The sequence below is a fragment of the Carcharhinus amblyrhynchos genome, chromosome 1 (genome assembly GCF_965287045.1).
Source record: "Carcharhinus amblyrhynchos chromosome 1, sCarAmb.v2.hapA, whole genome shotgun sequence".
NCBI lineage: Eukaryota > Metazoa > Chordata > Chondrichthyes > Carcharhiniformes > Carcharhinidae > Carcharhinus > Carcharhinus amblyrhynchos.
In genome coordinates this window covers 156,383,943-157,475,910 of record NC_137324.1, presented here as the reverse complement: position 1 = coordinate 157,475,910, position 1,091,968 = coordinate 156,383,943, and the positions used below count along the sequence as shown (strand labels likewise).

Below are 1,091,968 nucleotides of genomic sequence, written 5' to 3'. Positions count from 1 at the left end.
AATGGTTTCTTGGTGGGATTCCCAGCTTCTTCTCTCCTTAACCTTAATCTCAACTTAAACAATGCTGCCCGTCTCATAACATGCATCAAGTCTTGCTCACCCTTCAAACCATTTTCCATGACCAAAGTTGACTCCTGGTTCCCAAATATTTTCATTTTAAAATTCTCATGCATATATTTTAAAGACTTCATGTCCTTCTCCAGGTCTTGTGGTTCAGTGGCTGCCATCCCTGTCTCTGAGCTAGCACCTCCAGGTTCAAATCCCACGCCAGGACCTAATGTCCAAGGAAGGTGTATTCATAACGTGGCAAAATGGGTTGAGTGTCAACCTGTACATCCTTCCAAGAGCTGGAGAAACTCCTGGTCAGCCACACTCGTTGTCGAGTGGTGCTCCTCAAGCTTTAAGCCCAGACTAGTAAAGTGCTTCAAGAGTTATTAGCTATGGAAATAGCTGGAAATCTGCCTTAGAGCACTAGTAGGTGTGGAAAGAGAATTGGAATTGGATGCTCCTGTCCCCTTCATATGTCTGTAACCTCGTCCAATCTTCCAACCCTCTGAGAACTCTCCATTACTCTATCTGCGGCCTCATTCCCATCTCCTCACAACAGCATTGGTGATGGTACCCTCAGATCTGTAGACCACAAGCTCTGGAATTCCCTCCCTAAATCTCTCTGCCTCACAACCTCTCCCTCTCTCCTTTGAGATGCTCCTGAAAAGCTACGTGTTTGGTCGCCTGTGCTAATATTTCCTTCTTTGATTGATTATGCTCCTGTGACACTTGCTTTGGGCCATTTTAAGTTGATATAAATGCAAGTTGCTGATTTGTTGAAAGCCTCCTGGCTTTGCAGTTATTCCTTGATGGGAGTTCTTCAGAGAAGAAGAAGGATGGTTCAGGGAGAAGAGTAAACAGAACTGCAAATGGGGAGGAAGGAAATAGGAAGCATACTCTCAGAACTCTGCCCTCTCAAGGGAATTTGTAGACCCATAAAAACATGGCAGCAGTTCTCAGAGGAACATTCCTTAAGGGAGCTTTGATTCCTCAATGAATGATGTCTCTTCACAGCCAATCATTTTCATTTTAGTCATCCCGATGTCATGGGATTAAAGTATATTCAGATGTGGAGAAACATTTGCATGCATAGCTAAGAGTTGAGATGAAAATAGGGGTTGGGACAAGAAAGTTTGCATTTGTTTTAACAAAGAACAAAGAACAGTATAGCACAGGAACAGGCCCTTCAGCCCTCCAAACTGTGCCAATCATGTTGTCCTATCTTGACCAACCACTTATATCCCTCTATTCCCCTCCACCCCGTCTGTACATGTGTCTATTCAGATGAGTCTTAAATGTTGCTAACATGTCTCAACTAGCTAGGTCACTTAAAATTGTTGCCACTGAAAAAGAGATGAAAAAATCTACAAGGTTAAAATGAACTCTTTGTGATTAAGTCCCTTGGAGAACTGATGGGCCAGTTCAGTTAATAGTTTTTTTTCAAATGACTGATCCATAACGTTTTAATAAGTTGAATGATATGACGGTTAGGGATAAAATATAAGACTTTTTACAGCCCGGTGGATTCTCAGCGGTAAGTAAAATGAAATACCTGAACATTCACAAGATAACTGAACGAGTCTTTTTGTTTCCTAGGGACACAAATCTCAAGGTGACTCTGACCCCCTGGATATGCAATACATTTTGAATTAAAATGGGGATGTGACTGTAACACTCCATTTTAATCAATAATAACCTTAAGCACTTCCAACAGTAGCAGAGTTAAAACAACATCTTCAAAGTGACAGTTTGTCAATACCACTAATTCTGAATTGATCAGAGGAACCTGTGATCCAAATGATTTCGATATAAATATTTATAACAGTTCCGTCAGAAAATTACTAGCTGGTCAATTGCAGCTTTTCAAATTGTTTTCACCAATTGTTGCTGGACTTGAACTTTGGATCATGGGACTGAAAGGTTAAAGATGTGAGCAGGAATATGACTGAGATGTGTAAAAAAAAACCCTGGAGCAGAAATTAGCCAAGTTAAGCTGTAAGACGGAAGAAGAAGGCCAGTTCTCAATGTCCCAAGAAACACGAAGCCAAATGCTTAGTTAGGGTGATAGTAAGAAAGTTTGCTTAAATCTAAGTGAAAATAAATGATTTGGTGAGGGGGGTGGGGCGTAGGTGAAGGGGAGCTGGGCATTCAGACGATGTCATTTTCTGGGGACAACCACAATACATTTGGTCCAGAAACTCTCGATTCGCTGATTGTCTGGGGAAGTTAACCCCGGAATGACTGCAGAGCCAGATGGGAGGTCAATGGGGGTCATGACCTCCCTAATCAGTTTGCGATCAGCCAGGATTGACCTCAAGTAACTTTCCTCACTGAACATTGACAATTCCGTGTTACAATCACGTCGCAGTGATTTTGACAAGACAATATTGAAGGATATCATTGTGCCTGCGTTGTGCCTGGTTGGCCAAGTTTGAACTGAAACTCACCCCATCCCTCAATCTTTGTGAAGCGAGTTGTTTTGAGACAGTTTTGGGTTATTTGTGGACATGTGTCCGTCTACAACCACTCATCTCCTAGAGAGTTTGGAATGAACTTTTGTCTTTGCTGTTGAGATGCTAATCTGACGGGGGATGGGGAGGGAGGAGGATTGTCAGCCCATTTTTAAACCCATCTGATTTTCATTCTATTAACTTCAATGGAATAGAAATGATGAAATTCTAATGGCAGAAAAGGGGTCAAAATTAGGCAAACCTACTAGCTTCTCACTACCATTGTGTCCCTACCTCTCTATAATCCCTGTCTGAACTGCCTTATTAACTTTCCCTACTAAGGATGCAATCTATATGGATGTGGCTATTGTGGTAGTGGTAAGGGAGCATCACGCTTATATTACTGCATATATAATAATATGGATCAGCCATGATCACGTAGAATGGCGGAGCAGGCTCAATAGGCTGAGTAGCCTACAATTTTCTATGTTTCTATATCTATGAATTAGTAATCAGACTACTGATCTGGGAATGTGATTAATTAAATATGAAATAAAAAGGAATGATCAGTAACCATGACCATGAAACTACTGGATTGTTGCAAAAACACATCTGGCTCACTAATGGCCTTTGGGATAGACCAATCTAGCCTATCCGTGATCTCAGACCGACCTGCCTTCTGAAATGGCCTAGCAAGCCTTTCGTTCAAGCCTTTTATTCAAGAAAATGGTTCACCACCAACTTGTCAAAGACAATTAGGGATGAGAGATAAAATCTACCCTTATGAGTGATACCTATGTCCTGTGAATTAATTTTTAAAAATCCTGCCCTCTCCCATGTGTATCTTCCAGCAAGGCTTTCCAGGGAGCAACTGAGAACTGGAACCCATAAGAACATAAGAACATATGGCCAGTTTTGTTTTTCCCTATCTTGGAGTCCATGTCATCCAAAATGTAGTCACATTTAAACAATACCTGGGGCATTGGCATTATTGCAGATGTCTCTATTTACAAACCTGACATAGGATGATAATGCTCCTTTAGCCAGGATCACAGCATCTATCAATAGATTTTACACAGCCAATTACAGAGACAGTTTAGCTTGAAATTTATGTTATCTTGAAATTTATTGTGAGTTGTTAGAAACTAAATTGATTTGCATTACATGTATAGACATAAATATGTAGATTATTATAGGTTATTATCAAGATCATTATAGGTTGTATTAATAACAATTAATTGTGTGACGTTCCTTACAAAAAAACTAGACATTAAAACACATTTACTCAGGCCTACTTCTAATGACTTCTAAAATATATCATGCACCGCTCTATATCAGCTAACACAGGTAAGCAACATGTTTTGATTTCGTTTGATTTATTATTGTCACATGTACTAGGATACAATGAAAAGCATTGTTTTTTGTGCCTATACAGACAAAGCATACAGTTCATAGAGTACATAGGGAAAATGAAAAGAAGAGGGTGAAGAGTAGTGTTACAATCATAGCTAGGGTGTAGATAAAGCTCAACTTAATATAAGGTAGGGCCTTCAAAAGTCTGATGACAAGGTTAAATTAATGAGACAAGTAGGCTTACATTAACACTATAATGAAGTTATGGTGAAAATCCCCTAGTCGCCATACTCTGGTGCCTGTTGGTGTACACTGAGGGAGAATTGCACCTAACCAGCACGTCTTTTGACTACGGTTGGAAAGCAGAGCACCAGGAGGAAACCTGCACAGACACAGGAAGAACATGCAGATTCTGCACAGACCATGACCCAAGCCGGGAATCAAACCTGGGTCCCTGGTGCTGTGAGGCAGCAGTGCTAACCGCTGTGCCAGGGAAGAAGCTACTCTTGAGTCATTTGGTACATGATCTCAGGCTTTCGTATCTTTTTCCAGACAGCAGAAAGTGGAAGAGAGAATGTTTGGGGTGTGTGGTGTCCTTGATTATGCCAGCTGCTTTGTTTCTGGTTCTGGTCTCTATTAACAATACTCCTGATCTATCTGTGAATATACTGGGGGTAGGATAAGCTGATATAGCTTCCAATCTCTCCTTCTTCAGGGAAACATCTGGGACGGAATTCTCCCAAAAAAATTCTAAGTATTGAATTTGCAGGAGAATGAGTAATTCATGTTGTTTTTTTCCTGTGGGAGTTCAGACTAGAATCTCCCATGCTCTGTGCACTGCAGAGGCCACGAGTGGGAATATCATTAAATTTCAGGGGGCAGACCCTATTCCTGCCCAGAAGGCTGATATCAGCGGGCCTCTGAGCACGCGCAGTGACCCCAAACTGTCAGCTTCCCTGTTTGCTGGCCAGCTCGATTACCGGCCAGCCCATGACCCCCGCAGTGCTGCCTCCCCAGCCACCATCCCCGACACCCATGGCGCAATCACGGCTCCTGACCATTCCTGGGCTAACCTTGAACCCTCCACATCCCAGACCGCCCCGACCTCCAGCAGTGCAGACACTCCTGCAGGCAGACCCCGCCCAACCTGGCCTGATCACTGGCCTCTCTCATGCCTTCATCGACCCCAATGCAGAGTGCCAGCGGGACCCCTCTCACCCCTACCAATAGGCCCAGCCCCCATCAGGCCCTCCCCCAGGCCCCTTCCCACACAGGCACTGCCCCTTTGGCACTGCCCCATGCCTGATGGGCAGTGCCAATATGCCCCCTAGGCATGGGCACTTTGCCCCTTCAGCAGTACCAGGGGACACAGGCTGGCACTGCCAGGATGCCCATGCCCAAGGGACACCACACTCCTATGCTTGACCCCCTTGGGAGGTTCAGTTGCCTCCTCTTCACTCCAGTGGGGTTGGGCCGCTAACTCCCAGAAGGTGGGGACCTACTCTAAACCCTGCAAGAATGAAATACTCCTGCTGAGGTAGGAGAGGCTTGCGGGCCCGGAGAATTCAGACCCGGGCCCACTAATTACGTTAAAATTAGATGTAAATAAAGATTTGAATTACTTACCTGTTTTCCCGCTGGTTTCCAGCCCGAATCTGATGGTGCTGGAAATCCACCGCTGGGAGATGTGCGCACCACGGAAACGCATGTGTGAATCCCACACATGCCCAGCCACGGGATTCTCCCACTTTGCTGCACTAGGATATTAGCTCAGTGGGGTGGTAGAATTCCACCCCCACCCCTGCAGTGTGTGTCCTTTGTTGAGTCACTTGAAGCATCATAGAACGCAATAGCAGAGCTTTATGAAGTCACTGGGACGTTCAATGAGATCACTTCATTGTATCTCAGTATCAAACAGCCATTACCCAATGTGTTCTTGCAGGCCACGTGACTCCCAGGCTAAGATTTCAAATAGCCTTTGATAATGGAGAGGAAAGAGGTGGGAATAACAAGTTTAAACATGTTGGATAATTAGAAATGTGCAATCAGTTCAGCAAAATTCCAGCTAAGGCAACACACCCACGTCATTTACAAATTAAGGCCTCGATAAGCATCCCATCACATTATAAACCACAAGTGATGACAAGTGAAATTACTCTATGCTACATTTTGTTTCAGTGTACTGTTTAAGACAGATGCAAATTGCAAAGTTACAACAATATCCACAATCATTGTTTGAAGGCTGTCCCACCCAAATCCGATGTTTATTCAGATGTTTGGACTGAGACTCACACTTGCATAAAAAAAGAACAAAAAAAGCTTTTAAAAAGAGCTTCCCAATTTGAAAACATCCTTCTTTAAGGGGTGTGAGGAACTCTTTACATGGTTTGCACTTGAGAGCCATCCTTTTAAACCAAAGCAAAACTAGACAGAGTTCTGGATAAGGGGGAGATTATTATAAAACGCCTGAGTACAATGCCATCAGATTTGAAAAATTAATGTGATTCTGGAGAGATGGGGGGGGGGGGGGGGGGGGAGGGTGTTGCTGGACAAAGGCCGGGCTGGCTGGGGAGGAGTGGGCAGGGGGAAGATGGGCCAGAAAATGCAGTACAAAACCTTCCCCTACCTGTCTCCCACTTATGGAGGGCGAGTTGGTGTCAGGCAATTTGGACTCTTCAGTGGCCAATTAATGACCCCGGCAGCCTTCATTGCTGCTGTACCTGTGGCAGGGAGAGGCCCAAGCCAGGTATATAATTCAGCAGCTTTATTTAAGCTCCACTGGGAGTCCGCTGTGCCCATTGGAGATGCCCCCCCCACCCCCAAAGATAATGTCCCCTGCCTTAACCCTCCCTGTGAGCGTCTCAAACTCAGACTCCTCCCACCCCCCCTCAGCCCTGTTATTGGGATCTTACCTGAAAGCCCAGTTCTATAACCTCCTTTTGCATGAGGACTGACCGGTTGTGACTCTGGCAGTTGGCCACAGCTCAAACTCAATGATTACTGGGACAATTGATGACCTCTCTCTATGGTGGATCTTCCTCCCCAGAGGTCTCACCCTAAACCAGTCACTGCCCCTCCGAGAGTAAAATGGCTGCAGGGCAACTCGCTTTTTGGTGAGCTGGGCCCAGCTGAAATTTTAGTTCGGGTGGTGGGTGGGAGGGGAGGTTGTTGTGGAATTTCTTGTAAAATCCAGTCCTTGTACTCCCATGGTTAAATTACAAGGAAAGATTACTTAGACAGGGGTCTTATTCCCTGGAATTTAGAATGTTAATGGCTGATTTGATTGAAGTTTTCAAGAACAACAGAGAGGGTGGATCGAGATGAATTATTTCTGCCAGTTGGGGAGTCTAGGAGTAAGGGACATAATCTAAAAAAATAGAGCCAGTCTGCCAGGAGTGAAATTATAAAACAATTCCACACACAAAAATTGGTAAAAGTTTGGAACATTATTACCCAAAACGGCTACTGATGCTAAATCAATTATTAATTTTAAATCTGAGGCCAGGATTTTCTTGCCCCACTGTGGTGAAACCATTGCTGGGGATGCAGGAAGCCAACCTAAAGTTCATTGACTTTTAGTGGGACCAGACCATCCTGACTAGAGGCAAGGCCAGAAAATCCCATCCTGAGATTGATAGGCTCTTCTTAGCCTAAAGTATTAAGGGATACAGAGAAAAGGGCTGGTATACGAGGTTAGGGCAGTACATTAGCACCGTGGTTAGCACAGCTGCCTCACAGTGCCAAGGTCCTGTGTTCAATTCCGGCCTTGGGTCACTGACTGTCTGTGTGCAGGTTGCATGTTCTCTGCATGTCTGCGTGGATTTCCTCTGGGTGCTCTATTTATCTCCCACAGTCCAAAGATGTACGGGTCAGGTTGATTGACCATGCTAAATTGCCCCTTAGTGGCAGGGGAATTAGCAGGGTGAGTACATGGGGTTATGACGATAGGGCCTGGATTGGATTGCTGTTGGTGCAGGCTCAATGGGCCAAATGGCCTCTTTCTGCTCTGTAGGGATTCTATGATTCTATTCGATGACTCTATGCTATTCTATGTAGTCGTAAATCAGACTTGGTCTCATTAAACTCTTGTTCCAACATTCCATAAAAATAGCTTGTAAGTGTTTGAGTGCTAACCCTCCAATTATCTGCTTTTGCAACTCCATAATTGCCGTAATGATAAATAAGCCCCCAAATTGCAGACTAACACCACTTTTAAACAGTCATGTTTTCTCAGTGCAGCACCTGTTAAGAGCCTATTCTCACTTCTTCACAGCCCCAGAAGGTGCTCTCACACAAAAGACCTATTTGTTGTGTTCTGTTCAAAGGAGAAAGTTTAATGCCTTAAATGTTGCTCTAATACCTAACACAGTGCAATGTTTATTAACACTACGGCAGTTGGCATACTCGTTGAGATTTTAACATCTATCATATTGAAATTAAGCATGCTGTTACAACCAATTCTGTTGTAAGTATATCAGAGGAACTGCATTCAATATGTGGATTAAAAAAGCAAGGGCAGGAAGCAGCAAGGGAAACAAACAGGCCAGGGTCTGGTAGCACAAGGAACCCAGCATGTCGGCATGAATGCTTCCCAAACTGTAATGGAGGGGAGAGTTTAATTGCTTTGTTCAGTGGGACTTGAGAAGCCTGTAAATGGAATGAAGGCTTCCCACTTCACAGTGGTAGCTGAAATTATAATATTGGTCCTATTAGTGTGAAGAATTTCAAAATATTTTGCTCTCAATCTGTCCGCAGAAAACACATGAAAAGATAGGGCAGCACACTGCTACCTCACAGCGCCGGGGACCTGAGTTCAATTCTGTGGGTGACTGTTTGTGTAGAGTTTGCACGTTCTCCCCGTGTCCACCTGAGCTTCCTCTAGATCCCCTATCTAAGGAAGGATATGCTGGCCTTCAAAAGGGTGGCGAGGAGGTTCACAAGAATGATCCTTGGAATGAAGAGCTTCTCATATGAGGAACAGTTGCGGACTTTGGGCCTGTACTCGTTGGAGTTCAGAAGGATGAGGGAGGATCTTATTGAAACTTACAGGATATTGCGAGACCTGGATCGAGTGGACACGGAGAGGATTTTTCCACTAGTAGGAAAAATTAGAACCAGAGAATACAACCTCAGGCTAAAGGGACGATCCTTTAAAACAGAGATATGGAGGAATTTCTTCAGCCAGAGAGTGAATCTTTGGAACCCTTTGCTGCAGAGGGCTGTGGAGGTCAGGTCATTGAGTGTCTTTAAGACAGAAATAGATAGATTCTTGATTAATAAGGAGATCAGGGGTTCTCGGGAAAGGCAGAAGAATGGGGATGAGAAAAAAATCAGCCATGGTTGAATGGTGGAGCAGACATGATGGGCCAAGTGGCCTAACTCTGCTCCTATGTCTTATGCCTTATGGTCTTATGAGTGCTCCAGTTTTCCTGGGTTAATTTGATTGGCCATGCTAAATTGTCCCCTAGTGTCAGGGGAATTAGCAGGGTAAGTATGTGAGGTTACAGGGATAGAGCCTGGGTAGAATTGTTGTTGATGGGATTGCAGCATTGATGGGTTGAATGGCCTCTTTCTTGCATTGTTGGGATTCAATGAGTTTACAACAGCCTGAAATGTTACTTATATTGTTCCAATGTAATTGTTATTTAAAAATTCTCACCACACAGACCTTTTGCCATAATTTTTATTACACTTTTTACTGTGAACTAAAAATCTGCACTTCACAACGAGAACAGTTTGCCATATAATTTTTATAGTGTTGTCTCATGATCAGTCACATATTTAAGCACTTTCTCAAAATATTACATATGCAGCAGGTCATAGTGATTGTACAATACCTGTTCCACTTCACCTAGAAACCTAACATATCACGAGAGAAAGCCAACATCGAGCGCCTTCCTCACTTAAAAATAAAATTCTACCCGTAATGTTTTCCTTTTTCTCTATTCTCAGCCACATTACTCTTACTGGTCAATATAGAATAATGCTCACAACTACAGTCAAATATGGCTCACCAAAAGTTCCCTTACAGAAGAGGGCCTGTGCAGATTAGATACATCATTGACCATCACGTAGCTCAACAGAAATAGAAATATTGTTGCTTAGGGAACATCTGAATGTGAATATTCATCAATGTCATGATTCATATCCATGTGTCGCGATAAATATGGATGAGGAAGGCCATTTCGTCCATTTTAATTCATACGCCCAGAAAGATTCGAATGTCCCCCATAAAAAAAGTCCAATTGATTCTTATTTGCATCCTACAGGGGGCCTAAAGCACAAGAGCTACAACGAACAGATGGCTCTTCGCATGACTGTAATGCAGTAAAGATGAACAGATGTAAAATGTACATTTACATGGCTATTTTATATAAGCATGTTGGACGTAGCAGCGATATGGTCATCAATAATCACAGCGACTTTGTGCGCCTGGGATGATAATGTTTTAAAATTACGGTGAATATATGGCTGTTAGTGAAATGTGAAGCAGACAATGTAAGGACGTCAGGGGGTAGAAAGCCAACTGAAACACATTCTGAGTGCTTTAGTTTGTTTAAAGTCCCCATTGGCAAATAGTAGCCCATAAACATGTGGTATATAGCTACCTGGTCACTTCTGAAATACAACAGATGCTGTAATAATGCAGGATTCTAAGTAGGATTAAGGTTAGCTCAATAGCCAATCAAACTGTATGCAGTAATATCAATAATCTGCCTTAAGATATTAATGCAATGCTAACTCAAACAAACACAATTTCTATTTTCTATTCTGCTTTAACAGTAAACGGTTATGTTTCATAATTTATTGCACGGATCAATTCAAGTGAAGGGAAATAGCAGTTTGTTCAGTAAACCCTTCAAAAGAAGATACCTAACCTTCAGTGGCTTCTTCATTTAGTTCTACTTATTTATAAATTATTATATATTGCCTTCCTTTCCCTCTGTTCATTCCTGCAAGAAGTCTACGAGGGCATTCCATTGATCAAAAGCTGATGATGTGAATGCCACAAAGTCCTGGGGGAGGATTCTCCAATCCCGCTGTGCTAATTTATTAATGCAGTGGGCCAGGAGATTTCAGCAGGGCCAGACTAACATGATCTGCGCTAGATGTTTGGCCCCGAGTGTCTCTCCCAGCACCAGATTTCTGGCACCGTCAGCTCTGCTCTGGAAATAGGTGCAGAACTGTATTAGGTATGCAAGGGGATTTTAATGTTATTTAAATATAATTAGTGGGCCCGGGACTGAAGTCTCTGGGCCCGTTAGCATTTCCCATCCCCCCACCCCCACCTACCAGAATGGTGGGGATGACATAGATCGTCACTTTCAGGGAGATAGTGACCTTACCCCGCTAGAGTGAAGGAGGGATAATGGGGGCCCTCCAAAGGATCAGGCAGCAGGGTGGGTGCCCCTGGACATTGGCACCTTGGCAGTGTCAACCTGAGCCCACAGCACTGCTCAGGGGGGCAAGTTGCCAATGCCCATGTGGCACCTTGACACTGCCCATCTGGCATGGGGCAGTTCCAATGGGGCAGGACCGAGGGGGTGGGGCTTTATGGGGTAGGGTCTGGTGGTGCAATCAGTGGGGGTGGGGGGGGGGTCTCACTGCCACTTGGTAGTCAGGAATGGTGGGGGAAGGAGGGAGGCCAGCGATTGGGGTGAGCTGGGGGTGGAGGTGGGGGGTCAGTCTGTTAGGGAGGGTAGGGACTATGGTGGGGGTGGGGGGGGCGGTGGGTGTCAGGATTCCGGGGAGAGGGGGTTGGAACTGTGGCAGAGTAATCAGGAGGGGTGGCTGGCGATCAGGATGGGCCGGGAGGGGTTGGTTCGGGGCTGGCCCAGGATTGGTTTGGGGGGGGGGGTTAGGGATCGGGCCCTGAAGGAGTTGGAGGGCCGGGGATCAGGGGGCTGACCAGCGATTGGGAAGCCGGCAGTGTGGGGCCACTGCGCATGCGCCAATCTGACAGCACTGAGATCGGTGCACGCACAGTGGTCTGCTCAGCGCTATGCTGCCAGCCTCTCCAGTGGGAAGAGGCCTCACCCACTGATATTGAATAATATTCACACTAGTGGCCTCTGCAGTGCACAGAGTATGGGAGATTCTTCTCTGAACTCCCAGTGAAGAAAGTATGAATTACTCCAGTTTTCACCCAAATTTGACATTCAGAATTTTTTGGGGAGAATTCCGGCCCTGACTTTTCATAGAATCCCTATATTGCAGAACAGGCCACACGGCCCACAGAGTCTGCACCAACACTTCAACAGAGCATCTCACCCAACCTGCAACCCCTCCTTATCCCTGTATCCCCACACATTTACCATGGCTAATTCATCTATCCTACACATCTTGGAACAGTAAAGGTCAATTTAGCATGGCCAATCTACCTAACCTGCGCATCTTTGGACTGTGGAAGGAAACCGGAGTACCCGGAGGAAACCCACACAGACACAGGAAGAACGTGCAAACTCCACACAGACAGTGACCTGCGGCCAGAATTGAACCTGGGTCCCTGGAGCTGTGAGGCAGCAGCGCTAACGACTGTGCCACCATGCCACCCTTTGACAGTACGTCAGAAACAATCATTGATGGGGCCTGAAGAGACTTATCAGTGAATTCTCCACTGCTCCGTGGACTTTACATACTGGCTTCTTGCAACAAATTCAGAATTTGCCATGTGGGAAATTACTGGAGTAAACCCATATCCTATCTCTCTGGCAAGGTCAAGCTTTGTTTGATTTGAATAAGAAAGTTTCTAACAACCCATTCTTTCTCTAAAATGCATCAGATCACAGTACAAGTTAAGGCACAACAGGACAGCCATTTTTTTGATTTGACATGTTACCTCTTTTTCTCCTCTCACGCGCAACACATCTGTGAACTCTCCTTGTGTGAAAATAGTACTGAACCAGAAAAAACAGAGCAGCTAATCTCCATTACACAATGTGGAGTTGCCGGCCTTGGACTGGGGTAGGCTTACCTTCGTCAGGTGAGTGAACAACGCTCGGGCAATTCTCCGAAATCTTGTGCTGCCAAATAAACCTGTTGGACTTTAACCTGGTGCTGTGAGACTTCTTATTGCTCCATAACATAGACATTTCAAAAATTGCCAGGAAAACTTTGCCAATGTTGAACATAGAAATGTTTTCAGAAGTTCATAAACTTTATTCTAATTTCCAAAGTGCTTGTGACTAAACCAGTACCACGTGGTTGTAGAACTTATTGTCCGTTGGTCACAAGCTGATGATGTGAAAACCACAAAATCCTGACATTGACAATACAGCAAAAGAACAAAAGGTTGCTTAGTCATGAAAAACGAAAGTTGAAATTCATTAGTATTTTTAAACAGGGTTCAAAATGAGCCACAGAAGATCCAGGGTCCCAGAAGGCAAGTACACAGGTCTTTTTACCCTAAAGTATTTCAAAGCATTTCCTTCATAATATAAGTGTATTATGCCTTTATTTCTTACGCAGCAAATGGGGAAAGTTGCTACAATACATATTGGGTGGAATGAAACAATTAGGTTTCAGTTTGTCCAAATACCATACACCATCTGAATTTGCAATAATTAAAAGAGGGCTTGTATGAGCACACAGTGCACACTTTACAAAATTTTGCTCCCCAGGCGCAATTTACAACAAATGTTGTAAGTGTTTTGAGAATTCTCCTGTTCATTTACACTAAGATCGCTGTGATTCAAGGAAAGCTTTTGCTGAAATAGTGACCCTATTTTGGTCTGCTGTATTCTCCTGCAAAACAAGCTTCGAAGGAAAGAGTCAACAAAAGCCATAATCAATAGATTTTGTGAAAATCCAGTTGGTTCTCCTTATTCTGATAGGTTCCAGGTTAACGCTTGAAGTTTCCTACCTATCATGATAGAACTCTGTTCAGCTTTGATCAGAAGGCTTTACTGCACTACAAGCCTCTTCTGTTTGTCTGAACATTGTGTACTGTTGAAGGCTAAATCTAAGCTGTAGGCCAAGGATTTTAGATTACGAAAAGAAAATGAGATAGGGTTGCCACAAACCCTCAGTGCTTCCCCCTTCTGACGGAAAACCACATCTCAAACATAGTCACACATTTTTGTGCCTTGCTGCTTTCTTAATCTTCAGAGGACGCCTAGTGTATGCTGTCCTAGGTTACGGTGTAAACGTACGCTGAGGATCTGCTTTGTTCCTATCTCTCAGTGCACAACATTCATCTGTACTCAACAACAACATGTATTCATTTATCGACTTTAATATGTTAAGACATCCAAGGCACTTCATGGGAGCATTATAAATTAAAATTTGACAATGAACTGCACTAAGTGACATTAGTGCTGATAGCAGCCAAAAGCTTGGTCAGAAAGGTTGTTTTTAAGGACTGTCTTAAAGGAGGAAAGGGAGTTAGAGAAGTGAAGAAGCTTAAGATCATAAGAAATAGTGCAGAAGTAGATAATTCGGCCCCTTAAACCTGCTCCATCATTTAATACGATCATGGCTCATCTTCTGCCTCAACTCCACTATCTGTCCATTCTCCATACCCCTTGATTCGCTAAAAGCTATCAGGGTCAGCCTTGAATATACTCAATGATGGAGCATCTACAACTCTCCAAGACAGACAAACCAAAGATTCATAACCCTCTGATTGAAGAAATTTCTCCTCATCTCAATTCCAAATATTCAACAACTTATCCTTATACTTTGCCATCTGTGGCCAAGATTTCTCCAGCCGGGGAAACAATCTTTCAATTGTCTACCTGTCAAGTTGTTTCAGAATGTTGAAAGTTTCAGTAAGGTCACCTCTCATTTTTTTAAACTCCAGAGAGTATAGGCTCAATGTATTCAACCTTTCATCATACATTGACCCTAGGAAACAATAAAACAATTCATTTCTTTGCTGTAGGCAAGTATATCCTTCCTTAGGTACAGAGACCAGAAAAACACAGTACTCCAGATGTGGTCTCACCAAAATCCTGTACAACTCGTGCAAGATTTCTTTATTCTTGCATTCCAATTGCCTTGCAATAAAGGCTAACAGCAATTGCCTTGCTGATTGCTTACTGAGCTGGCATGCTAACTTTGCGGAGTACGTTCAAGTCTCTCTGAACATTACGTCAAGTCTCTTGTTTTAAAATATATTCTGCTTTTCTATTCTTAACAACAAGCAGATTATTATTCTTCGCTTGTGGGATATGGGCGTTGCGGGCTGGCCAACATTTGTTGCCTATCCCTTATTGCCCTTGAACTCAATGGCTTGCGAGGCCACAACTTCACACTTCCTCTCATTATATTCCACTTGCCATCTCTTTGTGACCTCATTGTGTGCTTCTCACAGTTTGCATTCCCACCTTAGAACAGAGAATGATCATGATCACAAGTGGAGAAAGTTGTTAGGAAGGCATATGGAATGTTAGCCTTTATAGGAAGGGGTATAGAGTATAAAAGCTGCCGTCTAATGCTTCAGTTGTACAGAACGTTGGTTAGACCACATTTGGAGTACTGCGTCCAGTTCTGGTCACCTTACTACTGGAAGGACGTGGAGTCTCTGGAAAGGGTGCAGAGGAGGTTTACCAGGATGTTGCCTGGCATGGAGGGGCTGGGTTACGAGGAAAGGTTGGAGAAACTGGGACTTTTCTCCTTGGAAAGACAGAGATTGAGGGGGGACATGATAGAGGTATATAAGATACTGAAGGGAATAGATAGAGTTAATAGTGAGAGACTGCTCCCTAGACTGGGTACAAACACGAGAGGTCATGATTTAAGGGTGAGGGGGGAGAGGTATAATTTGGAAGTGAGAGGAAGGTTCTTTACGCAGAGAGTTGTGGGGGTATGGAACGCGCTACCGAGTAGGGTGGTGGAGGCAGGAACGTTGGACTCGTTTAAGGTTCAGTTAGATAGACACATGAGTGAAACGAGGATGGAGGGTTATGGTAGGGGCTATTAAATAAGGTTAGAACCTCAGGAGACACCGGAAAAGCAGGCTTGTAAGATTAACGTTTTTGTCTTTTTATTCCGCAGGTGGAGGTCCACCTCGTGTCAAACGAGGGGCATGCACACGGTGGATCGTGTGTGGGCTGCTCTTGGAAGTTCCGGGAGTGGCCTAGTACTTCGTGTCGGTGTGCGTGCTTGATCCTGGACCGGTAGACGGGCGCCGCAACAGCTCGGTGACTAGCACTGCTAGCTGTGCAGATACATGGATTTGGGCCTGTGTCTGTGGGAGTTTGCGCATTCTCCCTGTGGTTGCGTGGGTTTCCTCCGGGCGCTCCGGTTTCCTCCCACACCCCAAAGATGTGCTCTTAGGCTGATTGGTTTTACCAAATTGACACTATTCTCCCCTGAATCTGGCTAAATTAGGGGTTCCATTCGTAGACATGCAGGGTAGAATAGGTGTAGGGTGATGCGGTGGCACGGGCTCGTTGGGCCGAAGGGCCTGTTTCCCGTGCTGGGTTGTTCTTTGTTCTTTGTTCTTTGTAATTCCTACAATATAGAAGCATGCCATTCAGCCCATTGAGCCCGCACCGACAGCAATCCTTCCCAGTCCCCATTGCCATTACTCCATGTAGTTACCCTGCTAGTCCCCTTGACACTGAGGGGTAATTTAGCATGGCCGATCAACCTAACTTGCACATCTTTGGACTGTGGGAACAAACCAGAGCACTCAGAGGAAACCCATGCAGACACGAGGAGAATGTGCAAACTCCACACAAAGTGACCTGAGGCAGGAATCAAATCCTGTGCTAACCACTGTGACTGACAATGTGCTGTCCTGACTTTGTATCATCAGAATGCTCTCGGTCTCTTTATCTAAATCATTAATGTAGTTTGTAAATAGCTGAGGGCCCAGGGTGAACATTGCAGCGCTCCACTACTTACTGCCAGGCAATTGAAAATGCCAGATAATCCTTCCTTTTTGCTTCCTGTCCATCTGTTAACCAGTGCATCATCTAAACTCATATCTTACTCTCAACTCCATGAGTTCTTATCTTTTGTCTTAAACTTCTGTCTGGCACCTTATAAAATGTATTTTGGAAATCCATGTATACTAAAGTGATTGGCTCCCATTTATCCATCCTCCATGCACTTTTTCTCCCATCTTTCTTGAATAGCAGTGTTTGCTAACTTCCATTCAGCAGCATCTGTTCTAGAGTCTAGAAAAATATGAAAATCACTGCCTCTGTCTTTGCAATGACCTTGTTTTTGAACCTTAGAATATAAACCAAGAGATCTTGGGGATTTCTTGGTTTTTAGTCCCTTAGGTTTCTGCAATACATTTTCTCTGTGGTATAATTTATCTTTAGTTTGCACTCTTACTCATCCCTTGGTTAGAATCATAGAATCCCTACAGCGTAGAAGGAGGCTATTCAGCCCATGGAGCCTGCACCAACGTCAATTCCACCCAGGCCCTCTCCCCATAACCTCATGTATTTACCCTGCTAATCCTCCTGACACTAAGGGGCAATTTAGCATGCCCAATCAACCTAATCTGCACCTAACCTGAGTGGCATGGTAGCACAGTGGTTAGCACTGCTGTCTCACAACTCCAGGGACCTGGGTTTGATTCTCAGCTTGGGTCACTGTCTGTGTGGAGTTTGCACATTCTCCCTGTGTCTGTGTGGGTTTTCTCCAGGTGCTCCGGTTTCCTCCCACAGTCCAAAGATGTGCAGGTTAGGCTGATTGGCCATGCTAAAATTGCCCCTGAGTGCCCTGGGATGTGTAGGTTAGAGGGATTAGTGGGGTAAATGTGTGGGGTTGTGGGGATAGGGCCTGAGGTGAGTTGTTGTCAGTGCAGACTCGATGGGCCAAATGGCCTTCTTCTGCACCGTTGGGTTTCTGTGATTCTATATTTGGAGTGTGAGAGGAAACCAGAACACCCAGAGGACACCCAAGCAGACACATGGGTTACCTTCTGTTTCTGGCATGTAACTCCTGCCTTCCACTGTGAAGACAGACACAAAATATTTATTGAATGCCTCCACCAATTCTTCATTCCCCAGGGTAAGTTTTCCTGGAGTGTTTCCTACTGGCATTGGCAGATGGGTGAATCCACCTGCAGCTTCTGACAGGGAGAAAGGGAAAATATCTGCTGCAGGTTGGAGAGCTGCAATGAGAGCTCCTTGGTCCCAGCCAGATGACCGGGACCAGGGGGATTAAAGTGACACGGCCACTTAAGTATTTACAGCTGACGGGCAGGAATGTAGATGTTGATCACAGGGCTGCCTGAATTCACCATGCCAGGAGTGATTTTCAGCTGCCCGGGCTAAAAGGGGCAGTCCAGCCACCAGACCCCCATCCTAGGGGAGAGTGGCGAGGTCAGCCATTTGCCCCCTAGCTCAAGCCCACCCAACCCTCAGGATCCTTGGGGGACCCTTCCTCTGGAGCCTGCCAGCGGCCAGAAAGCAAATGGCCCCTGGACTTACCTCCTTGAACTCTTCCCCCTCAGGGCTCAAGGTGCCAGGCCACGATGTCATTGCCAGGCTACTGTGGGCTGTGCACTGTTGGCACTGCCAAAATATGTGGCCTGAAGTGGGGCTGAGAGGGGAGGGTAGGGTGGGGTCAGGTCACACTGATGCTTGTGTGTGGGGGGGGGGGGGGGGGGGGGGGGGGGTGTTGGGGTAACCCATTATTTGAGCGGTGAGGGGAGAATGCCCCTCCTTGCTGAGGTATCGGTGGTGCTCCTCCAGACCTTTGGATTCCAACATGCCAGGCACACGCTGGTCATTACCAGCACCAAAGCCCGCCCGGTACATTTCCCACTAGAGAATGAGGTGAATGTCGGGGGGACAGTGAATGGGCCATCAAACCCCCTAATTTTATTACAGTAAGAAGGTTTGCATAATTATCGGATTACCGCCCGCTATGGGCCAGAACCCAATCAGTGCCAGCGGTGCGGGTCGGAAGCATCCGCCCAGCGACAAACCTGTTTTTTGCTAGATACCCTATTCTCCAAACCATAGCAATTCCTGTCGGGAACGAGTGGGCCCAGAGAATCCCTCCCCTTCTTTTCATTCACTTGCCAAAGCTTTCACAATCTGTATTTATGATCCTAGCTGGCTCACTTTCCTATTCTATTCTTTCCCTTTTTATAACATGTTGGTCATTATTTACTGGTCTCTAAAATGCTCTCAATCCTCAGTTTACTATTACTTTTTGCATCCTCATCCCTGTCTCCTCCTAATTTAATGATGATTCTTAAATCCCTCAGTAAGCCAAGAATGCATCTTTCTTGCTGAATTTTTAAAAAATTAAACACACTTTTGTTGACTACTTTGAACTGATTCTTTAAAATGTTTCTCATTTTTTATTTACCATCATACATTTTAATCTATTTACTCACCAGTTCTTCCCTCATAGCTACATAATTGGCTTTGTTTAATTGCAAGTTTCTTGTTTGGGACCAGAATATGTCGCTTTCAATCTTACTATGGAGTTCAGTTGTGTTATGATCACTTTTTCCCCGGGAATCTTTTACTGTGAGATTGATCATTAAACCTGCCTTGTTGCGCAATCGTAGATCTATGATACCTGTATCCCTAAGTGGTTCCACTGCATATTGTACCGGGAAAATGTTGCAATGGCATTCTACAAACTCAACTTTGAGACTACTGGGCAAAAATTTGGCAAAGAGTGTAATGTGGCAAAAGGTGAACTTGACACACATTGGCAGGAAGAATAGGAAAGCAATACCAAAAACAGAAAATGCTGGAAAATCTCAGTAGGTCTGACAGCATCTGATGTGAGAGAATAGAGCCAACATGTCGAGTCTGGACAACTCTTCGAAGAAGCTGGACACGCTTCCTGCACAAACCCTGGTACTGGGAGCTGAAAACATTCCTGGTCTCCCACATGGAGCCAGAAGAGCAGACCATGGCTTGGAGATCTCCTGCCATGTCTCACCCCTTTAAGTTAAATTAATATTTTAGTATCAAATAATATTAACTAAGGGCTTTCTTCTCTGCTCTTGTTATTGTGGAATATATTTTTTACATACAACTAATTAAAAGTAAACAGCTTCCTATTTCAGATGGATATGAGAAGATTTTATTTTCCTCAGAAGGACATTAGTCTGTGAAATTCATTTCCCGAGAGAGCAGTGGAGGTAGGGTCATTGAATGTTTTTAAGGCTGAGTTTGATAGATTCTTGATTGACAAGGGACTCAAAAGATATAGGTGATAGGAAAGTGGAGTTGAGGCTATAATCAGATGAGCCTTGATCTTATCAAATAGCGAAGCAGACTTGAGAGGTTGATTGGCCTCCTCCAGTTCCTAATTCATAAGTTTGTATGTATTACTTTTTTCAATTTGATTCCTCCAATCCATGTGAAAATTAATCACCCCCACTGTTATTATGTTGCTTCAGTTCCAAACTCTGATTATTTCTTGCACAATGATCTGTCCAATTGCTGATGTTTTCTAATCCTTTTTATTTATAATCTCCAAGCATACTGCTACAAGGCCATGCATTATGAAAAACGATTTTATACATTTACTAGCTGAAAATCACTGACTGAATTAGACCGAGGCAAGTTTCCAATTACTTGAAATTGCAGATTCAAGATGGCTGAATATTTCTATCACTGTATAGGACAGATTTCAAAGCCATTAAGTGTAGCCAACCTGTTTAAAAAAATACCAGCAGAGACAATTACCGTGAATGTGTCTGAACGGAATCACCTCCTAACTTATTCACATAAAACCTAGATAATTGCCTTGATGGGGACTATATGTTATGTATAATCACCTCAGACAATAAACTGTAACTGAGAAAATAATTTAGCCAACCTTAATCTTATCAAGATAAAAACCATCTACCTTGAATATACTAACCATGACCATATTTTTGTCACTGGGCAGTTGATGAAAGGATCGTGAAAAGCTAGTTAACTCTTTTGCATTTTAAGAAATTACTTTCTGCATGTCAGATTCAGAAGCAGAAAACACACCAAAGTGGAAAAATCCTGTGTGGGCCTTCTTCTCTTTCCCCGCCCATCTTGCAAGCTCAAACCCTGTCTGCTGTCTAACTATCAATGCGGAAAAGACAGAGAATTTTTAAAAATTCAATCCAGCAGCTGCTGACTGTGGAAGAACAGATAAACCATCAACACTTAAACTGCCTCAATGCAAAAACCAGAAGGACCATAAGACATAGGAGGAGAATTAGGACACTCGGCCCATCGAGTCTGCTTCACCATTCAATCATGGCTGATTTTTTCTCATCTCCATTCTCCTGCCTTTTCTCCATAATCCCTGATCCCCTTATTTATCAACAACCGATCTATCTCTGTCTTAAAGACATTCAATGACCTGGCTTCCACAGCCTTCTGCAGTGAAGAATTCCACAGACTCACCACTCTTTGGCTGAAGAAATTCTTCCTCATCTCTGTTTTAAAGAATCATCCCTTTAGCCTGAGGTTGTGCCCTCTGGTTCTAGTTTTTCCTATTAGTGGAAACATCCTCTCCACATCCATTCTACCCAGGCCTCGCAGTATTTTGTAAGTTTCAATAAGATTCCCCCCTCATCCTTCTAAACTCCAACCAGTACAGACCCAGAGTCCTCAGCCACTCCTCATACAACAAGCTCTTCGTTCCAGGGATCATTCTTGTGAACTCCTTTGGACTCTTTCCAAGGCCAGCACATCCTTCCTTAGATATGGAGTCCAAAACTGCTCACAATACTCCAAATGGGGTCTGACCAGAGCCTTATACAACCTCAGAAGTATATCCCTGCTCTTGTATTCTAGCCCTCTCAATATGAACAATAACATTGCATTTGCTTTCCAAACTGCCGACTGAACCTGCACGTTAACCTTAAGAGAATCTTGAACAATGACTCCCAAGTCCCTTTGTATTTCTGATTTCCTAAACATTTCCCCAGAAAATAGTCTATGTCTCCATTCCTCCTTCCAAAGTGCATAACCTCACACTTTTCCACATTGTATTCCATCTGCCACTTCTTTGCCCACTCTCCTAACCTGTCCAAGTCCTTCTGCAGCCCCTCTGCTTTCTCAATATCACCTGTCCCTCTACATAGCTTTATACCATCTGCAAACTTAGCAACAGTGCCTTCAGTTCCTTCCTCCAAATCATTAATGTATAGTATGAAAACTTGTGGTTCCCTGAGGCACACTGCAATCACCGGCTGCCATCTTGCTTTATCCCCACTCTCTGCTTCTGCCAGTCAGGACTACCAAGCTCAATCTGGATTCAACAAAGTTATCAACCTATGACAACCATATAATCATTACTGGACTTGAAGATATCATTGTCTATTCCCCCCACTCTGTAATCTGCTTTTTTTCTGTCAGAATCTGAGTGTAAGTGTGGGGGAAAATTGAAGCATTTTTATTATTTTGCTTAGACCAGGATAAGTACAATAAATACAAATCTCTTTCTTTAAGACCAAACTCAAGATAACCTGTTAGTGACTTTGATCACCACAGCACATAAACATTTAATGTTAAGAGCCTGCTCCAGAATCCCAAATTACACCAGGAAGCCAGACTAGTCCTCAACAATTTTTCTATTTTGACATAAATATGGGGATATGATATTTCACTCCAGGGGAAATTTCACTGATGAATTCTTTTACAGTAGAACAAATATTATTATATTTAAACACAGTTTAAATATAACTCTAATAAATGAAACAGCCCAACCTGGTAAACAATATTTAAACATGAAAAGAAACAACTGTAATTTCTAACTTATCACTATTTCAGTTCCAAATAAGCAACAGTCATCTTATAGACTCAAAAACCACTGTAAAAACAGTTAGCAACCATAAACATACTTGATTTAATGAGTGTAATTAGCCCTTGAAGCTTTCAAAGAGATTTTGTGGAGAGTGCAGCTTGCAGAACTCTGTTTTTAAACAAACCCCAGTCAGAACACGGAAGCTATTTTCTCTCCACTACATATCAAACTCCTCTCATTAACCACATTATCACATGACCCCGCATACCTAAATCCAACTTCCATTCTTTTAATCAAAAACCCCATTAACTCTCTGCTAAATAAACACTATGGGCTCAATTTTCCAAGCACACTGCACTGCTCGAGTAGTACACCAGTGGGGATTACAAGCATGATTAGGCCCCACCACCCTCACTGGCGTAAATCTCTTTGAAGCACAGAGTGGCTGAAATTTATTTTACACCATTTTCCCACCTGTTAGCTACTTAGTTTTTTCAGGGAAAAAATCATGACCTACATGTCTGAAGTAAGTAATTATCCTGCTTTTTCAGCATCTGAGCTGTCCTTCCTCCAGACAATCCAACTACCTATAGCATAAGTTTGAATTTTAAACTTTCTCCTTAAACACAAAAACAATATGTATCTATTACATCAACTACTACCTTCACATTAAACAATCAGAGAATTGCCAAGAATATCCATTAAAATAAACAGTTGCAGCCAAACAAGGAATGTCAACAAGAGTGTCGACCCCTCTTCATCTGATCGTAACAATACTGATTCTGCTTCCTTATATCCTGTGCCAAGATTCTTTCTCACTGTTGTCTTTATATTGCCCTTTACTATCAAAACTGCTCTTCCTCATTTCCCACTTTGTTGTCTTTTCAAAATATATATTTCCATGATCAACGGTGAATGACTGGAGGATTGCTCAGTCAAAATCAAGACTTCTTTATGATGTTTTTCAATGACGGTGGCGCTAAAGTATCTATTTTGAGCAGCAAATTTCACCATTGGTATCCTTTACAGCTATCTCTCCCTCTTCGAGCTTTCTAGTTTTGGGAACAGTCACAGTTTCAGCTCAGCATTTTTTCATGGGATGTGGACATTAATGTCAAGGTGAGTATTTTTTCCCCATCCTTAATTGCCCTCAGGCATCCTTGGCCACTCCAGAGGACAGATAAGATTCTACCAGATTGCTATTGGGTCTGGAGTCACACGGAGGCCAAACCAGGTATGAATGGCAGATTCCCTTCCCAAAAGGAACCAGATGGTTTTTTCTGACAATTGATGATAGTTTCTTGGTCACCATTACTTGAGACTGGCTTTCATTTCCAGATTGCAGAAGCATCACCCGTGATTGGTTCACATTCTGTGCAGGTAAAAGCAGAAGCCTGATGGGATTAAACCATTTCAATAGGCTTGAACTCAAACATGAAGACCGCACCAGAACAGACATTAACATGAAGTGACACACATTGTACACATTATTCTTTTTTACTTCCCAGATTTGGGGGAATTAAGGGGTGCTGTTCTGCTCCTCATGTAGAGACATCACTTCTGTCAGTTTTGGGAAATTTGAGACCGTTCCACTGATCAGGATAGGAATTTTAATTCATTTTTGCCCTGTTCACTCAGCAGATGTCACTGCCTGACTGCAACCTCTCCCAAATGTTTTAACGCTTGACAGAATTCCGTATTTTTTGTTTCTTGTTGCTGGAATTGCATTGGCATAATCTCACATTCTCATTTTTTCATTAAACAATTTATCGTTATTTGGTGATTCATTTTAAGCACATTAAGTTTTGTTCTCCTTGCTCATATTTACACTTTTTTCAATTGGTTGGTTTATTAAATTTTTCTTTTGGAGATGAAGAACATAGCTAAACTTGTGTTTTCTTTTTGCAGCTTGTAAGCGGAACCACTAATGAGGTAGTAAGATAGTAGATATTAAGGCACTGACAGAACTGGCAGCGTTCAATTAAATGACTTTCAAAATCAGGTAATGAGCTAACAAGAAGCAACTTACACATAAGGGATGCAGTAATTTATTCAAACCAGTGATTATGACTATAAAACACATATATTGATATTTTGAATTATTGACTTTAAAGAATAATGTTCCCTTTAGTCAAAAAGTACTTTATCACAAGGCATCATGGTAAAAGTTATTAGGGCAAAGCCATATTTCGAAAGACAATTTGGACCTTGGAAATACGCAAATTTTATCAGCATAATTTCAGAAGGGAGAACACTTAGAACACTTGATCATATTTCATGAATAGGGGTTATTCACTGTCCAGACAAGATGGACTGGTGTTCAGACATGGTGTCGTGAGTTAGTCTGGTTAGACAGTGACCTTTAAGGGAACGCCTGAGAAAGTTCATTTGAACACTGAGTGGAGCATCCTGGGCTACTAGGCAACCAGGGTGTGAGGCTAGCCAAGAGAGGAGTCAGCTTCCAGATTTCACAGACAAACAAAATACCATTGTGCCAAGGGGTAGAGTTCGATGGATAAAGTATTTGACATGTATTATTGTTGATTTGTGTATCCTGAAGATGATTGACTTAATGTTACTGAAAGGCATGAATGGTTGATAAGAACAAACTATAATTGATCTGTTTTGATTGTTTATGTTAGATTCATCAGAGAGGTTCTGCTGCTCTATGTCGGAGCTACATAACTCTTTGATGAACTTCTGGCGGCCGTTGGTTTAAGTAAAGTTAAGCCTCAAGAGTCTTGTATTGTTTATATTTTGGGCAGTACCAGTCACCTCAGGTACCCCATAGCACAGCTTCTTGGTGTTGCTTTGCATCTCACCTTCAAGAAAGCATTCCAATGTCGATGACTATTTTCCAAAACTTGACTTCCGCAGAGTCAGGTTGACTCAGGAGCTCTTTGGTAATGGTAACTGGGCCCCACTTCTGGGATTCCGAACTGCATTATCTAATTTTTGGAACTACCTTTAAACGGTGTGTGTTGTTCCCTGTCAAACACTCCTGGCCTGGCTGGCTCCATTACAAGGCTAGGCCTGTCCCACTCTTCCACAATTTTCACAGAGTTGTGGTTCATATCTGCTTAGAGGAATGGTGAACTCTAGAGTGCATGAGAGGAACTTTTAAAGGATAAATTCGAAAAGTCTCCCTTCTGCCAAGTTCTGCCCCTCTATCCACTCCCTATGTCAGTGCCTTAAGGGGCCTGGTGGATTTTTCTGACAATAAATGATAGTTTCACAGTCACCATTACTGACAATGGCTTTCGATTCCAAATTTGTTAATTAATTATCTGTTTTACAATTTATGCCTGCAGAGCACTAGCCTGGGCCTTGGGATTATGCAGTGAGATTATCACCACGTCACCTTTTTAAAATTAAAATGTATTTATTAGTGTCACAAGTAGACTTACATTAACACTGCAATGAAACTACTGTGATCTCCCCATTAAAGTGCCTTTCAAGCTGTCACTATTACTTTGCGCAGTTCATGGACTGTCTCTTTAATTCTGTGCAGAGCGCTGATGTGTAACTCCGCCCTTTTTCAGTGAGTCACTATAGATCAGTTAGTTAGTTCCTGGGAGCAGTTTCATCCTGATGAGTTCAGCACAATCTTAGGAACACAGACTCTTTAACCCTTAATAATTTGGACTCACGGTGCTTAGTTTTAACATGCAGCTGTAACATAAGAAAGGAACACTTGTAGACTTCAATCATTTTGCTTTAAATACCACAACAGCAGCAAATGACAAAGTTGACACCATTAGTGAAGTCTTGCTAACACCCTGCTCAGAAATCTACGGTCAAATACATATAGGTATACAAGGGCCTGGAAAATAGATGAGGCCAATTTTGAAGGACAATACGGGCAGAAGGAGGCTCCAAGTATCAGCCCAATTTGGCCTCATCTTTATGATGCCAATTAGCTGCCAGTGCCTGTTGTATGGCCACTGGCAGATTGCCTGAGGAATAAGGGCTCAAATTCAGGCAGACTTAACTCACTGATGGTGTCCCTCGGGTACATTCTCAGAGAATGGTACGGTATACTGGCTAGCTTTGACCTGTGTATTCCAAGTACAGATCTGCTGTGACTGAGGTTTCCAACCCTTCAGGGTTAACCTAGAATCTGCAAGAATTAAGAATTAATCCCCTGGGCAAAGCTGTGAGCAAACCCAAGGGGGAAAATATTCTTTGGATACTTTGTCGGCTAGTTATAAAAATATTGGAGATGAAAAATTTGCTGTTTGATTGGGTCAATAAATTCAAGGCCGATAGTCAAATTTCCAGGAATACATCCAACCCAAGTTGGCAATCCTGGCTGTGACTAAAGTTCCCAGTTCAGAGTTATCACCTTCACATGAAACCAGAGACCAAGAAGAGACATGGAGCCTTTTACAAACAATTAGGGAGCCTAGCCAGACTTTGTGTACTGCAGGGGATTTCTGGCTATAGTTTCAGGATAATTTTCAGCTGGATTTAGAAATACAACTAGTCATAGGTTTGTTACAGACTTAAGTGGTTGTAGATTGCTTTAAGAGCTGATCGTATGATTTGATGGTGATATCATTGGAGTGTTGCACAGGTGGCTGTTTTAGGTTCAGTTTGTACTTTGTATAGAGCAGAGCTGTTTGAATAAACCTGTTGTGTTACTTTAAATTGACATATGCAATTTACATCTTTCCTTTATGTGTAAAACCCACAACCCCTAACAGAGTTAGGGATATTACAAGGTTGGGGAGATTTTTTCTTTATTCATTCATGGGATGTGATGTTCTTCCTATGTCTGCGTGGGTTTCCTCCAGGTGCTCTGGTTTCCCCCCGCAGTCCAAAGATGTGCGGGTTAGGTGGATTGGTCATGCTAAATTGCCTCTTCATGTCAGGAGAACTAGCTAGGGTAGATGCATGGGGTTATGGGGATAGGTGGGATTGTAGTCAGTGCGGATTTGATGGGCTAATTGGCCTCCTTCTGCACTGTAGAGATTCTATGGATTCCATGTGGGTGTCACTGGCTAGGCCAACATTCATTGTCCATCCCTAATTGCCCTTGAGAAGGTGGTGGTGAGCTGCCTTTTTGAACTGTTTATGTCCATATGATATATGATATACCAATGCTATTAGCTATCGGCGTAATTTCAATTAAGTTATTTCCCATTAGTAGAATCATAGCTTCTCTCCCCTGTTACTCCCTGTCCTGTAAATTCCATCCTCCCATCCTACCAAATTGGATTCCTCTCTTCACCCACTCATGAGAGGGCTTGGAACATCTCACACAATGGCTATTGCTGCAAAACCACAAGCAAAGGATTTCAACTATGGGGGGGGTCAATCTTTCACAAGGTCAAGGCAGTACATTTGTAGAAGACATATGATCAGGTATCATATGATGACACATTGTGCAATCAGAAGTTATGTGGCTGAAATGTCACATGATCAAATCTCCGGGTTATCTTCAACCAGAATTGGCAATTCTCGGTTGGGGGAGGGGAAGGTGGTGGAGAAGGACAGCAGGAGGAGCCCCATAAAAGGCTCCATGTCTCTTCTTGGTCTCTGGTTTCACGTGAAGGTGGTAACTCTGAACTGGGGACTTCAGTCACAGTCAGGATTGCCAACTTGGATTGGATGTATTCCTGGAAATTTGAATATCGGCCTTGAACTTATTGGCCCAGTCAAACAGCAAATTTTTCATCTCCAATATTTTTATAACTAGCCAACAAAAGTATTCCATTCCACATCCACTGTTTAAAAATGAATTACTTTTGTCTTTTCAGTGATGCCCACTGCTTAGAATGGGAGAGTGCCACAAGGAGCATGTGCTAACTTGGAAATTTGGTGAAAGTGAGCATTTGACACAGAGGGGAAGGAAGTATTGTTTCTCATGCTTGTTTTCCAAACTCCAAGAGCTGGTGAGTGTTTAAAGGTTTTAGATGTGCAGGTTGGGTGGATTGGCCATTAGTGTCTAAAGATGTGTAGGGTAGGGGGATTTGTGGGATCAATGTATGGGGTTACAGGGATAGGAATGAGGTAGGCCTGGGTAAGATGCTCTGTCAGAGAGTCAGTGCAGAATCAATGGGCTGAATGGCCTCCTTCTGCACTGTAGGGATTCTATGATTCTATGAATTAGTTAACAGGTAGGCGGTCATATGGTGATTTCTTTTTATAATTTTATCTGTCTAGTCATAGACAATAGTTTAAACTGGTCCTGGGGAAATATAGATATTGCATTAAATTTAAAGATTAACTAATTAAACTACTTATTATAACTACAGTTAACAATTGAGTGATATTCTAAACTTGAAACCCTAATTAGTTGAATTAATCACAATAAAGATGGCAGAACAGGTGATGTGTTGCAGTTGTGGCATGTGGATGATGGTGGACGTCAGGTTGATCGATGGCAAGCACATCTGCAGTAAGTCTCTGCAGCTCGAGAAATTTCAGCTCAGTGTTGCTGAGCTGGAGTCCAAGAATTCAGATGCTGCAATGCATCATTGAACGGGGACATTACCTGGTCAGTTTATTCCAAGAGGCAGACACACCTATTGAACAAAATGCTTCTAATTTGATTTGTTGCCAGGTTGGAAACAGTATAGTTAGGGTGGAATAGATACTGTTCTCTGCAGCCAAGAGTGAGTCCTAAAGGCTGTGTTACTTGCCCCGAGCTAGGGTTAAAGATACCTCCTCCAGACTAGAGACAAACCTAAGAGTGGGGGCAGCAAGGTCCAGCTGTTGTGATGTACATGAGTACCAAAGACATAGGTAGGACTAGGAGAAAGCTTCTTCTGAGGAAGTATGAGTAAATTGGGGCTAAATTAAAAAGTAAAACCACAAAATCATAATCTCTGGGTTACTACTCAGGGCTCAGGAGAGAAGGGCTAATCACCGGGAACTGTACCTTCAGGAGGCCTGGGCTCGAGCAGCACCAACTTCTCATGTAAGTGTCCACCTCACACCTCAATGTGCTCACAAACAAGCACACATTGGGCACTCCACTCCAGATAAAGATCTGTAGAATAAGCGTTTATTAGAATAAGGGCCCAAACCTCCATGACTATTTGTTTTGAAAGCCAGAGTGCATTCTGGGTGATATATCCACCCTTGACCATGCTCCTGTCCTTTAGACCATCAGCTGGCCCACTGATGGTCTAAAGGAGTCAAGATGGTGGAACAGACTGCATGTGTCAGGAGAAGAGGCAGTTGCAGGAACCAAGTGTGAGATTTGCCATAGCCCCAGAGCAGCTGAGCTGTTACATAGGGTGGGGATAAAGCACATCTTGCCATCTTCATTACCACGGAACTCCTTTTCAGTAAGAAAACCTCTAAATCTTCTGAACCTGGGGATTTGAGGGAGAAAGTATGAGAGTGAATGAGCATGAGAGTACATGATTGTGAGAGTGTGTGATTGTGAGAGTGTGTGATTGTGAGAGTGTGTGATTGTGAGAGTGTGTGATTGTGAGTGCATGAGCCTGCAAGTGCATCAGGGTGAGACTGCAAGTGCATGCATACGTATGAGTGCGTGATGTGAGACAGAGAGAGAATTTGATTTGATTTATTATTGTCACATGTATTAGCATATAGTGAAAAGTATTCTTTCTTGCGCACTATACAGTCAAAGCATACCGTTCATGGAGGAGGAAAGGAGAGGGTGCAGAAAGTTGTGTTGCAGTCATAGCTGGGGTGTAGAGAAAGATCAACTTAATACAAGGCAGATCATGTAGAAGTGAGAAGAAACTTCTTCACTCAAAAGGTTGTGAATCTTTGGAATTCTCTATCCCAGAGTGTTCTGGGTGAGCCATCACTGAACGTGTTTAAGGCTGATATGGGCAGATTTTTGTTTTCTCAGGGAATCAAGAAAGTGGGCGTGAAATTGGAGTTGAAGCCCAAGGTCAGCCATGATCATATTGAATGATGGATTAGGTTTGACAGAGTGGATGGTCTTCTCCTGCTCCAGTAGCTTATGCTCTTCCCTTTACGTCATCTGGCATCCATGTCCAGTTAGTTTAAGTTTTAAAGCTTATTTAGTAGTGTGACAAGTAGGCTTACATTAACACTGTAACAAAGTTACTGCGAAAATCCCCTCGTCGTCACGCTCCAGCGCCTGTTCGGGTACACGGAGAGAGAATTTACCATGGCCAATGTGCTCAACCAGCATATCTTTCGGACTGTGGGAGGAAACCGGAGCACCTGAAGGAAACCCACACAGACTTGGGGAGAATGTGCAGACTTCCTACAGACAGTGACTCAAAACGGGAATTGAACCTAGGTCCCTGACACTGTGAGGCAGCAGTGCTAACCACTGTGACACCGTGTTAACCTGAGCAGAGCAAGGCCAAGCCCAATTCAGCAGAGTGTATGGACAGGCGTCTGTGTGGGGGGGTTATTTGGATGCGGTTGGTTTGATGATGTGACATTCTAATCACAATATCTGACCATGTGATTTATTTATCCCATCCCTTTTGAAATGAGGCTTTAGTCTCAGCCGGTATAGTTTTGTGTGATGAAGGATCCAATGATTCATTGGTCTTGAGTTCAACAACCTTCCTTATCCCTTCCGTCTCATTTCTTCAAGTGGGAATCCTTAATTTCTGTTCCCTCCCCCCCCCCATTCTCCCACCTATAGAAATAAACTTTCATTATTTATCCACAGTAAAATCCCCAAGCTTCACTTCTTCTTTTACTGCCCGCTTTTCTCTCAGTGTTGCTGCCAGTCACTACCTTGTTGCTCCTGTTTCCAGATCTGCAGAAAATGCTACAACCCACGGTGACTTCATTCCCAGTTTCCTGTCTACCCGAGCCCCCATTTCCCAGCCACCCCCTCCTCGAGCACCCATTTTCCACCCTCCTCTCTCACCTAGCCCTCAGTTTTTTGGTGCCCTCTCTCCCTAACCTAAAGCATTAACAGATTCTAGCCAAGGCAGGAATCTAATACAATATTTAACCATTTGCTTGCCTGGAATATCAAGACTGGGTCACAATGCAGGTTGACATATAACTTACTACTTTATTTCAGCTCTCTTGCAAAAACGATGAAAAGGTAATTGTGGACATGGTCAACACAATCAAACAATCACTTAGTTTCGGAATGACAACAGCACAATTGCATCACCTGATTCAACCTAAAAGGAAAGTCAAACAGGAGAACCTCTTTATACAAATTATTCGCTTTTTTAAAGATAGAATATTGACTTTAACTGAAATATAGTTGGCTTTTTATTTTGGAAAATGTAATCTCTCCTGCTTTAATTCAGGCTTTCCACCCTGCTCAAGTCCTCTGGTAGCATTGATTATGAAGGACATCTCTGGGATTGGGACAGTGGGGAGTGGGGTGGGGAGGGGGGCAGGGAGGCTTGAGAGGTGTTCAGTGGGAAGCTGCTAGTTTCAGTTAATTTCCCCACCGCTTGTGATAGTGTTAGGCCACAGCAAGTGTAACCATATTGGCATTCTACTAATCCAATCCCTGGCCAGTCTGGGCAGGAGGTGACTTTTGGCTTGTGGAATATTGGTCAGTGATGTGTTGTCCACCAGCAGTTCAGCACATGTTCAGAAGGGGCTTCTGCAGAAGGTGGTGGGGGTGGGGGGGGGGAGGTGGTGGGAGGAGGTGAGGGAGGGGGTGTGTGTGGCAGTGCTCTGGTGATAAGGAGACAAGTAAGTGGTTTTGGTAGTGAAGAGGGTGTGTTATGTGTTCATGTATAGAATCGCTACAGAGCAGAAGGAGGCAGTTTGGCTCTTTGAGTCTGCATCAACACTCTGACAGAGTATCTTAGGAGTGCCCTCCCCCTTGCTCTATCCCAGGAACTCCACACATTAACCATGACTAACCCATTACATACAGGGCAGCACATCTTGGGACACTAAGGGGCAATTTAGCAAGGCTAATCCATTTAACCTGCACATCTTTGAACTGTGGGAGGAAACCGGAGCACCCAGAGGAAACCCACACAGACACGGGGAGAACGTGCAAACTCCGCACAGACAGTCACCCCAGGATGGAATTGAACCTGGGTCCCTAACGCTGTGAGGCAGCATTGCTAACCACTGTGCCGCCGTGCTGCCCCATATGTATATAAGGCTGGCACAGTGATTAGCACTGCTGCCCCACAGCACCAGTTATCCCGGGTTCAACTCCAGCCTTGACAGTGTGGAGTTTGCACATTGTCCCCATATCTGCATGGATTTCCTCCGGGCGCTTCAGTTTCCTCCCGCACTCCAAAGATGTGTGGGTTAAGATCATGTTAGATTGGCCCTTGGTATCCCAAGATATATATGGTAGGAGGATCAGCAGGGTAAATATGTGGGGTTAAATGGTAAGCCTGGGTAAGAGTTGGTGCAGATTCGATCGGCTGAATGGCCTCCTTCTGCACTGTTGAGATTCCATTTCTTTTTTGCTACTCTAATTTATCTTATTCAGTATAGTTTGGTAAACATTATTGTAACTTGCAATCCAAATTGACCAGATTATCATTACTCATAAACAGAAATTCCTAATGTGTATAAAAATAATGGCCGAGCTAATGGTTACATAATCATAATTATAGACAGATGGTAATTATCTTTAGTTGACCTCATATAATAGAATTTAAACCACATAATAGAAATACATTACACATTTGGAAGCTATCCTGAACACCTCAATCAATAAGCTTGTTCTGCATCACCTTTGCTGTACCTTGAATCAACATTAACCAGATTTGAATAATCAAAATGAGATGGATAACATTCTGCAGCTGAGATGGAACAAATAAACCTTTTATCATTACCACAAAAGCAAAATACTGCAGAAGCTGTAAATCTGAAATCATAACAGAAAATGCTGGAATTTTTCAGCTGATTTGACTGCATCTGTGAAGAGGGAAAGTAAGTGACTGTTTCAGGTCAAAGACCTTTTATCGGAACCGGACAAAGTGAGAGAACTGGCATCTGTGAAGACTCCAAACAAGAGAGAGGGGAGCAGTGGGGAAGGGAGGAGAGAACAAAATAGAAGGTTGGTGATAAGGTGAAATAACAAACGGGAAGATGCTGCAAGACAAATGGAGGTGGCAATGGGACAAAAGAAATAAATGATGGGTCAAGAAGAGGTGAAAGGGGAATAACGAAATCTGCCTGAGAAAACGGGGACAGTGGTTATGATCTTAAATTGTTCAGAAGTCGAGTCCAGAACACTGTCATGTCTTGGAGGAGACTAACAGCTGATTGGGAGACTGGTTTACAGAACACTTCCATTCACCCTGAAAGTGTGACCCCAAGCTTCCAGACATCTGCCATTTTAATTCTCTGTCCCATTCCCATTCTGTACATGGACCTTCTCTACTGTTCCAATGAAGCTCAAAGCGAACAAAAACAGCACCTCACCTTTTCATCAGGCACTTTACAGTTTTCTAACTTCAACAAAAAGAGAGGATAAAACACAGCGGTGGTGTTGGGGAGGACACAGCAATACCATGATGAAGCTTTAACAAAGGGTCACCTGGACTCAAAACGTCAGCTCTTTTCTCTCCTTACAGATGCTGCCACACATGTTGAGATTTTCCAGCATTTTCTCTTCTGGTTGCAGCAATACCATGGACCAGGTGCAAACAGAGAGGGCTTCCTATATTGTTGTGAATCCCATAGACCTTGCATTGACTTAACCCTTCATATCTTTGTGGTGATACTGTTCTATGTGATCTGCCAATACAATTTGCAGCTTTTAACACCCTGCAGTGGGCAGTAATAATTGCAGCACTTTCCCATTGGCAGTCATCTCAGTTTATTTTGTGTTAAAGTTCCAAACATTCTCCCAGGCCTCCAGTTCCTAATTTTTCTGTCTCGCGGCTACTACACAATTATCAATAAATATCTTTTGTGTTCTCACCAGAATGCTTCTCTTTAGGTGATTAGAAACATTTGTCTCCTCCGTGGCGACTGGATACAATACAATGAGCACCTTGGGGATTATTTCCAAGCAAATTAAATAGGGGATGAGGCAAACTGCAAAGTGGTTCTCCTAAGTGTTCACAGAATTCAAACCTATAAACTTATTCGCAGACTTACAGCCCCAAGTGCGCCGAACTCCAAATCATTTAGTGAGCCTGTGGATTTCGTTAAGGCTCAATTAAAACCTCAACCGTCAGTCATACTCCAGAGATTCAGATTTAATTTGAGAGCAAGAGGCCCATGTGAATCAATCGACTTACATGACCAAACTGAAGCAATTATCAGAGCATTGTGATTTTAGGTCTGCCCTAAATGACATGTTATGGGATATGTTAGTCTGTGGCTTGAACTATGATGCTATTCAACACAGATTGAATACAGAGGTTGACAGAAATTTTAAGCAAGCAATGGAGATAGCGCTGCCATGGAAAGTTGTGGGAAAAGGTGCACAAGAGCTGCAGGGTGCACAAAATGGTGTGTGCCGTTCACTAGTTAGGGCTAGAACGTGAAGCCATCCCTGCCGTTAAAATCGCTGACTGTATTTAGGCTGCAGTGAATTAGTTATTAAATATTGTATAAAGGAGTTGAAGGGGGAGGGATATGGTGATTATTTCTTTAAGGGCAACATAGCAGAGTAAGGTTCATTTGCTCTGGGTGACTGATGGAGACTCAGAGAGTGGAATCACCCTATGGTGAGATAGGCTCCTGGGCAAAGAGATCTTTTGGGAGCAAGCTACAGACATGCAGCTGCTGTATAATTCTTATTAATAAATATATTTTGTGTTCACTAATGAAATCTGTGAAGTACATTTTTACAACACCATATATTAAGAAGGATGTGAAAGCTTTAGAGAGGGGAAAGAACAATTTATGAGATTGGTTCTGAGAATGAGGGACTTCAGTTAGGTGGATTGACTGGAGCAGTTGGGTTCTCCTTACAGAAGAGGCAGTTAAGAGGAGATTTGATAGACGCATTCAAAATCATGAGAAGATTGGGTAGAGCAGATGGCAATAAATTATTCATATTGATGGCACGGTCGAGAACCAGAGGAATTATAGTGAATGTAAGAAAACTAACAACAAAATGAGGAAGAAAGATTTTATGCAGCGAATGGTTAGAATCTGGAATGTACTGCCTGAGAGAGTGGTGGAGACAAAGTCAATCATGACTTTCAGCAGAGAATTGAATAAGTACTTGAAGAGAAAAGATTTGCAGGGTTAAGGGAAAAGAGAGGGAGAGTGCCACTTGCTGAGTTGCTCTTGCAGAGAGCTGGAACAGACAGAGCGGGCTGAATGGCCTCCTTCTGTGCTGTAACCATTCTAAGATTTTTGATCAGTTTGGTTCAGTTTTTTGATTGGATAGCATTTGCACAGCACAGTAGGCCAAATTGGCCCCTTCTGTACTGGCTGATTATAAGTTTGGATCATAACCTTTGCTGCCATGTTTTTTGGACAGCAGCTGTTAGTATTGATTCTACTTTTCCCATTCAAATCTCCTCTAGGAGATTTCGCCTTGCAGTTCTGTTCTTATAATCTCTGAATCTTCCACCCTATCAAAAACCAATCCTCCTTCTACAACTGTTGTGCCTGGTCAGTTTTTTTTCAATGTGTAGTTCCTTTAAGGCTGCACACACATGCTATGTAACATGAACAAGGTCCGTGCTGTACCTTCCATAGGACCCACAGAACCCATAGAATCCTGCAGTGTAGAAGGAGGCCATTCGGCCCATTATGTCTACATTAACCACCTAGGCCCTATCCCCACAACCCCTTGCATTTACCCTAGCTAGTTCCCCTGACACTTTGGGGCAATTTTAACACGGGCAATCCATCTAACTTGCACATCTTTGGAGTTCTTTCCAGCTGCAGCCTGACAGGAATGGCACCACAGCCATTCCCTTTTGTTCTCTCCTCTGCTCCCCTACATTTCCCTGCCTCTCTACTTACATAAAACTTGTTACATCTCTAACATTCCCAGTTTGAAAATTCATCAACCTAAACCATCTATTTGTTTCTCTCTTCACAGATGCTTTCGGATCTGCTGCGTAGTTCCAGCATTATCTATCACTATCATCATTTGAAATGTTCGTATTAACCTATTCATTTTCCCTGTGATGAAAACTTGACTGATTAAAATCCATAATTTGAATATAGTGCTACCTTTTGCTATTGGATGCAAAAATTTCAACCTGATAGACAATAGGTGACTATCTTTCTAATAATCTTTCTAGGGAGGCACTTATTAACCTTGTTAGTATCCCAAGGGTGATTATAATACAGCACTCTCAGATAGATTGGCTGATTGAGCCTCTGAACTAGGCATTAGTCAGGCTGTATATTACTGCCATACAATCAGCCATTATTACACCGACCTTCACTGATTTTCAAGAGTCAGGTTTACCTCAATTGCATTGATGAGCCTCCAGGCTAAGCTGGAGCTAAGGAAGCAGGAAATTAAATGTTTGCAGCCTCTAAAGAGTTTTACAAGGGGCAGCAAAGTAAATGGCTGCATCCCAGACTACTAATCAGAGAATCAGTTAATGTCTTTGCTATTAATGCCATTTCTGATCATAAAGTCTATGAAGCCTGCACAGTCCAGAACTCTGAATCTCTGGATTCTCACTGCCCTCCACCTGAAGGTGGCAGCTGAGGTAAACAGGGTGGTCAAGAAGGCATATGGCATGCTGGCCTTCATCAGTCGGGGCGTTGAGCATCGGACTTAGAAAATCATGTTGCAACAATTGTATAAGACTTTAGTCAGGCCGCATTTCGAGTAGTGTGTACAATTCTGGTCGCCACACTATCCAGAAGGATGTTGACGCATTGGGAAGGATGCAGAAGAGATTTACCAGGATGTTGACTGGTTTGCAGGATATGGACTATGAAGAAAGGTTGAACAAACCTGGATTGTTTTCATTGGATGGACGGAGGATGAAGGGAGACCTGATAGAGGTTTACAAGATTATGACAGGCTTGGATTGAGTGGATAGTTAAGAGTCTTTTTTCCAGGGTTGAAGTGTCAATTGCTTGGAGACATAGGTTGAAAGTGAGAGGGGGAAAGTTTAAGAGATGTAAAGGGCAAGTTTTTCACACAGAGGGTGTGAATGCCTGAAGCATGTTGCTGGAGATGATGGAAGCAGATTTTATAACCACGTTCAAGAGGCATCTGGATAGATAAATGAATAGGCAGGGAATAGGGGGATATGGACCACATAGAGGCAAGAAAATATTAGATTAGAGAGTACGTTGGCACAGACTTATGGGACCAAAGGGCCTGTTCCTGTGCTGTACTGTTCTTTGTTCTTTATAATGTGTGGCCGTCTCAGTATTGTCTGTTTACATCTGTGCGATCATTTCTCATCTTACTTCACCCTTTTCCCATACCGTACTTACCAAATGTCACATATTCAGAGGTCTCATTAATATTCTCATCTCTAAAAGCACTTAATTTGATCTGATTTATTATTGTCACATGTATTGGGATACAGTGAAAAGTATTGTTTTTTGCACACTATATAGACAAAACATACCATTCATAGAGTATACAGGGGAAAAAACAAAGCAGGAGGTGCAGAATACAGTGTCAGAGAGTTTAAAAGAGTTAGAGAACAGTTTAAAAAGCATAAAATGAGAGTAAAAGATAGAATTAGCCGGTATACTGGGGATACCTCGCAAGAAGTCGCCTCACCCTGGTCCATGGATCTGGACAGCTATTCTCACTTAAGCCAAGACTTTTACTATTAGGAGAAAACCTGGGTCAATCCTACAAAACAGCTTGTCACTGGGGAATGTAATTCATGGGGATCTTTTTAGGTCAGTACACTTATATGTCTAACTGGGAGCATTTGTGCTTAGTGATGCATTGATGCTTGTTTTTATGTATTTGAGAGCTTGTATTTTTGTGTGGTGTTTGTATTTTGTATATTTTGCCTTACCTAGTGTTCACTCACACAAAAACATAGCATCAGGGGCAAACCATTCAGAAACAACCTGCCCAAAGCCTGTTCTGTTATTCAGTCAGGTCTTACTGATCAACTCCAATATCTGTTTTTTCCCATAATCTTTGATACCCTGACCTAACAAAAAACTTTTGGGGAACAAGTTCCAAGATTTCAAGGCCATTTTTATTTGAAAAAATGCTTCTTGATTTCACTTCTAAATGGCTTGGGTATCTACCCTTTATCATTATGAAGATTTTGTTTGAGGCTTTGTATTGCAACACTCATAGTTTTCTTCTTATCTGACTTCATTTCTTGCTTCCATAGATTTGCAGGGAACTATCGTCAGACGTGCCTCCTTGTACACTATGTTCTCTGTCTCTACGCTTCAGGCTGGATTCTCCAACCTCACTTGCAACCAGGGTTCTCCCGTCCTGCTGAAGTGAAGGGAGATTTGGCTGAGTGCCAAATTCTCCAGCCTCGCCAACAGCAGAGTCAGGGTGTGGACAGCTGGAGAATCTAGCCATTGAATTCCTCAACAACTTTAAATATCTCAGTTGGATTACTCAACTTTCTAACCAACTGGAATATGAGCTCTGCTTACAATTAAATCCATTGTGCCCTCATATAATTCTGGTGAATCTACACTGTACATATATAGTGATTTGTATTCAGTAAGAAGTATTACAATATATTAATTATAGTACATTCATAATTCACAATCTATATCGATGATGCAGATATGGGGACTAAATGCAATATTTCCAAATTTAGACAACAGGAGTAGACAAGGTTGTGAGTTGTGAGGAGGATGCAAAGAGACTTCAAGGGATTTAGCTAGGCTAAGTGGGCAAAAACATGGCAGATAGAATACGGAAAAATGTGAAGTTAACCACATTGATAGAAAAACAGGGTAAAAAGTTTATAGTTTTAAAGTACTTAAGAGCATTTCTTAGGTGGTGACAGGTGTTGATGTCCAAATGGATCTGGGTGTCCTTGTTCATGAGTCACTGAAAGCTAACGTACAGACACAGTAAGAATTTAGAACAACAAATGGTATTTTGGCCTTTTTGGCAAGAGGTTTTGAGGACAGGAGTAAAGATGTCTGGCTGCAATTGTACAGAGCCTTACTGAGACCATACCCGGATTGAGACCATACCTGAGTATTGTGTACAGTATTAGTCTCCCTATTTGAGAAAGGATATACTTGCCATAGAGGGAATGCAATGAATGTTCACCAGACTGATTCCTGGGATGGCTGGATTGTCCTATGAGGAATGGTAGGGCTTGTATTCTCTAGAATTTAGAAGAACGAGAGGTGATATCATTGAAACATACAAAATTCTTACAGGGCTCAACAGGGTAGATGCAGGAAGGATGTTTTCCTTGGCTGAGGGTCTAGAACCAAGAGAGACAGTCTCAGAATATGGGGCAGGCTACTTAAGACTGACATAAGAAGGACATTCTTCACTCAAAGGCTGGTGAAACTTTTGGATAAAAACAAAATATTGTAGATGCTGGAAATCTGAAATAAGAACAGAAAATTCTGGAAAAAAAACTCAGCAGGTCTGGCAGCATTTGTGGAAAGAGAAACAGAATTAACATTTCGAGTCCGTATGACTCTTCTTCAGACTTGTGAAAGTGTCTTTCCAAGGGCAAACATAGAAGGAAGTGCAGTTAGAAGGGGATAATGGTGGGATAAAAGGACAAGTACAGAGATGGCCATGTCTCTGATTGAGATGAGGTGGATAGATAAGCCATATGTGAAGGCAAAGTCAAGGGAGTGACCATAGAAATGAGCATTTATTTGGAGGGGAAGGTTCAAGGAGGACAGAAGGACTGTGAAGTCAGAGGAGCAAGGGCAAGGTGAATTGAGATGAAGGTCGAAATAACCCAGGATAATTAGATACTTCAACTGAAGTAAATAATTATTTTTGAGAGGAATTGTTTTAACCTTTGATTTGATCAGCTTCCTCTGGAGCTGCAACCAATGTCTCAGTCTCTCCCTCCAATGGGATGTCTTTGGGTTCTACAAGCGTCGAAGGCCTTGCAGGTTCCTTGGTGGTTTCAGCTTCAGGAACCTTGTCCTCTTCTGATACTGTCTCTGTGTTCTCTTCAGCAGCTTCAACCACTTCAGGAGTCTGGATCTCATCTGCTTCTAATCATAGACCAACATAACCATGTCAAAATATATCAGGACACAGGAACAACTATGCCTAAAGTGAAACTTTGCTTCAGTCAAAATGATGGAGGGTTGTTTGTATCAGAATCTACTGTAACGCAAGGGAATAGATTTTAACTTTGAAGTCAATCAGGAGAAAACTAAAAAAGACTGTTGATTCACTATCACCCTGTATTGCACTATTTAAAGTTTATTCGTGTCACGAGTAGGCTTACACTAGCACTGCAATGTGAAAATCCTCCAGTCACCACACACCTGTTCAGGTACACTGAGGGAGAATTTAGCATGGCCAATGCACCTAACAAGCATGTCTTTCCGATTCTGGTAGGAAACCGGAGCACCTGGAAGAAACCCACACAGAAACGGGGAGAACATGCAGGTTCCACACAGACAGTGATCCAGGCCGGGAATTGAACCCAGGTCCCTGGCGCTGAGAAGCAGCAGTGCTAACCATTGTGCCATCGTGCCGCCCATTGTGGCGCAATGCCAAGATCTATCCTCAGCATTCAAAAAAATGAGAGCAGTGGACTGCAAGGTCCGTTACAAAATCCATATACCCCAGAGGACCCACATTGAAGTTTCAGGCGCTCTAACCTCAGACAAAGCAGTAGGCTGGCACAAAGCCCCAGTGCCAGTGAATCAAGAAAAACAGAACAAATCAGGCAAGCTTCCAATCTGTATTTTGTGAATCTTTCTGGGCATTGAGTGTGTGAGGGAACAAGATAATGAGTAGAGATGCTCCCTACAGTCCAAAGGACCATCAATACCTCCCCTCGCTCACACAAGAAGAATGGCCTCTGTGCTAAGGTGTCACAAGGCAGCTTATGTCAGTGGAGTTTGGAACCTCACTCACATGACACAGCATGTCGAGGGGATGAAGGGAGTGTGCCAATGGGTAAGGAGAGATATATTCAACTTTGAAAGAAGGTTAACGTGATGTGTTTTTATTTTTCTATTCACATCCTTCATTTAATCTGGTTCACTGTAAAGCTTTTCAAACTCTTCCCTTATTGCAAGTAATTAATTTTTAGTTTATATTTTAAAAACATTGATAATAAGTAAACACTCATTCAAGAAAAAATAATTCCAAAGGGACTGAAAGACAAGAAAACAAGAGGGCTAATCTTGGCATCCAGGTTTGGACAGACAGACCTTTCAAAATGTAAAGTAACAAACAAAGCCAACACAATTCCGAAAAGGAAATTAAAATCCAACATTTGCTATTCCACTTGCTGCTATGGTTAGGATCAATGATGGAAAATCCCAGTTTTGAAACTACTATTTCAAATAAACGCAATGAGAAGAGAACTTTGATAAGAGGGGAAAACAAGAGGAATTTAGCAGCAAAGTGCCCAACCTAGCTCAAACAAATTCAAAGCAAAAGTTCAACCCCATTCTGAAGCAAAGGGCAGTCATGCATTAAGACAAATACGGATTGGAAGAGAAGTAGAATGTAACAGAATTCAATCTGAGCCTCCCAGCACAAGAAGAATAGAACTTTACCACTACCCGTCTAATATGGAAAAGGTTCCTGTTGACTTTGGAGAGAGGAGAATTAGCGAAAGGAGCATTGGAAAGGGACCATCCACTTGTCAGATGTTGAAGGTGCGATGACTGTGATTTATGTATTTGTAGTGCAGTACAATATGTGTTTATTGTTGGCATGCATGTGCGTATCTATGTGCATTTATGCATATGTATATTTGTATTCAGGCAGCTTGATTTTCAGGAAATGTACATTTCTGAAGGTAGATTTTCAAAAATCCATTTGGTAGGCAAGTATTTTATGATCTAGCTTATAAATTCTCTTTGGCTTTGAACTTCCCATCCATCATTCCCACCGCACCCCCACCCACCAAAGGTTTTGATGTGAAATATACCTGACATTTTATTCCTGATTGCACTCTCTGTGCTGACCCACACACCTAACTTGGCATCTATATGTGGATAAAGAAGCAACTTATATTCTTTTGGCAGCACACAGAATGATCTTAAATAACCCTGAATAAGAGGCCTAAGGAGTTTTTGAAGTTTATTTATTAGTGGCTTACACTAACATTGCAACGAAGTTATTGTGAAAATCCTCTCGTTGCCATGCTCCAGCACCTGTTTGGGTGCACTGCGGGAGAATTTAGCACGGCCAACGCACCGAACCAGAACATCTTTCAGACTGTGGGAGTAAACCGGAGCGCCTGGAGGAAACCCATGCAGACACGGGGAGAACACGTAGGCTCCATACAGGCGGTGGCCCAGGCCGTGAATCAAGCCAGGTCCCTGGCGCTATGAGGCAGCAGTGCTAACCATTGTGTCACCATGACACCCGGAGTGATACCTGACCCACACTTATTAAATCTTATTGTATGTTTTTACATCAGGTTATTTTTAATTTGGATGTATTTCCAAAGGCAAGGTGCCATTTAATTGAGAAATTACTTGCTTTCATCTCCTTACTGTATTCTAAAAAATGTGTCCTTCATCAATTCATCATGATTGACAAATCTATTGGAATTTTTTGGTGGTGTAACTAGTAGGGTTGACTGAGGAGAGCAAGTGGATGTCATTTATTTAGACTTTCAGAAGACTTCCAACAAGGTCTCACGTAACAGACTATTACGTAAAGTTAAAGCACATAGGGATTGCAGGTAATATCTTGAGATAGATAGAAAGCTGGTTAGTAGATAGGAAGAAAAGAGTTGGCATAAATGGGTCATTTTCTGATTGGCAGTCAGTGACGAGTAGGGTTCCGCAGGGATCTCTGGTAGGGTCCCAACTGTCCACATATATTAATGATTTGGAAGAGGGAACTGAATGTATTATTTCCAGATTTGCAGATGATACAAAGTTGGTTCAGAGGGTGAGCTGTGAGGAAGATGCAGAGATGCTTCAGCGTGATTTAGACAGGCTGAGTGTGTGGGCATCTGCATGGCAGTTGCAGTATAATGTGGATAAATGTGATGCTATCCACTTCGGTAGCAATAATAGGACAGATTATTACTCAAATGGGTGTAAATTGAGAGAGATGGATAATCAACGAGACCTTGGAGTCCTCGTGCATCAGTCACTGAAAGTAAGCACCCAGATACAGCAGGGAGTAAAGGCAAATGGTATGTTGGCCTTCATAGCGAGAGGATTTGATTATAGAACAGGGGTGTTTTGATGAAATTGTATAGGGCATTGGTGAGGCCATACCTGCAGTATTGTGTGCAGATTTGGTGTCTTTATCTGAGGAAGGATGTCCTGCAATGGACAGAGCACAGTGAAGGTTTACCAGGCTGATTCCTGGGATGGTAAGTCTGTCATGTGAGGACAGGCTAAGTCAGTTAGGACTATATTCTCTGGAGTTTAGAAGAGTGAGATGGGATCTCGTAGTAACTTATAAAATTCTAACAAGTTTAGACAGGGTAGATTCAGAAAGAATGTAATTAGTAGATGGTGGGGGAGTCCAGAACTAGGGGTCATAGTTTGAGGATAGGGGGTAACACTTTTAGAATTGAGGTGAGGAGAAATTTCTTCACCCAGAGGGTAATGGGTGTCTGGAATTCACTACCACTGAATGTAATTGAGGCCAAAATGTTGTCTGATTTCAAGATGAAATTAGATATAGCTCTTGGAGCTAAAGGGATCAATGGCTATAGGAGGAAGAGGGGGGAATCAGGATATTAAATTCGATGACCAGCCATGATCAAAATCAATGGCAGAACAGGCTCAAAGGGCCACATGGCCCACTCCTGCTTCTAGTTTCTGTTTCTAGTCCAATTTTTTGGCCAATATACAATTTATACAGCTTAAAATAATTCACCATTGCAACTACACTCTGAGAATATTAATCTCAGTTTCCAGGTAAAGCAATGAAATGGAGGGTCAATGTTTCTTTGCCCAAAAGACAGGCGGCACAATGGCACAGTGGTTAGCGCTGCTGCCAAAAGCACTAGGGACCTGGTTCGATTCCTGACTTGGGTCACCGCCTGTGAAGTCTGCATGTCCTCCCTGTGTCTGCGTGGGTTTCCTCTGGGTGCTCTGGTTTCTTCCCCCAGTCTGAAAGACATGATGGTTAGGTGCATTGGCCATGCTAAATCAGTGTACCTGAACAGGTGCCAGAGTGAGGCGACTAGGGGATTTTCACAGTGACTTCATTGCAGTGTTAATGTAAGCCTACTTGTGACACTAATAAATAAACTTTAAAAAGATGTAACTAATGTCAGATCCCCAGTCAACCTACTTGCAAAGCTGAAGCCACTATCAGACTCCCTCTGCTGGGAAATCAAAAACTAGGAGCTTTAAATATAAGATAGTCACTAATAAGTCCAATAAATAATTCAGGAGAAGTCTTTTAGGGAGTGGTGAGAATGTGGAACATTGTTTCACAAGGAGTGGTTGAGTGAATGGCAGAGATGCATTGAAGAGAAATTAGACAAGTACATGAGGAAGAGAAAAATAGAAGGATATGTTGAGATGGAGTAAATGGAGCGGGAGGCATAAAAACCAGTAAATACCTGTTGGGATTGAATGACTTGTTTTTGCCTTGTAAATTCTGTACAGGATGCTGTCAGATTGTCACGGTGTGGCTCTGATGCTAACCATGCAAACTAGAGACAAAGAGCGGGATTTTCAGCTGCACAAGCTCCAACACTGGAAATTCCCACCCGAGGTCAACAGGGTGGCACAGTGGTTAGCACTGCTGCCTCACAGCGCCAGGGACCCAGGTTCAATTCCAGCCTCGGATCACTGTCCAAGTGGAGTTCGCACATTCCCCCTGTGTCTGCGTGGGCTTCCTCCTACAGTCCAAAGATGTGCAGGTTAGGTTGATTGGCCATGCTAAATTGCCCCTTTAGTGTCAGGAGGGCTAGCAGGGTAACCGCATTGAGTTACGGGAAAAGGGTCTAGGGTGGGATTGTTGTCAGTGCAGGCTCAATGGGCTGAATGGCCTCCTTCTGCACAATAGGGATTCTATTCTATGACTTTTGCAATGGTCCGCTGAATTTTCTGTCCCGCCTGCTGCGATTCCCGAAGCGGGCAGGATGGGAAAATTCTGCCCAAAATTAAACACCGTGGGATGACAAGTAATGGTTTAGTGAAGCATAAAGCTAGGAGAAACCACACTCAACATCGAGTCTCACAGCCAGATGATGAGTGTTGCTTTACGTTGACCAGCATTTCCATTTACAAGAAATCTTTGGTTACAAGCTGTTCTTCCAAGATATCAGATGAGTAACTCAATACTTCCAGTAATGGCTCACAAGAGAAATATAGTACAGCTAGAGTCTTGTCATTAAAGCTTTCTGTCTCCCTGTGTCTGCGTGGGTTTCCTCTGGGTGCTCCAGCTTCCTCCCACAGTCCAAAGATATGCGGGTTAGGTTGACTGGCCACATTAAATTGACCCTAGTGTCAAGGGGATGAGCAGAGCAAATGCAAAGGGTTGCAGGAATAGGGCCTGGTGGGATTATGGTCAATACAGACTTGATGGGCTGAATGGCCTCCTTCTGGAGGGATTCTATTATTCTATAATTTTATATTCCTTAACTAATGATGTGAATACAGGATATTGAGGCGTAGAATTAATAGAACAAGTTCCACGTGCCCAATAATCCTATCAAAATGCTATACCCGAAGGCTGGAGGAGACAATGGGCAGCTGAAATATTGTGAAATGGAGGGTCCTCGGTTTGATTGCCCATCTGAGCTCTGCCACCTGATTTCAGCCAAGTTGGCAGAAGGGATGTTACAATAGTCTCCACATTCCTCAGCCACAAGAATAAAATTTCACAGGATCCTTGTTCTTGACCCCTATCCAGCAATCCCTTCTACAGCTGCACACATTACATAGAATTACATGGAAACTACACAGCACAGAAACAAGCTATTGGGCCTAACTGGTCTCTGCTGATATTTATGCTCTCTCTTACCTCACCCACCACCCCGCCACCACCACCTCTCCCATCTTTATTGAACCCTATCAGCAAATCCTTCTTCTTCTTGTATGTGTTTGTGAGAAATTTCTTCACCCAGAGGGTATCCAGCCTAAGGAATTTACTACCACAAAAAGTAGTTGAGGCCAAAATGTTCAAAGTTTTCAAGAAGCAGTTAGATATAGCACTTGAGGTGAAGGGGATCAAAGCGTATAGGGGGAAGGTGGGATGAGGCTATTGGGTTGGATGATCAGCCATGATCATAATGACTGGCAGAGAAGACTCAAAGGACCAATTGGCCTTCTCATGCCCCTATTTTTTATGTTTCTATCTAGTTTCGCCTTGAATGTATCTGGACTATTTACCTCAATTACTTCTTGTGGTAGTATGTTCCACATTCTTACCACTTTCCTGTATTCTCTGTTGGATTTATTGATGATTTTGTCCACATGAGTGTCTGCTGTACACCTAGTTTCATAATCTTAAAGATTTCTATCAGGTCACCCCTCTTCACCTTCTCTTTGTTTGGAGAAAAGCATCTTGGCTTATCCAACATTTCCAGATAGTTAAAACTGCTCAGTTCTGTTACTACACTTGTGAATTTTTCTTACACCTTCTATTTCCTTTTTATATAGAACTGTTGAAGGTAGGATTGACCTTGGCTGTGAAACTTCCCACAGCAAAAGAACTCAGCTCAGAAATGAAGAATGACATCTTCTGGAATATGTCACTATATGAATGGCAGTATGCCAGGGCTGTGCATTGGCACAATGGTTAACATTACTGTCTCACAGTGCCAGGGACCTGGCTTCGATTCCCGGCTTGGGTCACTGTCTGTACAGAGTCTGCATACTCTCAAAATGTCTGGATAGGTTTCCTCCTGGTGCTCCAGTTTTCTCCCACAGTTCGAAAGACGTGCCGGTTAGAATCATCATAGAATCCCTACAGTGCAGACGGAGGCCATTTGGCCCATCGAGTCTGCACTGGCCACAATCCTACCCAGGCCCTATTCCTGTAACCCCATGTATTGACCCTGCTCATCTCCTGACACTAGAGTCAATTTATCATGGCCAATCAACCTAACCCGCACATCTTTGGACTGTGGGGGGAAATTGGAGCACCTGAAGGAAACCCAAACAGGGACACGGAGAACATGCAAACTCCACACAGACAGTGACCCAAGGCTGGGATTGAACCTGGGTCCCTGGCGCTGCTGAATCGGTTGGACTAAAACCTGGTGTTGTCAGACTTTTTGCTCTGAGTCTGCAGTGCCAACACTGCTAGGTGCATTGGCCATGCTCAATTCTCCCTCAGTGTACCTGAATAGACATCAGAGTGCGAGACTGGGGGATTTTCACAGTAACTTTACTGCACTGTTAATGTAAGCCAACTCAGAAACCAGTAAACTTTCTAATTTCTAATTGCACCGCCTGGGCCGTAACCTGGAGTGCAGTGGATTGTCCATCCCTTTATGGGTTTTAATGGAATTAAAATGGATGAGTTCTCTATGGAGTTCACAATCCACTCTCCCAGGTTACTGTCTGGGCAGCCAAGTTGGGAATTATATCCACTGAATGAAGAGCAATCTGTTTTCATTCCAAAAGAGAACAGAACACAGAAAGAGTTACCTTCGGCCAGTCCTAACGTTCAGTGGTAGGTGTGAAATAAGTCTCCAAACTATCCTTCAAGTTGCATACAGAATACACGCAATACAAACATATGAAGTCAGAGCAGAACGAGGCCATTCAGCCCCTGAGCCTACTCCAGCATTTAATGAGATGGCTGATCTGATAGTGGCCTTAATTCCACTTTCTGGTCTACCTGCTATGACCTTTCACCCCTTCGTCAATAAAGAATCTGTCCAACTCGGTCTTAAAAATATTCAATGACGCTGGCTTCACTCCAACTCTGTACAGAGTTCTGTAAGCTCTCTCTATTTAAATAGCATGGTGCTTTTCTGTTCTTTTTGCCAAAGTGGACAAGTTCACATTTTCCTGCATTATACTCCATCTGTCAATATTTTGCCTACACACTTAACCTATCTATATCCCTTAGCAGACTCCTTAAATCCCCTTCACAACTTACTCTCCTACCTATCTTTGTGGCATCAGCAAATTTGGCAACGGTACACTTGGTCCCTTCATCTAAGTCGTCGATATAGATTGTAAATTTACTACTATCCTCTTCTTCACTGCATACCTTTAAAACTATGCCCTTTACACCTAACTGGACTCATTAATATATATCAAAAAGTGTAATGGTCCTAATACCAAAATTGCAGGATTGTACTATAAACCTTCCTCCAGTTGGGAAAACAATCGTTCATCATTACTCAGATAAGATAAAGGCTGAATACTGCAGATGCTGGAACCTGAAACAAAAACAATAGATGCTGGAAAATCTCAGCAAGTCTGACAGCATCTGTGGAGAGAAAATAGAGCCAACGTTTTGAGTCAGGATGACCCTTCGTCAGAGCTGGCTTTTGGCAGTTGCATTCCCCTATGCCTGAAAGGAAGAGGAAAAAGTTTCTTGTTAAGGTGTCCGATGAGGCAAATAATTAAATGAAACTGAGGATAAAGGCAGCTTTGAGATGGAGTGAGTCGATGCTGCTGAAGAGAGATATCAAGTGTGTGCATATGGTGGCATGTGGCACTGAGTGTGGATCTCAGGATGCAGCGGGAACAGCAATCCAAGGAACCTTGTCATTGAACGTTGAGTTGACAAGCTTTGACGAAGGCTCGTACAAAACGCTGGCTCTGTTCTTTCTCCACAGATGCTGTCAGACCTACTGTTGTCTCTCCACAGATGCTGTCAGACCTACTGAGATTTTCCAGCATTTTCTGTTTTGGTTCATCGTTACTCTTTGCTTTCTGTATCTTAGCCAATTGTTTTTCCATATCGCCAACGCCCCTTTAACCCCATGGCCACTGTTTAGCCCACAAATCTATTTTGCCTTTTAGAAAGTCTCTACATCAATTACACTGCCCTTGTCGGCCTCTCCATTACTTCATCAAAAAAAACAATCAAAAATTTGTCAGAGATAATTTGCCTTCAACAAAATCTGTGCTGGCTGTCATTTATTAACCCATATTTTTCTATATTTATTATTGTCTCCACACCACTGACAGCTGACTGGTTACAGTTATCAGGTTTACGTCACTCCTCTATTTTGAGCAGGGGTGTAACATTTTATACCTTCTAGTGCTCTGGCACCAGTCCCATATCAAAGGCCTACATGAAGAATATGACTAGAATCTCAGTATTTCCACCTGTCACCCTGTAATCTAGGATTCAGCCAGACTGGTTGACTTTCCTACTTTGAACATCTTGGAAACAAGCATAGAACCATTCTGGTCTGCAGGGCTCAGTAACTCACTGGATGAATTCTTTCGACTACTGAACCAACTCCACATTATGATGTGGAGATGCCAATGTTGAACTGGGGTGGGCACGGTAAGAAGTCTCACAACACCAGGTTAAAGACCAACAGGTTTATTTGGAATCATGAGTTTTCAGAGCACTGCTCCTTCATCAGGTGAGTGAAGCATCAGAGGAAGGAGCAGTGCTCCAAAAGCTTGTGATTCCAAAAAAAGCTGTTGGACTTTAACCTGGTGTTGTGAGACTTCTTACCAAACTCCACTTTCGGCATTTTAATTGTTTCTACAAATATTTAACCAACTGGTATTGACAACATTTCTAAGACCATCCTTCAAATGCTACACACAAAGAGGCAAGTTCTTCAATCGTTATTCAGTTAGTTATCTTTACATGAAGAAAAGGAAATGATGTGGATTCTGTGACCAGAATACACTGTTCCATGATCATCATTATTTCCATATGATCATTCCTAATATGTGACACTCAATTCTGTTATATACAATTCCTTATTTTAATTCCTATAACCTGCTCATTCTGTACATATACTGAGAACTGAGACCATAGAAATGCCACCTGTGAAATGTGGCATAGTTGAAGATTATAATGATGTTAGATCAGAGTGGAGCCTTTCTCAACTGCCTGTGGTAACATTTCACGGAATATTTATTTGGGAGATTACATAAATTTGTTGTACAAAGTCCTTCCTACCTAATACAAATTGTATATCCGAGGCAAGGTCTTCCCTCCTCCCCTATTTTCTTAAGTCCTGAATGTTACTACACAGAACAGATTGGCCACACTGGCCCATACATTCAGATTTTATTTCAGTGAATACTAGACCATAAAGCTTGTTGTGAGGGGACATTTAGAGGTGTCTGCCATTTCTTAGACCTGCCCTTGAATGTTTAGGTTTTTACATTTAATCAAGTTATTGAAAACTGATAACATTGCAGGGAAACAGGGAGATGTGCGAACAAGCAACTGTAACCAATCGGTTTGAAGGATTGTGAAAATAACAGCACAAGAACTGAGATGGAAATGTAAACAAGAAAGAACTAAGTGTCAAATCAACAACAATAAGATAAACATAGGGGAGAAAAGATTAGATTAAGTGGGAAATAAGACAACAGGGAAAAGTAAAAGTTTATTTTTTGTTTTAAATTTTACGATTTTTAGATCTCCAACAAATAAAACTTGGAGGAATGAGATTTCACATCTGTAACCAGTAATTTTCTGTGCGAGAGCAGTTGATTGGCAGTAATTAATACTTCTCACATAGTTAAGAGAGCAGTTGGACAAGAATAGTTAAGACTTCACTTGGTGTGGTGAGCTTAGTTCATATCCACCATGCAAATGCAGCAATTTCAAAGCAACCAATGCATTTTAATAGTAAGGCAGACTGCAATGTGCCATTTTTGCAGAGTTATCCAACAGAGCTGTGCAACTTCCTCGGACATTTGAGTTTAACTGCGCATATGTCTCTCACCTTAAGTTGCTGTACCATACTGGCAAAGGCCAGTAGACTCAGCATTATTTTGACAGCAAAATCTGGGTCATTATTATTTTCCATAATTATTATACAATGTAATTGTGACAACTTAGACCAATGGTTGTCGTAAACTATATGTACAAGATGATGAAAACCCATACATTGATACAAGTAGGTAAATGTTTTAACCATCCAACATGATAGCATTTCTACAGTTTATAGAAGTTATCAATAATTTCTGCATACATTATATATTTTGTATATACAGTATTACCAATAAAATACCATCATTAGGTTCTAAACGTAGAAGGGCATATCAACATATGCAGATGATTGTTCAAGTTACCAAGAGGAAACTTTACAAAAGCCACTGACTGGTGAGTAAATGTTAGTTCCTAAATTGCTCCATGTGTTAGTGCTTGCATTTCATGCAAAAGACTATTAGTCTGTCACCGCAAAAGAATGTGAGTCTGGGAAGCTTCAGAGAATTCAAGAGCAGGTAAAATGTTCTCCTATTGTCAGCCTACAATAGCTGCATTTCACAAAATTGTTTTTAAAAATCCACAGAACACACCCAGATCTTATTAAAGGAAATTGTCATATTTATATATTAAATAATTATCAAATGCAGAAAAGGAATTATGAAAATATATTGAAGTTTTGTTTGATTTATAAAATATTATTCTACTCACTGGCATATTTTCTGCAGTTAGATCATAACAATATAAATTGGGCTCAAATTAATTTTCTAAACTGATACAATGATATTAGATTATTGAGTATCCAGTCAATTTGATTTAGGAATGTCTTCCTATCTCAGTTTTAGCCAATGATATATCCTTTATTTTTTTGGCTACACTTATTTAAGATACCATATTATGTTGTTAAGAGCCTGAAATGTGTGGAACAAAAGTTATAATAGCTTACACCTCAGGCAAATTCAACCTGCATAGGCTGACAAAGGGGACATCCATCTACTGAGGGAAAGGTAAGCCGATGATATATTTCTATTGAAATATATGATTTCTGGCTGGAGGGGTTGTTTAACCTTTTGGCGAAGTTGGTGGTGGCAGAACTTCTATCTCTTCCTCTTCCAGTGTAGCCTCTCCCTCCAATGGGTTATCCTTGGGTTCCACAACTGCTGCAGGGATTTCAGGTTCCTCGACACTTTCAGGGCCTTTGACCTCTTCTGTCACTGGCTCTGAGGACTCTCCACTAGTTTCAACAACTTCAGGAGGCTGGACTTCATCCGATTCTAACATCAGACCAACATAGGCATGTCAAAGCACATCCAGACTCAGTAATAGTAACATTTAAAGAGGAACTTCATCCCAGATAGGCTGATGCAGGGCTGTTTGAGCAGTGGGCACTGTTTGTATTGGACACTCTGATCTGATACCACACCATACAGACCATACCCCATGGTGAAATCTCAATTTGTGCTGCATTTCCCATTATTATGTCAGCTGTCGTAGACCAAGGAATAAGTCATAGAACCCAGAAACAAGAGTAGGTTGTTCGGCTCTTCGAGCCTGCTCCACCGTTCCTTTTGATCATGGCTGATTTTCGTATTCAATATCCTGATCCCCCTTCCCCCATATTCCTTGATCCCTTTGGCCCCAAGAGCTATGTCTAATTTCTTCTTGAAATCAGACAATGCTTTGGCCTCGACTACATTCTGTGATAGCAAATTCCACACATTTACCACACTCTGGGTGAAGAAATTTCTCCTCACCTCTGTTCTGAAAGGTCCTTATCCTCAAACTATGACCCATAGTTCTGGACTTCCCCACCATGGAATCCGGGAAACTCTATAGTGCAGAAGAAGGCCATTCAGACCATCGAATCTGCACTGACAACAATCCCACCTAGATCCTATCCCCGTAACCCCACATATTTACCCCACTAATCCCTCTAACCTATGCATCCCGGGACACTAAGGGGCAATTGAACATGGCCAATGCACCTAACCCGCACATCTTTTGGACTGTGGGAGGAAACCAGAACAGCCAGAAGAAACCCATGCAGACATGGGGAGAATGTGCAAACGCCACACAGACAGTGACCCAAGCCGGGAAATGAACCCAAGACCCCGGCACTGGGAGGCAGCATTGCTAATCACTGCGCCACTGTGCCACACCATTGGGAACAGTTTTTCTGAATCTGTCCTGTCTAACCCTGTTAAAATTTTATACTTTCTATGAGAGTCCCCTCACTCTTATAAATTCCAGTGAATATAATCCTAACCAACTTAGTCTCTCCTCATGTGACAGACCTGCCCTCCAGGAATCAGCCTGGTAAACCTTCACAGTCTATACCAAGGACATCCTTCCTCAAATGAGGACAGCCAATCAATCTAATCCGAATCAATAGCCAGTCAATCTTGCTGAGAATGGAATTTATGTGGGCAACAGGAGGAAACAGGATCATAATGAGCAGCAATGCTCACTACATTCTCGCAGCCTATTATTTCACACAAAAGGAATGGCCACTGGGACAATGGCTGGGATTTCGTGCCCTCATTTGCTATGGACGCAGTGGCAACCTGGACCCCAAATCCCCGAGATTCCAGAAACAAGAATCTCGATGGTTGGGATCAGAAAGGTTAGGAACCTCATTTTAAAAAATGATCCCATCATTAAAGCACTTCTCCGCTGTATTGTCCCCACACATTGGAATTTCCCCCACATTAGCAAGCTTTACAACATATCTGGCACAAGGCCAACAGAACAAGCCGGGCACAGGTAAGTACAGCCCCTGGGGAGAGAGAGAGAGACATGCCTGGCAGTGTCCCCAGGTGGCAGTGCCAAGGGTGGCCCTTCTAGGGGGCTCCATGAGAGGAGGTTCCCTCTGTCTATGGGGGTGTGTTGCCTTTACGTGGGGGGGGGGGGGGGGGGGGTGGTGAGGGCAGTTCTTTTTTTTAAATTCGGAGCATCCTTTAAAAAGGGAGCCCCAATCTTGGGATTCTTGGCTTTGCCAGCTTTTCCAGGCATGACCTGCCAGCGTGATGGCGTGGGCCACACCTCCATTTTCTTTTACACCGAGGGGTGGATTATCTGGCAAGAAATGCTGGCTGTGCAGCTGCGTGCTGGCTTTCGCACCCGAGCCAGCACTTGGCACAAAAATGATAAAATTCCGCCCAATGTGCCAGAGGGCAACGTGCATCAAAGAAACCAGGGAGACATAGCATGTGGAGGAGATGAGGGCTGCATATTGGAGGAGGGAAATTCAGTTCTAATAGAAATACATGTCAAAGTTGAGAGGAAGTCCCCTGCAATACTAAGCCCCCGAAGGGATGTTGCCCCTGTCTGTAGCATCTCCGACCAGGAGATTTGCTGTCATGGTACGTTATGCTGTAGGAATACTGCACCAGAAATTCCCACAGCAAACAGCACTGCATCATCATCAGGCACAAATTGGTAATAACAGAGCACTCCCTATCCATGATGATGACTGGGGTGAAGTTTCCCATCAAAATCACAAACACACAATATACCACTTAGAAGCCTCCATACCAAATTAATCTGCCATGCTAAAGGCATGCAAATCATAGAAAAAGAAATGACAGTCATTAGCCTGAACTTAAAACTGGAGTGGAGAAGGAAAAGGCAAACGACAAGACTGACAGACAGTAATTCCCCTCTTTATACAATATCTCCAGCAGTTAAATCGGGAATGTTATAGTAGGGCCCATGTTATAAGGACCCTGAGGATCTCCATTAGTGAGGGAGCCATAATGCTCGGTGGTCCATTAGACAGCGTCAGGGGGAGGGATTACTAAATTAGAGATGGTAGCGGATGAATAAACATAAAAACTTATAATGGTTGGCATTCTAAAAGGCTAACTGGACAAATGCAGCAATCGTGAAAGATGTGCTTCCAATTCCTTACACACTGCCACAGACACAAACGTTCATTTAAAGGTTTTTGTTGAACAGGTTAAGTCCACCTCAGTTGCAAATCAACAATTTTTTTTGGTGCAGTGTAAGCATAAAGGAGCATTCATTCAGTAAAAAGAAAATCCCCACAGGACTCAAAAACCAACACAAGAGGACTACCCCTGGCATCCAATTACATATCCACATTTTGGACTGGCGAATTCTTGGCATTTTACTCTGTAAGGTGTACAATAAAAAACAATATTAAAGAAATTCTGAAAAGAAATCACAGTTACACATTTATTATTAGTCATAGTCATACTGAATGTTGAAAGAGGCACATTCTGCTGCTATGGTTAAGATCGATGATGCTGTAGCAAATGCTAAAGCTACTTTTTAAACACAAACACAGAGGGAACATAGACAATAGGGAAGGACAAGAAGGATTTACCATCAAAATGCCCAGCTAAATTAAGCTGGAGTTTGACTCCATTCTGGAGTTGCACATTACCACAAATAAAGGGAAGAGTGAGGAGAAGTCATGCAAAGGATTGAATTTCCAGCACAGGAAACCGGAAGAAATTTACTGCTATCTTTTACAAATATTGTAAACAGAGCTTTTATCTTTCTTGACCCTATTTGTTTCTAGGTTTTTCATATTTGAGATTTTCATTCCATTACATTCCGCTTCTTCTCAATGTCTGAACTGTAGACTAACCCACAAACATTGATGTCGCAGTTCTGAAGGGTTCTCATTAGAGATGACATGAGATTAAAAGTGCCAATGCAGTATTGAACAGGAAACATTTCACTTCATAGTCGTACTGGAACCCTTGAGTTTGAGCATTTTGTGTGCATATATCAGATGTGTGCTAGTTAGTTTATTTGTATGTAAACATATGTATGCACTTGAGTGTGTGTGGATGCGTTATATGTACATGAAGGTACATCGTATTTTTATGTGTGGATTTCCTTTTGTCCGATTTGGTTTTTAAAACAATATAGCCTGAAAAATCCACAATCCCAGTGAAAATTGCAAAGTTATAAGGACAAACAGGGGCATGATTTACAATATGTATTAATGACTTGGACGAGGGAAGTGAATGTACTTTTGCCAAGTCTGCGGATCACATAAAAATATGTGGGAAAGCAAGTGGTGAGGGTGACACAAAGGGTGGGATTTTACGACCTCGCTCGGGCAGGCTTACAAAATCCCGCCCGAGGCCAATGGAGAATTCTGTCCTATCATTCTTGTCCACTCTGATTCCGGGGCAAGCGAGGCAGTAAAATTCTGGCTAAAATGTCTACAGAGGGATCTAGACAAGTGAGTGAGCAAAAACTTGGCAGATGGAATATAATGTAGGAAATTGTGAAATTATTCACTTTGGTATGAAGAATAAAGGAGCTGAATATTGTTTAAATAGAGAAAGACTGCAGAAAGCTGCAGCACTGAGAGATTTGAGAGTCCTGTGCATGAATCACAAAAATCTAGTATGGAAGTTCAGCAGGTAATTGGGAAGCCAAATTGAACATCGGCCTTTATTTCAAAGGGAATGAAGTATAAAAATAGGGAAGTCTTGCTAAAACTATTCAAGGCTCGAGATAGACTGCATCTGGAATACTGTGAACAGTTTTGGTCCCCTTATCTAAATAAAGATATACTAGCATTGGAGGCACTCCAGAGAAGGTTCACTTGGTTGATCCCAGATATAGAGGGATTGTCTTATCAGGAGAGTTTGAGTAGGTTGGACCAGTGATCATTGGAGTTCAGAAGAATGAGAGCAGATCTTATTGGGACACACAGGATTCTCAGCATAGATGCTGAGAAGTGGGTTCTCCTTGTAGGAGAGTCTAGAACCAGAGGGCACAATCAGAGTAAGGCGTTGACCATTTAAGATGGAGATGAGCAGGAATTTCTTCTCCCAGGTAGATAGTTGCAGTGAGCTATGGAGGATGTGTTGTTAAATGTCTTCAAGGCTGAGATAGACAAATTTTTAATCAGTAAGGAATTCTAGGATCATGGGAATAAGGCGGAAAAGTGGAGTTGAGGATTATATCAGATCAGTCATAATTTAACTAGATAGTGGAGAAGACTCAGGCCAAATGGCCTACTTCTGCTCCTATGTCTCTTGGTCTTAATGTTCAGGGTAGGCCTATTTACATTGGGTTTCCACCATGTTCCAGGATACTGTCGTGTAGTGTGGATCATGAGGAGAGAATGGCATGGTGGCGCAGTGGTTAGCACTGCTGCCCTAGAACGCCAGGGACCGAGGTTCGATTCCCAGCTTGAGTTACTGTCTGTGTGGAGTTTGCACGTTCTCCCTGTGTCTGTGTGGGTTTTCTCTTACAGTCTGAAAGAGGTGCTGGTTAGGTGCATTGATCTAAACAGAGCCAGAGTGTGGCAACTAGGGGAATTTCACAGTAAATTCATTGCAGTGTTAACGAAAGTCTACTTGTGACGAATAAATAGACTTTACTTTACAGAGCAGTCAGCAACCCGGGCAGGGTGGGGTGGCTCTTAGCAGCACACTTTTCCAATGTCCAGTCCCTCAATCAGGTACTGAGTGCTTTAGATTAAGGTAGCCCCCATAGGAGTTGACAAGCTGGCCGTACAGTTTCATGGGTCCACTGTGGCAGGATGAGGTCCTTTAAGTGGTCATTAATTGACAAAGAGCCTCAATAAGGTGGTGGGATGGGAAAATCAACTTTGGGCCTTTCTGCCCAAAACTTCATTCCAGAGGAGGCAGGAAGGTGGCAGTGTTCCGCACCCCACCATCCCACTAAAATACATGCCCTTCATGCATCCAAGCTCGCCATCAGTGAGAGAACAAGATTCTGTTCATTCTGTTTATCTCCCCACAGATACTTTCAGGCTCCCTGCGTTTATCTAATATGTTCTGCTTTTAATTCAGATTTCCAATGTATTTTGATTTTCAATTAATTGTATTTGCTGGGGAATGGTATAAGTGATGCATGGCGAATGAAATATCAGTTAAAAAATTGCACCACTTCAGGTACTTAAGTTCTAATTTTGGCATATGTTAGCTGGGAGTGGTACATTATTGGGTGTGTACTGCATTTATACACTTCTATCTCAGGAAAGCTTCTGGGCTTACAGTAATTCGGGCTTCAGTGTTCTTTCCTAATTGAATAAATGGTTTAATCACCTCCCAAACTGAAACTGCTGTTGTGTTACATCGACAATATATACCCAACTGCATATTAAGAAGACAACCTCAAAATGCCCACGTATGAACACTTAGCAGATTCGGAAAGGTAACTCATTATACATACTTCTTCATTATTCATGCACATGGTTCCAAATGACAGCTTGACAACACAGTTTGTTATTGTTTGAAGCCAATTCACTATTTATGACTAACTGTAGACATTAAAATTTAATAATTTGTGTGTACTCACCATCTTCCTCTGTAAACATAGACAGGAGAAAGAAGAAAAAAAAATTAATTAAAAACCAATTACCATTTTGGTAAAAAAATTTCATGAAAAGATATTCCATTGAGTAGAGATCACCTCATAATTGGATGTAGGTGCCACATATCAGTAGATCAGGCATAGAGGTGTAGAACCATAGAATCCTACAGTGCAGAAGGAGGCCATCTGGCCCAACAAGTCTGCACCAACCAGATTTCCCCTAGCTAATTCTCCTGACACTAAGAGGCAATTTAGCATGGCCAATCCACCTAATCTGCACATCTTTGGACTGTGGAAAGAAACTGGAGCACCTGAAGGAAACCCACACAGACATGGAGAGAACGTGCAATGATGTAGAGATGCTGGCGTTGGACTGGGGTAAACACAGTAAGAAGTCTGACAACCTTAAACCCGTGTTGTCAGACTTCTTACTGAGAATGTGCAACACAGACAATGACCCAAGCAGGACTCGAACCCGGGTCCCTGGCGCTGTGAGGCAGCAGTTCTAATCACTGTGCCAGCATGCCCCAGAGTGATCTTTTTTTCTATTCATTTGTAGGACATGGCTGGCCAGCATTTATTGCCCATCAGTAGTTGCCCTTGGAGGGCAGTTGAGAGTCAACCACATTGTTGTAGCTCTGGAGTCATATGTAGGCCAGACCAGATAAGGATGGCAGATTTCCTTTGCTAAAGGATATTAGTGTATCAGATGGGCTTTTCCAACAATCGACAATGGTTTCATGGTCATCAACGGATTCTTAATTCCAGATTTATTTATTTTTAATTGAATTCAAATTCCATCATCTGCTGTGGTGGGGTTCGAACCCGGGTCCCCAGAACATTAGCTGAGTTTCTGGATTAAAAGTCTAACGATAAGACAACTGGGCCATTGCTTCCCCTCATGGACTAGGTTTGATCACCTAAGAAGATCAGAGAGAAATTTTTCAAATCTTTTTACCCTAATGGGCCTAAGTTTTATCTGTTTCTTTGTTTGTCCCATGAGATTACATGGCTTTAGGATGGGGTGAGGACCGTATGTATTATGGTGGACAGAACACCTCAACCGTATGGGACAAGCTGAATGGATCAGCAGCTCTTCCTCTGTCTGTTATTTTTGTTATGTTCCTGTAACAGTGCTGTGACAATGATACACATCTTTCATCCTTTGCCTAAAAGTCAAGCTTTACCAAATGCTTCTTTTCATTAAGGCATTGCCCCAACAGTGGACTGACCCATGACGGATTCTCAATTTTTAAGCAAGTTAGATAGGTGTTTTATCTGACTGGTAGACTCCATCCTCACACCCTCACTTCTTGTCTTCAAACAGCTGCACAACCTCAAACAGACTACTGCCCACAGCAAACTACCCAACCTTCAGAAGAACAGTGACCATGACACCACACAACTCTGCCACAGCAACCTCTGCAAGACGTGCCGGATCATCGATATGGATGTCATCATCTTACGTGAGAACACCATCCACCAGGTACACGGTAAATACTCTTGCAACTCAACCAACGTTGTCTATCTGATATGCAGCAGGAAAGGATGTCCCATGGCATGGTACATTGGGGAGACCATGCAGATGCTACGACAACAGATGAATGAACACCACTTGACAATCACCAGGCAAGACTGTTCTCTTCCTGTTTGGGAACAGTTAAGCGGTCATGGGCATTCAGCCTCTGATCTTAGGGTAAGCATTCTCCAAGGTGGCCTTCACGACACATGACAACGCAGAGTCGCTGAGCAGAGACTGATAGCCAAGTTCCCCATATATGCCGTCAACTGGGATCTTAGGTTCATGTCACACTATTTGTAACCCCCACGACTTGCCTGGACTTGCAAAATCTCACTCACTGTCCTGGCTGGAGACAATATATGTCTCTTTAACTTGTGCTTAACCGTCTCTCCATTCACCTTTAAGACTTGATCACCTGTAAAGATTTGCATTCCAACCATTATCTTGTAAATTGAGTTTGTGTCTATATATGCCCTGTTTGAGAACAGAGCTCCCACTCACCTGATGAAGGGGCAGTGCTCTGAAAGCTTGTGGCTTGTGTTACTAAATAAATCTGTTGCACTTTAACCTGGTGCTGTGAGACTTCTTACTGTGTTTACCCTAGTCCAATGCCAGCATCTCCACATCAAGACTTGAGTAAGACATGGTGCATGCCTTTGATTGCTTCCTTAAGTGGCAATATTAACTGGATAGAAAACTTCTTATCTGTTCCATCAAATTATGATATGTATTACTGTACAACCCTGACAATTCAGAAAGGTTTCTGTGTGGGAAAAGCTTGAATTATGCAACATACATCACACCGTAGAGTGGGAATTTAATGCAACAAAAATTGACTGATCAGGCAATTTGAATTTAGAAGCTTTGCACTAACTCAGAACAATAATATTTTACGTGGGTTCATAGTGAAACTAATCGCTATATAATCCAAATTGTACATGGTTTAGCTCAGTTTGCTGGACAATTGGCTGGTGATGCACAGCGATGCCAACAGCATGGGTTCAGTTCCCAGATCAGTGATGTCTGTCTTCTCAAATTTACTCCTTGGCTGAGGTGTGGTGATCACCACCAGTCAGAGCAACCGAAGGTCATCTGGGACTTTGACAATTTTACCTTACAGTGCAGACTCAATGGGCCAAATGGCCTCTTCTGCACTGTAATGATTCTATTCATGGATTTTGTCTTCTGCTCCTAGCTCCTGCTTTGTAAAGGGTTCCTGTAACAAGGATTGAAAGAGCTGTTCATCTTTCAGGGCAAAAGACAATCTACAATGACCATCACTGCAGCAACTGTTTCCTAAATGATTTGAGTTTTGTTAATGTCTCCATTAACCTACCTGGAAGGCAGTTCCAGGCGTTAACCACTCTCTGTGTTAAGAAGAGCTTCCTGATAGTCATAATTGGACTTTTCATCAGTTTAATTCTGTGATGTCCTCATCTATGTCAAATGAAACAGAGCAAAATGCTTTGCTGCCACCTAAATCCTGGCTACAGTGCACCAATTCCTACTGGGAAGTATACACACCTAAAACATTGGTTAAGCATAGCATGGTCTTATAATCTGTAAGGGACTCAAGGAGCCCAAAAATAATTCACATCAGTGTGAATTTCCTCTGGGATCTTCCCCTGATGCCTGTCGTGGCGGATTAGGGAGCCTGCTGGTGGCCAGCATTAAATGGATTTGTATACCACTAATAGGTTGCAGATGAAGGTCCAACCGGAATGATCCATTCACTTCCGCCAGTGGGAAAAAACACCAGCCAAAAACATTTCTGGAACAACATGGTGTGCAGAATTTGGGACTAACCTAAACAATGCCTGGGACTGCCTCCAGAATTTGAGATGGAGGCCACCAGCAACCATGAACCCTGAAACACTACGTCATTGGATAGGGGAGAACATCTAGAGATGGACTTTTCAGATTCAGTGTCATTGAGGAGGTCTATCTTCCAACTTCAGAATGTTCCTGGAGCTCCATTTCTTTTCAATAGGGGTTGGGGATGTCAGGCACCTTTTCAATATGGCATCCAGATATGATGGCGGGACTCATGCCATCATGCTTTCCCATACAGAATATGGTGCAAAGCCCCTGGGTGTATAATTAATTAGGTCGGGGCTGGAAGATATGGCATGGTTTCCACAGCAGGAAACACTCTGCATTCCTGCCACAGAATTTAGTCGCAGATGGGAGAAGTCCATCTATGTTTAAAGTTCAGAATAAATGGGGGCATAAAGTAAGTCATTCATCCCAAATGGTCAATGCTAATGTTTATGGTCCATACAAATCTCCCCCCACCTCTCTTCTAACCCTGGCAGTATATCATGCTATTTCTTTCTTACTCTTATGTTCATCTAGATGATCATAAATGTATTTTTTCTTTTTGCCATACCACAACTGCCTCTTGTAGTGATTAATTCCATATTCTTACCACTCTTATGGGAAAGAACTGTTTTCTGAACTCCTTATAGATTTATTGGTGACTATCTTATAAGAATGGACTTGACTTTAGTCTCCCTCATAGGTGGAAAACCTTCCCTAGTTCTATTCTATCAAATCCTTTCGTAATCTTAAAGACATTTCAACCCTGTGCCTTCTCTTTTCTATAGAAAAGAGATCAAACTGGTGGCATACTTCCCAACCCCTCAGTTCTGTGTGTGATCAAAATTTCTATTGATAACCCCGCAGCAAACTCGAGATAGGATGAACTGAAAGGGTTAGTTTATTTTACAGACTCTTCTTTGCAGTAGTACAATAAGTGAAGGATAAAGAAAAATCTACAGTGCGGAGACCACAGAGAAGAAAGAAAGGTTTCCAAATCCAGAATCCAAATCCAATGAGGTACTTCTTCATGGAGGTCAGTGAGCTGAAAGTTGATGCTGAATAATTCATTTTTCCAGTGGTGTTGATTTCACATGATGAGATAGGCACACAGGGGTGAACCAGTCTTGTAGGCAACTGTACAGAATTTCCAGCAGGAGCAGTGGAGTTGGGCCCAGGTGCCCAACCTGTGCTAGAACTCTCTGTCTGAGAGGCTGCTAGTCTGATAGCAATAAGACAGACTGAGACTTTGCAGTTCAGCAAGGCAATATTACTGGTTCCGTAAGCCAGAGGCCCAAGTCGCACGATTCCCACCTCTCTTTGACAAAGGATATAGTTTTTTCAAAGTTTATTTATTATTGTCACAAGTAGGCTTACATTAACATTGTAGTGTAGTTACTGTGAAAGACCCCTAGTTGTCATATTCCGGCACCTGTTCGGGTAACACTGAGAGAGACTTTAGCATGGCCAATGCATCTAACCAGCATGTCTTTCAGACTGTGGGAGGAAAGAACAAAAGAACAAAGAACAAAAATCAGCCCTGGAAACAGGCCCTTCGGCCCAACGAGCCCGCGCTGCCATCTCAACACCACCAGTCCACCTCTCTACCCACGACCCCTGTCTAATGTTTTATGGCCACCGGAGCATCTGGAGGAAACCCACGCAGACACAGTGAGAATGTGCAAACTCCACACAGACAATGATCCAAGCTGGGAATGAAACCCAGATCCCTGGCGCTGTGAGGCAGCAGTGCTAACTACTGTGCTACCGTGTATGTCTCTCTTCTGGGTTCCTGAGATTGTTAAATGTCTCAATTATTAAGAATTGAAAGGAAGGTTGGAATGTGTTTTGTCTCAGCAGACTCCTGTTGGCCAGGTTGGTTTATGAAATGCAGATGACTTTTGTACAAATCTCTTTGGTCTGTGCAGCCCACAGGAGGGTCATTAGTAACTTTTCAGGGATAACGGTGTGTGAGTTTCTCCGATACTGCCAGATAGCTACATTTGTTCAGTGTTGTAGACATAGATTCAGCCATTTTAGTCTAAAATTTATAGGGATATGAGATAGCATTTCTCTGTATAGTTTATAAAAAATGACACAGGATGAGATTTTGGTGTCTCATACCGGCCACTTTAGTGCAGTGATAATGAACACCCCAGAATATTTGATGCTGCATCAGGGAACAACAAATTAAATAGGGTATAAAACTTGAATAAATGCCTGTGGATCTATATTAAAATACACAGTACATTGGGAATATTCATGATTTTCACATAATCTGTACAGACTCATCATTAATCTCCCTGGGATGATGCTGCAAAAACTCGCATGCCACTGCCTTTTTATCTCTTTATAAACATGGAGCCAGGCTTTCTCTACCTTGGCTTGGCCACTGTTCCAGCCAAATGAATAATTCGGCCTGACTAATCCAATCACTAACATGTGATATTTTGAAAAGAAGTGACATGCAATTTAACACGATTGCAAAATGGAAAGGTCAGTGGTGTGTTACTTAAATGCTTGTGGTGTAAGGGGATCTGTAACATCCACATTCTGCAGGAGTGTTCATGGGGCAATGATTTGTCTCAGACACTGGCACATTGCAATCTCCATCAAGATCCTAATTATGTTCCTTTTGCCCATCCCACAATTGCATTCTGTCTGATGAACATCAAACTCACAACCCAAGATTAATTTGTGTTATTTGGATTGGACCTTCAGCCCTGTGCCAAGATGTTAAGCAGCCAATCCCCAAGGTTAGACCCTGGGAACTTTCTATTCATAGAACCCCTACAGTGCAGAGGCAGCTGTGCTAACCGCTGTGCTACCATGTATATCTCTCTTCTGGGTTCCTGAGATTGTTAAATGTCTGAATTATTAAGAATTGAAAGGAAGGTTGGAATGGGTTTTGTCTCAGCAGATTCGGCCCATTGAGTCTGCACTGACAACAATCCCACCTTAGGCCTTATCCCCATAACCCCGCACATTTACCCTGCTATTCCCTCTAACCTACGCATCCCGGGACACCAAGGGGCAATTTAGCATGGCCAATCCACCTAACTCACACATCTATGGACGTGGGAGGAAACCGGAGCACCCGGAGGAAACACAGGCAGACAAGGGAAGAACACGCAAACTCCACACAGACAGTGACCCAAGTCGGGAATCAAACCCGGGTCTCCGGAGCTGTGAGGCAGCAGTGTTAACCACTGTGCCACTGTACTGCTCCAAATAATATTATCTGCCAATTTCCTGTGTCTGGAATGGTAGTGAAGATGATTCCATCATTTTGAATCACAAACATTTGGCCAATGTTTGGTACACTATCCACTTTGTATGTTAAATAGGCTCATAGATTTCAGAAAAGGAACTTCCCCGACATTTGACAATCCAGTAGTTTTGACCAAGGCAAACACAGACAAAGGATTCAAGAACCTTTAATAAACTCTCTGTTTATTTTTGTTAAAGGTGTGATACCATTGTTCAGGAGCTTCCCAAACTATGGGTCATGAGGTCCAAAGCAGCAATGGCTACTGAGGAGTTTGGATTGAATGTTGACAGTTGAGAAATCCCCTTTAAACCATGGTTATTTTTCTAATGGTTGATATAGTCCGATGCACAGATCTTTGACACTTATCCCTGCTGCAATAATGGGATGTGAAATGCCATGTTTTTAAAAAACCCAGCAGTCTAAATGCATCCCACCATGTTCAACATCACTCATCCCACCTGCTCAGGTGCTAAAGGCCACCCCTGCGGTGACTGTCCCTTTAAGGATGACGCAGCAGAAAAGGGTCAATGGGCTTTCGGGGACCAATTGGGAACAAGAGTGTGTAATCACCTAAGATGGTGGAGCCCTCTTTTAAGCAGTAGACATGTAGGGAACTATATAGCAGCTGTATGAGCTGCAGTACAGCTTTTCTCACGAATAAATACCTCTTATTCTTCTAATGAATTTTGTAAAAGTGCTTCATTACACTCCTCCCTGCTCTGCCCCACCAAACAAATCTCCTAACCTTTCACACTCTGGGGTCACACAAAGTCTGATGCATTAAAAATTTTGGGAAATACTGCCATAGCCAGCATAAGGCTTTGTACATGACTGTTCACCAACCGTATCCAATTCAGCCACAACCAATACATTTCAGATGGGAGCCAGGTGGGAAAAAAAGCTGTGAGGAGGATGTAAAATAGCTACAAAGGGTAGAGACTAGGCAGAAATGTTGCTGATGAAGTCGCATATGGAGAAACATGAACTTATCCACTTTGGCACCAAGATTGGAAAAGCAGAACATGTTTTAAATGGCAACAGCCTAGTAAATGTTGCAAGGGAATTGAGGGGCTTTGTACACAAATCATAGCGTGTTAACATAGCATGCAAATAAAGCAAGCAATTAGGAAGGCAAATAGTGTGTTAGCCTTTATTATAAAAGGATTGAAGTATAAGATTAAGAAAGTTTTGCAGCAACTTTGCAGCTGAAGCCACCCAGAAATAATGAGGGGCATACTTCAGCTCGGTAGTCAACATCTTTTCCCAAAGATAGGGGAGTCTAAAACTAGAGGACATAGGTTTAAGGTGAGAGGGGAAAGATACAAAAGAGTCCAGAGGGGTATTTTTTCACACTAAGGGTGGTGGGTGTCTGGAATGAGCTGCCAGAGGTAGTAGTAGAGGCAGGTACCATTTTGTCTTTTAAAAAGCGCTTAGACAGTTATATAGGTAAGATGGGCCAAGAGGGATATGGGCCAAACATGGGCAATTAGAACTAGCTTAGTGATTAAAAAAAGGGTGGCATGGACAAGTTGGGCTGAAGGGCCTGTTTCCATGCTGTAAACCTCTATGACTCTAATTTTTGAGTTTTGTTGAGAGACCATATCTGGAGTAATGTGAACAGTTTTGTTGTCTTGATCTACACTTACCTTAGAGAGGGTGAAACAAGGGTTCACCAGATTGATTCCTGAGATGCGAGTGCTGTCTTACGAGAGGGGGTCTTATGAGTGGGCCCATGGAGTTTGGGAGAATAAGAGACAATCTCATTGAATTGGTTTAGAAGAATGAGGGGAGATCTTATTGAGACGTATAAGATGATGAATGGGATGGATAGGATAGAGGTGGAGAGACTCTTCCCGCTCAGAAAGGACAGTAGGACTAGGGGGCACAGCCTCAAGATAAAGGGGGGCGCGGTTTAGAACGGAGTTGAGGAGGAACTTCTTCACTCAAAGGGTGGTGAATCTCTGGAATTCTCTGCCCGTTGAGGTGGTGGAGGCTGCCTCGCTAAATATATTTAAGACGCAGGTTGATGGGTTTTTGATAAGCGAGGGGGTTAAGGGTTATGGGGAGAGGGCGGGAATGTGGAACTGAGCCATGACAGATCAGCCATGATCTTATTGAATGGCAGGGCAGGCTCGAAGGGCTAGATGGCCTACTTCTGCTCCTATTTCTTATGTTCTTATGTTCTTATGTATAGCATTCTTACAAGGCTCGGTAGGATAGATACTGAGAGATTGTTTTCCTGAGTTGAAAGTCTAGATTGAGATCATAACCTCAAGATAAGGAGTCAGCCATTTATGACGGAGCTGAGAAGAAATTTCTTCACTCTGAGATTGGTTAAAATTTGGTATTTTCGATCCTGGAGAATATAGTTAGGGCTCAAAAGCTGCTGCATTTGCTTCAATCCCTATCATTCGTATGATAATCGTGTCCTGACCTCACTATCTGTTTCGTGTCAACATAGGGTGTGGTGGATGCTCAGTCAAGTCAGAGACCACTGAACCATTCAGGAATTAGGTAATATGGAGATCTGGCAAGAAAGTGAAGTTGAGGTTGAGGATCAGTCATGATCATAGTAAATGGCAGAGCAGACACTATGGGAACCTACTCCAGCTCCAATATCTGATGTTCTTATTTTCAGATCACTTTGTTTCTACTCTAGAATTCTACACTGTTACAACTGATGTTGAAGAATTATTAATCTTCCTCAGTTATAAGACACCTCTTGGCAATCCTGTTATAAAATTATCGTCATTGCCCAGTATTTGGCATATTAATAACTAACCCAGAGGTAACCATCTCAATTCGCATCTCTGAATCACATTTACAGATGAAATCTGTCAGTGTTGGTGCATCTGTTGTGCATCTCCGATACGATTAGTCAAGCGTAACATTGTTCACAATGCAGGACCTAATTCATTCTGTCAGCATGTCAAGATGCAAGATTAAACACCCTACTGAAAATGGTGAATTCAAATCCTTTGATGATCATACTACCACATAAAAACAGGAAGTGGGAGCAGGACTGGACTGTATGACTTAACAAACCTGTTCCACCATCCAAAGCAATTTTAACTGATCCCCGGCTTCAACTCCACTTTTCCACTCACTCTGCATATCCCTTGATTCCCGGAGAGACTAAATATCTGCCTATCCCAGCCTTAAAAACATCCAACGATGGAGTGTCCGCATCCCTCCAGGGTAGAGAATTCCAAAGATTCATAAGCCTTTGAGTGAAGTAGTTTTTCCTCATCTCGGTCTTTCTGGGAGCAGTACTCTTAAAGTAATGTTAGATTATCGGTCACAAGTAAGGCTTACATTAACGCTGCAATGAAGTTACTGTGAAATTCCCCTAGTTGCCAAACTCTGGCGCCTGTTCGGGTCAATGCACCTAACCAGCACGTCTGTCAGACTGTGGGAGAAAACTGAAGCACCCGGAAGAAATCCACACAGGTACAGGGAGAACATGCAAACTCCACACAGACAGTGACCCAAGCCAGGAATCAAACCCAGGCTCCTGGCACTGGGAGGCAGTAGTGCTAACCACTGTGCCATCGTGCCACCTGACTCAAATTGCAAGACCTTCATTCAGCCCTTTCCTTTTAACCGCTCACATATGTCCTCCCAGTGATTAAACAAGGTACAATGTCACATAACGTAGTTTCACCGCTCTCTCCTCAACTGAAAGATAGATACTTCCCAATACTTCCCAACCCCTAGACTCTGGTGTGATTTTAATTCAAGGTTCGATCAACCTCCTTCAAGTTCTAAAATGAATTCTTCTTACAATCCGCAGCAGCATCAGAATGTACAAGCCTTTTCCAAATGATCACAATATCAGCAATCAGCACAATCACTGAGCCACAAATTTATTGAAATGACATGAAGCACGAGAGTCAGAAGATATATGCGCTGACTTATGATTTTGTGTTTAAGTACATGGGAAGTAACATAGTGCGAAATTTAATTCTGTTGCTCCATATCCTTAAATTAGCCAAGAGAAATCTGATAGAAGCTATTTTTGATTTTCCTGGCTTTTCGAAGTCAGCACTTATAATAATAAAAATGACACGGGTGTGATTGATCGTACTTTCATATCTGTAATGTAAATGGTTATCAAATTGAATTCTCAAAAGACAATCAGGTACTGGCTGCTGATCTACTATTACTCATCCTACACTCTTACCAATGTCCAATTTCACCCCAATACCTGCTTATCTGTTTCTTATCGCAGAGATAGCTTGGCAGAAGTTTAGAAGTTTATCAATTCGAGTCACAATTAGGCTTACATTAACACTGTAGTGAAGTTACTGTGAAAATCCCCAGTGTTCTCAAAATAAGATTCTGAGATGTTTTCAAGGAAATAAAAGGACCAGCTTTGGTAAATATGATCTAAATTAGTTGCTTGCATGAAAACCTATCCTTGGTAATTGCTTAAATTTATTTCCTAATCATTGCATAATTTGTTTTCTGCCATGTTCCCAGTGCTAATATCTCTGCCATATCAAATAGATTATGCAGAAAGCCATTAATATGTTGTTGCTTTTTCAATCCTCCCATGGGAAAGGATCTGATCTCCATGTGGGACAATCCTTTAAAAGGACCTTGACAGGTTTTTTGAGAGATGAGGATATTGCCAAGTGCAAATAGATCTAGATTGGTTTCCATTAAGAATATTAAAATTTTTATCCTTATTTCAAGCCTCTTGTGGCCCTTGACCTTCCCTTTCTCTCCATGCCCTCTAAATAGACAAGCTTTCAAGATCTCCACATTCCTCCATTCAGGCCTTTTGAACATCACCAGTTTTAATTACACAAACATTTGTGACCATGCTTTCAGCTGCCTAAGCTCTGAGCTCTGAAATTTCTTCCCAAAATCTCTTCACCTGTCTCTCTTCCTTTAAGACAACCCGTAAAATTGATCCCTTTGACTTAGGTGCTCTGTCTTCTCTGGTTTGATACTTCCTTTTTGTGGTGTCAAATCTTGTTTGAAAAATGCTCTTGTAAGGTGCCTTGGGATGTTTTACCATATTGTTTTTGAGGTAAAGAAGTTTTATCAGTACATTTACAGATGACACTTTACAATAATGACCAACTATAAGATACTTTTAGGGTTGTTCAGAGAGGACAAAGCCATTCCCCCATCACTTCAGCAAGGTGCCCATGATTGGGCCTGCTCTTTCTTGTTTGTTTCAGTGGGTAGCATTACAGTGGAGTGAGCGTTCAGTGTACACACATGCCAGAATTTTACCGCCTGGCCTGTCCAAGGTTTTAAGATCCCACCCAAGACCAATGGAGAATCCCATTCTGCAAGCCTTGCCCATCCTGATTCTGGGGCCAGCGAGGAGGTAAGATTCTGGCCACAGCCCATTGACAGGTTCGTTGGGCCAAGCAGTCTTTTCTCTTGTTATAATTCCTACAAACTATAACTGAACAAAAGCCTAAACTTTTCCAATCCTCTAAACTTTTTTGGGAGGAAGTTATTTGCTCCCATCAATGTTTATTTTGATGACACATTCTAGACCAGTCGTAACAACCCAATGCCTATTAACACCAAACCAGCCTCGCCCCAGACCGCCAAGCAATAATTACAGCTGCTAACAGCAAGCTCAAGCCTAATGCAACAAACACATAATGCTCTGGGGGGCATTAGATCAAAAACAAAAGTAACTCACTCTTTGGTTGCGAAGCTCTCCACTCACTCTTTGGGCGTTCCATTATCTCTGCAACTCTCTCATTGTACCTGGCTTTGTCCTTGTGCAGAACTTTGTATGTCTGTGCAAACATATTCCAACATTAATTTGTTAAATTGAAAAAAACGCAAATGTTTGTGAACTTTCTTGTATTTCTACATATAATTAAAACTAAAAAGAAATTATTTATTTTTCATCCTCTTTGAATTCTTTCAATCATAGAACTATAGAATCCATACAGCGCAGAAGGAGGCCATTCAGCCCATTGAGTCTGCACTGACTTTCCAAAAGAGCATCTTACCCAGGCCCACCTCCTGTCCTATCCCTGCAACCCTTTGCATTTACCATGGTTAACCCGCCAAACCTACACATCTTTGGACATGAAGGGTCAATTTAGCACGATCAATCCACCTAACCTGCACATCTTTGGAGTGTGGGAGGAAACCAGAACACCCGGAGGAAATCCATGCAAACAAGGGGAGAACATGCAAATCCACACAGTCACCTAAGGCCAGAATTGAACTCGGATCCCTGCCACTGTGAGGCAGCAGTGCTCGCGACTGTACCACCCATTCTGCCTGGGAGATCTGTAAGGTAATCTGCACTGGGGACTTTTCTCTTTGGGCATTCCAGAGTGTGTTTTAAGTCAAAAACATACAAATTTACCTTCTCTTTCACCGTGGAGCAACTCCACAAAGTGAAACAGGGAATTTGGCATACAGAGAATCTTGGCTGTGAGTCTACTACCCTCAGCTCCAGGGGGAGGAAGGTTGGCCAATTGTTCAAAGTCAAAGACTGTAGTCTTAAACAGATATATGTGTTTAATTAAACTGGGTCTTACATAAACACTTCCACCTGCAATCACTGCACCAACCATCAGGGTTAATATCGTGTTCTCGCTTGAGGAGCCTGGAGGACCACCAGAAGACATCTGGCGAATGGATGCTGCAAAGCAATGCAAAGTCATTAGTCTTAGCGAATACAGAAACATATAAAGCTGAATTTGGAACTGTCATTGTTGTCAACACTGATGGGATAATTACACTGAAAATACTGAAAACCATAAACACTGACACTCTCTTCAGTATCGATTAGTACATTCTCAACTAACTGTTACATTGTATTATACATTTAACACTGTTTCATAATTATATTTTTAATACCCCATTGAGTGGCATGGTGGCACAGTGGTTAGCACTGCTGCCTCACAGTGCCAGGGAACCAGGTTCAATCCCAGCCTCAGGTCATTGTTTGTGTGGAGTCTGTACATTCTCCCCATGTCTGTGTGGGTTTCCTCTGGGTGCTCCGGTTTCCTCCCACACTCTAAAGATGTGCGGGTTAGATTGATTGGCCGTGATAAATTGACCTTTAGTGTCAGGGGATGAGCAGGGTAAATATGTGGGGCTGAGGGAGTAAGACCTGGGTGGGATTGTGGTTGGTGCAGACCCAATAGGCCGAATAGCCTTCTTCTGCGCTGTAGAGATTCTATCAAAGCATATTGCAGGGCCACTGGCACAGGGAGATTGATCTCCTGTGGTAAGCATAAAATCAAAGTCTTTATTATCTCAAAGCTGTGATCAATTAATTCTTGAAGTGCACTCCAGTCTATTATTCTCAAATGTACATATTCATGCCTAGATCAGTAGAGTATTTTATTGGATTTGTAGCAACTTTTCTTTTTTTTTCAGCCATTTGTATCATGGTGGGCAGAAATGGACAGCAGACCCCTGACTGAATTGCAAAGTTTACAGTAAGGTCATGTTTTGTTTCGGTACATACTGCCACACTACAGAGCAGTAGGATGACTGGTCTATCATTCAAAAAGTTTGAACATTAATAGGGAAAAGTCAGCCAAAACCAATGCCAGCTTCAAGTAGAATCAAAATACAGCATAATGTTAAAAAGACAGAATTACACACACTCTGTCTGAATGCACACAACATATACAACCAATTGAGTGAATTGATGAGGAAGTGACGGTCTAGTGGTATTATCGCTAGACTATTAATCCAGAAATGCAGCTTATGATCTGGGGACCTGGGTTGGAACCCCGCCATGGCAGATGGTAGAATTTGAATTCAATTTAAAAAATCTGGAATTAAGAATCTGCTAATGACCATGAAACTATTGCCGATTGTCGGAAAAACCCATCTGGTTCACTAATGTCCTTTAGGGATGGAAATCTGCCGTCCTTACCCGGTCTGGCCTACATGTGACTGCAGAGCCATTGCAATGTGGTTGACTCTCAACTGCCCTCTGAAATAGCTTGGCACAGCACACAGATGTCAAGAAGGCAGCCTTCTCAAGGGCAACTAGGAATCGGCAATAAATGCTGGCCAGCCAGTGAAGCCTATGTCCCACGAATGAATGGAGTGTTATGACCATGGAGGAACAAACGTAGAATTATACACAGAAATGTTGTACTTTAAAAATGACCTGAGTTTTATATTTTACAATGGACACCAAAGATGGCTGAGAATTTGCAGTGGAATGGCTGCAGTGTGTTTCCAAACAGGGTCCATCTAGAAGAATCCAAAGAGTGATTACCATCTCTGGTAAAGGCAAAGGAACATAAAGGCTATCACATCTAAAAGACCTTGGGTGTAATTGCCTAGACTGACTAGTGTATTCTGGTTTTCTAGTTGGAATATATAAATCGAGGGTTAAAAGCTATCTGAGAGTGCTGTCTGATATCTACTTGCCTGCCCTGCCAGTCTACCTGTATGTGTATTTTATTAGGGATCCGGGCCAGAACCCCAAAGTATATTATGAAGCCAGACGAGACCCCAACAATTTTTTCAATTTTAGCATAATTATGAGGAAACGATATTTCCTTCCAGGAATGATTCCACTGACAAAGTAGGGACCTTTTATAATAAAACAATTATTATTTCATAACACAGATTCAATATAACTCTAACAAATGAAGCAACTAACAGTTGAACAATATTTAAATTGAAAGGAAGCAACTTTACTTTTTATCTTTGACTGTTCCAGTTCCAAATAAGCTCCGTTCATGCATAAATCAAATCTAATTTTCAATAAACACAGTTAGCAAATCCAGGTAAAATGTGTTAACAATCTTGAAGATTTGAGAGTGAGATTTTGTGGAGAAAGAATGAATCCTCAGGAACAGCCTGTATGTGTCTCTGACTTTAGCAGACCTACAACTACAACGGCTTAGTTTTTTTAACCTGTATAGACTTAACTCCTCCCATTACCATATGAGCACCTAATGGATAACTCATGACCGTTTCAACCAACCTAATCAAAATCCCCGGGACAAATCTCCATCTATACACAAAAATCCATAGGTTCTATCCTAAGTAAACACGACGTGGCTAAAATGGGTAATTATCCTGCTCTTGCAGCATCTGAACTCCTTCCAGACATACTGATTACCGATAGAATAAAGCTAAATTTTTAAACATTCCTCTTAAACATAAAAGTATATTCTATATCAATTGCACAACTATAATCACAGCATGCTCTTAGGAAAAGCAGCTGGAAGTTTTCCATATTGAAGTTGTGTGAAACAGTACCAAAAGCAGCGCTCCTGGAAAAAAGGAATCGCCATTTTTTTTTACAGGAATATAAAAAAACTCTCTGATTGTGGAAGTCAATGAGCCAGCAAAAAGGATCGCAGCTGGGAAAATAAAGAAATGAAATATTTCCACCAAACCACAGAACACCTGAATCAATTATTCATCTGTAGAAGTCAACTTTACTGGAATCAATTTGTAACGACTATATTCACCATCATATACTCCTTGGAAGTCAAGGGCTGTCCCAAATAACATTTTATTTATATCTACTTAATATTGGACTCAATTCTTACTTCTAATTCATATAAATGTAGATGCATTCATTTATCCTTACCTTTTTATAAACTTTAATAAACTTACTCTATCTTAGCTCAAAAAGGCCTGGTTAAATTTGCTTCTTTTTAAACTATTGGGTCTGAGAAAGATATCCAAGGGAAGGGGAACCCTATTAGATTAAACCCTGTTGCTCACATCAGAGGGTGAGTTGAATAAAGACATAGATCCGGTCATCTCTCCTCACCCATGTTTGTAACAATATGGGAAAATCCCAGCCGAATGGTGACAAATCGAGGGGTCTTGCCTGGATCAATAACTTTTGGGGAACCTCACCTGAAGCTGGTCATATTCAACAGAATAAAGAGGTGTGATCAGATTGTCATTATGGTGACATGGCTGCAGAGTGATTAGGTTTGGGAACTGAACATTTAAGGGTATTCAACATTCAGGAGGACCAAAAAGAAATAGGAGGTGTGATAATGTTAATAATACTATTAATAATAATGTTAATAATAAGGCAGATCAGTATATTACTGAGAGAGGGTCTTCGATCGTAAGAATAATCTGAGTGGAGCTAAGAAACAGCAAGGAGCTGGTAAAAGTTATTTATAGGCCATCAAACAGTAATGGTGATGTGGATCATGGTATAAATCAGCAAATTAGAGATACATGTAACGATAACTATGGGTGACTTCACTCTACATTTGGACTGGATAAATCCAATGAGCACTAAGGCTGTGAAGGGTGATTTCCTGGATTGTTTATGAGATGGTTTTCCAGAACAGTATGTTGAGGTACCAACCAGGAAATAGGCTATTTTTGATTTAGTATTAAGCAATGAGAAAGAACTAATTAATAATCTTATTGCAAAAGAACCTTTAGGGAAGAGTGACCATAATATAATTACATTCTCCATCAAGTTTGAAAATGATGTTTATCAATCTTAAATCTAAACAAAGGAAGCTAGAAGATTGAGGGGCAAGTTTGCTGGTTTACAACAAATATATATTCATTTAAGTTACAAAAGCCAAACAGGAAAAGTGAATCAACTGTGGCAAACAAAGGAATTTAAAGATTGTATTAGATCAAAGGAAGAGGCTTGTAAAGTTGCCAAAAGAAAACTGTAAGCTTTGAGGATTGGGAGCAATTTAGAATTCAGCAAAGATGGACCAAGAAATTGATCAAAGGAACAATAGACAATGAATGTAAACTAGCAAGAAACATAAGAAATGACTGTAAAAGTTTTGAAAGGTATACAAAAAGGAAAATATTTACAAAGGCAAATCTGAATTCATTATAGGAAAAGACAGGAAAATATAAAATGCAGGTGGCGCAGTGGTTAGCATTGCTGCCTCACAGCACCAGGGACCTGGGTTCAATTCCAGCCTCGGGTCACTGTCTGTGTGGATTTTGCATGTTCTGGCCGTGCCTGCATGGGTTTCCTCCAGCTGCTCTGATTTCCTCCCACAGTCCAAAAATCTGTGAGTTAGGTAGGATGGCCATGCTAAATTGCCCCTTATTGTCCCAAAGTAGGTAGGTTAAGGGGGCTTGTGGAATAAATATGTGGGGTTACAAGGATAAGACAAGGGATTGGGACTGAGTAAGATGCTCAATTGGAGAGTTGGTGCAGACTTGATGAGCTGAATATCCTCCTTCGGCACTATAGGAATTCTATGATTCTATGAAAATAGGGAAGTGGTAGAGCAGCTACATAGTGCAGTTGTCTATGTCTTCATTGAGGAAGATACAAAAACAGACCTCCCAGAAATAATAGAAAACCAAGAAATTAGTGGGAATGAGGAACTGGAAGAAATTAGTATCAGTAAAATAGTAGTACTGGAGAAATTAATGGGACGATAAGCTAATCAATCCCTGGGACCTGGTGATTTACATCTCAGAATGTTGAAAAGGGTGGCTATAGAGGGAATGGATTCATTGATGGTTCAAAATTCCACACATTCTGGAATGGTGCCTGCAGATTGGAAGGTGGCAAATGTAACCCCACTATTGAAGAGAAGAGGGAGAGAGAAAACAGGGAACTGCAGACTTGCTAGCCTGACAACAATAGTAGGGAAAATATTAGAATCTAAGGATGTGATAAGTGGACACTTTGAAAATAATGATCGATTGAGCAGTGCCAATGTGGATTTATGAAAGGAAAATCATGTTTGCCGAACCTATTGGGAGTTTTATGAGGAAGTTACTAACAGAATAGGTAAGGGTTGATGTTGTGTATTTGGATCTTCAGAAGACTTTTGGTAAGGCCTCACATAAAAAGTTTGTAAACAAAATTAAAGCACTTGGGATTGGGAGGTAACATATTGGCAGGATTAAGGATCGGGAAAAGACAGAAAACAGTAGGAATAAAGAAATAATTCCCAGGCTGGCAGGTTGCTACTGGTGAGATACCACAAGCATCAGTACTTGGGCCCCAGCTGTTCAGAATTTATATCAATAGTTTGGATATGGGGACCAAACGTAATATTTCCAAGTTTGCAGGTAACACAAAACTAGGTGGGAGTGTGTGTTGTGTGAAATATTGCAAATAGGCTTCAGATTTGGAGAGGCTTAGTGAATCAGTAAGAATGTGACAGATATCATATACTGAGGCTAAGTATAAGATTATCTGCCTTGGTAGGAGGAAAAAAGCTGCAAAGTACTTCTTACATGGTGAGAGATTAAGCATTAATGTCCAAAGGGACCTTGGTGTTCTTGTTCATAGAATCATAGAACCGTAGAATCCCTACAATGCTGAAGGAGGCTATTTGGCTCATTGAGTCTGCACCAACTCTCCAAAAGAACACCTTACCCAGGTCCACCCCATCATTTCTGTAACTCCATGCATTTACCATGGCTAATTCATCTCACCTACACATCTTTGGACACTAAAGTGCAATTTTATTGTAGCCAATTCACTAACCCACACATCTTTGGAGTGTGGGAGGAAACTGGAGCACCCAGAATAAACCCATGCAGACACAGGGAGAACATGCAAACTTCACACAGTCACCCAAGGACAGAATTGAATCTGGATCCCTGGCACTGTGAGGCAGCAGTGCTAACCACTGTGCTACTTATGAGTCATGAAAAGCTGAAGTGCAACAAGCAACTTGCAAGCTAAATGGTATGTTTCACAGCTGTCATGGTGTCAAGGTTCACTTCAAATGGAGATCTCTTGAAATCATTGAATAGAATCCCTACCATGCAGAAGGAGGCCATTCAGCCCATCGAGTCTGCAGCAACCACAATCCCACCCAGGCCCTATTCCCGTAACCCCTCATATTTACCGTGCTAATCCCCCTGACACTAAGGGCCAATTTATCATGGCTAATCAACCTAACCCACACATCTTTGAATTGTAGGAGGAAACCAGAGCACTCGGAGGAAGCCCATGCAGAGATGGGGAGAAAGTGCAAACTTCACACAGACAGTGACCTGAGGCCGGAATTGAACTTGGGTCCCTGACACTGTGAGGCAGCACTGCTAACCACTGTGCCACTGTGCTGCCCCTTTATCATGAGAGGATTTGATTATAGGAGTAAGAACAAATCTTGCTTCAATTGTACAGAACCTTGGTTGGACCAAACCAACTGTATTCTGTACAGTTTTGGGTCTTCTTACCCAAGAGGCAGCGGAGGTTCACCTGACTGATTCCTGGCATGGTTGGACTGCCCTATGAAGAGAGATTCAGGAGACTGGGCATGTATTCTCTAGAGTTTGGAAGAAGGAGGTGACCTCAATGGAAATTGCAAAATGCTTACAGGGGCTAGATAAGCAGAAAGGATCTTTCTCTTGGCTGGGGAAGGGTGGGGGATGGGGAGGAGGTGCAGTGGCTCCAGAATGAGGAAACTCTTCCTCAGAATTGAAGTAATATCAAAAACAAGTCCAGGGTGTGTTTAGCAGAGACTGCTGGAAACAAGAGTTTCCAAATGTTTGGAAGTTTGGGGTTCCTTCCTCTCCAGCTCTTCTCTCCCTAATTTCCAGTGACACATGATCTGACATCATTGATGATGTATTATCACGATTACACAATAGCTGTTTACATTTTATATTACAAGAATAAGGGTCAAACCATTTGACACTGAGATGAGGAGGAATTTCTTCCCTCAGAGAATAATGGATCTTTGGAATTCTTTCCCCCAGCCGGTTGCAGAGACTGGGTCATTATGTTCAAGGCAGAAATTGATAGATTTCTAGATGCTAATGACATGAAGGGATATGGGATATTATTGAGATAGTGTAGAGGTAGACCTGACGGAGTAAGCTTGAATGGCTGAGTGGTCTGCTCCTATACTTCTCTGCTGAAATGTCAGGTAGATTGGGCTGCTTTTTAATTAATTCGGCAAGATCATACTGAGATACAAGCAAGATACTGCGGTTGCTGGGGAGAAACAATGTGTAGAAGGGTCCTACTGAACTCCAGACGTTAACTCTGTCTCTCTCCCCCCACAGATACTTTAACCTGGTGTTGTGAGACTTCTTACTGTGTTTATCCACAGATGTTGCCAGACCTGCTGAGTTTATCCAGCATTTTTGTTTTTGTTTCAGGGTAATAGTGGGCTCTCTTTCTGTAGTTGGTTGACTTTGGGCTTTTTAAATTAAAAAGACTCCCAGCATCTCTAGCACGAGACAGACAAAGCATGATTTTCTGCAGTTTGTTCTCTTTCCCCTGGATTCGGTCGCTAATCTGGAGCCGGGTACCAAATAGCAATGAGGGGTTTTGGGCTGCAGGCGTTTTAATTTCTGGCAAGCAGGCCCCTGTATTCAGGGTAAAGGGGGCAACAACTTCTCGCACAGAAAGAGAGAGTCCTTCTGTCTAAAACAAACACAGCGCAACGATCCGCAGTCCTGTTTATCTGCCCTCTCTTCCATGTACTATTCAAATCAATCATTGGCAAGTCCGAGCAATGAACTTAAAGGGAACATCCCATTCATTCAAACTTTTACCCCAGTTATCACTCTCCACACCTTCCCCGGTTGGACTAATAAAATAATCAAGCAAAACTTTAGGTGGACCCCCTATACTGAGATTTTTAAACGCGACAGCTAGATTGGGGAGGGAGCGGAATGAATGGAAAAGTGGTCTGACGCTGATTCAGCAAAGCATCTGGATGTGCCCGGGGCTAAATGGTTTCATAACAAGCTTTAAAGTGAAATACACACACACACACACACACGCGAGTGGGCGAGGAACCAGTTTTATCTGTCCTTATATAAAACCCGCAACGGATATTAAAAAGCTGCTTCAAATGGCATTCCCGTGTTGTGAATAAGGATCAGCCTTTTTTCGAAATGGAGTGCGTGACCTTGGAGTCTCACTCTGTAGGACAGTGAGTTCACCGCAGCTCTTACTCCATTCATCACACTGTCCCCAGTGGCTGTGCCACACTCCCTCAAAACAAGACAGAACTTCTGTCCCTTTAAAACCAACAAGTCCATCGCAAATCGCTGACATGTTGAAATTTTGCAACACAGGTTGTTATGATACATTTATTATTTATTTAACTTGAACCCACCCGCCAATCCCAACATCAACGGCAAAGAGTGGGATCTCTGATCACCCCCTCCACTTGCCTTATTTAAAAACAAATCTAATGCTTTCAAATTTACAGGCGAGCACCTGCATTACAATACTTACCATTTCTGTACACGTTCCTGATCGCCCGTGAGGAGGTCGGGTTTCTTGCCAAGGGCACCAGGTTGTGCCAGGCGGTCCTGCAGAGATACATTGTCACACTGCAGGTCAGCTGCGGTAGCGAGAAGCGGGGGGATGGCTGCCACACTCGGCGCTGCCCCGGTTAAAAGCAGGGAGATTCCCCCGGGTTCCTCTCTCTCTCTCCCTACTTTCCCCACCTCCCTGTCTGATCCAACCACTCGCAAGCGTCACGTCGACCGCAAGCGTACAGCGTGGCCCCAGAGGTCGCTCCTGCCGTGTGTCTTCGGCATGAACACACACACTAAATACTAGAATAATTATTAAAACACACGAACAAAACGTCCCAAGCTGCAGCCGCTGTAACCAAATTTATTGTCACACAGCCTAACTGTACAGGAGAACATTTCAGCAACATTGTAAAGTTCCTGCATGTTGTGTTAAAAGATATTTTGTCTGAAGGCTCTTTACACGTCTTTGAATTAATTTTTTTTCTGATTCTCTCATCGTAGTTGCCTCCCCCCCACCCCCGAAACCATATGGGCTAGGACCCAAATGTCCATGTTATTGTCCTCATGAACTGTCAACATTTGCGGAGCTTTAAACTTGTTTGTATTCACATGCGCCTTTAAATTGCTGATGTTGGCAAACCTTTTGGTAGCTCAATTTACAATGTGCCCGTCCAAGAGAGGGAAGACGGCTTCAGTCCAAATCGGCCTCCAGGCTCAACACAGTTCAGCAAGGACATTGCACATAAGCAGCACAAACAGGGACAGGTGCTGTGGGTTCCAGGCTGGACCTCATGGGCTCGAAGCGGGGGAGTCACCCTGTCCATGTGGCGACTGTTGTGGGGAAACTGGACTGTTGGCAGGCTCTTTGACCACTGGGGTGGTGGGGAGAAGGATCAGAGTCATCCAGTAGCCAGACATTCGCTTCCAGAGGGAATTAATTGGCACTAACAGTGAGAAATAGGGTGACTGAAGTTTGCCCTCCCTTGCCAGGAGGACTCAGCCCCAGCTCAGGCTTAGCTGACTTAATATCCTTCTGTGTGATCTTTCTTGCGTAAACTACTGTCTGAATTTATGCAGAGTAAACTTTTCCCGTCAGTTTTTCTGAAATCAATTTTGTTCATGTCTTACAAAGTTGAGGCACGAATTATTTAATATTTTCAATCAATTCACAACAGCATCAAGGAAAACTGAAGTCATGATCCATTTTTGATTTGTCAGAAGATTTTAAGTTTATTTATTAGTATCACAGTAGGTTTATATTAACACTAAAAAAAAGGGCGGGGGGGGGCGGTAATGGCTTAGTGGTATTATCGCTAGACTATTAATCCAGAGACTCAGCTAATGTCTGGGGACATGCACAATGAAGAAATTCCCCAAGTCTGTTCTATTAGTTGATCTGCGGCAAGGTTGAAATGCTAGAATTGGTCTCAGTGTCTCTTGTGTAGGGAAGAAAGAAAAATCAGCTAGAAATTTGCCGGTGCGTAGACATCAGTTAAATGCAGCGTCAGGTTCAGCTGTGATGGCCACAGAATCAAATCCACCCCATTGTCTCATGTACAGATCAATAAAGTAATAGCACGCATCGGTCTAATCAGCTGCTCAACTTGCACGGGATGAGAAGAGAAATTGGAAGGGAGAAATTTGAAAGAAACTTGCAAAATGATCCACATGACAAATGAAGAGACTTAGAATAAGGAGTCCCAGTTACGATTAATCTCAGTTTGAACAAAAATCATGTGGATATAATAGTTTCGAAACATTTAACAATAAAAATGAGAGGCCCGCAGCCATATCAAGTCCAGTTTCAAGAGGGAGAATATTGGAATGTGACAGCTGATACCCAAATTTTAAGCATAATGGTTAATAAAAATCCTGAACATGTCATTGAAGCAGAGATATGGAGTATGGGAACCATCCTGAGACATAAGTCTACTGTTACATTGAGTAACGTGCAAGGAGTCTCACAACAGCAGGTTAAAGTCCAACAAGTTTATTTGGTATCACAAGCTTTCCTTCATCAGGTGAGTGGAGAGTTGACTTCACAAACAGGGCACATATAGACACAGACTCAATTGCAAGTTAATGGTTGGAATGTGAGTCTTTACACATACAGACAATACGAGTGGAAAGAAGGATAACAAGGTGTGAATTGTCTCAAGCCAGGACGAATAGTAAGATTTTGCAAGCCCAGGCCAAATGGTGGGGGTTACAGGCAGTGAGACATGAACCCAAGATCCCAGTTGAGGCCATTCTCACATGTGCGGCACTTGGCTATCAGTTTCTGCTAGGCAATTCTGCATTGTCGTGTGTCTTGATGGCCACATTGGAGAACTCTGACCTGAAGATCAGAGGCTAAATGCCTCTGATGAAGTTTTGATGACTGCTGAAGTGTTTCCGATAAGAAGGGAACATTCCTGCCTGGTGATTGTCAAGCAGTGTCTGTTCACCCATTGTAGCGTCTGCATGGTCTCACTGATGTAGCGTATCAGGTAGATAATGCAGCATATCAGGTAGACAATGTTGACCGAGTCGCAAGCATATGTACCTTGTACATGTGGATGGTGTTCTCACATAGATGATGGCATCCGTGTCAATGATCCCGCACGTCTTGCAGAGGATGCTGGGGCAAGGTTGTGTGATGTCATGGCTGCTGTTTGTGAAACCAACTCTCTACTCACCTGATGAAGGAGCAGGGCTCTGAAAGCTCGTGATACCAAATAAACCCGTTGGACTTTAACCTGATGTTGTGAAACTTCTTACTGTGCCCACCCCAGTCCAACACCAACATCTCCACATCATTGCATAACCTGGACTACAGAAATGTTAGTGTGCTGCAGTTTGTTGTGTAATTAATCTGAACGAGTGCAAAATTGTCAGGGTTCTGATCCAATAATGGACATTGCAATATATAGGGTCATCACTAGAGGATGAGATTATGTTTGCTGCCAATAACCTTCATGGTAAAATAGCTCATTACTCTTCATCACACAGAATAGCAAAGGATTCAGCTTTATCCCCTTACACCCCTACCACAATGAATTTTCAGCTCTGCACAATGGCTGTGTTTACTTCTTCCACCAGGGGTTTTCCACCCCCCTCCCACCCCACAATCTCCTCCTTCCCTCTGGCCCCTTACTTGCTTTTCTCTTTTCATGAAGAACTGTCGGTATGATGTCAACTATCTCAAATTCGCAGCTCCCCTTACTCACTCTGTCTCCCAATGAAGTTGTTACACACTTTTTTTTAGGTTCCGCCCTGAGACTATCAAACCTGCTGATAAAGGTGTGCAGTTGTTGATTTGTGCATTGTTCTCTACCTAGCAGAGGCTGAGCATCAACTCTCTGACACTTCCTCCCCTGGACCATGATCCACTGTCAAACATTATGCTACTGTGTCCAGGACTGTGACTGATCTCATCTCCTCCCTGGATCTTCCCCCAACCCTGAACAGTTCACTTCTGCCTCCTTGCCTAAATTCACAAATAGGACTGCTCTGGTAAATCCATCATTTCAGGTTGTTCCTACCCCACTGAACTTTTTCTCCCCCTCTCTTGATTCCTGTCTGCCCTTGTCCAGTTTCTCCGCAACTACATCCGTGACTCTTCTGATGCCCTACATCATTTCAGAAATGTCCAGTTTTCTGGTCCTAACCACCTCGACTTTATTAAAGACATCCAATTTCTCTAGAGTCCATCCCCAGCCCCAGGACAGTCTGTAGGCTCTCCACTTCCTTCTTTAATGGAGGCCCAACCGGTCCCCATCCACCACCACCTTCCTACACTTGCCGAACCCATTCTCTCATTCAGCAATTTCTCCATAAACTCATCCCAATTCTTCCAAATAAAAGGTGTTGCTACAGGTACCTGCACAGTTTCAAACTATTCTTACCTTTTTGCCAGATATGTGATTATTTCTTTTTCCAGTCCTATATGGGCCCCCTCCCTCAACTCTTTTTCTGGTGCATTGATGACTGTTTTGGTGCCATTCCCTGCTTTTGCCCAGAACTCAAAAAGCTTCAGCAACATTGCTTTTAATTTCCACCCTTCACTCAGAGTAGAATCCCTACAGTGCAGAAGGAGACCATTTGGCTGCACCTGCCTTCCAAAAGAGCACTCTACCAAGGCCCACTCCCCCACCTTCTCCCTGTAACCTCACTGCATTTACCATCTAACCTGCACATCCCTGGACACTAAGGGGCAATTTAGCATGGCCAATCAAACTATCTTGCATGACTTTGGATGTTGGGAGTAAACCGGAGCATCCAAAGGAAACCCACACAGAATGGGGAAAATGTACAAACTCAACAGTTACCCAAGGCTGGAATCGAACCCGGGTCCATGGAGCTGTAAGGCAGCAGTGCTAACCACTGTACCACCCACCTTCACACGTTCCAGCTCCAACTATTCCCTTACCATCCTCAATTTCTCCATCTCTGAGGACAGGCTATAAATTAAGATTCAATATAAACCCACTGACTGCTACTGTTATCTCAACTACACTTCCTTACACTCTGGTTCTTGCAAGCTCTTTAATCAATCCTCCCAGTTTTCTTGCCTCTATTGCATCGTCTCTGATGATGCAACCATCCATAACAGCACTTCTGATATCTCTTTTTCTACGTGAGAATTCCACCCACCCCCACCACTGGTTGACAGGGCTCTCAACAATGCTTAACCCATTTCCTGCACTTCTGTTCTCATCCTCCCCCCACTCTCTCAGATAATGTTCTCCTTGTCCTCAGCTGCCAAACCACCAGCCCTCCATGTTCAAAGGATTAACCTCCGCCATCCTGCCACCTCCAATGTGATGCAATCAACAAACACATCTTCCCCACCCTGTCAATATTCTGAAGGGACCATTCGCCCCAAAACACAGTGATTCACTCTTCAATTCCCTCTTCCCTTCTCATGGCACTTTCCTATGCAAACAAGGTGTAACACCTGCCTTTTTACCTCATCTCTTCTCACCAATCAAGGCCCAAACATTTCTTCTTGGTGAAGAATGGATTTACTTGCACTTCTTTTCAAGTTAGTACAGCTCACAATGCAGTCTCCTCTACACTGGGAGAATAAAACTTGCCTCAATTAGCTAAGGCATAGAATATAAGCCATGGTGTGGAGATGCTGACATTGGACTGGGGTAAACACAGTAAGAAGTCTCACAACACCAGGTTAAAGTCCAACAGGTTTATTTGGTAGCACGAGCCACTAGCTTTTAGAGCGCTGCTCCTTCATCAGGCCTCTGATCTTCGGGCAAGCAATTTCCAAGGCAGCCACTCACGACACACGACAATGCAGAGTCGCTGAGCAGAGACCAATAGCCAAGCTCCACACACGAGGACGTCCCCAACCGGGATCCTGGGTTCATGTCACACTGATATTTTGATATTCTCTGCTGTTAATGATATATATAAATGATTTGGAAGAAGATGTAGCTAGTGTGATCAGTAAGTTTGCAAACGACACAAACATTGCTGGAGTTGTGGATAATGATGAACATTGTCAGAGAATACAGCAGGATATAGATAGGCTGGAAAATTGGGCGGAGAAATGGCAGATAGAATTTAATCTACATAAATGCGAAATGATGCATTTCGGTACATCTGATGAATGGCAGAACCAGCAGGAGTATAGACACACAGAGGGATCCCTAAAGATGGCAACACAGGTAGAGAGGGTAGTAAAGAAGGCATATGGCATGCTTGCCTTTATTGGACAGGGCATAGAGTATAAAACTTGGCATATGATGCTGCAGCTATATAGAACGTTGGTTAGGCCACATTTGGAATACTGCGTCCAGTTCTGGTCGTCACACTACCAGAAGGACGTGGAGGCTTTGGAGAGAGTACAGAAAAGGTTTACCAGGATGTTGCCTGGTGTGGAGGGTCTTAGCTATGAGGAGAGATTGGGTGAACTGGGGTTGTTCACCCTGGAAAGACAGAGGATGAGGGGCGACCTAATAGAATATAAAATTATGAAGGGCACAGATAGAGTTAACAGTGGGAAGTTTTTTCCCAGGTCGGAGGTGACAAACACAAGGGGTCACAAATTCAAGGTGAGGGGGACAAGGTTCAACACAGATGTCAGGGGGACGTCAGGGGGTGCTGGGGGTCTGGGATACATTGCCAAACAAGGTGGTCAATGCAGACACGCTGGGATCGTTTACGACTTATCTAGATAGCCACATGAACAGATTGGGAATAGAGGCATACAAACGAATGATCTAGTTGGGCGCATGAACGGCGCAGGCTTGGAGGGCCGAAGGGCCTACTCCTGTGCTGTATTGTTCTTTGGTCAAGAACCAGGTGGCAGAGAAGGGCAGGAAATTTAGAGAAGATTTGAGGAAAAATGTTTTCACCCTGAGGGTGATAGGAATCTGGCTGAAAGGGGGGTAGAAGTAGGAACAACATTGAAGAAGCATTTAGATGAGCATTTGAAATGCTACAGCATGCAAGGCTATGGATCAAGTACTGGAACATGGGATAGGCACAGACATGATGGGCAAAAGGGCCTCTTGCTGTGCTGTAAAATTATGACCCTAAAATAAAGATTGGGTGACTGCAACCCCTCCATAGCGTGCAAGCATGATCCCAAGCTTCCAGTGGCTTTCCATTTTAATTTTTCAACTTGTTCTCTCCATCCTTGGCTCGAGACTTTAGTTTTTGAGTAGGCATTTTACAGCTTTCCAGTTTCAGTATTAAGTTCAACAATTCCAAACTATAAATTCTGCAATTTAGATGACCTTTTGAAATGCTATAGCATTCAAGCCTCGCAATTTTGATTCTACTTTTCCCTGCGTCAGCCTTAATCCTGTTCTCACATCTTTGCTTTTGGACATGACTGTTCATTTTTCTGTCACTCTCACCCACTCTGGACAAATCTTTTGTTTCTTTATTATAATCATTACCATTTCCTTTGCTTTTTACAGCATCAAATATTTCATTCGTTAATGTCTCCTTCCCTTTTGTTCTTCCTGCCTTTCTTCACTATTGCTTCCTCCAAGCCTAATACATTTCTATTTTTCTTCAGTTCCGAAGAAAAGTCCTTAACCTGCAACTTTAGCTGTTTCTTTTTCAATAGATGCAGCCAATCTGCTGCTTATTTGCAGCATCTGCAGTATTTTACTTTTGTCACAGAGCACAAAGTAGTATCATACCATCAGGTATGATGCAGGTAAAATCAAGCCTTTGTTTTGTACTTTCTTCTGTGAATTTTTGTAATCCTTAGACTGAGAAATAGAACATTTTTCAGTTATTTTGATATTCAGTATAGTACCACAAGATAACGGATAACAGTGCTTCCAAAATTCATTGCAGTATTAGTTAAAACTGATTATAGCTCCTCACTTCAGCCTGGGTGCCAGCACCAATATGACCTCAATCTGCTTGGGTTAGGAATGAGGACGAAATAAATTGGTCAGAGCTGCAACATCCTATCATTATACAGTAACTCCTGGCTGAAGAGATGCGTGCTTGGATAGGGGTGCAGACAGAATTATACAGGGTGATAGCAAAGCCTAATCAAACAACCTGCCATTGCTAACTGGTGTTAATGTTCAACACTGTTATCTGGATATATCAGACGTTCATTGTGGAAACTGTCAAATGTTGCCATTGATCAACAGGATGTATAGTGGGCATGTTTTACAATTGGCAGATGATCTGTTGCACAAGTGCCAGGCAACAATGTTGAAAAGTTTGTCACTGTATTTTCTCGAATATGAAGAATGGCCAATTAAGTGAGATAAATGTAACATAAATACAGCGACTACTAGAACAGCTTACCACGAGAAGAAAACATGAGACGCGTGGGAGCACCACACCATGACAGATCCCCTCAAAGTCACAAACCATCCTCCCTAGGGACTATACAGCTGTTACTTCATTATTGCTGCGTTAAAATCCTAGAACTCCCTCGCTAACAGCACTATGGATGCACCTACACACAAGACTCTAGCGGCCTAAAAAGGTGGCTTACCACCACTTTCTAATAACAAATATGGATGGCCAATAAACGATGCTCACATCCCATGACTGAATGAAGGAGGCAAAATAAATGATGCTGACCAGAATTATAATAATTCCCTGCTTGTAAGGCAGCAATTTACTCGAAATGGTAGCACAAAACTGTATACTGTCAGCTTAACTCTTATAAGAATCCCTGATATCAGGAACGCTGCTCGTGGGACAAGAAATTTTTTTTTAAATGGCACATCTTCCATTGTTTGCTGGAGCAGAGAGAGAGAGCTAAGATTTTACCTGTTAAAAACCTGTTTAAAATAAGTTTAAAGCACTTTACTCTTTGTAGAACTGTTTAAAGCATTTATTTATTGTATTTACTGCTTTAAGAATTCTGAGGGTGTGGTGAAAAGGCATTTGTGGACCAGCCTGCTTTAAATCAGCGCCAGGTTTAAAAGGAGGCCTGGTGTAGACAGCGGGCAGCGGAGTGAGTGGGAAGCAGAGTGAGTTAATAGGGCTTAATATCAAAAAGGGCTGGAGGGAAAAAAGGCCAGGTGAGTTCGTTTGAAAAAAAACAAGGAAAAAAAAAATTTTTTCAAAACTACTACAGCAAGAAACAAGGAAAAAATTTTTTTCCCCATAAAAAATTACAGTGAATAATGGAGGGGCATGTGATGTGTGGTTTCTGTATGATGTGGGAACTGGCGGACCCCAGGGTCCTTCCCAGTGACCATGTCTGCAGTAAGTGCAGGTTGCTGGAGGAGCTCCAGCTCAAGGTGGATGAGCTGGCCTCTGAGCTACAGACACTGAGGCTCATCAGCGGGAGAGAGGGTGCCCCTAGACTGGCTAAATCTAAGGGTCAGGGACAAAAGGGGGCTGCTGGGAGGAGGAAGGGGGGTGAGGAGCGGAAGCCTCAGCCTCTTAATCTGCATAACAGGTTTGAGGTTCTTGCTTCCAGTCTGGAAGAGGACGAGGCAGGTGAGGTTGGTGAGCAAACTGCACACGGTACAGTGATGCAGCAGGACATAGGCAAAGAGAAGGGGAAAAGGAACGTAGTAGTGATTGGAGATAGTGGGGTGAAGAGTATTGACACTGTCCTTTGTCACAATGACAAAGTGCACACAAGGGTGTGTTGTCTGCCTGGTGCTCGGGTACAGGATGTCGCAGCTGGGCTGCAGAGGAACCTGGAGTGGGAGGGTGAGAACCCGGTCGTTGTAGTACATGTGGGTGCCGGCGACGTAGGCAAAGTGCGGACTGAGGATCTGGGGAGGGAGTATGAGAAGCTGGGAATGGAATTAAAAAGTAGAACCGACAAGGTGGTCGTCTCTGGGCTACTGCCTGAACTGAGTGCAGACGGGCGTAGGGTTGACAGGATAAAGGAAGTGAATGGGTGGCTCAGGGATTGGTGTGGGAGGAATGGGTTCGAATTTATGGGGCATTGGCACCAGTATTGGGGTAGGTGGGACTTGTTCGGGCGGGATGGGGTTGGTCTGAATCGTGCTGGGACCAGAGTGTTGGCGAATCGAGTAAAGAGGACTGTAGACAGGGCTTTAAACTAATTGGGGGGGGGGGGAGGGTGCAAGGGTAGGTGACGCTACGAGGTCTAAAGTTAAGGATAGGGTACAGGTAAGGGAAGAGGCCAAGGATGTCCCAATTGGTGGCGTTACGGCAAATAGGGTCCAGGTGAAGGCTGGGATGAAAGCGCTTTATCTGAATGCACGAAGCATTCGGAATAAAGTGGATGAGCTGGTGGCACAGATCGACACAAATGGATACGATCTGGTGGCCATTACAGAGACGTGGCTGCAAGGTGACAGGGACTGGGAGATGAATGTACAGGGCTATCAAGTGTTTAGGAAGGATAGGCAGGAGGAAAGAGGGGGTGGCGTAGCTCTGCTGATTAAGGATAGTATCAAGGTGGTAGCAAGGGATGATATCGGAGCCAAAGAGCAGAACGTGGAATCGTTGTGGGTGGAGATTAGGAACAGCAAAGGGAGGAAGACGCTGGTGGGTGTCGTCTATAGGCCCCCGAATAATGATCTGGAGGTGGGGTGGGCTGTTAACACGCAAATAAGTGCGGCGTGCAGGAATGGGACGGCAGTAGTTATGGGAGATTTCAATCTGCATATTGATTGGTCGACCCATGTTGGACGAGGTGGGCTCGAGGAGTTGTTCTTGGAATGCTGCCGGGATAATTTCCTTGATCAGTGTGTGTTGGAGCCGACGAGGGAGCGAGCTATCTTGGATCTGGTGCTATGTAATGAGGCGGGTAGAATTAGGGACCTTGCGGTGAAGGATCCTCTCGGAGAGAGTGATCATTGTATGGTGGAGTTTCTGGTGCAGATGGAGGAGGAGAAAGTGGGTTCCCGGACACGCGTCCTTTGTTTGAATAGAGGGGAGTATGGTAGGATGAGAGAAGAATTGGCGAATGTGGACTGGGGGAGTGCGTTGGAAGGTAGGTCTGCTGAGGAGCAGTGGAGGATCTTTAAGGAGATCTTTCTTGGTGCTCAGCAGAAATTTATTCCGATGGTTAAAAAGGACAGTAGGAAGAGAGGTAATAAGCCGTGGATAACGAAGGAGGTGAAGGAAAGTGTTAAATTAAAAGCGGAGGAATTTAGAGTAGCTAAGAGCAGTGGGCGAGAAGAGGATTGGGAAAGGTTTAAATGTCAACAAAGATTGACAAAGAAGTTGATAAAGGAGGGTAGGAGAAGCTATGAGGCTGGGCTAGCACTTAATATAAAAAAGGATAGCAAGAGTTTTTATAAATATATAAAAAGGAAGAGGCTGGCTAGGGTGAACGTTGGTCCTTTAGAGGATGAGAAAGGGGAGCTAGTGGTAGGGGATGGGGATATGGCTAAGGTCTTGAATAACTTTTTTGTTTCTGTCTTCACGGAGGAGGACGTGAATAATTTGCCGGGTGTTAGCGATGGAAAGGTGGTAGGAATGGAGGGTCTTAATGACATTACTGTTACTAGAGAGGAGGTGCTCGACAGACTGGAGGGGCTGATTGTGGACAAGTCCCCAGGACCGGATGGAATGCATCCGAGGGTTCTGAAAGAAATGGCGGAGGTTATAGTGGATGCCTTGGTGGTTATTTTCCAGACGTCGCTGGATTCCGGGGAAGTGCCGGAAGATTGGAAAACGGCTAATGTTACGCCACTGTTTAAGAAGGGTGCCAGGCAAAAGGCGGGGAATTATAGGCCGGTTAGTTTAACGTCTGTGGTAGGTAAAATGTTAGAATCCGTCATTAAGGAGGAAATTGCAAGGCATCTTGAAGGGAATTGCTTGATAGGGCGGACGCAACACGGTTTCATTAAAGGGAAGTCGTGTCTGACAAATTTACTGGAGTTCTATGAGGATGTGTCTAGGGCAGTGGATAGAGGAGAGCCGGTGGATGTGGTCTTTCTGGATTTTCAGAAGGCGTTTGACAAGGTACCTCACAAGAGGTTATTGCAGAAGGTCAGGGGACATGGAGTTGGGGGTAGGGTGTTAGCGTGGATAGAGGATTGGTTGTCAAATAGGAGGCAGAGAGTGGGGGTCAATGGGTGCTATTCGGATTGGCGGTTGGTGACTAGTGGGGTGCCCCAGGGGTCGGTGCTGGGGCCTCAGCTATTTACCATTTATATAGATGATCTGGAGGAGGGAACCGAGTGCAGGGTGTCGAAATTTGCTGATGACACCAAGATTGGGGGAAAGGCAAATTGTGCGGAGGGTGTGGAGAGTCTGCAGAAGGATCTAGATAGGCTGGGCGAATGGGCCAGGAAATGGCAAATGGAATTTAATGTTGGCAAGTGTGAGGTGGTCCACTTTGGTAGGAAGAATGGTAGGAAGGACTATTACTTACGTGGCGAAAAACTGCAGCAGGCGACGGTGCAGAGGGACCTCGGGGTCCTTGTGCATGAGTCGCAAAAACCCAGCTTGCAGGTGCAGCAGGTGGTCAGGAAGGCGAATGGGATGCTGGCTTTCATAGCGAGGGGGATTGAATATAGAAGTAGGGAGGTCTTGCTGCAGCTGTATAGGGCATTGGTGAGGCCGCAGCTGGAGTACTGTGTGCAGTTTTGGGCGCCGCACCTGCGCAAGGATATTTTGGCCCTGGAGGGAGTGCAGAGGAGGTTTACTAGGCTGATACCGGAGTTGAGGGGATTGAGCTATGAGGAGAGGCTGAATAAACTAGGCTTGTACTCGTTAGAGTTTAGAAGAATGAGGGGAGATCTCATTGAGGCGTATAAGATGATGAATGGGATGGATAGGATAGAGGTGGAGAGACTCTTCCCGCTCAAAAAAGACAGTAGGACTAGGGGGCACAGCCTCAAGATAAAGGGGAGGCGGTTTAGAACGGAGTTGAGGAGGAACTTCTTCACTCAAAGGGTGGTGAATCTCTGGAATTCTCTGCCCGTTGAAGTGGTGGAGGCTGCCTCGCTAAATATTTTTAAGAAGCAGGTTGATGGGTTCTTGATAAGAGAGGGGATTAAGGGTTATGGGGAGAGGGCGGGAAAGTGGAACTGAGCCACAACAGATCAGCCATGATCTTATTGAATGGCGGGGCAGGCTCGAAGGGCTAGATGGCCTACTCCTGCTCCTATTTCTTATGTTCTTATGTTCTTATCATAATATTGGGAACAAAAATCAAATAGTCACATTTCTGCTTGATTAGGAAATGTGCATCATAGGTAGAAGGTCAGGATCTATGCAGGAAGAATTACAAAAAGAGAAGCAAAAACTATTAGCAGCCTGAAGCAACAGGTATGTACAAAAAACTGATTAAGGTATAAAAATGATCAAGTGCATTATTGAATGAGACCTTCCACTGGATTTATTATTTACCACTAGAACATTTCATTTAGTAACAGATGGTTCTTTTCACAATTAACAGTGTTACAATGTTGACATTGTGTGAGGAACATGTTTCTCTTATTCCAAAATTTGTTTTTATTAATGGCAAGAGAATAACAAGCGTGAATCCAAGCTGTTCCATTTGTTCAATAGTTTCAGCCTCCCGTTGCGTCATATAATATTCCGACAGTCTCTCTTCAAACACCAGTGCATTCCTTCAATTAATTATTTCTATCAACTGCGGAGAGAAAAATGAAAGCAATTTAGAATGTATTTTTTTAAATGCAAGATTTCTCCCAAGAACTAAGTGGGTAAATGATTACATGGTGTACTGATCTGTAGCAGCTGGGAATATCACAGGTCCCATCCTGCTCTACAAGTTCTGAGAGAAATCACCTCCATTTTGTTTGTCATTGTATGAAGTATTAAAGTGCAACTGAAATATTTCACTATAACAGTGGAGGGCAGTAAAGCAAAGGTTACCAATACTTGCTGGATTTATTAGATTTGTTGGAATTAGATTTAACTTGTTTCATGGTCAAACAGCCCACCAACATTCATTATCCATAATCACAATTGTTTACAGAAGGTACCCAAGGACATTTGGCACTCAGCTTTAATCTGGCACAAGCTATATTCTCAGCAAAAACAGGATAAAAGGTGAAAATAGATAGCTGATTTATTGAAAACTCATTATGGCAACAGGTGCTAAATTATGATACAAATGGAACAGAGGATCAGAATTTAAAACATACTTAATAGATGTATTATCTCACTGCACAGAGTAGAGAAGGAATCTGAAGCTAATCTTTCCTCTACATAGGTTTATTCACAAAACCCAGAGGACACAGACACACCCACCCTTCCCCTCCCCTCAGCCACAGGTGGAAACCAATTCTTACACATACTTAAGAATAACGCTCTATCTTTTCCCCAATTAGTGACAGCTGCTCACAATCATGACTCGAGCACACACTTCATTTTTACACGATTACAACATCACTGCTGCTTCACAGTGCCAGGGACCCAGGTTCCATTCCCAGGTTGGGTCACTGTCTGTGGAACTCTGCACATCTTCCCCGTGCCTGTGTGGGTTTCCTTCCACCATCCAAAAGACATGCTGGTTAGGGCACTGTCCGTGCTAAATTCTCCCTCAGTGTACCCAAAAAGACACCAAAGTGTGGCGACTCGGGGAATTTCACAGTCACTTCATTACAATGTTAATGCAAACCCACTTGAGACACTAATGAATAAACTTAAACTTAACAAATTCCCTTCTTTCTTAAGAAAAAAAAATGAACAAGTACATACTTACAGACAAAATTTTTTAAAAAACTGAAGAGGAGAAATAAATGATATATCCTCAAGACTTACATCACGAACTGAACTTCTTCTAAACATCTCAATAACTTCTCACCAGAAGCTTTCCTTTTGCTAAAGCAACCAGACAGTAACTGGCTTGTAACTACCCATTTAAGTTTTGGAGATGTCCTTTTCTCCAACCTTTGTTTCAGATTTGCAATATCAATTCTTAATCTTTTCTCATTCACACACTTTACAGAATGTGCATCATCCCAAAGGAAACAATTGTGTGTATAATATTCTATTGGCATGGTTTTTTTGGCATTCTCACGATGTAGAATTTCTCCTAATATCTCTGATAAAAATAATGCCCTATCAATTGTCTTGGTAAGTCCCAATAGTTTCAGCAGCCAGGGTATTTTTTATTATACTCCTTAATTTCTTGGCTTACCAAGTAAGAAGCAACATTTCCCACTTTCTCCTGTAAACAATATTATAAAATCAACTGCTCTTGAAAACCCATCACAAAGGTTTGCATGGGAGGCATCACTAAAACAATCTTTTTGTTATTCCTAGGTTCACCCAAAAATGGAAAGTTCAGCACGCATTTCTCCACATAAAACATTTTTAAAAATGTTTTGTTTGCCCACAGAATGTTCTCAACCTTTGGACGTTTCATTAGAGCATTCAGTTCTAAGTCATCAAAATTGTATCTCACTTTGCCCACATGCCAAAGTCAATTCAATTATCCAATTAGACTTCACAGCTGCTCCATCTGAGCTTTGGAAGCATCTGCATCTTTTTCTGGAGATCAGGCACAATTGACTGTGATGACTGTTAACACTTTTTAAGTAAGATTGTTGATGCAAAGTAACATCAGACCCATACTGCCTTATTTCCAACCCAACACATTTAAAGGCCACATTCCCAAGCTTAAATTCTATTCTAATCTTGTCAATAACACTGATTTAAAACTTGCTGGTACTACCTTAAAGGAAATTATCAACATGCATCATAATGATGCCCGCTATGGTACCAATAAAACATGACTGGAGACAAGCAAACTGATCTAACTCTGGAAGCACCTTTCAAACCAGAGACGCATTTTATTTAATTTGTAAAGTCTACCTTCTACATCTGGCGCCTTCATGGGAGGGCAGGAAATAGTGTCAGAGAAAATTCCTTTGGAGTGATTTCCCTGCCGAAATGCAGCGCTTATGTCTACTGATTTATATTCCCAAGAAAATTACCTTTCTCACTGTAGGTGGATTCACACTGATTTCTTTATCACCAACTATTCTTCAAAACCCCAGGCCACTAGACTAACCTTGGCCTTACAAGTTCCATCCAGCAGGATCTTTTCTGTGCAGGTCCATCTATGGGACAATGCTGGCTGGCCCCTATCTGTGACCTCTGAATACACACCAAATTCTCTATAATTGTCTAACTCTTTCGCCATCCATATAGCTTTACCCTCTAAGATAAAGGCAAAATACCGCAGATGCTGGAATCTGAATCAAAAACAGAAAATGCTGGAAAATTTCAGCAGGTCTGGCAATATCTTTGGAGAGAGGGAGAATAGAGGCAACGCCGCGATCCTGGATGACCCTTCATCAGAGACAGTTGTGTTGTGGCTTTATCCTCTAATTTGTTGGCAGCAACAAACACCTCGAGATGGATCTACATTCTCCATTCTATTGTGTCATCAAGTCAGAATGTACCTCTATCCATTAAAGTATTGCCGGGCTACTACTGTTATATCCTCGGTATATCCTGAGGCCCTTTCCACACTGTGAACATTCCCTCAGCCTGAATTCATTGTCTGACCCATTTCTGTAACTCAAGCTACACTTTCTTATTTCCAATTCTTATGCTTTCCAGTAGATTTCTCCACGCATGCCACTATTTTGTTGCATCCCTTCATTTATTCGACCGTGAGGGATAGTATTACACCAAGAAGCCATTTTGGAAAGTTAGGCTCTAAACAAAATATTCTTTTCCTGTTCAACACAATCAGTTTTTCTAGTATTCTTTAAACCCTGATCTATTATATCTTGTCCTACGGCTCTACCCAACAAAATATATGAGTATATGATGCACAAGGTGCTTTAGCATCCTTTGTCACATTGTCAGTACCAAAAAGTTTATAATTAATTCTGCAGACCCCACGAGGAATGGGTTTTTATTGTTCAATTTTTGTGTTGGATAATCACCGTTTTGCCCTGGACTTTTCCACTGTCCATATTTTCTTCCTTGTAATAAGACAATAAAAAGACAAGTGGCTGTTGTAAGGGATTCTATAATTAGGGACATTGATTGTATCCTTTGTAAGCAGGGTCGAGAGTCCCGCATGGTATGTTGCCTGCCCGGTGCCAGGCTGAGGGGCATCTCTGATCAACTTGAAAGGATATTGGAGTGGGAGGGGAAGGATCCAAGTGTTGTGGTCAACACTGAGACAAACAACATAGGCAAGGCTGGGAAAAAGGACCTGCTTGGGGATTATCAAGCACTGGGAACTAAATTAAAGGACAGGTCCTCAAGGGTTATAATCTCTGGATGCGAATTAGCAAAGGGATGAGAAAATTAGGGAAGTGAACACATGGTTAAAAGGAGTGGTGCGGGAAAGAGGAGTTCCATTTCATGGGCCACTGGCATCAGTAATGGAACAGAAGGGATCTGTACCACTGGGACAGTCTTCACCTGAACCAAACTGAGATCAGTGTTCTAGCAGAAAGGATAACTAGGGTGGTCACAAGGACTTGAAACTAGCAAGGGGAGGAGGGAAGGGTAGAACTACGGGAAGCGTAATGGTTAATGAGAAGCAAAGCAGTAGGTTAGCACATGGGGAGGAGGTTTCAACCACATGGAAAATTATGAAAAGAGTTAAAAGGAAGGAGCACTCAGGAGATGCTACTAACACAGATGCTAGGATTCAAAAAGTTATAAAAACTAGCGTAAAGGCACTTCACTTAAATGCTCATAGCATTCAAAACAAGGTAAATGAGTTGATGGCGCAAATCATCATGAATATGATTTAATGGCCATTACAGAGACATGGGCCAGAATTTTACCGCCATGCCCACTTCAGAATCAGGACGGGAGAGGGTCACAGAACAGAATTTCCCATTAGCCTCGGCCAGATTTTACAAGCCTCACCCGAGCAGGATTGTAAAATACTGGCCATATTTGCAGGGTAGTCATGACTGGGTATTAAATATCCAGGGGTATCAGACTATTTGGAAGGGCAGACAAGAAGCTAACGGAAGTGGCGTAGCTCTGATTTTTAAGGATAACATCAGGGCAATAGTGAAAGATGATATAGGTTCTATGGAGAAAAGGGTTGAATCCATTTGGGTAAAAATTAGAAATAATGAGGAAAAGTCACTGATAGGCGTTGTCTTTCAACCACCAAATAACATCACAGTGGGGCGAGCAATAAACAAAGAAGTAATTGTTGCATGTAGAAATGGTGCAGCAATTATTCTGGGGGATTTCAATCTACATGTCGACTGGTCAAAGCAGGTTGGTCAAGACAGCCTTGGGGAGGAGTTCGTAGAATGTATTCACGATAGTTTCCTCGAATAGCATGTAACGGAATCTACGAAGGAGCAAGCTATCCTAGATCTGGTCTGGTGTAATGAGACAGGAATAATTAATGATCTCACAGTTAGGGATCCTCTCAGAAGGAGCAATCGCAGTATGGTTGAATTTAAAATATGGATGGAGCATGAGAAGGTAAAATTCAATACCAGTGTCTTGTGCTTAAACGCAAGGATGAGGGAGGAGTTGGCTAAGGTAGACTGGGAGCAAAGACTTTATGGTGGGATAATTGAGGAACAGTGGAGGACTTTCAAAGCAATTTTTCACAGTACTCAGCAATAGGAAGGATAGTAGGAAGAGGATAATCAACCATGGATATCTCAGGAAATAAAGGAGGATATCAAAATTAAAGAAAATGCATACAAAGTGGCAAAGATTAGTGGAAAACTAGAAGAGTGGGAAATCTTTAAAGGTCAACACCAAGCCATGAAAAAGCTATAAAGAAAAATAAGATAGATTATGAGACTATTATAAACTAGCTCAGAATATCAAAACAGATAGCGAAGGTTTCTACAAATATATAAAATGAGAAAGAGTAGCTAAAGTAAACATTGTCCTGTAGAGGATGAGAGGGGGCATTTAATAATGAGAAATGAGAAAATGACTGAGTCATTGAATAGGTATTTTGTGTCGGTCTTCACAGTCGAAAACAGAAATAACATATCAAAAATTGATGACAAAGAGGCAATGGCAGGTGAGGATCTAGAAATGATCACCATCAATAAAGTGATGGTATTGGGCAAGCTAATGGGGCTAAAGGTAGACAAGTCTCCTGGCCCTGATGGCATGCATCCCAGGGTACTAAAAGAAATGGAGGGGGAAATAGAAAATGCATAAGGCCAAAATTCACTGGACTCTGGGGTGGCTCTGGCAGACTGGAAAACAGCAAATGTGATGCCAATGTTTAAAAAAGGAGGTAGACCAAAGACAGGTAACTATAGGCTAGTTTGCTTAATTTCTGTAGTAGGAGAAATGCTTGAATCTATCAAGGAAGAAATACTGAGACATCTGGATAGAAATTGTCCCATCGAAATGATGCAACATGGGTTCATGAAAGGTAGGTCATGTTTAACTAATTTACTGGAATACTCTGAGGACATTGAGTGCAGTGGACAACAGGGAACCAATAGATATGGTTTATTTGGATTTCTGGAAGACATTCAACAAGGTGTCACACAAAAGGCTGCTGCATAAGATAAAGGTGCACGGCGTTACAGGTAATGTATTCGCATGGATAGAGGATTGGTTAACTAACAGAAAGTAAAGAGTGGGGATAAATGAGTGTTTTTTTGGTTGGCGATCAGTGACTAGTGATGTGCCTCAGTCCTAGTGTTAGGACTGTAATTGTTTACAATTTACATAGATGATGTGGAGTTGGGACCAAGTGTAGTGTGTCAAACTTCACAGATGACACTAACTTCACAGATGACACTGAAACATATAAGATGATTAGAGGTTTAGATAGGGTGGATAGTAATAGCCTTTTTCCTCTGATGGAGAAATCTAGCACGAGGGGGCATGGCTTTAAATTAAGGGGTGGTAGTTATAGGACAGATGTCAGGGGTAGGTTCTTTACCCAGAGGGTGGTGAGGGATTGGAATGCCCTGCCTGCTGCAGTTGTAAATGCACCTAGTTTGGGGGCGTTTAAGAGATCCGTGGATAGGTTTATGGACGAGAAGGGATTGGTTTAGGTTAGTGGGTCATTGTTTTGTAACTGGTCGGCGCAACATCGTGGGCCGAAGGGCCTGTTCTGCGCTGTAATGTTCTATGTTCTAAGGTGAGTGGTAGAGCAAAGTATGCAGAAGACACTGAAAGTTTACAGAGGGACATAGATATTTTGAGTGGGCAAGAGTCTGGCAGATGGATTACAATGTTGGTAAGTGTGTGGTCATCCATTTTACTATGATTAACAGCAAATTGGACTATTATTTAAGTGCTAAAACATCGCAGCATGCTGCTGTGCAGAGGGTCCTGGATATTCTCCTGCATGAATTGCAAGAAGTTGGTTTGCAGGTGCAGCAGATAATTAAGAAGGCAAATGGAATTTTGTCCTTCATTGTTAGAAGGATGGAGTTTAAAAACAGGGAGGTAATGATGCAGCTTTATAAGGTGCTGGTGAGGCCACAGCTAGAGTATGTGTACAGTTTTGATCTCCTTATTTGAGAAAGGACGTACTGGATCTGGAGGGGGTGCAGAGAAGATTCACTATGTTGATTCTGGAGTTGAAAGGGTTGGCTTATGACGAGAGACTTAGAAGACTGGGAATATACTCATTGGAATTTAGAAAAATAAGGGGGGATTTTATAGAAACATAAAATTATGAAGGGACTAAATAAGATAAAAGGAAGGAGGTTGTTTCCACTGGCAGATTAAACTAGAGCTAGGAAGCATAGCCTCAAAATAAGGGGGAGCAGAATTAGGGCTGAGTTGGGGAGGAACTTCTTCACCCAAAGGGTTGTGAATAGGTGGAATTTCCTGCCCAGTGAAGTAGTTGAGGCGACCTCTTTGAATGTTTTTGAGGCAAAGCTAGAAAGATTTATGAACAGTAAAGAAATTAAGGGTTATGATGAGTGGGCAGGTAAGTGGAAAAGATCAGCCACGACCTTATTAAATGGAGGAGCAACTCGAGGGGCCAGATGTCCTACTCCTGCGTTCTTATGTCTATAAGAATAATACCTCAACTTTTCTCCAATTAGTAACAACTGCTTTCATTTACAACGAGAGCATGAACTTAATTGTGACAGGGTTGCAATATTATTTTTGTTTTAAGATTGTTTTATTTTAATGATCATTAAATGAAGCATAAAACCATAAAAGGTTACAAAATTATGAATATTTCAGCATACAAAATTACAATAAGTTGCAAAATGGAGGTCTCCTTAATTTACAGAATAAAAATGAATGATCTAATGCACTAATTTAAATGATTGAGAATTTAATGAATTCAACCTGACAACATATGATCTATGGACTTTAGTACAAAATGTAATCATTTAAATTGAATGAAAGAGAAAAATAAGCCAAAGGGAAGGAGAAATAGGCCCAAGAAATACACAAAGTATCATGATTGAAGATGAGCAAGGTGATTCAGCCTACCTTAATTCATCAATAGTAACTTGGACTTATATTGCAGGTAAATTGAATTAAAGTATAGATTATCATGATCTAGTTTAATGGTGAAACAGACATTTAATACTCCTGTGCCTATGTAATACGAGGATGACATGCTAAAATTTAAGCATTAGCAGACTGGGAGCTCAATGGCAGATCAATGATGGGTGATGCATGAACAATTTCTCATTGTTCCTGAGGAGCAGCATCGAGAGGCAGCGATTTTTGGGCGTGTGAGGAGGCCGCAAGAAAGGTACATTTTCTGTTTATATTTTTTAACTTTTTATTTCTAGTTTAAAGTCGCGAGTATCGGCGGTTTTTTAAAAATTAGTTAGAAACCGGAAGTCGTCACTAGGACGCTTACCGGTAGTTGTAGTTTTTTTTTCCTTGGGTCCCTGACCCTTTAAATTAGCGCAGAGAGGATACCCGATCCTCTACACTGGTAGAGAATCCCACCCTCCCACCTCCTCTAACCTAATTATAAGTGTGTGGGAAGTTTTGTTTTTTTTTGTTTTTTTTCTGCTGGTAATTGTTTCAGGGATGGCAGTTCAGGCAGTAAGCTGCATCTCCTGTGGGATGTATGTGGTGAGGGACTCCAGTAATGTTTCTGGTGATTTTACCTGTAGGAAGTGTGTTCGATTGCAGCTTCTGGAGGAGCGTGTAAAGGAGCTGGAGGTGGAATTAGAGGAACTCCACATAATTCGGGAGGCGGAGGCGGACATCGATAGGAGTTATAAGGAGATAGTCACTCCTAGAAATGAGTCTTGGGTAAATGACAGGAAGAGGGGAAAGAAGCAATTGGGGGGACAATCCCCTGGGGCTGTTCCCCTCCAAAATAGGTTTTCGGTCCTGGAGGCTACAGTTGAGGAGGAATCAACTGGAGATACCCGAAGGGAGCAGGTCTCTGGGGGTGAGCCTATTGTGAAAGCTCAGGTGGTTAGGGGATGTAAAAGATTGGGCCTGGTGACTGGGGACTCCACAGTTAGGGGGACGGATAGGAGAGTCGGAAGTAATGGTAGGGACTCAGGGCTGGTGTGTTGCCTCCCAGGGGCTGGGGTCCGGGATGTATCGGAAAGGGTATTTAGGACTCTTAGGGGAGAGGGAGATCAACCCCAAGTTATAGTTCATGTGGGGACGCATGACATAGGGGGGTTAAGGGAAGGGGCTATTAAGCAGAAATTTATGGAGTTGGGGTGGAAACTAAAGGCCAAGTCAGAAAGAGTGGTTATCTCCGGACTCTTGCCTGTGCCACGGGATAGTTTAGAGCGGAATAGAGAGAGGGAAAGTTTGAACTCGTGGCTGAGGGGATGGTGCAGGAGGGAGGGGTTCAGGTACTTGAGCAATTGGGGCTCATTCTGGGGAAGGTGGGACCTCTATAAGAGTGATGGTCTACACCTGAATCAGAGGGGGACCAATATCCTGGGGGGTAAATTTGCAAAGGCTATGCAGGGAGGTTTAAACTGATTTGGAGGGGGGGTGGGATCCTGAGTAGAGGGGGTGAAAGTGAGGGGGGCATAGATGGGGACTGCAATGCACGGCATCGTGGGGGTGGGGCGGAGCAGGGTTTGAAATGCGTATACTTTAATGCGAGGAGTATTCACAATAAAGTGGATGAACTTGCAGCGTGGATCAGTACCTGGGACTTTGATGTTGTGGCCATTTCAGAGACATGGATAGAGCAGGGTCAGGAATGGTTGTTGCAGGTTCCAGGGTTCAAATGCTTTAGTCGGAGTAGAGAAGGAGGTAGAAGGGGGGGAGGGGTAGCATTATTAGTCAAGGACTGTATCACAGTGTCAGAGAGGAAGTTTGATGAGGAATTGTCTGTTGAGGTAGTATGGGCGGAGATTAGAAATAGGAGAGGAGAGGTCACCCTGTTGGGAGTCTTTTATAGACCTCCTAAAAGTTCTAGAGAGGTTGAGGAAAGGATTGTGGAGACGATCCTGGTTAGGAGTGAAAGTAATAGGGTAATTGTTATGGGGGACTTTAACTTTACTAATATTGATTGGAATTGCTATAGCTGTAGCTCGTTAGAGGGGTCAGTTTTTGTACAAAGCGTGCAGGAAGGTTTTTTGACTCAGTATGTAGATAGGCCAACTAGAGGTGAGGCTATATTGAATTTGGTGCTGGGAAATGAGCCAGACCAGGTGCTAGACTTGGAAGTTGGTGTGCATTTTGGTGATAGTGACCACAATTCGGTTACGTTCACCTTAGTGATGGAAAGGGATAGGCATGAACGTCTGGTCAGTAGTTTTAGCTGGGGGAAGGGTAATTATGAGGCTATTAGGAGAGAATTAGGAAGCATAGGTTGGACTAGGAGACTACAGGGACTGGGAATGTCCGAAATGTGGAGTTTTTTCAAGGAGCAGCTACTGTGAGTCCTTGATAGGTATGTCCCTGTCAGGCAAGGAGGAATTGGTAGAGCTAGGGAACCATGGTGCACTAAAAAAGTTGATTCGTTGGTTAAAAAGAAAAAGGAGGCTTATGTTCGGATGAGACTTGAGGGCTCAGGTAGTGCACTAGAAAGCTTTAGATTGGCTAGGAGGGAGTTGAAGAGTGAGTTAAGAAGGGCTAAAAGAGGACATGAGAAGACTTTGGCTGATAGGATTCTCCTTGATCCTAAGGCGTTCTACAGGTATGTTAAGAACAGAAGGTTGGTTAGGGCAAGATTAGGGCCAGTTACAGACAGCAGAGGGAAGTTGTGTGTGGAACCGGAAGAGATTGGAGAGGCATTGAACCAATATTTCTCTTCGGTGTTCACGCAGGGGGACATGAATGTAGCTGAGGAAAACACTGGGTTGCAGGGGTGTAAACTAGACAGTATTGCAGTTGATAAGGGGGATGTGCTGGATGTTCTTGAGGGTTTGAAAATAGATAAGTCCCCTGGTCCGGACGGGATTTACCCTAGGATTCTCTGGGAGGCAAGAGAGGTGATTGCAGAGCCTCTGGCTCTGATCTTCAGGTCGTCATTGGTCTCAGGTATAGTACCGGATGATTGGAGGATAGCGAATGTTGTCCCATTGTTTAAGAAGGGGAACAGAGACTTCCCCGGGAATTATAGACCGGTGAGTCTTACTTCTGTTGTGGGCAAGATTTTAGAAAAAATTATTAGGGATAGGATTTATAGTTATTTGGAGAGTAATGAATTGATTGGAGATAGTCAGCATGGTTTTGTAGGGGGTAGGTCGTGCCTTACTAACCTTATTGAGTTTTTTGAGAAAGTGACCAAAGAGGTGGATGGGGGTAAGGCAGTTGATGTGGTATATATGGATTTTAGTAAGGCGTTTGATAAGGTTCACCATGGTAGGCTTCTGCAGAAAATGCAGATGTATGGGATTGAGGGTAATCTAGGAAATTGGATCAGGAATTGGCTAGCAGATAGGAGACAGAGGGTGGTGGTTGATGGTAAATATTCGTCATGGAGTTCAGTTACGAGTGGTGTGCCTCAGGGATCTGTTTTGGGGCCACTGCTGTTTGTAATTTTTATTAATGATCTGGATGAGGGTATAGTTGGGTGGATTAGTAAATTTACTGATGACACCAAAGTCGGAGGTGTGGTAGATTGTGAGGAAGGGTGTCATAGTTTGCAGGGAGACTTAGACAGGTTGCAGAGCTGGGCCGAGAGGTGGCGGATGGAGTTTAATGCGGAGAAGTGTGAGGTAATTCACTTTGGTAGGAATAACAGATGTGTCGAGTATAGGGCTAACGGGAGGACTCTGAATAGTGTGGATGAACAGAGGGATCTAGGTGTATGTGTACATAGATCCCTGAAAGTTGGGAATCAAGCAGGTAAGGTTGTTAAGAAGGCATACGGTGTCTTGGCGTTTATTGGTAGGGGGATTGAATTTAGGAGTCGCAGCGTCATGATGCAACTGTACACTACTCTGGTGCAGCCGCACTTGGAGCATTGTGTGCAGTTCTGGTCCCCACATTACAGGAAGGATGTGGAGGCTTTGGAGAGGGTGCAGAGGAGGTTTACCAGGATGTTGCCTGGTATGGAGGGGAGGTCCTATGAGGAGAGACTGAGGGATTTGGGGTTGTTTTCGCTAGAAAGAAGGTGGCTAAGAGGGGATCTTATTGAAACATATAAGATGATTAGAGGTTTGGATAGGGTGGATAGTGATAGCCTTTTTCCTCGGATGGAGAAAGCTAGCATGAGGGGGCATGGCTTTAAATTAAGGGGGGGGTAGTTATAGGACAGATGTCAGGGGTAGGTTCTTTACCCAGAGGGTGGTGAGGGATTGGAATGCTCTGCCTGCTGCAGTTGTAAATGCGTCTAGTTTGGGGGCGTTTAAGAGATCCGTGGATAGGTTTATGGATGAAAAGGGATTGGTTTAGGTTAGAGGGTCATTGTTTTTTAACTGGTCGGCGCAACATCGTGGGCCGAAGGGCCTGTTCTGCGCTGTAATGTTCTATGTTCTAAGACTCTGTATGAGTTAGGAAACATGCAGCAGAATTTTGGATTAGGTCAAGTCTATGGAATGTGGAAATTGGGCCATTCAGAACATTGGAAACGTTTGGAGTTAACAAAATCATGGTGAGGGTGTAAAGTCAGATGAGCTCAGGTGGAGGAGACAGGCAATATCACGGAGGTGGAGACGATATGGAATTGAAAGCTCAGCTCAGGACGAAATCGGATGCCTATTTGATTGCTTACAATCAAGTGAAGCCTGAGGTAACATGCTGGGAGGGAGGAAGAATCACAAAAAAAAATCTGCAGTCTCCCACTGCTGTATCTAATCATTTGTTAAGTGACTCTAAGATTTTTGTCTCCACTGAACTGTCTGGAAATCTGTCCTTTGTGTGAAGAACTTCCCGAGATGAGTCTTTAATTTATGTTTTATTAGTTTGAAGGTGTGTTCTCCTTTTTTAACCCTCAATTTATTGCATGGCGATATTCCAGTTTCATCTTTTCCTTTCTTAATTATCTTATATACCTCTATGAGATCTCCTCTTCTGCTCGGCCTATTCTCAAGACTCAGACCCTTAATTGTAGGATCTGCCTTGTGGCTCTTCTCCAACAACGAAAATCTTCCAGATTCTCAGAAACCAGAAGAGAATACAAAACTCAAGAGCCAACCTCTCTTGTGCATTATACAGCTTGGTGGCTTTGAACAACTTCTTAAACAACGACAATATGTGGCAAATTCCTTGCTGTATTGTTCTAATTATAATGATATGACTAATAACACTTGAACCATTTGTACTCACTGGGAGTAGATTGGAAGCTGGTCAGTTACTTGATTCCATGATGTTCTTTATACGCTTGGACATCGTGATCATGCTGCTTGAAGAGCTGAATGTTTAACAGAATGTAAATAATAAACAGCAGTCTACTTGTATAAAATATTTTCATATAGGTATTGCATAAATTTGATTTAATCAACCGCAAATGAATAAACCAGCTGTGATAGTGTCATAAACAAGCTCTACTTTCTGTAAACACCCAATTCCATATTGAGCTGTCAGCTTAGATCACAATCTCCACAGGAGAGTAAGTGAATTAATGCACCAGATAATGGGACACAGACACATGCAGCAGAATGGCCCCAGCTTCAATCCTTGGTTTGTATTATTAATCAATCACCACCTGGGCAGCAGTCAGAAAGCATAATATTCTTCAATGCTCCTGAATTAGGGAAAGAGAAAGGCAGATCCCCAACTGTGATTATTATCCAGTAGTCCCTTCTGCTGACCATAGGAACACATTATACCATGAGCCACTGTTTTTAATGGAGAAAATGAAAAACAATACACTACAAAGGGACAGATGGGAAAACAGCTGCATCTCTCATCATTAACTAAAAAAATGCTATCTCAGGTGAATTAGGTTTCAAATCTGTTTGGGAAAGAAATCAGGTGATTTCTTACTTACTGTCCAATAATCCAGATCAGCTGAGATTAAGATTCGACTTTACTTGGTTAATTTCCTCACCACTTCCCAATATTTACATGTGAAGAACGGGCACTAGATGTCTGAGGAATTGTATCCAACACGGCACTGATTACACTAGATGGAAAGGGCCAAACAACATATACATGGCATTGTGGCGTAGGCCATGGTGTGACAGGGAGATGGAATAAAAGATAAACTTTACAGTAAATATTAAATGCAGGATAATTCAAATTAGCAGAGGTCAGAAAATAAATTGGCCAAACAGAAACGAAATGTGGAGTGGTACAGTGGTCTGAAATAAATTTCTATATTTTTGTCCTAACAGTATAGATCTAAACTTAAGATGGCAGAAAGGTTGGAAATGTTCCTAGATCCATCTCTCGTTGGATAATGTGCACACTGGTTATATGCTATCAGCCTTAATTAATTTATTTAATGCCAGGTTCTGTCTTAAATGATTTTTTATAGTCACTTCATCCTTGATTGTCTAGCCAGAACACAGCCCACTGTTTTCATGGGAATATACACAAGGTTATTTTTGTGAATTCATCTAAGGTGTCACCATTTAAAGACATAATTGCCTCAATTACCAGAGAATACATAGCAACCCTAATTTGGAGGAATTGACTATGACTGAATCTGCTTGGATCCTGTTTGTTGAGGGCGAACTTTAAAAGAAGGAAAAACTTTGTTATGATTTAAAATCTTCTCTATGACCTTCAATCATCTGTTTTCCAGGTCTCTCAACATGAAAGGGCCATGTAAGAATAATCCTATGAATGTGTGACAGAAACACACTTCATCATGCGTCACATCAGGAAACATTGTTATTCCAGTCATATAAAAATAGAGCTTTCAAAAAGATTAACATCTGTGTAGTATTTCTAAGTGGAATTTACTGTATTGCTAGCAGAAACATCACAATATGGTCAACCTGAACCATGTATCTTTCAAGCTTCACCTAAATTGAATTACTTATTTCTTACTGGATGGTGCAAATTTTATTCATAGATTCCAATCAAATGCATGGTTTTGATTGCCGACAGATATCAAAAAACTGAGTTCGTAAGCAAGGTGTAGAAATACTGGCTAATGTGAAATGCAGGCATGTCCTATCAGAATTGATTGCCAGCTGTCTATTCAAAGTTCTGGTGAGTCTAATTTGTATATTGTAATGTTTCCTTGACAGTTTCCTGCTAAGTCTAAAGTGACAGCTGGACTTTGTAGGAATGCCACCTCAACCATCTAGGGAGAACATATTTACTGTTCCTCCAAGGTAATGGATTATCAGACTGTGTAAGCTTCACATTTTAAATTTTGTGGACAAGTCAGCCTTTACTTTTTAAAAAATTATATGCTCAGTTGCTAAATTGCTCTGTTCCCCTTCAAGCATTTTATTTATACATCTATTAACTTTAAATGTGACAGCCTGTTAGTATGGGATTAAGCAACTTTTGCAGTCCCCAGGTCAGTGCATTAGGATTGCATGCTACTGCATTCATATCCAAACGCCCCACTAGGAAAGGCTGAACATACTTGTGGAAATGAAGCCTTTGTCATGAATATATGTTGAAAATGGATAAATCAAATAGTACATATTATTGTGGCTGTGTGTTTCCAAGAACTTGTACAGGGAAGCTGTAAGAACTTAGGTTGCCGTCTTTTTATAGCTATCCAGCTATAAAGTTACATAAATACACAACACAGGAACAGGCCATTTAGCCCAACTAGTCCTCATCAGTCTTTATGTTCCACTCAAATCTCCCCCTACCCTTATCATCATAACCCTCAATTCTATTCCTCTCATCTGTTTATCCACCTTCCTGTTAAATTTGTCTCTTCAATGTTATTTGCCCTAATTACACGCTGTAGTGGTGAGTTCCACATTGAAATGACTCTGGGTAAAGTGGCTTCTTTTGAATTCCTTCTTTGAACTCATGACTATATTACCTTGATGGCCTCTTATTTTGCTCTTCCCCACAAGTGGCAACACTCTCACTGTGTTGATGATATCAAAACTTTTCATTGTTTTAAGTATATCAATTAGGTTACCCAACCCCCGCCCCCCCATCAGCTTTCCCTTTTCATTGTTTGACTATTATATTCATTTTATCTCACCTTTATTTTTGTTGCTTGTGCATTATCTTGGCTTTGGTCAATCTAAGCTAATAATTGTAACCTGTATATAGGTGAGATATTTTCTACATTTCTAGGGGACTGGGCAACCATCTGTTCAACATTAAGCAACATACTGCAATTTGTGATCAACTGCAAAATGAAAACATAGGCTCATTAGACACTGAGTGACACTCTAGGTGCTTATGGAAAGGTTGCCCAGCTATAAGCAATGTGAGCAAAGCAGCGTCTAGAACATGAATGTTATTAGATCCAAAGCTGAAGTTATTCCATTCTCCAGCCGTATCATTGCTATCCCAATTTGCAAAATTATAGAAAGATCAATCGGAGCCAGTGATCAGCCATTAACATAATCAATTATTATACAGGATAATTAATTTCACCATAAATTTACAACCAATGTTTTATATTTCCTGGAATCATGGATAACCAGCAGTAACATTAATTCTGCAACTTCACATGGGAGTTCAAATTATACTTTAAACACTTGAGCCTCATCATCACAGTTTCAATCACTTAAAGCATTTGACAAGCAAGCTGTTCAAGTGCAGATAGTTTGTATTCAACAAAAAAATACAACCAAGGCGAAGAATAGAACAATTTCCACCATGTACCCAATAACAATAATATATCTGGAGATTTTCACAGTAACTTCATTGCAGTGTTAATGTAAGCCTACTTGTGACATTAGAAGTAAACTTAACTTACATACAGCAGAACGAGTAATACATCACAATGACTAGAAAAGGTGAGCAGTATAGAAGTTCAAAAGCATATAAACAATATATTTAAAACAGACAAACCCAAGTCAGCTGTGCAATGTTGGATTCCTTACTGAAAGAAGGATATATCTACCTTAGTGGGAGTGAAATACAGACAACTTAGACTGCTTCCTGGGATAAGAGGATTGCTCTATGTGGATCAATTGAGTTGACTGGATAAACCGGTTGGACTTTAACCTGGTATTGGGAAACTTACTTACTGTGCTTACCCCAGTCCAACGACGGCACCTCCACATCATGGGAACCTCCAGAGCCAGAGGTCATAATTTCAGAGTAAGAAATCAGCCATCAGCTGAGATGCAGAGAAACTACTTCACACAAAGGGGTGTGAATATTTGGAATTGTCTATCCCAGAGAGTTGTGGAAGAATAACCATCAGGTACATTCAAGGTCTAGATGGATATATTTTTGGCTACTAAGGGAAGTAAAGGATATGGGGATAATGCAGAAGATAATGGTGTTGAGGTAGATGAACAGCTAAGATCTTACTGAATGGCAGAACATTCCCAAAGGGCTGAATGGCCTACTCCTATTTCTCATGCTATGTTCAAACTGTCTAATCAACTGAACTTGAGAATTAACAGATAATACCCAACTTCATTTACACATTGTACAGCTTTATACATTACATAAAATAATACATCGCTAGGAACATCATTTGGGCCTGCAGTAACCTCAGATCAACAACAACTATGTAAATCACAAGTAAAATGAGAACTTCTAGCTGTGCCCAAAAAAATGGATGAGAGATAAGGGTAAAAAAGTGCAGAATCAGCCAAAATTTGTGTTATGTCAAATCTTAACCCCTCCCCCCACCCCAACTTGGCCCCCACCACCAAAATGGCTACTAACAAGACATCCTTCTAGTTAAGAGTTCTGCTGGTCTTAACACTTTATTTATGCTACTGTGCACAGGTACAGTGTTGATATTTGGAACTGGTGACTTTGTCTTTTCTCTTCAGACATTTTCAAAGAATTACTTACCAACGTCCACAGTGCTATTGTGCTTCCAAAAGTGAGGCCAACACGCAGCCAGTTGGGATTTGTGTAGTCAGGTTTTCTTACAGTCAAAAAAGATCGAGTCAGCACTGAAAACAGAAAACATGCTTCCTTCGTAAACTAACCAAACCAGTCATGCAGCATCTGTCCATTTCACTAAAAAAAATTCTTCTGCGATTAGACTCCCGCACCCATGGTGTATTTCCACATTCTGGAATGAAGTTCAGGGGAAAACAATTTTTTTTCACATGAAATCACATAACTTGACATCGCAATTGCAAAATACATGCAAAAAAATTTACATAAAAAGAATACATGAAGAAAATCTATACTGAACATCTTTGCATTTGATCTTCACTTTCACCCAGCGTAGGGGAAAGTTTACCATTCTTCAACTGCTACCCGTGACCCTTGCAGGGAAGTGTACATGCATAGAAATTGGGTGTGATTAGTCTTGATTATGATAGCCACCCAAGATTGAATAGGCTGACTGGACCAAATGAAAACAGACAACAAGGGAGGATTTGTGAAGTCATATCCCAACATGAGTCACTATCCTCAGGAGAAAAAAGCCAGTGGCAAGGAAGTTTGAAAAGAATGGCCCTGGTTTTGTTCTTACATGATCGTGCAACAGTAAGTATCTGCCATCATTGATCCACTGAAACTGACGGCAACTTACAGAGTCCAGCCATGCACAAAATAATTCAGAATTTGCCTTCAGTGAGTCCATGCTGTTCTGTAGGGTTTGCTGTAAAGGTTCCCACAGACTGCAATTTCTATTGCAATAGTAATTTGAAAAAAAAATCTTCTTTAACGTTGTTAGTTCCAAAGTAAAAATCCTCAAAAAGATCACACTTCGTAGAATGAGGTGAAACTGGGTTATTAAATAGCATTGTAACTTCATAAATATTGCTAAATGTATTCAGTGGACTTGAAAAGCTAATTTGATATTTGTGAAACGTTGGCTTTCGCAAAATGATTAAACACCCATATTTCTCAAAACATAAAAGTTCAAAATTTGTTCATCTTTATTTAAGCTTCTATATTAATCCAATCTTAGTCAATTATTTCACTATCTGAACATTTCAATTAAATTTGAATTAAAAATGAATGGATTCAGTGGTTTAACCTCCTTTTTGCTCTGTGAGTACGTAAATGTAATTAGCCCGTTACCTGACCACAATGCTACTGCATGCCAAGACATCCCCAAAGATTTAAATTATCTTAGGGATAAGGGAAACACAGCCACACAGATTGTTGGATCGTTTGTAGGCAGGATCTTTCAATGTCAGCAGTGAGACACTTGTTTTGTCATGGATTGCAAAACTTGGACCAATTCTTTTAATCCTCACTTTTTAAAATATTCGATAACTGGTTGGGACAAATATGAACACATACATCACAGTTGCAGGTGACTGGATAACTCAAGTAATTAAAACATTCAAAGAGACATAAGCTTGCAGGGAGGTTTCACTGTTTTGTACAAAGCAATCTTTTTTTGCTTTAAATGCAGAAAACGCTGGAAATACTCATTTGGAAAGGCAGCTTCCATGGAGAGAGAGAGAGAGGGAATTAAAGTTTTATGTCAATACTCTTATCAGAACTGGGAGGAGTTAGGACAGGTTGAAACAAATGAAAGGGGGCACGGTGATCAAAGAACAAAAGGGAAGATTTCAGAGGGGATGGAATATGGAACAAATTAAATGTCAAAAGAATTGGTGGTGCTAGGCCAAATGGAGTGATAATGGAACAAGTAAAAGAAATGAAAGGTGTATTCGGAGGACAGGTGAATGGCATCATGATCAACAGTTGCCACCTGAAAGCAAAAAAAAAATTGTTAAATCAAAACATGTGAAGAAGACATCTCTGTCCACAGATGCTGTCTGACCTGCTGAGTATTTCCAGCATTTTTTGTTTTATTTCCAATTTCCAGCATCCCTAGTATTTTATTTTGTTAATAATTTTTGCTATTTCACTCGCTGATGTATGTGGGTATAACGGCTACTGAACCACTGCAATTATGAAACCAGAAAAGCGCACAAGAAAAGATTATTTTAGAAGTTGCCTTGCATTGTTTTCAGCATTATTCCACTTCTCAAAAGTAAATAGAATTAAATCGTCTTTGCAATGCAAAATTGCTTCAACTCTGGAATTGTTTAGATCAGCATTTAAATAACTGATTAAAGCATGGCAAAGTAAAGAAACATGGCAGCTTAGCGAGTGCACCAAGCTGTTTGATTTCAATCTACTAATGATTTCTCAGTTGTTCTGCCTTGAAACGAGACTGCATTGATTTCCTGGAGACAAGTCCATCCAAGACTTAACAAGACAAGTCCAACAGAGGATAAACCATGGCAGGCTGAATAACTTAATGCAAGTATAAGATGTGATGGAACAGTTACAATGTAACAGGAGGGAATACGTGCAGAGTGGCAAAGAGGAGAATCAGGGAGGCTGAGATAATACAGAATGTAGACAGTTAGTAGGAAGTTTAACAAAGATAGTAAGTGAGAAGTGACTCAGCAGGCCTAGGGATGCTAAATTCAATGCTTTGAACCTCTTCAGCTTTGTGCTGAAACCAATCACGTGAAATGTGATGAGTCAATATGAGTACCAGTTGCAGATAAACACATCTAATACTGTTCCTTTAAGGAAAGGTATAACTGAAACAACAAGCAGGTAAACAAATAGGAAAACATCCATTTTTTAAAAATTGTTCTGAGGAATGACAGTGTCACTGGCAAAGCCAGCATTTGTTGCCATCCCCAATTGACCGGAAAGGTGGTAGTCATAAAGTCACTATGGCATTGAAAGAGGTCATTCAGCCCACTTGATCCCCATAACCCTGCAACTTTATTTTCTTCAAGTGCCCATTCAGTTTTGAAATCATTGATCATCTCCATTGCCACCACCGTTATAGACAACGAGTTTCAGGTAATTTCCACCCATTGTTAAAAAAAATTCACATTCCCCTATATCATTTGCCCAAAATCTTAAATCTGTCCCCTAGTCCTTGTAACATCAGTTAATGTACAGATTTTCTTTTTCTACATTATCTAAACCTGCCAAAATCTTGTACACATCTTATCAACTCTCCCTTTAAACTGCTTTACTCCAAGGAGGATAATTCCAGCTTCTCTAACCTAACCTTGTGGCTAAAATCCCTCATCCAGGAAACACTCTGGTAAATCTCCCCTGCACACTTTCAAGAACCCTTATATCCTTCAAATATGGTGGCCAGAACTGGACACAATACTCTAGATGTAGCCAACCCCCAGGGCTTTATAAGGGTTCAGCATAACTTCCCATTTTTGTACTCAAGACCCAATTTATGAAGCCCAGATTTCATATGCTTTGTTAACCACTCTCTCAAAATGTCCAGCAACATTCAAAGATCTACGTACATGCATCCCCATCTCCTTTGTCCTGCAGACTCTACAGGGCACTGGTGAGGCCGCAACTGGAGTAGTGTGTGCAGTTTTGGTCACCGCATTTGCGAAAGTATATATTGGCCTTGGAGGGAGTACACAGAAGGTTCACTAGGCTGGTACCGGAGATGAGGGGGTTAGCCTCTGAAGAGAGATTGAATACACTGGGTCTGTACTCGTTAGAGTTTAGAACGCTGAGGGGGGATCTTATAGAGACATGTAAGATAATGAAGGAGCTAGATAGGGTAGAGGTAGAGAGATTCTTCCCGCTTAGAAAGGATAGCAGAACTAGGGGGCACAGCCTCAAAATAGGGGGGGTGGAGTTTAGATCAGAGTTGAGGAGGAACCTCTTCACTCAAAGGGTGGTGAGTCTCTGGAATTCTCTGCCCATTGAAGTGGTGGAGGCTACCTCGCTGAATATATTTAAGTCAAGGGTAGATAGGTTTCTGTTAGACATGGGAATTAAGGGTTATGGGGAGAAAGTGGGAAAGTGGAACTGTTCCACTTCAGATCAGCCATGATCTTGTCGAATGGCAGGGCAGGCTCGAAGAGCTAGATGGCCTACTCCTGCCCCTATTTCTTATGTTCTTAAAACTGTGTCTTGAAGTCTGTATTGTTTCTCCCTATCCGTTCTGCCAAAATACATCATCTTTCCCTTCTCCGTATTAAATTCCACCTGCCATTTGCTCGCCCATTTGGCTAGCTCGTCTATATCCTCAAGGAGTCAATTTGGATCATCCTCTGTTAGCCACTCCTCCAAATCTAGTATCATTGACAAAGATTGAAATTTTATTTTGTATTCCAATATCCAAGTCATTTAACGGCATCAGAAAAGTAGTGGTCCAAGTACTGACACTTGGGGAAACACCATTGTCTATCCTCCTCTAATCTGAAAAATAACCATTTACTGTGAATTGCTGTTTTTAATCAACATTCTGAACCATTGCAGTTCAAATGGTGCAGGGACATCACAGTGTGGTTAAGAAGGGACTTTGACCCAGTGTTACAAAATTCAGACTTGCCTTTTGGTGAATTCCAAAACTGGGGAGCTTCCACATATGCATGGACCTGTATTCAAAGTCCTTCAAGCCACAGACAAAGGGCCAATGCACCTGCGCAAACCTTTGATTGTGTGACCCAGAAGCTGGGCACCATTTCAGAGAAGAGCCCCAGGCAGGGGAAACGATAGGGATATGTTCCAGAGAAGGAGAAAGAAGAGCAAAGAAAAAGACTCCAAGTAAGAAGAAGGTGTACATTTAGAAGACTTTAACTGGTGGGGCTCAAGAGAAGCTCTGGCAATCGAAAAAAGCAGAAGGTTGGTGATTATGTGCTGCAGGCACGAAGATAAAGGTAACTCTTTGGGGATTAATATTTGCTTGTCACAGCCAAGCAGCAGAAGTTGTGCTTACAAACTGGTGCTGGAGCACAGCCCTGAGAATCCAGGGGAACAGAATCTCAGGAGATGAGATTAAAACCCGGCGAAATGGGCCATTGTTGCAGCCATCCGACAGTGGAATGACTGTTGAAGAGAATTCCAAAGTGAGATCTTTGAAGTTGAAGACTGGAACCCCTCAATGAGAAAGACTGACTCTCATTGTTTATTGACTGGACGAGTTGTTCAGAAATCTTTGGAATCTGTCTTGGTGGCATCTGCGAGTTATTGTGCAGTATTGGGTGTTTGACCAAAGTTTACCTGTTAATTCGCATGTGCCTCATATTAACCCAAAATGTTAGCGTTTAAGGTAGTTACTGTAAATTGGTGTAGCTTTTGACATTGTAAAGTTTCCTCTTGTTTGTTTAAAATCCATAGCATTTTGTGGCTTTATTCCCTTGACAAGTATCTTGAACTTCAAATCTTGTGGACTTTAAAAAAAAAGGTGAGAGGCCCATAACAAGATCCCACCAAGAACTTGGGGGTCTGGTCCAGAATCATAACACCCAAGAACAGTTAAGGAACAGCAAAATAGTTCCAAGACAGCAAGAACAGTGGGTGATTCAAAGGGAAACTTACATCTGCTGCCCAAGTACTCTAGGTGGTAAAAGTCATGGGTTTGGAAGGTGTTGTTGAAGCAGCCTTACTGAGTTGCTGTACTGCATCTTGTAGATGGTACACACTGTGCTGCAGCGATGGAGGAAGTGAATGCTTAAGGTAGTGTATGTGATGCCAATCAAGTGGGCTTTATGTTGGACGGTGTTGAGTTTCCTGAGTATTGTTGGAGTTGCAGGCAAGGTAGTATTCCATCAAACTGCTGACCTGCACCTTATAGATGGTGGTCAGGCGTTGGAGAGTCAGCAAATGAGTTATTTGGCACAGATTTCCCACATTGGTAGCCATAAGACCTAGTAAATTTCTGGATAATGTTGACTGCCCCGCCCCACCCCAGAACGTTAAAAGTAGGGGATTCAGTGGTGATAATGCTATTGAATGTCAAGGGAAAATGACTAGATTCTGTCTTGTTGAAAATGGTAATTGTCTGGCACTTCTATAACATGAATGTTACTTGCCACATCTCAGCCCAAGCCTGAATGTTACCCAAGACTTGCTGCACGTAGGCACAGACTGCTTTGTGGCTGAAGAGACTGATGTCGAATACTGTGCTAACATTAGTGAATATCTTCAATTCTGGTTTTATTTTGGCAGGAAGGTAATAAAGCAGTTGATTACTTCCTAGCCCAATGGTGCTCCTACGGGAAAACCTGCTCGTATTGATCCTGCATGCTTTTCAGTAAAATTTAGGTTAATCTGATTTAAATTAATCTGCATTTCCAACCATTACTCGGAGTGTGGACCACTCCAATAACAGGAAAATTTAAGTAGCAGGCATCCAGGAACCCAAGATTGCTGAGCTATGTGATGCAAACAGCACACTGGGGCACAGTGTGTACCAGCTAGCAACCTGCCCAACAGTCCATTAATCTTGTTGGTAGGTAGGTTACTAGATTTTTCTATATAGCAGAGACTTGGTGGAGTGTGAGATTTAGTTTTTCATTCTATTATTTATATTCTCAACTTTACTATGGAAGGGGATGTGCAAAAGAGAGATGTGTGTGGTCCCAAGCCACTCTTGCACATCCTAAGTGGCCATGAATATTTTGTGCTGAAATTGCTATGACATTAATAATACTAACACCAACAAGGGTCCAGAAACAGAACCTGGAAATAATAATCAGCCAAGTATCACAGGTTCCCCGAAAGTTTGTTTATTGGTGTCACAAATAGGCTTACACTTCAATGAAGTTACTGTGAAAATCTCCTAGTCGCCTCACTCCGGCACCTTTCAGGTTTACTGAGGGAGAGTTTAGCATGGCCAATGCACCTAACCAACACGTCTTTCGGACTGTGGGAGGAAACTGGAACACCCGGAGGAAACCCACACAGACATGGGGAGAACGTGCAGACTCTGCACAGACAGTGACCCAAGCCAGGAATTCAACCTGGGTCTCTGGCACTGTGATGCAGCAGTGCTAACCACTATGCCACTGTGTTGGCTCTGTCACCACGAAATACATCTGATAAATAATTTTATCAAGAATTAAATCATCAAAATGTGACATTCAATCTTTCATGCTCCACCACTATTCCTTGACTTCCATATTAAGTGGTACATTGAATATCTGTTCATGAATACAGTGCCAAGCTAAAATTGTAGACTTGCACTTTATCTCATAAGCATTACATTCAGCTAAAGATTTGTTGACAGCTGCAGCAAGTTTTTAAAAGGTTATCATTGCCTTTGTATCTCAACTATTAAATATAAGTCAACTTCTCTGAATAAACTTTGCTCTTATGGCTCTAGGCAGTGTTTTGAAATAGGAAAGAAGGGAATTTCCAGCATTTAACATAAACCAAATAAATATCTTCCAGAATTCTGGCACTTTTTTGCCAAAGTCAGCAGTAACCCAATAGTGAAAACGTAACTGTTGTACAGCCTCAAAGGAGATGTACAATATTATCACAATACTAATTGGTATACGCACACGCTGCTTGATATATGGAAGAGTGGGTTTATAACATACCTTAAAGGCAGTTTTGTGAGAGCAGAACTGAAATTCAGCTTTCTTTTGTGGCAGGCCAGAGGCAGTACATTAGAAAATAATCCTGATCCAAATGTTTTAAAACTCTGTACTATGAATTACAATAGCTATTACGTAGACAAATACAACTTTATTCAACATATGCCCTCACAGTTACTTCTCTGTATTTGCCACTTCTCCCTGCCCTGTGTTCCACTGCATCTTTACATCTGAGTGAATGAGACAGACCTCACTGGAATTATCTTTTCAAGGCGCTGAAGAATGACCCGGACAAAATATGTAAATGGGCAGATTAAAGAGACAAACATTGAGTATTCCATGCAGGAAGGAAAAAATGGGCAACATGTATACCACAAACGTTTTTGAAATGGCTAAGAATGGAATTGGGAAAGATAAAAGAGACTTTACAAATTCAACACTCTTAAATCCAACGTCGCTGGATTCCGGGGAAGTGCCGGAAGATTGGAAAACGGCTAATGTTACGCTGTTGTTTAAGAAGGGTGCCAGGCAAAAGGCGGGGAATTATAGGCCGGTTAGTTTAACGTCCGTGGTAGGTAAAATGTTAGAATCCGTCATTAAGGAGGAAATTGCGAGGCATCTTGAAGGGAATTGCTTGATAGGGCGGACGCAACACGGTTTCATTAAAGGGAAGTCGTGTCTGACAAATTTACTGGAGTTCTATGAGGATGTGTCTAGGGCAGTGGATAGAGGAGAGCCGGTGGATGTGGTCTTTCTGGATTTTCAGAAGGCGTTTGACAAGGTACCTCACAAGAGGTTATTGCAGAAGGTCAGGGGACATGGAGTTGGGGGTAGGGTGTTAGCGTGGATAGAGGATTGGTTGTCAAATAGGAGGCAGAGAGTGGGGGTCAATGGGTGCTATTCGGATTGGCGGTTGGTGACTAGTGGGGTGCCCCAGGGGTCGGTGCTGGGGCCTCAGCTATTTACCATTTATATAGATGATCTGGAGGAGGGAACCGAGTGCAGGGTGTCGAAATTTGCTGATCACACCAAGATTGGGGGAAAGGCAAATTGTGCGGAGGGTGTGGAGAGTCTGCAGAAGGATCTAGATAGGCTGGGCGAATGGGCCAGGAAATGGCAAATGGAATTTAATGTTGGCAAGTGTGAGGTGGTCCACTTTGGTAGGAAGAATGGTAGGAAGGACTATTACTTACGTGGCGAAAAACTACAGCAGGCGATGGTGCAGAGGGACCTCGGGGTCCTTGTGCATGAGTCGCAAAAACCCAGCTTGCAGGTGCAGCAGGTGGTCAGGAAGGCGAATGGGATGCTGGCTTTCATAGCGAGGGGGATTGAATATAAAAGTAGGGAGGTCTTGCTGCAGCTGTATAGGGCATTGTTAAGGCCGCAGCTGGAGTACTGTGTGCAGTTTTGGGCGCCGCACCTGCGCAAGGATATTTTGGCCCTGGAGGGAGTGCAGAGGAGGTTTACTAGGCTGATACCGGAGTTGAGGGGATTGAGCTATGAGGAGAGGCTGAATAAACTAGGCTTGTACTCGTTAGAGTTTAGAAGAATGAGGGGAGATCTCATTGAGACGTATAAGATGATGAATGGGATGGATAGGATAGAGGTGGAGAGACTCTTCCCGCTCAAAAAAGACAGTAGGACTAGGGGGCACAGCCTCAAGATAAAGGGGAGGCGGTTTAGAACGGAGTTGAGGAGGAACTTCTTCACTCAAAGGGTGGTGAATCTCTGGAATTCTCTGCCCGTTGAAGTGGTGGAGGCTGCCTCGCTAAATATTTTTAAGAAGCGGGTTGATGGGTTCTTGATAAGAGAGGGGATTAAGGGTTATGGGGAGAGGGCGGGAAAGTGGAACTGAGCCACAACAGATCAGCCATGATCTTATTGAATGGCGGGGCAGGCTCGAAGGGCTAGATGGCCTACTCCTGCTCCTATTTCTTATGTTCTTATGTTCTTATGAATACTAAAATAAATCAAAAGATATCAGAGAAATTTGTGATTAACTTGCAGTTCTCTGGTCAGAACACATCTTCAGCAGTGCCCAGTTGTGCTCATAAAGGCACAAGGGAAGCAGTGGAAAAGAGAATCACAATGATAATCACCCATCTGTAACAACTGGAGATACCTGGGCTTTTTAGCCTTGAAATAGGTTAAGAATAATTCAGTATGAAATGCATTTACCAACTCTTTGAAAAGTATATCCAAGCCCAATGGCTGCCTCACAACATCAGGGACCCAGGTTCAATCCCAGCCTTGGGTGAGTGTGTGTGGAGTTTACACATTCACCCTGTGTCTGCATGGATTTCCCATGTGTGCTTCAGTTTCCTCCCACAGTCCAAAGGTCTGAGGATTAGGTGGATTGGCTATGCTAAATGCATAGGGTTACAGGGATAAGGCAGAGCAGAGGGTCTGGGTAGAATGCCCTTTTAGAAAATTGGTGCAGGCTGGATGGCCATTTTCAGCAAAAGAGGTGGAGATGCTGGCGTTGGACTGGGGTAAACACAGTAAGAAGTCTCACAACACCAGGTTAAAGTCCAACAGGTTTATCTGGTAGCAAAAGCCACTAGCTTTTGAAGCGCTGCTCCTTCATCAGGTGAGTGGGATTTCAGTTCACAAACAGAGCATATAAAGACACAAACTCAGTCCCACCCACCTGAAGAAGGAATAGCCAATTCCAAAAGCTAGTGGCGTTTGCTACAAATAAGCCTGTTGGACTTTAACCTGATGTTGTGAGACTTCTTTCTGTGTTTACCCCAGTCCAACGTCAGCATCTCCACATTATATGAACTGAAATCCCACTCATCTGATGAGGGAGCAGCACGCTGAAAGCTAGTGGCTTCTGTTACCAAATAAACCTGTTGGACTTTAACCTGGTGTTCTAAGACTGCTTACTGCACTTTGTGCACTGCGGGGATTCTATTGTTCTAATGCATCACCAATAGTGCCATGGGATCTTTTACATCCTCAACCTGAGCAGACCTTGATGCAAGGTCTCATCCGAAAGTGGAACGGGAGTCTTAGCAGAGTGAACACTCAACGTCCAGACAGAAGACAGCTGAGAACTGTCGAGCCGGGCCCAGTCTCCAAGGACGATGTCACCGCTTGACCTTCCCCAAATTGACCCCGCCCGCGCAGTTCGCACCACCACGTCACGTGACGCTCACCTGGCCTGAGCCCCTGGACCGACCTGAGCACAGCACGAGCCGCCGCCATGCTTTTAAACAGAGATTCTCTCCTCGGGTGTCCACCTAAGCCAACCGCTCCGGCGCGAGACTCCCTCCGCCACTGCGGCTGCGCGCTGACCCCCACCAATCGGCGCGCAGGGTGGCTGGGTCAGTGGGCGGGGTCTTTCTCGTCACTCGGCCGGGTCACGTGAGCACACGCCACCTGAGGCTGGCTGAGCTCCAGGTTGTCGGTCTGGGTGAATGTGATTGTGGGAAGGACATCAGGACCGAAAGTGCTTTGGGCGTTTTTAACATAACCAACTTTCTCTTCAATACCAGTAGAACTCTTTTGCCATTCAGTTCTCCTGTCAGTATTAACCTTGTAAGAAGTCTTATAACACCTGGTTAATTTGGTAGCAAACGCCTCTAGCTTTCCGGGTTTTGCCCCTTCGTCAGGTGAGTGGGGAGTTCTGATCACAAACAGGACATATAAAGGCACACACTCGGTCTTTTGGGTCGTTCTTTTGGGTGGGTCAGTCTTTCGGGTGGGCCGAACCAAGCAAATAAACTTAAATTACATTCGTTCTTTCGAGTTGAACAAAGCAAACAAACTTAAATTACATTCGGACAAAGGAAAAAGGGGGCAGCTCCCCAAAAGGAGGGGGAACGGCCGGAACAGAAACAAAAAGTACAAAGGAAACTTAAGACACGTCAAATCAAAATGTGATTGTTGGGGTCTATAACGCACCTCAGCCCCTGCGGTGCCCAACGGGCACGGAAGGCCTCGACTGTGCCCGTGGACACCGCGTGCTCCCTTTCCAGGGACAATAAAGGCACACACTCAGTTTACAGAATACTGATTAGAATGCAAGTCTTTACAGCTAATCAAGTTGAAAGGTGCAGACAATGTGAGTGGAGATAGCATTAAACATAGGTTAAAGAGATGGGTATTGTGTCCCGACAGGACAGTAAGTGAGATTCAAGCCCAGGCAAGTCATGGGGGTTACAAATAGTGTGACATGAATCCAAGATCCCGGTTGAGGCCATCCTAATGTGTGCAGAACTTTATCAGAAACCTTCCCTTTTATTCTTTCTCCCTTCCTTTAAAACCACATAGAATCATAGCTTTTCCCTTTTCCAATAATGAGTGGTCAACTTGAAACATTAATTCTGCTTCTCTCCACAGATGCTGCCAGACCTGCTGAAAATAAATTCATAAGAAATAGGAATATAAGGCCCCTCAAGCCTGCTTTTGATTTGATTTATTATTATCACATATTAGTATACAGTGAAAAGTATTGTTTCTAGTGTGCTATACAGACAAAACATACCATTCATAAAATACAGAGGGGAGAAAGAAAGGAGAGGGTGCAGAATATAGTGTTACAGTCATTCCTAAGGTGTAGAGAAAGATCAGCTTAATATGTGGAGGTCCCTTCAAAAATCTGATAGCAGCAGGGAAGAAGCTGTTGTTCAGTCAGTTGGTACATGACCTCAGACTTTTGTATCTTTTCCCGAAGGAAGAAGGTGGAAAAGAATATGCCCGGTGCGTGAGGGGGCCCTTTGTTATGCTGGCTGCCTCTCCCGAGGCAACAAGACGTGTAGACAGGGTCAATGGATGGGAAGCTTGTTTGCATGATGGACTGGGCTTTGTATAAGACCCTTTGTAGTCTCGTACAATCTTGGACAGAGCAGGAGCCATACCTAGCTGTGATAAACCAGAAAGAAAGCTTTGTATGGTGCATCTGGAAAAGTTGGTGAGAATCGTAGCGGATGTGCCAAATTTCCTGTCCCTCCTTGGAAAGTAGAGGCATTGGTGGGCTTTCTTAACTATAATGTCGGTGTGAGTTTTGGTGTCCTTATATGTCCTTGCAATGGAAGGAGTACAGTGAAGTTTACCAGGCTGATTCCTGGGATGACAGGTCTGTCATATAAGGAGAGATTACGTCAATTAGGATTATATTCACTGGAGTTTAGAAGGGTAAGAGGGGATCACATTGAAACTTATAAAATGTTAACAGGGTTAAACAGGACAGATTCAGAAAGAATCCTCCCAATGGTGAGAAAATCCAGAACTAGGGGTCATAGTTTGACGATAAGGGGTAAACCTTTTAGAACTGAGATAAGGAGAAATTTCTCCACCTTGAGGGTGGTGAATGTGTGGAATTCACTACCAAGCAAGTAGTTAAGGCCAAAACAATGTCTGATTTCAAAAATAAATTAGATATAGCTCTTGGGGCGAAAGGGATATGGGGGGGGAAAGGGGAAACCAGGACATTAAATTCGATGATCAGTCATAATCAAAATGAATGGTGGAGCAAGCTCAAAGGGCCAAAAGATCTACTCCTGCTTCTAGGTTCTATATTTCTAAGTACAACCAGCTGGTTTCAGAGTCTCCTCCAGTCTGGTGATTTTTCTGAAGAAAATGGACAATCTGTGCAGGGGATTCCTCATGTAGCAGTTTTATTGGATGACATTCTGATCACAGAGGAAACTGAGGAGGAGCAGCCCAGTAACGTTGATCAAGAGTTAAAGAGATTTTCAGAAGCAAGGTTGCACCTGAAGCATAGCAAGTGCATCCTCCAGGTACAGAGTGTGGAATATTTGGGTCACAAAATCACAGTGCGAAGTCCTTCCCCGATGGAAGACAAAGTCAGAGCTATCAAGGAAGTTTCAAACCCAGAAGTGTGTCCAAGTTCAGGTAACTTCTGGGCATGATAAATTACTCTGGGAAGTTTCTGTTAGACCTTTCAACAGTATTGGCTCCGCTGTATCTCTTACTTCACAAAGAAACAAAATGGAAGTGGGGGCCAGCACAAAAGAAAACTTTCAAGGATATGGAAGTGCTCCTACCTCAGCTAATCTGCTGGTTCACTTTGATCATGACAGAAAACTCACTCTATCATGTGAATTCTCATCCTCCAGTATTGGGACAGTACTCACTCATCTAATGGACGGGCCAAAAACGCATTGGTTTACATCATGTATGCTGACAACAGCTGGACAAAGAAGGTCCAGCTATCATTTTTGCTGTGAAATAGTTTCATCAGTAGCTTTATTGTCATTCATTCATTATATGTACCCACCACAGACCATTGATGAGTCTTTTCAATTAATCCATGTGTATTCTCCCCATGGATTCAGCAAGAGTACAACTCTGGGCTCTCACATTGTCAGCCTATCAGCATAACATCACGTACAGAGCAGGAAAGGACAATGTAAATGCAGATGCATTGCGTTGTCTTCCTTTAGCAGATGTGCCCATCAGGACATTACTCCCTCCAGAGACAATTTTCTTGCTTGAGAAACTTCCACATTTTCTAGTGAATGCTAAACAGATAAAGCAGTGTACAGACTGGGATCCTGTTCTATCCCAGGTGAAGAGATTCTTTATGCAAGGTTGGCCTATGGTTATAGGTGATGATAATTTGAGACTGGATGCAAAGTGGAAAGATGAGCTGAGTGTGCAGGATACTTGATTCCTTTCAGAGTCTAGAATGGTCGCCCACCCCCGAGTCATTCACAAGTCTTGGATGAAGTTCACGAGGCTCACCTAGGTGCCTCCTGAGTGAAACATTTAGTAAGAAGTCTCACAATACCAGGTTAAAGTCCAACAGATTTATTTGGTAGCACAAGCTTCGTGAAATTTCTTATTGTGCTTACCCCAGTCCAACGTTGGCATCTCCACATCATGGAACGTTTAGCCAGCTCATACATTTGGTGGCCTAATGTGGACCAGGACTTGGGGAATAAGGTGAAATCCTGTTCTGCGTCTCAGATCAACCAGAAGATGACATCGCCAGCACCACTATATTCATGGGAACAGCTTGATCATCCTTTGTCTAGCCATCATGTGGTCTTTGCAAGACCTTTCATGGGTCATATCTTTCAAGTCATGGTGGACTCGCATTCTAAGTCATTAGAAATACACAGCATGAGTAACATAACAGCTCCATTACAATAGAGAAGCTAGCCAGGTTTTTGCCACTCATTGTTTATCAGATTCTCTTGTTTCAGATAATGTGTACAACATTTATGGGTAATTTGTTCCAAGTGTTTATGCAAAGGAATGGAATACACCATGTGCAAACTGCATCTTTTCACCCAGCTTCCAATGGTTTAGCAGAGTAAGCTGTTCGGTCAAGGATTGAGGAGAATGGCAGGTAATACTTTGGGAATCAGGCTGCCAGGTTCGAAGGTTAGGGGGAGCAAGCACATAAAAAAGGCACCACGAAATAAAAAATGACCGCCCTCTCATTACTATTCCACCAATTCCTGCCCATCCTGTCCAGGCCCTGCCCCACGCTGTCGTCATCACAGCCTGGCGTCATCAATGTCACATGCAAAACAACCATTCTTTTCTCAGTAATTCATTTTCTTTCCTTCAAAAAAACATTTATTTCTGAAAAGGTGCCAATTCTGAAAAAGGACTACTGCTGAATCCTGATGTTCATCTGTAGAGCAGGTTGTCCCACTGACAGGGCGGGGCTGAGGAGCCGTGTCTGGATTGGCAGAGCTGCTGGATGCGCCGTGCTGTGATTGGTGAACTCAGCTGTCAGTCAGCACTAAGTGAGGTCCCATGACCAGATTGGCAGAGCGGGGGGTGGGGGTGGGGGGGTGGGGGGGTGGGTGGTGACATATCATCCTAAAATTGGCTTATTGAGCTGTCAGTCAGGAGGTCGGGTGTGGGCTCTTCCCCATAAACCACAATATATAACCACAAAATCTACATTTTTAAAAAAACATCAATAATCACAGGTAGGCTGTAATTAGTGAATTCCGTGCATGAAGTTGGAAAGGCATTCAAAATCCCCTCATGTGGACACTTGCAGACAGTGGGAAGGACAATGATATTTCTTTCTGACACTCTAATCTCAGGAGTGCTGTGAGATTGTTAATTTCAACAGAGAAATGGGACATTTCAACTTCATAACTTCTGGCTCAACTTTGTGACAGAATTAAGAGATACAGTGTAATTAACAAACGAGTACTCGTGTGTTTATCCATTCACCTCACTGCACTTTACATGAGTGTTTCTGCCATTTAGATCCTGGGTTGTGTACATTCCCAACACAGGTTTCAGCCTCTCCATAAACTTGTCAGTTAGGAGCCATGCTCCCAATTGGTTTATCAAGCTGTCAGTCAGGAGGTTAGGTGTGGGCAGGAGTTAGTGAGTATAAAAGGTGCCACTTCTGAAAGGGGGAACTCCCAAATATAAACTCCCAACTCATGTTCATGGCCACACCCTTGACTTTGCTATATCAAATGCCTCACTGTTGCTATCTCGTGAGTCAAAGATAAAAATATCTATATGGTATTACATTGAAATTACGTAAGATATATGACACAGAATCAGGCCATTCAGCCCAATTAATCAATTTTGGTATTGATGCTCCATTTAAACCTCCTTCCATCTTTCCACATCAAAATCTATCATTGTAACCCTCTATTATCTTCTTCCTTGCATGCTTGTCTAGCTTCCTCTTAAATGCATCTATACTATTCACTTCAACCATTTCCTGTGGTAGACAGTTCCATATTCTCAGCACTACTTTTTTCTGAATTTTTTTTGGACTTCTCTGATCACAACTGCATCCAACTCCCCATTCCCTGCCTCCAATCCTTTAAAGCGCTCTACCAATTTGCTTACAATTGCAATCCCAACTTTCAAAATCCCAATTATCTAACTTTCGCCCTCTGTTCATCAAAACATTTCTGCCGAAGCTGATCTGCTCAAGCATACCTTCACCTCCATGCCTAATAGCACAATCCTCATTTAAACTATATTTGTTCTCAAACACACCATTTCTTCTGGATGCTGGAATCGGAAACAAAAACAGAAAATGCTGGAAAATCTCAGCAGGTCTGTCAGCAGCTGGGGAGAGAGTCCACAGATGCTGGAGATTTTCCAGCATTTTCTGTTTTTGCATCATTAGATCTAGTTGGACCACATAAAACACTATAAGATTTTGCTCTTTTCTATCAAAATCACTCATCCCAGAATGCAAAAATAACCCTTGACTTCTTTTCTCTACTACAACATGTCTTTGGGCACCCCTTCTCCCCTGTCTCCTGCACCCTCACCTCTAACAACAAATGCAAGAAGCTTATAGATTTCTTTATCATTAAGATTGAGATAAATCAGTCAGGGCGGCACAATGGCATAGTGGTTAGCATGGCTGCCTCACAGCACCAGGGACCAAGGTTCAATTCCAGCCTTGGATGACTGTCTGCGTGAAGTTTGCCTGTTCTCCCTGTGTCTGCATGGGTTTCCTCTGGGTGCTCTGGTTACTTCCCACAGTCCAAAGATGTGCAGTTAAAGTGAATTAGTCATGCTAAATTGCCCCTTAATGTCACAAGATGTGTTGGTTCGATGGATTAGCTGTAGGAAATGAATCGGGTTACAGGAATAGGGTGGGGGAGAGGTCCTGAGTAAGATACTCTGTCAGAGAATCAGTGCAGACTTGATGGACCAAATAGCCCATTCTGAATTGTAGGGATTTTATGATTTAGCAGCCTCTGCACCTTCGTCCCTTCTTTAGTCCAACAGACAAAGGATTCCCTGCCTTAGCCCTGAACTTGCATCATTCTCTATTGTCTCCCCTATATACCAACATGTCTTTTCCAAACTGATCTCGTGTTTGAATTCCAATTCCTGCTTTCTCAACCCTGTTCACATTAAACTGCTGACAACCCAGCTTTCCTCTCTGGCACCAATGTTGGCTGATATTGTTAAGTGTTCTCCCTATCCCTCCCGATCTTCATCTATTAGCAGGCTTTGTCATGGGTGCCCACACCATACTCCCCCAACGCCAGCCCAATGTCATCCAACTGGGAGGGATTAGATTTGCTTAGTTCCATTCTTGTCTATCTAATTGTTGCCAGAATATTACCTGCAATGGCTTTTCTTCCTACTCTATTACTTTTGGTCTTCTAGAATGATCTATCCTCAGACCCATCCCCACTTTCCCCAATCTCCCATTACTCATCTGTGTGCTGCTCCTCAATGACATCATCCAAAAACATAGCGTCATTATGCATATGTAGGTTTACAACACCCAGCTCTACCTAATCATTATCTCCCTTCATTCCTCCACCAGCTCTGAATTGTCAGCTGGTTTGTCTGAAGTTCATAACTGGATAACCAGAAATTTCCTCCAACTGGGAAGACTGAAGTCATTGTCTCCAAACTCCATTCCCTAGCTGAACTTAGCCCCTCACCCTGGCAATTGTCTGAAGCTGAACCAGAAAGTTCACAACCTTAGCATCGTATTTGACCCCGAGATGAGTTTGCAACTGCTTATCTGCACCATCATTAAAACTGCCTATTTTCACTTCTGTACATCACCCAACTTTGTCTCCGCCTCAGTTCATCTGCTGCTGAAACTGCTCATCCAGGCCTTTGTCACCTCAATACTTCACTATTCCAAAGCACTCCTTTCATAGTCTACCTTTCATGAGCTTAAGGAAATCTAAAACTCTGCTGCCCATATCCATGCCCATTAAGAATGGAATGCTATCCTTTATTATGAGAGGAATTGATGTTATGCTTTACTTACGCTGTGGATTGGTGAGACCACAACTTGAATACTATGTGCAGTTTTCGTCAAAAGGGTCATCTGGACTTGAAACATCAGCTCTTTTCTCTCCTTACAAATGCTGCCAGACCTGCTAAGATTTTCCAGCATTTTCTCTTTTGGGTGCAGTTTTGTCTCCTTACTTAAAGAAAGATGTAAATGTGTTGGAGGTGGGTCAGAGGAGGTTTACTAGATAGATATCTGAAATGAGTGGGATGTCTTATGAGGAAATTTTATACAGACAGGGCTTGTTTCCACTGGAACCAAAAGACAAAATGTTGGAAAAACTCAGGAGGTCTGGCAGTATCTGTAAGGAGAGAAAAGATTTGAGGTTTTGAGTCCAGATAACCCTTTGTCAGAGCTTGATTATCTTTTGGGAGATTTTTTCATTATTATTCACTACAGTCAGGAGATTAAAGAAATTGGGTAGAATCCATGGTGGAGAGAATAGGCTTATAGTGCCCAATCATTATTTATTTTGCTCCAAATAGTAATTGAATGTTTGCTTCATCTGCTTGTTTTTGTTTGTATCATTTTTTTCAGTTAATATTGTACCAATAGTCCAGCAGTGAAAAACACTAGACAGTTCCTGTAGGGGTTAGGGGAAATATTTTGGGATGATTCTTTCTAAATTTCAAATAGATTCATGAAAGAAGTATTTGCTTCCCGAGTGCCAAGAATGATTTGATTATTTAAACCAATGGCGAGCTGTCTTCGTCCTGCTCATCTTGTCAACATGCTAGTAATAACAATAACTTATATTGTTATAACACCTTTAACATCATAAAACATCGCCAGGTGCTTCACAGAAGTGTTATAAATCCAAATCTGGCACTATGCCATATAAACTTCTGGTTCACTGATGTCTTTTGGGGAAGGAAATCTGCTCTTTCACTGATCTAGCCTGCATGTGACTCCAGATCCACAGCAATGTGATTGGTTCTCAACTGCCTGTGGGCAACTGGAGATGGGTATAAATGCTGGCTAACCAGCAACGCCCATATCCCATAAATGAGTGAAAAAAAAATTAGGGCAAAGTCTTATCAACAAATCTTAAAGGAGGAAAGAGAAGTGGAGAAGTTCAGGGAGAAAATTCCAGAGCCTTGTAAGCTGAAGGCACAGCCTACAATGAGAGCAAATTAATCTGAGGATGTTCAAGAGGCCCAAATTTGAGGAGCACAGATATCTCAGAGATTGTCCCACTGGAGAGAGACGGGGAGAGGTGAGATTTGCAAATAAGGATGAGAATTTTAAAATCAAAGTGTTGTTTAACCAGAAGTCAATGTAAATCAGGGATGATGGGTGAATGGGACTTGGCACAACTTAACACAGAGGAACATACAAAATAGGAAATGAAGGATTGGCCACTTGCCCATAAGCCTATCCCCTCCACCATGGATTCTACCCAATTTATATCGTCTCCTAACAGCAGTGAATAACAACAAGAAAGCCTTCCATCAGATAATCAAGGAAAATTAAAATGACATCCAACATTATTGAAGCCTAGTCAACAGCATTGCACTGGTGATATTTATGTGACTCTAATAGCACCAGAAACTACTGACTTTGCAGAATGTTTTATCGTTATAGCTTTCAGTTCCATCTGGAGCCAGATACTTATGTAAACCTTTTTATACAAATTAATTGACGCACACTGATCACTTGTACTGTCAGTTCTTCCACATACCAGCTAATCTTGGGTGAAAGTAAAAACCTAATCTGGGATTTGTTGGTTTTATATTCATGCCTTTTAGTTTTACATTATTATTTTTAAGACCCCACTCTGAACCTCAACTGGACTCGCCACATAAATACAGTGGATAAAAGAGCAGGTCAGAGGCTAGGAATACTGCGGTGAGTAATTCACCTTCTGACTCTCCAAAACCTGTCCACCATCTACAAGGCAGAAATCAGGAGTGTGATGAAATACTCCCCACTTGCCTGGGTCAGTACAGCTCCAACAAAACTCAAGAAGCTTGATACCAGCCAGGACAAGCAGCCCACTTGATTGGCACCACATCCACAAACATCCACTCCCTCCATCGTGGTCAGTCAGATAGCAGAAGTGTGTGCTATCTACAACATGCACTGCAACAATTCACCAAAAATCCTTAGACAGCACTTTCCAAACACACGGTCACTTCCATCTAGAAGGGCAAGGGCAGTAGATCATAGGAACACCATCATCTGCAAGTTCCCATCCAAGCCACTCACCATCCTGACTTGGAACTATATTGCTGTTCCTTTGCAGTCACGGGCTCAAGATCCTGAAATTCCCTCCCTAACGACATTGTGGGTCAACTCACTGCAGCATTTTAAGAAGGCAGTTCATCACCACCTTCTCAAGGGCAACTAGGGATAGCCAATAAACGCTGGTCCATGCACCATGAATGAACAACAACAAAAAAAGCCCTGTTCCACTCTTCTTTGCTGCAATGATTCAGCTCTGGGAATCAATTGAAGAAATGCCATGGAGAAACCATGTTAAATAACCTGACTGTCCCACTTCGTTCATATTATGGATAAAGGTTCTTGAGATCTTAATTCATTTAGCCTGACTGATAACATTTTCAATTTTATGTTAATAATCAAATCAAAGTCCAGTCTTTCCTATTTCCACCTTTGTAATAAACATCTATTCATTTTGTATGCATCAGTCTTAATATTTACTGCAATACTGATACCTTCTTTTATGCAAATACTTGTTGAATGGCATTTTTTGTGAAATTGGTGGAAATACAAAAGTTAACATACAAAAGACTTAAAAAGAGGAGGGCAAATTAAAAATTGAAAAACACCCCAGAAATTTATTTTCTTTTTGCTAATTGAAAGTAACCCATGAATGTCAAAGGCCCTTTCTCATGTCAGATTCTAAATCTGAAGGGTTTCAAGAGATTGATTTATTACCTACACTAAGATTCAAACTTGTAAGCAATAATGTAGTTGGGGGAATATTCCTTTGCTTTGTGCAAGGCTGTGTCACATAACTTCAAAATCGTCATTTCTGAACTGCTGTCCATAGTATTATAAATTAGGTGATTGTTAAAGGACAGAATTCATAGCCTGTTAGATGCAATGTTGAGTGCTTAATTTTGAACAGAAAGCAATGAATCACTTTTCTCCTACTGCCGAGTTCATTTTGGCAGATCATAACTGCTGCCAGGTAAAGAGGAGTAAATTTACATTACGGCAAAAAAAAGAGTAAGCAAATAAATGGGGCTGAATTTTAGTTTCAGTGTCCTGATGCCAGTACCGGGCTGAATTCCAGGTTTAGGAACTCAGAAGTGACTGCACTGGCACCCTGGAGGAGATTTTGGAGCAGGAAGCAATTTCAAGGGTACTTCCTGGAGCCCCAGCCAATTAAGAATGGAAGGTGGACTGTGCACCAGGAGTGGCCAAGGCCCTGGTTAGCCAGCAACCCACTAGGAGAGGTGGGAGATGCCAGTGTAGGTGGGGGTCTGCAAGGGTGCCTCAAGATGGAGACACTTTCTGAAGACATGTACATCGATCAAAATATCCTGTGACTTAAGTTGCCAAACCATGATTGCAGAGATGAAAGCCTAACAAGTCCATGCTGGGAGGCTGCTGCCATGCCATCTAATAAGCTCCAGTCATATATGCCTGTTGGAAGATTCAAGTCACCCTCTCGGAGATTCAAATGGTGTGTAAAAGACTGCCCTCAATTGACATTTTAACTGCCAACCCAGGGTTGCTGGGTGAGCTGTTAGTCATCCGAAGCCACATGCCTCAAAATAGGACAGAAACAAGATCATGCCAGAAGACTTTCACATCAGTTGACAATATGAAGTTGCCAGTATGACCTGTGACCAAACCCACCTCTGCCCCAGGTTGAAAATTCAGCCCATGGACTTTGTAAGCACAAAAGTTGCCTTGGGATTTTTAAAGAGATTTAAGAAAAAATTGTTTTTTCCCTTGACATTTTTTAATAATGCAATAAAAAGAACAAAGTTGTAACTGCAGTCCTGTAGGTGGTTTTTCTAGGTGATATTATGAGGAGGTAACCAAATGCTTCCTCTGAGAAGGAAACACACCAAGCTACTCTTCCGCATCACTAACCTATTGCTTAAAAGAGAAAAAACTGTGACGGTAGAATTTTTTGCAAACAAAGTGCTCTCTTTTCATTTGAAAACATTTACTATGTATTTCTTCAATGTTTTGAAAACTGTAGATGCTAATGCCAACCATAAGTAGACCATGCCTTTTGAAATGAGCTATGCAGAGCATCCTGAAGTAACTCCATTGCAAACAACTAAGTTTCAACTTCAGATTGGCTTGATAGCCACTCTGGAAGCATTGACCCAGGTAAGCAGGCAAGAGGCTGGAAATTGCAAATTTGCCATGGTACAGTATGGTTTTCTATAATTATGCAGCTTCATCAACACCTTTGGGCTGGTCTAATGGCCCTATACAGGGTTAGGTTTCTTCCTTGCATTTTTTCATGTCAATTATTTGATAGTGGCTTCCACAAGCCACACCCATGAATCAACGCTCTAATAAAAGCTCTAAAAATGAGCCATGTTTGTGATAAACCGCTTTTTGGAAAATATGTTGGATGCCAACAATCATTTGAGACAGCAAACCATTTTGCACCATGAAACAGTTTGTACTGAGTAGGCTAATCTCTTAATTTATTCACAAATAAAATAATAGAGGCAGAAATGTGTTGGTGAAATACTAAATGGTCCAGTACAGGCTGGTCTGAGCCCCATCCAGCTGGCTGCATTGGGGCCCCAGACCGATTGTAAGATGGGCTGGAGCTTCCTGCAGGGTCTGCTCGTCCAGCCACTAATTGGTTCTTGCCTATGTTTGCTGTTGATTGGCTCACTATGAGCCTATCAGCAGCAAACATGGGAGAGAGGCAGGCAGTGATTGGGAAAGCAGTGAACACTGGCAACTGCGAGTATGTGAAGCAAAAAAGAGACTGGCAGAGCAGATCTTCCTCTTGCTGCTTCCCCAAGTGCATCCCAGTCTGAACACCTCTAAGCCTTGCTCCCCACGACATAAAGCATCTTTGTTATTTAGGTGTTCCAGGATTGAGTGTAGGGTCAGAGAGATGGTATCTGCTGTGGACCTGTTGCTTGCAACTGAAGAATTCCTTCTGCTGGATGAACAATCTTACCACCCAGCATCCAATGGACTAGCTGAACGAGCTGTCCAAATCTTTAAGTCTGGCCTAAAGAAGCAATGGAGGGATGCTGAAGACCAGAATCTCATGATTCCTTCTGGGTTATATGACCCATTCCACATGCAACAACGCAGAGTTGTTAATGAACCGTCATCTCAGGACAAGATTGAGCCCCCTGTTTCCAAAGTTGTTGGGGAGGGTAGAAGCCAGCCAAAGCAGTCAGAAGACAAACTATGATTCATGTAAATCAAAACAGTTGTTTTCAGTGGATAAAGCCTTGTATATGATGAATTTTGGAAGTAGGTCACACTGAGTCCCTGGAGTCATTGTATTCAAAACTGGACCCCTGTCTTATTAAGTGGACGTAAAATGAAGGATTATCTGGAAACAGGAAAAGAAAACAAGAATTTGAGACAACAAGAGTTGCTCCAGCAGCCAGCACTGCCATGAGGAGTTATATTTCTATCTGGGAATATTGCCGACTATCTCAGCATTGAAGGACCAGGTCATCCTGTTAGAGGCATAACTGATGACTCCATGGAAACAGGTGGAACTGTAGGAAAAATGCTTGAATCCGTAATCAAAGAGGAAATAGCAAGGCATCTTGAGAAGAATTGTTTGATAGAGCAGACGCAGCATGGGTTTGTTAAGGGGAAGTCGTGTCTGATGAATTTATTGGAATTCTATGAGGATGTGTCTAGTGCGGTGGATAGAGGGGAACCGGTGGATGTGGTGTTTCTCGATTTTCAGAAAGCGTTTGATAAGGCGCCGCACAAAAGGTTGTTACAGAAGGTTAGGGGGCATGGAGTTGGGGGTAAGGTGTTAGCATGGATAAGGGATTGGCTGTCAAATAGGAGGCAAAGAGTGGGTGTCAATGGGTGCTATTCGGATTGGCGGTTGGTGACTAGTGGAGTGCCCCAGGGATTGGTGCTGGGGCCTCAGCTATTTACCATTTATATAGATGATCTGGAGGAGGGAGCTGAGTGTAAGGTTTCGAAATTTGCTGATGACACAAAGATAAATGGAACAGCAAATTGTGCGGAGGGTTTTAAAAGTCTGCAGAGGGATCTAGGTAGGCTGAGCGAGTGGGCGAGGACCTGGCAGATGGAATACAATGTTGGCAAGTGTGAGGTTATCCACTTTGGTAGGAATAATAGTAGGAAGGAGTACTACTTAAAGGGCGAAAAGCTGCAGCATGCTACAATGCAGAGGGACCTGGGGGTCTTTGTACATGAGTCACAAAAACCCAGCCTACAGGTGCAGCAGGTGGTCAGGAAGGCAAATGGGATGCTGGCCTTCATAGCGAGGGGGATTGAATATAAAAGTAGGACAGTCTTTCTGCAACTGTACAGGGCACTGGTGAGGCCGCAGCTGGAGTACTGTGTGCAGTTTTGGTCGCCGCACTTGCGCAAGGATATTTTGGCCTTGGAGGGAGTGCAGAAGAGGTTCACTAGGCTGATACCGGAGGTGAGGGGGTTGAGGTATGAGGAGAGGCCTCACCAGTGCCCTGTACAGTTGCAGAAAGACTGTCCTACTTTTATATTCAATCCCCCTCGCTATGAAGGCCAGCATCCCCATTTGCCTTCCTGACCACCTGCTGCACCTGTAGGCTGGGTTTTTGTGACTCATGTACAAAGACCCCCAGGTCCCTCTGCACCGTAGCATGCTGCAGCTTTTCGCCCATTAAGTAGTACTCCTTCCTACTATTATTCCTACCAAAGTGGATAACCTCACACTTGCCAACATTGTACTCGTTAGAGTTTAGAAGGATGAAGGGGGATCTTATTGAGACGTTTAAGATGATGAAAGGGATGGATAGGGTAGAGGTGGAGAGGTTCTTCCTGCTCAGAAAGGACAGCAGGACTAGAGGGCACAGCCTCAAGATTGGGGGGGGCAGTTTAGAACAGAGTTGAGGAGGAACTTCTTCACTCAAAGGGTGGTGAATCTCTGGAATTCTCTGCCCGTTGAAGTGGCGGAGACTATCTCGCTAAATATATTTAAGACGTGGGTAGATAGGTTTTTGGTAGACAAGGGGATTAAGGGTTATGGGGAGAGGGCGGGAAAGTGGAACTGAGCCACTTCAGATCAGCCATGATCTTATTGAATGGCAGGGCAGGCTCGAAGGGCTAGATGGCCTACTCCTGCTCCTATTTCTTATGTTCTTATGTTGTTATGAGATGCCTGTGCCTGAAGGGACATTTGTGATTGTGGTTTCTACTGACAGCACTCCAGTGGAAGCACCCCAAAAAGAGGAGTTATGCCATTCCACTGGGAGTCAGAGACCACGTAAAAGACTTTATCTATAATGGACTTGATTCATGTGTTAAACGTTCAGTTATCAGTGACTGAGTAACTTGATTATTGTCCATTGTACAAGAATCTTAAAGAAGGAGGAATGTGATGATTGTCCCTTTAAGGATCACATGACCAAAGAAACCAATCAGGGATCAGGTTGGGTACCCCGGTTAACCTGGTAAGCAGGGGTTTCTGTTCTAAAACCTTTTTGGGAGCTGGCTGCAGCAACAAGGCTGCAAGCCTCTGTATAGACTTTACCTGTAAATGAGCGTGTTGCCATTTCTCCCTTCAATGGTCAACAAGAGTTATTACAGTGTATAACTTGCAAATGTTGACTTTTGGAAACTCACTGCCATTTAATGCTGTCTTGAGTGTTGGTTGACAGCGGGTGGAGTTCTGTCCACCCTTGGATGGAAGTCCCACCCACGAGAGCTGTCAGCCAGTCGTTGTCTGGCCAACATTTATTGTCCATTCCTAGCCATCCTTGGAAGGGGGTTGAGAGTCAACTACGTTGCTGAGACTTTGGAGTCACATATAGGCCACAGCAGGTAAAGATAGTCCTTCCCTAAATGACATTAATGAATGAATCAGATGGGTTTTTCTTACAATCGGCAATAGTTCCATGGTCAACAGTAGATTCTTAATTCCAACATCTGCCATGGTGGGACTCGAATCTGGATCCCCAAAACATTAGCTGAGTTTCTGGATTAATAGTCTCTCGATAATACCGCCAAGCCATCTGTTTTGCAGGGGCAGAAGGGCCAGTCTCCAGACAATAAGGTGATAGGCAAAAACCAGAGGCAGTGTGAAGAAGTGATTTTACATAGCAAGTTATTGTGACCTCAAAGGCACTGCCTGAAATTTGGAAAGAGATTCAATAATAACTTTCAAATGGCAATTGGATAGATACTTGAAAGGAAAAGGATACAGGACATTCAGAAATAAGCAGGTGAGTGGGACTAATTGAATAACGCTTTCAAAGAGCTGGCACAGGCTTCATGGATTCAATGACTGTCTTCTGTGCTGTTTAATAAATTGCTGCATTGTGCTGTTCCAGCCAACAAAGGGAATACAGTATCAAATATTTCTCTCAGCTAGCCAAGAAAGCTGAGTTCCATCTAAACCCTAGTAAGAACTGAAGATAGAAATTCCTATTTGCCATATATATATATGGAGGCTGTTCATAATCGATACTATTGGATTAGCACAGTCAGGAGAGAAAATCCTACTCAATAATGAAAAAAAAAAGATTTATTTTTCATTCTAATAAGTGACTAATGAATTATTTTCATCTGTTAAAATGGAGAGCACCTTTTTAAGGGAAAAAGTACGATCTTTTTCCTTAACCATCGACAATTTAGAGTAACAGGAGCAGATTTTAGCTTGTCCTTTCTCGCATTGAAAACTGAGGAGGAGACAAAGAGGATACAAATTGAAAGGTTCCCCTATAGATTGATAGCTAAGTAACTGCACGATTTCCTATTAAACCAAATGAGCAAAATTGATTCTTCTGATTTTCATGACTAATCTTGTCTCAGCCACTGTTCTTGGCAGCAGTGCTTCTCAGATAGACAACAAAAAGTCATCCAGGGTTGCTGTTCTTGATCCCTCTGCAGTAATCTCTGTTGGAAAGTACAATATAATGATGCAGAGTGAGGTTAAAATCAGAGGAGACTGTAATGCTATTCATCAACAAGAATTTCCTTTCTTATCGCACCACTATCATTTTTAAAGGAAGAGTAAGGTTGCTACATTCTACATCCTTCTATTATGTTGACAACTCTGTTACCAGACTAACAATTATCCATTGCCTGTGATTTGTCGCACTGGAGACCATATTATCTTGAGCTTTTTCAAAAAGAATGTAAATACACACTGTCAGACCATTCTGCTAAGATTAAAGCCAAATGCTCAGATTTATTTCCAAGTTAGTTACCCAGCAGTATAATTATTCAGCAAATTACTGATAATGCACATGGTTGGAAAACAAAGATTAAAGATGTCCACAAAGATTAAAATTGCTCCTTAAGATTTATTTATTACACAATACAATAATCTGCAAGATTCCTGGAAGAAATAGCCTTTCATAGACTACCTGATTTAATGGTTATGTAAGGATAAGGTGACAAGGTAGAAACTGAAACTCTTTGCAAACCAGTATAGGGAACCTGCAATTGGGGTTACACAATATTCAAGTACCTGTATCAGAACAGCTGCTGCCAAACTGGGCAGGACAGATAGCCTCCAATACCTGCATGAAGTTCTAACTGCAACATTAGTTTACCCTGAAGAAACAAGTTGGAGTGTGGAATAAGAGGCTTGGAAATAAGAAATTGTAGCTGAGGGGAGATACATCCAAAACTAGGTTGCAGAGAGCAGTGATGATTGCAGGTAGCAATAGAGGGGTTGGTGGAAAATTGGTCATGCTCTTTAAATTTAACAAAAACATAAAATGTTGGAGAAACTCACTAAGTCTGACAGCATTTGTAGAAAGAAAATAGAGCCAACATTTCGAGTTTGAAGGCCTCAAATCTGATTTTAAACTCCCTCAGCATCATTATACTGTACTTTTCAACAGAGAATACTGCAGAGTGATCAAAGAAAATAAGATTTTCTTTGCTTTCAGCTCTGACGAAGAGTCATTCAGACTTGAAACATTGGCTCTATTCTCTCTCTCTTTTCTTGAGCCTTGCCATTCAGGTACAGGAATGACACCCTGCACACACAAGAATGGCATGCACAAACTCTTTATAGGTAATAAATGAATAAGAGAACATCAAAACCAATCTTCCAGCCAGAAATATGTTGAAAATTAAAACAAAACCTTTTGTCCCCAGTGGGACCATTATTTTAATTATTGGCAGAGGAAGCAGAGGAACAATGTGTATTTGCCAACCCCCTACAATTTGCACCAGCAATGAATGCTACAGTTGCATTGCTGATTAGTTAACTTTCACGCCTGTTATATCAGCTGCTGTAGAGAGCTGTTGAGGATTAACCCAAATAATGTATGGTGAGTACTCAAATCTTTTAAGTTTTTTATTATTTGCTAGCAAGGAATACAGACACAGTGAACAGTGAATTTGACTATGGTGCTTTGTCGATTCATACAGATACTTGGCAGTTATAGTTAATTATAGCAATGAGAAATGAGCAATTTCCTGATCCTTTATTTGCATATATAGTCCACCAATCATAGCATAGCTTTTTGCGCTTTCTTATTCAATAGAAAACTGTCTCCCTCATTAGCATAATGTGTCAACATATCTTGTTACTTGGTATTTGTCTTTGTTTTCATCCTGTGTCCTAGCCTGGAATGCAGTGTTTATGAAACTGATGCAAGGTTAGATTAGTCTCTTATCCTGAGTATGCAAGCGCTGGCCTCACTAAAGGCCTTGTTTGCTAATAAACATTTTCCATTACTTGGCAGAGTTCTTTGTCATAACATAAGAACATAAGAATATAACAGCATAAGAAATAGGAGCAGGAGTAGGCCATCTAGCCCTTCGAGCCTGCCCCGCCATTCAATAAGATCATGGCTGATCTGAAGTGGCTCAGTTCCACTTTCCCGCTTTCTCCCCATAACCCTTAATCCCCTTGCCTACCAAAAACCTATCTACCCACGTCTTAAATATATTTAGCGAGGCAGCCTCCACCACTTCAACGGGCAGAGAATTCCAGAGATTCACCACCCTTTGAGTGAAGAAGTTCCTCCTCAACTCTGTTCTAAACTGCGTCCCCCCCGCCTTATCTTGAGGCTGTGCCCTCTAGTCCTGCTGTCCTTTCTGAGCGGGAAGAACCTCTCCACCTCTACCCTATCCATCCCCTTCATCATCTTATACGTCTCAATAAGATCCCCCCTCATTCTTCTAAACTCCAACAAGTACAAGCCCAGTCTATTCAGCCTCTCTTCATAGTTCAACCCCCTCACCTCCAGTATCAGCCTAGTGAACCTCCTCTGCACTCCCTCCAAGGCCAAAATATCCTTACGCAAGTGCGACGACCAAAACTGCACACAGCACTCCAGCTGTGGCCTCACCAGTGCCCTGTACAGTTGCAGCAAGACTTCCCTACTTTTATATTCAATCCCCCTCGCTATGAAGGCCAGCATCCCATTTGCCTTCCTGACCACCTGCTGCACCTGTAGGCTGGGTTTTTGCGACTCATGCACAAGGACCCCCAGGTCCTTCTGCACCGTAGCATGCTGCAGCTTTTCGCTCTTTAAGTAGTAGTCCTTCCTACTATTATTCCTACCAAAGTGGATAACCTCACACTTGCCAACATTGTATTCCATCTGCCAGGTCCTTGCCCACTCGCTCAACCTATCTAGATCCCTCTGCAGACTTTCTACACCCTCCGCACAAGTTGCTTTTCCACTTATCTTTGTGTCATCAGCAAATTTCGACACCTTACACTCAGCTCCCTCCTCCAGATCATCTATATAAATGGTAAATAGCTGAGGCCCCAGTACCGATCCCTGGGGCACTCCACTAGTCACCAACCACAATCCGAATAGCACCCATTGACACCTACTCTCTGCCTCCTATTTGACAGCCAATCCTCTATCCACGCTAACACCTTACCCCCAACTCCATGCCCCCTAACCTTCTGTAACAACGTTTTGTGCGGCACCTTATCAAACGCCTTCTGAAAATCAAGAAAGACCACATCCACTGGTTCCCCTCCATCCACTGCACTAGACACATCCTCATAGAATTCCAATAAATTCATCAGACACGACTTCCCCTTAACGAATCCGTGCTGCATCTGCCCTATCAAACAATTCTTCTCAAGATGCCTCGCTATTTCGCTATTTCTTTTTCTTAAAAAAAAGAACTTTTTTTTCCTACCAGCATGTGCAGTTTTTAACTGCTTTTAACCATAGTTTCACAAGTCCCAGCAAACTCCATTTGTTCTATCTGATGTGAACATTTTTAATCTTGCAGAATAAAGTGAACTAAATATTTGGCCATAGCCGGAATGACAACTTAATTTCCACAGAGCAACAGGACCAACTGAATGAGAAATGCACTTGACAAATTATTAATTAACAGAAAAGTATTCTCCAGAAGACTATGGATGCAATATTGCTCAAAACAAATAAATAAACTTTATTTTTTTCAAAGAAATGTTTTAGAGAAAGTTCACAAAATTGTTTCCCAATTTATGACTTGGATTATTTTATTTACCAAAACAATAATACCTTTTGCATTCAAATATGATCTTATCATATTGTGTTATGTCAACCTGCTCCACAAAATTGAAATGCAGAGGCGTGTGTCTGCAAGGTAGAATGATTACAGATAATGGATTGTTCTGATGTCCATTTTTAAGTCCTGCTGATCTTCAAATACATGTCATGACTTTGAAAAAATGTAGGGTGATGGTGGCTGTGCTTGATGTCAAGTCTTCAGTGCCACAGTTTTGTTATCTGAATAGTTCTTGTAAATACGTGCGTCTGTTACAATCTGACTTGCTGATATCTTTGATTTAAATTATCCCAATGGTCATAGTAATCTTGTTAACATTTCGTAGTTTCTTTCAAATCAGCTTAAATGAATTTTGGTCAATTATTTTGGGGCATTAAGTATTCTGTTATTTGCAGTGATTTATTTTGCTTGCTTGGTTACACCCATGCATATATTGCTTATGTTCTTAGAACTTCATTACTTGTATTTCTGGACTTTTTTGTTCTTTATTTTTTCATGGGATGTGGGCCTTGCTGGCTGGGCCAGCATTTGTTGCTCACCTTTTGTTGCCCTTGAACTGAGTGACTCGCTTGGCCATTTCAGAGAGCATTTAAGAGTCAACCACATTTCTGTGGGTCTGAAGTCACATGAAGGCCAGGCCAGGTGAGGATGGCAGATTTCCGTCCCTAAAGGACATTAGTGAACCAGGTGGATTTTTACAACAATTAATTTATGGTCATCATTAGACTTTTTTTAATTCCTTATTTTTATTGAATTCAAATTTCACCATTTGCCATTGTGGGATTCAAACCCAGGTCCCCAGAGCATTACCCTGGGTCTCTGGATTATAAGTCCAGTGACAATACCGCTACACCACAACCTTCCCACAATACATACACCACTACATCTAACCAGCACATCCCTGTTCATGTTTATGTCACTGTGAAAATACTTCAACATTTCAAAGCCATAAATATTGTCTGCTGTGACTATTTAATCATTGGCACCTAAGCACTTGCAGCATTTTAATAACAATAAATATACTTTGACAGGCTGAATACAGCACAATTTGAACAAACAGAATATGCTTTCTACATATGTAGCTCCAATCATGGTCACGTAAGGAATGCACAACTAAGTCGGAGCCCCTGTTTCATGGATGGTAGTCTAAGAACTGCACACACAGTGTGGTTAATGGGAGAGCAAGATGGTTAGTCCAGTAGACTGCTGTGCTCTTTTTATTTATTCATGGGAGGTGGGCATTGCAAGTCCAGCAATGTTGCTCATGATTGCCTCTGAGAAGGTAGTGGTAAAGCATTTTAGAACATAGAACATAGAAAAACTACAGCACAAACAGGCTCTTCGGCCCTCAAAGTGCAACAAACATGTCCCTACCTACTAGGCCTACCTATAACCCTTCATCTTACAACGTCCCATGTATTTATCCAGAAGTCTCTTAAAAGACCCTATCATATCCGCCTCCACCACCACTGCCAGCAGCCTATTCCACGCACCCACTTTCTTGAACTGCTGCAGCCTGTGATGTAGATGATCCCACAGTGCTGTTCAGAAGGGAGTACCAGGTTTTTGACACAGTGCCAAAGAAGGAATGATGATATATTTACCCCTTAGATTCAGGAGCAGTGCCAGAGGATTGGAGAATTGCAACTGTTACACCCTTGTTCATAAAAGGGTATAAAGATGAGCCCAGCAACTACACACCAGTTAGTCTAACATCAGTAGTGGGGAAACTAACAAAAGCAATGGTCTGTATTTTATGTTCGGTGCATATCCAAAGCCTGTGTTGCAGATGTGGAAGTGATACCCGTTCCCACCTGAGATCGTGTTGTTAGTACAATATTATGCTGGCTGGCCAATTAATGGCTATATATTATGAAATACACACTTTGAGTGCTGAGTGCTGCTGGGGAGAGCGAGCACCAAGAAAAGGGAACGCGCAGACTAGCACTTGCAACCTACTCCCTGGGAGCACATTTTATTAATTTAAATTGACTTCTTGATTGGCACACTGCTCAGTCAGTTCGGGCAGTGCTCTGAAAGCTTGTGGCTTGTGCTACCAAATAAACCTGTTAGACTTTAACCTGGTGTTGTGAGACTTCTTACTTTATTAAGGAAAGCCAGCTTGGATTTGTTAAGAGAAAATCATATTTAACTAATTTTCTGTAGCTTTTTGAAGAGGGATCAGAGAGGGTTGATGAGAGCAATATTATTGATGTGGTATACATGGACTTCCAAAAGATATTTAATACTGTGCTATGCAGCAGACCTGTGAGCAAAGTTATAGAGCTAACAAATTAAAGCAATACAACATGGATACAAAATAGGCTGAGTGACAGGAAACAGTGGTTAATGGATGTTTTTTGGATTGGAGGGAGGATTATAGTGGAATTTCCCAGCAGGTTAGTATTGGGATCCTTGCTCTGGCTGGTGTTTGTTAATACTAAAACCTTGGTGTACAAGGCACAATTTCAACATTTGCAAATAATACAGAATTTGGAAGCACTCCAGAAGGACATAGACAAGTACAAGTATAAGTAGAACTTTAAAAGAACATATACAAGTTGGTGGAATTTGTGGACAAGATCTCTTTTTATTGGTTGACAGGATGTGAGCGTTGTTGGTTAGGCCAGCATTTATTGCTCATTCCTAGGTGACTGATGAAATTCATGGAGTGTGATAAGGTTCATTTTGGTAGGAAGACCATGGAAGGATGATGTAATATGGTACAATTTTAAAGGGGACACAGGAGCAGAGGGACCTGGGTCTATAAGTGCATAAGTCTTTGAAAGTGGCAGAACAGATTGAGAGTGTGGTTAATGCAGTGTCCTCGGCTTTATAAATAAGGACATAGAGCAAAAGACCAAGAAGGTTATGTTAAACTTGTATCAAAACAGTAAAATTTTGTATCCAATTTTGGACACCATCCTTTGGGAAAGACATGAAGTCATTAGAGAGAGTGCAGAAATAATTCAGAAGAATGGTTCTGGGTTAAAGAAAAGTTGGAACTGTTTTCCAAAGAGAACAACACTTTGATAGATTTTATAGAACTATTCAAAATCATGGGGGCCTGGAAAGGGAAAATAGGGAAGGCTGTTAGCATGGGTGAAAGAATTGAGAGCGAGAGGGCACGGATTTAAGGAAATTGGCAGAAGAAGCTATCTAAATGTGAACAGAAACTTCTTCATGCAGCTAGGATCTGGAATGCAGTACCTGAGATTGTGATGGAGGCAACTTTAATCAAGGAGTTCAGAAAGAAATTGGCTTATTATCTGAAAAAAACAGAATGTGCCGGGTTCTGAGAGAAGATGGGGGAGTGTCACAAAGTGCATTGCTCAATCAAAGGACCAATGTAGACAAGATGGGCTGAATGGCTTCTTTCTGTGCTTATATAATTGTGTGATATTCCCAAATCAGAATTGTGCATGACTTGAAGGGAAACCTATAGGTGGTCATGTTCTCATTTGCCTGCTGCCAATGTTCTTCTAGGTGGTAGAGGTTACAGGTTTGGAAGGCGCCGTTGAAGAAATCTTGATGAATTTCTGCAGTGCATACTGCAAATCGTAGATGGTACACACTTCTGCTGGAGATGGAGAGAGTGAATGCCTGAGGTGGTGAACGGAGTGTCAGTCAACTGCAATTCTTATCTTATAGGTACACTCACAATGCTGATAGGGAAGGAGTTTCAGTGGACAGGCATGTTGATGATCCACAACTGACAGTTAAAGGCTCTCAATTTAAAAGGTCCCCAGCAGGGGTTAGAATGCATCCCTTGGGAAGTGTCAGAAGAGAACAAGCAAGCACATTTATAGAGACTGAATATGGGAAGACTGCCCCCCATCCTCCATATTCCCATCTAGCCTCCCTCTACATCCCATGGCCATTGGTTGTGGCATGGGCTGTAAGAGAGGAGGACAAAGAACTCGACAGGAGAGATAAAGAACCAGAGGGTGGCCTTTCTGTTTTAGCCATTCTAAACATGGTAAAGGGGGAGATGATAAAGATCAGTAGAGTGATCTTCTCTACTGATCACTGAGATGGGGGTCATCAGAGATGGAGAGATGGGGGTCTCCAAGATACCTGTGGACAGAATGAAACACCGCACAGCCACATGGCACACTTTTGTTGATTTATTGTTCGCAGCCACTGAAATATGATCATCCGCTCAATTATAGCTTTGAACCCTCTCCCTTGTCAATTTTAATTCATGACCTTTATCTCCCATGTGTCTTTCAATCCCCACACAAGAGCCCGTGGAGGGAACACTGAGCAATTTTCAGAGGGGACCCTTCTCTCTGAGAAAGCATCAATAAACAATTGATTCATGCACACCTTCACTGGTTTCTTCACTGTCTCGAGTTCAAAATCCTGGCATTCCCTACCAGCACGGTGGGTGTACCTACACCATGTGGGCTGCAGGAGTTCAAGAAGGCATCTCACCACCACCTGCTCGAGGGAATTAGGGAGGGGCGATACATGCTGGCCGAGCTGGAAATGCATACACTCATCAATAAATTAATAAATAACTTTCTCAACCAACTCTGATGCAACAAGGCAGGTAACTATATTATCACATTGTGAGCAGTATATCACAAATGAGCAGGAGCACCGATTGGGCGATGAAGTAGCGATGGAGAGCCCTTGATCAAGGAGCTCTGCTCAGCTGGATGCAGCTGTGGTCATCCACATAGAGGAAATTGAGGTACATTCCAGTAGGACACGCTGGGTTTAGGAGATTCCTGCCACTTGAAAGAAAAATAGATTGCATTCTCTGTCTTGGTGAATCAATGGGAGCAGTATCTCCTCCTCTTGTCAAGGCATTAACTGTATTCTAAGGCATGGTTCTATAAACAGCAGTCACCTTTGAGAATTGTACTTAATCAGGCATTCTCCACATATTGTGATGAAAATATCAATATACTTTTTGCAATATCATTTTGAAACTGTGTGTGTGTGTGTGTGTGTGTGTGTGTGTGTGCTTGTGTGCGTGCAGAGGTTTTTTCGGAGACTAAGTATGGAGATCAACTTTATCTAATACAAAGACTTGTGACCATAATATCCTGGTGAAAGATGCTCTTTATTGACCAATGTACATTGGGAGAGAAAGGGTTGGGCGGTCTAACACTTCTCTGAAGTTACATCACAGTGGCAAAACAATTATACATCTTCCAAAAGACATTTTATCCACTCTCAGAATCTGACTTCCAGTCAAAAATGAACCATTCATCATTACCAAAGATCAATGATTATTTGTAAATGTCATATAACTTGGCCAATTACAGGTATTCTCTGACAGCACGGGAACAATACATTCTAGCATTTTCTGCCTGACCACCTATTGCTGGTTTCAGACTTTCTTATCTGGCTGAAGGTTTTGTCTATTCATTAGGTCATCTGAGTTCACTGGCTTTGCCCTTGGCTCATGAATTTTCTATTCATAAGGCCTGTCTAGAGTCCATGCTGATAAGAGCTATGCTCCTATGAGTGTATTGTTATAAAGGATGTGGTTCACTTTACTGGCCTATTTCCCATGATGCCTTAGAACTCTGTTCCTTTAGCCAAGCTGTAACACACTTTTCAGAGATACATGTTTAAAATTTCCAACTGTGGTTATATGTGTTTCTATACAGACAGTACCTCTGTAAAATATATATAAGGCAGTTTGTGATTATTATCTTAAGATAATCCACTCTTTCTAATAGTGATTATTACTATTTTAAATCCCAGAGTACTTTGAAATCCTCGAACAGTGTGTATGTGTGTGATTAATTTAATTAGACTAAAGACAGTTAGACTGCAAGGTTAAAAACATCAGAAGAGGTTAGGTATAAAAGCAAATATTTCGAAGTGGTGATGAGTGGGGCAAAGATGGGACCAGTGAGCAGCATGAATGGAAATTTGTATTGGGAAGATAAGGAGGGAGAATTGAATTTTAGCTATTGCATTTCAGAAGGAAAGTGTACAATTGCATTTATAGCAAATTAATAAAGCAAAGTATAATGTGTATTTTTACCAGAAGTAGTAGTCATAAGAAAAATAAGAAATCTGTACATTCTGGGAAAAGGAACTTCCAAAGGGAAGTCAAAACAACGGGTATAAAGATGAAAGGGAGAAACCATATTTAAAGAGAAAGTGAAGGTTATTTATAAATGGTGTGATCATGAGATCCTGACGATCATGTGCATTAAAACAGAGCTGTAAAAGGAAATAGCTTGTAGTCACTGTCAAGACCTTGTAGCAGCAGTGGATGTTTTTGGTAGTTTTACTGGAATTCATATATATTAAAATCTATAAGGCTATTGTCTAAAAGAGATGGTTAACTCCAAGTTTAACTGTGCAAAATCATTATGCGGTTAACAGTAGACCTACTGTTAACCGCATAAATGTAATCTTGTGTTTTATAATTTCTTTTCTTTGTTTAAATTTAATATCTAAAATTCCCAAAAGTAATTTGAAATTTGTACTCCTGACTTCAGTGCAGATACCATTATAAAATACAAATTGTAATTGTTGTGATAGCTTGTCCCAAGTTTGTCTTTGAGATTTGGACAGCCCACCAATTACTACCTGCCATGTCATAATGCTATCAGCAAACTACAATTAAACCTAATCCAGTGTCCACCTAATGTGACTTACATAGTAGATCAGTGGGTAATGATAAACCTAAAGCTAGAAGTGCCAATTTCTTGGCTCTCCCCAGAGATGCTGCCTGATTTATTTCCAACACTTCCTCTTTTCATTTCACATTTCACTCAGGCTCTTAACCCAAAGAAATTTAGGCTAACTGCCTCACTTCTATTGCTGCCTTTATTAAGGTCAATTAGCTCACGAATGATCTATACAAAAGCATTTTTACGAATTCATTTATGTGGGCATCACAGGCAAGGCCAATATTTAATGGCCATCCCTAGTTGTTCTTCAGAAGGTGGTGGTGAGCTGCCTTCTTGAACCATTGCAGTCCTAGTGGTATAGGTATTGTTATGAAGTGGAGGTTGATTCCCCCCACTCTGAGAACTAACACCTAACCACTCAAAAAGGAGTACCTCACCTCATAATCTGTTAAATGTGCGTGAGAAGTGGTATGAACTGCTCTTCAGCAGCTTTGACAGTAAAATCAACAAGTATCTATTTATCTAACTAACAATGAACAGGTTAACTAAACTGTTAACAAACCAAATAAAACACCATTCTAATGGAATGTGGTTTAAATAAATACAATTCCCATTAAGAAAAATATTGAATCTTTAGTCACTCTCTAAATTACGACCAGGTTTGTTATCTTCCAGAATCTTCTAACTTCTTTCTTCTGTCTGGAACCTCTGTCTTCTTTTGCTATCTTTATTATGGAGATGAGGCTTTTAAGACATAAATGCAGCTCTCTCTGAAAGCTGAACTGAACTGTCATTCATCAGGTGGCAAGTGCTCTCCCTTTTGTCTCATTGCCCCCTGTCTCTTATACCCCTGATGACATCTCACTATTTACCAAATATAATTGGATCTCAGGTTACCAAAACATCAATTTTAAATCTAATAGGTGCTTGGTAGCTGAGTGCCTAATTTAAACTAATTGGGCAAAATTCAAAAACAGCCTGTCATCTTGGCAACATTACTACCTGGCTTCTCAATACAAATGTTTCACTTTGGGCTTTCTGTATACTTACTTGCCTTTTCAAACTCTAAGCACAGGGAAAAAAAACCTTTTTAACAGACAATTTTACAAACACCAACTTTGCAAAAATATGCTGACTGTTGTTAAGGAAAGAATTCCAGGATTTTGACCGAGCAACAGTGAAGGAATGCTGATACATTTCAAAGTCAGGGCACTGAATGACTTGCGGGGAGAGCCTCCAGGTGGTGGTGTTCCCACGTATCTGCTGCACCTGACCTTCGAAATAGTAATGCTTGTGAGTTTGGAAGGTGCTGCCTATGGAACCCTGGTTAGTTCCTGCAGTGCATCTTGTAGATGGTATACATTGCTACCATTGTTTGTTGCTGGTGCAGGGATTGAATGTTTGTGGAAGGTGTAGCAATCAGGTAGGCTGCTTTGTCTAAACGGTGTCAAAGCTTCTTGGGGGAGCTGCACTCATTCAGGTTAGTGGAAAGTATTCCATCACACTCTTAACGTGCCTTATGGATGATGGACATGCTTTGGGAGTGAGAAGGTGAGTTCGCCACCACAGGATTCCTAACCTTTGACTTGCTCTGGTAGCCACAGTATATATAAAGCTATTCCAGTTTAGTTTCTGGTCAATGGTAACCCCCATGATATTGATAGTTGGGGATTCAATGATGGGAATGCTAATGAATATCGGGGGCAATGATGGTTAGATCCTCTCTTGTTGGAGATTGTTATTGTCTGGCACCTGTGTTGCATGACTGTTATTTGCCACTTGTCAGACCAGGCCTGGATATTGTCCAGGTCTTGCTGCATTTGAACATGAACTGCTTCAGTATCTGAGGAACTGTGAATGGTGCTGAACACTGTGCAGTCTTCTGCAAACATCCCCATTCCTGATCTGATGATGGGAGGAAGGTAACTGATGAAGCAGCTGAAGATGGTTCGACCTAGGACACTACCTTGAGGAACTCCTGCAGTAATACCCTGAATGATTGACCTCCAACCACCACAATCATCTTCTTTTGTGCCAGGTATGACTCCAACAAACGCAGATTTCCATTGACTCCAATTTTGTAGTGCTCCTTGATGCCATACTCAATCAAGTGCTGCCTTGATGTCAAGGGCAATCTCTCTCATTTCACCTCTGGCATTCAGTCCTTTTGTCCCCGTTTGAACAAAGACTGTAATGAGCTCAGGAGCTGAGTGACCCGAGCGGAACCCAAACAGAACATCAGTGAGCAGGTTATTGTCGGGTAAGTGCTGCTTTGTTGCACTGTTGATGATCTCCTTCTATCACTTTGCGGAAGATCTAGAGTAGACTGATGCAGTAATTGACTGGGTTGGATTTGTCCTGTTTCTTGTGTACAGGACATACCTGGGCAATTTTTCACCTTGCCAGATAGCTGCCAGTGTTGTAGCAGCGTTGGGACAGGTTATTGAGGGGTGCAGCAAATTGTGGAGCACAAGTTTTCAGGACTATCACTGGAATATTCTCAGGGCCTATACCCTTTGCAGTATCCAGTGCCTTCAACTGTTCCTTGCTATCATGTGAAGTGCATTAGCTGAAGACTAACTTCTGTGATGCTGGGGACCTCGGGAGGAGGCCAAGGTGGATCATACACCCAGCACTTCTGGCTGAAGATTGTTGCGAATACTTCAGCCTTACCTTTTGCACTGATGTGCTGGGTTGCTCCATCATTGAAGATGGAGATATTTGTGGAGCCTTCTCCTCCAGTTACTTGTTTCATTGTCCACAACCATTTATGCCCCGATGTGGCAGGACTGCAAAGCTTAGATCCGATTCGTTGGTTGAGGAATCGTTCAACTCTGTCTATTACTTGCTGCTTACAGTGTTTGACACACAAGTTTTGTAGCTTCACCAGGTTGACACATCATGTTATGTAAGCCTGGTACTGCTCCTGACATGCCCTTCTGCACTCTCCATTGAACCAGGGTTGATGCACTGGTTTGGTGGTAACAGTAAAGTGGTAAATATGCTGGGCCATGAAGTTACAGGTTGTGTTCGAGTACAATTCTGCTGCTAATAATGGCTCACAGCATCTCATGAATGCCCAGTCTTGAGTTGCTAGATCTGTTCGAAGTCTATCCCATTCAGCAGGATGGTAGTGCATCCTCAATGTGAAGACAGGACTTCGTATTCAGAAGGACTGAGCGAAGGTCACTTTTACCAATACTGTGATGGCAGGCAGGTTGGTGAGGATGAGGTTAGGTCTATTTTTCACTCTTGTTGGTTCCCGCGCCACCTGCTGCTCTCCAGGTCTAGCAGCTATGTAATTTAGAAACTGGACATTTCTGCCTGTGGTTGTGCTACTGAGCGACTCTTGGTGATGGACATTGAAGTCTCCCACCCAGCTACATTCTGCACCCTTGCCACACTCAGTGCTTCCTCCAATAGTGTTCAATAGAACACTGATTAATTTATCAGCTGAGAGTGGATGCTATGTGGCAATCAGCGGGCGGTTTCCTTGCACATATTGACCTGGTGCCATGAGAATTCATGGGGTTCCAGGGCAAATCCCTCCAGACTGTATACCACTGTGCCACCACCTCTGCACGAATGGTGATGGTATCTAGGACATCATCTGTAAGGTATAATTCCGTGAGTAGGACTATGTCATGCTCTTGCTTGACTAGTTGAGAAACAGCTCTCCCAATTTTGGGAGAAGCCCCCAGCTGTTAGTAAAGAAGACTTTGCAGGGTCGAGAAGATTGGGTTTGCCACTGTCTTTCCAGTATCTAAGTCAATGCCAGATAGTCCGTCCGACTTCATTCCTCTTTGTTCCATTTGTATTGGTTGAATACAACTGAGTGGCTTGCTGGGCATTTCAGAGGGGATTTAACCCCCATTTTTGAGTGTCAGGAATCACACGTAGGCCACACCAGGTAAGAATGGCAGGTTTCCTTCACTAAAGGACATTAGTGAACCAGATGGTCACCACTAAACTTTTAATTCCAAATATTTTGTTGAGTTTTTAAATTCCACCATCTGCTGTGGTGGGATTCAAACCAGGATCTCCAGACCATTAGCTTTGGCCTCTGGATTACTAGTCAAACAACAGTACCACCGTGCCATTGCCTCCCTATCTCTGTAATCTCCTTCAAATCCACCATCCTCTGATATAGCTGTGCTCATCTAATTCGGGACTCTGAGCATTCTCAATTTTAATTGCTCCTCCTTCAGCTGCCTGGGTCATAAGCTCTGAAATTCTCTCCCTCCATCTCTCTGACACTTTGTCTCATTCTCCTCCTTAATACCTACGACTTCAACCACGTTTTTGGTTATTTAACCTAATATCTCCTAAGGCAGCATATTGTTCTATAATGCTCCTTTGATTATGTTAATGGCTCTACCTCACTCCGATTGTTGCTGTTGCCACCTACACTATAATGTTCAACACATTGTAGTGTTTTAAGAATTTTCTTAATTCATTAACAATGTGTAAGTCAATGTTCATTATCCTGGTAACAGTCATGATTAATTTATGCTAAGGCAGTCCAATATACTATCAGCATCCACGTGTTCATTGTTCTGGTGCACAATCCATGCACATATGGGCAGCATGTGTATGATGGAAGTCACACTGCTATACTTAAGGTCGTTGAGCAGTCCATCAGAGTGCTTAAGCAATGCAGCCACTCTGGACAAGCCCTGCAGCTGTCACAGTTCATCCTGGTTGAGAATACTGCCCTTATCACGAGGCATGCAGTGAACAGATCAGGAGGAGGAGGAAATGGGAGACAACAAATTCATGCCATTTCTGGCCAGACTGTCCATGATCACCCCAACCAACAACATTACCAGTAAATGCAATCCCAATTCCCCTTTCAGCAACAATTTCACTCCTTACCTCCCCTTCTGTACTGGATCTGCTTGGTCCTAATAAATGTTGAAATAAAAGCTACCACAAAATAAACATTCCAAACTAACATTATACATATTCCAAATAAAGGTCACAATCGCTTTGCGCATTTCCTTAGAACTTATCTTCTGCATGCTTTTATCTGCCCCAGTGCTCCAATAGCACACCACTGCAGTGGCTATACCATATTTGATGACAGTGCGCTGGCTTTCACTGGGCATTTTGCAGATGGCCTTCCATTCTGACTTTGAGCAGCTCTGGGGCTCAGACAACACCATTTGACATGGGCAGCAGCATTCTGGGCTGGCTGACGGACAACAAGTAATGGTTCCGGTGAAGAGGCAGTGGCAGGAGGATGAATGTTTTCATATTGAGGGTAGATAGCAGTTTTGAGCTGCACAGAGCCATTGGCATGCCCTTGGGCAATGCCTCAGCAATCCCAGCAAAGTGGATTTGACCATCAAATGCCTTACAGCAAGAATGCACCAGCTCTGCAATTCTCAACTCAATTGGTCCTGTGAGATAGACTCAAACTTCACAGATGAGTAAGAGTCAGAGAGTGCAGCTGCAAAGAATCAGTGCTGGAGGGCAGAACTGTCTCCAAAATGCTGTATCCTGAGGTCAGATGATGAAAAATAAACATTAAGCAGCAGCAGAGAATGTGCAATATACTGACAGACCTTCCAAGCACATTGTCCATGACTGCAGAGAGAACAGAGGAGTCCACCTCAAGCTTGACTGGATTGGTGTCACAGGGCTTTGTGACAATGTGTTCTTCCATACAGAAGCTAGCTCTGTGAAACATTTATCATGGCAATCAAATGAATCCATGCATGACTTGAATAGAACTATGCATACTCTGGATGCCACCATGTCTGGCACCTTAAATAGGATGACAAACAACATAACCTTGACCTTACAGCATCACACTGGTCTGCAGCAAGTCACTCTCCTGTAGACTGCTAGCACTGAAGTGTTAATGATTCCTGAGAGGATCAACAATGAAAGGAAACATGGCAGTGTTATAAATCACTCCTTACTTTTTGCCATTGCCTATATTGGGGTCACCTCCGATAGTACCTGATGTAGAAACATAGAAAATAGGAGCAGTAGGATGCCATTGAGCCCTTCAAGATTTCTCCGCCATTCATTATGACTATAGCTGATCATCCAACTCTATAGCCTGATCTCGCCTCCCCTTCCCCCCACCCCACACCCCCCCATATCTTTTGATCCCCATTACTTCAAGTGCTATATCTATCTGCTTCTTGAAAGTATACAATGCCAATTTTTTGCCAAATAATATATCTTGCCATATGACTTTCATTGTATTGCTTTTGGGACTATTGGTTTAATTTTTGATGGCTAACACCAGCTGTATTTGAAGGGAGTATTCTTTGTTTCCAGCAGTCACCCCACTAAGTCTGCTTGTAGGTCCCAGGGAGCTTGGACTGTCACAGGGTGAAAGCATTAGCAATACTCCTTAGAAATCTAGTGCCAACTTGCATAAACCTTTTCTTGTGATTGCATAATGTCTGCACATTGATTGATTGGAACCCCTGGTGGGTTATGCTTTTGGGCTGTGTAGATTGCCATGTATATGTAGTCAGTGACACGCTACATCTACAGAAATCAACTAGAAACACAAACCAATCTTTTGCTCACTTGGACTAGCATTATTACAGGTGAAGCAAATAACCCATCAAAGACCCATTTGCATGCAGCTGACTGGGAAATTCTGGAAATTCTTTCGTAGCACCCTGGAAGGATTCAGAGACAAAAAAGGTTGAGGATTGAGGTACTTCCACGGGGACTGACCGAGACACCAGGTCTAGCAGGGAGCAGGGCTTCACCTCAGAAGCTGCCGACATCTATCACCATTTAATATGACAAATATGGCTCCGTCTGAACGATTAGGCCCCATCTGTATAAGGAGGATATGAAATTACACTATTCAAGGAAGATGAGGGAGTTCCCCTGGTATCCTGACCAATGTAAGTATCTCTAACAAACTCCCAGAAAACCTGATTATCATTTATTTATTTCTATTTGTGTGCAAATTGACTGACGTGTTTCCCGAAATTATAACAATGATACACTTCAAAAGTAAGTCATTAGTTGCATAATACTTTGGGATATCCTGAGATCATGAAAGGTAACTTACAAGTGCAAATTATTACTTTATTAGCTGATCGCTTAACCTTCTTTTTATTCAGTTACTATCTGTTACCATTGTACTTCCCTGAAAAACCTTTATTCTCCTTGACTACTATCCTATCTCTAATATCTCTTTCCATAAAGTTCTTTGATGCCAAAGTCATCTCTTTTGGCTTTCCATTTTTAAGCCTTTCCAATTTGTGTTTCAGTCACAACACTTGAGTTAACCTTTCAAAGTAATGAACAATCTCAAATTAGAACATGACTGTGGCTTTTTAGCTGTCTCCTTCAATACTACTGAACAATGCATTCCCTGCCACGAATCCTTTGCTACAATCCATCCCCTGTGCAAAACTCTTTCCTGGTTCCTTTGCCACCTGTCCAAATCCACTATCAGCTTTCCCCAGATTATTTTTCTTTCCATGCTTACCCATTCCCTGTGTGTGCCCAGGCTGTTTTTTTCCTGGGCCTTTCTTATTGATCGCTTGCATTCTAAACCTGGATCACATCAAGCATGGACTTAACTTTCACATTAGTTTCAGCCCACTCTAGTCTCCACCATTAGTTTTAGAATCCACATTATAGGAAGGGTGCAATGGAGATTTACCAGGATGTTGCATGGACTGGAGAGTTTTAGTGATAAAGAGAGATTGGACAGAACTGGGATTATTTTCCTTGGAGTAGAGGAGACTGAGGGGGATATATAATCGAGATGTAAAAAACTATGAGGGGCATAGATAGAGTAGACAGGAAGAAACTTTTCTTGATGGAGGGATCAATGAGAAGGGAATGTGGATTTAAGATAAGGGGCAGAAGGTTTCGAAGGGATGTAAGGAAAATCTTTTTCACTCAGATTGTTCTTTCAGTGACCAGTTGCCAATTGAACATCATAATGGGTGAGTTGTTGGAAGGATTTAAAGGCACAGGCAATAATTTTCACTGAAAGAATAATCTGAGTGAAAAAGATTTTCCTTACATCCCTTCAAAACCTCCTGCCCCTTATCTTAAATCCATGCTCTCTTCTCATTGATCCCTCCACCAAGAAAAGTTTCTTCCTGTCTACTCTATCTATGCCCCTCATAATTTTATAGAGGAAATGAATTTGAAGAGGTTAGTGGAGAGAAGCTGAAACATTAATACAGTCTTAGTATAATCAAACACTGACAGCCAAAGGAACCTACTGCTGGAGGCTAAAAGAACAAACTTCAATATCCTCTCACATCTCCAGATCTAACTGGATTCTCTACTACTTTTTCTATGAAATGTCTTTAATTAGAAGTCAAGTATTTTCAGCTAGATAAATTTCAGTTCTATACCAAGCGCTAACACAAAATCACCAATTAGATTCAAAGGTTGTTGACTACCTAACTTCCTATCCACTATCAATTTATAGATGAACTAAAATTGCCCTCAGTTCAATGCTGCATGAAGCAAATATATATTTTCCCTGAAATCAATAGACTGCAGATAGTGTAAATCTGAAATAAAAACAGAAAAATGCTGAAAATACTCAGCACATCTAGCGATATCTGCCAAGACTGATTCAGAGTTAATATTTCAGGTTGATGACCTATCAGAACTGGAAAAAGTTAGGGAAAAGAACAGTGATGAGCTGAAGGTACAAGACAAACCATGGGCGAGTGAATGGGTCATGTAAAGAAATGAAAGAGGGACAAATAGGAATGTGAAGAACCATTACCAATAATTGCCATCCAAGAATAACCAAACAAAATGTTAGCACAAGATAGGAATTGAAATTGTTGAACTCATTGACGAGTTGGAAGGCTGTAAAAGTGCCTAATTAAAAAGTATGGTGTTGTTCCTTACATAAACCTTCACTGAAATCTTGTGAGAGGCCATGGACAGAGAAGTTAGAGTGGGAGAATTAAAATGAACAATAATTATTTAACCGAGTATCATTATATACAATTTTTAGAAAATATGTAAATAAATACCTAAAATCAGTATGAGAGTCTTTAAGGTGGATATTGGTTCTGTTTAGGCAAAAGCCATCATTCAGGAGTCTTTGCTTTCAGGCTCTTGGTAATTTGCTCACCACTCATCTCAGGCACATCATCTGATAAAGTTAGTTCTTCATCTGATTCTACAAATGCTGTTGGATCAACTGGTGCATTCGACTCAATTGTGAACATAGGTTCAGAAATTTCCAAACCTTAACTGTCAGATGTTGGCCTTTCAGATACCGACTCTTCAAATTCTCTTTGATTTGGTCTGTGCACCTTCTCCAAACTCTCTCATAATCCATTTACACGGTATAAAAAATAGGTCCCATTTTTGAGAGTACCCACTTCTCACTTGAAGAGTAGCTTCTCATTAAAACTCTTTCTCCTTGACCAAAACTTCCTGGTTTCAATGTCTGTTCACAGCAAATAACTTGGTTTTGTTGTTGTCACTCTCCTTTGTTTGAAACTCCATACAGACAATCATCCAAGGCCAGAATTGAACCTGGGTCTCTTGCACTGTGAAGCAGCAGTGCTAACCAGTGTGACACCATGCCACCTGGTAACAGTCCAAATCCCATTTTACACTCTTAGGTTGTGCATTGCAAATTCTAACCACTTACATGAAAATCTCTGAATCATCAACAACCACAGGTGAGGTGCCTGAAAATTGGAGCGTGGCAAATATTGTGCCTTTGTTTAAGAAGTGTGATGAGGGTGATATAGAACTTCTAGTGTAAAGCCCCTCATTTTAAATTTACTATAATAATAGACTAGGTTAAGGAGAGTATTACAAGGTGCCTTATATATAGAATAAGGATTCCCCTGTGTCTAATACAATATATGCAAAGGTATTGTTTATTAATCACATGTAATAAATAAGTAATTAATTTTTAAACAACTATTGTAACTAAAATGTCATTTTAACTGTGTTTCTGAGTCTTGGTCAAACAACAATCTAATTGCTCAGCATGATGAGAAGTAGACAGCAGCTGACATGCCACATTCTTTGAGACAATGAAGCATAGTAAGCAGTTTGTTCTTATCAGCCTGGGTTAGGCAGCTGCAAATTAATCAGGGGTCTGGGATGAATGGGAGTATATTCACTCCTGGTTAGTGAGAATGGTACAGTTTCTCATGTTGATAAGAAGGGGCTGGATTCAGGCAGGAGAACTGACTCCTTTACCAATTAAAAGTTGCAGGTGTCAGCAGTAGTCTTGAACATACCAGATTTACATAGTTAGGTTTCTTAGTAAGGAGGGAAGAAACTTCAAGTAGAATGGACTGATGAACTCCTATTCCTGCTGACAGGTGGAACGTTGTTGACTAAGTTAATACCATGTATGACTGTAATTGGACCCTCCAGTTTGGATGACAGACTGGGCGGGGAATTGAAGTGTTCAGAAGAATATATCAATCACACATTTGTGTTGTTGCGACAGAGAGGATAGTCGGAACTCACTGACTGTCTTTTCTCCTGATGAATGCATTAGTAATAAACTTATTTTCATTCTTTAACTACATGCTGTCTTTCATAGTCCTTGTATTGGTTGAATGAGATCACCTTAGTACAAGACACACCAGTGGGACACCTCAGAAAATTTCTCTTACAAAGAGCTGCAGGGAAAAGCTTGGGAACTACAGGCCGATGAGCCTAATGTCAATAGTGGGTAAGTCGTTTGAAGGTATTCTAAGAGACAGGATCTAAGGGCATTTAGAGAGGCGAGGATAATTCAAAACAGTCAGCATGGCTTTGTGAGTGGAAAATCATGTCTTACGAATTTGATTGAGTTTTTTGAAGGGGTGACCAACAAGGTAGATGAGGACAGTGCAGTCGATGTTATGTACATTGAGATTAGCAAGGCCTTTGACAAAGTACCTCATGGTAGGTTGTTGCATAAAGTTAAATCACACGGGAAGTAGCCAATTGGATACAAAATTGGCCTGATGATAGAAGACAGAGGATGGTTGCAGATGGCTGTTTTTCAAACTGGAGGCTTGTAACCAGTGGTATGCCCCAGGGATTGTGCTGGGTCCACTGTTATTTATCATTAATGTAAATGATTTGGATGGGAATTTATGGGCAGCATGGTGCCACAGTGGTTAGCACTGCCGTTTCACAGCACCAGGGACCCAGGTTCAATTCCGGCCTTGGGTCACTGGCTATGTGAAGTTTGCGCATTCTCCCCATCTCTGCGTGGGTTTCCCCTGGGTGTTCCAGTTCTCTCTCACAATCCAAAGATGTGCGGGTTAGGTTGATTGGCCAAGCTAAATTGACCCTGGTGTCAGGGGGATTAACAGGGTAAATATGTGAGTTTACAGGAATAGCGCCTGTGTGGGATTGTGGTCAGTGCAGATTTGATGGTAGTGTCAGGATTCTATGATTTAGTAGGCATGGTTAGCAAATTTGCAAATGACACCAAGATTGGTGGATAGTGAAGAAGGTTATCTAAGATTGCAACAGGATCTAATTCAATTGGGCCAGTGAGCTGATGACTGGTATATAGAGTTTAATTTAGATAAATGCAAGGTGTTGCACTTTGGTGGATTGAACCAGATAGGACTTATTCGGTTAATGGTAGGGTGTTGGGGAGAGTTATAGAACAAAGAGATCTAAGGGTACAGGTTCATAACTCCATGAAAGTAAAGTCACAGGTGGACAGAGTGGTGAAGAAGGCATTCGCCATGCTTGGTTTCATTGGTCAGTACATTGAATATTGGCGTCCTGTTGAAGTTGTACAAGACATTGGTAAGGCCACACTTGGAATACTGTGCACAGTTCTGACCCCTCTAATATAGAAAGGATATTATTAAACTAGAAAGAGTGCAGAAAAGATTTACTAGGATGCTACCACATTGATGGTTTGAGTTATAAGGAGAGGCTGGATAGACTGGGACATTTTTCCCTGGAGCTTAAGAAGCTTAGGGGTGATCTTATAGAGGTGTATAAAATAATACGCAGCGTAGATAAGGTAGATAGTCAACATCTTTTCCTATAGGTAGGGGAGTCTAAAACTAGAGGACATAGGTTTAAGGTAAGAGGAAAGAGATACAAAATGATCCAGAGGGGCAAATTTTTCATGCAGAGAATGGTGAGGGTCTGGAAGAGGCTGCCAGAGCAGTAGTAGAGGTGGGTACAATTTTTCTTTTAAAAAACATTTAGACAGGTACATGGGTAAGATTGGTATAGACGGATTTGGGCCAAACGCTGGCAATTGGGACTAGCTTAATGATAAAAACTGGGTGGTAGGGACAAATTTGGCCGAAGGGTCTGTTTCCATACTGTAAACTTCTATGACTACATGAATTGGACTGTTTTAATCTCATTGTGTTTGGACTTACCATGTATTAAGCGTAGCCATAGTGGCTGCATAGATAAGGCACTGGTTTTCTAAGCTAGGGATTGTGAGTTTGAGTCCCCTCTGGGGTGATGTTATTTTTGGGGTGGCAGAGTGGCAGAATGGTTAGCACTGCTGCCTCACAAGACCAGGGATCTGGGTTCAATTCCAGCCATGGGTGACTGTGTGAAGTCTGCATGTTCTCCCCGTATCCATGTGGGTTTCCTCTGGGTACTCTAGTTTCCTCCCACAGTCCAAAAGAAATGCTGGTTAGGTGCATTGGCCATATTGAATTCTCCCTCTGTGAACAGGGGCTGGAGTGTGGCAACTGGGGATTTTCACAGTAACTTCATTGCAGTGTTAATGTAAGCCAACTTGTGATACTAATAAACTTCATTAAGTTGATCTTTCTCTACAACCTAGCTATGACTGTAACACTACATTCTGCACCCTCTCCTTTAGTTCTCTATGTAAGGTATGTTTTCTCTGTTTACTGTGCAAGAAACAATACTTTTCACTCTATACTAATAAAGGGGCATGGTGGCACAGTTGTTGGGGCAGCATGGTGACACAATGGTTAGCACCGCTGTCTCACAGCGCTAGGACCTGGGTTCAATTCCAACCTTGGGTCACTGTCAGTGTGGAGTTTGTACATTCTTCCCATGTCTGTGTGGGTTTCCTCTTGGCGCCCCGGTTTCCTCCCACAGTCCAAAGATGTGCATGTTAGGTTGATTGGCATGCTAAGTTGCCCCATAGTGTCAGGGGGGATTAGCAGGGTAAATACGTGGGGTTACAGGGATAGGACCTGATGGGATTGTGGTCGGTGCAGACTCAATGGGCTGGATGGCTTTCTTTTGCACAGTAAGAAGTCTTACAACACCAGGTTAAAGTCCAACAGGTTTATTTGGTAGCAAACACCACGAGCTTTCGGAGCGCTTGCTGCTCCTTTGTCAGGTGAGTGGGAGATCTTTTCACAAACAAGGGCGACACGGTAGCACAGTGGTTAGCACTACTGCTTCACAGCTCCAGAGACTTGGGTTTGATTCCTGGCTTGGGTAACTGTCTGTATGGAGTTTACACATTCTCCTCGTGTCTGTGTGGGTTTCCTCCAGGTACACCGGTTTCCTCCCACAGGCCAAAGATATGCGGGTTAGGTTGTTTGGCTATGCTAAAATTGCCCCTTAGCGTCCTGAGATGTGTAGGTTAGTGGGATTTGCAGGTAAAATACATGTAGGGATATTGGGGTAGGGCCTGGGTGGATTTGTGGTCGGTAAGACTTGATAGCCTGAATGGCCTCTTTCTGTACTGTAGGATTTCTATGTTTCTATGTGATTCAGTAAAAAGTCTGACAACACCAGGTTTAAGTCCAACCGATTTGATAGGATAGAGGTGGAGAGACTCTTCCCGCTCAAAAAAGACAGTAGGACTAGGGGGCACAGCCTCAAGATAAAGGGGAGGCGGTTTAGAACGGAGTTGAGGAGGAACTTCTTCACTCAAAGGGTGGTGAATCTCTGGAATTCTCTGCCCGTTGAAGTGATGGAGGCTGCCTCGCTAAATATTTTTAAGAAGCGGGTTGATGGGTTCTTGATAAGAGAGGGGATTAAGGGTTATGGGGAGAGGGCGGGAAAGTGGAACTGAGCCACAACAGATCAGCCATGATCTTATTGAATGGCGGGGCAGGCTCGAAGGGCTAGATGGCCTACTCCTGCTCCTATTTCTTATGTTCTTATGTTCTTATTTGATAGTACACTCACTAGCTTTCGGGTTAGTCCCTTCATCAGGTGAATGGAGAGTTCTGGCCTCAGACGGAGCATATAAAGCACAGACAGTTTACAGATTACTGATTAGAATGCGAATCTTTACACCTAACCTGCTGTTCAAGTCTTAAAGTGGCCGACAATGTGAGTGGAAGGAGCACTGATCACAGGTTAAAGAGATGTGTATTGTCTCCAGACAGTACAGCAAGTGAGGTTTTGCAAACCCAGGCAAGTCACGGGGGTTACAGATAGTGCGACATGAACCCAAGATCCTTGTTGAGACCGTCCTCATGAGTGCGGAACTTGGCAATCAGTCTCTGCTCAGTGACTCTGCGCTGTCGTGTGTTGTGAAGGCCGCCTCGGAGAATGCTTACCCGAAGGAGACAATACACATCTCTTTAGCCTGTGATCAGTGCTCCTTCCACTCACATTGTCAGCCACTTTAAGACTTGAACAGCAGGTTAGGTGTAAAGATTCACATTCTAATCAGTAATCTGTAAACTGTCTGTGCTTTATATGCTCTGTCTGAGGCCAGAACTCTCCATTCACCTGACGAAGGGACTAACCCAAAAGCTAGTGAGTTTACTATCAAATAAATCGGTTGGACTTAAACTTGGTGTTGTCAGACTTTTTACTGTGTTTACCCCAGTCCAACGCTGGCATATCCACATCTATGTGATTCAAACAGGGCATATAAAGGCACAAACTCAATTTACAGAATAATGATTGAAATGCGAGTCTTTACAGCTAATCAACTCTTAAAGGTACAGACAATGTAAGTGGAGCGAGCATTAAGCACAAGTTAAAGAGCTGTGTATTTCTCAGGCAGCTCTTTTGCATTGCAGGGATTCTATGAGACAATACTAAATCAAATCTGTTGTTCATAGTTAGATTGTAATTACTAAAATGAAACTGACTGGTATCTGTCTACCTTAGTTATAAAACTTGTTAAATCTGGATTTTTGTTAAATAAATGTTTAATGCAGAGTTCTGAGGGGAAAAAAAAACTCATTAGCAGCCACTTGACGTAGGGGTCAGTCAACGTGAGCACGGAAGGCTAGGAGGACCGGAGGATGTCCTCCACCGGACCGTCATGCTCCGCCGCTGGAGGTCAGCTGACGGTGTGCGGGTTCGCGAGGGGAGCAGCGGCGCGTGCGCACTGGGGGCTGACCCGGAGGGAGCCGGCGTTGCTGCTGCTGTGTGCCGCCCCCGCCATTTTGGTTGAGGGTTTTTTTTTATACAACACCTCCCCCCCTCCCCTTACCATCCCCCCCTTCCTCTGTCCCCAGCTCTGCTGAATCCCGTGCAGCAGCAGAGCAGTTGAATAATATATATATATATAAAAATAACAAATACACGTGAAGGCGGGAGGTTCCGCTCGAACGGCAGAGAGGAGCAATCCACGGCCACGGGGGCTGCAAGGAGGCGAGAGAGAGAGAGAGAGAGAGACACGGCCCATGAGCTGAGAGGCAGGAGCAGGGCAGCAAGAAAAAGCCACCAGCCAGCCAGCGTGCGTGTGTGTGAGAGAGTCTCGACCCGGTAAAGCGGCCACCCCATCCCCACAGCGGCCTCAGCCCAGCCAGCCATGCCGTCGGTAGCGCTGCCAGCCAAGGAGAACGCCCTCTTCAAAAGGATCTTGGTGAGTTAGCAAGGGGGTGGTGGGCAGAGAAATCCGGAGCGTGTGCATTGCTTGAGGGATCAGGACACTTTTACCTCCTCCTCCTCCTTTTCCCCCCTCCCCCTTCCCGTCTCCCAAACTTACCCCCCCCCCCCCCCCCAGTGGAAACTGCGGCTCCTTGCACCATTTACAAAGTTGAAACTTTAGCCCGGCCGCCTGGTATCCCCTCCCCTCCCCCATTTCTCCTCCTTGTTGCCGGTATGTGTGTGTGTATATGTGTGGACCGACCGTCCAACCCTCCACGGGGCCTGGGTATCCGGGCCCGTTGTTCATGTCCACAACACTCTTCTCCACCTCCCCTCCCCACCACATGTCTCTTGCTCTCTCTCTCTCTCTCTTCTGTTGGAGCAGCGTCTTCCTGCCAGCCCGGCTTTGGGCCTGCACGACTTTTGCTTCAGTCAGAGTGGTGCTTTTTTTTGGAGGGGGGGAAGGTCGAATGCGGAGAGAGCGAGAGACAGCATCGCGGCCAGCCTCCTCCTTGAGTGTGTTTCTGCCTGATTGTCCACCCCTTGTCGCCAGGGGGGAGCCGGACGCGGCTGGCCACCTTCCCCCTGCTGCCAGCTTCCAGCGCTGCCTAACCCAAACACGTGAAAGGCGTTGGATGGGAGGCCGGAGTGAGATTTCGAGCCGCTCCCTGGTTATATTTTTGCAAAGTGAGGCCCCAGGCCTTGCACCAACCACCTCTTTGTTACAATCGCATTGACATCTGTCTCTTAAGAGATTTTGTTGTGCGCAGATTAGGAGTAAAATCTTAATACTTGGAATCAGGAAACATCAGGATTTCATGTAGTTGTCGATTTCTTTCTTTGACATGAAATCATCTGTAACTCCAATAGGGGATTGATACAGGCCTGACCATATTGACTATTTTGAAGTCTTCGAATCAATCATACATGATTTACATTCTTATATCCTATATATTTCACTGTTTGTATTTTTGGTCCTTTTATGTAAATACGTCAGTGAATGGAAGGAAAAAAAGTAGTACGATTCAGTATAAAGGAAAGGAGTCACGCATGAAATAAATAACTTGGTTTATATAGTGCCTTCTTGGATAGCCAACCTTGGAAGTCAGTTCATGTGATGGATAAGGTAGAGCAGCTATAGCAAGAGAGAAAGCCAAGAATAGGTAAATGCCCTGTAATATTTCACATCTGGGATAGGACTTGGGGTTTGAAATTAAGGTGATATGCCTGTCTAAAGAGGGTTTGGATTTTAAGAATAACCAAGTATGCTGACTCAATATGCATTTAATATATATTAGGTCAAATTTTCAGCATTTAATTTTCAAATGGCACTCAATATTATCAATAATGTAGTTGTGAAACTTTAATGTATTTGATGAACCTGATGTAATGATGCTCATATAAACAGAAGTTAAAATCTTTCAGGAAATTTTTTTTATTTCTCCTTTTATGCCCTTAAAATCTTTAAAAAGTTTTTAAAATTGTTTTCTAAATACCTGTGCACCAACTGTCAAAGGTCTCTGGCAGTATGTATTTGTCATTCCTCCCTACACTCCCATCCATCCACTTTTAGATGGGTTGCATGAGATCAAATATTTGCTGTCTATGGAATAGTCAGTTACCTATGGTTTATCCATGTATTTTAGTACGGCAGTTTCATACTTTGTAGCTAGTTTTAATTAAACTGTGAACTGACTTGAATATTAGAAGATATTTAGGGTGATCAATTATATTGGACTGCAGTGAGCAATGGTATTGCAGTATATTGAAAATAACTAGTGATGCCAGTGAAGCTGAGGGGTCAAGGACCACATTGGATGGTGCATTAACAAAGTTTATCCAGATGTAGCAGTGCAGGCCAACAGTATTGCAGATAGGAACCAACTGAACACAGCACACCCATAGAGGCTAGCAATACAATTTCTACATTATTGACCTGTATGAATCTTTGCCCAAAATGGGAAGGTGGAAAGTAAGCAATTAAAGTCAACTAGAATATCACAATCATAAACAATTAGCACTTAAGTTGCTGATCTGAATTTACCCAGCAATTTAAATGGGGTCAAAGAAGATACTGGAAGCTACCGCATAGTTAAAGTATTTCTGTAATAAATGGATTATGTCTCCTTGTAACCATTTAAGAGGTATCATTTGAGCAGTTTCTTATGGAATCAAGCTGTAGAATTCACTACAAATATATTTAGCTGGGATATGGGCAAATAATCCAGAAAGCCAAAGCAATATTGTAGAAATCTGTTTGAAAGGCAAATCATTTCTTTAGTAAGAAAGACTTGTATTTGCATAGTATCTTTCATGTCTGAGGGATGTGCTTGACAACCAATGAAGTATTTTTTGAAATGTAATCACTGTTATAATATAGGAAACACAGCAGTCAATTTGCACACAGCAATTTCCCATAAATAGCAATGTGCTAAAAACCAGATAATCTCTTTTAGTGATGTTGATTGCAAGACAAATAAAGTTCTGATCAGCAGAGAAAGTTCCCCTGCTCTTCAAAGTTGTGCTACAAGATCTTTTGTGTCTGCCATTTAATGTTTCATCTGAAGGTATCTCTGACAGTGTAGCACTCTTTAGTACTGCACTGAAATGTCAGCTTAGATAATGCTCAAGGTATCTTGAACCCATAACCCTGTGATTTAGGAGTGAATGCTATTAACTGATTTATAGTTGACACTATTGCTGTAAGATACTGCAAAATAAAATGCTTTATTGATCATAATTACTGAATAAACTTCCTCTATGTAAAGCAGCTTGTTAGTGGAATATGGCTGCCACGGAATTCTGTGAATGTACAAGTGTATGTAACTGTTACTGAGAAGCATTTGGACCTTCAAGATTACAAGTGAAAACTGGGAGAAGGATTGATGCTATCTATCAAATGCATCATGATATTGATTTACAATTTTGTTCAGTGGGAATGCAATTCCATAAACAGCAGTTCCAACTATATAGAGTAGGGGGTGATAAAGTCCTGTAAATGATTGTTCCATTTGGCCAGACATGATGCAACAATTTATAATTAGATATAATGGAAATACATACCCTTCTCTGAATTCTTTTATTGGCTAGGTCAGCCTAGCTGTGAAAATAGTCTGTTAAATTGAACTAAGGAAGAACCTAGGAACTTGAATAGGCCATTCAGTCTGACCTGCCATTCAATTAAATCATGGCTTGTTCCATAGCACTTAAAAGCCCATACCTAACTAGAATCTTATCAACTTCATTTTTACCTGCATCCATGGCCTTTTGAAAGGGTTGGGGTGAGTTTGAGATTTTTGCCAATATTTGTATGAAAAATTGCATCCTGTGTTTATTGATTTGATTTTGCTCATAAATAGCCCAGTTTTCATTTTAAAATTGTATCCTCTTATTCTGGATTACCCACAAGTAATAAATTATTTGTGTATACCCAATCTAGTCTTTTTTATCATTTTAAACATTCTGATTTGTTTACCAACATGGCCTGTATTTAATGTGTTCTATCCTTGTAGTGTAACCCTTTAATTCATGGTATCATAGTGGTGAATTTACTGTGTACTCTTGTTGAAGGCCAGTATATCTTTTCTGAGATTGTGCCCAAAACTGAATGTGGTGCTCCTAGATGGGGTCTGACCAAGGCTCCATATAACTGGTGTCAGATCCAGTTTTTGAAGTCTAGCCTCTGTGGTGAAGGCCTACTTTTTTGACTTGCATTTGAGCATTAGCTTCAAGTATTTCAAACTCTTTGCTCCACCTCAGCTCCTTGTCCCTCATCTTTAACAACACATTGAGTCATCTTTCTCAGGTCCAAAGTGAATAACATCATATTTGTCTATATTTAACTCCAATTTCCTTAGTTTAGTCCATTCATTCATTGTGCCACTTTGCCTGCTCAAATCCCTACAATATACTATAGATCACAAAGTATAATTAAACCTGGAGTATGAGACTCAGTATTTTCATTCCCCGAAGTAATGTTTTTGTATATACTTGGTATGTAAGACTACTCTCATCCCTTCCTTTCAGCCAAAGCATGCTATTATTTGCACCAGTAGTCAGTCTCAATGTTTCATCCCACAAATAGATGTTTTACTTTATCTTTTATAACTGAGTGCAAAGGATCTAGCAGACAATCTGGGTTATTATAACCTCATAAGTAAAAAAAAGTTGGCAACTGCCCACACCTATGTTCATAGTTCACTTCTACACTCTGTATAAGCCAACCCCCTGATTGTGGAGGGGATTTGAGACTTCATAGAATGACTTGTACGCCGGCATCTATAGTAGTAGCATCTGCAAATCTAGACATATAACATTCTCTTTTTTTCATCCAAGCCATGCATATCAGTCAGTTTAACCTCGGTGGCGGGAATGTTTTTAGAAACCATAACCCGGGACAAGGATAACAATCACTTGGATGAGTGTGAATTAACTAAAAAGCACAGCGTGGCTTGTTAAAGGCAAATAGTGTTTAACTCAATTGAAAATTTTGACTAAAGTTGAGGATAATGTGGTTGTTGTGGCATCCATGGACTTCCAAAGGGCATTTCATAGAAGTATGACCCAATATACTTGCTAGCAAAGTTGAAGCCCATGGGATAAACAAGTCCATGGCAGCATGGATATGAAATTGGTTGACAGGCAGCAGACACTTGTGACATTGTTTTTCAGACGGGACGAAGGTCTACAATGGAATTCTCCAGGGATTTGTATTGGGACTACTGTATTTTGTGATCACTATCAGTGATCTATACTTGGGTGTGCAGGGTGCAATTTTGAAATTGCAAATGACACAAAGCTTTGAAGGATAGTGATAAATTTCAGTTGGACATAGGCTTGGGGAGTGGGCTGACTTGTGCCAAGTGAATGCAAAAAAGTGTGAAATTATAGATTTTATAGGAAGAATAAGGATTGGATACAGTTGTAAAGGAAATGGGGAATGAAGAAACTTGGGGTACATATGCACAAACCTTTGGCAGGGTAGGTTGAGAGGCATGTGACATCCTGGGCTTTATAAATAGAAACAAAATATAAAAGCAAAGAAATTATGATGAACTTCTGTAAAAACCCTGGTTTGGCCCCAACTGGAGTATTGTATCCAACTCCGGGCATCACATTTTATGAACAAAGTCATTAGAAAGAGTGCAGAAAAGATTTGTGATTCTAGGATGAGGGACTTCAGTTACATGGATAAACTGGAGATGCTGGGATTAGCCTTGGAGAAGGAAGAGGTTCAGAATAGGTTTGCTAGTGGTTTTCAAAATCATGAGGGGCTAAGGCAATGAAAGTGGGGAGAAACTGTTCCCTTTGACAGAATCAGTGATAATGTGAGGATGAGAAAGGGGAGCTAGTGGTAGGGGATGGGGATATGGCTAAGGTCTTGAATAACTTTTTTGTTTCTGTCTTCACGGAGGAGGACGTGAATAATTTGCCGGGTGTTAGAGATGGAAAGGTGGTAGGAATGGAGGGTCTTAATGACATTACTGTTACTAGAGAGGTGGTGCTCGACAGACTGGAGGGGCTGATTGTGGACAAGTCCCCAGGACCGGATGGAATGCATCCGAGGGTTCTGAAAGAAATGGCGGAGGTTATAGTGGATGCCTTGGTGGTTATTTTCCAGACGTCGCTGGATTCCGGGGAAGTGCCGGAAGATTGGAAAACGGCTAATGTTACGCCGTTGTTTAAGAAGGGTGCCAGGCAAAAGGCGGGGAATTATAGGCCGGTTAGTTTAACGTCTGTGGTAGGTAAAATGTTAGAATCCGTCATTAAGGAGGAAATTGCGAGGCATCTTGAAGGGAATTGCTTGATAGGGCAGACGCAACACGGTTTCATTAAAGGGAAGTCGTGTCTGACAAATTTACTGGAGTTCTATGAGGATGTGTCTAGGGCAGTGGATAGAGGAGAGCCGGTGGATGTGGTCTTTCTGGATTTTCAGAAGGCGTTTGACAAGGTACCTCACAAGAGGTTATTGCAGAAGGTCATGGGACATGGAGTTGGGGGTAGGGTGTTAGCGTGGATAGAGGATTGGTTGTCAAATAGGAGGCAGAGAGTGGGGGTCAATGGGTGCTATTCGGATTGGCGGTTGGTGACTAGTGGGGTGCCCCAGGGGTCGGTGCTGGGGCCTCAGCTATTTACCATTTATATAGATGATCTGGAGGAGGGAACCGAGTGCAGGGTGTCGAAATTTGCTGATGACACCAAGATTGGGGGAAAGGCAAATTGTGCGGAGGGTGTGGAGAGTCTGCAGAAGGATCTAGATAGGCTGGGCGAATGGGCCAGGAAATGGCAAATGGAATTTAATGTTGGCAAGTGTGAGGTGGTCCACTTTGGTAGGAAGAATGGTAGGAAGGACTATTACTTACGTGGCGAAAAACTGCAGCAGGCGACGGTGCAGAGGGACCTCGGGGTCCTTGTGCATGAGTCGCAAAAACCCAGCTTGCAGGTGCAGCAGGTGGTCAGGAAGGCGAATGGGATGCTGGCCTTCATAGCGAGGGGGATTGAATATAAAAGTAGGGAGGTCTTGCTGCAGCTGTATAGGGCATTGGTGAGGCCGCAGCTGGAGTACTGTGTGCAGTTTTGGGCGCCGCACCTGCGCAAGGATATTTTGGCCCTGGAGGGAGTGCAGAGGAGGTTTACTAGGCTGATACCGGAGTTGAGGGGATTGAGCTATGAGGAGAGGCTGAATAAACTAGGCTTGTACTCGTTAGAGTTTAGAAGAATGAGGGGAGATCTCATTGAGACGTATAAGGTGATGAATGGGATGGATAGGATAGAGGTGGAGAGACTCTTCCCGCTCAGAAAAGACAGTAGGACTAGGGGGCACAGCCTCAAGATAAAGGGGAGGCGGTTTAGAACGGAGTTGAGGAGGAACTTCTTCACTCAAAGGGTGGTGAATCTCTGGAATTCTCTGCCCGTTGAAGTGGTGGAGGCTGCCTCGCTAAATATTTTTAAGAAGCGGGCTGATGGGTTCTTGATAAGAGAGGGGATTAAGGGTTATGGGGAGAGGGCGGGAAAGTGGAACTGAGCCACAACAGATCAGCCATGATCTTATTGAATGGCGGGGCAGGCTCGAGGGGCTAGATGGCCTACTCCTGCTCCTATTTCTTATGTTCTTATATTTCTTATGTTCTTATAAACGTTTTTATGCAATGAGTTGTTGGAATCTGGAATATGCTCCCTGTGTGTGTAGTGGGCTTGCAAAGTCAATTGTAGCTCTCAAAAGGGGCATTTGATATCATGTATAGAGAGAAAATTTGCAGTGGGACGAGCTGAGTTGCTCTTAAAGAAAGCAGCAAGTACCCTGGGTCAAGTGCTGTCCTCTGTGCTGTAACCTATGATTTAATGACATTTGGAGTTTCCAACCCAAAAGCACTTTTTCCAAATCTAAATAGCTTTGGGGAACATGTTGAATATCTTTGGAAATTATCAGGTCCTGGAGACCCTTTTTATAAAATCCTATTATTTTCTCCATTTACTATTTTAAAGAAACATTTCATCCACTAAGCTCTTATGTTCTGTCATACCTCTGATATTTTGTCCTTGCAGTGAAATGATAGAAGAAAATAATGTAATAATTTTGTAGTTTCCTTAGCTGTTATGAGTTTGCCTGCATTCATCTATTAGCACTTTTGTAATCTTGCTATCCCTTAATTTGTTACAAAAACTTTTGACATCCCTTGCTAGTTTTCTTTTGACTTTTTTAGCATTTGGCCCTTTATCACTTAAATTATCTTTAGTTTTTGTAGCTTAGTCTGCTGGATTTTCATGTTTCTGCACATTTATGTAAGCTTTTCCTTTTGTGCGCATCTATTCCATTTCTCCAAATGCTAGAATGGTTTTGGCTTGCTAGCTGTGAAGTGCAAACCTCTCCTGATAGACTTTACAATACCAAAACAGGTCATTTGCCCCAACTGATCTGTCGGAATTCATGCTTCAATCAGACTTCCTTCCACCCTGCTTCAACCAACCCTATCTGTAATATGCCTTTGTTCCTTTCTCCCTCATGTACCTAACGAACATCCCCTTAAATGTATTTATGCTATTCACCTCCAAGTAGTAGCAATTACCACATTTTAACCACTTTCTAGGTAAAGATGTTTCTCCTGTTTTTTTTAGATTTATGAATGACATCTTTATGATCATATGACTTATTTATTAGTGTCACAAGTAGGCCTACGTTGAACACTGCAATGAAGATGCTGTGAAAATCCCCGAGTTGCCACACTCTGGCACCTGTGAGTACAACGAGGGAGAATTTAGCATGGCTAGTGCACCTAACCAGCACATCTTTCAGGCTGTGGGAGAAAACTGAAGCACCCGGAGGAAACTCATGCAGACATGGGGAGAACGTGCAGACTCAGCACAAAGTGACCCAAGCCGGGTTGGCCTTAATAGTATTTACTTAGTTCACATTGTTATAACCTGTTGCTTGTGAGCATGTACTATCGTTTGGTAACTGAATTAAATGTTACTTGGGATTCCAGAATTTTGCATCATGTTTGGGGGATCTCCTTTCATTAAAAGAACACCATTGGCCATGATAATGGATACTAGCTGTGTACAGAGAGCTAGTTCACTTGACTGGCTCATATCACCCAAGTTGAGAGAACAATGTATGTTTTGCATATACTATGAAGTTGGGTGGTCCATGAATTCAGAGATTTAATTTTAGAAGACATTTAAGTTGAAGCAATTTCATGACTTCAGACTCCACAATCTGTGCAATATATATATAAACCCTTTACTTGCATTTTACAAAGAGTGATATGAGTTCTTAGATTTCATAAGTAATGTAGTTAGCTGATCTCAAACAGGTAACCTTTGTGCCTTGAGGCTACAGGCTTAACACCAAGAAGGAGACCTGTTCTTAATACCTGCCTGATTGCCTTTTACAGATATTCCTGTCAGCTGAGAAAACAGTTGGGCTTGGATAAGCTGGTCCCTGCGATCAAATATTGGGTGCATTGCACTGTTTGAATTCATTCATAAACCATAGAATCTCTGCAGTACAAAAGGAGCCCAGCGAACCTGTACCAACTCTCAAAAAGTATCTTACCCAGCACACACGCACCACCCCTCCCCCATCATCCCCATACGCGCACACATCACCCAACGCGCGCACACAGTCGCACATGCCATTACCGTCAGGAGAAGGAAAACTATGGAAGAGATTAATGAATCTTGTTTGTATATGATGGAAGTAGCCCGACTAAGTCAAGAGGAATAAGAACATTTTCATTTTTCTCCTACATCATCTGTTAAATATTTGTGCCTGTCCGTATATTCTGCTATTAGGTTAATTTCAGTAAAGAATGAATGAGAGATTGTTGTAATTGTTTCTGAGAGCCAGTTCTGGGAAACATTCTAATCTTAATTTAAAGTCACATCAAATAAATTGTGATTTCAAGATTTTTAGCACTAAGCTCCCACTTTGTTGTATTACTTAAGTTGCTTCAAGTTATCAGATATTTCAATTTTTGGATAAACTGATTGCATTATGAGTAGTAGACTACAAAAATACTTATTTGGCAGTCTTCTCTTGAAGTTGATTCCCTGTTTTGATTACAGCTCCATGAGTAATTATAATTGTCCTGGTCCTTTGCCTAGGTGGCCAATGTACCTGTCTTGGATGTAGGTTTTGGCAGGTTGATTTTGTTGGGGAATTGCATCAAGTCCACTTAACCCTAGCTTAATATGTTAATTTGATGAAGCAATATACCTCAGCCTGGTGTTTAGTCTTTAGGGAATTGGAAATAAAAAAACTAATATAGGAAAAATAGCAAAGTTCACTTCAGTTATCCAAGTGCTGTGCCATTTTTACAATGCAACTCTCTGAACTCTGACATGGAAGTTAATTTGAATCACTTTTACTGGATGTTCTGAAGTTTTCTTTCTCTGGTGCAATTTGCACGATGCTAAAATTTCATTCTTGTATGCGTGCCTTCAACTCAGTAACTTAAAAAGGATAGTTTATAGTTTTAAAAATGAACGATGAGCCATGAGATTGTTAGCAAACTGAAGTACAATAAATTTATTTTTAAGTGGAAGTAATTTTCATCAAACATTATTCTTTAAAATGCAGGAGAAGCATGTCCACACAGTATTTTCTGGACCAGTCTTATTAATCTTTTAGATGTATTAATTTAATTATTACGTACTTATTAATCTGTTAAATTTATTCTCATCCAAGCGGACAAATAATAGCCACTTTCAATTCTTGTTGCAGCATTTCTGCATGCTTTTGCTGTTTAATTTTGCACTGTAGTAGCAGAGTCCAAGCCAGGTTAATGAATTTTATGTGAACTAAAAGCACTGGCAATAGTATGCCATGTACTTCCTGGGTGGCAGTGTTATAGAACATAGAACACTACAGCACAAACAGGCCCTTTGGCCCATAAGTTGCACCGTTCGTATCCATACCTACCAGGCCATAGAACTATCTGTAACTCCCAATCCCATGTACTCATCCAGAAGTCTTTTAAAAGACCCCAGCGAGTTTGCCTCTACCACCACCGGCAGCCAATTCTACTCACTCAACACCCTCTGAGTGGAAAAACTTACCCCTAACATCTCTGTACTTGCTCCCCAGCACCTTAAACCTGTGTCCTCTTGTAGCGACCATTTCAGCCCTGGGAAATAGCCACAGAGAATCCACCCTATCTATGCCTCTCAACATTTTATAAACCTTTATCAAGTTGCCTCTCAACCTTCGTCTCTCCAAGGAGAAGAGACCCAGCTCCCTCAACCTATCTTCGTAAGGCATGCCTCCCAATCCAGGCAACATCCTTGTAAATCTTCCCTGCACCCTCTCAAATCCACATCCTTCCTGTAGTGAGGCGACCAAAACTGCGCACAGTACTCCAAGTGGAGGTCTGACAAGGGTCTTATAAAGTTGGAGCATTACCTCCAGACTCCTAAACTCAATCCCTCGATTAATGAAGGCTAGCACACCATATGCCTTCCTGACCACATCCTCCACCTGCGAGGCTGATTTAAGAGTCCTATGGACCCGGACCCCAAGATCCTTCTGCTCCTCAACACTGCTAAGAGTCCTACCCTTGATATTGTAGTCCTTCATCCCATTGGTCCTGCCAAAATGGACCACTACACATTTATCTGCGTTGAAGTCCTTCTGCCACTTCTCTGCCCGGTCTTGCATCCTATCTATGTCACGCTGCAACTTCTGACATCCCTCCAGACTATCCACAACACCACCAACCTTCGTATCGTCGGCAAACTTACTAACCCATCCCTCCACTTCCTCATCCAGGTAATTTATGAAAATGACAAACAGCAAGGGTCCTAGAACAGATCCCTGGGGCACTCCACTGGTGACCGACCTCAGTGCAGAATAAGACCCATCCACAACCACTCTCTGCCTTCTGCAGGCAAGCCAGTTCTGGATCCACAAAGCCAAAGCCCCTTGGATCCCATGCCCCCTCTCCTTCTCAAGAAGTCTTGCATGGGGAACCTTATTGAACGCCTTGAAGTCCATGTAAACCACATCCACTGCTCTTCCTTTGTCAATGTGTTCAGTTACATTTTCAAAGAACTCAACTAGGCTCGTAAGGCATGACCTGCCCTTGACAAAGCTGTGTTGACTATTTCTGATCATACTAAACTTCTCTAAATGCTCATGAATCCTGTCCTTCAACTTACCAACCACTGAGGCCAGACTTGCTGGTCGGTAATTTCCTGGGCTATCCCTGTTCCCTTTCTTGAAAAGAGGAACCACATCTGCAATCCTCCAGAACCTCTCCCATCTCCATTGACGATGCAAAGATCATCACCAGAGGCTCTGCAATCACTTCCCTCACCTCCCACAGTAACCTGGAGTACATCCCGGCGACTTATCTATCTTGATAGAATTTAAAAGTTCCAACACATCCTCTTTCTTAACGTCCACATACTCAACCTTTTCACTCCGCCGCAAACCTGTAGTACAACCTTCCAGATCACTTTCCACCGTGAATACCGAGGTAAAGTACTCATTAAGCACCTCTGCCATTTCTTCCAGTTCCACACAGACTTTTCCCCCTTCACCTTTTATAGGTCCTATCCTTTCACTTCTCATCCTTTTACTCTTCATATATTTGTAGAACGCCTTGGGATTGTCCTTAATCTTACCCGCCAAGGCCTTCTCATGACCCCTTCTGGCTCTCCTAATTTCCTTTTTAAGCTCCTTTCTACATGCCTTATGCTCCTCTAGATCCTAATCTCCTAGCTCTCTGCACCTTTTGTATGCCTTTCTTTTCTTCCTGACAAGGTTCATCACATCCTTCATGCACCACGGTTCCCGTGACCTACCAAGACCTCCTTGTCTCATCAGAACGTTGTCGTGCAGAGCTCCAGATAAACATTCCTTGAAAATCTGCCACCTTCCTTCAGTACTTTTCCCCAAGAACACCACCTTCCGGTTTACTCGTCCAATTTTCTGCCTGATATTTTCATATTTCCCCTTACTCCAGATAAACACCTTCCTAGCCTGCCTGATCCTATCTCTTTCCAATGCTATCGTGAAGGAGATAGAATTATGATTGCCATCCCCGAGATGCTGTCCCACCGAGATCTGACACCTGTCCTGGTTCATTAGCCAGCACCAGGTCAAGTACAGCCTCCCCTCTCGTAGACTTATCCACGTGTTGTGTCAGGAAATGCTCCTGAACACACCTAACAAACTCGTCCCTATCCAAACCCCTTACCCTAGGGATATTCCAGTCGATGTTTGGGAAATTAAAGTCTTCCACCACGACAACTCTGTTATTACTACATCTCTCTAGGATCTCTTTCCCTATCTGCACCTCAACATTCCTGTCACTATTGGGCGGCCTATAGAAAACACTCAGCAAAGTTATTGACCCCTTGCTGTTCCTAACTTCCACCCACAGAGACTCCGTAGACAGTCCCTCCACGGCATCCACCTTCTCTACAGCCTTGACACTGTCCCTGATCAACAGTGCCACTCTGCCACCTCTTTTGCCTCCCTCCCTATCCTTCCTGAAGCATCTGAATCCTGGCACCTGAAGTACCCAGTCCTGTCCCTGAGACATCCAAGCCTCCGTAACAGCCACCACGTCACATTCCCAAACAACAATCCACTTTGTTCACTACACTCCTGCTGTTAAAACAGACACACCTCAGACCCTAGGCCTGGGCGCTTCCCTTCTCCATCACCTGCCTAACCTCCCTCTCATACTGCCTACAGTTCTTCTCTACTTGGGAGCTAATCTCCTCGCCCTCAGTCACCTCCATCTCGATTCCCTCCCCCCAACTTTTCTAGTTTAAAGTCCCCCCCAGTAGCCTTAGCCAACCTTCCCACCAAGATATTGGTCCCCCTGGGATTCAAGTGCCACCCGTCTTTATTGTATAGGTCACACCTGCCCCTAAAGAGGTCCCAATGATCCAGGAACCGGAATCCCGGCTCCTGCTCCAGTCCCTCAGCTACGCATTCACCCTCCACCTCATTCTATTCCTGTGCTCACTCTCCTGTGGCACAGGCAGCAATCCTGAGATTACTACCTTCGTGTTCCTCTTTCTCAGCTGTCTACCTAATTCCCTATAATCGCTTTTCATGACCTATTCCCTCTTCCTGCCTATGTCAGCAGTACCTATGTATACCACAACCTCTGGCTCCTCACCCTCCCCCTTTAGGATGTCTGGGACGCATCCAGAGACATCCTGGATCCCAGCTCCAGGGAGGCAAACCACCATCCGCGATTCCCGTCTGCGTCTGCAAAAACGCCTGTCTGACCCCCCTCACTATGGAGTCCCCTATTAACACTGCCTTTCTCCTCTTTTCCTTACTTTTTTGAAGTACTGGGTCAGGGTTGGGCTTGGCTCCAGAGACCCAGCCACCGCTGCCTCCCCCAGGTGAGCTGTCCCCCCCCCCCAGCAGTACTCAGGAGTACTTATTATGAAGGGGGACATCCACTGGCGTGCAGTCAATCACATGAGCTTTCCCTTTCCTAACAGCTACCCACTTGTCTTCCTTCTGTTGCCCTGGAGTGACCACTTGCCAGTAGCTCCTGTCAGTTGCCTCCTCATTCCCTCTAATGAGGCGAAGGTCCCCAAGCTGCAGTTCCAGTTCCTTAACCCAGTCCCTTAGGAACCGCAGCCCTACACAACCAGCACAGATATGGACGTCTGGGAGACTAGGAGCCTCCAGGACCTCCCACATATTGCATTGGCAACAACATACTGGCCTCACACTCATAATTGCCCTTTTTAGAAATAGAGGGAAAAAAAGTAATTAAAAAAACTTAAACTTGCCTTGCCTCACCCTTTTCACTTAGGCCCTGTGAGCCAAAGCCCTTACAGCTCACAAAAAACAAAAACAAACTTACCTGCTCTCACTCCAAGCCTCCCTCCCTCCCTCCCTCCCCCTCATTTTTTAGGTTAGAGGAGGGGGCAGGGTGGGATACTCTACCTATGTAGAGTATTGGGATTCCTCACTGTTCCAATTTATGGTAAGGGGGGACAAAAAACTCCCCAAGCCTCTTTGCAAACTCCTTCCGCTTTCCGGTATAAAATTTTAAAAAAAACTTTAGAAGTTAGTTTTAAAAATCACCCTAGCTTACTTTCTTGAATTGCTGCCTCTCTGCTGTGCTCCCAAGGAACAATGTCGTGTTAGCATTTCTGTTTGATTTTTTTTTTATCTTGCTGGTAGGAGACAAGGATGGTGGTAGAGAGTTGTTTCTCAGACAGGAGCCTCATGATCAGCAGTGTGCCACAAGGATCGGTGCTTGGCCCACTTTGTCATTTACATAAACAATCTGGATGAGAATATTGAAGGTATGGTTAGTTAAGGTTGCAGATGACACCAAAATTGCTGGTGCAGTGGACAGTGAAGAAGGTTGTCTAAGACTACAACAGGATCTTGATAAACTGGGCCAGTGGGCTGAGGGATGGCAGATGAAGTTTAATTCAGATCAGTGCAAGGTGTTGCATTTTGGTAAGACAAACGAGGGTAGGACTTGCACAGTTATTGGTATGGCCCTAGGGAGTGTTGTCAAACAGGAAGACGTCGTAGCACAGGTACATTGTTCTTTTAAAAGTGGCATCACAGGTAGACAGAATGGTGAAGAAGGCATTTGGCTCACTTGACTCCATTGGTCAGAGCATCGCGTACAAGAGTTGGGACATTGTTATAACTATAAGACATTGTTGCGGCCACATTTGGAGTACTGTGTACAATTCTGGTCGCCTTGCTATTAAGAAGGATGTTGTTAAACTGGAAAGGTCCCAAAAAAAGATTTACATGGATTTTACTGGGACTGGAAGGTTTGAATTGTAAGGAGAGGCTGAATAGGCTGTGAACTTTATCCCTGGCTAATAGGAGAATAACATCAGAAGTTTATGAAATAGGAGCATAGAAATGGTGAATAGCCACAGTCTTTTCCCCATGGTTGGGGAGTACAAAACTAGTCTACGTAGGTTTAAGGTGAAAGGGGAGAGATTTAAGAGACCTGCAGGACAACTTTTTCACAGTGGCTAGTGGGCATATAGAATGAGCTGCCAGAGGAGGTCATAGAGGTGGGAACAATTACAATATTTAAAAGACATTTGGACAGGTACGTGGATTGGAAAGATTTAGATATGGGCTAAATGCAGGCAAATGGGACTGGTTCAGTTTAAGAAATCTGTTTGATTCGGATGAGTTGGGCCGAAGGACCTGTTTTGGTGCTGTATCTTTCTGATTTGAAAAAGGATCAATCCCAAACTGTAGAAATTTTAGGAGGTAGCAAGCATGGGCATTGGTAAAATGGCAAAAAAGCTTTGAAAAGGTACCACACTGGAGATTATGGAGGGAAGATGGCAAACTGGATTTCTGGAGAAAACAATTCTGGTTGAAGAGATTTTTTTTCAGTGGTAAGAAATGTGGAATGGTTTTCCGCAGGATTCAGTTCTTGTGTCAAATTTATTTACTCTAGGTATGGATGATTTGGATGTGATGTGTACGTGCTGGCGTTGGACTGGGGTAAGCACAATAAGAAGTCTCTCAACACCAGGTTAAAGTCCAACAGGTTTATTTGGCAGTACTAGCTTTCGGAGCCTCAAGCTCCTTCTTCCTGAAAAAGGAGCTTGAGGCCTTGAAAGCTAGTTCTGCCAAATAAACCAGTTGGACTTTAACCTGATGTTGTGAGACTTCTAATTGTGATTTGGATATATACAAATGAAGTCGTATTGAAATTTTTAGATGTAGTGACTTCTCACTTAAGATTTGGTCATGGTGGTTTCATAACCCGATAGGAAACATCTATCCCTTTAATGTTGCGACACCAATATGTTTGCCAACGGACCACGATCAGGAGAATTTACTGATGAAATCAGCCTCATTCTTTATTGAATTCAGTGGCCACAGATTTTAAAATCCAGTACTTTAAATAATGAATTACCACCAGTGAATAACCGATTTGATTATAATCTAAAACAAAAAATGTTGGAAATACTAAGCAGGTTTGCCAGAGTCTGTAGACGGAGAAAAAGTTAACATTTTTAGATCAAGTACCTTTCTCCAGAGATCAAAAAAGGATTTTATTGTGTTTGCTTATTCAGTCTGTACGTAAGATAAAGGAACTTTTTCTAAAACAAACTGAGGAGCTAACAGGGATAAACACACAAGCATGGAATCCAACAAGAAAACACATCCAAACTAACATAATAACATCAACTCTCCGTTTTTACTAATTGTCTGGATGCTTCAGTTTACCCTCATGAATTATTCATACAGTTGTTTGGCGCTCTTGGCATCCTTGCTGCTCCTTCTATCCCACTTAGTTAACTTTTCTGTCTGTTTGGAATACTTACTCTCTGCAATCTCTTTTGTCAATGATCCTGATCCCATTTGACTTGATCCTGACATCTGCATTCTATTCAATAATCCTATGTTTAACAATGCTTTTCTCACTGTCAGTTTGTTCAATGTTGAAACTGCTGTGAATATTTTAAATTTATATCTTTTATATTCAGAAATGTATTTTACTTTATTTCATCTGGTATGTACTGTGCATGTACACTATTTCAATTGTGCTGTTTTTTTCCTGGTGATAAATGCCTAAAGGAACCAAATTCTACTTTATACATTAGTTTGTAATGGGAAAATGTGTTTTGCTAAAAGTTGCACTTCTCAATGTAACTATGACACTGAATGAGAAATTACTGTAAAACCAAAATAAAAGTGTACTTTTCCAGATCATACAAAACTAAAGAGATACTGGGGTGGGTAATTGACAGATGGAATTATGCATTAATATGAGCTGATGCATTTTGGTTAACAAAAAAAATCAGCTGGAATTGTACTCCCAGTAAGTAGTACACTTCATGCTATAGACGAAGTGTGTGCAGCTTCACATTAAAGGCAGCACTTTATGTTCGTTAAACCATAATTATTTGGAATGCAATTCTAGTTTCTTCTCATGATCTAGAACATAAGAGGCACTAATGATCCTTATCAAGACATCTGAGAGGAATGTCTTGTTGCCCCACAGAATGGACTCATCATAGGTGGATTGCATAGTGGTCCAAAGGAGGAAAGGAGAGCACCTGAACCTGACAAAGTTTAATGGATATGGAAACCTGCTGATTGCCACTTGCTCTCCTCCCCTAGCTGGCAAATCAGTACTTTATGTTGAAGACCACTTGGAAGAAGCACTGAAGGTAGCGAGTCAACAGAATGTACTATTCAATGCCCATCATCTGAAGAAACCCAAAGAATATAGCTGTCAGAGTAGGCCTGCAGCAGTCAATGAGCGAACCCACATGAGAAAATCTACTTCAGACTTTTTCATCAGTTCACCACTCATTAATGCATTTGGCCATGACCAGTTTAGGTGGGAATGACAACTGTGTTGTCCATGTGGGGATAAGTCCCATCTTCATATCAAAGATGTCATACACCAGCACTATTCCAAATTAATAGGTTCAGAACAGATCTAAAATTCAAAAGAAGGGATCTGTGAGGTACAGTGGATCATCACTAGTCTTGGTCTAAATACGGACTGAAAAACTGAGTTCCAGAAGTGAGGTGAGAGCGTTTGCCCTTTGTGGAGGCAATATTTGACAATGTGGTAACACAAATGTGCAAATTAGGTTGATTGGCCATGCTAAATTGCCCCTTAATGTCCCAAGATGTGTACGTTAGGAGGAATTAGTAATTTGATTTAATATTGTCACATGAATTAGTATGCAGCAAAAAGTATTGTTTCTTGTGTGTTATACAGACAAAGAACATCATACATAGAGAAGGAAAGGAGAGAGTGCAGAATGTAGTGTTACAGTCGTAGCTCAGATGTAGAGAAAGATCAGTTTTATGAGGCAGGTCCATTCAAAAGTCTGGCAGCAAGGAAGAAGCTGTGTTCGTGAGTCGGTTGGTATGTGACCACAGATGTTTGTATCTTCCTGACAGAAGAAGATGGAAGAGAGGATGCCCAGAAGTGATGGCGTCCTTGAATATGATGGTTGCTTTTCCAAGGCAGTGGGAATGGATGGGAGGTTTGTTTGTGTGATGGACTGGGCTTTGTTCACGATCCTTTGTAATTTTTTTCCAGTCTTGGACAGAGCAAGAGTTATAACATTTTGTGATACGACCAGAAAGAACTTTTTCTGTGGTGCATAGTGTGATAAACTTGTGGGGTCACGGCTATAGGGCCTGGGTAAGACGCACTGTCAGAGTTGGTGCGGACTTGATGGGCTAATTGTCTTCCTCTTGCACTGTAGGGATTCTGTGAAGGCATTTGAGTGAAACTGAACACTTGAAGTTAAATCTAGTACAAAGGAAGGTGGCTGCTGAAGATTAACCATCTCAGTCCTGATAATTGCTGCAGGAGTTTTTCAGAGTGGTGTTCTCGGCTTGATCATCTTCAGTTTGATCAATAAACTTCCCTCCATCATAAGATCAGAAGTTGGAAAGTTTGCTCACAACTTGAAATACAAAACAGGTCAATCCTGCATGCAGCATGACCTGAGCAATATTTAGACTTGGGCTGATAAGTGGCAAGTAACATTCATATATATGGGGTCCTTGTGCATGAGTCGCAAAAACCCAGCTTGCAGGTGCAGCAGGTGGTCAGGAAGGCGAATGGGATGCTGGCCTTCATAGCGAGGGGGATTGAATATAAAAGTAGGGAGGTCTTGCTGCGGCTGTATAGGGCATTGGTGAGGCCGCAGCTGGAGTATTGTGTGCAGTTTTGGGTGCTGTACTTAGGCAAGGATATTTTGGCCTTGGAAGGAGTGCAGAGGAGGTTTACTAGGCTGATACCAGAGTTGAGGGGGTTGAGCTATGAGGAGAGGCTGAATAAACTAGGCTTGTACTCGTTAGAGTTTAGAAGAATGAGGGGAGATCTCATTGAGATGTATAAGATGATGAATGGGATGGATAGGATAGAGGTGGAGAGACTCTTCCTGCTCAGAAAGGACAGTAGGAGTAGGGGGCACAGCCTCAAGATAAAGGGGGGGTGGTTTAGAACGGAGTTGAGGAGGAACTTCTTCACTCAAAGGGTGGTGAATCTCTGGAATTCTCTGCCCGTTGAAGTGGTGGAGGCTGCCTCGCTAAATATTTTTAAGACGCGGGTTGATGGGTTTTTGATGAGAGGGGATTAAGGGTTATGGGGAGAGGGTGGGAATGTGGAACTGTGCCACGACAGATCAGCCATGATCTTATTGAATGACGGGGCAGGCTCGAAGGGCTAGATGGCCTACTCCTGCTCCTGTTTCTTATATGCTATGATCTCTGTAAAAAAAAAACTAACTTCCAGTTAATTGCTGAAAAATTGACACAAGGTTTCACATTTTAAAATGTTTAATGTAACAAAAGACTGAAAAGACATGACTAAACGTTATCTTTGTAGGCAGCTTGTACTTTAAACCAGAGTGGAATACCCTCTTTATGGCACAACCGGAAAGAAAGGTTCACTTGTATATGTTACACTGTTCTTTAAAGACATTCATTTCTTCCAGAATCAGCCTATGATGGAACCTTCCAAAACTGTGACATCTACACCCAGGAAGAACAAGGGCATGGATGTATGGGTTTCAATTCATGGATCACTGGCTCCTAATACTAGGGCTAAAGGGAGTTGTAGCATTGGAACTGTGTTGTCCTTAATTACACCAGGACCAGTGCATTGAAAAAACCTATAAGTCTGTGGAGAGGGCTTTTAAATAGTTTTGGGGGGTTGGGGGCAGGGCAGTGATGGAGAGAGGTGGAAGTGTTCATTTGGAAAGTTAAGGAAAAAGGACATGGCAATTGTTCATGATAGTGATGCAAATAATCAATTTAACAGGAAGGGACAGAGCTTACAAATTTACAGATTGCACTGGCATTTAAGGCCAAATTAAGGACAAAATGGTAAAAGGACTCCGTCCAAATGTAAGCAGCATTTGTAACAAGATGGGTGAACTGGTGGCATGAGTAGAAATAAATTTGGCATCGATTTATAAAAACATGCTTGCAAAGTGACCATGGCTGGAACCTGAATATTCTAGGATATTGATGTTGTGGATGAACTGAAAGGAAAAGGCGGTGAGAGAACTTCAGCACATTCAACACTGCATTTAATGTATTTTTGATCATCAAGGCAGCCAAGGTTTATGGGATGCAGGAAGGAAAGTGGAATAATGTCCACAGTGAGATCAGCCGGGATCTTTCTGAATGGTGCAACAGTGAGCCAAATGGCCACCTCTTATTTCTTCTGATCCTAAGACAGTTTCCCTGCAAGGAAAATGCTACGAAATATGAATCAACGTCTGTCTTCAAAAAATCAACACAAACAACAGACATTTGCACTTGTTGTTTTATGACAAATGACTGAATTAAGAGTTTGCTCCACCTAATCGATCTAATCTTGAACATTAATATAGTGGCAGTTGCAGCCATGGAACTCTGCAAAGAAAATTCTTGAGAATCTCATGTAATGAATTTCATTGCCTACGGCCCTTTGTTTTTGACCCAACTTGGAAGCAATCTGTTTCTATTTCCTACATGTGATATTGTTATAAATTTAACACATACATTTGCATTACTCAATTGAAACATAAAGAAAATGGGAAAATATAGTTTTTAAATCAGTATTTCTTCGTACCAAGCAGCATTAGCCTTTTTTAAAATCCAGTCATTCATGGAATATGGCTTTCACTGGCAATGTCAACATTTATTGCTCATCCTTAATTATTGTTGAATCGGTGATGAACTTCCACCTTGAACGACTACAGTATATCTGGAGAAAATACTCCCAGAGTGCTTTTAGGTAGGAAGTTCCAGGATTTTGACTGCAACAATGGCAAATGATATTACATTTCTAAGGCTGCTGTATGACCTGAACATGAATTTTCAGGTGGCTTAGGCACTAATCCAGAGACCCTTTGTGGTTCTACTTGCTAATTTTTGTCCCTAACTGTTCATACACCCTCAGCAGAACCTCGATCTTAGTCCTACCTATGTCATTGACACCTGCATGGATGACGACAACTAGTTCTTACCCCTCCCACTCCAAATTCCTCTCCAACCCTGAGAAGATATCCTTAACTTAAGAATGTAAGAAATAGGAGCAGGAGTAGGCCATCTAGCCCTTCGAGCCTGCCCGGCCATTCAATAAGATCATGGCTGATCTGTCGTGGCTCAGTTCCACATTCCCGCCCTCTCCCCATAACCCTTAATCCCCTCGCTTATCAAAAACCCATCAACCCGCGTCTTAAAAATATTTAGCGAGGCAGCCTCCACCACCTCAACGGGCAGAGAATTCCAGAGATTCACCACCCTTTGAGTGAAGACGTTCCTCCTCAACTCCGTTCTAAAACCCCCCCCCCCCCCCTTTTATCTTGAGGCTGTGCCCCCTAGTCCTACTGTCCTTTCTGAGCGGGAAGAGTCTCTCCACCTCTATCCTATCCATCCCATTCATCATCTCATACGTCTCAATGAGATCTTCCCTCATTCTTCTAAACTCTAACGAGTACAAGCCTAGTTTATTCAGCCTCTCCTCATAGCTCAACCCCCTCAACTCTGGTATCAGCCTAGTAAACCTCCTCTGCACTCCCTCCAAGGCCAGAATATCCTTGCGTAAGTACGGCGCCCAAAACTGCACACAGTACTCCAGCTGCGGTCTCACCAATGCCCTATACAGCCGCAGCAAGACCTCCTACTTTTATATTCAATCCCCCTCGCTATGAAGGCCAGCATCCCATTCGCCTTCCTGACCACCTGCTGCTCCTGCAAGCTGGGTTTTTGCGACTCATGCACAAGGACCCCGAGGTCCCTCTGCACCGTCGCCTGCTGCAGTGTTTCGCCACGTAAGTAATAGTCCTTCCTACCAAAGTGGACCAACCCTAGTGCCAATATGGCCTTTTTTAAACTACTGCCTGCATTTAAAGGGATAAAATCTTAACATACTAAATAATCATCTATCTGTTCACCTAATTAAAGCTTTGAACACTCACCAGCTTCCGATGGTGAAAAAAATATAAAAAGGAGCACCGTATTTCCCTCTATATTACCTTCCCTCTTGCACCAAATTCCCAAATTAGTGCTCGTTGCACTCCAGCCTTGTCACAGTCTGCAGTTCCATCTTCCCTACTAGTGACTGCCTTCTGAATTTTGATTAGATAAGTTTTTTAGAGCTCAGGTTAGAGGAAACTGGTTGTTCATGTGCATAGATCATGGAAGGTGGCAACACATACTGAGAGAATAGTTAGTAAAGCTTTGTCTTGAGGTCAAGATCAAGGAGGTTTTGAGCTGTGGAAAATTGAGGTTCTAAGTACAAAAATGGAAATTATGCTGAACATTTGTAATGCTTTGGTTAGGCTCTAACTTTTTTTTTGTGACAAAACTGAATGCAATATTTAAAGTATTTGAGTCCCAGTAGATGCAGAAGAGATTTGCCAGAAAGGTTCCAGGGATCAAGGATTTTAGCTATAAAGTTAAGTTGGAGGAGAAAGAGAATCTTCCTATGAGATTGCAAGGAGATTTAGTAGAGATGTACATTATCATGAAAGATTTCATTTAAGATATGTAGAGATCGCTTCTATAAGCAGAGTGCAAGATGGGTGACAGATTTGAGGATTTTGGGCAAGAGATATAAAGGGTTGTGAGGGAGTACTCTTTTATACGGCGAGTGGTAATGACCACAAACTCACTGCCTGCAAGTGTGGTGCATGTGGAGATGATGAATAATTTCAAAGGGAAATTGAATTAAACTTGAAGCGCTAAGGGGATAGGGCAGGGGAAATGAGACTAACTGAATTTCCCTACATAAATCTGGCATGAATTCAAAAGGGCCATATGGTTACCTCCTGTACCCGAATGACTTTACGCCTCTAAGTTTTCAAAACTGATTCTGGTTTGACTTCCATTTTATGGTATTTGAATATTGAGTGCTGATATGTTTAAGTTCACGTATCTGAGAATTGAGGAGCACAAAGATGTTGTATCTGTGACCTGAAATTTGGACGATTGTGACGTAGACTTGAGAGGCTACTGCGTGCCGTACATTATTTAAGAAATGGCTTTACCAGGTTACAAACAATTAAGAGTTTACTATATGTTGTATGTTACTAAATGGGACACAGATTTTATATTGGGCAATTTGTGTTATCTTGCGTGACTATCACCAGCGTTTAAAGAGGGATCTCCCAGAGATTTTCTGCTTATAGATCCTGTTATTTTTCTTTTTCATCAAGACATAACTGAGGGATGTAAGTATTGATGTGTTTATTGGATTGGGTCAGGCTTGATTGAACAGCTGGTCTTTTCCTAACATTTTTGTATCTTGTACTTTTGCTGTCAGCAAGTTGAGAGGTGTCTGTGCTAGAAATTCTTAGGTCAGCCTAATGCAGAATATAGGTTTAACTTTAGGATGATGAAGGCTTAATTGAACAGTTGTTCAATGAGCTAAAGACTCAGTTGGGATTGTATATGGACTGCATGCAAGTTTAAAATATTGCAATTAAATCAAAAGGCTACTTTTGAACTCCACTAAGTTCAACCTCCATGAACAGCCAAGGAAATTATTTGAATCCTGGCATTGATGGAACAAGCCAAATAGCGGCCTCTTTTGTATCATTCTTTGATTCTGTTTCGCGCCAGAGACGCCTGCGTGCCTTCAGTTTTGCACATTTAGCAGTAGGTGGCATGGTGCCATAGTGGCCAGCACTGCAGCCTCAGTGCCAGGGACCTAGGTTCAATTCCTGGCTTGGCTCACTGTCTTTGTGGTGTTTGCACGTTCTCCGTGTCTGCGTGGGTTTCTTCCAGGTGCTCTGATTTCCTCCCACTGTCTAAAAGGCGTGCTGGCCATGCTGAATTCTTCCTCAGTGTACCTGAACAGGTGCCGGAGTGTGGCGATTAGGGGATTTTCACAGTAACCTCATTGCAGTGTGAATGTAAGCCTACTGGTAACACTAATAAATAAACTTAAACTGTTAGAAAGTTTAAACTTATGCAGCTTTGGTGTCAGACAGTGAATCTGATAAAGCAAGAGTCCTGCCATCAGTGATGGCAGTGGAAGAGGTATAGTTGGGTGTCGTTGGTGTATGGGTGGAGCTGCTCTTGTAGTTACACATGATCCCGCTGAGGAATAATATGTATGAGGTATAAAGAAAACTGATAACAGACCTGTGGACGTTTGAGAGACAACTGCAGATGCAGGAGACAGAACTATTTGGCGATATTTGAGGAAAAACTATGTTTGGAAAGGCACAAAAGTGACCTTGGTGCTCTGATGGAGTCTGAAACTGGTGAAAATATTAAAATATGTGCGTGCAACTAGAGATGACGATGTGATGCTTAAAATAGAATTTAAAGGTGAGAGGAGGTAGAGTTTCATTTGGGGAGTGGTAGGACTAATGTCTGAGAATAAACTTGAACCCAAGAAAAGATAGTTGGGTAGTTTAGAACAAAGGTGACAACAGGACCGGGTGTTGGTGTCATGGCAGAAACTGCAGCATATGTTATAGCTAGGACTAAATTGAAAGGGGCTTTAGAGATGGTTGGGTAGTAAGAGGGTGTGCACAGACTAAGTGGTTTCAGATGCTAATGCTAAAGTTCTAAAATAACAAATCTCTTGCCAGATTAGAAGGTGCTGACAGGTTTTAAGATGTAGGGGCTACTTGCATTTGAAGTAACAATCTCATCTCTGGTGGTGAGCCCAATATTCAAAATGGGTAATACCTCGCCTTCATCTTCATGACTTGGTCCTTGAAACTTTACAATTATTTAAAAAGGAGCAGTGCAGCTTAAACACAAGTGAATAGACGTTCATCATAATGTGCAAACAAGAGCTTAAGATGTAGGTTCACCTGGTTTCTTCAGTTTGCCTCTCAGCAATGCATTCTGGTAAATTGTTCATTTGTATATTGGATAGGATACTTGATTGTCACAGATTTACCCAAATATTCCAGGCACTGTTGAAATTTCCATTCTTTGGACTAATATGATAGAATGAGGAACGAGAGTTTTGTTTGCACTTGATGTTGCATTTGATGTATGCTATTTTCAAAGTGTCTGCAGTCACCTTTTTTAGAATTTTTGTGATGTGGAAATTAGTAATTTTTATATTCAGGTGAACTTGAATTTGTACTTGTCATCAAGCACCAAGATATCATGCTATGTTCCCGAGGACAGCTACTCTGCAAGCTTGCTGTTTCAACTTAAAAATATTCTGCAACTTAAGCTGGGTAAAAATGCATATAAACCATCAAATCTGTACAAGTGGAAAACAGGCCAATGACTTGATTCTACCTGACATTTTGGGTTATATGAATGTTTAAACTGTATCTAGTATTGTGGAGTACTAAAATACCCTAAAGTCTCCAGCTTACTTTTTAAAAGCGTTATATAGTCTTGTGGCTTTCATGTATTCTGATTGTCATATTTCTTCCCCTCTTGTCACAGAAATGCTATGAACACAAGCAGTACAGACATGGGTTGAAGTTCTGCAAACAAATACTTAGCAATCCAAAGTATGCAGAACATGGAGGTAAGTTAACTTTGGATGAAAGGCTTTGAATTAATTTGCCTTTAATCGTTTGCTAACAGGCCTAAAAATAAAGTGCCTCTTGTGTTTTTGCATCTATATGTTTTTATAATGTGAACATTCCTTGGATTGCTGTAATTTTTTTTTTATGGTTAATAATGGGAGGGGGTTGGAGTGGCAGTAAGGGAAAATTCATAGATGTATTAAGTTTGCAGAGCAAAGTACTTTCATTTTGTCTTTAATATTCATTCATAAATGTAGACATCGCTGGTTAAGCTGGTGTTTAATGCTATTCCTAATTGCTATTGAGAAGGTGGTGATAAGCTGCCGTCTTGAACTGCTGCAGTCCATGTGATGTAGGTACACCCACAGTGCTGGTAGGGAGTTCCATGATTTCAACCCAGTGACTGTGAAGGGATGCTGATATATTTCTAAGCTGGGGTATGTTTCCTGGAGAGCAACTTTAGGTGGTGGCATTTCCATGGTTGTGCTGCCCTTATTCTTCTGGATGGCGGTCAAGGTGCTGTCTGAGGAATCTTGGTGAGTTCCTGCAGTGATCTTGTACATGGTACGTACTGCTGCCACTGTGTGTCAATGGAAGAGGAATTAGTCTGTTTGTACGTGTACTGCCAGTCAATCAGGCTACCTTGTTCTGGATGGTTTTGAGTTTCTTGAGTGTTGTTGGAACTACATTCATCAGGGCAAGTGGAGAGTATTGACTTGTGCCTTGTAGATGGACAGGTTTTGAGTTACTCGCTGCAAAATTCATAGCCACAGATCTGCTCTTGTAACCACAGTATTTATATGGCTCGTTCAGGTTCTATCAATGGTAACCCCCAGTATATTGATAGTGGGGGATTCTGTGATGCTACAGCCAATTAATCTCAAGGGGCTGTGGTTCGATTGTGTCTCTTGTTGGAAATGGTTATTGCCTGGTGTGGCACAAATAACCTGTCAGTGCAGGCCTGGATATTGTCCAGATCTTGCTGCATTTGGAGATGGGTTGCTCCAGTATCTGGGGAGTCACGAATGCTACTGAACATCAACAAATATCCCCCAATTCTAACCTTATGATGAAAGAAGATCAATGGTGAAGCAGCTGAAGGTGTTTGGGTCTGGAACATTACCCTGCCCGACTCCTGCAGTGATGTTCTGGAACTGAGATGATTGGCCTCCAACAACCACAGCCATCTGCCTTTGTGCTAGGTATGACTCAAACCAGCAGAGAGCTTTCTCGCCCCATTGACTTCAGTTTTGTTCGGACTCCTGGATGCCATGCTCAGTCAAGTGCTGTCTTGATGTCAAGGACAGTCACTCTCTCTTCACCTCTTCTGTTCATGTTTGAATCAAAGCAGTAATATGGTCAGATGCTGAGTGGCCCTGATGGAACTTAAATTGAGTATCAGTGAGCAGTAAACACATACCACTTGATTGTGCTGTTGATGACCCCTTCCATCACTTCTCTTATGATAGAGAATAAACTAATGGGGGTGGTAATTGGCCTAGTTGGATTTATGTTTTTTTTCGGTACAGAACATACCTGAGCAATTTTCTATTTCTGGATAATGCCAGTGTTGCTGTACTGGAACAGCTTCGCTAGGGGCACAAATTTTGCAGCACAAGTCTTGAGTATTATTGGCGGAGTATTGTCTTTATGCCAAGTGGAGTGAATTGAATTGACTGTGTACTGGTCTGTGCTTGGGGATCTCCGGAACAGGCAGCGATGGATCATCCAGTCTGCACTTTAGCTGAAGATTATTGCAAATGCTTGAGCTTTAAGAGCTGAGCTCCCCCATCATTGAGAATGGAATAGATGCATTTATGATAGGCTGATTTGAGGATGAAGTCAAGTTACTTTTTCCCCTCTTGATTCTCTCACCACCTGCCACAGACCCAGTCTAGCAGTTATGTCCTTTAGGGCTTGGTCAGCTCAACCAGTAGTGGTACAATGGAAGTCCTCTTGATGGACATTGAGGTGCCCACCCCACATTAGTGCTTCCTCCAAATAGAGTTCAACGTGGAAAAGTACTGATATGTCAGCTGAGAAGTTGTCGTGTGTGGTTATCATCAGGAGGCTTCCTTGCCCGTGCTTGACCTGATACTGAGAGACTTGTATGAGTCCAGAGTCAACGATGAGGACTCTCGGGGCAGCCACCTCTGCCAGCGAGACAGGACATACCCAGGGCTGGCGAGGGTGATGTCGGGGACATTATTCCTTGAATATGACTGTCAGGCTATTGCTTGACCAGCTTGTGGGACACCTCTCTCAATTTTGTCACAAACTACCAAATCTTAGTAAGAAAGACTTTGCAGGGCCACCAGAGATGAGTTTGCCACTGTTGTTTCAGGTACCTAGGTTGGTGCTGGGTGGTCTACCTGGTTTCATTTCTTATTGCCTTCTAGCAATTGTAATATAACTGGCTTGCTGGGTATCTCAGAGGGCAGTTAGTTAACCACAGCTAAGAACAAATTACGTTCTCTAAAAGACATTAATGAGTTGGGTGGGTTATTGTGACAATTGACAATGGTATTATGGTCATCATTAGATTTTTAATTCCAGATTTTTATTGATTGAATTAAAGTTCCCAAGCCCTTCACTGTGGGTTTCTAAATTCTAGTCCAGTAACAATAGCACTGAGCCCCACACTTCCCCATAGAAGTTTTGGATAATTATTTTTCTCATGTATTCTGTCCTTGGGGTGATCACTCTTTGTTCTTGCCATTCTGCAGGTGAAGATTGACTCTGACTCTAACCAAATTAATCATTATTCATTGTGTGTTGGGAAAGGGTGGCGAAAGAAGGTAGAGAAGAAATGTTACTGCAAAATGCAATCCTTTTTTACTAGCAAGGGTGACCTGAATAATTATCTGTTGGAAATCTTTATTTTTCTCCTAACTGCGTAGTTCAGCTAACTCAATACAGACCAAATTTGAGACCTAACTGAAGTCGCTGTCTTCATTCCCTGCTACAAGCTCTTCTTTAGCCACTGACCCTGTCCTGCCTAGAAACTGTCTTGAGACTGAGCCAGACTGCACCTCGGTCTCATAATTGTGCCTCAAACAAAATATCCAGGGCATTGTTAAGAACATCTATTTTCATCTCTGCAAAATTGCTTGACTCCTGTCCTGCTTCAAATCATTTGATGCTGAAACTGTCATCCGTGCCTTTGTTACCTCCAGACTTGACTATTCCAACACTGTTGACTCACTTCCATGTTGTGCCATTCAAAAGCCTAAGATCATCCAGAACACAGCTGCTTGAGTAACTTGTGCCGCATCCAATTTTCCTAACTTGCGCCACATTCAATCTGCCTATCATCCTCTGCTGGTTAAGTTTTAAAATCCTTAATTTCAAATTCCATTGCGGACTCACCCCATCCAACCTCTGATCTTCTGCAGCCATACAATCGAGATATCTGCACTTCACCAGTTCTTGGCTTGAGAATACCTGACTACAGTTGCTGCATGTGGCAGACATGCTTCCAGCTGCAAATCTCCGAGCTCTGGCACTTCCTCCCTAATCCTGTCTGCCTTTTTTCCCTCTAAAATGATCCTTAAAACCTAATCTTTACCAAGTTTTTGGTCCTCTGCCCTAATGCTGTGTGTCTTGGTGTCAAATTTTAATTTGTAGTGCTGCTGTGAAGCATCTGGCATTGTTTTACTGTCTTAAAGGTGCAATATCAATACAAGTTGTGGTAGTTGTTCACCTACACTGGGTTAAGTTGCTGTATCATTGAAGAAGGTGCTTTGATTTTTAACAAAAAAAATGGTTTTCTCGTAGGCTGTATGAAGTGCAAAGAGATTTCTTTTTAAAGTGGATCTTAGCCTTCATTTTCTTGTGTGTTCCTTGCCACTACAAGCTACTTCGGCTAAGGCAAAGTTGACTTTTTGGGACAACTCTGGTCAATCTGTTTGTATCGGATTTTGTTATTTTGACTTAGTGCCTGTCTCTGCATTTCTGGCATTATGTATCGGGTAAAGAAAAACAATTAATCTTCTGCACACGTTGCCCAGTGGTCTGACTTTCTTCTGCTAGTTTTATTTTTTTTAAAGTAAACTTGGATATTATTCTGCAATCTGAGAGCAGTGGTGTATATTGAATGAACGCTGTAATTTGTCAGGCTTGATTTTATTGTTACCTTGTGCACCGTTTACTGACTTTTCTTGCTGCTACGCATGTTATTTCAGGTATTTATAATTGTTCATGCAATGCTTGGTTTAACTTCTGTTTCATTAGATTAATGTTTAAATGTGGGAGAGGTCATTAATTGGGAATGGTAAAATCACACAAGAACATGTTGACTGCAGGCTTTAGTCTCGACCACAGCAGGCTTGAGGCTCAGCCAATCGTCCCTTTTTTTAAACATCACCCAAACTTTGTGCCTTTAATCCTTGAGCTGTTGGTTCTCTTTCCAGAAACGCACCTAATTATTTCTGGGTTTTAATCTTTTTTTACTGACCGTGTGCAATAGCATTTCAGTTGATCACATAATGTACAGAAACGTTTGCAGTCCTAGTGAGAAAAAACTTGAAATTCTTTAAAAATGCAGAATTTTTAAGAAAAATGCAAGGATAAATTTTAGTTAACATGGAACTGCAGAGTTGTCTCATTGCCTTTCCAAGGCAGTACAAAAGTGAGTAGACGTTAATCTGGATTTACACACAGGAAAAGAGAAACTGTAACGGGGGAAATCAATTGTAAAATGACCAGATTTCACAAGTAAAAGGAATTACATTATACAATAAAGGGAAACTTGCATCTGCAGTAATGGCATTTTATGAAAACATTAAGAATTAGTTGACTTTTCATTTGTCCAGTGGTGGAAGAGCAAGCTGCACCAACGTTTAACAATTTGAAGCAAGAAGAAATTGCATTATTTTTATCTGTAGCATTGGCAGTTTTTTTTATTTTCTTCTGTTGAAATAGGGATATATACCAAGTTTTCCTGTCTTCTCCAGTTTTAACCTATTAAATTCAAAGTAAAAAGGAATGGCTGGCCAAGCCTGAAGTATTTTTCTTGTCAGTATTTTCCAAACATGGAGTATGTTGTCTTGATCTAATTTAATTTCAGTTTTCATTCTAAGTTCATTTTATCCTTTGCATGAACAGTAATCTTAATCTCATATTGCTCTTCTACCTAGATTATTTTATTCTCATCCTTTTATTCTTTTCCCTTCAATCATTTACTAAACCAATTTAAATGTCCATCTGACTGCTTATTCAATCACTTAACTGGTAGTAAATTCCACAGCCATAAGATCCTTTTTTTTAAAAAAAATCATCTTGCTGTCATAAGTGTCATGTTTAATTCCTTACTGGGAATCATTTTCAAGTCTTTATTTTTATTCCCTCACCTCATATGAAGCGGCAATTTAGTGTACCTGCACAATACATTCTTGGTCTTTCTGGCTCAGCTGTTTTAAAAATCAGCTAATTTAGGAATTGATTTCACTAAATGACTGCTGTTTACCAATAATTCAGTAGTATATAATGGAATGCACCCCTCTTTTATGTAGCTCACTTATTTGCAATGAATTCTAATTCACTATGTCCCTACAAAAAAAAACTGATTTTTATTTTTGTTGCTAACTCCTGTCCTGTATGATTATGCACCTTTTCCATCATTCTTTTCCCACTTTTCTAGTCTAGTTTTGTTTTTATTTTAAGATTCTACAATCATTAGAAATGGTGAGAAATGCAATCTGGCATTCAACTGATCCTTCCAACGCACTAAACTGATCTACAGCTAATGCCATTGTACAGTTGCAATTTATAAGTTCATTTCATGTACAATTTTACAAATTATCCAAAATTAATTTGTTTCAGAGTACTTTTTTTGATTTAAAGCAAAGTTCACATCTGTTATTTCAATAGATTTGTGATTTGACCTCTATTGCTTTCACTTGGCATTGCAGTTTTCTGCCTGCTGCATATAGTCATCAAGCATATCAATATTTGGGTGAAGCTGCCTGAGATTTTGTAGTTTCCTGCTGGTTCTGTAATTATTTACACCAAGTGCAGAATTCAGCAGTTAAGACTATGAAAAGAGCACTTTCAATTTCGAGAGAATATCAACCTGTCTTTTCTCATTGCAGATAGTGACCTGAGTACTATTCATTTCTAGCATTTTCCATTTATATTCCATTTGCAGATTTTTTTTTTAAATGAAAAATTACTTATGCTAGGTCAATACCTGATCAAAATTTCCAGACAACAGAGATGCTACAGTTGGCCTCAGCACCTCCGGGATACAAAGCCATCTCAACTGGAAAAGGGAGCAGGTAGCTTATGTTAGTGATGAGCCTATTTAACTTGGTTCTTGGATACTGCTCCCCACAATGGTCAGGAACGAGTTCAGATTGAGTTTAGCCTTGCATTACTGCATTCTTTGGTTTTTCATAAAAGAAATTCTTCTAGCAGATAGATATTTCTTTTTATAAAGAATTTTGTGCTGAGAGATCTGGAAGAGTAAAGTTAATGAGATTGCTTTTACCCCCTTCCCCACATACTCGCACTATCAAGAATATTCTGGGAGTGTTTTTATACTAAATATCCCTAATATTTTGCCTTAGTTTCACTTCACTTAACTTTGTTTCCCTCATCACTCCTGACTCAGTGATCTCCATTGAGAGAAGGTGAGGCAATATAATTTGCCAGAGTAAAGAACTGACTCTCAATTTTTCTCATCAAGCAATGGATTTAGAGTGGCAGAAACATGGGAAACGGTCGTTTGGTGTCTAACCTGCTCTGGGATATGGTTGATAATTGAGAAATCTTTATGTTGTGGAAAAAATAACTTGGAGTATTGGAAAGAAGTGTTTTTCCAGTCTAAATGGTGTGTGCTTTGAACAATAGCACTGCTGTGAATTTTGCAACAAAATCATCAAGTAAGTTATTCCACATGCAGTACATTTTATTTCTAATTTTGCAGAGACCCTGGCGATGAAAGGTTTGACTCTAAACTGCTTAGGAAAGAAGGAAGAAGCATATGAGTATGTACGGCGAGGCCTTCGAAATGATCTGAAGAGTCATGTCTGTATCCTTTTTAAACAGATATTTCGTAGCACAAAATGCTACAAATAGATCAAATGATGATCTGCATGTGCCCACATCATTAAGCTCTTCACAGGACAGATTTAAACCTTCACTAGTAGTCAAGTAAATTGAGATGAGAAGAGGCTGAAAAAAATCTTTTTCTTTTCTTGGCTGAGCGAAGTGCTCCTTATGGCTAGATTATTTTTCACTCCTGCTCCATCCCAACATCTACCTTATTTTGGGGTGGTCTCTCATGCTGCTCTTTTTACCCATTCTAACCAGGAATGAACTGCATTGTGTTAAAGTCACACGAGTTAAAATAGGCTGGGCCTCCTTTCCGCAGCAGCATGCAAGTTTCTAACTCTTGTCATTACCCAAATGTGCCCAGAGTTAGCAACAGGATCTTTGTACATTTATGACCCTTTTGTTGGCAAAACAGCCTCAGGGGTCTGAATGGCCCACTGCAGTTCTTGAGCTTATGTAGCATGGGTATTTGCTTCTGAAGCACCATTTTTTTTTCAGAGTCAGCATTATATTCGATTCTGATGAGTAACCTGTTAAAATTGCACCCCATCAAAAATACCCATGTAATACCATTCCATAAGTACTTCCGAATGTCAAGCTATATCGAAATGTTTGTCCATTCCCCTCATTGTGAGCCTCACTTTCACTGTTCTGAATTCACATTTTCTAATTTCTCGATGAAGCAGTGCAGCATCAATGAGAAGATCATTCATAGAAGAGCGGTTCTGGTCCAGACTGTTTAACAATAAATTCATAGATGAAGTGTTTAGTGTTCAGAATTTTGCTTAGTTTTTTTTTGCATATTTCATATACTGAGGATGAGCTGTATCTTAAATCCAACAAATCCTGTTTCAGTTACACAAAGGGCAAGCGGCTCGAGGGGGATGAGCTGCTAGTTCTTTCAAAAATTGGCAGACATTGCTGGCAGCATGCTGATGCGGTTGTAGTAACTGACAGTGCAGATTATTGTAACCTGATTACTTTTGATAGATTACTGAACCCAGTCACTAACCTAATAACATTAAACTCGAACACTAAACACGATTGAATGTAATAGCAGGATGCTGTTTCATTTACTCATATTTAGTCCCCTCGATGCCGTTTCCTCTGAGTCGTAGAGGTTTACAGCATGGAAACAGGCCCTTTGGCCCAACTTGTCCATGCCACCTTTTTTAAATTGCCCACATTTGGCCCATATCCCTCTACACCCATCTTCATCCATGTAACTGTCTAAATGCTTTTTAAAAGACAAAATTGAACCCACCTCTACCACTACCTCTGGCAGCTTGCTCCAGCCACTCACCACTCTGTGTGGAAAAAATTGCCTCTCTGGAGTCTTTTGTATCTCTCCCCTCTCTCAAAACCCCCCCCCCCCCCCCCATTATCTTATAGGCATCTATAAGATCATTTCTTGCGGAAAACGTCCCAATCTATCCAGCTCTCCTTAGAACTCAAACCACCAAGTCTCTTCTGCGCTCCTAGTTTAATAATATCCTTTCTATAATAGGGTGACCAGAACTGCACACAGTATTCCAAGTGTGGCCTTACCAATGTCTTATCAATGCACAACTTCCAACAAAATGTCCCAACTCCGCATTCATTGTTCTGACCAATGAAACCAAGCATGCCGAATGCCTTCGTCACCACTCTGTCCACCTGTGACTGCACTTTCAAGGAGCTATGAACATGCACCCCTAGATCTTTGTTCTGTAACTCTCCCCAGTGCCCTCCTATTAACTGAGTAAGTCCTGTACTGGTTCAGTCTACCAAAATACATCACCTCACATTTATCTAAATTAAACTCCATTTGCCATTCGTCACCCCATTGGCCCAATTGATCAAGATCTCATTGCAATCCGATTGTTTAATTGTTGAACTGTTTAAACAGTTAGATTTTAAGAATCTCCTAAAAAGAGAATAAAGGGGTTTATTACAGAACAGTAAAATTCAGGCCCTTTAGTTCATATTTGTGGTAGTTTAACACCATTATTGTCTTTCAAAGTGCTTGTCTGAAAAAGTTAAGTCGTAAAGCTTGAGACACCAAAGAAAAATTACATTCAGATCAAATTTACATTGATCCACATAAGGTATGGAACTTTCGCAACTAGGAACTTGTGAAAATTGCAGGTGCTGTTTTTCTTGACAATAAATCTAGGTTGGCATGTGTATGGTCTCCTTCAGAGATCTGACAAGAAATATGATGAAGCCATCAAATGCTACCGGAATGCTCTAAAATGGGACAAAGACAATCTTCAGATTTTGAGAGATCTTTCCCTTCTACAGATTCAGATGCGTGACCTTGAGGGCTACAGGGTGAGTGCTTCTGATTTGTGAGGGATTGTTCGAGTGAAATTTGCGCTCTGAATGTGGTTTTCCTTGAACAGAATTCACATTCAAGTGTACTGACTTGTAAATTCCTGTCTGGGACAAGAGCCTATGACGTTGTGTAACCGTGTATACTTAAGATCAAATTTTTAGCCAAAAAGTAGGGGTTTGACTTCTAGACGGATAATATTTTGAGGAGTTGAATTTCACTTTCCTCTGCCATTTTGCTACGGCATAGTTGCTACTGCAGAGTTGCCTGACTGGAAATGGTTCCTGCTAACTCCAACCCAAACCACCCCAAAAGTAGTGAAAAAGGAACCTAAAAATATCTATATCCTTGAATTTTTATTTAGAAGTCATAACCTTTTTCTTTTTCATGGCCAGCTGTCTTCACTGACACTTCAACTTGCTCACAATGTGGCTGGCATGTCAAAATTCGTGGCAGTCTCACCCTTGTTACCAGTATAGGCCAAATCCATGTCCATTCTTTTGTTGGAAGTTTTATTATAAACTACTGTTGGAAGATGCCGTGAAATCGTTGACTTTTGTTGCAGTTTAAAATGGTTTCTCTTCATAAATCTTGTGCGTCATCCAGAGCTAGTTTAAAATGTGCAACGCCTAAATTTCTCGCTCGCCTCAGGGTGAAGATTTGGATTGATCCAGTAGAAATTAAGAGTCCATTCATATATTTTCTAACTGTGGCCACATGCTAGGCTTTCCTGTCTTTGCACATTTACTCTGGGCCATATCAGAGGGTGGGATTGGTGGGAAGGTAGCATTGTGGTAACCTTGCCAGCACTTGCGAACATGTTCAGACACTGAACTGAGCAGAACAGTTACTTTCCATGGTATGCTATTCTACTAATGAATGGGTTTGTATGAGGGTGGGTTTGATTTTCAGCAACATCCACATGTTGAGTACAGACTTTGGACTTGTTGGTGAAAAGAGGGTTAACTTTTGAGATTGACTATACTCGAGTATGTATAATAGCTCTAAAATCCAAAAATACCACCTTGTGTGGTGTTCATTAAAACAGTTAGTTGTACCAATGTATTCATTGATGTGATATGTAGGTATTTAAAAAAAAAAGTCCTTCTTACCTTTACATACCTTCAAGGAAGATGTGCAGAAAGATACACAAATCATGAATAGCATGCAATCCTGCACAAATATCTTGAACTTGGCTGCATTAAAATCCTGGAACTTGTTTCCTAACAGCAATGAGTGTGTCTACACCACATGACAGCAATGGTTCAAGAAGGTGGTTCACCACAGCCTTCTCAAGGGCAGTTAATGCTGGTTTTGAATGACTAATCAAAATAAAACATGCTTTTTAATTTTGGCTAGCTCACCATTTTGTGAACCAGTTGAAACAAATTTAATATGTCTAAAATTGTATCTAAAGTTGCTGATACAAAATTACTCGAGAATATGGCTGCCAGTTACTGATGTTAGTTCAGTTTTGTCTTATATGTAAACTTGCAAATAACCACAAGGGTGCTTTACACTTCCTCCAGAGTGGATAAAGTTAAAGAGGCCGAATTTTACATATTTTTGGCGGGGGTATTTCCTACAAGGGAAGGGCATGTAAAATGGGATGGGCTTCATCCGCCCTAAAATTCAGCACTTGTGTGAATTGTGCACAATCGGAACACTTTTCTTGTTTTTCATTAATCACAAATCAAACTTAATCACTGATTTGCTATTCTTAGGAAGATGCCTACTTTTCTGATTCAAACTTCCAGAATTTGTGAAAAGACGCTAACCCACCTTGTACTAAGTCTGAGGAGAAGTTTTCACTGACAAAAGCTGATTTGATTTTGACCTACAATTGAAATTTTCACTTTGTCATACGTGCCTGAGACTCCGATTCTAAACCGGTTTCCAACATGACTTGAGTAACTATTGGCGCTTTATATGTATCCCACCTATCTCATTCATGAGACTTGTACAATTGCATGGGAAGGTGCTGTGCAAAGATGTTGAGGTGGTAGGTGTGATAGAGGAGTGGGTAGAGAATGTTCCAAAGGGAAAGGCTCCCTTCAGGTAGCTTCTGGGATCGGGGAGGAAAGAGTGTGTTCGGTGTTGAGATCTTGCTGGAGTTGGTGGAAATCGCAGAATACAGAGGGTAGTGGATGGGAAGTCGCAGCATGGGGAACATGAGTGGTTCTGGCAAGGAGGGAAAGCCATGGGGACAGAAGTATAAGTAATGACATTTTGAGGGCACTGTTAACTACCGTGTCACAGTGGTTAGCACTGCTGTCTCACTGTTAGGGACTCGGGTTCGATTCCTGGCTTGGGTCACTGTTTGTGCCGGGCCCGCTAATGATATACTAATCCCCATTGGCATAATTTATATAGCTCCCTGCTGATTTCTGGTGCGTAACTGATGGTGCAAGAAATCTGGCACTCGGAGGCCATGGCACCCAGTGGGAAGCTGGCTAAGTGGCCTCCACTGGGAGATTGCCCCCAACCCCTCCCGTATTTTTCATTTTGACCAAGCATTCTACCTCGCAACAGAATCACTGTTAATACTCTTTGCACAAACCTGTTGCTTCTTTCTGCTGGTTTAAAAAAAATAAACTGGCCTTTGCAAAATAGTAAATTTGTGGCCGCTTCGTGGAATAGCTCGAAGTGCATCACAAAACGTTTAATCACGACTTCTCTCCAAAATTCAGATAATTGGATTATGTTGCTTGATCCAAATGACATGATTGATGAAAAATGTTTCTTTCAATTGCGCTGCGTTCAAATGTTTTTTTTATTGTAACATTTCTTGCTGTTCTTACATCTACAACATGCTGAACGTAAGCACTTGACATGGACATGTAGTTTCAGGGCAAAAAGTAAAATGTTGTGATTATTGCAAATCTGAAATGTACTGAAAATAGTCAGCAAGTTGGACATCATCTGTGACAGAGAAACTGTTAATTGTTTCAGGTTGATAACATTTATTAGTGTGTTTATAGCTGCACTTGTATCTACTGCTACCCTAAAACATAGAACGAAACTATACACCATCCTGTGTCTATCATGCTATAAATTTTTTTGACTTCAATCGTTTCCTTTAAGCTTCAGTTTTATTTGATTTGATGTTAACAAGCCACAGGTCCTCATGTGTTCAACATATTTCAGGAAACGAGGTACCAGTTACTTCAGCTTCGCCCTGCGCAGCGAGCCTCATGGATTGGCTATGCTATTGCATACCATTTACTGGAAGATTATGACATGGCTTCAAAGATTCTAGAAGAATTCAGAAAGACTCAGCAGGTATGCTATAGTTTGCTTCATGGCTGTAACATAGTTTGATAGAATTTGATGAATACTACCTTGCAACTTTGGTTCCTTCCCTGTATTCCCTGATGATGTTGCAGCCGGGAATATTAAGTGTCCATACGTCTCTATGTTTGTGTCTCCATTGTCATAAACCTGTTGTGCTTGCATCTTGCCAACCTTAATTACCATGATCTGTGCATTTATCCACATGCACTCCAAATCTATCTTAATCTGCCTCTCATTTTCCCCATCATTTGATCCCTCATATTTTTGAACTACACTTTATTCTAATGCTGTTTGTCTCTTCCAGTTCTCTGCATCTTGTATCTCTTCTCTCATAGTTTGTCCTGATACTCTGTCCCTTCCCAAGTTGGTTTTCAACTCGCCCCATACCATTAACTAAGTATCCTGTATGGATGTCGGTTCTATCCCTGCTGCGATGCAAACTGTTCTTAAAAATCCATAGTGCCTTAATCTGAATCCCTCCCTCCTGCACTATTTTTCCAGCCAGTTTTACTTGCCTTAGCATACTACTCCAATACACACTAACGTATGATTATGGGGATAATCCAGAGATACTTGGAGACCCAACTCTTGCATTTTCTCCCTGGCTGTTGAATTTGTATGGCATTAACCATTTCTACCTATATTATTTCCAATATTTACCATGACTTCTGGTATTCTGCTAGTGTTATGCAATCATTCAATGGTTTCTTTTACCCCTGATATCAAAGAGGCATCACTCAGCAGTGGAATTATGTTGGTGGTAATTGGAATATCGTACTGTTCCCCAGACTATCAAATCCCCTACGACCTCTGTGTTGCTAAACTTTATTATGCAATCATTTGAGCATGATCTGAGGGTTGAAGACTGATTTGAAGTAATCACACAACTCTGCTACTGTTCTTTGCACAGATTCATTAAGGTTCCCAAGGCATCTTTCAGTGACCGTTTAAAGTGCAAAAGACCAGGCTGAAGCATTCTGCACTACTTTCAGCCTGAACTGCTGAGTAGATGACACATCTTGGCCTCCTTTTGAGGTCTCCAGCATCACTAATGCCGGTCCTTCAACTGATTCAATTCAGATCCCTGACAGCACCCTGGCAGTAGTACTGAAGATTTGTACTCCTGAGGTATTCATGCTCCCCAGCCAAACTGTTCCAGTGAAGTTTCAACACTGCCAAAATGGAAATTTACCCATGTATGTTCTGTCCACGTAAAGCAGAACAAATTCAGTTGAACCAATAGCAATCCATTGGTCTACACTCGATTATCAGCAAAGTGATACGTGTTGTTGACAGTGCTATTGAATGGCGCCTAACAACAGTTTGCCGGGGATGCTCAGTTTGGGTTTCTGCTGGGTCCACTCAGCTCCAGAGCTCCATACAGCCTTGGTCCAAACTGGACAAAAGCTGAATTCCAGGAATGAGATGAGTGTGACTTCGCTTGGAAACAAGGCAGCATTTGATTGTGGCGTCAAGGAGCCTTAAAAAAATTGAAGTTCGTGGGGATTGGGGAAAAACTTGCCACTCACTAGTGTGTTATCCAGCCCAGAAGTTAGTTGTGGTTGTTGGCGGTCAGTCATTTCTACTGCAGAGCATTGCTTCGTGAGTTCTTCAGGGAAGTGTCCTGGGTCCAACCATCTTTGTCAATGACCTTCCCTCCATCATGAGCCCAAAAGTGGGGATGTTCACTGATAATTACACAGCTTTTGGTAACATACATGATTCCCCAAATACTGAAAGCAATCTTGTCCTTTTATAGCAAAACCTGGGCAACATTCAGACTTGGGCTGAAAAGCGAATGGTAAGATTTGTAAAACAAATGTGAGGCAATGATCATCTCCAGCAAGGATCTAATCATCTCTTAATGTTCAACATTACCATCACTGAATCCCCCACATAAACATACTGGCAGTAACCATTGACCAGGACTGGCCACATACAATAAGCACGTCAGAGATTGATGAGCAACCTCTTGATTCCCTAAAGCCTGTCCAACAACACTCAGTTCAACGTTGTCCAGATAAAGCCTGCCTGATGCATCACTGGCACATGGTGGCAGCAGTGTACATCATAAACAATATGCTGTGAAGCAATACGCCAAGCCTTGTTTAACAGCACTCCTCAAACCCATGACCTCCAACACAAAGGACATGCATGAGAACACCAAAACCTACAAGTTCTCTTCCAAGCCCCAAACTATCCTACCATGGAGCTATATTACTGTTTCTGCCTTATCTCTGGGGTTAAAATCCTGGATCTCCCTCTTGACAGTACTACAACAGAACTGCAGTGGTTCAAAAAGTTAGCTCAACACCATTTCCAGGGGAAATAAGAATGGGTAACAAATGTTGGCCTTAGCAGCAATGCTCAGATCCAATGAAAGAAGGGAAAAAACCCTTAATTCTCTAATTTATAATGTAGCTTCAAGATGCTTTTGCCAATATTACTGCAGTCAACTTGTCGATTTAATTAGTCCTTGGTTTAACAGTTGCTTTTGTTCCCCTTAATTGTTTCTTTTTGTCTGTAAATTGGGAAGAGAAGTGTAATTTGCTTTTGTGTGTTAAGGTGTCCTGTTTTTAACCAGTGGCAAACATGGCTTCTTTGATCTTCAGAATGTTTTCAAAAACTACCCATTTTTACTCTGCATTAATTCTTTGCCTAATAGAATCACCAAGTCAATGTTTTCTGAATCTTCATTACTCTTGTAAAAAAAACTCTATCAAAATTAGCAATCAACAATAAGTATTTCTCACGCTGACACCACAAGTACCAGTCAGGATGGGAATGATTGATAATTCCCCTATTAATAATTATCTTGTATTATGTGACTGAACTACAAAAGTACTGAATCAGCTGTAAAAGTGCTTTTGAGATGTTGCTCATGAAGAGCACCATATAGTTAGAAGTAAAGACAAAATACGGTGGATGCTGGAATCTGAAACAAACAGAAATTGCTGGGGAAACTCAGCATGTCTGACAGCATGTGTGGAGAGAAAATAGATTCTGTTCTCGCTCTCGTGCTCCCCACAGGTGCTGTTGGGCCTGAGTTTCTCCAGCATTTTCTGTCTTTGATATAAATAAGTCTTCCTTTTTTGATATTGCTCAGACTTTCCCAAATGGAGGTCTGATACAGTGCTGGGGTCTCTGCTTAAAAGCTTGACTGCAAACTAGTAGATCAATATGACTAGATCATGGAACAAAATGTCAAGATAGAAGAGTGAGAGCCATTGACTGCACCTGGTCCAATATTGGTCTTTAAATTTTGACCACCACTGACATCACAGAGAATATGTCTCTTCTCCCACCTGTGGGCAGTAGCTCGGTTTTAAAGCTTAAGACTAAAAAATCTTCCATTCCTTGTTGTAAATTGTCGAATCAAGATTGACTACTTGAATGTAATAAACTAGCTGGGCTGTCCATGTGCATAGAAATTAGTATGGAACTGTGAAATCAAAGGTTCTGCAATAGGTACCATCAGAGAAATTCAGCTTTGTTATTTATCCAGAAAATTTCTGCACAGTGAAAAGACCATGTTTCCAGGCAAATCTAGAATACTTCTGTAAAATACGTAGGATGGTGCTTACTTTATGACCAGTGAAGGAACATATACATCATTGTCAAACAAGGGAGAGAGCCACAAAAGATCTAAATCTCTCAGCATAGAAAATATACAGTAGCACATAGAGGGAGATCTGGAAAATCTTGGTTATTGAAGAAAAGCAGTGGGCCTGTTATGAACCCTTGGAGGACTGTATACCATTCTTTTGTTTGAGAGTGAATAACAGGAGGAGGAGGAGGAATGTCAGTATTGTTTAAAGAAAATGCTATAGTGCTGGAAAGAGAAGATGCCTTGGCGAGGTAAAGGAGAGAATCTATTTTTGGTTATTGTTGAGAAACAATAGAGGTATCATTAAACAAGTGTTTTCTACAGATCGTCAAATAGTAGCAAGGTGTAGAGGAACATTTTTGCAAGGAAGAAGTTATAGAAGTACAGAAAGTGTAGAATAGTGTAAATGAGAGACTTCCATTATTGTCATGTAGACTTGCAGGGATGGGGAGGGGAACGGTGTGGGGAAGAGTTTCTGCAGTGCATTCAGGAACATTATCTTGATGAATATGTTTCTGGTCTAATAATGAAGGCAGTTCTGGGGAATTAGGTGGATCAAGTGTCAGAGGGGACATTTGGGGAACAGTGACCATAGTATTCTATAGCTTACGTCAGCAATGTAGAAGACAAAGCGTAATCTAAAGTAAAAATTCTTGATTTAGAGGAGGACCAATTTCAGTGGAATGAGAATGAATCTGTCCCACTTAAATTGGCATCAAAAGTTGGCAACAAATATGTACAAGATCAACTGGGCGACTTTAAAGAGGAGATAGTTCAGTAGAGGTACATTCCACAAGGGGGAAACAAAGTGCAACCAAAGCCAGCGCACCCACCCTAGACAAAATAGGGAGTAAGATAAAGCAGAAAAATTATACACAAGATGTCAGATTGGTAATTCAAGTGAGAGAGCCAAACTGAATGTAGAAAGATCAGAACACTGATGACAGAAATCCAAAGTAGGAATTGAGAAGAGGCTAGGAATCCATTGGCATATAAATAATGACAGGTTGTTGAGAGGCGTGGTGGAGCCAATGAAGGCCCTAAAACTGGATAAATGTACCTCAAGATCACTACCATAGTCTAACTCATTTAGCCTCAATTTCCAAAGTGCATGGCTTCTTAGTTATGCTACCAAAGCTTATTACCTCACTGGTATCTATTTGTAATTCGTATACCCTTTCTGCAAGGTTGTTGTTGTTGTTGTTTTGTATTTTGTTGCAATCTTCAGATTATTTATTCATCAACATCTGATGTTGTCCATACGTTTTGAAATTATACTTCTAGTCCCTTAGCCCAAATCATTTGTGGTGGGTGAACAACAGAAGTTCCAGCAGCAATCCTGTGGAATGCCAGTTCTTACCCCTTGATTTGCAAAGTGACATATGATTGCACTTCTGCAAATTTTGTACATTTCAGCTTTAGTAAGAAGTTTCTATTAATTGAGTATTCTGGTATGTTGGCTTATTAACGTAGTGTTATGTTGTAGTAGCAGCTCAGTGCTTAATGAAATTGTGGGGCTTGAATTTTATAGTTCAATATTTGTGCATAGCTGGATGTGGTTTTGGAAATGCAGTTTTGTTTAGGTTGTGGTTATAGATTTTGTAAGTTCACTCAACAAAAGTTACTTTTATTTATCTGCTAAGAGTGCTGTAGGATTTTGTAGGTGCAGAAAAGAACTGAAGTGGCTAATATCTGGTCAAACAATTACTTGAATTCATATAAAGCCTTTATTGAAGTAAAATGTATTGAGCCGCTTCATAGGATTTTTATCAAAATTTTGACAAGTCATCTGAAATATTAGGACTGATGACCAAAGTTTTAAGGAGCACCTTAAAGGAAGATAGAAAGGCAGAGTAGCACAGCTCTTTGTTGCTAGTTTCATCCATCTTTAGACTCAGCTATTCAAGTATTCCTCTGGCTAGCCATCCATGCTCTACGCTGTTAACTTCAGCCTGTGCCACATTCTCATGTATCATACCTCTTACCTAGGTTCGGTACATCTATAACCCCGGCTTCACTGACCTATAACGGATCTGTTTCCCAATGTCTCAACTGAATTCTTCTTGGCTCTAGCCTCGTAAGCCTCTTCCTGCTGTGCCTACTGTTCAGTCCTTTCCTAAAGCTTCCTCAGCGACTTATCGTTTAAAAATCCAAATCTTTCCGTCACCCTTCCTAATATCTCCTCCTTCAGTTTTAGTATCCACGTTTTGATACTCTTTGGAGTTTATTTCTGTATAAAAGGTGCTTGATAAATGCAAGTTATGATTTTTGAGAAGAAATTTAATGTAGGATCTTTTTTCAGCTATTTGATATTTTTATGCTAGTCAATCTCGTGTGGCATTTCAGGAAGTCAGCAGCAAGAATAGTCTTTAGCTGGAATGGGATTAGGATTGGTTATCTTTTGTTCCAGTTATTTCCCAATGTAATTCATACATTCGTTCCTACTTTATGTATAATACCTGGCTCTTTAGATTCCTTTTATAGTTTATTTTACCGGGAGAGTATGGTGCAAAACTAAAGCACTGCAGTTTCACCACTTGATAGGAAGGTGTAATTGGAGCAAGAGAAGTTTACATGGGCAGTCCATTATAAGTAAAGCTATGCTAAATTATAATGTGAAAGATGTGACACACAATAATTGCACATGTGAAATAATATACTAGCAAGCAATGTTCTCTCCAAGCCCTGTGGCTGCAACCTGAAAGTTCCCACACAACCACATACTTCAACAAATTGGCCATGCACTATATAAGTAGGGGGTACATTGCTGGTAAATATCTCCTAACATCGTGATTGAGATTTTCATTAAAACAGGGATCTTAATGGAGGTGGTTTAATCACGGGCACTAAATTAATTTCCTTCAGAATGGACCTAGTGGGATTATAGGATTTTGGAAGTTCTTTGATGTTTTCCCATAATCTGAGTCACACCTTGAGGTCTGGCCACATTGAAGCACAAGTTTATAATGAACACTGGAACAGGAGCTAGGATCACTGAGAATGATATGTGAGCATCGGGAAGGTATATTCTGTAAATTTGAGAGCTCTGAATGAATTCCTGATTAGGGGAAGAGGTGGGTGGTGAGAAAAGTTGGAAGCTGAAAGCACTTGATGTTGCACTGAGATTAGGTGGTAGACCTTGGAGCATTTGAGAGTGCTATTTAGACATGACATCAGCAGCATAACATAGTAATGGTTTTGGGGTAGGGGTCAAAGGAATGAGAGCTGAAGTACTGCTGGCACCTTTAGCACTTTGGGGATGTAAGCATCAAATAATACTTTACTTTATTGGTCAGCTGATATTCTTGCCTTAAAGTGTTGATTTTCTGCTTGTTCAGATTAATAGATGGAAAATCATGGTACTTTTTCTGATGTACGTTTATGTGTCTTTTTGGGCTTGTGCACTACCTTCTCTGGCTTTTTGGGAAAATCAAAGAATTTTTAAAAATCTGATTTCAGCTGCTGAATAGAATTCAGCTGTGGTTGTTGCATTTGATTGCATGATAGAAAATGCTGTATTTGGTAAGTTAAAATTTAAATCTAGTCAAGCACGTAGGCTCATATTTACACTTCTCGCCATACCCCTTTGCCTCACTTATAACCTATGTCTGTAAAGAGTGGGATATTGCAAGGACTGGCTGTGATTGAATTTCTGGGAGAAAAAGAAAGCATTAACACTTTGCACTAAAGTCTTACTAACTAAAAACATTACTGTTTCACAATGGGGTTGGGTGGGCAGGAATTGATTTTTTTTTAAATTACTGTTGTAAAATGTATTTAATGTGTCCTTAAGCAAAATAATTGACCAAATTCCTTTTGTTTTGTACATAGGCTTCTCCTGATAAAATTGATTATGAATATAGTGAACTGCTGCTCTACCAGAACCAAGTGCTGCGGGAAGGAGGGATGTATAAAGAGGCTCTGGAGCATCTTGACAATCATGAAAAACAAATTTGTGACAAATTGGCTGTGGAGGAGTGCCAAGGTAGAGCAAATTTCTCTTTGTTATGATTTGTAGGAATACTAATATTTGTACACTGTCCACTTTTGGTTTTAAGTGTTGGGAGAAATATGGAAGTACTAAAATTTAAATTGGTGAATTTGGTTAAAGATTAATGTTGAATAACTTGTTTTCTAAATTATTTTTGTGTTTTGGAAGAATTAGGGTATATTCTCAATCTCCTCGAGCCAGGGAACCCCTAGTGACTTATTGAGAGCTTTGAAGAACCCCAACCACTATCATAATATCGATGCTCCTTTTTTTTTGTGTTGAAATAGGTGCGAACACAGAAATCAAATTGGAGTGATTTCTACCTATGTCTATGCATGTATTAATCTGGGAATAATTGAATTGTTCTTTGATTAAAAGTATCTAAGTTTTACCCTTTGTTATTTTTAATGGGAGGAATGATGCTGGAAAGCCTGTTCTAATATCGGGCACACAGCTCTCTGCCTTGGACGTATGCACACACATCACTCTTGCTTGGGCACACAGTTCCTAGTCTCGCATATGCACGTGTCGCTGTCTTCTGGTCTCGTTCTCTCACAAACACACTCGTCTCTGTCTTTCATTGTCTCACGTGCACATCTCTCGTTCTCTCACACACTTCTGTTTCATGTTCTCATACACATGCATGCCTGTCTCTCATTCTCTCTTGCTCATGCACATTTCGCATGTCTCGTGTCCTTGCCCGCGCATATGGCCCTTACCAAGGCAAAAACCTTATTTTTCCCTAGGCCTAAGCTATGCAGCTCCCAACTGATTCGTCTCCTGCCTCACCTCAGCCTATCTGCATCAGAAGCTCCAGGAGGTCTTACTCTGACCTGTTTGATTTTGCGTATCATTTATACATTTTGTGTGTTCAAACCAGCATTTCCCAGTCACGTGGTGGCCGTCAGCTTTGCAGGTGCCTTGTAGACCCTTCATGGACCTCAGCTTGGGAACCACTGCTTTCGCATCTACTTTAGGAATTATGAAATTACACAATTAATCAAGTAAAGCCAATCAATTGTGTAACTGTAGCTTTCAAATGCACTACTTTCTTCGTCTGGCCATCAAAAATGTTATGGCTTTTTAAAAATTTTCGGATGGAAATAAAAAATACAAAGTTCAAAACCCTTGTAACCTCATGGGTTCATGAGATCTACAAATTTTACAAATTCTGAATTAAGAAATTAGGTTCTGTTATTTGGCATTTAGTCCCTGTTGGCTGCACAACCACCAAGTGCAGTTTAAAGCTTGATTGCATGGTTCACAAGTAGCTTTTAAGCACACACTGCATGTTCCAGTAGCACATTTAGAGTCCATATTTTTCTGAAGTTTTGCATGTTAACATTTATTGGGCACCTTGTCCATCATCCAAAGTTCAACAAATTTAAGTGTCTGTAATTTTAAAATATTCAATGGGTAATATGTTCCATCCAGTGTTAACTTTGGAGTATAACAGTTACGATGTAAGATGTGTTCTGATCTGAAACAGGAGAACTGATGTTAAAACTGAACAGACTAAAGGAGGCTGCAGAGGTGTACAGGCGATTGCTGGAGAGAAACCCTGAAAACTGGGCCTATTATGAAGGATTAGAAAAAGCATTGAGGCCTGGTGAGTTTATGCTTGGAATTGTGGCCATTTCTGTTAAGGCGCCTAGTATTGTTAAAGCTTAGATTGTGGATTTTAACTGCTATGCTTTTTGGCGGGTTCCTTAAGTTCTCAAAATTAATTCGAAAGGTAGTCAACAATCTACAATTGCTGTGTTGCTGTGGAACAGGCTTGTCCAGTCCGTGGCCTACAGCCCAAATCTAGCCTGCCATGCTGCTCCTGCCCAGCAGACCTGGAGTGCTGCAAAGTAGAGTGGAAGATTCTGTCAGGAGCTGCTCCACCAATCACAAGCAACTTATCTCCTGTTTGCTGCTGATAGGCTCAGTACTGAGCCTGAGAAGCAGTCTGATTGGATGAGCAATGTACAATTACTGCATTCAGGCTGAGGTTGGAACACTAGCAGTGGAAAATTTGGGGAGGAGGAGAGGTTTTCAGGGAGTGGGAGAGTGATGGAGAGAGACTGCTGGAAATAGGAGAGAGAGACTGCTGTGAGGGGTAGAGATGGGTGAAGAGAAGCGAGATGTATTTGGGAAGGGTAGGTAGTGAACTGGAGAAACACTGTCATCTTACATTTGGTTATCTGTTTATTACTTTGATATTGCTTTGATCTTGCTCAGAAAGCTGTTTCTTTTCTCCATACCTCAACTTCGTTCAAATTAGCGTTTAAGATGCCAAATCTTTCCATAATTTGTTCATTGGTCCTTGGAGCAGAGAAATTTTTTTAAAGTATGATCATCATTACAAACGGTTGCATAATCCTGTTCCGAACAAAACGAGTTTGGTGTTTGGCTGGCAAAAGATCCTTACGAGTCAAAGCTCCTTTAGATGTGGAAAAAAAAGGAGAGAGGCAAGACTGAGTTTGGCATGAGAGAGTGTTCAAGATTGAATTCTAATTTCTGTTCCATAAATTTATCTGGAAATGTTTTTATGAATTCATAGTGACAGACCTCTAATGTATTACCTAATTAAAACTCTAGTTAGCCTTAACTTTTAGAGTTGGCAACCAAAGTAAAGTCTAACTAACTTTGCAAAGTAAAGAACATGGCTTTGTTTTTTTCTGTGCAATAGCCACTTGATGTGCAGAAACATTGGTTTTGCAATTAGATTTGTACTATATTTTGCAGGGCCTTCACTTACTGTAGTAAGACTGGGTATGGGAGTGACACTCATGGCATGAACTCTTCTGAAGACCCATTCTTAATTGACAGTGGAGTGGTGTTTCCACATGCCAATGAATGATTTAGTTGCCTTCATTGGGAGAAGGGGATAAGGAGTTAGTTTTCAGATTGCTGCGTCAACACTTTGAAATGTCATTCAGAACTTGAATGGTTTCTAGTAAATTAGGTAGAATGAGGAGGAAAAGGACATTGACTGGACTTGTTTTGATGGTGAAGATCTTTACTAAATCTAGATTGGAATGAGGAAAATGTAGCCAAGACCAAATAAAGGGTTGTGGAAAGTACTGTGCTTTTTTCCATCCTATTTTCTTTGTCCTCACCCCAATGCTTACATATGGTTCCATCAAAAGTGTAGGGCATTATAATTAGGTCTGATATTAGGCTCTGACCCAAGGTATATCTTCTAGATTTTTAATTAAGCTAGTTAGCCGTCAGGTGGGGGAACAATGAGTACAAGTCCTTGGAGTCCAAAGGTGTGTGGGTTAGGTTGATTGGCCATGCTAAAATTGCCCCTTAGTGGGTGGCATGATAGCACAGTGGTTATCACTGCTGCTTCACAGCTCCTGGGACCTGGGTTCAATTCCCAGCTTGGGTCACTGTCTGTGTGGAGTTTGCACATTCTCCTTGTGTCTGCATGGGTTTCCTCCCACTGTCCAAAGATGTGTGGTTTAGATTGATTGGCCATGCTAAAATTGCCCCTTAGTGTCTTGAGATGCGTAGGTTAGAGGGATTAGTGGGTAAAATATTTAGGGATGTGGGTGTAGGGCCTGGGTGGGATTGTGGTCGGTGCAGACTCAATGGGCTGAATGGTCTCTTTCTGCACTGTAGGGTTCTATGATTCTAAAGTGCTGTCCCCAGTTTTTGCAATTGAGTTAACCCAACCTGAAATCAGCACTTTTTGCATTGTTTAGCTGATCAGCAGATAATGCTAAACCATTGAAGAGTCAGCTTTTCAATCTATTTCATTTTTGATTTATAGCATTAATTTAACCCTATAAACTGTTTTCTTTTCAAATTCTATCTTTAGTCAATGTCGAGGAGCGACTTGATGTCTATGAAAATGCTTGGACTAAGTATCCTAAAGGGCTTGTGCCTAGAAGGCTACCTCTTAACTTCTTATCTGGTAAGTGAAATAATCATTTCAAAAATTTTCATTTATCCAATGACTTTTTTAAATTAATTAATAGTTATGTGAGAGCATTTTTATGCTTATTAGAATTTTCTTTAATGAGGTTTTTATGTACCTACCTAGCTATTTTATCAGCTGAACGATAGCCATACAGGTACAGAATCTAAAACCTGTACTGTTTCATAAAATTGGGCTTTTTTTTGCTGGAAGAAATCAGTGTTATACTGCATATGATGATATGGGCTAGTAAGCCCCTGAAAAGTTTGTGCTTGTGCTTTACAGCAATAGCATCTCCTAATTTATTTTGCCAGTGTTCATGTCCTCAGAATAAAGCTTAATACAGTGACATTGCTGATATGTCCTTGATTAGTTACTGTTCTGTGTGCCTCAGCCTTTCTCTGAATGGCCTGCCTGGCTATGGAGTGTTTACAATGTTGGGGATTTAGTGATTTGTTGCTTGCAGGCAAAATAAGGAACTTCTTTCGGGCTGATTCTTCCCACTTCTATGGAACAGGTGAAATATTGTTGTTCCATCTTGCGGAGGGCATCGTGGTGGCACAGAGGTTAGCACTGCTGCCTTGGTACCAGGTACCTGGGTTCAATTCTGGCCTTGGGTGACTGTCTGTGGAGTTTGCATGTTCTCCCCATGTTTGCATGAGTTTCCTCTGGGTGCTCCAGTTTCCTCCTGTAGTGATGTGCAGGTGAGGTGGATTGACCATGGTAAATTGCCCCTTAGTGTTCCAAGATGTGTAGGTTAGATGGATAAATGTGTGGGGCTATGGGGATAGTGTGGGGAAATGGCCAGGGTCAGGAATTCTGCCAGTCAGTGGGCCAAATGGCCTCCGTCTGCGCAGATTCTATGGCAATATTTCTGACTTGTTTCCAAGCAAAATGTTAATAAGATTGTGCTCTGATAGGATGGATTTGTATCTGCTTAAATCACATTGAATGAAGATGGATAGGAATAATCTGATCTAGTTCCCATCCTTCCAACCTATTTGACCTTCAGATCCTTAGGCGATTTATTTGGGTCACCAGAGCTTCCTCCATTTTCAAATATTATCTGGCCTTTATTATTCACGGTCAGAAGTCTCACTACACCAAGTTAAGATCCAACAGGTTTATTTGTCAGCATAGCATTCAGAGCCTCAAGCTCCTTCATCAGGTGAGTGGAAGTTATGTTCACAAATAGGACATATAAAGAGACAAACTCAATTTACAAGATCATGGTTGGAATGCAAGTCTTTACAGGTAATCAAGTCTTGAAGGTACAGACGGTATGAGTGGAGAAAGGGTTAAGCACAGATTAAAGAGAATTGTATTGCAAGCCCAGGCTGGAGACAATACACATCTCTTTAACATGTGCTTAACCCTCTCTCCACCTGCACTTTCTGTACCTTTTAAGACTTGATTACCTGTAAAGACTCACATTCCAACCATTATCTTGTGTTCACAAACAGGGCATATAAAGACAAACTCAATTTACAAGTCCTCACTCACCTGATGAAGGAGCTTGAGATTCTGAAAGCTAGTGCTGACAAATCTGTTGGACTTTAACCTGATATTGAGATTTACTGTGCTTACCCCAGTCCAACACTGGCATCTCCATATCTTTATCATACACCCATGTTGTAGAGTCTAAATTTTCTGTTATGGGCTGAATTTGATTGTCAATTCAGCAAGGATTTTGTGCAGAGCACCTCTTAAAATTCTTAGTTTTCAGAGTGTTCCCTCCTTTTCCCCCCAAAAGGCAATGGGAGAAATGTAATCCTTCTCTTTCCCCCTGGGAACATGATGATGGTGCAGTAGAATTGGGAGAGAAGATGAGGGTGAAATGCTTTCCTGAGTGGCCCATATGAGCCTGACCCTGCTTAGCTAATTCTGGGGACTGTTCCATGCCTGTTTCTTGCAGGGCCAGCAGTTACCATTGCTTCCAGTGGTGCTGTCGGACTTGGAGGCTGGATTTCTAAAGACATGGTAGTCCTGACACCAGGCAGTAAACTGCCTGATTTAATATCTAATCCTCTCAGGCCTTCTAGAAATGGCTGTGGCAGTGTTGCCCCTGGCTTTCCAGCCAGTGGATGGAGTTACTGCCATGGCCTTTAAATTCCAATGTATTCTATATTGGTAATAGGCTTCAAGAAAACCAGTTAATAATTTTGTCTAATGTTTCCTTTGTTCACCTGAGCCTTGGATATACCTGACAATTATTACATCTTTGGTCCTCGCCATGAACATTGGAACCCGAAAACTGTGGTTTGGTATAGGTTCCGCAACAAGTACTTGGAGGTGCTGGTTGACTTGCTTTTGTGCATGCGCCATCACATTAATTGATTATTGTCATTTGGCCTGTAAATTTCAACTAAGTTATTCACTTAATATTAGCTGAAATGAAACATGAAAGAAGATTTGGGTCCCCAGACAATAGAGCATTAGTGATATGCACTTGGGAGAGTATATCAGACAGTCCTTCTGCTGGGGCTGTTCAGGTTTGGTTGCTCTTTGGTACATAACAAATGAATTCTTAGTTGTTACCCTGATTTAAATCCGGCGAAAACTGTTGGAGTGTTTATTTGATTATTGTCCCATGTGAGCAGATTATTCTTTCTGGATCCTTTGACAAAATAAAGTTTAATATGTCAAATGCATCCCATCCGATGTTGTCCTCCCCTCTTGGACAGATATGGAGAGCCTAATGATCTTGATGTGTTTCCAAGACTTTTTAGCTGCTATGTTGACTGGATTTATGATATCGCTCTTGGAATAGTCTACCAGTCCACTATCTATAGCCATGCAAAAATGCTTTCAAAACTTTATTGAAGAAATTGCTGGTTATCAGTCATGTTCAGTAATGGAAGTCTGTTGAACTGTTTCTCTTCCTGCCAGGGGAAAAGTTCAGAGAGGTTTTGGACAAATATTTGAGGATAAATTTCAGCAAAGGTTGTCCTCCTGTGTTTACAACCCTGAAGTCATTATACAATGATAAAGAGAAGGTAATTGCTTTGTTCATACTGTATCTGAGCTCTTGAATTGTTAATTTTGTTTCAAAGGAGAAAGTTTTAAGGATCTTTTTTATTTTTATAGGTATCAATTCTAGAAGAATTAGTAGTTGGGTATGAAACTTCTTTGAAAAGTTGTAATCTCTTTAACCCAAATGGTAAGTTTCATTGTTTGTATATGCATGACGTAAATGTTGAACCTTGCTTTGTTCTTGGACCCTTTTCAAAAACATACACTTTTGGATGGAGGTGGTGGTATGACACTTTTTTTGTCAGTGATCTTCAAAGTGCTGCATGATTAAAATCTAACTGCATTTTTAAGTCCTGTTATCTTGAGGTGAAGTTATGTACAGGTCCACTATCTCAAACCCAACTATCCAAAAACTCAAGATGTCCAAAGAGTGGACGTTTTTCTAAGATGCTACGCATTTATTTTAATTCTTGAATGATTAAGATACCTTACTGGAACAATTCAGTTAGATTATTCATTGGCACAGTGCTGGCCTGGGCTTTGCGTGTCAGTTTTTTCCCACCCTCAAGTGGTCCATTTGGAACTGACCCCCCTGACAGACTGGTACTTTGAATGCAACACAGCCTACAAGTCGGTCTTACTTTAACGTTTGGAAAAATAATTAAAGTAATTTAAAGTGAGGTATGTTCATTTGATTTCACATGTCTTCTGTTAATTGAATTAAGATTCCAATTTCTTTTCAAAAACTGGCCAGATCTGAAATCTGGCATGGGCTTGGTCCAGAAGTTGTTGGTTTTAAGACATTGTACCTGTACGTTGCAGTAATGTCCCTTCAATGGACTTAACAAATGTACTGGTTTTATTTATTTTTAGAAGCATCTACAGATAATTGAAATTGCATCAAGTGCCTCAATGTTGTGTACTTTTTTTGAAATAATAACAATAATTCTAAATACCCACTTATTTCTGTAACTTCAATCAACCCCCCTCTACCGCTGAATTTAATAGTTTCTGTCTGAGATTTCTTTGGTTCCTTTCAACATTAGGTGGCTAGAAATCTTCCACAAACTCGTATGTAAAAATTGGTGTCAATAGATGAACTGTTAGATTTTAAATTGTCAAATTTTTTTCTTGCATACATATGGGTAAGGAATGGGAAATAGAATGATGCAACCAGTGCAATCATCAAATGCTGCTCAGTCAGATACACATTAAACCTTTTCAGGTATTTCTGTGGTATTGGTATTTCCAAACCTGAAGTTTGTTTTGGGCAGCTAGTTGTGTGATGTTAGCAGTAAGTCATCACCATGCTCAAGATTCTAAACCAAATGTATCGAGAGATTTATGGTTTATCTGTTAGGGAGTGCATGCCCTTTCTAAGGACACAGCCAGGTTTCTTAAACAGTTTCCAGTTTTGGTGTGGTTGCTGAGAGATAAGTCTGAAGAATTTCTCAGTAAATTGTCGTCAGGGTGTTGTCGCACCTAACCAACTAAAATCCTGCAACATACCAACAACGTTCAATGTTAAATCTCCTGTGGTTTGTCCAACACCATCATGCTTTCAAAGCAAGGTAAAAAGAATTCCAGTACAGTAGACTCCCTAAAATTATAGGAAATTTGACCCAGTCAACTACACATTCCGAACAAATTTTTGAGTTGCTCTGACCTGAACAACTATCCTTGCTTAAAATAAAGGTCAGGTAATGTGTTAAAATGATAAGTCTGTGTATGTATTCTGTTCTATCCGTATTCCTTTCATTTCAACTTGTTCAGAATGCAAGAGCCAAACTAAGTGGAACCCTGCTGTTCTACAATTGATTAATCTAGCCCTTAAACATTAAGATGTTGACCATTATCTGCTCTATTGCAAATCTATATACGCAACATAATGTGAAATAAAACTAAATTGATTGTGGTTATAACAACTGTTTTAATTCATTTTAGGAGTGTCTTCCCCCACGATTGGGTTACATGTGTTCAGTATTAATATTATCCATATGTAATTTATTCTTATTAATGCTGACGTGGACTCAATGGGCCAAATGGCCGACACTTTTGCTGTAATGGCGCTGATTCTATATAATGCTAATTATACTGACTCCGTATAATATTTTTATGCTCTTTATAACATAATAAAACCTTCCAAGGTGTTTCATGGAAGTGTTAACAAAACTTGAAACTGTGTCAGGTGAAGTATTAAGGCAGATAGCTGAAAGCTTGTCACAGAGGCTAGGTTTTAAGGAGAGCCTTAAAGAAGGGAAGAGAGATAGAGGGCCAAGGAAGGCATTTCAGAACTCAGGGCCTTGACAACTGAAATCTGTCACCAGTGGTGAAACAATTAAAGGATGCTCAAGAGGTTGAAATTGGAGGAACATAGAAATCTTGGATAGTTGTGCTTCTGAACAAGATTAGAGGCTGGGAAGGACAAGGTCATGCAGGAATTTAAAAGCCAGGATGCAAGTTTTAAAGCAAAGGCATTGCTTAACCAGGAGCTTGTGCAAGTCGGTAAGCGTTGGGCTGATTGGTAAAAGGGACTTCGTGTGCTGGTAAATAGGATGAGCTCAAGCTCAGAGGGGAGAACATGGGAGGCTGATGAGGACCACTTTGGGAAAGTGAAGTCTCGAGGTAACAAATAAATGTATGAGGGTTTCAGCAGCCAGTGAACTGAGATTATGGAGTTGGACACTCCTGCAAATTTGGAAGTAGGCGTCTTAGCAATGGAGCAGAAATATGGTCAAACTCTTCTTGGTCAAATATGACATGAGATTGCAACCAAACCAGTTCAGCCTCAGGCAGTTTCCTGGGAAAGTAGTGGCAGAGTTTGTAAAGAGTACTGAAGACACTGGCTTTAGTCTTCCCAAAATTTTTAGTTGGAGGAAATTCTACAAGCAGACAGTAATGGAAAGGTCAAGAAAGATGATGCAATATGGTTGAGTGGTTTAGCATTTATGGATGTGTTTTTGTACAATGTCACCAAAGCACAATATCTTGGTGTGCAATATAAGGGAATCAGATGCATTCTTAGGGGACACGAAATAATGGATGCTTTTTTTCCCCTCAATGAATTTCAGACTGCTGGCCCTTCAACAATTCTTCAGAGGAAATAACTTTTCCTGTGTTCACAATTAAAAAATCTAAATTTCAAACTATTAAATCACCTCTATTAAATCACTCCTTAGTCATCACTGCTCCATGGAAATTGTCCCAGCCAAGTTTCTTAAGTTTCCCACTCCTGGCAACAATCTATATGGTTTCATTATTATTCCTATAATGGGACACTCAAAACCACAAATAGCATTCACAACAATAGGTTAAACAATGTTTTGTGTGAACTTATCACATCACTCTGAAGCTTTTTTGTTTATAAAAACAAAATTCTCTCAACTTTTCTATTCATTTTGCACTTGCATTTCGAGGTGAAGACTGACAAACTAACCCAGCCCATCTCCAGCATTGTGGAGAAATACAGAAAATTCAATACTTATACGTGGCCACTGTCTACAAAATAATGAAAAATAAACTCAAAATTACACACTTTGTCAAGCTGCATATGCAAACTGACTCCTGAAATTACCATTGCCTTTCAATTTGAAACTCATTACGGGATGCAACTGACCCTTCCAGCTAAGGATATGTGGCTTTTGACACGGTTACCCCGCAATCCTCATCCAATGCCTCTCCACTGTTGTCCAGCTGGGTGGGCTGCATTTGCTTGGTTGTGTTCTTATCCGTCTAATAGATAGAATCACCTGTAGTGGCTTCTCTATCTGTTGTCACACCATTTCCTACATTGTCCTCCAATAATCTGTCCTTGGCCCCTTCTTATTGCTGATCAAGGTGCTTCCCTTGCTGACATCATGTTAAAGTCCGGCACCAATGTTTTGTGTGCCCCATGACAACATCCAGTGTATCTCACCATCATCCGTCTCAGCTCTCTACTCTCACTAAATTGTCAGACTTTGAGTAGAAATTTCTTTGAGCTAAATGTTGGGAAGACCATAACTATCGTGTTTGATACATGCAAAAAAAACTCAATTTCCTAAACACCAACTCCAGCCCTCTTACTGGTGTCAAATTTGATGCTAAGATGAACGTCTAACATCATATCCACACCATCAATAGGAATGTCTATTTCCACCTCCATGACATCTCCAAGCTCCATCCTAGCCTCAGCTCATTTGCTGAAACCTTCAACCTTTGTGTCCTCTAGATTTGGCAATTCTGGTGTATTCCCACATTCTACCATCAAAACCTGAGGTCATCTGAACATCTGCCATGTCCTAATTCACACTAAGTGCTCTTCATCAATCATCCCTATTCTCACTGACCTGTGCTTAGTTAAGCAACACCTTGATTTTAAAATTCTCATCCTTGTTTTCAAATTCTTCCATGGACTTGCCTGTCCTTGTATATGACCTACTCCAGGCCCACTGACTCCAACCTATCTTCAGTGTAATGCTGGCCCCTTGAGTATCCCAATTGCAATTGTTCCACTGTTGAAGGCCATGTCTTCAGCTGCCAAGGCCCTAAGTTCTGTAATTCTCTCCTGAAGCTTCACTGCCCACTTTTAGGACAGCCTTTAATTCCTACCTTTTTGAACATTCTTTTGTTCACCTGCCTTCTGTCTTTTACAGCTTAATGTCAAACTTGGATTCAGAGCACCCATGTGAAGTGCCTTGGGTTGTTTTTATTATGGTTGGACACCATATAAATGCAACTTGTTCTAAATAATTTTGCATGCTTGCCTCAACTATTTAAGATTACATTTGAATTTGGTTTTCTTCCTCCGTTTTATAGATGATGGAAACCTTGAACCACCTACTACTCGACTGTGGGTCCAGTACTTTTTAGCTCAACATTATGATAGAATTGGACAGCCCTCTCTGGCCTTGGAATACATTAATGCTGCAATTGAGAGTACCCCAACTCTCATAGAACTGTTCCTTGTCAAGGCCAAAATCTACAAGGTAAAAATGTCAAAATAATTCTGTACTTTAGGAACACTGTTTCTGAAATTTGGAATGTTTAAACACACAAATTGTCATGTTCCTAATTTCTTCCTCCTCCATTCATACCAATCTGGCAATGCAGTCTTTTTTTAAAAAATTTATTTTTGTTGTCCTGAAAAGTTATAAGTAACAACTTTAACATGGATGTCAAAATTGTAAATTGGTTCATCATAAAGAGTGTTTAATATAAAAGTTTACTGAATCTGAATTGATTTGAAATGTAAATATTTTAAGCATATGTCTGTAAACTAAAGATTTGTGTTTGCAATGAAATTGGTGACATTGAACTGTACTAATTTCCCTGTCTAACATAACATTATTTACCCTGTAGCATGCTGGAAACATAAAGGAAGCTGCCAAATGGATGGATGAGGCTCAAGCCTTGGATACAGCTGACAGATTTATAAATTCCAAATGTGCTAAATACATGCTAAAGGCCAACCTTGTGAAGGAAGCTGAGGAGATGTGTTCCAAGTTTACAAGAGTTGGTATCTTCATTGCTGATTAAGTATATGCTAAAAGCAGTTGTTATGAACATAAGCTACATGACAAATTAACGTGGTGTGAATTTTGTTTTTATATAATTTATTTGCATATGCTTTGCATGGTACTCTACATTTGCAGTTGGTGAGGATACTTCATAAAAATGGTAATTTGCTGTCTAGGAAAGAGAACTTTTAAAAACACATCCTACAATATATGAATTACTGTGTACTGATAATGTAGGCCCATGACTTGCATAATTTTTTGTTCTGATGGTTTAATTGGTTGCTTAACTGAGCTAAACTTCCTGGTGCATCATTTTCACTGAATGTCGTTATTAACCAGATGGTGTAATAAATAGCTAAGATAAGGTATAATTTCCAAATTGTGTTGCTGAACTTTCAGGTTATATGTTCATTTGTAACTTTTTTAATTAGGAAGGAACAGCTGCAGTGGACAATCTGAATGAGATGCAATGTATGTGGTTCCAGACAGAATGTGCTCTGGCCTATCAGTCAATGAACAAATATGGAGAGTCTCTGAAGAAGTGTCATGAAATAGAGAGGGTAAGTTCAAGAAAGCAGAATATCTTTGTGTGGTATTAAATATGTTGCTGTTTCTGCAGTGGGTGGTAGAGAGAAAATCCAATGTCAGTTCCAAGTAACGCAAAATGCAAGTGCTGCTCTGTCTCTCCCATGTTTGTCTTTGTATTTCTTTATTTAAAAATTTACTGTTCACTTGTTGGATTGTTGCACTGTGAGTACAGATGGTCTTTTCTGAGCCTACCATGTGCCTTCACCCTCTATCATGAATGGGTTAGTTGTAGCCAAGGTGTAACTATTAACTTTGAATTATGGCCAATTACTTGTGAATGGCAGGGCTCCAATCAGTTAGGAGGAAGGAAAATAGAATGATCAGGCTGTTACATACAAGCCAAACTATTTGTTCAGTTTCATTTACGACAAGTAAGGGAATATATTATAGCAAAAAGACACACACAGCATCCGGTAAACAGATTCCACTTTTAGGTCAAATTCTTGCAGCTCTTGTGACGCACAAAAAAAAATTACTCATTTGTGTTCCTTTATACTTCTCAAAAAGGCTGCCAAACAGCTCATATACCACAAACGGATTTGTGGACTATAGAATGTAAAACCATTCTCCATCATTCTTTGATGAAAGGTATCCAACTAGGTACACTGACCCAACAATAAGTCAGTGTTGGGAATATGTTACTTCAGTGGTTGCTTTATTCCAGTTGAGAGAGACTGGTTTTCAATTCCAGGTTGCAGATTGAAGCGGTATTGGAGATCATTTAAGAAACATACTATCCAAAACGATGACAAGATCTAAGTTAATACACCTTCTATAAATACTGGTCACCTATAGATCAACTTAAACACAACGCAAGAATCCTCATCGACTTTCTACTTTTAAAACTTTGAAACATACCACCTAAAATCAAAACTGAGACCATTCTTATCTGAGGTTGATTTGAAGACTGGAATTTTATTCTCTAGTGGCTGGTTGAAATAGTTCTTTTAACATAAATATGTTAATATATGCTTGCATTGTTAAATTTATACACAATCATTTGCTCCCTTTCACTAAAAGCTTACTGTGCCAAAAGCAGCATTCTCGAGCTTCAATCTAGTAACTGAAAACACTGTAGTTAAAGAAGGATATCCCTAGTCTTTTCAAATGCCGAGTTAACCCTAATGGGTGGCACACTGGTTAGCACTGCTGCCTCACAGCGTCAACGACCCGGGTTCAGTTCCCAGCTTGGGTCACTGTCTGTGTGGAATCTGCACGTTCTCCCTGGTTTCCTCCCACAGTCTGAAAGACATGTTGGTTAGGTGCATTGGCTGGACTAAAATTCTCCCTCCAGTGTATTCAAACAGGCACTGGAGTGTGGCAACTAGGGGATTTTCACAGTAACTTGGTTGCAATATTAATGTAAACCTACCTGTGACGCTAATAATAAACATGTAGTGTTTGTGACTAATTTACTTCATTATATTGGAAACATTCTGCCAATAACCATTTATGGTTGTAATGAATATAGTTTGAACTGTCTTGGATTCAGTGACTGTTGGTTGGAATTAAGAAGCACTAAATTTATACCATTAAACGTAAATGTAGCATGAAAATTCTGGTATGGCAAGTGCATTCGCTATAAAAACAGATTGCTTGGGGCTATGTTGAAGTAAAGTGAACAGTATATTTATTACATAATATTAACAGGATGTAAACTTGCTAAAACTGAACAACAGTTTTAAATAATGAAATATGAAGGTGAAATGTTTAAATTTTGCACAAGTAAATTCCATATCTAATCTAGAATGTTAAATGTCGCAGGAATATTTCCCAAAGGTTTTATTCTTGCTCGGCTTTGCCAATTGCATTACAAAATATCTTGCACATCATATTTTTGTGAATTAAAACTTCTGCTGTTTTCCTACATTGTAATCTAAAAAGGCAAAAATAGCTATTCATAGTCATTTTTATACTGGTGTTGGTGACTTTGAAGGGATATTATTACTGATATAAGTCCACGGGATTCAATGGAATGTGAGTTTCTGTTCTTATTTCAAATATTTAAATCTATTTAGTCATATTTCAGAAAACCAATTAAAAACTGAAAAGAAAAGGAGGAATTTTATCACCCTTCTGGCTGACACGATCTTCTGTCCTCACTGAAGTTGATGGAGTTTAGACTGGCTAGCCACATTGACAGGACCATAAAATTCCACTTCTTCTTTCTCAAACTAGTTGCTCCATAGATCCACTGGACTGGAGAACAGAATATCTGCACATGGTTATAGAATGAAACATTAAGAAATCAATGGTTTACCTTTGTGCTTCTATGTGTAAGATTCCTTGCTGATTTTAAGCTTTTTGTTTTAAAATAGCATTTTGCAGAAATTACAGATGACCAGTTTGATTTCCACACATATTGCATGAGGAAAATGACATTGAGGTCGTATGTGGATTTACTTAAGCTAGAAGATGTGCTCCGATGTCATCCATTTTATTTTAAAGCTGCAAAAGTGGCTATTGAGATCTACCTGAAACTTCATGATCATCCACTAACTGACGAAAACAAAGAATTGGAAGCTGATACAGGTATTTGTTGACTTCTGGTTAAGTGATTTAATCTTGTTCTTCCTCTTTTCTTCTTGATAAACATGGTAGCCGACAGCAAATGGGCTAGTTGGTTTATTTTGTTCATTCCCAAAACATTAAATGTCTGTTTTTCTTTTCCTGCAGCAAATCTGTCAGATAAAGAATTAAAGAAGTTACGGAATAAGCAGCGTCGGGCGCAGAAGAAAGCACAATTGGAAGAAGAGAAGAGGAATGCAGAAAAAGAAAAGCAGCTGAAAAATCAACGCAAGAAGAAGGAAGAGGATGAGGAAGAGATTGGTGCACAAAAGGAGGAGCTTGTACCTGAAAAATTAGCAAAGGTATGCAACAAAGCTTGTGTCGTTACTCTGAATTTTGTGTTGTCTATGTGGAGTAGATTAACAAAAATACCATGCAACCAAGGACTTGGGATGCCTTTGTGATTATAGTTTTTGAACTTCTGTTTTTCTTGGGAACTTGAGAGCTCCTTGTTTTGCATCCTATTTCTTGCCTTTACGGCCCTTCAGCCAAAGTAGTCCCTTGTTTAAACTGAATTTTCTAAACAATAATGTTAAAAATGCAACGTGTCGACCTGATATTAGCCAAACTAGTTAGCTATCTCTTGTGTACCAGAAAAACCTTTGTTCTGTGCAGCATTATTTCACCTAAAATAAGACAGCTGTTCATCTGCCACAGTTTTGCAACACTATGAGATGAGGAATGGCGCAGAGTCTCTGATCCCAAATACTGTCTCATGGAAGTGCTCTTGGATGTCAGGGAGGACCAATTGGTGTCCTCACCCCAGGTGGTACCAACATAAACATTGTTGCTAGAGCTTTTGCAGCATCAAAGCCAGAATCTTCACAAGTTTGTTTTCTGTTAAATAGGTGGACAGTCCACTTGAAGAAGCCATTAAATTTTTGACTCCTCTGAAAACCTTGGTAAAGAACAAAATTGAAACCCATCTTTTTGCTTTTGAGATCTACTATAGAAAAGGTAAGTAATTAGCAATGTGTGAGATGCTCAGTCACTTGCCAAGCACTGAGCACAAACAGTAAGAGTCCAGTACAGTAGTTGGATGGCCATCTGAAGATTAGGAAGAGGCTGCAGATATTAGGGGTCTGGGTGCATGTCACTCTCAGACCAGTATTCAATAGTGGAAGTTTCTTGGAGTGGTGGTGCAGTCCAGACTATGGCACCAATAGGCAAGGGACAGGAGGGAATAGCAAAAGTAGACATGTGGTCATAATAGATGATTCCATACTTAACAGGGCAAGCAGGCATTTCTGAAACCATCAAGTCCTTGTTGCTGAGTTGCCTGTCTGGTCCCAGGTTAAAGAACGTCACAGGGGATGTGTAATATTTTGCAGGGGGGAGAAGAGTGAGCCAATAGTTGTAGTACGTGTCAGTGACAGCAACATGTATAGACTCTGGTATTCGGACACTAAGGTGCATGTTAAAAGGCAAAAACGTGAGGGTAGTAATCTCTGGATTGCTCAAAATAGGGAGGATCAATGCATGGCTTGATGCAGGAGGGAAGGCTTCAGATTTCTGGGATATTGCAGTACATTTCTGGAGCAGGAAGCACCTATTCAAAAGGGATAGGATGTATCTTATAGAATCATAGAAACCTCCAGTGCAGAAAGAGGCCCTTCAACCCATTAAGTCTGCACTGAACACAATCCTACCCAGGCCTACCCCCATATCCCTACATACTATACCCTCTAATCTACCTATCCCTGGACACTAAGGGGCAACTTCTTAGCATAGCCAATCAACCTAACCTGCACATCTTGGGACTGTGGGAGGAAACCGGAGCACCCGGAGGAAACCCAAGCAGACACGAGGAGAATGTGCAGACTCCACACAGACAGTGACCCGATCTGGGAATCGAACCCAAGACTCTGGAGCCGTGAAGGAGCAGTGCTAACCACTGTGCTACCGTGCCATCTTTAATCTTACGATTAAAACCAATATCTTTGCTGAGAGGTTTACGGGTATGGTTGGGAGGGTTCAAACTAAATTGGCCAGGGGTTGGGCAGTATCCCAGAGAAGTAGAAGAGAGGAATAAGATACATGTGTAGTAGTAGTGGAGGAAATAGTACTATATTAGATAGGGGCAGACTAAGAATGATCACAAAGAATAAAGGCAAATTTGGAATGCATGTATGTAGATGCAGAAGTGTGTTGAATAAGATTATTGAGCAGCAAGTACAAATTGCATTGGGGAAATTTGATATAGTGGCAGCAATGGAATTGTGGCTTAAACGATGAGGACTGGGTGTTTGAGAAAAGATGTACTGTTTTCAAAAAAGATAGGGAAGGGAAAAAAAGGTGAGGTAGCAGCACTGTTTAGGAGTTGGAAAGGGAGAATGTCCTTGAGGAAGAAAGGACAAAAATCCATTTCATTAGAGTTGAGCAGGAAAAAACAACATCATGATCACACTGCTGGAGGTATTCAGCAGAGCTCCATATCGCGAGAGGAGCAAGTCTTCAAGGAAGCCGCAGAGATGCACAAGAACTGTAGAATGGTGATATTGGGGGGACTTCAATAGTATGTTCTCAGTCCAAATATGAAGGAGGCACTCCTGGATCTGGTACTAAGGAATAAGGTGGCCAGGTGGTCTATAGGTGACACTTTAAGAGTGATCATTGTTCTTGAGGATTAGATTGGTAATGGAGAGCAAAGAACAAGGTTTAGATTAGTAATGGAGGAGAGCGACGAACAATCTAAAGGAGAACTCCTAAATTGAAAGGGGGTAAATGCATTCAGGTGAGAGGGGATCTAGCCAGGGTAAAATGGAACCATTACATGAAAAGCTGTAATTGAACAATGGGTGATCTTTGAGAACATATATCAGGTGCAGGCCAAGTACATGCCAGCAAGAGTCAGCTAACATAATAGTGATAGAACAATCTCCAGTACATGAATAGTAAGTGCATATTAAGAGGTCCCATATCCCCAATTGGGGCAATAAGCAATATATGGTAATAGACTCAGGGCAAGACTAGAATATGTAATGAGCATTTTGTATTGATGCTTACTATGAGGATACTGAGAAAATATAGAAACAAAAATAGTAGTGTAATGGATTGGTTGAAAATTGGTGATATGGGTGTATTGGAAAGGTTGGTAGTGCTTGGAGTGGATAAAGCTCCTTGTCCCAATTGCTTGCAATTCAGGTTGCTGAAGGAAGTGGGAGTTGAAGTAACAGTAGGGCTAAATATGGTGGAAGTGCCAGAGGATTGGAATGGGGAAAATCTGACATCCTTATTAAAGAAAAAGGTGCAAGGACATTCCACATGACTATGGGCCAGGCATTTATCAGGCACAGGTAAGGTTTTAGAGATAGCAGTCAAGGAAAATATTACCAGGCACTTGAAGAGGTGTGCAGATATAATTGAATATTTCCATAAAGTAACAGAACATTGAAGGGATTGCAGTAGATGACGTCTTGGTGGATTTCAAGGAAGTGTTTGACCAACTACCTCAAACTGGTAAACAAAATGATTCAATAGGAGGGAGGACTATTATCAGCCTGGTAATATAAAAAAATTGGCTTAAGGACAGCAAGGAGCAAGTCATGACAGATTTGCTTTTCAGACTGGAGGAAGATAAATAATGGTGTCCCTCAAGATTCAGTGCTAGGACCTTGGAGGTTGGCAGACAGCAAAGCTGATATCAATCAACTATAATAGACATAGATGGGCTGGCAAAACAGTTAGACAAGTGGCAAATGAAATTTAATACAGAAAAGTGTGAGGTGATGCATTTTGGCAAAAGTGACAGGAAGAGGCAATATGGACATGACAGCATAATTCTAAAGAGTGTGCAGGGACAGAAGACACAGGGTGCACTTGTATAGATCTTCAAAGGTTGCAAGGCATCTTGGGCTTCTAAATCCGAGGTTTTTGAGTGTAAAATCAGGGAGGTTATAGAAACAATACAAAATTACAGCTCAGAAACAGGCGTTTTGGCCCTTCCTGTCTGTGCCGAACCATTTTTTTTTTTGCCTAGTCCCACTGATCTGCACTTGGACCATATCCCTCCGCGCCCCTCTCATCCATGAACCCGTCCAAGTTTTTCTCAAATGTTAAAAGTGACCCCCGCATTTACCACTATCCAGCAGCTCATTCCACACTCCCACCACAGTCTGCGTGAAGAAACCCCCCCCCCCCCCCCAATATTCCCTTTAAACTTTCCTCCTTTCACCCTTAACCCATGCCCTCTGGTTTTTTTTTCTCCCCTAGCCTCAGTGGAAAAAGCCTGCTCGCATTCACTCTATCTATACCCATCAAAATCTTACACATCTCTATCAAATCTCCCCTCATTCTTCTACGCTCCAGGGAATAAAGCCCTAACCTATTCAATCTCTCTCTAACTCAGCTTCTCAAGTCCTGGCAACATCCTCGGGAACCTTCCCTGCACTCTTCCAACCTTATTTACATCCTTCCTGTAACTAGGTGACCAAAACTGTACACAACACTCTAAATTTGGCCTCACCAATGCCTTATACAACCTTACCATCACACTCTAACTTTTATACTCGATACTCCGATTTATAAAGGCCAGTGTACCAAAAGCACTCTTTACGACCCTATCCACCTGTGACCTCACCTTATAGGGAATTCTGTACCTGTATTCTGAGATGCCTCTGTTCAACTGTGCTCTTTAGAGTCCTACCATTTAGCCTGTACGTTCTACTTTGGTTTGTCCTTCCAAAGTGCAATACCTCTCACTTATCTGTGTTAAATTCCGTTTGCCATTTTTTCAGCCCATTTTTCTAGTTGGTCCAAATCCCTCTGCAAGCTTTAAACCTTCTTCACTGTCCACTACACCTCCAATCTTTGTATCATCAGCAAATTTGCTGATCCAGTTTACTACATTATCATCCAGATCATTGATGACAAACAATAATGGACCCAACACTGATCCCTGTGGCACACCACTAGTCACAGGCCTCCACTCAGAAGCAATCCTCCACAACCACTCTCTGGCTGCTTCCATTTGAGCCAGTGTCTAATCCAATTTACTACCTCCCCATGTATACCTAGCGACTGAACCTTCCTAACTAACCTCCCATGAGGGACCTTGTCAAGGCCTTGCTGAAATCCAGGTAGACAACATCCACTGCCTTCCCTTCATCCACTTTCCTGGTAACCTCCTTGAAAAACTCTAATTGGTCCAACATGACCTACCACGCACAAAGCCATGTTGACTCTTCCTAATAAGTCCCTTATGTTGGTAAGATGACCAAGCAGAGCATCATGAAGCTATGGTTAGGCTGCAGCTAGTGTTATTATGTCCGGCTCTGATTGTTTTTTAGGGTGAAGTTCCTTAAGAGGATGCAGAGGAGATTTATCAGAATGCTTCCACGGGTGAGGGATGTTAGCTGCAAGTTTAGATTGGGGAAACTGGGTAATTCTCCTTGAAGCTAAGGCGATCAAGGGGAGATTTGGTAGAGGAGTGTTACATTATGACAGGTTTAGATAAAGTAGGCAAGGAAAAAATGACCATTAGTTGACGGTACAAAGACTTGAGGGATACAAATTTAAGGCTTTGGACTAGTGATATAAGAGAAAATGTGAAAAACATTTTAGTGTAGCAAATGTTAATGACCTAAAACTGACTCCTGGGTGCTGGTGACAATGAATTAGGTGGACACAAAGGAAAGAAACTTGCTGGACTATGAGGATAGAATGGGATGATGGTATTGCTGTGCAGGAAGATAGTATGGCCTTACTAGACTGATAAACAGTCCTGCTTATCTCCTCTGGTGCTATTTAACAAAAACCATGGTGTTTCCCAGTGTCCTGCTCAGTGAAAATTGGCCACTTTGCTTACATAAACACTGAGACTGCACTTCAAAGAGCAATCCATTAGTGGTAAGGAAGCTCCGGGGAGAGACAACATGACGATATGTATGTATGTATTTTTTCTTAATTTTTCTTTCTAACAATGTGCCATTTCATTTTATTGTTTTTGTAGAGAAATTCCTTCTGATGTTGCAGTCAGTCAAAAGAGCTTTTGCCATTGATCCCGACAACCCTTGGCTCCATGAGTGTTTGTTTCGGTTCTTCAAAGCTGGTATGAACTACTATAATCTGCAGTTTGGATGAAAGTGTTGACCTGAGCATAATTGCCAGTTAGCTGCTTCCTAACCAAGTTTTAGCTCCCCTTTGTGATCACTCTTGCACGCATTAGGAAGCCATCTTTCCATTTTGGCTTTGAACATTCTATTGATTATTAAATCAGCTTGCTGATTACAAGTAAGAAATGCTACAAGCACTGTTGGCAAAAGTTGTAACTGTTTATGCACATTTTTCCACTTTGCTTAATCACCCATAATGGACAATATTCTTAAATATGGCACTACATTTTAATACAAAGGCAGTTTTGTTTCTTGAAAACATTTTGTATCAATAAATATATTGTGCTCTAATGCATAGATTTAGTACACTGGTAGCTTGACCTCCTCTCTCACATTGACTTTCTGATTTAATTTCCAAAAAATGAGCAGAGTTTAGGTGCTTCCTGAGAGGTGGTTAAAATTGTTACCTTGAGTCCTGTGGGAGAAAACTGTTGGCTGTCAGGAGACTGGAAATTTTTTTGCAAGAAATGTGGAGATTGCTCTTAATTTAGTGTTGATTTGCAACAAAGGGTCTCAGTTCTCTTTGCCAAGTTCGGTAAATCTCCAAACTTTTGACCTCTACAGCCTCAAAGAACAAGGGTGGCAGGTGCTTGGGAACACTGCAAGTTGCCTTCCATCCTGACTTGGAAATATATCACCATTCCTTCTGACTACTGCTGAATCAAATTCCTGGTATTCCAATCCTAACAGCAGTGTGGCTGCACCTACACCATGTGGCCTGTGGCAGTTCAAGAAGGCAGCTCCCTGCCACCTTCTCAAAGACAGTTAGAGATGGGCAGTAAGTGCTGGCCTTGCCAGTGACACATCCTTTGACAAAATGATAAATTCATAAACAAGAAAGGACATTGTTTTGACACTTAAAATCGTGCTTGAAGAAGCTTGAAGCACTGTTTAAAAATAAATTTCCCATTGAGCTCATCAATCTTGTATGTCATACCACAGACTAATCAGATGCTTTGCATCCACCCTCCACTTTCTTTTTTTGAAATCGGTTTTGTACATTGCTAAAATCACCATATTGATGAATGTATTATTGAAGCAAACGTAAAATATTCTGGCAAACAATGTGCTAGATATTTGATTTATTATTACATGTATTAGTATACAGTGAAAAGTATTGTTTCTTGCATGCTATATAGACAAAGCATACTGTTCATAGAAAAGGAAGAAGTGCAGAATGTAGTGTTACCGCCATAGCTAGGGTATAGAGAAAGATCAACTTAATGCAAGGTAGGTCCAGTCAAAAGTCTGACAGCAGGGAAGAAGCTGTTCTTGAGTCGGTTGTTACCTGACATCAGACCTTTGTATCTTTTTCCAACAGAAGATGGAAGAGTGTATGTCTGTGTGTGGCGTGTCCTTAATTATGCTGGCTGTTTTTCCAAGGCAGCAGGAAGTGTAGACAGTGTCAATGGATAGGAGGCTGATTTGTGTGATTGGTCCACATTTGCAAACTTTTGTAGCTTCTTGCAGTGTTGGACAGATCAGGACAAGCTGTGATGCAGTCAGAAAGAATGCGTTTTATGGCACATCTGTAAAAGTTGGTGAAAGTCATGGCTGATGTGCGAAATTTCCTTAGCCTTCTGAGACAGTAGAGGCGTTGTTGGGCTTTCTTAACTGTAGTGTTGACATGGGGGGACCAGGACAGGTTGGTGATCTGGACACCTAAAGACTTGAATTTCTCAACCATTTCTACTTCGTCTCCATTGATTTTGACAGGGGCATGTTCTCCACAATGCTTCCTGAAGTCGATAACAATCTTTCGTTTTGTTGACATTGAGGGAGGGATTATTGCCTTCACACGAGTTCACCAGATTCTGTCTCTTTCCTGTACTCTGTCTCATCATTTTTTGAGAATAGATAGTCATCATATTAAATTCAACAAAAATTGATATGTTGGCATGAATTAAAATTGTATGGTGAGTTGTTGTGAAACATAATCTTTCTGATTTAAAATGTTTATAGTTGAAAAGTATGCATATACATGTAAATAACCAACCCATTTCTTTTACTGTTCCAGTATCCGAGAGTAAAAATGTGCCTGATGCTGTTCAAACAGTGCTGACGCAGCAAATGAGCAGGTTGTTTGGAGACACAAATCCAAAGAGTTTTAATGAGGCTTTCTTAAGCAAGCACTTGAACTCAATTCCACACAGGTTAGCTGGTAAGTGAAAGTAAATTTGTTATTGAATCTGTGTATCGCGTCGATAACAGGATTGATTGTAATTACTACATTTAACATGGTTTCAGTTGCAGAAGAAAATTTTTTTTAATCACTCAAATATTGTTGCACATAATGAGTTAGCAATGACATGTAAAGTGAAAGCAGATTCACACCTTTTCATGTGTTAATATATGCAAAAATATTTGCTGTTAACATAAATCCCTTCCCCTTTCAACCTCTCAAACCCCCAATTCTTTATAAAGATGCTGACTCTTCAAAGCAATTCCATCTATTACCAACAATTCTGCTTTCTTTTTCAAGTGCTGGCTCTTGCACAAATGTTCTCCTGATCCAGTCCATGTCCACACTAACATCCTGTTTCACCCAACCTTCTGTTAGTGTGTGCGTAAGTTTCCCCGTCCCACCTCCTGCTGTCTTTCTTTGAATTCATTGACACGGAAATCAATTTTAAAATTCCCAACAGTTCTCATGTTTGTGCTAACTCAGCACAGACCATAAATCCAATCTGCGACATTCTAGGCACACTTGTGTGCCATATCGGACTTGGAAATGTTAATAGGAACATTTTATTGACACTCATGAAGTCTGCATTCATTTTTAGTCTGACATTACTAGTTCCTGACTATTGTCTTTATAAAAAATATATATTCAAATCTCTTATGCACCTATAAACTAATTTCTTGTCTGTTTGCAGCTTCTTCTAAATGGGCAATGTAATCAAAATTAGTCATTCGCTGCAAAAAAGAGACATATAGTGGTTTTATTGCAAAAGTGGTTCATCTGAGCGTTTTTGAGGAAAGCTCCATTAATGGAGTTTAAACCAGGTCGTCACTACATTTACTGCCAGCTATAAAAGGTAACAAACTGGAAATAACGAGACTGGATATATTTTTTAAAAATAGTGCTTCCAGTTTGTCCAGTGAAAGATTCCAAAACTCCCCATAAACAAAGCAGTTTTAATCATGGAAACATATGAATTGATCCTCTTATTGTAGCTCCTTTAAAACCATTGCAATTATCGAATGGTACCTTTGGTCAAAATAGTTGTGGAGAAATTATGCATATAGATCAACAATTTTTGTTTGTAATTTCATGTGAGCAAAGTCTGTTAAGTTCTCCCTTTGGATATGTCAGTTGAGCTTTATCTGCTTCTATTTGAAAATAGGTGTTTGCATACAGACTGTGTACTTGTTCCAACACTAGTTCTGTATAATTTTGAGTTTATTTTTAATCCTTGGTGCCTGTAGAAAGCTTTTAGCTTGCATTTGGTACTTCATTTAATGTGGTTAGATCATAGAATCCTACAGTGCTGAAGGAGGCCATTTGGCCCATCAAGTCTGCACTGACCACATCCCACCCAGGCCCTATCCTGGTAACCTCAAGTTTACCCTGCTGATGCCCCTGACACTAAGGAGCAATTTAGCATGGTCAGTCCACCTAACCCGCACGTCTTTGGATTGTGGGAGGAAACCGGATGCTTATCTAATGAGAAATTGCGTAGGAGCGACTGTCCTATGGGGCCTTGAAATTATTTTGTTCTGCAAATTTCTAGGAGTTAAATGCCAGTGGTTCTGCTATGCTGCACAGGCTTGCAACAGCACCAAATTTCCTCTGCAGGCAATGTTTGAAAGATAATTAAAAAGACAACAACCTCAAACTGTTAGAAGGAACCTTGGTAAATGGCACTTTTTGTTGTGTATGTTCAAGGAGTAATTCGAACACTTACAAATAAAATACTAGTCCTTGCATTGAGTGTTAATCACAACGATACCTGCTAAATAGGTATTTAAATATTGTATTGGCAGTCACGAAGAAGTAGTAATCTTAAGGAAAGACTCATAAACTGCATTTTTTTTGTGTAATGAAGATGCATTACTTTTGTGTTGTGACCAAGTAGTGGTATTACATATAGTGAAAGTGTGCACATATAGTTACGTGTGAAGTAGCACAGTGACTGTTAGTGGATTGGTAATCCAAAAGCCTGGACTAATGATCTAAAGATATGAGCTCAAATCCCAGCCTGGCAGTTGGTGAATTTAACTTCAGTTAAATAAATCTGGAATAAAAAAGGCAGTATAGCCATTATGAAACTCCTAGATTGTTGTTAAACCCCCCAGCTGATTCATTAATGTCATTTAGTGAAGGACTTCTGCCATCCTTACTCAGTTGTGCCTGTGTGCAACTCTGCTCTGGTCAAAATGTGACACCGGGTCCATTACAATGTGGTTGGCCTTTAACTGTCCTCTAAAATAGCGGAGTAAATAGCCTAATCTGGTGTTTCAAAAAGCTACAAGAAAGCTATGAATAAAACTGGATGGACCAACTGGTGCAGGCATGTCAGCCCTGACAACCCTGCAAAGTCTTCCTCAGGAACAATAGGAATTTGTGCCAAAACTGGGGGAGCTACCCTACGGACTGAATAAGAACAGCCTGACATTGGCTGTAAGGTGTGATAAAGTGAATATGACAGTATCCCAGACTTGTACTATCTATGTGCCATCCCACCAGCAAGCCAGGTCTATCAGAGTGGTGGCACTGCGGTATACAGATAGCAGGGAGTGATTCTCACTGTCCTTAACATTGACTTCAGACTACATGAAATCTTGTCTACCTCGCTTGGAAGACCACTTGGAGGATGCATTGATGGTAGAAAAGGAACAATATATTCTGGGTGGAGGATTTCAGTGTCAGTCGTTAAACATCGTTTGGTAATACTACTCCCGATTGACTCAAGAAATTGTTTGCCAAAATAGACCTGTATAAGATGCAAAGAGAACAAGCACTAAGGAAAAACCTACCTAAACTCCGCAGTGGTTAAAAACGAATACTACACAGTGCTCGTGGAGAGACAATCTTGTCTTTGCATTTCACCATTCTATTATGTTATATGACACTACTGTGCTAAATAGGTATTTAAATATTATTGTGTTGGCAGTCACTAAGAAGCGGTAATCTTAAGATTCATAAACTGCATTTTGTGTAATGAAAATGCATTACTTTGTATTGTGACCAAGTAGTGGTATTACCTATAGTGAAAATGTGCACATATAGTTACAGATTCAGAACAGATCTAGCAGCTTCAAGCTGGGCATTTGAGGTGTTGTGGGCCATCAATGGCAACAGAATTGTTCTTGATGACAGTGGCCACACGGCATATTGCTCACCCTATCGCTGCTATGAATCCTGCGCATTAACGCAGCTTCAATGAGAAGCGTAGAACAGCATGTTGGAAGCAGCACCAGTTGTACCTAACCAAATGCCAACCTGGTTAAGCTGCAAGGCTCTGACAAAAGATCATCCTGACTCAAAATGTTGCCTGTATTCTCTCTCCACAGATGCTGTCAAGCCTGCTGAGATTTTCCACTATTTTCTGTTTTCATTTTAGATTCCAGCATCCACAGCATTTTGCTTTTATATTAAACTGCCTTGTAGGATTGTGTGTATGTTAAAGAGCAGCTTGTGGTTGATACAAGGATCCCATAATTAATGAATCAAAGTACTGTGTACAGTACGGTACCTGTGTACAGTTTTGGTCTCACTTGAAAAAGGATATACTAGAGGGGGTGCAGAGGAGATTCATTAGGTTGATTCTGGAGTTGAGGGTTGGCTTATGAGGAGAGACTGAGTAGACTGGGGCTATACTCATCAGAATTCAGAAGAATGACGGAAGATCTTATAGAAACATAAGATTATGAAGGGAATAGATAAGTTAGAAGCAGAGAAGTTGTTTCCACTGGCAGGTGAAACTAGAACTAGGGGCATGGCCTCAAAATAAGGGGAAACAGATTTAGAACTGAGTTGAGGAGGAACTCCTTCACATAAAGGGCTGTGAATCTGTGGAATTCCTGCCCAGTGAAGCAGTTGAAGCTACCTCATTGAATGTTTTTAAGGCGAGGATAGATACATTTTTGAACAGTAAAGGAATCAAGGGTTATGGTGAGCTGGTGGGTAAGTGGCGCTGAATCCACAAAAAGATCAGCCATGATCTTATTGAATGGCGAAGCAGGCTCGAGGGGCCAGGTGGCCTACTCCTGCTCCTAGTTCTTCTGTTCAAAGCAAAACACTGCAGTCCTGCCACATCCCAGTAGTGCATGGTAGTGGACAAATAAACATAAGATTATGAAGGGAATGCACATCCCATTCTTCAGAGATAGAACCCAGTATGTGAGTGAAAAACACAAGACTGATGCATTTACAATCATCAGCCAGAATTGCAGGGTGGATGATTCATCTCTACCTACTCCTGAAATCCCCAGCATCACAGGAGTCCGGCTTCAGCTAATTTGATTAATTCCCAAGTTCTAATGAGAAATTGAGCACACTTGAAACAGCAAAGGCTTTATGGGTTACAGCAACATTCTGACTCTAGCACTGAAGGTTTGTGCTGCAGAACCAATGATGCATCTAGATGAGCTGTTCCATTTCCAACGCTGGCAACTCCACACCATTTGTTACAGCCAGCCCCAGGTGAGGTTCCCCACAAGGTTATTGATCCAGGTGAGACTACTCAATTTTTCACCATCTGAATGGGATAGCCCCGTATTGTTCCAAATGCTGGTGAGGAGGGCTAGCTCTGTCTTTATTCAACCCAACTTCTGGCAGCAACAAAGGTTTAATCAAATAAAGTTCCTTTTCCATTGGATACCTTTTCCAGACCCAACAGATATGTTTAAAAAGGAGCCAATTTAATCACACTTTAAGATGACTAAGTTTACTAACTACTAGAAAGGCATGGAGAAAGGGTAAAACATATACTTTGAATCCAAAAGTCATATAAATAAAAAGTTATAGTCCTTGTTATGCGAGGAGTAGATGATGACAAGTATAGTCGTTACAAATTGATTTCAGTGTTGTTGACTTTTGCAGGTGGGTAGATGATTCTTCAATTCAGGTGCTTTGTGGTTTGGTGGAGATATCCCAGCTTTGATCCTTTTTCGATGGCTGACTTCCACAGCCAAAGTTTTTAGATATTCCTGCAAAAGATGGCTATTTCCCTTTTTGTCAGGGTACTGCTTCTGACACGTTCAGTGTGGAAAACTTTAAAGTTGGCTTTCTTCACAGCATGTGCATACAGACTGACAGGGCAGACAGACCATGGGGCAGCGCTCTCAGCTAACCTTTAATGCCTGTCTTGTATATTCCAACTGCAAACCTGGAATACACTAGTCAATCTAGATAATTACACCCAGGATCTTCCAGATGGGATAGCAGTTATGTTCCTTTGTCTTTACTGGGACTGTAGGCTGTTTTTGGATTGTTTTTGAAGTACCTTGCATTGGAAACACCAAGAGGTTCTGTTGCCCCTTAAAGAAACACCCTGCAGCCATTCCAGTCAGTGGCTATTCTGTCATCTTCAAGGTTTGAGTCCCTTTTAAAAATGTAAAACTTGGATCTTTTTTAAATTCAATATTTGTGTGTAATTCCAGGGATTTTTTCTCCATTATCGGCACAGTACAGCTAAAACACTGCAATTGTAGGGTAATGTTGTTTGTCTACAAAATATCAGGCAAATACAAACATGTGCCACATCAGGCTACTTTTAATCATCAGTTAAGTGGCAGAGGTGCTATTAGCAATGCAATCAAGTGATAATGCTCACTGTTGCTCATCTTGGGTTCTAACAGAACCCATGTGCTCCAGACCTCATGTTTAGCCTTGATCTAAACATGGATAAAAGAGCTGATCGCCAGAGGCGAGATGTGTCTGACTGCTCTCAAAATCAAGGCAGTATTTGACCAAGGGTGGCATTAAGGAACCCTTGTAGTCTTTGGGAATTCAGGAAATTGCTCCACTGGCTAGAGTCATACCCAGCACAATGAAAAATGGTTGTTATTGGAGGCCAATCATTCTCAGCCCCAGAATATCACTGTAGGAGTTGCATGGGCTAGTCTGCTAGACACAACCATCTTGAGTTGTTTCATCAATGATCTTCCTTGCATCGTAAGGTCAGATGAGATGTTCACTGATAACTGCAGTTTTCAGTTCTGTCGTAACCCCTCATAATGAAACAGTAGTGCCTGCATTCAGCAACAGTAGATAAATGGCATCTGGCATCTGTTCGGGTACACTGAGGGAGAATTTAGAATGGCCAGTTCACCTAACCAGCGTGTCATTGCACTGTGGCATCTGGAGGAAACCCATGCAGACACGGAGAGAAAAGTGCAGATTCCGCACACAGTGACCCAAGCCGGGAATCAAACCTGGGTCCTTGGCGCTGTGAGGCCCCATGGCTGCAAGTACTGATCAGAGGTGACCCTCAGTTAGGGATGGGAAATAAATGCTTGTCTTGCTTGCAATGCCCTAATCCTATGAATGAGTAAATAAAGATGTGTTGGTTAGGTGCATAGGCAATGCTAAATTCTCCCAGGGTATACCTGAACAGGTGCCGGAGTGTGACGACTAGAGGATTTTCAGAGTAATTTCATTGCAATATTAATGTAAATCTACTTGTGACAAATAAATTAACTTTAACTTTAAAGTTATCAGGGATGCAGTGGAAAGCTGAAAAAAATTGCAGTTGCCTTGTGCTTCAATTTTCCAATAATCCCCCTTCAATCTTTCACTATTATCTAGGTGTATTTTAATATCAACCTCACTTTACAAACTTTGTGAATCTGTATGGTTATTAGCATCTTGCTTTTTCTCCATACATTAAGTTCCATGTGGGCAATTGCCTCAATAGGGAACTGTGATGAAACAATTGGCCTTTTTTCAAAGAGCTGTACAAATGTCTGGCAGTGTGCTTTGCTGATCAGAGAGTTGGGCTGTAGTAATTGAATTCTCCACCAGAGATCATTGGTCCTGATGTGGCTTGCAAAGCAGCAGGCCTGAGTTGAATGGGGAGATTTGGAGGAAATTATGGCTTTGTGGCTGTGTCACTAGAGCAGTAAGAAGCCCAGGTTGATGCTCTGAGGACACGGATTTAAATCCCTCTGGCATCTGGTGGAATTTAAGTTAAATTAATGAAATGTGGAATTGGAAGCTAGTCTCAGTAATGGTGGCCATGGCAAACCAATCTGGTTCATTAATCCTTAACTGGTCTGGCCTACATTTGACTCCAGGCGCTCAACAATGTGGTTGACTCTTAATTGCCCTCTGAAATGGCCTGGCAAGTCGAGGGAAATTAAGGATGGGCATCAAATGCTGGCTTTTCCAGCGATGCCCAATCCATGGAGGAACAAAATAGTCATCAAATGTTGTATGACTTGTCCAACCTTAAGCAATCTGAATATTTTTATTCAGAGATTTTCTTTAGAGAGTGAGATTCGAATACATTATGGAAGGAGTAAGTTTGTCAGTCTGGGTTCAATGTTATGGTCAATTTATTTGATCTCTGTAGACCAAGTAATGTACAACGTCATGGGAAGGGCATTCATTTCTTAAAGAAAACTAACCTAAAAGTTCAACGAATAGCTTTTGAAATCTTGACTTTGGGTTTATGCCCTTTTATTCCAGTCTTCCAAATTGCACCTATCGTTTGTTTTCCCCCACAGGATTATATAAAACCATTTTTATTCTTTTACAGCTGCCAAAATGATGTACTACAATGATCCTTCCAGTCAAAAAAGGGCTGTGGAGTTAGCTACAGGACTTGATGAATTTCTAGACAAGAGAGGCATCCAGGTGAGATTTATTGTTTAAGAAACAAATTCCCATTTTTCTCTCCTTGCAGGCCCCTTATCTCACATGCTTCAGTCAGTGGAAAGAAATGGCCTACTTTTAATCTGCAGTGACTGATGATTAAGGCTGTCCCACCCTCTGGCTGCAGGATGCAACATAGTTGAGAGGTTTGCAAGGTGAGAAAACTTGAGGGGTTGACTAGAACATTGTTTTAGTGCTACTATACCCTGCACAAATATGTCTGGATCATGGATTTATTGGTTGTTATTGGAGGCAAGCAGCTATATGTGAATGGTCTGAGGGTGACTCAGTAGCTTTACTCCATCGCAGTGAGCCAGGTCTTTCTGCAATGTTTGGAAAATAGGCTTTTAGTGAGTTTTTGTTTGTTTTTGTGTGTATTTGTTTAGAAATAAGCTTCCACACCCCTTGACCTACATGGACCAAGATTGAAAATGGAACTGCAAACAAATAACACAAACTCATCTCCTTAAAGTTTGTGCTGCAATATTAAATAATTATTTGTTCTCCTGCTCCTCTGAATAGAATTAAGCAGCATTTAGCAGAGTGTATATGGTAAAATTAAATTTTAGTGATCACCATTTGTAGTGATTATTCAAGTGTCCTTGGGTGAGTTGTCTGTATGTTATAGTCCATATATACTTTTGTAATTGTGTTCATTGCTGATCAAATTTGGATGTATTGATGGATTGTTTAAATACTTTTCTTAGACTGAAGCTTTAGTAATGCTAATCTATGGCAAAAAGGGAACAGATTACAATAGAAAATAGGAATTTGCCGCAAAAGGACTTGCATCTTCTAACTGAAGTTTAAATTTGCTCCTTTTAGAATATATTGGTCCCTAACTCCCTGGACAGATTTTGGGCGGGGGGGCGGGATCGCAAAGTTGCGCTGAAGAAACCATCTGGGAAGTTCCTAGGTTAGGGTTGTCCAGAAGCACTAACTTCCCCAGGACAATTGTACTGTTTTGGGAATCATTAGATAAAGCAGTTTGAATTGTCAACTCTGGATGGTTCTGCCAGTGTTATGCTAATAGCTACTTTAAAAGAATTAGAAGAAATAAAAACACTGCTAACTCCGGTATAACTATTTTTAAATGCCCAGCATGGGTGACACCACCACCACCACAAGGCCCCCACCCCCCGAACCTGATCCCTGGACCCAACCCCTCACCGACCTGACCACGTGTGTGCACATGCTCCCCAATGCCCCAGGTTGTATCAGGTGTCCCAACCCGCATCCCCTACATCCCATTCACTCGACACAGGTACTTACCTTCTTCCTGACCCAGTTTTCAATGAGACGTAACACACGTACTTTATGGCAACTAGTATTGTTTTAAAAAGGGGATATGCACTCCTTCATGTTGCTCCTTTTATACTGCACTGCTGGAACCGGGGACAAGCTTCATTGCCTGCATCTCACCCGGCCTGAATCAGGAAGATGGGGTGGGACAGGTTCTTAAGAATTTAAGCGCAGGTAAGTCGGTTATAAGTGGTAATCTGCCATGATTGCCACTCTGAGAAAGTTATGACCCACTGAAGCTCACAGAAGTTAGAGGAAAGAAAATTACAGCACAGGAACAGGCCCTTTGGCCCTCCAAGACTGCACCGACCATGCTGCCCGACTTAACTAAAACCCCCTACCCTTCCAGGGACCATATCCCTCCATTCCCATCCTATTTATATACCTGTCAAGACGCCCCTTAAACCTGTGCCCCCTAGTAATTGACTCTTCCACCCTGGGGAAAAGCCTCTGACTATCCACTCTGTCCGTGCCTCTGAATCTTTAGACTTCTATCAGAAGTGTAAAAATTACCTAGTTCATTAGTGCTACTTCTGTTTGCCCATAATTAGTTCTCTCTCTGATACTAGCTGAGTACGGGGAAGAGAAAAAGAGTACAACAACTGGAAACTAAAAAGTCAAGACCAATGGATGGATTGAACTTTCTGGCCTTAAGTGAAATTGGGGGATTTTTAATCCTGAGAGCCAGCTTTTTATTTTAAATTCTGTTATCTTGAATTTGGTGGCAGTCAGCTATAATCAACTGTGGAGCTGCTTCATTTTATTATAGTCAAAGTCCTGCTGCATGGATTCTATCATGTAGCTTCTTAATGTGTCATTTATACAACAAATTGCCTGGAATGGGGCATGACTTACTAATATGTATAATTACAATTTAGACACAGATTGAGTCAAAAGAAGCATGCTTCAGTGCAAGTTAAGTTATTTCACTAGCTCATTGAACAGTTATTTTGGTTCTGGAGTGGGCCTTATCTGTTAATCAAGCTAAGAACCATTCCAACTGAGAAGGTTCTAGGATTTGATCATTAGGTTGCTAAATTCATTGACTGTATGGTAATTGCCCTCTCTTCACCAGGATGATGACTAGGATGGTGCATTTAAGCTATAGGGAGAGACTGAATAGGCTTGATCATTTTCTCTAGAGAAGGCTGAGGGGGGCGTGATTTAAGGTGTATGAGATTGAGCGGGAAGCATGAATAGGAAGCAGCTGTTCCCCTTGGTTGAGGGGTCAGTCACGAGGGGATAGAGTTCAAGGGTAAGGGGCAGGAGATTCAGAAGGGATTTTAGAATTTCTTTACACTCAGAGGCTGGTAATAATCTGAAATACACTGCCTGGGAAGACAGTGGAAGCTGAAAACCTTACAGCCATTAAAAAGTATTGGATGAGCACTTGAAATATAACATTCAAGGATATGGGACAAGTGCTGGAAAATGGTATTCGTGGGACTTTAGTGGTAGTTATTGTCAGTGCAGACTTGACTTTTCTGTGCTGTACACTATGACGCTATGTAGTCCTCTCCAAGAGAGGAGAGAAATCAAAGTCTCTGTTCCAAATTACTATCCTGTGACCTCCTGCAGGATGTATCAGGTAAGCATCAGGAATGATAGTTGTATCATCCTACAGCATTCTGCTGTTATGGTCCATGTAGAGCAAGGTAATAGTTGCAATAACGTAGATCTGGCACTCAAATTATAGATCAGCACAAGTGCCTTCAGGAGAAAGCGCATTTAAAAAGTGAAAAAAACTTGGTTTCTATTGGTTACTTTGAGGATTTTTAGTCTCTGTTTAGCTCATTTTGATTGCTACTTTAGGGTTTTGCAAAAGGACTTGGGATAAACCTATTGCTCTCACCAAAGTAAGTACGTTCTGTTAAGTCCCTCGTTATTTTGGGAAGGAACCTTTTCAGTCGATCAGTTTTCCAAACTCTGGCAAATCACTCGAGGGCTATTTACCCAATTCTCTCAGCTTCTCCCCCTCCCCCCCGCCACCCTTTATTTTTGCCAAGTTCATTTTGAGATTGCAAACTGAGAATTTTAGCAGATCTGTTGCATAATCTAATGCAAACGTAGACAAGACACAGTTCATGGGAGTGATTGTATATTTTGCTGCACTAACTCTTTAGCCAGGAAATTCCAGTGACACCCGATCTGCGGGATCCCAGCGCCGGATTTCTGGCAGCATCAGCTCCGCACCGGAAATCAGTGGGAGCTGCATAAATTATTTAAATACACATTTATATACACTTTAAATAATTTAACAGAACCCAGGACTAAAGTTTCTGGGCCTGTTAGTATCTCCCCCTGACAGATTGTTGCACGCACAGTGACTCGTCCAGTGCTATGCTGTTGGCCTCTCCAGTGGGAATAGGCCCCACCCACAGATTTCTGGAGTGAATCCTGTTTGGGCACTCTGCAATGCTCAGTGTGTGGAAGATTCTTCTCTAAACTCCCACTGAAAGAAATAGTATGATTTACTCCAGTTTTTTCACAAAGTCGAAATTTAGAATTTTTGAGAGTTCTGGCTCCATGTCTCTGGTGCAGGATGTGTGCCAATACGACAGAAGGAGTTCATATCCAAAGAAAACTTATAAAAAATAACTTTTCTCATGGCATTTGGGGTACCTAATTGTTGGCACTCGAATGCTGATTTTCACCAGTGAAACCATCACTTGTCAAAGCCATCTGTAATGCATACACAGACACCAGTACTCTTCTCAGAGAAAAATACCAGTTATCCCTTTTTTTTGAGGCACTCCAAGTACCAACACTAGCAGGGCTGTGAAAGAGTTGCTTTAGCCACTCAACTTTTCATTGTCAAATTACTCCATTTTCTTTGGGAATTTTGACTTGGAAAAGAGTCTTCCATTTCAGCGATTTCTTTGGGCCTCAGCATGTGGAAGTGGAAAAGGTGCTCGCTCATCAGTAATAAGTGCAGTCATCAAAATTGACCTTTGTTTTCCTCTAGCCTTACCTAATTCAGTTAGCTTTTTTTGTGGGTTTTGAACTCCCTCTGTCAGATATGCAACAAAATCTTTGGGCTAGATGGACTGTGTCCCCACTTATGAAAAGTTTTCCCTGACTGGATAGATGGCAAATGTTTCATGTGATCTGAGTTGCTTTACATTTTTTATCATTTCTCTGCTATAAAATTAGGTGAGAGCCAAGATGAACCTTATTCAATTGGTTGCTTGCTTAGACATTTTCTGGGGTGCTAATTAACATGTGGAAAAGATTGCTTCCTTTTCCTGGACAAGATCAGTTATAAAGATCTCCAACGTGGCAGAGATCACTTTGTTCTACTTAGACTGCAAACTTCCTGGTGTATAATATGCCACAGAATGTATTTGTTCCCTAAGGTACCCTTCCATTAAAAAACAAGAGTAGCCATATGTTTAAAATGATATCTGTTATTACCAGGGTCTTAAGTAAATGTACATTAATGCTAACTGTAGCTACATAGAGTATATAAACTCATGATTGGTGGTGCTGTTCTGCTGGTTTGTCAAAATTTGATTTAATATACAAACAGCTGCAATTTTGACAACACTGACCTGTCTTTCTTTTTGATTTCAGATTTGTGTGAAGGTGCTGGAAGCTGTACGGGATGGTAGTCTGGGAGTCTGTAAAGAAACAGCTGAAACCTACAGAGCACAGTGTCACAAGATTTTTCCCTACGCTTTAGCATTCATGCCTCCTGGATATGAAGATGATGTAAAGATCACAGTGAATGGGGATAGTGCTACCGAGCCTGAGGAACTGGCCAATGAGATCTGAATGAAGGCGGTGACTGAAGTGAACACATTTTTGTTGCATACCTCTGATGTCAGCTCCCCACTCTTCTCGACAGGATCTGTAAATATGTGTCAGGGTTTCATAAATGCTTACAGAGCACAGACTTTCAGAATTGGAGGTCTTTTTTTTTATCCTGCTGACTTCAGAAAAAATTATCTGAAATTTTGGAGGCGACTTCTGTACTTGTTTGTGAACCCCCTTTTGAGTGAGAAGGTGACATCAATTGAATGCACTCAACACCCTTCTTGCAATTGGCTTCCCGGGTTTTTAATGTAATTTCTAAAGAATATTGAGAGCTATTTAAAAAGTTGGGTGTGACACAAAAATGTAGCCTAATCATTACTGTCTTGAGATTGTGACCGTCAGCAGAATGTTGCCCTAGCACTGGATCCTCTAAGCACAAACTTTGTCAGGGCAGCAGTGTCTGACAGAAAATGAATGGAAACTACATGCAGACCACAGGAAAAACCTTATGTAAATTGTGATGTACAGATTAATGTACCCGGTTTAAAAAAAACGTGTTAAAGAGGGAAAGGTATTTGGAACTGAAGACTGAGTTGGGGTGGGTGGGGGGAAAAAAAGGAAGAGGAAGAATTAGGGCATGTACTGACCATCATTTCTAAATTGAGATTTTCTAACAAACACACAAGTTTAGTAGATCACCAGCTGCATTAAGGAACAGTTCTGAGTCTTGTGTTTCCCCCATTGCTGCTTATTGACGACCTGAAGTAGCACACTTAGGTAGTCAGCGAACAGTTATTACTTTTTTTTTAATCCTGAAGATTGAGTGAAGTTGGAAGTGTTTGATAAACTTGGTTTCATGTTCTCGTTTAGAGGACTGGTCTTGGACTCAGTGCTGTTTTGTTAATGCAGATGCAGATTGTCATCAGTAACTACCTGACAGATTATGTAGAAAATTATATATTGATCATTTGAATACCGGTTTTTCCCTCCATGTAATGTCAATTATAGTACTTGAAGCCCAGCATTTCTAAGGATATTTCTTGCTCTGCAGTTTTACGCATGCCCCAGACTTTGTATGTTTTTAAAAGGGGCCCAGAATTTTTGGAAAAAAAAAACAGATTTGCTTCTTTATTTCTGCAGTTACAATTAATTCCCATGGTTCTAAAATGCAAAAGGTACCAAATATACAATGCAATAAACAGTTTTTTTGAAAATTGTTCCAACTGGGGTATTTATTAACATGGTTTTATTTTGCAGATTTCGGTTTCCAGGAGGTTTATTTAAAAATAATATGCCCCAGCATTTTGATTCTAAAGCACTGTCTGTTACTTATGAAGAAAGTGTGATTTGCTCCCTGTTTAATTGATTTTACTTGTAAACAACTTGTTTGTAATCGGTCTGTCCTAATCCCAGCTGGTTATCTAAGAAACGTACATTTCAGAGAAGTTGAATCTGAGGTTGTGAATTCTTATGTTACTGACTTGACGTTTTGGCTACACAAACCAAGTAAAAAGACTGCACAATGTTCCATTTTAATGTTGCAGGGCTTTTGTGTGTTTTTTTTTCCTGACCACACTTGAAGCAGTTCAGGCTGAAGGCTGAGGGTACTGTGTACATCATCCAAATAATGCAGCTGTGGGCCTGTCAAGAGAGCTTCCTAGGTTGGTGTGAATGATGGACTTCTTCATTGGTTCACAAGCTAGGATTATCAGTGGGTCTACATCAGTATGATCATTTTGACCCTGAACTCTTGTTAGGATTTGGTTTTGATCACTGAGGTTTTTTGTGTTCATGTCTTAAAACCATTTCAGCACTGAGCCTTGTCTAGGGTTTTATTTTCCATTGTCTGAGATCCATCCAGCACACAGGGTACTGATACAACGTATGAAATGTAAAATTTTACATTTGTTTATGTGGTTAGTTCCATTTTAACCGCAATGGTTGTATTCAGCATCAAATAAACTGGTAGTGTTTGTGTCATGTTTGTCATAAGTCTTAATGCTAGAATCCACTCTTCATGCGTTTATCTGCATTCACTTTGCTACAACTGGGGATCCTTTTAAGTTGGCAGATAACTAAACCATTTCTGCTTTCTTTGGAAAGTGTGGATGTGCACATTTCCATACTGTTGAGAACAGATCAAGTAATAGGCACGTGGATGTGTACGAGTATCACTTCAGCTATAAATCGGCAGGAAGCGAGCAGAAACGATGGGTCTTTTCATGGTCTATTCACAGTTGAGTTCAGGTTAGCCTGCTAGAATGATGCACCACTCACTAAAGTCGCTTTGGTTTGGAGTGGGGGATTACAATTGAGCTGTTGCCTTGGGAGAAAACAAAACTAATATCTGCTAGGGTCAGGCAGTTTCTGCTTATGGTTCTCTAAGGAACAATGCTAATGTCGAAAGCTGCATAATGGTAATTGTTCACTTAAGCCATCTTCCTGTTGATGAAAATAATGTTGAGTTAAATTCCTTACACTGTAGCTCTTTGTTTTGTTTCTGATTGGCTTGTTTTTTAAAAAGAAAGCCTTGTCAGCAATTTTTAAGAACAGGTTGCGATGCTATTTTTCTGAACATTAAAAGTAAGTTTGATTTGGTCTCAATCTGGTTGCTCAGAGCAGAGCACAACACTCCCTCATTTGGCTATTTCAGGTTGCTGCAGGAATGAATGTGTGGAAATGGAAACAAGTCAGATAAGCATAAAGTTTTTTTTTTAAACAGTTCTCTTGTCTGCTGCCAAAGATTATCCCAAGTTTTCTCAGCCTCATGCAACCTACAGAGTTTGTCCCAGCATTTTGTAACAGTTCTTAGATGGAACATCTGTCGACACAGTCTGTTTTCTAAAACAAAACTTGAAATTTTCCTTGTACAGAAATGGCAAGGCTTTATTTGAGCATACAGTAAGCTTTATGTTTTGGATTATCTTGAAATAAACTATACTAAGAATGATAATACCCAAACTGATAAGCCAGAATCTGTAAAGATACATAAAGGTAGCAAATTTTGAATATTTGCAGTTATGAGTTTTGTGTGTTCGGAACTTGCTCTTCTGAAATCATTACTTTATTATGTGAATTATATGAACCAGAATGTGAAGTTTCACCACAAGATTTAATTATACAAGAACACAAACCTTCACTAAACAAAATCACTTAATTTGATTTGGCTTTATGTTAATTTTTAAGAAAATGTGGGGAATAGTCAAGGCAACATCTGTGCAGAGAAAATTACCATTTCATGCTTTTTAAAACTGGAAAAAGTTAGTGGTGGAACAGGTATTAAAGCAAGTGCAGAATTGGGAAGATCTGTGGTGAGATGGAATGAGAGTCAATCTGTCAAGCCAATGACTTCAGAACTGCGATATAGAGATATACAACTGTTTAAACTAGTAGAGGCAGCAAAGTAACAAAAAGGTCTGTTAGGGTGGGAGGCAAAAGTGATGAAATGACGAGTTGATTTAACATAAAAGGAGATAAATGGTAATGGAATAAATAATGAAATGTTAGATGAGTTTAGAGGACATGTAAATAGAAAGAGCAGAGTCTTTGTGCTTTTTGTTCTTTTCCTGCTTAAGTTTGCTTAAAATCTGTTGTATTCTCTAAGGTTTTCCAGTTCTGACAATAGATCGTTGATCTGAAAATTGACAGGTTCTGCCTAACCAGTTGCGTATTCCCAGCATTTTGTTTTTACGCACAAATAGCCATGGCCTGTAATATAATGTAACTAATAGAAATTATTTCAATAAATGTATAATATCTCAACTTTTATTTGCAGATTAAAGGCAGTCCTTGGACTTGCAACACAATTGATTCCTGAAAGCTGCTCAAGTCAAAATGCTGTAACTAAACCGATTTCCCCATAATAAACAATGTTATCAGTGGGGGATTGGTTCCTTAATTGAAGCCCAATACCCTATTTTCACCAAAATAATCCAGAACCTTGTACTCCCATTAATTATAGAGAGTGCAGTATCAACATTAACATTTGACAAACATAGAAAAGTATAGGTCTGTTTAGTAATGTACAGTACTGTGCACTATACGTAACCTACAAATTGGTTAAAAGACATAGACAAATTTTTAATTTGCTGTCTTCATTCCTGAGCGCTCAGGTGGGTTTGATTGGGTGAGGTTTTCAGGAGAAGGACTTTTTTGGGATGATTTCGTTGGGCATTGGTTGGAGATTTTTAAGGGTCATTGAGTGGAACCTCCTTACAATTCTTGGCAGCAGGTTTTTCTGGAGTGTTCGCTTTCTTAGTGTTTGGACAGATGTTCTTGTAAATTTCTCTAGCAGCTGTGCATGTTGCTATTCACTGAAGTTTGTTCAGAGGATGGGAGAGGGATGGTGTCATGTTACTAAAGCAGTGACATGGCAGCTTCCAAATGTTGAAATGCCTCAGCCCATTCTTGCTATTTGAATTCAATGATGTTCTCATTTTTTAATTCGTCAGAATATGCATTCACCAGCAATGCATCAACATCTTCTGATGCAGTGTCTGCATATGAGTTCTTTGCTGTTTTGACAACATTTCTGGTCACCTTCAAGAGTTGTGAAGCATAGAAACTCCCTCCACTATTTTCACAAGCACAAGGCAAATTTGATTGTGCAACTTCATTCCATACCCAGCCCATGTTTTTAACTGCATGGTCAACGTTGAAGTCCTCTGAGTTTGAGTTGGATCACCTTTTCTCAATTGCCCTGATAGCCAGGAGTTGCAAAATGAGGTGGTATGACAATGCTGTCAGGATGCATGTCATCAAGGATGGTTGGATAACTAGCATTGCTGAGGAGTAACTGCTTTAAGTGCAAGTTTGTTTCTGCTACAATAATTCCTGACCCTTGGTTCAAAATGATGGTTAAAACAATCCTTTGACCCATGCCTCACTATTGGACTTCCATATCACTGGAAAAAATGCCTTTGAATATCCCTTAAACCTTGGGATTTTCTGGTACACAAGCAAAGGTAGAAGTTTTAAGTCACCTGCAGTATTGGCACTGAACAGGAGAATGAGCCTATGTTTAGCAGCTTTGTAATATGGTATGGATTTCTCCTCTTTGGCGATGTAAGTTTTCAACAGTACTTTTCCAAAAGAGCCCAGTTTTGTCATAAAGCTTGCCGGGCACAATGCCCACCACCTTCAATGTTTTCAACTCATGGCTCTGAAAAACATAAGCTGCCTTGTCATCAGCAGCGGCAGCTTCTCCTGAAATCTTGATGCAAAACAAATTAGCCCTGTATAAACTACCCCTTGTTGGTTCCTTTTGATCATCATAAAGACTCCTAGCCTTTTCCTGAATTATGCCTGAACTCAAAAGGAGCAGCGCATTGATTTTGCTTCTCCAGCCAAATTATTAAGTTTCTCAACCTGAGCAATAGATTCAACACTCCAGTTATCACAGATAAATGCATTGGAGCATTCATCTCCAAAGCATGAATTCTTAACTCGTCTTTCAGAATGGTGACAATAATTGTTCAGGGGATAGCCAAAGCTCTGCCAATTTCAGTGTGAATTTCACCTTTTTCAGATTAAATTATTTCCATTTTTCTTTCCATATTAAAGTAATTGCTCTGTTACTCAAGAACAAACATCTCTTAGACCAAATTTATGCTTTTCTGACATTAAGGGCAAAAAAAGACTCAAGTTTTAAAAGTTTGTACAAAAAAAGTGTATCAGACATCAACTGAATGTTGGTGCACATGTATTAACACCACTGACATCGCTTTGTAAGGTAGAAACCATCATGGAAAGTCAACAGTGTCAACTTATAAACGTAAATGCCATTCATTGTAATTCTAATGTCAAAGTTGAAGACAGTCTCTATTTTAATGTAACATTGTCCCACACATACTGCTGGGAGGTTGATGCCTTTCCCCTGTGGAGTAAGGCAAGGCTACTGAGATCTTGACTTACCATATAAGCTTAAGTGTAGTAACAGAAACTCTGTAAATAACCTGTGTACAAATGCAACAACAATTAGGCACAGGATTGGAATGGATAACTGAATGGAACAAGCTTTCTTTAATGCATTCAGTGGTAATTTGAGAAAAATGAATCCCAGCCAAACTTGTCATTGTTAAAAAGTAGGAATTTAATTTTTGGGGCTTAATTTTTAATTTAAGTGCTATCTTATAAATTCAGTAAACCCTTTAGCATGGTGGACAGCTGTACTCATTCACAAGCTCAGGATAAAACCAAAATCTAAGGCTTAACCATGTGTTTACACCCCAAAACTGATCTTTTCCCTTTGGATACTGTTAGATCTCCCATTATTGCTGACAGTTGATGCCTTTACCCTTCAGTATTTTTCTAGCATTTTGAGTTTATTCTTGGATTTTGCTAGTACTCAGTTTCCTGACCCTACAGGTTATGGTGTAAGCAAATTCTTATGGTGATTTTAATCTATTTCTTCAAATATTTCTATTGGCTATCAAAATTGGTTTCCCAAGAGCTTTCATCCAGTATAGCAGGATGCTGTCTCTAACTCCGGCACTCACGTTGCCAACCCATCAGAAAATATAAATCGCTGTGCTGTTGTTCCCCCCTTTAAAACAGCTAATACCTGAAACAAGATATTGCAGGTAATATCTAATGTGTAATTAAATAGCTGTTCAACATTTAAATACTGGTGGTGCTTCTGTGTTCTATTTATTGTTCTTGTTTTAAAGTCTGATCATTTTGAAGTGTTGCCCCTTATTTATAGTTCTGTGTGGAATGATTCTGTATTCTTGAGTTAGAAGAATGAGAGGTAATCATATTGAAATGTGATAACTCCTAATGCAGCTTGACAGGGTAGATGCTAAATGCCAGTTTCCCTCTGTAGAACATAAAAGAAGTTATTTTTTTGGGATCAATCACTTGGGTCTGAGTTGGGGAATTTCTTCACTGGAAAGGATGCGAATTTTTGTAATCGCCACGCTGAGGACTGCAGGTGGATGAGTATATTCAAGATTGATATTGATAGAATTTTGGGTATTAAATAAATCAAGGAATGCAGGAATAGAACGGGAAGGAAAACTTGATGCAAGTTCAGCATGATCTTGAATGCTGAGCAAGCCTGAAGGGCTCTATGGTTTACTCTTGTTGTTTGATGCTTTGAAACTACTTTAGGATTGTTTATAATGAACCAAACTGAAGACAACTGGCAGACCTTAATTGAAGTAATGGTAATCTGTACAACTATTGCTGCTATCCTGGTGTTCAGCTAAATTCCTCTGAATGTAGAAATAGTTCTCAGGACAATCTAGATTAATTTATCTAGTTCATCTTGCTACATCCTGCACTGCTTCAAGTTTGAGAAACAATCCTTTTCAGGTGTTGAATTTGACACACTGGAGATATACACTCCATCTAACTTGTCCCCAACTCAGTCCTAAGTGATTGATCCCAAGAAAATAACCCTCCTCTATGCTCTACAGAGGGAAACTGGTGCTTAGCATCTACCCTGTCAAGCTGCGTTGAGTTATCACATTTGAATGTGATAACCTCTCGTTCTTCTAAACTCCTGAGAATACAGGATCATTCTACACAAAACTATAAACAAAGGGGCAACACTTCAAATGACCAGACTTTTACTGTGATATAGAAGTTTAATGTCACACCATAATCACATCACAAAATTAATCCTGCTATTTTTAAAAATCTAATGACCTTAGTAAAATTTGTTTTGTTACCATTTTCTTTAGGATACACAAGCTTTGCTGGAATAACCATCATGCTTTATGAGTACATGTTCTGTTCAATTAGTACTGGGCACTTAAAAATGTATGTTCCAAATTCAGGTATGTGGTGAGAAATTCTGGGAAATCTCGCTTTTGCACAATTTCAAGGAATATTTCAGAAGCAGTTGTAAGTCGCCATTGGGAGCTGGGAAAAAAGACAAAATGATTGCTAGTTAGGAAGCTAAATTGCATATTAGCAGTAAATTGTACAATACACAGTGTAATTGTTCCCACTTCACTGCATCTGAATTAACTGGGAGCACAGGACTGAGATTCCACCTTCATTCTGGTTCCTTGCCACAGTAATTGCCAATCTCTACTTGTCTAAATAGAATGAATAATCTTCTATTTCCTGTCTCTCTATTCTGCCCCCCACATGCTGAGTATCAAATTAAGCTTAATGGTGGTATTCTGCAGCACAGCGGTTAGCACTACTGCTTCACAGCACCAGGGACTCTGGTTCTATTCGCAGTTTGGATCACTGTGTGGAGCCTGCACATCCTTCCTGTGTCCACGTGGGTTTCCTCTGGGTACTCTGGTTTCTTCCGCCGCCTGAAAGATGTGCTGGTTCGGTGCATTGACCTGAATAGGTGCCAGAATGTAGTGACTTGAGAATTTCATAGTAACTTCATCACAATGTTAATATAAGCCTTACTTGTGACTCATACATAAACTAAAAAAAATTAATCAAACCTGGGTCCCTGCTGCTGTGAGGCAGCAGTGCTAACCGCTGTGTCACTATTGCCCTATAGTAAATGCATGGCATTTTGAGGCTAGGGCCTGGGTGCGACTCGATGGGCTAAATGGCTTCCTTCTGCACTAAGATTCTATAGTGCCAAAGATGCCTGATGTAGATTTTGGTGGAATTTTCTTGTTCAGAAGAAATGTGATCATTTGTTTTTAACCATGAGGCAGGTCACATTGGCTATTCCTGGAATTGCTTTAATTTTTAAGAAACTTGTCACATATATAGGAACTACGTAAGCATTGATTTACAATGTGATGCAGCACATTGTGCTCCAAAATGCTGTAAATGATTAACTTTATGGACTTCTCCAGGATTACTTAATGCTAAATTGCCTGCTGCTCAGAAGAGCTCATTTGTGTAGTTCTGACCAAAACTCTCTGCAGGGTATTGTGTCCCCCAGTTGGTTCTTAGTATGCTTGTTCAGGTTGCAAGACAAGTTGATTTATATTTTTTTCTGGCTTCTCAACAATATAGCTCATTCCCAGACATGGTAAAGTAAGTGATTCTCACAGATCCCTGAATAATCAGCTGTTTTAGAAAAAAAAACATAAGTGTGCTCCTGCTTTCTCCCTAGAAGCACTTCCTTATCAGGATGTATCTTCAGCAGGATTCCATCATTTAGGCTGAAAGTTTGCATTTCTTCCCTATTATTTGTTGAAAAACCATCAACCTAACCTTTTCTAATAAGTGGATACATTTTCTTCTACATTCCCTACCTGTCAGAGCAGCAATGCAAAACATCCCATAGTTCGGTTTCCAATTCCTTTGCAAGTTTTTGGATAAGGTTTCTGGTGACAGTTCTGTTATCGTCCTCCAATTTTACACCATGTCGAATCCATTGCCAAACCTACAATACACATTTAAGGGCCATATTGAGAAGATATATTTTGCAGTATAAGGGTTATGTAGTTCCTAACCTTTACATTAAGGACTTTATCTATTGTATTCTTATTCTTCACAAGCAGCAGAATCTAGGCCCTACCTATTAAGAAAGCAACTTTTGTTGTAACCAATTCTTAAGAAAATCAATTTAAGATTTTCACACAATCCAGTTTTAATTGGCTGTACCCTGAACTTATGTATGCACACTTCTGTCTTTAAAACATTGTACTCTGGTGAGTTGGAAAGTACATTGCTGTGCAATGCAATTTTAGCCTGTGATAAACCATGCAACAGAATACTATGATCTCCTGTGACCTTGTCTAGAGACAAAAATAAATACTCGCCTCCTACAACACTGCTAATTCGATCCTTTTTGCTCTGTGTAGCATTCATTTTTCTCATATCCACACACATTAATCTCATTGTGTCTGGCACAGTCTGTCTTTTCATATAAGCCACCCATAGACATTAGAGGCATATCTATTGTCCTTGCATATCTTGCAGGCAAGATGGAAGATAACATCTTTTTGGAGAGGATGCTGGACAAAGATGTTCAATCTAGTACAACATAGGCAGCTGAGATTGAAGCTAGAACTTAGAGTTAGCCTGGAAGAGAGGGAAGTTGGGTTGGAGCAATGGAGGGAATGGCTGAAAGGATAATGACCTGGGGGTAATTTAGGACACCACTGAGCTCAGAGAATAGGCCCATGTCTGGAATATCATAATGGATACAGAAGTAACAAATGCAAATACTAACATTGAAAATGTTAAATCAAAATGTGTACCTAAACAAGACCAAGGGGTTAATTGGGAATCTTCATAATAGATTAGTGGCAAAACCTAGCATTTTTTGGATATAGGGAATTGTATAGGATTCTGGTTTATATTCAGGCTGAAGAAAATCAAAATGATTCACTGAAACCTGTCTGGTCCAGCGGTGTACCACAAGGATCAGTACTGGGTCCCATATTATATACATAAACGTTATAAAAGAAAATCGAGAGGGGGGAATGATAAGGAAGTTTGCACATGATACCAAGATTGGTAGTGTGGTTAACAGTGAAGCAGATGATTGTAGGTCAGAAGGAGGTATAGATGGGTTGGGCAGAGTAGTGGCAAATGGTATTTAGGGTCATTGAGATTTGCATGACAACAGGCCCTTTGGCCCAACTTGTCCATGCCACCCAGTTTTTAACCACTAAGCTGGCCCCAATTGCTCCCATTTGGCCCATATCCCTCTATATCCGTCTTACAGTGTAACTGTCTACATGCTTTTTAAAAGACAATTGTACTCACCTTTACTCCTACCTCTGGCAGCTTGTTCCAGATACAATCGACTCTGAGTAAGAAAGTTGCCCCTCTGGATCCTTTGTATCCCTCCCCTCTCACCTTAAACCTATGCTCTCTAGTTTTCACCTCCCCTACCTTTGGGAAAAGATATTGACTATCTAACTTATCTATACCTCTCATTATTTTATAGACCTCTATAAGTTCATCCCTAAGCCTATGTTCCAGGAGAAAAGTCCCAGTCTATCCAGCCTCTCCTTATAACTCATACCATCAAATCCAGGTAGTATCCTAGTAAATCTTTTCTGCACTCTTTCTAGTTTAATAATATCCTTATTATAATAAGGTGACCAGAACTGCACATAGCATTCCAGGCGTGGCCTTACCAATGTCTTGTACAACTTTGCCAATACACCCTAACTCCTGTATTCAATGTTCTGACCAATGAAACCAAGCATGTCAAATGCCACCTTCACCAGTCTCTCTACCTGTGACTCCACTTTCAAGGAGCTATAAACTCTCCCCCATGCCCTACCATTAATTAAGTCCTGCCCAGATTCGATCTACCAAAATACATCACCTCATGTTTATCTAAACTCCATCTGCTATTCATTGGCCCACTAGCCCAATCTCAGATAACCTTCTTCACTGTTCACTATGCTACCAGTCTTGGTGTCAGCCACAAACCCATTAACCATGTCTCCTAAATTCTCCTCCAAATCATTAACATAAATAAAAAAATAAGTGACCCAGCACTGACCCCTGAGGCACATAGCTGGTCACAGACCTCAAGTTTGAAAAACAATCCTCTAGAACAACCTGTTGTCAAGCCAATTTTGTATCCAATTGGCTACCTCATCCTTGATCCCATGAGATTTAACCTTAGCCTACCATGTGGGACCTTGTCAAAGGCCTTGCTAAAGTCCATGTAGACAACATGCACTGCCCTCATCTACCTTCTTGGTTACCTCATCAAAAAATCAATCAAATAAGGATGGCACAGTGGTTGGCACTGCTGCTTCACAGCTCCTGGGACCCAGGTTCGATTCCCGGCTTAGGTCACTGTCTGTGTGGAGCTTGCACATTCTCCCTGTGTTTACATGGGTTTCCTCCAGATACTCCAGTTTCCTCCCACAGTCCAAAGATGTGTGAGTTAGGTTGATGGGACATGCTAAATTAACCCTTAGTGTCCCAGGATGTGATAGGTTAGAGGGAGTAGCAGGGTAACTCAGTGGAGATGGGGCCTGGGTGGGATTGTTGTCAGTGAGGGCTTAATGGGCCAAATGGCCTTCTGCACTGTAGGGTTTCTGTGATTCATGCGACATGATTTGCCGCTCACAAAGCCATGCTGACTGTCCCTAATCAATCCTTGTCTCTTTAAATGTCTGTCGATCCTGTCTCAGAATACCTTCTAACAACTTACTCACTACAGACGTTAGGCTCACCAGCTGTAATTCCCAGGCTTTTCCCTGCAGCCTTTCTTAAACAAAGGCACAACATTTGCTACCCTCCAATCTTCAGGCACCTCACCTGTGGCTGTTGATGATTCAAATATCTCTGCTAGGGGACCCGCAATTTCCTCCCTACCCTCCTACAATGCCCTGGGATACATTTAATCAGGTCCCAGGGATTTATCTACTTTGATGTGCTTCAACACTTCCAACACCTCTTCCGTAATATGTACGCTCAATTTATTTCCCGAACATCCATGCCTTTCTCAGCAGTAAATATCAATGAGAAATAGTCATTTAGGATATCGCCCATCTCTTGTAGGTCCACACAAACATGATCTTGTTGATCCTTAAGAGGCCATATTCTCTCCCTAATTATTCTTTTGCCCTTTTATGTATTTGTAGAAGCTCTTTGGATTCTCCTTTGCCTTACCTGCCAAAGCAATCTCCTGCCCCCTTTTGCCCTCTTAATTTTTCTCTTAACTCTCTTCCTATAACCTCACTACTCTTCAAGGGATCCACTTGATCCCAGCTGCCTATGCATGTCATATGCCTCCTCCTCCTCTTTAACCAGGGCCTCAATATCACGAATCATCCAAGGTTTCCTACTTCTACAACCCCAACCTTCACCCTAAAAGGAATGTGCTTACCCTGAATGCTGGTTAACACAGTTTTGAAAGCCTCCCATTTACCAGCCACTCCTTTATCTGGCAACAAAGTCCCCCAGTCAACTTTTGAAAGTTCTTGTCTAGTACCATCAAAATTGGCACTGCCCCAATTTATGAATTTAATTTTTGGCCAGAGTTATCGTTCTCCATAGCTATTTTAAAACAAATGAAATTATGGTCATTGGTCCCAAAGTGATCCCTCACTAACACTTCAGTCACCTGCGCTTCCTTATCTCCCAAGAGGAGAGGTTTTGCCCCTCTCTAGTCGGGCCATTCATATAATGAATGAGAAATTCTTCCTGAATATACTTGACAAATTTCTCTCCGTCCTAGCCTCTATTGCTATGGCTGTCCCAGTCAACGTTGGGAAAGTCCCCTACCATTACCATCCTATTTTTCTTGGAGCTATCTGTAATCTCCTTACATATTTGCTCTTTAATTTCCTACTGACTATTTGGGGGCCTGAAGTACAATCCTATCAGTGTGATTCTCCCTTCTTATTTTTCAGTTCTACCCATATAAACTCTGAGCAAAACCTCGGATATAGTCCCTCTTAGCACTGCAGAGATGTTCTCCCTAATTAAAAACACAACTACCCTTCTCTTTCACCTCTTGTTCTATTTTTCCTATAGCATCTGTACTCTGGAAATATTGAGCTGCCAATCCTGCCCCTTCCTTAACCATGGTTCAGTAATAGTTGAATAATAGGTTCAATATCGGCCTTGAGTCAATGTCTGTGTGGAGTTTGCACATTCTCTCTGTGTCTGTGTGGGTTTTCTCTGGATGCTCCAGTTTCCTCCCACTGTCCAACTATGTGCAGGTTAGGGCCATGGTAAATGCATGGAGTTATAGGGTTACACCGGGGGAGGAATTGAGCCTGGGTAAGATGCTCTTTTGGCGCATCAGTAACAGACTTGATGGGTAGAATGGCCTTCTGTGCTGTAGGGATTCTATGTTTTAAAGTGTAAGTATGGGTGGATAAGGCCATAAAAAGATTGTGCTTGTGGCATACAAAAGAAATATTGATGAATTGTATATAAAATGTTGTTTATAAAATAGTTAAAAGTACTTGTGTCCTATATTTATAGCATGCAGAACAAATTCACCATGATTATGTGTGGATTGAGAAACTGGTAATAGAACTAATTCCAGTGGAACAGAGAAAGTGGAGATTGAAGAGGTTTGTAAAATTATGAATAGTTTTGACAGAGCTAGACTTTTCTCTGATTGGGGAGTCAGCGATGAAAGGGTCATCAATTTAAAATAAAACAGACTAGTGCGATTTCTCAAGCAAACAACTGGCACAAATGCAATCACCCTAAGGATTATATCACAGAAATTTGGAGGCGTTTGAGTGCGCTTGTAACATGGATATAATGTCAACAGCACCATTACTAATCATGCTGTAAAAACAATTACTTCTCCAGGTACTGTAAATTGTTTTGGCTCTCAGTCATTAGCCTCAAACTGCGACGCCGTGTGGTTAGCAGAAATGCTTAAATCAATCCTACAGAAAACAAATCCATCTTTTTTGAAAAAGAAGCAGCTTTGTCAATGTGTCAATGGGTAAAACAACAGCTGAAGGTACTGAGACATAGTGCAGTAATACTGAACCATGGGTTGGCCTCTGATTTCCCCTCACCCAACAATGGGGTGCTACAAGTGACCTTAATGTCTCTGCCAAGGAGGGGGAAAATAGTCCCCTTGTACAAAAGCAAAAAGGGTCGCAGTGACCGGAACAACTACTGGAGTATCTCCTTATTGTGGGTTATAGGGAAGTGCTATTACTCACTTGTTCTTTCCAAAATGTAGATTCTAGCATCACACATCTACCAGCGTCTCAGTGCACCTTCAGAACTGGTAGATTGACAGTTGACACGATTTTTCTCACTTCAGCAGGTACAGAAGCAGTGCCACAAACAGCAAAGGCCACTCTACATTGCCTTGATCAACCTCGTCAAGGCTTTCAACTTTGTAAGCAGAGGCAGACTCTAAACTGCTATGGAAAATGGGCAGTCTGCCTTGACTTTTGGGTTTTGTTTTGTTCCACCAGAACAGGCACAGTTACAATGGAGCATTATCAGAGCTTTTCACAGCAAGGCTGTATCCTGGCGCCAACTCTTTGTATATTTTTAACCATACTGCTATTGTATGCTGTTAGCAACTCAAATGAGAGTGTCTACTTGCATGCCAAAGCTTATGGCAAGTTGTTCAACTTGACAAGATTGCAGGCCAAGATTAAAGTGCATAATGACCTAGTTCTCAATTTGCTGTTTGCTGATAATGCCATACTGGCATTCTATACTGAATTTTACTTGCAGGGTTCTAGATCGAAGCCTGCAAGGGGTTTGGACTGACAAATCAGCATTAGGAAGACCAAGGTTATGGACTTGGACTCTGCTTTCTGTTAACATCAATGACAACCTCCCTCTGGAGGTGTTGACAACTTCAAATACCTTGAATCATTAATTATCAGCATCCTGTCGCTTGACGTCAAAAGCAATATTGAGAATATGACGGACAATAGCAGGGGGAATTGGTAGCACAGTGCTCAGGTCACTGGACTAGAAATCCAAAGCTTCTGGGAATGTTGGTTTAAATCCCTCCATGGCAGCTGGTGGAATTTGAAATAATTTTTTTTTAAATCTGAAATTAAAACTCAAATAATGAAGCCACTGTTATTAAAAACCCATGTTGTTAATAATGTCCTTTTAGGGAAGAAACAAATACCCTGTACTTTCAGTTAATTTATTATTATTACATATATTAGCATACGGTGAAAATTTATACCATTTATAGAGAGGGAAACAAGAGAATGCAGAATGTAGTATTACAGTCATAGCTGGGGGGTAGAAAAAGATCAACTTAATGCAAGACAGGTCTATTCAAAAATCTGATGGCAGCAGTGAAGAAGCTGTTCTTGAGTCAGTTGGTATGTGACCTCAGAATTTTGTATCTTTTTCCTGATGGAAGAAGATGGAAGAGAGAATGTCCAGGGTGCGTGGGGTCCTTAATTATGCTAGCTGCTTTTCCAAGGCAGCAGGAAGTGTAGACAGAGTCAATAGATGGGAGGCTGGTTTGCGTGATGGATTGGGCTACGTATTTGCTTAATATCAAGAAAGCAAATAGCAAAATGACACCTTCTATCTATTGATATAAATAATAATTACTATAATCTAAATGGGATAACATTGTACCTGTGATCGGGAAATTTCTGCAGTAGCTGAATCCTCCACCTGTCCCCGAAAGCAAAAGTGGCCTTGGCCTATAGTAGAAATAAAGTTGCTACAACTTACTTAAAATGAACATATAACCATTCTGATTCAAACTCTTTCTAAGTCTATTGACAATGTTGGTATTAAAAATTAACATCTCTACTAGTCACTTCCATCGTCAGTTACCAGTCGTTTGTACAGAAAATGTCACAGTAACAGCCACACTTCTGGCAGATCAAGGGACAAGGATACAAATATCTCAAACTACACAAATGATGCCCCCCTAAAGGCAAATTGACACTCCTTGTTCAAGGTTATCATATGAAGAATGATCAATTAGGCACAAACACGACAAGTGCCCTTCAGGGCAAGAGGGGTATGTGAGAAAATTATAAGGGGTATAAAATACATTTTACAACTCAAAAAAAATCACTTCTGAGAGATAAATTCTCTGGATTTATTGTCCGAACTTGAAAAAAATAGGTGCAAGAAATTGATGCTTGCGCACAAAAGTCCATCAGTTCATTGAATCATTACAGTTCAGACGGCAGCCATTCAGCCCATCAAGCCTGCACTAACTCTCTGACAACAATCTCACCCATTCCCTATCCTTGTAACCCCATGTATTTACCCCATTTACCCTCCAACTGGCACATCTTAGGACATTAAGGCAGCAATTTAGCATGGCCAATCCATCTAACCTGCAAATCTTTGAACTGTGGAAGGAAACCGGAGCACCTGGAGGAAATCCATGCAAACACGGGAGGAATGTGCAAACTCCACACAGACAGTCACTCGAGGCCAGATTTGAACCCAGGTTTCTGGAGCTGTGAGGCAGCAGTGCTAACCACCATGCCACCCTTAAAATATGGAATGCTCTCCCCTTTTGACTGACATTGTTAGAATTAAAACCAGGTGCGAATTGGTGTGGAATCTGTCTTTTTGTCACAGATACTGGTGTCCCCCCATGCCCAATCCTTTAGAATCTCATCCCCTTCTCTATATAATACAGTATTTTGGGGAAGGAAGGCTATCTGTTTCAATAATCCACTGTAAGTTACCACAACTCTTAGCAGAAAAACTGTCAAGAGAAAAATCAAGATCTTATATAAACATGCAAATTAGCAGCAGCAGGCCATTCAACTCCTCGAACATGCTCCACCATTCAACAGGATCACAGCTGATCTGATTTTGGTCTCAACTCCACATTCCTTATTAATCTAACAACTTTTGACTCCCTTGTTAGTCAAGAATCTATCTAATTATATATTGAAAATATTATTGATCCTGCCTCCACCGCTCCCTGGGAAAGTATGTTCCGAACACTTAGAAAACTCAAAGAAAAAGCTTCTCCTAATTTCCATCTTAAATGGAGATCCCTTATTTTTAAACTGTGTCCCCCTAGTTCAAGTCTCTCCCACGAGGAGAACACTCTTTCAGCATCCACTCTGTCAAGCCCTTCAGGATCTTATTTATATTTTGTTAAGGTTACCTCTCGATCGTCTAAATACCAGTAGATGCTCAACTTTTTCTCATAAGATAGCCAACCAACCCCCACCCCAGCCCAGGTATCAGTCGAGTGAACTTTCTCTGAACTTCTTCAAACGCATTTCTTAAATAAGGAGACCAAAATTGTTCACAATATTCCAGGTATGATCTCACCAATGCCCTACATGATAGTAATAAAATGTTGCTAGTTTTTAAAATTCCATTCCCCTTGCAATAAACAACAATATTCCATTTGCCTTCCCAATCATTTGCTGCATCAGCATACTAACATTTTGTGATTCCTGTATCAGGACACCCAGATCCCTCTGTTTCTCAGAGTTCTATAATCTCTCTCCATGTAATTATTATGCTGCTTTTCTATTCTTCCTGCACAATTTCACATTATGCTCCATTTGCCAAATTTTTGCCACTCAGTGAACCTATCTATATCCTGTTGCAGAATCCTTATATTCTCTTTACAACTTACTTTCCTACCTACCTTTGTATCATAGGCAAATTTAACAATCTTTACATTTGCTCCCTTCATTCAAGTCATTGATATAAATTGTAAACAATTGAGGTTGAACACTGGTCCTATGGCCATTCGTCACTTCTTGCCAACAGAAAATGCCCAATTAATGTCTACTCTTTGTTTCTTGTAACTAATCCTCTATCCATGCTAGTATGTTACCCCCACCCCCCCCACTATGCCAAGCTCTTATTTTGTGTAGTAGCCTTTGATTTGGCACCTTGTCAACTGCCTTCTAAAAATCTAAGTTCAGCACATCCTGAAATTTCCCTTTGTCCACATTACTTGTTATTTCCTCAAAGAACACCAATAAATTTTTCAAACTTGGGTTTCCCATCCATTTCTCCTCCTCACTGGGGATACAGATTTACTTGAGACTCATTTTGTGCCAGGCATTTTGGTATGTCGAATTGTTAGTCACACCCACTCCAATTTGCTAGTTATGGGTTGTGCATTATAATCCAGCTAAGTTTACCATTGCCCTCCTTTCTCCTCCAAACCTGCAAGTTTGTCATCATAGCAAGGAGCCCCATCTAGTGGCTTAACTGCTAAACCTGCTTTCCAAGCAGCAGATTGAGAACTGACAACAGCTCAGGGGTTTGCGCTGAAAATCTCCACCCTTGCTCGCGGCTGGGATTCTCCAGTGCTGCTGAAAGTGAATGGGGTTTTGGCTGGAATGCCAAATTCTCCATTCTCACTTGCAGCCGGGCAGACACAGATGGGTTTGGAGAATCCCACGCTTGGATTTATCAATCTATGTAGCTGGGAGATAGCCATTGAAATATCAGGCTGCCTTTGGTCTCAGCTATACCTACAACCTTCGATCAGATCAGATTAAAGGGGGATAGGGTGGGCAAATTTGTTCAGTTTCTGTCTGTTGAACCAAAGACATATCAAGTATAATGAGTTAGTCATTCACACTTCTAACTTGAAACTAATCACTGAAAAAAAATTTCTAAAACTTTTCTTACCTCTTAGCCATGCTTCTATGAAGAGGATCCCAACTCCAATGTTGTATTTTAGTCCATGCAGGGTAACTCCACCCTACATATTGAAAAACATAAGATGCATTAAAGCACCTCTCTGTTTCATATTTTCACATACATTTTCGTCACTTTGAGGAACAGTAGGGAAGCGATCGAAGGATTAGTTGGCTGATTAGCAACTTTTTTGAACCGTGTCACGAATACTTCTTTCTTGGCCCACGAGTCCTAAAGTTCAACTTAAACCTGGAGTTTCTCCCTTAGAGGTAGGAAATATACCCATTGAGCCACAAGACCTCCATTACAGTATATCTCTAAGCATACAAATAATATGCATTTATAATTAGATTTTAAAAATGACAATATCATTGCCTCTTTTGTACTTCAGTGAAAGTATCAAATATTCTCAGTTTAGATACAAGATAAACTACAGGATGAAGTTATTTTTGTTGGGCACAGACAATTCATTTTAATGTCAAACTTGGAAGAGCACTCTTCACCGCACCACTTTTACATCAGGCGAGCTTGCTGCAATAACTCAAGGCCACTCAATGATGCAAACGATTAACCAAAGGGTTTATTAATAATAACTATATTCATGAAGGGTTCAATAGCATGACCAATACAAGTCTACTCCCAACAGCACCCTAACTCCAACTGTCCTCTATCCCAGGGGCTGATCACCCTCACTCCTGATTGGCTCTGTTTCACTCTCTCACGCTCCATTGGCTCCAGCCCAGTCACATAGCCCACGATGGATCACCTCTTAAAGGGGGCCACGCTACCACACTCGTGATCTAATTGGCTGAGAATTATGTAGATAAGTGCAAAGATTATGGGTATTATCTTGGCCTGCATTTGCCCCACTGGAAATGGGGTTCATACTGCTCCAAGTCAGTGCTTATTTGGCTCAGTGGTTACACATTTGGCTCTGAGTAACAAGATTGTGGTTTCAATCTATATCCCAGGCCTTGAATATGCACTCTCTTGTGACACTCCAGTGCAGTATTGAGGGTTTGCTCCATTATCTGGGTGAATGCTAAATTGAAGCCCCGTCTGCCCGTTCCATGATCTAAGGGTGCGTTAAATAGTCTATGGCATTCTGCGATGAAAAGCAGGGAATTCTCCGAGCATTCTGACTAGCAGGTGCTCTTCAAAATCACCTGGGAAGATGGCAAGCATAAGAATAATTACATTTCACATGAACCAAATTAATTTTTCCTTTTTATTAATTTTAAAAGAAATTATTAGTTGAACAAAAAAAAATTGTCTTTGTACCTTTTAGGAACTTCTAAAAAGCAATGTTTAAATATTATAATGAAAGTAAAATACTGCAGATGCTGGAAATCTGAAATAAAAAGAAAATGTTGGGAAATCTCAGCAGGTCTGGCAGTATCTGCGGAGAGAGAAACAGAGTTAACTTTTCACGTCCAATATGACTTTTCTTCAGAGCTAAAAGCTTTTAACTCTTCAAGATGTAATACGGACCCGAAACATTAACTCCGTTTCACCGACGCTGCTAGATCTGCTTATTTTCTGTTTTTATTATGTTTGAATATTATATCAATTTAGTGGATGCTATCTGGATTGCCCTTTACATAGTGTAAGATACAATGATTTGGATTACCTAATGTTAGTTAACCTTTTCTATTTACACACATCAATTTCACACTTACTTTCTTTAACTGCGCCAGAAAACCTTGCTCATTTTCTGAAAGATGTGCAGGTTAGGTGGATTGGCCATGCTAAATTGACCCTAGTATCAGGGGGATTAGCAGGGTAAATATGTGGGGTTACAGGAATTGGGTCTGGATGGGATTGTGGTCAGTGCAGACTCAACAGGCTGAATGGCTCCTTCTGCGCTGGAGGGATTCTATGATTCTATAATTCCTTAAATGTCCATAACTTGCAATATAGTTTTACTCTCTGTTACACTGCAACAGTACTGGTTGATTAAAAGAACTCTTGCAATTTCTTTACGCAAATCAGCCATGTGAGCTTAGCATACTTACAGAAGGCATGGTAAGCAGAGCACTGGGAGTCACATTCATATCTTCTCGTAGGACATGCAGCTGATTGGGTCCCTTTGTGTGTTCTAGGAACAGCTGACATTGAATAAGCCAATAACATTAATGTCAATGAACTGAAATTCATCTGAAACATAGCACTATTTCCAAACAGGGAAAAAAAACAGCGAATAAGAGAACAAAAGCACAGAACAGGATTAAGTTACATGTGCTTTAAGAGCCAGGTTTCCAAGGCTCAAGGTTCACATGAAGCCCATTCCTGTGCATCCTTGCTCTGAGTAGCCATCCTTGTGGCCTCTAACTGAGACTGAGAATTTATCTCCCAAACTATAGGCAAATTGGACCATACCCACAAGGAGTTTGCTTGATACTACTCAAACTCATTTCATATGACCAGCAAAAGGAGGAAACTTGCAGAATTTTAACTTAGAAATAACTTGCATTTACTTAGCACCATTTGTTACCTCAGGATGTCCCAAATCACTTCACAGCCAATAAAATGTACTGGAGCATAGCAAATGCAGCAGCCAAATCCCATGCAGCAATACCTCATCAATGTCAAAGACATATTGGCCAGATCTGCTTGAGAAAGGGATAAATATTGGCCAGGAACCCTGCAAGAACTCTCCAAATCTTTCTGAACAAGGGATCTTTTATATCCACCAGCCGGGAGGACAGGCAGTTTTAGCTGTCTCTGTTGAAAGATAACAGGCAGGATTTTCCAACTACACGTGTCCTAAAGTCGAAAAATTCCATCCAAAGTCAATGGACCTTGGCATGGTCCATGTCCCGCCCACTATAATTCCCATGGCAGGTGGGAAGGTAAAATTCCACCCAACCTCTCACCATTTTAACACTTGTCCATGTTGCACTGGACTGTCAGCCTGGAATTTGGACTCAAGTCTCTGGGGTGGAACTTGAATGTATAATCTTTGGATTCAGATGTATAAATTCTACTATGGAGCCCAGGCTGATTCCTTGGTTAACATGACATCTGCAGAAACCTATCACATTTTTAAGATTCTTGAAAAATTTGCCTAATATGATATGCACATTCTCTCCCCACAGGGACCCACCTGACTTGTTTAAGTCTTGAAAGCTTAAGGGCAGTTGGGTGGAACCAAGACTTAAAAGGGTATCAATATCAGGTTCCTGTTGCTTGTCAAAATAGGGCCACCTTGTCTCTGAAGGCAGTGGCTTTCAGGGCCATCTGGAGCCCAGTGGAAATAACCCCTGCCCTTAGAGAGAGGGCTACCTCTCCAGGTTCCACTTGTGAGCCAGACTGGCCGGTCAGTGATCAATAGTACATTCCATAGCATAATGATTGTTCAAAATTTCAAATTACTTTAAACAAATCATTTTCATTTGTAGCATTTTATCACGCCCTTGGGACTTACTAAAGCACCTCACACCCATATCATTTACATTTGACATGCAGTTGCTATTTCTGTATAGGTGAATGCAACTGCCAATTTGTGCAGAGTGAGGTGCCAGAACAAAGGAGAGTTGGAGAAAGATGTTGGTTAGGACCACTGAGAGAATTCAGTGTACCGGCAGACAGCACGACAGTTTTTAACATTTTGTTCAAAAGACATCAATGAAGTGTTGGCTGTAATCGGGTGCTTGAGTCCCGGAGTGGAAATCAATCCCACAATAAGCTGACTCAAGAGATCGAACGACTATTACTTAGGCAACCTGACATTTCAGTTTCTAAGTTAAGTAAGATATGTGATATAAATTAATCTTTACAAACAGCAATTCTAGTAACCGCAATGACGGAGACTGTGCACATATAGGTATTTTGTTCAGAACCTGTAACATGTAGAATATATAAGATATGTGTTAAATTACCTTTGTCATTGGCTCAATCAAATCCAGATCAAACACCATGAATCCATCAACTCCAGCATTTATTTCAAGTAGCTTCAAACTAAAACATTTATATGATATTGTTAGATTCTGCATTGAACAAGCCAACTAGAAAAATAATAGTTGTGTATTGATGAAAAAAGGGTCATTCTGTTGAAGCTTTTTGTCTTGCACTCATTGGGACAGATGGATGAATACCAAATCTCAAAGGGAATAACAATTTGTACTGCATGGTGAGCTCTGATTGGTCTAGGCATTGCCATGAGGAGTGCACTAGAGAATAGTTGTCTGCCAAGCTTTTTTTAAAATTGAAAAACATGCAATGTTTGGACATAGAGTCATAGAAGTTTACAGCATGGAAACAGGCCCTTCAGTCTAAGTTGTCCATCCTGCCCAGTTTTTACCATTAAGCTAGCCCCAACTGCCTGCATTTGGTCCACAGCCCTCTATACCTATCTTACCTATGAAACTGTCTAAATGCTCTTTAAAAGACAAAATTGTACCTGCCTCTGGCAACTCGTTCCAGAAACGTACAACCCTCTGTGTGAAAAATCTGCCCCTCTGGACCCTTTTGTATCTCTCCCTTCTCACCTTAAACCTATGCCCTCTAGTTTTAGACTCCCATTCCCTTGGGAAAAGATGTTGACCATTTACCTTATTTATACCCCTCATTATTTTTTGACCCCCTATAAGATCACCCCATGCTTCCTAACCACTTGGGAAAAAAGTCCTAGTCAATCCAACCTCTCCTTACAACACAAAACCATCAAGTTCTGGCAGCATCCTTATAAATAATTTTTGCACTCTTTCTAGTTTAATAATATCTTTTCTATAATAGGGTGACCAGAACTGTTCACAGTATTCCAATGTCTTGCACAACTTCAACAAGACATCCCAACTCCTGTACTCAATGTTCTGACAAATGAAACCAAGTATGCTGAATGCTTTCTTCACCACCCTGTCCACATGTGCCTCCACTTTCAAGCAGCTATGAATCTGTACCCCTAGATCTCTTTGTTCTGTAAATTTCACCAATGCCCTACCATTAATTGAGTAAGTCCTGCCCTGGCTCGGTCCACCAAAATGCATCATTTCACATTTATCTAAATTAAACTCCATCTGCCATTCATCAGCCCATTGGCCCAATTGATTAAGCAACCGTTGCAATTTAGATAACTTTCTTCACTGTCCACTATGCCACTAATCTTGGTGTCATCTGCAAACTTACTAACCAAGCCTCCTAAATTCCCATCTAAGTCATTAATATAAATGACAAATAACAGTGGACCCAGCACCTATCCCTGAGGCACACCACTGGTCACAGGCCTCCAGTTTGAAAAACAATCCTTTACAACCATTGTCTGTCTTCTGTCATCAAGCCAATTGTGTATCCATTTGGCTACTTCACCCTGGATCCTGTGATATTTAATCTTATGCAACATCCTATCATGCGGTCAAAGGTCTTGCTGAAGTCCACATAGACAACGTCAACTGCACTACCTTCATCTACCTTCTTGGTTACCCCTTCAAAAAGCTCAATCAAATTCATGAGACATGACTTTCACTCACAAAACCATGCTGACAATACCTAATCAGTCTTTGTCCCTCTAAATGTCTGTAGACCCTGTCTCTCAGAATACCTTTGAGCAACTTACCCACTACAGACATTAGGCTCACCAGCTTGTAGTTCCCAGGCTTTTCCATGCAGCCCTTTTTAAACAAGGCACAATATTTGCCACCCTCCAATCTTCAGACACCTCACCTGTAGCTGTCAATGATTCAAATATCTCTGCAAGGGGACGTGCAATTTCTTCCCTAACCTCCCATAATGTCCTGGGATACACTTCATCAGGTCCCAGGGATTTATCTACCTTGATGCACTTTAAGACTTCTAGCACCTTCTTCTCTGTAATATGTACACTCCTCAAGACATCACTATCTAGTTCCCTTACATCCATGCTTTTCTCAATGGTAAATACCAGTGAGAAATATTAATTTAGATCTCTTGTGGATCCACACATAGATGACCTTGTTGATCCTTCAAAGGCCCTATTCTTTCCCTAGTTACTCTTTTGCTCTTTATGTATTTGTAGAAGTTCTTTGGATTCTCCTTTGCCTTACCTGCCAAAGCAATCTGGTGTCCCCTTTTTGCCCTCCTGATTTCTCTCTTAACTCTACTCCAACTCCCTCTATACTCTTCAAGGGATCCACTTGATTCCAGTAGCCTATGCATGTCATATGCCTCCTTTTTCCTTTTGATCAGGGCCTCAATATCCTGGGTTCCCTACTTCCACCAGCCTTGCACTTCACGTCAAAAGGAATGTGCTTACTCTGAACCCCGGTTAATTTTGAAAGTCTCCCACTTACCAGATGTCCCTTTGTCTGTCAACAGGCTCCCCCAGTCAACTTCTGAAAGTTCCTGCCTGATCCCATCAAATTTGGCCTTGGCGCAATTTAGAATTTTAACTTTTGGGCCAGACCTACCATTATGCATAGACATGTTCTTTCTGTTTACCCGAGGACAGGATCTTACGAATGAATATATATGTAGATTCTAGCAAGTGTAAATGAACCACACTGAGAACTATGGAGAATGGAATGCATTGCAACAGAGCCCTACAACTAACTTCAGTGACCCTGGTTTAGGGCAGGAACAATGAACATAGAACATACAGCGCAGAACAGGCCCTTCGGCCCACGATGTTGCGCCGACCAGTTTTTTAAAAAAAAAACACTGACCCACTAATCTAAACCAATCCCTTTTCGTCCATAAACCTATCCATAGATCTCTTAAACGCCCCCAAACTAGGCGCATTTACAACTGCAGCAGGCAGGGCATTCCAATCCCTCACCACCCTCTGGGTAAAGAACCTACCCCTGACATCCGTCCCATAACTACCCCCCCTTAATTTAAAGCCATGCCCCCTCATGCTAGCATTCTCCATCCGAGGAAAAAGGCTATCACTGTCCACCCTATCTAAACCTCTAATCATCCTATATGTTTCAATAAGATCCCCTCTTAGCCTCCCTCCCTCCAGCAAAAACAACCCGAAATCCCCCAGTCTCTCCTCACAGGACCTCCCCTCCATACCAGGCAACATCCTGGCAAACCTCCTCTGCACCCCCCCCCAAAGCCCCCACATCCCTCCCGCAATGCGGGGACCAGAACCACACACAGTACTCCAAGTGCGGCCGCACCAGAGTTGTGTACAGTTGCAACATGACGCTGCTACTCCTAAATTCAATCCCCCTACCAATAAAATATAAGCAAGAGTTCTTTTTCTGATCATCATCCAAGATTGAACCTTTCTGGTTTATGTAATTTAGTAGCACATTTATCCACACAGCTTTCATTTTTATAAGTCAATTATTTCATTGCATGGAGTTTAATTAGAACTGTTTTGAAGATAAGTGATTTTAAAGGAAGACAGGATGTATCTCAAATACGTTGTTCTGAATACTAGCTCCCACTGCAGTCTGTGGGGAGGCGATAGCTAGACTATTAATCCAGAAACTCAGTTCTGGGGATCCAGGTGTGAATCCCACCATGGCAGATGGTGGAATCTGAATTCACCTTTTTTAAAATCTGCAATTAAGAATCTACTGATGACCATGAAACCTTTGTCAATTGTTGGAAAAACCCATTTGGTTCTCTAATGTCTTTTAGGGAAGGAAATTTGCCATCCTTACCTAGTCTGGCCTACATGTGACTCCAGAGCCACAGTAATGTAGTTGACTCTCAACTGCCCTCCAAGGACAACTAGGGATGGATAATAAATGCTGGCCAGCCAGCAATGCCCATGTTCCACAAATGCATATAAAAAAAATCTACTCATTGTGAATGCAGTAAGAAGTCTCATCACACCAGGTTGAAGTCCAACAGGTTTATTTGGTATGACAAGCTTTCGGAGCACTGCTCCTTCATTAGGTGAGTGGCCCACTCACCTGATGAAGGAGCAGCACTCCGAAAGCTTGTGATACCAAATAAACCTGTTGGAATTTAACCTGGTGTTGTGAGACGTCTTAACGTGCCCACCCCAGTCCAATGCTGACATCTCTACATCATTGTGAATGCAGCTATACATACCGTGTGACAATTTCTATGACTCTCTGGTACTCTGAGCTGTTCTTATTTTGGGGCAGTAACAGTGCTGCCATTCCTCCAGTGGCCAAAGCACCTCGTTTATGGCAGGTCTTTACTAGAAGATCCATGTAACTCTTCAGAAACAGCTTCTCCATATTCACATATTTACTGCGGTCTGGTAAAAGGAACTCCCGGCGACAGCCTGAAAAATGGTGTTTGTGAAATGAATTGTGTACACTCCTATCTCTCATAGATAGAATATTTTTATTCTGCCTCACATTGTTTGGATCTGATCGTTCAGCACCTTCCTAAAATCAGAGCCTAATGGTTTAGGAAAACAGGTGTGGGGGATCCATAGTTTCTTATTCTGTGACATAACCTATCTGTACACTAAAAAGGTCCAACAGTACATTGGCAGATATCTAAACATTTCCAAAGGATTATCAACAAAGTCACTGGCAATGTTCCATGAGTGAAATTTTAAAGAAAGTCATTCAATAAAACAGTTCCACTACGCGAACTGTGCAAACTGAACTGTGTGGTCACCACTTCTCCTAAGAGCAGCTACAATGGAAGTGATGAGGAGTTAAACAATGCAGCTGAATTCTGGGGACAACACAGTAAGACCCTCTCAAAAAGTAAGCAACACAATGAGTAAACTTCTTCATTCAGTAATAGTTACGCAGCTCTGTCATAGAATGTATGAGGAATCAGGCCATTCGGCCCGACTGTTCTGAGCCTATGTTTACAGTCCACATTTGTTTACTCCTACTGATCTTCATCTCACCCTATTAGAAAATCCTTCTATTCCTTTCTCCCCCATGGATTTACAGAACCTTCCCTTAAAGGCACTGTGCTATTTTCAAGTGCTCACAAGTTTGACATTTTAACCACTCTCTGATAAAGAGGCTCCTGGTTACCATTTTGGATTTATTGGTGACTAATTTAAATTAATGACTCATGTTTTCAACTCCCCCAGAAGTGGACTTGCACTTGCATTTTCTTTCATTTCCCTTAGAGCCACCTTTATAGAATGCAACAGATTGAAACTAGGTGTCTTGGTAATTTGAAACCAACCAAGTAACTATTCTCCCAAATATTAAAATGAAACGAGTTGTTCCTGCTCACCAAGTTTGTTTACAAAAGAGGCTGAGTAATCCCAGATTCCACAGTTTAACCCAGCAGAATGGTCTTTCAGCTCAAAGAGAATCTCCTCCATCTCAAACGTAGCCACGATGTTTTCTATCAAGACAGTGGCTTTGATAGAACCAATTGGTAAACCCAACTGGAAACAAAGAAATACAGTGAGGTTAATGGTGTTGTGGCACTGTTTTGAGGTTGTAGACCCCATTTTATTTATGTTTATGCATTGAAGATGTAATTAGACCATCAGGTCATATTCTTTAGCTAATGACAGTTTAAAAGAGCGAAGGACAGTTTTGCTAGCACACTTACACACAGGGTTCCACTGGACATTGTGTTGCTAACCTTGACCAAACTGTCAGATACCAAACCAAAGAAAGTGAAGTACCATGGTTAACTGAGGCATCAAATGAGCTCAACTGATGTGACCAAAGGGCAGCACGGTGGCACAGTGGTTAGCACTGCCGCCTCACACATCAGGAACCTGGGTTCAATGCTGGCCTTGGGTCACTGTCTTTGGGGAGTTTGCATGTTCTTCCCATTTCTGCGAGAGTTTCTTCTGGGTACTCCGGTTTCCTCCCTCACTCCAAAGATGAGCAGGCTAGATGGATTGGCCTGCTAAATTGCCGTTTAGTGTCGGGGGATTAGCAGGGTAAATTCATGGGGTTATGGGGATGGGGCCTGGGTGGGATTGTTGTCGGTGCAGGCTTGAAGGGCTGAATGGCCTCCTTCTGCACTGTAGAGATTCTGTGATTCTATTCTATGATTCCATGAAAGTAGCACAGAGTGACACATTTCTGTGAATTCTGGTGCAGTGAACAACTCTTAATGGTTGCATTTCCATTGCTGAATCAGAAGTTGCGAGTAGAAACTGGAGCTCCACAAGCATATTTGTATTGGGTGGATGTGGATGTGGATGTCATTGTATGACTTGTGGGAGCCCATGAACCCTCTTGCATAAAGGACCATCTATTCTACCAGGCGGTTTTGGTTACAGACATGGGAGGGAAGTTTGTGTCGCAACACTACAGACATTAAACCAGCCTGTGCATTCTTCCAGAACTTCAAACAACTTCTCCAAAATGAAGAATGTGAAGATATGGAAACAATTTGTTGTACAGGGAGGTACCAGCATTTTCAGGAAAGGAACTGAAAAATCAGCAACACCCAACAACCCCACAACTTTCTGAAGTGCCATGTCTAAACACTCATGGAGTCAATCACAGACACTGAGAATTTTCATATCAAAGCTAGAAGATGATAACAGTAACTGAAAACAGTTGAGAATTTTAAAAAGACAAGGGACAGAGAAAATGCAGTGTAAATTCAACTTGCACGGTATCTAACAATTCACAACTTGAATTCAGTGCTATTTATCAATTGTTCTGCAGTAATCTACCTTCTTTTGAACCCAGACAAATACATTGTTCCACAATTTGGCTTCCAGATGAGTTTCAACCTGCAATGTGACGAAACAAACAGTCGTTAACCTTTCAGGACATGAGTTTAATCAATATTTTCATCATTAGTTGGGCCATACCTAGGAAGGACCATTCCCAGGAAAGCCCTAGGTTCAATCTGATCTCAGCCATACCAGCAGCAGTGCATTGTAATTGACCTCCCTCCTGCTCACTGGCCAGTAACTCCCATTGGCATTAGCCAATATCTACCAAATTCAAAGAACGTCACCTATTTGTCACTGTTTTGGGCAAAATATAAATGGACTATGTTGAAGGTTTGGATAAATAATCCACCTATGGCCAACAATTCTTTGTCAAAAAAAGCAATGGCACAAATCAAATGTATTGCACTGCAATTACTAAGAGCAGAATGGTGGCACAGTGGTTAGCACTGCTGCCTCACAGCGCCAAGGACCCAGGTTCGATTCCCGGCTTGGGTGACTGTCCGTGCAGAGTCTGCACGATTTCCCCGCATTTGCATGGATTTCCTCCGGGTGCTCCGGTTTCCTTCCACTGTCCAAAGACGTGCTGGTTAGGTGCATTGACCATGTTAAATTCTCCCTCAGTGAACCCGAACAGGCGCCAGAGTGTGGTGACTAGAGGATTTTCACAGTATCTTCATTGCAGTGTTAATACATGCCCACTTGTGATGAATAAATACACTTGTAAAACTTTAAATTAGTTTGGTGGCGTGATATTACTATTACTATTGAGGCGGGAGGGGCAACCAGAAAACAATCACTAAAATGACTGTGATACAAGAGTTAACGTTAACATTCAGAGTACCTTTGACAGGTAAAAGAAAGGACCACATTCATTTTCGAACAAAATTCGCCCATTGTGGTACATCAGTAATCCAAAGTCAAACAGGGGGCCTGGGACCTCTTTTCCATTAACCTGTTGGTTGTAATCAATGCACATTTCACATAAAATTTTAGAACAGCCACACCAGCAACAAAAAGCCTTAGAAAATTACTTTTCAAGCAAAAACTGAAGAACAACATACCAGCATGTTGTGTTCGACCATGTTCCATGCTCTGGGCCTTAGCATTAAAATGGGGGCCTTTGAAATAGGTGGTATATCTAGACGTATAATTCAACAATATTGTGACCATATTACTACTAAGTCCTGTCTTAAACTCAGAAATATCACATTTGCCTCAAGAAAGGCGACTAAATCTTAAAAGATTTTTCGGAAGGAATATGAATGATGTGGTAAAACACACAAGTTTTTTCTGTTCTTCTTCCTACCCTTTCACTTGCTCAGAAACAATTTTGCATCTAACTTTTCTCAGTTCTGAAATGTTAACTCTGCTTTTCTCTCCCTCCACAGAAGCTGCAGAGCCTGTCCAGCATTTCCTGTTTTTTAAAAATGACTGTCAAAAAATCTTGGCCAATAGACTCTTAAGGGTTGATATTAATCTCCTCCACCCAAGAGAGTGTGTGTGTCAGGAGGGTAAGGGCCATGCCCTACCTTCAACCCCATCAGTTTCCCCAACACCATTTCCCTACTAATACTGATCACCTTCAGTTCCTCCCTCTCACTAAACCCCGTGTTCCCCAACATTTCTGGTACATTATTTATACCCTCACCTACATTACTTTAGGTTGCCTGATTCCAGGCATGGCAATGATGCTTATCTGAAAGGAGCAATAGCCTGATCGAAATCGCAGAATTGCTCAGCTGACGAAATGTGGCTCAATTGAGGACGTACTGACTAAAAATGATGTCCTGGTCTCAGGAAGCCTGGGTGCCACTGTGTACTCTGAGTACTTTTACATTTTAATGGTTAATAGCTCTTACAGTCAGAATCAGGGGGATTTATAGTAGGGAACAAAGAAACGGCTGACCGATTAAATACATATTTCGGTTCTGTTTTCACAAAGGGAGACACAAATAACAAACCAGAACTGTTGGGGAACACAGGGTTTAGTGACAGGGGGGAACTGAAGGTGATCGGTATTACTAGTAGGGAAATGGTGTTGGGGAAATTGATGGGATTGAAGGCAGGTAAGTCCCCAGGGCCTGATAATCTACATCCCAGAGCACTTGAGGAAGTGGCCCTAGAAATAGTGGATGCATTGGCAAACATCTTCCAAGAGTTTGGAACAGTTTCTACAGACTGGGGGGGGGGGCGGGGGGGGGAGCTAATGTAACACCATTATTTAAAAAAGGGAGGTAGAAAAAAAAAGGGAATTATAGACTAATCAGACTGACGTCATTAGTGTGGAAAATTCTGGAGTCCAATAGCAATGATTTTATAGCAGGGCACTTGGAAAGCTATGGCCGGACTGAAAAGAGCTTTACGAAAGGGAAATCATGCTGGACACATCTACTACAGTTCTTTGAGGCTGTGACTAATAGAGTTGATCAGGGGGGAGCCAATGCATGTGGTTTATTTGGACTTTCAAAAGGCTTTTAACTAGGTCCCACATAAGAGATTAACGTGCAGAATTAAAGCACATGGGATTTGGGGTAGTGTATTGAGGTGGAAAAAAAACTCGTTGTCAGAAAGGAAACAAAGATTAGGAATAAATGGGTCTTTTTCCAACTGGCAGGCAGTGACCAGTGGGGATCAGTGCTAGGACCCTAGCTACTCATAATGTATAAAAAACATGGAAACATAGAAAATAGGTGCAGGAGTAGGCCATTCGTGCCTGTACCACTATTCAATATGATCATGGCTGATCATGTACTTTCAGTATCCCACTTGGGCTTTCTCTCCATATCCTTTGATCTCTTTAGCCGCAAGAGCCACATCCAGCTCCCTCTTGAACATATTTAACAAACTGGTCCCAACAGCTTTCTGTGGTAGATAATTCCACAGGTTCACAACACTCTGAGTGACAAAGTTCTTCCTCATCTCAGTCCTGAATGGCTTAGACTGTGATCCCTAGTTCTGGACTCCCCCAACATTGGGAACATTCTTTCCACATCCAGCCTGTCCAGTGCCATTAGGATTTTATATGTTTCTATGAGATCACCTCTCATTCTCCTAAATTCCGGTGAGTACAAGCCCAGTCGATCCAGTCTCTCTTCATATGCCAGCCCTGCCGTTCCAGGAATTAGTCTGGTGAACCTTTATCGGACTATCTCAATAGCAAGAATGTTTTTCCCAGGAGACTAAAACTACATAACATATATTAACGTATTATATATTAATAATAAATATATTAATGATTTAGATGAGGGAATTAAATGTAATATCTCCAAATTTGCAGACTAAGCTGAGTGGAAGGGGGGGATGAGCTGTGAGGAGGGTGCAAAGATGCTTTAATGTGATTTGGACAAGCTGCACGAGTGGATTAATGTATAGCAGATGCAGTATAATATGAATAAATGTGAGGTATCCACTTTGGTAGCAAAAGCAGGAAGGTGGATTATTATCTGAATGGCTATAGATTGAGAGAGGGGAAAGTGCAACGAGACCTGGGTTTCCTTGTATACCAGTCACTGAAAGTAAACATGCAGATGCAGCAGGAGGTGAAGAAGGCAAATGGTATGTTGGCCTTCATAGTAAGAGGATTCGAGTATAGGAGCAGGAATGTCTTGCTGCAATTATACAGGCCTTGGTGAGACCATATCGGGAATATTGTGTGCAGTCTAGTTTCCTTATCTGAGGAAGGATGTTCTTGCAATGGAGGGAGTGTAGCAAAGGTTTACCAGTTTGATTCCTGAGATGGTGGAACTGACATATGAAGACAGATTGAGCCAGTTAGGATTATATTCACTAGAATTCAGAAGAATGAAGGGGAATCTCATAGAAACCTATAAAATTCTAACAGGACTCGAGAGGGTAGATGCAGGAAGAATGTTCCCAATGGTGGAGGAATCTACAACCAGGGTCACAGTCTAAGGATATATTGCAAAAACTTTTAGGATCGAGATAAGGAGAAATTTCTTTACCCGAGAGCAATAAGCCTGTGGAATTTGCCATTACAGAAAGCAAATGAGGCCAAAACATATGTTTTTGAAAAGAAATTCAATACAGCTCTTAGGGTTAAAGGGATCAAATGATATCGGGGAAAGCAGGAACAGGTTACTGAGTTGGATGGTCAGCCATGATTATAGTGAATGGTGGGGCAGGATTGAAGGACTGAATGGCCAACTCCTGCTTATATTTTCTATTTCTATGTTTCTTATGACAAGGAGGTGCTCCACTTTGCCAAGTCTTACCTTCCTCCGGATAGAGAATCCACCTCCATTCCTTCACTACCTAACCTGCAACCAAATCTGAGAGTCTCAGGCAGCCCAGTCACACCATTTCTAGTGGCTGCATATATTCTAGTGGCTGGAATAGATTCTGGGTCCCATGCATTAAATCCTGGACCTCACACTTCAGGGAGACAAATAGTCTGATGAGCCCTTGCCCTCATAATACCCAGCCCAGTAAAAATCATCCCCTAATATTTGAAACATAGTACTCTGACTGATATTCTAATATGTTAAAGCAAATGGAAATTTTGATTGTCTCATTATGTTTGCTTCAAAGTGAACTTGCCAAAGTTTACCAATAAATAACCCTACTGAAGCCAATAAACCATCACTGAAATAAATTACATACATTAAAAAAATTGTTGTCGATGTAACCAAACAAAACGGCCAGTTAAGCTACAAACTTTACTTCAAGAAAATATTATAGTTGAACTTGGCAAATCTACACACAAGATTCTTACCTGGAAACTGATTATGAACTGCCTTGTACACATTGAAAAGTCCTCGGATTTGATTGAAGTAGGTTGGACAGTGACCATCATCAAAATCTGTCTGAAAACATAAACCAAAATATATCAATCATTCCAACAGTTTTTCTTGGAGAGGAGAACCTCATTTATATAGGTAATTCTTAGCATTCTAATTCTTTTCCCATTACTAGTGGTACACTAAGGCAGACTTTTACCTGTTTCCTAATTCCTGGAACAGGTCACTAGTCTGTCACCAGGGGTTTATGCGTGAGGGGTGCCGCTCCACATCAAGCACGGCTGACCAGGAGTCTCTCCCACTAGCCATTGGCGTGCTTGGAATGATTTTGCAGGTTGACTCACTCAACCTGTTTGGCCACGTCATGAACACATCTTCCTTGGTCATCAAGTCCTGGGATGGTTCTTGAACCTGGAACTTCTGCCTCAGAGGCAGGGATGCTACCCACTGCACCACAAGACTTCATTCACTTGGCACATCATAACATTCAGGGCTTTGGGCCAAGTGCCGGCAGATGAGATTTGTGGGAGTTCAGGTGTTTCTAATGTGTCAGTGCAGACTCAATGGGCTGTAGGGTCTTCTCTGAGCTCTTTGATTCTATGAGATTTACAAACTCACCTTGACCCAGAGTTCTGATGAAAGATAAACAGAAAATGCTGGAAAACCTCAGCAGGTTTGACGGCATCTGTGGAGAGAGAATAGAGCCAATGTTTTGAATCTGGATGATTCTTCGTCAGAACTGATGAAAGATTCTGGTGAAAGATCATTGACCCAAAACATTAACTCAATTTCTCTCTACACAGATGCTGCCTGACCTGAGTATTCCCAGAATTTTCTGCTATAATTTCACCCAGGAACTTGATGCCATTACTCCAGAATTACTGCCTAGCCAAAGACTCCATAGTCTTAAATGTTACTACAATGAATGATTACCAAAGTAACCTTTCTGACTTTTCACTACACAACTGGCAATCAATCAGCAGCTACTGAAGGCATTGGCTCAGCTGTTCCCACTTTAATTTACGCCTGGTAAAGTATTTTGAATCTGCTGTAAATATCGAGAAGCCAGCATGGCAAACGGTGAAACTTCATGGATGTTGACTTTGAGTGATAGGACTTGAAATGACCACTTCCTGATTGGAAGGTATTTTGATGCCCTGGGAGCTGGTCCCTCGAAGACACAAATCAAAGTCCACCATGATAACTTAAGTTTCACCAGAATAGTAAATTAAAGGACTCAAAGAAATGAAGCTGTATTGAAGGATTGTTGTTATTTATCATATGATCCCTACAGTGCAGGAGGAAGTCATTTGGCCCATCAAGCCTGCACCGATAACAATCATACACAGGCCCTATCCCTGTAAGCCTCCCCGATATTCACCTTACTAATCCTCCTGACAGGGCAATTTAGCATGGCCAACCCACCTAACCTTACAGCTTATAAAAGTTTCCAGCATTAATTAAGAGTTCCTTTGTAAGTTACTGCAAAGGAGAGGTTACATTTTGTTGTAGGACGTTGAATTTGTTTACTGTCATTAAATAGCGAAAATGAAAAGAATTTTTCTTAGTTTAGCAGATTTTTTAAAAATTATACTGTTTTTGCCCAAGTTCATTCTCTTTTTGTACCTGCTGTTGTAGCAGCATGCTTTCCCCTTGATTCAGGAGATTGATACACTCTGGAAAACATAAAGCTGTTTCTAAGACTGTTAATATTTTAGTCAATAACATTGCATTAATGTGATTTATGACTGATCCTTCCAAGTTCCATTCCCTTCAATCACTCTTTCCTAACACAGAGCTTTCTACTGTTGTGTCTGTTTTCATCTTTTTAATGATATTCTCAAACTGAGCAGAATTAAATTCAAAATATTAAGATCTTTGAAGGAATATGGAAGAATTTGGAGAACGAGGTTGCCCAAGCATTCATTCTTTCTCCAGTGAAGAAAAATTATACAGGCCAATGTTTATTCTTATCGCAAGTGTCTCCCTGTAGCAACTCACCCAAGATCACTGATCTTTTTTATTTACAAGTCACAAGTAGGCTCACATTAACACTGCAATGAAATCACTGGAAAACCCCCTAGCTGCCACACGCCACGCCTGTTTGATGACACTGAAGGAGAATTTAGCATGGTCAATCCACCTAATCAGCACATCTTTTGGACTGTGGGAGCATCCAGAGGAATCCCATGCAGACACAGGGAGAATGTTCAGACTCCGTGCAGACAGCGACCCAAGCCGGGAATCAAATCCAGGTTGGTGGCACTCTGAGGCAGCAGTGCTAACCACTGTGCCACCGTGCTGCCTGGGAGTGAGATGTGCACCAATCCTACTCTGCCAGTTTCTCATCCCTAATGGTAACAGAACTAAATAGTAGAATCTCTTACCTGAATACCCTGTGCACTGGACCGCAAGGCCCTGATGAAATGTTCGGTATTGGCTGGAGACACATCTCCAAGATCTATGTGTCTGTTCTGTAATCTCCGAGGAACTGGCTGAACTCTCCAGGACTGATCCTCTCGGATGTGTGAAGTGTGAGGCAAAAAATCAGGAATTCCACATCGGCGATCCAGGTCCAGTTTTGCAATAATTCTCGACCGTAAAATCTGCATAACACAAAGAGCTCAGTTAATCCAAATGAAGTAGCACATTTGATTGAATTCAAGGTGACAATACTTGCTCATCTTTCTGCAGGTTGAACCATTGGAGTAGGGCTCTGGTTTACAACGTGTTCATACAGAGCTCCAGATCATTGTTACATCAGGGTAGTAGGGGAGAAATTGGATAGATCTGCTCAGCAGGGGAGGGCATGATGACAACTTCAGGCATTGTGGACTGGGATGTTTTAGAGTTTAGTTACAGCTTTAGAATCCCTACAGTGCAGAAGGAGGCCAATCAGCCCATCGAGTCTGCACCAGCCACAATCCCACCTAGACCCCATCGCCATAACCCCAAGTAGTTACCATAGCCAGTCACCCTGACAGTAAGGGGCAATTTAGCATGGCCAATCCACCTAACCCACACATCTTTGCATTGTGGGAGGAAATTGGAGCATCCGGAGGAAGTCCACACAGATATAGGGAGAATGTGCAAACCCCACACAGGCAGTGACCCAAGCCAGGAATTGAACCCAGGTCTCTGGCACTGTGCCATGGTGCCGCCTCAAGGGAGGTCTCGTAAAATGGTGACAGCACGCGAGGGGAGACCAACATCTTCCCACAATAATGGGATTTTCTCAATGGCAGGAGCCTCAGTGGTGCACCAACTGAACCAATTAATTGGCCAAATAATAGCCATTTTCTGTCCTCTCCGCATTTTACCTCCGTGATGGAGCCCCAACACCACTTGGGGGACTGTCTGGTAAACCTTGGTAGCCTTCCAAACTGTTCCCGGGGAGGTGCGGGGAGGGACTTCTTTCATAGTTACTCCAGGGTCAGAGACGTCACCATTGGAAGGGTTACTCCGAACAAAAACGGAAACCAGTTGTGATGGCCACACCAGAGAGATCTGAGGACACTGAAGCCCCCAGATGATCAGGGAAATAGCTGGTGGTGCCATGCCAGTGTCAACGATTGGCATTTTCAGGGTGCCAGGGTGGGACTGGCAAGGCAAGGTGCCTGAAGGGTCCCTGAAGAGTGCAGGGCCTTCAGGAAGATGTGATCAAGGAGTTGGTGGCAGCCAGTCCCCCATGACTGTATTTTCAAAAGTGTATTACTCACTTTGAGAGTGGGAGGGTAGGAAAGAGGGCCCAATGCCCTGATACCAGTGAGGATGGAGATGTGTAGTGGTCTTTTTGGCAGGTCAAATGGGATGAAGGAGTGTAATATCAAGGGTAAGACTCTTAGCAGTGTAGAGGATCAGAAGGACCTTGGGGTCCGGGTCCATAGGACTCTTAAATTGGCCTCGCAGGTAGAGGATGTGGTTAAAAAGGTGTATGGTGTACTGGCCTTCATCAATCGAGGGATTGAGTTTAGGAGTTGGGAGATAATGCTGCAGCTTTATAAGACCCTAGTCAGACCTCTCTTGGAATACTGTGCTCAGTTCTGGTCGCCTCATTACAGGAAGGATGTGGAAGCTATTGAAAGGGTGCACAGGAGATTTACAAGGATGTTGCCTAGATTGGGTGGCGTGTCTTATGAGGATAGGTTGAGGGAGCTTGGTCTTTTCTTCTTAGAGAGTCGAAGGATGAGAGGTGACCTGATAGAAGTGTATAAGATGTTGAGAGGTATAGATCGGGTGGATTCTCAGAGGCTTTTTCTAAGGGCTGGAATGGTTGCTACGAGAGGACACAGGTTTAAGGTGCTGGGGAGTTGGTACAGAGGAGATATCAGGGTTAAGTTTTTCACTCAGAGGGTGGTGGGTGAGTGGAATCGGCTGCCATCGGTGGTGGTGGAGACAAATTCGATAGGGTCTTTCAAGACACTTCTGGGTGAGTACATGGAACTTAATAGAATTGAAGGTTATAGGTAAGCCTAGTAGGTATGGATATCATCAGCGCAACTTGTGGGCCGAAGGGCCTGTTTGTGCTGTAGTTTTTCTATGTTCTATGAGATTGTCAGGTCACCATCATGCCTGCGTGGTAGGGGATTTCACCTAGATATTTGGTGGTGGGGGGGATTGTCCCACTGAGGTCATGAGTTGGGGGTGTTAATCATGTTTGCTGGGGGTCACGATGCCACCATTGGAAGTGTTGCTCCACTGATTGCCTGGTGCTGATTCCCGGCCTGCGTGCTGGTAAATAAGTTAGAATGAACTTACGTGGCCTTTGAGGGCACGTCAGAATGGAGGCACCTTCTGCTCTCTGTCACCTCAACAGAATCCACCTTTTCTAGCAGTGCTGTTGAGGTGGACTGCTGGGCCTCGGATTGGCCCAGAAGTTCCAGGAGATGGACTGCCATTCTTATTAGGAAAGCAGCCCAAGCCGTTTCATGAGGCAACACAGTGGCACAGTGATAAGCAATGCTGCCTCACAGCGCAAAGGACCCAGGTTCGATTCCCGGCTCAGGTCACTGCCTGTGCGGATTCTGCATGTTCTTCCCATATCTGCGTGGGTTTCCTCCCACTTTCCAAAGGTGGGTGGATTAGATTGATTGGCTGTGCTAAATTGCCCCTTGGTGTCAGGGGATTAGCAGTGTAAATAAGTGGGGTTATGGAGATAGGGTCTGGGTGTGTTGTGTTCGGTGCAGACTCAATGGGCCGAATGGCCTCCTCCTGCTCTGTGGGGATTCTATAATTACTTGGCTACTGCCGGTATGTGGCAAACAGGATCCACCCACTCGGGCTCAGGATTGTCTTTTGGTCTCAGTAGCTGGACAATCTGTCACAGAGTCACTGCACCAATCAACTGAGCCTCAATAGCATGATGAACCTCGATCTTAACACAGACTCAGGCAGGAGAAAGAAAGAGTGGAGGTAAGTGTACTCAGAGTTCAGGAGGAAAAAGAAAACAAAAATCTTAGCAGAAATGATTATATTAGCATCAATAAAAGAAAGAAACACAGAGACAAGTGGACAAAAAGATTAAAAAGGTTGTGTTGGAGTAGGGGAGTTTGGTGGTGCCCTGTGTTAGGGAGGATTCCTGATACTCACTAACTCTTGTATGAAGCAAGGGCTGTTGACATTAAGTGAAGCCACCTGGGTTGACCCTATTTGTGGGGATTTCCAAGGATCAATTACCATGAAAGCTTGGTACACTGATGTACATCCTAGCAGCTAACCCAGTATGTCTGGAACCAGGTCACCTGTCCGTTCTGGGATTCTGTGGTGAAATATATCACCTCCCTCAAAGAATTTGGAAACTTTCACCCTGATACCCCATCAACGTCTCGTACAGCACAGTCACTATCAATGTACCATGTTACTCTCTTTCCTTATTTTGATTTCAAGTTCTGATTTACGATATGTAACTGGAAACCGTTCTCCTGTCCCTGGTTTAAGTGGCGCTGCTGCATTGAAAATAACCTTTTTGGCTTGGCAGTGTCGTGTTTGACCTTCAACGTACTGCATCACCAAACAGAGGCATGCAGACCTGTGCCAAGGACCCTCCACAAACTGCATTCCAGATGTGAACTATGCCAACAGTGGGCTGTGCCACATATTCTCCTCCAAGGAGGAAATCAGAAGGCTAGTCACACTGGACTGTAACAATTGCACCACAAAATAGCAGCTGTAACTTGGTAAAATGACAGCTTTAAGTTTCTTACGAGCTATTTGACAAAGTGGGGAAGAGAAATAAAAATATTCAAGAAAGATTTAAAATGTAAAAATGCGATATATTGAATTAGATTATGTTCGTATGGCAAAGCACAATCCCCAGTATCTAAACAAAAGAAAATTAGCAACATACACAGCACCAATGCAATGTTCAACAACTCAGTGTTAGGAAGAGACATCTGGAAGGGCTGACAGGCTTTTCCTTAGCCCATGTTTTATATTCATAGAATCCCTACAGTGCATCGAGCCTGCACTGACAAGGAACCCATCCAGGACCTCTCTCTGTAACCCCATATATTTATCCTACTAATCCCCTGACACTAATAGACAACTTAGCACGGCCAATCCACCTAATTTGCACAACTTTGGACTGGGAGAGGAAACTGGAGCACCCAAAGGAAACCCACACAGACATGAGGTGAACGTGCAAACTCCACACAGACAGTGACCCAAGCCAGGAATCGAACCTGGGTCCTTGGCGTTGTGAGGCAGCAGTGCTAATCACTGTGCCACCATGCCATTAATTTGCTGAAAACAGTTAATAGTTTGCTTGCTGCTAATGTTTGCACTGCAGACTTGAGTACGACTCCAAAACATGACACTTACTGGACAGTGATTAGGAGCAGGAAATATTGCCTGATTAATCCCCTCGTTGATTCCAATTTCAGCTCTCCTATGACCAATCCAGTGAATTCACCACAAAGGAGGAAGTAGGACAGTGTAATTTCTGTCTGCTGCATAGCACCACATGTGGTATCGTAGAAGTCTTAATTTTCAAACACACTGAAGCCTGATTGGAAATCAGACATCCTGCATTATACCTGTACACACATGCGATCCATGGCACCGTCAAAAGGTGCTTTTCAGCCATGCACCAAAGTAATTTACTTGGTGTTGACACCAGATATTCATCAGTGTAAATCTGACAGAGTAATTTAGAATTAAAATCCATCCTTAAACCAGGAATCTTTTTCAGATATGGGTAGTTAACCCATCATCAATTTATCTACTGTTTATTGTGCTTAATTAAAAATCAGAACTTGCTATCTATGAGAGATGCCATGGCTCTGTGACTGGTGTGTTCCCTTGCTTTGAATCTGAATCCACATCCATCCATCAGTGTTCTTCAACACATCCTCTCCTAATGCCTCTCTGTTGCTGATTAAGTTATAGAGTCATCGAGGTTTACAACATAGAAACAGGCCCTTCAGCCCAACTTGTTCATGTGGCTCTTTTCTTCAAAAAAAATCCTAAGCTACTCCCAGTTGCCCACATTTGGCCCATATCCCTCTATACTCATCTTATCCATATAACTGTCTAAATGCTTTTTAAAAAACAAAATTGTATCTGCCTCTACTACTACCTCTGGCAGCTCGCTCCAGATACTCACTACTCTCTGTGTGAAAAAATTGTCCCTCTGAACGTTTTTGTATCTCTCCCCTCTCATCTTAAACCTATGCCCTCTAGTTTTAGACTCCCCTACCTTTGGGAAAAGATATTGACTATCTAGCTGATCTATCCCCCTTATTATTTTATAGACTTCTGAAAGATTACCCCTCAGCCTTCTAGGCTCCACAGAAAAAAGTCCCAGTCTATCCAGCCTCTCCCTATAACTCAAACCATCAAGTCCCAGTAGCATCCTAGTAAATCTTTTCTGCACTCTTTCTAGTTTAATAATATCCTTTCTATATTGGGGCCAGAACTGTACACAGTATTTCAAATGTGGCCTTACCAATGTCTTGGACAACTTCAACAAGACCATCCGACGTCTCCTGTATTCAATATTCTGACCAATGAAACCAAGCATGCTGATTGCCTCCTTCACTACTCTGTCCACCTGTGACTCCACTTTCAAGGGGCTATGAACCTGTATCTCTAATCTCTAAGTTTTGTAACTCTTCCCAACCCTCTACCATTAACTGAGTAAGTCTGCCCTGGTTCAATCTACCAAAATGCATCACCTCACATTTATCTAAATTAAACTCCATCTGCCATTCATCATCCCACTGGCCCAATTGATCATAAGAAATAAGAAATAGGAGCAGGAGTAGGCCATCTGGCCCTTCGAGCCTGCCCCGCCATTCAATAAGATCATGGCTGATCTGTCGTGTCTCAGTTCCACTTTCCCGCCCTCTCCCCATAACCCTTAATCCCCTCTCTTATCAAAAACCCATCAACCCGCTTCTTAAAAATATTTAGCGAGGTAGCCTCCACCACTTCAACGGGCAGAGAATTCCAGATATTCACCACCCTTTGAGTGAAGAAGTTCCTCCTCAACTCCGTTCTAAACCGCCCCCCCTTTATCTTGAGGCTGTGTCCCCTAGTCCTACTGTCTTTTTTGAGCGGGAAGAGTCTCTCCACCTCTATCCTATCCATCCCATTCATCATCTTATACGTCTCAATGAGATCTCCCCTCATTCTTCTAAACTCTAACGAGTACAAGCCTAGTTTATTCAGCCTCTCCTCATAGCTCAACCCCCTCAACTCCGGTATCAGCCTAGTAAACCCCCTCTGCACTCCCTCCAAGGCCAAAATATCCTTGCGCAGGTGCGGCGCCCAAAACTGCACACAGTACTCCAGCTGCGGCCTCACCAATGCCCTATACAGCTGCAGCAAGACCTCCCTACTTTTATATTCAATCCCCCTCGCTATGAAGGCCAGCATCCCATTCGCCTTCCTGACCACCTGCTGCACCTGCAGGCTGGGTTTTTGCGACTCATGCACAAGGACCCCGAGGTCCCTCTGCACCGTCGCCTGCTGCAGTTTTTCGCCACGTAAGTAATAGTCCTTCCTACCATTCTTCCTACCAAAGTGGACCACCTCACACTTGCCAACATTAAATTCCATTTGCCATTTCCTGGCCCATTCGCCCAGCCTATCTAGATCCTTCTGCAGACTCTCCACACCCTCCGCACAATTTGCCTTTCCCCCAATCTTGGTGTCATCAGCAAATTTCGACACCCTACACTCGGTTCCCTCCTCCAGATCATCTATATAAATGGTAAATAGCTGAGGCCCCAGCACCGACCCCTGGGGCACCCCACTAGTCACCAACCGCCAATCCGAATAGCACCCATTGACCCCCACTCTCTGCCTCCTATTTGACAACCAATCCTCTATCCACGCTAACACCCTACCCCCAACTCCATGTCCTCTGACCTTCTGCAGTAACCTCTTGTGAGGTACCTTATCAAACGCCTTCTGAAAATCCAGAAAGACCACATCCACCGGCTCTCCTCTATCCACCGCCCTAGACACATCCTCATAGAACTCCAGTAAATTTGTCAGACACGACTTCCCTTTAATGAAACCGTGTTGCGTCTGCCCTATCAAGCAATTCCCTTCAAGATGCCTCGCAATTTCCTCCTTAATGACTGATTCTAACATTTTACCTACCACAGACGTTAAACTAACCGGCCTATAATTCCCCGCCTTTTGCCTGGCACCCTTCTTAAACAACGGCGTAACATTAGCCGTTTTCCAATCTTCCGGCACTTCCCCGGAATCCAGCGACGTCTGGAAAATAACCACCAAGGCATCCACTATAACCTCCGCCATTTCTTTCAGAACCCTCGGATGCATTCCATCCGGTCCTGGGGACTTGTCCACAATCAGCCCCTCCAGTCTGTCGCGCACCACCTCTCTAGTAACAGTAATGTCATTAAGACCCTCCAGTCCTACCACCTTTCCATCGCTAACACCCGGCAAATTATTCACGTCCTCCTCCGTGAAGACAGAAACAAAAAAGTTATTCAATACCATTCAATGATCAAGATCCTGTTGCAATCCGAGATAACTTCATTGTCCACAATGCCACCAATCTTGGTGTCATCTGCAAACTTACTAACCATGCCTCCGATATTCTCATCCAAATCATTAATATAAATGACAAATAACTGTGGACCCAGCACTGATCCCTAAGGCACACCGCTTGTCACAGGTCTCCAGTTTGAAAAACAACCCTCTAAAACCACCCTCTGGCTTCTGTCATCAAGCCAATTTTGTATCCATTTAGCCACCTCATCCTGGATCCCACAAGATGTAACGTTATGCAACAACCTACCATGCAGTACCTTGTCAGAGGCCTTGCTCAAGTCCATTGGGCAACATCAACTGCACTTCCCTCATCTACCTCCTTGGTTATCCCTTCAAAAAACTCAAACAAATTTGTGAGACATGATTTTCGATGCTGACTGTCCCTAATCAGTCCTTGCATCTCTAAATGCTTTCAACAAGATATCCATCACAGATGTGAGACTCATCAGCCTGTAGTTCCCAGGCTTTTCTCTGCAGCTCTTTTATTAAGCCTCATTTTGACTATTACTTCCAAATAAGGTTTTCATTTACACTCAATCCCTGACAACATAAAATAAAAATGTTAGAAAATCTCTGCAGGTCTGGTAGCATCAGTGCAGAGAGAAACTTAGTTACTGTTTTGAGTCCAATATGACTCTTCTTGTCTTTACCTTCTTACACTATGCAGCATGGTCAAGAATTAATTTCCTCTCCCCCATCTAGAGCTTATGCTTTCAGCCAAATCCTGCACCGATTTTATTTATTTGATACCTCCCCGTTTGCAGCCTTCATGTGGTGCCGATGATTATAATGGAACCATTGACAATTGTGCAACTAGGAACAAAGTTCTGCTGAGGGTTCAAGGAATTTGTTGCAAACTCAAATGCCGAATCTCTGAGGTTTTAATTTTGCCATTGTTCATTGACTTTCCATTCTATTTGCAAGGTACCTCACTGTGAGGCCAGTGTGATAGTGAAATTCAATGAGACCATGAACAGGCTGTGTGCCACTTCATGCCAGCTGGTTCATACTGGCCATGTCCTGGATATGGAATGCTTACATTACCAAGACACGAGATGACAATTCAACACAGCTGAAATGCAGAAGGTGGAAGAGTTGTCCCCAATCCAACTTGCACGTGGACCATGCTTATACTGCCTGCACACCACATCACACCACTTCACTTCCCTCATCTTCTCAGTATCATGTCACACTGGGAGAACAAGATACCTCACAGGCAACGGTAATGGGAGAAAATAATGAGAGTTACACACAAGCATGTTTCCTTATGGAGTTCCACCCACACAGATCCTCCTGTGGAACAATTTGAGATGTTCCATTGTGTTAAGAACACTTTGTAAATTCAAATCAGTTTGTTGTTGTTGGAAAGTAATGTTGCTTTCGAAATCAGCTATATTGTGAATGGCAATAATATTGACCCTGATCTTCCAGTCAGCAGTGGTGGGGGATGTGCATGCCACTGACTGTGTTTTAATCTGTTCCACTTACCACTTTATCCTGGAGCCACTGGAGCGGATGCTTGCTCCACCAGGGATGCACTGCCAAATAAAGGTATAGTCGTCATAGTCCCAGATGACCATAGGCAGCCCTCCCGATGGTGGGGGAGAGCTGACTGGTGGTGATTAAATCTGAGGATTACCACACCTCAGATGAGGGGCAAGGTGTGGTCTTCATGAGTAATCTCAGCCAGTACAGGAATTGGGAGGGGGGATGTTGGTGGTGAGTAAACATTTGAACATTTCTGAGACAGAGTACACTGGAGGGGGGTGGGGGGCGCGGGGGGGATGCGGTGGTGGTTGTGGATGGATGGGAGATGGCGTGAGCTTCATTCTGGTTGCCGCAGTGCTTTGACACTCCAGCTGGTTTAGAGTTACACTGTTCCACAGGCTTTACACCCACCATGAAAAGCTCTAAATAAATCTGCGTACAAACCAGTGTAAATATTTTCTTCCTTTGGAAAAAAGATACAGAAGTCTGAAGCCAACAGATCAAGAACGGCTTCTTCCCTGCTGCTGTCAGACTTTTGAATGGACTTACCTTGCATTAAGCTGATCTTTCTCTATACCCTAGCTATGACTATAACACTACATTCTGCACTCTCTTGTTTCCTTCTCCATGAATGGTATGCTTTGTCTGTATAGCATGCAAGAAACAATACTTTTCACTGTATGTTAATTCATGTGACAATAATAATTCAAATCAAATCAAATATAGGACAAACAACTCATGCGTCTGTAGTTCTGGCCATCTCATCCCACCGTCACAGAGAATTGGGAGGCACTCTATGCAGGGCAAAAACAGCAATCAGAAGTTTGAACTTCCCTTGTAAATATTGTGCAAGTGCGCATGTTGAAACTTCCTCAGGTTCTCGACACAAATCAGTGACTTAACGTTGAATCAAGCATCACTCCTCATATCACTCTAATGGCTTCTCTTCCCACTCTCACATCAGAATCTCTATTGTCCCTCAAGAGTCCAACCTTGGCCCCCTCCTGTTTCTCATTTGCATGTTGCTCCTCACCCAAAAGTATGACTCTGCCACCTAAAATCAAGTTATCATTCCCCTCATCATTTCTGCCTACCTTGACTTTTTACCCATTATCCCATATCTTCTGACCTACATTCATGATGCTTTCACAGTCCCATTCTCATAGTTTCTCCATTCTGTCGCCTGTTCTGTCACCTCTCAGAGCAGCACTCCTGATGGTCTTCCTCTTCCCTCAATCGAGAATCCCCTTCCAACATTGACAGGACCCTCAACCTTTTCCTGGAGCTTCTCCCCACCGACCACCCGGGAGCCCTTAATGGCTTCCGGTCTCACTGGCAAGGCTGTCACGTCAAGTCTCTGTTGATGGGAACCATACGTGATCCTCGCTGGTGAGGACCTCCATCGGCGAGGCTGTGAAGGCAAGTGTGCCCAAAACAATTCCATTCCGGGCTCACTAAATTATATAAAAATGTCAATTTAAATATTTAAATCAGCCCCACACCTGCTGATCATGCCAGAAATCTGAGTCAGTAAGATCGCAAGACCCATCTTATTGGTTCGCCCTGCCCGTTGACCGGTGTGACAGGCCAGTAACATCGCCTCCAAAATAATATGCAAAAATAAGGACAGAATGTTATGCGTTTATAATAGGGACTATGGCCGGGATTTTCCCATCTTGCCAGTGTGGGCTCCCCTGCAGTGGATTCAGTGAGCCATTCAAATGTCCGTTGACTTGGGGGCAGGAGTAGAAGATCCCACTGGTAAGAGGCGCTGGAAAATTCCATTGTAACTCCACGAATTACATTTGTGAATTCTGATCAAATTATTCTTCACTCACTAACCAAGTTTCAACACATAAACTAAACTTCACAATTCCCCTCATAATAACACATTCAACTCTTATTAGCTATCCCAAATAGTTACTGAATTCTCACAATACGTTTTTCTGACATGAAGAAATAGGTTGCATTCACAATATGTTGAAGTTGTTAACTACTGCAGCAACATTCCAGCTAAGTTAATCTATTAACCAATACCTATCATGTTCCATCTTGTTTATTGTCTGGTTAATGTATAATTATGAAAGTAATAGCTTTTCAATTTAAGATTTTCAGGCCACACTACAGTTACATAATAACGCTCCAAATACAATATGCATGAACTCAAAATTAATTTATTCCTGTCCACCAATCTTATCTGCAACAAAAACAAAATAGCAGAGGATTTTAAAAATAGTTACAAGGAATGAAAGTTACTTCTCAGTTATGTGAAAAAGGACTAAGAGCTGAAGATGACTCCTTTATGCATTCTCCTGGAGGAATTGAAAACAGTACGTTTGGACCTAAAAATCATTGCACAGGTGAAAGTATAATCATTTTTATATGGGAAATAAAATGTCATTTTGCAGCAAACATTTGGGTAAATGAAGGTGTTTATTAAATATGCAACAGCAATGATTCAAAGTATTTACACAATCCTCCACCCACCACCACCCCTCCTGGCGCACCCTGCCAACCTGTAAGATAAATGTACCTCATCGACATTTGCATCAAAAGTAGAGACCAATTCTGCTAGGAATTGAATTGCTTCTGGTGTCAGAAGGGTTTGGAATTCTTCTTCCAGCGATGGAGGAGGTGGCTCGAGCTCCACTCCAGTTGCTGTCTGCAATAGAACAAGTGTGCATAACCCAGTGTTAAAAGATTTCCAGTGAACTGCACATAATGGGACTCTCCAGCCGCGCTGGCCCCAAAACAGGAGAATGCCGCCCGAGGTCAATGGATCTTTGCCTGGTCCAGCGCCCACCCACTATGATTCCTGTGGCGGGCAGGATGGGGAAATTGCCCCGCCACCCAAACTGGTGTAAGACAATTTTTCTTACAGAACAAAACACTGCATTTTACAACAATTCTTGAACTGATGATTTTTTTTAAAAAAACAATACCACCAGAAAGAATGTTATTTAAATCTGCAACTCACAATCCAATATCTCTTACCAATAAATTAAGTTACTAAATGGTTTGCTCTCATGACCAGTGGAGCTAAGATTCTCCTCCTGACTGCCAGGTAAGTTTTAATAAATAAAATTAAACCATTAGATAGGATGAAAATTGCAGTTTGGATCAAGATTACTTTTCAATCTTATCTCCAGTTAAAACAATAATACTTTGCTGACATTAATAGGATGATTAATAGGTTATAGTAATCACTTCAGGAAATGCCAAAGATTTATGTTACCATTTATAGTGGATAATAAAAAAGTGTATAAAGTCTAACATTCACTGGCGTAGATACTTTTATTGCACAAGAGATACATCACCAGTAGAAATAGCAGCCTAACAAACCAATAACTTCTGTTTCTCTTAGTTATTAACAACACTGCAACTCTACATAACTTGTGACTCCACTCATTTGAATCGCTTACAACAAATTGCTTTTCATACTTACGGTAGTTTGTTGCAATGTTGCTGCCATGTTCACCAGGTTTCTTGCAGGAAGAAATTGACTTTTGCTGACTGAGCGTTTATATTTGCTTTCCGTGTTTGATCTGCTAGGTCACACAAACTGAGTCCAATGACCTTCAATCCCTGTTCAGTATCATCCAACCTGAATTTGTTTTCAACTGATGACAGTTCAACTAAAAATACAAGTGAAGGAATTGTTGTAAATTTAAATTATATTCACATTCATGTAATAATTATTAGTATTTTGCATGTAATTATAATATTTAATGATAGATTATAGAAGTTTCTTCTAATTCATCTCAGCATGAGTCCTGAGATCTGCCCACAGTAAATTCAGGGTGAGTTGGCAAGGCGGGTATAAAGACAAGGGGTGGTGGGTGAGGGTGGGAGGCATAGATTCACATGAATTGGCACTAAGCTAGCATAGGAATTAAAGAAGATCTTGGGGTTTGGGTAGACAGCTATAGAATAGTGAAGAGTCTATAAAGGGCCATAGGTTAGAGGGACATGGAGGATATGAAAAAGTGTGGGAGTGGATGGAGATTATGAGGTAGCATAAGTTGGCATGGATGGGGTATAACGTGAGGAGTTTGAGGGGATGCGAGGGGCGAGAGATAGAGGGGCTTTTTTTGTTTTATTGTTTTCATTATAATGGGGATGTCATTCCAGAACAGCAAGATGGGTATTTCAACCAGCCTGCCTCTGAAGCCTTTCCAGGGTCAGCAGGTCTGACTCCTGTTAGCACCCGCATCCCACAGAATCAAAATCTAAAGATTTGGAACATTTTTTCCTGAACCTGGTTTGCGGAGTCGGGAATTTTCCTGATTGCGCCCCCAACTTCAGTCCTTTATCTCATTTGCCATCCATGGATTTGATTGCTCTACTTTTCCCTTTCAAGGGAATATATCTCCAGTATGTCCAATCTATCCCTGAGCCCATTGCTCAGTTACCATTTTTTCCTCCCAACTTTGATTCCAACCTCTGACTCCAATCTATTTGGTCCAGATCCGTTCTTACCCTATTGAAGTTGGCTTTGCCCCAGTTAATTATTCTTACTCTTCTATAGTCAACCTAAAGCATATAATACAATGATCACTGTTGTCGAAACATTCTCCTATTAACAATTGGCCCGCTTCATTCCGAAGAACAAGGTCTAACAATGCCTGCTTTCTCACTTGACTGAAAACAGACTATTGAAGAAAATTTTCCTGAACACACTCCAGAAACTCTTGACTCTTTCTTCCCTTTATTCTATTCAGATAATTAAAATCCCCCATTATAATTACCCCATAATTATTGTACCTCTCTGTAAATTCCTTCAAAATTTCTTCCTCTGCATGCTCCCCATTAATTGGTGGCCTACAGACAGCACCAAGCAATATGATTGCATTTTTTTTTGGTTCCTTGACTCCAGTTAAATAGATTATGTCCTTAACCCCTTTGGGATGTCCTCTCCCTCCAGCAATGCTCTCCTTAATCAACATATCACCATTCCTCCCTTTTTTCTTCTTTTCCTATATTTCCTGAACAGCTTGTATCCAGGCATATTCAACACCAATCCTGTTATAGCCACAACATTATATTTCCACATGAACTCCATTCCTTGCATTTACATACATGTACATTAATCCTGATTTAAAATTTAGTATTTCCTCTGATCCAAAAACTTACTATTTCCTACTAGAATCATAGAATAGAATCATACAGTGCAGGAAGAGGCCATTCGGCCCATCAAGTCTGCACTGACAACAATCCCATCCAGGCCCTATCCCCAAATCCCTACATATTTTACCCACTAATCCCTCTAAGCTACGCATCCCTGGACACTAAGGGGCAATTTAGAAAGGCCAATCAACCTAGCATGCACATCTTTGGACTGTGGGAGGAAACCAGAGTACCTGGATGAAACCCATGCAAACACGAGGAGAATGTGCAAACTCCAGACAGTGACCCAAGCCAGGATTTGAACCCAGGTCCCTGGAGCTGTGAAACAGCAGTGCTAACCACTGTGCTACCGTGCTGCATACTCTAATGCTATCTATCTCTCCCAGTATTTTGTGCACCTTGGTATTCCAATCATGCATTCATCTACTTTATCCTCATATTTTAATATTTATTTGAGTGTGGTCCTGAGAGTATTCTACAGATCACATCTTTTGGGGTCCTGCCATTCCCTATATAACTCCCTAAAATCTGACTGAAGGACTGGACCACATCTGTCTTACCGCCTATGCAGTTCGTGTCAACATCAACCAAGACTGCTGGCTATTCAGCCTCTCCTTCCGAATGCTGTTAAGTGACTAAAGATTGAAATTTGAATCAACTTTGTAAGTTTGCTTTGGAGATTTGATTTTTTTATGTTACAATCCCGCACCAGAGGCCCTGGTCCAAGCTGATCAAAAACAAAAAATCTGGAAAATCTCAGCAGGTCTGACAGCATCTGTGGAGAGAGAACAGAGTTAACATTTTGAGTCTGGATGACTCTTCGCTCGAGTGGTTTTGACCATTTGCTTTCTTAAAAGAGACTATAAATGGGGAACATCCACCCGTGATTGTCATTTTTGATCTGTTCTTGAATTTATTGATTTTTGTTTGATCAAACAAGGCTATATGTAGAGAACAGCTGGGACTCTGGGGGAGTGTGAGGGCAGTTGTGAGACTGAACGAGTCGATAAAGTTCTCTCAATAAGATCAGTTTTGTATCCTTGTTTGGCTCCATCAGCCAACTTGGATCCTACTAACACAGAGAAAGGCAACATAGATACAAAAATAAATGTAAAAGGCTTGATGCGGAGAACAAACCTTTGCTTCAAACAAAATGGTTTATGAGGATGTGGATTACACAATTCGAGTTAATATTAAATTCGGAGACCATGTCAACACTTAAGAAAAGGAAATAAAGGACATAGGCATAGAAATAGGGCTACTGCTCACATGGATACAGAGCACCAACATAGACTAGTTGGGCCAAATGGCCTTTTTCCACATAGAATCATTGAATCATAGAATCCTTACAGGGCAGAAGGAGACCATTTAGCCCATTGAGTTTGCACCGACCAAAATCCCACCCAGGCGGCACGATGGCACAATGGTTTGATTTCCAGCTTGGGTCACTGCCTGTATGGAGTTTGCATGTTATCCCCGTGTCTGCGTGTCTTTGCTCCGGGTGTTCCAGTTTCCTCCCACAGTCTGAAAGACATCCTGTTTAGGTGCATTGGCCATGTTAAATTCTCCCTCAGTTTACCCGAAATGTGGCGACTACGGAAATTTCACAGTAATTTCATTGCAGTGTTAATGTAAGCCTTATTTGTGACTAATAAATAAATAAACTTTAATTCACTGAATCAAGCTCGAAGAATAGACATTTCTTCTCATGCCTTACAGAGCCGCAGAGATCAAACCAAGGGCTCAGTTTTGATTTGTGGTCTGTGCTGAATGAACTCATTTCAACAAAGATTGCATTGGCAAGTTATAAATGGTGCACTCACCTGATGAAGGGGCAGTGCTCCGAAACCTGTTGAACATTAACATGGTGTTGTGAGGCTTCTTACTGAAGTTATAAATGGTCAAAGAACTACACTAATGCAGAAATGTCCAAGATGCAGCCTACGAGCTCCTAAGATTCAGTTCTCTCTTCCTGTGTTCTTTTAATTTTTATTTGTTCACAAAATAATTATTGCTTCCCTTTATGGCACAATGGTTAGCACTGCTGCCTCACAATGCCAGAGACCTGGGTTCAATTCTGGCTGTGGGAGACTGTGTCAAGTTTGCATGTTCTCCCCATGTCTGCGTGGGTTTCCTCTGGATGTTCCGGTTTCCATAGGATCCCTACAGTGCAGAAGGAGGATATTTTGGCCATTGAGTCTGCACTGACCACAATTCTACCCAGGACCTATTCCCGTTACCCCACACATATTTACCCTGCTAATCCCCCTGACACTAGGGTCAATTTAGTATGGCCAATCAACCTAACCCGCACATCTTCGGACTGTGGGAGGAAACCAGAGGACCCAGATGAAACTCAAGCAGACACGGGGAGAATGTGCAACTGCCACAGAGAAAATAACCTGAGCTGGAATTGAACCCGGTTCTTTGGTGCTGAGAGGCAGCAGTGCTAACCATTGTGCCACTGTGCTGCCCCACCTCTGAGACTCCAACGAATGCAGGTTAGATTGACTGGCCATGCTAAACTGCTCCATTAGTGTAAGGGAGACTAACACGATAAATACACTGGGTTATGGAGGTAGGGCCTGGGTGGAATTGTTGTCAGTGCAGGCGCATGGGCCAAGTGGCCTCCTTCTGCACTGTGAAGCTTCTATTCTATGAAACTTCTATTTTATGAAACTTTGTTCTTTGAAACTTCTATGTTATCAGTCAGTCTTCCTCTTAACTAATTTCTTTGCCTCCTTTCTATATTTTCTAATACTCCATTTGATTTGATTTTATATTATTAGGCATCTGCCTCTTTGTAAACTATTCTTTGCTCATCCGCAGAACTTCAGTTTTCGTAGCACCACTTTTTGCTGTGGGAGTATGTCTAATCTGTTGTTTGAATGCTTCCAATTTTCCAGTCTCATTTCCCAATGTTTCTTGCAAGGTGATCTCGGATAAGTCCCTTCTACCTTATTGGAAATGCCTTTTTCCCAGTGATGTACGTTCACAGAATCTCTATAGTGTAGGAGGTTGTTTGGCCCATCAAGTCTGCACTGACTCTCTGAATGAGAGCTCTGCCGAGTCCCGCTCCCCTGCCTTATCCTGTAACCATGCATGTTCTTTCTTTTCAGAAAGCAGTCAATTTTCCTTTTGAATACCTCGATCGAACCTACCTCCAACACCCTCTCAGAATGTTCATTCCAGTTTCTAACCAGCCTCTGGGTGAAAAGATTTTTCCTCGCATCACTTTTTACTCCTTTTGCCCATTATTTTGAATTTAGTTCCCAGTGCTTTCTTGAGTTGGAACACTTTCTCACCATTTACCCTGTCCGTACCTTTCAGGATCTTGAATATCTCTATCAAGTCTCCTCTCAGTCTTTTGCTGTCCAAGGAAAACAACCCCAACATCTCTAATCTATCTTCATTGCTACAGTTTTTCATCCCTGGAATAATTCTTATTAATTTTTTAAAAATTCCTCTGGTTCTCAATATTTACAATTAAGCTGTTGAGCACAACGGGGAGCACTTCTGGCACATGCACAGATGCCATGTCAGAGTGTGTGACGTCACAAACAGCGACATCCCAAGCAGCTTCCTGCACTGAACACAATGGGTCCTATTTTACCCTTTTGATTCTAAGTGCTGGACAGACTTGAAACTGGGAGTGTTTCAGATCCGACTTTTAGACCCATTCTTCGGCGCCACAATATGCGGTTTGCCTGAAAAAATATCAGCAATTCCGAATCGTGCTGCAGAAGTCTTTGGGTGGGGCTTAAAACGCTCAAAATCCCGCAGCTCCGATCGGCACCTCCAACTGCGCACGCGCAGAAGAAAAGTTAGAATGCGGCTCCCTTGCCACATCGCTCCCAAGCCGGATAATGCCTCCCCCTAGCCCCCACAGACATTGCCCCATCCCCACAGCATCGCTGATCCTCTTATTTCCCCCACCACCCAGGCCAACAGCGGGCTCTTCCTCCTCCCCTCCCCCCCCCACTGATCTCAGGCAAAGTGGTAGCGGACCCCTCTCTTCCCTCCCATGACCTCAGGGGGAGTGGCAGTGGACCGCCCTCCTCCTCACTGATCTCAGTCACAGCGGCAGCAAATGCCTCCTCTCCCCTCACTGATCTCAGAGTGGCAACGGGCCCGCCTCACCCTCCGCCCCACCGATATCAAGCAGAGACCTGTCAGATGCTCGGCACTTATTAACCTCCTCATTAACTGGAGCGCCCGAATTGAACTTTTGCAGAGCAAGTCTATTTCATTCACCCATGGGCAAATGCAGTTGTAAATGGGGAAGTGTCGGAAGTGAAGGTTGGGAATGCAGCACATTAAGTCAATTTAAATGCATTTAAATGGCCGTTATGCCCGTTCAGGGGTGGTCCCGATCGAGGCCGTTTTTGGGCCTTGATAAAGGGGGAATTAGCGCAGAGGCGGGTGCGGATCGCGCTACCTGTCTCATGCCCGAAAATGGGCGCAACTTGATGGTAAAATTGGGCCCTTATCTCCATAGTAACTTGAATTGTGAGTTTCTCATTTGTTATACTACATAGAAAAATATTTATTCAATGAGTGTGACCCTGTAAATTCTGGGGAGTTTCCCAGTGCAGGCAGTGTCCCATCTCAGTGCTGTTTTCAGAGCCGGTAATTGGCACACAACTGGAAATATAAAAGAGTTGCATTAGCTTTTAAAAGTGATTCACTGACCGCCCATCACTGCTTTCTGCCAGCAGTTACAGCGATACTAAATTGCGCCAAATTAGAGTCATAGAATGGCCACAATATAGAGGAGGCCATTCAGCCCATTGTGTCTGCATCAGTTCTCCATAAGTTTAATAAAGTTGCCACAGTCTCAGATGACCAGAGGCTGCTCTCCCTTTCGAGGGAGAGAGATGACTGGTGATGATTTAACCTGAGGATCATCACATATCAGGTGAGGGGCAAGACTGAGAAGACAGCCCTTCATGAATAACCTCATCCAGTGCAGGAACTGAACATGTGCTGTCACTAACCAGCTGTCCAGCCAACTGAGCTTAAGCGACCACAAGAGTCTAGTGACACTTTCTTGCCTTTCCCCAGTATCAGAGAAATCATACAGTGCAAAAAGAGGCCATTCAGCCCATCATGTCTGAATCAACAACAATCCCACCCAGGTCCTAAACCTGCAACCTCACATATTTGCCCCGCTAATCCCTCTGACCTATGCATCTCAGGACACTAATGGGCAATTTACCAGGACCAATCAAACTGACCCACACATCTCTGGAGCGCAATAGTAGCTCTACATTTCTTTTCTTTTCAGGTAATGATCTAATTCCCTTTGAATGCTTTGCACACATTCAGCCTCTGGCTCACACTCAGCCAGTAGTTAACATTATATGCATACTATTTGATATTCAAAAACATATAGAATTAAAATATGTAAAACAGGTTTTTTGGTGGCTCAATGAGCTTATTTCATAACCTACAGAGCTGTACATTCCTGAGCTGAAGAAGACAGGTCAGCCCGACACCACTACCGACTGTCAGTCAGCTACAAGGAGAAACCAGCCAACAACACCCTCAGCACACAGACACTACAAGTCAGGCACCACCATTGCAAGGAATGGGTGCAGCTCCTGGTTCTCTCTGTTTTGGGAATAGAAGCAGTGGGATCGTCAAAACAGCCAGCACGATAGGAAGAAACTGGATGGGGCTCCTTCAGCATAGGCAAGAATTAAGCAGCACAGAAGGTCTTAAAGTAGATAATTTGGGTAAAGAACAAAGAGGGTATTGGAAAGGACAAATAGATAAGGAGCACAGAGTATGCCAGGGCTAGAGCAACCAGATTTTCAAAAGTCAAAACCAGAGCACTTTGAAAAGCCACATTTGGGAAGTGCAATGAAATGCAATGTGATATAGAATCATAGAATCCCAAGAGTGCAGATAGAGACCATTTGACCCAATGAGTTGGCACCAGCTTTCTGATAAAGCATCCCACCCAGGCCCACCCCCTACCCTATCCCAATAACCTCACACATCTACACCACTAATCCTCCTAATCTGCACATTTTGGAACACTAAGGGGCAATCTGGCATGACAAATTCAAATAACCTGCACATTTTGGATGGCGGGGTGAAACCAGAGCCCCCGAAGAAAACCCACACAGACATCAAGAGAACATGCAAATGTCACACAGACAGTGACCCAAGACTGGAATTGAACCCGGGTTCCTTGCGCTGTGAGGCAGCAGTGCTAACCACTGTGCTGCCCTATGATGGATGCACACAGAAAGAACAAAGTTTAGTATTGATTTCCTTCTCCTAGGCCCAGTTTTTAGCTAACAAAAAAGACCTTACTGTGAAAACCAGGACATTTGAACTATTTTTAGAAACACGGGACATCTGAAGAAAATCAGGCACTGTCCAAACTAAACTGTGATGCCTGGTCACCCTATCCAGGATGTGGAAATGACGGCATTGAACATAAGAAATAGGAGCAGGAGTAGGCCAACTAGCCCTTCGAGCCTGCCCCGCCATTCAATAAGATCATGGCTGATCTGTCGTGGCTCAGTTCCACATTCCCGCCCTCTCCCCATAACCCTTAATCCCCTTGCCTATCAAAAACCTATCAACCCGCGTCTTAAAAATGTTTAGCGAGGCAGCCTCCACCACTTCAATGGGCAGAGAATTCCAGAGATTCACCACCCTTTGAGTGAAGAAGTTCCTCCTCAACTCCGTTCTAAACCACCCCCCCTTTATCCTGAGGCCGTGCCCTCTAGTCCTACTGTCCTTTCTGAGCGGGAAGAGCCTCTCCACCTCTATCCTATCCATCCCATTCATCATCTTATACGTCTCAATGAGATCTCCCCTCATTCTTCTAAACTTTAACGAGTACAAGCCTAGTTTATTCAGCCTCTCCTCACAGCTCAATCCCCTCAACTCCGGAATCAGCCTAGTAAACCTCCTCTGCACTCCCTCCAAGGCCAAAATATCCTTGCATAAGTGCGGCGACCAAAACTGCACACAGTACTCCAGCTGCGGCCTCACCAGTGCCCTATACAGCTGCAGCAAGACCTCCCTACTTTTATATTCAATCCCCCTCGCTATGAAGGCCAGCATCCCATTCGCCTTCCTGACCACCTGCTGCACCTGCAGGCTGGGTTTTTGCGACTCATGCACAAGGACCCCGAGGTCCCTCTGCACCGTCGCATGCTGCAGTTTTTCGCCACGTAAGTAATAGTCCTTCCTACCATTATTCCTACCAAAGTGGACAACCTCACATTTGCCAACATTAAATTCCATTTGCCAGTTCCTGGCCCATTCGCCCAGACTATCTAGATCCTTCTGCAGACTCTCCACACCCTCCACACAATTTGCCGTTCCAACAATCTTGGTGTCATCAGCAAATTTCGACACCATACACTCGGTTCCCTCCTCCAGATCATCTATATAAATGGTGAATAGCTGAGGCCCCAGCACCAACCCCTGGGGCACTCCACTAGTCACCAACCGCCAATCCAAATAGCACCCATTGACCCCCACTCTCTGCCTCCTATTTGACAGCCAATCCTCTATCCACGCTAACACCCTATCCCCAACTCCATGCCCCCTGACCTTCTGCAATAACCTCTTGTGAGGCACCTTGTCAAACGCCTTCTGAAAATCAAGAAAGACCACATCCACCGCCCTAGACACATCCTCATAGAACTCCAATAAATTCGTCAGACACGACTTCCCCTTAACGAAACCGTGCTGCGTCTGCTCTACCAAACAGTTCTCCTCAAGATGCCTCAAAATTTTCTCCTGGGGTAAGCACAGTAAGAAGTCTCACAACATCAGGTTGAAGTGTATACGGGTATTGTGAGACTTCTTACTGTGCTACTATATCCATAACAGGTGTTTAAGTCAGGAGCATACCATTAACTCATAGTCAGCAAGTAGTTAAGGGTACATAATCAGTTCAGAGGAGTTGGATAAATAGAGATTCCTTGAGGATTCATGGTTAAGAAATTAATTAAGGAACATACTCCGGGATGAACTGAGGAAAAGCTGGGAGCAAGCTATCCAGAATATCAGGAATTGCAAGCCAGGTGGCAGTGCAGCTGGAGGTCCAGAAGCATTGAATGTAGAAAGCTAGGAACCTTAGGTGATAGGCCGGAAGCCTGTTGAGAGGACAAATATTAAAGTGTTTCAGGTAGAAGAATGAAAAAGTTGGAAGTCGGCAGGGAAAGTGGTCAGGAGATTGGAGAAGGAGAAACTGGGAGCTGCAGGTCTCAGCCAAAGGAAGAGAGGAAGAAAGAAATGGAGTTGGCTGCAGTGGGGAGCAGGGTTGGTTGGGAGTCAGAAGCCTGAACATCAGGCTGGAGAGTTTGAGAAAGAGGGACAGGGGTCCTTAAAACCGAGAAAAAACTACAAGATTCTGCCCTGAAAAAGAAAAGAAATTAAACAGAGAACACGGAAAAGACCATGGGAGCTGTGTTCAACTCACATCATTTAACCTGATTAACTGGTCATTATTACAACAAAACTGTTTGTGGGAGCTTAATATGCACAAAATGACTACTGTAATCATACATGACATCATGTTGTGACAGCACAGTGGCACTGATTAGCACTGCTGTCTCATAGCCTTGGGTGACTATGTGGAATCTGCATGTTCTCCCTGCATCTGCATGTGTTTCCTCCCACAGTCCAAAGATGTGCAGGTTAGGTGGACTGGCCATGCTAAATTGCCCCTTAGTGCCTGAAGGGAGATTAGGGGGATATGGCCATGATAAGGTGTTCTGTTGGAGAGTCAGTGCAGACTCAATGGGCTGAATGGCCTCCTTCTGCACTGTAGCATTTCTATGATCAGAGATCACACTTCAAAAGTACTTAATTGGCTGTAAAATGTTTTGGGATATCTTGGAAAGGTATATCCTGTAGAAATACAAGTAATTTTTTTTAATTGAAGACTTGTATTTATACAGTGCCTTTCATGATCAGGATGCCCTATAAGTTTAACAACAAGCACCTGGCAATGTATTTTATTTTAATGTTATATTTGAGAGTGATTCTAAACTATCAACAAAACTAAGCCATATTAGCAAAATGTTAGCTCTGACCAAGGTTCATCCAGATCCCCCCATAATATAAATCTCTGCTGACTCTCTTTGCTCTTAGCTCTGACGAAGGGTTATCTAGACTGGAAACATTGGCTCAATTCTATCCCTACAGATGCTGTCACAGCTGCTGAGATTTTCCAGCATCTTATAGAATCATGGAATCATACAGTACACAAGAGGCCCTTCAGCCCATCGAGTCTGCACTGACACAGGAGAAACACCAAACCTCCCACCTAATCCCATCCACCTGCACTTGGCCGGTAGCCTTAAATGTTATGATGTGCTAGGTGCTCATGCAGATACTTTTAAGGGTCACGAGTGAAGCCCAGTCCATCATACAAACCAGCCTCCCATCTACTGACTCTGTCTACACTTCCCACTGCCTCGGAAAAGCAGCCAGCACAATCAAGGACCCCACGCACCCTGGACACACTCTCTTCCGTCTGGAAAAAGTCTGCGGTCACATACCAACGTATTCAACAGCAGCTTCTTCCCTGTTGTCATCACAATGGGCCTACCTCGCATTAAGTCTATCTTTCTCTACATCCTAGCTATCACTGTAACATTCTACACCTTCCTTCTCTATGAACGGTATGCTTTGTATAGTGTGCAAGAAACAATACTTTTCACTGTATCCCAATACATGTAACAATAATAAATGAAATCTGTTTTTGTTAATAAAATATAAATTGGTCTCAAATTCCATAATACAGTTGAAATTGATTCTTGGAGCAAGAGTAGAATCGATCCCCAGCAGAGGGCGAGCGCGATGAATACTCCTCCAGTTCACCATTAACACCTGGGTAACCTAAAAATGAACTCGTTGGATACAGAGCCCAGAAGTGCTCTGACCAGATTTCTGGAACAATGGGGGAGGGTAAAATTGAACCAGAATTAAAATGATGGATTAACAATATATTTTTTTTAAAAAATGTACTACCCACACACACTTATATATATAAATAAATAAATACAACCGATTCTGAGCACTCAGCACAAGACTGCCTCTCTGGTGGGAGAGTAGAGTGGAGAAACGAAGGCTGCTCTCGCGAGGTTTTCTTCATCCTTAAGTTAATTTTCTCTCTTCCTCCCTTTTTGAGGCTGGCCGGGAGATGGCTGAGGGATTTTTTTGTTCTCAGGATTAGGCTGGATGGGGTTAAGGAGTATCGCAGTGTAAGTGTAGCCAGCAGCGGGAATGTTGCAGAAAGTTGTTACTGTAGCGAGTGAATTGGAACCTTGTGTCGGCGGGCGGGTGCGCCGCTGCCAGCTCGAGGGCTGCCGCGCGCACACAGGTGGAGCGGCGGATTGCAAGCGCTGAAGGCAGCGTCGCCAGACTTGTCCTCACACCATCTCCTTCGCACTCCGCAATAGCCCCTCACCCCCCACCCCCGCCATCTCTCCTGCTCCCCCATTCCTGTATGATGTCCTCCTCCAGGGGAGCCACCTTGGCGGTGGACCCCGCTCCCCCGGCCGCCTCGGTGCTGCTCAGAGCGCCGCCCCGCTCACGCATCTACAAGATCATCGTGATCGGCGACTCGGGAGTGGGCAAGACCTGCCTGACTTACCGCTTCTGCGCCGGCAAGTTCCCCGACAAGACCGAGGCCACCATCGGCGTGGACTTCCGAGAGAAAACAGTGGAAATCGATGGAGAAAAGATCAAGGTAACTCCCTCCTCCCCCTCTGTTTGGAAAATTCCTGTGTGTTAGTGAGGGCAGCAGCATTCTTCTGTCTGGGCTGCACAAGTTGTTATGTTTCCAGATTTGGTTCAAAATTTAACTCGCATTTACGCAATTTAGTTGGCCAGCTTTTTGAATAGTTGGTTAAACATACTGTTTTTCTAAGTGTTCCACTTATTTTTCAGTGACTTGCAAGTAAAAGATGATAACTAACTTGTGTAAGGGCTCGGTCCATGAAACAGTAATATAGTACCGACTTTAATTTGCTATGTCACTTCTCGGCCTTTTGGCTAAGTTCAAACCCAGGATGAATGCAATGTCTAATCTTGCCACCGTGCTTAGCAGACAGGCGACGGAGTGTGGCAGCTATGACACAGTGACAGTCGCACACTGCTGCCTCACAAAGCCAGGGGACCCAGGTTCATTTCTCAGCTTGGGTCACTGTCTGTGGAATCTGCACGTTCTCCCCACGTCTGCATGGGTTTCCTCCCACAGTTTGAAAGATGTGCTGGTTAGGTGCATTGCCCATGTTAAATTCTCCCTCAGTGTACCTGAACAGGCACCGGAGTGTGGTGACTAGGGGATTTTCACAGTCACTCTATTGCAGTGTTAGCATAAGCCTACTTGTGACCCTAATTTTTTAAAAAAACTTGGATCTTGTTTCTCTCTCTTGTGGGGACCTTGAGTTAGATTCAGTTGGATTTTGAATTTGGTTTTTGGAGAAACAAAGTTCATGTTTCAGTTTAATGACTTCTCTTGCTCTTGTGATGGCATTGCGTTGTTTACATGGATGATTGGTACTCTTCGGTCTCTTGCCCAGATGACCGTTGATGGTGAATGTTAGTAGAATGTCCAAAGTTGGGAGTGGCGTTGCTAATCCTGGTTCTGAAGTGGGACCCCCCTGACTGATTCTCTTTTCAGTCCTCCTCCAACCACCCTGAAATTAGTTAAATGATTACTTTAAAAAAAAATTGGAGTGCTAAAATCCTGCTAATAGTGGAGGAATTCATGTAAATTGTGTAGGGCCTGGTCAGACCACATGCCCTATTGTAGTCAATGAGACACACAGGAGATATTCAACTACAGGAGCAGGCATGTCTTGCTGCAGTTATACAGGGCCTTGGTGAGGCCTCGCTTGGAATATTATGTGCAGTTTTGATCTCCTTATCTGAGGAAGGATGATCTTGCTACAGAGGGAATGCAGCAAAGGTTTACCAGACTGATTCCTGGGATGGCAAGACTGACATAGGAGCAGAGATTGAGTCTGTTATGATTATATTCACTGAAGTTCAGAAGAATGGGGGGTGGAGGGGGGTTGGCAAACGGAATCTCATAGAAGCCTATAAAAATCTAACAGGGTAGATGCAGGAAGGATGTTCCCAGTGGTGGGGCTTCCAGAACCAGGAGTCATAGTCTAAGGATAAGACTAGATAGGACTGAGAAGAGGAGAAGTTTCTTCACCCAGAGAGAGGTAAGCACAGAAAATAGGTGAGGCCAAAACCAGAGTTATCCAGCTTCAAAATGTTAGTTCTATTCTCTTTCCACATATGCTGTTAGACCTGCTGAGTTGTGGGCCAAAACATTGTATGCTTTCAAAAAGGAGTTAAAAGTAGCTCTTGGGGCAAAGGAGATCAAAGGATCTGGAGGGAAGGCAGGATCAGATTATTGAATTGAATAATGAGCCATGATCATAATGAATGGTGGAAATGCTTTAAGGGCCAAAAGACCTACTCCTGCTCCTATTTTCTATGTAAACCTGAATGAGGGTGAGAAGAAGAGTTATGAGGGATTCCTGATGTCAACGTTACAAATAAAGACTGAAGAAACTTGGATTCTAGTGAAATATCGAGATAGGCTTGGTATAGTCAGTGAGAGTTTGCAAAGATTTATGGGTGGGAAGGACATCTTGACATCAGAGCACTTACTGGAAATCTTTAAAGTAATGAAAATTCTATTTCAATGTATTTAGATTTGTAGCAAAGCTTTCAATTCCATCAAATGCCTAGAGCACAAGGAAGGAAAAAATGGAAGCAGTGACCAGCTTAATTAATATTAACTAAAACAGATAACAATTGGGGAATAGGCAAGCTTAAAGGCTTTGGATAGTCTGGGAAGGTGAACTGATGAATAGCAAATGATATTTTAGATGGATAAATTCCGAGGCAATGCAACTAAGGAAGGGGAACAGTGCATGTATAAATAAAAGACAAGGGCTGCACGGTAGCACAGTGGTCAGCACTGCTGCCTCCTAGCACCAGGGACCCGGGTTTGATTCCCGGCTTGGATCATTGTCTGTGCGGAGTCTGCATGTTTTCCCTGTGTTGGCATGGGTTTCCTCTGGGTACTCTGGTTTCCTCCCACAGTCCAAAACACGTGCTGTTTAGGTGCATTGGCCATGCTAAATTCTCCCTCAGTGTACTCAAACAGGTGCCAGAGTGTGGCGATTAGGGGATTTTCACACTAACTTCACTGAAGTGTTAATGTAAGCCTACTTGTGACACCAATAAACAAAGTAAAACAGAAACCTAGATGAAGACATATGAACTGAGAAGTTGTTGAAGGTCCTAAGGATATAAAGTTATGTGAAGATATTCCAGATTGCTAAGGGAGAAATTGAGATCACTACAAACTCATGAACAAGGGGATTACGGCTCAATTTTCAAGGGATATTGACTACTTTACACAGAGGGTGGTGAATGTGTGAAATAGACTGTCTAGGAAGGCAGTGGAGACAGACAGTATAGAAGTTTGTAAGAAGAAATTGGGAGGGAATGCAGTTAGGTTTTGAAGATTGATTCGATGGATGACTTAGTCTTTCCTGATCCTTTTTGTTCCTATGTTTTTATGTGATCAATGAGTGAAATGTGTTTCTACATAGAGCAATAGATGTTTAACAAAATATAACAGTTGTTTTGTGGATAGAAGGGGAGGCTTGTAGTTTTTTTTCCAGATTGCTGAATTATAAAAGAATTGCCATCTGTGTCCATTTTATGAATGGATTAAATCTGAAACTGCCTGATTAACCCCTTCAGAGAAGCATAGTTGTCCAGTAGGTCATTGAGCGCAGTCAGGATTTTGTAGATCTAAGACAATAACTTGCATCTCCAGCGCATTTGTTTTCTTTTGAAGAAGAACAAGAGATCCAAGGTGTTTTACAGATAGGTGCACCTAAAGCTGATGCTGTGCCAGAAACGTATGGAATGGAGGTATGAGGGTGGGTTTAGAGTAGTGTCTTGAAGGAGGGTGGAGAGAGTAGTGAGGCAGTGCTGGAGAGCTGGGTATGGGTAATTCAAAACTGATGCTTAAAGGAGGGGCAAATGGAGGAAGTGATGAACAAAAGGCCAGCTGCAGTAGAGAGTCTACTTAGTGGATTATAAAGCTAGAGGCAATTTCAGAAATAGGGTGGGACACCACCATGCAAGGACTTGAGGTGGAGGACAACAATTTTAAAACTTGATGCATTGGTAAATGGGCAGTCAGTTGAGGTAAGTCAGGAAAGGGTGGGGTTGGATGCTCAGAGCAAGATAGTTGCATGGTTAGTCTTGGAATTAGGGAGTTTCGTTGCTTCTCTTGCCCTTCAGGATGATGTCAGACAGTGAACAGTTTTGGCTGCGGAGAGAAAAGCACTTCGGTGCTTAATGAAGTCAGGCCATATAAATAACTAGGCCATTTCAGTACACTTGCATATCACGGTCAGTTGTAGCTACCATGATTCAGCACATTTGGCACTCTGGTTAAAATAGCAATGCTCTCCCAGCCCTCTTTAGGTCCAAATTAAAGAACTGTGACTGCACCATAGTTCCTTTTTCACTCCAGCATATACTGGATATGAGTGATTTCTCACAGTGGTGCAGTTAGCTCGAATTCCATCCTCCTGGCCACTCCCAAGCTGCTTGTTAACACACTGCTTCTACATTTGGGGACCCAGTGTTACCAAATATAAAAATATCAAGTAAATTATGTACGTCAGAGCGCGAGAGAGACTAGAGCTGAGTAATACAACAACGAGGGGGGAATCAAGTTCTTGAAATTTTTCAGAATCGTTTTTTTACAGGCTCTGGCAGGATTACCCTTATGAATGCATGACAGCCCTGTTGCGAGCAACAAAGCCACAGGAATGATTCAGTAAGGCCATTTAATAAAGAAATTAATTATTGATGCAGAAACATATTTTGGCAAAAATATCATTACAGTTGAATTATCTTCTGCAAGACAAAGGAATGGAAAATTCACAATTGACTTTACCAGATCTATTTTGAATCAGCAGGAATACTTCATTGTGGATAAAGGTTTATTAAATATTAAAATATATAGAAACGTACAGTACAGAAGAGATTGTCCAGTCCTATTCTAGAGCAGTTGTATTTACACCCCCTTGCTTACTCGTAACCCTAAGTTCTTCATCCTCAAGTACCTGCACAACTGGCTTTTAAAATTAATTCTGGAATCCGCTTCCATCAGCTTTTTCACACAGCGGTTCTCAAATGAAATAACTTGTCCTTATCTCCCCTGTAGGTCTTTTGCCAATAATTTTGAATCTATAACCTCTAGTAACCAATCTACTCTCCAGAGGGAAAAGGTACTCTTTTGTTGCTCTATCAAAGCCTCTCATTCTCAAGAAAACCTCTTTTTATTACTTGACCTTCTCAAAACCCCTCAGTTCAGATAAGTTTGAAAACCTCTTCTGTCTCCCTTTTTTGCCTTCCGTGCTCCAAGGAGAATTAATTTTTCCAATCGATCCTCATAAATAAGTCCCTGATCCCTGGCAACTTCCTGATAAACCTTCTCTACGACTTCTAAGGTCTTTAAATCATTCCTGAAGTGTGGTGCTCAGAAGTGTCCGCAGTACTCCAGCTGAGGTCTAACCAGTGATTTATAAAGTTCTAGCATGATCTCTTGCCTTTACATTCTATTCCTTGATTTATAAACCTGAGTAACCCAGATGCATTTTAACCACCATATCAACTTCCCTACCATCTTTAAGGGTTTGTTTATTTGGACACCAAGCTCTCTGCTCATCCGCACTTTTTAAAATTGTTCTACTTATAGCATACTTTTATACTATAGTAGTTGTCCCAAAGTACATCACATCAAGCGTCTTTGTGTTAACTGCCATTTGCCATATCATATCCCACTTCAGCATTCTGTGCATGTCACCCTGAAACCTGTTGCCATCCTCATTACTATTTGCATCATTAGCAAACTTTATAATACTGCTCCCTACAGCTGTGTCTGGGTTGTTTATGAAAATTGAAAAGATTAATGGACTTAAAATTGACCTTCTGGGAATACACTGCAATCCACCTCCCCATTGGAAAATTGTCCATCTACTACTATCTTTTGCTGTCACTGTATCAATTTTGTATCTATACCCTCACTTTCCCCTTAATTCCATAGGTTTCCTCCTAATAAACCTCCTGTATGGCATTTAATAAATGCACTGTATTTTCTGAAAATAAGTCCCATATACCAGAAAAACTCCAGGTTGGGGCATTAAGCTTTTGGCATTTAGTTAATCTCAGCCAGGGCAGTGGTAGAAGTGACTGTTCGTGAGGATAAGAATCCAGGCTTCCCTGCCAGTCACACTTAAAGTCCACGCTGCTGTAAAAATCTGGGCTTGAATCTATATGACCACTTAGTATGTAACTAACCCCTACTCACTGCGTTTTGCTGGAAAAATTGCTTTACTGTTGTTGGTAGGCAGTGCTCTATTGGAGTTTGTAAAAATCCTTTTAAATAGACACTTTGCTGTAGTGTGCTGTTTAGACTAAATTGGCTAAGTAAATAGACTTAGAGGTGTGGAAATTTCCACTGACTATTGAGTGATCCTTACTAGAAAGCGTGCATGTGTAGACCATGGATGAGAACGGGAACAAACTGTAATGCTGCCTACTGTTGAATTCCTTGCTTATGTACGGATACTGATCGCTGTAGAATAATGTCTCAACATAAATTTGTGTCTTCAGAAGAGATTAGGGCAAGAGTTGGTTGGGGGAGAATAAAATCACATCTTTTTGTTAAAGGTTTTCTGTTTGCTTGGAAAAAAGAACTTTTTTGTTTTTGACATTTTTAGATTCAACTGTGGGACACAGCTGGCCAGGAACGTTTTCGGAAGAGCATGGTGCAACACTACTACAGGAATGTCCATGCCGTTGTCTTTGTATATGACATGACCAACCTTATGAGTTTCCAGAGTCTCCCAGCCTGGATTGAAGAATGCAATCAGCACTCGCTTGGCGGGGAAATCCCACGCATCCTTGTGGGGAATAAGTGTGACCTGACAGATGCCACCAAAGTTAAAACAGACCTGGCTCAGAAATTCGCAGATACTCAAAACATGCCCTTGTTTGAGACTTCGGCTAAGAACCCAAATGACAATGATCATGTGGAGGCCATATTCCTGACTTTGGCTCATAAACTGAAGAATCACAAACCCATGATGCTGAGCCAGCTCCAGGTAGACGAGCCTAAGGTTAAGCTGGAATCTGAATCCAAGACTGATGTGGAGTGTTACTGTTGAAGATGAAATCTATTGTTTTCCATATGGATCAAAGACCAGGATGTTTCTGGTAACCTAGAGATGGCCATGGTACATTCATATGATTGAACGTGCAAGGTCTACAAACAGTCCATGAGAGGAAATACAACTGATAAAAGGACTGAATAATATATTGGGCTAAACCTTGCCAAATATTGACTGAAATCTTTCTTTCACTTAAAAATTGTGGACAGCACAAGATAGGAAAGGCTACATTTTTCTTTTGTAATGTCAAATCTCGATTGTATACAGTGAAATGTGGAGAAGCATTAATCTTGTTTACTTTGCCTCATTTAAAGGAGTCATTTGGATTTCCATCTCATGATTCTTTTTCTAGGTATTCCTTATCTATTTCTTCCTCCTTCCATCTCCACTTAATTGAGAGAATCAAATATTTTTGTGTTAGAGGTGTCCCCCAGTTGCTTAGCTGGAGAATAGGATACATAGCTCAGTCTTGCAGAGCAGAAAAATGTTCTATAAGATCTACAGTTTGTGCTGGATCTTTTGATGTGAGCCAAGGCACTGATAGGGGCACTACAACTGAAGATATCAGTCCTCCAGGTTAAGCTGGGGCAAAAAAAAACAGCTGAGGTTTCTTCTGTGCTGTGATGCCTCTATTGCTGAAATAATTCATCAGTATTCACTACTTTGGCTTACATATGAAGAAGGGTGACTTGATTAAGGTAACTAAAATGTAGAAAATTCAGATGAAGGAAGAAGAGAGTTTAAAGCAAAACAATGGTATACTAATTTGATATTTACATGGTGTCCTGTAAATCTTGTCTGTAAAATACAAAAATGTGTTCACGTGTAATCTATGTATGGATATGACTAATCCTATACTCTCTTGAGCTTCTAATGTTGAGACCTTAAAGGCATGTATCAAATTTGAGTTGCTAGCTATGGATACACCTAATACTATACTCCTTTGAGTTTCTAATGTTGAGATCTTAAAGGAATATATCAAATTTGAGTTGCCGGCTTTCCATGGTATCAGATTTAGAACAACAAACAAAAAGCTTTAAACTCGAGTCAAATATTTTGCCAAAAGCTATTGATTGGGAGGAAAATAGGGAAGGTGTTTTAACAGTTGTCTGTGGCAAAGCAAATGGTTTCTTTATGACGGATGTTTTTGGATAAGTGCACTTTTTTTTAAACCAAGTCTTCCTTCCAAGTGGAAAAAGGGATACACAGTAAAGGGAATACATTAAATGGCCAATGTCTGTTGTGTTGTGGAAAAGTTTTAAAATTATTTTTCGTGTGCTCTTGTTTGTGCTTTTCAAGTTTCTTGCTGACCCAGTGGAAGATGTTTACCAACTGCACTCTGTAACATGCACAAAGGTTATCTATGCTTGAAGATGATGCATGGATTAACTAGTGCCTGGTCAATGAAGGAGGACGTGGAGATTATTTGTAATTCTTGATTATTAACTCCTAGTCTGCCCAAGATGCTAGGAAATGATGGATTTGAAACGTTTCAGTATTGTAGTGAGCGAGCTGAAAGCAAATCACTAATTGCAGTAGGACGGTTAATCCATTTCAAGGATAACTTCACTATAGTAATACTTCTATTGAATAAAAGAGTTGCACAATTCTAAATAATAAAAATGTTTTGAACTTTAATTCTGCTTTTAGTCATGATTTTCATCATCTTTTTCTATCGTGGGTTTTTTTCAGGTGTTTTCTCTAATTAAACTGGCCGTGTCTTTTTCCATTTCTTTTCCATTCCCTTTCCCTAAAAGATGTCCTGGGATAGTTCACTGCTTTCTACCTTCTTTACCTGGTGTCCATTACAAATTGTGAGCAAGGCTTTCTTTGAAAACCCTTTTTTATAATTTCTTGTCATCTAAGTGTAAAGGCCTAGACATTGAGCAAGTACCAGAGTGGATCTGTGAAGCATACATCATGTTTGACTAAATTTAATTTGATTTTTCATATCACTAACTCTTGTACAGGGCAATGTTCGAAAGTTGTCTAGATGGACTGTCAGAGAGCATCTTATCAGCTCGTGTCATCCATGAAGCCTACCTTTTTTTCTCCCTCCATTCCATTCCCATTAAACTCCTGACCACCCAGCTTTACTCGCTGGCCTCTGTGCATGCTGTTTTTGTAAATTACTCCCATCCCTTGGCAATTTTCATATTGTTACCATTGGTCTGTTGCTGCTGACCTCTAACCTCCCTTTCATGTCCAGAATCCTTGAATGTGTTGTATTATAATCCAGGTCAGAAACTCAAGTGTTTAATGAAGTCAGCCTAGGTCGTAAGTTTTGCACTTTAAATTTTGGCACAGGTCAGCATAAAATGTTTCAGTCCAGGTAAGATTCAAATGAACCCTTAGCAAGCTTTTATCAAACAAATGCAGTTAACACAGAACATTTACCAATTACAAACAAAAAAAACAACCATGGTATTGTGTAAACCTTAACAGCTCCAAATACTGTTCCATCCAACCAAACCGTCTTACAAACATACACCTGCCTCAGGTTTAGCACAGAAAATAAAAATGTTGGATCTTGGAAACTTTTCAACCCCCTCTGTAGTTCACTCCTTTGGATGGAGAATTGAAACTGATTTCTCAGACCTGGAGCTCTCAGCACACTTGAGATAGAGATAGAGTCACTACTGGCTTCTAGCTTTTAGCCAGCAAACCACTGATAGCAAAATTTTTACCTCGAGAGGTAAGAAAGACTGCTTCCAGCTAGTCAGCAGAATTTCCAATACCAGGGAGACAGACAAGAACACTCTCTGCAGTTTGGCATCCAACTGCTTCTAACTAAAACTGAAAGTGACACTGGAATTCCTGATTGGGGGGGAAAAAAAACTGTCCAAAGCACCTGACCTGTAAAACTCCAGAAGATTGCATACGGCCAAAATTAAAAGAAATGTTGCTACAATTATCCTGCTACAGCAACCATAAAAGAAACCAGGACTGGCAGTTTGGCAACAAACACAAAAGACATACCCTCTTAGAGAACTGCAGAAAACATGATTAAAATACAATTCTTAAAGGCACAATTGTTACTCCCCAGGTCTGACCTCTTGCAACACTCTGCTGACATCCCTCAAATCAGTCTTTTGCTCTCTTCTACCCACATGCTAAAATGGCCCTAACTGAAGTCAACATTTCATTGAACTAACTTTGTTACCATTTTTTGACATCTTTCTTAACATGGCTGATCACACCATCATCCCCATCCAGCATCTTTCTTGTGTTGTCTAACTTCATGGGATTGCCTCATTTGGTTGCACTCATTCGCACTTTGACACAAGTACATTTTGAATAATGGCTTCTTTTTGCAGTTCATACAGTTGCCCCAGGCAACTACCCAAGAGATATTTGTGTCTTCCTGTTCGCCCTTGTCTGGGTGCTAACTCATGACAATATCATCCAAAGATAAAGGCTCAGCTCCCAATTGTATACCAATGGCCTGTCTCAGCATCTCCTTACACGCTTGCCCTTCCATGTTACCTGCTTGTCTGACATCAGCCCTGGATAAATCTTTGTTTTCTTCAGTTAAAAACTGGGAAGACCAAAGTCAGTGCCACAAATTACTCTTGCCCTCTGCTGTCCCAGCCACTATTTTAAATTTTCAACTTCAAGCTGAGGTTCCAAACCAATATCATCTCCATCACCAAAACCCCCTATTTCTATGTCTGTAACATAAGTCTTATCTCAGTCCAACTTTCGCTAAAACTGTTTACGTTAGCACATTCAGATTTAAATTCCAGTAATCTATGGTCTGACCTCCCAGTTATGACAAACTCCAATTAATTCAAAACTCTTGTCTATATCTTGCCCTTCTTCCCATTCATGCTAGCTCAGATTGATTCTCAGTCCCCTTTATTTTTGCATTCATATCGCTTTATGGCCTCGCCTATCACTGTAACTTCCTCCGACCAGACAATTCCACTTTTCAGATCTCCGCTCGTCAGATGTGATCTCGTCTGCATTCCTCCCTCCCTTCACCATGACAACTTGGCTGGAATTCCTCCAAACCAACACAAGCTATTCAGCTCACTAAATCTGTAGCGTTCTTTTTCCTCACACAAACCATTGAATCTATTATTCCTGCTTTCCATATACTTTTAAGATGCATTTTTCCCCAGGTTGCTGTCTTAATTGTATTCTGAAAAAATTTCAGGCTGTCAGCCAGTTTCATGTTCTTTTTGGTCTGTGATGCTCACGTGGCTGTACTCCGTTCAGATTGCAACATCACAGACCTCTGACAAGCCACATCGACTCAAAGCTTAACAGTACCATATTCCTGGCCAAATGAGTGAGTGTAAGTGTTATTTGTCAGTTTGCTCTCCCACATTGTATTTCCACAAGGGAACCACAACTAGTGTTCATACCATGCTTTCAGCACTGTAAAACATCACAAAACACCTCAAAGGAGAATGGTCAAATTTGACATGAAATGAACTATTAGAACAAGTGTTTGATCACGGGTAGGTTTTCAGGAGTGTGTCAAAGGAGAGCAAAGTAGAGATTTAGGGGGAGGTTGGAGCCCAGGTGGCTAAAGGCACAGCCACCAATGGTAAAATTATTAAACTTGGGAATGAGCAGGAGTTAGTGGATGAGAATGTGGGGGGCTATGGGGTGGGCTAAAGAAGAAGGAGATCATAAAGAGAATCGAAAACAAGGATGAAATGTTGGAAATTGGTATTACCAGACCAAGAACTGTTGTAGATTAGCGAGCAAGGATAATGGTTGAACAGGACTTGGTGCGAGTTAGTGGACGCCCAGAAGTGTTTTGGACTGTGTTCGAGTTTATGTAGATTGGAAGATGGGAGGCCAACCAGGAGAACAGTGGAATATTCACGTCTAAAGGAAATAAAAGCATTGAAGAGGGTTTCAGGAACAGATGAGTCAAGATGCAGATAGAGTAAGATAATACTGTTGAGGTTTAAGTATGATCTGAAGATGCTGGTGTTGGACTGGGGTAAACAAGGTAAGAAGTCTCAAAACTATGTTGAAGTCTAATAGTTTATTTGGTAGCACAAGCCACAAGCTTTCATGGCACTGACCCTTCATCAGGTGAGTGGGATTTGTGTTCACAAACAGGGCATATATAGACACAAACTCAGTTTACAAGATAATGATTGGAATGCAAGTCTTTCCAGGCAATCAAGTCTTAAAGGTGCTTAACCTTCTCTCCACTCTCATTGTCTGTACCTTTAAGACTTGATTACCTGTAAAGACTCACATTCCAACCATTATCTTGTAAATTGAGTTTGTGTCTATATATGCCCTATTTGTGAACACAACTCCCACTCACTTGATGAAGGGGCAGTGCACTGAAAACTTGTGGCTTCTGCTACCAGATAAACCTGTTGGAGTTTAACCTGGTGTTGTGAGACTTCTTATGAGGTTTAAGTAAGCAGTATTGTTGATGGGACACATAGTTGAAAGGTCAGGGTCAAATACAATAATAGGTCTGCTTCAGCCTCATGACTGTCAAAGAGGGGGATGGAAAAGATAGCAGGAACTGAAGACAATGGCTTTGGTTTTCCAAATATTTTGTCAATCAGCACTGGATGCCAAATAAGCAGCATAGCAAATCAAGGTGGTGGTGATGAGGTTCAGTTGGGCATTGTTGACATAAGTATCGAATCCGATTTGTTCTTGGATGATGTTGCTGAAGAGCAGGATGTAAATGTGAAATTGGAGGGAATCGAGGGAAAATCCTGCCGTACTTGTGAGGTAACAGCTGGAGTGGGAAGAAAGGCAATTTGAGGGCAAATCCACATCTGACATGAGGGAGGCTTTTACGGGCCGGTGCAGGTGATTGTTTGACTGAGTCTGGATAGATTGGCATTGAACCTGGAGAGGGAAGTCTCACCCAGCTGGATGATGGAGAGATTTTGGAGGTGGATGTTGGCTTGGGTGAGGGCCAGTTGCATCCAAATTAGACAGAAACTGAGGAATGTGGATTGGGAGTCACTATTTGATGGCAAATACATTTGACAATAGAACAACATTGGCTATTCTCCAGTCCTCTGGAACCTCATCTGTGGCCAAAGAGGATATGAAGATTTTAAAGGCCGGTTGATTGAAGTGCAGGACAGAAATGAACCCGCAAAAATGAGGAATGGAAATGGCAGGATTCAGGAACCATGGATGACAAGGGAAATTGTAAGCTTCATCAAAAGTGAAAATGAAGCTTTCCATAGGTCAAGGCATCTAAAACTGACAAAGCCCTTGAGTATAGTGAAAGTAGGAAGGAACTTAAATGCAAAATTAGGAGGGCTAAAAGGGGCCATGAGATGTCTTTAGTAAACAGGGTCAAGGAGAATCCCAAGACTTTTATATTAGGAGTGTATATTAGGAGAGGGAAGGTAACAAGAAAAAGTGGACAATTGAGGGAAGTTATTTGTGGAGCCACAGGAAATGGGTAAGATCCTTAATGAGTACTTTGTATCAGTATTCACCAAGGAAAAGGACATGACAGATGTTGAGGTCAGGGATAGGTGTGTGAGCATGCTAGAATATGTCAATATATCGAAGGAGAAAGTGTTAGGTATCCAAAATTGCATTAAGGTAGACAAGTGCCTGGGGGCCGAATGGGATCTATCCCAGGTTACTGCAGGAGACAAGGGGAGAAATAGCTAGGACCTTAACAGATATTTTCACATCCTCTTTGATCACAGGTAAGGTTGCAGAGCACTGGAGAATAGCCAATGTTATTCCCTTGTTTAAAAAAGGAAGCAGGGATAATCCAGGAAATTATAGGCCAGTGAGCCTGATGTCAATGGTGGGAACATTTATGGAGAAGATACTGAGGGATAGGATGTATGCACATTTGGAAGAAAATGGATTAATTGGTGATGCACAGCATGGTTTTGAATGGGGAAAGTCATATCACATCAACTTGATTTTTGAAGAAGTGACAAAGATAATTGATGAGGGAAGAGCTATGGATGTAGTTTATATAGACTTTAGTAAGACATTAGTATAGACTTTAGTAAGACATTCAAGGTCCCACATGGCAGACTGGTACAAAAACTAAAATCACATGGGATGTGGGGGTGGGCTGGCTGTATGGATACAGAACTGGCTTGGTCATAGAAGTCATGATGTGGGTATGCCGGCGTTGGACTGGCGTAAACACAGTAAAAAGTCTGACAACACCAGGTTTTAGTCCAACCTATTTATTTGATAATATACTCACTAGCTTTCGGGGTTACCCCCTTCGTCAGGTGAATGGAGAGTTCTGGCCTCAGACAGAGCATATAAAGCACAGACAGTTTAGAGATTACATCAGTAATCTCTAAACTGTCTGTGCTTTATATGCTCTGTCTGAGGCCAGAACTCTCCATTCACCTGACGAAGGGGGTAACCCCGAAAGCTAGTGAGTATATTATCAAATAAATAGGTTGGACTAAAACCTGGTGTTGTCAGACTTTTTACTTGGTCATAGAAAACAGAGTAGTGGTGGAAGAATGTTTTTCAGAATGGAAGTCTGTAGCTAGTGGTGTTACGTAGGTATCAGTGCCAGGACCTCTGTTGTTTGTAGTCCATATAAATGATCTGGAGGAAAATGTGGGTGGTCTGATTAGAAAGTTTGCAGATGACAAAGATTGGTGGAGTTATTGATAGGGCTGAGGATTGTCAGAGGATATAGATAGATTGGAGACTTGGACACAGAAATGATAGATGGAGTTTAATCCAGACAAATGTGAGGTGATGCATTTTGGAGGATCAAATTTAGGTGTGAATTATACTGTAAATGGCAGAACCTTTAGGAACAGGGATGCAGGTCCATAGTTCCCAAAAAGTGGCAACACCGGTGGCCAAGTTAATTAAGAAAGCGTATGGCATGCTTACCTTCATCAGCTGGGGCACTGAGTACAAGAGTTGGGAAATCACGTTGCAGCTATATAAAACCTTGGTTAGGTCACATTTGAAGTATTGCATTAAGTTCCAGTCACCACACTACCAGAAGGACTTTGCAGGGGGTGCAAAGAAGGTTCACCAGGATGTTGCCTGGTCTTGAGGGTGTTGGCTATGAGGAGAGGTTGAATAAACTAGGATTGTTTTCACTGGAAAGACAGAGGCTGAGGGGAGACCTGATAGAGGTCTACAAAGTTATAACAGGCATAGGCATGGTGACTAGCCAGAGGCTTTTTCCCAGGGTGAAAGTACAAAGAGGCACAGGTTCAAGGGGAGAAGGGGAAAGTTTAAGGCAGATGTGTGGGGGAAGTTTTTCATGCAGAGAGTGATGGGTGCCCGGAACCAGAGATGGTGGTGGAAGCAGGTAGATTAGCAATATTTAAGAGGCATCCGTTTGGGTACAAAATAGGGAGGGAATAGAGGGATATGATTCAAGTAAAGGCAGAAGGTTTTTTTTAATTTAGCTAGGGCACAGACTTGAAGGGCCGAAGGGCCTTTTCCTGTGTTGTACTTTGCTTTGTTTAAGCCTGTCAAAGACTATAGATAGGTGAGGAGGGGAATAGTTTATCATGGTTACAATCACACATGATATAATTAGTGTCTTTGATAAAGGATGATTCTATGAGTAGTGTGGATGGAAACCTGATTGGATGGATTTTGGGAAAGGTTGTTATGGATCTTGACACATTTTGACTCAAGAACTTTGGAGTAGAAAGTGAGTTTGGAGACAGAGGGCAAATTTAAAGGGGGGGAGGTTCAGTTGCCAAATATAAGGTATTAACATTATCAATCAACATGGGAACAAGGAAGGGAGATTGGATGACCAGTATGTCGATGGAAAGAGGATCAAACAGGAGGTGAGTATTATGAACAAGATGAGCTCAGAGAGGAGAGAAAATAGAGAGAGATTCAAGTTTAGTGACATTACAGGAAGGGAGAGAGTAGCAGAGCAGCTGAATGGATGATCTCAATCTTAAGTCCATGAGCTCCTCATGCTCGCTGGAGGACGCAGGTGAGATTTCATTTCTTTCTCAGTAATTACACACAATTTATTCACAATGTACAGATATCATAGAAATGCATTTGATGATATAAAAGGAGCACCCATGAATATTGTTGAATAATTCAAAGCAGTTTCAATATTTTGTTCCACCTGTATTCAACTGCAGAAAATAAGTTGTGTCCATGCACATATGAGTCTTTATTTTCAAAAAGGCTTATAGAGCACACATCACTTTCCATCTGTTTTTTAAAATGAGTAAATAGTAACAACTTCCAGAAGTCAGAGAGATCAAGATAGAAAATGATCGTCCCTTGCCGTTTATCCATATGTTTAGGAAGCTGTGACACCAGAAAACTTTCGTTGAAGTAGCCAAAGATGGATTTGCAAAAGATTGGAATCCATTTCCATTATAAGAACATGATTTTTACAGTGAATTTTATAATCATTATCCTCTGTGCATCAGAAGCAGTGTATGTATAATCAATAACTTGCCAGTAGCCTGTCTTGTTTTTGGCTTTGCTACATTTTTCTTGATTTGGCATAAAGCTCTGCCTCCTGGATTAGTTTCCGTATTATATTTTGTGTACTTGACTCCTTGACTGTAAGCTGGGCAGAAATGAAGCAGCTGGATTGTTGATTAACACAAAATGTGATGGCTTCAGAATTATTGAAGTCACAGATACTTTTAACAGCTACTTAACTAAATGTTAGATCATGCTTACTTTGGTGGATTACACTGGGGTGTTTTGCAAAGATTGGACAAGAGAGTGGAGATGATATCCAATAAAACTTTTTATTTGTAGATGTAATGTTTACCAAAACTTCTGTTTACAGAGAGGAACGCAAAGGTTTGGCCTCTGACTCTCTCCCAGTGCTCTGCATCTAGGAACTGCTCTGTTGCTGCATTGAAACTGCCAAAACTTGCATTCCTGTGTCTTACCATCCTCACTCCAACTATGATTCCCTTGTACTGTACAGCAGGATGTGTCTCCAGCTGCTGCTTAATCTAGAATGGTCTTTACAGTTCAAACTATACCAGGTTTGTCCTCAGACTGCTACAACTAGATTGTGGGATTTACAGGGGTAGTTCCTGCTTATTTGCTTGCCATCAGATTAATAAACCTCTATTCAAACCTTCAGAGAGCAATGTACTCTGACATCCCGTCCCTCCCACAAATGCATCATCCCACATTTCCTGGGCAGTAAGTTGCATTTCTGCAAATTTTGCACTGGTTGGGGAGAAAGCAGATGGAGGAAAGCAAGTAACCAAGGTAGAATTTTTTTTAAAGAAGTAATTTAAAAAGGGGAAAGAGGGATATGGGGAACAGGTGGGGAGGTGGATTTGAGACCAGGGAGTGATCAGCCATGATCTGATTGAATGGCGGAGCAGGCTTGAAGGGCTGAACTTGCCTACTTCTGCTCCCAATTCCTATGTAGGAGGGAGGGTTTGCTTTGTGTACCATTTTCTGCTGAGTGGTGTGGGTGCTTTAATTGGAGTGGAGGGTCATTGGGGTGGGATGATGGGTGTTGGTTCATGGCCCACTTTGAAGGTACATCTCAGATGGACAGGAGTGGCAGGCGAAGAGATTGATTCAAGATGTGAAGTGCAGGAGCTATTTCTGCTAATGTATTTAGGGTGATATGCCCTGATTTCAATTCAGTGGGTGTTTCAGAATTCTGGTGTGGGATGTGAGGGGAAGAATATACACAGTCATTGGGGGCTTAATTGTACTACTGTATTTCACTACCCATATCTCAGCTCTGTTAACCTGGATTTTTGCTTCACTGAGCAGAAATTATTGCAAACCACAGTTACCATCCAATAATCAGTTTCTTTGTCTTTTTTTCCCCTTCATCCATATAAGCTTCCTGTTCTGTTTTTCTGGTCATTGTTTAGTGTACATTTATATTCATCAAATACCCATTAACCTTCCCAGTACTGATTTTCTTTGAGGAGAGCTGATGCCCGAATTCCTTGGTCTGGCAGCTCCGGGCTTTTTCCTCAAGTTCAAAATTGCTGAACATTTGGGAAGGAATTCTGAATTAACTGTCAAAAAAAAGATAAAATTCCTCAAAGACTGTACAGTCAAATCCTGAAAAGCGACAATGGATTTTGGCTATTACAAAAGTGCAGAACTGTACACATAATTAACTTGTTTAGTTGAGTGAAAGACTGGGATTCAACTATATCCTAGGCAGAAGGGGAGAACCAGTGAAAAAGATCCTAAATGGTGTATTGTCTTGTACTTGCACTACATTGAATAATATACAACAATAAAAAAGGTATAGGAGCAGAATTAGGCCATTTGGTCCATCGAGTAAGTAACACTTACTGTCCTGTCTGGAGGCAATACACATCTCTTTAACTTTGCTTATTGCTATCTCCACTCACATTGTCTGCACTTTTAAGACTTGAAAAGTAGATTAGAATGCGAGTCTTTACAGCTAAATCAGTATTCTGTAAACTGTGTGCCTTTATATGCCCTGTTTCTGAACAGAACTCTCCACTCACCTGACAAAGGGACAACGTGTTCCAAAAGCTTGTGGTGTTTACTATCAAATAAACCTGTTGGATTTTAACCTGGTGTTGCAACTTCTTACTGTGTTTACCCCAGTCCAACACTGGCATCTCCACATCATGATATCACCTAATGCACAGAGCAAATCACCATGCCCACATTCTGGATAAATTTCTTGCACATATTTTATTTTACATTTCCAAGATAAAATAATGAATACAAAGATTGGTGCCCTTAAAAAAAAATACATCAAGAAACTTCACAAACATGGTAAACTTGCATAGACCATTCAGCCTAAACATTAGCTTTAAAAGTCAATCTGAACAGTTCTGGATTATTTCAGGATTGGTCACTTTTGAATTCTCTTCTTTCTAAAATGGTTAGCCAATACATAGTAATATCTTTATCCAGTGACAAGACGCTGCACCATCCTGTGTAGTGCAATGCTACAAAGAGGTCAGCACAGGGGTTTACTTATTGCAATTTCTTCCATACTGTGAAGAGGGGACGGTTTCAATTTCAACAAGGCCAGCTCGAGACAAGCAGCTGGGAGGAAGGAATTCCCTTTGTTCTTTAAAAAGCCAATAAAGAACGTGAACTATGAGAAGTCAAAGCAGAGCTTATGCGCTCTCGGCAGGGGATAGGTTCACTACATTGCACTGGGAAACTTCAGAAATGAGAGACAAACAACACATGGGCAATATGAAATTATTTTTAAAAACGCAGTCTTAAGCATCAACTCATTAGATTGAGGCAAATTTTCAGAAGAAATGGCACAGTTGTCTCATGTTAAACAAAAAAGCCCATTGCTAATTTTATGCCAAATCATTGCTGATCCAATAATCAGTTGGATCAGCAATACCAGCCAGAATGACCCCAGGTGCAAGCCTTGGTCTGATCTAATTAGAGCAGCACCAGTATCACAACTATTTTCCTTGGTACCCACTGTTTAGGGGATACTACAGGTTTCTGCAGCTGATCCAGTCACGCTGCTGGAAATATGCATGCGGTGCCAACGAAGAATGAAAATGTATGATGTCAAAAGGCTGTTGCACTGTTCTTGGCTCATAAAATGGATCATTTGGGCCTGGTGCAGGAGTGCAGCACTAATCCTGTTAAGTATTACAATTTATTCTGAAATTCAGCATGGAAAATTGGTGGCAGATAGCAAATCAAGAGCAAAACAGAAAATTAAAATGGAACAAAATGAGGCTTTTTAAAAGAGTGTGAATCACAAAATATTTTTCTTGATGGTGAGTGGCAGGTTCATTTAATAAAAAACTGTGGCTCATGATAGCTTTTGCTGGCAATATAGTTGCGAGAAATTTTAAAACGTTTCACTTATCCAATGCTTAATTCGTAACAAGTTAAAAATTGACAAAATTCCAACTTGAAATAACTTCACTAGAGAATTACTGCAGACGTCAATATTTGAGTTGCTCATTCTCCAATTACTCAGTACAGTACCTGGAGTTACATATCCTTCCATTCACAGCAATAACATTTGTACACAAAGCATCCAAAATGGCATGAAGCGTTATTCAACAGGCTATTCTCTCTACTGACTTGTATTATATCTCCAGTATCGGTGTGAAGTTGCAACAATGACTGCCACAGCACCAGCACTAAAACGAGTGATGCTCGTTTCAGTGCTCCATTTTTTTTTATAGTTGAGGACAACACAGTAATCTTGGTTTAAGAAAACTTTCTTCAAAAGGTACAAAATTAATATCAACACAGTCCAAAAAGATGTAATATTTTCCTCACTTCTTGGTAAACACAGCAATTTAAAGTCTATTTTAAGCAAGTCGGATATAAGGTGCAGGCTTTGATGTACGCTCTGCCTCTTCTGAGTCTATATTCCAGTCGTTGTATCCCACGGGATCATTTAGAATCTGCAGATCATGGCCACCTTGTTTTAAAAAAAAATTGCATTAATTTGTTTGAACAAAATTCATATAATTTTAGTTTAGTTAATTAATGGAAAGTGTCCACCAGAAGTAATCAGAAGTTATGCAAAGTTATGTACAGGTTCAGTAAGAAAGAGGCAAATGGAATAGTGGTCTTAGTCTCAGGGGAGCTGGAATTCAAGTGACAAATGTCACACTTTAATTGTACACTCTTTGACCACACTCTTATCAGGAGTAATAAAATCTCTTTTGGCGATAAACCTCAGGAAAATATACAATTATTTTGGAAGGTGCACAACGCAGTTTCATCATAACACTACTTTAAAATGGCAGAACCCTTAGGAACATTACCATAAAAAGGATGTGGGCATGCAAGTCCACAGTTCTCTAAAAGTGGCAACACAGGTGGACAAGGTGATTAAGGTGGCATATGGCACACTTGCTTTCATTGCCCAGGACGCTGAGTACAAGAATTGGCAAGTCATGTTGCAGCTATATAAACCTTGGTTAGGCTGCATTTGGAGTATTGCATGCAGATCTGGTCGCCACACTATCAGAAGAAAATGAAAGCTTTGGAGAGAGTGCAAAAGAAGGTTCACCAGGATGTGGCCTGGTCTTCAGGGTGTTGGCTATGAGATGTTGATGAATAAACTAGGATTGTTTTCACTGGAAAGACAGAGGCTGAGGGGCAACCTGATAAAGATCTACAAAATTACCAAGGGGACAGACAGGGTGGATAGTCAGAGATTTTTTCCCAGGATGGAATTGTCAGTTACAGGGAGGGGCGGGGGTGGGGGGCTGCAGTGGAAGAGAGAGAAACAGGTTCAAGGAGAGAGGAGGAAAGTTTCAGGGGGATGTGTGGGGTAAATTTTGCACGCAGAAAGCAGTGGGTGCTTAGAACACACTGCCAGAGGAGGTGGTGGTGGAACCAGGCACATTAGCGACATTTAGGTGGCACCTGGATGGGTACATGAATAGGGAGGGAAGAGGGGGATATGGTCCAAATAAGGGCAGAAGCTATTTTGTTAGGTTAGTTAGGGCACCTTGATCGGCACAGGCTTGGAGGGCTGAAGGATCTGTTCCTGTGCTGTATTTTTCTTTCTTCTTTGATATCAGAGCTTAAAATGAGGTCAGGTTATATAAATTTGGTTTGTATTCCCTGGAGTTTAGAAGGTTGATGGATGATTTTGCAGAGGTCTGCAAAATGATATGGCATTTCAATTGGGGAGATACAGAGAAACAAGTGAGCAATCTTAAACTTGGAGCTAGGCCATGTAGGAATAAAATCAGGAAACACACAAAAGGATAGTGGAAATTTGGAACTCTCTCAATCCTAAGAAAGGCAAATCAAACCTTGAAGACATGAATACCTATACCTAACAAAAACAAAACTGTAGATGACTAAGAAGTATGATGTGGACCCCAGGGTCTTTCCCAGTGACCATGTCTGTATTAAGTGCAGGTTGCTGGAGGAGCTCCAGCTCAAGGTAGATGAGCTGGCCTCTGAACTTCAGACACTGAGGCTCATCGGGGGAGAGAGGGTGCCATTGTCAATGGGGTGCAAGTGACATCCACCCCCCCTAGATTATTATTATTATTTCTTATTATTACTCACAAGAGGTTATTGCAGAAGGTAAGGGGGCATGGAGTTGGGGGTAGGGTGTTAGCGTGGATAGAGGATTGGTTGTCAAATAGGAGGCAGAGAGTGGGGGTTAATGGGTGCTATTCGGATTGGCGGTTGGTGACTAGTGGAGTGCCCCAGGGGTCGGTGCTGGGGCCTCAGCTATTTACCATTTATATAGATGATCTGGAGGAGGGAACCGAGTGTATGGTGTCGAAATTTGCTGATGACACCAAGATTGCTGGAACGGCAAATTGCGTGGAGGGTGTGGAGAGTCTGCAGAAGGATCTAGATAGGCTGGGCGAATGGGCCAGGAAATGGCAAATGGAATTTAATGTTGGCAAGTGTGAGGTGGTCCACTTTGGTAGGAGTAATGGTAGGAAGGACTATTACTTACGGGGCGAAAAACTGCAGCAGGCGACGATGCAGAGGGACCTCGGGGTCCTTGTGCATGAGTCGCAAAAACCCAGCCTGCAGGTGCAGCAGGTGGTCAGGAAGGCTAATGGGATGCTGGCCTTCATAGCGAGGGGGATTGAATATAAAAGTAGGGAGGTCTTGCTGCAGCTGTATAGGGCACTGGTGAGGCCGCAGCTGGAGTACTGTGTGCAGTTTTGGTCGCTGTACTTACGCAAGGATATATTGGCCTTGGAGGGAGTGCAGAGGAGGTTTACTAGGCTGATACCGGAGTTGAGGGGGTTGAGCTATGAGGAGAGGCTGAATAAACTAGGCTTGTACTCGTTAGAGTTTAGAAGAATGAGGGGAGATCTCATTGAGACGTATAAGATGATGAATGGGATGGATAGGATAGAGGTGGAGAGGCTCTTCCCGCTCAGAAAGGACAGTAGGGCGGGAATGTGGAACTGAGACACGACAGATCAGCCATGATCTTATTGAATGGCGGGGAAGGCTCGAAGGGCTGGTTGGCCTACTCCTGCTCCTATTTCTTATGTTCTTATGTTCTTAAGTAGGTAAATGGAGTTGAGGTCCAGATCAACCATGATTTAACTCAATGGCAGCCTTGAGGGGGCTGAATGGCCTTCTGCCATTCTTACACTTCAAAATGTTTTGATAGATGGATGAGCAGGTAACTCCAAAAGGCAAACACTGCACAACCGCACCCCACCCCCCCCAAAAAGAAATCTGTATCTGTCGCGGAATTTTAACTGCGACAGATGGATGGTGCTTTGGAGGACATAGGTTGGAGATATAGTGGTGCTGCTGATTACAGATTAACCACTGGTAACTGATGCAGAGATGGACACTCAAGCTTTGAATGATGGACAACTGTCAAAGGAATTATATTTTCAATATCTTAATTATTGCTAAAAAGGTGCTCATGAAGTAGAGAAAAGGTGAATGCATTTTGTACCTGAAGGGAAAAGGTTAATGGATTTTGTACCTAGAATATGTCACAAACATAACCCTTCCTCATGGCTGATCTCCTTTAGCTTATACTGCTCCTGGCAGTAATACAAGTTATTTGTTTACGTATTACATGCTTTAACTCTCATTTTTATAAAGACAGATAGTTTAATGTAGCTGTTATTTTGTAGACTTTGCAAATCTTACTATTTGTGTTAGTTAGACATCGTTACAGAGATGGTAGTTTATGATACCAGCGTTTAACAGGAAGAATCCTGCTGGGACAGCCATGATCGCACAAGTAATTTCAAAGGCAGGGATGCTGGTACTGCTGCAGAGGAGTTTTGAATCGTGATCAGATTGAAGCCTGTGTCATGACTGCTGGACTGTGATTCCCGATTAAATCTGGGGCTGAATCATGACCAAGGAAGGCCCAGAGGTCTGGCGGGAAGTGGAACTTTGAATCGTGATTACTGCTGGAGTTCAATGTATAAATGCCCACTTGTGTTTGTGTTCTATGAGAAGTTTGGTAGTCCATTGTAAGGAACCAGTTTCTCCCAAAACTCTGGAATAGACACCAGAGTTTTGAAATAAAAGCTACTGTATTTTGACTCACTAAACGTCTCTGGGGTATTATTTTACCTACAACACTCATTAGTACTGAGTCAATTTTCTAATTGTCAGGTAGTATAGCAGTGATATACTGGAATAGTGTGGATAGAGGTACGGTTAGTTTTGGAGCAAAAATATTCAATACTACAATTCCAGGATTCTGTTGGGGCCAAGAGCCTTTTCTGTATCCAATCTGCTGAACTGTTTCTTAACCCAGGATTAGACAGATAGGTCATTCACCCTGCACTTCTGTCTGAATACTGTTACAAATTCATTAGCTTTATGTTTTGCACGGAAGTGCTGGAATCCGCTACCATGAAGTATGGGGATATTCATTGAGCCATCTCCTGCTTGTTGTTTAATTGTCCATCATCATTCCTGACTGGACATGACAGGCTAAATCAAGTTTCCATCTGTCAGGTTTGGGATCTCTGAGCTCTATCCATAAATATGCCCCTTCCATTGCTTAACAGGCACACAGTCACCAGGTTAGCACGTTGTTTTTAGGTATGACTGCTATTGCTGCTGGCATGCATACTCTTCAACATTCTTAACTGAACTGGACTTGGGTTCCTGGCTTGATGATGATGGTAGAGCAAAGTAACCTATTCCATCTAGCACAGTGGCAGTATCACAAAACACAAATGGAGGGCGTCTTCAATGTGAAGACAGAACTTAGTCTCCAGAGGATTGTTGCTGGTCAGCTCTGCTCTGGAACAGTGATGGAGGAATCTGGGTGTTGGCAGATGGACATGAGTGTCTCTCAGGCTGTTACTTGACCAGTCTGTGAAACAGCCCTCCTAGTTTTGGCACAAGTCCCCAGATGTTAGTAAGGAGGTTTCTGCTGCCTCTGCTGGGCTGGGCTGGGTTGGGTGCGCCTTTGTCAAAAGGTTGGCAGTTTTGTTATTATGCTGTTGGTCGCGGGTTGATGCAACCGAGTGATTTCTCACATCTTTTCAGAGGGCAGTTAAGAGTCAACCACAATGCTTGGTCTGGTAAAACAGGCAAGAATGGCATATTTTTTTCCTAAAGAATACTAGTGAACCAGCTGAGTGTTTACAATAATCTTGATAGTTGAAACTTCCGATTCTCAATATATTTCAATTAACTGAATTCAAGTTCACTAACTGACCAAGTGGGTTTGAACTTGGCTCTGGAGTTTTGATACAAGTCTTGGGACATTTTTTGGAAACAAAGCAGAAATTTTAAGAGCTTGGCCAGAATCATCAAGAGGGTCAACTAAAATGCCACACAAAAAAAACCCCATCAAGCTTGTGTACTGAAATATAGAAGCAAATGACATTGGGCACAGCTGTGCAAATGAGTATATCCTCAATGGTTGTGGCTCCAAAAGAGAATATGGAGCGTTGACCAATACAAATTTAATTGTTGCAGTCAGTATAACTGACTCTGGTCGGGAAGGGTCGGGAGGAGCAAGTTCCTAATTAAAGTGAAGGATTTCATATATTGAGCAGGCAAAAGCTAAAAAAAAAAATCAGCAAATTCCAACTCATCCAGCTGAATTTATATCAAATAAATGGCTGGATGTAGGGGCCTCATTTACAAATTCAAAATGAGTCCATGTTAAAATTTACCTTAAAAATATCTACAGCTTATTTGTAAACTGTATATTAAAGAAAGAACTTACCACGCCGGGTACAAACCAATTCAATTGTCTGAGGCTGTTGGTCCTCTGTCATTAATGATTGCTGCAAAGGGAAATGAGATTATTTAGCTCTATCTCTCTACCACTGCATTTGAAGTAGTTTTGTATTTATAAAGCACTTCATTGTGTTCAAGGCATTTGAAAAGCAATCACTACTGATACTTGTGTGTAGCCAAATATATGCACAAGAACCTACAAGTAGTAATTAAACAAGTGGCCAGGTAATTGTTTACTCAACATTATTAACAGAAGATTAACCAGGCCATCAGCAGATCTCCTCCTTATTTTTTCCCACAATGCTCAGGAGCTGTCCTCCATTTAAAATCTGCAGTCATCAGCCCTCTCCTCAAAAAAAATGTCAAGACTTGATCATTGCCATTGCATTTATGCCCCCAGCCCACTACCTCCATCTGCAACCTCCCCTTCCTTTGATCACCCTGAAATGTTGACAGTTTCTGTCTTTGCATGGATGCTCCTTAACCTGCTGAGTGGTTTCTTAAACAGCAAAAGTCTGATTGAGTTTTTAAATACATGGACTAGGGCACAATGAAGAGAGAAAAGCAGGGGGTGGGGGAGTGATGGACTTGAAATGCATGAAATGCAGTTATGAAGTCTGCCTAAGCCATTTGGTCTATCTTTGCTAAGCCAGCACTGTCCAATTTAACAGCCTTGCCCTCCCTACAACGCTGCAAATGAGTCCCCACATGCATGTCCAATTGTCTTTTGAAATCTGTTTCCATCATCCTTTCAGGTGTATAGCCAAAATGTTAACCTGACTCCTCTTTATAGAGGCAAACTGACATGTGTTCCACTGTTGCAATAAAATATAGATCTAATATCAACCAAAAGTAGTTTTAAAAAGCTATGAAACAGTTCATTGTTTTCATTTAGAACTGGTGGGCACGGGTACATTTTGGAATTAGACCGGGAGATGCTACGAGAACACAAATGTGGCAGAAAAGGAATCTCCGATGGTACAGGATGAGTTGACTTGTACAGTGTCAGATATTCAGTAGAATTGCATGACTGGAATTAAATACTAGGTGTTGTGTCAAATATGCAGCCAATAGCACCTGTTTCACACCAACAGATGAACTTTTACCCCTACCTTTTCTCCAGAAAATTTAAGTTTGAGCCAAAAGGCCCAAGAAGGTAGTAAAATGGAACAAAACCAAATGATCAAGAGATACTTGTACATATGTGTGTCATCATTCCCAGGATGAAGCACAGATACAATTAACAGATTTATAATCTACAGAAATTGCTGGAAATTGGGTAAAGATAGGATTAGGTTCAAATTTGATGGCCCCTGTTGTTAAACATCCAAGGAGCACATACTTTCCAAACACATACATCAAGTCACCCTTGCACAGATATTAGGTGGAAGCTGGTTCCATGGAACTTATGCCAACACCTTGGACAGGAAGGGGGTGGGGGTAAGAAAACTGGAGTCGTACAGCATTAAAAAAGGAGATTTACTAATACAATGCAACTCAAATACTCCACATCAAAATTGTAGGTTTTGAAATAATGAAAATAAATCCACAAATTAAAGCACATTGTAGATCATAAGTAATTTTAATTGGGAAATGTAAATAAAAACTATGATTGTCAGCCACTAAAAACTTACCATTCCAGTGGTACTGTCATAGCAGGCACAAATAGGAAGACTTCGACAACCAAGATATGCAATAATGGTTGCAATCATCATACCAATCACAGATGCAATTAATATGGCCACATTTGCTCCTTCGACAAATTTGGTGAGTATATACTCCTGCAAGGAATGAAGCAAGCATTTTATTTCCAATTTTGACAGCAGACTGAAATGTGCCATGATGACACCTCATGACAACTGGAATCATGAAGAGGAAAATTCCAAGTTCAATCCCTATTCCCCTGCTCAGTAACATCCTTGGGATTTCCAAAAGGCATTCAATTAAAGGTATCACACAAAAAGTTAAAACACAAGAAGAGGGGCTTAGGAAGTTGGGTTAATATATTAGCATGGTTGAAGGATTGGACTAAAAGCAGAGAGTAGGAATAAATGGAACATTTTCTAAGTTGGCCAGCTGTAACTAATGGAGCACCACAAGGATCCATGCTGGGGCCTAGAATCAACCTAGAATCTATTTAAATGACTTTGAATCATTGAAACAAACTTCTGAAGGGGCTTGACAGAATCTAGAACACAGTGGCACAGCCTCAGGGTAAAGGGGTCAATCATTTATGATTGGAATGAGGAGAAATGGAGGGTCGTGTCTCTTTGGATTTCTGTATTCCAGAGGGGTACAGTTGCTCCATCTTTATATACATTCAAGACAAAAATGGATAGCTTTTTGATCTCTCAGGGAATCAAGAGATATGGGGAGTTGACAGGACAGTGAAGTTGAGGCAAAAGATCGGCCATGATAATATTGAATGGCAGAAGAGGTCAAGGGGCTGTAACAAGCCCCTTCAGAAGTTTGTATGTTTCAATGAGATTACCTCTCATCACGGAAAAGCTCTCTCAACCTAGGGACCAGTCTAGTGAACCTTTTTGCTGGACTGTCTCCAAGGCAAATCCATCTTTTTGCATGAAGATTAAAAACAGTGCACAGAACTTTAGCTATGACCCCACCTATTTTGTAGAATTCCTGTTCCCATGCCAAAAGAACCAACGTGCCATTTGCCTTCCAAAACTGCTGCATGATAACTTTGTTCTAGTAAAGTACTGTAGATTGTGGCATATACGTTGCTTCAGTCTATATGACAATGACTCAATATTTCAGGCCCAAAAATCATTTTTTTTGCATATACTGGGTAGATTAGGCAACTCAACCCACCCCGCAACACTTTCTCATGAACTTCTGTATCTTAGTATACATGCATATATATTTTATTAATTCATGAGTTGTGGATAATACTTATTAAGCATTTATTGCTCACCCCCGATTGCCCTGAAGAGGCGGTGGTGAGTCATCTTCTTGAAGACAACACAGTTAGGCCATTTCAAAAGGTAGTTAAGAGTCAATCACATTGCTGTGGGTCTGGAATGATGCACAAGTCAAAACTAGGCAAGGATAGCTGATGCAATTCTATGAAAATGCATATATTTACAGAATGAAAATTCCTGCATTTACCGTATTGAAGACAAAGCATGAAAATTATAAGATTCAAAGTCAGAGTCAGCCTGAGTTACAGGATCAAAAAACAAATCCCCCAAAACCAACCAAAATGAAGTATGGATTAAAACTTAATTGAGAATCATTAAATAAAACAACTCCAACAGAAAACAGAAGCATTGCTTTAATTGTAATAAAAATACTCCATGTGAAAAAATAAAGAACACTGAAAAATAAGTTGAAGATGATTACAAAGATAATTATGGGTGAGAAAGGCCATTCCAACCATCCATGGATATCTTAACAATCCTCCCGTTTCAGTTGTTTCCTAAATAATTCCAGGGATTTTGCTTCCATTACTCTCTCAATGTGCTTGTGAAGAATATCAACCTTGAATTTATCTTTTGCTAGTTTCTCCTATTCTTGCAGTTGATTTACCAGGTTTACTATTTCATGCACCTTTAAAAAGGAACATCTCAGACACGCTAAGACATTCAAGTCTTTCTTCATAACTCAGTGCATGAGACTGGGGACCAACCACTTAGTCCTTGCTGCAACGCCTGAATGTTAAATTCTCATTACCAAGAAGCAGAGAAAACATAGTACTCATGGCGTGATTGACCAGAACACTCTATAAAAGATTCATCACAACTTTCTCCAACATCTGTTCTACTGCTTAGCCATGCAATTCTTTTTTTTGGCTTAAATTTTATTGCTCTGCCCTGATGGGCTATAGAATCCCTACAGTGCAGAAGGAAGCCATTCAGCTCATCGAGCCTGCACCGCCAACATTTCCACCCAGGCCCAATTCCTGCAAATGAATTTATTCTGCTGACACTCCTGACACTAACACGCAATTTAGTATGCCCAATCCATCTAACCTACACATCTTTGGACAGATGAAGGAAACCTGAGCACCTGTAGGAAACCCACGCAGACACAAAGGGGCCCAATGCCGGAACTGAACCCGGGTCTCTGGTGCCGAGAGACAGCAGTGCTAATCGCTGTGCCTGACACATGCTGGACATTAAGTTTTATTTAAGGACTAAAGAGCTTGTCTCAACTTCCTTAGTTATTTCACAACCAGTCATAGGAAGGAAAACGCAACACAAACACCCGACATGCAACACTTCAACATCAACTGTCATTTTTGGTAACTTTCATATCCTGTCCAACTGATTCTATATCTGCGAAGTTTTGTTTGATTTTCACTTCCCTTTCAACTTTGGCATCTACAAATTTGAATAACATGCCTTGAGTTTCTGAATCAAAGTAACTGATGTAAAATAGATACAGCAGTGGTCCTAGTACCAAGCCTGAAGTCATCCCACTCTGAACTCTTTCAGCCATACATCTAGCCTCACACAACTCCTCTAGCAAGAATCCAATGTTTTCTACTCTTCAGCCAGTTTCAAATTCGTTCTTCTAATGTATTCTAAATTGCCAGAGTTTAAACTTGGCCTATGCCTTAAATGTGGAACTTTATTAACTGCATTTTGAAGGATGAGGTACATATTTTGTGGTGTTCCCCTAGAATTTCCTTGGGCTATCAGTCCCCAAAGAGATCTAGATGGTTTGTCAACAAGACTTTTTTTTAAAAATTTGATTTATTATTGCACATGTGTTAGTAGAAAGAAGTCTCACAACACCAGGTTAAAATCAAGCAGGTTTATTTGGTAACAAAAGCCACTAGCTTTCAGAGCGCTGCTCCTTCGTCAGGTGAGTGGGATTTCAATTCACAAACAGGGCATATAAAGACACAAACTCAACTTACAAAATAATGGTTGGAATGCCAGTCTTTACAGGTAAAGAAGTCTGAAAGTACAAGCAATGTGAGTGGAGGGAGGGTTAAGCAGATTAAACAGATGTGTATTGTCTCCAGCCAAGACAGTTAGGTGAGATTTTGCAAGCCTGGGTAAGGTCGTGGGAGAACTTGGCTATCAGTCCCTGTTCAGCGACTCTGCCATCTACGCTATCTACATGCACACCAAGAACAGGAAAATTGAGAAACTCGGTATCAGCACCAACAGCAACCAAACCTCCCCCAGTACCACAGTAGAAAACAGTACCATTGCAGGGAAGTTCATTGAAGTGTGTAGTCCAACAAATTGACAACCAGATGAAATCAAAGTTCTCAGCTGAGGGCTCAGTTTCTGCCCCTCCACCAAAATAGATGCCAAGTCCCACAGCAGACACAGGAATTCAGCAGGTGAATGAGGCTGCAGGAGTTCTTCCACAAACCAAGAAGCCAACAACGAACACAATGAGACAGGCAACGAACCAGAACAGCCGACAGAGATCCACAGTGCAGCAACCGAAGACGAAAGTATCGAATTGGACTCCTCCGGAAAGCCACTACCCTCGACTTCACACATGTGCCCAAGCCGTTAGGGGGTGCATCAATGCCAGATTCATCAGCCACACTCGAGACAGCCCCGAACACCACCCAAACACAATGCAATGTCATTCCATGCTCTCAAGACCAACCGCAACATTGTCATCAAACCAGCAGAGGAGGGGCCATCCTCATATTGAGCAGAACAGATTACTGCAAAGAAGGGCACTGACAACTGCACAACGAAGAACACTACAGTTACCCGCAGATGTGACCAAAAAAAAAAAAATCGGTCAACTCAACAGACCGACCCAGACCTTTAGAGCACCCTGTGCTCTCATCCCACGTATTTCCCGCATTGGAGATCTCTATATCGTATCCCGAAGATAGACAAGGCAAACACACCCGGCTGTCCTACTGTATCGGGCAATGGGACCTGTGAGAGAACCCTCCAGCTACGTCAAGGGCATCTTTAAACCCATTTATACAAAGAACCCCCAGTTTCCTACAGAAACTCAGCACACATGGAGCAGTTGAACCAAGAGCTCTCCTCGTCACAATGGATGGCTCGGTGCTCTACACCAGCATCCCCCACGACGATAGCATTGCTGTAACTGGCTCACTACTCAATGCTGCCAACTGCCAATTTCCAGATGCAATTTTACAATTCATCCGCTTCATCCTAGACCACAATGTCTTCACTTTCAACCAATTCTTTATCCAGACACACAGAACAGCCACGGGGACCAAATTCGCACCTCAGTATGCCAACATCTTCATGCACAGGTTCGAACAAGACCTCTAACCAATGCTATACACTAGATACATCGATGACATTTTTCTTCCTTTGGACTCATGGTGAACAATCACTGAAACAACTATACGATGACATCAACAAGTTTCATCCCACCATCAGACTCACCACTGACTACTCTCCGGAATCAGTTGCATTCTTGGACACGTGCAATTCCATCAAGGGCGGTCACCTCAGCACTTCGCTGTACCGCAAGCCCACGGATAACCTCATGATGCTCTACTTCTCCAGCTTCCATCCTAACACGTTAAAGAAGACATCCCCTATTAACAAACCCTCCTGTATACACAGGATCTACTCAGATGAGGAAGATCACAATAGACACTTCCAGACACTGATAGATGCCCTAAGAACAGGATATGGCGCTTGACTCATGGATCAACAGTTCTGATGTGCCACAGTGAACGACCACACTGACGACCTCAGAAGACAAAAATGGGACATGGTGGATAGAATACCCTTCGTCGTCCACTACTTCCCCAGAGCGGAGAAGCTATGTCATCTTCTCCGGAGCCTTCAACATGTCATTGATGAAGACGAACATGCCCACATCCCCACTTCTTGCCTTCAAACAACTGCACAACCTCAAAACAGACCACTGTCTGCAGCAAATTACCCAGCCTTCAGCAGAACAGTGACCATGACACCACACAACCCTGCCACAGAAACCTCTGCAAGATGTGCTGGATCATCGACACGAATGCCATCCTCTCACGAGAGCACCATCCACCAGGTACACAGTAGATTCTCTTGAAACTTGGCCAATGTTGTCTACCTGATACACTGCAGGAAAGGATGTCCTGAGGCATGGTACATTGGGGAGATCATGCAGATGCTACGACAACGGATGAACACCGCACAATCAGGGAACACTTCAGCGGTGACGGACATTCGGCCTCTGATCTTCAGGTAAGAGTTCTCCAAGGCAGCCTTCACGACACACGACAGCGCAGAGTCACTGAGCAGAGACTGATAGCCAAGTTCCGCACAGACATGGATAGACTCAACCGGGATCCTGGGTTCCCACTATCTGTAACCCCCATGACTTGCCTGGGCTTGCAAAATCACACTAAGTGCCCTGGCTGGAAACAAGACACATTTCTTTAACTTGTGTTTAACCCTCTCTCCACTCATACTGTCTGTACCTTTAAGACCTGTAAAGATTCACATTCCAACCATTATGTTCTAAATTAAGTTTGTATCTTTATATGCCATGTTTGTGAACTGAAATCCCACTCACCTGACGAAGGAGCAGTGAGCGCTCTGAAAGCTAATGGCTTTTGCTACCAAATAAACCGGTTTGATTTTAACCTGGAGTTGAGAGACCTCTTATAGAAATTATCGCAGTCCAGTGCCAGCATTTCCACATTATGCATTAATATACAGTCTAAAGTATTGTTTCTTGCACACTACATAGACAAAGCATACTGTACATTGGGAAGGAAAGGAGAGAGTGCAGAATATAGTGTTACAGTTATAGCTAGGGTGTAGAGATACCTAATGCGAGGTAGATCCATTCAAAAGTCTAACAGCAGCAAGGAAGAAGCTGTTTGAGTCTGTTGGTATGTGTCCTCAGACTTTTGTATCTTTTTCCTGTCAGAAGGTGAAAGAGTATGTCCGTGCACATTGGGTCACTGATTATGCTAGCTGCTTTTCCAAGGCAGTAAGAAGTGTAGACAATGTCAATGGGTGGGAGGCTGGTTTGAATGATGGACTGGGCTTCATTCACAACCCTTTGTAGTTTCTTGTGGTCTTGGACAGAGCAGGAGCCATACCAAGTTGTGATACAGTCAGAAAGAATGCTTTCAATTGTGCATCAGTAGAAGTTGGTGAGAGTTGTAACAGACATGCCAAATTTCCTTAGTCTCCTGAGAAAGTAGAGGCATCGGTAGGCTCTCTTAACTATAGCATCCGCATGGAGGGAACAGGATAGGATGTTGATGATCTGGACACTTAAACACTTAAAGCTGTCAACCATTTCTATTTCGTCCCCATTGATGTAGACAGTGGCATGCCCTCCACTATGCTTCCTCAAGTCGGTGACTATCTCCTTTGTTCCAAAGTCATATCAACCACTGTGCACTAGCTATTCACTAACTGTTTATCTTCAATTATTTTTACCATTAATCAGAAACTGAACTGGACTAGCCATATAAATACTGTAGTTACAAAACTAAACCAGAGGCCCAGAATTCTGCACAGAGTAATTTACCTTTTGACTCCCCAAAGCTTGTCTGATATCTACAAGGCACAAGTCAGGAGTGTAATGGAATACTGTCCACTTGCCTAGATGAGCACAGCTCTAACAATACTCATAAGCTTAACACTATTCAGGAGCACCCCACTTGATTGACACCCTACCCAACACCAACATTCACTCCCTCTACCAAAGTGGCAGCATTGTGTACTGTCTATAAGATGCACGGCAGCTTCTCACTAAGGCCCATTCGACACAGCCTTCCAAGCTTGCAACCTCTACCATCTGTAGTCACCTGCAAGTTCCCTTCCAGGTCCCACATAATCCTGACTTGAAACAATATCACTATTCCCAGTGTCACCTGATCAAAGTCCTGGAACTGCTTTCTTAACAGCATTGTTGGCATACCCACACAACATGGACTGCAATGTTTCAAAGAGAAAGCTCACCAGCTACCTTCTCAGGGGCAAATGAGGATGGGCAATAAATGCTGGCCTAGCCAGTGACAGCCACAAGCTGCGAACAGGTAAAGAAAAAAAAAATTGAAGCCTAATTGAAGCCTAAAATTGAAGAGGAAGTTTGATGAGGACTTGTCTGTTGAGGTAGTATGGGCGGAGATTAGAAATAGGAGAGGAGAGGTCACCCTGTTGGGAGTCTTTTATAGACCTCCTAAAAGTTCTAGAGAGGTTGAGGAAAGGATTGCGGAGATGATCCTGGTTAGGAGTGAAAGTAATAGGGTAATTGTTATGGGGGATTTTAACTTTACTAATATTGATTGGAATTGTTATAGCTCTAGCTCGTTAGAGGGGTCAGTTTTTGTACAAAGCGTGCAGGAAGGTTTTTTGACTCAGTATGTAGACAGGCCAACTAGAGGTGAGGCTATATTGGATTTGGTGTTGGGAAATGAGCCAGACCAGGTGCTAGACTTGGAAGTTGGTGTGCATTTTGGTGATAGTGACCACAATTCGGTTACGTTCACCTTAGTGATGGAAAGGGATAGGAATGAACCTCGGGCTAGTGGTTTTAGCTGGGGGAAGGGTAATTATGAGGCTATTAGGAGAGAATTAGGAAGCATAGGTTGGACTAGGAGATTACAGGGACTGGGAACGTCTGAAATGTGGAGTTTTTTCAAGGAGCAGCTACTGCGAGTCCGTGATAGGTATGTCCTTGTCAGGCAAGGAGGAATTGGTAGGGCTAGGGAACCGTGGTGCACCAAAAAAGTTTTTTCGTTGGTTAAGAGGGAAAAGGAGGCTTATGTTCGGATGAGACGTGAGGGCTCGGGTAGTGCACTAGAAAACTTTAGATTGGCTAGGAGGGAGTTGAAGAGTGAGCTAAGAAGGGCTAAAAGAGAACATGAGAAGACTTTGGCTGATAGGGTTAAGGAGAATCCTAAGGCGTTCTATAGGTATGTTAAGAACAGAAGGTTGGTTAGGGCAAGATTAGGGCCAGTTATAGACAGCAGAGGGAAGTTATGTGTGGAACCGGAGGAGATTGGAGAGGCATTGAACCAATATTTCTCTTCGGTGTTCACGCAGGGGGACATGGATATAGCTGAGGAGGACACTGGATTGCAGGGGAGTAGAATTGACAGTGTTGCAGTTGATAAGGAGGATGTGCTAGATATTCTGGAGGGTCTGAAAATAGATAAGTCCCCTGGTCCGGATGGGATTTACCCCAGGATTCTCTGGGAGGCAAGAGAAGTGATTGCAGAGCCTCTGGCTCTGATCTTCAGGTCGTCGTTGGCCTCTGGTATAGTACCGGAAGATTGGAGGTTAGCGAATGTTGTCCCATTGTTTAAGAAGGGGAACAGAGACTTCCCCGGGAATTATAGACCGGTGAGTCTCACTTCTGTTGTGGGCAAGGTTTTAGAAAAAATTATTCGGGATAGGATTTATAGTTATTTGGAGAGTAAAGAATTGATTGGAGATAGTCAGCATGGTTTTGTGGCGGGTAGGTCGTGCCTTACTAACCTTATTGAGTTTTTTGAGAAAGTGACCAAAGAGGTGGATGGGGGTAAGGCAGTGGACGTGGTGTATATGGATTTTAGTAAGGCGTTTGATAAGGTTCACCATGGTAGGCTTCTGCAGAAAATGCAGATGTATGGGATTGGGGGTGATCTAGGGAATTGGATCAGGAATTGGCTAGCGGATAGGAGACAGAGGGTGGTGGTTGATGGTAAATATTCATCATGGAGTTCGGTTTCGAGTGGTGTGCTTCAGGGATCTGTTTTGGGGCCACTGCTGTTTGTAATTTTTATTAATGATCTGGATGAGGGTATAGTTGGGTGGATTAGTAAGTTTGCTGATGACACCAAAGTCGGAGGTGTGGTAGATAGTGATGAAGGGTGTCATAGTTTGCAGGAAGACTTAGACAGGTTGCAGAGCTGGGCCGAGAGGTGGCGGATGGAGTTTAATGCGGAGAAGTGTGAGGTAATTCACTTTGGTAGGAATAACAGATGTGTCGAGTATAGGGCTAACGGGAGGACTTTGAATAGTGTGGATGAGCAGAGGGATCTAGGTGTATGTGTACATAGATCCCTGAAAGTTGGGAGTCAAGTAGATAAGGTTGTTAAGAAGGCATACGGTGTCTTGGCGTTTATTGGTAGGGGGATTGAATTTAGGAGTCGCAGCGTCATGTTGCAACTGTACACAACTCTGGTGCGGCCGCACTTGGAGTACTGTGTGCAGTTCTGGTCCCCACATTATAGGAAGGATGTGGAGGCTTTGGAGAGGGTGCAGAGGAGGTTTACCAGGATGTTGCCTGGTATGGAGGGGAGGTCCTATGGAGGAGAGGCTGAGGGATTTGGGGTTGTTTTCGCTGGAAAGAAGGCGGCTAAGAGGGGATCTTATTGAAACATATAAGATGATTAGAGGTTTAGATAGGGTGGACAGTAATAGCCTTTTTCCTCTGATGGAGAAATCTAGCACAAGGGGGCATGGCTTTAAATTAAGGGGTGGTAGTTATAGGACGGATGTCAGGGGTAGGTTCTTTACCCAGAGGGTGGTGAGGGATTGGAATGCCCTGCCTGCTGCAGTTGTAAATGCGCCTAGTTTGGGGGCGTTTAAGAGATCCGTGGATAGGTTTATGGACGAGAAGGGATTGGTTTAGGTTAGTGGGTCATTGTTTTGTAACTGGTCGGCGCAACATCGTGGGCCGAAGGGCCTGTTCTGCGCTGTAATGTTCTATGTTCTATGTTCTAATAGGTTGAAACTACTAATGTCTGTTTCATCACCTGCTGATGATGGAAACATTATCCTGCTTCCAATGTAATGATGCTTCTCCAATGTCTACTGATCCCTCCATATAGGATCATTAGTGCCTCACAAATCCATCTCAAGTTCCTCTCAACACACCCCCTGATGTGGGCTTATTGGTTTTAAGCATCAAGACTTCCATTTCATTTATACTGGCTTGTTAATTTTACTTGGATTAATTGTTTGGGGAATGCATCTTGTTTATGGCTTGGGAAGAGTGAATTTAAATCATCTCAGAATACTTAATTAAAATCAATAAACGAACCACGAGTTTGCATTTCCTTTCTCTTTTGTCTCAAGAGTCCCAGGATGGCTCAGTGTCTAAGCCTGCATGTTGGTGTGAATTGATCAAACAGATCAAAGATCCCCCCAACAAAGTCACATTTATAGATCTAGGCCATTCAATTTTTTTCAACTTAATTATTTCTTGCCTAATGCTCCAAGGATAGATATTTCATTGAAAGCTGGAGCAATCTTTTGATTTTATTATTTTTGACAGGCTAACATATGCATTACCATGAGCAGAGAGGTCAATAATCAGAGGATATGGATCTGAAGTATAATATGCAACAGTATTGGAGGGGAGTTGTGAATTTTTGCATCCTTATGGTGCTAACCGTCTGGAACTCACTGCCTGAAAAGTGGTCAAGCAAAAACCTTTGGCACATTTAAAAAGGTGTTTTGATCTGCACCCAAAATGCTGTGATCTGGTGGGCTACAGACTAACACCTAGAAAGTGGGGTTAGGCTATGGGGAGGCGATGGCCTAGTGATATTATCGTTAGACTATTAATCCAGAAACTCAGCTAATGTTCTGGGAATCCAGGGATTGAATCCCACCACGACAGATGGTGGAATTCAAATTCAATAGTGAAATACCTGGAATTGAGAATCTGCTGACGATCATGAAACCATTGTCGATGGTTGAAAAAACCCATCTGGTTCACTAATGTCTTTTAGAGAAGGAAATCTGCTGCCCTTACCTGGTCTGGCCTACATGGTGATTTCGGAACCACAGCAACACTGTTGACTCTCAACTGCCCTCAGGCAACTAGGGATCAGCAATAAATGCTGGCCCAACCAGCAACACTCATGTCCGTGAATGAATAAATAAAAACCTTTTCAGCCGGAACAAACATGATGGGCTGAATGGCCTCCCTCAGAGTCATTGGGTTTTTATGATTGACAACAAGCAGGCTGACTAAATCAAGAATTTTTTATCTGCGGTGAGTTTCCTTTCACCAAAAAAAAAAGCAAATCAAGTTATGTAATTTGGTTGACTGGTCCCTTCAGCCTGCCCAACAAGTAAAAAGATGGTGCTCATCTTACAGATTTTTTTTTCAGAAAATGTTAAAAAAAGGTGTTTAAATGTCTCTTAAAATGCTCATGATTTCTAATCAAATATTCAAGGTATTTCTTCCTCCCCACTACTTTTTTTAAGTCACTACATGTCATATTGCTCAAGGGCCAAAGGATTAAATTGCAGTGCTAAATTTATAAGGTACCACCGTGCAGTGTGGGAACCGTCTGCATAATGCAGCCACACAATTTCTGTGAGGGAAAACAAACAAAAGCACATAACCATATTCCTTATCAAACACTGAAGCCCTTGTCAATTACAGGAAGAACAGGAAAATTCAAAATGGCTTACCAAGTGAATGGTATGGCTGGGTTTATGTTGGAACACTTCATCATCATCCTCACCATAGCTCAATGTCAACGCTGCATATATTATCAAAACAGTTGTAGTGATCCAGGAAAACACAGCCGAGGCAATCATACTGTTCACCTGGGAGATTGAATTCAAAGAATTCTGTATAAAGAGCAGAGCAATTCTAAACACTATTGCATGTTATTAAAATTGCTAGAATGTACAATTTCTAGCCTTAATAAAAACCTGGAATTTTGGAAGTGTTAAAAATAAAGATTTAAGTTAACACTTCCATTTAGTTTTATTTGGCTTAAAAGTTACAGCATAGTACGGAGGTCAGGATTAACAGCATAAAGAGTAATTTAAAATTCAGAATTTATCATGTTGATTTACAAATACTATTTGTTGAGAAATTAGTTCCTAAATATTGGTTTCAACACCACTGCGTCTATAATTTACAAGTCAGACAGAAGTTAGTGTAGAAGAGTTACTTGAGGCTGCTGCCAAATGTGGTAGCAAGTGGATGATTTTAAAAAGGTCTTGCATTAGAAGCCTGAAAAGTAGATGGGGCAAAGGATTAGGTTACACCCGTGGAGACAGTCAGAACCAAATATCAGAAAATGATGGAAATATTCAGCAGGTTAGGTAGAATCTATGTGGAGAGTGAAACAGAATTAACTATTCTGCTCTATGACCTTTCTTCAGAACTGGGAAAATTGGAGATGGACTTAGTTTTGAGTAAGGGCTACATGAAACAAAGGCAAAAGGTCTGCGTGAGGGCGAAAAGTCAGGAATTTTTCTCCCTTTAGTTTTTCATGGGATGGGGACATCACTGGCAAGGCCAGCATTTGCTGCTCATCCCTCATTGCCTTTTCTGGAGTCACATGTAGATCAGAATGGGTAAGGACATTTGTGAACCAGATGGGTTTTTACAACAACTGATGATAGTTTAATAGTCACCATTACCATCCTTGAGACTTATCTTATGTTCCAGATTTATTAATTGAATTTAAATTCACCAGCTGGCCTGGTGGGATTTAAACCTCTGTCCCATTAATGCATGCCTATGGATTACTCATCCAATGACATTAGGGGGAGATAGTGACGTAACGATAAAGTCCGATTGAGAGAAGATTGAATTAATGGAATCAAAGAGGACATGATGGGTCAAGAAAGAAAAAGATGTGGCTGAAGCAGGCACTGATTCCCTTTCTTCACCTTCCACCCCATATTGAACAGGTCATTTTCCACCATTTCCACCAAGTGCAGCATGCCACCAGTAAACACATCTTCCTCTCCCAGCTTTCCAAAGGGACTGTCTCCTCCACAATATCTTGACTCACTCCTTCAATCACCCCTAATACCATTCCCCTTCTTATGACACTTTTCCATGAAGACATGGAGAGGTAATACCTGCCCCTCCGCCTTCTCTGTCTTTGATATCCAAGGACACAAACACTCCTTCCTACCAAGTGAAGCAGCAATTTATGTCTTGTTATTTCAATCTAGTCTGCACTACTCAAATGTTCAGTACAAGCATGACTGAGCTTTTAATTTAAACCATTTTAATTCTTCCCCCTTGCTCTCACACTGACGAGTGTGTTTTTGGCCTGCTGCACTGTTCCAGTGAAGCACAATGTAAATTGAGGGGAGCAGCACCTCATTTTTCAATTAAACACTTTGCAGTCTTCCAGATCCTTCAACATCTCTACTTCATTTTTGTTCCCTTTGCTTGCTTTGGTTTTTAAAATTTCAGTCAGCAGCCCTCTGGCATCCGCAATACCCTGCTTTCAGAATATTAACCACTTGCTTGTTTCTAACTATGATATTGGGCTGATCCAACAGTTTGATGCAGAGGGCCTCTAATTTACTTGATACGGTTGGACACAATAACAATTGCTTCAGATGGTGCCTCTCCCTCTAGTCACCAGTTTTCTTATCCTCGCCTTTGCCACCACTACCCCTGCCACCACTTCCTTACTCATCATCGAAAGACAGACACTTTGCTAGAGTACATATCGTAGGTGTTGATTGATCTCCAGGACATCAAATGGACTTTGAGTGCATAGACTGTGGGAGCAACGCAGTCTTATAAATGGGAAATTTCCTCAAACCCACAGACGCATCCATTCACCCATCCAAAAATGGAAACTGAACAAATCACTGTTCTCAAAAAAGAGCTCAAGATCTGAGCAACCTGGTAAGTATCAAAGTCTTAGCATATCCAAAATGACCCCTCAAGATTCAATGAGGGTGAATTTTAAGAAACACCACTATTGTCTACTATAATTTTCAAAAGTAAAACCAAATGCCACAGGATTTGTTACTTTGCTTAATACTTTGAAAATATTCCACTGACTCAACGTATCTACCAATCCCAATCTAAATATGCTCAGTTCTTCATGAAGGTGGGACAGAAGGTGACTCTTTATAAAGTCTTGGGTGTCCAAGCACATTGGCAAAGTTAAATGAACAGGTCACCAATTAACTCTCTCAACCAAGTTCACTCAACTGGTATTTAAAAAGGATGTACAAATGAATAAGCAACCTTTTAAAAAAAGCTATTTTTAGTGAATTTTATGCTGTTTCAGGTGATATCACCTAACATACCGTTTCACATATGATGGTATTAGGGATTTCACCCCCAAAAACAGACTTACAAGAATAGGATTCTTTTTCTGAGAAGAAAATAATGCCAAAACTCCTGGAACGGCCATTGCCTGAAAAAAAAACAAGTAAAATATTTCAGAGTAAAGAAAATGTTTGATCATTAGTTTTTTTAAATCCACAAATCAAAGTCATATTTAAAACTTATATTAAGAGTTTTATTTCAAAGTAAATTCTTTTGGATTTACCGTGCCAGTCCAGATGGGTATTCTGGTTCTACTGAGTGCTGAACTTTTCCTAAAGATTGTGTCCATAAAGCCAGATACTACACACACAGCAGCACAAGCTATCTGCAGAAATCCCAGGATCACCATACCACGCTGATTAAATATGAAGTATCTGTAACGTGCCATTGTCTGAAAACAAAAATAGGTGGGAAAAATAGCCAACAGCCTCAGTGAAGTCAATAATTTTAATATCTGTAGGTTGAATCAAAGTGATCTTCAACTCACAGCCTAGGAGGGGAGAGGAGAGTGAGTGTTGGGTTATACACCATGCTTATTTACTTAGACATTAAGTCTCACTGTTTTCATTTAGAATCAGCAGGATGATTATTGCATTCCAGAACAAATTATCAAAGCACTATTGAATAGCATAGAACAGGATGAGGCCATTCAGTCCATCTACTCTGTATAGTTCATTCAAACAGATATCCAATTATTCCCATTGGCTCATTCTTTAAGTTCCAATTTCCTTTTGAAAAGGTACTATTAAATTTCTTTCCAGCACTTGTCAGACAAAATCCTAATCACTCACCATATTAAAAAAAAAGTTTGTCTCTCACATCAATTTCATTTTTTTGCTGATCATCTTAAACTGGTTATTGGCTTTTCTTTATTTACTCTGGCTCAATTCATGATTTTAAACACTCTGATCAAAACTCTTGGTTTTTTTAAAAAAAGGAAAGTACAAGTTTCTTCAGTCTCTTGACACAATTGTAATCCTTCGTCCCTGGAACCACTCTAGCAAAATTTTTTCATAACTTCTCTGAAGTATTCACATCCTTCCTGAAGCATGGTGCCCAGAATTGAAACTAGTAACTCCAGCTAGAGACAAACTAGTGTTTGACAGATTTTGTGTGATTCTTATCGTTGGGCTTTTACGTTACTATTTATAAAGCCAAGGGTCGATCCACAGGCGTATTAACCTTCCTTTCCATCTTCAAATATTTCTGCACCAACAACCTCGGATCTCTCTGTTCTTGCTCCCCCTTCAAAACTTAGGTAGCACCCTTTCCCCAGTTGTCCTACCCAAATCCATCACTCATGTTCCTGCACTGAATTTCTTTTGTCACTTTTTCACTCATTCCACCAACCTGTTTATTTCCTCTTGAAATCTAATACTATTGTTCTCAGGTCTTCTATAAAGTTCAAAATTCTGTCTGACCACAAGTCATTAATATATATCAAAGCAGTAGTGGTCCTAGTAATGAAGCTTGGGGAATACAACTCCATACCTGTCCAAAACAAAACAGCTTTGTAAAGTAAATGTTGCACTAACCAGCACTTGGGTAGCACTTTTAAAATAGCAAAATGGCTTAAAGCTCTTTAGAGGCATAATAAAAAAAAGAGTACCAAGTCAAAAGGAGAAGAGGTAATCAAATGCTTATTCTGAGAACTGGACTTTTAAGGAAGATCTTAGAAAGGGAGATAACCTTGTCAGTGATTGAGAACATGGGAATAGAGAAGTCTTGGGGTATGGCAAGAACCAGGTAAACATGGATTTTATTTAGAGAGGCACTTAGAAGCCAGTGAGTTCAGACAATAAATTATTTATTGAGAAGCAAGATGGACAGGAAAAGGCAATATGCTCAAAACAGAAAGTACCATAGGAGTAGAAAGAGAGGGATCAAAGTTTGGAGATGAGGATGACACTGCCACTGTGGTATTTTTGACAGAACATCTAGTGGAAATAGAACGGGACAGGGAATTTCAGTAAGGCTCGAAGTGCTGTGAAATCAAGTACAATAAAGGATAATGGATGGCGTGGGCTTTGTTCACAAGTGAAGAGATCCTCTGGTGAGAAATTCAGAGGAGGAAGGCACCGATGGATCTGCTGAAAAGCCAATGGAAGGTAAGACACGGGTGCATTGAGTAGGACAGGAAGGTGATTATAATGGCTAGTCCCGAGAGGCACTTGGGTAAAATGATTAGCAAGGGAGGGGAATGGGGTGTAGATTAGGTTGCTGCTTGCAATACTATAAGAAATAGCAGAAGATGATCCAAAGATGCTAAAAAAAAAGTACCAGACCAAGCTAGAGACCAAGGCTATCCATATAGACCCCAGCTGACTATGGTAAGGTCTGCAAGATGTAATGGACTAGAAGATGAAGGCATGTGAAATTGCCAGCTCTAATGCACCCCTCCCTGATGAGCTCAATGCATTCTATGCCTGTTTTGAGCAAGAGGTCAGCAAGAGCATGCACTCCACTCTGGAAGCCCTGAATGCTGACCCCAGATACAGGTTCAGAGCAGCTTTTTCGAAGGTCCTCCTCTTGAGATGTTGCAATTGCAGGACAATGCTGATTGTTTTATTGGAATATCTTGATTTACTGAGATCAAAAACTATGCAAGTTATGACTACTATATATTTCATAGAAGGTCATAGAGTCATAAAAGGTTTACAGCATGGAAACAGGCCCTTTGGCCCAACCTGTCCATGCTGGCCCTTTTTTCAAAAAAAATAAAACCACTAAACGAGTCCCAATTGCCTGCATTTGGCCCATATCCCTTTATACCCATCTTACCCATGTAACTACATAAACACTTTTTAAAAAAGACAAAACTGTATTCACCTCTACTAATACACCTGCGTGAAAAAATTGCCCCTCTGGGCTCTTTTGTATTTCTCCCCTTAAACTTACAGGTCTGCACATTTAGATCAGGAGAAATACAATAAGCAAGACTGCCAATTTACAACTTGAGGAATTGCTGAACAAAATCTCAAAACACTTGTAATAATCCCAGAATCCTGTTTAACACAACAGAATGTGACATTGAGTCACTGTAAACCAATAATTCCTGTTACACTGTCACATTTCAATGATGATCATACTCATCCGCATCAAAAGTCAGAATTGGTACAATCTAAGCCTTGGATTTTATTTGTTCTTCATTTGTGTCACATAGGAAGACTAGTTTTATAATTGCCATGCATTTTTCAAACAAGTTTCCAAGCTGCTGTTTTATTTTACAGGTTGAGGTCAATTATACCTAGCTCATATCAGGGTTTGAAAAGTGGGAACTTTGCATGTGCAGATGCTATTTTTAAGATTTTTTAAAAAAAGATTCCCTTCTCAAGAATTACAAAGCCAATGCGCAAAGTGGACAAGGCAAGCCTTTAATCCATCTCCTCGCTTGCTCCAAAACCAATCTGAATTGAATCCAATTCATGGTCCCCACTAGACACAATTACTAGAACCCCAAGCTGACAAGAACAGGCATTACACTTGATCCTACGCTTGATCTTGACCAAAAGGCCAAGAAGTGATGCACATGCACCACGGATAGGTGTGTACTCAGCACATGGATTTCAATTATTTTGGTGGCCCGAAGAGGTTCCACTTTTATGTAAAGTGACTGCTGTCAGTGCAGGAAACCAATATGTGAAACAGCAGAAACTGCGTGTGAAGTCATATAAACTCTGAAATCAGCACATTCAAATGTCATGAAGCTGTGGGCTAGCTATTTGACAGCTTGAGTTACAGTTCAGCATCCATTATTCAAATTTAGGACCACAGCCAAAATTGTTTCACTTTAATGACAGCTAATTGAAGAATACTACAATTTAGAGACTTTTAAGAAATGAATGTATATGGTTTGTGTTGAAAGATGGGTGCCGAAGACGCAACCTAGGGAGAAATCTTTCCTGTGCAAATATAGCACATTGTGAACAATGTACCCAATTTGGTACTTCTCCCTCCTTTATTTACACAGCAGTTAACCTGAAAATTAAATTTCAGGGAAAATATATTTACTACATGAATGCAATCTAACTTTAGTTTCGACTTAAAGTCTGCAGATACTGTTTTAATAGTAAACTGAGATTTAACAGTCAAGTCTCTGTTGAGTCCCTGGTTTCAGTGACATTTATATCACCAAATTCATACTTAATTTTTGCTGAATGTCACAACTGAAGCAGGTGTGCTGATAATCCCAGGGAGTGAGACAGAATGATTTGGCACAGCTGTCTTCAGGAACTCACCATTTGGGGAAATTACAGCACAAAAGAAGAAGTTGGACAATTCTGCAGGAATACTAGAAGACACTTAATTTTCTCACAAATGTCACATCTAAAGTATGTAGTGAAATGTTAGATTACATGTTATTTATTATTTGATTTGATTCAATTTAAATGTTAGCTCCTCCAAAATGTGGTGTTTTGGGTCTGTTTTGTGTAGTATACAATTTTAAACCATTGGGTTTAAATTAGAGACTGCTCTCCAAGTTTCAAAAGGGAAGGAACTAATCCTTCTATAAAAGGATTTATATTAATGGCAGGAACAGTGAGATTTTAAGAAGTGTTAATACAGCATCTTGACAGGCAGGCATAGTTTCTATGGCATTAGCTATAATTCATCACATGTTAACTCACTGCTGGGTGTGGACATCTCATGTTCATAAATTGTCAAATAGTTACAGAGTCAGGTGTAAAAAACACAAGATAATTATTGCTTAGCTCTGGAATCCATTATAAAGAAAGCATGTGTACCACAATTAGAAAATTGTAAAAGCCATATTAAATTTTAACACAATTTTCCATTCCTACAAATTCATTACAGCTCTTTTAAGAATGCAACAAGCAGGGTGGGTGAAGGAGGACCAGTGGATGTAATATATATTGATTTTCAGAAGGTGTCACATAAAACGTTACCACACAAAGTAAGAATTGACAGTGTTGGTAGTAATATTACTTTAGTGTCACAAGTAGGCTTACATTATTCCAATGCCAGTTCAGATACACAAAGAATTTAGCATGACCAATGCACCTAACCAGCACGTCTTTCAGACTGTGGGAGGAAACCAGAGTACCCTGAGGAAAACAAAGCAGACACAGGGAGAACTTGCAGACTCTGTACAATGACCCATGCCAGGAATCAGACCTGGGTCCCTGGCACTGTGAGGTTACAGGGCTAACCACTCTGCCAACATGCCACCTCTTATAATAGCAAACAAGTATGTCAAGATAAATGGATCATTTTCAGGTTGGCAAACTTTAACTAGTGGAGTGCCACAGGGAAAAGTGCTGAGGTTAAGTGAGTGGAAAAATATTGGTCCACATAGGAAATAAGTTTATCCATTGCAGTGGGAAGAATAGGAAAGCAAAATATTTTAATGGAGACTTTAGAATGCTTTTGTTACAGAAGGATCTGGGTATCAGAAGACATGAAGTACAAAGAGTTAGTATGCAGGCACAGTAGAAGACAAAATTACAAGGGAAATGGAGTACAAAAGCCTTGCTACAATTCTGCATGGCATTGGTGAGACTAACGTCTTGGTCTTCTTCAAAATAAAGGATGGGATATACTGTGAACTGCTGCCATTCACAGAAGGTTCACCAAGTTGTTTCTTGGAAGAAATGGGTTCGTTATTAATTCATAGGATGTGGGCATCACTAATGCCTATTCCTAATCACCCTCAAGGTGGTGGTGGTAGTAAATCGCCTGCTTGAACCGCTGCAGTCCATGAGATGTAGGTGTACTCTCAGTACAGTTGGAAGGGGGAGGGAGAAAGGAGTTCCAGAACTTCGACCCAGCAACAGTGAAGGAACAGCAATTTATTTCAAAGTCGGGTTGTCGAGTGGTCACGCTCCCACGTATCTGCTGTCCTTGTCTTTTAGATGATAGTGGCCACGAGTTTGGAAAGTCTGTTTAAAGTAGCCTGCATCTTGTCAATGGTACGCACTGCTGCTATTATGTGCCGGTGGTGTAGGGAGTGAATGTTTGTGGATGGGGTGCCAGTCAAGTGATCGGCTTTCCTGGATGCTGCTGAGCTGCCCGAGTGCTGTTGAAGCTGCACTCATCCAGGCAAATGCAAAATATCCCATTATACTCCTGACTAGTGCTATGTAGCTGGTGGACAGGCTTTAGGGAGTCAGGAGGTAAGTTAGTCACTGCAGGATTCCTAGATTCTCACCTGGTCTTGTAGCCAAAGCATTTATAAAGCAGGTGTAGCTCAGTTTCTGACCAATATTAACCCCCTTGATGTTGAAAGTGAGGGATTCAGTGATGGTAATGCCATTCAATGTCAAGCGGCAAGAGTTAGATTCATTCTTGTTGGAGGTGGTCATTGCCTAGCACTTGTGTGACACAAGTGTTACTTGCCACTTGTCAAACCCAAGCCTGAATATTGTCCAAGCCTTTCTACATTTGGACATAAGAACATAAGAAATAGGAGCAGGAGTAGGCCATCTAGCCCTTCGAGCCTGCCCCGCCATTCAATAAGATCATGGCTGATCTGTCGTGGCTCAGTTCCACTTTCCTGCCCTCTCCCCATAACCCTTAATACCCTCTCTTATCATGGACTGCTTCAGTACCTAAGGAGGAGTTATGAATGCTGAACATTATGCAAACAGCAAACATCCTCACTTCTGACTTTACGATCAAAGGAAGGTCATTAAATGAACACTTTTCTTCTAACTTCTGCAGTGATGTCATGGAACTGAAGTGATTGACCGCCAACAAATACAACCATTTTCCTTTGTTGTGGACATGACTCCATCCAGCAGAAAATTTTTAATCCCAACTCCCACTGACTCCAGTTTTGTTGGGGCTCCTTGATGCCACACTCAGTCAAATATTGCCTTGATGTGAAAGTCAGTGACTCTCACCTCACCGTTAAGAGTTCAGCTGTTTCATCCATGTTTGAACCAAGGCCTTGACGAGGTTAGGAGCCGAGTACCCTAGCATAACCAAAACTGAACATCCCTGAGCAGGTTATTGCTAAGCAAGTGCTGCTTCATAGCACTGTTGATGACCCTTTCCATTGTTTTACTCAGTGTAGACTGCTGGGGTAGCAATTGGCCAGAATGCATTTGTCTTGTTTTATGTGTATATGACATATCTGGGCAATTTTCCAGCTTGATGCCAGTATTGAAGCTATACCGAAATAGCTTGGATAGGGATACATTAAGTTCTGAAACACAAGTCATTTAGTACTACTGTTGGAATATCGTCAGGGCCCATAGCCTTTGCAGTATCCAGTACCTTCTGATGTTTCTTGATATCATGTGGAGTGAATTAAATTGTCTGAAGACTGGCGTCCAAGGTGTTGGGAACCTTGGTAGTAGGCTGAGGTGGATCATCTACTTGGTAGATCTGGTTGAAGATTGTTGCGAATACTTCAGCCTTATCTTTTGTATTGATGTGCTGGGCTTCCCCATCATTGAAGATGGGGATTTTTATAGAGACTCCTTTGGTGAGTGGTTTAATTGTCCTCAACCATTCACAACTGGATGCGGCAGGACTGCAAAGTTTAGTTCTGATCTGGTATTTGTGGAATTGCTTAGCCTTATCTATCACCTGTTGTTTATGCTGCTGTGCATGCAAGTAGCCCAATGTTGTATCTTCATGAGGTTGACACCTCATTTTTAGGTGTGCCTGGTGCTGCTCCTGCATACTATTCTGCACTTTTCATGAAGCAGGGTTGATCCTATGGCCTGGTGGGAGATTCCCAGGTCATGGGGGAATATGCCAAGTCATCAGGTTACAGTGTGGTTGACGACAATTTTATTGCTGCGTCATGGTTTCCTAGTCAAGCTGCTAGATCTGTTCTAAATCAATCCCATTGAGCTAGTGACAGTGCCACATAATACGATGAAGGGATTATGAAGATGGGACTTGGCCTCCATAGTGACCAAAGCGTGGTCCTTCTGACTGGTTGTTTCATGAGGAAATGTTGAGCAGGTTGGGCTTAAACCCATTGGAATTTAGAAGAATGAAAGGTGATCTTATTCAAACATATCAGATTCTGAGGGGGCTGAGAGGATGTTTTGCCTCACTGGGGAACCTAGAACTAACTTCAGAATAAGGTGGCACCTATTCAAGACAAAGAGGAGGAATTCCTTCTCTGATGGTTGTGAATCTTTGGAATTCTTTATCCCAGAAAACTACGGAGGTGGAATCTCCACATATAGTCAAAGCTGAGCTAGACAGACTTTTGAACTATAGGATCAGGAGTTTATGAACAGCAGGCAGGAAAGTGGAGTTGAGGCTGGATATTGATTAGCAGAACGCATTTTGAAGGGAGGGACTGCCTACTTCTATGTTATGTTCAACTGCGATGCGTGATTTCATTTATACGAATCGTAATTGAACTTGAGAGGAAAAAGCACCCTTATAAATTAATGCCTTCATGTCATTTCATTGTAGTGTTATACATCCTAAGACTACAGAAACTTAATGAAAAAACAATTACTGTACCATTAGAGACTGTTTAGATGAACGTGTTGAGCTGAACTACAAGAACCATGTGGCCTTTTAAACAGTTTAGTTGTTTGCATTTGGGCTCTGTCTGACTTCCATCTTTCCTTCCTTTGGATAGTTGCCCAGCTTGTATATTCAAACTCATTTAAGATGGCAGCACAAGCCACATTGTTAGAAGTTAGATGAGATATTGTACCCAAGACTTTTACTCACAGGCTCTGTGCTGCATGCATAAACCAGTTTGGTGCAAAAGAATTAGACATTAAACAAAGACTTTCACTGACAGGCTGTATGCATAAACCATTTTAGTATAAAGAACAAATGATAATATAGCCTTTTGCTATACTTACCATTTCCAAATGAACTCACTGTAAGGTTTGCAAGTTTATTTTGTTCTTTATTAGTGTCACAAATAGGCTTATATTAATACTGCAATGAAGTTACTGTGAAAATCCCCCTAGTTGTCACATTCTGGTGTCTGTTCAAGTACACTAAGGAGAACTTAGCATGGTCAATGCACATAACACGTCTTTCAGACTGTGGGAGAAAACTGGAGCACCTCCCATGCAGACATGGGGAGAACGTGCAGACTCTGAACAGACAGTAACCCAAGCCAGGAGTTGAACCTAGGTCCCTAATATTGTGAGGCAGCAGGGTTAGGCTCGTGTGCAATTTTGGGACCCTAAAGTTTCAATGATGGCAATGCTAAACATATACATACCTCACAATTTAAACAGTGTTACTGGCAAGGTTAAAAACTCTACTTGCACTGTCACAGCGAAGCATCTCACCACATAAAACAATTTGAGGACTTATATAGCCCAACAAGAACATCTTCTATGTCTCACAAGCCAACAATTAACTAAGTGACCCCCCTCACCCGCCCCTTGTCATTAGGAACAACAGCCAGCGCAGACTCAATAGTGCCATGGGATCAAACACATCATCAAATGTTTAATGTTTGGGTAATACCTTTTTTTAAAATCGTAAAAAGATAAAGGTAGACAGATAGATGTAAATATTAATAAAATAACCATTTACAGCACAGTGGTTAGCAATGTTGCTTTACAGCACCAGGGATCTAGGTTCAATTCCAGCCTCAGGTTACTGTCTGTGAGGAGTTTGCACATTCTCTGTGTGTCTCCATGGGTTTCCTCCCGGTACTCTTGTTTCCTCCACAGTCCACATGATGGTTAGGTGGATTGACCGTACTAAGTTGCCCCTTAGTGTCGGGGGGGGAATTAGCAGGGTAAATATGTGGGGTTACAGGAATAGGGCCTGGGTGCAATTGTGGTTGGTACAGGCTCGATGGCCAAATGGCCTCCTTCTGCACTGTAGAAATTCTATTCTATGGTATGTTGCACTGAACTGTTCAATGCAAAGTATTTAGAAACTAGAGTGATTTCTGGACAGCATCAACTGTTTATAAATCAAAGAATCCCTACAGTGTAGAAGGCAGGCATTTGACCCATCAAATCTTCACTGACAACAATCCCACCCAGGCTGTAGCCCTGTAAACCCACAAATTTACCCTGCTAATCACCCTTGACACTAAGGGGCAATTTATTATGGCCAATTCACCTAAGGTACATCTTTGGACATCAGGGCAGCTTTGGAGCATAGCGGTTAGCACTATTGCTTCAGAGACCTGGGTTTGATTCTCGGCTCCCGAGTGTAGGGTGTCGAAATTTGCTGATGACACCAAAATTGGTGGAAAGGCAAATTGTGCAGAGGGTGGTGAGAGTCTACTGAAGGATCTAGATAGGCTGGGCGAATGGGCCAGGAAATGGCAAATGGAATTTAATGTTGGCAAGTGCGAGGTGGTCCACTTTGGTAGGAATAACGGTAGGAAGGATTATTACTTACGTGGAGAAAAACTGCAGCAGGCGACGGTGCATGAGTCGCAAAAACCCAGCTTGCAGGTGCAGCAGGTGGTCAGGAAGGCAAATGGGATGCTGGCCTTCATCGCGAGGGAGATTGAATATAAAAGTAGGGAGGTCTTGCTGAGGCTGTATAGGGCATTGGTGAGGCCGCAGCTGGAGTACTGTGTGCAGTTTTGGGCGCCGTACTTACGCAAGGATATTTTGGCCTTGGAGGGAGTGCAGAGGAGGTTTACTAGGCTGATGCTGGAGTTGAGGGGGTTGAGCTATGAGGAGAGGCTGAATAAATTAGGCTTGTACTCGTTAGAGTTTAGAAGAATGAGGGGAGATCTCATTGAGACGTATAAGATGATGAATGGGATGGATAGGATAGAGGTGGAGAGACTCTTCCCGCTCAGAAAGGACAGTAGGACTAGGGGGCACAGCCTCAAGATAAAGGGGGGGCGGTTTAGAACGGAGTTGAGGAGGAACGTCTTCACTCAAAGGGTGGTGAATCTCTGGAATTCTCTGCCCGTTGAAGTGGTGGAGGCTGCCTCGCTAAATATTTTTAAGACGCGGGTTGATGGGTTTTTGATAAGAGAGGGGATTAAGGGTTATGGGGAGAGGGCGGGAATGTGGAACTGAGCCACGACAGATCAGCCATGATCTTGTTGAATGGCGGGGCAGGCTCGAAGGGCTAGTTGGCCTACTCCTGCTCCTATTTCTTATGTTCTTATGTTCTGTCTGTGCAGAGTTTGCACATTCTTCCCATGCCTGCGTGGGTTTCCTCCCACAGTCCAAAGATGTGATGTCCAAAGATTTTCCAGACGTCGCTGGATTCCGGGGAAGTGCCGGAAGATTGGAAAGCAGCTAATGTTACGCTGTTGTTTAAGAAGGGTGCCAGGCAAAAGGCGGGGAATTATTGGCCGGTTAGTTTAATGTCTGTTGTAGGTAAAATGTTAGAATCCGTCATCAAGGAGGAAATTGCGAGGCATCTTGAGAGGAATTGCTTGATAGAGCAGATGCAGCACGGTTTCGTTAAAGGGAAGTCGTGTCTGACAAATTTACTGGAGTTCTATGAGGATGTGTCTAGGGCGATGGATAGAGGAGAGCCGGTGGATGTGGTCTTTCTTGATTTTCAGAAGGCGTTTGACAAGGTACCTCACAGGAGGTTATTGCAGAAAGTCAGGGGACAGGGAGTTGGGGGTAGGGTGTTAGTGTGGATAGAGGATTGGTTGTCAAATAGGAGGCAGAGAGTGGGGGTCAATGGGTGCTATTCGGATTGGCGGATGGTGACTAGTGGAGTGCCTCAGGGGTCGGTGCTGGGGCCTCAGCTATTTACCATTTATATAGATGATCTGGAGGAGGGAACCGAGTGTAGGGTGTCGAAATTTGCTGATGACACCAAGATTGGAGGAAAGGCAAATTGTGCGGAGGGTGTGGAGAGTCTACAGAAGGATCTAGATAGGCTGGGCGAATGGGCCAGGAAATGGTAAATGGAATTTAATGTTGGCAAGTGCGACGTGGTCCACTTTGGTAGGAATAATGGTAGGAAGGATTATCACTTACGTGGCGAAAAACTGCAGCAGGCGACGGTGCAGAGGGACCTTGGGGTCCTTGTGCATGAGTCGCAAAAGCCCAGCTTGCAGGTGCAGCAGGTGATCAGGAAGGCAAATGGGATGCTGGCCTTCATAGCGAGGAGGATTGAATATAAAAGTAGGGAGGTCTTGCTGCGGCTGTATAGAGCATTGGTGAGGCTGCAGCTGGAGTACTGTGTGCAGTTTTGAGCGCTGTACTTACGCAAGGATATTTTGGCCTTGGAGGGAGTGCAGAGGAGGTTTACTAGGCTGATGCCGGAGTTGAGGGGGTTGAGCTATGAGGAGAGGCTGAATAAACTAGGCTTGTACTTGTTAGAGTTTAGAAGAATGAGGGGAGATCTCATTGAGACGTATAAGATGATGAATGGGATGGATAGGATAGAGGTGGAGAGACTCCTCCCGCTCAGAAAGGACAGTAGGACTAGGGGGCACAGCCTCAAGATAAAGGGGGGGTGGTTTAGAACGGAGTTGAGGAGGAACTTCTTCACTCAAAGGGTGGTGAATCTCTGGAATTCTCTGCCCATTGAAGTGGTGGAGGCTACCTCGCTAAATATTTTTAAGACGCGGGTTGATGGGTTTTTGATAAGAGAGGGGATTAAGGATTATGGGGAGAGGGCGGGAATGTGGAACTGAGCCACGACAGATCAGCCATGATCTTATTGAATGGCGGGGCAGGCTCGAAGGGCTAGATGGCCTACTCCTGCTCCTATTTCTTATGTTCTTATGTGCGGGTTAGGTGGATTGGCCAAGCTAAATTGCCCCTTAGTTGCCCGGGATGTGTAGGTTATTAGCAGGTAAATATGTAGGGATATGGGGATAGTACCTAGGCAGGATTGTTGTTGGTGCAGACTCGATAGGCCAAATGGCCTCTTTCTGCACTGTATGGTTTCTATGGTTCTTATTTGCCTATGTACTACAGAACTCCTACCACAAAATGATTCAACTCGCTGTTTTTAATCCACTCTGCCACCACCAGATTCCTAAATGTAAATAAAAGGGACGGGAGGCATTGAGACTTTTAATAACTGGATGTTATTTGTTCTCCTCCAGAGACTTTTAATAACTGGATGTTGTTATTGGTCCTCCAGTCAGGCATAAAAAGTTGCATGAAAAAAAAAACAGCCTTGGGACGGTCACCACCTCAAAATTTTCAAAAAGTATTCCAAGAAACAAAATCCTGATTCATGCCTCTCTCTCTCTCTCTCAAAGCCTGGCTCTGCCTCACCCACAATCCAATCCCTGTGAATCCTGGACTCTTACCCCGGGGAGCGCGCGCCTTTCCTCCTCCTTCCCCTCCAAATAAACTCACACATCTGGAACAAAGAAAACTCGCCTCAAAAAAAAATGTCCAGGTCCAACACTTTCCCAAACCCACCTCCCCGGTGCAGTCCCGAGGAACAAACCGCTACCTTCACTCCCATGTATCAAAAAGTAAGTAGCTAGACAATGAGCGCACGAGCGCGGGCTGACTTACCACATTTTCAGCAATTCCTTCCAAATTTCATCAAAGTTTGTTTCTAATAGTTAAAATAAACAAATTGTCTGCTTTCCCCCCCTCTCAGAAAAGCCGAAGAACTTCTCCTGTGTGGCAGCACCAAACGTGTCTCTCTCAGCCATTAAGTCGACTCCATTGTCAAGCTTTCCCTCACAGGTGTAACCGGCTCAACAGGAACACCTCAGCTCATTTTAACCCTGTCCAGCCCACCAAGCAATCTAATCTGCCTCCCACTCCTTGCATTCTCTCATTTCTGCGTTGTTCCCTTGGTTAATTTGACTTAGTTTATTTGGTTGGTCAAAAGATTGATTTCTGGGTTACCTTCTTGTTTCTTTTAGAAGGTGAGCAGAAATGATCTGCTACCCATACATTAGCTTTAAAAGTGAATTGTGATTTGTCCCAGCCATTTCTCACCCTTGTTGGTAGTACCGCTGTTTTTTGTATTGAACTCAATTAACGTCTTAAAGTTTACTGAAAGTAAAAGTTTTAAAGTTTATTTATTATTGTCACAAATAGGTTTACATCAATACTGCAATGGGACATTTCACAGTGATTTCATTGCAGTGTAATGTAAGCCTTACTCATGATTAATAAATAAACATTAACTTTAACAATGAAGTCACTGTGAAAACCCCCTAGTCGCCACACCCATAGAATTATAGAATAGCATCTCTACAGTGCAGAAAGAGGCCATTCAGCCCATCGAGTCTGCACTGACCACAATCCCACCCAGGACCCATTCCCATGACCCTGTATATTTTACTCTGCTAATTCCCTGACACTAGGGTCGATTTAGCATGGCCAATCAACCTAACCTCACATCTTTGGACTGTGGGAGGAAACCGGAGTACCAGGGGGAACCCACGCAGTCACAGGGAGAATGAGCAAACTCCACAGACAGTGACCCAAGGCTGGAATTGAACCCAGGTCCCTGGTTTTGTGAGGCAGCAGTGTGGCTACACTGAGGGAGAATTTAGCATGACCAATGTAGATTCTCACAGATTATCTGAACTTGAGTCCTTCAAATGAATGAAGTAATAAGAGTTTTGAGAAGTTATTTTTTGTTTTTAAATAAGTTCATTCCCTCCTTTTAATTCTTATGAATGAGATACCATTCCTGGGTGGAGTAAATTTCCTTCAGGGCCTCTGCAAACCACACAGTGTTGCTCACCTGGAAGGATACTGGATATTTCTTCACGCTACTATGGAGGGGTAGTTTAATATTGCTGTCTGCCAATGTTAGGAAGGGGAAGCACAGGCTCAAACTCTTGTCCCAGTACCTCATTGTGAATATTAAATTTAATACAGTTTTGGACATCACTGACCATTGGGGATTTGGGGTGGTGTGATACAGCACAAGTAGAAATCGTCTTGAGTTAAATGTGAGGAAGACCAGGGCCAATGCTGTCCCCCAAAACAAACTCCACCCTCTACCTACAGCTTCTTCTCTCTGGCAACTGTCAGAGGCTGAATCAGATTGTTTGCAACATTGGTACCATACTTGGCCATGAGATGAGCTTTATCTATGCCACCTCGAAGACCATCTATTTCTAACATTGTGAAATCCCATATCTCCAGTCTTGCTTCAATTTGTCTGCTGCTGAAACCCTCCTTCATGCCTAAGTTACCTCTGCAGTTGACCATTCCAACCCACGACTGGCAATCCTCTCACATTCTACCCTCTGTCAACCTGAGGTCTTCTGAAGTTCTTTTGCCTATGTATTTCAGTGCACAGAATCCCTTTCACCCATAACCCATGTGCTCACTGACCTGTATTGGCTCCCAGTCAAGCAATGCCTCAATCTGAAATTTCTCATCTCTATTTTCAAATACTTTCATGGCCATGTCCACCATTCCTCTATTATCTTCAAATCCCACAACTCTCGGTTATATATGTATATTCTGGCCTCAAGTACCTCTGATTTTAAATGCTCCATGAGGGGTGACCATGTCTGCAGTTGCCTGCGCCCTAAGCTTCAGAATTCTCTCCTTAAATTCCTTTCTCTTTCCTCCTTTAAGATGCTCATTAGCTCTTTGAGTGAGTTTTTGGCCATGATATCACCTAATGTGGCTTCATAATGCTGCAGTGAAGCATCTTGGAGTATTTACAAAACGTTAACGGCATTATATAAATACAATTTGTTGAATGTCATCTGGAGTAGTTCCATCAAGAAGTCATTTCATGGACTCCCAGACTGGGGAAGTGCCCAGGATCTCCATAATTTACTAAAAACAGGAAATCATAATAGTAAATTATATTCATTGTGGAAAGACAATTTGTCATGACAAATCAACATTTAATTCAACACTATCATTAAATTATTTTGTTTTGTCGTATCCAAATGTAGTATTAAAGGCTAAACCTTCATTGCAAATCCTTATTCTGTTCTGCGTTTACATTTCTTTGAGCTCCCTTTTTTATCGGAGTTTTCAATAAGTTTCTCCAGGAATCATTCGTAGGAGTGTTGCTAACAAAATAAATTAATTCCTAGTCTTAACCTAACATTAACTTGTTTTTATAAAGCAGCATTTGCATGGTAAAACAATGTGCCAAGGTGCCTCACAGAAGCCATGTGAGGAGATATTGCAGCATCTTAAAGGTGGAAAGGGAGGTAGAGAGGCTTAGGCAGAGAATTCCTGAGCTCAGGGCCTTGGCAACCTGAAACATGGCCACAATGGTGGAGCAATTAAAACTGGGGTTGTTCAAGGCTCCAGAATTATCAAAGAATACAGAATGCAGGAGCACGATCATGGAGAAATTGGAAAGAAGGATGAACATTTTGAAATCAAGGGTTTTCTTAACCTGGAACCAGAGTAGGTCAGGAAGCACAGCAGTAATGGGCGAATGGGACTTGGTGAGTGTTAGAGCATGAGCAGCAGAATATTGGAAGATTTCAAGTTTACAGAGGGTAAAACGTGGGAGGCCAAACATGAGCTGTTTTAAATAGTCAAGTCTAGAGATAGCAAACAGAGCAAATGAACTGTGGAAGGCACATGGGCATGTTACAGAGCTAAAAGTAGGCAGTTTTAGTGATGTCATGGATCTGTGTTCACGTTGGGGTCAAATATGACCCCTAGATTGTGAATTGGTCCTGCCTGAAAATTTTCATAAAGAGGGACAGAGGCAAGCGAATGGAATTTGTGACGATAACCAAAGACAATGGCTGCAATTGTCCCAATATTTAACCAGGGGAAATTTCTGCTTGCCTGGATGTCAGACACAGCAGCAAGACAATTTAGAAACAGGGTTGATGCTGAAATATAGCTGAGTGTTGTCAGCATATATGAAGAAATGGATGTTATGTTTTTGGACAACATCATCAAGGGCAGCACGTAGATAAGAAATAAGAGAGGAGGGCCAAGGACAGAAACTTGTGGGATACCAGAGTTAAGTGAAGGGATGTGAAGGAAAGCATTGCAGGTGATTCCCTGGCTTTGTCTGGGTATATGGGTGCAGTCCCACCCAGCTGCACAACAGTGGACAGGCGTTGGAAAAGGATGTTGTAGTCAACCGCAACAGCTGTAGACAGATCAAAAAGGACAAAGTTAGATTATCTTTTTCACAGTCCTATAGAACGTTATTTGCAACTTTGATAGGAGCCATTTCAATACTGTGGCAAGAGCGAAAATTTGATTGGAGGGACCCTGACAGCAAACTCGGGAAAAGATGTCAGGACTGAGAATTTAGAAGAACTTAGATCTTCCGAAATCGCAGCTATAAAAAAAATTAAAACTGTTCATACCAATTTGATTAATATAAATGAATAAAAAGCCAATATGAATTAGATTGAAGGAGAAAAGGATGATAGGATTAACTTTTCAACTGATGGACATGTTGGCTCCTGTTCCTATGTTTTACAGTCTACAGCCTCAGCCAAAATTATGTGGTGAGAGTAACGTGGATGGATATCTCAGCAGCTCATCTGATCACTTTGGTTGTGTGCTGACATTCCACAGAATGTATTCAAAATTTCACCCATAGTTATTTACTTCCTTACAGAGATTAGGCAAGACATAACTTCAGTGTGAGTCATACAGTATATTGGAAGATACTAGTTGCAGGATAACCTTTGCTTGTTCAGTAGTTGTTAATAACAACTGACTAAGTCATAAACTCAAGCAGATTTATATATTTTACAGCTACTTTATCTGGATTTAGGCTACAGTTCAAGTTCACCTTGGCTTTTTAGATAATTTTACTTTTTTCACATTATGTAGATCATGCTTAGCACTTCATTCAATTAAATTTATCTTTGGATGAGTCAGGTAACCATTCCCCTTTTGCATTCCTGTCCATCGTTATTTAACTCATTATGTTAAGGAGATCTAAAACATTTAATTTCAAATAGATTTCTTGACAATTATTCATGATGGTAGAATATTAACCACATTGCATATGCCAGAACTAAGAAGGACAGGGAAAACATAGAAAACAGGTGCAGGAGTAGGCCATTTGGCCCTTCAAGCCTGCACCACCATTCAATATGATCATGACTGAACACGTACTTTCAGTATCCCAGTCCTACTTTCTCTCCATACCGCTTGGTCCCTTTAGCCGCAAGGTCCACGTCCAATGCCCTCTTGAACATATCTAACAAACTGGCCCCAACAGTCTTCTATGATAGAGAATTCCACAGGTTCACAACTCTGAGCGAAGAACTTCTTCGTCTCACTCTTCTAAATTCCAGTGAGTACAAGCCCAGTCAATCCAGTTTTCTTCATATGTCAATCCTGCCATTCCAGGAATGAGCCTGGTGAACCTTTGCTGGACTCATTCAATAGTAAGACTATCCTTTCTTAGACAAGGAGACTAAAGCTGCATACAATACTGAAAAGTGTGGCCTCACCAAGGTACTGTATAACTGCAGCAAGATGTCTCTATTCCTATACTCAAATCCTTTTGCAATGAAACCTGGCATGCCATTAGCTTTCCTCACCATCTGCCATACCTGCATGCCACCTTCAGTCACTGTTCCACCAGCTTACATGGCACTCCCCCTTTTCCTAAATTGCCACAATTCAATAATCTTCTTTTCTGTTTTCATCATCAAAGTGGATAACTTCACATTTATCCACATTATATTGCATTTGCCAAGTATTTGCCCGCTCAATCAGACTGTCCAAGTCACCCTGCATTCTCTTAGCATTCTGCTCACACCACACACTATCACCCAGCTTAGTGTTGTCTGGAAATTTGAAGATATTGTATTTAATTCCTATGTTCAAATCATTGTATGTTGATCATTGACTTTTCACCTCTACGAGTTATGTTTAAAATTGTAGATAAGCTGAAAAATACCTTGTTCACTGTCGGCACAACAGTATTACTTACCATAATTCAGGATTTTGCAACCAATTTTCAGGCAGCTTAAAAGAAGGTGCAGGAATGGCTTGTTACTAGTGTATGCAGTTGATTTATTCCAATGTTCATGGCATGTTGGACATTGGGAACTGTTTCTTGTTCTGTAGATTTGAGTACATAATTTAGGCTGGCAGTTATATAGAATGATAGAGTCCCTACATTGCAAAAGGAGGCCATTCAGCCCATCGAGCTGCAACCCCAACAACAATCCCACCCTGGCCCTATCCGCATTACCCCACACATTAACCCGCTAGTCCCCCTGACAGTAAGGGGGCAAGTCAGCATGGTCAATCAATCTAACCTGTACATCTTTGGGCTGTGGAAGGAACTACAGTATCTGGAGGAATCCCAGGCAAACACAGACAGAATGTGCAAACTCCACACGGACAGTCACCCGAGGCTGGAATCCGAACCTGGGGTCCCTGGTGCTGTGAGGCAATAGTTCTAACCACTGTGCCGGCATAAGGAGATAAAACTAGACTTTCAGAGTTGCAATTAAACTGAGGATCTGTCTTCCTTTCAGCTGATCTGCAAGTAAAAGATTCCACTGTGTAATCCGAAGAAGGGCAAGGGAGTTCCATAGGTGCCTTGGCCAACATTTATCTCTTGACCAAGATTTAAAATAGATGATCTGGTCATTTATTTACTTTTGTCACTGTTTATGGGAGCGTACTGTTTAAAAGAATGGCTGTACAGATCACCTGCCTGGAGAAGTAGAGCCTCCTCGTGCCTTGCTCCTCAGGCAATTCTAATGAAGTGACTGCAGTCAATGAGGCATTCCTCTCGCATCCCAGTTACCTGTGGTCAGTTTAGAAGTCCAGCTGGTATTCCTTGTGGCTGATCAGTATTGCTGCTCTTTATCCAATCAAATCAGGGTGAAATGCAATTTTCCAGATGGATCGAGGATGATTGGATTGGCATGGATTCAGTTTCCATTTTAAAAAGTCATGAATTCTATTTTTTTCAAACCTTTATTATACATTGCTTATAATCAAATGGTAGAGTCGGTTCTCACAGTGTCTCTAAACCTGAGGTTAAAACGCTGAGAGTTGGAAAACCACTTGCACTGGCACAAAGGTGTAATTACAGTGTGACAAGCTGATATAAGTCATTTCCGTTATAATTGTAAAGACGTATAAATAAAAAATTATGGTAAATTGGCAAAAATGTGGCAATAGGAGATAAAGCAATATAGATGTGATTTTAATGTATTATAGATAAGAACCAATGTTTTTCTACTATATTAAATGAATAAATTAACTGTATATATTGCATAAAATATGTTTGTCAAAACCAATGTATTACAACAAACTACTTTTCCCACCCACATCTTGTAACTTTCACCTTCAGAGCAAAAGTGTGTACACACAGTTATTTTGTACAAAGCTGTTTATCTGTAGATAAGTTAGGAAAATCAATATCAATGTTTTTCTAAAGAAATCTCAATTTTTTTTATGATGCTTGTTGTCTTACCTAGAAAATGGCAAAATCAGAAATGTCAATTTTTAAAATGGGGATGGGGATGTCATTGGCTAGGCCTACATTTTTATTGCCCATCCCTAATTGCCCTTCAGAAGTTGGTAATAATGCACCTTCGTAAACCATTGCCATCCATGTGGTGTAGGTACACCCAAAGTGCTGTTAGAGAGGGAGTTCCAGAATTTTGACCCAGTGACAGTGACGGAACGGCACTATTTTTTCAAGTTGGGATGGTGTGTGGCTTGGAGAGAAACTAGCAACTTATGGTGTTCCCATGCATTTATAGCCCTTATCCTTCTAGGTAGTAGAGATTGTAGGTTTGGAAGGTGATCTCTAAGGAGCCTTGGTGAGTTGCTACAGTGCATTTTGTGAATGGTGCACATTATTGCTACTGTGCATTAGTGACTGAAGAGGTAATGGATGTTGAAGCTGGTGGATGTGTTTCAAGCAAGTAGACTACTTTGTCTCTGACAGTGTCCAGCTTTGAGTTTTATTGCATCTGCACTCATCCAGGTAAGAGGAGGGTATTTCACCAGACATCTGACTTGTGTCTTGAAGATGGTGGACAGACTTTGGGAGCAAGGTGTGAATATGCAGAATTCCTAGCTCTGACCTGTTCTTATAGGCATGACGTGGAGATGCCAGCATTGGACTAGGGTAAACACAGTAAGAAGTCTGACAACACCAGGTTTAAGTCCAACCTCGGTAAAGCTTGAAAGCTTGAGTTTACTATCAAATAAATCGGTTGGACTTAAACCTGGTGTTGTCAGACTTCTTACTCTGTTCTTGTAGGCACAGTGTTATATGTCTGATTTAGTTCAGTTTCTGGTCAATGATAACACCTGGGGGGGGAATTGATAGTGGGGGAATTCTGCAACATTAGTACCATTGAAGATCAAGGAAAGATGGTTGGATTCTCTCTTTTGGAGATTGCTATTTCCTTGTGTTGTGCAAATATTACTTGCCACTTATCAGTCCAAGCCCGAAAACTTTTTAGATCTCGCTGCTTCATCCATTGTCATTGAGTATAGAAAAGGTCCTTCGACTCATTGAGTCTGCGCCAACACTATCACTAATTCAATGTTCCTGCACTTGTCCCACATCCTTAAATATTATATTTCAATGCTCATCCAAATATTTTTTAAAAGTTAAGGTTTCCAGCCTCCCCTACCTTCCCAGGCAGTGCATTCAAGGTTCCCACCACCTCTAAGTGATTTTTTTAAATCCAATCCCCTCTGAATCTCTTGACCCTTACCCTAAAACTATGCCTCCTTATGATTGACCCCTCAACCAAGGGGAACAGCTGCTTCCTATTCACCCTGTCCATACACCTCAATCATGTCCCCCCTTAGCTTTCTCTACCCTAAAAAACAATTTAAGCCTATCCAGTCTCTCCCTATAGCTCAAGTGCTCCATCCCAGCCAACATCCTGGTGAACTTCATCTACACTCCCTCTAGTGTGATCACATCCTTCCTATAATGAGATCACCAGAACTGCACACAGTACCCCAGCTGTGGCCTAACCAACACTCTGTACAACTCCAACATTACCTCCTTTCTCTTACACTCTATGTCAGAACTGATAAGAAGGCATACGAGGCATTTGCTTTTAACTATCCTATTCATGTGCTCTCCCGATTTCAGAGATCTACAACTAAGTACGCCAAGATCTACCTGTTCCTCTGAGCTTCCTAGTCTCCTACCATTCATTAAACACTCTGTCTTGTTACTTCTTCCAGGTGCATCACCTTGCATTTAACAAGGTTAAATACTACCTGCCGCTGCTCTGGCAAACTATCTAAATCTTCCTGTAACCTACAACCACCTTTTTCACTATTAACCACCCTACCAATCTTGGTGTCATCTGCAAACTTGCTTATCATTTCCCCCCCCCCACATTTTCATTCATATCATTTATGTATATAACAAACAATAAGAGTCCTAGAAATCCTTGTGGCATACTGCTGGACACTGGCCTCCAGCCACTCGAACAGTATTCTACCACTACCCTTTGTGTCCTATTACTAAGTCAGTTTCTGATCCATTTTGCCATGTTTCCCTGAATTGCATGTGCTTTAACTTTCTCAATCAGTCTCTCATGTTGGACTTGTCAAAAGCTTTGCTGAAATCCATATAAACTACATCAAATGAACTTCCCTCATTTACAATCTTGATCAAATTCTAACACAGTACAAATATCATTCCAGGTACAATAATTATGCAAGAGATAAACTGTCTTCCTCTGCCCCTTACCAGTCCTTCTCAAATTGCTAGCTGGATAGGCAGAGGTTTATACTCATTAAAACATGTAGTAAAAAAGGGGACCATTCAGCCCATCACGGCTCTTTGAAAGAACTAATTTAGTCTTTCCCCCATTCCATAACCCAGCAAATTAGTTTTCTTCAAATATCTGTCCAATTACCTTTTGATAGTTCCACCCTTTCAGTTAATGCTTTCCAGACCATCACAACCCTCTGTCCGAAGTGATTTATCTTCACTTACCTTAATTTTAATCAACCAGTTTGCCCAATAAATAATTTTTCTCTACTTTCTCTTGTGAATTTAAATAGCTTTTAATTTCTCCAAGTCACCTTATGCTTACTTCTCCGCTCCAAGGAGAACAATCCCACTTCTCCAATCTCCCCACATGACTAAAGATCCACATTCCTAATATTAACGAATCAAGAACAGCTTCTTCCCTGCTGCCATTGGACTTCTGAATGAACATACTTCGCACTAAGTTCATCTTTCTCTACACCCTAGCTATGACTGTAACATTGCATTCTGCACTCTCTCCTTTCCTTCTCTATGTACGGTACCCTTTACCTGTATAGCATGCAAGAAACAATACTTTTCACTGTAGACTAATACATGTGACAATAAATCAAAATCTTGATAGGCCTATAAAAGGTATTGAGGTGGTTTAAATTTGGTGCCCGGAATTATACATGGTGCTTCACCTGAGGCTTAATCATTATGACAATTGATATATGCATTAGCAGTGATGTAATGTGAAGTGAACAATAATGTTATTTTCTTCGACTAGCAGGCTGATCTTGTCATTGGTGAAGCACATGGTTTCTGCTAGATTCCCCGCCCCCGCCATCTCCCATTGTTGAGCTTGAAAGTATCAATGTGAGAAAATCAAAAGATATAGTTCCATGTTAATAGTATCCTCAAATTCCACCCCTTCCCCTTTCTACTGAAGGTATCAATTTACGAATTAAAAACATTCATGCGGATGGGGCATCGCTGGTTACACCAACATTTGTTGACCATCCCTAAGGAATTCATGCAGTGATGACCTGGAACTGAAATAAATGACCAACAACCACAACCATCATCCTTGTGCCAGGTATGACTCCAACCAGCAGGAAGATTTTCCCCCCCCAACTCCAATTTTCCTAGGGCTCCTTGATGCTACATTTGGTCAATGCTGTCTTGATGTCAAGGACATTATCTCACCCCTGGAGTTCAGCTCTTTTGTTCATGTTTGAACCAAAGCTATAAGATCAGGAGCTGAGTGGCCCTGCAAGATCCCAAGCACACTGTTGCTAAGTGCTGTTCAATAGCACTGATGACCCCTTTCATCACTTTACTGACGACTGAGAATATTCTGATGGGGCAGTTATTGACAGACTTTCATTTTGTCCATAGGACATACCTGGGACACATTGCACATTGTAAATGTCATTGTTGTAGTTGTACAAAAGCAGCTTGGTGAGAGATATGTGAAGCACAAGTCTTCAGTTCTGTTGCTTGCTTGTGGTGCTACCAAGCTACTCATGGTGATGGTCGTTGAAGACCCCACCCAGAGTAGACGCAATATTTCCACCCTCAGTGCTTTCTCCAAGTGGTGTTCAACATGGAGGAAGGACACAGTATGTGGTAATCAGCAGGTAGTTTCCTTGCCAATGTTTGACCCGATGCCTTAAGCCTTAATGGGGTCCAGATGTTAAGGGCTCTGGGCAACTCCCTCCTAGGCCCATACATTTGCTGTATCCATTGCTTTCAGCCATTTCTTGACAAAGCATGGAGTGAATCAAATTGGCTGAAGACTGGCATCTGTAATGTTGGAGACTTCGAAAGGAGGCACAGATGGATCATCCACTCAGCACTTCTAGCTGAAGATGGTTGTGAATATTTCAGCCTTCTCTTTTGCACTAATATGCTGGGCTCTTCCATCGAGGATGGAAATATTTGTGGAGCCTCCTCCTCCAGTGAGTTGTGCAATCGTCTACCACCCTTCACCACCGGATGTGGCAAGACTGCAGAGCTTAGATCTGATCAGTTGCTTGTGGAATTACTTAGCTCTGTCCATCACTTGCTTTATGTTGTAGCTTCACCAGGTTGATCTTTAGGTATGCCCTCCTGCATTCTTCATTGAACAAGCGTTGATCCTCTGGTTTGGTGGTAATGATAGAGTGGGGGATATGCTAGAGGTTGAGGTCAGAGATTGTGATGGAGTACAGTTCCACTGTTGTTGATGGCCTGTAGCACCTCATGGTTGCCCAGTCTGGAGTTGCTAGATCTGTGCAAAATGTATCCTATTTAGCATGGTGATAGTGCCACACAATTGAATGGGACTTAATCTCCACAAGGACTGTACAGTGGTCACTCCTACCAAGCTTTGACAAAGGATCATCTGGACTCGAAGCATCAGCTCTTTTCTCTCCTCACAGATGCTGCCAGTCCTGCTGAGATTTTCCAACATTTTCTCTTTTGGCCATTCCTACCAATGCTGTTATGGATGACACATTTGCAGCAGGCAGGTTAGTGAAGATGAAATCAGGCATGTTTTTTTCCCACTTGTTGGTTCCCTCACCACCTGCCGCAAGTCCAACCTAGCAGCTATCCCCTTTAGGACTCCGCCAGCTCGGTTTGTGGTGCTACTAAACTACTCATGGTAAGAACGTTGAAGACCCCACCCAGAGTACATGCAACATTTCCACCCTCAGTGCTTCCTCCAAGTGGTGATCAACATGGAGCAGTACTGGTTCATCATGTGGGAGAAGGGAAATACATGGTAATCAGCCACAAGACTTCAAGGAGCCCAGCTGTTGAGGATTCTCAGAGCAACTTCCTCCCAACTGTATACCATTATGCTGCTATCTTTGCTGGGTTTGTCATGCGGGTGGGGCAGGACATACCCAGGAATAGTGACGCTGGTATCTGGGACATCGTCATACTCAAGGAATCATACCTTACAGATCATGTCAGGCTGTTGCCTGACTAGTCTGTGAGAGGGCTCTCCCAGCATTGGCACTGTCCCCAAGAACTTTGCAGGGTTGAGGGGGCTGAGTTTGCTACTGCTGTTTCCGGTGCCTAGGTCAATGCAGGTGGTCTGCCTGGTTCTATTCATTTTAGACTTTTAAAAACGGTAACCTCCATGGGCACTGATAACTGTCTTGTAGCAAATAGTAGCAGGCTATTTGAAGATCAAGAGTGGACTTTGTAGATAGGCCCAGTCATGATCTTGTCTTATCTCCACAGTAGGAGATGAAGTACTGTAGCTGAAGTTTTTTTCCTCCTCCTCCTCAGGACAGGGATGTTAAAACTAATTGTGCAGCTTCCATTTCTACTATATCAGAGATCAACTAACTTGGCACAGAACAAAGACTGAACTCCTGGACCTTTTGGCTTGTGGAGCTCAATATCACACCCATGTGATTTATATATCCAGTAAATTAACAGCTGATAATCCACTTTTTTAACTGAAAAAAAAAAGATCATAGGATCAAAGTTACAGGAAGTGAAAAATAGTGAACAGACCAGTCAGTTATAAGCTTGGAGCATTTATTGCCACGGACAACCTACTGCTCTAATGTGAATTAATTTGGCAACGCAAAACTTCTACACTAGGTTTTGATGTTCAATATGTTGACAAATCCACAGAGGCCATTAATAATGGATACAGTGCTACAATGCTGTAGAAAGACTGAAATGTACATTAACTCTGAAATACTGTAACCCTTTCTCATTTTGAATTAAAGAAAGACAGACTTAAAGCTGAAGGGTGACCAACACAAGATTAGGTTTAAAATGAACAGGTATTTCATGTTTGAAAACAAATCATGCACAGTCAGAATCATTGAAATATTGACACATATATTACAGTTTTAAAATCAATTAGATCCATAATTTGTTCTTTTCCACATGTTTCTATCTTCATGGTAAAAATCCATTTATTCACAATTTACCACTTTTTTCTTTAAATGACCATTAGAAAACAAATTTTCTTCTTCTATATCAAGTTATTAACTTCATATATTGATCACAGCATAATTCATTTTGTCAAAACCAAAACATATTACAAATGTTCTCCCACCCCCGGCAACCAAAACAATTCTCACGCTCACCCAGACACTCTTATAAAATGCACACACTTTTCATTTAATACTGAGGATTCACACCACGCGAGGGATGTCTGTAAACTTTTGGAATAATTCCATTCTCTCATACTCGCACCCGTTAAGCTTTTATCCCCTGTCACGTTAGCAAAACTATGTAATTTTAGTAAGGCTGCAAACAGCAATTACAAAATGCAGAGCTTAACTAGTCAAGCTTTCAGGGAAAAAGCACTGTACTGAAAACAGAAGTTTAGATTGTGCTACTGTTCTTTAGAAAAAAATTGCTTGCATGTGGCCAAGATTATAGCTTTACACCTGAAGCAAGATTAAATGTTACTTGATTTGAAATAATGATGTTGTCACATGAACACAAGAATACTCTATTTGGATAATGTTTCAGTTGCTGGCTTTGATTAGTCAGTGGAGTGAAATGAACAGAAAATGGAAAAATGATATCTCACACTTTATCAACAAGGTCAGACCATTCACTGAGTTAAGCTACTGTACCTGAATGCCAGAGAGTGCAACATTATTGTCAATAGCTGTTTTTAATATATTGGTATTAAATACTACATAACTAGGGCCAGGGGAGAAATCATATGCAAGCTAACGCACTTGAACATTATTCAAAACATTTTTAACTCATCACTTAACTAGCAGTAGAAGACCTATAAATAACAGTACTTCATCCTAGTGATATGGATATGCAACTCAAAATGCTTTCTCCAGACACAAGCTAACTTTTGGAGAACAAACTTTTATCTGATTGTGCCAAATATTATTCACAATTTAAAGTGGACAGGGTACACAAAATTACAGAAGTGTCACTTAAACCCTATTGAAAATATTGAATGACGCCGTATTCATGATGAGATTAACTAAAAATTTAACAGCTTCTACTGATAGTATCTCAAGAAAGTTTAGAGGTGAACACCATAAATAGTGTATGTAGTTAGATTTGGCTCAAAACCCATCTTAATTTGAAACAGTGAAAATGGCCAAGGCTATCCAGCTGTCCATGAACCATTTTAGAAAACTGCACGCTTCACATAAGACTACCAAGTAGGACAAGCTACACTGCACAATTAGTAGGTTAGTAGTGCTTACTGCTACATAACAAACTTTCATATGTTAAAGGTAAATGTATATTTACTTGCTCAGGTGTCTTATGTATTTTGCAAAAGTTAATCCTTGACTAGTTTAAATACAAGTTGAATGATAATTCAAAGAACAGAGCATTTTAAAAGGTCCTGATCTGGCAGTTCCATGTAGCTTTAGTGCATAGCTTCTTCTGCTTTTGCTAGTTGCTTAAAGAGAAAGCTGCATAAATTTCATTTCCGCTGAACAGGTTGGAAGGCCTGCAGTTCAAGCTTGTACCAGTCAGGAGCTTCTGGGCCACCCTTGCCTGCAGAATAGTGATCGTATCCATAAGCCACGGTAAGCTCTTCATCCTCCTGTACCATCTGGATGGTGCGGATGCTTTTAATAGGTCCGAACCGAGGATGAATGAACCTTGACAGAAAAATTTACAATGATGTATACCAAGGCAGTTCCTTTTCTTAAAAAGTGGTTTAATTCAAGTATGTTGCACATTGAAGCAAGCAGTTCTCTTGGACAAATGAATTGGAAGGAAAGTACGAATAATTTGTTGCATTTCTTAGCATCAGAACAGTAGTATTAGTGCCAAATGCCAAGAAGACCTACACCCAATAAACATCAGCTAAATAGGCATTATGCAAGTGAAAATTAAGAAGTAGGTTTACTGAGGAGATTTAAAAATTGAGTTTTTTTAATACTACTGGTAGTACCATATATTAATTGTTCATTACCAAGACCTATTCTAAAAACATGAGAAAACACTATGGTTTCATTATTCATAGTAGGTGTCAAATCTGCTCTTAGTTCATTTTGTGCTCCTACAGTTTCTAGAGCTCAAGTATACCCACAGTTCAGTAAACAATAATTTGCCTTTTGAAGATGATTGAGGAGACAATACATTGATGCCTTACATCCTAAACAGAGGGAGAAGTTTACTGATTTTTGGTATGAGATTGATGGTGTGATTGCAATGTGTACTTGAAGATGTGAGCCAAAAGCCTCATCAAAATTGGAATTCATATGCAGCCCTCCAAGCAGGGCCTTAGAAATTTTAGCTATCTTGCAGCCCAAGCTTTTCTGAAGATGGGGAGGCAAGATGTGAAGCGGATGGGCCAAGACCAGCATTAATCCCGTGCAGCCAAGAGAGGAAGTCCTGTTCCTCCAAGAATTAAAATTTAAAAAGTTTTCTCCTACATTTTTTTGAAAGTGATCATTACAGTCCCTTTTGTGGGCCACTGCTTAGGCCATAAACCTCAAACAACTGGAGGAAGGATGTATGTTCTCATTGATGACACTTTCAATCAACAGGGCCCCTATTTGAGTAGTCAGGGCATCCAAACCTCATTTCAGGTGGATGCTTTACACAGCTAAAAGTCAGAGCCTTCTAATTTGCCAACCAAGACCCATTCAGGGGAGACCTTGCACAAAAGACAATGACCCAAAACTTTTCCCTCCAACATCAATTTTTCATCCAAAAAACAAGTACAAATTTCTCCTCAGAGTTTAAAATCTTAGCTGTGGTATTTGGCAAAAATGCACTTGTTGGAAGAACTGAAAAGAAACAGATAACATTTACACCACACCATCTCCAAATCCAACAAGAATGACATCTAACTAAGGTTCCCTGACTTTCAACAGCATTATCACAGCTGAGTCTCCCACAACAATGATTTGACTATAACCAAAGTTAAAGTTACAAATTTTGTTCCTTATCCTTTCTTCACCCTTCTATAGCTTTAGACATTACGGGAATACTTGTTGAGTTCTTTTGCAAAAATAGGCCCAGGCTAAAATCTATTCCAATCCAATGATTGTCTAGTTACTTAAAACTAAAGTAAATGATCACTCTTATATCATTACCTTCTCTCCTCAAAGCGATAACCCATTATAAAACCATGTACATGTAAATAAAGTTAAAGTTAGAGTATTGTTTGCAGTTGTAAAACAATAGCAACTACTTACGTGGCATAACTGCAATTGGGAGTAAAGGAGTGATTTGCTTTGTGCCCCAACGATGCACAGTAGTGTTTTGTACTGTTGTAAGGCTCAGGAACATCTAGCACAGTATCACCATCCAGTGATATAGTATTCCCATTGAGAGACCAGTCTCTAGAATCTACCTGGAAACACAAGTGATTTTCTATGAAACAATTGGACTTTTCTGCATTCTGTTTGACTGGTAAATTCTAACTTCATTAGAAACCTTGGGATGGTGCCTCTTACCTCTTCATGTGTCAGTCGCATTCCATTGTAGAAAGCCATGACTGTGTCAGGTTCTGCTGCTACTTTTGCAAACAAACCTTCCCCAGCATTAGGAATAAGAGACTCGGCAACATACACCCTAATTTAGGAGAAGAAAGAAACAAACAACATTTATGCATGTTCTTTGATAAAAATGTGCAATCTCTTCAATATACTAAAATTATAACTCAGCATTTGCTTTGTACAATGAAAAGAGGTAGTTGGTTAATCTTGACCAGTGGATAATATAAGCTTGCCTTTGCAACTTCATCTGAACCACACTTGGACAAACATGTTGCAATGATAACTTAAAGTTAAGCTCAGCTCAACTCATTTTAAAAACTTTAATTTTCTATTCTCGTCCTTTGGTGAAATACTTTTCAGCAAGATGGAGCGAAGATCCATCTCTCCTGGATTCAGTGGTCCAAAGCTATGCTTACCAATGGACTTCATGGAAACAATCCTTCTACATCAAAGTCCATAATATCCATTTTCCAGAGAGATAGGTTCAGGCCATTGGTCATCAGCTACATTCTCTTGCTTGGTGTTCTAAATTCTAGGTCTCATGTCATTATCAATTAAGTGCACATTTGAATGCCTTCCCAACTCTTTAATAATTGAAGTCACAAAGCTGTAGAATATCTATTAACAAAGAATCCATGACATCTCAATTTATTCCCTTTTAGTAACAAAGTGTTACTTCATGTTCATTTATTCATCACATGGGTTCAGTGTTGATTCTGGAATTAATGGGTAGGTTTTTGTCTTTTACTGCCAGGCCATTTAAGCAGCACTTGAGAAACCAGGAGCATTTCTTCCTCCCTGCATGATACTCCTTTCTGCATTCTGCCTAACGCCCAGATGGTGAAGAAAAATATCAACCTATACACTTTTCTAAGCAATAGTCAGCTCATGAAGATTAATTAAATGAAGCATTCGAGACTCTTCGGAATGCACTCAGGAATCCATAAATTTAGATCCCCTTTTGACAATTCTCTTGTTTCAAGCAAAGTAGAGAATACCAATGCAGTAAATTGTTATAATTTGCAAACATGCTAGGGGGCAGCACAATGACAAGCACCACTGCCTCACAGCGCCAGCGGGTTCAATTCCTGGCTCGGGTCATTGCCTGTGCAGAGACTGCATGTTCTCCCCGTGTCTGCATGGGTTTGCTCCGGTTTCCTCCCACAGTCCGAAAGATGTGCTGATTAAGTGGATTGGCCTTGCTAAATTCTCCCTCAGTGTAGCCGAACAGTTGCTGACTAGGGGATTTTCTCAGTAACTTAATTGCAGAATCCCCCACAGTGCAGACGGACGCTATTCAACCCATCGAGCCTGCACCAACAACAATCATACCCAGGCCCTATTAGTGTCACAAGTAGGCGCCACACTCTGGCACCTGTCTGGGTCACGGAGGGAGAATTTAGCATAACTAATGCACCTAACCAGCATATCTTTCGGACAGTGGGAACAACCTGGAGCACCTGGAGGAAACCCAAGCAAGGAGAAGGAGAACTTGCAAACTTCACAGACAGCGACTCAAGGCCGGAATTGAACCCGGGTCTCTGGCTTTGTGGGGCAGCAGTGCTAATTACTGTGCCACTGACATCTCATCCCCACAAAAATCAAGAAAAAGACATCTATCCCAAAATTGGAGCTGGCCTTTTTGTTTTGAAAGAACAGGGCATTTGGGGGAGGGGGGGGTGCGACTGCCCGAAACAGACATTAGGCCTTTCAGGACAGCCCTGAGCAAAAGAAATGTTGGGCTTGATCTGCTCAGGTTTTCCAGGCATGTACTCATTCTGCTCAGAGGCTAGCAACAATAAGACGAGCTTTGGTTTAAATCTGACACGGAGTCAGGAGCAGGAATGCTTCAGAGCAATTACTGTGCACGTGAACAATTTGGGATCAGCCCACTTTCTGTTCTGTTTCCTCCGTGCTTAGCTTTGGACTGCTGCTAGAGGGAGACCAGTGGCCTGATCTTTATTAAATGAATGAGCTGTCTGTGATGGTGCAACAGTTACCAGTAACTTACTCAGACAAAGTTGATCAGGCCCAATTCTGGGCCAACCTTGCGGTTCCTTGCCCTTCAGGTTGGGATGCACGCTCCCATTTCAAGCTCAAAGATGGGCCTAAAGCACTTCCCTTCCCTCGCTGTTTTTAAATCTTATGAATACAGTATACTTCTATTTTCACAATCCGAGCAATTATTTCGTACCAACAGTACCATCACTCACGAGGAGGCAAAACATGATTTTTTTTACAATCAATAATTAACATTTAAAAATAAAAACTGGTTTATGAAGGGAAGAAATTTGAATAACCTCTCATTTTCATAAGGATCAGGAAGGAGACAATCTGTAGAAATGCAAAAAGAGGTGGACTTGTCGAAGGTGTAAACTGGACCTGTTGTAGAGAAAGAAGGATATTAAATATCAACAGTTGATCAGATTTGCAGGCAACATTGCTTAAATTGTCCACACATATCTTTCAAAAACAATTCCGTTTTAATGAAGATCTTGACTAAATGCCATTTAACCTACCTCCAGAAGTCGATAATTCCAAAATTTTCATGGTTGGCCCCCCAACTTTCACTGTCTGTAAACTTAACCTCATTTAAAACTCTGTTGCCCATTTCCTAATTCATATAAGTTCTGTTCACCATTATCCTTTTCCTTGCTGACTCCCATTGGATCCCAGTTCAGCAAAGCCTCAATTTTGGGTTTTCAAATCTCTCCCCAACTCTTGCAACCTCCTCCAGTACAATAATTCTCAGCTATCAGCGTTCCACTGATCTCACTTGGTCCACTATTTGCAGCAAAGCCTTCAATTGCCTGAGTCTCAAGGTTCCTTCTCTCAATTTACCTTCCTTTAAGACAGTCCTTAAAACCTATACCTTAGAAAGATCAAGTATTTGGTCGTCTGACCTTATATGGCTCAATGTCAGTTTGTTTTAGGAGACTTGCAGCCAGATGCGAAACTATGTAGCAAACTAGTCACTGCCTGCCACTTCAAAAAAGAACCAATAATTCCAACTCTGTTTCCTGTCTACTATCAATCTATGCCAATATATCATCCTCAATCCAATGCACTTTAATTTTACACACTACCCTCTTAAGTGGGTCTTTGTCAAAAGCTTTCTGAACATCCAAATACACCACATCCACTTGTTCACCCTAATCTATTCTACTAGTTACATCTTCAAAAACTTCAGTACGTTTTGCAAACATGATTTCCCTTTCATAAATCAATGTTTGTTTTGTCTAATCCTGTTAATATTTTCTAAATGTTCTGTTACCTTATAGATTCTAGCATTTTCCCTACTACTGACGTTAGGTGAACCAGACTATAATTCTGTTTTCTCCTTCCCTCTTTTTTTAAAAAAATAGCAGGTTATATTTCCCACCCCACAATGTGCTGAGAATGTTTCAGAATCTAGTCAATTTTGGAAGATGAAAAATCAACACGTCCACTATTTCCATGGCTATCTCCTTTAGAACCCTGGGGTATAGATTATCAGGCCCTGGAGATTTATTGCTTCTCAGTCCCATCAATTTCTCCAGCACTATTTTCTAGCGATATTAATTTCATCCACTTCCTTCTTCTGACTAGACCAGGCTTGTTCCAAGTATGGCACAGGGGCCAAATGCCTGCAAAGCCCACCTTGTGCCACCAGTTTTCAAAATGCTGGTCAAAGAGTTTCAATGGAAGAATCTTCTTGGAGCTGCTCCTCCAATCATGGTACAATCTCCTGCTTTTGCTTCTGATAGCTGGGCTAGTGAGCCTATCAGCAGCAAATGGGGGAGAGAAACATTCTTTGATTGGAGGAGTAGAGAACACCGGCATTGGCAAGTGTACTGAGGGCTGCCAGGCCAAGGGAAGCAAAGCAATGGCAAGGATACTACCCAAGGAGCTAAGTAAATCTGACCTGAAGCCCAGGGAAGGCAAAATTTTGCCAGGCCTCAGGAGGGCAAAGTTTGGTGGGCCCCAGGAAGAGAAGGCGCCATGACTGAGCAAGTGGCTGAGTGAGTCTTATGCCACGTCTCAGGTTTCTTCCTCACTCTTATCACCGCACACACATGCAACCACTCACTGACCCTCTCACATGTTGGTTATTTTTATTTTTAAAAACTCTTTATTGCTGTGACATTGCTGTACTATTGCTGCCTTCCTTTAAAGTTCTACTTCAGTTTATTCTTGTGCCAATGCCAATCCAAAATTTAAATTTGCTCACTGGTCCATTAACTGTGGAAAAATATGCAAATGTAGCTCCCTGAGAAAAAGACTGGGCAATCCTGCATTTGACCTCTTTAGCACTTTGGGGAAGTTGTGATTTCCTCCTGAAGACACAAGTAGTTGTTTAAATGCTCTGCCATTTCCTTGTTCTCTATTGTAAATTCTTCAGTTTAAGAGTGTAAGAGTCTTCACTAAACTTTTTTTTCTACATACTTCTAGAAGCTTTTACAGTCCACTTTTATGTTACTTGCAAGTTTACTCTCATACTCTTATTTTCCCCTTTTAATCTTTGTCCACTTTTGCTGGATACCGAACATAGCCTCAGATTTGCTACTTTATCTGGCAACTTTATAGGACTCCTCTTTGCATTTAATACTATTCTTAATTTATTTTGTAAGCTATGGTTGCGCTAGAAAGCAATGTACACCTGTTGCAATGCACACATTTGTTCCTTATTACTCATTGTTTATCCACCATCATGGATGAATGAAGTTCCCAAATCTATCTTAGCCAACTCATGACTCATACTTTCACAGTTTCTTTCGTTAGATGCTTTTTTGGAGAGTCAGTGCAGACCCAATGGGTCAAATGGCCTCCTTCTGCACTGTAGACATTCTATAGAAACTCTGCAAAGCCATTAAATCCTTCCTAAAACATGGTCACTGGAATTGAACATAATGCTCCAACTGATGTCGGACCTCAGCACAGCGGTTAGCACTGCTGCCTCACAACGCCAGGGATCTAGGTTCAATTCCGGCCTTGGATCACTGTCTGTGTGGAGTTTGCACATTCTCCCCGTGCGCTCCGGTTTCCTCCCACAGTCCAAAGATGGGTGGGTTAGTTTTACTGGACATGCTAAGTTATAGGGTCAGGCTGATTAGCAGGGTAAATATGAGGGGTTGCAGGAATAGGGCCTGTGTGGAATTGTGGTCAGTGCAGACCCGATGGGCCAAGTGGCTTCCTTCTGCATTGTAGAGATTGTAAGATTCTATTTAGCATTACTTCCTTTTGTACATTATGGATCTAATTATAAAGGCTAGGATCCTATGTGCCTTTTTTCAAAAAAGCCTTCTCGACTTGTCCTGCACTCTTCAAAGATTTGTATATCTACAGAATGGTTTGGATTTTGTGGTCAGTGATGAAGTGATGTTGCTCAGCACTCAGCTTGAAGAAAGCTTCCCACAAAGATCTGGTAATCTCCAGATTTCCCTTTCCCCAGTGTTTGTTTGAATTTGGCTCCCAAGTCAAGGTCCCATGTGTCCAGACAAGTCGTGTCATCAAGCAGGGTAAGCAGCCAATCACATTGAAGGAGACTATCCTTCGGTTTTAATTAAAAATTTAGAGTTCAAAATAAATGCCCGGGACATACACATGGGTTTAAGATAGAAACCGAGATGTGATCAAACTTTTAAAACATCAGTTTACAAATATGGAATTGATGATGAAATTTTAATATTCTGTAAATATAAAATTAGTTTTTCAGGACCAGGGAGATTTCTCGGCAATTATGAACTTTTGTACAACATTGAAAACCCAGTTATACCTCAGTCAACAATATGTAACATTTTCAAGATTGTTACACTGATGTTAATCGTATAAAACAGGAAGTTTTAACTGTACAGTTTCAACTGTAAACCGCAGGGTCTTCAACAGTGCACTCTATATAGCAAAGCATAACACTGACTGTAACTTCTGGATTTCTGCATTTAACTGCACATATGCAGACTCCAGGGCCGGGATTTTTCCAGCCACACTCGCCCCAAGACCGGGAAATCCCACTCAACATCAACGGACCTTTGAATGTTCCGTGTCCCACCTGTTACAATTCCCCTGGTGGGTGGGATGGTAAAATTCCACCCCAGAAGTTGCTTTCAGTTTCAGCAGAACACTGACGGTGAACAATGACTGTTTCACCATCATTCTCCCCGCCAAGCATCCTCATTGTGCAGGGGTTAGCTTATACCATGATATCATTACTGGGCAAGGAAAGAAGATAGGTTCCAAAAACTAACTCAGCCTATATGGGGATTGAGTCCAGGATAGTCAATATTCTGCACCAACCTCTAGTCATTTAGCCAACTGTGCTAACGGATCCTTTTCCATCTAATATAGAAGGGAATTTGAATCAAATTTTTTTCATGGATTATCTAAGTCTAATAGTGTGGAGAAGAGACAGGTACACTTTACAACCTTTTTTGAACCGGGATGTAAACCAGCCCAGCAATTACAGACCAAAATCAGTTTAACTTTGATCAGGGGTGGTAAGCTACTACAAACAATTATTCAGAGTAGAGTTAATAGTCACATGGATGCAGGGAAGGTAGTATTTAACTAACTTGGCAGAGATTTTGCAGAGGTAACAACAGGTCAATTATGGTATTACTGTTGAAGCATTTAAATATAGTGCTGCGCACAACAGACTGGAGAAAGGTTACGGCTCATGGAATAAAAGGGACAGTAGGAACATTGATACCCAACTGGCTGAGTAAATGAAACACAGTAATGGTCAGGTTGGAAGAAGCTTGTAATGGAGTTCCCCAAGGGTAGGTATTGAGGCCCTTGCTTTTCCTCATATTAATGATCAAGATCTTGGTGTGCAGGGACAATCTCAAAGTTTGCAGATGATACAAACCTTGGAAGCATTGTAAACTGAGAAGAGGACAATATGGAACTTCAAAAGTTTGGTGGAGTGGATAGCCGGCAGATGAAGTTCTGTGCAGAGAAGTGAGAGGCAATTCATTTAGGTTAAAAGAACATGAAGAGGTAGTATAAAATAAGAGGTGCAAGAGCTGTATATGTGCATAAGTTATTAAAGTTGGCAGGACAGGTGGAGAGCAATTAATAAAGCATACCTTATCCTAGGCTTTATTAATAGGGACATAAGATTGCAAGAGCAAAGAGATTATGCTGAATTTGTAGAGGATACTTATTAGGCCTCAATTAGAGTGTTGCATACAGTTCTGGGTGCACACTTTAGGATTGATGTGAATGCATTGGAGAGTTTAGAAGAGGTTTGCAAGAATGGTTAACTTCAGTTATGAGGATAGATTGTTCTCCATGGAGAGGAGAAAGCCAAGAGGAGATTTGATGAAAATGTTCAAAATCACGAGGGGGCTGGACAGGGTAGTTAAGGAGAAACTGTTTCCCCTCCTAAAAGGATTGAGAACAAAGTGGGGACAGATTTAAAGCAGTAAGAAACAAATGTGATGTGAGAAAAACTTCTTCACACAAGTGTTTTGGGTCTGGAATGCACTGCCTTGAAGTGTGGTGCAGGCAGATTCCATTGAGGTATTCAAGAGGGCATTGTTTCTATTTCAATAATCATCCAATGTGCAGAGTTACAGAGGAAAGGCAAGAGAGTGGCACAAAGTCATAATGTTCATTTGGAAAGCCAGTGCAAACACAATGAGTTGTACAGTCTCCTTCTGAACTATAACAATTCTGTGATAAGGGTTTTTTTAAAAAAAAAACAAACTCAAAGGGCTTTGTTACAGACTCCTAATTCTTAAATTTGAAGTCAACCTCTTCCTTTGTGTTGGGCTCTCTTTTTGGTCTTACCTATAGTAGAGTTACTTGTCCACCATGATTGCCACAACCTGAGCAATTGCATTAACGGGCAGGTTAGAGAAACCTCTTGGGAGGATGTACGCAAGTGACAAGGTGACAACTAGCGTTTGCTTTGAGCGAAAAGTTCAAGATAAGTGTGGATTCACCGCGAAGTGTACTGGAAACTGAAAACCCAAAGTGCACATAGATGGCTTAGGGTTAGAATCATTCCCTTGTGGGTGTAAGCAGGAGTAGAGCTTGGCCAGCCCATATGGAATCACATTGCTCACTTCCACAGTAGGAGGGGTCCTAAACAGTGTCTGTTCCACTAGCAGAGTGGTCAGTTCCAATTGGAATCCTATCGTCAGAGACTGAATCAATACGGGAAGCAAAAATACTTAAAATTAGCAGCTTGGAATTTGAGTACTCCAAGACTTGATCAATAAGTAGTCTTGAAAGAGAGAAACATCTGTGTCAGTAGAGAATAAGACAGTTAATTAAGGAAAAAGTAGCCGTGTGTTGTTTTTCTACACCTACTAAATGCATCATGTAATTAACTTTGCAGTCTTACGAGAGCCCACAACTTAAAATTATCACAGAAATAGCTTAATAGATCCTTGCACATGTCTATGCTTCGCATGAGCTCCCTCTCATCCCTCTTCATCTAACTTTATCAACATATCTTTCTTCCTCATATGCATATCTAGTTTTCCCTTGATAATATCCATGCTATTCACCTCATCGGCTCCACATTCTTACCACCGCGGGTAAATAGATTTCTTCTCAATTCCCTTTTGGATTTATTAATGGCTATCTCATGTGGAAATATCTTCTCTGCATCTACCCGATCAAGTCCTTCCTTAACCTTGAAGAGCTCTGTCTGGCCATTCCTCAATCTTCTCTTTTCTACAGGAGAGCGCTCCGGTTCAACCTTGCTGATGGGTATTATTTTTAAATCTGGCATCATTCTCGTAAATCTTTCTTGAACTTGCTCTACTATCTCTATATCCTTTTTGGGGTATATCAGTTGTTCACAGTACTCCCAAGTGTGATCTAACCACGATTCCAGATATACTTAACTTATCTGCTTTTCAGTTCTATTAATCTATAAAAGTAACCCGAGTACTTTCGTTGTTTTAAATTGCCTTATTAATCTGCCTCATTACTTTTAGATTTCTCACTTTGATCCTGTCCAATGATAATGTGGTCTCTTTATTTTTCATAACAAAAATGTACCCTTCACATTTATCTATATTGAAGTTAATTTGCCAATTAAATGGCCATTTTTCATGTTTATTAATATCTTCCAGTATTTTGTCACAGTTCTCTTCTGTGTCAATTATACCCACTAATTTGATATCAGCAGCTCATTTTGAAACTTTACTTCTAATCCCAGACCTCTAATTGTTTAGATGAATGATGAGCAGCAACAGTCTCAGCATCAATCCCTGTGGAATGTACACCTTGTCAATTGTTACTAACTAGGTCTCTTATCCTCTACTATTGGTTTTCTGTTTAACATACAGCCTGCTATCCATTCTGCTACTTCTCCCCTGACTCGACGTGATCTGACTTTCATCAGGGTTTACCGTGCAATATTTTTTCAAAGACTGTTTCCTCCAAGATCCAAATACATTACGTCACAGAATGGTTACGGCACAGGAGGGCATTTAGCCCACAATGTCAGCACTGGCTCTTCAAATGAGCATTATGACTTTGTGCCATTCCCCTGCCCACAAAACCCTCTCGACTGCTTTGATTGAATTACCTCTACCCAGCCTATTATTTCAATATTTTTCAAATAATTTAGAAGTCGGATAGGTGAAACATGATCTTCCCCTTTTGGAATCTATACTAACTATTCTTATATTTTCAGTTTCTAGACGTTCATCTATCACATATTTCATGAGATTCCATTGTCTTTCTTAGACAGCTAACGTGTCTATGTTTCTCTGGACTTACTGTATTGATGATGTGGATATGCCGGCGTTGGACTGGGATAAACACAGTAAATGTCTGACAACACCAGGTTTAAGTCCAACCGATTTATTTGATAGTAAATTCACTAGCTTTCGAGGTTACCCTCACCTGACGAAGAGGGTAACCTCGAAAGCTAGTGAATTTACTATCAAATAAATCAGTTGGACTTAAACCTGGTGTTGTCAGACTTTTTACTGTGCTTACTGTATTGTCAGGACTGACGTATATAGCAATCACTTCAGCTGTCCACCGGCCCTCTGACACTGTTCACTTTCCTAATGAATTTTCTATCAGTTGTAATAGTGCCTCCAGTATCTCTTTTCAAAATATGTGCTGATACAATCCATTTGACCCGGGGGTTTAATCAGTTCATCAATTATTTCCCCCCGCCTCTCTTTCTATCTTAAATGCCTTTACAGCCTTTTCTATCTTCTAATGTCATGTCCAGTGTTAGTTATTTTATCTCTGTATTCAGGGAAACTGTCTTATTATTTCTGCAATAAAAGCAAAATACTGCAGATGCTGAAAAATCTGAACTAAAAACAGAAAATGCTGGATGAAGTCAGAAGATCTGGTTGCATCTGTGGAGACAGAACAAGAGTTAATGTTCTGGATCTAAATGACCCTTCTGCAGAACCACTGGAGCATCTGTAGACAGATCTAAATGATCTGTCCACAGATTCTACGAAATGTTAACTCTTACTTGCCACAGATGCTGCCAGACCTGCTGAGTTTTTCCAGCATTTTCTGTTAACTTTTCTGGCAATTCAGTGTTATTACCAGTTTAGTTAATCACAAGCATTTTAGTGGCCCTATCGCTATTCTCACCTTTCTTTTGATGTTTGAGTATGTGTAGAATATTTTACTATTTCTTTTTATCATTCCTCCTTACCGTCCTAATTTCCTAGTGTTAATTGACAAGCACGGTAAGAAGTCTCACAACACCAGGTTAAAGTCCAACAGGTTTATTTGGCAGCGCTCGCTTTCGGAGTCTCAGACTCCATCAGGTGAGGACTGTTCTCAAACAGACCACATACAGACACAAACTCAATTTACAAGGTAACGGTTGGAATGCGAGTCTTTACAAGTAATCAAGTCTTAAAGGTACAAACAGTATGAATGGAGAGACGGCCAAGCACAGGTTAAAGGGATGTGTATTGTCTCCAGCCAAGGCAGTTAGTGAGATTTTGCAAGCCCAGGCAAGTCATGGGGTTTACAGGTAGCGTGACTCCAATTGGAGGGGATCTCCAAGAAGATCACGCATATTGACACACACTATCTGTAACCTCCATGACTTGCCTGGGCTTGCAAAATCTCACTAACTGTCCTGGCTGGAGACAATACACATCTCTTTAGCCGGTGCTTAACCTTTTCTCCACTCACATTGTCTGTACCTTTAAGACTTGATTACTTATAAAGACTTGCATGCCAACCATTATCTTGTAAATTTAGTTTGTGTCTTTATACGACCCATTTGAGAACACAAGTCCTCACTCACCTGATGAAGGAGTCTGAGACTCTGAAAGCTAGTGCTGCCAAATAAACCTGTTGGACTTTAACCTGTGTTGTGGGACTTCTCACTGTGCTTACCCCAGTCCAACGCCTGCATCTCCACACGATGGCTGAATTGACAAGGTCAAAAAATCAGATCGTTATCCTTGACAATGAAGGACAAGTCATCTGCCATTCCCCACACCTCCAGCATGCCACACACAGCTCCAAGCTCCTCCCCCCCACCCCCACTTGGTTACCAACACAGGGGACCCAGAATTAACCCAATTCCGCCCCCCCCTATGAATTTACACCACTCGGCCTTAAAATGCTTCAAATCGATGATGTATGATGTAGGGAGAGAGGACACCTTCCTGGCTCAGGCCAGTTGATTCTGAAAAAGCGAAGCATGTCCATGGCTACTGGGGCAAAGTGCAAAAGGAGCAGAGTGAAGGGGGCACCCCCCCCCACCCCACCACCTTTTTACGACACTATCTGCCTTGAACAGCTGAGTTTCATGTCCTATTGAATGGGAAAAGGCATGTTCCTGAGGTAACTAAATGGGATGTTGGGCTGAGGATTTAGACGTCTTGAGTCAGACACTGGGGGAACGCCAATGGCAGGGCTCTGTCTGGGTCTTTAAAGTAGTTAAGTCAGAAGTGATTTTTTTTCCCCTTTCAGAGTAACTATGAGTGTAAAACTGGCAGAAACATGCAGCATTAGCGATTTAAATCACTTTGTCAGATGGTTCTCAGAGCAACCCAACTGTCCAGGGGAAACATAGAAAATCAGTGCAGGAGTAGGCCATTCGACCCTTCGAGCCTGCACCACCATTCAATATGATCATGCACTTTCAGTTTCCCACTCCTGCTTTCCCTCCATACCCCTTGATCCCTTTAGCCACAAGGGCCACGTTCAGCTCTCACTTGAACATATCTAACCAACTGGTCCCAACAGCTTTCTGTGGTAGAGAACTCCACAGGTTCACAACTCTGAGTGAAGAAGTTCTTCTTCATTTCAGTCCTGAGTGGCTTACCCCTTATTCTTAGACTATGGCCCCTAGTTCTGGACTTCCCCAAGATCGAGAACATTCTTCCCACATCCAGCCTGTCCAGTCCCATCAGGATTTTATTTCTTTGAGATCCCCTCTCATTCTTCTAAATTCCAGTGAGTACGAGCCCAGTCGATCCAGTCCCCATATATCAGTCTTGCCGTTCTGGGAATCAGTCTGGTGAACCTTCATTGGACTTCCTCAGCAGCAAGAATGTCCTTTCTCAGACTAGGAAGTTAGCCCTTCTGGAAACTTACTAGCTAAACATTTACCTGGGAACTTCCAAGAAGGTTTCCACAATGCTTCCTTAGAGTAGCCCCCATAAAAACTGATGCTGGGGAGCCAGGAAGTGAAATCCCAATGTCACATCCACCAATATTTTCACATGTATAATTTAAAATATGTTCAAATTGACACATCTTTTTAAAAGTAACATAAACAAAGTCATAAATTCCTAAAAATGTTTTAAAAATATTGAAAACATGCATGTGCATTATTAGATTGTGATGAAACAGTGTAATGATAAATCAATACTTCTCACCATCTGGAGACAGCTCGAACTGGGGCTTTCCCTCTGTTACACCTTTAAGAGTTGCCAGGTGTCCTTCGATTATTTCCCCATCAACAAATTTTCCAAGCAGGGCTATCTTTCCATCAGGATAAACATAAGCTATTTTATCACCAGTCATCTCCCCGTCTTCATTCACCTCTCCTACAACACAGCCTCCATCCTGTCACACAAGATAACATGTCACACGCTTCATAAAACACAATGTTCACAGTGTAATGACATATGTATTTTCTTCTTAGAAAAAGAATCTGGGGAAACAGATTGAGAACCTCTTCAGAACTGTTCACACATTGCCACTGTAATTTCATGAGATGTGCAGACAAAAAACAACTATTACCATGTATAAAGAGAGTTTCTACTGCAATTCTGGTAAAGTTATGGCCACAGTTCGCAGACACGTCTGACCAGGGTAGAAAGCAGACTTTTTTTTAAAAAATGTTTTACTCCATCCTTAAAGTTACAAAGTCAGTGCTCAGAATGGACTGGGCAAACCCAAATCCATTCCTTGCTTGCTCCAAAAACCAAACTGAAAATCCAACTGAATCCAATTCAAGGTCTCCACAAGACAAACTGATAAAATGAAGCATTGCACCCCATTTTGGGCATGACCTTAGCCAAAAGGCCAAGTTAAGGCCATGAAAGCACTAAAGCAATATATACTTTTTTGCCAGTTTTCTCCAAAAAATTCCAGTCCGCTGTTGCTCTGTTGGTAGCACTCTCGTGTGAGCCAGAAGGTTGTGGTAATTCCATGAGAACGAGTTTTTCTTCCTCCTGACTTACCATCATTTTTTGAATGTAATGCACATTTTTTTCTGCTAAATATCTGACTATAAGTTAGGGTACATTATACATACGTATAAGTGTAGATTGTTTTGCTGTCAGTATTTCTAAACTTATAAACAGTGCTTACCAAACATTTTACCATTGTGGCACCATTTTAATGCTCGAAAATTGATGCGATCTCAGAGTGATGGAAGGTGCAGTGAGAGAACGGGCAGGGGGGTGGGCAGCATGGTAGCACAGTGGTTAACACTGCTGCCTCACAGCACCAGGGACCTGGGTTTGATTCCCAATTTGGGCCACCGTCTGTGCAGAGTCTGCACGTTCTCCCCATGCTTTGTTTTTCTCTCACAGTCCGACAGACAGGCTGGTTAGGTGCATTCCCTGTGCTAAATTCTCCCTCAGTGTACCCGAACAGGCGCCAGAGTGTGGTGACTAGGGGATTTTCACAGTAATTTCATTGCAGTGCTAATGTAAGCCTACTTGCGACACTAATAAATAAACTTTAAGTGTTGGATAGCGTAGTAAGGAAAGGTACGGTTGCATGCAGTTTTATCAACAACTGATTTGAAGGCTCTGGCATGCCTCAGTAGCTACACATTTTGCACAGTGCACAAAGTGCGCCCGGAACTACAAGCAGGTCAATGGAAGTCGTGATCAGCTAGCCACAGAGTCGAACCGAATGACCAGTCAGGACAAGAAAGAATCACCAATCAGGGCACTGAAAAGTTGCCCTGTGGACGAACTGTTTGGTGGCGGGGGTGGTGTGTGAAATTTGCACCCCTACCAGAATGTGCGTTTTACAGTCATCATGGCAGCCTCAGAGCTCAGGGCCAAAACTGATCATCTGGTGGCTGCAACCCACAGTTTTGGGACCCTGTTTATGAAGCATTCCACATTATGGTGTTGCACGCTATTTTCAATTGATCAGTCAATAAATGTGTGGGGGGGCTGGCCACTCACTGCACTTGGGTGTGAATGTGTCCCTTATGTAACAGCTGCAGCTTTACATATTCAAATTTCAATTTAGCATAAAGTTTTATTAAAGAGGCAATTCTTTCTAGTCAAGACACAGCTGGATTGGCCATTTTGACAGAAGCATTCTGCTAGGAATTATTTTAAAACAGGAGGATAAAGAAAATAAACAAGAGAAAGTGAAAGATAGAAAGGTGAGGACAGTTTTGGCTCAAAAAACTATTAAGTAAGCCACGGTGTTTTACATTTTTTTTTAAAAAACCTGTAATGTTAGCCAATATGAATACGAGGCTTGGTGGCACAGTAGTTAGCACTGCTGCCTCACAGCACCAGCGAGATTCTGGCCTTGGGTCACTGTCTCTGTGTGGAGTTTGAACATTCTCCCCATGTCCTCCTCTAGGTGCTCCTGTTTCCTCCCACAGTGCACAGATGTGAAGGTTACATGGATTGGCCATGTTACATTGCCCCTTAGTGTCAGGGAGACTAGCAGGGTAAATACATAGAGTTAAAGGGATAAGGCTTGAGTGAGATGGTCATCGGTGCAGACTTGATGGGCCGAATGGACTCCTCCTGCACAACAGGGATTCTATGAGGTTCAATTCTAATGTGGGAATCAAATCCTGCAGCTTGGAGTTCGCTCACTTTGACCATAGCTTTGCAAAAATCTAGCTGCATGTTGTACATGGTGTTCAGGCAAATTTGACCCTTTGTTCATGAAAGTCCAACTGCATTTTACATTTGAACAATACTTGTTGAGCCCAGTTAAAGTCAACCAAACTGCGGATTTGGATAAGGTCAAATAATTTAACAGGGGCGATGGAAAGAAAACTGCAGCCCTCTGGTCTCTATGCAATTTAGCCACAATTTTTAATACCTTTCATCATTTCATTGAAACTTACCGAAAAGTACATCCAGCAAACACCCCACCGAACATTATCCCTGTATTGACCCCTGAAGGTCAACTGTCCCTCTGAATCATATTCCTCAGCAATGCCATTCAATTCTCCATCAATGTAGGTACCATGGAGGGTACTCCCATCCTCATAGGTGTAAACAGCTTGTCCTTGTAAAGCATCGTCAATGCAGTTCCCTTCCAGTGTGCTAAATAATAAAAAGGATTTATGATGTTACTCTTTCTTTTTAAGTCCTTTGCTGGTTTTGACTACAAGAACAATTGATAAATTCACATCAAATATTCATCTGGGTTATGAATAATTTTGTTAGGCTGTAGATTTTCAAAATGATTGAATTATGTTCTGTGCCGGCTGCGCTTGCTTTTACAACGCTAGATGCAACCAATTACACATGATCTCAGTTCTAACTTAGACATTAGGAGGGAGACACATGTATATTTTATATATATATATATACACACACACACACACACACACAAAAATTCACTAATAAGTAGATTCCTAATTACGCAGTTGTTTCGCTCTAAGTTGCACACTGGATTAGATTTGCTGTCTACAGGAATGATTGGGGCAATTAAGTTGATTTTGAGATAAAGAATGCTTTATCTGACTTCCAACCCTCCCTTGCCACTTTTAATTTTCTCAATTTGGCCTATTTATTTTCAGATAAATTAGGGCACCAGAGGCAGGACTCTTCAATGTTATAGTTCACAATATACAGCAAATCTGCAAAACCAGGAGTAATGCAATTTCCCCCCCCACTGAGAACTAGATGTGGGAATTTTACCAGCAAATAAATATCGCGCACATTCATTCCATTCATTCAGTTTTGCTCTGTCAGTCTTACAGATGACAAAGATCATATCCAAAACAGGGCAACTTATTCCTCCAAGCAGCTAACATAACACGTTGCAACAAAATGCTATTCGTCACACAAGAACTTGACTGCTCTTGACTGGGCCTCAACAGGGAAAGGAGAGGGAGGTGCTTTCTAATGGGATGAAAAGAGTCATTTGTAAGTAGTTCTAGACCTCTGACCTATTGCAATGGCTGGGTAACGTCCATGATGTTAAACAAATGAGACACATCAGTGGCCTGTAGAAGTGTGCTGCCTGACTGCCATTAGTATTATAAAATCTCTTCCTCCAGTGATGGTTCTTATATTTGGTGCCACGGACAAAATAAAACCCTCAAGATGGACCTTTGCACTTCATTTGTGTTAAAAGACGCAACAAAGTTACTGTAAAGCAATGTGGAAATTAGAGGGGTTGAAGTTACTAGCTTTTCCCTTTCACCCCAGGAACATTTTTGACTCCAAACCATGGTCACACTAACAGTCTAGATCCAGTTTGACAGTATGCAGGAAATGTGGTTGCAACTGCCAGGTTGTGGTGCACCTTTGAAAAAGAGGGATATGTTTTCTGCTTTCTACCAAGTGTAGATTCTAAGAATAATTTTATGTGCCATAACGCATGGTACTACAGCTGGTTAGAAACAAGACAAACATTTGTAGTAGCTATTCTCACATTTTCACACATCCTTTTCCCTTCCCTCCCAAAGATTTTCTTGCCCTTCTCTCATAAAAGAACAATTTCACAAATGATACGCGAGTACCTTGTCAAAGTGCCAATGCCTCATGTTTGAGCTTAGAATATCAGGTTACTCCAGCAAAGAGACTGTCATGGTGTATCTTCTTATCTGTTACGCTTATTAATTGACCCCCTGATGGAAAGCATAAGCAACTCAGATTTTCCCCTCCTAACCCAAGGTAAAAGTTACTCAATTTTTATAGTAGAGAAACAGACCACTCAAATAGATCCTTGCTTATGAAGGGTTATGGGGAGGAGGCAGGAAAATGGGGATGAGGAGCACATCAGCCATGATCGAATGACAGAATGGACTCGATTGGCCAAATGGCCTAATTCTACTCCTATATCATGTGAACTTGCTGTCTGGCCAATGATTTGGAGAACCCATGCATTGCACATTTTAATATATTCAAAGAATGGCCTGTTTTAAACTGTGTGGAAGTAAACTGGCCAAGGCCCTTTCTGCTGTCCAGTGCCCCCTGTTGGAAATGCACATGGGAATATTGGACATAGACAAGACGGGATTAAACTGTGACAACTTCCACAGTTAAACAGCATAATACTGATGACACAATGTCCCACATAGAAATGACCGGAGGATCTCTGGCTTCTGTGGTGCTACACCCGACTTCTAGTCAAACTTACTCATGAGATAAGAGAAGGAATAAAGAGCCAGGAAATGTCTGCAACCAGTGAAAACAGAAACTGCTGCAAGCACTCAGCAAACTACATAGCAACTCTGGAAAGAGAAACCACTCTGCTTTCCACAGGCACTGTCAGGGTTGCTCAGTATTTCCAGCTGTTTTTAAATTTTAGACAAGTGATGTGCTCTGCCAAAGCATGAGGATCCCAAATGGAGTAGATCTTCACCCCATAAGGTGGCACTGGAGAGCAAAGAACTCAGATGGGCAGAATGTTTTAAATTAACTCACCCAGGAAGTCTTCAGCCAGGATATGAGTATAGGGAAAGAGTACCAACAATGATGGCCACATTTTCTTTGCTAAAACTTGTATAACATGAACTAAAAAAAAACACCTGCTGCTTGGTACCAACCTCTTCAACATCAGGATGGCACACTATGTGACAAGCTGCACTCAAAGTCTGCCACCTACTTGTAGCAATCAACACTTACAAGTTCAATAGAGATTGTGGCTTCCTATATGAGAGTTAAACATAAGAAACGGGTTGTAAGAATATAGGGGTAGGGGAAGCTCAACTAAGGGGTGGCATGGTGGCAGTGGTTAGCACTGCTGCCTCACAGCTCCAGGGATCTGGGTTCAATTCCCAGTTTAGGTCACTGTCTGTGCAGAGTTTGCACATTCTCCCCATGTCTGCGTGGGTTTCCTCCCACACTCCAGACATGTGTGGGATAGGTTAATTAGCCATGCTAAGTTGGCCCTTCGTGTCCTGGGATGCATAGGTTAGGGAGATTAGCAGGGTAAATATGTGGGGTGACAGGGATAGGGCCTGGGTGGGATTGTGGTCGGTGCAGACTTGATGGGCCAAATGGCCTCCTTCTGCACTGTAGGGATTCTATTCTATGATTCATTCAGCACTCAATTCGGTCATAGGTTATCCAAATCCTAAACTCCATCAAAATCATTTGGTTCTTAACTCTTAGTAGCCTTTTTTGAACAAAAAAAATTCAGTCTCAGTTGATTTTTTTTTCCAAATTTAGCTTCAATAGTTTTTTGGACCACAGAGCTCCAGGTTTTCACCACCCACCCTCTATTTGGGAAATTTCTTCTGGACATGAACCTGGAATGACTTAACTTTTTTTAACGGTTACACACTTTCATTCTGGACTAAGAAATATTTTCTTTCTGCCAAGCCCATTTTCTCCTTAAATGAAAAGCAAATTACTGCGGATGCTGGAACCTGAAGCCAAGAGAAAATGGTGGAGAATCTCAGCAGCTCTGGCAGCATCTGTAAGGAGAGAAAAGAGCTGATGTTTCGAGTCCAGATGACCCTTTGTCACAGCTAAAAGGCATGGAAAATGGGAGATATTTATACTGCAGGGTGATGGAATGAAAGACGAGTCATAGCCACAGAAACCAGGGTAAAAGACTGCTATTGGCAGTCCCTAGAGTGAATAAAGGGTGTGAATGGCCAAATGGCAGAGAAGCTAAGGTTATTACCTCCTAGATCATTTTCCATAGCTCAATTACACAATCCTTAAATAATCCACATTAAAGGGAATAGAAGCTTAGGCTACATAACCTATCTCATAAATTTAACCCTTTTGGGCTGTAGGCTCTTGCCTAGAGCAATGAGGCTGGGGGTGGTGGTACAAGGAAGCTATAATTTTATACAAGTATGAGGGTGGCATGGTGGCATAATGGTTACTCCAGCACTGCTGCATCACAGCGCCAGGGACCCAGGTTTGATCTTGGCTTGGGTCACTGTCTGTGTGGAGTTTTGATGTGGAGATGCCGGCATTGGACTGGGGTAAACACAGTAAGAAGTCTCACAACACCAGGTTAAAGTCCAACAGTTTATTTGGTAGCAAACACGTTTCTGCGTGGGTTTCTTCCAGTGCTCTGGTTTCCTTCCACAGTCCAAAGATGTGTGCGGGTTAGATGGATTGGCCATGCTAAATTACCCCCTGGTGTTAGGGGACTTGCTCAGGTAAATGCTTGGGGTTATGAGGATAGGGCCTGGGTGGGATTGTGGTTGGTGCAGACTCACTGGACCAAATGGCCTCCTTCTGCACTGCAGGGTTCTATTCTATGATACTAGTTATTTCTCGGCTAATAAGAGCTGAACATTAACATCTTGATCTTCCAGCAGTGGAGATGAGACTTGCTGGAGCAACTGCATTTTCTTTCATGGATCATACAATGTGGGCCACTGCCAAGCATTGAAGATCACCCAGAAAAAAAAAGCTAATATAGTCCCAGAGCTGAAGGAGAATCAGGAACCACAAATAATGAAGCAGAGAACTGAGCTTTAGAAGTTTAGCTGCACTCAATGATGATACAGGCAAGCAGCGATTAGATAAACTTTGATTAATCAGGCATTCTTAGTGCCTTTTAACTCTGTTTCAAGTTACTTTTGGGATTCAATTTGGCCATTGACAATGACACCCGTAGGATCTGGGCACCCAAAAGACATCCATTTGACTTCTCTCTCCTTACACCCCCACAAAACCAGTAACATGGTGTTATCACATCACTCATGCAGTCGGTGCTTTCTGAACCTTTGGGGTTCGCAGTTTTTAAAAAAAAAATTTGATCACATTTTTGGTTTTAAATTTTAAAGTGGGAGATCGAGCTCAAAACTCACCTCCCTAGTTTTCCAAAATCCACAGTGGTAATCTTAAAAAAAAATGGCAGTAACAAACAAAATGATACAGTCAATTTATACTTCCATAAATTGGGTGTAGGGGAAGAGCATTTTGTATCCCAATAATATTGTCCATTTGGCATTGTGACAAATATTTGTGCCATATTGAGGATTCCAACAAGCATTAAGATACTCTTTATTTCGTATAGAATCCTCTCAGTGCAAAAGGAGGCCATTAAGTCTACACCTATCCTCTAAAAGAGCACTCTACCTAGGCCCACTCCTCCGCCCTATCACCATATTGCGCACTGATCATGGCCAATCCACGCAACCTGCACATCTTTGGACTGTAGGAGGAAACCGGAGCACCCGGAGGAAACCCACACAAACATGGGGAGAACAGCAAACTCCAAGACTGGAATCGAACCTGAGTCCCTGGCGCTGTGTGGCAAAAGGCAGCAGTGTGCTAACCCCTGTGCCACCCTTTTTTCCTCTCCTCCTGCCCTCGTCCCCCTAATATGACATTTACTTCACAAACTGGGGAAAAATATTCACAATATAATTGGCTAATTGCACAGTAATATTATTGATGAGATACTTGTCCTTAAAAAGCGAGAGGATAACAAGAATTATTTTGTTCCTATTTGGGAGGGGTAGGGATGACGTATGCCACAGTTTATTTTCCCTAAAACCACCACTAACTGGCAACTGGAAATTTCAACTCTGACGTTAGATGGATAAAAGTAAATTTAAAAACAGCACGGAAAACACAATACTCAAAGGGTCAGCAATGTACAGTAACAATAGGAATAAATTAATTGTATTAATCACAAAAGCTAGTCTCAACTTTAACTATTTGACCTTCATGATCAGTTTATGTAATTCGCTGGAAAAACAAAACAAGCACTGCAGTCCTGTTTGTTTCACTGTTCCAAACACTAAATGGCACCGTACCATCTTATTTACATAGTGCCAGCAGGGTACAAAATATCACACTGGACAGACTTGTAACATCACAAGGTAGCTGCAACTGCAGTACTAAAACAATTATAAGAGTGTTGTTTCACTACTTTTCCTCCTCCAACCCTGTCAGCAGTAACCATATAACTAACTCTCTCATATCTTAAAACGCACACTAATGGTTTCTGCCTTGCCACATCACAAAACATGTGAGCCCACTGTCGCCAGCCCTATAACTGCTGTTTCACTGTCCTCCTCACTCACACAGAACAACATGGCTAGCTCATTGAGCAGTTTACCAGCGAGTTGGCAAAAAGCATCAAGTCTCCCACTTATGTTGGGTCATTTCATGGCCTTGCAATGTGTCTAGCTGCTCAAAGAGCTTTACACTCCTGAGAAACTAACTGAACTCTTTATTGATATGGAGCTGTGTCCAGAAATCTGCCCCTTAGTGTAAAATGACAAAGATTTTCATGTGTTAGCATTTCTTGAAATGGTAAGGAGTGAATTTGTGCTGGGGAGGTGGAGTGGTGGGTGGGGGAGGGGGGAGAGAAGAAGAAGAGAAGAAAGAGAGACAGTTTGGTGTGATCTGTACTCTTGAATGCCAACCTAATTTACTTCTGCTTGATTCCCAGGCTACTGCAGCATTTAAATTGTTGGTTTTGCATGCCTCCCGTTCTATTTATTTGTCTCAGTCTAGCTCTTCTTGCACTCATGTCTTGAACAGCAGCCATGAGTGAGTAGCATTCTCTGAGTCAGAAAATTGCAGCTTCCAATCCCACTCCAGAGACATCAGCACAAAGTCCAGGCTGACATTCCAATCTAATACCGAGGGATTATGGTATTGTCAAAGGCACCGCCTTTCAGATGAGACATTAAACTAATGCCCCGTCTTTACTGTGAGGTGAATAGAAAAGATCCCATGACTATTTCAACAGCAAGGGTTTTCTCCTCAGTCTCCAGGCCAATATATAATATACACACACATAACCTCACCACAAACAACGTGTCGTAGACTGGCCATTTTAAGGTCTTAGGACTATGTGCCGAGAGCCACACTAAAGTTCACTGCAGTTGCTACAAACTCTCAGTAGTGAAAGGCCACTTTCTAAGCAGCAGCCCCTCCTCTTACCCACCTCCTGAGATGCTTCAAACTATAACTACCGGAACATGGTTTGACATGAAATGCAAATGTACATTATAAATATAACCTGTAATTAGGCAGCTCATGTATATAGTGAAAGAAACTGATCTGCACCACACTTTATGTAGCGTCAAATCTGAACTTTTACATTTTTTGAATAAAGTATATTTATGGAAATAAAAATAAAATCAACTAAAAAAATTATTTTGTCATTGCCTCACTGCTGTTTGTGGGAGCTTGTTTTGTGAAAATTGACTACTGTATTTCCTACATTACAGCAGTGAACCACACTTCAAATTATTTTGAGAAACTCTGAGGTGATGAATGTATGTGCCTTGTTTCCTTGATTAATCTCATCTCTTTTTTGACTCCTGTACATAATTGCTTCTACATTTTAACCATTTTCTGACTCTGTAAATCACTCTATGCCTTTCTTACGTGTATTTTTCCTCCCTACTATTGTTTTGTTCTCATTTAACCAGTTCTAAAGAGTGAGTTACACCCGAAAAGTCAACTGAGCTATTTTCTCAACTTATGCTGCTGACTTGCTGGCTGTCAAGTGTTCTATATTTTTATTTAAAACTAACAACTGCATGACTTAACTTTTGGTTCAAAGACCTTCATAGTTGGTAATGCCCCTAATTTCAAAATTATTTCTGCCGCTCTTCAAGTTGAATAATCATTGCTCAAAGTGTCAAGAAGATTTGTCAGTTTAGTAAATTTGTTCCTGCACATATTATAAAGACCCAAGAAGCGTATCAAGAATATCTCTGTCCGTTCCATCAACAGAACCGACGAGATAACAGCACGTGCTTTTCTGCCTAGAAAGTAGTATTGCAAGTCAGCTAGCACATTTATTTATGTACCAGTTTTGAGTGATTAATAATGGAAATATCTGGATATCATCAATATCATCCCACATTTTATCATTTGGAATAAAATCCAATTTCATCGAAGTGGTGAAACTAAAACCGCCAATTGACTCCAATTACCAGACTCATTATGGCCACACGTTTCTTTGCCAGTTCAAGTGCATGCCAACCCTCATCTCCAGCCTCAAATTTCAACAGTTCCAACTGGAACACCAGGACAAGTTATTAACGTAGCCTCCTGGTGGGAAATGGATAGAATAGAATCAACTGCTCATTTTCCAGCCCATTCAATTTTACTTCCTCTTGGCCTTGCCTGTCTTTCTACCTCTTTCACGTAAATGCAGTGCATTAGATTCATTACTTCTACTACCCTGCCCCCATAAGTAGATGCACAAAGGCTCCCCTTGCTCAATCTGTCTGTCTTTTTCTGCTTCCCCTGTCAGGTGGCACAGTGGTTAGTACTGCTGCCTCATAGCACCAGGGACCCAGGTTTGATTCCTGGCTTGGGTCACTGTTTGTGTGGAGTTTGCATGTTTTCCCCTTGTCTGTTTGGGATTTCTCCAGGTGCACCAGTTTCCTCCCCACGCTCCAGAGCTTTGCAGGTTAGGTGGATTGGCCATGTTAAATTGTCCCGTAGTATCAGGGAGACTAGCTAGGGTAAATGCATGGGGTTATGGGAATAGGGCCTGGGTGGGATTGTGGTTGGAGCAGACTTGATGGGCCGAATGGCCTCCTTCTGCACTGTAGGATTCTATTCTATGCTTTCTTGTCTCCTAGTTTCCAAAGGTTTTGTTTTGCTCTCATTTTATTTAAAAATAAAGCTGAAGAGGGAAACTGCTCACCTTTCTCTAATTATTTTATTCTTCCGGTCTCACTCTCTCAACTCATGCAGGCTTTTCTCCCTATTTGTCTTGTCGAAATTAGAAACTGTCTCACAGATGCAAGTGGCTAGCGCTGACTATTAAAAAACTGTAACCATCGCATAGATGAGATAATTAATTGACATTAGTGTTCAAATTCTTTTTTGAATGAAGAGAGACTCAAGCTCAACTTCTGCAAGTTTTTTTTTGTAACACCAAACTGACATGCAGCTCATAGAAAAAAATTATATTGTATCTCATTTATAACTCTGATCAATACACATGCATTTCCCTCAATAAAAATCTTTGGAAGCTGCAGAAAAATATTCCATCAGTGTGGTTGATGGATGTAGGTGGGAAATTAGGTACACTGCACAGGCTCAAACTGCACAACTAAACTGAAAGAGTTAAAAACTCAGAGCTTTTGGGAAAGACGGAGGCTTTTATATTTAACATTTCTTGGAATTCTTATTTTTCATAAAAATCCTCATCTTGGGGATTTAAAATGTGAATTACTAAGGTAAAAATTTCAGATGGAGAAACTCCAGAAAATATTTGGGGTGGGATTCTACGGCCTCGCTCGTCCTGAAATTATAAAATCCCGCCCGAAGTCAATGGACCTTCCCATTGTCCACCCTTGCCCGTTCCAATGCTCGTGGCGGGCAGTGCGGTAAAGTTCTGACCTTGGAGTTATTTGTAGGCATGTGGTGACCAAACCTATCACAATGTAGTAACAAGATAATACAACCTAGATATATCCTATTATAAATGGTGATTTAGGAATTTATATTATGAAAAATAAAAATCATAGCAAGTTAAGTTTTGCTTGCAGAAAATGAGTACAGATACAAACAATATTAAATGTGATTCCACTATTTTGTCCTCAAACTAAAAGATTAAAATGTAATAATGCAATATAGTATTTTGGTCACTTGGATCATACAACATTTTTCTTCCACGTACTCAGCTTCAGAGACTTGCCTTCCTCCCTACCTCACAACTCCATAAATAATTAATCACTGAGGTCATTCTCTTCTTCTGCATGCAATGCATTTTGTCTTAATACACCCAAGATCACTACATGATTCTGCTCTGGACACATTAAGAGACAAAGACCTCAATGCGTTCTTCGTGATACAAACAAAGCTTCTGCTCAGCAAGGCAGCACTCATACCATTCTTGGAAATGTCCATCCTTCCCTTCATGAAGATCAACACCATTGAAAAAAGAGAAAACAGGAAAGAAGAGACCTCCCTCGGCAACTGAAAAGATTTAGAACTCAACTCTTTTGATCTGGGAGCTCTTATGGCACTGTGGGTAGTGTCCCTACCTCTAAGCCAGAGGCTCTGGATTCACTTCAGGACTGAGCCAAGGAAGGTGAATTCATAACATGGCCAAACAGGTTGATCATCAGTCTGTAAATCCTTCCAATACACCTGATGGCAAGTATGTTGGAAGAAGAGAAAAGTTTCACACTGCAGAAGGCAATGGCAAATCACTGCAGTACTTTGCCAAGCACAATCATGCACTAGTCCAATGCTAAGTCCATGGTTGCCACAAGCAAAATCATGGACCAGTCCAATGCTAAATCCATGGTTGCCAACAGCCTCTTAGGGCACGGTACCTGAAGACGTATTATTAACTATCATCATAGATGTGTGTCAAAACAAAATACATTATTTTCAATTTTGCAAAGCAGAAATTTATCGAGGTTACACTACAGCAAGCACACACTATCAAATGTCTATAAAAGTCAATTTAAATAAAACATCCATTACAGAATGTGAATCTCCTGCATTCAGAGACTATAAATGCAAAATTTTGCTGGCACCAAGTCCAACAGTAAGTGGCTGAACAGAAGGTGACCATCCCCCAAGCAAACGCACACAATCCAAACCACAGGCAACAAAGAAAAATCCTGCTAAAGTAAGTGAGGAGAAAAACCTCTCCGAATATATCTAAAACAACAAGTAATAAGTTTCAAATTGATGGACTTGTGATTTTTTTTTACCTGCCATCAAAAAAATAGAACTTCCCGCGACCATTCTTCTCACCATGTACAAAATGCCCTTCAAATCTGTCACTAGAGGCATAGGTAACTTTACAGAACCCATGTGGCTGGTTATCTTCATCCAAGGGACCTACAACAGGAACATTTTAAACTTACTGAACCTCGGACATTCACACAAAAAGTAAAATAATTTTAACCACCCCCTCCCCCCCAAAAAAAAAGATTGCACGTTACTGCAACATTAAAACACTAATTATCTGCTACTGACTATAAACACCACCAAGATCCTGTTCATTTGTTCGGGAGGAAGGCTCAAGAATGGTTTTTTTTTTAAATCCACGTGAGATCCAGTTTGGAGGTGGTGACTTTTCTCTCTGGGTTATTTGTCACGACTGAAATCAACACGCAATGACAAGAGGGAGAAAAGGGAAGAGAGATTTGTTTTTTTTTGTTAACCCCCCCTCTGCTTTCTCGGTTGCTGGTAACATTTAAAATTAAATGGGGAAACTTTGTTCTTATCAAGTGGCCTGAAATACTGATGGAGGCAAAGATTCGTACGGTCCAATTGGTAACAATAGGGGCAATTACCCCCATCCCGCTGGGGAACAGAGGCAAAGGTTACATTGTAGAGGGAATAAGAGGCTCTCTCTCTTTCCCCTGAAGGTGAATTGTGTGTGCAGCAAAATTCCCACCCTGTAGTTTCGCCCCCACCAGAACACTGGTGCTTTCACTCTGCACGGCTGACTCGCAATGCCTGCATCACAATAATCCAGATTACATAACTGTTAAAGTAGCCCAACACGTTCATTTTTAAACCAATTACTTTTTCTTTAAAAGAAAATAAAAGATCCATTGAATTCCAGGAAATTACCACGTTTCTTTTCGAAAATTTTTTTTTTGGTTCTCATTGTTGGCACCCATTGATTTTGCCAATTTAAACGTTGGCACCTTTAGTCGATTTGCAAAAAAAGAATTAAAATCCTGGAAGATCTGCCCCCAAGTTAAACTTTTTTTTTCAGAACATTTATTTTATTCAGAAAAGTAAAACCCTGCTGGTTATGGGTCGTTGCGAACGGTTTTCTCTCGCCAGCGCGCGTTTGCGATGCTTTGTTCGATTACACAAAATAGAAGAATCGCTTTTAAAAGGCGTGATTTGGGGGCCGGATATCTCTGCACCGCACTGTCCCTCCCTCCCTCCTGCTCGGTTTCTTTCAGTAGGGGGGTGGGCTGCGTGGAACAAACCCCGCACACATTCCCACTTGCTCACCTTCCACCGTCTCCTCCACATTATCATCGTCACTGTCCATCATGCTGCCTCTTTCTCGGTACCCCGCAGACTGGAGCTGCTCTCAGGCCGGGGGACTGCCTCTTAACTCTGCCTCCCCACACTGCCTGCCTGCCTAAACCGGAATCAGCGTTCAGACGCTGACATCATCCCCAGCTGCTGCTGTGACTGACAGCTCCAGCCCGCTTCCACCCCCCCCTCCCCATATCCAAACGTTCCCTGGAACTGACAGCTGCACTCCCTTTTTACCCACCCCCTCTCTCCCCACATCCAACCTCCCCCCCCCCACACACACACACCCATATCCAACCCAGCCCCCCCACACAGACCCATGTCCAAATGCTGCTTTGACTGACAGCTTCAACAACTTCCCTCCTACCCAACACCCATATCCAACTGTTCCCTTCACTGGCAGCTGCTCTCCCTTTTTATCCACCTTCTTATTTCCCCTAATATCCATATCCAATCCCCCACCACACACACACACACACACACACCCATATCCAGCTGCTGCTGTAACTGATAGTTTCAGCTACTTCCCCTGACACTCATATCCAACTGTTCCCTTGACTGATAGCTGCACTCCCTTTTTATCCACCCCCTCTCTCCTGACACCCATATCCAATCTCCCGCCACACGCACCTATATCCAACTGCTGCTGTCATTTTGTTTTTGATTGGATTTATTATTGTCACATGTATTAGTATTTAATGAAAAGTATTGTTTCTTGCACACTACACATACAAAGCATACCATACATAGAGAAGGAAAGGAGAAAGTGCAGAATGTGGTGTTACATTCGTAGCTAGGGTGCAGAGAGAGATGTGAGGTAGGTCCATTCAAAAGTCTGATGGCAGCAGGAAAGAAGCTATTCTTAAGTTGGTTGGTACGTGTACTCAGAAGGAGAAAGACTTCCCCCTTCCCCTAATACCTATATCAACCCCCCTTCACACACAGCAACTGCTACTGTAACTGGCAGCGTTAGCCATTTCCCCTTCCCCATATCCAGCTGTTCCCTTGACTAACAACTCTCCCTTTTTACTTCCCTGTTCCCTGACACTTATATCCAACACCCCTTCACACACACCTATGTCCAAATGTTCCTTTGACTGACAGCAGCTCTCTCGTTTTATTCCCCCCTCCCTTGACACGCATGTCTAACTGCTCCTTTGATTGGCAGCTGGCAACCTCTCTCCTCCCTCAGATGTCATCATACTCTGTAATGAAACAAAGAACAGTCATTAATCCCACCTCAAATCGCCCACTTGGTGTTGTCAGAATGAGAGTCACACACCCACAAGCCTAAGTGCCCCAATCCCACCCCACCATCCCATTCATTCCCGATGCTTCCAATGTACATTACATTCCCCTTTGCTGTGTTTTAATATTGCTCCTGATGCCCCAGTCCACTCCACTCCCAACTTTGCCAACAACCCTTCTGTAATTCAGAGAAAATCAACAGAACTGTGGCACACACGGTATTCAGTTACTAGCAGCTTTGAATTGGCACCCACCCCCATGCACATTCCATCAAGAACCCTGCCTCATTCTTTTATTGTTGCCCTTCGCCAGCTAGAGGATGCTGGGTTCAGTGGTTGTGTCTCCAATGCAGGTCCAGCTAAGATCAGTTAATTCAGCACACACCAGGAATTGCTGGGCAGAAGCCAAGCCTGGTCTCTTTGTCTCAGTTATTCATCGACCATTTCAGTTACTGAACCACCACTGGATTCCTTCCAGGAAGTTTTTGAAAGGGGTAACTTTCCAACTTCACGCTCTTGGGCAGGGATCAAGACTGCATAATTAAAGATTCAGGGACACTACAAATGATTTTCACCAAACAGGACTACGGAATATTATTCAAATAATAAAAAAAGGTAAATGGATGAGCCAGGATCTAGTTTCAGTATTTTTCATGGCAAAATCCCTCTATCCCTTTCACTCTCTTGTTTCTTCCAGCCCCTTCCCCCAACATCCTTGCTTTTTTTGCACCAGCTTCTCACACCCTGTATCATCATAAACTCCTGGCTGTTTTGTCACCTAATATTACATTCCGTCGCTTATTTTGCATCAACTGCTATCCCATTATCTATTCCCTCTTACTCAACCCCATTCTCTGCACTTCTCCTTCCTCTCCACACCCTGTGCTTATTGTTTTCCTCTCACCAACTTTATCCGCCACTCTTTATTCCTTTCTTGTCATCATCTCCCCATGAGCAAGTTCCATTCTTAAGGCACCATCTCAACCAAACCTTTATTCTTTTAACTGATCAGTTCCGACATACGTCCCAGCAAACCCTTCAGTCTACAGCACCCCCAAACTGTCCCTCACCATCAGCCCCCCATTCCTTTATAACCCATCCCAATCACACTCAACAGTGCATTTTAGAAAGTCCTACCCTCCATCTCATTATAAGCTTTGCTGTTTTTCCAGAAGTGAGAATTCAGCAATTTGACTTTTTAAAATTCAAAAAACATTTTAGAAAGAACACCATGTTACATTCCTTTTATAATGATATAAACATTCTAAAAAATGTTTCCCAGAGCCAGGAAATTGTCAACGGAACAATTAGAATGGAGATATGGACCTGGAGAATAGGTAAGGATGTTAGGTAGATTACAAATCAGGAAAGAATGGCATGAGTCATGAGTCCATTGATCAAGATACCTGGGCGGTTAGGAGCAGGATAGCAGGATTGGCCATGCTAAGTTGCCCCTTTAGTGTCTTAAGGTGTCTAGGTTAGATGGATGTATAGGTTAGGGGGATTAGCGAGGTAAATATGTGGGGTTATGGGTACAGGGGGAAAAGAGGGCCTTGGTAAGATACTCTGTCAGAGAACCAGTACAGACTTGATGGGCCAAATGGCCTCCTTCTGCACTGTAGGGATTCTATGAGGATAGATAAATGCCCCAAATTTGGCGCTAAGTCTCACTGTGGGTTGGGAGAAGGTCCGACAGCCTGAATCCAGAGGCTCTACAAATGGGAGGATAGGTAAGTCCATGAAGTTGGCTGAAAGCATGAGTAAAAGAATGAGCCAAATGAAACAACAAGCAAAAATATTAGAAAAGACAATTGATGCATTAAATTAAATTAAACCTTGAAAGAAAATGGAAGGTTAATAAATCTAAAGGAAAAATGTACCTGCTGCATCACTCAGGCAAACAGCGCTGGGAAACACAGCTTGGAGCAGCAGCAGTACCACCTACTGTTGGAAGGCCTGAAAGATAAGCAGAGGCAAGCGCAGAAAGCAATTCTCAGTTTTGTAGCATTCATTCCAGTTAAGGTGTCACCCAGATGATCAAAACAATTATTGCAAGATTTTGTCTGTCCTTATTGCAAGAATAACTAGGCTGGGGCAGGGGGGATATCAAACTTACCGGAGTTTGGAAACTCTTATATCAATGAAAAAAAGGCTTGCTTGTTGAACTTCTTAGTGATACTGATACATTTTAATAAACATAGGTTAATGTTGGGACTGTGAATTTGCATTGGAATTAACATTAAAAATCTGGAGAAGGCACTACATAATACTGTGCAAAACAGAAAAAATGCCTTTTCGGAACAGTAAACAACCAGGGTGACCAACTAGGCTAACCAGTAAATTTGTCCCGTTATAGATTAACTCCACCTACCAGATTCCAAACATATTCCTCAATTCTTTTGCTGTTCGAAAATACACTTAATTGTTTCTTGAACTCAGTTATACTACACACTTCAATAGGGGGTGGCACAGTGGTTAGCACTAGCACTGCTGGCTTACAGTGCCAGGGGTGCGGTTTGATTCCCAGCTTGGGTCACTGTCTGTGCGGAGTCTACACGTTCTCCCCGTGTCTGCATGGGTTTCCTCTCACAGTCTGAAAGACGTGCTGGTTAGGTGCATTCCTTTGTGTCCTTGAACAGGCGCCAGAGTGTAACATAACTGCAGTGTTAATGTAAGCCTACTTGTAAGAGTAATAAGTAAAATAAACATTTCCCAGGCAGCTGAATCCAAAACTCAGTGACCTTGGAATTTCGCAGGGGTTTTTCGGGTCTTCCCAAGTTCCGGCACAAATGATCGAAAATAGCCATTTACGTAATGATCTCAGGAGGAGATCAGGAGAACTCCCATTAAAATTTCAGGGTCTATCATGCTTTGGAGGTGAAGAATTTAAATATGCTACCCACCTTTCCAGTTAATATAATGTATTGACCAGAGTTTAAAATGCTGAAATGGGTGTCTGTAGTGAGTTCCAGCCAAGCTGCCAAGAGGGGTTGCTGAGATAACTTGGAGCATAAATGATGTATGGTTTACATAAAGTGATAATGTAATTGTTTTGGATCAAAGTTTTTACAGGTTGCCTCTGGCTAAAACTACTACTCATGGCAAGCTATGCACACCAGGAGCACTGATCAGAAAGAGAGAGTGGAATTTATATACAATATTCACAACCGCCAAAGCACTTTGGAATCAATTAAGTATTTTTCGAAGTACAGTCAGCATTGTGTTGTCACCACTCCCATAAATAACAGTACAATAATGAGCAGATGATCTGCTTTTTGCGATGTTGATTGAGGAAGAAATATTGGCAAGAACACTGGGGATAATTCCCTTACTCCACTTCAGAATAATGGGATCTTTAATATCCACCCAAGCAATCAAATGGGACCTCATCTGATCTGAAAGACAGCACTTCCAGCAATGCCACTTTTCCTCAAAACTGCTCTAAGGCATCAGCATACACCTTTGTATTCAAATCTTCTGTTGGGATTGAACCTAGGACTTTGTGCCTCAGACTTGAGTGGTACAACTGAGCCACAGCTGACACTCAATTCAGAAATGTATATTTAACATTTCTGGATCTTGCTAACGATCTCACTCTTCCACATACATACATTATGAAAATCCCCCCAGACTGTAAAGTAGAAATAAAGTCTTGTTAATTACTGCGAATTGCCTTGAAGATTGTCAGTAGACCTCTCTGTGGGTCTTGTAAATATGAGCTCCCCTATCAAGCATGTGGATGGTCACCCAAAAGGGAAGGAGCGCTGGGAGAGGGTTTAAAACCAGCTGACCCCACTCAGGCCAGCTGTGGAAGAGCTTGACACGTACGCTGTGGCTGCAGAAGCAGTACCTTCTGCAGGTGGTAAATAAAGAGTGTTGGAACTGGAACACTGGCCTTCGTGAGATTATTATAAAGAAACTGTAGGGGTGCACTACTGACTCCAAGTCATATGAAATAGGAAACGTTTGGCACAATGAAACACAATAACATGAAAGGAATTTGAAAAAGTGATGGATAAGACAAGGAAAGAAGCAGATACAGGAAGGGAAAAAACAACCAAACGTAAATGACAGGAAGTCAAAAGACATTTAAGGTTGACGCCAAATGGGCTGGAGAGTCCTAAAAGGAAGTTGTGATATTAATTGTGAAATAATTTGGTCTGGCAGCCGGGGAGGCAATTAAAATGACCCAAGGGATGTAACTGCTGATTCAATCTCTTCTTACAGCCATTTATTTTAATCTGCTCTGCAGAATGGTGAAAACACCCACTAGAAAGTAGCGTAGTCATTCTTTATACATGCAAACCTGGCACTGGTGATGCCCAATTACCTGATCTTTATTTGAGCAAGCGGGTGAGCACGAGATGCTTTGCTCGCTTTCCCACCAGGGTGAACCTAGCAGGAAGTAGAACTGGGGCCAGAAGAGGCCCAAGCGAGCACAATTTTCAAAAGAGAATTTACTTGCCTTGTTAGAAAGATTTATACCCATTATGTTGTAAGCAAACCTGGGTTTTGTATTTGTTTTAATAGGATTTAGTTTGTCTGCTTAACTTGATCATTTTTAGAGAGTCCATTCTACAAAAGATTAAGGTCAAGCCGCCATTTTGTACTAACATCTTATCCAAAACAAGTTTTTTGTGATTTGAATACCTACTATTTTCAGTACACTAACCACTGATATTGTATCGACAGTAACAGGCGATTATTAGACAAAGTGCCTGAATTACGCTGTATTTGAAGAACGAGTAATTCATCAAATAGTTCATGATGGTCAGATTATATCTATTTTTGCATTTTTATGTAAACATACGCCAAGTTAAAGTTTGAGATCTCATCCACTCCACCAGGGTAAGTCATCCTTCAACTCCTTCTAATATCAAACTTTCACCATCATCACGTACCATACCATCATCTTGTCTTTGCTGGAAAGACAGAGGCTGAGGGGAGAACTGATAGAGGTCTACAAAATTATGAGAGGTATAGACAGGATGGATAGTCAGAGGCTTTTTCCCAAGGGACCACAGGTTCAAGGTGAGAGGGGGAAAGTTTAAGCGAGATGTACAGGGGTAGTATTTCATGCACAGAGTGGTGGGTGCCTGGAATGCGCTGCAGAGGAGGTAGTGGAAGCAGGCACATTAGCAACATTTAAAAAGTATCTGGATGGGTGCATGAATAGGGAGGGAATAGAGGGATAAGGACTAAATAAGGACAGAAGGCATTTTTTCAGTTTAATTAGGGCATCATGATCAGCACACTTGGAGGGCTGAAGAGTCAATTCCTATGCTTACTTTATTTTGTTTTTTGTTATTCTTTGTTTAAATGGCTACTCTCTTCAGGGATTTCAGCCAAGACATCATAGAATCCTACAGTGCAGAAGGAGACCATTCGGCCCATCAAGTCTGCGCCAACCACAATCCCACCCAGGTCCTATCCCCATGCATTTGCCCTAGCTAATCCCCCTCACACTAAGGGGCAATTTAGCATGGCCAATCCACCTAACCTGCGCCTCCTCGGACTGTGGGAGGAAACCGGAGCATCTGGAGGAAACCCACATAGACACAGGGAAAATGTACAAACTCCACACAGACAGTGACCCAAACCTGGAACTGAACCCGGATCCTGGCGCTGTGAGGCAACACTGTGCCACCATGCCGCCCTATCAATATCAACACTGATCATAAGACCAAGAATTCTTAAATTCTGGATGTGGCAGAGAAATTGACCCCGTTCTTCTTTCTGATAATACAATCAAACAATATATTGACAAAACATCAGTTGATAACAGGTACTTCAATGGCAGGTATGTTGACAGGGATTCCACCAAAGAAAATTTCTTCTTTTGCAAAGAACTGTCCAGTCACATGACTGGAGAAGACATCTTTTGTATCACAACTGCTTATCTGGAGGAAAGCAATCTTAACTGGATGGATCATCTTCCATACTGGGTAAGGTTAAAGGATTGATGAGTAAGGTAAAAGAACAGAATCCTGATAAGCAAGTCAGCCAATATATCCTGCACTGTGAAACCATTATTGCCTCTACCACCTGATTTTATTGTATTATTAAACCAAACAGCAAAAATGGTGAATTATGTAAAATCACACCCTTTGGCATTGAGCTTCTTTACTATTTTGTGTGAACAACTGAAAACTTTGATGGAAAATGCTTTTAAATCTTATACATTTTTCATAAAATGTACCGTATTTGACACTGGTGACAGGGTTTTCACTGTAAACTGCTTAAACTAATGGAAACTATATTAGATGGCGGCATGGCGTGCTTTCAGGAGGTTTTCGAGATGGAAGGCTTTTGTTAGAGGGTAGTTCAGTTGAAGAAAATTGGAGTTGCGCCTCAGTTTTTTTTGAGGTATGGCAGGACACACAAAATGTTGGGAACTGCTGGGCGAGATGTTGTTCTCAAGTCTCTGGAGCAAGACCTCAATCCACAAGCTTCTGCCTCAGTGACGAAGGTGGTGCCACTGGACCCCAGCTGGCAATGTCACCCAAGTGCCCATTCTCAACAGTTGAGAAAAATCACAAGTCAAGCCAGATTTTGAAGTTACCTGATAGCCGCAAATGCACCAAATAAGTTTTGCTGTGGTCTTACTTGGTGAGATCCAGTCTTATTTATCTTTCATAAGTTGGGGGCACTGAGGGAAAAGGTCAGCTGACATTCGACCTTTCGAAGCCTCAATGTAGAACATGGATCTTGGTGGGTCCCATGCAGCCATAGCGTAATTTAAATTAAAAGAACAATTAGCGACAACCTAAAGAGGCATACCATTCCTGCAGAAATCTGTGACCCTATTAAGATCACAGTGATGGAAAATACAGTAATGAACTTCGAAAACATATCCCCAGTGGCACATAATTATTTCGTAGTGTGATGTTACATGATAAAGCAGCTAGACTTAGAATGGTGAAGTTGTGTTTAATTTCCATACTGTGTAGTTTTTAATTATTTGTTTGCTGCTTAATTAAGCTGCAAATCTGACAATACATCCAGTTCACACCTGATAGCATTGCAAAGACAGAAATTACTACAATACCCCAATGATTCAATTGAATCACAGAGGCCCCAAGTTGAATCTCTGATCTGTGCCATCTGCTGATGTCAGTCAGGGTGATAGTAGGGACTTCAAACTTAGCCTCAGTGTCAATTAAAGTTAGCTGTGCTGCTCACTTCTGATTGCAAGCCCCATGTTACATATAGTTTAAACAGAAGTGTGAACTCCAGACTGGCAATATATTTAAAAAGCTTGATCGATTATCAAACCAGCTCTTCAGGCTTTTACTTCAAACCAATGCTATCTTGATTTCACAAGTTATAGATTGTTTCATCTAAAAATATGACATGAGTGTTTATCCACATTTAACAGACACACAAGATCCGTGTTGTCCAATACGTTTGCCACTAGCCACATGGGGGCAGCATTGTGGCACAGTGGTTAGCAGTGCTACCTCACTGCTCCAGGGGCCTGGGTTCAATTCCGGCTTCGGGTCACTGCACCTTCTCCCCATGTCTGCGTAGTTTTCCTTTGGGTGGTCTGGTTTCTTCCCACACTCCAACAATAAGCAGGTTAGGTTAATTGGCCATGCTAAATAATTTTCTTTGTTCTTTGAAGGGTAGGGGATTTTAGTTCTGTTGGGTAGCATAGTTGGGGCAGGCTCGGAGGGCCAAAGGGCCTGTTCCTGTGCTGTAATTTTCATTGTTCTAAATTGCCCCTTAGTGTCAGGGGGATTAGCAGGGTAAATGCATATGGTTATAGATAGGATTGGATTGTTGTCGGTGCAGGCTCGATGGGTCAAATGGCCTCCTTCTGCATTCTAGGGATTGTATGTGGCTATGTGCATATTCATGTGTTCTTTAAACTGTTAGTAGTTGTTGGTTTGAGGGAAGATGATAATCTGAGAGTGTGTGTGCTTTACTTCCCTCTTTACTGCCAATGGGTCATTTGTTAGAATAACATGCAACGTCGGTGAAAATGCCAGAACTTTTCATTGTGGAATCACGAGTATCATTGTTTGAAATGGGGAGCTGTTGCTGTGGCCAGTTTGACCATAGCAAACTTTCCGGGCCAGCAAAAGAATGAATAATGAGCTCCAACAGGACATTCCTTAGCAAAAATCAGGTGGGATCCAACCATGGAGATTGGTGGATGGGGACGAGTCTGGTGTGTCTCATGATATGAATCAGCATTCTCAGCAACCATTGGTGAAGTTAAAGTATTCCTCACAACCGCTGGACAAAATGAGAGGCTGAAATAGATGTGGTTAATCAGTTAAATTCATCCTAAGCTTTGGAGAAATAGAAAAATCACTGTGTTTTGTACTGAATAGTGGTAGGTGTTTATGTAAAGAAATGGAGTACTTTAATCTTTCTTGTGTGCAGGGCATTTACTACTAAAATAGTGTCTCTGTAATCGTGTTTATTGCATTGGACAACTCTTAAAAATGTAAAATGATGCCATTGGCCAGAGGCAGGGTCTTCCGGTCCCCCTTCTGCCAATGGGGTTTTCTGTTCTATTCACCCCCTGCCACTAGGAAATCGCGGCAGGGGTCTCCTGTTGGTGGGGCCAGAAGGTCCCGCCAATGAGAACTTATTTAGCAATTTTATTAACTGCTTAATCCTAGGATTTGTAACAACATTTACCCTTTGTCTTAAAATGACAGGAAGTCAAAAGGATGGAGGTTATGTTCCAATAGTGTAAGAGGGCTCTGGTCACACTCTGGTCAATTGGAGGACTGCATTCAATTCTGGTCTTTGCACCCCAGGAATGATGAATGGGCCTTGGGGGCAAGGGGAGGGGGATTTGTTTTATTCATTCATGGGACGTAGACGTTGCTGGCTGGCCAGCATTTATTCCCATCCCTATTTGCCCTTGAGAAGGTGGTGGTGTGCTGTCATCTTGAATCGCTGCAGTCCACATGCTATGGGTTGACCCACAATGTCATAGGGAGGGAAATCAAGGATTTTGATCCAACAATAGTGAAGGAATGGTGATATATTTCCATTGTGGTGAAGTTTCACCAGAATGATACTGGATCTAAAGGGTTAATTATAAGTTCAGGTTGCTGAGACTAGGTTTGCATTCCCTTCAATATAAAAGATTAAGGGCTGATCTGCTTAAGATGTTTAAATTGCTAAGAAACATTTATAAGTAAAAAAAAACTATTTCCTAGTTTAAAAAAAACTACTTCCACTGATGACAGGCTGAGGTGGGCATTATTTTAAAAATAGAAGTGAAATACTGCAGTTGCTGGAATTGGAAACAAAAACAGAAAATGCTAGAAAAATTCTGCAGGTCTGGCATGTTAGACCCCTGCTGCATTTTCCCAGTGTTTTCTGTTGTTTGCTCTTAAAAATGAAGTTGGCTGTTCCAGAATGAAGTCAGAAAACAATTCTTCAGTGAGGTGAGTATTTTTTTTATTGATTCATTCAATTTGGCCATTGCTGACTAGACCAGCATTTATTGCCCAACCCTAATTTCCTTTGAGAAGGTGAAGGTGAGCTGCCTTCTTGAACTGTTGAAGTCCATATAAAGTAGGTGCATCCACAGTGCCGTTTGAGAGGGAGATCCAGGATTTTGACCCAGTGACAGTGAAGGGACGGCAATGCATTTCCAAGTCAGGATGGTGTGCTGTTTGAATGGGAACTTGCAAGTGCTGGTGTTCACATGCATATGCTGTCCTCGTCCTTCATAATGGCAAAAGTTATGGGTTTGGAAGGTGCTGCCTAAGGAGCCTTAGTGAGTTCCTGCCGTGCGTATTGTGAATGCTATACATTGCTGCAACTATGCATTGGTAGTGGAGAGAGTGAATGTTTATTGTGGTGGATAGAGTGTCAAACAGGTTGCTTCGACCTGAGTGATGTCGAGTTTCCTGAATGTTGTTGGCACTGCCTTTATCCAGGCAAGTGGAGAGAATTCCTTCACACTCTTTACATATGTTTGTAGATGGTGGACAGGTCTTAGGAAGTCAGGAATTGAGTTACTCTCTGCAGAATTCCCAGCCTCTGATCTGCTCTTATAGACACAGTATTTATATGGCTGGTCCAGTTGTAACCTCCCAGGATGTTGACAGTGTGGGATTCACTGATAGTAATACCATTGACTATCAAGGGGACATGGTTGGATTCTCTCTTGCTGGAGATATTCATTGCCTTGGACCTATGTGGCACAAGTATTACCTGCCATTTATCAGCCCAAATCTGAAGATCATCCAGATCTTGTTGTAAATGGACACAGGCTGCTTCAGTATCTGCGGAGTTGCGATTGGTGCTGAACACAATCATCAACGAACATCCCCACTTCAGACCTTATGATGGGAGGAACGTTATTGATGAAACAACCGAAGATGGTTGGGCCTAGGACCCTACCCTGAGGAACTCCCACTGCAGTGACCCAATACAGCGACGAATGACCTCCAACCATCATAACCATCTTCTTTTGTGTAAGATATGATTCCAATCAGTGGGGAGTTTTCTCACTGACCTCAGGTTTTCTGCTCTGTGATGCCTCACTTGGTCAAATGCTGCCTTGACATCAAGGATAGCCATCTCCTTTGGAGTTCAGCTCTTTTCTCCATGTTTGAATCAAAGCTGTAATGAGGTCACAATGAGTGATCCTGGCGGAACCCAAACTGTCAGGAAGCAGGTGATTGCTGAGTAAGTCCCACTTGATAACACTGTCGATGACACTTTCCATAATTCCGCTGATGATGGAGAGTAGACGGAGGAGCAGTAATCGGCAGGGTTGGATTTGTCCAGCTTTTTGTGGACAGGACTTACACGGGAAATTTTCCACATAGTTTTGTAGCTATACAGGAACAGCTTCGCTAGGGCTGTGGATAGTTCGGGAGCACAAATCTTCAACGCTATTACCAGGATATTGTCAGGGCCCATAGCCTTTGCAGTAACCACTGCCTTCAACTATTTCTTGATTTCACATAGAGTGAATTGAATTGATTGAAGACTGGCATCGGTGATGCTGGAGGAGGTTGAGATACATCATCCACTTGGCACTTCTGGCTGAAGATAGCTGCAAATACTTCAGTCTTATCTTCTGCACTGATGTACTGGGCTCCCTCATTATTGAGGATGGGGATATTTGTGGAGCCTCCTCTGCCTGTTAGTTGTCTGGAACCCTCAGACCCCAAACACAGTTGAGCAGAAGCGGACCACCTCTGATCGGGGGGTCACATTCAACCCATCAGGGTTCTGACTGTGGCCCACAAGATGATTTGTTGACTGTTGCCCACATGCAGAGTTGTTACATTCTGCTGGCTTGTATCCACACAGCTTTTTCCCTGTCGGTAAGGGATATGCAGATAAAGCAAGGGCAAGTGAAATGAAATGCACGTATGAGATTGCATGGAGTATAGAATGTGAGAACCATGTGTCCCCTCTGCATTCAATAAAGTGGAAAAATTCTTTAGTTTTTACCGTTTGAAGTTGATGACAGCTGTATTAGTATATGAATGATTAAACATTTTCATAGCTTGTTATGAAATATTTGGAATGTATTAAATGTATTCAATCTTATTTAAGGGTCATAGTGAATGCACCCAATCTTGCAGCCACTGAGATGAAGGAAGGTCACTCACATAACCCACTCACTAGCCCAGGTTGCCTATCACTGCTACTGAGGCGAGAACAATAGGAAACTTTAAACCCGAGATAGATTCTTTTTTGTTAGGTAACGGTAATTAGGACTATGGAACCAAGGTGATAGATGGCATTAAAATACAGATCAAAATGAACAGTGGCACAGTGGTTAGCACTGCTGTCTTACAGTGCCAGGGACCTGGGTTCAATTCCTGGCTTGGGTTACTGTCTGTGTGGAGTTTGAACATTCTCCCCTTGTCTGCGTGGGTTTCCTCTGGGTGCTCTGGTTCCCCCCACCCCCTACACACACACACACAACACACACACACACACAGTCGGAAAGGCATGCTGATTAGTGCATTGACCCAAATACGCAATGGAGTGTGGCAACCAGGGGAATTTCACAGTAACTTCATTTCAGAGTTAATGTAAGCCTTACTTGTAACTAATAAGTAAGCTTTAAATTTTACTTCTTTTAAACTATATTGTCAATGAACGGTGGCAGAATAGGATTGAATGGCTGAATAGTCTCTTACTGTTTGTAATCCTGTCTTAATATTGCACAAGGATGAGTTAGAATTTGTACACTCATTTGTTGACTTTGATATTTTGGTTGGAGAGGAGGAGGTGAGGGAACGTTGGCTTCAATTAGATTATTTCTGGGAGGTTTAAAGAGGAGGTAGGTTTGATTTCTAAGTTTGGAACAGAAGAAATTGAATCCAACATGAATATGAAGCAATAATCTGAAATGAGAGAGTCTAACCCATGAGATAGACTCTGTTCCTTAAAACCGAGTTAGGCATTAGATCCTGTCTACTATTTAGAACATAAGAACATAAGAACATAAGAACATATTTAGAGATTTAATTGGAGCTCCTGTCTTTTCTGGATGAAAACTTTTAAATTTCATGGCTAAATATATCACTGTCTCCAATTTCACACCGTGAAATATATTTAGATTTTGTGTGATTGTATGAAGCCAAAAGAGTTGGCTGTAAAGCACTTTAAGATGTACCAAGCTACATATGCAAGTTCAATTTACAGTTGGCCATCGCCAAGTGGAGTATAGTTAGGGAAAGGGAAATGAATTTGAGTGGTTATATTACAGTCAACCCAGTGGCACAGTGCTTAGCACTGCTGCCTCACAGTGCCAGGGACCCAGGTTCAATTCCAGCCTCGGGTCGCTGTCTGCGTAGATTTTGCACGTTTTCCCAGTGTCTGTGTGTGTTTCCTCTGGGTGCTTGGTTTCCTCCCACAATCTGAAGACATGCAAGTTAGGTGGATTGGCCACTCTAAATTACCCATTAGTATCCCAAGATATGTAGGTTAGGGAAAATTAGCCATGGTAGATGTATGGGATTACGGGAAAGGGCCTGAGTGGGAGCTCTGTCGGAGAGTTGGTGCAGACTTAATGGGCTGAATGACCTCCTTCTGCACTGTAGGGGTTCTATTCTATCATCTGGGATTAATTTTCAGGCACTAATATGATGGCAACAGCCTCAAAGGGGGTCTGTACACTGACCACTGGGTTAATGCCAGTGATGGGACCAGTACCTTTTGAATAGGAATTTACTTCTAACTGTCCTAGAGATCCCCCTATTTCAGTCTTCCTGTTTAATATGGAAATCAGGGTTTTTAGGATGCAAGTTGGAACCAAATTGTCAGCTCGGGACACAGTGCAGGCTTTGAAAAATTCCAAGGTAATGGAAGACTAGAGATCAAGCAAAGACGAGTCTAGAATATTTTTGTGGGCCTCAAAAGGTATTGGATTGCATCCTTGGGTCCCACAGAAATAATCTTGGCCGACGTTGCGCTCAACTACTCCCCCCATTCCAGACCTATCACCCTGGAAGCTGTTTAGGCTCTTTTCCTTTGCCGCATCTGATGCACGTAAATGAGGTCAATGCCTCAGAGCCATGGGGGCCTCTTTGTAGAAATGGATGGTGGATCAATGGCCCTGCTAAGCAGCAGCCTGAACATCAATGTAAATTCCAATGATTGGAATTTGCCTCTAGGATCCAACCTGAAATCGAGCAGTGGAAAAGTGAAGGAAAATGTGGCCGTGTTACAGCCTTACTTGTATTTCCCTCCCATGCCTTTCCTGGAATTGTCCTGGATTTTCTTTCCCTACCTACCATCCTCTGCTCAAACTAATGAGCATCCCACTTACTGACCTATTCAATGTGTATAATTTGCCATCTGGTGGTGTGGGAGGGGCTGATATTTAAATCAGAAGGGCCAAAGCTCACAGACAGTTTTCCTTCCTGTCTGCAGTAACACTGTTTCCTGGGGCCACCATGTGGAAAGTGCATCCCAGGGATCAATGACAACATTCTTGAAGTCTTCCCTGCTGATTTGATGGAGGAAAGGGGCCTTTGTATCAGCTTCCCTTTCATCTAGTCTGGATTCCCAACACTTTTCTGCCAAAGGCAACGTATTTGGTTGAGGCCTAAAGATTCCAAGCTTTGGCACACTCCTTCGGATCTACGGTGCTGCACCGATTCTCTGGCACTGTGGTAGTGTCCCAGTCCAACACTGTTGAGATTCTCCTCTTCACAATTGCAGGCTTTTTCTTGGTGGCAGGATTTATACTGCAATGCCTAATGATAAAGCATGCCGAACAAGTCCTAACTCAGTAGGGGTTGAGGAAGAGTCATGGTAGGATTGTAGAATTCAGAAGGGTGAGCAGAACTCCCACATCACCGGAGCTTTTCCCCAAGAAGGATCTTGGCATACATTTGCTTTTGGACAATAGGTGGAATCAGTGTAGAACCTCAAAAACCTAATAAAAGTTGCTTTTGCTATATAAGCTGAGATTCATATCAGCAGGTGGCATGGTGGCACAGTGGTTAGCACTGCTGCCTCACAGTGCCAGGGACCTGAGTTCAATTCTAGCCTCAGGCGACTATTTGTGTGGAGTTCGCACATTCTCCCTGTGTCTGCATGGGTTTCCTCTAGGTACTCTGGTTTCCTCCCACACTCCAAAGATATGCAAGTTAGGTGGATTGGCCATCTAAATTGCCTCTTAGTGTCGCAAGATGTGTAGGTTAGGGAGATTAGCAGATTAAGTACTTAGGATACGAGGAATAGGTCTGGGTGGGATTGCCTTTTAGTGTGGTGGGGGGGTGGGGGGAGGCGCTATGTCATTGTAAGAGGAACAATTTCTATTCCCTGACACTTACTTGACAAGGAAAAAACTTTACCTGGTGAAGTGGTTTCTATTTTAACCTATTTACCAGATTAAGCAATGTTTTGGAGCAAATTCTAACATTTAGCTTTGGTATTTTGACTGACTGGTAAAATATATGGACTAGATCCCTGTGTCTGTATTGGCGTTCTTACCAAGTAAGCAAATTGTAAACCACGCATTTGCTACAAGGCATTAAGGATAAGGAAACTGGGCTTGTTGATTTTTAAGGACAGGGACAGATCAAGTTCATATCAGCTTCCTTCAAAGGAGATGAAATTCTTTCTGTCCCTGGGTAGAAATGTAGCAGGTTACTGGTCAGTAGACTGGACAGTGAGGACAAGGTCTGTCTAATGTAGCAAGGCGATGGCCTAGTGGTATTATCATCAGACTATTAATTCAGAAACTCAATTGGCGTTATAGGGACCTGGGTTCGAATCCTGCTACAGCTGATGGTGGAATTTGAATTCAATTTAAAAAAAAATCTGGAATTAAGAGTCTGTTGATAACCATTGTTGGAAAAACCCATCTGATTCACACTTTAAGTGAAGGAAATCTGCTGTCCTTATCTGGTTTGGCCTACATGTGACTCCAGAGCCACAACGATGTGGTTGACTCTCAACTGGCCTCAGAAATGGCTGAGCAAGACATGCAGTTCAAAGGAACTAGGGATGGGCAATAAATGCTGGCTAGCCAATGACGCCCATGTCCCATGAATGGATAAAATAAAGTTGCAAGGAGGGCAAGAATTGATGCGAATCCATGCTGTCAATTGAAGAAAGGCATCCAAACCATCAACAGTGAGAAGTTATTGATAACCTTAAACGGAAGCGTGCTGGCTTCATTACAAACTAAAGATAGGCTTGGAGATATTCCTGGAAGTTTCAACACAAGACCCCCTTCCTCCAAACATTCTGCCTCAAACAGCAATTTTCTAATCCTACAAATTTATGTAACTCTTGACGGTCATTTGAGGAAAATGAAAAAGCCCCAGTGACTTTCTGTTTGCCAGCAGTCCTGGAGATTCATCTGTAATTCATGACACTCTTGGAATGTCTGCAATCCTACAGAAGAAAGAAAGATAAAAGATACCTTTTTCTTAGCCCTACTAGGACCTCTCTGCTCTCCTCAGAACAGTGTAGCATTGCTCTGATTTTCAGGATTCCTGTTAGGGTGGGTGCAACTGTTGTAGCCCCTCATGCCTGGGCTTGCAAAATCTCACTAACTGTCCTAGGTGTAGACAATACACATCTCTTTAACCTGTGCTTCACCCTCTCTCCACTCACATTGTCTGTACCTTTACAGCCTGATTACCTATAAAGACTTGCATTCCAACCATTATTTTGTAAATTGAGTTTGTGTCTTTATATGCCCTGTTTATGAACAGAACTCCTACTTACCTGATGAAGGGGCAGCGCTCCAGAAGCTTGTGCTACCAAATAAACCTGTTGGACTTTAACCTGGTATTGTGAGACTTCTTACTGTAATAGCTTTTTACCTACCTTTTCTCCATATCCCTTAATAAAAAGACTTCCAAACATTTGTCACCCAGTGCATGTAAAAGTGTTTCCTAATTTCACCTCTGTAAGATTGGGCTTTAATTTTTAGACTATCTCCCCTCCTCCTCGGCCATAGTGAAAACTTCAATTCAATCACCCTTTAACCCCGTAAATTCCAGGGGATACAAATCCTAGTTTGTGTAACCTCTCCATGTAATTTAACTAGGTTTATTTCTGGTAAACACGTTTCCTCCTAGGCTATTATATCTATCCTAAGATGTGTTCCCAACACTGTTCGCATTTCTCCAGGAGTGGGCTAACTAGTATTTTGCACAGCTGTAGCTTCTATCCCTTGACTCCTAGTCTTCCAGATATAAAGGCCAGAAAATACCATTTTCACCGTCTTCTGCACACCTTTGTGAAAATTCAATGATCCTGAATCCTTGGACCTTCAATATTTTTCCCTATCTTTTTACATCTTAGGAAACTCTTTGTTCTATTCCCTTTAGATTCAAAGTAAATTATATCAGATTTGCCTACATTTAAATCTATTTGGAACAATTTTTCCCACTCACTTAATTTTTCAATATCTCCTTGTAAAGTTATGCTTCCATGTTTTGGGACGGCACGGTGGCATAGTGGCTAGCACTACTGCCTCACAGCATCAGGGACCTGGGTTCAATTCCCGGCTTGGGTCACTGTGCGGAATCTGCACGTTCTTCCCATGACGCATGGGTTTCCTCCAAGTGCTCTGGTTTCCTCCCACAGTCCGAAAGACGTGCTGGTTACGTGCACTGGCCATGCCAAATTCTCTCTCAGTGTACCTGAACAGGCACCGGAGAGGCGACTGGGGGTTTTCACTGTAGACTCAGAATCCCTACATTGCAGAAGGAGGCAATTCGGCCCATCGAGTCTGCACTGACCACAATTCCACCCAGGCCCTATTCCCATAACCCCACATATTTACCCTGCTAAACCCCTGACACTGGGGTCAACTTAGCATGGCCAGTGATATGGTAACTTCACTATGGTGTTAAATGTAAGTCTACTTGTGAAATTAATAGATAAACTTTTTTAAAAAATGCTGCCTATCTTTGTGTCAGCAGCACGTTTGTATGTGTGCCCTGCAGATAAGGAGATCCATAGTACTTGCTTTGTTCACTTAGGTTCCAGAGGGCTGGTTTCCTCTTGCTGTGACATTGCTAGCTCACACTTGCACCAACTAGCCTTGCAAAATTTCACAAACTCAGATGCAAGGGCAAGTCTAACTAACGTCAGATGCCGTTAAATGTTCCGCTAGAGCAAAACGTGGCACAATATTTACTATCTTGTGCTCACCTTCTGTTTTGAGAACATTTCATCCCTTGAATGTTCTCAATTATTCTCAGATAGCCCTTGTTCAGCACTGAAAGTTCTGCTTTTAAAAGTTACCTTTTGACTCTGCAGTTATGCTGGCTTCCAAGCGGCCAAAGACTGTTAGAGTTTCTGGTTCACTGGTTTAAGAATGCGCTGAAAAATGTTGAAAGCATTTGTGGCTGACAACCTGAAGAAAAACAAGTCTCCCTCCCAGATTTATGGGGATAGCTGTTGATCAAAGCGTCACGCTGCAGTGATTATTAAAGTCTGCTGATGCTGGCTGAGATAATGCCCTGTCGCCAGTCTCGTCAACACACTGCAATAAAGCTTCACCAGACTGAACAGCACAAAACCAATTAATCGACCCTCCATAGAGATCAGCATCTTCAAGAGTTATGCGAATTTCCAGCGAAGCATTAGAACGCTGAGATTTTGGCCTGTCCAATGTGAATTATCTATATTGTTTGATTTAACCACATGAGATAGGCTGCAAAGAATTTTAAAAATGCATCATATAGGTGTCAGTGGCAAGGACAAAATTTATTGGCCATCTCTAGTTCCCCTCCAGATAGTGGGTAGGGCCTCTCTAAAATACTGCAGTTCATGTGAAGGGAAGGTGACGGCCGAGTGGTGTTACTGCTAAACTATTAATCCAGAAACTCAGCTAATGTTCTGGGGACCAGGGTTCAAATCCCCCCATGGCAGATGGGAAATTTGAATTCAATTTAAAAAAACTGGAATTAAGAATCTACTGATGAACACGAAACCACTGTTTGTCAGGAAAAACCTATCTGGTTCACTAGTGTCCTTTAGGGAAGGAAATCTGCCGTCCATACCTGGTCTGGCCTACATGTGACTCCAGAACCATAGTAATATGGTTGACTCTCAACCACTCTCGGGCAACTAAGGATGGGCAATAAATGCTGGCCAGCCAGTGATGCCCATGACCCACGAATGAACAAAAACACAAGGTGCTCCCAAATACTGCTGCATATGGAAGGCTGAGGATTTTGACCTAAGGAATGGGGCTGCATGTCCAAGACACAATAAATTGATGTTGCTTCTGCATTGGCATGTGGCTATTGAAAATGATGCATTCAGCCCCTTGAAGCTGTTCTGTCGTTCAATTAGATCATGGCTGATCGCTACCTAAACTCACTTTGACTCTGTAACCTTTAACACCCTTGCTTAAAGATCTACACTTAAGTTTAGATGGGCAGTAAATAATAGAGATAGAAGCAGAAAATTGCAAAAGGACGTTAGTAAGTTAATTAAGTGGGCAAAACTGTGACAGATGGAATGCAATGTGGGAGAGTAACAGGCTACCCACTTGGAATCTAAAAATATTTTCTAATCAGTGATGGTCTACCAGCCTCAGTTTTGAAATGATGGAATCCCAGCATCAACAGTGTTGTGGCGAAAGAGAATTCTAGATTTCTACCATCCTTTATTTGAAGAAATGCTTTCTAACATCATCACTCAAAGGTCTAATTTTAAGTTTAGGCCCCCTTGTTCTGGATTCCCCAAGCAAAAGATTTCCCCTATTGATTCCATCACCTCTAATTTTACCTACAGTTCAAGGGAGTACAGGCTGAGCACATCATTTGACCCTTTTAGCCCCAGTATCATTCTGGGGACTTTGTGATTCACCCACTCCAAGGCCATTACATATGTTTTTCCTGAATGGAATACTCCGAATGAAGTATGATTGGAGCTCAATACAGCTCTAACATAATTGTATCCCAATTTATTTAAGATAAAAGTCAATGAGTTTTTATAATCTGTGCATTAACTTTTGGTTATTTCTCTACTTGGACCCCTAAATCTTCTATTCAGTTACAGTGAATAGCTTCTCACTGCTTAGAAAATACTTTTAGGTTCCAAACCTTTTACTTTCCTACATTGAATTCCATCTGCCACAGTTTTATCCACTTAATTTATCGATGTCTTTTTGTAACATTCTGCTTCTATCTCTACTATTTACTGCCCAACTGAACTTAAGTGTAGTCAGTAAATTTAGACACATGATGGCCCAGTATTTCTTCCTCCAAGTCATTTATAAATATGGAGGAAAAGCTAAGGCTCCAGTACAAATCAAGAGGAAATCGTTAGTCACATTCTGTTAACTTGTGTAAGTGTCCATTTTCCCAACACTCTTGTCACTTGTGTCCTAACCAATTACTGATCCAAACCAATAGTTTGCCTCTAACTTCACGTACTCATTTTTGTTAATATCCCAATATAAAACTTATTGAACACCTTCTAGAATTCCCTATAAGTAACATTCATGGGCATTCCTGTATCCCTGACATTGGTTACTAATTCAAAATCCAACTAGCTTTGTTAGGCATGATTTATCCCTTACAATCTACAATGGTTTTCTGTTTAGCTTCCGTCTATCCAAATGTCACTCTGGCATCAATAATTGATACAGGTAACTTAGCAACAGCTGATATTAGAGTAATAGGCCTATAATTTCCTAGTTTATCTTAAATAATGGAATGATACAATCAATACGAATGTTACAAAAATGTTACAATTTTAGAAATTGAAATTTACAAATGGCAGTGTATCATCTTCGCAAACATTTACTACTTGACAATTTATTAATTGAGATTACTTACTGTAATGTCTTATTTTAGAAGTGTGTTTTACACAAAAAGAAAAAAAACGGATTGCACACATAGATTCAAAGTAATACACAATGGTTTATTGAAAGACCTACTCTATGCATGGAACAGAAAATGCAACTAAGGCAGAACCCTATGAAACACTCCATGATCAAGTAATGTGACCTGTTCTTAAAGCAAGCATGCAACCACTTAAGTATATAAACATCCCTCCCCTTTACTTCTGTAGTCTTGACAACAAATTGCTACTAAGTTATACATAGGATCAATGATACTCAAAACACAGTACCATTATTCATTATATACACTCAGCAAGAAAGATGCACAGCCATCTCTTCCTTTTCAGTTATATATGACAGTCTGGAATGTGGCCATCATGGATCCTAAAGCATGATTTGGAACGACAGTAGACACTTCTTCCCTTGGAACTAATTCTCATGTAGTACACTAGCAAAAACCACAATCATCAAGCAACTCAGATTCAACTAAGTCTTCCGCAGTAGTATTCACAATGCTAGGGAATAAAGAAATTGATACTTCTGGAGATGATTCTGAGAAATCATTTCAAGATGACAATTGGCCAGCAAGGCATCGCCAAACTAGTTCTTCTTTTGTTTGAACAGTGTAAGAAATTGGACCTATTTTTGTTAAAAAAAAAGCCACATCTGTGACACGCTTGTTGCTGTTTTGACTTCTTATGGACAGTTCCCAACTTGTGGATCTTCATTCCCCTGTACTAAATTGTGAAGTCCCTTTAGCAGCCAGTTCAATGGACACCACAATTTCTACTGCTGTCTTTAAAATTAAAGCACGTTCAGTAAGTAATCCTCTTTAGGTAGTCTAGTTTGTGGATCCCAAAATGAGGCTACCTTGAAAAAATATTCTAATGACCTCACCAAACTCACAATGTTACGGTAGTCTTTTTAAAATTCCCACAAATGGACCTTCTACTTGATTCCTTCGGTGGAACCAGAACCATCCCACGATGACCTGTGGCTTTGGAGAGCAATGCTCTTCAAGGATCTTTGTGAAGTCAGCATAAGTTTTGACTCATGGCTTTGCTGGATGAACCAAGCACCAGAGGAATTTGAAGGTTTTACTTTCTATTAACTGAGAAAAGCTGGTATGAGCAACTTGTTTGCAATTTTATTTGCTTGTACAAAGTACTATAAATGCTCCACATTGGAATTCTGTGCTTCATTTCCTTCATTGAAAGGACCCATGGTGCCTAATTTACCCACTGTTTCTCTTGCAAGCATTAGCAAACCCTGGGAACTGCTGACATGATGTCTTCCATCACTGGCATTCACTGCTTAATCCTATTGTTGATTTGCCCCAACTTTCCAATATTTGAAGTGTGAGGAGCCACAAGTCTTTTTTATCTACTTAGGAGATTTTCTCAATGTTGTTGACAAAACAAAATCCCGACTCATCGTCAATTTTATTTCTGCATTGTCCTACGTTTATTGTGGGTTGTGGGTTTTATACAAATTCAAAAAGACATTTTCTTTTAATTCATTCATGGGACGTGATGTTGCTTGTTGGCCAGCATTTGTTGCCCAGCCCTAGTTGCTCTTGGAGGGCATTTGAGAGTAAACCACTTTGCTATTGCTCTAGAGTCACATGTAGGCCAGACCAGGTAAAGACGGCAGATTTCCTCCCTAAAGTACATTACTGAACCAGATGGGTTTTTCCGACAATTGACAATAGTTTCATGGTCATCAGCAGATTCTTAATTCCAGATATTTTTTATCGAATTCAAATTCCACCATGTGCCGTGGCAAGAGTCAAATCAGGATCCCCAGAACATTAGCTGGGTTTCTGGATTAATAATCTAATGATAATATCACTAGGCCTCCCCTTTGGTTTGCATATGTAAACTCAAGTAACACACAGAACATAAAATGAAAATAAGACAGAAGCCTGTGAAACGTCCTATGACTTCATGACCAAGTCATGTGATCAGTTCTTAAAGCAATCATGCAACAACTTAAATGTATAACATTTACACACTGCAGATCAGTGATCCTGAGGAATAATGGTTCTCTTATTATAAAACAGCATTCCCCTAATGCAGTGAGATAACACCAGAGATTTGCAGCAGAAATAATATTTTTGACTTTCTTCTTAAATTCCATAATATTGTTTCTAAAATTTTTGGAAGAAGTTTTTTGTGTGAAAAATATTCACCTCACATCTTGCTGAAAACACGATCATTTGATTTTGTTATTGCAAACTTGAGTTACAGCGATTGATTTGGCCAGGTTTGAATTTGATCATTTCCAATTGACTGTTTTCTATTCTACAGCAATGGTAACCACTGCTGGCATTTATGCTGCATGCCCGATGTGTAGGAAGACATCTCAGAATATCTTCTAATAAAAGAGAAGATGGTTACAACCAATATATAGCAAGGTTAATAATAATGGAGATCCTCACATCAAAATTTTACAAATAAATATGGGCCTGTCTCTTTAATTTAGGGCAAAATGGATGAATGAAACCTGTTCTGGATTCTGCCCAAGAACACGCTTGGATGGCTTGATTGTTAAAGCTTAAAGGGGGATCCAGGTTGTTCTGCTGGAAGCTCAAAATGTTCATGCTTGTGGACAATGACCAAGGGTGAGTTAGGAATGGCAGATTTTGTAAATAGTTATACTTTAAACTGTCTACTCAATTTCAGGGTAGAGTGGAGTTGGGGTTCTAAAGGATGCTAACTAGCATCCTACAAGGCCCATGTGCTTCATAGCACAATAGGTTGAGTTTTAGGAGGGAATATTCCATTGGAAGACAATTGGATTGAAGGAACTCCTAAAAGGTCATTGAATCTGACAGAAACATGTCAATGAAATTGAGTGAGAATAGTGTTCACTGTGCAGAATACTCACTTTCAGAACGAAGAGACCAGGTTTGTGAGGATTTAAACAAGGCTGGAAGATTTGCCTAGGTTTGGCTGCAGGGAGAAATATTCAGATTAACCCACACTGTGAATGTCAATTCAAGGATTAGAATTGGCTAGGAAAGGAAAAAGGAAGCCGACCATCAGGAGAGAACACTTTTTGACTAGTTTCTGGAGGATGAAGTGTCCCCTTAAGGAATAGAATAAAATATAATTGTGGAGGGGGACTTTCAGTCATTTTAAAAGTTAAATGGGAAATCTTTTCTGTTGCTGAGCATCATTCAATTACTGAATTGTGTTGGAACAGTGTTGCTTTTAGTTTATTTATTACAGTAAAAATCCAGAACCTTGAAATCCTGTCATGTGGTCCTTCCAGTCAGTCATAAGATCCTAATAATCACAGAAGGCAATCATTCTGAAAATCATTTTGAAAAGAGTTTTAAAATAGAGAGAGCGGTAACCTAATGGAATAAGTTGAGTAGAGAGTTCCCCAGGACAACTGTTCCGGGTTGAATAAATAAGAGTAGATCAGAGAGAGTGAGGAGAATTCCAACTGATGAATGAATATAGGGATGGAAAACTGATAACAAAAAAGGTGGCATGAAGTGATACCGTAGTGGGATTTGGAATAAAAGAGGAAATTTTGGAACTGATGCGCTACAGTTCAAACACTAAAGAGAGGATGAGTTGTTGGGAATGCAAGACTTCAGAGGGTTGACGTTGGGAGACTCAAGAGGAAGGTTATGGAGGAGTCAAAGATGACAAAAGCGCAGAGTAGGGTTTTGGTTACAGAAGGGGAGTTGGGGCTGGGGCAAGCAATGTTGCAGAGGTAGAAGCTGGTTTGTGATTAAACAGATGTGAGGATGAATATTGATTCCAGGGTTGATTTAGGAGCATATTAATGTTCAATCCTCCACTGTATTTGGCCGTACTCAGCTAGGAAGAAGTACAACTAAAGGATATAGCAACTTGAAATGAAATCAGGCAATAGACAAGTAGCTTAAAATGTATTACAGTTCAGTGTAGCAATGCAATTATATTATAACATTTGTATGTAGCCATATTTAAGAGCAACTCAATTACACCATACAGCTGTCAATCAGTACAGATATAAACATTTAGATTGTATGTTTAAAGTTTTAAGAGTTTATTTATTAGTGTCACAAGTAGGCTTACATTAACACTGCAATGAAGTTACTGTGAAAATCCTCTAGTCGCCATACTCCGGCGCCTGTTCAGGTACACCGAGGGAAAATTTAGCATGGCCAATGCACCTAACCAGCACATCTTTCAGACTGTGGGAAGAAACCTAGAGTACATGGAGGAAACTCACACGGACACGGGGAGAATGTGCAGATTCCTCACAGGCAGTGACCCAAGCCAGGAATGGAACCTGGATCCCTGGTGCCGTGAGGCAGCAGTGCTAACCACTGTGCCACCTAGATATTTTACAATGTTTACAAGACTTTTTCCCTATGGTCTAATGACCATTACAGAAAAATGAACAAAACAAAAAAGAGTAACAAAACAAAGAAGTGGCAACATTTTGTTTCATTCGTCACCATCTTCTCAAGGGAATTAGGAATGGATGACAAATGGTGGCCTTGCAGATGCCATTAAAAAATGAAAATAAAACTTAGAGCTGAAAGTCGTGGAAACTTTAAGATCACAGCCAGAAATTGCGTGCAGTATGGAATTAGCCTTGAAGTTTTTCCCAATAGTGGAAAGTGGAGTTTGTTTTCCTCGTCTGAAAACAAGAATTCAGCAATAACAAGCTTTGTTTACTTAGTGGGATGCTTGCTTCTCAGTCACAAGCTTTGGGTTCAGGCTTAGGATGTGAGCCCATCATCCTGCCTGAGTGTCAGTGAGATGACCCACGGTGTTATACGTACATAGTTTTTGATTTGATTAATTATTCTTACTTGTATTGTTTCCTGTAAGCTATACAGACACAAACATACCGTTCATAAAGTATGTAGGGACGAGGGAAAGGAGGGTGCAGAATGTGGTGTTCTTGAGTCGGTTAGTACGTGACCCCAGATAAAAGATACAAATCTTATTCCCAACGGAAGAAGGTGGAAGAGAAAATGTCCAGAGTGAGTGGGGCCTTTGATCATGCTTGCTGCTTTTCCAAGGTGGCAGAAATCGTAAACAGAATCAAAGGATGGGAGGCTGGTTTGCATGATGGACTTAACAATCTTAAAAATGAAGAAGGAAGCACTTGAGAAATTTTAAGGCAGCACAGTGGGACACTGGCTAGCACTTCTGCCCACAGCTCCAGGGACATGGATTTGATTCCAACTTGGGTCACTACCTGTGCGGAGTTTGCACTTTCTCCCTGTGTCTGTGTGGGTTTGCTCCGGGTGCTCTAGTTTCCTCCCACAGTCCAAAGATATACGGGTTAGGTGCATGGCCATGCAAAATTGGCCATTATTGTCTTAGGACGCATAAATTAGAGAGATTATTGGGGTGGATTTTTGGGTTATGGGGATAGGGCCTAGGTGGGATTGTTATTGTGCAATGGGCTGAATGGCCTCCTTCTACTCTGTACAGCACAAAGAATCTATGATGATGATTCTACGATTGTTGTAGGTTATTTAAGCGTGGGGAAGTCACCTACTGTCCTGGTCCGATCCTCACTTTGCATCAATTAATCATTATCTAATGATTGGAAGAGGAGAACCAGATAATTCCTTTCCTTAGCACTAAGATCAATTGTACTGTCCCTATTTTGCTGTGGTTCAGACCAGCGTAATTGTGCTTCCACTTTGTAGTAAATACTTGCTAGCCCTTAACAGAGCACTGCTGGGCAGGATCTCTATAAGTGGGCATTTTTTCCTGTTTTGCTGCATTTCAGATTTCACAGATCTAATCTTAAATTTGAACAGACCAATCCTGTCTGTGCTTGGATTTAACATTTGCGGAAATGAAATGGCTTTAGGAGATTATGTTGTTTTCGTGCCTTCACACTATTCCCTAAGGGCTGCATGTGAGGTAATGGAAGAATTTGCAGGATAGATTAACAGTCTGACCAGCCGTGACATTATTGTTTGTTCTATGTAACCATTGTATACCAGCTAATATGGATGTTAGTCCAAAACAGCAGGATTTTTTTTATATTGGTTCCAACAAATCATGCAAGTATCAGAATTAAAAGTCCAGCTTCTAATTCCTTAGGGTTCACACAAAACTCCAAAGTAGGATTGAGCCACAAAGGCTCAGGTACGGTGGATGAAACTAAGGAATTAAAGACCAAATAATAATAAGGGGTCATGGAATAAGAAAACAAAAATGACAATGGTGAAAAATACTTGATAGGATGAACAGAATTAAAAGGTATTTTTAAAATTCTGATTTTTCCAGTAGCTTTCCTAGTAAAGGCAGCACTGAACAGATGCAAATATTTTTGACAAAGCTTTGACAAAGGGCCACCTAGACTCGAAACATCAGCTCTTTTCTCTCCTTGCAAGATGCTGCCAGACCTGTTGAGATTTTCCAGCATTTTCTCTGTTAGATGCAAATATTTCCCAGGTTTAATTACTTTCTGAATTAGCTCACCTAAGACAGCCAGGTCCACAGCTGGCCCCAGCACTCCTGGTTTAAGGAAATTTGGGGTGGATCAGTCATGTTTCTCAATGTGGAACGGTGGCCGATTATCCCTTGTGGAAATACCATGCAAGAGTTTGGGCCTCATGCTTAAGTGGCCCACCATGGTTCATTGACAAAGCTTGAATGTGCAGAATGACCATTTGGGTGCAAGGTATTAGTGAGACATGAGACAGTGCCTGCCTGCACACAACGGAGGGGGTGGGGGAGATTGAGAAAAGTAAAAATTGAATACTACTTATTATTTTACTTGCAGTGAGTTAATATTAAATAAACTTTAAACTTTGTTAAGAAATATTAGGAGATGGAAAATGCCATTTGAATCATCTTGTTTCATGCAGATTCTGAAGGTCCCTTTACTCAGAGGGTAGTAACGGCGTGGAATGCCCTGCCCGCAGCAGTTGTGGACTCGCTGACTTTAAGGGCGTTCAAATGGTCATTAGATAGACATATGGATAATATTGGAATAGTTTAGGTTAGAGGGTCTTTAGATTGGTTCTACTGGTCGGCGGAACATCGCGGGCCGAAGGGCCTGCACTGCGCTGTAATGTTCTATGTTCTATATTGCAGCATCCGGTTATTTAACACCAGACTTTTTACCTCCACTGCTGTATTTGAAATTTTATTACACGTATTGATCACTGTTTATGTGAAACATTATTTTTTGACATCCGGCCATGCTAAATTCTTCCTTAGTGTACCTGAACAGGCGCCGGAGTGTGGCAACTGGGAGATTTTCACAGCAACCTCATTGCAGTGTTAATGTAAGCCTACTTGTGACACTAATAAATAAACTTAAAAAAACTTAAAACCATACATTTGTCTAAATTAGTTTGAACCTCCTTCCTTTAGTTAAAGTAATGTTCTGGAGTAACGTCTTTTGATACCCTTAATAATCTTGTAAGTAAAGCTGCCATGGTCCTAGATGCAGTAAAAAGTCTGACAACACCAGGTTTTAGTCCAACTGATTTATTTGGTAGTAAACTCACAAGCTTTCGAGGGGACTCCCTCTTCGTCAGGTGAATGGAGAGTTCTGGCCTTGGACAGAGCATATAAAGCACAGATATGCTCTGTCCGAGGCCAGAACTCTCCATTCACCTGACGAAGAGGGAGTCCCCTTGAAAGCTTGTGAGTTTACTACCAAATAAATCGGTTGGACTAAAACCTGGTGTTGTCAGACTTTTTACTGTGTTTACCCCAGTCCAACGCCGGCACATCCACATCATGGTCCTAGATGACCATAGGCTGTGACTGGTGGCGATTTAATCTGAGGGTCATCGCACCTCAGGAGAGGGGTGGGGTTGAGAAGTCAGGGCCTTAGTGATTCTCAGCCAGTAGGGGATCTGAACCCACGCCATTGGCATTCCTCTGCATCACTAACCAGCTGTCCAGCCAACTGAGCTAAACTGACAGTAATCTTTGTACACCTCTACAAGATCACTTCTTGGACACTTCCTTTCCAGGCTTGAAAGCACCAAGTTCTTTTCTTTAACATAGCTGGGTAGTTGATTCAACATCCTGCCAACTTTGTTGATCAATCCTCTCCATTATTTGGAAGTGTTTAGAAGTTTTAGTAGACTTGATGTTAGCTCTCTTTCAGCTTCATCCTTTAGCCACTTCAACACTATGTGTGATGAGGCCTGACCAGGAATTTTTCCTGCAGCATGTTATATTCAGAAACTGCTTGCTGACTGATGATGTTTGTTGAGGATCCAAGGGCCATGGAATGGCAAACGGCAGTTTAGAAAGTACAGACTATGTTGGACAAAAAAAAAACAAATAGTGCAGACTTAAGTTAACAAGACCATAGGAAATAGGAACAGGAGTAGGCCATTTAGCCCCTTGAACCTGCTCTGCTATTCAATAGGATCAAAGCTGATCCAACATTCCTCATGTTCATTTTCCTGCTCCTTCCCTGTAATCCTCGATTCCCTTACTGATCAAAAATCCATCTATCTCAGCCTTAAGTATAGTCAAGAAGCGGAAACTTCTCTTCCTGCCTGCCATGGGTATCGTAGCGGGTGGAGGTCAGACCACGTAAAGGCCTGTTGACTTCAGGTGGAATTTTATCATCTTGGGGCAAGCGTGGCCGGAAAATCCCACCCAAGGATTCTGCCCCCACAGTTCCCTGAGACAAGGAATTCCAGAGACTCACAACCTCAGAGAAGAAATTCCTCCTCATCTCAGCTTTAAATTGGCTCCCCTTTATTCTGAGATTATGCCCTCTGTTTCTAGACTCTACCAAGGAGGGGAGACAGCCTCTCAGCATTTAACCTATCAAGTCCCTGAAGAATCCTAAATGTTTCAATGAGATCACTCCTCATTCCTCTACATTCCAATGAGTAGAGTTGCAACTGCTTAACCTTTCCTCATAAAACAGTCCCTCCACATCAAGTATCATTGTGCCGAGAAGTATAAAGTGTAATATAGTGGAAGGAAAAGTAATTTGACATGATTAATGCTGAAATAGCTGCAGATGCATTTAAAAATATCAAAAAATCTGAGCAAGCTGAATGCTGTGTATCCAAGCAAAACACAGCAGCAATGTTAATAGAATGTTTGACTATAGCAACTTCCATTGATATAGCACATTTAACAGAATAAGATACCACAAGACGTTATGAAACAAAATATGACACCTAGCCATGTAGATCAATTGTTAAAATGCTCTCAATCAATTGATAAAATGCTCTCAGAGGTAGGTTTTAAAGAGTGTCTTAAGAGGAAAGACAGGTAGAGAGGAAAAGAATTATAGAACAAAGGCTTAAGGCCTACAAGGCACAGTTACCAGTAGAAAAGGGTTGAGAGCTTCGACCAACAACCTGTCCTGGTCCCTCCATGCTGACACTTTAGCTAAGAAAGCCCACCAATGCCTCTACTTTCTCAGTAGACTAAGGAAATTTGGCATGTCAGCTATGACTCTCACCAACATTTACAGATGCACCATAGAAAGTATTCTTTCTGATTGTATCGAGTCTTGGTATGGCTCCTGCTCTGCCCAAGACTGCAAGAAACTACAAAAGGTTGTGAATGTAGCCCAATTCATCACACAAACCAGCCTCCCATTCATTGACTCTACACATCTGGTAAAGCAGCCAGCATAATTAAGGACCCCATGTACCCTAAACATTCTCTCTTTCACCTTCTGTCGGGAAAAAGATACAAAAGTCTGAGGTCACATACCAACACACTCAAGAACATTTCCTTTTCTGCTGCCATCAGACTTTTGAATGGACCTACCTTGCATTAAGATGATCTTTCTCTACACCCTAGCTATGACTGTAACACTACATTCTGCACTCCCTCATTTCCTTCTCTATTGTACAGTATGCTTTGTCAGGATAGGCTGCAAGAAACAATACTTTTCACTGTATGCTAACACATGACAATAACAGATCAAATCAAAGAATCCGTACACATAAGAGGTCAGAATTAGAGGAGTGGAGAGATCTCATCGTGGGGCTAGAGGAGATTACAAAGATAGGAAGAACCGATGTCATGGAGGGAGTTGGAAAATAAAGGATGAGAATTTTAAAATCAAGATGTCGCTTGACCAATAGCCAGTGGGAGTCAGTGAGAATTATATAAACAAAACAGTAGATGAATATATAGAACAGGAAGTAATCAGAACTTATGGTGCTCTAGTCAGATCAAAGTCAAGATACGGAGCTTAATTCAGGTCCTGAAACTACAAGAGAGGGATTGAGGCTCTAGAGACAGTGCAGAGAATAATCTCCAGCGTGCATGTTATAAGAAAATACTGGAGAGACTTAGGCACTTCACCCAGCCAAGGAAGTATCTGAGTGATGATCTTATGGAGGTATACACAAAATTTGAGAGAGAAAATGAATGAACTTGGAGTATTGCTGTGAAATTAAACTGCTGGGACACAGTACGAAAGGAAGATCATTTTTAAGACAGATGGTCATGAAAACCTTTATCATTCGAAAAGTGGTGAGCATGTGGAAGAAGCTTCTGGATGGTGTAAAGACATAAAAGATGTCTGGGATATTTTAAACATTGGAAACTACGATGGTGGGATTTTCACCTGACCAGCTTGTTTCATCCATAATTATCCTATCATCTGAGATCTGATTGGACTGCTGTGTATGACTCATCACCAATTCCCATTTATAGCATCAATCCCAGAATAGATTCACCAGTTGGCATATGAGAAGACTGGGGGTAGCGGAAGCATTTGACTGGTAAGTATGGACACCAGCATAAAGAGGTGCACAACTTTTTAAGTGTAGATAGGAAAAAGTGGATATTCCCCCCTCTCCCCATTATATTTTTCCTGTGCATTAGAAATTTTCATGTTGGCCCTTATCCTTATTAATAAACATTTGCAACCAATGGCACGGTGGCATTGTGGTTAGCACTGCTGCTCACAGCACCAGGGACCCGGGTTTGATTCCCATCTTGGGTCACTGTCTGTGTGGAGTCTGCGTGTTCTCCCCATGTCTGCGTGGGTTCCTCCAGGTTCTCCTCCCACAGTCTGAAAGGCGTGCTGGTTTGATCATTGGTCATACTAAATTTTCTCTCAGTGTATCCAAACAGGCTCAGGGATTTTCACAGTAACTTTATTGCTGTGTTAATGTAAGCCTACTTGTGATACTAATGAATTTTTAAAAAATTGACAAGTTTCCAATATACATATTTCATAAAAGTCAGCACCGTGTCATCCTTAATTGCTTAGAAAGAAAGGAAAAACACTTGTACACGTGGCTCACTATTGTCTTAACTACATCAGCAATAAGGGGAATAATTACAGAAAAGCGGCGTGTTAGAAAATAACATTAAGTACAATAATGCTAATATAATAACGTTAGACTTTTCTTGCCATTGGGGTTTGGAGGTTTACTCCGGATATTAATAATCCTAAACTGGAGATGTTGCCCAAACAACTGCACTTTATTTGATTTCAGACAGTTCATTAATATTTACACCAGTAACTACTCACCCCATGCCTTAGGTGCCTGCTTTCCCCGAGGAACAACAGGATCGAGCAGCCAATCCATCCTTGTCCATTTCTCTGTTTTCTTTTATAAAAATGTACTTTATTCATAATATCTGAAAGAACATTGTAAACTTTTCAAAATGGCCTTCATACAAAGTGCAATAATATTCAGGATTCTACATACATGATGCAGCATCTGAGATGCTTCAATATGATTTGATTTATTATTATCACATGTATTGGGATACAGTGAAAAGTACTGTTTCTTGTATGCTATACAGACAAAGCATACCGTTCATAAAAAGGAAACGAGAGAGTGCAGCTGTGGTGCTACAGTTATAGCTAGGGTGTAGAGAAGGTCAACTTAATGCATGGTAGGTTCATTCAATATAGCCAAAGAAATAGGTATAGCACAGTGGCACAGTGGTTAGTACTGCTGCCTCACAGCACAGTAAGATGTCTCGCAACACCAGATTAAAGTCCAGCAGGTTTATTTGGCAGCACAAGTTTGGCAGCGCAGTAGCACAGTGGTTAGCACTGCTGCTTCACAGCTCCAGGGACCTGGGTTCGATTCCTGGCTTGGGTCACTGTCTGTGTGGAGTTTGCACATTCTCCTCATGTCTGCGTGAGTTTCCTCCTGGTGCTCTTTCCTCCCACAGTCCAAAGATGTGCAGGTTAGGTTGATTGGCCATACTAAGAAATTGCCCTTTCGTGTCCTGAGATGTGTAGGTTAGAGGGATTAGTGGGTAAAATATATAGGGGATAGAGCCTGGGTGGGATTGTGGTTGGTGCAGACTCGATGGGCCGAATGGCCTCTTTCTGTACTGTATTGTTTCTTTCTTTCTACAAGCTTTCAGAGTGATGCTCATTCATCAGGTGAGTGAGGACTTGTGTTCACAAACAGGGCATATACAGACTTAATCTCAATTTACAAGATAATGGTTGGAATGCGAGTCTTTACAAGTAATCAAGTCTTAATGGTACAGACAATGTGAGTGGAGAGAGGGTTAAGCACAGGTATTGTCTCCAGCCAGGACAGTTAGTGAGGTGTTGCAAGCCCAGGCAAATCGTGGGAGTGTCACACTATCTGTAATCCCCATGACTTGCCTGGGCCTGCAAAATCTCACTAACCGTTACAGGGATAGGGTCTGAGAGGGATTGTTGTCAGTGCAGGCGTGATGGGCCGAATGGCCTCCTTCTGCACTGTAGGGATTCTATGATTTTAATCCATGATTCTATGAAACATTACAGACTTCAAAATTGTCATTACAGGTGGCATAAAGATACTTAAATTGTCAACATACAACTGTGATCCATGTAATATTCATGGGGTCAGTTTAGTTCAGTTGGCTGGATAGCTGGTTAGTGATGCAGCGTGACACCAACAGCACGGGTTCCATTTCCATGCCGGCTGAGGTTATTCATGAAGGCCCCACCTTCTCAACCTTGCCCCTTGCCTGATATGTGGTGATCCTCAGGTTAAATCACTACCAGTCAGCTCTCCCCCTTGAGGGCCTCTGGTCATCTGGGACTAAGGCTACTTGACATTCAACGTGAGTCATACAGCCTGATGGGGTCCTATACAATGCCCCTTCCCTCAGTTCATTGGTCTTAAACAGTGATCTCCCCCCCTTCTTTGTTCGGCTGCAGCAACAGCCTTGAGTTTAATGAACACTGAGTTTAAGTAGGCCTCTGCTTCCCACCCTACCATGAACGCACTTTCTGATTGGCTCTCTTCAGTCCACGATATGATTGGCCCCTTTTCAGCCGCTGCAACTCTCCCTAGAGCAAGACAGCCCCGACTGCAAGTTTAGCCAACCTCCTCCTGGATCTTCCTGCTTCACTGATTTCCGTCTGTTCCGTCTGTGCGGTTTTGCAGAACAGAAGGGGCCCACTAACCTGGATTCACCAGACAACCATTACCACCATCTAAGGCTAGTTCAAATCTGCCTGATTTCTACTAATTGAATGATATTCTAATCCAGCAGCAATCATCAATTGCTTTACATTAAGATTGTTAAATCTTACTTTGAGTTTTAACCAAACAATTTTATACAATAGTTTTAATCAAAAATGGCACAAACTGAGGAAAAAAAATGTTGCCTGGTTTTTAATAAGTCACTTTCCAAATATTAGCACAAAACCACAAATACAGCATGAGTCATTTGTTAGCCTTATAAATAATGTAAATGTGTAATTTTAAGCCTAGTTTTTCCCCTGACCCTTTGCCCACAGATGATTTTTTAAAATTCATTTGTCGGACATGGGGTCGCTGGCTGGCCAGTATTTATTGCCCATCCCTAGTTACCCAAAGGGCATTTGAGAGTCAACCACATTGCTGTGGCTCTAGTGTCACATGTAGACCAGATAAGGATGATAGATTTCCTTTCCTAAAGGACATTAGTGAACCAGATGGTTTTTTTTGACAATGGCTTCATGGTCATCAGTAGATTCTTAATCCAGATATTTTTTATTGAATTCAAATTCCACCAACTACTATGGCAGGATTTGAACCCAGGGCCCCCAGAACATTGGCTGAGTTTCTGGATTAATAGTATAGTGATTAGTGACTAGGCCATTGCCTCCCCTTAGATACATGTGTATTAAAACATACGTATGATATGTTATTTGGGATAAAGTGGCATGTTTGTTTAATGATAAGAGGTTTTAGAACACATCTTTCACTTGGTTTTTACAGCATTAATGGTCAAGTTATAAAAATGGCAGACGGACAGACATACCGGGTTCGATTCCTGACTTGGGTCACTGTCTGTGCGGAGTCTACATTTTCTCTTCGTGTTTGGGTGGGTTTCCTCCGGATGCCCGATTTCCTCCCACAATCAGAAAGACATGCTGGTTAGGTGCACTGGCCATGCTAAAATTGTCCCTCAGTGTATCGGAACAGGTGCCGGAATATGACAGCTAGGAGATTTTCCCAGTGACCTCATTACTGTGTTAATGTAAGCCTACTTCTAAGACAAATGAAAAAAAAAGTTAGTTCCACCTATATACTATAGCAGAGGAGAAAATAAACAAAATGCATTAGACAAATGTTAAGGGCGGACAGGTAACTGATTCATAATCTAAACTTCCCGCTATGGCCTACATCCCGTGTCACGTTCAGCATACAAGAAGCTGTTTAAGATTTGATAAATATATTTTTAATTTTTAAAACTGACTTTATGTGGTGCAATTCATCGCTAAGTCACTAGATGTTGCTGTGGAATACCATATATGTATTTTTGCAAAAATCAGGCTTCTTTTACCAGCTTTTTAAGATTTGTCAGTCAATAAATATGCCGAGTTTTTTAAAAGAAAAATAAAGTATTAATGTGCACATCAATGTAAAAGTTGCTGTAAATTGTCTCCAATTAGAATTGGTTACAGGGTGAAAGAGATCTACGTTTTAAATGTCCCCAGTGAACTTTCTAAAAACAAATAGTTTTATCAGAGCAGAGTAAAGCAGAAATAGTGAAAGCACTGATCCCTTACCTGCTTACCCCTTTCAAAGTGTGAAGCTGGTGGCAATTTTCCCCAAGAAGAGAAATCTTGGGGAGAAGAATATGGTCTCATTCTGAAAATAAAAGTATTGTTAAAACATTGGGGAGGGGGATGTTTGTATTAGAAATGGGCAATTAGCGAAGAGCTTCTCTGTAGGAAAGTTATTTACTTATGTTGGACTGTTGAACCAGCTTCAAAGGGGGTGAAATTAAATTGCTGTTTGTGAATAATCTCACCATGAGAAAGCTCTCTCCCCACACCAGCGACTGAATGAGGCTGAGTGTCTGTATCTCCTGAATTTCACAATTCACCTTGCTTATCCAGCACTAAGCTGTCCCACCTCCTCGTTGGGGCGGAGCTGTAACTGTGATATCCCCACAGGTGATCCTGTTGTTGTCACTGTTTCCAGTTTGCCTGAGAGTCATGGTGGAAGATAGTGTCTTGTTAGCTGCTGTCTCATTGATATCTGCCGTTCAGCAGGGTAAGAGAACTGTTCCCTTGTTTGTCCATTTGTAACAAGTGTCCTCCCCGTTTGGCTGGCTGCTGTTGCAATGCACAGTCCTGCGTTATACTTTGGACTTCCTCCTGTGCTAGCTCTGACCATATCATTGAGCTGGGGCGGGGTGCTTCACACATTTTTATTGCATGTTTTCTTACAATAGGATTCCCCGGCCCTGTAGAACATCAATTGACATGATTCCCACTGAGGCAATATACTCCTGTTCTGAATGGAACAACTTTAAAGGAACCTACAGCTTTACATACACAAATCTTTGAATGTGGTGTGGGCCTGGCTGTTAAAAGACACAGTGGGCTTTATTAGTGGAAGAATGCCATGCAAAACCATATTTGACACATTTGCACTGGTAGGGAGGTCAGAGAACACACATTTAAGGCAAATGAACCAAATATGACATGCAGACTTTTTTAATAATACAGCCACTTGTTGGTGATGGGCAAAATGTTATCTGATAGAGCAATGGAAGCAGTTTCAGTATTACACATTTCAAAAAGGAATTGGGCAAATAATTGAAGGGGCATGAAGTAGCAAGGCTGTGGGGAGAGCATTTTCAAAGGGCTAGTACATACATGATGGGCTGAATGGCCCTCTCCCCACCACTGGCAAAGTGGTTAGTTACCATTTTACCTCAGCTGGAGGGATTTTGTTCAATTCTGGCTTTGTTCAATTCCGACTATGTATTGCTATGTATTTTAAAAATTGGGCGCATGAGTGGAGCAGGCGTGGAGGGCTGAAGGGCCTGTTTCTGTGCTGTAATGTTCTTTGTTCTTGTTCTTTGTTCTTTGACTGTGTGGAGTTTACACATTCTCCCCATGTCACCTTGGGTTTCCTCCAGATACTCCCACAGATGCATGTGAAAAGTATTGTTTCCTCCCACAGTCCAAAGATGTGCGGGTTAGGTGGATTGGCCATGCTAAATTGCTCCTTAGTGTCCCAAGATGTGTAGGTTAGATGGATTAGTGGGGTAAATCCCAGTGGGGATAAAACTGGGGTGGATCTGGATAAGATGCTCTGACGGAGAGTCGGTGGGCCGAATGGCTTCCTTCTGTACTGCAGGGATGATTCTCCTGCGTTATATCTTTCCATGATTAAAAGATAACACTTATTAACATGTGTGTCATCTCTCAGTCCTTGCTTAATCGTGATATCTTGTAGAACATGATTGTGGGGCAGTTTAGTTTTACGTTTGTCTGGAATGTTTTCAGGGTGAAGGAATTCAATTATGTGGAAGACAAGTGTTATGATTGCGAAGTTTATAAGATTAATTTGAGTTAAGGTTGTGTCTTTTGGTTTCTAAGAATGTCAGAGTTTGGGACATGTGCTGGGGTCTCTCTGACAGTAAAACTGGATGGTTTAATTGTTAAACTCAGATTGTTAAATTGAGGGGAAGGTGCCATGTATTTACACTTGGAGAGCATGATAGCTGTTTCTAAGTCCATAATGAGGAGACTCAAGTCTCCCAGGGCCCCAGAAAGGTATTACAAGTATCAATTTGCTGTGATGTAAATTGGCACAGTGGTTAGCATAGTGCCCGAGACCTGCGTTCAATTCCAGCCTTGGGTGACTGTCTGTGTGGAGTTTGCACATTCTCCCCATGTCTGTGTGGGTTTTCTCCAGGTGCGCCAATTCCCTCACTTGGTCCAAAGATGTGCGGGTTAGGTCGACCCAGTTAAATTGCCCCTTAACGTTTGAGTTTATTTACTAGTGCCACAAATAGGCTCACATTAACACTGCAATGAAGTTACTGTGAAAATCCCCTAGTCATCACGCTCCGACACCTGTTTGGGTACACTGAGAGAGAATTTAGCAGACCTACGCAGACACAGGGAGAATCTGCATAGACAGTGACCCAATCCAAGAATTGAACCCGGCTTCCTGGTGTTGTGAGGCAGCAGTGCTACCATGCCACCCTAATGTCCCAAGTTACAGGTTAGCAGGGTAAATACATGGGGTTACGCGGCAAGTTGGTGCAAACTCAATGGGCCGAAGGCCTCCTTCTGCACTGTAGAGATTCAATGATGTTGGGATCAAAGGTAGCTGATTCGCATTTCTACTTGGATACAAGGCTGATGTATCCATTTCTATGGATAAGAAGACAGAGGAAGCCATGTTGAAATTATACATAACTTGCCTATAAACGCAGTATATCACAGACAGAGGGACAGTTGTAGTTTGTGCTTGTGTGATCTGCAGCCAACCAGGAGGTGAAGAGCCAAAGTAATAGCCAGCCAGGCCTACAACTGAGGTAGAGGAAGTTGCTGATTTATCATTCACCATGCAGAGTGCAGCTGGGAGCATGCTTTCAGTCTGCAAACCATGTTAGTCAGGAGTTAAAACAAGGCTGGTGTGTTCGTCTATCCAAAACTGGAAGGTGAATCCCCAGAAAAACTCCCGCTGCACATGATAGTATTGGGAAAAGTAAAGAACAGAAGTAAAACTCTTGGCCACAGCATGTTATGGCTCATGCTCTGACCAAGACCACAAGAAACTACAAAGGGTTGTGAACGAAGCCCAGTGCATCATGTAAACCTGCCTGCCATCCATTGACTCTGTGTACACTACCCGCTGGCTTGGAAAGCAAAGATCCCATGCCTTCCTCCATCGGGAAAAAGATACAAAAGTCTGAGGTTAAGTACCAACAACTGAAGAACAGCTTCTTCCTTACTGCCACCAGACTTTTGAATGGGCCTACCTCACATTAAACTGATCTTTCTCTACACCCTAGCTATGACTGCAACACTACATTCTGCACCTTCTTTCCTTCTCTATGTACAGTATGCTTTGCCTGTACAGTGTGCAAGAAACAATAATTTTCACTGTATACTAATACATCTGACACTAATAAATCCAATCAAAATCAAATGGCAATGCGAATCATGCTGTTTGTTTGCTTAAGAGACTGGGTATTGTAACAAAATGGGGGTTTTTGGTGGTCATTTAAAAGGGGAAAGGGGCAAAGACAGTTTGGTAGTTTAAAGTATATGTTGCCGACAAAAAGAATGTGTTTAGTTAATAGCATTTGCATTTGTAAAAGTTGAAGTTTTAAAATGTGAAATCTTGTCATGTATCTGTTTTCCAGTTAAGACCTAGAATATTGAATTTCTCTATAAAAAATTGTTGGTCTCTATGGCGATTGTAACATGAGACAAGCTGTGTTCCAGGGAAAGTTATCAAGAAATTTGACAGAGGTGTTCAAAATTATGAGAGGTTTTTGATAGATTAGATAGAGAGAAATTGTCTCGATTCTTGGGGGCGGGCCAGTAACCAAAGGATATAGACTTGAGATAAATGGATAGAGAACTGGACGAGACATGTGCTTGTTTGTCATGATCTGTAATGCGCTGTCTGGAAGAGTGGGAGGAGCAATTTCAATGGGTCCTCATTGTGCAGTTCACCAGCTGCACAGCCGGTTTTTCTTGCCAGATATTCTGGCACTTAGAGTAGAAAAGTCTTCTGGCACCTCTGATGCCATCATGCTGGTGGGGTAGTGCCCCATAGATCTGCTGATGCCAGCTTCACAGAGATTGGAGCGCTCTTTTAAAAAGGCCATCCTTATCAGCGAGCCTCAAGAAAATCCCCCTCCACACCACAGAAATAGGGAATCCACCCACCCCCTTCGACATGAACAAGGGCCAACAACAACCCCTCCACCACACGCACACACACACACACGCACACACACCAGGGCAACCCCCATACACGTGGGGAATCCCCCCTCTCCCCCCAACCACGGATAAGGGGGAAACTCCTTCGACCACATCCGCCCCACACTCATGCTGCAGGAATTCCCCGAGGGATAAACCTGCCATACAAGCGCCAGGGCACCCCCCCACACCAAAGGGGGACCTATCCCCCCACCCCTCAGTATCCCCCCAACCCCTTCCAGATCGGCACTGCCAGAGAAATGCCTAGGGGCAGTGCCAGGGCACCTCCCTGGCATGTTCCTCTCCCTCCTGGGGGCTATACTTTGTGCCAACAGTGGGTTCCTATGGGCAGCATGGTGGCACAGCGGTTAGCACTGCTACCTCACAGTGCCAGGGATTTGGGTTCGATTCCCAGTTTGGATCACTGTCTGTGTGGAGTTTGCACATTCTCCCTGTGTCTGCATGGGTTTCCGCCGGATTTCCTCCAGTTTCCTCCCACAATCTGAAAGATGTGCTGATTAGGCGAATTGGCTGTACTAAGTTCTCCCTCAGTGTATCCAAACAGGTGCCGGAGTATGGCCACTAGGGGATTTTCACAGTAACTTCATTGCAGTGTTAATGTAAGCCTTACATGTGATTCTGATTTTTAAATTGATGTTATAAAGATTGGAGAGATATGAATATTCAGCGAGGGGAGAAGATATGGCTGGGAAACACTTTAATTCTCCTTAAATTTATTACAATTTATTGAAATGAAGGGTGGGACCTTCATTACCTCACTGGCAAGGGGCTTGGAAAAGTGGAAAATGAGACCTCGCTAGCCAGAATCTCATTTTCTGATTTTTCACAAGATTTTGTGCCCACGTTGCCCATTTGTGCTCACGGCAAATGCGTGTGCAAAACTGCCCCTGATGTAACTGAAAGGGGTGTGGATATAGACTTGAAGAAGTGGGGAAGGGTGGCACAGTGGTTAGTACTGCTGCCTCACAGCACCAGAGACCCAGGTTCTAAAAGGTTTACCCCATATCCTTAGACTATGAGTCCAGGTTCTAGACATTCCAACCATCAGGAACATCCTTCCTGCATCTACCCTGTCTAGTCCTGTTGACACATTTTCAGAGATTGGTGGCTCTATGTGTAATAGCGACCCACTGATCTTCATTGTGTGGTTCAATATTCCATAACCTTATGTGGGCAGTTGTCTAATTCATATGAAGTTCAGGGCATAATGCTTTTTACAGTTGCACACAAACTGAAAGGCCCCGGGGAGGTGATGGCCTGGAGATATTATCACTAGATTATTAATCAAGAAACTCAGCTAATGTTCTGGGAGACCTGAGTTCAAATCCTGCCACAGCAGATGGTGGAATTTGAATTCAGTAAAAATGTTCTGGAATTAAGAATCTACTGATGACAATGAAACCATTGTCGATTGTCAGAAAAACCCATCTGGTTCACTAATGTCCTTTGGAGAAGGAAATCTGCCATCCTTACCTGGTCTGGCCTACTTGTGACTGCAGAGCCACAGCAATCTGTTTGACTCTCAACTGCCCTCCAAGGGCAACTACGGATGGGCAATAAATGCTAGCCAGCCAGCGATGCCCAAATCCCACAAATGGCCGGATTATCACAAGGTAGAGGTAATATTTTCTGTTGATGGGGTACATTAAAATGGGACACAGGTCAAATTGACCACTTGTCTGTATCTTGCCAATGAAAAATGGGGAAAAGTCCCAACCTGCCCAGCTCTAACATCCCCACAGCATAGACTTAGCAATTCCTCCTGGCAAAAATTTGAAAATTCCTGCAACGATTCATCATGGTTAATTAAACATGAACAATGAAGTATTTTTTGTGCTAAAATACCCGTTTATTTTTGACGCTTGCTCCGATGTTTTGGCTTGCAACATTATCATGCTGACTTCTTGGGTTTCCCTCTGCTGTTATGTAAAAATCAGTTCTCTCAAAATAGCAGAGATTCTCACGACCCAGATCCTCACTGTGCAACAAGCTATGGGAATTGCGTTTCTGTAGCTGCTCCTTGTATTTTGGTGGAATATATTTTATGATGTGAAAATCTTTCCCACATTATACTGGAATGTCGTGGATAGTGTTTTCAGAGCTAAATTTTAATGTTTATTTATTAGTGTCACAGGTAGGCTTCTGGTTACACTGAAATGAAGCTGTTGTGAAAATCCTCTAGTCGCCAAACTCCGGCGCCTGTTCAGGTACACTGAGGGAGAATTTAGCATGGTCAATGCACCTGAAATGTGAGAGGAAACTGGAGCACCCGAGGAAAACCACGCAGACACGGGGGGAATGTACAGATTCCACACAGTGATGAATTGAACCTGGGTCCCCCGCACTGTGCTAATCATTGTCTCAATGTGTAATGTGCAAAGATGTTAAAATGCTACTATTTAATTTGTCATTCTCTTCCCTCTGCTCTTTTTGAGTGTGCCTACAGACAATAAAATACAAGATCCCCTCCTTCCCCCATTAAAGGAACAATTCTTTGTGGAAGAGCCCAGATGGTTAACTACCCAATTGTAATGGGTACACCATGCCTATTAAGGGTACCTTTCAATGTTGGGTTATTGAAAAATGACCAAGAGTTATCCAGTACCCCCCGCACCCCCCCACCACCCCCACCCCTCACTTCTTAATCCCTCACCGATAGGTGTCCATTTGTCTCCTTACTGGAATCAGCTACACGCATGTCTTAAACCTTGAACTTTTCTCATCTGCATGTCTCTTTTCCACTAGCTTATATCACCCTGTAGCATGCTGGGACGCCCAATATCTCACTAAGCCACTATTGACATAAGTTTGAGTAATCAATACAATTTTTGCTGCTGTGGTGTTGTATTCAGTATGTTGCTGCCAAGTGCACAACATTAGCACAGCGGTTAGCACTGCTGTCTCACAGTGCCAGGGACCCTGGTTCGATTCCCGTCTTGGGTCACTGTCTGCGTGGAATCTGCACGTTCTCCTCGTGTCTGTGTGGGTTTCCTCTGAGTACTCTGGCGTCCTCCCAAAAGACATGCTGGTTAGAGTGCATTGACCATGCTAAATTCCACTTCAGTGTGACCGAACAGGTGCACACTGAATGTGGCGATTGGGGGATTTTCACAGTAACTTCATTGCGGTGTGAATGTAAGCCTACTTGTGACACTAATAAATAAACTAGAACATACCTCTTAAAAGAAAATACAGACAAACAGTATTGGGTAACAATAAAAACTCACAGAAAACATGGAGAGTCAGTAAATAAATGTAAAGTGAGAGAGAGAAAGACACCAGCAGCCAAGTGTGAAGGTATGTTACTGAGTCATGTGGTGCTTGACATCTGAGCTAAGGTATAAATAATTTGTCTTTGACAGTTGAGGGTAGCTGTGGATAACGGAAGCACTTCAAATAGAGAACAATGCAAGGCAAAATACATTCTGCAGCATGAGCTGGTCTGAAGATGAAAATATGATCTAATTTTAATCAAAACTGTGTTTAAAATCAAACAAAGGATTTTGTATAGTTTCCAACTGTGCAACTTTAGAATTGAATAGAGATTTATAAAATTCTAATAGGACTAGACAGGGTAGATGCACGGAGGATGTTCCCGATTAGTGGGAGAATCCACAAACAGGGGTCACAGCCTGAGGATTCAGGGTAGACCATTTAGGACAGAGATGAGGAGAAACCCAGTCTGCAAACCCAGCCGCAAAAACCCAGTCTGCAGGTGCAGCAGGTGATCAAGAAGGCGAATGGAATGCTGGCCTTTATAGCGAGGGCGATAGAATATAAAAGTAGGGAGGTCTTGCTGCAACTGTACAGGGTACTGGTGAGGCCGCAGCTGGAGTACTGTGTGCAGTTTTGGTCGCTGCACTTGCGCAAGGATATTTTGGCCTTGGAGGGAGTGCAGAGGAGATTCACTAGGCTGATACTGGAGATGAGGGGGTTGGACTATGAAGAGAGACTAAATAGACTGGGTCTGTACTCGTTGGAGTTTAGAAGGATGAGGGGGAATCTTATAGAGACGTATAAAATAATGAAAGGGATGGATAGGGTAGAGGTAGAGAGGTTCTTCTCGCTTAGAAAGGATAGCAGGACTCGAGGGCACAGCCTCAAGATAAGGCGGGGGGGGCAGTTTAGATCGGAGTTGAGGAGGAACTTCTTCACTCAAAGGGTGGTGAATCTCTGGAATTCTCTGCCCGTTGAAGTGGTGGAGGCTACCTCACTAAATATATTTAAGTCATGGGTAGATAGATTTCTGATAGACTGGGGAATTAAGGGTTATGGGGATAAAGCGGGCAAGTGGAACTGATCCACTTCAGATCAGCCATGATCTTATTGAACGGCGGGGCAGACTCGAAGGGCTAGACGGCCTACTCCTGCTCCTATTTCTTATGTTCTTATGTTCTTACATTTCTTCACCCAAAGAGTGGAGAGACTGTGGAATTCACTACACAGGAAGTAGTTGATGCCAAAACATTGAATGTATTCAAGAGATGGCTAGATATAGCACTTGGGGCAAATGGGATCAAAGATTATGGGGAGAAAGCAGGATTAGGCTACCTAGTTGGATGGTCAACCTTGATTGCGATGAATGGTGGAGCAGGCTCGAAGGGCCAAATGGCCTCCTCCTGTTCTACCTTCTATGTTTCTATGTTAACTTCACCTTTTTCCTTTTAGTGAAACCATAGACAACACTATGTAAAGAAAAGTTTGTATCAGGAAGTCCCAAATATCCTGTTTTAAATGTGAACGGAATCAAGATAAAAAGACTCAGCCTGTGTGTAAAAATGCATCACTGTGCATGTTGCATGGGTCTTCATGTCCAAGTGTTTATGGCAGAATCTGTGCTGCAATACTATATTCTCACCACTGGAGGCCCTAAGTGGACCACATGAAGAGTAATCTTTAAACCAGTATCTGTGTCTGGCATGGTACAATGCAATTGACCACACACACGTTCACTGAGTTGTCTTTAATATTTGTAGATGGATCAACAGGTAAATTCATACCTAGGGGAGGCAATGGCCAAGTGGTGTTATCGCTAGACTATTAATCCAGAAACTCAGCTACGTTCTGGGGATCTGGATTCAAATCCCACTATGGCAGATGGTGGAATTTAAATCCAACAAAAAAAATCTGGAGCTAAGAATCTAATGGTGACCATCAAACCCCCATTGTCAATTGCTGGAAAAACTCACCTGGTTCATTAATGTCCATTAGGGAAGGAAATCTGCCGTTCTTACCTGCTCTGGCCAACATGTGACCCCAGAGCCACAGCAATGTGGTTAACTCTCAACTGCCTTCGGCATCAAGGGACAGACAATAAATGCTGGCCCCCAGCCAGTGATGTCCATGTCCCACGAATGAATAAAAAAAGCCTGGCCCCAGACTGATTTAGAACTGACCAGGAAGTCTCTGAAGAGTCATAATGGACTCTCAGCATGAACTCTCCTCCTCTCCCCACAGATGCTGTCGGACCTGCTGAGGTTTTCCAGCATTTTCTGTTTCAGACTTCCAGTATCCGCAGTATTTTGCTTTATCATTAGGCTCAGTTGCTTGTCTGGAGTGGATCAGCCAATCTCTTGGGCAACACTGGGAGTGAGTCATGGCCTAGCAATTCAGAAGAGAGGGAGAAATGATCATCCAGGATTTCTGCTTCCGTCTGTCTGTTAGTCAGTGATTCCTGTGCTACATATTGGGCTCTTGGCTGAAGATGGGGTCAGACTTAGCTGTGGCTGCCTTGCATTATGTGGACTCACAGAATTTATGGTACAACCAGAGACACACAGGATGATGGGTGGCATGGTGGCACAGTGGTTAGCACTGCTGCCTCACAGTGCCAGGGACCCGGGTTCAATTTCCAGCTTGGGTCACTGTCTGTGCAGAGTTTGCATGTCTTCCTGCGTGTCTGTGTGCGTTTCCTCTGGGTTCCTCCCACAGTCTGAAAGACGTGCCGGTTAGGTGCATTAGCCATGCTAAATTCTCCTTCAGTGTAACCAAACAGGCATCGGAGTGTGGCGACTAGGCGGTTTTCACAGTAACTTCATTGCAGTGTTAATGTAAGCCTACTTGTGACACTAATAAATAAACACTGTTAAAAGAGCTGCTGGCACCTATGATATGGAGCAAAATGGATCAGAGTAGAATATTGGAAGGAAAATGTTTAGCCAGGATATACAAGCTGGGAAGATCCTAAGTTTTCATCTTTGCTGCTCTTGCTTTATTCATTTGTGGCGCAAGAATGTATCTCGGTTGCATTCATTTCTTTGTGAAACATTCTAAGTTGTGAGTTTCCCTGGCTGTGCGTTTCCCGTTAAAACACCAACAGCAATAAAATGATTTGGAGTTTATCCCTAGCTCTGGCTCATTGATCCTCAAATCATGTTGCAGCTATAGAAAATCTTGGTTAGTCCGCATTTGGAGTATTGCGTGCAGTTCTGGTCACCACACTACCAGAAGGACGTGAAAGCTTTGGAAAGAGTGCAAAGAAGGTTCACCAGGATGGTGCCTGGTCTCATGGGCGTTGACTATGTGGAGTGCTTGAATAAACTAGGGTTGTGTTCACTAGAAAGACGGAGGCTGATGGGGAGACCTGATAGAGGTCTACAAAATTATGAGAGGGATAGACAGGGTGGATTGTCAGAGGATTATTCCCAGGATGGAGGTTTCAATTACAAGAGGATACATGTTCAAGGTGAGAGGGAGAAAGTTTAAGGGAGATGTGCAGGGGAAGTCTTTCATGTAGAGTGGTGGGTGCCTGGAACACACTACCAAAGGAGGTGGTGGAAGAAACACATTAGTCACATTTAGGAGGCATATGGATGGGTCCATGAATATTATTTTAAATTATTTATTTATTAGTGTCACAAGTAGGCTTACTTTAACACTGTAATGAAGTTACTGTGAAAATCCCCTACTCTAGCACCTATTTGGATACACTGAGGGAGAATTTAGCATGGCCAATGCATCTAACCAGCACATCTTTGGACTGTGGGAGGAAATCAGAGCACCCGGAGGAAACACATGCGGACATGGGGGGAACTTGTAGATTCCACACAGTTGGTGATCCAAACCAGGAATTGAATTCGGGTCCCTGGCACTGTGGAGCGAATAGAGGGATGCGGACTGAGTAAGGGCAGAAGGGTTTCTTTTTGTTTAGTTGGGGCATCATGTTCGGCATGGAAGTGGAGGGCTGAAGGGCTGTTCCTGTGCTGTACTTTTTGTTTGTTCTTTGTTGTATGCCCAGGTTAATGGAGCAATCAAATGTCCAGAAACTTATTTCAAGGTGATATTAGAGAACTGAAAACACAAAGATGTTAGAAATTCAATTTGATACCTAATCCAATCCCAACAAACAAGCAACAAATTTGGTTCGAAAAGTTGTTAGCACTGCTGCCTCACAGCGCCAGGAACCTGGGTTCAATTCTGGCCTTGGGTGGCAGCCTGTATGGGGTTTGCTCATTTGCCTTGTGTCTGCGTGAGTTTCCTCTGGGTTTCCCCCACAGTCCAAAACTATGCAGACTAGGTGGATTGGCCATAGAAAATGTGTGGAGTTACATGGATAGGATAGGGACAGGGTGGCCAGGGAAAAATGCTCTTTCGGAGATCTGAGCAGTCTCAATGGGCCAACCAGCTTCCTTCTGCACTGCAAGGATCCTATGATTAAGTGGGAATCCCTGTTAAAGCATCATCCTATCCATCACTGCTGATGGCTACAATACCTACAAAGCTTGTCTCTGCCTCTGAAGATTATTATCCCTCTGCCCAGCAGCCTTAGCCCAGAACCCCTCACTCTGAGGTTCAATATAACCCTGAGCCGTGCCAGTCAATGGGCTTGATGAAGTGTCTGGCAGTGACGGAGAGATCTGGCCCTGCTCTCAAACCTGGAAAAGTCACGACCAAAACAGCAGCTTGAAAGTTGTGGCAAAGCAAACTTCACACGATAATGTCAGGAACAGATGAGTTGTTGCAGCTAAACCTCAGCACTCTGCACTAGTTCTGAAGTTCTCACACACCAGCAGAGAATCCTTTTATCTATATTGCTTCTCCTGCCAGTTGGACTCTGTTCAGTCAGTTTCGTCACCTGAATATCCACTGTGTACACAGATGTTTAAATGCAAGGCAATTTAATAAACCAGAGTTATTCAGAATACGCATTAGGCCACGAAAATGCACTGACTTTTCCGTCGGGGGCCCTGCACAGTTTTGTTTTGATTTGATTTATTATTGTCACATGTATTGATATACAGTGAAAAGTATTGTTTCTTGCGCACTATACAAAACACACCGTTCATAGAGAAGGAAAGGAGAGGGTGCAGAATGTAATGTTACAGTCATAGGCTGTAGAGAATAATAAACTTAATGCCAGGTAGGTCCATTCAAAAGTCTGGTGGCAGCAGGGAAGAAGCTGTTCTTGGGTCTGTTTGTGCGTGACCTCAGATTTTTGTATCTTCTTCCCAATAGAAGAAGGTGAAAGAGAGTATGTCCAGCATCCTTGATTATGCTGGCTGCTTTTTTGAGGCAGCGGGAAGTGTAGAGAGTCAATGGATGGGATATGCGATGGACTGGGCTTTGTTCACAACCCTTTATGGTTTCTTGTAGTCTTGGTCAGAACAGGAGCCATACTAAGCTGTGATACATCTGGAAAGGATGCTTTCTATGGTGCATCTGCAAAATTGGTGAGAGTCGTAACAGGCATGTTGAATTTCCATCGCCCCCTGAAAAAGTAGAAGCATTGCTGGGCTTTCTTAACTAGAGTGCTGGCATGAAGAGACCAGGACAGGTTGTTGGTGATTTGGACATTTAAATCTTTTGTCCCAGTGGATTAATCTTATTACATTTTGCATTTGGTTGCACTGTTCTAGTTGCATCTGTATTGACTTATAAGGTGAGCTTAAGGCTATTGAGGTTAGACTGGCACTATACTCATTGAAATTTAGAATAATGAGGGGGAAATCTTATAGAAATATATAAGATTATGAAGGGAATAAATAAGATAGAAGCAGGGGGATTATTTCCACTGTTGGGTGAAACTAGAACTTGGGGCATAGCCTCAAAATAAGAGGGAGCAGATTTAGGAATGAGTTGAGGAGGTTCTTCTTCACACAAAGGGTTGTGAACCTGTGGAATTCCCTACCCAGTGAAGAAATAGAGACTACCTCGCTGAATGTTTTTAAGGCAAGGATAGATACATTTTTGAACAGTAAAGGAATTGAGGGTTCTGGTGAGCGGGTGGATAAGTGGAGCTGAGTCCACAAAAAGATCAGCCATGATCTTATTAAGTAGCAGAGCAGGCTTGAGGGGCCAGATGGCCTACACCTGCTCTTAGTTCTTATATCCTTATGTATTCTTAAAAAAAAAGTTAATTACTGTCCATGAATAAACTTTCCTTTTTGTATGTGCAGCATATTTTGCCAAGCAAGTAGGGAATGCCAGGATGAAATATAAAATTGCCCCACCATCAGTTACAGGATCGCCTGACTTTGAAAGGATCTTTCGTGCACAGTAAGTTTACTTAAGCACTTTATAGTAGGTATTTGTACCGAAGAATTGATAAAAAATTTAATTCTTCCGCGTCCTCCTGCCATGAAATTGTGCTCGTTAATTTGCTGGTATCACTTTAAGACTCTTAAAAAGTTTTTTTCCAAATCAATGAAAAATCAAAAAAGATGTTCTTAGTGCATTTTTCTCCATTAAGTATCGTGTTAGGTGTAAATCAATCTTGACTTTTTCTTTTTGAAGTTAAATAATTAAAGGGCTTTTCAGTAAAGAAGACCCCAGGGGAAGAGACAGATCTCTACCACAACAGCTTTCTAAGCAGCTGTGCAATTTCACAACCATGTCCATTCAGAACTGTTCTCAATGACTCAGGTTGGATGGCATTGGGTTATAGTGTGGGGAAGGGCTGATATTCAGCAGCCTTAACTAGCCATAAGCATCCCATTAACCATTGCACTCCTGTGCTTTCCCATAAACAACAAACTCACAGATACATTTTCAATTGCGAGAGATTGGCACAGTGGTTAGCACTGCTGCTTCACAGCACTAGGGACCCAGGTTTGATTCTGGCCTTGGGTGTCTGTTTGTTTATGTGAAGTTTGCATATTCTCCTCATGTCTGCATGGGTTTCCTCCCACAGTCCAAAGATGCACAGGTTAGGTGGACTGTCCATGCTAAATTCCCCCTTAGTGTCCCAAGATGTGTAAGTTAGGGGGCGATTAATGGGGTAAATATATATGGTTACAGGGATAGGGCCTGGGTAAGATGCTCTGTCAGAGAGTCGATGCAGACTCGATGGGCCAAGTGGCCTCCTTCTGCTCTGTAGGAATCAAAGTAAATAGCCATAAACGTTTTTAATGTTTTATCTTTCTCCCTTGATGTTGATGGGTACTCAGTACCATGGCAACTTCCTGCTATCCAGAATCAGACTTGTTTATGAATATGATTCGATGGTAAATTTTGAGCAGCTATTTAACTGGAGCACTTCACAGTTGATCCTGTCTTGACCTATTTGCAGCCTTTGACTTATTTGGCCACATGATCCTTCTCAAGTACCCTCTCCACTGTTGTTCAGCTGGGTGGGACTGCTCCCACCTGGTTCCATTCTTATCCGTCTAATAGTAGCCAGAGAATCCCTTCAATGGCTTTTCTTCCAGCTCTACACCATTATTTTTGGTGTTCCTCAAGGTTCTGCTCTTGGCCCCCTCCTATTTCTCATTGTCCAAAAGCAGTGTTAGTTTGGACATGTGAGCTGATGACACAGCTCTACTTCACCATCACCTCTTTCTCAACTCCTCTCCTATTGCAAAATCATCAGTAAGAGCTCTCACAACACCAGGTTAAAGTCCAACAAGTTTATTTGAAAAATAAACAATTTATTAAAATTAAACTTGTTGGGCTTTAACCTGGTGTTGTGAGACTTCTTACTATGTTTACCCCAGTCCAACGCCGGCATCTCCACAGCAAAATCACCAGACAGCTTATCAGAATCCAATACGAAAGTTTATTTATTTATTAGTATCACATGAAGGCTTACATTAACATTGCAATGAAATTACTGTGAAAATACCCTAGTCACCATACTTCGGCACCAGTTTGGATACACTGAGGGAGAATTTAGCATGGCCAATGCATCTAACTTGCACAACTTTTGGACTGTGGGAAGAAACCAGAGCACCCAGTGGAAACCCGCACAGACACAGAGGGAATGTGCAAGCCCCACATAGACAGTGTCCCAAGCCAGGAATCGAACCCGGGTCTCTGGAGCGGTGAGGCAGCAGTGCTAACCACTGTGCCACTCAATGCAAGATGAATAGCAACCCCGTCCCCACCCAGTTAATACTTGGGAAGACGGAAGTCATTCTTTTCAGTTCCCACTCCAAACTTTATTCTGTTACTACAGACTCCATCCCTCTCCCTGTCAACAGACTGAGATTAAGCCAGTCTGTTTGCAATCCCAGGTGTCATATTTGATCCTGAGATGAACTACTCTCAATTAAGACCATCTCTCTAATATTGTTCAACTTTGCCATTGTCTCAACTCATCTGCTGTGAAACTCTCATCTACGCCTTTATTACCTTCCAGCACACTCCCTGCTGATCTCCCACATTCTATGCTCTGTAATCTTGAGTCCATCCAAAACTGTCTGAGTCTTGATTCATAACGTTACACCAACTCCACTGGCTCCCAGTCTAGCAATGTCCTGATTTTTAAAATTCTCATCCTTGTTTTCAAATTCCTCCAAGGCCTTGCCGCTCCCTATCTCTGTAATCTCCTCTAGCCCCACAACCTTCCAGGGATATCTGCACTCTTCTCTAGTTCTGGCTTCTTGTGCGTTCCCAATTCCAATTGTTCCACCATTGGCTGTTGTGCCTTCAGTTGGCTAGATCCCAAGTTCTGGAATTTCCTCCCATCTCTGCCTCGCTTCATAAAAGCTACCTCTTTGTCCAAGCTTTAGATCACCTGACCCGACTTGGTGTTATGCTTTGTTCTACAGTATAATGTCCTTGTGAAGTGCCTTGGGGCGTTTCATTGTGTTAAAAGCATTTGTATATAATTAGAAGCATAATTGTTAAGCCAGACTTTGTCCTGACCAACATCTTCATAAACGTGCAATCTCTATTTCAGTTAGAGATCCAATGGATGGCGGATTCTCTTCCTCATCTTTCCCCTTTACTCTCCCCTTCTCAAAAGCAGAGAAATTGAAGGAAATTAGGAATTTGTATGATATTTCATGAAGAAAAAATTTGCTCCCTGTTCAGTAACATATTACTATATTACAGCATTTACCGTATGCTCCCTATACAGTGAGATGATTGTAGATAAAATACCCTATGTTGCCATAACAAAAGACCAGATACCAAGTCAAGGACAGACCAATTAGGAGGGCTGGTCAATCTCATACTGGGTGGTGGGAAGAGTGTGAGTGGGGATGGTTCAAGGCAAAGATGTAGAAGATAGGATCCATATTCCCCTTAAATTACATGGGCATGCACCAACCCAGAGTCCCACCTAGGACAAGTGAAAGTCGGTCCCTTTAAGTTAGCACACATGCACTGCCACACAATAATTGAAAGGCCTTGCATACTGAAAAGGGTTATGCACAGCATAAAGAGTAGATAAGAGGGGACATTGAATAAGATAATGGCAGTTTTGTTGAATGAAGTTTTGGAGGATTGGAGTCCAGCCAAAAGAGCATTGAAATACCTGATACTGGAATGGACAGAGACGTAGAAGAAGGCCTCAGTGACAGATGGGCTGACATAGGGCCGGGGTTATGGAGTTGGAAACAGTTAATCATTCGGATTTAAAAAGTATAGTTGTGAATTTTACAGGCCCCCACCAGCCTATTTGAAGGTGGGGAGGGGTGGCTGTTGCTTGTAAAATAAACCCCCCCAGCCGCCCTTGACCTGCCCCACATACTATAGGAGGATGGGTAAGGTATCAGGCAGCCTGCCCACCCTTAGGCCTTGTGAAGCCCAGAAATGGACAGTGGATTGCAAATTAAGGGTCTCATTGCACCTCCGTCACAATGTTACAGTCTGCAGGGGAAGGCAGAAGCAAAGCAAGGCAACCAGGCACAGGCTGCAGTAGGCCAGGAAGGGATGCACCTCCTTTGGTGGGTACTATTTTGTGCTGATTGGGCCTCTCTAACCTAAACCCCTCTTCTTCCTTACCTCACCTCACTGAGGCCTCCTACCTGTTCCAATTCCAATTCTCTTCCCACATCTAGTGCTGCGCTAAGGCAGAATTTAATCTGTTTCCATAGTTAGTAATTCCCAGAACAAGTCACCAGTCTGTAACCAGGGTGTATAGCATGAGGAGCTCCACTCCACATCAAATATGGCCGACCGGGGGTTTCTTCTGCTCTTACTGCCAGCCATTGTCTTGTTTGGAAGGATTTGCAGGTTGACACTCGTTATGGATGCACCTTCCTTAGGCATCAGGTCCTGGGGTGGGATTCGAAGCTGGAGCTTTTGATTCAGAAGCAGGGGTGCTACCCACTGAACCACAAGACCCCCACTCAGCTGTGTCCACCCCGAATCCCTGTTCTTGCCTGTAGTGGGTGACATCTTCACATATTTGGAGGATTGGTTATAGTCCCAGCAGTGACTACGATCGTCTTCTGGTGCTGAGGAGACTGCCGGTCAGTCTGATTGGTTGGCAGCATTCTAGGACAGGACTTGCTGTCCCTGATGGGTGGCAGTTCCACTTTGCACAAATTAGGGATGTCCCCAATGTGTTATTGCTGCGGGCAGCTGGTTTTCACATCGACAAGGTGCTGACTGACTCTTAGGCTGGAGGGTGGATCATCAGTCCCATATAAAATCTATCCCATAGAGTGTGAAACTCAGCTGGGGATTGAGCCGGAGACAGAAGTTCTTTTCAGTCTGAGACCTCAGACAATTGTAACAATTTCTTTTCTCTCAAACCCTGAGAGAGAACAGTCCATTTTATTTCAATGGGGGTATTTCACTCAAAAGTAGGAAAAAAGTTGAGGTTTTATTTGCTTACAGTTACAATCTTTGATTGCCAGTAATTAACGTCAGTCAGTCCCTTGCCTTAATTGAGGCATATCCATATAATGATATGGTGCTGGTAAATAATTCAGAGCAAGTCTTCAGATAACACAAGATTTGACTTCACATGAACATGAATCATTTGTGTGTAATTGTATTATGATGGCTGCTCGCTCAAATAACAGAGGCACAAATTAGCACTGCAGATCATCAGGGCGAATACATTCTGTCTGTCCTCCCCTTTCTCTCACCCCAAACCCACCGATTTGTCCTGAAATACCAATCCGTTGGGCACTGAAAGCCTTTAAATACATTGCCCAAATGCCCACGCGATCCCAGTCAGCGAATGCAAGAAAGCTATTCATCAGAATTGAGCCTGACCTTATCCCTGCCTGACATCTATAGAAGCGCTATTTCCAGCTACAACAACATAGAGCAGAATTTTCCTGTCCCGCCTGCCACAGAAATCGTAGCAGGTGGGAGTGGACCATGCAAAGGTTCATTGATATCGGGTGGGATTTTCCAGCCTTGAGGCGAGCGTGGCTGGAAAATCCTATCCAAAGAGTCAATATAGTGTAGAAAAGGCCCTTCGGCCATTGACTCTGTACCAACAATAACTCAGTAAGAAATCTCACCACACCAGGTTAAAGTCCAACAGGTTTATGTGGTAGCAAACACCCCTTCGTGAGAGGCAGAGCACCGAAACCTAGTGGTGTTTGCTACCAAATAAACCTGTTGGACTTTAACCTGGTGTTGTGAGACTTCTTACTGTGTTTACCCCAGTCCAACGCTGGCATCTCCACATCATACCAACCACCTAAAGGTGTCCTAATCCCATTTTCCTGCATTTGTCCCATATCCTTGAATGTTCTGATGTATAATGTGCTCACCCAAATAATTTTAAAGGTTGTAAGGTTTCCGGCCTCTCCTACCTTCTCAGGCAGTGCTTTCCAGATTCCCACCACCCTCAGTGATTTTTTTTCTCAAATCCCCTCTGAATCTCTTGCCCCTCACCCTAAAACCATACCCCTTGTGATTGGTCCCTCAATCAAGGGGAACAGTTGCTTTGCACTCACCATGTCCATACCCGTCATAACCTTATACACCTCAGTCATGTCCCCCACCACCCCTCAGCCTTCTGTGCTGTAAAGAAAACACCCCAAGCCTATCCATTCTCTCCTTTATAGCTCAAATGTTCCATCTTGGGCAACATCCTGGTGAACCTCTTCTGGACCCCTCAAGTGCAAACACAACCTTCTTATAGTGAGCTGACCAGAACTGTACACACTACTCCAGCTGTAGCCTAACCAACACTCTGTACAGCTCCAACATTACCTTCCTGCTCTTATGCTCTATGCCTAACTAATGAAAGCAAGTATCCCATAAGCCTTTTTAACCATTCTGTTCACCTGCTCTGCTGACTTCAGGGATCTGTGAATAAGTACCCCAGGATCCATGATAGCTCGGGATCAGAATGGCAGCCCTGAACTTAGTTAACTCTTTTAAAAAGAAAGGCACTTTTGTAAACTTTAAAGGTTTTAAACTAATCATCCTCTTCAACACAAAAAGCACTGGCATTTTCCCTGGAGACCAACTTAACTTCTGCTGAAGGAGCAGGATGTCTGATGACACTGCATCTCAAACTAATGATGTTTTAGGGAGAATGATGCTGCTTTTTTAATTTAAAAAAAACGTTTATTTCAAAGTATTGGCTTTCCACTCTCCCTGTGGTGGTGGCATGGTGGCACAGTGGTTAGCACTGCTGCCTCTCAGCGCCAGGGATCTGGGTTCAATTCCCAAGTTGGGTCATTGCGTGGAGTTTGTACATTCTCCCTGTGTCTCTGTGAGTTTCTCCGGATGCTCCGGTTTCCTCCCAGAGTCCAAAGATGTGTGGGTTAGGTTGATTGGCCACGCTAAATTGCCCCTTAGTGTCAGGCCGATTGGCAGGGTGAATATGTGGGGTTGTGGGGATAGGCCTGGGTGGGATTGTTGTCAGTGCAGGTGAATGGGTCAAGTGGTCTCCTTCTGCACCGTAGGGTTTGTATGATTCACCTCATTGCTGTCTGCCGTGTAGGAGATGTGGGATAAATTAAGAAGTTTGTATTTTGCAGTGCTCTACATCGGATGATAGAAATGGGTAACCGGGGAAGTGTTCCCACTATTTCTTCCTAGAATGTGGATGCGTGGCAAACATTTGTACATTTCATCTCTCTCTCTGTCTTACTTGCTGCATTGTGACCCTAAAAATATCACAGTGCAAGTACAATCAGAGGTGTTGAACTCTGCTCTGTCCCCATCTCGAATGCCGATCGTTTTTCCTGTAAGGTTCTGAAAACTGCTGCCTGGAAATCCGATTGATCGGGGAGGTGTTATGACTCAGTAGATAGTGTCCCTTTCTCTGAACCAGGAACTTCAGGTTTGATCCCACTCCAGGATCTGATCCAAGGAGTGTGCACTCATAATGTAGCCAAACAATTTGAAAATTGCCCAGCAAATCCTCCCGATGCTAGGATGCTACTGGGCCTTGATGGTTTGAGTTATAAGGAGACGCTGGATAGACCGGGACTTCTTTTCCCTGAAATGCAGGAGGCTTGGGGTGATCTTGCAGAGGTCTATAAAATAATGAGGGCCATAGATAACAATCAACATCTTTTCCCAACGGTAGGAGAATCTAAAACATAGGTTTAAGGTGAGAGGGGAGAGATACAAAAGGGTCCAGAGGGGCAATTTTTTCACACACAGGATAGAAAGTGTCTGGAACAAGCTGCCAGAGGTAGTATTGGTGGTGGGTACAATTTTGTCTTTTAAAAAGCCATTAGACAGTTACATGGGTAAGATGGGTATAAAGGGATATGGGCCAAACATGGGCAATTGGAACTAGTTTAGTGGTAAAACCTGGTGGCATGGGCAAGTTGGGCCGAAGGGCCTGTTTTCATGCTGTAAACTTCTATGACTATGACTCTCGAGGCAGCACGGTAGCACAGCAGTTAGTGCTGCTGCTTCACAATGCCAGGGACCCGGGTTCGATTCCCGGCTTGGGTTACAGTCTGTGCAGCGTCTGCACTTTCTCCCTATGTCTGCATGGGTTTCCTCCAGGTTCCTCCCACAGCCTGAAAGGCCTGCTGGTTAGGTGCTTTGGTCATGCTAAATTCTCCCTCAGCATACCCGAATGGGCACCAGAGTGTGGTGACTAGGGGATTTTCACAGTAACTTCAACAGTGTAAGCCTACTTGTGACTAATAAATAAACTTTACTTACTTTACTTTGATTCTCTGACAATACATGCCAATGGTGGGCTAAGAGCAGGAGGGATTCCTGGCCAGTTGTACAACAGAAAGAACATTGCAACCTCGACCATCACTATTCGTAAAGCTCCAGACTACAACATGTGTGTAAAAAGTTCATGTTGCCCCAGCAACCCGGGCTCTGAGTGAACCATAACCCATCACTACCAGCATGGCTGGAATGTGCTTCATTTTAAACAAAGTTCCTCCCCTGGTACACTTGGTATGCGTGGCCCAGGAGAACAAACATCAGCCAGAGCTCCTGTTTCTATTTGGTAACCCTCACCTACACACATCTGTGTATTTAGCGAGGTCTGAATCAGGATTCCAGTTCCACTCCCATTCCCTCACGCCCACCCCCCTTTCTCTTTACTCTCCCAAATAGATATCTTGAGTGAGATACTAGGGCAGCCCATCCCCATATGGAACTAATATCAAATTGAAAACACAAAATTCTGGAAATACTCATCAGGTCAGGCAGCATTCAGGGAGGTGGTTGGGGGGACGGGTGGGGTGGGGGGATTGGTGGGGGGTGAGGGGGGGATGGTGGTGGAGGGGGAGAGAGAGGGTTGGTGTGGGTGGTGGGGGTAAGGGGTGGGAGGGTTTGGATGGGGGTGGGAAGGGGGTTGGTCAGGGTAGGGGATGGGGGATGAGAAGGGGGTGGGTATGGGTGGGAAGGAGGCTGGTGGGGGTAGGGAGTGGGAGGGTGGGGGGCTGTTGGGGGGGTGTGGGATGGGAGGGTGGTGGTGGTGAGGGTGGGGAAATGGAGGCCGGGATTCTCTGATCATATTCGCCCCGCCACTGCTGCTGCTAGAATGGGGAATTTTGTCCTCAGCCAAAACTCTATTCGTTGCAGCGGGACTGGAGAATCCCAGCCATGGGCGAGGTTGGAGAATTCCGACCAGAATTAATTTTTCAGGCCTTTCATCAGAATTGCATGGGACTAATTCTCGGCATAATTCAGCACCTAGGAGAGGAGGATGGGGGAAGTTAGCAGTGGACTGATGGAGCAGTTTTGATGGAATACCTTTTGGGAATGGCCTCTGTCAATCATGTCATGCTTGTTTTTATGTTTCAAACCATCCAGGCAGAACTCGACTGAATTCTATCCCCTGTTCTTGGTTGTATTGTGGACTTCTGGATTGTTTTTCAATCAAGGTGAGGAGCAATGCTTTAAAAAGTGATCTTCTTGAATGCATGCATTCAACGTAGCTGTGCATGGGGTAATAAAGTGCAAATCTTCCAAGCATTGTGGGGTCTAGACTGAACACTGGCTCCGTCATTTCCTTTTTAGGGAGGTTAGGTGAAAGGTAAAATGACTTTTGGCTAATCCCTTCCCGCCTCGTTGTAACCTGTTCTACAACAGCGTTGTAAAGGGCTGCAGGGAATATGGAGAAAATAACTCAAATCTATTCAATTTCTCCAGTCCTTAAAATGACTCTGTAGATATATACAGCAGCCAATGTGACACTGAGCTGTATAACACTGACAGGCCTTGGGTTCATTCCCTGGCTAGTGCTGCTTTAGCAGATTTCAGCCCAGGGTATTAGCTGACCATTGTTAATAGCCTCAGCATGCTGAGCTAGGGTGGGAAAAATTGACTAGGTGATCCTGAGCCTGGTCAGACTCACCATCAGCAGGTCTAGGCAGCAGGCGATCAGACAGGTCGTCTGGCCCAACCGTCTGCCTCTCTACTGCGGCTACAGTAAAGTGTCCATGGAGAGGGAGCACATAGTGTCTGCTGCCATTGTCTAGGCCTTCCCTGCTCAGTTGGCGCCATGGGGACTGAGGCACTTTATCAACGCTGTTAATCACATTTTGATTTGACGTTTTAAGTTTTCTTTGTGATTTACTTATTAGTGTCCCTGCTCTTTTTGATTTGTCCCTCAGTTTGGTTTACCTGGTTTAAAAATTAGCCAGGGTTTCCCATCCTGAATCCTGTTCAGTGAGTGAGTACACGCGTGGCCATCAGACAAAGTCCGGATCAGCCTCACATGCGGTGACCAAAGCTCCTGCCGAATCTCATTGCCGAGGCTCGGACTCAGCTCACACTGTGGCACAGTTGGGACGAACCTTTGGGGACGTATAAATGCAAACTAGGACACATTATCTCTAAAAGCTCGCCAATGACTCTTACCCGTAATATCATCCTGTAAACCGAATGCCTGCATGCTTAAAGAACGAGTGCTGCCGATCTCATTGAGGAATTGCTGAGCTCTGTCAGCATGTTAAAAGCTGAATAAACATCAGCAGATAACCATCTACAACACAGGATGCCTAGCAGTTTTGTCATTCTACAATGCAAGTTCATTCAGCTCCTCAAACTGTCAGGCACAACAATTCCTTTCTCTCCTCACCATCTCTCCCCCAGGTAACGTCAGCACTTCCTACAATCAAAGGGATAAAAGTTACTAAAATGTAAACTAAATATCAGGGTTAGGCAGAGTTATATGTTAACTTTTGTCAAACCTTCATTCTTAACAGAGTCTGGTGATTTGATTTGATTTATTATTGTCACATGTATTAGCATACAGTGCAAAGTATCTGTATAGCACACAGGAAACAATAAAGCATGCCGTTCATAGGGAAGGAAAGGAGAGGGTGCAGAATGTAGTGTTATAGTCATAGCTAGGATTTAGAGAACAATCAACTTAATGCAAGGTGGGTCCATTCAAAAGTCTGATGGCAGCAGGGAAGATGCTGTTCTTGAGTCAGTTGGCATGCGACCTCTTTAAAATTGTTGTGTGGTACCCCCCATTTCTTTTGCTTTTCTCACCTATGACGTATATAAGAGAATTACATTGGAACATGCTGAAATTATAATCTAAGGTTTGACTTGTGCCCTCACACCATGAAGTTAAATCTTATTACTCTTTCTTTGTTCTCTTTTCTTTCTGCCTTCTTGTGAAGGTTCATGCTGAAATAGGGTTCCATGGATTCTGGTTGCCTTTACATATCTCGTTCTCATGATTATTGTTCATATTTAAGACTGGATAGTGAGTGTTGCGGACCATTTGAACATCAGGAAGGTCATTGCCATGTGTGATCTGGCCTTCATCCAATCACACCATGTAGGCCGATTTCAGCGAGGCGGGGTCATGTAATAGTGGTCAAAAGTGGAAGCCCATCCATCTCGAGAATAATATTTTTTAAAGTTTATTTATTAGTATCACATTAACGTTGCAATGAAGTTACTGTGAAAATCCCCTAGTTGCCACACTACAGCGCCTGCTTGGGTACACTGAGGGAGAATTTAGCATGGCCAATGCACCTAACCGGCATGCTTTTCATACTGTGGGAAATGGAGCACCTGGAGCAAACCCACACAGACACGGGGAGAACATACAAACGCCACACAGACTGTGACCCAAGCCAGGAATTGAACCCAAGTCCCTGGCATTGTGAGGCAGCAGTGCTAGCCAGTGTGCCACAGTGCTGCCCCTGTTGTAGCACCCCTACTGCTATTTTGAATTGGAAGGTCTAATGCAGCCTACTTCAAACAACAAACTGAACCTTCTAATATACATGAGAATAGCAAAACATTGCAGATGCTGGAACCTGAAACAGAGACAGTTGGAAGTAACGCAGCAGGTCTGACAACATTCATAGGGAGAGAAAACGGAATGAATGTTTCAAGCTCGCTTTACCCTTGTTCAGAAATAAGGAGGGGGAGAAAATGTGATTATATGTAATTCATAATTGGGGTGGCATGGTGGCACAGTGGTGAGCACTGCTGCCTCACAACACCAGGGTCCCAGGTTCAATTCCAGCCTTGGGTTACTGTCTGTGTGGAGTCTGCACATTCTTCCCATGTCTGCATGGGTTTCCTCTGGGTGCTCCAGTTTCCTCTGACACTCTAATGATGTACGGGTTAGGTTGATCATGCTAAATTGACCCTAGTGTCAGGGGGAATAAAGGTGGGGTGGATGTGTGGGATTACGGGAATAGGGCCAGGGTGGGATTGTGGTTGGTACAGGCTCGATGAGCCGAATGGCCTCCTTCTGTACTGTAGGAATTCAATGATTCTATAAATGGGGGTGGAATAGCTGGAAGAGTGATTAGTGGGCGCTGGGAGAGGTTGCAGCAAAGATGTAACAAAACTGAGTAACAAGTGATAGTTGACCCAGTGGGAGGGAGGGAGGGAGGTTTTTGCGCAGGAACCAAGCATGCTTGGGATATAAAAAAATATGAAAGAGAAAAGTCTTATTCAAAGTTATTGAACTTAAGACCCAAGTGCTGTAATGTGCCTGATTGGAAGATGAGATGCTGCTCATCCAATCTGGTGCGCGCAATTCAGACACATTTATTTTTCTCAGAGCCGTCACAGAGGGCCCGATTTTACCACTTTGATTCTCAGTGTTGAATCTGGGCGCAATTCAGATCCTATTTGTAAACCTGTTCTCAGGCACCCCCATACGCACTCAGCCTGAAGAGAAGTCGTGAGTCTGAATCGCACTGTGGGTGGGGCTTATGACACCCGAAATGATCAGAGCTCTGAACTGTGCATGCACACTGAAAAAAAAATTTGAAAAATGCTCCCCTGCCACATTGCTTCCGGGCTGCAAAAAGCAGAAGCGGTCCGGGAGTGAAGGCCCCACAGATCCTGCCCCAACCCCACAACATAACTGGCCCCCATAACCACTCACCCTCCCCTCCGTTACCCAGGCTGATTGCGACCCCCTGCTCCCACCCATCCACCGATCGCTCGCAGAGTGGCAGCATACTACCCCCCCCACCAGCCCACCCCCCCCCCCCACTCTTGCCTTTTCCCTCACCGAGCAATCTGGCCCTCCCTCCTCCTGCCCTCCCCCCCACCTCCACCACAGAACCATCTGGCCCTCCCTCCTGCCCCCTCCCCCACTTCCACCACAGAACCATCTGGCCCTCCCTCCTCCCCCCTCCCCCACTTCCACCAGAGAACCATCTGGCCCTCTCTCTCCTCTCCCCTCCCCCACTTCCACCAGAGAACCATCTGGCCCTCCCTCCTCCCCCCTCCCCCACTTCCACCAGAGAACCATCTGGCCCTCTCTCCTCTCCCCTTCCCCACCTCCACCAGAGAACCATCTGGCCCTCTCTCTCCTCTCCCCTTCCCCACCTCCACCAGAGAACCATCTGGCCCTCTCTCCTCTCCCCTTCCCCACCTCCACCAGAGAACCATCTGGCCCTCTCTCCTCCCCCCTCCCCCACTTCCACCACAGAACCATCTGGCCCTCTCTCCTCTCCCCTTCCCCACCTCCACCAGAGAACCATCTGGCCCTCTCTCCTCTCCCCTTCCCCACCTCCACCAGAGAACCATCTGGCCCTCTCTCCTCTCCCCTTCCCCACCTCCACCAGAGAACCATCTGGCCCTCTCTCCTCTCCCCTTCCCCACCTCCACCAGAGAACCATCTGGCCCTCTCTCCTCTCCCCTTCCCCACCTCCACCAGAGAACCATCTGGCCCTCTCTCCCCTCCCCTTCCCCACCTCCACCAGAGAACCATCTGGCCCTCCCTCCTCCCCCACTTCCACCAGAGAACCATCTGGCCCTCTCTCTCCTCTCCCCTTCCCCACCTCCACCAGAGAACCATCTGGCCCTCCCTCCTCCCCTCTTCCCCACTTCCACCAGAGAACCATCTGGCCTCCCCTGATTTCCCCTACACCCCCCCACCAGGGAATGATCTGGCCTCCCTCTTGCCCCCTACTCCATCAGAGAATGACCTGGCCTTCCCTCCTCCTCCCTTCCCCCCACCAGAGAATGATCTGGCCCTCCCTCCTTCCCTCCCCCCTCACCAGAGAATGAACTGTCCCTCCCTCCTCCCACCCCCCCCAACTCACCATTGAAGGAGTGTAACAGCTCAGTGGTTGTGTTGACAGTGGTCTTGGTGGAGTGATGACTTTGGCGAACATGTGGAAGCTGACTCTGTGCAGCTTGCAGGTGAAAAGGATGAATCTAGAGTCAGCCATGTGGACTGAGATGAGATGCTGTTGCTGGAAAGGAGTGGACCAAACAAAAGTGGAACCACCAAGAGAGAAACAAAAAGGAAGGGTTAAAAGCAAAGAGCAGACAACGTGGATCGGAATAACTTGGGAAGGATTTTCTTGAATCATAGAATCCTACAATGCAGAAGGAGGCCATTCAGCCCATCAAGTCTGCACCAATCACAATTCTACCCAGGTCCTATCCCCATACCCCTATTTACCCCAGCTAGTGCTCCTGACGCTAAAGGGCAATTTAACATGGCCAATTCAACTAACCAGCATATCTTTGGACTGTGGCAGCAAACCAGAGCACCTGGGGGAAACCCACGCAGACATGGGGAGAACGTGCCACAAAGATAGTGATCCAAGCCAGTAATCTAACCCAGGTCCCTGGTGCTGTGAGGCAGCAGGGCTAACCATGTGCCACCGGAATCAGGGGATTTCCCATTGTCATGATCCTGCCTCCTGACCAGGATTGCCTACCCATGCTATTTTCATGGTGTGGACAGGCTGATGACAGTACCACTAATTCCTACAGCAAGTCTGAGATGGAGATGGAGGCAGGCAAATGTCAAGGCGTCTTGATTAAATGGCTGGTCTCTGTTTGCTGAGACATCAATCCCATTCTAGAGAGGAGTGTGAAACCTTTCTATCCTCTCACACCCATACCTGCCCTTACAGATACTCACCCAGCATCCACTATATACAGAACTCATAAGCCCTATAATAACTTTAGCAAGTCCTTGACATGCTCATACATTTGTCAAGATAAGCAAGCAGCATTTAAAAATTCATAATCCTCTGAACTGCTCATGAATCTGTCAAAATAACAAAGCTCTCAGTCCCTTTGACAGCTGTGTCAATAACCCTTGCTGAACTGAATCCATTAGTGGGTTTGGAACTCAGATACAAATTCAAAATGATACCCCATTGAAAACTGTGTTAACGAAACTGCCAGTTCTGAATACATTAAAACATTTGAAGTCAGCAAGAAACTCAGCCAATTTAAAGCAATCAATCATTTGTTAAAGATTTGAAGCAGCCAATACAAATAACTAAACTGAAATTCAAGGAAAACATGAGTGCCAAATGGACAATTGACATCATCAAATCAGAACTTCAATGTTGTACAATGCAGGGGAAAACTTTATCCAGTGGATAATGTACTCTAATCCATCTTAAGACTTTTACTTCTTTACAATGCTCAATTTAATAGCCAATTATTGTTATAAAACAAAGCCGTTTCATTAATCACAGTATGAAAAGAATATAGAATATAGCATTTCATTGTGACATGAATGTCACTTGAGCATACCTACCGTACAGTTCCGGACTACAAACTAGGGTTCCTCCATGGTTCATAGCACTTCTAAGATGGTGTGAATTAGTTCATCTTCAATACCAGGCCTGGCTTCATGAAAATTACAAGGAAAATCACCACTTCTGCAATGGAGCTGGCAACGTCAGGCCAGCTGGATGTGAACTCACGATCCATGCTTACCGCATGTCAATCTAAATTAACAATGACAGGAATGGGGACTGGAATTTTGAAATTCATTCTGCCTGTCATTTTTAAAGCCTGCCTGATATATGTTATCAGGACAGAAAAATCATTGGAAAGCATGTAGTTAAATTGTGGTAAAGTGGAAAGTCTCATTTTTATCCTGATTAAGAGGAAATTGACAATAAGATTGGTTAGAACAAAGTTTGAACTCTGGACCATGTGCTCAAATCCAACAAAGCAAAAAAGCTGCCCAAGGCTCAACATAACACTGGCATTTTCAATCAGTGAGTTAGTCAACATTTGGGATTGAAATGTTTCACTAAGTAATAAACTTCTGAATGTAACACTAGGGAACTTTGGAATAGAATCATAGAATACCTACAGTACAGGAGGAGCCCATTCAGCCCATCAAGCTTGCACTGGCAACAATCCCACCCAGGCCCTATTCTCATATTTACCCCGACACTAAACGGCAATTTAACCTGGCCAATCCACACAATTATGGATCGTGGGATGAAACCGGAGCACCTGGAGGGAACCCACACAGACACTGGGAGAATGTGCAAACTCCATCAGGCAGTGACCTGAGGCTGGAATTGAACCCAAGTGCCTGGCACCATGAGGAAATTGTGCTAACCACTGTGCCACCCTAGAGTATGGGTAATTCTACATTTATGTATACATGCTGTACTTTGCCTGCGCGCATTTGATGCCCAACACTGATTGAAAGATTGTGCGTCATTGCCCACTCATGGTATACCTAGTGAGGAAGTGCAAGAAACCTCAGTGCCTCCACCATGAAGATTGATATCTGGAAACAGAAGGATGGTTCAAATTGTTCTATGTGAAATTGTTGATGAATGTATTAATGTATTTGTATTAAATACCGCTGTTTTCCATTTTAACAAAGCCCTTAACTCAAATGGGCTAATTTCTTCCTTCAGAAAAGCAGTAATGATTAATTTCTTAAGAATGAATTAGTATGTTCATTACTGATCGCACAGAGCAGAATTTGAACTGAAAGACAAATGAAATGAGTCATCTGGGAAGGTCAGAATACTTGTAAGAAAGGTTGTTATAAATGCGCGCTTGCTTCTCATTTAGGAGGTAACAATCATTAAAACAAATATCTCTGGTGTCAAATATTTCCCATTAGATTTTTCCCATTAGAAATGAACGGATGATTTTTGGATACCTTGTTTCATTTGAATATTTCAAAACTGGGAAAATCTACAAGCAGTTCTCCAAGCCCACAGAAAATTGACAAATCAAGAATGCTTTATTTTACCAGTTTTCAAAGTTTTTCAGCCAATGGAACCAATGTAAAACCTCTTCTGAGCAGTTGGCCATTTTAGTACTGAATTTTCCAGGTCATAGACTACGCTGCAAATGTTGGGAAAATGACTTAATCAAAATTGTTTACAACCCTTTCCTCATTTTGATTTTTATCAATTCTTATAGCTCCTCTGCTACCCCGAGGCTTGTGGCTTGTGCCGAGATAGAATTCGACCTGCACTAGAAGCTCCCAGGTTCCATATCCCATTGCCATTCTACATGCCTGTTCCTAACAGGTGTGTGTGTGTGTGTGTGTGTGTGTGTGTGTGTGTGTGTGTGTGTGCATGTGTGTGGCTTATTATAGTGTTCGCACCACCCTGCACTATCCAGGGGTTGAACTGGAGGTGTTGTAGGTGAAGTGGGTGGCGCAGTGGTGAGCACTGCTGCCTCTCAGCACCAGAGACCCGGGTTGGATTCCTGGGTTGGGTCACTGTCTGTGCGGAGTTTGCACATTCTCCCTGTGTGTCTGTGTGGGTTTCCTCTGGGTGCTCCGGTTTCCTCCCACATTCTGAAAGGCGTGCTAGTTAGGTGCATTGACCCGAACAGGTGCCAAAGTGTGGCGACTAGAGGAATTTCACAGTAACTTCATTGCAGTATGTAAGCCTTACTTATGACTAATAAATAAACTTTAACTTGTAGTGTGTGGAGCACAGGACCACGTCATGAACAAATCAAACCACCTTGATGGTAGAATTTTAAGGGTGACAAGTGATTGGCATTCTCCATCCTGAAACTCAACATGTAATGAGCTACCAGTGATCTTGGTAGCCCACCATTTAATGCTTAGTTGATCCAGAATTGATACTGGAGAGCTCTGCTTGGGACTAAGTCCTGGCACTGTTGGAAAGATGAGTCCTGGGTGCAGAAGGGTGGGATGCTCTGTGGGGTCGGAAAGGGGGTGATTGCGGTGGGGGAAGAGGGGGAAGGAGGGAGGCCTCAAGTTCCAAGATCCAGGAGGGGAGGGCACCCCAACTCAGAAGGAGTCTTCGGGTTGAGGTGCCCCTCCCATCTGAAATGGAGAAGAGGTTTTTGTTTCACCGTTATCCATGCCCACTCCCACCAGCTTGAAGGCTGAGGCTGTGTGAGAAATGCCAATTAAGCGATCACTTAAGAGTCTTAATAGGTGAATGGGTGGATTTGCCCACCTGAGGCCCCACCCACCCAAGTGTGAAATTGTGCCTGGGTTTGTGTGGGCGGGTGCTCAGGGGAAATCAATCTTACCCACCTTAGAACTCACCTTGCGGGGGGTGTAAAATTTTGTCCCAAGACTTTGAATTTGATGCAATTTATTGAAAATAAATAATATAAAACTCCTTGTCAATAATTCAAAAAAGTTTACTTTACACCATTTGATTTGTTTTCTGCCAAAACTTTTGAATTTAAATTGAGTCTTTTTGGTACAAGGTTATGAGAAATTTGACATAACGAGATAATATGGCTGTTTTCCTATTGGATGTGAATGTTCTGACTCTTTTCTCTCTGGTGGTCCAGGAAAGATGTGTCACGTCTCACTCCATGTTTAGGTGCCAAACCTTAGCATCAAGAAGCTAAGCATATCTGAGGTTTATCGTCACTCGATTGAACCTGCCACTAACGAGTTAATAAAAGCTGCAAAGGGAATGATAGCAACAGGCTGAGATTTAACTAGTCACTTTTGTACCAAATCTACTACTGATACTAAAATAAATGAGCTGTCACATTATTATTTTTATGCATAACCTGCTGTGCAACATTTTGTCTGCAGCTCTGATGTTCCACATTGAAGGACGTGATTGTTGGTGCCTGTTATTGCGAATGTTAATGTGGCTTCTGTGGCAATGATCACTTTGCCACTGAAGCTGATGGAGAGACAGGAGGAAGTGCTATTCAGGGCCAGATTGTGACAGGATGACGGTCTGTTCAGACAGTGGGATCAAGGCCCAAAACTGATTGAACAAGGAAAGACTTCTGTGAGGTAGATAAAAAATCTATCCTTAGATTGTTAGCACTGGCACTCACCGTGAAGCATTAAATGAATCAATAATTGAAGCATTTGTGAATCTAGCATCAAATTCGTGACCCAAAAAAATTTACATGTGCAATTGAATTCATCATAGCAATTGACTGTAATTATACAATTTTAGTGTTAAGGCTTTGCCATTGTTTTCTATAAAATTGCCTTGAGTGAGGTTGTAAAAGATTAGTTTGAAATGAGGTTGTTGAAGGGGAGGTGAGATGTTTCTTCACATGAATGAAAAGGGGGAAAAAAAATCACAGTGTCTGGGTCAATTCCCTTTCTATCTCTCTTATCGACGCATGATCTCTCTTCTCCACCTCAACCCCCACCCCCACTGCCCTCTCTTTTTTCCTTCTTGGTATAGACTGTATAGCCCAGTGCTAGTTACCTGTTACTGCACATCATCCTTAAATTTTGGCTGGTCTCTCATGCTCTGCCTCCGTAATTCTGAGGACATCCAAAACTGTACTCCCCCCTGTCTTAACTTGCAACAAGTCCTGTTCCCCTGTCACTTCTATGTTCGCTGATCTAGTTGGCTCTTTGTCAAGCAATGTCTTCATTTAAAACTTCTCATCCTTGTTTAGCAATCCCTCCATGGTCTTGCCCTTCCCAATCTCCAATCTCCTCCAACCCCACAACCCTCTAAGATACCAGCAGTCCTTTAATCCTGGCCTGTTGTGCATTCCCAATTATAATTGCTCCACTATTGGTGGCCGTACCTTCAGTTACTTCAGCCCCAAGCTCTGGAATTCCCTCCCCACACATCTCTATTTCTCTCTCTGGCTTTTTTCCTTTGTGACATTTCTTCAAATCCACCTCTTTGACCAAGCTTTTGGTCATCTGACCTAATCTGATTATGTAGTCAATGTCATAGTTTTGTAATCCTCCTGTGGGATATTTCATTATTAAAGATACTGTTGAAATATGTGATGTTTTTGGTTTTGAGGCAGGTGTTTTTTCTATTGGTAGAAGTTTATGTATGTAATTTTGATTCATAGAATCACTACAATGCAGAAGGTGACCATTCAGCTCATCGAGCCTGCTTCAACAACAATCGCATCCAGGCCCTATCCGTCTAACCCCACGTATTTACCCTGCTGGTCTCCCTGACACTAAGGGGCAATTGCATGGCCAATCCACTGGACCTGCACATCTTTGGACTTAATCCACTAGAAAATGGTCTGTGCGCAGAATTCCACAGACTTTTACAGATGCTGCTGTCTTGGGATTCTTAATATTGTGAAAAAATAGTCACTGATTGCTTAAAATATGGCTTTCTATTTCCTTTTGTAAGAATGATCAGGCCAAGGAAAATTCCAGTAAAAAAAGCTCATGAAGATACGATGCACACATAACTTTTGTTACATTGCTGGCTGGTGGAGCTGTATTACCCCAGTCGGGATTCTCTGCTCCTCTGGAGGCCTACCTGTAATTTTGACCCTTTGCAAATTATAGTGGTCCTGTAATCAGTACAACTATATAGGATTACATAGAACATGTGGCACAGAAACGGCCCTTTCAGCTCAACCAGTGCATGACGGTGCACTCAAACCTCCTCCCATCTTTCCTCATTTAAATCTATCATTAAAACTGGCTATTCCCTTCTCCTTCATGTCCCTATCCAGCTTCCCCTTCAATGCTCCTATATTTTCACTTCAAACCACTCCCTGTAGTACTAGAGATGCACATTCTCACTGCTCTTTAGGTAAAGAAACTTTTTCTGCATTTCCTATTGGATTTCTTGGTTGGATTTCTTGGTTTCTTACATTGATGGCCTGTAGTTATGCTCTTCTCCACAGAAACATTCTCCCTGTATCCACGCTATCAACATCTTTCGTGACTTTAAAGATTTCTATTATGCCAGCCCACAACCTTTTTTCAAGAGAAAAGAGAACCAGTTTTTCAATCCTTTCCTACAAACTCATTCCCAGTACAATCCACGTAAATCTTCTCTGCAACCTCTGCACATCTGTATCCTCTTTATAATACGGTGCCAAGAGGTAATCGCACCAGTCAGAGTGTGGTCTAGCCAATGTTCAATACAGGTTTGACAAAACTTTCCTATCTTTCATCCAGATCGACCCCTCCAGGAATAAAGCCTTGTGTTGGTTTGTTTTTTTTATTGCGTTTCCAACCTGCAGCAGCGATTAATTGTATTTGTACTCTGAGATCCTTGTCTCCCTCCACTCCACCTAGGTTTGTACCTTCTGAATAAGTGATCTCCCTAATCTGGCTACCAAAATGTACTATTCCACGTTTCTCTGTGTTGAACTTCATATGCAAATTATTTGCCCAGTTTGCAACTTCATTAATATCCTCCTGTAATCTGTTGCGGTCTTCAGTACCGACTAAGCGTGTCATCTGCAAATTTAAATGTTATCTTTTTGATTCCAAAGTCCACGTTGTCATTGCAAATTGTGAATATCGGTGGTCCCAGCACTGATCCCTGTGGAACACTGCTTCCCACCTCTGCAACTCTAAGTAGCTACTCTCTACTCCCATTCTCCACTTTGTCTCGATGCCAAGTAGTAATCCACTTTGCCTCTTCATTGTTATTCATTATGGAGCACCTTATCGGAAGCCTTTTGAAAATTGCACCAGCTACATTACCATTGTCTACTGTTCCTGTACTTCCTCAATAAATTCAACAAGATTGTTGAAGCAAGATTTTCCCTTTTGAAATTAATGCTGACTATTAATGATTGCATTTTTCATTCATAGGTGTCCTTCTATCTCTGTTAGTAGAGATTCCATTATTTTCCTATCACTGTTGTTAAGCTAATTGGTCTGTAATTTATTGGGCATGTTCGGTCCCTGTCTTAAATATAGAAATTGCATTAGTGTTCTGGCATTACATATTTATATAATTAATTATTGAATATATGTAGTAATACCTCTGCTCCTCCTTTTCTAATACCTGGATGCAATCCTTTTGGATTAGGGGCATTGTCATAAGAATCATAAGAGCTAGGAGCAGGAGTAGGTAATCCAGCCCTTCTAGCCTGCTTCGCCTTTCAATACAGTCGTGGCTGATCTAATCTCAGCCTCATCTCCACTTTCCAGTCCATTCACCATAACACTTCAAACCCTTACTAATTAAAAACCTATCTGTCTCTTCCTTAAACTTACTGAAACATCCCACATGCACTGAGATAGTGAATTCTGTTATAATTCAGGTCAGAAACACCAAGTGTTTTCTGAAGTCCACCTGGATCATAAGTTTTGCATTTTGAATTTGGCTAGGGTGAGCATGAGATATTTCACTTCAATTCAAATGACCCACTAGGGAGCTTTTATCAAACAAAGTTTAGTTAAGTATACAGTTAACATGTATAGAAAGAAAATTAGCAATAACTTTTACAAACAATAAGAAAATATATAGTTTAACCCTTGTATAGGGAATATAGGAAACGTTCCAATTAAACAAATTTCATAAACAACCTTGCCACAGGTTTAGCACAGCAAAACACAAATGCTTACGTGACATTGGAACCCACTTCCCTAGGTGGAAAATTGAAACTCTAACTTCCCAATTTTCTAACTTCTAAACTCTAACTTCCCAGTCTTGTAACTTTTAGCACCCTGTCTGGATACATACCCCGAACAGTTTGAAGTCAGAACAGTTTCCCAGAACACCAGGGAGGGAGACACTTCAGACAAACCACCATCAACAGCAGACTTCCCACTCCAGAAAGGTAGGAACCTTTCAGCTAGGAGCAGAATCTCCAAAACCAGGGAAAGACAGAGAAACACTTCTTTTCAGCTTAATGTCCACCCCCTTCTAAACGAAAACTGAAAAATGAATCTTTAGATATTTTTCCTGGGGTGGAACCACCTGACTTTGACTCATCAATCAATCTTCCCTCTCACAATGCAAGGTCATAAAAAATCCCAGAAATTACCTGAGGCCCCAGGATAAAAATAACAAAACCTCATTTAAGCCATTGAAATAGCAATTAGAAGAACTCCTCCAGATATCCTGGCAACAATGAAAAAAACTGAAGCTGTGAAAGCTGCAGAGAACATAATTTTTTTTAAAACTTATTAAGGGTACACAAATGTCACAATTCCACAGACTCACAACCCCATCGAGAGAAATAATTTCTTCTCATTTCTATTTTAAATCTGCTATCCCTTGGTGGCCACTTGTTCCAGATTGCTCCACAAGAGGAAACATCCTCTCCACATCTACCTTGTCAATGCTCCTTACCATCTGCACACCTCAATTAGGTCTTCTCTCATTCTTCTAAACTCCAGCGGGTATAGACCTAAACTACCCAATTTCTCTTCATAACTCACGCAGCTCATCTCTGGAGTCAACCTAGTAAACTAGTATAACATCTATAGGATCCCCATTATCAAACTTGCTTGTTGCATCGTCGACGAACTCTAGCAAATTAGTCAAACATGATTTTCCCTTCATAAAACGATGCTGACTCTGTTGGATTGCATTATGACTTTCTAGATCTTCTGTTATTACTTCCTTTAAAATGGACACTAACAATTTCCCAATGACAGATGTTAAACCAAGTGGCCTATGGTTTCCTACATTTTACCTCCCTACCTTTTTGAATGAGGGTGTTTTATTATATTAAAAAATTAATTATAAAATATATTAGCATTTTTCTATTCCACCGGAACCATTGCCGCATCCAGGGAATTTTGGAATATTGTAACCGATGGATCCACTATCTCCAATGCCACTTCCTTTAAGACCCTAGGATGTAAGCCGTCAGGCCCTGGGGATTTGCCTGCCTTCAAGCTCAATAGTTTGCTCTGTACTTTTTCTCTATTGATGATGATAGATCTGAACTCCTCTCTTTCTATAACCTCTGCATTTTTGGTTACTATTAAAATGGTACTCATGTCCTCCACCAGGAAAACTGAGGCAAAATATTGATTTAATGTCTTGGATGTTTTTGTGTTCCCCACTATTAACTCCCCAGCCTCATTTTCCAAGAGATCAACATTCACTTTAGCTACCGTCTTCCTCTTCATTATCCCTGCAACTTGTCTTAGTAATTACCACTAAATCATTCTCATTTGTCTCTGCGCTGTTGACTCATTTATTTTATTTTGAATGCTTCATGCGTTCAGATACAAAGTCTTTAATTCACTTTACTAACCAATGTCCCTACTTTTGTATGAGTTCTTGCTGCAATGTGCCTCTCATATGATTTGTCACTACTTTTGCTTTCTGTTGATACTCAGACTCATCACTAACCCACATTCCTACCTTCTTTAACTTTGACTTCCTAATTTTCCGTGCAACTGAACCTCTCGCTCCCCACTATTTAGTTTGAAGCCCTCTCTACTTCCCCAGTTATATGGTCTGTAAGAACACTAGTCCCAGCACGGTTTAGATGTAGGCCATCCAAACAGTGCAGTCCTCAATTTCCCCACTACTGATGCCAATGTCCCATGAACGAAAATTCACTTCTCCCACATCAGCCACATATTCATCCCTCTAATTTTATGCACCCTATTCCAATTTGCAAGTGGCTCAGGTAATAATCCAGTGATTATAACCTCAAAGGTTCTGTTCTTTAATTTAGTGCCTAACTCCTCAAACTGCCTCCACAGAATCTCCTTCTTTGCTCTATCTATGTCATTGGTACCTACATGGATCACAGCAACGGGATCTTCCCCTTTCCATCGCAAGTTCTTCTCCAGCCCAGAGCAGAGCTCTTTGAGTTTGATCAAGTTATTGAATACATCTGGTGAAACATAGAATCCCAGAATACAGAAGACGGCCATTTGGCCTATTGAACCTGTATCAACAACAATCCCACCCAAGCCCTATCTCCATAACCCCACACACCCATCCTGTCCCCTGACACTAAGGGGCAATTTATCATAGTCAATCAACCTAACATCTTTGGAGGGTGGGAGGAAACCGAAGCACTTGGAGGGAACCCACGCAGACATTGGGTGAATGTGCAAACTCCACACAGACAGTCACCCGAGGCTGGAATTGAACTCGGGTCCTTAGCGTTGTGAGGCAGCAGTGCTAACCACTGTGCCACCATGCACAGTTTATATTTTAAATGAACTTTCCTCCTTGCTCCTCTCAACTCAAAGCTTTGTCTATCTGTTTGATTTGTCTAGTGAATACCAAAGTGAAATAATTAATTATCTTTGCCATTTCTTTATATTTACCTGTGTTATTATTCTGTCGATCCCTTGATGGTTCTGTTCTTACGCCAGCCTGCCTTCCTTTGTACAAGCTGGATCCTTACACTTTGAAGTTTTTGAAGGGCATAATGTACAAGAGCAAGGAGGTTGTGCTGAACGTATACTAGTCATCGGTTAGACCTCAGCTGGAATATTGTGCCCAGTTCTGGGCGTCACAATATAGGAATGATGTGAATGCATTGGAGCGAGTGCAGAAGAGCTTTACAAGCATAGTTGGGTCGATTGAGAAACATCAGTTATGAGGAGAGATTGGAGAGGTTAGGAGTGTTCTCCTTGGAGAAAAGAAGGCTAAGTGGCGATTCGATAGAGATATTCAAAATCGTGAGAGGGTTGGACAGAGTAGATGGGGAGAAACCGTTCCTGCTTTGTAACAGGGTCAAGAACGCGAAAGCACAGATTTAAAGTGATTAGCAAAAGAAGCAAATGTGATATGGGAAAAAATTTTTTCACACAGCGAGTGGTTCAGGTCTGGAATGCTTTGCCTGGGAATGTGGGGGAGACAGAATCAATTGAGGCAGTCAAGATTATTTCTATTTAAATACTCCTCTAAAACTATGTGTACAGATTATAGGGAGAAGGCAGGAAAATGGCACTAAGTCATAATGTTCATTTGGAGAGCAGGTGCAGACAGAATGGGCCGAATGGCCTCCTTCTGCACTGTAACAATTCTGTGACTCTGTAATTGCGACGCGGTGATTTTCCAACATAACAAATTCAGGGACAATCAGGTTGATTGGTGATTTTAACTGGATGATGTGAATGGTTTATCTCACCCATGAGAATCTGTGGAATTCGCTACTCAAAGTACGGTGGATGCTGGGACAGTGAATAAATGTAAGGAGGAGTTAGACAGATTATTAATTGGTAATGGGTTGAAGGGTTATGGGGAGAAGGCGAGAAAGTGAGGATGAGAAACCCAGCTGCCATGATCGAATGGCGGAGCAGACTTGATGGGCCGAATAGCCTAATTCTGTTCCTATATCTTACGAACTTAACCAGTTTGAGTCTGGTTCAGGGCATTATCCAGAATTGAAGTGAATCGTATCCATATACAACTTATCTCAAAAGACACTTTGCCAAACTATTTTAAAATCAGTGGGTGGGATATTCCAGTAGTTCTTGCCTGTGGAATCCTCTGGTCTCATCAATGGTAACCCCCCCCCCAAACCAACCTGGGTTTCCCAGTGGCAGAGGTGGTGGCAGAGGGTGTGCAGGTAGAATTAGGGACCTTGCGGTGAAGGATCCTCTTGGGAAGAGTGATCATTGTATGGTGGAGTTTCTGATGCAGATGGAGGAGGAGAAAGTGGGTTCCCGGACATGTGTCCTTTGTTTGAACAGAGGGGAGTACGGTAGGATGACAGAAGAATTGGCGAATGTTGATTGGGGGAACGCGTTGGAAGGTAGGTCTGCTGAGGAGCAGTGGAGGATCTTTAAGGAGATCTTTCTTGGTGCTCAGCAGAAATTTATTCCGATGGTTAAAAAGGATCGTAGGAGGAGAGGTAATCAGCCGTGGATAACGAAGGAGGTGAAGGAAAGTGTTAAATTAAAAGCAGATGTGTTTAGAGTAGCTAAGAGTAGTGGGCAAGAAGAGGATTGGGAGAGGTTTAAATGTCAACAAAGAATGACAAAGAAGTTGATAAAGAAGGATAGGATAAACCATGAAGCTGGGCTAGCACTTAATATAAAAAAGGATAGTAAGAGTTTTTATAAATATATAAAAAGGAAGAGGCTGACTAGGGTGAACGTTGGACCCTTAGAGGATGAGAGGGGGGACTTAGTGGTAGGGGATGGGGAAATGGCTGAGGCCTTGAATGACTTTTTTGTTTCGGTCTTCACGGAGGAGGACGTGAATAATTTGCCAGGTGTTAGCGATGGAAAGATGGTAGGAGTGGAGGGCCTGAATGACATTATTGTTACTAGAGAGGCAGTGCTCGACAGACTGGAGGGACTGATTGTGGACAAGTCCCCAGGACCGGATGGAATGCATCCAAGGGTTCTGAAAGAAATGGCGGAGGTGATAATGGATGCCTTGGTGATTATTTTCCAAACGTCACTGGATTCCGGGGAAGTGCCGGAAGATTGGAAAATGGCTAATGTTACGCCGTTGTTTAAGAAGGGTGGCAGGCAAAAGGCAGGGAATTATAGGCCGGTTAGTTTAACGTCTGTTGTAGGTAAAATGTTAGAATCCGTGATCAAGGAGAAAATAGCGAGGCATCTTGAGGAGAATTGTTTGATAGAGCAGACGCAGCACGGTTTTGTTAAGGGGAAGTTGTGTCTGACGAATTTATTGGAGTTCAATGAGGATATGTCGAGGGCAGTGGATAGAGGAGAGCCGGTGGATGTGGTCTTTCTTGATTTTCAGAAGGTGTTTGATAAGGTGCCTCACAAGAGGTTATTACAGAAGGTCAGGGGACATGGAGTTGGGGGTAGGGTGTTAGCGTGGATAGGGGATTGGCTGTCTAATAGGAGGCAGAGAGTGGGGGTCAATGGGTGCTATTCGGATTGGCGGTTGGTGACTAGTGGAGTGCCCCAGGGGTCGGTGCTGGGGCCTCAGCTATTTACCATTTCTATAGATGATCTGGAGGAGGGAACCGAGTGTATGGTGTCGAAATTTGCTGATGACACCAAGATTGGTGGAACGGCAAATTGCGCGGAGGGTGTGGAGAGTCTGCAGAAGGATCTAGATAGGCTGGGCGAATGGGCCAGGAACTGGCAAATGGAATTTAATGTTGGCAAGTGTGAAGTTGTCCACTTTGGTAGGAATAATGGTAGGAAGGGCTATTACTTACATGGCGAAAAACTGCAGCATGCGACGGTGCAGGGGGACCTCGGGGTCCTTGTGCATGAGTGCAGCAGGTGGTCAGGAAGGCAAATGGGATGCTGGCCTTCATAGCGAGGGGGATTGAATATAAAAGTAGGGAGGTCTTGCTGCAACTGTACAGGGCACTGGTGAGGCTGCAGCTGGAGTACTGTCTGCAGTTTTGGGCGCCGCACTTACGCAAGGATATTTTGGCCTTGGAGGGAGTGCAGAGGAGGTTTACTAGGCTGATACCAGAGTTGAGGGGGTTGAACTATGAGGAGAGGCTGAATAAACTAGGCTTGTACTCGTTAGAGTTTAGAAGAATGAGGGGAGATCTCATTGAGACATATAAGATGATGAATGGGATGGATAGGATAGAGGTGGAGAGGCTCTTCCTGCTCAGAAAGGACAGTAGGACTAGAGGGCACAGCCTCAAGATAAAGGGGGTCGGTTTAGAACGGAGTTGAGGAGGAACTTCTTCACTCAAAGGGTGGTGAATCTCTGGAATTCTCTGCCCGTTGAAGTGGTGGAGGCTGCCTCGCTAAATATATTTAAGACACGGGTTGATGGGTTTTTGATAGGCAAGGGGATTAAGGGTTATGGGGAGAGGGCGGGAATGTGGAACTGAGCCACGACAGATCAGCCATGATCTTATTGAATGGCGGGGCAGGCTCGAAGGGCTAGATGGCCTGCTCCTGCTCCTATTTCTTATGTTCTTATGTTCTATGGACAACGGAACCCCTCATTGGCAGGGCCAGAAGATTCCGTCGGTGACTCCACTGCCACAAAACATGCAGTGGATGGGGGTCGGAAAATTCCCAACCATTACCTAGTTGAAACTGTTTTATTGCCAAGCAATGCAATTCAAATAATACGTACCCCATGGGCAGGATTTTCTGGCCCTTCTCACCAGCGGGATCTTTGGGTCCCATCGAAGTCGACTCCTCATGACAGGTTGCCTAGCGGCAGGGTAGGTGAGCCACATACAAGCCCATTGACTTCAGCAGGACTGGAAGATCCCATTAGCGGCCAATGGCCCAGCACATCCACCATGGGAAAACCCACCATGGTGGCGGCAGAATATCTCCACGTGGAATTGTGCTTGTTGACCTGTTGGTTCTTGCACCTTTCCTCTGTAAAGGTATTAAGCCTTGTTGGGGTTTTGCTTCATGGATCAGACAAAGACAAATTAAATAGCCATTCTTTACATAGAAACCTAAAATAAGAGTCTTTGCCGACTATTTGAATGCAGAAGGGATCACGGTTTAGCCCAACCCAGTATTCCCTTTGGGTGGGGCTTTCCCATCCTGTCTGCCACGTAAATTGTAGTGGGCAGGGGTGCACCAGGCAAAGGTTTGTTGACCTTGGGCAGGATTTTCCGGTCTTGGGGTGAATGTGGCTGGAAAATCCCATCCATTGTGTCCATAAACAGTCATGTTAAAGCTACTATGATTAAATGCTTAAATCTGAATGTATTTTGTTCGCGACCTCTCTCCCCACTGCCCGTCCACTGTGAACCAGTGACTTGCACGGGGATTTTGGGGCTAATTATTGCACCTCCATCACTGCTATTGGAGATGTCTAGAAAATTTAATGCCATCACTTCAGTTTGTTCTCCGGGTTATCCAGGACTAAATATCATTGATGCATTTCAACGACTATGTTCTCCAAAGTCTGAAAACTAATTAAAGTGGCTTCATTTTATGAAATAAACTCTGCATTTGATCTGGGCTCAGTGTAACATTGATTAAATGTACCAAGATTTGTTTGATTTTAAATGGATGATTTTAATTAGAAAAAGTTATACTTTCTGACTTCCCTTCACTCAGAGGTTGCCTCAGTCTTTGGTTGTGTCTATCTGTTTGGTCGCCATGTATACTTTATTGGATATGCGGAGTCGACAAAGGGAAGGTATGTGCTTACACTTTTTCTGGTGATTTTTATTTCTCTCTCATGTTGTACATTCTCCACTCTGGAAAGACAGATGTGTAATTTGTTCCCAGGCTCCTATTGGTTGCCGTCAATTTGAAACTGTATGAAAAAGACCCAGGCTAACTCTGCCTGCAATATTATTTCCTACCTATGTTGTGTGGTAAGCAGAGAAAGTGACTGGCTCCACAGAAATGGCTCTCCATGATTACAAGCCAAGTCCAAATTCCTGCACCACCCCAGTCCACTTGAGAACATAGAATTCCCTAAAGAATCCCTACATACAGCCCATCGGGTCTGCACCAACCAGTATCTTACCCAGACCTTCTCCCCCCACCTCATAATCCCACAAGGCTACCGCGACTGATACATTTAACCATGACATCGTGGGACACCGAGGGGCAATTTAGCATGGCCAATCCACCTAACCTGCATATCTTTGAACTGTGGGAGGAAATTGGAACACCCAGAGGAAACCCATGCAGATAGGGGGATAATATGAAAACTCCACACACTCACCAAAAGCTTCAATTGAACCCGGATCCCTGGCACTGTGAGGTATCAGTACATAACCACTCTGCTACCATGCCTCCCCTTCTGCTACTGTGCCACTCGTAATGTGCTGCTTATGTGGAGTATTGGCCTGGAAATTAGTCCACACAGCTTAGACTAACTGAGGGCCTAATATGGAAGGTCAGAGGCATGCACCCATCTCCTGTTGGAAGTACTTCACTTGCAACCTTGGACTAACAAACCTTCACCCTCACCAGCTACACGAAGGAAGTGACAGCAAGGAGGTGAAGGTGGGAACTGCAGGCCCAACCCCACATTAAAAGATCGGATTGCCATTAGTGTAAAGAAGGAACTTGCATTTATATAGCACCTTTATGATCCAAGACGCCCCAAAGCATTTACAGGCAATTAAATACTTCTTGAAGTGTGGCCACTAAGCAGCTAATTAGGGTCCAACTCGCTCCTACTAATAGCAGTGAAATAAATGACTAGGTAATACTTTCTTGGTTTTTAGCTGAGGGATTAACATCGGCCAACATAAGGGGGGAAATCACATTCACTTCACAGGCGATCGTTATGTCCATTTTAGAGGCCAGTCAGACTCTTGGCCTAGCATGTAGCCTGAAAGACATCTCTGATACTCCCCCCGTGCTGCACCAGAACACCAGTCTAGAATAGGTGCCCAAGCTTCTGAAGTAGGAGGTAAGCCCAGGACCTTCTGACTTATGGGGGAGAATGTTACCACTTCACCAAGGCTGATACCTTAATTTGAAGGATGATTGCTGCAGCCTGGTGCCTCACTGCAATGACCATTTACTGTGTGCCCGACCAGAGGCTCTCTGCTGGCTGGCATCATAGTCAAATTTGAAATTCCCACCTGATTGCCTCTCCGTATACTGGCCAGCAGGAATTCCGAGTGTTAGGGAAAGGAAGCTGATCTTGGAAGCTTTGGAGAAAGTGCAAAGAAGGTTCGCCAGGATGTTGCCTGGTCTCGAGGGCGTTGACTATGAGGAGAGGTTGAATAAACAGGGATTGTTTTCATTGGAAAGACAGAGGGGAGACCTGATAGAGGTCTACAAAGTTATGAGAGGCATAGACAGGGTGGACAGCTAGAGGCTTTTTCCCAGAATGGAAGTGTCAATTACAAAGGGGCACAAATTCAAGTAAGAGTGGGAAAGTTTAAGGGAGATACGCGGAGGCAGTTTTCCACGCAGAGAGTGGTGGGTGCCTGGAACACGCTGACAGAGGAGGTGGTGGAAGCAACACTTAAGAGGCATCTGGAAGGTACATGAATAAGGAGGGAATAGAGGGATACAGACTGAGTAAGGACAAAAATTTTTTTTTGGTTTAGTTAGGACGTCGTGATCAGCACAGGCTTGGAGGGCCAAAGGGCCTGCTCCTGTGCTGTACTTTTCTCTGTTTTTCTTTGTCCTTTGGTTTTGAACTTTCCCTCATTCCCTGCCTAAAGAAATTTGTCTTGACCCTGACAGTATCTCTGGCTGAGTCCCGCTAACATGGAACCATAGACTTCCTATGGTGCAGAAGGTGGCCATCCGACTCATTGAGTCTGCACCAGCTCTCTGAAAGAGCATCCCACCCTCTGCTCTATCCCTGTAACCCTGCGTATTTACCATTTCCTTAATCCACACATCTTTAGACACTAAGGGGCAATTTATCATGGCCAATCCATCTAACCTGCACATCTTTGGATTGTGGGAGCTGACCAGAGCACCTGGAGTAAACCCACGCAAACACTGGGAGAACGTGCAAACTCCACAAGAGGGATCGTCCAAGGCCGCAATCGAGCCTGGATCCCTGGCAAGAAGAGGCAGCTGTGCTAATCACCAACAACTTAGACTCCAATAAATTGCTGGGGGGGGGGGGGGGCGGGGCAACATGGTGGCACAGTGGTTTAGCACTGCTGCCTCACAACGCCAGGCACCTGCGTTCGATTCCTGGCTTGGGTCACCATCTGTGCGGAGTTTGCCCCTTCTTCCCCTATCTACGTGGGCTTCCTCCCACAGTCCAAAAAGATGTGCTGGTTAGGTGCATTGGCCATGCTAAATTCTCCCTCTGTGTATCCGAACAGGCACCGGAGTGTGGCGACAGGGGCATTTTCACAGTAATTTCATTGCAGTGTTAATGTCAGCCTACTTGTGACGCCAGTAAATAAACTTTAAGCTTTAAATGATAAACATCCTCCTGAGCTATTGTGAGTAGGATACATCAAGCATATTTTAAAATAAATTGTGATTGGGTGATTTTGTAATTTATTTAACATGTATGTTTCTGTTTTCAGGATTCCTGGATTTAAAATTAGCCTGGCGATGCTGTTCATACTATTCCTTCTGAGTTTCCTTGGGACCACAAACTGCCTGATCGACAAATACTTTGATATCAACCTGATTAAAAAGATCAGCAAATTGTTTCCATAATGCGCGAACAGTCGGCCAACAAATGTAGTGGATATGTTTTAAATATGGTTAATATTAAGATGTTATCGCATGATGCTCTGTGATTTTATAAATGTGACTTCAACATGGTTAAATAAAATCAGCATTTTTAAAATAAGTTCACTTATTTAATGTCACCAGAGCATTTTTTTCCCTAAAATTCATTGCAATGCACTACATGCAAGATACGCAGCTTTACTTTGTATATATCTTTTGTTAGTTGCATTTTTGATGTGTTCAGGTAAATCAGCATTAACTTAATGCATTAAAATAGCTGTCCACATAGACTCTGTTAGTATCAGTATCTAAATTATTATCCCCAGAACATGGAGTCCAATTCATCATCTCCTAAAATTTTCCAATCCTAATGGTTACTCACTGTTGCACACACATTTACACCACCAATGTTGCCAAATTTATAGATGGAGTCTAATACCTTGAGTCCATTTGTTGTGTTCTGTGCTATGGCAAGTCCTAAAGCAAGTCTCGTATGAGAGTTACATACCAAGGAAGAGTAACTGGAGAGGCTTCCTGTTCCCTTCCTCCTGTATCTTTTTACCTGGATACGTTATAAAGGCTAAATATCTTAGTGTGGCACCCTGCACCATCAGATGCAAATATCCCCATTGGATGTCAACGATTCAAAGCTCGTACTTATGTCTCCACTCACCAGGAGTGGGGCTCAAAGAGAATACAATCACTGAACTGCCAGTTATTCTGTCCAAATGAGACTACCCTGTTGAATGTGACCCCAATATTTAAAGACTACTGTGGGTAGCGTGTACATGTCCATATACTGCACATCTATGCATGCACATCTAAATAGTGTGTGTGGTGTGTGCATATCTATATACTGTGTGTAGAATGTACATGTCCACATACTGTAGATAATGTGCACACATCCACATATTGTGGGTAATGTGTACATGTCCATATACTGGGAGTAGTGCGTGCACGTCCATACATTGCAGGTAGAGTGTGCATGTCTATATACTGTGAGTAGTGTGTGCATGTCTATATACTGCGGGTGGTGTGTACACATCCATGTGTGGTGTGTGCATATCTATATACTGTGTGTAGAATGTACATGTCCACATACTGTAGATAATGTGCACACATCCACATATTGTGGGTAATGTGTACATGTCCATATACTGGGAGTAGTGCGTGCACGTCCATACATTGCAGGTAGAGTGTGCATGTCTATATACTGTGAGTAGTGTGTGCATGTCGATATACTGCAGGTGGTGTGTACACATCCATATACTGCAGGTAGTGTGTACATGTCCATATACTGTGGGTAGTATGTGCACATCCATATACTGTGGATAGCGTGTACACATCCATACACTGTGGGTAGTGTGTGCATGTCTGTATACTGAGGGTAGTGTGTACACGTCCATATACTGTGGGTAATGTGTACACGTCCATATACTGTGGGTAGTATGTGCACATCCATATACTGTGGATAGTATGTACACATCCATATACTGTGGGGTAGTGTGTGCATGTCTATATACTGTGGGTAGTGTGTGCATGTCTATATACTGCGGGTAGTGTGTACACGTCCATATACTATGGGTAGTGTGTACATGTCCATATACTGTGGGTATTATGTGCACATCCATATACTGTGGATAGTGTGTACACATCCATATACTGTGGGTAGTGTGTGCATGCCCATATACTGTGGGTAGTGTGTACACATCCATATACTGTGGGTAGTGTGTACACGCCCATATACTGTGGGTAGTCTGTGACGCCCATATACTGTGGATAGTGTGTACACGTCCATATAGTGTGGGTAGTGTGTACATGTCCGTATACTGTGGATGGTGTTCAGAAGAAATCTTACTTTTGCTGAATAATTCAGTTTCTTCGTTTGATGTGAATTTTCCAATACAGCTCATCTCTTCCATCCTATATCTACTCACCAGGAAGCTTGTTTGAACGATCTTTCCCTTTTATTCTCATGTAGCTTTTCCAAGCATTAAACCTAAAATGACAGATTTTAACATTGACTTTCTCATCTGAAGCCAGTAATAATTTTCTGAAGTCAGAGTCTCTGTAAGAACTTGACTTAAAGACCTTTCAAGTTGTCTGTAATATTTGAAATGTATGGCATGTTACAAATTCTAATAGTCTGCAAATCAATCACCAATCCAGAGATTCAGCGGGAGTTTTATGGGCTTATAGAAATAATATGAAAACTGCTTTTGAAAATTATAATGTTAAAGAGTGACAAGGATTAGAACCCAGTTGTAGGTTAGAGGTAACCCTATTCTTGCGACTGCTCAACCTAACTTGGGACCAGTGCCTCAGAAAAGAAGCCAGCATAATCAAGGACCCCACACACCCCAGACATTCTCTGTTCCACCTTCTTCCACCGGGAAAAAGGTACAAGAGTCTGAGATCACGTACCAACCGACTTGAGAACAGCTTCTTCCCTCCTGCCATCAGACTTTTGAATTAACCTACCATATATTAAGCTGATCTTTCTCTACACTCTAGCTATGAATGTAATACTATATTCTGCACCCTCTCCTTCTCCCCTATGTTGTTTAAAATTTACTTATTAGTGTCACCAGTAGGTTTACATCAACGCTGCAGTGAAGTTACTGCGAAAATCCACTTGTTGTCACACACAGGCCCCTGTACTGTTCAAATGGGGGTATGCTTTTTCTGTATAGCATGGTATGGTGGCACAGTAGTTAGCTCTGCTGCCACAGAGCACCAGGGACCCGTGTTCGATTCCTGGTTTGTGCAGAGATTGCATGTTCTCCCTGTGTCTGCATGGGTTTCCTCTGGGTGGACCAGTTTCCTCCCACAGTCCAAAGGACCTGCTGGTTAGGTGAATTGGCCATGCTAAATTCTTCCTCAGTGTACCCAAACAGGTGCTGGAGTGTGGCGACCAGGGGATTTTCACAGTAACTTCATTGCAGTGTTAACATAAGCCTACTTGTGACAATAAAACATAAACTTGAACTGAACAATACTTTCCACTGTATTCCAGTGCCTGTGACAATAATAAATCAAATAAAATCAAGTTTCCTTCAAGTGGCGTTTCAGATCAAACCTTTTCTCCCCTAAATGGAAGCAGAAGAATCAAAATTGTTTCTCTGTAGATTCAATTGGTAGAATTACACTCTTTAAAGATACATGGATTTCCCTCCACTTGTGAAGATTCTGGCTTCCGCTGGAGAGTTCTTTCTCCTGGGTCATACATTAACGTGCTCTCCCTGTGAGAGTTCGCAATGTGATGTTCTTTCTCTGCTGGGATCAGGAGCTGCTGATAATTTGCTTCTCTGCTGGGTTAGTGGTTGCTTTGTTCCCCCTCTGCTGGGGTCAGGTGATGCTGTGCAGATCTTCCTCTGCCAGACCATGGGATCCTAGAATCCCTACAGTACATAAGGAGGCCATTTGGCCCATCAAATCTGCACCAACCACAATCACACCCAAGCCTTATTCCCATAACCATCATTTACCCTGCTAATCCCCCTGACATTAGGGTCGATTTGTCATGGCCAATCAACCTAACCCACACATCTTTGGACTGTGGAAGGAATCCGGAGCACCCAGAGGAGACCCATGCAGACACAGGGAGAATGTGCAGACTCCACACAGACATTGACCTAAGGCAGGAATTGAACCCGGGTCTCTGGCACTGTGAGGCAGCAGTGCCACCGTGCCGCCTTGGTGATATGATGTTCCTGATCAACCCACGCACAGTACATGATTTCGATTTTTGAAATTTACAAGTAACCACACACGTGTGTGTGTGTGTTGGAATGAACCAATGGTTATAAGAATTGTTTTGAACTGAGCTAATAGGAAATTACATCATAAGTTGTGTTTTTGTCAATGACTTTATTGGAGTTTTCCTGTTATTCCACAGTGACGATATTTGTTCAATATTAATCCTGGCATTTTGAAGTAAAGACATTTACTGAATGAATTTGCCTTACTTGAAAAGTAGTTTTATAATAATTAACTTTGAATATTGGGGCTAAAATCATGCTGATGTCACGAGGGTCATGGGTTATATGGATTAGATACAATTGGTGTATAAATTCCATTTTGTGTTCGCTCAATCCTGGTATGGCACTGTTCCAATATCTGTCATGTGGTCATTCTTACTGTGGGTGTAGTTCAAGACGGTGACTTTTTATTATTCATTCGTGGGACATGGGCACGCTGGCTGGCCAGCATCTATTGCCCATTCCTAGTTACCCTTGAGAAGGTGGCAATGCATGTGCTGTGGGTTGACCCACAATGTCGTGAGGGAGGATTTTGACCCAGTGACTATGAGGGAACGGCGAGATATTTCCAAGTGAGGATGGTGAGTAGCTTGGGGGGGAACTTGCAGGTGGTGATGTTCCCATGTATCTGCTTCCCTTGTTCTTCTGCAGAAGTGGTCATGGATTTAGAAGGTACAGCCTAAGGATCTTTGGTGAAAATTGCAGCAGTGCATCTTGTAGATAGTACACACTGCTGCTACTGAGCGTCGACAGTGAACGGAGTGGATGTGGGGCCAACCAAGTGGACTGCTTTGTCCTAGATGGTGTCAAGCCATCAAAAAGTTCAAAAACAGAAAATGCTGGAAAACTTCAGTAGGTTTGACAGTACCTTTGGAGAGAGAATAGAACTAACCTTTCAAGTCTGCGTGATTCTTTGTCAGAACCGAAGAGAACTGGAAATAGGATGAAACTTATACTGTTGTGTGGATGGGGTGGTGGGGCTGGGGTAGAACAGTAGGAGTTGGTAGAAGGTCAACATAAGTTGAAGGCTAGGAAGAGATTGACAAAGATGTCATGGCCAAAAAGACAAAGGAGTTTAAATGGTGGTGATGATGGCTAAGAAGGGTGCTGATAACGGCACAGTAAGAGATAAGGATGTGTTAATGGCAGAACAGAAGTAAGAAGCGTGTCAAAGAAACAGGTAAAAGATGGCCCTAGTGGAGTTGGGGGAGGCGAGGTGGTGGTAAAGGAAAAAAAGTTGGAAAGCAAGATTAAATAGGGGGGAATCAATGGAAGAAATGAAAATAAATTGATTGAAATGAAAGTGGGATGAAGGTGGAGGAGAGAGTTCACAGTCTGAAGTTGTTGAACTCAATGATAAGTCTGGAAGGTTAATCGGAAGATGAGGCATTGGGCCTCATTGTGTGACAATTCTGTGCCTTTAAGAAATGTATCTGTGTCATGTTCCTTGTGCAGGATGTTGTTAGCAGTCCCCTGGTTCTACTTTATCTTTTACCGACAGCCCATGTTGGTACTGCAGAGGCATAATTGATTCTAATTATTAAAATGTTTGTTTTAATCTGTGCTAATGTGGTTCTGTTATTTTGGTGTTTTCCCCTCGGGTTTTACAGAGTGAGGCTTGATTGGGTTGATTGACAGGAAAAATCATGTGACTGGGCAGGATTAGGCTTACACAGATTGGACAGATGCTGCTGGGAATTGTTAGAGGTAACTCTCTGTGTATCTCTGTCTTCTTCTGGATTTGGAGACTAGGAACTGCCAGAATATCTCCTTCTCTGAAGTTCTGCATTTAAGGATAGATCTCTGGAGGCAGATGTATGAGAGTCAGAAGACAGATGTCTTTCTGTATCTCTGTCTAGAGGGTTAAAAGGCTGGAAATCTAACATCAACATGAAGCTATATGGTTTTGTTGTGCTTACTGATTTTTAATAGGGATGTATGTCTGTGGGGATTTAGCTTAAATTGGAATTCTAGGAATATTTAGCTGTTAAGAATCATAACTTACCAAGGTTAAGTACTGCAATTGGTAAAAGTTAAGCTAATTCTTTTTATTATATTTTAACTGTTTTTAAATTTTTTTAAATAAAATCTACCCAGTAGGTCAATAGGAACACACTTGGAGCAGAACACCTTATGCTCGCACCATGCTAAAATCAAAAAAGGCTGGGGTTTAGACTAACTTCATAATATACCTTGGAGTTTCTGATCTGCTCCCTAACAACTGAAACATTGCAGCAGGCCAAGAATGGACACGCAGACATGAGAGCAGGATGGTGCGTTGAAATGGCAAGTGACAGGAAGGTGCGAGTCCTGACTGTGGACAGACCAAAAGTCTCCCAGTCTGCATTTAGTCTCTCCATTGTAGAGTAGGTTGCATTAATGCAGTGGGCAGCATTCCTGCCTCTGAACCAGAGGCTGTGGATTCAAGTTCCACCTCAAGCCTTGATGGCCAAGGATAATATGGCCAAATTGCTTGAGTGTCAACCTGCAAAATCCTTCCAACATGCCAATGGCTGGCGGTAAGAGCGGGAGAGACTCCTATTCAGCCATGTTTGATGTGGAGTGGCGCCTGTCAAGCTATAAGCCTCTGGCAACAGACTGGTGGCCTGTCCCAGAAATAATTAGCTATGGAAAGAGACAAAAATCTGCCTGCGTGCAGGAAGAGAATTGGAATTGGAATCAGTCCCAAGTAACAATGTTTACCCTCCCTGTTATTAAAGTGGGCTCAACAAAAGGTGCATGTTATGCAAAGCAAATTGGCATTTTAAATTGCGTGTCAAACTCATTGGTCCAATAAATCCTGGTCCTGAAATTATCATGTCGATTGAAGACAGCATCCGCCCACCAATTTATACAACAGAATTACTCCAGAAGGTGATGAGGCAGCACAGGACACGATCTCATGATTAGAGCCTGGTTATTCAGGAGCAAAATCATGAAGCTGTTATTCACACAGGGTAAAGGAAGCCTGGACTTTTTTCCCCCTAAAACTCCATATCTGGAATTAAGAAACTGATGACCATGAAACAATCGTCGAATATCAGAAAGACCCATCTGGTTCACTAATGCCCTTTAAGAAAGAAATAGAAACATAACATAGAAATATAGAAGATAGGAGCAGGAGGAGGCCATTTGGCCCTTTGAGCCTGCTCTGCTATTACAAAGAACAAGCTATTCATCATGATCATGGCTGACTGTCCAATTCAATAGCCTAATCCTGTTTTCTCCCATAACCTTTGATCCCATTTGCTCCAAGTGATATATCTATCTGTGCCTTGAATACATTCAATGTTTTGGCATCAACTACTTCCTGTGGTAATGAATTCCACAGGCTCACAACTCTTTGGGTGAAGAAATGTCTCCTCATCTCTGTCCTAAATGGTCTACCCTGAATCTCAGACTGTGACCCCTGGTTCTGGACTCCCCCATCATCAGAAACATCCTCCCTGCATCTAACCTGTCTAGTCCTGTTAGAATTTTATAAGTCTCTGTGAGAATTCCCCCCTCAGTCATCTGAACTCCTGCAAAAACAATCCTAACCTAGTCAATCTCTCCTCGTACATCAGTCCCAGCATCTCCGGAATCGGAATGGTAAACCTTCGCTGCACTCCCTCGAGAGCAAGAACATCCTTGCTCAGAAACAGAGATGAAAACTGCACACAATTCTCTAGGTGTGGCCTCACCAAGGCCCTGTATAATTGTAACAACACATCTCTGCTTCTGTGCTCAAAACCTCTCGCTATGAAGGCAACATACTATTTACCTTCTTTACCGCTTACTGCACCCACATGCTTACCTTCAGTGACTGGTGCATAAGGACACCCAGGTTCTGCTACATAATCTCCTCTCCCAATTTACAGCTATTCAGGTTTGCCTTGTTTTTTTTTCCAAAGTGAATAACCTCACATTTGGTCTAAATCATGCTGCATCTGCCATTGATTTGCCCACTCACCTAACCTGTTCAGATCATGCTGAAGGATCATCCTTGTCACAGTTCACCCTTCCATCCAACTTGGTATCATCTGCAAACTTTGTGATGTTACATTTTGTTCCCTCATCCAAATCATTAATATATATTGTGAATAGCTGGGGCCCAGCACTGATCTCTGTGGCACCCGACTTGTTACTGCCTACCAATTTGAAAAGGACCCATTAATTCCTATTCTTTGTTTCTTCTCTGCCAAACAGTTCTCTATCCATTTCAATACACCTCTCCCAATCCCATGCACTTTAATCTTGCATGATAATCTCTTACGTGGAACTTTGTCAAAAGCTTTCTGAAAGTCCAAATATACCACATTAACTGGGTCCCCATTGTCAATTCTGCTAGTTCCATCTTGAAAGAATTCCAACAGATTCATCAAGCATGATTTCCCCTTCATAAATCCATACTGATTCTGTCTGATCCTGCTATTGTCCTGCAGCCAGAGTGTACAGGCAGTTACCCAGCTACCTCAATATGTCCGAGGTCCAGTGCCAAAGGAGGCTCCACCCTTCTAGGGCCACCATGATCTGCAAATGCCAGATGATTGGCCCAGAGATCATCTCCAACTGTGTAGCTGGCCACCCAAAGCCAGTATCTCTAATTGTTACCATGGCCATTAATTTTTTAAATTTCATTTTTTTCTATTCATTTGTGGGATGTGAGCATCGCTGGCTGGGCTAACATTTATTGCCCACACCTCACTGCCCTCCATTTCAGAGGGAATTTAAGAGTCAACCACATTCCTTGGATCTGGAGCCATAGGTGAGCCAGCGCAGGTAAGGATGGCAAATTTCTTTCCCTAAAGTACTTTAGTGAACTGGATGGGTTTTTACAACAATCGACAAGGGTTTCATGGCCATCATTTGACTTTTAATTCAATTTTTTTTTATTGAATTCAAATTTCACCATCTGCCATGGTGGGAATCAAACTTGGGCCCACAGAACATTACACTTGTTCTCTGAATTACCAGTCCAGTGACAATACATTAAGAACATAAGAAATAGGAGCAGGAGTAGGCCATCTAGCCCTTCAAACCTGCCCCGCCATTCAATAAGATCATGGTTGATCTGAAGTGGATCAGTTCCACTTTCCCGCCGGCTCCCCATAACCTTTAATTACATTGCACCACAATCTCCTCTGCTTCTTTCCGAGCTGATTCCAGGGATGGCGGGACTGATGTATGAAGAGAAATTGAATAAGTTAGGATGTTTTTGCCGAGTTCATATGAATGAGGGGAGATCTCATACAGACTTGACAGGGTCGATGCAGGGAGGATGTTCCCAATGTGGGAGGGTCCAGAACCAAGGGTCAGTCTGAGGAGTCAGGGTAGACCATTTAGGACAGAGGTGAGGAGACATTTCTTCACCCAAAGAGTGGTGAGCCTGTGGAATTTCAGCAATTGCTACACACTCCTGCATCTGGGATGCCATAGACTGCACGCATGAGGCCAGCAAAGTGCCAGTGGGTGAACCAGGTGTCTTTGTGAACAGAAAGGGGTTCAACTCTGTCAATGTTCAAATAATCTTTGGTTGAGATTTTTGAAGGGGTAACCAAGAAGGTAGATGAGGGCAGTGCAGTTGATGCTGTCTAATGGACTTTAGCAAGGTCTTTGACAAGGTACTGCATGGTAGGTTGTTGCATAAAGTTAAATCTCACTGGATCCAGGCTGAGATATTTAAATGGATACAAATTTGGCTTCTTGACAGAAGCCAGAGGGTGGTTGTAGAGAGTTGTTCTTCAAACTGGAGGGCTGTGACCAGCGGTGCACCTCAGGGATCAGTGCCAGGTCCGCTGTTAATTGTCATTTATATTAATGATTTGAATGAGAATAGAGGAGGCATGGTTGGTAAGTTTGCAGATGACACTAAGATTGGTGGCATAGTGGACAATAAAGAAAGTTATTTCCAATTGTAACAGGATCTTGATCAACTGGGCCAGTGGGCTGACGAATGGCAGATGGAGTTTAAGTTAGACAAATGCGAGTGATGCATTTTGGTAGATTGAACCAGGGCAGGACTTAATCAGTTAATGGTAGGGCAGTTGGAAGAGTTATAGAACAAAGAGATCTAGGGAGTACATGTTCATAGCTCCTTAAAAGTGGAGTCACAGGTGGACAGAGTGGTAAAGAAGGCATTCGGCATGCTTGGTTTCATCAGGCAGAACACTGAATACAGGAGTTGGGACATCTTGTTGAAATTGTACAAGATATTGGTAAGGCCACACTTGGAATACTGTGTGCAATTCTGGTCACCCTATTGTAGAAAGGGTATTATTAAACTAGAAAGAGTGCAGAACAGATTTATTAGGATGCTACCGGGACTTGATGGATTGGGTTATAAGGAAAGGCTAGATAGACTGAGACTTTTTTCTCTGGAGCATAGAAGGCTGAGGTGTGATCTGATAGAGCTCTATAAAATAATGAGGGGCACAGGTCAGCTAGATAGTCAATATTTTTTCTCAAAGGTAGGGAAGTTTAAAACTAGGGGGCATGGATTTAAGGTGAGGGGGAGAGATACAAAAGTGTCCAGAGGGACAATTTTTTCACACAGAGGGTGGTGAGTGTCTGGAACAAGCTACCAGAAATATAGAATCATAGAAACCCTACAGTGCCGAAAGAGGCCATTTGGCCTATCGAGTCTGCACCAACCACAATCCCACCTAGGCCCTACCCCCATATCCCTAGGTAGTAATAGAGGCAGGTATAATTTTGTCTTTTAAAAAGCATTTAGATAGTTACATGGGTATGAGGGTATAGAGGGGTATGGGCCAAATGGGGGCAATTGGGATTACCTTAGAGGTTTAAAATAAAAGCGCAGCATGGACAAGTTGGGCCGAAGGGCCTGTTTTCATGCTGTGAACCTCTATGACCTCTATTTGCGAGAGACAGATTTTGCAGGTTTGTGTCAGGTATATTGGTGGTTCCCCATGATGGATACATCCTACAACACCCCAAGCGTCAAGGCTGTTCATGGCTTCCCCTTGGATGGTCGGCTCTTGGGGGACAAAGAGTATCCCCTAAAAAGGTGATGCAGACACCCAAGGACAGAAACAGAGCAGGGGTACAATCAAAACCATGCCTCCACACGGGCAGTAATTGAGAGGAATCATTGGGCTGATTAAGATGAGGTTCTGATACCTGGACCAATCAGGGAGAGCACTGCAATATCCTCCAGAGCGTGTCTCATGTCTTGTCATTGAGCAAAGGGCAACACACAATCTGACTCTGTCAATGGGGATCCATTGGAAGATGAAGACAGCAATGCAGCTCCACAGGTCCAGACAGTGACTCTGATGAGGGGTTGGAGGAAGGCCAGGGTGAGGATGTGACTGCAGAAGGCTGGGAGAGGGAGAGACCAAGGAGGCTTGCTTCTCTATTCCTTCAGTTAGGCATTCAAGGCATGGCTTTAATGTGAGAGCAAGGTGGGACCCCATCCTGACTAAACATCCTTGATGAAGCCATCTAGTGAGCAAATGCCAATTAACAATCACAGGGATAAAGTTGAAAGCCGCTCCCATCTCTCTCGCTGAGCATATAGGGGATTATAGAAAGCACAATCAGGCCATGACACAAAATGAAATCTTTATATTTTTGTACTGGCGACACAAATTTAACACATAATATTTATCAAATGAAAATTGATCACTTGTGTCAACCCCATCTTGTGCTTACAGCCTGCGGGCGCTGGGTATTGGTGCCCCTCCCTCACTGGCAGTGGCATTGAAGGCAGCCCATTGACTCTGCCAACCTGTTGACCCTGGTGACCTTGGCGACTGCCCTGTGGCTGATGGAGCCTGGGCAGGCACCGCTTGGGAGGGTGTGTTCAGTACCACGGCTTCATCATCATAGCCTCAGATACCTCACGGTCACTGGCAGAGGGGCGGAGGAACTGTCTGGAGCGCCTTTAGAAGGGCCCACAGATGCGATCTGCAGCTTGTTGATTTGATCTCCCTGCTTGCCATTGATGGATGGGCATCCAGCAGGGAGACTAGGTGCCTCCTCCGTCTCTCACACCGACAGTGAGGTCACTGTCAATGTGTAGGTTTGCAGGTTCGAGTGTAACCTTGGAAAGCCCCGGTTCTGTTCTTGGAGCTGCCTGTACATAAGCGTCACCACTCTCTCAATGGAGGAGGCTTGCGTTTGCAGCTTCGGGTTAATGCAGCGATCAAGCTCCGCAAGGACTCCCACAAGAACAACTCTCAGAGGTCTCCATCAGATCTCTCCATGCATTCCACTGGAACTCCAGCATCTGCTGCCTGATAGACAACATCACAGGCTCATCATCTGCCTGGGACTCAGTGTGGCCCTGGTCTCCAGCAGTCGTCTTGACTGTTGGCACTATGGGGCATCCCTTCCTCCGTCAGCTCACCATGTCAGTGTGTAGTGCCCTCCACACTGTGCAGTACCAAAGAGCCTACAACCTATTGCTCATTTACTTACTTGTACCTGAGCTGGTGCTTGGTGTGGAGAGAGGGTGTGACCCAGGTGGATCTGTCCATGGTTCCTCCTTGGGTGTTCATGTACAGTACTGGGTCTTGAGGATGACACATCTGAGGGAGGAAGACACGAGGAAGTTAGTGACTGTGAATGCAAGGTGGTTTGTTGACACCATGGTCAACTGTCTCACTGAGACAATGTGATTGGATGAGTGATGGGTACTCGTGCTTTGAACCTCTCATGGTTCTTGGCACGACCTTACATGTCTTACACCCTCTGTCAGTCTCTCACATGTCCACTGGACTCCTACCTTCCTCTGAGACCCCTGCCTCTCTGTGGCCTGTGGGTTTTTCTCCATACTCTAACTCAGGGGCATCCATCCCAAAATTGCTCAGTATTACCAGGCTGGCCACCCCACCACTTGTTCATGTGCGCTCCACAGCATTGTGGCTTCTCTTATCCTATTCGGACAAAAGTGCATTCATTATTTACTCTTTACCTGCGATATCATAACAGCCTCACTATCACCAGCCCACACCCCCCACAACCGCTCCCCCCCTTCCTGTGGGAAACCAGGTTGAATTACCCATCAGAATAGCACGACTGATCTGCAACACAAGCCATTTAGCACACCACATCTAACACAGCTGAGTGCCACAAATAACAGCCACCCCTCAAGGCACTGGGTCTGGGTGCAATGCCTGCTCACCTGTACCGCAACCTCTGTCCATGCCTTCTTCATCAGGTGCGCTGGCCTCCTCTTGTCATCCTATGGCATTAGCATCTCGTGCCTGGCACTGACCGACTCCACGAGAGTGCACAGGCACTTATCTGAGAACCAGGGCGTGATGGGGGTAGTGGCATTGCCCTTTTGCCTGGCATGCCCAGGAGGTGCTGAGGCTATGATAACTTCAAATTTCAAATCCTGCTCTTGTTAACAAAATTAATCCCTCTGGGTCCTTTGCAAATCCTGGCAGCCTTCAGGGAATAGTCTCTGGTGCATTTAAAGCCTCCCCCATGTCTCCATTGAACCTAACCCTGACACAGTCCTGGCCCCTCCAGTAGCAGTGCACAATGCTAGAGTGTATTTCATGCTGACTGGCCCTCAGTTGTGTTCCTTTTATGATCACAGCTGGAAACAGATCTTTGCTTTCAAGCCCAGCAATCGTATACACACAGTGTGCACAAACTTCAGGAACCAGTCTGTTCATCCTTCCCGAAAAGATAAACCTTACGGTTCTAATATCATCCTCATAAATCTTTTTCTCATCTTCCCCAGTGACTCTAAATCCTTTCTATAATATGGCAACCAGAACTGTAAACAGTGCTCTGAGGGTGGTCCAACCAAGGCGTGATACAAATCGAACATAACTTCTTTATTTTCAGATCAGTCCCTCTAAACCCCAGTACTGACTGTTTTACAGCTTTATTGACCTGCGCCACAACTTTTAGTGACGTGTATTTATACTCCCGCATTCCTTTGCCCATCCAACCCATTTAAAACCTTACTTCCACAGTAAATATCCCTAACAATACAGCAATAAATTAGCACATTAACCCTCTTAGGGACGGAGTATATAATTCAGTAATGTTTTGCAAACGTTATGCAGGCCAAATCTCAGATTTACGTCAGAACACGGCCCTGTTGGTGCATTGGGTAGAATGCCATGTGATCTCCATCACAGAATGCCATGGGATTCCCTTCCTCTCAGAATCCCATGGAATTTCTTCCCCTTCAGAATGCCATAGGATTATCTCCCTCTCAGAATTCCATGGAATTCCTTCCCTCTCAGAATGATACGGGATTATCTCCCTCACTTCAAAGCAGTACTTTAAGAACATAAGAAATAGGAGCAGGAGTAGGCCATCTAGTCCTTCGAGCCTGCCCCGCCATTCAATAAGATCATGGCTGATCTGTCGTGGCTCAGTTCCACTTTCCTGCCCTCTCCCCATAACCCTTAATCCCCTTGCCTATCAAAAACCTATCAACCCACGTCTTAAAAATATTTAGCGAGGCAGCCTCCACCACTTCAACGGGCAGAGAATTCCAGAGATTCACCACCCTTTGAGTGAAGAAGTTCCTCCTCAACTCCGTTCTAAACCGCCCCCCCTTTATCTTGAGGCTGTGCCCTCTCATCCTACTGTCCTTTCTGAGCGGGAAGAGCCTCTCCACCTCTATCCTATCCATCCCAGTCATCATCTTATACGTCTCAATGAGATCTCCCCTCATTCTTCTAAACTCTAACGAGTACAAGCCTAGTTTATTCAGCCTCTCCTCATAGTTCAACCCCCTCAACTCTGGTATCAGCCTAGTAAACCTCCTCTGCACTCCCTCCAAGGCCAAAACTTTGACATAGGGAAGGAGGGGTGATGGACAATTCCAACTCTCTGGCATTTGGAGTCTATTTCACATGTGGCAGAGATCCAGTGCATCCGGAATCCACTCCAAATTATAGCTCCCTGACTTGCACTACTGCAGCCTATTGGAAATTCAGGGAACATTTGTAGATTTACATAGAGCAGTACAGGCCCTTCGGCCCTCGATGTTGTGCCGAGCTTTGTCCAAAACCAAGATCAAGCTATCCCACTCCCTATCATTCTGGTGTGCTCCATGTGCCTATCCAACAACTGCTTGAAAGTTCCTAAAGTGTCCGACTCCATTATCACAGCAGGCAGTCCATTCCACACCCCAACCACTCTTTGTCTGTCCCTTTCGGGAAGGAGAAGGATGGGAAGTGCTGTTTGTCTTCTGGATAAAATATCTCTCCAGCCCAGTGGAGCGCAATACGCTGGTGGGATTTACTCTATGCCATACCTTCCCCTGCAGCTGGTTAACCCATTGCATGTGGACATAACTCTATTTTACTCTTTTCAAGTACTAGCATTAGGTTAACATTCCAGTCTGGCAAAATTCTCATCTTCCAATGAAAAATAATTTTAATATAATTTTTTTCTTTTCCTGCTCTGAAGGCTGTAATTCCATGGGCCCCAGGTTCCTTCTGCTGCATCTCAGTTGTGTTGACTCTTGACCCGTGAGCCTGCTTCTTTACTGGAGTTTCCCCTCTCTCTTCCTTGTTAAATCCAGTTAGTTGCTGCCCCCATTCGCCTGATTCCAGCATGTTACAAGTTAGCAACACTCGACCTGCGACCAAGTGCAACAACAAATGAGAACAAACGAGTTTATAAACTTTTAAAACGCTTTTCATTTTTTTCCTGATAAGTAAATAAATATTAACCTTATTAATTTATCTGCAAATGTTATTCCCAATAGGGCCAGTATAAAGGGTTGGTGTTTTCATTTCAAACCAGTGCCCATTTCCTTAGCTGCAATTGCTGAAATATATGGAATAGGATATGTAGATTGTTTGGACTATTAGCAAAAGGAGGTTACCAATAAAGATATACCCCACACAAAGATATGTGCTACTCTAATCCTCAGCTATGACAGGGCTGAAAACACATCAAGGTGGGATTTTCCAGCCACGTTTGTCCCAAACCCAGAAAATCCCCCCTAACCCGGCTCGAGGTCAATGAACATTTGCATGGTCCCCCCTCCACCTGCTACGATTCCTGTGGCGGGTTCATCTGGAAAACTCCCCCCCCTCAGCAGTTTTCTAAATTCAGTATCTGTACCCTGGCCTGTCATTCAGGACAAGGTTCAGATCTACCTCTATCTGCTTTTTTGTTTTAAAGTTTATTTATTAGTGTCACAAGTAGGCTTACGTTAACACAAGGAACAAAGAACAGTCCAGCACAGGAAACAGGCCCTTCGGCCTTCCAAACCTGTGCCGCTCATTGGTCCAACTAGACCATTCGTTTGTATCCCTTCATTCCCAGGCTGCTCATGTGACTATCCAGGTAATTCTTAAACGATCCCAGCGTGTCTGCCTCCACCACTTTACTTGGCAGTGCATTCCAGGCCCCCACCACTCTCTGCGTAAAAAACGCCCCTCTGATATCGGAGTTATACCTCGTCCCTCTCACCCTGAGCCTGTGACCCCTCGTGACTGCAATGAAGTTACTGTGAAAATCCCCTAGTTGTCATGCTCCAGTGCCTGTTCGGGTACACTGAGGGAGAATTTCATTTGATTTGAGTCATTATTGTATTACAAGAATTATATTACTTATTTATTGAAAATCCCCACCCTTTCAACCTCTCTACATTGTGGCCACCATCACAGATTTAAATACATGCTTGGATGAAGATTGGATTAAACTGGATGATCTTTATCCGATGTGACCTAACCATCTTAAGCTTTCACATTACAATGTACTTTTCACACACTTTAGTTCACACCAACTCTGGATGCCAATGAATACCACTTAGAAAAATCAGATTCATGTTTACAACAATGTCAAGAACATGTCGAACCTAAACATTCCAACATTACCTAAATGAATTAATAGTTAAGACTGACCATGCTGAAATTGGTAACAAAGTTGACATTTACAAAAACAAACTGCATTTTTATAATTCCTCTAATGCCCCAAAGTGCTTCACAGTAGTGCCATCGAACAAACATTGACCCTGGCCCACGTGATGAGTCCTATATGAAGATACATGCTCAAAAACTTAGCCTAGGAGAAGGGGGGGGTGGTGGCAGAGGGGATTAGGGAAGGAATTCTGACAGTTTAAAGTGTGACTACCTATGACAGAGTGATTAGAATCAGGAATGCTCAAGAAGTCATCACTGGAGAAGTGCAGAGATCCCAAAGGGCTGGAAGAGATAGGGAACAGAAAGGCAAGTAATCTTTCACAACAAGGATGAGAATTTTAAAACTGAGGCATGCTAGACCAGGAGCCAAGGGGGAGATTCTCCCAAAAAAGTTCTAAATGTCGAACTCGTAGGAAAACTGGAGTAATTCACGTTGGTTTTTTTCAGTGGGTGTTCACACTAGAATCTCCCACACATTTGTGCAATGTAGAGGCCATCAGTGTGAATATCATTAAATTGCAGGGGGCAGGGCCTATTCCCACTGGAGAGGCTGAAGCCAGCCTGAAACCGGAAGTGTGAGTCTTTGGTTTGCTGGCCAGTTCGATCGCTGGCTGCCCTGAGGCCCCTACAGTGTTGTCCCCCCAACAATTCCCCTCCCCCCGCCCTGGCCTGCTGGGATCTCCAGCAACACCTCCCCCCCCCCCCCCACCAACAGTGACGATTTCCCCCCCGCAGGCAGGCACTCCCCTTCCCTGGCGTACCTTCTCCCCATCCCAGACACCCCCAATCACCAGCCTCCCTCCAGCCATGACTGAATCCTAATGCAGAGTGGGACCCACCACCCCCACCGATTGCCCACAGCAGGCCCCCACCCCGAAGTTCTGCTTTCAGTAGGCCCCATGCACTTGGCACTGCCCCATGCCCGTTGAGCAGTGCCAAGGTGCCCTCGGGCATGGGCACTTTGCACCTTGGACAGTGGCAGGGGGCACAGATTGCCATTGTCAGGCTGCCCATGCTTTGGGGGCAACCCCCCCCATGGCTGGACTCCTGGATGGCCCCGACTGCAGGATATAGATAGGCTGGAAAATTGGGCGGAGAAATGGCAGATGGAATTTAATCCAGATAAATGCGAGGTGATGCATTTTGGAAGAACTAATGTAGGGGGGAGCTATACAATAAATGGCAGGGCCATCAAGAGTATCGAAACACAGAGGGACCTAGGTGTGCAAGAACCACGAATTCCTGAAGGTGGCAGCACAGATGGAGAAGGTGGTGAAGAAGGCATATGGTATGCTCGCTTTTATAGGATGGGGTATAGAGTATAAAAGCTGGAGTCTGATGTTGCAGCTGTATAGAACGTTGGTTAGGCCACAGTTGGAGTACTGCGTCCAATTCTGGTCGCCGCACTACCAGAAGGACATGGAGGCTTCCGAGAGGTTTACCAGGATATTGCCTGGTATGGAGGGTCTGAGCTATGAGGAGAGATTGGGTAGACTGGGGTTGTTCTCCCTGGAAAGACAGAGAATGAGGGGAGACCTAACAGAGGTGTACAAAATTATGAAGGGTATAGATAGAGTGAACAGTGGGAAGCCTTTTCCCAGGTTGGAGGTGACGATCACGAGGGGTCACGGGCTCAAGGTGAGAGGGGCGAGGTATAACTCAGATATCAGAGGGGCGTTTTTTACGCAGAGGGTGGTGGGGGCCTGGAATGCGCTGCCAAGGAAAGTGGTGGAGGCAGACACGCTGGGATCATTTAAGAATTACCTGAATAGTCACATGAGCAGCCTGGGAACGGAGGGATACAAACGAATGGTCCAGTTGGACCAATGAGCGGCACAGGCTTGGAGGGCCGAAGGGCCTGTTTCCTGTGCTGTACTGTTCTTTGTTCTTTGACTGCCCCCCCCCCTTCGTTCCAGTGGGGTCAGGCCGCTAGTTCCCCATTAGCAGGGAGCTAATCTGAACCCTGCTGAAGTGAAAAACTCCTGGCAGGATGGGAAATGATAGCGGGCCTGGAGAATTCCGTTCCGGACCCACTAATAGCATCTGAATAGCACGTAAAATACTACTTAATGCGAGGCACATTGCACAGATAACCGCCAGAAATCTGGGCTTGCGAGACGCAAACGTGGTGTGAACACTCGCAGGAATCCCACAAATTGGCCGACGTGCGATTGTCCTGGCCCGCTGCGCTAAAAAAATTAGTGCAGTGTGATAGGAGAATCACCCTCCCCAAGAGTCCCGTTATTTTCTCTCTCAAATTCCACTCCCTCATTCCCCTCCTCTCCTGAAGGCACTGAGTGGCTATCCCAATTGTAGCTAAGCGGCCTATCTCTGTGAACTCCAGCACTGAGTGGCAGCAGAAGTGTCTCAGGCACCACTGCTCGGATCCTATTCTCATCTGAGAATCACAGGCTTTTCCAACAGGATAAGAGTAGGGAGCAAGAACAGGAGCAGGGGGCAAATGGCCAGGAAGAATCCTGTGTAGGTATATAGCATCATGCAATCCTGAATTCTTGTGCTATTTTTTACTAGGAAGATTCTTTGGGGGGACAAAAAATGAAAGCTTCACTAGCGCAAGCAAGTTCACATTAAAATTCTTTTTTAATAAGATCTCATAATTCATTGACATAACATTCTCCCCAACCTCCCAACACCTTCCCCCCTCCCCCGCAAAAAAAAACTTATTCAACATCACACTTTTACACAGTTGAGGATTCTGTACAGATTTAAAAAGAATTGAGCTCAGGTTCCAAGCACTGCTTAAGATACAGAGTAAAAATGAAATCTAGAAAAAAATTGTATTCAATGAACACATCTGTTTAGAGTTTACAGTACAAATAATTAATAAGACATTGTCTGAAGTGCAATATCATTGCTTTCTTGATGAATTGAAAACTGTAAAATGAAATAAAAATACTTCAATGTTCTGTTAAACTAAGAGCCATTCTTTACAGGAAGTAGACCCAATGGTAAGCCTTATATTTGGACTTATATAAAAACCTATTTACATGAAACCATTACAGTTTGTATCACATCTACATGTACATCAGCACCGTAATGCAACGGCAGTGCAACTACAAAACTAGGCCTACTTTACTTGGTCCCTAAACACTTTTATTTAGAGGAAGCCTTAATTTAACAGCATTTTAATAATTAAAAATTCATTTGCACCCAATCTACTGCTGGTTACCAAATATTTCATCAAACTCTTGCATCCAGCCTTCCGTCGATCCACTTTTGATTAGAGAGTCCATCAGATCTCCACCATCTGATAAGTTAGAGAAGGAACCAGCCCCTGTTTGGCTGACGTAATTAAAGGACATGTCCTGACTTGTGGTTCTTGCGTGATACCCTTGACCTGGGTTGCTTTGTGCGTAGCACCCTGCTGTCAACTGTTGGCCTGTGGCCTGATTGAAACCAGTCATATTGTGGATTGTCTGGGTCATACCGGACATAACTATTTGTCTAGGCTGGTTGGTCCTTGGGTGTCCTGCAAAATGAGACATCATTTGTCCTCCAACTGTACCAGCAGTCTCAACAACTGGCTGACCCATTGCCTGGGGAAAATGTTGCTTGGCCATCTTGGTTTGACCAGGCTGCATTGGATAAGCTGATTTGTTGTTGAACGGACTTAACTCGCTGTTAGCCTGAGTTCTGTTGGGCAAGCTCGGCAAACTGTGTTGCTGCCAGCTCTGAGCTGGCGTGCCAGAGTTTCCAATTAGCTGTAGCCTTTGAGCTTGAGCCTTGGGCATCGGCTGCCCTCCTGGCCCTTTCACTTGCTGTTGTTGTTGGGCTAACACAGGGTTTCCAAGTAGGTTTTGTCCATAACCAGGTACCATTCCAACCCCTTGTCCTGCAATAGGCTGTTTCTGCATCTGGCTAACGTTACGTGCCATGCTCACGTTACTTTGGTTTGAATGTTGAAGAATTTGGTTCATGCCTGGGCTCATACTGTACATTCCTTGTTGGCTGCTCTGGGCATTACTGTAGGGCACCATGCCAATCTCTGACTGTCCGGTGGTGGCAGGTATCGTGCCAGAATTCTGGACTGGTGCCATCTGCAACATGCCTGGATTCTGTGCCATCATTCGAGGACTTCTTGCATTCTGCAGAGCCTGGTTGCGTGCAGCTGCCAACTCCTGGGCTGTACCTGTAACGAGAAAGAGGTTGGATTTTATTACATTGTAACTAACAATGATTAGATAATATTTAGTCTGTGATCAGACTATTTTGTTATCTTATCTGATTATAATATAGTGTCAGGAATTCCACATTGTGAGTTCAGTTCCATTAAAACCTAGACTGTGCTTGAAGTATGTGCAGTCACTTGGCTTAGTGGAATTTCTTCACACGGGTCTAGAATGGGAGTTCCAGTGTACAATTTTACTTGCGAATGTCAGTCATGCTTTTCCTTGCATCACACTTTAATGGACACCTCACATTTTGCAGCAGACATCACAGGATGGCAACAAGGAACAAGCTGAAAGCAAAATATGCAGATGCTGGAATCTGAAGCAAAAACTGAAAAGACTGGACAATTTCAGCAGGTCTGACAGTATCTGTGGAGAGAGAATACAGCCAACGTTTTGAGTCTGGATCCAGACTTGAAACTTTAGCCTCTATTCTCTTGTCACAGTTGGCCTTCATAGCAAAAGAATTTGAGTACAAGTATAGAGATGTTTTACTGCAATTGTGTGGGGCGTTGGTGAGACCACACCAGTTTTGATTTCCGTATCTGAGGAAGGTTGTCCTTGTGCTAGAGGGAGTACAGTGAAGGTTTACTAGGCTGATTCCTGGAATTGCAGGTCTATCATATGAGGAGAGACTAAGTTGGTTGGGAATATATTCATTGGAATTTAGAAGAGTGAGGTGGTGGTGGTGGGGGTTGGGGGCAGGGGAAGGAATCTCATAGAAACTTATAAAATACAAACAGGGTTAGACAGGGTAGATTCAGAAAGAATATTCCCAATGGTCAGAGAGTCCAGAACTAGGGATCATAGTTTGAGGATAAGGGGAAAACCTTTTAGAACTGAGGTGAGGAGAAATTTCTGCACCGAGACAGCAGCGAATGTGTGGAATTCACTACCACAGAATGTAGTTGAGGCCAAAATGTTGCTTCAAGAAGGGATTAGATATAGCTCTTGGGGCTAATGGGATCAAGGGGGAAGGCAGGATCAGGATATTGAATTTGATGATTATCCATGATCAAAATGAATGGTGAAGCAGGCTCGAAGGGCTGAATGGCCTACTCCTGCCTCTAGTTTCTATAGAGTCTGAATCTAACCTTATTTTCTCCACCCCTGCCACTTCTATCACTGTGGCACACGCTAGCCCCTGTCTGAGTGGCAGTTTGTAAGACCACCTTGCAGTGACTGACACCCCTAATCTCTCCTTCTTTTACAAGGAACAATTTGATCTATGCTTGACATCCTGTACTTCCCCCTCCCACCCCACATAGCTAAGATTGGAAATTTACTTAGTGGAGAATCACAATAGTAAACCATCTGCCGACAGTGTGCAGAGCTCCAACACTCTGTGCTACTGTCATTCTGCATAGCCATTATTTAACAATTACTGTTGCTGCCACCTTCCTTCACTCCACCCCCAAATCACAAACAAAGACTTTGAATGCAGGTTCCTAAGAAGATTTTTTTAAGCACCACATTAGGGTTGAATTAAGTACTGCTTATGGACGGATAACTCTATAAAGTGCAGCGCGTGACTGGGCGCTGTATTCAAAGAAAAACTGAGAATCATAGAATCCTTGCAGTGCAGAAGGAGGCCATTCAGCCCATCATGTCTGCAACAGGAAAAATCCCAACAAGGTCCTATCCCCGTAACCCCACATATTTACCCTGCTAATGCTCCTGACACTACAGGTCAATTTAGCGTGGCCAATCCACCTAATTGGCATATCTTTGGACTTGTCTTGCCTCCACTTGGAAAAGGAGAACGACGCCGTAATTTGTGGTCTGGGGACTCACCAAAAAAGCACAAGATTCTTTACCCCTGTTACCTGAGACCCCAGGGTTGTCAACACCAGTTCCTCCTTCACCTCAAGTATTCATAGTTCCACAGAATCATACAGCACAGAAGAGGCCCCTCAGCCCACTGAGTCTGCACCGACACATTAGAAACTCCTCAACTCTCACTAATCTCATCTGCCAGTGCTTGGCCCATAACGCTGAATGCCAAGTGCTTATCCAGGTACTTTTTAAAGAATGTGAGGCAACCCACCTCGACCACCCTCCCAGGCAGCGCATTCCAGACTGTCACCACCCTCTGGGTAAAAATATTTTCCTCACACGCTCCTTAAACCTTCTGCCCCTCACCTTGAACCTACGTCCCCTCGTGACTGACCCTTCAACTAAGGGGAACAGCTGCTCCCTATCCACTCTGTCCATGTCTCTCATAATATCGTACAACTTGGTCAGGTCACCTGTCACTCTTCTCTGCTCCAACGAAAACAACCCAAGCCTCCGTAACCTCTCTTTATAACTTAAAATGTTCCATCCCAGGCAGCACCCTGGTGGATCTCCCCTGCACTCCCTCCAGTGCAATCACATCCTTCCGATAATGTGGATTTCCAGGAGGTCATAGCGACGACAGTAACCAGTTGTCAGGTACGAGCAGCAAACTCAAACCTCACAGTCAATTAGTGTAGACAGTCTGTCCTTATCCCTGCACCTTCCTCCACTTCAAATATTCATCAGCTCTTCCTTTAAAAGATGCCTGAGCTATAGGAAGTGTGGTCGGTGCAGACTAGATGGGCCGAATGGTCTCCTTCTGCAATATAGGATTCTATGATACCAAACATAGCAAAGCAATGATCCAAAACTCAGCAGTTAGAAACACTGAAACAGTCTCCTCACTCTTACGATCTTCTCAATCACTGAAGCTTTTCCTTGTTCTCCTATCAAAATCATCCACTCTCTTAAAGTCATAAACGGAACTTCATAGTTCAGAAGAGGCCATTCAGCCCATCAAGCCAGCACAGACAACAATCCCACCCAAGACCTACCCCGTAACTCCACGTGTTTACTCTGCTAATCCCTCTGACACTAAGGGGCAATTTAGCATGGCAAAATCAACCTAACCTGCACATTTTTGAACTGTGGGAGGAAACCAGAGCACCCGGAGGAAACCCACACAGACACGGGGGGAATGTGCAAACTCCACACAGTCAGCGAAGGCAAGTATTGAACCCGAGTCCCTGGCGCTGTGAGGCAGCAGTGCTAACCACTGTGCCTTGTTCCGAGCCTTCTCTTTTCTGATAGAATTGCTTAAATTTATTTCTCATGACTGTCATTTCTTACTTCCTGGCACCATTCTGGTGAATCCATGGCTGGTGAATGAACCGGAGGGTAAACTAATTCAAACTTTAAACATACAATGAATCTGCTCTGCCCTGTGTTTATTGGTGTGGAGATGCCGGCGTTGGAGTAGGGTAGCCACAGTAAGAAGTCTCACAACACCAGGTTAAAGTCCAACGAGTTTATTTGGTAGTTTTCAGGGCTCTGCCCCTTCGTCAGGTGAGTGGGCTGATCTAATGAAAGCTAGTGGTGTTTGCTGCCAAATAAACCTGTTGGACTTTAACCTGGTGTTGTGAGACTTCTTACCATGTTTATTGGTTCAGGGCTGCAATACTTGGTATGGTATTGAGTCACGCGGATCAAAGATCCCAGATTCAATTTTGAACATCTATTCAGTCAGCCGACCTCAACTGAGGCAGAGCCTAGATGATACAAGTAACCTCAATGTCCCCGAGCTACAGAGGGAAAGCAATTTCCGTCATATTCCTTACTCTGTGTTAACTTGTGCCACAATGTTTACAAATGTAGATACTGGTTGAGAATAAAGCTGTGATGTGCTCCAGAGTCGAATAGTTATGTTGATACTCGTGGGGTGGAATTTCACAGCCCCGTCGCAGTGGAGGCAAGTCTGTAAAATGCGGTGAGTGTTCAAACGTCCACTGACTTTGGCAGGATGGGAAAATCCTGCCCCATGGTCTGGATCCACATGTGGAATCGTCATTTGGATAAGACACTGGAGGGAAGCTACAAGTCACGGAGCAAACACCTCGATAAGAACATGAGAATTAGGAGCAGGAATAGGTCAGCTGGCCCCTCGAATCTGCCTTGCCATTCAACAAGTCACCGTCTATAGATTAGTGAAGAAAGCAATAAATAAAGTTCGATAAAGAGATATGTTTTTTAACAGCAAAAATGGTGGGAAGGTGTGAGGTGCCTTCTTATCAATTTTTATCGAAAAGATGAGTTAGTGTGACCACAATGAAGCAGCGAATTGATTGTAGAGGCAAATCTGAACAGTAATCTGTCCCACAATTTCATCATCATCAGCCATCAGAATGGATTCAGAAGGGAAAGATCCCTGCCTGGACAATCCCTTCAGCCAAAGCAGGCCAAGGCAAACTCTATAACACGTGCACCGTGATTTCCAGGAGGGATTTGACAAGAGTTTCAAATAAAGACGACAAATTGAATTCAAGGTGGTGGAAATGCTGGGTATGTACAAGTGATTGGCTGAAGGATAGGGAAGAACGGGGAGAATTTGTTCTGCCCTGTGGAAGTGGGGGGGATGGGAAATTAGTGGAAAATTTGTTGCATTGAGTTATAAGGAGAGGCTGAATAGACTGGGACTTTTTCCTCTGGAGCGTAGGAGGCTGAGGGGTGACCTTCTAGAGGTCTATAAAATAATGAGGGGCATAGACAAGGTAGATAGTCAATATCTTTTTGCCAAGGTAGGAGAGTCTAAAACTAGAGGGCATAGCTTTAAGGTGAGAGGGGAGAGATACAAAAATGTTCAGAGGGGCAATTTCTTCACACAGAGGATGGTGGGTGTCTGCAACAAGCTGCCAGAGGCAGTAGTAGAGATAGGTACAATTTTATCTTTTAAAAAGCATTTAGATAGTTATATGGGTAAGATGGGCATAGAGGGATAGGGGCCAAAAGTGGGCAACTGGGATGAGCTTCGGGGTTTTTAAAAAAAAATAAGGGCGGCACGGACACGTTGGGGCGAAGGGCCTGTTCCCATGCTGTAAACCTCTATGACTCTATCTCACTGGCTTCCCGATGTTGTCCCATCTCTAATGAGTTTCCTGGAGAGGGAATAGCTGTCACTGGAATCACCAACCTGTTCAATGGAGGCAGCAGGCCATGAAAGTAGTGAAGGTCTCAATGAAAGGTCACCTTCTGAAAGTGATGCAAGTTTGCTGGCATCACATGGACCGTCCATTATGCCAAGCCTGGCAATGCTTAGAAGGGGGACTCTCTTGGTGGGAGGTCAGAACACCATCAGAGGCTGCAACAAATGCCGCTATCTGGGAGATGCAAGGTTTAGAGGGTTGCAATTGCATTTGCACATTCAGGAACCCAGTTCTGGGCCTTGTTTTTTATTAGTCCATTTTGAGGCCCTCCATAGATTTCCCTCTTCCTCATCTCGTACAGTGGGGCCATCTTTTCCTCCAAGCTCTCTCATTGGCCCTTTTCTGTCCCTATTCTGCCCACCATCCTTAATGAGATGGCAAGAGCTGAAGTGGCCAATTAGGCGAATCATGCCCAGAGGGAGGTTCATCCCTCTGAGTGCTTTATTAAGAGAGTTTGGTTAGGATGCTGGATGGGTTGGGGTGGGTGCACAGTACCGAGGCCTTGGGGCTCGGTGTCGGGAGCACTGCACTCCCGATATAAATAAATTATATTCAGAAACTAAAAGCAACACAGCCAAATTTTAAAATATTACGGAGCCTGCAGGAACAGTGGAATGGGGGAAGAGGATGAACAGGAAATATATTAGCAGCCAGAAAAATGGCACGTGAAATTTAATGCAGGCAAATGTAAAAATACTGCACACAGCAAGTAAAATAAGAACACGTACTCCACAAATGGTACTGAGATAGCTAAGGATGTAGCTGAATATTATCCTGGTGGACTCAATGGTTGGGATTTTACAACTTCACTTGGGCAAGGCTAATAAAATCCCACCTGAGGCCAACAGAGAATGTTGTTCTGTTCGCCTCGCCCACCCTGATTCTGGGGCGGGCATGCTGGTAAAGGCTGTGTCCTCAACACTTATTATACTCCTTATACACCAATGACTGTGTGGCCAAATTCCCCTCCAACTCGATTTTCAAGTTTGCTGATGACACCATCATTGTGGGTCAGATCTTAAACAATGACGTGACGGAAGGGATAGAGAATCTGGTGAACTGGTGCGACGACAATAATCTCTCCCTCAATGTCAACAAAATGAAGGAGGTAGTCATTGACTTCAGGTAGTGGAGCGCAGGCTTCTGTCTAAATCAATGGGGATGAAGTAGCAATGATTGAGAGCTTCAAGTTTTTAGGTACCCGTATTGCCAACAACCTGCTCCCTCCATGGGGATGCTGTAGTTAAGAAAGCCCACCAATGCCTCTACTTCCTCAGGAGACTAAGGAAATTTGGCATGTCTGCTACAACTCTCACCAACTTCTACGGATGCACCAATGAAAGCATTTCTTCTGGTTGTATCACAACTTGGTATGGCTCCTGCTCTGTTCAAAACCGCAAGAAACTACAAAGGGTCATGAATGAAGCCCAGTCCATCACGCAAACTAGCCTCCCATCCATTGACAATATCCACAATTCCTGCTGTCTCAGAAGAGCAGCCAGCATAATCAAGGACCTCTCGCATCCTGGATATACTCTATTCCACTTCCTTCCATCAGGCAAAAGACACAAAAATCTGAGATCGAGTACCAACCAACACAAAAACAGCTTCTTCCCTGCTGCCATCAGACTTTTGAATGGACCTACCTTGCATTAAGTTGATCTTTCTCTGCACCCTAGCTATGACTGTAACACGACATTCTACACTGTCTCCTTTTCTTCCCTATGTAGGGTATGCTTTGTTTGTATAGCGAGCAAGAAACAATACTTTTCACTGTGTACTAATATATGTGACAATAATAAATCAAATCAAAATATAAAATCTTGGTTAGGCCACATTTGGAATATTATGTGCAATTTTGGTCACCACTCTGCCGGAGGACGTGCAAGCTTTGTAAAGAGTGCAAAGAAGATTTACCAGGATGTTGCCTGGTCCCGAGGGCATTGACTATGAGGAGAGGTTGAATAAACCAGGATTATTTTCACTGGGAAGACAGAGAATGAGGTGAAATCTGTTGAGGTCTACAAAATTATGAGAGACATAGACAAGGTGAGAGGCTTTGTCCCAGGATGGAAGTGTCAATTACAAGGGGCCACAGGTTCAAGGTGAGAGGGGGAAAGATTAAGGGAGATGTGCGGGAGTAGGTTTTCACGCAGAGTGATGGTTGCCTGGAACACGCTGCCCAAGGAGATGGTGGAAGCAAGCACATTAGTAACATTTAAGAGGCATCTGGATTGATATATGAATGGGGAGGGAATAGAGGGATATGTTCTGAGTAAGGGCAGAAGAATTTTTTAGTTTAGTTAGGGCATCATGATCGGCACAGGCTTGGAGGGTCAAAGGGCCTGTTCCTGTGCTGTACTTCTCTTTGTTCTCTTTAATTTTTATCTACAAACAACCCACGCAGAAAGAGGAAGGAAATTTATAAAAAGAGAAGTTTTGCTGAGATTGGAAAGAGCTATTGGTGCAGTTTTTTGCCTCTCACCCAGTCCTACTGGCGCGTCACACTGTTTGAATGGTGTGGTGAGCTGTTAAGATCACACCTAAAAGGTCTCCATCTTGAACACTGTGGAATATTCTACCCCTACAATCGTTAACCCATTCTGTGCAAAGAAAGGAGTGAGCAGCTTTGGAAATGCATACATTACAGCAGGGATATGGTTTCCCTATCCCCTAGGCAATGGTCCCCATTTTGTACTGATGCTGGCAATGGCTTTTGGCTGTGTACAATTCTATACGTGTTGCCAAATCTCCAGCTCCTGGGTTAAACACACATACACACATGCACATACATATGCACACACACAAATACACATGTGCACACATACACATGCACACACATAAACGCATACACATACATACACACAGACAATTTTGTAGGACTGACTGTGCATCTAGTGGAACTGACAATGCCATTACTTCTGTTTTCATCCATTTTCCCTGTCAGTGTTTTACTATTCCCCAGCAAAAAAAAAATTACAAGACAGGAACTCTCTGGTCTCCTAAACATCACAGATGGATGCTGGACTGCTAAAAGATGCAGCTTGCCACCAGCAACTTGTGCTTTCATTGAATTCCCCCCTCCACCTCCCCCCCAGCCCCAGCCCTGATAAAGGAAAATCTGTTTATGATGTTGTCGTGCAGATTTCACTCACATCATTATTAGGTGAATCACTCTAATGTGATAATGGAGTGTGTTCTATTTAAATGCAATCACGTGGAAATCAACTCAGCAGGAAGGAAAATATGGGTAGAATGCCTGATTGACAGTGCGGAAAGATAAAGGACAACCTGCCCAGAACCCCTTCTCCTCCAATTATATTCACTTGATTCCTGAAGGTGCAGACCTTTGCCGGGTACAGCTTGCCTGGTATTGCCAAACCTCTGCCATCTCGCTCAAGGGGGCCGTTCTTCATAAGTGAATCCAGACAATACGTGCCAAGAGGCTTTGTAACCATGAAAGGCATCACACTTGAAACTGCTCCTAACCTCATACTCCATTCCCATGAACGCGCTTTTCAACACCAGTTATTGAATAACTGTCAAGAGCTTGAACCTCAACTGATAATCTGCTCCCCTGCCCTCCCCTTCAACAAGTATGAGGTGCTGAGGCCAATTGTAGCAACAGAAATAATCTGGTCCCGTACTTAAAAATTACAGATTTTATTTTCTATAAACCACTGGTCACCTGCATCTATAAAGTGTGATGCTAATGTGCCTTTAAGAAATATATTTTAACCACTTTTCTCTGCAAGATATTTCAAACAGTCTCTGGAATTTGTCGACATCATGTTGTCTGCAACTAGTGTATTTTACTGTGACTGAGGCTGCATAATTGAAGCAATGTTGATTTTAATCTGCACTAATGCAGTGTTCAGTGGTTTTAATGTGTCCCCTGGGATTGCTGAGTGGAGCTTGAATAGGCGGCACAGTGGTTACACTGATGCCTCACATCACCAGGGACTCGGGTTCGAGTCCTGGCTTGGGTCGCTGCCTGGGTGGAGTGAACTTGCTGGCGTTGGACTGGGATAGGCAAAGTAAGTCGTACCACCTGATGAAGAGGCAGTGCTCTGAAAGCTTGTGCTACCAAATAAACCTGTTGGACTCTAACCTGTTGTTGTGAGACTACTTACTGCGTGGAGTTTGCATGTTCTCCCCATGTCTGCGTGGGTTTCTTCTGGATGTTTTGGTTTCCTCCCACAATCCAAAAAATGTGCTGGTTGGCTGCATTGGCCATGCTAAATTCTCCCTTAGTGAACAGGCGCTGGAGTGTGGCGACTAGGGAATTTTCACAGTAACTTCATTGCAGTGTTAATGTAAGCCTACTTGTGATGATTAATTTTAACTTTAGCTTGGGGTTGATTGACAGTTTATGTCATGTGGCTAGGAGCAGCTATGCTTCAAGGAAGAGCCCAATTTTTGGGTTTGTTTCTCAGTTATAGCCAGAAGCTGATGGGAAAAAGCAGTGTCTCTGTCTCTGGCTGGTATTTTACAAACTCGCTCAGGCGAGGCTCATAAAATCCTGCCTGAGGCCAACAAAGAATTCTATTCTGTGAGCCAGAATTGACACGGGCAGTCATGGTGGTAAAATTCTGGCCTCTCTCTCTCCTGAGGCTTTCTGACTTCAGGAACCTCAGAGATTTGATCCAACAGTCAATTCACAGCAGGTGTTAAAAATAAGCTGAAGATTGAACATCATGTGAGCATACTTGCTTTTTGTGCTAAGTCTGGAGAAGGGTTTATGTCTGTGGGATGGTGTTTGACTTGGAACAACATAGATAGCTAGCTGTTAAGGATTATATTGTGTCATGTTTAAATCTTGTAATTGGTAAAAGTTATGTCATTCTTTTTGTTATATTTTAATTGTGATCTTGAATAAACTTTGTTTGATAAAAGCTCCCTAGTGGGTCACTTGAATCATACCTGGAGTGAAACACATTATGTTCACCTCAGCCAAAATCAAATGTAAAACTTAGGGTCTAGGCTAACTTTACAAAACATCTCGGGTTTCTGGCCTGGGTCTTAACAAAAGAAAAGGTGGATTGTTGAATGGGAGAGACCATTTTTGTTCAGATGCAGATGGATGATCAAATATTTCATCATTTGCAGTTTCCCAGTCATAACCTGAAGCTGCCCTCATTCTGGTTTGCAACTTTCACACTTGAATCCCTTGGTGCATTTCTTCAGAGTGTTTCGGTGAGCTCCTCAATTCAGCATTCCAGGCAAACCTCTGAACTTGGCATGCTGCTCATGAAGGAGCTGGGAGGTTAAATCATTGAATCCCTACAGTGCAGGAGGAAGCCATTTGGCCCATCGAGCCTGTACCGCCAACAATCCCATCCAGGCCCTAACCCTGTAACTCCATATTTACCTTGCTAGACCCTTGACACTAAGGGGCAATTTAGCATGGTCAGCCAACTGAATCTGCACATCTTTAGACTGTGGGAGGAAATCGGAGCACCCGGAGGAAACCTTACGCGGACACAGGGAGAATGTGCAAACTCCACTCAGTCAGTGACCCAAAGCCAGGAATTGAACCTGGATCCCTGGTGCTGTGAGATAGCAGTGCTAACCACTGCGCCACCACCAGTGTCCTACTTAAATGTCTGTGCGATATGTAGAGTCGTAGATCCTTCAGATGTTCTAGCTCTAGCTTTCTTTGAAAAAAAAATCAAGAAAAAAAGGATGGAATTAACTGCAAAATAAAGCCAGTAAAAATGTGGGGAGCATGGGGAGGGGATGAAGGGTGAGTCATAAAAAGGAACTCGGGCTCATTCACTTGCTGTAAAGCAGTGGCTTTATCGATAAACAATGCCAAAATAAATTAGTAGTGGCACTGTGGGATCTTACACATGAAGTAACATCAAATTATAACAATCACAATGTATGGCAAACACAGCTGAGCGCAGGGTATGTGATCAATGTTTACGTTTACAGAAATCAGATGGGTTTTTGGATTTCTGGCAGGTTGACTGGTGGTTTTTGCACCAACCCGCTGTCCACACCACCCAATCCTGGGTAGCCCTTTCCCCGCCAAATACAATCAAGTGCTTTGAGCAATCCACTCTAAAGAATCCGCTGTCCTCATTGTGACGAAAGAAACTAGTCTGTCCTCTGCTGTGTCTCCTCCTTTCGAATGCTCTTTTTGGGTAAGAAGCCAGTTGTGGGCAAGAGGACTGGTGTCAATGTTTTACTCCTTTCAAGGCCTCTGTCAATGTCGCTTGGGGATAACTTGTCTTCTGACCATTGTGTCCCACAGTGATGCTGGCATATGGACAAATTATCAGAGGGATGACAGAGTTGTGAATTGTTCCATGTATTCCTCTTCCAACTTCTCCATTTTTCTCTCTCTACACGACACAATAATTCAAAATTTTACATAAATTATCATTATGGAGCGGCACGGTGGCACAGTGGTTAGCTCTGCTGCCTCACAGCTCCAGGGACCTGGGTTTGATTCCAACCTTGAGTATCTCTGTGGAGTTTATATGTTCTCCCAATGCTTCAGTTTTCTCCCACAGTCCAAAGATGTACAGGTTACATGGATTGGCCATGCTAAATTACCTCTTAGGCCAGAATTTTACCGACATGCCCACCCCGATTCTGGGGATGGGTGAGGCTCAAAGAACGGCATTTTCTATTGGCCTGGGGCGGCATCATATGAACCTTGGGCAGATGTACCAGTAAAATTCTGCCCATTAGCATCAAAAGATATGTAGGTTACATGGATCAGCCATAGTAAATGCGTTATGGGGATAAGATGCTCTTTTGGAGAGTCAGTGCAGACTCGATTGGCCAAATGGCCTCCTTCTGCACTGTATCATTGTCGCGATTCTAAGGTTCTATTAATTTTAAGTTTTATACTTAATAAGGATGATTTTGATAACTCAGTGGGTAAATACACTTTGTGATTTAGAAAGGAACCACATATCAGGAAGATTCATCGTAAAATAGGATGAGGAATAGCCCATTCAGCCCCTCAAGGCTATTTGGCCATAGGATCTGAGGCTTAACTCCATTTACCTGTCTTAGTTCGATAGCTGTTAATACACTCTCCTAATAAATATGGATCAGTTTCAGTTTTGAAGTTTTCAATTGGTGTAGCCCTGACAACTTATTGCTGGTGATAACTCTAGATTTCTATTATGCTTTGGGTAATGAGAAGCTTTCTAATATCATCCCAGAACAGTCCGGCTTTAATATTACAGATTACACCCCCTTGTCTGGACTCTTATACCTGAGTAAATAGATCCTGATCAACTCTTTTGACCATCTTAAACACTTGAATTAGATCGGCCCTCAATCTGGGGATACAATCTCTTCTCATAACTTAATCCAATTCAAGGTCAATGTACTCTTCCCAAATTCCAAAACTGAATGCAGCACTTGACCAGACAGAGTTTAACCAAAGTTCTGTATTGCTAGAACATAACTTCCAACCCTTTGTATTTTATGCTCTCTTCATATTAAGTCCAAAATTCTCTTTGCCTTTTCAATTACCTTTTGTCCCTGTTCACTCGCTTTTTGTGGTTTCTGGACTTGGGCCCCTAGATCTCTCTTCTTAGTCAAGGTTCCTAGCTTTTCTCCATTTAGAAAATATTCTGATTTATCTTTCTTAAGTTCAAAGTGGCTGACCTTACACGTCCCTGCAGTTAATTCCATCTGCCACAGTTTTGCCCACTCGTTTAATCTATCTCTGTCCCTTAGCAATTTCTTTCTCCATCTACATTATTTATACTGAGCCACCTAACTTACAGTCGATAGGCACCTTAGACAAATGGCTCTCTTGCCCTTTATCCAAATAATTTATAAATGTAGTGAAAAGCTGTGACCCCAATGCGGGTTCTCTGGGGATCACTACATGCTGCCAATTTGAGTACATACCCATTATCCCTACTCTACCTTTGAACCAATTCCCTATTAAAGCTAAGAGGTTGCTTCCAATTCCATGTGCTCTCATTTTTTTTTGCTAACAGTCTCTGATGTGGAACTGTAACAAATTCATTTGTCAAAAAAGTCAGGAAATGTAGTTGTGCAGTTCTGCAGCGAAGTACAGCAGCCACTTAGAATGTATGTCTTTGGAAAGTTCATATAAATAACAGCTGAAGACCCTCCCTGATCTGCCAGATTAGTTTTCTCTAGAAAATTCAACTAGCTTCATCAGACATGAATTTATAAAACATATGCTGCACTCTCTGATCAACTCTGAACTGTCCATGTACTCTGTTACTATGTCCCCAGTGTCAGATTCTAGTAACACTCCTGTGACTAGTGTCAGGTTGATAATTTCCCAGCTCATGTCTCTTACCCATTTTAATTAAGGGAGTGAGGTTGGCAATTTTCCAATCCAAGTGGGGAAGCTCCTTGTTTTGGAAGGGCTCTGAAAGATCATGGGTGGGACTTTTTGGCACTTCTCGCCAGTGAGATATTCTGGTCCCACCGAAAGTGAACTCCTGCCACGGCCAGTTACCCAGTGGCGGGACTGGTGAGCCACACACAAGGCATAGACTGCAGTAGGACTGGAAGATCACACTGGCAGCTAATGGCAAGAGCTACCTCAGCCATTGGAAGACATGTTGTGCTCTTCCAAAACAAGGAGCTTCACCACTTGGATTGGAAAATTGCCAATCTCATTCTCTTGTTTGGGGGGGAGAGGGCAAACATTAACAATGTCCTCACCTAATTCTTTTAATATTCTGTTGTGGAAACCATCAGATCCTGGATACAGAGCTATAGCTAACTCTTTCTTATCTTTAATCTCATTTGTTTCTCCATCAATAACTTTTGTGCCTGTATTGAATCTAGTTCATTCCTGCCCTTGACAGGTCTGGTATAAATCACTATTTACTCTTACTATTTTATTTCCTGATCTCCAATTACCATATCATATGTATCTATTAGGAAAGGATTGACATTACTCTGAGCGACCCTCTTAGTGTATTGGTGAAAATCTCCAGTCTAATCTCCTGGTGCTTACTCAGTTGGGCCATATCATTGTTCCCACTGTAATAAAGAATGGAAACAAAATAAATACAGTTCCACTCAAACAACCTGAGCTTCAAATTGCAAGGTGGAGAGTTCTCCTGATTCCCTTCATTTAACATCAGCCACATCCCTGGCAAAACTGGGGAAATATCCATTCATAGACATAGAAACTAGGAGGTGTAGGCCATTCGGCCCTTTAAGCCTGCTCCGCTATTCACTATGATCATGGCTAAGCATCCAACTCAATAGCCTGATCCTACCTGCTCTGCATATCTTTGATACCCTTTGCCCCAAGTACTACATCTAACTCTTTCTTGAAAACATACAACAGTTTGCTGTGGTAACAAATTCTTTACCACTCTCTGGGTGAAGAAATTTCTCCTCATGTCCGTTCTAAAACATTTGACCTGTACTAAGACTATCACCCCTAGTTCTGGACAGCCCCCATCACTGGGACAGCCCTTCCCGCATCTACTCGGTCTAGTCCAGTTCGTATTTTACAGGTTTCTATGAAACCTCCCCAACATCCCAACCCATTCTTCTGAACTTCAGTGAATATAATCCCTGCCTGCAATAGTAGTGGATTTGTCAACATTAAGGGCATTTAAAGAGTCATTGGAGAAACATATGGATGATATTGGAATAGTCTAGACTAGATGGGCTTTTGATTCATTTCACAGGTCGTGTTCTATGTTCTAACCAACTCAATCTCTCCACATACATCAGTCCCACCATCCCAGGGATCAGCCTGGTAAACCTTCTCTGCATACTCTCTATAGCAAGAACATCCTTCCAAAGATAAGGAGACCAGAGCTGCACACAATATTCCAGGTGTGACCTAACCAAGGCCCTATATAATTGCAGCAAGATATCCCTGCTCCTGTACCTGAATTCTCTCACCACGAAAGCCAACATACCATTTGTCTTCTTCACTGCCTGCTGCACCTGCATGCTTACTCTCGGTGACTGGTGTATGAGGACACCCAGGTCTCGTTGCACATTCCCCTCTCTTCAATTACAGCCATTCAGATAATAATCTGCCTTCCTGTTTTTGCTGCTAAAGTGGATAACCTCACATTTCTATGGGCTTTTCACTGAGTTTATATTGGGAGATCAGGAGAACCAGTGTGGAAATTCTCTATCCAACAATCTCTGCCAAAGACATCTTTGTTGACATTGGGCCCAGTATTGTTGTTCCACATAATGGGGAGCTTGCTGAGATTCAGTATCAAGACTCATAGTAAAGGAATGGACCCGTGGGTGAGGTACAGCACATCAGCATGAGTTGCCTTTCAGACAGGGAAGGTTAAGCAGAGTACAGTGAAGGAAAATATGTAACAGGAAACAGTGCTTCCCAAACCTTTGTTGCCATGACCCATTTTAATGCTTTACACTTGATGCAACCCAGACTGAAAACGGGAGTGGGAGAGGGGGTGGATGGACATGTGGGAAGGGTAATTGTTGAGCGCAGTGGGTTCCAAACAGCAAGGATACAGGCACAAAAACAACTAAGAGACATCCTGAGACGTTAAGGGGCAATTTAGCATGGTCAATCCACCCAACGACTGCGGGAGGCAGCCAGAACACCTGGAGGAAACCCATGCAGACAAGGGGGAGAACATGCCAACTCCGCACACAGAGTCACCTGAGGCCGGAATCGAACCCAGGTCCCTGATGTTGTAAGGCAGCAATGCTAATTACAGTGCTACTGTGCCGCCCCAGTTTGTAGGCTCTGTTGGTGTCTGTGATTGAGGCCCAGAGTTCATTAGATTAGGCCGCATCCACAGGCAAAATAAAGGGGTCTCACAGCCAAGTCCATCAAATCTGTGTTGCCTTGGAGCCTGTGACCCCAACTGCTCATCCAGTGACCCCACTGGGGATTGCAACCCGGAGTACGGGAACCTCTGATCTAAAAGCCAAGTGTGATAAATGGAACATTTACTGTGATCAACAAGTCCACATGTATAAAACTATTCAATTTAAATAACCCAGATCACGTCAGCTAATAAACTGAACACAACAATGGTGCTCCATGGGCCATCTCAGTAAAGGGGAACAGCATGTACAAGATCCACAAATATATCAACCACAGACCCAAAGAGTGTTCAATCAAGAACGGTCGCTATGGTTAAAAAACAATTCACTGCTGAACGTGGGGGCTGTTGTTGGAAGAGAGTGGTGAATAATAGCATAGCAACAGTAGTACTGTAATCACTGGTGGTAACCTCGCTGTTCATCATGGCTGTTCCTGCCAGAAATTCACTGGGAAACAAATGGAAACGAGGTGGAATAAATTGCTGTTTGGCAAAAAAAAGCATAATGGAAATGCTTGCTAGATATAGTACAATTTGAAAAGAAAAGGACTCCAAAATTACACCATGACACACATGCGTATGGATTCTGGACTTTTTTGGCTGGAATTCCATCCTTGGCTATTTGAGCTGAGTTTTCACTATGTTTAAAATAAATAGAGCAACACCTCCCAGGAAAAAGCTGAGGCAGGAAATTCAGATTAATGTGGTAAGTACTTCGTATGTTCGCATTCTGCAGCCAGGGTCTTTAGCACCGAGGCCTTAAGCTTGCATAAACAGAGATACAGAGAGCAAAGCACTGGAATACGATGGGATTACTTTATCCTTTTGCATCTCCATTTTATTAAGCAGGTGCCAAAATAAATACCAATGCCTCCCCCTACCCCCCCCACCCAAAATCCCAAACACTTCGGGTGGGATTTTCCAGCCATTTTCGATCCCAAGGCTGGAAAATCCCACCCAAGACCGACGAGCCTTTGCATGGTCCGTGACCTGACCACTATGATTCCTGTGGCGGGCGGGACAGGAACATTCCACCCTTTAACTTCCTCCTCTCCTCTCTCCAAAGGAGATGGTTCCTGCAGTTCCGCAGACATCTTGCCCGCTTATCACTCCTGTGAGGCGATTTACTGATTTAAAGGTGCGACATGAATGCAAGTTGTTGCACTTCATCTAATTGGTGTTTCATAATAAGTGCCTCCAAGTTTGGAGTGGAGGGGTGTGGGGGGGCACGGAGAGGATAATCACAGTACAGCATAATTCTCGCGGTACCTGATATTTATTCACGCCATTCCTAGCTGCCCAGAAGCAGGTACCTGAGCTAATTTTCCATCCTAATCCCAGGGGTGTCAAGGCTAATTGTAACACATCAAGTATCATCTGACTGAGACCAGCTGATGCAGGGCCATCTGCGCGGATCCAAGCTGAGTCCTCACTGATCTGTACAACTCCATTCGACAGATCAATCATTTGCCAATTGAACTACGCAGGCCGGCTAAACAGTGGGGATAATTACATGTAAAATGGCATTACACTGAATTTTTCATCTTTGTTCAGTGGGAATTTTTTACTTATCTAAAGCACATTTGAAAGCTGCCAATTCTGTCACGTGAGGTGCCTCACTGAAAAGGCCCTTAGTAGGAAAGAGGTATTAAATTCACAGATCTGTTTTGTGTTTGCTGTGATTCCGCTGATGAGTGAGTCATTGTGTTAGTGTTAACATTTAGTTTCACAGTTCCCCGGAAAGCTAAAACAATCTGAATACTTTGGGCAAATACCGTATGTGAAATGATTCATTTAATAAAGAGGCAATTCTACAAATAACAGAAGTAAGATTGTGAGGAGCGTGTGCCCAAATTCCTGACGGGTGCTCCCAGCGACTGAGTGCTGGAAATGCGATTTGCTAGAACTGTGTATGGAGATGAAGTAGCAAGCTGCTGTTAGACTCTATTTTATGTGCTGGAGTTCAGAGACAAGTATCAAGTCTTTACAGCCCTACCAACTACTTTCCAGAATGTTCCACTGGCTTCCACTTTGGTTGAAACAACATTGAGGGGAGCAAACTAGAGAAAGTGGCTGGGATTCTCCAATCCTGTACCTCCCCACCAGCGAGAACGGAGAACTTGTGACGCTCAGCCAAATCTTCATCCACTGCAGCGGGGCTGGAAAATCCCAGCAGTGGGTGGGTTTAGAGAATTCTGGCCCATTAATCAGTTGGCATTATTGTATAGAGGTGACCCACGTTGCGCAGAGTCCTTTAGTGGTAATGGGAGAAGTTCACTGAGCAACGTGCTAAAGAACTGTGTTATAGAACCATAGAACCCTACAGTGCAGAAAGAGGCCATTTGGCCCATCTAGTCTGCACCAACCACACTCCCACTCCGGCCCTACCCCCATATCCCTACATATTTACCCACTAATCCCTCTAACCAATGCATCCCAGGACACTAAAGGGTAATTTAGCATGGCCAATCAACCTAGTTCCCACATCTTTGGACTGTGGGAGGAAACTGGAGCACCTGAAGGAAACCTACGTAGACAAAGGGAGAATGTGTAAACTCCACACAGACAGTGACCCGAGCCAGGATTCAAACGCAGGTCCCTGGAACTATGAAGTAGCAGTGCTAACCACTGTGCTACCGTGCCACCCTTTATCTTTATTTTGAATTGGTGTTGGCCTCACACAGCACGCTGGGAGATGGGGGAAGAAACATCAGGTGGGAGAGTGCGGAGTGGTGTACCCATTGCGTTCCTGTTGCAGTGGCATTTTACCAGCGGTGGGGAAGCAGGTGCTTGGCCCTTCTAACCAAAGGCCAAATAAGACTTTTAATCGGCCAATTATTGGCCACTTAAAGGTCTCTTTCTGCCACTGCTGATATGTCATCATCGACAGGGAGGGTCTCCACCATCCTGGCAACCTCCTTCCTAATCGTGCTCGCTGTAGTTCACAGAGACTCCTTATCCCCACTCCAATGGAAAGAGTTGCCTCTGCAACAACAAACTCCCTGCCTTCACCAACCATCAAACTCCCTGCTGTCTGACTGACCCCAGCCCCATTCCGGTCCTGCTCCATCACTGCTGTTCTTGACTGCGTGCAGTCTGCTGGGACTGAAGGGCTCTGATTGGCTGGCAGATGTGGGTAGCAGGATCTCCAACCTTAAAGGCACAGAGACCTCAACACCAGGCAGCCAATTGTCGGCTGGGGGTACAATCACTTCAGGGCTCCTAAACCCAGCTGACGCAGGATTAGTCTATGATGTTCCGAGATTAGCCTGTGACTTTCTGGGATTGGCCTGTGACATTCCGGGATTAGCCTGTGACTTTCCTTCCTGTGCAAGGGGCTACTACTTCCCACTGTGCTCCCTCCCTGGTCTGTGGTGGGAAATGGATCTCCTATACAGATCTCCATGAACGTTCCCACACTATTCCATAGAATTCATCGAATCCATAGAATCCCTACAAGGGCAAAAGGAGGCCATTCAGTAGATCAAGCCTGCACTGACAACAATTTCACCCAGGCCCTATCACCTTTTACCCCATTGATTTACCTTGCTAATTCTCCTGACATTAAGGGTCAATTTAGCATGGCTAATCAACCTCCCAACCCGCACATCTTGGGACTAAACTAAGGGTGGCCTTCACTTGTTTTGCCCACGATGCTGACGTTGAAGCTTTTCATAGCCGCAGTTAGAAGCTGCTCACAGTTAAAGTCAGTGTGCATTGTGCAAGCTCCCAGCACCTCAGAGGAAGAAGCACAGCAGGTTTGTGAATGGCTCTGGGTGGATAGAACTGTGAATTTTAATTGGGGAGACCAGGTTATTGGAATGGCCGATTAATTAATGAAGAATGAACCTACAGTGCATTAACGCCAGTCACTTTTGCCAGCCCTCTCAACAAAAAAACATTTTAATTGTGCTTGAGCTTCATAGTTTGATTTCACACTATTTCCCTCAGACCATCTGAAAATTGAGTCTCTGAGAATAAGTACAATAATTGTAAAAACATCCTGGATAATTCTATTTCTTTTCCAGTGCAAGCATTGCCTAAGTGGTCTGATTATACAATGGGAACAAGCTAGAGACTGGTCAGAAACTGATTCATTTAGAATTATACAGTAGAATGATATTTCTTGAAGGCATTTTCTCTGCTTCTGCCTGTGCATTACCTTAATTTTAAAATAGAGCTAGTTTTCGAAAAATATGCAACATTTTTAAACCATTTTGAAAAAGTGCCAAGTACAGAAAGCTAGAAAAGGAAGTCATAGAATCGTTACAGTGCAGTAGACAACCTACTCGAGCACCAATCCTACCCAGGCCCTATCCCTGTAACCCCATATATTTACCCTGCTAATCCCCCTGACAAGGGGCAATTTAGCATGGCCAATCAAGCTAACCTGCACATCTTTGGACTGAAAGAAATCCCACAACACCAGTTTAAAGTCCAAACAGGTTTATTTGCAGGTTTAAATCTGTTTGGACTTTAAACTGGTGTTGTGGTATTTCTTTCTGTTTTACCCCTGTCCAATGCTGGCATCTCCACATCATCTTTGGACTGTGAGAGGAACTGGAGGAAACCCATGCAGACACGGGGAGAATGTGCAAACTCCACACACACAGTGACCTGAGGCCGGAATTGAACGCAGGTCCCTGGCACTGTGAGGCAGCAGTGCTAACCTCTGTGCCACCCATAAGTCCATGACTGAGAATAAATAATTTCTAAAGTACTGTTTTCCTGATGTTTTAGGCACTTTGTAAATACCCGATTTTGCCACACAGATTAGGAAATCCCATGGTACGATCCTTCATCAGATCGAAGTTAGCTGATCTCATTCAGGGCAGTACTCTGTGCCACAGTGGCCTCATGGATTGGGAACTATCAGCTAGGCTTTCCAATTCTGTTCATCAGGCATATCTGTCCGCCTCCGTTGGCAGCACTCTGGGCTAGAAGTTGTGGGTTTGAGCCTCAGACAATAATCCAGGCTGACATTCCAGTGTAACTCCTCACTGCTAGAGGTAGTAGTGCCATTCTTTGGATGGGGCATCAAGTTGAGGCCTTCCCCACTGACTGTGGTGGATGCTACAAGATCCCATGGCACTAACTGAAAATCTATAGGGAGTTGTCCTGGTGCCTTGACCAACATTCTTCCCTCATATCAACATCACCTACGGACAGATTGATTGTCATAGCTCGCTGTGAGATGTTATTGTGGCGTTTGTCTACATAACAATCAAACTTCCAAGTATAATTCGTTGCGTAAAGAGCTTTGGAATTTTTTTTCCCTAAAACTACAGGGAACTCAAGTTTTTTAGTTCAGATTACCTGCCGGAAAGTACATGCAATTGGACATCGGGCATTCAAATGCCCTTCCAATACTCACTGCTTTTGTAACAGTGAAGTAGCCACTGTGCGGAGTACCAGAAGGGTACAAGTGCCCTCTGAAACTGTACCCTGAATTACTTATTTCACAGCAAGGATAGAAAAACAGGCATTTTAACTCTTCAGTTGCTGTTAAATTTCACAAACATGTGATGATAATTAAGGCCATTCATATGTGGCTTTCACAGAAATTCCATGGAGTTTAATATTTGTAAAATCAATTCATTCATCATTATGGGCAGGATTTTACGGCCTCACAGGTTCTGAAACCACAAAATCCCACCCAAGGTCAACAGGCCTTTCTAAATCGTCTGCCTCTCACCCGCTCCAATTCCTGTGACGAGCGGGGTGGTAAAATTCCCAGTGAATAACTGGGGTAATACATTGTCCAACCCACAATAATACTCCTATTGTTATCCAATCCTGTACCCTTTGACCTACCGAGACCAACATCATAAGTTCCAAACTACATTTTAAAGAAAAATTACTACTAAGTGAAATACTGGCAATGATGGGGGAGTCCAGAACTGGGGGTCATAGTTTGAGGATAAGGGGTAAACCTTTTAGAATTGAGGTGAGGAGAAATTCCTTCACCCAGAGGGTGGTGAATCTGTGGAATTCACTACCACAGGATGTAGCTGAGGCCAAAATGTTGTCCAATTTCAAGAAGAAATTAGATATAGCTCTTGGGGCTAAAGGGATCAAGGGATATGGGAGGAAGGGGGGATAAGGATATTGAATTCGATGATCAGCCATGATCAAAACGGATGATGGAGCAGGCTTGAAGGGCTGAATGGCCTACTCCTGCTTTTAGTTTCTATGTTTCTGTGTTTTTACTCATACGCTGACTCCTAACCAAGAAGCACAATTTTTCTAATGTTTCCAAGGTGGAACATGGGAATATCCTGTCACATTGTTCAGCCAGCAGCAAGCATCCCTACTACTTTGCTAAACTATTGGGCAACGACCATGATACGGTAGGTTGTGGAAAGTCTATGAATTAACATCTCAATATTCTTTACGCTTGTTACGTTTCTGCTGATTCCCTGCAATCTCCAACATACCAGCATTTCAGTTGACTTACCTATCAGCTAACTTTAAGAAATAAGCCTGCTCAACAATGACCGAATACAGTATCATAATACCAGCCAGGTGTACCCGGACATCATTCCTTGGTGCTGTGCCATGCCACCAGCAGAATCTCACATGAAGCAGGCATCTTATTAGAAAATCAGAGTTGCTGTGCCTGCGATTTTCTGGTCACTGCCATTAACAAGAGGAGAACTGCAAGCAAAGCATCTAAGGTGTTCCACTAAGTTACTCACTACACGTGAGGTCTTACCGCAGCAGTACAGGCTACATACACTAAAGTTGCAAAGTTCTGCCCTGAGTCAGCCTTGCAAGGGTCTTGCAATTGAGCTATTGTTTACATGACACCCTTATAATTAACAAAAGGGATAAGGGGATATGGGGAACAAGGGGGGAGGTGGATTTGAGACCAGGGAGAGATCAGCCATGATCTAATTGAATGGTGGAGCAGGCTCGAACGGCTGAATTTGCCTACTTCTGCTCCCAATTCCTATATTCCTATAGGCATATCCTTTCCATGAGAGCTGGAATGGTATTTTCCTCTCCAGCCAGGGGAGCTGAGGGCAATAGTACCCGCTGGGTGTGTAAATCACACAATTGACGCATGCTGAACATTTACTTATGAAGTAATGACTGCAGCCTGATTAAAGTCTGTTCCATTTGTTCGGTAAATATAACCTATGACTTTTATGGGATCTTAATGTACTTGCCGCTTCGTTTAATAATTCAAGTTCAATCTTACAGGGCAAACTGCACATTTCACTTGTAACCTGCTTAGAGGAGAGTTAATAATTGACAGGCTTACCTTGGAACTGGCTGACCTGCTGAACAGAATATGGATTCCGCTGCTGGTCCTTGCACTGTGGATGTGGCCTGGGGAGGTGCCTCTGCATCTGGTCATGATGCTGTTGCTGTAACTGCTGCTGCTGCTGGGAGGAAAACAAGGACATGAATTCTGCCATTGGAGATGGTGGGGAGACCAACACGACAATTGTACTATTATAGCCATTTCAATCATAGTGTTATAACCAGAGCAATGGTTACAATCTCCAGTGAAGTGGCAGTACAGTGGTTAGCACTGCTGCCTCACAGCGCCAGGGTCTCGGGTTCAATTCAGGTGGGTGACTATCTCTGCACACTATCCTATGACCCCCACCCCCCCAGCCCTGTGTCTGCACCTGGTTTCCTCCAGGTGCTCCAGTTTCCTCCCACACTCCGAAGATGTGCACGTTAGGTGGATTGGCCATGCTAAATTGACCCTCAGTGTCAGGAGATCTAGTAGAGTAAATATATGAGGTTACATGGGTAGGGTTTGGATGGGATTGTTGTTTGTGTAGGCTCAATGGGCTGAATGGCCTCCTTCTGCACTATAGGGATTCTATCTATGAAGCAGTAACGCATCTTCAGCATCTGTTTTCTATGTACTTTCTCTAACTTAAAAAAAAACCTTCCCAGGCAATCATCCAAAAAAAAGTTAATTTTTTTTAACCCCTCTAGTAATAGTTCCCCTTTCCAAACCAAACGTTACAGAAGCATAGAAAATAGGTGCAGGAGGAGGCTATTTGGCCCTTCAATTCTGCACCACCATTCAATATGATCATGGTTGATCATGCACTTTTAGTTTCCCACTCCCGCTCTCTCTCCATACCCCTTGGTCCCTTTTGCCGCAAGGGCCATGTCCAGCTCCCTGTTGAACATATCTAATGAACTGGCCCCACCGGCTTTCTGTAGTAGAGAATTCCATAGGTTCACAACTCTCTGAGTGAAGAAGTTCTTCCTCATCTCAGTTCTGAATGGCTTACCCCTTATTTTTAGACTGTGATCCCTAGTTCTGGACTTCCCCAACATCGGGAACATTTTTTCCACATCCAGCCTGTCCAGTGCCATCAGGATTTTATATGTTTCTATGAGATCCCCTCTCATTCTTCCAAATTCCAGTGAGTACGAGCCCAGTCAACCCAGTTTTTCTTGGTATGTCTCTCTTTATAAGTGTGCATTTTAATTCCACACAAGTGGAAAGCAGGTAGAGTGAACAGGCCTGTGGTCGTCAGTATAACAGTAATGAGACTCATTTACTATAGCACCCCTGACATCCAAAGTACTTGACAGCAGATGGTTGCTGAGATAAAGAAGGAGATGTTAAGAGGGTGACCCAGATCTTGGTGGAAGAGCTGGGTGTTATAGTGGATTTTAAAGATGTAGAGGGTGTGCCATAATATGAAGCCTGGCCAGTGTGAGGTACGGCTGTTTAGCGTAAGGATGGGGGAAATCACAAGTGTCCAGGGGGTCTACCAGACACCACTGAAGTTAATTGAGTGAACTCTTGCAGATAACAGAGCAAGCAAAGGGGTGAGATCATAAAGAGATGTCAACACGTGGTTAAAAATGTTAAATTTGAGGTATTGCGAAACAGCAAGGACAGGCGTGACAGGTGCGTGGGAATAGCTTTATATAAGCTAAGTTTATGGAAAACCGTAATCATATTGATTGATGGTGCAGACTCGAAGGGCCAAATGGCCTAATCCTGCAACTGTTTTCTATGTTTCTCAGGTTGTCAGTGCAAGCCAGCGCGAACCAAAGATTCTAGAATCAGCTGGAGTGCTGCCACCAGCCTGGGCACAGAGCTGTGATCATACAGCTTTGTAACACCAGTACTGACACATTACAGCACAAATTACTTTTGGTCTTGGCAATATGGCACTGCCCATAAGGAACGGCAGCTGCTCCACGGGAAGGCAGATTTCTTCCCAACAACTCCGGCTCCAACACAGCAGGCGAGACTCATTCCCATCAGCTTCGCTAAAGATGATGAGTGACAGACGACAAGTGAAACCTATCCTCCCAATTTCTAAACTCTTCCCGGGAAAGGATTTTGCTTATTTCTGAGTTTTCATACTTTTATTTCTACATACAGAACATTAAATCTACAAGGTTTTCCCAAGACCAGAATCTCAAGCACCTCTATATACGCTGGTCCCAGAGGAATGTGTAGAGTCAGAAGTGTTCAGAGTCCATCTACCATCAGTCAGGGCCATAAAAATGCAATAAATTTCAGTTCAAGTGTAATGCTCTAAGTTTATTACCTCTAAGCTCATGATTCCTATTTTCTCCTAATTCTCCTTTGGGAAGAAATTGTTACAAGAAAGTTTTCCAGAGATGGGAATAAATCATGGTGGCACAGTGATTAAGTATTGCTGCTTCCAACTCCAGGGACCAGGTTCAATTCCTGGTTTGGATCACTGTCTGCAGAGTCTGCACGTTCTACCCCATGTCTGCGTGGGTTTCCTCCAGGTGCTCCAGTTTCCTCCCACAATTCAAAAGACGCGCTGGTTAGGTGTATTGACCATGCTAAATTCTCCCTTAGTGTACCCGAACAGGTGCCAGGGTGTGGTGACTCGGGGATTTTCACAGTAACTTCATTGCAGTGTTAACGTAAGCCTACTTGTGACACCAATAAACGACAGGTGCAAGCTCCTAGACTTCCTGTTTGGGCATGGTTCAAACTGACAGTTCATTGGCTATTCACCATGTGCTGAGCTTATATAGTGAAGGTTGACAGGTTACCTGAACATGGAGGAGACCAGAGGCAAGCCTCTAACACACCTGGCTGCATGTGCTCACTGGACAATAGTCTTGTGCAGCAACTCTGGTTGATGTTTTCCCTCACTAGCTCAAGGGCGATTCAGGAAGTTGCATTATCCCTAAACCAGATCGTCACAAACCAAGGATTGATACTGAAAGCTCCCTGTGTTGCTCAGTATTGTAACACACGGCGTAGGTGCAGTAGGGTAAAGCCCAGGGAGGGTGGGCTGCAGCAGGAGAGGAATGTATGGAAAGGGTTAAACAGACAGCACTTTAGCATCCACATTCACTGCAGGCAGACAGGACAAAATACAAATAACGACACCTCAGATGGCACTAAAACAGTCACAACCCAGGTGGGATTGTTCCAAGGCTACAGCAAGAGAGAACTGAAATCACTTATCAAGGCTTCAAAAGGTCAAGAGGAACCATTGTGCCTCTGAAAACTTAATCAAGTATCCAGGAGATGGGACAATGAAGACCCCATCGAAATCAGTTTAATAAACACAGTGCTTTGATATTGTAAACAGGTAGTTAGGAGATATCCAGAAATCAATTAAAGCTAAAGCACATAAGATAATGGAACCATATAATGCAATCAAAAACCGAACTGTAACCAATTCAAAGTAACAATATGATGATCTAATGTAAATGTAATGATTTATGATGTAAAAAAAGGGGTATATGAATCTATAAGAACCAATGCTCAATAGACTAGCTTAGAAACAAGCTGTAGCTACAGCCATGATTTCTGCTGTCCCTCATGCATGTTGGGTAAAGCCATTTTTGTTGAAGTTTTACACGGTCTCGGACGACTCAGTTTGTTCATTCCTTCCTACAGTAGTTATCCACAGAGTGATCAGGATTCCTTTTATAGCTTGGAAGGACAGTAGTTCTGCTTCTTGGGAGACGGGAGAGGGCGAGCAGGCAAAGGGTAGATTATTAAATAATTGGGAGATGAACTGTCTGTTATTGTTCAACATTGAGTCCCCATCACAAGAATTGCGATGGCTCTGATGATACCTTTCCCTGAATGTTTTATTTATATATTGAGTGAGATTTTAGAAAGAACAGATCTTAAAAAAGTGGTCTATGTGATAGAGAAAGAAAACAGAGTTGAACAACAAAGGACAGTTAAGTGTTTATACGGAATTATACTGGAAAACCCAATGTGAGGTTGGTTGATTTTAAGGCTGAGGGCACAAAGTAGGGCTCTTTCTCCTGCTTGTATTCAGATCTGGTAAAATACACAGCAAGAACACTCGTTGTATCCAAATGCTGAAGCATTACATCCTTAATCATAGCTGGAACAGAAGAATGGCAGAAAATAATCGGTCTGCTTTTACACAGCATTTATCTGGTATCAAAGTGGTACAGGTCTGACATATAATCTAAAAAGGAAGAGCATGATATGGTTCAAGCCAGATCTATGCTGAGGGAGGAGAGGCAACAACTGCAAAAGAAGGAGGCTGTAATTGACTTCTGGTTTGAATGGGGTGGTGGCGGTGGGTTGGGAACGGGGGTTCTATCAGTCTGCATGTTATCCAATGACATCAGCTGGAAGATGAAAGTGCGGGAGAGGGAGAGAGGAGGGGCAGGGTACCAGAATATTCTGTTTTTTATTCTTTTGCTGGTGGTGGCCGTCACTGGCTGCACCAGCATTCATTCCCCATCCTTAATTGCCTGTGAGTCAATCCTTCAAGTGGCCTTCTAAGCCACAAATCAAACTGTGAACTCAGAACTCCTTGCTAAGATAACTTCGGCTTTTGACACTTGGATTTTCTTTAATGAGGTGGGCAACTCAAATTGGGAAATTTCCCTATCTGGTAGGCCCGTCTTGATTTAGAGGGCCCCTTCAGAATTCACTTATCGGGTGAGAGTTGGGTGCGGCAGGGACTGTCCAGTGCTTACCCCTTACGCCCCCTCACTCCCATCTCTTATAAAAACAAAGCTCTAGCCACATCAAAGGCAGCTAATCCTTTAAGAAACTATCAATAAAACTGTGAACTTAGAACTCTCTCCTGAAATAATTATAGATTTTGGAATTCAACCAAACATTCATAATGACTTAATAATGACCCGCTAAAATGTCAACAAAGACCTCTATTGAAACTGTCCAAGAAAATGGTATTTTTCCCCAGCCTATACCAGATGGCCTGCCAAACAAAGCAATCCAACTGTCAGTGTCTGTTTCACTCTCACTGATGGCTTAAGTCTGTTTTTATTTTAAAGTTTAAAGAACAGGGGATTTAACAAACTTCAAATGGTGGCATTTAAAATACTTTATCCACCCGTCAATAGTGTTAACTGCTCCATCAATTTGTGACTCACAAACCACAGCTATAGTTAGTTCTGTTTGAACTCTGCACTAAATTGAAATGGTCTTGCTGAGTTCCCACCTGTGTAAATCATGCCTTCCCCCCAATGGCAAAAACAGGGTCCGTTGCAAATGGGTCAGTTCTTCTCCGTTTTTAGAAGTCCACAGAGCCTTCCAACTTTGCAAAAATCTGGCCCTCATTATCTCAGCTTCCACATGGACAGCCCCTTGGGTGAAGGAAGAAGACTGCCAGCATCCAAGGCACTGTGCCTCAGCGTGGGTCATTGCATTCATAGAACGGTTAATGTGCAGAATGAGGCCATTCAGCCACTGTAAAAGAAACTGGCAATTCAACACAACGGTAATGCAGTGGATGTAAATCATCTGGATTTTCGCAAGGCCTGTGGTAAGGTGCCTCATCATAGACTAATAAATAAGTCAAAGAGTGCAGAGTCAGGGCACAAGTGGCAGAACTGGTCGCTAGCTGGCTTGAAGTCAGAAAGCAGAGAGTGGGAATAAAGTGTAGTTATTCATTATAGTAGCAGGTGTGAATGAGTTTTCACTGCTGAGATCGCTACTGTTTACTATTTACATGAGCAACTTGGACTTTGTAATCGAAACACAATTTATAAATTTATGGATGACACTAAATTGGGAAGAACAGTCAATACTGAGGACTCATTAAACGATGGGAGAATATTCACAAGCTCGCACGATTGGCAAATGGAGTTCAACTTATGTAAAAGTGAGATAGTACATTCTGGTAGGGAAATCATTTATTACTTGGAAGGTGGAATAAAGGAACAAAGGATTTCCAAGCCCAAAGACGACAATCACTAAACATTGAGCCACAGGTTAGCAAGGCCATTAATGAAAAGCAAAGCAAGCTCTAGAATTTAATTCAAGGGAAATAAAATTAACAAATAGTGAAGTTATGCTGGAGCAATACTGAACCTTGCTCAGACTGCACTTGAAGCATTGCATTCAGTTCTGGTTGCCATATGATAAAAAAGATTATAGAGGCACTGGAGAGGGTGCGGAGAGAATTTACAAGGATGATATCAGAAAATGTGTTTATCCAATTCCGGAAAGGATTGACAACTAGGTCTCTTTTCTCTTGGAAAGAAAGGCTGAGGCCTTTAACGTTATCAATAATAATAGAGGTCTTTAACATTATCAAAGATTTTGACAGAGTAGATACAGAAAGAGAATGCTCCCACTTGCAAGGAGGAGCATAACTAGATAAGATAGTCGCCAGGAAATTCAACAGGGAATTCAGAAGATCTTTGCTCAGAGTGGTGGAAATGCAGAATACGGTACCATAGGGAGAGGTTGAAGTGAATCGTACAGAGGAATTTAAGGAGAATTGGACAATCATCTGAAGATAAAAGGACTAGAAGGTTATGATGATGGGGAACAATGAGGGGGGGAAACTTAAGGAGAGCATAAAAGCTGGCATAGACTATTTGGGTTGCATAGCCTGTGTCTGACTGTATATCCTTTGTAATCCTTTCTGAATCATCTTCCTCATAGTTTACAACACTTCTACATTTCATGTCATCTGCAAATTTTGAAATTGTGCCTCACCCACCTAAGTCTAGGGGATTAACATACATCAAGAAAAGCCATGGCCCTAATACTGACCACTGGGGAATCCCACCATATACTTTTCTCCAATCTGAAAAAAGATTATTCATCACTCCTTGCTGTTTCCTGTCACCCAGCCAACTTTTTATCCATGCTGCCACTACCCCTTTGATTCCAATGCCTTCAGCTTTGTAGACAAGCCTGTTACGTCAATGTCTTTTGGAAGCCCGTGTAGATTATATCAACCGTATTACTCTCATCAACCCTTGAAATAACTCCTCCAAGGCAGATGTCCCTTCACCAAATTTAGATTTATTTACATAGTTAGCAACACTCAGGCAGGTACTTCCTCGTACAAAGTACAAATCCAGAGTGTCAGCAACCCAGACATTCCACATTATGTACATATGCAGGACTCCTTAATTGGACAAGTCATTATTGCTTTAATCTGGGAGTTTATATTCTTTCAGTACACATCAGGGGCCTCATTAAAGTCATTACAACCCTCTCTATTGCTTTGTTAAAAAAAACTCAATCAAAGTAGTTAAACAGGAATTACTCTTAACAAATTCATGCCAGCTTTCTGTAATTAATTCACATTTGTCCAAAAACAGGAGGAGTGAAAATAGGGAATTGGAAGAAAAAGAGAAAATTTGAACTCTCCTTAACACAGTAAGTACAGGAGTTAAAGTTTACTTATTAGTGTCACAAACAGACTTACACTAATGCCGCAATGAAGTTACTGTGAAAATCCCCTAGTCGCCACACTCCGGCACCTGTTTGGGTACATTGAGGGAGAATTTATCATGGCCAATGCACCTAAGCAACATGTGTTTTGGACAGGAGCACCTGAAGAAAACCCACGCAGACACAGGGAGAATGTGCAAACTCTGCACGGACAGTAACCCAAGCCAGGAATCGAACCCAGGTCCTTTGCAATGTGAGGCAACAGTGCTAACCACAATGCCACCGTAGTGCCCTTATTTATGCAGGGGGATTAAAATTAGGAGAATAATTAACTATTTTCAACCATTTACACTGTAACATTGTAAATGGCTGAAATTTGCTTTGATTCTGCACGAGTTTTAAATACTTCACAGGCCCACATGTTCTGTGATGGTGGTACATGCACTGTGATACAATTGTGTAGTACACAAAGCTGAGGGCCTCAGCATTACGATGCATAAAAAGAAAATAATTAAATTCAGGCCCGTCACAATGGAGAATGTCTTGGTGTAGGCGCATAGGAGAGAGGCGACAGTGGGTGTAAAGCTGAGAGTCATAAAGCCAAGGGGATTGAAAATCAGACAAAGCGGAAAGGAGCCAAGCAAAGCTGGAAGGGAACAAATACGCCAGTGTCGGCAGGAAAATATTTCAGCACATCATTGTGCGCAGGGCGGCGCGGTGGCACAGTGTTTAGCACTGCTGCCTCACAGCTCCGGGGACCCAGGTTCAATTCCGGCCTCGGGTCACTGTCTGTGTGTGGCGTTTTCATGTTTCTCCGGATGCTCTGGTTTCCTCCCACAGTCCAAAGATGTGCTGGTCAGGTTAACTGGACATGGCAAATTCCCCCTTAGTGTCGGGGGGATTAGCAAGGTAAATGTATGGGGTTAAGGGGATAGGGTCTGGGTGGGATTGTTGTCGGTGTAGGTCGATGGGCCGAATGGCCTGCTCCTGCCCATTAGGGATTGTATGATTGTGATTGGGATGGGAAAGAAATGGTAGTGCAAAGGTAGAGACAAAAAAAACTGTGCACTGAATATTTATAAATGGATAAATTGCAGGTGCAAAACTGAGCTGGAAACATACTTGTGAAAATGATGACAACCTCAGGGTGAACTCACACGGCTGCTGCCATTTTCAACACCATTCTGAACCAGCTGTGGGCATACTTCAGGGATTCCTGACAACCATGGTCCTTTGAGGTTATGAGGTCAGCCATGACACTTGCTGTAATGGCTTCAAGCATGGGGTTGGCCTATTGGAGTATGAACTCCTTGAGTAAGGGTCCAATGGATGGACTAATCGGGGAGTCTTTGCCTTGTACTTAACTGGGAGTGTCAATCCTTCTGACAGCCCCCAAAGATAGACTACTAACTACTAGCACTCTGTGCACTGCTGTCAAGAGTTTGTAAATAAAGGGATTTTGGTGAAGGGACTTCAGCCTCCGAAGACTTATTACACCCACCCCCTGCCACTACCCACAGCGAACATTTTTACCTGCTCGGCCAACAGCTGCTGCTGTTGTCTCTGCTCCCTGAATAGCTGCTGCTTCTGCTGTTCTATCATCTGAAGTTGATGCATTCGCTGCCTCTCCATCAACATCTGCTTCATCATGACCGCCTGCTGCTGGTTTCCAAGGTAACTCGGGCCTCCGGGGTTACCGGTCATGGAGCCAGGCACCGGGACTCCAGTGCCGGGGCCAGGAACAGGAACAGGAACAGGGGGCTGTCCAGAGGCTGCCGGCCGAGAGGTTCCCACCGGAGTCTGATCCTGTGTGGAAGAAAGAGCGGTCTCAGAGACTGAGGAACATACAGGATATTGTAGGAGCTGAAACAGCATTGCAGGTGAAACCCAAAGAAAAGATCTTACAACTTTATTCCATCAATTGTTAAGTTATACACTTTGTCCCTGCACAATTCCATTGTCATAAGGGGAAGGATGACCAGGCATCTGAAAATAATGTTACCCAGCTATTTGTTAGGGGATTGGTTTGACCCTCTGTTTGCTATCTTGCTGACAAATCTGCCAAAAGTGGAAGAGCCACCACATGAGAGAATGTGTCCAGAATTTTCCCATTCCGCCCGCCACAGGAATATTAGCAGGCGTATTGCGGACAATGTGAAATCCCGTTGACAGTCGGGCAGGGATTTCTAGCTTTTAGACCAGCGTGAATGGACAATTTCGCCCTGTATTTCTGTATGGAAGTGGTGAGGGTTGAATCATACATATATATATAATCCCTACCGTGCAAAAGAGGCCATTTGGCCCATCAGGTCTGCACCGACTCTCTGACAGAGTGTCTTATCCAGGCTGTCTTTCCTGCCGTAGCCTCACACATTTCCCATAGCTAACCTATCTAACCTACACATCTTGGGACACTGAGGAGCAACTTAGTATCGTCAATTATCCTAACCTGCACACCTTTGGATCGTGGGAGGAAACTGGAGCACCCGGAGGAAACCCATGCAGACATGGGGAGAATGTGTGAACACCACACAGACAGTGACCCAAGGCCGGAATCGAACCCGGGTTCCCCCTAGAGCTGTAAGGCAGCTGTGCTAACCACTGTGCTGTGTGGAAAGATCTGAATATATAAAATAAATGTCGCCGGCTTGGCTCATTAGTAGCTTAAAACAAACAGCAGCCTTTTGTAATTCCATGGCCAATCAAGTTAAACCATATAATGTGTCTCACAGTCAGCATGTGTTTCACTGTTGGTCAAAGTGACTTTTGCGGACTTTAAGCCCAGAGGATTAGCAGAGGTAGTTTATTTCAACTTCTTAAACAACCAGTGGCTTTACTTCACATTAGCCACCTTGCTGCTGCATTCTCAATTGAAGATTAATTTTGTCTGACTTTGTTACTGTAAAATGTTATGTCTCTCCTGCCACTGGTACAATATCGAGGATCTATAGGCTGCCCTCCAGTGTGCTGCAGTCTTTCTGACTTGTTTATTACATTTAGGCATTAAGACATTATTCAGTAAACTGAAAAGCTGACATCTTAAGAGTCACAGCATTAAGAAAAAAAACGCACACAGTACAAAGAACAGTTCTCTATCAAAAGAAGGCAGGCATTTGTTTCAGAAGATAATTACACCCTTCACTTTTGACAACTGTATGTATGAATTTACAAAGACTGTGTCTCTAATATTAATATTTACACACATCACATACCAGTCTGTCGCACTTTAATTTTTTTTTGAACATTTTAAGGGTCAGGCAAATTATCATGGGGAGGGGGGGAAGAAATGGTGTTTTAAAAAAAAAACATTTTTATATTGATGCCACCACTTCTAATTTTGCAACACCCCCTCCCCTCCACACACACATATACACACACACACATATACACACACACACACACACACACATATACACACACATTCCTTGGGGTGACGGTTTATACTGCAGAACAGATCTGCAGACGTGAAAATACCACCCCCCCCAGCACAATGTTCTCGAGAGTCCAGATAACAAGGTAGCAGGTTGTTCAGCTCTCTGTCTGCTTGTGTGTTTTTTTTTCACTCTCAGGATGTCGACAACATTGGCAAAGCTCCTTTTGTTGTTTATCCTCCTAACTGCCCCGGAAGGAGGTGCTGGGAGTTGAGCTCCAACAGTCTTTGACAAACTAAACCTGTCACTGTGCCACTTCAGAGGGCAGTGAGAGAGGCAGGTTCTCTTCCCTGTAAAACCTCAAAGGATTAGCTGCGTTTTTTTCCCCCCTAACAAAACTGCTGTCTTGCTAGCTCATATTTTACCCAATTTATTAAAGTCAAGCTCATCACGGTGCTGGCACGGTGGCACAATGGTTACTGCCGTCTCACAGTGCCAGGGCCCCAGGTTTGATTCCGGCCTTGGGTCACTGCCTGTGTGCCGTTTGCACACCCTCCCTCTGTCTGTGTGGGCTTCCTCTGGGTGCTCCGGTTTCCTCCCGCAGTCCAAAGAGGTGCAGGTCAGGTGGATTGGTCATGCTAAATTGCCCTTTACTGTCAGGGGGACTAACTAAGGTGAATGCTTGGGGTTATGGGGATAGGGCTTAGGTAGGATTGTGATCGGTGTGAACCCAATAGGGCAAATGGCCACCTTCTGCACTGTAGGATTCTATGATTCTATAGGGATAGAGTCTCCCTGTGGAGAGAACAGGCACAACAAAATAAGATCCAACTTGTTCTGGGCCTCTTTCAAACCTTGCAGCTGCAACTCCTTGCAGAGATCCTATGACCGCTCATCTTTCTGACCATCTATAGCCCATTCTTTTGCAAACACTTTCCCACTTAGAATCCTGGATCCATAGAATCGCTACAGTGCAGAAGGAGGTCATTTGGCCCATCAAGCCTGCATCTATCCCCATAACCTCACGCATTTACTCCACGTAATCCCCCTGACACTAGGGGGAATTAAGCATGGCCAATCCACTTAACCTGCACATCTTTGGACTGCAGGGGGAAACATAAGAACATAAGAAATAGGAGCAGGAGTAGGCCATCTGGCCCTTCGAGCCTGCCCCGCCATTCAATAAGATCATGGCTGATCTGTCGTGGCTCAGTTCCACTTTCCCGCCCTCTCCCCATAACCCTTAATCCCCTCTCTTATCAAAAACCCATCAACCCGCGTCTTAAAAATATTTAGCGAGGTAGCCTCCACCACTTCAACGGGCAGAGAATTCCAGAGATTCACCACCCTTTGAGTGAAGAAGTTCCTCCTCAACTCCGTTCTAAACTGCCCCCCCTTTATCTTGAGGCTGTGCCCCCTAGTCCTACTGTCCTTTCTGAGCGGGAAGAGTCTCTCCACCTCTATCCTATCCATCCCATTCATCATCTTATACGCCTCAATGAGATCTCCCCTCATTCTTCTAAACTCTAACGAGTACAAGCCTAGTTTATTCAGCCTCTCCTCATAGCTCAACCCCCTCAACTCCGGTATCAGCCCAGTAAACCTCCTCTGCACTCCCTCCAAAACCACAGCACCCGGAGGAAACCCACGCAGAGATGGGGAGGATGTGCAAACTCCACACAGGCAGTGACCCTAGGCCGGAATTGAAACCCAGTCCCTTGCGCTGAGAGGCAGCAGTGCAAACCGCTATGCCACTGCGTTGCCCTTAAATCTGTTCCTCCTTCACCAGATATGCAGAATTCAAAAGCATTTGTGCACCTTTAGCAAATTTGCTGTCTTACATGATCTTTACTAATAAGCATATATTTCCACAATCAAGCAAAATATTACCTCATAAAATGTAAAACAGGTTATTATATTTGCAGTTTTCAAGTTTTTATGTCTGAAAGAAAATCCTGTAAACATCAAAAAATTGACTCAAATAGATTTAGCTTAATTTTCACCAATAATAAACTATTAACAAAAACCAAAATCAATTCTCAATCAAGAATCTAATAACAAAAGGTGGAAAATAAAATGCAGAAATCTCAAATGCCACTACCTGTAATTGTTTTCTGTTTGGAAGCAGTTCGCAATAAAGAGGAGTAATTTTTACAACAAATCTCATCTGCATGCGACTGAAATTAAACTTCTTATTTGAAAGCCTTTTTAGAGCACGTGATGGAATTCCTGGATTCTCACTGAGTGAATGTATTCTGTAATTAAAATGCTAGACAGATTGCAAGCTGAAAAGTTCAGCAAAGACTACACAGAATCATAGGCTTAGATTCCAACCCTCGCCCCCACCCTGTGTGTTTGGAGCCAAAATGCAGCGCGTGGCCTTCCCACTACCTTCTCACTCATCCCCGCCCCCTCTCCTGCTTTCCAATGGTTGGTGGAGGCACTGGATGGCTAACCTGCCCTTGGCTTTATTGAAAAACAGCTAGCTATGGAAACAGACATAAAAAATCATCAACTTATTATGCTTCATCTGCCATCAGGGAAAGGGCTAAGTTGGAGGTGAAGTCGATGAGTGTAAAGTGGCTGCGGGGCCCGCTGGGTTTTTGGCGGGTGAATCCAAACCAACCTTATTCGGGAGGTGGGTTGGGGTTGGGGTTAGGGAATACGGCACCTTGTAAAGTCTGGCCTTCCACAGAACGGTTACACTATGGTCAGGGAGAGAACTTATGGGTCCCGGACCTTCTCCTGTTTCCAGACCCCTTATTTTGCTGAGTAACCACCACTGCCCCACCCCACCCCCCGCCACTGCCTCCCCCCCCCAACACACCCACACACGCACACACAATCCCCAACGCTTTAACTCCCTCATATCCTCTAGATGCCCAGAATTGGGAGCCATAGTCATGGTGTGGTCAAATTATACTTTAATAGGCCTTTATAAAATTTATTCATGGACATGGGCGTGACTGGCCAGCATTTATTGTCCGTCCCTAGTTGCCCTTCAAGGGCAGTTGAGAGTCAACCGCATTGCTGTGGCTCTGGAGTCACATGTAGGCCAGACCAGGTAAGGATAATTACTGAACCAGATGGCTTTTTTCCGACAAGCTACAGTGGTTTCATTGTCACCAGTAGATTCTTAATCCCAGACCTTTTCTTTATTGAATTCAAATTCCATCATCTGCTATGGTGAGATTTGAACCTAGGTCCCCAGAACGTTAGCTCAGTTTCTGGATTAATAGTCTCATGATAATACCACTAGGCCATCACCTTCCTTGGCACAACTTCTTCACTCTGGTACTCCAGGCCTTGCTATATAAAGCTAACTAAAAGCTTAGGCTCCAGGCTGATGCACTTTACAATCACGGTTTTGTCAGACATATACACACAATCTGCTCGCTCACGTTATGTAACCAGGTCCACTTCTTCGGAGCAGGCCCTTTACAAACTCGGGACAGCAACATCCAAAAGACTTGAATCTCACAAGCACGGCAAACAACAACCCTATGTACAAATGGGAATAGCTTGAACTTTCAGGGCAGGATTTTACAGCCTCGCTCGGATGAGTTGTAAAATCCCGCCTGAAGCCAATGGAGATTCCCATTCTGGGAACCTCGCTCGCCTGGTGGGAGGTTTTTGATCTTTGGAACATGTTCTATTGGCGCAAGACTCTGCTTTACTTACAAGTTTGAAAAGTACAAAACCTTCCAGTAAAGTAGCATTAACCACTTCACCAACAATAATGTGTTATTTCTATCCACTGAAGTGGACTTTGTTAAAAGAATTACACTTTGCATTGAGTGATAAATATTTTCTCACTTTAAATTAAAACTAAACACAACTACAAATACTCAGCATGGAGAACAAAGGAGAACAAAGTACTGCAGATGTGGGAAATCTAAAATGTAAAAAGTAAATACCGGAAATACTCAGCAGGCCAGACAGTATCTGTGAAGAGAGAGTCAATGTGCCAGTCCTGCACTCGCTCTGAGGCAGAGTCACTGATCTCTCTGTTTCTCTCTGCACAGCTGCCACCAGATGTTCTGAGCAGTTTTAACACTTCCCATTTCTACTGCAGCAAAGAAGAACCCCCTTGGCAGCCCTCCACAACACAATCAGACTTCTTAAGAGCCTCTCGTTCCCCTCAGCGAGAAGCGCAGCAGCAGCTGCCTGAGCTCTGGTGTGGCACAACATTAAACAAGAATTTTTAACAAAGAGTTACGATTGGAGAAAACATAAACAAACTTGCTGAGCAATAAAAAAAATTGAGCATTTTAAACAACGATCAATTGTGATTAATAAATGTGATAAAAGTGATTAATAAAAATGATCATTAAAAAGTGCCAAGCAGCAGAGTTAACTAATGATATCATTTTGCCTTTACACTTAAGAAGCAAAGCTGGAGAAATGCAGACTAGGCCTCGAGTCCTGGTCACCAGGGAATGGGGAGGGGATCAGGGCTAAACTAATGAGCTACTTTAACCAAAATCAACCTTGCAGTCACTGCTTGTGGTGCTTCTGAATTGGCCCTGGTGGATTTCATGTGAAAATGGGAGTTGCCTTTCAGCTTGGGCTTTTCCTTCTCTTCCAGCTTAGTGTGTGGAAAGGTTTTTGGGGAGGATCTCACACACATACTCACTCATTCACATTCTCTCATGCATACTCCAACATCCTCACACACAAGAAGCTAGGCCCAAGGCCAAACCAAGACTAAAGGACAAAGCAGAGGTCAAGAAGGGCCATGATCCACACTTATCAACTGAGAGAAGACTTAGATGGGAGGTTGGGAAGAGAAGAGCCAGCACAGGGCCACAGATATCATTGTGGGGAAAGGAGGGGAGATCAGGAGAGGAGGTCGAGAGGGGAGGGAGGGAAGGTCGGGATGGGAATCAAGGCACAGGATTAAGGAAAGAGCCAGAGGTCATACCCAGACACCATGGACATGAGGGAGGACTTGAAAGAAAGGTTGGAAAGGGACAGGCCTTGAGGAGTGAGCTAAATGTAGAAGTACCAGGCACTAACCTTACTGTGCACACTAGCAGTCGAAATAGAACATAGAACAGTATAGCACAGTATAGGCCCTTTGGCCCTCGATGTTGTGCCGAGCTATGTCCAAACCCAAGGTCAAGTTATCCCACTCCCTATCATTCAGGTGTGCCCCATGTGCCTATCCAATAACTGTTTGAAAGTTCCTAAAGTGTCTGACTCCACTATCACAGTTGGCAGTGCATTCCACATCCCAACCACTCTCTGAGTAAAGAATCTACCTCGGACATCCCTCCTATATCTCCCACCATGAACCTTATAATTATGCCTCCTAGCAACAGCTACATCCACCCGAGGAAATAGTCTCTGCACATCCACTCTATCTATCCTCCTCATCATCTTGTAAACCTCTACTAAGTTGCCTCTCACCCTCCTCTGCTCTAAAGAGAAAAGCCCCAGCTCCCTCAACCTTTCCTCATATGACCTACCCTCCAAACCAGGCAGCATCCTGGTAAATCTCCTCTGCACTCTCTCCAATGCTTTCACATCCTTCTTATAGTGAGGTGACCAGAACTGCACACAATATTCCAAATGTGGTCTCACCAAGGTCCTGCATAGTTGTAGCATAACCTCATGGCTCTTACACTCAAACCCCCTGTTAATAAACGCTAATATGCTATAAGCCTTCTTCATGGCTCTATCCACTTCAGTGGCTACCTTCAGAGATCTGTGAATGTGAGCCCCAATATCTCTCTGTTCCTCCACATTCCTCAGAACCCTGAGTGAAGAAAACAGCACATGACAACACTCGGACAGAACAGTGTGCAGGGTAAGCAAGAAAGGAGGGAATGGGCAATCTTACATGTCTTATTTGGCCAATAATTGCTGTTGTTCTGAACAACAGCAATCATTGACTAAATAGCCTGCCAATCAGAATGGTCTATGTGCCACATTGGCTATTTTGGGCACGAACCATCCTGACCAACAGGCCACTTAGCTAATAAGCCCAACCTGCCAGAGCACAGAGTCAGGTGTTTAGCACCTTGTGCACTCTCCTCTCCTGGGCCCTGCTTGTATCAACAAAGGAGGCTCTTCAGGCTATCATCTCTATGCTGCCTCACTGAAGGGGCAATTAGAGTGCCACTCCCCCACCTTCTCCACACAGCCCTGCACATTCTTCCATTTCGGATGGCAATCCAATCCCTCATGAATACCTCAACTGAACTCGTCTCCACCACGCTCTCTAGTACTGCATTCCAGACCTTAACCACCCTGTGTGAAAAACTTTCTCCTCATGTCTCCACTTTTACCCCCTTAACCCGATGCTCTCTGCTTCTCGATCTGTCCACCAATGGGAACCATTATTTTTCCTCTCTACTTTCTATCTGACCCCTTGTGATTTTGAATAACTCAAACCCTTCTCAACCTTCTCTTCTCCAAGACAAACAGTCTCAACTTTATCAACCTGTCTACATAGCTGAAGTTCCTCATCCCAGTAACCATTCTCATGGATCTTTTTTTTTGCAGCCTCTCCAATTGTGTCCGGAAGTGGAAGCAATATTCCAGTAGATGCTGAATCAATGTTTCATATATGAGTTTAACATAACTTCAATGGCCTAGGATATATTATGTTTATTAATTGTTCTCTCAACCTGTCCTGCTAGATTCAATGATTTATGCACATTTACATCCAGATCCTCTGCTCCTGCACCTCCTTTAGAATTGTATCCAGGCAGGATGGTGGCACAGTGGTTAGCACTGCCACCTCACAGTGCCAGGGACCCAAGTTCAATTCCCGGCTTGGGTCACTGTCTGTGTGGAGTTTGCACATTCTCCCCATGTCTGCATGGGTTTCCTCCAGGTGCTCCGGTTTCCTCCCAGTCCAAAGATATACAGGTTAGGTGGGATTGGCCATGCTAAATTTCGCCCAACGTCAGGGAGACTAGCTAAGGTAAATGTGTGGGGTTATGGGAATAGGTCCTGGGGAAAAAGTCCCCCAGGACCTATTAAAGTCCTGGTTGAGGCTGTCCTTATGAGTGCGGAACTTGGCTATCAGTTTCTGCTGGGTAAGCGTTCACCAAGGCAGCCGTCACGATATACGACAGCATTTAAATTCCCATCCCTAGTTGTCCCCGAGGGCAGTTGAGAGTCAACCACATTGCTGTGGCTCTGGATTCACGTGTAGGCCAGACTAGGTAAGGATGGCAGATTTCTTTCCCTAAAGGACATTAGTAAACCAAATGAGTTTTTCTGACAATCGACAATGGTCATCAGTAGATTCTTAATTCCAGATACTTTTTATTGAATTTAAATTCCACCATCTGCTGTGGTGAGAGTCGAACCAGGGTCCCCAGAACATTAGCTGAGTTTCCGGATTAATAGTCTAGCGATAATACCACTCGGCCACAGCCTCCTCTGGACTTTAGTGCTTGAAATGCTGCCGGAGACACTCGGCAACAAGAGGGTACAAACAGCCCGGAGACAGGAACTGGTGAATCCTTTTGTGTTTCTCTACAGTTGTGCGAATCTCTGCTACATGACTGCTGAAAACTGAACAGTTGCTGCAAATGGCTAATGATTGGCAACCACCCCGTCGTCAATTAGAAAATCATCAATCCAATCATTCTCTCGCCTCTCTCCCCCCCGAGCTCGCGGCTGCACGTAGGGGACATCACTGATGGAACTGGATCGGTTATGTCAGCTGTGCATTTGGAATCCATGAGATTACCATGGCAACATCATCTTATCCTAATGGCTAGTGGAGAGCTCTACACAAGATCAGGTGTGATGGCTTTTCTCGACGTGAGGACTGCCAGGATTTTATTAACTGGCTATTGGAATTCTGTCTGTGAAGTTGGGGGGGGGGGAAAGAATTATTCATTCACAGTTATTTACAAAATATGCATTGATACACTGGGAAAATTCTTTAGGTTGGCATCAGATCATTTTACTGGTAGGGATTTCTGCAGTTCTTTTTTATTTTAACCCAGCTGGTTTCCCAGGATAGGTGTTGATGTGTAAATGCTCATCGTCATCAGTATCCAGAGTGGCTGCGGGAGGATGAGGGGGGGTGGGGGGGAGTCCAGACAGCAGTGGGGAGCAGGGTGGTAAATGCAGCAAGGCACCAGTTCACAGAGAAATCGAGCTAGACCTGGACGCCTGCCCTGTTGGGAGCGCTCGATCTCTGTGGAACCCAGCCAACAGGAGGGGCACTCGCTTACAGACTGAGATGGACCATTCCATCGCCAGCTCCACTCCTTCCTCCCTCTGCTGTCAAAACCTCATTAGACGCGGCCTCGCATGTCGGCACTCAAACCACGAACCAAAACGCGTAAGGTGACATTAACCACATTGGCCTCTCAGCGGCAAACACCGGCCAAGCTCCTTTGTGGTTTTTTTACTTATTTTGAAAATTTTACCACACTTGTGCTGCTTTGGCTACTTAGAACAATTCTTCCCCTCCGTTCGGCTCACAAGAAACCAGGTAGAAGTTGAGATATATATGCGGGTATAGGTATGTTTTGTAGAGTAAAACAAAAATCCATTTTAACTCCAGCTTTCTGGCAGAAACCAGGTTCATGGGGTGTTAATAATTTGGCTACTTATTCTCATGGAACTAGGCTGACCTCTTGATTTTAATATTCCGGGTTTTGCCGGCAGTCCAGCAGCTGTCGACTGCAGGTTCGGGCTCCCGGGTTTAGGCAAATAAAGATTCCATTGCATCTTTTTATTTATTTGTGGGATGTGGGTGTCCCTGGCTGGCCAGCATTTACTGCCCATCCCGAGCCGTTCTCAGAAGGCAGTTGAGAGTCAATCACTTTTCTGTGGCCCTGGAGTCACATGTAGGCCAGGCCAGGTAACCATGGCAGATTCCCTTCCCTAAAGGAAATTAAAGAACCAGATGGGTTTTTCCGACAATCATCAATGGTTTCACGGTCATCAATAGACTTTTAATTCCAGATTTCTTTTATTGAATTCAAATCTGCTGTGGTGGGATTCGGACTTGGGTCCCCAGAAGATTAGCTGAGTTTCTGGATAACACCACGAGGCCATCACTTCCCCCAGCATAGGAACCCTGATGGTCACAGCTTTCCCGCAAGCTGAAGCAGGTCTGTCGACAGCACATGCCCTTCTAGAATTTTCTTTGTGGAGCCAGGGGGAGCAGAAGTGTTCTTCTGGACCTTCTGAGGAATATCATAGTTTACCCAGCCCCAGATTCCCTCCCTACGAACATTCCCAAAACTGCCTCCCTTGGCTACTAGCTGCTGGGTGGACACGGGCCACCCAAGCTGCCTTCAACAGTAGCCATCCTTCTACTTCTTCCAACCCACTCCGAAAAAGAACCGGGAGCATTTAAATGCAAGCAGGAATTTGAGAGGAGGCCAACGAATGCACCTCCCGCCCAAAACTACTCAGGATTCATCTGCATTGAATTTCAACTCTGAACATTGACTAAAGACTGAAGGTGAACAACATTCATCAATATCTATCTGAGATGGATGCTCAAAGAAAGCTATCATGATGGACAGCTACAGAAGTAAATTAACTTGTTCTTTTACCAACATGGAGGCACCAGTAGGAAATTTGATTAAATGAATCATCTATTTTCCTTTCCAAATCCTTTTTAAAATATTATTTCTCGGGGTGTGGGTGACACTGGCAAGGCCAGAATCCAGTGACCATCCCTAGGAGTCCAGTGCTTGATATACCTCAATGGCTTGCTAGGCCAATTTGGACAATACTGTGTGGGATCAGAGTCACAAAATAAACCAGACTGGGTACGGATAGCGAGTTTCCTCCCAAAGGAACCTGTTGCACATTTGCAAAATTTTGTAAGTTTTTTTTTCCAGATTTCCAACTTTTGCAGTTCTTTCCTGACGTTTTTCCAATGGGGAGGCAATGAACATTTGTATTCAGAGGTATGCACTTACAAAGCGGCTGAATTGGATGGGTTCTAGTACCCCATTCCAGGTGCCACGAATAAGCAAGACCACCTGGTCAGCATACATTCATCTGTCAGTAACTCGGCACCTGCCTTGTTAAATCTGTCACGGGGGATTCAGCTTGTTTCTGATCTTCCACTGAGCAAATGACATTTTTGAGTCAAGATGCCTCCAAAGAGAAGCCATTAATTTTCTTCAATAGTCAACAACATGAAACCAAGGGTTAACAGACTAACACAACAGGTTCACAAATACAACTGGTACCTACTCAAACGCAACAGGTCAAGTCAAGGGAAAGACTCTTCTGCTCGACAAGCTGTTATCAAATGCATCATCATTCTGTTCCTTTATTCTCTTCCCTACTCACAAGTAATGGAGATGGACAAATCCAGTGGCATGGTGGCACACTGCTGCCTCACGGCGCCAAGGACCTGGGTTCAATTTTGGCCTTGTGTGGAGTCTGCACGTTCTGCCCCATGTCTGCATGGGTTCCCTCTGAGTGCTCCAATTACCTCCCACGCTCCAAAGATGTGCGCCTTAGGTGGTTGACTGTGGTGTCAGGGGACCAGCAGGGTATAGGGGCTTACAGGGATAGGGCCTGGATGGGATTATTTTTGGTGCAGGCCCAATGGGCCGAATGGCCAGCTTCTGCACTATAAGAATTCTATTCTATTCTTACTGAAAGCGGCAAGTTCGGTGAATAGCTTGGACTGGTTATAAGGAATTATCAAAGGTTACAAAGTAAGCTGTTTAAAGCTGCCATTTATTTCATGTGGTTTGTTACAGTTTTCTTTGTATCAGATTTCAAATCTGATGCTGTCATTGCCAAACTGGATGGATGCGTTTTAATCATCACTGCAGCTACTATTGGGAAATAGTTGAAGTATCACAATCCCCTTAATATTTTGGTTTCGGGTGTCAGCCATGACTCAGTGGCAACAGTCTTGCCTCTGATTTAATAGCTTAACGCCCTTAGTGCAAGTAAATATCATAAGGTGCAATAAAGGAGGGCTGAAAGCGAGAGTTGACACCAAAGCCACCTAAGGTGATATTGGGGCAGAGGGCCAAAGTCTTGGTCAAAGAGGTACGTTTTGAAGAGGGTCTTGAATAAAGGATGAGGGGTTTAGGGAAGGTATTCCAAAACTTATGCCTAGGGAACTGAAGGGATAGTGGTGTGATTAAAAGTGGGTTACTCGAGGCTAGAATCAGCATTGATGAGTGCAGAGGATTGTGGAACTGGGGAGATTACAAAGAAAGGCAAGGGCAAGGCCATCAAGGGATTTGGAAAGACGGATTAGAGTTTTAAAATCAAAGTATTGAGGGCCAGTGTAGGTTAGTGAGCAGAGGGATGATAGATGAACAGACCTTGAGATGAATCAGGGCAAGGACAACGGAATTCTGGATGATATCAAGTTAACAGAGGGTAGAGTGTGGGTGGTTCTCAACTGGTGCATTGCAATAGTCAAGTCCAGGGGCAACAAAGGCATTATTGAGGTCTTCCGATGCAAATGAGACCAGGTTGGACTCATGCAATGTCATAGATGTGGAAATAGGTGATCTTAGAGATGGTGCAAATATGCATCAGAAGCTCAATTTGGATTCAAATGTGATATCAAGGGTTAGAATGGCTCAAACCCAGACAGTTGCCAGGGAAAGCAATGAAGTTGCTAGCTAGGAAACAGAGCTTGGAGTAAGACTGAAAGCTTCAGTCTTCCCTACGTTTAGTTGGAGGAAATTTCTGCTCCTCCAGTACTGGATGTTGGTCGATTGGTTTAATAATTAAGCAACAGTGAAGGAAGGGGTGGAGAGAGTTGATGTTGAGGCAGATACTGAGCGTCCTCAGCTTATAGGTGAAACCTAACACTGTGTTTTCGGCTGGTTGACAAAGGGTAGCAAGTGGAGGATAAGTAGGAAGAGGCTGAAGTTTAATTATTAGTGTCACAGGTAGGCTTACATTAACACTGCAATGAAGTTACTGTGAAAATCCCCTAGTCACCACACTCCGGCGCCTGTTCAGGTACATTGAGGGAGAATTTAGCATGGCTAATGCACCTAACCAACACGTCTTTCGGACTGTAAGAGGAAACTGGAGCAGCTAGAGGAAATCCACACAGACAGGGGAGAATGTGCAGACTCAGCACAGATAGTGACCCAACCCAGAAATCAAACGCAGGTCCCTGGTGCTGTGAAGCAGCAGTGCAACCATGCCACCCTTAAGCATCGATCGCTGAAGGATATCAGAGCTCACAGTTCAGAGCTAATAACCATTCCACAGAATTAAGCAAATAATCTAAGCCTCACCTGTGTGAAATAACTATGGAAGAGTGCTGATCTGTTGAAGTTGCAAACTTTTGGATGAGTTGTTAACAGAAGCCTGAAATCCCTTTAAGATAGGTGCAAAAAAATCCCTTAGTACTATGACAAGAAGAGTAAGGAGTTCTGGCCAACATTCATTCCTCAACCAATAGTTAAAATAGATGGTCTAGATAATATCTCATTGCTGTTTGCTGCGTGTAAATTTGCTGCCACAGTTCCTACATTGCAACAATGATTACACTTCTGTACTAGACAAGCTGGTAAGCAGTTTGGGATGTCCTGAGGTCAAGAACAGCACTTTTAGAAATGCAAGTCCATCTTATTTTTCTTTGCGATTTGCCTGGTCTCAACTTGAGGTTACTATGACATTTTTTAAGTAAAGCTTTCTTAAAAGGAAAGTACTGTCACCTAAACCTAGAACTGAGTTTGAGACTTTCATAGAATCCCTACCATGTAGAAAGAGACTATTTGGCTCATCAGGTCTCCACCAACTCTCCTCCTCACAATCCCCATAACATTTCTCATGGACAATCCACCTAACCTGCATTTCTCTGGACTGTGGGAGGAAACTGGAGCACTGGAGGAAACCCACACACACATGGGGAGAACATGCAGAGTCCACACAGTCACCCAATGCCAGAATTGAGCCCAGGTCCCTGGCACTGTGCCACCACGCTGGTAAATCCTTCCCAAATGGACACATTCATAGTAACCTGATCACCCCATGCTTCAGACACGCATTGCTCATGCCTGTTGCAATTAACTGAAGCAACACATAACACTTACCTTGTCTGATCATTATCATAGACAGGCGAGCAGCCAATGTATCATGCCTGGTTTTTACCTTTCTTTTATTCATTATGGAACATGGGCGCCGCTGGCTGACAGCATTTACTGCCAATCTCTAGTTGCCTTTGACAAGGTGGTGATAAGCTGTCTTCTTGAATCATTGCAGTCCACGTGCTGTGGGTTGTCCCACAATACCAGAACAGCAATATATTTCCAAGTCAGGATAGTCTGTGGCTTGTTGCTGGTGGTGGTGCCCCCATGTATGTGCTGCCCTTGGCCTTCTAGATGGAAGTGGTCGGGGGTTTGAAAGGTGTTACATAGAACATAGAACACTACAGCACCAACAGGCCCTTCAGCCCACTAGTTGTGCCGATCACTTCTATACCTACTAAGCCATAGACCTATCTATAACCCCCAATCCCATTAGATCCCATATACTCATCCAGAAGTCTTTTAAAAGACCCCAGCGAGTTGGCCTCCACCACCACCGACGGCAGCCGATTCCATTCACTCACCACCCTCTGAGTGAAAAACTTACCCCTAACATCTCCTCTGTACTTGCTTCCCTGCACTTTAAATCTGTGTCCTCTCGCAGCTACCATTTCAGCCCGGGGAAATAGCCTCTGAGAATCCACCCTATCTATTCCTCTCAACATCTTATAAACCTCTATCAGGTCACCTCTCAACCTTCATCTCTCCAGGGAGAAGAGTCCCAGCTCCCTCAACCTATCTTCATAAGGCATGCCTCCCAATCCAGGCAACATCCTTGTAAATCTCCTCTGCACCCTTTCAATAGCTTCCACGTCCTTGTTGTCTGTGGATCTTTGATGAATTGCTGTAGTGCATCATGTAGACCGTACATACTGCTGTTACTGAGCGTGGTGGTGAAGGGAGTGGACGTTTGTGGATGTGGTGCCAATCAAGTAGGCTGCTTTGTCCTGGATGGTGTCAAGCTTCTTGAGCACTGTTGGAGCTGCACCCATCCAGGCAAGTGGGGAGTATTCCATCACACTCCTGACTTGTGCTTTGTAGATGGTGGATAGACTTTGCATGCTGCTTCTTATCAGAGGGTGGAAAGAAACATTACAGTGATAGTGAGCCATTCAGAGATTTGTTGGGAAAGAATGTGGACCTCACCAGACTGACAGTCAAACTCAGTCAGAGGGCATGCGTACAGTTTGTCTGCCATACATGAGTGAAATATACTTTTCCTGCTTTGAAATTTGTTTGTAGTCTGTTACAATGTAAAGCTGTCTTGGAAATTTTAAAAAAATGCATTTTACAAATTGTGCTGTTCGGCTCATTTTGTCCAATATCATACTGACTCTGTGTATTTTGCATATTAACACTGTACAGTTAGGGGGCTTGTAGCATTCATGATATTTATCTAGACACTGTATTAAAATACTAACACCTTATTAACAGCGTCCTTGTACTCCGTTTAATGCTGATGTATAATGTACACAGTATCTACTTAAACTACACACTCTGCTTCCACAATGTACTGTGCTCACCACTGCTAACCAAGCCTCACACCTATCAACGCTGTGCTGCACTTTACAGGGACGAGATACTGTTGCCACCAGCCCATTAGCAGCTTGGTATCAATATCCTGCAGGAAAATTTGCATGTAATTCAATATCTATAACACCAAGCCTGTGGGTTTCCTGTGTGTTCTTTAATTCATGTTAAATTATTTGACCACTATCACTGCTGGTGACACATCTGTAAACATCCTACTGCCGAATGGATACAGTAAGGGCGTTTCACACACTTCATCGTGCTTTACAGAAATCATAATAAAGCACAGCCGCACCGACCCAGACGGTCAAGCCAAGTTTGTTACATTTATAATTTCCATAACCGTTTGCAGTTACTGTGTATTGCATAATCCTCCACTATAATTGTTGTGGTTGGTAAAGTGCACTCCTAGCTCAATTTCTCAATGCAAAATTGTGCTTCTATTTGAAAAATGACCATAATCTTGATCAAACCTACTAAGGCTACCAATTATAAACCAACGTTAAATTGAGCAGTAAGCAGCAGTATGGCCGGGACGGGGGGGTGGGAGAGGGGGAGGTCTAATAACCTCTCCCTTAGCTTTTACACAAGCCCTTGGATCAATTTAATTTCTAGGTGCTAGCCTGTTCCACGTCTCTCCCAAGACACATCTTTACCAAGCTCTGACAGTGGTCCAGTGTGAAAACAGTTGCATGGGGACAGATTTGGAGGAACACAATATTGGCAAAACATGAAATCTCCTCATAGCAGAATAAAGCAGCCAGCATAACCAAAGACTCCACGCATTCCGGGTATTCTCTCTTCCACCTTCTTCTGTCGGGAAAACAATACAAAAGTCTGAGATCACATACCAACCGGCTCAAGCTCTCATCAGACTTTTGAATGGACCCACCATATATTAAGTTGATCTTTCCTGACACCCTACCTATGACTGTAACACTACATTCTGCATGCTCTGCTTTCCTTCTCTCCGATGTACTCTATGAACAGTATGTTTTGTCTGTATAGCATGCAAGAAACAATACTTTTCACTATATCCCATTTCTTGTGACAATAATAAATCAAATCAAATTGAAGGGAGGCATTGCAGAGTTTTGGGAGCAGATTGCCGACTTGGAGACAGAAAATAAGGAGTACCAATTTAAAAATCTGGCAGAACAAAAATGAATGTTGACAAGATTTTTATGTGGCCACAGTTTGAGTTGCTCAATGCCTCTCCTCACAACCAGTGGAAACTCCCTCTTACCAACTGCAGCAACAGTGTAGAATCAATCCATGTACTCAGTAGCAAATCTCATTCAGAAGAGTTAATGTTTTTTGACTGGTCACAGTACAGCAGTCTTGGTTTATTCATTATTACAGCTAAAGCACTGGAAGAGCTGGTGGGCTAGTATGAGCTCGTGTGATAATCAGGTGGAGGACTGTGTGACTAAAGTATTTAGCATCAAACTACCATATGCATCCTGTCACACTCTTCTACCTCCTGTCACTATGACATCTAGATTCAGGAGCTGAGAAAGGTAATTTCCCTCGTTGCTGTCACATCTTTGTCAGGTTTTACGCTGCATTTGCCTTCATGCCGCCTCTGTGAACGGCCTCGCAAAATAAATGAAGCAGCATTATTGACCCTGGGGAGCAAAGAATCCCCTTCAGTGTGTGATTTGCTTGTGCATTCTTCCCAAGGCCACAGGCTCAGCAATGCTAATGGCTGCCATGGCTGCTGGTACCCATGTCGGATTCACACCAGGAACAATCTGGACACTTGTTGACCTGCACCAACCATACTCGGCCATTGAAGAAGGTCCATGGACTGGAAAAGCAAGTCAATGTGTGGGTTATATCCAACTGCCTCTGGCGATGTAGGTTGAGAACTGCAACACAAGGAAGGTGGATCCAAATGTGTCATAGAATTATAGAATAGTTCTGGTGCAGGAGGAGGTCATTTGGCCCATTGTGTGCACACCGGCTCGCCAAACGAGCTTTACGACTTAGTGCTAATCCCCTGCCTATCAAATCACCTTAAATCTGAGCCCTCTCAAAGAACAGGAACAGGCCCTTCGGCCCTCCAAGCCTGCACCAATCATGATGCCTGCCTAAACTAAAAGTCCTGCCTGCGCTCGATCCTTGTATGGACAGGAATAATTTCACCCTATCAATTCTCTCCAGCCCCCTCCCCTTTCCAACATCTCTATCAAATCTCCTCTTAGCCTTCTTTCTCTCCAACAAGAAGAGTCCTTAATCTCTCCTCATAACTGAAGTTTCTCATTGCGAGAAGCATTCTTGTAAATCTCTTCTGCACTCTCGCCAATGTGTTCACATCCTTCCCACAAATCCGTATACAATATTCCAGCCAAGGTCTATCTCGTGTCTTGTATAGGGTCAGCATAACCTCCTTGTTCTTGCATTCCATGCCCCCATTAGTAAAGCCCAGGATACTGTATGCTTTAACTGCTCCTCTCCACCTGTCCTGCCACCTTAAGAACATAATAAGAACATAAGAAATAGGAGCAGGAGTAGGCCATCTAGCCCTTTGAGCCTGCTCCGCCATTCAATAAGATCATGGCTGATCTGTCGTGGCTCAGTTCCACATTCCCGCCCTCTCCCCATAACCTTTAATCCCCTCTCTTATCAAAAACCCATCAACCCGCGTCTTAAAAATATTTAGCGAGGTAGCCTCCACCACTTCAACGGGCAGAGAATTCCAGAGATTCACCACCCTTTGAGTGAAGAAGTTCTTCCTCAACTCCGTTCTAAGCCGCCCCCCCTTTATCTTGAGGCTGTGCCCCCTAGTCTTTCAATGATCTATGTACAGAAACACCCAGATCTCTCTGCTCCTGTGCCCCTTTAAGAATTTTACCCCTTATCTTAAAGTTAAAGCTTACTTATTAAGTCACAAGCCGGTTTACATTAACACTGCAATGAAGTTACTATGAAAATCCCTCTATTCACCACACTCCAGTATCTGTTCAGGTACACTGAGGGAGAATTTAGCGTGGCTAATGCACTTAACCAGCATGTCTTTTGGAGTGTGGGAAGAAACCGGAGGAAACCCATGCAGACACAGGGAGAAGGTGCAGACTCCACACAGACAGTCACAGTGTCACAATGGTTAGCACTGCTGCCTCACGTGTGCCAGGGACCTGGGTTCGATTCCCGGCTTGGGTGACTGTCTGCACATTCTCCTCATGTCTGTGTGGGGTTTCCTCCCTCAGTCCAAAAGGAGTATTGGACATGCTAAATTCTCACTCAGCGTACCCGAACAGGTGCTGGAGTGTGGTAACTAGAGGATTTTCACAGTGACTTCATTGCAGTGTTAATGTAAGCCTACTTGTGATAAATAAATAATAAAAACGGGAACTAATCCTGAGTCTCTGGCACTGTGAGGCAGCAGTGATAACGACCGTGCTGCCCAGAATTCTATACTGTCACCAAGACAAATGCAAACAAGCAGCTGCGTAATATAAATTCAACATTTGGTACTATAAAAAGGCAACTGTGATCCTTGTGCATTACGTACATCACTACAGACAGCAGCTCACCGAATTGAATTTTCTAACGTTTGAACCATACACACGTGTCAACTTTTAAAGTTCATGGAAAATATCTATTGAATGTGGGTATTCTGATCTGAGATCAGCACTGCAGATTACAATTCAATTCCTCGCCTTCTTCACATGAACCACCAGCAGGAATGGTGAGATATACTTTCCTCTTTGTCTAAACCTGAAGAAAAAATAGTTTGCTTAAGCCATTAATGGGTTGTAATTATGATTGATATACAATTACATAGACTGTACGGCACAGGAACAGGCCATTCAGCCCAACTGGTCCATGCTGGCCTTAATAAACGACATGAGTTCTCTTCCACTCTGCTTTATTGAACCCTATCAGCATTCCTTTCTCCCTCATGTGTTTACCTCCCTTAAAAATGTCCATGTTATTTGTTGCAACCACTCCATGTGGTGGCAAGTTCCAATCACTCGCTTCTGAATTCACCACTGGATTTATTAATGACTGTCTTATATTTCTGGTCCCTAGCTTTGGTTGCAGTCCCCCCCCCAACAGATTTGATAAGGTAAAGAACAGAATTCTTCTAAAATCCCACCAGCAGATTCAATGGTGAATTTGGCGATGGCTCAAAACTTGGTTATACACCGGCACCAATTTACAGCGGGATCTTCCACTGGTGCCCACCAGGGCGGATCGAGAAACCCGCTGGAGGCCGGTGTGAACCCCGCTTGCATCCCGCTAATGGGATGCATAGAGTGATAGAGGTTTACAGCGTGGAAACAGGCCCTTTGACCCAACTTGTTCATGGAGATGAAGTCTGAACCCCTCATGCCCAAATCTCCACGATGCCAGTGGGAAAACACGCCAGCGTGAAACACTTCTGGAACAATGTGGTGTGCAGATGTTGGGACTCGCTTGAACAATGCCTGAGGTTGCCTATGGAGTGCAAGATAGGGGCCCACGGCAACCCTGGACCCCAGAACATCACAAGCAGTGGGTGGGGGAGCATCTACAGGTGAACCTCCTGGATTTGGCTTCCTGGAGGGGGGTCCCTTTTCCAGACTCAGAGTCCTCCCAGAGATCCACCTTCATTTTCAGCAGCTCCATATTCTTTCAATAATGGGTCAGTGATGTTGGGCATTTTTCAATATGGCATCTTGATAGGATCATCCAGGCCTGCCCCGCATTGGAATATGGCTCAGAACACCCGGTTGCACACTGTGTTTAAGACACACGCAGACACAGGGAGAGTGTGCAAACTCCATACAGACAGTGACCTAAGCCTGGAATCAAACTGAGGTCCCTGACGCTGTGAGGCAGCCGTGCTAACCACTGTGCCAGGTCAGGGCTCAAAGATTGGGCGTGCTTTCCCGTCGTTCTCTGTAGTTTCCGTCCCAGCCATGGAACATGGTCCCCATGTGGGAGGATTCCACTTCAATTTAACACATAGAGGAAAACACCCATTTGTGGTTCTAGTCAGTCACACCACAGATACAGATCACCTCATTCACATACTTACTTGAGATTTTGTTGCTTTACTGTGAAGAGGAAACATGTCACTCTTTTTTAAAATTTATTTGTCCACAGGATGTGGGAAGTCTCTGGTTAAGCCAGCCTTTATTGCCCATCCTTAATTGCCCTTGAGAAGAGTGAACTGCCTTCTTGAAATGCTGCATTCAACTCAGACAGTGTAAAAGGTCATTCTTAAAAAATAAAGTAACTTCAGTGCGTACACAAAGTGACTACTCAGTGTCCACAATCTTTTTGATTCAGGGGTGAATACTAAGAAAGGAAATGACTGCACAGGGAACCATCCTCCTCCCGCATGTCCCAGCAGGGAGCTATGCAAGTACAGAGCACAGGGCGGGGAAAATGAGGCTAAAATATCACAGGCCTGACTGTGTTCCCTGCTATTTAAAATTTAATGTAAAACGACACCAGCAGATAAGGCAGTTGCCTTTGCGTGGCAAGTTCAAAATAGACAACATGTGCAGACTTATCCATACCAAGCTCAACTGCACTCAGAGCAACTGGCTCTTCGGACAGAGAAATCCCAACATTTCCGGCACTGTGCCAAATTGGGAATTCCACCTTCCTATGCCATGGCAGACTAAACATCTTAAGGATGAAGTGCAATGGATCCTTCATCCTTAAATGTTACGAAATGTGATACAATACCTGTTCACTTGCTGACATCTCTCCATTAACCCTGTAGTCCTGCTTCATAGTCCTGAGCTCCATGCCTGAGGCAGCCTGCCAGCGGACATTGTGGGCAGGAATTTCCGGCCGCCCTCACCCCCTTGCTGGAAATTTCCAACCGAGGTCAACAAACCTTTGCATGGTCCGTATCCCGCCCGCTACGCTACGATTCCTGTGGCGGGCGGGATGGTAAAATCCCACCCTTTGTCTAGCGCTCTGGCAGTTGTGACATTGTAAAGTCCCCCCTCTCCCAGTACATGAGTGAGGGCAGGGGCTGACGGGCAGTCCCTCTCATGAGGGGGAGATCTATTCAGTGGCCTAAAAATTGGATCATGTCCCACTGGGTGGTGCATGTGTCAAATGGGGCTATGGAAATTAGTTCACCGGTTTCACTCAGTTATTATCAGCAAGCTCCCGGTGCCAGTCACATCTCAGGGGCAGCAATATCAGCTGTCCGAGATTCTGCCCAAGGAGCTGAAGTGTGTCTAGATTTGGGAGAGCAATTGGATTGGGAGTGGTGGTGGCGATTGAAGGCCGGCATTGTTTTAGTGTAAAATCCCTAACCCAATCTGGCTTTTGGTGGGACTGGACAATCCTTAGTGGCTGGAAAACCTCACCCCAGGTCTTTATGGTCTGCTGGTTGGGCCATATGTAAATTAGGTAATCCTGCACACAGCAGGCCTGATGTTAACTGTGTTCAGGACAATCCAATATCTGTTTGAGTCAGGCACCAGGCCCCTTATTCGCATTTTCAATGGGCTGAATGTGAGTTTTGAACCGATGTGGTGAATATAGTCATTATGCTGTTTGGGCATAGGATGGATATCTAAACTGGACCTCTTCACATCCAATTATGGAGCAAAAATCAGTGTGACCAGCTCGAATTTCACACCCACACTGTCTCCTGCACCCAGGTTAGTTTCAACTGACTTCGAATGAGACTATTGCAGTTTGTGTCCTATTAGAGTCACTTTGGGAATCGGTTATCTCAGTTGACTGGATGGGTTAGTGATGTGTACTGAAGCCAACAGCGTGGGTTCAATTCCCGTATCTGCTGAGGTTATTCATGAAAGCCCCACCTTCTAAACCTTGCCTGAAACGTGGTGACTCACAGGTTAAATCACCACCAGTCATCTCTCCAACTTAGTCTATGGTCATCTGGGACTATGGTGACTTTATTTATTACCGTTTTAACATAAGGGATTCTGACACAAAGTGCACAGATATCCCTCAATACAACATTGTGGAATCATAAAAGAGTTTAATAGATAAACGTCCCTTTTAAACATGGGCTGAGGTGCAGTGCTTTCACGCATTTGACTCCTTTCAAAATGGATCAATTTATTCTTAACTTGTCCCTGGACACGCTGGTACCAATTCCCACACAGTTCCCAGAGGCTAATTTGGATTTGTGCCCCGGGTGTTGTGGGGAGGGGAAGTGGTTGGTCTCTTCTGACCACAGAGGCTACAAGCTACTTGGTAGAAGTCTGATGTACTATCACACAGCAGCTTCTGGGATGAAGCAAATGGCACTGCTCCTGTCAAGGGACCTTGTTAACAACTCTCAAGGTGTACAAGTGACTAAATACAGTGCATAAAATCTCAAGTTTCTTCAAACTTCCAGGATATTGAGACTTACATCAATGGTTTACTTTAATGACAGGAGATTACCACGACCTCGTTCTCACAATTAAAATGTATTCTGCATTTGGAACTCCACTCTGAAGAGAAAGTGACGAGCAAATGACAGCATTAAAGCATCACACTGGTCTGTAGTAGTAAGAGCTCCTTCCAAAAACTGCCTCATATTTAAGTGATGATCTATAGTTAGTCTAACATTCTGTTAGAATCAATACCACCTCCTCTTGTCAACTTTGCACACATAATAGGGTCATATTAGTTTACAATTTTATGAACAAATCTTTAACGCATGACAAAGAACAAAGAACAGTACAGCTCAGGAACAGATCCTTTGGCCCTCCATGCCTGCGCCGATGTTGTCCTATCTAGACCAACAGCCTGTATCCCTCTATTCCCCATCTGTTCATGTGTCTATCCAGATAAGTCTTAAATGTCACTAACGTGTCTGTCTCAACACTTCACTTGGCAGTGCATTCCAGGCCCCCACCACTCTCTATGTAAAAAAATTCCCCTGCACATCTCCAGTGAACCTTTCCTCCCCTTACCTTGAACTTGTGCCCTCTTGTAGTTGTATTTCTGCCCTGGGAAAAAGCCTCCAAATGTTCACCTTATCTATACCCCTCATAATTTGACAAACTTCTATCAGGTCACCCACTCAGTCTCCATCATTCCAGGGAGAACAATCCCAGTTTATTCAATCTTTCCTCAGAGCTAATACTCTCCATACTAGGCAATATTGTAGTAAAGCTTTTCTGCACTGTCTCCAAAGCCTCCACATCCTTCTGACAGTGACACTACTGCTTCAGATAGCTCCAGGTACTCATTAATATTAATTCAGTTAGCCTGACAGAACTCCAGTGCATATTTGTCTTTGTTGTCAAGGAGAGAAAAAGCCTAGATTTATCCAATACCTTTAATGACCTCGGCGTGTCACACAATGGTTAGCACTGCTGCCTCACAGTACCAGAGACTGGGGTTTGATTCCCGGCTTGGGTCACTGTCTGTGTGGAGTTTGCACGTTCTCCCCGTGTCTGCGTGGGTTTCCTCAAGGTGCTCTAGTTTCCTCCCACAGTACAAAAGATGTGCTGGCCGTGCTAAATTCTCCTTCAGTGTACCTGAACAGGCGCTGGGAGTGTGGTGACTAGGGGATTTTCACAGAACTTCGTCGCAGTGTGAATGTAAGCCTACTTGTGACACTAATAAATAAATAGTGTTTCACAGTTAATGAAGTCCTCTCAGAGTGTAGCCACAGTTGTTGGAATGTGCAGCAGTCAATGTGGATACATTAAAGTTCCACAAGCACAGGTAAGGTAAATGAGCAGATTTTATTTTATTGATAATTCATTGCAGGAAAAGTTGAATAATGATATGCAATCTTTAATGTACATCGGAGGGAGCAGATAGGACTTTAGTTTAAAGTCTCCTCTGAAGGATGGCACGTGCAGCACTTCCTCAGCCTGGTCCTGATCTGATAGCTTGGATTATCTATTTACATTTCTGGAGTAAAGCTTGAAGGCACAACAACCTTTGAACCCGGAAGCAAGAGTGCCACAGAACCAAGGGAGATTCCCCAGAGGCTCCCAAAATTTCCAGGCACTTGGAGGGAGCACACAAACCATGAGGGAAGAGTCTGCTCCTGCCACTTACAACATCATTAGCGGAAGGGAGGAGGAGGCTAGATATTCTGACCATCTAACCTCTTCAATCCGAGGCCACAGGTGAACTAGGCAGATGGTCAGTGGAGGTTTGGCAAGTCCCACCAAGGAGATGTCCACAAGCACTTGCAGATGTGGTTTAACTCATGATCTAGGTTTAAGTCATGTCAGCGTTACAAAGGCTTGGCACAAAATAATTTTTTTTACGTAGTATTGGCAGCATAAAAACTAGCTGTTCAGCCTAACTTTATGTGGCCCGCATCCTCCATATGCGTTTCCTTGCATATTATTTCATCTGAACCTATCAACATACCCTTCTATTCCTTTGTTCCTCATGACAGCATCCATCTTCACCTGATACTCATCTGAACTACTCATTCCATACTCTTACCTCCTGCTGATAAAGACATTTCTCCACAATTTGTTATCGGATTTATTTGTGACTTAATTTATGATTCCAAAGTTTTGAACTCCCCGACAAGTGAAAACTCATCTCAATATCCATCAAACCTTCCTAATTTTCAAGCCTACTATCACAGCACATACTTTTTTAAAGAGCCCCAGCCTAGTCAGTCTTTCCTGATAGCTATGACTATTTGGTTCCTTTTTAAAGCACCCTTGTCAGTCCCAGGTTCAGGCGCTTAGGCAGGAGTTCTCAGCACACTCAATATGCTCAGAGTGACGCAGTTATCCACCATTTGCAGGCAACTTAGTTGAATCTCAACCCTGACCCCAGAACATTTGTCAAAAAAGATCATACAAACCGTACAGTGTAGAAGGAGGCCATTCGGCCCATCAAGTCTGCACCGACAACAATCATACCTTGACCTTATCCCCGTAACCAAACATATTTACTCTGCTGATCGCTCTAATCTACTCATCCTGGGAGACAAAGGGGCAATGTAGCATGGCCAATGTACCTAACCTGCGCACCTTTGGACTGTGGGAAGAAATCAGAGCACCCAGAGGAAACCCATGCAGACACGGGGAGAATATGCAGAGTCTGCACAGACAGTGACTCAAGCCAGGAATCGAACACCCAGCTCCCTGGAGCAGTGAGGCAGCAGTGCTAACCACCGTGCTGCCCTGAAGGTCAGCAGTTAACTCTAATTTGCGACTCTGAATGTCACTGGCACTGCCATTTCTGGTGGCAACTGCATAATTGTGGACTAAATGTGGTACCGGTTCTTCAGAATCAATGGGTGGCACATTGAAAAGTGCTAGGAATTTAACAATACCCGCTCACTGTGTGCCAAGCCCCAGTGGCAGAATGAAGTCTGGCAAAATTTGCCTCTACATTTTCATCTAATATCTCACCTGATTTCGAGATCAGTCAGTTGGAATATCACCTTTGTAAAGTAAGAAAGGAAGTGATCATTTCCATGGTGTGTGTGTGTGTATGTGTGTGTGTGGAGCGGGGTGGTGTGGGGGAGGCAGGAGGGTCCACACTTTCCGGATGAACGTATCGGAAATTCCACTCATGCCAACTCTTGATTCTCAAACCATCAGTGTCGACACTCAAAAGATTGTGGGCAGAATTTTCCTGTCCCGTCTGCCATGGGAATCGCAGCGGGTGGGACATAGGCCATGCAAAGGTCTGTTGACCTCGGGTGGGATTTTCCAGCCTTTTGAGGCGGGCACAGACCAGAAAATCCCACCCTGTGTGTTGGTGTTGCCCGGATTTCTGATCTGAATCAACGGCAAGCTTAACTCCTCGCTAAAGGTGCAGAGTGAGAGAATAAGCCATTAAATGTTATTTTAATCTCTGAACTATTCCTACACAGACAGCAATAAAACCCACAGCTTTGGCAAGTTGCAGAACCTGAAAAATGTAACATTTGTGACAATGATGGATCTTCACCAAGTGTCTCATTTGAGAAGGGGCTCAAGGTCAGCCTCTTAGTTCACAAATTTAAGACCTAGCGATGAATTAACACATCTCACTGCAGAAAAGTCTTCTGCCAAACAGAAAGCTACATCTTGTTATTCATCTGCACTCATAAGAGCAAAAATGTAACACGTCTCTCTCTGTTACCCTGCAGCTAGAGAAACAACCTTAAAGTAATGGGGGGAACTGTTGCTTGGTCCAACGCTCATTAAAAACTAAATATTAAACACTATTGAGGTTAAACAGAATCGATCAAATGACAATTTTGCTTATCTTTTGAAAATACAGTTAGTGATATTCTGCGAGACTTTTCTTGTTAAATTAACAGTGGGTTTCAGACACAGATTTGGATGAGTATTTGGATTACTGAGTTTCTCCCCCAGTTGTACATTAGTGACATTAAAGTGGATGAAAAATCTGTGCTGTGGGGCGGCATGGTGGCACAGTAGTTAGCACGGCTACCTCACAGCGCCAGGGACCCGGGTTTGATCCCCGACTTGGGGTCACTGTCTGTCTGCATATTCTTCCCGTGTCTGCGTGGGTTTCTCCAAGTGCTCTGGTTTCCTCCCATAGTCCGAAAGATGTGCTGGTTAGGTGCACTGGTCATGCTAAATTCTCCCTCAGTGTATCCGAACAGGCGCCGGAGTGTGGCGGCCAGGGAATTTTCACAGTAACTTCACTGTAGTGTTAATATAACCTTACTTGTGACACCAGTAAATAAACTTTAAACTTAAAATACTTTAAGGAATGTGGGTGATAAAGATTTGGAAGACAGTGGAGTTGATCACAGCCATATCTTTACAGCGACCTCGAACTTAACCCTTTGACCACGTGGCCTGTTTAACTTTCACTTGGTCGGGGTTCTGTCAGAAACAGTAGGTTGATCTAAACACTGAGGTAAAAGGGAAAGCATTAAATGGTAGCCAGCTGAAACAAAATACACAAAAAATGCTGGAAACACACAGCCCTCTGCACAGCCTCTGAGAGTTGAAAGATAAAAAATGATATTTTGGCTGTAGCTCGACACCTGGGCACGACAACATATCTTTCACCTTCCAATTCTCACTCATCTGACCTTTTTCCCTGGCATTCTTTGTCTTTTGTTTTATAGCAGCGGATCTCCCTTTGGTGCTGCTAATTGCAAATCACATGATGTGCTTTCTCATAAATGCTCAGTGCATTATTCTGCTGCCAGAGTGGAAATTGTGTTGAGTTGGCCTGCTCCTTTAAGGGAAGAATGTTTCAAAGTTGTAAATAAACAGTCGGGTTCACTCAAGGTCGCAGATTAGCGGCTGCGCTGACAGGTTTTGAGTGGCAGCTCAGAAGTACCCTGCGCTTTGCATTCTTATGCACCTATTGCAAAGTGTTAAACCTGCACTGCGTTGCCCCCACTGCATGAACACACTTCCATACATTACAGCTGATTAAGCAGCAGATTGGAGTGTTTTCAGGAAACAGTGCTTTCAAAATTATACATATCTAGGATCTTAGAATATTTCAGGAAAGGTACATTGGCTTAAAATGATTATTCATAAAAGGCAGGATTTACTACATATGCTAATTCTGTCTCCACATTGCTAGCATTCATCTTGAACATCTCTGTCACGGACAGAATGCATCTGCTCTCTTGCTGTCCATATTCAGCCTGTTTTGTATGAAGAGAGGTGTATCTTTTCTCACCCTTGGAGCATGAATTCCAATTAAATAATTCAGCAGCAAGCTGCCATGAGTTTAAAATAAATAAGGTTATTTACTCTTATGCACTGACCCCGAAATAACAACAACACACATTCGGTTCATGCACGCACACACACAAGGATTGGATAATGTTAAAAATAGCACACTTTTACAGACTCAAGATAATTCCGTCCCTGATTTATGATTTCTGGGCTGTGGCAGGCCTGTAGTTTCTTGATGGATTCAATGATTTTAAATTGAAGTGAGGGTCTTGGAAAGGAAAGGGTTCATAGTTGCGAGGTTTATTGTAATTGAATACTAAGAAGATTATTTCTTGGGTGAACACTGAAACTAGAACAAGTTAAGTACTTTGGCTGCTTGACATCTTGCAGCTAGTTTCAGAGTCTGGTTCTGAGGTTTACTAATGACTGATGGCTCTGATGGGTCCAAGGGTAATAAGGATGCAGTCCCTGAAACCAGCTTTGATCACATTTGTGATAGTTAACACTTCTGAAGTCCACCTCATCTACTTTGGAAGGGGGAAGACCATCTTGATCCAATGGGAAGTTGACAGTGACCACTGAATTCCAATCTTCCTTTTTGTCCAGTATGAAACATGGAGACAGGCAGTCTAGACACTTTATAGTCTCTAGGTGTTGGCCCATCCATAAACAGTGAGCTGTGTGAATTCCATAAATAACTGCGAAGTCCTCTCACCTATGTCCATATTTAATTAGGTATTTGCCAGAGACTTGCCACTATCTGCGGTCCAAATGTCAAAAGTCACATGATTTGCAGTGGCCATCTTAATATCTTGTCTGTGTCCAATCTTTGAAGTTTGACTGGGAAGTTCACAATATGAATGGGCGAGACAATCCCCATCTGCACATTGCTGTTCCCACTTCTGATTGTGTCTGCAAGTGATATGCATTAAGCAGGAGAGATTGTAAGAAAGTGAGTGACACAGAGCACATCTCCTTCCAGTTACATTCCATTGTCTCTAGCCACATGAGACATGGCTTCACCAAAGCTCATCGGTATGACCAGGACTAAAAGAAGTTTGAAAATATTTAGAATATTTCTACATCGATTTGAAGCAGATATGATGTTTCTGATGTAATAACTGCATTTCTCAGTCCTGGATACAAGCTTCCAGCAGTTTCATTTTAAGACTGTTAACTTGGGCAGCACGTTGGCACAGCGGTTAGCACTGCTGTTTCACAGCACGAATGACCCAGATTCAAATCCAGCCTTGGGTCACTGTCTGTGTGAAGTTTGCACGTTCTCCCCATGTCTGCGTGGGTTTTCTCCAGCTGCTCTGGTTTCTTCCCACAGTACAAAGTTATACAGATTAGGTGAACTGGCCATGCCAAATTGCCCCTTAGTCTCAGGGGGATTAGCAGGATAAATATGTAGAGTTACGGGATAAGGCCTGGGTTGGTTTGTTGTCGGTGCAGGCTTGATGGGCTGAATGGTCTCCTTCTGCACTTGTAAGGATTCTATGACTGTTATGTTATTCACTTCTTCTATGAAATTTTATACGTGATATGTGACTACTTCCAGATAAAGGACCTTAATTACCAGGTAAAAAATACAAATTTTCCCCAACAAATTCAACATAGGTATAAGCATTCCATGATTCAAGAACAGTTTTCAAATCTCTTCCCAATTTAACAGTTAAAAAAATACTGAATTCCCCTTAGTTTACAAACTCTGAATTTTTTATATATTTGCTCATGGGATGTGGGCATCTCTGACTGGGCCAGCTTCATTGCTCATCCCAATTCGTCCTTGAGAAGGCAGTGGTGAGCTGCCTTCTTCAACCACTGCAATCCATGAGGTGTCGGTACACCCACAGTGCTGTTAGGGTGGGAGTTCCATGATTTTGACCCAGTAACAGAATGACAATGTGTTTTCAAGTCAGGATGGTGTGTGGTTTGGAGGGCAGCACGCAGATGATGATATTGTTATATGGTCTGCTGCTCTTGTCCTTCTAGATAGCAAAGGTCCAGGTTTGCAAGGTGCTGTCAAAGGAACCTAGGTGAGTTGCTGCAGTGCAGAATGTAGATGGCACACACTGCTGCCACTGTGCATTGTGTGGAGGCAGTGAATGTTTATTGTGATGGATGGGGTGCCACTCAATTATTGTCCTGGTAGGTGCTGAATTTCTTGACTGTTGTGGGAGCTGCATTCATCCAGGCAAGTGGGGAAATATTATTATCACACTCCTGACTTGTGCCTTGCAGATAGTAGAAGAGTAAGAGGTGACTTGATTGAAGATTCTGAAGGGCTTTGAGAGGGTGGATGTGGACAGGATGTGGGGTGTGGAATCTAGAACTGGGGGCAGGGTGGGGGTCACTATTTAAAAATCAAGGGTTTCCCATTTAAGATAGAGATGAGAAGAATATTTTTTCTCTCAGAGAATCATGAGTCTTTGGAACCCTCTTCCTCAAGAGGAGTCTGAATATTTTTAAGGTTGAGGTGAATAGATCCTTGGTCAGTAAGGGGGGGAAATGAAAGATTATCAGGGTAGGCAGGACTGTGGAGTTGAGCTTACAATCAGATCAGCCAGGGTCTTATTAAAATGGCGGCGCAGGCTCGAGGGGCCGAATGGGCTAATCCTGCTCCTAGTTTGTATGTTTGCATGGTGACCATGTTCTGGGGTTGTGATCAACACAGCGCATTTAGGTGCCTGATATCTTCTGATATTGATCCATGTAAGAGAGGTGTCCCTCCCACCTCACAAATTCCAGCAATGCCAATGTTTCCAAGATTACAGCCCTCGCAACTTTTTTTCTTAGGGCCTGTACTATTTTGCATAAACATGATTTTCTTTTAAGGGTGGCACAGTGCCACAGCAGTTAGCACTGCTGCCTCACAGTGCCAGGGACCCGGGTTCAATTCCAGCCTTCGAGTAACAGAATCTGCCCATTCTCCCCGTGTTTGCCTGGGTTTCCTCCGGGTGCTCCATCTTTCCTTCCAAAGATGTGAAGATTAGATTGATTGGCTGTGCTAACTTGCCCCTTAGTGTCAGGGGAATTACAGGGTAAATATGTGGGGTTACGGGGATATGGTCTAGGTGGGATTGTTGTCAGTGCAGGCTTACTGGGCTGAATGGCCTCCTTCTGCAATGTAGGGATTCCGTGATTCTAAACTTGTGTTCCTTTTTCAATTTTTTTAAATCTTTCAAATGGTCTTGATCAATAAATAAAAATCTTCTGCTTTCAGCGGAATGTTTAACATCGTCTGGGCCAGACAGAGAGAGAAAGAAGAGACTAATCGTGTAATCTGTTCCTTTTATTTTCCATTATTGCTGTAATAGAAACATTCCAGTAGGAGGTGTGTGAGAACAGCACTAACTTCCCACTTGCTTTCCTTCTCTCTCCAGGGATCACTCAGCCTCCACTCGCTGTCTCGCTCTCTCTCTTCCATTTACCCCCCACCGAGATCCGATAGTCACACTAGGTTAAGCGGCGTCAAGGAATTTTGCCCTGCCATTCCGTGGCATATCAGAACCGCAAGGCAATGAGAAACTCCCCCCTCACCCCGCCGCAAAATTACAGTACCTGCATCTGCTGAGTAACTGCTATGTTTATCATCAACTAGGGTGTAGATAGTTAGCATTAATATGCATATGATGAAAACAGCCCACGTAATAAGGGCACAAATTACAATATTATTATCCTGTATAGATCTCCATACGAGGGAGAAGGAAATCAGGGGATGTGCTGATAGATGAATAAAGGTGGGAGGAACATTCAAGTAATGTTTATTTATTACTGCCACAAGTAGGTTTACATTAACACTGAAATGAAGTTACTGTGAAATTCCCCTCGTTGCCACATTCCTGGTGGCTGTTTGGGTGTACTAAAGGAGAATTTAGCATAGCCAATCCACCTAACCTGCACATCTTTGGACTGTAGGAGGAAACCAGAGCATTCCCATGCAAACACGGGGAGAACGTGCAAACTCCACACGGACAGTGTCCCAAGCCGGGAACTGAACCCGGGTCCCTGGCGCAGAGAAGCAGCAGTGCTAGCCACTGTGCTTGAGAGAAACACAGGAGTTGTCATGGACAGGCTGGGCCATACAGCCTGTCTCTGGACTGTATTTTCAAAGTCATTCCCATACCTCTAAACAAACTTCAGGTCTGAAAAGATTTTAAAAGCTCAGGAGCACAAATTATGCTCAATCTGAGGATTGGGAACTTTGGAGCCAATTCCACCAAAACTCCACCCTGATTCACGTCTAGTTCAAAATGCCACAGGAAGTCCGTGCGGCCGTTTCTTGTCCACTTTCCTGCAGCAGCGCCAATGGATGAGATGAGCAGGTGGGGTGGCATCAGCTGTCTCACCAGCTTATTGTCCCCCCGCATCCTGTGAATGAAGGTCTACTCGAAGAAGCTATATTATTGTTTACCCGGATTCAGTCCCGGTGAAAGTGCAGCTTCTGCAAAGCTGATTTCCTCGCTGTCCATTTATTTTTCCGGAGATAGGCAAGACCCTGGCGCAATTCTCCCTTCTCCACCCTACTCTAAGTAGTCACCTACTCTGCCCTGATCTCTCTTCCATTTTTCACACACTGACTATTCTTCAAGCAGTCCAGGAGTATCCCTATTGCCTTCCATCTGCTCTCTTCATAACTCGTTCCAACCGCCACCCACTTTCCGCAAATGCCCAGTCCAATGTTTGGATCAAGCTATGTTCCTTTTTGTATCATTGCCAACAGTCTCCTCACCTCTTGCCTATCCAGACCCATATCTCTCTGCTCTCAGGCTGCTTCTATTCTCTGCATCCACGACATCCGTCACTGCTGAGAAGCTAACAAATTGAAATCTCTTGGGTCTTTTGGCCCTTCTCCTTGTTGCTTTGTTAGTGACGGTGAGTTCTGGGATACTGCACCAAGGTACCATGGTGATATTATCGTATTGCAGGGGTGGGTACTCCACTGTCCAAAATGCTTCCAGTGTAGAGAATGTACAAATAGAATTTGGTCCGAATAGTCTATCCTGGTGTTTATGATGTGGAGATGCCGGCGTTGGACTGGGGTAAACACAGTAAGAAGTCTCACAACACCAGGTTAAAGTCCAACAGGTTTATCTGGTAGCAAATGCCACTAGCTTTTGGAGCGCTGCTCCTTCATCAGGTGAGTGGTGAGTGGGAAACCTGTTGGACTTTAATCTGGTGTTGTGAGACTTGCTGCTGTGTTTCTGATCCATATCAGCCACCCCCGACTCAAACTCACCTAACCCCAATGATGTATCCTTCAATAAAGATAAAAGCAAACTACTGCGGATGCTGGAATCTGAAACCAAAAGAGAAAATGCTGGAAAAATCTCAGCAGGTCTGGCAGCATCTGTAAGGAGAGAAAAGAACTTATGCTTCGAACCCGGATGACCCTTTAGGTCAACACTTTAGGGTCATCTAGACTCGAAATGTCAGCTCTTTCCTCTCCTTACAGATGCTGCCAGACCTGCTGAGATCTTCCAGCATTTTCTCTTTTGGTGGCATATCCTCCTGTTCAGGGAGTACAGTTAATGGATCAGACTTGGTGACTATCGTGTGTCCCACGTACCGCAGCCACAACGACAGAAGATTATTCAGTCCAGCGACAAGGGTGGGTTCCAAACGAGCTATTTTGCCTGGGCAGTGAGGTTTCTCGACTATCCCTGTGGCGTTCAGAGCTGAGTAATTGAGACACTTGTTAAAACCCAGCTCTTATCCTGTGCTTGTAGCGGTAAGTGGCTGATTCTGGTACGCAAATACAGAGCAGGAAAGTCCTCAGTTCAATGCATTAGCTCCACTATGTTAGCTGAACCTGGCCAGCTTGTGTAATGACTTCAATCAGGCCACTGAGGTGGGCCTATTGGAGTATGAGCTCCCTGATTCAGGATCCAGTGGAGGGGCCAATCTAGGAGTCTTTGCCTTGTATTTAACTGGGACTGTCAGTTCCTCTGACACCCCTGGAGGCTGACTGCTAACTGCCAGCACTCTGTGTACTGCTGTTAGAGTTTGTAAATAAGGGGATTTTGGTGAAGGGATTTCTGCCTCTGAAGACTTATTACAGCGTGCTAGAGGGAATGCTGCAATTGTTGGTGGTCTCCAAGATCCTCTGCAAGCACACCTGCCAGGGCTGTGCCCACCATGGTCGAATAGTGTTCACTGTCTAGGCTTACAAATGGAAAATGGTCACTCAGGAGCTACTGTGGCGGGGGGTGCGGGGGGGGGGGGGTGGTCAGCAGGACATCCCAGCAAGTAGCAAAGCGTTCGGGACAGAGAAGAAAATCAGGAAAAATGGCTGCTTTGTTAAATGCTTTTCCAAACAAACACTGCATGAGGGTCGTCAATAAAACTGGCTTAAGTGAGGTTATTAAAGCATAAGTCTCCGCCAATGTGTTGTGCAAGGGGACTGCAGCCCTCACAAGAGTTAATGAATAACTCACCTGAGAGCCATAAAGAAATCCCATGTGACACTTGAGCCGTGCATTATTACTGCACTGCCTCAACAGCTTTTAACACAAGGCTCAGCTTTCTAGCATTTTCTGCCAACTTTCCTTTTAGTCGCTGCGTTGCAGGGAAGCAAGAAAGTAAACGGGGCCTCGTAGAAAGGGGTCTGTCGAATGTGATTGCTTCCCCAAAAAGGAGGTGCGGAATTGCAAACATGTTTCTGCGTTTCGATGAAAAGCGCCCTACTGTGCTCACAGGCTATCTGAGGTCCGCAGGCACAACGCAGGGAGTGCTGACATGAAGCACTTTTTCCAGTGTGTGGGGCTAGCAGCTTTCTGTCCTGCCCCGGCATCGCTGGGCCTTTCCAGCAGATGGCTTAATCATGACCACGTTGCTTTTACCTTCTGGATAATGTGGCTAATGCACAGCCAATTCCAGTGAGCTGTGACAGCGTGTAGTAGGTAGCCTGGCAACCAAGAGCATAATGCTGAACAGATGGTGTTTGTACAGCATGATGGACACTGCACGCTGTATCCTGAGACAACCCAAGAATTCCCTGGAGGCTTGGAGGCCCATTCTGAATAAGCACACTTCAGCTGCCATCTCACTCTTCCCCTGCCTCTTTGCAACATCCGCAGGACAGAATGGGCTGATCAATCCTTCCCCACAAGCCACAGAGAGAGAGGAAGGGAGGATGAGAGAGACAGAGAGAGAGATTATTACAGGAGAGAGCCATTATTACCATTCTTCCTCACAGGACTTTCTTAGTTATTCATTACCATGCCCATTAAGTTCAGACCTATATTCAGTGGATACTAAATCATTGTTATTGCACTATGAAAATCAGGCTATTATAATGAAGCTGTGAAACAGGGTGGCTTCAACCATCAATTCCCTGCCTTGATATAAAGGAAAAGGGCTACACGATCCCTGACCAGATCCCTGTGTCTGTCTGGATTTCCTCTGGGTGTTCCGGTTTCCTCCCACAATGCAAGTATGTGCCGGTTAGGTTGTTTGACCAAGCTAAATTGCCTCGTAGTGTCAGGGGAATTTGCAGGGTAAATACGTAGGGTTAAGGGGATAGGGCCTGGGTGGAACTGTTGTCGGTGCTCGATGGGCTGAATGGCCTCCTTCTGCATTTTGTGAATCTGTAATCTGCAGCTTCCACTGTTAGTTTACTGCATCTTCTCTCTGACCCCTTGTAGCTTCCTTATTATGTCACAGAGTCCGCCAACATTCTGTGCAAAGTGCTATATATCCTGTCACCGCATGTCATAGAATCAAACACGGCTTTTGTTTTCCATGCCTACTGAGCATTTAGATGGAGCGACTTGAATTCTTTCTCCAGAGTTTCCTATTTCCACTTTACTTACCACTGATGAAACTTCTCCTTCCAACGTTCTTGTTACTTCTCAAAATGAAGCAAAACTGTCTTTGAAGGGGAATGAAGAACATGAGGGAGATCAGGTCAGAAGGATATGCTGATAGGGTTAAAAATGGAAGGGGAGTCGCTTGTGGTGCGCGTACACCAGGCATTGACCCTTTAGACTGAGTGGACCCATTCTTCAGATATCAAATACAGCGTCATTTACTGAGGTTGGGGAGGGAGAGCAACAGGAGGCAGCGTAACACTGGAAATCAGGACAGAGGGAGAGGAACAGGGGGCCAGAGTAACACTGGAAATCAAGAGAGAGAGAGAGAATAACAGGAAGCCAGCGTAACTGGACAGCAGACTAACACTGGAAATGGAGAGAGAGAGATAGAGTAACCTGATACCAGAGTAACACTGGGAATCAAGAGAGAGATAGTAACAGGAGCCAGAATAACTGGAAGGCAGAGTAACACTGAAAATTGAGAGGGAGAGTAACAGGAGGCCAGAGTAACACTGAAAATCGAGAGGGAGAGTAACAGGAGGCCAGAGTAACACTGAAAATCAGAAGGGAGAGTAACAGGACACCAGAGTAACACTGGAAATCAGGAGAGGGTGCTCAATGGTATCCACTCTGCTCACTGTGATGGAGTGGGCTGGCTGCCTCCTGCTTCATCTTACTCCAATGTCAGTCAGTGCTAACAACTCACCCAACTCTCCTCAATGTGAAAATGTAATTGACTTTCACAGACAAGAAGGGTGCCAACTGATTCAAGCCTCTGGCAGAAGCTGTTTCTGAACTGGGGGGTGAGAGCGAGGTGCTGGTAGTGAGCAAGTCCTGGTCCTTTACTCCTTCTCTCGAGGGAAGAGAAGGGTGGCCACAATGTGCTGAGTGATCAGAAACTCCCCAGTGGGCAGAATGGTGGGGGTCATATTCACGAACGCACTGCTCCTCGCCACTCCCAGAAAGGAGGGAAGGAAAAGCAAAAGCTCCCTCCAACATCACTCTGTTATAACAGCACAAAACATTGTGGGCTGATAAATGTGGTGACAGCAATCAGCACCTGAGCTACTGAAGGGCTTTGTCAGAGCTCTGCATTGTCGGCTCGCATTGTTTGTCATGACAAAATTACAGGAAGGGGAATTGAAATAAATGATTATCATATATAAAATACAAATGCAAGAACAGAAAGTCTTCTGTCGCAGGCACAAAACGCAATCTAACATTCAATGGGAAAAGAAGGTGCTGAGACAGCCAGTCAGTACAAACAAACAGGAGGATAATGCTGCACTAATACAATAAACATCAAGGCAACCGCCACCCATCCTTATGTCTTAACTCATTTCATATAAGATTATTCAGTAAGGATGATGAGAGAGCGCTTGCTTCACAGTGAGATGAAAAGGTATCACTTCAGAAGCTGTCAGGTGAAATCTCACAATGGGAAAGATTGACACCAGCCTGTTACAGACAGCACAATACTCAGAGGGAATTCTCATTTCACAATCCGCAGCTCCACGCTCATTCCAAAATGAAATACAACGGCCCAACCCCCAATCACTGAAACTCTCCCACCCTCTCGACACAAGCTCCCCCACCCCCTCGACACAAACTCCCCCACCCCCCTCCACACAAACTCCCCCACCCCCTCCACACAAACTCCCTCACCCCCCTCGACACAAACTCCCTCACCCCCTCCACACAAACTCCCTCACCCCCCTCAACACAAATTCCCCCACCCCTCGACACAAACTCCCCCACCCCCCTCGACACAAACTCCCCCACCCCCCTCGACACAAACTCCCCCACCCCCTCCACACAAATTCCCCCACCCCTCGACACAAACTCCCTCACCCCCTCAACACAAACTCCCTCACCCCCTCAACACAAACTCCCCCATCCTTCGATTCAAACTCCCCAACCCCCTCCACACAAACTCTCCCCTCGACACAAACTCCTCCTTCGACTCCAACTCCCCCACCTCCTCGACACAAACTTCCCCTCCATACAAACTCCCCTCGGACATAAACCTCCCCCCCAGACACAAACTCCCCCACCCCCTCGACATAAACTGCCCTTACCCTTTCACCAATCAACCTCCCTCAACCCCCACCCCTCAAATTGTCCCGCCCGCCCCCCACCCCCACACACTAATTCTCACCAAGGCTAGTTTTTATAGTGCAGATTATATGTGCTCTCTTTACTGACACAGTATAGGGAGTGAGTAAGAAGATGCAGACAGCTGAATGGACTGCCTGTGCATTCTACAGCAACCCATTGGATTGGCTGCACCGAGATCGGGAATACCTATTAATAATGCAGGAAGTAGATCTTTCACATTACATGGCTGTTAGAATGAAAGCACTGAAGTGAGCTAGCTGAGCTCACAGAGCTGCCGAGTGAACTCCAAAGCAATGACTCTGAAGAACCTCTCAATGAAACCCCTTCCAAACTCTCTTCCTGCTGCATTCAGACTACAGTAAGAAGTCTCACAACACCAGGTTAAAGTCCAACCAGTTTATTTGGACTTTAACCTGGTGTTGTGAGACTTCTTACTGTGTTTACCCCAGTTCAATGCCGGCACCTCCACATTATGGCATTCAGACTAACAATGAGAAGCAGTCCTGGTTCAGACAGGGCTTCTGGTCCAGATTAGTCTACTTCCAGACAAAAAGGAATCAATTGCACAGTGGTTGGCACCGCTGCCTCACAGCACCAGGGATCCAGGTTCAATTCCCGGCTTGGATCACTGTCTGTGTAGATTTTGCATGTTCTCCCTGTGTTTGTGTGAGTTTTCTCTGGGTGCTCCGGTTTTCTCCCACAATCCAAAGATATGCAGGTTAGGTGGATTGGCCATGCTAAATTGCCCCTTAGTGACAGGGGGACTAACTAGGGTAAATGCATGGGGTTAAAGGGATAGGACCTGGTGGGTTGTGATTGCTGCAGGCTCAATGGGCCAAATGGCCTCTTTCTGCTCTGTAAGATTCTATGAACACAGCCACTGATGTGCCCCACGGTAACAGAATCTGTGGTAAGGCTATGAAACTTGGGCAAACTGGACAATTAAACTTCAACTATCTGGCAAGTTAGGATTGTTTTTGTTGGAGCTCAGACGAATGAGGGGGGATCTCATAGAGACTTATAAAATTCTAACAGGACTAGACAGTTCCCGATGGTGGGGGAGCCCAGAACTAGAGGTCACAGTCTGAGGATTTGGGATAGACCATTTAGCATGGAGATGAGGAGACATTTCTTCACCCAGAGAGTGGTGAGCCTGTGGAATTAATTACCACAGGAAGTAGTTGATGCCAAAACATTGAATGTATTCAAGAGGTAACTAGATATAGCACTTGGGGCGAATGGGATCAAAGGTTATGGGGAAAAAGCAGGATTAGGCTACTGAGTTGGACAATCAGCCATGACTGTAGTGAATGGGACAGCAGGCTCGAAGGGCCAAATGGCCTCTTCCTTCTCCTATCTTCAATGTTTCTATGTTTCTAAGCCACAGTACCTATGCACTTCTGCTTGATCTTTTAATACTAGAAACTCAGTACTTGTAGTTTTGGTCTCTATGAGATGGTAGAACTCATGAACATAGTTACAAATAACCTTCAATCATGGGGCTGTTAAAATGCATGTACACTATCAGGGCTGTGTATGAGAGCATCAGGATCTCAGCATCATCCTCCCAGCAGATTTCTGTTTAAAAATAGCAAGAGACTTCAGGATTTCCCCAGGAAAGTGGGAATATCTGGTGGGAGTTGTACGTGTAGGTGTTTCTCCATTCCCCCCGTGCCCACTCACTGGACTATTTCCATTCTTGCCAGAATACAAATGTATTCACTGTCATTTTTTAAATTTCAAATGAGGTGAATGATAGAAAAGACATAACTGCAGTTAGTTTAAAGAACCACACTACTGAGATTACAAAAAAGCTGCAGTTCCAGACAGCAGTGCTCAAGGAAGGTCTGATTTCACCAGAGAGGGGGGCAGGGGGGGAAGGGAGAGAGGGAAAGAGAGAGAGGGGGAAGGGAGAAGGGGGAAAAGAGAGGGGGAAAGGGAGAGAGGGAAAGAGAGAGAGGGCAAAGGGAAAAGGGGGAAAAGAGAGGGGGAAAGGGAGAGAGTGGGAGAAGAGAGACGGGGAAAGGGAGAGAGTGGGAGAAGAGAGAGGGGGAAAGGGAGAGAGAGGGGGAAAGAGAGAGGGGGGAAGAGAGAGAGAGAAGGGAGAGAGAGATAGGGAAAGGGAGACAGAGGGGGAAAAGAGAGGAAGGGGGGTAAAGGAGAGGGAGGGGGGAAAGAAGAGGGAGGGGAAGGGAAAGAGAGAAGGATTGAGAGAGGAAAAAAGAAATGGTGGGGGAGGGGAAAGGAAGGGAGAGATGGGGGAAAGAGAGAGAGGGAGGAAGAGAAAGGGAGGGAGGGAGAGAGAAAGGGAGAGAGCAGGAAAGAAAGAGAGAGGGGAAAGGGAGAGAGAGGTGGGGAGAGAGAGAGAGAGGGAAAGGGAGAGAGGGAAAGGGAGAGGAGAGAGGGAAATGGAGAGGAAGGGGGAAAGAGAGAGAGAGAGGGAAAGAGAGAGGGTGGGGAAAGGAAGAGAGAGGTGGGGAGAGAGAGAGAGAGAAAGGGAGAAGAGAGTGGGAAATGGAGAGGAATGGGGAAAGAGAGAGGGTGGGGGAGGGGAAAGGAAGGGACAGAAAAAGGGAAAGAGAGAGAGAGGAAGAAAGGGAGTGGGGGAAAAGGGAGGGAGAGAGAAGAGAGAGAGAGGAAAAGAGCAGGGGAGGGGAAGGGAGAGAGAGAGAAGGGGGTGGAGAGAAAGAGATGGAGAGAGGGAAAGGGAAAGGAGAGAGGGAAATGGAGGGGAAGGGGAAAAGAGAAAGAGGGAAAGAGAGAGGGTGGGGGAGGGGAAAGGGAGGGACAAAGAGAGAGAAAGAGAGAGAGCGAGAGAAAGGGAGCAGGGGGAAAGGGAGGGAGAGAGAAAAGAAAGAGAGGGAAAGTGAGGGGGAGGAGGATAGAGGGAGAGAAGAGAGAGAGAGAGAGAGGGAGTGGAGAGGGGGAAGGGAGAGAGGGGGGAAGGAAGGGGAGGGTGCAGGGAGAGAGAGGTAGATTAGTAATGATGTGTCTGAGATTACAGGTGGAAACACACGGGTGACACAACCCAATACAGTCCATGCCACCCCGGCCACTATCAAGATGATAAAGCAAATCAGTGTGGCATGAAACTGAATGTCAACTCTCAAAAAAAAGTCTCAAGGATCAAGAGCCAAGCAGCGAGTCAGATAATCCTGATGCTCCAGTGAGTACTGACTTTGGAATTTGTGTCCTGAGTTCAGGCTGAGCACTGCACTGCGTGCTACACAGACTGGTTTGTACTGGCTTCTGCACTTAGCGACAGAACTCATTATTCAGCACATAAAATAAAATTAAACACTGCCGCTGCAACACAGAGAGCAGCACCCTGTACTATGGCGTGATAGGGCATGAACCCAGTCACTGTTTACAGCCGGTCTCAGCTGTGCCAGGGTGGGGAGGCACTGAGCAGATGCCAAGTATTTGGAAGAGGAAACTTTGGGAGAGAAGCAGCTCAGGGAGCCCTCTCATGCAATGCCTTGCATCCTCTTCTTCCTCCCTACAGCCCCACCATGTTGAAATCAAGAGTCATCCCATCCTCTACCTTGACTCAGTCTTCCCACCACCTCAAACCTGCAACTCCTTATCCTCCTACCACATTCAATTTAAAACAAATATGTCCAGTCGTTTACTTGCTATGGGCTGGTTCATTTCATCTCTTCCGCCCTCTTCACGGGTGTCTTGCAACATTGGGTTCAATTCCACCCCCCACCTCCCTCAATTCGAGAAGCAAATGAAGGTGAAATATGTTTACCCCTTTAGCAGCGCAAAGCAAATAAATGACCAATTTTGTTAACACGGGCTTTCTGGCAATGAACTGGCTCTAGTTCCGAAATGAAACACACATGGGGAGGAGGAACAGTGTGTCAGGCTGGTGCTGGGACAGACATTGACCCTGCAACACTGGACCTCACACAGAGGGATCAGCAGAATCACCACAACAACAACTTGCATTTATATAGTGCCTTTTAATGGAATGAAAGTGGCTTCACGGGGAGTAATGTCACTAGAGGCTCGTAAAGCACGTTGAGGGCTGAAGCTGAAATGATTCCACTGTGTGCGTTGAGCACACAGATAGTTCAAAACAGGCCAATTACACCAACACTTCTCTAGGTCACTGTTTGACAACTGCTTTCTCTAATCAATAGGAGTTTCATTAGCAACAAATTCACCCAGTGGACTAGTCATACAAGACAATGGTTGAAAAGTCCTTCCCTGTTCCCATGAGGGACTTTTGTTTGTGTACATGGTGAAGAACTAGCATCCTCAATGTCTCCACCAACACTCAATGGGGATGAGCTGAGCAGTTACAATGGAAAATGCTTAAAAAGCATCCGTGGCTCGTTGGGTGTTTCTGAATGGACGTGAGCCCGCACATTACCAGCACTCCCAGTGCTCTGAAATTCACTTGGATTATAGCACAGAGAAGACTGCAGCACCATTCTTACAGATGCACCATAGGAAGCATCCTTTCTGGTTTTACGGCAGTTTGGTATGGCTCCTGCTCTGACCAAGACCGCAAGAAACTACAAAGAGTTGTGAACGTAGCCCAGTCCATCACGCAAACCAGCCTCCCATCCACTGACACTCTCTACACTTCCTGCTGCCTTGGAAAAGCTGCTATCATAATCAAGGACCCCACGCACCCTGGACATTCTCTCTTCCACCTTCCTCCATTGGGAAAAAGATGCAAAAGTCTGAGTACCAACGACTCAAAAACAGCTCCTTCCCTGCTACTATCAGACTTTTGAAAGGACCTACCTTATATTGAGTCGATTTTTCTCTACACCCTAGCTATGACTATATTACTACTTTCTGCACCCTCTCCTTTCCTTCTCTATGAACAGTATATTTTGTCTGTATAGTGTGCAAAAAATGATACATTTCACTTATACTGATACATGTGGCAATAATAAATCAAATCAAAGCCAGCAAAAAAACAATCACATACAAGCAAGATCGCCCATGCATTCACCTTTTAAAATTTGTAACTGTTAACTTTAATATTCTGCCCTGGAGTCAAGAAGATGTATTTAAAGGGTGGCAATGTGCAAAGCTGCAATCTTTGCCTGCATGGATGGGCCAACCACTGAGCACTGTAATGTCCAAAGGCAGCTCACTTTGCCACGGGCTGGTATTTACATTGGCTGCAGGCACCTCATTTCCAGCACTGCGGGGTGGTACTGGGAGGCAAATACTTGGTGCCTGATTTATATCACAGCACTGCTTCCATTATCGAGACGGCCTGCAACAGCAGCCCATGTGATATAAATTCACCAACTGGCATTCACCAACCAATCCAAAACCACCCCACAGGCTCTGCCCCTGTAGTACAACCGTTGCACCAAGGGATTTCATTTTTAAATGGTGATCATTTCCCTCAGCAGCCGTTCCAACAATGCATTTCAAAATTCACTGGGCGGCCATTTTACTGAACTGAAGTTATAAATAACTCAGGATTTTATCATTGCAAACCTTTAGTGTGCACAAGGCACTCCATCGGGCCACAGAAAAATGGCATTTATTTATGGAATCCAAAAATGAATTTGGAGTAAAAATATGTCTGCTGTTTGGCACAAGTGAGGGCTACATGTTCACATGCTTCACAGTGACATTTGCTATATTAAGCTCAGAAACAGACAACAAGCTGTGCTTTTTAAGATGCAAGCTATCCCGGGACCTGGATTAAAACCTCAAACTCTGGTGGAAAAAATGATACCGGAGCAGAGACGATCTTGTCCGAGAGAAACGTTACACAGGGTCTTGGTGAAAGGGTCCACGTAAAATGTCAACGTTTGGCTGTCTGCTCCGATACCTGCTGTGGGATTTTCTGTAATTTCTCTCTTGGATTAGCAGTCACCTTCTTTAAATCCACTAATTAATATCGGGGTAATGCTACACAAAGTTGGAGTCGGAGTTAGAAAGAGCACAAACATTTAAATGTCAACTCAGTATATTACTGGTGGTCCACAAGATACGTCTGCCCCCTGTTTTGGGCCAAATAAAATGAAGGTTTACTTGTGATCAAGTTAATACAATAAACTTGTTGTCTTTGACTTGCGGCACTCGTGATACGGGCATGAAAATAATTCTGGGATGTGGTCAGATATTCCTATAAATAAATAAAAATGGGACGGGTGGAAGAACCGATATTCTTTGGTCTGGGCTGGTTGAAGACCCTTTGTTTTCTGTGTGTAGTTGAGAATGTTTTGATTGCACTGTCTGTCTCTGGATTTCTCATATTAAAAATCAGTTCTTACTGCCCTGGCTGAAAATATATTTGATGAAATATCGCAAAGAAACACACACACACACACACACACACACACACACAAAACCAGGTCAAACGCCAACAAGGAACCTTTTCCCTCTCGCACCGTGTTTTGCCTGTGGGTCACAGAAAGAAGTGGCAGAATCCCAGCCTGAGACAACTCTGCTGAAATCTGACACACACATTGAGTGCAAAACCACAAATCTCATTAAAACAAAGACTTGCCAAATACCGGGAAAGAAATTCGACAGAGTAGGAGTTTCAAGAAATTATTTTTGGAAGATATGTACCCTTGCCATAGTGCCTTCGTCTGGCATAAATCTGAAATCACAACACATCATATGTTGCCACATATCTGCACTAATTTACTTCCCCCCAATCATATTTTTTTTAAATGCTGGTCTTTATAATGTGTATATTTTCAGAACACTAACAAATATTTTCACTGAAGGACCTACATGTACTCAAAACAGATTAGTTTTCTTCAAACTCAGCACTCTTAATATAATTACTACATTCACCCTCAAACTACAGGTCTGTTTTAACATACATGGTGGATTTTGCATGGAGCTGCATGCAATCAATTGTGATCATTAACACATCGAGTGATTTATACCCAGGAAGACTGACTCTTTAAACTCCTCCTCCAGCATTTATGTTTTCTTGGTAGTCACAGTTTCTTAGATGTGACAAGAGTCCTCGTTGGGGGTAACAAAGTGACTGAAGTTCCCACCACTCCTTTAGCTGCATGCGCCCGGGCCCATACTTCAGAAAAGCCTGCACATGTATAAAGCTTTCTATTACACACACCCAAATTATTATTCTTGCAGACTCAAGAACAGCTTCTTCCCTACTGCCATCAGACTTTTGAATGGACCTACCATATATTAAGCTGATCTTTCTCGACACTGTAACACAACATTCTGCACCCTCTCCTTTCCTTCTCCTCTATGCACTCTATGAACAGTATGTTTTGGCTGGATAGCGCGCAAAAAACAATACTTTTCACTGTATCCCAATACGTGAGACAATAATCATAGAATCCCTACAGTGCAGAAGGAGGCCATTCAGCCCAATGAGACTGCACTGACAACAATCCCACTTGGGCTCTATCCCCAAACCCCAGGTATTTTCCCTGCTAATCCCCTGACACTGAGGGCCTGATCTTCCAGCCATATGCGCAAGGTTGGAAAATCCAACCTGAGGTCAAAGGACCTTTGCATGGTCTGTGTCCCACCTGCTACAATACCTGTGACAGATGGGATGGTATAATTAACCCCAAGGGTCAATTTAGCAAGGCCAATCAACCTAACACACAAATACATAAAGGGCAAAAGAGTAACAAGGGACAGAGTTGGGCTTCTTAAGGATCAACAAGGTCATCTCTGTGTGGATCCACAAAAGATCGGTGAGATCCTAAATGAATATTTCCCATCAGTTTTTACTGTTGAGAAAAGCATGGATGTTAGGGAACTTGGGAAAATAAATAGTGATGTCTTGAGGACTGTACATATTACAATGAAGGAGGTGCTGGAAGTCTTAAAGCGCATCAAGGTAGATAACTCCCTGAGACCTGATGAGGTATATCCCAGTTGTGGGAGGCTAGGGAGGAAATTGCAGGTCCCCTAGCTGAGATATTTGAATCATTGATGGTCACAGATGAGGTACCTGAAGATTGGAAGGTGGCAAATGTTGTGTCTTTGTTTAAAAAGGGCTGCAGGGAAAAGCCTGGGAACTACAGGCCAGTGAGCCTCACATCTGTGGTGGGTAAGGTGTTGGAAGGTATTTTGAGAGACAGGATCTATAGGCATTTAGAGATGCAAAGACTGATTAGAGACAGTCAGCATGGCTTTGTGAGTGGAAAATCATGTCTCACAAATTTAATTGAGTTTTTTGGAGGGGTAACCAAGAAGGTAGATGAGGGCAGTGCTGTTCATGTTGTCTACATGGACTTTAGCAAGGCCTCTGACAAGGTACCACATGGTAGATTGTTGCATAAAGTTAAATTTCACAGGATTCAGGATGAGGTATCTAAATGAAAACAAAAATGGCTTCTTGACAGAAGCCAGAGGGTGGTTGTTGAGAGTTGTTTTTTAAACTGAGGCCTGTGACCAGCGGTGTGCCTCAGGGATCAATGCTGGGTCCACTGTTATTTGTCATTTATATTAATGATTTGTATGAGAATATAGGGGGCATGGTTACTAAATTTGCAGATGACACCAAAATTGGTGGCATAGTGGACGGTGAAGAAAGTTATCTCCAACTGCAATGGGATCTTGATCAATTGGGCCAGTGGGCTGACAAATGGCAGGTGGAGTTTAATTTAGACAAATGCGAGGTGATGCAGTTCGGTAGATTGAAGCGGGGCAGGAGTTACTCAGTTAATAGTAGGGCATTGGGGAGAGTTACAGAACAAAGAGATCTAGGAGTACATGTTCATAGCTCCTTGAAAGTGGAGTCACAGATGGACAGAGTGATGAAGAAGGCATTTGGCATGCTTAGTTTCATCGGTTAGAACACTGAAGACAGGAATTGGGACATCTTGTGTAAGTTGTACAAGACATTGATAAGGCCACACTTGGAATACTGTGAGCAATTCCAGTCACTCTATTATAGATAGGATACTATTAAACTAGAAAGAGAGCAAAAAAGATTTACTAGGGTGCTATCGGGACTTGACTGATTTGAGTTATAATGAGAGGCTGAATAGACTGGGACTTTTTTCTCTGGCTTGTAAGAGGCTAAGGGGTGACCTTATAGAGGTTTATAAAATAACGTGGGGCATAGACAAGTTAGATAGTCAATATCTTTTCCCAAAGGTAGGGGAGTCTAAACTACAGGGCACAGGTTTAAGGTGAGACAGGAGAGATAAAAGTGTCCAGAGGGATAATTTTTTACACAGAGGGTGGTGAGTGTCTGGAACAAGCTGCCAGAGGTAGTAGTAGAGGCAGGTACAATTTTATCTTTTAAAAAGCATTTAGATAGTTACATGGGTACGACATGTATACAGGGATATGAGCCAAATGTGGGCAATTGGGATTAGCTTAGGGGTTTACAAAAAAAGGGCGGCATGGATAAGTTGGGCCGAAGGGCCTGTTTCCATTCTGTAAAGCTCTATGAATCTATCTTTGAACTGTGGGAGTAAACCGGAGCACCTGGAGGAAACCCATGCAGACACGGGTAGAACGTGCAAACGCCACACAAACATTCACCTGAGGCCGGAATGAACCCAGGTCCCTGGCGCTATGAGGCAGCAGTGCTAACCATTGTAACTCCTGCCAAATCAAATCAAAAGCTGCCCTCCGTAACATTCCAGAATTCAGTACCAATGATTTGCAAATTTAGAAGCAGTTTTTTTTTGATGTTTCAGTATTTATTGGATTCACAACTGTGATTAGTCAGGACATTGCACAGTTTTACACATTTTAAACAGGTATGATTAACATTTTAAACCTATTCATGATTACTTGACTCTCCGCAGCCAGGACCTTGGATTCATGTGCAGTCAGTAACTGGGCTGCTATTGTCTTGAATTTCTTTCACATGGAACCCTGAGCCATCAGCAGGCAGAAGATGCTTTTTATCTGGTCGGTTTAGTCTGGATATAAATGCAGGTCCTAGGAGTGGCCAGGGCAGCATCCACTCCCATAAAGAAGCAGATCTTACTTATAGTGAATGATATAATGGAGAACAGCAGAGGTTCCAAACAGTAATGCGTTCTTGTAACGTGAGTTTATGGCACTGCTTATTTGTTGCAAGTGAACAGCAATTTCTCCATGGATGGCTCAAAAAGAACACACTACTTGTTTGGACAAGTAATTCTCTGAACTCCTTGTAAAAGAACCTGGTAGGACAAAAAACTTTGCCTTTGAAATAGTTCAGAAATATAATTAATTTCTGTCTGCACAACTTGACTTCCTAGGTTTTGCCATATTTTTTGAGTGATTTCTTTCTATGATAAGTTCCTACATGTTTGATTGTAGTGGGGGTTGTCTACATAACTGAGCAGTCTGTGATTGTGCCAACTCTGCACTGAGTTCTCAGATCTCTCAAAATACTTGCTGACATTTTTTCATCCAGACTTTTTTCAGTAACTGAAATGTCTAGTAACAATAATGTTTTTTTATTAGTGTCACAAGTAGGCTTACATTAACACTGCAATGAAGTTACTGTGAAAATCCCGTAGATGCCACACTCTGGTACCTGTTTGGGCACACTGAGGGAGAATTTAGCATGGCCATCTTTCAGATGTTGGCCTTGGAGGGAGTGCAGAGGAGGTTTACTAGGCTGATACCGGAGTTGAGGGGGTTGAGCTATGAGGAGAGGCTGAATAAACTAGGCTTGTACTCGTTCGAGTTTAGAAGAATGAGGGGAGATCTCATTGAGACGTATAAGATGATGAATGGGATGGATAGGATAGAGGTGGAGAGACTCTTCCCGCTCAAAAAAGACACTAGGACTAGGGGGCACAGCCTCAAGATAAAGGGGGGGCGTTTTAGAACGGAGTTGAGGAGGAACTTCTTCACTCAAAGGGTGGTGAATCTCTGGAATTCTCTACCCGTTGAAGTGGTGGAGGCTGCCTCGCTAAATATTTTCAAGAAGCGGGTTGATGGGTTTTTGATAAGAGAGGGGATTAAGGGTTATGGGGAGGGGGCCGGAAAGTGGAACTGAGCAGCGACAGATCAGCCATGATCTTATTGAATGGCGGGGCAGGCTCGAAGGGCCAGATGGCCTACTCCTGCTCCTATTTCTTATGTTCTTATGTTCTTATGAAACTGGAGGAAGCCCACACAGACACGGGGAGAATGTGCAGACTCTGCACAGTCAGTAGCCCAAGCCTGGAATCGAACCTGCATTTCTGGTGCTGTGAGGCAGCAGTGCTAACCACTGCGCTACCGTGGGTTAAACAAAACTAAAAATCAAAAATTATGTTTCGAGGTAACATGATTCAGTTTATCCAGTGGGTTACCAATTGTGTTTTGAATGTCACTGGATTAGAGATCACATTTTTGCCTTGGAACATTGGGCTGAATTTGGATTGTGTGGTCTGAGTGAGTGTAGTGTAGACCTCTTGAGACCCAGGACACATGCTCACAGTAACCCAGTTGTTGGTTCCCTGTTTGTTCTTTGCCTGCATGCTCTTCTTGAGCATTCTCTGCCTGATGGGAAGCCAAGCCAGTCGATCAGACTGGCATCCAGAAAGAGAACTTCTGCAAGAAAGGACCCACCAAGCTGAGGTTTGCCAATCACAATTCCTCTACTCCACTCAGAAAGCCTTCACCAGTCAAGATCCAGGCCACAAATTCACTTTTTATAACACCTACCGGGTGTGGGAGCAACAGAAATAGACAAGTATTTGATTCGATTTATTATTGTCACATGTATTGGGATACAGTGTAGTATTGTTTCTTGTGCACCATACAGACAAAACATACTGTTCATAAAGTACACAGGGGAGAAGGAAAGGAAAGGGTACAGAATATAGTGTTATAGTTACAGGTAGGGTGATGAGAAAGATCAGTTTAATATGTGATAGGACCATTCAAAAGTCCAATGAAGCAGGGAAGAAGCTGTTCTTGAGTCTCTTGGTACGGGTTTTAAAACTATTGTAACTTTCTCCTGATGGGAAAAGGTGGAAGAGAGTATGCCTGGAGTATGTGGGTATGTCCTTGATTATACTGGCTGATTTCCCAAGGCAGCGGGAAGTGTCGACAGAGTTAATGAATGGGAGGCTGGTTTGTGTGATGGACTGGGCTACGTTCACAATCCTTTGTAGTTTCTTTCAGTCTTGGACAGAGCAGGAGCCATACCAAGCTGTGATACAGCTGGAAAGGATGCTTTCTATGGTGCATTTGTAAAGATTGGTGAAAGTCATGGTGGACATGCCAAATTTCCTTAGCCTTCTGAGTAAGTGGAGATGTTGGTGGGCTTTCTTAACTATAGCGTCAGCATGGAGGGACCAAGTATTGAATGAGACAGAAACACTTCCCTCACTCCTAGTTGATTTTTTTGGAAAAACAGGGTGAATTTTGAACACAGATACAATATATTCAACTTTAGGAAGGGGGAGTAAGATAAGTGTAGATATAGGGTGTCAGGCTCATATTAGTCTTAGGGACGGTGGGAGTGGGGAGGAGCGATAGAAGGTTGATTGTGACAGTTAATCAAGAGAAAGGTAGGATGTGATTTTGGTCAATAGTTCAAAGCGGAAGATATATGTGGGAGGGAAGGAGATTGTTCCCTGCATCTGGGGCTGTGACACAGCATCACTAGGAATACTAACATGTTCCTGCTTTAAGACCATACTCAAATCCCAGCTCACCTTTGTCCTGCTAACTGGCACGCTGTGGAAGCTATTGATGGTGTGGCCATGGACTACCCACCTTTGGGCTTCCCAACTGCTCCACTCTGATTTTCTGCTTTCAGAGAGCAAGGAACTGCTGGCGGCTCAGCCGTCCACAGCAACCCCAGGATGAAGAAAGAGAGCAGCATCACACAACTGATATGGAGGCTTGCTTACTGGATCTGACACTCACTGCCACCAGCTTGGATAATGGCACGGCATACCCTGTTGGGTTGGTTAGAGTTGGGATTAGCATATGGTGAGCTACATGCAGCAGCCAGGACAGAGGCAAAGGTTAGTTTGTTTGCCATATCACTGGTGAGCAGGGTTGCAGACCAGTCCTAATACACGGGTCTCAGATGATGATGTTGAAAAGGTGGCATACAGGAGAAAGCTGACTGGCATGCATGTCAAGATGCTGGGTGCATCGACCAACCTGCCAGGCAGCTCCAGTCACTACCAAAGAACGCAGCTCCAATTTGGCAGAGGGCATGGTGGCACAATGGTTAACACTACTGCCTCATAGCTCCAGGGACTTGGGTTCGATTCCCGGCTAGGGTCACTATTTGTGTGGAGTTTGCATGTTCTCCCCATATCTGTGTGGGTTTCCCACGGGTGCTTGTGAAAGACAGTGTTATATACAGATGCAAGTTGTTCCTTAAATTGTGCACACGCGAGCATCTGAAAAAAGGCAAGGAACACTTTCTATTTTGTTTCTTTTTAAAGGGAGGTAGCGATAACAAGGGATTCTTTTTGTGCTTTTAATCAAAAATATTGCTGCCATAGTGACCTGTCGGTGGCCAAGTAATTTAAGGTCTGTACAGTGAGGTAGAAAGTGCTATGGCTGAGCAAATGAAATGATTCCTTTACATCTCTTCCTGCTGATCCATTCCTTCTCCATAACAGAAACACCAAGGTTGCAAAATTGGATAGCCCCCATAAACACCCCTATGGGAATCACAATGCGCACATCTGTTTCTTACATTGTAGGCAACACTCACTGAAGTCTCCTTACTTAAGGAAGGGTATATTTGCACTGGAAGCAGTTCAGAGAAAATTCACAAGGTTGAATGTGGGATGAAGGGGTTGTCTTTTGAAAAGGTTGAGAAGGTATTGCCTCTACTCATTGGAGTTTCGAAGAATGAGAGGCGATCTGATTGAAGCATATAAGATCCTGAGGGGGCTTGATACGATAGATGCTGAGAGATGTTTCCATTTGTTGGTGAATCTAGTGCTGGGAGTACGGTTTAAAGGTAAGAGTCCCCCATTTATCAGACATGAGGAAGAATTTCTGCTCTCAAATGGGTGTGAGTCTTTAGAATTTCCTCCCATGGAGAGCAGGAGTGGGCTGGGTCATTAAGTACACTCAAAACTGACTTATTCGGATTTTTGATTGAAAAGGGTTATGCAGAGCAGGCAAGGAACTGCTAGGGCCACAATCAAATCAGCCATGACCATACTGAATGGCAGAGCAAATGGGCAGAATGGTCTCCTATTTCTTTGGACCAGCACTTAAACTTTAGGAACACAGCTAAAGGCACATGGAAGATAGGCATTAAGGGAATCCACAAGAGTGAGTGGTTAGCATCTGAATGCAAAATGGCATGGTTTGATTTCAAGTTTACCTTTGGAATGCATATTTTCTGTTGTTTCTTACTTCTACCCTGTGACCAAGATCACACTGTGCTGGCCCAGAGCAGGAAGGTGAGGAGGAGGATGGCTGGTGAATGGGATTTGGGGCTCTTTTTACTGGTATTGCAGCTGGATGACTTGATCCTGGTGAGCCTGGCCAGGAAGGGGGTATGTTAGTGGTCTCCTCCCTTCCTTCTTGTCATTTTCCTCAGCTGGTTGGCACATACCTGGTGGGAAGGGTTGTGCCTTCATGATGGTGAGTTTGCACAGCAGATTACAATGGATTATGACCACAGGTCTTTTGAGAGCTGCAGAGTCCTTACAGAACATGTTTAACAGCTAAAGCATTGCTTATAAACACCCCAGTGGTTTGCTCTCTCACAGTTTGGATGGCAGCGTTGGAATGTTTATATACATGCTGCCCATACAAACATAGAAAATCAGAGTAGGCCATTCAGCCCTTTGTGCCTGCTCTGCCATTCAACATGATCATAGCTGATCCTTTAGCTCCTCCTGCTCCCGCTCTCTTCCGTTTGGCAATTTTAGAGTTCAGAAATCCATCTGTTTCCTTCTTGTAAAATGAAGTCCTAAGCATATTTAAAGTTTTATTTATTAGTCACAAGTAGGCTTACACTAACAGTGCAATGAAGTTACTGTGAAAATCCCCTAGTCGCCACACTCCGGCGCCTGTTTGGGTACACTGACGGAGAATTTTAGCCTGGCCAATGCACCTAACCAGCATGTCTTTCGGACTGTGGGAAGAAACCCACACAGACACTGGCAGACTCGGCGCAGACAGTGACCCAAGTTGGGGATTGAATCTGCACTGTGGGGCAGCAGTACTAACTACTGTGCCACCGCACTGCCATGTGATCAGTAGATAGCCCTTGTCATCTTGCAGACACACTCTGGTTTGCCATAGTGGCTCAATTGCAAATGGTGTAACAAAGTGCCAATAAATGAAAGCATCTTGGCTCATGACAGGATGTTAGTTATTAACCTGCATTAAGGACAGTGAACACATGAGGGATTGCAACCTCTTCAGGCTGTCCTACCCGTCAGATTTGACAAGCGGTGCCCACAAAGCTTCTCATGTGCAGTCAAAGGCAGTGTGCCCCATGAGGAAGACAGCAATTCTGACAAAGCCATGTTCTCACCCCATCTGCTTCTCCCTGGGAAGGGGAAAGCAAACGTACTCTGCTGTCTTGAGACACAGAGCTTCAGGGGCCTCCCTTATGCAACAGTGAAAGGTGAACTGGGCGATGTTGCAAATATTGTCTCTTACACCTGGAAGAAACCAAACACAATAGCTAGAATTCTCTGGCCGTCATTCCGACAGCATTCTCCGGTCCTGCCAGTAGCGCAATCCAATCCGTGGATTTCCCGCCATCATGTGGTGACATCAATGGGAATTCCCATTCCAGAAAATGCCGATGCAAGCAAACAACCCGCCACCTCCCACTGGCGGGAAACACACATAGCTTGAGAGGTCGGAGAATCTCCCCCAGTGTTTCTGGCCATAGTCACATTCACAGCCACTGGCAATGGCAGCCTCACTAAAGTTGCAGGCAGGTAGCGAATTTCACTGAGGGTCTCCGTAGTGGTGTGGAGATGTCACACACACCGTTCACCTCTAAGGTTCCGGTCAGAGAACTGCTCTCTGAACACCTAGAGCCAATATGGCAGTCTGCTGAGGATCCTGCTCTCCCTCCTCATCCTCCTCCCTCTTCCAGCAGCTTGTCCTGCTCTGAGTCGCCTGTTCAATCTCCATGTCACGGTGTAGCCCGAGGAGAATGCAAAATACTCTACCCATGTTTTGGAGCAATCCTTCAGCAGGTGCCATGCCAATTCTTGCAGCCCACAGAAACTTGAAACAACTTTAGAAACCACCAAATGCTTTTCCACCAACAGAAAGAGCTGGTGGAAATCAATCAGCCACTAATCTGAAAGTAGTTGATGATCCCTTTAAATAGTGTTGGTGGGGAATTCCTTCCTGCTGCTAAACACCTGATCATTAGAAAATGGTATTAGCTTAAGCATTGAGCTCCAAGATGGCTGTTACATGCTTACTGACATCGCAACCTGCCAGCCATGCATTTTTGCAGTAGATGCTCCCTGCATACGCCCTGACGCTCTCCCCAAAATGGCATCAATGCGGCTAACATCGGAGGTGTGCATGGGTGCCATTTTGGAGGCAATATGGCTCTTGAAGTGCTGAACAACCAGGTGTTACAGAGATGAGCTTCATGGCATAAACCTCTTAGCACTCACCTCGGTGGCAAAGTAAATTTTCCTGACCCATTTGCAAATACAAAACTGTGTGCGCCCTACCTCTCAGAAACACTGCACTCCAGAATCAATAACACATAATATTACTGAGCAATGAAGTACCGATTAGCTCACTGAAACAGTAACACCAGTGCTCTAAATCTGATTCTCAACTGTTCCTCCTATTCGCCTTCTAATCCCCAAAGGGCAATTTGATCACCAGTAGCACAAAGAATGATGATATAATAATCCATTATTTTGCTTTGTGCTGCACTCTTTTATCCAGTTCAAAACACTCGACCCAGTGCAGGTGTCCCAGGGGATCTCAGGCTAATGACCTGAACCATCTGGGCTACCTGGAGTGACACTTAGTCAAAGCAATGTACTGAGGTAAAAATGCATGCTTTCTGAGCAATTACTACAAATGATTTATGCGCTCAGTCAAGTGCCCCTTTCCTAGAGTTTTATTTATGTTCACTGAACTCAGCTGAAGTCAGGCTTGGAAATTTCTGTCTTCCCTCTTCAATACCAAAAACACTGAATTTCAGAGAAAAGTGTAAGTGTTTTTCATTGAAAAAGTCCAACATTTTTTTAAAATATAAATGAGCCCAAATTGAAGGAAGAGTGAATGGTCTTCGACTGCTTACCAAAGTGATAAGTGACTTGATATTCTGGGGATAGCTTCAACCTTCAAGTCAATAACACAATGTGCTGCCTTACATTAAGACTCAGGCTCCAGAACACTGGCTCATGGGCCGAGATCTAAGACCTGTTGAGTATGGCATTCCACCACCAAACTTTTCCTGTGAACCACCGGCCCAGGACAGAAGGCTGATAGAAACAGATACCTGTTTTCCATATCTCTCGTTGCACAAGTTGGGCGCTGTCAAAAGTGCGCGCCTGATGCATTTACTTTATTGTCAAGATCACAAAGGGTTGCGAATGTAGTCAGGTCCATCATGCAAATCAGCCTCTCATCCACTGACTCTGTCTACACTTCCCGCCATCTTGGAAAAGCAGCCAGCATAATTAAGGAACCCACACACCCCGGACATACTCTCTTCCATCTTCTTCCGTCAGGAAAAGTTACAAAAGTCTGAGATCGTGCTCCAACTGACCAAAGAACAGTCTCTTCCCTGCTGCCATCAGACTTTTGAATGGATCTACCATATATTAAACTGATCTTTCTGTACATGCTGGCTATGACTGTAATATTACACTCCGCACCCACCCTCTCCTTTCCTTCACCCCTATGTATTCTATGAACGGTATGCTTTGTCTCTATTGCGCAAGAAGCAATACTTTTCACTGTATACTAATACATGTGACAACAATAAATCAAATCAAATCACTGGCAGGCCAATGGCACACCATCAATACAGAGGTGGCTTGATAACATACCAGGCCTTGGTTAGCATCCCATCAGTTATTAAATGAGACATTGCGGCTAGTTTAGCTCTTTCATGAGTGTATACACACTGTCAATTCTGAGCTGCTGCAGGCCTGTGTGAGTTTTGAAAGCTCCTTTTTGTCGGTGGAAGATTGTTAATAACATGGCACCGCCCAGCGGATTATTCCATTGTGCTGGCATTGTTCGCAAGATGCCTGAAGTCATTTCAGGATTCGGAGTCGAACAATAAATTCAAAAGCCAGGGCAATTAAGATCGTTACATCTTATCTACACTAAAACATGTAACGTAACAAAAAAGGTAGAACCGAATACTGGGGCTGTCATCGTAGTGAGACTCTGATATCGAGCTGTAATCAAACCTTGCTGATTGGCTGGAATCTCCAGTTTTGAGTTAATTAATTTTCAACATATCCGACGACTTTACTGTACAATCGTGAAGCGCAGAGCTTTCAGAATACGAGAATTCCAAACAGCCAAAATTATTACAACACAAAATGGTTAATTTTCTCAAAGAGCTTGTGGCACAGTCACTTGGAAAAAAAATTCTTTATCCCTTTGATACGAAATTGCATTTGGTTTCCCAGCAAGTTATATATCAGGCGATTAAAAAAAAACAGCCTCCCATCCATTGACTCTGTCTACACTTCCCGCTGCCTTGGAAAAGCAGCCAGCGTAATTAAGGACTCCACGCATCCTGGACCTTCTCTCTTCCACCTTATTCCGTTGGGAAAAAGATACAAAAGTCTGAAGTCACGCACCGATCGACTCAAGAACAGCTTCTTTCCTGCTGCCATCAGACTCTTGAATGGGCTTACCTTGCATTAAGTTGATCTTTCTCTACACCCTAGCTATGACTATAACACTGCATTCTGCACTGTCTCATTTCCTTCTCTATGAAAGGTATGTTTTGCCTGTATAGCGTGCAAGAAACAATACTTTTCACAGTATGTTAATACATGTGACAATGACAAATCAAATCAAAGTAAATCAAAAGGAACCACTACTATATCCTTCCAGTTCATTGAGCAGAATTTTCCCCAGAAAATGGCAAAGTGTCAGGCTCTGAGTGAAAACAGGTGTGTTTGTCCCCGGAGAGAGATAGGAAGCTTTACCATCCAGATCTCCCCACACTTTGCCATTTTTTATAGAGTGCTCCAATCTCAAATCCACCTTGAAAGACCATTCCCTACTCACTGGCATCAATCCCACCACTCCGCCCCCATTCGCTGGCATCTGGTCTTTTCAAAGCATCAGACCTCCACTGCCTCACATCTTGTATCGGGGCATTGGTGCTCCCCTCAATGTGAAGTGAACCCCTGCAATGGGGTTGCCTATAGCCCTGTCCCCTTCAGCACCATCCCCCCAACCTGCCAGATTGGTAGTGCCAGGGTCTTGGAGCAGTGTGAGGGCATCACAGGGCACCGTCCAGCCATATCCTTGACCACCTGGGGGTTACACTGGCCTTCGAGCCCCCTACATGGTCACCATGTATGGTCTTTGTTTTTGGAGACCAGTAGTGATTCCCAGTGGCGTTACGTCACGATGTTCCCAGGAGGTACAGCATTGAGCTGCTTTAATGTATATAAATGAATGGTAATCACATTTGTGTCCAGTGTGGGCATGAACCTGATGGCATCACCAGCAGGGGGTGGGAAAGATTTCAAACTGAGATCTCTCCGTCGCAAATCCTATTATATCCCTCTTGTAAGAGTTTCCAGAAACAATGGGATTTGTGCCTGCACTGAATGGGGCTGGAAAGTCACCCCCTTTGTATGCACTATTGTTTCCTCCCTTGCCTGGGACAGTCTGGGTCATTGATCTTCGCCAGGCAATTATTGGCACTCTCTGACCATCTCAGAGTAGCTGTATTACAGGCTGGACATTTTACACTTCCTCCTGAGATGGAGCATCTTTGGTTGCCTTAAGGATGTCACCTTGGTCTCAGCTGAACCGTCAGGGAGCCGAGACAATCAGAGAAGAGGCCTACAAATTGGTTTGGGTCTGGTGATGGGCTCCTTGTCTTGCTGTAACTCAGCTAGGGGCATGACCCATGGATATCCCAGGTCTCAACCTAGCGTGGGGTGGGGGGGGGGGGGGGGGGGTGGGGGGGGGGGGTGGGGGGCAAGTGGTTACCTTGACTTGAAACAGCATGAACATCCCTCACATTTGAGTAAATTACAGATCCTCTTCCTAACTCTACAGTAGCTGAAGGTCAGCAGCTTTGGCAAATCCTATTATGGCCCTCTCGTGAGAGTTTCCAGACATAATGGGATTTGTGCCTGCATTGAATGGGGTCAGAAAGTCACCCCCTTTGTATGCACTAATTCTATCATTTCCTTCCTTGCCTGGGACAATCTGGGTCACTGATCTTCCCTGAAGGGTGGGTGATGTGGGGGGCGCAATTAAAAAGGATCATGTTTGAAGTGTATTCAGGGCCATCCTTATTTTTTATTCATTTGAGGGACACGGGTGTCGCTGGCTGGCCAGTATTTATCGTCCATTGAGAATCAACCACATTGCTGAGGTTCTGGAGTCACATGTAGGCCAGACCAGGTAAGGACAGCAGATTCCCTTCCTTGAAGGACATTAGTGAACCAGATGGGTTTTTCCAACAATAGTCATCATTAGATTCTTAATTCCAAATATTTTTCATTGAATTCAAGCTAAACCAACTGCCGTGGCGGGATTCGAACCTGGGTCCCCGGAATATTAGCTGAGATTCTGGATTAATAGTCTAGCGATAATACCACTAGGCCATCACCTTCCCAGATTCAGAAATAGAAAATGGTCATTCGGGCTAGGTACTAGAGGTCTCAGTGGGATTATGTATCCCCTACATGAGCCAGTACTGTCTGGGGGAAAAAAAATAGACAAACAGCTAAAGCATTCTGATCCTTCCTAGTATTGTTATAATTTCTTATTACCATGTGCAAGTGAGGCAGTGATTAATTTCAATGCAAATCACATCATTGTTAAGATTGCTTTTTCTGCTCACTTTCCCACAAAGACAGTGCCCCTTTAAATGTTTCCCATTTGGCTTTAACTTGAGCATCGTGTGCTCCTTTCTCTCACACTGGGAAGAAATGGCCTCCATTAAAGCTGATTCCTCACAGGACAGGAAGAATCCAGGGACCAAGGGGAAGGCGGTGTTTCGGGGACAGGCCATCCTGTCACAGCTACAGCTGGGGAAATAGGACAGGGACCGATAGAAGTGTGCTGGACATCGAACAATAAATCTGGATTAGGACATTACTGATCTGTGCACTCTCACAGGGAAGCTGAACCAGGCGACTGTTATTCAACAATTTGCACCAAGACAAATACTTATATGCTAATTGCTTTTCTGTTCAATTACACCACACAGATCCTGCAGGAAACAACACTACTGAGATCTTTGCAAATGCAAATATTATTAATTTATAAGTCATATTTTATAAAAGCATATAAAGTCTATGATGTTAGTCAGCAACACAATCCCCAGCGACCATTTATCTTGTCATTCTTCAAAATGGAGCATGAGAGGCCACAGCTGGTTATTGTTATATTCTCAGACCATGGCTGAATATTTCTCTACAAGACAAATGTCGCTGAATTTTACATCATCTTGCGTGTACGCCCTTTTCTCTTTTGCTTTTACTTTGGCTCAATCTCTCATTTATTTCTTTGCTTTCCTTTTCCCTGTTACTTCCTTTTCTCTGTCTCAATTTTATTTCTGCCATTTGCCTCCTTTTGTTTCTCTCTCTCTCTTTCTCTCTCTCCCCCCTTTCTCTGCCTCCTAATTTCCATCTGCCAGTTTGATTTCCAGCACAAACAGCGATTTTAACAAGCAATTGTTTGGCAGCTCCTTGCCGGTGCCAAGCAAACAACAACAAAAGGAGTGAACGTTGTGACAATACTGCACCTCGCCTCCTTTGCAGCCCCACAGCACACAGGGATTTTTTTTCTAACACTGATCACAAACCTGAAACAAGCCGCCTGTGTGTTTTTTTTTTGTGCACCGGGAGGTTTTCACCAATCCTATCTTGAAATTTTAAGGACAGGCGCTGATCCACAGGCTCCCTGGAAACTAAAACAGGGATATACCACATTTTCAGTCAGCCAACAGAAGTCAAACACTTAGAGAAAGGCAACAATATGGGGTTTGCATGGTATAACCGCAGAGAGCCCACTCGTTCTTATGTTTCATAGGATTACAATGCACATGACAAGAGGACTAAGATGCACTCAATCACACTTGAAAGTGGGATTGATAACCCAAGAGGTGCTTGAGTAATGCTATAATGCAAATGTGCAGTAATCATATTCGTCCTCAGCCTTTCTTTCAGCATAATATGATATATTCAGGTCTGGTACTGCTGTGATATAGTCAGTGTGATAGCGTAATGCAGAGTGCAGCAAATAATCTCAGTGACATGCCATCTACCTTTGAATCCCTACACTGCAGAAGGAGGCCATTCAGCCCATCGAGTCTGCGCCCGACTTTCTGACAGATCATCCCACCCAGGCCCTATCCCTGTCGCTCCACAAATTTGCCCCCCTAATCCCCTTAACTTGGGACACTAAGGGGCAATTTAACATGGCCAATCCACCTAACCCGCGCATCTTTGGACTGTGAGAGGAAACCGGAGCACCCGGAGGAAACCCATGCAGACACAGGGAGAATGTGCGAACTCAACACAGGCAGTGACCCAAACCTGGAATCGAACCCGGGTCCCTGGCGCTGTGAGGCAGCAGTGCTAACCACTGTGCCGCCCAATTTATCCCAAACTGCTTCACAGGATTTGCTGACAATTTGTTCTGTGGTGGCAATGCTGTTATACCTCTGGCGGGGGCCGGACTTCCACTAACCCGACGGGTCACAGATTTTGGAACAGTCCTTGGGGTCAATCCTCATTTGTATTTTGAGGTAGGCCCTAGCAGTATACCTGCTTGTGCAGTGGAGGCTGCCTTGAGGGTGAAAATGGCTCCTGTGGGCCCCAGTCACCGGCTCCAGTGAGCATAAGGAGAAATTATTTTTGTACCTAAAATTTAAAAGTTGCAGGGAGAATGAGCAAACCGATCTTGTCAGTGGTGGGAATAGAATCATAGAATCCCGACAGTGCAGAAAAGGGCCATTCGGCCCATTGAGTCTGCACCAACAACCAAGCACCATCCCCAGAACCCCACATATTTACCTCACTAATCCCTCTAACCTATGTATTCTGGGACACTAAGGGGAAATTTAACACAGCCAATCAACCTGACCTACATATCTTTAGAGTGTGGAAGGAAACCGGAGCACCCAGAAGCAAACTACACATACATGGGGAGCATGTGCAAACTCCACACAGACAGTGACCCAAACCAGGAACCAAACCCTGGACCCTGGAGCTGTGAGGCAGCAGTGCTAATCACTGTGCACCAGGCCACCCATTCAATAGTTCATGCAATTAGCAGGGGGCTAGTGTAATGCTTCTCTGGCCTTCATAGCGAGGGGGATTGAATATAAAAGTAGGGAGGTCTTGCTGCGGCTGTATAGGGCATTGGTGAGGCCGCAGCTGGAGTACTGTGTGCAGTTTTGGGCGCCGTACTTACGCACGGATATTTTGGCCTTGGAGGGAGTGCAGAGGAGGTTTACTAGGCTGATGCTGGAGTTGAGGGGGTTGAGCTATGAGGAGAGGCTGAATAAGCTAGGCTTGTACTCGTTAGAGTTTAGAAGAATGAGGGGAGATCTCATTGAGACGTATAAGATGATGAATGGGATGGATAGGATAGAGGTGGAGAGACTCTTCCCGCTCAGAAAGGACAGTAGGACTAGGGGGCACAGCCTCAAGATAAAGGGGGGGTGGTTTAGAACGGAGTTGAGGAGGAACTTCTTCACTCAAAGGGTGGTGAATCTCTGGAATTCTCTGCCCGTTGAAGTGGTGGAGGCTGCCTCGCTAAATATTTTTAAGATGTGGGTTGATGGGTTTTTGATAAGCGAGGGAATTAAGGGTTATGGGGAGAGGGCGGGAATGTGGAACTGAGCCACGACAGATCAGCCATGATCTTATTGAATGGCGGGGCAGGCTCGAAGGGTTAGATGGCCTACTCCTGCTCCTATTTCTTATGTTCTTATGTTATGTTCTTATTATACGTTCCCACCAAAACTGCGTAATGTCTGGTTTTGCATTCATACTGGAGGAGGGGTGAATCTTAAGCAGTTCGGCTATCTCTGTCAGAGGTGTCATACTTTACATGCCAAAATTCAAAATAGCCTCAAAATGGTGAAGTAGAAGCAGTTGGGTTACATCGCAATTCCTATACTGATGCCATGTGAAAACTGCATTGACTTGACATTGCTGTTACTGAACCCTCTATAAGGAAAGATTGAGTGTATTGAAAGAAGAAAGGGGAGCTTTTCAGCAACTCCTCTCAGCGCAAAGTTTCTACACCATTAGAAATACAGGAATGGTGGCACACGGGTTTGATTCCTGGCTTGGGTCACTGTGTGGAGTTTGCACATTCTTCCTGTGTCTGCATGGGTTTCCTCCAGGTGCTCTAATTTCCTCACACCGTCCAAAAGATGTGCTGGTTAGGTGCATTGGCCATAACAAATTTTCTCTCAGTGTACCCAAACAGGTGCTGGAGTTTGACGACTAGGGGATTTTCACATTAATTTCATTGCAGTGTTAATGTAAGCGTACTTGTGACGGTAATAAGTAAACTTTAAAGAAAGCACAGATTTAAAAAAGGCCATTTGGTTCATTGCAAAGATGTACGTTCACCAGTTTAGGGAAAACACAACTCATTTATTTATAGATTAAAATGTTACAGAGGCTGCAATCATCTCCCGAGATGTCTCTGAGTACAGATGCCCAGGCTTACCAGGGTAAGTCCCCTCACCTGCCCTGGGCTGGTTTTCTGGGTCATGTGACTCTTACTCTGTCGATCGATCGGCAAAGAAACAATCATCACAGTCCCACCCAATTTGATATTATTTGTACCGTCAGTGCATCAGCTACTGAAGAGTATATTGATGCATTCAGTTAAACAGTCGTTATTCTTCAAGACAGGAAACCACTGGCTCTAATCTTCCATAGCTGTGACTGCACCCACGCAAAGCATTACATTTCCAGTATCACTTTGCAGCATTGTCCTCAGGCTGGTAGCTACAGCTGTCATCTCCAGAACAATACAGCCTTTAACAACCAATCCTGCGGTGGGTGGGTGAACATCCAGTCATCTGATTGGACAGCTTGGGTGGGATTTTATGGCCTTGCCCATCCCGAAGCCGGAAAATCTCGCCCGAGGTCAACGGATTTTTCCATTGTTTGCCCTTCGCCCCCTCCGATTCCTGTGGCGGGCGAGACTGTGAAGTTCCAGCCCTTATACCTGAATATACAGTCAAACAGCCAAAACCTCAATAAAATGCACTATCTGCTGGATATTTTTGAACGTCATTTTTATTCATTCTCAGAATACAGGCATCGCTGTTGAAGCTGACAGTTACCATTCATTTCTTAGTCCTCGAAGCCCTTGGGAAGGGCTGTAGTCCTTGTGGTGGAAATATTTGTATAATACTGTTAGGGAGGGAGTTCTAAGATTTTGACCCACTGACCGTGAAGAAACAGTGATGCATATCAAATTTGGGATGGTGCGTAACTCAGTGTTGGATCATGTTCTTGTCCACCTAGGTGAAGGTTGCAAGGTTCTGGTGAAGACATCTTGGCAATTGCTGCAGAGTATTCTGCAGCTGGTACACAGTGCAGCCATGGTATAATAATGGAATAGAGAGTGAATGTTCAAGATGGCAGATGGCCTACCAATCAACTAGCCTCTTTTCAGCTAGGTATTATTGAGCCCACCCCCACCCCGTCCCACCACCTCCCCCAATTCCCCGGCACCTGGTAAACCTCAAACACTTATAAAGATCCAACTATCGCAGCTCAGGCATGGTGACCACAGGAGATCCCAACAGAGATCTCCACTACTGCTAAATGGGGAGGCATTGGAGTGCTTTTCAGTGGGTACAGGCTAGGAGGTCCTGGCAAAGGGGGTAAGGAGTAGGGTACCCAGGCCGATGGGAGAAATCCAGTGGGTTGTTAGACCTTTGGGGAGGGGCCTCCAACAGTGCCTGTAAAGAAGGAACCTTTTCCTGCCAATAGCATGAGGAGTGGGATCTACTGGGCTTCACTGATGTCTTCAGCCTCTGCCTGCCCTTGGGAAAAATTGCAGTGGGGTGGAAACCAATCCTTAAGTAGTCAAAATGTGGTTATTTAAAGGCCTCATCTTATTAAAAAATTCTTTTATGGGATGTGGGTGTCACTGGCAAGTACAATTATTGCCCATCTCTAATTGCCCTTGAACTAAGAGGCTTGCTGGACTATTTCAATGGGTGTTTAAGAGTCAACCACATTGCTGTGGCTCTGGAATTACATGTAGGCCAGATCAGGTAAGGACGGCAGATTTCTTTCCCTAAAGGACATTAGCGAACCAGATGTGTTTTTAAGACAATCAACAATGGTTCTGTGGTCATCATTACCAAAACTAGGGTGGGACTTTCCAGCAGCGCTCACTCCAGGTCCCACCCCAAGTGACCTTTGCATAGTCCGTGTCCTGGCTGCTGTCATTCCCGTGGCAGGGATGGGAAAATTCACCCTTGCTTCCTGATCCAGATTTTATTAACTAGATTGAAATTCCACCAGCTGCCTTGGTGGGATTTGAACCTGAGCCCACAGAGCATTAGATTACTAGTCCAAGGGCAATACCACTACACCGCTGTCTGCCCTCCAAACTGACCCGAGGACACATGAGCTTTCTAATGTTTTCCCTAACACGAATAGAATTGCAGTGGGGGCAGGTGGATAGATGCCAGGAAAGATGCCCGTGTGGCAGTAAGCTCAATTTTACTGCCCTCCCGCCACCACTCCACCACCCCCCCCCCCACCCCCCCACCCCAAGCCCTCCCTGCCAACCCGCCCCAAAAGAGCGTAATGTTCTGCCTCTGCTCTGGGCAAGTGGAGCATACAAGCTGCTCAAGTCCCACTTTGGGCAACATTCTCACCCCAACCTCATTTCACCAACTGTCAACTGAGAGGCTCAACTGCTGCTTCTGGTGGCGGGACAGTTTGCTCCTCCTCCCCAAACAACCAGTTTAATGTAGCAAGACTGGCACCCATCACAAACTGTGTGATTACTGAGGCTTTGCGAGTGTTATAAATATCCAATGTGTGACACAGTGGTTAACTCTGCTGCCTCACAGTGCCAGGGACTCAGGTTCAATTCCGGCCTTGGGTGACCATCTGTGTGGAGTCTGCATGTTCTTCCCATGTCTGCGTGGTTTCCTCCGGGTGCTCTGGTTTCCTCCCATACTCCAAAGATATGTGGGTTATGTTGATTGGCCATGCTAAATTGTCCCTTAGTGTCAGGCGGATTAACATGGTAAATATGTGGGATTATAGGGTTGGGTGTAGATGGGATTGTTGTTGGTGCAGGCTCGATGGGCCACATGGCCTCCTTCTGCTCTGTAGAGATTCTATGAGGCTCAAGGTGCCAGGCAGAGTGGTCCTAGTGAAGGTGGGAGGAAGGAGGTTCAATGGAAAGAGTAGGGTGGGGTTTCCCTGCTCGGATGGCTCTTGCTGTTGATGAGTCCTTCCATTAAGAACTGGGTGCTCAAGTAGGAAGGTGCCATCCCATCAGAAGAGTTTCCTCCTTCTCCCCATGTAACCAGACTAATATAGCAAGACTGGCACCCATCACAAATTGTGTGATTACGGAGGCTAAACGGGCAAGAATAAATACAAGAAAAAAGTAACAATCATCAAAGCAAACTCACCCATGGAAATGTATAAGAACTAGAATCAGATTGCTTTCAAGTGAGTTCCTCTTTAAATATTGCTTCCAACAGCCTTGATAAACCAGCGTCGCTAAACTTTACTAATGATTTCACTGCTCAGTGGGATTTCTGTGCTGAGGTAGATTGACAGGGAAATTACCTAATTAGAATCATAGAATCCCTACAGTGCAAAAAAAGGCCATTTGGCCCATCATGTCTGCACTGACAACAATCCCTCCCTGTAATTTCATGTGTTTACCCCAACACTAAGGGCTATTTAGCATGGTCAATTGACCTAACCTGCACATCTTTGAACTGTGAGAGGAAACTGGAGCACTCAGAGGAAACTCATGCAGACACGGGGAGAATGTGCAAGCTCTGCCCAGACAGTGACCTGGAGGCTGGAATTGAACCTGGGTCCCTGGCGCTGTGAGGCAGCAGTACTCATTACCGTGCCGCCCATCAGAACCACATCAGGATCCCAGTTTTGCATGTGGCAACACCTTCTGCTCACAACATGCCCCTGGGACGCCTGTGAAAGAACAGGCGGTTAAAATGGCCATGAGGAGGAATTGAACAAGAACAGGGCTGTACGCCTCGCGATGCAATTTTAACTCTGCTCCTGCCCTTTTCTCACCGGGACACTGGACTGGGCGGGTGGAGTTGGTGAGGGAGGAGGCAGTTAAAATTTCCTCTTGTGCCGAGGGTGCAGCAGAGGATGGGGGTAGGATACGGAAAAGGCAGAGAAAATATATTTTCTTGCTTCACCCGTCTAGAAACGGAACTAGACAAATGCCACAAACCACAAGCAACAGAGTGGAATATGCCTCAAGGTGTCCAATAAATCAAAATAATATGCGGCAGATTTCTAAATATTAAGAAATTAGTCTCAGTGATTTATGAGGACTTGCACATAACCAATGAATCAATGAAATACGCAGGTAACTTGAAAATTATTTGATCAGGATTAGCCCAATGCGTACTTTGATAATTTTGTGTAACCTTGATTTCTGCATCTGAAGAACATACTCCACACTTGACTGCAGACTTCTGTCTGTATGACTGATGCACATGTTTTTCCTGTAACTATAGCGGTTATACAGACAGCTGTCTGCAGCCAACTGCAGAAAGCCTGCTTCAGAGTGGCAGGCACTAAGGGTACACAATGTCAGACTTCTCCAGTGAAATTACACCACATCCCTCACCCATCTGCTCAAACTGATGGTGTCAGTTGGATCCATAATAGATCCAGAGCAGAGGGCATCGTGAATGGACAAGTCCAGCTTTCAATACAAGGAAATTTGGACTGATATTTACACGTGTTACGTCCAGCGAAGGCATCTGCTATTCATATCTTCAAACATAGATTATGTTCACATGGAAGTTTCTGGAACTGCCTTTTACTTTTGAAATGGGCACTGTATTAAGTCCTTGGAGGCAGAAGTCCCTTCATCAAAATCCCTTTATTTACAAGTCTGACAATGGCATACAGAGTGCATTCAGTTAGCAGTCAACACTAGGTAGGGTCCCAGAGGAACCGACACTCCCAGTTAGGTGCAAAGAGTCTCCCTAATCAGTCCATCAATTTGGCCCATAATCTGGGGAGCCCACCTCAATTGCTTGACTAAAGTCATTGCAGACACAAAACTCTTCAGATGGCTGCCAAGACTCAAGTTCCACACAGACTAGCTCACATTCCTGGGAAGTTCCTAACTGATTCACCCTGGGCAGAGGCTCACTCCTTGAACAGACATGTCAAGACAAGTACTATGTGTGGAACTTACATTTTCTATTGTTCATGGATTTATCAAGAAACACAAGTCCGGATACCATGGCCGGAATTTTACCACCCCGCCCGCCATGGAATTCGGAGCAAGCGGGGGCGGACGACGGGAAGGTTTGTTGACCTCGGATGGAAGTTTATGGCTTCAGGACGAGCGAGGTCCTAAAGTCCTGACTCATGTGTCTAGGTTTGAACTTTAACAACTAGGCAGAAACCAATTCATCCTGAGTAAGTGTGAAGAACACATCCATTATTTCATTGTACAGCTTTAAACTACTCTGAGTGGATAATGACAGTTGATCATATGATCAAAACTTCACTTCTGATACCAAAAATCCTCTATTAGCCAGAGACTCAGAGAGACATGGGCTTTCTGTAAAGAACGCCACTGAAGAATATCAGCTGCAGACCAAGACCAGTAATTCTGAAGCCTTTTAAATCTTAAAGCCTGTTTTAGCTTAAAAAGCCTCGCAGCCCGATTCCTAAATCCTAGTCCACCTGCGAAGAAATTGGGCCTTCTGACAGAAGTCACTAGTGCCTAACCCCATGGGCATTCATCTCTTTGAGGGAAACCTGCAATAACTTGATATCTGACTTTAGCTATTTGAATTTATTTAAACTACAATTCAACAATGGAAAAGACTCCATCCTTTCATAGAAGGAGGCCACTCGGCCCATTGAGTCGGCACTGACCACAATCCCATCCAGGCCCTATTCCGATAGCCCCGCATATTTACCCTGACACTAAAGAGCAATTTACCATGGCCAATCAACCTAACCCACACATCTTTAGACTGTGGGAGGAAACTGGAGCGCCCGGAGGAAAACCATGCATACACGGGGAGAACGTGCAAACTCCACACAGACAGTGACCCAAACCTGGAATCGAACCTGGGTCCCTGGCTCTGTGAGGCGGCAGTGCTAGCCACTGTGCCACCGTGCCACCTGTAATGGCTGTTCTCCTACAACAAGCCAGACACATGAACTATTCTTTTGGTTACTTGGTAAAGTACACTATTCTTTCTTACTATGTTTTTTCTAGAGCACGTTTGTGTATATGAGTGCTGAGTGATTGACACAGGGCGGAATTTTCTGACTGTTCATAGCAGCGGGATTTACCTACGTAGTGAACAGAGATTTGGCTTGCTACCAAATTCTCCGTCTTTGCTGTAGCAGGACTGCAGTGTGAACAGGCAGTAAGATTGCGCCTGTTGTGTTTAGACTTTGAGGTGAATGGGTGAAAAATAATCCTCTTTATTTAAACTCATGGCAGCTTGCTGCTGTTATTTAAATTGACCGCACACACCAGGGGCTATGAAATACGTATCTTCCTCCCTAGAAACCTCGCTGATTATGGACTGTAAGGTAAAGGGTACAAGCGTTGCAGTTCACACTTGACCCTATCTGTAATGCATGCAAAATAATGGCTGCATGACTATTTCTTTGCACCTCTACCATGGGTCCAAAACCAATTGTAGCACCAACTACTGCAACACAGCTCATCCAGAAAATACTGCTAAATATCTTTGATCAAATTTAAAATTGAAGGTAAAGGTTTATTTATTAGTCACAAGTAGTGTAATAATTCCACAGAGGTGAAAATCCCATCACCAAGTTACTTTATTTACACCACACATCTGTACACAGCCAATTCTCCAGTTGCACCCTACAGAATGCAGGGTGGGAGTTTGACATACCTGCTTTAAATAGGAAGAATGAAGCTCCCTGATTTAACCATCAGTTAGATGGTACTTCATACTCTAGCAAGCCAACCTCATTAGCCTGTCTGAAGTCATCACAAGTAGGCTTACGTTCACACTGCAATGAAGTTACTGTGAAAATCCCTAGTTGCCACACTACGACGCCTGTTCAGATACATGAGGGAGAATTTAGCACGGCCAATGCACCTAATCAGCACATCTTTGGACTGTGGGAGAAAACCGGAGCACTCAGAAGAAATCCACACAGACATGGGGAGAATGTGCAAACTCCACACAGACAGTGACCCAAGCCGGGAATCGAACCTGGGTCCCTGGCACTGGGAGGCAGTAGTGTTAACCACTGTGCAATCGTGCCCTCTCTAGGGAATCACAGAATCTACAGTGCAGAACGAGGCCATTCGGCCCATCGAGTCTGCACTGACCACAATCCCAACCAGGCCCCATTCCCGTAACCCTAGGTATTTATCCTGCTAATTCCCCCTGATGCTAGGATTAATTTAGCATGGCCAATCAACCTAACCCACACTTCTTTAGACTGTGAGAGGAAACCAGAGCACCCAGAGGAATCCCAAGCAGAGAATGTGCAAACTCTGCACAGACAGTGACCAGAACTGAACCGCAGTCCCTGGAGCTGTGAAGCAGCAGTGCTAACCACTGTGCCACCGTGCCACGCACAGGAAGATGGGAAGAAAGATGAAAAGGAAGAATTAACTTGTAGTTACATTGTACCCTTCATGACCTCAGGATGTCCCAAAGTACTTCAAAGCTAATTAAGTATTCTGAAGTGCAGTCAACGTTGTACCAAAAGAATCATGATGGACAATCTGTGCACGGCAAGGCCCCACAAACAGCAATGAGATATACGACTAGGTCATCTGTGGTTGACGTTGGTTGAGGGATAGATGTTGACAAGGAGACTCGGAGAAATTCCCTGTGCTACAATCCTAGCTGATATTAATACCGAGTGAAATCTGGCCTGATAGATTCTAACTTTCATTTCCACAAACCACGGAGGAAAGTTACTGAACAAATTCCCAGGAGTCAGCTGATGAACTTTTTACAAAGAATAAAACATTTATTAAAACAAGAAAAATGAACTACATTACACCAGAACTAAAAGTTGGACAGCTCTCAATACAAGGAGACAATTCAATTATTCAGATCCCGTCACACTAGCTATATATTTTAAGACATATACAAATTAGGAAAGATAAAACAAAATTACCATATCTATCTTATATTCTAATATTTTGGGTATGTGTTATTTGTGAATTAACAGGCTAACTGTGGTCAGACATATCGCACTCCAAAGTAAATGACAGATGCTGCCAAAGCAGATTCCATGGATTTCTCAACAACCCACCCAGATGTTTGTCACTCTGTGAGCTAACTGGTCTCACTGAAACTCTGCTTTTCTCATGAAAATTTCCAATCTCCATGTTTGAAGACATCGCCTTGGAATTTTCTTCAAACACAGTTCCCACTTGAATGGCTTCAACAACAATCCACTTCTAGGCTTTCAATCTCGCCTCCTGAGATTCCTTCCTCCTGGATCTCTGACAGCAATCAAGCTTCACCTTCCCAGCACAGTTTCAGATCTTCAGCCATGCCAAGCCAAACACCATTGCCCCCAGAAGGTAACCTTTGCTCTTGCAGCCTACAATATGGAAGCACCGACCTTTGGCTGCCCTCTCAGATCTTCTGGGCTCCTCCGAAGCCCTCATTTCAAGTCTGATCACAGCAGCTCTTTCTTTAACTCAAAACGCTTTTTTTCTGCTCCTATCATTTATCTTGTAGGATCTTGTACGATTTATCGGTAAGATCTATCTATAATCCCTGTCTTTGTCTCTGCCTGAGACTTTTTTCTGGGACTGCATCCTGTCCCACTCCCTCGTCTTGGACCCTTCCTCTCCATGTGCTGCTTCCTGGACAACCTTCTCTCCAAGGGCATTCCAGTTCTGGTCACCTCACTATAAAAAGGATGTGGAAGCGTTGGAGAGAGTGCAGAGGAGATTTACCAGGATGCTGCCTGGTTTGGAGGGTAGGTCTTATGAGGAAAGGTTGAGGGAGCTGGGGCTTTTCTCTTTAGTTCAGAGGAGGATGAGAGGCGACTTAATAGAGTTTATAAGATGATGAGGGGGATAGATAAGAGTGGATGTGCAGAGACTATTTCCTCACATGGATGTAGCTGTTACTAGGGGGCATAACTATAAGGTTCATGGCGGGAGATGTAGCGGGTTATCCAAGGTAGATTCTTTACTCAGAGAGTGGTTGACTTCCTTTCCTGTACAAAGGTGCACAGTAATGGTTCCCGGCCTCAAAACTGTCAAGTATACTAACTGCACATGTGCAGTCCTTTCCCAGCCAGTGCAATGTTCAGAAGACCTCAGTCCCCAACCTAAAGGTGGTAAAACACACCGAATGTATGTCCGTCTTCTTGTGTGTCCATCTTCCGGCCAGCATGAGCACAGGAGGCCCAAGGCCTGCTGGAAGTTGGAATCCCTGGCCTCCAAGCACCCGATATCTGACTCTGATTTCAAATTAAGGTTCAGATCTGCACTTCTTAACATCTGCGCTTCTTCAAATAGTGCTGTTGAATCATTGTCATCTACCCGGGAGGGCTAAGCCTGATTTAACGTTGCACCTAAACGATGATACCGCTGCACTCTCTTGGTATGGCACTGCCAAGGGTGTTTCCTTCTCTCATTTTCATTTCACGGGGCCCTTCTTTGGTTCAGATGGATCCGCTGGAGTTGAGAGTAAGCAATCTCGTCTTTCTTGTGTTTACAATGTACCGGGCCCGCACCTCTTCCAACGCCCTTCTCTTTGCAACAGTTTGCAGCTTCCTGAAGCTAGTAACACTGTGGCATCAAATCCTGTTTGCTCAGATATTATGCAATAGGTAAGTGACTTTGACGAATGTAAAGCATCCATGCCACATAACAGAAAAGCAACTAGAACCTGCTGCACAATACAAGAACCTGTAATCATAACAGAGCGCCTAGAAAAGCAAGGCCCGTGTTTGACGCAACGTATTGGTATTGTTTACAGCACCGACGCCTGCCTACGAGGAACTCTCATCGGCAAAATCAAACATTCAATCGATCGGTCAGATTTTCAGTTCTATTCGACTGGGCCAATTAGGTGATCGCATCACCGCAATTCTACTTTTCCATTAAAACCATTCTTTGATTCATTCAAAGAATCGTACTGAATGATGACTAATTTGTTAACTTTATCCTCAGATGATCTTGCTCCCTTTTCTCATGAATTTTTTGTGGAAATAGCTCTACTTAAACCGAGAGTTGCCGATGTTATCAGATGAACTGACTTGCAGTTAATCCTTTCCCAATTTCATGGGCCACCTTCCAATCGGTGAATACAGATTTTTTTCCCCTAAAGGGCACCCCCGTATTTAAATAATGTATAATTCTTTTGTGAGATTTATTTCAATGCTCTGTTTAAAAAAGGAATATTAATATTCCTGGTCTGAGTACCATGTGCAATTAATCAATATTTTCTGGATATTCAACATCTTAAAACTTGCTGTACTTTAACAGGAAATTAACTTAGTGTGAGATTTCAGAAGAGCCTCAATTATTTTGCTGGAAGCTGTGGTTAGATAAGGTAGGAAAGACTTGCATTTTCTAGCACCTTCCCCATCCTCAGGCGTGCTTTCCAGCTAATGTGTCCTTTTTGAAGTGTCATATCTGTGGTAACACGGGAGATGTGGTACCCAAATTGCACATAACAGTCATCACAGAATCCCTATGGATTCTATGTGGGCAGCATGGTGGCACAGTGGTTAGCACTGCTGCCTCACAGCGCCAGGGACCCGGGTTCAATTCCCAGCTTGGGCCACCGTCTGTATGGAGTCTGCACGTTCTCCCTGTGTCTGCATGGGTTTCCTCCGCGTGTTCTGGTTTCCTCCCACAGTCTGAAAGACATGCTGGTTAGGTGGATTGGCCATGCTAAATTCTCCCTCAGTGTACCTGGAGTGGGCCAAGTCACTGAAAATACAGGAAGTAGATAGATTTCTAGACTCTGAAGATGTCAAGGGATATGAGGAGAGCACTGGGGCAAGGTGTTGAGATAGTGGATCAGTCATGATCATATTAAATGGCAGAGCAGACTTGAAAGGCCAAATTGCTGCCTCTGGCTCCTGGTTCCTATGTTTCAATGCTGTCAAGGACATGTCCATTTATAAAGGAAATGTTAAGGAGCTGTCAAAGTTTTTCACAAAGTATTAAACCCGTCAAACCTACCAGGAATAGTCCAAGGATATTGGGCGGCACAGTGGCCCAGTGGATAGCACTGCTCACAACACCAGGGACCCTGTTTGATTTTGGCCTTGGTCACTGTCTGTGTGGAGTTTGCACATTCTCTCCGTGTCTGTGTGGGTTTCCACCGAGTGCTCCAGTTTCCTCCCACACTCCAGAGATGTGCGGGTTAGGTTGAGTGGCCATGCTAAAATTGACTCTAGTGTCAGGGGGATTATCATAGAATCCCGACAATACTGAAGGAAGCCATTTGGCCCATCAAGTCTGTACTGACCACAATCTCACGCAGGCCCTATTCCCGTAACTCTCATTTACCCTGCTAATCCCCCTGTGGGATGAAACCAGAGCACCTGGAGGAAACTTACATAGACACGGGGAGAAAGTGCAAACTTCACACAGACAGTGACCTGAGGCTGGAATTGAACCCAGATCCCTGACTCTGCGACGCAGCAGTGCTAACCACTGTACCACCATGCCGCCCACAATGGTGTAGGGTAAATGTGTGCAGTTACGGGAATAGGTCCTGAGTGCGACTGTGGTTGATACAGATCCAATGGGCCAAATAGCCTCCTTCAGTACTGCAAAGATTCTGTGATACTCGTTGGGTTGGCATGGAGGGGGCAAGAGCAAAAAGTGATGGGGACATGGGAAAATGGGGGTGGGTATAGAGGGTAACTAATTTGGCATGGTGAATGGGGGGACAACATACTATGCCATCATCACACTTTTTTTTTGTTTTAATTTTATTTCTTTCTCTGAGTTACAAAGCCAATGTGCAGAGTGGACAGGGTAAGCCTTAATCCATCTCCTTGCTTGCACCAAAGACCAATTCAAATTGAATCTAATTTGTGGTCCCCACAAGAGGCAAATACTACATCCAAGGTGACAAGATAAGGCACTGCACCTGATCTCAGGCTTGACCTGGCATTCGATCTTAGCCAAAAGCCAAGGATCATGCCATTATTATTTTGCAAAAATATACTTTTTTCCTAAAATATCTGAAAGAGCATTACAAACATTTCAAAATGGCCATCACGCAAAGTGAAACAAAATCTAGGTTCTCTACATAAATCATGTTGCATTCTTGAGGTGCTTCAACACAGTCAAAGAAATATTACAGACATTTCAAAATGATCATTACAAATGGTGCAAAGGCATTTAAGTTGTCTACAGCAAGTTGCACTCTGAGATGCTTCCATACAATTGTTATGCTTGGAATATTCATTGTGTACTTTCATGGTGAGTCATACAGTCTGAGGGAGTTCTAGATAATTCCCCTTCCCTCAGTGCTTGACAGTGGCCTTTCCCCATTCATTCCGACCACCACCTCTGTCATCAAGTCCTTCAATAACAAGACAAGCCGATCACATAGATGGCATCTACTGAAATTGCGCCCATATTACACACTCTATACACTGCAGCATATCCTGTAATAATAGCATACCATGTAGATTATGAGCAATGTGACGTCCCTATGACTAACAGAAGTTAATTCCCGCGAGTAAAGATTAAGAACCACAATAGGAAATGAGTCCCCTGGGTATGCAGCACCAGAACAGATGCAAACGCTGCCAATGACAAGACGAGTAAGAGTTTCAACAGACAGACTAATGATTTCCTTTACATCTGAGATGAGTGTAAAACTGTACTGTACCTTCTCAGGGAGCAGCTAATGAGCAGTGACAAAAAATATCTGCCGCTGCTTGTGATCTATTTAAACCGAACCAAAGTGAAGTGAGTTAAATGCTTGTTAAATGGAATGCCCTGATGGATATGAAATCGCCCCATTTATCAGACATTTCCACAGCCAACACCTCCATTAACCACATTTCAATTCACTGGCCTTAACTCTGCTGAAACAAGCACCTTTGTTTTGCCTAATAAAAGGATCGGCAGACTGTTAAAAAAATAATTAAACATTTTTTTCTGTGTTCCTCCTAACAATACTATCATAAATAATATCGTTGCCATGGTGAGCGCGGGGCAATGGTTGCATCTATAAAGAAAGGCATCAATTTGAAGTTGACATCACCATGGGGAAACGTCAAACGCACGTTGGACGATACATGTGTTCGATGTGTTAGAATCCCACCAGCCCACCTCACCAATAATCTGTAAAAACAATATTGCTACTTGTGGCCCTTGGAAACATTAACCAGCTCCCTGGCAACTGGATTATAAAGGATGCAAATCTGCTCTAACAAAACCACAGTCAGTGAAATGTTCAACAAAATAAACTGGATCCACTTATTTATCTGACAGAGGATACAGCAGAAATTTAGTGATTAAAAATAGCACATAATGAATGCTTTTTGTGTGTGTGTGTGTGTGTGTGTGTGTGGATGGGGCGGGGGAGGGGAGAGAACAAACAAGCTTTGCCCACATTTGTACGGATGGATAAATGCTACATCTCCCCCAGAAATAACCTTCAGCATTCTCAGGAAAGACAGCTTCAAAAAAGAGCAGCCACTATTTTTGTCAACTGGCCACAATTAGTGGAACTCCCTCAGCAAAAAAAAAACCTGTAATTAATGTTTGTATCCTCAATAAGTCGCAGTCAACACTTTTCGCAGCTATTCTGCAGCGCAACACAAAGGTTGGCCGTTTGCTGCGTTTACCAGAGTGAGACTTAGATCATGAACATTACAGGCTTAATATCCGCCACTGCCTCCCATGAACTGCTAGGCTGTCCACAGGGTGGGGGGGTGGGTGTGTTAAAAGGGCTGGACTCCATCGGATTTCCCTCCATATTGTTGCTGTCTCCACCAATTCCTTGGATCAGCAGGAGAATGGTGGCAGCAATCCCTGGGATATAGGCAGTGATTCCTCATAAACATATATGATGGGCAGGAAAGAAAATGGGGTCAAAACAGAGGCAGGGAAGGGAGGGGTCCATTAACATAAGAACATAAGAACACAAGAAATAGGAGCAGGAGTAGGCCATCTGGCCCTTCGAGCCTGCCCTGCCATTCAATAAGATCATGGCTGATCTTAATTAATTAATTGTCAATGAGAACAATCCAAGATGTGCAGGTCAAGTTGATTGGCCATGCTAAACTGCCTGTCAGTGTCAGGTAAATATTAGCAAGGTAAATATGTGGGGTTTGGAGATAGGGCCTGGGTGAGACTGTTGTCGGTACAGGCTGGATGGGCCAAATGGCCTTCTTCAGAACTACAGAGATTCCTTGTTTCGACCCCTGTTCTGAACTAATTTCCCTTATTTCAGCTGCATTCATAATAGTACAAAAACAATTGGCCCTGAACATGCTGTCTGTCACTGGTGTCACACATGGAATCTTCAAAGGGTGTTATTAATATCTTCAGATGGTTTTCACTCCATTGCATCTGATTTTGTAACTTTCAAATAATCTTGGCAATTAAATATGTTTGTATCTGCGCAAAAGATACGATATGTAGTCTGACCTTTGACTTGGAGTTAGCCACATGCCCTGTAAATGGACCCTCATCTCTGGCCTCCAATGCTCTCTGGTTCCAAGTAGTTACTTCTCCATGGAGATGGTGACAGCCCAGACAAGTCCACCAGCTCACAGAGGATATTGTGTGGATGGGTGCGCTTGAGTGACAGGAGTCAACCATCTCCCATTCTACTGCCTGGAGCCTGTTGAAGTGGGCCATGGAAACCCACACTAATGTCCCCAGTTGGAGGGACACAGCAGGAAAGCTGTGTGGATAGCTGAGATCATCCGTATGGATGCATCAGGTACTGTAGGTCATCCACTACAGCAGACTTCCTCTCCAGCTACCTCAACTATTGACTGGCCACTGGTGCTGGATGAACAAGCTAAGATAGTAAGGTAGACACAACATGAATCTTCATCACTGAGTCCAGTTCACATGCTGGTGTCACTTTGATCTCCGCAGAATCACACTACTTCCCATTGTCCTGCAACAGTGGGCTAGTGGCAAAGCCACAAGTGCAGATCTAGTGAAAGTTATAGCTGGGATCACCCCTCATCTGACTCACAGGTTTGGGTCATTCTCCACCTGAACAAAAACCGTAGTCAAGTTTGACAGATTGCTGAGTGACTGATAAATTTTGGATCGCACTGATCATCTCAGTACATGAGTTTGAGTTATAAGGAGAGGCTGGATAGATTGGGACTGTTTTCCCTGGTGCATAGGAGACTTAGGGGTGATCTTATTGAGGTCTATAAGATCTTATAAGTTCTAGATGGCATAGGTTTAAACCTATTCCATCTAGGGGAGAGATAACTTAGCAGTTAAAAGAATAGGTGGCATGGACAAGTTGTGCCAAAAAGGGCCTGTTTCCATGCTGTAAACCTCTATCACTCTTTGATCTCACACTCAGTTAGGGATGGGCAATAAACATGCTGACCCAGCCAGCGATGCCCACATCCCATGATTGAAAATACGATTAGGTATTGAAACAGCAAGAGAAACAAAGCAGATTAAATGGTGCAAAATTTAAATCAGCAAGATTGCAAAATCAGCCACATCAGGATAGTCTCAGCTTGTTCCCAGACTATGTCCTGACATCAAAAATGGATGGAAGAAGCTTCAGAGATTTTTATTCAGTTAGACCGCTGACAAAAAACAAGAAAACAGCAAGACTGGTTTGCTCAGAACAACATAAACTCCATAGGATGTAAGAAATGAATCCTGTGATCAGCATCAAGGAAAGCAGCATTTACCAATAGGGCCAAAACCTTCAGACAAAACCAGGAAGAAAGAGCAGTGTGGTGACAAAGCTGAAGAAATCCCAGGCTGGAGTTTTACAGCCCCCAGGAGCGGCATGAATATTATAATGACCTCAGTGAGGCCCATGAGGTGGGCATCTTGGAGTACGAGCTCTCTGATTGAGGTAATGATTGCCTGCCCAATCAGGGAGTGTCACCTTGAGGAGTGTCAGGGCTACTGACACTCAACTCCAGGCACCAGGAACAACAGTGTGCTGACAGTGCCTGTTATACTCTTACCAGTCTGGCCAGATGAGATTCCAGACTAGGCTGGGCCTTGGAATGCAGAGCAGAAAAGTCTAAATGCACCAACTTCTGCCTTCAACGATAAGAACATAAGAACCAGGAACAGGAGTAGGCCATCTGGTGCCTCGAGCCTGTTCTACCATTCAATAAGATCATGGCTGATCTTTTCTTGGACTCAGCTCCACTCCCGCCCACTCACCATAACCCTTAATTCCTTTACTATTCAAAAATTTATCTATCCTTGCCTTAAAAACATTCAATGGAGTAGCCTCAACTGCTTCATTGGGCAGGGAGTTCCACAGATCCACAACACTTTGTGTGAAGAAGTTCCTCTTGAACTCAGTCCTAAATCTGCTCCCCATTATTTTGAGGCCATGCCCCTAGTTCTAGTTTCACCTGCCAGTGGAAACAACCTCCCTGCTTCTATCTTGTCTATTCCTTTCATAATCTTATTGCTTCTATGAGATCTTCCCTCATTCTTCTGAATTCCAATGAGTACAGTCCCAGTCTACTCAGTCTCTCCTCATAAGCCAACTCTCTCAACTCCGGAATCAGCCTAGTGAATCTCCTCTGCACCCCCTCCAGTGCCAATATATCCTTTCCCAAGTAAGGAGACCAAAACTGTACACAGTATTCCAGGTGTGGCCTCACTAGCACCTTATACAGCTGCTTATACAGATGGATGTTGGTATCAGCAAATAACCACTAAATTCAATTATATGGCTTTCTTTTCTACATTTTAGTTGAGTTAAACTCAACCAAAACATCTGAAGACACAGCAATTATCATATAAATGCACTAGACTATCACTGGGGTGGCATGGTGGCACAGTGATGAGCACTGCTGCCTCACAGCACCAGGGACTCAGGTTCGATTTTCAGCTTGGGTCACTGCCTGTGTGGAGTTTGCATGTCCTCCCTGTGTCTGCATGGGCTTCCTCCGGGTGCTCCGGTTTCCTCGCACAGTCCAAAGATGTGCAGGTTAGGTGAATTGGCCATACTAAATTCTCCCTCAGTGTACCCGAATGGGCACCAGAATGTGGTGATATTGTGGGATTTTCACAGTAATTTCATTGCAGTGTTAATGTAAGCCTACTTGTGACGCTAATAAATAAATTTCAACTCTACTAATATCACCAGCAGCAATTTCTAGATTCCAGGGTTAATGTAGTGGATGAAATTGTCAACAAGACCACAGAATAATGATTAAAAATTATCAGAGGTTTTGAACACATTGCATGAATTTTGCCATCAGTCCTTCACACAAAAAAATGGGATCTTAAGAGATAGGAGCTGATTTTAACTATTGATGCACGCTGTATACTAGTGGGGGCAAGCGATGCTTCCACTGACCACTCATTGCAACTGCTACGAAGTCTAAGCCTCCCTGAGGCCTGGGTCTCATTGGTATGCAGCCACTGTGCTATGCCCATCAAACCAGTGCTCAGGGGCAGCTTACTTTTTGAGTAGGCCAAAAAGTGTTTATCTCCTCTGCTGGTTCGCAGGCGTCAGGATGGCTGACCAGCAGGATTGAGAATAGGCTGAACATCACAAAATGAGGTTAAAATTTCTACCCAGTTTTTGAGTTGGCCTCTATCAGTCTCTTTAAGGACAGTTAGGCTGCTCAACCCCAATACGAACTGAAGAAGATTTCCAGGATGCTATGTATGTCGTAGGATGCCAATTTGCAAATTAAAATGTTTCTCTGCCTAAATCAGGCAGATGCTCCAGATGTTTTTCTCAGGACCCTACTCAAGATGACTGCAGCTGGAGCATCAATGAACTGAAGAGGTTGTGACCCATTTATAGGCTGCTACTGTCCTGTTTATAACAGGCAAAGAGAGCTAAAATCTATCGCATACTGTATAATAGAGATCACTAATTTAAAAAAATGTATTATTCATTCATGGGGATGTGGGTATCGCTGGGTAGGTCAGCAATTATTGCCCATCCCTAAATGCCCTTGAGAAGATGATGAGCTGTCTTCTTAAATCAATGCAGTCTATGTGGTGTAGGTACACCCACAGTGCTGTTAGAGAGGAAGCTCCAGGATTTTGACCCAGCGTCAGTCGAGAAATGGCTATATATTTCCAAGTCAGGATGGTGTGTGGCTCGGAGGGAAACTTGCAGGTGGTGGTGTTCCCACGTTTCTGCTGCCCATGTCCTTCCCAGATTTGGGCAGCAGATATATGGGAACACCTCCGAAGGTTTGGAAGGTGCTATCTGGGGAGCCTTGGTGAGTTCCTGCAGCACATCTTGTTGATGGTACACGCTGCTACCCCTGTGCTTTGGTGGTGGAGGGAATGAATGTTTGTGGATGGGGTACCAATCAAGTGGACTGCTTTTTCTTAGAAAGTGTCAAGTTTCTTAAGTGCTATTGGATCTGTACTCACCAAGGCAAGTGCGGAGTATTCCACCAGACTCCTGACTTGTGCCTTGAAGATGGTGAACAGGCTTAGGGACGGTCAGGAGGTGAGTTACTTCTCACAGCATTCCTAGTATGAGAGATTCTGCACTCCTAGCCACAGTATTTATATGGCTAGTCCAGTTCAGGTTCTGGTCAATGTTAACCCCAGGATGTTGAAAGTGGGGGTTTCGGTGATGGTAATGCCATTGAATGTCAAGGGGCAAGGTTAGATTTTCTCTTGTTGGTGATAATCATTGCCAGGCACTTGTGTAGTTTGCATGTTACTTGCCATTTGCCATCCCAAGCCTGGATATTGTCCAGGTCTTGCTGCATTTGGACATGGACTGCTCCAGTGTCTTTGGAGTTGCAAATGGCTCTGAACAACATGCATTTTACAAGTTCACAGTTCACAGCTGGTAGAAACCAAAGAAGAATGGAGTGTGTCTCTGACAGGCTTTTTGAAACTCTTCTTAGCCATTTTCCAAAGATCTTGACACATCCTCAATATAATCCCAAAAATGAATGGACTGTCATTGAGTCATTAGGTCCCTGAACAAGGAAAGGCAAATTGGAACAATTTTTTAATGGCGAGATAACAGGAATTGTTGGGGTGCGGAAAGATTTGGATGACTGGGTACGCAAATCATTGAAAGCTAGTACATGAATACAAAAAAAATCAAAAGTTAATGGAAGATTGGGCTTTATCACTGGAGCGTTGAGATACAAAGTAGAAAGAGAGATACTTCAGTCATGCAGATTACTCCCTACTGAGCGATGCATTCAGTTTTCAGCACTGACTTCTTGCAGGGTATGTTGCCCGGTGGGTTACTGCGCACATGGTAGGATTCCAAGGTATGGAAAGTGGTGCATTTTGTCCAAGTCCCCATTGTGCATTTTGATAACGGGAGTGGGGGGAGTGGGATGTTTGGTGTAAGGACTCGTACGCTTTAGTGAAGATGTTGATGATAGCTTGGAGCTTGACCTCAGAGTGTGTGCAGACGCAAACATCGTCTGCATACTGTAGATCAATGACAGAGGATGGGACAACATTGGATCTGGCCTGTAAAGGCGGAGGTTGAGCAGATTCCCGTTTGTTCTGTAGTTTAGCTCCACTCTAGTGGGGACTTGCTGAAGATGAGATGTAGCATTGCAGCAAGGAAAATTGAGATGAGCGTTTGTGTGATAACACAGCCTTGCTTGATCCCAGTCTGAACGTGAATTGGGTCTGTGGTGAAAATTGGCATTGGTATAGAATTCAGTATTTTGACCATTCACATTGCAATCTCCATTTGCGCCTGGTGAAAATGACTAGGCATGCTTTTCAATTTGTATGAATATAACCATCTCTGAAGTTAAAACACACTCAAACATGTTATTTGTTGTGATGGATCTTATCCTTCACTTAGTGTTCTACTCCATCATTTGAATTGCATCAGCCATTTGTACATGGTCCACAGAAATGGGAAGAAATATTGCCTCACCCATTGCTAGCCTTATTTTTATTCATGTTATTCTTATTGATGTCATGGCCCTATGGCATCCATTGGCACCACATCACCATCAGGGACCCGGGTTCAATTCCCAGCTTGGCTCACTGTGCAGTGTCTGCACGTTCTCCCCATGTCTGCGTGGGTTTCCTCTGGGTGCTCCAGTTTGCTCCCACAGTCCGAAAGATGTGCACTGGCCATGCTAAATTCTCCCTCAGAGTACCTGAACATGCACTAGAGTGTGGCAACTAGGGGACTTTCAAAGTAACTTCATTGCAGTGTTAATGTAAGCCTACTTGTGACACTAATAAACTTTAAAATTTCTATCACCTGCTTCCAATTTTTAATTCTGAAAGCATTTTTAAGTAACATTTGCCATTTGAATAAACTGATAACTGTTGCATCCAAAGAGGGCTGGCACTCCTAACAGAATACAGGGGGGATAAAGGTTATTTTCAAGCAACATGAATCAGGTCTGAACCAAGGAAACAGAAATATAACTGCTGCTGCCAATGACTGCCGTATGGCTTGCAAAACAATGTCTGTAAATCAAGTTTAATTTAGATGCTGACAGTCTTTGGGGCCACAAGGGGAAGAATAAGAAGCGAGACAATAGGAAATAATACATGGAGCATGGTATCAGAAATAGAAATGTAACAGGCTTGCCTTCAGCTTCCAATCCAGGTGATAATATGGGTTATGTGTTACAGCTAAATATGATTCTGCTTTTCGTAAATGAGGTGAGATAACAGTGGGTTATAGACGGGGACAACTATGACAAGACTTGTCTCAAATTTGATTCGGTTAGTTGCTGTGAGTGCAGAGTGCTTGGAGAATTTATACTGGGTACCAATTAACCAATAACAGATTGATTAATGCACGCTCCAGTAACGCTGGTTCAGTCTACTCTCTCTGTTTCTAAACTCTCTGCAAAAGGGACGGCATTGCTGTGGGCGATGCTTTCTGTAAGATTTACATGGCTTCGCTGCTGCCGTTCAGTGGAGATGTTTGGACTGATCCCAAATGCTGAGGTGTGAAAGCAGCAGCTCCTGGAATAATCCTGAAGGATTGGCAACACTTACAGGCCACTCTGATCGTCACATTTCCCTCACACTCCCCCGTGGGCTAAACCATGCTTGTTCGATCTCCTGATCATAACTGCATTAAATCCAGAAGTAAAAGTTATGTAATTTCTCAAATAGCCCATTAGTGTCTATGGAGAAAATTAAGTTGTTGGCACTGATAGTACATCTGAACTTCTTTGAGGATTGTTCAATTGGTTTTACAGCCTTTGTTGCCATTTGGTATAGTCTTTGGTATAGTGCAGAAGGAGGCCTTTTGACCCATCGAGTCTGTACCGAACATAATTTCACCCAGGTGCTATCGCCAAACCCCACATATTTAGCCTAGCTAGTCCCCCTAACACTAAGGGTCAATTTAGCGTGGCCGATACACATAACCCGCACAACTCTGGACTACAGATGTGGATTACATTGATGTGCTGAATGTCTATAGCTGAAGAAAATTTGCACCCAACTGGGTGAAAAGAGTTAACAGCTGCGGACTTGGGTTTCATAGAGCTGTACATAGTTTCAGTTCTGTAGAACTGGAAAGCAATGATCTGCTCTCGTCATTACTGAGAAGACAAAGACATTTACATCAGTTTTTTTTGTATTCATTTGTGGGACATGGATGTCACTGGTTGGCCATCATTTATTGCCCATGACTGCCCAAGGGCAGTTGAAAGTCAGCCACATTGCTGTGTCTCTGGAGTCACATGTAGGCCAGACCTGGTAAGGATGGCAGATTTCCTTCCCTGAAGAACATTAGTGAACCAGATGTGTTTTTCCAACAATCAACAATAGGTTCATGGTCATCAGTCAATTCTTAATTTCAGATTTTCTTTTTATTGAATTCAAATGCCATTATTTGCTGTGGTGGGATCTGAACCCGGGTCCCCAGAACATTAGCTGAGTTTCTGGATTAATAGTCTAGTGATAATACCACTAGGCCATCGCCTCCCCAACACTAGGGATTATTGCAGTACTTTGGCCACTGCTTATCTTTCAGGTGGGGAGCTAACATTTTGTAGATGGTGATTTCCTTAGCAAGTAATTACCTTGAAGGCTGCCTGCCTCCAGATCATTGATAGGGATGAGAAAAGTTGGGATCAAATAGGAATCTCTTGAAAAAAAAACCCCTGCACAGATGCTACTGCATTAAGACAAACATCCATTAATACGCCCCGATGTTTGCATTCTCTGAGAGTTAAGCATGCATGTAATATGAGCGCAGACCCTCATTAAGGCTAGGATTTAATATCTATCGCGAGCTCTGGATGTGTTGTGGAAATGTTTTAACTTTATGCTGAGTACCAAGGGAGCTGCTCCATTTCTGGACCCCGAGATTGGGAGCATCACAAGTTAACCAATCTGCCCTGAAGCCAAATTGATAGCAGGGTGTTGGGATCGAGAGGCTGCAGCAGTTTCTCATTTCCTGTCATTTTTATGATACCTGTCACTATTGGCAGTAAGCGTACTGGACCAGTAATTAGGTTCTGACCACGTACCCTGACTCTGGGTGCGAATGATGTTTATTATATTTTTTTAACTCAAATCAGACGATTGTTAGTTGGCAGGCAATGAAGCAGAGAAGGAAAAGAGTTGCTTGGACTGAGATTTGAGGACTGGCATTTCTCTTCCATTTGAATCAGAAGATTATCAAAGATCAAGCTTTTAAAGGGGAAACCTAATGTTCTTCGTTTTAATATCGTTAACTGGATTGCAACATTTCAAAATGATTTCTAAGAACAGATATTAGAATTCAGGCAACACAGAATCATTTCTAATTGGTAACTAATTCCATAAGATCATAGGATAATGAAGCAGAGTAAGGCCATTCGGCCCACTGAGTCTGCTCTGCTCAATCATGGCAAATATACTTCTTAACCCCAATCTCCCACCTTTTCCGTGTAACTTTTGATTCCCTTACCAATCAAGAACCTGTCTATCTCTTAAATACACCCAATGACTTGACCCCCAACTCCTTCTGTGACAATGAATTCCACAGATTCACCACTCTCTGGCTAAAGAATATCCTTCTCATTTCGGTTCTAAAGGGTCGTCCCTTTATTCTGAGGCTCTGCCCTTGGATTTTTGATTCTCCTACTAATTGAAACGTTTTCCCACGTCCACTGCACACTGGCCTTTCAGTATTCTGTAAGTTTCAATGAAATTCCACTTCCCCCCTATCCTTCTAAACTCAACCCAGTACAGACCCAGAGTTCTCAAATGTTCCTCATACATCAAGCTCCTCATTCTCATGAACCTTTTCTTCACCCTCTCAAAGGCTACAAACTTAACATGGCAGCATGTCAACACACAGTGATGGTAGGGGGCAGTTCCTAAAACACCAGTAGCTCTCTGGACCTCACGTATACATTCCCCCAGTGGAAGTGGTAGGCTATTCAACTATGGAAGGCGCAATGACCAAGTTTGTCCACACAGTGACACAGCTGATAGGCAGAGATGTGTTTTTAAATGTTAGGAACTGGTTACCAAAATGGTTATCATCAACCATGTTCTTGCCCAGACCGAGGTGGACTTTGCTAAACTTTGCCACAAGGATTCCCATACCCTGGTAACTTGAGTCTTCATCCAATATTTTAATTTGCAGAAAGGAGTTTTTTGTGAATCCTGGGATTAACCTTGTTAAACTTTGAGAAAGGTTCAAATTATACCATTTGCCGCCGTTTACTTCAGTCAGATCCAGACCACAAAATGCGCACTTATGAGTTGCAGGGAGCAGGAGCTGGGAGACACCAGCAGGTGAAGGGGGAGCGATCTTACCGGCTGTTCACACCACGTTCCTGCCACAGCGAGATTGGAGAATTTGGCACCCAGCCAAGTCTGTATTCACGGCAGTAGGATGGGAAAATCCCACCGGCATGAATGGATGTAACATTCCGGCCACAGAAGATTGGGAACATTTAGCAATTTAATCTCAGCTGTCGATTGCGCTGGCAGACGGGAGTTCACCGCTTAACGTAAATTCCACGTAGGCACTTGGGACTTACTTGCATCATTTCAGTTGAGCTGTACACGATTCAATGGATCAATCTGCTTCATGCAGGGCAAAATTTTAATTCATTTGGATGCGCTATTTCATTTACTTTTTTAAAAAAATCTGGAATCTTGAAGAGAAATTGGCCTTCAATGGTAACACAAATCCGGTGTTAGCTTTTCAAAAATTATTCTTTCACGGGATGTGGGTGTTGTCAGTGTTGTCCATCCCTGATTATCCTGCAACTGAGTGGCTTGCTAGGCTGCCTGGAGTCACATGTAGGCCAGACTGGGTAAGGATGGCAGATTTCCTTCCCTAAAGGATCTTAGTGAACTGGATGGGCTTTTTACAACAATCGGTGATAGTTTCATGGTCCCATTACTGAGACTAAGTTCATGACTGATGAACTGGATTCCCACGGCTGCCATGATTGCATTTCAACACACGTCAGCCAGAACATTAGCTTGGGCCTCTGGATTACCTGCCCAATGACATTACTGCTATACCATCATCTCCCCATTGGTCAATGTTGCATCATTTTTGTAGATAATGAAAAGAATTAACCAGGAGAGGTACAAAACAGGTTGCCAATTTTGCTATGACCCGTTTTGCTCTATTTCACCCTGGAGAGTCATAAGAAAAAGATTTGGATCCTGAAATTTCATTCACTTAAACGGACCATTCATTTATTAGGTATTCTCTTAAGGCTCCAGTGTATTTAACAGAATTAAAATTCCCTGCTTTGACAGGTCAGAACCTCAGGCACTAACATTAATAATACTGGAGCTAGTGGAGGGAAATCCAGCATCTCCACTTGCGTCCAATCAGCACTGTCACCCACTTATTGGAAAATAGCCATCACCCTCTCTAAGTTCAGCACCTGGTCATGTCAACAGATCCATACATACACCGGCGGATGACAGGGAAAGAAACGTTAATGGAGCAAAAAAAGCAAACAAAAGGCAGCGAGTGTCACTGTGAACTCATTACGAGTTTTTAAGTGACGCTTGATTGATTGTTGGCATGACAGTGATTAATGACTGTACGGGAATCTCTGCCTAAGTGGATATAACAACTCCGTCTTCGTTCGGGAGAGTGCATTTATATACAGGAGCTGAGTTTCACAAATGCCATCACCTCTACCAATAATATACCCCTCCCCCTCCTAACACACGCCCTTTATAGAATTTTGACAACTTGCAGTGTTTCATAGTAGAGTAGAAATTTCCCTACGGAAGGAAGCTGCCGAGAATAGAAGGAAGTTGCAGGACTGGAGGAATTGGTATAGAGTAAGTGTAGAGGTTGGAGTTTCTGGGAGCAATCTCATGTAATATGAAAGATGGGGCCTCTGGAACAGGGCTGGCATGCTTCCTCCTCTTGGCCTACCAAAAGGTGGAAAACAGATCCTGAATGGCCTCCTTTGTTTCACTTCCTCCTCTTGTTTGGCTTTAGCTAGCAGCGGTGTCAAAGCGCTTTCGTCACTCAACTTGGGCCTACTGATGTCATCAGAAAATGGTCTCCATATTTGACAAAGGACCCCACTGGCCTCAGACAGATCTCTCTGCTGCCCGTTCAGAACAGGTCTAGTTTCAGATCCAGGTGTGTCATTGGCAGGTAAATCATCAGAATGATTTTAAAGTGCTTGCCATTCCTATTTCCATTGGGTAAGTAGGATTAATCTCAGCCACTGTAGCAGCTGGGACACTCTAATTGGCCTCAGGATCCTTTATGAATGAAGCAAAATCTCAGAGAGGGTCCAGGTCATTAATCACTATCCAGACTTACAATCTAACAAAGAGACAAGTGCTCTCAAACCTCATATCTTTATTTAAAAGTCACTATCTCTCTATGTATGGATGTCAGATAGCGGCAAGGTGCTCTCAAATGCACAACAACTTGCCAACACTTTTTGCCAAAGCTCATCCATGAAGAATTGATGAGATACTAAAGGACTGTCGACCTACAGGGAGCTGTATCCACCTTTGGGGGAAGTGGGAAGAAAGCTGGGGTTTGGGTAAAAGTATTCAACTGAGAAATCCCACCAACTTGTGGAGAATCAATAAAGGGATCTTAACCATATCTAGAACAAACAAATGATAAACCTTCAAAGAAACCTGCTTTATTTAATTCACAAATACATCAACATTTACACTGATCCTGATGTGTTTACTGAGGCGTACCACTGCAGTGGGTAAGTTTGTTTTGTTTTTACAGTGCAGAAGGAGGCCATTCGCTGTCTGCACCAGCCAGAGTCCTATCCCAGGCCTATCCCCGTAACCCCATGTATTTACCCCCTGCAAGTCTCCCTGACACTAAGGGGCAATTTAGGATGGCAATTCCACCTACCCTGCACATCTTTGGACTGCGAGAGATAACGAGCACCCCAGGAGGAAACCCAAGCAGATACAGGGAGAATGTGTAAACCCTGCACAGTTAGTGACCCAGGGCCGGAATTGAACCTGGATCCCTGGTGCTGTGACGCAGCAGTGCTAACCACTGTGCCACTGTGCTGTCACAGACAACTCAATATCTACTGCATGGAGTGACTGCACCTGACATTATTTTCCAATGATATTGAACATGTGTGAATATTTAACAAAAGCTAATGAGAATGATCTAAACCAGACTAACATGCACATTTCATCAATGTAATTAAAGCATGGCTGTGCTTGAAACACTCATCAGAACAGCACTGCTCCAATCCACATGATGCTCAATTGGCAAGACATGTTTTCATGTTCACTATTTAGTAATAGAAACGCTTACATTTATATAGTGCCTTTCACAACCTCAGGGCCTCCAAGAATGTTTACAGCCAATGAAGTTGCAATATCGGACTTGACACTGAGAAATTTCTGAACTGGCATCTGATTCTGTTTCCACAGTGGGCAACAGCCCACTACTGTGTGCGCTCAACACCATTCATTTTTGTGGTGGTCTCTGAATTCTTTCAAGGTTTCTTCCCGAGTTTGAATTTCCAGAATTTTCTCGCGCTTGGAATATTTTTGTCTTTGGGGATTGCTCTTCAGCGTGATGCATTTACACGGCATTGCTTCTCCCTCAGGCTGGGTCTTTTATACTTATCTACCAATCAATCAGAGAAATGGCTCATCCTTGTGCGTTTCCTGTCATGTCAGCATCGTTCCCTGTGTCACACCCGAGATGTTTAATTATGTGCAAATGAACTCAACTCTCGGGGAATTGCTTGACAGTCATACAAATGTATTGAAAACGCTCCTGGAAAGCAAAATATCAAAGTCTGCAGTCTTTCAATTGACAAATGGGCTTTGACCTCCAACCTAAAGGGTAATTAATCTTTGAATAAACTCATCCATTACTTCAGCATTCTTACAACTTTTTCGCTGCAAAGGCATACAGCCTCACCTGAGCAGCAGAATAATACTAAGTGCTTCTTCGGTACGCTGATCCTTGCCTCATAAAATATTCTTTTTATTTGACTTACCACCAGTAATCAAGTGACTGATGCGTACTGTACATGAGGGATGTTTATACTATAGGAATTCAAGTAGCAGCAGTTATTATGAATGGCAGCAGTAGTGTACTATGGGCCTCCTCCGACAGAATAACAGCCACGGAAAGCTGGTTGTGCCAATATCATGGAGAAAAGTGACCACTTCTGTGAAGTTAGGGTGAGGAGGCAGTGCCTACCTTTCCTTCACATTGTGGGTCTATGGGACAATACCTGAGAGCCCAGGAGCATAAGAGGCGGCATGGTGGCACAGTGGTTAGCACTGCTGCCTCACAACACCAGGGACCCGGGTTCGATTCCAGCCTAGGGTGACTGTCTGTGTGGAGTTTGCACCTCTGCGTGGGTTTCCTTCGGGTGCTCTGATTTTCTCTCACAATCCAAAGATATGCAGGTTAGATGGATTGGCTATGCTAAATTGCTCTTTAGTGTTCCAAGATGTGTAGATTAGATGGATTAACTGCAGTAAATCTGTGGGGTTATGGGGATAGGGCAGGGGAGAGGGCCTAGGTAAGATACTCCGTCAGAGTTGGTATAGACTCAATGGGCTGAGTGGCCTCCTTCGCATTACAGGGATTCTATGAATACAGCAACCTTTCTCTGACTTGTTGCCTATGAGGGGGAGGTCACTGTCCTGAGACTGATGCAAAATCAAATTAACTGCAGTCAGAAATGTACTTGATACAACATCACTATCAAATTTACGCTGTTGAATAATCAGGAATCCCATGCACTTAACACAGCAGCAGTAAGTAGCACTTTAAGAATTAATGTCATCTGCAAGGCACTGTAGCATTAGAGAGCAATACAGAGAAGGCTTGCTGTGCTGTGTTACACAACATTATGAAGCCCCTATGGCCTCTTCATTAGATGACAAAATGCATTAATCTCACAAACTGGTCAACTTACGCAAGGACTGCCTGGTGACTTGAATTCTACCAAGTTTAAAAGTTAACTCTAGCATTTCCACATGTACAATTTCAGGAACGGGGCCAACCTCGTGCTCAGCCAACCTGCTTATGGGCAATTAGGACAGACAATAAATGCTGACCTTGCGGGCGATGCTTACTTCCCAGGAGTGAATGGGAAAGAAACACGCAGTAGGAATGTCAAGTGCACATCGTCATGACGATTCCTTAGTGGATGTCACTGCTGGGATTCCCAGAGAAACCATCAAGGCTCCAGCACACGTGTGCAAATGACAGGCAGAGATCAGGTAGGTCAGGGTTCGACCTCTCAGTTGCCTTTACCTTTGGAAGGGGGCTGGAAGTGCTCCACCTACTTCCTTGCTGACACCTGACAAAACACATCCAGTTACAGCGGCGTGTGGCCTTGTAGGCCGGATGTCTGCTGTTATGCCAGAGCTACCAGGCCTGCTGGTTGGTGTCTGTCAGCCCCACGATGGGCGCAAGCATAGACACACATGTAAAACCACTGCAGAACATGGATAATTGTAACGAATTACAAGAAATTCACCTGCCTTATTGTAAAGTTAAAGCCGTAATGAGGTCCTCTAATAGCTCACTGGGTGAATGGATAGTCTACGCAGGAGTGAACGACAAAGCCCAGGAAGGTTGCAGGATTGACTCCTCATCTGAGCCCAGTTATCTGATCTGAGCCAGGAGGGAAGTTGGGGAGTTGAGGTCTCAGCATCCATTGTAGGTGGGAGGAATTATCAGTCAGTAATCCCACTCACGGTCAGTGACCTGTCCTGGAGAGTGTACATTTTTTTAAGTTTAAATTCATTTATTAGTCACAAGTAGGCTTACATTAACACTGCAATAAAATTACTGTGAAAATCCCCTCGTCGCCACACTCTGGCGCCTATTCCAGTACGCTGAGGGAGAATTTAGCACAGGCAATGCACCTAACCAGCACATGTGGGGGAAAACACATCCAAAGATGTGCGGGTTAGGTTGATTGGCCATGCTTAAATTGCCCCTGAGAGTCCTGAGATGTGTAGGTTCGAGGGATTAATGGGTAAAACATGTAGGGATATGGCCTGGGTGGGATTGTGGTCGGTGCAGGCTCGATGGGCCGAATGGCCTCTCTCTGTACTGTAGGGTTTTGTATGATTCTATGAAACCGGAGCACCCGGAGGAAATCCACGCAGACACGGGGAGAACATGCAGACTCCACACAGACGGTGACCCAAGCCGGGAATCGAACCCGGGTCCCTGGCACTGTGAGACAGCAGTGCTAACTGCCGTGCTGCTGAGGGAGAACTGGGTGGGGTCTCCCACGCTCAAACAGACTGCCGCCATTTACTATTCAGCCAATGAACAAAGAGACACCATTTGTCCAGGGCACCAAGTGGGGCGGGGGTGGGGGGGGGGGGGGCGCAGTTGCTGATTGTAGAAACGGTGCTGGGCAAAGAGAGGTGAAAATTACAGGTGGGAAAAAAGAATTGCAGGAGCTGCATTCCTGATCTTCCCAAACACAGTACCGTACATTATCAATAATTAATTATCTCTCGTTAATACAATAACCTGTAATGCCTTTGTTTGCCCTAGCTCTTCAGATAAATGCTGGTTCAGTGTCTCAACATCCTGCAACACAAACAGCCTCTGCACCGGAAAACATTATAGCAGTAGGGCTCCGAGAGCGATGAATAGCCTGCAGCAGTCGACAGGTCATTCACATAGAGTGTGGAACGGCAAACTTGGTTTACAAAGAGACATCTGTTCCATTACTTAAATGCATTGTGGCTAATTACATCCTGGCCCGTCTGTGAAATGACAACCATTTATTCTCCAGTGAACCATAAAATCCTAACATGCTCAATCGAAAGCAAGGAGGGAAGCGCATGACAATTATGCTTCCAATGCTGCTCAGAGAAGCCAGGGATGATGAAATGCGAGCCAATTTGCCACAGAGCTAAGCTGGGGGGTGGGAGAAGCGAGCGGGGCCGAGAAAGACATTTATTTAGCATGTTGCCATAAATGCAAGGGGGGGAGGACGGGGGAGAAGGTAAACAGCACGAGTTGGTACTTGAGACATAAATGGCAAACCGAAGCATGTATTCTTTGATCGTTTCACCAGCCATTTCTTCTGAACCCTCCGCTTTCTAGACACAGCCCACTGTCACACTTGCCGTTGCTTTCAGAGTTTCCGATCGTACCTCCATCACTGGAAGGTTTCCCGATCTGATTCTAAGAAAGTATTTGAGTGCATTTACATATTTTGTATGGGCTACGGTGAAGCCAGGGCCGATCTTTGTGGGCCCATCAAATCAACTAAATCAAATTAGCGAGAAGACAAATGAAAGGGTGGGTGGGTGGGGGGCTCTCCCAGAAGGAGGGCAACCGCCCAATGACAAAAAGGACAAAGTGGAAAAGGAACTTAAAACATCACATCAAGATATGATTAAAGGGGTGGGAAGTCAGGACTGCAACATCACAAGTGCTGCTTAGGATGGAACGAGGCAAAATCTTCACACAGAAAGATGTCAGTTGTTAGCATTATGATTGATAAGGGTTAGAAATCATGTTGGTGTTCAGCTCTCCCTCAGGTCAGAACAATAACTGATATGCTAAACCATATGACACATAACTTGCCTAACCCTAACACAGAAAACCATTCTTTAACAGCCACGGCTATTGAACAAGGTCAGCTGGCCGACACACTATCATAGAATCCCTACAGTGCAGAAGACGACCATTTGGCCCATCGAGTCTGCACCGACACAATCCCACCCAGGCCCTATCCCCATAACCCCAAGTATTTACCCTAGCTAGTTACCCTGATACTAAGGGGCAATTAGCATGGCCAATCCACCTAACCCGCACACCTTTGGAGTGTGGGAGGAAACCGGAGCACTCGGAGGAAACCCACGCAGACACGGAGTGAATGTGCAAACTCCACACAGACAGTGACCCAAGCTGGGAACTGAACCCGGGTCCCTGGCGCTGTGAGGCAGCAGTGCTAACCACTGTGCCACTGTGCTGCCCCTTGCCACAATTTTACCAGAAATCATTTCAACACGGTATCCAACTGACCAAAGATAAGCCAGGACCCTGCGGCTTGAAAACGTTCAATTAATCTGAAATAGGCAGTGAAATTCACAGAAGCTTCCCCAGACTCAGAGCAACAACTCAGAGCATATCAACTGCTTTCAGCAAAGAACTTTCTAATCATTTTAATGCCACAGTTGCTGAGAAGATTCACCTAGTCATGATTTCTTTCTTCATTTGGAGCTGATTGCAAATTATGACAACTTGCATATTTAAAAAAATACTAATTCACCTCAATTATAAAAAGTACTGAGGGGAGGGAAAAGGGGGATACGGTGCAGGTTGGAGTAATAAAAGGGAAGTGGGATCCTACTCCAGTAATTTCTTGTTTTAAGTTGCTCCAATTTCAAGTCATTTTGCTTTGTTCAGTTAATGAAGCCAATATTCTTGTTCAACTTTGGGAATTTCATTTATAATGTGCTTCATGTCAGGGCTTATGTCGGATGGCATGACCCAATTGAAGCCTTTTTGGAATGGTCTCTGCCATTCCCTGACCCTCCCTCTCACCACAGACCACCCCCCAGTTCTGTCTCTGTCACTCCCTGACCCTCCCTCTCACTGCATACCACCCCCCCAACCCCCCGTTCAATCTCTGTCACTCCCTGACCCTCCCTCTCACTGCAGCCCCCCTGACTTACTGTCTCGGTCACTCTCTGACCCTCCCTCTCAATGCAGACCCACCCCCCCCCCCCCCCCGCCCAGTTCAGTCTCTGTCATTCCCTGACCCTCCCTCTCACTGCAGACCCCCCCCAATTCAGTCTCTGTCATTCCCTGACCCTCCCTCTCACTGCAGACGCGCCCCCCCCCAACCCTGCCTTCAGCAAGCTGAAGCTGCTCTTCCTCCCCTTACTGCTCATCTCCAAAGCCCTGCATAATGTGAGGGTTCAGAAGAGGGAAGAGCGAGTCGGGGTCCAGCAAGAGGAAAGGTCTACATCAATTAGGAGGGTGAGGATGAGGAATGTATGGCGAGAAAGATATTTGGCATTAGAGGGTAAGTAGGAAATTAAGTTGCATTTTTCCGGATTGGAACTATGATTTTAAGTGAAGACTTATACCACGTGGACCAAAAATGGTGCCATGTAGGTCAATAACAACATATATTGTTGCTTGCTCATTTTATCCATGCAAAGAACTCTTAATTTTACCTCACAGACAGATCACAATCCTCATGTATATCAAAGAAATGAACTAAAGCTATTTTTCCCCTTCAGGTTTCAGAGTTAATTTACATGCAAGACCAAGGTAATGAGCAAGATTCAGTGTACCTGTACTTGATTGTCTTTTTAAGGCAAGGATAGGCAAATTTTTGAACAGTAAAGGAATTAAGGGTTATGGTGAGCGGGCGGGTAAGTAGAGCTGAGTCCACGAAAAGATCAACCATGATTTTATTGAATGGCGGAGCAGGCTCGAGGGGCCGGATGGCCTACTCCTGCTCTTAGTTCTGATGTTCTTATGTAATGAGGGATAGCGTAACTACGAGGAAATGCAGCTGTGGCCGTATTTAACAGTCCAACAGGAAAAGTTGAATCCACTCTTTGAAAAAATAAACTGAATTTCTCGGGAATATTGTGAATCCAAAACACATCAGTTTGTCTCTATTGCCAGCACTCCTCCCTGTCAAAGGGTTGTCAGGTTCAACTCAAACTGTAGGGCTTGAGTATATAATCCATTCTGACACGGCAATGCACTGGGTTACATCATTGGAAATGCTGTCCCTTTGATGGGATACTAATCTGACGTCTTGTCTACCTTGCTTAATGGGCAAAGCCAATGTGACGTGCCCGGGATTAGTGTTAACCATTCTGGTTGGACATATTCCTGAACGTTTCATCACATGACCCAAGGCCTCCAACAACTTGGCCCAGTGAACCAGCCTTTTCCCATCGACAATACTTCAACATCCAGTAAATAGAAACGTTTAAAGAAAATTACAAAGAAATGTGCAATTTCCTTAATGCTACCATGGTTTTTCCCTGGAGTTGCTCACAGCAGCATTCTCGTTCGTTCGGCACTTTGAATTTTTTTATAAAGGCCGCCTTCTTGACCTTTTTTGAGACTCCCTCATTTGATGTTCGCTGGCGTTGACAGACGGAGACCTCAGTTGGCTTGGCCTATCCTTGCAGCAACATTACTGAGGCCAAGGATTGGGTGCTTTGAGTCTCACTTATTCCACATTAATGTCTGTTGGCAGCCTGATGGACAGCTGCATGACTTCTCATGCAAGTATTCTTCATGACTACAATTTAGTTATTACTTTACTCTGAGTAAAATAATGCCCCACCCAACATTAGTATTGTGGACTTGAGGAGAAAATGACTGGGATCATCTGAGTCAAAACCTACTATTTATAGAGAAGTTTTTGGCCTGAAGCACAGGTAGTCATTTGCAGTTAGGAAAACTCCATATTATCCCAAAAGTACAAACTTTGACAACTTTTGATCCCTTCAAATGCTGACAATATATCAGATATCAGTTATCCATCAGGTTAATTTCTGTTAAGACTATCAACAGTCTTGTGTTTCATTTTTATTCTGTTCCAATTCCCCAGTTGTGGTTCAATTTAAATTTTATTGAAGCATCACAGGGAAGTGTAATGCCACTGTAAGCAGGAACCCATTGGGTACTGCCACTGTAAGCAGGAACCCATTGGGTACTGCCACTGTATACAGGAACCCACTGGGTATTGCCACTGTAAGCAGAAACCCATTGGGTACTGCCACTGTAAGCAGGAACCCATTGGGTACTGCCACTGTATACACGAACTCATTGGGTATTGCCACTGTATACACGAACCCATTGGGTACTGCCACTGTATACACGAACCCATTGGGTACTGCCACTGTATACACGAACCCATTGGGTATTGCCACTGTATACACGAACCCATTGGGTACTGCCACTGTATACACGAACCCATTGGGTATTGCCACTGTAAGCAGGAGCCCATTGGGTATTACCACTGTAAGCAGGAATGCATTGGATATTGCCACTGTATGCAGGAACCCATTGGGTATTGCCACTGTATGAAGGAACCCATTGGGTACTGCCACTGTAAGCAGGAATGCATTGGGTATTACCACTGTAAGCAGGAGCCCATTGGGTATTGCCACTGTAAGCAGGAACCCATTGGGTATTGCCACTGTAAGCAGGAACCCATTGGGGACTGCCACTGTATGCAGGAACCTATTGGGTATTGCCACTGTATGCAGGAGCCCATTGGGTATTGCCAGTGTATGCAGGAGCCCATTGGGCATTGCCACTGTATGCAGGAACCCACTGCATATTGCCACTGTAAGCAGAAACCCATTGGGTATTGCCACTGTAAGCAGGAACCCATTGGGTACTGCCACTGTAAGCAGGAACCCATTGGGTACTGCCACTGTAAGCAGGAACCCATTGGGTATTGCCACTGTAAGCAGGAACCCATTGGGTACTGCCACTGTAAGCAGGAACCCATTGGGTATTGCCACTGTATGCAGGAACCCATTGGGTATTGCCACTGTAAGCAGGAACCCATTGGGTATTGCCACTGTATGCAGAAGCCCATTGGGTATTGCCACTGTATGCAGAAGCCCATTGGGTATTGCCACTGTAAGCAGGAACCCATTGGGGACTGCCACTGTATGCAGGAATGCATTGGGTATTGCCACTGTAAGCAGAAACCCATTGGGTATTGCCACTGTAAGCAGGAACCCATTGGGTACTGCCACTGTATGCAGGAATGTATTGGGTATTGCCACTGTAAGCAGAAACCCATTGGGTATTGCCACTGTAAGCAGAAACCCATTGGGTATTGCCACTGTAAGCAGGAACCCATTGGGTACTGCCACTGTATGCAGGAACCCACTGCGTATTGCCACTGTAAGCAGAAACCCATTGGGTATTGCCACTGTAAGCAGGAACCCATTGGGTACTGCCACTGTATGCAGGAATGCATTGGGTATTGCCACTGTAAGCAGAAACCCATTGGGTATTGCCACTGTAAGCAGGAACCCATTGGGTACTGCCACTGTATGCAGGAATGCATTGGGTATTGCCACTGTAAGCAGAAACCCATTGGGTATTGCCACTGTAAGCAGGAACCCATTGGGTACTGCCACTGTATGCAGGAATGTATTGGGTATTGCCACTGTAAGCAGAAACCCATTGGGTATTGCCACTGTAAGCAGAAACCCATTGGGTATTGCCACTGTAAGCAGAAACCCATTGGGTATTGCCACTGTAAGCAGGAACCCATTGGGTATTGCCACTGTATGCAGAAACCCATTGGGTATTGCCACTGTAAGCAGGAACCCATTGGGTACTGCCACTGTATGCAGGAGCCCATTGGGTATTGCCACTGTATGCAGGAACCCATTGGGTATTGCCACTGTAAGCAGAAGCCCATCGGGTATTGCCACTGTATGCAGAAGCCCATTGGGTATTGCCACTGTATGCAGGAATGCATTGGGTACTGCCACTGTAAGCAGGAACCCATTGGGTATTGCCACTGTAAGCAGGAACCCATTGGGGACTGCCACTGTATGCAGGAACCTATTGGATATTGCCACTGTATGCAGGAGCCCATTGGGTATTGCCACTGTATGCAGAAGCCCATTGGGCATTGCCACTGTATGCAGGAATGCATTGGGTATTGCCACTGTAAGCAGAAACCCATTGGGTATTGCCACTGTAAGCAGGAACCCATTGGGGACTGCCACTGTATGCAGGAATGTATTGGGTATTGCCACTGTAAGCAGAAACCCATTGGGTATTGCCACTGTAAGCAGGAACCCATTGGGGACTGCCACTGTATGCAGGAATGCATTGGGTATTGCCACTGTAAGCAGAAACCCATTGGGTATTGCCACTGTAAGCAGGAACCCATTGGGGACTGCCACTGTATGCAGGAATGCATTGGGTATTGCCACTGTAAGCAGAAACCCATTGGGTATTGCCACTGTAAGCAGGAACCCATTGGGTACTGCCACTGTATGCAGGAATGTATTGGGTATTGCCACTGTAAGCAGGAACCCATTGGGTACTGCCACTGTATGCAGGAACCCACTGCGTATTGCCACTGTAAGCAGAAACCCATTGGGTATTGCCACTGTAAGCAGGAGCCCATTGGGTATTGCCACTGTAAGCAGGAACCCATTGGGTATTGCCACTGTATGCAGAAACCCATTGGGTATTGCCACTGTAAGCAGGAACCCATTGGGTATTGCCACTGTATGCAGGAACCCATTGGGTATTGCCACTGTAAGCAGAAACCCATTGGGTATTGCCACTGTATGCAGGAACCCATTGGGTATTGCCACTGTATGCAGAAACCCATTGGGTATTGCCACTGTATGCAGAAGCCCATTGGGTATTGCCACAGTATGCAGGAGCCCATTGAGTATTGCCACTGTATGCAGGAACCCATTGGGTACTGCCACTGTATGCAGGAACCCATTGCGTATTGCCACTGTAAGCAGGAACCCATTGGGTACTGCCACTATATGCAGGAATGCATTGGGTATTGCCACCGTAAGCAGAAACCCATTGGGTGTCGCCACTGTAAGCAGGAGCCCATTGGGTCTTGCCACTGTAAGCAGGAGCCCACTGGGTATCGTCACTGTATGCAGAAGCCCTTTGGGTATTGCCACTATATGCAGGAACCCATTGGGTATTGCCACTGTAAGCAGGAGCCCATTGGGTATTGCCACTGTAAGCAGGAGCCCATTGGGTATTGCCACTGTATGCAGAAGCCCATTGGGGATTGCCACTGTAAGCAGAAACCCATTGGGTATTGCCACTGTATGCAGGAGCCCATTGGGTATTGCCACTGTAAGCAGAAGCCCATTGGGTATTGCCACTCAGATTCAAAAGCCTTCCCCCTATAGTTCCTGGTGTGATGCTAAGTATGAAAGCCATGCTTCCCACAGATGGTATCAAACAGCAAGTCCCTCCCACTGTTTGCAATGGGCAACGTACAGATCGATCCAACCAGTCAGCGCTTGAAAAACGTAAAATACGATGTCCAGCATTAGATATGATTCTGCAATTGGACAACATTTGCTAAATAATCCTCAGTGTGCTAAAAATTATACTGACAACCAATTTAAGATTGTTAATTGGACCCACAGTATTTCTGTAAACAAGGCTACGTATATCATACACAGGGCCCTGTTCTTTGCAGACAGAAAGAACATGTTTACACATTGTGCCTGTCCCAACTAAACAAAACAAATTACAGCTCTTTTCTGATTCACTCTGCAGGGCAATGCCTTGACTAGTCAGACGCAAAGTCTGGTTTAAATTTCAAACAATGATTGGCAGTTAACCGTCTGTCACCATCAACTGGTACGTTCTTGTTAGCAAAGCTTCCAGCAGTCAGAGTCCGTTTGTCAACAAATCAGCACTCTCCTCACATACAGTATAAATTTGTTGCCTCTCTTGGATCTGTATTCCTGTGAAATGTCCTGATGAGTGCAAGATGAAAAGCTTCAACAGACCAAATGTATTTTTTCAGCAGTACCCAAGTGTTTTTTCAAAATTGCTTTTGGAACATGGGTGTCGCTGGGTGGCCAGGATTTATTGTCTATCCCTAGTTGCCCTTGAGAAGGTGGTGGCGAGCTGCCTTCTTAAATCGCTGCAGTCCACATGCTGTAGCTTGACCCACGATACCGTTAGGGAGGGAATGACCCAGTGACTGTGAAGGAACATTGATATATTTCCAAGTCAGGACGGTGAGTGGCTTTGAGGGGAACTTGCAGCTGGTGGTTTTCACATGTGTTGCTGCTCTTGTCCTTTTAGATGGAAGTGGCCATGGGTTTGGAAGGTGCTGTTTAAGGATCTTTGGTGAATTGCTGCAGTGCATCTTGTAGATAGTACACACTGCTGCAACTGAGCATTGGTGATGGAGGGAGTGGATGTTTGTGGATGTGGTGCCAATCAAGTGGGACATCTGTCCTGGATGGTGTCAAGCTTCTTGAGTGTTATTGAGCTGCACTTTTCCAGGCAAGTGAGGAGTATTTCATTACTGTCCTGACTTGTGCCTCATGGATGGTGGACAGGCTTTGGGGAGTCAGGAGGTGAGTTACTCACCGCGCTATTCCGAGCCCCTGATCTGTTCTTGTGGCCAGTGTATTTATGTGGCGAGCCAAGTCCAGTGGAGTTTCTGGTCAATGGTAACCCCAAAGATGTTGACAGTGGGGGATTCAGTGATGGTAACACCATTGAATGTCAAGGGGTGGTGATTAGAGTGTTCATTATTGGTGAGGGTCAACGCCTGGCATTTGTGTGGTGCAAATGTTCTGTACTACCGAACTACTAAGTGAGCAAAAAAACAATAATTCATAAGGGAAAACAAAAAATAAGCAGCACAATCCAAGCAAACATGTAAAGCAAGTAACAGGAGAATTAAGAATTTAGCACAAGCACTCTTATTATAATAACCTATCACAGTGACAGGAATCTCCTCAATTTCCCTTTTAGAAAGTCTTTACAGAATGCTGCTTTTGAAGAAATGTTTTTCATCGTCACTATTTTGTCCTTAAGAAGAGATGGTTACAAAATATACTTTAATGCTTTAATCCTTTGCCCCCACTATTGTGCTTTATGATGACTGACTGTGCAACAGAAAAAAACTGACCTCCTGTGGTTAAGTAGAGCAGGGTAGGCCTTCCCTAATATAGACAACACCACAGCACACTTAAGAAAAACTCTGATAAGGTCAAACCTTGCCAAAAGATGTTCTATTTAAAAATGATTCAAACTGACTGCAATAACAGCACTTGTTCTAGAGATCCCCTTTAAAATAGACTTGACTAAAAGGGGATTCCCTTAATCAGAGAACAGGTTATTGTGCAATATAACAGGATTAATTAATGACCTCAGATGAAAAGTACCCCCAGGGAGCAGCAACCACGATATGACTGTATTTTACATCCACTTTGAAAAAGGGAACAGTGGATCTAAGACTAGTATATTAAATTTAAATAAAGGCAACTTTGTGGACATGAAAGCTGAGCTGGCTAAAGTGAACTGGGATAAGAACATAAGAACATAAGAAATAGGAGCAGGAGTAGGCCATCTAGCCCTTCGAGCCTGCCCCGCCATTCAATAAGATCATGGCTGATCTGTCGTGGCTCAGTTCCACTTTCCCGCCCTCTCCCCATAACCCTCAATCCCTTCTCTTATCAAAAACCCATCAACCCGCTTCTTAAAAATATTTAGCGAGGCAGCCTCCACCACTTCAACGGGCAGAGAATTCCAGAGATTCACCACCCTTTGAGTGAAGAAGTTCCTCCTCAACTCCGTTCTAAACCGCCTCCCCTTTATCTTGAGGCTGTGCCCCCTAGTCCTACTGTCTTTTTTGAGCGGGAAGAGTCTCTCCACCTCTATCCTATCCATCCCATTCATCATCTTATACGTCTCAATGAGATCTCCCCTCATTCTTCTAAACTCTAACGAGTACAAGCCTAGTTTATTCAGCCTCTCCTCATAGCTCAATCCCCTCAACTCCGGTATCAGCCTAGTAAACCTCCTCTGCACTCCCTCCAGGGCCAAAATATCCTTGCGCAGGTGCGGCGCCCAAAACTGCACACAGTACTCCAGCTGCGGCCTCACCAATGCCCTATACAGCTGCAGCAAGACCTCCCTACTTTTATATTCAATCCCCCTCGCTATGAAGGCCAGCATCCCATTTGCCTTCCTGACCACCTGCTGCACCTGCAAGCTGGGTTTTTGCGACTCATGCACAAGGACCCCGAGGTCCCTCTGCACCGTCGCCTGCTGCAGTTTTTCGCCACGTAAGTAATAGTCCTTCCTACCATTCTTCCTACCAAAGTGGACCACCTCACACTTGCCAACATTAAATTCCATTTGCCATTTCCTGGCCCATTCGCCCAGCCTATCTAGATCCTTCTGCAGACTCTCCACACCCTCCGCACAATTTGCCGTTCCCCCAATCTTGGTGTCATCAGCAAATTTCGACACCCTGCACTCGGTTCCCTCCTCCAGATCATCTATATAAATGGTAAATAGCTGAGGCCCCAGCACTGACCCCTGGGGCACCCCACTAGTCACCATCCGCCAATCCGAATAGCACCCATTGACCCCCACTCTCTGCCTCCTATTTGACAACCAATCCTCTATCCACGCTAACACCCTACCCCCAACTCCATGTCCCCTGACCTTCTGCAATAACCTCTTGTGAGGTACCTTGTCAAACGCCTTCTGAAAATCCAGAAAGACCACATCCACCGGCTCTCCTCTATCCACTGCCCTAGACACATCCTCATAGAACTCCAGTAAATTTGTCAGACACGACTTCCCTTTAATGAAACCGTGCTGCGTCTGCCCTATCAAGCAATTCCCTTCAAGATGCCTCGCAATTTCCTGCTTAATGACAGATTCTAACATTTTACCTACCACAGACGTTAAACTAACCGGCCTATAATTCCCCGCCTTTTGCCTGGCACCCTTCTTAAACAACGGCGTAACATTAGCCGTTTTCCAATCTTCCGGCACTTCCCCAGAATCCAGCGACGTCTGGAAAATAACCACCAAGGCATCCACTATCACCTCCGCCATTTCTTTCAGAACCCTCGGATGCATTCCATCCGGTCCTGGGGACTTGTCCACAATCAGCCCCTCCAGTCTGTCGAGCACCACCTCTCTAGTAACAGTAATGTCATTAAGACCCTCCATTCCTACCACCTTTCCATCGCTAACACCCGGCAAATTATTCACGTCCTCCTCCGTGAAGACAGAAACAAAAAAGTTATTCAAGACCTTCGCCATATCCCCATCCCCTACCACTAGCTCCCCTTTCTCATCCTCTAAAGGACCAACGTTCACCCTAGCCAGCCTCTTCCTTTTTATATATTTATAAAAACTCTTGCTATCCTTTTTTATATTAAGTGCTAGCCCAGCCTCATAGCTTCTCCTACCCTCCTTTATCAACTTCTTTGTCAATCTTTGTTGACATTTAAACCTTTCCCAATCCTCTTCTCGCCCACTGCTCTTAGCTACTCTAAATTCCTCCGCTTTTAATTTAACACTTTCCTTCACCTCCTTCGTTATCCACGGCTTTACTATACTAAGGAATAGATCAATGTGGAAGTGGTGGCAGACTTTTAAGGGGACATTTCAGAATACTCAGAATAACTATATTCGTACAATAAAGAAAAAAAATCCAACGGGATCCACCATCCATGGTTAACAAAGGAAGCTACAAAAAGCAAGAAACTTAAGGAGAAATCATATAACTGAGCAAAGGTAAGTGGCTAGTCAGATGATTGGCCAGAATATCAAGAACACCAGAGAATGACTGAAGTGTTAATCAGGAAAAAGAAATTAAGAATATGAGAGAAAGCAAGCTAGAAATGGAAAAATGGAGAGCAAGTGTTTCTACAAATGCTTAAAAAGGAAAAGAATAAGTAAAGTGAGTGTTGGTCCTCTAGAGACTGACAGTAGGGAGTTAATAATAGATAACAAGAAAATGGCAAATGAAATGAACAAATGTTTTGCTTTAGTCTTCACTGTACAGATACAAAAAACATTCCAGTAATAGCTTAAATCAGGAGGTGGAAGGGAGAGGGGAGCTTGGTGAAATTACAGTCACTAAGGAAATGGTACTGAACAAACTGGTAGGAGCAAGAGAATGACAAGTCTCCAGCTCCTGACAGACTTCATTCTAGGGCTTAAATGAGGTCACTAATGAAATAGCAGATACGTTATTGTTAATTTTCTAAATTTCCCTAGATTCTGGAAAGGTTCCACCAGACTGGAAAGTAGCAAATATAACTCCTTTATTTAAGAAGAGGGGAAGGCAGAAAACAGGAAATTATCAGCCAGTTAGCTTGACATGTTATAAGGAAGGCACTAAAATCGATCATTAAAGAGGTTATAGCTGGGCACTTAGAGGAACTCAAAGTAATCGGGAAGAGTCAGCATAATATTGTGAAGGGAAAATCATATTTAACCATTTTATTAGAGCTCTTTGAAGGAATAATGTGCTGCAGATAAAGGGGGAATCTGTAGATGTGCTGTTGATAAGGCAGTTAATAAGATGCCTATCAAAGGTTATTGCAGAAAAAGTAAGCTCATGGTGTAGAGGGCAACATATTTGCATGGATAGAAGATTGGCTGGCTGGCAGAAAATAGACAGTAGTTATAAATGGGCCTTTATCTGATTGGCAGGATGTGATACTTGGATTTCTGCAGGGTTCTGTGCTGGGGCCTCGACATTTTACAATTTACATCAATGACAGAGATGAAAGGAGTGAAAGCATGATAGCTAAATTTGTAGACAACACAAAGATAAATAAGAAAGTATGTTATGAAGAAGACGTGGAGTTTGTAGACAGGTATCAATAGGCTGAGTGAGTGGGCAAAAAACTGGCAGATGGAATACAATGTGGGAAAATGTGAAGTTACTCACTTTGACATGAGGACTGAAAAACAGAATATTACGTAAAGAGAGAACAACTGCAGAATTCTGAGGTACAGAGGGATCTTGGTGCTCTAGTACACAAGTCAGAAAGCTCACATGCAGGTACAGCATGTAATCAAGAAGGCTAATGGAATGCTATCATTTTTTATAAGAGGAATTGAACATAAAAATAAGAATGTTATACTTCAGTTGTGACATTGGTGAAGCTACATCTTGAATACTACGTGCAGTTTTGGTCTCTTTATTTAAGGAAGGATTTAAATGCATTGGAAGTGGTTCAGAGGAGGTTACTAGAGTGATACCCAGAATGAGCACTGAATAGGTTGCACAGGCTGGGTTTGTTTCCACTGGAGTTTAGAAGAGTGAGGGGTGACTTGATTGAGGTATATAAGATCATGAATGGCATTGGCAAAGAGGAGGTGGATAGGGTGTTTCTTCTCATGGGAGAGTCCAGAACTGGGGGGCACTGTTTTAAAATTAGGGGTCACCCTCTCGGGAGACAGATTAAGAGAAATCTTTTCATACAACCATACAATGCAGAAGGAGGCCATTTGGCCCACTGAGTCTGCACCGACCGCAATCCCACCCAGGCCCTATCCCCATAACACCATGCATTTACCCTAGCTAGTCCCCCTGACACTAAGGGGTAATTTAGCATGGCCAATCCACCTAACCCGCACATCTTTGCACTGTGGGAGGAAGCAAGAGCACCCGGACGCAGATACGGGGAGAATGTGCAAATTCTACACAGACAGTGACCCAAGCTGAAAATTGAACCTGGGTCCCAAGTGCTGTGAGGCCACAGTGCTAACCATTATGTCACCGTGCTGGTAAAGGTGGGGGTCACTGAATGTTTTTAAAGTGGAGGTAAATAGATTCTTGTGATACAAGAGAATCAAAGATTATCAGGGGTGGATGGGAATGTGGAACGAGAAATACAAGCAGATTATCCATGACCTTACTGAATGGCAGGGCAGATTGGAGGGGCTGAATGGCCTAAATCTGCTCCTATTTCATCAATTAAAAATAAATCATTGTTCACTTTAATATCCTTCCCTTATTTCTTGGTCTGTTGATCTTGGTTTAATTATTTTTTGAACAATGAATATTGTTGTTTAATTAGATGTGCTGTTGATGTTGCACCTTCCCTCCCTGTCCCACTTCCTCTCCCTCACACAATATCAGCTCAGTCATTATGAGCCAGTGAGAAGCATCTTCAAAAACTTGTATATTGCTGGCTGTATCACGTGTAAAGTGGGAGCAGACCAGCAGTCACTGCCAGCTGTTCCTGGATTTTATATCTAGAAATAATGTTTGGACTGATCCTTTCATAAGCAACTACTCCCAGGCCTGATGTAACCCAGGCCAGATTGAGAGTAAAACTCCCACAATTCTGCACCAACAACACTCTACGACAGTCCACTGAACTGTGGGAACATTACAGTCGAGCCTGATTTTGTACTCAAATGACACTCCGATAAATGTATTTTTCAGTAGGGGTCACTAAGTAACAAGTTAGAGATGGGCTAGCCTGAATCACAGAGTCACTGAAGCCCTACAATGCAAAAAGAGGCCATTTGGCCCATTGGGTCTGTGCCGACAACAATCCCATGCAAGCCCTATTCCCCTAACCCCATTCCCCTAACCCCACATGCTTATGCTGCTAATCCCTCTAACACTAAGGGGCAACTTAGCATGGCCAATCAACCTAACCCACAGTCCCTGGACTCTTGGAGCATCCAGTGGAAACCCACACTGACACGGGGAGAATGTACAAATCCATGCAGACAGTTACCCGAGGCCAGAATTGAACCCAGGTTCCTGGCGCTGTGAGGCAGCAGTGCAAACCACTGTGCCACCCCTAGCTGATGTTCCCTCCCAGTACACGGAGGCTAATCTGCACTGTCCTGGTTTAGATTATTCAGCATTGCCAGGGATTGAACATGGTATCTCCCTGCACAAATGCGTCAGTAACAGCAGGAGTCGGCAACTCAGCCCCTCGTACCCACTCATCGTTCACTGAGATGGTGGATGACCTTGACCTCAGCTCCATGTTGCTGCACTATCCCTGCCTTCACAGTGAGGCACAGGCTGAATTCTAAGCGAGGTGGAAAGGGAGAGCGCAAACTCCAGTCCCCTTTCAGTTAATTTTCTCATTTGCCACACTAGTGCCGGGTAAGAGCCATCTCCAACAAGACAGAATCTAACCATCACCCCACGACATCAGACTGCATTGTTAATTCCCCTGCATAAATTCTGTGGGCTACGAGAGCAGGTCAGAGTGGTCAATTGTGAGCGGTAGGAATGTGTTTCCTCTTACAATGGATACAATTCTCCCAGAGTTTCAAGGGCTTCAGGAAAAGTGAGAAGCATCTATTCCACTTTCAGGTGCCAATCCCCAGGCTCTGATCTCCCCAGCCCTCCTCAGATCACCACACCTTCGAAGTGAACTCATTCCTCACTCTCCAGGTACCTCCTCATGTCCCTGTCCGAACAGTCAACACTCACACCCATCATCATCTCTGTGCCATCTGTAGTCACAGCCATTTCCCCAGAAATGTTGTGCTTCCCTCCTGTCTGCAGAACCCTTTAGTCACATTCACAATTCTCTGCTTTCCTGCCTTGCAGGAGATAAGAGTGCAGAGAGTCGTGGTGTTGTGGATTTGTGGGGACGGGGGTGCAAGGGGGCTCCAGTGATGGGCATCTTACTGACCATTGCCAACATGGGCCCAGCTGCTTCATTGGAAAGGAGTCTTGTTCAGGGACATCCTGCCGTGGAAGTGTGAGCCTCACGAGCTACACAAGCTGAAAGAGCTGATCCTCTTTGCCTGTAGATTCTGTTCTGGGATCTCTCCCTTTGCCTCTGTGGGGTGGCATGTGGCGGAAGAGGCAATTGGTGCTGCTGCTTTGCCTGCTGCTCCTCTTGTTCTTCATCAGAGGTGCGAAGTAGAGCTGTTCTCATGCTGCAGTGAAGCTGACAGCAGGAAGCGCAGATACACTGACTTGCAAAATGGTAGAAATCGCCTATCGAGGACTGAGCACACACTCTTAGGGGAATGCTGTCAGTAGCAGCCTGGTACCTGGGCAGGGCTGCAGCTACGCAGTTTCACTGTTTGCAGATTTCCCTGCTTGTCAATTCCTCTGAACGAGTACCCCACTACCATGCACTCACCTGGCTGACCCTAACTAGATTCCTAACAGCTCGGAAATCCAGTGGAGCTCCATGCTCAATATTACATTCATGCTCAAATACACCCAGGTTAAACCCAGACCCAGGGAGGATCATCTCAGGCTCCCAATGCAATGCCACTTTTCAAGGATTTGATTTGTTATTGTTACATGTATTCATATACAGTGAAAAGTATTGTTTCTTGCGTGCTATACAGACAAAGCATACCATTCATAGAGAAGAAAAAGGAGGGTGCACAATGTAGTGTTACAGTCATAGTTAAGGTGTGTGGAGAAAGAATCAACTTTACATGAGACAGGTCCATTCAAAAATCTGATGGCAGCAGGGAAGAAGTTGCTCTTGAGTTGGTTGGTATGTGACCTCAGACATTTGTATTTTTTTCCCAATGGAAGAAGGTGGAAGGGAGTATGTGTGGGCTGCGTGGGATCCTTGATTATGCTGGCTGCTTTTCCGAAGTAGCAGGAATTGTAGACAGAGTCAATGGATGGGAGGCCGGTTTGTGTGATGGATTGGGCTTCGTTCACAACCCTTTGTGGTTTTTAGTTCTTTGACGCAGCAGGAGTTAAACGAAGCTATGATACAACGGGAAAGAATGCTTTCTATGGTACATCTGTAAAAGTTGGTGAAAGTCGCAGCTGACATGCCAAACTTCCTCAGCCTCCTGAGAACATAGAGGCTTTGGTGGGCTTTCTTATCTACAGCATTGATGTAGAGGGACCAGGACAGGATATTGGTGATCTAGACACTTAGAAATTTGAAGCTCTCAATCATTTCCACATCGCCCAAGTTGATGTAGACAGGGGCATGTTCTCCACTATGGTTCCTGAAGTCAATGACAATCTCCTTCGTTTTGTTGACACTGAGGGAGAGATTATTGTCGTCGCACAAGTTTACCAGATTCTCTATCTCTTTCTTGTACTCTGTCTCTTCATTGTTTGAGATCTGACCCACAATGGTGGTGTCATCAGCAAATTTAAAAATTGAGTTGGAGGGGAATTTGACCACACAGTCATAGGTGTACAAGGAGTATAGTAAGGGGCTGAGAACACAGTCTTGTGGATGATCGTGGAGGAGGTGTTGTTGCCTATCCTTACTGACTGCAGACCCGAACCAGTGAGTTAAAATTCTGTCCACTGTGCCATACTGAAACTTAGGTAGGTGAACAGCTCCCTGAGCACTCTGGTCAAATCTGCCTTTTGCTGAGAGCTCTTCTCTCCCTCGTCCCTCTTCTGGCAACTTGCCCTGCTCTGTGTGACCCTTTTCTCGTTCTCCAATTCATGGCATATTCCAAAGGGATGGGAGGAACTGGTTTGTGTCGAACCCTTGAAGCCAAGAAAGAGGCCTTCACCATGTGCTACAGTATCCCCTGCAGACCTTTGCAAATTTGAAATCTCCATAGAAAACACTGAGCATTTGTAGAATCATACCAACAGCCAGAAGAAACTAACCAGCAACTAACCTGTAGTTACATGGTGATCCCTCTAAATTGCAATATTGGGAATGGGGGGGAGTTTCTTCTTGTTGCTGAATACCTGTTCAGTTGTGAGTGGTTAAATGAGTTAGCTGGAGTGCTGAGCTCCAAAATGTTTCTGCAGGTATGCAATTTAGGGGAGCTAATGGTCAACCGTTATTATCACTACCCTATTAAATTCAGCTACTGTTCTGGGGGCCCAGATTCAAATCTCACCATGGCAGATGGTGGAACTTGAATTCAATTAAAAATATCTGGAGCTAAGAATCTACAGATGACGATGAAACCATTGTCCAATATCCGAAAAACCCATCTGGTTCACTAATGCCCTTTAGGGGAAGGAAATCTGCCGTCCTTACCTGGTCTGGCCTGCATGTGACTCCAGGGCCGCAGCAATGCTGTTGACTCTCAACTGCCCTTGGGCAACTAGTGATAGAACATAGAACATTACAGCGCAGAACAGGCCCTTCGGCCCACAATGTTGCGCCGACCAGTTACAAAACAATGACCCACTAAACTAAACCAATCCCTTCTCGTCCATAAACCTATCCACGGATCTCTTAAACGCCCCCAAACTAGGCGCATTTACAACTGCAGCAGGCAGGGCATTCCAATCCCTCACCACCCTCTGGGTAAAGAACCTACCCCTGACATCCGTCCTATAACTACCACCCCTTAATTTAAAGCCATGCCCCCTCGTGCTAGATTTCTCCATCAGAGGAAAAAGGCTATTACTATCCACCCTATCTAAACCTCTAATCATCTTATATGTTTCAATAAGATCCCCTCTTAGCCGCCTTCTTTCCAGCGAAAACAACCCCAAATCCCTCAGCCTCTCCTCATAGGACCTCCCCTCCATACCAGGCAACATCCTGGTAAACCTCCTCTGCACCCTCTCCAAAGCCTCCACATCCTTCCTATAATGTGGGGACCAGAACTGCACGCAGTACTCCAAGTGCGGCCGCACCAGAGTTGTGTGTAAATGCTGGCCAGTCATCGATGCCCATGTCCCACGAATGAATAAAAAAAATTATGCCAACCAATGTTATCATCTGCCTGCGCTGCGTACTTCTGGCATTTGTGTGTGCATTTACATCTGCATCATTGTGCCATCTGGTGCAACTCACCCCATAAGTAAGTGTACCCACATATCGTGAATGGCATCTTCAAACTTTAAAGGCAGTCAGAGTTCCCAAAAAAGGGCACTTTCAAGGCCAATTTCTCATGCCCTGATGATGTTTTGAATAGGTGCTTAATCATGCTGTATCACAATGTTATTTTCAATGTGTGTAGCTACATGTCACCTAGAATGGATCACTGCAACACATGTTGCACATAAAGATGCCATAGATCGATATAAATCTCCAAGTATACATGCATATGATTCTTACCTGCCTAACATCAATTTGGGAGCACCATCCAAGGACCACAGTGATTCAAGGAGAAAGCCCCATCCTGAGCAACTAGCAATGGGAAAAAATGTGGCTTTACTCCTCTTGCCCACAGCCCGAGAATGAACACCAAGTTGCATTAAAATGGGATAAAGGGGTAGTATAAAATAAAAATTCTAAAACAAGTTGGAAGTACATGGAGCTGTGATTGGGAGTACAATGTCTGGTGGCAGTGTAAATCTTTACCTCAGAGGCAGCTGGCTTTGGGCAGTGGGAGAGTGTGCTGGATATCTGAGGGAACAACATCCATTTGAAGGTTTGTGGTTGGTTGGAGGTGAGTGCTCTGAGCATGATCAGGGGGAGGGAAGCCCGGGAGGCTCAAGGTTTTCTTGCAGGGCCCAAAGGAATCCAAAACAGATCCAAGGCTACTTATCTGTATGCCACTAACACCACTTTCTTTAATCTTTAACACTACCATTAACACTCCCTCGGTCTTGTGTCCATGACATCTTTGTGAAGCCTCTCCTGAACTCCTACCTACCCCTGGCCTTCTACTTTACTCCACTTAAACAGTACAAAATCCATCATGGACGAAAAGGGATTGGTTTAGGTTAGTGGGTCATTGTTTTGTAACTGGTCGGCGCAACATCGTGGGCCGAAGGGCCTGTTCTGCGCTGTAATGTTCTATGTTCTATCTCTTACTCTCTTGAACTCTGAAGAAGAGTCATAGGACTTGAAATGTTATCTTTACTTCTTTCTCCACAAATACAGCCAGACCTGCTGCGTTTTTCCAGCATTATCTGTTTTTATGTCAGATTTCCAGCACGGACGTATTGGTTTTTACTATGTAAGAACGGGGGTTTGCCTCTTATGGCCTTACTCCTGCCAGCTGGCAGTTTGTATTGATGGCTCCTAAACTGGGTACCGTTGCTGGGAGCAGCTGTCAACATTGCTCCGGGGTCGAAATACATCCTCGGCGCCGGACAAGCACAGGGAAGGCTTACGCTTCTGACAATCTGCCAGTTAAAATGGCAGTGGGCACCGACATGCCAGGCACACACCGGATGGCAGTGCTTGACTGGTATTTTGCCCCACAGCAACCACCCTCATCCCATTCTTTCCTGGGTGGACAGGATTCAAATCAGCCCTTTTGTTTCTTAGAATCATATTAAACCAAGACCCTGGCTTTCATCCCTTGCACCTAATTCATCGATAACTGAGTGGCTACAAGTATATCGGTAATTATTCAGCCCACTTTACAGCTCTTGAAAGACAGAGAGGTCGGAAGTGCCATTCGCGGTGATACGTCAAGTTGTTTTTCTCAAGTCTGCTGCAGTTTATGCAAACATTGTGCACTCTGCTGATAAACTCCAATACTGTATTTACTTTTAGAGCCTTTTTTTTAATCTGTTTAGCAAAGAAACAATGGTTTTTTGATAGGTTTTGCCTGTTGCCTGTGATAGGAATTTAGGTGCCGCACCAACTATCCACAGAGCAGTGAATAAGCAAATTAGACATTGGATACATCTTGTTATCATTTCTTTCAGACTGTTGTCACTTATTAGCCCCAAGGATTGTCTTTATAGCTTCAAATAAGGGGCAGTGATGGATGGTTCGGCCAACGTCGCAGCTGCCAGATCTCGATCAAAACTCAGGAAAAAATGCTATGTTTGGGGGGAGCGGGGAGAGAGAGTCTTCATCACTGAAGAATGAAGAACAAAGAAAACTATAGCACAGGAACAGGCCCTTTAGCCCTCCAAGCCCATGCTGATCATGACGCCCTATCTAAACTAAAATAAAACCTGCCTTTGCTCAAACTGTATCCCTCTATTCCCTCCCTATTCGTGTATCCATCCAGATGCCTCTTAAATGTTGCTCATGTGCCTGCTTCCACCACCTCCTCCGGCCTCACGTTCCAAGCACCTACCGCTCTCTGTGTGAAAAACTTCCCCCGCACATCTCCCTTAAACTTTCTCCCCTCTCACCATGAACCTGTGCCCCCTCTTAATTAACACTTCCACCCTTGGAGAAAGCCTCTGACTTGAGGTACTTCATTGATATAATCAGTAATGCGCTCAGATCCAGGGATGTAATCTGGATTTCAGCTTTTTAGTGAATCACCTGCTTGTGGTGGCACAGTGGTTAGCACTGCTGCCTCACAGCACCAGCAACCTGGGTTCAATTCCCAGCTTGGGTCACAGTCTGTGCGGAAGCTGCACATTCTTCCTGTGTCCATGTGGGTTTCCTCTGGTTTCCTCCCACAGTCCAAAAGACGTGCTGGTTAGGTGCACTGGCCGTGCTAAATTCTCCCTCAGTGTACCCAAACAGGAGTGTGGTGACTAGGGGATTTTAACAGTAACGTCTTTGAGGTGTTAATGTAAGCCCACTTTTGACACTAATAAATAATCTTAAATCTCTCATTCTACAGGGCGGCTCCATGGATTGGTTGGTGGGATATTGGGTGGAAAGGAGGCCACTATTTCATTTATCTATTCACTTCAACTGAATAAACTTCCCCTCCCCTCCCCCAAACCCCCTGAAGTCAGAGAGCTGTGTTGTCAGAGACACAGCTGACAATTCTGTTCTACCGAGTTTATAATCCAATCCTGTCGTTTCTTTTTCTGGCTCGAGCTGTATTTCTGTGATTTTATTTTGTATCTTAAATTTCCAGCATCTTACTTTCAATCATCACAAACCTGTTCAGGTTGTTCCTTGTGCAGCTTGTGTAAAGTAAGAGTTTTGGTAAAGGGGCTGATGTTCACTTATATTCTTGCGTGTTTAACTTTGGCATGACGGAAGCGGCTAAATGAAAGGGCAAGCTGTTTGTGGGCGTTTCTTCCACCTTCCTCTGGGTGTTGTGAGCAATGGCGTCTGCAGTGACACCTTAGCAGTGCGGTGATCTTCCTGTACCAGAGTCCAAGCAATGCCCCACACCTGAACCCTACTCCTCACCTGCTGACTTTCAGTGGCTTCCTTCTCAGGCAGCTGATAAGTTGGTAACTGACCTAAATCTTGCTCAGGTAGAGCTTGAACTTCTGACACCCATTTTCAGCTAAGAATAAGCAAACATAAGTCCAAAGACGTGCAAGTTAGGTGGATTGGCCATGCTAAATTGACCCTTAGTGTCAGAGGGACTAGTTAGGGTAAATACATGGGGTTATGGGGTGAGGTTGTAGTTCGTGCAGACTTGATAGGCTGAATGGCCCCCTTCTGCACTGTAGGATTCTATGATAAGTCTTGACCTCGCCTACATTTTTATAAGCCTTCCAGAAGAACAGACTTATATATCAAGACCGGCATGGTGGCACAGTGGTTCGCATTGCTGCCTCACAGTGCGAGGGACCTGGGTTCAATTCTGGCCTTGGGTGATTCTCTGTGTTCAGTTTGCATATTTTCCTTGTGCCTGCATGGGTTTCCTCTGGGTGCTCCAGATTCCTCCCACACTCCAAAGATGTGCAGTTTAGGTTAATTGGCTACGCTAAATTGCTCCTTAGTGTCCCAAGATGTGTACGTTAGGGAATCAGCGGGTTAAATGTGTGGGGTTACACGGGCCTGGGTAAGGTTTTCTGTCAGAGAGTCAGTGTAGACTCGATGGGCCGATTGGCCTCCTTCTCCACTGTCGAGATTCTATTCTATTCTATGAAGCCTATAAGCATTTCGCAACATGGATAGCTGCGAACTGGACACTCGGTCATGGGGTCTGACAGTACACGGTACTTGGGTTTGTGAAAACAGGGAGTAAAATGATTTAGGACGTAGCTTCATGGATAGATCAGGGCGTTTCCACAGCTGACATGATGAGAAACAAGATTCAATCAAGAATAGATGAAAATATGGGACAGAACTCCTGCCTATCCAGCTGGGAGCTGTTTAGCTGAAGGGTTAAGACAACCCCTCGCTGCCTCCTCACAGCTTTGCTCAAAGGCATTTACTATAGTCAAGCCAAGTCTTGGAATATTTACCTCTACCGCAGGCTCGTGTACATAATCACTGCCAAGTACTCAGCTCACATTGACCTCCAAAAATCACACTTTGCCCGACTGGCTGTCATGTGGCAGGGCTGGTCATTCTTTTAAAATAAAATTCAGACCAGTAACTGTTCTTTATTCTCCTAAGGCTTCTCCCTATGTCTTGCAAGCTGCAGCACAAATACTACAACCTGAACCACATCCAGCAATATTCCTTCAGCGCCAAGCAGAGATGGTGCGCTGCAGTCTGCACATTTGACATGCCTCACTGACTAGAGCCAATACGGAGAAGGCTATTTATTAGTGGTGAGTTGCTCTTCCACAAGCTGCCCATTAAATGGAGGCCAGAATCACCCTCCCCCGCTCTTACTCATCCTTCATAAGCCAATAACAAGTTGCATTTCAGTACTGATCACATTTATTTTTTGCACTCACAGAACTGGACACCTCAGCTGTTGTAGTGAAGTGTGGAGGTGGGTGTTGGCAAAATGTAAACAGTTTATGATACGAAACACTTTTTGAGTCAGATTTCACATTTTCTCGGTGCCCTTTGGCAAACGCAATGTCACAAATTAGACGCTGCAAGAACGAGTCCGCATTTCTAAAGAGTAGGGTCCAGAAACAAAGGCCCGTTAATATTACAAATCAGCAGGGTGTGACCAACCAGACTGCTGCACTTCACATCAGAAGCAACTTTATAGCACGACACAGGCCAAGCTGCCTGTGAGAGCAGACTGCTGATGTAGCAGCAAACACACACACACAATGCACACAAATAGAATGTGACAATCAATATGTTTAACACTTTTTGGACTGCTGTGTCACTCCTGAACTAAACCCAAAATAGTAGTGTGGTTAATATTCAAATATTTTTTATCCACTTTCCTGATGGCTTTGTGGGTGAAAAGGCGTCGCCACACTGATCCACACTTGACCCGTGTCTGTAGGAGCTCCCCACCAGGGTTAGAGTTGGCTCCAGCTACAGCACTTGGACTGGTGGGTAAAATCAGCCAGGCTTCTAGGCAGATTAACTGTTTACAGAGAGATTCCTACTGAACAGTCAGAGTATCGGCATTGATGTTTCTGTATGTGTGTGTCTTAGTATCTGTCTGTCTGTAACTGTGGGTGGGTTTTCCTGTGTGCATATATATGTTTGTGTGTATAACCCATGTGTGCATGCGTGTATGTGTGGTTGTGTGTGTGGGTGGCTCTATGTGTGTGTGTGTGTGACTGTATCTGTGACTCTGTGTATGTGGGTGAGAGAGAGACTGTGTGTGCAGATATGTGTTTCTGTGTGTGTGTGCATCGGTCTGACTGTGTGATTGTGTGTTTCTGTGTCAGTGTGTGTTTGTGACAGTGTGCGCATGCGTCTGTCTTTAATTGTGAGTTGCTGTGTGTATACATTCGTCCATCCATGTGTGTGTTTGTGTCTCTCTTTAATTGCTCATATTTCTGTGTAAGTTTGTGCCTGTGAGTGCTTGTACATGCATTTGTGTGTGTGTGGGTGACTGTGTAATTGTCGATATAGGTTTGTGTGGGGGATGACTCTGTGTGTCTGTGTGCATTAGTCTTGAATTGTGGGCAGGTTATTCTGTGTGTATATATGTGACTGTTTTTACTTGTAGCTGAGTGTGCTCCTGTGATTGTGTGTATGTGTCTGTGGTGACTGTGTGTGCATGTAAGTTTTGTGTGTGTGTGGAGACTGTGTGAATGGGTAACTGAGTTTGTAAATGCTTGTGCTTGTAGGTGACCGTGCGTGTGTCTGTGTAGATGACTGAGTGTGTCTGTGTGTGTAGGTGTCTGTGTGTGTAGGTGACTGTGAGTGTGTCTGTGTAGGTGACCATGTAGATGAGTATGTGTGTGTGTCTGTGTCAGTGTGTATGGCTGTGTGTGAGTCTGTGTAGGTAACTGTGTGTGTGTGTCTGTGTAGGTGACTGTGTGTGTATCTGTCTGTGTAGGTGACTGTGCGTGTGTGTGTGTCTGTGTAGGTGAATGTGTGTACATGTGTGTCTGTGTAGGTGACTCTGTGTGTGTGGGGTCTGTGTAGGTGACTATGTGTGTGTGTCCGTGTATGTGAGTGTGTGTGTGTGTCTGTCTATATGTCTGTGTAGATGACTGTGTGTGTGTTTGTGTAGGTGAATGTGTGTGTATGTGTGTCTGTGTAGATGACTCTGTGTGTGTGTATGTGTGTGGGGCTGTACGTCTGTATTTAATTTTGGGTCAGTGAGTTTCCATGTCTGTGACCTGAATTTTTGCCGATTGGGCAAGAACTACCTGTTGCCCTCATGCATGGGCGGCCAGCACAGCTTCTCTCCAACTCAGTGCCCGCCACTGGACTGCTGTTTTATTCAGGGTGGCAGCCCATCCCGAACAACATGCAGCCCAATCACAGAGCTGGCAGCTCAGCAGCGCCACTAGGAGTACTGGCCACTGCTGAGGCAGACAGAGGTACAGCACACTACAGAAACTCGGCAAAAGAAAATGCCTAGAGTAAGTGCTGAGGGAGAAGCCCCTCTGAAGGTACTGTAATGGCCACGGGGACTGTCTTCCCTTCCCAAAGCCACTCCTGTGCTTCAATATACACCCTGTTCCAGGCTGCCACTGCTTCCATTCAGCTGGCAGTCTCCTCATGTGATGGTGAGGAGAGGGCTAACCCAATGTTGGAATAATGATGGCAGTACCCCATCCCCTTGAGGTGCACAGACTCTCTCACCGTCAGTAAAACTCCACGAGGGCAGGACATAGTCCGGGAGCCAATGTGATGTGGCTCGCTGTGATTTCATCTCCATCCCTGTTAAATTTCAGCCCTAGAGATGTCTATGAGAGTGCGGGTGCATGTGTTGGTGTGTGTGCATCTGTGTATGTGAACAGCAGTTGAGGACAACCTCGTTGTTCTATTGCGATTTGTTACATAGAAAAGTGACCTGTCAGTTCTTATGTACTCAGAGTGGCCGCCAGGCAGTGCATAACGCTGACAGAACCCCGATTCAATCAAAACAGAAACACAGTTCAAAAATTATTTTAACTATTCCTAGGCTTTAACATTGACTTTTCATTTTCAGTGGGTTGGGATCCCTGACTCTTTTGGGTCAGTTTTATACATGAACCAGCCTCGCGGCAACATGTGACTGGAGCCCATGTAGTATAAAGGGTTAAAAGATAGGATACGCTAATATATGACATGGACGATGATGATGCATCCTGGACCCTAGTCAGTCATGTGTCAGACTCTCTCTCTCTCCCTTTAGAGAGAGAGGGAAGAGAGAGAGAGAGAGAAAGAGGGGGAGAGGGAGAGAGAGGTGGTGAAAGAGAGAGAGAGAAAGGGGGGGGAAGAGAGGTGGGTAGAGAGGGAGAGAGGAAAAGAGAGAGAAAGAGAGTGGGGAGGGGCGAGAGAGACAGAAGGGGGAGACAAAGAGAGGGGGGAGAGGAAGAGGGGGAGAGAGAGGGGGACTGGGGGGGAGAGAAAGAGAGAGGCAAGGGGAGAGAGAGAGGGAGAGAGTGGGGAGAGAGAGAGAGGGGGAGAGGAAGAGGGGAGAGAGAGAGGGGGGGTCAGGGAGAGAGAAAAAGAGCGGGGGAGAGAGAGGGGGGAGAGAGAGAGGGGAGGCGTGGGGGGAGAGGGAGAAAGTTGGGGGAGAGGGAGAGAGAGGGGAGAGGGAGGGGGAGGTTGGAAACATGCCCAATAGCTGTGTGCCAACCCCGTAACCCGTTTAGTTAGAAGTTGTACTAATAAACCAATGTTAAGCAGATACCAGAGTGTGTCTGCAGCCTCTCTGCTAATTAAGTCCAATGTGTAGAGTTCAAGTCAGAAGAACCCAATCTCTGAACATGGTGGCTGCTCCAAACAGCCCAGAGTGAATCAAAAATCCAATTTCTCCTGCCTCCTATGCTGGTACCACTCATTATGGTCGAAGCTGAGTTTAGCCAGCTCACTCTGCAGGGAATCCTGGTGGCAAAGCCACATTCAAAGCTTGCTGAATTTTAGGAATGGATTGGCACCCTAGTGCAAACCAAGGCAGATATTTATATTGTAGTGCTCATAATCAGTTTACCACAGAATCCCTACAGTGCAGAAACAGGCCATTCAGCCCATCGAGTCTGCACACCTCTGAAAGACATCCCCACCACCCAGGCCCTCCCTTTCACCCTATCCCCGTAACCTTGTGGACTTACCATTGCCAATCCACCTAATGTGCACATCTTTGGACTGTGGGAGGAAACCCACGCAGACACAGGGAGAACGTGTAGACATCACACAGTCACTCAAGCTTGGAATCGAACCTGGTTCCCTGGCACTGTGAGGAATCAGCGCTAAGCACTGTGCCACCATGCAACCCATTATTCATCTTTCTGGTAATTGGAATAGTCACGGCTGAGAGTTAGTCCTATTTCAGAATATCCCTGTTATTTCCCTCTTTCTGATCGATTCCACTACGGAAACTCAACCTCTCCACTCACAGTGCCGATCCCCAACTGAGCCCTTAGCATTGCTACCGCAGGGAGAAATCACTCAGGGAAAACATGGAAAAAATAACACATCAGGAATAACGCAATCAGAGAAAAGAGGGGATCTTTGAGGAATTTCTTTTAAACAGCAACGTAAAATAAATACCATTGCACATTCCGCCATAGCGGTCCCAGGCTACAACAGGACAGTTTAACAGGTTTGCAGACCACATTTGAAATTGCTGCATTGCCAGTATGTTTGAGGTCAGTGCCCACTTCCCCCAGTCATGTCTTGTAAATGGAGGAAGTTATGACAAGTGAAGCATGAACAGAGCTACTCCTAAAGGCTCCCTTGTATCTGGGAGCTAACAGGAGCTACCCGCAGTGGATTAATGTACTTGCAGCTACTTCCTCTGCAAACTTTGTTTTAACACGTTCGCTGGTCTTAGGCTTCATTTCTGCCAAGTCCTTATTGAAAAATGTTAGCAAGGAGCCCCAATATTGTTGCATTGCTTAGTGATGCCACTAAAATGCAAGGTCATTTGTGAAAACATACAGGCAAGTCATTTTCGTAGAATCCTACAGTGCAGAAGGAGGCCATCTGGCTCATTGAGTCTGCACCAACCACAATCTCACCCAGGCCCTATCCCCATAACCCCATGCATTTTTACCCTAGCTAGCCCCTTGGTACTAAGGGGCAATTCAACATGGCCAATCCACCCTAACCCGCACATCTTTGGACTGTGGGAGGAAACCAGAGCACCCAGAGGAAACCCACACGGGGAGAATGAGCAAACTCCACACAGACAGTGACAAGCTAGGAATTGAACCCAGGTCCCTGGCGCTGTGAGACAGCAGTGCTAACCACTGTGTCACCATGATGCCCCATGAATGAAGCATTTTGCATCATTTTCAGAATTTACATTTTTGATTTGAACTTTGAAATAGCCCTCTCCAGTGCTTTAAGAACATAAGAAATAGGAGCAGGAGTAGTTCAGTGAGCCCTGCACATGAAGTGTGTATACGTTGATGTACCCCACATTTCAACCCTTCTCCTTCCCCTTTGAGCGAGATCGAGCGAACCGCATGGAAATGTGGTTAGGCCAAAGTTAGCTGCCCATTCATTCAGGCAGATCTTCAGAACAGGAGAAGAAAGGAAGAAATAGGGGGGAGATTTTATGCACTGCATGCCTGACCTGCTAAGCTTTAGCCAGCTGTAGAAAGCTCCTGTTCTTCCTTTGAATGGGGAGGTGGGGGTCCAGTAGTTATTATCGCTCAACTTTTAATCCAGAAACTCAGCAAATGTTTGGGGGATCCAGATTCAAATCCTGCCACGGCAGATGGTGGAATCTGAATTCAATACATCTGGAATTAAAATCTGCTGATGACCATGAAACCATTGTTGGAAAAACCCATCTGGTTCATGAATGTCCCTTGAGGGAAGGAAATGTGCCGTCCTTACCCGATCTGGCCTACATGTGATTCCAGGACCACAGCAATGTGGTTGACTCTCAACTGCCCTCTGAAATGGCTGGGCAATCCACTCAGTAAAAGGGCAACTAGGCGTGGGTAATAAATGCTGACCAGCCTGCGATGCCCATGTCCCACGAATGAATTAAAAATACATAAATTTCCAGTTACGAGGCCTCCTTCAGAGGCTGAATTCTTATGGAGAATTGCATTTCAAGAGGATGGGCTGGGAGAAGGCTGTAGCTCCCTTTCTGATTTGTGTAGCCTCGGTTTACCCCGCAGGGAGTGCGTTGCACTTAAACTTCCTCCTCAGACTGACTTCAGCTTTCTCCGTTCTCCCTGCTAGATGTCAGTGAAAATGATTGCATCGCGATATGGCCTTTGGAGGTAGCTGCAGACTTACTGATTTGCTAAACTTCATGAGAATTTACTGGTTACCCCTTCGAGCCCTCCCCATGGTTTACAGTTCCTGAGACGTTTCAGAGTCTCTGTTATTCGAAAACATCCCCTGTACCTCTGTATGCTATTTTCCTGGACTGTCAATTGTTGGTGTTGGAATAAGGTGCTCCTGAGGATGTGGAAGTAATCTATAGTTACAGCGCATTCACGCTATTAATAGTGTGTTTGCCCTCAAGCTCTTTAAGTGTTGATAGCCGTGTCTCCCTAATAATATTTTATTATTTCCTCTTGCTGAACAGAGGTTGGAAAGAAACGGCAGTGCGGAATCTCAGCCACTGTCCTCAAAATCACTGGGAGTGTTAGGCAAATGCTGCAGGCGTGGGAAGCATACAGACTGGAGGATTGTAACCAGTCACTGCCACCAATCCACTCCCACTCGAAGTGGATGCCTCAATCCTTTCTGTTCTTCTCTCATAGAAAGCCAGCACATACTTAGGCGCCCATATGGGCAGAGTCAAGTTCCAGCCCATTGAAGACACTGGCGTATGTGGTGATTGTCCCTTTAAGGGCCACACAGCAGACAAAAATGGTCACCTTGCTTGGGGGAACCAATTGGGGCCCAGAGTGTGTAATCACCCCAGGGGTGGGGTCCCGCTTAGGCAGAAGAGATCTGGAAGACATGTAGGGACCGGGCCAGCCGATGGGCTGCTCCTGGGAAGCCAGGGGGGTGGGGCTGCCAACCTCTGTATATAGAATCCATAGAATCCCTACAGTGTAGAAGGAGGCTGTTCGGCCCATCGAACCTGCACCAAACACAATCTCACCCAGGTCCCCACATATTTACCCTGCTAATCCCCTGACACTAGGGTCACTTTAGCATGGCCAATCAACCTAACCTACAGTTTTTCCTTGTTAATAAGTACCATTTGTGTTCCTTGCAAAATGTGTTAGCGTGCTTCATTACAGCACGCCCTGTTGCACTGTACAGATTCTACTAACTTAGTTTGACACTGGACATCACAAAGGGCACACTTCGGGGCACCAGGACTAAGGTTTATAACTCGTCCTTAGGGCAGATTTATGTTTAATTCTGATTCTACATCCCGGTACGGCAGCTGTTATTTTCCTCTTTCAGGGTGCTAAATGCCCACCCAATATAGCCAAGAGTACAGCAAAACCAGGGCAAATAACTCGGGAGAATGTTGGACCAAAGGGACAATGGTTTTCCATGGCACACAGAGTCTAGCTCAATCCTCAAGCTGAAATGTGCAACGAATAGGGTGCCAGACTAGCACAGAGCAATTGGTCATTCCTGGGAAACGTAGACATAAAGAAAGATTTGATGGATTTCAAAGAGTTAGAGCCCACACTGAGTTCCATTCGCCCAGGCAACTCCAAATAAGGGGAAAGTTATCGACAAGCTTGGAGATGCACACTTTCCCACCTGCCTGGATGACTGGAAAGCTGTCACAGGTGCACCCAGGTTATGGGTGATACTTGCCAAGCTGCAATTCCTGCCTATCCCCACTTACTGAATATCGTGATGAGCAGCCTTTGGGTACTTTGCCATAATGCCGTGTTCCGACTGAGTAATTTGCAAGGCCACTTCATCGCACATCAAATGGCAACCATTCAGTATGGAACTGTAATCACCTGTAGGCCAAACCTAAGGTGGCTAGTTCCCTACCTGCGAGGTCACTACTGCCCCAGCTGGGTTTTTACGTCAAAGCAGCAGCTTCACAGTCTTATTCCTTTAGCCACAGCAGATCGGTATATGCCGGGGTGGCACGGTAGCACAACAGTTAGCACCGCTGCCTCACAGCACCAGGGACTCGGGATTGATTCCTGGTTTGGGTCACTGTCTGTACGGAGTTTGCACCTTCTCCACGTGTCTGTGTGGGTTTCCTCCTGATGCTCCAGTTTCTTCCCGCAGTCCGAAAGACGCGCTGGTTAGGTCTATTTACCATGCTAAGTTCTCCCTCAGTTTACCTGAACAGGCAAAACCCAGCCCTCTTCCAAAAACCTGACAAAGTGTGGGAAAATTGCAATCTGATTTGCGTTGGCATGTCTTGTTTACTCACCCACTTAGGGCACGATCTTATTGGTTTGCCACGTGTGAACCGGTTTAGTATCGTCCTGGCCCTGTTTTGCCGGCAAGAATGGTTTTGTGACCTATTTACATAGGATTGATTTCATTTAAATGGCAGTAGTACATTCAGGGTGGATGCTTCCACCTTCCCAGATGCTTCCCTCCCGGAGGTGAGGCATCCCACTGCCAAGAATCTTAACTGTTCTACAGTAGCAGGGACCAGGTGCCATGGCCACTTCGGGGGTGAGGGTTGGGGTGGGGCGGGGGTGGTCGGAGGCCAATGAAGCACCCATCTGGTCAGGGGCATGACTGGACAGTGCCCACCTGGCACTGCCCAGTTGGGCATCATAAGTGTGCTAGGACAATACCAAGAGAGTGGGGCCTCAGTGGGGTGCAGCTGTGATGGTGGGGGGGGGGGGGGGGCTTATGTGTTTGGGGGGCTTCTTCAAGGGAGTGGGTGGCAGAGAGGAGCTTTACAAGGTGGGAGCTATGCAAGAGGGGGTTTGGGCGTGCACAGGACACCCTGGTAAACAAACCAAACTGGTCCCAGCAGGTTCAGTCAGCTCTAATGTGAGCTTTACTCTGGGTATTTTCCCTCTGCAACTCCTGGCCTGTTGTTACCAGCAGTTTCAATGCCCCACCTTCATGGATTCTCCAGCCTTCATCCTGCCAGGCAGAAAGTAATAATCTGGGGCCTGGTTCACTATTTTCATTTCCCCACCAGTACCACCCACTTAAATGAGCTGATCCTGTCATTTCTGATAGGGTCTGCACCTTCTTCAAAGGAGACAAAGGTTTCATCTTGCCCTATTCAGCTTGGCCTGAGCTCATCTTGCTCTGTTCAGCTAGGCCCAGGCTCATCCTGCTCTGTTCAGCTAGGCCCTGACTCATCCTGCTCTACTCAGCTAGGCCCTGACTCATCCTGCTCTACTCAGTGGCTCATCTTGTTCTATTCAGTTAGGCCCAGGCTCATCGTGCCCTATTCAGCTAGGCCCGCACTCATCTTGTCTTGTTCAGCTAGGCCAGAGCTCATCCTGCTCTGTTAAGCTAGGTCCAGACTCATCTTACTCTATTCAGTTGGGCCTGGGCTCATCTTGTTCTATTCAGATAGGTCCAGGCTCATCTTGCCCTGTTCAGCTGGACCCAAACTCATCCAGCTCTGTTCAGCTTGACTATGGCTCATCTTGCCCTGTTCAACTAGGCCAGGGCTCACCTTGGTCTGTTCAGCTAGGCCCAGGCTCTGCAACCTGTGGCCCTGGAACTCCACGCAGCTTTTTAAGGAACGGTATGTGTGTCCCCTGACCTTCATCAATCAAGCCCATTTTGATGGTATTAAACGGCTTGTGACATTTTATAAACTGTAAGTATGTGAAAGTAGCATTCAATTAACAACTCTTTTGTAAAAACCTTGAAAATGTTGTTGCAAAGAGTCTCTGTTTTGTTTTTCATTATTGTTACCATTTGATTAATAGTACTGCGGCTCTTTAAGATATTGCGTTTTGATTAAATTTTTTAAAACGGCCCATATTATTAAGATTACTAACTTCTGTGCTAGGCTTTTATGGAGCGTGTTATAACTCCAGTTCAGGCAGGGTGGGGTGGCACGGTTGTTAGCACTGCTGCCTCAGTGTACCAGGGCCTTGGGTTCGATTCTCGACTTGGGTCACTGTCTGTGCGGAGTCTGCACGTTCTCCCCGTGTCTGCCTGGGTTTCCTCCGGGGGGGGGGGGGTGCTCTGGTTTCCTCCGCTATCCTAAGAGACGCGTTGATTAGGCGCACTGGCCAGGCTAAATTCTTCCTCCAGTGTACCCGAACAGGCACCGGAGCGTGGCGACCAGGGGATCTTCACGGTAAGTTCATTGCAGTGTTGATGTCAGCCTACTTGCGACAATAAATAAAAACTTTTAACTCTCTCCCCACGCTTGGATAGCCGACACGGGGGTGACTTTTTAACCCTTTCGCTGACCCTCGGAGGGGATGGGAATTTGGGCCAGGGAAGCGGCCCATCGGCCGGCAATGGCTTGTTGGCCCTGGGCCACGTTGAGAATGCGAAGCAGGAGAACGAGTCCTCAGCGCTGGGCTCCGCTCTTCTCCAATTGCGCTTTCTCCACACGTTAATTTTCCCCATCTCCCTGCCCTCTACATCTTGACCTGCGAATGGGAACTCTTGTTGTACAAAATGTCTCGCACAATGAAGAGACGCCCCAGACGGTGAGGCAGACAAGCTGCTGACGGACAGGATCTTGAGCGGGGGGGGCAGCTGCCTGACAAAACACGCACAGGGTTATTTCGGTACACTTACAAATTGGTGCATAATCGACATCTCTCTGCCGTGCATCCAGATAAATTATAAATAGATCGGTTCAGCAGCACTCGGGCCATGGAGATAGTCCAAGCTTTTTTTTTACTGATACGCGTTCATGTGAGCTAATTATCCGGAAGAACTGGGAAAGGAGAAAACAATGAGGGCAGTTGTCTGAAACGGCTCGGCTAGGCTGGAAACTGCTTCAAAACAAAAAAAGTTTAAAAGTTACAGTGTAACGTTGCAATTGGCATGTTGAATACTGTGCTGTGCAATGAACCGCAGATACCCCCCCCCCCCCTCCGTCACCCACCCACCCAAGTTACACAAACAATTGCACAAAACAAAAGGCCAGGCAGTCACCCTAAACTCACTATTCCCATCACTTGTTTCCGCAGGCAAGGAGGAAAAGACGGAGGAGCCCGTGTGAGTGGCGAACTCACTCGCTCTACCTCAGCCAGACATGAAAATTACAATTTAGGCACAGTGGGGGTATGATTGTGCGTCTGACTCGCGAGCTCGCACGACATGGGGAAACCCAAGATCCATAGCCTTTTATTATATAGTCGCTTACAAATGACATTGCCCAGAAAAGGCATGCTAACGTTTAATAAGCTATTTAAAGTTAGTGCGGTGGGGGTGGGGGGGGGAGGGAAGAGGGTGGTGTTTGTGTGGGGAGTGGGAGTTACGGGGGGGGGGCGGGGTGGAAGGGGAGAAGGAATCCTAAATCCCAGCTGTCCATAATTATCTGCACATCTTCCAGTCCCCTCTACCTATTTTGGAAGAGTTGTCCCACAGAACCGAATTCTGACTCCACAACAGGAAATGGGTGGCAGCTGTAAACTATCCTCCTGCCACTGTGCTCCACTGCCAAAGAAAACAAGAGTTACATTTATATAACCCCCCCCCCCTCCCTTATCGCATCTCTTTGTGAGAAGTCCCAAAACCCTTCACAGACAATGAAATGCACTGAACTGGACCAAGTGTTGCTGCGTTAGCAAACAACGTGGCTATTCTGTGCACAGCAGACGCCCACAAACAGTTATTCGAATGACATTCACCTCTGGCGAAGAGTCATCCATACTCAAAACATTGCCTCTGTTCTCTCCCCATTGACGCTGTCAGAACTGTTGAGATTTTCCAACATTTTCTGTTTTTGTTTCAGATTCCAGCATCCACAACCTTTAAATCGACTGAATGCTCCGTTGAGTTTTTTTTTTGGCTGCTTCCCGAGATGACTATTGGTCAGGAGATTGCAAATTCCCTGGCTTTCCTCAGACCGGGATGCGAGCTGGGATGTCCAACCTTTTTGAAGTAGGCTCTGGGGCCCATGTGAACCAGGATAAAAACAGAGGTGGCGAATTTCTGCCGTGAATTTTGTGTGCGGCAGCTTTAGCTGCTGCTGCCATTTTCCCCAACCAGAGGTGTGGGAGAGGTTCCAGTGAAAATTCACCCCCTATGCTGCTTATGTTGGCATCAACTGGACTGCACCACTTTCCATCAGAACAGCAGGGTGCTGCTTTCATTTCGTGTTAGTTCCTCTGAGTGGGGGGTCCCCACTTTGTGGCTACATGCACAGGGGCCCATCCCACTATAAATGGCCATAGTTGGGTGGCACGGTGGTTAGCATTGCTGCCTCACAGCACCAGGGACCAGTGGTCAATTCCAGCCTTGAATCACTGTCTGTGAGGAGTTTGCACATTTGCCCTGTGTCTGTGTGGGTTTCCTCCAGGTGCTCCAGTTTCCTCCCACAGTCCAAACACGTGCAGGTTAGGTTGATTGGCCATAATAAATCGTCCCTTAATGTCTGGAGGATTAGCAGGGTCAATACATGGGGTTATGGTGGATAGGGCTTGGATGGGATTGTGGTCAGTGCAGGGTTTGAAAGGCCAAATGGCCTCTTTCTACAACTATAGGGATCCTGTTCTATGATTCCAATATTACATAAGAACATAAGAAATAGGAGCAGGAGTAGGCCATCTAGCCCTTCGAGCCTGCCCCGCCATTCAATAAGATCATGGCTGATCTGTTGTGGCTCAGTTCCACTTTCCCGCCCTCTCCCCATAACCCTTAATCCCCTCTCTTATTCCATCTTCAAATTTTTTTTCTCCAGCGAGTTTGTTTTGTTGGGGGGCTGGAGAGGAAGCTGACCTATGTTGTGTGGTTGTTTAGCTGATTGGAGGGTTGGGGGGTGGTCAGTGTAATCAGCCAGGAGACCTTCAGTTAGGGATGTTCAGAAGCTGGACAGACTGTGTTCGTCTGCTTGCAGAATGGATGTGGACACTACTGGAGCCAGGAATAGAGGGGGCATTCTTTGTGGGATATTTATACTTCTGATTTGATGAAGCTTTATTTATGGTAGAAGGGCTGTTATTTTGGCGGTTTCATTTGCTGGAACGTGAGCGCGTTGAATTTGTTTTTGTGGGGCGGGAGAAAGGTTTGGAGAAATATGCCTGCTGAAACGATGAAAATAGAACAATGTGCTAGGTGCCACATAGGAAATCTAATAGCACAGAAGACGTTTAAGGTGGTGAAAGGGGTTTAGGATTTGGGGTAATTCCACAGTGGGGCAGTTCTCCTGAATATTAACCCTGCAAATAGAAATTCCGACAGGAGAGTCGGATGTGGGAAAAGATGTTCGAAGAGGAGGCAGGATTATTGTGATAACACCACCTGCCAAAGACCCTGCCAAATCCATCTCCTGTAGCCCGAATGCAAAAGAATAACACTTTCCTGGAGCTTTATTAGGCCAGTCCTCACTGACTATGAATGATAAGGTGCCATTCTGAAATCCGAATCCCCATGTGTGGGAAGTGGCAGACAATTTGCCGAGGGAACACCATTCGGCTCCTTTCACTCTGTGTGCGGAGTTCAGTCTTGGGTCAGGACTAGGGCAGGCCGGTGACTGGAAGTTCTGCTTCAGCACAGCGAAATGAGGAAGAAGAAAACTGATTGTCAAATTGCACAGACAGTCTCTAAACAATGGGCATGACTGTTCTCCAAGGGCACCCAGGGCAATGGTGTGGGAAATCTTGTAACAGTCTTAACAGCTAACTCACAGCAATAGGAAGTGGCTCACCTGTGTCCCAGGATAGCAGGAGAGGGAAGAAATTGTACTCTCTTGACCTCAAAATACCAGTACTTTAAAAAAAATGAAAAGAAAGTGCCACAAAGGCATGACATTATCCTTACCACCAAAGTCAAGGTTGGCAAGTTTCAGAAGTTGAAACTTCCTCCCTGTTTTTTTTTAAAGCTATTTCATGACCAAGAACAGATCATTGGGGAACTTGAAACAAGACGGCCCCAAAATCTGAATAGTCTGGGAGAGGTCAGGGGGAGGGCACAGTGGGGGTGGGTGAAATGGAGGCTACACAAAGCACATTGCAAAGCATCACTGTAAGTAGTGGTATGAGTACCCAATACCACCAAAATACCACCTCCTCCAACTGAGCGTATTAACCTGGAAGATTTTTTAAAAATCTAAAATGCTGTGCAAAGTTTACTGTGTACAAGTTCACAGAGATTCTTTCATGAAAGGCACTGATAAAACAAGAAAAAACCCTATTCCATTGAATTTTGTATCATGATCTTCGTGGGGCTATTTGCTGTTCAGATACATGCAAGTCATAACAGCTATAAGCAAATCCTTCTGTGTTGATAAAACGAAAACACTGGCATTTATATAGTGTCCTTTTAAGAGTGGATTCTAAGCACAATCTTAAAAGGACAGAGGGGTGGGAGGAGGGCTATTGAGGTTTACGAGGGAACCAGAGCATGGTTTTAGATAGCTGAAGGCAAGGCCACCATTGATGGGGCAAAGACAGTGCATGTGGTAAAAGATTTGATTTGATTTATTATTGTCACAAGTATTGTTCTATAATGTATTTCTTGCCCGCTACAGAGACAAAGCATACCGTATGTCGAGAAGGAAAGGAGAGGGTGCAGAACGTAGTGTTACAGTCATGGCCAGGGTGTAGAGAAAGCTCAACTTAATGCGAAGTAGGTCCATTCAAAAGTCTGATAGCAGCAGGGAAGAAGCTGATTTTGAGTAGGTTGGTACGTAACCTCAGACTTTTGCATCTTTTAGGAAGAAGGCGGAAGAAAGAATGTCCAGGGTGCGTGGGGTTCTTGATTATGCTGGCTGCTTTACCCAGGCAGTGGGAAGTGTAATTAGAGTCAATGGATGGGAGGCTGGTTTGAGTGATGGACTGGCCTTCATCATTCACGACCCTTTGTAGTTTCTTGCGGTTTTGGGCAGAGCGGGAGCCATTCCAAGCTGTGATACAACCAGAAAAGAGCCTAGAGTCCAGGGAGCATAGAATTCTGATGAGGTTGTATGGCTAAAGGAGTTTACAGAGGCCTTGGGTCACTGTCTGTGCGGAGTTTGCACGTTCTCCCCATGTCTGCGTGGATTTCCTCGGAGTGCTTTGGTTTTCTCCCACAGCCTGAAAGACATGCTGGTTAGATGCATTGGCCATGCTAAATTCTCTTTCTCAGTGTACCCAAACAGGCACCGGAGTGTGGCGACCAGGCGATTTTCATAGTAGCTTCATTGCAGTGTTAATGTAAGCCTACTTGTGACACCAATAAATAAACTTAAACACAAACAACTTAGAGAGGGTTAAGACCATGAAGCGCATTAAGAGGATGAGAATATCAAATTTGAGATATTGCAGGACTGGAACCAGCTGAGCTCAACAGATATAGGAATGATGGTGAACCAGAATTGAGGTGATTTTGGATACAAGCAGTGATGTTTAGAATGAGCTGCAGTTTTACAGAGCATGGAGAATAGGAACTAGCTTGTTGGAGTCACAGAATGTCAGGAAAAATGTGAACGAGAGTTTCAGCAGCAAATGTGCTAAGACTGAGGAAAACGCAGACATATCATGGTGGAGGTGGGGGGAGGGAATGGTGATGGTGGGGAGGAGGAAAATGGGATCACAAACTCCGCTTGGGGTTGACAAGGACAGTCCAATTTAACATGAGAGATCATGGCTGAGAGAGGATAGAATTGGTGTCAAATTGTGCAATTTATGCCATGGGTTAGTTTTGGTCTTGGAGGAATGTATGACCCATAGAATAGAATCATAGAATCCTACAGTGCAGAAGCAGACCATTTGGCCCACCAAGTCTGCACTAACCACAATCCCATCCAGCCCTATTCCCATAATTCCACGCATTTACTCTTAGTCTCCCTAACACTAAGGGACAATTTAGCCTGGCCAATCCACCTAAACCTGCACATCTTTTGGACTGTGGGGGGAAACCAGAGCATCCGGCGGAAACCCATGCAAACATGGGGAGAGCATGCAAACTCCACACAGACAGTGACCCAAGGCCAGAATTGAATCCGGGTCCTTCGTGCTGTGAAGCAGCCGTGCTAACCATTGTGCCACCGTGCTGCCCTATCTAAAACCAGCAGCAGAACTTCCAGCTGCAAGGGGGAAGGCTATGAGGAGGGGTTCAAAGTTCTGTTCTCTATCCATGGAGAAGCAGGAAATCCTCTAAGCATTGGGAGTAGAAAGGTCTCACTGCAAATGGTGTAACCCTGAGGACCTGGATCCAGTGTCTCGAGAAGTATAATAACCTTGCACTGGAGCTCAAGATCAGTGAATTGTTCCTTAAATTATATTCCTATTAGTTACACCATTAGTCCCACACACTGCTCAATTCACCGCCCTCCATTCACTTACCTAACATCAACAGTGACTGTTCCTTCACATTCATAGCTTTGCCTCACCCTCACACCCTGAAGACAGCTGCAAGCCTCACACACACCTCACAGCTTTTACGCACTGCCAGTAATTCAACCATGACAGCCACATTGCCCAAACGCATTGCACCACATTCCGAAACCCGACGTGATCCCATCCAATCCCGGCTTTAACTCAGGTAGATCTGTAGGTGTGCGGGTGAGCCCTTGTGAAGCTGACGGATGAATAATTAAACTATTTAGACCTCCAATTGTTTTAGGATTTAATCCAAAATTCCAACTTTAACAGCTGGCACTGAGGTTTCCTGAGGGGTGTGGGTCAATAGGGTGAGTGTAGAATAGGGAATGCTTGCTCATTGAAACAAATAGACTGGGAAGCCTTCAAAGGACGAGGAAGAGCTGAAGGGCAGGGATGTATTGCTGAGGCTGTATAAGGCTCTGGTCAGACCCCATTTGGAATATTGTGAGCAGGTTTGGGCCCCATATCTAAGGAACAGGGGCTGGCCCTGGAGGGGGTCCAGAGGAGGTTCACAAGAATGATCCCTGGAATGAAGGGTTTGTCTTATGAGGAGCAGTTGAGGAGTCTGGGTCTATACTCGATAAGGGGATGAGAGGGGATCTAATCAAAACTTACGGAATACTGAGAGGCCTGGGTAGTGTGGATGTGGGGAGGATGTTTCCACTAGTGGGACAGGCTAGAACTCAAGGGCACAACCTCAGAGTGATGGGAAGTTCCTTTAAAATTGAGATGAGGAGGAATTTCTTCAGCCTGAGGGTGGTGAATCGGTGGAACTCTTTGCCACAAAGGACCGTGGAGGCCACGTCATTGAGTGTCTTTAAGAAAGAGATAGATAGGTTCTCGATCAATAAGGGGATCAAGGGTTACAGGGAAAAAGCAGGAGAATGGGGATGAGAATCAAATCAGCCATGATTGAATGGCAGAGCAGACTTAATGGGCCAAATGGCCTAATTCTGCTCCTATATCTTATGGTCTTATAGCCTTTCCCAGTTTGGAGTATGCTCTTACTGCTTCATGGGTGAGTTACAAGATTTCACCTATCTTGGACTTCACTCACCTCCTGCTGCCAGCCAGCCATCAGTGTGGCATGGAAACAGCTCCAACCTGGAACTCTGCTGTGGAACAAGAGGAGCAGCAACATCAAGAGTGCTACAGAGGAGGAAGGGACACAATCGAGGCACAATTAGCCTGATGGTAGAGGCTGCTGCTGTAGTAACGAAGATAAACATATGAGTCAGTCTCTAAGACCTCCTCTTACAATAGCAAGCTTCTGCCAGCAAGATTCTGCCCCAGATATTAGGCAAGCAGTCAGACAACATAGAGGCAGTGGAAAGGTCAAGAGAAGTAATGGAGAATTAGAGCTTGGTGTCATCAGCGAGAGCGTGGAACCTGATCTGAAAATGAAGAAACATCTCCAACAGGACATTTGACCTCTAAAGTTCCGAAAATGATATCAGAACAAGGGAAAATAACGTGAAAATTAAAGCTAAGCCAGTTAGAAGTGAAATCATATTCTCACACAAAGGGTACTAGATATATCCCAAAAATCTTAGGCTGCTTGGTCAATTGAAATTTTCAAGGACAAGGTAAATTTTTGCTACATAAGAATATCGAGAACAGTGTAGAGTCAACATGTGAATGGAACTGAGGTACAGATCAGCCACCATATAAGTAAATGACGGAATAGACACAAGAGGCCAAAAAGCCTACACCTGTTTCCAAATTCCCAAAAAGAAGGGATCAAAGATAAATCCTTAGGGGACATAAAGTATAGGGATAAGAGGATAATCATTCATGGGTGCTGCTGGCTGGGTCAGCACTTATTACCCATCCCTGAGGGTATTAAGAGTCAACCACATTGCTGTGGATCTGGAGTCACGTGTAGGCCAGACCAGGCAAGGATGGCAGATTACCTTCCTTACAGGACATTAGTGAATCACATGGGTTTTCACAATTGACAATGAGTTCATGGTCATCATTAGACTTTTAATCCCAGAGTTTGCTTATTGAATTCAAGTTCCACCATTTGCAATGGTGGGATTTGATCCCAGGTCCCCAGAGTATTATCCTGGGTCTTTGGATGACTAGTCCAGTGACAACATCACTACTTCTCCCTCCCTCTGGAGATGTTATCGTTACTAATTTATAGCTAAGACTGGGACCAAGCAAAGATGATCCCACAAGGTTGGACAGTACAGGAAAGGTATTGGGGGGGGCGGTGTTTTGGTTGAAAGGTTTGAAGCTTGGGTGAACTTCCAAAGAATTTCTCATGGATTCTCATTGATCGGGAACTCAGATCGGAGCAAAACAGGATAGATGGGGAGAAAATTGCTGCAAAGAGAAAGTTGAAGATTTTCATCTCCATTTTGATAGTAATCTCTGGTGTCCTTTATCCAGCTTATGAATACGAAAATGGCTGTGGACTATTTGTCAAAGCTGGAGGTGAGTCTTACGATTGCTCTTAGAAAGTTATATAATATGTTTCCCGCCTTCCCCCTTTGATGTAAAACCTGGTACAAGCCATGAGCTATATAATTACCAAGGATGCTACCATACTTCTCCGCCAATCAGGCCACAGCATGCATTAAATGTGTAATCTAAATGCATACAAACTGACACACCACATCATTAACATATAGATAGATTTTTATCCTGTAAATTAGTGTGGATTAGCTCAAAAAGATAAGGAAATTCATTTCCAAGTGCACATTCAATAACAAACTGAAGTTTTAGCTGGGTTGATGGCAAAGAAGAAATAAAATGGAGAATTGCCAACTCTTCACCCCACTGAAAAAAACTCTCCTCACATCATAAAAACACATTGTCGAGCTGGGTCACTGATGTTTGGATGAAAAAGACCAAGCTCCCGGAAAGATTGAGTCCTGAAATACAGTAAGCGCCACACAGTAAGCTTTCCTGCAACAGCGCTTAGCTGAAGTTAAAAAAAGCGAATAAAATATTTTGTTGCATTAGGAGGACTGCCAGCTACAAATTAAAGTAGTTTAGTGTGACTGTTGTACAAGAAAGAAAGGCTTGCATTTACATAGCATCTTTCACAATCTCAGAATGTCACAAGGTACTGTACAGCTAATGACGTACTTCTGATTTATAGTCAGCGTTGTAATGTAAGGAACACGGCTGATAATTTGTACACAGAATGTTCCCACAAACATCAATGAGATAATGAGGCTTTGGAGAGGGTGCAGAAGAGGTATACCAGGAGGCTGCCTGGACTTGAGGGCGTGAGCTGTAAGGAGAGGCTGGCCAAACTGAGGTTGTTTTCTCTGGAGAGGCGGAGGCTGAGGGGAGACCCGGTAGAAGTCTACACTATTATGAGAGGTATAGGTAGGGTTGACAGTCAGAATCTTTTTCCCAGAGTTAGAAATGTCTAATACTAGCAGGCACGCACTTAAGGTGAGAGGGGGAAAATTCAAAGGAGATGTGAGGGGAAGTTTCTTACAGAGAGTGGTAGGAGTCTGAAACTTGCTGCCAGGGGTGGTGGTGCAGGGAGATACAATAGGGACATTTAGGGGGCTTTTAGATAAACACATGAATGTACAAGGAATAGAGGGATATGAGCCAAGGGCAGGTAGAAGGGACTAATTTAATTTGGCATCATGTTCAGTACAACACCATGGGCCAAAGGGCCTGTTCTTGTGCTGAACTCTTCTAGGTTCTCATGACTAGACCATCTACTCTTGGTGATGTTAATTGAAGGAAAATGTGGGCCAGGAAATCCCCTGAATTTCTTCGAGATAGTCCCATGGTATGTTTTACGTTTAACTGAAAGGGCAAACATGACTTCTGTTCAGTGCCTCATCCAAAAGAAAGCAGCACCTCTGTCACTGCAGCACTCCCACAACCTGGAGTGCAAGATTTTGCACTCAAGTTTCTAGAGAGAGGCTTGAACACAGGGCCTTCTCACACAGTGGCGGGAGAGCTATGACTAGACCACAGCAACCAAATGACCTACTGCTGGGCCCCATCTGCAGCCCTGTCTGCAAGGAACATTGATAATGCTGGGGATTCGCAATTTAAATTGTCATGAAAAGTTAAAGAGGGGTGGGCTTCATGATGACGTATTTTATTTTGCAAGATTAAAGGAATTGATGAAAGTGGCTCAAGTAGATTGTTCAAGATGCTGGACATTCCAAGCTGGGCAAAGATCATTATTCTCCTTTGGGTGTTTAGTTAAATGAAGAAGTAGCAGTGAGTAAATAGGGGAACTGGCCCAGCAGAACACAGTGACAGACTTAGCTTCATCATTGCTCTTGAGTCTTGTTTTTGAACTAAAACATGCTCATCAAAATTAGCCCAAAAGGATTGTTGAGCCTTAGTTAAAAAGTCAGTCATGAGTAACTCAAGGAGAGTTCGGGAACCCTGCATATTTGTGCTTGAGAAGGAGGGAATAGTGAGAAAACTGAGCTCTGGTAAGTCAAATTCTACCTTTCTATTAAAGGAATGAAGGGATATGGAGAGAATGAGAGGGGGTGGATATTGAATTCAATGATCAGCCATAATTATAATGAATGGTGGAGAAGACGTGAAGGGCCGAATGGCCTGCTCCTGCTTCTCGTTTCTACTTTTCTATATTCAATAAGTCAATTCAAAGGAAGGGCAGGATTCTGAAATATGAGTCCAGTGAGTATTAGATGCCTACAATAACAAAATCCCCTCCTGGTAATGGTTGAATTTGTTCAGAACCATGTTTCAACAAAAAGCTAGATTAAGATAAAATAACCAGATAGACCAGAACATAGGGAGGAGCTTACATTTACATTACACCTTTCAAAACCTCAGGAGCCAAACCACTTCACAGCCAATTAAGTATTCTTGAAGTGAAATGAAGCGTGGCATCTAACTTACACATGGAATGGTTCCACAAATAGTCATAAAATGAATAGCCAAATCTTCAGTTTAGGGATAAATTGGTCAGGAAAGTGGAAGAACACCCCTGTACTTACTGTTCGAGTGTCATGAGGACTTCTGGGCTTACTTTTGCCACAGGCTGTGAGATGCCAATGTCGGAAATTCCTCTGGCAGTGGCACTGGCTCAGTGATTTCACAGTGAGAAGTCTCACAACACCAGGTTAAAGTCCAACAGGTTTATTTGGTAGCAAACGCCACTAGCTTTCGGGGCTCTGCCCCTTCGTCAGGTGAGTGGGGAACTCTGATCACAAACAGATTTACCCCAGTCCAACACCAGCATCTCCACATCGGTGATTTTACTGCAGATGGCCTCCTAATTGTGGGCAGCATGGTAGTACAGTGGTTAGTACTGCTGCTTCACAGCTCCAGGGACCTGGGTTCGATTCCCGGCTTGGGTCACTGTCTGTGTGGAGTTTGCACATTCTCCTTGTGTCTGCATGGGTTTCCTCCGGGTGCTCCAGTTTCCTCCCACAGTCCAAAGATGTGCGGGTTAGATTGATTGGCCATGCTAAAATTGCCCTTAGTGTCCTGAGCTGCATAGGTTAGGCGAATTAGTGGGTAAATATGTAGGGATACGGGGGGTAGGGCCCAGCTGGGATTCTGGTTGGTGCAGACTCGATGGGCTGAATGGCCTCTTTCTGTGCTGTAGAGTTTCTATGATTTATTTCTATGATCTCTAATTGGTCAACTGTCCAATGAAGGACAGCGGGCGCCTTCCCCTGCCACCGGTTTAAGTAGAGGACCAGCAGCTCTGAGGCACCAGCAATGCCACCAGGAAAGATGACCACTGCTGAGGCAGGTCAGAGAGACACTTTTATAGAGTCAAGTCCAAATTAAAATTCAGGATGGTTGTGGGGGCAAGGTTTGTCTGAGGCCAGAACTCTCCATTCGCCTGACGAAGGGGCAAACGCCGAAAGCTTGTGAGTTTACTATCAAATAAATCGGTTGGACTTTAACCTGGTGTTGTCAGACTTTTTACTGTTTCTCCCCATAGCCAGCCAGGAGTGACAGTTAACCACTGGCGAAACTCTGGCGTGGGATTTGATCAGGACTGAGGCAAACATTAGGCCGCGGTGTGCCACAAGGCAAAGCAGCACACTGGTTGACGCCGGTCACGACAACTGGCCAAGCTCCGAAGCTTGCTTTGACTCGGGTTTAATCAGGATTTCCTCTGGATTGCCTCCCAGCAGAGACGACTGAACCAAACCTTCACTCAAGCTGCTCTCTAGATATCGCACGCGACACACCTGCAAGACGAAGTGCTGCAGGGCACGAGTGTGTAAATGCCGGCTCACTAGGGTGCTAATGCGGGGAATTGCTGAGCATTCTGAAGTTCATTTGGGTCAAATCAATCCACATTAACTTCCCATCTCAATGCACAGTGAGCTTACCAGACTGCTGTTGAGACACACTGTACTGTCGGAAAAGCTGGAAGCGGTATGAAGGAACGACAAGACTGTAAATTCTTCGCCCAACCAAGCTTGAACGGATTGGCGGACCCAAGGTCCGCAGCCAATCCCGTTCGTGACATAACATGACAATTCAATTGTCCCATTGTGAACAGTCTCTGCAGGATTGGGTTTGTGAGGATTATCTTTTCCCCTTGTAAACAGTTACATGGAATCCATAACGTGGCTTATTAACCTCCGGCTTATGTAAGGTTGCATTGAAATAAAACAGCTCAAAGAAGTGGGGGATGTGTAGATTCAGTGGACATTGTCACTTCACCACCTCACCAAACGCTGATAGATTTTACACCATTAAAATCTATTTTATCTCTTCTTATCGCTCCTCCCTACCCCCATCACAGGAACAGATTCCATCATTAGATGCTGGTGGAATATGAATTGGTAGCATTTTTGACATTTGTTTCAAGTCCCTGATTATATGACGACTGTGGTGTGAAAGTAAATCTGTTATTTAATTCGCGCGTGCTTGTATTCAGTCCAGCTTTCCTTCACTAGGATGAAGCAGCCTTTAGATTACCTCACCTCTCCTCCTCCAAGACCTGCACCTTTGTAACGATTAAAGGGCAGCACTGTGGCACAGTGCTGCCTCACAGCGCCAGGGATCCGGGTTCAATTCCAGCCTTGCCTGTCTGGAGTTTTCACATTCTCCCCATGTCTGCGTGGGTTTCCTCCAGGTGCTCCAGTTTCCTCCCACAGTCCAAAGATGTGCGGGTTAGGTTAATTGGCCGTGCTAAATTGCCCCTTAGTCTCAGGGGGATAGGCAGGGTAAATATGTGGGGTTATGGGGATAGGGCCTGGGTGGGATTGTTGTTGGTGCAGGCTCGATGGGCTGAATGGCCTCCTTCTGCACTGTAGGAATTCTATGATTATAGCTCTATGCTCACCTCATGAATACAAGATTCTTTTCTCAAATGTTGTGAGTGTGAAACAAAATGCTATTTTGAAATTGATAGTTTTAAAGGGTTTACTGAAGGACATATGGAGGGGAGGCAATGGTAGTGGTATTATCACTAGGCTATTAATCCAGAAACTCAGCTAATGTTCTGGGGACCTGAGTTCAAATCCCACCACAGCAGATGGTCGAATCTGAATTCAATTAAAAATATCTGGAATTAAAAATCTACTATGAAACCACTGTCTATTATTGGAAAAACCCATCTGGCCTCTTGGGAAGGAAATAGAAACATAGAAGATAGGAGCAAAAGGAGGCCATTTGGCCCTTGGAGCCTGCTTTGCCATTCATTATGATCAATGATGATTGTCCAACTGAATAGCCTAATCCTGCTTTCTCCCCATAACCTTTGATCCCATTCGCCCCAAATGCTATATCTAGCCACCTGTTGAATACATTCAATGTTCTGGCATCAACTACTTCCTGTGGTAATGAATTCCATAGACCCACCATTCCTGGGGAAGAAATGTCTCCTCACCTTCGTTCTAAATGGTCTACCCCGAATCCTCAGACCCCTGGTTCTGGACTCCCCCACTATCGGGAACGTCCTCCCTGCATCTGCTCTGCCTCGTCCTGTTAGAATTTTGTAAGTCTCTGTGAGATCCTCCCTGTTTCATCTGAACTCCAGCGAAAACAATCCTAACCTAGTCAATCTCTCCTCATCCTCACACTGCCATCTTTACCTGGTCTGGCCTACATGTGACTCCAGAGCCACAGCAATGTGGTTGACTCTCAACTGCCCTCTGAAATGGCCTAGCAAATCACTCAGTAAGGGCAACTAGGGATGGGCAACAAATGCTGGCCAGGCAGCGATGCCCATGTTCCACGAATGAATAAAAGAAAATGCACAGACAGGCTTTTTGTTTCATTTTTAAAAATGGCTGCTGCATAGCAGATTGAAAATTTTAACCGGTAAACAAAACAAAACTCTGGCTAGACATCGGTGAAGTCAGCGGAAAAGATGTCACACAACGTGAGCGGGTTTGAAGGAAGCACAGAGAGGAAAAACAGACAGACTCCTCTACTGAACCCAGTGTAAAAGCCCATTTCATACCAGCTAAAGCCTCCTGTATTCATTCTCACAATGGCCTAATTCACCCAGGACTAAAATCAGTGCTCCTTATACCTCGAGTCTCGGTGGGAAGAAAAGCTGTCTAGGCAAAGTTACGTAAGTGGTTAGTACTGCTGCCTCACAGCACCAGGGACCCGGGTTCGATTCCTGGCTCGTCTGGGTGGAGTCTGCACGTTCTCCCCGTGTCTGCGTGGGTTTCCTCCGGGTGCTCCGGTTTCCTCCCACAATCTGAAATATGTGCTGGTTAGAACCCAATCAGGCGCCAGACTGTGGCGACTGGGGGAATTTCACAGTAACCTCATTGCAGTGTTAATGTAAGCCTTACTTGGGATTAATAGATAAACTTTAATTTTTCTAGTCGGCAGCCCACTGCTTGCTCCTTTTACCTCCTCACCTCAAGTCAGTCCAACTCAGCAGGAAAGGTACAGGTGACAGATTGGTGAGCACAGAACACGTGCGTGACCCACATCATTACTGGTTTACATGTTACCTCATCGCGCTGACAAGTATGCAGCCAGATCACCATCTTACAATGAGTGATGAGCTTCTGTGTACAAATGATTATGCATATTAATTTATCTGCCAAAAACATTATTAAAAATCTCTCAGATTACTTTCAGTAATGGCCGGAAGATTGATGCCAGTCCTGGGACACTCCCAGCCGCGCCAGGAGTGTTAGCTATCCTAGGACGTAAATTATGCCCATGGGAATCACTGTGTTTGATTGACTGCATTTTCTTTGGTCATTATATACATTTTGAGCTTTCTTGCCTTGTGGCTGACAATTTTGACTGCAGCAGCAGCTTCCTGTGGGACAAAAGATGAAGAGACTGAAATCTCAGCGCGCTCAATTCAGTCGCTTGGAAAACATTGTGAGCTGTGCTTGCCTTTAAAATTTCCCAACATCACCAGATGTGTGGGCACGTGTGTGCAAATTGTACCCACAAAGTGTCATTACTGTGCTACACATCGATATTTAGTAGTAAAATCCTGGCTGCTTTGTTAAAACGGCCAGAATTGTACATAGTGGCCCTTCCCGGCAACGAGAGTGAGTTTGTCTCCAGACACTCGGGAGGCCACGATTAGATTTTGCATTCCTTGGGAAATTAATTATGGACACAGCTTCCATACCTCTGAGGCAAGATGTCACACCGCCAAGAGTTGCTGGCCAATCAGAGGGTTGACAGCTTGTCAATCCCAGCAGTGCTGTGGCAGGGTGGTGGCCACTACTAGGATTGCAGCAATCCCTGGCCTTTGACATACGGGGCCTGGCTTTCAACTGAATCTGCCAGTCTGGTAGGTCTGTGGGAAGGAGTGTGTGTGTGTGTGTGTTGGGGGGGGGGGGGGGGGGGGCAGGGTTGGGGCGGGGGCAGGGGGGGTTGGGTGGTTATTGATCATGAAGGTGTGTGAAGGTCTTCCAACAAGAGCCTTGCTGTTGTGGTGGTTTGGGGGGTTGGGTAGGGGGGGATGACTCCTTGGGTCAAATGGTGCCAGATCAGGAGGAAATCATTCACTCCTCATCCCTCTGACTGAACCCACTGGGAGGCCACCAGCTTTTTCACCATGGGCTCTCCTAGGTGGCAAGATGATGCCCACACCAGCAGATGTGGGAAGAGGACTGTAAACGGCCATTTGCTGGTGACTTAAGGACCTCAATTGCTGGTTAGATCTCCTTTACATCTTAAGGGCAGTTTTCCCCTGACAGCCCAGCTGATTCTATGCCCCACTACCCCACACATTTCCCAGCATGCTCCCAGGGGAAGGGTAAAATTCTGTCCAATCGTACATAGGGCAGTTAAAAGAAATCTCACAAAGAAATAGCTCAGTGGAATGTTGAATTTAAGCCATGAAAAGCAAAGATTCCTGGACCAGTCGCTGGTCTGAACTGGATGAGCTGATCTCCACCATTGATAACGAGGGGAATTAGAATATAAGAGAAAGCTAGCCAGTAATATAACCATGTATAGTAAGAATTTCTCCATTGACTCTATGCATACTTCACACTGCTCCGGGAAAGCAACCAGCATAACTAAGGACCCCATGCACCTTGGACATACTCTTTTCCACCTTCTTCCGTTGGGAAAAAGATACAAAAGTCTGAGGTCACATACCAACCAACTCAAAAACAGCTTTTTCCCTGCAGCCATCAGACTTTTGAACGGATCTATCTTGCATTAAGTTGATCTTTCTCTTCACCTTAGTTATGACTGTAACAGTATATTGTGCACTCTCTCCTTTCCTTCTCTATGAGCAGAATGTTTTGTCTGTGTAGCGCGCACGAAACAATACTTTTCACTGTATGTTAATATATGTGACAATAATAAATCAAATCCAATCAAAGAATAGAGCTAACAAAGTGAGTATCAGCTCTATAGCAAGTACACCTGGGGAACTGATAATGGAAATTGCGCCGTGGCAGATGAATTGAGCAAGTATTTTGCAACGGTCTTCACTACGGAGGACACATGCCAAAAATAACTGTAAATCAGGAAATGGAAGGGAGGGAAGAACTCGGGAAAATTACCATCACCAGGGAAATGGTATTGAGCAATTGTTGGGTCTGTGGGCTGACATTCCCTGGGTCTGTGGACAGACGTCACCCTAAGGTCTTGAAATAAGTGGCTAATGAGATGATGCATTGGTTTTAATTTTCCAAAATTCTGGAGATTTGGGGAAGCTACCATTAGATTGGAAATTAGCAAATGTAACTCCTTTATTCAAAAAGGGAGGGAGACAGAACACAGGAAATACAGACCAGTTAACTTAACGTCTGTCATAGGGGAAAATGTCAGGAGCCATTGTTAAAGATGTAGTAAAACACTTAGAAAAAAAATCAAGGCAATCAGACTGAGTCAATATAGTTTGTGAACAGGAAATCACACATATTAAACAATTTATTGGAGTTCTTTGAAGGAGCCACATGTGCTGTGGATAAAGGAGAACCAGTGATGTGCTGTACTTAGATTTCCACAAGGCATTTGATATCGTGTCACATCAAGGGTTTTCAGGTAAAATAAAGGCTCATGGTATCGGGGCTGACATCTTGGCATGGATTGAAGATCGGTTAGCTAACAGAAAACAGTGTTGGCATAAATGGGTCTTTTCCTGGTTGGCAGGGTGTGACAAGTGTGTGCCTTATGGATCAGTGCTGGGTCTCAACTTTTTACAATTTATATAAGTGACTTGGCTGAAGGGACTAAAGGTATGGTTACCACATTTGCTGAATGCACAAAGATAGGTAGGAAGGTAAATTGTGAAGTGGACGTAAGGAGGCTACAAAGGGACATAGATAGGTCCAGTAAGTGGATAAAAATCTGGCAAATGGAGTACAATGTGGGCAAATGTGAAATTGCCCATTTTGGCAGAAAGTACAAAAATGGTAAGGGATTGCAAAGCTCTTAAGTGCTGAGGGATCTGGATGTCCCTGTGCACATATCACAAAAAGCCAGGATATAGGATAGCTAATAAACTTTTATCGTTTATTGTGAGGGGAATTGATTACAAAAGTAGGGAGGTTATGCTTCAGTTGTACAGGGCATTGACACAACCACATCTGGTATACTGTGTACAGTCATGATCTCTTTTTGTAAAGGAAGATGTAAATACGTTAGAAGCAGTTCAGAGAAAGTTTACGAGACTAATACCAGGAATGGGCGAGTTGTTTTTTTAAAGTTTATTTATTAGTGTCATAACTAGGCTTACATTAACACCGCAATGAAGTTACTGTGAAAATCCCCTAGTCGCCACACTCTGGCACCTGTTTGGGTACACTGAGGGAGAATTTAACATGGCCAATGCATCTAAACAGCATTTCTTTTAGATTATGATCAGAAACCAGAGCATCCGGAGAAAACCCACGCAGACATGGGGAGAACATGCAAACTCCTCACAGATTGTGACCCAAGCTGGGAATCGAACCCGGAACCCTGGCGTTGTGAGGCAGCAGTGCTAATCACTGTGCCATCATGCCACTTGTTGTCTTATGAGGAAAAACTGGAGAAGTTAGTTCTGTATCCACTACAGTTTAAAAGATTATTAGGCAACTTGATCAAAACCTTTCAGATCCTGAAGAGTATTGGTAGGGTATTTGTGGAGAGATTGCTTCCTCTTGTTATAGCTAGGGGTTAAAAATAAGTGGTCGTTGATTTAAGACAGAGATGTGGAGAAATGTTTTCTTGTCAGACAGCTGTGAGTTGTTGGAACACTCTTAGGAACCCTAACCAGCAACTTTCAAACCAAACCTCAGAAACAGTCAGAACCTTGTGGAAATGAGTCGTAATGGAAGAAAATTGAAGAGAAAACTGGCAGAGCAGGAGAACAGACAAAAATTGTAAAGAGATGAAGGAGGGTAAAAATGCCAATTACAACAAGTACAGAAATTAAACAACCAGAGAGTAATTTTGCCTAAATTAGAAGAAGTGTAGAATAAAAATACAGCACCATTGTAAGTGCTGTACTAAGACAGAAAGCATGCAGAAAATGTAGAAACCTCTGTAAACTCCCCGGTTCTGAACTTTATATTCAGGGTACACAGTTAGCACAGGAGGAGCAGATCACAGAATCCAGCAGTGCAGATGGAGATCATTCGGCCCATCAAGTCTGCACCGACTACAATCCCACCCAGGCCCTATCCCCATACCTTAACCCTAGCTAGTCCCCCTAACATTAGAGTCAATCTAGCATGGCCAATCCACCTAACCCACACATCTTTGGAGTGTGAGAGGAAACCGGAGCACCCGGAGGAAACTCACACAGACACGAGGAGAATGTGCAGACTCCACACAGACAGTGACCCAAGCCGGGAATCGAACCTAGGTCCCTGGCGCTGTGAGGCAGCAGTGCTAACCACTGTGCCACCATGCCGGTGCAATCTCTTCCTGTCTGAGATCGTGTTGCTGATGCAGTATTACACTGGCTGGCTGATTAATGGTGTGAAACGTACACTGCTAAGGTTGAGCGCTACTGAGGAGGGCGGGAGGAGAGCGAGCGCTGACAAAAGGGAGACACAGCCTGGAATTCCCAACATGCTTCCTCAGGCACACTGCCTCTGTGAAGCTGTCTGATGGAGTTATGGAACCCATAAGAATATCAGGGGAAAGCTTTACCACGTGTCTGGGCAGCATACACAGACCATAGTCCACAGGCACACTGTTAATTTTACTCCAGGCCTGACTTTCACCCCGCCCTGGATTGAATTACAACTAAAACCTAAAGGCTGCCTTGCTAACCGGCCCCACCCGCCAACCAGTGAAGGCAAACAGGCCAACGTCAAACCCAGCCAACTGCTGATGAATTAATTTAAATTGGCTTCCTGATTGTTGGTGTGCCTGCTTCCGACTCACATCTGCTAACCGCAATATCACGCGTGTCCCAATGTCATCGTACCTGACAGATTTTCACATTGCTTTAACACGCTCCGGGGTCAGGCATACGCCTGCCCGAGCAACATAAATTTCTGACCCCTGTTATTTTAGCAAAGGGGATGAAGATCAATAAATAGCACCAAAAAGGTAAGAGTATTCATCAGCAAAGCAACACTTAATTCCCCAAAAGGTAAGAGCTTGGAGCTCCATGCCTCCCAGTACCTTTTGTTTTTGTCTCCTTGTTCCTTGGAATATTTTGCTCTCTCTGTTTCTCATGTTTCCTGCCATTTACCCTCCACATTATCAGTTCCCTCCCACAGTCCAAAGGTGTGTGGGTTAGGTTGATTGGCCATGCTAAATTGACCCTCGTTTTAGGGACTTAGTGGGGTAAATATGTGGGGTTGTGGGGATAGGGCCTGGATGGGATTGTTGTCAGTGCAGGCCCGATGGGCCAAATGGCATCCTTCTGCACTGCAGAAATTATTAATTATAAGTTAAAACTGTTTTTAACTATAGTGATTGTTCATAGAATCCTTGCAGTGCAGAAGAAGGCCATTCAACCTGACAAAGCATCTTACGCAGACCCACCCAGTAACCCCATGCATTTATCTCGCTAATCCCCCTAACCTACACATTTTGTTTATTTTGACAGATTTATGAGCTTTTAAAGAGATTTCCAAATGTTATTATAGGCCTCATGAGTTCTGTTTGTGGTGGATACTGGGAAAGTGGGTTGAGGAGTGAGGGGAGTTGAGGGGTATTAGGTATGAGATTTGCAGGAGCCTCACATTCATTTCCAGAACTGATCCAACGTCTCTGGGCCATTTAACATGACTGTCTTGGCATTGGCCTGTCTCCACCTTTCTGATTCCAGGCCATTCCCAACTCCGTTAAATGAAGATAATGTTGCTGGGCACTGCCAGGTAGAAAGCAGGATCGCAACAATGGGAAATCTAATCGTTATTAGGCAAAACACGGAGTCACCATAGCAGCACTGTCAACAGCCTCATGCCAATGCAGTGCCATCTTTCTATCCAAATAAGGCAGAGAAAGTGCCATTGAAAGGGGAGAAATAGAAGGAGGGGTAGGCCATTTGGTCCTTTGAGCCTGCTCTGCCATTCAGTGAGATCATGGCTGATCTTCTACTTCAGAGGGCAATATACCACTGCGGACCCTAGACTCCAGATGTTTAGGTGCCCAGTATGGTCAGCAGTGTTTCCATCAATCTGGCTCCCCACTTGGGAGTCAAACTGCACAGGTCAAGAAAGGGCCCAGGCCTCCCTCCCCTACCTCCTTTATATTGAAAAGAACATGTGCTATAGTGCCAAGAAGATGGATCTATGTGACAAGAGTTGAATTTGAAATTGAGTTCAAACCACATGCTCGTAGGAAGGATACAAACGAGACAACTAGGATGATATTACCATGCCCCTGAGTTGGCAATCAGGATAAGGGTTCAGCTTCTGACTGATGTCAGTGGTGATCCCACCATTCGGATTTGAAAAAAAAATCACCCACAGAATCTCTTCTCCAGAATTCTTTCCATTCGGATTGAGGGCAGCAGAAAGTTCACGTGAACAGCACTGAGCATCCTTCTTAAGAAGTCTGACTTGCTTCATTTTAGTGAGAAGCGTAGGAAAATGTACACTCCGTGTGTCCCACCCCATGCCTATTATTGCCAATATTTGAGAAGCAGCAGCACAGAGTTTTAGCTTTGAATATTAGAATCCCTACAGTGCAGAAGAAGGAGGCCATTCAGCCCATCGAGCCTGCACCGACAACAATCCCACCCAGGCCCAATCCCTTTAACCCCATACAATTTTCTGCTGGTCCCCCTGAGCTTTGCAGAGGGGGAGCAGTGGGTGTGTGTGTGTGTGTGTGTGTGAGAGGTAGGGGGTGGAAAAAGAATAGGCATAAGTGGTGGGGGGTATAGGTTTAACACCGAACTCAGCCTCAGTCCAAACTAATGACTGTTTACATCCACTTGTATCTATTAAGCCTCCCTCTGCGTACTACATTCAGGTCATCACTCTGAACCCACAAAGCAATTTATTTTTCCTGTTCCCTTCCCCTGCACTATTTTCTCTCTCTGTTCTGCTGAAGGCACATCCTTCCTCGGGTATGTCTCCCTCTCACGGTCTACGTAATTCACCGTGTTTGATGAGTGAACCTCAACAGAAACTATTCCACCGCAGAAGGCATCCCCGGAGATTAGCCCAAGTGTCGTTTCACCTGACATCCATGCGTGGAAACGTTGACTGATGTTTTGACCCCCCCTTCCCCACACCCTCCATAAAAGCTGTGGAACTAACCCTGAGGTTGCTGCTTCCTTGGGGGTATATTTTGATGGTGCGTGGTGGCATTCCTTAGGTTTTTCTTTGCCTTGCATGCAATCAAATTAGTGGGTTTTACCAGTGAAATCGTGAATGCAGATTGCTGAGCTGATAAACAACTTGGGAAGTCTATGCTGTGGTTTCTGTCATACCCGTAAGATGCCTAAGTGTAGGAATCAATTGAAAATACTGTGAGATTGTGGCTTGTCTGCTTTGCACGATGAGGAAGAAGAAGGAGGGACTGGCAGTGAGGAGGAGAAGGAGGGGGTGCTTGTTCATTTGGGAAGAGGCTTTTTAGGACCAACGCAGTGCAAGAAAACCACCTGTTTCATTTTTCACAAACCTCCCCCCCCCACCACACAAAAAAAATGACAAAAGAATGTGCTGTCAGGCAAACTGTTAGAATAAATTCATCAAAAAGGATAGTGAAATTGCTTTTTCCTCCCTTCCAGGGAGAGACAGTCATGGAATACAAGAATTAAACTATCCAGAATCAAACGGGGAGGGGGGGGGGGACACAAAATCCATAACTCTTTAATGCTGTCACTCTCTTTTTTCCCGTCAATGAAACAGAAGAAAAAAATAACAATCAGAATATCAACAGTGAAAGAGCTAAAGCAAAGAGGTCTGAATTGCAAAAGCTCTAGCCTAGGATGTGAAGCCTGTGCATCACCTCACTTTAGTATCCAGTTGCTATCCATTGCATTTCATGTCAGCTTGATTGATTCCACATCCTGACATTATTATTAGCGCTCGTTAGGCTCTGCAGCAAGCCAGCTAGTGCATCATCCGCCCTTATTTACATGTCAATGTGAAATCTAGCGTGAGGGTTTCTGATGCTCTGCATGTTGCTGGGCCCCCGATGCAGCCAAGGATTTAGCGTCGCAGAAGGATCCAGCCTTCCAATCCTCCCTGGGAGAGCCTGCACCAGCATCACGACACGAGCAGTCAACATATCAACACCACAAGCCTCGACATGTGTGATCTGTTTGCCTGAGCAATGAGGGGCGATGAGTAATACTGTTTATATCGAGAATGTCTGTCCAATCTGATGTAGAAATTATAACTGCTGCAACACATGAAGCAGCCTGATCTATTAGAGAGGGATGAGTGTTTTTCAGGGGGACGCTGAATGCAAAGCCCGGTCGGGGTCTCTCTGAAGCCTCAGAATGTCTGTCTGTAACATCCTGATCCACAAACCACATGGCTTCATATGAGTTACCCTGAAACAGCAAGTGGCCGTCATTCCACAGGTGGAACACAACACCAACACAGGGAACTTTATTATCTTGTAGAGAGAATACAATAATCAGAGTACAACTGTACTTGACTGTAATAAAACCTCAGGATTTGGGGCGCAGTCAAGACCCCGCCCCCTGCCCCCAACCAGGTCAAGTACACTGGCAAAATCTCATAGAAATATAATATCCCTACAGTGCAGAAGGAGGCCATTCAGCTCAGTGAGTCTGCACTGACTCTTTGATAGAGCATCATACCCAGGCCCTATCCCTGTAACCCCATGTATTTACCTCCTTAATCAAGACATCTTGAGACATTATGGATCAAATTAGCATGGCTAATCCACCTAACCCGCACCTCTTTGGACTGTGAGAGCACCTGGAGGAAACTCGCGCAGACAAAGGGAGAAGGTACAGAATTCACACAGTCACCCAAGGCTGGGATCGAACCCAGGTCCCTGGCGCTGTGAGGCAGCAGTGCTAACCACTGTGCCGCCATAGGAGTTATGATGAAGCAGTGCCCTCAAAGTTAAGTAATGGGGCTTGATCTTCAAATACCCACGGGGACAAGAATGTTTCCAAGGCTAGAAAAGTGTGGCACAATGGTTAGCACTGCTGTCTCACCGTGCCAGGGACCTGGGTTCGATTAGCTGTCGGGAGCAACTAGGGAAGCCATTACGTGATGAATAAAAGTAATGAAAAAAGATAGGGTGATTCAAACAGAGCAGGTCAATTAACTACTTCCTAACCAATTGGACGCGTGTCTGTCTGCAGTAGTGAAGCTGCTGAACCTCCGCTCTCCTGCTTGCACCATCCTACAAGATAACAGCAAGCCTTGCCGTGGCTATAGGCTGCCTTTGAGCACTGCAGTCCTTCCCTCCCTCCCTCCCCCCTCCCCTTCCTTCCCTCCCTCCCTCCCTCGTCCCTCTCTTCGTGCAGTATCTAGTTGCCAGCTAGCCTCTTGCCCAATTTGTGTCACATTGGCAATGCAAACTTGGCGCAGCTTTGGGATCCGGGAATGACGCAGGCACTGGGTTTCTAACTCCAGACTGAAATTCAAATCCAATGGTTTTCCAAAAGGTGGAATCACAGAATCCCTACGGTGCAGAAGGAGGCAGAGTATCTTACCCAGGCTCTCTTCACCCTGCTCCCCCCGCCAATCCTCACAACCCATTGGGCAGTGCATGGTAGAAAGGTGGAACAGAACAAAGGATGGGGTCCAGAGCTTGTCACCCTGGACCCTCCCAACCCTCCCCCTTTGCCATTTCACAGCCTAACTCCCGCCGTCTCTTGTTCGTATAAACCTGAAGCATTTGCAATTGTTTGCCATCCAATAGCGAGTTAGACAATTCCACATGACCTGGTTACAAAGTGCGGATTCTCTGGCAACTGACTGTTTTCTCTCTCTCTCTCACTCACTCCCTCCCCAGGGGAGGGTAATCTAAACACAAGATTCAGACAGCTGACATGATTTAAAGCAGTGTTTCTCACTGGTGGAGCAGTTGGAGGGAAAGAGGAGCAGTGCAGGCAACAGAGAAGAGGGAAAGAATGTCGGTGGTTAAGATCGAAGAGAGAGAGAGAGAGAGAGAGCAAAACGCACAAACAGAAAAGGGGCAGCAAAGCACGACATAAGCGAGGCCACAGAAACGGGTCGCAGGGAGACAAGGGTCGGTGATTAGGCACAATTAAACAAACGGCAGAGAAAAGGGGTGGAAGAAACGAGGAATTTCCATGGACAGAACAGCGAGAAAAAGAAACAAAAAAAAATGAACACAATGTCGCCAAGTGCTTCTACAGCCAATGAAACTGCATTTGGCAAGGCAATCCCTGATGTAGTATAAGAAAAACAAGTATCTTATATTTTTTAGAAGAATTCAGGGTGTTGGGGGAGGGGTACCGTCACCCTGAACAATAAATTCAGTGAAGCATGAGAGGCCATGATAGGGTTTGCCCTGAAAGAATTGAGAAACACTGATTTAAATTATCTCAGCTGTCTGAATCTTGTGATTAGATTATTGTCCTCTGGGAAGGAGAGGGAGGGAGGAACCAGGTAACTAAGACCTATCATTTTAACCCCATATCTGGAATATTACTGAAATCTTACCATCAAAGTTAGAGGGACCAATTGCTTGGACAAATCCTGGCTGATCGAGGCGGGTGGACAACATGGGTTTGTGTAAGATAGGTCATGTCCCGAGGAAACTTTTTGATTTTTGCAGACGGTATCGGTGGCACAGTGGTTAGCGCTGCTGCCTTACAGTGTCATTGACCCGGGTTCGATTCCCGGCTTGGGTCACTGACTGTGCAGAGTCTGTATGTTCTCCCCATGTCTGCGTGGGTTTCCTCCGGGTGTTCCAGTTTTCTTCCACAGTCCAAAAGACGTGCTCGTTATGTGCGTTGGCCATGCTAAATTCTCCCTCAGTGTCCCCGAACAGGTGCCAGAGTGGCGACTAGGGAATTTTCACAGTAACTTCATTGCAGTGTTAATGTAAGCCTATTTGTGACACCAGTAAATAAACTTTATTGGCAAGGTGAATAGTGGAGTATGTACTTCCAGAATGCAATCATAGAATGGTTCCAGCAGAGAAGGAGGCTACTCGGCCTATTGTATCCACGCTGGCTCACGGCAAATCATTCACTTCGTTCCTGTCCACCCCTTTTCCCCGTAACCCTACATGTTCTTTTTCTCTTCAAATAATCATCCAATTCTCGAAAGAAAGCTGTGATAGAATCTTCCATCGCCACGCTCTCAGGCAGTGCATTCCCGGTCCTAACCACTCGCTTTCTACAATCTTTCATTCAAGAGACTTATTAGCAAAAGTGGCGTTGTAACCTCACGATCTGGGCTGGTAATTAGTTGGGAGATGGGAGACAGGAAGATGGGATTAAAAAAGACAACGGACTCTGATTGGCGGGATGTGACAAGTGGTGTTCCCCGGAGATCTGTACAGGGGTCTGCCTCAGGTTTTATTAATGATCTGTATGAATGGAATGTTCTATATTGAGATCGGGCAGTGACGCCAAGTTAGCAGACGCAGTAAGTTGTGTGGATGTGAGGAGCAAGCTGCAAGGAGCCATGGCAGACTAAATAAACGGGCAAAACTGCAGCAGATGGGAGTTCAGTTATGGGTATGTGTCATTCACACTGGATCTAAGAAAGGCAAATCGGAACATTTTCAAAATAGCAAGAAACTAGGAACTGTGAGGGAGCAAAGAAATGTGAGTGTCTAGACATGCAAATCACTGAAATCCAGTCCACAGATTCAAAAAGCAGTCAAAAAGGCCAATATGGTGAGGTGATGGCCAAGTGGTATTATCACTAGATCCAGCAACTCAGCTCATGTTCCAGGGACCCGGGTTCGAAACCTGCCATGTCAGCTAGTGGAATTTTAATTCAATAAAAAAATCTGGAATTAAGAGTCAACTGATGTCCGTGAAACCATTGCTGGAAAAACCCATCTGGGTCCTTTAAAGAAGGAAATCTGCTGGCCTACATGTGCCTCCAGAGCCACAGCAATGTGGTTGATTCTCAACTCCCCTCCAAAGGCAACCAGAGATGGGCAATAAATGCTGGCGATGCCTATAGCCCAATGAATGAATTTTTTAAAAATTGGACTTTATCTTAAGAGAGATGAAATAGAAGGATGATGAGGCGATGCTTCATTACACAGGGCTTTGATTAGTCTACATTGTTTCAATGTGTTTTCAATTTCAGGCACTGCATCTCAGGTAAGATATATTGGCCTTGGAAACAGTAATCTGCGGACTCACCTGAATTATATCAGAGCTTAAAGGGAGGGCATAGTGTATAATCTTGGCTGTAGTCCTATATAGTTAGATGATAAGGGGTGATATTAGCCAATATAAAACGAAAAACACATTCAATACTGTAGATATTGAAATGGGCTCCAACAATGTAGCTTTGCAAGTGGCCTCTTGTGAGGAAACAGTCAGCTTCTACCAACTGATCGACCCTGCATCCAGGATAGCCCAGTTTATTCTGGAAACCCAACACAGAGACGAGCACCACCTGGATGTTCCCCTCCAAGCCATTCACCATCCTGACTTGGAAATATATTGCCGTTCCTTCACTGTCGCTGGTTCAAAATCCTGGAACTTCCTTCCGAGCAGCACTGTGGATCTACCTGCACCACATGGATGGCAGTGGTTCAGAAAGGCAGATCAACACCGTTTTTTGAAGGGCAGTCAATGCTGGCTTAGCCAGCGCCACCGACATCCCCTTCAAATGAATAAAAATAATCTGGGGGAGAGGGGACAAGGTTAGTAATTGCTGCCTGCCATTAATTGTCCTTGAACTGAGTGGCTTGCTTGTCCATTTCTGAGGATAGTTAAGAGTCAACCACATTGCTGTGGCTCTGGAGGTACGTGTAGGCCAGGCCAGGTAAAGGATGGCAGATTTCCTTCGCTAAAGGGCATTAGTAAGCAAGATGGGATTGGTGATAGTTTCATGGTCACCAATATAAAGACTAGCTTTCAATTCCAAATGTACTAATCAAGTTAAAATTCTACCAAGTGCCAATGGTGGATTCAAACCTGTGCCCTGAGCATTAGCCTGGGCCCCTGGATTAGTAGGCCAATGACATTGCCACGACACCATTTGCCTCTCCAGATGTTAGCTCCCAAAGCCCCTAAGCCTGCCCCACCCTGCCATTAGTTTAAGTCCCTTCAAATCTCTCCCATGGAATTAATGTCATACAGATTTATTTAACTGGACTACTTATTCCATTTTTTCACCAGTTTTTTTGTGCTGCCAGTGTGCTCGCTGTCTGTAATTTTCAGCAAGGCCCATGACATGTAATTTATGATCATTATTACAAGTTTACTGAGAAATAAGTTGCAGTTCATTACAGAATACATTTCAGCTTTCTAATGTACTCACAGTCATTGATCATTTTCTGCAGGTGACATGGAAATCTGGAGCTTGTTTGTTTCTGATGTTACATGAGGTATTAAAAACCGTCTAATTTAGTAGAATAAAAAAGCACTTTGTCCTTAAAATCCATGTTGTTTGATTTTCACAATATGTCAAGAATCCTCACTTCATGTGGCAGAAATTGGAAGTCATTCACTATCAGGTTCAGAGCCAAACATGATAGGGTTCATTGTGCCTGATTGTGAGCCTTAACCACGGTGGTATTGTGGTTAGCATTGCTGCCTCACAGTGCCAGGGCCTTGGGCTCATTTCCTGATGGGTCATTATCAATGTGGAGCCTGCACATTCTCCTTGTATCTGCATGGGTTTCCTCCAGGTGCTTTGGTTTCCTCCCACAGTGCGAAAGACGTGCTGGTTTGGTGTATTGGCCACACCAAATTTTCCCGCCGTGTACCCGAACAGGTGCCGGAGTGTGGCGACCAGGGGATTTTCACAGTAACTTCACTGCAGTGTTAATATAAGTCTACTTGTAACACGAATAAATAAAGCTTAAACTAATGGACAAATGAGGTGAAAGTGGCTATTTTCAGGAGCATGTATGAAAATCCTGCTGCCACTAACCATTTTCCCTGCCACCAAAATATTTTACGAACCCTCAGGAAACTCCTGGCTAGCCAAAACCAGAGTGCTGATTTTCCCTCGAGAATGGCTGTGTGAGAGATTAAAATACTGGCTGTGTGGCACAAGGTCCATTGGGTGACGGTCGAAGGGAAATGCGAAAGATCACCTCACTCAGGCCAGATCCCAAAACCATTTAAACCAGCAAGATGATGCCAGTTTTCAGTCAGGGTAACTGGCACCAGGAATCAGAAGGTGTGGAGAACTTCCTCACCTGAACAAAAGTGCTCCTCCGGGATCCACAAAGGAACTCCCTCGCCACAACTTCATTCTTGTCTTCCTTCAGCATGATCCCCTGCATCCTGCTCCCCTGATCAGTTTACACTAGGCCTACTGGGTTGTCGCTGGGGAGCGGGGGAGGGGTTAGCTAGGAGGGTGGGGAGGTGACGACACAACTCATTGTGCTCATCCTACTCTTGCCCGCCAGCCTCATAATTACCATCCTCCTCACTGTTTAATGCACAGCGAGATAGAGTTAGCCATAGAATCATAGAATCTCTACAGTGCAGGAGGAGGCAATTCAGCCCATTGAGTCTGCACCAACCACAATCCCACCCAGGCTCTATCCCCATAACCTTACATACTTACCCTGCAAATCCCCCTGACACTAAAGATCGATTTATCATGGCCAATCAACCTAACCCACACATCTTTGTGGAGGAAACTGGAGCACCCGGAGGAAACCCGCACACACATGGGCAGAATGCACAAACTCTACACAGCCCAAGGCCAGAATTGAACCTGGGTCTGTGGCACTGTGAGGCAGCAGAGCTAACCACTGTGCCACCATGCCGCTCATCTAGCCAATTAGATAGAATTCTTCGAACAGAAATTCCAGGACAGAAATTCAGACTAAGGTTGAGATGATGATGTCACTTTAACCCTGCTGGCTCCGTGGGTTAATTCCCGCTTTAGCTCCCTCCGGATATCTGTCACAGTGCGGGATATCTACTCCAAGCACAAAATGGAGCTGGTTGCCTTCACCGATCCTTGCAGTGTTGCTCAGATCGAGAGCACTTTGTCCTCAAAATCCATTTTGTTCGATTTTCACAATATGTCAAGAATCCTCACTTCATGTGGCAGAAATTGGAAGTCATTCACTATCGGGTTCAGAACCGAACATGATAGGGTTCATTGTGCCTGAATTGTTGGTGACCAGAGGATTGAAATTTATGATAATTGGCAAAGGAAGTGGAGTGAAGATGAGAATTTTTTTATTAGGTATCAGTTTGTTATGATCTGGAATGAGTTGCCTGCAAGGGTGATGAACACAGCTTCAAATGTAACTTTCGAAAGGAGACTGGTCTGTGATTTAGATATAAACATAGAGTATTACTGCAGGTGTTAGATCGGTTATTACTACAACAATTAATACAGGATATCACTACAGCTGTTAACATGGGGCATTGCTACAGACTTTAGCATAGGGTTGGAGCCAGTTAGCTCTGTTGGCTAGATTGTATTGCATGGCTCAGAATAACAATGCTAAAACATGCATTCTATTCCCAATATGGCTAAGGTAGACTTTTCTCCTCCTCACTCTGGCCCCAGCCACTGGAAGCCAACGGCAAACTACCGTTGACAAAAACTGCCAAGAAAACCACTCAGGATGAAGTGGCAGCAGACAATGAACCAAGGACTTGCCCAGGGTAGAATCTTGACAGAACAGAAAGAAGCCATCTGGAGTCCGTACTGACCTCCAAAAAGAGCACCCACCCGGGCCCTCCATCCCATCCTCACAATTCTGTGCATTCACCATGACCAATTCACCCAACTTACAAATCTTTGGACACCATGGGGCGATTTAGCATGGCCAGTCCACCTATAACCTGATCATCTTTGGATCATGGGAGGAAACACCCAAAGGAAACCCAGGCAGACATGGGGAGAATATGCAAACTCCACACAGACAGTCACCCAAGACCGGAATCAAACCCAGGTCCCTGGCGCTGTGAGACAACAGTGCTAGCCACTGTCCCACTGTGCTGCCCAATGGGGAAGAAATAAATAACAAAGAGTATTACTGGAGACATCATCAGATATATGACAAATACACACAATACCTTGCATTTATACAGCACCTCTGACAAAGTAAAACATCCCAAAGTGCTTCACTGGAATGTCATCAAACAAAATTTGACACGGAGTCATATAAGGGGATATTGGGAAAGGTGAGTCAATGAAGTAGGTTTTAAGAGTGACTTCAAGGAGGAGAGGGAGTTGGAGATATTGCAGCAGAGAATTCCACTGCCTGGGACCCAGGTAGCTTAAAACCTGGGCATCAATATTGGAGCGATGGAGATCAAGGATACACAAGAGGCCTGAATTGAAGGAACACAGAAATCTGGATGTGTGTAGGAATGGAATGGCCAAGGGATTTTAAACTAGAATGAGAACTTTAAAATCAAGGCGTTGCTGGACTGGGGATTAGTGTAGGTCAGTATGCACAGAATTGGGGGGGAGGGGTGAGCTGGGTGTATAATGGATGAACAGGACTTGATGTGAGTGAGGATGCAAGTGGCAACGTTTTGGATGAGTTCAGGTTTGTGCAAGGTGGAAGAATGAAGTTGGTGAGAAGAACATTTCAATAGTCAGGTTTAGAGATAAGAAAGCAATTCAGCACCAGATAAAGTTAAAGTTAATTTATTAGTCACAAGTAGGCTTACATTAACACTGCAATAAAGTTACTGTGAAAATCCCCTAATCGCCACACTTCAGTGCCTGTTTGGATACACTGAGGGAGAATTTAGCATGGCCAATGCATCTAACCTACATGTCTTTGGACTACAGGAGGAAACCGGGGCACCCGGAGATGAACTGAGACAGGGACAAAGCCAGGTAATGTTATGGCGGGGAAAGTCTATCCCATTCTACAGGTGATGGACTGTGTTCAAATGCACATCTAAGGCTCAAACCGGACAGCCTGACTCAGACTCACCCATGATGTGGAGATGCTGGCATTGGACTGGGGTAAACACAATAAGAAGTCTCACAACGCCAGGTTAAAGTCCAAGAGATTCATGATGTGGAGATGCTGGCGTGGAGACAGAGCCCCGAAAGCTGGTGACATTTGCTACCAAATAAACCTGTTGGACTTTAACCTGGTGTTGTGAGACTTCTTACTGTGTCAGACTGGGCCACCAGAGAGAGCGGGATGGAGTTGGTAGTTTGCAGACGCAGGGTTTTATTGCAGGCATTAGAACTGGGCATTACTGTAAACATTATTCCAAAAAGTAACGTCACCATAAACAGTGTTCTGGCAAGCTATCAAGGTAGGATTTTAATTCTGGGAATTAGGTTTCATAGGCCAAGTATGTCTGAAAGTCCTCCAATCTGGTACTGGGTTTAGTTGATTAGCTGTACAGATGAAAGCTGTAATGACTGGTTTAGGTCTCAATGCCGAAATTGGGTGGGATAAACACTTAGGAATATAGAGATTTTCTTTAAGAATGTTTGAAAGATTTGTTGTTGTGGAGGTAGGAGTACCAGGGGTGCTCCTGCAATGCCACGGTATCCCAATCACCCCATGTCTTCAGGAGAGACTGGAGTCATACCTAACACAAAGGTAGATGGTTGTGGTTGTTGGTGGCCAATCATCTTCAGCTGCATTATCATGAAGATGAAGCCTTGCCCTCCTGCAGCAAGATCGGGGCACCCTTCAGGTTTGAGCTCATCAGCAAAAGTAACATTCGGCTGGTCACAAAAACATCAGCCAGTGATCATCTGCAACAAGGGAGAATCTAACTATCTCGCCTTGACATTCAATGGCATTGCCATCACTGAATCCCACACTGACAATATCCTGGAGAGTTATCATTGACCAGAAACTGAACTTGACTCGTCGTATAAATACTGTGACTACAAGAGCAGGTCAGAGACTGGGAATCCTGTGTAACTCACCTCCCAGCTCCCCAAAGCCTGTTCACCACCTGAAAGGCACAAGACAGAAGTGTGATGGAATACGTTCCACTTGTCTGGATGGGTCAAACTCCGACAACACTCAAGAATCACAACACCAGCCAGGGCACGTGGGGCAGCACAGTAGCACAGTGGTTAGCACTGCTGCCTCACAGCTCCAGGGACCTGGGTTCAGTTCCTGTCTTGGGTCACTGTCTGTGTGCAGTCTTCGCATTCTCCCTGTATCTGCGTGTGTTTCCTCCAGGTGCTCTGGTTTCCTCCCACAGTCCACAGATGTGCAGGTTAGGTTGATTGGCTATGCTAAGTTGCCTCTTTGTGTCACGGGGATTACTGGGGTAATTATGTGGGGTTATGGGGAGAAGGCCTGGGTTTTTGTCGGTGCAGACTTGATTGGCCTCTTTCTGCACTGCAGGGTTTCCATGATTCTATGACAAAACAGCCTGTGTGATCGGCACACCATGCACCAACTTAAGCATTCACTCCCTCCACCAACGCTGCACAGTGGCCGCAGTGTATGCCTTATAATAAGATGCACTGTAGCTACCTGCTAGGTATCTTTCAACAGCATCTTCCAAACCTGCAGTTCTACCACCTAGATGGACAAAGGTAACTGAAGCATGGGAACACCTGCATCTACATGTTCCCCTCCAAGTCACACACTATTCTCAAGTGGAACTACATCACTGCTCCTTCCTGGGTCAAAGTCCTGGAGCTTGTCAAATCTAACAGCACTGTGGGCTTAACTACACTACATGGGCTGTAGCGTTTCAAGAAGGTGGCCCAATACCACCTTCGCAAGGGCAAATAGGGATGGGCAATGAACACTGGCAATGCCAGCAATGTCCACATTGGTCCAATATTCAATTTCATTAAAATGTGTGTACTGCCCGCAGAGGAGCAACAAGCATAGGCAACTTGTCCAAATAATGATGGTGACATCCTAGTCCCAATCCCAGTCTAGCCCAGCGCCTCCCAGTTAACTGCATGTGGAATGGGTCAGGCCCTGGAAAGTAGACCTGAAGGCACAGGGACATCACAATGTATGCAAGGCCCAGGAAGTCAGGGGGACCCGTCTGAAATTTATATTACAAAAATGTTCAGAACAATTGAACAAACTGTGTAGGGTTCCACAAATTCCATGGATTTCAGGCATTCCGGGAGGTGTAGCCCATGGAACTCATTCAGGCTTGAGCATGGGGTACGGATGGACCACTATTCAAAAGCTGCTGATGCTGGTGAATGTGGTGGGATCAGCAAATGTAACATTTTGTAGTTGGACTTCTGCCAGGTGGACTGCAGAGCCAGGGTGTGGAACATCCACACTACTGAAAAGTCTGCTGCCTCTAGAATCATAGAATCCCTGCAGTACAGAAGGAGGCTATTCAGCCCATTGAGTCTGTACCAACCACAGTCCCAACCAAGCCCTATTCCCGTAAACCTCATTTACTCTGCTAATCCCCCTGACATTAGGGTCAATTTATCGTGACCAATCAACCTAACCCACACATCTTTGGACTGTGAGAGAAAACCAGAGCACCCGGAGGAAACCCATACAGACACGTGCAAACCCCACACAGACAGTGACCCAGGGCTGGAATTGAACCCGGGTCCTTAGTCCTGTGAGGCAGCAGTGCTAACCACTGTGCCATCATGCTGCCCACTTCTAGTTGTTTAAAAATGCCACCTTCCTCAGGGCCAGGTGAATGTAGTCAGTGTCTGCAACATCTCACATTGATGTTAGTATGTTGTAGTGTACATACATCGGTTTGATTCCTTGAGGTCTTTTAATTTTTAATTGGTCTGATTCAATGCTGAACACCTGTTGCATACCTGTTCTCTATGTCGCTAATATGATAATGAAGGACAATGTCACTTCATAATGTCTCCTTGATTTGGTTAGTACCCATTCAGCTTTGGGGAAGGAATTCTTGGTACTTGGTGAAGGTACTGACTGAAGGCCGCAATGAGAATAAAACTGGGAGGAGGCCCAATGGGTGGTATCTCCACTCAAATATCCACCTGTGTTGACTTGTCTTATGCCTGAAAAGCAGTGTAATTGTGGACATTGGGAAGACTACAGCTAGCTGTGAGAAAAGCAGACTGAAATATTTGTAGAAATTTTGCACTCTTGATTTTCCTTTCCTTCTGGGATTCATGTGTGAATTTGAAGGTGACTAGAACACATTCTGCTAACAATCTTACAATACAGCATGCATCACATTCACTTAGTGTTTGCCTCTGTCACTCGTTAGAGATTTTTCATGCATTACATCTGTATGCCTGGAATCCCATATCTGTTTATTCACTATCTTCAGAGAATGTCATAAAACGAAGGAGATAGTCATCAACTTCAGGAAGTGTAGTGGAGACCATGGCCCATCTACATTAACAGAAAAATGGTTAGGAACTTCAGGTTTTCTAGGTGTCCAGATCACAAACAACCTGCTTTGGTCCCTCCACACCAACACTATAATTAAGAAAGCCCACCAATCTCTCTAATTTCTCAGAAGGCGAAGGAAATTTGGTATGTCTGCTATGACTCTCATCAACTTCTGGATGCACCATAGAAAGCATTCTTTCTGGTTGTATCACAGCTTGGTATGGCTCCTGCTCCGTCCAAGACTGCAAGAAACTACAAAGGGTTGTGAATGAAGCCCAATCCATCATGCAAACCGGCCTCCCATCCATTGACTCCGTCCACACTTCCTGCTGGTTTGGAAAAACAGCCAGCATAATTAAGGACCTCACGCACCCCAGACATACTCTCTTCCACCTTCTTCCATCAGGAAAAAGATACAAATGTCTAAGATCGCGTACCAACCGACTTAAGAACAGCTTCTTCCCTGCTACTATCAGACTTTTGAATGGACCTACCTTATATTAAACTGATCTTTCTCTACAATCTAGCTATGACTGTAATACTATATTCTGCACTCTTTCCTTTCCTTCTCCCCTATCTACTCTATGAATGGTGTGCTTTATCTGTACAGCATGAAAGAAACAATACTTTTCACTGTACATTAATATATGTGACAATAATAAATCAAATTAAATCAAAGAATGACTGAAGTGTAATCGAATGCACCTTATTATATTTACTGCCAAAAAAGATACTGGGTTATGGGGAGAGAGCCTGGCAGTAGAATTCATCTTGAAGTGTTCTAGCACAGAGCCAGCACACAGATATGATGGATCAAATCGCCTCCTTCTGCACTGTAAGTGTTGGTGGTCTTTGCGATATAAAGTATGATATTGCAGCTCAGTTTTTAGGCTGGTGCACTTGAGGCGGATGTTCGAGAATAATTTGCTTTTGCCTTGGGTAGTCGTGGGGAATTGCCTCCATTAGAATTCCCCCTTTTAACTTTGGAAATGCTTGGAACCCCACTGCACAACTCTTAACACCCAAATCTCCCATTGTCCACTACCCCACGCCTCCCCTATCCTCCTCCCTTCCTTGAGACCTCCAAAATTTCCCTCTGAACGCGGTTCCAACTTTTCCGCTCCACTGCAGCTTCCAGTGCTGCAGGAACTAGAGAATTGCTAGCCTATCAGCAGTACTCTAAGGTAGGGCTTCCAACCAGTGAGGAGCAGAAGTCCCATCTCCAGCCAACTAATGGAGGAAGAATAGAGCTAACGTTGTGAGTCAGCCTCGAAGAGTTACCTCTGTTCTCTCCCCATAGATGCCGTCAGACCTGTTGAGAATCTCCTGCATTTTCTCTTTTTGTTTCAGATTCCAGCATCCGCAGTGTTTTAGTTATAGGGATGTACAGCATGGAAACAGGCCCTTCGGCCCAACTTGTCCATGCCCCCCTTTATATAGCCAATAAACATCCGTTGAGAGTGCAAAATGGCTGCGGGGCAGGCAGTGTGGGCAGCAACGTGTTCCTCACCGACTCTTTGGTGGAGGACAAGAATCCCCCACCATCCTAAAAATCCTGGCTCTTATTGCAGCCAGCAATATGGAATTGATAATATTTATTCTGTTGCAGAGCTATTAGTTACACAAACTAAAGGGTAATATGTGAAAGACTTTGAGCGCACTATGTATTGCAGACTTACATATCTAGATAGTGCAAATAATAAGCATCTGATTTCACCGTTGTGTGACCTGTATTAATCCCTTTACGATAAAGAATCTGTAGCTGTGCTAGTGGTGATCAGGAAACTATCAGGGGTTTTTTTAACGCTTGGACTAATAGGGTTATATTTATGGAACGAACATCCCAGAATTCCCACCATAGTACAAGCAGCATCAAATAGTCAGCTAATGCCGGAAAGATGTAACAAAACGTGGACACGAGTGAGTAGATCAGGCTTCAAACTGTGAGATCCTCATTTTGCCGCAGAGCTTTAATTGTATGCTGTTCCCTGGTTACACTTCTTAGTCTTTGAGAAATTGTAAAGGCAAATCATTCTCAGCATATTTACTTATTTAACATAAAATACAAAAAGTGTCCTCCGAAAGCAAAGCCTGGAGCTAGTTTGGTTCAGAGAGTCAGTTTTCATCAGGACCCCCTGATGGTGAAATCAATGAATCTTAAAAAAAAAACCCAACACACACGCCATTTAATAGAAGGCCAACTAAACCATCGCACAGTCAGATGATCAAAAGTATGCATACATTTACACCACCTAAGTGTGAAAGGACAGAAAAAAGGGAAATAGTTGTGCTGAAAAAGCATCCACCTCGCCAACATTAAAAATCAATTTTCTCCTCTCACTTACCGGACCATGGCTTGGCAGCGTTCCATAAGGTATTGTCTGGGGCAGCAGTCCTTTCTGCTTCATTAACAGCAAGCGCTTCTGTTCCTCGCTAATATGAGAAGCCTGAGGTTGAACATGTGGCTGCTGTTGCGGCAAGTAGGGCATCATGGGAGCTTTGTTCTGATTAACCATTGGCGGGGTCATTCTCTGGCCCACAGGCTCGATATTATAATGAGACAGTGGCTTAGTGTTAGCGTACGAAAGCATGGGCTGTTTGTTCACAGAAGTCTGCCCCATAGTATTTGGCTGTTGATTCATTATGTTCATGTGGTTTTGTGAGAGGTAGTTATTCACGGCCTTCTGAGGGTTGTTTGTCATAGTAGGCACCATAGGCTTTTGGTTATTAAAGGCCTGTGGGTACATCATCGGGCTATTTGGTTTGTCTGTATTAAAGGGGCCTCCAAAGGGACTGTGTGGCGGAGCAGCAGGTGACCAGCTCGGTGTCTGGTTTGGCTGCTGTGGCTGCGTGTGCTGCTGCTTCTGCTGTAACAGCATGGCTCTCTGTTGCTGCTGAGCGGCCATTTGTTTCAACTGTTCAGCTCGGGAAAGATCGGAGCCAGCTGATGGCAAAGATCCCGGCCCAGGCCCCGGACCTGGACCCTGTCCTGAGCCTGACCCCGAGGACGTCGTCATCAAGAAGCCATTCCCAGACCTCGTATGTGCTTGACTTTGATTTGGGGTTTGCTGCTGGGGTTGGCTGGCTGAAGTCACTGGCGAAGTGGCGGGAGCGGAAAGCGAGGAGATGCTTGACACAGAGGACACACTGGAAACTGTGGAGACATTAGAAAATGGAGGGCCCGATGAAGATGGTCTAACCTGCGGAGATCCCATCGACATCTGATTAAAAGGAGACTGGCACATCTCACTCTTTATGTTGGTGGTATCTGGTGGGACTGGGGTCTGTGATGTGGGTCTGATAACCTCCATCTCCTTTTTATCATCAAAATCTTCATTAAACAGATCATGCATATCATCTTCTGGAACTGTACTTGTTAGCTCATCAATTAACTCCTGCCATTCTTGCTCATTAAGATTGATATCTGAGAACAGTTTATTCTGATGGAGGAGGGAAGCGTCCGATGAGTCCATATAACTTGGATCATCAATTGGCTCTTGCTTAAGCTCCTTGGTTAATATTAAGTTGAAGTCGTCATCGTCTCTGGTGCCATTGGCCTGTAGATTCACCCTGGGAAGCCTGCCCTCTTTGCTTATGTCGTCAAAGCCTGTTGAATTATTTCCACTGGTTGGTATTGGGAGCGATGACTTTATGTCAATTTGATGCAGAGGAGAGACTGAAGGCATGGGGATCTTATTAGACAGGGTGTTGCTCTGGTCTAACCCAGGTCCCTCTTTCCGCACTCGCTTGTTACTTGGGGAGAAGCTGCTGTCGGAAACTCCATTTTGCAGATCTCCATTAAGTGGCGAGCGGGCGCCTTCAAGCTTCCTCTTTACGGTTTCTTGAAGCTTTAGGAAGAACATAAAGAAAAGTAATTATAAAGGCTGTCATCTTGACACATTAAGAACAAAAATATACAAATCTGTGATCAGCAAGATACAGCTGAACCTCATTACTACAAATTTCTGTCAAATGGAAAAACATTTTAATCTTGTTAAGACTTTATGTTGTTTGCCCTGACTCAATTGAATATTCAACCAAGAACATAAGAACATAAGAAATAGGAGCAGGAGTCGGCCATCTAGCCCTTCGAGCCTGCCCCGCCATTCAATAAGATCATGGCTGATCTGTCGTGGCTCAGTTCCACATTCCCGCCTTCTCCCCATAACCCTTAATCCCCTTGCCTATCAAAAACCCATCAACCCGCTTCTTAAAAATATTTAGCGAGGCAGCCTCCACCACTTCAACGGGCAGAGAATTCCAGAGATTCACCACCCTTTGAGTGAGGCTTCTTTGTAATGAGACAGGGGGATGTTACCTCTCTCGTCAGGGTTGAGTTCAGTGCTTTAGGACTCTGTAAGTTCCTTGTTACCTAGCTCAGCCCAAGCTCTTTTCCCTTTAGGAATAGTGGGGAAATGGTGGAAGGATTCCCGATACCCGTTGAACGGAGTTATGAATGCTGCGTCTGTGGCCAACAAGTCCTGGTGTTGGACTCGAAGTGGAGATGCCGGCATTGGGCTGGGGTAAACACAGTAAGAAGTCTCACAATACCAGGTTAAAGTCCAACAGATTCGTTTGATACTAAATGCCACAAGCTTTCCACTCACCCGATGAAGAAACAGCGTTCCGAAAGCTTGTGGCGTTTACTATCAAATAATCCTGTTAGACTTTAACCTAGTGTTGTGAGACTTCTTCCTGTATTTGGACTTGAACACAGAGGTTCTGGTCCAGAGGGAGGGATGATACCCCCTGTGCCACAAGGGCTCCTGCTTTGTTTATTAAGTCTGCATCATGGACAACTGGTGCTTTCTGGCTCATTAACAAAGTGCCAGAGTAAAAGAAGAGAAAGCTGGATATACAATAGTGGGAATATCACCAAAAGAACTAGTGAAGGGATTCAGAGGAGGAAGAAGACCAAGACTGAGCATATGGCATTAGTTTGAAGATCAGCCTTGATCTCATTAAGTGGTGAAGCAGGCTCAAGGGGCTAACTCTTGTTCCTATGTAGGTCAGTAGTCAAAGCCCCACTGAAGGCCTCAGCTGAAATTAAGGTATTCAAAATCTAAAGAGGGGCAATTTTCAGACCATGTTCGCCATCGGAGAGAACGGCAATGTGGGCTGAAAATCCGGAGAGAATTGGAAAACGCGATTCTGAAAGATCGTGTTCTACAGTTTTCCCAGCCTCTGACGTCGCAAGGTTCACACCCTCAAAGAGTCAGAACCTCGTTTAAATATACTTTATCAAGCTCTCATATTTTCCCCCCTCACCGTATTTTTAAACCTTGCCGATGTGATACCATGTCAGTAAGCTTTACAATAGGTCCACCCGGGCGTGAGCATGTTGAGGGATCTCCCTTAGGGCACAAAGATGAATATAGCTCCTGGGGGAGAGGGATATGCTGGGCACTGGCCATTGGCACAGGTTGTCCCAGGTGGACCCTAGTGGGAGCTTCATGGGGATGTGGATGCCACGTGTATTGTTTTCTATTCATACATTGGTGTTACTGGCCAGTATTTATTGCCCATCTCTAGTTGCCCTTGAAAAGGTGGTAGTGAGCTGCCTTCTTGCAAGGCTGCAGCCCACATGCTGTGGGTTAACCTACAATGAGGTTAGGGAGGGAATTCCAGGATTGTGACTGCAAAGGAACGGTGACATATTTCCAAGTCAGGATGGTGAATGGCTTGAAGGGGAACTTGCAAATGCTGGTGTTCCCATGTATCTGCTGCCCTTGTCCTTCTAGATGGAAGTGGCCATGGGTTTGGAGGTGCTGCCTAAGGATCTTTGGTGAATTGCTGTGGTTGTGTAGTATGTATAGTGGTGGTGGTGGCGGAGAGGTGAGGTGGTCAGGGAGAGTGCAGGTACGCATTGCTAGCAGAGAAGGAGAACTGGCTCAGAATAGGTGCGAGAAGGGAAAAGCCTGTCAGGGCAGTGAATCAGCCATTGGTGTCACTGTCCCATTTTCTCACCATTTTGACAGATTCCACCAGAACAGAAACATTCCCTGGGGAATATTTGTTTAATCCCAAAATCCATTCTAAACAGGGTGGAATTTTACGGCCCTCTCCTCTCACCAGCGGGATTTTACACTCCCACCAAAGTCCATGGGGTTCTGATTGGTTCGCCGCATTTGACGGTTCTGTCCCTGCCACGATGGGGGCCATAAGATCCCACCCGTTATGTGGAGGAGCTGTAGTAACTTAATCTAAAAGATGCATCTTGGGCAATGTAAATTCTATTCTTTTAAGATTCCCAACTAAATGTGAAACTCCATTCCCTATTTGATTTCATAGTTTCTGTTAAAATTGTACATTTGTAATCTCCACACACTGTAGCTTTTACCGATCTTTCCTGAACTCTCAATTCAATGTTATTAATTTACTGCCATTTGGTTGTTTGACTGTATGCTGCTACTTGAGTTATATTCAAGGCCACTGCTTTTGCTACAGTCCGTGAATGAAGGGAAATAAATCCTTAATGTTTCATTATTTTCTTCATGAAGTGACGTCGACATAGAAAGTTGCACTGGTTAGTTTCCTGTACCAAATATTAATTACAACACAGAGGAGGCAAAGTTCAGTCGGCCCAAAATCAAGGCGGGAATTGAAATACTACACAAAGATACTGCGGATGATGGAATCCGAAACAAAAACAGGACATGCTGGAAAATCTCTGCAGGTCTTAGCAGCCCCAGCTCTGACGAAAGGTCACCCAGACTCGAATCATTGGCTCTAATCTCTCTCCACAGATGCTGTCAGACCTGCTGAGCTTTTCCAGTATTTTCTGTTTTGGTTATCACGATACACAAGTGTTGTGCTGCCTTTAATTTAAATTAGAGCAGCGTCAGCCCGAGGGGCCCCAAGTTCGTGCAAAGCGAGCACCAATTCAAATTAGTCTTCACTACTTAAAGTCAGCCCAAAGTTGTGAAAAGGCAGGTGGATCCCAAGTGGAGCAGGTCTGGAAATGGTCAGGGAAGAGTGTCTGACTCGTAAGACGAGTGAGTAAGGACACAACAGGGCAAAAGGCTTGTTGTGAGATTCTCCACTGGGGCCCCTGGAGCAGGAAGTGGAGAGAATGTCTTCAGGCCACAGGGAGTCAAGAGGCTCCCCTCACCACCCCTCAGAAGGCAAAAGGCGTGGTCAGAGGAAAAAACTTGGCCCCAAGGGCCTAGATTCAATGCTACAAAACATTTAATGACCTCGAGCGGGTGGTCAAGCTGAGTAAATTCATCATCAAATCTTACAACTAAACCATCGGTCTCCGACCGGTCACCTCTTTCACTAATCTACCAACCAAATCCACCAAGCACAACTCAAACGCCACATTCAAGGCTTCACCTCACCCTCACACAGTTGGCAATTCTGAAATAAAAGCAAATCGGGGCGGGTGCGTCTTGCTGAACAGAATTCTCTGTTGGCCTCAGGCGGGATTTTACAAGCCATCCCCGAGAGTGAGGTCGTAAAGCACCGGCCATTGTTTCAAGTTTAATATGAAAGGGATCAACTTGATGGCCTCCTTCCTTCCCTCTCCACCTCAGCTTTTCACCACATGCCTCGTGGCAAAGATTATGCCCTCATGAAGGTACGGTTTTGCCATATGCAGATATATGATGAGGGCTCTAGCAAATACTGCAGGGTGGCCCAAACAGCACAAGTATTATGAAAACATCCTAAAGGTTTGCTTGGTCACACTCTGTGTGGTAGCGTGAGTTTTGTTATATACATGCCACCCACGTGTGTGTTGCACAACAGAGTCAACAGCTCAATGGATAGTCAATGGATAGCCCTTATTACCAAGTAGCTAATTACAGCAGAGTAGAACCATCCCGACTGCTGACAGCACACTGAACATTCGCCTGCATGATGTGACCATATTCAGTGCACTTGAGTCAAACACTGATGGAGTGGAATCCCTCCTAGTTGTCATGTATCTCAGAATTGGCATCAAGCTTCTGCAAAGTCTGCAGTCAGTTGCACCCTACACCAATCCCCTGTTTCTCGCTCTGCCCGATTCTCCCTGGTAAGAACAAATGAAATGTATTTAGCTTTCCTTGGATACAGAGTCTCAGTGACCTCTCCTACAACAAGAAATTGATGAAAAGGGAAATAAAATAGAATATGAAAGTAAACCAGCCGGAAATGTAAAAAAAAGATTGGAAGGGTATTTTACAAGCATATAAAAAGGAGGAGAGTAGCTAAACTAAACCTTGGTCCCTTAGAGGTAGCGACAGGAGAAATTGTCACAGTGAATGTGGGAATAGCAGAGGCATTGAAGAAAGATTTTGTGCTTTTCTATAAAGCAGAAGACACAAATTATGTAAGAGAAATAGAGGGTAACCGAGAGGTATCTAAAAGTGAGAAATTTAAAGTAACTAATAAAATGAGAGGGCACGGATTCAAAGTGATTTGCAAAACAGGCAAATGTGATATGAAAAGAAAGTTTTTCACGTGAATGGAATCCACAAGGGCGGCTTGGTGGCACACTGGTTATCACTGATGCCTCATAGTGCCCAGGTTCGATTCTGGCTGTGGCTGACTTTCTGTGTGGAGTTTACATGTTCTCTCCATGTCTGTGTGGGTTTCCTCTGGGCGCTCTGATTTCCTCCCACACCCCAAAAATGTGCAGGTTAGGTAACCCAGTAAATGCGCAGGGTTACGCATGGAGAGGAGGGCCTGGGTGGGATGCTTTTTCAGAGAGTTGGTGTAGACCTGATAGGTTGAATGGCTTCTTTCTGCACTGTAGGGATTCAATGGTTCTTTCCCATGGCTTTATGGATTCCGTGGTATTAGGTGGAAGTGTGGCGGAGGCAAGTTCAACAGAGGTATTCAGGAGGACATTAGATGATTATTTGAATTGAAACAATGTGCAGGGATACTGTGGCGGGGTGGGAGGAGTGGTGGAAGGCACTAAGCTAGTGCTAGTAAGAGATTGTTTTTTGAGACTGTTCAGACATGATGGACCAAATGGCCTCCTTCTGCGCTGTAATAATGCTGTGATTCTGAATATCAGCGGAGGAAAAGTATTAGAGAAACTTAAGGGGCTAAAAGCCAACAAATCACCAGAGCTTGATAGTTTATATCAAAGGTTCTAAAAGAGGTAGGCATGGAGGCAGTGGACGTGTTGACTGCGATTTTCCAAAATTCCCTGGATTCTAGAACGGTCCTAGCAGATTGCAATTTAGCAAATATAACATCACTATTCAAGAAAGAAGTGAGAGAGAATACAGGGAACTAGGGCCAGTTAACCTAACACAAGTCATTGAGCAAATACTGGAACCTATTCTGAAGGAAATCTTAAAAAGTGCCCTTAAACTAAAGGATCATAGTATGATCAAACAAAAATTGTGCTTGGCAAATTTAATGAAGTTTTTTTGAGGATATAACCAGTAGGTTAAAAATTGGGAAGTCAGTAGATGTAACGTGCTTGGATTTCCAAAGACATTTGATAAGTTGCCAAACCAAATGTTAGTATACAAGATAAGGGTTCATGGAGTTGGGAGTAATATATTAGCATGCATGGTTAATGGACAAAGAGGGATAAACAAGGTATTTTTAAGTCGGTCGGCTATAACCAATTCAGCGCCACGTGGATCCGTGCTAGGTTCTCATTGTGCCTCCCACCATGTCTGCGTTGGTTTCCTCTGAGTGCCCCAGTTGCCTCCCACAGTCCAAAGATGTGTGGGTTAGGTGGATTGGCCATGCTAAATTGCCCCTTTGTGTCAGGAGGACTAGATGAGTAAATGCATGGGGTTATGGGAATAGGGCTTGGGTGGGATTGTGGTCGGTGCAGACTTGATGGGCCAAATGGCCTCCTTTGCACTGTAGGGATTCTATCTACTTTATTAATGCATCCAAGCTTGCTGATAATATAAAGCAGAAAGACTGGGTTCATTGGGAGGGAGCTGAATACACTTGTCCTATTTACAAAGCTGTTGACAAATGAATCTTGTGCAGTATTCATAAGGAAATTCAAGACCTCATGCACACTCAGGCAGGGTTAAATTTATTTAAATTTACATTGGGGTTGGGTGGGGCTGGGAGATCTGGAATACAAACTGTGGCACTGTGGTCTTGATTGACGGTACGGGTCTGAGAACTGTCTCCCCACCCCACCCCAGCATCTCCCCCCCACCCACGACCACATCCATTTGAAGGAGAGGGAAAAAAAAACAAGCGACAGGAAAAATGACTTTTATGTTACCTGTCACAAAAATTTCATTAACTAGCTCAGGGTTTTGGCAGAGTCAGGTACTGTATGTGCATTTCTCGAGGACCAAAACAGCATTATTCACAAGCACTGAATTATGAAGGCTCTCTGGAGGCTCTGTACATCTCTGTCATACCACTGTGCACTCCTGCAGGCCTCACAGCTTCCTCTAACTTGGACTGTCATTCATTAGTTATTGTACTCGAACCGGGCTTGATTCCTTCATAAGAGATTTTGTAGCACATTTATAATGGCTCTTGTTCGTGGTTTTATGCTCCCACAAGCCTCTGCTGAAACTGCATTATCGCTAGTAAGAGGATACCATCTTCATGTAAAAGTGTTTTGGCAAACCTTTAACTTGTTTGTTTTCAAACACTTACAATGATGCATTTAAACACATTACCACCTTTCTTGAAAGTGATACCATATGCCGAAAAGGAGGCGTGTTTCTTCTCTCTCTCCCCCAAAACAGGTTTGCTAAATACTTCTTCATGAACACAATGCCTCTTTAATAGCCGAAACAAGACCAAAAATATCTGGCGTGAATAAGATCAACGACATATGAGTCCTGCTTGCTCCTGCGCTGTGTGGTCTGCAATCCCTTGTGCAGAATTATCTTGCCTTTGCATCTTTGTAATCTTTGTAGGTACACATCTTGGGATGGGCAACATTTAGCATTTCAAATATAAACAGAAACAGAAAATGCTGGATAAACTCAGCAGGTCCAGCCACAAGTTGATCCAACATTTTGTTTTTATTTCAGATTTCTAGCATCCACAGCATTTTGCTTTTATAAAATTTCAATCTGCATTCCTATTGAAGTAATGTTTATTTATTAGCCACAAGTAGACTTACATTCACACTGCAGTGAAGTTACTGTGAAAATCCCCTAGTCACCACACTTCGGGTACACTGGAGAAGGATTTAGCATGGCCAACGCACCTAACCTGCACATCTTTGGATTGTGGGAGGAAACTGGAGCATCCGGGGAAGCCCACACAGACACTGGGAGAATGTGCAAACTCCACACACACTGACCCAAACTGGGAATCAGACCCAGGTTTCTGGCACTGTGAGGCAGCAGTGTTAACCACTGTGCTACCGTACCGCCCTATTTCCCACTTATCTCACGTAGCTGATAATGATATCAGCAGATCGCAGTGTTCTTTATCCATTAATGAGGCAATAGTCTGAAGAAAAATCTTTTCTTCACAGATCCCAATCATGTTCTCGCTTCCTCACGTAGTTATCCAGGGTGACTCAAAGGCACAGTGGTTAGCACCGCTGCCTTATGGTGCTGGGGACCCCAGGTTCAATTCATGGCTTGGGTCATTGTCTGTGTGGAGTTTGCACATTCCCCCCGTGTCTGTGTGGGTTTCCTCTGGGTGCTCCAGTTTCCTCCCACATTCCAAAGACGTGCAGGTTAGATTGATCAATCATGCTAAATTGCCCCTTAGTGCCCAGGGATTAACGGGGTAAATACATGGGGATAGGACCAGAGTGGGATTGTTGTTGGTGCAGACTTGATGGGACGAATGGCCTCCTTCTGCACTGCAGGGTTTCTATGAATCCTCCCTTTAAATACATCTATGCAATTTACCTCATCTATTCCATGTGATGCCAAATTCCACATTCCAACCACTCTGTAGGCAACTTCTCAATTCCTTATCGAATGTATTAGTGACTATATTTACAGGCCTATTTTTGAACTCCCCCACCCCCGCTTTATAAATTTGGAGACCTCTATTAGGTCATCCCTCAGCCTTACTTTGCCTGGAAAAAAAAGAGCCAGCATTTACTGATAGTCACAACCTCTCACTTCTGGTATCATCCATTGTAAACCTTAGTTTTGCATCTTTCCTATTGCACCCATATCCTTTTTGTAATATGGACATCAGCACCAGACACAGAGGAGTTCTTGCTGCGCAGTGAATAGTGTCCCTGCCTGCGAGCCAGAAGCTCCGGGTTCAAGTCCCACCCCAGGGCTCGAGGGCCAAGGAAGTCCATTCATAACATGGCCAAATAGACTGAGTTTCAACCTATAAAATCCTTTCTACACGTCAATGCTGAGCGAGAGAGACTCCTAGTCAGCCATGCTTGATACAGAGCGGTGCTCTTCAAGCATCTGGCAACATGCTAGTGATCCTGTTCTGGGAAAAAAATCGGCTGTGGGAACATTAGAAAGCCACTGTGGAAAGAGAAACAACAAACAACCATGCACAGAATTAAAACTCAAAGTAAACTCAGGAGTAGGTGGCCTAAGCTCTGTCAAGCGCAGCACAGTGGTTAGCAGTGCTGCCTCACAGTGCCAGGGAGCCAGGTTCAATTCCAGCCTTGGATGACTGTCTATGTGGAGTCTGTATGGCATCCCCCTCCCCCTCCAATGTCTCTGTGGGTTTCCTCCGGGTGCTCCGATTTCCTCCCACAGTCCAAAGATATGCAGGTTGGATGGATTGGCTGTGCTGGATTGCCCCTTAGTGTCAGGGGGATTTGCAGGGTAAATACATGGCGTTACAGGGATAAGGCCTGGGTGGAATTGTTGTCAGTGCAGGCTCGACGGGCTGAATGGCCTCCTTCTGCACTGTTGGGATTGTGTGGTTGTATTCTATGATTCTAAGGGCTGCCAGGGTTTGTGGTGATGGGGGAAGCGGGGGGGGGGTGGGAGGGGGGAGAAGGGCCACCATTTGGACATCACTGTTTCAGTGGCTTATTTTAACTCCTCTTTATTTATCATCCTTGATGTCAGATACAAAATAAAAACTAAACGTATTCTCATGTAAAGCATAAAGGAACCCTGCGTCTCCTTGAAAGCTGTAGATAGTTGAAATTGTTTGGTATGGGGTTTTACCAACTGTTTGTGTGGCTGAAGAGTGAAGATAACCTGTTTGCTCTTTGGGTTCACATGGGTTAGTTAATGCTGCTCCGTGTCAGTGAAGAGCTTTCTCTTTGTTTAAGCGCCACTCTTGTTGTTTAGCTTTTACAAACTGAAGTAAAATGTCTCTTTGTTATTTGTTATCTTCACAAGACCTTTTGGCTCCCCTTCCAGATTATCAACAGGAAGAACATTTTTTAAAAAAATCTTTCTTGCCCTGTTGATTGGCAGGTGATGTTTGTGTCACTTGTGAGTGGAGCTTTTCCAGGTATCTCCAAAATCTGAGTTGATTTCCCCCTCCTGACAGCAGTGTGGAAAAGCGTGCCTTTTTGTTTTTAATAAGATGGCAAATCTTCTCCCAGGAGCCTGCCCCTCGATCAGAAACCTCACAACAGCGCTCCCAATACAAACAATTACTAATATGACACTTAAAGAGCTGAAGTGCCACACACTAACAGACAGTTGGTGCTGCTTTTCTCTGTTAATGGGCTGGGGAAGCTGTTCTGCTCAGTGCCCAGCGGATCCCAATCCATTTCCTATCCCAAAACAACACACAAAAAAAACCAAGGAGATGTTTCTATAGCAACAGACTAAGCTCAGTGCAAGCGCACCTCCCCCACTTCACTAGCTGCCACTGTGACTGCAGAGGACAGATATTTCAGCTATGTAAAGGAAGTGACCGCTTATGCTACACTCTGCCTCTTTTTTTGCCTCGACTTGTTATGTTACGACAGTTGAGATGACTGCAATGCATAGCTATCTTATGGCTGCTGCGTTGATACAACTCTAAAGTATCTTTGTAAAAGACAATTGCATTCTCAAAGCCAGTGAGTCACACACTTCACTGGACCTTCCACAATCTTCTTGTAAAGTGCTGCGTCCAGGAGTTGCTAATTCTTAATTCATCCCTGGCTCTCGTCCACAAAGTAACCGCTGAGGCCCCTGTTCTCTGACAAGAAAAAGGGGAAACATGTAGCTTTCAAAAAAATCAGGAATATTTAGCACTGAAATTAAATGGGCGGGGGTGGGGGGAGCTCAATGTAGCCAATTCAAACCCTGACTGTCCACATAGAAGCAGAATCATCCCCCCCAGCAAAGCTCATTGCGTCTCCTGGGCAGACCATAAAAATATTCACAGAAATACAGAAACAATCAAATCCACATGGAGGCTGAGAAGGCGGCAGCCCAGAATCCGATAGTTTCTCCTATTTTGTTTAAACAGGTAAATGACTGAAATTAGTGTCATTTTAAATGTCTCCTCAAGACTAAACAAAATCAGCGGGGCTTATGTAATCAGGCTGTTAAAAAATCCTTGTGTTTTATTTCTTGCTCGCTGTGTGAGGAGGGAATTTAAACACAGCAACAAGCCCCCTCCCAGCCACTTCTTCACCAGTTTTATTGACAGCGTTGTCCCAGCTTGCTGGCCTCAGGGATCAGGCCCTTCCCATGTGATCTGATGGCTAAACAGGGAAGCACTCCCCTCCAACCAATGCAGTTTCTACAGGAAATCAAACTGCTCCCACACAGAGAATGGGTTTTCCTGTGACACTACACAGAGAAATGAGCAAGCATGTATTGGCGTACAGTGAAAAGTATTGTTCCTTGTGCGCTATACAGATAAAACATACATAGGGGTGCCACGATGGCACAGTGGTTAGCACTGCTGCCTCTCAGCGTCAAGCACCTGGGTTTGATTTCCGGCTTGGGTCACTGTCTGTGCGGAGTCTGCATGTTCTCCTCATGTCTGTGTGGGTTTCCTCCAGGAAGTTTTCACAGTAACTTCATTGCAATGTTAATGCAAGATGAATAAGCTTAAGCATAATGTTCATAGAGTACATAGGGGAGAAGGAAGGGAGAGGTGCAGAATATAGTGTTGCAGTTAGAGATAGGGCAGAGGGAAAGATCAACTTAACAAGAGACTTAAAAAGAGCATTATTAGAAAACTTAGAAGAAGGGAGTTCAATTTCAAGAGTGCAGAGCGAGAGTAAAAGAAGGAATTAGAGGGTATGCTGGGGTCACCTCACACCGGCACCATTTTTTAATATTGAAGCTATGTTTAAAAATCACCTGTTCCTGATGCTAATTGTCATTTTGACCCAGGGACGGGTCAGTGGGACCATCCTTAAGTCAATCAGGGGCAATTGTCTCCCTTTCTTTTTAAGTTGCCCCCAGCTGTTCAAGCCACATTTTGTTGCCATTTTATCAATATGACCCTCCTGAGTCAATCAACATGCTAATAGGACATCACTTCCTAGTGTAACAGTCATGCTAGCTATATATATACAGATATGAGGACAGGGCAATATGTGAATGTCTGCTTCTTGCTTTGATGTGCTTTCAACACTGAACTTTTAAAAGACAAGGAGGATTCAGAATGCAATAGGACACAGCACTCTTGCATCTGCTTGAGAAGGGGAGGGGGGAGCCGCAACGCATTTAACATTCAGACCCACTGCTGACAATATAATTGACTGAGAGATGCTTAACATATTATCTTGTCAATCACACTTCCTTTTTCTTTCTCCCTTACTTTTCCTTTCCTGAAGTCAATGACTCATTCTGAAGGAAAGCTCCGCAGGTGCCGACATCCCTCAGTGTCTCGCTCCAGTGGGCCAACCTTCATATCCGAGCAAGAACCAGCAGCCTGTACCATCATCCTGAGGGGGTGGTGGACACCTCAGCCAAATGCGATGCTGTTTTTCACTCGGATTTCCACTTCTTTCAGCGGGAGTTGTTGGATAACAGTGAGGCGTGGAGAAGCCTGGCTGACTTTCCTCTCCCTAGCTCATGGACTCACTCCCAAGAGAAGTCATGAGACCCTGGCAGAGCTCATGTTATTCAGCGTATATCAATGGGTCAAACCTAGCAGCACCTTGGTCAGGGCCCGACTGACATTCCTTGGTTACGCACTGAGTTATCAGGGGGAGCATTAATAGCATTCTTGACAAGATGAGGGAGAAAATAAATGGTTAACATTTTCATGTCAAGCAGAAGTATTAAGGGATATTGATCAAAGTGATATTGGAGTCAGGCCACAGACGAGCCATGATCTCATTAAATGTTGGAATAGGGTTGATGGGCTGAATGGCCTACTCCTGTTCTTAGGATGTTCAGAGGGAGCAATTACCTTTGCCTAATGTCAGCTTTGGACATTCTGCAAACCCACGACAGAACATGGTGTGGGATCCGTTGGATGGAAGAAGGTTGCAGCAGAGCTAATTCTCAAGCAATCCCAAACTCGCTCCCAGAATGATCCTAAGGCACAAAGAGAGTGGGCAGAAGATGGGCCCACTGACCCTTCCCTGGGTCAAAACATACAAAGGTAAATTCCAAGAGGTGGTAAATCGGCCAATCCAGATTCTTCCCTAAATTCCAACTTCCTCCATCCTACACCCTGCCAGGATTCCGCCCCCGGGAGCCTGGAGTTTCCAGCCTAATGAATTTGTCTACTTCAACCTGTGTGTAAACTCATATCAGTTCAAAGGGGACCAACTCAGACATCAATTAATCTTCTGACATAATTAACTTCTGAACACAAGCTGGACAGATGAAAAACAGCTGAATCAAGAGAGTTTTGTGAACCGGCTGCTTGTTTGACACAGAAACATTTCAGAGTTACAGTTAATCTGAAGCAAAAACTTCAATTCACAATAATCTAGTTCAAGTTTTTTTTTAAATACTGCATTGTTTCGGACAGTGACTACACTTCAAAAAGTACTTCATTCACTCTGAAGCATTTTGAGACAACCAGGAGTCATGAAAGGCGCTATATAAATGCAAATCTTTCTTTACTTGACATATAATTAAGCACTTCTGTTGTCACAGCTCCCTTCCCTATCCAACAAAATCCTAAAATGAGGATGTTTTGAAGTTGAATCATAGAATCCCTACAATACAGAAGGAGGCCATTGGGCCCATTAAGGCTGTACCGGCAACAATCCCACCCAGACGTGGGTGTCCTCCGGGTGCTCCGGTTTCCTCCCACAATCTGAATGACCTGAGCAGGCGCCGGAATGTGGCGACTAGGGGAATTTCAGAGTAACTTCATTGCAGTGTTAATGCAAACCTGTTCAGGTACACCTAGGGAGAACGTAGCCAATGGACCTAACCAGCATATCTTTCAGACTGTGGGAGGAAATTGGAGCACCCGGAGGAAACCCACGCAGACACGGGGAGAACGTGCAGCCTCCGCAATGACCCAAGTCGGGAATCGAATCCTGGCGCTGACAGGCAGCAGTACTAACTACTGTACCACTGTGCCACCCGTCATGTAGGCTAGGAAAGCACAGTTTTCTAAGCATGGTCCCTCAGGATCTACTACATGGTGATGATCAGGCAACACTTTGTATACTGAAGTCCACCTTTTCTCAAAGACAATGGGTGAATTTCTGCAGGAGTTCTTCCACTCATCCTCTGTAACTTTTGGCGGAAGGGCCTTGGTAACCCCAGGAAGCCAGCAGAAAAACTCCATGTGCCATCATGGAAATGCCTCAGCAACATATTCTGGGCCCCAAATGCAAGAACCTTCTTGATTTCTCAACAAGAATGGAAAACATTGGAAACATTCAGCAGGTTAGGCACCAGGGCTGGAAAAGGTTAGAGATACAACAGGCCTAAAGCAAGCGTTCAGCAGGGGCAATAAAACAATAAAGAAGGTTTGTGAGAGGATGGAGGACAGGACAGATTAAATGACAAATGAAGAGATGGTGTAAGGCAAGTGAAGTGGTACTGGGTTGGGAAAAGTGACCGAAGTTTAAAGTCTATTTATTACAAGTAGGCTTACATTAACACTGCAATGAAGTTACTGTGAAAATGCCCTAGTCACCACACTCCAGAGCCTGTTTGGGCACATTGAGGGAGAATTTAGTATGTCCAATGACCCAGCTAGCATGTCTTTTGGATCGTGGGAGGAAACCGGAGCACCCGGAGGAAACCCATGCAGACATGGGGAGAACGTGCAGACTCCGCACAGACAGTGACCCAATCTGGGAATTGAACCTGGATCCCTGATACTGTGGCAGTGCTAACCGCTGTGACACCGTGCATCATGAAAATGCATCAGCCTCTAAGTTTTACTTTGTTTCTCCCTGCACAGATATTGCTGGTATTTTCAACATTTTGTGTTTGTATTTCAGATTTCCAGCGTCTGCGGTATTTTCCTGTCGATTCTGGCGTCACTGGAATATAAATTGGGCAGAGTGACGGAATCAGCCTGAGTAAGTCCATCTCAGAACCCTCAAACTTTAAAACTGCTCCAGCTCAGGTTGCGCCTCAGGCAGAAAATGCCAGAGCTCAAAATGTCAGCAGACGTCTTCCCGAGACAGGTAGAATTATTTTCTAAGTGGCAACTCAATCACAGCCACTCACAGTCTTAATTGTGAAGCCTCACCGTCTCCTGTCAGCGTTGCAAGATACTCCCATCTTTTGCTAGGGGCGCGTCTGGTTTCACCTACAAGCTTGGGACGGGAGAGCTATCATCAGGGATCATAAAAATAACCACCGTAACATCCAAACAGAGTGCATTCTGATGCTAGGGTGTCCAAACTATCACCTGTGCACCACACACGACCTACAATCCAGCCTGTGAAGCTGACATTGTAATCCCAATGTCTGGTCTGTTCTGTTTTAACTTGTTGTTAGCTTGCGAGGTCGGGGAAAGGCTGTTCTCAGCACTATCGCTTTGTTGCCGGATAAACCAAAATCTAAATCTGTCAGAATCAGCAGCTTGAGGACACGTACAAATTAATGGGAACATGCAACAGAGATTTAAATTTTGTTTTGGCCCCACAAGGCTCTGTGATACGCACTGGAGCAGCTTATGGAGACAAAAGATTTTAAACAAGCCTGCCTTAGCATCTTTCCAATGTGAAAAGCGGAGCTGTACGGCCTAGGAAGTCTGGGTGTGGTCACACATCTCTCTGTAACAAGACATCGTTGAGGTACCAGCGGAAGATAAAATTTGGCCTCATTGCTTTTCTAGATTAATGGGGGAGTGAAAAATAACCAAAGTCTCCATTCCTGGACCATAGATATGGGAGCAGAATGAGCCCATCTACTCTGCTCTACCATTCAATCATGGCTGATAAGTTTCTTAACCCCATTCTCCCACCTTTTCCCCATAAGCTTTGACCCCCCCCTCACCAATTAACAATCTACCTATCTCTGTCTTAAGTATGCTCTATGAACTGGCCTCCACAGCTTTCTGTGGCAATAAATTTCACAGGTTCACCACCCTCTGGCTGAAGAAATTCCTCCTAATCTCAGTTATAAAGGGTCGTCCCTTTATGCTGAGGCTGTGCCCTCGATTCTAGTCTCTCCTACGAATGGAAACATCTTCCCCACGTCCGTTCTATCCAGGCAATTCAGTATTCTGTAAGTTTCAATGAGATCCCTCCTCATTCTTCTAAACTCCATCGAGTACAGATCCCGAGTCCTCCTGGTTGCTATTGAGTGACATCTTACAGAAGAGAGTGTATACACATTGACTAAGACTAGGATCAGGTTTAGATACTATGACAGACATCATCTGTCAATCCCTTGTTCCCACCCTTTCCTTCTGACATATTTATGACTAAAGGGGGCATGTATGAGGTACCATTTGGAATAAAATCCCTACAGTGTAGAGAAAGGCCACTGAGTCTGCACCAATTCTCCAATATGGCATCCTACACAGGCCCTTCCTTCCACCCTATCCTTATAACCCCATGTATTTACCATAATCTGATTTGATTTGATATATCATTTTCACATGTATTGGGATACAGTGAAAAGTATTGTTTCTTGTGCTATACAGACAAAACATACCATTCCTAAAGTACATAGGGGAGCAGGAAAGATGCAGAATATAGTGTTACAGTCATAGCTAGGGTGTAGAGAAAGATCTGCTTAATATATGGTTGAGACATGAAGGGGCAATTTAACATGGCCAAGCCATCTAACCCAAACATCTCTGGAGTGTGGGAGGAAACCGGAGCACCCAGAGGAACCATGCAGACATGGGGTGGACGTGCAAACTTTGCACAGTTAGTCACCCAAGGCCAGAATTAAACCTGGGCCCTTGGTGCTGTGAGGCGGCAGTGCTAACCAGTGTGCCACCGTGTCACCATAATGGCACCCCCAACAAATTTCAAGAATTTCAGGTGGTCATGGAAAGAAAGAGATAATTATATAGAGATTACAAAGTGGAAATAGGTCATTTCACTAGAAGAGTTCCCCATATTGTTGTTTATTCTTCACTTGAGCATTTATCCTAAGTTAACGAGCCCAGTTTGTTCCCATCCATTTTTATTCTCTTTCCAGCAACCACTTTCCTTACTTATTCCTAAAAGTTAGCATGGTCTGTAACTCTGCTGGTGCAATTTACAATCTCACAACTTACAGTACAAAAACATTTCCCCAGTTCTAAGTCTCTCCTATTTAATCTTCTGTCTTTCTCCCCTTGTCCTACGCCACTCAATCACTGGAAACTGCTTTCCTCTTCCGTTTCCAACACCTTCAAAGTGTTAGCCGTTGATTAGCTCCAATAAAAACTATCTGCAGGTGGTTTTCTTTTCCCATGTTTGACAGTGTGAATGGGGCAGGAACAAAACACGTTTGTTTTGAAAATCTTCCCGCTGTCTTCTTGCTAGAAGGCCCGCCCGCTGCAATTTTTGAGAGGCCGCGAAGTACGCAGCCAGTTTCGGCCTAAAACAGCCAAGAGCCTCATTAAATATTTAACTCAGGTTCCCGTGCCGTTCTTAGGGCCCTGAGGCAATTTTGGTTTTCTGTGTGTTCTGCCCGGTCTAAACCTGCGCTGGGCAGTGAAGCAATGGTTCTTAAAAGGAGCCACCCACAGGCTTCTGCCAATAATGACCATTCCTTCTGCCCCCACAAATAAAAAAACACTGTGTGTCCCTCTGTGAAGTCCCACATCAAGCCTATCTCGAAAGGGGAGCTGCCTGAATTTGTTCCCCACCCTGATTATCACTGGCAGCTCACTGATATTGTTTCATGAGGCCTGACCACCAAAATGGTTTGGGCCTCCCGCACTCCTTATCCAGCAGCTGGTACAATAGCGCCCATCCGGACAGATGCCGAAATTGAAAATTGCCCTCTTTCCTCCCAACTTTTCCAATGTTTTCCCAATTAAAGACAAATTCAAAACTAGAATCACCTTTCCATCAGTGTGTGGGCTCCAACTACACTTGTAACCTTGATGTTCACGTATATATTGGTTGTTTAACTCTATTCATGATGTGGAGATGCTGGCATTGGACTGGGGCAGGCACAGTAAGAAGTCTCACACCAGCAGTTTAAAGTCCAACAGGTTTATTTGGAATCATGAGCTCTCGGAGCACTGCTGCTTCATCAGGAGAGTGGAGAGGTAGGTTTCACAAACAGGGCAAATATAGGCAAAGACTCAATTGCATGATAATTGCAATTGGAATGTGAGTCTTTTAAAGGTAATCAAGTACAGGTACAGACTGTGCGAGTGGAGAGAGGGATAATCACAGGTTAAAGAGGTGTGAATTGTCTCAAGTGAGGACAGTTAGTAGGATTTTTGCAAGCCCAGGCCAAATAGTGGGGATTATATGCAGTGTGATATGAACCCAAGATCCCAGATGAGGCAGTCCTCATGGACGCAGGACTTGGCTATCAGTTTCTGCTTGGCGATTCTGCGTTGTCGTGTGTCTTGAAGGCCGCCTTGGAGAACGCTTACCCAAAGATTGGAGGCTGAATGCCCATAATTATATTCAGGACGGGTATTAATTAGGGTCATACCTGCACCCCTATACTACAGTGGCAGATTGAAAGATGTTCCGTTGGTTGGGGAGCAATCTTCCCTCTGAACGCCACAGCAACCTGAACGTTCCCATGCAGGCCAGACGCAAGCCAATGTCTTTGAAATTACCCTGCACTCGGGGTGACGCACAAAATTTAGAAAGTCCAAATACTTAAACCGTCCGTGCACTCCAAAAAAAAAGGATATGTGGGTGGAGGTTCACGATGTGTAATCTGTGTCTCAGTAAATAAAAGCTTGTAGGTGTATAAAGAATATTCATCAGTTCCAACTTCTGCTGCCTGGCTGTCAAAATACTCACTCCCTCCCATCAGAGAATGGACTCTCACTGTATTTGCAACCTCCAGGGGGGAGTTTTCCCTTCCCGCCCACCATGGGAATTCTAGCAGGTGGGGTGAGGTGGGGGTTGGACCATCCAAAGGCCTGTTGACCTCGGGCGGGATTTTCCAGTTTTTGGGGGCGAGAGCCGCCGGAAAATCCCACCCCTGATGTCCAGTCTTCCATTGGAGGTTGTACTCCCAAATGCATTCAGAATTGCAAACACGGTGATCAAGAGAACCACACAAGCTTTATGCTCCATTTTGAAATGAACTGGGATCTCAATTTTTAACCTTAAGTCTGTGGAGAGCTTGTAAATCCAGTGATTGCAAGAAGAATCCAACAATAACATCCATAACAATACTGGTATCAAGCTAGCACCATCTCTGATACCCTGTTGAGCAAGAGTCTGATGCAGTGCAGTAAAATCTGTGGGGACACAAAATCTGAGGCGAAGCCCGTTTACATGGATCCCATTGCAGTTTTCTGAGGCAGTTTGCTTCCATTTTATTTCAAGAGGTGTTGTCCCACATTAGCTGCTTTCACTTTGCAATGAGACTGGACAGTGTGTTAATGGCACTGGCTGCGAACATCTGGCCATCGTGATGCGTAACCACTGCTGTAATGTTTCAATTGCATTTTTCCTTGCCTTGGACCGAGTATTTCCCATGCCAAATACTAGGCAGTCAGCACCACTCCCCCCGCCACCCCCCCCCACCCCCATTTAAACACAGCAGAGCAATGGGTAAGTCAGGCAGTGTGTGTTTCAAAAATGAATCAGTAAATGGGCAGGTACTGTAATTAGCAGAAAATTAAACCAGGAGACAAATGGCGATGTGTAGAGGTCTCAGTACTATCAGTGCAGTGAACAGCAGAGTGGACAGATGGCCGCTGACTACAGTAGGCTTTTAGTGCTGCATTTACAGAGACATTGGCACAAAGAGAGGCCACACCAGGGAAGCCTAGGAATGGAAATATCAGAATGTTGAACTGTGTGTGGGAAGGGAAGCATATGTAGGAGTGTTCTTTGGAGACTATCATTAGTCCAACAGAATGTAACAATCCTTAATGCTACCATTATTTCTAGGAGGCTGAACACAATTTCATTCCTCAAGACAGCCACCCCTGCAAAATGTGTGTGTATACACACACAAACATTGCGCGTGCACACACACACACACACACACGCATGAACATGCACGAACACTACACACACACGTAAATTTTGTACACACACACATATACGCATGAACATACACAAACACTACACACACAAACAGCACACACACAAGCACCACACACATGCATGCACCACCCACACACAATGCCACACACACACACGTACACACAAACACTGTACATGCACACACATACACACACAAACACTGCACACATGAACACCACACACACACAAACACTGCACGCACAAACAAACACTGCACACACACACACACACCGCACACACACAAACATCATACACACAACACTGCACACACACAAACACTGCATACAAACACGCCACATACAAACACTGCACACTACAAACATTACACACATAAACACCACACACACAAAAACACCGCACACACAAACACCCTACACACGCACACACACACACTGCATACACACACACACACACTGCATACACACACAAACACCACACGCACACACAAACTCAAACACCACACACATACACTACCACTGCACACACCACAAACACTGCACACACACTAACATAAACACCACACACATGCACATGAAATCCTTATTTACTTAGCCGTTCAATATATGTCATCTCATTTAGAGTTTGGTTCTTGTATTTATAAGACTGCACACCAACCAATGTGATGTGCTAAGAGGCTGTACAGAATGCCATAAACACACATGGTGCTTTAGTGATAGGCAGCAGGGTGGCACAGTGGGCAGCACTGCTACCTCACAGCACCAGGGACCCAGGTTCAATTCATAACTTGGGTCACTGTCTGTGTGGAGTTTGCACATTCTCTCTCTGTCTGTGTGGATTTTCTCTGGGTGTTCTGGTTTCCTCCCACAGTCCAAAGGTATGTGGGTTAGGTGGATTGATTGGCCATGCTAAATTGCCCCTTAGTGTCCCAAGATGTGTAGATTAGATGGATTAGTTGAGGTAAATGTGTGGGGCTAGGGATAGGACCTAGGTAATATACTCTGTCAGAGAGGCAGTGCAGATTCAATGGGCTGAATGGCCTCATTCTGCACTGTAGAGATTCTATCATCCCACTCTTTGTTGGCTATCGAAGTGCAATGACTCAACGTGTTTGGGCTGGTCACTCACTGGCGTGTTCTGTGGTGACTGGATAGAAAGATCACAAAATAACCTAAGCAATAAGAAAACATCTTCAAAACAACGCAGCACGTTGCATTCTTCAAAACTGAAATCATCGATGACCGGCCTATGTTTGTTTTACCTGTGTTCAAAAGATCAATGGCCTCCTTTTCAAATCAATCTTAGCTCTCAATTTGAGGCCTGTCCACTGCCTATCCAGGAGTCGATTTCGTGCAAGTGTGGTTTAAAATTGGAGGAGCTCGATAAGTATATAGCCCTCAGACCAGCACCAATAGCTTCTGGCTTACTTCAATAAATATATTAAATATGCTTCGTGTAAAAGTGGCGGCTCAAAGATATCATAATGCTCTCTGTAACAAATCCTGTAACAAATTCCTGCTTCTTGCATTCTACCGGTTACTTTCAGGCAAGGTGCGCCGACAGCAAACTCAACTCTTGTGTTTGGATTCGAGGCCTGGCATGGATGGGGTCAAAGATTCTCGACACAGTCTTCACTATCCTCCAATTTTGACACTGCTAAGGTCACCAGGAGATCACTTCTCAAGAATGGGGACAGTAAGGAGAAGCAGCGTTGGCATTCTTTAGCTTTAGGTGCAGCTAATGCCACCCAGCCATGCAAATATAAGAGGTCCCCTTTATACCAGGGTTGAAATAAATTAGGTCTAGACCATAATCCCATAGGCAGGACCCTCCAATCCTTGAGGAATACGAACCTGCGTTCATTCTGGCATCTCTGTGCGTTGAAGTGTTTGGGCCAGAGGAGTGTTCTAGCTCCGACACCATGAACTGTGTCTGGGTCAGAGAGTCAAGAACTAGCCAATGTGCCCATTCCTAGCCAGAAGGACGAAGGAGCAAACCTACTAGAGGCTGAGCTGCCCTCATGTAACTCTGATCCAGTTTAAGTCATGACAATCATTGAAGAAAATGGGAAAGGCCATTTTATAAAAAAGAATCAGTTCAAAAATTCTCAATGGTGAAAAAATGTAAAACACAAAATATTCTCACTGTCTTTGATGCAAAACAACTTCAGAAAATAAAAATCATTCTCTCAAAAGCACATAATTTCATAGGTTATAGGAGCAAAATTAGGCCATATGGCCCATCGAGTCTGCCCTGCCATTCGATTATGGCTGATGCTCCTCATCCCCATTTTCCTGCCTTCTCCCCATAACCCTTCAATCCATTTCCAATTAAAAATCTGTCTAACTCCTCCTTAAATTTACTCACTGTCCCAGCATCCACTGCACTTTGGGAAAGCGAATTCCACAGATTCACAACACTTTGGGAGAAGTAGTTTCTCCTCAGCTCTGTTTTAAATTTGCCACCTCTATCCTAAGACCATGACCTCTTGTCCTAGAATGTCCCACAAGAGGAAGCATCCACTCTATGTCGACTTATCCATACCTTTTATCATCTTGAATACCTCAATTTGATCTCCCTTCATTCTTCTAAATTCCAAAGAGTATAGACATAAATTATTCAATCTCTCTTCATATGACAAACCGCTCATCTCTGGAATCAATCTAGTGAACTTCCTCCGAACTGCCTCCAACGTTACTCCATCTTTCCTCAGATAAGAGGACCAAAACTGTGCATAATACTCCAGGTGCGACCTCATAATGCTTTGGTTCAATTGAGAAGCAAAATAGTGTGTGGGGTTACAAAAGGTCAAAACGATAGTATGTGGTTTAATAAATTAATTTCACATTTTGCTTTCGTGCTATTCCTAAAGTCACTATTTAATTTCAGACTGTGCAAAACACCAGATTAGAATGTAATTTACACAACACCCGGGTGACTTGTGCAAGCTAAATTCAAAGATCAGCTGGTATCTCTCTTGCCTCTGGTCCAGAAAGCTGTGGAATGTGCGACCTTGATCCTTACAGTCCAGTGTCTGAGTGAAGGAGTGCTGTATTGTTTGAAGAGGTGCCCTTCATACGAATCTTTAAACCAAGGTCTGTCTGCTGCTACTCATGCTGTGATAGTCTCTGCAGAGTACAGCATTCTAATCAGCATTTCTTTCTTAACCAACACAAGCAAAAAAACTCACCCATCAAGAGACTTGGGCACAGGGATGGCCCAAGTCTTGGTCAAATGTGAGGTGATGCATTTTGGAGAATCAAAGTTAGGTGAATTATACTGTAAATGGCAGAACCCTTTGTAGAATTAACATATAGAGGGATCTGGGCATGCAGACTCACAGTTCTCTAAAAGTGACAACACAGGTGGCAAAGGCGTATGGCATGCTTGCCTTCATCAGCCGGGGCACTGAGTACAAGAATTGGCAAATCATGTTGCAGCTATATAAAACCGTGGTTAGGGTGCACTTGAGGAGACTGCAAAGAAGGTTCACCAGGATGTTGCCTGGTCTCGAGGGTGTTAGCTATGAGGTTGAATAAACCTTCACTGGAAAGACGGAGACTGAAGGGAGACCTATTAGAGGTCTACAAAATTGTGAGAGGCATAGACAGGGTGGATAGTCAGAGGCTTTTTCCTAGGGTGGAAGTGTGTTAATTACAAGGGGCCACAAGTTCAAGGTGAGAGGGGGAAAGTTTAAGAGAGATGTGCGGGGTGGGGGGGGGGGGGGGTGGGGGATGAGTTTTTCACGCAGAGTGGTGGGTGCCTGGAACTCACTGATGTGGAGATGCCGGCGTTAGACTGGGGTAAACACAGTAAGAAGTCATACAATACCAGGTTAAAGTCCAACAGCTTTATTTGGTAGCAAAAACTACTAGCTTTCGAAGTGCTGCTCCTTCATCAGGTGAGTGGGATTTCAGTTCACAAACTCAGTTTACAAAATAATGGTTTGAAAGCGAGTCTTTACAGGTAATCAAATCTTAAGGGTACGGACAATGTGAGTGGCGAGAGGGTTAAGCACAGTTTAAAGAGACGTGTATTGTCTCCAGCCAGGACAGTTCGTGAGATTTGGCAAGGACAGCCTCAACCGGGATCTTGGGTTCATGTCACACTATCTGTAACCCCCACGACTTGCCCGGGCTTGCAAAATCTCACTAACTGAAACTAGACATCTCTTTAACCTGCGCTTAACCTTTTGTCCACTCACATTGTCTGTACCTTTAAGACTTGATTACCTACAAAAAACTCGCATTCCGGTCATTATTTTATAAATTGAGTTTGTGTCTTTATATGCCCTTCTGTGAACTGAAATCCCACTCACCTGATGAAGGAGCAGTGCTTCGAAAGCTAGTAGTTTTTGCTACCAAATACCTATTGGACTTTAACCTGCTTACTTTGGAATGCACTGCCAGAGGAGGTGATGGAAGCAGGCACATTTGCAACATTTAAGAGGCATCCGGATAGATACGTGAATAGAGATGGAATAGAAGGATACGGATCGAGTAAGGACAGAAGGTTGTTTTTTCAGTTTAGTTCAGGCATCATGATCGGCACAGGCTTGGAGGGCCAAAGAGCCTTTCCTGTGCTGTACTCTTCCTTTGTTCTATCAGCTAGTCATTCACAGGAATATTGGAGCAGGAATAGGCCATTCAGCCCATCTAGCCTGCTCCGTCATTCAATTAGATCATGGCTGATCATCCATCTCACTGCCACCTTCCCTCCATATACCTGAATATCATTAGTATCTAGAAATCTATTGAGTTCTGTCTTGAACATGTTCAGTGAGTGAGCTTCCACAGGTAGCAGAGTGCTGGCAGGGGGTGCCTACTGCAATTGGTCGCGTAACATTGTGTGAAAGTCTCGCGACATATTTCCATGTGTTACACAAATACAAGCATTATTCTCTTTCATCACTTCTATTTTCTTCAAACATCTTGTAGCATTGTCATTTATTCCACAGCTTCTGTTGATCCAAACACGAACATAAAAGCAGTTACCACAGAGGACTTACAAGACAAGTTTCTGCAGGCGATCTCCAGATCATCTCCTGGAAATCTGGCACTTTGAGACAAACCGCCGAGAAATGGTGTAAGCAGCTGATTAAATTGCTTCTCTGGGTTACACTGGGAGTTCAGGAAAACCTTGCAAAAGTTTTACCTCAAATGCATTTAGTTAATTGCTTTATGCTAAATTATGAATAAGTGCATACTTTAAAGTTTGTTTTTAAATTGTTGGCTCTTAATTAACTGATCCATAAAATGGGCTCCATTTATATCCCATTAAAGTGACTTGGTGGAATGACAGAAACCAAAGCGCAGCAGCTCAACCACTCAGTCAACCCCATCTCAGCTCCAGGATAGAATTCCTCAGGGATTTTGCTCGTCTCCTGCCGTAACTCCAATGTCATTAGGGAGACAATGACAGCCTGAGATGTACCCGCTCTCTGCCATTTCCACAGGTCTGAACCCTGGTAAGAGGCAGGACTTACATGGACACCCAGTCAGGAGTGAGTGGGTAAAGGAGCGTGGTGAGAGTGGGTTACTCCCGATGCCAGGAATGCCCGTGCCCATGGCCGACCAAGTACCAAATGTCACAGCTGTGGCTGATGCTCCAGAGGAGAAGAACTGCCCACCAATTCTCACACACGTAGGCCCCACTATGGTGGTAGTAGGTCCATGATAAGATTGGGACTTGACTCTCCACCCCAGTGATGGGAGTTGTTCAAGGTTAAGAGTGGTCCACTTACAAATGGCTCACTGCCCCTAGTTCCCCAAAATTTGATGGGGGTGAATGGCTATGTACTGCCAAACATACTGTGACACACATTTGGACCCAGGTAGCCACAGCAGGTTTCCCTGCATCACTTTATGTTCCACTTTCTCAACTTCTTGTTCAACTGTCCTTTCAGTAAGATGTTATAATCTTTGCTTCAGCTGTCACTTGTGGATAAAATTTTCCATCACTGGTTAGGATGGTAATACATGAATAAGATGAAAATAAGTTGAAAACGGTGTTCAGATCACCAGCCATCTGTCCTGGTCCCCCCATGCCGACACTATAGTTAAGAGAACCCACCAACCCCTCTACTTTCTCAAGAGACTAAGGAAATTTGGCATGTTAACTACGACTCTCACCAACTTTTACAGAGGCACCACAGAAAGCATTCTTTCTGGTTTTATCACAGCTTGGGATGGCTCCTGCTCTGCCCAAGACCGCGAAAAACTACAAAAGGTCGTGAATGTGGGTCAATCCATCACGGCCTTCCATCCCTTGACTCTGTCTACACTTCCCACTGCATCAGCGAAGGAGACAGCATAATTAAGGACCCCATGCACCCCGGACATTCTCTCTTCAACCATCTTCCGTTGGAAAAAGATACAAAAGTCTGAGGTCATGTATCAACCGACACAAGAACAGCTTCTTCCCTGCTGCCATCAGACTTTTGAATGGATCTACCCCGCATTAAGTTGATCTTTCTCTACATCCTAGCTATAACTTTAACACTACATTCTGCACTCTCTCATTTCCTTCTCTATGAACGGTATGCTTTGTCTATATAATGCACAAGAAACAATACGTTTCATTGTATGCTAATACATGTGACAATAATAAATCAAATCAAATCAAAATATGGAACTTGAGGCATAAGCTTTCCTATTTATTCTGTGTGAAAATTTACCAAATCTAAGTCAAGCACAATCCTTCTTGTTTGAGAATCAGCTTGTTGGAGAATGAAAGCTGTTTGTAGTGACAAGCTGAGAGGGGGGAACGATCGGGTCTCGCTGTTTGAACAGTTGTTCTCTCTCATTTGCAGGGAAGCAAAGTGACTCCAGCTTCACGAACAACACTTGTGCATGTCACTTCACCTTTGAACCCGTGATCCTTTACTTACGCACGTGCCCAGTTCACTGCTGGGGGAGGGAGGGTTCATGAGCTCCTTGGCCAATGCTGATTTAGTGTAGGAGAGCCTGGCTTTTTATTCCTGGTGACTGCACACCACACAATACCCGACTAACGGTGATTAGTAATGTCACCAGATGAAGCATTCCATTTCGCAGCCCAGGGATGTCACAGCGAGACTGATAGTACAACAATCATTCAAAAAACATTTGCTTTCTAAGCCACGAACCGCATACAGACATAAATCACAGAATCTCACTGAAGTGTACCTTCATTTATTGTACTAAATGCAAACAGTTGCTGGTTAATTTGGCCTAGACGTGCAACATATTTAATTCTCCTCTTAACAGTTTTCTCTGTTGTTTCTCAACAACACTACTGGTGAGTAGGGTGGTAGGGAGGGGGAGTCAGTTTATGGTTTAATCTGCTCCAAAACGGAATTATTGTTATATGTGAGAATGGCATGACAGCTCTTCACCAGCACTGGTAATTGTGTTTGTACACACCTCTAAGAGGTGGGCCGCGTACGAAACCCAAGCTTCACTTGAGAAATGCGGCTTTCGAACAGCACCAGGTCACTCTGCTGACTGAACCATGTCAGCCCTGACCCTGCGGCAATCACAAGCGTGAGGCAGTGTGTGTCTCCCACAATCCCTCGCACTTGATGTTCAAGATGATAGATGTGCTCAGCTTCTTACTCTCTCTCTCTGCCTCTCGCTCTCTCTCTCTCTGTGCCTGTCAGACTCTCCCAACCCCCCACCTCCCTCACTCCGCCAGCCGACTGCTAAACAAACACAAAGAACGCTGTGTAGGATTGGATTGGGTTAATTCACCTCGCAGTCATCTCGGCTGAACTCAATTGAGTAGATGCTACTACAGACCTATTTTCATTTGTATTACTTGTAAACTGTAGTAACCTTTTGGGCACTAAGTGGTTTTCTTTATACTAGAATTGATTTCCCATCAGCTAATCCCAATATGAACAATATACTCAACTTGGAAACTACAATACATGAGTGGCCCAGCCGTTCTGGCAGACTATCTCACAGCTGAATTAGTGCAAGCCTCAGAGAGACTGCAGACAGCAGTGCTCTCCCCTCAGAAACCTCAAGAAACATCCAAGACAAAGCTGCCTGCTTGATCGACACACCATCCATCACCTTAAACATTCACTCCTGCCATCAATAGCAATAGTGTACGCCATCGACACGTTACATTGCAGCAATTCACCAATGTTCCCTTGACAGAACCTTCCAAACCCACAATCCATACCAGCTAGAAGGGCAAGGGCAGCAGATATATGGGAACACCATCACCTGCAAGTCCCTTCCAAGCCACCCTGACTTGGAAATATAGTGCTGTTCGTTCGCAGTTGCTGGGTCTACACCCTGGAAATCTCTCCCGAACAGGACCACCCTAGACTGCAGCAGTTCAAGAAGGCAGCTCACCTTCACCTCCTCAAGGACAATTCAAAGATCAAGCTAAGTTTATTTAAGAGCACAGTTTGAGCACAGTGCACGGTATCATAGTGGTTAGCACTGCTGCCTCACAGCACCAGCGACTCTGGTTAAATTCCCAGCTTGGGTCACTGTCTGTGTGGAATCTACACGTTCTCCCTGTGTCTGCGTGGGTTTCCTCCAGGTGCACTGGTTTCCTCTCACAGTCCGAAAGATGGGTGCATTGGCCATGCTAAATTCTCCCTCAGTGTATCTGAACAGGGCTGGAGTGTGTTGACTGGGGGGTTTTCGCAGTAACTTCACTGCGGTGTTAATGTAAGCCTACTTATGAAACTAATAAACAAACTTTAAACTTTAATTAAGAGATGGGCAATAAAGGGCATTGTCGGTGACACTCACGTCCTAAGAACGTCCTAACAAAACATTTAAAGTTCAAATCATTGTGGTGTCAGGTGCAGTGGAAAACTTTCCTTCCATCCCAGTCATTAGGGATTGTCTGAATTCATTGTCTGAACGCTAGCCCGGGATCTGATCAGGCTTGGTAACATCCAGTAGAGAGTCCCTCTGAAGGCCCAGGCCTGGGTAGGCCAGGTATCACGCAAGTGGAAAACTCTCAGGCTCAGTAGCTGGGGGGAAGGGCCTAGCATCAGAGACAGTAAAAATCTTATCATGTTCTCCAGTTGTCAAGGAAGCTTGACAGTAAAGTGAATGAGTCTGCCACCCCCGAAAGTGGCTGGGAGAGTTTGTCACACAGAGAGTAGATAATCTCCCACACAGCAGAATGCTTGGTGATGTCTGTTGGTAGAGAGATTATCATCCAGTCTACTCTGCCCAGGTCCGACTAATCTGGAACCAAAGTTAACATTGCTCCCTCGTCCAAGGGTTGTTGTCCGAGCAATGCCCCTTGCTACTCAGGATCTAAACCAGCTACCACCTGCTGGATGCTAATCATGATTTGCTGTAAGATGGCGAACTATATGGCAGGATTGAGGGGTTGAAAGTCAAACTAAAAAGCACACAATTGATTTGAAAAACTATATCAATTTCGGCAGTTGTGATTGGAGATTCTTGTTGCAAAATGAAGCATGGCATTAAAGTGATAAAGGGGAAAAAAATATCTATTTTATGAGATGTAAGTAAGCATATATGTTTCAACCTCTTTCCTACCCTACTTAAGTCACTTGGTTAGCAGGATGCAGTCTGAATCACTAAATGGTTTTTAGAGGACACAGGTATACTTCTGATACAAAAATGTGTTGTAAGGTTATGGGGAACAGGGAGGGAGGAGGTTCTGAGAGTAGGAAGAGATCAGCCATGATCTGATTGAATGGGGGAGCAGCCTCCAAGGGTGCATAGCCTACTTCTGCTCCTAATTTCTATGTTGGTTACAAACACAGTGTGTAAACTGCACTATCGTGAGTCAGGCGGATCAAGAAATTTACAGGTTCATGCCCCGATCAGCAGTGAGATAGCCACCAGCAGCTGCGATTATCAGGAAGAAGGCGTTTAATTTCCATGGCATGGCGGAAGCAATAATGTGGCGATGCCGGTGTTGGACTGGGGTGGGCACAGTAAGAAGTCTCACAGCATCAGGCTAAAACCCAACAGGTTTATTTGGAATCACGAGCTTTTGGAGCACTGCTCCTTCAATAGATGAGTGGTACTCATCTGACGAAGCAGCCGTGCTCCGAAAGCTCGTGATTCCAAATAAACCCATTGGACTTTTAATCTGGTGTTGTGAAACTTCTTACTATGGAGGAAACAAGTAGGTCTGGCTCACTGCTCCTGAGCACAGTGCGCATGTGAGCGAGAACAGGGGCAAGAAATTTATAGGCGCACGCTCTCAATAATCCACATTTCAAGAATGGCCACGTGGAGAGTGTTCTGATAAAGAGTTCGCAATCCTGGAGTCGTTCAGAATCGAGACCTCTGGGAGGGAGAGATGGGACAAAAACTGGGATGAAAAAAAAAATCACATCCTCAGACACTGTTTTCCTGGACCCCTCAACACGGACCTGGCTAATTGGGTTTTACATTTTAAAAACATGATACTAGATTATTATTACTGATGCCATTGCTTTAAAGTCAGCCCTAGTGCAGAAACCCACACACATGCACACACACAGTGCTCAATGGCCGAGATAAACTGACAAGTCGATACTGCTCCCTCAAATGATTCATTCCTATCTGGTCTCTGATAGTCTGAATCCATTGTCACTAACGTAGCACAGCACAACCTCAAAAAGGTGCAAATAAATGACAGAAACAAAGCCAGAATTTGCAGTGTAAATTGCAGTGAATCTTTCTCCGCAACACACAGCGAATAAAGCAATTATATATTTAAGACTGAGATTTTTGGTCTCTGAGGGAAACGAGGCAGCGGGCTGGAAAATGAAGCAAAGGATTGGCCATGATCATACTGAAGGGCAGACCAGGCTCAATGGGCTGAATGGTCTTCTCCTGCTCCTATCATGTTCTTATAAAAACATAATTGCCAGACCGTAGACTACTGTAATCATGGTGCAAATGGAAACAAATTTTATATTTCCAATGGGAACCAATAACCAAATAATCATAGAATCCCTACAGTGCAGAAGGAGGCTATTTGGCCCATCGAGTCAGCACCGATTCTCCAACAGAGCATCTTACCCAGGCCCTATCCCTGCAGCCAGACAGATTTACACCACTAATCCATCTAATCTACACATTTTGAGACACTAAGGGACAATTTTAGCGTGGCCAATCCACCTAACCTGCCCAGCTTTGGACAGTGGGAAGAAACTGGGGCATCCGGAGGAAATCCAGAGAGAACATCAGCTCCACACGGTGATCCAAGGCAATAGATTATTATAACGCATATATAGATTATTATAACCTCTTAAGCTGCTATTAACAGCATTTTGATCTTGGCAGGATTCACAGGCAGATTTAAATTCCTCGCACTTGCAGGGGTTTTAGCTGGACTAAAGTTTAAGTTTTACTTATTAGTGTCACAAGTAGGCTTACATTAACACTGCAGTGAAGTCACTGTGAAAATCCTTGAGTCACCACACTCTGGCACCTGTCTGGGCTAATTTTGCATGGCCAATTCACCTAACCAGCATGTCTTTGGACTGTGGGAGGAAACTGGAGCACCCGGAGGAAACCCACGCAGACACGGGGAGAATGTGCAAACACCACACGGACAGTGACCCAAGCTGGGAATCGAACTTGGGTCCCTGGTATTGTGCTGACCATTGTGCACCGTGGGTCTTCAGGGGATCAATTTGTAAACAAGCACAAAAAGGAACTCTCCACCAGCATAGCGCCAGGGATTATCACTGCTGCGCTCCACTCCTGAACCTGATGAAAAGTTGGAGGGTGCCTGTTTTCTTTGCATTTTGTCAATACCCCTTGGGCACCCATCAGAAGTGGGTGGGTGAGTTGCTGACCAGCTAGTAATTCTTCACTCAGCAACATTAGTCCCTTCAAACAGGGTGGGTTTACCGTCTACTGTGGCGGGATTTGAACCTGGGACCCCAGAGCACTGCTCTAGGTTTATCAGTTCAGTGGCCTATCACACTAGGCCATCAAAAGAACCCAAGAAGGGAGCTTTTAACCACCAAGCTTTATTAACTTGTAAAGGGGAGTTGGTGGCATAGTAATGATGTCATTAGACTATTAACCCCAAGGCCCAGACTAAGGCCTATGGGGCACGGGTTCAAATCCCATCACGGCAGCAAATGGAATTTAAATTAAAGGCTCAAAAAGTCTGGAATTGAAATCTCAGTACTGGTGATCATGAAACTTAATGTCGATTGTCAAAAAAGAACATTTGGTTCGCGAAAGTCCTTCAGAAAAGGAAATCTAATATTCTCACTCGGTCTGACTCCAGATTCCCAGCAATGTGGTTGACCCTTACCTGTCCTCCAAATTGGCCTCGCAAGCCTCTCAGTTTAACAGCAATTCGGGTCGGCCACAAATGTTGGTCTTGTTAACGACACCCACAACCCATGAAAGAAAGAAAAGAAAATCTCCCCAATTCCCTCTGCACAGGCATCTCTGGAAAATCAGGCAGCCATGCACTCAGGCAAGTATGGGGAAGGGCATTCTGGGTCTTGTGGTAGTGAAGGGGCAGAGAAGAAGTCCCAGGCAAATCAAAATAAAACTCCTCCTTGTTCTCCTGACCCCAGACAATTAAAATAAAACTCAAACTGAAGGAACTCTTCAGTTTTCTGATTCTCTTCGCTCGGAAAGAAAATCATGGCAGCTTCCCATCTCAGGTCAAAGTTCAAAGCAGTGTCAGGACCCAATGACAACATGGATCCCAGTTAGCAAAGGTGAAACAGAGCCACAAAACACAAAGGGTTAATTTTCGAGAACACATTCAGCATGGTTAATGATCCCTAAAGGTGGTTAGTGTTGAGCCGAAATGTCAGTATAGCCCTCACAAGACTCCAACTTGGAAGGGTTGAAGGCTGCATTGGAAATGGTCACCCAGAGATTCATTAAAGAGCTGACTGCCACTTCAACCACCTGTTAGATCTCATTACAGAGGCTGCACAACACTTTGTTGGCAAGTGCCTGCCCGAACGCCCAGTGACCAGCTGTTTGGGAATAAACATGGTGTTGATGTCAATCTCATGCATTACTTAAAAGGGCATTCACCATTTTACATTCACCTGCTGCTGCAGCTGTGAAAGGGACACATCAGGGAGGCTTCCTGGGACAATTTGTCAAGGCTTCTCCAACACTCGCACAACTTTATTCAGCAAATTCACCAAAAACTTGATGTAAGGAGAGCAGTGCTATGCTGTTTCATCCTATAGGAGTCACCAGGGGAAAGGGAGTACGTGGTCATGGGTAGCTCGCTCCATCTAATCGAAGTGAAGAATGGATGGAAGATGTGAGGTCAGGCAGGGCAGGGCAGTCGCTCTTGCAGGACGAAGGAGTGGCAGGATGAATTGGCATCCCCCCCATCCCACCCACCCCGGTGAGTGCAAGACATTCTTCCTCCTCCACCAGGACCGCTTCCAGGAATCTGTACACCTTCTCTGCGGGCGGCACATTGGCACAGTGGTCAGCACTGCTGCCTCACAGCGCCCAGGGATCCAGGTTCGATTCCCAGCTTGGGTCACTGTCTTTGTGGAGTTTGCACATTCTCCCCGTGTCTGCGTGGGTTTCCTCCGGGTGCTCAAGTTTCCTCCCACAGTCCAAAAATGTGCAGGTGAGGTGGATATTGCCCCTTAGTGTCAGGGCCACTAGCTAGAGTAAGTGCTTGGGGATAGGGCCTGGGTGGGATTGTGGTCAGTGGCAGGCTCGATGGGCCTAAAGGCCTCCTTCTGCACTGTAGGGATTCTATGATTCTATGACCCTACAGCACGATGCTGTGTGCCAGCCAGTGCATGCCACACCTTCAGTAGAGGCGGGTACAATATGCCCATAAGGGCGGCATCTCAGAAACATCTGTGTGTGGCTTCCGGTTTGCCATTCCCTGGCAAGTTCAAACGACAGGGCTCAGCAACTTGGATGAAAACTCCCTGTAAATCCTGATTTTCAAATAGGCGTCCCTTATTCACCTAGCACCCACTTAATGGCTGCTTTCATCCTTTGGCCATCTGGAAACTGGCTCACTCGAATTGAACTTACCCGTCAATGAACGGTTGGGGTTGGGTGTTTGGATTATACTGTTTGAAAATTTGATGTACCAACACATCATCCCAAAAGGTTCCCACAGCTGGAATAAATGAATGCTCATGAGGATATGGTGGGCGAGGTTCTCCGGCTTCCCCTGAGCACCTTTCTCGATGGTGGGAGATGGCATGCCATTTGCTGTTGGGGGGGATCTTCTGGTCCCACCCTTGTTAATGGGAATTCCCATTGGAAACACTCCATGCTGCCAGGAAATCCGCGGCAGGGAGGGTTGCATCACCGGCAGGGTCGGATAATCCTGCTGGCATGAACAGCCAGGGAATTCCAGCCTGTATCTCTTCTCTGTTGAGTCATTGACCATGAGCTGACACAAGGTTCCTGACACTAATCCCCCCTGATACTCAGAGGTAACTGAGCAAGGCCAATCCACCTAACCTGCACATCTTTGGACTGTGAGAGAAACTGGAGCACCCGGAGGAAACCCACGCAGACACGGGGAGAACCTGCAGACTCCACACAGTCACTCAACTTGGGGATTGACAATGGGCTCCCAAATGCACACTCCTACCTGCAAATACTGGGCAACTAAAGATTGGGCAGAGAATGGAGAATAGGTCTCTGCCCATCCTCTTAACTGATGCAGGTGTGCAGGGGCAAAAGAAGGGGAAAGCAGCAAGACTATAAGTTAAAATAGACTGTCACGAAGCAGAACATAGCAGAATACAGAAATAGAATGAATTCAATTAACACCATTGACTGAAATTGCTGCTCTGAGATGACAAATGGATTAACTGCATTTTACTCAATCGACTAATATTTCAATTGTCTCCATTTTGATCCTAAACCAAGCACTAATTACTATATAACAAGGATGCGAGAAATACTGACCTAGCAGCTGAAAGGATAAATGGAAAGAAATGTTCTTGTATGGAGTGCACTCAAACATATTGTTCTCAGCATAACGCTTTGACTTAAAATACAACTAAAAATGATCATTTATTTTCTTAACTAAAATCATTTTTGAAAGTAAGAAAGTGTTGACCTGACCCACAGATCAACGTGCTGCCCTCGATGCTCACAAATCAGAGACTTGCCATTGTATTCACTGGCAGTGCAATGCACACGGCACACAAAGGGTTAGAAAGGACCTGATGGGAGCACACGCCTCGGGAATCAGCCTGAGTCCTTGTAATACTAATCTAATGAGAGATAATGAGCTCTGTATGTGTCCAGGCTCAATGACAACGCAAGCCTCCCCTTCCATTACAGGGGGCAGGCAATGGGTCGTGCCTGCTTTCAGGAGCTGCTTGCTGTGTGCTCCGTCTCGCTCAGACACTCTGCTTGTGAATGGGCTGCGTGCTTAAATGGATCGGAGTCAGACGGATCTCGACTCCTTTACTAATTGGAGATTGGTAAAATATGCAGGGTGAAAAACTGGGCTCTTTCGTGCCCATTTCTGAGTGACTTTAGAACTCTAAAATGGTGTCGGTGGCACACTTATGGGGCAAATAGTGCCAGGCACCGTATTAGTGCGGGCTTTCGTGTGCGAGAGCACAGTGAATGTCTGTCTAAGTATGCAGATTATGGTTTTCGCATGCAGTACTGATTTGACACTAGCGAAGCCACCTTGGTGCTCAATGCTCCAGCCAATGCCCTCCCTAAACGTCACATAGCTGACCAAACATCCAGCAATGGGAAGAATTTCCCACCAATACTATTTATTCAACGGAATCATCCACAATGTCCAGGTTAGTTTCTCAATCATTCCTTACAATTTGACAAGAGTTTGCTGCTTTCCATATTTGCTCAAACTTACAACAATTAGTGTCACAGGTGTGAAAGGATGCTTTGCTGACTTGCAGTCTGCTGCACAAAGCCAGTTGCTCACAGACCAGGGAGAATGAGTAACCATTTCCCCTTGGAATGCAGCATTACTTACAGAGTGAGTAGAGGACTTGCAGAACAGGATATGTTACTGTAAGGTGGAGGAGGGTGGGGAGTGGGAGGAGAAGAATGCTTAGCAAGAGGTCACATTCATTCAGGGTGTTCAGGGAGCACCATGCGGAATAGTGTGTGAGATGTCTTCCTTTCACTAAGCACATCCTCATTGTAATCCCTCACCTGTTGCAGCACACTAAATAGCTGACTGGTGGGAGATAAGGTTATCAGCTGAAGACATGGTATGTGTGTGCAGCACACATAAAATAAAAGCCATGTTGCCACATGAACTGTGATAGTGCAGACCATCAATATGCCTGGACTGCTCTGGAGGAGCCCTGCAGCACTCGAGAAAGTGGCTGTCAAGACTTTTGGTGATTTGCTACATTCTGCACAACCTTGCTGTCATGAGGGGATGGTTCTTGCTGTGACCCCTCTAAGGAGCAGCAGTGTAAGAAGTAGGAGGAGGTGCAAATAAGCCCTTTGTTGCACAAGCTGTTTGAACAATTCATCCCAGTAACAACAACTCCAATATTTCACTCACAAGAAATCCCACACTTCACCTTCCCTCTGTCACTGACCATCACAGCATCCTCTTGGCCAGTTTGCCAATGTACCACTTACAAAGATCAACTCGTTATCCTTGTGCATTTCCTTAGTGCCTGTATTCCATTCCCTTGCCGTATCTTGGTGCTACCCCTACATGGTTGGTGGAAGGCTGCTAACTTTCAGTGGAGGGGAATGCAGGTGGCCTTGGTAAATGGCCTCATGCAGCATTGGGCCAACAAGGCCTGGCCTCACAGTGCACCATCTCAGCACTGACAGCGAGAGAGGGGTGGCAGAGGTGAGAGGGCCATTGCTGTCTGTTTGGGAGAGTACAGCAAGTTTGTGCTCTATGGAGGGACTGCCAATCCTCCGAGACATCACCCCAGCAATCCTGGTGTCTGTTTAATGACAGATCACTCGACTGCCATGCCACCCTGTGAATCCCTTTGCAGACTGTAATCCACAGACATGACGGAAGCATTCTGGAGCTTGCTGCAGTACTCAGGGGTTAGGTGGTGGCTGGTTGAATTGCAGTGGAAGCTGCGACATTAGCCATCACTGCAGCATGGCAGTTGGCTTCAGAAATATGCAAATGGAGTTGGCCACTGCTTTCAAACCCTGTGCCAAGCTGGTGTTGGATTCCTTCATGCCCACTGACATTGACCAAGCATTTTGTTGTGCATACTCAACAGAGTTCTTCTCTAGGTTGCTCCATTAACATGTTCATCTAAATCCTTAACAGCGGGACTGTCAGCAAGCTGGCACCTCTGCCATCCTTGCCCAAGGATGCATTGCTGGTGTCTCACCACATGAACATCCTCCAATCTGTTGCCTAGTGATACGCTGACTGCCGGTATCTGAAATCCAGTGACAGTGCTGTGTCCTCAGTGCCAATTGCTTCTCGGGCTCCTCCTCTACCTGACCAGGTTGCATCTCCTGGCTGAAGTGAGAAAGACAGGAGGGTAAGACTGTGATGCAAGGAGGGTGGAGAGGGAGAGGTGCATGCTTACACTATCCGCAGTGTGTAACTCAGAAGGGAATGGGATATGGGGAAGTGGGATGTGAGAAGGAGGAATTCGTGTGAGGATACCTTCATCTGTGATAGTTTCAGACCAGTCACTGGCCACACCCTCAGCAATGGCTGTCCTGATACTGCCCAGCACCATCTCTTCCAGAAGGGTTAAGACAGGCAGAGGTGTCTGTCACCTTCCAGTTAGTTCCTGCTGCCTCCAGCTATGCACTACCTGCCAAAGAGAGGCAAGTGTGTCAATGAAAGTTGTGCAATGTGCCTGCCATGGTTGAATAGCTGACAGTGTGTGCACGTTGTGAGATGTAGGTATGAGGCTTAGAATCATAGAATTAGACAGTGCAGGAGAAGCCCTTTGGCCCCCTGAGTCTGCACCGACATGTGACAAGCATCTGACCTCTCACATAATCCCATTTATCACCACTTGGCCCACAGCCCTGAATGTTATTATGTGCCAAGTGTTCATCCAGGTACTTTTTAAAGGATGTGAGGCATCCCAGGTCTACCACCCTCCCAGGCAGCGCATTCCAGACTGTCACCACCCTCTGGGTAAAAAAACTTTTCCTCACATTCCCCCTTAAACCTCCTGCCCCTCACCTTGAACCTACATCCCCTCATGACTGACCCTTCAACCAAGGGGAACAGCTGCTCCCAGCCACTCTGTCCACGTCTCTCATAATCTTGTACACCTCGATCAGGTCACCCCTCCGTCTTCTCTGCTCCAAAGAAAACAATCTGAGCCTATCCAACCCCACTTCATAACTTTAATATTCCATCCCAGGCAGCATCCTCTGCACCCACTCCAGTACAATCACATCCTCCCGATAATGTGGCGACCAGAACAGTACCTTAGCTATGGCCTCACCAAAGTTCTACCCAATTCCAACCTGACTTCGCTGCTTTTGTAATCTATGCCTTGATTAATAAAGGCAAGTGTCCCCGTATGTTTTTTTTTCACCACCCTGTTAACATTCCCTTCCGCCTTCAGAGATCAATGGACAAACACACCAAGGTCCCTGCGTTCCACAGAACGTCCTGGTGTCCTGCCGTTCATTAAACACCTCCTTGCTTGAAGCAGTGACAAGTGTATGAGGTTAATGTGAAGCTATGAATGTGAAGTGTGAGGCTTGGTTGGTAGCGATTGTCGGTTAATGAATGACAGGAATGTGCTGATTGAGCAGTGCATGAGGCAGCACAGTGGTTAGCATTCGGCCCATCAAGTTTGCATCAACTCTCCAACAGAGCATCTTATTCAGGCCCTTCCTAACCCGTAACCCAGTATATTCACTCGCTAATCTCCCCTAACATACACCTCTTAGGACACAAAGAGACAATTCAGCATGGCCAATCCACGTAACCTGCACATCTTTGGACTGTGGGGGGAAACCAGAGCACCCAGAGGAAACCCACAAAGACATGGGGAGAATGTGCAAATTCCACACAGTCACCCGAGACCGGATTTGAACCAAGGCCCCTGGCGCTATGAGGCAGCAGTGCTAACCTCTGTGCTGCCATGCATCATAAATTTGGGGTGAAACGGTAGCACAATGGTTAGCATTGCTGTCTCACAGTGCCAGGGACCTGTGTTCGATTCTCAGCTTGAGTCACTGTCTGTGTGGAATTTGTACATTCTCCCCATGTTTGCGTGGGTTTCCTCCAGGTGCTCCGGTTTCCTCTCAGTCCAAGGATGTGCGGGTTGTGTGGATTGGCCATGTTAAATTGACCCTCGGTGTCAGGGGGACTAGCTAGGGTAAATGCATGAGGTTATGGCAATAGAGTCTGGGTGGGATAGCGGTCGATGGGCTGAATGACCTTCTTCTGCACTGTAGGATTCTATGATTCTACAATTCCCTTTCCAGGATTTGTCCAATTTAACCCCCCTCAGTCTTTCCATTCATTTCACCTGCCTCAACCTTAGTAAACCCGATGACTGAAAGAGAACTCCAATCCAATAAAGGTATGAATGGCTTGATGTACATGGGCAATCTCTGGCAGGGCCCATGTGGGCCTTGCCAGCTTAAGGCAGAAACAAAATTCCAGTTGCAAAAGCGAAACCTAAAATCTGATCCCAGCCACGGTAAGGTTGAACAGTTACCCAGCTGACTGAGGCTGGCTCAGTCCACAGGCCCACTGCGCCACCAGGCTCCGTATTTCGCTCCCTGCGCAGCAGCCTAGAAGCTTAGCACATGGAAAAGAAGCACAATCTTCTCTCTGAAAATCTAGGATCGTCCCCGAATATCCTCACTGACCCCACATTCCAAACAGATTAATTTGTGTCTCTAATGCAAACAGAGGTAGAGATTTTAAAAAAATTGTTGAGGGAATACAGTTGTTGTCCAATCCAACTTGCCCTCAAAAAGGTGGTGGTGAGATGCCCTCTTTAATGGCTACAATCCATGTCTGATAGATCTGTGAGGGAGGAATGCACTATTTATATGTGAAGCTTCTCTATTTGGGTCGATCCCAGTGGGGTGAATGTTCATTCATAAGCACAGCAAAGTGGAATATAACATGGAGTGGACAATGACAGTGAGGAGTATAACTGATAGCAATTCTCTGAATTTGGATTTACAAATTTGGCATGTTCGATGCACTAGCAAAAAGGTGAAAGGCTGTTAATGGTCCCATGTACCATCACTAGTTTATGATGAGTTAGCTGATGCCAGCAAGGTAGCGTCACTGGGCGGAATTTTCCTGGTTACAGTGTCACCTTGACAGGGTGGGTGCGGAGACGATATTTCATCATGTCAGAAAATCTAGAACTTGGGGTCACTTTTAAAATAGGGGGTCTCTCATTTAAGACAGATAAGGATAATTTCTTTTCTCTCAGAGAGTCTCTGGAACTCTTCCTTGAAAGGCAGTGGAAGCAGAGATTTTGAATATTTTAAAGCAGAGATAGGTAGATTCTGGATTAACAAGAGGGTGAAAGGTTATTAGTGGTAGGCAGGATTGAAGTTACAATCAGATTAGGCAAGATATTATTGAATGGTAGAGCAGGCTATTCTATTTTGCTTTATTGTGACAGTAATTCTTTTCTAGGTTTTGAGGGGCTTTCCCCAATGTTCTTCTCTCCTCACCCAAATGTTGGGAATCTCACTGGAATGGCAGAAGGTGGCTACCCATCCCCAGGCCCAAGCAGATCCTGTTTCAAATCATGAAACTTCAGCTTTCTACATAGTGGAATGTGTGGGGGAGTTGGAGAAACACCATGAGGGAGGCCCAGTGGAGTTATTAGTGCTTCTTGTAGTCATGATTGTAATGTAGAAAACACGAGAGCCAAATTGCACAGTGAGCTCTCATGAAGAGCGCTATGATAATATGCAGTCAATCTTTATCTGTTGACATTAATTGAGAGATGAATATTGGTCAGAACGCTCGGGCCACTGTCTTTGAAACAGTGCCCCAGGGGGTTATTCATGTCAACCCGACTGGGCAGGCAGGACTTTGGTTTAACGTCTCGTTTCAAAGACAGCGCCTCTGACAGTACAGCACTCCCTCCAAAACCCACTGAAGTGTCAGCTTTGATTTTTAGGCTCCGGATTGAGACTTGAACCCAGAACTCAGAAGTACGAGTGCTACCACTGAGTCATCGCACCCTGAACCCATTTTATTTTCACATATTATACACATTGCCTCAATCAGATGAGACATGTGAAGTAGACGAGAGAGCAAACTCTGGACCTTTTGGTTTGTGTGGTTCAGTAACTCAACCCTTAAGGTTTCTATCAGCAATGTATTATGTTTCTATAATAATGCCGTGAGAAGTAGGTAAACAAATCAAAATATAGTACAATTTGATACACAGTGTGGTCAAAAACGTGTCCAATCTGCTCTATAAGGGGCTGGTGAGAAGTTACAGCTCACTGTTTAACACAGATGTGCATTTCCACATGAATAAGGGCAGTCTGATGATTTACTTTATGTGGCCATGTTACAGTAATGAGCACGTGGACCACCAGTAAGTCAAAGGCTTTTACGTTTGGTGATATGACTGCAACTTGCCTTTTAAATTGCTCTTGCTTTTCTGAACTGCTGTAAGCCACCTTGCTTTTGCTTGTGTTTGCGTGTTAATTGATTTTGCTGCCACAGTGATGGTGGTGGAAGCCTGCACCATCAATCAGCGCTTTGAACAAATCAGCAAACAAAGGTCCAAAGGTCCACAATTGGCTTTTGAGTACACCAGTGCTTAGCAGATAGAGTGTTTGAGTTGCTGGGGACGCTGAATCTTTACACAAGTAACAGTATCACTCGACTTACATTGCTCATCCCTACCCATGTGCATTACATTCCCTGGGTAAACAACTGACTTGCTTTGAGGCCTCTGAGAGTTTCTAACCAGCTTCTAGGAACTATCCGAGTAACCTGGGTCGATGCCCTCCAATTAGCCTCTCATTCTCTCTTTCAAGAGCCATCCCACTCTCAACAATTAAGATGCGGCACTATTTTGTGGTGCATTGTACCCAAACTCCGCCTACCCACACTATGTTAACTCAATATTACTACAATTACACAGATTTCCACAAGGCTTTCCCCTTCTGCTCCATAGCTGAAGAAAGGACTCTGTCGGATGACGAGCTTCCACCTCTTGAGGAGGCTTCAGACCAATCCACATCCAACAACCTGCTTTGAAAACTCTGTTCGCATTTTGACAGCTGTGCCAAATTCCACCACAGGAGCTGAGATCATCCACAATGCTCAAAATCAAACAACCCACAACATTCAGGGGGGAAAAAAAGTCAGTTTGTTCTACCTCCAAAACTTAACGGGTTCTTTATAAATTCCAGGATCCGGACCTGTATCTTCGTCAAAAACTACTGAGTTCTTCCTTGGTCCATGTCATATTTACGTACCAAGTTTCATTCAAGTTAGCTTTTGAGATACATTGTTTATAAACAGATTAACAGAGTCCTATACATTCCTTTTGCCCACCTTCAGTGATAATGAAGATTTCGACTAGTCATGGCAAAAATCGAAGTTCTGGCAAAATGTGGGAATAATAGAACAAAGAATAAAGAACAAAGAATAAAGAACAAAGAAAATTACAGCACAGGAACAGGCCCTTCGGTTCACCAGGCCCGCACCGATCATGCTGCTCAACTTAACTAAAACCCCCTATCCTTCCGGGGACCATATCCCTCTATTCCCATCTCATTCATGTACTTGTCAGGACACCCTTTAAAAGTCAATACCGTATCCACTTCCACTACCTCCCCTGACAACGAGTTCCAGGCACCCACCAGCCTCTGTGTAAAAAATCTGCCCCGTACATCTTTCTTAAACCTTGCCCTACGCACCTTAAACCTATGCCCCCTACTAATTGACTCTTCTACCCTGGGAAAAAATTCTGACTATCCACTCTATCCATGCCTCTCATATCTTGTAGACGTCTATCAGGTCGCCCCTCAACCTCTGTCGCTCCAGTGAGAACTAACAATGTTTCTCCAACCTCTCCTCATAGCTAACACCCTCCATATCAGGCAACATCTTGGTAAATCTTTTCTGTACCCCCTCCAAAGCCTCCACATCCTTCTGGTAGTGTGGTGACCAGAATTAAACACTATATTCCAAGTGCAACCTAAATAAGGTTTTATAAAGCTGCAACATGACTTGCCAATTTTTAAACTCAATACCCTGGCCAATAAAGGCAAGCATGCCATATGCCTTCTTGACTACCTTTTCCACCTGCATTGTCACTTTCAGTGACCCATGTACCTGTATACCCAGATCCCTTTGCCTATCAATACTCTTAAGAGTTCTGCCATTTACTGTATATTATCTGTATTAGACCTTCCAAAATGCATTGCCTCACATTCGTCCAGATTAAACTCCATCTACCATCTCTCCGCCCAAGTCTCCAACTGATCTATATCCTGCAGTATCCTCTGATGGTCCTCATCTCTATCTGCAAATCCAACAACCTTTGTGTCGTCCGCAAACTTACTAATCAATCCAATTACATTTTCCTCCAAGTCATTTATATGTATTACTAACAGCAAAGGTCCCAGCACTGATCCCTGATCACAGCCCTCCATTCAGAAAGGCACCGTTCCACTGCTACCCTCTGTTTTCTTAGACCAAGCCACGTTTGAATCCACCTTGCCAGCTCACCTCTGATCCCATGCAACTTCACCTTCTGCACCAATCTGCCATGAGGGACCTTGTCAAAAGCCTTAGTGAAGTCCAGGTAGACAACATCCACTGCCCCTACCCTCATTAATCATCTTTGTCACTTCCTTGGAAAACTCGATCAAGTTTGTGAGACATGACCTACCCTTCACAAAACCATGTTGCCTCTCACTAATACATCCATTTATTTCCAAGTGGGAATAAATACTGTTTCGAAGAATCCTCTCCAATAATTTCCCTACCACTGATGTAAGGCTCACCGGCCTGTAATCACCTGGGTTATTCTTGCTACCCTTCTTAAACAAAGGAATAACATTGGCTATTCTCCAATCCTCTGGGACCTCCCCTGTAGCCAGTGAGGATACTAAGATTTCTCTCAAGGCCTCAGCAATTTCCTCCCTTGCCTCTCTCAGTATTCTGGGGTATATCCCATCAGGCCCTGGGGACTTGTCTACCTCAATGTTTCTCAAGAACCCCAATACCTCCTCCTTTCTGATCTCAACATGATTTAAACTATCTACACATCCTTTCCCAGACTCATCATCCACCAAGTCCTTCTCCTTGGTGAATACTGATGCAAAGTACTCATTTAATACCTCACCCATTTCCTCTGGCTCCACACAAGATTCCCTCCCTTGTCCTTGAGTGGGCCAACCCTCTCCCTGGCCACCCTCTTGCTGTTTATATATATATATAAAGCATTGGGATTTTCCTTAATCCTGCTGACCAATGCTTTTTCATGACTCCTTTTAGCTCTTCTTACTCCTTGCTTAAGTTTCTTTCTACTTTCCTTGTATTCCACACTTGCTTTGTGTGTTCCCAGCCTCCTAGCTTTGACAAATGCTTCCTTTTTCCTCTTCGACTAGGTTCATAATATCTCTTGTTATCCAAGGTACCCAAAACTTGCCATACTCATCCTTCATCCTTATAGGAATGTGCCGGTCCTAAATCCCTATCAACTTACACTTGAAAGCCTCCTGCATGTTAGATGTTGATTTTCCCTCAAACATGTACCCCTAATCTACATTCTTAAGTTCCTGCCTAATATTGTTGTAATTAGCCTTCCCCCAATTTAGCACCTTAACTTGATGACTACACTTATCTTTATCCATCATTACCTTAAAGCTTACTGAATTGTGGTCACTGTTCACAAACTGTTCCCCTTCTGAAACATTGACTACCTAGCTGGGCTTATTCCCCAATACCAGGTCCAGTATGGCCCCTTCCCTCGTTGGACTATCTACATACTGTTTCAGGAAGCCCTCCTGGGTGCTCCTTACAAACGCTGCCCTATCCACACCCCTAGCTTTAAGTGAATCCCAGTCAATATAGCGGAAATTAAAATCTCCCACCACAACAACCCTTGCCAAAATCTGCCTACATATCTACTCCTTAATCTCCCGCTGGCAGTTGCATGGCCTATAGTAAACCCCCAACATTGTGACTACATCGTCCCTATTCCTGAGCTCTACCCGTATTGCCTCGCTGTATAAGTCTTCCAACATGTCTTCCTGGAGTACAGCTGTGATATTCTCCTTAACCAGTAGTGCAACTCCCCCACCCCTTTTATATCCCCCTCTATCCTGCCTGAAACATCGGTATCCTGGAATGTTAAACTGCTAATCCTGTTCTTCCCTTAACTAAGTCTCTGTAATGGCAACAACATCATAATTCCTAGTACTAATCCAAGCTCTAAGTTCATCTGTTTTACCTGTTACACTTCTTGCATTGAAGCAAATGCACTTCAGTCCACCAGACTGTCTCTGATTAGCAATCCCCCCTCCCCTCCCCCCACTGCCGTTTCTCTGAGTCTTACTGGCCCTACTCTCTGGTTCCCCTTCAGCTAATTCACCTTTGCTTTGGTTCCCACTCCCCTGCCAAACTAGTTTAAATCGTCCCGTGTGGCACTAGCAAACCTCCCGGCCAGAATATTTGTGCCCTTCCAGTTTAGATGCAACCTGTCCTTCTTGTATAGGTCCCATCTACCCTAGAAGAGACCCCAATGGTCCAGATATCTGAAACCCTCCCTCCTACACCAGCTGTGACCAGAGACCCAAAGTCACACTGTTCCTCCCAAACATGATACACTTACCACAAGTAATGTTTCAAATATGCTATACCACAAAATGTTATCTACTTGACTGAGTTAATACTAATACTTTCCACTAGCTTAAGACCATAAGTATTAGGAACAGGAGTCGGTTGTTTGGCCCCTCGAGTTTAGAATTAGGGTTGATCCAATATTCCACATGTCCACTTTCTTTCCCTTTCCCTGTAAATCTTGATTCCCTCACTGATCAAGAATCTATCTATCTCAGCCTTAACGATACACAGTGATTCTTCCCCCACAGCTCTCTGTGGCAAGGAGTTCCAAAGACTCCTAATCCTTGGAGAGAAGAAATTCTGCCTCATCTCAGTCTTAAATTGGCACCCCTTTATTCTGAGATTACGCCGTCTGCTCCTAGACTCTACCATGAGGAGAAATATCCTCTCAGCTTTTACCCTGTCAAACCCCTTAAGAATCCTAAATGTTTCAATGTGATCTCATTCTGCTAAATTCCAAGTCCCAACCTCTCCAACCTTTCCTCATAAGATAACCCCTCTTGCTAGGGATTGTGTTACATTCGTTGACCACTTGAATACCGATTGTGGAGACCAATTTTGAATTTAGAACCATAGAATCCCTATCATACAGAAAGAGGCCATTTGGCCCACTAAGTCTGTGTTGACTCTCTGAAAGGGGGTCTTTTGCAGGTCTTTGGACAGTGGGAGGAAACTGGAGCACCTGGAGGAAACCCATGCAGACATGGGGAGAATGTGCAAACTCCACACATACAGTCACCTGTGGCTGGAATCGAACCTGGGTCCCTAACGCAATGAGGCAGCAGCGCTAACCACCGTGCTGCCCCACTTCAAACTCAGGCCGTGTCCTCTGTACTGTTTAGGACTAGCTTGCCTGGGGTCTACATCAGTGGTGAAGGTGAGAAGGAGGCATTCAAAGTCCTGAATTCTTTGGGCAGGGTAAATAGGGAGAAAATGTTTTCAGTGGCAAAAAGACTTTGTAGCTAGAGGCAGAAATTTATGTTGACTGACAAAAAGAACATGATGAAACATTTTTCTTTTATACAGTGTATTATCATTATCTGGAAGGCACTGCCTGAAAGAAAGTAACTTGCAAGAAGAACTGGACAAACTCTTGAAAAAAATACATTTATAGGGTTTTCAGAAAAGGTCAGAATGACTTCTCAGCTCTACAAAGAACCAGCACAGACACGATGGGCCGACTAAACTCCTCCTTACATTATCTAGCCCTTTCAGAACTGCAAAAATACCAATCATAACCCCTTCCAACCTTCTCTTTTCCACTGAGATCACATTCAATTTACATAATCACTCTGCATAATCTAATCCCTCAATCATTCTGATTGCTCTTTGCTTTAACCTTTCAATAGCTGCAAAATCCTTTTTGTATTGTGGTGACCAGAACTGTACATCGTATTCTAAGTGTGGTCGCACCACTGATGTATAAAGTGGCAGGATTACCTCACTATTTTGGTTCAATAATGACCTTTCACTGCATCCCAATATCTGGTTTGCTTTACTCATTGCGGCTGAGCGTTGTTGTGATAGTTTCAATTTATTGTCAATCAGGAGCCTCAGACCTCTTCAGTTTTTCGTGCACATTTATTATTTTCTTTCTATTTAAGTAATAGTCCCTTCTTGGGATTTTTGTCCCCACTTTGCATTTTTCTGCACTGAATTTCATCTGATACCTGTCTGCTCAATTGGCAGATACATTCCATTCCTGTTGTGTTCCTCTGTGGAGTCTTATCGCTGAACCTTTCTGTACATCCTCAGTATTGCACCAAAGTGTTCACCTAGATCCTAAAGTGTGATTTCAAACAACACCAACAGCCTTATTGCTATTGGCTGTGACAAAGGGTCATTCACACTCAATATGTTGGCCATGATTTTACTGACACAGTTGCCCAGGGCTTGTAAGATCGTGCCCTAGGCCATTGGGGAATGCCGTTCTGTGAGCCTCACCCATCCCGATTTCGGGGCAGCCATGCTGCTAAAACCAGTGCCACTGGCTCTACCCTCGCTCCACAGATGCTGTCAGACCTGCTGAGATTTTCCAGCATTTTTCTGTTTTTGTGCGCGCGTGTGTGTGTGTGTCTGTGTGTGTGTGTGTGTGTGAGCGCACTATTGCTGGCCCAGAAAAATTGCCACAGTACCAAATGTGGTGAACCCAGGCAACAGACTTCCATGGATGGTAGTCCAGCACTTGACTACATTACAGGAGCCTCATTCTTTGGCTTAACGTTAAGGGGAGATAATGGCCTATTGGTATTATCGCTAGACTATTAATCCAGAAACTCAGCTAATGTTCTGAGGACCTGGGTTTGAATTTCGCCATGGCAGATGGTTGAATTTGAATTCAATAAGACCAAAAATATTTGGAATTAAGAACCCACTGATAACTGTGAAACCATTGTCGGAAAAACCCATCTGGTTCTTTAATGCCCTTCAGGGAAGGAAATCAGCCGTCCTTATCTGATCTGGCCTACATGTGGCTCCAGAGCCATTGCAATGTGGTTGACTCTCAACTGCCCTTAGGCAACTAGGGGTGGGCAATGAAGGCTGGCCTGCCAATGATACCCAGGTCTCACGAATGAATAAAATTAGGACTGGGTAGTACAGGCAACAAGGGGGTGATGTGTGACCTTAAGAAGCTTAACTTGTGCTGGAGGAGGGAACACATTGTAGAAAAACAAAAGTAGCAGAAGAAATTTAACTTCGCCGCACGCAATAACAGTCGTAAAACAGACACAATGGTGATGAAATTAGCCGTGTGGTGCCCTGTGACAGCAACTCATGCAAATAAGTGTAACCTGTAAAACTCACCATGACTAAGAAAAGCTGTGTACCACCACTGATTAAAGCACTCGAACATTTAAAAATACTGTCAGGAGGCAGATTTATTACAATATAGGGACTGACACATGCCATTACAACTCACAAAATTCAAACTACTTGTTTGTTCTGACATGAAGAACCTAAGAAGCAAAGGTAATAAGAATCTTCAATAAACAAAGATTCTCTCTGCCGAATAAGAAACTCCATAATAATCGCAGGACAGAGTTTCCACGATCCAAGCTCCAGTTGCTAGGGGATTGACGTCATCATGTAGCTTTGCTTCTTTGTTCTGCCAACATGCCTATAAATCCTCCTTGATTGGTCAGATGCTGGCAGTGTGCATTAAAATTCAGATATCAAGTCATACTTTGTAGTTATAGTGAATAAACCTCAGCATGGATTCCTCCAACAACTGCCATTATCTAGGTGGTCGCGCTAAGAGAGCATAGAAACAAGATAGGGAGATGGAAGTCGCGGTCTTCTTGGAGAGCATTCCAATGTTTAAAGGAGCCCCTTGGTAATTCATCCAAGAACATAGCAGTTTCCATGTACTGATGACATGAAGCTCTATCTTACACCATCCCCCCCTCTCTCAACTCCTCCAATGTCTCTGAAATTGTCACAGTACTTGTCCAGTGCCCAGTATCGGAGAAGTAGAAATTCTCTCCATTTAAGTACTGGGAGAACAAAGCTATTTTCTTTGATTCCTCCCTGTGACTGTTGGCAAACAAGGAGTCACATTTGACCCCAAGATGAGCTTCCAGTAGATCCATGCCAACACTAAGACTGCCTTCTTCCACCACCCTAACATCGCTCTACTGGAGTGGCACGGTGGCAAAATGGTTAGCACCACTGTCTCACAGCGCCAGCAATCAAGGCTCGATTCCAGTCTTGGGTGACTGTCTGTGGTGGAGTTTGCACGTTCTCCCTGTTTCTGCGTGGGTTTCCTCTGGGTGCTCTGGTTTCCTCCCACAAGTCCAAAATGTGCAGGTTAGGTGGCTTGGCCAACCTAGCTTGCCCCTTCATGTCCTGAGATGTGTAGGGGGGATTAGCCATGGTAAATGCATGGGGTTGCAGGATAGGGTGAGGGGTGGGTTTGGTTGAAATGCTCTGTTGGAGAGTCGGTGCAGACTCAAAGGGCTGAATGGCCTCCTTCTGCACTGTAGCGATTCTGTGACTTTGCTCCGTTTCAGCTCATCTGCTGAAACCCACAGTCATGCCTTGGTTAACCCTAAACCTGACTATTCTAGTGCACCCTGGGATGGCTTCCCACATTGTATCCTCTGTAAGCGAGGTCCTGCAAAACTCTGCTACACTTATTCCGATTCCCAGCAAGTCACGTTCACCTATCGTCCCCATGTTCACTGACCAACACTGGCCCCAGGTTAGGCAACGCCTCAATTATAAAATTTGTGTCCTTGTTTTCAAATCCCTTCAGAGCCTCTCCATGTTTCTTTAAGCTCCTCCAGCTCCAGAGCTCTCTGAAATCTCTAAGTCTGGTCCCTTGAGAATCCCTGATTGTAATCCCTCCACCACTGGTGGATGAACCTTCAGCTGTCTAGGCCTGAGGCTCTGGAGATCCTTCCCTAAATATGGGTGTTCCTTTCCATCTTCTTTTTCCTGCTTTAAGACCTTTCTTAAAATCTACCTCTTTATCCAAGCTTTTAGTCAACTATCCTAATCATAGAATCCCTACAGTTCAGGAGGAGGTCATTTGGCCCATCGAGCCTGTACTGACAACAATCCCACCCAGGCCCTATCCCCAAGCCCCATGTATTTACCCCACTAATCTCCCTGACATTAAGGGGCAATGTGGCATGGCCAATCAACCTAACATGCACATCACTGGACTGTGGGAGGAAACCCATGCAGACACGGGGGGAACATGCAAACTCCTCACAGACAGTGGCCTGGAATTGAACCTGGGTCCTTGATGCAGTGAGGCAGCAGTGCTAACAACTGTGCCACCATGAACAGTCCTCGTGGGCTTGGTTTCACACTTTGCTTGATAATGCCCCTTCGACGTGGTTTGAGATGTTTTACTGCATTAAAGGAGCTGTATAAATAAAAGATTTTGCACGGAACATGATGAAAGAAGAAGTGCGGTTACTGGAAAACAAGTGCTGAGGCTGCACAATCACACCCCATCCAGAAATTCCTCACTGTGCTCCTTTTAACGGGGTTCAACTCTCCGTGACGGTTGATGTTTGCAGCCTCCCATCCATTAACTCTGTCTACACTTCCCGCTGCCTCGGAAAAGCAGCCAGTATAATCAAGGATCCCATGCACCCCGGACATTCTCTCTTCCGCCTTCTTCCGTTGGGGAAAAGATAGAAAAGTCTGAGATCACACACCAACCAACTCAAGAACAGTTTTCTCCTTGATTCCATCAGGCTTTTGAATGGAACTACCATATATTAAGCTGATCTTTCTCTACACCCTAGCTATGACTGTAACGCTATATTCTGCACCCTCTCCTTTCCTTCTCTATGAATGGTATGCTTTGTCTGTGTAGCGCGCAAGAAACAATACTTTTCACCGTATACTACTACATCTGACAGTAATAAATCAAACCAAATCACAGATTCTGTCTGTATAATGTGGAATGCTGCTCCTACACAAATTGGGAAGCCGTGCTCTCAAGTATTGACTTCTGCAGTTACTCGACTTAAAAGTAAAACAAAACAAATGCGTTTGAGTAATCTGCTGCTACTGAGTGGGTGACACACCACACATGGCAAGCATCTGGAAGCCTCGAGCACAGGGAACAAAGGATACATCAGTAGTGGGAAGTAACCCTTTAATTTGTTGATGCTGTCACTGATATTACTGATTATGTACGGGGTATTCAAATAATTGTTGAACCCATTATGACACTTGTATCTGCTGCTGATCTAAAACACAAGGAAGCCGCTCATTTGTACTGCGTGCCTCTGAACTGCCTCTGGGAAGAAACAATAAGCTTATCTGAAAAACAGATTCAGGGTGCTGCATGATTCACTCATTTGTCTTCCTTAAAGCAGAGAAAAAGTCAGCCTTGCCTATCCAACAGGAATGTTATTTACTGCAGATGCTTTTTGAAGTATTGTTGCTCCCTATGAAAAGCTAGATACGCCACACTTGAGCTGGGCCTAAGTACAATACTTAAAGCTGTCACATAAGAGAACCAAAGACACAACTCGTGTTGTTCTCAGCTCCAGTTTTAAGCAGTATTTCTTTGTGTCGTTTAAATATATTCACCATGCTAATTTCGTAAGGGTGTGGTGGAATAATTCCAGCATTGTCGCGCATCGTAATGCCATCAGTATTCACTTGGATTCAATAGCTTTATTGAAAGCTATATATAGATGCTGGCAGCCAATGCTCTCCCTCTTGGGCTTGTTTACATCCTTCCCACTTTTTAATTCAGGAGATCCAGTTCAACTAAAAGGCCAAAGCTCCCCACAGCCAATGCTGCTTCAGAATCTGAATGTTAGCCCAAGCAAGCCTTTCAACCCCATGTTCCTTTACACAGCAATTTTAGTCCCTTCAAAAAGGCACAAACATCCCCGAGTTCGAAACCTCCAAACGCAAATGAAATTTTCACTTCCAGGACAGAACCCTGGAGATTTGTCGGGGGAGGGGAGGGGGAAGGAAAGTTGTACAGTAGGGAAGGCAAGGAAGAACAACTGTCACGTTATCACAAGGACGGCAAAGTGGTTAGCACAGCTTTTTCTAATTCATTTGTGGGACATGGGCACTGCTGGCTGGCCAACATGTACGGCCCATCCCTAGTTGCCGTTGGTGGGCAGTTGAGAGTCAACCATATTGCTGTGGCTCTGGAAATCATATGTAGGCCAGATCAGCTAAGGATGGCAGATTTCCTTCCCTGAAGGGACATTAATGAACCAGGTGGGTTTTTCCACCTATCAATAATGGATTCATGGTCAACAGTAGATTCTTAATTCCTGTACTGAATTCAAATTCCACCACTGACCATGGTGGGATTCAACCCTAGATCCCCAGAATATTAGCTGAGTTTCTGGAATAATAGTCTAGCGATAATACCAATATCAGGGTCCCAGGTTCGATTCCTGCCTTGGTTGACAGTGCGGAGTCTGCTCATTCTCCCGTGTCTGCAAGCATTGCCTCAGATTTTCTCTCACAGTCTGAAAGACACACTGGATAGGTTTATTGACCATGCTAAGTTCTCCCTCAGTGTATCCAAACAAGCGCCGGAGTGTGTCGACTAGGGGATTGTCACAGTAACTTCATTGCAGTGTTAATATAAGCCTACTTTTGAGACTAATAAATAAACTTTAGAGCATCCAGTCATTGGAATGGTCTCCACTTCAGTGAGTGAGAGTGGCAGAACCAGCTCACAGATTGTAGCCAAGTTGGAATTGGGTTTAAACTCAACGTGTAAGGCCAGCATTGCACTCCCTCAGAGGAAATCTTTTACAATGTCATTCCTTGCTGAACTAGCCAATATCGGACGAGGCCTCGGCACTGAGAAATGGAGGGGAGAAATTTCTGATTGTTACACAGTGACTGCCGTACATTGAGGCCAGGGTTAGCCCCAACTCAACATCTTGTGGGAGCACTGACGTTTCCTCTGGGAGGTCCCTTACTTATCTACCACCACAGCAGAAGAAGGGCCATGGAAAATGCCCTTCCTCCCAGCTTTACCTATAGGGCACTTAGGTGTTTCCCTGGGTTTGTTACTGCTCTTTGGATGAAGGGATGTACAGTAGAGGAGTGGGTCAATCCCTGTGGAAATACATCCCCTTGATATATAGACTAACAGGAGGTGAAAAAGTATTGGCAAACTACTAGTACCAGTAAAAAAAACAGGAGAGGAAGAGAAAGGATCAGGAGGGAAGAGAGGAAAAATGACTTAAATAGCAACAACATTAACTTGAATTTGCATGGCATCTTTAACATAATTAAATATCCCAAGGCAGTTCACAGGAGCATTATAAAACAAAATATGGTGCTGAGTCACAGGGCGGAAACCTTGGCCAAAGAGTTAGGCCCTTACCACTGTTCACGCTGGTGGGATTTTCAAATCCCTCTGTAGCTACACCCCTCCTATCTCTGAAATTCCCTCTTTCTATAGAACTCTCTGAAGTATCTGTACTCATCTAATTTGGATCTCTCAAGCATTGCCGATAATCTTCAGAATTGGTCCGAAACTCTGAAATTCCCCCCTTTAACTCTTTGCCTCTCTGCCCCCCTTTCAATATATGCCATAAAATCTGAGGGTGCAATCTTACTGCCCATTCATGCCATGCTCCCACTGCAACGAGGTCAGAGAATCTGGTGGCCAGCCAAATCTCCTGGGAGAAAGCAGAGGTGCTGGAGGTTTACAGGGAGCCAGTGTTGGTCAACGAGCACAAGATTGATGGGTGAATGGTATTTGGTGCGAGTTAAGAAATAGGTAGCAGAGCTTTGGGTGACTTAGTCTTAGGGAGGGTAAAATATAGAATCATAGAACCCTACAGTGCAGAAAGAGGCCCTTTGGCCCATCAAGTCTGCACTGAACACAATCGCACCCAGGCCCTACTCCCATATCCCTACATATTATACCCACTAATCCCTCTAACCTACTCTATATAGGAGGCTGGTCAGTGGTGTGGTGGAATGGTCAGGTCTGAGGTTATAGAGGAACAAATGAGGGCTTCTGCAGTAGGAGAGCTGAGGCCGGGGCAGAAATGGGCAATGCTACAGAGGTGGCAACAGGCCGTCTTAGTGGCAACGCATATATGTAGTTGAAAGCTCACCTCAGGGTCAAATATGACACTGAGGCTGTGAGCTATCTATTTCAGACATAGACTGTTGTCAGGGAGAGGGATGTGGGCAGAGGCTCAGAAATGGAGTTTAGAGTGGGGTGGGGGGGGGGGTGGTGGGGGGTGGTCAGGGGGATGCGGTCACAGGTGATAACTTCAGACTTCCAAATATTTAACTGGAGAAATTATCTGCCCACCCAGTGCTGGATGTCGGCCCCGTAGTCTGATCATTTAGAGAGCGTGGAGGGGTGGAGATGGGTGATGGTAATGTTTAACTGCATGTTACCAGAGTCAATATGGACACTGACGTTGTGTTTCAGATGATTTTACCAGCATGAAAAAATAGGCTGGGGCCACGGAAAGATCCTTGGAGTCCACTGATGATAATGGTGCAAGAGTGGGAAGAAAAGACAATGACGGCGATTCTGTGGCTGCGATCAAAAGTTTATTTATTAGTCACAAGTAGGCTTATGTTAACACTGCAATGAAGTTACTGTGAAAATCCCCTAGTCACCACACTCCGCTGCCTGTTCGGGTACCGGGAGGGAGAATCCAGCATCTAACCAGCACGTCTTTCGGACTGTGGGAGGAAACTGGAGCACCTGGAGCAATCCCACAGGGAGAACGTGCATACTCCACACAGACAGTGACCCAAGCTGGGAATTGAACCCGGGTCCCTGGCATTGTGAGGCAGCACTGCTAACCACTATGTCACCCTGAGATAGATAACAATGGAATTATAGATTTTAATCCCACTAGGAACCCCCAATTTGTTAAGGACCAGATCAGAAACTCAAAGATATACTATGAAGTTTGCCCAGACCCCCAACTTTAACATTTGGGGCAGAATTCTTTGGCTGCGCTGGTCCAAAAGCCGGAAATTCCCTCCTGACTGTCATTGTCCACAACCTGCCTGCTAAAATTCCAGGGTGGGATGGGAGAATCCCGGCCTTGATTTTGGCATTAGGGTGAATGTAAGGTGTTTCACTCTAGGTATGAGTCAAGTGATCCGATGAGGATGGTGTGGTGAACTGTGTCAAAGACTGCAGACAAGTTGAGGGCAAGGAAAGATAGTTTGCGTGGTCAGTCATAGAGGATATCATTCATGTTTTAAAATGAGCCAGTATGGTTCTGTGGCAGGGCCCGTATAGAAGACACAGCTTTTGCAAACCTGCTGGTCCATTGTGTTCATAATACAGCGGCTCATTCTACAGTAAGATGTCTAGCAAGCTGCTACATCGAAGTTGGCTAGAAGGGAAGCACCTTGCTGGAGGAGTGGGAATACTGCAGGATGTGTCAATTCTGCCCCCCCCACCATCCAAAACATAGGCATTGAGAAAATTCCGCCAGCTGGTTGCCTCTTATTCTCCCTTGTGCAGACAGAGGGGAACATAGGGAGCAGGGGGAAAAGTACAAATGACAAAATAAAGGGGAGACCAAGAAACATTCTCAACCTTTACAGATCTCTTTATTTCGACTAGTTTCAGTTCCCTCACTCAATGAAGAAAATGTAAGGCCTTTGTCTGAACAATCAACTCAAAACAGCGAGGATTCATAAAACTTAAACATAAGATACAATACTAACAGGAGTTGAAAAACTGCCTGATTCGCCAAATCACCAGCTCTCACGTCTTTTAGCCATTCAGTATTTCCCTTTTCCACTCTCTGTTTGAACTTTTTAAATGACCTGGCCACAGATGCCTCAGTTTTCCAAATTATCACCATGATTCTGAAGCATTATTGATGATGCCCCCCCCCAAAAGGCCGAAAGCCACAGGCACGCACAAATGCACACAGCTAGTTGGCTGAAGTTGAATTTGATAAACTGACAAGTCAATTGCTGTACAGGGATACTGTCCTCCCCCACCTCTCCACCCCCCACGACCCCAAGTGATGCATTTCCATATGGTCTCCAGCAGCGCAAGCAAGCTTGCAGCTGTTGCCACTAATGCTGCAGCGCACAGTCTCGGGGACAAGTCGACTAAACAAATGAAACAAAGCGAGATTCTGCTGTGTAAAATAAAAAAACCATCCATTTCAGATCCTGCGTCAGCATCAATCAAGCGCGCGAGTATATATTACACTGGCCCTTCTTTGCATACCGCCGGGAGGCCTGTTCAATTTTGGATTGATCGAGTGAAGAGGACTTCAGTTAGAATTAGGCGCACCGGAAAGACAGGTGCGTCGGAGTTTAATTCTCATTAGAGGCTGAAATACACTCTCCCCTTTCCTTTAAACAAAGATTTGAATTTAGAATTCACATCACAGCATGGACACAAACTGGGCAGCCTGAGGTAAATTGACTTGCGGATCAACCAATTGCTGGTGCGTCTGAGGCACACGTGCAGCGCATTTAGTAATTACTATTCCATTGAAATCAAGCACGTTACCTATTAACACCGGCACACTGTCTCATTCGGGTAGCTTTTGTTCAGTGAATTCAGTTCACAGGTGGCAAGAGATCCTTTTAGACCATTCCTTCAGAGGTCAGCTACAGAAAACAATATTCTTCAGACAAAGGCCTTACATTTTCTTCAACCTGTATTAAGGTTTCAACAAAACACTCCCCTTACTACTCTGTCTTCTCATTGTTATCTAACCAGCAGGAACATAATGATATACAACTTAATACTGATAGTCAATGGCTGAAAAATTATTTTCAGTTTTTTTTTGCCAGAGTTAAATTGATGGTGTATCGGTGGGTGTAGATGGTGTGGGGGGGAGATGATATCGAGGCCAAGGACTGACTCGCTGTCGCATCAATCGCTGTCAGGTGGCTACAAATGTATGCTATCTATTTTTTTTTAAATAAAGAAAATAGGCACAGGATCTGAAATACTCTGGAGTCAATCCTGTGTCAGTGCTGGATTAGCTCATCTGATATGCTCCGAGGAATCAGTGGTTCCACCCCTTGTCTTTATCCAGTACACACATCTTTAGACAGTACACACGTGTGCGTTTGTCAGGCAAAACTATGATGTCCTCATAATTAAGAAGCCGACTGACACTCACTGTCAAAGCTCACACGTCAAGAGTGGCACCTTGGATGACGACTGCAAGGGTCGATGGAACAAGTCAAGAGAGGAGCAGAGAAAACGAGAAGGCAAATAAGAGCAATTAAATAATGATACAAGTAAACTAACAAAGAATGGTTTCTGAGAGAATAATCAGAGGTAAACGTCTGTGGTTTGTTAAGTACTTCAATGCTACATGACTATTAATTGACCTTGACTGAGAATTGCGTGGAAACATAGAAAACACAGCAGGAGGACATTGGGACCATTCTGTCTATGACAGCTGGAAACTAGTTATTCAGGATAACCAGGCAGCACAGTGGTTGGCACTACTGCCTCACAATTCCAGGGACCTGGGTTCAATTCCCGGCTTGGGTCACGGTCATGTGGAGTTTACACATTCTTCTCGTGTCTGCGTGGGCTTCCTCCAGGTGTTCTAGATTCCTCCAACAGTCCAAAGATGTGAGGGTTAAGTGCATTGGCCATGCTAAATTACCCCTTCGTGTCCCGGGATGCATAGGTTAGAGGGTTTAACAGGGTAAATTTGTGAGGTAATGGGGATAGGGCCTGGATAGGATTGTTGTCAGTGCAGGCTCAATGGGTCTACTGGCCTCCTTCTGCACCGTAGGGATTCTATTCTTTGATAACTCCACCTTCTAACTACTGGTCTCTTGCTCTTCATGTAATGGTATTTCAAGTGCATATCCCAGTATTTTTTAAATACCATGAGGGCTTCTGCATTTCAATTTAACCCACATCACCTTCTGAGTGACAGGAAATGTCCTCCCAATTTCCTTCTCATTTTCTAGCAATTACTTTAAATCTATGTCCCTGGTTATCGATCAGTTTGGAAAATAGGTGCTTCCTGTCCACTCTATCTATGCGCCCAAATTCAAATCTCCATTCAGTCTCCTTTATTCCAAAGAATATAACCCAGCTTTTCCACATAGCGAAATGTCCCTCTGTTCACTGCACCTCTAAGTAACCTACCACTTGTTATGTATTCCCTTGTCTTGTTTGCCCTCTCTAAATGCACATCACTGTTTTATTCGTTAATGGGATATGGGCCAGGATTTCTTGCCCATCCCTAATTGCCTGAACTCAATTGTTTGCTAGGCCATTTCAGAGGGCATTTAAGAGTCAACCACATTTAAGAGTCACAGATAGGCCAGATCAGGTAAGGATGGCAGAAAAGCATGGGTTAACAATGGTTTCATGGTCACTCTTATTGAACTAAATGAGTTTTTTAGCAAACAACAATGGTCATCATTAGAATTTTAATTCCAGTTTTATATTGAATTTGAATTTCAATATCTGCCATAATGGGATTCGAACTCGGATTACAGCATGACCGTGGGTATCCAGATTACTGGCCCTAGACTCTCCCACAAGATGAAACAAGCTCTCAGTATCTACCCTGTCAAACCCTCTGAGAATCCGATATGTTTCAATAAGGCCGCCTCTCATTCTTCTAAACTCCAATGAGTAGGAGCCCAATCTACTCAACCTCTCTCCATAAGAAAATCCCTTCATACCCGGGATCAATCTCAGAGAACTTTCTCTCAATTGCCTCCAATGCCAGTAAGTCTTTCCTTAGATAGGTGGCCAGAACTGTACTTCACGTGTGGTCTAACTTGTGCCTTGCATAGTTTTAGCGAAACTTTCCTATTTTTACACTCCATTCCCTTTGAAACAAAGGCCAACATTACACTTGCCTTCCCTGTTACCTGCTGAACTTGCGTGCTAGCTTTTTGTGATTTATTCACAAGGACCTCAAATCCCTCTATGCTGTAGCTTTCTGCAGTCTTTCTCTATTTAAATAATATTCAGCTCCTTTTGCTTCCTAGCAAAGTGCATAAGTTCACGTTTTCCTACATTATATTCCATCTGCCAAGTTTTTGCCCACTCACTTAACCTGCCTATATCCCTCTTTAGACTCTACGGGCAGGATTTTACGCCCTCACTCGGGCAAGACTGGAAATTTCCATCCTAGGTCAACAGAGATTCCCATTGCCGGACCCTCGCCTGCTCCGATTCCATGGCGGGTGGGGTGGTAGAGTTCCGGCCATTGTGTCATCCTCACCACTTCCCTTCCCACATATTTTTATATCATCTGCCAACATGGCAATAATACATCCACTTGCCTCATCCAAGTCATTAATATATATTGCAAAATAATTGTAGCCCCAGCACTGATCCCTGTGACACTCCACTAGTTACAGGTTGTCATCCAGAAAATGCCGCTCTTATCCCAACTCTCTGTCTTCTATTAATTAGCCAACCCTCTGTCCATGCTAATATACTACTCCCAACACCATGGGTACTCATCTCATTAAGTAGCCTTTTGTGCAGTACCGTTTTGGATCGCAGGGAAGGTACCACTGATGGCAGATGGGTTCCTCCTCAATATTTAAAAGTGGAGTTCAGTTACATAATTCAGGTGCTGACATGAAGAGATAAGGTAAGTTCCCAGTTTTATATTTTATTTATCCTATTGTCGCTTGCTTTTTATTTATGCATTTTTAAGGGATAAAGGCATCGCTGGCTGGGCCAGCATTTATTGCCTGCCCCTAACTGCCCTCCATTTCAGAGGATATTTGAGAATCGACCACATTGCCCTGGGTCCGGAGTCACATGTAGGCCAGGCCAGGTAAGGATGGCAGATTTCCCTCCCTAAAGGACATTAGTGAACCAGATGGGTTTTTACAACAATCGACAGTAGTTTCATAGTCATCATTAGACTTATAATTCCAGATTTTTATTGAATTCAAATTTCACCATCTGCCATGGTAGGTTTTGAACCCGGTTCCCCAGAGCATTACCCTCGATCTCAGGATTGCTAGTTCAGCGATAATTCCACAGTGCCACTGCCTCCCCTGTAGTAAGCAAAAATCATAATTCGGATGCTGACATGAAGAGACAAGGTAAGTTGCTGATTTTATATTTTATCTATCCAACCCTTGTGGAGCAGTCGGAGGAGGGATGCTCACGGCCTCACAAGGAAGTCTCGGGCCTCCTCAGTCCTGGGGTTTCTGCACCTTCTCACTCTTCCCTTCCCAGGACAAGCTACCAGGCTGCTGGGGATTGTTGCCACAGGTCCACAATGACAGCTTTCTGCAGCCCAAAACACTGTCGCTGGGTGGGTGCTGCCAAATTTAAAGGGGTCCTGGGGCTCATTTAAATTTGGCAGCAGACACCCCTGGCTGAGACCTCACGTTCATGGGTACTTCCTTCCCACCCTGGCTCCCACCTAGCAGTTAAAATCGGGACTTTAACTACGACTAGCCTGAACTCTATACCAGAGACCAGAAACAGGCCAATGTTCAACAACTGGCCAAAACTTTAATCAATAAACTGGCTAATGTGCAGGACTTGCTGGACTCAACTGTGGACTGGAATCATCTTAGTTGACAGAATGCGGGTGTTTTACTCCCCCGCATTGTACAGAGCTCCAGTGACAGAGGGAGGCAGATTTGGATGGCTCAGCACTGAGGTAGTTCATTCCTCAGTAAAGACATTCCAAAAGACAAATCATGAGGGGGACAGTCCTGTCACACATGCGAGCCCAGCGGTTAAGTGGCCACATCACTGACCATTTGGAAATGGCGATGAAAAAATAAAGATGGAAAAACAAACAGACCATCTCATCTGAGCAGCTCTGTCGGTCGAGGCACACAAGCATGGGCTGATTGGGTTTGCCTTCACTGCTACACACCCCCCGCCAGCCGCTCACTTAAGGTCATTGTTGGGTCATATGAGCAGCGGCACTATGGCACAGTGGTTAGCACTGCTGCCTCACACTGCCAGGGACCCAGGTTCGATTCCCGGCTTGAGTCACTGTCTGTGTGGAGTCTGCACGTTCTCCCCATGTCTGTGTGGGTTTCCTCCGGGTGCTCCAGTTTCCTCCCACAGTCTGAAAGACATGCTGGTTAGGTGCATTGGCCGTGCTAAATTCTCCCTCAGTGTACCCAAACAGGTGCTGGAGTGTGGTGACTAAAGGATTTTCACAGTAAGTTCATTGCAGTGTCAATGTAAACTTATTTGTGCCACTAATAAACTAACTTTAACTGTTAGTTCAAAACATCATTCGCTCTTTGTTGCCAGGTTTTATAAATGAGACCTGGAAAGTGACATAATTGGGCAATTTTGACAAATTAATGACGATGTGTGTGTAAAATTATATTCATTTTAATAATTTATTCAGGAGTTATAGGAAAGTAAGATCCTGCCATATATACTGTTACTGACTATAATTTGTAGTGGTCTTTGTAAGAAATGTTTTTGCAATTCTTTGATATTCCTCATAACAGATCATCCTCATCATATTTACTTCCAACCTTAAGTGTTTTTAAGGCAGAGATAAGTAGGTTCTTGATAAATAAGGGGATCAGGAGTTATGGGGAAAAGGAAGGAGAATGGGGATGAGGAAACTATCAGCCATGATTGAATGGCAGAGCAGACACGATGGGCTGAGTGGCCTAATTTCTTCCTCTGTCTTATGGTCTTATGAAGACAGTTTACTGACCAGGTTTAACAGGTCAAGAGGAGAAAAAAGATTGAGCTCCAGGCTGGATTTCAAAGTGAAAGGCTTTGGTTATAGATGTCAGCACAATGCAGGAATGGGCAGAGGATTGGGGCGAGATACACATATGGAGTCAGAGTCAGAGAGTGATACAAAGGAATGAAAGAGACAAAGTCATACACAAGCGTACATGCACACACACACACACACGCACGCATACGCACACACATGAAAGAAAGGTTGAAAATGAATAAGACACAGATTCAGAGAAATAGAGGCGGAGAGAGAGAGAGAGAGATTGAAGCAGACACTGAGAGACAGAGTAAGAGACACAGCAGTCGTCATGAGCTCCTTAACACAGTAAATGCAAGGCTGCAGGATTGCTCTGCGGGCCCCTTAGTGATTGATTTCAGTAATGACAGGGCTTTGTGACTTTTCAGTAGTGAGTAATAGCTGGATGAATAGGGAGAGGAAGGCCCTCGCTGCGCAAATGAATTACTAATGAATCTGCCGCTCTTTAAAGGACAATGCTTTGCTGGTTTGTCCCTTTTTAATTTCTTCACCACACTGTGTCGTCAGAATGTTTAAAGTGCTCACTGCTCAGCACCATTTATTGGTTAGTCGTCCAGTTTAGATACAATGTACTGTGAATGGCTTTGGCTTGGGTTTAAATATAACATTCTTCCTCAGGCGTTTCATATGATTTGAGATTTTAACACTTGAGATGCTGCCTGCCAACTGCTTATCATTAATCCTTTGGGATTGCACTGTAAGTGGAAATAAAGTGGTCGGCCACCTTTCAGACTCAGTCAGTAGGGCTCAGGCGAACAGTACAGATCCAGATCACTCCAGGTTTAATTCCCAACCCTGTGCTGAATCAGCTGATTCTGACAAGCACGCAACTGACTGCCGGGCTAAGAAAGTAGAAAGGACGCTCTGATTCCTGCTCCTGATCGTTGCACAATGGTACTTAGACCATAGACCATAAGATATTGGAGCAAAATTAGATCATTCGGCCCATCAAGTCTGTTTCACCATTCGATCATGGCCAATATATTTCTCAACCCCATTCGCCTGCCTTTTCCCTGTAACATTTGATCCCCCTCACCAATCAAGACCCTATCTATCTCTGTCTTAAATACACTCAATGACCTGGCCTCCGCAGCCTTCTGTGATAATGAATTCCACAGATTCACCACCCTCTGGCTGAAGGAATTCCTCCTCATCTTAATTCTTTACTCGGAGGCTGTGCCCTCAGATCCTATCCTTGTTTACTAATTGAAACATCTATTCCAGGTCCACTCTATCCGAGGCTTTTCCGCAAGTTTCAATGAGATTCCCCCTCCCCCCTCATCCTTCTAAACTCCATCGTGTACAGACCCAGAATCCTCAAACACTCCTCTTACATCAAACTTGGAAAACATGTGGACATGAAGGCAAGCAAGGACTAGACTGTGATCTTCCCCTCACCGCCCCTGACCTGCCAGTAACGAATGGCTGTGTGGCTGCAATGAAGACATGTCAGCAGACATGGACATGTAGTCCACAAGTATGGGAGTGTCTTCATGCCCTGTTGACCACTTTGATTTGGTGTTAAGCTGAATGAGTTGGAACTTGATGAATAAAGTATATTTTTGCAAAACAAAATGTGAAGCTGGACCCCAAAGATCTTTTTATGCCACGACCAAGCTAACAGAATTATCAGGGGGCCATTCGCCTTATAGCTGCTGGAATGGGTGCTGGGCTTGCCTACGTAATAACAGTGACTGCATTGCAAAGGAATTCATTTGGTGTGAGGGAACATAATGTGTAAATTTTCTCTTTCATGAAGATGGGTAAAAAATGAAGTGGGGTTTGGGGGATGAAAATGAAAAATAGCAATAATTTATCCTTTTAAAAGTAGTGATCGCCAAGCCATTTCAACATCACATTCTGTTTCCGTGAGTTGTTGTTCCCCAATTTTCTCTTCTCCCTTGGAAGAAGAACTTTCACAACCTCAGGACTTTTCAAAACACCTTAATGCCAATAAAATGCCAGTCACTGTTGTAAGTTATTAAACACAGTAGCCAATTTATGCACAGCAAGCTCCGACACGTCAATACAATAAATAATGGTGTTGGCTAAGCGATAAATGTTGTTCAGGACACTGAGGATAACTCTCTTGCTTATCAATAAGTGGGACATGGGATCATCTACATTCGCTGGAGAGGCAGACATGATCTCAATTTAGCATCTTATTCCACTTGTGCTGAGGTCCAGCTCCTTCAGCAGTGACAGCAGTCCCAAGAGGCCATTCTTCATGTGTCAGCACACACAGCTGGTTCCAACAAGCTAGTCCAACTTGGAAGGCATCAAATCCAGGCCTGATTCTGTTCTCCTCCCTCAATATTCTGGCATGGATCACCCGATCATCGGCTAACAGGTGACCCATGTTAGGATATTGAGGAATTGGCTAAACAGGAGGGTTAAATAGGTGAGGCTAAATAGGAGGTGCTGGTGTCAACTGTAATGACCACACCAGTACCCCAGCAAAGATCAGCCAGTTCAGCATGAGTCAAGGATTGCCCTGCCCAGGGCTCGGTTGAAGGTGGCAGATAATGGTTTTGCCTTGAGAAACCTCTACAAAGCAGGAGTCCAAGCTGGCCATTTGCTGACCAGCTGGCTCCCTGTGGTTTCTCTTCCTCGCCAGGAAAGCCCAATTGGAAATCAAATTGAACAATCTGGTGTGTCAGAGAGAATGAAAGACTTGCATTCCTATAGCACCTTTCACGAGCTCAGGATGAGCCAAAGCATTCAATGAAGTATAATCATTGAAATGTAATCATTATTGTAATGTAGGAAACGCAGCATTAGATTTGTGCGTAACAGGCTCCTGCCAACAGCAATTACATAAATTAACAGGTAACAGGGACGATTTAGTGCAGCCCGTGTTCACCATCAGCGTAAAGGGCGACACGGTCCCAAAATCCCACGAGTCGGGGTATGTGATTTTCCTTTCCTGGTTTTCCACACCCCTTGCTGGTGACATAATGAGGTTACTGCCCAGAAAGGACAGCAACCTCAGTGGGATACATTTACATTTCATTATAATTTCATTATAGGGCTCCCCCGCAATATATTCCCTCTTCACTGAATATTCATACCTCGCCAACGGTTACAACAGGTTTCGAAAAACATGAATCAGTTCAGGGAAATCTGCCAGGCCCGGCAGGGGGGTTGGGGGTGGCGGGGGGGGGGGGGGGGGGGGGGGGGCGGTGGGGGGCGGTGGGTGGGAGGCAAGTTAAGTATAAAGCCTATGGGGGGTGGGGAGGGGGGTGGGAGGCAAGCTAAGTATAAAGCCTATGGGGGGGTGCAGGGAGGGACATGCCTTGACACTGCCCCCTGGCAGGCCCTCTGGAGAGCCCCATTGGAGGGAGGTTTCACCTCATGTGTGATGGTGAAGGGGTGCAATTCTTGTGTTGGGGGAGTAACTCCAATGCATGTGTGGTGTGGGGAGGTGGTGGGAGCATTGCTCGTGTGTGTGGTGGGGTATGGGGGGGTGGGGGGGGGGGGGGGGGTGTTGCCCTGATGCTTGTCCTTGGGGGGAGTGGGGAGAGATTTTTTTAAAATTGCAGATTGAAGTGCCCTTTAGAGAAGGTGCCTTGATCTCTGTGGAGCTAGCCTTGTGGGTTCCATCAGATCCCGCCCCATTGACAGTGGAAGCCTGAGGTTTAGGCACAACTATAGAGAGCAGTTAGGGAGGGATAGTTGTAAATCCAAGCTGGTTTACTGTGATCATTTCGGGAACGAATTCTGCTGTCCTTATCCACTCTGGTCTCTTCTTGTAACTCTGTATCCACAGAGTTGTGGTGAACTTTTAGCTGCTCTTGAAGTTGCTGAGTAAGCCATTGGGTTGTATTCAAGAAGGTGGCTCACCATCAGCTTATCAACAGTATTTAAGGGAGGGACTTGCCAGCAACACCACATCCTGCGAATGAATATAAAAAACAGGGAACTCATTGCACAGAGGAGAATACTGAACTGAACTGCATTAGCTATGCTGATTAAGTCAGTGAGCTGCCAATTTTGTTATGATGGAGAAAAAAAATGGAATTATACATGGAAATGTACTTTAAAAATGATCTGAGTTTAATATTTTAAAATGGACACTAGAGATAGCTGAGAATGTGCAGTTAGCCACAGGCAGGAATGGCTGCAGGGTGTTTCTCTCAGGGACAATGGAACCCCTTCCCTGTCTTTCCTATAAAAAATTTCAAAAAAGCATCCAAAGACTGATTACTATCCCTGGTACCGACAAAGGAACATAATGGCTATCTTATGTAAAAGAATCTGGATGTAAACCCATCTGGTTCACTAATGTCCTTTAAGGAGGGAAATCTGCAGTCCTTACCTGGTCTGGCCCACATGTGACTCCAGAGCTACACAGCCATGTGGTTAACTCTCAACTGCCCTCTAACAGCAACTAGGAATAAGCAACAAATGCTGGCCAGCCAGCGACGCCCATGTCCCACAAATGAATAATAAATAAAAAATTGTCTAGACGGACTAGTGGATTCCAGGTTTCCATTTGGAATATACAAAGAGGGGGTTAAAAGCTAACTGAGAGAGCTGCCCTAGGGTCTGCCTATATCTCTGCAGACTGTGTGTTTGTACTGTGAGGAAAAGCAGCTGGAAGTTTTCCACAGTTAAGGTGTGTTAAGAAGCTTCTGGTATTGTATCACAAAGCCCCGAGAAAAAGACGTAGCCATTTTTTACAGGAATATCTAAAAACACTCTCTCTCTGACTGTGGAAGTCAACCAGTCAGGAAGAAGGATCGCAGCTGGAAAGTGAACTGAAATCTCTCTACTTTAACCACTTGGCTACAGAATTCAGCTGCAGTGAAATCAATTGTAACAACTGTACTCGTCATCATCTATTCCTCACAGGTCAAGGACTGTTCTGTATAACTTTTTATTTATATTTACTTACAATTGGACTCAATTCTTATTTCTAATCCCTATGACTGTAGATGTATCCATTTCCCCTGCCCTTTCAGTCATTAATAAACTTGACGTATCTTAACTTGTGACAGCCTGGTTAAATTGGCTCCTTGGTCTGAAAAACATACCAAGGGAAGGGCAGATGAAACCTTTGTTGCTGCCAGCAGTGGGTGAATTGAATGAAGACACAGAGCTGGTAATCCCCTTCTCGCACCCGGGTTTGGGACAATTTGGGGATGTTCCAGTTGGGCGGTGACACATACAGGGGTCTTGCTCAGATCGATAACAGTGGAGCTGGCCATAACAATTTATATAGAGCAGTAACGTCCCGGCATTGATTCATTCTCCATGCTGTGTTTGCTGTTTTGAGCTAAGGTGCCATTAATGGTGCCATTATGCACAATGTTTTACAAAAGTCAGTGTGGAGGTGGGGAGGGGTGGACAGTGGTGGTGGGGGCAGGTGGAGGGTGGTGAAGTGGTTGACAGAAGCGACTCACATCTGACCGCCCTCCAGTGATCCATGTCTAAAATGCTTCTTGTGGCTGAGGGGAGGATCCAGTGAGGATTTGAAGCCCTCTCTAGTTGTTTCGTTCACCAACCTTCACCATGAGGCTATGACGTGTTCTGTACTGAGCCTCGGAGTAAATCTCTTTTGAGGGGATGAGAATGCGAAACGACAGAGATGTGGAGGCAGAGACAAAACTACACAAAAAAAAAAGCCAACGGAAAGGGTGAGTGATGTTAAACATCTGAAGCCCCAGTCATGATGCTCAAAATGTTAAATCCTTTAAAACGGCCTTGCCTCTCACTGTAGGAGCGTGAAATACAATGCAGGGAATAAAACGGCATAAATAAAAGATTAGCCTTTTCTATTTCCTGAAGCCCACTGAAATCTTCCCGCAAAGCTCGGATCTCTGCAAAGTGATTTGCTAATATTATTCATAATGTAGTGATTTACCATAAATCAGCATGAAAATTAACATTACTGATTTGGTCTCTTTTCCATCGACAGTGTTCAGTACACTTAACAATTTGTACCCAGATAAATGGCATTGATTCACTGTGATGCACAATCAGTGGCAGCACCAACGGGGGAATGGTACCAAAGGGAATTTTAAATGTGTATCGGGACAAAATGCGCGTCTATTAGGAAAATTCTCTGTTTTGGGGGTTGGATTTTGAAAAAAACATATGTCTCTTTAAAGGCAACCAAAAAAAATGTCACCCAGCATGTACGATCAGATAAATATGACACCCATTTTGTTAATGTCTGGGAAAAAAAGCTCTCGTTCTTTGTGGCTGGTCTGGAGACTGAAAGGTAATAAACTCGGGCTTGAGTTTTTAAATTTATATGCCTCAGAGAAAGAAACAAGTCAGTATTTGAATGTTAGGTATCTGAGCTCCTTTGTGGTCGCTTTGAGAGTGTTCGAGGGGAGAGATGTAGATGTTCTCTTGAATTGTAAAAGGTCCTTCTGTTTCTGCAACAAACACCTTTTATTTCTTGTTCTCTTGTTTTCTCATCCCACCATTATTTTAAATCCTTCTGCGGATGTACATGATACAAGTCCGGTGTTATTTCAGTTGACAGTAATCTAAGACTTGGACTAAAAATCCAGAGAAGGTACATTCCATATCAAGGCAGCTTGATTTAGTTTTAAAGAAAAATCTAAGACTGGGAAAGAATACACTGGCGCCAATAAAGCGACCATCACAATAAAACCCAATATTTTTAGGTAAGTAAAGCTCCTGAATTTACTTGTTCATAGAATCTCTACAGTGCAGAAGGAACCCATTTAGCCCATCATGTCTGCACCAACAACAATCCCATCCCATGCCCTATCCCCATAACCCCAAATATTTACCCCGCCAATCGCTCTAACCTATGCATCCCGGGACACTAAAAGGCAATTTAGCATGGCCAATCAACCTAACCTGCACATCTTTGAATTGTGGGAGGAAACTGGAGCATGCGGGGGAAACCCATGTAAACATGGGGAGAATGTGCAAACTCCACACAGTGACCCAAACCAGGAATTGAACCTGGGTCCCTGGCACTGTGAGGCAGCAGTGCTAACCACTGTGTTACCATGCCAAAATGCGAATTCAATCCTGTGCCAAAGTGGTCAATGGTATCAGCTGTTAGTCAGTGGTGGCACTCTCGTATCTGAGTCAGAGGATTAGGCTTTCAAATCCCATTCCGGTGACTGGAGGACATCATCCAGACTGAGGCCCGAGTGTAACCTCCACTGCTGGATGTGCCATTTCTCAGACAAAATTTTAAATCAAGGCCATGCCTGCTCTCTCTTTGTTATTTATTAGTGTCACAGGTAGGCATACATTAACACTGCAATGAAGTTACTGTGAAAATCCCCTAGTTGCTACACTCTGGCGCCTGTTTGGGTACACTGAGGGAGAATTTAGCATGGCCATTGCACCTAACCAGCACCTATTTTGGATTGTAGGAGGAAACTGGAGTACCCAGAGGAAACCCACACAGATATGGGGAGAACATGCAGACTTCTCACAGACAGTGATCCTAGCTGGGAACTGAACCTGGGTCCCTGGCGCTGTGAGGCAGCAGTGCTAACCATTGTACCACCCATGTATGGATTATGTATGGAATACTATATACATGGCACCTTTTAAAAATTCATTCTCAGGACATAATTGATGCTGGCAAAATCGGCTTTACCCCACCCCAGATGCCAGGTTTGCTACAACTAAATGGTTTACTAAGCCATTTCAAAGTGGTGATTGGAAAGAATGAAACATTTGCATTTTTAAAGGAGCCTTTCTCATTCTCAGGATGCCCCTCTGCTTTGTTTTCTATTCATTCATGGGATGTGGGAGTTGTTGACACGGTGGCACAGTGGTTAGCACTGCTGCCTCACAGTACCAGGGACCTGGGTCAATTCCCAGCTTGGCTCACTGTCTGTGTGGAGTTTGCATGTTCTCCCTGTGTCTGCGTGGGTTTCCTCCAGAGGGGCGGTGAAATCCAGGAACTAGGATTTCCAGGGAGTTAGGGGAGAGTGCTGCCACTCCACTCCCTGATCTTTTTAAAATTCATTTGTGAGATATGGACGTCACTGGTTGAGCCAGCATACATTGCCCATCCCTAATTGCCCCCCATTTCAAAGGGCATTTGAGAATCAACCACAGTGTTGTGGATCTGGAGTTACATATAGGCCAGACCAGGTAAGGATGGCAGATTTCCTTCCCTTAAGGACATTAGTGAACCAGATGGGTTTTTCCGATAACCGCATATGGTTTCATAGTCATCACGAGACTTTTAATTCTAGATTTATGTTGAATTCAAATTTCACCATCAGAGTCTGCGCAGCAAATCAGCTAAGGCACAGAGAAGCTGCAGGTCAATAAGGAGGAAGAATGTTTGAGCAGCTTTGGCACAGTGGTTAGCACTCACCAGGGACCCGGGTTCAATTCCAGTTTCAGGTTACTGTCTGTGTGGAGTTTGCACATTTTCCCCATGTCGGCGTGGGTTTCCTCCAGGTGCTCCGGTTTCCTCCCACAGTCCAAAGCTGTGCAGGTTAGGTTGATTGGCTGTGTTAAATCGACCCTCATGTAAGGGGATTAGCATGGTAAATATGTGGGGGCTACGGGAATAGGGCCTGGGTGGGATTGTGGTCGGTGCAGACATGATGGGCTGAATGGCCTCCTTCTGTAGAGATTCATAGAGATTCTATGATTCCATGAATGTCTCTGTGATCAGGGGGAGAGGGTCGTGACATGGGGGTGGGGTGGTGCAGGGGTGCGAATTTAGAGGAGATGAAATCCACTTGCCAATTGGTGTTGGGTGCAGCGACACTGGGAAAAAGGGTAAAGTGCCTCTGCGAATTTGGAAGTGGAGTGTCTTTGCGAACTAAGAGGAATTAGAGGGACCTGTGTGAACTGGTTTGGGTTGCACAGATCGAGAGTGTGACGCCTCTCTGAAGTGAGAAGGGTGACATTCTAGTCTAATATTGTCTAAAGGTAATTTGTGCGGAGACACTATTTTAGCCGCATGCACTAGTGGCAGTACAAAAAGCATTCCATGCCCTTGCACATTACAAATAAATGTACTTCACATGTTTATATTTACTTAACATCCACTGCCATCCAGTAACCATGGCAGTAAAGCACTCACAACAATCAAAAAACAACTGTTCGTGGCATGCTGCTTTTTCACCTTAGCGTTTTACCAACAAATGCACAAACACATTCAAGTTCACATGCAGACACCACGAATGAGCATTGGAATCACCCATGCAAAGATGGTGTTTATTACTCAATTTTTATTTACTAATCAGAAATGCAATTAGCCACATCTGGATTTCCAATTAGACACCTGTGACCAGTGCTGTCATATTAAAAAATCACTGATCTAGTCGGCCTGTTGAATATGGATAAACCCACATGTGATATCTTCCCTGTAATTTTTGGATTAAAACCTATCCATTGTGAAGTGAGCATATATTTTAAAATGAACTGGAATGTAATCATTTTAAAACCCAGTTTTTTTTTCCCTAGAGAAGGATTCTCCTAGGCCCCATGCCCATCCTCTCGGCAAAGCAGCCAGCATAATAAAGAACCCCACACTCCACACAGACAGTGATCCTCTTCCACCTTTATCTGTCAGGAAGAAAATACAAAAGACTGAAGTCACGTACCAGATGACACAGTGGTTAGCACTGCTACCTCACAATGCCAGGGACCTGGGTTCGATCCCCGGCTTGTGTGACTGTGTGAAGTTTGCACATTCTCCCCGTGTCTGCATGGGTTTCCTCCGGGTGCTCGGTTTCCTCCATAGTCCAAAGGTGTGCAGGTTAGGTTGATTGGCCATGCTAAATTGCCTCTTAGTGTCCCGGGATGTGTATGTTAGAAGGATTAGTAGGGTAAATATGTGGGGTTTTGGGAATAGACCTGGGTGGGATTGTTGTCAATGCAGACACGATGGGCCAAATTGCCTCCTTCTGCATTGTAGGGTTTCTATGATTCAATGACTCAAGAATTCTGGTCACCCTATTATAGAAAGGATAAATCAGAAGGATAAACAAGAAAGAGTGCAGAAAAGATTTACTAGGATGCTACGGGGATTTGAAGGATTGAGTTCTAAGGAGAGGCTGGATAGACTGGAACTTTATGTCTGGAGGCTGAGGGGTGATCTTATAGAGGTTTATAAATAATGAGGGGCACAGATCAGCTAGATAGTCAACATCTTTCCCCAAAGGGAGGGGAGTCTAAAACTAGAGAGCATAGGTTTAAGGCGAGAGGGAGGAGATACAAAAGGGTCCAGAGGCAATTTGTTCACACAGAAGTGGGTACAATTTTATCTTTTAAAGAGCATTTAGATAGTTACATGGGTACGATGAGTATAGAGGGATATGGGCCAAATGCGGGCAATTGGGATTAGCTTAGGGGTTTTAAAAAAAGGGCAGCATGGACAAGTTGGACCGAAGGGCCTGTTTCCATGCTGTAAACCTCTATGAATCTATGACTCTATAACAACTTCTTCCCTGCTGCCGTCAGACTTTTGAATGGATCTACCTTGCATTAAGTTGATCTTTCTCTACACCCTAGCTATGACTAACACTACATTCTGCATCCTCTCTTTTCCTTTTCCCCTATGTATTCTACGAATGGTATGTTTTATCCCTTTAGTTCACAAGATATTTTTCACTGTATCCCAATACATGTGACAATAATAAATCAAATTAAATAAAAGGCACTGGGGTTGGGTGCAGCCAGCAATTAGAAACAATCTTTTATAATTCAAAATGTTGCTGCTTTCAACCCTGTTTGTATCAGTTGTGGAGTAGAATCACTGAACTCCTACAGTGCTGAAAGAGGCCATTTGGCCCATCGAATCTTCACCAACTCTCTAACGGAGTGCCTTATCCAGGCCCACCCCATTCCCTTTCTCTGTAACCCATTTACCTCATTAATCCCCCTAACCTACACATCTTGGGACACTAAGGGTCAATTTAGCATGGCCAATCCACCTTTGGACTATGGAAGGAAACCGCAGCACCCGGAGGAAACCCACGCAGATACTGGGGGAACGTACAAACTCCACACAGACAGTCACCTCAGGCCGGAATTGAACCTGAGCCTCTGGCGCTGCGAGGCAGCAGTGCTAACCATAGTAACAAAGGATTAGGAGGCTTATTCCATGTTACACTGTCAAATAAAGTGAATGTAACCAAAGAAGGCAAGGCAGCTAATATGGTGTTTATAGTATGGAGTTGTGTTTGAAGGTTTCACACTCCTACCTAACTTCATGTCAAAAACCTCCACTGTTCTAATACAGAATGATTCCAGCCACAGGAAGGCATCCTCCAGGTGGAACATTAAACGGAGGCTCATTAAACTGTCCCCTCAGGAGAGCACATCTCTCAGTAAAGAATTGAAGAGGAGCAGCCAAGTTCCTCTGGTGTCCTGGTCAATGTTCATTCCTCAATCAACATTAATAAAACAGGCCACTGGACGAGCAATCCAGAGGCCTAGACAAATAATCGATAAAATCATAGTTCAAATCCCACCGTGACCATTTGAGAACTTGAATTCAGCTCACAAAAACAAAGCAAATAAAACTTGGTGTTGGTGAAAGTGACCACGAAGCTGTCAGGTTGTCGTAAAAACCCAACCTGTTGCCCGCCCCGGGTTGACCATTCCAGTCCCATGTTAATGTATTTAATTCTTCATTGTCCTCTGAAATAAGCTTTTAGTTTATTTGTTAGCATCGCAAGTAGGCTTCATTAACACTGCAATTAAGTTACTGTTGAAATCCCCGAGTTGCCACACTCCTGTTCGAGTACACTGAGAAAGAATTTACCGTGGCCAATGTACCTAAGCAGCATGTCTTTCACACTGTGGGAGGAAACCAGAGCATCCGGAGAAATCTACTGGGAGAACATGCAGACTCCACACAGTGACCCAAGTCAGAAATTGAACCAGGGTCCCTGGCGCTGTGAGGCAGCAGTGCTAACCACTGTGCCACCGTGCCAACTCAGGTGGACTGGGAAGATCCCATGACACTCTTTTGGAGGAGAACAGAGCAGTTAACCCATGATGTCCTGACCAATAGTTATTCTTCAACCTCCAAGTCTATATCAGATTATCTCTTGATCATTATCATATTGCTGTTTGTGTGCTGCTTGTCTGAAAGTTGGTTGCCATACTTCCTATGTTAGACCAGTGACTGCACTTCCATATAATGGCATAGTGGTTTGTTGCTGGACTAGCAATCCAGCGACTAAGGGCAATGCTCTGGAACCCGGATTTGAATCCTGCCACATCAGATGGTGAAAACTGAATTCAATAAAAATCCAGAATTTTAAAAAGTCTAGTGCTTGTCGATTATTGTAAAAACCCATCTGGTTCACTCATGTCCTTTAGGGAGGGAAATCTGCCGTCCTTACCTGGCCTGGCCTACATGTGACTCCGGATCAACAGCAATGCGGTTGTCTCTTAAGGAGACGAAAATGCAGTCAGTTCAGGGGCAAATAGGGGTGGGCAATAAATACTAGCCCAGTGACAACAGCTCCCCATACCATGGATGAACAGAAAATAAAGCTTAGCAGACAGTGACCCGAGCCAAGAGTTGAACCCGGGTCTATGGCACTGTGAGGCAGTGGTGCCGCCGTGCTTCCAAATAGTCTAACAACAAACCATTATTTTAGGGACACTAAGGATCAGAGGGATGAGGTTGGCATGGTAATTATGGTAGACACAGAGGAAGATCCACAAAGAATCTGAGACGCAACCATAACAAACAGTAACAGGTATGGATTATCACTAAACTGCAGCAGCAAAATAGTAGGCATGGTATTAATCAAAGAAAAGGATTATACCCAGATGCAAAATAACAGTGGAATCGAAAGAAGTGAATCAAGTTGAATAATTTTCTTATCTAGTTAGCCTACTAACATTTGATGGTGAAAGTGATCAAGGCATCAGGGAGCACACAGCACTTGTAAACAAACATTCAGAAAAAATGCTGGACTACCTCAAAAATAAGAACATCTCTATGGGGGCAGCACAGTGGTTGGCACTGCTGCCTCACAGCACTAGGGACCCAGGTTCATTCCCTAGCTTGGGTGACTGTCTGTGTGGAGTTTGCACATTCTCCCCGTGTTTGTGTGGGTTTCCTCCAGGTGCTCCGATTTTCTCCTACAGTCCTAAAGACGTGCTGGTTAGGCGCATTTTCCCAAGCTAAATTCTCCCTCAGTGTACCCAGACAGGTGCTGGAGTGTGGCAACTAGGGGATTTTCACAGTAACTTCATTGCAGTGTTAATGTAAGCCTACGTGTGACACTGAAATAAAGAAAGCAGAATGAGATTGCCGAAATACTACATCTGGTCAACGTTTCCACATGAATACAGAAGTTGGACTATAAACAAGGCATTGGAAGGTAAATTAAAGGTAACAGAGACCTGCTTTCTGAGAATATTATGCAGGTTAGTTGGAGAACACACACTACTAATGAGGAAGTTTGGAGGAAAGCAGACATGCAAGAAGAACTCTTACAAATGATCACCTAGAGACAGCTCCAATTCCTTGGGCACACACTTAGGAGTGAGGAGCTAGAACATCTGGCAGTGAATGGTAAAATTGAGAACAGCAGAGCAAGAGAGGGACAAAGGAGGAAATATACTGCAGCTTAAGAAGCAGAGCAGGTACAAGGTTTCAGAACAACACCAAGATGTTGGTTGATATCTAAGACGGTGAAAGTTGGAGAACCACGATTACCAGCATTGGAAAACATTGAACCTGAAGACAGAGGAAGATGGGCAATGAATATCAATCGTGCTAGTGATACCAACATCCTGAGAATGAATAAATGGGAATGAATAAATAAAATGAGAATGAATAAATGAATGAATGGTCCTTTATTTGCGAAAGGATATATTGGCCTTGGAGGGAATACAGAGAAGGTTCACCAGGCTGATACTGGAGATGAGGGGGTTAGCTTATGAGGAGAGATTGAGTAGATTGGGCCTGTACTTGTTGGAGTTTAGAAGGCTGAGGAGGGATCTTATAGAGACTTACAAGATAATGAAGGGGCTAGATAGCGTAGAGGTAGAGAGATTCTTTCCACTTAGAAAGGAAACCAGGACTAGAGGGCACAGCGTCAAAATAAGGTGGGGGGGGGGTGCAGTTTAGAACGGAGTTGAGAAGGAACTTCTTCTCTCAGAGGGTGGTGAATCCCTGGAATTCTCTGCCCATTGAAGTGGTGGAGGCTACCTCGTTGAATATGTTTAAGTCATGGGTAGATAGATTTCTGATTGATAAGGGAATTAAGGGTAATGGGGAGAAAGCAGGTAAGTGGAACTGATTCACTTCAGATCAGCCATGATCTTATTGAATGGTGGGGCAGGCGCGAAGGGCTAGATGGCCTACTCCTGCTCCTATTTCTTATGTCCTTAATAAACTAAACAACAGAATTTTGGGCAGCGGCATCTTCTGGTCCCACCGCCTTCAATGGGATTTCCATTGTCAGAACCCCACGCTGCCGGGAAACCTGCGTTGGGGTGAACCGCACAATGGGTCTGCTCCCATGATGACCAGAAGATCCTGCCAGCCTGAACAGCTGGAGATTCCAGCCAAAAGTTGTCATTTCCTTTTGTTATTTGTAGGATCTTGCTATGTGCATACTGGCTGGCGTGTTTCCCTATGTTGCACCAAGACTACACTGCCAAAGCATTTCTTTGCGATGAGGTGCTTCAGAATGTCCTGAACTTGCGATAGGTGCCACACGAAAGCAACTTTCTTAAAAGAAATGGTCTTTGGCAGCCATAAGCCCACCCCCTCCCTTCCCTCACACTGAAGCAGATTTCCAAGTACTTATGCTAGGGAATCCTGCTGCTAATCATAGAATCCTTATGGTGCAGAGGAGGCCATTCGGCCCACTGAGCCTGCATTGACCACAATCCTATCCAGGCCCTATTTACCTTGCTAATCCCCTGCCGCGAGGGTCAATTCATCATGGCCAATCGACCCAACCCGCACATCACTGAATGACATTTGGCAGAATAGAAAACATCAAAAAAGTTTTGCAAAACTTTTGCAAGCATTCCCTTGGTGGCTTGATGGGTAATTTCATAGGTAGAGACCTGAGCTGTAAAAGATCAGCCCAGGTTTGACCTTTGGGCCTCTCTTAAGCTAACGTGTCACAGCCAGGACTGAGAATTGCTGGCATCACCAATGACGAATAATAGTTCCTTGGGTGAGGAAGATTTCCCTCATGGAACTTTGCTGCAGCATAAGTTACCACATTTAGCAGAGGAAGGAAGCTGTGGCCAGGGGACAGGGGAAGTTAGGTGGCGTGATGTTGCAGGCTCAAGTGATGTGGTGCTGCACATATAGCTTTTTAAAAAATTAGCTTCTCAGATGTCCATTCCTATACATTAGTGCATTATGAATGCAGTAAGTACAAGCTATAGCATATATTATAGCAACCCAGCAGGATAACTTCAACAATACTTTCCCTGCAATGACTCTGACACTGGGAAGGGCAAGAGCAGCAACATCAAGGGAAAGCCATCAACTCCAAGGTTCATACCAATCACTTACCAGAGTGACTTGGACATACATTGCCATTCCTTCATCTTTCATAGAATCCCTACAGCGCAGAAGGAGGCCATTTGGCCCATCAAGTACACTGACTCTTAACCAGACTTACCCTGTAACCCCACGTATTTACCCCGCTAATCCCCTTAACCTATATATCCTGGGACACTAAGGGTCATTTTGGAATGGCCAATCCAGCTAACCTCCACATCTTTCGACTGTGGGAAGAAACCGGAGCACCCGGACGGAATCCACGCAGACACGGGGAGAATGTGCTGACCCCACACAGTCACCAAAGGTTGGAATCGAACCCAGATCCCTGATGCTGTGAGGCAGCAGTGCTAACCACTGTGCTGCCCTTTGTTATGTCAATATCGAGGAATTCCTAAGCTTACACCATTGTGACAGCAACAACACCACAGACAGGATTTTACAGCTGCGTCTGCCCCAAAACTGGAAAATCGTGCCCGAGGGCAACAGACCTTTCCGTTGTCTGCCCTTCACCCGCTCTGATTCCTGTGATGGGCAGATTCGCCTCTGCATGGCCTCCAGCTGTTCAAGATGCTCACAGTACACTCCCTCTGTCATCTCATTTCATCTTCTCCATTTTGGGGGCGGTGCAGTAGCACTGCTGCCTCACAGCGCCAGGGACCCGGGTTCGATTCCCGGCTTGGGTCACTGTCTTCGCGGATCTTGCACATCCTCCCCGTATCTGGGTGGGTTTCCAGTTTCCTCCCACATTCCAAAGATGGGTGGGTTAGGTAGATTGGCCATGCTAAATTGCCCCATAACGTCAGGGGGATTAGAAGGGTAAATACGTGGGGATACAGGGATAGGGTCTGAATGGGATTGTTTTGGGCCGTACAGCCTCCTTCTGCACTGTAGAGATTCTATGGTGCGGTTCAGAATGATCAAAAGGCCACATCTTTGAAGCACTTTGACTTTTAAAAGACGTGAAAAAGTCTTGGTTTTCCACATTGCAACATTACAGTGGTCAATCGAACCTTTCATTCCCACATTGATTTGAGGCATTAGGAATGAACAAGTTAACTTTCCCAGGAAACTAGACATTTTGGCCACTCTGTCCTCTGTCACTGATCATACTGAAGTTGGGGGTAGTCTGCTCCTTTAATTGTGAGAGACCAGTTAGTAGTTCAGGTGGGGTGAACGAGCAGGATGGTAAAACCCTCCACGAGAAGACATCAATATGCCCAGGCAGCTTCCTTAGTAATGGGGCTACGGAGAGTATTTATATATACACTGTTTTTCATGGGTGTTGACTGGGATTCCTATCAGGGCTCCAGGTCATAGCTGCCTCCAATGGTTGTTGGCAGCTCACAGTTGGAGTGTGCCAAGGAATTCTCAGGGCTGTTATTTGTATTGTACTGAACCGTATACATTCCCATGCTTTCCCCAGCTCTTCAGAGAACTCCACTGGATTATGTCATTATAGGCTGTTGCAATAGGCACAATTAAAATGTTAATGTAAGTGATTTACCGAGGAAATTAGCACTAGAATAGCAAAGTTCACCAAAAGTCAATGCTGCAAACTACAACAAAGCAACCACAGTCCAGATACTCGAGACCCTTCTTAGAGTAATTGTTGTGCTTCTTATACAGCTTCCCTATTTACTCTGCTGGCATCATTACTGTCTCCACAGTATCTGCTCACCTCATCTAGTGCATTGCAAAACTAAGGAAAGCAGCCAGCATAATCAATGACTCCATGCAGCCCGGATATTCTCTCTTCCACCGTCTTCCATCCGGAAAAATATACAAAAGTCTGAGATCACATACTAACTGACCAAGAACAGCTTCTTCCCTGCTACCATCAGACTTTTGAATGGACTTACCTTATATTAAGTTGATCTTTTGCTAGCTATGATTGTAACACTATTGCCAGAATTTTACTGTCTTGCCCACCCGAAGCTCGTAAGATCCCAGCAGGGGCTAACGGGAGAATGCCGATCTGTGAGCCTCGCCAACAGTGATTCTGGGACAGGCGAAGCGGTAAAATTCTGGCCTATATTCCGCATCCTCTCCTTTCCTTCTCCCCTATGTACTCTACATATGGTATGCTCTGTCTGTATAGTGAGCAAGGAACAATACTTTTCACTGTACCCTAATACATGTGATGGTAATAAATAAAATTGAATCAAATCTACCCAGGTGCCGAAGTCAATCTCCATGAAAAGCCAATAAGTAGATAAAATGTCTATGAGTAAATGCACAAAACAGGGAACAGCAAATTATCATCATGTTATGTTCTCCACCGGATTGTCTTTTCCATTGAGTTTAGTGTGTTAAATGGGTTGTTGATTCCCTATTGCCCAAATGCACTCAGAATCTTCACCATTCGCAACTTTGACACAATCAGTGCCGGACAACAATGCAGAACTTCTGTAGCACTCTGAGTCAGGGTCAAATCTCACTCTAGGACTTGAGCAAAAATAATGAAGGCAGCCACTCAGATGCAGTACTGAGGGAGTGCCTTCTTTCAGGTGAGATACAATACTGTTAATAAAGGTGAGTTGATACTACCTATTCCCAATTATTGCCCTGAATTGTCAAGTCTTAAAGAAAGAAAACTTTCTACGACATTTTTAATAATCAGCGAACATCTCAAAGCTCAACGTGGAGTTTTTCTGAAGTGTAGTCACTGTAATGTAGGAAACAGTAGCAGTCAATTTGCACACAGCAAAAGCTGGACGTGTTTCTTCATATAAAAGTGCCTCTTTCACCAGACTGCTTTTTAAGGTGAGGTAAGCGGTGGGGTTGGAGGATGCGCTGCCAGGTGAGTTTTAAATATTACCTCATCAGCATCTGGAGCTTGCACCAGAATTCCCATTCTCTTCAAAGGACTTTCCCACCAAAACCACACCCCTCCCCCCACTCCACCCCCATGCCAGAACCAATCTGGCTGGGTCAGCACTCAATATCCTGGATGATGCATGCTGGCACTTATCATGTATCTCCATAGTACAGAAGGAGGCTATTCAGCCCATTGTCCCTACACCGACAACAATCCCACCCAAGCCCTATCCCCATAACCCCATTTACTTACACTGCTTGTCCCCCGACACAAAGGAGGAAATTAATATGGTCAATCAACCTAACACACACATCTTTGGACTGTGGGAGGAAACCAGAGCATCCAGAGAAAACCCACGCAGACATGGGGAGAATGCACAAATTTCACACAGGCAGTCACCCAAGGCCAGAATTGAAGCCAGCTCCCTGGCACTATGAGGTAGCAGTGTGCTACCAAAGTTAAGTTCAGATGCTGAGTCCTAAACGTTTTAGTGATATTGCACATTTTTCAATCCAGCTTCCAAAATATGCTGCAATTTTCCCATTTTCTACATAAGCCTCTCTGTGGTTCTCTGAGTGTGAGTGAGTGCTGATTTTGCTTTCTGTGTTAAAAACCCATTAGAACCCAAGGAGACTTTTGCTACCAGCAGAGGGAGCAGATCTCGAACTGCAGCTGGATTGAAATCAAGTTCTAGAAGAGAAAGGATATATTTTTTTAAAAAATGTGTGCCTTTCTCAAAGTTACAAATCCAATGCGCAGAGTAGACAGGACCAGCCCTCAATTCATCCCTTGTCTGCTCCAAAAGCCAATCCAAAGTCAAATTGAATCCAATTCATGGTCCCCACAAGGGAGACACACAAGATCCAAGCCTACACGAACAGGCGTTACATCTGATCTTAGCCTTGATCCTGACTTGTTCTTAACCAAAGGGTTAAACCTACCAGACCATCAGGCCACCTCTTTGAAGGTGGATAGCACGGTGTGTATGGATGCTGGCTTGGAATCATAGAATCATACAGTGCAAAAGATACCCTTCGGCCCATTGAGTCTGTACCAACGTGCGAGAACTACCTGAACTCCCAACTTATCCCAGCTACTAGCACTTGACCCATAGCCCTGAATGTTATGATGCACCAAATATTCATTTAGGTAATTTTTAAAGGATGCGAGGCAACCTGCCTCTACCACCCATCCAGGCAGTGCATTCCAGGCCGTCACCACCTTCTGGGTAAAAAGGCTTTTCCTCACATCTGCCTAAACCTACTGCCCCTCACCTTGAACCTATGTCCCCTCATGACCTTTCAACAAAGGGGAACAACTGTTCCCTATCCACGACCCTCGTGATCTTGTATACCACGATCAGGTCACCCCTCAGTTTTCTCTGCTCCAATGAAAACAACCCAAGCCTACGCAACCTCTCTTCGTAACTTAAATGTTCCATCTCGTCTGGTCCAAGGTGAAAGTCTCCTTTGATATTGCTGTAATAACCCTAGGTTAAATAGGACTAATGCACATCAGTATGATCCTCTCACACTGATGTGCATTAGCTGTTCATGAAACCTTGCTCGAGGCAATTAACTTCAACTTTAGGACCTGGGTTCGATTCCCGGCTTGGGCTACTGTCTGGGTGGAGTTTGCACATTCTCGCCCTGTCTGCGTGGGTTTCAAAGAACAAAGGAAATTACAGCACAGAAACAGGCCCTTCAACTCTCTAAGCCTGCACTGACTGTGCTGCCCGACTGAACTATAACTCCCTATCCTTCCAGGGACTATCTCCCAAAGGACAAAGAAAATTACAGTGCAGGAACTGGGTGTTCTGGTTTCTTCCCACACTCCAAAGATGTGCAAGTTAGGTTGATTGGCCATGGTAAATTGCCCTTTGGTGTCGGGAGGGGAGAGGGGGGTTAGCAGAATAAATATGTGGAGTTAAGGGGATAAGGTGGGATTGTTGTTGGTGCAGGCTTAATAGGCCCAATTGCTTCCTTCAGTACTGTAAGGGATTCTATGAAATAATTTTAGGCAGTTTTAATTCCATTCACACAGAACAGAAGGCAACAGCAGTAAACTGTCCCCAGTGCTACATTAATTGTTGCACGGTGGCCACAGGATGGCTGGTGTGGGAACAACTGGAGTCGTGAAGAGTGCTATTCTAAGTTTGGAGATGAGTCATCGTGTTTGAGCAAAATGGAGGGAGTTCGAGACTGCTTCAAATCTCAGAGTGCTTAATGCCAACACTGTGTGTATAAACTAGAAATAATTCCATTCCACAGGACTAAAATAAACTGATCAAGTTGAAAATAATTAAGAGACTGACTTCTCATGTAGCAAGATTTTGGCACTGATACCTCAAAATTTATCAAATAATCAAGACAATAATTAAATTTATAGGATTGAATTTTCACAGGGATTCTCCCAATTCTCTACCATATCTTTGGCAAACATTCTGCTGAAACCCTAAAGAGTGTAGACTGATTCTCTGGAGCTTCCACAGATCTCCTGCTGAAGACCAGGAGAATTACCATTCCCCCCATGTACTCCCGTGGAATTTTAACTCTATTATGCTCTATTGTGACAACATGTGCTTCTGAATATTGTCATCAAAGTCTCTACTTCTCTTCCAGGTTCAACCTTGGTCTATACAAAGCTGGCAGATCTTAGACAGAGAATCACAGGGTCAATATAGATCCTCTCATGCTGATGTGCATTAGCCATACTCGAAACCTTGTCCAAGGCCATTTATACGGGGCCTTCAACTTTAGGAAAAATGCCAAAGCTTGGAGACACTACAGAAAAGATTTACAAAGAGGATACTAGAAGCAGGAAGCTCTAATCCTGAGGACAGTGTAGCTCTTTTCACTACAGCAGAGAAAGTTAAGAAGAGATCTGACAGAATGGTTCAAAATTACAAGGAGCTTTAATAAAGTAAATGGTAAACGATTTTCACTGTATAAATCACAGCAAAACTACAAAGGGCATGTTCACTTATTTATTTTTTATTAGTGTCACAAGTAGGCTTACGTTAACACTGTAATGAAGTTACTGAGAAAATTCCCTAGTCGCCAGACTCTGGCGCCTGTTCGGGTACACTGAGGGGGAATTTAGCATGGCCAATACACCTAACCAGCACGTCTTTTGGACTTTTGGGAGCACCTGGAGGAAACCCATGCAGACATGGGGAGAACGTGCAAATTCCGCACAGACAGTGACCCAAGGGACCCGGGTTCGATTCCTGGCTTTAGCCCCATAGTGTTAGTTCCATGTAACTTTCCATGGATACATTTCAATGTAAGCAGAATGGGATGGGTAGGTGGGGGGGGGGGGGTTGGTGGGAGCGCAGTGGTGGGGGATAAGTGAATTCTCCAGTCAATTTGGTAGTGATCGTACCTGTAGCAGGTCAGCAGCTGACAAAGAATACCACGGCAATGGTTTAAATGGGGGCTTGCATAATTAGATTACTCTGGATTTGAATGAAGTACCCAGAATGAGGCTCTTGCATTGTCTATAGACACCTGAAATGAGGCTAAGTGATTGCATCCCTTTTCATGAACAGGGTTTACATATCAATAAGCGAAGGGGCCCGAAGGCGGCAGCTGTAAGGTCTAATGAACTACTAAGCTGCTTGTCTCTCTGACTGTATCACTGATATCTCCTAGTCGGTCTTTGCTGTTTTACTGCTGCTTCTGTGGCAACAGTACAGCCTGTGGCCTGACCTTTGTCAGCTACTGTGCCACATGCACTTCCACTAATCTCAGGAAGAGAGTTAGCAGTTGACACACACTGTGCTATAGTTTGTTTACAGTTAAATACTAATGGAACGTTCCCTACAGCACTTTGTGTCATACGAAAATAAGCAACATGTTCAGTAATAATCACTTGTGACAGACTGTACTCACACACCTCAGAGTACCAACACTCCTTCAGCAAGTTCTGCATCTGAGTGCAACACATATTCTTGGGCCTGTTCATTAAGTACGAACGTCGCCTTTTCATGGCTGCACCATTTTTTTTTAGGTTCATTTTCGATTCCTATTTTTCCATCCTGAATTTTGGGGAGACAACAGGGAAAATTGACAATCCTGATTAATACAACCCCTGTACAGCTGCAGTGCATACAAACTGCAGGGGCTGTAAGGATATATTATGTATGAGACTATTATAAAGGTCAGCTTGTCAAAACAAATACATTGCGGAGTCTTCCAGGACACAGTACTGTGCCAGTATGTGATGCTATGAAACAGAGTGGGGCAGGTTCAGTTTCCCTTGTTCTGTTTAGTTCCTCATTTCTGCTACACTGGAGAGGGAGGGCACAATTGGTAGGGAACAAGGGAAGAGGCAATGTCACAAACCGGTGGTAGACAAGCACCCCGGACATTCTCTCTTCCACCTTCTTCAGTCGGGAAAAAGATACAAAAGTCTGAGGACATGTCCCAACTGACTCAAGAACAGCTTCTTCCCTGCTGCCATCAGACTTTTGAATGAATCCATCTTGCACTAAGTTGATCTTTCTCTACATCCTAGCTATGACTGTAACACTACATTCTGCAGTCTTTCCTTTCCTTATCTTGGAACAGTATGCTTTGCTGAATAGTGTGTAAAAAACAATACTTTTTTCACTGCATACTAATACATCCGACAAAAATAAATCAAATCAAATCAGTTAGCATTAAAACAGCATTTTTCAATGGATTAATATCAATACCCTTAGTCTAGAGAAATGTGGGGATCAGGAGATGTCTGTAATGGAGGGAGGGAAAGGGAAAAAGTTTTAAGTTTATTTATTAGTCCCACAAGTAGGCTTACATGAACACTGCAATGAAGTTACTGTGAAAATCCCCTAGTCGCTACACTTCAGCGCCTGTTCGTGTATCACTGAGGGAGAATTTAGCATGGCCAATGCATCTAACCACCAAGTCTTTTGGATTGTGGGAGGAAACCGGAGCATCCAGTGGAAACCCATGCAGGCATGGGGAGAACGTGCAGACTCTGCACAGACAGCGACCCAAGCTGGGAATCTAAGCCATGTCCCTCGTGCTGTGAAGCAGCAGTGCTAACCACTGTGCCAGCCATAAAGGGGAGATAGTGTGCATCCTAATGTAAACCTATAAAGTTAGCAAAAAAGAAGTTTCTTATTCGTAAATCTATAAGCTGGACATGTTTATTACACTTCCATCTCTGCCTCACTATCATGGCAGGCCGCTGTTGCCAGTTTCTATAAGCATTTTCTCTTAGACGCTGGCCATGTCAATGGTCTAAAACCCCTTATTTTTATCAACATATAATGGAATGATTCTCAGACAATTAAGATATTTGCGTGCAAATGTTTATCAAGCCTAAGATAATATCCCAACATTGGCAATGCAGCCTTTCTGTGGCATTTGGTTGTCAAGACAGCTGATCCAAAGTGCTGCACAATCAGCAGCATTTCTTGAAGGACCCTGAAGAGGGAACATACAGTGCTGAGTTTTTCAAACACAGGAGATACTGCAGAACTAGAAATGTATACTACAGTATAATAGATTGACATAAAAGTCAATACCTTACCAATGGTCGTGATTCTTAACAAGTAGTGACCCGAAAGTTCGTGATACCAAATAAAGCTGTTGGACTTTAACCTGGTGTTGTGAGACTTTTACTGTGCCCACCCCAGTCCAACGCCGGCATCTCTATGTCATTCGTAACAAGTAGTGACCCAATGACTCCACCAGCAGAAGTTAATGTGAAAATCCCCAAGACGCCACACTCCAATTGGGTACACCGAGAATTTAACATAGCCAATGCACCTTCTTTCAGACTGTGGCAGCACTCGGAGGAAACCCACGCAGACACGGGGAGAATGTGCAGACTTCACACAGATAGTGACCCAAGCCGGGAATCGAACCTGAGTTCCTGGCACTGTGAGGCAGCAGTGCTAACCACTGTGCCACCGTGTCACCTTCTGCTTTATACCAGCATTTGCTTAGCTTAGTTTCTGAGAAACTGCAATGTGTGATTCCGAGGAAATAAATAAATCAGTTGCAAATGACCTGCATTTACAGTAATTTCAGTCTCTTTACTGGCCTCTCTTCATTTTTAATGCAGGCATATTGTTGTGACGTATCATTAATTGTCTAATATTTTCATCAATAAGTCATTTTCATCCAACTCTGCCTTGGTTCATCCGTGAGATTTCAGATTTCAAGAAGAAAATCAGAATTTGCAGTGAAATTCTGATCAGGCCAGCAAAAGAGAGAGAGAGAGCATCTGCTGCTTACTGCCAAATGATGAGAAAACCCATCACTTGATGCTTAATCCTCCCTAAGACCTTCTCCAGGTTAAAATAAACATGTGAGGCCTGTCACAGCAGTTGAAGGGCATGTGAATCACACAGCAGATGCAAACAGTTGTATGTCCCTACCTGAGCAGTGTAGGGGCCAAGCTAAAGCAGCTCATGGACAATGTTCATACCAATGTGAAATCTGGATGCACAATGCTATGGGTCACATTGCAAAACCTGATGCTGTAGGCAGCAAGCTCTTTTATCCCGGAAATCTGATGGAAAACCAGAAAATTCCCTATCCATTCGGCTGCAGGATGGGGCTATTCAGAGTCTGCTCAAAGCCAAGGAAAGCTTTTGTGCAAAGGTTCCGACAGAGACACGTCAGCGAGTCATAAGAAAGCTATTACTTGTGGGAAGATCTCCCCCAGCACGAATCACCCTGCCTTCAGGAGGGTAGAGGAGAAAAGTGGGTGAAAAACAGCCAGGCTCAGACCACCGGTCAAATTTATTCAACATTTAAAAAAGGATCAATTGCATCCTGCAGTAAAATGATTCTCCTCATTGTTGACCAGTGAATCTCCGGCGGCACTGCTCATTAACTAAGTGAAGAAATGTTTGTCTTTGTTGACTTCTTGTTCTTGTGTCTTCTCTTATTGGTGTCCTTTCTCTTCCATTCTTTCTATCCCTCTCTCTTTCTCCCTCATTGTAATTTAAGATTGATGCCAAGGCCTTTAAGAGGGTATGAAAGTGACCGGAACAGGGCACAGAACACAGAACATAGCACAGTACAGGCCTTTCGGCCCTCGATGTTGTGCCCAGCTATGTCCAAACCCAAGATCAAGTTATCCCACTCCCTATCATTCTAGTGTGCTCCAAGTGCCTATCCAATAATCGCTTGAGTGTCTGACTCCCAAAGTGTTCGACTCCACTATCACAGCAGGCAGTGCATTCCACACCCAACCACTCTCTGAGTAAAGAATCTACCTCGGACATCACTCCAATATCTCCCACCGTGAACCTTATAGTAATGCCCTCTAGTAACAGCTACATCCACCCGAGGAAATAGTCTCTGAACATCCACTCTATCTATCCCCTTCATCAAGTTACAAACCTCTATTAAGTTGCCTCTCATCCTCCTCTGCTCGAAAGAGAAAAGCCCCAGCTCCCTCAACCTTTCCCTATAAGACCTACCCTCCAAACCAGGCAATATCCTGGTAAATCTCCTCTGTACTCTCTCCAATGCTTCCACATCCTTCTTATAGAGAGGTGACCAGAACTGCACACAATAAATCTGGGACCGGGGTAAAAAGTTTCAATTATGTGAAGAGTCAGGAGATGTTGGAATTCCTCTCCTTAGATAGGAGGTTAAGGGGAAATATATCAGACACCAAAGGGCCATAAGAAATAGGAACAGGAGTAAGCCATTCGGCCCCTCGAGTCTGCTCTGCTGTTCAACAGGATCATGGCTAATCCGACCTTCCTCATGTCCACTTTCCTGCCCTTTCCCCGTAACCCTTGATTCACTTACTGATCAAAACTCCACCTATCTCAGCCTTAAATCTACACAAGGACTCTGCCCCCACAGCTCTCTGTGGCAAAGAGTTCCAAAGACTCACAACCCTTGGAGATAATTGGCACCCCTTCATTCTGAGATTATGCCCTTTGCTCCTAGACTCTCCCATGAGAAGAAACATCCTCTCAGCATTTACCCTGTCAAACCCCTTAAGAATCCTAAATGTTTCAATGAGATCACCCCCCATTCTTCTAAATTCCAATGAGTGGAGTCCCAACCTGTTTAACCTTTCTGTACAAGACAATCCCTCCACACTGGGGATCATCCGAGGTGTTTTAGGGTTTTGACCGATTAAAAGGAGAGACTTTCCATTGGCAGAGGACATGGTTTTAAGACACTTGCTAGAAGAATCAGAAGTGACACAAGGAAACATTTGTGATCTGGAAGGCAGAGTGGTTGAAGCAGACTCAATGGTAATTTTCAAAAGGCAATTGGATAAGTACTTGAAGGCAAAAACATATCAAGGGCAATGGGGAGAAAGCCGTGGGGCCAGTTGTATAACTCTACCAAAGAAATGGATGGGCTGAATGTCCTCCTTCTGTGCTGTTTCAATCTATGATTCGGTCAGCTCAATCAACAGCACTGAGCTGAAGAAGCAATGGACAGATCCACTAAAGTTCAGTAGTCAGTCATTCTGAAATCTGTGAATAGAAATCTGGCTGGAATTTTACTGGCATGCCCACCTGAGGCTCATAAGATCGTGCCTGAGGCCAATGGTGAATGCCGATCTGCGAGCTTTGCCCACTCCGATTTGCCATGCTGGTAAAATCAAGGCCGCAGAATCAGATATTAATACTTTGGTCATGTAAAACACTAATATAAAATTTTAAGTCAATGATGGTCTTTTGCGCAGACGACACCAACCGTCAACGTTAGTTGGTGTGGCAGGCAATATGCAGAAATGTTCATTTTTATATTAATCCAGCGACGCCACATTATTATCAGGAATTACAAAGACAATGACCACAATTAATCTTTATCCGTTCGTTGTGAAATTGAACATGTTATTTCATTTGCCTGCAATCTTTTACGGCCTGTTGGAGTAAAAGAGGTTTATCTTTCTCATTTATGTTCCCAGCTTCATCTTTTCCTCTTCATCCCAAGCTATTGATTTCATTTTGTACGTGGAGTACATCCTTCAGCAAGTGTCCTGTTCAGTCTCCGGGCTGTAACTCTTATCGTTTCAGCAATGTTCTGCCACCCATGGAGCTTATTTGTCCTGTGGGTCCTGCTGACAATTTGTGAACACGTCGACTTGTACCGGTTTCAACGTGGTATTGTTTCCTTCATGTATGAATACATCATTCTTGTTTCGATGTACAATATGCTATAACTGAATCTGATCTGATGCAGCTACACTGCACTAGTGCATAACACATCTACGCAACTTAGAATAATATGTTCACTTCTTTTGAGTTACATTTGCCAGATAATGTTTTGTGAATCGACTCCTTTGGCATGAATTTTAATCCATTGGTCTCAGCTAAGTCCAATCTGAGTCTGACCAACAACTGCAGTAAGATACGCCATTGAATCCATTTTGTTTAGTGACATCAGCCCATAAGTTAAATCTTTTCTTAGCATCTCTAAACTGACATTGATGCCACCATATACACAGTAACATTGAGGCTATTACATTTTGTGTGCCAGTAACTGTGCACGGTGGCACAGTGGTTATCATTGCTCCCTCACAGTGTCAGGGAGCTGGGTTCGATTCCTGGCTTAGGTCACTGGCAGTGCAGGATCTGCACATTCTTCCCATGTCTGCGTGCGTTTCCTCCAGATGCTCCAATTTCCTCTCACAGTCCGAAGGATGTACTGGTTAGATGCATTAGCCATGCTAAATTCTCCCTTAGTGTACCTGAACTGGCGCCGGAGTGTGGCGACGAGAGAATTTTCACTGTAACTTCATTGCAGTGTGAACGTGAGCCTACTTGCAATACTAATCAATAAACTTTAATAAGTTGGCAATAAAAACAACCAAAGAGGGGAAATGACTCCTGGAATATTTCATTTTCCATTTTGTACGCAGCTCACCCAAGATGTCATTATGTTTACGTGAGCTGAGCAGCAGGGAAGATAATCTGAGGACAATTTTGTGTTCACTTAAACTTCACACATGTGCGTTTTCCAACAAGAAACATTAGCTACCTAGGGTAGGAACTCCAAGAGATTTCAATTTCCCCATGGGCAGATTCCAGCAGACTCCTCTCCAGTTGAATGTCTTGATGCACAGATTTACTTGGAGGGGGCAGGGGGGCATGGGCTGCCAGGCTTAAGCACCCTGGACATTCTCTCTTCCACCTTCTTCCATCAGGAAAAGGATACAAAAGTCTAAAAACACATACAGACAGACACACACGTGGTTAGCACTGCTGTCTCACAGCACCAGAGACCTGGGTTCGAATCCCGACTTGGGTCACTGTCTGTGCAGAGTCTGTACATTCTCCCTGTGTCTGCGTGGGTTTTTGATGCTCTGGTTTCCTCCCACACTCCGAAGATGTGCAGGATAGTTGGACTGGACGTGCTAAATTGTCCCTTAGTGTCAGGGGGATTAGCTAGGGTAAATGCATGGAGTTATGGGGATAGGGCCTGGATGGAATTGTGGTCGCTGCAGACTCGATGGGCCGAATGGTCTCCTTCTGCATTGTAGGATTCTTTGATTTCTAAGAATGTCTTCTTCTCTGCTGCCATCGAGCTTTTGAACAGCCCTATCATATACTAAGCTGATCTTTCTCTTCATCCTACCTGTAATTGCAACACTACATTCTGCACCCTATCCTTTCCTTCTCCCATACATGCTCTATGTTTTGTCTCTATAGCATGTGAGAAGCAATAGTTTTAACTGTATCCCAGTACATGTGACAATAATAAATCAAAACAAATCAAATTCAATGGTGTTGGAAGAACCAGAGAGACCAACAAAGAAAAATTGCCTGTATGGACCAGCCTAACCAGCTCAACAGAAGGCTGCAAAAGTGGAAGTAATGCGAACTGGATTCAGATGCCCAGAGCAACCTTTCATTCAATCAGTCCCAGCTCAAACTGAGATCTCAAAGTTTAGAGGCCAGTCTGCTAAACAATGACACCACAAAGTCCTGTTCACCGTTCTTGCCTGCTGTAAATAGGTAAAGTCACCATAGTCCCAGATGATCAAAGGCTGCTCTCCCTTTTAAGGTGGAGAGCTAATGGTGGTGATTTAACTTGAGGATTACCACACCTCCGGTGAGGGGTGAAGTTGAGAAAGCGGAGCCTTCATGAATAACCTCAGCCAGTACGGGCATTGATCCCATGCTATTTGCATTGCTCTGCATCGCGAACCAGCCAACAGAACTGATCAACCCTGTGAGCAAGAAACTTCTGACTACAAAAGGCTCAGAGAATCACGATTACCATTTTAATGGCCCTCTCCCTCTTATCTGGATCTACAATGAGTGATTGGATGAACTGCAAGAAAGCTGATTAGTGAGGGTTAGGAGTGGTAACAACTTGGGGGTGGATGGAAAATAATTAAAGAAGGGTGAGAAGGAGATTGGGTGGAAGGGTGGGGAATGGAAGGGATGGGGTGGACGGGGTGAGGGGTGGATGGGGTGAGGAGTGGATGGGTTGTGAGGTGGATGGGACGAGGGAAGTGGATGGGGTGAGGGGTGGATGGGATGGGGAGTGGATGGGATGGGGAGTGGATGGGACGAGGGAAGTGGATGGGGTAGCAGGGTGGATGGGATAGGGAGTGGATGGGACGAGGGAAGTGGATGGGGTAGCAGGGTGGATGGGATAGGGAGTGGATGGGACGAGGGAAGTGGATGGGGTAGCAGGGTGGATGGGATGGGGAGTGGATGGGACGAGGGAACTGGATGGGGTGAGGGGTGGATGGGATGGGGAGTGGATGGGACGAGGGAAGTGGATGGGGTAGCAGGGTGGATGGGATGGGAGGGTGGAGGGGGTAGGGAGTGGATGGTGTGGGAGTGGATGGGGTGGGGAGTGGATGTGGATGGGGTGGGGGTGGATGGCGTGGGGGGGTCGATGGGTGGGGAGGTGGATGGGGTAGGGAGTGGATGGGGTGGGGGTGGATGGCGTGGGGGGTCGATGGGTGTGGGGGTGGAGGGGGTAGGGAGTGGATGGGGTGGGGGTGGATGGCGTGGGGGGTCGATGGGTGGGGGGGTGGATGGGGTTGAGGGGGGGTGCGGAATAACTGCAGATGAATGGTTCTGAAATAATTCCAGTTCCCTGGCTGCAAATCACATTTTGCCAACCTGTTCCAATCTGGTCTTCTGTATAAAGAAATACTTCCTGACATCAGTCCTGCAATTGCCCATTATAACTCTGAGAATGGTGTCAGACCCTGCAAACCTCACATGTCGAACGTATGGCTGAGGTTCCTGATCGAAACATCTCATTTGGTCAGGAACTCCAGCTTGTAAATAAACCCAAACCATTTGAGATGAGGTGCAAACCCTCCCGAAGTCAACCAAAGCTACTGTCGGACAAATCTGTCATTCATTCTGTAGCTGTAGGTGATCATTTGCTTTGTAGAACGGTTCCCATGCTTCTATACGTAATAACAGACCCTGTGCATGAAAAATATAACTCATTGCATCAAGCGCCTTGGAAATGCTTCAGGAAAGGCAAAATATAAATACATTGGATTACGGTAATTAGTTTCATCTTCACCTTCAACCTGAAAAACCTCTTGTGCCTATCAACATCCTAGCGGTTACCATCGACCAGAAACTGAACTGGACTAACCATATAAACACCGCGGCTACCAAAGCAGGTCAAAGGCTAGGAATCCTGGGTTGAGTAACTTACTTCCTGACTCCCGGAAGCCTGTCCACCATCTACAAAGCACAAGTCAGGAGTGTGGTGGAATACTCTCCACTTGCCTGGATGGGTGCGGCTCCAACAACACTCAAGAAGCTTGACACCATCCACGACAGAGCAGCCCCCGCTTGATTGCTACTCCTTCCACAAACATTCAATCCCTCCACCATCAATGAACATTGGTAGCTGTGTGAACCATCTTAGGTAGCATCTTCCAAATTCACAACCACTACCATCTCGAAAGACAAGAGCAAAAGATACCTTGGAACATCACCTGGAGGTTCCCCTCCAAGTCACTCACCATCCTGACTTAGAAATACATTGCTGTTCCTTCACTGGGTCAAAATTCTGGAACTTCTTCCCTCATCGCCTTCTCAGAGGCAACTAGGGATGGGCAATAAATGCTGGCCAGCTAGTGACACCCACGTCTCTAACTAATTTTTAAAAAGTGTTAGAAGTGCAACTTGATAATTGTGCAGAAATGTCAAAGAGGGCAAATGCAAACAGGAGTGAACGCATATCCCCTTAACTGAGGAGGTTTCAGGATGGAGTATGAAATAGAGGAATGATCAAAAAGGAAATAGGACAAATTGGTTAAATCAAGAACTGAAAGAGATATGAAGAGAGGTGCAGAAAGACTGGATAGAGTGCAATAGAGAGGAAAGGCAATAGAAAGAAACAGTAATAAAAAAATCTCAATGAATTATTAAAAATGTCCATTTAAATTCAAATCATAAAACATTACAATGAGAAATTTCAGGCAAACAATTCAGAAAGTAGACTATAAAAGTCACTGTTATACAACGATAGGACTGGGAGATTTACATTGAATTGGAGAACCACAACCTTTTACTAGGCTTCATACTTCAGAACTGATCCCTCTTCGGAAGAAGGCTGTAACAGGCAAAGGCTTTATAGGAAAAGGACTGTAATGGAATGAGTATTGCACAGGAACATGACTGTAACGGTGTGGATACTGCAGAGGAAGAGGACTGTAACAGAGAGGACTGTAACAGAGTAAGTACTGCATAGGAAGAGGTCTGTAACAGATTGAGTACTGCATAGGAAGAGGTCAGTAACGGATTGAATACTGCATGGAAAGAGGACTGTAACAGAGTGAGTACTGCAGAGGAATAGGTCTGTAACAGATTAAGTACTGCATGGAAAGAGGACTGTAACAGGTGAGTACTGTATAGAAAGAGGACTGTAACAGAGTATAGACTGCATAGGAAGAGGGTTGAAACAGGATAAAGACTGCATTAGAAGGTGTTTGTAACAGGACAAATATTGCATTGGAACAGGCGTAACAGAGCAAGGACTGCATAGGAAGAGATCTGTAATAGAACAAAAACCACAAAGGGAGAGGACTGCAACAGGACAAATACTGCGTAGGAAGAGGACTGTAACAGAGTAAAGACTGTATAGGAAGAAGGCTGTAACAGGACAAAGACTGCATAGGAAGAGAGCTATAACAGGACAAAGACTGCATAGGAAGAGAGCTGTAACAGGACAAAGACTGCATAGCAAGAGAGCTGTAACAGGGCAAAGACTGCATAGGGAGGGAGCTGTAACAGGGCAAAGACGTCAAAAGCAGGTGGCTGTAATACAGGAAATGACCTACAACAGGAACAGGGCTGCAACAGGATGAGAGCTGGAATAAGAAGAGGATTGTATTGGACCAAAGACCACAATAGGAAGGGGACTAGATAAAAAACAGAAGACTACATCTTCTACACCTTCAACAGCTAGCTACTCTTAAAACCCATGAAAACTCTGGTTATCATCATGTGCGTGGAGTTTGATTTGATATTTTGATATTGTGTCACAGAAACAAGTACCTGCTGACCACTTGTGATTGGTCGCAAAGTGTATAAAAGTTTCTCTCTAACCCTCTGTCATTCTTCAGCAGAGACAATGTGATGATTCTTATACTTTTCACCAACCTGTTTTCCTCCCTTTTTCTGAAGGAACTAATTCTTATTGGGGTATCTTGATTAAAGTTCATTGTTCAATTGCAAGCCTGGAACATGGACATCATCATCTCATTTGGCCGTGGACGGCCCAAGTAAGCTCTGATCTGACATCCACATACTAATCACTTTGTAGCAGGATGTCACTCGCTCACAGGAATACATTCCTGTGCTGACTATTCCCTTCAATAGCCCACGGGCAGACTATTTGCAGCACCTTCCTTGCTGACTTGGTTAAGAGTAACTGACTCAGCACAGTCTAAATATACAGTGAAAAATGAATGACCAGTTCATCTGTTTCTGATGTTGTTGACTGAGGAAATAATACTGGTTCAGACAGAGGAAGAGCTTCTTTACCTTCCACTATTTTTACTATTCCGGCAAAACATCGGCCGGAACGTTACGGTCATTCACACCGGTGGGATTTTCCCATTCCGCTGCAGTGAATGGAAATGTGACTGGCCGCCAAATTCTTCAACCTCGCTGCTGTGGCAACGTGGTGTGATCAGTTGGCAGGATTGCGCCCATCGGATTTGTAACATTAATCTGAATAAGTATATGTGCCCCACATGCTTACCACCAAAAACCGCTCCAGGAAGCACGCCTACACTCCCACTAATTTTATGGTCAGAGTTCCCACCAGAAACATGTGTGGAGCCTCACTAATAAATGCTAATCAGGGTCAGATGATGTAGAGAGGGAGGGATGTTAATGCCATTTTCATCTCTGCCCATGTTGCTACTGCCATTTTTTTATTCATTCGTGGGACATGGGATGTTGCTGGCTGGCCAGCATTTATTACCCATCCCTAGTTGCCCTTGAACAGAGTAGGCCATTTCAGAAGGCAGTAGAGAGTCCACCACATTGCTGTGGCTTTGGAGTTACATCTAGACAAAAGCAGGTAAGGATGGCAGATTTCCTTCCCTAAAGGATATTAGAGAACCAGATGGGTTTTTCTGACAATTGACAATGGTTTCATGGTCATCGGTAGATGTGGGCGGCATGGTGGCACAATGGTTAGCACTGCTGCCTCACAGCACCAGTGATCTGGATTCAATTCCAGTCTCCGGTCACTGTCTGTGTGGAGTTTGCACATTCTCCGTGTCTGCGGTTGTTTCCTCCAGGGGCTCCGGTTTCCTCCCACAGTCCGAATATGTGCGGGTTGATTGTCCATCTTAAATTCTCCCTCAGTGTCAGGAAATTAGCAGGGCAAATATCTGGGATTACGGGAAGAGGGCTTAGATGGAATTGTAGTCACTGCAGACTCGATGGGCTGAATGGCCTCTTTCTCCTCTGGAGGGATTGTATGGATAGATTCTTAATTCCAGATATGTTTATTGAATTCAAATTCCACCATCTGTCGTGGCGGGATTTGAACCCAGGTCCTCAGAACATTAGCTGAGTTTCCCTGTTCCTGTTCCTACTCACCAAACATGGACAGGGGGATTCAGGGAGTGGACATTTGAGCAAATATCAAAGGAATCATTAGCTGTGTTGGGAAGCTGGAAGTAGGTTCGCTATTCTTTTTACTGTAATCGTATGTTGGTTAAATGCTTCCATAGTTAAATCTCTGGACATTCGCCAATGCTACAAATATTTTTCCCACTGTTAAAAACTGCTGCTCCGTTTCACCTCGTGGGGCTCTTTGGAATGCTGGATATTTGGTCCAGAGATCAGCGAGTTGTCCATCAGGAACATGTTTTGTGCCGGCAATCGAAAAATATAGGTAACTGAGGCCTGAACCTCAAAAAAAGGCCTCACAGCCAATCCTTTGCATGGATGGAGTACATAACCCACTCACTGCCCATTTAACACAAGGACACAGCATTGCTCCAATATCTGGGACATAGCATTGCCTATTTTAAATGGAAATGCTCACTACTGTAATGAGCTCATTGAATAGATGCGACCATCTTCCATATTCCTAGTCTTTGGGCAGTAGAAAGACAAACACTCTATTCATTATACAACCACTTACTTCTATGTTTATCATTAACATAGCAAAACATCTCAAAGTGCTCCACAAGAACGGAATCGCCCAACCAGTACGTGAGACATAGAGTTATAGAATCATAGACAGTGCTGTAGAAGGCCTCTTGGCTCATCGAGCCTGCACCCACAACCCAGGCCTTATCCCCGTATATTTACCCTGCACTTAAGGGCAATTTACTATGGCCAATAGACTAGAGGAGACTGGAGGAGAAATTTCTTCACCCATGAAGAATGTGTGGAATGTGTGGAATTCACTATCACAGAATGTAGCTGAGGCCAAAATGACTGATTTCAAGAAGAAATTAAATTATCTTGATGGGATAAAGAGAGCAAGGGAAATGGGGGGAAGGGGTCATCAGGATATTGAGCTTGGTGGTCAGCCATGATCAAAATGAATGGCAGAGCAGCCTCGAAAGGCCTAGTCTTGCTTTCAGTTTCTATAATCTAACCCGCACATCTTTGGACTGTGGGAGGAAATCTGCACAGACACGGGGAGGAAGTGCAAACTCCACACAGACAGTGACTTAAGGCCAGAATCGAACCCAGCTCCTTGGTGCTGAGAGGCAGCAGTGCGAATCCCAGCTAGGGAAAAGTTGCATCTCAAAAAGGGGGTGAGAAGAGCAAAGGTCTCAGAGAGGTTTAGGAAGGGAATTCTAGGGCTGAAGATGCCAATAGCTAAAGGCATGGCTGCCAAAGGTGAAGCAAAGGATGTTGGGGAAAACTCCTAGAATTGGTGGAGCACATTTCTTACCTGGCTGGAAAAACTCATCAGACAATTCAGGCAATAAAAAATAATTACATTTATTAATCAGAATGGCAGATCTCATTTGAATCTTAACTAACATCTTTCTTGTATAAATACAACACTTTGCTAAACACTGCCAAACTTAGATCAATTTCTAAAATGTAAAATGATTTGTGAGGTTTGGCCTAACCAGTAGAGAGTTTTTATGTATTCATTTGTTAACCAATGACTACCCACCAGTCTTCCCCACACCCTTATACACACACACACACACACACACAAACACACACACACATAAACAAGCACACACACACACACACGCGCACAGACATGCACGTGCATGCACACACACACAATACACGCACACAAATACAAATAAACGCACATGCGCACACACACACATGCATGCACATATACACGCATACACCACACTCCCACATTACCCCACACACATTCCCTGCGCCCCCCCCGACACACACGCGCACCACCCCACGACACACATACAAAACACGCATTTCTCCCCCCGACACACACACAGACACACACACACAAGTATTTAAGGGCTGGAAGCTCATTGCTACTGTCCTCCTCTCATAGCCTTTGAATTTCAACCTGGGAACTCAGGTTGTCTTCTACGGTAAAGCAAAGTTTATCAAATTAAAGTGATGGTTTTCCTGAACCACACCTACATGCGAGACACAAAGCCTTTTTACACCTTTTTTCAAAGCTTACATTGTTTACAGGACAAAGCAGTCAGTGTGATGTGGTCCCTACGTGCTTGGCAAAGGTGATGAAATTCTGTTGAGGCTGTACCATAAACTCTGGCAGGAGACTGATGGAACCCCCAGGGGAACATGTAAACGGAACTACAGCAGCCGACTTGTTTAATCCCCACAGAATTTCAGAGCCTTTATGTACTTGCATATGAAAATACACTGCCTCCCTAATAAGACAGGCCCCGGATATAGTCTTGCGACTGGCTATTTGTGAATTTCAGCTCAGATGGCTGTTGCAATGAACAATGTTAATAGTGAGTAGCCACATGTGAAAAGAGACATTAAAATTACACAGATATTTGAGATTTTATGATTTAAAATCATAGGATATGAATCAAGCATTTATAGCAATGCAGTATTCCCTCAGGGCTGTCTAGATTATGAACGCAAACATGGTTAGCACTGCTGCCTCACAGCACCAGGGACCCAGGATCAATTCCAGCTTGGGTCACAGTGTGGAGTTTGCATGTTTCCCTGTGTCTGAGTGGGTTTCCTCCAGGTGCTCCAGTTTCCTCCCACAGTTTGAAAGATATGCCGGTTAGGTGCATTGATCCAAACAGGCGCAGAGTGTGATGACGAGGGGAATTTCACAGTAACTTCATCACAGTGTTAATGTAAGCCTTACTTGTGACTAATAAATAAATAAACTTTTACAGGTGCTCCAGTTTCCTCTCGCAGTCCAAAGATGTGCAGGTGAGGTGGATTGGCCATGCTAAATTGCCCCTTTGATGTCCCAAGATGTGTAGGTTATGGGGATTAACAGGGTAAATATGTGGGGATAGCCTGGATGGGATGCTCTGTCGGAGAACTGGTGAAGGTTAGATCATCCAAATGGTCCCCTTCTGCACTGTAGGAATTCTATGATTTGAATTCTGAGGTTTATTTTGGGGCAGGGTGAAGGGACATTTATGTGTTGCCTGCCACTACTCTAGCTGATGGGAACGGTATCAATCCCATTTTCAGTCACTGATACTCTTCTCTTGGGGAGGGGATTGCACTGGAAATCTGGTGTGAACACAGCTGAATTTTAGGGGCATGGTCTGAAACTTGAACCCACAGTCTATTAACCCAAAGGCAAGCAGAGTGTTGGCATCTAAGCCAAGTTGACAAGCCGCAGTGCACCGTGTACTTAATTGTCATCAGCAAGTAAAACCGGTTTGGCGTTAAGTTTTACTCCAGTAGTAATGCACAGGAATTATTACATGGAACATTGTAATCTCAACAGCGATTTGAGTTGCTAGAGTGAACAGTAATTGCTGCTTTACATCCTTTTCTTAAAAGCTGCTCAGTTGGGGTGTCTCTTAATGCAAGATATTTTCCTCCACGGCACTTCGCCACTTAATTCCTACCACGTTCCACTTTCCCACTGAACCGCTGCATCGCTTGCTTTTGGCAGCCCGAATACAAAGAAAGTGTACAAGAGCAGCACTGTGCGGGGCACAGCACCTAATGATGCTCTCATTTCTTTCCTTTCTCTTCCAACGCAAAAATGTGCCAAAACACATCACCACCTACACTTCCTCCAAAGCCAACAGCAAAACTCGAATGTGGCAAACTCTTATGGAACTATGGAGCGGTATTGCAGTTGTGCTAATTGGAAAGAATGTGGTTGAAGGTACCACATACAAATAAAATCAGACACACCCACAAAACCCAATTCAACAGGTTGTGAACTGACGCTGTACTCGGGTGAGCCATACCTTATTGTCTGTCATGACTGTTTAATCTATTCAGCAATTTTCCTTTATGGCTGAATATTTTCCCTCCTTTGCTACTGAGTAGGGTTTCTGTGTTTGCTTCCTTTATCATTGGGTGTTTTAGTTATTCACTTTGTTTAAAAGCTCGCTTCTCGCTTTACTCTCTTATCATAAGAACATAAGAAATAGGAGCAGGAGTAGGCCAACTAGCCCTTCGAGCCTGCCCCGCCATTCAATAAGATCATGGCTGATCTGTCGTGTCTCAGTTCCACTTTCCCGCCCTCTCCCCATAACCCTTAATCCCCTCTCTTATCAAAAACCCATCAACCCGCGTCTTAAAAATATTTAGCGAGGTAGCCTCCACCACTTCAACGGGCAGAGAATTCCAGAGATTCACCACCCTTTGAGTGAAGAAGTTCCTCCTCAACTCCGTTCTAAACCACTCCCCCTTTATCTTGAGGCTGTGCCCCCTAGTCCTACTATCCTTTCTGAGCGGGAAGAGTCTCTCCACCTCTATCCTATCCATCCCATTCATCATCTTATACGTCTCAATGAGATCTCCCCTCATTCTTCTAAACTCTAACGAGTACAAGCCTAATTTATTCAGCCTCTCTTCATAGCTCAACCCCCTCAACTCCGGCATCAGCCTAGTAAACCTCCTCTGCACTCCCTCCAAGGCCAAAATATCCTTGCGTAAGTACGGCGCCCAAAACTGCACACAGTACTCCAGCTGCGGCCTCACCAATGCCCTATACAGCCGCAGCAAGACCTCCCTACTTTTATATGCAATCCCCCTCGCGATGAAGGCCAGCATCCCATTCGCCTTCCTGACCACCTGCTGCACCTGCAAGCTGGGTTTTTGCGACTCATGCACAAGGACCCCGAGGTCCCTCTGCACCGTCGCCTGCTGCAGTTTTTCTCCACGTAAGTAATAATCCTTCTTACCATTATTCCTACCAAAGTGGACCACCTCGCACTTGCCAACATTAAATTCCATTTGCCATTTCCTGGCCCATTCGCCCAGCCTATCTAGATCCTTCTGCAGACTCTCACCACCCTCCGCACAATTTGCCTTTCCACCACCAATTTTGGTGTCACGTAGACTAGCAAACATTCTCCAAGCTCAACTTCCGTGACAGCCCCCCACAAACCTCACGATATGCCTGTAAAACAAAACATGGAAAGAACAATGCCAAGCTGGTCCTTATATTTCCCACCCTTCACTCTGATTCCACAGGTAACGCCACACAGAGCACTGGGCCTTTGAACATCATGGCTGCAACTCCTCCTCCATGTTTCACAATCACCACTGGCAAAGAGTGTCCGTATAAATCATATGTAACCTCATTGCCACGTGTAAATTCATTGCCATAGAAGGATGTGAGGCCAGGTCATGGAATACATTTAAGACAGAGATAGATAGATCGTTGATTGGTAACAGGATCAAAGGTTACAGTCTGATGTTAGCATACCTTTAAGAGTTTTTTTTTAATTCATGCTCACAACCTTACGTCTAGGTTATTGTTGGGATGTCATTGTTGGGAGGAAAAAAAAATCTGTGGACAGGGATTTCATTTTCAGTTTGGTGCTGCAGGTTTGAGTTTTTAGTTTTAGAAGGGACAGCAAACTAAAAAAAAATGTTTTCCCTCTCTCCCTGTTGTTTTGAAAATTCTGTTGGTTAGCTGAAAACAAGATCTTATTTTCCTGAAGGGTGAAAGCCTGCTGTTGTTGGAGACTGGACCAGAGTCTCTCTTTGGGAAGCTGTCTTGTCTTCAAACTGTTGTGAGTCTCAAGAGCATTTGACTGCAGAATTAAACAAATGATCCCAGTATGTTGCGTTAAACCTGTGAAAAGATTGTCTTTCAGACTGTGGGAGGAAACCAGAGCATCGGAGGAAATCCAGGCAGACATGGGGAGAACATGCAAACTCCTCACAGACAGTGACCTAAGCCAGGAATTGAACCCAGGTCCCTGGTGCTGTGAAGCAGCAACGCAAACCACCGTGCCACTGTGCCGCCCTGATGCTATTAGTTGAGGAAGGATGTCCTTGCTATAGAGGGAGTATAGCAAAGGTTTACCAGGTTGATTCCAGGGTTGACAGGTCTGTCATATAAGGAAAGACTAAGTTGTTTAGGATTGTATTCATTGGAGTTTAGGAGAGTGAGAGGGGATCTCACAGAAACGTATAAAATTCTAACGGGATTAGACAGGGTAGATTCAGAAAAAATGTTCCCGATGGGGACAGAGTCCAGAACTAGGGGTCATAGTTTGAGGATAAGGGGTAACCCTTTTAAAACTGAGGTGAGGAGAATTTTTTTCACCCAGAGGGTGATGAATGTATGGCACACCACAGAATGTAGCTGAGGCCAAAACATTGTGTGAATTCAAGAAGAAATTAGATACAGCTCTTGGGGCTAAAGGGATATGGGGGAAAGTGGGGGGAATCAGGACATTGAATTTGATGATCAGCCATGATCATAATGAATGGCGGAGCAGGCTCGAAGGGCTGAATGGCCTACTCCGGCTTCTAATTTCTATGTTTCTAATTGTACTGGGGAAATTGTTGTAACAGGGTGAAGAATCGGTCGCTGCTCTAGCAAACAAGTATGGTAGGCCTAATTTTTTTTGAACTTCAGATCATGCCTGTACACTGTATAATTGACATTAAGGCTCATTATCCTATCAGGCCTATGTTTTACTATTGTTCATACCAAGGCTGTGGTTTACGTAAGCAAGTTACTGCTCGTATTAACATTGGCTAGTGGGTTTTCTTGTGGATTTTACCTCCTACCACATTTCCAGTGGGTTGGTTTGGTAATAGTTAGACGTCTCCATGTTTGTTCTCAAAGACGCTGTGTTGCCAGTCACAGCTGAGGGCCCATTTCCTGAGCTGCTTCCCTCTAGTTTTCTTGCTTCTGTCCAGAGATGAAGGGAGCTGCTGTTGCTGATTTTTCACTCCGCCCTGCTAATAAAACACCATTGCACAGTACGGGGCCAATGCAGAGCGCAGGCACTGTTCTTCAAGGTTTTCTGTACTTGAAACACTTCAACCAAAACACAGCACTCCATTGGTTTCATCTTTGCAAGGTTTGTCTGGTCAGCAGATATCAGGATGCATCTTTTTTTTTAAAAGAAACTTGCATTTCTTTATAATGCCAACCAACAAAACCAGATTAAGGCAGCCCAGGAACAAAGCAAGAAGGGCCACTCCCAATAAGAAGGGAACCGCCCAAAGCAAGAAAGCAAAGCAGAAAGGAGACTTCAAACATTGAGTCAAAAGGTAATTAAAGGAGTCGGTAATACACCCCAGCCTCTGCGGTGCCCAATGGGCATGGAAGGCCTCAGTGGTGCTTGGGGGCACTGCATGTTCCCTCTCTGGGGACATCCGGCTGCTAATATAGCTGCAGTAGACGGGCAGATAGTCGGCCCCCCCACAACCCACCGCCCCCAACCCTCCCCTCACCCACCAGTTGCCCACTGTCTGGACCTATTAATAGCATGTTGACTCAGCCCAGGCACTCATTTTGAAATGACATTGCAGAAGGACGCCCATTGAATCTGCACTGACGACAATCCCACCCAGGTCCTATTTCTGTAACCCCACATATTTATTCTGCTAATCCCCCTGACATTAGGGGGCAATTTGGCACAGCCAGTCCACCTAAGCTGCACATCTTCAGACTGTAGGAGGAAACCAGAGCACCTGGAGGAGACCCACGCAGACACGGGGAGAATGTGCAAACTCCACACAGTCACCCAAGGCTGGAATTGAACGTGGGTCCCTAGCGCCGTGAGGCAGTAGTGCTAACCATGCCACCCTAGATGACACAAGGGGTTACAACAATGCAACGTGGAGTGGCCATTAAATGGGGGTTTTAGCCATTGACTGTACCAGCACAATTTCCACAAGCGCCTCGTGGCTCGCATTTCGTAAATGTAGCTGAAGAATGTTGTATGGTATGTGACGCCATGTCTGATTAAAATCATTGCCAGTGTCCCCAAGCTCACACACGACATCTGCAGCACATGACTGGTCAAGTAATGTCTGCGCTGATGATTTTGTGTGAAACACTGGACTTGGCCTTTGGTTAAACCTCGGCTAGGGAAGCAGCTGTGGCAGTGGTTTCGAGCTGGCAGCGTACAAGCACCACAAATCCTGGTCGTCTGTGCAAGCTGCAGCGCTGGCCTAAACTTGTTTGAACCAGTTTGCACAGCTAGGCATTTCTCTGGGTGCATTCCTGTGGTTGGATACAGCAGTGTGGAAGATTAAAACCTGTTAGACCTCCTCGTTTTACAGCTGCCGGACAAAGGTCAGGCAAGCGTAGAGCAGTGAAACTTTGCTGTACTGCTTTGGGAGAGACTCCAAAGGTCACAAAGCATATACACCCGGTTTACTTTGATCATTTCCGATGCACGTTAATCTGCACAGCCCCGATTTCAAATCGTGCCTCCAAAACAAAAATACTTGGACTTTGGAGTTTCATAGCGCAAGACCAAAAATAGTCAGAGAGTAAAACTTCTGCATCAGAAACACCAGACTTTTCTTCCCATGGTCATTGCTTTACCAGGTTTATGCCACGCTCCCACCGGCTTCTATCACAGTAAGATCGAAAAGTCAGGGAAGCAGTGAGGTTGTAAACCTTCCAGGATTGTCCTGCCCTGGGGATGCCTGGACATCGCTGTGAGCAAACTGGATCAAAAACCATCAGGGCGCTAAAAAAAGGATTTCCCTTTGTTTTTGCTTAATTATTAATTAGGACTGGAGATGGGAAAAAAAACTGCTATTTGACTGGGTGGGGCAGTTAGCGATAGATGGTCACGTGATGAAAACACATCAGAAAAACGATGCTTATCCTCAGCTACATGTAATATTTAATGGAAAGTAAAACATATCACAATATAAATCCAACTCCACTAGCTTCTTACCAGAAAACTATCCCCAAAATGATTAACTATTCTCCTTTAGCACAGATGTACCTTTTTTTTCAGGAGATTGTTTTTTATTCGTGGGACATGGGCATCGCTGGCTGGCCAACATAAACAAAATGGTGGCACAGTGGTTAGCACTGCTGTCTCACAGCACCAGGGACCTGGGTTCAATTCCTGGCCTAGGTCACTCTATGTGTGGAGTCTGCACATTCTCCCCGTGTCTGCTTGGGTTTTCTCTGGTTTCCTCCTACAGACATGCTGGTCAGATGCATTAGCCATGCTAAATTCTCCCTCAGTGTACCCAAACAGCTGCCGGCGTGTGGCAACTAGGGGATTTTCAGGGTAACTTCATTGCACTGTTAATGTAAGCCTACGTGTGGCACTCATAAATAAACTTTAGTTGCCCTTGGAGGGCAGTTGAGAGTCAACCACATTGCTGTGGCTCTGGGGTCACACGTAAGTCAGAACAGGTAACAGTGGCAGATTTCCTTCCCTAAAGAACATTAGTGGAGGATATTCTGTAACCCCACATATTTAGTCTGCTAGTTCCCCCTGACATTAGGGGGCAATTTAACACAGCCAGTCCACTGACAATTTCCGACAATTGTTTAATGGTCATTCTTGATTCCAGATTTTTTTTATTGAATTCAAATTCCACCATCTGCTCTGGTGGGATTCGAACCCAGGTCTCCAGAAACATTAGCTGAGTTTCTGGATTAATAATCTAGCAATAATACTACTAGGCCTTCGTCTCTCCAGATGGGAGCAAAGGGTTGGGAATGTTGGTGGTACAATTTGTATCAAATGTCGATTGGAAAATTTGATTCCGTATTTCTTCACTTTGTGATTCCTTAGGGCAGAAATAAAACAGAGGAAGGGTCGTCTGAAATGTAACTGAATGTTAATCTGTTTCTATATTACAGTTTAGAAGAGTGAGAGGGGATCTCATAGGAACTTATAAAATTCTAACAAGGTTAGACAGGGTAGATTCAGAAAGAATGTTCCCAATGGTGGGGGTCATAGTTTGAGGCTAAGGGGTAACCCTTTTAGAACTGAGATGCGGAGAAATTTCTTCACTCAGAGGGTGGTGAATGTGTGGAATTCGCTACCATAGAATGTAGCTGAGGCCAAAACGGCATGGTACCACAGTGGTTAGCACAGCTGCTTCACAGCTCCAGGGACCTGGGTTCGATTCCCAGCTTGGGTCACTGTCTGTGTGGAGTTTGCACATTCTCCTCGTGTCTGCGTGGGTTTCCTCCCACAGTCCAAAGACGTGCAGGTTAGGTTGATTGGCCATACTAAAATTGCCCCTTATTGTACTAGGATGCTTAGGTTAGAGGGGTTAGTGGATAAAATATGTACAGATATGGGGGTAGCGCCTGGGTGGGATTGTGGTCGGTGCAGACTCGATGGGCCTAAGGGCCTCTTTCTGTACTGTAGGGTTCTATGATTCAAAACGTTTTGTGATTTCTAGAAGAAATTAGATATAGCTCTTGGGGCTAAAGGGATCAAGGGATATGGGGGACGGGGGATGAAGGGGATCAGGATATTGAATTTGATGATTGGCCATGATCATAATGAATGGTGGAGCAGGCTCGAAGGGCCAAATGGCCTACTCTTGTTTCTATGTTTCTACAAACGTTATTGCCATATGCCTAGAATAATAACCAGTTGATTCAGAGCATCCCCTTTTCAATACAGTAGGTTGGTTTATTTTCTGTGTCTGTGTATTCATAGCAACAACAATATCACTGGAAGATTCAAATAGCGATTTGCCCTATTTTCCACAGAATTAGTCACTGTGAACTTTATGCGCACACTTTGAATTGAGACCAAATTCACACATGTCATACCACTGAGATTGGTTGCCATACCAACAAATTTATTTACTTGCACATGTAAGCAAGCACTAAGACCTAAGTGGTGGTGAGAAGAGCATTCCCCGTCAGAACCGTGATACATGCCCAAGTCTCTATGCCACTACACGCTTCGGGGTGGGGGAAAAGAGGCAACCGCATGTGAAATGTGCCTTGGCAAAGAAGGTCTGGAGTGAGATGCAGTGGTATTTATTGGGGTTCATCCTGAGCAGCTCTGTGACGAAGGACTCTGCGCTCTATGGGCTTTTCCAAGGGACACACACCAAGGCAAACATCAACCACTGCTGGACCATCATCGACTCGGTGAAAGATGCTCTTTGGTTTGCCCAAAACCTGTTAATCTTCCAATGCAAAGAACTGTCCTCAACTCCGTGTTGCAGACTGGCACATTCGAAGATCCAGGACTATGCGCTGAGGGCAGCTGTCACCAAGGCCCAGTGGGGAAAGGCCACCGTCAGCCAAATGAGGGGCTGGTAACTGTGTAAAACCTCTCAGACTGTATGTTTAACCCTAACTGTATGTAACTGTATTGAAACGCTACAGAGTGCTGCATGAACGATATATATAGTTTGAGCAGAATTGTACTCTCTGTAATGAAAACATTGAAATGTTTGTAATGTTCACATTACTGAATTCAGGCACCTCAGAGTGAATCTTGATCTCTAGAGAAACTGTGAATATCATTGCACCTTCCTGTTATGACAATTTGAAATGTTTTGTAATGTTTCTTTTCGGTATTTTGTGAATAAAGTATTTCAGCACAAATTGCACTTCCATTGACTAATCAACAAATAAGCTTCTTTACTGGGTTCAAGGAGTAAAAATTGCCTTGCCAACGAGGCGGAATAGACTGTTCATCCAGTCTTCAGTTATAGGCAATAAAACGACACAAAAGTTATTCCAACTTATAAGTCAAAGAAAAGGTTCAATAAAAAAAACTTCACTAATCCAAACTTAAGGCCTCACCCGGGCCATTCTAAGCTTCCCACAATTCTCAACATGTTCTAATTTATACTGAGTCAGCTGATCATCATACTATTCTGTCATTGGTTACATGGTTTACTGGGTCAGCTGACCCTTACAGCTTGTTACCATTGGTCACACTACAACAGATGCAATGGTATCACCAGTTACAATCTAACAAGGGCCAATATCGGGGTACAAGTTCCCACACCTGTACTGCTGGAACTGCCATATTTCGTTGAACCTATGTCAGTGAGGGGCCTAACTCATGTTTCAGGACCCTTACAGGAATGGATTTGACTTGACCCGAGCAGTTGCCAGGTAAAGGTAAGCTTAAATTTTTTAAAATGTTCCATTAATGCTCCCTCAACTCCACTGCTTATATATACCCCCCTGACCATCTGGATGATACTCCACGCTCACTCTAGGAAATCCCATGTGGTCTCTGCTCGTGAGAGAACTAGCCTAAACTGACCTAACTGGCCAGCACAGTGGTTAGCAGTGCTACCTCACGTCACCTGGGACCCAGGTTCAATTCTGGCCTCGGGTGACTGTCTGTGTGGAGTTGCACTTTCTCCCCATATCTGTGCGGGTTTCCTCCGGGTGCTCCAGTTTCCTCCCACACTCCAAGGATGTGCAGATTAGATCGACTGACTGTGTTAAATTCCCCCTTGGCATCCAGAGATGTACGTTGGATGGATTGGCCATGTGTGGGGTTGCAGGGATAGAGTGGGGGAACAAGGCCTGGGTGAGGTATTCTGTCAGACAGAGTCAGTGCAGACTTGATGGGCTGAGTGGTCTCCTTCACTGTAGTGATTCTATGATTCGATGAAAGTTGAACCATGTCCAATATGCAAGCTGTTTGGTGGAGCTACCACAGATGCTGCAGTTGATACAAAACTATTAATGAAGCATGAATATGCACCAAATTTGCCATTCCTGATTGGCACACATGCCGTAAGTACGTTGTTGATTATGGATTGGTAAGCAGGCCATGACCACTTTCCTCCCTCATGTGTCTACTTCTCTCCCTTCCTTTTCCCACTTCCTTTCATTACTAGACTCTCACTGGGCTTATTCTTGGCCTTTCTGCTGGACACTCATTTACCACGGTACAAGAACAAAAATCCTGCTAAACTGCATCACTTTTTTAGATGTAATAGATTATAGAATAATTGTACCAGCATCACATTTTATTCGGCAAGTGAGGACATAGTTACACATTTGCACAAAATAATTGAGATTGCTCAAACCAGGTTTTACGTTGAGACTCAAATATTTCTGGCAAAGTCCCAGCTGAGCTGAATAGCCGCCTTCACTTCTGTCACTCACATGAAGAGACTCTTACACGATCAGCCTGGGTGGAATGGGCGCCACCCAGACCTTGGCTGTGAGATGGCAGTGTTTCCTTTCTTCACATTTACTCACCACTCTTGAAGGCAGTGACTCTATCATTGGGTACTGGTGCTGGCATCCACTCAGTAACTCAGCCAAGTGGGCGGTTTTCATTTGCATGTCTAGACGGTGAGTGCGGGCAGGCTCGCTGGTTGTGGGAAGAGAATCATTCCGGCCAGATCCTGTTTTCAACCAATGAATGTGTACATTCTTTCCCAATAGGGGTCACAAGATAGCAAACAGGGACTGCAAGGCCCCGACTGATTTATTCCCCATTGCTATCAAGTCTTGGAACCACTGAGGCCAACTGTAGCTGTCTAATTGGTAGCACAGCTGGGATCACAATGTATTAGTTCTAAATGCCCCGTGACAACGATGGATCAGAATTGAAATCTGTGGCCTTCTGGTCTTTGTAGTTAAGCGTCACACCAGCTTATTGGACGAACTAAAAACACACCGTACCCAATCTTGAAACAAAATAATTCAATTCCCAATTTTTCATTGTGAAGCTATTTAGATTATACTGCATTAGTGCCTTCCCTGGTCATACAATGGTTAGGCGCATTGACCCGAATGGGCACCAGACTGTGGCATCTCGGGGAAATTTTACAGTAACTTCATTGCAGTGTTAATGTTAGCCTTACTTGTGACTAATAAATAAACTTTAACTTCAACTGCTCATCGCAAAGGAAATCCAACCTGATGTGAGGAACGGAGGATTCTGTTACCTTTATATCTAACACAGTTGCTGGTCCAAGCACAAAATTATCCCATATAGCCAGTCCAATTGTGCAGGAATCCAGAACCAGAACAATGTTTTCTGGTAATTTACACACCATGACTATGAGATGCTCTTGTTGAGCTTTGCTTGACCCAGTCACCCTGCAGGTTTGGAGACAATAAAAACCTAAGACTGAATAACAAACTTCACATTAAAAGGCTAAATTGCACATTTTCTATTTATTTTGGGGTTGACACCACAGCAGCTGAGGAGGTGATGGTCTAGTGATATTAGTGGTAGACTATTAATCCTGAAAATGTTCTGGAGACCTGGGTTCGAATCCCGCCACGGCAGATGGTGGAATTTGAATTCAATAAAAACATATGGAATTAAGAATCCACTGATGACCATGAAACCATTGTCGGAAAAACCCACCTGGTTCACTAATCCTGTTGTAACTCAGCTCTGGACTCCTCAAAGCTAGTCTATCATTTACCAAGACACAGGTCAGGAATGTGATGGAATTCTCTCTGCTTGCCCGGATGAACATGGCTCCATCAACCCTAAAGAGGCTCAGCATCTTCCAGGACAAAGCAACCCACTTGATTAGCACCCCATCCACCAACTTAAACATTCGTTCCACCATCGACGCACAGTGGCAGCAGTGCATATTGTCTACAAGATGCACTGTGGCAGCTCACCCCCAAGGTTGTCTTGGCAGCACCTTCCAAATCTGCACCCTCTGCCATCTGGAAGGACTAAAGCAACAGATGCTTGGAAACACCACCAGCTGCAAGTTCCCCTCCAAGCCACACACTATCCTGACTTGTAACTATAATCATCATTCCTTCACTAACACTGGGTCAAAATCCTAGATCTACCTCCCTACAGCAAGGTGGATGCATCTACAACATGTGAACTGAAGTCATTCAAGGAGGCAGCTCACTGCCACCTTCTCAAGGCCAATCAGAGATGAGCAATAAACTCTAGTCTAACCAACGACACCCATATCCCTTTTTAAATACCTTTTTAAAAAGTAGTGAATAATAGTGTCACCTTCCAGGTCGATGTGACCAATAAACTTCATAGAGTAGAATCATAGAATCTCTTCAGTGCAGAAGGAGGCCATTCAGCCCATTGAATCTGCACCGACTATGATCCCACCCAGGCCTTATCCCCGTAAGCCCATATACTTACCCTGCTAATCCCCTGAATCTATGGCCAATTTAGCATGACCAATCGACCTAACCCATGCATCTTTGGATTGTGGAAGGAACCTGGAGGAAACCCACACAGACACAGGGAGAAAGTGCAAACTCCACACAGACAGTGACCCGAGGCCGGGAATTGAATGTGGGTCCCCGGCGCTGTGAGGCAGCAGTGCTAACAACTGTGCCGCCCCCATAATTTTACAGAATCCGATAAGCAAATTAGTGAAAACTGAAACTACAGAAGCAAGATAATTAATAAAATATGTCAGATTTAATTTAAGTCAATGATGGCCTCCACGCCCATTCTGTCAGTGTAAAGATTTAAATGAAACTGGTTTATTTACGAACTCCGAATGGCTCGGCAGCTGTGAAGCTCTTCAAAGCACATGCTTTGTTTCCAAACAGTGGACGCACCAGTTCCATGCTGTAAGTGCCATAATCTTTCAACATAACCTGTGATCAGGGAAAGGCAGTACCCATCATTCCCTGCTCACCATTCTGAGGGCGCAGTGGGTAATAAAAATGGCTGCCTCAGTCACTTGCCAATACACATTATTTTGATTTGATTTATTATTGCATGTGTATTAGTATACAGTGAAAAGTATTGTTTCTTGCACACCATGTAGACTAAGCATACCATACATAGAGAAGGAGTGAATGTGGAATGTAGTGTTACAGTCATGGCTAGGGTGTAGAGAAAGATCAACGTAATGCGAGGTAGGTCCATTCAAAAGTCCGATGGCAGCAGGAAAGAAGCTGTTCTTGAGTTGGGTGGTACGTGTCCTCAGACTGCTGTATCTTTTTCCCGACGGAAGTGTGTGGGGTCCTTAATTATACTGGCTGCTTTTGCGAGGCAGCAGGGTGTGTAGACAGTGTCAATGGGTGGGAGGCTGGTTTGCGTGATGGACTGGGCTTCGTTCACGACTCTTTGTAGTTTCTTGCGGTATTGGACAGAGCAGGACCTATACCGAGCTGTGATACAACCAGAAGAGATGCTTTCTATGGTATATCTGTAAAAGTTGGTGAGAGTCGTAGCGGACATACCAAATTTTCTTAGCCTCCTAAGAAAGTAGAGACGTTGGTGGGTTTTCTTAACTATAGTGTTGGCATCGGGGGACCAGAACTGGTTGTTGGTGATCTGGACACTTAGAAATGTGAAGCTCTCGACCATTTCTACTCCCTCTCCATTATGTCCAACTGCTCGCTATACAGTCTTGGTTTTGAGTGATTACCCCTTTAGCCCCTACCACAGACTGTCCCTTGATGCAATGCATTGATTAAGATTATCCTTTCAATTCTGAAAGCTTCTCCATCCCTATCAGCACCACCACCAGGCAGTGTAACAACTCTGGGTGTCAGGAATGCAACAAATTCTACCCCAAGTGTGTGGCACGTTGCTCATTTTTTCCTCAGCAGTGATGCCAGCAGTTAACAGGAGCTAAGCAAAAGGCTGGGATCAGTACCACAGCTACTGCAGCCAACTTATTCCAATTTTCACCATTTTCAGGTGTCACTTGTCACCATGGCAAATATGTGGCCACTTTCTCAAAATAATCTGTTTCTCTTTGATATCACTTACAGCGCTTTGGCTCTGGAAGCACTGTAGAGTTAGTGGGGTTTCACTCTCAAGCTAACCTAACTCCATTCTGATCTCAGAAAGGAAGAGGTTACATGTTTTTTTTTTAAGTGTCTTTTCTCATTCTCAGCACATCTCAGTGTTCCCAATCAATGACTGACCTATTTGAAGTCACTGTGGCTGTTTAGACAAATATGCCCATAATTTGAGAAAGCAAAAACAGCAAATGAGTTAAATAACCGGTAAATCTATTTTGGTTGTGTTTCTTTTCAGAAAATGACCCTTGGGAAGTGGGCAGCACTGCATTTATTGCTTATCCCTAATTGCCCTGAGAAGGTGGTGTTGGGCCTTTCTCCTTGAACGTTCCTTATGATGATGATGCTTCTGCAGGCGGTGATTAATGGCTGAACACCAGGAAAACCCACAGCTCCTCTTCACATAGTTTTATGGAATCTGAGAATCTACCTGGAAAGGTAGATGGTGTCTCATTTTAACATCTTTTCCAATGATGTAGTGCTGCATGGAATGCACTGGAGCTGGAGGATATATGATCTCCACAGCAAGCTACCAAGTTCACTTCGATCAAGCCTCCCAGCCCCATATAGAATCATAGAATCTCTTCAGTGCAGAAGGAGGCCATTCGGCCCATCAAATCTACACCAATCACAATTCCACCCAGGCTCTATCCCCATAAATCCACATATTTACCTCTAATCCCCTGACACTAGGGTCAATTTAGCATGACAATACCCTTAACCTGAACATCTTTGGACTGTTGGAGGAAACTGGAGCACCCAGAAGAAACCCACACAGATATGGGGAGAATGTACAGACTCCACACTGACAGAGTTGGACTTCTCCCCCTTCTACCAACAAGGATAAGAACAGCAAGTTCATTTTCAATACAATAACCTTCACTTCAGGGGCTACACGTTGGCACAGTGGTGACCACAGCTGCCTGACAACGTCAGGGACCCAGGAGACCCAGGCTGACTGTGTGGTGTTTGCACATTCTCCCCATATCTGCATGGGTTTCTTTTGGGTGCTCCGGTTTCGTATCAAAGTCCAAAGATGTGCTGAATTGCCACTGAATGTCCCACGATGTCTAGGTTAGATGGATTAGCCATGGGAAATGTGTGGGGTTATAGGGATAGGGTGGAGGAGAGAGTCTGGGTAAGATATTCTATCAGAGAGTCGATGAATACTCGATGGGCCAAGTGGCCTCTTCTGCACTGTAGGGACACTATGATTCTAAATCTTCCCAAAAACACGCCACCTGGCCTGGATATGTAATTGCCATTTCTTCATCATCCCTGGGTCAAAAGGCTGGAATTCCCCAACCATTTGCATGACAGGAGAAAGAAAGCATTACGGTGCTCTTCATAGCCACGGGATGTCCAAGGCACTTTGCAGTCAATTAGTGCCGTTTGATGAGGGAAATGCAGCAGTCAATTTGTGCACAGCAAGATCAAACAAATAGCCCTGCTGGCTGCTTAGCATATGGTTGGCAAGAAGACGCAGAGGCAGCCAACTAGAAGCAAGGCTACACTGCCACACACCACTGACATCAAAGGTTACATGTCCGTTTTGTCATGTGTTCAGGGTCCAAATTGAGGTTCTTTGGATTTGTCCACTTTTTTAAAATAAGCTACTGAAGACAGTATTTGTTCATAGAATCCTTACAGTACAGGAGGAGGCTACTTAGCCCACTGAGTCTGCACTGGCTCTCCGAAAGAATATCTTACTCAGGACCATCCCTCCCCTCCCCCCCCTCCCCAATCCCCTTCATGCTATCCCTATAACCCTGGAAATTTACAACGGCTAATCTATCTAACGTACACAACTTACATGGACACTAACATGCAATTCACCATGGGCAATCCACCTAACCAACATGTTCAGGAAACTGGAGCACCAGGAGGAAACCCACATAGGGAGAAGGTGCGGACTCCACACAGACAGTGACCCAAGTCAGGAATGGAACCTGGGTCCCCTGGCGCTGTGAGGCAGCAGCGCTAAGCACTGTGCCACTCTGCCACCATTATTATTTATTTACAGCTCGATGTACGCCTTAGGAACTCTGTACAACGTTGGACTTCTTCTCGGTTCAGATCTTTATGAATTAGTCATGTGTCATTTCCTCATATTTATCACGTGCTTCTGATGTCAACCCTTTACTCAACAAAGTTGGGGAAATGGGGGAAGGGGTGGGGAAGTGACAAAAATAAGGAAAGGATAGCAGAAAAGGGTTCATACTGGATGAATGATTATGAATCTGAAGCACTCACTGTTTCTCTTTCCACAGATGCTGCCTAACCTACTGAGTATTGCCAACATTTCCTGTTTTTATTTCAGATGCCTGTTGTGCCTTTTACAACATATTTTTGTGGCTAATACTTCCAACATTTGCAGGGATCTATTTTCTCGATCATCTCTCCAAATGTTACAAAACCACTTAGCTATTTAAATTCCTGCGCACCAAATATTATTAGCATGAACAATTATTAATGTTAAAATAAGGGGTGCCGACTGAAAGAGAACAACAAAGTCTTGCTGATACCTCCATCTGTTTTAACATCAAATATCTTCTAGTTACTGCACGAGTTATGATATTGCCTGAAGGATAAAAGCTGGAATGCAGAAAGGAAAGTTTCCTAGTTTGAAAAAAAACAAACCTATCTCTCATTCACTGCAGACTCCTACCCTGAACAACCTTTCTGATTCCCTCGTTTGCTGAATATTCAGCAGCATTTTATCACATTACTAGCTGTCTAGTGAATACAATTCCCAAGTGCCTGCTGACTGCTTGGCCACCATGAGAGGATGATTTGGTTTATCACAGCAGAACATCAAGCTGTGTGTAATTCACCCACTAGCTTCTGTCATCTGCTTCAGCCGGTGTCAGCGATGAGTTACGACTGACGGATCATTTACACAGCAGCTGTAAATTCCAGCCTGTGCCAATCTTCAGCTGTTGGAAATTACATTCAGTCTTGCCGGAGCGTAAGCTGCTCCCTCATCCCTCCCTATCCTTTCCACCATTTTGGACTTAGTGGCGCCTGAGAAGCTGAACGTACCACAGGGAGGGCTAATTTCACCTGGGTTTTGATAGAGCACGGTGGCACAGTGGTGAGCACTGCTGCCCCACAACACCAGGGACCAGGGTTCAATTCCGGTCTCGGGTCACTGTCTGTGTGGGTTTCCTCTGAGTGCTCTGGTTTCCTCCCACAGCCCACAAATGTACAGGTTAGATAAACTGCCCCTTAGCGTCAGGGGGATTAGCAAGGTAAATCCAGCTGGTTATGGGGATAGGGCCTGGGTGGGATTGCTGTTGGTGTAGGCTCAATGGGCCAAATAGCCTCCTTCTGCACTGCCGGGATTCTACAATATACCCACAAATGTATCAAAAGTTCCCAATTGTCAATCTGTTCGCAGCTCAGAAAGTAGTGTTGAGTAAATACATTGAAATACATCTGTTAACTAAAGTAAATGTTTTAATGGGCAAAATGAAGTAGAAATTGAATGTCCTCTGTACCATAAGCTCAGGATTGAGGTTCGGTCTACAGTTACGTCAGGACCCTGATATTTCTTCTGATGTTCTCCCTTGAACCATTGTAATTCAATGCAAAATGTGATGGAGCAAAAACAGAAAATGCTGGAAAATCTCAGCAGATCTGACAGTATCTCTGGAGAAGGACAGAGCTAACGTTTTTGTGTCTGGGTAACCCTTCCGGACTCGAAACATTAGCTCCACTCTCTCTCCACAGATGCTGTCAGATCTGCTGAGATTTTCCCAGCATTTTCTGTTTCTGTTTCAGATTCCAGCGTCTGCAGTATTTTACCTTTTTCTAAGTGTGATGGATTCCCCGTTAACACACAGAAGCTGTTTCAATATTGCTGAAGTTACGGAGGCAACTAAAATTCCGAGGAAAATAAGGATCATCCAAGTCTATGAAAAAGTTCCGCAGTAGATTCATATTGGACTTGAAACATTCATTTTGTTTCCCTCTCCACAGATGCTGCCAGACCTGCTGAACCTTTCCAGCACTTTCTGTTTTTATTTCAGATCTCCAGCATCTGCAGTATTTTGCTAAGCTGGCAGACCTCAGATTGGCAAGGCTGCTACAACAAGTCCCAATGTCCCTCAAAAAAATGAGACAGGCTTCCAGAGATTTGTACTGTAACTTACTAAGTGCACCTGTCTGTCTCTCTATCAATGATGAAAAAATTAGATTCAGCATCAAAGCTTCTATTGTAAAGCAAGGTTTATTTATTAGTCACAAGTAGGCTTACATTAATGCTGCAATGAAGTTACTGTGAAAATCCCCCAGTCATCACACTCCGGCATGCCTGTTTTGGTACACTGAAGGAGAATTTAACATGGCCAGTGCACCTAACCAGCAAGTCTTTTGGACTGTGGGAGGAAACCCCAGTAAGAAGTCTCACAACACCAGGTTAAAGGCCAACGGGTTTATTTGGCAGCACTAGCTTTCGGAGCCCCTTCTTCAGGTGAATGAGGACTCATGTTCACAAACAGGGCATATAAAGTCACAAACTCAATTTACAAGATAATGGGTGGAATGCAAGTCTTTACAGGTAATCAAATCTTAAAGGTACAGACAATGTGAATGGAGAGAGGGTTAAGCACAGGTTAAAGAGATGTGTATTGTCTCCAGCCAAGTCAGTTAGTGAGATTTTGCAAGTCCAGGCAAGTTGTGGGGGTTACAGACAGTGTGACATGAACCCAAGATCCCGGTTGAGACTGTCCTCATGTGTGTGGAACTTGGCTACCAGTCTTATTTCTCCAGGAGGAAACTCATGCAGACACTGGGAGAACATGCAGGCTCTGCACAGACAGTGATCCAAGCTGGGAATCGAACCTGGGGCACTGGCGCTGTGAGGCAGTAGTGCTAACCACCGTGCCACTCAAATAACCTTCAAAAAGGATGTACATTAATAGTGTTTTTCACAACCACAGAACAACTCAAAGCACTTTACAATGAAGGATTTCTGAAGTGTAGTCCTCACTTTTGAAGTGTGTGGGAGATGCGGCAGACAATTTGCACACTGCTAGCTTTCACAAACAGCAATGTGATAATGACCTGTTTTTGCGATTTAAGGGACAAATATCAGTGAGGACACAAGCAGCAATTCCTCTGCTCTTGTTCCAAATAGTGTCAAGAGATCTCCAGTTGAGAGGGTCGATGGGGCCTTGGTTTAAGATCTCATTTGAAAGTTGGACCTCCAACAGTGCAGCACTTCCTCAGGCCACAGCTAGAGTATCAGGCCAGAGCTGGAGTGGAACTTAAGCCTAGAACCTTAAAGACACCTTCTGAAACATTTCTGTCTAGGTTTACACATGCAGCGTAGGGCAGCTGGCAAGATAGCAGAGGGCTACTCGTTCCCACGGAGCTGAGGTGCACCAGGATTCACCAAAGCCAAGAAAAGATAAAGGGGTTGATTTTCAATCTGGGTTTGGGAACCCCCAGGCCCAGATCATTTCCAGGTCCAGACACCGCGCTGCAGCTGCATTGTTAACAAGACGCTACATTCAAATGCAAATGGGCAACACAGTGATTAGCACTGCTGCCTCACAGCAAGAAGTCTCACAACACCAGGTTTAAGTCCAACCAGTTTATTTGATAGTAATCCCACAACCTTGCACACACCTGATGAAGGAACACTGTTTCCAAAAGCTTGTGGGATTACTATCAAATAAACTGGTTGGACTTAAACCTGGTATTGTGAGACTTCTTACTGTGTTTACCCCAGTCCAACGCCGGCATCTCTACATCATGACTACTATCGACGCCTCACAGCGCCAGGGATCCAGGTTTGATTCCCGGCTTGGGTCACTGTCTGTGTGGAATTTGCATGTTCTCTCCGTGCCTGCGCGCGTTTCATCCGGGTGCTCCAGTTTCTTCCCACAGTCTATAGGATGTGCTGGTTAGGGCCATGTTAAGTTCTCCCTCAGTGTACCTGGACCATTCGCCGGAGTGTGCCGACTAGGGGATTTTCACAGTAACTTCATTGCAGTGTTAATGTAAGCCTAGTTGTGACACAATAAATAAATAAATCACCTAACTGGACCAGGGGCAACCTTGATGTCCAATTAGAGGCACTGAATGCAGCAGTGAATTGGGAACTGACTCTAAAGAACAATTCACAAAGGGGGACAACAGTCTTGGCAGGTCCCAGAGGAAGAAGTCTCACAACACCAGGATAAAGTCCAACCAGGTTTATTTGGTAGCAAACGCCACTAGCTTTCAGAGCGCTTGCTGCTCCTTCGTCAGATGAGTAGGAGATCTTTTCACAAACAGGGCATATAAAAGCACAAACTCAATTAAACAAAATCTACATCAGAACCCTACATCAGGCTCAGCCACATCATGGGGCACAGAGGTGACCAAACAAGCCGATGACAAAAACACTAGACCTGCTTCGAAAGAATAACTCTTCCTTCCAGAACATTTGTTTGACCATTAACATGGCTTGATGGCTCCCTACACTGCACTGACAACTGCGCTGTGCACCTGGCTGTCCACTTTTGCTGATCTCCCATCATCGGCCCACCAAATACTCTTCTCGATAGTGGATTCTTCAAAGCTCATCAGACTTTTCCTAATGATTGCTCCTTTGCAGCTTCCAGAGATGAATTCCATCACTGAAATCTGGCATCCGAACGTGGCCAAGAATGGTGATGTGGGCATTTGAATTCTGCACCAGCCCAGTGAGGATAAATTTGGTTATGGGAAACACAAAGAACTCTCAAAATGATCTTCTGGTTATTTCCAGCCGCTTAACAAGCACCTCATGGACCTTAAAGGATAATTCACTGGAGGTGGTTGGGCCCCGAAATGCTCCCCCCTACTCTTGCTTTGGAAATAACAGAGTATCCTGGAAGTGCCAGGACCCTTTCTGCCTATTTACACAGCGTGACCTGGCAGGAGTGCCAAGCAATTGAGAATGGGCAGAATCATGGCCTCAACCTTTAAAACTTTGTATCCCAGTTCTTTTGATTTGATTTATTATTGTCACATGTCTTTGTATACAGTGAAAAATATTGTTTATCGTGAGCTACACGGACAAAGCATACCATTCATAGAGTATATAGGGTAGAAAGAAAGGAGAGGGTGCAGAATCTACTGTTACAGTTATAGCTAGGGTGTAGAGAAAGATCAATTTAATATAGAATCCCTATAGTGCAGGAGGCCCATTAAGTCTGCACTGAGCCCTATCCCTGTAACCCCACACACTTACACCGCTAATCTCTCTAACCTACGCACTAAGGGGCAATTTAGCATGGCCAATACACCTAACCCGCACATCTTTGGAGTGTGGGAAGAAACCGGAGCACTCGGAGGAAACCCACACAGACTCAGGGAGAACATACAAACTCCACACAGACAGTGACCTAAGTTGGTAATCAATCCTGGGTCATTGGCGCTGTGAGGCAGCAGTGCTAAGCACTGTGCCACCATGCCACCCAGAAAAGTAGGTGCGTTCAAAAGTCTAATGGCAGCAGGGAAGAAGCTGTTTTTGAGTAGGTTGATGCATGATTTCAGACTTTTGTATCTTTTTCCCAACGGGGGAAGATGGAGGAGAGTATGTCTGGGGTGCATGGGGTCCTTGAATATGCTGGCTACTTTCCTGAGGCAGTGGGAAGTATAGATAGAGTCAATGGATAGGAGGCTGGTTTGCATGATGGGCTGGGCTACGTTCACAACCCAGACTGAACAGACTGAATTAGCGCTGAGTCCTTTGGATTGTGCCCTGGATAATTATACAAGAAAACAAAATGTGAAAAACCACCTGTAAACTACTGTGGCAAAGTGTAACATTTGTGCAAATTATGTAGCTGTAAAGAGCAGATATTAAAGAGCACCTGATTTTTGAACAACTTTACATCATTCATTCCACCAATGGGATTAGGCAGCAGTAATGTTCTGCGGTCTTATACGCCCTGTCGCTGCTTCCAGCGAGAATGGAGAATTTGGCACTCAGCTAAAACCCCATTCACTGCAACGGGACTGGAGAATCCCAGCCACAGGTGAGATCAAAGAATTTGAGCCAACATTGCAGAAAACCAACATCTTTGGGCAAGGGCTGGGGAGGGGGGGAGGTGAGGGGGTGTGCTGGATTTCTCCAACCTCGTGTTTTAAAGTTTATTTATTAGTATCACAAGTAGGCTTACAGTAACACTGCAGTGAAGTTGCTGTGAAATTCCCCTAGTCACCACACTCCAGCGCTTGTTCACATACATGGAGGGAGAATTTGATTTAATTTGTTATTGTCACATGTATTGGGATACAGTGAAAAGTATTGTTTCTTGCACACTATACAGACAAAGCATGCTGTTCATTGAGAAGGAACGGAGAGGGTGCAGAATGTAGTGTCACAGTTATAGCCAAGGTGTCAAGAAAGATCAACTTAATGCGAGGTAGGTCTATTCAAAAGTCTGATGGCAGCAGGGAAGAAGCTGTTCTTGAGTCAGTTGGTTCGTGATCTCAGCCTTAGTATGGACAATGCAGCTAACCAGCATGTCTTTCGGACTGTGGGAGGAAACCAGAGGAAACCCACACAGACACAGGAAGGATGTGCAGACTCTGCATGGACAGTGACCCATGCAGGGAATCGAACCCAGGTCCCTGGCGTTTGTGAGGCAGCAGTGCTGCTAACCACAGTGCTACCATGTATTGGATCTGCTGTGCACTAATCAGTTACATCAAGTTGAATGTAAGGTTGGAGTGCAAAGCATAAAGAAAATAATCATGGCAGCCAATATTTTGGGTACCTACATGGGGTAAAAATCCCCACTATGCGATCGAGCACAACTGCCTCAGTTCAACAGGACAATAAAAAGACACACACACACTGAGCTGATTAAAGCCTGGTTGCAGCCAGTAGGTGAAACAGCTCTTTCTGCCTCTACTCTAGTATTAAACACACCGGAATACACATTACAGATGCACTAAGAACACTGGTCCACCGTATTTATACTTATTCTGCAGCATTTGCTGTGTTTTAATTTCTAAAATAATTATTTCTGATATTACTAATCCAGTACATTCATTCAGACGTTTTTGGAAAACTCCTGTTTAATAAAGGCAACAAGGCTGATCTTTTCTTGGTAATGAATTATATTTAGTTCCTCCCCTGCACCCACCCCCCCGCCACCTCACCAATTTACTGATTCTTCTGGGGAGGGAGGGACTAAGATTAGTGGATTAAGAGCTCCTTGGGTCTTGTTAAGCACATGCTGCTAAAATATTAATGTCTAAATCACTCTGGAGAGATTTCTGAATCTCTCGAAAACTGATAAAAGTCTGCCAAGTGGAAAAGGCGTTTAGAATTCAAACGGTTAACAGTATCTTCAAATCAAATGGACATGAGGCGCTGTAGACAGCCAGTGAACAATCCCCACTGGTCTCCTCTTCTGGCTGACAAGACACAGAGAGGCTGCATTGGACAGGTAATTTGATCCTGCCTGCCGTGCACACGTCCTGATGTGGAGGGGAAGACGTGAATGAAAATGCTAGCAAGACTGAATTCAGGTCCACTGGATTTCATCAGTTCAAGGTGGAGCTGGTGCTCGGCACAAGGGGGAGTAAGGGGAGGAGGGAAAGGTTAGGAACCAATGCCATTGATTACATTCAGCCTTGCAGGTTTCCATTACGAAACAGAAGGCTGACCACTGATTGTGTCTCTATCACTGCAATCCTTAGTGCTTAACCCTCAACCAGACTGCTGTAGCATTCCTCCAGAGCTTTCCATCCCCAGTAGGAATGGTGGCACGGTAGTACAGTGGTTAGCACTGCAGCCTCACAGTGCCAGGGATCTGGGTTCAATTCCCGGTTTGGGTCTGTGTTGAGCTTAAATGTTTTCCCTGCATCTGCATGGGTTTCCTCCAGGTGCTCCAGTTTCCTTCCACAGTCCAGAAGACATGCTGATTAGGTGAACTGGCCATGCCAAATTCTCCCTCAGTGAACCCAAACAGGTGTGGCAACTAGGGAATTTTCACAATTTAATTCCAATGTGAATGTAAGCCTTCTTGTGACTAATAAATAAACTTTATTTTAAATGAAAAGCTCCATTTTCTTCAGTGTGCATCACATAAAGAGTGCAGTCTGGGTGCAAGATTCTGATCAATCTGAAGGCATTTCATCTGGGGATATTAAGTACAAGATCAGGGCTGCAATGGTTTATAACCACTACCTCAATTGCAGCATTACAGCTCAGAACTCACTCCCCTTTATTGATTATTTTGTAAACTTCCTATGATTTAGTTTGGCTGTGTGCGTACGTGCATGTCTTGGAGTGTTGAGAAGGAGAAATTATGTTTTTTTTTGAGGTTGTTGGCTAGTCGTGTGACAGCAGCTTCTTTCCTATGAATATGTTCACAAAAGGGTAAAAATGTCTTTGCATTCTGGTATAATAATGTGACTTATCACCCATTACCACGCTTTGAAATATCTAGAGACTGCAGATGCTTCCACATGCTTATTGCATCAACAGTACTGAGTTACACACGATAGTATCTGATTCACTGTTCTTCACATGATGAGTTTCAGAGGTTCATAAAACCGAATTTAGATAAGCGAGATGTGACATTATTGGAAGGGTGTGCAAAATGAACCTGGCTGAGTCTTTCAGAGGTTTAGTTTGGAGATTCTCAAGACTTTTATTTTCATTCGTTCATTGGGATGTGGGCGTCGCTGGCTGGCCAGCATTTATTGGCCATCCCTGAAAGCATTTAAGAGTCAAGAGTAAGATTGCTGTGGATCTGAAGACACATGTAGGCCAGATCAAGTAAGGATGACAGATTTCCTTCTCTAAAGAAACGAGATGGGTTTTTACAACAATTGGCAATGCTTTCATGGTCATCATTCAACTTTTAATTCCAGATTTTCATTGAAGTCAAATTTTACCTTCTGCTGTGTGGGATTCACACCCGGTTCCCCAGAGCATTATCCTTGGTCTCTGGATTACGAGTCCAGTGGCAATAATACCTCTACCTTCCTAATGGGTTTCTACCTATGTCAGAATCACACCTGATCAGAATGCTTGTCATATCCCTGCTGTTCTCAGAGTCCAGCTGGGAGATGAATCAGTACCATGAACAACCCTTATTTGTTTAGTTTTTAAAAATACATTCAAAACAATACCGCTGATAGCACCCCCATTGTGACAAAGAGCACAGCACTGAGGGAATAAGTAGCCTTTGAGTACAGGGCGTGGGAAGATTGTAACCAAGAGGACATATTTTCAATAAAGATTGAAAATCAAAGAATCCTTACAGTACAAAGGAGGCCATTCAGCCCATCAAGTCTGCATTGACAACAATCCCACCCATGGCCTATCCCCGTAACCCCACATATTTACCCTACTAATCCCCTAACCTACATATCCCAGGACACTAAGGCACAATTTCGCATGACCAATCAACCTAACCTGCACATCTTTGGACTGTGGGAGGAAACCAGAGCACCTGGAGGAAACCCACGTAGACACGGAGAGAACGTGCAAACTCCACACAGACAGTGACCCAAGCCGGGAAACGAACACATGTCCCTGGAGCTGTGAGATAGTAGTGCTGTACACTGTGCCACAGTGCCGCCATTTAAATGAAATGAAATTTAGAGCTAAAATTTACATCTACAAAAAAAGTGCAGTAAAGATCAAAAGGATAAAAGAACTTGAGGTAGGTAGAGGGTGAATGGCAGACATAACAACAGAGAAACAAGGTCATGGTCTTAACTTAAGAGGAGGGTGACATTGTGGTATTGTCACTGGACTAGTAATCCAGACAGCCAGAGTAATGCTCTGGGGACCCAGGTTCAAATCCCACCAGTGCACATGGTGGAATTAACATTCAATAAAAATCTGGGAATTAAGAGTCTGCTGATGACCATGAAACCATTGTTGATTGTCGTTTAAACCCATCTAGTTCACTAATGTCCTTTAGGGAAGGAAATCTGCCCTCCTTTCCTGGGTCTGGCTCACATGTGACTCCAGACCCACAGCAATGTGATTGCCCTTGAGGGGGCAGTTAAGAGACGATTAGAGATGGGCAATAAATGCTAGCCCAGCCAGTGAAGTCCATATCCCATTTTCACTGGATGGCATGGCAGTATACTGGTTCGCATTGCCGCCTCACTGTGCCAGGAACCTGGGTTCAATTCCACCTTTGGGTGTCTGTGTGGAGTTTGCAAGTTCTCCCTGTGTTTGCGTGGGTTTCCTCCGGGTGCTCCGGTTTTCTCCTACAGTCCAAAGATGTGCGGGTTAGGTTGATTGGCCATGCTAAATTGCCCCTCGGTGCCCCAAGATGTGTAGGTCAGGGGGAATTAGTAGGGTAAATATTAGTGGGGTTGCATGGATAGGGCCTGGGTGGGATGATCTGCCAAAGAGTTGGCACAGGCTTGATGGGCCGAACGGCCTCCTTCTGCACTGCAGGGATTCTATGATTCTAAGATTTGTATTTAGGTTCTTTTGCACGGCCTTTTTTAAAACTGTGGCTGCCCGGGGAGGGCAACTTCACTGTGTTACCGTCACCCTTTCAATGCAGAGGTACAGCTCCTGCTATTTATTTTTCCGAGGTCAGCTTCCTTAATCCAGCAGCACACTGTGGTGCCATTGATTACCTGAGCATGGGGTCCTTGTACTATGACTTAAGGAGATGGATGTGGCTGCACTACGGCAAGCAACATAAAAGCACATTCCAGCTGTTTTTCCGGGTTTACTGCTGCCCCGGAAGAATGCTTCTCTTTCCCCACCTCCCTGAGTGGATTTTGCCCTGGAGAATGTGACAGGTCACAACAAGCAAACAGTAAGCCTTTTAAAAAAAAGACTGTGGTTATCTGTTTGGTGAAGGTTTGTTGTCGAGAGAATTTCATCTCAAACACCATGGGTGAAATAGCAGCCATTGCACAGCAACATCTCCCCAAAATAATAAGGGGAGAAAACAGCTCTGGCAAAGAATCCAGAGGCATGAGAGTTGTAAATAACAGGACAAAGGATGGGTAGATATTTTTAAAAATCAAACATGGACAAGGCGACAAAATGCAGAAAAAGAGCTGAAAACTGAGGTGCAAATTTTTCTTGGAAGTCTCCCAACAAGATTCATTTTTAAAAAATTTATTATTGTCACATGTATTAACATACAGTGAAAAGTACCATTTCTTGCACGCTATACTGATAAAACATACTGTTCATAGAGAAGGAAACGAGAGAGTGCGGAATGTAGTGTTACAGTCATAGCTAGGGTGTAGAGAAAGATCAACTTAATGAAAGGTAGGTCCATTCAAAACTCTGACAGCAGCAGGGAAGAAGCTCTTCTTGAGTCAGCTGGTACGTGTATCGACATAAGTGAAAATTATTGTTTCTTGCGCCCTATACAGACAAAGCATACGCAGTTCATAGAGAAGGAAAGGAGAAAGTGCAGAATGTAGTGTTACAGTCACAGCCAAGGTGTAGAGAAAGATCAACTTAATGTGAGGTAGGTTTATTCAAGTGACATCGGGAATACATGGTGCACATTGAAATTCTGTGGAGATTCCAATGATCTATTGCTGAGCTTGTCGCTGGAACTGAAACCTGGGCAGAATTTCAGGTCTGGTACCTCGATCAGGGCTATTTTACTGCACCATTTACGTCCCACTCCAGTGCCACAATGCAGGTATCTGGTGGGCAGGAGTGATTTTAAAAAAATCAGAAGACAAGGTTGGGATCAAGGGCCCAGCATGCCATTTGATTTAACCCAGCCAGAAAATGAAGCCTCCAACCCCTCCCCCTTTTCAACACTTAGCTATTTGTTAAATGTGTCCAATGTTGCTGCTCCACCTATTCTTCATTGTTGACATATAGTTGCTGCTTTAATCTCGAGAGCAATACTCAACTCTGTATAAAAGGTTTCTCCTTCCAAAATTCTAGCGCATAATTTTGTATTTCCCCCACCCTTTTCTTATCTATTCTGTCAGATCCCTTCACAAACGCCAATATTAAAATATCCCAGGAATCTGTACTGCTCCCCCTGAAAACAGCTTCAATTTTTCAAGATTTTTTTTCATATTTATACAAGAAATGATCCAGAAGCAAGACAGGCACATTATTCTCAATGTCTGACCAATGCGCTAAAGCTATTAAAAAAGTCAAGACATAATTCTTTGATTTACAGCTCAAACAGCAGAATACAAATATTAAGTTGATCTTTCTCTGCACCCTAGTGATGACTGTAACACTACATTCTGTACTGCCTCCTTTCCTTCCCTATATACAGTATGCTTTGTCTGTATAGTGCGCAATAAAACAATACTATTCACTGCATACCAACACATCTGGCAATAATAAATCAAATTAAGTTGATTTTTCTCTACACCTGGCTAAGACTGTAACATTACATTCTGCACCCTCTCCTTTCCTTCTGTGTGTACAGTATGCTTTGTCTGTATAGCATACAAGAAACAATACTTTTCACTATATGCGAATTCATGAGACAATAATAAGCCAAATCAAATCAAATCAAATCTCCTGAAATTTTATTGGCACTTGACAATGCTGTGGGCATAACATGCTTCGAGTACTGTGTTAAATTCTGGGTTTAATACCCAAAAAAAGGCCCTTTAGCTCAGTACACATACTGATCAAAGAGTCAGAAATGACTAGGATTACTTGTGTCGCTTCTGGTTAATGGTGTTAGCGTATCACAACATCCCACCATCACAAGAAACAAGCCCCAGGTCTCACTAATCCTTTAATGGTTTCAATAATTGATAGACTATTTCATTACAAAAGTAAATTGGTTGGCCCTGGCCTCAGTGCTGATCGCTGCCCTTTCGAGTGTTTTCTTGCACTCGAGTTTAGTTAGCGTTCTAAAGCAAGCACAAGTTACCACAGGCACCATACAATCAAACTTATCTCAATCAGTATGTCATTGACTTCCTGAAACTGTTGATACTGTGTATTAGCCCCAAGTAGTACAGTAACAAGGCAGAGCCTGTGTTTCAGTAGAAATGTAACATAATAGCACTGTGCAATCAGTCGTCATCTCACCAACAGGATAGCGAGTTAGAGATAAAACTTCTAGATTTTAAAACAAGCGGTTCAGAAACTTTATCCTGGGTGGTCTGATAGCAGCTCAGCATTCATTGTACATTAATTCTGGGTATCACCTCCCTCTTTCCCCCTGCCCTCTCGATTTTAATCACTTACTGGCCTCAGATTTTTGCCAAGAGGCAATTTTTGTCTATCCTTGGCTCAGCCAATAAAGTACATGATATCAGTGGAAAATCAATCTGTTAGGTTGGGGAGGCAGAACAGAATTGCAGCAGAGCGATTCCATCCAAAAATGAATACTTGCTGGGTGTTACAGAACAAAGCTAGTAGGGCTGGCGAAATCCATAGTTGGCAGCCTTGGTAGTTTTCTTGCTCTGAGTCAGAAGGGTGTGCCAACTTAAGTCACACTCCAGAGACACTTGGGCACCAACCCCAGCAGACAATCCAATGCAGTACTGAAGCAGGTCCTATCTATCTTCTCAGGTGGCCGATAAGTTTAAAGTTTCTTTATTAGTGTCACAAGTAGGCTTACATTAACACTGCAATGAAGTTACTGTGAAATCCCCTAGTCGCCACACTCTGGCAACTGTTTGGGTACACCGAGGGAGAATTTAGCACGGCCAGTGTGCCTAGCCAGCACGTCTTTCGGACTATGGGAGGCAACCCATGCAGACACGGGGAGAACATGAAGACTCCAAACGGATAGTCACCCAAGCCGGGAATCGATCCCGGGTCTCTGGCGCTGTGAGGCAGCAGTGCTAACTACCGTGCTGATAAAATTCTAAATGAGAAAAGGTAGGGGAGAAATCCCCATTGTCCCGGCCAATATTTACTCCATAACGTTCATTATTAAAACAAACCATTAACTTATTACTTTGTTGTTTGGGAGGCCTTGCTGTGCCTGAATTGGCTGCTGGGTTTCCTACATTACTACAACTCTTCATAGAATCCCTACAGCGCAAAAGGAGGCCATTCAGCCCATCCAGTCTGCACCGACTCTCCTACAGAGCCATCTTACCAAGGCCCTATCCCTGTAACACCACATATTTACCCTGTTGATCCCCCTAACTGACACATTTTGTTCACTAAGCGCAATTGAGCGTGGTCAATCCACCTAACCCGCACATCTTTGGACCGTGGGAGGAAATCGGAGCACCCGGAGGAAACCCACACAGGCATGGGGAGAATGTGCAAACTCCACACAGACCGCGTTTCATCAGCTTTAAAGCGCATTGGGCCTTCCTGAAGTTGTGAAAGGCGCCACATCAATGCAGATCTTTATTTCTTTTCAGGATCCACACTGTCCTGATTTGTACTTCCCTCCAGCTCCCCCCCTCAAAAAAACTGACTGGGAGAAAATGGAAACCTAGGGGAAGAAAAAGGAGGAAAATACAAACCAGGTTACAGCGAAAGGAAGGTATTTTGAACACAATATCTACCAGCAGCACTGACAGGAGAGCCGCACCATCCCTCAGCAACAGTTACACAAATTGGCAAAATTAACTGGCATGGCATTTTCAATTCCCTTCTCTGGCCCATGGAAAACTGCACGCCTTCTTCACCGGCCTAATTGAGGGAACTTGCTATCAAGGGAACCATAAGGACAACCACACATTCTTCTTTAATACACTGTGCAGTGGAGTAGAAGGAAATTTCATTTACATAGGGCATTTCACAACCCCACCATGTCCCCGAGCACTTTACAGCCAATGAAGTATTTCTGAAGTGTAGTCACTGCTGTAATACAGGAAATGCAGCAGCCAAAACACAACGCGACAAAGCTGCTACAAAACAGCGGGGTGATAGCGACCAGGTCTTCTCTTTGTGCAACACGATTGAGAGATGACTATTCCCCTGCTATTCAAAATGGCGCAATCGGATCTTTCACTTCCACCTGAGGGGGTAGGTGGAGCTGGGTTTACTGTCTCATTTGAAAGATGGCAGTCCCAGGACTGCAGTGCTCCCTCAGTATTGCACCAGAGCGTCAGGCTTGATATTGTTCTCGTGTCTCCGGAGTGGGGCCTGAAGCCACAACCTTCTGACTCTGGGGTAAGAGTGCTACCTCTGGACCAAGGGTGATCCTGTGTCTAAGTTTAAGTATTAGTGTCACAAGTGGGCTTGTATTAACACCGCAACTAAATCACTGTGAAAACCCCCTGGTCGCCACACTGTCTGGGTACACTGAGGGAGAATTTAGCACGGCCAATGCACCTAACCAGCGTGCTTTTCGGATTGTGGGAGAAAACCGGAGCACCCAAAGGAAACCCCATGCATTCACGGTGAGAATGTGCAGACTCTGTACAGACAGTGACCCAAGCCGGGAATCGAAGCCGGGTTCCTGGCACTGTGAGGGAGCAGTGCCAACACTGTGCCACCGTGCTGCCCATGTAACAGTGCTGTGTTTTGTGCTGTGCAGGAGAAACTGCTGCCCTTGAGGCTGAGAGATTGCAAACACCTCACTTCAGTTCCACTCAATAGGCCAGAAGTTCAGGCACCTTCCATGATTTCTCTAGAACACTTTGGCAACATACTGGTCAGTATTCTGCTAGATAGCCGAATTGTCACTGCAGGCTGGACTTCAATTGCTGGCGGGGTGGGGATCTGGTGTAGGCGCCATTTAAAATCGTGGTCTTCAGGTCATCTCTGAATCGTAATGTCCCTGGGGCAATCTGCAATTTAGAAATTTAGGGTGGGAGAATGAGGAAATGAGGTACCAGCTCGCCCCCAATTCACAGGCTGTTAAACTCCTTAGCGAAATTGTTAGTGGGCTGGGGGAGGTCAGGACTGTGACTTTCAACAAACCCAAACCAACCAGTGCAAAGCAATAAACAGTTTCGGGGTGAAGGGCAAGTTATTTTTTATGTTTAAACTGATCAGGCTCAGGGTGGTTCTGTGGCGGATCGTGCACATGTCCTTAATTTTGACTGTTTGCATTCTACCTCATGTCTTTATGCATCACGCCTGTTCTCTGGTAAGCAGGCAGCTCCCCACATCCTGGAGGCACTCGTGAGATTTACCTTCTTCCTAATGAAGACATGTATATTTGAATGAGCGTCACACAAATGGCAAAGTTGAGGCACGGGATCAAAACTCATCCGAATTCCGGCTTCCTGATCCTACTTGGTAATTCTGACCTCAATAAAAAGCAACACCTTTTGCTGCTGCATCAGAAACAGAAATGTTTCTTCTTCTCAGGCCTCATGGACATATCTCAGTCCTCCTTGGTTATATGCCATTGGCTGAGTCCTCCTTGGTTGTGTGCCATTGGCTGACACAGCTTGGGTAGCTGCAGCAGGAGGGAAATCACAATTGGGTTCAGCACTAAAGTTCTCCTTCTGATTCCTAGCAGATCAATTGTTCAACTGTATTATGCTAGAGAAACTCAAGGACTCTTCGAAGGATGATGGGGCTGAATGGGCGTGGGTTTGGATTGCAACAAAGCAACTGTGTCCGAAACATGTTTTTTTACTGGGTGAAGAGAGGCACTGCCAGGGAGCTGTGAACACTTATTTAAAGCTATGACCCACACAGTTCTGCCGAATGGGCTGAAGGGAGACAGTGCTGAAGGATAAGTGTGTGGATGTCACAACTGGGTTTGGCTGTGATGATCTCCAGAACAGAGTAGCCCATGGATGTTCAATAGTTACACTCATGTAGGAAAAATGTCCACTTCCTATTGCTGACCCATCCTGCAACTCACAAAGAGGTCAAGACTTGTGGAAAAGCAAAAAGTAGGAGAAAGAAAGGGGAGATTCAATGTTTCTGCCTTTCATTCACTCTTACCATGATTTCAATGTTCACAAGATAGAAGAACTTTACCTCTTTTAAAATGCAGACAATGACAAGAAAGTTTAGACCAGAGCCCTTGCCGCTCAGGCACACCACAATCTGTGGCACAAGCAGTACTTTGCAGACTAGACACTGCGCCGTCCTGAAGCAGAAGCAGTGTTAATGCTCATGGGGAGACCAGAGATACTGAGCTGACTGGAGGTTTCACCAACACCCTTCTGGAGCAGGCTCACCTCACCACCGCCATTTCAACACCTAAGGATTGATCTTTATAACTGAAAGTTCAACTGAGGCCAATGAAGGGTGCACAGTCATGGTGATTGTAACAATAAAATGTCATGAATTTATTTAAGAACATGATAATAAGGAGCAGGAGTCAACGTATGTCCTTAAAACCTTACGTACTCTAGCCTCTTATACTAAAGGCCAATGTGCCATTTGTCTTTCCCAGTACTTGCTGCACCTGTAAACTAACTCCCTGTGTCTTTTGTACGAGGGCACTTAAATCTCTCTGAGCATTAAGATTTAAAAGTTTCTTATGATTTAAAACATATTCTGCTTTTCTATTCTTTCTACTAAAACTAATAACCTCACATTACCCATTATTATTCTTCAACTGCCACCTTCTTCTCCACTCACATAAGCTGTCGATGTCTCTTTGCAGTTTGTGTCTCCAACACAGCTTGCTGTTGCTAGCTTTATTTCATCAGCAACATTACTTTCAGTATCTTCATAGAGCAATACAGCCTGAAAACAGGCCCTTCAGCCCAACCGGTCCATGCCAACCATGGTGCCCTCCAACTAGTCCCAGCTATCCATGTTTGGCCCATATTCCTCTAATCCTTTCCCATCCATGTACTTATCCAAATGCTTTTTAAATGTTGCTATTGTACCTTCCTCAATCACTTTCTCTGGCAGTTCATTCCTTATTTGCACCACCCCCTGCCTGAAGAAGTTGCCCCTCAGATCTCTTTTAAATCTTTCTCTTCTCACCTCAAACCTATGCCCTCCAGTTTTAAATTCCCCTTCACTGGGAAAAAGTTTATGTGCGTTCACCCTATCTATGCCTCTCATGAGTTTATACACCTCAGTAAGGTAACCCCTCATTCCTTTGCGTTCCGAGAAATAAAGACCTAGCCTTGCCAACCTCTCCCTATAACTCAGGCCCACTAGTCCTGGCAATACCTTCATGGAGTGTGGCAACTAGGAAATTCTCATAGTAACTACACTGCATTGTTAATGTAAGCCTGCTTGTGACGCCAATAGATAAATTTTAAATATTAAATCTAGGTCATCCAGATCATTAGTCTATATCGTAAATAGCTGCAGCCTCAGCACCCCAAACAAACCAGACAATCTTATAATGACATGTTAGAACACAATTCTGGAACAAATAGCTCAAGGTTTACATCACTGCCTCCAATCACTTAAAGAGTTACAGGCCTCCCTAATGTGCTACAAGGTATTTCACCAAAGTCTTTATTTCTCTTCAGAGGAGAACATGAGGCACTGAAATCCCTGCGGGTGAACACACAAGTGCATTTAGTTGAAAGTGGAAAATCCAAAGCAGCTTCACAAGAAGTCGAGAGTGTAGGTCTAAGATGCTGCCAGGTCTCTGAAGTTGAAGTATACCGCTAGGTACCTGCTGCTGAGGAAGGCCCTTCAATGAAGAATTACCCAATTACAGGCTGATGTGAATTAACCTATGAAAATAGGGCAGAGTTGATAATGGGCACTGCAATCTGTTGATGATTTGGTGAAACAGGCGTTGTTAGGCAGTGAGTAATATCCCACTAACTACCCTGTGATGCCACTGAAAAATTTGACTTTGCAATGTTCTCAGAGTGACTAGTTGCTGAGGAATTCATCACATTTATAGTTTGGGGGAGAACATGGTGGCACAGCGGTTAGCAGTGCTTCCTCACAGCACCAGGGAACAAGGTTCGATCCCCGGCTTGGTTCACTATCAGTGCGGAGCCTGCACATTCTCCCCGTGTCTGCATGGGTTTCCTCCTGGTGCTCCAGTTTCCTCTCACAATCCAAAGACATGCTCCCTCAATGTACCCAAGCGGGCACTGGAGCGTGGCATCAAGGGGATTTTCACAGTAATGTCATCACAGTGTAAATGTAAGCCTACTAATGACTAATAAATAAACTTTACTTCACATAAAACAACACTGTCATAATTTCAAACATTGCTTTGCCCTAACAGTACAGGAAGACATGGACTTAGTGAGGGAAAAGCACACTGCCAACATGTACAGGTCACAATTCTCTGCCCTCAACCAGCCTGCAACAAGAAATGAAATGGCACATTAGCAACTGATAAGGCAGCAAATGAACAGAATCTCCCCTGATTTACCACTGGATCTGTAAACTCATTGCAGGCAGAATGATGAGACAGTATCATAACAATAAACGGGAGGTAAGTATACTAATTAGTTACTGCAGTAAGTGCCAGATAAATTCCCCTCACAATATCTATGAAAGAAGATATTCGCTATGCAAAGGAGAAAGGATTCTGGAGCGAAGGGTAACCTAGGCTAGTGAGTGGTCACATGAGTGGCCCTCCTTCATCTGAGTGGGTCGCAAGATTGAAGTTGGGCTTGTTCACTAACTATGACTAACTATGAATAAGATTAGAAACATTTAACACATGCTGGAGAAAACACTTAATCATTTATATATTAATAGAATTATCATCAACCTGAAACGGTAAAAACAGAAGAATATTTACATTTTGGACATGGTTAATGTAGTGTGCAACCGCTTCACTTGCCTTTGCTTTATGTGCATATCACTTCAGTCACACCAGTAAGGGAAAAACTATGTGGAAACAATTCAGCTGAACCCTACACATGGGCAACAGTCAACACATGGGCCGCACTCAGAACCCAGATGGACCACATGTGGTCCCCAGACTGCAGGTTGCCCACCCCTGCTGTAAACTGCCTTTCAGGCAGAACAGCATTTTGTTCCTTAATTATTCATGGGATGTGAGCACTGCTCACAAGGCCAGCATTTATTGCTCATTTCTAACTGGCCTTGAGAAGGTGGCAATAAGCCATCTTCATGAACCGTTGCAGATGCATAACATATAGGTACAACTACAGTGCTGCTAGGAAGCAAGTTCAAAGACCTTGGTGACAGTGAAGAAAGGGCAATATAGTCCCGAGTCGAGGTGATGTGTGATTTGGAGGGATCTCGCCTGTGGTGGTTCTCCCTGCTGCCCTTGATCTTCCAGATGTTAGAGGGCATGGTTCTGGGAGATAATTTTGAAGGAGTGTTGCTAAATTACTGCAATGCATCTTGCATATACTGCCGCCACTGTGTAATACTCCTGGAGGGAGGGAGTAACAGCTTAAGGTGGGGTGCCAAGATCAATTTGAAGACACCCTCCTTCCACATTCTACAAACAATACCAGACTACAATTGGCTCTGTGACATTTGCTGCTCATTTTGACCATCTGGCTATCACTGTATTCTTGTCATCCAGTTCACCTGCTTGTTGCCATGCTCCCACTGCCTATCAAAACAGCAGCAGCTTTTATAGCCTGTACCAGGCCTTTATGTCTCCTGCAGGCATCCGGTCTCCTCCCACATAGGGGTCAGGTTGATTGGCCATGCTCAATGAGCCTCTTTCAGCACTGCAGGGATTTTATGTTAATACTGACTCCACATCCCACTTCTTTTCCTCACACGCTCACCCCTCCTTTCCATGTAGTTTCAGCAGCTTTCACAGTCCTTTTGGGCCGACCTTCTGCGTTTGATAAATACATCAATGCCAATGGAATTACCCATAAAACAGTCAGAATATGGGTCATATCTGCTGATCAAGTTGTAATTGGACTTTGGATCTGGGGCAATCTGTAATCAGGTCTGTATGCCTTGAGCAGTGTACATATTGTTAATCAACTTAATACGCTTTACAACTGGGATGGTGGGGCCTTCACGACACTGTCCGTATGGACAGAGCAGCAGACAGCTGAAAAATTGCCTTGACTTGATGTGGTGGCTTTACTCAGTCACTGAAGGCCCACTTGTACTTCAACATAGCTGTAAATTTTTATTCCAGCTTGGAGAGAGGGGATTTCAGAAAAGAAAGGGAATTAGTGAAGGAAAGCTAACTCCAAACAATGACTTCATAGCAAACTGATATTGGTTTACAACAGCACATGCTCACACCATCAAGAGACGCAGGATTAGGACTGATCTCCGCAAGTTCTTCCCCAGGTAGAAGAACGTACTCCTAGGCAGGCTGGTGGAAGCAAAAATTATGGAAAAGAGGAAGAATCTTAGGATCCCTACAGTGGAGAAGGAAACCAGATCTTCCCCTCCACCTTATTCCCTTGACTCCGCTCATTTGCGAATCCCTACCCAGTTTGGGACATTAAGGGGCAATTTTAGCATAGCCCATCCATAGGAAGAGGGTTAAAAAGCAAAATAAGAGGATTTGCATTTGTCTAGTGCTGCCCGTGACCTCAGGATGTTCAAAGTGCTCAACAGTCAACAGAGTACTTTGGAAGTTATTTGAACTGTATGTAATAGTTGAGTGGAAGGGGTGGGGAGGGTGGGTGGAGAATAAGCCTTATTTTTGGATGGATAAGTTGGTATGGGCCTTGTCCTATTGCTATATAACCCATGATTCCACGCACCCCCGACACTCTCTCTTCCACCTTCTTCTGTCGGGAAGAAGATGCAAAAGTCTGAGTTCATGTACCAACCGACTCAAGAACAACCTCTTCCCTGCTGTTATCAAACTTTTGAATGGACCTACCTCGCATTAAGTTGATCTTTCCCTACACCCTAGCTATAACTGTAAAACTACATTCTGCACTGTCTCATTTCCTTCTCTATGAACAGGATGCTTTGTCTGTATAGTGTGCAAGAAACAATACTTTTCACTGTGTGCTAATACATATGACAATAATAAATCAAATCAAATCAAAATTGAATAAAAAAAGTACAAAATAGTTTATTCCCAGCCAAAGCCTGATATGATGTATCAATGTATGGAGTGTGTTTAGGTACATAATTAAGTAATGCAAGTTCCTGATATCAGTTGCTCTTTTTATGGAGAACAGCATTTCCCCATTGGGTGAAGAAATACTTCAACGTGAGACAGTCCTTCTCTTGTTCAGGTTTCAGAGCGACACGGGAGGGTTCATTCCTAACAACCAGCTCCTGAGAGATTCTAGCAGAGGGAGAGCAGGACATCAATGTCTACAGCAACCTGAGAACGATGCAGCACCAAGCAAAATCCCATCCCCTACACATAGTCAATTGCTAGTTCTGAAGCAGATTACGATCAGAGTGTTGTATTTAATCCAGACTGGTTTAATTTTTTTTTAAACACACTATGTCAACACATATATCAAAGAGGTAACTTGACATCAATTCGCATACAATCTTAGCTGAGGGAACCTAATTCAGTTTGGATTATTCAGCATCTTAGTTACACTGTAGAATGGCTCTGAATTGAACTCAAATTCCAGTCCCCAGTGCACAGGACAATAATTCTCAGCTGCACACAGTCTGGTGACAAATGGAAGAGGACAGGCTGGTTTTGTTCGGTTTGTCTCGAGATTCGTCACGTTCTAACTCCAAGTGGCTTTAGATTCAAGCAAGTTGCTGAACCCAGAAGTGTCACAGTGGGTTTGGGTTGAAGATGACCCTTCTGCCCATCTGAGTTAACTTGCTCCAAAATACCAACCCTCCTGGCATCACATCTAGCAGTGTCTTCAATGAGCCAGTGTTCTGGTTTCAGCCACTCTCCCCTGACAACCCGTTTCAGTTGCAAACTGCAAGTTACATTGAGGTATAAGACAACACTGTACACTGCACTCTATTGTGATACGTTTTGTACTATTAGTTACACCATTAGTCCCACACACTGCTCAATTCACCACCCTCCCTTTACCTATCTAACATCAACTGTGACTGTTCCATCAGAGTCATCGCTTTGCCTCAGCCTCACACCTGAAGACAGCTGCAAGCCTCATACACACCTCACAGCTTTTACACGCTGCCAGTTATTCAACCACGACAGCCTGATATGTTTTGCACATGAGCTTTAAGCAGTTACGTATTCTGCTTCTAGAACCAATGGAAAGGAATCAGTTTGTGGCACAGGGTAGCGTCCCTGCCTCTGAGCCAAAGGCTCTGGGTTTGAATCTCACCCAAGGACTTGACAGCCAAGGAAGGTGTGTTCATAGTGAGTATCAACCTGCAACCCTTCCAAACACGCCAACGGTTGGTGGTAAGAGTGGAAGAGACTCCTGGTCAGCCATGCTTAATGTGGAGTGGAGCCCCTCAAGCTATAACCCACTGGCGACCTGTCCAAGGAATAACTAGCTATGGAAAAGACAAAAATCTGCCTTAGTGCACCACTAGGTGTGAGAAGAGAATTGGATTTGGGACAGCTAGTTAAAATTATCTGGACTGAATGTCAATATAAACACAGCAATAGATGGGCGACAGGGGACTGCTATAGCCACATCAGACTGATACCAATCTATATGGGTTGCCTTTTTTTCATTCCTCTCTCTAGCATCCAGGACATCAATCCTACACTACTCAATTCACCGTCTTACCAGAAAGAATGGCCTAATCAGAAAAGTGCTTCTCTGTGACAGTTTTACCGACACAAGATCACAGCAGCTTAGCCTAAAATGAAATTGTTTCGCGTCAGTTCCATCTCATATCCATTCAGCTCCATGGAGGCGCTTGCACGTCTTAAGGGGGAAAACATGAAATCTCATACATCCCACAACTCTCAGATCACCGTATTTGCCCAAACAAACCATGCAAGGAGCAAAATCAGGTAACCCCCAAAAACAGGCACAGGAAGACAATGCGCGAGGGTAGTCATGTGCAGCTTAGTGCAAAACAGGCTATAGAGTGGCTGCATGCCTTTGCAGGCGGCCCAGTTTTATATGAAGCTAACATCACTTCAAGCTAGCCTAAGACCGCATAATGGGGACGTGCATTCTGGCTGTAGTAGGTCCAGGGGATGGCTGGCGTAGGGAATCTAACACACTGATTAACGCTGTAACGTGGCAGACAGCATATTTCAAGGCTCTTAGACCCAACACTGAAGGCCTTGATGTATGAGATGGAGAAGCAGGAAATCCTCTAAGCAGTGGGAGCAGAAAGGTATTACTGCAAATGGTGTAACCCTGAGGACCTGGATCCAGTGTCTCGAGAAAGTCAATAACCTCACACTGGAGCTCAAGATCAGTGAATTGTTCCTTAAATGACATTCCTATTAGTTACACCATTAGTCCCACACACTGCTCAATTCACCACCCTCCCTAACATCAAATGTGACTGTGTCAGAGTCATAGCTTTGCCTCACCCTCACACACTGAAGACAGCTGCAAGCCTCATACACACCTCACAGCTTTTACGCACTGCCAGTTATTCAACTATGACAACCATATTGTCCAAACACACTGCACCACACTCTGACCCACTTGCCTTCCTCTTGCAGGGTGAGGTGGTGCACAAGCTGGAGGCAATGGCACCGTACGGCCCTGGGGCAGGCAGGCACTCTCAGTCCAATGGGGAGGATGCTGCTCTCCAACATTACAATGGACATGACTGAGGCCATGGCCAACAGCAGAGCTGAAATCATCAAAGATAATGGTATGTTCCCACCAAATTCTCCTTCTCCCCTCCCACTACCCTGTCACTGATTTAGAAGCTATAGATCGTGTCAGCAATCACCTCTTATTTTCCCCTCTTCCTTCAACACATACACAGCCTTCTGACTTTCTCCTTTCAGATCTTCAAAGGACTCCCGCCTAACAGGGCAAAGATGGAATGGCAAAATATAGAAGAGCAGGAAACAGCGATGAAGAAGTGACACAGTGATTAGCACTGCCGCCTCACAGCGCCAGGGACCCGGGTTCAATTCTCAGCTTGGGTCACTGTCTGTGTAGAGTCTGCACATTCTTCCTGTCTGCATGGGTTTCCTCCCGCTGTTCCAATTTCTTCCCAGAGTCTGAAAGATGTGCTGGTTATACGCCTCGGCCACGCTGAATTCTCTCACATAAGTGCTTATGCACCTTAAATGCTGTAAGCTACAAAGCTATGAGCTGGGTGCAGAAAGATGGGATTAGAAAGGGCGCCTGGGTGTCCTCGGGCTAGCATGTACAAGATGGGCCTCATGGCCTCCTTCTGTGCTGTACCTTTTCTATAGCTCTATAAGTTCAGACAGCTGCCATTATGGCTGCTAATACCAGTGTTCAAAGAGGCTGGCAGGGTGCGGTCCAGCAATCGGTCCTTGAGCACATTATTAGATTGTTGATACACCATCCTGGGGGGGGTTGATGGCAGTGGTGCCATAGAGCAGCAACCTTCTGCCCTCTCAAGATGACAGCATTCATCCTTCTACCACTGCCAATGCGGCTGCTGCCCATGCCCAATGCTGCTAGCCCACAGATGAGTCTTTGCACAGCAGAACTGGTCAACATCGTCCTCTAAGACCATCTGCGGGCACCCCTTCTGAAAGATCCCATCCAACATCCATCTGCAGACACTGGGATTGGACACTGTAGGAGCATGAGGATAGACAAAGACACACAGAAGACAAAACACCACAGGAATGCACAGTGGAGATTAGTCAACTTTTGCGTGGAATTTTGGTTGATCTGATTTAGAAATCTGGTTTGCAATGTATTTCTTGTGGTAGTCTTAATTGAAGCGTTGTGGCCAGTAACAGAAAGCTGGTGAAGTGTGGAACAGTTGGTGAATGGGGAATTATTATTTTATTAGTTTTATTAGTTTATTTGTGTCACAAGTAAGCTTACTGCAATGAAGTTACAGTGAAAATCCCCTAGTTGCCACACTGAGGAAGAATTTAGCATGGCCAATGCACCTAACCAGCACATCTTTGGACTGTGGGAGGAAACCAGAGCATCCAGAAGAAACCCACGTAAACACGGGAGAATGTGCAGACTCCACACAGACAGTGACCCAAGCTGGGAATCGAACCTGGATCCCTGGCACTTTGAGGCAGCAGTGCTAACTACTGTGTCACCGTGGTTGTGTTGACCAACGCCCCCTACTGGACAACATGATTGAGGATGAGCCCGGTCAGAAAGGGGATGTTTTGGTGCCTCCGTCCTTCCTCTTCCTCCAGCTGCACCTTCTCAGCTGGCCGACGTACACTTGATGGCTCCGTGCCCCAAGGGGAAGCTGGCAATCCTGGTGAAAAGGCACATGCTTGCTTCACCCGCTTTCCTCTGGCATCAGCTCTCTTGGCACGCTGAGCCTCACTGAGCAGCCTCATGCAATGGTGGGCAGCAAACTGAGAGATGTTATAATAAAACCATATGCTCGAACCTAGAAGAAACCTGACGTATTAATGTTCATGCCCGTGGTCACCTCTGCAGCCGCTGGCAATGCCGTTCGCACCAGACTCTGAGGCTACAATTCAAGCTGCAATAGGAAGCTGATAGGTGAGCTTCTCCCTGAGGAACTCGAGATGTCTGAAACACAGAGCTTGGGGTAGAAACTCTGGGCAGATCTAGCTTCCTGATGAGAGTCCGTCTTCCCCCTTCTCCTCCTCTGCCCAGGATAAACCTATCCACTTCTGTGTCAACCCTGATCAATGTCCATGTCAAGCTACAAGCCAAGGCAGGGGTTGGGGTGGGGGTGGGGTGCAGTGACTACAGCATCCATGACTAGGACCACCTGGTCTGAGCTTGAAGTCAGGACCAAGTCATTCAGTAGTTCACTACTCACTCCCTGTAAACTTGGACAACTTTAAATAACGTCACCAACCATTCAAAACTTCTATAAACTCAAGACAGAACATGTAGGAATCAATCAGCAACGAACCTGAAAGTAAGTGACGATCCCTTGGAATAGCTGGGGGTGTTCCACCTGCTGCTGAGCAGTGTACAAGGAGGCCATTCAGCCCATCGAGTCTGCACCGACTCTCTGACAGAGCATCTTACCCAAGCCCTCTCCCCCACCCTATCCCTATCACCCCACACATTTATCATGCCTAATCCATCTAACCTGCACAACTGGGGACATTAATGGGCAATTCAGCACGGCCAATGCACCTAACCTGCACTTCTTTGGACTGTGGGAGGAAACCGGAGCACCCGGAGGAAACCCACACAGACATAGGGAGGATGTGCAAGCTCCACACAGCCAGTGACCCAAACCAGCATATGAACCCAGGTCCCTTACGCTGTGAGGCAGTAGTGCTAACCACTGTGCCACCGTGCTGCTGCACGAGGTGAAGGGAGCACATTTTTGGGTCAAAGGGTACCGCTGCTAATGTGTAATTAGGAGTCTTAGACTGATCGATATCACAATTTGCCTACTCGGAACATTTCTATTTCACACTCCTCAAGCCTACACTCACACCCTCAGTAAAATTGTTGCTTGGTGCAGTATTTAAACGATCGAACGTAAAATGCAAGCTTTGCAATGTGAATTGCTAAAGAGATTATCTTGCGAGTGATACAAATGTAAATTCAGGAGATTCCCTATAAAACCTTCCTTATTTGCATTACAGGATCTCAGACTCACACTGCAAGATTGGGCTGTCTGTAATTAACTTAATGCCAACATTTGCAATATCTGCAGTTAGGGATAATGAAATTGAAAACATTATTGCCCAACTGCAACAATATTTTTAAAGTTTATAAATTTTATTTATTAGTGTCACAAGTAGGCTTACATTAACACTGCACCCTCCGGCGCCTGAATTTATCATGGCCAATGCATCTAACCAGCACGTCTTTCGGACTGTGGGAGGAAACCGGAGGACCCAGAGAAAATCCATACGGACACAGGGAAACATGCAGACTCCACACAGACAGTGACCCAAGCCGGGAATCGAACCCGGGTTCCTGGCGCTGTGAGGCAGCAATGCAAACCACTCTGCCACCCAGCAGGGTTTATAACACCATGTTTCATACTGAGACACAGCTGTTATGGATGTAATTACAACTGGAGAACTCGGTCTTAAAGCATCATATCACGCTTATCCAGATAACGTACTTGCATCTTTCCTCATTTCCTACATATGACTTGAACAGTACTACACACAGAAACTGCTGTTCCACATTTTAAATGCAAGATTTTTATTCAGAACTTGCTCCCAAATGTGAATGATCGTACAGCTCTTTCAGATCTTGCTACTCATCTATTTAAACAATTATTGTTTCCATTCTCGATGTCAGACAAATGAACAGAAGTAACTGCTTTATAAACCAGAATACATTAAAATGCAAAGATCTAGTTTAATTTGTCACGCATGCAACATACTATAAACAATTTGAAAATAGTAAACTGATTTGCTTTAAAGAAAATGATATCAGAAGGAAAAAAACAATGAATTCATTCTTAAAAAAACATTGTTTCTTAACTATCCTTAAAATGGCTCCTTGTGAGTTCTTGTTCTTGGTAATTTTCCACCTCTCAGATAACAAGTTCTGGTATGTTCAGTTAACATGTGGTTTTGTTGTCAATCAGAAAAAATAATCTAGACATTGTATGCACTGGGAGCTCGAGTTTGCTAGCGCGAGTATCTTCAGAGAACTCTGGTGGGACTGGGAACCTGCATGAATCATACTTCTTCCAACAGCCCAACTCTTCAAAAACACTGTTAGAAGCATTTCAAACACAGAAAAGGCAACTTGTGCACTTCCATAAATTCTGCAACACTTCTGATTTTACTGTGTTATCAAACTTATTCACACTAGTAAGTGCTTAACTTAATTGAGAAAACCAGTTGGTGGTCAAAGGGATTACCAGATAATATTCAGAACAATTTATTTGGTTGCCCTGTCCCTATTTTTATTGGCTGACGTTGCAGGCAGCCCATTTTTGGGAGAGGAAAGAGTGGGGAGCAAATATGGCGAAGTAAAGGAAGGGGGGGGACAAAGAGACTAGCGAAGGAAAAAGGGGGAAATGCATGGCAAAGGAAGGGCAGGGGTTAAAGTACTGTACATGGCAATGGACGGAACAGAGAAGGATAAAGATAACATGGATGAGATGAGTGTCGATTGCAGTGAAGTAGAGAGGGGGAGGGAAGGAAAGGGGAATTCACTGGTGGTTAGAAAATGGATGGAATAAAGGATAGAGATAACAATGTTATGAACGTGGGAGGAATAAAGAGCTGGTTCAACATTGTGGGTACTCTGCAATAAGAGGCCCCACCATCTGACCCCAGGACCTCTCCACCGCCTATTAGGTTTAGGAGCATGATGGAATACTCATTACTCACCTAGGTGGTATAGTCTCTGCACTCAAGAATTTCAACCCCATTTGGGATAAAATAATCTATGTAATAAGGGCTTCTGTCACTAAACTTGCTGCCCACTGCCTCCACCACAATGCACTGTGGCTGAAGTATTCGCAATGTACTGCAGCATTGACAACCTTACCTCGACAACACCTGCCCAACAAGAGGAAGTTCATTGCTGAGAAAGGCAACAACAGTGTGATGGAAACATAATGATAGAATGATAGATTGGTTACAACGCAGGAGGCCATTTGGCCTGTCACTGTCTGTGCTGGCTCTTTGCAGGAACAATTTGTAACTCTCATTCCCCTTTCAAGTCCCGCATTAGACTGGTTTGGCATCTATTGTTGTCCTTTCATTGTCGCTGGGTCAGAATTGTGGAGTTCTCTGCACAACACAATTGTGGAAACACCGTCGTTGTCACAAGGACTGCAGTGACACAAGGAAAAGGCCCATCAGCCCCTTCTCTTGGCATCCAGTGATGGTCAATTAAGGTGGCATCACCCACATAGAATCCATCAAATTCCTACTGTGCAAAAGGAGGCCATTTGGCCCATCGAGTCTACACCAAAAGAGCATCACACTCAGGCCCACCTCCCCATCCTATCCCTGTAAATCCATGGCAAATCCACCTAACTGAAAAGTCTCGCAAAGAAATGAAATAAGCATAAAAAATGGATGAGGGAACTTAACCAGTTCGAAGAGCTGGAAGTAGAAGAAACCCAAATTGACAAGGTCGGTAAAGGTGCAAAGTCCCAATTAGCAAACTTTTTGTTCCCCTGCAATATTGATTGATGCTACTTTGGATATGGCTAACTCTGATTAAGATCACAATCTACTGCACTTCCACTGTAACTACTTTTCACAAGTTATTTGCGAGGCAGGAAAGCAAACTGAATTATGGAACATGATCCCCAAGCACAAAGAAAAGTCCTTTGTGCTTCTAAGTCCACGATCTCTACAAGGATAGGGGTAGCAGACACATGGAAACATAACCACCTGCAAGTTCTCCTTCACACACCATCCTGACTTGGAACTACCATTCCTTCACTGTCGCTGGGTCAAAATCCCTACCTGACAGCACTATGGCTGTCCCTATAATATGGACTGCAGTGGTTCAAGGAGGTGGCACATTACCATATTCTCAAGGGCAATTAGAGATGGGCAATAATTGCTGGCCTAGTCAGGGTTGTTCACATTTCATGAATGAATAAAAAACGTTTTAAAATGTAAACTTATTTGATGCCTTTGAAGCACTGGCCATAGTCATAGGCTTTTACAAGACAGGTTGTCAGACAAATGAATTTTACTGAGCTCTTTGTTAACTCTTTGGTGGCTGTGGCAGCTTTCTAAACATCATTTCCAGGCACCCTAGAGTTTTGTAGGTTTGCTTAGATGTAAGCATGACACAAGTATGTGCCTGTAAAATGGGTGGCACAGTAGTTAGCACTGCTGCCTCACAGCACCAGGAACCTAGGTTCAATTCCAGCTTTGGGTTACTGTCTATGTGGCGTCTGCACGTTCTCCCCGTGTCTGCGTGGGATTCTCCAGGTGCTCAGGTTTCCACTGACAGTCCAAAAGGTTAGGTTGATTGGCCGTGCTAAATTGCCCCTTAGTGGTGACTATCAAGGTAAATACATGGGAATAGGGCCTGGGTGGGATTGTTTTCAGTGCAGGCTTGATGGGCTGAAAGGCCTTCTTTGCACAGTAGGGATTCTATGATTCTAAAATGATGTGACACTGAAGCGCAATGCTTGATGTGGACCAAAAATAGGCAAACGTTGTATACAATGCCTTTAAATAAGGTGCGTTGCCCCAGTTCAATTTTCCATTAATATTTTAAGCTGATCACTTTTAGAATACTTGTTTATTGTAATATTGCATTTAATTCCAGTTCTAAAAGACCTTCAGCATGCAGGCAGTATTAACTAGCTGATTTGGAGTTAATGAAATTTGCAAGTAGCGAGAGTTGCCAAACAGATACTCCAGCTTTAATTGGGCTCCAGTCCAGCTCAGCTTGGGTTACAAGTAGCTTTTCTCCCAGGCAAACCTGAATACCTGGAGAAGGCCGCTTCTGTTATATTCACTGGAACAGATTCTTGGAATCCCTAGCAAGGCACTTCTCCTTAGCCCTTGTGTCCCTCAGGAAAAAACATTCACACCAATCTACCCAACCAACAGCGTACACGAGCTCCGCACTACAGAAGGATATGAAAATTTGAGAGATATTTTATAGATACACTAACGTGCTGCCTAGTGTGAAGAAATACAAATACGAAGAAAGCTTCACAAAAATCTGTTCATCAGAACAAAACAAAATATGGGATGATATTCCATAGATACAAAATCCCAACTGCAAGAAGATTGGAATGAAGGGCAGGAGAAACTTCCTTACTCATAGTTGTGATACTATGGAATTCATTTTTTTGATCTGATTTGATTTATTATTGTCACATGTATTGGCATACACTGAAAACTATTATTTCATACTCACTATACAGACAAAGCATACCGTTCATGGAGAAGGAAAAAAGTGGGTGCAGAATGTAATGTTACAGTCATCAATAGGGTGTAGAGAAAGATCAGCTTAATCTGTGATGGATCCATTCTAAAGTTTGATGGCAGCAGGGAAGGAGCTTGTTTTTGAGTCGGTTGGTACGTATCCTCAGACTTTTGTATTTTTTTCTCAATGGAACAAGGTAGAAGAGAGTATGTTTGGGTTGTGTGGGGTCCTTGATTATGCTGGCTACTCTTCTGAGGCAGCAGGAAGTGTTGACAGTGTCAATGGACGGGAGGTTGATTTGCATATTGGACTGGGCTTCGTTCGCAACCCCTGGTAGTTTCTTGTAGTCTTGGTCAGAGCAGGGGCCGTACCAAGCTGTGATACATCTGGAAAGGATGTATCACATTCACTACATTTCGACAGTTAGTGGTGATGGCAGAAAATATGTCAGTGTTCAAGTCTGGATTGGGTAAATGGATGAAGGAAAAGAGCTCAAGGGATATGGGAACAGAATGGATAACTTTGATTGGAGCTATTTGCTTATGTAATCAGTGTAAACACTGACAAGGGACTGGTCAGGCTGAATGGTTTTTGTGCTCTTCTTTCTCTGTGCAGTTATACATTCGTTGAGACTTCCCAAGTACGGTGAATTATTCGTGGCTGTGTGAATGCTGAAATTTCTCACCCGAAGCATCAATCCAACCTGTCCATTATCTTCTTGTTAGCAATCAGCAGGAGGGGTGAATGGGGTGAGGCAAGAAGCAGTGGGGGTCTATTTAAATTGTCATAAAATCACATTTGGTATTAAGTGCACAATTCAGAAGACAAAAACAGATCTAACAAAAGCCAGTTATGAGCACACTGTGTGCAAGATGGAGATAAACACAGGAAGAAAACTGACAATGCTGGAAAACACAGATCACGCACTTCAGCATCTGAGAATAGAAAAATCAGGTTAATGTTTTGGGTACAGACCCTTCACCAGCAGTAGGAACTGGAAGATAGCTAGGCTTCATTATAGTTTACAACAGAAATGACAGTGAGAGGAAGGGAAGAATACCAGATAAATGTCCAGAGGTAAGAATGTGGATTTAAAGGTTGTTACTCAAGAGTTCGCTCATTCAGAAATATTCAAAAACAAAATTCTGCATCTTCCAATCCCAGGGAGACACTTAATGGATGGAGTGGTTTCTAAACAGCTTTTATTCAAGGATGGAAAGAGGTGAAAGTGTTTTGGGTGACTGTTTTGCCAATCTGCTTCGACAACCTCTTTATGGTTACCCACTTCAAATCTCCTCCCATTCCCACATTGACCTCTCAACCTTGGACTTCCTACAATATTCCAACAAGCGTGTTAGGAACAATAGGGGTAATTTTCCAACATAATGCTCCTGATAAGGAGACTCACCCACCCAAAGCAAACACTGGGAATCTGCGCAGTGTGTGGCTCAGGCTACTGCCCCATTTAAAAATAACGAGAACAGTAAGTGTCCAATTTCTAACCTACACTGACAGGGTACTAGATTACTCACTGGAAAGAGGCAGAAAATGACCCAGAGTGTCTGCACGGTGGCACAGTGGTTAGCACTGCTGCCTCACAGCACCAGGGACCTGGGTTCAATTCTAGTTTGGGTGACAGCACTTTCTCCCCATGTCTGGGTGGGTTTCCTCTGGATGCTCTGGTTTCCTCCCACATTCCAAAATCATGCTGGTTAGGTGCACTGGCCGTGCTAAATTCTCCCTCCGTGTACCCGAACAGGTGCCAAAGTTGGCGACTAGGGGATTTTCACAGTAACTTCATTGCAGCGTTAATGTTAGCCTGCTTGTGACATTAATAAACAAACTTCAACAAACTGAATTGCTATTTATTGTCTTAAGTGCCCTCAGACCTTTGTCGTTTCTTCATTTGTTATCTATTTTCCCCATCTATCTTCAAGATTATTCTTCTGTTTTAGAGAATCTGTTTCCACGTTTTTCCTTCCGAGTGTTCTTGGGCGAAGTTGCTTTTAAACTGGGTTCATTGCTTGTGTCGGTGCCGCCAATCTTTGGCGCATTGGTCTCACCTACTCTGTGACAATCCCAAACTGAGCCTGGTTTACACCAGACAGGAGGACGTATCGCCTTTTTAAAAAAAAAAAAATCGGCCGGGGTTCTTGACGCAGAGCTGCTCCTATCGAGAATCAGGCTAGTCGACTTTGAGGCTGCTACACTGAGAACCACGCATCAGGAGCCTCTGGCACCCACACAGGATTTCACACAATATAAATGCAGCTGGAAACAATCTCTGCACATCTTCCAGCAGCTTTCACCTCTTCCTAGTATTGAAACAAAACAGTTGGAAGGCAGTGAATCCCCCCCCACCCACCCCCCTGGGAACACGGATCAGCATTCTCGACACTTGCATTTTTCTCCCTGCTATTTTCTTCTTCCCTTCCTGACTGTGCTCAGTCCATCAAGTTTCTGGTTCCTGTCGCTACTGAAGAACTTACACCGGATACGTTACCTCACTGTTTCGCTCCCTAGGTCCTGACAAACCTTCTGTGCACTGCTGGCATTAATCTGGTTTTGTTTCAGATTTCTGGCATCTGTTTGTTCTTATTTGCAGAGCTCCTGCGTGAAGTACGGATGCTGATTCTTTCCCTTCCCTCTCAAGCACCCCTGGAGCTGGCTGACTCTCTGACGTGTGGATGTTGGTAGCCCCCTCAGGCCTTGGTGTGTGTGCATGCGTGTGCATATGTGTGTGTGTGTGTGTGTGCGTGTGTGTATGTGTGAGCCATGGAAATCAGTTCAAGTACATTAATGCACTCGTAGACCACCACAGACAACGTTCCACCGGCAGACCTTTTGAGTTCTGGTCACTGACCACAGAGGCATTTCCAATGCCATGTTCCCATTTTACACAGCACAGGGCTTTGGCAACCCTGTTATCAATGCAGCTTTTCATACTATCGACAGAACCATGCACTAGAAACGATTCAGATATGTTATGCATCTACATCATTTGTCCACCTGACTTCACGAGTCAGTGAGTAAATGTCACTTATGAATTTTTAAATAATGCAAGAAGATCACAGTCAATATACCTAAATAAATAAAATCTCCTTAACAACAAGATATATCAGCGCGTGGTGTGATTTTCCTTTTAGTTTGAGATGGTCTTGCTAGTGTGTTATCGAGCATACAAATTGATCAGATTCTGAGGGGGAGGATTGTCGCTGGATTAGAAATCCGGGGACCCCCAGGGTGGGAAATTCCAACTGCGCTCGCCCCAAAACTGGAAAATCCCGCCTGAGATATTTGCATGGTTCCCCTTCTTGCCCGCTACAATTCCCATGGCAGGTGAGATGGGAATATCCTCACACCACCCGCACCCCCCCCCTCCTGCCCCACCCCCCTCCCCCTTATGTATCTGGGAACCCAGATTTGCATTTGCATTCAATAAAATTCTGGAAAGGGAGGGGTCACATAGTGTAAGCACCAGAATGCTTGTGTTTTCGCAAGCTTTGGCGCCTCTCATCTTTTAATCTTTTTATTTATTCTGATGCACAACCCACCACTGTCTAATCCTGGAGTGTACACTCCGTGCTATGTTTCTGGAAGATCCTGATTAAGTTTGGGGTGATGGGGAGCCGAGAAAAGCCAAGAAAATCCTTCTATGATCAAGGGGCTACTGATTTGGATTCACCTTCAGTTTTCAACTTAATGTCACAGGATGGAATGAGGGAAGGCCAGTTATCTTTCAGCTGACAAAGAAGGTTAAGCAATAAAAAAGTCATTCGGCACCATCCTGGAGCACCCCTAGCAGCTGTAGGTAACAGGGCCAATGTTAACCCTCAGTCACAGAGGGCCCACAGGAGGAGAAAATGGAAAGTGGCGTAACACCAATTAAATACTTTGATTGTGTCACAAAGCTGAACATCTCCGCTGTATTTGACATCTTTGATTTAAGGTGTGAATTGTTCTTAATATTATATAAATTTCACATGAGCAATTTCTTCTTTTAAGCAACTTTTGGACAATAAACATGCTTACAGGCACGATCTCGTGATATGTAGGTATATGAAAATGTTTTGTTCTTGAAATAAGTGAATGCTAGATTATTTGTAATGTAGTATGCTTATATTTTATATTTGCACACCTACATAATACAATATGATGGTTCAGTGTCATTTACAACTCCTCAGAGACTGAAGCAGTCCATGTCCAAATGTAGGAAGACTTGTGCTGACAAGTGGCATATCACATTTGCGCCACTCAAATGCCAGGCAATGACTATTTCCAACAAGGCAGAATTGAACTATTTCCCATGACATTCAATGGTGTCACCATCATTGGGTCCTCCAGTATCAACATCCTAGGGGTTACCATTGACCAGAAACTCAAGTGGACTTGCCCTACACATACCCTGCATATAACAGTAGATCAGAGGCTAGGAATCCTGCAGCAAGTAACTCATCTTCCAAAGCCTGCATCTACAAAGCACAAATCAGCAGTGCGATGGAATAGTCACCACCTGTCTGGATGGGTGCAGCCCCAACAGCACTCAAGAACTCAACACCATACAGGGCAAAGCAACTTGCTGACTGGCACCATGTCCACAAACAGCCACTCCCTCCACCGCTGATGCACATTTTCATTTGCCAGCGGACCAGAGACATTTTTAAACAGTGGCTCCAAATGGCTTATTATCCACCTCTGGGCATTCACCATATCAGTAACTATTTCAGCAACTGGTCAGGGAGTGAGGTCACATTTCAATGAGGCCAGCATTACGTCTTCCACAATTGCCCGCACATTGAACTAAGGAGAACATTTACACAGAGTGATCTTACAGTAGCATATCCTCACTAGATTACACAGACTGATCTTAAAGCAGTTATCCTCACCAGACTACACAGAGTGATTTTACAGTAGTATATCCTCACCAGATTACTGAGTGATTTTACAGTAATATATCATCACCAGATTACAGTGATCTTATAGTAGTATACCCTCACCAGATGACACAGATTGATATTACAGTAGTATATCCTTATCAGATTACACAGTGATTTTACAGTAGTATATCCTCACCAGATCACTGAGTGATTTTACAGTAATATATCACCAGATTACATACAGTGATTTTGCAGTGGTATATCCCCACCAGATTACAGTGGTCTTATTGTAGTATATCCTTACCAGATCACATAGTGATTTTACAGTAATATATCCTCACCAGATTACACAGAATGATTTTACAGTAGTATATCAGATTATCGACTCTCTGAAAGAACTAACCAGCACATTTTATTTTGCCGGGGATGGGGGTAGTCGTTGGAGCAATGGCAGAAGCACAGGACAGACACCTTGGGAGTCGCAATGAAAATAATGTAAATTAGACATTTGAGAGGGATTGTGAAAAAATGTAGGATTCTTTGAGCAGAGGGGACAATTTCAGAATCTTATCACAAGATGGCAATCCCAAGGAAAGCAAAATGCTCTTGCTGTACTCGTACACTCACAAGGTCAATCCAAGTAGGCTGAAGTGGGCCTTTTAGTTCTGAAACAAGCTTTTGCTTAAGCCTCTCAGTCAGTCAACATAATACGATGGTGTTTTGGAGTGGCGGGGGGGGGGGGGACATTTTGAGTTCCCAATAAACAGTTTGGAAAAGTGGTCATTTGTTCCAGAAAGAGCCTATTTACCCACTGTCTGGGTAAATAACACATTCCGTCAGATTTGCTTGCCCACTGGCCGGGCAAATAAGGGCTCCTGTCTTAACCAGAGGATAAGTAAATACTGTTCCTGACTCATTCACTCTCTCCCCTCTCCCTCCCCTGCCCCACACTCTCTGCTAACTGCAGCCTGCCCTGTAACTCTCTTCAATGATGGAGCATTGTAAATGGCCTCTGGCTGTGGTGTCCTCCAACACAGGAACAAAACAACACATTTGAGAAACCATCTGTGTGCAAGTAAACACTGAGAGATCAGCTGCTGCAGTTATATAAGGTGGAGGCTTTTTTTTCTCTCTCTCTGGTTCTGTGATACACACTAAAGAGACTGTACTGGTTTAATTTCATCAGCCCCCAGGTTGCCTGCTGTTCTGCAGTGGTAAATCATATTTCTTTGTTTAATGTGGTGCTGTTGCCCTGTGCACGCGTGTGCATGTGTGTGTGTGTGTGTGTATGTGTGTGGTTTGGGGGGGGGGGGAGGGGCAGCGTGATGTGTGTAAGAACTCTAAGCCAGGAAAAGCTGTTGCCATGGCAATGGCATCTGCATGACATCAGCAGCAGTAGCAGCAGCTCTGAACTCTTGAGCACTGAGGAACATCATTGCAAGGAGCCAGCAAACGCCAGCTTACGCTGCAACTGTCGCCAAGAGGGCAAAGTTTTTAACAAGGCGGACAGCCACTTAAAACTCCCAGTGAAAACTAATCTCCAACGCCACTGAGAAGCTCGAGTCAAACTGGGGGGGCGGCACGGCGGCACAGTGATTAGCACGGCTCTGCCGCACAGTGCCGGGGACCTGAGTTCAATTTCCAGCTTGGGACACTGTCTGTGCGGAGTCTGCATATTCCAGCCCCCCCCACCCCCACCGCCACCTCCTGTGTCTGCATGGATTTCCTCCGGGTGATCCGGTTTCCTCCCACATTCCAAAGGTGCACAGGTTAGGTGGATTGGCCACGCTAACTTCCTCTTTAGTGTCAGGGGGACTAGCTCGGGCAAATAATGTGGGGTTATGGGGATAGGTCCTGGGTGGGATTGTCGTCGGTGCAGGCTGGATGGGCTGAAAGGCCTCCTTCTGCACTGTAGGGCTTCCATGACTCCAAGGTAAGAAGTCTCACAACACCAGGTTAAAGCCCAACCAGTCTTTGGACAGTCATGCGGTGTGTCACACCTGACAAAGGAACAGCGTTTCCCAAAACTTGTGGGTTCACCATCACATAAACTGGTTGGACTTTAACCTGGTGTTATGAGACTTCTTACTGTGTTTACCCCAGTCCAACGCCGGCATCTCCACATCACTCTAATGAAACAACACAGCTCCTAAACTCTTACGGACAAGTTAGGCCTTGCCGTTTCTGTGGGATCTTGCCTTGCTCAAGCTAGCTAAGGATTAGAGCTGAGGTGGTGAAAATGAGTAGTGGTGCGGTGGTTTTGGACAGTGATGCGGTGGTTTTCTGGGGTGGGTGGTGGTGAGTGTGAGGTGGGGGGTGGGGCGGTGGTATTTGCATCTTGAATTGTTTACTCCAAACACAACCACTTTAATTAAAATGAAGTCGAACAAAATACACACATTAAACTGGGAAAAAAACCGTCAGGGTCAGAAGGATCATAAAATTAACTGGTGCCTTTCACCTGAGATTCACATGCGGTCCCTGTGAAAAAGGAAAGCCCTCGGATCTTCTTGCAGTTTACATGTTAATTAGATAAGTAAGATGTTGAAATGATGAGTGGCGTTGCAGGGAGCACTCTGGGTTTGACCTTGTTAGACTAACTGTGATATCCTGGTACTGCAGCACAGAAAGAAGGCACTTTCTCAAAGTGCTGCGGGCTTGTGGATACTTTCTTCCCAAACACAGGGCTTGCCATTAATAAGACTGCATTGCGATCCATTCAGATGGTTTTTTTGTCTTCTCCTGTACCCAGCCCGCACCCCTCCCCCCCACTTCCTCCTCCACACCAATTCAAACCCTGCAGGCCTCAGTGCCTCCTCCCCTACACCGCACCACCACCACCTCCCCCCCCCGCCCTCCCTTTCCTTTAGGTGGGAACATGGGGAGTTACCATCTCTGGCTTTCTCAGAGATTGGAGAAGAAAGGATGTCAGAAGAGTGGGGGGGGGGCGGGGCGGGGTGCGGTGGTGGTGGGTTTATACACATTTATGGTTCGCCAAGTCTCTGGTTCAGTGTAGCAGGGGTCTGTCAGTTGGGGGAGGGAAGGGAAAGGTCTGACTGGATGAACGACAAAACATTCATGTGGGCTGAATCCCTCAGTCACATGCCCCCCATGGCAGAGTTGGTAAACTGACTGCAGGAGGGCGATACCTGGTTAGATGCCCAATCGGATCTCTCAGCCAGAGTGGCGGGAGGGGAACATTTAAAGTCCCCTCTCTGATTGCGAATCCAGCTATTCCTGTGGGATGGCATGTTTGCTTGGAGTGAGAACCTATAATCTCCAATGGACTCCCCTGACCGTGGTCCAGGATCACAAATGAGGAGCAGCCATACAGCCAGGGTGCTGGAAGGTTGCCGGTGTCACTGAACAGGTGTCCAGCACCAGTCTCTGCCTCCAGGAAAAGAAATAAAAGGGGAGCAGTCAGAAGTAAAAGAGCTTGTCACAACATTCCTGATTGTTTTATAGATATCAGATGTTAAAAAGGCAAATGGGAAAATTCCATTCTGGGCAAGCTTTGTGTTTTGTGTTTCTTGCCACATATATAGATGAAAGACATAACTCCAAGCTGAAATATTTATAGACACAAGGTATAGGAGTAGGCCATTCAGCCCTTCGAGCCTGCTCTGTCATTCAGTATGATCATGGCTGATCCTCTATCTCAATGCCTTACACCCATTTTCTACCACTGGATGTCATTAAAATCTAAAAGAAATGTCCATCTCTTTCTTGGATATATTCAGTCACTGGGCTTCCACATCTGCAGTAGAGAATTCCACAGGTTCACTATCCTTTGAGTGAAGATACTTTTTTTTAAATCTCAGTCCTAAATGGTCTACCCCCTAACCTGAGACTGTTGGTTCTAGATTCCCCGACCAGGTAAAACATCCCTGCATATACATCTCTAAAAGTCACTTAACACCAATACAACACCACTGAGGAATTTAGGTTAAAATTCAAACCAGAGCCATTCATTAAATAGATACATGTAGGCTGGCCCAAAACACCTCAGTGATAACCTGATTGACACCGCGCTGGTATAACTCAAAATCCCCAGGATGTATTTCTTAGTCAGTGTGTGACCAAATTCTGAGATTCACTGGTGTTCAGAGCTAACCTTCCACTTCATTCTCTTGATCCTTCCCCACATTTATTCTGGCTGCCATACTGGACTCAACTTCCACACTGTTCTCATGCCCTTTATTGGTAACTGTTCCCACTTGCTCCCCTCGCTCAGGACTTTTAGAGCACACTCTTCCAACTCAATCATAGTCCCAAAAGCAAGATACAGTTGGGGAAATGTGAAGTAAAAACTGTAAATGCCGGAAATACTCAGAGGGTCAGGAGTCATCAAAGGGCAAGAAACAGGGCTAACTTTCGGGTCAGCCAGCAAGTCGACCCGTGATCGCTGTTGACCTTGAAGAAAATGGCCACCCACAGGTGCTGAGTCAGGAGGGAGCCTCCCCACCCCTGAGGGCACAGCGTACGCCAGGTGGTTTCCCCAGTTGGCAATCTCCAACGCTGGGAGCTTCCTGAGAGCTGTTGAAATCTGGTGGCGAGACACGCAAGCAGCCACTCACATTAAAGTCTTCACACACAGCAAGCCAGGAAGTTAAAAGCACAAAACACCCTTTAATCCACATCTTTAGGTAGGGAAATAAATATTGTGATTGGATTAAGATAGAAAGTAAAATAAACAAATCTTAAAAGAAATAATTTCTCTTAAATGTGAAATTCACGTAATTATAATATTCATAATTATATGAATTAGTTTCTCAGGGCCATTGAGGGTGTTTAGCAATAATGATGAAGTTTATACACTGATAAAAATCCAGTTATTCTTCCTTCAGCAAGGGGTCACTTTTTCTCGACCTCTTACAGTGAGGCTAACACTTCCCAGTGATTCATAGATTTCCACCGATTGCAGTCTGGGACTGCCTCAACAGCGCAACCTCTGGAGAAGATTAGAATCACGCACAGCAACTTCTGCACCTCCGCCTTCAGCTGTCTCTGTGCAGACTCCTGAAATTGCTGTCAATTTTGATGGAATAATGGTGAGGATGAGTGTTGTGCTGCGGTTAGCACCACTAACTCTGGGACATCAACATTTCAGACCTCTCATCAGATATTGCCCTAAAACATTCACGGAGGCTGGGAGTTTATAGGGCAATGGGGGGGGGGGGGGGGGGAGAAATCGGAATGTTAGGGAGGGGGCAGCCATGTCTAAATTTTTACATTAATCAGGTAGCTCATTGCTTGTGCAGTTGTGCCTTCTGACCCTCTAAGGACGGTAGTCATGCCGCCAAGGGCTGCCAGCCAATTGGATGGTACTCAACTGGACCAATCAGGTAGGCCCTGGTTGAGGGGTCTTAATGGTTGATCATAGAATCCCCACTGTGCAGAAAGAAGCCATTCAGCTCAAGCACATGCACCAACAACAATCCCACCCAGGCCCTATCCCCGTAGCCCCACGCATTTACCCTGCTAATCTCCCCTAACACTAAGGAGCAATTTATCATGACTAATCTACCTACCTGCACATCATTAGAGGAAACTGGAGCACCTGGAAGAAACCCATGCAGACACGGGGAGCACATGCAAACTCCACACAGTCAACCGAGGCTGGAATTGAACCGGAGTCCCTGGTGCCGTGAGGAAGCAGTGCTAACCATTGTGCCACCGTGTCATCCAGATCATGATGGTAGGAGGGTGGGGGTGGCCATTTTGCTCCAGGGGTGATTGTGGGGAACAGGGTGCCAAGTCAGGAGGGACCCTTCCCACCCTCAAGTTCACAGGGTGGTTGCAGGTGGTTCCTCATGCGGGGTGGGACCACCCCCACATTGGCATTTCACCATTGGTGTTGGGAAGAAGGCCTTAAGGCGATCCTTAATTGGTCACTTAAGGGCCTTGATTGGCCTAAGGATGGGCGGTCTGTCGGCACCTAGCCTGCCACTGGTAAAATGTCAGCTGTGGCGTGGAAGTGCTGGGCACAGCATCCCTCACCCTCCCTTGCCATCCCACTCAATTGTACACCCCCCACTCTGTATCCCACTACACTCCATCAGACACTAACATCCATGTCCCTCTTTCTCTCTGTACAGAAGTTGTCAGAGCTGCTCAATATTTCTAGCATTTTTGTTTATTTTTCAGTCTGTAACCTGGTCTCCTGGCATAGTTTTCTCTGTTCTCCTCTCAATTCCACACAGTTCCTTGTGATTATCTATTATGTCCAAGTAGAGTTTACAATGTGATTGTGCTTGTTGTAAAGTAGTGCGCAAGACACTTCCTTTTTGGTTATTTCTTATTTCCTTTATTGTGTTTTTCTGTTGCCACAACCCACTGATGGAGCCAATTTCCCACAACTTGAAATACAGCTCCCTCCCATCAGGATTAGCTCAGTGGCAGTTGCATTGCTTTGCACCTGGGAGGTTGTGTGTTCAAATCCCATTCCAAAGACCATAATCTAGACTGATACTTCAGCGCAGTATTGTACGAGCGTTGCACTGCTGTACATGACTGTAGCATGGTTCTGCTCCGCTGAGTACTACCAGTGGGTCCACCCTGTACTATGTGACACTCTCAATGTCTAACAGCTATAAAACAGTGTAACAAATCTGATAAACAATCTCCCAACATCTTAATCATTGCCTGACTCTAGAAGCCTAGATTTTTCAAATCTAGGGCTCATTTTGCCAAGATAAACGGGCAGAGAAATTTATTTTGCAGAACAGAATCATGGAGTATTGATAGGCAAAGGGATCTGGGTGTACAGGTACACAGGTCACTGAAAGTGGCAGTGCAGGTGGAGAAGGTAGTCAAGAAGGCATACAGCATGCTTGCCTTCATCGGCTGGGGTATTGAGTTTAAAAATTGGCAAGTCATTTGCAGCTTTATAGAACCTTAGTTAGGCCACACTTGGAATATAATGTTCAATTCTGGTTGCCACACTACCAGGAGGATGTGGAGACTTTGGAGAGGATCCAGAAAAGATCCCAGGATGTTGCCTAATATGGAGGGCATTAGCTATGAGGAGAGGTTGGAGAAGCTTGGTTTGTTTTCACTGGAGTGACAGAGGTTGAGGGGAGACTTGATAGAAGTCTACAAGATTATGAGAGGCATGGACAGAGTGGACAGTCAGAAGCTTTGTCCCAGAATGGAAGAGTCAATTACTAGAGGGCATAGGTTTAAGGTGTGAGGGGCAAGATTTAAAAGATATGTATGAGGCAAATTTTTTGCACAGAGTGGTGGGTGCCTGGAACTCGTTGCCAAGAGAGGTAGTGGAAGTGGATACAGTAGTGAGTTTTAAGGGGCGTCTTGACAAGTACATGAATAGGATGGGAATAGAGGGATATGGTCCCCGGAAGAGTAGGGGGTCTTGGTTAAGTCGGGCAGCATGGTCGGTGCAGGCTTGGAGGGCCGGAGGACCTGTTCCTATGTTGTAATTTTCTTTGTTCTTTATTCACATGCTTTGCAGCAGCAACCAGCCACTGGCCAGCAGTGGGATTTTCCAGTCCCTCTGGTGTTAGTGAGTTTTTCCATTTTCGCACCCTGGGAATAATTGGAAAATTTTGGCCACAGAGTCATTAACAGCACAGAAGGAGATAAATTCAACCCCTCAATTTAATGCCAAGTCCCTTCAGAGGAATCCACTCAGTCCCATCTCCCTGCTTGATCCCTGCAACTTTATTTCTCTCAGATCTCCATCCAATTTCCTTTTGAAATCGATGATTGTTTCCACTTCCACCATCCTGGTGGGCAGCGAGTTCCAGGTCATTGGAACTCGCGATGTAAAAATGTTCTTCCTCACATTCTGTTTGCATCTCTTACCCAAAATCTTAAATCTTGTCCCCTAATCCCTGTATGATCACCTAATGGGAACAGTTCATTCCGGTTTACTTTATCTTAGCCTGTCATATTCTATCAAATAGCTCCTCAATCTCCTTTGCTCCAAGGAGAACAAACCTAGCCTCTCTGACCTCACCTTATAACCAAAACACCCAATCTCTGGAACCAGTCTGGTAAATCTCCTCTGCACCCTTTAAAGGGCTCTCAGGTCTTTCCTGAAGTGTGGTGATCAGAACTGGACATAATATTCTAGCTGGGGCCCAACCAGAGCTTTATAAAAGGTTCCATACAGCTTCGCTGCTTTTGTACTCAGTAACACTGTTCACGATGCCCAAAATTCCATATGTTTTGCTAACCACTCTCCACATGCATTACTCTAGGAGCCTCTGTTCCTGCACATTCCTTAGAACTTAGAATTAGAAATTACGCTTGTCAAATCTATTGGAATTCTTTGAGGATGTAACTAGTAGACTTAACCAGGGAGAACCTGTGGATGTGGTGTATTTATACTTTCAGAAGGCTCTCAACAAAGTCTCACATAGCAGATTACTATGTAAAGTTAAAGCATATGAGATTGTGGATAGTGTCTTGAGATGGATAGAAACAATCAAGATATCAAATTTGATAATCAACCATGATCAAAATGAATGGCAGAGTCAGCTCAAAGAGCTGAATGGCCTACTCCTGCTTCTATTCTCTAGGTTTGTTTCTATGTATGTGCCATTCAGTCTATATTGCGTCTTCTCACCCCTTCTGCCAAAATGCATCACCTCACACTTCTCTGTGTTAAATTTTACCTGCCACTTGGCTTCCCATTTGGCCAGCCTACCTAGGCCCTCCATCAGGCAATTCATATCCTCCTCACTGTTTGCCATTCCTCAAGTTTGGTATCATCAGCAAATTTTGAGATTTTACTCCATTTGCCAAGATATACAAAGCAGAAAGAAAATGAACAGTGGTCTTCGCACGGATCCCTGGACAACACCACCACCTACCAGACTCCAGCTCCAATAATAACCATACGGTGTTTCACTCCCTTCAGCGAATTTTTTTATTGAAGTGCACACTTGGCCTTTCTATTCCGCAAGCCTCAATTTTGTTAAGCAGCCTTTTATATGTGGTACCTTGTCAAATGCTTTCTAAAATCAATGCAGACATCAACCATCACATTCTCTTCATCAACCTTCTCTGTTATTTCAATTCAATTAGTCAAGCACATCTGTACTGGGTCTGCTTCATTCACGCAAATCACTCCGTGTGCCTGTTGAATTATTTCCCTGATTACGGATTTCAAAACTTTAAAGTTTACAGTTTACAGTCACAAGTAGGCTTACATTAACAGTGCAATGAAGTTACTGTGAAAATCCCCTAATGGCCACACTCTGTCCGGTACACTGAGAGAGAATTTAGCACAGCCAATGCCCCTAACCAGCACGTCTTTTGGACTGTGGGAGGAAACCCACACAGACATGGAGAGAATGTGCAAACTTCATGCAGACAGTCACCCAAGCTAAACATCGAACCTGGCTCCCTGGTACTGTGTGCTAACCATTGTACCACCATGCTGCCCTATACCTTACCATCGATGTTAGAATAGCTGGCCTCTAGCAGCTAGGATTTTCCTTGCACCCTTTCTTGAATATTTGTTATCTCCAATCCACTGGCACTTTCCAATACCTAAGGATGATTGAAAGATTAAGGCAAGCTTTTCACTATCTCCACACCCATGTCCTTTAATATACTGGGATGTAAGCCATCCTGACCAGGGGATTTATCTACCTGACAAATAACCAGCCTTTCTAGTACCTGCTCCCTTTCAATTTCTGTACAATTCCACTGCCTTCACTGCTACTGATATTGATGATTCCTCTTTCTCACGATACAACCCTGAAGATTCCTTGCATAATCAAGGATCCCACGCGCTCTGGATATACTCTCTTCACCTTATTCCATCAGGAAAAAGATACAAAAATCTGAAAGCATGTACCAACAGACTCAAGAACAGCTTGATGGTCCTATCATACATTAAGCTGACCTTTCTCTTCACCCAACCTGTAACTGCAACACTATACTCTGCACCCTATCCTTTTTCCCTATGTACTCTATGAACAGTATGCTTTGTCGGTATCATGTGCAAGAAACAATACTTTTCACTGTATATTAATACATGTGACAATAATAAATCAAATCAAATCAAAATGTGACAATAAATCAAATTGAAGAACTTAAGTATTCTAGCATTGCCCTGTGCCTCGAAGTGTATATCACCCTCTTAGTTTGAATGGAACCACCCTGCCTGTTAAAGCTGCTAACTATTTATTTGCTGATGGACAATGTTTGGACTCCCTTTTCTGCTCAGTTTATACCTACTTTTCATTACCTCTTAGCCATGGCAATTTGCAGAATCACTTTGACTCCTTGAATTTTGTTTAGTCAGTACACTTTCCATGTCTAGAGACTCCGTTCTGGTAACTTAATGTCGCAGGGTTAGTCTACCATGACAGACTTTGCTTCACAGTAAGACAGAGTACAGTCCTTTATTCATGATCCTCGTGTCTTGCTCATCAGTCATTTCTAGATTTTCTATTCAATTTAATAGGTCTGGCACTCATTTTCTCAGTGACTGACTCCCAGCTCCCCTTGTGCCGCACATTATTCAGATGGGTCCAGTGTCAGCCTGGGCTGTGGTGCCCCCTGACTATGGTGGGTTGTACCCCTCTGGAGCAGGTATGCCAGCAAACTTTGATAAATTTCTGCCTCAGTGTCTGGCTGCGCTGCTGCTGTTGTTGTTTAGTCAATATGGTCTTTTTGAAATTCCTTCATTTCCGAGATGCAGAATACACCAGCATTTATTGCCTTGAGTCACCTTGAGAACATGAAGGTGGGGTGCCTTCCGTTGCAATCCGTGTGGTGTAGGTACACCACAGTACTGTTAGAGAGGGAATTTGAAGACATTGACACAGCTAAGGTGAAGGAAGGCAATGTATTTCTGTTGTGTGACTTGGAGGGGAACTTGCAAGTGATGCTGCTCCTAAGCACCTGCGTCTTTGTCTTTCTAGACAGTTGAGGTCAAGAGTTTGGGTGATGCGCTAAGAGAAGCCTTGACGAGTTGCTGCATCAGATCACAGAATTCCTGCAGTGCAGATGGAGGTCATCCAGCCCTTGAACCTGCACCGACAACAATCCCATCCAGGCCCCATCCCTGTAACCCTATGTATTTACCCTGCTAATCCCTCTGACACTAAAGGGCAATTTAACATGGCCAATCGACCCGCGCATCTTTGGACTATGGGAGGAAACCGGGGCACTTGGAGGAAATCCACACAGACACGGGGAGAACGTGCAAACTCCACACAGGCAGTGACCTGAGGCCAGAATTGAACCCAGGTCTCTGGCTCTCTAAGGCAGCAGTGCTAACCACTATGCCACAGTGCATCGTGTAGATGAGCCACACCGTGTCAACCGTGGAGGGACTGGATGTTTAAGATCGTGGATGAGTTTACTTCTCTCTCAGGTTGGGAAGCAAGATCCTGCCTTCCAACTAACACCTTTAATGGGCTAACAGTTTTGTAAACCTCCAGCCACCCACCTCCACTGGAACTACGATCTAAACTGAGCATTAATATTTAGCTTTCCCAGGTCCTCATGTTCTATATTTTATAATGTGTTCATCTTATGTACATATTAACTGTGGCAAAGCTTCAAAAAATACTTAAATTGGCTTATAAGTATTTTGGGGTATTTTGAGGTTACAAAAGATGCCAAATCAATGCAAGTATGTTGTTCCTTATTAGGTATTCCAAAAAAGTTTGTGCTGCAATGTGAATGCGCCCATAAGCTTTAACTTGAATAAAGATTTGGGGGATGGGGAGTGGAGGGAAAAGGGGACACACAAACTGATGAAGTTTATAGCTACGCACAACTCTAAATGCCAAAACCAGCTGTCCATCTTGCTCCACTCGTGTCACACTGCTGGGCTCCACTGAACAGCTATAGACAACTGCCGGGTCTAAGCTGCCAAAATGCAGAAGTTCAGCTTTCCCCAGCAGACTTGGAAACTGTGCCAAAGTTCATTGAATCCTTTCTTCTATAAACCAGCCCACCCTTGTGCCAGACAAGATTTTCCCCGACCCATTTTGTAGTTGGACAGTCTGCACTGGACGGAGAGCACACAAGAGTGCGTCAGGGAGAAGGATACACAGCGGCGGCACAAGCGTCTGTCAAAGCTGCCAATTTAAGGTCGGGCGCAGATCCGAATGCTCAGAATGGGTCAAGGGACGTTTTGTCTGGGTGTAAAGGGTGAGTTGGTTTACAGAAGGAGATTAACTGAGCTTCTGAACCATTTCCAAGCCTGTGTGAGAGCACGCAACCTCCACGACTTGACAGTTCAGAATCACGTGCAACTTGAAGAAGCTGAGAAAAGAGAAGCCGTTTCCACTGGCGAGTGAACTGCTAACGAGAGGAAGCCAATTTAAGATAATTGATGAAAGAGGGGAGATGAGAAGAAATGTTTTAGCGCAGCGAGTTGTTACGATCTGCCTACAAGGGTGGTGGAAGCAGATCTGATATTAACTTTCAAAAGGTAATTGGATAAATAATTGAAAGAAAAAAGTTGCAGGGCTTTGGGAAGTGGCACTAATTGGACAGCACCTTCAAATGCCAGTACCAGCATAATGGGTCAAATGGCCTCCTTCTGTGCTGCAACATTCAATGAATCCATGAGAAATATGTGGGTTGCTGTCCATAGCTTAGTATTTCACTCCTGGAGGCACATTTTTTAAGTTTAACTTAACTCCACAGGAACACCTTCACTTGACAGAGTGTGATCATGAATTCTTCCCCTGTGTTCTCAGTACATCTACTTCATCTTAGCTAGGGGCTATGAAATCCCAAAAACAATTTTTTAAGAGACTTGTTCAGCAACATTTGGATACCTACTCTCTTCACAAGTAAAATAATTCTCAGATAAACAGATGCAGGTTGCTTTGAGGATATTAGAGAAAAAGAGGAAATGTTTAATACGGGGCTCCCCAATGGCAAGTGTCAATTCAGATTGAATCTGAGGGTTACGTTAACAACAAACGCTTTCTAATTCCCTAGAATGTCACAGTGCGTAAATGCACTGCTTCACGTCTACCAGAGTTACACAAATCCAAGATTCAATTGATGGTATGTGTTGAGACAGTTGCTCCTGGCCTGGCCTGCAATCTGGCTGAACCAGTCCCCAACAGTTGGGCCATGGATCCCTCTTGCAATTGTCATCCAACGGCCACAGGATCAGTTCAAAAGGAGTCTAGATGAGGACAACACCCTAATGAAATACTGCGGCTGCTGGAAATCTGAACTAAAAACAGAAAAACACTGCAAATCCTCAGCAGGTCTGGCAGCATCCGTGGAGAGAGGAGTAGAGAGAGTGAGTTTCAGGGCTTCCAGTTGTGGTGAAAGGTCGCTGACCTGAACTCTGTTTCTCACTCTCCTCACAGATTCTGCCAGACGTAGTGAGTACGTCCAGCGTTTCTCTGTTTTGAGAACAGGACCTGGTTTGGTTGCGAGGTTCAATACTGTAGAATAACTTGCCCTTTGTTACATGACTCGAAGGCCTGTAAACAGAAGGAGTGTTGGTTAATAGGCAGCACTACTTCAGCCTGAACATGGATCTGTCATTGCACATTGTGTAAGAACAGTAATGATCCAGTCTGGCCTATCGCTGACCCATTGAACCATTTAGAGAGGGTTCTTCTATTCCTTTCCCTGAGCCTGAGCTGGAGGTTTTAACTCATTACTCCTGAAAGAAAGAGCCAGCAGTAACACAATTTTACTGCTGCCACCGACTTATTACAGGGGGGAAAATACTTACTGCCTGAATATTATCCAGGAATCCATTCTGTTCAATCTTCCCTGTTTCTCTACTCCTTTCTTGGTAAAAAAGGTGTTGGCTGGGGTACAATTTACCAGGTTCTGAGTGCAGTTCAGTACTTTATCTCCAGCCTGCTTTTCATATAGGAGTCAAAAGGAACCCAATCCTATGCTTAGCTAATGTCCACACATTGGCACATTTTCCAATAGGTGGTCGCTGGATCAGAGACAGGTAACTCAGTACTTTAACCCAGGGACCATCTAGGTTAACTGTGGGACATCCATCCCCAGCTAAGCTTAGCTGAAGGAACACGAAGGCCAGGATACCCAACCCGGGGCTGTGCCTCATGTGCATTCAGCCCCTATCGGAGAAACTCTGAAAGATTGGTTAATCTGAGGGTTATAGGAAATGTTGTATTGGAGGGGACCCCTAAGAATAAAATGAAAAAAATAAACATTTTTCGTGAACAAGTTGGCTTTCATACTGCACAGTCCCAGAGTGCATGAAAGGGAAAGAGAATAAAATGAATGGCTATAAACTGTGGGAGGGAGTTTCTTAGCAAACATCAAGGTAGATCTTGCTTTTTTGTCTGACTGTGCACAATAGACGATAGCAAATCAGCAGCCTATTTACTTCATTAGAAATGGGACAATGTCAAACAGCTTGCCACTTGTTTTGTACTGACAGACAAAGTCAAGATCTTCCAGCATAATCAAGGACCTCTTGGACATACTCACTTCCATCTTCTCCCATCAGGAAAAAGATTTTAAAAGTCTGAGATTATGTACGTACTGACTCAAGAATTAAAGTTTTTGGAAGTTTAAAGCTTAAAGTTTATTATTAGGGTCACAAGTAGGCTTACATTAACGCTGCAAGAAATTACTGTGAAAATCCTCTAATTGGCACAACTCTGATGTCTGTTCGGGTACACTGAGGGAGAATTTAGCACGGCCAATGCATCTAATCAGTACGTCTTTCTTCCCTACTGCTATCAGACTTTTGAATGGACCCACCTTATATTAAGTTATATTAAACTCTACACCCTAGCTGTGACTGTAACACTACATTCTCCTTTCCTTTGTCCTGTGTACTCTATGAACGGTATGCTTTGTCTGCATAATGCGCAAGAAACAAAACTGTATTCCAATACATGTGACAATAATAAATCAAATCAGTTAAGTGTTAAAAACGGGTTGGCCTTTGGTCTCGGAGTGTAACGGATGTGCAGGTTATACACTGGGGCACACAGTTAGAGCAAAGGAGTTGCAGCATCTTACTTTGTTGATTGAAATGGCAAATAATATTGAGAAGAGGATTTTCAGAACATCCGGAATTATACAGGGCTGAGTCAAGCAGAATGAAATCCCATTCCTGAGAATTTCAGGTTAATCCTTTCAATGACACGGAACAACCGTCAGCAACATCTTCAGTGAGTTGGAGTTGTTTAGCTTCAAGGTAGACAGCTTCAGGAATTAAGCTAACACCACAACAAAAGATGCAACTACAAAGGGAATGCCAAACAATCGAGCTTCCAGTGAGATCCATCCAATACTTCCATTCATCAGATAACTTACAAACTCAAAATCAGGATTTCTAGCATTTACCCCTACAGTTTATGTGTCAGAGTTTCCAGAATTTTCTTGTATTCAAAGGGTGTTATGTTATTCCATTCCCCACTCTCTTGTCCCTCATTAACATGAAGTGAAACTTAAATCCAACTACTCACTGTGTTACGAATTTGACTATTCTTGGTTCAAGTTTAACTCTGTGGAAATGAGTGGATTCACAGGATTCCGACAGTACAGAAGGAGGCCATTTGGCCCATCGAGTCTATACTGACCACAATCCCACCCAGGCCCTATTCCTGCAACCCCATGCATTAACTCTGCTAATCCCCCTGACATTCAGGTCAATTTACCTTGGCCAATCAATCTAACACACACATCTTTGGACTGTGGGAGGAAACCGGAGCATCCGGGGGAGACCCACGTGGACGTGGGGAGAACATGCAAACTCCACACAGACAGTGACCCAAGGCTGGAATTGAATCTGGGATCCTGGTGCTGTGAGGCAGCAGTGCTAACCACTGTGCCGCCTTTTTTAAAATAATTTTCCATGCAGTTGAACCCATTTCCCCACATGTTAACCTGAGTGAGTGAGTTTGCATGTTCTCCTTGTGTCTGCATGGGTTTCCTCTGGGTGCTCCGAAAGAAGTGCTGGTTAGGTGCTTTGCCCATGCTAAACTCTCCCTCAGTGTACCTGAACAAGTGCCAGAGTGTGATGACTAAGGGATTTTCACAGTAACTTCATTGCAGTGTTAATCTAAGCCGACTTGTCAGACTAATAAATAAATTTTAAAAGCATTTGCCTCCGATGATCCTACTGGCAAGATCGGCTGTTGCTGCAACTGTGGATTAATGAGGCGCTGTGCCAGAATGGTGTTCCCTCCAGTGGTGGCCCATAAACTGAACTGCCAAGTACACAACTCACCTAGGAGAGTTGGGCAAAAGCACCCCCTGTATGCCTCGTTTGGCCCACCAACTACAACAGGCAAACGCTGAAGTTTAATATCAAAGGGCTACTGCTGATGAGGAAGGTAATCCAGAACATTTTAAGCTCAAGCCTCCCCAGGTAGAATCTAAATGGTTCCCACATTATTCCACAATTCTTAGCTCTACCATTCTATTCAGGAGTCCATTCCAATTGTTGCTCTCTCAGACTAAAGAAGAGAAACCCAGTAGCCATCCTCGGGTTTACTGTTTGCTAACCTGAACACTTGCTGCATTGTTCCAGTTACACAATCTAGTATAAATTAATTACTTAATTTATACTTAAACATGCCTTTTCCACATCATTTACCTTTTATAACATCACTTTCTAGATGCAATCCTTAAGTTTTTTTTGTGGGACGTGGGTGTTGTTGGCTGGCCAGCACTTATTGCCCATCCCTAGTTGCCCTTGAATCGAGTGGCTTGCTAGGCCATTTCAGAGGTCAGATCCCTTTGGCTCTGAAGTCACATGTGTGCCAGACCTGGTAAGAAATGGCAGATTTCCTTCCCTAACAGGCATTAGTGAACCAGGTGGGTTTTTTCCGACAATTGACAATGGTTTCATGTTCATCATTAGACTTTTAATTCCAGATTTTTTTGGTATTCAAATTCCACCACCTGCTGTGGCGGGATTCGAACCCAGGTCCCCACAACATTCTGAGTTTCTGTATTAATAGTCTAGCGATAATACCACTCAGCCACCGCCTTGAATGCTGGAGTCAGACTTGTGAATCCTCTTGTAGTACTTCCAATGATTGGATATTTCCCTTGAGCCTTTGAGGCCAGAATTGGCAATTTTGAGCTCGCGTTAGTGGGATTGCAGACTTTGAAACATAGAAGGTAGGAGCAAGAGGAGGCCATTTGGCTTTTCAATCCAGCTTCGCCATTCATCACAATCATGGCTGATCATTGAATTCAATATCCTAATCCTGCTTTCTCTCCGTAACTTTTGACCCCATTCGTCCCAAGCACTATATCTGCAGCCTCTTGAATACTTGGGTAGAAAATGCGGAGAGAATTGTGAAGCACGATTCTCTCCAGACAGATCTCATTTCCTGATCTCCACGTCCCTCGCCAGTAATGACATGAGGTTCACACCCACAAAGAGCAGAACCTCATTTTAATAGATTTACATACATTTTAATATTATTAACCGAGAGGGACACTCCTGGGCAGTGTGCTGGCACCTTCCCCTGGCACAGGTTGGCACTACCAGGCTGGCACAGTGCCAACATGGCAGTGCCAACTTGTGTTGGGGACAGTGCGAGGAGTGGGCCCTTGTGGGAGCCCCATTTGGTGGGGTTTCCAGGTATGTATGGTGGGGCGGAGGGCAGACAGTGAAAGGGGGGAGTGAAGGGGGGGAGCACTGACAATACTTGTCATAGGGGAAGTCAGGGGGGCAGCAATATTTTCATGGTAGCTCGGAGGCTGGCCGGGGGGAGGGGCAGTGTTCCATGTCAGTGCTGATTGGAGTGCCCTTTTAAGATGGTGCCCAATCTCTGTGGTATACGTTGAAGTGAGTGAACTGAGTATTCACTGAATCCCTACAGTGCAGAAGGAGGCCATTCAGCCCATTTATTCTGTGCCGGCTCTCCAACAGATTATCTTATTCAAGCCCTATCCCCATAACCCCAGATACTTGTGATGGCTAATTCCCCTAACCGATATATCTTGGGACCCAAAAGAACAACTTAGCATGGTCAACCCACCTAACCTGCACACCTTTGGGTTGTGGGATGGAAACTGGAGCACCTGGAGGAAACTCACACAGACACGGGGAGGATATGCAAACTCCGCACAGACAGTGACCCAAGCCAGAAATTGAACTCGTGTCTCTGGCGCAGTGAGGCAGCAGTTCTAATCACTGTGTCACCATGTCGTCCCACCCCATGCCAATGTGATGGCGTAGCCCCAACTCATTCAATTTTTTTATTCAGAGAGGCTGGAGAGAAAACTGGACAGTGCAGCTGGAGAGCAACACTCTGGTTTTCAGTCTAGCTGGATACTAAATATGATAAGATCCTAGGTGTGGTCTGACCAGAGACTTGGATCATGATTCTATGAATTTAAATAGTTAACATTTCTTTAAAAAGCATGTTGCTTATATTCTTCCAGAAGAAGTATCTATACTATTCAGTAATTGTTGTGAGATATAGCTATGGAATAGATGGACGTGTGCAATGTAGGAAGGATTGGAGTCAAGGGTTTCTTGTGGATCACATACACAATTCAGGGAAGTGTGCTCCTACAAGGAGACAGCACCATACTCATACATTTTGAAAATATGAGACATTACAAAATGATCGTATGTCTATAACCTCATGGATTCAAGTTGAAGCAAAATACTTCATTCAAAAACATTGGCAAAAAGGTCACACATTTCAAGTGCAAAGCAAGTCACTCGGCTGCCGACTCTGGCCCATTCTCAAATTGTGCAGTGCAATAAAAATCTCTCACATTTTTAATTTCTTCTTCCTTTCACCAACAAATACTAAAAAACCTGCTGTGAACACTGTGGCACCTAGCTGCTTATGGGAAGTCTGGAAACTGCATTGGGCGGCATGGTGGCACAGTGGTTAGCACTGCTGCCTCACAGCACCAGGGACCCGGGTTCAATTCCGGCCTTGGGTCACTGTCGGTGTGGAGTTTGCATATTCCCCCGCGTATCTGCGTGCATTTCCTCGGGGTGCTCCGGTTTCTTCCAAAGATGTGCGGGTTAGGTTGATTGATCATGCTAAATTGCCCCTTAGTGTCAAACAGTTTCCACTAATTGCCCCTTGATGGGCTAGATGGCCTCCTTCTGCATTGTAGGGATTCTACAAAAAAAATAGAAGGACATGGGGCTGAATCTGGCCAGAAGAAAACCGACCGACTTTTAGAAAGGCCACAGTGTGGCGGTAATATGGCGCTGGTGGTGGGAGCTCAGAGGAAGGAAGGAAGTCCCACCCTAAAGAGCCTCTGGCCAATCTGAGGCTGGAAAAGAGTAGTGGGTACTGCTGGGAGTGCAAGGAGGCTCTGTGGAGAATGTTTAATGGATGCAGCAGACAGTTAAGTCGGGATTTTTTGGGCAGAGAGCAACGGGTTTTGGAGTGAGGGGGCACATGGGAGAGAAGGTACTATCTTAACAGTAGGTGCCTCCAGTGCACAAAGGAATCCCTTAAATTATGTAACCACCCCCTCTTTCCTTCCTGCCTTTTCACCAATTGGGGTGAAAAAACAGCCTTCCCACTCTCACACACTTTCCACTGCCTAGCGCAACATGGCATTCGGTGCCTCAGTAGGCCTCAGGGCAGGCAAGCTAGTGGGTGCCTCGCCCACTCCCTGTATTATAGGGACGGGGTCAGGGATGGGCGGCAAGCCACATATTTTACAATTCGCCCCCTGTCAAAAACACACCCAGGAGGGCCGTAAAATGCAACCCCTGAGGATGAACACAGGGTTACATTTCAAAAAGTAGCCACCAATCTTCCCTGCAACAGACGCCAATATACAGTGGAAAATGTGTGCATAAATATTTAATGAAAATTGCACAGTGCTCATTGCATGCGGCTGACAAATAACTTCATATTCCTAACGCACAAAAGTTGTAAAATTCTCAAGGTTTTACCAAAACCCCAAGTGTGAGATGGAAGGGGTTCAACTGAAGTAATGCATCAAATTTTATGGGATCTTTTTTACAAGCATCCAAACCGAGGCTCGAGAAGTCTGAATCCACCCCCACATGTCAGTTAACATTTTACTTTTGGACACTTTTGATCTGCACAGCCCTGTGGTAAAACCTGCCTTCCTGCGGATAGATTTGCCTTATCATTAATTCAAGATGGGCAGAAATTTTGTGCAGTGCAATATTAAAGCCTCGGTGACTATGACAATAAAACCTACCACAACACAGTTCAAAATCAAACCACCAGTGCATGCCACCCCTTAGGCTTCAGGCACCGCAGTGGTGGTAGAAGCCTGAAGCTCCAGCAACATTCATAGCAACACAGAAACATAGAGTTCAGGAGCAGGACGAGGCCATTGGGCCCTTCCAGCCTGCTCTGCCATTCATCACGATCATGGCTGATCGTCCTGTTCAATCGCCTAATCCTGCTTTTTCCCCATAGCCTTTGATCCCGTTTGCCCCAAGTGCTATATCCAGCTGCCTCTAAAATACATTCAATGTTTTGGCATCAACTACTTCCTGTGGTAATGAATTCCACAGGCTCACCACTCTTTGGGTGAAAAAATGTCTCCTCTTCTCTGTCCTAAATGGTATAGAAACATTCAAAGGTAAATTGAAATCACAGAAAGCCTACAGTACAGAAAGACGCCATTCGGCCCATCGAGACTGCACTGACCACAATCCCACCCAGGCCTTACCCCCGTATCCCTACACATTTACCCACTAATCCTTCTAACCTACACATCACAGGGCACTAAGGGCAATTTTTTTTAGCAAGGCCAATCCCGTACATCTTTGGACTGTGGGAGGAAACTGGAGCATCCAGAGGAAACCCACGCAGACATGAGCAGAATGTGCAAACTCCACACAGACAGTGACCCAAGATGGGAATTGAACCCAGATCCCTGTAGCTGTGAAGCAGCAGTGCTAACCACTGTGCTACCGTACCGTGGCTAAATGCAATTGGGTAAACGCAGTTCGAGCTATCCCCCCGGTGGGGAGGGCTAGCAGCGACACATCGGGTCAAATGGCCTGCTTCCTTGTTGTAACTTTTCAGCGCATAGATAATCTGAAACGTGGAAAAAGTGAAAATAAATTTTTAATGAACCCTGCAAAGTGGCTCCAATATTTCAAGCGTGTAGTCCTCTTCTGTTTTGCATTACAGTGGCAGACATTTCGGCAGAACAGATTAAACTGCTGAGGAAATGGGAACGGACACAAAACACCGGGCAAAGTATGGAATTCATTAAGAGAGACACCACTCACTTTTACGATCACAGGCAGATTCTTCTAACAATAGGATAACAAGCCAGTGGGGAGCGTTAGGTCACAGCTGTAAAGTGCCAACAAAGTGGAATAGCGAGTCACCAAAAGATACCCGCTCAGAACGCTCGAGGGTCAGTCAGTGTTCATCTAAAATCTCAGCTTTTACATGCTCTTTGAAAGTCTTCCTACGCAGAGCTTGAGAGGGACACACAGGCCGAGGAATGTGCAGGCATAAAATGGAGGCCTAAGAGTTCAGTGTGGCGAGCTACCCGCCCTGCGCACAACGGTCCATTAACCTTGGGTGGGATTTTCCGGTTTCGGGGCGAGCACACCCAGAAAACCATGCCCTCCTGTTCGCATGCGCTCAATTCAGGACTCTTACCTGAAACTGAGCTGTCCCAAAAAGCCACTCCTGCTGTGTTCAGGATAGTAAGAAGTCTCACAGCACCAGGTTAAAGTCCAAACAAATTATTTGATAGTAAACCCACAAGTTTTTGGGGTTTGCCCGTTAATCAGGTGAATGGAGAGTTCTGGTCTCAGACAGAGCATATAACAGCACAGACAGTTTACAGATTACTGATTAGAAGGCCAGAACTCTCCATTCACTTGACGAAGGGGCAAACCCCGAAAACTTGTGAGTTTACTATCAAATAAATTGGTTGGACTTTAACCTGGTGCTGTGAGACTTCTTACTGTGTTTACCGCAGTCCAACGCCGGCACCTCCACATTGTTTTCAGGATAACCAAACCCACCTGCAGCCAACAGACACAAGAAAAGGCTGGAAAATCTCAGCAGGTCTGACAGCATCTGTGGGGAGAGAATAGAGCCAACGTTTTGAGTCTAAATGACCCTTCGTCAGACCAGCCAAACCAGGGGTCCTTAACAGGAAATCAACACCAACATCAATTGTTTGCCAAACAACTGCTTACCTGAACATGAGTGTCAGGAGCAGCATATTAACCCTAACTTAGCACTCTGATTATCAACGGTCTACAGCAGCCGCAAGGAACACTTTGAGAGCGGCACGGTGGCACAGTGGTTAGCACTGCTGCCTCACAGCGCCAAGGACCCGAGTTCAATTCCAACCTCAGGTCTGTGTGCAGTTTGCACACTCTCCCTGTGTCTGCGTGGGTTTCTTCCGGGTGCTCCAGTTTCCTCCCACAGTCCAAAGACGTGCGGGTTAGGTGGATCGGCCATGCGAAATTACCCCTAGTGTCAGAGGAATTAGCAGGGTAAATATGTGGGGTTATGGGAATAGGGTGGGATTGTGGTCAGTGCAGATCGATGGGCTGAATGGCCTCCTTCTGTATTGTGGGGATTCTCTGATTTATTTGCCTGAGGACATACAGCCATTATTCTCAACTCACCATTGTTAGGCGTATGAAACCTGAGGCCTAATATCCATTCTGGCCAAAGGAATTCATCTGTGAACCCAATGTGCAGCAGCAGGATGACATAATCCCAGTGTTTGAATATAGTAGGGACCGCTTTTCATGTTACCCTCACTGAAGGATGACTTTACTTTCAAATTATTATTCCATCCAAAAAAATCCAAATTCAACCTGAACCCAATTCATGGGCCCCAGAAGGGAGACAAACAAGATCCAAGCTGACAGGATGAGACATTGCACCCCATCCCTAGGTTTCAACTGAGCCAAAAGACCAAGATGGCTTTGAAAAATTACATCAGGCAATGCCTTGATTTAACCATATCGGATCCCCTGATTATTGGCTCTGCCTTAGCCTGGGGAATCAACCTGTCTATCCTTTACTCTGTGTGGATTTGAGGTTTCGATTCAGATTGATCACGGAATGCAAAGCCTGTCCATCTCAACCCACCATTGTCTGTGTGGAGTTTGCACGTTCTCCCCGGGTCTGCGTGGGTTTCTTCCGGGTGCTCCGGTTTCTTCCCACATTCTGAAAGACGTGCTGGTTAGGTGCATTGACCCGAACAGGGGCTGGAGTGTGGCGACTAGGGGAATTTCACAGTAACTTCATTGCAGTGTTAATATAAGCCTCACTTGTGACTAATAAATAAACTTTACTTTTAGGCTTCACATGTTAACTGTGCTTTCTCTCCTTACACATGCTACTGGACCTGCTGAGTTTTTCCAGCATCTTCTGTTCTTGTTTCAAATTCCACAGTATTTTACTTTTCTTTTGCTTCTTCTTGTTGTGTCCATAACTGCTGCAATGTCAGCATCTTGTTACATGTGATAAGCCCTACAGAGCAAGTCCTCCAAAATAGACTTTGCATTTCAACTGTTTACAAATGCTGAAAGTCTGACTAAAAACTGAAAGCCCTTTTCTCTTAGAGATGTTCTTGTCGGGTTGGAATGGATGAAGTCATTACTCAGCGCTTCCACTGGACAATTATTTCAAAATTTCCCAAAATGAGGCTGATCCATTTAGAATTATCGAATCCCTACAGCGCAGAAGGAGGCCCTTCGGCCCATCAAATCTGCTTCCACAGCAATCCCACCCAAGTTCGGTCTCCTTAATCCCATGTATTCACCATGCAAGTCCCCTTTACGTAAGGGGCAATTTAGTATGGCCAATCCAACTAGGGCCACACAGTGACACTTGGTTAGCACTGCTGCCACACAGCTCCAGGGAACCGGGTTTTCATTCCGGCTTGGGTCACTGTCAGTGTGGAATCTGCACATTCTCCCCGTGTCTATGTGGGAAAGAAGTGCTGGTTAGGTGCACTGGTCATACTAAATTCCCCCTCGGTGTACCCAAACAGATACCGAGTGTGGCAACGAGAGGATTTTCCCAGTAACTTCATTGCAGTGTTATGGTGAGCCTACTTGTGACAATAATAATAATGATGAATAATAATAATCCGCACACCTTTGGATTGTGGGAGGAAAGCACAGCACACGGAGGAAACCCACGCAGACTTGGGGAGAAGGTGTAAAGTCTGCACGGGCAGTGACCCGAGGCTGGAATTGAGCAAGAGTCCCCGTCGCTGTGAAGGGGCAGTGCTAAACTACCGTGCTACCTGTAGGATGCGTGCACCAAAAAACGCCTCAAGTATTTCTGTGATGAAGTTTTAACAGTACTTGATGAAGAAAGTAAAATTAGCCCGTGTACATAAGGCAGGCATGGGGAGGAGAGGAGGGGATTATATCCAGTACATGTGAATGCAGAGCTCTGCTTAAGAGGCCAAATCAAACTGGATTCATTGAGCAGCTCAATGCAATGACTCCAAGTCAAAAAGCTTCTGTTGATCTCGTATTATGGGATTAGTCCTACAGAAAAACAGTGATGACAGAGACCAATGTTGGCTACTGTGTGTGTTGACCTTGACTGCAGTATACACATTGTTCCATTCTGCACAATTTTGTTCTGTTGTTTATATCTCCACACAAGTGATAAAGGTGAACCTAGTCTTGAATCTCACTTAATCAGACAGACGGAGGCTGGATGCAATTTTATTTGGGTTTTGTCTTGCTTGGATTCTGATTCAAGATGGTTTATAGGTTAATTCCAAATTATCAGCTAAATCCACGTACAAGTTATACTGCGCATCGTGTCTCTGAACTGAACTGCGTGGAAGCAACAAGGCAGTCAGCCCAGGTGTACCGCCAGTGCCAGACTGAAAGGGTCAAGAGCCCCAGTCAGTTGGGCACAGAGATGACAAGTAGTCATCCTGGATTTTAAATTATATGGTTTTCTATTGGAAAAGATTAAATAATGCTCAGATTATAAAGATACCATATGCCCATTGCTTAGAGCATGTGCCCCACAGGCGTGTAACTGCATCACTTAAAGGTTACTTGGCTTGAAATAAGTCAGGAGTACCTAAACTTTTGTGATGCACCTTCCTATTTTGTCTATGGAATCACTTCTATCTAGCAGAGATAACAGAAGATCAGAGAGGTATTAACAACAATTTACATTTTCATTGTCTTCTTAATCAAGAAAAAAAACAACCCAATATGTTTCACATTCACACAAAGGGGAAACACTGATATTGAACCAAAGAAGGAGGTCTTCAGGAACGGGGTGACCAAAACCTTGGTCAAAGAGCTAGCTTTTAAGCAAAGTCTTAAACAAGAGGGTGGTCCTGAAATGGAGGGGCTAGGGAGAGGATCCAAATGAGTGGGGCCTAGGTAGATGAAGGTCTGACCATCAATATTGGTTTCCTCTGGGTGCTTTGGTTTCCACCCACAGTCCAAAGATGTGTGGGTTAGGTGGACTGATCATGCTAAATTGCCCCTTAGTGTCGGGGGGACTAGCTTGGGTTAACGTATGGGGTTATGGGGGTAAAGCCTGGGTGGGTTTGTGGTTGGTGCAGACTCGATGGGCCGAATGGCCTCCTTCTGCATTGTATAATTCTATACTGACACCACTAAAGCCAGAGGTGCACAAGAGGCAAGACTCAGAGGAACAGAGAGTTCAGGGAGCGAGTGGCCACAGCACTGGAAGAGGTCACACAATCACAGAATTGGTACAACACAGAATAAGGCCATTCGAACCATCGTGCCTGTGCCAGCTGTCCAAACACGCAACGTGGCAAGTGCCATTTCCATGCCTTCTCCCTGTAATTCCTGCACATCAGCATTCAAATTACAAAGGGGAGTTTACCAGGAACTGGACTGCAAATTGGAGAAGAGAGTGGCTGTGTAAGGGGAGCGGCTGCATAGAGAGGGAGGGGACTGTAGAGGAGAGAGGGGGGCCTGCAAATGTGGAGGAGGAACTGCAAGTGAGGAGAGGGGGCTCCAAAGGAGGAGAGGGGACTGCAAAGGCAAAGTGTGGAACTCCAAATCCAGAAAAGGGGGCTGACAACAGGAAAATGGCTGTGAGGGAGAGAGAACAGTTCTAAACCTATCAAAGCAATACTCAGCTAACTGGGAAATAGAAAACCTGTCGTCACCGAGGCAATGAATTCCTCATAAATGAAGGTGGAGTCTCGAGTTTAAGGCTGTGTAACTTCAGGAACTACTACACGGGGAAAGGTGTATTGGGTGCAATTGTAATAAACATTGCGTTAATTGGATAGTTTAAAACTGAACAGTTTCATTTCGCGAGAAAGGTTTGCATTTCTGTGTTGTCACATCTCAAAGTCTTTCATATTCTGTGAGTTACTTGAAGTGCAGTGACAAACATGCGACCATTATGCACATACTAAGATCCCAGAAAGTAATGGCTGACTTGTATTTTCATAGAGCTTTTTATCACCTCAGGACATCCCAAAGGGTTTTACAGTCAATGGAACACTTTGGAAGTGTTGTCACTGTTGTAAAGAAGGAAATGTAATGAGGTAAGTAATTAATTGATAGATATCGAGGAATCTAGGGAAGGAGGAATCATTTAAAATTTGGAATCAGGATCTTTCAGGACTGGGGTGGTGGAAGTTTGGAACTCTCTCCTGCAAACCGCAACTGATAATCAATATCAATGCTGGATCGATTGTTAAATTTAAATATGAGATTGAGATGGTAGATGTAGAAAAAAAGGAAGGAATCTGGTTAAAATCTTTTAGTTTTGTGTATATTTTATAGAAACACATTAACTGTGATCTTACCAGTCCATGGAAGGTATGTTTAAGGTGTTTGGCGGTACAGTGGCACAGTGGTTAGCACTGCTGTCTCACAGTGCCAGAGATCTGGGTTCAATTCCTGGCTTGGGTCACTGTCTGTGTGGAGTTTACACGTTCTCCCCATGTCTGGGGTTCCTCCCACAGTCCAAAAGACGTGTTCGCTAGGTGCGTTGGCAATGCTAAATTCTCCCTTGATGTACCTAGACAGGCACTGGAGTGTGGCAACTATGGGGTTTTCACAGTAACTTCATTGCAGTGTTAATGTAAGCCTAATTGTGACATTAATAAATAAACTTTTAAACTTGTGTGTAGTTTTGAAAAAATCCTTTCTTGCTAACTTATGCCTGTAACTTTGTGACCACTGAAATACTGCAGTGTGTAAGGAATTAATGCTCATCTTGTGTGTGGTAACTTACGTTTAATGGAGGGCTGATGATCATTGAGGATATTGATGAATTCTTCTCATTCTGTTTCCATGTGAGTTCAAACACCCCGTGTCAATGGAAACATAAAAAGGAATGTGGCTACCTGACTGTAGCTAATAAAGGAATTGGTGAGAACTATGAGCAGCCCCAGAACAAAATATTTTCACCCTCCCCGGTGTACATTCTTCCTTTTTAGATAATAATAATCCAACTCCCTCTTGAATGCTTCAATTGAACCTGCCTCCACCACACTCCCAGACAAGATGGACTCTTAATTCTGGCCTCTTCAATACACAGCATTAAAATGATTCCACTGTTGATAGTTACACCTTCAGTTCCCTAGGAATTATATATCTTTGCCTCTCTACATCATTTGCCACCTTTGTGACACTTCATAAAGCCTACCTCTTTGACCAAGTTTTTGGTCATCTGACACAATCTTTTTATGTGACTTGATAACATGTTTTATAATGCTCCTGTGAAGTTCCTCAGAACATTGTATTATGTATACAAATATAAGCTATTACTATTCTAAAAACAGCATTCGAAGGTTGACCCTTTCTCTCATTCTTCCCTCTCCATCCCATGGTTTGACTTTCTTTCGCTCTCCATGGGACAGAGCGTTGCTCTCTCAGCTGGGCGAGTTCAGATCGAGAATGTGGCATCTAGGCAACCACAGGCACCCAGTCATGTCCCAAGCAACTGTGGCAATCTGCAGTAGTGCATTATTGGTGTGCACTCAGACAAGTCTTTTCCTCGATTCCTGTCTATGGCACAGTTCCACAAATACCAACCAGCCCTTGATTCTTTCATCCTTGCCTATCGCCTGGTTTCATTGGCAGTTCTAGCAACGGACAATTTGCTTCAAGAAATTGGTGTCGGATTCCAAGCAAGAGCATTGGACTCTGACATTGATGAGACCCTGGCCTACCAAAGTTCACCACCTATCCTGTGACTGGCATTTGTGGTGACAGGGGTATAGGGGAGGTGATAGCCTAGCGGTATTACGACTAGAAACTCAGTTAATGTTCTGGGGACCTGGGTTCGAATCCCACCACAGCAGATGATGGAATTTGAATCCAATAAAAATTATCTGGAACTAAGAATCTACCGATGATCATGAAACGATTGTCAGGAAAATCTATCAGGTTCACTAATGTCCTTTAGGGAAGGAAATCTGCCATCCTTACCTGGTCTGGCCTACATGCGACTCCAGAGCCACAGCAATGTGGTTGAGTCTTGACTGCCCTCAGGCAACTAGAGATGAGCAATAAATGCTGGCCGAGCCAGCAACACCCACATCCCACAAATGAACAACAAAAAGTGGTGGAAGGCACAAACACATCAGTAGTGCTATGGGAGGCACTGAAACACCATTGTAATCATCCATCAGCCCCATTCCAACCAGGGGAGGTCGGGTTAAAATTAAGCCCATGTATTAGAAATGTAACATAAGAACATAAGAAATAGGAGCAGGAGTAGGCCATCTAGCCCCTCAAGCCTGCCCCGCCATTCAATAAGATCATGGCTGATCTGAAGTGGCTCAGTTCCACTTTCCCGCTTTCTCCCCATGACCCTTAATTCCCTTGCCTACCAAAAACCTATCTACCCGCATCTTAAATATATGTAGCGAGGTAGCCTCCACCACTTCAACGGACAGAGAATTCCAGAGATTCACCACCCTTTGAGTGAAGAAGTTCCTCCTCAACTCTGTTCTAAACTGTCCCCTCCTTATCTTGAGGCTTCCTGGTCTCTTAGCTCAGCTACTAGCTGGCTGCCTTAACCAGTTGAGCTATCAGGGAAGCTATGAAATAATTTCCCCCAATTCCCAATAATAATCTTCTCCTTTCTGAAAATGATCACATTCTGTTACCTACTATTCACTTGCCAATTTGGCCAGGGACTATCGAGTTAATTTTAAAGCAGTCAAGTTTATATATTGCTTTGTGTTGGCACGGTGAATTATTTCATCCACAGTTTCTTCCCTGCTGGAGGAAATGTTCCCACAGGTGACTGCAGCTCTCCTACATCTTGCCCAAGTGATAGTAGGACACATGTGAGCACCAGCAGGATGTTCAACAACAGGGGTCATCACAGCCTAACCAAGCCTATTCTCACTCAATGTCCACTCGTGCACACATTGCACCAATCATCAGAAAGGGATTGCCAATGTTAATCTTCCCCTCCCGAAACCAAAACTGTTGCAGTGTCCCGAAACGATCACCCTCAAAGAGATTAGCACTAACCTAGGGCCAGCTGCTCTGTGTAGCTCAGTATTACATTTTTTCTTTATGTCAATGAGGGCAGCACGGTAGCACAGTGGTTAACACTGCTGCCTCACAGTGCCAAGGATCCAGATTCAATTCCGGCCTCCGCTGACTATCTGTGTGGAGTCTGCACGTTCTTCCCGTGTCTGTGTGGGTTTTCTCCGACACTCCAAAGATGTGCAGGTTAGGCGGGTTGGCCATGCTAAGTGAGTGGGGTTACAGAGATAGGCTGGGGGAAGAGGGCCTGGTTAAGATACTCTGTCAGGGAGTTAATGCGGAGGCATAGAATCACACAACCCTTACAGCACAGAAGGAGGCCATTCAGCCCATCGAGCCTGCACCGACAACAATCCCACCTTATCCCCGTAACCCCTCATCTTTACCCTGCTAATCCCTCTGACACTAAGGGGCAATTTAGCACGGCCAATCAACCTAACACACACATCTTTGGAAGAGTCGATGAGCCAAATGGCTCCCTCTTGCACTGTAGTGATCCCGCTCTATGACTGAGGGTGCCAACACTCTATCGGGAGTAACTCAGCACTGGCCAGACCAGCCACACATGAAGGGCTGCACGGATTCACGTAAAAGGTTTTCTGAAGTTGCTGAAGGGATGGAACTCCAAACCAAAATGGGGACAAGCAGTTATCTTGAATTTCATCTGAAAAGAGTTCACAGAAGAAGGAGGCAATTTTTTCCCCCCACGTATAGAACAATCCGTGAAAAACGTTTTCAACCAAGGTGACACTGAAGATCAAAATATCATGAACCACTGCCTTGGAACTCACAGGGTAAAGCTCATTTTAAAACTGCTTTCAAAAGATTAATGTCCAGCTGACAGGGGATGGCACTATATCAAGGTTGCTGCCTGCTACTGAAAGATGGTTAAGTTGCTGAAGTGACTGGTGGCAGACACGGTGTGCTAGGACATGCCGTAAATTCCCTTTTTTTGCAGCAAGGGACTCGAGTGGCGAAGAAACAGGGCGATGAACAGGAGAGGAGGAGAATAAAGAGACAATGCATTTGAAACACGTGAAAGAAAAACCAGTAACTACGGGGTTAAAAATGTCTCCTTTTTACATAATACAGCAATGTAATTTTATTTAACTATATTATACTTCTCTCCAATTTGGCAGCTTGTCATTTATCAATTTTGTCAGCTGGACCAGGACGTTCCATGATCAAGCCTTGCCTGCGTAGAGAGGCACAAATATCACGCACAAAGGCCTCGGATTATTGAACAACGTTAACAAAAAGGTTAGATTAACAAGCTTCTTAATCTGTTCAGCTTTAACCCAAATCACCAAATGATATGGCACTCTGTCCAACTCGCAGCTCTCTCGTTAGCGCCGCTTTGATGTATGCGATCTGACAAGGCAGGCTGTTATGGGCCATCTGCATCACTGTCACCATGACAACAGTGAAAGACAATCCATGATCCCAGACCTTGGTCACACGTAACAGGACAGCTTATCTGCCCGGGACCACTAGTTCTAATGGGAAAAGAGTAATTACATTCTTCCATGTCGAAACCTCCTCTCTCGCGTGTGGCACTTATGTTCTTGTTTAAGATGCAAGCACCAGATCTTTCTCTACAAATAATAACCAACAATACGTTTACAAAATTGCAGATATGTGTTAGTATTCAAATTAAAATGCTTCTCCACAAAACTACAGGAACCAAGGTCTACCTGATCCTAATTTAACCCCGGCTTCAACCTACGTCAATGCAGAATCAAGAATTTAATTTGAGTGAAGGTGGGGATCCCTCAGTGAGATACTTTCAGTTAATAACAAAACAGATGAAAGCAAATGGCTGCAATATGCTCTGATTTAGGTTTTGTAAACGCTGAATGCACACATTAACTATCAAGAGAAAGGACATTTATTTCATAAACAGTAAGAGGACAATGATCCAACCTCGCTTTCAATGTAACAGTGGTGATTGTACTTAGTGCTGACCATTAATTCTTTAATGGTTAAGCGGGTGTTTCTGCAACATTTCAGAAAATGAAACAAGGTTCAGATTTCTCCTTCAAGATTAACAAAGGTGTGTCTGCTCTGCAGAGGTTCATCCACTGTGGTTCGCTTCACTGGACAGAATATACTTCAGCAGACAATGCAATGCGTCCAGACCAACAGAAAGGAGGTTTTCCAATGGTACATTCGCAAAAGTATTGCATTGCCCAGTGTAGGGCCATTCAGAAATGACAAGTCCCGATAGTGACCCAGGGCTTTTGTCAGATTAGTTGAGATAACGACAGCAGCATTACAAATAGTCTCAGAACGCCATGTAAGAAAGTGGGTGGGGAAAGGGCGACACGGTGGCAAACACTGCTGTCTCACAGTGCCAGGGACCCAGGTTCGATTCCCGACTTGGGTCACTGTCTGTGCAGAGTCTGCACATTCTCCCCGTCTCTGTGTGGGTTTCCTCCGGCTTCCTCACAGTCTGAAAAACGTGCTGGTTAGGTGCATTGGCCATGCTAAATTCTCCCTCAATGTATCCGAACAAGTATGGGAGTGTGGCGACCAGGGGATTTTCACAGTAACTTCATTGCAGTGTTAATGTAAGCCTACTTGTGACGCTAATAAACTTAAAATCAGCGTTTGGGATTGCTATGCAGTGCCTGCTGGAAATTGCAAACATGCGATCGTGTGTGAGACATGTCTGACTCTCCACAGTTGGACTGTCTGGTGACACTTGTTGTTGAGGTTCATACTTAAATGATGGCCAATTTGACAAGGTGTTTGCATACACAAGCATCTTCTGGCTTATAAAGAGAGGATGACAGAACTTAAGAGGAGATTAAAAAGCAGCAAAAGTCTGGTACATGGCATTACAGCATTCCAACATACGGTGCTGGCATAAAGACGTGTCTGATATCGATTCATAATCTGTTCCTCTCTTTCCCACTTGATGGAATCCTATAATGAGCGCAAGGAAGGGGGCTGAGGCCGTCAACACAAAAACAGAAAATGTTTGAAAAACCCAGCAGGTCTGACAGTGTCGGTAGAGAGAGAACAGAGGTAACATTTCAAAATGCTGGCTTTATTCACCTGACAAAGGGGCTAACCCGAAAGCTTGCGAGTATATTATCAAATAAATAGGTTGGACTAAAACCTGGTGTTGTCAGGCTTTTTACTTTATTCTCTCTCCACAGATGCTGAGATTTTTCCAGCATTTTCAGTTTTTGTTTCGAATTTCAGCACCCGCGGTATTTTGCCTTTGTCTTGGTGGACAACCCGTGTTACTCTCAGGCACGGGTTGTTAACACACTTCTCTAGATGTGCTTCCATAAAAACAAATAAGTAAGGAAAGCTTATTTATTTGGCATATTATCCTGTCTCAAAATGCTTCATCCATCCACTAAAAATCAAACACCTCAAAATACAGCTCCTAGCAAACGTTTCCACTCAGAGATTCTTAAATCCTTCCCTAAAGGGTGTTAGTGAATCAGTCATGTTTTTACAACAATCTGGTCATTCTACATTCACCATAACAGAGTAGGCTTTTATTCCAGATTTATTTAATTAACTGAATTTGAATCCCCTAGCTGCCATCATGTAATCTTCACTCATATCTCTGGATCATTAGTCTTGGGCTCAAGTTGTCTGCAACATAGCCATTCTGGATCTGTACGCCTAATATGGTATCTTATGTGTTATCATTAAGGTAAGAGACCTTATCAAATGCTTTTCGAAATTCCTAACAAAACAAATCCACTGCAATTCCTTTATCTATCTGCCCTGTTTATTACTTCAAAGAATTCTGTAGGGTTGATCAAGCCTTTTAGAAATCCAACCTGACTGGTTGTGATTGACTCACGTTTTGCCAATTGCTTTGTAATTTCATCATGTTACAGGAGTCTAGGCCGGGGACAGTAATTGGACTTTTTTGTACCCATTAAATGGATGTGAAATGGTTGAGAATAGGGCCAATTCTGTTTGTCAACGTCCTGTGCCTAAAGGACGTCTGAAAGACATAACTTGATATTTGGTTGGACTATTTTTCACGTGTCCTTGGCAGCCGCCTCAAACAGTTCCTGTGGCAATTTGCCACTCTCTTCTCGACTGCAAATTTCAATATTCTTCTCTCAATTCCTAAATTTATATTCTACAGATAAGGTTCAATTCCAAAGCACATTGCTTTCCTAATATTGTCACATAGCCTGTAAAATGTAAAAAATATATATTTAAGTAACCTCCATCCAATCTTCTTTCACAGTGAAAGCAGCCCCACGATGTTGTTCCACGTACGGTCCTTTAAGAAGTGCGTGACACAGGCACACTTGTGACATAGGCACACAATCAAGGGGAAGCTCGGATCCAATTCCAGCAAAACTAACTATTCACGTCTCACAAATATTACCATTGTGCTATGAAGGTGGCACTCCTGGGTTTCAATAAAATGAGTGGGAAGATACAGTGCTACTAAAAAGCTCCATTCATATGAGTGCTGCGAATATATGCTTTTACCTTTACTTGCAAATTTTCCCCATTCATTTAGTGCGAGGCAATGGCTAGCGGTATTATTGCTAGACTATTAATGCAGAAACACAGTTAACATTCCGGGGACCTGGGTTCAAATCCTACCACAATAGATGGTGGAATTTGAATTCAATAAAAAGTGTCTGGAATTAAGCATCTATTGATGACCGTGAAACCATTGTCGATTGTCAGAAAAACTCATCTGATACACTAATGTTCTTTAGGGAAGGAAATCTGCCGTCCTTATCTGGTCTGGCCTACTTTTGACTCCAGAGCCACAGCAACGTGTTTAACTCTGAACTGCCCTTGGGCAATAAATGCTGGCCAGCCAGTGACGTCCATGTACCAGGAATGAAAAAACAAAAAAATCTCCTAAATGTAATGAGGATGCCATGAATATCTCATTCACCCGGGCACTGTGAGCCCAGCAGTGAGTGTTACCCTTTCAGAATGGAATGTTAAACCCAAGCTTCCTCTGAACTCTCAAGTAGAGGCAAGAGATCCCACCATTGCAAAAGAAAAAGCAAAGGCCTTTTCTCTGCTGTCCTGCCGAATATTTATTGATGAGCAACATCACGAAAACAGATCATCAGGACATTACCTCATTGCTGTCTGTAGGATCTTGGTGTGCTAAAATTGGCTACAACACTTCCTACATTACAACACTGGTAACAGTTCAGACAAGCACTTCCTTAGTTACAATGTGCTTTCCGAAGCCCTGAGGTTATAAAAGGCACTATATAAATGCAAGCTCTTTTTATTTTTCAAAGATTGGACACCCATTGGCTGTTCTGACATCCTTCAGCTATCCCACTGTTCCAAGCTCCACAAATATAACTTTCCCACAAACTGCTCTCTCTGATATATAAAAGAGTTCTTTCTACAGTTGGTGGGCCGGGAGCCATCATCGGGGAATTGTTCTATGGATTTTATATGAACCATCAGACGTCCTAGTGATATAGCAGGTCGATGTAGAAATGTATTAGCCCACAGAATGGCAGGTACCCAAATACGTGGCGTGACTTTTTAAAAATTCATTCATAGGACGCAAGTATCGCTAGTTATGCCAGCATGTGTTGCCCATCCCTAATTTCTCGAGAAGGTGGTCGTGAGCTGCTTCTTGATGTGTTGTAGTCCCTATCGTATCGATACCCATGATGCTGTTAGAGAGGGAGTTCCAGGATTTCAAACCAGCAACAATGAAGGAACGGAGATATATTAGGTTGATGAATGACCTGGAGGGCAACTTTCAGGTAGTGGTGTTCCAGGGTGACACGGTGGCACAGTTGCCTCACAGCACTAGGGACCTGGATTCTATTCTGGCCTCAGGGCACTGTCTGTGCAGTTTGCATATTCTCCCCATGTCTACATGGGTTTCCTCTGGGTGCTCTGGTTTCCTCCCACGTTCCAAAGATATACATGGTTAACCATGTAAATTGACCCTTAGTGTCAGGGGGATTAGCAGGATAAATAAATGGGGGTTATAGGGATACGGCCCAGGTGGGATTGTTGTCAGTGCAGGCTCAATGGGCCGAGCGGCCTCTTTCTGCACCGTAGGGATTCTGTGTTCCCATGTATCTGCAGCCCTTCTCCTAGATGGTAGTATTCATGGGTTTGTAAGGCACTGTTTAAGAAGCCTTGGTGAGTTCCTGCACTGCATCTTGTAGATGGTACACGTTGCTGTCATTGTTCATTGGTGCTGGAGGGAGTGAACGTTTGTGGATGGGGTGCCAATTATGCGAGCTGCTCTGTCCTGGAAAGTGTCAAGCTTCTTACATGTTGTTAAAGTTGCCCCATCCAGGCAAGTGGGGTGTATTCCATTACATTCCTGACTAGTGCCTGGTAAATGGTGAATAGGCTTGGGGAGTCAGGAGGTGTGCTATGTAATGCAGGAATCCTAGTCTCTGGCCTGCTCTTATAACCACAGTATTTATATGGCTGGTCCAGTTCAGTTTCTGGTCAACGGTAACCCCCAGGATGTTGATAGTGGGACATTCAGTGATACTAATGTCCAGGGGCAATGTCTCTTAGATTGTCTCTTATTGGAGATGGTCATTGCACTTGTGTGGCACAAATGTTAATTGCCACTTATCAGCCCAAGCCTGCAATGGTGGCATTTGGACATCTTCGGTACCTGAGGAGTCGCGAATAGTGCAGAATATTATGCAGTTATCAGCGAATATCCCACTTCTGATCTTATGATGGAAGGAATCATTGACGAAGTAGCTAAGGATGGCTGGATCCAGGACACAACCCTGAGGAACCCCTGCAGTGATATTCTGGAGCTGGGATGATTGACCTCCAACCACCACAAATGTCTTCCTTTGTGCCAGGTTTGACTCCAACCAGCAGAGAGTTCATACCCTGATTTCCACTCCATTTTTGCAGGCTCCTTGATGTCACACTCGGTCAAATGCTGCCTTGACGTCATGGCCAATCACTCCCACCTCACCTCTGGATTTCTGCTGCTTTGTCTATGTTTGAACCAAGGCCTGAATGAAGTTAGAAACTGAGTAACCCTGGTGATACCCAAACTAAGGTTGGGAATTTTACCACCTCGCCCACCCTGGGATTCGGAATAGCCGAGGAGTAGAGCATGGAAAGGTCTGTTGACCTCAGGCGGGATTTTATGATTTTGGGACAAGTGAGGCCATAAAATCCTGCCTAAGGTGTCAATGAGCAGATTATTGCGAAGCAACAGCACACAACAGTGCTGTTGATTATTCCGTCATCACCTTACTGACGATGGAGAGCTGACTGATGGGGCAGTAACTGGCTGGGTTGGACTTGTCCTGTTCTTGCGTATAGGACATAACTAGACAATTTTCCTTATTGCCGGGTAGATTTTAGTATTGCTGCTGTACTCAAACAGCTTGGCTAGATGCATGGCAAATTCTAGAGCATATATACTGCTGGAATATTGTCAGGGTTCATAACCTTTACAGTATGCAGTGCCTTCAGCTGTTTCTTGACACTACGTGGAGTGAACTGAATGGGCTGAAGACTGGCATCTATGATGCTTGGGATTTCCAGAAGTCCTAGACCAACTTCTGTAAGAATTTTTTTTTTGCCATTAGCGATAAGGGACCTCATCCAGCAGTGAATTATGCTAAAATGTTAAAATAGACATAAATGCTCATGAGAAATGAATAAGGTCTGTAGAATTATCACACTGCCCTTTAAAAATGGAAAAACTGTCTACCTTCTATCTGTGAGTTGAAATGATCTGTAGTACAGTTTCAATAGCTGTTTGTTGACACAACCCTATGTGCTATCATGATAGCATTACTATTTGACTACTTTCTACAATCCATTGGCGGGGGAGGGGGGGGTTGCTATTTCACAGTTTCATTGACAGCTCAAAGAGATTAATGAAGGATTAGCTTTCTTTGATGTGGATTATGAATACAAACATTTGTTTTTATAAGAGATTAAGTACTTGATGGGATTTAAATATATTGAACGGGCTTTCAAAAGTGAATTATTTTTATATAGCAGAGACTGTAATAGGTATTTAGAACTTTAAGAACAAAGAACAAAGAACAACACAGCACGGGAAACAGGCCCTTCGGCCCAACGAGCCCGCGCCGCCGTCCCATTGTCTCAGTGACCTATTCATGATTTTAGTCTACGCCTAATGTGTGAGGATCAGGGAGGTCCAATATAGGGACAATTTGTTACCCAATCAATCAGCCTAAAAGCGCATCTTTGGGATGTGGGAGGAAACCGGAGCACCCGGAGGAAACCCACGCAACCACGGGGAGAACGCGCAAACTTTTGTTAATCTCAGCACGGCTCCTGAGGTCTGCCCGTGATGTGTCTTGGGGAGCTGGCAAGGTAAGTGTTAAGGAAAAGAGTGGTGGGTGGGGGCATGTGTTAGCACTCAGTTGGCTATAAGGGGCCATGGGGGTGGATGGGACCATGGGTTGGCATGAGCTGCACACAGACAGGAGGGTGTGAGGGGTGAAGTGTGAATACCTATTGGCTAACAAATCAACTGGGATACAATCCAAGATAACTGAGGCAAGATTTTCAAACAGCCCGCCTTGCCACTCAGCAGCCTGTGGCCACCTTTGATATGTCCTGACCCCACCAGCCGATCCCAACTCCGTGAAGATCCCGTCTACCCTGCCTTGTTCCTGCATCTGGATTGAAAGTCCAGGCCTGGATGGCAGGTGTTTTACTAATTGTGATGGAGATAAAGTCAAGGACCAACTTAATGTGGGCTACCACAACGGACTCCTTAGTGGTCGGCTATTTGGAGCAGCAGTTGCAGAGGCCCTGAGCGTAGCTCAACAAATAAAGTGGCTCATTAGCCCAACCTATCAGCAGCCAGGGAACAACACAAACAGGTGGTGAGGCCCTTACATAAAAAGGGGAGAAAATAAGTTTGAAAAATAGGGAAGTGTGTGAAAGAAAGAAATAAAAAGTGAGTTGAAATGCGAAGCAACTTCCTCCTTCTGTTTCCACTTTTGCAAAAGTGTCTAGGCTCAAAGTTAACCTCGGACCATTAATCCTGATAGTTAGTTCAGCTTCAGTGAATAAAACCATCTGTCATGTCTCGTTTTAATCACACACAGTTTGCAGATGAGCTTAATTGGGATCGAGGTGCCCGTATCCTGTGTATGTTTCTGTAGTCCAATTTCACCAACAGGAAGTTGACAGCTCCTGGAAATGATATCACTTGTGCGTGTCGGTGAATCAGTAACACTGTCTCCCTTTCTCATCTTGTACTGTACCGCAGAGCAGGGGAGAATCAACAGCGCAGCCTGCCCCTGGTCTGTGAGGCAGCGCTGGATCTATCCTCTGCTCAGAGTACAGCAATCAACAGAAGCCTTTCAGCTCCGTTCACAGATAGGCCTCCCTTTGTACAGATTAATCAGGCCTCAAAATGGCAATTTAAGAGTAGATTTTGACTTTGGGCAAGAGTGTAAAACGGGCAATGGAGAATCAGCAGGCTGGTCAATGTTTCGCCTGATACTCTTTTACTTTCTATTCAGTCAATGGACATTGAAAAGTGGGAGAGAAGTTATTATAAGTGCTTTGAGAATCATAAAATCCCTACAGTGCAGAAGGAAGCCATCCCGCCCCATCGAGCCTGCACTGACAACAATCCCACCCAGGCCCCATTCCTGTAACCCCATGTATTTACTCTAATTAATCCCCTTGACACTAAGGGGCAACTTAGCACAGCCAATCCGCCTAACCCTTTGGAGTGTGGGAGGAAACCGGAGCACCCGAAGGAAACCCATGCAGACATGGGGAGAACGTGCAGACTCCACACAAGGCCAGAATTGAATCCAGGTCCTTGGCAGCAGCGCTGACCTTTTGATTTATTATCATCTGTTTTGCACGAGCACCAAAGTCAAAATATACCCTCACCGAGGTAAGTTTTATTTTGTGCCATGAAATTATCAAAATAGTTGACATGTCTACACCGAACTGAGAGAGAGTCACTCCACGTGAGTGGGACTTGGCACTTCTGCTTGAAGATCAAGAGAAGCTGCCAAAATGAGAGAAGTGAAGACACAGCATAACAACCCTGGCTGACAAGTGATGATACAGCACAAATGACTCGGCTGGGGAGTGAAGACAGCAGAATGGTCATTAATGATGAGTGATGATACAGCACAGCAAATGTGACCAGGGAGTGAAGACAGCACAATGGAGCAGGCTGAGGAGTAAAGACAAAGCACAGTGGAGCTGGCTGACATTTGAAAACACAGTAAAATGTCTGACAACACCAGGATAAACTAGGCTGGGGAGTGAGGACAGCGCAGCAGAACCTGGCTGAAGAGTAAAGTTCCTGCCTGGCAAAGGGACTGACAGAGAAACGAATATCGGATGTTGGGCAGAATGATAAGGTATTGTGGTGGCTGGCAATGGCATGCTGCTGGAATGGTGAACTTCGCACAACAGTTGAAATGCTAGCACAAAAATTGCCTCCAGTGCAGCAACTTCCTGAATTTTCCACATCACTATTGTAATGCAGGTCATTGAAACTCCAACTTCTATTGTTCTAAATTATTCATTCATGGGACATGGGTGTCGGCGACTAGCCAGCATTTATTGCCCATCCCTAGTTGCCTGAGGGCAGTTGGGAGTCAACCACATTGCTGTGGCTCTGGGGTCGGAAGTAGGCCAGACCAAATAAGGATAACAAGTTTCCTTCCCTAAAGGACGTTAGTGAACCAGATGGGTTTTCCCGACAATCAACAGTGGTTTCATCAGCAGATCCTTCATTCCAGATATTATTAATCGAATTCAAATTCCACCATCTGCCTTGGCTGGTTTTGAACCCGGGTCCCAGAATATTAGCTGAATTTCTGGGTTAATAGTCCCTTGATAATACCACTAGGTTATCGCTTCCCTTTTAGTGTGTACCTCTAAGCTGTCATTCTAACACCACGGCTTAATTACCAATCATTCTGCTCAACCACAGATTAGTCAGTCGCACTGCCGTGCAGTCAACTTCTGAACTCAACTCAACCAGGAAGGTCATTCTACTGTTTTTCTGGAACCTCAGGCAACTGACTACAAGAGACCTGAAGTGTGAGGATCCCTGACCTTCTTCTTTACTTGGAAGTTGGTGTAAGAATTAGGAAGATGTCTAAAAAAATTGGTGGATGTTCAATTTTTAAAGGATGGAGAGGTGGTGAAAAGCTAGCTAAATAAAGATTGGTTGACTTTAAAGGCGTGATAAATTATGCTATGCTCCAAAGTAATCTAGCAAAGGGCTCAGAACACACTCAGCTGGATAAATCTGTCCATCACCCCGATTGAACCTTCTTCATTACAGCAAGGCAATTCCATTCACTTCATATGAATAAGACAAGGCTATTCAGCCCTCAAACCTGTTCCATCATTTCATTAGATTGTAGCTAAAAGTTCCCATGGCATTATTTTGAAAGATAAGGGAATTACTCTGAGTGTTCTGATCAATATTTATCTCTCAATCAGCATTACAAAAACAGTTAATTGGGCCATTATCATAATGCTTTTTTGTGAGGTTGCTGTGTGCAAATTGGCTGCAACAGTAACTAAATTTGAAGAGTATTTCATTGGCAGTGAAACACTTTGATGGGTTTTTCCGACCATACTCGCCCCAAGGCCACAAATTCCCACCCAAGGTCAATGGACTTTTGCGTGGTCCTCTCTGCTCCACTACCACTGCCCCCATCCCCCCTCCCCACCCCCAACACCACGGGACAGGAAAATTCTGCCCTCTGAAACGTACAGTGAGCATAAAAAGTGGGATATAAATGCAAGTCTTTCCTTTATGCTAGGAATGTATTTGTTTTGTTTGTTTACAAAATTTAGTAATCCTGACTCCCCCCCGTGAGATAAATTAGAAATGTTCAACAATGTGTATGCACCCAGAAATTTTAACCCAACAAAGCATCCCAGTTGCTTCATAGAAACCATTATCAAACAAAATTTCACACCAGTCCATACAAGCTATTGGGACAGATAGCCGAAGGTTCGGTCAAAGAGAGTTTTAAACCACTCCTTAAAAAAGGAGAGAGAAGTAGACAAGAGCGGGAGGTTTAAGGAGGAAATTCCAAAACTCAGACCTGCACAGCTAAAGGCATGGCTGCCAATGATGGAATAAATAAAATCAGAGATGCACTAAGAGACCAGAAACAGACCAGCTTAGAGGCCTCGGAGCACTGGAGGACCTGGTTGGGATAAGCAGGAACGAGGTCGTCCAGGTGACCTGAATACAAGGATTTAAAATCAGAATTGTCTGATTGGGAGCATGGACCATGCAGGTCCATGAGCACAGGCAGGATGGGTGAACGGGAATTAATGCAAGTTAGGAAATGGACAGCAGGGTTTTGAAGTTGAAGTGTGCGTGGTGGGAAACCCGTCCGGTCTAGAAATAGCAAAGGCATCCATCAGGGTTTCAGTAACCAATGAGCTGAGGCAAGGCAGGGATGTTACATTCATGGAAGGAAGTAAGTGATCTTGGTCACTGAGATGGTGTGTACTCGGATGCTCAGCTCAGAGTTAAACAGGACAGAGGGCGGCGACAGTCTGGTTTAGATTCAGAGGGTGCCCACACAGAGAGGGATGGAGCTGGTGGTTAGGGAGCGGAGTTTCAAGCAGGAAGCAGGGACCAAAAACTAATACTTTGAGCTTATCAGTACTCAGCTGGAAGAAATTTCTGCTCAGTACTGAATGTTGGACAAGCAATGTAAGAAATCAATGGATGGTTTGAGAACAGTGATTTAAGGTAGTGTAGGGTATAGTCATTGTACATGTGGAACTTGGCATTTAGAGAATATCACCAATGGGCAGCATGTAGATGAGAAAGGGGACAGCGTCAAAGACAGATCCCTGGGGGTGACTCCAGGGGTAACAGTGTGGGAGCACGGAGAGAAGGCCTTGCAGGTGATCCACTGACTATAACTGAATAGGTAAAACTGGAACCAGTCAAAGATAGTCCCAGACAGCTGGATGGCACTGGTGATGTGGTCAACTGTGTGAGAGGCTGAAGTCAAGTCAGGAAGGGTAAGAAGAGATATTCTGAGATATAGGATGTATATCATGTCTCATCAGAAGTAACTCTTCAAATGCAGACAATGAAAATAGGACAAAACTTAGTTCAACTGATAAATCAAAGAAAGGGTTTAATAAAGAGCCATCATTACTCCAAATATGGGGCCTTGCCCTAGGCCAATCCAAACTCCCCATAATGCCAAACAAGTTCTTATTTATAGTGAGTCAGCTGGTCAACTGACTATTAAATCATCCTGTAACGGTTTACTGGGTCAGCTGACCCTTACAGCTTGTTACCATTGGTCAAATTACATCCAGTACAAAGTTGTCACCGGTTACATTCTAACATATCAGGATGTCAGTTGAACAGGATGTCATGTGTGACTTGGATCAGGGCTGTTCAACTACTGTGGCTGGGGCAGAAACCCAAATTCCAACATGGAATTTCAGGAAAGATAAATTTGATTTGGAAGGTGGATTTCAAAGAGTTTGAGAGAAAGGGAAAAGTGGATTGGAGAAGGGGACAAGTTGCTTGCAAAGAGAGAGGGGTCATGAGTGTTTGCTTGAGGACATTGTTGATGACATCATGTTAAAAGGTAAGTACCTGAGGAGAGGTAACATTAAAATTCAGCTAACACAGAAGACAGCAAGGGGGAGTTGGATGGCATGTTCAGCGAGAATAGGATTGAGGAAGTAGGGGATTGATTTCATGGATAACTTAAGAGAGAGCGTCAAGAGAGTTACAAAGGGAAAACCAAGGAAAGGTGTGAGTTCAAGGCAAGGATGAGGGCAAATTGTAGGGTGGGAATGTGTGCAGTTTTGGGTGCCGCACCTGCGCAAAGATATTTTGGCCTTGGAGGGAGTGCAGAGGAGGTTTACTAGGCTGATACCGGAGTTGAGGGGGTTGAGCTAAGAGGAGAGGCTGAATAAACTAGGCTTGTACTCGTTGGAGTTTAGAAGAATGAGGGGAGATCTCATTGAGACGTATAAGATGATGAATGGGATGGATAGGATAGAGGTGGAGAGACTCTTCCCGCTCAAAAAAGACACTAGGACTAGGGGGCACAGCCTCAGGATAAAGGGGGGGCGTTTTAGAACGGAGTTGAGGAGGAACTTCTTCACTCAAAGGGTGGTGAATCTCTGGAATTCTCTACCCGTTGAAGTGGTGGAGGCTGCCTCGCTAAATATTTTTAAGATGCGGGTTGATGGGTTTTTGATAAGCAAGGGGATTAAGGGTTATGGGGAGAGGGCGGGAAAGTGGAACTGAGCCACGACAGATCAGCCATGATCTTATTGAATGGCGGGGCAGGCTCGAAGGGCCAGATGGCCTACTCCTGCTCCTATTTCTTATGTTCTTATGTTCTTATGAATGGGTGAGGAAAGCTGTAGGAGAAGTTTAGTTTGGTGAATTAGGGAAAGAAAAGGAACCAGCAGAGGAAGTTGAACACGTGACCACAATCTTAGAAGTAAAGAAGTCCATAAGCCCTCATTCATTTTACTTACATTGCAGCATGGGCATAGAACATATCGTACTTTATTTATTGAGAATACTGAGCACAGACTCTTATATCACTGTACTGGGTACTGGCATTGGGTTACAGGTTTTCATAGGACTGCACTAAATACCTTTGTTGAGCTACAGGTCATTACAGCACTGTATTACTGTATTAGACAGTAGCACTTGGCCACAGGTCTTAGGCTTGTCATAGGGTTTGCAACATCTCACTTACTGTCCTGTCTGGAGATAATACACATCTCTTTAACCTATGCTTAATGCTATCTCCTCTCACATTGCCTGCACCTTTAAGACTTGATCAGCTGTAAAGACTCGCATTCTAATCAGTAAACTGAGTGTGTGCCTTTATATGCTCTGTTTGTGATCAGAATTCCCCACTCACCTGATGAAGGGGCAAAGCCCCAAAAGCTAGTGCCGTTTGCTACCAAATAAACCTGTTGGACTTTAACCTGGTGTTGTGAGACTTCTTACTGTGTTTACCCCAGTCCAACGCTGGCATCTCCACATCACAGGTCTTAGAAGCATAGTAGTTATAGTTTAGAAAGGTGGCCATTCAGCCCATTAGGTTTGTGCTAGCTCTTCAATTGGGGCTTTCTACTTTCTAGAGTTGTTTCCTTACATTCTTTTTATGTTCTCACTTTTCAAATACTTGTCCAATTTATCTGCCTTAATCTGAAAAAAAATATTAATTTACCTTTACTGCCACCTAGCCATCACTTTATCTGGAAAGTTACAACGGCCTTAAACACTACTGAGTCTTGATTTTCTTCAACAAGTCTCTTATGTGGCACCTCATCAACTGCCTTCTGAAAATCAATTTATAGTACATTTTCTTGATCTAAGCACTCCTCAAAAATTTCAATTTAAGTTTAATTTTTTAAAGTCTTTTATTAGTGTCACAAGTAGGCTTACATTAACGCTGCAATGAAGTTACTGTGAAAATCCCCTAGTCACCATACTCTGACACCTGTTCGGGTACATTGAGGAAGAATTTAACACCCAACAGCATGTCTTTTGGACTGTGGGAGAAAACTGGAGTGTCTGGGGGGAAACACATGGGGAGAACGTGCAGACTCTGCACAGACAGTGACCCAAGCCGGGAATCAAACCTGGGTCCCTGGCACTGTATGGCAGCAGTGCCAACCACTGTGTCACCTGACATGCATAATCTGTCCTTTTCAGATTCTGTTTGATTGTTCTCTGTTAGCCCACACCTTTCTACATGTTTATTATTAACCTTGAATTACCTGTCTCCCCCATTGCTGTTTTCTTGAAGAGGGTTATAACATCCGCCAACTTCGAGTCTTTCATCGCAATTCCGATTTATGAAGTTTTTGGGAGAAAGTTAAGGTCAGCCCAGCCATTACAGCATAGGCTATTATAAAATTTAGAAGTGAACTGGATCAATAGTTTAAAGGGAGTTATAGTAAAAGATACAGCTAAAGGGCTGCAGAATATTAGATAAAGAGACAGCAAAAGTTGATAAAGGAGGGTAAGAGAAGCTATGAAGCTGGGCTAGCACTTAATATAAAAAAGGATAGCAAGAGTTTTTATAAATATATAAAAAGGAAGAGGCTGGCTAGGGTGAACGTTGGTCCTTTAGAGGATGAGAAAGGGGACCCAGTGGTAGGGGATGGGGATATGGCTAAGGTCTTGAATAACTTTTTTGTTTCTGTCTTCACGGAGGAGGACGTGAATAATTTGCCGGGTGTTAGCCATGGAAAGGTGGTAGGACTGGAGGGTCTTAATGACATTACTGTTACTAGAGAGGTGGTGCTCGACAGACTGGAGGGGCTGATTGTGGACAAGTCCCCAGGACCGGATGGAATGCATCCGAAGGTTCTGAAAGAAATGGCGGAGGTGATAGTGGATGCCTTGGTGGTTATTTTCCAGACGTCGCTGGATTCCGGGGAAGTGCCGGAAGATTGGAAAACAGCTAATGTTACGCCGTTGTTTAAGAAGGGTGCCAGGCAAAAGGCGGGGAATTATAGGCCGGTTAGTTTAACGTCTGTGGTACGTAAAATGTTAGAATCCGTCATTAAGGAGGAAATTGCGAGGCATCTTGAAGGGAATTGCTTGATAGGGCAGACACAACACGGTTTCATTGAAGGGAAGTCATGTCTGACAAATTTACTGGAGTTCTATGAGGATGTGTCTAGGGCAGTGGATAGAGGAGAGCCGGTGGATGTGGTCTTTCTGGATTTTCAGAAGGCGTTTGACAAGGTACCTCACAAGAGGTTATTGCAGAAGGTCAGGGGACATGGAGTTGGGGGTAGGGTGTTAGCGTGGACAGAGGATTGGTTGTCAAATAGGAGACAGAGAGTGGGGGTCAATGGGTGCTATTCGGATTGGCGGTTGGTGACTAGTGGGGTGCCCCAGGGGTCGGTGCTGGGGCCTCAGCTATTTACCATTTATATAGATGATCTGGAGGAGGGAACCGAGTGTAGGGTGTCGAAATTTGCTGATGACACCAAGACTGGGGGAAAGGCAAATTGTGCGGAGGGTGTGGAGAGTCTGCAGAAGGATCTAGATAGGCTGGGCGAATGGGCCAGGAAATGGCAAATGGAATTTAATGTTGGCAAGTGTGAGGTGGTCCACTTTGGTAGGAAGGACTATTACTTCTGTGGCGAAAAACTGCAGCAGGCGACAGTGCAGAGGGACCTCGGGGTCCTTGTGCATGAGTCGCAAAAACCCAGCTTGCAGGTGCAGCAGGTGGTCAGGAAGGCGAATGGGATGCTGGCCTTCATAGCGAGGGGGATTGAATATAAAAGTAGGGAGGTCTTGCTGCAGCTGTATAGGGCATTGGTGAGGCCGCAGCTGGAGTACTGTGTGCAGTTTTGGGCGCCGCACCTGCACAAGGATATTTTGGCCTTGGAGGGAGTGCAGAGGAGGTTTACTAGGCTGATACCGGAGTTGAGGGGGTTGAGCTATGAGGAGAGGCAGAATAAACTAGGCTTGTACTCGTTAGAGTTTAGAAGAATGAGGGGAGATCTCATTGAGACGTATAAGATGATGAATGGGATGGATAGGATAGAGGTGGAGAGACTCTTCCCGCTCAAAAAAGACAGTAGGACTAGGGGGCACAGCCTCAAGATAAAGGGGAGGCGGTTTAGAACGGAGTTGAGGAGGAACTTCTTCACTCAAAGGGTGGTGAATCTCTGGAATTCTCTGCCCGTTGAAGTGGTGGAGGCTGCCTCGCTAAATATTTTTAAGAAGCTGGTTGATGGGTTCTTGATAAGAGAGGGGATTAAGGGTTATGGGGAGAGGGCGGGAAAGTGGAACTGAGCCACGACAGATCAGCCATGATCTTATTGAATGATGGGGCAGGCTCGAAGGGCTAGATGGCCTACTCCTGCTCCTATTTCTTATGTTCTTATGTTCTTATGTAAAAGGAGGGGTGAAATGCACCAAATGGCCTGCATTTTTTTTAACTGCGATGTCTATTAGTACAGTATTATTGAGCGCAAGACTAGGATCTAACATAAGGTCCTTACAACAAGTACTGTTATTACCAAGCTGTGGGTTTGTGTAAAACTGTATAGAACACTGGTTATGATTAGTACTTGTACAGGGCCATATTTCTATATAAAATGTTACTTTTCTGCTCTAATCATCAGGATATTGAATTATCCATGAATATATGCAAATGCACTATTACAAGGTAATATATTATTTCTTGGGAAGAGCTGCAAAGATTTACATACAATAAAATCAGCCTAATGTCTAGGGGACAACTGTTAGTGTTATTCATGTCACCTGCAGTTTGGCATTCCTCAGGAGAGGCTGCTGGATGTTATATCACAGTTCGAGCTCTGGTACTTCAATGTTTTTTTTTGGTTTATATCAGATGTGTGTTCAACACAGTTCTTTCACCCCCGAGATCAGCACTGAAAATTCAATCAGGCACCTCATCTTCAACTCCTACCTCAGCTGACCTTCTTCAATTTTGCTCAGCTCGGTGTGGAGAGCACAGTGGTTCGCACTGCTGCTTCACAGCATCAGGGACCCGGGTTCGATTCCCGGCTTGGGTCACTGATTGCATGCAGTTTGCACTTTCTCCCCGTGTGTGCGTGGGTTTCCACCAGGTGATCTGGTTCCCTCCCACAGTCCAAAGATGTGCAGGTTAGGTACATTGAGGGAGAATTTAGCATGGCCAATGTACCCGAACAGGCTCCGAGTGTGGCGAATAGGGGATTTTCACAGTAACTTCATTGCAGTGTTAATGTAACCCGACTTGTGACTAATACATTTAAAAGGAGAACAAAGGGAGAAAGAATGGTGGAGTGGGAGTGCCCACACACCATGTTTCCCAGTAAAGACAATAAAGCTACTTATAACCAGATGCAGTTGACCAATTCTTTTGCTGAAGGAGAAGCACCCTTTAAATCAGCAATACAGATATGGTTTATCCCCAGTGACAAAGGAGTCTATTTTAGTTTTGTAGACACTCAAAAAAGTCATTTCCCCCTGGGTGAGGAATCTAGAACATGTGGGATTGCTGCAAGGCGATGGGTCAATCCTTTAGGAATGGGATAAGGGAAATGTCTTCATCTTGAAACCTTGTTCGTCTTCAGAATTCTCTATCCCAGAGGGTTGTGTGGCTGCTCCATTGAGGAGTATTATTCAAGACGAAGATAGACAAATATCCGAGAATCAAGGGACATGGAGCAGAAACAGAAAAGTGGAGTTGAGGTAGGAGATCAGCCATGATCATACTGAATGGCAGAGCAGGCTCAAGGGGCCTAATTATCTACTCCAATTCCAATTTCTTATGTTCTAATCACATGGCTATTAGGCATTGCCTGGGTTCTGTGAGAGGCATAAAACACTTCTCATCACATGTACATTTCTGCACGCCACTCAGAATATTTTGGTAGTAAGAGCAAAAATTTACCTTGTGATACTGGCTCAGTAAATCTTCCTCCTAAATAACAGATAGTTACAAAATGAATCCTAAACAACCAGATTAGATCCTATTTTATTTTTTATTCATTCATGGGGTGTGGGCATTGTTGGCTGGGCCAGCATTTATTGCCCATCCCTGAGGACATTTAACAATCAACCACATCGCTGTGGGTCTGAAGTCACATATAGGCCAGACCAGGTAAGGACGACAGATTTCCTTTCCTAAAAGGACACTCATGAACCAGATGGGTTTTTATGACAATCGACAATGGTTTCATGGTCATCATTGAATCTTTAATTCCAAATTTTTAATTGAATTCAAATATCATCATCTGCCATGGTGGGATTCGAACCGGGGTCCCAGAGCATTACCCTGGGCTATTACGCCACTGCCTCTCCTGCAGGCAGCTAAAATCTTACGTAAGTTCTTGAGGAAACAAAAAAAAAACCTTGCATCCATTGCCTTTCACGTAGAAAAACATCCCAGGTCAGTGTGCACACAGTGTATGGAAAACTGTTGGGTTTATAATAGGTTTTCTTTTTGAATTTTCATCACCATCTACAAAAAATATTGGCACAAACTCTTTAAATAAAAGAGCCTTACAAATGATGGCAAAGATAGTCAAAGTATTTCATTACTATTTTTCCTTACTGCCTCCTGTGTTGATGTTAGATGTTAAGATCCCATATTGACCCCAGGAATCTACCTCCCACAATGCCAGCTTGGCTTACTGTACAGCAACCTCACCTTTCAGCCATAAGGCCATGGATTCAACATCTGCTTCAGTATTTTAGCACGTCATTTGGATGGACATTGCAAGTGCAGCAGTGAGGAATGCAGCACTGTCAGACAGGTGGTTGAGGCAATGTCTGCCTATGTCTGTTGGTTCAGGTAATCATTACAGCTCCCCAAGTGCTACTTGAGGAGCAGAGCATTCTCTCCAGTCTCCCTCAAACAATGCTGTCAAAAGGTCAACTGAGCATTGCTCTTATTGCCGTTTGTGAGACACGGTTTTACCCAATGTGGCCACTACATTTAGAATCATAGAATCCTACAGTGCAGAAGGAGGCCATTCAGCCCATCGAGTCTGAACCAACCACAACCCCACCCAGCCCACATCCCCTTAACCCCATGCATTTACTCTAGCTAGTCCCCCTGACGCTAAGGGGCAATTTAGCATGGTCAATCCACCTAACCTGCACATCTTTGGAGTGTGGGAGGAAACCCACATAGACACAGGGAGAATGTGCAAACTCCACACAGAGAGTGACCCAAGCTGGGAATCAAACCCAGGTCCCTAGTGCTGTGAGGCGGCAGTCTTAACTACTGTGCCGTCCCAAAAGGCAAGAATAACCCAACTTGAAATTCATTGTTTTCGAAAATTTTGTGACGTTTGTGTAGAGGTGTGATTAAGATGTGAAAAAAATGCCTTTTCCTTTGGCTAAATGCACAGAGACCTTTAAAGGACGGCGCTGCTAAGTTGTCAGTGGTTTGAACGGAGGTGGTCAGAGAATAAATGGTCTATTTTCCTATAAGTGCAAATCCGACCGTCCTATGTAAGTAGGACTATGCCCCAGTGGTAACTGTGAGAAGTACTTTGCGAGAGTCGTGGTGACTGATTCTACCACAGCAGCAACAAACTGTTTCTGTTCTCATGAATTATCTCTCTCCAGGGTTTTCAACCAGCAATTACTCCACACAAGTAGAAGAGAATGAACATAATGATGTGCAGTGTGAAAGTGGAGATATTTTGAATGTCTTGCTCTCTAATCGCCTTCATCTTTAAATATTTAAATTAAATTATTTGGATTTTAAAAAAATCCCCAACATTATATACTGTGCTTCTCTTCTGAAAGTCCAGGGTTTTGCCAGCATACAGTACAATGTGAATCAACATCCCTCCTCAAGCATATATACATGACAACAGTGAATGTGGGCAATATTAAGATAAAAGCAAATTACTGCGGTTGGTGGAATCTGAAATCAAAACTAAGAATGCTGGAAAAAAATCAGTAGGTCTAACAGCATCTGTGGAGAGAGAATAGAGCCAATGTTTTGAGTCTGGATCATCCTGATTCAAAACGTGGCTCTATTCTCTATCCACTGATGCTGTCAGACCTGCTGAGACTTCCCAGCATTTTCTCCAAATGTGGGTAGTCAGCTTAGTCAGCATCATAACTGAACCCAGCTCACCCTAATGCATTCTGCACTGTACATCCCACAATGAAGGGGACTGGATCTGGGGTAGCCCTCATCTGTACAGCACAATATAAGATGCCAACCATGGCTCAGTGATTGAGCTCTTGCCTCGAGATCAGGAAAGTTGTAGGTTCAAGTCCCATTCTACAGTCCCGATTATAAATTGTACACTGCTGCTTCAGTGCAGTACTGAGAGATTGCTGAACTGTCAGAGGTGTTGCCTTTTGGAGAAGACATTGAATCAAGGTCCTTTATGTGTAGAATCATAGAATAGCATCACAGAATCCCTACAGTGCAGAAGGCGGCCATTTGGCCCATCGAGCCTGCACTGACAACAATCCCACCTGAGCCCTATCCCCGTAACCCCACGTATTTACCCTGCTAATCCCTCCTGACACTAAGGGACAATTTAGCATGGCCAATTGCTAACCCGATGTGGAGATGCCGGCGTTGGACTGGGGTAAACACTGTAAGAAGTCTGACAACACCAGGTTTAAGTCCAACCGATTTATTTTAGTTCTGAGAACTCTCCATTCTCCTGACGAAGAGTTTAACCTCGAAAGCTTGTGAGTTTACTAACAAATAAATTGGTTGGACTTAAACCTGGTGTTGTCAGACTTCTTACAATTGCTAACCCGCACATCTTTGGACTGTGGGAGGAAACCAGAGTACCCAGAGGAACTCCAAGCAGATGCAGGGAGAATGTGCAAACTTCACATAGCTGGTCATCCAAGGCTGGGATTGAACCTGGCGCTGTGGGGCGAACCACTGTGCCACCCCATCTACCCGGGAAGCTACACAAGATTCCATTGTACTACATGAAGGAGAGCCGAAAAGTTCTACCCGGTGCCCTGGCCAATGTATAATCCCTCAATTAACATCACCAAAAAAACTATCTAGTCATTGTCACAATGCTGCATCTTGTAACACATGAATTGACTGCCATATTTCCTACATTAAAACATACACTGATCATGAAAGTGCTTCATTGACAATAATGCATTCCGTACTGTATTTCCTAGCAGAGGGAGTCAACTGCAAGGTGAGCCATAAAGAGATCACTTTACAATGATGAGGATGTGTGGGACCTTTTGTTGAATTACCCCAATGTGCCCATGAAAGGCACTGTATAAAATACAGGTGCTTCCTTGTTTGTTCATAGTTATTCAAATTCTATCTCTAAAAGCTGGAAACTAATTAGATGAAATAAAGAGTTGCGGGGTGAGAAATGACACAGAAAGATTGTGCGGTGGGAAGGATGAAGAGGCTGGGCTACAGTAAACAGAAGATGGAGAATAGATTTATTCCCCAAACTACAGGAAGATGTGAACACTTAAAAACGGGGATCGTTTTAATTATGAGACACTCACTTATACACTGGGCTAAGATTGTAACTGCGTACGTGATCAAGTGATCATGAGTTAATCTGTGGGTGGGTGAGTGGGCGAGAGACAGAGAGAGAAATCTGTGATTACGAGCGAGTCTGCTTAAGTGCAAATTGGCAGGTAGTGCACTGCAGAAGCGCGCAATGAAACCAGTACTGAACTGGAGGATCCAGTCATGGGTGGGGCAAAATAGAATCTCTTACTCTTTGAACGAATCAATTTAAACAAGAGCATGAGGATTGCAATGAGATGGACATTCAAAGTGAAATGAACTGTATTCTAAATCATTCTGCAACTTTGAGACGGAAGCACTAAGTTTATTTATTTGTGTCATAAATAGGCTTACATTAATATTGCAATACTGTGAAAATCCCCAGGTTGCCATACTCCAGCGCCTGTTCGGGTACACTGAGGAAGAATTTAGCATGGCCAGTGCACCTAACCAGCATGTCTTTTGGACTAATAGAATCCCTACAGTACAGAAGGAGGCTATATGAGTCATCAAGACTACACTGACAACAATCCCACCCAGGCCCTAATCCTGTAACCCCATGTATTCACCCTGCTATTCCCCCTGACACTAAGGGGCAATTTAGCATGGCCAAATCAATCAAACCTGCACATCTTTGAACTGTGGGAGGAAACTGGGGCACCTGGACAAAACCCACGCAGACACAGGGAGGATTTGCAGACTCTGCATAGATAGTGACTTGAGACTGGAATCGAATCCAGATTCTTGATGCCACCCTGCCTAGGGACTTATCAAAGTAAAAGTATGCAATAAAATGGGTAATGCTACATCCAGTCATAAAGTTTCTTCTTAAAATACAAGTGCTAGCAGGGAAAAAAAAATCAAATAGAACCTGGGAGCACCGTATTTTGCATTTTCTCCCACTGGTTAATCACTGTGGGTTATTTTTTCCAATGCTGTCAACTCTTGTCTCAGTAGAAAATTTCAAAGCACCAGTAATTCAAAATCTTTTAAAACTTTTTTAAAAATTGCAGTAACCCAATTTTGGAAATGAAGTTTGTTCAGTTGTGATAGTGTACCTTTTAAGAGATTTTTTTAAAAAGTTATGTTCTCCCAGCTCACAGCCTCAACTGATGTCATTGTTGCCTAGCTATCTTTGAGAATCCTTTTATTACTCCTTAAGTGGCTTAAATGGGGGTTGTTTATTTTTACTCTGGGTTGTTTTATGGCCCTGCATTGTTAGCACAGAGGTCATGGGTTCTGGTCAGGGTTATTTTCCTTCCTGGGGAATTCAAGGTTCCATTTTCTGTTTCTGGCTGGCAGCAGATGGGAATGGACACTGAAAGCAGTGTCTTCCTCTCTCTCTCTCTCCCTGGGTTTTGGGAGTTCTACTGGTTAGCTGAAAGCTGTAGAAAATCTGCTGTTGATGGCTTTGCCACAGTCTCTCCTGACATTCTGCGACACTGTTCTGACTTCAAACTGTTCTGAGTCAATCAAGAGAACTGCAGGATTTGTACAAAGGACTCAATTTTAGTCTCACTTGCACATTAGACTTTGCTTTGTTGAACCTGTTTAAAGGATTTTGTCTATAGATGAAATTTTAGTTTGGTTGGAGCATCTTCAATATATTTTCTAAGGGTTATACATTATTGTGGTTGTTTTGTTCTTGTTTGTAACTGATAAAAGTTATTGTTAATTTTCTTTCCATGCGTATGAACTGTATTCTTAAATAAACTTTGCTTGATAAAAGCTCCCTAGTGGGTCATTTGAGTCAGTGAAACATATCATGCTTATCCTAGCCACATTCAAGAGGTAAAACTTATGATCCAGGCTGACTACATAAAACACTTTGGAGTTTCTGACCTGAACCATAACACAGTAAACCAGCAACAAAGACAATACTGACTATTTGAGAGGTCACAGCAACCTAGCAGAAGACCATAATTGATCCAATATCTGCTCCAAAACTTAGTTCCGTATTTTTTCTTGATGTTTTTTATTTTAATATTGGGACTTCCCTTGTCCTTTCTCTCTCCCCAGTTCGTTTTCTGTTTCACTTTCCTCAACTTTTACTTTTGATTCCTATCGTAGGACTTTCATCATTTTATTTAACTTTCTCATTTTACTTTTGCTGCCATTTTTCCACATACATTGTGCCACATTCCAACGCACCATGAAAATCAGGTCCTGCCAACATTTATTGGCCTTCACTCTGGATCCAAGCTCCATGGAGTTAGCAACTGCAACATTCTCTGGACATTTTGGCACATCAGGGTCACGTCAGGGTCAATTCACTGGCCCTGCAATCAGCAGCCAATTGCATTCAAGGGTAATTGGGTTTGTTTAAACAGTGTGTCTCAGCACGTGGCAGCCCAACATGGCTGCCTCTGATCTGGGGCAGCAGACCTGAAACCATCCTGTACCCGCTGGAATGAAGGTCTCACCATTTGGACTGGCACCACCTTTATCTTGATGCAAGATGGCTGCTACCTTTATCCAAATTAAAAGCTTTGAACAATATACATGGAATGTTTGGGATCATGTGGCGATGTGATAAGATGCTTTCAAAGGTGCACACTCAACTTTCATCCAGCTAAATCCTTTGCGACCTGTAGCTCGAAGCTTTATCTTTCCCTTTCTCTCACCTTTTCTGTTGGTTTGCCAGAGTTAAGAATACTTTCCATTATGGTTGAGTTAATAATTGGTATTGTATGCGGTACCTAGCCATGCAGCCCCCAGTTTTGATTACCAGGGTTCATAGAATCCCTATCGAACAGAAGGCGCCATTTGGTCCATTGAGTCTGCATCAACTGTGTGACAAAGAAGCTTAGCCTATCCCCAAAACCCTACACATTTATCATGGCTAATCCATCTAACTTACACAACTTGGGAAACTAAAAGGCAAATTAGCATGGCCAGTCCACCTAACCTGCACATCTTTGGAGTGTGGGAGGAAACCAGAGCATCCGAAGGAAACCCATGCAGACATGGGGAGAATGTGCGGACTCCGCACAGTCACCCTAGGCCAGAATTGAACCTGGGTCTGAGGAGGAAGCAGTGCTAACCACTGTGCCACTGTGCCGTGTTGATTTAGATGATCTCAGATGTGACAGACATTCTCTTTGAGCGGCTTTAACATCATCGTGATACCGAGAGACGGTACAGCAGAAGTCAGCTTGGATTCTCCAAACTGATATTCATCCTGTATCATATGCTGCAAAGTGCACCCACAACTCTGGGGAAGACGGGACTGGACAGTTCTACGGTATCCTCATGATAAACCAGCTCAGGGAAAGTTACCACTCCAGGTTTACACAAAAACAATTCGCGCCTGGGTGATGCCTGTGTACCACATCATTAACCACTGTCATTCAGTAAAGAGGATCAGAGATACAGAAGGAGAAAAGTGTAGATCAAAATGGCATCTGGTCAAACGGACTCCCCAGATAAAAGTAGCAATAGGTAGGAATTGAACTCCATCGAAAGAAAATAAATTATAAAGCTTGATAGCAAGCAGGTTACCTTAGCCTGTGCATTAGAGACAGACTCAGCACTGAGATTCAGATTTGACATCCCACTCAGGCCCAGCCTAGGCAGCAAGGCTGAAGCTCACATTCCAGTCCATTATTGTTCAGTTATCGTGGCACATAATGGGGAGACTGGCAACTTCCGAGAGGTCACACTGATATAGGACTTAGGGGGCAGCACGGTAGCACAGTGGTTAGCACTGCTGCTTCACAGCTCCAGGGACCAGGGTTCGATTCCCAGCTCGGGTCACTGTCTGTGTGGAGTTTGCACATTCTCTTCGTGTCTGCGTGGGTTTCCTCCGGGTGCTCCGGTTTCCTCCCACAGTCCAAAGATGTGCGGGTTAGGCTGATTGACCATGCTAAAATTGACCTTAGTGTCCTGAGATGAGTAGATTAGCGGGTAAATATGTAGAGATATGGGGGTAGGGCCTGGATGGGATTGTGGTCGGTGCAGACTCGATTGGGCCGAATGGCCTCTTTCTGTACTGTAGGTTTTCTAATGATTTCTATAACTTTGTATATTCATAGTGCAGCATGGTGGCACAGTGGTTAGCACTGTTGCCTCACAGCTCCAGGGACTGGGGCTCGATTCCTGGCTTGGGTCACTGTCTGTGTGGAGTTTGCACATTCTCCTCGCGTCTTTGTGGGTTTCCTCCAGGTGCTCCGGTTTCCTCCCACAGTCCAAAGATGTGTGGGTTAGGTGGATTGGCCATGCTAAATCGCCCCTTAGTATCAGGGGAACTAGCTCGGGTAAATGCATGGGATTACGGGGATAGGGCCTGGGTGGGATTGTGGTTGGTGCAAACTTGCTGGGCCGAGTGGTCTATTCTGTGATTCTACGAGGTTCTGACTCAGTACAGCAGGAACGGTGCCTTCGGAGAACATTTGCTGCTTCTTGTGCAGTTCGGCACTTCAATCTCACTACTTCTGCACGGTAACAAACTATTCCCTGTCCCCATCACCCTACTGAATTATAGTTAACGGGAGCAGGGCTTGCGATAAATTCCGATGAGTCTCATCAGTACAAATCTGGAGGCTTCCGTCTGCAGCCACGAAAGTCAGGGAATTTCGACATGCAGTAAATCACACTCCTACAGGTAAGCAGAGGCAGCAGGTTGTCTGAGGGATATCGGGTCTCCTGCGCTATACCACAAAAAGCATTTTCAGAATTTACACATGAAGGTCTCCAACAGGTTTTAGGGAGCTTGTTGGCACTCACTGACTAGGCCCCTTACATTCCTGCTGTAAATGGGTGCTGGGTGTCTTACCAACTCCCCTCCCCCTCTCCAAGTTAGATTTCAGCACTGTCTTCTGTCATTTTTTTTTCTCTCTCCAGCGAACAGAATCAGGGGAATGCTACACGTGTGCAGTTTTGGTCTCCTTATCTAAGGAAAGGTGCACCTGCCATGGCAGGAATGCAGCAAAGGTCGCCAGACTGATCCCTGGGATTGTTGTCGGGGGAGAGATTGGGTCGACTGGGGCCTGCATTCACTGGAGTTTAGGAGGATGAGAGGTGATCTCATTGAAATATATAAAGTTCAGACAGGACCACACAGACTGGGTCCAGGGATGTCGCTTCCTCTGGCTGGAGGGTCTAGAACAAGGTGTCAAGCCAGGATGCGGAGTGGGCGATTTCAGACTGAGATGAAGAGAAACTTCTTCACTCAGAGTGTGCTGAATCTATGGAGTTCGCCGCCACAGAAGGCTGTGGAGGCCAAGGCATCGAAAATTCATAAAATCCCTACGGTGCAGAAGGAGGCCATTCAGCCCATTGAGTCCGCACCAACTTTCCAATAGATCACCTTCCCAGGTCCTATCCCCTTAAACCCCAGATATTTGCGAGGGCTAACTTCCTTAATCTATACAGCTTGGGACACTAAGAGACAATTTAGCACGGTCAATCCATCTAACCTGCACATCCTTGGATTGTGGGAGGAAATCAGAACTCCTGGAGGAAACCCACGTTGACATGGGGAGAAGGTGCAAACTTCAGACAGACAGTGAGCCATGGCTGTTCAATTCTAATCTTGGGTAACTGTGTGAACGTGCTTACAAAGAAGTAGGTTTCATAGAACTGTAGAATCATAGAATCCCAACAGTACAGAAAGAGGCCATTCGGCCCATCGAGTCTGCACTGACCACAATCCCACCCAGGCCCTACCCCCACCCCTACATATTTACCCATTAATCCTTCTAACCTATGCATCTAAGGGACTCTAAGGGCAATTTTAGCATGGCCAATCAACCTAACCCGCACATCTTTGGACTGTAGGGTTTTAGGTTTCTGGACTAAACTTTTAGGTTTCTAGACTAAAAAGGCATCAAGGGTTATGGGGAGAGAGTGGGAGTATGGCGATGAGATATAGGATCACCCATGGTCATCCTGAATAGCACAGCAGGTTTGAAGGGGCGAATTACCTACTACTATTTTCTATGTTTCTACATTTCCCATTATGCTGTAGGGCTATCTCGCCATCCAAGAAGCAAGTAAAACAGCCTTATTAAAATGGAATAATTGGTCATATAGCTTATAGCACTTGGCCTCCACTCAGAAAACAGTGCCACACTCAAACATGAGGCATATTCTCCGTGGAGAAATCACTTTAGGGTGCAAAGTACTGAAAGTGAGCCTCAAACAAGGCAGTGGCTGGTCTCACAGCAAGTGCTGCTGAGGTGAGGGAGCAGCAGAAAGCAGCAAGAGCCAGAGTAGCTGCACTGCAGCATGAAGGAAAATTGGTAGAACCAGAAACACATCAATCTCATTTGCTGTGTAGTCGGAATTTATTTGGCATCACAGCACTGGAAAGGAACATGTTCCAGGCTGGTTGGCAAGTGAATTTTCAAGTATTATATACAGCAGAGCTAAAAGCAATATGATAGAAACTTTTGGCGCATCCCCCATTATCATCATATTCAGAAGATTATGCATTAATTACACAGCTCAATACTTTCAAATTTCCTATGCTCTGTCCCATTTGTATTCTTTTACTGTAATGATGATGCAGATCAGACCTTCAGGTGGAAGTAACCAGCTACTGGTTCTAACCACTGGGACAACTGCGAATGAAGCAAGTGGCCTTCATCTCATTTTATAGAATCATAGAATCCCGACAGTGCAGAAAGAGGCCATTCGGCCCATCGGGTCTGTACTGATGACATTGCACCCAGGCCCTATTCCCATAACCCCACACATTTACCCTGCTAATTCCCCTGACATTAGTGTCTATTTAGCATGGCTAATCAACCTAACCGGCAGATCTTTGGACTGTGGGAGGAAACCGGAACACCCGGAGGAAACCCACGCCGACACGGAGAGAAAGTGGAACCCCCCCAACACAGACAGTGACCTGAGGCCGGCATTGAACCGGGGTCCCTGGCGCTGTGAGGCAGCAGTGCCAACCACCATGCCACCTCATTGATAAAGACCATTCACATGAAAGTAAACACAAGCATCACTTACCTGCCCCAAAATTACTGGTAGGCAAATAAGTCCACCTCACAAAGGATTGCATCTATTTCAAAACTCTGCCACACAGATGTTGTGCTGCCTTCATTACAACATGCCAACTAGTATAAAGCAAAGGTCCAGAAGAAATTATCTCAATTAAATGTCTGTATGGGGGCCACGTCCACAACCGAGATCGTTTGGACTTTCAAACGTCCGGCTTGTTTGAACAATGTTTGTAACAAGGAAGTTCAAACTAATAAAAAGGGAAAGGTATGGTAACTTGGTGTCTTTTTGTCTATAACAGAAAATCACATTACAAAACTATTTTTGTTAGGATGGTAACCGCGTGGGCCGATAATAATATTAATTATATTATAATTAAAATCAGATTTTAAAAATCTTTCGATGCAATTACAACACACAAAATCAGGCAGAGGGAAAAACAAAGCAGGCAAAGATGTTTATGAGCTCAATATGCACATCCGACCTACATCAGTACCGGTTTAGGCGGCACAGTGGTTGGCACTGCCGCCTCACAGTGCCAGGGACCTGGGTTCAATTCCAGCCTCGGGTCACTGTCTGTGTGGAGTTAACACATTCTTCCCATTCCTGCATGGGTTTTCTCTGGGTGCTCTGGTTTCCTCCCATAGTCCAAAGATGTGCGGGTTAGGTTGAGTGGCCATGCTAAATTGACCCTTAGATTAGAAGGATAAATATGTGGGGTTACAGGGATAGGACTTGGGTGGGATTGCTGTTGGTGCAGGCTCGATGGGCTAAATGGCCTCCTCCTGTACTGTAGATTCTATGATTAAAAATTATATTTGTGAAATTATAGTATATAAATGGGAATCTTAGCAAATTTTGCCAGTACAAAGTCAATCTGGTAAAAATGCTTGCAGTTTTCTGGTTGAGTTTTGAGCTTGGGGAAAGAGCACTTACAATCTTCATACCCAGAAACAGCACCTCATAATTTAAATCCAACTGCTGGGTTGATTAAATGTCATTCAGACCTCGATCTAACTCCCCCACTCTCAACCTTAGCAGAACGTCCTTAATCTTTTGTTTGTCACTGTGCCAGTCTGAGGTCGCCCCCACCGACACATTCCTCACCTGGCAGCTGAGTTGCAGGCCCAACTCTGATCCTTCACATAATGTGTATGTGAGGCAGCTTGCTCCATTAAAATGAGGCCCAAACTCAGAGTGGGATACTCCCGTCCTGCTGGCAGCGCACCCCTGCCCGCAGGTTTCCCACCAAGGCGGGGCGACATCAATGGGAACTCCAATCGGCAGTGGCGGGACCAGAGAATCCCACCGCTAACAAACAACGCGCCACCTCCCGCCAGCAGGAAACACAAGGCTGGAAGGCCGGAGAATCTCGCCCGTCGTCTCTTGTGAGCCTGAAAATGGATTGAAACCAATCTTTGGACAAACTCAGCAAACCTGGCAGCATCTAAGGAGAGAGAACGAGAGAGAGAGTTAAATGTTCAGGATCAAAATGATCCTTCTACAGAACTGCTTGAGCGAGACCAGAAATTCCCATCCAAGATCAACGGACTTTTCCGTTGTCCTCCCCTCGCCCCCTGTGATTCTGAGGCGGGTGGGGCAGTAGAATTCTGGCGATTAACTCTACTCTCTCTCCATAGACGCTGCCAGACCTGCTGAGTTTTCTGCTTTGATTTCAGATTTCCGCCATCCGCAGTATTTTGCTTTAATATGAAACCAGTTTTTACCTCATTCACTCTTATCGGTACAGACTGGTTTTAAATTTCAATTCCTGCATCTGGAACTGAAGAGATGTTCAAAACACTCCCCCGTTTAAATGGCCTTTTATTTTTTCCATATGTGAAGTCTTAAATACGTTTTTTTTGGGGGCTGTAAGACTTTAAAGCTGTGCCATGTTTCAATTAATAATATTTTGTTATATTTTTCCTCCATTTGTTTAATGAAAGAAGTCACCACGTGGCATGAGGCATTTTTAAAACAAAAATCTGCGCGCACGTTCGCAGTGTTGAAACCCGAACTAGCGGATATTTGCAAAAAATCCAGGAGCAGGATAGTCTCTCATGAACCCTGTACTCAAACAAGAAGCTTATGAAGTAATAATCTGACCCCGTGAGGTGGATTTTGACTTCATACAAGTGGCAGATGTCAAACCTGGAGTCACTGAAGTGCTCGGAAGGGTCACACAGAAAATCACCATCTAGCCGCTCCACCACGCCCCTTTCCGAGATGATAGAAACATTTTGGATCTCAGCCTGTACAACAAAGCCCTGAACATCTTGCATGAATTTCCACAGTATTATCCATTTACTGTTACAAAGCGCAGCGGATTTCCTGACAAAACACATCCCCACATGAAGAGTAGTTACGATAGTCTCGCAGACTGAAAGTGAGCACCCGAATTTCAGACGTGTCTTGTACACAGCTTTCAGAGTATTACGGTAAACGCCTGCACTTCTGATAATGGGGGCAGGCAAGACTCCCCATCGGAAAAGAACGTAATTGGGATAATCGATCAATATGGGGTAGCTTTCAGCAACAGCAATGGTCAAGTTACAGGGCGGGCGTTGAACACTTTGGACTGGTGCGTGACACAGGTATAACCTAAATACCGTTGGTTTGTGGCAAATCCACTGTTTCAGAGTTATAGAAAATAGTCATCGACTTCAGAAAACAAGGGCTTCGAGTTTCTAGGTGTTCAGATCACGAACAATCTATCCTGATCCCACCACGCCAACGCTATAGTTAAGAAAGCTCACCAATGACTCCACTTTCTCAGAAGGCTAAGGAATTCGGCATGTCTCCTGTGACTCTCACCAATTTTTCCAGATGCACCACAGAAAGTATCCTTTCCAGATGCAGCACAGTGTGGCTCCTGCTCTGTCCAAGACCACAAGAGACTACAAAGGGTTGTAAGTGAAGCCCAGACAATCAATCAAACTAACCTCCCATCCACTGACGCCATCTACACTTCCTGCTGCCCTGGAAAAGCAGCCAGCATAATCAAACACCCGGACTTACTCTTTTCCACCTTCTTCCACCAAGGAAGAGATACAGAAGTCTGAAAACATGTACCAACGACTCAAGAACAGCTTCTTCCCTGCTGCCATTAGGCTTTTGAATGGACCTATCATATTAAGCTGATTTTTCTCCTCACCCTGTGAATGCAACTGTACATTTTGCACCCTCTCCTTCTCTCCTTTGCAGAAGGAGACTCTATGAATGGTATGTTTTCTCTGTAACAGCTCGCAAGAATCAATACTTTTTAAAGTTATTTATTTATTCGTCACAAGTAGACTTATATTAACACTGCAATGAAGTTACTGTGAAAATCCCCCTGTTGCCACACTCCAGTGCCTGTTTGGATATGCTGACGGAGAATTTAGCATGGCCAATGCCCCTAACTGGGAGGAAACTGGGGCACTCAGAGGAAACCCATGCAGGCACGGGGAGAATGCCCAGACTCCACACTGACACTAACCCAAGCTGGGAATTGAACCCGGGTCCCTTTTGCTGTGAAGCAGCTCTGCTAACCACTGTGCCACCGTGCCATCCTTATTTTCATTGTATCCCAATATACGTGACAATAACAAATCATTTCAATTCAATTCATAGGAGTGGATTTTAAGGAGGAAGGGACTTCCTCTTATAAGATTACCCATTGCTCTGTTGCAGCTTCTCTTGTCGAGTTTCAGTTCCAATTTACTCCAATTAAGCCTCCTCTCACCTGTCTGAAGTTAGTCCACTTCCAATTTGGAAATTGGATCGGCCCTTGTTCTTCTCCATTACCAGTCTAAGGCTCATGATACGATGGTCGCTCTTATCCCAGCAAGTGTTCTCCTACAGACGCCTGATCCATGTCCATTCACAGCATTCTCTCCTTAAAAGTTACAATTTAAGGTGGATTGGCCATGCTAAATTGCCCCTTAGTGTCGGGGGGTTAGCAGGGTAAATGCATGAGATTACGGGGATAAGACCTGGGAGGGATTGTTGTCAGAGCAGGCTCGATGGGCCAAATGGCCTCCTTCCGCACTGTAGGGATTCTATGATTCTATGACTACCTATATTTTTGATGTAGAGATGCCGGCGTTGGACTGGGGTAAACACAGTAAGAAGTCTCACAACACCAGGTTAAAGTCCAACAGGTTTATTTGCTAGCAAACACCACTAACTTTCGGGGTTTTGAGTCTGTACAGTCTCAAGTTTCGAAGAATAAGGGGTGATGTCTATGAAACTTACTAAACGCCCATAGGATGGATGTCAATACGATGTTTCCACTGGCTGGTGAGTCCAGAACCAGGGGATATAACCTCAGGATAAGGGGTAGATGTTTAAGACTGAGATGAGAAGGGATTTCTTAGAGGGCGGTGAATCTTTGTGATTTTTTACCCCAGAGGACGGTGAGAGCTCAGTCATTGAGCATGTTCAAAACAGAAATGGATGGAGACCAATGACATCAAGGGATACGGGAAGGTGGCGCTGAGGCAGATGATCAGCCATGATCAAATTGAGTGGTGGAACAGGCTCGACGGGCTGAATGGCCTACTCCTGTTCCTATGCTGATCTAAATTGCACAAATAGTCATAAACTCTAAGGACACCACTTTCAGTGTTGAAAAGTGCCCAGTTTACCTCAGATTACCCTAGCAGGGTGAGGTGTCTCAAACATTTGAGCAACTGCTTCACGCTGCTACTACGGTGTACCAGCATGAGTGGTATTCTCTACTAACAGGATGCTGCTGTTCAGCTAAAAAGACATTCTGCCCATTGCACGAGTGAGTAATGCGGTCTACGAATTTCAGACGTCAGTGTGATGTAGGCCATACATCCCAATGACTGGCAGATCATATCAAACAGCCCCTCCCTTTGGCTGCTTGCAAAAGGGAAAATACTGACTGTACCCAACCAGCCTGTGCTTGCAAAACAGTATCCTATATGAGATGTGATTCCATGATTGGACAACACTTGATAAACAACTCTGACTGCGCTAAAAGATGACGCTGACAACCAATTTAAACTCCAGTCGTGCTCCTATTGTGGCTCACTTACCTATGTTAGAAGCTACATTTCTTTATACACACGACCCTGTCCTTTGCAAACAGGAGAGCGGGTCCACATGTTGCACCTTTCTCAACTAGATAAAAGCTTTTGAAAAGAGCCATTTCCTGATTCATTCCCCATTGGCCGTGACCAGAGTGGACCTGCCTAGATCAAATTTAAACCAAAATCTGGCAACTTCCTGTTGCCTGGTGCATTCTCCAGGGCAATGTCTCTACCAATCAGAACTCACTTGTCAACCAATCTGCACTCTCTTCTCATGCAGAATGAATTGTTGTTCCCTTTACAACTGGCATTCTTGTGAATCTGTTCTGATGAATGCAAGATGAAAAGTTTTGACAGCATATCTCTTTTTTTCAGAAATGTGTACTTGTTGCAAAAACCCATCAATGAGGATGGATTGGAGAGGTTGGGACTGTTTTCCATGGAGAAAAGGAGGCCGAGAGGTGACCTGATAGAGATATTCAAGATTCTGAAGAGTATGGATAAGGCAAATAGTAAGAAACTGCTCTAATTCAAGATGGCATCAAGAACCAGAGGACACAGATTCAAAATAATGACAAAAGGAGTAAACATAATGTGAGGATTTGTTTTTAAACTCAGAGGGTGGTTGCAGTCTGGAATGAATTTGCTATGAGGGTGATGGAGGCAGATTCGATTGAAATATTCAAAAGGGAATTGAATAACTATGGGAAAATAAAGAATCTGCAAGGTTGTGGGGAGAAGGCAAGGGGGTAGGACTAAGTAGAATGCTCATTCAGAAAGTCAGTGCAGACTTGATGGGCCAAATGTCCTCCTTCTGTACTGTAAACGTTCTGTGGTTCTGGTTCATTAATAACTTTAGGGAAGGAAATCTGCCACTTCACCTGGCCTGGTTTACATGTGACTCTAGACACACAGCAAATGTGCCCTCAGTTTAAGGACAATTAGGAGAGGACAGGAAGTGGAGTTGAGACCACCACCAGGTTGGTCGTGATCTTACTGACTGGCACAGCAGGCTTGAAGGACTAATTGGCCTATTCCTGCTCCTAAGCCCTGTGTTCCACTGAATTTGCTTTATATTTGCTATAATAACATGCACTGTCTCAGCTTCGAAATTAGCTTTTCTTCCCCACAGGTGGAGTAGCCCATTTGCAGTCAGTGGCTTCTCAGACAGACCAGCTAATAGCGAGAATTCAAGAAATGGTAGCCACTCTTCAACAAGCACTTCATTGGCTGTAAAGTGCTTTGGGATGTCCTGAGATTGTAAAGGTGTCTATGAATGCAAGTCCTCCTGCTTTTCCTCTACTGTATGTATAATGAACCAGCATCCTACCTTTCATACTGTATCCCCCTGGGAGTTTTTTTGTCATATAATTAGCTAATAAATTTTTTTATCTCACCAACCTTGTGTGCATTTTTGCCACCCTGGGCGCTCCTATCAATCACTCCAAATTACTGCAAGAGAAGTGCCAGAACTGCGCTGTTATACGATTTTCTTAAATGGCAACTGTCAGAAGTGTTTCACACCGACTTCAGCATCTTGACAATGCTTGTAGACAAAAAAGAAATGAGTGTAGAGGGAGATCCTCTCTCCTCAGTCTCACACCACAAAGCTGTTACTTAAAAAGAAATGTAGACAATAGGTTGGAACTCTTATGGGATTCGGAGTCGCAATTTACAACACACAGTGATTGGAATCACTCAGGCAGGAGTGACGTGGAGGGCAGTGGCTGGCAGTCAAAGAGGAAAGGAAAGCTAACAGCGAATGATTATCGTGCGGGGGGACAGAAGGGGAAATAGAAGTCAATGAACAAAAGGTAAGAGGAGGGAGAAGATGACAATGAAATAGAAAAAGAAAGAAAAAAATAAACTTGTATTTATTTCCAACACAACTTCAGCTCTGACGAAGAGTCACCCACACCTGAAACGTTGGGAGGGATTTTATGGCCTCGCTCACCCCTTAAACCTTAATATCTCACCCGAGGTCACCAGATATTTCCATTGTCCACCCTTCGCCCGCTCCAATTCCGTGGTGGGCGCGGTGGTAAAATACTGGCCATTAACTTGGTTCTCTCTCCACAGATGTTGTCAGACCTGCTGAGATTTTCCAGCATTTTCCATTTTTGTTTCAGATTCCAGCATCCACAGTATTTTGCTTTTCTCTTGGATTTATACAGTTCCTTTCACATCCCCTCGACGTCTCACAAGCTCTTACTGGTCAATGATATATAGTCACTGTTAACGGAGCAAAAACATGATTGCCAACTTGTGTTCAGCAAGCTCCCACTAACTAACAAAATTAAAGACGAGATCATCTGTTTTGCTGGCATTCACTGAGGGATAAATGTTGGCTGGAAGGATACTGAAAGGACTCCATGCCTGCTCTTCTCTGAATTGTGGCAGGAGATCTTGGAGAGGAAGGGGCAGAAAGATAAAGGATTGCAATGAAGGTGGGAGAGACCAGAAGGTCACAACTGGCAAAGTTGCAAAATGGGAGGGAAAAACAGGCCACAGAAAGGGGGTGGGAGGAAGAGAAAGTAAGATAAAAGGTGAGAGAAAGAAGATTAATATTGATGGAGAGAGGAAAGGTGGATTAGCCTTTATCAGACAGGAGAAGAAGGAAGAAGTGTGATCAGCACTTATTGGGAGTGAATGAGAGTAGTATTATTGAGAAGTAGCAAATCGACAAATGGCAGTGTTAATGGAGGGAGGCGGAAGAATAACACTAATTGGAAAAGAGCTGGTCAGGGACAAGCACGCCAGTATAGACCGAGGGATGAGAGATTGTCTTTATCTGAAGCATGGTGAACAGTATGGTGGGCCCAAAGTGGATACAGCCTCTCTGAAGTGGGCAGATAATTGTTCAAGAAAGAATCGCTGCGGAAGTGCCTGGCTGCTCTGGTAAATGTTCACATGTCACTTTCATTTTCTTTTTTAAGAAGTTGTGAAGTGCTTAAAGATGAACTGTAACACATCATTTTTAATGTACAAGTACACACTCTTCCAATCCAGCATGCTCCTGGATCTCTCCTACAAATGTAGCACCAATTTTGCCCCTTCATTATTTGCATTTCACCCCTCACCTTGCCACGTGTCTGTTTTTATCTCCAATGCAAGGGAAGCAATGTCAGAAGTTTCTATGCATAGCTAGCACGTTTGGTGTAACTACCTGTTTTCACATCAGGTTACCCTAATGTCGCTGGCTTTTGGGGCCTGCTTCTAGCTGTTGGCAGCCTTTTACTAAATGCATGAATTTGAAACACTTTGAGAGATATGAAGTTTGTGGCTTTTTGCAATTCAGCTCACAGATTATTTGTTCTTGAGCCTTCCTTATGTGTCCTGAACCAGGTGTCTAATATTCAAATATGATGAAAGTAAACCGGCCGCTTTGAAATAATGTGCCAATTTCGTTTTCAAAGGAGTGGAATAGAGGGTTGTAAGTAATGTGTGAACTCTCTTTGGAAAGATCACAGCAATCTACAATCTCCTGTCCTGTTTATACCGACTTTACTCTGATAGCTGTTCATACAAATAATGCCGCAGGGGAGGAGGAGGAGGCAGAGGTTCCTAGAAAGATTATGCAACGTGTAAATAAATTCCTCCTCAAGTATTCCAAATTATTTCATTTGTTCTTTCGTTTCTGATCCAGTAGAAGATTCCTACCTGATACCTGGCGTAATTTTAATGTAACTCATCCAGTAGGGAACACACGGGACCCCACCCAATACTATTCTGCACTGACTTCAATAGGCATTTGGCCGGGGACTTAACCTCGTCAGCTTCCAATCTCTGTCACAACAGGCAGTCGTTTTCAGATAGCGGCCAGCCTGCCACCTGAAGAGTCAGCGGGGAACGCATCACCATCAATACCAACTGCCCCACAGCCACTTAATGTTCGGGTGGGTGGGACACTAGTTAGATATGGGTGAGACTTCCACCCACATCTGGGGAAGATGTCCAGCCTTACAGAGCTGCCAGCCAAATCGGCCGGTGTGCAACTCTATAGTGCCAGCAGTGCCATGTTCGAGTGGCAGCCATAGCTGGGACTCTAGCCAACCCCAAACAAGACGAACTAATGGAGGCTGAAGATAGGTCTGGGCTACCAGCAGGGCCTGCAAGCAGGTCCCAGCCAGGGGAATGTCGACCGGCTATTTTGTCTGGTAGTAAACAAAGGACACAAATTTAAGACTGGGGTAGGCCTTCAACAGTGAAGTTGGAGAACAATTTTCACACAAAAGGCGAGCTTAAAACCTGCCTCTTTGGCAAAGTACTTGGTTATCTGTCTTCATAACTACTTGTACCTTGGTGTCAAATTACATACAATAACACTCAATTAATAGGCTTTGGGTGGTTTACAACACTAAAGATGCCACAAACTCTATGCCATGGCCACTGATTCCATATCTCTCCCTGACACTGCCTGAGGCTGAATCAGATTGTTCACAACCTCTGTGCCACCACTGACCCCAAGATGAACTTCTGCTCACAAAACTGTTACCAAGATCATCTACTCTCACTTCAGTAACATGGCCAATTCCATCCCTGCTTCAGCTCATCTGCTGCTAAAACACTCATCCACATCTCTGACAGACTATTCCAGTGCTCTCCACTTCACCCTCCTATTTTCCAACCCACATATACTCACTTATCAAAATCCCTGCTGCTTGTACCCCAACACACACTGATTCCACTCACCCATCATCCCTAAACGCAGTGTGATTCCCAATCCAGCAACATCTCAATTTTAAAATTCTCATCCTTGTTTTCAAATTCCTTCATGACCTCATCTTTCCCTATCTCTAATCATCTACGTCCCTACAACATCTCAAGTTATCCGCACTCCTCCAGCCTGGACTCTTTCGCATCCACTATTTTAATCTCTACAACATAGGCGGCAAGGTAGCACAGTGGTTAGCACTGCTGCCTCTCAGCGCCAGTGACCCAGGTTCAATTCCAGCCTCAGGTCACTGTCTGTGTGGAGTTTGTACATTTTCCCCCTGTCTGCCTGTGTTTCCTCTCACATGCAGTTTCCTCCCACAGGCCAAAGAAGTGTGGGTTAGGTTGATTGGCCTTGCTAAATTGACCCTAGTGTCAGGGGGATTAGCAGGGTAAATACGTGGGATTACATGAATAGGTCCTGTGGTCAGTGCAGACTTGATAGGCTGAATGGCCTCCTTCTGCACTGTAGGGATTCTATGGATTCTACATAGGCAGCAATGCCTTTAGTTGTCAAGACCCTAAATCTTTCCACCTCTCTCTGCCCTTTTAAAGGGATCTTGGAAAACTCTTATGAACATTTTGCCTCCCTCAGTCTATCCTTAGTCCTGCCTTTGCTGGCCTCTCTCCTCATGTTCCAAACACTTTTAGGTCTAGGCACAAGCTGAGACCCAAACTGACTCGATGCCCTGGATTTCCACAATCCTTCACCTCATAACAACAGCCCATTACAACTTACTTTCTTCTATTACTTAGAAGCTTGGTGACATTCTAAAGCTCCGGGCCTTTTCCATTTACCCACATTGAATAAGCACACACATATAACAAATCAAAGCTCTACTTTACAGCAATTTAACACAAAAATGGGTGAATCTGTGAGTTCCCATTTAAATAAAGATTTTAAATCTTAAACCAAGCTGCTGGGAACTGGGGCTTTAAATCATTATGTATTTTACTGCAGCTAATTAATACATCAACATCTATAATTCACAAAGTAGGGTCACCGCTCACACATAATTTGTTCCTCTGTGTCAAAATGAGAACACAAGTTAGATGTCAACAGTGTGGATTACAGTCTCACGTGTAAAGAGTATTCTCCAAACTAAAATTACAGCCTGTCAGCCGTACCTGTGTATAATTAGAAGTTCACAATGCAAAAGGTGAGATTTCACCAAACTCCCGATTCCAAAATGAATACTTAGCTCCGCATCAGGGTGATCTGCTGCTTGGTTTCAGAATCCAGCCTCACAGATTTTCCCTCCTGCTTTGTTCTTACCCGAACACGACCGATCCAGCGGCACCCTTCCAAATGCAAATAACTTCTTAAAGTAACGGAATTAAAACTTCACCGGGAATGATAACCATTCTCACACAGAGAGGTTCCAACCAGCGTGCAAACTGAGAAACTCCGAGATTCAACCCCTGCTCTGTGTTGCGTTAGGTGATCACAGGCAGTTGATAGTCGAAGGGTCCTTGGGTTTAGAAAAGAGCATGAGGGAAGTCAGCCAGGGTTCCCAGTCCTGCTCACTATCCAGACTCCAACCCGAATATCAAGTCTGCTGATGACACCACTGCAGCGTGTCAGATCTCAAACAATGATGAGACAGAAAAAAGCATATGGGACACTTGCTTTTATTAATCATGGCACAGAGTAATAGAGCAAGGAGGTAATGTTAGAGTTGTAGAGGGCATTGGCTAGGCCACAGCTGGAAGGACTCTGTGCAGTTCTGGTTACCTCACTATAGGAAGGATGTGTTGCACCAGAGGGCCACAGAAGAAATTCACTAGGATGTTGCCTGGGATGGAACATTTGAGCTACAAGGAGAGACTGGACAGGCTTGGATTATTTTCTTTAGAGCAGTGAAGGCCGAGGGGGGACATAATTGAGGCTTATGAGGGTTATAGACAGGGTGGGTAGGGGGCAACTGGTCCCCTTGGTTGAGGCGCCAATCACCTGGGGGCATAGTTTTAGGCTAAGGGGCAGGAGATTCAGAGAGGATTTGAGAAAAAGAAATACACTGAGAGGGTGGTCGGAACCTGGAGTGCACTGCCTAGGAAGATAGGGGAGGCTGGAAATCTTACAACCTTTAAAAGATATTTGGATGAGCACTTGAAATATCATAATATTCAAGGATATGAAATAAGTGCAGGAAAACTGGTTTAGTGTGCCTTTAGTGGAAGTTAGTATAAGTGCAGACTTGATGGGCCGAAGAACCTTTTCTGTGCTGTCTGACCTTCTGCTGGATTCTGCCATTGGGATATCACAGTAAGAAGTCTCACAACACCAGGTTAAAGTTCAACAGGTTCATTTGTAGCAGACGCCATGTGTTTTCTAAACTGGCTGTTCCTTCGTCAGGTGGGCGGTGAGCACTTGACGAAGGGAACAGCCAGTTCCAAAAGCTAGTGGCGTTTGCTACAAATAAACCTGTTGAACTTAAACCTGGTGTTGTGAGACTTCTTACTGTGTTTACCCAAGTCCAATGCTAGCATCTCCACATTGGGATATCAGCCATGGCTCAATAGCTGCCGTCTCAACTCAGTCAGAAGGATGTGGTTTCACTCCAGAAGTTTGAGCTTATTTTCTCAGCTGATACTCGAGTTCAGTATTGACTGAGTCAGAAGTAATGCCTTTTGGATGAGTCATAAAAGCAGTAGCTATCTGCCCTTCAGTTGAATGTAAAAGATCCCACATCTTTATTGTGTGGGACAGATGTGGAGTTCGCCCCTGTGTCCTGGTCAATGTTTATCAGTGATATTAACAGTGAATATTTTTTACAAGTACTTTGTTGTCTTTAAAGCACTTCTGGGACATCCTGAGGTTTAAAGTTTTAAAGTTTATTTATTAGTCACAAGTAGGCTTACATTAACACTGCAATGAAGTTACTGTGAAAATTCCCTAGTTGCCACACTCCAGCACTTATTCACAGATTCCTGGAGTCAGCAGAGCAGGTGAATAGGATGGTTAAGAAGGCATAAGGGACACTTGCTTTTATCAGTCATGGCTAGAGTGGAAGAGCAAGAAGGTAATGTTGGAGTTGTACAGGTCTTGTTAAATTGTTTGAGTACAGTGAGGAAGAATTTAACATGGTCAATGCACCTAATCAGCACGTCTTTCGAAGTGTGAGAGCAAACTGGAGCACCTGGGGTAAACCCACGCAGACACGGGGAGAATGTGCAGGCTCCACCCAGACAGTGACCCAAGCGAGGAATTGAACCTGGGTCCCTGGTGCTGTGAGGAAACATTGCTTGCCACTGTGCATTGCGACCGTTACTAGATAAATGTACATCTTTCTTCTTGTAACATTGTGAAGGTGCAAAGTGCAGTGAAATGCCATGATAATTTGGAGCTTTGTATTAATTTAGATCTCAGGTTTAGTGTTTGAGACACAAGAGGAGGCAGAGATCTCCCCTTTCAAAAGTGGCTTCGGTGAGCCTTCTTCTGCAGCTCTGGGTTCCGGGGTTGCTCCTGTTCTCCTGAACCAGGCAATTGGTGGTATGGGAGCGGGAGGCAGGGAAATTAGACAGAGACCCACATACATTTTACTAGCCCACCATCAGCTGCATGCGATTTAGGAGTAAAGGACAAACTAGCTGAAGCTTGGAGAAGCTGCACGGTGGCACAGTGGTTAGCACTGCTGCCTCACAGTGCCAGTGACAAAGTTCAATTCCCGCTTGGGTCACTGTCTGTTCTCCTCGTGTCTGCGTGGGTTTCCTCTGGATGCTCCAGTTTCCTCCCACAGTCCAGAGATGTGCAGGTTAGGTGGATTGGCCAAGCTAAATTGCCCCTTAGTGTCAGGGGGACTAGCTAGGGTAAATGCATGGGGTTATGGGGATAGGGCGTGGGCGGGATTGTTGTCAGTGCAGACTTGATGGGCTGAATAGCCTCCTTCTGCACTGTAAGGATTCTGCGATTTATGTGGTGGGAGAGGGAGCAACATTCACAGTAACATTGGAGAGTTGCAGTGGTTTGTCACTGATTCGTGTTGTCACTATTTTTCCCAACGTCTTGAGGAAAACGCAAGAAAAAGGTTTTAGGAGTGGAAGAAGAAAACAAAACAAATTTCTATTTCTGCAACTCCACTACAACACAAAGTACCAACGTACAAATGCCACATATACACCAACTCTGGGACACATCTCAGCAAATTCCTCTAATTGACTTAAAATAAATATAGGAGGCAGAATCACAGAAAAGTTACAGTGCAGAAAGAGGCCATTCAGCCCATTGTGTCTGCACCATTCTTGCTCTGAACAGTCTTCCGAGTTGGGCTGACTGCTCTCTATACTAAGTTAGCTACAGTGCCAACACCCTATTGTAAAAAGCAAAATTGAATGGCTGCCAATTAGGAGGCACCTCTGGGAAAACTCTGGTTTGTGTCAGCTCAGGACAGATGTCAGGAGGTGGCGAGAAAATCCTGCCCATTACCCAGTTTGTCTCTCCACGGACGCTGACAAGACTTACTGACTATTTCCAGATTTGGTGTCTTTATTGCCAAGATTCAATGCTGTTGATTGTAGCTAGCTGGAAACTGCAGCTAATGAGCCTCTTTCCAATTCCCTAATATTTCAGCTCCCAAATGGATTGTGTGGGACAGTACAGAACCATACAGACAAGGAATCAAAATAGAGATAGAAACACTAAAGTGCAGAAAGAGGCCATTTGGCCCATCAGGTCTCACCAACAACAATCCCATCCAGGCCCTATCCCCATAACCCCACATATTTATCCTGCTAACCTAAGATCCCAGGACACCAAGGGGCAATTTAGCATGGCCAATGCACCAAACCCACACATGGTTGGAGTGTGGGAAGAAACCCGAGCACCTGGAGGAAACCCATGCTGACATGGGAACAATGTGCAAACTCCACACAGACCCAAGCCAGGAATCGAACCCAGGTCCCTGCAGCTGTAAGGCAGCAGTGCTAACCACTGTGCCACCGTGCCGCCCTTGTCCGAGTGTTGTTCTCTGACCTGTGCTGATCTCAGCCAGAGCTATGTTGACGATGTACATGGCAAACTTAGGGAAGATATCAATCCAACAGGGAATCTACATAATATCCTGCTGGAAAGTCTATATATGGAGTTCTGATGTAAACAGGATCAGATTTGAATATGAAGCTCTCTTTAAGCCACATTTATAGTGGATAGCATGCTTTATTTATAAAGTAATGCATTCTTAAATCTGACTCTCAGTGCAATTGGGGATTGATTTAAATTTAACTGCTACCATCTGGTTTCTGATGCTTGGGAAAACCAGCAGCAAAGTGGGATTAGTGCCAGGGGTGTGTGCATTTTAAAGCACTCCCTGTCGACAGGTAGAGCTGGAGCAGGAGCTGCTGTGATTCCGCCAGTCCTGCTAGGAATCTTTGGGCTCCTTTCTGCAGATCACAGGATCATAGGGTCCCTGCAGTACAGAAGGCAGTCATTTGGCCCATCGAGTCTGCACCAACCACATCCATTGAGTCACAAGTATGACCCATGATCACGGTCAACTTCCTCACCAGTAAAGCCCAATCCACAGCCTCCCCGATGATGGGTAAATCCCCCCACTCCCTCTGGGCACCGATCCGCACCCTTACTGCTTTCTGATTGTTGGAGCTGTCTCAGAAGGTCACCAGCAGCAGTCTCCTGCCGCTCTTTTTAGTACTGGTCCGTGGTTCCTCCAAGGCTCCACCGGCAGGTTGTAATGATGTTCACAAAAACCAGCAAATCTCCAAGAAGGAAATCTTCTTACCAATCTCAAAATGTGATTTTAAACAAAAAAGGGACCGTAGGCCAATGTTTGGTTGGCTTCACCTTTTTGTTCTTGACATGGCTGACTGCTGTTAGTCCGTAGACAGCTGCTTGGGAAGCCGGGAATGGAATGGTCAACTGACCAAACTGCCCGTTTATGTCACCATGGATCTGGTGGTCTCAGGTCTGAATCACAGGGGCATCACTCAGCCAAGTTGGCCATGCAAGTTGACTGGTTTTTACATATAAAATACACCACGTTGCACTGGGAAGCGAGCCTGCCATTTTGGCGGCACATTTGATTTTCTATCATGGAGTGTTGTTGTCTGCAAATTTGCTGTTGTTTTCCCCCACATGGCAAAAGCCCACTACACCAGCAACAAGCTTCACGTTAAGCAAGTGCAACATAAATAAATTAAGCCTATTTATTAGTGTCAAAAGTAGGCTTATAGTAACACTGCAGTGAAGTTACTGTGAAAATCCCCTAGTCGCCACACCCTGGCTCCTGTTCGGGTAACACTGAGGGAGAATTTAGCATGGCCAATGCACCCAACCAGCACATCTTTGGACAGTGGGAGGATCCCGAAGCAGCGGGAGGAAACCGATGCAGACACGGGGAGAATTCCGCACAGTGACCCAAGCCGGGAACCGAACCTGGGTCCTTGGTGCTGTGAGGCAGCAGTGCTAACCACTGTGCCAATGTGCCGCCAAATAATAAATATATAATGAACCCATTATTACGCAGAAAAATACAGTACAGGGGCCGGAGGATTTTTACATTATGGGGGATTCAAGGGGTGGTCTGAGAAGCAAAATTCTTGAGAAGCTCTGTCACATGCAAATACAGCCTTCCTTTCCATCTACAGCATCACGTGAAGAAAATAGGCAGAGTTTGTCTAAACACCGGCAACTTTTAAATAAAAAAAAATAAGTTCTACGTTATTCTATGAACATCAAAACTAAAAGGGACCCTTTCACACGGCAAGTCACACTTTTCATATGGAATGAAATTGTAAATAGTACCCCCCCCATCATCAGTATCCTTTCAGGCATGAGCAGCTACAATCAAATTGCTGAGATGATCTTCAGCGAGTTGACATTGTACTTTAACTATTGGTAAAATCAGAAACATTCAGTGACTTTTAAGGGGCATCTGGACAAATACATGAATAGGATGGTATTATGGGATACGGTCCCCGGGAGGATTGGAGATTTTAGTTCAGATGGGCAGCATGGTCAGTGCAGGCTTGGAGGGCTAAAGGGTCTGTTTCTGGGCTGTAATTTTCCTTGTCCTTTATTTCCTGCCTGTGCTCCTCAGCTTGTGGTCAGAGTCCGTTACTAATGAGGATCCTATATCTGGTCAGGGATTTCTTTTCAGGAGAGGCTTTGGTAGCCAACCTTTGTAGCTGTGACCAAGCCCTTACTATAACAACGCATTGCGGCCGGTTTCCAGAGGAAATGCAAGGCGGGTGCAGCTCTTGTGGTCCTGTTATCAGTCTGATGCTGAAACTCCCAATGATCATCCTTTGCTTCAAAAGACTATGCTTTAGGTGGCACTGAGCAATAGGTGGCTTTGTGTCCACCTTGGTGACAGAGTCAGCGCACCTCGATTCCTCAACAATGCAGTGCTACAAGGAAGAGTACGATACCCCGGGGCTTCTCAATGTCTACGTGAGTGACAAAGTGACAATAAGGTCATGCAAATTTGCATGAGGGACGATTTTGTCCTGGCAACTCTAGCTGCCAGCTTTGAGGACGCTAAATCCATTTTAAACAGGGACCTCAACATCATGTGGGGAATTTTCCTGTCCTGCCCGCCACAAGAATCAGAGCGAGGAGGGAGACGGGGGAGAGGTCTATTGCCCTTGGGCAGGAGTTTCCAGTTTTGGGGTGAGCATGGCCAGATTCTCTGAACACTCCCAGAAATGGAGACTCAAACCAAACCCCCACATCTCACCTCGATAAGAAGAATGCTGGACGCACCTCACCACGAGCTTCGGCAACTATCTTGTACAACACGACTTCAATCGGATTTCCCTGAGTGTGAACCGCACACTAACCTGACATACCCACATGAAGAATGTATCACTAATGAAACAGTCAAGAGTCAACCTGATCCAGAGACAGTCAAACCTAACTGGGAGCCTCAGTACTACAGACTTCAACAATGGCCCTTCATAGCTGGGTACAGTGCTCCGTAATGGGCCTAACATAGCCTGGTTGAAGTTCAACTGAACACTGCACTGAGATGCATCATTGGAATCCTCAAGTCAAGCCCTACGCCTTGGCAATCCATGCAGACACACATCAGCCCCACCCACAACCCCATCCCTCCTGTGGAGCTCAGAAATCCAGGAAAACAAAAACCTCCTCATCTGCCAGGTCCTCACCTCATGTCCCTCACTCCACCTGAAGACACGTAAGCCCTTTTGGACCCAGGCACACAACCTCAGCTAATGTAATTTCAACCGTGAAGAAGGTTGGAAAAATGAATGGTCCTCACAAGAAGTCATGAACAAACACCTTGTGAAAGAACAAACGCTGAAGATCTCTAGTTTTGACCTCCTACAAAGCACACGAACATCCTTAAACTGCATCCATACAAACCGTGGCAGGTAGATACCTAATGCACAGATGGAAAATTAATGACTCTGGGTGGTCATTCAGAACAAACTATGGAACACATAATGACTCAATGCCCGACTCATAAACATGAAGGAGGTAGTACAGCAATGCACACCACCACTCCTGACATAATACCCTGGTTTGTTGTTGCTCTGTATCCAGCTATAGCAAAAATATACAACCCCATTCAATGTGATTTTTTATCTTGTGATAAAATGTTGAGGGGTCTTCTACTCAATGCTATCATGCCACCAAATCCAGAGTCTGCAAAAATACCTTCCAAATGCTACAGAACCTGAAATAGGGTTAATTCACGTTATGTAATGACACAGCAGGGAGCAAGGTATAAATCCCAGGGAAGCCTGGAGTTACATAACTCCAAGCAGCCAGCCCAAGTGAAGCAGAGAAGACACCAGGATGGTGGTCATCAGCTACCTCTTGGAAGAAAGGAGAGGGGGATTGCAAGAAAAAGGGCTTGCAGTGTACAAAATCTGAAGTGGAAATCAAATGCCCATTCGATATTGGTAGCTGTGTGTGGCAAAATAGTCTGGAATTCCCAAAATTGTTACCCACCCACTGCCAACCCCCAGCCCCTCCCAATATCTTTGCTAAATTCAACCGGGAATCTGTGGGAAATGTCACATGGAGGAAAGGGGTCAAAACAGAATGGTGGCTTGTGTAGACAAGTCTCCTGCAGTCTGTTGATTGGTGATGGCAAAGGTCTTAGAATCGTTACAGTGCAAAAGGAAGCCATTCAGCCCATTGAGTCTACACCAACCACAATCCCACCCAGGCCCTATCCCTGTAACCTATTTTACCCTAGCTAGACCCCTAACACTAAGGTGCAATTTATCACGGCCAATCCATCTAACCCGCACATCTTTGGACTGTGGGAGGAAACCAGAGCACCCGGAGGAAACTCACACAGACACAGGGAGAATGTGCAAACTCCATACAGACAGTGACCCAAGGCTGGGAATCGAACCCAGGTTCCTGGTGCTATGAGGCAGCAGTGTGAACCACTGCGCCACCCCATCTTGAAGTGGGCCTTTCAGCTAGGATTCCTGACCTAATCACTGATTTGAGACTCTAACCCTATGGAAAGTGCACATCGATAGACATCAAGTGATGAAAGATCAAACTCAAGCTGTGAGAGCCTAACCTTGTTAAATATCTTATTACTGAATCCTATACATGGATAATGGCCACATGGTTAAGGAATTAGAGGGCAACAGGCATGCCTGCAAGGAGTTAACAATCTTCACATTCAGAGGGAAGAGGAGAACAATCCAGAAAAAGATCATGAGATGATGTGAAGAAGAAACATCTTTAGATTGCCTGTCACAGCAATAACCTTTGTTCATTATAATGCCTTTTATTCCCAAGGATTCACAGATTAACATAGCCAGACTACAGGTATCATAAATTCACATTCACCCATGGATTAAGATGCCATTAACAGAACAACAATCTCCACACACACACCTAAAATGCTAAAGTCTTTGATTTTCTAACATGGGCTTATCTGCTCACACATGAAGTCTATAATGCCATGTCTGTTTTTCTCCCTTTTTATAGTGTTATTTAAAATTAAAACAGCAGAAAATAGGATGTTAAATGTTACGAATCATTAATTGCAGCCCATGGAGATCTTTCCTTTAAATGGAAGTTCAGAACATCGTTACTGCCGAGGCAAACATAGAGAATCTGCAAACTGCAGAGTTACGAATGGCATTGGGGATGGCTTTGATACACATCTTTTTATTGTTGAAGAATGGACTTTATTTTCTAACGGAGCAGCTACAATATAATCGTTCCCGGTTAAAATCAACCTTTTCCCCCACGTCCAACTTCCCATCCAATTTTCTCCATTGCTTCCCTGAAGGTGCCTGCCCTTGGTCTCCATTACCTTGTCAAGTGCCCATCCTCTGCAAGTCTACACAGCGAGGTTGAGCAACCCATTGAATAGGGATAGCTTTGCAGCAGAGCCTGATCTCGCCTCCACATGGTCACTATCCCACTCAGCAAGAAGTCGATAGATCTCAATCAGCTGCTTAAGCCCTGTCCATTTTGCTTATTCCTAGAAATGGAGTTTCAAGGCTAATCGGAGTGCCACCCCCGACCCATCAGATTCAGCACTGGCTGGGAGAGGGGTTCCTGCTTTAAGGAAAAAGCAAGTTGGCGCTGCCAATGGGTAGGGTGCAGCTTCCAGCCGTCCTGACCTCAGAGCTGCTGAGAAGAGATAAGGAGCTTCTGGTATAAATAAATAAATAACCTGGGAGGATGGCCGTGATTTGGGAAGGAACAGGGTAACTTTATAAAACAAGAAGGAAACATTGGTGCAACTTAATTCCTTTCACAAGTCGAAAGATCCAATCAGGCAACGATTGAAGGAAATTAAGTAACTCTTCGTATAATCGTAGAATCCCTACAGTGCAGAAGGAGGCCATTCAGCCCATATTTACCCTAGCTGGTCCCCCTGACACTAAGGGGCAATTTAACATAAGCAATCCACCTAACCTGCACATCTTTGGACTGTGGGAGGAAACTGGAGCACCCGGAAGTAACCCACGCAGACATGGGGAGAATGTGCAGTCTCTGCACAGACAATGATCCAAACCGGGAATCGAACCCAGGTCACTGGCGCTATGAGGCAGCAGTGCTAACCACTGCGCCTTTTTGGGACACAGGGAGGCTCCTGATATGGATGAGATCCAGAGGGTTGAAACCAGGGCCTGTGGTCTGGATCTGGCCCATGAATTTGGGCCATCTCATTCATATTACTGAAGAAACAGGTACTAGGACTGAGTGTGCAGCTCCTATTACTAAAGGTCAACTGTGTGGTGGCAGGACTGAGCACAGCTAAAGGGTTAGTATGAGTGTTCAGATATCACCAATGAAGGGCTAATATGGGCAGCAAAACCTTCACTGCATGTCCTGATATGGAATGTTTAATACGGGTGGTGACAGAGTGAGTAGCTCCGGACACTAAAACGTTAATGTGGAACAGTACGTGACACCTTCTCTCTGTCCACTCAGCACAGTTCCTAACTTCTCCAGAGCACCACGACTGGTTTCTCTCTCGGCTGCTGCTTCAAGTGACTGAATTTCACTGTACTCTGGGCAGGAACTCTCAGGAGATCAGAAATTCTCACTGACAACATGCAATGATGGTATTTTGACTACTTGAAAGACTGGCCAGCATAAGGAGCAGTGCTGAGAGTGGGGAAGTCAGGAGAAGCACTTAAGGGTTGGAAGATGCCAGTGTGAAGGGAAGAGGAGATTAATATTGCCAGCCGGAAGATAGAGGTGGGATAATTGTATCAACATGGAATGGTGAGCAGGAAGAGTGGCACTGCTGTCTCGCAATGCCAGGGACCCGGGTTCAATTCTGGCCTCAGGTCACTGTCGGTGAGGAGTCTACACGTTCTTCCTGTATTGTGTGGGCTTCCGCTGGGTGCTCTGGTTTCCTCCCACAGTCCAAAGATATGAGAGTTAGGTGTATTGGCCATACTAAATTGACCCTGGTGTGAGGGGGTAAATAAATGGTGTTACAGGTATGGGGCCTCGGTGGGATTGTGGTTGAACATAAGAACATAAGAAATAGTAGGACGGCGGCGCGGGCTCGTTGGGCCGAAGGGCCTGTTTCCCGTGCTGTGTTGTTCTTTAGGAGCAGGAGTAGGCCATCTAGCCCTTCGAGCCTGCCCCGCCATTCAATAAGATCATGGCTGATCTGTCGTGGCTCAGTTCCACATTCCCGCCCTCTCCCCATAACCCTTAATCCCCTCGCTTATCAAAAACCCATCAACCCACGTCCTAAAAATATTTAGCGAGGCAGCCTCCACCACTTCAACGGGCAGAGAATTCCAGAGATTCACCACCCTTTGAGTGAAAAAGTTCCTCCTCAACTCCATTCTAAACTGCACCCCCCTTTATCTTGAGGCTGTGCCCCCTAGTCCTACTGTCCTTTCTGAGCGGGAAGAGTCTCTCCACCTCTATCCTATCCATCCCATTCATCATTTTATATGTCTCAATGAGATCTCCCCTCATTCTTCTAAACTCTAACGAGTACAAGCCTAGTTTATTCAGCCTCTCCTCATAGCTCAACCCCCTCAACTCCGGCATCAGCCTAGTAGGTGCAGACTCAATGGGCCGAATGGTCTCCTTCTGCATTGTAGGGATTCTATGATTTTATTTTAAAAGACTACCTTAAACTGGGTTCTGGGTGGGGTGGGGGTGGGGTTGACGGGTGCGGGGGTAGGGATGTTGCAGGGAAGTACCAAAACGTCTAAAGGACAGGACAAGAATAGGAAGCTCTGGTCCATCGAAGCAGATATGTGGTTGTGGTTTGTGGCAAATGATGCTGGCTGTTAATTTTGACGTAATTCACAACACTGATGATGAACAAAGCAAAACAAGAGGTCTGGACAAGATCAGCCAAACAACACTGGGGATCCTTCGAAGACTGAAGAAACATAAGTGTCTCTTCTAAACATGTACAAGGTACTTGCTTCCTTCGAAAGTGCTGCGCTTTTCAGGATATTTAAAGATTGATTCCATGGAAAGAGGCAATGCTCCAGAGTTGTAGCCCAAAGGTCCCCATGAAGACCACACAATGTTGCTGCTTTAAATTACTGCTTAATAGTGATTAAATTAAATTACACATACATATGTATTGCACATACACATCTCTTTAACCTGTGCTCAATGTTCCTTCCACTCACATTATTGGCCACTTTAAGACTTGAATAGCAGGTTAGGTGTAAAGATTCACATTCTAACCAGTAATCTGTAAACTGTCTGTGCTGTTATATGCTCTGTCTGAGGCCAGAACTCTCCATTCACCTGAAGAAGAGGGAAACCTTGAAAGCTTGTGAGTTTACTATCAAACAAATCGGTTGGACTTAAACCTGGTGCTGTCAGACTTCTTACTGTGTTTACCCCAGTCCAACGCCGGCATCTCCACATCATCACACCAAACACAAGCCATACTCTGTGTGGTACGGCACCACATAAGGCCACGCATTTACCAACTTAGCCATGGGAGTTCCCAGCAAATGTTTTATTTTGCCCAGGAGGGTGAAACCTTTATTTTACCAACACATGCACAGAATTCATCTATTGGATGTGCCAGGGCCGAGCACATTAACAGAATAAATAACTATGGCACAACTGTAAACATGGCATTAAACAAAAAGGCTGTATTTGTCTGGGTATTACTGAGTGACCAAGCTTTCTAATTGAAGTCTTTAGTACAGTTAGCACATATAATTCGTTCTATTTTTGTCATGTGTGTGTGGTGTTGTGAGCTGCAATGTTGTATTACACAAGCTGAATTTGCGACATTGCTCTGTGAACAATGATTCCCCTGGATCCAGCTCAGGAGCCGAGCTGTAAGTCGTAGCCGAGATGAGTTATATGCAAAAAGTGTTCTCCACTTTACGCATATCTTTTCCTTTCCCCACTCACTCCCCCCTTCCCCTCCTGAAGGTGACTGTACCTGGCTAGAAGACTTACTTGACAGGGCAGGTTTACTGCTTAACTGGTTAGCCTTCCTGAATGCGCTTAGACAATCAAGTGCTAGCTGACTGCTCATCCATGAGGAAACTGAGATCCCAACTGGCCTCACAGATGTCCAACGCTGGGCAGTGAACTGTTCCCCTTTCATGCAAAGCTTTTTGAAGCTACCAGAACCCTCTATAAACCAGGACGGACAAAATCCCTTCACTCACAGGATGGTGTTTCCCTCCTTAAGGATGATAATACCATCAAAGCTGAAAAGAAACTTTCCAACAACATCTCAACCATGAATCTACAGCGGCAGTTGATATTCTCCAGGCTGTTCCCCAGTGCCCTGTGGTAGGATCCATGGGTGGGACAGCCACACCACCAAACAGATGGAACACAACAAGGCCTGTGGCCCTGACTCCAGCTGAGTGCTTCGAAACTGGGTGGACATTTGCTCGCATCGAGATTCCATCTACTCATCCTACAGATCTGAGAGGAAGAACTCTTTACCCTAGTACCCGTAGGAGGACAAAGAAAACATTTCAAAGACATTCAGAAACAGTCCTTCAAGCACAGCAGCATTGATATTAAGGACTGGGAGTCGCCTACTTGTCTGTCAGGCTGCATCACGCTTTAACATCACAACATCTCAACGAAGAGGCAGAAAGGCAGCAGAGAAGAGGATGCAAGTCCTTCACTTCCAATCCCACTACCTCATGGGAAGTTCTGCCATTTGCCTAGAGATCTGGCCATTTGCCTAGAGAATTGAGATTTGGCCTGTTCAGTCATGTAAAGACTCATGGCAGAAATCCGTGACCCCCGAGTGGACATTATCCTCAGATTAAGGGATAGACAATGATGATGCTCAACTACCCTGTCTTCTCGAGTGAGGTTCTTTTTTTGTTCGTTCATGGGATATGGCTATCCCTAGTTAGCCTTGGAGGGTAGTTGAGAGTCAACCACATTGCTGTGGCCCTGGAGTCACATGTAGGCCAGACCAGGTAAGGGTATTGGTGAACCGGATGAATTTTTCTGACAATCGACAATGGTTACGTGGTCATCAGTTGATTCTTAATTCCAGATCATTTTTATTGAATTCAACTTCTTCCATCTGCTGTAGCAGGATTTGAACCTGGGTCCCCAGAACACTAGTTGAGTTTCTGGATTAATAGTCTAGCGATGGTACCACTAGGCCATCACCTCCCTGGACAATGAGAGTTAGCAAGCTGCTTACTCAAAGGGAGCTGAGCCCAAACTGGGCAGTGATTGGGAAAAGGCTGGTTCTCCTTTCAATCAATGGTGCCAAGTCTAACTGCAGTGTCCCTATCACTGCTCTACAAACTGGGCACATACCAATCTGGGGGCTGCTACTCACTGTGCCATTAAGGAAGTCTAAAATAAAAATGCATGCCCACTTTAATCGCTGCTAACATGAAAGCTTATTACTATGGCTCACACATCAAATAAGTGTAGAAAAGTATGTGGACCAAGTGTTTGCAGACTAATCCTAAAATACCATCTCTGGACCACCAGAAATAATTTAATCTGTAAATGAGTCCAACGGTATGTTAATAGTGAGTATGGGGCCTTGTGCTGGATCAACAATAAAGCATATTTACTCTACACAGGCTAAACACTGCTCTGATTAAATGTGGCCCACAACATCCTTTTGGATTAAGGCACTAACTGTGGTAAGATGGATATTTCCATGTGTTTTGTGCTAATGTAGGGTACCACAAGCTGATTACAGTAGCAAAATGCAGTTAGTAATGGAGTGCTAAATGTAAGCAGATCACAAAGATCCCCACTTTGATTCCTGGAGGTGTGCGAGATAGCGCTGACCTGAAGCTGACTGAGTACAAGGGTGCGACGCTCAGTCACAATGTAACTGAGCTGAGATAGGGAAATAAGCCAAGGGCCATACTGGTTATGACCCAGCGCACATTGTGGGCACCTGCTGGGTACAGGGTCCATAAAACTACCATCCATTGTCAAAAAAGAACAGGGGTTGGCCACTGTTTCAGGTCTGTTCTGCAAAGGAAAATTCTGCTAAACCGTTCAATGTAACAGGGTGTTAGGAACATAGAAACAGGAGTCGACCATTGAGCCATTCCCGGTTGCCCTGCCATTCAATGAGATGATGGCTGACCGGAGACCTAACCCCATAGATCCAGCATTGTGCCATTTCCCTTAATATCCTTGGATAACAAAATCTAACAATCTCAATTTTAAAATTAACAATTGATCTATTCCCATTTACGGAAGAGTGTTTTCCACTTCTCCAAACCTTTGCGTGAAGAGGTCTTTCTGAATTTACTCCTTAAAGGCTTGCCTCTAGTTTTCAAACTCTGTCCCCTCGTCCTAAACTCCCCGACTAACAGAATGAGCATCTCCCCATCTATTCTGTCTATCCCCTTTCTCCCCTTTTCCACCCGTCTATCCCATTTATCCCCACCAATCCCATTTTTCCCATTGATCTTGTTTCCCCCATCTACTTGTTCTCCCACTCCCTATCAATCTATCATTTTATCCCATTCCCTCTCCATCTATCCTGTTTATCCTCGTCAATCCCATTTTTCCCATTGATCCTGTTTCCCCCATCTACCTGTTTCTCCCATCAATCCTGCTTTTCTCTCTCTCTCTCTCTATCCCATTCCCTCCCCATGTACCCATTTCTACCATCTATCTATCAATGTAATGTCCCACTCCCTCCCCATCAATCTTATATTGCTCCATTTTTCCCCGTCTACCTCACTTCTCCCTATCATTCCCATTTCCCCTATCCATCCTGTCTCATCCCCTTTACGTTGTGAAAGTTTGATATAAATGTCGAGTGTATTTTTTACCTAAAAGCACCTTTCCCTGAAAAGTTTCACAACACGGCGCTGCTTTTGATCACTAACAGTTCTTTGAAGATAGGGTTCAATTGTGCTTTGCCACCTGCTCACTCAGAACACAGGAATTCTTGAATGCACCGGGATTCACAGCACTCCTCTTATACCCACACCATTGCATAATTATTCTCCTAGACTTCCCAGTCACTCGGAGGAACTGGACTCTAAAAAACAGCCTTCTCGAAGCTATGGAACTGTCCAAAGGGGTTTGAGGCAAGATGTACACAACCTCGGAGCAGAGATTCCCGAATCAAACCATTCCATCAAACTAACCCAGAATCATTCCACCACACAGAATGTCTAAGCATGCTCCTGTTTACTGATCATCATGGGGCAGGTCATTAGAGTAATGAGTGCAGATACTCAGATGGTGGAGGGGACACTGTGAGTTAGTGCGCTGTCTTTTCAACTCCCGGGATTGGATTTTGAAGATATTACTCGCAGGCAGAGGAAAAGCCAGCGAAGAGGACAGCCTCGATTTGCCACCAAGTGGAGATGCAATATAGAGCCTCTTAGAAGGGCTGATGTGAAAAATAGAGAGAGAGAGAGACGCAATAAAGTCAACTTTTTGAGGCTGTTGTTCAGCCATGTCTGTGGATGGGGAAGGACTAGTCTTACACAATACCTTGTCCAATAGTATGAAACCTTAGATGAGAAGAGAATGGAACATACCAACACACTGCACAGTTTTGAACACATTACGTAGCTTTTTTTTTAAAAAAAGACTCCCGTGGTCACTGAACCTTCCTGTGAGGGATATACCGGAGACCTGAATCTATACTCCTTATCCTGTCACATGACAAAACATCTGCTACCACCTTCAGGAGCCTACCACACATTTGGTAGCTACATCTTAACAGCCAACACAGACTTTCTACTATTCTAACCAGTCTAACTTAATCACAAAAGTTAGGCATCAAAATAGTTTACAAAGAAAGCAGTATTTTTTTTAAACAGCAGAAATTGAATCATTACACATTTCACAAGATCTTGAACCCTTACATATTTCATAAGAAAAAAATAATGTGGCATCAATTCATCTTGTCTGGAAGGACAAAAGAGACAATAACAAATCAATGGTCTGTGTTAAACTCTGCCAGATTTCTTTTCTATTGATTTGAGTGTGTAACAGAATGGACAAAGGGGTTAAATTTTAAGTTTAGGTTTATTTATAACCATCTTTAGGGGAAGGCAATGGTCTAGTGGTATTATCGCTAGACTATTAATCCAGAAATTCGACGAATGGTCTGGGGACCCGGGTTCAAATCCTGCCACGGGAGATGGTGGAATTTGAATTCAATTAAAAAAATCTGGAATTAATAATCTACTGATGACCACGAAATCATTGTCCATCATTAGAAAACCTGCTTCATTAATGTCCTTAAGGGAAGGAAATCTGCCATCCTTACCTGGTCTGGCCTACGTGTGACTCCAGAGCCACAGCAACGTGGTTGATTATCAACTGCCCTCCAAAGGCAACCAAAGATGGGCAATAAATGCTGCCACCCATTTTCCACAAATGAATAAAGAAAAGTATGCCCACGTTAACACTGCAATGAAATTACTGTGAAAATCCTATAGTTGTCACACCGTGGTGCCTGTTTGGATGCATTGAGGGGGAATTTATCATGGCCAATCCACCTAACCAGCACGTCTTTCGGACTGTGGGAGGAAACCAGTGCACCCGGAGGAAACCCATGCAGACATGGGGAGAACATGCAAACTTGCACAGACAATGACCCAAACCGGGAATCAAACCGCAGTGCTAACCGCTGTGTCGCCGTGCCATCCTAACCAGTACTGTTATGGGTTGTGTCTGCATTCTGAGCTCAAACATCTTTGCCTGCTTTGTTTCTCTCTCTGCTTAATTTGTTTGGCAGTCAGTGGAAACTCCTCCCAACAGCCCTCCATCTGGAACAAACTGCTCCCCTGTCCCGGAGTCTCGCAATGGGTATGATGAATGAGCTGTAGCAGGAATAGCTGCATAATTGAGTCCGAAAGGTGGCCTTTGTGTCTCTGGCTGTTGGTTTGCTTGGTAGGAGGCTCGGATTGCTGGCCGTGGAGCGAGTGTGGTGTGAGCGAGTGGCATTGCTGCCAACAACGTCCCTACTTTCTTAGAAGACTAAGGAAATTTGGCATGCCAGCTACGACTCTCGCCAACTTTTACAGATGCACCATAGAAAATATTCTGTCTGGCTGTATCACAGCTTGGTATAGCTCCTGCTCTGTCCAAAATGGCAAAAAAACTACAAATAAAATTATGTATATGAATGCAGTCCACTCCATCGTGCAAACCAGCCTCCCATCTATTGACTCTGTCTACACTTCCTGCTGCCTTGGGAAAGCAGCCAGCAGAATCGAGGACCCCACGCAACCCAGACATTCTCTCTTCCAACTTCTGCAAAAAGATACAAAAGTCTGAGGTCACGTACCAACCAACTCAAGAATAGCTTCTTCCCTGAGGCCATCAGACTTTTGAATGGGCCTACCTTACATTAAGTTGACCTTTCGCTATACCCTAACTATGACTGTAACACTACATTCTGCACCCTTTTGTTTCCTTGTCTGTGAACGATATGCTTTATCCATATAGAGCAATACCTAAACAATACCTTTCAATGTATACTAATACATGTGACAATAATAAATTAAATCAAAAAGAGGCAGGCACAAGGGCATGGTTCAACGGCATGGAGCACACTCCAGTGGCATGGCTTGCCCCCCCCCCCCCCCCCCCCCCCCACCGCCCCCTGCCCAACACGGCAGTGGACACAATGAGAGGGAACCAACTGAGCAGTTCCATCAGCACCAACTGCCCAGGGAGAGGGAACATTGTCAGGTCCACGACAGTGACTATCAGCTGCATCAACTCATCCCCTTCTGGGCAGAGCCCAAGACTGAGTCCTGCTCTGTTTCCATGACCAGCGACCATAGCCTCACTGCTACCATGCTGCCGCTGATGATCTGAGTGAGGAGGGCATGGAGGAGACCATCTCCAGAATCTACTGGCTCCAGCTCAGAGGGCGAGACTGAATCTCCAGTCAGTCAAACTAAGTAGGGCAAAATCGTGTGCTCGATTATCTGCAAAATTCTCTTCATCTTTTTTTCAAAGCTCCTACTTTAAAATACTTCCAATTTCAGAGAGAAATCCTTCAATGAATCCCAAGCAAACTGAACGGGACAGTTCAATGCCTTATCTTTCTCTCACTGTCCAATGGACCAATTCAATGACTTATCTCCGTATCCAATGGGGGTGACTCAATGACTTATTTCGGTGTCCAATGGGGTGATGCAATGACTTATTTCTGTGTCCAATGGGACAGTTCAAAGGCTTATCCCACTCTCCAATGGCTCCATGCTTCAGGAAAGTGGATCCCCATCGATAAATGAGCCCAGTTTCTGAAAGTCGTCATTCTGTCAATGTCACTTCCCTTGGCATTCCCTGGAACATAACCAGCCAGAATTGGCAACCATAGTTTGAAAAGACGGCAGTAGAACGTTCCAGGTGTTCTGTGCCAGTATACTGAGAGTTACCCATCCAACTTCTGATTGAAGGCAAGCCAAATCTCTCAATCAAAGCCCTAACACTCCATGCCCCACTACAACACACGGGAGAGTTCTCAATGGCTTAAATCAAGAGTTTGCCTGGAGTATGAGGGAGCTGCAAAATCAATAAGATGACATCTCACTTCATTTATCATCAGACAAGCATGTCAGTCTTTTTTTCAAAGCTGGCTGGCTTGATTGCGCATCTTTCCAGGAGATAAATTGGTTTATACACAAATTTGGATACAAACTATTAAAGCTTTTGTTATTCCACAGTCCCTGGCTTGCAAAATGCATTGAGCCAGGACGACGGGGTGGGGGGACTTTGCCTCACTCCGTTCACCTTGTGCAATCTTATCCTGGTCATGATTTCAGGAAGAGCGGATTTAAGTGTGTCACGAAGATTGCCAGCTCTGTCACTGGCTTGACAGCTTAAACATCACAAAATTGTTCCGACATCGTGAGCACACAGCCTTGCCCACACGGTGCTCAGAACAACTAAGTGCTCCCTGCTGCAGCTTGAGAAATGTTTCCTGAGATGAAGTGAGGGGGGCTTCCTGGGATTCCGCTCACTAAAAACGCACAGCGTCAAATTGATCCCACAGTGTGGAGAGTGGGAGGTCAGAGGAAAGACTACAAACCTGGTCCACTGCATCCATCAAGAGGTGTTCGATGTCTACCTCCAGCTGCCCACTTTTAGGACATTGTTCATTCATTATTCATGATAAGTACTTTTTTAATACACGACCAGTAACTCAGGCTTGGTGCCTAAACATACATAGTCTGACCAATAAACCATAGCTGAAAGAACTGCAAGCAGTTCTGGTCACCCTACTTTAGGAAGATTGTTATTATACTGGAAGGAGTGCAAAGAAGATTTGCAAGGATGTTACTGGGACCGGAAGGTGTGAATTAGAAGGACAGGCTACTTTTTTTCCCTGGAGCGCAGGAGGATGAGGGGTGACCTTAGAGAGGTTTACAAAATCTACAGGGGCATAGATAAGGTGAATGGCCAAGGTCTTTTCCCCAGGACAGGAGTGTCAAAAACTAGACAGAGAGGTTTAAGGTCAGAGGGGAAAGATTTTGAAGGGACCTGAGGGGCAACTTTTTCACACAGAATGCAGTGCGTGCATGGAATGAGTTGCCAGAGGAGGTGGTAGAGGCGGGTACGATTACAACATTTAAAATACATTTGGACAGGTACATAGATAGGAAAGGTTTAGAGGGATATGGGCCAAACACAGGCAAACGGGACTTGTTCAGTTTAGGAAACCTGGTAGGCATGGACGAGTTGGGCCGAAGGGCCTGTTTCCGTGCTGTATATCTCTATGATTCTAATTAAGATTCTCGACTTGCATGTAATGCAACATACTAATTTAATTATTATCACCAGCAGTAACAGATCAGTAACTGCCAGTATTTCACCGTACTCTGTGTGTGAAATGCACTCCCCAGCCGAATCCTGGCTGATAGAATCAGGAGCTGTTCTGCTGGGTGTTTTCTTGTAGTTCAGTGGGTGTAGTATATAAATTCCACAGACCTGCCATCATGTTTTACTACAGCCACAGTGACACCATGCTACTGCATGTAATAAATTCACGTTATCTTGCACAAGTGCAATGTGGAATTTATTCCGAGTGCACAACACCGCAGGATTTATGGGACTATACTATTTCATTCCTAAAAATCGAGAGGACCTGATGCAGGATTTGCAGAAGTGAATTGTGTCAGACACAGTTCACCTGGCAGCACACTCACCTCTTGAAGGATTGCTGGGCCTATGTCCCATTCCAGAGATCTGAGCACAACATTTAGGCTGATTATTGCAGGAATTAGAATCCTACAGTTCAGAAGGAGGCCATTCAGCCCATCAAGTCTGCACTGACAACAATCCCACCCAGGCCCTATCGCCCATAACTCCAGGCATTTACCCTAGCTAGTCTCCCTAACACTAAGTGGCAAATTAGCACAGCCAATCCACCTAATCCGCACATCTTTGGACTGCGGGAGGAAGTGGGAGCACCCGGAGGAAACCCACACAGACATGGGGAGAATGTGCAAGCTCCACACAGACAGTGACCCAAGCTGGGAATTGAACCCGGTCCCTGGCGCTGTGGTGGGAGGGGGGAGAGCGGCAGGAGGAGGAAGAGTGTGGCGGGAGCGGGGAGCGTGGTGGGGGTGGGGGTGGGGGGGAGCGTGGTAGGAGGAGGAAGAGCGTGGCGGGAGCGGGGAGCGTGGTTGGGGGGGTGGGGGGGAGAGGAAGCGTGCAGGAGAAGGAAACGTGCAGGAGAAGTGCTCTTACTGTTCAATAACTGAGGCCACAAGACCAACAGCACATGGCAGCAGACAGGGAGACTGGTCTGGATACAGACATCCAGGGAAGGCATCAACGAAGGCAGGCACTGGCGTGTCAACACATCCAGAGGAAAATGTTACAGTGGTGTTTCCCCAGACATCTGAGGACATCCTGGAAAATGGTCACGGAGATATACTGGATTCCTCATCCGGATGTGTGACTATATGGATTTGTTGGGAAACCCAGGCCACTGGCTCTCAAGGTTAGAGTGCCACTCAATTTCAATGCCAGCAGTGGCTTCCAGGGCGAGATGGGCATCTGACAGGCTGCAGCACATAGTTGCATAAAGTGGATTTTGTCCACTTCGCCACTGATGAAGGCAGCCAGCCTGCAAGGTCTTCTGTGTCATTTCCGGGTTTCCTCAAGCTCAAAGTGTCATCGCCTGTACTCAGGTGGCTCCCTGGAAACAGCTGGATAAATCTGTGGTAGGCCGTGACCATTATACCTGATACTCTGACGAGCCCTGACTATAAGTTACAAACCAATCACAAAAAACTCGTTTTACATCTTTTTATTAATTTCAAATGAAATGGACAAATCATCTCAGCGCTCAGACTTCTATTCCACTTCCTCCAGGTGCAACCCCAACAACTGAGGTGGAGGGTGTCTGCTCAGCGTCGTGCCCTGTTACCCTGGACGACCTTCTTCGAAGGCACGGAGCCCGGAGGCCTCCAGCCGACTCGGGTCTCCTGCACTGAAGCTGTTGGCGGTGGGTAAGAGGCGACACGGGCTAACCCTGTGGCTATCCTGAGATGAAGGCCATGGGACAGCCAGCACATCCTCATCCTCCTCTACCTGGGTGTGCAATGAAAGAGCAAGGGGCAGCCAGAAGGAGATCCAAGTGCCTCATCTCCCTCTTGCCGAGCCACTGGTGCACTGAATCCAGGGCTGGAGTGACAGAGTCAGGATGTGGAGATGCCGGCGTTGGACCGGGGTAAACACAGTAAGAAGTCTCACAACACCAGGTTAAAGTCCATCAAGTATTGGACTTGCAAGTGTTGGACTTTAACCTGGTGTTGTGAGACTTCTTACTGTGATAGATTCAGGTCAGAGTGCATATGGATTGAATGTTCAATCTGGCTGTCCATGCAACCGTCATGCTCTCCATGGCTGAAGCCATGAGCTCAAATACTTTGGACTAGAATTCATGGCCTGCATGGACTCCTCTATACCCTGTACAAAGCTGTGCATGATCCCTGGCATCTCTGTCATATTTCCCCTCTAACCTCTGCAACATGTCCAGCAGATTTCTTGTGGCTGCAACCAGAGGCCCATCACCAGTGTGGGGTTCAGCAGGGGCCTGGTATCCAGGAGCCCTCCCATCGTCTGGGGACCTGGCTGTCACATCCTCCCTCAGCTCTGGGGCGGTCTGTGATGTGCTCCTGCTTCCATGTGTCTCCTCTCACTGCAACTGTGGGTCTGCTTGTCCTGCCAGGGACAAGTGCAGTGTCAGTGGCACGTCAAGCGGCCTCACACCCCTCCATCTCCAAGCATCCTCATCACACAAACAGGCCCCGTCATCCATACGTTACATCTAATAACAAAAGGCAAAATTCCAGACACTGGGACAGCACGGTGACACAGCGGTTAGCATGGCTGCCTCACAGTGCCAGGGATGCAGGTTCAATTCCCAGGATGAGTCACTCTCCCCGTGTCTTTGTGGGTTTCCTCCGGGTGCTCTGGTGTCCTCCCACAGTCTGGAAGACCTGTTGGTTAGGTGCATCGGCCATGCTAAATTCTCCCTCAGTGTACCCGATCAGGTGCCAGAGTGTGGCCACTAGGGGATTTTCACAGTGACTTCATTGCCATGTTAATGTAAGCCTACTAGTGACACTAATAAATAAACTTTGGCCTCAGAAGGCTGATCACACATTCACTTTTCTAACAGGAGCTGTCTATGCGCACATATACATTGTGAATGACCACACTAGATTCTCGTGTTGAAAGATGCAACAAGATGGCAGTCACCATTGAAGTGGATCATCGGCCCCCATTCCCTGCATGGGAGCCAGGTTAAGCAGGTGACCCCCACAGACGCTCACCTCCTCAGCCACCTACCACCAGACTGCCTTGGTCTGCCGTTGCGGGGGTGTTCTAATACCATCTTCAGGAAAGAACATTCCCGCACCTTTCCCTAGAGAAGAATGTGCCAGAAGGCATTGCTGAACCCCTGGGGTTGGTCTGCTGCAACAGGCAGACATTTCTGCAGAGATGACGCCATCTTCAGCCAGCGATGGAGTGTCCTGGCAGCTGATACACAGACTCCTAATTCAAACAGGAATCTCTTTAATGCAGCATTGTCAGCTCACAGTGGGTTTCACCAATGAAAGGTCCCCCCACACCCGCTGAATTGGACATGTTTTACACGCACATGGTTGACATTTAGAATTCAAATTCTAATTGAGTGGGGAAAGGCAAGAGAGAACACCGAGGAACAACGCTGATTCTGATGTTGGGAATGACATGATGTTGACAAAATCCTAACCACTCTGTCAGTACAAATCCCTATGTTCCAAGATAGGATGAACCACGAGAAAGATATAAATTGTAATAAATTCTCAGATGCAGAACTCCATTCTTTAGAATTCCTTTATTTACAGGATCCAACAACACTATACAGAGTGCTCTCCGTGTGCCGTCTACATCCGGAGTGCCAGAGGAACTGACACTGGTGTTTCTGTAAGAAGTCTCACAACACCAGTCCTCCGGAGCCTTCAACATGTCATTGATGAAGGCGACTATCTCGCCAAGGCCATCCTCACACCCCCAGTTCTTCCTTCAAACAACTGCACAACCTCAAACAGACCACTGTTCGCAGCAAACTACCCAGCCTTCAGGAGAACAGTGACCAAAACACCGCACAAGCCTGCCACAGCAACCTCTGCAAGACATGCCGGATCATCGACATGGCTGTCATCATCTCACGTGAGAATACCATCCATCAGGTACACGGTACATACTCTTGCAACTCGGCCAACGCTGTCTGCCTGATACGTTGCAAGAAAAGATGTCCCGAAGCATGGTACATTGGGGAGACCATGCAGACGCTACGACAACGGATGAATGAACACCACTCGACAATCACCAGGCAAGACTGTTCCCTTCCTGTTGGCGAACACTTCAGCAGTCACGGGCATTCAGCCTCTGATCTTCGGGGAAACATTCTCCAAGGCTGCCTTCGTGACACACAACAGTGCAGAGTCGCTGAGCAGAAACTGATAGCTAAGTTTTGCACACATGAGGATGGCCTCACCTGGGATCTTGGGTTCATGTTACACTATCTGTAACCCCCACAACTTGCCTGGGTTTGCAAAATCTCACTAACTGTCCTGGCTGGAGACAATACACATCTCTTTAACCTGTGCTTAATGCTCTCTCCACTCATGTTGTCTGTACCTTAAAGACTTGATTACCTATAAAAACTCACATTCCAATCATTATTCTGTAAATGGAGTTTGTGTCTTTGCGTGCCCTGTTTGTGAACAGAACTCCCACTTACCTGACGAGGGAGCAATGCTCCGAAAGCTAGTGGTGTTTGCTACCAAATAAACCTGTTGGACTTTAACCTGGTGTTGTGAGACTTCTTACTGTGTTTACCCCAGTCCAACGCTGGCACCACTCGTGTTTCAGTACAGAGCTCAGACTCCCTGATTGGACCATCAATTTGGCCCAAAATTGGGGAGCTCATATTCAAGCAGGTTAGCCTCATTGCCCAATTAAAGTCATGACAAAATATTGTATAACAGATCATTGGGCCCAGGCGAACAGCAGCCCAGGACTACCATTTTCTCGGAACGCACCTCCACACCCGCTTTCCTGACACAATCATCGTTATAAAACACTCCTTTCCCCAGAGCTCTCAAACACAATAGTAAAAGAGGGACCTCGCAAGAGGATAAAACCCCAAGCCCTCTCAAAACGGTTCATCCGCAGTGTTAGTTCATGAAAGCAAAGCAAAAATATACACAACAAACAGATCCTTGACACTGGCTGGTGATTGCTGCCTTCCTAAGCCCTGTCAGACATGTCCGGACAGTCTGTACCTAAATGATATCACAGATGTTTTGATGAAACAGTGAGAGCTGCAGACTCAAATAAGTCCGCTTTAATCCTCAGCAAACAGCTTCATCAGCACTGGGTTCATGTTGGGCTCTTTGTTGTGAAATGTCTAAGTATCTGTGTGGCGTTGGCACATTCGCCTCGTGCCTGCACGCGTTTCCTCTGGGTGCTCCACCTTTCTCGGGTTAGGTGGATTGGCCATGCTAAATTGCCCCTTAGTGTCGGGGGATTAGCAGGGTAAATACGCGGGGTTATGGAGATAGGGCCGGACTGGGACTGTTGTCAGTGTAGGTACACCGGCCAAATGACCTCCTTCTGCACTGCATGGATGGTATGATTTTATCTTGCTGATCAATTTACCTGGATTGCACAGATTTTAAAAATAGATATTTTAGCATATAGTCTTTATTTTTAACTGTGTAAATAATTTATTTTTAGTTGAGGGTTAGAATAGACTCAATTCCAGAATTTTAATAGACCCCCCACCAACTTTTCTTTTGCTCGCTCCAATGTACGAGAGTGGATACAACAGGAAGTTTGGGGTGAATTTTAACGCAGAGTGGGGTGTTTGAGGGTGTTCATTTCAAGGCTGGTTGAAGCAGGAGGCAGCCATAGTGATTTCAAACCACTGCTCCCATTTCAATGCCATCGACCTACTTCCCACCCAGAACAGACATGAAGGGAGCCCAGAGCAAGTGGTTCTGGGCCAGCCGTGGGCTTACAATGACAGGGAAGAGGTTTCTCAAGGCTCTGGTGAGGGGGATGGTTGGGGAGGGGAGGGGAGTTGTCAGGCATGCGGTTTTCCTTGTGAGGCACTGCTGCTGGCCCCATTGGAAAGTCTTACATTGACCTGTAGGGCCTGTCTAGTCTGCAATATCCTCAAAGAGGCTGAAACAGCTCCGGGGCCTTACTCCCAAAATGGGAACATGATTCACATCAGTTTATGAGATTCCCATCTGCTTTAGGCAAGCACCTTAAGCATTGCAGAAGGTGAAGGAAAGAATTTAAGAAGATAAATAACCTTCCAATTTTAAATGCACGCTGATTGGTTTCCAGTCGGGCTGGGGAGAGAATTACAGAATCATTGAGTCACTACAGAGCAGGAGGAGGCCAGTTGGCCCATCACCATGCCTGCACCAACAACAATCCCATCCAGACCTTATCCCCATAACCCTACATATTTACCCTGCTAATCCCCCTGACACTAAGGGTCAATTCACCATAGCCAATCAACCTAACCCACACACCTTTGGACTGTGGGAGGAAATCAGAGCACCCAGAGGAAACGTACACAGACACAGGGAGAACGTGTAAACTCCATACAGACTGTCACCCAAGGCCAGGATTGAACCCGGGTCCCTGGCGCTGAGAGGCAGCAGTGCTAACCACTGCATCACTGTACAGCCCCACGGTGGGGTCAGATTAAAATTGACCCCTTGTTTCTCATTGAGGGGAGAAGGGGTTTCCTTTGACCACCATGTGAGAAAATAATTAGTGGTCCATCTTCTGTCAGTGCCATGAAAAGTTGGCTGACGAAGGTTTAACCCTGAAAGAATAAAAAGTGGTCGGCTCACATCCAGACTGTGAACCATGCGCTCAATTTGAAATGATAATAATTCTCTCTCCCCCAAAAAATTGTTTTGCTCACCTTGGTAAAGGTCACAAGGATGTCACTGCTGGGGAGCACGGCACTCATTGATTTTGGCCAAGTGGTCTTGGTGGAACCCCAACTGATCAATGGCAAAGCGGGTTGTTGATGCAGATTCACAGCATCAGTGAGGACACCTTCCATCACTCTGCAATAACCAAGAGCAGTAAATGGCTCAGTCGGATTGGCTCCTGCCTCCTGTGGACAGGGCATGCCAGGGCAATGTTTCATACTGTCAGGTCAGTGCTAGTGTTTGAGCTGTACTGAAACAGCTTGACTAGGGGCCTGGCTAGTTCTGGAGCACAAGTCTTCAATGCCCCAGCCAGAAGGTTGTCAGGGCCCATAGGCTTTGCTGCATTCAACAAATGCAGCTGTTTCTTGATATCACGTCGAGTGAATGGACTTGGTTGAAAGCTGGTGTCTGCGATAACGGGGCCCTGAGAAGCAGTGTGATAGATTACCCCTTACTTGCCTAGAAGAACATAGCAGCAACATTCTAGAAGCTTGACATCATGCAGGACGGAGCAATCTGCTCGATTGTTAGCCTATCCACCAACTTACACATTCACTCCCTCCACCACCAGTGCACCATGTCTTCCCCATGCACCGTCTAAAAGATGCACTGCAATAACTTGTCACAGCTGCATGGGCATCACATAGAAGGACAGGGGCAGCAGATGCTTGGCAACATCAACTCTCCTCCAGCTTCCTTCCAAATTGGATGTCATCAAAACTTGGACACATTTTGCTGTGCCTCCATTGCCCAAACCCTGGAACTCGATCAAACAGCTCCATGGAAGTACATTCATCACAATCCCAACCAGGCTTTATCCCTGTAACCCCTGCTATTCCCTCTGATACTAAGGGTCAATTTAGCATGGACAATCCACCTAGCCTGCACAGCTTTGGACTGTGGGAGGAAACCCACACAGACACCGGCAGAAAGTGCAAATTCCATCCAGACAGTGACACAAACCAGGAATCAAACCTGGTTCCCTGGCGCTGTGAGGCAGCAGTGCTAAGTACCGTGCCTAAGAGCAGAATGGTCCACTCTTATTCCGACTGGCACTATTGCTGGAAGATATCAATTTCATGCTGGCTCCCAACCAGGGCAGCAGTGTTATTTCCCAGCAACCTTCTGATGGGCCTTGGACAACAGAATAAAGGATAGTAAACAAGATAACACTGTGCAAACAAGGACTGACCAGATGATTTACTCCTACTCAGAATGGGCCTTCGCCAAGCTAGGCAAGATACCAAGCTGCCAGCAGGCCCAAACCAGGTTTGAAGCAAATACAAGGTGACGTTCTTTAAAAGGGCAACTAAGCCAAAGGTACAGCCCCAGGAGAATTGAAAAGGTCAGTCTTCCTTACAGGTTTTACGAATGCAAACTTTCCTCATCCTTCTCTGGCCTTGACACCTGTGAAATATCTTTCTTTGTTCTGTCTGTGCTTTAAAAACACTCCCACTGTGCTGAAATCAAGAATCATTGTACAGGTTACAGCGCAAATTCCAGCCCTTATCAGGACTCTGAAGCAATGGAACCAGTTACCCCCTATTCGCCAATTCTTGATTTTTTTTCCACCTCCTATAATCTACAGGCCTTTAAAAGTCATGCGTAATGTTACTCATTCGCTGCTTCACAATTCACTTCTGTTTCCCCTGCTAAGCTGCACTGTCCTGCACTCAACCCTTCAGGGTTCCAACTGCAAAACAAAGTGTCCGCATGGAGAACAGTCACTGACACCGAAAATGGCAGCAATACAACGCGACCCAGCTCACGACTACAATCAACTCCCTCAGGCTGTACGATAGTGACCATGAACCACGACCCGCACTGTGAACTACAAACAGGCAACTAAAACAATGCAATAAGTGAGCACGTGACAATTCTAAATATGATTGCGAGACTTAAGAAAGGCTGAGAGACTATCCACATGCAAGGCGTTCGTCATCAAAGGTGCCTTAGCTTAGAGGGGGCCTCAGATTTGAAACAAGCCATTACGTAAAAACTGCTGTACCACACGAAGCGTTTGAAAATGAACTTCCTGTCCCCAGTTACACCCGGCAGCCTCAACAAGAATGCAGCAGCCTGTCTCCAAAATCGCCCACCATTCTGCTCCCTCCGCTGGAGTGATTGCCAACACTTCAATCCCAGGGTGGAGATGGGGGTGGGGTGGGGTGTTGGGGGGGAACAAAGCAAGTTTTGGAATATCTTGACTGAAACACCTGCAATTTGCTCGCCCACTAACGTACATAAAACTGCACAGCAGGAAGGTAATCTTTCATCCAAGATGTGTCTTTCTTTTAAAAACAAAAAGGGCTTTGTTCCGTTTGCCTTAAAAGCATTTACACCAAGAATTTCCAAGTGGATTTCTCTGGATTGTCTGCCGTGGCTACTCGTCTCGTTCCTACAAGGGTTCCGCAAATCCTTGGCTTAAATTACACACAACAACCACAACTTGTATTCATACAGGGCCTTTAATGCAGGAAAGTATCTCAAGGCACTTCACATGAACGCTACAAAACAAAATTCAATACAATGGAGCCAGGTAAGATATTAAAACTGGTGACCATTAGCTTGGTCCAAGAGATTGGCTTTAAGGAGGCAAGGAAATTAGAGGTGGGAAGGGGAATTTCTGACTTTAGGGCTGGGGAACAGCCACCAATAATGCAGCCAAAAACATCTGAGCGCGCAGAATATTGTAGATCGTAAGATATAGGAGCAGAATTAGGCCATTCAGCCCATTGAGTCTGCTCCGCCATTCGATCATGGGTGATATCTTTCTCAACCCCATTCTCCTGCCTTTCCCCCATAACCTTTGATTACTTTACCCATCAGGATGGGCAGCACAGTGGCACAGGGGGTTGGTGTTGCTGCCTCACAGCACCAGGGACCTGGGTTCAAATCTTGCCTTGGATGACAGTCTATGTGGAGCCTGCAGGTTCTCCCCACGTCTGTTTGGGTTTCCTCTGGGTGCTCCAGTTTCCTCCCACAATCCACAATTAGGTGGGTTGGCCATGCTAATCCAATTGACGCTAAGTGGCAATTTAACAGGGTAAATACATGGGGCTACAGGGATAGGGCCTGGGTGGGATTGATGTCAGTGCAGGCATGATGGGCTGAACGGCCTCCTTCTGCACTGTAGGGATTCTGTGATTCTCAGAATAGAACTGGGGGAGTGCCAGCATCTCGGAAGATTGTAGGGCGGGAGGAGTTTACAAGGATGGGGAGGAACAAGGGACGGATTTGAAAATAAGGGTGAACATTTCCATTCCTAGGCCATTGGTCATTCAAATCTACCCTGCCGCAGGGGGCAGAGTGCATCAATGGCCAACCTGGTAGTTAACTGGAAGTATGACACTGAATTGAGACATCCCTTCAAATGAAGGGGTCAAAGGTCACTTGTCTCCCACTTTAGTCATGTTTCCTGACCACCAATCGCAAGGCAGAGATCTTGTCGATATCTGATGCAAAAGCAATGAAGCACAACCCCGACTGTGTGAGGAACGTTTCCCTGCATGTTATCTGTGTTTGATCTCGCACCTCCGCTAGGAACTTTACAATTTCCTTGGGTAAAACGCCACGTTATGTTTCCTTCAACTTTTTTTTTATATATGTACGCAAGAGCAAAAAAACTGGGGACTCTCCGTTTGTGTCAACGTCCATAAACTACCAGAGTAATGATGGAGACTCTCTGCTGCGAAAGCTCAAGCGGGGCCTTGTTATCTGGAATTTACTCAGGGAGGAGGGGTTGGAAAGCAGTCTGGTCACTGGTTCACTCAAGCCGCATTCCACAGCATTCCAAGCAACAGGAACTGTTGACTGTATTAGCAAAAACAAGCGTCTGTTTTTGCTGTCCAAAATAGTTCCCCCTCACAGCGCCACCTCCCCACCCCCGCCAATCAACCTTCCTCCCAGCTCCACCCCGCCCACTGGTAACCAGCATTAAAACCTTCAGAACACTGCAGATTAAACGTTTCCTACTGTAGCAAGTCAGATGTTAAGTCAGGGCACTGAGTGGGATGGTGGGGGGTGCGGGGGAACCTCAACATTCAAAACTTGTCCTTCAGCTGTCTGTACAGACATCACTCTCAAAAAAAAGAATACAAAAATACTCACAAGGGGCAAGGAATTCCTGTGAGCACAAGAACAAAACATCGTGCAAGCTGTATTCTACACGGGGACAAAGCACAAGCTTCAGTGCAGACCTGTCTGCTCTCAGTCTCTGTGTATACTTATACTCCACCCTGCAGTAACAGGCCCAAGAGAGTCATGTTCTTTTAGTGTGAATTAACTGAATAATTACTACTAATGAAACAGGCACTTATCTATTTACTGTACAGCCCTTGAAAGGCAAATGTTTCAGTGCTTCTTTAGACAGTGCTCAGTTCTTTAAGGTTAAGTACAGTAAATATTTAACCTTGCACAGGGACACTTTGGTGTCAGCCCAATCAGGAGTTCCTGCCGGCGCAACCGTCATTGTTCAAAAAAGTTTCATCTGCAATAAATGGAGGGGAAACCACAGATCGAACGCAGCCTGTCAGCAGCACGCAGAGTTGTAAGCCAAGCCAGGGAAGACGGCAGCACTGTCAATGTAACGGTGAAGAAAAACGCCACTGCTGACTGATGGAAGCTGGGGGAGCGGAATCTTAAACCAGCTCATCGCAAATCAACTCAATAATTTCAGTCCTGACCGCCACCCCCCGTCCCCGCAACCCTCAGGGGATGGAACACAACTGTTCTTGGTGTCCCTCAGCACTGAGGGGTAAAGCTCATTTATTCTTGACTGCTGCTGGGCAATCCAAAGCAGTGGGTGCGAGAAATCGGAAGGACAATCAAGTTTGGTAATGGTGCCCCTCATGTCCAAGCTCTCCCGGGGGACAGCTTATAGAATCCTTACAGTGTGGAAGGAGGCCGTTCGGCCCATTGAGCCTGCACCGACCACAATCCCACACAGAGCCCGTCCCATAACCCCGCACATTTGCCCTGGCTAGCCACCCCTGACACTAAGGCGCAATTTAGCATGGCCAATCCACCTAACCTACACATCTTTGGCCTGTGGGAGGAAACCGGAGCAGCCGGAGGAAACCCATACAGACACGGGGAGAACGTGCAAACTCCACATAGACAGTGACCCAAGTTGGGATTCGAACCTGGCATTGTGAGGCAGCAGTGCCAATCACTGTGCTACCGAGCTTGCATCCAAATACTGTCCAAAGTTGCACCTAAAAATAAATTTTTCTCACTGGTGCGTTATCTCTATCTGACTTCCTGCCTATAGCCCAAATTTCACACCCCGTAACCAATCCCCACAGTGAGAATGGGATGGGAGAGTTAACTAAATGCACAATACTGACTTACCAGTTCATGCTGTGCTCCTTCCTACTGCCATTTTTAAACCTGGCTTTTTGGGAAGCATAGTGGGTACTTGTTGCAGAGTTACACCTGTGGGTTAATACCATGCTGATAGAGTGAAGACAAGAGTATGCAGTGACCAAGGACTCTCTTGGTGCCTCCCCCTAATCAGTTGCTGTGCCACTGCCAATTTATGGGCAATGCCACATTATTGATTCCCGAGCAAATGCCCAGTGAGACTACCCAGGGCAGCAAAGACTGGATCTCACATAGCCCCATGACCTGGCAGAATTCCACAACACCCTCCCTGATGATTTAGTGCTCAAGTGAGTCACATGATACAACAGAGATCTGAAAATCTTAGGTTTAGTCCTTTGGCTGCTCTCAGTCAGGACAACTGGAGGAAGTGCAACTGGCCTCTCTTCGCTGTACACTGCCTGTGCAGACATCATGAGAGTTTGGTACCAGACTCAACAAGGTTATGTTCCATGGTTGAATAGCCAATGGCCATTAACCGCACAAGTTCACACAGCAAAAGCAGACACGGAAGATCTCCCCCCTCCAGTAAGTACATTAATAAAAAGGGAGGAAACTGAAAGGGAGAGCTTCTATAATAAAATGAACACTGATCAAAGCCAATTAGTCAAGCAATGCACTAGCAAAGAAGGACTGTGTAACCGATCTCTCAAGGAGTAGTCATTGCCCTATACTTGTGGATGCAGGGGGTCACCTGGTCAAATGTTCCTTCCTTGCACAGGTCACTTCCTGTGTTTCTATGGAACAGCTCAGTGAAGTATACCTAATGCTGTTATTAGTCCGTGCGGTGAATGAGTACAAATCTACAGGAAATGTCACACTCAGATGAACATCATTCAATGCTGTGCCAGAATGCTTCTTTGTAAAGAACTTTTAGATTCATCATGACAAACTGTTTTTGCTTAAAGAACAGTCACCACTAGCAGATTCCCCTCAGTCTAAACTGCAATGTTGGGGGGGATTACGTTTTGAGTCATTATAGCCTTCAAATTTCACCATTGCACTTTATTGAGGTCCTCTTCAATGGCAGAACTAGTATCTATCAGAGGAAATTTCCTTGTGGATCCTCCTGAACGGCTGCCATAACAACATTAGAAGGCCAGGTGAAGATATAAAGTGATATGGGTAATTGAATAGAATCCCTACAGTGCAGAAGGAGGTCATTCGGCCTAACGAGTTTGCACCGACCACAATCCCACCCAGGCCCTATTCCCGTAACCCCACGTATTAACCCTGCTATCCCCCCGATCCTAACTAGGGTCAATTTAGCACAGCCAATCAACCTAACCTGCACATCTTTAGATCTATATCAATATCTTTGGATCATTTTTTGGATCCACAGATCAGCAATAATGAAATTAAATGGTAGAACAGATCGGAGAGGCTGAATGGCCTCTCCCTTCATTCCTAGATCAATGGAAACACCTAACTACGTGTCTTCGCAAAGTTTCTGCCAATCTCCCAGAGTTTGATCGGGAGAACGTTCCGGGGGAAAATTCCTAAAGCATGCATTTAATTGGCCACGGCTTTGTGTGGGAGCAGAGATTTGCAACTTGGGCCAAGAAAGGTGGGTTATTTTCCACACCCACAGAAGGTCACAGCAGGAAACTGGAACCATTTCCAGGTTTGGCCCTTATCTAAATTCCTCCAGCAAACTCCAGACGCCAAAGAGGAGGCCACTGTAACACGGAGTGAAAAATGAGTCAACAATCTACCAGAAGCAGGCTAGATGGTTTTTAAAGGGATAGAGGGGTATTAATGCTTCGCTTTTCTGAACAACCTCCAATTACCACTTTAACCAGTGCCAACTAAGCCACTCAATGGCGGAAAACACTGATTTGGGGTGCAACTCACATCCTGCGCGCAGGGCACCAGAAAATTTGCAATCGGGTCCTACAACCAGCATTGCACCCTCATCTGTACTTGCTGCCAGTGTTCGGTGAGTTACTCATTTAAAACGAGGGGCCAAAAGTTCAACTGTCCTCAGTAAAAAGCAAAGAGATTAATAACTAATATTAGGTGCCTCAATCTCACTGCAGCTTGAGCACTGGTTCCTTGCTGCCTCGTTAAGTGTGGAACTAGATGGAATAAAGGGGCTCCCAGGTTCAGACCCCCATTTTGATGAAGTGCCTACTCTCAGCTGACAAAGAGATTGGGGGTGGGGCAAGGGAAGAAAAATGCACCAGCAGTTTTTACCCCCCATTTGCTGGCCAGTGATGCGCAAATGGAACCAGAACCCTCGCGAGAGGCAGTGCTCTTCAGAACAGCACATGCAGAAAGCGGGAGCCGGACATTTTAAACTGAATGAAGGCTGATCAAAATCAATCACAACACGCGGGTAAGCTGACAAATCACAACTGGTGCCCTGCACTCTCAAATGTGAGATAGCATAGGGCCATTCTGCCTCTTGATGTTCTTCCTGCTGTAAGTGCGTACGCACTGAAGAGAGCGATTGCACTTGGTTGCGATGCTAGCCATGGTCCAATAGTCAACTGAACCATCTAAATCAAAAGTGAAGACCACTCACTAAGAGGAAGAACTGGGAAGTGGATGGTCACTCAGATCTGTAACCAAGAGGGAGGTTGCGGCATCAGAGAGGAGGCGAGAAATTTATTGTTTGCTGTTGGGTGCCACCAGTCTGTTAAGCAGCTCTGCCTCACAGACACTTATCTTTTCAATCCTAACACAGGCTAATGCAGTAATAGTGATCTCAGTTGCTCACCAAGCTCTAGTTAATGACTCTGCACTCAGTATCACAGTGACTGGATCAGTCTATTCACATGACATTAATAGATAAATAGCTGAAGGCTGTCATTTCTGAAACAAGTTCGGCAATCTCGACTCTTATGGTGACAGAGTATTTCCAAAGGCTCAGTGTGGACATCCCAACGTATTTCATCTTGAAGAATAGGAACTGAGCTAATTAAACTGTATGGCTGTGCTTCTATTGCAATCAGCTGGAGGCTTCCCATACCTGTATAAAATACACTGGAATGTGAATTCAAAACATGGAATTCTCTACCCACTGTGCTTGCCTTCCCCAGACATGGAAAATGGTGAAATCACAGTTCATTGCTGCGATGATTACTGATCCCAATTACAGCTCTTCCAGATGTTAAGAACAGCAGCTCTTCTCCAAATTGGACAGAATACTGAAAAACGTGCACAGATTGAAACGATTCCCCACTCCCCAGCCGTGTGCTCTCTTGAAACTGCCAACTCACGCTGGGGTACACAAGTACCTACCTATATTTTGCATAAACAGCAACTTGTCACGTAAAGGCCTGCCAGTACAAATCACAAACAGTATTTTACCTGCCTAACATTGAAAGAGTAGATTTTGCTCAGATTTACACCTCCTTGCTAGTCCACCCAGACCAAATGAGCTGGATTCAAATCAGACTGCTTGACATTCAAGTACACAAGTGCCAGGACGGACCATTGGACTGGGTATCGAGAGGCGGCACTGGTCAATTGCCACCTACACCTCCTCACCCCACCCCACTTCTCAGCTCAGTGATCCTAGAGCATCATGTTTGCAGACTGAGATCAGTTCTCTCGACGTAGGTCCAGATATCAAACATGATCGACATGCTCAAGGCACTTAGTCACCGCATCAACCCAGGAAATCAGATTTAGGCAGAGACTATGTCTCCTTCATCCCCTCACTATCAAAACAAAAATAACATTAGATTCCATTCAAATTCATTTACGGTTCTGCCTTTTTCAACATGTTGTGAATGGCAGAGAACAATCCCATGTCTAAAGTCCTGTAGCGACCTATAACCATTTATAACGAAGGAGATCCAGAACCACAACCTGCTTTCAAACTGGACTAAATAGATTGAGTAAACTTCTTCTTGTAACACTGATCAGCACTTTCTCAAGTATAGACTTCAGAGGAAAAAGAGGCAAGAACAAACACCAAGAACAAATCTACACAACAGACCAGCAGAGCTGCAAGTGGGATATGGGGAAACACGGACACTTTGTGAAAGGTTACTTGAGGGCAAATCTATCATGAGTTCATCAAGTCAATTAAAATCAGTACCAGCATAAACCCTGCAGATGGAGAGGATCTGACTTACAATTTTTCAACTTAAGATCGGTTTTGAAATGAATATGAAAAGATTTAAATTAAGATAAAGAAAGCAACTGACTCATTGCTTATCATTTGGACTATTCTCATGGCAAGGTTCCCCAGTGCTGTTTAGGCTTATTGACCATCATCCTTTACACCTCATGTCTGCCCCCAATCGAGTCCATACTAATGATGGCAAAAAAGGGGACCAAATTACAAGATTAATACCGAGAGTCGTTCTTTTCTCCTCTTCATACAGAAAATGAGCAATATTTGAGTCACACTGTCTTACCAAGGAACTACCTACACTCTAAACAGTAACTTGTCGCTCCTTAACCTGCTATGTATTTCGAGCATTAGTTATTATGGTGCAAAATTGCCATCATTTCTTTATCTGGCTTTGCTAATTAAAATGAAATCCACACCTCCTCCTACATCCCCTCTGTAAAAATTCTTCTTCCAAAGTTTTTACGATTGCATTGTCTCCAAACTACCTAGACTTTGACCAACCGTTGCTTCCACAACACCCCCCACAACCCAACATCTCTGGCTCCTACAGCAAACACTCCCAATCTCTCACCCTATTTGTTAATCCTGGTATGGCCCCAAATGTTTGCTCCCTCAAGGGGCACAAAATTGACTGCACCCGCTTCATAACCGGTTTTGTCACCCACCACTGAATCTGGCCTGATCACATGAAGCAATTCCTCACTTTTCTCTCAGAGTAGTAAAGAAATTGCTCGATGTCTTTTCTCTATTATTGACTGTCTCACCAAATCCCTCTCCCCTACTCCCATTCACTCTCACTCTTATCACAATTGCCAGAAGCTCATGGATTTTAAAAAATATCTCCTATAACACAAGCTATCTATTTATTTAATCGTCACAAGTAGGTTTACATTCACACTGCAATGAAGTTACTGTGAAAACCCGCAGCCTTTCCTATTTCATCTCCTCCCCCTTTCCAACTAAACTAAAACTTTTCCCCCAGTTCCATTCACACTCCATCCCAAAACATCTGTCTCTTCCTGATTTCTTCACAGTGGCTTCTCTAATTTCACCTCACCCACACGTCCTTTTCCCAATTTCTTCCACACTTCCCACCAAACTGCCAAAGCTTTCAGGGCTTCTGTTTTAATCATACATCACAAACTGTTCCCTATCCAGAGACCGTCTTCCTACCTCCCAAATCTGCCATCATCATGGCCTCCTCAGGTCACCTCTTAATGCACTCACCACCATTCCACCTCCAACCGTCCTTTCCTGTGCAACATTCTGGAACGGTCTGCGTGCACCATTCCTGAAAATCCCACATTTGGATCTTTCTGATTAGATTTCTCCATTTCCCACAGCACCCTGGCCATCGTCATATTCCCTGTGACTGTGATGCATTATCACCCCTCATCCTACTCGACCTTTTTGCAACCTTCAACAGATTCCAGCATTCCATCACAAAGGCTGTCTACTTCTGCCTCTGTGGCTTTGTCCTTTTCTGCAACGCCCTACCTCCACTCAACCCATCTGTTCTTGAGTCTCTTACTTTTCATCCGTTTGCCACTGAGTTAGAAGACTGAAAGTTCAAACCCCACATCAGGACATAAACCCAGGCTGACAATACAGTGCAGCACTCGACTGATTGCCACTTTACCAGGCAATCCCTGTCCTTGCTGAACATACATAAGCTTGCTTGTCCCAATGCCTCAAATTTAAAATTTCTTATTTTGATATTTAAATCCCATTATGGGGCACACCCCTCTCAAACTCTGTACCCTCTGCCGATCGACATCCACCAGCCCTCCCCTACAATTCCTCACACTCTTTTGCCAGGGCTGTTTCACTGCAGCTGAGATCCCAGTTTCAGAAGCACCCTACTAAAGCCCTTCAATTCTCCACCTCCCTTAATTCCTGTTACGCCCACATCTCTGACCAAAGATTCCCTTCCTCAAGTCAATGTCTTGTCTTGGTGATAAATATATATGTATTTAAAAAAAAAACACACACGTACATGCAGGCTGTTGAAACAGTCTAACCAAAGCTGAATAAACAAGTAAATATTAACAATGTTCACTAATGTTCAGCTATCACTGAACTCTAGCTGTGGAGATTTGAGCTGTCCCTCTGAACATGTTCATTCTCCTTCCCTCCCTCCAGGATGGGGACTTTCAGCTGTTTCCTTTTTCCTCCTTCCAGCAGTCAAATCCCACCCACCTCTTTAAATACCAGCCGCAGAGAAACACCCCTTTTACTCGGGCAGGAAGTGAGAGTAGATTGGAGCGGTCAAAACATTTCGTTTCCATTGCGGCGGGGGGAGGAGAGCTGCTTTTTTTTTTAAACAACAAAAATAAAGCTTGGGGGGTGAAAGTTGAACACTTCATGGTATCGCATTCAGAGTTTCCCAGCTGAAGGATGGGTGTCTTTTCGCCAAAGAGAGAGAGAGAGACCTCCCAGTGATGGCAATAGTGTTACAGGAGATAATTAATACAAAATTCAGGAAAGTAAAACACTCTCTGGATACTGGGAAAACCATGCGGGAGCTAGACTTACAAAATCAATTCAAAAGACAGAGGTGCAAAAACAGTTAAACAACATAGTCAAATAAATCCCCCCATTGCCCTGAATCAAATGCCACAAGAGGCTTGTTTCCCATGTTTGCGAAGAGTTTCTCTTTAATGATTCCTGTTTGCAAGAACAAGTTTGTCTGAAACTCTTGTGGTTTGTTCAACTCTACGGTTTACATATAAATAAATGAGAAAAGTAACTCTTCATAAAGATAACATAGGTGTAACAATCACAATAATGGGTGCCCCCAGTCTTTGCCCACCAGTGACAGTAACTGGAGGCAGCAGCTGGGAGAGGGAAAGTTGGGAGAGCAGGAGGAGGATAGGGAAAAGAGGAGGAGGGTAGGGGAGAGAGGAGAAAGGTAGGGGAGAGAGGAGGGTAGGGGAGACAGAGGAGGAGGTTAGGAAAGAGAGGAGGAGGAGGGTAAGAAGAGAAGAGGAGGATAGGGGAGAGAAGAGGGCAGAGAGGTGGGGAAAGTTGGGAGAGCAGGAGGGTAGGGAAGACGAGGGGAGAGAGGAAGGGAAAGTTGGGGGGAGGAGGATAGGGAAGAGTGGGGCAGAGAGGGAGGGTAAGTTGGGAGAGCAGGAGGAGAATAGGGGGGGGAGGAGGAGAGGGGCAGAGAGGGAAAGTTTCGCCTTACCGCGATCAGAGTGTTGCTCCTCTGATCCGGAGCCGGAGGCGGGCAGGGTGGCTCGGACTCGCCGCAGTGCTTGCTCCGGAAAGCGGCGTCCGCCTTGTGCTGCTTGCCCGTCTTCTTCGCCTTGAGCTCCAGGCAGCGCTGGTGCAGCGACAGGGTCTCCTGGCGGTCCAGCTCAATCTGCTGAGCCTGGGCTTGCTGGCGCCTCACCTCGCAGTTGTTGTGATGCCTCCTGAAGCCCTCGATCCTCTGGCGGAGCCGCTGGACCACCGTGCTGTGCTTGGGGATCCCGCCGCTGCCTGCGCCCGGCTGCCCGGCCGCAGCTCCCATCCCGGGGCTGGCGCCGTTCGCAGCCGCGGGACTGACAAAATCCCCCATCCTTTATTATTATTATTGTCTCTGCTTCTCTCTTTCCCCCCCTTCCCTTCCCTCCCCTGTCTCTCTCTCTCTCTTTAAAATCTCCTTTCCCCTTCCCTCTCTCCCCCACTTCTTCTTTGCTGAACAATTATTCAGGAGAACTTTTTCCTCCAGCTCTGGAGAGGGTGTTTGTGTGTGTATAAATAAAAAAACTGTAACACCAGCTTCTGTCCTTCTGTCTTCTTTGTTTGTTTGCTTAAATAAATCAACAAAAAACAAAAAAAGAAAAATAAAAAAATGTTGTGATAACTAACTCATTGCAACCCTGCGTCCTCTCCCGACTTCAGCCCAGTGCTAATCGCTGCATTCTCAGCGATCCTTGTGTGTACTCCACTTTCTTTTCTCATCAACTCCACGGTAAAGATCCGGATATTAGCAATCATCCTACAACCGTGGGGGGGGGGGGGGGGTGAAAAGAGCCTTTCTTTCCTCTTTTTGTTGTTGTTTTGTTTGTTGGTAAAAGTGGGAGAGGTGGGGGTAAAGTTTTTTTTTGGAGGGGGGGGTGGTTAGTGGAGCTGTTTACATTTGCCCGCTGGTGTGTCTGAAGAAGCGGTTCTACTGGCGTCCCGGGGTATACATGCTTCACCAGCCGGCCAGAGAGCTCCTCAGTGGGATCGCCGAAGCCGCTAGGACGGGCGAGGAGCTGCTGCTGTTACTGTTGCCACTGCTGTTGCCACTGCTGCTGCTGTTGCTGGCTACCACTGCCCCTGCCACCACAACTACTGCCACCACTATCACCTCCACCATGCCAGCGCACTGATCTGGGACAATCACACAGTAAACATCAGCCAGAGAGGCCGTGAACAGACCCAGGGGCAGCAAGCAACACACGCCACAGAGCTCAGCTCAGCTCCGGATCAGGACTCACGCCACTTTCCAGCCCAGAACAGCTTCTTCCCCGCTGCCATCAGACTTTTGGCTTACATTAAGCTGATTTTTCTCTACACCCTAGCTATGACTGCAACACTCTGCACCCGCTCCTTTCCTTCTCCCCATGTACTCTATGAACAGTATGTTTTGTCTGTATAGCACGCTACAAACAATACTTTTCACTGTATCCCAATACATGTGAGAATAATAAATCAAATTAAATTGATCTTTCTCTACACCTCTATGACTGTAACACTACCTTCTGCACTCTCTCCTTTCCTTCTCTATGAATGGTATGCTTTATCTGTATAATGCACAAGAAACAATACTTTTTGCTGTATTCCAATACATGTGATAATAAATCAAATTAAATTGATCTTTCTCTACACCCTAGCTATGACTGTAACACTACTTTCTACACCCTCTCTTTTCCTTCTCCCCATGTACTCTTTGTCTGTATAGCACGCTACAAACAATACTTTTCATTGTATCCCAATACATGTGAGAATAATAAATGAAATAAAGTTGATCTTTTTCTACACCTCTATGACTGTAACACTACATTCTGTACCCTCTCCTTTCCTTCTCTATGAACAGCATGCTTTGTCCATATAACACGCAATAAATATCGGGGCAAATTTTACCAACCCACCCGCCACAGGAATCGGAGCCAGTAAGGGGGTGACCATGGCGAGGTCTGTTGACCTCAGACAGGACTTTCCGGTTTCGGGACGAGAAGGTCGGAAAATCTTGTCCAATATTTCTCGTTGTATCCCAAGACATGTGCCAATAATAAATCACATTAAGTTGATCTTTCTCTGCACCCTAGCTATGACTGTAACACTACATTCTGCACTCTCTCCTTTCCTTCTCTATGAACTGTATGTTCTGTCTGTATAGTGCTCAAGAAACAATGGCAGGATTTTCTGGCCCTCGTTTACCCCAAAATTGGAAATCCCACCTGAGGTCAAGGGACCTTTCCATGGTTCGCCCCTCACCTGCTCCGATTCCCGTGGCAGGCCGGGCAGTAAAATCCCACCCAATATTTTTCACTGTATGCTAATACATGTGACAATAATAAATCAAATTAAGTTGATCTTTCTCTACACCCTAGTTATGACTGTAACACTACATTCTGCACTCTCTCCTTCTCTATGAACGGTATGCATTGTCTGTATAGCGCAATAAACAATAGTTTTCACTCTATCCCATTACATGTGACAATAATAAATAATAATAGCTTGGAGGTGTTCAGAGGAAGAGGAATTATTTACTTCAGAATAAAAACCTGGGATAGAATCATTTATGTAGTTAGTCTTTTGTTAAAAATCAGCTTAATGCACCCCATCTCTCTAAAATCTCAGAAGTCAGAGAGCCCATTAGAATCACAAACAATCACAGACAGGCTCAAGAGTCACAGCCTCGTCTGCCCCCTCCCCCCCAAACAAAAAACAGGGCAGTGGGAAATCCAGGGACGGAGCCTTGGTTCTGGCATCAGGAGCCAGAACAGCCAGAGAGGGAGAGAGAGGCGGAAACTCCGGGATGGCTTAGAGATTCAGGAATCGCGCGATTGATATAGGATCAGAGTGAATGTCAGGAGCGGAGTTCAGATGCAGGGTCGGGACTGGGGGTTGTTGCGTTTAAGTTGATTTTTAATGTATGTATATTACGTATAACACTGCCCAGGGTTTTATTAAAACAAATAATGGCTGTTCCTAACACCTCCAAAACAAGGTGGAAGAGTCAGTGGCATTACTCTTGAGTGAGGGGGTTGGGTTGAGGAGACAGGTCCTCCTCATTCGCCGGGAATATCTTAGAAGTTAAATCCGGAGCGACACATGAAGGAGACGTCAGAGGTACAGTACCCCGGCGTTAATGCAACAGGAAAAAGGGGAGAAAGTGAGAAGTGTGTGTGTGCATTATACACTAATCTCAATGATGGACAAGCAAAGGGTAGAGAGACACCCTAAGACAGAATGGAGCTAGCATCAGAGGCTGAGTCCAGTGAATGAATAGAATCAGGATTAACCCACACAAAAAAAACAGACATTCCGAGTAAAGAAACAAGACCAAAAGTAATCTAAGACAGGGTCAAAAGGAAGCCCAGGCACAGAGTTAAGATTCAGAATCAGGACTAATGCACCCACCGAGGGACAGAGGTAAACCCCCTAGACATCAAGGGAACGAAATCAGGAGTAACAAAACAATAGACAGGCAGAGACAAACCCTGGGACGGAGTACAGGCGAGGATCGGGATTAATTAAATTTAAAAAAAGGCTGGGAAAACTCCGGAAGAGTGACAGGTATCAAAATGGGACTAATGCAACAATAACGGGACACAGAGGAACTCAAAGGGAGGAGCAGGTGGGTGCATGTACACAGAATCAGGATCAATAGAGGGACAGATATAAACCCAAAAGACAGATTAGAAAGAGAATCAGAACTATAGGGCAGAATGAAAATCTGGAACAGAGTCTCATCATATGGAAGAGCAGGCCAAAATTCAGGAAAAGAATATAGGCAGACTCAACATTGCCACATCAGAAGGCGACTGCAGAGTACAAGATTAGAAGAAATAAAGTCACAGAGAGGAGATCCAAGCCTAGAATATAATACAAATGCAGAATCACGACTACTTCAATAATCAGGGAGACGGTGGCAAAGAGAAAATCTTTGTCCCAACACATACACAATCAGGTCTAGTCATAAACTCGCTGCCCAGATCCTAACTCATACAAGTCCTGTTCATACACCATCGCCCATGTTGGCCTATTGCTCTTGGTCCAACAAATTCCCATCCTCGATTTCAAAATCTTTGAAATCCCTCATCTCTCCTAATCTCTGCATTCTCCTCCAACTCCACAACCCTCTGGAGATTTCCTCCAATTCTGGCCTATTGTACATTCCTGGTTAGCACTACTGCCTCACAGAGCCAGGGACCCGGGTTCGATTCCTGGCTTGGGTGGCTGCCTGGTGTCTGCACATCCTCCCCGTGCCTGTGTGCGTTTCCTCCCAATGCTCCAGTTTCCTTCCATAGTCCGAAAGACATGCTGGTTGACTGCATTGACCATGCTAAATTCTCACTCGCTGCACCTGGACAGGTGCTGGACAGGTGTGGTGACTAGGGGATTTTCACACTAACTTCATTACACTGTTAATGTAAGCCTACTTGTGACACCAATAAATAAACTTAAATAGCAGTGTATTGGTAACCGTGCCTTAGATATGTGGATCCTAAATTCAGGAGTTTCTTCTCCAAACATCTGTGCCTTGCTCTCCTTCTTCTCCAGCCCAGTTTTTATTCTCCTGTTCTCATGTCTCCTTATGTGAATCAGTCAAATTTGGTTTGGTAATATTCCTTTGGGATTGTTTCCATATGGAGAAGGTGCTACTTAAATGCAAGTGACCATTGTTAGTACAATGTTAGTTGGCAAACAGAAAACCTGGGGCGGAGTTGAGACAATATCAGGACTATCAAGGGGTGGGGGGGGGGGGGGGGTGTGCGGTGGTGGGTGAGTGGTGTACAACAACCAGGAGTGACACAAGATTTGAATTAATTCCCTCTTCCTTCCTGCCCTTAAACCATTTTAGGTTAAAAAGCAGGCTTGCCACTCCCATCCTTCTGCCCAAGCCATATTATGGTGTGGACAGCATACTCTTAGGGTCAATAAGCTTGATTACAAGATTAATTGACCCTTAACTGGTCATTTTAATTTGACGGGTGGGTTGCCGATTTCAGTACTTGCCTGCTCCTGTATTCGGGGGGTGAGCTTGAGAATTGGTGGGAAGGAGGTAGGATGGGCATCCACCCCATTTTACATGTCCCTCTGGCAGGAAACATGCCCATTGGACCCACATATCATTCAGCCGTGGATGTCAGATACCAGTGAGACACAGCAGTCCACCAAGGGCTCCAGAGGGGTAGTGGTGAAATAGTGACCACATACATGGTGAGATCTGATGTGATTTTGCATGACTTTGCTGAGGAACTGCATATAGATGACAAATAGAAGGAAGTCAAAGATTAATCCTGGGGACTTCAAAGATCCCGTTGGATAGATTCTTTTGCTGTATGTAGATGAATATACATGGAACTAAACAAGGTTATCTCCAGTCAGCTGGATGATTGAGGTGAATAGTTGCATCAAGCAAGCTGAAGGCTGTCGGTTGTAAAGGATGAGGAAGGATAGTTTACCATGCTCATGGTCACACTTCTGAATTTGACAAGGACCATTTCGGAACAGGGGCAGAAATCTGATTGGAGAAGTTCAGATATGAGAGTCAGGAAAAATGGGAACAGACTTCAGTGGCGACACCATGTTTTTGGAGAAGGAAGCGACTTTTGAGAATGGGATGGTAGTTTGCAAGGTCAAAGAGGCCAAGGGGGTGCTGCTTTAAGGAAGGTTACGATGACGGATTTGAAGGGGAGGAGACAGTACCTGAGCAGAGAGAACCACAAAAAGTATCACTTAACAATGGGGGTCAGGAAGGGAAGTTGGGTCAATGTTTTGTAGGGATAGGATTGAGCGCACTGGAGTTGGGTATCATGGACAAGATGATTTAGGAGAGAACACAGCAGGAGAAGGGCTAGAATCTAGAGAAAGACATGAGTATTTAATATATAAACTACTAAGCCGAACCACATCAGAGGTCTCGTGGTGTAGTGGGTAGCATCCCTGCCTCTGAGCCAGAAGCTCCAGGTTCGAGTCCCACTGCCAGAACTTGATGGCCAGGGAAGATGTGTTCATAATGCAGCCAAATAGATTCAGCATTAACCTGCAAAATCCTTCCAACACACCAATGGCAGGTGGTAAGATGGGAGAGACTCCTGGTCGGCCATGTTTGATGAAGCCCCCTCATGAGACTAGGGACTGGTTCCAGGAAATACCTCGCGGTGGGAACAGATGGAAGTCTGCCTTGCGCACCATGAAGTGTGGAAAAAGAAACAAACAGATAACTAGATCAGGAGCTCAGTAGTTGGATTCCTTGCAATGAGTTAGCTCACCTCAATTAGAGCAGGAGAAAAGGAACTTAACTGAAGTTTCTCCACTAGATACCCCTGCTAAAAAGCACTCAACCAGTGAGGTCAGGATCTGACCTGACTGTCGAAATAAAATATTGACATGGATTATTAAAAAGGATTCACAAAGTGGTTTACAAGGCTATCTCACAGCAGTAGGAACTCGGCTTCGACTCCTGGTTTGGATCACTGTCTGTGCGGAGTCTGCATGTTCTCTACGTGTCTGTGTGGGTTTCTTCTGGGTACTCTGGTTTCCTTCCACAGTCTGAAAGGTGTGTTGGTTAGGTGCATTGGTGGTGCCAAATTCTTCCTCAGTATCCCCTGAACAGGCATCAGAGTGTGTCGACTAGGGGATTTTCATAGTAACTTAATTACAGTGTTAATCCTAGAACCCCTACATTGCAAAAAGAGGCCATTCAGTCTATACCAACCACAGCCCCACCCAACCCCTATCCCCAGGTATTTACCCTGCTAGTCCCCCTGATATAAGGAGCAATTTACCATGGCCAACCCGCACATCTTTGGAAGGAAACCCGAGCACCCACAGGAAACCCACGAAGAGAACGTGCAAACTCCACACAGCAACCCAAGCTGTGAATCGAACCCGGGTCCCTGGCACTGTAAGGCAGCGCTGTTAACCACTGTGCCACCGTGCCGTCTAACATAAGGCTACTTGTGACACTAATAAGTGAACTTAAAAACTTCATAAAATGACCAAGTAGCCACGTTCAGGAGAAAAATCAACAAACTTCAGGCACACTACAGGGAACACGTCAGTGGGGTTATCTTAAAAGCAGAAGATAAAACTGAGCTTCAGGAAGTGTTTTAATCAAACTCCTTGCTACACAGAACGACAACTGCAGGATCAGGACAAAACTCAGAATAGCTCTAAGGGACTCAAACAGAAGCAGAGGACAGCCTAGATATATAAAACCGGGAATAAATATCGAAGAAGGAAACTTTACAAGCTCAGGACTGAGATAAAACATGGGATAGATCAGTTTCGATGGGATGTAACAAACATCGAGATCCCGTGGCTCTTCGGGATTGATGAAGTATAGCAGCGGATCAGACAAATATAGATCAAGACTAATCCAGGGCGGAGCAAGACATGACGGGTCACAAAGCATTACAGGATTAGGACAAAAGGCAGCAAATAAACCGAACCAAAAGAACTGGCCTCAGAAATTATGATAAGAGAAGCTCCAAAGGATCAGGACTAAAACCTGGGACAGAGCAATACTTTAAGGATTAGGATTAAACAATATCTACACTACAGAACCAAAAGCAAGAGATCAAAAATGGGTTAGAGATAAACACTAGAATTATAATTCTTGGCAATGTACTCTGCTGGGTTGGAATTTAACTGCGGGATTGATTAGAACAGTAAGTCACAAGCGGGAAGCTCTAACACAAAAAGGTGACAAAAGCAAATGTAAAAGGATCAGGTGTAATGAAGGGACATAGAGCGGTGATGGGCTGCGTTAACTGAGCTCCAGCAACTGCAACCATTTTATTTTGTGCCTGGTTGGATCCCAACCTCTGAATGGTCTTTCTCTGATCCACACTGACTTCAGTTTTTATGCCACTCTTACCCGAAGGACAATCACTGACACCTCACCTCTGGAATTCAATCTTTCTTTGGACTAAGGTGGTAATGAGGTTTGGAGCTAAGAGACCCTGGCAGAACACAAACAGAACATCGGTTATTGATGAGTAAGTGAAGCTTGATAGTATTTTTGATTACTTCTTCCATCACTTTAGCGATGAGGGATGGGATTTGTCCTACTCTCTGTGGACAGATGAAGGCTTATTTGTAACAGAAATATTTCTGACAATAATAATGTGTGGCCATTCTGAATGGAGTTTGTCACTATGACATAAAGGTCTCAGCAACAATCTGCAAATATTCAGCACATCTTGGGAAACTGGTGGTGAAAGGTTTTTCTTTATTGATGGTGAAATACCAATCTCCCTTAACTTCAAACCTTTCCTGACGTGGCTTCATCATTGAGTCTTCTATCTATATCAGAAAGGAAGTTAAGATGGTTTTACACCGAGACAAATAGAATAGAATCCCTACAGTGCAGAAGGAAGCCATTTGGCCATCGTATCTGCACTAACTCTTCAACAAAAATGATTATCTAGGCCCCATCCCAGTGGCCCCACGAATTTACTCCACTAATCCCCCTTATCTGCACATCGTGGGACAGTAAGGCAATTTTAGCATGGCCAATCAACCTAATCTTTGGACTATGGGAGAAAACCGGAGGAAACCCATGCAGACATGGGGAGAACGTGCAAACTTTACACAGACGAACAGTCACTCGAGGCCGAAATTGAACCTGAATCCCTGGCGCTCTGAGACGGTAGTGCTAACCACTGTGCCGATGTGAATGTAAGTTCTCAGCCTGAATGTCAATGGAACAACCACAAGGGGGCGGAAAGAAGCACTTATTCCATTCACTGGCTGTGGAGAATTCAGAGGGGTCTGAATGGGAAGAAAAAAATGTTGCTGCTCTGGTCCAGAATTCGGAATACAATTGACAATGAACAATGGGAATGTCAGCTAAGTGATGAAATATGTAAATAGATCTACACCAACCATTACTCCACACAAGTCCTGAAGTGTCTCTATAAATTACTTTGTATCATGCTACACTGTCAGAAACTCAAATTAGGAACTGCACTAAACGCTCCGATGTGTGCTGCACAATGAAGGCTAGGAGAGAGAGAGAGAGGGTGCAGCTGTTGCCATTAGTGTCTGCACCATGACCCACTTTGGTGGCACCTTCAGAAAGCTGGAGGAATCTCTAACAGAGTAAGCATTTCTTCTGCATTTTAAGGGTTAGATTTGATCTGGATAAAGTTGAACACAGACTGGTTCTGGGCTGGGATGGTGACACTCTATGCAGCTGAGGAACACGTTCTCTCTCTCTCAAATTGAGACCCAGATTTTTTTCCAATTGATTACATAGCAACAGGAAGCAGGAATGGCCATTCGGCCATTCAAGCCTGCTCTGTCATTCCCTTTGAGCATCAAATTCAACATCCTGATTCCTTTAGCCCCAAGAGCCAAATCTAACTTCTTCTTGAAATCACACAACGTTTTGGCCTCAACTATATTCTGTGGTAATGAATTCCACACGTTCACCACTCTCTGGGTGACTAAATTTCTCCTTATCTCAGTTCCAAAAGATTTATCCCTTATCCTCAAACTACGACCCCTGGTTCTGGACACCTCCATCATTGGGAACATTCTTTCTGAATCTACCCTCTCTAGTCCTGTTAGAAATTTATAGGTTTTTATCAGATCCCCTCTCACTCTTCAAAACTCCAGTGAATATAATCCTAACTGACTTAGTCTTTCCTCACATGAAAGACTGCCATCCCAGGAATCAGCCTGGTAAACTTTTGCTGTACTCCCTCTATAGCAAGAACATCCTTCCTCAGATAAAGGACACTAGAAATGCACACAGTACTATAGGTGTGGTCTCACCATGGCCTTGTACAATTGCAGTATAGTAAGAAGTCTCACAACACCAGGTTAAAGTCCAACAGGTTTATTTGGTAGCACAAGCTTTTGGAACGCTGCTCCTTCATCAGGTGAGTGGGAGTTCTGTTCACAAACAGGGCATATATAGACACAAACTCAATTTACAAAATAAGGGTTGAAATGCAAGTCTTTACAGGTAATCAAGTCTTAAAGGTACTGACAATGTGAGTGGAGAGAAGGTTAAGCACAGGTTAAAGAGAAATGTGTTGTCTCCAGAAAGGACAGTTAGTGAGATTTTGCAAGCCCAGGGAAGTCGTGAGGGTTACAGATAGTGTGACATGAACCCAAGATCCTGGTTGAGGCTCTCCTCACATGTGCGGAACTTGGCTATCAGTTTCTGCTCAGCGATTCTGCACTGTCGTGTGTCATTATGGCCGCCTTGGAGAATGCTTACCCGGAGATCAGAGGCCGAATGACTGTGACTGCTGAAAATGTTCCCCAACAGGAAGAGAGCACTCCTGTCTGCTGATTGTCAAATGGTGTTCATTCATCCGTTGTCGTAGCAACTGCATGATCTCCCCAATATACCATGCCTCGGGACATCCTTTCCTGCAGAGTTATCAGGTAGACAACGTTGGCCAAGTTGCAAGAGTATGTACCGTGTACCTGGTGAATGGTGGTCTCATGTGAGATGATGGCATCTGTGTCAATGTTCCAGCATGTCTTGCAGAGGTTGCTGTGGCAGGGTTGTGTGCTGTTGTGGTCATTGTTCTCCTGAAGGCTGGGTAGTTTGCTGTGGACAATGGTCTGTTGTTTGAGGTTGTGCAGTTGTTTGAAGGCAAGAAGTGGGGGTGTGGGGATGGCCTTGGCGAGATGTTCGTCTTCATCATTGACATATTGAAGACTCCAGAGAAGATATCATAGCTTCTCCGCTCTGAAGTAGTACTGGGCAATGAAGGGTATTCTGTCTGCCGTAACCTGTGTTTGTCTTCTGAGGAGGTTGGTGCGGTTTATTGCAGTATAACATACCTATTGCTATACGCAAATCCTCTTGCTATGAAGGCCAACATACAATTTGCCTTCTTTATTGCATGCTGTACCTGCATGCTTACTTTCAGCGACTGATGCACGAGGACACCAAGGCCTCACTGAGTATCCACCTCTCTCAATTTATACTCATTCAAATAATAAATTGCCTTCCTATTATTGCTACCAACGTGGATGACCTCACATTTATCTACAATGGACTGCATCTGCCATACATATGGCCACACACTCAGCCTGTCCAAATCACACTAAAGCATTGCTGCATCCTCCTCACAGCTCACCCTCCCACCCAACTATGTATCATCTACAAATTTGGAGATAATAGTTAGTTCCCTCTTCCAAATCATTAATATATAATGTGAATAGGTGGGGTCCCAGCACAGATCCCTGTGGTATCCCCAGTAGTCACTGCCTGTCAGTCAGAAAAAGACCCATTTATGCCAACTCTTTGCTTCCTATCTGCTAACCAACTTTCTATCCATCTCATCATTTTGTAAATGAGTATTATATTTATTTGAACAGCATTGCATTTGAATCTTATTTTCTTCAGAATGTTACTTGTTTAGTTAAAGTTCCCTGTCAATTAAATAAATAAATAGTTAAGTGTTCATTTTAAAGTGAGTGTCAGATGTTTCTGTTAGTTAAGCACTAAACCCCACTGAAGAATAATTCACACCTCCCCATACACTTTTAACAGATTGAGGCAACGTATTCCTCTTTGGGGGATTCAGCATTACTTCGCAAAGGGGTTCAACCTCCGCGTTGTAACACATCTGAAGAAAATATTACGTGTGGATCTAACCCTTGAAGGTCTTTAGGCCATATTCAAGGAAATGGGAGAGTGAATATTCTAACAAAGGAGCGCAAACGAGAGAGCGTCTTGGACACTATGTTAGAATACTTGGGATTTATTTAGAGCAGTTTAATGTTTGCAATGTGAACCACTGAATTATTTGGACTGACAATGATTGTGTAGCACAGCATCAGCTGCATGGATATAGTTCTCCACAAATGGCAGATACTCTTGAATGCTGCCCATTTTGTCACCTCATAAAATATACCAATCTAGATCGCTAAAAGGAACAGCTCGAGATCCTGGGAAGCATCAGTTAACACTAACAAATCGGCCTCCCATTCAAGCACGCTGTCCAGTTCTAAAGATCATTTCAAAGTACTTGCCCCATGGACAGCTGGGCAATATGCTCCTCATTTCCTTCAACAGATTGGCCAATCAATTCCCAGCAATCCCAGTGCAGCAATTGTCCCCATGAAAACCATTATCAAATGACATAGCAGTGGACTTCAAGGTCACGTTTCTGATATGCTTGCGTACTAAGGGTTCAAATGCAGTCAATCCCTTACAAAGAGATAGATTGGGCAGCACAGTGTCACAGTGGTTAGCACTGCTGCCTGGGACATGGGTTTGATTCCTGGCTTGGGTGACTATCTGTGCAGAGTCTGCACATTCTCCCAGTGTCTGCGTGGGTTTCTTCCAGGTGCTCCGGTTTCCTCCCACAGCCGAAAGACATGCTGGTTAGGTGCATTGGCCATGCTAAATTCACCCTCAATGTACTGAACAGCACCAGACTGTGGTGCCTAGGGGATTTTCACAGTAACTTAATTGTAGTGTTAATGTAAGCTTACTTGTTACACTACTAAATAAACTTTAAAACTTTCAGTTCTACACACTTTGCATTCTAGTCACACACATCAACATATTCTGTCTGCTCTGCTCACGTACCCTGTTTCCTTGGACAGTGACATGTTGAGATCACTGGCAGATGAGACAGAATTGATCAGTAGCATAGTGAAAGAAGCATCAGAGTAAAAGAACTATTAAACACTTAAAGATAGAAGAGACTGCCTTGTCAACGAGAACGTGATGTACCATTCAACATCTTGAATCCCTCACTGCTGTGAGAGTGTTCTGCATGAGAACATAACCACGTCACAAATCTATGGACGCACTAATCAAATTATACCCTCAATTATTCAGCATCCTGCTCATCTATCTCAGCTCCCGTGTTAACATGCATTCTGTCCCAATTCTGGACCAGAAAGACAGAATTCTCAATTGGGCCTCCCTAACACCTAAATACAGAGATGTTTGTGTAAACTGTGTGGACACTTATAGTCCTGCTCACTTAGGCAACATCCACTGTGCGCTGGAAAGCAGAGTAGTTCTTTTTCACATTTACTCCGTAGTTCCTTGTTCCCACCATATTTCCGGATTCACACGGAGCCTGGAGCGTACACAAGTACCACTATGGGGTTATTCTGCTGTCCAGAGAAATGAACGGTTATGCTGGCTCTAGTTTGACTAGGACTATAGAATGATGCTCACTCTGTGAATGACTACGGAACTCTACCTTATGCTGAAACTGTGACTCTGGGCACTGTACTCGATGCGAGTGTGATCAGTACAACAAAAGTCCCACACCTTCCTCAACCCTTCAATAAGAAATGAGAGGAGATCACGCGTTGCTTTGTCCTTAAGATTGAAACCATCCAAGCAGCTGTTTCTGTCACCTTCCTCTCTTTTCTTTCAGGGACTAACTTTCTGTAAGGTTCTCCCCTACTTAATGTTCTGACCATGCTACTGTCTCCAGTTTCTCTGGATCTCTCATCCCTACTACACAAGTCTGTCAGAAAGTTACTACGGTCATCCAGTTTGGGAAGATTTTTGTGACGTATGTATATAATGTATGTTGCGGTCTGGGATACATACTGCCCATTTAAGAGTGCGGGTCACGTAACCCCGAAGGGATTAGTGCCTCCCAGTGTGGAACTTGGTTGTGCAGTCTTAGATCTGACTTTGGAACAGTGCACACCTACACTAAAGAGCTCCCAGTGTTCCAGTTACCAAGCTTACCTCGTTGATCCTTAAGCACCCTAAGTCGATAGGTGCATACATAATAATTTTAGACCTTCCACTGATTTCATTGCTGAATTCACAGACAAGCAGTGAACAATAACAAAAAGAAGAAGGCTTCTGATGAAAGATCATGGACCTGAAACATTAACTCTGTTTCTCTCTCCACAGATGCTATCTGCTCTGCTGAGTATTTCCAGCATTCTCCGTTTATAATTCAGGATTTCAGCATTTTGTTTTTGACCTTACTGAGCTGATTTGTTTTCAGGACTTCTTTATACCTTTCCAATTGTCCAGTTATCCCGAAAAATAGGTCCACGGAATTCCTCATAGGATAGAGAAACATTCTCAACATCTATATGCAATCAACAGCCTGATGAGAATCCTAAAGAATAACCATCAGGTACAGCCATGCCTCTTTAAGAATGGAGTTCAGTTGGAGACAAGACCATCAAACCCTTTGTTTTTTAATCACTATAGGCAGCAAGATTCAACCATTCTATGAGACCAGGTAGGGTGGCACGATGGCACAGTGGCTAGCAGTGCTGCCTCACAGCACAGGGGACTTGGGTATGATTCCCAATTTGGGTCACTGTCTGTGTGAAATCTGCATGTTCTGCCCGTGTCTGCATGGGTGTCCTCTGATTTCCTCCCACAGTCCGAAAGACGTGCTGGTTAGACGCACTGGCCAAGCTAAATTCTCCCTCGGTGTCCAGACAGGCGCCAGAGTGTGGCGACTAGGGAATTTTCACAGTAACTTCATTGCAGTGTTAACGAAAGCCTACTTGTGACACTGATAAACAAACTTAATTAAAACAAATACAGACCGAAGTGTTTATCAATGTAGAAAGAGATGTTTCAAATGCTATTCTTTTGCCACATTCATCTGACATTGGTTCTCTGGTTGTTGCACCAGCATAAAACCTGCAACGTGATCGATCACCAGGTAGCTATTGTGTTTGGGCATTCACCCACTGGCTCAGGTAAACTGTCAGCACTGAGTCAGAAATGACCATCCTCAACTAAAGCAACTTCCAGAGAGACATTTCAAAACAATTAAAGACTTTCCTCAATGTAATTAAGAAAAGAGGGAAAAAAAACAGATTTGGAGAGAAAATGTTAGCAAGTGTGAGGTTATCCACTTTGGCAGAAATAATAGTAGGAGGGATTATTATTTAAAAGGCGAAAAGCTGCAGCATGCTGTGGTGCAGAGGGACCTGGGGGTCCTTGTGCATGAGTCGCAAAAACCCAGTCTGCAGGTGCAGCAGTTGGTCAGGAAGGCGAATGGAATGTTGGCCTTTATAGCGAGGGGGTTAGAATATAAAAGTAGGGAGGTCTTGCTGCAACTGTACAGGGTACTGGTGAGGCTGCAGCTGGAGTACTGTGTGCAGTTTTGGTTGCCGCACTTGCACAAGGATATATTGGCCTTGGAGGGAGTGCAGAGGAGGTTCACTAGGCCGATACCGGAGATGAGGGGGTTGGACTATGAAGAGAGACTAAATAGACTGGGTCTGTACTCGTTGGAGTTTAGAAGGATGAGGGGGTATCTTATAGAGACGTATAAGATAATGAAGGAGATGGATAGGGTAGAGATAGAGAGATTCTTCCCACTTAGAAAGGATAGCAGAACTCGAGGGCACAGTTTCAAGGAAAGGGGGGGAGCAGTTTAGATCGGAGTTGAAGAGGAACTTCTTCACTCAAAGGGTGGTGAATCTCTGGAATTCTCTGCCCGTTGAAGTGGTGAGGCTACCTCGCTAAATATATTTAAGTCACAGGTAGATAGGTTTTTGATAGACAAGGGAATTAAGGGTTATGGGGAGAGAGAGGGAAAGTGGAACTGATCCACTTCAGATCAGCCATGATCTTATTGAATGGTGGGGCAGGCTCAAAGGGCTAGATGGCCTACTCCTGCTCCTATTTCTTATGTTCTTATGAAAATATTGCCACATTAAAATGAATCATAAATCCAGCAATAGAATTAATTGGAAAATTTATCAGACCTAGTCAGACATTGGTAGCAGGAAGAAGAAGAAGGATTGAGTGAAGGCGTAGTGTGGATTGCAATCATAATAATTGATTTGGGGTGGACCCTATTTGCCCATTATAGTAGCTGATTAACATATCTGTGTCCATCATATGCTAGTCCACTTAAAAGTTCTTTAATCTCACAAAAGTCTCTAAATTCTGGAAGATCACTGTCAGCAAGTAGAGTATGTTGTTAACTGTAAAACCAGCTGTGCACAGTCCATCCAAATGCACTTTAAAAGCATTCCTGTTTAAAGTTAGTATTCTGAATGCTTCAAATACCAGTGAGAAGAGAGTCTCTTAAAGAAAGATTTGCATTTATATAGAATCTTTTGTGTCTTTTCAAAATGTATACAGACAATGAAAGACTTTTGCAGTGTGGTCACTGATGTCGGAATCAGAGAAGTCAATTTGTACACAGCAAGCTCCCACAATAACAACGTGATAATGACCAGATAATCGGATTTTAATTTTTAAGTTTATTTATTAGTATCACAAATAGGCTTACATGAACACTGCAATTAAGTTATTGTGAAAATCCCCGAGTCGCCACACTCTGGCGCCTGTTCGGATACACTGAGGAAGAATTTAGCATGGCCAATGTACCCAGCCAGCACATCTTTTGGACTGTGGGAGGAAACCTGAGCACCCAGAGGAAACCCACACAGATATATGGAGAACGTACAGACTCCACGCAGAAAGTGACCTGAAGCTGGAATTGAACCCAAGTCCCTAGCGCTGTGAGGCAGCAGTGCTAACCACTGTGCCACCATGCCACCCTATATTCTGATTAAGGGAGAAATATTAGTTGGGATATCAGAAGTATTCCCCATGTTGTTCCTCAAAATAGATTCATGTGGTCTGAGAGAGCAAACAAAGTCACAGTTTAGCATTTCATCTGAAAGGTGGCATCTCAGACACTGTAGTACTTCCTCAGTCTATACTGGAATGCTGGCCTGGATTTTTGCACTCAAGTCTCTGGGATGGGATTTGAGTGCAAAAATATGGACTACTAAATGAGCCATAGCTATACCTACCATTGAATTCATACCATCACAGCTGGTTTTACAATCTACAAAATGCTCTGCCTAATTCAAATATTTAAATTATTCCTGTTTAAAGTTAGTGTTCTGAATGCTTAAAGTACCAGTGAGAAGAGTCTATAAAAGAAAGGTTTGCATTTATATAGCACCTTTCACGGCATCTCAAAAAAGTGCAGTGTTCATGTAAGCCTACTTGTGACAATAATAAATAAACTTAAAAATTAAAATCCGATTAAAACTAAAATCCGATTACCTGGTCATGGGGAGGCCATGGCCTAGTGGTGTTATTACTAGACTGTTGACCCAGAAACTCAGCTCATGTTCTGGAGACCTGGGTTCGAAGCCCGCCATGGGAGTTGGTGGAATTTGAATTTAATAAAAAATATCTGGAATTCAGAATCTACTGATGACCATGAAACCACTCTCGATAGTCGGGAAAACTCATTTGGTTCACTAATGTCCTTTAGGGAAGGAAATCTGCTGTCCTTACCGGGTCTACATGTGACTCCAGAACCACAACAATGTGGTTGAGTCTCAGCTGCCCTCGGGCAATTAGGGATGGACAATAAATGCCGGCTTGTCAGCAATGCCCATGTCCCATAAATGAATTTTAAAAAATAAAACAGGAGTGCTTCAAAAGCAGAACAAGTGTTGGACGTAACACCAATTAGATTCTCTACAAAGAGCACTGTCCACTTAGAGCAGCCTTTTTTCAAATTCCCTCCTTAGACGGGGAAAGGATGAGGGTGAGGACACCCATCAATGAGCCTGGGAAGGTAGAGCACCTGGAGCTACGCCGTAGAAGACGCCAGCCTTTCCTTTGTAAATAAAAGCAGATTAACATTGGTTACTTAATGCAGAAAAGGATTTAGCAGCTTATTCTCAGCTTACTCTGTGGAACTCTACCTTGTGCTGAATCTGGGACTTTGGGTAAGGTACTTTACGTGAATGTGGTCAATATAACAAAAATCCAATATCCTCCTCCATCTTCAACAAGAAATGCAAGGAGTTCACATGTTGCTTTGTCATTGAGACCATCCAAGCAGTTGCCTCTGCCACTTTCCTCTCTCTCCCTTGCCCACAGGGATTGACTTTCTATTTTGCTCTCCCCTACCTAAAGTTATGACAATGCTGCCTTCCACAGTTTCTCTCCTTTTGTCCTTCACGCCCCCTCTGATTTGATTTATTATCATCACATGTATTAGTAAACAATGAAAAGTATTGTTTCTTGCTGGCTCTACAGTCAAAACATGCCATTCATAGAGTACATAGGGAAGGAGAAAAGGATAGAGTGCAGAATATAGTGTTGCAGTTATGGTGGGGTGAACAGAGAATCAGCTTATCATAAAGTAGGTCCACTCAAAAGTCTGATGGCAACAGGGAAGAAACTGTTTTTGAGACAGTTGGTACATGTTTCCAGACTCTTGTATCTTTTTCCCAATGGGAGAAGGTGGAAGAAAGTATGTCTGGGGTGCGTGGGGTCCTTGATTACATTGGCTGGTTTTCTGAGGCAGTGGGAAGTGTAGACGGAGAAAATGGATGAGAGGCTGGTTTGCGTGATGGATTGGGCTACGTTCACAACCCTTATGTAGTTTCTTGAGGTCATGGTCAGAGCAGGAGCCATACCAAGCTGTGATACAACCGGAGAGGATGCTTTCTATGGTGTAGCTGTAAAAATTGTTGAGAGTCGTAGGTGAAGTGCCAAATTTCCTTAGCCTCCTGAGATAGTAGAGGCATTGGTGGGCTTTCTTAACAATAACGTCAGCGTGGAGGGACCAGGAAAGATTTTTGATGACCGGACATCTTGAAACTGGAAGTTCTTGACCATCTCCACCTTATCCCTCTTAATGTAGACGGACATATCCTTCACTATGCTTCCTGAAGTCGATGATTATCTCCTTCATTTTACTGACATAGTGTCATCACACCATTTCACTAGGTTCTCTATCTTTTTCCTGCACTCTGTCTTGTCATTGTTTGAAATCCATGGTGTCATCAGCAAACCTGAAAATGGAATTGGATCAGAATTTGGCCATACAGTCGGAACTCGTATTGCCCGTGATACTCACCTGCTGCTGATTCACTGCTATTTCATGAAACCACTACCTACCCTAGCTTCCAGGCATTGTTAATGGTTCACTCCCTTAGTGTACTGCTCACCCCCTTCTGCCACCACCCCACCTCTTCAAGTCTATAGTAATAACTTCTCTCCTCAAAAAAATCTGTTAGTGCCTCCACCTGTACAAACTGCACCTCACCACTCCAAACCTCCCTTTCCTCTGTAAAGTCCTTGAATCCTCCAAATCCATACCCAGTTTTCCTCGAATTCCATGTTTGAATCCTTCCAATCAACAAGCTGTGTCAATGGCACTACACAATTGCAGCTTGATGTAATTGTTGTTGAATGAAGTATTTTCCTTGAATCATGGAATCCCTACAGTGCAGAAGGAGGCCATTTGGCCCATCAAATCTATACCAGCTGCACTGTGGTGGCACAGTGGCACTGCTGCCTCACAGTGCCAGGGACCCGGGTTCGATTCCCAGCTCGGGTCACTGACTGTGTGGAGTTTGCTCATTCTCCCTGAGACTGCGTGGGTTTCCTCCGGATGCTCTGGTTTCCTCCCACAATTCAAAAAGGTGCTAGTTAGATGGATTGGCCACGCTAAATTCTCCCTCAGTGTACCCGAACAGGCACTGGAGGGTAGCAAACAGGGGATTTTCACAGCAACTTCATTGCAGGGAAAACGTAAGCCTATTTGTGACATTAAGAAATAAACTTCAACTTTTCACTCTCCGAGAAAGATCTTACCCTATACCAGTGACACTAATCACGCTAACACCCCATAAGGGAATTTAATCCTGGAATCCTTAATTTTTCACTCAACCAACATCACACACGATGTGGCCATTACTGCGGATGATGGAATCTGAAATCAGAAGAGAAAATGCAGGAAAATCTCAGTAGGTCTGGCAGCATTTGAAAGGAGAGAAAAGAGCTGATGTTTCGAGTCCAGATGACCCTTTGTCAAAGCAGATATCACCTTGCTGTTGTTTGTGCGAGTTTGCAGTGTATAAATTGGTCGCAGCATTGGCTACATTACAACAGTAACTACACTTGAAAGTTCAACAATGGTTGTAAAAGTGTTTTGGGGTGTCCAGTGGGCATGCAAGGTGCTGTAAAAATGCAAATCTTTCTCCCTTTGTTTACAAAGACCAAGAACGGGGCTGAAAAAAATCAGTTGGATTAATACTAAAATAAAAATTACAATTTACGCAAAACTGAGTCTAAAATATTCGAGCAGGTTGATGATTTAAACAGCAAGCGCTCATGTATCATGAGATGGAATTGATATAAGGTTGGAACAAACGCACAGGACATCGAGAGGATAACAGCAAAAGAGGTATTCAAAAACAAAGGTAACAGCATCAAATGTTAATATCCAGCCCAACAATGAATAAACGTGACTTCAGTTCTGGGTTATTGCAACATCAAGCGTATCAAGACTACAGAAGTTTAATTAAGAAGCTTATCTGAAATATCTACAGTAAAGGTACTATAACATGAGCTATTTCAGCTCTGTAAGTCTGGAATTTAAATATGGCATAGCGCCCTCTGTTCCCAACTCCAATGGGTCTTTTTCTAAAATGCTGTAATGTTTGTAGCTTTATGTAGCTATAACTTGGTGTGTATGTATGTGTTTATGTGTGTTTGTGTTGGGAGTGGGAGTTGGGGGGGGGGACGCCTGGGGGGGAGGTGGGAATGCGTGAACTGTTATTGTGCAGAGCAAATTTAAGTGGATTCTTCTGTGCTGAGGAATTTCTGCCTTACCTGAGAGCTCTGCAGATCAACTCTGTTGGAGAAAGACAAAAACCTGGAATGGAATGCCTCCAACTAAAGTGGACTGACAGTGGTGTCAATCTGCCTCAGCTGGCTGAGTTCTTTCTCTAACTCAGAAAGATGTAGGTTGAAAAACCATTGGCAGGAATTGGGTAAATAATCCAGCTGAAAGCCGATGTGCAATTCTCCTACCCTGCATGGTAGGAGGGGAGGTCCTTAGATTAAACACTGAATGGGTGGATTGGCCATGCTAATATTGCCCTTTAGTGGGTAAGTAGCTTAGGTGGATTAACCAGGTAAATACACAGATTTATAGGATAGGACGGGGAAATTGGCCTAGGTAGAGTGCTCTTTCGGAGAGTCGCTGCAGATCTGAGGGGCTGAGTGGCCTTCTTCTGCACTGTGGGGATTCTATGGTTTATGGTACACTTTTGGAAGAAGGGAAGCAGATCATTTTCTTTGCATTTTGGCTCATATTCTATTTTTATTCTGTTTTTAAAATACACATCGAAATGAACTAGACAAGATTGGTGCCAAACTATGGGATAATGACACCCTTAAAAAAACCAGGACCAGAAGAACAGACTGAGTAGGTGTATATACATTAAATTACCATGTGGAATAGGGTTATATCTGCATTAGAACAGTCACTACATTTCAAGATAACTAAATCTATGTGAGTTTCCTTGAGATGCTGCAGAGATCTGATTGGGGGCTATATAAACATCTGCTTGGTTCAGAACAACCTTCCCTCAGAGTTAAAAGGATGTCGATTTTAACTCGATACCAGGAATTTAGCTGGCAACGTAGGAGTGTAGGAAAGTCTTTGGAACAGGGGAACAACAGTGCAAGAAGAAATGGAGAAGCAGGAATCACACCAAAACATAAAATCAATTATGCATAGCACACACAGGATTATAACTAAAATGATCAAATGTTCCTAATACAGCAGCGAGAGACTATGTACGGAATCGAACAATCAAAAGGCACTTGAAAAGCAAAATGTAAAAACATGCACATATTAAAGCAGAATAAAGGTAGTTGAGCAAACACATATTGAGACAAAACTATAGGACAACTCATGTGAAGGATTGGGACAAAAAAAGCGCTACTATGTCAAAACTTTAAAATAGAAAACAAACTTCAAAACAAAATGGAACATAGAAACTAGGAGCATGAGTAGGCCATTTGGCCCTTTGAGCCTGCTCTGCCATTCAATATGATCATGGCTGATTCTCTATCTCAGTTCCCGCTTTCTCCCTGTCTCCCTTGATGTTCTTAAAATCTTCTCTTTCTTGAATACATTCAGTGGCTTGTCCTCTCCAGCTTTTGGTGGTAGGGAATTCCACAGGTTTACTACCTTGTGAGTGAAGAAACTTTTCCTCATCTCAGTTCTAAATGGTCTCCCCTGTAACCTTAGATTGTGTCCCCTGGTTCTAGATTCCCCCAACCAGAGAAAACATCCTCCCTACTCTGTCCAACCCTGTTAGAACTTTATATGTTTCCATCAGATCTTCTTTCATCCTTCTCCGTGAATACAGGCCAGGTTGAACCAATCTCTCCTCGTAGAGGTTTACAGTATAGAAACAGACCTTTCAGCCCAACTTGTCCGTGCCACCCTTTATTTTAAAACCCCTAAGCTAATCCCAATTCCCCGCATTTGGTCCATATCCCTCTATACCCTTTGTACCCATGTAGCTATCTAAATGGTTTTTAAAAGATAAAATGGTACCCACCTCTTCTGGCAGCTTGTTCCAGGCACTCACCGCCCTCTGTGTGAAAAAAATTGCCCCTCTGGACACTTTTGTATCTCTCCCCTCTCACCTTAAAGCTATGCCCTCTAGTTTTAGAGTCGCCTACCTTTGGGAAAAGATATTGACTATCTACCTTGTCTATGCCCCTCATTGTTTTATAGACCTCTATAAGGTCACCCCTCGGCCTCCTATGCTCCAGAGAAAAAAGCCCCAATCTATTCAGCCTCTTCTAACAACTCATTTCTTCAAGTCCCGGTAGCAGGTTTACTATCCTCATAGGATAACCTCAATATCAGCCTAATAAACCTCAACTGCACTCTCTCTATTGTAAGTGTATTCTTTCTGAGGTAGGGAGACCAAAACTGCACACAACACTCTGGGTGTGGTCTCAGCAAGGCCCGTGTAACTGCAGTAAGACATCCCTACTACTGAAATTTTAAAATGGAAACTATCTTCAGTTTACTGGTTTTGCAAGCTACCAACCCCATCTCGAATGTCTCTCTCTCTCTCCTCTCCAAGGTCCTCAGATATGTTGTCACCTCTTAAATCTTTGCCCAAAAGTCCATCTTGGGATTGCTCTAATTAGGCTTCCAGCTGTGCCACAGTACCAAAATGGCTCTTATCAAAGTCATAAGCGACATCCTGTGTAAACGCAAACAGTGCTAAACCAAAATATAATTTGCACAAAACTCAGTCTAAAATATTAGAGCAGATTGGTGATTTAAATGCAAGAGCTCATGTACAGACTCACAAGGAAAAGCATCATAAGATGAAATCGATATAAGAACCTAAGAATTAGGAGCAGGAGTAGGCCATCTGGCTCCTCAAGCCTGTTCTGCCATTCAATAAGATCATGACTGATCTTTTCATGGACTCAGCTCCACTTATCTACCCACTCATCATAACCTGTTACTGTCTAAAATCTATCTACCTTTGCCTTAAAAACATTCAACAAGGTAGCCTCAACTGCTTCACTGGGTAGGGGATTTCACAGATTCCCAACCCTTTGGATAAAGAAGTTCCTCCTCAACTCAGTCCTAAATCTGCTCCCCTTTATTTTGAGGCCATGCCCCTTAGTTCTAGTTTCACCCGCCAGTGGAAACAACCTCCCTGCTCCTATCTCATCTATTCCCTTTAAAATTTTGTTTCCATAAGATCCCCCCTCATTCTTCTGATTCCAATAAGTATAGTCCCTGTCTGCTCAGTCTTTCCTCATAAGCCAACCCTCTCAACTCCAGAATCAACCTAGTGAATCTCCTCTGCACCCCATCCAGTGCTAGTATATCCTTTCTCAAATAAGGAGACCAAAAACTGTACACAGTACTCCAGTGTGGCCTCATCAGCACCTTACACAGCTGCAACATAATCTCCCTGTTTTTAAACTCCAACCCTCTAGCAATGAAGGACAACATTCCATTTGCTTTCTTAACTACCTGCTACATCTGCAAACCTACTTTTTGCAATTCATGCACAAGGACACCCAGGTCCCTCTGCACCGCAGCATGCTGCAATATTTTTACCATTTAAATAATAGTCCATTCTGCTGTTATTCCTATCAAAAGATTGGAATTAAAAGAAAGAACCTGGATAGGATAATAGCAAAAGTACACCTAGGATATTCAAAAAAAGCTAACAGTATCAAATATAAAATTAATAATTGTGACTTCAGTTCTGGGCTATTACAACAATCATTAAGAAGCTTATCTGAAATATCTACAGTAAGGTTAGTATATGGATTACAGTAGCTCGATAATTCTGGAGTTTAAAATATATACAGTCCTCTCTTCCCAACTCCAATTGGTCTTTTCTTAAATTATTGTAATGTTTGTGGCTTTATGTATATATGTGTACAGGGAGTTGGGAGTGGGTCAGTGAAGGGTAGATATATATGATTTGATTTGATTTATTATTATCACATGTATTAACATACAGGGAAATGTATTGTTTCTTGTGCAAAGCATACTGTTCATTTGAAACGAGAGAGTGTAGAATGTAGTGTTAGCCATAGCTATGATGTAGAGAAAGATCAACTTAATGCAAGGTGAGTCCATTCAAAAGTCTGACAGCAGCAGGGAAGAAATTGTTCTTGAGTTGGTTGGTACGTGACCTCAGACTTTTGTATTTTTTCTCCCCACGGAAGAAGGTGGAAAACAGAATGTCCGGGGTGCGTGGGGTCCTTAATTATGCTGGTTGCTTTGCTGAAGCAGCTGGAAGTGGAGACAGAGTCAATGGTTGGGAGGCTAGTTTGCATGATGGATTAGGCTACATTCACGACCTTTTGTGGTTCCTTGCAGTCTTGGGCAGAACAGGAGCCGTACCAATCAGAAAAAGTGCTTTCTATAGTGCATCTGTAAAAGTTGGTGAGAGTCGTAGCTGACATGCCAAATTTCCTTAGTCTTCTGAGAAAGTAGAGGCATTGGTGGGCTTTCTTAACTATAGTGTCGGGGAGAGGGGAGGGGTCGTTGGTGACCTGGACACTTAAAAACTTGAAGCTCTTGACCCTTTCTACTTTGTCCCTGTTAATGTAGTCATGATGTGGATGTGCCGGCGTTGGACTGGGGTAAACACAGTAAAAAGTCTGAAACCTGGTGTTGTCAGACTTTTTACCCTGTTAATGTAGACAGGGGCATGTTCTCCTCTACACTTCCTGAAGTCAATGACAATCTCCTTCATTTTGTTGACATTGCACCAGCTGTCAACAGCTGCTGCCGCAACTGTTGCTGCACCAGTTCACCAGATTCCCTGTCTCATTCCTGTACTCTGTCTTGTCATTGTTTGAGATCCGTGCGCATGTGGGGAGTTGGGAGAGGGTCAGTGAAGGTGCACTGGGAGAGTGTGAGTTGCAAATTGGATTCCTCTGTGCCTCTTCTTTCCTGACTTGTCTTCAACCTTTGGGGATGACTATCTTCCTCCACCACTTCTCTGCTGTTGTCCAGCTGGATGGAACTGCACTTGCCTGGTCCCACTCTTAGTTATCTAGACATGGACAGAGTATCATTTGCAATGGCTTCTCTTCACGCTATTACTTCCAGTATTCCCCAGGATTCTGTTCTTGGCTCTGTCTTATTTCTCATCTACACGCTGCCCCCCCAGCATCGACACTGAAGGCACAGCTTTAGTTTCCATAAGTACGCTGATGATACTTAGCTCCACCTCACCATCACTTGTCTCAATGCCACAGTTACCAAATAATCAGGCTGCTTATTTGGCATTCAGTGTGGAACAGATACTTTCCTCCAGTTTAATATTGGGAAGACCAAAGCCATTTGGTCTCCACTACAAATGACATCCCCTAGCTACCAACTACATTCCCGCTCCCTGGCAACTGTTTGAGTCTGCTGCAGACCAGTTGCAACTTTCGTGTCACCTTTGACTCTGAGATGAGCTTCTAACCACACATGTGTGTCATCAGTAAGAGCACTTACTTCCACCTCTGGAACATTGCCCAACTCTGCTCCACCTTGGCCCCCTCTGTTGCTGGAGCCCTCATCCATGTCATTGTTTGCTTTAGACTAGAGATTCCAAAGCATTCCTGATTGGCTTCTCACATTCTGTCCTCCAGAAAATCCATCGTCAAGCACTCTGCTGTCCGTGAACCAACTCCCTTTCACCATCGCTTTGAGCAATGCTTCCACTTTAAAATTTTCACCCTTGTTTTCAAATCCGTGGCCGCGCCCCATTTTGGATGATGTCGCTGAATCTCCTCAGGATACCTGCGCCCCTCTAATTCTGGCTTTCCTGGTTTGAACTGTTTCACTATTGATGGCCAAGCCCTCAGCTGCCTAAGCTCTGGAATTGTCTGCCCAAACCCCTCCGCATCTCCATCCTGCTTTAAAAAGCTCCTTAAAAATCTTCCTCTTTGAACCATCTTTTATGCCATCTGTCCCAATATGGGTCAGTGTCACATTTTGCTTCAGAACGATTCCGGACGGCATTTTACTATGTTAATGCTGCTATATAAATGCAAGTTTTTGTTGTTATCCATCCCAGTTATCCAAACCAGATCAAAGCATGTAGGGTATGATGAAAAACTAATATATTTGCAGTTGCCAAGGTCTGGGACACCCCCCACTTCACCCCTTAAACATGAACATTTTGTTTTCTAATTTCCCCATGGTAATACCAATTACACAATAGGCCCCAGGCTTAATCCTATGTAAACTACACTTAAACCATAGTTGCACTGATAATGAAACATGAAAGTATATGTAATGAACCAGAACAGAGCCGTAGAAGAAAGCATTTGGAGTAGGTGGAGATATAGGACAAGAGTACTGTAGAGTACAGATACACAGCCAGGACTCAAACACTGAACAGGTTCAGATCGCAATGAAAACATGTGGCGGAACATTTATTGGAATAGGACTGAATAGAGCCAGCACGGCTTCATGAAGATAGCAGCTCCAAGATCATAACTAAAATGTGGTATAGATCAGCCAACTATAGAACTCAGATCGATATCATAGACCGGATCGGAGTCAAGAGTAAAATTGTGAAGGATACAGGCCACCTACATGATTGAAAGCACTCAAGGCTGAGAACCAGCACATGAATTAATCTACCAAATTGGGGGAGGAAACATGACACCAAAGCAGTTAGGGCAAAGCAATGGGCTGGATTGCCTGTATGAGCAGGAATAAATACAAGGACTTCTTTAGTATTACACCCTCAACCTCAAGTAGTGGGAACACTTCTTCTTACCAGAATTATGGACTCACTCCTCAATCAAACCTCAACTGACATATCATTTTGGTTTTCTGGTACCATTTCAGATTTAATAGATCAGTTCCAGGTTCTACTTACAGCATATATGTACACTAAGATTTGTTCCAAATTTTGCTCTGACTTTGGAATCGAAACCTGATGAGAAAATGGTTTGAACTGGACTATATGTAGCAAGTCTGACTCAAACCCATGCTCTCCCTATGTACGGTACCCAGCACATAGGGTGAAAGCTGGCAATGAAATAGAGTATTCTGCAGGCATGCCTTGGATTAGGACATCAGAGTGGTGTGGATGCTAGTGTTTTGTCTACAACACTATATTTGAGAACTTGGTTTGGACCAGTAAAGTTGGCAAATTTAAACCAACCGAACTTAAAGGAAAACTTACCTCTTCAGAGTTGGGTTTCATATCACTTTCACACCAGAGTTTCCCCCACTGTAAACACTCAGGTCGTGTGAAGCCAGCATTGGTATCTCAGCAGCCTCGTTGTTCTCATGATAATGAAGCTGCTCCCCATAACAAAAGCTTCTTTCTCTGTCCTGTTCCCTCTTGATAGTCACACTCATGCAGTCTTTTTAGCAACACTCAGCCTGTTCTTGCCTGTAGTTTAAATGGGGAGGGGGGGGGGGGGGGCTGGGGGCGGTGGGTGGGAGGAGGGAGCTGAAGGAACTCTGATTTTATCCAACTAATACCTGCAGTGGGCAAATCAGTAACCTAGAGGGAATTAAGTGGACTTTCTCCAGGAACACAAATAAAATGTGAAATAGAGGCTTAATAAGGTCAGGACTTGGGTTCAGCTACAAACGAATTCAGGATTCTGATGAAAACATTGAACACATTCTTTACACTCTGTCAGCTAAAATAAGGGATGGATTCTCTCTGGGATCAGGACTATGTGAAGCTTAAACTGTGAGACAGATCACCTCTGGGATCCGGACTATGGAGTTCTTTCCAGGATAAAGTCAAAATAGACCATCTGGAAACAAGATGAAACATTACATAGATGTAGGTAAAATTAAAAACAAAGTATCAGCATCAAAGAAGTGAAGATGACAGGAAAGTAAACATATTCACCCCATAATATTTCTTCAAAATCTCAAATTATTTTAATAAAGACATCAATAATGAATTTCCCCTTGAAGCAACATTTTATTTGGCTTTTTCATTAGTTTTTGTATATCACTTTTTTTTGCACAGGTTGTTGCTAAGGATAGTGAGATAATTGGATGAAAAAGGTAGTTTTGATGAAAGATCACAGACTGAAATCTTTAACTCCTTTCCAGTCTCCACAGATACTGCCAGGCCTGCAGATTATTTCCAGTGGATTTTACAGTTGAAATGGCCATTTACTGTTTTGAACCTGTGTTCTCTTGTTCTAATAATATTCTGGCTCTTTCTGTATCTTGAGCAGACTTCCGTTTCTCTCACATCTCGGATGCTTCCTGTCTGGGCTGAATAGCCACATTTCTCCAGTCTTTCATCAGAGCTCAGATTCCTGGATTTGGGATAATTCCCTTAGCTCTTTTCTGCATAGCCTCCAGCACTTAAGGTGTGATCTGACCAGAGTATGATAAGGTTTGGTACCCCTGTACATTGATTTATAGTCTACTGTTTTAAAAATATTGGGGCAGAGTGGTACAGTTGTTAGCACTATTGCCTAGCAGTGCCAGGGACCTGGGTTTGATTCCCAGCCTGGGTCACTGACTGCCCGTAGTCTGCATGTTCTCCCTGTGTCTGCAAGGGGCTTCTTCCCACAGTCCGAAGGATGTGCTGGTTAGGTGCATTAGCCATGTTAAATTCTCCCTCAGTACACCTGAATAGGTGCCAGAGTGTGATGACTAGGGGATTTTCACAGTAACTTCATTGAAGTGTTAATATGAGCCTATTTGTGACACTAATAAATAAACTTTAGAACTTCAATATAGTTCAGCTTTGTCACTTGCATTGTATTGGTAAACTGCAAGTTTACCATTGAGTCTATTAAAACTTCTGGGTCTTATTCAGTTCATCAACTACATTTTAAAAACAACTTGTCTTTGTACAGTGCCTTTAACATAGTAAAATATTCCGAGATGCTTCACAGAAGCATTATTAAACAAAATGTGAAACACTGTCTGGAAACCTCAGACCTCGCTCCTGGCTGGGATTCTCCAGTCCTGCTGCAGTGAGTGGAGTTTTGGCTGAGTGCCAAATTCTCTGTCCACACTGGCAGTGGTGGTGGGGGAGCGGGGAAACAAGATCGGAGAATCCCGCCCAAAGTCACATAAGGAGCTTTCAGAGCTGACAGTGGAGAGTTTGGTCAAAGAGGTAGGTTTTAATGAATGGCTTAAAGGAAGGAAGAGAGGTAGAATGGGAAAGAGGGTTTGGGAGGGAATTGTAGAGTTTAGCAAGATGAAGGTGCAGTCACTGAAGTCAGAGCTGTAAGAGTGTAGATACCTTGTGCAGTTACACAAAAGCAAAACCTCTGGATGCTGGAAATACCCAGGAAGTCAGGCAGCATCCTGGAGAAAGGAATATTTCAGGATGATGACTCTTCATTAGAACTGCCAAGATCAGAATTGTGGACAGTTGTTGGCCTGGAGGAGATGACGGAGTTAGGAAGGAGTGAGGCAGAGGTGGAATTTGGAATCTGACAGGAAGTTTGTCCTGATGGATTATTGGAAGAGAGGGATGGCAGATATGGCAGCTGAATGGACATTCTCGATCTTCGTGACAAAAAAATCCATGAGCTCGTTGCACTTATTGTTGGAGGAGAAAGTGAAGGAGACAGAAAAGGGTCATTTAAGAAGATAGTCTCTCGTGGAGAAGAGAAACCGGTGGTAACTTTGCCTCACTCTACCAATCCTGAGCAGAGATGCAGTGCGGGAGTGGGTGATGTGTTGGGTGGTTCTCCCAAGAAGATCAAATCTGTGTTCTCATAGGTTTGAGGATGCAAAGGTGGTGGGCATATATCAGGCAAAACTATTAGGATGAGAAAGACTAATATTTTATTGGTGGGAAAATGCACCAATGATGGTGGAGAACGTGTAGAAAGTCAGCAGCTGTAGAAATGTCAGAGTGAGTCAGAGGCGGTGATTTTCCAACCTCGCCATGCCTGGCGCAAATCACAACGATCCCAGAAAATAGCGCACGGGGCTAAAAATTGTTTCCCCGTCCAGCGCCAAACAGTTTGCAATCATCCCGGGCCCTTTTCAGTGGTGCAAACCCAATTGTGCCCAAAAAGGATGTGAGGCTGATTAGCAGATTTAAAGTAGCATTTAAACATACACCGCCCACTCGACACCCAGCTCCCATGATCTTCTGACCTTCAGGTGTGACACGAGAACGGTGAGAGTCAGTACAGGTCTCCACCAATGGAGACCAGGTGTGATGGCCATGCTGGGCGAGGGGGAGGGGGGGCTCAAGGGCATGGCCGGGAACTGTGGTGAGTAACTCACCTTCTGAGTCATAGAAATCATAGAAACTCTACAGTGCAGAAAGAGGCCATTTGGCCCATCGAGTCCGCACCGACCACAATCCCACCCATGCCCTACCCCCATTCCCCTCCCTACCTATTTACCAGCTAATCCCTCTAACCTATGCATCCCAGGACACTAGGGACAATTTTAGCATGGCCAAACAACCTAACCCGCACATCTTTGGACTGTGAGAGGAAACTGGAGCACCCAGACGAAACCCACATAGACACGGGGAGAATGTGCAAACTCCGCATAGACAGTGATCCAGGCTGAGAATTGAACCCAGGCGCTGTGAGGAGCAATTCTAGCCACTGTGCTACTGTGTCGTCCTAAGTCCCCAAAGCCTGTCCACCATCTATCTCCAAGGCACAAGTCAGGAGTGTGATGGAATACTCCGAGCTTGCCTGGATGGGTGCAGCTCCAACTGCACTTCAGAAATTTGACACCATCCAGGACAAAGCAGCCCACTTGATTGGCACCACATCTACAAACATCGATTCCCTTCACCACTGATGCTCAGTAGTAGCAGCGTGTGCTATCTACAAGGTGCACTACAGCAATTCACCAAAGATGTTTAGACAGCACCTTCAAAACCCGCAACCACTTCCATCTAGAAGGACAAGGACAGCAGGTACATAGGAAACACCACCACCCACAAGTTCCCCTCCAAACCACTCACCATCCTGACTTGGAAATATATAGCTGCCATTCCTTCACAGTCACTGGATCAAAATCCTGGAATTCCCTCCATAACAGCATTGTAGGTCATACCGCAACACATGGACTGCTACGATTCAAGAAGACAGTTCACCACCACCTTCTCAAGGGCAAATAGGGATGGGCAATAAATGCTGGGGCAGCTAGCAACACCCATGTCCCACAAGTGAATTAAAAAAATCTCTTAGATTGCTACTTCCTCCAGGAATTCAAACATTGGTCAGACAAGATTTCTCCTACCTAAAGCCAAGTTGACCAGTATTTGTTAGACTGTTATTGTACAGAGAATTTTCACTCTTACCTCCAACAATTAGTCCTATTATCCTATATGGAGTTGAAGTAAACCAAAGGGTCTGTATTGCAATTGCCTGTTTTATGATTATTTTTTGAAGACGGACATACATTAGCCTGTTACCTTCCCACTGTTCCTTATAATTATTGTCATGGCTGCACAAATCTCTTTTGTTTTTCTGAGAGCTCTAGGATAAATTTCCTCTGTCTGTTGGGATTTCTTTTTGGTTTGTTTTTAGCCAGCCTAATACTTCCATCTCATTTATATCAGCATTTTTTGATTTTACCTGGGACATGTTTGTTTGGGGAGACCATGTTGGTCATGTCTTTCCTTCTGAATATTTGGAGTAAGGGTTCATTTGGAATATTTACTCTCAAGTAAGAACTAGGAACATAGGAATTGGTCAATACTGATTGACAGATGGAATTACTGAATATTTGCGTCGCGTCTGCCAGCACTGACTGTAGTGGAGTTTTATTATAGTGTTTTTAGTGCCTCAATATATTCCTGCCTGTCACTTTTGGCAGTCCTGTTCCTGCAAGATCTGCTCTAACTTTTCCCCACAAGTCCACTCTCCTGACCATCTTTTATCACAACATTTTTTCAACATTGTTCCATTTGTGGCACTTGTTTTCAGATAAAAGAATAGAAAGTGATAGCACACAGGTTTTGGGTGTAACAACAGAACAGGTTTATTGGGTAGCTGTTTCCTCCATTGTGGTTGGATCTCGACTTGATTAAGCCTGCAAAGTAGCCAATGATGTGTTGGACCCAACCACATGACCAAGCCCTTAAAGGGGCCATGCAACACACAATAACTCTAATACGTAAAAATGTCATTAGTAATTAAAGATCCATTTTAATCCTTTTTGAGTTCTTGTTTCGTTAAATGGAGAAGAATAAAATTATTCACCAAGCGGCAGGTGAATTGTTTTTCTGCACTAGATAAAAAAAGCTGAACTAGAAACTTACACACAAATTAATGATGGATTGCCAGTTAAAACGAAACGTCTGCTGGAACAGCACAATTTCAGCTAAATGGTTACTGAGGTTCTACAGTTCAATAGAAAGAAGTGTTGAACTGTGTTTTAAGTTATTTAAATGTATCAAGCAATCTGTGGGAAATTAAGAAATTGTGGGAAATTGTAGCAATGTATTGAAGTGTTTTTTTTGATTTGATTCATAAGAAATAGGAGCAGGACTAGGCCATCTAGCCCTTCGAGCCTGCCCCACCATTCAATAAGATCATGGCTGATCTGTCGTGGCTCAGTTCCACTTTCCCACCCTCTCCCCATAACCCTTAATCCCCTCTCTTATCAAAAACCCATCAACCCGCGTCTTAAAAATATTTAGCGAGGCAGCCTCCACCACTTCAACGGGCAGAGAATTCCAGAGATTCACCACCCTTTGAGCGAAGAAGTTCCTCCTCAACTCCGTTCTAAACCGCCCCCCCTTTATCTTGAGGCTGTGCCCCCTAGTCCTACTGTCTTTTTTGAGCGGGAAGAGTCTCTCCACCTCTATCCTATCCATCCCATTCATCATCTTATACATCTCAATGAGATCTCCCCTCATTCTTCTAAACTCTAACGAGTACAAGCCCAGTTTATTCAGCCTCTCCTCATAGCTCAACCCCCTCAACTCCGGTATCAGCCTAGTAAACCTCCTCTGCACTCCCTCCAAGGCCAAAATATCTTTGCGCAGGTGCGGCGCCCAAAAAATGCACACAGTACTCCAGCTGCGGCCTCACCAATGCCCTATACAGCTGCAGCAAGACCTCCCTACTTTTATATTCAATCCCCCTCGCTATGAAGGCCAGCATCCCATTCGCCTTCCTGACCACATGCTGCACCTGCAAGCTGGGTTTTTGCGACTCATGCACAAGGACCCGATTTGATTTATTATTGTCACGTGTATTGGGATACAATGAAAAGTATTGTTTCTTGCACGCGTATACCATTCATTGAGTACATAGGGGCGCAGGAAAGGAGAGGGTGCAGAATATAGTGTTACAGTCATAGCTATGGTGTAGAGAAATATATATGTGCTAGCTCCATTCAAAAGCCTGATGGCAGCAGGGAAGAAATAGTTCTTAAGTCGCTTGGTACATGCTCTCAGACATATGTATTTTTGCATTGTTGGTCATTGTAATAAATAATATTTAACATTGCTGTCCTTTAATCCCAGGATTGAAGAATGATCTTACTGGCTCACAGGGTATTTTGAGAGAGATAACACACTGCAACCATCAAAAATGTTAACTGAAGGTGTCTGGATGATTGTACTTTGTGGTATACTTTCACAGCCTAGCAAAGTAGATGTTCTCTCTGGAGGTGAGATATAAGATTTTTTTTCAAGTTTATTTATTAGTATCACAAATAGGCTTACATTAACACTGAAGTTACTGTGAAAATTCCCTAGCCACCACACTCCAGGGCCTGTTTGGATAGACTGAAGGAGAATTTAGCATGGCCAATGCACCTAACCAGCACATCTTTTGGAATGTGGGAGGAAACCAGAGCACCCCCACGCAGACACATGGAGAACGTGCAGACTCTGCACAGACAGTGACCCAAGCTGGGAATCGAACCCAGGTCCCTGACACTATGAGGCAGCAGTGCTAACCACTGCGCCAATGAGATACAAGGAAAATGGATTGTATATTTAACAGTAGACTTTAATTAAGGGTAGTCCGGTAAGAGCTGGTATTTTGTGCATAAATCAGGAATGGAAGTGGCGAGGTACATATGTGATGCACATATGAAAAGATGTGTTACCATTTATCCCTCTCAGTCTTTTTGTTATCTTTTTGGTCCTTCCTTCCCCCCTGGAAATTATTAACAATGTTGATTACGATTCCATGTGCACAAATCACTGTTTGGTACTTCTTCCAAGTGCCCATTTTTCACATGCGTTAACAACCAAAAAACTTTCCGATTAAGGTGAATATCACAGTTGAGCCCAATCGCTGTTAATCAATGTCCACCTTACACCAGGAGCCCTAATGATCAGGAGCAGAGATGTCACTGACCTTCCCTTTTCCTATTTCCAATGAGCATTCCGGCTCTGGCAAAAGATCATTGATGTGAATTGTTTACTCTATTTCTCTGACCCATGAAACTATGATGTGGAGATGTGTTGGACTGGGGTAAGCACAATAAGAATTCTCACAACACCAGGTTAAAGTACAACAGGTTTATTTGGTAGCACAAGCCACAAGCCACAAGCTTTCAGAGCACTGCCCTTTCATCAGGTGATTGGGAGTTCTGTTCACAGACAGGGATATATAGATACAAATTCAATTTACAAGATAATGGTCGGGATGTAAGTCTTTACAGCTAATCAAGTCTTAAAGATACAGACAAAAGGTACAGACAAAATGGTTAAAGAGATGTGTATTGTCTCCAGCCAGGACAGTTAGTGAGATTTTGCGAGCCAAGGCAAGTCATGGGGGTTGCAAATAGTGTGACATGGATCCAAGATCCAAGTTGAGGCTGTCCTCATGTGTGCGGAACTTGGTTATCAGTTTCTGCTCAGCGATTCTGCGTTGTCGTGTGTTGTGACAGCTGCCTTGGAGAACGTTTACCCGAAGATCAGAGGCCGAATGCCCGTGACCACTGAAGTGGTCCCCAACAGGAAGAGAACACTCCTGCTTGGTGATTGTCAAGCAGTGTTCATTTATCCATTGTCGTATCGCCTGCATAGTCTCCCCAATGTACCATGCCACAGGACATCCTTTCCTGCAGTGTATCAGGTAGACAACATTGGCTGAGTTGCAAGAGTGACTATCCACCGTGTACCTGGTGGATAGTGTTCTCACCTGAAATGATGGCATCCATGTTGAGACATGGTAGATTACATGGTGCATATAGCAGGAGACTGAGGAGGGGAAGCAGGAAGAAAAGAAAGAGGAGAAGAAGGAAGAGAAGGACCAAGAGGTGAAGGTGAATAAGGAAGGGAAGACATTATCTGTGATTGGCTCATCTGGTTGTGGTCCCAGTTAAGGCAATCCCAATTCCCCATGTAACAATTTATCTTTCCTATGTTATTCATCGTCTTAATCACAATGCTGAAATGAAAACTACCATAAAGCGAACTTTCAAAACCAAATTTATCAATCAGGCCATCCCATATTCCTTACAAAATTTAATTAACTACTTGTGTAGAAAGGAGCCATTGTGGCTCCCCCTACTGCTGAAGCCTGAACTCTCACTGCAGCGTTCTGATGTTTTGTAGCTTTTACTGCAATAGAGGCTGAGACATGCTCAGATATTATTTTGTTGTTGGGTCCACAAGTGTGAGAATGAAGTTGGTCACCTACATTGGAAAGGATGGCCTCCAAGCTGTGTGTAAAGATTGGTGCCCAAATCCTCCATTTTAGTCAACAGTGACCCCAGGCTTTCTGGCAGGCCTGTAATGTGCCGAGCATTTCTCTGTGAATACCTCTAAGTTATCCTTTAAGATACATCTTCAAATTCCCTTGAAAGATCTTTTAAAAATTAGCACAGGGCAACTGGGACAAAGTGGCTTTCCAAACCCAGGTTTTGAAATAACATAGAGGCATTTTCCTTTTGTCCTGCTTTATGGCATTCCCGTGGGTGTGACTGTGTACATGTAACATATAGAGGCTGGAATTCTGGGAACTTCTTGAAGGATCATTCTTTGCTGGAAGCATGACTGGAGGGACGAGGATAGGGGCAACTTCTGGCTGCCTGTATGTGTAGCTTGCATGCAGGAGGGGGATACTTGCATTCTTAATGACAATCCAAACAGAATCCAGTGCCCTCTCCCATGGCAGGGTGGCACTAATCAAGTGAGGATCCCACAAATTATGGCCAGGGCAAGACCCACCCACCTGCCCTCACTCCCAAAATCTCCTCTCCCTTGACCCCACTCTGTGAACCCCCCCCACCCCCAACCCACCATCACTCACCTGGGTCTCTCCTCGGCCTGGGGTTTTGGGTGAGTGTTGTGATGACAGCAGCCATCGTATTTCCAGTAGCACTCTAAGAATAGAAGATACGCATGCCTGTGAGTTCAGAGGAATAGTTAGAATTATACATAGGCAACTGATCATTCTTACCCAGAATAAACAATTATTGATGTTCAAGTGTGTACACAACTGCAGAAGACAAGAACGTTGAAAGTTTGCAAAGATTACATTTCAAACTTTAACATAAAGCGTAATTTATGACCCATAGGATTCCTACAGTGCAGAAGGAGACCATTCAGCCCATCGAGTCTGCACCAACTCAGCATCTCACCAAGGCCTACCCACCGACCCCATGTATTCCCCCTAACCAACATATCTTTGGACACTAAGGGGTAATTTAGCACGACCATTCCACCTAATCTGCACATCTTTGGTCTATGGGAGGAAACCGGAATATCTGGAGGAAACCCACGCAGGCATGGGGAGAACGTGGAGACTCCACACAGACAAACATCCAAGGCTGGAATCAAACTGTGGTCCTTGATGGTATGAGGCAGTAGTGTTAACCACTGTGACATTACGCCGCCCAGAGACCTACATGTGGAGTCTTGCAGTTGGGAGCTCATTTCAGAAATTCAAGCACTCAATTTTGTGAACGTTAATAATGGCTTGTCTCGTAACAACATAGAAATAAAGTGCTGAAAGAAGTCAAACGCTCACATAAACTCTTTGAATAGTTCAATCTAAGCAATGACAACTCAACATCAAAGTCTGTTGCTACAGCTGATATAAGGATGTCAACTGTCTTTTGTAATCATAAATAAATAATGTAACAATTCTTATATGCAAACCAAGACTGCATGGTAAAGTTTGATAAATCCTCAGTAAATAATGTCTTCTGAACATAATTGTTTGCTGTGCAAATTGATCAGAATCCTGTATCTTCTGCAACTCTTGGGCAGTACGGTGGCACAGTGATTAGCACTGCTGCCTCATAACACTAGTGACCCTGATTCAATTCCCAGCTTGGGTCACTGCCTGTGCAAAGTCTGCATGTCCTCCCCGTGTCTGTATGGGTTTCCTCTGGTTGCTCCAGTTTCCTCCCACAGTCCAAAGATGTGCAGGTTAGGTGGATTGGCCATGCTAAATTGACCTTTAGTGTCAGAGGACTAACTGGGGTGAATGCATGGGACTTGGGTGGGCTTGTGGTCAGTGCAGACACGATAGACCAAGTGGCCTCCTTCTGCACTATAGGATTCTATGATTCTTATTGTTTAAAAAATCTTGTGCGTAAGTCCCATAATGTCAGCTCTTCTGCATGCCTCTGCAGATGAGCTCCCAGTTCTGATTTGTTATGTGAGGCCATAATCTTTTTACGAGGGCAACATAAATATCGCTGATGAGTCCATGGCCACATATCTATTTGAAGATAGCCTTGCCTCAATTTCTTCATCATTTTGTTTCTTCGGGGAAAAGATTTGGAAATGGTGTATGTTTAAGTATTATGGATTAAAACAAGGGGAATTCATATAGATCTAATAAAAAGCAGCCAGCTGCAGGCAGTGAAGCTAGGTAATAAAGCTAGACTTGCCAACTTCTGGAATGTGGTGTCCCACAGTCTAATTCAAGCAGAGATGATAAGAGTCAAGATGTTTTTAAGGTTTATTTATTTGTGTCACAAGTAGGCTTCCATTAACACTGCAATGAAATTACTGTGAAAATCTCCTGGTCGCCACAGCCCGGCACCTGTTCGGGTACACTGAGAGAGAATTCAGCACGGCCAATGCACCTAACCAGCACGTCTTTTGGACAATGGGAGGAAACTAGAGGAAGCGTGCATGGACACAGGGAAAATGTGCAGTCTCCGCACAGACAGTGACCCAAGCCAGAAATCGAACATAGGTCCCTGGTACTGTGAGGCAGCAGTGCTAACTACTGTGCCACCGTGCTGCCCATTACTTTATTTTACTAAACTGCTTCTGCCCACCTTCAGAAAGATTGGAAAAGTGTACATGAGAGCAGATGCAGCAGATGTGATATTTGGTTCAGATTATAAGGTGGCCCCGTTGTTACAGCACCGCATTAGCCATTCATAATTAGTTATTTGGCAGTACCTCCTCCGGGAATAAGTGTAAGTGAATATCTAAGGCAGACCTGAAACTTATTACAATAATGTCATTTTGTCTGGTTAGACCACTGGATACACCCTGATGAGCAAGTGTGCAAATGCATTGCGTAAAATGGTGCAGTTTGCCAACTTGTAGCTGGTGACACATTCCAAGTCCCATGAAAACCTGCTCATGACATTACTGCATAAATCAATGGTCTCCTCTGTGCTTCCATTCCTTATTGCTATCTGGTCATCTCTGTTGGAAAATTCATCAGTGCGGATTTGCAACTGTGGACTGTTTTTTGAAAGATATTTTTTCAGTGCCTCATTGGGTAAGAATCACTCCCTGTTCTAGTATTAAGTGAGACACAGCAGAAATCCCCAACCACATCAAGCCAGCCGATCTCAAGTGGGGCAACAGCTTTAGTGCTACAATGGGACTTTTGCATTAGTGGGCTAGGCGGTTACTCAATTCCCAACTCCTGATTGCTAAACTGGAAGGTGTAACTGAGTGTCTGGCGAGGGCAGGATTGGTCTGAGTCTGATATCGTTTTTGAATCAATAAACTGTCACACTCAGGTTTACAAATGGTCAATGAGATACGAGAGAGAACATGGCAAGAAAATGAACCCTGGAAAAAGTCTCAGAAGAGAATCAGAAATAAAGATGAGAAAATTGGAAAGGATAAAGAAAAAGTCAATTATTGTTAGCACTTTAAAATATGTGGGCTGAGAGATATGAAAGTTTAGTGTTGTGTTAATTGATTACCTCATGTATGTGGTTTGAAGGTGCATCTCAGTTTATGAACCTCATTAACATAGGTTAGATCCACACTTGGAACCTCATTAACACAGGTTAGATCAGCACTTGGAGCAACATTAACACAGGTTAGGTCCACATTTGGAATCTCATTAACACAGGATAGATTCACACTTGTAAGCACATTAATACAGGTTAGATCCACTCTTGGACCCTCATTAACACAGGTTAGATCAACACTTGTAACCACATTAACACAGGTTAGATCAACACTTGGAACCACATTAACACAGGATAGATCCACATTTGGAACCACATTAACACAGGTTAGATCCACATTTGGAACCACATTAACACAGGTTAGATCCACATTTGGAACCTCATTAACACAGGTTAGATCCACACTTGGAACCACATTAACACAGGATAGATCCACATTTGGAACCACATTAACACAGGTTAGATCCACATTTGGAACCTCATTAACACAGGTTAGATCCACACTTGGAACCACATTAATACAGGTTAGATCCACATTTGCAACCTCATTAACACAGGTTAGATCCACATTTGCAACCTCATTAACACAGGTTAGATCCACATTTGGAACCACATTAACACAGGTTAGATCCACACTTGGAACCTCATTAACACAGGTTAGGTCCACACTTGGAACCACATTAATACAGGATAGATCCACATTTGGAACCACATTAACACAGGTTAGATCCACACTTGGAACCACATTAATACAGGATAGATCCACATTTGGAACCACATTAACACAGGTTAGATCAACACTTGGAACCACATTAACACAGGATAGATCCACATTTGGAACCACATTAACACAGGTTAGGTCCACATTTGGAACCTCATTAACACAGATTAGATCAACACTTGGAACCACATTAACACAGGATAGATCCACATTTGGAACCACATTAACACAGGTTAGATCAACACTTGGAACCACATTAACACAGGATAGATCCACATTTGGAACCACATTAACACAGGTTAGGTCCACATTTGGAACCACATTAACACAGGTTAGATCCACATTTGGAACCACATTAACACAGGTTAGATCCACATTTGGAACCTCATTAACACAGGTTAGATCCACATTTGGAACCACATTAACACAGGTTAGGTCCACATTTGGAACCACATTAACACAGGATAGATCCACATTTGGAACCACATTAACACAGGTTAGGTCCACATTTGGAACCACATTAACACAGGTTAGATCCACATTTGGAACCTCATTAACACAGGTTAGATCCACATTTGGAACCACATTAACACAGGTTAGGTCCACATTTGGAACCACATTAACACAGGTTAGATCCACATTTGGAACCTCATTAACACAGGTTAGGTCCACATTTGGAACCACATTAACACAGGTTAGATCCACATTTGGAACCACATTAACACAGGTTAGATCCACATTTGGAACCACATTAACACAGGCTAGATCCACACTTGGAACCTCATTAACACAGGTTAGGTCCACATTTGGAACCACATTAACACAGGATAGATCCACATTTGGAACCTCATTAACACAGGTTAGATCCACATTTGGAACCACATTAACACAGGCTAAATCCACACTTGGAACCTCATTAACACAGGTTAGGTCCACATTTGGAACCACATTAACACAGGTTAGATCCACACTTGGAACCTCATTAACACAGATTAGATCCACACTTAGAACCACATTAACACAGGATAGATCCACATTTGGAACCACATTAACACAGGATAGATCCACATTTGGAACCTCACTAACACAGGTTAGATCCACATTTGGAACCACATTAATACAGTTAGATCTACACTTGGAACCTCATTAACACAGGTTAGATTCACACTTGAAATAGACTATAGCTGGCAATATCCTCTGAGCCCTTTCCATACAGTCATTGTAACTTCCCCAGAAGGGTGAGTGGAACCCATTTTAGGTGTATTACGAGGGTTGTCTTCACACTAGTAGAATGACATAGAACCCCTTTGCTCCTGTGCCCCATTTAGATTATTAAACTTTGATAATAAAAACCACCCCTCCCGTTCCCAGCCCCCATCAAAACATATGGGAGGAGGTTGAGGGAATTAAAACCTTCAGGTGGTTCGACTTGATGTCAACCCATCTACAGCCACTTAACAGTGGTGAGTAGCACACTGTGAAAATACCTCTTCTTGCAGAGAGGAGACACCTCATTAACATATTTAAATCTGCCATGATGCAATAGGAAATGGGTTTTCCAAGGGGGATCCATCAGTGAAATGGAGGAATGGGCTGTCAGCTGCAGAAATGGCTGCGCCATTTACAGCACTCCTTGTGGGCCTGCAGGAGTTAGTGTGCTCACCTGGGCCTCTCCAGGGAATCTTTGGCTGCTGATTGTAGCCTCTGTCTTGCCTCTACTCGGATTGGTGAACTATCCCCTCTGCAAGTGGCCTCTCTCTGTCTTTCCTCACTCCATGCCAGAACTGCTGGTTGGCTCTCCTGATTGCTGGGGACTATCCCCAAGCATCCCACACTGTAGCCTCCCACAAAATGCTCTTCCCTCCTGACTGCTGGCCACGCTATCAATTCATCCCACTACCAGATGAGAAAAACAATGAGGAAATGATAATGAGGCCCTGCTGTTCTATTTGGCATTATCTGTTCTGGTTTCATGCACTCCTTCTCTGACTCCTTGTAAATATAGGGGTCATACTATCTGAGAAATAAGTGGTATACCTAATTTTCCTACCAAAATGTATCAACTTACAGTTGTCCATATTGAAATTATTTTCCCAACTACATGCCCATTCAACAAGTTCAGTAATAGCTTCCTCTATTTTGTCACAATATTAACTGGACCCCCAATTTGGTATAGTTGTACTTCCAAGTCTTGAGTCCAAGTGGATTATGTTTCAGTGAAATGATGGTAAGAGGGAAAACAGAACTGAGGACATTTTGATCCTATGTATCCACTTCTTTTGCTTAGTCTGAAGTATGTCTTCATCCGAGGTTGTTGGTGGTCATTCAGGACTTCGACACCTCAACATAGCTATGCTCTGATGGTTATATGATGTGACCTGGATATTTTCCCCTTCCTCGATCTCTGTTTTTGCTATTCTTCTCTGACCTATTCCTTTTTCAGTAAGGGCCAAGTGTTGATGACAATTGCTGCAATAAAATAGTTACGAGTGGCTGTAGTCCCTTTTCAGAGGTGAGAGACATGATCTGCATATTTATGAGGTTACCATGATTAATTATCCATGACTGACATGGTAGATTAGTTGAATTTAATTGTTCCTTGAAAAAAAATTGTACATTATTAATTATCTTCATATAATAGATCCTATATGATTTCTATCGCTGTGATGGGATCTTGGTTAATACTTGTTCTTTTCATTTAAAAATCTTAAGGCTATAGAAAGATAGAGATAAGTTTGCATTATCCTGTAAGATAGCTTTGTGTCTCAGTTCATTAATGCTCCTGTGTACTGCCTAATAGAATAGCTATGTATAACTAAACACTGGTGATTTGTCAACAGATACCAAGTGGGATTTGTGGGACTTTCACCATTGGGAGAGAGGGAAAAATCAGCTGGCGACACTCTGGACTATTGCCAGATAATACCCAATAGTCAGCTCAATCATAAAATTGGAAGTAGTTTGCAAATGTTACCTCTTTACACTCCTGTCTGACGTATGATGAATGGCAAGGATATAAGAGAGGGAAGAAGAAACAAAAATGTACATGAGTTAACTTGTATTGCTGTATTTATTTTCCATCCCTTGTTACGCAGAGAAGGTGGTGGCCTTCTTCTTCGGCAGTCCCTCGAGATGGAGGATGCCTTCACTGGACTGATAGGTCCAATGCACGGTCTGCAGATTCTGCCACATGCAGGCCAGGCAGTGCTTGGAGGATTGCTAGGGTGGTTGTACCCTATCTCAGATACCTCGGCTTCTCCTCTGCATGTTGCTGACAACGCCTCTCAGTGTTTATGGTGCCTTCCCCTTCGAAGGTCACAAACCAGGGATCCCCATGAGTTGGTGAGTATGTCTGATCTCTTCTGGGATACCTTGAGGTTGCCCTTCGGAACCTCCAGCCACAACTGAGTTCTGAGCAGGGCATTTGCTTCAGGAATCTGGTGTCATTCGGTGGACTGTAAGCTTGTTCGAGAGGGCATTTTGGGAACACAATTGGGTTGGGCAGTGCCTACTGTCTGGATGCCATTCAGGGTCAAAATGGCACTTAATGTGCAGTGCAAATTGCATTAGAATTGGGTGAGAGTGTTAGCATATGTGTAGTTAATGTCTGCCTGAAGTATCTGGTACAGGCAGAATATGATGCCAGTCAGCGTGCAATGCTGATTTCATGCCAACACTGCCCACTTAGCGCTCAATACTCCAGCTGATGCCCTCTCATAACCTTACACAACTGAACATGCACTCAGCAGTAGAAATGACATCCTCTTCTCTCCAACCCCACTGACTTTGAGCTACTACTATGATTCTAAAATACATTTAGTACTTTCTGTAGTTCTTTCAGGTTACAAAAGTCCACAAGAAGTGTAAAGCAGATGTTGAAGAACATATTGCTGACTTCAAGGCTTCTACACAACCCGTTTCTCCCATACATGAGTGCACTAGTCAGTATTTCCCCTGGAATAAAACATAACTGGAAGAATGTACAGAGGCCACACAGAGCAGGACCAGCTGCTCAAAGAAGGAGGAGGAGGAGGAGGAAGATTAGAAAGGCTCTCAGCATATCCACCAAGGGCCATCTTTACTGCCCATCAGCACAAAACAATGTGTGAAGTGTCTGCACTTCAATAAACATGTACCCACTAAAACTTGCCACCTGCTGCAGACAATGGCAATCTCAGAACAGGGCAAGAACTACATTGCTAGTGGCTATACAAGTGACTGGGGTGATAAACTTATGTGTATCCTGCTCCTTCCAGGCTGAAGTTAGAAATCTTTGCAACACTTCACATTTTACCATCCACTGTTGCACAAGGGGAGTCACCAAGACCCTTTATTCATTCAGAAATAATTATATTTCATTCTCTTTGCTTGAGGCAAATCATGCAACTTTAATTGCAGGTTTCTCCAGGGTGCAGGGTGCCATTGACTGCACCCACATCACTTTGTAGGTGCTGCATGTCAACTCTGTTGTATGTTGGAACTAAAGGGGATTCCACTTTTGCAATGTCCAGCCGGTATGTGAACATAGGCAGTGAATAATGCAGGTTAATGCCAAGTATCCTGGCACAGTCATGGTACCTTCATTCTGGCCAGCTGCATTTAAACCAGAACAACAAACTAAACGGTGGCTATAGAGTGACAAGGGCTGTCCACTGATGACTTGGATAATAGTTCCTGTGGGAACTATTTGGGAACCAAGACTTTTTGGGGGATGGTCCAACTTATACCCCCAAGAGTCAACCAGACTCCCAAGGGAGGGCGGCGGGGGTGGCAGGGGGCAGAGGGGCAGGGGGAGGGGGTAAATGGAAGTACTTTGCAAATGTTACCTCTTTACTCTCCTGTCTGGTGTATGATGAATGGCAAGAATATAAGAGAGGGAAGAAGAAGCAAAAAATGTACATGAGTTAGCTTGTATTGCAATAGTCCAGAGTGTCGCCAGCTGATTATTCCCTCTCTCCCAATGGTGAAAGTCCCACAAATCCCACTTGGTATCTGTTGACAAATCACCAGTGTTTAGTTATACATTGCCATTCTATTAGGCAGTACACAGGAGCATTAATGAACCAAGACACAAAGCTATCTTACAGGATAATGCAAACTTATCTCTGTCTTTCTGTAGCTTGTCTAGTGTCCAGCTCTTGCTGGGGCTGGGGAAGGTACAACAAGGATTTTGTGCCTTGTTCAGCAACCACAATTTTAGTGACTTTTTTTTGCCTCATTAGAAACCCAGTGAGGATCTTCGATCGACCAGTTGGTAAATGCAACACTCGGTGTGGATTTAGAAATAGACAGCACAAGGAAATCTTAGGATTCATCCCAGTGTGTACTGCGGTAGCTGACCTTGGCTGGGATTGCGATTGGGCATCACGGCTGGGTTCACAGTTCCCGACCAGGACATGAGAAAATCATCCAGAGTTGCTACTAGTCGATGACTCTGCTGGAGGCGAGGTTGGGTACTTTCTGCTGTGCTGACATCACAACAGGAAGCAGAAGTGACAGGTTGACATCACTGTTATGTATGTTGGGGACATGCCCCTTTAAGAGAACAGGTCAGGTGACCCAGGACTTGAGCTCCGCAGTGGATAGAGTTTGCCTAGCCAGTCTTATGCTGACTCTGCTAGGATAAAGACGCGCTAATAAACAGTTTACTAAATCATTTACTACCACTGACCTTGTGGTCTTTTATTAGCTTTAATATCAGACCTGAAACATAATAATAACCTGCCAGAGGTCAGTCATTATCATCTCCACCGCATGTCCCAGGCGTGGACACATTTCCAGAATGAAATCCTCATGGGACAGGGGTCCACAATGCTGGCTTCCGAATGGACATGACGTGGAGATGCCGGTGTTGGACTGGGGTAAGCCCTGTAAGAAGTCTCACAGCACCAGGTTAAAGTCCAACAGGTTTATTTGGTAGCACAAGCCACAAGCTTTCAGAGCACTGCTCCTTCATCAGGTGAGTGGGAGTTCTGTTCACAAACAGGGCATGTACAGACACAAACTCAATTTACAAGATAATGGCTGGAATGCGAATCTTTACAGGTAATCAAGTCTTAAAGGCACAGGCAATATGAGTGGAGAGAGTGCTAAGCATAGGTTAAAGAGATGTGTATTGTCTCCAGATAGGACAGTTAGTGAGATTTCGCAAGCCCAGGTAAGTCATGGGGGTTACAGATAGTGGGACATGAACTCAAGATCCTCATGTGTGTGGAACTTGGCTATCAATTTCATGCATACAAAAGGCTGAATATCAAGTTCCAGCTGTTCTCAGCATTAAACCCCCTGGGAGACTAAAACTAGGGGACAGAGTCTAAGAATAAAAGAACTCCCTTTTAAATCTCAAGTTAGGAGCAATCGTTTTCTCAGGGAGATATTAGTCTAAGGAAGTTGGGTCATTGAATTTATTCAAGGCTGGATCGATTTCTGATAGACAAGGGAGTCAAGGATTATAGAGAGGGGAGATATGGAAATGAAGTCAAGACCACAACAAAATCAGCCATGATTATTCTGAATGGCAGGGCAGGCTCAAAGGGCCGAATGGCCTGCTGTTGCTTCTATGTCTTGGGCCTTGTTGTCTTGCAAGTCAATAGAGGGCAGTGTGAGACAATTTCCATAACAGTCAAAGGCTCACACTGTGTGGGGGAGTGACTGACTACTGAATCTGAAAATATGTCAATGGCTGGGCCAAATTGATAACAATTACCAAACTGTGCAGTGCTATTCTGTTCTCATCGTACAGCCCAGAACGGGTGTGATAATGTCTGCGTGCAACATGAGCGTTTCAGTAGAGTGAAAGCAGGTAAGAAGGTGAGTGAAGAATTGTAGGGGGTGTAAGGGGCACTAAAATACTTCATTACCAAATGCAAGAACTTTTAGCAGATTGCAGAGGAAGGGTCATTATGAGCAGCAGACATGCTTTGATTCCGTATTCTTCAAAGGTGTGGCAAGTCTTATCTGACCTGCGAACATTATTAGCCTTTTCATGGATGGCTATCCATGGGGTCTTGGCCTCCTCCATCCCACACCCCATAGCAGCTCTCCCTAAGGGGCTTGTGTTGCTCCATTCTAAACAGGCTTTCCCTATTCTGTGTGATCTCCTGTGAAAGCCCTTTCACAGCTGGGTCAGAGAAGTGGGATTTTCTGCCCTGAAGCTACCAAGACTGAGCATTTTTAGAAACAGCACTCCCTTGAATGTAGCAAAAAATAAATCAGAGTGTGGTAGCCCTTTGAGCGACTGTAGTCTCATAAATTCTGCTGCATCACACACTAGAAAGAAAAATGGCTTGCATTTATAAAGTACCACAGGAAGTCTCAGCACACTTAAAGTTAATTAAGTACCTTCTAAAGTGTGAATGTTGTTATAATGTTGGATAGATGGCAACCAGTTAACGCACTGCCAGATCCCACAAACTGTAATGTGACAATCACTAACTCTTTTACTTTGATGATATTTGATGAGGGATAGACATTGGCCATGATACTTGGGAGAACTCCATGAATCTTCCTTCTACTGTAAGACCTTGTACACTTTCCTACAATGCCAGAGAAGGGATCCAGCATTAACATCTCAGACAGCACCCTGACAGCATCAGCCTAGACTTTGCGCTTGTGGTTCTGGGGTGAAGTTTGTGTCCACACGTTCTGATTGGAGGTCATGAGTATCAAAACTCGAACACTGATTGATTATTAGCCTGGAATGGTGGAGACACCCAGGCAAACACACTGGAGACCTGGGCCGAAAGATTGCAATGGAATTTAACCCGGACAGATGTGAGGTGATGCAATTTGGAAGGTCTACTGCAGAAGGAAAATATACAGTAAATGGTAGGGCCCTTAGAAATACCAGCATACAGAGAGATCTAGACGCACAGATCCACAGTTCCCTGAAGGTGGCAACTCAGGTGCATAAGGTGGTCAAGAAGGCATCTGGCATGCTGACCTTCGTTGGTTGGGGTGTTGAGTATAGGAATTGGAAAATCATGTTGCAGCTGTATAAGACTTTGGATAGGCCGCATTTGGAGTAGCGTGTACAATTCTGGTTGCCCATCTCTGGAAGGATGTTGTTGCATTGGAAAGGGCGCAGAAGAGATTTACCAGGATGTTGCCCGGGTTTGGAGGATGACTATGAAGAAAGGTTGAACAAACTTGAATTGTTTTCATTGGAGCGTCGGAGGATGACGGGGATGGGGGGGGAGGGCCTGATAGAGGTTTACAAGGTCATAACAGGCTTGGATAGAGTGGATAGTCAGAGTCTTTTTTTCCAAGGGTCAAAGGGTAATTACTCAGGGGCATAGGTTGAAAGTGAGAGGGGGAAAATTTGAAAGAGATGTAAGGGGCAAGTTTTTCACACAGAGGGTGGTAAATGCCTGGGATGCGCTGTCGGAGGAGGTGGTGGAAGCAAATTCTATAACAACATTCAAGGGGTGCCTGGATGGATACATGAATCAGCAAGGAATAGAGGGATATGGATCATGTAGAGGCAAGAAAATATTAGATTAGAGAGGCATCTATGTTGGCACAGGTTTGGTGGGCTGAATGGCCTGTCCCTGTGCTGCATTGTTCTTTGTTCTTTATTCGAGTCTCCACCATCCCACATGTCAGACACAACACAAAAGTAAAATCCCATGGGATATATGGGAAAGTGGCAAGCTGGATCCAAATGTGTCCCAGCAACAGGAAGCTAAGGATAATGGTGTCTTTTGTGGACGGAAAACAGTTTCCGGTGGTGTTCCAAAGGGCTTGGTGTTGGAGTCCTTGCTGTTTGTTGTAAGTATTAATGATCTAGAGGCATAATTGGGAAATCTGTAGATCACACAATAATTGGCTTTGTAGTTGAGAATGAAGGGGATAGTTGTTGATTCCAGAATGATACCAAAGGTTTGATTGAGTGGGCAGAGAAGTGGCAAATGGAATTCAGTTTGGACAAATGTGAGGTAATACATTTGGGAAGGGCAAACAAAGTAAGGGAATACTCAATAAACAGAAGTTATTGAGAGGAGTTGAGGGAGTGAGAGACATTGGAATGCATGTCCACAGGTCCTTGAAGGTGACAGGACAGCTGGGCAAGAAAACTTATGGAATTCTCGCCTTTATTGGGTGAGATATTGAACACAAAATCAGGGATATAATGCCAGAACTGTATAAAACACTGGTTAGGCCACAGCTGGAATTTAATGTACAGTTTTGGTCACCACATTAGGACATAATTGCCTTAGAGAGAGTGCAGAGGAGATCTACATGAATGTTGCCAGGACTTGAAAATTGCAGCTATGAGGTAAGACTGGGTAGGCTAGGGCTATTTTCCTTAGAACAGAGGAGGCCGAGAGTTGACCTAATTGAGGTGTACAAAATTATCAGGGGCCTGGATAGGAACTGTGGTTCACTGTAACACTGGCTACAAGAACTTTAAAGTTTATTTATTTATTAATCACAAGTAGGCTTACAGGTTTTGTGAAAATCCCCTAGCTGCCTGTTTGGAAATTCTGAAGGAAAATTTAGCATGGCCAATGCACTTAACCAGCACATCTTTGGATATGGGAGGAAGCTGGAGCACCCGGAAGAAACCACGCAGACACTAGGAGAACATGCAAACTCCACACACACAGTGACCCAAGCCAGGAATCAAACCCGAGTCCCTGGCACTGTGCTAACCATTGTGCCACTGTGTTTTTTTTTCATTGTTACTGTAGTAACAGTAAGTTTAAGTAATTAACTCTGCAGCTATAAGAAAACATTTGTGTAGTGCCTGAGGTCCCAGGGAAGTCTGGCACACGCCTGCCACGTGATGCTAGACGTGATCATCATGTAATCCCGTGGCAACCAGTCTACATCCTCCCTGATTAGTTTGGGCCCCTGGTGGTATGTGTACCAGTGCACAAGGTGAAAGCTATATTCAGACATATGTGTACAAAAGCAATTAGCAATTAGCATTCGTATACAGCAGTGTACAATGGTTTGTGTGAACAATGAAACACAGGTTGGGCTCTTGCAGCTTGGTGCATAGCCTAGTGTGTGTCCCTCTCCCACTTCCTTCAGCCTGTATAGGGAGGGAACAACAGAGAAGGCAGAACAAAACAAGGAGTGGCATGATGGCACAGTGGTTAGCGTTGCTGCCTCACTGTGCCAGGGACCCGAGTTTAATTCCAGCCATGCGTGGCTGTCTGTGTAGATTTTGTACATTTTCCCTGTGTCTCCATGTGTTTCACCCGGGTGCTCCAGTTCCTTCCCACAGTCCAAAGATGTGCAGGTTAGGTGGATTGGCCATGCTAAATTGCCTCAGAGTGTCTCAAGATGTGTAGGTTAGGAGGATTAGGGGTAAATACGTGGGGTTATGGGGATAGGATCTGGGTGGGATGCTCCGTCGGAGAGCTGGTGCTTATTTAATGGGCCGAATGGCCTCCTCTGCACTGTAGGGATTCTATGAAGTTCTACTTCTTCTATGAAAACAGCCTCTGTGGTGATGAAATCCCGATATCATGTGTTGGGCTTGTTCAGACATCCAGAGCGTGTGATAATACCAACACATGGAGAGGATACTGCTCTGCTAAACCTGATTCTGTAATCTCATGAGCCAGCATATTCCTCACTCTATCATTACCATTTAGTCAGGGCGTCAATCTTGGCTTAATGAGGACTGCAGGACAGCGCACCAAAAAATGAGGTGCCAACCTGGTGAAGCTAGAACACAGGATTACAGGCATTTGTCATGGACAGGGCAAGGTATTGGGATAACTTCCCCTCCCAACTTTTCCACCACTTATTGGTGGTCCGCAATCAGATTTACATTTCAGAGGAATTGTTTGAGTGTTGGGACATAAAGGAATAGATATGGACCAGGCTTTCTGGTAAGTTTAAATCAAAGAAATGATAAACACTTATTCGCACAACACCCAAAACGTAAACGTAATGAAAACAATCACTCCCTCAAAAGCACTGACATGCACAGAAAATTAATTCTGGAGATGAAGCGTGCGCTTAAGTTATTAAGAGAGTAACAAGAAGCAAATCACATGTTTAAATTAGTCCTTTAAGATGCAAGTGCTGCAGGTCTCCTGGGTCCTCTCTCGATGTTCTTTGAAGATAATGGAGGTTGAAAGTCTCTAGGTTTTTCCTTTGATGCTGTGGCTGTGCTTCTGTCAAGATGTATCTTGCAAGTGAAGACAAATTAGCCCTTCTCGCAGTGCCTGGAAAGATTGTTTGTATTTGCCAGGATTTCTTCTTTGTGCTGGAGGATTTCTCTGGTATCCCCTTGGTTTCCTGGCTGCCTTGCTCCTGGTCGGACCTTGCAATAATATGATGTATTATCTCAGACCACATTATCAATATCTCTATTATCCACACAGGCGATACAATGTTAGAAGCCATTACTACACAATGGAGGATGAATAGGCCTTGCCACCCACATCTGCTCATACCTCTCTTGGCACCTGACATTGCCAAGTGAGGCAGTTGAGTCAGACACGTTATCGACATTTAAGACTTATCTGCATAGACAAATAATCAAGTGGGGAGTAGAGGTATACAGGCAGTTGGTCTACACAGGACAGCGTGATCAGTGTAGGCTTGCTGGGCCGAAGGGCCTGTTCCTCTGCTCTACTGTTCTTTGTCCTTTGTTCTCTTCGTTAAGCTTTGAGTTGTGTAGATGTTGAGCCTACGGCGACCAGTGAATCTGAGTTTCGGTAAATATCCAATAATTGGAGCTATATATTCCACCAGTGAACAACATTTTGAATGTCTTTTCAAGGGAGGATGCTCCACCCATTTTAATAACTTTCCCGAGACATAAGTTGCCTTTGTCTGAGCAGAAATCACAAAAGAACACCTGACCACTGGATTCCATCTTGGGTCATGTCGAATTGCCCATACGCTGTGCTCTTTTCTCATAAAGTAAAATGTTCACCTTCTGCATAAGCTCACAGTGAGTACGACACATGCTGAACAGTGGAACAGCATGCAATTGACAGAACTTAAGCAATCCCACGACCAACAAACCAGGTCTAAACCCTGCAATCCGGTCATATTCGATTGCTGAAGGAGGTTGGCAATGAAACAACTCACTGGAGGAAGAGGCTTGACAGGTCTCCAACCTCAATGATGCATGTGACTCCAGATCCAATGTGGTTGACTCTCAACTGCTCTCCAAGGGCAACTAGGGATGGGCAATAAATGCTGGCCAGTGAAGTGCATGTCCCATGAATGAATAAAAAAATACAATGGCAAAACAGCAGCTCAGAGGCTGTGAATTCTGCAGCGGGTAACTCACCTTCTGACTCTTAAAAGCCTGACTGCCATTTACAAGGCACAGTCAGGAGTGTGAGGAATGCTGTTCATTTGCCTAGAAAAGTGCAGCTCCACAACACTCCAGATGATCAACACATTCGAGGACAAGCAGCCTGGTTGTCTTTCACCAATTTAAACATGCGCTTACTCTACCACCGACGCACAGTGCAGCAGTGCGCACCATCTGCTAGATTCACTGATTGCTGAGTATCAATCGACAGCACCTCCCACAACCGTGCCATACAGAAGGACAAGGGCAGCAGGTCAGTGAGAACACCACCATCTGTGAGCTCCCCTCCAAGTCAGACACTATTCTGACTTGGAACTATATCATCGTTCCTTCACTGTCAGCGGGTCAAAGTCCTTGAAGTCCACTCCTAATACTTAAACCACATGGACTGCAGTGGTTCAGAAAGGGTGCACACCACCACCTTCTCAAGGGCAATTAGAGATAGCTGGCCTAGCCAGAGATCCTCATATCACGGGAAAGAATGTGAAAAGAAACAAGATAAAATGTTTTTATAGTCCTTCAGATGCTGTTACTATTTTGGACTAAAATTCACTAACTCCAGAAATATTGTTGGTCTGTGTAGCTTTCCTCCTAACTGGTATTGGAAAGTTTTGTGTTCTCAATTATCCACTTGGTGCTGGTGAAGCAGATTCTAATGAAAGTAAAATATGCAGACTCTATTGTCATAACATGTAGCTGGAATTAAATAATTTAATTCTCCTTGAATTAATTTGACTTAAAAGTATCAGATTGCATCTCATTGGGTTTCTTTTTGCCTATTTGATGTGTGTCTCTTATTCACAATACTTTAGCACTTAAGGCTTGCTTTACCTTTGCACCAGTGATGTTGGGTGAGATTCGCTGGCCTCCTGATCGCATGTTTCCTGCCAGCAGGAGGTGGCACGTTGTTTGCTAGCGGTGGGATTGTCTGGTCCCGCCGCTGTCAATGGGAAATCCCATTGATGTGACCCCCCTCTAGCGGGAAACTCGCGGGCAGTGGTGCACGGGGACCGGCGTAGACAGCTGGAGAATTCCGGCCAACCTCTCCTTTACGTTTCTGTTCTTTGCTTATTTGCTTTCCATTGTCAAAACTTGATGTACAGATAAGGACCTGAGTCAGACAGAATGGCAGCTAACAAAATGGACATGGAAAAGCTTACTGGCCAAGAATGTATTTGCAAAGGCTGAGGTGGGGAGAGTGTGTGTGTGGATTTCACACATTGGAATCTAAATTTCCACACATTGATATTACTGACTGGGCAACTTGCAGTTCTAGATTTCATCAACATTATTGAACTAAATTTTGTTCATTTATAATTTTTTAACATCAAATGCAACATTTTTGATTCAGCGTTTAAGCCAGAAACCATAGAATTGAAGTAGATTGTCATCGCAATTTGGAATACCAATTAAAGAAAATGAACAGTATGTTTTGTCTGTGTAGCGTGCAAGAAACAACACTTTTCACTATATCCCAATGCATGTGATAATAATAAATCAAATCAAATCAAACCGTGGGGTTACCATTTTGCAGGATATCAAACTTTTCAATCTTTTTATTATTCTTGCAAGGGATGTGGCCATTGCTGGCAAGGCCAGCATTTGCTACTCATCCTTAATTGCCCTCGAGAAGATGATGGTGAGTCACTTTGTTGACTTGCTGTAGTCCATCTGGTGTAGGTATGCCAACAGTATTGTTGGGGAGGGTATTCCAGGATTATGATCCAGCGACAGTGAAGAAATGGTGAAGATAAGGTTCCAAGTTAGGATCATATGTTGCTTGGACGGGATTCATCGATATAGTATACACTGCTACCAATGTGCATGAGTAGTGGAGGGGGTGAATGACGAAGTGGGTGAATGGGGCGTCAGTCATGAAGATTGCTTTGTCCTGTATGTTGTTAAGCTTCTTGAATGTTGTTGGAGCTGCACTAATCCAGGCAAATGGAGAGTGTTTCATCACACTCCTGACTTGTGCCTTACAGGTGGTGGACAGGGTTTAGGGAATCAGGAGGTGAATTACTCACAATTCTCAGCCTCTGATCTATTCTTGCAGCCATAGTATTTATATGGGTGGTCCAGTTCAGTTTCTGGTCAATGGCCACCCCAGGATCTTGATAGTAGGGGACTCAGTGATCACAATGCCATTAAATATCATGGGGAGATGGTTCGATTCTTTCTTATTGATTCTTTGGATTCTTTCTATGTTGTTACAACAGTTCCCAAGAGATACCTAAGCTTCTGGCAATGAAACTGTCTTTTGGTGTCTGCAGCTTTGATGTAATGGAAAGACTCTGTGGCTATCAATAAGTACTGTGTCCAATCAATATTGATAGTTGCTCATCCAGACTTAATTGAATAGTGATAGACAAATTGTTTCCCCACAAGTCTAAGGGAGGGCTCAATTTGGAGTTCTTGGTCCTGGCAACTCAGAATTCCAAACACCCCATAATTTAGAGTCAGTAAAGGCATCGGAATTGTGCAAAAAATCCAAACAGCCCGTAATAGAAAAATAAATGCTAGTTAACTTTGGAATGGCTAACTTGAAATGGTCCAATGTGTATAGCACTAGTAAGATTATGTCATTGTTATTCTTTTCATGAAACAAGGAAAAATAGGGGAAGGACTGACATCACTAAGCTACATTTATTCAATCAGGTAATACATAAATAAAAAGATTCTCGGTTTGGAATGATACTTTGTTTCGCCAACTTCCTTTCAATAAAGACAAACATGTGGCGGCATGTGTGAGATTGCCGCAGCTGCTATACACAGCTAAGATTCTCCATTACAATCCCTAAGTCATGCTATCATTTAACTACATATTGGGCAGTCAGAGTTTTCTACGTTTATTTATTGGTGTCACAAGTAGACTTACAAATATTTGGTTTGAGATTTGGTTTGATTTACTTTTGTCACATGTATTAGTACGCAGTGAAAATATGAAAAAAAGCTAGTGGTATTATCGCAAGTCTGTTAACACAGAAACTCAGTTAAGGTTCTGGGGACCGGGGTTCAAATCCCACCATGGCAGATGGTGGAATTTAAATTCAATAAAAAAATTCTGGTGCTAAGAATCTACTGATGACCATGAAACCATTGTCAATTGTCGGAAAAAACCATCTGATTCACTTATGTCCTTTCGGGAAGGAAATCTACTGTCCTTACTGGTCTGACTTACATGTGACTCCAGAACCACAGCAATATGGTTGACTCTCAACTGCCCTCGGACAACTGGGGATGGGCAATAAATGCTGGTCAGTCAACAATGCCCATTTCCCACGAATGAATTAAAAAAAATTAACATGGCAGTGAAGTTGCTGTGAAAATCCCCTAGTCGCCACACTGTTTGGGTACACTGAGGGAGAATTTACCATGGCCAACATATCTAACCAGCATATCTCTTGGACTGTGGGAGGAAACTGGAGCATCTGGAGGAAACCCATGCAGACACGAGGAGAACGTGCAGACTCCGCACAGACAGTGACCCAAGTTGGGATTCGAACCCTGGTGCTAACTACTGTGCTATTGGTCTAACCCAGTTTGCAGTGGATACAAATACTGCTTGTAAGACTGGATGGAAATGCTGAATCCAAAAAAAGTATCCACTGTAGAGCCCAAAATTATTGAACAGCAACTTACAATTTCCATAAGAGAGAACTAGATTGCTTTAAAACATTGGAATTGGTGACAAATGTGCTTTTATAAAAGGTGCTGTAATAATCATTCCTCAGAGAGCTGGTCTCTCTATTCCTCTGTTTACATATAAGTCACTCCTTTTGAATGCATCTTTACAAATTCTCCTTATTTCTGTGCTTTGGGTCATTTCAACCTTTGTCCAGGAAAGACAGGACCAATTGTTTAGAAACTTGCTGCCCTCCCAGGGGCCAAAGTTCAGATGGTGGGGGAAGGTAAAGAGTGGGCACATTGTATGTTTGAAGTGGTTGGGGAGTGGAGGTGTTGGGGGGCGGCGGGGACAGTGGTTGAGTAATTGGGCCAGAGCCCAGAGAAACCAGGTTTCTGTCTCCTTTAACTTACACTCCATTTTCTGGTGTGTCTTTCACCTGTGTTCTATGCATGATGCTCTGCCTGGGCAAATTCCTAGACTACCCTGGAAATATCACTCATTAGATTCTAGGCGCATCTTGGTTGACAGCCAAGGTCCATTGTAAGTGTTCAATGCTTTGATTTGTGTTTGATTATGCTGATCTGATAACTGACCTTTGTAAGCGTGCTTGATTATTGAAGCCTGCAGGTGGGGGTAGAGAGTTAAAAAAAACTGTGAAAAGGTGTGGACTCCAAGCTATAAACATATGTGTATTAGGAATCCTGTGAGTTCTGAAATGTTTTCAAGTTCTATAAATAAATGGTTTGGATTTAGAATTTTAGTCATTCTTGCATTGCTCTGAGATAAATAAGGTATATAGAAACAGAGTGTATACATAACAACCTTTTGAAAACCTAAGTGCTTTTCAGTTCCTCTTTTGTGTAAACATTGAGGTTAAATACCATGGGGCGGAACTCAAGATGCATTCAAGCATGAAGGGAAAGGTAAATAAACATAGCTGACTGCGTGCTGACTAAAAACCATGAAGCTGTTGATCAAATGAGAGTTAAAAAGACTGGACAGAAACTGAATGGAAATAAACATTTTCAAAGTGTTTAAAGGTGTTTCAAAGGTTCTTAACTTTCTATGAAGGCTCAGAGACATGAAATAAAAGGGGTGAATGAGCAGCTACAGGGAAGGAAATTCCCCCCAACTAGTGAAAGTGACTGACTTATTTCAGACAGAGGACTTGAAAGGGATCCTCTGGTGAGAGAGTGGGGGAAATCCTTTCTCCATTCCAGAATGGAGTGCTGAGTGATTTGAAGCCTTCCAGCTGTCCAAGGGGGCATGGTGATTAAAGTGACGAGGGCCCTTCAAAACTTTTAGAGGATAGAGACAATAATGAGTATTTTATCATTGTGAAATTGAACACCTTTCCCAGGACTAGAAGAGGAAGTCCAGCCACAAGACAACCATCCTGGGGGAGAATGGCAAGATCAACCCCTTGCTCCCAGCCCAAGCTCACCCAACACCCAGGACCCTTGGGGACCATCCCTCTGTTGGCAACAGCAGAGGGGCACTTGGCAATAGACCAACCTTCTTGACCATGCCCCTCAGCGTCTAATGCACCATGCCAGGGCGTTTGTGCCCAGGTGCCAGGGGAATGTGCAGTATTGGCATTGCCAAGGAGTGGGACATAAAGGGTGCGTCAGAGGGTGGGGAAGGAAGCTGAAGTGGGTGTCCAAGGGTGGGAGATGTCTGAGGGGAGTAGGAGGGGAGAGGGGAGAGGGGAGCTAATGGGGGGGTGGAATCTGAGATTTGATTGGATTTATTATTGTTACATGTATTAGTATATAGTGGAAAGTATTGTTTCTTGTGCGCTATACAGACAAAGCATACCGTAAATAGAGAAGGAAAGGAGAGCGCAGAATGTAGCATTACAGTCATAGCTAGGGTGTAGAGAAAGATCAACTTAATATAAGGTAGGTCCATTCAAAAGTCTGATGGCAGCAGGGAAGAAGCTGTTCTTGTGCTGGTTGGTACGTGCCCTCAGGCTTTTGTATCTTTTCCTGATGGAAGAAAGTGGAAGAGTGTATGCCTGGGGTGTGTGGGGTCCTTGATTATCCTGGCTGCTTTTCCAAGGCAGTGGGAAGTATAGACAGAGTCAATGGATGGGAGGCTGGTTTGCGTGATGGACTAGGCTTCGTTCATGACCATTTGTAGATTTTTGCAGGTCTTGGACAGAGCAGGAGCCACACCAAGCTGTGATACAACCAGAAAGAATGCTTGGTGCATTTGTAAAAGTTGGTAAGAGTCATAGCGGACATGTTGAATTTCCTTAGTCTCCTGAGGAAGTAGAGGAATTGGTGGGCTTTATTAGCTATAGAGTCCGTGTGGAGGGATCAGGACAGGTGCACACTTAGAAACTTGAAGCTCGCGACCATTTCCACTTCATCCCCTTTGATGTAGATAGGGGTATGTTCTCCACTACGCTTCCTGAAGTCAATGACTATCTCCTTTGTTTTGTTGACATTGAGGGAGAGATTATTGTCCTCGCACCAGTTCACCAGATTCTCTATCTCTTTCCTGTACTCTGTCTCGTTTTTACCTGAGATCCAACGCGCAACGGTGGTGTCATCAGCAAACTCGAAAATCGAGTTGGAAGGGAATTTGGCCACACAGTCATAGGTGTATAAGGAGTATAGTAAGGGGCTGAGAACACAGCCGTGACGAGGGATGAGAAGGGAGAGGAGCTGGAGGGGGTCTGACTGGAGAAGTGGGGGGGTACTGAGGAGGGTCGGAGAGAGGATGCTGAATGGGGTTGTGTTGGGTCACCCTCATGCCTGTGTGATGGGACACAGTGACCCATTATTTCAGTGGTGGGGGGGTGGGCAGAAGCTGCGGGCTTGGTTATGCTCCCCTGGTCAGCAGTGGCTCACCATTTCCATCTTTGGGGGAAGGGCGACCTGTCTGTGATGGTGGAGATCAGGGCAGCCTTTAAAAAGGATATCCCGACTTCTGAACAGTCAGGTTGATCAGTGTGTTTCCCAAGATTCACAAACTTACATTGGTCAGGTGGGTGAATCCCATCTGACAGGCACTGCCTATGCCAGCAGGAAACACTCCGGTTTTCCTGATGGCATGGGAATTTGTGCCCAATTGGGTGAATCACAACCTCAAGATTGCAAACACAGATTTCTCAACCAGCTGAAGTCATTAGCGTTACAGGCCAGGAAGTTTCAGGAATCTCATCAACACGTGTCCCATCACGATCAGATACCTTCAAAACTCTGCCCAAATTGCCAAAATGCTCATCGAGCCACAATGCCATGTCTAGTTCAAGGGGGTAACACCAGGTTTTAGTCCAACCTATTTATTTGATAATATACTTGCAAGCTTTCGGGTTAGCTCCTTCGTCAGATGAAGGGGCTAACCCGAAAGCTTGCAAGTATATTATCAAATAAATAGGTTGGACTAAAACCTGGTGTTGTCAGACTTTTTACTGTGTTTACGCCAGTCCAACGCCGGCATACCCACATCATAGTTCAAGGGGAACATAAGAACATAAGAAATAGGAGCAGGAGTAGGCCATCTAGCCCTTCGAGCCTGCCCCGCCATTCAATAAGATCATGGCTGATCTGTCGTGGCTCAGTTCCACATTCCCGCCTTCTCCCCATAACCCTTAATCCCCTCGCTTATCAAAAACCCATCAACCCGCGTCTTAAAAATATTTAGCGAGTAGCCTCCACCACTTCAACGGGCAGAGAATTCCAGAGATTCACCACCCTTTGAGTGAAGAAGTTCCTCCTCAACTCTGTTCTAAACCGCCCCCCCCTTTATCTTGAGGCTGTGCCCCCTAGTCCTACTATCCTTTCTGAGTGGGAAGAGTCTCTCCACCTCTATCCTATCCATCCCATTCATCATCTTATACGTCGCAATGAGATCTCCCCTCATTCTTCTAAACTCTAACGAGTACAAGCCTAATTTATTCAGCCTCTCCTCATAGTTCAACACCCTCAACTCCGGCATCAGCCTAGTAAACCTCCTCTGCACTCCCTCCAAGGCCAAAATATCCTTGCGTAAGTACGGCGCCCAAAACTGCACACAGTACTCCAGCTGCGGCCTCACCAATGCCCTATACAGCCGCAGCAAGATCTCTCTACTTTTATATTCAATCCCCCTCGCTATGAAGGCCAGCATCCCATTTGCCTTCCTGACCACCTGCTGTACCTGCAAGCTGGGTTTTTGCGACTCATGCACAAGGACCCCGAGGTCCCTCTGCACCGTCGCCTGCTGCAGTTTTTCGCCACGTAATAATCCTTCCTACCATTATTCCTACCAAAGTGGACCACCTTGCACTTGCCAACATTAAATTCCATTTGCCATTTCCTGGCCCATTCGCCCAGCCTATCTAGATCCTTCTGTACACTCTCCACACCCTCTGCACAATTTGCCATTCCACCAATCTTGGTGTCATCAGCAAATTTCGACACCCTACACTCGGTTCCCTCTTCCAGATCATCTATATAAATGGTAAATAGCTGAGGCCCCAGCACCGACCCCTGGGGCACTCCACTAGTCACCAACCGCCAATCCGAATAGCACCCATTGACCCCCACTCTCTGCCTCCTATTTGACAACCAATCCTCTATCCATGCTAACACCCTACCCCCAATTCCACGTCCCCTGACCTTCTGCAATAACCTCTTGTGAGGTACCTTGTCAAACGCCTTCTGAAAATCAAGAAAGACCACATCCACCGGCTCTCCTCTATCCACCGCCCTAGACACATCCTCATAGAACTCCAGTAAATTTGTCAGACACGACTTCCCTTTAACGAAACCGTGCTGCGTCTGCTCTATCAAGCAATTCCTCTCAAGATGCCTCGCTATTTCCTCCTTGATGACGGATTCTAACATTTTACCTACAACAGACGTTAAACTAACCAGCCTATAATTCCCTGCCTTTTGCCTGGCACCCTTCTTAAACAACGGTGTAACATTAGCCATTTTCCAATCTTCCCCGGAATCCAGCGACGTCTGGAAAATAACCACCAAGGCATCCACTATCACCTCCGCCATTTCTTTCAGAACCCTCGGATGCATTCCATCCGGTCCTGGCGACTTGTCCACAATCAGCCCCTCCACTAATTTTGCAAAGATGCACAGGATACTGAAGAAGAAGCCTTCATCGGTTCAACACATAGATAAAGTGAAGTAGAACAACACAAAGGATAAAGCACTCGGTCATTTAAGCAATGCAAACATTGAGGGGAAGTATTTGCTCACAGAAATGAGTGCAAGAAATGCAATTTTGGCAATTGGAATCATTCACTGTATTGAAGTTCATTCATTACTGTCACAAGTAAGCTTACATTAACATCGCAATGAAGTTACTATGAAAATCCCCTAGTTGCCACAATCTGGCGCCCGTTTGTGTACACAATGCACCTAACCAGTACATCTTTCAGACTGTGGGAAGAAACCCAAGCAGACACAGGCAGAACATGCAGACTCCACACAGACAGTGACCCAAGCCAGGAATCGAACCCAAGTCCCTGGCGCTGTGAGACAGCAGCTAACCACTATGCCACTGATCAAAGCCAATGTCCTGTTGGTTCTGTAACTTGCTGTGATTAGGGTAAATGCCCCTCAGAGCAGTTTGATTCTGTCCAAAGGTGGCCATTATCTATAGCACTTGCAAAACTGAGTCCAAATGCTTTGTTAGTACAACCATTCAGCCAATTTTCTTTTACCCTGAATGTTGGCAATAGCAGCTTACTGAAAATTTATGCCGACAATTGATTTTGAAAGTGGCTGCCAAAGCTGGCACAAACATTGTAAAACATTGTTTATGGCAAGTCATGGGAATGGTGACTTTTTATCTCGAGAAGGGGAGAAAGGTCAATATTATCTTTTGGGATATGTGCACAGCACATAAAAATAACAGATGACATCCTGCTTCCGGGTTGACAGCTCAATCGAGAGACAAAAAACCTCTTCATATATTTTTGAAGGAAATAAATTGCAATTCGCTGACAATGGCCCTGAAACTCTGCAGGATGGATGGGGCGATTTTTGTGAAATTTCCAGGCTAATAACTGTTACTTTTCGCATGGGGGTTTTGGTCAACTATTTTATAATTTGTCTTAATGGTGTTTGCTGCTATCTACCCCCTCCTATCCAGCCAACAATGGACTTCCCTTGGAGGGTTCCGCTCTATCTTTCCTTCTGGGAGATTAGGCAGATAACAATGCATTCTGGAGGCTTAGTACCCACCCTCAATTAACACTGGTGGCACGGTGGCATAGTGGTAAACACTGCTGCCTCAAAGTGCCAATGACCCGGATTTGATTCCCAGCTTGGATCATTGTCTATGCAGAGTCCACACATTTTCCCCATGTCTGCGTGGGTTTCCTCTGGGTGCTCCATTTTCCTCCTACGTCCAAATTGTGTGCTGGTTAGCTGCTAGATTCTCCCTCAGCATACCTGGATGGGTGTGGAGTGTGGCGACTAGGGGATTTTCACAGTAACTTCATTGCAGTGATAATGTAAGCCTACTTGTGACACTAATAAACAAACTTTAACAAACCTTTTAAAACTTTATTGACAGTTGACCACAGACGTTTGCATGTGGAAGCTTCACTTTACAAAGGAAATGATGATAGTTCTGCAATAAAGGCAAAATACTGCAGATGCTGGAATATGAAACAAAAACAGAAAAAGCTGAAGAAAATCAGCAGGTCTGGCAGCATCTACGGGGAGAGAATAGAACCAACGTTTTGAGTTTGGATGACCCTTCATCAGAGCTGAAGGCAAAGATCAGACAAGAGTTTTTCAATGAGGGTGGGTGGGATGTAATGGGACAAAAAGAATGCAAATCTTGGTCATTAAAGCCCCCTCACACTCACAGTATAAATCCTCATTGATCTTCTTTATCTTCAGCTCAAAGAATCATAGAATGTTAATCATAGAACACCTTCAGTGCAGAAGGAAGCCATTCGGCCCATCAAATCTGCACCAACCACAATCCCACCCAGGTCCTATTCTTGTATCCACATGAATTAACCCTACTAATCCCCCTGACACTAAGGGGCAATTTAGCATGGCTAATCAATCTAACCTATTCATCTTTGGACAGTGGGAAGAAACCGGAGCACCCGGAGGAAACCCATGCAGACATGGGGAAAACATGCAGATTGTGTACAGACAGTGACCCGAGCCGGAATTGAACCCTGGTCCCTGGTGCTGTGAGGCAACAGTGCTAACCACTGTGCCACCATGATGAAGGATTATTCAGACTTGAGATGGTGGCTCAATTCTCTCTCCACAGATGCTGTCAGATCCGCTGAGTTTCTTCAGTTTTTTCTGTTTTTGTTTGTGGTGATGGTTCTGCCTTTTGTTGCAAGCAGTCCAGCAGCACATCTTGACCTTGTCCATCACTGGGCCAGTGCCTCTTAAAGTCACTGCTCCCTGTAACCTCGACGCCAGCGGGTCATTTCAACTTGCCGATAAGGATCCCCAGTCAGTTTGCATCATTGCTCAGTGTCAATGGGAAGGGAAGAAAAAAGATACCACATCGGCAAAGATTTCATAGAACACACTATACTGAGTGGGCATCACTTGGCATGTTAATTGAGGGGTCGGGTACTAACAAGCTGCTGAGGTTTGATCGCCCCGATTGATAATACCACCATTCAATGGAGCTGTCAGCTTATAATTCACTTCCTCCAACCTTCTGTCTCCAGTAAGGTGAGAAAAGAGCTAACATTTCGAGTCCAGATGACCCTTTGACAAAGCTTTGACAAAGAATCACCTGGATTCAAAACAGCAGCTCTTTCCTTTCCTTACAGATGCTGTTGGACCTGCTGAGATTCTCCAGGAGGTTACCATTGACCAGTTGTGACACCACTGTGCCTTTAAGAAATGTAGTTTAATCATGTTTCGCTGCAGTTCTTTTATGAGGGCCTGTTGTGCTTGTTGCCAACTTGTCTGAGATGACGTCCTTTTATTGTTATTAGGGTCATATATGAGGCTTTTTGTTTATTTTTAATCTGGGCCTAATGCAATGTCCTGGAGTTTTATCAGTTTTGAATTGTTGTGGGAAGAATGATTGACAAGCCAGGTGGAATAGTTTTTTTCTTCTCACAAGAGTTTTCTAATTTCAGACCTGGTTTCTGGCTAGCTAGAATGTGTTTGAACTCCAGGTTGAATGCAATGTCTCTCTCTCCCTGGCGTGAGAAAGTTTGCTGGCTTGTTGGAAGCAATCCCTCTTGCCTTTCTGGGGTGGAAATTTTGCTGTTGGTGGCTTGCTAGCTCAAGGAACACAATGGCTCCATCACTACCTTGAGGTGGGCTGGAAGCTCCAAGGCTGGCAAGTCAGAATTTCAATTCTCTATCCAAAGGACAAATTCACAGCAGGTGTTGCAGAGCTAGAAAATCAGCATCATGTGAGCATCCCTATTTTCTGTGCTAAACCTGGGATGGGTGTATGTTTGTAAGAAGGTTTGTTTGGATGGAATGTCAAAGATCGTGGGTCCAGCAACCTTAGGCACTCTTAGTTGACTTGAGTATAAACAGCACTAGACATAATCCAGTGCGACGTCTTTAATGACTTGTGCTCAAGGAGAACTACCTTGCAGCTGTCCTGCAAGTGTTTCTGACATTACAGAAAAACAGCTTAGCAATTATAGTCAATTACAGCAAATCAGAAACAAGCAATTTTTCTAATCCTTCATTAGCATACATATTCACCAATTAAATCCTGGCTTTTCACCCTTTCTCATTCAATGATCCCCATATCTCACCTTTTGTATTTGTTATGGAAAAATCTGGTCTTGCTCACACACTGGTGAATACCGAGAAACAGAATGTTATGGGGCCTACGTAGATGAAGATTAGCCAGTTCATACTGAAATAGCAGACACTGACTCCTTTGAAGATCTGCAAGCTGATAAACGTTTTCCACTAGCTGTTACAGAGAAGGCATGGTACTTCAATTTGGACAGTTCAGCTTCTGCCCAGTTTAGCTCCCAAGCTATGAAACTTCAATCTGAGCATTTTAACTTCCACAGGAACAGTATTCGGAACTGTTAAGGTTTATACAATATTTTTTTCCTTGTTAGTATTTGGTAGAAATTATTGCTAATTGTCTTATTAGATTTTAACTGTATTCTTAAATAAACTTTATTTGTTAAAAGCTCCCGAGTGCGTCATTTGAATCATACCTGGGCTGAAATATTTTGTACTGACCCATGCTGAAATTCAAAGTCCAAAATTTATAATCTAGGCTGACTCCATAAAATATCTTGGTGTTTCTGACCTGGATTATAACGCAGTTCAATGATGTTACAACTATGTTGCGGTTTCCCCTAGCTGGTAGCACTTCTGCTCTTGAGCTGGAAGGCTCGTGTTCCAGTCCCTCTCCAGGATTTGGTTGTTCATGATACAGTTCAATAGATTATTCAGTCCGCAAATCCTTGCAACACTCCACACTATTGTTCAAGGATTGAAAAGAGTGAATGATACACAAATAAAGAGTTATTCTATTTAAAAAGGTGAGTGGGAAGGAAATTTTATTTGTGTCCTAACATCATTGCCAAATGGGGATCAAGCTGAAAAACTCCAGATGGCGTGTCACACGTGGCACATTGTACCTTTGCAAAAAGGCGTACTTATTGCATAAACTCTTTTAGATTAAGTTGAGATGTGATTGCAGGGCTCCTGCTGTGAAGGAATGACTATTTCTGAAATAATGAAAGGGAAGGTGAGCATTACTAATAAAAGTACTGATTGCGTTAGAGGATTAGCCTGTCAGATTAAATCTTGAAATGCATTATAACCTCATGCTCAACACTTTCTTATTGACACTTCCAATTAATGACTGTAAGTGCTCAATTGTGTACATTGTATGAACTGTAAACGGTGTAGTGACAGACAAAAAGCAAATAAGAGATGAATTACTCGATTCAACGCAAATATTGAACGTGTGAAGGTGTGTAATGCACACTCAGTGCTGCGACACGAGCACCTGAGACAACATCTTTGTTTCCTTTTTTCAGGAAGGGATGAACATGGATATTGGAATATTCGACTGATGAGCAAGGGGAAAATTACGCAGAAGGTGGTGGGCCCCCAGGACATTCTTTCTATTCATTTCGGAAACGTCACAGCATTTATTGCCTGTCCTTAATTGCCCTTGAGCTGAATAGCTTGCTAGGCCATTTAAGAGCCACATGCAGACCAGGTAAGGATAACCGTTTCATTCCTTAAGGGATGTCAGTGAACCAGATTGTTTTTATGACAATGGTTTGATGATCATCATTAGGCTCATAGGGTGGGATTTTACAGCTTTGGTCGTCCTGAAACTGTAATACCCCACCTGAGGTCAACAGTCCTTCCCATGCTGTGTCCCTCACTTGCTCCAATTCCCATCGTGGACGAGCCAGTAAAATTTGGCCATAATTGCAGATTATAATTGAATTCAGACCACCATCTGTCGTGGTGGGATTCCAACCCTGGTCCCCAGAGCATTACTCTATCTCTCTGGATTACTCGTCCAGTGACAACACCATTATACCACCACCTCCCCAAGGAAGGTGGAAGTGGAGAAGTTGGATGTACTGCATATTGAGGTTTGGGTGCTGGTGGTGAGTTGTACAATTTGAAGTAAATCATTGATCTGCTAGGATCCCTCGCTATCTTTAGAGCTGTCAAGATTCTGGTGTGTGGGGGTGCTAGTGAGTATTACACCACCCAGGTTCAGGGGACATATGTGAACATTCCTGCACCATGCTATGAATTGCACCCACCATGCCCTCCCTATGCCCAAAAACACACATCAGCTGGTAGCTAGTGTGAATTCTACAATGGGCATTTCAAAGGGCCCCAAAGATGGCCAAACAAAAAGAAAGGAAAGTCAAATGAAAACACAAACTTACTGTCATGATCGTTAAGATATTTAACGCTTTGCAGTGCCAATCAATCACAGAAGGTCTCAAATGGGCTGGTGAACATCAAATGGTCTTTCTCCAGAACTCCCTGGCCACACACAAAACTAGTGAGGTGCAAGTAGTCAGTGATATCCCTCCCCACCTCCTACTCGGAGGCAGAGATAATCAATCTCAGAGCAGATTCATTACATTAAGATCAAAGCTGACATCTTTCTTCATCAGACTTAGTAGTAGAGGAACAACAATTGGTCTCAGTATTCCTTCAGATGGAGACGGAAAGAACAGCAAAATACTTACACAATTTCCTGAATACTTATTACATAGTATGTGTAGATACCAAGCGAGGACAGGATCAGGTTTGCTGAGAGATCCCTCCTTATTTGTTTATTGATATTGGAATACAAAAGAATGGTAAGGTTGGGTGAAGGAACTTGGGGCCCCTGGATACACTCTACGGTATCAATCATTAAGAAAAGAACAACTGCTTCATTTACGTCCACTGGGGAAAGCAGACTTCACCTGGTCTGATTTGGACCATACGTGACTCCAGTCCCACACCAACAAAGTTAACTCTTAACTGCGCTCTGGAAACAGTCAGTTTTATCAAAGGCTATTGCAGCTGTTCAAGAAGAAGGCTTAACACAACTGTGTCAGGCGATGTAAAGATTGGTAAAGATATTGCCAGCAATGTCCACATCCTGAAAATGAATGTAAAGAGGTTGGGGAGGTGGTGGCATAGTGGTATTGTCACTGGGCTAGTAATCCAGGGAGCTAGAGCAAGACTGGGGGACCTGGATTCGGATCCTGCCATGGCAGATGGTGAAATTTTTATTCAGTAAAACCTGGGATTAAAAAGCTAATGATGACCATAAAATCTACCGCCCTTACCTGGTCTGGCCTACATTTGATTGCAGGTCCACGGCAATGTGTTGACTGTCAAATGCCCTCTGAAATGGAGGACAGTTATGGATGGGCGATAAATGCTGGCCCAACAAGCGATGCTCTCAACCTGAGAATGAATTGCTCTCAGATTTATTTCCTAATCCCCCTCTACCCTGCTACATTTCTAAGCATCTTCAAAGGCACCTCAAAACCTAATTCTTTGATCAACTTTGCTAATTCTCCTGCCACATTCTAATTTGTGAAGCTCAATTAAAGGCACTGTTTAAGTGCAAAGTGTTATTTTAGTCTCAAGAGAGAAGAAATTGGTAACGATCGGCAAGAGTGAGATAAGAAATGCATAAAAACAGTCAGTCGTGACAAAAAATGTATGAGCAAGACACACTCTGCATTCTAGATACACTGAGACTTTAAATGATGTTGAAAATGCTTCTCCAAAGATATGGCACAGTTCAGAACTTACAAACATTAGATAGTCCTAATAATCTGGCTTTTTAAACTCAATCACAGCAGGTTCTCAAGCAGATTACACTACACGAATGAATAACAAATGCACATATCTTTGCAATTATATTCGATTTAATCCAACAAGATGATATGGTAATTAAATGGAAATTATAATGTTCTAATTGGCAGAATGACTCATTGAGAAGATCAGGAGAAACACTGAGAACAATCATAACTGTGTCAGGCAGAATTATGGATACCTGTAATTATGGATACATGTAATCAATAGGATTTTTGCAATGCAAAGCAGCAAGAGGTTGCTCCCATTTTAGATCGCATCTTCTTTCTGTACATCAAATGCTCTTATGCAGCCATTTGAGCATTTGAAAAATGCAAAGTGCTGATTTTCACCCCTTTGAGGAATTGTGCCAGAAAATCTGATATTGAGGCCTTCTGCTGCTTCCCTATCCTGAGCTAGATTTCCTACCTTTCTGCCTGCTCTGAACCACTGCTTCCTTTCCCCCACTTCGCTCTGTATTTTCTTGGTTCCTTAACAAAAGAGGGTCTATTTTCTCCGTACAGGCAACATTCACTTTAACTCAGAATCAACATCAGGATGAAATCTGGACTATTCAAAACCATGCATGGCAATGCCTTTGGCTCACAAAATGGATGCCCTCTTCTCCAGCGGCTCATTGTGCTTATTCAAAGAGTAATGACAGGTTTTCCTGCCTGTGATCAGTATGATGGTATGTAAAAGGTGAATGTTGAGAATCCCAATCAAATAATTCAAGCAGTCAGCTTTTTGTGAGTTTTAAAAATTAAAGAAGGTTATTTGTTTATACATTTTTACAGGGATTGGGTGTCAATGACTGGGCCAGCACTTATACATTCATAGAATCCCTACAGTGCAGAAGAAGGCCATTCGGCCTATTAATTCGCACCGGCAACAGTCCCACTCAGGTCCTATTCCTGTTACCCCACACATTTATTCCCAATCCCTCTACCCTGCGTATCCCAGGACATGAAACCACAATTTAGCATGGCCAATGCACTTAACCTGCTCATCTTTGGAGGAAACTGGACCACCCAGAGGAAGCACACGCAGACACAGGGAGAATGTGCAGACTCCACACAGACAGTGTCCCAAGGCTGGAATTGAACCCGGGCCCCTGGCACTGTGAGGCAGCAATGCTAACCGCTGTGCCACCATGCCACCCATCCCTAATTGTCCTTCATTTCAGAGGGCATTAGAGAGTCAACCACAATGCAATCACATGTAGACCAGACCAGGTAAGGACAACAGATTTCCTTCCTTAAAGGACATTAGTGAACCAGGTGGGTTTAGATGACAATCGACAATTGGTTTCATGGTCATCAACAGTTTTTCAATTACAGATTTTTTTTATTGAATTCAAATTTCACCGTCTGCCTTGCTGAGATTCGAGCCTGAGTCTCCAGAGCATTACCCTGAGTCTCTGGATTACTAGTCCAGTGACAAGACCACGATGAAACTGTCTCCCCATGAAAGTAAATATTGCTTCCTTTCTCTTAAAATCTATGGCTGGGACTCCATTTGATAATTCCACTGTGCCACTGCCTCCCAATTATTAAGACGCGCTAGTCCTGGATTATTAAATGCGCCATCTCACTTAATCATCTCACGTACACTGGGTGGAATTTTCCACCAGTGGGATTTTCCGCTCCCACCCAAGTCAATGGACTTTTGAATGATCTGCTGCGTTTTCCAGAACCACTTCCCCCCCCCGCCAAAATAAACCTGTTGGACTTTAACTTGGTGTTGTGAGACTTCTTACTGTGTTTACCCCAGTCCAACACCGGCATCTCCACATCTTGGGGCCAAAACATTACACACAAGGGCTAGGTACAGATGGAGGTAAAACAACATGGCTGCAATTTAAAATTATCACAGTCTCTTTCGTAGCGGACACGTCTCTTCTTAAATGGAGATGATACTTTTAAAGTTGAAGTGAAAGCGGAAAGATTTCTCAGTAAGCTGCGAGGATTCTCGTAGTCAAATTTCCGGGAGGTTGATTCTCAGGTGAATTTAAAGTTGGAACAGGTTGAAGGGAAGTCCTCCTTCCACTTTCAAGGTTCATTATCTTGGCTGCTTGGATGACTTGCAGCTGCTTCAATGGAATATCGGTGGTTTCAGTAGAATTCTCTTCCTCTGCAAACAGTTTCTGCTGGTTTTCAAAAAACAAGCAGACAACCGATATGGTTTCCTCATCATGTGACTTCCACAAGTTTAGAGGCCTCTTGCTTCAAACAAAAGGTGATGAATCTCACCAACTTCTACAGATGCACCATAGAAAGTATTCTCCTGCTCTGTCCAAGACCACAAGAAACCACAATGGGTCGAAGCCCAGTCCATCACTCAGGGTATAGATAGAGTAAACAGAGGTAAGCTATTTCCTATGATAGAGACACGTAGGACAAGGGGCCATGGACTTAAGGTGAGGGGGGAGAGGTACAACACAGATATTAGAGGGACGGTTTTCACACAGAGGGTAGTGGGGGTATGGAATGTTCTGCCAAGTGAGGTGGTGGAGGCAAACACGCTAGAGTCCTTTAAGAGTAACTTAGACAGGCACATGATTGAGTTGGAGATGGGTGGATATAGGAGAACCTTTTAAGTAAGGGTCATTAGTATTGGGGCGTCCCTGGTAATGTAAATGGGTATAGTGTGATAATAATATTTTTTCTCTTTTCATTCACAGGTTTTAAGTCGGTCCACCTCGTGTCCAACAAGGGGCATACACACGATGGGTCGTACTGGGGCTGCTCTTGGTTGTTCGAGATTGGCCTAGTGCTTCATGTCGTTAGTGTGTGCCTAAACTGGACAAGATACTGGGCAAGACGACAGCTCAGTGACTATCGCTGATTGCTGTGCAGACACATGGATTTGGGCCGGTGTCTGTGGGAGTTTGTGCATTCTCCCCGTGCTTGCGTGGGTTTTCTCCAGGTGCTCCGGTTTCCTCCCACACCCCAAAGATGTGCTGTTAGGCTGATTGGCAGGAATAAATTGTCCCTAAATCAGTTTCCCTCAATCTGGATGGCCATAAAACATTAGACAGGGGTCGTGGGTAGAGAGGTGGACTGGTGGTGCTGGGGTGGCGGCGTGGGCTCGTTGGGCCGAAGGGCCTGTTTCCCGGGATGATTTTGCTCTTTGTTCTTCGTTCTTAAACCAGCCTCCCATCCATTGACACTGTTTACATTTCCCGCTGCCTCGGATAAACAGCCAGCATATTGGAAGATCTCACACATCCTGGACATACTCTCTTCCGCTTTCTTCCATCTGGAATAAGGTACAAAAGTCTGAGGACACCTAGCAAACAACTCAAGAACAGCTTCTTCCCTGCTCTCATCAGACTTTTGAATGGACCTACCTCACACTGAGTTGATCTTTCTCTACACCCGAGCTATGACTGTAGTATTACATTCTGCACTGTATCCTTTCCTTACAGTGTGCAAGAAACAATACTTTTCACTGTATACCAATACATGTGACAATCATAAACCAAACCAAATCAAAGCAAATGCGTTTTTTATTCCAACCATCCTGTGTTGCAATGTTCCACCTTGAGAGTTTGCCATAGTGAGTGTCGTTTGTGATTTATTGAAGACTGCTTTCAGATAGGCACTGGAGTTTCCGGAACAAAGCAAGACACTCAGATGCAAGTCAGGCAGACCGGCCTCTTCCATTCACAGGAATCTTGAGGAAAGAAGCACAGAACCCAGAAAGTTTCTGATGTTGGCCTGCAGACTGTGATGGAACGAATGAGGATGGGGAGAGGCAGATTGCTGGTGCCATGCCCAGTAAAGGTATGTTCTATATATAACTTTAAATGTGTGTTCATATAAGAACAGCCCTTTTCTTTTAACAAATGACCATTGTTACGGAGGTGGGGGATTCATTTAAACAGTCCCGATTTCTCCTCTCAGTACCCATCCTTACCCAGAAAGGTGTTTTGGATTTTTGATTTCCGCCTTTAGAAGTGGTCCTGTATTTTCCACAGGGCAAGATTTAAAGGATGTACGAGGCAAGTTTTTTGCACAGAGGGTTGTAGGTGCCTGAAATTTGTTGCCAGGCGAGGTAGTGGAAGCTGATATGATAGTGACTTTTAAGGGGTGTCTTGACAAATACATGAATAGGATGGAATAGAGGGATATGGTCCTCGAAAGGGGGTTTTAGTTCAGTCGGGCAGCATTGTTGGTGCAGGCTTGGAGGGTCAAAGAGCCTGTACCTGTGCTGTAATTTTTTTTGTTCTTTGTTCTAAATGTGTGTGTAACTGTGCATGTGCATGTGTGTGTGTGTAACAGTATGTGTGTGTGTGTAACGGTGTGTGTATGTGTGTGTGTGTGTGTAACGGTATGTGTGTGTGTAACTGTGTGTATGTAACTGCATGTCCGTGTAACTGTGTGTGTGTGTGTGTGTGTGTGTGTGTGTGTGTGTGTGTGTGTGTGTGTGTGTGTGTGTGTGTGTGTGAGAGAGAGAGACTGTGTGCATGTGGCTGTAAGTGTGTGCATGTATGTGGACAAATAAATTAAAACTCCAGACTTAAATGAATGCAAGTTGTTATTATTTCCTATGGCAAAGCATCCATCTTCTAACAAATCTCTATGTAAATTACTTTTCCTAACTTTTCTCCTCAATCTCTGGATGACATTTTTAATTTAGTGACCCATCATTCCTGAGTCCCTGGCCAGATAAAAAATACTCTATATACTCATTGCGTCAAAATTCTTCGTCCTTTACAAAGAAACATCCTATTAAATCTCCTCATTCAGTGGAGGTGGTTCTGCAACTGCAAATCTCTTTAGCATGTGAATGCAAAAGACAAGCCTAGCATCTGTGCTCATCTTCAACCAGAAGTGCCCCGTGGAGGATTCATGCCAGCTTCCTCCTGAGGACCCCAAAAATCATGGGTGCCAGTCTTCAGCCAATTTGATTCACTTCATGTGACATCGAGGAATGGTTGAGAGTACTGGTTTCAGCAAAGTCCATGAGTATTGGCATCATCTTGGCTGTGGTGCAGAAGGTTTGAGCTTCAGAACTAGCTGTGTCCATTGCTAACCTATAACCCCTGCATCTTTCCATCAAAGTGGAAAAATGTCCATCCATGTTCTGTCCAGAAAAAGCAGGACAAATCCAAAGCAGCCAATTACCACACAATCATTGTACTCTTAATCATCAGCAAAATGATGGAAGGTGCCATCGACAAAGTGGCACTTAATCATGAATAAACCACTCACCAATGCTGAGTTCAGGTTTTGCCAGGTACACTTGGTTCCTGAACTCATTACTGTCCTGGTCCAAATATGGATAAAGGAAGTGAAGTAAGAAAACTGCCCTGGACATCAAAACAGCATTTGACCAAGCGTGACATGAAGGGATTCCTAGTCAAATTGGGGTCAGTGGGCATTAGGGGGAAGACACTCCACTGACTGGGATCATACCTGGAATCAGCCCAATGAAAGATAGTTGTGGGAAGCCAGTAACCTGAACCCTGAAGAGGGCTCAGGCATTCCGCTGGGCAGTGTTCTAGGCCCAACCATCTTCATTTGATTTGATTTAATTTATTATTGTCTCATGGACTAGTATACAGTGAAAATTATTGTTTCTTACGCACCCTACCGACAAAGCATACCATTCATAGAGAAGGAAAGGGGAAGGTGTAGAATGTAGTGTTACAGTCATAGCTAGGGTAAGGAGAAAGATCAGCTTAGTGCGAGTAGGTCCATTCAAAAGTGTAATATCAGCAGGGAAGAAGCTGTTCTTGAGTCAGGTGGTACATGACCTCAGATTTTTGTATCTTCTTCCTGATAGAAGAAGGTAAAAGAGAGTATGTGCGGGGTGCATTGGGTCCTTAATTATGCTGGTTGCTTTTCCAAGGCGGTGGGAAGTGAAAACAGTGTCAATGGATGGGAGGCTGGTTTGCATCGTGGACTGGGTTATATTCATGATCTTTTGTAGTTTCTGGTGAAAGGTTGGTGAGAGTCATTGGTGAGAGTTGGTAGCTGACATGCCAAATTTCCTTAGCTACTTTTTCAGCTATTCTGTCGATGACTTCCCACCATCTAAAATCAGAATTGTGAATGATCCCTGTTGTTTTGTTCCATTTGCAATTTTCAGGTAGAGAAGTTATTTGTGCCCACATGCAACAAAATCAAGGGTGGCAAATAGCATTTGTGCCACACAAGTGACAACCAATAACCATCATTAAATCGCTTCATTAAATTATAATTTGGGATTATCATTGACTAGAAACTAAACTGTGGCAGACATATAGATAGAGTCACATTAAGAACCAGGTCAGACAGAGTATTATGTACTGAGTGACTCACTTCCTAACTCACTGTTTCTACAGTCCACAAAAAACAAATGAGGAGTGTGATAGAATATTCTCCACTTACCACAATGGGTGTAGCTCCAACATACTCAAGGCTCTCTGTGTCATCCACATTGATCATAGGGGCAGCACGATGGCTCAGTGGTCAGTTGAATGGCCTCTTTGTGCATTGTAGGGATTCTATGATCAGCAGCCCATTCACCACTTTAAATATTCAATCCAACCACCACTAGCGCACAGCGACAGCAATGTGTACCATGCAAGACACATTGAGGTACCTCATCGAGGCTTCTTTTGAATGCAACATTCAAACCTCTTTACCTTCACCACCCAGCCAGACAAGGGCAGCAGGCGTAAAGGAACATCGCCATCTCCAAGTTTTTTGCCAGGACACATGTCAAATTGACTTGGAAATAAATTGTTGCTCCTTCTTTGTCACCTGGTCAAAATTCTGGAACTCCCTCTCTAACAGCTGTGGAAGCATGTGGTTTTTTTCAATAGAGGAAATTGAAAATGGCAGATGCAATTTAATGCAGCAAAGTGTGAAGTGTTTTGTAAGGAAGAATGACAGCTTATTGATTTATTATGTCACAAGTAGGCTTACAGTAACACTGCAATGAAGTTACTGTGAAAAACCCCTAGTCACAACACTCCAGCGCCTGTTTGGGCACACTGAGACCGGAAACTCCCACCTCAGGTTAACGGACCTTTGCATGGTCCTGTCCTGCCCACTAGTATTCCCATGGTGGACGGGATGGGGAAATTTTGCCCTCTGTTTCCACTTGCAAAGAGAATTGTTAAACAAAGGGCAGAAAATTAAGTTAATCCACAAAAGAATCGGAGAAGAAGATGTGGCATTATTTAATGCAGTGATCAGTTATGTTCTGGAATGTACTGCCAGTTGAAGCAAATTCAACAGTTATTTCTGAAAGGAAATGGGATAAGTCTTTGAAAAGGGTAAAATTATGCTAGGCATACGAATAAAGAGAAAGGGAGAGGGACTATTTGGATAGTTCCTTCACAGAAGAGGCACAGGAATGAGGATCTGAACTGTTCTGTAAGAGTCTATTTGAAGTTATTTACTTTAACAAGCAGTAAAATCTGCGCATAGCTCATGTTGTTAATATTTTTCATTGGAAACTTGGACTGTAGGAAAGTTTGTGGTGGTTCTGGTCTTTCCAGCCACTGGCAGTGCTGGGCCTGCTGTGGAAATGGGCCGTGGGTCAGTTTGAAAGTATGTGACGACTCCCTGACGGCAGCCTTGGTGAAGTGCAGCATCTGTAAGCACTGTTCCCGGGCAGGTTGGAGGTAGGAGCGACTCAGTCTGTGAGGGCATGAGCGACACTGTGCCACGTGTTGCTTCCACTGTTATACTTCTTCCGAAAGAAACAAGACACAAGGGCGTTCTTGAGAAACCCAATGTGAACTCTGTATAAGGTGGATTGTGAACCTACAGCAGAAGACGCAAATTTAGACAGCAAATCAGTAATCCGGTTGGCAGTAACTAAGAAAAAGAATGAATAAATAAGCTTTATATAAAAATTCTTACTGCGGCCCTTTAAATATATTCATTGCTTTTTCATTGCCACCTAGCAACATCGAATGTCACTGTATATGAGTAGATTCAGATTTCTGTACACAACAATCTTCATTTCAAGGAACATTATTACCACCACCAGATCCCTGCCTCACTGACAGGTGCAATCAGACCCTATGCATTTCCGGTGGGTTCGGACTTCTTACAGGTCAGTAGAAGAGGGAAAATCTAGTCTATGATTCCTGTAGTTTCTCTCTTTTCTTATTGCTTGTGGTTATCTTACCAATCACAATGCAAAGGGAAAGGCAGTTACGATCCATCAAAACAAGTTTCAGCCAATATTCAGTCCCAACTCAGGTTTAGACTCAGAGGAGGGTTAATGATAATGCCGCAGCTTTTATTATAACATGTCTAAGGTGAGGGGATTAAAGTAATCTTTGTACTCAGTTTGGCAGGCTGGTGATTAGGAGGCTGGCCATGTCCAGAGCGGATGGAGGAGGGTTGGGGTGAGATATCAACCGGTCTCCCGCTATACTGGGAGACTGGGCACATGCCTGATGTCCCCCTGAGTATTCTGCTGTCAGCATCACTGCCAGGCTTCGGTTCCACTCCCCCTCTGCTGCCGTGAATCACCTGACGACCTCTGTATTACCATAAATTCATGAGACTCAGCTCTCCCATATAGCAAGCAAGAAAACCTTCCATTTTCCCATCCATTGGACATTTCAAATTTTTTTGGAAAAATCACCCCACACATGGGATGGCCCGGCGGCACAGTGGTTAACACTGCTGCCTCACAGCACCAGGGACCCGAGTTCGATTCCCGGCTTGGATGACTCTCTGTGTGGAGTTTGCACATTCTCCCCATGTCTGCGTGGGTTTCCTCCGGGTACTCCGGTTTCCTCCCAAAGTCCAAAGATGTGCCGATTAAATGGATTGGCCATGTTGAATTGCTCTTTAGTATCAGGGTGTTAGTAGGGTAAATAAGTAGGGTTATGGGATAGGGCCTGGCCAGTACCGAATGGCCCTATTCTGCACTGGAAGGATTCTATGATTCTATAATTCTATCCCAGAACCTCCTGCAGTGAGGAGATCCACATCTTGGAAACTCCTAGTGTGAAGATCCACATACCTGATGCTCCACCCACCCAGTGCTGCATGTGATGTTCCAGTGTCCACGATCACTGGTGTTTTTCCTCGTCTGATCTCCTCAAGCTGCCCAAGACCTTCAAGCAGGTGAGTTGTAACATGTCTACACATTGATCGGGACATGTTTTGGACTGACATGTTCCTGCTGGGGGTATAGATAATTGGACAGGACAGACAATTCCAGTTGGGGCTTGTTTATGCCTGATTCACAGTAAACATGCTGTCAGTTTTCGCCTCTGTCAGCTCTGAGATGTATTGATGACAGAGGAAATGGCCTGACGAAGGGGTAGCGCTCTGAAAGCTAGTGGTTTTTGCTACCAAGTAAACCTGTTGGACTTCAACCTGGTGTTGTGAGACTTCTTATCCCAGTTCAACGCCGGCATCTCCACATCATGTCTAGATAATGTATAGCTGATTGAAGCTTCTTCAAATTTAAATCTTCTTGCTCAGTCTTCACTTTGTCCTCCACATCCCTGCATTTCTTCAACTAAATGCCCCTTCTCGTTACACTGGTGACAAACAGCATCCATAAACTTGCAATGATTCACTTCATGTGCCCAACCACACCTCAAACACTCCACCGCTTTCACCTTGCTGCTTGTAACCTCTTTCTTCATTTGATGCAGCACCCCTGCCTGAGCACCAAACTTAACCTTCTGAATACAGCCAGCATTACTGGCAGCCATTTAAAATTTAGAAGTTTATTTATTCGTGCCGCAAGTAGGCTTACGTTAACACTTCAATGAAGTTACTGTGAAAATCCCCTGTCTGCCACACTCCGGCACCTGTTTGGGTACACTAAGGGTGAAATTAACATGGCCAATGTACCTAATCAGCACACGGTTCGGTCTCTGGGAGGCCAGAGGAAATCCACGCAGACACAGGGAGAACACGCAGACTCCGCGCAGACAATGATCCAAGCTGGGAATTGAACCCGGGTTCCTGGCGCTATGAGGCAGCAGTGCTAATGATTGTGCCGCCATGTCCTGCCAAATTATTAGTGCCTTCTTAAAAGTCAATGGCTTTCCCCTTCAACTGATGCTGAATACTGTCCATGTTAATGCTGCAGATCAGCCTATCCCTGAACATATCTTCTAAAGCCACTCCAAAATCACAGTGTTCTGAAAGCTAGCGTAATCCTGCCACAAAGTTAACTACTGATTGACCAGCTTTTTGAAAATGACCATGAAATTTGAATCTTTGAAAAATCATGGAGAGCTTCACGTTAAGGTAATTCTGGACCAGAGAAACTAAATCTGCAAATAAAATCCCCCGGGTCCCATGGCATGGTCAGATTCTTCACCAACTTATAAGTCTTCGCCCCACACACACTCAGGGGAATCGAGCACTACTTTGCCTCAACTTCTTCTATGCCATTTGCAAGAAAGGAATGCTGCATCCTTTCCATGCGTTCAGCCCGGTCCTCGCTTCTCTTATTGAGCTCCCCGGCCACCCTGAACATAATCACAGTGCTGTTAACTCGAAATTCCATTCAATAACCCATGATGGAAACTGGCTTCTCACTATATGCAGCTTTGTGTTGCCACACTGAAGCTTGACTTGCCATTTTCCCCTCATCACTAGAAAGATGTGGTGACTTGAACCCACAATGAAAGTAGTCAAATGCATTGTCAAATGAACAATCTTCTTCATATAACGAAGCAACAACATTAATGAACAATAATAATTCAGCAATAATGATAGCTATGAAAACAGGAGTACAAGTAAAACAGATCTTGTGTGCAGAACACCCTCTTGCACATTGAAAAGACCGCCCAAGCCCACACATGCTCAGAACCCTCAACATATGCCAGTCAAACAATTACATAGGTGAAAGGCCTATAAGAATATTCCGTTCTCAAAATGATACTTGCTAACAAGGTCCGTAAGTGGCTGTTAATTGGCTGCTTATGGGCCCAAGGGCAGTTTGTCGCCCAATGCCTTCCCCACCACATGTGTGATACTAGTAGAGATGGTTCGGTGATGAGCACAGCACCTTCACCCAATTTCCCATCCTTCCCACCTGCCAACCTGCACCCAGGTTGGATACATAAAATTCCTCAGAACGATAGGAAGCCTCCTTTGATTACTGCACAACGGGAGGAACTCTATCTGCCTAGGGGACCACTTTGATTGCTTGTGGGGCAATACGTCCCCTAAAAGTGGATTTGAATCAGGCTCCCAACATTATTCCAGCTTCTTTTCAACCCCTGGCAGATTTGAAGTGAAACGCGGAAGCCCTGTGCAGCAGTTTATGCATTTAAATATTACACTTGTGGTGGGGAAGGCACTGGGGGACAAACTGCCCTTGCTTTTAAGCTCTGGTTTAAGAAACAAGACTGCGTTTAATAGCCAGAAGACCTATTTCACAGAATGCTGGAACTCACCAGTCACTAAGACAGATGCAGGATGGGGAGCGCTTCATTAGTGAAAGTGCAGGCAGGGAAGCCTGAAATTGAAAAGCTGCGGCGATACCTAGTAAGATGCTAGTAAGGTATACCTTACTAGGTATAAGACACACTTATTCCTCAGAGAGTGCCATCACTGCTCACCTCTTGTCCGTCTATACTTCATTCATTTTCAGCAGCACTTTCCTGCTGGTGGTGTTCACGACAACGTGGGAGCGACTTACACAGCTCTACATAGCACCACTGACAAACAGAAAGCAAAGCAACAATGCTAACATCTACAAGGGTAGCAGGAGCAGCAGAGGCAGCTGCCTTTTCCTCAAACATATCCTGCACTTCAGGATACACAATGATCTGATGAACACAGAGATCCAACCCTAAGGAGAGGAGATGCCCTACACAGGGTCTACAGATAGAGAATCAACTTTCTCAACATGTGTGAGCACCAGGGTCTCAAGACGCTTGGGTTTTCATGACAGATTGATGCAGACATAAGCAGCATTCTGCTACAAGGCTTCCTTCCCAGCTGGCCAAGTGCGCAATTAGTGGCCATCCAGGTGCCATTGCTGGAAGGCCAACCACCCCATCCTCCCAGTCTCTGCCTCTCCCTGAGGGGGGTGTGTTCTCCTGCAAGGTCCGAACTCAGAGAGTTCTGGGTTAGCTATGGCTTGTGTTGCGAGCAGAGAAGGGCAATATTTGTAGAGAGTGTTAGTAAGGCATGGGCATGAGAGGGCAATAGGCTGAGGGTGAGTGTGAGTATTCACTGCTCAAGTTATGCTGTGAGGTGCCTGGAAAGAGCGGAATGAATGGAGTTGTGTGATGTATTGTGCTGAGGTATGCTGTGCGGAAGAATGATGGAAAAGTGTCAGGGGACTAGTAGGGTAAATATCTGGGGTTACAGGGATAGGGCTTAGGTGGAATTGTGGTCGGTGCAGACTCAATGGGCCAAGTAACCTCCTTCTGTCTGTAGGGATTTTATGATTCTATGAAAGTCAGAGCATGGGACTTGTCATCTGAAAGTAATAGGCCACACATTTTTTCTGCCTGCAAGTAGCTTGAATCCCCTTGATACTGTATCTGCAGGTTGGAGGGAACACACTCCTGCTTTTAACTTTCTTGACTACTTCCACTCAAACCTGCTTCCTTGGGGTGGTTGTACTCTTCCTTGGGAATGAATAGTGTAGTCCCTCAGTTCCCACAGCACAACCTTCAGGACAGAGTAAGAGACCCAGGGCTGGGGATTGAGAGTGGGGTGGGGGAGGGGGTGATGGGGGTGGTGACAGGGGCGACGGGGATAGGGTAGGGTGATGGATCTACCTTTTCAGGTCTCCACTTCATGTCGTTAGCTGTTGCAGTGTCAAAAATCCAACCAATGCAAGTCATGTGAGGGCTCTTCTCACTAAAAATCTCTCCTTCTACAGGTTCAATGCATCATCCCAGTTGACCTCTCTCATTTAACACAACTCAACATGTGGCACAGTGGCACAGCGGTTAGCACTACTGCCTCACAGTGCCAGGGACCTGGGTTCAATTCCGGCCTCGGGTCATTGTCTGTGTGGAGTTTGCACACTCTCCCTATATCTGCGTGGCTTTCCTCCATAGGCTCTGGTTTCCTCCCGCCATCCAAAGTTAAAACGAGGAGGGTCATGTGACTATTCTGAAATCCATCTGCCAACAAGTCGAGGTAAATCCAGGGATTGGCTGAGCAAGTTGCAAAGTTCCAACACAAGGCAACAAAAGGCAAGGCAGCTGTGTTAACAGTAAATAGACTTGCCAGCTCCAAGATTGCGGGACACTAGGAAAAGAGAGAGAGCGGAAAGGAATTACAATTAGTGTGGTCATCAGAGAAATGAGGCGACGGGTTCTTTGTAAGCTACCATAGCCAGATGTGGGAGGGAAATGGCCTCTCGTCAATGAGATGCATTCCACAGCCATCTGAGGAATCCAGGAGATTTGTTCTGGCATGGCCAAGGGGAAGAGGAAATCATCAGAGAGGGCTTTAATGTTGGTAGTGGATTTGGAAAGTGCTCTATACGTCTCTCCACAAGGCAGTTATCCAAATATATTAAAACAGACAAGTGTCCAGAAGAGGAATAGATGTAATTCCAAACACATTGGCTTAGGCATTCACAGAGAGGCCTGAAGCAGGCTTCAAACGCAGTGGTGCACAGGGAAGTGTGGCACAAATTACAGGGAGGAGCAAAATATCAAAGATAATGCAGGTTCAAGCTTGAAAGAAAAGCTGTCAGTGAGGCTTTATACAAGAAAAGCACCATGAAAGCGTGGTAGATGAAAGAAATGCTTGAGATACTGAGAGGTCTGACAGGTCCTGGCTTGTGACAAGGCTAGTGGCTGGAATAGACTTTACGCTGCACACCTGCACAGACCCACAATGTTCTCAAACATTAGGTACATATCTCCCCTTAATCTGCTTGGGCTGAATATTAAAAGAGGGTGAATAACTTGCCTGCCCAGAAGCAAACTCAGAATGGACTCTACTCACTCTGTGCCAGTTAGTCCCACAACCAGAATGCACCATGGGCAAGCTAAACAAGGGTTCGGTGGGACTTATCCCCTCACTGCAGATGGCAATGGCAGGGGGTTGGGGGTAGTGAAGTGAGGGTAGGGGTTGGGGGAAATGTTCCGCCTTCAGGAGCTGCCGACCAATTTGTTTAATTCCATCAGTTCTGACAGCGCCGAGAGTATGTTAGTGGTCGCTGCTGGGACTGCAAGAGGATGAGGCAGAAGACCCATGGGTCTCAGAAACAGCTAAGTCTGGGGTCTTGATTTGGAGTGTTTGGCAGGTTAGTTAAAGCACCTCAACAAGGCACTGGTAAATCATTAGAGACTACAATCTCACAATGGATGAAATTAACTTCAACTGAACCCTGGAATTGAGGTTAAAGCGAAGGTCAGGTAGGAAGGAATGTGGGGTATCTTAGGGGACTGTTCCCCATATGGCAAAGGGCAGCCCCTGAAGATAGAACCTTCCCCTTCCTTCCCGTCCTTTGAAGGGACTATTTAAAAAATCGTGTTGCTCACTCTCGCCAGATTGTCCATGCTAAACATTTTACAGCGGGCAGTGAATTATCTTGGCTTGGTAACAAGCCTAATTGACCCTGGATTACCTATTTAAATAGGGTAATGGGCTGCCAGTTTTGGCAGCCTATATCACTGGGGTGAGTTCATGGTCGACAGAGAGGTGTGGGGTGGGTAAACCAGCCCTATTTTATGTGCCTCCCCCCAACAATTCCAGCCAAAGACACACCTAGCTGGGACATATAAAATGCAGTCTCTTAGATCTTTGCCTATCAAGTACATTTTAGTGCCTTATAACTAACACAATGAATTATAAAATTGGACTCTAAGTACTTGCTCACTAGTTGTTCCCATTTCACCAGAAAAAGGCACAATCTGGAAATGTCCTCAGACCTGGTTCCAGTCAATCACTGTAAGTTGATAGGATGTATATACACAGCATTGTTGGAGAAGCCACAGTTGTGGAGTGGGAGCAGATCTGAGAAAATTCTGCAAGTTCATTTAATTTTAATTTTTTTTCATTCCATGTTGAAATGTAAAGGTCTATCAAGCAATGAAATGGGGGGGATGGAGGGACAACTCCTAAAGTTTCATTAAGTACTATGGACTAGATATATGTGGGGGTCCACCTTCCATGGGTCTGCCTGTCTCTAGCCCTAAAACTCCTTTTACCAGTAGAGTCCATTGCAGCAATCCTGGTTGGATCTCCAGGCTCCTTTGTAGAGTTCATATGGACTATGATTGGAGTTTTCCTCTGGGAGTCTGAATAAGTGCAGCGAGTTATAAGGGAATCAAACTATAAACATGGAGTTTCAAGTCTGAAAAGATTTATTCCCCCATGAAATAGTGATTAAAAATTAAAGCAGAGTTCACCTGCTGACAAAGGTTCAAAAATTTATAAACATGTCTGGCATAATTTTGTGCTCAAGAATATCCTGTGGCATAGAAAATGGTGTTTCCTCTAACACAAGACAGTTCTTAAATAACATAGGGACTGGCCTCTACATCACCTCAGCATTAATAAATTATAATCGTATAAATTGTTAAACTATAATTTAACAATGGATAACCCTAAGATTGACCCTAAATAACCTGTAAACTGAATCCTGGAAACTGGGTGTAGTGACCATTTTCTCCACCTCTCATTACCCCGTTTGCCTGAAGGGTGTTAGTGAAAACAAAAGATGTTGTCCAACGTTAGTGCTCAACATGATTCCTGCTTGCTCAGTTCTTTTATGGCATAAATATTGGAACTACACAGTAGGATTTTTGGATCCACTCCACCATTTTTCAAGGTACAGTCAAGAATACGTAGTGTAGGTTTTTTAAAAAAGTAATTCACAGAATGTGGTTGGCCCAATGTTTATTGTCCATCCCTAATTATCCTGGATCCAGACAGCTTGACCGAGGATAGTTGCTGTGGATCTGGAGTTACACATAGGTCAGGCCGGGCAAGGACAGCAGATTTCCTTTTGCAGGGTCATGTGATAATGTGGTTAATGGGAAGAGCTAAATATGTAGCAGACAGAAAACGGCTTTTGAGTCCTGGGTGCAGTTTGCTTAAAGACAGATGGCCGGATTTTATGGCCTCACTTGAGCGAGACTGAAAATTCCCACCCGAGACTAATGGACGTTTCCATTGTCAGCCCCTTGCCCGCTCCGATTCAGTGGTGGGCAGGGTGGTAGAATTCCAGCAAGAGTCCTACAAGCTGCTCTCTCCACAAAATCTTTCCAAAAGCTTCAAGGTTGTTTACACTCATTCTAAAAAAGTATATTTATGGTTGTCAACTGTTCTTAAAGTGGTTTTGAGTCTGTCAGAAGAATGATGACTACTTGGAACTGAAACAGTGATAAGTTAGAAATTAGAGTTGTTTCTTTCCATAGTTTAAATATTGTTCAACGGATAATAGTTAAGCTGCTTCATTTGTTAGCATTATAGTTAAACTGTATAATTAAATAAAGTTTATTTTACTATAAAAGATCCCTAATTTGTCAGTGGAACTACTCCTAAAGTGAGGGATCCCATCCTTGTATTTATGCCAAAGTATAAAAATTGCTGAGGTCTAGTCTAGCTTCCTGATGTCATTTGGGATTCTGGTCCAGGACCCTAACAATTGCATGTTTGATTCCTTAATAAAATTTTATATAATTTAGAAAATATATTGGCTCAGTTAGTTTTCTGTATCCAAACTTAACAACCCACCTCTGTACACTCTTCATTGTAGAGGTGCCCTTCTAATATCCGGTTAGTTATAATCAGGCTAAAATATGATAATAAGGCTATCTCGATAATATTCTCTAGTCATTCCTTACCCTCAGGGAGAGTTAGGTCAGTTCTTCAGACTCATTTAAGTGTCTGTGAAGGATGTCTTTCTCAACCTTAAGTGAGAGCAATCATCTAAGGAGTATGCTTGATCCAGAATAGTTCCAAAAAGGGATAAAGTTATAATTTGCTTCAGGAGGTCCCAGTTTAGGTGCAGTGACAAGCTCAGCACATGCGGTGTAAATGCAAAATAAATGGTTCTTATTTTGATGCCTAATCCAGTGCAACCAATTGCTCAGTGATCATTGTCAAGGATTTTTTTTACTTCACTATTAAATAGTTTCTTTGTTTGTCACCAATAGCAAAGCTAAATAACAAGCATCCAGTAATGCCATAAGTACAAATGGTGGAAAATGCATACAACAATATTTATACAGCCTTTTCAATGTAGCAAAGCATCCCATGACACTACACAGAAGTACCATCAAACAAAATAGGATGATTTATTTCTGCTGTTTACATATAGAAACATAGAAAATAGATGCAGGAGTAGGCCATTCGGCCCTTCGAGCCTGCCCTGTCATTTATTTTGATCGTGGCCGATCATCAAATTCAATATCCTGATCCCACTTTCACCCCATATCCCTTGATCCCTTTAGCCTCAAGAGCTATATCTAATTTATTCTTGAAGTAAATAGATTTAGAACAGGTCTAGCAACTCAAGACTGGGCAATCACAAGGCACTGTGTAGGCTTACAATTCACTGGGTTATATGTGGATGGGCGTATTGAATGTTTCCCGTCACTTCCAGAAAACCTTAGGACTAAGCAGGGAGGCAGCAAATTGTCATGTTTGTCACCAGCTTGACTCTCGGCGGGTTGGTGTGATAGTCAGGAGGACAGCGAAAGAGATAAAGAGAAAAGCCTCCTTCACACGGTGTGTCGAAAGGTCCTGTAATTAGTGCATGAATCACGGTCATGTCTTGTTGGTTCTTCACCAGTTCCAATGAAGAAATAGCAGAAGGAGAGCAGAAAACCCTCGCACCAAGTCTTGGAAAAAAGATTGAAGATTTGCCCTGTTCCTTTTGCCGGTAGATTGTTACCATCAGCAGAGTCTTAACCTTCCCTGTGCCTTTTATTTACCACCTCTGACTTAGACACTGTTAGAGGAGTTTCCAGCTTCTCATTCAAGTAAGACGCCAACTATAGACAAACAAAACTTAACCATTTGAGGAAAACTAGCAATTAGTTCCTTAAAATAGCGTTTTTGAGGCACAGGCTCTCATTCATTTATGCCTGCAGCTTCTTCAAGATCAAACTTTTGAAATAATAACAGAACAATTCTCTTTTATCTTGAGGCCTTCACCAGGCCTGAAGGTTGACTTTTAAGTCACCTCCAGAGGGCACATTAATGCGGAAGGCTAGGAACAACTCTCAACATGCTTCATTCGTTCCATACAGCTAGGGCAGTCAGAAGCAACACCTGCCTCGGACAGAAACCTGGCTAAACCAGTCCATCCTCACTAGCAATCCTCTTTTTAGCCAATGGCAGGATTTCTACTTTATATTTTCCAGCAACCAACTGATAGCCCAGCAAGGGAAGAGTCATGGTGGTACAATGGTTCACACTGATACTTCACAATGTCAGAGACCCAGGTTCAATTTTGGCCTTGGGCGACTGTCTGTGTGGAGATTGCACATTCTCCCTGTGTCTGTGTGAGTTTTCTCTGGTGCTCCGGTTTCCACCCACAGTCCAAAGATGTGCTGATTAGGTGGATCGGCCATGCTAAATTGCCCCTTGGTGTCAGTGGGGTAAATGTGTGGAGTTACAGGTATAGGGCCTGGGCGGGTTTGCACCATAGAACGCTGGCCCCGGAAGGGTAGGTGGTTACATATCAGATGGGCAGCCTGGTCACTACAGGCCTGGCGGGCCGAAGGGCCTGTTCCTGTGATGTAATTTTGTTGGTTCTTTTTCTATGTTCAATGGAGACATGTGAATTATGTGTTTGGCAACCCGGATTCCTCTCCCTCCCTTGCACTTAACCTTGCGTCCTGTGTTGCAGGGACAGATCCGGACTACAGGCCCCTGCTACAGCTCCCGCCCATCCTGGTCAAGACAGCTCAGACAAGACCTCGGAGGATCTGGGTGAAGGGACACCTGAGGCACCATTTTGGCATCAGCTTCTACCTCACAACTCACCATCCCAGATATTGACACATCAGTGGGTTCAGATAGTGGTGAGGCTTCTGGGTCACTCTCTGGTGAGCACCACACGTTTGATAATGTATATCGGGTGGAGGAGGGAATGCCTGAGGCCTCTGCCACGCAGGGGCCTGCCAGAGGGGCCAGAATGCTGCTTGCTCGGCTGGCCCCAGGCTACATGCGGGTCCTCTGAGATCACTTCTCCCTCGGCTGCTGGAGATGTAGCAACAGAACCAGGGATTACAGGAGAGGCTGAAGGCCATACTGGACCTACTGCGAGGCTGTTGGGAGGATCCCAAAGCTCTCAGATGGACCAGCTATTGCCTGTCTTGCGTGCTATGCCAGGACAACACTGCAAGGATGGCGCCTGATGTGCATAAGGTCCATGTTACCCGCATACGGGTCAAACATTCAGGGAGTGGAACCCCTTTCTGTTTCTGTAGGGGGGGCCTTGAGGGTAACGTATGTGCAGTCGATGGCCCCTTGAATGTTAGGCATTCCCGCAAGGGCTGCGAACTCTGCAGCCCGGGCTTCCTGATGGGCCTGGTCCAGGTTAAATCTGATGTACGGCCCAGCCCGGGCACACAGGCCTTCTGTAACCTGCTTGACACAGGTGTGCACAGCTGACTGGGAGCTGCCACCTCTCCGCTAGGGGTCTGGAAGGAGCCAGTCGCATTAAAATTCAGAGCGGCAGTCAATTTGATAGTCACCGAAGGTGGGTGAGATCCTGCAACAGGTGGCACAGATATTGCACAGTCTCTTCAGAGGCGGAGATGTCAGCAGCACAAGGTGTCCGACATCTGTTCAAATGACACTCCTGTACGGAACTGCCGGGTTCTCTGTTCCCTCCTTCTCCTGCACCACCCCGCCCCTCCCCTTCTGAGTGAATGGTAGCTACCTCCCGCCTCTGGTGGCCGTCACCCTCTACTCCTGCAAGTGGTAAGGCCCGGGCCTCCTGTGCCCGCAATTATTCCTCCAGCTCCACCTCCTCCTCCTCAGCTCCATCAGCAACCAAAAAACAAGATTGATTGGTTGCATTGCAAAAGCCATCTCATCACTCTGAAGGGTGGGGTGGGGGAGGTGGGGAGGAACGAATGTAGAGGTTAAGGAATGCTACTTTCCCCTAACACAACAACAGTCACAACGCTCCCCCAGTTCCCCCAGCCACATGCTCCCCCCACAATCACAGCCCCCCCAATTCCCCCAGCCACATGCTCCCCACAATCACAGCCCCCCCCCAATTCCCCCAGCCACATACTCCCCACAATCACAGCCCCCCCAATTCCCCCAGCCACATGCTCCCCCCACAATCACAGCCCCCAGTTCCCCCAGCCACATGCTCCCCCCACAATCACAGCCCCCCAATTCCCCCAGCCACATGCTCCCCACAATCACAGCCCCCCAATTCCCCCAGCCACATGCTCCCCACAATCACAGCCCCCCCAATTCCCCCAGCCACATACTCCCCACAATCACAGCCCCCCAATTCCCCCGGACACATGCTCCCCCCACAATCACAGCCCCCCCAATTCCCCCAGCCACATGCTCCCCACAATCACAGCCCCCCCCCAATTCCCCCAGCCACATACTCCCCACAATCACAGCCCCCCAATTCCCCCAGCCACATGCTCCCCCCACAATCACAGCCCCCCCAATTCCCCCAGCCACACACTCCCCACAATCACAGCCCCCCCAATTCCCCCAGCCACATGCTCCCCACAATCACAGCCCCCCAATTCCCCCAGCCACATGCTCCCCACAATCACAGCCCCCCAATTCCCCCAGCCACATGCTCCCCACAATCACAGCCCCCCCAATTCCCCCAGCCACATACTCCCCACAATCACAGCCCCCCAATTCCCCCGGACACATGCTCCCCCCACAATCACAGCCCCCCCAATTCCCCCAGCCACACACTCCCCACAGTCACAGCCCCCCAATTCCCCCAGACACATGCTCCCCCCACAATCACAGCCCCCCAATTCCCCCAGACACATGCTCCCCACAATCACAGCCCCCCCAATTCCCCCAGCCACATACTCCCCACAATCACAGCCCCCCAATTCCCCCGGACACATGCTCCCCCCACAATCACAGCCCCCCCAATTCCCCCAGCCACATGCTCCCCACAATCACAGCCCCCCCCCAATTCCCCCAGCCACATACTCCCCACAATCACAGCCCCCCAATTCCCCCAGCCACATGCTCCCCCCACAATCACAGCCCCCCCAATTCCCCCAGCCACACACTCCCCACAATCACAGCCCCCCCAATTCCCCCAGCCACATGCTCCCCACAATCACAGCCCCCCAATTCCCCCAGCCACATGCTCCCCACAATCACAGCCCCCCAATTCCCCCAGCCACATGCTCCCCACAATCACAGCCCCCCCAATTCCCCCAGCCACATGCTCCCCACAATCACAGCCCCCCAATTCCCCCAGCCACATGCTTCCCCCACAATCACAGCCCCCCAATTCCCCCAGCCACATGCTCCCCCCACAATCACAGCCCCCCCAATTCCCCCAGCCACATGCTCCCCACAATCACAGCCCCCCCAATTCCCCCAGCCACATGCTCCCCACAATCACAGCCCCCCCAATTCCCCCAGCCACATGCTCCCCACAATCACAGCCCCCCAATTCCCCCAGCCACACACTCCCCACAATCACAGCCCCCCCAATTCCCCCAGCCACATGCTCCCCACAATCACAGCCCCCCCAATTCCCCCAGCCACACACTCCCCACAATCACAGCCCCCCAATTCCCCCGGACACATGCTTCCCCCACAATCACAGCCCCCCCAATTCCCCCAGTCACATACTCCCCACAATCACAGCCCCCCCAATTCCCCCAGCCACACACTCCCCACAATCACAGCCCCCCCAATTCCCCCAGCCACATGCTCCCCACAATCACAGCCCCCCCAATTCCCCCAGCCACACACTCCCCACAATCACAGCCCCCCCAATTCCCCCAGCCACATGCTCCCCACAATCACAGCCCCCCCAATTCCCCCAGCCACATGCTCCCCACAATCACAGCCCCCCAGTTCCCCCAGCCACATGCTCCCCACAATCACAGCCCCCCCAATTCCCCCAGCCACACACTCCCCACAATCACAGCCCCCCCAATTCCCCCAGCCACATGCTCCCCACAATCACAGCCCCCCCCAATTCCCCCAGCCACATGCTCCCCCCACAATCACAGCCCCCCCAATTCCCCCAGCCACATGCTCCCCACAATCACAGCCCCCCAATTCCCCCAGCCACATGCTTCCCCCACAATCACAGCCCCCCCAATTCCCCCAGCCACATGCTCCCCACAATCACAGCCCCCCAATTCCCCCAGCCACACGCTCCCCACAATCACAGCCCCCCAATTCCCCCAGCCACATACTCCCCCCACAATCACAGCCCCCCCCAATTCCCCCAGCCACATGCTTCCCCCACAATCACAGCCCCCCAATTCCCCCAGCCACACACTCCCCACAATCACAGCCCCCCCAATTCCCCCAGCCACATGCTCCCCACAATCACAGCCCCCCAATTCCCCCAGCCACACACTCCCCACAATCACAGCCCCCCAATTCCCCCAGCCACATGCTCCCCACAATCACAGCCCCCCCAATTCCCCCAGCCACATGCTCCCCACAATCACAGCCCCCCAATTCCCCCAGCCACATGCCCCCCCACAATCACAGCCCCCAATTCCCCCAGCCACATGCTCCCCCCACAATCACAGCCCCCCAATTCCCCCAGCCACACACTCCCCACAATCACAGCCCCCCAATTCCCCCAGCCACACACTCCCCACAATCACAGCCCCCCAATTCCCCCAGCCACATGCTCCCCACAATCACAGCCCCCCAATTCCCCCAGCCACATGCTCCCCATAATCACAGCCCCCCCAATTCCCCCAGCCACATGCTCCCCACAATCACAGCCCCCCAATTCCCCCAGCCACATGCTCCCCCCACAATCACAGCCCCCCAATTCCCCCAGCCACATGCTCCCCACAATCACAGCCCCCCAATTCCCCCAGCCACACACTCCCCACAATCACAGCCCCCCCAATTCCCCCAGCCACATGCTCCCCACAATCACAGCCCCCCAATCCCCCAGCCACATGCTCCCCACAATCACAGCCCCCCAATTCCCCCAGCCACATGCTCCCCCCACAATCACAGCCCCCCCAATTCCCCCAGCCACACACTCCCCACAATCACAGCTCCCCAATTCCCCCAGCCACATGTTCCCCACAATCACAGCTCCCCAATTCCCCCAGCCACATGCTCCCCACAATCACAGCCCCCCAATTCCCCCAGACACATGCTCCCCACAATCACAGCCCCCCAATTCCCCCAGCCACACACTCCCCACAATCACAGCCCCCCCAATTCCCCCAGACACATGCTTCCCACAATCACAGCCCCCCCAATTCCCCCAGCCACACGCTCCCCATAATCACAGCCCCCAATTCCCCCAGCCACATGCTCCCCACAATCACAGCCCCCCCAATTCCCCCAGCCACACGCTCCCCACAATCACAGCCCCCCCAATTCCCCCAGCCACATGCTCCCCACAATCACAGCCCCCCAATTCCCCCAGCCACATGCTCCCCACAATCACAGCCCCCGAATTCCCCCAGCCACATGCTCCCCCCACAATCACAGCACCCCCAATTCCCCCAGCCACATGCTCCCCACAATCACAGCCCCCCAATTCCCCCAGCCACATGCTCCCCACAATCACAGCCCCCCAATTCCCCCAGCCACATGCTCCCCATAATCACAGCCCCCCAATTCCCCCAGCCACATGCTCCCCACAATCACAGCCCCCCCAATTCCCCCAGCCACATGCTCCCCACAATCACAGCCCCCCCATTTCCCCCAGCCACACACTCCCCACAATCACAGCCCCCCCAATTCCCCCAGACACATGCTCCCCACAATCACAGCTCCTTGCAAAGTTGAGAGGCTGCAGCAGTACAATTTGCAAAGGGCTTTGTGCACATCCTTCAGCTGGAAGTTAGCTGAGTGCACTAGGACCCAGCAGCACCACAAGACCCGAGGTCGGTGCTGCAAGTCGGACATCGGAGACCCTGCAGAACAACAGCTCCCCTCCTCCGCCCCATTCTCCTACATACCAGCAGTGCTGTCACCGATCCAAGACGGAAAATGGCTGCAACAACAGTACACCTGTAAGCAGCAGAGAGCCATGAGACACCATGCACTTACCTCCTCACTAACTCTCACTGATGAAGCATCTGAATCGGACTTATATTAAGCAATCTGCAGCAATTCTGGAGTGGTGAACGTGGTGGTAAAGGAAGAAGTGCTGGTAAAGTTGGGCGTGCAGCTCATTAATTCAATTTAAATATATTCCTGATCGCGGCCATTTTTACCCATTGGGAAAGGGGGAACGGCTGCGAAGGTGGTTGTGGATCGCGCTACTCACCTCACGCCCAACTTTACCAAGATTTCACGCAAAACTTGTTGGCAAAATTGGGCCCTAATGTCAGTCCTGGGTTCAAGAACCGATACTTCCTATGTTTTGGATAACAGGGCCTTTTAATTTTTGAAATTAAACATTTCAGTATCTATCCCAAACTTGAAGCTACACTGAATTTCTGCTGAATAAATGGCTTTTAGCATTGAACCCTTGAACTTCTATAGTCTCTGCAGTGCTCACATTTTGACTGAGGCGAACAGATATATTTGAATTAAATTTAATATATTAATATACATTATTTAATATGTAAATATAAATACTCAATGTTAAAATCATCTCTTATTCATTTTAATAGTGTTTAACATTCACATATGAGCAAACTGTTAACATTATCTTGTGAGATGAAAGTTATTTTAACTCTTTCTTTCCCAGCTGTTGCTAGAGCTAAGAATCTACCCCTGTGGTTCTGACAACCCAGAGCTCCTTTCCACAGCTTTTCTCTCTCCTGTCTGTAACAAGATCAACACAAATTTTCATGGGAGTTTAAAATGCACAGAAGTATGCAAGTGTACAACTTTAAGGGAATTATACAGAATTATATAGCGTGTACAACACAAAAACAAGACAACCAATGCAACAAGTCCACACCGACCGTTATACTTCACTCAAGCCTTCTCCCATCTTTTGTTGCCTATTTATTCCAGCGTAGCACTGTATCTCCTTCTCTCTCAATTGCTGATCTAGCTTCCATTAAATACATCTATGGGCTTGATTTTACCAACACGTTGCGCCCTTTCTCAGGTGCAAAAATTTGGTAAAGTTGGATGTGGGGTGAATAGCATAATCCACACCCCGCCCCCGCACCTATTCCCTCTTTACCAAGTGCCCAAAATGGCCATGATCGGGACTGCGTCCGAAACGGGCGTGATGGCAATTTAAATGTATTTCCCCCTTTACCATCACATTCACCTGTCCAGATTTGGCGTGAAAGAGACATGGGATGCAAAAGTCTGTCTCGGGCACTCCAGCTTCTGAAGAGTTAAGTTCAGAGCTTCCAGTGGCCCTCTGACTCAGATTGGTCATTGTGTGTGTGTGTGTGTGTGTGTGTGTGTGTGGGGAGGGGGAGGTTGCGGGGGGGTGTGTGGTTGGAGAGGATTCAGATCATTCTCTGGTGGGGGGGGTGGGGAGGAGGAGGGAAGCCAGATGGATCTCTGGTGGGATGAACGGGAGGGAGGGAGAGAGTTGGGGGGGGCCAGGGGCAAGGGTGGGTCCGCTGCCACTCTGCAGGCGATCGGTGGTGGGGTAGTAGGGCAGGGGGTCACAATCGGTCTGGGAAGCGGGGGGGAGTGGGTGGATAAAGGGGGCAGTAATGTTGTGGGGGTGGGGCGATGTCTGTGGCAGCCATTGCTCCGGGGCTGCTTTATCCACTTTTTGCGGCTGGGAGTGATGTGGCAGGGCAGCATTTTTTAGACCTTTTTTACTGCGATGTGCAGTTGAAGGCCCCGATTGGAGTGTCAGCGTCTCGGGCATGATAAGCCCCACCCACAGGCTACTGTACCATGATTCAGAATCACTGCTTTTTTTCACTCGCCCCCGAGTGTGTATGGGGTGCCTGAGAACAGGTTTACAAGTCAGATCTGAATCACCCCAGATTCAGCGCTTAGAATCAAAATGGTAAAATCGGGCCTATGTTGTCCAGTTCAACTAATCCCAGTGATATCCATATTATCGCCACTATCTCAGTAAATAAATTTGTTTAGAATTCCCTACTTGGGTTCTTGCTCCCTATTTTATATTCACTACCTCAAATTTTTGCTCTTTGCCACAAGTGGAAACACTATTCTCAATTTTAAAGGCCTCTAACAGGTCACCCTCTCAATACTTTTTCCAAGTGGCATTAAGGGACTGTGCATTTTCATCTTTTTATGGAGGGGGAGGGGGAGGGGATGGTGGGGAGCGGGAGGAAGGGGGGGGAAGCGGGGAGAGAGGAGGGAGGTGGGAGGGAAGGGAGGATGAGGAGGAAGAGGGGGGGGGGGGGGCAGGGCTGTGGTGTGAGGGGTCCTGAGACAGAGATGGGAGTGCCATGATGCCTGGACACCCCAGACCCCCTCCCACACCCCCAGACAGAACTCACTGTGTCCTCTCTCTCTCTCTCGACTGACCTTCAGGATTCTCTGGCTCCTGTCTGGTCAACGTTATAAGAGTCTCACTGCCAGGGAATGTGGGGATGAGGGGGGAGTAGCGGGACAGGGGCTGAGCACTTTTGTGTTTCAAGGTTTAACGGGGAGCGGAGGAGTGATCTGGTGTAGCTGCTTTTTGAGGGGCGTTTCCCTAAAAGTGCCATGTGATCCATTGGTCCAATTGGGAACTAAGGTGGGGATTCACTCAGACCAGCTATTGGAGTTCTGACCCTGTGGGATTAAAACTTTGTGTCTTACTCTGTAATGCATATAGTTGTTCTGTTAATAAACATTTGTTAGTTCATGTTCAGAGCTGAAATGCTCCAGCCCAGGCAACATCCTGGTGAATCTCCTCTGCCCTATTCCAGTGCCATTACATCCTTCCTCTGGTGACCAGAACTGCAGACAGTGCTCTAGCTGTGACCCAACAAGCATTTTATACAGATCCATCTAACCTCCCCTCCATTCTATGCCTTGACTAATAAAGGCAAGTATCCAAGATACTTTCTTAACCACATTATCTATCTGTCCTGCTGTCTTTAGGGATTTTTGGACATAAGCTCAAAGTTCCTTGTCTTCTGTACTTCCTAGCATCCTACTATTCACTGTATACTCGCTTGCCTTGTTAGTCTTCCCAAAATGCATCATTTCACACTTTTTGGGGTTAAATTCTATTTATCATTGTTCTGCTCATCTGACCAGCCCAGCTATATCATCCTATAATTCAGTGTCCCAAAATCTGTTCCAATAATTTTCCTGCCGCTGAAGTTGGACTCTGGCCTATAGTTATCTGGTTTTCTCTATTTCCTTTCTTGAATATTCATACCACATTAGCTGTCCTCCAGTCTTCTTGCACTTTTGTAGACAGAGAGGATTTGAAAATTGCAATTTTGTCCCTTGCAGCAGCCTGGGATACATCTCATCTGGACCTGGAGACTAATCCACTTTTAAACCTGCTAAAACCACTAAACCATCTTCCCTCTCGACGATAATCTGTCCAATTATATCTCAGCCCCTCTCCCTGCTTTCTGTACCCATATCGTACTTCCCCATTGTGAACAGATGCAAAATATTCATTTAATACCTCACATACATCTTTGGGCTCCACACACAGATTGCCACTTTGGTCCCTAGTGGGTCCTACACTTTCCTGAGTTACCCGCATGCCCTTAATAAACTTATAAAACACCTTGGGATTTTCCTTTATTCTGCCTGCCAATGCTTTTTTCATTGTAATAAAGATGCTCCTATGTTAAATTTGTTCTCATAGAATCATAGAACCCTACAGTGCAGAAAGAGGCCCTTCAGCCCATCGAGTCTGCACCAACCACAATCCCACCCAGGCCCTACCCCCATTTCCCTATATATTTTACTTGCTAATCCCTCTAATATACGCATCACAGGACACGAAGGGACAATTTTAGCATGGCCAATCAACCTAACCTGCACATCTTTGGTCTGTGGGAGGAAACCGGAGCACCTGGAGGAAACCCACGCAGACATGAGGAGAATGTGCAAACTCCACGCAGACAATGACCCGAGTTGGGAATCGAACCCAGGGCCCTACAGCTGTGAGGTAGCAGTGCTAACCATTGTGCTACCGTGCCGCCCATCTCACCGGAACGATGGAGGTTGAAGGGCAACCTGATAGAAATCAACAAGATTATGAGGGGCATGTACAGGGTGGATAATCAGAAGCTTTTTCCCAGGGTGAAAGAGTCAATTATTAGTGGACACAGGTTCAAGGTGAGAGCGGCACGGTTCAAGGGAGATGTACGAGGTAAGTTTTTTTACGCAGAGGGTGGTGGGTGCCAGGAACATGCTGCCAGGAGAGGTAGTGGAAGCAGATACGATAGTGACTTTAAGGGACGTCTAGACAAATACATGGATAGGATGGGAATAGCGGGATATGGTACCCAGAAGTGTAGGGGGTCTTAGTTTAGACGGGCAGCATGGTCGGTGCAGGCTTGGAAAGCCAAAGTGCCTGTTCCTGTGCTGTAATTTTCTTTGTTCTTTGAATGTATGTTTCAGTGAAGCACAGATGATGACTTGCATTTGCTTGGGAAAAGATTATTGAAATGTGAAGTATGTATGAATTAAACTATTTGTTATCTGATGGTTAGCTTGGTGCTACAGAATTAATTTGTATGTAATCCCCTTGTTGAACGGTCGGGCCTTTTGAAGTCAGTGTCACGATGTGTTTGTCAGTACTCACTTTTTAAACACAAGTACTGAGGAAAAAGAAACTGGCAGACCAAAAACAAAGAAAGAGAATGTTAATTGCTTGCTATTAATTTTTAAAGGGGGCTGCTGCAAAGACGAAATTCATTCCTAATGAGTTACCTTGTGTCAAGTAGTTTGAAATTTCATTTCGGAAATGGCATATGGGAAGCATATCTACAATAAATGAACAAAAACAACTTATTTATAGACTCCAAGTGAAAAGATTTAAGAATAATAATGGTTATATATATATATCCACACACACGCAAATACAAGAGTTATGTGACTCCATCACTTCATAAAGGAGTTACTGAAAATATAAAAACATTCTTTGAAATCACAAAAAAAATCTGAAGAATAGCCCTTAAAAAAAAGATTTTGACCCCTGATTGTTACTCAGTGGCCCCCAAATCATAAAAGACCTGAATCTGGCTCCTTCTAGGAAACTTCCAATGACATCTGCAGGATTTTGTTGTCCATATGTATCTCCCAGGCCATTTTTGCCAAGGCCATTGTTGACGCTGATGAGGCAGTAGGAGATCGTGTGGCACAATGTCACCCCAACAATTACCGCTGGACCAGAAACTCCAGGTTTGAGTCCAACTCCAGGACCTGTTAGCTATAGAAAAAGCATTCAACAGCCTGATAATCAACTTGGGAATCCTTCCACTACTTCCCTCCACTATTCCCAAATGGCAAAAAACAGCATGGGGGTGAAGATTCACCAACGCAACAACACTGATGAGGCCAGTCAGACCCACAGACGGTTGGATTTGCTAACAGTGGCTGTATTTGTGCAGGTTTAGGGAGTCATTGACTGCACACGTGTGGCAATCATGGTGTGCTCAGAATATCCATGCGCACTTTTATTCAACAGATGGGTTTCCATCCCACCAATATTCCATCTGTATACGGTCACAAAAAGTTTATCATGTATGTCTGGGCAAGATATACTGGAAGCTACACATTACCTTCATTTTCTAAGTGGGTGGCTCCTTAGGGCGGCATGGTAGCACAGCGGTTAGCACTGCTGCTTCACAGCTCCAGGGGCCTGGGTTCGATTCCCGGCTTGGGCATTCTGCCTGAAAAAATATCAGCAATTCCAAATTGTACTGCAGAAGCCTGTGGGCAGGGCTTAACACACCCGAAATCCCACAGCTCCGATCGGCGCCTCCAACTACGCATGTAATGAAAAAGAATGATAGAGTGCTGCTCCCCTGCCATATCCCACCCAGGCAGGATAATGCCTCCCCCTGGCCCTCACAGACATTGCCCCATCCTCCCAAAATTACTTATTCCCTTATCCCCTCTCCACCACCCAGACCAATCACAGGTCCGTTCCCCCTTCCCCCTCACTGATCTCAGACAGAGTGGCAGCGGACTCCCTTCCCCCTCACTGATCTCAGGTAGAGTGGCAGCGGACTCCCTTCCCCCTCACTGATCTCAGGCAGAGTGGCAGCGGACTCCCTTCCCCTTCACTGATCTGAGACAGAGTGGCAGCGGACTCCCTTCCCCTTCACTGATCTCAGACAGAGTGGCAGCGGACTCCCTTCCCCTTCACTGATCTCAGACAGAGTGGCAGCGGACTCCCTTCCCCGTCACTGACCTCAGGCAGAGTGGCAGCGGACTCCCTTCCCCTTCACTGATCTCAGACAGAGTGGCAGCGGACTCCCTTCCCCTTCACTGATCTCAGACAGAGTGGCAGCGGACTCCCTTCCCCCTCACTGATCTCAGACAGAGTGGCAGCGGACTCCCTTCCCCCTCACTGATCTCAGGCAGAGTGGCAGCGGACTCCCTTCCCCCTCACTGATCTCAGACAGAGTGGCAGCGGACTCCCCTTCCCTTCCTCACTGATCTCAGGCAGAGTGGCAGCGGACTCCCTTCCCCCTCACTGATCTCAGACAGAGTGGCAGCAGACCCCCCCCCCTTCCCCCTCACTGATCTCAGGCAGAGTGGCAGTGGACCCCCCCACTTCTCCCCTTCCCACTCACTGATCTCAGGTAGACTGGCAACAGACCCCACCCTTTTTCCTTCACTGACCTCAGGCAGAGTGGCGGCAGACCCCCCCCTTCCCCCTCACTGATCTCAGACAGAGTGGCAGACCCCCTTTTTCCCTCACTGATCTCAGACAGTGGCGGCAGACCCCCCCCCTTCCCCCTCACTGATCTCAGGCAGAGTGGCAGTGGACCCCCCACTTCTCCCCTTCCCACTCACTGATCTCAGGTAGACTGGCAACAGACCCCCCCCCCCCCTTCTTCCCCACTGATCTCAGGCAGAATGGCAGCGGACCCCTCCCTTCCCCCCCACTGATCTCAAGCAGAGCGGCAGTGGATCCACTTCCCTCCTTTCAAACCACTGATCTCAAGCAAAGAGCTGTCGAACTTACCTCCTCACGAATTGGAGCACCCGAATCAGATCTTTGTGGAGCATGTCTATTTCGTGGTGATTCTGGACGGGTGAACGTGATGGTTAAGGGGGAAGTGCCAGTAAGTTTGGGCATCCAGCCCATTCAGCCAATTTAAATGTATGCAAATGTATTCAAATGGCCTTCGCACCTATTTTGGGCGTGGTCCCGATCATGTCCATTTTTGGGCCTTGGTAACGGGGGGAACCAACGCGGAGGCGGGCACGGATCACGCTACTCGCCTCATGCCCGACTTCACTAAGTTTTTGCACCTGAAAACGAGCACATGATAAAATCGGGCCCAGAGAGACACTGCCTTCTCCCACTAGCTTCCAGCGGCAACACGAAACAAAACTAAAACAATAATGCTCTGTGGAAAAAGGCTCACATGACAAAGCCAGTCGATCAGAGTTCCATGCAACAATCCCAGGGAACACATTAAAACCACAGAACGCTGCATTAGTTCAGATTAAAATCAACATTGTTTCAATTATCCTGATTCAGCAACAACAAAGGACACTGATCACAGACAACATGGTGCTGACAAAATTCCAGCTAGAAACATCCTACAGATCAAAATATACCTGTTAAAGGCACATTACTGTCACAGACCATACTAATGAGATGTCCTTCCACTAACCCCCACACTATTTCTGTGAGGTCAGCAATGTTGGATACGATCCCAGTTTAACCACACGGACTATGACCCAAGAAATTTCGGGGTCAAGTCTTCATCACTTGGAGTCATTGTTTGAAGAAAACGATTCTATTCAGAAAAGATTCGATTTGCATTGAGCTGAATATTTAAGTAATTTGTGAACAAGTAAGGCTACTCTGCACTTTAATATGTTTGTGGCTGCATTGGACTGAAGAATTTGGAATTACAGTTAAAAGGAATTGGTAATTAAACAACAAACTCCTTTTGGAGAAATAAATCATTATTGGCGTATAAGGAAGGGAAAAAAAAATCAATGACAAGCAAAAGTGAAAACATACCAGCAAAGCGCAGGGGAACTCTAAGACAGCACTGTGTTAACGGCAACTGGAGGAATAAAGAAGTCATTATTCAAAACAAAATACAGTGAAATACAACAAGAGTTTGACACCAAGAAGCAAATCAACTAAGTAGCCAACATAATTCTGTTGCTTCAACTGTTTGATCAACCATGTTGTATACGTGGGGCTGAATTTTACTAAGCCCTGGGTTTTACAATGTTCTGTTTATCACAAATGTACCAATCATACAACACAGGTTGGGAAAATAATAACTTGGACTCTATATTGGTGAGGTTATATATAGACAAAGGATTATTCCATCAGCATGTCACACCCTCTTCCCCCTCCCTCCTCCCCCATCCCCCCACTGCTTGCTGAGACTTCCAGAATGTCTAGAGGCCCCATGGCCCAAAATGAGACTTGTGAGTGGGAAGGACTGTCCCCGCAGCCCCAACAATCCTCCTTGAGGGCCTCCCCCTCTGATAGGCGGTGTCTTCCATCACTCTCAGCTACTTCGTTTTTAAAATAGAAATCTCCCGGAGGCGCGAGGTCGCCATCTTACCTCAGCAGCGCCCACTTCTCCCAGTGTTGGGCAGCGGCTTCAGAGCTGCCGGGTTTGTGGTTGTCCCAGCAGCATCAAGATCCCATCCACATCCCCGCCCCCCCTCCTTAGTTACACAAGAGACAGCCAATGAGGAGACCATCTCTCATAAAATCACCAAGCCAATCAGGCTGCCAGGGAATGGATGGTTGGGACCCCAGTTCGATCCCGCCATGGGAATCCCAAAGTCTATGGAAAAATCAAGATCACGCAGTCAAGAACCTGGTCATTTTTCAGGAGAGGAAGGTTACAAGGAGTTAAGGGTTGGGGAGAGGATGGAGGGCAGGAGAGGTTCTGACCGTTCACTGTAGGCATTAATAGGCTTACCAGTGGCCCATCAGGAAAGGCTGTGGGCCTCCAGGTGTCGGGGTGGGGGGGGTCAGCAGATTGTTGGGAAGGAGGGACTGATTTGGCGGGGAGAAGCTATTCCTCTGACCTGCAGGCACCGTAAAAGCACTTAGAAAAATCAAAGAATAGAGTCACCATAGGATTCCTACAGTGCAGGAGAAAGGCCCACCAAGTCTGCACCAACCACAATCCCACCCAGGCCCTATTCCTGTAACCCCATATGTTTACCCTGCTAATCCCTCTGACACTAAGGGGCAATTTAGAATAGCCAATTAATCTCACCCACACATCTTTGGACTGTGGGAGGAACCAGAGCAACCAGAGGAAACACACACCGACATGGGGAGCAGATAGTCACCCAAGCTGGGAATTGAACCCAGGTCCCCAGCGCTGTGAAGCAGCAGTGCTAACCACTGTGCCACCGTGCCACCCCTCCCAAAATCTACAAACAGAAATCAGCTGCTTGATCTAGCTGCTCCCACCTCCAATTGATTTTTGATTTTCTTGGGAAACCTAGCCAACCACTGATAAAATCAAATCATGCTCCTTGTCTGATTAAAATATTATAATGAAGATATGGTGCAGAATGCTCCGGTCTCAAAATGGTGGCAAGTACATACACCACAAGGTGGGTTAGTGCTTTGCTATCTTTTAAAAATATTTAACTTCCCATCCGACCCTCTTCTGCCTGTTTTGGGGAAGAGGCTTAATATTACCCATGTGAATACAGAGGCTGACACTTTGTAATACTGAGGGAGTACTGCACTGTCAGGGGTGCATCTTTCAGAAGAATCAGAAACCCAAGGTCCTGTCTGCTCTCTCGGGAGAGTGGGAAGTGGGTGTAAAAGGTTCATTGTGTTGTTTCAAGAAAAGTATGGAGATTGTCTTGGTCAACACACAAATGCTGGAAAATCTCAACAGGTCTGACAGCATCTGTGGAGAGAGAACAGAGCCAATGTTTCGAGTCTGCATGACCCTTTGTAAGATCCTCTTGTTGCCCTGGCCAATATTTATAAATATTTATAGCTCCACCGACATCGCCAAAATAAACTATCTGAACATTTCCTCACTGCTGTTTGTGGAACTTTGCTGAATGTGAAATGGTTGTCACATTTCCCCAAAGCACAACAGGATTAACCCTTCAGTTGGAGTTCATTGGCTGTGAAGAATTTTAGTGGAGGCCATGAAAGGTGTGATCTCAGGGCAATGTCATTCTTATTTCCTGTGTCAAAATACATGAAGATCGTGGAGGAAAACTGAGAGTTCCAATTTAAAACTGGTCAGAACTCCCCTGCGTTTCTTCCACTCTTCCACCCCAACTTTAGTGGAAGCATCTGAGCAATATCCACTGCACTGGCCATTCCATCAATCTCCTACTAATGTTATGCCAGCAGCTTGGAAAAGCACACACACACATACCCATACACACCCATGCACACACATGTGTGCACACACACACACACACACACGCACATATGCACACACACACACCCACACATACATACATACACACACATCCACATATACATATGCACACACATACACACACGCACACACATGCACACACACACACATACACACATATATGCACACACAGACACCCAGACATATACGCACACACACACACATATATGCACACACACCCACATGCACGCGCGCACACACACACACACACACACACACACACAAACACAGAAATTCAGGCTGTGTGTGACAATGACAAGCGAATGTTCTCTAGAAAAGCAGTCTGAACAGGAGAGTGAGAAATATTTGTGTGTGTGGGTGGGAGTGAAGTCATTCAATCTATTCCTGCTCTGTGTAGCAGCCCTTAGGATAACGGAGAATGCATCGACCGGCATTGCCACATCCTCCAAACAGAATGCTGCACTTGGCTATGAGGCCACTTACTTTCAGAGCTCTCCAGACGATTGCTCCTCTCATTTCCCCTGAAGCATCAGAAAATCCAGGAAGCTTCCTGCTACTGACATCTCAAGGCCACTGTAGTGTACTGAACATAGCACTGTGCATTTTGTCCACTTAAGGCAGATGATCCAGAATATATTTCCGTGCACTCCTTTGGACAGAGCAAACAGCTACATGTGATGGTGACCATTGTGTCCTCAGCACAAGATGTTCTCATAGAAACAGGAACATCTGACAATGTCATGGGAGACAAAATGTTCAACAAATTTCAGGACTGCCCCACTATTTGAAGTGGAGATGCTGGCGTTGGACTGGGATAAACACAGTAAGAAGTCTCACAACACCTTTAAGAATTGATTAGCTGTAAAGACTCACATTCTAATCAGTATTCTATAAACTGTAAACCTTTATATGCTCTGTTTGTGACCAGAACTCTCTACTCACCTGACGAAGGGGAAAACCCCGAAAGCTAGTGGTGTTTACTACCAAATAAACCTGTTGGACCTTTAACCTGGTGTTGTGAGACTTCTTACCATTCTTTGAAAACCTTCCCTTGCCATGGAATCCATAGAACCTCTACAGCACTGAAGGAGGGAATTCAGCCCATTGAGTCTGCACTGACTTTCCAAAACAGCATCTCATCCAGTCCCACACACTCACCTTATTCCTGTGCATTTACCATGGTCAATCCACCTAACCTGAACATCTTTGGACTGTGGGAGGAAACCAGAGCACCTGAAGGAAACACACACAGATACAGGGAGAACGTGCAAACTCCACACATACAGTGACCCAGGGATGGAATTGAGCCTAGATCCGTGGTGCTGTGAGGCAGCAGTGCCAACCATTGTACCACCACATCGCATACAACAGTGGCAAACTATGGAAAATTCTTGGGACTTTGGAAATGCCAACCTCATTTACTAGAATGCATATTGTACTCTATGTTGTATCAGGAGAATGTGACATATGTATCAGCAAAATATCTCTACATGATTACAATCACTTACACAGCTCCTCTGCATATCAGCAATTTTTATGAATTGAATCCTGACCACTCCACTGGTACTGTCAAACTGAAAGGTATTACATGCAATGCAGCTAGACCCTAGTGTAAGCCCAGTTACAATAAAATCAATAGTTATGACTATCATTTCATTGCAGACAGCTGACAGAGAAAGAATCATCAGCGCCTACTTGACATTATATTATTGAGAAGTTTATTTATTACTGTCACACAAGTAGGCTTTCATTAACACTGAAGTTACTGTGAAAATCCCCCCGTCGCCACACTCCGGTACCTGTTCAGGTACACTGAGGGAGAAATTAGCATGGCCAATGCACCGAACCAGAGGAAGTTGGGAATAAGACTTCTACGCCTTGTGTCTCACCTGTACAAGCTGTCAAGGAACCTGATGTAGGGGTGCTAATTAGGCTAATAAAAACATATAACCATAGGTTTAGGAACACTACATAGCCTCGAGGGGAAAACCCCCCGTCTACAGAACCCAAGAGCAAGACGTAGATTAGAATTTGTGTTGATATACAGTCACCAAACCAAAGCTGTTTGACAAGGAAGACACATATCACCTATAGTCAATTACACCATAGAGAAAGTGAATGGTACTAAACACTTTGGTCTCAATGAGCCACCATCATAACGAGCTTGCAGAAAAATCAAGATATCTTACATAATTCTCCACTCATGCGGACCTTTTCAACTTTGGAGCCAATACCGCAGCTAAGGTATTTCAACACATGGTGCAGTCTGCACTTGAAAGACTCGAAGGTGAAAACATCAGTGAGGATATTTTCATCTCGACATGCCTGAGTATCTGCCTATATCTTAAAAAGTGTAACCTCACCTTTGTTCAATCGATGCAGTTGTCCCAAAGCCTGGCCAGATTTTGTCTTTGGTTGGAGACCTTTAAACAAGGAGAGGTGACAATGTTCCCCTCACAACAATTCCAATAGCAATGAGTTCAGTAGAGTTGTGAACTACTGTCATCGAAAAATCCCATCCTATTGGCCAAGAACTAAAGGAAAAGTCGAGAGATTTGTGTATACTTTGAAATAAATGACTCACAAAACTACAGCTGAGGGGAACAGTAAGAGCTGTATCACTTTCTTTGCGATTACAGAATCACTCCTCGATTGACTGTCGGAGAATGACCAGATACACTCAGCTTTGCACATCCTATGCACGCACAGATTTTTAATCTACTCCACAGAGTTAATGGCTATCATGCAGCCGAACGTGATTGAGAACAGAAGGAGCAAATGCAAATAATTGCAGAGTGAAACGTGAAACATAAAGCCAGGTGTTAAAGAACTTGTGAAAGCTAACAACCCCTAATGACCACAAGCCTTTTGCTGTGACCAACACAAAAGGATCAATGACCATGGCTAAACACACTTCACAAACCATCATATCAAACGCATCATTCTCCAAAACATTGAAAACACCATTTATAAGCATTGAATCTGATTTAGACATCAACATCTCAGATGAAGAACATGAGTTAATGACTGATATTAGACAATATCAAACTCATGAGAGAAAACAACCACCAGACTTAAGTGACTGTGCTAAAAAGCAAACTATTTTCAGTTGCACATGATCGAGTGCTTTGTTCAATTAATACAAATGTTAAAATATGTAAGTGTTACTGGTGAAGTTTAAGGTTCAAATGATGTCTAAGTTTATTGTTTACACTTTTGGAAACACACCATGGAAACATGCTATCTCTCACTTACTGAGAAAGAGATAGGTTTAGTGTATTGAAAATTGCATTGTGCATTTTGTCTAGTTAAGGTTCCAGTACACATATACCAACAGAGGGAGACCAGTAGGAAAATGAAGAAGTCCATATTTTAACAGCACATGCATTCTGATTCTGAATGCTTCTTAGTAAATTTTACTGTTTATTTTTAAGAACAGCCACTATTTTTTTCTGTTGCTTCCCTAAGATATTGTTCTTTAGTCTTAAAGATGATTTTGAGTTGTGATTCTCTTCTTCCTAATGATGGTAATCCAATGAAGGGGGTATTTCCAAACTGTCCTGTGTGGCTAATAAGGGTTATTAGAAGAAAATGCGTAAGTCAGTGGCAATGTCACATTGGCAAGTATAACATCTGTAAACCTATCAACTGGAACGAAATTCAGGCTCAAATGCGTAATTCCAAGGAAGGGTGAAGATACTTGATACTAAGGAAGGTGAGTCCTTAATGTATGATGCTGGTTCTTTGCCATTTATTGTGAACTATAATATCGTGGGGGAACTTTCCCATCCTGCCCACTACAGGAATTGTAGCTGGGGCTGGGGGGGGGGATGCGGGGGGAGACCATGCAAAGATCCATTGACCTCAGTTGGGATTGTCCAGTTTTGGGGCAAGCTTGGCTGGAAAATCCCACCCCACGAGAGGAAACTTGTATCAATGGGTGGTGGGACTTCTTTTCTCTTGCACTTTGTTGCTTTCATTTGTTTGAAGGCGTCGGGAATTTCAACATTTAGTCTTATTAGGTATCACCAAACCTAAGGATGCACAGTGGATTTATTTATTTCAGAGTTCAGATTCAAAATTAATGAATTAGTTAAATGCACTGATATTATAGAAGAAATTGAACAATAAATCACATTAACATTTTGGGACACAATGGGCGGGATTCTCTGACCTCGTCCATGCTAACCCCACCCCCACTCCCCAACTGCAAGTGGGAACACAGAATTTGCTGTTCCAGCCAAAACTCTAACCACCCCAGAAAACCCCAGCCGCGAACAAGGATGAGAGCTTTTGGCAATTATTGCACTGTATCCAGAATCTATTGATTTATTTGGGGGGGGGGGCGGTCAGTGAGAGGAAAGGTTTCTCATTCTTTTTGTTCCTATTAAACATTATTGTTTCAATTAGAAATAGTTGTGTTTCTGTTTTCTGAAGCATCTCTAGAGTGCAGTCCTGTGATGAATTCTAGAACACCAGCCACAGCACCAAAACAACCGTGCTTGCATAAGTTGCTGCCTGTGTTAAATGGTATTAAAAAGATCATAATTTTCACTTTCAGGTTATGAGCTTGGTGGCTGGAGTAAATGAGTAAGCACTGGAATACGTAGCCAACTCATGACCTGAGCAGACAATGGTGCTGCCCAGCAATGGCACTGCATTTCCAGTGACATGAGGTAAAGGACCATCTCTTGATGGTTACTCAGTGCGACTATAGGCACTAGTACCATCAGGCACTACTAGCCTTCCAGTTCTGAATTCAGGGTTGACACTGCTGGGGCAGCAGCAAGGGGAATAGTTAAAGTTTATTAGTCACAAGTAGGCTTACATTCACACTGCAATGAAGTTACTGTGAAAATCCCCTTGTCACCACATTCCAGTACCTGGTCGGGTGAATTTAGCATGGCCAATTCACCTAATCTGCACATCTTCTGGACTGTGGGAGAAACCGGAGCACCCGGGAGAACGTGCAAACTCCACACAGATAGTGACCCAAGCCTGGAATCGAACCTGGGTCCCTGGTGCTGTGAGGCAGCAGTGTTAACCACTGTGCCACTGTGCTGCCCTATGTAGTGCTCGGCAGTCTTATTTCTCAGCAGGCCCATCACGCCTCTGCTGTCACTCTTCTCCCTAATTAGATTGCACGGATCATTGAAAGGACATCGTACTGAATTGTGTTGGAACACCAAGTTTTGGTAGACACAGCAATTTCAGCATTAAATTCTCGGCAATTACTATTTCATCAATGTTTTCTGGGCACCAAAGCTACATCAGCAGTTTTGAAGCCAGAGGTAATGAATGATACCAGCGTTGTGACTTCATTATCCTGCACACTCATTGATAATTTCCAATCAGTATCAGGAGTGACAGGGCATAGGAAATATCTCACAGGGCTGATGGACTAAAGTGAAGTGTTAAATCAACAGTTTGTCGACTCCCAGGAAATAACTTACTTTAGGTCATAAAACCTTTCTGCTGTTGCATAGCTAAGAGATGAACTGGTATTATAATGTGGATGAGAAGATATTCAATCATAGTTTCAATGTTTAATTCATTTAGTTGATTTGATGAGTTTCTAATATTCTTTTCTTATTTTAGTCAATATGCAGTATAACAGCATAGATTTTATTGATACTTTTCCTGCTATGATTTGAATTTTCTGGAATGCAACTTGACACAGTTTCCCCTAACATGTGTACTGCAACAGCTTTGCATTTCCATTGCATTGTTAGCATAGGAAAGCCTGCAAAGGCACTGCACAGGGGCATAAGGAAACCTAGATACTCAGCCACATAGTTAATAATCCAGCTCTTTGGGCCAATAGCACAAAATTAGCCATTGATTTGTCTGTATAAAGTCTAGTTGAGAATAATGGATGTGTCAGGCCTTAAAGTGAAGGGCAGGTTTGGGGGTTGTGCAAAGCAGTTGGTATGTGTTAGAGGGATTGTGCAGCTATAGTACTGTAGGTCAATGGTTCCCAACCAGGCATCCCGTGGTTCTGGTCCATGTTGGTACTGAGGAGATTCTGCATAGTCAGTATGAGGAGATAGACACCAAATTATAAGACGAACCTCAAAGGTAATAATTCCTGGATTATTACCTGAGCCACGTGCAAATTGGCATAGGACAAATAGAACCATGGGCCAGAATTTTACCACCACGCCCACCCTGGAATCTGGGCGGGCACGGTTTGCAGAACAGAATGCTCCGTTAGCCTCGGGCAGGATTTTACAAGCCTGGCCTGAGTGAGGTTGTAAAATACTGGACATAGAATCCCTACAGTGCAGAAGGAGGCCATTTGGCCCATCAAGCCTGCAGTGACAACAATCCCACTCAGGTCCTATCCCTGTAACCCAGGTATATATCCTATTAGCCCCCCGCCGCCGCCACCCCCCCAAGGGGCAATTTGGCAGGACCAATCAATCTAACCTACACATCTTTGAAACATAGAATCATACAGTGCAGAAGAGGTCCTTCAGTCTATTGAGTCTGCACCAGCACATGAGAAGCACATGACCTCCCACCTAATCCCATTTACCAGCACTTGGCCCAGAGCCTTGAATGTTAAGAAATGCCAAGTGCTCATCCAGATACTTTTTAAAGAATGTGAGGCATCCCGCCTCTACTACCCTCCCAGACAGCACATTCCAGACTGTCACCACCCTCTGGGTAAAAAGGTTTTCCTCACATGATAAAATTAAAGAGATGAATGTGTGGTTCGAAGACTGGCATTGGAGAACTGTGGTGCAGTTTGTGGGGCACTTGTATCATTACTGGGGAAAGTGCAATCTGCATTATTGGACAGTCTCCACCCAAACCGTGCTAGACTGATGTTCTAGTCAGCTGCATAACCAGGGAAATAGAGAGAGTTTTAAACTAAATAGTGGGGGCAAAGCATCAAGTTTATGGAGATGTAGTATATCAAAAAGTAGAGGCAAGGCAAGAGAGAAAGATACTAATGTAGGAAAAGATAAATAGACAGTAGCAGGAAGGGACAGAGAGTGCAAAACTAAGAGTAAATCAGCAGGTAAGGCTGGGCGCTACAAAAACAATAAAAGGACAAAACTAAGGACTATGTATCTAAATACAAGTAGCATTCAAAATAAAACAAGTGACCTGATAGCACAAATATAAATTATTAAGTACAATTTTATAGCCATTACAGAGACATAACTACAGGATGACAAAGATTGGGACCTGAATATTGAGAGTACGTAATATTTAGGAAGCAGTTAGGGAAAGTTGGAGGGGTGGCTCTGTTAATTAATGATGGTATTAGCACATTAGAGAGGGTGGAACAGCTTTATGAAACCAGTATGTTGAAGTAGTTTCTGCTGGGATGAGTATCGCTAAAAGCAAAATGTTACGTGTGGGAATGGTGTTCAGGCCCCCTAAGTGTAACTATATGGTAAGACAGAGTATAAAAGGAGAGAAAATGGGAACTCATCAGAAAGGTATAGTGATAATTATGGGGGATTTTAATCCACATATAGAATGGAAAAATCAGATGGGCTAAGATAGTGAAAATGAAGAGCTCAGAGAATGTTTTCAGGACAATATCTTCGAATAATACGTTATTGTTATATATTTAAGTAGTTGCATGATTGCTTTAAGAGCCAGTCACATGATTTGATGGTGATGTCATAATAATTAATGATGCCTAGGACTATGTCCAGAGTATTACTGATCATATGTATATTATTATGGTAATTTGTTGTCATGACCACAGAGATAATAAGAACATAAGAAATAGGAGCAGGAGTAGGCCATATAGCCCTTCGAGCCTGCCCCACCATTCAATAAGATCATGGCTGACCTGTCGTGGCTCAGTTCCACATTCCCGCCCTCTCCCCATAACCCTTAATCCCCTCTCTTATCAAAAACCCATCAACCCGCGTCTTAAAAATATTTAGCGAGGTAGCCTCCACCACTTCAACGGGCAGAGAATTCCAGAGATTCACCACCCTTTGAGTGAAGAAGTTCCTCCTCAACTCCGTTCTAAACCGCGCCCCCCTTTATCTTGAGGCTGTGCCCCCTAGTCCTACTATCCTTTCTGAGCGGGAAGAGTCTCTCCACCTCTATCCTATCCATCCCATTCATCATCTTATACGTCTCAATGAGATCTCCCCTCATTCTTCTAAACTCTAACGAGTACAAGCCTAATTTATTCAGCCTCTCCTCATAGCTCAACCCCCTCAACTCCGGCATCAGCCTAGTAAACCTCCTCTGCACTCCCTCCAAGGCCAAAATATCCTTGCGTAAGTACGGCGCCCAAAACTGCACACAGTACTCCAGCTGCGGCCTCACCAATGCCCTATACAGCCGCAGCAAGACCTCCCTACTTTTATATTCAATCCCCTTCGCTATGAAGGCCAGCATCCCATTTGCCTTCCTGACCACCTGCTGCACCTGCAAGCTGGGTTTTTGCGACTCACGCACAAGGACCCCGAGGTCCCTCTGCACCGTCACCTGCTGCAGTTTTTCGCCACGTAAGTAATAATCCTTCCTACCATTATTCCTACCAAAGTGGACCACCTCGCATTTGCCAACATTAAATTCCATTTGCCAGTTCCTGGCCCATTCGCCCAGCCTATCTAGATCCTTCTGCAGACTCTCCACACCCCAGGGAAGTTATATATTTAAGCGGTTGCATGATTGCTTTAAGAGCCAGTCACATGATTTGATAGTGATGTCATGGGATGTTTCACAGGCTGCTGTTTGGTTTCAGTATCTATTCTTTGCAGAGAACATTTCTTTCAATAAACATGTTATGTGTTACTTTGAATCTACATGTGCAGATCATATCTTTTACTTTTTGGTATCATAGTTAGGGCATTACAATAATGTGGCCAACCAAAGGGCAAGCTATACTAGACCTGGTATTGTGCAGTGAGATAGGATTATTTGATAACCTCATAATGAATACACCCCAAGGCAGCAGCAATCATAATATGATTGATATTTTACATTCAGCTTGAGGGAGAGAAGTGTATGTCCAGGGCAGTATTTGAATCTTAAATCAGAGTAGTTATGAGGGCATAGAAGAGGAGCTAGCTAAAGTGAACTGGCAAATGTGCTTAAGGGATAAATCAATAAGATGCAGTGGCAGATGTTTAAAAGGATATAACAGAATAGACTCATTCCAATGAAAAAGAAAAATTCCAAGTGGAGGGCCTGTCATCCATGGATAACTGGAAAAGTTAAAGACAGCATTAAACTGAAAGAAAGAGCATGGATTTTCACAAAGATGAGCGGCAGGTTAAATGATTGGAAAGAATATAAAGAACACAAAAGAATGAGAAAAAGATTGATAAGGAGGGGAAAAATAGGGTACGAGAGAAAGTTAACCGTTAATATAAAGATGGATAGAAACAGTTTATATAGATAATGGAATTTTTAAAAAGTTAACAAAGTGAATGAGAGTCCTATAGAATGTGCATCTGGGAAATTGACTGTAGAAAGTAAGGTGATGGCAGATGAATTAAAGAGGGAAGCACAGTGGAACAGTGGTTAGCACTGCTGCCTCACCAGGGACCCCGGTTCAGTTCTGGCTTCGGGTCACTCCACAAGTGTGGAGTTTGCACTTTCTCCCCATGTCTCTGTGAGTTACCTCTGGGTGCTCTGGTTTCTTCCCACAGTCCAAAAGACATGCGGGTTAGGTTGATTGGCTATGCTAAATTGACCATAGTGTCAGGGGATTAGCAGGGTAAATGTGTGGGATTACAGGAATAAGTACTGACCTATTCTGGGTGGGAGTGTAGTTGGTACAGATTTGATGGACCAAATGGTGCCCTTCTGTACTGTAGGGATTCTATGATTCTATGAAATAAATCAATTAAATGTATGCAAGGAATGAAGGAAGCAACACCATAATGAGCTTTTAAAAATATTTTATAAATCTAATTGTTTTATCTTGTAGGAGAAATTTGACATCCATAAATTTAAAATTAGTTTTCCAGTTGCAGTGAGGTTGTTTAGCAGTAATCATGTACTTAGTATTGCAATAAAACCCCAGTACATCTTATTCAACAAAGTGCAACTTACTCAAGCGTTTTTTACAGTGCGACTAATAGTGCAAAATGGCAAGTTTTCATCAGTTCAGTGATTTCTAATTGATTGAGGCCTGCAGAGTCTTCAACAGAGCACCCTCTGGGGAACTGATAAATCACAGGCAGCAACTTGTTGATTTTTACATTTAACTGAAAATGTGTGGACTCGAAAAGTTGTTGTCAGTTTCAGAGAAGTGATTACAGCAAATGGTGATAGTTCATTGTCTTTACTACCACCAATACTGGAACATTGTTCATTTAATATTTTTTCTCAGACAATTTAATCTGATTCTTTGTTGAGTGTTTATGTAGCAGTACTTATTACATTCTATCTTTTTTCAATGACCAGAAATACGATTGATCTAAGTAAGCTAAAAATGAGTATTAATATCGAGGTCTCTATTCCAAAACAAAGACTTTATGCCATCAGTACAAACCTTGAAACTATCAGGATCTTCTCTAATGAATAGCCGCTACAGATGATGGCTACATTTCCTATAGAAGTCACCTTTGCACAGATTGGGTAGAATTTGATCCAGGTGATACCCACTGGGTAGAGAGCTGGCAAAAGACCCATGTTGCCTCCTTTAAGGAATGCCCACCGGCCAAACACTTAGGTGGTCTTCCTTGGGATCAAGGACTCCAGGGTGAAAATCTCTTCCCACCCCCCAGACAACTGCTGGCTAATCATAGTGGGAGTTGGCATGTGGAAGAGAACAAACAGGAGATTGATAGTAGGTTGTACTTATTCAGGTTGACAGGGAAAAACTTGCTTCTGACCCTGATTTTAACCCAACCTGATCAGCAGTTAATAGAATGGGTGGGAAAGTGAGATAGGAAAAAACTATTCACTATCTCATTCCAATCAGAAACTCATCAACCACCATTTTAACTCCACATCTAACTGAGGTCAGGAAAGGACTAGCTAAAAAGTGATAATTGCCTCCTGAATGGGTTCACATAGGGGGCCCAAATCATCATAAAGCCAATAGAAAACACCTTAGCAACACTTCAGAAATCAAGTCACAAGATGGCAGCCGTATGGGGGCCATACGTGGGCATTACTCTTTTGGATGGATCAATGGAGGAACAGGAATAACAGCAGAAACCTGGAAGAATCGGGGTTAGCCGCAGTTCAGGAGATACAATGAGAACAATGGGACAAAAAAAGGGTGACGTGGTGGCACAGTGGTTAGCACAGCTGCCTCACAGCTCCAGGGACCTGGGTTCGATTCCTGGCTTGGGTCACTGTCTGTGTGGAGATTGCACATTCTCCCCATGTTTGTGTGGGTTTCTTCTGGGTGCTCCAGTTTCCTCCCATAGTCCAAAGGTGTGCAGGTCAGGTGCACTGGCCATGCAAAATTGCCCCTGAGTGTCCTGGGATGCGTAGGTTAGCAGGATTAATGGGTAAGTATGTGCGGTTACAGGACTAAAGCCTAGGAGGGATTGTTCAATGGGTCAAATGACCTCCTTCTGCAGTACAGAGTTTCTATGGTTTCTATGGGACCACCATGGGCATCATAGAATGTAGAACATTATAGCACAAACAGGCCCTTCAGCCCACAAGTTGCACTGATCGCATCCATACCTACCAAGCCATAGAACTATCTGTAACTCCCAATCCCAATAAATCCCATATACTCGTCCAGAAGTCTTTTAAAAGACCCCAGTGAGTTCGCCTCTACCACCACTGACGGCAGCCAATTCCACTCACTCACCACCCTCTGAGTGAAAAACTAACCCCTAACATCTCCTCTGTACTTGCTCCCCAGCACCTTAAACCTGTGTCCTCTCGTAGCGACCATTTCAGCCCAGGGAAGTAGCCTCCGAGAATCCACCCTATCTATTCCTCTCAACATTTTATAAACTTCTATCAGGTCACCTCTCAACCTTCGTCTCTCCAGGGAGGAGAGACCTAGCTCCCTCAACCTAGCAGGTTGTGACCTGCTAAAGAAGTTTAACTGCCATCCAGCATCATACAGTAGGTAATTGGCATCCTGAGACAGGTTCAGTTCCTTGGTCACTCAGGTGGTTCCTTACTGTTTAGCGCATAGGAATAGGAGTGGGCCATTCAGTCCCTTGACCCTATTCCATTGTTCAGATAGATCATGGCTGATCTGTATCCCAGCCCAATTTATCCACTTTGATCCATATTCCTTGCCAAACTTATCCAATAAAAATCTATCAACTCATTTTGGAAAGCACCAATTACTGCAGCATCCACAAACTTTAAGGTACAGTTTCCAATTCCTACTAAACTTTATGTGAGAATATGCGTCCTGATTTCACTCCGGAATGATCCGGAAGGTTAAAACCCAAATACGGTGCCCTCTTGTCCTAACGTCCCCCATCAGAGGAAATAGGTCCTCCTTAATTATCCTACTAAATCCTTTGGATTTTAAAACTTCACTTCAATCACTCTTCAAACTCATCTGAATACAAGCTAGGTTTATTATTTAACCCATTAATCCTGCTACATTAAATATCAGCAACAGCCTGCATTTATATAGCACTTTTAACATCTCAAGGTGCTTCACAGGAGCATTATCAACCAAAGTTTGACATCAAGTTACATAGTGGGCTTGTAAGTATCCCATATTAATTTTTGGATCAGGGAGGTGGGGAGGCTCCCCCTTCAGAAGGGGGAGGGCTATCGACAATTGCCATCCTGATCCATCTCCCTCATTCTCTCTGAGCACTTTAACGATGGATAGTTATTTACTGATAGTGCGGCAATTTGAGCAAGGAGATGTTAGGCAGGATGCTCGATAAAAGTGGTTGATTTTAAGATTGCCTTAAAGGGGGGATGTGAGTTAAATAGGAAGAATAAATAAGAGGGAATTCTAGAACTTGGAGCCTAGCACCCGGAGGCACAGCCACCAGTGGTGGAAGCAGACCTGAGGTGGCAACGGAAATGGGTGAATGGCGAGATCAGCAGCCTGATTCTATTTACGGGGACATCATCCCAGATGTAATCATGAATGTCAAGCTCTCAAATCCTCATCCTCAGCCCTGACACTCCTATCCATCCTCTCACCCCCCATGCCCCCATATATATGTCCATAACCCCCCTATTGCCCTCAAATTCCCAATCCCTCTCATATACCCATGCTCAGCCCAGGCCCTTTGTATCTTCCATGCCCTCTCCAATACCCGATCCAATACCCCATGTCTGCCATCTCCCATGTGTTCTCCAATATTCCCACAGCCCCATGCCACCTTGTATCTCCAATGTATCTACATGCTCCCTCATAGTTTAAACTGTTCAACACCGCAACGGCACTGGAAAAAGTGGGAGTGATGTGTGCAGGCTGGCTACCTGTACCCTTATCCTGTGCTGGCGAAAATTGATGGAAATGGGAATGGGGGTAGGAATTTCAGAACTGGGCCTCAGCTGTCATTTTTAAATGCTTCCCAAATCAGCTCAACTTGGTGATGATCCAGACCATACAGTCCAGAGTCATTGTGGCATATGAGGAAGCTATTCAGCATTTGGGTCCATGCTGGCTGTCGATAGAGCAATCAGTCCCACTCCATCATTCTATCCCCATAGCCATGTAGGTTTCTTCCTTTCAAATGCCCGTTCAATTTCCTTTTGAAATCATTCACTGTCTCCACTTCCAGCAGCCTGACAGATAGCGAGTACCATGTCATTACCACACCCTGTGTAAAAATGTTTTTCCTCCTATTTCCTCTACACTTATTGCTCAAAACTTTAAACTTGTGTCCCTAGTCTTTATTCCATCAGCAAATGGGAACAGCTCTGTCTTGTCTATCTTATATAAACATGTCATAATCTTGTACCCCTCAATCTGATCTCCCCTCAAGCCCCTTTGCTCCAAGGAGAGTAACCCTAACATCTCCAACTTAACCTTGTACCTAAAACCCCCATTCCTGGAACCATGCTGGTAAATCTCCTTCACACCCTCTCACAGACCTTCAATCATTCCTAAAGTCTTCACCACCATACCCAGAGAAGATTGGAAGATTATGGTGAACCTTCCCACTGTCTCCACCCCCACTTCCCTTCGTAAGCTGGGATGCAAGTACATCGGGTGAGCTGACCCCCTATCCACTCTCAGCATAGCCCGTCTCCAAATACATCCTGCCCTTCAATATTCATTCCATCCATTACTTCTACCATCTCTGCATCTACTGATTATGTTGTTAGTGCCTTTGTCCTTAATAAATGCTGAACACAAAGTACTTCATTAGTATTCTGGCCTTGCCCCATGTCTTGGTACTCTGTTTATTTTGGGCAGGAGCAATTAATTAAACGGTCATTGGAAAGTAAGCCAATGATTGATGTCAGCACTGCAGATCATGATAGGTCCTAACCTCCTGCAAGAAATGATTTTCTTTTTGAGTCTTGGAGTTGTAGCTGGTCACTATCAGATCGCCAAGGATTCTTGGTTACTCTGTTCGCAAGTTTTATTAAAGCAGAAACTATCCCAGGCTAAGCTCAGTTGCTGAGTTTGAGGAACACGTTGTTTTAAAGGAAGGCGTTTTTTGAACTGAACTTTAACTTTTTAATGGTAAATTTCACAAATAGGAATTGAGGCAGCACAGTGGCTCAGTGGTTAGCACTGCCTCCTCACAGCACCAGGGACCTGGGTTCAATTCCTGGCTTGAGTCACTGTCTGTGTGCATTCTCTCAGTGTTGGTGTGGGTTTCCTCTGGGTGCTCTGGTTACCTCCCATCGTCCAAAGATGTGTGGGTTAGGTGGATTGGCCAGGCTAAATTGCCCCAGGGGGCCTAGCCAGGGTAAATGTATGGGGATAGGGCCTGGGTGGGATTGTAGTCGGTGCAGACTCAATAAGCTAACAGCTTCCTTCTGCACTGTAGGATTTTATTATTCTGTGACCTGTGATTCTATGAATGCTCATCAAATACAAAAATAGAAACAGTAATTTCCAGCTTCTTTCTCCATTTTTCCTACAAATGTTAATGTTAAGTGTGGATGTACTGATGTTGTGTTTCTTTCAATCATTATAATTTCACTATGGTTCCTACTTACATTGACTGTCTTATATTCCAATTGCTATTTTAAAGCTGTACTGTACATACGTGCACTGGCCATCATACCTGGCACTGTATACAATGGATAGTTTCCCTTCACAGGAACATGCTCGCAATGAATGGTGGAGACTACCTAACGCAAGGAGTGTTACATTACAGGAAGTGGAAGCTGCTAGCCTTTGTTCACTTTCAGCCAGCATGTGATCAGTTAGAGCCCTGTGATTGTGCATTTTACAGTTTATTTATTAGCGCCACAATAGGCTTACATTAACACTGTAATGAAGTTACTGTAAAAATTCCCTAGTTGCCAGACTCCAGCGTCTGTTCAGGTACATTGAGAGAGAAATTAGCATGGCCAATACACCTAACCAGCATGTCTTTTGGGCTGTGGGAGGAAACTGGAGCACCTGGAGGAAACCCTCTGAGACATGGGGAGAATGTGCAAACTCCGCACAGACAGTGACCCAAACCAGCACTCAAACCTGGATTCCTGGTGCCATGAGGCAGCAGTGCTAGCCATTCTGCCAATATTAAAAAGTAGCCAGGACTGATGGAGATTTCTATATTTATTTTTTTTCCATCCAAACCGGGACACAGTCCTTTTGCTTTCCAACTGGTGCAGGATGTCACAAGGATGGATGTGTTAACTGACTGATGGCTGGAGTGTGAGGACAAGTCATGTGATGAAACCTCCAGAAATACATTTAATCACAGTGGGCAAATGAAATGAGTGTTGGGTTTGGAATAAGAACGTTTGTAGAGGGTGACCATGAGGGTTTGGAGTAGGAGAGCAATAGGATTTGAGTGAACGTGAACATCAGCTGTTCAGACAGAAGTTTGAAGAGTTGCTGGAGAGAGAGTGAAGTGTGGAGCTGTGAGGTGTGTGGGTCAGAGGGGTGCTGGGCATGGGAAATACTGCGAAAGTCAGAAGGTGATGGATGTCACCACAGAGAGTGACAGGATGAGACGGTTAAATCTTTTCTGACAGTGTATCCAGGTCCTGAGCTCCAGACTCCTCCTGCTCACAGCCTCATAACTTCTGAAGCTCTGGCTGATTAACATGCTCTCACAACTTCTAGCCTTGTCTGTTTAGTTTGGATGGTTGGTTTCTGGCTTTCATCCAGAGCAATCAGCCTGTCCCTTTTGACCCTCATTTGCTTCTAGCATGAACCCCAGGGAAGAGTGCGAGAACCAGGGACAGCCTTCCCAAATCCCCTTTCCATTTCCTTACCTCCGCAAGCTTCCACACTGAGGTTTCCTGCAGCCATTCTTACCACTGCTGGGGCCCCTTTAAACAGAGATCCTTCATTGGCAAAGTGCAGTTCGTCATCATGCCGGCACTCTGTGATCGATCAAGATACCTGGAAGTGGGATATCAAAGAGGCGGCTCACTTAAACCACCTCAACAAAGCCCACTTATAAAGCAAAAAGGTTCTTGGCCCTCCACCAGCCATCTCACTGCAGGTGGATACATATTTGCCCATGGCGTCAACTTCTGTTCACATGTTTGGGACTGATGGAGCACATGATGATGCATCCTCAGAGGATTCTCCTGCTCTGTGGCATCTCCTTCAAGAGACGTTGGTTATAGGGAACGACCTAGAAGGAAGACAAATAGGGCTGGGAATGGTGTCCTCACAGTCAGTGTCACAGTGACGCAGTGTGGGAATGGTGTCCTCACAGTCAGTGTCACAGTGACGCAGTGTGGGAATGGTGTCCTCACAGTCAGTGTCACAGTGATGCAGTGTGGGAATGGTGACCTCACAGTCAGTGTCACAGTGACGCAGTGTGGGAATGGTGTCCTCACAGTCAGTGTCACAGTGACGCAGTGTGGGAATGGTGTCCTCACAGTCAGTGTCACAGTGACGCAGTGTGGGAATGGTGTCCTCACAGTCAGTGTCACAGTGACGCAGTGTGGGAATGGTGTCCTCACAGTCAGTGTCACAGTGACGCAGTGTGGGAATGGTGTCCTCACAGTCAGTGTCACAGTGACACAGTGTGGGAATGGTGTCCTCACAGACAGTGTCACAGTGACGCAGTGTGGGAATGTTGTCCTTACAGTTAGTTGTCACAGTGACGCAGTGTGGGAATGTTGTCCTTACAGTCAGTTGTCACAGTGAAGTAGTTGGGATTTTAAGATTTGTTTTTGGAAGAAGTGATTAATTGCGAAAAAACACAAGTAAGTGAAAGTCAGGATCTTTATAATAAAATATTATAAGTAAGCAAAGTAGGGTAAGGGAAGTAAAGTTAGCATGTGGGAGGTATGTGATTAGTATTCTTACATTAGTATTTTTTTTGTTCAAAAAGGGAGTAAATAAGAGCTTAAGGGTTTTCAAGTCAGGAGAGCCCACACCCATGATGTACTCCTCTATGCTGTGCGGCAAATCATGGAAGTTTTGGTTGTCCTTGGTGATCACATGCGCAGGGAGCTTGTCCACCTGTAGCTACTGGCTAGAACTGGAGCTGTGGGTGGATTCACGGTGGAGCATCTGTGATGCTGAGCCAGACGTGGATAGCACAGTCAGTGAGGTCACATCACAGCTGAAGATTGAACAGGCAGAAAGATCATTGGTGACCACAAGGCAGAGTAGACGAAAGCAGGTAGTGCTGGAGTTCCCTGTGGCCACTCCCCTTTCGAACAGATATACCATTTTGGATACTGTTGGGAAGGGTAGGTGGTGGGGGTAAGGGAGTGCGGGGGAGTGGTATGACTGTGCAGGGAAAAGCATTGACAGCCAACTTCATGGCACCATGGGTGGATCTGCTGCACAAGAGGAGACGAGGAAGAATGGCAGGGCTACAGTGATAGGGGATTCAAATGTAATGGGAACGGACAGACATTTTCTGTGGCCAGAAAAGAGACTCCAGAATGGTACGCTGCCTCCCTGGTACCTAAGGAATGTCTCTGAACGTCGGCAGGGCACTCTGAAGGAGGAAGCTAAACAGATAACGATCATGGTACATATTGGTACCAACAATACAGAGAGAGAGAGAGGGGGATGCAGTCCTGCAAGCAGCATTTAGGGAGCCAAGAAATAGATTTAAAACCAGAAGGTAGTTATCTCTGGATTACTTCCAGTGCCAGATATAGAAATAGGAGGTTAATCCAGATGAATGCGTGGCTGGAGAGATGGTGCAGGAGGGAGGGCTTTAGATTGCTGGACATTGGGACCTGTTTTTGGAAGAAGTAGGACTTGTACGAGGCCTGAATCAAAATGGGATCAGTATTCCTGCAGGGAGATTTGCTAATGTTGTCAGGCTGGGTTTAAATTAATTTGGCAGGAACGTGCGATCCTGAGAGAAGATTCACTAGAAGGAGATGCACAGCCAACATGAGAACAGACAGCAAGAGAGTCAAGAGGCATGGTGGTGATAGACCAGTTAAGTCACAAGGGTGTTTGGCAAGATTGGAATGTATTTATTTTAATGTCAGGAGTCTGATGAACAAAGCAGATGAGTTGAGGGCACAGATTAAAATGTGGGGATACGATATTATTGCTGTCACTGCGATGTGGCTGAGAGAGGGGCAGGATTAGTAGCTCAATAATCCAGGAAATAGGATCTTCAGGCAAGACAGGGAAGGTTGTAAAAGAGAGGGGGCATTGCAGTGTTGAACAGGGAATCAATTACAGCAGTAAGGAAGGACGATATCTTAGAAGACTCTTAAATGAAACCACCTGGGTGGAACTTAAAAACCAGAAGGAGCAATTACATTTCTGTGAGTGTTCTGTAGGCCCCCTAACAGTTTGAGAGAAATAGAAGCTCAGATGTGTAGGCAAATTTCAGAGAAGAATAATCGTGTAGTGATAGTGGTGATTTCAACTATTAACCAGGTTAGTCATAGTGTGGAAGGTTTAGAGGGAGTGGAATTCTTAAAGTGCATCTAGGGGAGCTTTTTAAGTCTGTAATTAGGAGTTCCTACAAAAAAGGAGGCAGTCCTGGACTTAGTTTTAGGTAACAAAGCCAGGCTTGTGGTTGAAGTATTAATAGGGGAGCATTTAGCACTGGAAAGGCTGCAGAGAAGATTTACTAAGATGTTGCCTGGGCTGAAGAGTTTTGGTTATGAAGAGGGATTGGTTAGACTGGGCTTGTTTTTCTTGGATCAGAGGAGACTGAGAAGGGATATGATTGGGATGTATAAAATTCTGAATGAGATAAATACAGCAGACAGGAAGATTTTTTTTCCCCTTGATGGAGGGATAAATGACTAGGGGCTATAAATTTAAGATGAGGGACAGGAGGTTTAGCACGAATGTGAGGAAAACCTCTTCTACACAAAAGGTAGTGGGAGTCTGGAACTCACTGCCTGAACGGCTGGTGAAGGCAGAAACCTTTGTAACATTGAAGAAGTATTTAGATCTGCACCTGCGAGGCATACATGGCTATAGGTCAGGTGCTGGAAAATGGGATTAGAATAGGTAGGTGGGTCTTTCACTGGTGCAGATGTGATGGGCCGAAGGGCCTTTTTCTGTACTGTATACCTCTATGACTCTATGATTGGCGTTTACGTGACACTGAGAGAGTGGAGAGTAATGACTGGCCACTATCACATGATGTAGTCAATCTGCATGCCCATCTGTTTCTTGAAGCTCATGACAGATGCACTAACCATCAGCTCCGATCCTGACAGAGTCACTGCACCAAGAACACCACTGAGCCAGGTGATCTACCTCCAGTTATTGTCCTCTCCTTGCCATTGTGTGCTGTCATGTCCAACAGAGAGAGAGAGGGTGGGTTAGTGAGTCTCTCATACAAAGGAAGATTCAAAAGCATGAAGCTCTTGACTGTTGTTCACATT

General features: G+C 43.7%; 9 protein-coding genes and 1 pseudogene across 14 annotated transcripts; 3 read left to right on the top strand and 7 right to left on the bottom strand.

Moving 5' to 3' along the window:
* Positions 1 to 37,868: 37,868 nt before the first annotated feature.
* On the bottom strand, positions 37,869 to 80,616 carry mgarpa (mitochondria localized glutamic acid rich protein a). Its single transcript, XM_080194441.1, has 5 exons — positions 80,389 to 80,616; positions 71,771 to 71,874; positions 70,912 to 71,011; positions 52,365 to 52,571; positions 37,869 to 40,520 (listed from the first exon to the last, which is right to left on the bottom strand). The coding sequence occupies exons 1-5, from the start codon at positions 80,477 to 80,479 to the stop codon at positions 40,312 to 40,314; spliced, it is 711 nt and encodes a 236-aa protein (XP_080050567.1). The 5' UTR covers positions 80,480 to 80,616; the 3' UTR covers positions 37,869 to 40,311.
* A 12,541-nt stretch (positions 80,617 to 93,157) lies between these two features.
* On the bottom strand, positions 93,158 to 121,769 carry ndufc1 (NADH:ubiquinone oxidoreductase subunit C1). Its single transcript, XM_080199836.1, has 4 exons — positions 121,630 to 121,769; positions 111,012 to 111,115; positions 106,425 to 106,509; positions 93,158 to 93,441 (listed from the first exon to the last, which is right to left on the bottom strand). The coding sequence occupies exons 1-3, from the start codon at positions 121,676 to 121,678 to the stop codon at positions 106,450 to 106,452; spliced, it is 213 nt and encodes a 70-aa protein (XP_080055962.1). The 5' UTR covers positions 121,679 to 121,769; the 3' UTR covers positions 93,158 to 93,441; positions 106,425 to 106,449.
* Positions 121,770 to 164,010: 42,241 nt separating this feature from the next.
* naa15a (N-alpha-acetyltransferase 15, NatA auxiliary subunit a) lies at positions 164,011 to 248,944 on the top strand. Its single transcript, XM_080194357.1, has 20 exons — positions 164,011 to 164,204; positions 190,086 to 190,170; positions 197,100 to 197,204; positions 199,383 to 199,540; positions 202,689 to 202,823; positions 210,274 to 210,427; positions 211,923 to 212,042; positions 214,245 to 214,340; positions 217,233 to 217,339; positions 217,431 to 217,503; positions 222,114 to 222,283; positions 222,657 to 222,809; positions 223,246 to 223,374; positions 225,721 to 225,934; positions 226,079 to 226,272; positions 226,819 to 226,927; positions 231,921 to 232,019; positions 234,101 to 234,244; positions 241,791 to 241,888; positions 246,782 to 248,944. Exons 1-20 carry the CDS (start codon positions 164,151 to 164,153, stop codon positions 246,980 to 246,982), a joined length of 2,598 nt encoding a protein of 865 aa, XP_080050483.1. The 5' UTR covers positions 164,011 to 164,150; the 3' UTR covers positions 246,983 to 248,944.
* Positions 248,945 to 254,453: 5,509 nt separating this feature from the next.
* On the bottom strand, positions 254,454 to 308,616 carry ugl (ureidoglycolate lyase). 3 transcript variants are annotated; one of them, XM_080194307.1, is made up of 16 exons: positions 308,502 to 308,616; positions 296,184 to 296,373; positions 295,272 to 295,400; positions 283,609 to 283,827; positions 281,197 to 281,287; positions 277,526 to 277,602; positions 277,306 to 277,416; positions 276,459 to 276,518; positions 275,045 to 275,201; positions 273,920 to 274,118; positions 269,815 to 269,893; positions 267,949 to 268,041; positions 265,925 to 265,997; positions 262,919 to 262,986; positions 256,150 to 256,280; positions 254,454 to 254,830 (listed from the first exon to the last, which is right to left on the bottom strand). In XM_080194307.1, the coding sequence occupies exons 2-16, from the start codon at positions 296,208 to 296,210 to the stop codon at positions 254,707 to 254,709; spliced, it is 1,638 nt and encodes a 545-aa protein (XP_080050433.1). In that variant the 5' UTR covers positions 296,211 to 296,373; positions 308,502 to 308,616; the 3' UTR covers positions 254,454 to 254,706. The 3 variants fall into 3 exon arrangements, with proteins under 3 accessions (XP_080050433.1, XP_080050426.1, XP_080050444.1); XM_080194300.1 differs by lacking the exon at positions 308,502 to 308,616 and adding an exon at positions 299,258 to 299,940; XM_080194318.1 differs by lacking the exon at positions 308,502 to 308,616 and adding an exon at positions 298,426 to 299,244.
* Positions 308,321 to 316,773, top strand: rab33ba (RAB33B, member RAS oncogene family a). Its single transcript, XM_080194332.1, has 2 exons — positions 308,321 to 308,597; positions 314,686 to 316,773. Exons 1-2 carry the CDS (start codon positions 308,355 to 308,357, stop codon positions 315,130 to 315,132), a joined length of 690 nt encoding a protein of 229 aa, XP_080050458.1. The 5' UTR covers positions 308,321 to 308,354; the 3' UTR covers positions 315,133 to 316,773.
* An 8,985-nt stretch (positions 316,774 to 325,758) lies between these two features.
* On the bottom strand, positions 325,759 to 363,265 carry LOC145346682 (uncharacterized). Of its 2 annotated transcripts, XM_080194278.1 has the most exons (7): positions 363,114 to 363,265; positions 349,949 to 350,116; positions 349,754 to 349,813; positions 347,094 to 347,231; positions 335,370 to 335,516; positions 333,722 to 333,782; positions 325,759 to 328,480 (listed from the first exon to the last, which is right to left on the bottom strand). In XM_080194278.1, the coding sequence occupies exons 2-7, from the start codon at positions 350,111 to 350,113 to the stop codon at positions 328,368 to 328,370; spliced, it is 684 nt and encodes a 227-aa protein (XP_080050404.1). In that variant the 5' UTR covers positions 350,114 to 350,116; positions 363,114 to 363,265; the 3' UTR covers positions 325,759 to 328,367. The 2 variants fall into 2 exon arrangements, with proteins under 2 accessions (XP_080050404.1, XP_080050413.1); XM_080194287.1 differs by lacking the exon at positions 349,949 to 350,116.
* On the bottom strand, positions 353,042 to 353,250 carry LOC145351082 (U2 spliceosomal RNA; annotated as a pseudogene).
* Positions 363,266 to 375,750: 12,485 nt separating the features above from the next.
* setd7 (SET domain containing 7, histone lysine methyltransferase) lies at positions 375,751 to 407,378 on the bottom strand. Its single transcript, XM_080194265.1, has 8 exons — positions 407,198 to 407,378; positions 405,931 to 406,060; positions 395,194 to 395,395; positions 392,510 to 392,699; positions 381,989 to 382,070; positions 379,647 to 379,764; positions 379,386 to 379,543; positions 375,751 to 377,837 (listed from the first exon to the last, which is right to left on the bottom strand). The coding sequence occupies exons 1-8, from the start codon at positions 407,238 to 407,240 to the stop codon at positions 377,657 to 377,659; spliced, it is 1,104 nt and encodes a 367-aa protein (XP_080050391.1). The 5' UTR covers positions 407,241 to 407,378; the 3' UTR covers positions 375,751 to 377,656.
* Positions 407,379 to 443,547: 36,169 nt separating this feature from the next.
* On the top strand, positions 443,548 to 489,960 carry mgst2 (microsomal glutathione S-transferase 2). The gene is made up of 5 exons (XM_080194344.1): positions 443,548 to 444,197; positions 457,297 to 457,396; positions 466,283 to 466,353; positions 486,813 to 486,894; positions 489,725 to 489,960. The coding sequence occupies exons 1-5, from the start codon at positions 444,140 to 444,142 to the stop codon at positions 489,858 to 489,860; spliced, it is 447 nt and encodes a 148-aa protein (XP_080050470.1). The 5' UTR covers positions 443,548 to 444,139; the 3' UTR covers positions 489,861 to 489,960.
* Positions 489,961 to 509,116: 19,156 nt separating this feature from the next.
* Positions 509,117 to 996,847, bottom strand: maml3 (mastermind-like transcriptional coactivator 3). Of its 3 annotated transcripts, none has more exons than XM_080194249.1 (5): positions 996,765 to 996,847; positions 706,901 to 708,403; positions 542,627 to 542,899; positions 533,726 to 533,849; positions 509,117 to 510,643 (listed from the first exon to the last, which is right to left on the bottom strand). In XM_080194249.1, the coding sequence occupies exons 1-5, from the start codon at positions 996,783 to 996,785 to the stop codon at positions 509,670 to 509,672; spliced, it is 2,895 nt and encodes a 964-aa protein (XP_080050375.1). In that variant the 5' UTR covers positions 996,786 to 996,847; the 3' UTR covers positions 509,117 to 509,669. The 3 variants fall into 3 exon arrangements, with proteins under 3 accessions (XP_080050375.1, XP_080050356.1, XP_080050366.1); XM_080194230.1 differs by lacking the exon at positions 996,765 to 996,847 and adding an exon at positions 969,274 to 970,464; XM_080194240.1 differs by lacking the exon at positions 996,765 to 996,847 and adding an exon at positions 969,274 to 970,464 and having other exon boundaries at positions 533,726 to 533,846.
* Positions 996,848 to 1,091,968: the final 95,121 nt, after the last annotated feature.

What these genes read in the sequence shown, in the direction of transcription:
- rab33ba (XM_080194332.1), top strand. Translation starts at nt 308,355, where the DNA reads ATGATGTCCTCCTCCAGGGGAGCCACCTTGGCGGTGGACCCCGCTCCC. An exon ending in TCGATGGAGAAAAGATCAAG is followed by an intron (nt 308,598 to 314,685) that starts GTAACTCCCTCC and finishes TGACATTTTTAG; the next exon opens with ATTCAACTGTGGGACACAGC.
- ndufc1 (XM_080199836.1), bottom strand. Translation starts at nt 121,678, where the DNA reads ATGGCGGCGGCTCGTGCTGTGCTCAGGTCGGTCCAGGGGCTCAGGCCA. An exon ending in GGTCCAGGGGCTCAGGCCAG is followed by an intron (nt 111,116 to 121,629) that starts GTGAGCGTCACG and finishes TTCTGTTTTCAG; the next exon opens with TGCTGACTCGATCTTTTTTG. An exon ending in CAATAGCACTGTGGACGTTG is followed by an intron (nt 106,510 to 111,011) that starts GTAAGTAATTCT and finishes TTAAACATTCAG; the next exon opens with CTCTTCAAGCAGCATGATCA.
- mgarpa (XM_080194441.1), bottom strand. Translation starts at nt 80,479, where the DNA reads ATGTATCTCTGCAGGACCGCCTGGCACAACCTGGTGCCCTTGGCAAGA. An exon ending in CAGGAACGTGTACAGAAATG is followed by an intron (nt 71,875 to 80,388) that starts GTAAGTATTGTA and finishes ATTGCTTTGCAG; the next exon opens with CATCCATTCGCCAGATGTCT. An exon ending in ACCACCAACTTCGCCAAAAG is followed by an intron (nt 40,521 to 52,364) that starts GTTAAACAACCC and finishes GTCTATGATTAG; the next exon opens with AAGCAGATGAGATCCAGACT.
- setd7 (XM_080194265.1), bottom strand. Translation starts at nt 407,240, where the DNA reads ATGATGGACAGTGACGATGATAATGTGGAGGAGACGGTGGAAG. An exon ending in GTTCGAGCTGTCTCCAGATG is followed by an intron (nt 382,071 to 392,509) that starts GTGAGAAGTATT and finishes TCTCTACAACAG; the next exon opens with GTCCAGTTTACACCTTCGAC. An exon ending in GATCCTTATGAAAATGAGAG is followed by an intron (nt 379,765 to 381,988) that starts GTTATTCAAATT and finishes CTCCTAAATTAG; the next exon opens with GGTGTATGTTGCCGAGTCTC.
- LOC145346682 (XM_080194278.1), bottom strand. Translation starts at nt 350,113, where the DNA reads ATGGCACGTTACAGATACTTCATATTTAATCAGCGTGGTATGGTGATC. An exon ending in CCAGCCATACCATTCACTTG is followed by an intron (nt 335,517 to 347,093) that starts GTAAGCCATTTT and finishes CATTCCTTGCAG; the next exon opens with GAGTATATACTCACCAAATT. An exon ending in ATTGGTTTGTACCCGGCGTG is followed by an intron (nt 328,481 to 333,721) that starts GTAAGTTCTTTC and finishes TTTTAAAACAAG; the next exon opens with GTGGCCATGATCTGCAGATT.
- mgst2 (XM_080194344.1), top strand. Translation starts at nt 444,140, where the DNA reads ATGGTGGAAGATAGTGTCTTGTTAGCTGCTGTCTCATTGATATCTGCC. An exon ending in GATATCTGCCGTTCAGCAGG is followed by an intron (nt 444,198 to 457,296) that starts GTAAGAGAACTG and finishes TTGTATGTGCAG; the next exon opens with CATATTTTGCCAAGCAAGTA. An exon ending in TGGATTGTTTTTCAATCAAG is followed by an intron (nt 466,354 to 486,812) that starts GTGAGGAGCAAT and finishes CCCTTCACTCAG; the next exon opens with AGGTTGCCTCAGTCTTTGGT.
- ugl (XM_080194307.1), bottom strand. Translation starts at nt 296,210, where the DNA reads ATGGCAGCAACATTGCAACAAACTACC. An exon ending in TTGTCTGGGTTCAAAAGAAG is followed by an intron (nt 275,202 to 276,458) that starts GTAGATTACTGC and finishes CTTTGTTTCCAG; the next exon opens with TTGGGTTTACCAATTGGTTC. An exon ending in TGATTGAGCCAATGACAAAG is followed by an intron (nt 268,042 to 269,814) that starts GTAATTTAACAC and finishes ATTCAATGTCAG; the next exon opens with CTGTTCCTAGAACACACAAA.
- naa15a (XM_080194357.1), top strand. Translation starts at nt 164,151, where the DNA reads ATGCCGTCGGTAGCGCTGCCAGCCAAGGAGAACGCCCTCTTCAAAAGG. An exon ending in CCCTCTTCAAAAGGATCTTG is followed by an intron (nt 164,205 to 190,085) that starts GTGAGTTAGCAA and finishes CTCTTGTCACAG; the next exon opens with AAATGCTATGAACACAAGCA. An exon ending in AGAATTGGAAGCTGATACAG is followed by an intron (nt 225,935 to 226,078) that starts GTATTTGTTGAC and finishes CTTTTCCTGCAG; the next exon opens with CAAATCTGTCAGATAAAGAA.
- maml3 (XM_080194230.1), bottom strand. Translation starts at nt 969,648, where the DNA reads ATGGGGGATTTTGTCAGTCCCGCGGCTGCGAACGGCGCCAGCCCCGGG. An exon ending in AGCAGCTGTTGGCCGAGCAG is followed by an intron (nt 533,850 to 542,626) that starts GTAAAAATGTTC and finishes TTTTCCTCCCAG; the next exon opens with CAGCAGCAGCAGTTACAGCA. An exon ending in GCAGGTCAGCCAGTTCCAAG is followed by an intron (nt 510,644 to 533,725) that starts GTAAGCCTGTCA and finishes TTCTCGTTACAG; the next exon opens with GTACAGCCCAGGAGTTGGCA.